The sequence below is a fragment of the Vipera ursinii genome, assembly GCF_947247035.1.
Source record: "Vipera ursinii genome assembly, chromosome: 2".
Lineage (NCBI taxonomy): Eukaryota > Metazoa > Chordata > Lepidosauria > Squamata > Viperidae > Vipera > Vipera ursinii.
Genome location: NC_139513.1, coordinates 34,429,136 through 35,582,568, shown reverse-complemented (window position 1 = coordinate 35,582,568; position 1,153,433 = coordinate 34,429,136). Strand labels below are relative to the sequence as shown.

The 1,153,433-nt window shown below is 40.8% G+C and overlaps 2 protein-coding genes across 3 annotated transcripts in view; one reads left to right on the top strand and one right to left on the bottom strand.

Moving 5' to 3' along the window:
* The window catches only part of SLC25A26 (solute carrier family 25 member 26), a 169,974-nt gene extending 15,502 nt beyond the window's left edge, over nucleotides 1-154,472 (bottom strand). Inside the window, exons 1-8 of one of the 2 annotated variants that reach the window (XM_083356080.1) lie at nucleotides 154,358-154,472; nucleotides 144,699-144,855; nucleotides 140,066-140,175; nucleotides 131,941-132,045; nucleotides 129,431-129,478; nucleotides 39,031-39,075; nucleotides 16,140-16,209; nucleotides 1-52 (exon numbers count right to left, since the gene is read on the bottom strand). The exon at nucleotides 1-52 is cut by the window's left edge and continues 13 nt beyond it. In XM_083356080.1, the coding sequence (XP_083212206.1) occupies nucleotides 1-52; nucleotides 16,140-16,209; nucleotides 39,031-39,075; nucleotides 129,431-129,478; nucleotides 131,941-132,045; nucleotides 140,066-140,175; nucleotides 144,699-144,855; nucleotides 154,358-154,390 (620 nt within the window). In that variant the 5' untranslated portion in view covers nucleotides 154,391-154,472. Of the gene's footprint in view, nucleotides 53-11,037; nucleotides 11,479-16,139; nucleotides 16,210-39,030; nucleotides 39,076-129,430; nucleotides 129,479-131,940; nucleotides 132,046-140,065; nucleotides 140,176-144,698; nucleotides 144,856-154,357 lie in introns of those variants that run through there. The other variant, XM_083356081.1, reaches the window with a different exon arrangement.
* Nucleotides 154,473-368,853: 214,381 nt separating this feature from the next.
* MAGI1 (membrane associated guanylate kinase, WW and PDZ domain containing 1) lies at nucleotides 368,854-899,341 on the top strand. The gene is made up of 25 exons (XM_083356114.1): nucleotides 368,854-369,660; nucleotides 619,664-619,780; nucleotides 754,848-754,967; nucleotides 773,105-773,308; nucleotides 776,831-777,041; nucleotides 779,446-779,528; nucleotides 785,281-785,316; nucleotides 792,451-792,508; nucleotides 796,210-796,316; nucleotides 799,569-799,661; nucleotides 802,584-802,769; nucleotides 805,435-806,055; nucleotides 832,356-832,387; nucleotides 849,531-849,747; nucleotides 865,004-865,087; nucleotides 870,551-870,642; nucleotides 871,645-871,837; nucleotides 873,580-873,873; nucleotides 879,363-879,563; nucleotides 889,207-889,297; nucleotides 889,432-889,492; nucleotides 893,870-894,013; nucleotides 894,590-894,728; nucleotides 897,430-897,518; nucleotides 899,075-899,341. The coding sequence occupies exons 1-25, from the start codon at nucleotides 369,195-369,197 to the stop codon at nucleotides 899,129-899,131; spliced, it is 3,996 nt and encodes a 1,331-aa protein (XP_083212240.1). The 5' UTR covers nucleotides 368,854-369,194; the 3' UTR covers nucleotides 899,132-899,341.
* The last annotated feature ends 254,092 nt before the right edge of the window (nucleotides 899,342-1,153,433 follow it).

The window sequence follows — 1,153,433 nt, the reverse complement described above, 5'->3', positions numbered from 1 at the left end:
ATTCTTGTCTTGGCTACATCTAGAGGAGTGGTGACTGCAGCTGCAAATCCACCTGAGCATATAAAAAATGCCAAATACAAACAAGACTTTGTTAGTTTACAGGCTGCTTAGCCCCATAGATCCCCCAGCCTCTGACAAATTCACTTTATGATTAGTCCTGAACCTTGTTCTTCACCTCAAGATTTAGCTGAAGTCAGAGCCACGTTGACTCCTGGTAATCAGTCCAAAAATGTATCTGCACGTATATGTATATATGTGTAAATAAACACCATATCTTTCTGCGTTTCTTTATTTATATTGGATATAAAAAAATTGTCTAGTCTCCAACCTTTCTTCTTAGAGGAACACTGTTGAGAAGATGTACAGGCTGCATTTACAGAGGACCTCAGAAGAAATGGATTATCTGGACTCTTTTCAGTCTTGTTTTCGATAAAGTACAGAGATGCCATTTGGTTCCACTTGATGAAGATTTGAAGAGGCTAGATTGGAGAGATATGATCTTCCTGGCCACCTTAAATCTCTCAGTGTTATTCTAAATTCCTCAGTATCTTTCTGACTTGGTTAAATGAAGAGAGATGGGCCAAATGAATGAATGATGGTCCTCCAACTTTCTCTGTGGCTGATTTTATCAGCTTTGGGGGAAGGGGGGGGGGGAAGAAGGTGACCATGGGATTCTGAACAATCTCTTCCCAGTTTAGCTTTCCATTCTATCTGAAGAAAAAAGGAATTACAAAAAGAGTAAGAAAGGTTGAAAAAGTCCTCTAGCTAAATATAGGAGGTGGAAGAGAAAACGTGGGAGAAGGAGCAAGCTAAAAACACAAAGGAAGAGTGAACTATACTTATCCCATCACTACTTTCACTAGACATGCCTACAGTACTTCACAACAGGAAAATGAAAGACACAACGTTCAAAGAACATGGCTTTCAGTAGATTTATCTACCTGTTCATTTACTCATTTACCAACCAAGACAAAAAATTGAGGTCTAATTCAAGAGATGTTCATTTGTTTATGTATATTTGTGGAACACAGCCGTGCAACTGAAATCAATGGTACAGTGGGTGGTGTTGAGATTCCTCACCAGCCAGTGGATCCGGCAGCTGATTCTGAGGAATAAGATGAGGAGGAGGGGCCTGGAGTGACATTAGAGTCAGAGGAAGGCTCTGAGGAGCTCCAAGACTTACAGCCTGGCCCCTCTACTCGGGCTCAGGCTAAGACACAGCTGTGCTGGGAGCCTGAGTTGGACAGTGATGAAGAAAAGTTGGGACAAATCCCGGATGCACGAATGCACAGGAAAGAAGTGAGTAGGACAGAGGAATGCAATGGGGCGGCTCCAAAGGCAAAGGAGAAGGCATTAGGAAGCCACACCTTGGCTGAATTATAAAAGGGAAGGTATGGGAGGTGCTGGTTGCCAAAGGCAACTGTTCGTGTTGAGGATCGAGTTTCTGTGGACTGTGTTTGTTTGCCTTGGACATTAACTCAGGTCTGTTGAGAATAAAAGGGGTTGGGTTTTGTTGTTGTTTTTTGCGGTTCCTGCCTGTTTCTTGGAAGAGGGGCTTCTCCTTGTGAGCATAACAAGGACTCACGTAGGCTGGGACAGAACAGGTGGTGGGGCATCAATGAAAAAAAAATGGGAATGCAGTTAAAAATTACAACATCTACAATTAATAGGCAATTGGAAATCCTTCGTATGTACTATATCTCCCAAGGTGAGATCTTTTATCATCCTGACCCAATCATCTGAGGGAACAGCCAAGTGTTTAATGTGCCTTTTAAATGGCAACTGGATCAGGTGAACCATATGTCAGGGGAGATCCTTCTAGAGAGCAGGTGTTGCAACAGAAAAGCCATGTCTCCTCATTCCCATCCCATGATGTTGCTTTACCAGTGAAATCTTAAGCATGTCCATTGCGTTAGAATGTGTAAGACTGGTAGAAACAATTGAAGAAAGCAGTTCCACAACCAAGCTGATCCTGAACCTGTGCCATATAGGGGATAACCAAGACTCTGAATTACATATGGAAACTTATTAGGACCCATGAAGCAGGTATGTTAGTTACATGGCCCTGCCAAAACAAGATGGCTTGACTGGCCAACTCAACATTTCAAATTTCCAGAGCAAAGGCAAAAGCTATCCTTGCTATCAAGATCTCTAAAATGAAGCTTTTATGACTCATTTCTTAATAAGTTGTACTGTTCTTAGATTAGTTATATATTGCTTTATTTAGATAACTATTATGGATTTATTGCATTTATGTTGCATATTAAGATAATTAACATCATGTGGTATTTTTATGCGATAACAGGTTAAAAAAAAGCACCACTCAATATATGAATCAGATTATCATCTGTCAACTTTAGGTCAATGAAAGTTTAATAAGCCTTCATCTGCCTGCATTGATTTCTCAACATCTGGAAAATTAACCCAATTATCTCTTGGATTCCAATCATTTGAACAAGATGCAGAATAATGCTTGTAGCCAAAATCTTTCTGGCTGATTCAAGAAGGTGGGACATAGTCTCTTAGAAGTGCCAACTCTAATTTCATCCGAATGTTCAACAGAGGAGCCTAAAAGTTAAAGACTCCAAAAACACAGTTGCTTTATAGTAAAGTGAGTTACAAGCCTACTATCTGCTAACATATGCACCAGTCAACTGAACATCTGGAAATGGCCAGTTTGGGAAAAGGTAACCTTAACCATCAAATATGTTATTTGATGGTTACGGTTACTAAAAAGACAGGACAGCTTAGTGTGTTATCTGAACTAGAGATTCTGATTTATCATTCTCACACAAGCTAGGATCTATAACCAGTATTAGATCTAATTTGCATACCTGGCATGCAGTGGACATGGGAAGAACTATACAAGAGCAAACAAGCAAATAGGATGCTTGCCATAATCCAGGATTAGCCAAAATCCTTTCCAGTACAAAAACACACTTGTACGGTATATTTTACTTGCTACTGAAAAAAACAGGAAAGAATGACTCGTGTAACTTTTTAAGCCAGGATTGCTGACTTAACTATGCTCATTATGATAAAAATGACTACATTTGAACAATCCCACCTTGCTTCTAAGCTGTGGATGTAACTATGCTGCTGTATTTCTTCAGAAACAATAACATGCATTTAGAATTAGGAATAGAATGTACTGTTCTAACAATGAGATTTGGATACAACTCTAGTTAAGAAAAAAATCAATAGCAATAAAGAGAAGAAGAAGAAGAAAAGAGGTTAAAAAAGCAAAATTTTCTCGAAGGAGAGTACAGTATAATATATGAAGGGCCAAGATCAGACCACTTGATTCAAAAAATCCAGCACCGTAACATTGGCTTCTAGAGATCTACTGTATAAATAGTGAGATTTTCTTCTTAGTTTTGTGGAATGCAGAAAGCATGTGCTTTTTCAAGGTATAGGTGGGAGGACACCTATTTAAATCGATAAAGGCTGAAAACTGCATTTTTCAACTAATTGTCTATGAACTGAGAAAAACCTTTCGATTTTTTAATTTTAACTTCATATATAGTCGCATCCAGGCAGGTAGGTCAAACTGCATCTTAGCCAATATACAACAAACAAGTCTAATTAAGAGCAGACTTTGACTTTCTCAGATGTTATAGGTTTTCTAACGGCTAGTATTTGAGGTCCAGGGGAAGGATAGGTTGAGTGGGGGTAGTTATTTCCGGTCTCTCTTGTAAATAGAAACGGATGTTTCCCTACTCAATAAAGAACCAAGAAATGTTAGTATTTGTGTTCATTGGCATTGTTTTGGAACTCATCTTTTTTTATCACCAGGCTAGATATGATTTCAGAGAAAGAAACAAAATAAAACTACACTTTCTATCTATTATTTAGATAGAGTCTAGTAATCTAATAATATTTCTATTATTGTCCAAGGCATTAATAAAAAAAGGGACTGTTATTTCTTACCATACCCATATGGTCATATTCAGTAGGTTACGAATACTGAGTAAAACATAACAAGATGCTTAATTATAACAAATGTAAAGATCTTATCTTGAGGAAGGAAAAATCAACTGCAGAAATGGAAGTCCCAATGCTTTCCGCAACGTTGGGCACACTGCGTTAGGAAAGCAGAAAGGATTGCTTCCTTGCGTGACCACGTGATGCAATTCCAGAAGCGGCCACCATGTTCTTAGCAATAGTTCAGTGTGGCAACTGGCAACATGGCAGTCGCTTCCAGAATCGCACTGTAATGAAGTGTCTTGTTCCAGCACTACAGAAGGCTCCAGAGCTCTCTTCCAAAGGTAAGAGGAGGGTGTGGGCCCTAGTGGTGTGGGAATCAGACCTAAGTCTTATAGAGATCCATTGGGGGAGGCAAAGGCCTGTGGGGACTCAGTGGGGGGGAAGCAGGCCCAAGGGCTGTGGGGACCCTGAGGGACAGAAGAGACCATGGGATGTCCCAGGGGGTAGAGAGGCCTTGAGAGACGGAGGCAGGAGGGCCTGGGCCTGCACTCTCCTTCTCAGGGCCTTCCCAACCCCTGAGGTATCCCATGCTCCATTTAATGACTGACACGTTCATTTAGCGACCACATCAGGGAAAATAGTTGTGTGAGTTGTTAAGTGAAGCTGTCTCGCCTAACAGCCATCACAACATGAAACCGTAATGGGCAGGCTCCATTATTGTTATGTGTCAAGGACCTGTAAAACAGTAGAGGTGCAGTAAGAATTGTTAAAAACATCTACCCTCTTTGAACAGAGAAGTTCACACCAAATCCCCAGTTTATTTAAGCATGGTCCCAATTTTTAAAATACGATAATATATGCTGGCACAATATTTTGAAGAAACTAATGGCCTAGGTAGAGAAACCACACACACACACACACACACGCACACACACACACACACACACACACACACACCCCATGCACACATCAAAAAAATTCAGAATTGCAGCATTTTCAATTGTAATTATTTAATATAGGTATAAAGTATAGAACCAATATATGTGTTTATATTTTAGTACAGTTCCTTAGAGAAAAAAGCCACCATAATTGGTTCCTCTAGCAAACAGATTCAATGCTACCAAGATCATACACAAAAGTAATTCAGCAATAACAATTTGAACAAGATGCCTTCCAAGTAACATCATGAAGTGCCAGCTTCATGTACATTTTACTTCATAGTATTTCTGATTCTCACTGCCTCTGCTAGGAGAATTACCTACAGGTGAGGTATGAAAGCATAGTGGGGAAAAACAATGATTCCTGCCTCCAGCAACCTGGTGTCTGGGTTGCCCAGCATTAATTGCTAACAGATCTTTAAAGGAAATATAATCCATCTGGAATCAAATAATCGTGACAATTATATGCTATGATGGTACCTATCCCCCAGTGGGCAATCTTTTGCCGATGTCTGCCCACTGGCTAAGTTGTACTTCTTAAAGAAATCCACACTGTATTTAAGGTCTCTTAAAGACTTAGATTTAAGAATATCACCATCCATATTTGTATATTTAGATTAAAAGCTCCTGGAGGACTCACAGCCCCGAAGACTTTCATCAGTTAAAAAGTAAATGTTGATATTCTATAAAAGGAAGATTTGAGACACAATAGGAGCACAAACTTTAAAACTGGGCATTTCCTCTGTAACTCTTTAACCAATTTAGGATTGGAAGAACTGTCTTGAGCATCTGCACAGAGTCACTTCTAAAGAGAGATGTCATCATTGACTTTAAATGCCTTGTATGGGCAGGGAAACTCTCTAAACACAGCACTGCAAACTTGTCAGACTTAATTAGAGCAGAAGGGAAACCAATGCAGCTGTCCAGCTTTATGGACAAAAAAGCCATTGCTAGCATTTCGTTTGCAATCTTCACTTTCAATAGATTTCTGCTCTTATGACAGGTCCACAATTGAAGAAGAAATGTATTTTATGGACAGAATGAAGTGGAAAAACACTACAGTATTCATCAATTTCTTCAAATACATCAAAACAGTATCGTCAATCCAATATATTATAAAAAGCATCAATGTGGATTAAAGCAATCTAACTAACACTGGATAGAATAACAAAACCATATTAACAGCAATCTTTAAGTCTAGCCTTACTTCAGAAAGCAAATCCCTTCTCAGAGCAGTTCATCATAACAATATTTTTTAAAAAATTAAATAATGAAGTTGGGATACAGGGTAGCCAATAAATACATTCAATAATCTAAACTTTTGGGGGAGGCTTAAAAATTAAATGCATTTTTTTAATTTTTAAATGCATTACTGAAGGGGTAGGCTTTTATATTTTTCTCTTTATTCAGGTGAGAAATTATAGTTTTGACCTTGCAAACTCTAGAGAAGAGCAAAATTTGGTTCAAATGTGTCTTGCACGAATGCTTTCATAGCTGTTGAAAAATGCACTGCGTTGTTTTGTAAGTTTGGGGACAGCAACTGTAGCAGTAGAGAGGATTGTTTCAATGTCTTTATTGATATAAGGTATCCCCAAATATACCGACTGTCTCTCCCTCTGGGTAGACTTGTTCCTTCTGAGATTTTCTATCAGTTCCAATCTTGGTCACAAGTTGAAAAAAAGTACAGCCTCTGGCTTTCCCCAACAAAGCATTACATTGACCCTCTCTGCCTCTATAGAGCATCTGACATGTAGAATGAAAGGGCTTCTGATCATGGACTTTGTATTTCCGCGTCCTTGATCATGATAGTGTCTCTTTTCCCTTTGCTATAATACAAATTAAACTGGACAATTTAGCCAATTTTAATTTGCCCAATTCAAAGTGTTGGGAGGATTGTTGTAGAATTACAGAGCAAATGCTGCCATTCTGGTCTCACTTATCAGCCAGAGGATTAAGAGACTGGGGGGAGTGGGGGGGTGGGCTGCATGCCCTCCAGTCCTCTGCTTCAACTAAAGAAGCAGTAGCTACAAAAATCCAGTTTTTATGCAAGACAATCTTCTCTTTGCTTCCTCTTCCTCTTTTTCTTTCTCTTTCTCCTCCCTTACCTTACCCTACCCTCCTCTTCCCAAACTTTTTAAAAACAGCTTCTTTCTTATGTGAATATAAGTTGAAGAGAAGAACTATTCTAGCAAATATGGGCAATTTGTGGTCTTTTCCCCCCCACCATTTTCGTAACTCTCAATTTAAGTATTGAAAATTAATGGTGCTATTTTTCTTCTCCCCCCCCCAGACAGAAAGTACCGTATATACTTGAGTATAAGCCGACTCGAGTATAAGCCGAGACCCCCAATTTCACCCCCAAAAACTGGGAAAAGTTGTTGACTCGAGTATAAGCCGATCCGCCGTTCTGCAAGCCTCCGCCGCCGGCGGAGGCTGGATCCGCGCTCTGCAAGCCTCTGCCGCCAGCAGAGGCTCGATCCGCCATTTTGCAAGCCTGAATACACAGGAATACCCTGTGTGGCCGCAGCTCTCGGGGAAGCCCTGGCTGTCCGCTTCCTCGCTCCACGCTGCCATTCGGGGCCCGCGCGTTCCCCGGGCAAATCGCGGCGCCCAGCAGGCGAGGAAACACGCCCGCTCCAGTCGCCCCCCCTTCCCTCAGGAGACGCGAAGCAAGTGACCGCCCGGAGCTTACCGAGGACTTGCGCGCGGCCGAGGCTTCGGTGCTTCCAGGATCGCGCGCACCTCTCCCAAGCCGTCGCCGTCCGGAGACCTGCCGAAGTTTGGGGAGGTTTGGGGAGGTGCGCGCGAACCTCCCCAAACCTCCCCAAACGTCGGCAGGTCTCCGGACCTCCGTGCCCTGCCTGCCTGCTTCTTTCCACTGCGGAAAGAAGCAGCCTGCCTGCTTCTTTCCGCTGCGGAAAGAAGCAGGCAGGCTGCTTCGTTCCGCAGCGGAAAGAAGCAGGCAGGCTGCTTCGTTCCGCAGCGGAAAGAAGCAGGCAGGCTGCTTCGTTCCGCAGCGGAAAGAAGCAGGCAGGCTGCTTCGTTCCGCAGCGGAAAGAAGCAGGCAGGCTGCTTCGTTCCGCTGCGGAAAGAAGCAGGCAGGCTGCTTCGTTCCGCTGCGGAAAGAAGCAGGCAGGCTGCTTCGTTCTGCAGCGGAAAGAAGCAGGCAGGCTGCTTCGTTCCGCAGCTGAAAGAAGCAGGCAGGCCTCTGTCGCCGGCGGCTGGATCCGCGCTCCGCAAGCCTCTGCCGCCGGCTGGATCCGCGCCCTGCCGCCGGCAGAGGCTTGCGGAGCGCGGATCCAGTGGGGGGGAAAAGCCCTTTAGCAGGATTTGCCTGCATGCCGGCGGAGGCTGGATCCGTGCTCCACAAGCCTCTGCCGCCGGCTGGATCCGCGCCCTGCCGCCGGCAGAGGCTTGCGGAGCGCGGATCCAGTGGGGGGGAAAAGCCCTTTAGCAGGATTTGCCTGCATGCCGGCGGAGGCTGGATCCGTGCTCCACAAGCCTCTGCCGCCGGCTGGATCCGCGCCCTGCCGCTGCGGAGCGCGGATCCAGCCTCCGCCGGCGGCGGAGGTCTAGGGGTAGTGGGGGGGGGGGCTCGCGGACATAGATGGGCTCAAGTGGAAGCCAAGCAGCCCTCCCGAATCTGGGCTTCTGGACGGAGCAGCCGGTGGTGCGTTTCAAAAAGCCAGATAAGGCAGACAGGGAGATGAAGAGTTCAACCGAGTTTACTCTTTTGTTCAGGCTCCCCGATCAGACAAAGAACTAGCCAGCGGCAGGTTTCTCCCCTTTTCCCTCCCATCTCTCTTCCCCCAACCCTTGGGTCCCACAGCAACTCACGAACTCCAGCCGCCCCTTCTCCTTCGAAAGGTCTAGATCCCGAGATAAGATATATACAGAAATATACATAAAGAGAGACGGACGCAGGCTGTTGGTTTCTCGCCTCATCCCACGCACGCACGAGGAGGAGAAACAACGCTCTGGGCGGAAGAGTCCTGGAGAAGGAAAAATCGGCTGCAGCCTCGGGGTAGGCTTCTCCGGGGGCGCCGCCGCGATTCTGCAGGGGCCAGGTAGGGAAAACTCGCCGGGGAAAACGGGTGCCGTTGCAGCGCCCGGCGAGTTTAAAAGCAGCGGGTGCAGATGCCTGAACAAAAGAGGAAACTCGGTTGAACTCTTCATCCCCCTGTCTGCCTTATCTGGTCTTTCAAGAGGAGGGTATTCCTTTCACTTCTTGAACTTTCCCAAAGACTTGCAAACTTTTCCAACCATTACTTCCAAGGATCTTTGATTTTTATTTTTCCCCTTGCGACCTAGAGGAAATGAAGGTGAGCTGTTGATCTAAGTTTCTCTCTTCTTCCTTTGTAATTAAACTGGAAGTTTTACGTGTGGAAGGGGTAATCTGATTTTTCCTTCTCCAGGCCTCTGCCGCCCAGAGCGTTGTTTCTCCCCCTCGTGCGTGCGTGTGTGTGTGTGTGTCAGACAGAAACGGGCGGCAGAGGCCTGGAGAAGGAAAAATCGGCCGCAGCCTCGGGGTAGGCTTCTACGGGGGCGCCGCCGCTGCCGTTCTTTCTTTCTCGTTCGCGGGAGCGCGAGGCGGCGTGCGCATACAGAGGGAGCCGCCGAGCCTTCCCCCACCCGGAGAGAGAAGCGTTTCTGTGTCAGCGCAGGCACAGATACCCCTCGCTCGCGAGCAGCCTTGCCCTAGCCCGCCGGTCGCGCCCCCCCAGATGTTGCGAGCCTCGCCAGCGGCAGCGTTCCTCGGTGTGGGCGTGCCTGCGTCTTTGGGTGTGAGGCTTTCGGAGAGGCTGCCTTTGGCTCCTGGTACTTGCAGCCGGTGTAAAAGAACAAGTCTGTGAAAGCGGGCGAGAATTCATTTCTTTTAAACCGGCTGCAAGTACCAGGAGCCAAAGGCAGCCTCTCCGAAAGCCTCACACCCAAAGACGCAGGCACGCCCACACCGAGGAACGCCGCCGCTGGCGAGGCTCACAGACGCTGCCGTTCTTTCTTTCTCGTTCGCGGGAGCGCGAGGCGGCGTGCGCATACAGAGGCGTATATAGACCCAGGGAGCCGCCGAGCCTTCCCCCACCCGGAGAGAGAAGCGTTTCTGTGTCGGCGCAGGCACAGATACCCCTCGCTCGCGAGCAGCCTTGCCCTAGCCCGCCGGTCGCGCCCCCCCCAGATGTTGTGCCCGGTGCGGCCGGCCCCCCCCTGCACCCCCCACGCTACGCCACTGCACTACAGTCCTCGTGTTTCCCAGGGTTGCCCGTCATGCCAGACATTCCCTATAGCCCGATTCTTTAGCTCCCCACGTTCCTTAATTCGAGCGAATTTTGTCGGTGCTCCGTGGAGAAACAATATGCAAATGCTGTTTATTTAACCGCGCAAAACTTTTTTAAGACTTTTCATTTCTGTTTTATGCATGGGCTGGGTGGGTCACGAAGTTTACCTCTGGGGACAGCCCGGCCACGCCCGCGCCCATCAGCTGTTCGGCGGGCGAACGCCGAACGCCGGTGGAAGGCGCCCGGCTCCGGGGACAGCCCGGCCACGCCCGCGCCCGTCAGCTGTTCGGCGGGCAAACACCCAATGCCGGTGGATCCCGCCCAGCTCCGGGGACAGCCCGGCCACCCGCGCCCGTCAGCTGTTCGGCGGGCGAACACCCAATGCCGGTGGATCCCGCCCAGCTCTGGGGACAGCCCGGCCACGCCCGCGCCCATCAGCTGTTCGGCGGGTGAACGCCGGACCCGCGGCCGCGCCAACTGCTGAGGCAGCCGTGGGGAGCCCAGCCGGTGGAACCCGCCCGGCTCCGGAGACAGCCCGGCCACGCCCGCGCCCATCAGCTGTTTGGCGGGCGAACGCTGAACGCCGGTGGAACCCGCCGGCTCCGGAGACAGCCCGGCCACGCCCGCGCCCATCAGCTGTTTGCGGGCGAACGCTCAACGCCGGTGGAACCCGCCGGCTCCGGAGACAGCCCGGCCACGCCCGCGCCCATCAGCTGTTCGGCGGGCGAACGCCGGACCCGCAGCCCGTGCGGAGCCCAGCCCTCCCTTCTCTCAGCAGCCTGTTCCGAACGAAGGGACAGTTCTTTTTTTTGTTGACTGGAGTATAAGCCGAAGTGGAGTTTTCAGCCCAAAAAAGTGGGCTGAAAAATTCGGCTTATACTCAAGTATATAAGGTAGATTAAAACTGAAGGAGAAGCCCTAGAATAAACAATCTAGTTTTTGAAAACCATGACCACCAAAGTAAAAATCAAAACCTCACCCATTTATGTGATCATCTACCCACTCAGCCTCTTTGATTCTCCTAATATCAAGTAAGGCCCTCAGCCCATGTCCAGATGTGTCATTCCATATCATTCTTCTGTCTTTTGCAACCTATTCGGTCTACTACAGAGAATTAGAAGACTCTCCAGAATACATCTGAGACATTGAGTGGAAGCAGAATTACACTTGTGTGATGTTGGTTGTGATTCAATGCTAGCAGTGGCTGCAGCCACGCAAGGGTGACATGAAGATGGGGAACCTCCAGTTGTTGAAGCTATTTTGACTGTCTTCTGACCAGCATCTGCCTAACATATTTCTTGCCTTTTTGACTTCAAGAGAAAAACCTGGAATCCTGCCTAGACAATTCAAAATGGGTAGAAGAAGAAGAGAAATTCTCATCAGTTTGTTTTAGAAAAAGACTCCTTCAGTCTTCTTTATTTAAACTGACTGAAATTTTGTGACATGCCAATGGTTACATATGTTTCACATATGTTTATTTAATCTTTTTAGCTCGTCCCTTTGTTGCAGACTCAGGACTGACATACATATTTTATAAGACAGCTTCATATGCAGAAGAGGATAATTAAAAGAAGTCCTTCCTCATCCATAAACACAATTTTGTGTAGAATGCTGGAATTCCTTTAGGTAGTCCTTGACTTACAACCATTCATTTAGTGACCATTCAAAGTTGCAACAACAGTGACCTAAGACCATTTTTCATTCTTATGACTTACAAATGGGAAGCGTTCTAATAGACTAAACAGTTTTCAGTCCCATCGGAACCAAGGTCATTTCTGTTTCTCTCAGCTGGAGAGGATAATTCAAGTGTTGGAAAGCCCACTTGGATGTGTTATTGGGGAACGTAGTTGATGGCATAGTCAGTGGGGTGGAAACTGTGACTTTGTATTACTGTTGCTTTTGAGAGGGGATTTTAATCTTGGTTTCACTTTTGACCATGCCGATACTTTGTATCCAATAAACATGTTCTTAGAGGGAAACTCAAGCCTCGGAGTTCTGTATCGGAACCATGACATCTTGAGTTTTTTTGTAAAAATAATAAAAGTGGGATATAAATAAAAAACTAAATAAAATAGCAGGTAGTATATGGAAGACAAAGAAGATACTGGTGGAACCCATTTATAATTTCCTTTCATTTCAATCACTCGGACAATTACTTGATTGCAGGCTTCTGAGTATAATTTAAAGTTTGTATTCCTCGCTCTTTGTGGAATAGCTGTTTTTTATATACATACAAGAAAACATAACCAAAAACACACTGCAAGTTGATAAAACATCATTGAAAGTTGACTCGAGTTTTAATGGCATTAAAAAAAGAAAAGGATAGTGTTGATGATTTAACTTCGCAGTAATGTTTTTTTTCTGTCAAGTATACAACCTTCCTGTCAGAGGACAGGAAGGCCTGGAGGAACGTTGTCCATAGGGTCGCGATGGGTTGGACACGACTTCGCAACTAACAACAACAAATACAACCTTTTGGTTAAGAAATCAGCCAACAATATTTTTTGGGCTAACGTGAGAGATTAAAATCAGAGGGTGCATGTACCTTGTTTCATTTTTTCCCTCCTCTGCTCTGACCTCTCAAACACTTTAAGTAAATTTTGTGGTAAAGCAAAGACCACGAGCACAGAGGGCGTCTGAGACAGTCATAGTATCTGAATATGCTTTTTGTGGTATTAGCAACATTGCTTTGATTAAAGATTGGCCCATGGCTTGAGTTTGTACACTTTTATTTTCCTTCCCCAAAAAACTGTAACTGAATTAAATAATGCAGAGGCAACTGATCTTACTTATATATGTTTAAATGATTTTATACTATGTCCGATTTAATTTTGAAGTGTAATCATATATCTCCATCTCTTCATGACCCATGCGTAATTCAGTACACAAAATATTTTAGGCTTCTGAATTTTCATGGGAAAGGAGGGATAAAAAAAAACCAAACTGTCTAGAGTCTGTTCCCCCATCTCTTATAAGATATATGAAAAGACCAAGACAGCCAAAATCTCCTGCAGGGGAATGTGAGAAGTAAAATAAGTGACGATTCTGGCTTTTTGTTCAGCAACTGTTAATACACTTTGTGACTCCTTCAAAATTTAATTTGGAAAGTCAGCATTTCAGCAGCTTAAGGAGATTTACCAATGGCTTCTCCCCAAACCACATAAAGCTTCTTCACAGATCACACAATGTTCCCCAGATCTCAGCTCATGAAAACCCAAATACCAGTACAGGTAGTCCTCAGCTTAAGACCATATGGAGCCTGCCCAGTTGAGATGGTCATAAAGTAGGTCATCATGTGACCAACCTGATTTTATGACCCTTTTGCGGTGGCTGATAACCAAACTCTTTATTTGCTATGGGGTGTTTTTGCCAAAAACTGGAATTAAACCCTGTTTTTTTTGGCAAAACCATTGCAAACTGCAGTTGTATGACTGTGGGATGCCTGCAAATGGCTGTAAATGTGGAGCACCCAACATGAGGTCACATGACTATGGAGAGATGGGGCTGGCCATCAGAACTTTGGAACCAAGCTATAAGTATCTTTGAGGTGGTTCTTCTTTAACTCTGAACAGGGACTAAGTGGATGGTTGTAAGTTGAGGACTGCCCAGTGGTGGGATTCAGCCGGTTCGCACCAGTTCGGCAGAACCAGTAGCTAATTTTTTGTTGCCTGGCCCAGAATGGACTTCTGGAAGCGGCATCCACACATAGAACCGGTTGTTCACATATTTGAATCCCACCACTGGGACTGCCTGTGGGATACCACGTTACCTCGGGCACAAACGCTAGGTATATCAAAACTATACAAGACTGAGAAATTGTGAGGGCGCCCATTTCCTATTTATCCATCTGCCTTATTTTATACAAAAGAGGAGAGCCTGTTTTACACAATATAAGAGAAGCTGAGTAGACCTCAAGCCTTTTTCTTCTCAGAATTCCCTGCTAGATGTGGAAAAAGTGTTTGGCATAATGGTGCACAAGTAGAGAATATGCAGTCCCTGGGTTCAGTGCATTCCTTTCTATTAAAAAAGGATAATTTATAGCCTACCTTACATATGAACTGAGAAGCTAGGTCCAGTTCAAGCTTCCAAACTTTGTTAAAGTCAAGGGGAACTCCAATAGTCGGCAAAACCCACAAATTATGTCTGTCCAAGACTGTTTTTTAGGCAGCATGTATACAGTTCTGTGTGTTGTTCATTTAAACCACTAGGAAGCTTTTACTAAAGGAAATGGGTTCTTTACTCAGACAAAGGGACATCAAGGCAACTAAAACGTAATGCTCCAAACACAACTATAGAAGCTGAGTGCAAACATTATACCAGAAAATGTCTTCTGGTTTATACTTGATTGATTCAGTGGTTCAATTTCAAGATGACATTGAAAAGGGCAGGGGAAAATATTCTTATTTCTATTTCTGAGATCGTTTTTTTCAAAACAAACAAAAAAAAACAACAACATGATTACAGAGCCTTAAAAGAGAATGGGAACAAAATCTTCAAGTTACATTTTCAAGTAATTTCATTGTCTGAAATAGTAATAATATTAATAAGTACCTAATGTTCATTAATTTCTTCCAGTGACTTTGCATGTATTGGCAAAGAAAATGGAAAGATGGAAAAGGTTTGCTTTTAATGAGTAAGTGCATTAAGTACCTAGTCTAAAAATAGTAAAAACATAAAGGCATGGGAGGAGACTGAAATATGAAGGAGAAAGAGAAGTCTGATGTATTGAAATATTTTCATGCAATGTAAGTAACTGAAGTGAATAAGTGAACCAGTATTTACAAAGATAACTACATTTAGCAGTTCCCTCAAACTTGACTCTTCCAGAAATGTTGAATTATAACTTTCATCATCCCCCGTCACCATGACAACTGGCCATGCAGCTGTTTGTGAGGGGAGTATATTATAATTGCTCTGGGGAAGCCTGCTAGAGCATCTTCAGCTATTTAATCATTCATACAGCTATTTTATTTTACCCTGTATCTGAATGAACTGTTAATTTCTAAGAAAAGACTCCAGATGTTAGGATACCTCAGCCAACAAAAGGTTAAGAACTTTTCCAAGGCCTTTATAACTTCAAATGGTTGTAAGCCGAGGACTACCTGTATTAAAACTGGGTGAGTTTTGCTTAGCGACAGGCCCAGAGTACCACTGTTACTCCTATTTGCACCTTCCTTCCCTCCACCTCCAGAACCTGAGGCTGTGCATTTTGCAAGGTTTTTGCCACTCAATCCTGAATGCCCCCAAATCTCAGATTACTATCAGAACATTTACACTTCCCCTCCACGCTCCTTGTCAGATGGTGTGGGATGGGCCACTTGTGACATCTGAAAGGAAATTATTTCAAAGCAGGCCGTTATAATAGGGCAAGGTGGCTCTTTAAGAATTCAATTAACTCCCAGGCTCTTTTGCAATCAATCAACCCAGAGAATGTCCTGCCACTCTTCATTCCAGGGAGAGTGTCCGGAGACTGCCCAGATGTTTCAGCCTCCGGTTCTCCTCCATGGAAAGTTTCCGCCTGGAGGCTGCTGCTACGGGTAGACATTCTGTTCTCCTGGCTCTCCTTAATCTGGAGTCCTGTCAGAGCTGTCACATGAAGAGTGAATCATTGGAGGGCCCTTGTGCCTGGAGAGGAGCTCAGGGCAGGCAGCTGCACAAACCCACACCCAAATGCACATTCTCCTCACTGAGAGTTTTACTGCTCAACCTTTGAATAATCCCAGAAGCTGACTGACAGACCGTTTGTTCAATAACAGAAATTTGCCAAAAACAAATTGGCTGTCTTTCAAACGGACACCCTGGCCTGGGCTTCTTAGACTCACCTTCTTCTCCCTGTCTCCATCTCCACCCTTCCCCACATTCCATTTTCTTCACTCTAAACAAACCGGAATTATAAAAGAATGCGGCTGCCTCACTGGACTTCATAGAGTTGCGCTCTGTCCCTCCTCCCTGCTTTTCTTCTTCTATGTTTCCCAGGATAACATATAATCCTTTGCACCTGCAAATGCTCCACAGACTGCCGACTGCCAAGAATCCACCACGTGTCCTTGCTTCCATGACCAAAGTTCCTGTGTTTAAAGAGAGAGGAGGTGGGTGGACAAAACGTTAGTCTCTGCTTTATTTGCAGTTTGCTAGCTTCCTTGTCAGGAGGGTGGGTGGGTGGGTGGGTGGGTGGGTGGGAGAGTGCTAGAGTTTTAAATGGCTATTTTTGCGGCATCTTCAATTATAGAATAACTGATCACTTCTACCCACCATCCTCCACCACCACCCTGCCAAAAGACGACAGGTAAAAGTGGTTGGTCTGAGAATGATAAATAGCACTGAAGCTTGCTTGCAGAGAGTTAAATACATATTTTTTTTCAGCCTGGAGAAATGCAATTTTGCAGATACTGCCCGGATCTTTCTTCCTCTTGGGAAGATAAAACACACGAAGAAAAAATACTGGGGAAAAAATACCAGCAGTGACTTCCAAGCTGAATATTCACGCCAAACACTATCTTTTCCAAACAACTGCTCCAAATTACACCATACCCAACACTTTGACCTATATTAATAATATTAAGACTATACTAAGTTGACCAGTCCCAAAGCTAAGCAATCATCACTATTAACAGTAATCTTAATGAGGCAGAAAAATGGCCAGAAAATAGTAACTTGCTGTAGACAACCCGCTAATTTAAGTGTTTCTCAACCTTGGCAACCTGAAGACATGTGGACTTCAACTTCCAGAATTCCCCAGCCTAGAGAATTCTGGAAGTTGAACTCCACATGTCTTCAAGTTGCCAAGGTTGAGAAGCACTGCTCTAACTATATAGCTAAGCTGCTTAGAATGTTATGGAGCTTTATATATCTAACAGCTGAGCAGTGAATCTGTATTCCCACCTGCCCCACTTTTTGGGCAGAAATACAAACATCTAAACTGAAATGCAATTTGCAGTTGCAAAAATAATAGCTAATCATGAGCACATTCTCCCCCCAATCTTCCCAGAAAACTGATTGACAGGCTGTTGCATCAATTCCCTAAACAGCAACCCCAATTCCAAGATGGTTGTGTTGTTGTTTTGTGTGTGTGTATGTTCTGAAGAATGCTGGAGAATGAAATTTCAACAGCCGAGTCTTGTATCAGTAGACAGAGCATATCCAAAGTAAGGTTCATCTCACAACCACAAAAGCCACAACTATTTCTGGAGAAAGACTCAGATTCAAAAGTTCAAGCCTAGCCCAGCCGTCTTTGTGATGCCTTCCAGATGTTTTGAAGTACCTTAGCTGCATGACCAGCTCTAAGGAACGGTGGCAGTTTCATCAGAAAACATTTGGAGGGCACCACATTATGAAGAGCTATTGCAGACAGTATTATCTCTAACCTAGGTTTATGCCAACTTCTTAAAAAGCTGAGCTGAGAGACAAGAACCAAGAAAACTGGGCAACACCCTTCCATATAAGTACTCAAAGCAATTTAGATGACCATGGCCAAAGGGAGAATGCAAACTGGCCAACAGGAAATAAGATAATCCCTTTACAATTTAATTATGGCATAGTCTTCCCCAGCAAAGCAGGGAAAGCCCTACTCTCAGAATCATTTAAAAATAGACCGCAGAATGCAGCACTTGAGAGCATACCACAGGGAATAATTCACCACTGGCACTTGACATAAATGAGCTAACATGTTTCTTTCCATTTCCTTCTTTTACATGGAGATCCAGCCGAAAATGTGAAAGAAAAAAGCAAAAAAAAAAAAAGCAGCAAACCCCCCACCCCCCACCCCTATCCGCTAAAGGGAAGGAGAGATTTTAAAGCCTGCAAAGTTTGGTGGATTTTTTAACTTAGAGAACACGGATGAGTACAGATTTTCTTAAAGAGCGCATTCTGCTGAACTTTAATGGGTTAAAGGAATGAGTTCTCTCACTCTGTTCTCTCCTCTCTCTCTCCCCCTCCCTCACACACATACTTCCGCTACCAATCCTTCTCTTGCACACATACTTCTCTCTTTTTTCCATTCTCTTCCCTTCCACAAATTTATCAGGGTGGGATTGAGGCCTTCCACCTGAGAATTGAGCCAATCAGTGGCAGAGATCTACTCTCCCACTACATACACATACTTGCTACTCTTCTCTCCTGTCGGTTCTCTTCCTCTCCCTCCCTTTTCTTTCTCCTTTCCATCTTCCATCTCATATTGGTCTCTCCTGCGTGTAATTACACAGAATGTTCATTTATGCTGTATATAGCATTGGGACATTGGGAAGACGTACGTGGATAGAAAGGAATCCCATAATATGACTATATGGGGCATTTTGAACGTGATGGAAAATCCTTTGGAGTCTGTTGCTTATGTTGGTTATGGTTAGAGATAAGAGATCTCTAAATTAAAAGACAGACAGAGAGATAGACAGACAGACAGACAGCTCTGCCACTGGGAAAACAAGGATTACTCTAACTATGGTATAGTTTTTAGATATTCTGCCTCAAGATGCTGCTTTGTTGTGAAATATATAGCAAATTATTTATCTTGTATGTTGTAATTGTTTTTCCCCAAATAATCTCATAAGGTGAATGCTTATGAGATATCAGATCAGATAATATTTTCTGTGTCTCTGAAAAAAATGATATAAATGCCTGGCAGGGGAAGATTTATCAAATCTGATGTCCTTCAGAATTTTTTACGGCTATCACAAGCCAGCCACAGTTGAAAGGCTGAGTTAAAATGCCTTTGTAAACGATTTTTTTTAAAAAAATGAAAACCTCAAGTGTATCTATCTTCTGTACCTGTCTGATATGCATATATTCATGGACAGACAGTTACGAGAACCACTGGAGAGGTATTGTCATAGACTGGCATTGAAAAGAACTAGGTTCAAGTCCACCCTCAGCTACAGAAACTCACTGGGTGCCTTTGGGACACTCTCTTTCTCTCTCTCAGATCACCCTACCTCACACGTCAGCTCTTGCTGGGTTAAACACAAGAGACCTCTCCATGGAAGGCACCTTAAGCTCTTGGAGGAAAGGCAGGAGATACATCTATCAAAGAAATAAAATAAATAACTACAGATTGAAATATTTTCCTCTGTGGAGTGAAGAAACTAAACAGCAAAAAGCAAATTGTTGTATAGGAACATTTTTCGGCTGTTTATGCCTCTCGATTGCAGCCATCAATTTCTAAGATTTCCTTTAGGGTACCAAAACAGAACAAACAAAACCCACAGAAGCTCAACATAGTTGTGTGGATCTACTACTTGAGACCAGATTTCAGTAAGGAGTAAGGAGGACACCCAAGTGATTTCCCCACAGGAAAATAACAAAGGGCATACATTTACCATTGACAGTGCAGTGAAGATTTTTTCAATAGTTCCTGAATATATTATTATGGGACTCACTCCTAAAAAGTCCCCAGATATAATATTCTGCATCGGTTAAGAATAAGCAAGAAAACAAGAAAAGATCAGTTGTTGTCGTTAGCTGCAAAGTCGTGTCCGACCCATCGCGACCCTATGGGCAATGTTCCTCCAGGCCTTCCTGTCCTCTACCATCTTCTGGAGTCCATTTAAGCTCACACCTACTGCTTCAGTGACTCCATCCAGCCACCTCATTCTCTATCGTCCCCTTCTTCTCTTGCCCTCAATCTTTCCCAACATTAGGCTCTTTTCCACTGAGTCCTTCCTTCTCATTAGGTGGCCAAAGTATTTGAGTTTTAGCTTCAGGATCTGGCCTTCTAAAGAGAAGTCAGGGCTGATCTCCTCTAGGCCTGACTGGTTTGATTGCTTTGCAGTCCAAGGGACTCGCAGGAGTCTTCTCCAGCACCATAGCTCAAAGGCCTCAATTCTTTGGAGCTCGGCCTTTCTTATGGTCCAACTTTCACTGCCATACATTGCAACTGGGAAGACCATAGCCTTGACTATACGCACTTTTGTTGTCAGGGTGATGTCTCTGCTTTTTAGTGTGCTGTCTAGATTTGCCATGGCTTTCCTCCCGAGGAGCAAGCGTCTTTTAATTTCTTGGCTACAGTCCCCATCTGCAGTGATCTTGGAGCCCAGGAAAACAAAATCTGTCACTACCTCCATTTCTTCCCCATCTATTTGCCAGGAATTGAGAGGGCCAGAAGCCATGATCTTGGTTTTCTTAATGTTAAGTTTCAACCCAACTTTTGCACTCTCCTTCTTCACCCGCAACAAGAGGCTCTTTAGTTCTTCTTCACTTTCTGCCATTAGAGTGGTATCATCTGCATATCTTAGGTTGTTGATATTTCTCCCGGCAATCTTAATTCCAACTTTTGATTCATCTAGCCCTGCCTTTCTCATGATGTGCTCTGCATATAAGTTAAATAGGCAGGGCGACAGTATACAGCAATGCCGGACTCCTTTCCCAATTTTGAACCAATCAGTGCTTCCATGTCCAGTTCTCACTGTTGCTTCTTGGCCCACATATGGGTTTCTCAAGAGACAAATAAGATGGTGTCGGGCCTCGGGAGCCCGACACTCGAGGGGGGGTCCCTCCGCCTCCCCGGCAACCCCCGCCTGCCGCCCGCTGGACCAACCTGCCTTCTCGGGGAACTGCGTCCCTGTAGCGGCCTGAGAGACACCAGGGGCCGCGTCGCCGCCTCAGCCGCCCTCGCCCAACGCCGCGCAGCACCGAACAACGCCTGGCGGCGCGTCGGCAGCCCGGACAACGGCTGACTTCGTCTGGCGGCGTTGCGGGGGTTCGGGAAGCCTGGGAGGCCGCGCCGCCGCCAGGGTCGTCCTCCTCCGCACAGCTGACCGGCGGAGGCTCGGGCCCACTCACGGCGGCCGGGGGAGGTTCGGGACCTACGGCGGGTTCGTCGGGAGACAGGCTCCTTCCCGCCGCGGTGCCTGGGTGGCTAGGTATTTTGGGTGTAAAAGAGCACAGGGGGGTCCGGAGTAGGGCATGGCAGGGAGCTGGTGAGGGGGTGGAGCACGGTGATGGTAACGCACAAGGGGAGGCTTACCTGATTGAGCGGCGAGCAAAGGGATTTGTAGGGGTGGGGTGGGGCAGTTATAGGGAATGGGAGGGCGTGGGCGTGTTTGGGTGGAGTAAGGGTGGGGGTTTTGGGTGTGTATATAATAGCGTTGGCTGCAGATAGCGGCCAACGCTGGCTTTGTTTCTTGTTGCGGCTGTTGCATTGAAGAATAAAGTGCTAGCAGATCGCATTGGATGTCTCTCGTTCCTGTGTTCGGCAATCTGCCCTGCTCGCTGCAGGACGAGTTTTGACAGAAAGCCAGCGTTTTCCTTAGCATCGTGGCCTGACTGCCTTTCTGCTGTGTTCCGTTTGTGCGCCATGGCAGAGGGTTCGCAAGGGGCTGCTTTGGAGACTGCATCGGAGGAGGCTGGCGTGGCCGGGGCGGAGGCGACAACCCCTCCGGAGAGGGACGTGGAGGACGTCCAGCCTGCTGTGAGGCCTAAAGTGCGGGAAGTACCACCAGCAGACCCCGCGGTGGAGTCCCAGGGTGCTAGTAGCCAGACCCAGGGGGGGGAGTGGTGGCTGAGCTCGATCCTGGGGCGCACAGGGCTCGAGCACGGACGAACGGGCCGGCCCAGCGGGGCTCCACTGGGTTGGAGGGAGCGTCGGTTGACTGATGACGACGGTGAGGAATACAGTTATTCAACCGCACCCGGGAGCCAGACTATGGACGTGCTGCGTGACAGGTTCGGAGAAGTCGGGGCACGTGACGGCGGTTCCTGGATGGCCATGGGCCCTGACGAAGACACGGGACAGTGGTCTCTTGGGGGGGCTCCCAGTCGGCCAGCAACGTCCCGTTTCCGACTGGCCAGCCCAAAGTTCAAGGTGCCTGGGGAGGGCGGCGTACGGGCTCCGTCCACACGAGCACAAGGAGGGCGTGAAGCCTGGCCAACGCCTGACCGAGGCCCTGAGCGTCCGGCACCCAGATCGGTGGGGGTGTCCCAGGCTCAGACCCGTCCACCTGTTGGGCATTGGGGTCCGGGTGTGGTGTGGGGACCCCCACCGCTCACCACGACCTATGATGGGCATCCCGACCGCCTGGCCATGTTCCTAGGGCAGGTGATTAACCATCTGGACGGGTATGCCCATGCCTATCCATCACAGTGGGCAATGGTGGTGGCGGTCACCGCGTGCCTTCAGGGAGAGGCTGCAACCTGGGCAGCGGACCTTTACAGCGACCACGCCCGCGAACTCGGGGACGTGCGGTTGTTCTTGGAAGCCCTGTGCGTCCGCTTCGAAGACGTGTCCCGCCTACATCGCGCGGAGGCTGAAGTGTTAGCCATCAGGCAGCGAGGACGACCGGCAGAGGAGTATGTGCTCGAATTCCGAAGGGTTGCGGGCAGGTTACGCTCGTGGCCCGAGCGCTTGTTGGTGCACCACTTCCGGGCCGGTCTGGATGGGGCTCTCCGACGGGCATGTGTGGTGCGGGGGGTTCCTGCGCGGCTTCAGGATTGGTTCCGGGTGGCGGTGGAGCTAGATATTGGGTTACAGGACACCCGGGGCAGGCCAGTAGTGGGTCCTGGAGCCTGGAGGGCCCCGGAGGGGCCGAAGACCGAGAGCCGGAAGTCCGAGCCGGCGGCGACACAACCCGGCCCCCTACCGATACCCCGTCCAACAATCCGCTGCTTCCGCTGCGACCAACCGGGCCATCGGGCAGTAGACTGCCCGTTACCTCCGCCACGACCGGGGCCCAACCCTCCGGTGGCGCCGGTCCCGACCCCCAGGAGAGTTGCGGAACGCTCCAGAACAGCGTACCAGGTGGCTGACAAGACACCCCGAACATCAACACCGGTGCGTCCAGTGGGTCCAGCGGATGGACGAACCGACACATCCGACGGGTCTGAGGATCACGAGTACGAAGAGGACCCGATGGTAAGTGCTCCAGTATGCCCTTTTGTGCTGCCTGTGGTGTTGATAAGCCCACGAACAGGTGAGAGGAGGGAGTGTAAGGCTTTGATTGATACAGGTAGCACGCGCTGCCTCATTAGCCTGGTGATGGCAAGGGAGGCCGGTATCCCCCTTCAGCGGCTCCCCAAACCTATCCGATTTCAGCAGGTAGACGGGTCCCTTTTGGGTGGAGCACCTATTACGCATGTAACGGCACCGGTGAGAATGGAATTGGGTACACACTGGGAAACTCTCCGGTTTGTCGTGGTGCCGTCTATGACGGAGGCGGTCATCCTGGGGCTTACGTGGTTGGACCGGTGGGGCCCCACGGTTTGGTGGGAGGGGGGATGCCGACACCTCCGTCTCGGGGCAGGGCCCCAGCCTCCTGCAAAGCATTCCTTCATGGGTCCGGAGGGGATTGGTGGGCCAGAGGGGGCCGCTGGGGTGGGGACTGGGCTTGAGACTCAGGTGCCACGGGAGTACAGCGATCTCGCAGATGTCTTCGATGAGAAGGAGTGCGATGCCTTGCCACCCCATCGCCCGACGGACTGCGCTATTGAGCTGGAGCCAGGGGCAAAACTGCCGAAACCCCGCATGTACGCAATGGCGCCCCGGGAGATGCAGGAGCTTCGTCAATACATAGACAAGAACCTGCGGAGGGGGTTCATCCAGCCCGCTCGGTCTAAGATGGCAGCCCCTGTCTTGTTCAGAGAGAAGAAAGACGGGTCCCTAAGACTGTGCGTTGATTATCGAGGGGTTAACGCGGTATGTGTAGAGCACTTGTACCCCCTCCCTTTGGTGAAGGACCTTTTAGCTCATTTGGCTACGGGCCGGGTGTTCACCAAGTTAGATCTCAGGGAAGCGTACTACCGGGTCCGGATTAAAGCTGGTGATGAATGGAAGACGGCTTTTAATTGCCCGTTGGGAAGTTTTCAGTTTAGGGTAATGCCGTTTGGACTGCAAGGAGCCCCCGCGGTCTTCATGCAGTTGATCAACCAAGTCCTGCATGACCATTTGTACCGGGGGGTCCTAGTCTATCTTGATGACATCCTCATATATACATCAACACTGGAGGAGCATGTTGCCTTAGTCCGGAGTGTGCTGACCAAGCTGAGGGACGCCCGGTTATATGTGAAGCTCTCCAAATGTGAGTTTCACAAGCCCCGGTTGGACTATTTGGGGTATCGGGTGTCCTCCAACGGGGTGGAGATGGACCCGGGGAAGGTGGAGGCTATCCAACAGTGGCAGGCCCCACGAACCCGGAAACAGTTGCAGAGCTTTCTAGGCTTTGCTAACTTTTATCGACAATTTATTCCACACTTCGCTTCCATTGCCCTGCCACTCACGGATCTACTGCGGACTAAACAGTTGGCAACATTGCCGCGGCCAGGGCAGAAGCTTGCGTGGACCACTACCTGCCAACGGGCTTTCGAGGCGCTCAAGGCACAATTTGCGAAGGAGCCTGTCCTACAACACCCGAACCCTGATCTACCCTACGTAGTACAGGCTGACGCGAGCGACGTGGCTGTTGGAGCCGTCCTTCTGCAACGGCATGCAACGGGAGGTTTACGGCCCTGCGCTTATGCCTCCAAGAAGCTGACGACCGCGGAGAGGGCTTGGGCTATCTGGGAGAAAGAGGCCTTCGCGGTCCGTTGGGCCTTGGGGACTTGGAGACATCTTCTGGAGGGGGCTAGCCAGGAGTTCGAGGTTTGGACGGACCATAAAAACTTGGAAGCCCTGCAGACACCCCGCCGTCTGTCCCCGAAACACGTACGGTGGGCCCAATATTTTCAACGCTTCCGGTTTCGCCTCAAGTATGTGCCCGGGGGTAGAAATTTCCTGGCGGATGCCTTATCTCGGCTACCACAGTACGACTGTCGAAAAGAGGAGGTAGTACAGGCACTGGTACCGCCGCCCCGCCCGGTAGAGGAGACGGGGCACAAGGCCAATGTTGTGACGGACGGTTTCCTGCGGGTCTGTAAGGGAGCTTTGGCGACTGATGAATGGGCACAGGCGCACCCCGACACCCTCTCGTTGCGGGATGGCTTAGCTTGGCACGGGGCCAGACTGTATGTGCCTGCAGCGGCACGGGATCAAGCGCTCTATCAATGCCATGACGCCAGGCAGGCAGGTCATTACGGGTTCGTGAAAACCCTGCATCTGGCCCGCCGCCAGTTCTGGTGGCCGACCATGAGACGAGATATTGAAAGTTACGTACAGAGGTGCCGCATTTGCGCAACCACGAAGTCCTCTACTAACAAACCGGCGGGTCTTCTGCAACAGGTGGCAGACCCCATACGACCCTGGCAGGACATTGCCATGGACTTTGTGGTCGAGCTGCCGGAAAGCAGGGGATATAACGTTTTGTGGACAGTAATAGACTTGTTCTCGAAACAAGCCCACTTTATCCCCTGCAAGGGGTTGCCTTCAGCCCGTCGACTGGCTTGGCTGTTTGTCCAACATATATATCGTCTCCACGGGGTGCCACGACGCATCATCTCTGACCGTGGGGTACAGTTCACGGCCCGGTTCTGGAGGGATTTCGTGCGTTATATTGGAGCAACACAGGGCCTGAGCTCGGCATATCACCCAAGCACAAATGGAGCTGCAGAACGTGCAAACGCGGCGGTGGAGCGATACCTGCGTTGCTACATCTCATATCAGCAGTCTGAATGGGCGGATCTGCTAACCTTTGCGGAAGTAGCCTACAACAACGCAGTGCATAGCAGCACTGGCTTCTCCCCCTTTAAAGTAGTCTCGGGTTATGAATTCGTCCCCATTGCAGGTTGTGAACAGGGTGCCCCAGCATCCTGCACACCTGGGGAGTGGATGCACCAGTTGGAAGAGGTGTGGGGGGTGGCAAAGAAGGCGTTAGAGCGAGTTACAGAAACGTACAAAGAGCAGGCAGACAAAAAGAGACGGCCATTTGCACCCCCTAAAGTAGGTGATCTGGTATACCTTTCCACGAAGTACCTGCGGCTACAAGTGCCCTGTAAAAAGCTGGGCCCCAAATATCTCGGTCCATTCCGAGTTATACAAGTGGTAAACCCTGTCACCGTCAGGTTGCGGCTACCCCCCCTCCTTGAGAAGATACACCCCGTCTTCCACAGTAGCCTGCTGAAACCTGCTACAACCGCCTCTGTGGCAGTGGGGGAGGGCGGCCCTGGGCCTGTATACGGCAACCACTATGAGGTACAGGAGATCCTGGACTCCCGAAAACGGAGGGGCCGAGTGCAGTACCTAGTGCTCTGGAAGGGATACCCCATGGAGGAGGCCACCTGGGTGCGGGATGGGGATGTGTGCGCACCACGCCTTCTCCGCACGTTCCACCGAAAACATCCAGGGAAGCCGGGAGGGATCGAGGGGGGGACAGCAGGACACATAACGGAGCACTCATCTCTCTCCTCTTACATTCCAGGTGGGCCCCTGGTAGAGGGGGCAGCATGTCGGGCCTCGGGAGCCCGACACTCGAGGGGGGGTCCCTCCGCCTCCCCGGCAACCCCCGCCTGCCGCCCGCTGGACCAACCTGCCTTCTCGGGGAACTGCGTCCCTGTAGCGGCCCGAGAGACACCAGGGGCCGCGTCGCCGCCTCAGCCGCCCTCGCCCAACGCCGCGCAGCACCGAACAACGCCTGGCGGCGCGTCGGCAGCCCGGAAGGCTCAGGAGGCCGCACCGCCGCTTCACCCCCCCTTGACCGACGCCGCGCAACAGCTGACTGTGCTGGGCGGCGCGGCGGCGGCTCGGAAGCTTCGGGAGGCTGCGCCGCCGCTTCAGCTGTCCTCCTTTTCCGCTGCACAACGGCTGACTTCGTCTGGCGGCGTTGCGGGGGTTCGGGAAGCCTGGGAGGCCGCGCCGCCGCCAGGGTCGTCCTCCTCCGCACAGCTGACCGGCGGAGGCTCGGGCCCACTCACGGCGGCCGGGGGAGGTTCGGGACCTACGGCGGGTTCGTCGGGAGACAGGCTCCTTCCCGCCGCGGTGCCTGGGTGGCTAGGTATTTTGGGTGTAAAAGAGCACAGGGGGGTCCGGAGTAGGGCACGGCAGGGAGCTGGTGAGGGGGTGGAGCACGGTGATGGTAACGCACAAGGGGAGGCTTACCTGATTGAGCGGCGAGCAAAGGGATTTGTAGGGGTGGGGTGGGGCAGTTATAGGGAATGGGAGGGCGTGGGCGTGTTTGGGTGGAGTAAGGGTGGGGGTTTTGGGTGTGTATATAATAGCGTTGGCTGCAGATAGCGGCCAACGCTGGCTTTGTTTCTTGTTGCGGCTGTTGCATTGAAGAATAAAGTGCTAGCAGATCGCATTGGATGTCTCTCGTTCCTGTGTTCGGCAATCTGCCCTGCTCGCTGCAGGACGAGTTTTGACAGATGGTCTGGTACGCCCATCTCTTTAAGAACTTGCCACAGTTTGTTGTGATCCACACAATCAAAGGCTTTAGCATAGTCAATGAAGCAGAAGTAGATGTTTTTCTGGAACTCTCTAGCTTTCTCCATGATCCAGCGTATGTTGGCAATTTGATCTCTAGTTCCTCTGCCTCTTCAAAATCCTGCCTGTACTTCTGATAGTTCTCAATCCACATACTGCTGGAGTCTAGCTCGTAGGATTTTTTAGCATAACTTTACTAGCATGAGAAATGAGCGCAATGGTGCGATAGTTTGAACATTCTTTGGCACTGCCTTTCTATGCATTTATTAATGATGGTTGCCGCCTCCCAGGGTCATGTGATCACTTTTTGCGATCTTCTGACAAGCAAAGTCAATAGGGAAGCCAGATTCACTTAACAATCGTGTTAAGAACTGCAGTGATTCATTGAACAACTGTGGCAAGAAAGGTTGTAAAATGGGGCAAAACTCACTTAACAACTATCTTGCTTAGCAATAAAAATGCTGGGCTGAACTGTGGTCGTAAGTCAAGGATTACCTGTGTTTTCATGAAGTCAAAAGATAAACCTGAAACCCAATGCCCCTAAAACAGTCACATGGTTAACCATAAACTAAAATAGTCGAATACAATTATGATTATTTTGCTCTTTTAAAAGATGGAAAATAACAAAAGCTTTTTATCTGTGTCTTTTAGGACAAATTATCTCTGAACCTAAAAATTAATCCCTGGTCAGGCATTAATATACGTACCTAAGGTTTCACTCACCCAATTTCTTTCTAATAATTTCTTTATCTGATTGCCTGGGACATGTACTATTAGAGGCAGCAGAATATAATTAATCATGTTTTTGTTCCAGGATAGTATCTGTTCCCACCAGTGTTCCCAGTATCGGAAAGGAAAAAATGACAAGCAGTGCACTTTTACAGCAGACGGTGATGCCAAGGCTGTGTCATGTGTATTTTATTAGATCCAAGCCTGAATAAAAGACTTTGTTTTCCACTTCAAAGGACCCATCCCAATCTTCTGCTCTTCCTTTATGAATAACAAATTTAAAATAAATCTTTGGGATGAAACGCATGGAAACTCATAGCATCTCCCTGTCTTCCTAGGTCGCTTATGTGCTATGTTCCTTTGGTTTATTATTAAATTGTTTGAGAAATTTCAACATATGACCTATGTTGGAATGCAAATATATTTCTGTATTCCATAAGATACAAAGAACATCCTTCTCAAAAGACAAAGGATATTCTCATGTTGCATTATATTTAAGACTCTAATACTTTTTACCACATGTGTCTCATCTTCATCCACCTGCTATATAATTTTTACTAGTACAATACTTGCACATCATTGTTTGATAGATAAGGCTTCTCTTGGAGAGAAGGAAAATGTGCACTGCTGCATTCAATACAGACAACATTTCACTATTTCCGGACAAAGAAAATTAATCTTATGATTTTTAAAAAAACAACAACCATGCTACCTCATTAACAATGTTAAATCTTCTGCAAGTACGGGTAATCCTCCACTTGATAACCATTTGTTTAATGACTGTTTGAAATTACAACAGCCCTGAAAAAAGTAACTTACGACTGTTTTTACATTTATGACCATTGCCGCATCTCCATGATCATGTAATCAAAATTCGGACATTTGGCAACTGGCATGTATTTATGATGGCTGCAGTGTCCCAAGGTCATGTGGTCACCTTTTGTAACCTCCTGACATGCAAAGTTATTGAGAAAGCCAAATTAACCATGTTACTAACTTAACAACTGTGGCAAGAACAAAAGGGATAAAATTCAGTGGTACCTGAACATCCGGTTCTCTGCGTGCATGCAGGCCTGGGCCTCTGAGGACTAGAATGGACTTCCGGAAGTGACATCCATGCATTTCCTGTGGGCTGTTCTAGGCCTGGTAGGCCTCCTCCAGGCCTCCAAGGCCTAAAACAGACTTCCAGAAGTAACACCAACGCACTTCCGGCGGCCCATTCTAGATTTGGGAGGCCTCCACCAGGCCTAGAATGGACTTCCAGAAGTGATATCCATGCACTTCTGGTGGGCTGTTCTAGGCCTAGGAGACCTCCTCCAGGCTTCCAAGGCCTACAACATACTTCCAGAAGCAACATGGGTTCAGCCGGTTCTCTGAACTCAAGCGAATCAGCTGAATCTCACCACTGACAAAATTCCCTGGATTTGCTTGCTTAGCAGAAGAAATTTCGGGCTCAATTGTCCTCCTATGTCAAGGACCACCTGTACTCCAAAATGTTTAACATAAATACCCACAAAAATCTTGATATCTGTTTCTACCAATGAGAACAAAAACTGAAACATTCTACTACACTTAGATGCAAACACTTCACATACATAAGTTTAGACTTGTTGCTATTCTTCTTTTCTTCCTTTCTGTCAGCAGTCTGACACAATCTAGCGAAGCAATCTTGTCACTCTAGTTTTCTTTATTTTTATTTTGTTCACTACTAGCCAGATAACTATGCTCATTAACACTTCAAATACGTGTTGGGACAGCAGGTCAGAAAAGATTAAAATGGAAGAATTTTCACTGTAGTAAGAGATTAAGATGGTAATTTTTGAAGATAACTCCTTCCTCTTTCTGATTGAAAAGTGACAACTGGATATATAATAGTCATGCTTAGGAAGCCCCAAATTAACTAATAATAGCCAAACTGTATGTACTTCTCATACTAAGCTCCTAGATACTGATCTCAATTTCTTCTCCCTAGTGAAACCCAGTTTTATTTTATTTTTTAAAAAAGAGAAGGGCTATGCTTGGAAGCCCAGCAATAATATCAGATTTGTTTCAACATATTGTCCAGGGGGACAAAAATAGAGATTGGTAGTAGATTGAGGGTACTAGGTATATCTAGTTTAACAAAGAGAAGGATTGGAGTGATATGATAGCAGTCTTCCAAGGATTTGAGGGACTGTCACAGAAAAGAGAGAGTTGACCTATTCTCCAAAGCACCTGAGGGCAGGACAAGAAGTAACAGGTGGAAGATCATTAAAGAAAGAGCCAGCCTAGAACTAAGGAGAAATTTCGTGTCAGTGAGAACAATTAATCTGTGGAATGGTTGGCCTTCAGATGTTGTGAATGCTCCATCACTAGATGTTGTCAAGAAGACACTGGAGAGCCATTTGTCCGGAATGATATAGGATCTCCTACTTGAATAGGGGATGGACTTGAAGACCTCCAAAGTCCTTTCCAACACTATTATAGCAATAGCATTTAGACTTATATACTGCTTCATCGTTCTTTACTGCCCCTTTCTAAATGATTTACAGAGTCAGCATATGGGCCTCAACAATCTGGGTCTTCATTTTACTGAATGATGGAAGGCTGAGTCAGCCTTGAGCCTTTTAGAATGAAACTCTTGACAGTGGGCAGAATTAGCCTGAAATACCGCATTCTAACCACTGCACCACCAAGACTCTTATTACCGTATATACTTGAGTATAAGCCGAATTTTTCAGCCCACTTTTTGGGCTGAAAAATTCCACTTCGGCTTATACTCCAGTCAACAAAAAAACTTACCGAGGACTTGTGCGCGGCCGAGGCTTTGGTGCTACTTTCAGAGCCTTCTCCGCTAATCAGCTGTCTGCCCATCAGCTGTCCATAGGGATGCTGCAAAGCTCTCCTTCTCTAGGCCTTGGACTCCCTCCTGGCTGAAGAGTAGATGAACCAAGCCAGCAAGGAGACAAAATGTTTCTGCAGCTGTTTTTCCTCTGAAGTTTTTTTTTTTTTAAAGTAATCTCCGAAGGTTATGCCAGAAAATGGAGGACGCTGGGTCTTTGCAAGCTTTAGCTGTCCACCTGGCTGCCTGAAGGCCGCCCTTTTCAGGCAGTCTGACAGACAGCTAAAACTTGCAAAGACCCAGCGTCCTCCATTTTCTGGCACAACTTTTAAGGATTTATTATTATTATTCCTACTACTACTATTACTACTACTACTACTTCAGGAGTAAAAAGTTGCAGAAAAAAATTCTCTCCTTACTAGCTTAGTTCCTCTACTCTTCCATCTGGAGCCAAGGTAAGATTTTAAAAAGGGATATTGGTTGGAAGGCAGAGGGAGAGTTTAGTTTTAGCATCTAAAAAAAGGGGGGGGAAATCAGCGAGTACATCCCAACCAGCTTTTTATGTTTTTGTTATTGAAGAAATATGGGGGAGGGGGAGGGGTTCTGGGGTGGGTTGGGGAGGGGATAATATTGTAACTTCAATAAAAATTTTCAATAAAAAAAAAGAAATATGGCTTTCTGGGGGAAGGTGGGGAGGGCGTTAAGGAAGGAAAGGGTTTTTGGAAGCTCGTCCTGAAGCTGCCTTTTGTGCAAGGGGCCTTTTCTCAAAGCCTAGAGAGGCAGCTTTGTTGCCTCCCCGTAGACAGCTGATGGGCGAATACCAAAAGCTCCAAAAGGCTAGGGAACTAGTCCCAGAACAAAACGGAGACCTGCCTGACGGCAGAGGCTTGCAGAGCGCGGATCCAGCCTCCGAGGCATGCAGAACGGCGGATCGGCTTATACTCGAGTCAACAACTTTTCCCAGTTTTTGGGGGTGAAATTGGGGGTCTCGGTTTATACTCGAGTCGGCTTATACTCAAGTATATACGGTATTCTATGTTTTATGTTCTAGGAGCAGTAGTAGTAGTAATAGTAGTAGTAGCAGCAGCAGCAGCAGCAGCAGCATGCATTACATTCTGAAGTTAATTCCAGCAGGTAAGATAAGCATCTGGAGAGCCATTGCCACTCAAAGCAGATTGCCTGATGAATACTCCACCAAAGGTTGGAATCAACAGGATTACTTAACTAGGGCCATATCCTAGTATACTCCATTTCAGCAACTTCCAGAATCCTCTCTGGTCTTCCACAGAATTTTTTACTGGCATAGCTGAAAATTAGCAGAAAGTCTTTCTGCTATTCTGAGTCAAGAAGGACGACAAAAGCTATTGACTGAAAGGCTAGATAACTGATAAGAAGGATAGCCGTAGAGATATGCCTGAAAACTCTGCCATCTCATCTTTACAGCTCAGCCATGATTTGTTTAACAGGAGGCTCATCTACTGTACCTTCAAAGGAGCTGGGAAAAAGGAAAGTCCTGACTAGTGCAATATATTTAGGATCATCACTCAGTCCACTGATGGGACTTAGTAAGGGGGAGATCTATGTATATAGCCTTGAGTCCCTGCATGAAAAGTGGATTAAATCAAGTACATAAACACATTCACAATCACCAGAAATTACTGGCTCCTACACTAGGACTTCCTGGGGGCATGGTGGCCTAATGGTTAAGATGCTGGACTTGTCAACCGGAAGATCAGCAGTTTGAGATCCAAGTACTGCATATAGGGTGAGCTCCCGTTCTTGCTCCAGCTCCTGCCAACCTAGCAGTTCAAAAGCTTGCAAATGAGAGTAGATAAACAGGTACCACGAAGGTAACAGTGCCTCGGCATATAGTCATGCTGGCCACATGACACAGAAGCGTCTTCAGCTGGCTCCCTCAGCTAAGAAATGGAGATGAGCATTGCCCCCTAGTGTTGGACATGAGTGGGCAGGGGAAACTTTTACCCTTTTACACTAAGAAGAACTGCATAGTCCAGGGGTAGGCAACCTCGGCTCTTTTATGACTCATGGACTTCAACTCCCAGAATTCCTGAGTCAGCATAGCTGACTGGGAGTTGAAGTCCATGAGTCATAAAAGAGCCAAGGTTGCCTACCCCTGGCATCCTTCCTGCCCAATTCAAGATTGCCTCTTAGGCCAGCCAAGTTCTTCCTTAGTTGCCAGAAAGTTTTATAACCATCATGCTCATGCAGGATCTATACTTTTGTATCCCCTCTCAAATTCTTTTAATGTGTGAAGAAATTTAGATATGCCATCCTTAAGATAGTGTTGTTGTTGTTTTTTTTAAAAAAAGCTCAAAGATACCCTTCTCATTCATGATGATAGATGTGAGGTTTAACTGAGCTCCCAGCACTAAGTAACACTAGAAGAGCTCATACCAGAGATTAAATCCTATTATTACAATCCTGGGACTGACTTCCTTCAGAGATTCCTTCCAGCTTCTGCCTACTTTTGCCATAAACCTATATGTCCAAAAGATATTCCAATGAATGTCTTTAGGAAATGTTTCTTTGTAGACAATTTTGCAGATCAACAAAAGATTAGTGCATCATACAATGAGATATTGGCAAAGAAGCACCAAATTCTCAAATTAGGGAGCTCACAAATTAGGAATCACTACTCACAGGATGGTTGCAAAACATTTTAAAACCTAATCCGGCCTACAAGGATAAAACAGGAGCCAAGTCACTTTGGATAGTGAGATGAGCAGCATATACATTTAATAAATAAATACTAAATAAATAAGTAAATAAAAGATGTCAAAACTCTATCAGGCTTTGTTCCTTGCTTGGCCTGTACAAGCTTGCAGTAGCAACTCTAGTACCACAAATTAGAAAATCCCCAGATTAAAATTTAATCATTCAAATAGTATATTTATTTCTTGCATGACCACTGAGATATTTATTTATTTATTTATTGCTACAAAACTCCATGTAGCATTTGAAGAAATCGTGGTATTCACTGGGGTACCTTTTGTGTGGTGCTATCCAAACTTGTGGTTTAAATGCAAAGCCGTTGAAGAATAAATATATTTGGGTTTTTTTATTTTTTTTATTTTTTTGTACACATTTAGAGTGAAGCAGAGAGACCTTTTTTTTTCAAGAAAAAGGATTGCATTTCATTCTAAAAGCAGGTTTGGAAGCCCTGGAGAAACACCCTGTGTTTCTGTTCTTTGGCAGCTTGTTTTCAAACAAGCTGTCTCTTTCCAAATTCTTAAGTGGTTTCAAAGGGTGTTTTAACGTTGCCAGTAAGGCCCTTTCTCCTTGCTCTTGCTGCATACAGATGGTGCACAAGAATGTCTTTGACAATATTTTAAAGCCACTGTGAATAACCATTCTTGTGACACGAATAAAGCAATGGCTTGTTTGCTGAACAGCTGAGGCTACAGTGTTCTTTGCGGGGCCAAGAGGAGAGGGGGGGGAAAGAGAGAAGAAAAGGCTACCATTAGGTAAATGGCAAGTACGCTCCCACTGTCTGGAAGTGACATCATCTCCTTTGAAACGGTGCCCTAGAAATCGGGTTTTCGGGAAAGAGCACCCAACCAAATGGTAGACACGTTAGTGTTACAGAATGATTAGTGTTTAATCCCCCAAAGAAGCACAGTCGTTACGGCAAGATGGAGAAGTGAATGGTAGAACACTTATTGCACAGCTTGCAAGGAAATGGATTTAAAGCTTTGTCTGGGTTTTATCTAGCCTGAGTTTTAATGCCACTGAGAACAGTATGAAGGGAAATGGGGGGGGGGGTTGAAAGGGAGAGGGCTGTGAAAAGAGAATGTGAGAGAGGCAGAAGACAAAGAAATAAAGAAAAGTAGGGAGGCAGAAGGTGCCCAAAAGAATAACATTTAGGGATATTTTTTAAAAAAAAAAACAACAACTCTGGGATGCCAAAAACAACAGACTATTGGTTTTTTTTAACCTGTTTCCATGAGAATATTCTCACCATGAGCTGCCAAAAATAAAATCTAAACAGTGAAAAAGTGAATAATTAATCATAACTGATAATTTAAAAATTTTTTGTAATACTTTAAAGGAACGGTGTACTATGCCACAGATCCTTCTGAAGATGTTTTGCAGAGAAAAAATTAAGCTGGTAAGATTGGGATATGTATGCAAGCTGTTTTGTCGGCCATCAAGGCAAGAAAGAACAGGGTTCAAACTGTTACTGAATATTTAGGCCAATGTAGGGAACAACAGAGGGACGTGGTGGCTCAGTGGGTTAGGACGCTGAGCTTGTCGATCAGAAGGTCAGCAGTTTGGCAGGTCGAATCCCGAGTGCCGCGTAACAGAGTGAGCGCCTGTTACTCATCCCAGCTTCTGCCAACCTAGCAGTTCAAAAGCACGTAAAAATGCAAGTTGAAAAATAGGGACCACTACGGTGGGAAGGTAACAGCGTACCATGTGCCTCTGGCATCTAGTCATGCCGGCCACATGACCACGGAGATGTCCTCAGACAAGCGCTGGCTCTTCAGCTTTGAAACGGAAATGAGCACCGGCCCCTAGAGCTGGAAACGACTAGCACGCACGTGCAGGGGAACCTTTACCTTTATCTTAGGGAACAACAGTCTTGGAGCCCAATTTGGCCTTCCTTTTCCCTTATTTTCCCCTTTAGGAGAGGGCATGCTTGACATCTGAAAAGGTCGGCAACCCAGCTCTATTCACCGAGACACACAAAATTCTAGATAATTGAGCGAAGGATTGAAAGGTACATAGGCTAGGGCCATTCAAAGAATCGATGAATTATCTTTCCTGAAAGTGTTCACAGACCACTTCTATGTTGTATTGGCTAAGACCATACAGGGAGTGCAGAATTATTAGGCAAGTTGTATTTTTGAGGATTAATTTTATTATTGAACAACAACCATGTTCTCAATGAACCCAAAAAACTCATTAATATCAAAGCTGAATATTTTTGGAAGTAGTTTTTAGTTTGTTTTTAGTTATAGCTATTTTAGGGGGATATCTGTGTGTGCAGGTGACTATTACTGTGCATAATTATTAGGCAACTTAACAAAAAACAAATATATACCCATTTCAATTATTTATTTTTACCAGTGAAACCAATATAACATCTCAACATTCACAAATATACATTTCTGACATTCAAAAACATAACAAAAACAAATCAGTGACCAATATAGCCACCTTTCTTTGCAAGGACACTCAAAAGCCTGCCATCCATGGATTCTGTCAGTGTTTTGATCTGTTCACCATCAACATTGTGTGCAGCAGCAACCACAGCCTCCCAGACACTGTTCAGAGAGGTGTACTGTTTTCCCTCCTTGTAAATCTCACATTTGATGATGGACCACAGGTTCTCAATGGGGTTCAGATCAGGTGAACAAGGAGGCCATGTCATTAGATTTCCTTCTTTTATACCCTTTCTTGCCAGCCACGCTGTGGAGTACTTGGACGCGTGTGATGGAGCATTGTCCTGCATGAAAATCATGTTTTTCTTGAAGGATGCAGACTTCTTCCTGTACCACTGCTTGAAGAAGGTGTCTTCCAGAAACTGGCAGTAGGACTGGGAGTTGAGCTTGACTCCATCCTCAACCCGAAAAGGCCCCACAAGCTCATCTTTGATGATACCAGCCCAAACCAGTACTCCACCTCCACCTTGCTGGCGTCTGAGTCGGACTGGAGCTCTCTGCCCTTTACCAATCCAGCCACGGGCCCATCCATCTGGCCCATCAAGACTCACTCTCATTTCATCAGTCCATAAAACCTTAGAAAAATCAGTCTTGAGATATTTCTTGGCCCAGTCTTGACGTTTCAGCTTGTGTGTCTTGTTCAGTGGTGGTCGTCTTTCAGCCTTTCTTACCTTGGCCATGTCTCTGAGTATTGCACACCTTGTGCTTTTGGGCACTCCAGTGATGTTGCAGCTCTGAAATATGGCCAAACTGGTGGCAAGTGGCATCTTGGCAGCTGCACGCTTGACTTTTCTCAGTTCATGGGCAGTTATTTTGCACCTTGGTTTCTCCACACGCTTCTTGCGACCCTGTTGACTATTTTGAATGAAACGCTTGATTGTTCGATGATCACGCTTCAGAAGCTTTGCAATTTTAAGAGTGCTGCATCCCTCTGCAAGATATCTCACTATTTTTGACTTTTCTGAGCCTGTCAAGTCCTTCTTTTGACCCATTTTGCCAAAGGAAAGGAAGTTGCCTAATAATTATGCACACCTGATACAGGGTGTTGATGTCATTAGACCACACCCCTTCTCATTACAGAGATGCACATCACCTAATATGCTTAATTGGTAGTAGGCTTTCGAGCCTATACAGCTTGGAGTAAGACAACATGCATAAAGAGGATGATGTGGTCAAAATACTCATTTGCCTAATAATTCTGCACTCCCTGTAGATACCACAAGCCATTCTTTACTGTTCTGAAACTAAATCATATATATAGTCAGGTTAAGATGAAATCCTTGAAAAAAATGTCTGTTTCACTATTCGGGAGCCAGCTTCTCAGATACAGCTAAATGGTTCTAGCAAAGCTGCGATCCATCCAAATCATCTTTGCACCTTTCAGAGTCCTGGTGGGGCAAAATGTAGACCTTAAAAATATTTGAGGGGTTCAAGGCATTTTAACTGAGCCATTATCCTTGGAGATATTTGAGGAAACCACTTTAATTCTTTACAATTCCTGAAACCTGCACTCTAACTGAGGCTTCTTCCAAGACTTTGCCCTCTTTGGCTGTGGGTGGGGTTGTGTTACACCAAAGAGACCCAGTGTACAATCTGGGGGTCCTCCTGCTTAACGAGCAGGTGGCAGTTGTGGCTAGAAGAGCCTTTGCCTAGCCTTGTCTGGTGTACCAGTTGTGTCTGTTCCTGAATTGGTAGGTCCTATTTTCAGTCATTTATGTCCTGGTCACCTCCAAATTGAGCTATACTGCAATGCGCTGTGCTTGGGACTGCCTTTGACAAGTATTTGGAAGTTTCGGCTAGTACACAATAAGTGGTGCAGGCAACTATATGCACTCCTACAGCAGTGCATATTGCACCCCTGCTCTGCAAGCAGTCTAACTCCTGCATTTGCATTAAATGCAACTTACAGACACTTATGATGGGTCATTAGCCAGAGTTGTTGCTGTTCTTAGTTACGAAGTCGTGTCCCACCCATCGCAATCCCATGGACAACGTTCCTCCAGGCCTTCCTGTCCTCTACCATCTTCTGGAATCCATTTAAGCTCACGTCTACTGCTTCAATGACTCCATCCAGCCACCTCATTCTCTGTCGTCCCCTTCTTCTCTTGCCCTCAATCTTTCTCAGTAGCCAGGTTTAAGGCATAGTAAAGACAACAATATTTAGATGAAGCCTGCAAAGTGTATTTGATACAATTTATATTGAAACTGTGTATCAGTTCAGCCTTTTAGATATGTGGATGTTAACTCTCCAAATTTTACAGTCACTATTAGCATTGCAAAAAAAGAAGAAATAAATTCCACATATTTTAGATAGGAGAAAGCTTTCAAACTCATACAGGCTTCTTTTTGAAGATGCCACAAATGGAATTAGTTTTGCACTTCAAAAGTATCACAATATGGTGAAGCTATTACACTAGGGTTGTATTTATTTATTTATTTATTTATTTATTTATTTATTTATTTATTTATTTATTTATTTATTTATTTTATTTGTATATATCATAATGCTTTAGAATAATGAAAGAAAATTGTGGAAAGGGATACATGATATAATAGAAGACTATATCTATTCAAACAAACAGTACAATTCCACCATTCAAATCATTTTTGTTCACCTCTTTAGCATAAATGACTGAATCCATATAATATGCAGTGATTTCAAATTCATCAAAACATCTGCAACTATTGCAAAAACATCTGACCACTTTCAATTTTTTTCTTGGTCATTTTCACCCGTTTTTGTGTACTGTTTTTATTTCTGCAAGATTCTGCAATGCCCTTTTAAACCAGGGACCTCTCCTCTTTTAATCTGTAATAGTTCATATTTAAAAAACAAAAAACAAATCAAACACACAGAATTTTATACAAAGGGACTTACCTTTAAAGATTCCCATACAGGAAACTGGACAAGAGAAAAAGGAATCTGTAGTTCAAGAAAGAAAAATAAAAATGAGATGCATGATTAAGTTGGATACAGTTAGCTAACTAAATTAGGAAAAAATATTCACTCAATGTAACTGTGGCTTCTTAAAATGATAAATCTCAGAGTATTATATTATACACAAGGCTGAACCTTTGACTTATTGTCAAGTATTATAGCCACGGTGGGCTCCGAGAGTCAGAACTGGCACTACCAAGTATGGTGAACTTTAAGGACTTAAAGCCTTGAAAAATAATACAGAGAATAGCCTAGAAGGTACACGCAGAAACTTATTGCCAAAGAGCTGCCTGCTCAGCTTTGCAGCTCAGTCGAGACATTTAACTGAAGACTCAGCTATTTACACAAGGAAGCTCAGTTCAATACTGACCACTGGAAACAGAGCTCTCTAACTCATCAATAATCCCTTGGGAACTCAAACTATCAATGCAAGTAACCATATCTCCAAAGGGTTGCCATCTATCCTTTGCAAACAGTCCTACGCTGAAAAAAAGCCTAAACACTGCTGTTCCACTTGTTTTCAACACAAATGAATAAATATTTAGAACAAGAGGCTGGTTGTAACCATTTTTCGGCTAACGAGACATATCAAACAGAAAGCCAGAACTTTGAAGACCGTTCTTGTTAGGTCACCTTAAGGCAGAAGTCCCTAACCTTTTGGGCACCAGGGACTGGTTACGTGGAGAGAGGTTTTTTCCACGGAGCAGAGGGGGCGTGGTTTTGTGTGCTGCCTGCATCCTGCAGATGGGGCTTTGCTTGTTTGTGCGGACCAGTTGCTGGCATGCCACGGCCCAGTATTAGTCGACAGACCGAGGGTTGGGGACCCCTGCCTTAAAGCACAGAAACAGATTTCCTCTCCACACATATATATTCTGATCTAAGAGGAAAAGACTTCCCAACTAAAGGGAGGTATTGCTCTATCCTTAGTGCAAGGAGTAATTTTAATTTATTTTTATGTAATGTATTCTGAAATGGTATAGGGTTTCCTGCCTTAGCATGGGGTTGGACTAGATGACCTCCAAGGTACCATCCAACTTCTTCTTCTTCTTCTTCTTCTTCTTCTTCTTCTTCTTCTTCTTCTTCTTCTTCTTCTTCTTCTTCTTCTTCTTATTATTATTATTATTATTATTATTATTATTATTATTATTATTATTATTATTATTATTATTATTATTATTATTATTATTATTATTATATTTATACCCCACCTTTATTATTTTCACAAATAACTCAGGATGGCGAACATATCCAGCACGCCTTCCTCCTCCTATTATCTGCACAGCAACAACCCTGTAATGTGATTTGGACTGAGAAAGGGGGACTGGCCCAAGGTCATCCAGATGGCTTTCATAGCTAATGTTGTGATTCCATGTCAGCCTGTGCTCCCAGCAGTTGAGTCCGATGGATCTGAGGAGGAGGAGGGGTTTGGAGAGGGAGGCTCTGATGCATTACAGGACTCTCAGTCAGAGGAAGAGCCACTCCCCTCCAATCGTGTTCTTTATGAGGCTCAGCTGTGTGAGGAGGAGGATTCGGACTCTGAGGCTTCACAGATGAATCTATTTAGAGACGCTCGAAGTAGAAGGCAGTTTAGCAGAGCAGACCAGAGAAAGTCTATGAGGCAACTCAGTGAAAGGAGGAGAAGGCATTGAGAAGGCACGCCTTGGGGCTGCTAATAAAAGGGGAAGGTGTGGGCGGTGCTGGTTGCTGAAGGCAACCGTCCATAGAACTTCAAAGGAAATCCTGGTCTGTTTATGTTCTTGCTGATCTTCTTGTTTGACTCTTGTTTGCTGTTTGAACCATTTATTTTGCTAAGGAAAATATTCTGCTGCTTTTTTTTAAGGACTAATTATTTTGAACTGTATATAAATAAAAAGGTTGGTTTTTTTTTCCAGCCTATTGATTTAAAAAGAAAAGGGGTTGTCCCTAACACGCAAATAGGGACGGTCATGGGCTGGAACAGAACAGCTAAGGAGGGACTTGAACTCAGTGCCTCTTGCTTTTTAGCCTGGTACCTTAACCACTAGGCCACTTAACTTATAGACAAGTCCTGAAATTTCTCCAATGAGCACTCATACAGTTGTTACAGTTACAACAAATGCACAGTCATTTATTCCCGTTTGCTAAAGGTATATGATGATCCTTGGCAGCCCACTCATTAGCTGGGACGCCAAGAGATAAAGGACAGCTAGTTTCCAGAAACTACAAGCTACTACAAGCCCAAGTTCTGTGATGAATTCTCATTTCTAATCCTAAAAATTCATCATGAATGTGGTCGGAACCCTGAGAAGGTGCAGGTAGTCCTCAGTTTACAAGAATTTGTTTAGCAACTGCTTAAAGGCACTGGAAAAAAAGTAACTTACTATTAGTCCTCGCACCTATGACCATCACAGCATCCCTACAGTCACATGATCAAAATTTAGGCACTAGGCAACAAGCATGTTATTTACAACGGTTGCAGCATCCTGGGCTCATCTGATTGCTGTTTACAACCTTTCCAGGTCAGCTTCTGACAATAGGGGAAGCTAGATTCATTTAAGAATCACACAATTCACTTAACAACTGAAGTGATTCGCTTATCAACCATTGCCAAAAAGATCATGAAATCAGGTCTGTCTCACTTAACAACACCTTGCTTAACAATAGAAATTCTGGTCCCAGTTGCAATCATAAGTTGAGGACTACCTGAATCTTTTTTAATCACATGTTGACCACTGGATGACATCGCCAGGGCTCATTGCCTTGGAAGAGTGAGGAAGATTCTCAGGGATGACTCACACCCTGGACGGTATCTCTTTACTCTCCCACCATCCCGTAGGAGATATAGGAATATAGCCAGACGGACCAACAGGCTGAAGAACAGCTTTTATCCATGGGCTGTTAGGCTTTTAAATGGGACATAATCTCTGTGAACTTATGCAGAATTGACTTGGGAGGCCGGTGTGTGGTGTAGTTGGTTCACATGGTGTGGTAGGACGGAGGGTTTGTTGTCACTGTGTGTTGGGGGGGGGAGAGCACGGGGGGAGGCTCAGCTAATCTCAATGTACATATGTTGTACTTTGACAATAAAGGTTTATTATTATTAATTATTATGTTGATCTATTGAAATCCCTTTAGGAGAAACACTCTTGCTTTCTGAATCAAAAAACACATCCTTTCCTATCCCTCACTACTTCCTGCACTTTCTTAACGTTCAAGTTTCTGGTATCCACTGAATGAAAGCAACAAAACAACAGTAACAGTAAAGAAACTAGCAAAGCAGCACAGAATCCATGAGCAGATAGATGGATCTAAAAACAGCTACTAATAGATACTGTAGCTGCAAGATTTTTTGATACAAAAAACTGATCGTGAGAATCCATTTTTAAGGCTGTAACACTAAACTGGGTTGCCAGTTTTATCATGCAGCCGAACTTTTCATCTCTGAAATGTTGGTGGAATATATCAGATCCTTTCAGATTTAATTTATGGATATTTTTTTTCGCAAGAAGCTGCATGTTCAACAAAAATGTCAATCCTGAGAGACAATTGTGTATTTATTATATTATATGTACGTGGCTGCAAACAGGAAACCTACTTACCATGTTTCCCTGAAAATAAGACCGGGTCTTATATTAATTTTTGCTCCAAAAGTCGCACGAGGGCTTATTTTCCAGTTAGGTCTTATTTTTGGTGAAATACAGAACTAAATGTGTCTGTCTGACAATCTTAACTGGGGCTTATTTGGGGGGTAGGGCTTATATTACGAGCATCCTGAAACATCATGCTAGGGCTTATTTTCCGGTTGGGTCTTATTTTCGGAGAAACAGGGTACATCAGTCTGAATTCAACAAGCATGCTTAATTTTACAATGCAATGTAGCCATGTCACTGTACTGTATATTTTATATATATTTATATTTATTAGATTTTTATACCGCCCTTCTCCCGAAGGACTTAGGGCGGTGTACAGGGCAATAAATATCAAAATACGAAATACAAAAGTTAAAAAACATTAAATAATTATGCCCGATGTAGTACATTAGTTAAAATCCATGTTAAAACCCCCGACCCCAAACCCATCAGACCAGGCCGGCTTGTTCAAATAAATAAGTTTTTACATCACGTCGGAAGGAGTGAAGGTCAGGGGCCATCCAGAGCTCAACCGGTAAGCGGTTCCACAGAACGCCTGGCGCGCCCACAGAGAACGCCCTCCCCCTGGGGGCCACCAGTCGACATTCTCTGACCGGTGGCACCCTGAGGAGGCCCTCTCTGTGGGAGCGCACTGGACGGAGGGAGGTTGACGCCGGCAGCAGGTGTTGCCGTAGGTAATCCGGACCCATGCCATGTAGGGCTTTATAGGTCATCACCAGCAGTAGTAGTGTATTCATTGCTTTTCATGTTATTTGAACATGCCTACAAACTGTTTTTACAAAAGCTATATTGCTTAAAAGCTACAATTTTTCAAATGTAAAATATTATTACAGGATGACTGTCAACCTCAGCTTCGTTTGAGCTTATGTCACAACTAGCTATCCTATGAAATCTATACAGGCATATATTAAGGAAGACTGAAGATGAGAATGCAGCAAGCTATTCGTAATGACATGTAATTTAATGTAATACTAAAATATATTTGAGAATTCTGAAACAAATTGTTTACCCTTTAAAATTACGAAGATGACATATATTTGAACATAACAGCAGAGAAACAGATGTAACCATTTAACATTAATCTAATGTATTCACTCAAAAAAAACCCCTTCACCATTTGTTATCTGTTCACATCACCATCTGTCTCCTCAGTTTCAATTTCCAAAAATGGAAAGTCAGCATAATACAATCCACGTGCATTGCAATTTTAATACTTCCCTGTTTAAAAAGTTGAGGAAATGGGCATTTCTGCTATACTATTTTCACAAGTCTATTAATGTTGTGGGGTGCATTATACAGAAATCCATTGGGTGCAATTCAAAGGATCCACCTACTTCTGAATGTCTGCCTCTTGAAATCTTCATTACAATCTAGCTGGACAATAGGATCCTATCCTGAAGATGTTAAAGCCATTTAATGAATTGCTTTGCACAAGATGCTATGGTGTTCTTAAGTAGCTTTGAGAGGGCAGGTTGAAATCCACCCCATGGCTACCAAATAAGGCTTGCTTGATTCCTTTGCCTCTGGTGCCCATCCATGCTCCCCCAACAAACACTGGTTTTAGAGATAAGCACTGAGGTTCAATCCCTGTGCAAATGGGGATCTTATGAAGCAGCATGAGTACCTTTGTGCAAGTTTAGATTTGCACATATGTCATCTCTTTTACAGGAGATACTGGCTGCCAGTCTGCTTCCAGGTACAATTCAAGGTGCAGGTTATCATCTTTAAAGCCCCACATGGTTTAGGGCCACGCTATTTGAAGGATGGCCTCTCCCCTATTATATCCACCCGGGCCAGCAGGATGAGAAGGCAGGATATTGTTACCAGTTCCATCGATTATGGACTGTCATCTGGCGGGATTACGAAAAAAGCCCTTCTCACTGGTGTCTCCTTCTACATGGAACAACATTCCCCCTGAGGTATGGTTGGCCCTCACCCTGAAGGCCCTAAATATGTGGGTTTTATCAGTGGAGATAGAGCCAATCAAGGGGCTGATTTGATTGTGTTGATGCTGCCACTGGTGATAGGGTGGGTTTTTTTTATGGGTCTTTATTAGGCAGTGGATTTTTAAATGTTGTAAGCCACCCAGAATCCACCTATATAGCCAGGTTAGCCAAATTTATTGAAATTTGTTTAATAAATAAATATTTCCACAATTTTTTCTTCTTTTTCCATCTTCTTTTCTTCTCTCCACTCCATTATTGATTTGCTACAGAAGAGTCCCAGTTAATTTCTGGTTTTTGAGGTTTTTGCAATAATGTAGTTCATGCTTCACACTTTTACATAATTAGGAAAGCTACTCCAGGTTTTTGTTCATCAATTTATTTTATTAGCCATACAAGAACAGTCATATTATGATTGCTCAGGTGTATTTAGCTACATAAAACAATTTAGTTTTGCTGTTCAGTCAAACCTTGAAACTCCAACCCAACCTGAGGTGATGGGACTCACACAGTCCCTAAAAGCTTTCAAAGGCTTCCAGAGGTTATCTCCCGTAATTACAATTTTTAATGATAAAAAGGTAAAGGTAAAGGTTCCCCCGCACGTGCGTGCTAGTCGTTTCCGACTCTAGGGGCCGGTGCTCATCTCCGTTTCAAAGCCAAAGAGCCAGCGCTTGTCCGAGGACGTCTCCATGGTCATGTGGCCGGCATGACTAGACGCCAAAGGCGCACGGAACGCTGTTACCTTCCCACCGTAGTGGTCCCTATTTTTCTACTTGCATTTTTATGTGCTTTCGAACTGCTAGGTGGGCAGAAGCTGGGATGAGTAACAGGCGCTCACTCTGCTACGCGGCACTTGGGATTCGACCCGCCAAACTGCCGACCTTCTGATCGACAAGCTCAGCGTCCTAACCCACTGAGTCACCGCGTCCCTTCTTTTTAATGATGCAGACATGCAAAATAATTATATATTAGGTCTGTGCAAAACAGTGAAGTGGTGTGCTCAGCCCAATGAAATATATGACAGAAGATTAATTCCTTTAACTATATCTATGTTAATATAAATGAGCTGGAATTTAATTTATGCACTGATTCTCACTACTTTTTGAAATGCAACCGCTACATGTCATTCAAAGGACTAAAGGTAAAATCCTGGTTCAGAAATTACAGTATGAAGTGTAGAATAAATGAGGCACAATGAAATGAATAAATTCAGACCCCACTTTTAAATTGGATAACCAAGAGGGCCTATTACAATTTAATGAAAAGTCTGCTCTTAGATAATAACTAATGGGATGCATATTTAACCTCTCAATTCATATTGCTTCGAGCTCTTCATAAAATAATACTGTTATAAGTCATTTACTTCAAAATCAGCCCAAATTTGAATATATATGAAGACTCCATTCACTTTCTGATATGTCAAAATAGCCAAAGATACTAGTGTGTTCATGGCAGATGAGGTATATAACAGGTGTGTGCAACTCCTTCAACAAAGTGTGTCTTTTCTTCAGACCGAGCAGCCACACAATTCTAGGAAAACAACATGACTGAAGGACTTGCAGTAGAGAATATTTGTAGCTCAGGGTTGAACTACGCGGTTCTTGGTGGCCTTTGGTTGTTTTCTTGCAGACGTTTCATTACCCAACTAGGTAACATCATCAGGTAATGAAACATCTGCAAGGAAACAACCAAGCTCCCAGAGCACCAAGGACGCTATAGCTGAGTGTCCCAGATGCCTCAAAACAAGCTTTTTGCCTTTGAATTTCAAGTGCTGAACAGCCCTAATAAAGATCAAAATGCTTTTGCATAGGATTTTGTTCTACCTTGTGCAAAAACAATAGACTCATTAAAAATACTCTGCAGTCTACTGCAGCTTTCCCCAACTTGGCATCCTGCATAAATTGGGGTTTCTACTCTCAAAATTTCCAACAGGTCTAAAATACTAAATTGAGAAACTTTGCTTGAAAAGAATACACAGAAGATTCCACTGAGATTGGGAAACAGAAAGTTTTCTGCAGAAAGCAAGTATGAATAAAACTGGAATAAACTAGGATTTGGGTTATTATTTTCCACAATGAAAACCCTCCATGTCACCAGAAAAGGCTCTGTTTCTATGACCATTCCTCCCCCATCTTTTTCAATACCCGCAGAGTTAAAGATTAAGGTCTGGTTCATCATATTGCAGCTAATGATTAATAAATGAAGCTACACCATTCCTCCACCGGGCAAAACTCAGTTTGATAGGCACCTGCTAAAGGAAATTTGTTATCTGGATTGGCAGGAAATAGCATAGAGAAGAAATCAATGTCACTGCTGCACATGGAGCTGACAGACTGAAATCTCATAGGAAATTTGGCATCACAAACGAGGAAGAATTTCCCTTGTGGCATCTCAAAACCTCACAGTAAAGGTCAAACATGGTTCTTATTTATCAGGGCCATGAAACTCAAGTGCTGTGATTAAGTTTCTTCTAAGCCCCAATTTCAGGTAGCAAAGCCCAGCTCATTTTACAGCAAAAAGGTATAATATATTTATGAGGGGATTCATGCTCGCTACCTTGTTGCTGAACGGCAATTAGCTGGATGATTGCCTTGTCCTATTGAAGCAAATGCAACATTGCTGTCTTTGGCTAAATAAGTGCCACAGAAATGCAACATTCAACAGCTTCCTTTCAATTATTAATGTTCTATTGTTTTTGTTTTAATTTTCTAATCATTGCAGCTTTCAATATAAGCTTGAAATACATCTGAGCAAAAGGGTTGGGCTTTTCTGAGCTGACTTTGGCTCCATTCCATAGACATGTCTACATGGATTGCTTAGTAATAAGAAGGCAATGAGCTGTCATTGCCCTCATCAAATGCACAGAATGGGACATCTTGATGCAGCCAACATGGCATGGCCAACTCGTGGCCAACTCACCGCGGGACAGCTCACTGTAGGACAATTCAACAATTCAATTAAGGTATTTAAAATAATTTTTAAACATATTTTAATTGTTGTCATTCACATTTCATTTTGTCCCTCCTTTTGCATCCTTTCTTTAACAATTCTGTTCCATCATTTCTTCGATATTAGTGTAACTCTTGTCCCACAGCAAATTGTCCCGTGGTGAGTTGGCTGTGGCAGCTCATCCTGTAGCGAGTTGACTGTGGCAAGTTGACTGTGATGAGTTGGTCATGATGAATTGGCCACAGTGAGTACCTTAGACCCTCAAATGCAATCTAGGGGTGATACTACTTAGCTTTTCAACATTAGCCAACTTAGATTAGCCAAGTACTCCCATATAGTTGAGCATTTTTTATTTATTTGTTTGTCCAGGATGTGGCTTGGATATCTTCTTAAACTTCTTTGGAGCAAACTAAACAAAAGATATGGTAGTCCTCGATTTACAACATTCATTTAGTGACCATTTGAAGTTACAACAGCACTGAAAAAAGTAACTTATCACCATTTTTCACACTTATGACCATAGCAGCATCCCTATGGTCACATGATCAAAATTCAGATACTTGGCAACTGACTCCTATTTATGACGGTTACAGTGTCCCAAGTTCATGTGATCCCCTTTTGAGACCTTCTGACAAACAAAGTCAATGGGGAAGCCAGATTCACTTAACAACCATGTTACTAACTTAACAATTGTCAGTTAACAACTGTGGCAAGAAAAGTTGTAAAATGGGACAAAACAATTCACTTAACTGTCTTGCTCAGCAACAGAAATTTTGGGCTGAAGAGTGGTCGTTAAGTCAAGCACTACCTGTATTATGTAACCCAGAGAATTGTCAATCTTTTGTTAACCAAGTTTCTTGACTAATGAGCTCCTTTTCTCCTCCACCAACCTGCTTAATTACTACCTTCTCTTCAAGGAACGAAAAGGTTCTTCTCCTGGGCAAGCGGTCAAGTGTGTGTTCTTCTATCTCTTCCAATTTACAAGGCAGAAAATTTTATTCCAGAAAATTTAATTTCCTTGTTTCCACTTTCCAGTGCCTGCCAGTTTTTTGTTCTTTTGTTGTTTTTTTTAAACAGTGACTCATAGCCATCAAGTAAAGATTGTTGACTCTGGTAAATTCTTGGGCTTTTGAGGTAGTTCTCAACTTAGGACCAGTTGCTTAATGATCATTTTTTATTATGACCAACCTGAAAAAGGAGGGTTTTGACCTAGATTCAAAGTTTCGACACCCAGGTCCTTCTGCAGTCATGTGACTAAACTTTGAGTGCTTGGCAACATGACTGCATTTATGACAGGTTTGGCAAAAAAATGGCCCTAACTTCCATTTTCAGCAAACGTGCATGCCATAGCAAACCCATTGGTTCACTTAATGACTATGATTTTCATTTAAAGACTATTGTGTTTGCTTAATAAATGGTGCAAAAAAGTCTTAAAATGAGGTTGGTCATGTGGCTTATCCATTTTATGACTATTATGACATATAACAGTAATGGGCAGGGTCCATTACGATTGTATGTCAAGGACTACCTGTACAATGCTAGCTACACATGTATTCAACATATATGTGCCTATGTCTATGCAGGAAAAGCAGGCAAGGATATGTCTGTAGGCACCAATGTGTGTTTATGGACACTTACTTCTGCAATCCCTTCTCACAGAGTTTCTTGTCCCACTTCAGTAAATATTTGAAGTAATCCTTTAATTAAAGGCAAATAAGATACAAACTGACATGTTGTCAAACACCAATCTCTAACATCACTTGCCTTTTTTAAATAAAATGTCTCTTGGGCTCATACATGTAACAATGAGAAGAAAATCTAAGAAAAAATATTTTAGAAAATAACAGCAGGAGATAATGCAGACTGTTTCCCAGAGGGAAAAAAATTACTGGAAATGTGCAACTCTGTCCAAGAAAATAGGAAACAAAGAACTCTGCCTCAATGGCAGCCATTTTAGCAGAGGTCCTAAAATGACATCAGGCCTGAAAGGTTTGTGTATTATTAACAATAGTATGAATAATGTCATACCCTACTGAAAATGTTTACATTGCTATTTTTGGCAAGAAAAAAAATGAATATTTGGCCTAACCTGTTGATTATTTTCCTTTCCTTTCCTTTCTTTTTGTACATATATACTGTGATCAGATGTTGGGTCGATCTGATTATCAGAGAGAGATCCCCTCACTTTGAACATTTGCTTACAGGTGAAACTCGAAAAATTAGAATATCGTGCAAAAGTTCATTTATTTCAGTAATGAAACTTAAAAGGGGAAACTAATATATGAGATACACTCATTACATGCAAAGCAAGACAGTTCAAGCCATGATTTGTCATAATTGTGATGATTATGGCATACAGCTCATGAAAACCCCAAATCCACAATCTCAGAAAATTAGAATATTGTGAAAAGGTGCAATATTCTAGGCTCAAAGTGTCCCACTCTAATCAGCTAATTAAGCCATAACACCTGCAAAGGGTTCCTAAGCCTTTAAATGGTCTCTCAGTCTCGTTCAGTAGGAATCACAATCATGGGGAAGACTGCTGACCTGACAGTTGTGCAGAAAACCATCATTGACACCCTCCATAAGGAGAAAAAGCCTCAAAAGGTAATTGCAAAAGAAGTTGGATGTTCCCAAAGTGCTGTATCAAAGCACATTAATAGAAAGTTATGTGGAAGGGAAAAGTGTGGAAGAAAAAGGTGCACAAGCAGCAGGGATGACCGCAGCCTGGAGAGGATTGTCAAGAAAAGGCCATTCAAAAGTCTTGGGGACTTTCACAAGGAGTGGACTGAGGCTGGAGTCAGTGCATCAAGAGCCACCACACACAGACGGATCCTGGACATGGGCTTCAAATGTCGTATTCCTCTTGTCAAGCCGCTCCTGAACAACAAACAACGTCAGAAGCGTCTTACCTGGGCTAAAGAAAAACAGACCTGGTCTGTTGCTCAGTGGTCCAAAGTCCTCTTTTCTGATGAGAGCAACTTTTGCATCTCATTTGGAAACCAAGGACCCAGAGTCTGGAGGAAGAATGGAGAGGCACACACTGCAAGATGCTTGAAGTCCAGTGTGAAGTTTCCACAGTCTGTGTTGATTTGGGGAGCCACGTCATCTGCTGGTGTTGGTCCACCGTGCTTCATTAAGTCCAGGGTCAACGAAGCCGTCTACCAGCCTCCAGATACATCAGACTGCAACTCCCACAATCTCCTGCTACCCTCTCTTAGTCAATCATATATTAACTAACCTCTAATTTGAATATTGCTCATTTTGGTTGTGCATACTGGAACTTTCAGATTCCAATGGCAAATTTTGCAGAGTACATATCCTGCATGTAAAGGACTAGCTCCCACCCGAAACATTACTATGTTCATAGCATAAAATCAGATTAGTTATACTTTTGCCAAGAGAAACATATTTGCAATAGACTCTTTGGGGAAATGGGAAGGACAAAGGTGATCTGGCCATTTCATAAACAACGGAAATCAAGAGGACATAATGACTTAGCTATGAATTTATTTAAATTATTTGTCCCTTGCTTTCCAAAATAACACAACTCCCAAGTGGCTTATAAGAAAAAATAATTGTAAATAAATTCACATATAAAAAAAGTAATTGGTCATTTGGGAGGGAAGGGAGGGGAGAAGAAAATGAAGGACACATAGAATTAGAACTTTTCCTCCAAAAGACGAAAAAAACCCACTTTGCATATCTAACCTTTTACTTATATTTACAACAGTGGCTAAATCTGATGCCATTGCTAATAGAACCATTCCTCTGGTCATAGCCAATTAAGTTATTTTTCTCCTTGAGGCTAAAATGCTGTGGTATCCTCCATCTCATCAGAGCAAACTGACATCTGAATAACACTTCAACACCATCAGTAAGACAACATCTTTTGTCACATCTTAGGGCAGCAGTATAGTTTAGGAGGAGAATGCCTGTTGTGGAGCACAACAGCATTGGTTCAACAATCGCTCTGTTCTTAGTGCCTCTGTTGCCCAAAGCAACCACGTTATTCTATATAATGATATAGTCAAAGTTGTTCATAGTCTTGTTTGTTAGTGGCTCTCATTAATTCTACTTCTGTTCCAAGGTGTTGCTGTCACGAACAGAATATTTATAGCCAGCGTTTTCTGAATAGCTTTTCTACAAGCAAATGGTCATCCCATTATATCAGACTGCAAATATATGAGATGAATCTGATCGAGAGAGATATATTGGGCTCTTTCCAGGTTGACTTACATACAAAAAAAAAACTGTAGCCCTCAAATTATAGTCTTTAGTGACTGTTCAAAGTTACAACAACACCGGAAAAAGTGATTTAAGATCATTTCTCACACTTATGACCACTGCAGCATCACCATGGTCACATGATTAAAATTCAGAGGATTATACTCTCATATTTATGACAGTATGTGATCATCTTTTGCTATTTAATTTTGCTACTAATTTAACAACTGCACTAATTCACCAAACACCAGTGACAAAAAAGGTCATAAAATCGAGCAAAACTTGCTTAGCAACAGACATTTTGGGCTCAATTATGGTCATAAGTTGAGGACAATCTGTATAGAATTTCCTGCCTGAGCAGGGGGTTGGACTAGAAGACCTCCAAGGTGCCTTCCAAGTCTGTTATTCTGCATTCTCGCAAACTTAACACTGAATTAAATTAAATCCTTCTACAAAATATTTCAATGCTTTAATGAGTAATATTTTTTTTAACTTGCAGAGATCATTCTGAACCATCTGGAGATTCTACAGAATCATATCTATGCTCTAGAGGGCAATTTCAGAACAACTATTCCAGGAAATATATTAATGCACCCATAGTAAAGCAGTACTGTGGGATCAGTTGTTATGCTTTTGTTTTCACCTGCACTAAATGCAAAAGAATGCTGGTATGAAAGTGTGGCTCAGTGGGTTAGGACGCTGAGCTTGTCGATCAGATGGTCGGCAGTTTGGTGGGTCGAATCCCGAGTGCCGCGTAACAGAGTGAGCGCCTGTTACTCGTCCCAGCTTATGCCAACCTAGCAGTTCGAAAGCACGTAAAAATGCAAGTAGAAAAATAGGGACCACTCCGGTAGGAAGGTAACAGCGTTCCGTGCGCCTTTGGCGTCTAGTCATGCCGGCCACATGACCACGGAGACGTCCTCGGACAAGCGCTGGCTCTTCGGCTTTGAAACGGAGATGAGCACCGGCCCCTAGAGTTGGAAACGACTAGCACGCATGTGCGGGGGAACCGTTACCTTTACCTTTATGAAAGTGAAAGTGTTGATTGGAGCTCTAGAAAGTTTGCATCCAGGTAGATTGACCAAGATTTACCAATGAACAAACTATCCAACAAAATATAGAAAGCAATTTGGTTTCTCACATGCTTTATTTTCCTAACAAAAACACAAGGCATTTCTCTCACCACTGAAATATAAATATGGAGGCAAAAGATTGCTTTATAGTCACAGCAAATATTAAATCAAAATAACTAGATGTTATTCAAAGGCAACACTCACTCTTGAAAATTATTCTTTTTTCCCTTCTCTGTGAGAGAGTACAAGAAAACTGTAATTATTGGATGACATAACAGAAATAAAGACTCTGAGGCACTGGTGATGTTATTCTGTTTGGTAATAAAATGTCTACAAGAAAACTGCCAAGCTCAGAGACAACCAAGGGCCCCACAGAAAGAATGACCATGGTTTTCCTACTCTCCAGCCTCACTGCAAACATTCACCTTTTAGTTCTGCTCAGCCATTGCCCATTTTTAACAAAAAAGGGCTAAAATGCAGTAGAGAATCAGCAAAAAGGAGTCCTGAGTTCTCTCAACCTGCTCACATCCCTTGCTTGAAAGCCTGAATGTCTTTGAAGATTAGATCACTCACAGGACTTGGGTGAAGCAGGTTCACTCCTACTGCTTACTTAAGGAATTTCAACTCTTTAATGTCTTTATTGATATGGTGACTTTTTTCTTCTCTGTTTCATTGTTGCTGTCCTCCTCTCCATCCAATTTAGCCCTCTCTTTCTTTTCTTCCTTTTCACTGTCATGACCCTTCTCTTCATGTTTTCTCTATAAAATTCTTTAGCTCTTTCTTTCTTTCTTCTTTTGCACTCTCAGGTGGAAGGAGGGGATGGGAGGTGTATGTGTGCCTGTGATCACTGTATATAGAAAATGGGGTAAGAATAATGTTATACATAGGATGTCTTATTTTACAGGGAAGTACATTCCGTTGACAAGGTTTCATTTATTTCTCTCTTCTTGTTTTGGTCCTATTTACCCCTTGTCCTCCTTTTGGGGGAATGTAGTTTGTTGTATGTGAGTGCCAGTGTATCATGTTACATATCTACATTTAGGCAGGAAAAATCAAATGCACAGGTATAGTATAGGTGGTACCTTGCTCAATAGTAGTAACTGTGAGAGGGATCTCGGAGTCTTAGTAGACAATCACTTCAATATGAGCCAGCAGTGTGCTGCAGCTGCCAAAAAAGCCAACACAGTGCTAGGCTGCATTAACAGAGGGATAGAATCAAGATCACGTGAAGTACTAATACCACTTTACAATGTTTTGGTAAGGCCACACCTGGAATACTGCATCCAGTTTTGGTCACCACGATGTAAAAAAGATGTCGAGACTCTAGAAAGGGTACAGAGAAGAGCAACCAAGATGATTAGGGGGCTGGAGGCTAAAACATATAGGGAACGGTTGCTGGAATTGGGTATGTGTAGTTTAAGGAAGAGAAGGGTGAGGGGTGACATGATAGCAGTGTTCCAATATCTCAGGGGCTGCCACAAAGAAGAGGGAGTCAAGCTATTCTCCAAAGCACCTGAAAGCAGGACAAGAAGCAACGGATGGAAACTAGTCAAGGAGGGAAGCAACCTAGAACTAAGGAGAAACTTCCTGACAGTTAGAACAATTAACCAGTGGAACAACCTGCCTCCAGAGGTGGTGAATGCTCCAACACTGGAGGTTTTTAAGAAGAGACTGGACAGCCATTTGCCTGAAATGGTATAGGGTTTCCTGCCTGAGCAGGGGGTTGGACTAGATGACCACCAAGATCCCTTCCAACTTCATTTATTATTATTATTATTATTATTATTATTATTATTATTATTATTATTATTATTATTATTATTATTATCATGTCATGTTACACAGGTTACGTGTTAGAAGACGTGTTAGAAGGAAATCTCCAATCCCCAATCAGCCACCAACCTTCTGGGCTTCTGGAAGACTTGGTTCTGCCAACTGGCATGGGGGGATCTAAGAGTGGCAGGCAACCCTGGGGGTGGTTGGAAGCTTAAGCTGCCCTCCCCCCCCCCAACTTTTTAACTCTTAACCTTTGTCATTCTTAACTCTTTAACTCTTTTTATTGTTTTTTTAACTGTCTCTTTTTTTTAATAAAATGCCCACAGTCAGTAAGGTAAGATGGATGGTGTAGAAATTTGATAAATAAACCTCAGATGAAATCAACTGGAAAAGTTGGGCATGGATTTGTAATTTTTGTTCCTGTGAACCCCTCCTACCTGGGGGGAGGGCAATAGTCATTTTAAAATTGGGAGTCAACTTCCTTTTGGATAAATGAGGTGTCTCAACACTTTTTCTTTTTCTAGTTTCACTACAGCATTTAGTCCAACCACTTTCCAAAGTAACAAAGGCCAACGGATACACAAACCAGGCCTCCCGGAGTTCTAGTTACCCCAGGCAATCCACTTCATTCATGACACTGAATTCTAAACCCAATTGCTTTTCAAAAATAGAGACCAATAAAGGAAAAAGGAGCCCACATAACAAACCACTACTGATTAACCACAATTCACTAGATTAGCCATTCATCTCATTTTATGCATCTCAAACAATAACGCCAGGGATGAGATAAAGGAGTAGTTAGTTGCCATGGAAGTTGAAAATCAGTACCATTATTAGAGAGCTGGCTGAAAAATGCTAGGAGTGGTAACTTTTTGCTGCAAAGCGTATAACCATCATGTGCTTAAGCAATTTTTTTAACAAACAAACTGACTTGTACATATAAAGAAATGTTTAGTTACACTGTGATTTGAAGGAAAATAAGAAAGCATGTTCCAAAATATTTGATGAATGGTCATATGGATTTTTTTTTCCAATTTGTGGATAAAGGGGATAAATAGATGTATTATTATCATTAAACTGAGTCATACCAGTCATGACCAGAACTTTCTGTGGAGCCCAAGGATTTGATAGAAACGTGGTGCAAATATTTCAGAATTTTTCATTTTTATTAAATAATCAGACATCTAGTTTGCATACCCCATCCAAGGTATTTTCTTTTAACGGACACTTAGAAAACTTCACTCTATTACTCCCTTTTTTGTGTCCACTTTCAGCTAAGAGACATTAAACTACCGTGTATCTGAACTTTCTTCTCCCTACTTAATATTACGTAGCAGGAGTTTTTTTAAACAATTCATAATGTGGACTAAGACAGAAATGCTATTTCTACTTCTATACGCTGCATGCTTTCTAATTAATGACTGGTTTCAGATACATGAACAGCAAGTGGAAACCAAGCTCAACTTTGGTTGACGTGATAGTTACGTTTCTGCCTCATCCAGGAAGCTTTAGTGATTGCAAGTCATGCACTGATCACCATATAACTAGACTACTTCAATGTACTCTAAATAGGGCAGGCTTTGAAGAAAACACCTGGATTAGAATGCAACAACCAAGCTACTGGTAGAGAAGCTGTGGAAATTCTCCATCTGCTATGGAACCAATATTACTTTTTATTAATATGGTACTGCATAAATCTCATTGATGATTGGGCTGAGACTTGGAGGGGAAAGAGCTCAACCATCCTTTGATATTTTTTGACCACAGTATCCTTCTGGGACGTGGTGGATCAGTGGGTTAGGACACTGAGCTTGTCGATCGGAAGGTTGGCAGTTTGGCGGGTCGAATCCCGAGTGCCGCATAACAGAGTGAGCGCCTGTTACTCGTCCCAGCTTCTGCCAACCTAGCAGTTTGAAAGCATGTAAAAATGCAAGTAGAAAAATAGGGACCACTACGGTGGGAAGGTAACAGCGTGCCGTGCGCCTTTGGCGTCTAGTCATGCAGGCCACATGACCACAGAGATGTCCTTGGACAAGCGCTGGCTCTTTGGCTTTGAAACAGAGATGAGCACTGGCCCCTAGAGTTGGAAACGACTAGCATGCATGTGCGGGGGAAACTTTACCTTTACCTTTACCTATCCTTCTGGACCATTTGAAAGGATTGGGAATTGGAGGTACTATTTTATGGTGGCTCAATCAGGATCAGGAACCTGAATGGGGAGAACAAGCTTAGACTAAATCCAGGAAAACAAAGTGTCTATTAATTAAGAAGCCTACTGATTCCAGGAATATAAAAACTGATTCTCAATGGGACTGTCCTCTCATAACTTGGGATTCTTTCAGAACTCATACTGCTGCAATAGTTATCTTCAAACTCTTCAAAGATGAAGGATGTTATCAAGAGGGGCTTTGCCCAGTCTTAGCTGGTATACCAGCTGAAGGTTTACCTGGAACAGGCTTCACTAAGGACAGCCACTTGTGATTTATCATCTCATGGCTACATTACTATAATTCTCTCTGCATATAGGGTTTCCCTTGAAGACCACCTGAAAAGTTCAACTGGTTCAAAATGCAATGACCTGTGCTTTGTAGGCCGGACCTGTACTGTCAAGTGACACTACTGCCGTGGGAGTTGCATTGGCTATTGTTGCATTTTCGAGCATAATTTGGATCAGTGAGGGAACTTTAAGGTGGTTCCCCTCTTCTGGAACAGCTAATTCTCCCAAAATCAAAGAAGGCCTCTCTAATGAAAGCTAGTAACATTTGAATTTTTCCTAAGGCCTTTGGAGATTGTCTATGTTGAGTCACTAATACAATTTGAGCAACTCTACTCCATTACATGTCCATCTCCTTCAGTATGAACTCTGGCATGTTCACAGACTTCTATGAGACATTCATGGTTGACATTCATTTAGTGCTCATCCTAGACTATGAGAAAAATCCTCCTAAAGTAAAAAAAAAGGAATGACAGAAATCCAATGCAATTTGTTCTCCTTAGCTGCAATTCCCCACAAATCGTAAATTTCTTTACAAAAAAAAAAGAAAGTTGTTTTGACACCATCTTCACATAATACCCGTAAAGGGAAAAAGGGAGGCCCCAATAGGGAGACAAAGATACAAAGCCTGCTTTCTTTAGGAGGTCATTCAAAGACTGACAAAAATCGATTAGATTCACCACAAGCTTTTTTTTTTAACAACTTCACCACAATTAAAGCAATTAAAATGTCTTGCACCAGAAAAGACTTCTCTTGCTGCTGCAGCAGCAGCTTTTTGGGGGTGGTTTGCAAACTGATTGCATTCTGTGATTATTTTCCTAAAGAAATCACTGAAACAGAAAATCATCACGCCCTGCCAAGCATTTCTATTTACACCTGAAATATGTTAAAACAACACTGAAAATGTGTTTCCCACATGTGCATAACTTTCTGCCAGGAAAAGGCTGGCTGGCTCCATCAACTCCCCTATAATCTTCACAGAAAACAGACACTGCAGTACCAGCTCTTTGGCTTAAACTTATACGACTATACTGATTATTCAGCAGAGCTGACAAATATGGAATTACTTCCAGACAGACATCAATTATTGCAGAATATTTTACATATTAATATTGTCAAGTCTCTATCAGCCGCATATACTTTTATTCCACAATAATAATAATAATATTCATAATAATAAACCACAGCTGCCACTTCTTTAGCTGGTGTCAGCCTTCATATGCATCAAGTTCCCAAGAATTTAGGATGTCGTAATACATTGGTATAGTACAGTATATATGCAGATTCAAGCAATGTGGCCTCTTGATGGAAATTTTGTCAATGCACAGATTTTTTAAGTGCTGTCCAAGATTTCTGGGCATGGCACCCATGTGACAATAACAACTGGGAAGCTGGTTTATGCCATAATCATTCAGTTTTCAGATTTATTTCTTTTATTTTATTTTAATTCCATTTATATCCCGCCCTTCTCCGAAGACTCAGGGCAGCTTACAAGCTTAGCAGTAGCCTTCATTCTATGTATATGCCTGCTTATTAGGGCTTTCACACACACACCAAGTGGCATTATTACAAAGTCAGTTTATTGCCCCCAACAATCTGGGTCCTCATTTTACCTACCTCGGAAGGATGGAAGGCTGAGTCAACCTTGAGCCTGGTGGGATGCGAACCTGCACTAATTGCAGGCAGCTGGTGTTACTTAAGGAGGCATTAGCCCACTGCGCCACCAAGGATACTTTCTTAACTTTTTCAATTCTTTGCCTTTTATTCCATGATATTCTGATATTGCCACAATTATCTACACTTTTTTTATTTCCAAACACAATTAAATGTGTGTTAAGAGTTGAAAATTTATGAGTTTGTATTTGAAAATCCCACAACCTGCTCATTTTTTTACTTCTTTTTCAATTGTATGTTCCCAACAATTTTTCATCACAAGCTCATAATTTTTAGATGTTAAGTGTAAATCATTTTGGCAACAGTTTATAATAGGTTTGTGCAATCTTCTTGCACGATCTGAGCATATGATCTATTGTTTCTTCTGTGTCTTTGCAGTCTGCATTTTGAATTATTTATTTTTTAGCTCTGACCTTGATTGCATTAGTTCAAATAGCGTACTCTTGAGCAATGACAATAAAGCCTTCAGTTTCTTTTTTTTAATGTTCCAAATTTAAGTCACAGTCAGGTTTTATTTTTATCCACTTTCCCCTCAGTCTTTATAGGAATTGACCATGTAATGCTTTTCCTTGCCAGTATTCTTATTTTTATTACATTATTTTGATATTCATGTTTTGGTTCCTGCCCATTTAGTAAGTTCCAGTTTTTAACTTGCATCAATGCTTCTTTTGTACTTCTTTTGTATAATCAGTTCGACTTAAAGCAAATCTTTGGAGAAAATCACAAAACATAAAAACCTGCAAATAGAAGTTGAATGACAGTGGCATAAGAAAGCAAATATAGTACCAGTAGTGTAAGATAATTTGAATGCAATCACAAAACAACTGGAGCACCAGCTGAACATCATGGGTACAGATAAAATCAACACCAGCCAATTACAAAAGAAAGCTTTACTTGGAACAGCTTAAATCCTGCGACAATACAAACTAACAAAGATCCCAGGACCTTTGGAAGGACCAATAGGTGAAATGAATGCCAAATACAGTCTGAACATCTGGCTAACTATGCAGCCAATGACATTAATATAATTCATTTCATGGCAACAAATGTTCCAGGTTTTACAGTTTTATTGTTCATATTAATTCAACCTCTTTTTATAGAGAGTCTCTTATTACAGACTATATTCATATAATCCAACTGTATTTTAAGGAATGTTGTATTTATTTCTGAGACAGAACAGCGGTTGTACACACTACCAAGTTAGTACATACTTTTTGAGCATATTTTTTAATGACAACAAATTTGGTTGGTCTAGAATTCTACTGCTTGTATGAATGGTGAAGCATTGTCAATATTCTGCAAAAGATTTAGTTCTGAGAAAGAACATACTTTCAGTAAACTGTCTATCCTGGGTAGTTGTGTTTAGCAGAGCAAAACTGGCATAAGAACTTGAAATGTTTATTTATGCTTTTGGTTTTTTGGTTTTGCCATGATATTTTAGTGACTCATTTAATTTGGGTTGGAACTTGCATTCATTTCTGTTCTATGTAGGATACAAACATGCTGACTATAGATTCTTTCATTGTTTGGCCATGTTGACCCCTCCTCATTTTCTTCAGGGATCTCTATATGTTTAGGACCAAAACTTAGTATAATTCTGAACATGCTGTATCTCTTCTTACATTTCATTTTCACTGGAGTAGCAGAGAAACCACCAACTCTCATCATGAACTGCCAAAGTATACTTCCCCAAAATACTTTTTTACTAGAGTGTTGAAACCTCCATGAATATATATGGAAGCTCAGCTTCTTCAATGAACTGCTTTAGAGTATGCAGATATTTGTGTGCTTTAGAACAAGACAGATACTTCTAGCCCTCCCATGGCACACATTTAAATTTCCATTTTCCTGGAGAAAAACCTACCTACATACCACTAAGAGTCAACTACAACTTTATGGCATATAATATAATATAATCAACGTGGCTGCTAAGCTACCTCTACTTCCAGACTAGAAAAAAATGAAAATAATTCTCCAGGATAATGGAGAATTTAAATTCAAGCATCAGGATTTATTAACAGAACTTGCTACCATACTCAGGCCAATGGTCACAAGGACAGCAATAGCAATAGCACTTACACTTATATACCACTTCAGAGTGCTTTACACCCCTCAGAGTCAGCATATTGCCCCCAACAATTTGGATCGAAAACACAAAGCCTTTCATTCCTTCTAGAATCCACAGATTTTGTCTACTACTCCAATCCCGTTTGTACAGAAAGGCTGATTACTCCAATGAAACCCTACAAAAAAGAACACTGCAGAAGTTATGTTTTGGACAACCATTTGTCCTTAATGGTGTAAATTGTCCTGCTTGAACTGGGGGTTGGACTGGAAGACCTCCAAGGTCCCTTTCAACTCTGGTATTCTGTATTCCCACCTAATAGGTGACAGTACAGATGGATATAAGAACCAAACATTTCTGTTAGAAGCTTCCATAATAAAAGACTGAAAAATGGTATGTTCAACAATGCATAACAGTTCTTTTGTATTCCTCTTACAGCGTCAGTTTAAAAGGTCAGACAAGATAGATTGCAGTTATCCTCAAGTGTGGGAATTTGCTGCAGTTCATTTGTGCAAATCAGCTGGGCAACAATGTGGATCTTAACAAAACAGATGAGAAACAACAGTCTTCGGGGTCTAAGCAGGCCCTCTGCAAATCCTGATGTTGAGCAGTATTTTGGAAAGCCCACAACAGACACAGCTTGCTTGAAAAGAGGCAAAGTATGAGAAAGATTCCTTGAGAAATGAAATAGCCTTCAGAATTCCAGAATTCTTTGCATCAAGAGGAAACAGATGTCCATGGCTGGAATTTGCATGTGGCCTTACTTTCTTCTATGATACAATAAAGACACTCTTCTGCTGGGGCCCTAAAATGTAGAATTAAAACAGTGGCATGGCATGCCTACTGCAGCTGTGCCTTCTGGCCTCATCCTTTGTTGCTATATTTTTTTAAATGGGAAGAAGAAAAAATGGACAAACAAGAAGTAACCCCCCCCAAATGAAAACAATGGCATGAACTCTCAAAACAATCTCAAAACTACAGATGTTCTTACTAATCTGCAGCAAGCATTTGTTTATTCAGGTTCTGTCTGTTTCTGAAGTAGGTCAGTCTCTGCCTTCCAAATTAAGTCCTTTAGCAAAACTCTAAAGTAAATACTGGAAGAGAAGATCTGTATAAACAGCCTCAGGAGAGACGTAGCTCACCTTACAGTAACAGCAGGCTTTGTTTAATTCAACAGGTGCAGCTATGTTTTTCTGTAGAGAGGCTAAATATATCACCAAGCAGAACTTAAACAGATGAAGACTCCAGAGAAGCAAACTTTTGGCAATTACATGTAAACTCATCATCCACACATAGTCATGAAGAAGTGTCCTTTTGCTCAGTGGATATGAGCAAAGATGAAATAAAAACAAAGAATTAAACGAAGCAACAATGGCAATACAAAAGTTGAATGGCAAATTCTTTTTTAAACCAATGCACTCCCTAATGCCAGTGGTACAGAAATGTTTAATGGTAATCAGAATATTGTGTTTTTATAACTGCCTTCTCTTCCTCCTTCATTGGATTACTGTACTGAAAAACTCAATCATGGTTACCAACCCACTCGCTCCTGAAAACAGCAGTAGGATGGAACTATGCAACAGCTAGCTTCAAACTGATTGGCAACTAGGGATGATGGGAACTGTAATCTAACACACGTAGGGACAATGATGTACAGAATGTGAACAGATATGGCCTATCTTTCTTTCCCTCGTTCAGCTTTCAGCACCTGAATTGCAGAACTGGGCTTGAAGCAAAGATCCCGACTGCAAATCCACCATGCATAGTTCCTTCTCACTCAGTTCAAAGCAGGGCCACAAAAAGGTTTGATGATCCTTGAAGTAGAAGGAATACACCATCTCAAGATTTGAGATGTCAAGCCAGAAAAAGACAGAGAACTTGAAAAATGCAGGAAAAAAGAGACAGGCTACATACTTTTTCTTGCAAATACTCCTATGGAACCCTTTCTTTTCCGTCAAACACCCTGTTTCCACTGTAAAAAAAAAACAAAAAACCAGCCTTCATGGTATGTCTGGTGCATCCTCTGGTCCAGTGTTACAGGTAGACCTCAACTTATAATGGATCACTTAACCACTCTTTGAAGTTATGACAGTCTCTTCCAAAAGGGACTTATGACCCCGTTTCAAAATTCCAACATTGTCTCCCCATGGTCACATGACTGCATTTTGGCCACTCTGCAAACTGGCCTGCAGTTATGGCCATTTACAGCACCCCCTAACTAATCTATGGCACAGAAGGTGACTTATGACATTTTTGCTAGAAACCAGTCTTTACTTCCGGTTTCCAGCAAAACCTGCCCCATGCCGAGTAATGGATTCGCTTAATGACCATAGTGTTTGCTTTATGACTGCCACTTTTGCCCAACAACTGCCATAAAAAAGGTTGTAAAATTAGGTCCTGTAATGCCTGAACCACTTTACAACCATCACAACTTATAACTGTAATCGCCAAGCTCAGTGGTGTCCAGCTGCAAAATGTGGAACTCCTTTTTTGAGGGAATGTATCTATTTTTGTTGCCTGCTTGGCAGACGTTATAGTTATTAGGAAACATCATTTTCCATGTCAGTTGTTCTAAAGATAATTTAGAGCTCAAAAAGAGCTTGGGTTCAGACAAGTTCTGTTACAGATATTATGACAGCATCTGGGTGGTCTCAATAGGAAGACTCCAAGGAAGTTCTCTTATATGAAGGCAGGATGAGAAAACCTCAATGGTCCACAGCAGAGAGACAAAGGAGAAGTTAAAACTTTTCTGCAGAGTGCTTGGTTGTAATCCTTTATTATAATCTCTTATAAGAAGAACAGAATCAGGAGTAAGAGGGTAGCGTTGATGGGATTCCCTTTCTTTAGCCAATCTGCAGAAGCCTCACCATGTGAACATGTACATGCGAATGGTGGAAGTTCTCCAAGAGAAAAGATGGTCTACATAGTTTTACCATCCTTGTAAATAGCCTAGGTTGGCAAAATAACCTCAACTCAATGGAGTAAGAAAATATGGGATGAATTGCTTGACATTATATTTGGTGAGGGTTACTAGATCTCTTGTTGGCCTGCATAAATTAATGTTATTTACTTGAACACACTGAGATCAAGACACAGGAGGACCAGGTCTTCTCAGTCACGTAGCCATGTTGAGGGTCACCTGGATGTATTCAGCTATTTTCCTTGATCAACAGGAGAGCTTCCATTCTCTCTTCATGGGGTTTTGGTAGACAACAATGTTGGTTAAAGTGATAGGTTGGTCTTTTAGAAGAATCTAGAACTTGCTCAGAAGGGGAAGGGAGGGAGGTAAGGCTAAAATATGTTGAAATTGCAGGACTTCCGGTTTGCTGAGCCAGCCGGCATGGATGTCTGGAGGATGGCTTTCGTCTTCCACGTCCAGTTTCGCATCGCTGGGGGGTCCTAAAAGGGCCAAAGAGTCGTCTTGGAGGGGAGACCAGAAAGAAGGGGCTTTTGCAGAAACGCAGAGGAGCCGCAACCCCCCGTTAGTGCCTGCATTCCCTTCATACCGGCGGATGAAAGATTGGCCATAGTAATATGGCCAGTTACTAGCTGCAGACATCCGAAGTCAAGCTTACCATCAGGCAATATTAAAGCAGTGTGGAAGAGACAAGGGTAAGATTCCTCTCTTATACCTTAATCTTCTTCTTTTCACCTAAATAAGCTGCTAAGTACCTTCCCCCCTGTGGAGAGGGAGTGGGGAACTCGACCCTCCCTTCAAACAAGTGGCAAGCAAGCTCAGGGGTGTTTTTTTTTTTAAAAAAAAACAACAACGTTGAAAAAAGAAACGGACTAAAAGAAAAGAACTTTTAAAGCACTTGGGGGACACCCAGTGGCTAAACTTGAAATTGCAACCTTTCTTTTTTTAAAAAAAAATAAGAAAACATTTAAGAAAAATAAGATAAGATTAACCTTGAACACCAGATGTGAAATTTCATCATGGAAGAGTTTCAAAAACAAATCTATGCTATGTGGGAAATATCCTACCAAACTTATCAGTTCCTTTCTGCAGCTGGTGATGAAATAAGAGCTTTTGGAAAAGCATTAGAAAATATCTCGAAGAAACAAACTCAAATTGTGACTACAACTAATATTTTATTGGGACAGAACTTAACAGAAGAATTAAATACATTGGCAGAAGAATTAACTATTCAACAAACACAGATTTTCGAAGACAAAAATGAGAAACAGATGGAACAAAATTTATTTAGCCCAGCACAATTATATCAAGAGGTGAAAATAATGAGAAGATTTGGTGCTGTTAACAGACCCCTCAATCCATCAAAAATGGAGACTGGAGGGCTATTTAAATATGATACAACAATACAAGAATGCTTTGATGACCCTGAGGCAAAGAAGCGAAAAATGACATGGCAAAGGAAGAAAGCAAGAATAAGATTGAAGAAATATGGACATACTTAAGAGGCCTGAAATTGATAATACCAAAATAGACAGGATTGTACTTGGATTATGAGAGATTGCTTTCATCAGTAGATAAAAATATTGCCTAATTAAAAAAAATACAGATGTATGAATACTAACACTGAAATACTGAACTCGTTAAATGAAATGGGTTAAGATGTATATATGTTAAGAATGATACAATGTAACTAAGATACTTGGATGTAGTAACATGAAAGGATGTGTTAAATGTTGAAACGGGAGAAATTATGGTTAATTTTCAATATGTGGAAATTATAAATGAGAAATAAGAATATTATATTGTCCTCCTCCTCTTCCTCCTCCCTGCAATTGGTATTTTAATGACTACCATTCTCATATTGTACTTCTAACTTGATATGAAAATGAGATAAATAAGAAGTGTATTTACATTACTAGGTATTGGAGAAAATTGTGTAAAGGGAAAGGTGGTTATTTACAAATATGAAAATGAGAAACTTTAAACGTTTAATCTTAATATTAATGTAAAATTAAAGCTGAAAAAAATATATAAGGTGTTTTGATATCTTAAAGATGGAATGTTAAAATATAAAATATACTAAGGTATTGACAAATATAAGAAAACTATTAAATGACTGATGGATAGCAATGAGAAGTATGTTAACTTAGATAAGAGATAATATGTATTAAGGGAAATAAAAGAGAGGGAATATTAGTTACAACAACTTGGAGATCTGTAATAATATGTATTTGTCTGAAATGGAACTAACCCAGACACCACGTTGCTTTTTAAAGATACTATTGTAATAGTGGAAAATTAATTAAAAAAAAAATAAAAAAATATGTTGAAATTGCAGAAGTCTTAGATGGAGCCAACAAACATATAAACCTTCCTAAGCAAGACAGGGCCAGAATTGGGAAGATGTCTCCTATCAGTGAAAGAATTAGGAAGATGTCTCCTATCAGCAAAAGTTTTTGTAGCCCTGCTTCTGGAGTCAGCGAGAGATAACTTACTGTAGGATGCAAAAAAAAATAAATCTGTTTTGTAAGTTAAAAACACACAGAGCAAAATATGGAAGTTTAGAGGCTGTACAATAACTGCTTTTGAAAGCATATAAACTATCCCAGAAGCACCAGAGGTCCCCGGCTTTCAAGCAGAGACATACAGAAGAGTGGTGGGATTCAAATATGTGAACAACCAGTTCTCTGTGTGGATGCTGCTTCCGGAAGTCCATTCTGGGCCTGGGCAACAAAAAATTAGCTCCTGTTCTGTCAAATTGGTGCGAACCGGCTGAATCCCACCACTGTATACAGATCAGCAATAAGGAAGACTGTGCTGGATATCTCCATCTCACTTTGGAGGAGACCCCATCCTGTAAGAACCCAGGGCCAACAGAAGAGGCTTGCACTAGGTAGAACATCTGAAATATTTCAGTATTTGTGTCTGCTAGTCTTTCCCAGAGGCGGAAATCCACCCAATACTCCCATTTTCAGGCTTCAGATGCAGAAGAGATGCAAGAGTACTTGATTTCAAAATAATGCTGGAGGAAGTAGAAATATAAAAATCTTCATGTGAGGGAGGCTCAGTATTGGAAAAATACTGAAAGTGGCATCAGTTTTGATGTTTCCAAGTTGCCCAACTACTGATCTTAGGCCTCTTTGTGTCCATATGTTGGATTATACTTCAGGTTCATGAACTAGAATTATTGTTTAGCTTTTCTTCTGGCTTTGGACTTTCTTGGTAAGACTTTCTTGGCTTCTTCTCTTTTGTTCATTCAGTCAATCTCCTGAGATGTACAATACACCTGCATGTGGTTGTGCCTCTCACACTTAAAAAGACATGCACACATGCAGTCTTGCCCACAGCATATATCTTCTGGCCTTCATCTTAACCGTAACCAGCATGACCCCTATTTGGCTTGTGGCTTTCAGACATGCTCAATTAACATACCTGACATTTTATGTCTTCCATCTGGAATCATTCTGCCTCACTGAGGAAGAGGGAGGAATTCAAAGGCTTCCCTTCTATTCTGTTGAATGTTCCAATATACGGAAACAATCTCCTGCCAGAGGAACTATTTCAGTCTGTGGTCAACTTTGAAAACACCAAAGTGACGGTTCTGTTTATTCCTCCCATTGACCCCTTTTATGTAACACAGTCCCACCTTTTCCTGTTTCATTTTGGGGTTGTTTTTTTTTTGTATTCAACACCATCTAATTTCAATTCATAAATTTCAGTAAATACGAAGCAGCCTGGAATATTTCTGGAAAGTCATCAATGAATGTTTCACCTCACCCCTCCATGACAGAGACAGGAAAAGAGCAGAAAAGTTAACACAGAGAGAGAGAGAGACACAAAACTGAACTGAAAGAACATTTAAATGTCATCACATGAAATAACTGCAATTTGTGACATTAGCAGAACAATGGCTACTATTAGGCAAATGTGAATGGGTAGAAATTTCAGAGTAGAGTAATGGGGCAACTCAGAAATAATTTGGGGGGCAAGAAAAAGAGGAGAGCTGAATTTCAATTGCCTTGTTCAAGAACAGGAGCAAATGTATGGCCAGCTGACTGTTAGGATATACTGCCATCTATTAGTCTGTCTCATGTGTGCAGAGACAGAACAAAAAAAAACCCAGCCCTGGTGCTGAAAGAGTGAGAAGAAAGAAAGGACTTATCTTTGAGCACCACAGTCAGAAAAGAATGCAATCAAGAATCTCTAAATTTGCTTAATATCTGAAGATATATCTTAATATCTCACTTAATATCTTAAGACATTAAGGTGGGGTCAAGCAGGTTCCAAGGTAGGGCATCCATATCCAGTGTTCTTGATTTAGCCAAGAAGCAAGCAGCACAGAATTGCAGAGTTAAATACAAGGTTCTCTTATGTGAGAAGCAAAGCTTTCCAGATTCAGACGTTCTCAGACTTGAGTCCTTGGTACTCTCTGAGCTTAGTTGTTTTCTTGAAGACATTTCATTACCAGACTAGATAACATTGTCAGTGGTAGTAAGAGTCTCCTCTCACCAATACTGTCAGGGCAAACCACCAGTACATAAAATGAGAGCAAACCCTACTCCTTTACTAGCACTGATGATGTTACCTAGTTTGGTAATGAAACACCTGCAAGAAAACAGAGAGCACCAAGGACCCCACAGTTCAACCCTACAAATATTCTTTTCTATTGGTGCCCTCAGAGTGCAAGATTTTCTTAGCCCACAGGCAAACTCCCACACTTCGTGTCCAGGCCATTAGCTTATGGTCACTTATGATTCAAGCTGAGTCAGACGACTAACAGAAACAGTCAGTAGTCCTCAAGCCTTACTGAGCAAGCTCTACAATAAATTAAGTTCTAATAAAATTACAAAGGAAATTTATAGCAATAGAGCCTAGTTGTATACTCACTCAATCTAGGGACTTTCTCCTCTTTTGTATGCAATAAGGGAAGAAAATTAACAATTTTTATCATTTTTCTACAACTAACTTGTGCAACTAACTTGTCAGGATTCATTCAGAGAAATACAGCAGTATATATACAGTAGCTTATGATTTAGGTCGACTATAGATGTTGAATTGTTTTATTGTATTGCCAAAATGTTACAATAATTATTATTTTTTTATTTTTTTTAATTCCATTTATATCCCGCCCTTCTCCAAAGACTCAGGGCGGCTTACAAGCTTAGCAGTAGCCTTCATTCTATGTATATGCCTGCTTATTAGGGCTTTCATACACCCCTCAAGCGGCATTATTACAAAGTCAGCTTAAGTGCCCCCAACAATCTGAGTCCTCATTTTACCTACCTCGGAAGGATGGAAGGCTGAGTCAACCTTGAGCCTGGTGGGATGTGAACCTGCACTAATTGCAGGCAGCTGGTGTTACTTAAGGAGGCATTAGCCCACTGCTCCACCAAGGCTCTTTTTATCCAGCCACAAGTCACTTTTGTAAGTTTTGTGTGTTCTGATTTCAAATTATTTATATTTGGAATATGCTATAATGACAATGTAGATCAGGGCTGTCAAACTGCTGGCCTGTCTGGATGCGTCACGCGGAAGCCACACCCACCTCAGCTCTGGCAAGAGGAAAAAAGTTGTGATACGTCGCGACACGTCACGTGACGCAGTGAGTTTGACACCCTGATGTAGATTATGCCTTCCAGCTAGGAACTGGGAGACATCAATTTATGAAATGCCATTTCTAATTGTATCTTTGCACCCAAAAGATGCAAACTCACTGCAGTCTTCTAGAGTATTATGATTTCCAGTCATAAGGAAGAGGACCAAGAGGGAGGCATTCAAAGGGAAACAGAATATATAGCAATCCACTTGTATTTGCCATTTTCAAGGCAAAGATACAAATCTCATAGGATAACAGATGAGTTTAACAGCTCTGGAAGAATGAATATATTGTTTAACAGGAAGCAGATGTATGTCAGATGGCAAACTCATTAGAGTGTCCCATCGTTAAAGGAAACAGGATAACAATGAGCCATCTGAAAAAATGAGACATGATCAGGAAATATACAAGCCGCAGCTAATCTCCTATTTATTGGTAGGTAATGCCTTTAAGTCATGCACATGCATTGAGTTTAGGACCATGAAGACTGAAGCTTTCTTTAGACTGGAGGAGAAAAATCCATACTGGCAACCCCTTTCCTTTCTTGGGTAGGGGAGGGGGACCTTCTGACCCACAAATGTATGAGAAGGCAAGGGCCCTGGCATTTGAAGAAACAACTTGTAACTGTTCACATTGTCCCACAAATCCTTAACAGTGAACTTGTACCCCATTCAAATCCTGATGGGGTACCCATTATATCAGCAAGCATTATTTAATTAATTAATTAATTTTCTGGATGTGGTTATGGGGTTCAGAAGCGTTCTTGGAAATAAAGATGATACTTCATACTTTTCATAATTTTTCAATGCTTATTTTTAATGAAAATGTCAGATAAAGCAAGGATGCTTGCGGGGTGCCAAAAGAGATATTTATAGGCATCTGGTCACAAAGTCATGATGTAAGGAGTCTTAGTCTCTAGGACATGCCCACTGAATGTAGTGTAATGTAGTGGATCCCCTACAAAGCAAAGTAATTTTAAAAACAATAATTTCTCATTAACATTGTTTTTTTAAAAAAAAACAAAACCCTTCCATACTTATTCAATCAGACCTTAATCCAGGAAAATCTAAGAATAAATCAAATGACTTTGGCATGCTAAACTCTGCATGAGAAAGCAGTCTATTAATACTATTGAATTTTCCATGTGTATTAGCATAACACAGATCAATATATAAATAGCAACAAGCAAGATTCCCTTTCAATTTACAGGTAAGAGAAATTCCATTTCGCCGTCTTCTTGAACTTTGGAGGCTTAGTTCCTAATAGACCTGTTACAGAACTGGTGTATAAGCCTTAATGGAATTACATTTTAGATTTGGGTCCAGCACCTTAAAATTTAATAAATACTGTATGTATCATCTACAGCAACAAATGAAAAAGATTAATATATGAGAAATAACTTTCATGTATTCAAGTTTCAAATTAAGTTTCAAATTAAGAAAATTAACCAAATACCACAGACATTAAGCAATGGTTCATAATGGTTCATTATGAATAGAGTTTTGCTGAAAACTGGAAGTGCTGTTATTTTGGAAATACAATCATAAAATGTGGTCAGGTGACTGCAGGAGGCTGCAAACAGCTGTAAAGGGACCCAGGCTGTTGAATGTCCAAAATCTGGTCACATGATCATGGAGGAGACCCAACCGTCGGAACTTCAAATTGGGCCATAAGCCCCCTTTTACAGTGTGGTTGTTAAGTTCAAATTAAGCGAGCAGTCATAAGTTGAAGACTATCTGTAATTGTTATTAATATTCACGGTACTCCTAAAAGATATAACAATTAGACCTTGGAAAAGCAAGATCATTAGCCTGACAATCAAATGTGGTTAAGCCGCTCTATTGTGTTTCCTATGTAGCTATCTATGGTTATGAAAAATTTTAAAAAGCAAGACAGGAAGAAAATCAACTTGTTTGAGCTGCAGTGCTGGAGAAAGCTCCTGCATATTCCTTGGACAGCAAGTATTGGAGCGTATAACATCAGACAAAAAAAATCACAAAACTGTGTCTCACTTATTTTGGCCATGTCATGTGGGGGAATTCATTGGAGAAAGCAATTATGTTTGGAAAAGTTAGCGGTAAAAGGAAACCAGGCCGCCAAAGAACTCAGTGGCTGGACACCATCAAAGCTGACACCAGCCAGAGCACAGAACAACTCAAAGAAATAGTGCAGGATCAGAAGACGTGGAGAGACCTGGCTCACAGAATCGCCAAGAGTCGGACACAACTAAATGAATAACATCATCATCATCATCAACAACCCAGACCTGTCAACTACAAATGAACTACCTTGATTACAGATCATGTAGCTCCACATTTTTAAATCCAGGGTGGAAGAAAAGGGAACAGTTCTAAGACTATAAACCACTGTAAGGTTGCTATGCAATAAAGAGGATGAAGACAAATTAATTTTCAGCTAGAAAAACCGTATTGCTTTTATCTGACACCATCTCCATCATGTGGCTGAGAAATTTATCACAGACGTTTCTCAGACTCTGAAAACAAAAGCCACTGCAATGACATCGTTATTAATATTTATGGGCCAACCTGCCAATGAAAACTTCTTATTCTCCAAATGTCCCCTCTCAAATATCTACAGACCCCTCACATCCTGGACATAATCTATTTCAACTTCTCTCCTTAGGAGGCCACTATAGAGCATTGCATGCCAAAACAACTAGACACAAAGATAGTATTCTTCCCCATGCCATCACTCTGGTGAACACTTTATTCCCACAGCACTGTCTCTTTTCTCATCGTCTCATCTTTCCTACTACATTCTCATATTCTTATGATTTATCAATTGTTGTTTGTAACTTATGATTAATAATGTAACTGTGATTTATGGTCTATGAACTATTACTTGCTGTTTATATGTACACTGTGAACGTATGCACCAGAGACAAATTCCTTGTGTGTCCAATCATACTTTGGCCAATAAATTATTGTATTGTATTGTATTGTATTGTATTGTATTGTATTGTATTGTATTGTATTGTATTGTATTGTATTGTATTGTATTGTATTGTATTGTACTGTACCGTACCGTATTCTATCCTATCCTATCCTATCCTATCCTATCCTATCCTATCCTATCCTATCCTATTCTATCCAATGGTGGAATTCACCTGGTTCAGACCAGTTCAGCAGAACTGGTAGCTAATTTTTTGTTGCCCAGGCCCAGAATGGACTTCCGGAAGTGGCATCCGCACAGAGAACCGGCTGTTCACATATTTGAATCCCACCACTGATCTGATCCTATCCTATCCTATCCTATCCTATCCTATCCTATCCTATCCTGTCCTGTCCTGTCCTGTCCTGTCCTATCCTATCCCATCCCACTCATATTTTAAATAGCTTGCAAGTTAAAAAGGAATCCTCCTATGAGGATTCCTTTTTTATTTTTTATTTTAAAACTATTTTAAAAGTTTTGCTATTTTAACCATCTGTATTTTGAGTAACCATTTTGTTGTATTAAAAGAATATTCATTTTCAGCATTTGCATCTAGTCCTTAGGTTGTGTCTTTTCAATTTTGGAAGGCTTGTACATGCTTGCTTTTTTTCTGAGCACTCCACACAGTTCATGGGAAAACTGCAAACCCCACACACTTCTTGTTCTCTCCCTCTTTCTCTCGCTCTCTAAAAAGGTACCAAGTTTGAACCCATCATTGAACAATAGAAATGATATTAGATACAAGCTGTAAAAATAAAATTAGGACAACTTGAACATGTGTAATTTCTCTTTCATTTACCAACAAAAGAATTTTTAATGGCTAAACTTCTTTGGAATTTATCTTTTAAAAGCAAAATGTAAAACGACCACTCCAGGTATAAACTTAATTCTACCAGTTTGATTAGTAATGCATAAATGTGCTTTTTATCGGAGGTCTTAGCGATTTAGTAATGTCTTAAGATCTATTCCACTCTATTAACTGGAAATCCATGTTTCAAAACTTGGAGATAACATTCAGAAGATTCTTGTAAAATTAGATTTTTTTTAACATGGAGTACCCTAGAAAGCAACAATGAAAGATCAAAAACACCACCACTTTCTCTAAAATGTTGGTATCTATGAGTGAATGCTGAATTATTTAGAAAACTGATTAAGAGCAGAAGTCCCTAAATTCAAGGCTATAACCTAAAACACACATTCTTCCTTGAAACTCTTGCTGAAATCACATTTAGGGTGCAAGCCTATTCATGTTTATTATGAATTCTTACTGGCTTGGTGGGGCTTACTCTCAATTTAATATGTCAGAGGTTCATCCTGAGGGCTCATCTGCAGAGGTACAATATTTCTATATCCCCTGCTCCCGATCCAATCATGCTAACAAATGTTAGAGTAAGGATTCAACCAAAATGCCAATCAAAGTCATATTGCAAGTTAGAAATAAAAAGGAGTAGAAAAATAAAAAGAGTAGAGTGTAACGTGAAATAACAGTATGCTTCTGCTTTATAAAGAAATGCACAGAAGATCTGGATGTTACAGCAGCAATAACAAAAAGGATGAAAGTAGTACAATATAACAATAGTTTAGTAACTTATTGGCCCTCAAACAGAATTTAAAAACTATTATTTTATGTCTTTGCAATATTAAGTCATACCCAGCAATATTTAAAAAAAATCATTCAGTTATTCCTATTTACCTTCCTTTCACTTAAATAGCCTAAAATTTCAATCACTACTGAATTAAAATGTAAGTATGTTGCTATTTTTGTACTTAGTACTGTAACTGGTAATTTGGTAACAGCTTTAATTTTGGAATTTATTTCTTTTAATATCTGACCTTATGTTTTTCGATGTTTTTATTTATTTTATTTCAACAGACTTAACACTATAGCCAGCTTTGGTCCCTAGCTGTAATGAAGTACAGTGTAACCAATTAGTTAATGAATGAACTACTCTAATTCAATGAACAACGATCTGTGAACTTTGCTATGAAAAGATAAAGATAATTTTTAAATTTAAGTTTTATGATAAACTTAAAGCAAGGTTTGTTGTTGTTAGTTGCGAAGTCGTGTCCGACCCATCGCGACCCCATGGACAACGTTCCTCCAGGCCTTCCTGTCCTCTACCATCTTCTGGAGTCCATTTAGGCTCACGCCTACTGCTTCAGTGACTCCATCCAGCCACCTCATTCTCTGTCGTCCCCTTCTTCTATTGCCCTCAATCTTTCCCAGCATTAGGCTCTTCTCCAGTGAGTCCTTCCTTCTTATTAGGTGGCCAAAGTATTTGAGTTTCAACTTCAGGATCTGGCCTTCTAAAGCGCAATCAGGGTTGATCTCCTCTAGAACTGACCAGTTTGATCGCCTTGCAGTCCAAGGGACTTGCAGGAGTCTTCTCTAGCACCATAGTTCAAAGGCCTCAATTCTTTGGCAGTCAGCCTTTCTTATGGTCCAACTTTCACAGCCATACAACTGGGAAGACCATAGCCTTGACTATACGCACTTTTGTTGGCAGGGTGATGTCTCTGCTTTTTAGTGTACTGTCTAGATTTGCCATTGCTTTCCTCCCCAGGAGCAAGCATCTTTTAATTTCTTGGCTGCAGTCCCCATCTGCGGTGACCTTGGTGCCCAGGAAAACAAAATCCGTCACTACCTCCATTTCTTCCCCATCTATTTCCCAAGAATTGAGAAGGTTGGATGCCATGATCTTGGTTTTCTTAATGTTAAGTTTCAACCCAACTTTTGCACTCTCCTTCTTCACCCGCAGAAAGAGGCTCTTTAGTTTTTCACTTTCTGCCATTAGAGTGGTATCATCTGCGTATCTTAGGTTGTTGATATTTCTCCCGGCAATCTTAATTCCAACTTTTGATTCATCTAGCCCTGCCTTTCTCATGATGTGCTCTGCATATAAGTTAAATAGGCAGGGCGAGAGTATACAGCCATGCCGGACTCCTTTCCCAATGTTGAACCAATCAGTGGTTCTGTGTCCAGTTCTCACTGTTGCTTCTTGACCCGCATATAGGTTTCTCAAGAGACAAATAAGATGGTCTGCTACTCTTTAAGAACTTGCCACAGTTTGTTGTGATCTGCACAATCAAATGCTTTAGCATAGTCAATGAAGTAGAAGTAGATGTTTTTCTGGAACTCCCTAGCTTTCTCCATGATCCAGCGTATGTTGGCAATTTGATCTCTAGTTCCTCTGCCTCTTCGGAATCTTGCGTGTACTTCTGGTAGTTCTCAATCCACATACTGCTAGTCTAGCTTGTAAGATTTTAAGTATAACTTTACTAGCATGTGAAATGAGTGCAAAGGTGCGATAGTTTGAACATTCTTTGGCACTGCCTTTCTTTGGAATTGGAATGTAAACTGAACTTTTCCAATCCTGTGGCCACTGTTGAGTTTTCCAAATTTGCTGGCAAATTGAGTGTAACACTTTTACTGCATCGTCTTTTAAGATTTTGAATAGCTCAGCTGGAATACTGTCACCTCCACTAGCTTTGTTGTTGCTCAGCTTTCCTAAGGCCCAGTTAACTTCACATTCTAGGATGTCTGGTTCGAGGTCAGCGACCACCTCATCGTGGTTATCAGGGATGTTAAGCTCATTCTTAACGATATGACTTAGTTCATATCTGAGTGGCCTAGTGCTTTTCCCTACTTTCTTTAGTTTAAGCCTAAATTTTGCAATGTGAAACTCATGGTCTGAGCCACAGTCAACTCCTATTCTTGTTTTTACTGACTGTATAGAGCTTCTCCATTTTTGGCTGCAGAGCACATAGTCAATCTGATTTCTGTGTTGACCATCTGGTGATGTCCATGTGTACAGCCATCTCTTGGGTTGTTGGAAAAGTGTGTTTGCTATGACAATCATATTCTCTTGACAAAATTCTGTCAGCCTGTGCCCTGCTTCATTTTGTACTCCAAGGCCAAACTTGCCTGTTATTCTGGTTACTTTAGCATTCCAATCCCCCATGATGATAAGGACATCATTTTTGGGTGTTAGTTCTATAAGGTGCTGTAGGGTTTCACTGAACTGGTCAATTTCATCCTCTTCAGCACCGGTGGTTGGGGCATAGACTTGGACTACTGTGATATTGAATGGTTTGCCTTGGATTCAAACTGAGATCATTCTTTCTTTTGGGGGATTGTATCCCAGTATTGCTTTTCCTACTCTTTTATTGACTATGAAGGCTACTCCATTTCTTCTGAGGGATTCTTGCCCACAGTAGTATACCTGATGGTCATCTGAATTAAATTCACCCATTTCTTTCCATTTTAGTTTGCTGATTTCTAAGATGTCAATGTTCAATCTTGTCATCTCTTGTTTGACCAAGTCCAGCTTGCCTTGATTCATGGATCTTACATTCCAGGTTCCTATGGAGAAAAAATCTTTACAGCATCGGACTTTCCTTTCACCACCAAATACATCCACAGCTGAGCGTCCTTTCGGCTTTGGCCCAGTCACTTCATTCTTTCTGGCGCTACTAGTACTAGCCCTCTGCTCTTAGCCAGTAGCATATTGGACGCCTTCTGACCTGAGGGGCTCATCTTCCAGCGTCATATCTTTTTGCCTTTTGGTACTGTCCATGGGGTTTTCATGGCAAAGATACTGGAGTGGGTTGCCATTTCCTTCTCCAGTGGATCACATTTTGTCAGAACTCTCTACTATGACCAGTTCGTCTTGGGTGGCCCTGCACAGCACAGCTCATAACTTCATTGAATTACGCAAGCCCCTTTGCCACGACAAGGCAGTAATCCATGAAGGGGTTAAAGCAAGGTACAAGCTGATTATTTTCATTCAGTTCAAGTTGGAAAGTGGAGGTAGAGTAACTAGTGGTTTGACTGCGGTAATATCCTGGGAAGTGAGAAGTCTATGAATCTCAAGTAAATGGCCAGAATTCTCTGTGAAATCAATTCTCTTATGGACTGGATTTTGCACCATCTGGCTGAGGAAAGCAGCTAGGGAGGAGACTGGAGGCTGGATTGCTCCTTCTTTGGATGATATATTGGTCTTGCCACTTCTCAAGAAGCCAGCCTGGACCCCAAGATATGAAACCTCTACCTTGCAATTTCCTCTTCTTGAGGAACATCTCAGAAAAAAACGATTCCACTGCAATTACAGAGAGTTCTTAAAGGAAATGGATTCTTTGACCCATGCCAGTCTACCTTCAGACTTGGGCATAGGACGAAAATCAGTTCTGGCTCCTGTCATGGGTGAGAGGGATATAGATAGAAGGAATGTAACCATCGTTGCTTTCTTAGATCTGCCAGCAGCTTCTTGACTGTGGAATTCTTCTGCCAATACTTCAAGGTTGACAATGTGAGAAAGCAAGAACTACTTGGTTTTCTGGAAAGTATTTCATGCTAGTAGCATAATGTAAAAGCATCTTGAACAGCTGTCAAAGCAATTCTTCCTCTTATTTTATATAACTAGCATAACTTAAAGCAGAAATGCTGTAGATCCCTATCTCATGTTTCTCATTTCTCTTGGGCTGGGGTGTCCCATTCAAAGAGTCCTGATTCCTCTTTTTGGAATCTATCATATATTCCATCAGACCTCTGAGCTGACTGAGAGCTACAATGGTTCCACTCCTACTTGAGCAGACAGTTTCAGTCAGGGGTTTGGGGGTGGGGAGAGATGTCAGCCCTTTGGATGCTCTGTTATTGGGAGACATGTAACAGTCCTTTCCCCAATCCTGCTTAACATCCACATGAAAGCAGTGGGAGAGGCAATTCACACCCCCATACCCTTGAGGCTCAATGGAAGATGCACAGAAATTGTGTCTCAGGGCCTGGAGGATATCAGAGACTGGTTGGGGAAAAGCAGACTTAAGACACAACCCAAGCAATGTTGTGTTAATTCAGAAGTCATTTTGCTTCAATATTGTACCACATTTGACTCCTACCTGAATCAAGAGAGCAAGGGATCCTGGCCTTGCAGATTGTGCTCAAGTTGCTTATGGAAGACATGAATAGGAGACTCACTTCCCAGCTTCAACTGGTACTTCAGCTGCAGATTTAACTTGGAAAAGAAAGCTTAGATTGATCGCCCATATCCTGATTAGACTTCTGTAAGTCACTGTACATGTGGCTGTCCTTAAAGACTTCTAAAAGAAACTACAACTGTTCCAAGAGTACAAGGATCAGTACCGTGACCAGGGTATGTACTATTATATTGCACTACTGCTACAAGAACTGCACTGGTTGCCAGTATGCTTCTGAATACAATTTAAAGTACTGACTATCTTTATAGTCTTTTAGGGTTCACTGCCAGAATATTGAAGAGACTGTTCCTGTTCTTCCAACCCAGGCAGGTAGAGAGCACATACTAAGAGTTCCTACCTATCAGATACTTCTTCTCTTACAGAACTGCCTGACCCTAATCAATTTCCCTACTCATGATTTTCTGGAAACCAATACATTTTGGCTTTTCCAAATATATATGTGTACATGTATATTTATTTATGTATTTCATTTTTATCCCACCTTTATTTTTAGTCAACTCTAAGAAGCATTTGTAATGTTCTTGCTCCCTATTTTCCTCACAATAACAACTCTGTAAGGTAGGCTGGAGGAGGGAGGAGAGAGGAACAGAGAGAGAGGGAGAGAGAGAGAGAGGGAGGGGAGAGGGGGACTGGTCTTAAATCAACCACCTGGCTTTCATGCCCAAGAGAAGCATAGAACTCAATCTTCTAGTTTCTAGCCATGGACTAGCTAACTACTGCAGCAAGATGGCACTCAATTTGTACATGTATTTCACTATTATTAGATGTTATATTTTTTGTAACTTTGATTCCAGACTGTATTTGTTATTCTTATTGCTAGCTTGATATTTATAAAATACCTTTGAAGATGGTCATTTGGACTTATCCCATCAGCATTCATTTTGCTTCCCATGTATTTCTAAGCAATGTTTTTTTCCCCTTTAAAAGTCAAATCTAAACCCTTCTTCATTTGCTCTGGAACATATAGTGCCAGAAGATAAATGGCAGAAGTCTTTACTATGTCAAGAGACCTAAACAGAATCCTAATAACATTCCACCTGTCAAGCTCCAAAACTACCACACATGTAGAATTTATACAAGTGGAACTGAAGTTATTTCAGGGCACGTCATAACATTTAGTCATTTCTACAGCATGCACCATTCAACCCATTTTGGAAATGGAACAAGGACCCGCAAAAGAACAACTGCATCTCAAGACAACCAAGGCCCCACATTGGATTTACAGATATCTTAAGGCTCTGTGTTAATATTCCAGGGTGCCTGGGTGTGCTTCCTGTGCAATGCATTTCCAAAAATTAATAATCCAGTAAAAAAAACCCCTCCAGCAAAATTTAGCAGCCACTAATAACACTTTCACTTTACACCAAACCATTTTTTTATATATCTCCAAACCTGAGCTGGTTAGGGATATGCAGGAGCCACAAACATATCTTGGCTGCTATTAATTATCTGCACTTTGTCAGTTGCCATAAACTACAGCTTCCATAATGACAGCATCAAGAAAAATATATTAAATAGTCATCTCATGTTAGTGTATTTCAGCATAGAGTACTAAGGCTGACCTTGAGATGCGATATTATAAAAGCACTACCTTGAATTACGTTTGGATAGAGAAGTTTTTTTCCCAAGGAAAAATCCTGCCTGGACAAAAAATTAGCTAAATCCTGTTGGAATGGAAGGAGCTGAGCATCTCCTGCAGAAGAAAGCAGTCTATCACAGGACTGCGTTCATGTTTAGTTGTTTAATGTTTAATTGTTGGTGGCTGATGAGCTGGACCTGCTGCTACTGCTGCTGCTGAAAGTGGATTTAACCATATTTTCCCCAACTGCATAGCAACCATCAACATTATTTTAAAATTTTATTATTTTTTAATAAAAAAAATATTATTTTTAATTTTAAAATCTATCCCCCTGTGTTCGAGGTCATGTTTTGCAGCAGAGACTTCAGAGTTTCTCCAGAATTTTTATAGGCTAAAAGTGGTAGTATCTAAAGCAGGGTTCCCCAGCCGTGTCAACTTTACGCCGCATGGACTTCAACTCCCAGAATTCCCCAGCCAGTTACAGTCGTAACTGGGGAAAACGGTCATAAGTCACTTTTTTCAATGCTGTTGTAACTTCGGACAGACATTAAATGAACTGTGGTAAATCGAGGGCTACTTGTACAACAGTACCACAACTTTTTCTCATACCTGAATGGGAGTGACCAGTGCTTTTTTTGGAAAAGAAAAAGGTGCCGGAACTCACACATGTCATACAACCCGCGTTGCCTACCCTACAAGGTTCCATCCAAAAAAAAGGTGCCGGAACTCCGTTCTGAGCGTTCTATGAGAAAAAAAGCCCTGGAAGTGACCAAAAGAGTTCTGAGCCCCTTTTTAAGAGAAACAGAACCTCACACTACTAGGTTCATGGGCAGTGCAATTTATGTAGGTAGGGTTTTCTTTTTTAAAAAAAAAAGTTTGTATGTGTGTGTGTTTGTGTGTGTGTGTGTGTTTTCCAGAAGCCTGGTTGAATTTCTAATCCTCTCTTTCGGAAAAGCAAGTAAACTGGATAATCTTAAAAAAAAGAAAAAGACAACCTTGGTACAGCCATTGTACATTTCTCCAAACAAGTGAAATGACCAATGGTTTATTGTCATCTATTTAATATATTGTACTTCATAATGTCTAGTTACCAAGCTCTAAAGGAAAACCACATAATCTTTGGTGTCTTAACACAACTCAAATGCAAGCTATCCATTTTTAATATTATATGCATCCTGAAAGTAATATAAACTTGATGGAAATTTTTTAAAATAAATATATATGTCAGGTAGCAACTCTCTTAGAAGGCATAAAGCTAAATAAAAGTGCTCTAGTTTTATTTCCATTTATGGAGTAGATTGTGGCAGAGAGAGAGAACAGACTCAGTTCAGCCTCTCTAAGCAAAGAATATTCAAGAATGATCCACTGGCACAAGAACTATTATTAGCCATGTATTATGTACAATGGATTATTTTTAAGGTAAGCAATTGAATATTTAGATTTTCTCTTATTGCTTGAATCATACCCTTAAAAGGAATCAGAGATTGGCATTAATATATATTTATCGCCAAGCAACACAAAATTGTGCTGGCTTCACCCAAGCATTGAGAAAAACACATTATATTACAATTTCTGTCCTTTTTGACACACAAGTAAATTTACCATTGCCTTCTCCCTTTTCTTAACCCAAGACTTTTAGCTTTAAAATGTAATGAGCAAGGGGATAACATTTAAAACTAAGTTGCATAGGTCTAAGAAATCAGCCCAAGGAGTCTAGAAATCATATCCTAAACTATACAATCACAGGATTATTCTCCCCTCCCTGAAATTTATGATCTGTAGAATGTAGTAAGTAACTAAAGAAAAGTTTGTTCTAAGGAAAAAGGAATGTGTGATCAGATGGATGCCCCTTGCAATGAATCAGAGGATAGTGATGTTCAGTTCTCATTTAAGAAAAAGTTCCTCAGTAACTCATCTGGGAGCATTCTTGATGCAACTAAGTTTATAAGTGAATGCAATGCATCCAACAAGCCATCACAAATACAGGGATTCTGGTTCGATAAGCATTTGAACATGCTTCATACTACAATGCTAGCAAAGGGACACGTAGACGTGAGGAACAGGGAAAGAATGATCTGAGAAAAAGAAATCAGAAGGGCAGACCAAAGGCTGATCTGTGATCTTTGATCTCCATGGGTTCTTCTCCTCTGATTGTTTTGCATTTGGGCATCAGTCAAATGTTATTATCCATCTGAGCAACTGACTGAAGTAGTGCAGCATCTTTGCAGCAATATTTCACATCGCTCTGCTTTATATGGAGACCCAGTCTGGAGATGGGAAAAGATAGGAGAATCTTCCCAAGGAAAAAGATAAGGAAAGTTTATTTCAGTAGGTTTATAGAATGAACATCATGAGGATCTATAAACAGCTTTATGGCAAGAACAAACATGCTTAAGGGTACACAGGACCAAACTAGAATTAAAAGATGGAAGGAGGAGACCATTGAACAAGGAATAATGTTAAAGGAGGATCTGGCTGAAGGATCTGACCTCCCTTATACTGCTTGGAGGACCCTGAATAGGCTGAGAGGTGGAATGCCTACATGTAAAATGAATATGCTCAAATGGAGGCTCTTAGCGGATAATAACACGCTGTGTGAATGTAGAGAGACAGAGCTCGGCCCATATACTGTTATGTTGGGAACTAACAGAAACATGTACAAATAATGACTTATTTTTGGTCAACTACAAAGCCAAGGAGATGACTTCATTGGGCAGTTTAATGTTTGATCTAGACGGAGGAGGAAGAGGAGGAGGAGGAAAGGGATTGGAAAATTATTATTTTTTATGTTTGATTATTTTGTGGGGAGTTAGTTCTGTGAACTCAGCTGGCTGATCCAACAAAACCTCTTCTATTTTGGGGTGGGGTTTTTTTTTACAATTTATCTATTCACAACCCTGCTTTTGAGCATATTTAATGCTTACTGAAGGTTTCAGATGATTCATGCAAGACATTACATAATCTTAACATAATTAACTATCTTTGGCCAAGAGGGGCATAATAAAATCCACAGAGAATTTTAACCCATGTTATGTACTTTGAACATCAAACTGAATATTCTGCATCCTTCCATAGGCCCACATTCCCTAGTTATTGGAAACACATGCTGGCACTGAATCATTTCACGGTTCATTTCAGACAAACATGCAGAAAACTGTGGGAAACAAATATGCAGCCCTGTGAAACGGTAAAATGAAAAGAGTGCTTGCAGTCAATGAAAACCGAGACGAGCTGCTGCTTGAATCATGAGGAACAAGGAAAGCTTGCTAAGTGTGCAGAGAAAGAAGAGAAGAAAAAATATATTCAGATAGTTATCCTAAAGTTTCACCATTTGGAAAAAATGAAGACTATTTCTTGCAAAAATGCTAAAAAGCAGGTTGCCTACATTTAAATTGAAGAAGCAGATAAATTACACTGAAGGAATATATGAATGAATAAAAATGTTTTACTATACAAATAAATCACTTTGATCATTAAACCGCATGTACACTATCTTGAGAGTTACTCTTCTGATTCCTAACCAAATGTAAAAACTCAATTCTGCTTGTATTGTAGCCACTTCTAACCTAGAACTGATGTTTGTTTGGACACAATTGCTTGCAGATTAATAAACAAACCCCAATACAGGTAGTCCTTGACTTACAACAGTCCATTTAGTGACTTGCGACCATTTTTCACACTTTCATGACCATTGTAGCATTCCCAAGGTCATGTGATTTACATTTGCATGCTTGACAACCGATTCACATTTATGACAGTTGCAGTGTCCCAGAGTCATGTGATCTGCTTTTGAGACCTTTTCACAGACAAAGTCAATGGGGAAGCCAAATTCACTTAACAACCGTGTTACTAATTTAACAACTGCAGTTATTCACTTACAAATGTGGCAAGAAAAGTCGTAAAATGGGGCAAAATTCACTTAACAAATTTCTCACTTAACAACATAAATTGAGGACTATCTGTACTAACAATTCCATTATGTAATCAACAACACCTGAAAATGGAATGAGAATAATATTGTTTTACAGTTAAATAAAGTACAACTAGAACAAGTACAAGAATTCAAATACCTCGGGTCCATAATACAGGAAAAGAAGAATGCCTGAAGTAAAATCCCAAAATGGATGCTGCCATCATTACATTTGGTTCACTCATCTGGGTTTAGGATGGAAGCCAAACATTACCATATAAACTAAAATGCAAAGATTTCAGTTAGTGGTGCTACCAATGCTGCTGAACCTTGGACACTGCTACAATTCTGCAACTGGCCAGCAACAGTTGACGAAACACCCAAATGATGACTGAAATGGTTTGGGCTTATTTTCAGAATGGACTCAGTTTGGTGCCCATACACGCTATTCTGAAGAACACAACAATACAGATGAAAAGTTCAGTGCAGGGCAATGAAGAAAATATAGAGAAGACAAACTTAAACCATGTAGCTCATTGTAGACTACGCTAAAATCACAGCAACGGACAATGCACTTAAATGAGGTATTGTTATCAAATGTACGTGGGCCCTAAAGCACCCACAGTAACATATTGGTTGTGAAGCTACACTCAGCTAATCATACCGTTAGGAAGACCAAGATCAAGTTCATTTTTGAAAAATCATCGCCATAATTTCCTAAATAAGCTACAACTGACTAGATATGCTCATCACACAAGCTATAAATTGGTTTGCCAAATCAAAACTACTGAGATTCTTATATCACACTAAATCAAATCCAGAAAAACTCACATAATAGTTTGGTGTAGTGTTTCTCAATATCTCACATGTTATTATGAGCATAAAAAAGGGAAAGGACAGAGGTTCCCAAACTTTCTCCATTCATGGTGACCTTGGTGTCTCAGTAACTTTTTCAAGGTACCCCGCAGTTCCCAAACAGTACTCTGAAGTGTCCTCAGGCACTTGTGGGTGCTACAGGATGCTTTAAATTGGAGGTTACACAAAGCCCCTGTGAGTTCAATGTGGTGACCCAAGACACTTGCACCACACCAGAGTTTAGGAATAGGAAATGAAATGGTATAAACTTCTTAAAGAGAAATGTATTTAAGAAACAAATATTCATATTTATTTTTTCCAGAGTTCATACTATTCTCTAAATCAGTTTCCACTTCTAAAGAAAGTATGTTTGATTTTTATTTATTTTTTAGATTCCTGGGCTCTATGATATATCAAGGCTGTCAATTTTTTGGATTTGATAAAGCTGTTTAATGTATGTAGTATGCATTTTGCATATAATCTGCACAATTGTCTTTGGAAGTTTTTAAAAAAGTTCTTCCAACGTTCTTGAAGACAATTAGCCTCCTCTACCCACCCATTTATGTTTTTAAACTGTTACTTTAAAGGGTCTCTTGGCTAATACAGTGGATACAATAATGTCATGTCTCTTTTTATTATAAGCATTCTTTTTTGAGTAAGGGAATCTTCCAAAATCTGAAGTGTTTTTATTTAGGGAAAAACAAGCCTTGAAATTTTCTCCTTTCTCATGTTTGGGAGGAAAATCCCATGACATTGTTAAAACATAAAAAGCTAATTTAAAATATTTCATTATGGCAATACTATTTTTCCAAAACACATGACAGCATCAAATATATAAAAATACTTTTTGCACACGATGTTTCATTTAATATCCATATGCAACTTTGTGAAAAAAAATTCATTGTTCTTTGGATTACATAAAGTTTAACCACTCATTGTTTTCCACTTTACTACTCAATGTCCTATAACAAGCTTCATATGTATCTCATAAAAGGGATCTGAATAAACAAAAAACCCCGAAGTGTGCTGCTTGTTTCATTTATTTCCACCGAACATCTGATGTCCCAGTCAGAAATAAGAATCACTCTCTAATTTAATCAATTCATTTAAAGGGATAACTAGGACCAATTGTGTAACAATTTCATTACACAATTAGAGTTGTCTTGAGACAGCCTTGCCCTATATAAATTTCATGAACTTTGGTTCTCCTCATCAGAGTGAACCATAAATATTCTAGAGGCATGTGTTGTCCCACTCAAAAGAAATATTTGAAGACTCACCAAAATAGTCAGTGATGCCTATCAGTTTACAAACAGTTAGGAAACCATTTTAAAGCTCTGGGGTTCTCCTTACCCACAATTCAAGTTGTTGTTGTTGTTGTTTTTTGAAATGGAAACAACGCAGGACAAAAATCATTCCAGGAAATTAGAAAGAATCTAGGGCAACCTCCAGGGATCTGAAGGCCATTTTCATTTATAATAATAATAATAATAATAATAATAATAATAATAATAATAATAAGAAGAAGAAGAAGAAGAAGAAGAAGAAGAAGAAGAAGAAGAAGAAGAAGAAGAAGAAGAAGAAGAAGAAGAAGAAGAAGAAGTTGTTGTTGTTGGAAGGGACCTTGGAGGTCATCTAGTCCAACCCGCTGCTCAGGCAGGAAACCCTATACCATTTCAGGCAAATGGCTGTCCAGTCTCTTCTTAAAAACCTCCAGTGTTGCAGCACACTGCTGGCTCATATTGAAGTGATTGTCTACTAGGACTCTGAGATCCCTCTCACAGTTACTACTATGGAGCAAGGTACCACCTATACTATACCTGTGCATTTGATTTTTCCTGCCTAAATGTAGAACCTTACTTTTTTCACCATTGAATTTCATTTTGTTAGATAGCGCCCAGTGTTTGAGTCTGTCCAGATCCTCCTGTATTTTAAGCCTATCTTCTGGAGTATTGGCTATTCCTGCCAGCTTGGTGTCATCTGCAAATTTGATGAGTTCCCGATCTATCCCCTCATCCAAATTGTTAATGAAGATATTGAAGAGCACTGGGCCCAGAACAGAGCCCTGGGGCACCCCACTACACACTTCCTTCCATGTAGATGCGGTTCCATTGAGGCCCACACGCTGAGTACGGCCTGTCAGCCAGCTACAAATCCATCTGGTGGTGATGCTATCTAACCCACATTTTTCTATCTTATCAAGTAGTAGGTTGTGATCTACTTTATCAAATGCCTTACTGAAGTCCAAGTAAATTATATCTACAGCATTCCTCTGGTCCACTAATTTTGTCACTTGGTCAAAGAATGTAATAAGATTTGTCTGGCATGATCTGTTTTTGACAAACCCATGTTGACTTTTAGTGATAACTTTGTTCGTATCAAGGTGTTCGCTGATTTGTTGTTTGATTATCTTTTCCAGAATCTTCCTAGGTATTGAGGTCAGGCTGATAGGTCTGTAGTTTCCAGGATCTATTTTTTCCCTTTTTTGAAGATGGGAACTACATCAGCTCTCTTCCAGTCCTCTGGTACCATATTTTCCGGCGTATAAGACGACTGGGCGTATAAGACGACCCCCTACATTTCCTGTTAAATTATAGGGTTTGGGCTATACTCGCCGTATAAGACTACCCCTCTTCCAATGCACACCAAATAAAAATTAAAAAACATCAGATTTGATTTTAATATGGTAATTTTAATTCAAATGCTTATGACATGCAGGTGCTTAGTAGGAAAACTGTCACTTATAAACATAAGGCTGTTTGTCATCAAACATGTAAACATAAAACAGTGCAAGTGGAATAAACTATAATAATAACAATAACAATAACAACAAGAAGAAGTAGTAGTAGTTGGAGGGGACCTTGGAGGTCATCTAGTCCAACCCCCTGCTAAGGCAGGAAACCCTATACCATTTCAGACAAATGGCTGTCCAGTCTCTTCTTAAAAACTTCCAGTGTTGGAGCATTCACCACTTCTGGAGGCAGGTTGTTCCACAGGTTAATTTTTCTAACTGTCAGGAAGTTTCTCCTTAGTTCTAGGTTGCTTCTCTCCTTGACTAGTTTCCATCCATTGCTTCTTGTCCTGCTTTCAGGTGCTTTGGAGAATAGCTTGGCTCCCTCTTCTTTGTGGCAGTGCGTGAGATATTGGATCACTGCTATCATGTCACCTCTCACCCTTCTCTTCGTTAAACTACACATACCCAATTCCAGCAACCATTCCCTATTTTCCTAATTCACTTTTTCACTTTTCCTAATTCACTCTAAAGCTTTCCCTGCGCAGAGCCTTACGTAAAACCAGCTGCCTGCAATTAGTGCAGGTTCGCATCCCACCAGGCTCAAGGTTGACTCAGCTTTCCATCCTTCCAAGGTAGGTAAAATGAGGACCCAGATTGTTGGGGGCAATAAGCTGACTTTGTAATAATGCTGCTGGGGGGGGGTGAAAGCCCTAATAAACAGGCATATACACAGAATGAAGGCTATTGCTAAGCACATTGATTTGTGCTTTAAATTGTAAGCCACCCTGAGTCTTCGGAGAAGGGCAGGATATAAATGGGATTTTTTTAAAAAAAGACCAAATGGGAGATCCGTTCCAGGTTTTCCAGCCAGCCCGCCCAGTTCCTGAGTCAAATGTGTCCTTAGAGCTAAGCCGCTGCTCTGCTGCTGCCTTCCCCACCTGCCTTTCAAGTTGGGATATACTACAGCTGCTCTTCAACTTTAGAAAGAAAGACGCCCAGACCCCAGCCTGTAAAAAATCACAGACTGCAGCTTCTTCTCCAATTGGTCCCGCTTTCCCTGCGCAGACTAAATGGGAGATCCGCTCCAGGTTTTCCAGCCAACCCTGTCCCTAAATTTTCAGCACCCGGTGTATAAGACGACCCCTGACTTTTGAGAAGATTTTCATGGGTTAAAAAGTAGTCTTATACGCCGGAAACTACGGTAGTTCCCCAGTGCTCCAGGATCTTTGAAAAATATAGTACAGTGGTTCTGAAATCACGTCTGCCAGTTCCTTGAGAACTTTGGGGTATAATCCCTCTGGTCCTGGTGATTTGAACTCGTCTAGGCTGGACAGGTGTTCACTTACCATTTTCTTGCCTATCTTAACTTGTGTTTCTATTCTGTTTTTTATGGCACTGGTTTTGGTAGGTTGGACTGTTTTTTTCCCTTTGTGTAAAGACAGATGCAAGAACATCTGTCACGATTTCACCATTACAAAGCAATAGGTAAAAATGGAATTAATGGAAGGGTAAAAGGCAGAAACCATTCTTTACTAATAGCATTGATATTTGTGTCATGAAAAGCCCTTGGATTATCCTCAAGGCTCCTGAAGGAATGTTCCAAACTGAAGCTTTGGGGAGAACTGTGTTGATATTAAGTATGGTAGAAACCAAATGATGCATTCCACAATAAGAACCTCATATCAACTGTCGGGACCTTTATGACTTGCAATTAGTGAAGAAAGCATGAATTGTACCAGGCAATGGAGGAAAAATGGACTATTGGTCCATCAGCAGAAACAGAAGCATAAATGAATAAAACAGTAAAATACTGATCTAAACATACAAGCAAAATAATGTTCAAAATAATCAAGCAAGATAATGATCCCAAACATGTAAAATAATGTATGATGAATAACAAGCTAAGTGGTTTGGAATAACCAAATCAAAGACCAGAAGTAAACTCTGTAGAAATGTTGTGACACAACCTGAAACAAGCAGTTAATTATAAAAATTACCATATCTTAGTAGAGTCGTTCACTATGAAGGAACAAGCCAAAATTCAAACAAGAGAAGCGAAAGAGGCATCGCCAATTATAGGACACGTTGGTTACTCTTATTTTAATTAAAGTTGATGCAATCTGTTACAGAATCCAAGGTCAGAATTACTTTTCCGTACTGGCAAAAAGCATTTTATATAATTCTGAGTATGGAATACATGAACCAAGCTTGACGTTTTTGTATTATATATTCATACAACATAGACCTACATGAAGCTCCATAAAAATTCACTGGCAAAGCTGTGCAAGAATTCAGGAAATTCAAAAGGGGTGAAGAATTTTTTCCAGCAATATACCATCAATCATTGTCTTCATCATACATCAGACATCATTCATACCTTTCATTACCTTTACTGTCATTACTGAAAGATATGTTTGTTTCCTTCTTCCTCTACTTTAAAATCAATTACTTAAAGTTTCATAATGATAAAGCAAATAACTTAATCCTTCATGTTTTTCAACAGTTGGTAAATATTTTTTTTTGCAGGATTTAAAGTGACAAATTTAAATATGATTGATAATGTATTCTCCTGATTCTAAACAATTAAATAGTTGAAGAAATTGTTCACTCAAGTGGAGGGAAGAGTATACTTAGTTTTTTTGACATGACCAATACAGTATTTAATCTTTTATTCGCCCTCTACTATGACACCTATTTTGCCTTACTGGAAATTTAACTGTGGGATTAAAATAATTTAGCTGAATAAGTGAATTCTTTGAAAAGAATTAATATCATGCACTCAAGAATTGGCCTTTTTTAAAAAACAAAGTTAACCGGTGAGCAATTTACAATACATTGTATTTAGCAGTTATCATATATAATAAGGAAGAAGAGTATACAAGAGTGCTGATAGGGGTTGCAACACAAGTGATTCACTCCAAGCATCGGCATCACACACCAGAGGGTTGACTAATTGGCTATTGGCTACATCATGGCAAGGAGAAACAAAGGTCACAATCTTCTTTTTCCACTATAAATTTACAGCTAAGCCATAATGATATGACTTCATCTTCTCTAGTTCCTTAGAAAATTCAACGAACATCTGCTATTGCTTGGTAGGATTATTCCACATATGCCAAGAATAAAATTTTCTCCATTTGCTGACTTAGTACGTGGGTATGCTTGGATTAGAGCCAAAATTGAACACACCTAAACTCCCCCATCCCTTTCCATCTCTGTAAAATGTTCAAAGAAAATGTATTTATTAAAATTAGACAGCATAAACCAAGCAATTAACACAAAAGACCTAGAGCCAATTGTGAGGTTTCATATCTTGTAAAAAAATAAATTGGCTATTACACATCTAAGCCCCACAATTTAGGCAGGCATCACCACCCACTAAGCAACGAGCAGAAGCAAAACCAAATGTAACACCCGGGGCCAGAGAGCAGTGGTAAAGAAAAAACAAACTATTAAGTATGAACAAGGATTTTAGATTCTGCAATTAAGGAAGCACAATATATTTAAACAGATATCTCCAAGCTATTTATAAAACGATCATCAGAAAATGAAACAGTTTAAATACTATAATAAGATCTTCAAATCTTTTCAAGACATTACATAAAGGAAACTTAAATTCCCAGGGCTTACTACAGAAGAACATAAGAACTGCTAGCAGATTTTTTGTGCTGTGACTCTGTTTTAAATAAAACCAACTGATTTATTGCACATATTTTAAAAAAAACCTTTTGCAGTAAGCATTGTAAAGACAGCCGACCTGTCCATCTCTAGGTTGGGTCTTGTGAAAACACTACAATTTCAACCAACTTCACTGCAATGTTCATTCTCCAAGCAGGAAAGTGCAACTAATTTTAGTGCCCTTTTTGGTTTGAGGAAAAATTTCATATATTCGCAATTGTTTAGTCATGTGATTCAAAAACTGAGCATACAATCATAAGATTATCCAATTTACATTTTGGTATAAAAACAATGGTTCTGAACCCAGAGGAAATTCCATTTTATCTGTTAAAAGAACATACAACCAATATTTGTACCAGGGACATTATTAAATGTGATATATTTCTTCACATTGTGTGTTACCCTCTCAATCTGTACTTTCCTGCCTTTGAAAAGAATGCTGATTGTTTCCTTGGGAATTCAAGTCCTCTTTTTTGGGCCCCTTACAAAAAACAAATGAAGATATTTTAAAAAATCATATAATTTCTTAAAAACTAAGCTTAATCTAAAAACCTGGCTCTTTGAGCTATCTGGTCTGGACTGAGGGGGTTTAATGTTTTTAAATTGTGATTTTATTTTTTGCGGCTAGACTTAATTTAATTTAATTTTAATTTTATATTGTATTGTTTTTAAATTTTGCCTTGTAAACCGCACTGAGTCCTTTGGGAGTAGGGCGGTATATAAACCGAATTAATAAATAAATAAATAAATAAATAAATAAATAAATAAATAAATAAATAAATAAACAAACAAACAATCAGGGAAACACATTTTCCCAAGAAATGTTGCTACATTGGGCAATTCTGAAAACACAATACTGAATAGAATAGGGCTGGAAGGGACCTTGGAGGTCTTCTAATCCAGCCCCCTGCTTAAACAGGAGAACCTATACCATCTTAGACATGTGACTATCCAGTCTCTTCTTAAAAATCTCCAGGGATGGAGCGCCCACAATTTCTGGAGGCAAGCTGTTCCACTGGTTAATTGTCCTCACTGTCAGGAAGTTTCTCCTTAATTCTAGGTTGCTTCTCTCTTTGATCATTTTCCATACAAAGTTATTGTTTCTATGATGACAGAAGGCCAAAAATGGTTCCATCATGATGTTGCCAATATGTCCAAAGGACTGTTAAAGGAAAAAGAGGGTATGCATTGCGGGAGGGAAAGACAAGAAGCAGTGTACAGAACCGATACACAGAGAAATCCAAACATAAAATAAGAAGGATGGGAACTATTAAGAAGTAGAAAAGTTAGCTTCTTGGAGCTGTGGTGTGGCTCTATTAATGAAGGTTTTTAAAGACTGACAGCCTTTTGTCTGGATATCTGAGGGATTTCTGCCCTGGGCTGAACTAGAAGACCAGCAAGATATTCTCCTATGACTCTATGACTGAGAGCATGGTTGTTTTTTTCTAACAGCAGCATGAAATGGATGGTGCTGCACCTGGAAAACCAAACAGCTACCAAAGGGACAATAGCCCAGGTAAGTCAAGAACTGACTTTTCTACATTGATGCTAAAGAGACAGAGTGACAGCAAAAAGCTACAGGCAGACATATACTGAGAAGCCCAAGACATAACAATCAGAGATAAGAATTCTCCCCAGGATACAGCATCTGTTCAGGAGGAGAAAGACAAAAGGATAGAAGACAAAAAAAGTTATGTATCTTCAGTTTGGGAGAAACTGCCCCACAGATCGTGGAATTTATTCACCTCAGACTACGGACTATAAAATCCCTGCCAGAACACTCAAAGATCAAACTTATACAAGCCTGATATTCAAACAAAAAGTTAGATCTTCAGTAACAGGGAGATCCTGCTTGTCCCAAATCCAAAACCATGTTATTATGGCACTCTAGGAAACTTAGGATCATTCTCCCCTACTGTCAGTTCTCCATCAGAAGTTCCCTCCTCTATCATTTTTAAATCTAAAAACTTGATTGTTTAATCCAACAATAATTCATCCAAACAAAAGTATACCTAACAGCAAACTTTTAAGTTTTTGATCTCACAAACATAATTCATAGCTGGGAGCATAGTGTTTAATTCACTTTCTTTTGGATGATTGTCTTTGCTGTTTCCCAAATACAGCTTTAGTGTAGGATCTGCGGTTTCTTTCATGGAATTCTGAATAATTCTAAAGTTCCTTTATTCTTAATTAAATTGTTTTGGGGTAGATCAGATATTGATCTGGCCACAATTCTGATGGAAATTCTGGAACTGCCCAATGCAATGAGACATTTTGAATTTTCTATTACTTCAGCGATCACTACTCCCATTCAAAGTCATTTCTTCTGACTTTCATATATAAATTATAGAGTTCATTAGGCTAAAAATTATACCAATGTCAGATGTGTGTGTTGGGGGGGGAACCACCACCACTACAGTATTTCTATTAAATTTGTGGAGAGCTTCTCCACATTGAAAAACTTTCTTTTCCCCATTAAAAACACAATATTTAGTTTTCTCTAAATAAAGCAAAACATTTAATATTTTAACATGGCAGGGTAGGGTATGCTATGGTATGGTATGGTATACTAAAGTACAGTGTAATGTAGTGTAGTATGGTGTGGTGTGATGTAGTGTGATGTGTTGTATTATGTAATGTACTGTAGTTAGTATAATATAATATAGTAGAGTTTGGACATGGGAGAAAACTTAGCACATTTGGAATCAGAATTATATAAATTCAGAAAAAACATTATAATGAAATGCAGAATACTATAATGCTATTTGCTTAGCTACTGTCATACACACCGTATGTGAAACAGATAGGGAGAAAACTGTTATTGGAAATACTTCAGTCCCTAATGAAAATACTAGCCAGATCTCACTTCCTATTTCTCAGTGGAATTTCTACCAAAATCTGCCATAAACTGATTCCTTTCAAAGTCACCACCATTTTCTCCTAGTTTTTTTTTATTGAAAAGTTTTAACATACAGTTTATCTTTAACAGTCCCCCCTCCCCCTCTCTTCTCCCTCCCCCCCTACCTCTCCCCCCTCCCCCTCTCCCCCCCGACTTCCCAGAGCTAAATGTAATATTAAATATATATAGAGAAGCTAAAAGAGAAAAAAGAAAAAAAAAAGAAAGAAGACTTATTCAAATGCTACATGAAACTTCTTAACCCTATACTTGTTCTGGATATACTCAATCCATTTTCTCCATTCCATAATATAACGTTCTTGCGAGTGATCTTTCAAATAAGCCAAAATCTTCGCCATCTCTGCCAGGTCGGAAACCTTTAAAGTCCATTCTTCTATGGTCGGCAGTTCCTCTTTCTTCCAATACTGACCTATCAAAAGTCTTGCTGCCGTAATTAAATTTAACATCAACTTAGTGTCCACAACCGTAGCATCCGTGATTATTCCCAACAAAAAGAGTTGCGGACAAAACTTTATCCTTTGCTTAAAAATCTTCTGCATATTCCACCAAATTGTTATCCAGAAAGCCTTGATCTTTTTACAAGTCCACCATACATGAAAATATGTTGCATCTTCATCACCACATCTCCAGCATTTTGGCTGATAATTCGGATACATACTTGCAAGCTTTTTAGGATCTAGATGCCATCTATAAAACATTTTATAAAAGTTCTCTCTTAAATTTTGAGCTTGTGTAAATTTTACGTTCCTCACCCAGATCTTTTCCCACGTGTCCATTGTGATAACTTCCTGGATGTTTTGGGCCCATTTTATCATACAATCCTTAACAAGTTCTGTTTCTGAATCAATCTCTATCAATGCAAGATATATCCGTTTAATATGTGCTGGTCCCTGATTTCTAATTTGCTTTATCAGATTTTCATCAGTCATTGTAAAACCATTTTTCTGATCTTCTTTCCACCTGGCCCGTAGCTGAGTATATTGAAACCAGTTTTGAACAATCTTCTCATCTCGCAAGAGACTATATGGCTTCAAACACCAAACATTTCTTTCAAAGCTTAGAATCTCTTTATATGTAGTCACATCATGTTTGAAACCAGCATGTATATTTTCTATTGCGTGTTTTGGAATTGCCCACAATGGTATCTTACAATCTAGCTTATGTCTGTACTTCTTCCAAACTCTCAGCAATGCCTGTCTTAAAATATGCACTCTAAACACATTATCTACCTTCTTATCATACAACAAATATGCATGCCAGCCAAACAGCAAGTCGTGGCCCTCAAGATTTAATAATCTCTCTTGTGTCAAATTAATCCAATCACTTATACCTGCTAACGCAGCAGCTTCATAATATAATTTAAGATTAGGCATTTTAAGACCACCTCTTTCACGAGTATCCTGCATAATCTTAAGTTTAACTCGTGGCCTTTTCCCTGCCCAAACAAATTTGTTGATACCTCTCTGCCATTCCTCCAAATTAGAATCTTTCTTAAGAACCGGTATCATTTGAAATAAAAATAAAAATTTAGGCAGGACATTCATTTTTACTGCTGCGATTCGCCCCAACAAAGACAATTGCAGTTTTTCCCAACTCTCCATTTCTTTTTGAATTTTTCCCCATAATTTTTCATAGTTATTTTTATATAATTTTGTATTAGAGGGCGACAAAAACACCCCCAAATATTTAACCCTTTTGACAATCTCAAATCCAGTTAACCCTTCTAAAAGGGCCTTTTGCGATGCTGTCATGTTTTTAGCCAAAATTTTAGTTTTCTGTACATTAACTTTAAATCCAGAAACCTTCCCATATTGCATTATTATCTCCATCAGGTCCACAACAGAGCTCTCCGGCTGGGTCACTGTAACAACCAGATCGTCTGCGAACGCTCTCAATCTATAATCCTGATCTCTAATCTGTATACCCTTAATTCTTTCCGAATTTCGTATTTTTACCAATAATATCTCCAATGTTAACACAAATAACAAGGGCGATAACGGACACCCTTGCCTTGTGCCCTTCTCAATATTACATACTTCTGTCAGGCTATTGTTAACTATTATTCGGGCTGTTTGTTTTTTATATAATGCCTAATTGGTTGCAAAAATTTATCCCCAAAATTCATTTTAACTAAAACTTTCATCAAAAATTGCCAATTCAATTGATCAAAAGCTTTTTCAGCGTCTAAAAAAATTAGCGCCGCAGGGACCTGGTTGTTCCTTTCCAAAAATTCCAACACATCTACTATATGCCTCACATTATTTTTCATTTGCCTACCACTAATAAACCCAGTTTGATCCCCATGAATCACCCGTTGCAGAACCCTCATCAATCTATTAGCCAACACCTTAGCAAATATCTTATAGTCTGTATTTAATAGTGATATCGGTCTATAGTTTTTTACTTGAGTAGCATCTTGGTCTTCCTTCGGAATCAGAGAGATAAAGGCAGTTCTCCAAGATGGAGGCACCTTTCCCCCTCTCTGGATTGTCTGGAACAATTCCTTTAACGGTTTAACCATCTCTAATTGTAAATTTTTGTAGTAGGCCGCAGTCAAACCATCTGTACCTGGCGCTTTGTCAACCTTCAACTCCTTAATTACTGTAAATATTTCTTCTTCTGTAATCAGTTGATTAATCTCCTCTTTTTGTACTTGTGTAAGCACCGGGATGCTAGCATTCTCCAAATATTCATCAATGTCTTTTTCATTAATCTTCTCCTTAGCATATAATTTAGAATAAAAATCCACAAAGGCTTCCTTAATAAAATCCTGTTGAAACATCATTTTTCCCTTGTGCTCAATTTTGTCTATATTAGAAGCCCTCTGCTTTTTCCTTAGTCTATAAGCTAGCCATCTACCTGGCTTATTAGCATTGCAAAAAGTGTTATGCCTGGCAAACCTCAAATTGGTTGCCACTTGATCAGCCATTAATTTATCAAATTGTCCTCTTAATAGCTTAATAGCCTCCTTAGTCTTCACATCCAATGGATTCAAAGTCAAAGCATTCTCTTTTTCCTTAATTTCGTTCTCCAATTCTTTCCTTCTAGCTTCCAAACTACGTCTATGTTTGTTATTCATATATATCAACACTCCTCTCATATAGGCCTTGCTAGCATCCCAGACCATATCCATAGAAGTATCCTTATTCATATTAATTTCAAAAAAATCCTTCATTCGCTGTTTACACTCTTCCACATTTTTCTGGTTTCTAAACAAATTCTCATTTACGCGCCACGAGCGCCTATCTCTGTTATCCTTATTAATCTCTAACCATACTGGGCTATGGTCAGAAATAGCTCTTGCACAAATCTTTACCTTCTTAATCCTAGAAAAAAAATCATTAGTCAGCAAAATAAAGTCAATCCTAGAAAAAGATTGATGTCTATCAGAAAAAAATGTATAATCCTTTTCATGCGGGTGTGTGTCACGCCAAATGTCTCGCAATTCCAAATCATCCTTCATTTCAAACAAAGACTTAGGCAGTCTGGCATGACACGGAATACGCTTATAAAAACCAGCCTTATCCATCTGTACGTCCAAAACGCCATTCCAATCCCCCATAAAAATAAACGATTTGTAATCCAACTGAGTAAGCTTTGTGTGAAGTAAGCTAAAAAAGTCAGCCTGTTGTTGTTGTTGATTAGGAGCATACAATCCAACTAAAAGCGTTTTTTTGCCTTCTAGCAACAAATCTATCATTACGTATCTTCCATGCTTATCTGCTTCAATTAAGTCCGCTGTTATAGCACTTTTCACATAAACAACCACTCCATTTTTCTTATTCATTGCAGAGGCAACAAATTGCGTACCCAGTCTTGAATTCAATAAAAACTTTTGGTCCATAGTCCTAATATGCGTTTCTTGCAAGCATATAACATCAGTTTTAAATTGTTTTAAATATAAAAAAACTTTCTTTCTCTTCTGAGGCGAATTTAATCCATTAACATTCCAAGTCAAAAATTTAGTCGCCATTCTTGTCGCCCCGAAGCTTTTGGAGCACCTCATCAATGGCCCTGCCTCCTTTGGGCCACGCTCCTCCCACTGCCTCGCTGTAAGTGCGCTTTGAAAGTTCCATAAACTTCTGCTGGTCTTGTTCTTTTATTTGTTTTGCTCTTTTTAAAGCAGCACGCGTCACCCTTAGCTCTCCAACTTCAGCCAACATAGTTGTAGTTTGATCCCCTCCAGCACCATCCTCCTCTGTCTGACCATCTTCAGCCTCATGAGGTTTTTCTTCACCAGATCCCTTTGCCGCTTCCAGAAGTGATAGTGGGGTTGCTTTTAAAACATTATTGTAGAATTCACGCGCCTGTGCCACAGTAACCAGACGGTATCTTTTACCTTCATGCATCACCACCAGCCCAACTGGAATCTCCCATCTGAACCTTATATCACGTTGTTTAAGTTCCTGCACCAGAAATGCAAAGTCCTTTCTTCTCCTTAAAATCTTTGGAGGAATTTCCTTTAAAACCAAAACTTCTTGGTCAGCAACCACTACTTTAGTATCATAGGCAGCTTGGATAACTTCATCTCTGATTTCTCTCTTTGTAAAGTAAACCACCACATCTCTAGGTAGCTTCCTCTGTCTGGCAATCCATGAATTCACACGAAAAACTTTATCCATACATCCCTTTATTTCAGATGCTGGCTGACCCAATACTGCTTCCAGGGCTTCAGAAATCAGCTGCTTTAAATCTTCTTTAATATTTTCTTTTAAGCCCCTAATTCTGATAGCATACTGCATCTGGTGAAACTGAACAAGGCTTAACTCTCTATCCGCTTTGTCTTCATTCTCCAATACCTTTACTTCTAGTACAGCATTTTTTTGAGTCAAATCTTCCACTTTTTCTTCCAAACCTTGTACACATTCAGCCACACTTTCCACTGTAGACAAAATGTCTACCCTCATCGCACTAAATTTCTCTTCCATCCTCTCTTCTATTCTCTCCTCCATTTTTGCCAATTTATCACTCAATGTTTCTAAAATTACCTGGGCATGCTTTTCAAGGGCATCTTGTAAATCCTTCGATGTCAATGCAGCAGGAGGAAGCAAGGCTTGCAACGATGTCTGTTGCACCGGAGAAGTTCCAGCACTCCGAAGAGTTTTTGAAGGAGGTTTAGCCGCCATCTTTTACTTTCACTTGTGACGCACTTTCACTTTAAGTTTAAAAAATCCATTAAGCTCGAGAGTAAAATATAATAATCCTCTTCACCTTTTCCTCTTGTACCGCTCTGCCTGCTCCTTTTATTCCAGAGTCTTTCCTTCAGGCAGGGGTGGTCGCAAACGCCTGGCTCTGCTCCAAAAAATCCGGAGCAGAGACGCTGACCAGCTGGGAGCGACCCAGGCTACGGGGGAGTTCGATCCTTCAGCCGCCCAAGCTTTAAGCTCAGGCGGCCCAGGAGAACTCGACCCCTACCTGGGGCCTCACCCCCTCCTCTTCTCCCGAGGAGGGGGCTTCAAATTCACCCGAACAGCTGATCGGCGCTGTTTCGGGTGAAAATTACACAGCTGAGCCGCGGGCAGCCCGAAAAGGCTGTCTCCGGCGCCGCGCCGCCACCAGAAGTCCCATTTTCTCCTAGTTTTTCACTGACAGTGTGTCAACTCTACACATTGCAACCATCTTACTCGTTCTAGGTTGCCATATGAATGGGAGGGGATGTGTACGATTTCAGCTAGTCTAAACAATTCTATGTCCTGTGGGAACCAAGGTCATTTTTGTTAGTTAGATTGCGGGGGGGGGAGTTGAGCGTTTTGTTAGAAAGCCCGCCAGACTATTCTATTGGGAAACGTAGCTGATTGCATAGCACTAGGATGGGAAGTTTGACTTTGTAATAGTGTATCTCTTTGGGGGAAATGTCAGACTTGGTTTTACTTTTGACCGTGCCGATACTTTGTAACCAATAAACATGTTCTTTCAGGAAACCTCTAGCCTTGGAATTCTGATTTAATTGGTCTCATCTATTGGAACCAGAACACAGAGGCTTTAGCTCCTTGTACCTCAGCACTTATTCTTTTTCTCTATGCTTCTCTGATGATAAAATATTTTCCCATAGATCCTTCTGTCTTTTAATAAATAATCCTTGCAAAATGTTTCTTTGCTGGAATGCAACTATCAGTTTTGTTTTCTTATTCTTGAGACAAGAATGATATCAATGCCCATGTACTCAAGTAAACAACCTTTAGTAAATCTTGCTGCAAATATAAAGCGACATAGACTATGTCACTTGAAACGCAACAGACTGGGACTGAGCAACTGCACATATTCTAAAATACATAAACCTTATACAAAAAGTTAATACTGTATTCCTCAAGATTACTTTTTATTTCAGTAATAGGCCACATTGAGTGCCAGCTGGTATGTCTCAGTCTGCTCTTCCAGGAAAAGCAAATTAGATCAATGACCAAGTGGATAGGAAACAGGTCACAGAAGAAGTAAGCTGAAGGACTCAGCATATTGTCACTTGAAATAACAGGAAATAGTTTGTCAGTAAACCTTAAAGGTTGTAGTTGACAGACAATATTCTTGGATACATCAGGCTCTTGAGCAGACTGACTAAATGGACCAATTTCCTCTACTCTTTACCACCTTACATCACCATGACTGTGTACAAATAAGTGCCTTAGCAACAGCCTTACGAGGGATCCAGCAATTCTTCTTTTCCCCAAAGCTCATTCAAAGTCATTATTTGCAGTAGGGTCAGATGTTCAACTTGAAAAGCTGTAGCTAAATCTTTTATCTGAAAATCATTAAAGGTAACGAAGATGGAGAAGGAAAGACGAGATGTAATGTTAAATGTTCTGATAAGAAGAAAAAGAGAGGCTATCAATTGATGTTGGGAGAAAGGCTGCCAACAATAGAAAGAGAATTGCAGACAAGGGTACCAGATACCTCGACAGAAGCCCACGTTGACACGAATGCAGAGAAATTGAGTGAAGGAGGATGGAACTGGAAGACAGTTAAGAATGGGCTGGGGAAATAATAAAGGGAGAATGATTTGGTTCTTGGAAATGAATTGAAAATGACAAAGAGAAAATAGCTGGGAAGACAGAAGAGAAATCCTGAGCAAACTGATTGCATGAAAACCACGTGTCTCCAAATACAAAATGGAGCATATACATTTATGTGGTGATGAGTGTGGGAAACACAAAGGAAGATGGGAATGTGCCAGATCAATCTGCAGGTGGAACAGATCATACTATGCATTCACAGTATATCCATACAGGTAGTCCTCAGCTTATAACCACAATTGAGCCCAATATTTCTGTTGCTAAGTGAGACATTTGTTAAGTGTGTTTTGCCCCATTTTTCAAACTTTCTTGCCAGAATTATTAAGTGAATCACTGCAGTTATTAAGCTAGTAACACAATCGTTAAGTGAACTTGGTTTCCCCAAGTTGCAAACGGTGATCATAGTAACCCTGGGACACAATAATCGTCATAAATATGAGCCACCTGCCAAGCGTCTGAATTATGATGATGTGATCAGGGGGATGCCACAGTGGTCTTAAAATGTTGAAAAATGGTCATACGTCACTTCTTTCAGTGTCATCGTAGCTTCAAATAGTCACCAAGCAAACTGTTGCAAGTTGAGGACTACCTGTAGTATCTGGATTCATCCCTGCATGGACATTACAATCACAATGATGGGCAAAAGAGAAAAAAAAATGCCTACTAGCCCAATTCTTTGCAGAGCAGTAACATTTCCACCCCCATAATCTACCTTAGCCTTTTTCAATAGCATTATTAAGTAACCAGAGTTATGTAAGGTCAGATATCACCCTTTTTTATTTTTACCAAGAAATGTGTGTGATTTTTCAGTGAGATTAGAATTTTTTTTAAGTGGAACATTGTGATAATGGGGGTGGATAGTATGTGCATTTTTTTAAAAAAACCAAAAAATAAAGGATAAAAGGATTTAGTAGAGATTGGAAGAGTATAACCCTGAGAGGATGAGAACATCATGCAATATTTGTCCAAACAAGGGACATCCCAGACAGGCAAATACTTCTCTTTGAAAAGATACTGCATCTTCATACAGAAATCCCAAATTACAAAATGATTAGGATCAATCAGAGCTAACTCTCAGGATGAGATGTCCAGTGTAATTGCTTTGTTGGACTTTCAGTGCAAGAAAGAACAGTTGTTCTTTGATGTTAACCACTTTCAATATAACAGAGGCGTAAAAATCGTAAGTAGCACCTCAACAAGACTCTAATCAGAACACAAACATCTACCAGAACTCTTCACTCTGAAAAATACATTCTCTCTGAATACACATGGATCACTTAGCAGGGGTGTCAAACTCAATTTCATTGAGGGCCGCATCAGCATTGCGGTTGCCCTCAGGGGGCCGGGTGGGTGTGGCCAGGGTGGGCGTGGCCTACTGTGTGGGCGTGGCTAGAGTGCGTATGGCCTACTGGGTGGGCGTGGCCAGCTCTACATTGTTCGCATCAAGGGTGCCTATGGGGGCCTGGGCAGGAGTGGGACAGGTCTGAGGGTCTCTGGCAGAAGGAGGGTCTCTGGGCCAGGGCCAAGGCAGTGGGGGCCGTTCCCTCACTGTTTCCAGGATGGCTTTGCGGGCCGCGTGAAACCACTTTGCGGGCCAGATCCGGCCCCCAGGCCTTGTGTTTGACATGTCTGACTTAAGGCCACCGAAACCCACTTCCTGTATAAAACTATCCTTGATTTCTACTGAAATCACTTACCTAATTTTAAAAATGTGTACTGTCCACATGATTAATAGAAATCGAGATTAGTATTCCCCACCACCATTTCCAAATAACAAGAAGAGAACAGATAAATTCTTAGAAGCTTAAGTTCAAATGAAGTAGAAGCATGAATAGGCAAGAAGAGCCTCCGTTCAGCTGGACTATAAACACTAGCGGCAAAATAGCTGATACAGCAAGCATCAAAGACTTATAAAGCAAATGACCCTTTACCAGGCAAAACCTGAGCAGCTTAGCTAAAGCCCAAGTGCTCTATTAAAAGGAAAAAGAAAAAAAGAAAAAGAAAAATAAGGCTTTGATAACTAAATTAACAAGGTTGCGCTTTTTTTTTACATCCTTAGACAAACGGACCATCAAAGCCAGTGTAAAGTATGTGAATTTGCGTAAAAGCAAGAAACTGAAGCAAGGACACATATGGTGCGTTTCTACCACCAGATCTTCAGAAAAATGGGACAATTGTGTGCCATTCCTCTGAAATTTTTCAGTGATTCCTTATTTTTTATATATATATAATTAATACCCCTTCCCATTCTCCTTCAATGAAATGTCAAACACGATTACAGGAAACTTAAGTTTCAAAATTGCCATTCTACAAAAATATTTTTTCTGCAACAGCTGCTTATATGAAATAATTCTTTAAGATTGATTTTCTATAGCTGGAGAGCAGAAAATGCAAAAGTGGTTAAGAGAAAAATAAAGGAAAACGTTTAATAAAAGCCTCCTAAGCTTTCCATATGGACATACTTCTTCCTTCATTAAGAGGCGAGCCTATAGAAAGAATTTGAAAATTGCAAACGAGAATAAGGCTTTGTTTTGTTTGCTTCAAATCATACTAGAATAAACCTACATACACTGATGAATTAAAAATTAAAACATTAAGTCAAAATACTAAAAATATATCTCATGATAGATGACAGATGTTATCAAACACTCAAAGAAAAAGCTAATATGGTCTCCCAAAATAGCAACACTAATAGAATACAGCATTCCAAACTGAACAGTGAAGGAATTTCACGTTGTGATCCGTTTTTGAGCAAAATGTTCTCCTTTAATTCCCCATTTTGTGGCTTGTTCGTAAAACATCATGTTTTGGGAAGTCAAATCAATAATTAAAGCCGCTTAGTGGAAGAAGCTCATTCCTCATATTCACAGGCAAGAGGTGCATGCATACATGCATGCAAAATAAATAAATAAATAAATAAATAAATAAATAAATAAATAAATAAATAAATAAATAAATAAAAAATGAATGAATGAATGAATGAATGAATGAATAAATAAATGGAAATATCCTCCACATTGATGAACTTTTTATGAGATATTCCAATAGCAAACCTTTAGATAACTTATGTAAAATCTAAATAGCATTGAAGGCTACAACTGCCCATATGAAATCAATAATTTCAAAGACCCGATTGAATTTAGTGAATGGTAATAACGCAGCATATGACAAATTATTTTAGACATTAATCCATTTCGCTAGGCATATATGCATGACTAGACTGAAGCAAATTCCACTGAATTCAGTAGAGATTACTCCCAGATAAACAGATGTAAAATGCAGCCTTTTAATCTGTTTGCTGACACTAACTCAAAGGAAAGTAATTCACAGGGAAGCTATAGATTTCCCACCTGGTTCACTTTTAGAAATGTTTAGCCATAATTAGTTTCTGTAATTAGTTTACCATGTATTAGAACAGTACAGAAGTAGTCGTCAACTTATGACCATCGTTGGACCGGAATTTCTATTGCTAAACAAGATGATTAAGTGAGTTGAACCGGATTTTTACGTTTTTTGCTACAATTGCTAAGCAAATTATTACGTGAATCACATGGTTGTTAAGCGAATCCAGCTCCCCTCATTGATGTTGCTTGTCAGAAGCTGACTGAGAAGGTCAGAAGTGACAACCACACGACTCTGGGATGCTGCAACCTTCGTGAATACACACCGATTGCCAAATGCCCAAATTCTGATCATACAACTGCGGGACTGTTACAACAGTCTTAAGTGCAAGGACCAGCTGTTCGTCACTTTTCTCCCTGCCACTGTAACTATGAAGGCTTGCTAAAGAAATGGTTGAAGGTCAAGGACAACTTATACAAAAATTAGTCTCGGGCTTCCGGTGGCGACGCGACGCTGAAGACAGCCGTTTTTGGGCTGCCCGCTCCGCAGCTGTGTTTTTCCATCGTAAACAGCGCCGATCAGCTGTTTAGATGGATTTGAAGCCCCCTCCTCGGGAGAAGAGGAGGGGGTGAGGCCCCAGGTAGGGGTTGAGCTCTCCGGGGCCGCCTGAGCTGAGAGTTTGGGCGGCTGAAGGATTGAGCCCCCCCCCAAAGCCTGGGTTGCTCCGAGCTGCGCAGCGTCTCTGCTCCGTGATTTTTGGAGCAGAGCCAGGCGTTAGCAACCACCCCTGCCAAAAGGAAATACTTTTGATTATCAAGATGCAGGCAGAGCAGTACAGGAGGTCAAGGTGATGTGGACTCTTATCTTTACTCTCTAGCTCAATGGATTTTATAGCTTTAAAGTGAAAGTGCGCAATAAGTGAAAGTGGGGGAAGATGGCGGCTAAAACTTCTAAAGCTCTTCGGAGTGCGGGGTCTTCCCTGGTGCAACAGACCTCATTGCAAGCTTTGCTTCCTCCTGCATCTCCTCCGGCATTGACGCTTAAGGATTTACAAGATGCTCTTGGAAAGCATTCACAATTGATGTCTGACATGATGGATGAAAAGTTGAAAAAGCTGGAGGAGAAAATGGAGGAGAAAATGGAGAAATTGGAGAAGAAGATGGAAGAGAGGTTTAGATCAATGAGGGTGGACATGTTGTCTATGATTGAATCTGTAGCTGAATGTATGCAACAGCTGGATGTAAAAGTGGAGGATCTCAGTCAAAAGAACTCTATATTAGAAGCAAAGGTATTAGAAAATGAAGATATAAGGGATAAAATGGACGGAGAATTGAGCCTTGTTCAGTATCATCAGATGCAGTATGCTATTAGAATCAGGGGTTTAAAGGAGAATTGTAAAGAAGATTTAAAGCAGCTGATTTCTGAGGCTCTGGAAGGGGTATTGGGCCAGCCAGCATCTGAAATTGAGGGAAATATGGACAAAAAATTTTGTGTAAATTCATGGATTGCAAGACAGAGGAAGTTACCCAGAGATGTGGTGGTCATCTCATTTTACAAAGAGAGTAATTAGAGATGAAGTCATTCAAGCTGCCTATGATACTAAATTGGTAGTGGCTGAGCAAGAAGTCTTGGTTTTAATAGAGATTCCTCGGAAGATTTTAAGGAGAAGGAAAGATTTTGCATTTCTAGTACAGGAACTTAAGAAATGTGATATTAAGTTTAGATGGGAGATTCCAGTTGGACTGGTGGTGACGCACGAAGGTAAAAGACATCGTCTGGTTACTGTGGCCCAGGCACGTGATTTTTATAGTAATGTGTTAAAAGCAACCACCCTATCATTTTTGGAAGCTGTAAAGGGATACGGCGAGGGAAAGCTTCAAGATGTTGCAGATAGACAGACAGAGGACAATGGTGTTGGAGGGGATCAAGTTACAGTCTCATCGGTTGTTGCAGGAGGCCAGAGGATGACGCGTGCCGCCCTAAGAAGAGCGAGACGAGAGCAAGAGCAAGACCAGCAGAAAGTTATGGAATCTCCAAAGCGTACTTACAGTGAAGCTGTGGACGGGGCGCGGTCCAAAGAAGTTATGGGGGTTATGACAGACGTGCTCCAAAAGCTTTGGGGTGTCAAGATTGGTGATTAAATTTTTAAATTAGAATCTCAATGGATTAAATTTATCATAGAGGAGAAAGAAAGTTTTTTTTTTAATGTTTAACACAATTTAAGATTGATGTTATTTGCTTGCTAGAAAAGTATATTAGGGTTATGGACTAAAAGTATGTGTTGAACTGAGAATGGGTATGCAAGCTCCTAATTAACAACAAGTTGTCTTAGAGACTGCCTAAACCTTTTTTTATTCTTTTTACTTGAACTCAAGGATGATCTGGAACTGCGAGACATTTGGCGTGATACATGCAAGAACTATTTTTGATCATAGTTTAGTTTGGTTGGAGATTATTAAGGTTAACAGAGATAGGCGCTTTTGGCGCGTAATTGAGAATTTGTTTAGAAATTAGAGAAAGGTGGGAGAATGCAAATAGTAGGTGAAAAAAAAATTTTCTTTTTTTTTTTTGAAATTAATATGAATAAGGACTGGGATTAAGAAAATCTATTCTGAGTAAAGCTCTTTTTCTGTTTTCTCTTTTTCTTTTTTACTTTATTTGTAATATTAATATTGTTTGTATTCATTTTATATGAGCTAGAGGGAGATAGAATTAATAGTTTATTGTTGATAAAATAGGGGTGCTTATGTTTGTTTTTCGATTTTATACCCTGTATTTAGCTCTGGGAAGTCGGGGGGGGAGGAGGGAATGGGGGAGAGGGATAGGGAGGGCTAGATAGGGGTGGGGGAGGGGGGATTAAAGTCAAAATGTATTGTAAAACTTTTTAAATAAAAAATTAGTCTCCATATTTACATAGTTCACTAGTACACCAGTGTACTACATTACTATGTTTTGGATTTTGTGTTTCACGTTCTTTATTTTTGTCTCTTGTGCTTTTTGATCGAAAGTGATTTGATTGTACTGTACAATAAATAATAACTTTCTCTACAGAAGGAACTGAAAAAATAATTATGGATGAGTTTCTGAGATACTCTAAGCACATGATGAATAAAGAAGAATAAAATTTTAAAATTCTCTCCTGGTATCCTAGTCTAGGTTGAAAAATTAATTATCTAATGCTGCTTGTTAGTTGCAAAGTCCTGGCTGACTCATCGCGACCCCATGGACAACGTTCCTCCAGGCCTTCCTGTACTCTACCATCTTCTGGAGTCCATTTAGGCTCATGCCTACTGCTTCAATGACTCCATCCAGCCACCTCATTCTCTGTTGTCCCCTTCTTCTCTTACCCTCACCGTTTCCTAGGTTTAGACTCTTCTCCAGTGAGTTCTTCCTTCTCATTAGGTGGCCAAAGTAGTTTCAACTTCAGGATCTGGCCTTCTAAAGAGCAGTCAGGGTTGATCTCTTCTAGGACTAACCGGTTTGATCGCCTTGCAGTCCAAGGGACTCACAGGAGTCTTCTCCAGCACCACAGTTCAAAGGCTTCAATTCTTTGGTGCTCAGCTTTTCTTAGGGTCCAACTTTCACTGCCATACATTGCAACTGGGAAGACCATAGCCTTGACTATACGCACTTTTGTTGACAGGGTGATATCTCTGCTTTTTAGTGTGCTGTCTAGATTTGCCATGGCTTTCCTCCCCAGGAACAAGCGTCTTTTAATTTCTTAGGTGCAGTCCCCATCTGCAGTGATTTTGGAGCCCAGGAAAATAAAATCTGTCACTACCTCCATTTCTTCCCCATCTATTTGCCAGGAATTGAGAGCACCGGATACCATGATCTTGATTTTCTTAATGTTAAGTTTCAAGCCAACTATTACACTCTCTTTCTTCACCCGTAACAAGATGCTCTTTAGTTCCTCTTCACTTTCTGCCATTACAGTGGTATCAACTGCATATCTTAGGTTGTTAATATTTCTCCTAGCAATCTTAATTCCAACTTTTGATTCATCTAGCCTTGCCTTTCTCATGATGTGCTCTGCATATAAGTTAAATAGGCAGGGCAACAGTATACAGCCTTGCCAGACTCCTTTCCTAATTTTGAACCAATAAGTGGTTCCGTGTCCAGTTCTCACTGATGCTTCTTGACCAGCATATAGGTTTCTCAAGAGACAAATAAGATGGTCTGGTACTCCCATCTCTTCAAAAACTTGCCACAGTTTGTTGTGATCCACACAATCAAATGCTTTAGCATATCTAATGAAGCAGAAGTAGATGTTTTTCTGGAACTCCCTAGCTTTCTCCATGATCCAGCATATGTTGACAATTTGATCTCTAGTTCCTCTGCTTCTTCGAAATCCTGCCTGTACTTCTGGTAGTTCTCGATCCACATACTGCTGGAGTCTAGCTTGTAGGATTTTAAGGATAACTTTACTAGCATGTGAAATGAGCGCAATGGTGCGATAGTTTGAACATTCTTTGGCACTGCCTTACTTTGGAATTGGAATGTAAACTGATCTTTTCCAATCTTGTGGCCACTGTTGAGTTTTCCAAATTTACTGGCAAATTGAGTGTAGCACTTTTACTGCATCGTCTTTTAAGATTTTCAATAGCTCAGCTGGAATACTGTCACCTCCACTAGCTTTGTTGTTGCTCAGCTTTCCTAAGGCCCATTTCACTTCACATTCTAGGATGTCTGGCTCAAGGTCAGTGACCACCTCATAGTGGTTATCAGGGACGTTAAGCTCATTCTTGTATAGTTCTTCTGTGTAATTTTGCCACCTCTTCTGCCTCTGTTAGGTCCCTGCCATTTTGGTTCTTTATCATGCCCATTTTTGCATGAAACATTCCCTTCATCTCTCCAATTTTCTTGAAGAGATCTCTGGTCCTCCCTATTCTATTGTTTTCTTCTATTTCTTTGCACTGTTCATTTAAGAAGGCATTCTTATCTCTTCTAACTATTCTCTGGAATTCTACATTCAATTGGGTGTATTTTTCTTTTTCTCCCTTGCCTTTGCTTCCCTCCTGTCCTCAGCTATTTGTAAAGCTTCCTCAGACAGCCATTTTGCTTTCTTGCATTTCTTTTTCTTTGGGATGGTTTTAGTTGCTACCTCTTGTACAGTGTTGTGAACCTCTGTCCATAGTTCTTCAGGCACTCTGTCTTATCAGATCTAATTCCTTAAATCTATTTGTCACCTCTACTGTATATTCATCAGGGATATGATTTAGATCATACCTGAGTGGCCTCGTGCTTTTCCCTACTTTCTTCAGTTTAAGGCTAAATTTTGAAACGAGAAGCTCAGTCAGCTCCTGGTCGTTTTCACTGACTGTATAGAGCTTCTCCATCTTTGGCTGCAGAGCACATAGTCAATCTGATTTCTGTTTTGACCGTCTGGTGATGTCCATGTGTAGAGGCGTCTCTTGGGTTGTTGGAAAAGAGTGTTTGCTATGACCATCGTATTCTCTTGACAAAATTCTATCAGCCTGTGCCCTGCTTCATTTTGTACTCCAAGGCCAAACTTGCCTGTTATTACGATTAACTTTTGGCTTCCTACTTTAGCATTCCAATCCCCCATGATGATAAGGACATCATTTTTTGGTGTTAGTTCTATAAGGTGCTGTAGGGCTTCATAGAACTGGTCAATTTCATCCTCTTCAGCACCGGTGGTTGGGGCATAGACTTGGACTACTGCGATACTGAATGGTTTGCCTTGGATTCGAACTGAGACCATTCTGTCATTTTGGGGATTGTATCCCAGTATTGCTTTTCCTACTCTTTTATTGACTATGAAGGCTACTCCATTTCTTCTGAGGGATTCTTGCCCGCAGTAGTATACCTGATGGTCATCTGAATTAAATTCACCCATTCCTGTCCATTTTAGTTTGCTGATTCCTAAGATGTCGATGTTCAGTCTTGTCATCTCTTGTTTGACCACGTCCAGCTTTCTTTGATTCATGGATCTTACATTCCAGGTTCCTATAGAGAAAAAATATTTACAGCATTGGACTTTCCTTTCACCACCAGATACATCCACAGCTGAGCGTCCTTTCGGCTTTGGCCCAGTCACTTCATTCTTTCTGGTGCTACTAGTACTAGCTATCTGCTCTTCCCCAGTAGCATATTGGATGCCTTCCGACCTGAGGGGCTCATCTTCCAGCATCATATCTTTTTTCCTTTTGGTACTGTCCATGGGGTTTTCATGGCAAAGATACTGGGGTGGGTTGCCATTTCCTTATCCAGTGGATCACGTTTTGTCAGAAGTCTCTGCTATGATCTGTCCATCTTGGGGGGCCCTGCACGGCATAGCTCATAGCTTCATTGAATTACGCAAGTCCCTTTGCCACGACATGGCAGTAATACATGAAGGGGTCTAATGCCGTAAGCTAGGCTTTCACTTATATGTACACAACCACATGAGTTTGGGCTGAATTTAAATTGGATATTCTTCCAGTTGCATACTATATGAAGGCTAATTCTTTAAGCGGGTGCGGAAGGAAACCAGGTATTTTTTTTCCAACAGTAAAACTAAAATGGTGGCTGAGGAAAATGACAGTTGGGAAAGAAGAAAAGAGTTTGGGAAGGGAAGCTGAAGCTGTCCCTTAGTCCTAGAAAGGATTTAGGCAATGCATGAGAAAAAATCTCACAGGAAGTTCTCGCAAACGTATATCTCAGAAAATCTGAAGAAGTTGGGCTCCAGAAAATGAGAAGCCCTTCCACAGTTTCAATCTTTTATCATTCATTCTTTCATCCTAACTTTAAACACAGTCTCATTTCTCAGTTACTCATGCAGTTCCCCCCCCCATTCTTCATCCGCCATACTCTTTACACCACACTAGGGTTTTATTCCGACTAGCTATTGAGTGCAAGAATGACTCACCACCCCACTCTGAATATATATACATTACAATGTTATTTGCTTCCTTCTCATAATCAGGCTGTGCGTATGGACCTTAGTGTCTACTAAATGTCCATTCCCACCCCCACAATTCATCCACCCACCCACCCATTCCTCATGAAATAGAAGTGGACCTCACTGCCAAAACCTAGCAGATGCAGAATGAATTTGTTCCAAAGTTGAAAAGAATTCCCCAAAGGCATCACTCTGTAATGTTGTACTTGCAGGGTTTTTTTTTTTTTCCTTTCAGTGCCCGTCCACCTGGTTATTGCTTTATGAGCGACACGTTGCTCTGCCGCAAGAAAAGCTTCCAAATGAGAATGAGGAATAATAATAAGTTTTGTAAAAGCATATTGTGTTTTGCGCCAAAACATGGCAAAGTAAGCAATGTATTTTAACCTTTCATAAAAAACCTATTAAAAGAAGATTGGAAGTCATTCATTTTGCAAAGCTAACTAAGAAAAAATCTGAAATCCCCATTGGTCCAGTGAATAATCAAATCCTAGTTTAATAAGTCAAGATCTGCATGAATTCCATATGTTCTCTAACAAATTCTTTTGTATTGCTTTGTTTCATTTCTAGACCGGGGGTGGGGCGGGGAGAGAGAAATCAGAACATCACATCTAACTTATGTGAAAATTAGGAACTGGGACGAAGGGCAACCAAACCACCTCCTCATTGTTTTTATAAAGTTGTGTAAAAGGGAGTAGGCAAACTGAAATTAGATTCAGGGTGTTTTCACATGTATTAGTAACTTAAAACACTTGTTAACTTTCTGAAGGCCCTCTTTACTAAAAAAAAAAAATCTTATGTGCACATCAGCCAAAAGGTTATTGAGTAAGTGGGATATAAGATTAGAAGTGATCAAAAATTAGATATAACATTCCTTTTTTATTAGCTGTGGCTATTAATTTGAGGACAATCCTCAACTCTGTGAGAATGACAATTTATCATTACAATCCTCGTAAGAATTCTATAGATAACAATTGTTGTTGTTGTTGTTGTTGTTAGTTGAGAAGTCCTGGCTGACTCATTGCGACCCCATGGACAACGTTCCTCCAGGCCTTCCTGTCCTCTACCATCTTCTGGAGTCCATTTAGGCTCACGCCTACTGCTTCAGTGACTCCATCCAGCCACCTCATTCTCTGTCGTCCCCTTCTTCTCTTACCCTCACCCTTTCCCAGCATTAGCCCACTGCTCCACCAAGGCTCTTTATGGATGCTTTTTAAAAGCTGTGTCACAGCATAGCAATAGCATTTAGGCTTATATACTGCCCTATAGAGCTTTAAAGCACTCTCTGGTCAGTTTACAGATTCAGCCTATTGGCCCCAACAATTGGGCCCTAATTGTACCAACCTTGGAAGGATGAAGGCTGAGTTAACCTTGAGCCAGCCAGGATTGAACTCCAAGATGTGGGCAGAGTTAGCTTGCAATACTGCATTCTAATTGCTGTACCGCCAGGTCTAATGGATATTTAATGGATATTCTGATGTTTCTTGATAGATCTTTTATTAGAGTTGGATTTATTTCAAATTATTTACATTCAACATTGCATTTTGTACTATTTTTATTCTCTTAATCTGCCATAGGAACACTATGGTATTGAATAGTAGATGAAGAAACACAGTTGTAATGCATTTCTTTAAAAAAAAAAACAATAATCTAGGCCTTACAATACGGAAATGCATTCATTTATGTACTGGACCTTGCTTAATAAACAAAAATGAGAAATTTTAAGAATTATAGTGCTCCTTGAAATTAAAAAAAAACTTGAACAATTTCACTGCACAGTTCAGAGATGTAACATAAAATTCACTGTAAGTTTAAAAACAAAATTTTGCAAAACGTGTTTGAAGTATTTTGAGCTAAGCATTAAAACCCATCAGTTATTTACAGATCAAAGAAGATCGGAGTATCCTAGAACAATCCGGGTGAGAAATGCCAAAATCTGATTTCATCCATGTCCACATGTTTCTTTGAACTTGTAATTCAGAGAATTGGTCAGTGTACTGAACTAATTAACATGCTTAACGCTTGCCAATTTTGATGGCTGTGATCCTTTCTTGCTGGAGAAGAAAAGAGATGAAGGAAAAGCAGGAAAAAACATAGGAAGAGAGTAGAGCTGTCTGTGATGGGAAAAGGACATGTGTCATGATGTTATGACACGTACAAAACTTTCAAAACACATAGGATTATCCTCAGAGATCTCAAAATGAACTAATTTTCCTGCAAGTCTCTCTTGAAGTTACTGCTTGCAGAATTTCATATTTGGAGAGTTTTATTCAAGCAACATCTTTACTAGCCAGGAACAAATTTGAAGTTCTTACAATCAGAAACTAAACTTTGTTCTTATGAATCATACCGACGTCATTTAAATTTTGGATATTTTGAAGATATAAAAATTCAGGGAATAGGAGATTGATCCTGATTTCATGAGAAGTCTATTGCTCCTGAAACCACAGAGTCCCTTATTTTTACTTTTGTGGTAACTCTTATGAAACCGACTGATCAGCAGATAGGAGAGGTTGCTTTGAAAAATTACTCAGTGATTGCTAGCAACTATTGAACTAACTGTGCAATGAAAACTTTTAGCGAGAAATTCACCACCATAATATTGCCTAGCTAAAAGGGATAAACTATGCATCATCTTCAACCACATGATCTGAACCAAACTTCTTCAGAATTATACTGTATTTATTAACAAATCTTATATTACGCAAAGTATTCACAAACAATGATAACACCAATAATCTAGTCTTCAACTCAGAAAAGCTACCCATATTTTCTAAAAACTATATTAAAGAATGACTGCCAATAAAATCAGGCATCAGAAAGCATCAAACAGTTCTCGAAGTTGACAGACTAGTTTGAAATAAAAAGAATTGTTTACAATTAATATTCATTCATATCAGTCTAATGCCTTTAAAAAGAATTAGGTAAGGTAAAGGTTCCCCTGCACATGCGTGCTAGTCGTTTCCAACTCTAGGGGCCGGTGCTCATGTCCATTTCAAAGCCGAAGAGAAAGCGTTTGTCCGAGGACGTCTCCGTGGTCATGTGGCCGGCATGACTAGACGCCAAAGGCGCACGGAACACTGTTACCTTCCCACCGTAGTGGTCCCTATTTTTCTACTTGCATTTTTACATGCTTTCGAACTGCGAGGTTGGCAGAAGCTGGGACGAGTAACAGGCGCTCACTCTGCTATGCGGCACTCAGGATTCGACCCGCCAAACTGCTGATCTTCTGATTGACAAGCTCAGAGTCCTAACCCCGAGCCACCGCATCCCTTTAACAAGAATTAGTCAATAACAAATGCAAAGGAAAGCCTTTCTTTGATACAAAATTAGCTTCTTGAGAATGAAACAATTAGAAAACTATTTTTTGGGGGGAAAATTACCAGAATTTAGCAAAAGTTGCTAGGATTTAGTGGATCTAATCTAAATCAGACTGCCTGAATCATTGGTAAGAATATTTCTTTTAGATTGTAGCAAAAGTTGAAGGATGTTTAACTTCATGAGAATTACTGTTCACTAAAATTTGGATGAGTATGTGGGGTGACTGGTAACTATTTTCAGAAAATCTTCAGTGAAAATCACTAATTTGCATCTGAAAAATCCCAAATTCAGTATGGGGCATCACCAGATGATCACAATTATATCTGCTTGAGATTCTGGTAATAATGGTTCAAAAGTACAAATAATCTGATGTGTTAAAAAGCAGCTGTCTTTCTATAAAAATGCACCACCTATGTCAGGTCCTGGCATTTAGTGCTTCCAAGACACTATGTCTAAACTTTCAAACGACATTGCTTGGTTCAGGATTTCAAAATAAGGCAAGAAGGACAGATGAGAGCCAGTTTGGTATAGCGGCTAAGGTACCAGGTTAGAAATCAGTAACCTGGGCGATCTAGCTCTACCTCTGGCATGAAGGCAGCTGGGTGACTTGGAGCCAGTCGTTTGTTCTCAGACCTAAGAAGAAGGCAATGGCAAGCCATTTCTGAAATGTTGCCAAGAAAACTGCAGACTTTCAGAGTCAACACTGATTTAAAGGCAAGAAGTGGAGCAGAGTGGACAGGAGCGGGAACGGAGAGGAGCGAAAAGATAAAATTAAAAATTGAAGGTCTGGAAGTCCATTAATTGAAAAGCAAACTGATTATTTATTGTGACCCAAATATGTAAATAGCATTATGTTTTTTCTAAATCTGTCACCGATCAAAATGGATATTTCTCTCCTCCCAAAAACATAAAAACTAAAAAATGTTTTCAACTGATTTTTCTGTTGAAGATGTTTCTTCTGGAAACATTTCAGCTACACAAAGCTTAGGCATTAAGCACCCTCTAGTGCACTGTCACAGAATTGCCATAATATTGCTCCAACAAGCTAGTTATTTCAATGACTACAAGGAAAACAGCATTACATTTTCTAAATATTATGTTCCCTTTCAAAAGGAATAAAAATACTATTCCTTTTACTGAAGGAAAGTACTCTTAAGAATCCAGGCTTCCAAAGAAATGTTCTTTTCCCTTTGTCAAATTAATAGGCAATATTGCTAATTCTCCTATCAGAACCTAGGGAGGAAACAGGCTTCACCAAAGCCATAATTCATAACTTAATAATGTAATTTTTTTAGAAGAGTCAGAGAAACATTATAATTCATTATGGCATACACCAGGGGTAGGCAACTGTGGCTCTTTTATGACTCGTGGACTTCAACTCCCAGAGTTCCTGAGCCAGCCATGCTGGCTCAGGAATTCTGGGAGTTGAAGTCCACGAGTCATAAAAGAGCCACAGTTGCCTACCCCTGGCATACACCAAATAAATAAATATCATTCATTAAAATAAAGGAATGATGAGAGGGAGACAAAAGAAATCTCTAGATCAGAGTTCCCCAACCTTTCCGTCTTGATGGTCCGGAAGGAAAGGGAGCAGCAGGGAAATGTGCAGCCCCGTGGCTCCATACACGCATGTGCAAGTGGGCTGTACGCACCCATGGCCTGCGGGCTGGTACCCATGCGCATACACAAACGGACCACTGGCACCCACGTGATGTTGGCGGAGGTCCTAGAGTCCTCGCGCATGTACAAATGAGGACGCTAGTGCCCGCACTGGTATGCTACTGCGAATGGGGCGGGGCTTGCTAGCTATTCCCGGGACCCAGTGGCCAACAGGCCACGGCCAGTACCAGGCCACAGACCATAGGTTGGGGACCCCTGCTCTAGATCAAATTAAAATTAAAATAGTATATAACCAAATCCAAAAAATCTGAAATATTCAGAAAATATATCGCTTCCTTTCTTTTTTACATTTAATTATCTCAAAGGACTGCAATAAGTTTATTAAGCGCTTGCACATTGGTAGTCAAAATCATCTGTGTTCACTGACAGAAAAAAATCCATGAAATTATTCAATTTAAATATTTTGTTTTACCCAAAGCCCTAAAAGTTGGCATACGCTCACACTGAAATTCTATTATATGGAGCTTCAGCACAAAATTTTCACAGAGCCTGCTAGGGTATTTATATTCACAATCGACACATGTTAATTAGCTTTCCCACTCTTCATCTGTACATTCCTTTCTCCATTGTTGTTATAGCTGGTCTAGATTATTTGTAAATCCCACCTCCATCCCTTGCAGATTTTGGTTGCTTGACAAGACTCAGGTCCTTAAAGAAAGCAAGTAATGCATCTCTAATTAAAATCTGAATGGAATTTTAAAAAATAGAAACCTCCCACTGACTTAAATCGAAAGAATTCCTTTGCTTAGCCTAAGAGTGTCTTGTATACACGGAAAGCATTTCATCACCCCTCAGAACAGAAAATGAAATCCAAGCAGTCTTATTTAGATTAGACCCACTGAAATCAGTGCAATGCAAATTACATAAAAACAACTCATAAACAAGCTATGAAATGTTAACAGAAATAAAGTCAAAGAAAAATTATGGCAGAGTTGAAATTAAAGTTTGTCAATCTACTGTACAATGGAATTTAGTTTTGACAAGGAGTTCTCTCTTATATATTTGTCGCTCCAACCTCAAAGGACTCTGAGTCCTTTATTTATGTATTTATTTATTCAATTTGTAAGTGTTGATTGGCACACAATTGTTTCTAAAAGCAGGACAGATAAGGCTTTGGAATGTACTCAATACTTTTTGAGTTGTTTTCTATAAAATTATATTTATTTATTATTATTTATTTATTAATTTAATTTATATACCGCCCTTCTCTCAAGAGACTCAGGGCGGTGAACAGAGCAATACATAAAAGTTAAATACAAAAATTAAAATTAAAATTATTAAAACATGATTAAACAATGCCCATAAATAAAAAAAATTTAAAATTGAAGTTATTAATAAAAATCCCAACCCGTCCCATCAGGCCAGGCCCGCTTGTTTAAAGAGATGGGTTTTAAGGTCGCGCCGGAAGGAGCGGAGATCGGGCGCCATCCGGAGCTCAACCGGAAGATGGTTCCATAAATCCGGTGCACCCACAGAGAACGCTCTCCCCCTGGGGGCCACCAGTCGGCATTCTTTGACCGGCGGCACCCTGAGGAGGCCCTCTCTGTGGGAGCGTACTGGGCGGAGGGAAGTTGACGCCGGCTGCAGGTGCTCCCCAAGGTATTCTGGACCCATGCCATGAAGGGCTTTGTAGGTCATTACCAACACCTTGAACCTCACCCGGAAGACAACTGGTAACCAATGCAGCTCGCGGAGCAAAGGTGTGACACGGGAGTATCGGGAAACTCCCAGTACAACTCTCGCGGCTGCATTCTGTACCAGTTGGAGCCTCCGAGTGGTCTTCAAGGGTAGCCCCATGTAGAGAGCGTTGCAGTAATCAAGACGAGAGGTCACGAGCGCATGAGTGACCGTGCGCAAGGCATCCCGGTCTAGATAGGGCCGCAACTGGCGCACCAGGCGAACCTGGGCGAACGCCCCCCTAGTCACAGCTACAATATGATCTTCTAAGGAGAGTTGTGAATCTAGGAGGACTCCCAAGTTGCGAGCCCTATCTACAGGAGATAATGACTCACCCCCCATGAGGGGTGGGATATCCTGAATGTCCCGAGATGCCGGTATGCACAGCCACTCCGTCTTGTCAGGGTTGAGACGAAGCCTGTTCCTCCCCATCCAGACCCGGACCGCCTCCAGGCACCGGGACATCACGTCGAGGGCATCACTGGGGTGGTTTGGGGTCGAAATGAATAGTTGGGTATCATCAGCATACTGATGATACCCAACTCCAAAACCACAAATGATCTCACCCAGCGGTTTCATGTAGATGTTAAACAGAAGGGGCAAGAGGACCGACCCCTGAGGGACTCCACAAGCGAGAGGCCTCGCGGTCGACCTCTGCCCCCCTGCCAACACCGACTGCGAACGTCCCAGGAGATAGGAGGAGAACCACTGAAAAACCGTGCCTCCCACTCCCAATCGCCTGAGACGCCGCAGCAAGATACCATGGTCAATGGTATCGAAAGCCGCTGAGAGGTCTAATAGGACTAGAACAGAGGAGTATCCTCTGTCCCGAGCCCTCCAGAGATCATTCACCAGCGCGACCAATGCCGTCTCCGTGCTGTACCCGGGTCTGAAGCCCGATTGGTACGGGTCTAGATAATCCGCTTCATCCAGGACCAGAGGGAACTGATGCACCACACGCAAGAAAGCGAAGGTTGGAGACCGGACGAAAGTTATTCAAAACAGCCGGGTCCAAGGCAGGCTTCTTGAGGAGAGGTCTCACCACCGCCTCTTTCAAGGCGGCGGGAAAACTACCCTCACTCAAAGAAGCAGATATAACCGCCTGGAACCAGCCTCGTGTCCCCTCCCGGGCTGCATAAACCAGCCAGGAAGGGCATGGGTCCAATAAACATGTGGTGGAGCTCAGCCTCCCCATGATCCTGTCCACTTCCTCCGGAGTCACAGGATCGAACTCCTCCCAGGTGACATTGACAAGATCGCTCGTGTCCTGATCGTCCGATACTGCCCAGTCGGAGTCCAAACCGGTCCGAATCCGAGCGATTTTGTCCGACAGATGTTGACTAAATTCCTCGGCATGCCCCTGAAAGGGTTCCCCACTAACCTCCTGGTTAAGGAGGGAGCGGGTCACCCTAAACAGGGCGGCCGGGCGATTATCTGCGGACGCGATGAGGGCAGCGTAGTAGTTAGATCTCGCTACCCTCATCGCTGCGAGATAAGACCTAATATGGGTTCTTAGTCGCAATCGGTCGGATTCAGATCGGCTGGACCTCCAAACGCTCTCTAGGCCCCGTCTCCGACGCTTCATCTCCCGGAGCTCCGCGGAGAACCATGGAGCCCATTGGGATCTGCGCCGGGTCAGGGGCCGCAAGGGTACAACTCAGTCAAGTGCCTCCGTGGCCGTCCTTTCCCAGGCTTCCACTAAGGCATCTGCCGAGCTGTGAGCTGAGGAGGCAGGTGGGGACCCCAGCGCTGCCTGAAACCTCTCAGGGTCCATTAAGCGCCTGGGGCGGAACCATCTAATTGGCTCAGCAACCCCACGGTGGGGAGTGGCAAAACGGAAGACCAGCCGCAGGAGATGATGATCGGTCCATGACAGGGGCATAACAATTGGGGAGCCCCCACCAAGATCATCTAACCACCGACCAGATAAGAAAACCAAGTCAAGGGTGTGGCCTCCCTCATGGGTCGGTCCATGAATTACCTGCGTCAGGTCCATGGCCGTCATGGAAGCCATGAACTCCCGAGCTAACTCAGATGCTCCTCCCAGGGATGGTAGATTGAAGTCTCCCAGAACCATAAGTTTGGGAAACTCAATCACCAGCCCTGAGAGGATATCGAGAAGCTCAGGCAGGGCTGCTGCTACGCGACTAGGCGAAAGGTACGCGAGCAGCAAGCCCAACTGCGCCCTAGGACCAAACCTCAATAAGAGAGATTCACACCCGACTATCTGAGGAACGGTGGCCTCCTGCGGACATACGGTCTCCCTCATAACCACAGCCACTCCCCCACCCCTACCCTGAGTCCGAGACCGGTGTAGCACCCGGAAGCCTGGTGGGCAAAGATCAACCAGGGAGATACCACCCTCTGGGCCCAACCAGGTTTCCGTGATGCAAGCCAGGTCCACTTGCTCACCCTCGACTATATCCCGGACGAGGGGAGCCTTATTAGCAATGGACCTGGCATTCAAGTACACCAGTCGGAGCTCAGGTGGCTGCACATCCCCGCTCCCAGAACCTTGGGTCGAAGGCAGAGGGTCGGAGCGCCTCACCGCTTGTAGGTAGCGGAGAGGCCCTCCCGGAGACCGATACGGCCCTCTGATCTTACACCTGCTGCCATTCCCTATCGTCGTGGGAATTGGCAATCCCACGACCCGCTCCAGAGCTCCAGAGATGACCGACCCCGGCTCCCCCTCAACGCGATCTATCCTAGGCCTGGTCTGAACAGCAGTTGGCGGATTGCCTCCCCTCTCCAACCAACCACAACCCTCCCCCCTCCCTAACCCTACAAAAAAATTGGCTAAAAAAGTAATCAGGGGCCTCTTATTAAATTTATATCTTAGGCCCCTGTTTCTGCCCGGCCATCTCTCAGGGTCCCAACAGTCGGACCCGTCATCAAGAGGTAAATTAAAAGGTAAGGCGGGTCGCTCCCAGGATGGGGGGGCACCCCTGAGAGCGAGTAAAACCGTGCTGGAGTACCTCAAAGCCATGGTAAAATTGGGTAATACAGCAAAAACAGACCCAGATCGAATAAATAAAAAGGGAGGATCTTAAAAATGGAAGGAGAGTATCCAGACTGCAAACCCAGCTCTTCTGCCACTAGAGCTGGGTAACCCCGGGACAATCCCCGTTCTCTCACAACGGTCAGAACCGGGGAGCAGCCTGAGATATACAGCCGGGGAGAGAGATACCGCCTAGAGCTCTCACCTCTAAGACGGAATAGATGGAACTCTTAACTCTTAACCACTCTCTCACAGTGGTTATACACCCGGCGCCTTCCACAGCCCAGGGGGAAAGGAAAAAGGGAGGACAATAGGGGAAACCAGTCAGCGAGATGGATTAGGGTAAAAAACCCGTAAAGTCACGGAGTGGGGCTCAAGGATATGGTCCAGTGAACTATAATAGTCCATGCCTCCAGATGTCCACGCATAAAAGTCCATACTCCACCCAGCCATAGTCACCGTACCAAGACAGTCGCGGCACTCCAACCCCCTCACCGCCAACCGTCTCAGACGCCAACCAGGGCCGTCTCCACCACTCCAGCTTAAAACGCTGACGCTGCTCCAAACCGTAGTTCATAATGGCAGTTGTAACTCAACCAGCATCCGGCTCCTAAGCAACTGGAAGGTTCTCCTCAAGGTCACCAGCTCCGTCAAGTTGTTCCGGGCTCCGACAACAGCTGATCGGCACCGCGGGGCACAGACAGCTGGTCGGAGCCAAAAAAGCACAGCACAAGGCTCTGCCAGTTCTTTCGGGCCTGCACGGCTCTCCCCAAAGTCCTCCAAACAGCCGGGACCCTCCGGAAAGCCGACAGACAGCTGGTCGGCACCGCGGAGCACAGTCAGCTGGTCGGCGCCGAGAAATTCAACACGGGGCTCAATCAGATCTTCCGGGCCCACACGGCTCTCCCAAACTTCCTCCGAGCAGCCGGGGCCCTCCAAAAAGCCGACAAACACTTCAACATTTCCACGCCAACGCTGCTCCAAGGCGCGATTCATAGTTAATCAGTCAACACGCGGCTCCCCCAAGCAGCTGAAGGGCGCTCCGGAACACCGCCAAGCTCTAAAAAGATGTCCCGGGCTCCACAGGCTTCGACAATGCCTCCCGGATCCGCAAACTCTATCAGGGCCGACAATCAGCTGGTCGGCATAACGCAGGCCTCCAAAATCCTCCGCCCGGCTCCAACAAGTTCTTAATCAAGCTCTCAAAACTCTCAAAAAAAACTCCCGGCCCCAACAGTCAGCTGGTCGGCACCGCGTAGAGTAGAGCTCCGCAGAATATCTGGGTCTTCCAGGCACTCCAGCAGCCTCCATTAGAGTTCGCCAAGTCCGCAAGTTTCAGCACTATTTTTCCAAACATATAATTGCATGAATCCAAACAGAATATACCAATATTCACACAGTTGATATGTCAAGACAAATCAGCATGCTACGCTTAGGAAAGGGGTGTCAAATTGCCAGCCTGTGGGCCGGATGTGTCATGGCGAAACTGCACCCACCCCATTGCCGGCAATGGAAAAAAAAGTCGCAATATGTCACGACGCATCACGTGACATTGTGAGTTTGACAACCCTGGCTTAGGAGGAGAAGTCATAAGCTGGAATGTTGGAAGTGGTTAAATCTCAATCTATCCTAACCTTAACTATACTATTCTGAAGACTTCAGAAGAGACATATCTGATTTCAGCATCAAAGTGTTCTATTTATTTTTTTTAACAATCCTGTACTCCTTTGCATTGGGGCGGAGTCGAGGTAACTGAACATACCTCGAGTGTTTATTGGTCCGATGCCCTTCCTGACGCCTATGTGGAATTCATAGTAGACAATAATAAATCATTGTGCACAGGGAGAAAAATATCTGCTACTACCTAGAATCAAACTCACAGCCTCCTGATTCTAAGAGAGCGCTCCATCTCTGGGCCACCATGCCAGTCACAAAAGTGTTGTATAAAGAAACATTTTATTTATTTATTTTATTTATTATGGGACTTATATGCCGCCCTATCTCCCAGAGGACTCAGGGCAGCTAACAACAATAAAAACCAACAGTACAAAAGTTAATTTTGCAATTAAAGTGGCAACTACAAGCACTATGAATAATGATTCCAGTAATTGATACTCAAAGGATCTTCGGTATTAAAATGATTGAATTTTAGGCATAACATTAACATGAGTATAATCCCTAAATAGGGACGTGGTGGCTCAGTGGGTTAGGACGCTGAGCTTGTCGATCAGAAGGTCAGCAGTTTGGCGGGTCTAATCCCGAGTGCCGCGTAACAGAGTGAGTGCCTGTTACTCATCCCAGCTTCTGCCAACCTAGCAGTACGAAAGCACGTAAAAATGCAAGTAGAAAAATAGGGACCACTACGGTGGGAAGGTAACAGCGTTCCGTGCGCCTTTGGCATCTAGTCATGCCGGCCACATGACCACAGAGACGTCCTCGGACAAGCGCTGGCTCTTCGGCTTTGAAACAGAGATGAGCACCGGCCCCTAGAGTCGGAAACGACTAGCACACATGTGTGGAGGAACCTTTACTTTTAATCCCTAAATATGATGCAGACCCAAAAATAAAGTGTTTTTTTCAAAGAAAACAAATGAAAAAGGAAGCAACAATAGGCTTAAAAGCAGGGGACAGGACCCAAAAATTCACTGGGGAAGGGAGCAGCATTATCTAGGGCACTAAAACTATCATACCTCTAGAGACAGTGTGTACATTTTTATGGCATATTCTACAGAACACCAAGCCTCTGAAGTTGTAAGTAAATTTGAAAGAAGATTACAACAGCTTAGTAAGGAGTCGCTATTTCTTTTTCTTATGTGCTTATATTCCATTTCACTATATTGCTGATTAACAATCTTACGAGTCAAAGGAGTTTTAAAACGCCTAATCCATTCAAACTTGCAATACTACTACTAATGGAGAAATAATGTTAATTTTAATTGCATTATAGTTAAATAGGACAGATCATTAAGCACTATACTACAGTAAAACTGCAATTAAATTCAAAACTTGCATTTTATTTCTACAGCTGCACTCATTATAATGTCCATTTTGCAAATCTGATAATGGGAGAGTTGAAGATCAACAGAGGGATTCCCTCCTTTCTATGCTTTTTCCCATGAACTAAATATAATGGAATTCTAACAGATGTTCTCCTTGGTCATAGTTAATAAAATGAATTCTACAGACAGTGAAAAGCTTGGCTCAGCTTACTAGGATAAACTTTCAGCAGAGGAACTATAGATGTCACCAGCTCATCATCCAACTGTGAGCCCAAGGACGTTCAATTCCCCACACCACTGGCCTTATCGGTATGATCACATTTGGCAAAAATGGTGTGTGAATGCCACATGGAGAGTTTTTCCCCTGCTGTGGCTTAACTTACCCCTTCAGACTCTTTTTTCCCCCCACCACAAGCTGTGTCAATATGCCTCTGTTCTATTTCATGGAACAGGATTCCCGATGCTTCCAGCACAATTAAATGTATACATAATGTATACTTTTTTCATTTTGTTTAAAAATCATCTGAACCATTTATAGTTATTAAAAACATCACAGTGATCATTAGGCAAAAAGATTCAGTTGAAATGAATGAGCAAAAAGATAAGCCTTTCGTTGCTCAGGGACCCATTCCCCAGCGGAGAGATAAGTCCAGGTACTGAGCCTCATCACTGTTAAATGACTATCAGGAAGCTTTCTAGGTGTGGAAAAAGACTAGGCCTTTATTGTACTCCATTACCTCATCTTCTACCCACCCATGAAAAGATACGCTCATTTTTAAAGAGACTTGGATGGGGTTTTATGAATTGTCATCTTCCTACTATTACATATAAATGACTATGGAGATTCCAGGTCATAGTTATCCCAAAGATGCTTTTTCACGAGGCAACTGGACTTTCTTGTTTTTCTTTGAAGACATTTCGATTCTCATCCAAGAAGCTTCTTCAGCTTCCAGAGCTGAAGACGTTTCACTTCTCATCCAAGAAGCTTCTTCAGCTTCCAGAACTGAACTTCAAAGGAAAAACAAGAAAGTCCAGTTGCCTCGTGAAAAAGCAACTTTAGGATAACTATGACCTGGATGACTGCAAATCTCTACAGACAAGGGCAAATAAATTAATTTATGTAAGTAATATTAAAGCAGTATAGTGATTGACCATATAGAAACAGTGAATGAGAATTAAGTCACAAAATAAATATATGAAGGAGGAATGAATTGATCAAGAGGAAAACCAAGAAAGTTGTGGACACAGCAGATTAAAGAACGGAAGATGTTGCCATTTGCAATGAGGAAACTAAACCATTCTGGCTTCCGTTGTTATGCTTTACAGTTAGTCCTCAACTTACTACAGTTCATTGAGTGACCATTTGAAGTTACAATGGCACTGAAAAGTGACTTATGACCATTTTTCACACTTATGACCATTGCAGCATCCGCACGGTCACATGATTTACTTTTGGATGCTTGACAACTGGCTCATATTTATGATGGTTGAAGCGTCCTGGGGTCATGTGATCACCTTTTGCAACTTCCTGCCAAGAAAAGAAAATGGGGAAGCCAGATTCACTTAACAACCAGGCTTTTAATTTAACAAGTTCAGTGATTCACTTAACAAATGTGGTAAGAAAAGTCATAAAATGTGGCAAAGCTCACTTAACAAATTTTTCAGTTAAGAACATAAATTTTGAGCTCAAGTGGGGTCGTACATTGAGGGCTACCTGTATTTCATTTTTTTTACCCCAGCCTTTTTCAGTCTGGTGCTAGATGTATCAAATCCCCAAATTCCAACACTAGCTAGGAATTCTGGGAAATCTGAGGGCACCAGGTTGCAAAAACTTACAGGCAGCCCTTCCTTCATTGAAGTGACTGGAATTTCCGTCACTAAGTAATGAAGTTATAAAAGGTAACATCACACGACTTCATCTCTTCCATTGTTATCGATAAATTAATCCCATGACGCTGCTATGCACAACATCACACAGTTGCAATTTGCAACCTCCAACCTTCCCCACTGACTTTGCTTGCTGGAAGCAGGCAGCAATGTTAGCAAATGGAAATTACATTAATACGGGACACTGCGATATCACAATCGCAAACTGGCTGCCAAGCACTTAGGTTCTGATCAGGTGCTTTTAAAGGGGGACACTGCAACAGCCACAACTGCAAGGTCCTTGTTCAGCACCATTATTAAGTTCATACTGTTGCTGAATGAACATCATTAAGCAAGAACTACATGTGTGTGTGTGTACATATATACATATACACACACATACACACACATATATGCACTTATACATATACACACACACATACACACACATATCAAACAATTTAACAGACAGTTTCCCACAAACCAGCAATATTTTGAGTTGGGAAACAGCAGCCTTTTAACACAGAGTTAAGCATACAGCGTTAGAAAAGATCTAACAGCATTGTACAACTCATCATTTGTGATTTGTTTCATTCTGCCGCGAAGTCGCATTTCATTTCAACAATAATTTGTTTCTCGTTCTATTTGGGCAGGTGCTTCCCTCCCGCCCTCCGAAAGCAATATTTCAAATGAAATTGGTTTTGAAGGAACTTTTTATGAATATAAATAATAGAAAAGGCCCCAATTAAATTCCAACAAAATGTTGCCATTTTCAGTAAACAAAGGTCAGGTTTTATGCTAAGAGACCAGCCTGGAAACTAATTACCACCCTGATAGATGTCAAAACACATTTTTGAGAGGGAATAGCATTCCATTGCAAGTGTGTGTTTTATCTGATAGGATACGAAAAAGAAAAAAAGAAATCAAATCAGTATTCTTTGCCAACTACATTTATTCAACGCCCCTTAGAGAAATCAGAAAGCCTTGTTAGCCTTTTCATCTTCTTTTTCTTTCTTCTCTCTTTCTCTTTTTTGCAACTAAGTGGAATCTTCACCAAGCAACCTGTGTTTAGTAAGCCAGAAAACAAGTACAGAAAACAAGAAGGTGGAAGGTGTTCCTGTTTTCAGAAAAGCAGCTGTCATCTCCTCATACAACTAAATAATATATGAGGTGCTAGAAAAAAGCACACCCCATCCCCATTTCTCTCAGTAACTAGAGAAAGTACACCTGTGAAAGTTAGCGTATATAACAGCATTTACACACAGAACAAAACAAGTCATTACGATGTTCTTTCAGCCCAAGGTAAGTCATTACCAGCTGATCAAAAGCCATCAAGGAAAAGATTTTAAAGAAAAAAATAAACTACTGAAGAAATTGGCATTTGAAGTAGCAATTTTCAGATGTCACAAAACTCCCAGCTGTTTCACAATTTATATTTGTGTTGAAGCATGCAAAACATTTTAACCTCCTCGCTTTATGGCGGCCAAAATGTTTATCCTACTCCCCTCCCCAAAAGGGGAAAGTTGAGAGAGAGGGAGAGAGACAAAGAGACGGAGAGAGGGAGAGAGGAAGAGGGAGGGAGGCAGAGGAGGGCAGAGGAAAAGGGGGAGGGGAAGGGGAGAGAGAGAAAGAGAGGTATTAGTGGTTAAGGCATCAAACTAGTAACCGGAAGACTAGTGTTACCAGCTGGATGGTTTTCCTGCCCAAGTGGGCTAGTTATTGAGATCAGTTGTGGGAAAGTTTTGGCATTTGCGTGTTGTGTTCCTTTGGACTACGTCTGCTTTGAGCTACAAAAATTTGGGGCACCTCACAATATTGCAGGAGACCATGCATTCTAGTCCTGTCTGAAGCCATCTTGGCACAGTTTTCTCTCAGCCCTGAGAAGAAGGCAGTAGCAAACCATTTCCAAAACCTTGTCGAGAAAATTGCAAGGACTTAACCAGAAAGTTACACCAGAAGTCAATGCTGACTCAAAAGCTATATACTGTATATATTATGTATATAGGTACATACACACACAAATCTGAGCATTTGCATGTCATATGTAATTGCCAACCATGCTGCTAAATAATATTCTGAAATCTAAAAATATCTCACAGCAAATTAATTTTTTACAATGCCAGCTTTTTATGTTAATGATCAAAGAAATGAAAATAATGAATCTTGCAAAGTGGAAGAATTCTGAATTAGTAAATAAGCAGGGGAAGTGATTAGCATATAAACTAAGAAAAGAAAGTGAGAAGAAATAGATTAAAATTACAAAATAGGAATATTATCATAATGGCTGATATGGATATGCAAAGAATATTATATCAGTATTGTATAAAACTATACAAAGGAAGAGAAATTTCCCCAGCAAAAGGGGATGAATGTTCAAAGAAACAAAATTTACCAAAAATGATGAATAAACGAAAGCAGATGGAATGGACCTATAACAGTAACGGAATTTTGTGAGGCTACCAAAAAAAAAGAAAGAAAGGGGGAAAAAAGGAAAACTCCAGGCCTACATAGATTGCCAACCTCCTATTATAAATATTTTGAATATGAACTGTTACAATATCTTCAAAAAATGATGAATTCTATTCTGTATAGTGTTAGGATACAAGAAAGGTGGTCAACTGCAAACATAACATTAATTCCTAAAGAAGGTGAAGACCTGACTATCAAAAAAGATTACTAATATCTTTATTGAGTAATAATTTTTTAAAAAATTATGACTTTAGCTAAAAGGTTGAAAAGGGCCTTGCATGATTATATACATGAAGATCAATGTGCTTTTTGCCTAAAACATGGTTAAGGGCAGGGCTTGATAATTGATAATGAGTGGGTTATTCTTGGATGTGTGGGAGGTTACTTTGTTGGAATTGTTTGTTTTAATCTTGTCAGCTGCCCAGAGTCAACTGTGAAAGATGGACATCTATATAAATCATATAAATAAATTAAACATTTTAAAAATTAGATTGCTATCAAATATCAATTGCTATCAAAAATTGTTAGTATCGTTGGTTCAACTTATTCACTCCAAATTAAGGTATTTAATCTGGATTTCAGCTGTGGAACAAATTATACTTTTTAATAAGTCCAGACTGGTTCCTTAATTAGCTTCTATATTAGGAAGGCAGGAAGATACTCCTAATAAGTTAGAATGTATTTTATCTAAAGCATTTCTATAGCCCTCTTCATTTCATTTTGTATTTGAGGGCCCTGTGTAATTCATTCAATCATTTAGAACATGAAATAAATAGTATTTTGCTATTTAAATATGTACACAAGTTAAAACCATAGGAAGACTACAATCAGCTTGCCACGTCAGGCCATTACATAATAAAGAATGTATTCAATGCAATGTCAGGGTTAATTACTATATATTAACAGTTTTTCCTAATAATGTTATTCATTTACTCATCCAGTCTCTAAATTATGCTATAACTGAAAGCCTCAGAGAAATACAAAGTTAACTACTATGAAGTCTCATTGCAAACTCTTCCACGATGAGGCTTGTTTTCCATTCAGTGAAGAAGCATTTTTTATCACTCCTTATCAATGCTTTTTTTTCCTTAACGAAGTAGAAAAGCAAATTGTGTTACCTCTCTTAATACTGTGCTTTTGTAACCTCGGTAGAGTCCTAGGATACCCTAAAAAAATCAACAAAAAAACCCAATCAACTCCTGCAAATTGTTAGGGAAGGCTGAAAACATATTGAGGATTAGATGATAATCAGAACAGCTTTACTAAGGATAATGTAATGGCTTCCAGGAAATTGACAGTATTGATTATAAACACACTACCCATTGACTTCCTGAGTTTCATCTCACTTTTAAATGCGTTCATCATCTAGAACTGGACATTGAAGAGATAATATAAAGTTAGTAACCTAGAAGAACAAAGAGAGAAAGAAATCTATTGCTGACTCTTATAGTCACTGGCTACTCAAAATACATATCATAAAAGAAAGTAAAGCTACTCCTGGACTTATGACTGTAATGGAGCTCAACATTTCCTCCTTAAGTCATGATGGTTGTTATGTTGAAGCACCCAGGTAACTGACGTGATTTTACAATCTTTTTTTGTGGTGATCATTAAGCAAATGCAGTTGTTAAACAAATGTCACAATCCTATGGGTATTTCTTTGCTGGAAACCAGCCAAAAAAGCAACTTGTAGCTCACATCATGTGACATAGAAGGCTGCAACCAGCCATGAAGGTCAGCTGGTTGCCAAGTGTCCAAATTGCAGTCATGTACCATAGAGGGGTGTGTGTGTGTGTGTGTGTGTGCGCGCGCGCGCGTGTGCGTGTGTACGTGCGTTGTGTTGTGCTGCCATCAAAACTCCAGAATCAGGTCACAAGTAATTTTTGAGGTGTCCATCATAATGAAGTGACTGATTGTTAAGCAAGGACTACTTGTAAGTTAAATTTAGGAAAAATTAAATATTTAACAGAGTTTCCTCACAGCGAAATGGGCAACAAAGAAATTTAATAATTAAAAATAAACTTTTAAAATGTCATACTGATTTCATTGTCAGGCTCTGAGTGTTAAATTTCCTATTTTCTTTTTATTGTCAGATACTTTCCAATTTAATAATTAAAATACTCCCTTATTTTAAATAATATTTAATAACTTGGAAACAATTTAATTTAATTAAAATGACTGTAATAATTAAACAATTAAAATAAATAACTTAAGTTATTTGGGTCAACTTAATTCAAGTTAAATTCTAATTAAAAACAAAAACAATATGACACCCTGCAATGTACCGGTCTCCAGCATCTTTTCTCAAAACCAAGAATTCCCTGTACGTACTCTTAAGAATTTTGTTTTAAGATAGCTACCTCAGCTAAGTGTCCTCAGCTAACTAAATAAAGAAAAATAAAATTTTTGGAAGGTTAGAACCAATATCATTATACATTTACCATTAGACAAAGAGAGTCACCATTATTTAAAAATATATACACATATGCATGGAAAGCATAAAAGCAAACATCTAAGGAAACCACTTGAAGAGACAAATGAACAAGTAGCAATAAATCCATTAATGTCCCAGCAATGCCAACTATAAAAGCTGGAAAAGACAAAGTGCTTCTTATCTGGATAAAAGCTTCCCCTTCTCTCATCCTGGTGTTTGGATAGTTCTAGTAACGAGAGATAGCTGGAGATATAAGTGTATAAGTGTGTGGGTGCCTACAGTATTTTGTTAAGCCAATAATGTTTTATTGCTGAAAGAACTTACTGCTCTTACTACTTATTGCAAGATCCCAACTGATTCTTATTTGGAACTCTAATTGAAAGTTAGGGATAAATATCTCACTGACAGTGGCGTAGGGTGGGTTGTCAGCACCCGGGGCAAGGCAAGTAATTTGCGCCCCCTAACCCGTGGATTTTAGCACTCGAGTTTCTTCCACTAGATTAGTTAAAGAAACCCTTACCCCCCCAAGCACATGTATTGTTTGTTATGAAAATACTGATGTAATTAAAGTAAAATGCATCTAATGTGCCCCCCAGATGTTGCGGCCGGTGCGGCCGGCCCCCCCTGCACCCCCACGCTACGCCACTGCTCACTGAAGTATGTTTGTGTGTGTGTGTGTATGTGTGTGTGTGTTTCCTTGAATAAATTGACTCTGTTCGCTAACAACTCTTCACACTTAACGTTTTCAAGGCACCCCATCTCAACTGTCTACTAGTTGCAGATCAAAGAAAGTGAGAGCTGGGAGGTACCTGCCCCAATGGGAAACTTAAAGAATAAGGTCTCTCTATATTGAAACAGATACATATAAACATTTTTTAGTTTGACAGTTTGAGAACTTTGTAAACCCGTCCAGAAGAAATCAGGCAGCGGTGAAGAGGTGCAGGTAAAAATTCTCCCAAACTGGTGCTTTGAAGTTTGTCATCTAACTCATGGCAGCCATATTGTAAATAGCCAAATCACCCCATGCCCATTTTTCAAAAGTGTTCACCGTATCTTCTCATGATGATGCATCCTTCAACCGTTCAAAATTAGGGTTTTCTTTCCTGAATATATTATTTATTAGCTCCAATAAGTTAGAAACCCCCTTCCCACACCTTCCCGCCCCCCCCCCCGCCAACTTCTCTTCAGCCTTACCTCTTCATAGACAGTTTGGGAAAGGATCCGTAAGGTACTGGAGGATGGGGACACTTGTGCTCTTTGTTTCACAACTTCAGCAGGAACTCGTATTAGACAAGCAACCTGAAAAAACCAATATAATTTAGATTAAGACCTTGGTGGAGCTGCAAGGCCTGGCAAGGATTGCAATGGCCAAGAAACCTGTGGCCTTAATGTGAGCAGTGCAGGACTAACACTATTTAGTACAGGAATCAGATGTCATAAGGAAGGCTGAGAAAGTAACTACAGACCCCTCACTTCCTGGATATAAACTGTTTCAACTCCTCCCCTCAGGATGCCACTATAGAGCACTGCATGCCAAAACAACTAGACACAAAGACCTAATTCACACAGCACTGTCTTATGCCTAAGGATATTTACCCATCCTGTATGGCTGTAGTAGTGGATCATCCTTCTCATGATCTCTATTACCCCATCTTCTTGGCACCATATCATGATTATCATTACTCTGTTGCTTTGCATTTAAATTGAGAGCTTCTGCACTGGAGACAAATTCTTTGTGTGTATAATAACCCAAAATAAAGCATTTTCTATTTCTATTTCTATTTCATTCCATTCCATTCTATTCCAATGCTACTCCTATGCTACTCCTATTCTATTCTACTCTACTCTACTCTACTCTACTCTACTCTACTCTACTCTACTCTACTCTACTCTACTCTACTCTATTCTATTCCATTCCATTCCATTCCATTCCATTCCATTCCATTCCATTCCATTCCATTGTTTCACAACTTCAGCAGGAACTTGTATTAGACAAGCAACCTTGTCTATTATTCTATTCTATTATTATTCTATTCTGTTCTGTTTTGTTCTGTTCCATTCCGTTCTACTCTTATGCTACTCCTATTCTATTCTATTCTATTCTATTGTATTCTATTGTATTCTATTGTATTCTATTCTATTCTATTCCATTCCATTCCATTCCATTCCATTCCATTCCATTCCATTCCATTCCATTCCATTCCATTCCATTCCATTCCATTCCATTCCATTCCATTCTACAGTGCTCTGGGACAGGTGATGATATGGCAGTGAGATAGGCGCAGTGAGTGTAATGGGTAGCCCAGAACTTGATCTCTGACTGCTCCCCACTGGCTATGGACACATCTCACCTCCCCATGTGTGATTCATATTCCGGTGTTCAGAAAAACAAATAAAAACAAAAACAAAAACAAGCCCCCAAATTCTTTTCTCAAGTTAATTCTGTAGAACGTTCTCTTCTTATAAGCTTCTCAAGGTAAATTGAGTTCCACCGCAGATAGAACGGTTGCCATTTCACCTTACATCAGAACTCTTCAGCTTATTGCATTTATTTTATTGTACATTTCACAGAGAGCTAATGGCAAAGAACATGTGTGCTTTCAAGCTACAGGCTACCTACTGAAATAAATTATTCTCACTGATTTTGACCCAGATAGTTACTTGAGGACTCTTGAAAATCAATCCTCAATAGGTTGTCTAGATGTATTGGGCCACTTATTTTATTCCTTTTATGACTAATGGAAAACATGGGTTTTCCTGCATTGGACGCTTGCCTAGTAATCAACCCACTAACCTATTTTTTTTTATTTGATATTTTTCTTTGGCAATGAAGCATCAGTATGGTCGTATAATCATAGCATGGAAAGATTGTAAAGGTCAGATAGATAGAAACCCTGCCCAAACAAAGAATCTACTGCAATAGCATCCTTGACAGATAGTCATCGAGCATAAATTTAAACACTTCCAGGAAAGAGAGAGAGACAGCACAATCTCCCAAATCTATCTGTTCCACTTTTAAATATTTCTTACCAATAGGAATCTTTTTCTGATGCTCAACCAAAACCTTGCATTTTAGGTCTGTTATCCCTTATACTGTCTTCTGAAGCAATTTTATATGAATTGAATGATTTACCTATATCTTCAGGTCCTTTTTTCCTATCTTTTTTGGTGGGTTGCCTTAAACATGTCATTATTTAATATATGAGCCAATACTGCCATCTAGCGATCACAACTGCAATACTTCATAGGCACAGGTCTATTTTTGTTGCGAAAAGTTTGACACTAACTCTTTCAAATGTTTGCAGGGACAATGGGGAAAAAAAACCACATCTACCTCTATACTACAAAAACTCTCGACATTACCACTAACTGGGCAAAACAGCACATCACAGGGCAACAATTTTTGAATCAAGCTACCTCAAAAGGGCTTAGATACAGAATGCATCCAAAATCAGAGGACTGTAACTCCCAAGGAAATGAAATTTGGCAAAGTTCTGGTTGCTTCAGGCTGCTGCTATGGTCACATGATAGTCATTTTGAACAGTCCGTGACAATTTCCCAGCCAGTCTTGCAAACCCTTGTTCCCACCCCCACCAAACAAGCAAAGAATTGACTCATCATGTGGCTCTTAAAGAAACATGGGCTGTACGTGTGAAAAGCGGTCATAATTTACTTTTTTCAGAGCTGTTGTAACTTCAAATGGTCGCTAAATGAACTATTGTACCTTGAGGGCTACCTATATATTGGAAAGCCTTCATAACTGAAAGTCCTGAATTGCATTGCCCACTAAAGGAACAAGACAATGAAATTAATCTAAATAAAAATAACAGAAAGCCAGAGGCCACATGCAACCTCATTTGGCCTCCTAAAGTAAGCTGCTAAAAATTCAGCAGAAAAAGTACCAATTTTCACCTATTTTCTGCAGAAAGTAAGGGACAAAGTAAGCAAAGTAAGAGCCAGGCCTGAAGACCTGGCTCTTTGAGCTCTCGGGCCCAGGCTGAGGAGAAATTTATTTTAATTGGGGTTTTAATAGTACAGGGTTGATTTAATATTTTTTTAAATTGGTTTTTAACTTTTGTATGGTTGATTTTTAACTCCCTGTAAACCGCCCTGAGTCCTCAGGGAAAGGGCGGTATATAAATACAATAAAATAAATAAATAAATAAATGTTATGCATTCACAATGTTTTAAACCATCTATTTTGCCCTTTAAATCCCCTACAAATCTTACTCCAATACCCGAAACAACAGATAATTCAACACTGCTATGTTACCAGCCATGCATCCTTTAGCTTCTGGACTCTAAAATATGATATTTTACAATTAATATATTAAATATTGATAATATATTTACTCCTCATCCCTTCAATCATTTCTGCTGTCTGGTTTGGTGGAGCACACTTCACCTTGAGCTTTATGGACACTCACTATGAGTGATGTAACCTAGACTTCAGCAACCAGAAAATCTGACTCTTTACAAAAAAAAAACAAGATTTTTTTCAAAACAGGTATGTCTCAAAAACATAGTTTTCATCAGTAAAATTTTATCATTTAACTTGCTTGGCCTGAACTTGTTATCACAGGCCAGTATCATCAATCATTCTTATCACACCAACTCATCAGCTAAGCAGAGGAGACAGACTGAGATGTGATCAGAAAGCATGAGGTGAAAGTTAACAATGAAGCTGCTGCTTCATGACCCAGACAAAAATGTGTACTCTTGTGTCCTGACATTGCCAGAGTGAAGCAATCCTTCCTCTTGAAGTAATAAGCTGATCTGCAGTAGTGGTTGTGGTCTTTTTGAGACTCTGGAGCTGCATCTCCTCACCGTCATGGAGGTCCACTGGGCTACTTAGTCCAACACATTTTGCAAAGTTATCATACACTTGGAGGAGGGAGGCAGAAATATGTAAACTTGAAGCCCTGGAAGAAAGGTCTTTCTGTCTGTCTGTCTGTCTCTCACTCTCTGTCTCTGTCTCTGTCTCTTTCTTTCTTTGTGTGTGTGTGTGTGTGTGTGTAAGAGAGAGAGAGAGAAAGGGAGGGGGAGAGAGAGAGGGGGAGGGAGAGGAAAAAAGAGGGAGAGAGAGACTGTAGTCACACTAGTCTCGGCATGAAAGCCAGCTTAGCTATTTTGAGAGTAGTTATGGTCCCAACAATTTTGAAGGGCCTTTGGATGAAAAAGGCTGGGGATCATAGTTCAATAGCTCTTCTGAGGGTTAAACTGAAAGGCCAATCATAAAAAATAAATCTTGAAAATGCTAACTGTAAGGGAGAGGGTAAAGACCTAAGTTACAGCTACAGTAGGAAAAAGCAGGGAAAAGAACAATGAGCTGAATTCTACTACTGAACCAGGACTACAATCTCAAAATAGTCCTCAAATATATATATATATATCCATATCTACTACCTATACCAGGGCTAACTCTTGGGAGTTTGGAGGTTAGGAGGAAACAACAACATCTGCAGCATAGTAAATCCTACAAACTGAGGTAACATGGGTTGTAAAAAACAGAAAGGGAATGGGCCTGAATATAATTTCCATAAAAACCATGTAGGCAGCTGCTTAGATATCTGACAGTTCTTAATTTGCTGGTTTGGGCCTTTAATTGTGTGATGAATCTGCTGGTGTTGCTTGTGACTCTCTGCTTCCATTCATCTTGATTTACAGGCAATTTCCAGCTGCAGCCATAATTCTGAGTTTCCTCCCAATATAACTGCCCTTCATTTTCTCCAACAGGTTCTAGTGGCAGAATCTCATTTTCCCCCCAGCACTTTTAACACTATTAACTGCTCTCTTGCACAAGACTTCGGCAGAATCCTAGCATTTTTATGACATGAACAAGCCCCAAAGTTTATGAATATTTCAGAATCTGTTGTGATTCATTCAAGAGTCACTGCTCATGTCCTATCAGTCATAGACACCCACTTTATGCAGCTGAGGTTCATACAATGTTCAAAACCAAACATTATGGTTTGGGGCAGGATGTGAAGCCAGCAGGATGTGAAGCCAGCCATTATGGCATATAAACCATACTTTAAAGTTTAACATCTTGTTCAAGCCAGATAAATGGTTGACTAATGCAATGATTGTTTAATAATTATGTAATTCATTTAACCTGTAGGATCTGCCCTGGCTGGGTGTTGAAAGAAAAGAAAAAGCAGTAAATTCTCCTCTGCCTTTTTGTATTTTGTATTTATATTTTATATTTATATATTATTATATATTATATTTTATTTTATTCATATACACACATATGTGTGTGTAAAAGGGGAGGAGAATTTACTGCTTTTTTTTTTCTTTCAACACCCAGCCAGGGCAGATCCTACATGTTAAATGTTAATTTCCCCCCCCTCTTCTTTTGTACACTATTTTTCCCCTTTTTGTTGTTGTTAGGGTTTAATGTATGCTTTTGTTTTGTTTCATTTTGTTTGTTTTTACAGTTTTGTATTTTATTTTTTATGATAAAACAATAAATATCTAACCAAATGAGGTCTTTTTTATTTAAAAGTTTTACAAAAACAAGATTTTACAATATATCCCCAAATCCCCCCCACCCCAAACCCGCCCACTTCCCCCCCACTTCCCAGAGCTAAATACAGGATTATAGTTATAATAATCATATTCTAAATAAAAAATATGCATAATATACAATTAACCAAATTCATAATGTGCTTTAACTCACCTTTAACATAACTACATACAAAGTACCAATAACAATATCCCTCTAAAATCTACTCATAAGCTAAATGGAACTTTTTAGTCCCATATTTATTCTGAATATAATCTATCCATCTCCTCCAAACTGAAATATATCTTTCCTGTGAATGATCTTTCAAGTAAGCAGAAATCTTAGACATTTCTGCAAGATTCGAAACTTTAAACACCCATTCTTCTATAGTAGGCAAACTATCCTTCTTCCAATATTGTCCCACCAGTAACCGTGCTGCTGTTATCATATTCAACATCAGATTGGTTTCTTTAACATCACAATCTACAACAATACCCAATAAAAACAATTGCGGAGAAAACTTTATCTTTCTCTTAAAAATCTTTTGAATGAGGTCTATTAATTAAATATATAAGAATATATATCAATTATATAATTCATAAACACACACACACATATATATATGAATACAGAAGAAAAAGCAGTCGATGGGTTATTAAAAAACAGACCTCATTTTTGTTGGATTCCTATAATATGCTGAAACACAAATCCTGCATTCATATAACATAGTAATCCAAAACCAAGCTATATTGTGAATGAAAGAGTTAAGCCTTTTAAGTATAGTGTCTATAGTGACTACAGGTTGTCCTCAACTTACAATTATTCCATTCAGTGACCATCTGAAGTTACAGCAGCACTGAAAAAAGTGACGGTCGCAATGTCCCGGGATCATGCAATCCCCTTTTGTAACATTCTGACAAGCAAAATCAATGGGGAAGCCACATTCACTTAACAACCATGCTACTAACTGAACAACTGCAGGGGTTCACTTAACTACTGTGGCAAGAAAGGTCTACAATGCGGCAAAACTCACTTAACAATGGTCTCACTTAGCAGCAGAAAGTTTGGGCTCAACTGTGATCGTAAATTGAGGACTACCTATATAATAACTCCCTGGGTTTCAGGCTGATCCCAAGCCATCTGGGACCTTCTGTAGGCAAAGCATGCTCTGGATCACTCAGCCGTGGAGCCTCCTTAAAATAGAGAGCCTTGCAATTCGTAGTTGAGCAGTTTCAAGGATCACTTGCCTGTTTCTTCTCCAACAAGCTGCAAAATAGAAGTCAGCTCTCTCCTGATGAGAATTCACAAGGAGCTGCCAATAAAAAAGCCTGCTATCCTATCCAGCTCAATCAGAGCAATCTATAGAGCAGGGCCATGATTTTGCAATGCACTAGACACTCTGAGAACATAAAACAGCAATTTCACAGGAACCTAAGCTTGTGCCTGCATCTTATTACTACATATCTCTATACCAGCCATTTGTTACAGTCCAACAACAATTAAAGTGTGGGGAGGGAAGCGGTGCTGAAAGTTGAGGCCTGCTTACCAAATAATAGTCTTTTCCTGTGGTTATGGCTTGATTAAAGTTTAATGACTAATCAATAAAGCTATAATTACAATTTTTACCCTTTTGTGTGCAATTTGGGTCACAAAGACGAATCAATCAAAGACAGTTCAATAGCATTTGGCAGGGGAGAAGGGAATGAGAAATTCTCATCCACTTGTGCCAGCTCTGAGACCAGCACACCATGACTCCAGGTTCCTGGCACAGCTAATGGCAACCAGTAAGTTAGAGAAGAAAAATTATCACCCATCTACCATTTGTCTGTTCTAACTAAATGGCCAGGCAAGTATATGGAGGTAATATTTATATCCAATAAGCTGAAGTGGGCTATACTGTGGGTGGGTGGTCTCTTCCTGGAGGATGCTTATTGGTGGGAAGAAAGTGGTCCATATATCTCTCTTTAGCACAAAGTTATTTTCCAAAGTATAGATAGCCTTAGTAATAAGAAGAGGCACTGCAGATTTTCAACCAGGCCAATGTTTTTCAACCTCAATAACTTTTAAGATATGTGGACTTCAACTCCCAGAATTCTTCAACTAACATACTGGCTGTGGAATTGTGGGAGTTGAAGTCCACACAACTTAAAGTTGCTGAAGTTGAAAAACATTAAACTAGGCCAGGGGTGTCAAACTGCCGGCCTGTGGGCTGGATGCGTCATGGCGAAACCACACCCACCCCATTGCTGGCAATGGAAAAAAAAGTCATGATACATAGTGACACATCACGTGACGTGGCAAGTTTGACACCACTGAACTAGGCTATCAACCCAGCCATTCCTAAAATGGAATTGCGTGGATTGATTTATCCATACTCTTAACAGCTTCACAAAAGGGCCATTGTAATGATACAGTAGATATATATGTCTTTCTCGGTATTCATAAATCCGTGTTTTATTACTGCTGTTGTACTATTATGCTGATATACCTTGTGGGGTAGTGATTTAAGACAAGGCCATTTCATAGAAGAACCACAATTATGGATCTTTCTTCTAGGAGACACAGTTGACCCTGTGCTACTGAATTTTAGTTATCTTCTACAATCCTACCTATTCTATCTGGAATTGAGTGTAGCTGTCTACTTAGAATTGAGATGTAGCTGCTAAATACACTGACACGAGTGTATGCTTTAATTATTTTTATGTTATATAATCATCTTACACATTACTACCCAGTTATTCCAGAAGGTAGGAAAAATCATAACAATGGGGTTGTTTAAGTACATTTCACTAAATATAAACTTTTACTTACTACTTCTCCAAAGGAGGCAGCCATCATGTGAATTATTGGAGCAAAATATGGAGAAGCACCTGTGTGCAGGACAGCCTTCGTGTATTCATAAGTGACAAAAAAGGCAGCAGCTGAAATACAAAATAGAATGTCTTTTAAATCCCCTAAGGGTCCTTATGATTACATACAATGTTTGTACAATATACAGTAAATATCAAAAGAAGAAGATGGAACCATCTTGCTTGTAGGAACCATCATATTTACAAATATTTTCCATAAATATTTTCCATTCCAGTTTTTTTTAACCAGCCATGCTGCTATGATAGTCTTTTTGCGAAGGAGCAAGACTTCTCTATGATAATCCTCATCATGTTGTCAAATTGTCTGACATATCCAACAACAAAGATGGCTAGGTCCCCTGCTGTCTCTTACATACAATCTTCCAGAGACGGAATTTCAGTAACCCAACCTTTCTTTTTTCTTTTTTTTCCAAGTCAGCAGGATCCAAAAATGACAAAACTAAAAATGGTAAGTTTAAAATAAGGAGACATGATAAGACAACTAGAAAAACCAAATGATTGTCTTCTTGGAAATACAACAAATACCAAAAAACAAAAAGTGGGACATTTGAGGGCCAACTGTATGATGCTTTCTTGACATGTGGAGGCTGTGAAGTCCCGGATCGGGAAGAACAGCTTTCAGCTGAACCCTAGTAAGACTGAGTGACTTTGAGAGTTAGGAGTCTCCAGATATACAGTACTGGTTTCTCCTGTTATTTTGTACAGTATTTTTAGCATTTCTTGGCTGCCCATTGTCGCTACAGTGAGAGGGGCAGCAATATGAATTTAATACAATTAACTTCAGGAAATCCTCGACTTCATAATCATAATCATAATAGTAAAGTTGGAAGGGACCTTGGAGGTCATCTAGTCCAAACCCCTGCTCAGGCAGAATTTCCATTGCTAAGCAAGTTGATTAAGTGAGTCAGCCTGATTTTTTTTTTTGTCCAACAGCTGTTAAGTGAGTCACTGGATTGCACGGGCATTAAGCAAATCTGTCTTCTCCAATTGACTTTGATTATTAGAAGCCATCTGGGAAGGTCGCAAACAGCAATCTGATGATCCCCGGATGCTGCAACTATAGTATTTAATAATAATAATAATAATAATAATAATAATAATAATAATAATAATAATAATAATAATAATAATAATAAAGTTGAAGGGGACCTTGGAGGTCATCTAGATCAACCCCCTGCTCAGGTAGGAAACCTATACCATTTCAGACAAATGGCTGTCCAGTCTCTTTTTAAAAACTTCCAGTGTTGGAGCATTCACAGCTTCTGGAGGCAGGTTGTTCTACTGATTAATTGTTCTGACTGTTAGGAAATTTCTCCTTAGTTCTAGGTTGATTCTCTTTTATCTTTCTTCCATTGCTTCTTGTCCTGCCTTCAGGTGCTTTGGAGAATAGCTTGACTCCCTCTTCTTTGTGGCAGCCCCTGAGATATTGGAACACTGCTATCATGTCACCCTTCATCCTTCTCTTCATTAAACTAGACATACCCAATTCCAGCAACCATTCCCTATATGTTTCAGCCTCTAGTCCCCTAATCATCTTTGTTGCTCTTCTCTGTACTCTTTCTATTTTCAACATCAAATACAGGCTGGTTGTCAAGAGCCCAAATTTTGATCATGTGACCATGGGGAATTCTGTGATGATCATAAGTGCGAGGACCAGCCGTAAGTCAGTTTTTTTCAGTGTTGTTGTGACTCTGACAAGTCGCTAAATGTAAGTCAAAGAACAATTGTACTTACAAACAGCACTTTGGATCCAAGGCCAAAATTGTGTTTCAGAGCAGGTATGGGATCTGTGTGACATTTGTCAACGGTTCCTTAGAGAAGCTACTTTTTTTCCTGGACCAAACATGTAATTCCAGGAAAATAGGCCTTGAACCCAATCCATGCTCCAGAGAAGGCAGACTTGTACTGCATGACATAAGAATTATTCCAACAGAAGAGAATAATGATTCTCCTATGGAAGTGGTTAGCAGCATCAAATTTCTGGGTATGCAGAGTAGGCTGGCTTGGTCGCTGGTGATGTGGGCAAAGCTGGTGATGTGGGCAAAGCAGTGCCTGCATTTTTTGCGCCGCATGAGAAAAGCACATCTTCCTTCCCCTGTCCTTACCACTTTCTACCGAGGGACGATGGAGAACATCCTGTCATACAGCATCACACTCTGGTTTGGAAGCATCACTGCTTCAGACAGGCAGTGCAGAGAGTGGTGAGGATGGCAGAAAAGATCATTGACAGTTCACTCCCTTCCATCCAGGACATAGCACAGAAGCGTTGCTTGAGCAGGGTCTGCAAGATTGTCTGGGACACTACACATCCTCTTCACGACCTGTTTTCCTTGTTACCTTCTGGGAGGAGGCTCCGGGGTATCCGAAGCAGAACATCCAGATTCAGACACAGTTTTGTTCCATAGAGCATCAATCTTGTGAACTGTCTGTCAAGTTTCCTCTTTCTGCTATGGATATGTATGTATGTATGTATGTATGTATATAGAAGGTGTATGTGTGTGTTATGTATATGTATGGGTAGATATATACTTTCTTTTGAGAGTGAGCAACAGAATTTCATTTTTAATGTGGGCCAGTGTGCTCATAGTAAACAATGACAATAAAGGTTATCTTAATCTAATCTTAATATTTGTAACTCAGGAAGGAACTGTCCTTGGTGCTCTTTGAGCTTGATGGTTTTCTTGCAGACATTTCATTACCAAGCTAGGTAACATCATCAGTGCTAGCCCATCATTCACCAACTATCACTCACCTGCAGAACTTCAGATCCAAAGCATTGAATCCTACCTTATTTTAAGAGAAAAATACCAGTGGTGCTCTTACTCCAAGGAGAGAATATCAAAATCTAATGTAAGTCCTTCAGGTAGCAGCACATTTTGTTGATGTGGACATAAAATGTAAAAAATTCTACACAATACTTTTGTAGATCTAAGAGATGAGACTAGAAGTCCCAATGACTCACCAATGCAACATGTTACTTTATTTCAATCACTTATTCCATTCAATGAATCCCCAAACTAGCTTAGAAACTTCCCTAAATTTAAAAAAGCCATTGAAGGATTTAGCATGGGAACTTCTGAGACAAAGAAAACAAAAAACAAAGCAAAACATAAAGGTAAAAATGAATACATATAAACCATTTTTACTTCTTGCATCAAATCAAAACCCATATCTTTTTCCACCTCTTATGTTTTTCAGGACTTCTGCTTCAGAAAGCACATACATAAGCACAGTGCTTTTTTTGTAAAAGAAAAAGGTGCCGGAACTCACACATGTCATACAACCCGCTTTGCCTACCCTACAAGGTTCCATCCAAAAAAAGGTGCCGGAACTCCGTTCTGAGCGTTCTATGAGAAAAAAAGCCCTGCATAAGCAATTTTGCAATTCAACCCAATTCAGTCAAGTGTTATTTTAAATATCTTATTTTTTTTCTTCTTCTAAGTGAAGTGTTCTAAAGAAGCAGCATAAAATGAAAGACTGCATTATGAATTGGCAGCAGTATTTCACACTGGCAAAAACGAAAATCAAAATATCTGTTTCCCCAATATTAAAGGTGGCTTTCTGTAACTCTGCAGTAATTTACTCTTCAAGTAAATTTGTCTGTAACCATAAAAATAGGACAAAGGTCAGAATTTAAAAATACAAATGGTGTAAGAGAAAAATAGTGGACGTCTCAAAAGGAACAGTTGCTAATTCTGTTTTAGGGCTACCTCTGTTGCCCTCTGTGGCTAAACAAAAGATGCTTATCTTCTCCAAAAGAAGATAAGGAGATAGAAGATTAAAAAAAAAGAAACAGAAAAATTAGTAAGTTGAGAAGAGCTCAGTAAGTTTAAAAGATGCCTGAGGATGATTCTATAAATCTATGTTAACATCCACCTTCGGAAGACAAAGCTTAGAAACAATGATAACACCGTTGTATTCATCGAAATTAAAAAGCAATTTAAGTTTAAGGAAGTTAGAAAGTCAGATAACTACATCAAAAAGGATGAGACCCTTACATTGTCCAAAACAGACACCCACTTGTGCAATAAAACTGTTTCTTCTCTAAAATGTGACAGTTCTATCAGCAGGAGGATGTTATTATTATTGATTTGACTTTCATTCATTGTTTTTATTTATTAAATTTATATGCCGCCCATCTCAGAGTTTGAGGCACCTTTATCCCACTTTTATTATTGTTTACAAATAACTCAAGGCAGCAAACGTTCTCCTAGTTTCCCAGCAGCAACGACAAACCTGTGAGGTAGGATGGGCTGGGAGAGAGTGACTGGCCCAAAGTAATCCAGCCAGTTTTTCATGCCGAAGGTGGAATTAGAATTCAAGGCCTCCTGCTTGCCTTTTTTTTCATTAGGAGAAGAGGCTCCCAAATGAAAAACGTCCTTCTTCCTATCTGGAATCCTTCCATCCCCCACCATTCAGTTGGAACTGAAGAAGCCTCTCAGGTGAGAAGCAAAACATTTTCAAGGAAAAAAATCAAGAAAGTCCAGTTGCCTTTTGGCAAAGCTCCTTTGGTCAGTTAGAGGGAGGCCAGTGTAGAATAAAACTGGGAAAGAAAGTTGCACAGAATGCCTTACCATTTGGAAAAGATCCTATGGCAGCAGAAGGAACTCCAGCATAAATGCCACGGAAACCACCAGCCTTTTTAAGTCCTTGAGGACTCTGCAATCTAGTTTTGACTGTATCCAAAGGAAATAATGTCAGATCCACACACACACCAGCCAGCCCGCCAGCCTTTAAAAAATAAAGAAACAAACAAGAAAAAGCATTATTAATATCGGGGGGGGGGGAAACCCAATGATTTGTCAGAAATGAAGAGTACACTAAATAAGCCAATTTATTTGAAAATCAGTCTTTGATACAGACAGCCCAGTATCTAAGTTCCTATTCTGTTCTGGGCTACTAAGTAATTCCACGTCATCATTTTCAGATTTGGAATCAAGGAGCCAATTTTTCAAGCAAAACAAAAATTAAGAAGAATAATTATTAATGCTGGAGAATGAAAGTTCAATTAATATTTAACTTGTAGCTATACAGAATTATTATTGTCCCACTCTGATTTATCTAAAAGGTGGTTTACAGTAAAAATGACAAAACATGGAAACAAATTAAAAATGCTTTCCAGTATGATACAACAGGACATGTGGGAATGACAGTCCCAGAAGTAGGTACCTATACTGAATATTTGAAAATAAAATAAATGAAAGTTATTGATTTAAATAGTGTCATTTGGGAAGAAAAATCATTAACTCCACATTTTATCATTACTTCATTTGGACATAATTGCTCTTTTCTAGTTTGGATGAAATGACAGAAGCAAATCAGCTATTCCAATATTGATGGTAAAATTCAGGAAAGCTCATTACAATATGCAAACATGATGTCAACATGATGTGCCATTAGCACAAGAAACAGTTCTGAAATATAAATATGCGGCACTAATAACCACAAGATGTGATCAGATAGCTAATATTTATCTAGGGACAACATTGCGCTAAGCCTAAATTATAAAGTGTCTGCTTATTGCTTCTGTCTCATTTGGGACAGAGGAGAGATTTAAGGAACAAAAAGTGTAACTTCAATAAAGTGGGTGGGTGAAGAGCGTCAGATTAAGGCCCCAGGCTTTAAATGTTTTTTTCATGCAGACAAAATTTATCACAACTGCCGTATATAATTTGCAAGATTTTTCACCTTTCTGAAACAAGAAATATTTTTATAAATCTATTCTTAAGTCTCTGGAGATTCCCAATCATCCAGGTCATGGTTGTTCCAAAGGTGCTTCTCCAAAAGGCAATTAGTCTTTCTTGGTTCATTTATTTATAAAATGTATTGGCCACCCATCTTACCACATAGTAACTCTGGGCGGTCTTCAAACATTTTGTTTCTCATCCAAGAAGGGAAAGTAGGGAATGGAAGGATTTATATTCTTTGAAGTCATCTGCAGAGTGTTAACGCTGAAAAAGTCCAGTTGCCTTTTGGAAAAGTACCTTTAGTCTTAAGTCTGAAAACAGACTTAGTTACCATGCGCCCCAAAGTATAGCACATTTAGTATAAACAACTCATTCACCATGAGCCTTGCATCACGCAACCCCAAATGTTAACTTCAACTGCCAGCAATCAAGAGTTTACTGCAGTACAGGTAGTCCTCACTTATTGACAGCCCCATTTAGTGATTGTTCTAAATTACAATAATGTTAAAAAAAAAGCCAGTTTTGCAGCCAGTCCTCACATTTACATCCCCTGCAACAACTTGCATTCACATGGTTACCATCGGGCTCCTCACAACTGCCACGCATTTAATAATAATAATAATAATTTTATTTGTATACCGCCCTTCTCCCGAAGGACTCAGGGCGGTGAACAGGGCAAACATATAAAAGTACAAAAATACAAATATTAAAAGAGATTAAACAGGGTGCCCAGAAACTAACAACAATAAGTTAAAATACATTAAAACAATATTAAAATCCAAACCCATCACCCATCAGGCCAGGCCGGCTTGTTCGAACAAGTAGGTCTTCAGATCGCGTCGGAAGGAGCGAAGGTCGGGAGCCATCCAGAGCTCAACCGGGAAACGGTTCCACAAATCCGGCGCGCCCACAGAGAAGGACCTCCCCCTGGGGGCCACCAGACGACATTCTCTGACCGGTGGCACCCTGAGGAGGCCCTCTCTGTGGGAGCACACAGGGCGGAGGGAAGTTGATGCCGGCAGCAGGTGATCCCTAAGGTACTCCAGACCCATGCCATGTAGGGCTTTAACGACCATTACCAGCACCTTGAATCTTACCAAGAAGACAACTGGGAGCCAATGCAGCTCACGGAGCAGAAGTGTAACATGGGAGTATCGGGAAGCTCCCAGCACAACTCTCGCGGCTACATTCTGTACCAGTTGGAGCCTCCGAGTGGTCCTCAAGGGCAGCCCCATGTAGAGAGCGTTGCAGTAGTCTAAACGAGAGGTCACGAGTGCATGAGTGACCGTACGCAGGGCATCCCGGTCTAGATAGGGTCACAACTGGCGCACCAGGCGAACCTGGCCGAAGGCCCCCCAGTCACAGTTACTATATGGTCTTCTAAAGAAAGCTGTGAATCTAGGAGGACTCCCAGGTTGCGAGCCTTATCTACTCACCCCCCATAGAAAGAGATGGAATATTCTGAATATCCCGAGATGCCGATACGCACAGCCACTCAGTCTTGTCAGGGTTGAGTCGAAGCCTGTTCCTCCCCATCCAGACCCGAACCGCCTACAGGCAACGGGACATCACAGCGAGGGCATCACTGGGGTGGTTTGGGGTTGAAATAAAAAGCTGGGTATCATCAGCATACTGATGATACCCAACTCCAAAGCCACGAATGATCTCATCCAGCAGTTTCATGTAGATGTTGAACAGGAGAGGCGAGAGGACCGACCCCTGAGGAACTCCACAAGCGACAGGCCTAGAGGTCGACCTCTGCCCACCTGCCAACACTGACTGCGAACGTCCCAGGAGATAGGAGGAGAAACACTGAAGAACTGTGTCTCCCACTCCCAAACCCCTGAGACGCCGCAGCAGGATACCATGGTCGATGGTATCGAAAGCCGCTGAGAGGTCTAATAGGACTAGGACAGAGGAATATCCCCTGTCCCGAGCCCTCCAGGAATCATTCACCAGAGTGACCAATGCCGTCTCCGTGCTGTACTCGGGCCTGAAACCCGATTGGTGCGGGTCTAGATAATCCGCTTCATCCAGAACCAGAGGGAGCTGATGCGCCACCACACTCTCAACAATCTTCGCAAGAAAGCGAAGATTGGAGACCGGACGAAAGTTATTCAACACAGCTGGGTCCAAGGCAGGCTTCTTGAGGAGAGGTCTCAACACCGCCTCCTTCAAGACGGCGGGGAAACTACGCTCACTCAAAGAGGCAGATATACCCACCTGGAACCAGCCTCGTGTCCCCTCCCGAGCCGCATAAACCAGCCAGGAAGGGCACAGGTCCAATAAACATGTGGTGGAGCTCAGCCTCCCCATAATCCTGTCCACTTCCTCCGGAGTCACAGGATCGAACTCCTCCCAGATAACATCGACAAGACCGCCTGTGTCCTGATCGCCAGTCGGAGTCCAAACCGGTCCGAATCTGAGCGATTTTGTCTGACAGATGTTGACTAAACTCCTCGGCACGACCCTGCAAGGGTTCCTCCCTCACCTCCTGATTAAAGAGGGAGTGGGTCACCCTGAACAGGGCGGCCGGGCGATTATCTGCGGACGCGATAAGGGTAGCGAAGTGATTAGACCTCGCCACCCTTATCGCTGCGAGGTAAGACCTAATACAGGTTCTTAGTCGCAATCGGTCGGATTCAGATCGGCTGGATCTCTAGGCCCCGTCTCCGACGCTTCATCTCCCGGAGCTCCGCGGAAAACCATGGAGCCCACTGGGATCCGCACCGTGTCAGGGGCCGCAAGGGTACAACTCGGTCAAGTGCCTCCGTGGCTGCCCTTTCCCAGGCTTCCACTAAGGCATCTGCCGAGCTGTGAGCAAAGGAGGCAGGTGGGGACCCCAGCGCTGGTTGGAACCTCTCAGGGTCCATTAAGCGCCTGGGGCAGAACCATCTAGTTGGTTCCACACACCCACGGTGGGGAGTGGCAAAACGGAAGACCAGCCGTAGGAGATGATGGTCGGTCCATGACAGAGGCATAACAATTGGGAAGCCCCCACCAAGATCATCTAACCACTGTCCAGATAGAAAAACCAAATCAAGGGTGTGGCCTCCCACATGAGTCGGTCCATGAATTACTTGTGTCAGGTCCATGGCCGTCATGGAAGCCATGAACTCCCAAGCTAACTCAGATGATCCTCCCAGGGATGGTAGATTGAAGTCACTCAAAACCATAAGTTTGGGGAACTCAATCACCAGCCCCGATAGGATATCGAGAAGCTCAGGCAGGGCTGCTGCCGCACGACTAGGCGAAAGGTACACCAGCAGCAAGCCCAACTGTGCCCTAGGACCACATCTCAGGAGGAGAGACTCACACCCGACTATCTGGGGAACGGTGGCCTCCAGGGGACACAAGGTCTCCCTCATAACCACCGCCACTCCCCCGCCCCTACCCTGAGCCTGAGGCCGGTGCAGCACCCGGAAACCTGGTGGGCAAAGATCAACCAGAGGGATACCACCCTCTGGGCCCAACCAAGTCTCTGTGATGCAAGCCAAGTCCGCATGCTCACCCTCAACCAGATCCTGGATGAGAAGAGCCTTATTGACAACGGACCTGGCATTCAAGTACACCAGCCGGAGCTCAGGTCACATCCTGAGTGTACTCAGGTCACATCCTCGCTCCCGGGACCTCGGGGTGAAAGCAGAGGGTCGGAGCACCTCACCGCTTGTAAATAGCGGAGATGCCCTCCACTACTCCAGCACTTCAACGCTGACGCTGCTCCAAGCCGCGATTCGATAATACCGACCATCAATCAGCCAGCACGCTGCTACTCCAAGCAGCTGGAAGGCTCTCCCAAGCGCCGCCAAGCTCCACCGAGTTCTCCCGGGCTCCGTGAAGCTCCACCAGACCCCGGCAGCACCATAGCAGCGCCGACGAACAGCTGGTCGACGGAGCATGGGTCTCTGAGTTCTTCCGAGGCCTCCGCCAAGCTCCACCGGGCTTCGCTAGGCTTCACTGGGCTCCCGAGGCTCCCGCGGCACCGACAATCAGCTGGTCGGCGCCGCACAGAGCAGGGCTCCACCGGGTTCTTCTGGGTTTTCCCGGGCCCTCCGGCAGACTCCATCGGGCTTCGCTGAGCCCCCGCGGCACCGACAGTCAGCTAGTCGGCGCCGCACAGCACGGGGCTCTGCTAAGATCTTCCAGGCTCACCAGGCCCTCCAAAATCCTCCGGACTCAGCTGAGGGTCCTCCGAAAGTCCAGGGCTCACGGAGCCAACGGCAAGCAGCACAGCCGCTCCAGAGACAGCCACCAGAAGCTTCTCCTCACCCCCCAACCCAAACCCTTCACAGAAATAAAAACATTCCTGTGGGACTCCCAAGAGTCGCAAAATTGCCGAAGCTCCACACGGAGCTCAACCGAGCACGTCCGCCATCTTGGGCAGCTAGCAACTACCTAATTGTTGTAGCATCTTACAGTCATGTGATTGTGGTTTGTGCGCTTCAACTCTTAAGCAAAGTTAAACAAAGATGGCAGAAGTAAAATTGTAAGTTGCTTTTTTACTTCTTTTTTATCCTTTTGTTTTTAATTTTACTTATAATCTTTTACTTATGTGAAAATCTGTAATATTTATGAAAAGACGACTAATGATGAATTAGAAAACAAAAAAATAAAACCCTTAAGACAATTAAAATCAGTAACAAAATCACAAAACAGTTCCCAACATCCATATTAAATGGTCACACTAACTTTAGAAGTGCCATTTAATTAAAAATTCTCCAGCAGACCACAACTTTGAATTTCGTCCTGAATGCAGTACCAGCCAAGCACAAACTGAAAAATATCAAGATCTGGTACTCCTCCCCAAATTTCCAGCAGTGGAGAAACTCTCAATATCCTATCTGGGGACAAACATAGTAGAAGGATCAGTTCTGAAAAAAGCAGTTTTGCAAATGTTTAGGCCCGTGGTGGTGAACCTATGGCACGCGTGCCACAGGTGGCACGCAGTAGGCATGCGCACCGTCACCCCAGTCCTAGTAGGCCTTCAGCTGGGTTTTATAAAACCTTTTCACTTTAGGCCTCTGCCACCATGTGCAATCACCAGGTTCAATCAATCAATCAATTTCAACTTCTCACGGAAAAAAAAATCTCGCAAAGTTGGAATTGATTGATTGAACTTTTTAGTCCAACCCACTCTGCCGTTACCACCGCAGCCACACCCACCCAATGGGCCACAACCACCCAATGGGCCACGCCCACCTGGCACCCGACGATACGTAAGCGGGTTTTGGGTTGCAGTTTGGGCACTCGGTTTCTAAAAGGTCCGCCATCACTGGTTTAGGCAATGAAACAATTTTACAGAGTAAGGTATTCTGAATTATGCTCAGAAGGCTACGGGAAGCTAATGCAGGGGCTCCAAAATGGGTGCTATAGATTTTATGTTCTTTTATCACCATTACTCAGCTTCTGAGTAGTCTTCAAAGGCAACCCCAAGCATAGGGCACTGTAGAAGTCAATCTTAGAGGTGATAAGTTGGTAGGTAACTGCTATTCAATAGCCCAAATTGGGGGAAAACCCCACAAGCAATTACCTATCTAGCAGTAAGTCTAGAGGTGTCTCAAGTCACAAATCTGCTCTTAGTGGAAAGTTGTTTCCCATCCAGAGTTATAACTGGAGCAGGCAAAGGTCAAATAGTTTCTGAAAAAACATAGCACCTCTGTTTATTGGAATTAAAGTCAGCTCCATCCCATCCAATCCTTGCAGAATCCAGTCCTTGGGTCAACACTTCTATTATATCCTTTACCTGTCCAGGGATAGGTATCATTAACAACCCTCAGTGGCACCTCAAAATAGTCCAACATCCTGATGGATGACCGCCAACACTAATTCAGGAATGAGCAAAGGCTTTATCAAAGAAAAATGCAAAAGTAATAAGCAACTGTCATTAATTTTAGTTGACATAGAATTAGTTTGCCTTGCATTATTGGGTTCTTTTTCAGCAGAAGTCAAGGATGGTCATCTTCAGCCATGATATCTCATTCAAAAAGTGCTCACTAGCTTCAGTTAAAATTTTAATCAATAAGTTAATTACTCTTTTAATCTGCTTGGCTATTTTGCATGCATTGATTTCACTACTCCCTATCCTTTTAGCTCTTTCTCCATCAGAATTCTTATCTGTAGCAAGTGATTAAGAGAAGAAAAAGAAAATTGATCTGGTTTTAATCTAGCCATCAGGCAAAAGCATGAATCAAAAGTTACTAATTGGTTCTTTGGATTTGAAACTTTTGTATCTTAGACGTAATTTAAATTCATGAAGTAGCTAATGGAGCACCAGCCAGAGTACAAATACCTGGATGCCTATTTTAACTGTGGAAAACAGTAATGATTTTTTAGATAGCAAAGGAACATTGATACCCTTTCTGAAACTACTTCTATAGTTCTGAAAGTGAGAAATAGAAAGCCTTGCAGAACTTGATTTTTTATGCCATTTCATTATTTTTGGACAGCAAGAGACAGTTTTAGACACCTGAATCTTTGAGAAAAGGTTTAATATGCTCAATTAAAAGATGCTTGCTCCTGGGGAGGAAAGCTATGGCAAATCTAGACAGCATACTAAAAAGCAGAGACATCACTCTGCCAACAAAAGTGCATATAGTCAAGGCCACGGCTGAGCACCGAAGAATTGAGGCCATTGAACTATGGTGCTGGAGAAGACTCCTGCGAGTCCCTTGGACTACAAGGCGTTCAAACCGGTCAGTCCTAGAGGAGATCAACCCTGACTGCTCTTTAGAAGGCCAGATCCTGAAGCTAAAACTCAAATACTTTGGCCACCTAATGAGAAGGAAGGACTCACTGGAGAAGAGCCTAATGCTGGGAAAGATTGAGGGCAAGAGAAGAAGAGGCCGACAGAATGAGGTGGCTGGATGGAGTCACTGAAGCAGTAGGCGTGAGCTTAAATGGACTCCGGAAGATGATAGACGACAGGAAGGCCTGGAGCAACATTATCCATGGGGTCACGATGGGTCGGACATGACTTCACAACAACAATTCTTTTGAACAATATATTGACTACATGAAAACTGAGGAAACAGATTCTTCTTAATGAAGGAATAAATTTACCATGGTTATTGTATTTGTAAACAACCGGAAAAGTAAAAAGCAATCTTACGAAAGGAGGGACACTGAAAATGATGACAGAATTTAAATGCCTACAAAGAATTAAAATCATTTATTAAGCCACATAGTTACAAATTGCTAATTAAACATGATATGGAGACAGAGCAAATAATTAACTATATGATTAAATGCATGCAAAATGTCGAAGAAGCAAAAGTCACGGATCAATGGAAGAAGTCAGTAGCATTTATACCAAGCTAGTTTTAGGGAAAATTGGTACAAAAAGAAACGTGGTATATAACTCTGTTAACAATTGCCAGGATGGATAAATCAACCACCCAGTGTCACTTGGTTGAGTTGGTGGCTATAGAAATCAGTGAACCAATCAATCAAATAAATTATTTTTATAAGACTAAGACACTACCTATTGCATGATCTTACACATATTTTCTTTCCAATATACCTGTCATACCACAGTGAATTCAGATATATATTTTTTACAATAATAAGCAAGAAATATCACACCACAAAGCTCTAAGTGAATAAACCCATTAAATTTTCAATGCCTTCTAAGTACAGTAATATACAGAAGGCTGAATAGTGGATATATTCAATTAATTATAGTTCTCATTCAAACTTCAGATACAATTCATTGGGAGGGAACTAAATTATTTTTATTAATACATTTTAAAGCACAGCCTAAAGTGCATGTGTTTGTAATCTATTTATAATTAAGATGTCTTCTAATCAAGCTTTTCAGGGGATTACATAGACACATCCATGCAAGTTTTCTCTGCAACAAAACAAATAACATTGCTTTTTTTCCAACATCCTTTTTTTTAGCAATCCCAAATCATTGATGGTCTTTCATCAAAATATTAATCAGGATTCATAGTAGTTTTTGAACCCATACAATGCAGCCATCGACTGAATCTATCATATTTGATATAAAAATTATTTTTAAACAGGTCTTTTGCAGGAAGACAGCTAGCAGCAGGAGGATTAGGAAATTTGTTCAATATCAAAAAAGTTCAGTGTCAAAAGGAAACTGAATTCAGTCCAAATCCAGTAATTAAAAATACTGCAATGTGTTCCATTCCCGGTATCTACAGAATGTGTATCTCTTTAATCCTTCTTTTTACTAAGCTACCAGTTCTGAACTGCAGAAATCCGGGTGACACCAGATGGGAGCAAAAAAAGACTCCCACTGGGAGTTGTCACATTTTCGCTCCATTTCCCTTCATCTTGGCTTTGCATATATGCCTTTTGATCTTTTTTTTTAAACTGTGATGTCAGCAAAATGTCCTGCACACCGAGTGAGGATCCTATACAAAATCAGACGATCATGGAGGTTTCAAAGTGTTTAGCAGGCACAGGACTATGCAGTTTAAAATTAATAATTAAAAGATTTTGTCCCGAAAGCCATTTCAAAGGATCTCCCACAAATAATCAAATTTATCTAGTGCGGACTGTAAGTCTCCTTCACTCACCACAAGAGAGACTAAGAAATCTCCACGATCCATGCGTACTCAGAAAACCATCGAGACACGACAACTACATTGCAAACTTGCTTCCCATGGGCGCAGCCATATTGGAAGCTTTCCCCGCCTCCCTTAATATCACGTGAGCAGTTGCAGCTCAGCAGCTCTGACATACTTTTTTTTGTCCCAGTGGCGCATGCGTGCTTCAGATAAGTACTTCGCGTGTCTTTTCTCGATTCAGAATTGGATTAGGGGCGTGGTTATTGAGAAAGTGTGGGGAAATGTGTTTACTCAAATCGTGAGAGTGGGGATTTCTAAATATTGTATGCAATATTCAGCTTTGCCTGTGTGCAACAGAAGGCACGTTTGTCAAGTGCTTCTATAGCGAAGAAGTGCTTTGTAAGACATGCAGAGAAAGTAAGCAAATTCTCCCGCTCCGTTGTCTAAATCAGTGTTTCTCGAGTTCAACAACTTTTAAGATGTGTGGACTTCAGCTCCCAGAATTCCCCAGCCTTCATTTAAGACTCCAAACATCTCAAAAGTTAACTGAGGTTGAGAAACAACTGCTCCAAACGACAAAGGAAATGGCAGCAAAGGGATACTGATAATCTGAGTAATTGAGCAGGTGTTTGCAGCCCAGATATTGTAGCTGTAAACATCCCACGTTTCCCTTTTAGTGTTTAAAATTGCGAGCAATTATTATTTTTTCCTTCAATAACATTGATGTTTCCAATTGGCTCATTTTCTTTTATTCTGGTTTTAAACATTTCCAAGGGTTAAAAAGCCAAACTTTTTCTCTCTCTAAACAAAGATGACAGCAGTGAAATAGTACATGTGAGATATAACATTTAATTATAACACAAAGGGGGATTTGTTTTGCTTGCTTGAAGCTGATAAATGATATGTTACTATAATCTAAAGGTGTTAATCTTCAATTAATTCATGGACAATCCTACAAAAGCCTTCCCCCAACCCACAAAGGGTAGAAACAGGTGATAGAGGCTAGTTGCACAACCATCTGTGAGGGGGGAAAAACCCATAATTAGTTTTGATTGCAGTACATGTTGGAGAGATGCATTTTCTAGAGCAGCAGCATTTTCAGTACTTAGCACATACACATCACATATGTGGGTACCTGGCTGTGGTAGTGTCAACAAACTAAAATTAATACATATCCATTAACACTTTTTCTGTTCCAGGTAAGATATTATGCAGAGGGCAGAAAAGCAGTAAAAACAAACCACAAAAATTAAAGGCATGAGAGAAGAAAATAAAATTGCCAATCTCATTCTCTATGTTTCTCCATACCTTTATATGCTTGCTTCAACTATATCCATGTGCTGCTTTATACACTGCCTTTTGCTCTCTAAACTTTCTCGCCTGTTGGTTAGCTTCCTCCAACCACAATGTCTTATATTGAAAAGAATACATAGATTCTTTGGAGAAGAATTCAATATTGTGAAAATATCCCTTATGACACCATAAGGAAGGGAATGGTAACAACCTAAATGGAGTAGAACACAGAACATCAGTATTTCCCTTTGATGATTTGTTTTTTTTAAAAATAAAGAGCCTGAAACATTGAAACAAATTTTGCAAGATCCTAATAAATCATAATTGCAACCTTTGATATAGTAAATTAAACATCAGGTGGAGCTGTGCAAATAGTCCCATGGTTACTATGGCAATTGGAACCAGGATTGCTATGATAAGCAAAGCAATCATAAAGTACAGTATCACATGACCTCATCATTTAGTGATTGCAGTCCTGGCTGCCATCATAACCCCAGGATCTCACAGGTTGTTAAATGGGAAGAGGCAAGAGTCCCAGACAAGGAGTGTAGTAGTGCCATGGATAGGCACTACAGAGTTGGGAGGCCATCAGAACCTGCACAGGTTGGGGGAGGCCTGAGAAGGACCGGTGGAGGCTACACAGTGGTCAGAGGAGATCATGGGTGGATGGAGAGGTCACAAATGGCAATCACATGACTGTGGCTCACTGCGACATTATCATCACAAGTCAAGTACCCAGGCACCTGAAGTGACTCGCTCAGGGACCACTCGGAGACAGCAGGCTTAAGTCAACTGTTTATTGAGGTACCGGACAATCATCTGCTCCGCTCCTGCCCTTTTATAGCTAGCCACCGGCTGGCTAGACCAATCAGCAGTTTGTTCTCCTCCCGCCTGAACTGGTGCCCCAATCGGTTGCGTCGGGTCTTTGACAGCTCGGACTCCTCGTAGCGGTTGCGCTTGCGTATTAGGTGGCTTGAGCTGAGAGCTGTCAGCTGTCGCGCTTGCGCATTCACTAGCGGCAGCTTTTGACAACTGTCAAAAGCTGCCGCGTGTATTCCTGTCACGGTTATTTACCTCACAAGATTAACATGCACTATTAACTTTACACTTTAATGTTGCATTAATACATTACACCCCTTACCCCTCCCCCGAACAGGTTCCGGTCCTCTCCCTCTGTTGTAGTTTGTCGCCTGCCCATTCGTAGTCGTGAAGATAGGCTGGTGGTCTCCTTGTTCGGTCGGAGCAACGCAGGGGTGTTTCAACGCCTGGCTCCCCTTCCCCCTGTTCTGGTGGTTGCTGAGGGTCGATCACCGGTAACGCCTGGTTGGTTAGGTCTAGGTCCTGTTGGGCCCCTAGGTCCTGTTCGGCCCCTTCTTCCCCTGTTCCAGGGCTTGCGGGTTGTGTTGTGTATTGGGGGCTCCGTTTTCTTAGTTGATCAATGTGACGCCGGATGTGCCTGTTTTGGCCAGTCTCGATAAGTTATGACAATGGTCCCATTTGGTCTATGACAACCCATTGCAACCACTTAGGTCCTCCTGCGTAGTTCCTTGCCCAAACGGTTTGTCCGTTCCTAAAGGATCTTTGCGGAAGGGGTTGCTCTGCCTCGGTGGTAGACCTGTCAGGGTGCATCCTGTCCAGCCGGGTGATTATTCGTCGACCCCAACGAAGTTCTGCTGGAGATTTTCCCGTGGTAGTGCAGGGGGTGGTGTGTTGGGCTAATAAGAACTGGGCTAATCGTCGGTGCCAATTCCCTTTGATGGTTTTTCTTAGGGCATCTTTAATAGACCTCACCATAATCTCAGCCATACCATTAGACGAGGGATGGAACGGAGCTGACGTAACATGCCTAATAGAGTTCATCCTGGTGAATATCTGAAATTCACGAGAAGTAAATTGGGACCCATTGTCCGAGACCAAAACATCGGGGAGGCCATGTGTGGTGAAAAGCCCCCTAAGTACCTGTATCATGGCGGCTGTGGTAATGCTATTGACTGGAGTGACTTCCAGCCACCTGGAATAGCTATCTACTGCTATTAGAAAAGTTTGCCCCTGAAAAAGCCCTGCAAAATCCACGTGTACCCGGGACCACGGGTTCTTGATTGTCTCCCATTTATGGACTTGGGCCTGAGGTGGGTCTGGCCTTGTTAGTTGGCAGGGATAGCATCCTGCCACATGGGCTTCAATGTTTTTATCTATTCCTGGCCACCACACATAGCTCCTCGCAAGGGCTTTCATCTTTACCATTCCAGGGTGTTCTTCGTGCAGTGTGTGTAATGTTTGTGGTCTGTGTTTTTCCGGAACCACTACTCTGTTGCCCCATAGAATGCACCCCCGGTGGGATGACAGCTCTTGTTTCCTAGCAAAACATGGCTGGAACTCTGGCCCTGGGCAAGTAGCTGGCCACCCGGCAGTAATCCAGTGCACGACTCTGCTAATGGTTTTCTCTTTGGCTGTGGCCGAGGCAATGTCCCTTGCGGATAAAGGGCATTCCGGCAGTTCCGTGATTGCAAGGATGTGTCCTGCCGGAGCTGGGTCAGGGTCCTTGGTCGGCAAGGGAAGCCTACTGAGTCCGTCAGCGTGGCCCAATTCTTTTCCCGGTTTGTGGACTAGTTTGTATGTGTAAGCTGATAAAAAGGTCGACCATCTTAAAATTCTAGGTGACAGGATTTGGGGCGTTAATTTGTCCCATGTGAAAATGCCTAAGAGGGGTTTGTGGTCAGTGAAGATGGTGAATTGTCTGCCATACAGGTAATCGAGAAACTTCTTCACGCCAGCGACAATTGCTAACGCCTCCCTGTCTATTTGGGCATAATTTCTTTCAGCCTTAGTCAGGATCGTGGAATAGAATGCTATCGGCTTCTGTATTCCATTTTCCTTTAAGTGACTCAGGACTGCACCTATTCCGTACGGGGATGCATCGCAAGCGATGCATAGGTGCAGATCTTCTCTGAAAAGTGTGACCGTGGAGCTGTTACACAGGATGTTTTTTAAGTTTTGAAAACTGGTGTCATGCTGTGACGTCCAGATCCATGGGCTTCCCTTATCTAGCAGTCTGTGTAGGGGTTCGGCTATGGTCGCTTTATGGGGCAGAAATGCATGGTAGAAGTTTAACAGTCCGAGGAAGGCTTGCAACTCCTGTTTGTTTTTGGGTGTGGGGGCTGCTTTGATAGCCTTAATCTTGGAGTTGGTTGGATGGATCCCCTGGGCATCTATTCTATAGCCGAGAAATTCCGTGGAGGAAACCCCTATTGAGTACTTTTCTTTTTGTAGTTTGAGACCGGCTGTTCTAAATCTGCTCAGAACAGCTGTCAGTCGGTCTGCCAAATTTTGTTCAGATTCTCCAGCGATGAGGACATCATCGAAATAGGGGCAAACCCCGGGGATTCCCTTTAAAGTTTTCTCCATTATTTCTTGGAATATCCCTGGGGCTGTGGATATGCCGAATTGTAGCCGCTTTACTTTAAAAGCCCCGCGGTGAGTGACTATGGTCTGTGCATCTGCGGTTTCCTGGGTTACAGGGAGTTGCAAATACACCTGCGCCAAGTCTAACTTGGCAAAGATGGCACCGGATCGGATAGAAGAGAGGACGTCTTTCACCGCGGGGACTTGGTAAGCGTGTGCATTTAACACTCGGTTCAGGGTGGCTTTGTAGTCGGCGCAGAGCCGAATTTGGCCATTAGGCTTTATCGGGGTGACAATTGGGGTTTCCCAGCTTCCCCCATCGGTAGGTTCTAAAACTCCTATTTTTACTAGGCGTTCCAGTTCATCCTCAGTTTTCTTTTTGAGGGCGAACGGAACTCTCCTGGCCCTGATCCTTATGGGTAGTACCTCAGGGTTAAGTTTTAGGGATATTGGGGCCCCGGTGTACTTTCCGAGCGATCCGTCAAAGACGTCTGCAAATTGATTGCAGAGGGCTTTGAGGCTTGCGGCCTGTGTGGAATTTACTCCCATTATGGCAATGCCTAAGGCCTTGAACCAGTCTAGGACGATTAGGCTGGTTCTGTCCCCATCCTCGTCGTGACTCGCTCAGGGACCACTCGGAGACAGCAGGCTTACGTCAACTGTTTATTGAGATACCGGACAATCATCTGCTCTACTCCTGCCCTTTTATAGCTAGCCACCGGCTGGCTAGACCAATCAGCAGTTCATTCTCCTCCTGCCTGAACTGCTGCCCCAATCGGCTGCGTCGGGTCTTTGACAGCTCGGACTCCTTGTGGCGGCTGCGCTTGCGTATTAGGTGGCTTGAGCTGACAGCTGTCGCCCTTGCGCATTCACTAGCGGCAGCTTTTGACAGCTGTCAAAAGCTGTCGCGTGTATTCCTGTCATGGTTATTTACCTCACAAGATTAACATGCACTATTAACTTTACACTTTAACGTTGCATTAATACATTACAAAGCAATCATAAAGTACAGTATCACATGACCTCATCATTTAGTGATTGCAGTCCTGGCTGCCATCATAACCCCAGGATCTCACAGGTTGTTAAATGGGAAGAGGCAAGAGTCCCAGACAAGGAGTGTAGTAGTGCCATGGATAGGCACTACAGAGTTGGGAGGCCATCAGAACCTGCACAGGTTGGGGGAGGCCTGAGAAGGACCGGTGGAGGCTACACAGTGGTCAGAGGAGATCATGGGTGGATGGAGAGATCACAAATGGCAATCACATGACTGTGGCTCACTGCGACATTATCATCAAAAGTCAAGTACCCAGGCACCTGAACCACAATCATCTGTGGAGTGCTGTGATTGCTAGAACTTTGAGGATGGATCACAACTCTACTTTTTTAGCACCACCATAACTTTGAACAGTCACTAAATGATGGGACAAAAACCTAAGACTATCTGTAGGGATGCATTTATTGCCAAATGTCCAATGCTTTAGATTGGGATGTTCAACCTTGGTAACTTTAAGACTCATGGAGTTCAACTTCCAGAATTCCTTAGCCAGTTGGCTGAGGAATTCTGGAAGTTGAAGTCCACATATTAGACATTTTTAAGGTATTGATTTAACAGCTAACCAGCTTATGTAATGTAAGATTTAAGATGTAATGGTGGGAATGACTCAGCAGGGTCTGTCTCTCTTTAAGAGCCTTTTTATAAAGGGAAGCTTCCACTGATGTGTTCTCTCTCTTCCGTTTCCTGCTGTAACTGTGGTTTCTTGGCTCCTGCTATACCAGCACGTGTCTGTATATTGTTCCTAGTTTTTGATATTGCAGCTAGTGTAAGATAAGCCACCATTTAATATAAACCACTGTTTACTATGTTTACTCCTGTGTTTACTCCTCACACAGTAAGACTGTGCACGCTCTAACAGACATTCTGATAAGAAAATGCCCAAAGAAATATAGGGGGGAAAGATAAAACAGGGAAGAAATATCCATGCCAGTTTCATGTAGTTTATAGTAAAGTGCATTGATATAGTTTAAAATAAGATTTAGGGTCAACCAAGTTGGATTAAATAAGAAGAAATAAGTCTTTTGAGAAGGATTTGAAGGAAATGTGCATTTTCTTCTGGTAGGCATTTATTTCCTTTTTATTTTAATTTAGTCAATAGACAATTTTGAATAATGTAGCAATAAAAAATAAAACCACTCACTTTTATATAGTGCATAAACAACAGAGTGACAAGCAGATCTTTCCATAATGAGAAGTTCCTCTGAACAAGTCTTTTTCAATTATCTGAACAGTCTTTTCAGCTGAAGCTGATAGGCAGCTGAAATTGGGCTAAGAGTTATTAACTTTGATAAAGGATTTTCTCATATTTGCTTTGGCTGAATTATAAAAGATTTAGTTATAAACAGACGTGTTAAGAGAAATGAAGTCTGCCATCACTGCTGGCAGTGAGTGATTTAGCAGCTAAATGGCGACTTCTATTAAAGAGATGGACTTTTGAAAGAAATTTCATACATGCAAAGAATCCCATTTATTCCTGTGCATTGAACAGAAATAAGCCCTTGTAAAACTTAGTAAATCTATTTACATTACCGCTCTCTTAACACTCTGAAAATGTTAGTATCAGAACATGAAAATCTGTTTTATATACAGACTTCATCTTATTCAGAAAAGAATTTCTCCAGATATTTCATGTAAAAAAATGTGTCTGATTTCTAAGCCCACTATAGGTTCTTAGAAAGTGAGTTGGAAGGGACCTTGGAAGTCTTCTATTCCAACCCCCTGCTAAAACAGAAGACCCTATGCCACCATTTCAGACAAATGGTTGTCCACTCTCTTTTTAAAAACCTCCAGTGATGAAACACCCACAGCTTCTGGAGGCAAGCTATTCTCCAAAGCACCTGAAGGCAGGACAAGAAGGAATGGATGGAAACTAATCAAAGAGAGAAGCAACCTAGAACTAAGAAGAAATTTCCTGACAGTTAGAACAATTAATCCGTGGGACTACCTGCCTCCAGAAGTTGTAAATGCTCCAACGCTGGAAGTTTTTAAGAAGAGACTGGACAGCCATTTGTCTGAAATGGAATAGGGTTTCCTGCCTGAGCAGGGGTTTGGACAAGACCTCCAAGGTCCCTTCCAACTTTATTATTAGTATTGTTGTTGTTGTTGTTGTTGTTGTTGTTGTTCCATTCTGCTGATTAAGTGTTCTCACTGTCAGGAAATTTCTCCTTAGTTCTGGGTTGCTTCTCTCCTTGACTAGTTTCCACCCATTGCTTCGTGTCCTGCCTTCGGGTGCTTTGGAGAATAGCTTGACTCCCTCTTCTTTGTGGCAGCCCCTGAGATATTGGAACACTGCTATCATGTCACCTGCATTATATTAAAACACAATGACAGCTGTCATAGGCCACTTTCACGCGGCCGCACTGACAGCTGTCAAACGTCTACACGTGCGCAGCCGGCCTCGCGGCCTACAAGCACACGCGGCCGTTTGACAGCTGTCAAACGGCGCGCATGCGCATTTCCGACAGAACTGTCAAAACCGCGGCAGGCCCCGGTGGCCGCCGCAAGCTGTCAAAATTAGCGCATGCGCAGTAGCGGCGGCGAGCTGTCAAAACGCCGACCGCGCGCCAAAACCAGCTGAGGGGATTCCTCTGCCTAACCAACGCACTGGCACTGTCTCTAGGGAGATTCTGCCCTAACAGCTGACTGATTGGCCCCCTGTTCTTGGCGGGAATATGCCCCCCCGCTGATTTGCTGTCCCGTTTGACAGCTGCCTATATAAGGCATGTTTGTTCCCTGTTCTGTGTCCGGGCTAACTAATAAACAACCTGTTCATGAAGACGCGTCTCCCTTGTCCTTTCTGCCGATAATTCATCACCCCTAGCCCTTCTCCTCATTAAATGAGACATACCCAATTCCTGCAGCTACTCTTCATAGGTTTTAGCCTCCAGTCCCTTAATCAACATTTGTTGCTCTTCTCTGTACTCTTTGTTGAATCCAGAGCCTCAACATCTACAAAATATTTGAAACACGAACATTCAATTTCGCTTATATTATGGTTACTCCCATTGTCAAATCAACACCCCCCCAAAAAAATCCTAGGTGGCAGGGCGGGAATTTTGTCTGAATTCTTGCGTCCTTTCTATAGGGTTGGGATGAAGAAAGACATGAAGTCAGGCTAATAATATTAGCATTGCATTTACACTACCATGCACACAAGACTGCTCAAAGTTGGCATAAAGAAATTAGTAGTGGTAGTGAGAAGATGAAAACACCATTTTATTTATTTATTTAATTCATATGCCATTAGGGTTCTGATGAAAGCAACATCAGGGTGTCATTTCACACCCTGTGCCCTTTTGTATGTGCCACAAGGCTACTTTTATCAGTCTGACATCCTTTTCTCCTCCTTCCTCCTCTCCTAAGGACATCTGTGAAGACCCTTTCCCTTTTCTCTCCCACAATTTGGCCTAGTGTTCAAAAGAGCTTATAGGTATATATATAGAGATAACGTAATGTGCAACAGATGTCCTGTGTTCTAATTTACTCTTTTCTAAACTACAGCTGTCCAGGACATTGGAATTACAGCTCCCTGGATTTCTAATTAGTGTAGAAGTTGTCAATCCCACTGTAGGCATCAGTATGGGGAAAGAGTGTAATTACCACTGAACTACCAATCAAATCCTTCTTGAGATTTTGCTATTTCATGGATTAATGAGGCTCAACAGGTAGTTGCAGGGGGGTAGTGAGTTTCTGAATTCTGAACCAACTCTTCTCTTGGACTGAGCGCACCATGTTTACAAATTTAAAATAAATATTTTAATTGGTGTTTTTAAAAGTGCAAATCTCATTTAAAAAAAAGTTGAGTACAAGCTTTAAAAATAATATCTTACTGAGAGAGAGAGAGAGCTTTGCCACTATCCCTCCTTTTATATGTTAATGAACTTTTATGCTGACAGGAGATACAGAAATGTGGATTAAAAATAATAGTGGAAATCCATACTTTACTACCATAGTGCAGTATATACATATAATAATAATTCTGGTCAAGGGGTTCTCCTGGCTTATGATCTGAGAACTGCTTTTGTTTATAAAATCATCTTGCAAAAAAAACTTGGTTGGTTTTGGGCAGGGAAGGGGGATAGCTGGTGAAAAGTAAGATTAGAGTGATTTGGCTAGAGTATTAATTGTGGTAAATATAATCCAAACAGATGGGAGAAAACAGCCAGCCAATCAGCTAATGGGTCCCCCAAGTGCTTAACAGTAGAAACACCTGTTTCACAACTCATAAAGAAAAATGATTAATGAATAGGTCATTTTTTCACAATTAGAAAAGAACTGGAGTTCTACAGTTTATTATCTCAGCTTGGCTGAGATTTAAGTTCTTTTCTGGAGGCCTGGTTAACCTGAGACTAATTTCCCAAGTATTAGTTAGGCTTCAGTCCATTGACTTGAGCTCTGAGACAGATAAAAACTGCAAATGAATAACTGACAGCAAAACACATTTCCTGAGACAAAGCCCTCCAAGGACAGAGATGGAGAGAGGTTTGGTATTATAGTAATAATAATAATAATAATAATAAAGTTGGAAGGGACCTTGGAGGTCATCTAGTCCAACCTGTTGCTCAGGCAGGAAACCCTATACCGAACGTGATGGATGAGATCCAACTTCAACATCCCTTCTACCTTAACATCTCTAGTTGCTGCTTCTCTAGTGTACCGTTTAGGAGGTGAAAGAATTCCGGAGATGAATTGGGGTTTGTCAAGAAAGGATCAATATTTTTTAAAATTTCCAAATACGCTGCCAACCTAGTAACACAATTATCTCCATTCTGAAGTTGTACAGGTGTTTTTTTTCTTGCATGAAAACAAGCGAGGATTTTTCTTTATTAAAAAGTTCAAGTTACAACTCTAATGTATTTATTTAGCCTTTCTGCCATGAACTTGCAGGATTAAAAATAGAGATTAATTTTCTTGCACTGGCTTAAACCTTAATGACTTCAGTGATTTTTTTTAAAAAAAATCCTATACATCTAATGAGAAGTCTGCCTTATGCAAAGTCTTGTCCTTAGCACTGAATAGGCTTCTTGAAATTGACACGAAAATGAAATTTTTGATATGACTGAATGAATTAGTTAGGTACTATAGAACTGAGCTTGACTCATGATGATATATGTTTGCTGTATTTACTTGCCTCTAATAATAATAATTTTTAGCTCTTCCAAAGATGTGCCAGTCATGTCTTTGATCACATCCATCATCATCTGTGGTTTTCCACTCTTCCTCTCTTTAAAACCTTGTGAAGCATGATTTTTTTTCCTGGAACTTCTATTCACATCATTTCCTCAAAGTATGTGAGTTTTCTACTTGCTGATCATTAGTACATAGAAGGCAGGCAGTCTTTAGTTGACCTAACAGTGATTTTTTTTTTGGAGGGGAGGGGGCAATATCTGGTATTCTCATTATTTACTTTTAAATTTCATAAGTCATAATTAGAAGTTATCTTTTTGTCACTTTTTCAGAATGTCCAACTTTCGTAGCCATGTATTATGGAAAGGTCACAACTTCAGCTATTATGATCTTCATTATCATAGAAATGTGTATTGATTTTTTTTTCTAATTTTGTCATTGCCAGCTAAGGTTAATCTTATCTTTGTCTAAAACACTGCATCTCTGTCTATTGTTTTATCTACTACCTTCGCTTCTTTGTTGTCAATTATGCATTCACTGAGCATGCCAGCTGATATTATTCACAGTATTGTATTAATATTTTGCATGCTACCCATTTTCAAAAGCTCTGAGCAGCTAGCAGTTAGGAGTCTCATAAAAAGCAGAAAAAAAACCTCCCTCTGGAAATAACGTGACAAAAATCAGAATATATCACAATAACATAAATAAAAGCAAAAGAAACATATATCTGCCAGTTTATCTTCTCAATATTTAACAATAGCCCAGATTTTTCACTTTCTATTTTCCGTTTTTACTTTCAAATGAGTTCGAAGTCTTTTTCGTTTACTTTTGATTAACAATATGCTATTATATGCATATTCCAAACATGTAGTGTTTTATTTCAGCTATTATTTGCTTAATCCTTTTCTCTGCATACACTCTTTACTGTCATGGATATTAAGGTATGTATGTCCTTTTCCTATCCTTTTCTATTAATCTTATAAAATATTTGGGTCCTTTCCTATTCTGAAACACTCGTTTCCCCAGCTCTTAACAATAATTTCTTGTTTCTTGTAACAGTTTCTTAGAAAAATAATCAGATGGGCCTACCAATTATCCCTAGTATATTGCAGCTTCTGGCATGGTTAGACAGTCAAAGGCCTTGCTGTACTCCATGAATCTCTGGTATTTTCTTGTTCTTTTCATCATCTATCTTAATACTGTAAACATTAGCTAAATGAACTCATTTTTTTCAGCCTGTTTTAAAAGTGTTCTGTTCATTTGCCATTTTTCTTCTAATACATGACTCTATTCTTTTTTTGTAAGTTTGTAAGCAAAATTGGCGAGTCTGAGGAATTAATGCAACTATTTGGTGATTTGTACCGTTTCCCCCTTCTTCAGGTATATTATACATCAATCTTCTCTGTTCTCCAAGCTACACACTCTTATTTCACATTTGTCAACATATCAGCAGGAGCTCTTAAACTGCTTCTTCTGCAGTTTTAAAATTATTCAATGAGTTACAAATAATTTGTGCCTAATGCTTTTCTATTCATCAGCTGGTCTGCTGGTTAATCATGTCTCACTTTCTAGCAAAAACAGTACTTGAATGTTATTATTAGTTACATGTATATGCTGCCCAGCCCACAATGACTCTGGGTAGTTACATATTCTCTTTCTCTACAAATTTTTTTCATTTCAGACAACCCGACCCACAGCACCGCAACAGCAAGTAGCAAGAGACTAATTACAAGGCAGATCCCTTGCCTAGATGTCCAGGTTGTGGCCGCCACCAACTCTCGGACTGCAGGTTCCAGATAGCCACGTGCCGGACCTGCAGGAAAACCGGCCACATCGCAGCAGTTTGCAGAGGTTGCCAGAGGCACCGGCCATTGCATCGCCAGTCGGACGATCCGACCAGGAGAGGTACCGGGGCCCCGGGGCTGTTCAGCATGGGTTTTTCCTCAAGCCGCAGAAGTGTATGTCACACCGGGGCCCGACGCCCCCTTAAACCCAAGTATAGACTCCAGGTGGAGCTGCAAGGGGTCCCCTGTAAGATGGAGCTGGACACAGGCTCAGCCGTTTCCATTATTTCTCTGGACACATTTAATTCCATGTGCAGTCACAGTAGGAGATGGGCCAAGCTGAGGCCCTCAGACATACTTTTAACAGATTTCCAGAGCGCAAAAGTTGTAGTCAAGGGTGAAGCCACCTTGGCTGTTAAATTTAAAGTGTTTTCAGGGCACCTGGATGTTGTTGTAGTAGGGGGCCAGAGAACAAGCCTAATTGGGCTTGATTGGTTTGATGCACTAGGCATCCAAGTAACCGGTATCAACCAGACACAAGTCGCGAGTCTAGCATCAGTTTGTGAGGACTTCGCAGATGTATTTGATTCAGCCCTAGGAATTTACACAGGCCTGCCAATAGCAGTTAAATTAGACCCAAACGTGGTCCCCGTCAGGGTCCCCTTTGCCCTCAAGCACAAAATTGACACGGAACTAGACAAGCTTGTGGAACAGGGCGTGTTGTAACCAGTAGATGGTGGAGAAAACTCCTATTGTAACACCACTTAAAGCCAACAGGGAAGTCAGAATATGCACAGACTACAAATGTACAATTAACTGGGTCTTTAAACAGCATGCATACTCAGTCCCAGTGGTGAGCCACATCCTGGCATCTTTGCAGGGTGGCACCACTTTTGCAAAATTAGATTTGGTGCAGGCCTATCAGCAACTACCTGTTGATGAGGCCATGGCCGCAGCACAGACAATTGTGACCCACAGGGGGGCTTTCAGAGTAAAGCGCTTGCAATTTGGGGTCAGTGTAGCCCCGGGCATTTTTCAGGGAATCATGGAATGCACAGTCAAAGGCATCCCAGGGGTTTGCCCCTATTTTGACGACGTGCTTATTGCCGGAGAATCCACAGAAGTGATAGCAAGGAGGCTCAGAGCCATCCTGCAGAGGCTGCATGAAGCAGACCTCAAACTAAAAAAGAGCAAATGCAGTATTGGGGTTCCTTTGACTGAATTTGTGGTGTTTCGCATTGATGCTAATGGCATCCACCCAGCTGAGTCCAAAGTAAAGGAAATTCAGATGGCACCTAGCCCTAAAACAAAAGGAGAGCTGCAAGCATTCTTGGGCCTTCTCAACTTCTACCACGCGTTCCTTCCTAACAAGGCCACAGTGGCAGAGCCACTTCACAGGCTCTTAGATAAAAAAGCTTCTTGGAAGTGGACCAGCATTCACGAAAAAAGTTTTCAGGACCTGAAGGCACTTCTGTCGGTCAGTTCCACTATCACTCATTTCAGGGAGTCTAAACCAGTCTAACATGTGACACATCCCCATACGGAGTGGGAGCAGTCTTGAGTCACTTAGAGAAAGATGGAACCCAGGTTCCCATTGCATTTTATTTGAGGACACTGTCCTCTGCTGAGCATAACTACACTCAAATTGACAAAGAGGCATTGGCCATTGTAGCTGGAGTTAAAAAATTCCATGACTACTTATATGGCAGGGACTTCACGGTCTTCAAAGACCACAAACCTTTATTGGGGTTATTCACCACAGACAAACAGACACCCCACATATTATCCCCTAGAATGTTGAGATGGTCTATTTTTTTATCAGCTTACACGTTTAAACTGATTCACAAACCCAGCAAGGAAATGGGCCATGCAGACGGCCTGAGTAGGTTTCCACTGCCACAGACTGAACCAGATCCAGCCCCAGTGGCCCGCATATTATCCATTCAGGATTTGCCAGAGTTTCCCCTCCATGCTGGGGACATAGCTGCATAAACAACAGTGGATAAGACACTGAGTAGAGTGTTTTCTTGGGTGCACACAGGGTGGCTAGATAAGAGCCCAGGCCCTGAATTTCAGAGTTATTTTACTAGAAGACATGAGCTATCAGCTCACAAGGGTTGTATCCTATGGGTGAACAGGGTCAAAGTCCCCACCTCACTAAGAGACAGGGTCTTGCAATCACTGCATAAAGGTCATCCGGGTATTGTCCGTATGAAAGCTTTAGCTAGAAGCTACTTATGGTGGCCAGGTTTAGACAAGGCCGTTGAAGCCCAGGTGAATGGATGTTACACATGCCAGCAATCAAGGCCTGAAATGGCGCACACTCCAATTCACAGGTGGGAGGAGACTCACACTTCCTGGTCTAGAATTCACATAGACTTCGCTGGGCCCTTTCAGGGACAGCTCTTCCTTATAGTGGTTGACAGCCACTCTAAATAGCTTGAAGTAATTCCAGTTGCTAACATGACTATTGCTTAGGAAACTCTTTGCCACACATGGGCTGCCAGACATCATAGTATCTGACAATGGAGCCCAATTTACAGCGCCAGAATTTCAGGCATTCCTGAGAGAAAACCTCATCAGGCACAGAATGTTTCACCCTTCTTCTAATGGTCAAGCCGAACAGATGGTCTGGACCACAAAAGAGTCACTGAAGCGTATAGTGACTGGGAACCGGCATCACAGATTGGCAGATTTTTTATTTTGCCAGCATTCCACACCCTGCACTGCTACAGGGAAAAGCCCAGCAGAGCTGCGCTGGGGGAGATGGCTAATCACGGAACTGGATAGGTTACATCCAGATAGGGTGGCAGCAGAAGTTTCGCATCCAAAACCCCCGAGGGGGCTGCAAGTGGGCGATGCAGTGTGGACCAGGAACTATGGGCATGGGAATCTGTGGGTACCAGGAAAAATTACTAAAACTTCAGGCCCCCTCTCTTACAAAGTGGGGCTGGAGAGTGGGCGAGTTGTCAGGAGCCACATTGACCAACTCAGGAAGCGTTTTCCAGAACGGCCACAAAGCGAGAACTACTGTATTTTTCAGACCATAAGAAGCACTTTTTTTCCCCAAAAGTGGGGCGGAAAACGAGGGTGCCTCTTATGGTCCAAAGGTGATCCGTATGGCCAGCCCCAACCTCTGCAAGTGGAAAGCAAGGGAGATTGCCAGGAGCACAAATTGGCATGTGCTGAGAAACGCCGATCTCGCGCTCCTGCAATCTCCCTCACTCGTTTTCAGCTTCCCTTGCTACAAGAGAAAGCAGGCTGAAACAGAGTGAGGGAGATTGCCAGGAATGTGAATCGGCCGATCTCGCACTGCTGCAATCTCCCTCGCTCCGTTTCAGCCTGCTTTCTCTTGTAGCAAGGGAAGCTGAAACCGAGTGAGGGAGATTGCAGGAGCACGAGATCGACCAATTCATGTTCCTAGCAATCTCCCTCGCTCCGTTTCAGCTTGCTTTCTGCAAGAGAAAGCTGGGCCGCAGGGCCGCCTCCCCGGGTACTGCTCTAATGTGGAGAGGGAATGACAAAGAGGGAAGGAAGGAAGAAAGGAAGGAAAGAAGGAATGGACAATGGGAGAGGGAGGGAGAGAGAGAAATAGAGAGAGAGGGGGTGAGGGAGAGAAAGAGAGTGAGAGAGAGAAGGAGAAAGAAATAGGGAGGGAGAGAAAGAGGGAGAGAGAGAAGGAGAAAGAAAGGGAGACAAATAGGGAGAGAGAGAAAGAGGGAGAGGGAAAGAGAAAGGGAGAGAAAAAAGGGAGAGAGAGAGAAAGAGGGAGAGAGAGACAAGGAGAAAGAAAGAGGGAGGGAAATAGAGGGAGAGAGAGAAAGAGGGAGAAATAGAGGGAAAGAAAAAGAGAGAGGGCGAGAAAGAGAGAGAGAGACAAGAAGAAAGAAAGGGAGGGAAAGAGAGGGAAAGAGAAAAATAGGAAGAGAAAGAGGGAGAGAGAGAGAAAGAGGGAGAGAGAGGAGAGAGAAAGAAAGAGGGAGGGGGAGAGAGGGAGAGAAAGAGAAGGAGAGAGGGAAATTAAATTACTAACATGATTGTTAAGTGAATCTGGTTTCCCCACTAACTTTGCTTGTCAGAAGGTTGCAAAAGGAGATCACATGACCCTGGAACAATGTGACCATCATAAATATGAATCGATTGCCAAACATCCGAATGTAAATCACATGACCCTGGGGATGCTGCAACGGTCATAAGTGTGAAAAATGGTCATATGTCACTTTTTTCAGTGCCGTCATAACTTTGAACAGTCACTAAGTGAATTGTTGTAAGTCAAGGACTACCTGTACTTTATCATTTTTTCCCTTTTTGGGGAGGGGTCACGTTTTTGACACCTTGCTGGGCGACTGGTGGTACTCGGGCATTGCCTTGTCCTAAAAGTGGTACAATGGATGAAAAGGTTGAAAAGCCCTGTTTTAATATACCGGTACTATTTGGTTCAGAATATTTTTTTTTGGTTTTCCTGCTCTAAAAACTGGGTGCGTCTTATGGTGAGGTGCGTCTTATGGTCCGAAAAATACGGTACGTCATTAGTCCTTACCAAGGCCCACAAACCGGCAGCCAAGCCAGCCGATGCATAGACGCTAAAGGCTCACATAGCCCAAGCAATGAGGAGTTGGCCAAAGAGGAGGGGAGTCCGAAAGTGCAACATGGGTCCCCTGATGGAGAAAGCCAACCAGACTTTTACAGCCGCTGTGCTAACTCTGTTGAACAAACGGACTCTGGGGTGGGCCAACCTGGAAAGGCCAACCAGAGAAACCCAAGCCAACCTGAATCAATTGAACTGAGAGACACTGGCCTACCCAGCCTGGCGGGCAAGCTGGTAGGCCAGGAAGCGCCTGGGTCCCCCAGGCATTCCACAAGGGCACGCAAACCTCCTGCTTATTTGCAAGGTTATGTGCTGAAATAATAAAGCTATAATGTTGTATGTACTTGTGTTAACTGCTGACCTACAATATTGTATTGAACAATGGAGCTATAATGTTGTTAAGTATTGTATTATGCTGCTAAGTGGAATCTATTCACACCGGGGTTAAGTCTTTGTAATTGTATTACTGTAATCACTTTCTGTGTTGCTATAATGTTGTTCGTTCTAAGGGGGGAGGGGTGTAATGTATTGGGCTTGCTTATAACACCACATGGTAACAGCTGATAGGCTGTTTAAGCTGAGAGCTAGCTAATGGCTCCCAGCACCTCAGACAACTTGTCTCCAGCGCTGCTATTGGTTGCCCCTAGGTGGCAATAGGTTGCTTCAAACCTATTGGCTGCCACCTAGGGGCCAGGGTATAAATTGCTGCATCTGCAGCCCAGCTCTCTAGTTCAGATCCTGCAAGAAATAAACCATGCTCTTTGCTGAACTCACTCCCCTCGTCTTCATTCCATCGCAACGAACTCAGTACACAACAGTAATGGTTTTATCTTTAGTCACAGTTGACTCTGACAAATTCCTTCCATGATTGTTTTTAGGGTTACTATAGCTGTATATTTACTTGTGGTTTCTATTGGCTTTTTAAAAGCACCTCTTATTTCCCTTTTCTGACCCTGCAGTAGTGCTCCATTTGTTGTCATTCTGGACTAAATACAGTATACCTTTCCTTGCCCTTTCTTGCTTTATATTGGTTAAGGTGCTGGCCTAGAAACCAGGAGACCATGAGTTCTAGTGTCTCCTTAGGCATGAAACCCTGCTGAGTGACTTTGGACCAATTATTCTCTCTTAGCCTAACTCAGGGGTCAGCAGCCTTAAACACTCAAAGAGCCACTTGGACCCGTTTCCCAGAGAAAAAGAAACACTGGGAGCCGCAGTGAGGGTGGGGCTTGATTGAAGAGTTTAATTAAAAGAAATAGAGGCTGCTGTGCATGAGTATGCTGATGATACCCAACTTTTCATTTCGACCCCAAACCACCCCAGTGATGTCCTCGACGTGATGTCCCGGTGCCTGGAGGCGGTCCGGGTCTGGATGGGGAGGAACAGGCTTCGACTCAACCCTGACAAGACTGAGTGGCTGTGCGTACCGGCATCTCGGGATATTCAGGATATCCCACCCCTCATTATGGGGGGTGAGTCATTACCTCCTGTAGATAGGGCTCGCAACTTGGGAGTCCTCCTAGATTCACAACTCTCCTTAGAAGACCATATTGTAGCTGTGACTAGGGGGGCCTTCGCCCAGGTTCGCCTGGTGCACCAGTTGCGGCCCTATCTAGACCGGGATGCCTTACGTACGGTCACTCATGTGCTCGTGACCTCTCGTCTTGATTACTGCAACGCTCTCTACATGGGGCTACCCTTGAAGACCACTCGGAGGCTCCAACTGGTACAGAATGCAGCCGCGAGAGTTGTACTGGGAGTTTCCCGATACTCCCATGTCACACCGTTGCTCCGCGAGCTGCATTGGTTACCAGTTGTCTTCCGGGTGAGGTTCAAGGTGTTGGTAATGACCTACAAAGCCCTTCATGGCATGGGTCCAGAATACCTTGGGGAGCACCTGCAGCCGGCGTCAACTTCCCTCCGCCCAGTACGCTCCCACAGAGAGGGCCTCCTCAGGGTGCCACCGGTCAAAGAATGCCGACTGGTGGCCCCCAGGGGGAGAGCGTTCTCTGTGGGTGCACCGGATTTATGGAACCATCTTCCGGTTGAGCTCCGGATGGTGCCCGATCTCCGCTCCTTCCGGCGCGATCTTAAAACCCATCTCTTTAAACAAGCTGGCCTGGCCTGATGGGACGGGGTGGGATTTTTATAAACGACTTTAATTTTAAATTTGTATTAATTTTATGGGCATTGTTTAATCATGTTTTAATAATTTTAATTTTTGTATCTAGTTTTTATGTATTGCCCTGTTCACCGCCCTGAGTCCCCTGGGAGAAGGGCGGTATATAAATTAAATAAATAAATAAATAAATAAATAAATAAGTTCTCTCTCTCTCTCCCTCTCTTTCTTTCTCTCCCTCTCTCTCTTACCCCTCCCTCTCTCTGATCTTCTGCTCACCTGGCAAGCTGGCTTCACGCTGTTCTCAGACAAGCTGACACACATTCTTATTGGGCTGGCTCTCCTGCCCTGCTTTCTGCTGCTTCCTGCTTCCTGTGGAGATGCAGCAAAGGCAGGAGCCCCACGAAGAATAGCATGAGGCCACTTTCTTTTTTACACACACTCACACACAGAGGGAGAGAGAGAAAGAGAAAGAGAGAGAGAGAGAGAGAGAGAGAGAGAGAGAGAGAGAGAGAGAGAGAGAGAGGAAGCGCAAATGCATCTCTCTGTCTCTGTCTCTCTGCAAATGGTGGAATACGACTGGGAGCCGCAGGAGAAGGCAGAAAGAGCCACATGGGGCTCCAGAGCTGCAGGTTGCCGACCTGCGGCCTAACTCATCTCACAGAGTTATTGTTGTGGGAAAAATAGGAGGAAGGAGTATTATATATGTTTGCTGCCCTGGGTTATTTATTAAGTTTAAAAGGGCAGGATAAAATCTAATCAATAAATAAATCATCTTCTTTTCTTTTTTTTACTGTTTTTCGTTTTTATTTTTCCTATAGCACTTTTACAGAAGTTCAGCATGCTAAATCAGTCTCTAGGTTCTATCTTGTTGGCACACATACTCTTTTACACATAGGAGGATAGAATTCTATTTAAATACAGAGAAGAGCAACCAAGATGATTAGGGGGCTGGAGGCTAAAACATATAGGGAATGGTTGCTGGAATTGGGTATGTGTAGTTTAATGAAGAGAAGGGTGAGGGGTGACATGATAGCAGTGCTCCAATATCTCAGGGGCTACCACAAAGAAGAGGGAGTCAAGCTATTCTCCAAAGCACCTGAAAGCAGGACAAGAAGAAACGGATGGAAACTAGTCAAGGAGAGAAGCAACCTAGAACTAAGGAGAAACTTCCTGACTGTTAGAACAATTAACCAGTGGAACAACCTGCCTCCAGAGGTGGTGAATGCTCCAACACTGGAGGTTTTTAAAAAGAGACTGGACAGCCATTTGCCTGAAATGGTATAGGGTTTCCTGCCTGAGCAGGGGGTTGGACTAGATGACCTCCAAGGTCCCTTCCAACTTTATATTATTATTATTATTATTATTATTATTATTATTATTATTATTATTATTATTATTATTATTATTATTATTATTATTATTTGTAATCCATTACAAATTAAATAAAATTTTGTTTTTATCTCAACCCTATGCACTTTAGAGTATCTATTCTTGGCATGCTATTAAGAGGCCGTCTGTCATCTTCACCCTAAAAATGTTATGCACTGACTGTCAATAATTCTGCAGATAGATAGGAATATTTTTGAGGCTTAGCTTAAAGGTGGTGTCTGGACTGTATAAAGTGTGTCACTGAATGACATAGCCTTTCTCCAGAATAATTAGATGGAGTGACTATTACAACAAGAAGATTAAAAAAAAGTGTTACCTAATGTAAATACTAAAACTGTAGAAGAGTGTAAAGTAATGAGTGGAAGTAATGAGTACATCAACTGGAAACTAAGAACATGTTGTTCTGTGGTATAAGTGATGTTTGTCCAATCCAGTGTCCTTTTTCCAACATTGACTTGACAATACCAGGATCACACAGAATTGGGAAAATTGCAAGGTTTTGCAAGGAGCTACCATTTCTGCAGTCAACATTTTGGTTCTTCCTGACTATTCACATTTATCTAAAATAAATAATTAGCAAAATTTATCATAATCTCATTTGCTGCTGATGGATATGAAAAGGAATCATACCCTAAAAAGATCTAGGGATATGTCTCATGGATAGCATACTGATTGGTGACCATTCCTATGGCTGTATGGACCTCTCAGGGAAAGAATATTGCCTTCATATTGCCCTATGCTAAGGGGTTTTCTAGAAATTCTGATGACTGGATGTTGATCTTTGTGACCAATTTCTAATTCAGCAAGAGCCCTTTTGTATTCTTATCCCTCTCCCCAATGGTGGGACTCAGCCAGTTTGCACCACTTCAGCAGAACCAGTAGCTAATTTTTTGTTGCCCAGGCCCAGAATGGACTTCCGGAAGCAGCATCCACACAGAGAACCGGCTGTTCACATATTTGAATCCCACCACTGCCTCTCCCTATCCTCTGTTTTCCGCATATTGTTCATTATCTATGAGAAATGTTTCTACATATGTAGTGAGAGCATCTGTCTTATTTTCCTATAGCCTGTACTCAAATATGATCCTGATCAGGCCACAGTCCATTCATACATAGAAGATGTGCATATAATGATCCAGGTTTAGTTCAACTCTTGGAGACTATATAGGAGACTATATGTATATATGGTAAGACGTGTGTGTTTGTGTATGCATATATACATGTGTGTGTGTATGTGTGTTATATGTTGGGTGGGTGATAATAATACAAAAATGATTTGTCATTAATTTGATTTTTTTCAAAAGTTTCCAGACTAAACTACAACCCTGGAAGAACTAATCAGGTCTGATCCTACTTAATTTGCATGCGATCAGTCAGGGTTAAAAGGGACACCATCTTTCCCTGTGGTTCCTGAATGAAATGGCCTAATGAATCCCTTTTCACAATACTTTCACATTCTTAAAAGTATATTACTATTATTTTTGTCATGTAAGATATATTTTTGATAAAGCTTCTTTAATTGTCTGTTCAAGTACAGTTCCCATCTTGCAAGAAATACTTGAAAAATAATGCAAACATCAGCTGATAGGTTAGAATTATAGAACACATTATTACCTCTATGATCCCTTCTCAATCTGTCCCCCTACCCCTCTGAATCCTGTGCAATCTATGTCTTCCCATTTGTTGCTGATTTCCTACTTTCAGCAAATCCTGCCAACATGGAAAGAATGGACATATAAAGGATATGATAGGTAAGATTGGAATGAATCATATCTGCATTTGTCTGTGCTGGCCATTTTCACGGTACTTGAAAGTTATGTTTGTCCAATAAGGAAGTATTCTTTCAAAGAATGGGGAAATGTAGCATTTTAATTTGCACATCGAAAGGTTTCAGCAAAAACAGCAGTTCCTGATCTATAAATTCTGAGAGAGAGAGGAAGAGACACAGAGAGACATGCATAACCAGGCTAATTCTAAAGCACCCAAGTGTTTAATATGAGTTAATTTGTTTTGATTTGATCTGTAAGGCTCCCTAATTAGCAAATCACTCAAAGCAAGAAAAGTTAAAAACACAATGTAACAGAACTAGAATAATAGAAATAACAAATTCCGCAGGGGACAGAATAATGATTAACTATTAAAAATTAATAGTTATATTAATTGTTATTAATAATTAACTTTTAAAAATTATACTAGTGAATTCACAATCCCCTTCTCCACAGCCTAGGGCCTGTTGGATCCCTGATGCAAACTGGGGAAATTAAGGAAAGTGTGGTTTACAACAATCCTGCAATTCAGGGTCAATATGAACTTCTAAGATTAAAGTTTACCACACAATACAAAGTGCTCTTCAAGTTTAGTTTCCAGCAAAATCCAGCCCATCTGTGATCCCCCATGTAAATGTGTGAGAGCTAGTGTGGGCTAATAGTTTAAGGAGTGGGCTATAAATAGGGAGACTCAGGGTCAAGTTCACGTGCAGTCACAAAAATGTGGTGCATTTTTGGGGGCATTCTTAATTTAGCCTCCTACACAGGGTTGTTGCCATGAGGAAAAATAGGAGTCGGGAGTGCTTTGTCCTCCCTCCTGAGCTTCTAAATCCCATCTTTTTAGCCAGGTTGATTTTACAGCATTGTATTTATATTATGATAACTGTCTTATACAGTTTAATTTGTTTTAATATTGTAAGCTGTTCAGAGTGACCTTGTGGCAAGATGAGTGGCTAATAAATTTTATAAATAATAAATAAATAAGTCAGAAGAAAATGCTCTTGAAGGAAAGACAAAATATAACTCTAAAAAATAAATAACACCTGTGTCAAATATTTTCTCCAGATTTTTATTAAAATAATTTATAAAGCTGTGGTGCTCATCTGGCTCAGAAACCCTCTTCTTTCATAAATTCAGACCACCAGCAAATATCCTGCCTGACCCCCACATAGAAAATTAGCCAAGTGAAGACAGGTACAGTGTTTACAATGATTTAGATGTAATCTATAAGATACATCTTTCCTCTTTATCTAATTAATTCCTCTAATAGAATTAATCAGCACCCTAAATACAAGGCTTGCTAGCAATTTAAAAAAATTAAAAATGCTATCTATCCTAAAATACAATTATCCCGACAAACTCAATTACACGCCTCAGTTCCTTCTTAAATTGTGTTGCTGACTTGTTTCTTCAAACCAACCTATGACTTATTCAAGTTTTGATTGTTAAGAGAAATCACCACTCTCTAAATCAGATAGTGTTTACGAAAATATACAGCTACAGCACTTTATTACCCCCGTGAGTGAAATTAAATTGATACATGGAAACCAAATGAATAAAGCCGGGCAGAAAGCAGCTTCTTGGTTGTTTTTTTCCCCCTCATTCAGTTAATGCCTTTTCTATTAGAAGAACATTTCACCTTCTTCAGGAGTTCACAAAGACAAATCACCATTTCAGACTGGAGATCAAAAATAATTTAGATGTAATCAACAAACATCAGTTACAGAATTTTGGATGACGGATGTGACAGTGGAGACTTTGGATATTTGCAAAACCAGCTTTGAAAGAGGCAATGTCTTTGTAAGCTGCTGAGTTTTTCCCTGTTACACACACACACACACACACACACACACACACACACACACACAGACACACACACAAAATAGTATAAAGTTCTCAAACTCCGGGATGAGTATAAAACAGCTGTTTATTGCTAAAATAGTAGAAAAAAAATAAAAACAACATAGAGCTATCACCAGACTATCAAGCATTGAAAGCGTATGAAGAGCAATCCAAAACGCTGACCATGTTCAGAAGGAGAGGAGCCAAGGAGGATGGCAACCATGCTACCCAGGTGGGGGAAAGGAGACTGGACACACGACAACCTGTCGAGGCCAGGAGAAGGGAACAGGTGAGGAGCAAATCTGTAACAACTCCCAATAGCTGAACATGGAGGGGGTGGGGAAAGAGTAGACTGTATCCAGTGCGTTCACATATGGACGGAGATCAATTGGAAAGAGCGGAATCGACCAGAAGAGAAGAGGAGAAGCAGGAACAACAGGGAAGCAAAATAGACACACAGGTATGCCCAACCCGAAGGCCGGAGGGGATCCAATAGATCGGTGGGGGCAGAGCGATGCAGGAACCCTTGGGGGAAGAATGAATGGAGGAGGAAGGCACAGGAAGGAGGGGCAAGGCAAGGCAAACAATAGCCGGCTAAATGTGGACAGTGGAACAAGACCAGGAATGATCCTACAAACACTCCAGCTGACTGAATACAGATGAGACAGGGAGGAAGTATGCCACAACATGTGCTCATGCCTACACGCGGGGAACAACCTGCCAAACGCAGATAGCACAGCAAGACAGAGAATGATCCAGCAACTACTCTGACCGACCGTGTGCTGACGAGGCAGGGGGGAAGGGCACTACAATGTACGCGCACACATATGCACGATGTATGCACGATGAACTCTTCTTGTCTCAGAAGAGACGAGATCAGCAGGGATGAGCAGCAGAAGGCATGAATGACAAGTAGATACACTAGAGAAGGAAGGGGGGAATGGCAATGGAGGGGTACACACAATGCCACCTCGGGACATGCAGCTTATGACGACTGTGGGAGGGGGGCGTTTGAAAGGTGGGTCAATAATAACATCATATGGCCGGACACAAGAAAGATGGGTTGGGAAGATAGATAAGGCAGGATAGGAGGTACAGCAAGGAAGGGCAGGATTGACAGGAGTAGGAAGGGCAAAGAAAGGAACAATAGGAAGAAAGCAAGCAATAGGACTGGAACACATGCAAGGAGATGCGGGACAATTAGGACAATTACGGTTAGCTAGGACAGGCGGCCCTATTACATGATCAATGGGCAGGGCAGTGAGTCAACAAGGTTTATAAACAAACTCCCCACCCCTAACACTCTGATGATGCTGGCAGTGGACCAGCGAAAGCTAAGGTTGTTTTAGGTTTGTAAATAGTTGTTTTTATTGTTTTCTACTATTTTAGCAATAAACAGCTGTTTTATACTCATTCCAGAGTTCGAGAACTTTATACTATTGTATAGATATGCCCAAAATTTCTACTATTACAGCATTCCATTATCCCCGATGATAGCAGAAAATCTATTGTCAGGCTTAATTTGAGAGAGAAATCAGAGTATTTAATACAAGTTTGATACTATCGGTAGTCCTTGATTTAAAACCATTCATGTAGTGACTTTTCAAAGTTACACCAGCACTGAAAAAAGAGACTTATGACCATTTACACATTGAAAACTATTGCAGCATCCCCATGGTCTTGTGATTAAAATTTGGATGCTTGGCAACTGGCACATATTTATCATGGTTGCAGTTGTGGCTAGGAGAACTTTTGCACAATTTTGTGTTGTGCTCCAGTTGTGGCCTTTCCTGGATCAGGATTCCCCATGCCCCATTGTTCAGTCCCTGTTCATCTCATGGTTGGACTATTGTAATGCACTCTACATGGGGCTACCCTTGAAGAGTGTTTGGAGGTTACAGCTGGCACAGAGTGTGACAATGTACATGCAATTTTGGGGTTTCCAAGAATGGCCCCTGTAACACTATTGCTCTGCAAGCTGCATTGGTTGCTGCTCTGCTTGTGGATGTTGTTGGTGATCACCTTTAAAGTCCTTCACAGCATAGGTTCAGGTTTCCTGAGGGACCATTTCATCCCACTGGGATTGGCCCATACCACCTGTGCGGCCAGAGGAGGCATGCTGTGGGTCCCTTCAGTCTGATTATTCTGGCTGGTGGTGTCCAGGAGGAGGGCCTTCTCTGCTGTTGCTTCTGTGCTCTGGAACATCTTGCCTCTGATGTGAGGTTGGCTCCAAACCTCCCATCCTTTCATAAGAGCCTGAAGGCCTGGCTCTGCCAGTTGGCCTGGTGCTCCAATGGGGGAACAACACAGTAGAGGTGGTTGATCGAGTGACAATAGATCCCACTTCCCCTCATTCCACTACCGCACTCCCCATGTGTAATTAGATTTTAATCTTTGGTTTTAATTTATGTTTTAATGTAGATATATATTTTAATAACTGTAAGCTGCCCAGAGTTACCTTATGATAAGATGGGCGGCCAATAAATAGATACAGAAGCTCAAATACTTCAGTCACCAAATGAGAAGAGAGGATTCATTGGAAAAGACCCTGGTGTTGTGAAAGATTGAAGGCAAAAGGAGAGGGGGATGGCAGAGGATGAGATGGTTAGATATTGTCATTGATGCAGTGGGCATAGGTTTGGGTGTACTCCAGTAGGAGTACACTGTGGTTCATGGGATTGCAGGGTGTCAGGCAGGACTTAGCAACAGAACAATAACAGTGCCAATCAACTGCTATTGAGGAAGCAAAGTAGTGCCATGGAATTGCATACCACTCTGTTTCCTCTCCTGGAGTTTGATTCAAGTTCTTCTAGAAGATCTGGGTTGGGTTATGAACACAAAACTTCAGGAACTATATTGGAGCAAGGAATGGTTTTCGGTGCCTGTAGAAAGCCAAGATTCAATCCTTATTATGCCTAATTAAAAAGACCATTGGATAGAATAGCAGCTGATATGAAAGCTGTCTGAGTTAGTCCAGGGGGAGCTACTGCCAAGATGAGTGAGCAAAATGGATTAATAGTCTAACCTACAGCTGCCTCACATGAGATTCTCCAACTAGATCAAAGGACCTGTTTAGGGAAAGGTACTGTCATTCATGATAGAGTTTAATCAGAGAGCAAACTCCTGCATCAAGTGGATACTTTCAGCAGCTCAGGTATGAAATCACTCTTTGTTCATTCCATGCATGTTTCTCCACAACAATGATACATGAGCTGATACTCTAAAAGGCTACCGAGCTCATACAATATTAGATAAAAATTACAAGTGAGAAGCTATTTTACTGCTATTTATTTTCATCAGCTAAGCATCACTCTCCTAAATGTCATTGCTGGCTGGTCGATATTGGTTTTTCAGTCTCCTGAAAAGTTTGGTAATTCTTTTTTCGCACCTTATGTATAAAAATCAATAATAGTTTGCAATTTGTTGAAACTGTGAAATGGCCCACATTGCTACTAATGTATTTCTGATTTCTCCTTGTATTATATTCCCATTTGCCCCACAGAATGTAAATGATTTGTTCTCAAATTGAAGTCCTGTTTATCTGCTTGCTTAAAGTGGTTCCTTAGATCTTAATACTCTCCGCACATCCCTCAGCCTTACTTTTAAAGTTGCATCAAAGAAAAATAAAGATGCCACTGTGCAGATGGAGATGATAAAGAGTGTATGCGAGTGAATTTTATGCTGTCATGGGCCCAGTGAGCTGAGACTTCCCAGAATTCCCCAGTAGCATGATCAAAAGGATGCATGACCTGAATTCTTACATTTGCCTGTTCCTGGATGGCAATTATATTGCTTTCAAATTACATCGTGTAAATATCAACCTGTCCCACTGGGCCCATTGTTTCTTCCTGAAACCCAACCCCAAAGTTAACTGAATTCAAGTGTCATACAAATCTGTTTTATGACCAGGGCTTTTTTTCTCATAGAACGCTCAGAACGGAGTTCCGGCACCTTTTTTGGATGATACATTGTAGGGTAGGCAAGGCGGGTTGTATGACATGTGTGAGTTCCGGCACCTTTTTCTTTTACAAAAAAAGCACTGTTTATGACTCTGTAAGGGACAGGGAAATATGAACCTGCCTTAGATCATTCGCACAGGGAAGGAAAGATGAATTCTGTACAATAGTTTCACACAAAAATCCCCAACCTTTCCAAAGTAGCTATTTTCAGTTCATGGAAAGCCCTGCTATCTTTGTCGAAAGGAGGAAGGAAAAAGATGAGTTCCTCCTTCATTCATTCCCCACAATCCAGTGGGTGGCTACAATTTCCCTTTTACAGTTCTTTGCATAATAAAAGTTCTTGCCCGAGCAGTTGAATTTCTGCAGCTGATTTTTATTTTGGTTGTAAGTTATTTCTCAAATCCCAATACGTAATATAGCCTGATGTCTTCCAGATGTATGCAGGTGTAACTCCTAGAATTCCAAAGCAGAATTTCAAGCAATTTAATACCAGTTGGAGCTAAAAAACGGCAGACTAATGTCAGTGCCTCACTAGTAACCAATAGTCTCTTCTAGAGCCATCCAACCATCCTTGTACCCGAATAATAGGAATAAGCCATTTTAACCATGGCATTTAGGAAACCATGGCTGTAGATTAATAATTTTAGTACAGATTCAGAAAATGGTCATCTGAACAGCAGTATCATAAATTTAAAGGCAGGGGTTTTTATGGATTATGTGTCCTTGAGTTGACTGCTACTGACATCACATGGAGATTTTTTTCCATGATACCCTAACCTAAAGCAAGGTGTTTTAGGTCTCCCAGTGGTGCATTCATTACCATATAACTGAGTCCATCCGTCTTGTTGCTGGTCATACCCTTTTCCAGCACTAGATCCTTTTCCAGCGAGCTGGCTGAAAAAGACAGGATGGGACTCTTGAGATCATCAGAACCATGTCTCATTGAATCACAGGTAGGATTCATTCTAGCTCTAAGCCATGGTTTGTGGCATCCATTTTCCATGCAAAGTACTTGTGTTATCATTTCATACATAGGGCTGTAATTATCTGGATATAATTTCAGAATAGAAAACTGAGCTACTGGATCTTCTACCTAATTCTTGAGGTGTTATTACCCTTTTGGGGAAGAGCACGGTGCTTGAGAGAATGGCAGGCCCTGTGCTTTTTTTCTCTCCCTTCCATCTCAGTGTCAGCACAGCAGAGTTGGCAATAAAGCAGCAACTGTATTGTATGTAATTATCAACACTGTTCAAAATAAGAAACGCGTGTCAGCTCCCTTTGACAGCTGACAGCCGCACACGCGGTTTCCGTTGACAGCTCCACACGCGGCTATAGTTGACAGCCGAGTTTGACAGCTGCACACATGGTCCGTGCGGATTGGAAGGAGCCGAAATGGCGGGAAGTGTTCTAAGACAGGGATTGGCTAGCCACCCGCTGGCATCCCTATATAAGGGGAGATTGTCCCCTACTTGTTCGTTCCTGTGAGGCAAATAAAACAACTGTTGTGTTAAGCCAGCTGTCCTGCTTTCTTACCGGGAACCCGCCGCGAACACGACAGCAACCTTGACACAGTTGTAGGAAGAGAAAGGAGGGGATGTGTGTGTTTTTGGATTCTTCAGTCACCAGAGAACTGCAGCAGCCAAAAGAAAGAAGGCATCTTTAAAGGGAATGGATGGTCCGGATGATAAAAAGTGCAGAGACCCAGCAAGGAAAACCACAGCCTGGAAGGTGTAAGAGTTTACACGCTGTCCATTTAAAAAGAACAACAGAGAAGAAAAAAGTAGAAGAAATCCCAGAGAGACTAAATTGGACAGAATAGACCCCATAAGGGGGACAAAACAACTCCTGATGTTCAGGTAGTCCTCATATGATCATAACTGAGTCCAAAATTTCTGTTCATAAGCAAGACAGTTAAGTAAAATTTTCACAACCTCTCTTGCCACTGCGATAAGTGAATCACTGCAGTTATGAAGTTAGTAACATAGTTGTTAAGTAAATCTGGCTTCCCATAGACTTTGCTTGTCAGGAGGTTGCAAAAGGTGATCACAGGACACTGCAACTGTCATAAATATGAGTCAGTTGCCAAGCGTCTGAATTTTGATGGTGGGAATGCTGCAACAGTTGCAAGTGTGAAAAACAGTGGCAAGTCACTTTTTTTCAGCATTTGAACAGTCACTAAATAAACTTGTAAATTGAGGACTACCTGTATAATTGTAATAGTATATACTGTATTTTTTTATTTTTTATTTTATTTTAATTCCATTTATATCCCGCCCTTCTCCGAAGACTCAGGGCGGCTTACAAGCTTAGCAGTAGCCTTCATTCTATGTATATACCTGCTTATTAGGGCTTTCACACACACCCCAAGTGGCATTATAAGTCAGCTTATTGCCCCCAACAATCTGGGTCCTCATTTTACCTACCTCGGAAGGATGGAAGGCTGAGTCAACCTTGAGCCTGGTGGGATGCGAACCTGCAATAATTGCAGGCAGCTGGTGTTACTTAAGGAGGCATTAGCCCACTGCTCCACCAAGGCTATGGAAGTTTAGTATAGAGGCAGTTGTTATAGTAATAATACTGTATAGAAGTAGTAGCAATAGAATTAGAATATAGGAGGGTAGTAATAGGAAGTACTTACAAATATATTTGTAAGTTTACTTTTATATACTGTATATATATATATATATGTGTGTGTGTGTGTGTGTGTGTGTGTGTGTGTGTGTTTGTGTGTGTGTATGTGTGTGTGTGTGTGTGTGTGTGTGTGTGTGTGTGTGTGTGTGTTTTCTGAGGTTTTCGCGGGTGTTTGTATGTGGATCTTTGGTTATTCGGGTTTTTTCCCATGTAGAATTGAAGGTGTAAAAGCAACGTTTCGACGAAATCACATCCGTCATCATCAGGCTGGTGGCTTCTGCTTCCTTCTTCTGGGAGAAGCATGTGGTAGTGACTGTTTGTTCCTCTTTTTTAAACTGCCAGAGGAATATATATATATATATATTCCTTAATTAAATTAAAAACACGAATCCCAGGCATATTGAAATTGAAGCAAAAAATTCAAACACTGGGACAAGGTAAAAAACTAAAGCAGTTTTTTAATAAAATCGAGCTTTCGTTGGCCTAACTGCCAATGTCATCAGGATAAAATCGTTGGAGCGGTGAAACTACATTTATATCATTGGCGTTTTTGCACTCCACTCATGGAATGCATCACCAGTCTGTTCGTTTCTGTCGGCCGTATTTTCTCGAGCCGCCTCGCACTCATTTTTGTAGGCGGCTCGAGAAAATACAGCCAACAGAAATGAACAGACTGGTGACGCGTTTCTAGCCTAGTATCTTAACCACTAGACCAAACACGTTTTCTTAATACTATCTGGCAAGATTCACATAGTATACTAAGGCCAAAGCTATTGCATAGATCACAGCTGCAGGGATTCATATAACACTTTATGCATAATCAATGGTTCACAACCCATAATATTTTAACTAAGCCAAAAATTGAGCATTCCATTTTATGGCGTGAACCCAACTGTTTTGTGTTATCATAACAAAGGGACAAAATGAAGAGGATGAAGCTGTTCCCTCCCTCCTGTATACATATTTATGCATATAAATAAAATCCAAGGCTAGAATTCATCCATATATATGTGTGAGGTGTAGCTGACATGCTTTCCTTTTTGTGTGTGTCATTTTCAGTGAACTGTGCAGCCAGTAATTTGTCCGGTCTCAGGTTGCCATCTAGTGTTTGACAATACAGTACAACTTTTCTTTGAAATGACTATATTAGAGACATTAACATGCCTTCATGTTAATATCTCCAGAAGACAGATTTAAAAAATAGTAATACATGTAGAAACAGATAATAGCCTTTTTAGGATCTTGGGTTTACCTTAAGGATACTTGTATTTCCTGAGCCATGATGTAAACTTCTCAGGATATGAGATTCCAAGTGGTGCCCTCCTATATGTCCCTATCAAGCAACTAAATATTTTAGTAATAGTAATAATAGTAATAATAATAATAATAACAACAACAATAACAACAACAACAACAACAACAACAACAACAACAACAATAATAATAATAATAATAATAATAATAATAATAATAATAATATGTTGGAAGGGACCTTGGAGGTCATCTAGTCCAACCCCCTGCTCAGGTAGGAAACCTATACCATTTCAGACAAATGGCTGTCCAGTCTCTTCTTAAAAACTTCCAGTGTTGGAGCATTCACCACTTCTGGAGGCAGGTTGTTCCACTGGTTAGTTGTTCTAACTATCAGGAAGTTTCTCCTTAGTTCTAGGTTGCTTCTCTCCTTGACTAGTTTCCATCCATTGCTTCTTGTCCTGCTTTCAGGTGCTTTGGAGAATAGCTTGGCTCCCTCTTCTTTGTGGCAGCCCTTGAGATATTGGAACACTGCTATCATGTCACCCCTCACCCTTCTCTTTATTAAACTACACATACCCAATTCCAGCAACCGTTCCCTATATGTTTTAGCCTCCAGTCCCCCAATCATCTTTGTTGCTCTTCTCTGTACTCTTTCTAGAGCAGACATGTCAAACACAAGGCCCGGGGGCCAGATCCAGTCCGCAAAGTGGTTTCATCCGGCCCACGAAGCCATCCTGGAAACAGTGAGGGAATGGCCCCCACTGCCTTGACCCTCCTTCTGCCAGAGACCCTAAGATCTATCCCACTCCTGCCCAGGCCCCCATAGGCACCCTTGATGCAAACGATGTAGAGCTGGCCATGCCCACCCAGTAGGCTATATGGACTCTAGCCACGCCCACCCAGTAGGCCATGCCCACCCAGGCCATACCCACCGGGCCCCCTGAGGGCAACCGCAATGCTGATGTGGCCCTCAATGAAATTGAGTTTGACACCCCTGTTCTAGAGTCTCGACATCTTTTTTACATCGTGGTGACCAAAACTGGATGCAGTATTCCAGTTGTGGCCTTACCAAGGCATTGTAAAGTGGTATTAGTACTTCACGTGATCTTGATTCTATCCCTCTGTTAATACAGCCTAGCACTGTGTTGGCATTTTTGGCAGCTGCAGCACACTGCTGGCTCATATTGAAGTGATTGTCCACTAGGACTCCGAGATCTCTCTCACAGTTACTACTATCGAGCAAGGTACCACCTATACTATACCTGTGCATTTGATTTTTCCTGCCTAAATGTAGAACCTTATTTGTTTCACCATTGAATTTCATTTTGTTAGATAGTGTCCAGTGTTTGAGTCTGTCCAGATCCTCCTGTATCTTAAGCCTATCTTCTGGAGTATTGGCTATTCCTGCCAGCTTGGTGTCATCTGCAAATTTGATGAGTTCCCCATCTATCCCCTCATCCAAATCATTGATGAAGATGTTGAAGAGCACTGGGCCCAGAACAGAGCCCTGGGGCACCCCACTACACACTTCCATGTAGATGCAGTTCCATTGAGGACCACACGCTGAGTACGGCCTGTCAGTCAGCTACGAATCCATCTGGTGGTGATGCTATCTAACCCACATTTTTCTATCTTATCAAGTAGTAGGTTGCGATCTACTTTATCAAATACCTTACTGAAGTAAATTATATCTACAGCATTCCTCTGGTCCACTAGTTTTGTCACTTGGTCAAAGAATGCAATAAGGTTTGTCTGGCATGATCTCTTCCACTCCTCTGGTAGTTCCCCAGTGCTCCAGGATCTTTGAAAAATATAGTTCAGTGGTTCTGAGATCACGTCTGCCAGTTCCTTGAGAACCTTGGGGTGTAATCCATCTGGTCCTGGTGATTTGAACTCATCTAGGCTGGACAGGTGCTCACTTACCATTTTCTTGCCTATCGTAACTTGCGTTTCAATTCTGTTTTTTATGGTACTGGTTTTGGTAGGTTGGACTGTTTTTTCCCTTTGTGTAAAGACAGATGCAAAAAACGAGTTAAATAGTTCTGCTTTCTCCCTGTTGCTTGTCACCTTCTTGCCACTTTCCCCCACTAATGGACCAATCATTTCCAGGCATGATTGGTCCAGTAAAATTGAACAACCAATAATATAAGTCTAGGGTCAAGAAAACTCATTCTCAATTTACCATGCAAAAAGCAGCAATAAAAAAACATTAACTCAACCAACCAACAGAGATCATTTTCACCTGATGCCAGAGGAAACACTCACTTATTTATGGCTAACCACGAGGGAAGCCATTTGACTCTCTAGGGGGGATAAACTTCTAAAGGGCAGGTGCTGTAACTGAAAATGCCTGGATCTAAAGAGATGATATTGCTAGACCTAAGAGAATCTAAGAGATCTGGTGGCATGAGCAGAAACAATTGGAAACAGTTTATAAGTCATACTTAGTCACAAAGCAGCTGTGTTAAATAAGCATATTGTGAAATGTCATAAACTGTCCACATTGCTACATTCTGGACCAGGTGCAGCCTTTAAATGCTCTTTAGGAGCAACCCCATGGAGAACACATTAAAGTAATCCAAATGGAAGGTAGCCATAAATAAGGCCACGATTTACACTTTTTTCTTTGACTAGGACTCATGACTCCAAGAGACCTCCCAAACTGCACATCAGCTCTTAGGGACTGCCATCCCATTCAAAGTTAAAAGACAGAAAATCTCTGGATCTGGTGGCCTCAAAACATACAACTGTTCAGTCCTACCAAAGTGGGCTAGCAACTTTTCTCCTCCACCCAAAACCCACAAAGACTGGAAAGAATCTCAATGGCATTGCTTGGTTAGGCCAAGGCAGAGATGTACAGTTGAATAGCATCAACAAACTGATGAAGTTTACCCCATGCCAGCTGATGTCCTTACCTAGGAAATTGGTGATGAGTCCTGTTGTCTTCTTCCTATGTTTGATTTTGACCTAATCACACTGAAGGACAATTCTTACTTCCAAGAAATCTTCTGGGTATTACTAGAAAACATAAGTACTATCCAGTGAACCATACTTTGGAAGCATGGTTCATTGGAAAGTAGTATCAGTGTCAGGTCCCCAAATCCTTATTGTCTCCCTTCCATATATATATATATACACACATACAGTGCTTTTTTTGTAAAAGAAAAAGGTGCCGGAATTCACACATGTCATACAACCCGCCTTGTCTACCCTACAAGGTTCCATCCAAAAAAGGTGCCGGAACTCCGTTCTGAGCTTTCTATGAGAAAAAAGCCGTGTGTGTGTGTGTGTGTGTGTGTGTGTGTGTGTGTTTTGCTTTGGGGCCTGCCATTTAGCTGGGGGGAGGGGGGATATTTGCTTTTGCTTGGGATAACTTTCGCTTTCTGCTTTCCTTCTTCCACCTCTAACCACTTGAGAAAGGAATGTGTCTCCCTTATCAGGAAGACGGTTACAGAGAAATGAAAGCTGGAGAAGACATTGAGATGCATGCCAACTGTGCCAGTTACCCACTCATTGTGCCACCTGTGGATTGGCTGGATTTCAAATGGACATTATGACTTTGGTGGGAGGAGGAATATTGCTGGTTTAATTATACCGCTCAAGCGGGATTTTCCCCAGATCTCGCCTTGACTTCCTTACTGTCACTAACCCCTGATAAAAGTTTCCTTTTGAGACAATGCCTGTTTCAAGAGTTCTGCTTTCTTGGGCGGTTAGCTGAGGTGGGTCCTTACAATCAGACCTTTAGGGTAGACTAGACAAGCAAACCAAAATCATGTAGGCCAATATTACTTTTATTGTAAACTTGCAGTATGTGCTGCCCCCACTCACCCACACCAACATGTAACTGTGCTTTAGTGAGTTTATTAATATTTCCCAGCAATTCACCAAAAAAAACCCCAATTGTCCCAATTAAGTCCAGCCACGAGCAGACCAATGTTATGGCCAAAGAGTCCACAAAGCACTTGAAAGTGTCTCAAACAAAATAAATCCACCAGGCAAACTTAAATCTACAACACAAAAGAGCTCATGAGTCAAGCAAAGTCCAGAGTTTCCAAAGCACAATTCCAGCCAAGGCATGGTGTCAATCCAAAGTGAGAAAGGAATCACCACGACCAGAAGACACACAGTTAGAATACAAACACGTTGTTCCCAGCAATGCTTCTCTCTGTCTGCTGTGCTAAAGTCCAAAAGTTTTATGCATATTAGATTCCTGTCTCAGACTCAGATTCCTTTTATCTGATTGTTGTATTAGCAGTGTTTCTTTCTCTACTATGAAAGTACCTTGTTGGAAAAAAATACCAATACATTATCTCTCTGGCTTTGCAATTTTACAGTGGACTGTAAATTGAAACAGAAGGAATGCATAAATTCTATTTACAGCAGTAGAAATTATCTGCTCAGAATATGATGATAATGGTGATAACGATGATCACTCAGACAAATGTACATACAGTAGTGTGTGCTTACAATTCTATCCATATTTCAAAAATAATTTGGAAGAATTGCTTTAGACCAAGCATGTCAAACTTGCGACGTTACATGACGTCACACGATGTATCGGGACTTTTTCCGGTTTTGGCATGATGCATCCGGCCCATGGGCCAAAGTTTGACATGCCTGCTTTAGACCTTACAACAGCACAGTAATGGTCTGCTATTCATTAAGCTGACACATCTTTTTTTTTCTGGATCCCAAATTATTAGTCTTTTAAGAGTAGCTTATTAATGCAGCTACCTCTTTCTTCAGACTGATGTGGAACCATATCCACCCTTACTGAAGGGTTGGTAACAATTTATTTCCTTTCCATTTTCAGCGTTCCTGGTTTTGTACACTCCTTTTTGTTCAGCATGGAGCATTGAACAGCTCATGGTGTTCTCTGTTGTTGCCCATGTTTGGTGACAACAGGAGGACTATGAGTTTTGAACTGCGTTTGAGGAACTGGAAAGCAAAAACATAATGTGAAATGCTCTTAGCTGACTGATAGCAGCTGTTGTCAGAATGATGTACAATCATACTGGTTTCAAAAACACAGTAAAACATGATAGAAATTAAACAGTCAACTGATAGCTGATAAACAGCAGAAATTAAAGCAGAAAAAAATGATTAACAGACCACACAATAATACTAAGATTAAAAATAACTAAGTTAAAAATAAAGCCATTATTGCTGATATACCATAACACAAAGAGCATTATTTTCCTTGTTTTGCACACTGAGGCATCTGAAAGTATTAAACTCAAAAATTATTTTCCTCTACCACTAGATGCTGCTCCTGCTGCATTATGAATTACCTTACACAATTTTTTTCCACTCAGTTTATTATATAATTCAGTTGCATAAGTTTTCTCACACAAAATGCATAACCTGGAGAAGATGGATCTTTGTTATGCCTCACCTCCTTCCAAATCTCTAAGCTTTGCTTTCCAAGCCTAACAATCTACTCAGCTTATTTTCACATACAAATATTTACATACTTATCTTTTTTTTTCAAGGGCCAAAACAGTTCAGTCATACCTTGCTACAAAATACCGTATACAGAATAGCATTTTATTTTGAACCTAGTGCAGTAAAAAATGGAGGAGACTGATTTGGCTACAATATCTATTGCAAATATGATTTAGTTTTTAAGTACAGGTAGTCTTCGACTTACGACCACAACTGAGCCCAAATTTCTTTGTTAAGTGAGTTTTGCTCCATTTTACGACCTTTCCTGCCTCAACTGTTAAGTAAATCTCTGCAGTTGACAAGTTAGTAACCCGGTTATTAAGTGAACCTGGCTTCCCCATTGACTTTGCTCGCAAAAGGGGATCACCTGACCTTGGAACACAGCAATGGTCATAAATATGGACCAGTTGACAAGCATCTGAATTTTGATGGCAGGCTGCAAATGTCATAACTGTGAAAAATGGTCATAAAAGTCATTTTTTTTCAGCGCTGCTGTAACTTTGAATGGTCACTAAAAGAACTGCTATAAGTTGAAGACTACCTGTAATTGGCTTTCATAATCCTAAAAAGCAGCTGGGAGGATGGTTTGAAAGGAGATCTAAGACTTGATAACAAGAAATTTAATCACGTTTAAATTTGTATCCCTGTTGCATTAGCCACTTCCATTTAAATTTGTGGTTTCTTATATTGATTGAATTTTTCTGTCTCTTTCTCAGGGTCTGCACCTTCTTCCACCTACATCTACCTTTATATATATATATATATATATATATATATATATATATATATATATATATATATATATATATATATATATATATATATATATATTTGTGTAAATTACTAACAAAGAATTAAAGGGAAACTGAGATGCATTTCTGACTCCTTAGTCGTCCTCAGCCAGCCATACCCTTCTGAGATTCGAACCAGGGCTGATTGCATATGAGGCAGTGTTATTTGCCTCTAAGCCACAAGGTCTCTCTTGCTCTGTTAGCTTTTTTTCTGCAAGGGAAGATATGTTTCAAATGTTAACTATTTAGATTACCTTGCTAGGCCCCAAACATGGGGCAAATCTTTATTTCCTGTTTTCAGCCTATCTTGAAGGCTATCGAACAGGCAGTAGTCACACCGGACAATTCATATATTTGTGTAAATTACTAACAAAGAATTAAAGGGAAACTGAGATGCATTTCTGACTCCTTAGTCGTCCTCAGCCAGCCATACCCTTCTGAGATTCGAACCAGGGCTGATTGCATATGAGGCAGTGTTATTTGCCTCTAAGCCACAAGGTCTCTCTTGCTCTGTTAGCTTTTTTTCTGCAAGGGAAGATATGTTTCAAATGTTAACTATTTAGATTACCTTGCTAGGCCCCAAACATGGGGCAAATCTTTATTTCCTGTTTTCAGCCTATCTTGAAGGCTATCGAACAGGCAGTAGTCACACCGGACAATTCATATATTTGTGTAAATTACTAACAAAGAATTAAAGGGAAACTGAGATGCATTTCTGACTCCTTAGTCGTCCTCAGCCAGCCATACCCTTCTGAGATTCGAACCAGGGCTGATTGCATATGAGGCAGTGTTATTTGCCTCTAAGCCACAAGGTCTCTCTCGCTCTGTTAGCTTTTTTTCTGCAAGGGAAGATATGTTTCAAATGTTAACTATTTAGATTACCTTGCTAGGCCCCAAACATGGGGCAAATCTTTATTTCCTGTTTTCAGCCTATCTTGAAGGCTATCGAACAGGCAGTAGTCACACCGGACAATTCATATATTTGTGTAAATTACTAACAAAGAATTAAAGGGAAACTGAGATGCATTTCTGACTCCTTAGTCGTCCTCAGCCAGCCATACCCTTCTGAGATTCGAACCAGGGCTGATTGCATATGAGGCAGTGTTATTTGCCTCTAAGCCACAAGGTCTCTCTCGCTCTGTTAGCTTTTTTTCTGCAAGGGAAGATATGTTTCAAATGTTAACTATTTAGATTACCTTGCTAGGCCCCAAACATGGGGCAAATCTTTATTTCCTGTTTTCAGCCTATCTTGAAGGCTATCGAACAGGCAGTAGTCACACCGGACAATTCATATATTTGTGTAAATTACTAACAAAGAATTAAAGGGAAACTGAGATGCATTTCTGACTCCTTAGTCGTCCTCAGCCAGCCATACCCTTCTGAGATTCGAACCAGGGCTGATTGCATATGAGGCAGTGTTATTTGCCTCTAAGCCACAAGGTCTCTCTCGCTCTGTTAGCTTTTTTTCTGCAAGGGAAGATATGTTTCAAATGTTAACTATTTAGATTACCTTGCTAGGCCCCAAACATGGGGCAAATCTTTATTTCCTGTTTTCAGCCTATCTTGAAGGCTATCGAACAGGCAGTAGTCACACCGGACAATTCATATATTTGTGTAAATTACTAACAAAGAATTAAAGGGAAACTGAGATGCATTTCTGACTCCTTAGTCGTCCTCAGCCAGCCATACCCTTCTGAGATTCGAACCAGGGCTGATTGCATATGAGGCAGTGTTATTTGCCTCTAAGCCACAAGGTCTCTCTCGCTCTGTTAGCTTTTTTTCTGCAAGGGAAGATATGTTTCAAATGTTAACTATTTAGATTACCTTGCTAGGCCCCAAACATGGGGCAAATCTTTATTTCCTGTTTTCAGCCTATCTTGAAGGCTATCGAACAGGCAGTAGTCACACCGGACAATTCATATATTTGTGTAAATTACTAACAAAGAATTAAAGGGAAACTGAGATGCATTTCTGACTCCTTAGTCGTCCTCAGCCAGCCATACCCTTCTGAGATTCGAACCAGGGCTGATTGCATATGAGGCAGTGTTATTTGCCTCTAAGCCACAAGGTCTCTCTCGCTCTGTTAGCTTTTTTTCTGCAAGGGAAGATATGTTTCAAATGTTAACTATTTAGATTACCTTGCTAGGCCCCAAACATGGGGCAAATCTTTATTTCCTGTTTTCAGCCTATCTTGAAGGCTATCGAACAGGCAGTAGTCACACCGGACAATTCATATATTTGTGTAAATTACTAACAAAGAATTAAAGGGAAACTGAGATGCATTTCTGACTCCTTAGTCGTCCTCAGCCAGCCATACCCTTCTGAGATTCGAACCAGGGCTGATTGCATATGAGGCAGTGTTATTTGCCTCTAAGCCACAAGGTCTCTCTCGCTCTGTTAGCTTTTTTTCTGCAAGGGGAGATATGTTTCAAATGTTAACTATTTAGATTACCTTGCTAGGCCCCAAACATGGGGCAAATCTTTATTTCCTGTTTTCAGCCTATCTTGAAGGCTATCGAACAGGCAGTAGTCACACCGGACAATTCATATATTTGTGTAAATTACTAACAAAGAATTAAAGGGAAACTGAGATGCATTTCTGACTCCTTAGTCGTCCTCAGCCAGCCATACCCTTCTGAGATTCGAACCAGGGCTGATTGCATATGAGGCAGTGTTATTTGCCTCTAAGCCACAAGGTCTCTCTCGCTCTGTTAGCTTTTTTTCTGCAAGGGAAGATATGTTTCAAATGTTAACTATTTAGATTACCTTGCTAGGCCCCAAACATGGGGCAAATCTTTATTTCCTGTTTTCAGCCTATCTTGAAGGCTATCGAACAGGCAGTAGTCACACCGGACAATTCATATATTTGTGTAAATTACTAACAAAGAATTAAAGGGAAACTGAGATGCATTTCTGACTCCTTAGTCGTCCTCAGCCAGCCATACCCTTCTGAGATTCGAACCAGGGCTGATTGCATATGAGGCAGTGTTATTTGCCTCTAAGCCACAAGGTCTCTCTCGCTCTGTTAGCTTTTTTTCTGCAAGGGAAGATATGTTTCAAATGTTAACTATTTAGATTACCTTGCTAGGCCCCAAACATGGGGCAAATCTTTATTTCCTGTTTTCAGCCTGTTTTCTTCCCTTGCAGAAAAAAAGCTAACAGAGCGAGAGAGACCTTGTGGCTTAGAGGCAAATAACACTGCCTCATATGCAATCAGCCCTGGTTCGAATCTCAGAAGGGTATGGCTGGCTGAGGACGACTAAGGAGTCAGAAATGCATCTCAGTTTCCCTTTAATTCTTTGTTAGTAATTTACACAAATATATGAATTGTCCGGTGTGACTACTGCCTGTTCGATAGCCTTCAAGATAGGCTGAAAACAGGAAATAAAGATTTGCCCCATGTTTGGGGCCTAGCAAGGTAATCTAAATAGTTAACATTTGAAACATATCTTCCCTTGCAGAAAAAAAAGCTAACAGAGCGAGAGAGACCTTGTGGCTTAGAGGCAAATAACACTGCCTCATATGCAATCAGCCCTGGTTCGAATCTCAGAAGGGTATGGCTGGCTGAGGATGACTAAGGAGTCAGAAATGCATCTCAGTTTCCCTTTAATTCTTTGTTAGTAATTTACACAAATATATGAATTGTCCGGTGTGACTACTGCCTGTTCGATAGCCTTCAAGATAGGCTGAAAACAGGAAATAAAGATTTGCCCCATGTTTGGGGCCTAGCAAGGTAATCTAAATAGTTAACATTTGAAACATATCTTCCCTTGCAGAAAAAAAGCTAACAGAGCGAGAGAGACCTTGTGGCTTAGAGGCAAATAACACTGCCTCATATGCAATCAGCCCTGGTTCGAATCTCAGAAGGGTATGGCTGGCTGAGGACGACTAAGGAGTCAGAAATGCATCTCAGTTTCCCTTTAATTCTTTGTTAGTAATTTACACAAATATATGAATTGTCCGGTGTGACTACTGCCTGTTCGATAGCCTTCAAGATAGGCTGAAAACAGGAAATAAAGATTTGCCCCATGTTTGGGGCCTAGCAAGGTAATCTAAATAGTTAACATTTGAAACATATCTTCCCTTGCAGAAAAAAAGCTAACAGAGCGAGAGAGACCTTGTGGCTTAGAGGCAAATAACACTGCCTCATATGCAATCAGCCCTGGTTCGAATCTCAGAAGGGTATGGCTGGCTGAGGACGACTAAGGAGTCAGAAATGCATCTCAGTTTCCCTTTAATTCTTTGTTAGTAATTTACACAAATATATGAATTGTCCGGTGTGACTACTGCCTGTTCGATAGCCTTCAAGATAGGCTGAAAACAGGAAATAAAGATTTGCCCCATGTTTGGGGCCTAGCAAGGTAATCTAAATAGTTAACATTTGAAACATATCTTCCCTTGCAGAAAAAAAGCTAACAGAGCGAGAGAGACCTTGTGGCTTAGAGGCAAATAACACTGCCTCATATGCAATCAGCCCTGGTTCGAATCTCAGAAGGGTATGGCTGGCTGAGGACGACTAAGGAGTCAGAAATGCATCTCAGTTTCCCTTTAATTCTTTGTTAGTAATTTACACAAATATATGAATTGTCCGGTGTGACTACTGCCTGTTCGATAGCCTTCAAGATAGGCTGAAAACAGGAAATAAAGATTTGCCCCATGTTTGGGGCCTAGCAAGGTAATCTAAATAGTTAACATTTGAAACATATCTTCCCTTGCAGAAAAAAAGCTAACAGAGCGAGAGAGACCTTGTGGCTTAGAGGCAAATAACACTGCCTCATATGCAATCAGCCCTGGTTCGAATCTCAGAAGGGTATGGCTGGCTGAGGACGACTAAGGAGTCAGAAATGCATCTCAGTTTCCCTTTAATTCTTTGTTAGTAATTTACACAAATATATGAATTGTCCGGTGTGACTACTGCCTGTTCGATAGCCTTCAAGATAGGCTGAAAACAGGAAATAAAGATTTGCCCCATGTTTGGGGCCTAGCAAGGTAATCTAAATAGTTAACATTTGAAACATATCTTCCCTTGCAGAAAAAAAGCTAACAGAGCGAGAGAGACCTTGTGGCTTAGAGGCAAATAACACTGCCTCATATGCAATCAGCCCTGGTTCGAATCTCAGAAGGGTATGGCTGGCTGAGGACGACTAAGGAGTCAGAAATGCATCTCAGTTTCCCTTTAATTCTTTGTTAGTAATTTACACAAATATATGAATTGTCCGGTGTGACTACTGCCTGTTCGATAGCCTTCAAGATAGGCTGAAAACAGGAAATAAAGATTTGCCCCATGTTTGGGGCCTAGCAAGGTAATCTAAATAGTTAACATTTGAAATATATATATATATATATATATATATATATATATATATATATATATATATATATATATATATATATATATATATATATATATATATATAAATACATATATTTAAGCATTTAATTTATAATAGTAAAATCTGATAGAAGCTAAACTTATGAAAAAGAAAAACTAAGAAGCAAAAAGTGCAAGAAGACAAAGAAAAAGCAGAAAAGAATATAATAAAAAAAGAAAAGAAATATAAACAGAAATAATTTCTTTAATGTTTTCATTGCTTGAGTTTTATAGTTTTGATGATTTTATATGTCTTTTTAATTTTTTTATTGGGGGCTGCCAGAGTTGGTTAAAAAATGGGTTGCTATACAAATGTTTTAAATAAATAATACTTTAGAACTAGTTAATGAGCAATTTCCAAAAGCAATTAGAAAGTGAAGCTTGTGAACTTACAATTGTCTGCTGTGGTTGCAAACAAAATGGCTAATCCCATCATGTCCCAGCATTCAAACCCATGGTCCTGTGGTCTGCTTGCAAGCAGCAGTTGTCCGGAGCTCATATGGGCAATCTTCCATCCTCTCTTTATCCAGAGAGTTTCCAAAGAATTGGTTTACGTGCAAGTTCCTTGATCTTCACCAAGATCATTAGCTCTGCTTTTATCTAGCTGTCTTCAGGTCATCATACCTCCTCTGGAAGTCCCCCATCTGTCACACTCTGAATACAGCCTGCCCTTTTGGCTCATTCCACTCTACAAGCTGAAAAATTCCCTTCATGGGTGGAAATTGCCAGCAGATCCCCCTTCCTTGCATCAAAGCTTTCACAAGGCAATATTACCTCCAAATCAAGATGGCAGCTTGGCAGTGTACTTTTGAAGCCCCGCATCTTTGTATATGCATGCCACAGTCACACATGTGCAAAGGGAGCCTATTCATTTACCCTTTACCTCTTACTTCTGAGTAATCTTTCTATCCCCCCTTTTCAAATCTGGAACACTATCTTTTATCTCCACTTGTCTTAAGTTGCTTTCAATATCTTTCATTGGATTTAAGGAGCATGTGTTGAGTATGTTTGTTCAACCAGCTATAAATCTATTTGGAAGTGAGACTATTCATCTTTTCTTTTTTTTCTTTTTTTTTTTTAATTAAATTTATTATTTAAAAACATTGGACACAGTACCAGCGAGCTGACAAACCTTTTTGTCTACAATGTTTAAATATATATATATATACATGTATATATGTACATCAAAAATACACTTAAATACACTTAGATTACAAATTGGTGAAATACCACAATATTTAAAACAGTGAGCTAGTCTGTAAAACCTAATAGAGACCTTTCTTTTTATCCATCCAAAGATACAATTTGTTCCAAATTCTATAATAGTCTGATTGATCTTTATTCTTTAATTCCAAAGTTAATCTGTCCATTTCAGCGCAATCCCAAATTTTCCTAATAACCTCTTTTTGTCCTGGGATCTCATTCTTTTTCCATTTTTGCGCAAATGATATTCTAGCTGCTGTGATAATATGGATCGTTAAGTATAGCACATCTTTAGGATATTTCTCTTTCGTGATTCCCAACAAGAAAAGTTCTGGACTAAACTCCAGATCTTGTTTCAATATTTCTTTCAGCCAAATCCAAATCATTCTCCAAAATTTTTGTGTTTTACTGCAAGACCACCACGTGTGGAAGTATGTGCCTATCTCTTCAGAACACTTCCAACATTTGGGAGATACTGTTGTGTACATTTTTGCTAAGCGGGCTGGGGGAAGATGCCATCGGTAAAACATTTTAAATAAATTTTCTTTATACGATGAGGCCAGTGTTATCCTTTTATTCCTATCCCAAATTGTTTGCCAAGTATCTAGGTCGATGTTATGTCCTAAATTGTTAGCCCAGATCAACATGGGGTCTTTCACTTGCTCTTCAAACAGCTTATATCCCAAAAGTAATTTATAAAAATTCCTTATTTGTTTTGAGTCCGGTCCCAATAATATTTTGTCCAATGCTGTTTCAGAGGTATATATCCCCCATTCATTTTTATCCTTCCTAAATCTCGATTGGATTTGTAAGTAGGCCCACCAATCGAGTTTTATACCTTGTAATTCTAGTTCATTCCTAAGTTTCAATTCCCCCTCCTCATTCAGAATATCCTTGTATGAGATTATGTTACCCAAATCAAACAGATTTGGGTAAACTATCGCTTCAAGGGTGGATAGCCAGACCGGTATTTTGGTGTAATTGTGAGATCTAATTTTTTTCCAAGTATTGAGTAGCGCTTGCCTGATCCGGTGTCTTTGAAAATGCGAGAAAAGACCTTGTTTCTCCGTCCATAGGAAAGCATGCCAGCCATATTGCAAATCGTGACCCTCTAAAGTTAATAGTCTTCTATTTCTCAAGATTACCCATTCTCTAATCCAGCTCAGGGCCGCGGCGTGGTAATATAATTCCCAGTCTGGCAATCCAAAACCCCCATTTTCCTTCGTGTCTTGTAAATATTTCAACTCTAGGGGCCGGTGCTCATCTCCGTTTCAAAGCCGAAGAGCCAGCGCTTATCCGAGGATGTCTCTGTGGTCATGTGGCTGGCATAACTAGACGCCAAAGGCGCACGGAATGCTGTTACCTTCCTACCGTAGTGGTCCCTATTTTTCTACTTGCATTTTACATGCTTTTGAACTGCTAGGTTGGCAGAAGCTGGGACGAGTAACAGGCGCTCACTCTGTTATGCGGCACTCAGGATTCGACCCGCCAAACTGCTGACCTTCTGATCGACAAGCTCAGCATCCTAACCCACTGAGCCACCACGTCCCTTTCGCCTTGTAAATAGGCAAGCAATAATAAAGAATCTGATCAGTTCAAGGCGTTGTTCTGGTTCTAGCATTTATATACAGTTTGTTGGATCCATAAAGAAACTGTCCCTAAAATAGACATGCCAGGAAAAATATTTTCATTGTTTGATTTACCTTTTAACATATGAAGGCTTTAAAGAGGCAGTAGTAGGATACTGACTCATAGTTATTTAGTAGAAGCAATAGTGTCAACACTGCTCACATCAGATGTTCTTGCTTTGACAACATATGCAGATACAGCCATTTTCATTCTTATGTTTTACTCTGAGAATTAGAGTTAGAATTAGATGATACTGGGGGGGAGAAAGAATGTGCATGGGAGTTATTTAGACATAACCATGGCTTTTTTTCTCATAGAACGCTCAGAACGGAGTTCCGGCACCTTTTTTGGATGGAACCTTGTAGGGTAGGCAAGGCAGGTTGTATAACATGTGTGAGTTCTGGCACCTTTTTATTTTACAAAAAAGCACTGGACATAACAATATTGTATCAGTGTGTGATCCAAGGTTTTTTTTTTTAAATAAGAGATAATAAGACATGGCGGGTTGGAGAACTGGAGGGAAAGCCTGCATTTCAAACTAATTGGGGAATGTGATTTATGATTGTTAATTAGAGGAGAGAATTGTGCTTGATACTATGTGCTCAGGGGAGGGGAATTCAGATTTTGGCTTCACTTACAGTATGTACGTGCCGATGCTATGCTACTCAAATAAAGATTCCTTAAGGTAAACAATGCCTTGAAGTTCTTTGAACAGTTCCATCTGTAGGAACCATGACAAATAGAGGATTCACTCAAGACCACTGGGAACAGTTGTTTATATTGTTTTGCATAACCAAGTGAGCTTAAAAGTTAAGCAAGGCCAGTCATGGGTGAAAGGCCACAAGAAATAAACATTTATTTATTGCATTGGTATCCTATTGTAATTACCAAGTTTTTCTGAAAATAAGCCTCACCCCCAAAAAAGACCTACCCTGATTTTGGGGGTTGGCCTAATATAAGCCCTACTCCAAAAATAAGCCCTAATTAGGACCCCACACACACTTTGTCTCACCTGGCTGCTGTAATGGGGCAGGAGTTGCTCGGCGATCTCGCCGCTAACCTGCTTTCCAGTTCTGGCATGTTTCTCTCCTGCTGAAAGAGAGTTCGTGGGACTAAAAAAAGGTTCAGTCAGACCTTCCAACTTCTCATGAAAAAAAAAGATCTTGTGCCAGAGTTTGAAAGTAGGTTAGTATTGAAATTTTTTGCTTTCTGGAGGAGAAGCAGCAGGAAATGGGGCTGCCATTTTGAGAACGAAAAAGGGAGACGTGGTGTGATGCAGGGCGGCAAGTGCTCTTCTCTGCTCTGCATCGCTGCGCAGAGCTGCTCCGCTTCCCGTTCTCCATTCTCTCCAGTGGCAGCAATGGAGGGCTGGCGAAGGGAGGCAGCAGGGGAGGCTTGTGCTGCCCGGTCATGGTGCAAGCCACAGGAGAGTTGGAAAGGAGGAGGTGGTGGTGGCTGCCGCTGGGCAGGTGATCTGTGGGGTGAAGCATGAAGAAAACCCTTGTAGAGGCCCACAGTGGCAGCAGAGCCTTTCACCGTCACTCCCACCTGGCTCCGAAATGTTGGAGGAGAACCAGGCCTACCCCGCCCATCCTCCGTACAGTAGCATGGCAGTCCTTCTCGGGAAGGGAGTGAAAGGGAGCAAGGAATGGCCTGGCTGGGGGGCCCTGAAGGAAGCACGTATGAGGCACATGGGGCAGCTCCACCCCCTCCTTCACCTGCCTCGCCTTGTTGTGGTGACAGCAGCAAAATTGTCGTGCATCCTCCTGCAGTGAACGGCCACAGAAGTGGGTCAGCAGCCATGTGGGCTCCTGCTGGATGGGGCTGTTGGTGCCGCCACTGCGAGGCGAGGCAGGTGTCACAAAAAATATAAGACACTGCCTGAAAATAAGACCTAAAGCCTCTTTTGGAGGCAAAAATAATATAAGACTGGGTCTTACCTTCAGGGAAACATGGTAGTTCAATTGATCACTGCAACTGTAATTTTTTTTAAAAAAACTATCTTTTTATACCATGCTCTTACCAAAGAATGATATGGGCTAAAGGAATCATGTTCAGAAAACCTATCTTTTTAAAACAAACAGAGGATTCGCAAATTATCACTAGGGTTAGGAGTCCATAACATGGCAGCTTAGGATCTTGCTGCACAGGGAACTGTAACAAAGATTGCATTTAACTGCTTTTCTTTGAGATTCTGCAACAGTTAGAAATTTAGAAGTTAACCAACTTAAATGTCATTTCTGCTGTTTCTTTTTAAAAAATGTCACCATGACAACCACAGGCTGCCCGGTCTGTTTCCGCCTAAGAACCAGGAACTGTGCATGCAAGATGCTTAAAGTATATACATAAGATTAATAATAATCTTCTTAACTAGAACATACTCTTCAACTGCTGTTGCCTATTGGAGAAATGCCAGCAAAATATATAGAGTATATTTCAGAAGTCTGAACTGAAAGGTGTCAGTGTCTAGTTCTTAAATATATATGTTAGAGCACTTGCCAGAATTTAAACACACTTTGTGTCCTGGCATATTACATTCCAATTTTCCTTTAATGATGGGGTGCTCTATAAAACAATGTGATCCACAAACAATTTGTAAGAAATTTAGTTCTACCCAGAATCATTGAGTTTAATGGGACTTGGTTCTAAGTAGATATGCGTCATACTGAGCTGTGATTATTTTTCAATGGGTTTCTTTCCTAATTGCATAAAAGGAAGTAAGTCAGAACATATTATGAATTCAGGAGTTGGTGAAGATGATCTGATAGGATCTCTTTCATGAGTCCAATGTCCTTAATCTGAAATATCAGTAAAGTCTAGGACTGCTAACAGCCTGGAGATTAGGTTTGTAGGACTGTTTACCCATGGTTAATTGTGAAGCATTACATTGGTTCACCTAATGTATAGTAGCGCACACTAATCCCATGGGTTCAGTTCACACAATACGCGTTGATAAAATATAGTTGGCTAGTTCATGGTTTTGGAAGGACTTGATAATGTGTGAAGATGATTCTTTCTCTGCTTTCAATACACAAGAAGTCTATGGAGATTCTCAGTCATCCAGGTCATGGATGAAAGCACCCAAAGGTGCTTTTCAAAAGGCAACTGGACTTCCTTTGTTTTTTTTCTTGAAGACATCTCACTTCTCATCAAAGAACTGAAGAAGCATCTTGGATGAGAAGTGAAATATCTTCAAGGTAAACACAAAAAATCCATTGCCTTTTAAAAAGCACTTTTGGAACACAAAAGGAGAAGGGAGAGAAGAGAGATGTGCATAGCAAGAAATTGTTAGGTTGTAAAACTGGGTTTGGAAAGATGGTATAGAACAAATCTTCTGACATAATAAAAAAATATAAAACTTAAAGACTCCAAAAGAACAGAAATTTGCAGGAATATTCACAATGGTCTGCTCTGACAAGCAAAGGCTCTTGAATAAGAAATATCTCTCTCATTTTCAGTCTCCCAAGGAACCATACACAAGTTTAATATTTGGTTCCAAATTTTATTCTTGGTGTTGCAACTTAAGGGAATCTCTAATTTGTAATACTAAGGATAAAATTTGTAACTTGAGATTAACCTTATTATGGATCCAGCCTAAAAAGAGCACTTAGATCAGACACGTCAAACTTGCGACGTCACGTGATGTTGCGCAATGTATTGGGACGATTTTGCCATTGCCGGCAATAAGGTGGGCGTAGCTTCCGCATGACGCATCCAGCCTGCGGGCCGACAGTTTGACACCTCTGATTTAGATGGTTGTTTTGCTGCCATCTGACTGGAGACATAATTACTTGTTAGTTCTTATTACTTTTTAGATTTTGAGAGAAGGAAGTGTGAGGCTATAAGAAACCAACTTGCCTAAACTACTTGGCAAAAATTGGGTTTTCATTAAACTGAAGGCTTCAGGTATCTTACAAGTTATTATATGATAAACATCTATATTTTATATCAGTATTTTTATTTTAACCAAATGATTATTATAGAAAATCCATAGCCTATAACTAATATACACACATTTTAAAGGATGTTTTCTTATCCATTACTCCTGATTTATACTAATTCCTGTTTGAAGTCCTTTCCTCCCAAATTGTTGTCTCTTTAGGTTAACAAGAAATATATAGATTTTTACAGTGGTGTGATTGTCTAAATTCCAAACCATGATCTGGAAGGAATGCTTCAGAATATTCATAAAGTGATTATTACACCTTTTAAAGCAACTGCCTCTTTATTCTCTACAATAGTGAAAACAGATGCAACTGTTCTAAGAAATTGCATGCAGAAGGAGGAGGAGGAAGAGGGGAGGAGGAGGGGGAGAGAGAGAAGGAGCAGTTTTTTTTTCTAAAAAAAAAAAAGTGCCAGAACTCAGAGGTGCTGTCACTGGGAATGATGCCAGTGTCTTGCTACGGGGTTGCCGCCCGTCCTTTGCACCCCTGCCCCAGCGGCTCGGAGCTGCATGCCGTGGGGATTCCCCTCCCCACAGCCGCCATGGGGATTCCCCTCCCCGCAGTTGCCATGCCTCGGCCCGTGCTGAGCCCCCACCTGGAGCTGCTCCGAACCCCAACCCAGAACTGTGTTCCCCATGGCAGTGGTCTCCGGTGCCAAACAGCTGATGGCCTCCAGCACTGGCACTCATTTATTTACTGCCTCGTTGCCTCCAAATGCAGTAAGTGAGTGAGCAAGCAAGTGGTGTTTGGAAGCGTTTGGAACCGATGGGGCAGTAAGTGAGTGAGTGAATGAGCAAATGGCATCTGGAAGTGTCAGGGCAGTAAGTGAGTGTGTGAACGAGCAAATGGCGTTTGGAAGCAATGGGGCAGTAAGTGAGTAAGTGAACGAGCAAATGGTGTTTGGAAGCAATGGGGCAGTAAGTGAGCGAGCGAGCAAGAGGCCTTTGAAAGAGACGGAGTGAGTGGGGGAGAGACTGAATGAGGTGCCTTTGAAAGAGACGGAGGAGTGAGTGAGAGTGACTGGAGGCTTTTGTGAGCAAAGTGTGAGTGAGTGGGGGGGCTTTTGCGAATGAAGGGTGAGAGAAAAAGGGAAAAGTGAGGGGGAGAAGGGAAAAAGAAAGGGCACTGATTTCTGACTTCCTCTGTTGCAGGAGTAGAAGGAAGCATTAACATTGAACCTCAACTTTTTGATTTTTTATAATATTATAAACTAGCCATTTCTATACCAATAAATGAATCTAAGCAATGAAACCCAAAATACCCCCCCTTTTTTTTAGTCATCAAGTTTTTGACACCTTGTTAAGCACTGGTGGTGCTTGAATATTGTCATGTCCTAAAAGTGGTACAATTTCTGAAAAGGTTGAAAAGCCCTGATGTAAATGTAGCCTAAATTGTTTATTGCCATCCTATTTGCAAATAATATCTTGCTTACCTAGTTGAGATGGTGTAGTTGGGTAGCAGGGAGGGGTGCAAAGTTCCTGCCTTCGCTGCAGACAACTTGCCTGTGCAACGTTTGCCGGCCGGGTCTTTTGGCACGCTCAGCAGTAATTCCTATTGGCTTTTGAAAGCCAATGGCCAGGCATAGGCAACCTTGGCTCTTTTATGACTCATGGACTTCAACTCCCAGAAGATGTTACATAACATAACATCAACTGGAAGATGTTAAACTGTTCTTCTGTTTCTTTCCTTCCCAAAAATTGTGTTAATGAGTCCTCTCTAAGCTCTGCTGATCAGCTTGTCCTGCATTGTTCTGCCACAAAACGGAATGGTTTGCAAGTTGCAGTTGAGACAGCCAATCTCCTTTTAGATATATCACATATAATTGAAGATTGTAATTAGTTGCATGTGCACATTCAGCAAGTGTGATGTATTTGTGCTGGCATTTCTAGGCCTCTTTCCAACCACATCCAGAAAAATTTGTAACAAACATTGGAATTCTCAAGGCCATGTTTGGTATTTCCCAGCAATCTGTTACTGGAAGGAAAAAGCAATCCCTGCTGTGTTACTGATTCCAGAGAAGCATTTGCATGTATGCAGGGATCCTTAGGGTGCCATAGTTATGGATGAGAAATATTGGTTGCAAAGCTGGCATTTCTGGATGTAATACAGATATTTTGGACTTATTTTTGTTTCTTTGCATGTTTGATATTTTTAAAAAGGCAAATGCTACTGACTACGCTTATGCACATATGTAACATCTTTTGTTAGGATACATGACCACTGCTTGCCCAGAATTGCAAAAGCCCGTTTGAATTTATTGCTCAAACTAAAGAACCATAGTTACCCAGGGTCCCTAGCCCCATTAATCAAGGTTTATAAGGCAAAGTTTACCACAATGCTCTTGTATGGAGCAGAAATTTGGGGTCTTTACTCAACCACAGTCCTAGAACAAACACAGTCCCAGCATTTGAGATGTATTTTGGGTGTAGATCCAAGAACATCTGCTGCAGCAGTTAGAGCTGAATTGGGAATTCATACAATTCAGGCATTATCTAAAATTAGAGCTTATAACTACTGGTGCAAAGTTAATGAAATGGAGACTGATAGACTCCCCAAATTATGCCTACTAGAGCAAATAAAACTAAAATCACAAATCTCCTGGATCACCAAACTAACAAATTTTGTAAGAAGCTGTCGCCTTCCTGTCTCTTGTGTAACAGAACAATCTAAAAAAAGAGTTGCCCAAAGAATTAAGGATATAGAAGCACAAACTGTTATAGCTATCCTTAGTAAGGTGGGTAACTTGAAATGGCTGAGTAAATACAAACATACTTTTCAAGTAGACAGTTATTTGAAGTTACAACTCCCAAAACATCTTAGGGAGATATTTACGAGAGCGAGATTCGAATAGCTTGACACAATGGTCAGATATGGGAGATTTCATGCTATACTGTACAATGAGTGTCTCTGCATTTGCGGAGCGGCAGAGGTAGAGGACCTGGCTCACATCCTATTTGACTGTTGCCTGTATAAAAGGGTGAGAGACAGGTATCTTGGTCTATATACCAAACAAATGACCCATTGGGATCCCCATATCAAAATAACTTACCTTATGTCTGGCCAGAACTTGAAAATAACATTTAACGTAGTACAGTACTTAAACAAAATGATCCGGTTGAGATCTGCATTTGTGGGACTGATTGGGGTAGATTGCAAGGGCAACTCTGAAATATAATGTTATCATATTTTCTCTATATCTTAAATTATTGTACATTATTATAATTTCATTTTAGACTGTATTTTATTACTGTTTCATCTTAAATTGCATTTTATTTTAATTCCATTTTAAATTGTATTTTATCAAATTCCATTTTAAATTGTATTTTATCAAATTCCATTTTAAATTGCCTTTATCAAATTTTAGTAACAATTTGTTGCTGGAACTTTCCACTTTGATATGGCCCAAGGGCTAATCAATAAAGACTTACATAGTACATAGTATAATGCTTGCCCGGAATGTGAAAAGTGAAAGATTGTGACTAAACAAAATTTTAATGTACAGATAATACCACCAGAAATAATTCTAGCCTTTTTAATAAATGTTGTTATTGATGTTAAGCTCACCAGGGAAAACATCATATATTCTGATGAATCTGTAGAAATAAGAGAGTAACAGGTAGTATTGTCCAGGTAGTGTTGATAACTTGGGTGATATATGATAATCCAGACAGTTTTTGTAGGGTGAATTAAAGTTAACAGCTCTTTTGAGAGAGAGAGTGTTTGGTTCTAATAGACGAGGACTCAGAGTGATTCACAATGAAAGAGTTTATTGAATACACATAAGTCAACTGTCAACTGTCAAATGTTACAAGCTTTTATAGTGGAACTGTTTGAACTGTAACCAATCATCAAACACTCTTTTCCCGCTTCTTGTTACATTAACCAACGATTGCACCGGAATCTCCCGCTCAAAACCCTGCTTTTGCAATCTGCTACTTTCCATGTTTGCAAACTATTTACAGACACAACACCCCTTACCCCCCAGTTGTTGTTATTTATGTACATAATCTTTTAAATATTTGGGTGGCCTATGGACTCTTGAAGGGTATCTATTGCTATGGATACTAGAGTCATTCCTATCTGTTTGTCTGCTTGGCTGGCTTACTCTGGTGGACCTGGACTCTTGGCTGACTGACTCTGACGCTTCCCTGTTAATACTTTGTGGATGTTGTTGTGTTTGAAGATCATCTATTGCTGGCCTGCTCCGAGGGGGCATCTCCCAGTCAATTTGACTATGTTGTTGTTGGTTACCAATGGACGGGTTATTTTGCGTTTCTGCTTCCCCACTATCTGGCGTGTTGTTATCAATAAGCCCTGATGTAATTTTCCCCCCGTGTATACTTTGATCCCCTTCAACAGGCATACAGCCAATAGTTCTCTTCCTTAGCTGATCTATATGTCTTTTGCTGATCCTACTCCCTTCCCCCTCAATAGTGTAAGATAAGGGACCCAATATTTCAGTAACCACCCCTGGAACCCATTTGTCCCCTTGTGCATAGTTCCTGGCCCAGATTAAATCCCCCACTTTGAATGATCTGTTTGGAATGTCCAGTTCCGCACTTGGTAGAAGTCTGTCAGGGTGTAATCTGTCCAATTTGGTGGTTAGTCTCTTTCCCCACCTCATTTCAGCTGGGCTTTTACCGGTAGCCGTACATGGGGTCATATGTTGGGTCAGCAAGAATTCGGCCAGTCTTTGATGCCAGTCGCCACGGATGATTCTCTTTAATGCGTCTTTAGTGGTCCTCACATTTCGTTCAGCCAAGCGGTTGGTGGACGGGTGGGAGGGTGCTGATGTCTTGTGTTTAATCGAGTTGGCCCTGAGGAAATCCTGGAATTCAACAGAGGTGAATTGGGGCCCATTATCTGACACAATTACATCAGGTAACCCATGAGTGGCAAAGAGGCCCCTTAATACTTGTATTGTTTTACCTGAGGTTAATGAACTGACGGGTACTAACTCTAGCCATCTAGAGAAGCTGTCCACTACTACCAGGAAGGTTAACCCTTGGAAAGGTCCAGCAAAATCAATATGAATCCTGGACCAAGGATTCCTGGCTAACTCCCACTTATGCGTACGTGTGTGTTGCTGCTCAGGCCTAGAACGTTGGCACAAATAGCAATTATTAACGCATTCTTCGATGTCATTGTCTAGTCCTGGCCACCACAAGTGGCTCCTAGCCAATGCCTTCATACGTACTATTCCCGGGTGCCCCTCATGTAACTCTAATAAAATTGCGGGTCTGTGGATTTCAGGAATGACCACATGGTTTCCCCACAGTATGCATCCCAAATGAACTGACAGTTCATTTTCCCTTCTAAAATAAGGAGTGTACTTGGCATCCGGGTTAGTATTTGGCTACCCACTAAGGACCCAGGCCATAATTCTCTTTAGAGTATGGTCATTATTTGTTGCCACAGCTATGTCTTTAGCGGTTAAAGGCCAGTCCGGAATGTCCAGTAGGGACATTATTTGTCCCACAGGGGCAGGGTCTTCCTCAGTGATATTTAATGGCAGTCTGCTGAGGGCATCAGCATGTCCCATGTCTTTGCCCGGTCTGTGTTGGAGAGAAAATGAATATGCTGAGAGGAAAATGGACCACCTCAGCATTCTGGGAGACATGATTTGGGGTGTCTGTTTATCCGTGGTAAACAATCCCAATAGGGGCTTATGGTCAGTGAGTATGGTAAAGTTCCTACCATAAAGGTAATCATGGAACTTTTTTACTCCTGCCACGATTGCTAATGCTTCCTTGTCTATCTGAGCATAATTCCGCTCTGCTTTGGTTAGCGTCCTGGAATAATATGCGATTGGTCTTTGGATACCTTGGTTGTCTAAGTGGCTGATAACAGCCCCCACACCATAAGGTGAAGCATCGCATGCTAAATAAATTGGTTTATTTTCAATAAAATGGGTTACTGTTGATTGGCTGGAAAGAATGTCCTTTAAAGTTTGGAAACTCACTCTATGTTTATTAAGCCACTGCCAAGGGGTCTTTTTATCTAAAAGTCTATGGAGGGGTTCTGCGATGGCAGCTTTGTGTGGCACAAATGTATGGTAGAAGTTTACTAAGCCAAGGAAGGCTTGTAGTTCAGCCTTGTTTTTTGGCTCAGGAGCCAATTTAATTGCTTTGATTTTATCAGGGGTAGGATGAATTCCATTTTTGTCAATCCTGAATCCAAGGAATTCAGTGGACTTAACCCCAATGCAACATTTTTCCTTTTTAAATTTCAATCCAGCCCTCCTAAACCTTTCCAATACCTGTTCTAGCCACTCTGCTAATATTTCTTCATTTTTTCCAGCTATCAAGACATCATCAAAGTAAGGGCATACACCAGGTATGCCCTTTAAGGTCCTCTCCATCACTTCTTGAAAGATGCCTGAAGCTGCTGCAATACCAAATTGCAGTCTGTGGACTCGGAACGCCCCCTTGTGGGTAACTATCATCTGAGCTTCTGCAGCCTCTTCAGAAACAGTTAATTGCAAGTACGCCTGCGCCAAGTCTAACTTGGCAAACATGGCGCCGTCCTGTATCGTGGCGAGGACCTGCTTCACCGTCGGGACCGGGTAAGCATGTTTTTTCATTCCCAGGTTCAGGGTGGCTTTGTAGTCAGCGCAGATCCTCACATCCCCGTTAGGTTTGAGGGGTGTGACGATCGGCGTTTCCCACAAACCTCCCTCGACTGGTTCTAAGACACCTTGGCCTACAAGCTTGTTGAGCTCGGCCTCAATTTTTTGCTTCAGGGCGAAAGGCACCCTTCGGGCCTTAAGCCTGATAGGTTTGACTGATGGGTCAAGATTAAATTTAATTGGGGGCCCTTTGTATTTACCAAGAGACCCATCGAATACGTCTGCAAATTCATTGCAGACTGATTCGAGGGTCTTATTTTTAATAATTGAATTTATTCCCCCAATCCAAATGCCCAGGGCCGGGAACCAGTTAAGGCCAATTAGACTAGTCCTTTGTCCCTCAGTAACTATTAAATCTAAAAACCCCTTAAACCCCTTAAATTTAACGCTAATGGTAATCTTTCCTTTTATTTTAATTGGGTTTTTTTGAAAATCAGTTAATTGGATTTTTGTTGAACTAAGTGGAATTTTTCTTCCACTTATTTGTTCAATCCTTTCAAGGGTTTCACTGGATATTATTGACACTGAAGCCCCTGAGTCTATTTCCATTTTGCAAGGAACCCCTTGCAATTGGACTATGATTTTTAATTTTCCTTCTGGAAAATTGCTATTTTTCCCCTTCCTACTGCGATTGACACGCGCCACCTCCCCGCGGTTTGGAATTTTAACCCTCGGTCTAGGGGTCTCTTTGCCACTAAAGTAAAGGGTTACCTTACCTTCGGGCCACACATCGACTTCATGAAGGCGGTTGTCGCGTGCACGGCTCCTGCAGATGGCCTGGATGTGGCCAGTCTTCCCACACGCTCTACATCTGGCGGTACGGAATCGGCAAGAGGCGCGGGGATGGTTGCCCCCGCAGCTGCCGCACCGGTTGTCATTGTCGCGCGGTCTCGTTGTGGAGTCTCTCCATGGTCGTTGGGCCCCTATCGCTTGTCGTTGCGGTGTTGCGGTTTGGTGACGGCGGTTCGGTTCAGGCCCCTCGCTTCGGGATGGTTTTGGCGCCAATTTTCCAAATCGTCTGGAGACTTCGGCGATATCTTCTTCCCATTGCTGGTCCACCTCCCCGCAGTCCACATAGCCTTCTTGGTTGATCTCGGCAGACACTGCCATGCTACTGCGGGGGGGTCGCGATACCCGGTGGATTCGTATGTTAAAAGTTCGTCCAGCACTTCTTGCAAATCGCCGGTGGGTTTGGCGATTATTCTGTTTTGCAGCTGCTCGTCTCGCAAGCCCAGTACTACTCGGTCCCGAATTCTTATTTCCAAATTGTCATATTTGCACCGTACTGCGGCTTCCCTGACGGCAGCAACGAATTTTTGTATTGATTCGCCCGGTCTCTGGTTCCTTTTTTCAAAAATACGACGCCAAAAGAGTTCGGATCTCCTAGGCGTGAAGTGTACCTTTAGTTTGGCTAACAGGTCAGCATACGGCACACTTGAGACCGGCTGTGGTTGACACAGTCCTACAGCGATCCGATATACCGGTGTGCCGCAAATTGTCAGTAACGCTGCCGCCTTTTTCCGGTCGTCCGTAATTCCGTTCACAAACAGGAACCCTTCGACCTGCCCAATGTATTCTTCCCAATCCTCTGGGAAGTTTGGGTCGAATTCTTTCAATGACCCGATTTGCGCCATTCGGAGAATTTTTCTTTATTCCGCCGCGGCCGCTTGGTTGACTGTGACACCTTTCAAAATTGCCGCCTTTGCGCAGCTGTTTCGCCGAATCTTCTCTGGTCTACCGTCTATCCCATCCTCGTCGCCAATTGTTTGGTTCTAATAGACGAGGACTCAGAGTGATTCACAATGAAAGAGTTTATTGAATACACATAAGTCAACTGTCAACTGTCAAATGTTACAAGCTTTTATAGTGGAACTGTTTGAACTGTAACCAATCATCAAACACTCTTTTCCCGCTTCTTGTTACATTAACCAATGATTGCACCGGAATCTCCCGCTCAAAACCCTGCTTTTGCAATCTGCTACTTTCCATGTTTGCAAACTATTTACAGACACAACAGAGAGAGAGAGAGAGAGAGAGAGAGAGAGAGAGAGAGAGAGAGAGAGAGAGAGAGAGAGAGAGAGAGAGAGAGAGAAACTTTGTTGACTGCACACTGTGCCTTTCACTGCTGGTGGTCTAATGTTTATAACATTTGCAAGAGCTATTCTAAGACAGGTGCTATAAGTCTAATGTGATTAATTTCCTGCTGGATCCAATGAAAAGCCTATATTAATATATTATCCTGTTTCATGGACTTATTGCCATGAGATGCAGGTCTCTTCCCCTTTCATATCAGTCAATAGAACAATGGTAATGGGCAGGAAGTGAAGGTACAGAGAACACTTACAATCATCTAGGCAGCAGAATAGAGGGAGCCAGGGAAAGGGCATAGGGGAGCCCAAAAAGAGGCTTGCCAAAGATACACTCAAACCCTAGGGCCAGCTTCCTGAAGATGATTGGGAGAACAACAAGTTTCTCTTGTAACAAGCTCTTGTAATGGCTTGGGTCCGGGATATCTGAGGGAACACCTGCTGCTGGCATCAAGCTCCCTTCGTCCTGTGCGCTCCCACAGGGAGGGTCTTCTCAGGGTACCGCTGGTAAAAGATTGCCGGCGGACAATACCCAGGGGGAGGGCCTTCTCTGTGGGTGCGCCGGCCCTTTGGAACCAGCTACCTGTAGAGCTTAGGACTTCCCCTGACCTTCGCTCATTCCGCCGGGACCTGAAGACCTGGCTCTTTGAGCTTTCTGGCCTGGACTGAGGGTATTAATTGGGGTTTTAATTGTATTTTAATTGTTATTGGGGTTTTTAGTTTCAAGGTTAGTTTAATCATTTTAATTGTTTTTAATCTATGTAATTTGTTGTGTTGTTTTAAAAAACCTTGTGAACCGCCCTTAGTCCTACGGGAGAAGGGCGGTATATAAGTTTAATAAAATAAATAAAAATAAATAAATAAGCTTCTGAATGCAGCCATCAAGAATAGTAACCCTTCATAGGGTTAATCTCAGCAGAATGCTATCTTGTAAAACTATCTCCACCTGTAATCACTGGATGAAGCTTATGCTGCAGGGGGAAAAAATCATTTATCCATCCCATCAACCTTCACTATTCTGAAACACAGGATCCTATAAGCCAACTGTGTGTTGCATAAATATATATATGAGTTTGTGTGTGTATATGGTATTTATTTGTGGTAGTAGACAAGGAGCAGAAGACAGGAGTAGTGATAGATGAAGCAGTGCCAAGTGACAGCCCCATCCAGAAGAAAGAGTATGAGAAGCAGGAGAAAGACCAGGGCTGAAGAGGAACTAGAGTGGATGTAGAAAGTAAAGGCCAACATTATCGCAGAGGTGGTTGAAGCACTCACGGCTGTGATCCTAAACTGGGAGAGTGGCTCCAATAGATCCCAGGGATGAGATCAGAGCTCTCTCTCCAGAAGAGTGCAGTGTTATATATAGAATAGAACTCGAAGGGACCTTGGAGGTCTTCTAGTCCAGCTCCTTGCTCAAGCAGGAGAACCTATGCCATCTCAGACAAGTGACTGTCTAGCCTCTTCTTAAAAATCTCCAGTGACGGAGCGCCCAGGATTTCTGGAGGCAAGCTGTTCCACTGGTTGATTGTCCTCACTGTCAGGAAGTTTCTCCTTAATTCCAAGTTGCTTTTCTCTTTGATCAGTTCCCAACCATTGTTTCTCATCCTTCCCTCTGGCCTTTGGTGAATAATGTGACCCCCCCTTCTTTGTGGCAGTCCCTCAATTACTAGAATACTGCTATCATCTCTCCCCTATTTCTTCTTTTCTTTAAACTAGTCAAACCCAAGTCCTGCAGCCATTCTTCGTATGTTTTGGTCTCCAGGCCTTTGATTATCTTAGATGCTCTTCTCTGAATTTTTTTTCTAAACTCTTAACATCATTTTTTTGTGATATGGTGACCAAAATTGGTTGCAGTATTCCAGGGCTTTTTCCAAGGTTGCAGTAAACTAGGGTTTTATAAAGTGGTACTAATACTTTGCGTGATCTTGATTCTATGCCTCTGTGTTAGGGATAGCTGGGATACTGCACAGAACCCTCAAAACTCTCAGGCCTCTGATAGATGATCTAAGATTGAGGAAGACTCAGAGTATCCATAAGCATGAGAAAGGAATATGCAGGGTGGACTTTTTCATCTATTGGCTGTGATAGAAATTGGCTAAGCAGCTTGTTGCTAGAGTTGGATGTCCTGTTGGATGTCCTGTGTGCATATGTATAGATAGATATACAGTATACCTGGACCGAGATGCCCTGCGCACAGTCACTCATACGCTCGTTACCTCCCGATTGGACTACTGCAACGCTCTCTACATGGGGCTGCCCTTGAGGACCGCTCGGAGGCTTCAACTGGTGCAGAATGCAGCCACACGGGTTGTGATGGGGGTTTCCCGATACTCCCATGTAACACCTCTACTCTGCAAGCTGCATTGGCTTCCGGTTGCCCTTCGGGTGAGATTCAAGGTGCTGGTGATGACCTATAAAGCCCTAAATGGCTTGGGTCCGGGATATTTGAGGGAACACCTGCTGCCGGCATCAAGCTCCCTTCGTCCTGTGCACTCCCACAGGGAGGGTCTCCTCAGGGTACCACCGGTCAAGGATTGCTGGCAGACGATACCCAGGGGGAGGGCCTTCTCTGTGGGTGCACCTGCCCTTTGGAACCAGCTGCCTGTAGGGCGTAGGACTGCCCCTGACCTTCGTTCATTCCGCCGGGACCTGAAGACCTGGCTCTTCGAGCTTTCTGGCCTAGACTGAGAGTATTAACTGGGGTTTTAATTGTATTTTTAATTGTAATCGGGTTATGTTTCAAGGTTAGTGTAATTATTTTAATTGTTTTTAATTTTTGTAACTTGTTGCATTGTTTTAAAAAACCTTGTGAACCGCCCTGAGTCCTACGGGAGAAGGGGGGTATATAAGTTTAATAAAATAAAAAATAAATAAAAAAATATATAATATGCCTATCCCCTCTTCCAGCATTAATCTAGAAACCAAATTAAACAGTTACCCAGCACATTTGCAAAAACTGCAGAGATTTCACTACCTTGATAATGGTGCAAATTCTATTACAAGCCAGCAGGTGCCGCTCAAGTCAAAAGCAGGATTTATTTAAAAGAGTCCTTTCATATACAGTATATTGCAGGTTGTTGAGTCATGCTAAAAATGTTGCACTCAAAAGCATGTTTTACCTATAGTGAGTCAGCCGAAAGGTCTTTTTTCCTCTGTTTTTTTTTTAAAAAAAACATCTTGTGGGACTAGATTAGAGGTGGATTGCACAATGCACAACCGCGATAATGTCCCTCTGCTCTAATCTACTTACAATATAAAAATAAAAGTGCATCAGGTACAGAGACAGAATGTTGGGATTACTATCTGAAGTGACTATAATACAAAAGTGCAAAGCTTTATTTGGGATTAAACTATTAGCTTCAAGTGAAAGAAAATTTAAAGTAAAAAGTGGTACTACAGGGAATCATTCCCTGTCACCGGTAACACAATATCAAAAAGTTTATTTATTCAGAAACAGGACTGTAGCTGTCATTAGTGGCCAGCCCAATTAATAAAATAAATAATAAACCTTTATTGTCAAAGTACAACATGTGTACATTGAGATTAGCTGAGCCTTCCCCCGTGCTCTCTCCCCCCAACACACAGTGACAACAAACCCTCCATCCTACCACACCATGTGAACCAACTACACCACACACTGGCCTCCCAAGTCAATTGTGCATAAATTCACAGAGATTATGTCCCATTTAAAAGCCTAACAGCCCACGGATAAAAGCTATTTTTCAGCCTGTTGGTACGTCTGGCTATATTCCTATATCTCCTACCGGATGGTAGGAGAGTAAAGAGATACCATCCAGGGTGTGAGTCATCCCTGAGAATCTTCCTCACTCTTCCAAGGCAACGAGCCCTGGCGATGTCATCCAGTGGTGTCAGGGAACAGCCCACAATGTCTTGTGCTGTGCTCACTGCCCTCTGTAATACTAGCCAATAGCCAATCGGGTACATTGCAAGAGAGCAATTTGTGGACTGCCAGGTGTTCCTTTGATCCTGACACATTGGCCTTCCTAGCTGAGACTGACAACAGTTGCTGGATAAAATCTGAGTATAAGAAAGCAATGAGTGTAGCCTTGTAGTTTATAAGCAAAACTAGAAAGAATTACAAGGCCTTCTGTTAGGATGTCTGACACCTTGAATGACTACGTAAACTTGACGTAGGCTAAATGTAACAAACATTTAACTCAAAGTTTGCTCCTTATTATTAAGTTATTCTTAACTTAGTACATTAAGTACATACACTACCAAGATGGCGGTGCCTGGAATGGCTGCGGCTGCATTGGCTCTTGAAGGTGAATAGTTTTAAGAGGGATAGTAAGGGCTATAGGCCACATGATCAGGAAGATTTTAATGTGTTTGAGCAACATGGTGGAACTAAGGTAACATACGACATACGACCTACAATCTTTGCTGGCCTGGCGAGTTTCTAGTTGTTTTGGAACTGTTGGTGAGACCGTTAAAAGTCGTTGGCGCTGTTTGAATTTGTTCTACCAGCAGCAAGATCTGACTGCTGGCCCAGTGATGGATTCTACTGCAAATCAGGGCTGTTTCCAGAGGAGGCAGAGGAGGAGAGGACCTGGAGCTTATGGAGCGAAGGAACTGGATGAGGCTGTCGGCAGGCCCAGAGGAAGAGAGAGAGGCTTTTGGAGGAGTTGGTGGTGGCGGCAGCAGCGTGCTCCAGGGGCAAAAAGAAGCAAGGCCTCTTTAAGGAAAGGGTGGAAGAGTCAGGATCAGAAAAAGGAAAGAAGGCGAGGTTGTCAGAATACAAGCTAACCTGAGGGCTAATCCACATGGAGCCCCATTTCCATCTATCCTGTTTGCCATCGTTCACTCCCTAGAGACTAAAATGGACAATGTGAAATTTGAGCGGGCCCCGAACAAGGAGTATATATTGGAGGTGGTAACCCTTCGAGAGCTGTATGCAATGAAATTTCATTTTGATGTATGCCAATTGGTGTACATTCAAAGTGACAATAAAGTTATCATCATCATCATCATCATTATTTTGCCATTCTGAATTGCTTTCACTTGTTCCATCTTCACTGCTTACGGACCAAAGTTTTACACCCATTCTTAATTTAGCATTCTGTGATATAGACAAACTTAAGAATTTGTATAGATAATTGCAGGGAAGCTGAACAGTATCACCCGAAGTGCTAGCAAGTAGTTTTCAGAACTCCACATTAGTAACAATCAGTTTTTTTGATAAATGAAGCATCACATTGTTTAGAAAATGTTGCCTTCCAATACATGGAGCTGTTTATTTCACAGATGTTTTAGAAATGACATGGAATAAGTTACATTTACCACACTTCACTAGTTCAGTATGTGTGAAAACCTATGTTGTAGATAGAAGGGGAGAGAAGAATAAAACATTTCAAAAATATCTTTAACCCTGCTTCCAGGTCACTTATTACTACCCCAGTTCAGCACAGGAGAATGAACTGTCCTTTCCAAGATGTCTAGGGATGATAGAAAATGTTTTCAAAGGTCTTTCTCTTACAATAAAGCAAGTCTCTGCAGCATGCATAGGCTTTCATAAGAAGGAAATGCTGCACTATTAGCATTTGTGGACATTATTTATTTTTATTTTTATTTATTTAGTTACATTTATATACCGCCCTATTCCCTGAGGACTCAGGGCGGTTTACAGGGAATTAAAAAATCCACCATACAAAAGTTAAAAAACCAAATTAAAAAATATTAAATTGACCCTGTATACTTAAAACCCCAGTTAAAAATTTCTCCTCAGCCTGGGCCTGAGAGCTCAAAGAGCCAGGTCTTCAGGCCCCGGCGGAATGATCGGAGGTCGGGGGCAGTCCTCAGCTCCACCGGCAGCTGGTTCCAGAGGGCAGGCGCTCCCACTGAGAAGGCCCTATCCCTGGGTGTCACCCGCCGGCAATCTCTCACCGGTGGCACCCTGAGCAGACCCTCCCTGTGGGAGCGCACTGGGCGAAGGGCGTTTGATGCCAGCAGCAGGTGTTCCCTCAAATAGCCCGGACCCAGGCCATTATATCTCAGAGTAAATATATGATAAATGTGTTGAAGCTGTGACTGATCAATTTTTCTATTGACACTGCTGGGGCAATTTGGTGAGGGGAAAGACCTGCTCAACATTCTTTGTATCACTCTTGTAGCCCAACAGGTTGTAAATCAGTGTTTCTGTCAGAATCCATTTATATCACATTTCATAATTGTATAGGTAGAACAACGTGCTATTACTGGGGATTCTGCCATCTCTCCAAGGGGGGGGGGGAGAGGATGGTTACTAAAGCGATTTTCAAACAACAGGGGATGTTTTAACGGGGGAAGGGAGGGGGACAGACAGATCTGGTTTGTATCTTCATTTACAACTGAAAAGGGAAGCAATAACCATAAAACCAAGGAGAGTTCCCTTTCTCATGGAAGGACCTGACACCTAGCAACTGACGACAGCCTGACCAAATGGATGAGGGGAGGGACTGGAATGGGAATGGTTTATATAGGATTGAAATGTAACTTTTCTCAGATTCCGTCTTGTATTCCCACAATCGATTCTTTCCTAGTAAACATTTTCCTTTTGGACTAAACTTGCATCCAAGAGTTCTTATTTCCTAAGATGTGGATTGAGGTGGGTCCTGACAGTAGACGGAATCTGCTTTAAGAGTCAACCTGGAAGGGAAAACCTTACCAGGGGACTTTGCAACAAATACAAATGTCTGGCGACGAAGCAAGAGAGGAGGGAAGCCCCATGGAGGGGGAGTCTTCCCCCCAAATGGAATCCCAGAGACAATGGGAAGCTGAAGCAGCATATTCCCCCGGGGAAGAAGCGGTGGAGCAGTACAACCGAAAACCCTGGTGGTCGATGGGCATTGGAAGGAAAAGTGAGTGGGAAAAGGCTTTGGGAGAAAAGACCCTGAGGCGTAGTAACCACCAACCGGAATGGAGGCAAGAGATGGAGAGTTCCCTGCACGCCAGCGAGGAGGAGTGGATCCTGGAAAAGGCCATTGATCTGATGAAAGCAACCCTGAGTTCACTGAGGGAGGAGAGAGCTGAAAATCGCAACCGAGGCAGCGCCTGGGGACGCAACTGGAAAGGTAACGGAGGGGATCCAACACCTGAAACCCCAGGGCCATCCAATGGAACAGGAATTGCTGCCTCAGCAATACCCCCCCCCCCCAGAACCACAGATGGGGACCAGGATGAGGAGCGATACCGGCCACGGCGCAGACAACGCTCCAGCCAAAGACTCCCGCCCCTGGAAGTCAAATTCAAGGGGGAGCCATCACGACTGGGATTTTTCCTAACCCAAGTCCTCAGCTACATGGAAGAGTATGGACGGGACATCCCCAGTGACAAAACATGCATCCGAATTGTGCAATCTGCCCTGGACGGGATGGCTGCAGACTGGGTGGTGAACTTGCATGACTCCAACGCCCCAGAACTCAACGACTTCAACCGATTCATGTCATCTTTGAGGCGACGGTTCGAGGATCCTTTGGCTGACTGTAAGGCCCGGGAGAGAATCAAAACGGTGAGGCAGGGCAGGCGAGCAGTGGCTGATTATACCCAAGAATTCCGAGCCATTGCCAGCAAGCTGAACTGGCCAGAAGACATCCTCCTTAGCCATTTCAAAGACGGTCTGAACTACGACCTGTATGATGCTTGCCTGCCTCGAGGAGACCCACCCCACCTCGACGACTGGTACATCCTGGCGGAGGAAGTGGAAATAGACCTACTGAAGAGACACCGCAGAGGAAAACCATGGGGCCGCCTGCCACCCAAGCAAACACGCGAGGGGGAAAAACCACCAGCCACAGCCAAAAAATCAACAAGTTGCTTCAACTGCGGGAGAGAGGGCCACCGTGCTGCAGAATGTTGTTCAAAAGCCCCCCCACGAAAACCAGAGGCATCATCCTCCAAGAAGCTGGGGAAGCCCCAAGGCAACACAAAAGAATCTTCCATGAAGGGGACAGAGGCTGTAGAGTCCACAATTCCTGCCAGGAACTGGGACTGGACTCCGGCCTGCACCGCAGGGACGGTGGACAACTCGGAAGACAGCTCAGAGGGAGAACCATTGGTAAGTGGACCCCTTCCACCCATACTTAAGACAGTGACTATATTAGCTTCCCCTATGCCTGAAGCAGCCAAAATAAAAGCTCTGATAGACTCTGGGTGCATCCGCTGCCTTATCAGCCCAACGCTGGTGGAGAGATTGAGCATCCCAGTGAGGAGGCTAAAACATCCAATCTCTTTTAGTCAATTAGATGGGACAATAGCAGGGGGAGGACCAGCCACCCTAGCCACTTTACCAATCCACCTATCACTGGGGCCCCATGAGGAGGACATAACGTTTATAGTGGCCCCAGGCATGGAATGCCCAATTATCCTAGGACTGGAATGGCTGAAGAAATGGAACCCCAGGATAAACTGGAGGACAGCAGAACTCAACTTCCCAAAGGGGGGGCAGAAGAACGTAGACTCCAAAAGCACCCCCCCAACCCAGAGGGAGGAGACAGCAGCAGTGGGGAAAGAGAAGGGATTACCAGAGATACCGGAGGAATACAGGGACCTGGCTGAGGTTTTCAGTGAGGAAAGAGCAGATGAGCTTCCCCCCCACCGCCCCACAGACTGCACAATAGAATTCAAACCTGGGGCAAAACTCCCAAAACCCAGGATGTATGCCATGAGCCCAAGGGAAATGGCAGAAATGGAGAGATTCATAAAGAAAAACTTAGAAAGAGGATTTATTGAGCCTGCCAAACCCAAAGTGGCCGCCCCGGTTCTGTTCAGGGAGAAGAAGGATGGGTCCTTTCGTTTGGTTGTGGACTATAGAAATTTGAACACAATTAGTGAATGTAATCTGTACCCCCTTCCCCTAATGAAGGATATGTTATCCCACCTATCGAAAGGAAAGATTTTTACCAAACTAGACCTGAGGGAAGCATACTACCGTATTAGGATTAAGGAAGGAGACGAATGGAAGACTGCATTCAACTGCCCAATGGGGTGCTATCAATTCAAAGTATTGCCATTTGGACTGCAAGGGGCCCCCGCAGTCTTTATGCAATTAATTAATGACGTGCTGAGAGAGCACCTATATAAGGGGGTCCTGGTTTACCTCGATGACATCCTTATCTTCACAGAAACCAAAGAGGAACATATCAAACTAGTCAGAGCAGTCCTGAAGAAGTTGCGAGCTGCCCACTTACAGTTGCAAGAAAAAGTATGTGAACCCTTTGGGATTATGTGGTTTTTTGCATGAATTGGCCATAAAATGCGCTCTAAACGTCATGTAAGTCACAACAATAGAAAAACACAGTCTGCTTAAAATAATACTACACAAACATTAGCTGTTGTCATGTTTTAATTGAAGATAAAATGGAAACATTCACAGTGCAGGATGGAAAAAGTATGTGAACCTTTGGACTTAATAACTGGTTGACCCTCCTTTGGCAGCAATAACCTCAAACAAACGTTTCCTGTAGTTGCAGATCAGACCTGCACAACGATCTGGAGTAATTTTGGACCACTCCTCTGCACAAAACTGTTTCAGTGTAGCAATATTCTTGGGATGTCTGGTGTGAATCGCTCTCTTAAGGTCATGCCACAGCATTTCAATCGGGTTGAGGTCAGGACTCTGACTGGGCCACTCCAGAACATGTATTCTGTTCTGTTGAAGCCATTGTTTTGTTGAATTACTTGTATGCTTTGGGTCATTGTCCTGTTGCATCACCCATCCTCTGCGGAGCTCCAGTGGCGGACAGATGATCGTACGTTTTCCTGCAAAATGTCCTGATAAACTCTGGAATACATTTTCCCATCAATGACAATAATCCGCCCAGGCCCTGAGGCAGCAAAGCAGCCCCAAACCATGATGCTCCCTCCGCCATGTTTTACTTTGGGGATGAGGTTTTGATGTTGCTGTGCTGTGCCATTTTTTCTCCACACATAGTGTTGTGTGTTTTTCCCAGACAACTCAATTTTGGTTTCATCTGTCCACAGTATATTTTGCCAGTAATGCTGTGGAACATCCAGGTGCTCTTTTGCAAACTTCAAACATGGACAGATGAAACCAAAATTGAGTTGTCTGGGAAAAACACACAACACTATGTGTGGAGAAAAAATAGCACAGCACAGCAACATCAAAACCTCATCCCCAAAGTAAAACATGGCGGAGGGAGCATCATGGTTTGGGGCTGCTTTGCTGCCTCAGGGCCTGGGCGGATTGTTGTCATTGATGGGAAAATGTATTCCAGAGTTTATCAGGACATTTTGCAGGAAAACGTACGATCATCTGTCCGCCACTGGAGCTCCGCAGAGGATGGGTGATGCAACAGGACAATGACCCAAAGCATACAAGTAATTCAACAAAACAATGGCTTCAACAGAACAGAATACATGTTCTGGAGTGGCCCAGTCAGAGTCCTGACCTCAACCCGATTGAAATGCTGTGGCATGACCTTAAGAGAGCGATTCACACCAGACATCCCAAGAATATTGCTACACTGAAACAGTTTTGTGCAGAGGAGTGGTCCAAAATTACTCCAGATCGTTGTGCAGGTCTGATCTGCAACTACAGGAAACGTTTGTTTGAGGTTATTGCTGCCAAAGGAGGGTCAACCAGTTATTAAGTCCAAAGGTTCACATACTTTTTCCATCCTGCACTGTGAATGTTTCCATTTTATCTTCAATTAAAACATGACAACAGCTAATGTTTGTGTAGTATTATTTTAAGCAGACTGTGTTTTTCTATTGTTGTGACTTACATGACGTTTAGAGCGCATTTTATGGCCAATTCATGCAAAAAACCACATAATCCCAAAGGGTTCACATACTTTTTCTTGCAACTGTATATGCTAAATTATCGAAGTGTGAATTCCATCAGGAAAAAATCGACTACCTGGGATATCGCATATCTCCAGAGGGCATCGAAATGGACCCTGAGAAGGTCAGGGCAGTACTAGAGTGGGCACCCCCCCGCACACGGAAGCAATTGCAAAGTTTCCTGGGGTTTGCAAACTTCTACCGCCAATTCATCCCCGCATTTGGTCAAATAGCCATTCCCCTCACAAATTTGTTGAAAATGAAGGGGGGGTCACCCGTGAAACCCAGCCAGCCTCTGAAATGGTCAATGGAATGTCAAGCAGCATTTGAGAGGCTAAAGAGACTTTTTTCTGCTGAACCTGTCCTAAAACACCCAGATCCCAACAAACCTTTTGTAATACAGGCAGATGCGAGTGATGTAGCGGTAGGAGCCATACTATTACAAGAAAATGATGGGGGGACATTGCAACCATGCACATACACATCCAGAAAACTCACAGGAACAGAACAACGCTGGCCAATATGGGAAAAAGAGGCATTCTCGTTGAGGTGGGCATTACTAACATGGCGCCAATTTTTAGAAGGAAATAAAATACCTTTCCAGGTCTGGACAGACCACAAAAATTTGGAAGCACTAAAAACGCCCAGGAAGCTCACTCCTAAGCAAGCCCGCTGGTCCCAACATTTTCACCGATTCAATTTCACTCTCAAACACTTACCGGGGGGAAAGAACTTCCTTGCAGATGCATTATCCCGCATGCCCCAATATAACAGCACAAGAGTTACTGACTTTAAACCACTTGTACCGGAACAACTGGCAGCACCAGTCACCACCAGGGCACAAGAAAAAATGAAGCCGAAGGTAGATAGCCAAACTGGAATAGAATTCAGGAAATCTTTGGAAAGTGATGAATGGTTCCAGAAAAATAAACATGTGTGCACAATTAAAGATGGACTGCCGTGGGTGGGGGAGAAGCTATATATACCTGCCACACAGAGAATCAATTTCATGCAACTGTGCCATGATACAAAATCAGCAGGACACTTTGGCTTTGTAAAAACCTTACACTTAACTAAAAGGCAATTTTGGTGGCCATCTATGAAAAAGGACATAGAAAGCTATGTGGGTAGCTGTCAAATTTGCGCGATGGCCAAAAGACTGCAAGGGAAACCGCCAGGTCTGTTACAACCGGTGGCAAACCCCTCAGCCCCATGGAAAGAAATAGCCATGGATTTTATCGTAGAACTGCCAGAAAGTAATGGAAACACCGTAGTCTGGACTGTCACAGATCTGTTCTCTAAGCAAGTACACTTCATACCTTGCCAAAAAATCCCGACTGCAAAAGCATTAGCAAAACTTTTTGTACAGCATATTTACAGATTGCACGGGGTACCACAACGCATCATATCTGACAGAGGGGTGCAATTTACGTCGGCATTTTGGAAAGAATTTTTATCCCTCTTAGGAACCACCCAAGGACTGTCGTCTAGTCACCATCCTCAGACAGACGGAGCTTCTGAAAGACTTAATAATATACTTGAACAATATCTGAGATGCTATATTAATTTTCAGCAGTCCGACTGGACGGACCTACTGCCTTTTGCAGAAGTAGCATATAATAATGCAGTCCACTCAAGCACAGGTTACACTCCTTTTCAAGTAGCTACAGGCCAGAGTTTCAATCCAATACCAGAACTAACCCCAAAAGAACCGGTTATCCCTGATCTGAAGGAATGGATTGCTCAATTACAAAATACATGGCCAATCATTAGGAAAGCGTTGGAAGATGCCAGAAAAGCATACAAGACACAGGCAGACAAAAAAAGAACCGATCCCACACCATTTAGGGTAGGAGAGATGGTATATTTATCCACAAAATACCTGAAATCACTCCAACCCTGTAAAAAACTAGGACCAAAATATATTTGACCCTTTCCAATTAAAAGAATTATAAACCCAGTAACAGTTGAATTAGAACTACCCAAAAATCTTAGACGAATACACCCAACCTTCCACTGCAGTCTATTAAAGAGAGAACAACAATCTCCACTACGAGAAAAAATCCCACCACCACCACCCCCCATCATGGTGGAAGGAGAACAACATTTTGAAGTGAAAGAAATCTTAGATTCCAGAAAACACCATGGAACGATACAATATTTAGTGGCATGGAAACACCTCCCCTCCTCAGAAAACTAGTGGGTTAACAAACTCCATGTTAAAGCACCTAAGTTGCTTAAGAGGTTTCATACAGAATATCCAAACAAACCAGGCTAACATTTATATGTTTTCTTTCCCCACAGATGGACTCATCTTTTTTCTGAAAGGAGAGCCGAATGTCAGAATCCATTTATATCACATTTCATAATTGTATAGGTAGAACAACGTGCTATTACTGGGGATTCTGCCATCTCTCCGAGGGGGGGGGAGAGGATGGTTACTAAAGCGATTTTCAAACAACAGGGGATGTTTTAACGGGGGAAGGGAGGGGGACAGACAGATCTGGTTTGTATCTTCATTTACAACTGAAAAGGGAAGCAATAACCATAAAACCAAGGAGAGTTCCCTTTCCCATGGAAGGACCTGACACCTAGCAACTGACGACAGCCTGACCAAATGGATGAGGGGAGGGACTGGAATGGGAATGGTTTATATAGGATTGAAATGTAACTTTTCTCAGATTCCGTCTTGTATTCCCACAATCGATTCTTTCCTAGTAAACATTTTCCTTTTGGACTAAACTTGCATCCAAGAGTTCTTATTTCCTAAGATGTGGATTGAGGTGGGTCCTGACAGTTTCTCAAACTTGGCAACTTGAAGATGTGTGAGCCACAACTGCCAGAACTCTGGAATTCATGTCACCTGAGGAATTCTGGGAGCTGAGGTCCACACATCTTTTGGTTGCCAAGGCTGAGAAACACTGCTGTAGATTAGACAATCTAGACCAGGGCTGCCAAACTGCCAGCCTGCAGGCTGGATGCATCATGCTGAAACCGTGCCCACTTCATTGCTGGCAATGGAAAAAAAGTTGCGATATGTCATCACACGTCACGTGATATTGTGAGTTGGACACCCCTGATTTAGATGGAGATCAGGCTACCACAATTGTTGCTGGTTTTCAGGCAGTTGTTAAAATGGTATAGGGTTTCCTGCCTGAGCAGGGGGTTGGACTAGATGACCTCCAAGGTCCCTTCCAACTTACTTATCATTATTATTATTAATAATTACTACAGTAGTAACTTTTTAAAGCTAAACCTTTGGATTCTTGTGTATTTTCAGTTCAGTTCTTTCCAGTTCTAAAACAAATTATAAATCCAATACAGAATAAAACTAGATCACATTTCCTCATGCATCCTCACACTTTATTAAATACTATATGAACTACAGACTATCAGAACCAGACATTATATTTAATACTCAAACACATATCTAAGAACAGCTCTGCTGGATTAGGCCAAGACTCATTTTAGCTCTGGGTTTGTTTTCACAGTTGTTGGTCAGAGCACTCATAAGCAGCAGATGGAAACTCTCTCCTTCTGCCCTCACACTATCCTGCAGACCCTTAAATCAGGAATCCCTCAAGACTTTTGTTTTTATTTAACAATTTTATTTTTATTCAAAAAATTAAAATTCAAAACAAGAAAATTGAACAGAAGCAAAAAAAGCAAAAACATTAAAATGTGAATTAAAATTAAATAAAGAAATGGAAATTAAATAAAGAAATGAAAATAGCTCAACTATCTCAGTGAAATATTTTTGTCCCAGAAAGGACATATTCATTAAACAAGCAAAACTCTTTAAAAAAAGGAACCACTGAAAATTGTAGATGGATGGATGTTGTAGTAACACGGACACAGGAAGGCAGGGCTCTGCTTTCCACACCTGATTTCGCCCTGCTGGGGGCCTAAAATTGCCCCAGAGAGGTGAAGAATTGATTAAGAAAAAGGGGTGCCTCATTCATCATGGAGAGATGGAGGTTGGTCTGTTTGATCTGAGGAAAGCCCTCTGTAATGGCAGAGGAAAGATTGGCTGTATTCCTGCGGCCAGCCTCCAGCTACTGACAACTGAAGAAAGAAGCACTAATTAACAGATCGTAAACAGTGTGTTTGGAACTGGGTGAGAATACTGATCCTTTCTGTACTATTTTACAACTGGATTTCCTGGAAAAGGCTCCCAAGAAGCTAAAAACCTCCAAACCTGAGAAGGAAGGGAAATGCAGCCCCATCCTTCCAGAAGAATGGAAGCAGTGTTTTAATTTTTTTATGGGGGAAAGAAATACTTAACACTAAAGTGGAAGTAATATAAAGTTTAGTTTTGACAAATTTGAGAACTGAAAAAATTGTTAAGATTTTCTCTTTGAAAGAATACTGGGGTAAACTATGAGAAATCAACCTTCTGTTTTAAGAGTCAGAAAATGGATATTGAATGACATCTAGTGGTGGATGAGAGTATAGCATCATAGCTGCAATGACTAATGCAGACCTGGCAAGAAGCCTAGAAATGGATAACAACCTAGCTTCTTTGTTTTTTGGTAACTTTTAACTCAACAGAGAACAGCTAGCAACAGAGAAAAATATTTTGGCATACTTACTACAGTGTGAGAACTTAATTATTTTGAAACCTGATGACCTTCTTGGATTATAAACATATATTGAGCTCTGACTTTTAATCTTAAGAAATATTTGGAGAGAAAGAAAAATTTGATTGTTGGCTACATTTGTCTGGGGAAGGTTTTTGGATTGTTCTTAGAAAGGTTGAAAATTTTGAACACTTTGAACTTTTTGGATTGTAAATTTCAGCTGATTGACAATTTTTTCTGAGCAGAAGAACTATTATAAAATATTGCTTCCAGTGGTGGACTTATATTCTGGAACCTACTGGATTATAAAGGCTACATATAAAGACAAAAAGAATTAGATAAGACTTTGTTCTATGGACGTTAAGGTTGGTGGTATTAGACAAGACTAGTATTTGGGAATCACAACACTTCTGATAGAATATCTGTACAGGGAAAATAAATTGGATCCTTTATATCTGTCAAAAGTGGTAGGAAAACATACTTAATACTTCCATCTGAAGCCCCCAGCCAGGTTTACCAGGGATCTTCAGGAGTGACTCCTCAAGAAGAAGTAAACATTTACCAGAAGGAAATACATTCTATGCTACAATTAATTCAGGAGACAATTATTTCACACAAAGAAGATGCAAAAAGAAACCATGATGAGATTAAAAACAATTCTGACAATATAAATGAGCAAATATCTAACCTAAACTTACAACTAGAAAACTCCCAGAAAACAACTACAAAGAATGAACAAACAAGTCAGAAAACAGAAGATGAATAAGAGGAAACTGATCCAAAGACACAAAATATAAAAGAAGGGAAACAAATCAGCACAAATAAAAATCTGGAAGACTTAGTTACAATAATGGAAATGGAAAAGGCACTCTATTCTTTAGGCTTTCAAAATATACCTGAGGATAAGGAAGAAGATTTTTAAAAATGGATTATAAAGCTGTTAGGGAAAATGCCAGAAATGGGCAGACAAAAAAAATGAAAAGAGAAGCTGAGGGAGAAAGTAAGTGGGAGTTGTTTAATGAATACAACTGGGCAGAACTCCCCCTCAAAAATATCCTACTTAAATTGTTTTTCCCATTTCAAGTAATATTCATAAAAACAGAGGAAGAATTGCTTGGCAATTTAATTACTTTGGCCTGGAAAGCTAATTGACAAAGGAAGAAAGCTAGAGTTGGACTCAAAAAACAGAAGATCTGACATACCAGATGGGGTATTATATGATCCAATATTTGTTTGAATATGGTCAAAAGAATAGATAGCACATAGATATAAAAAGATTTTTATAATAAGAAAGATATTTATAGTTAGAATAGCATCTTTTCTTTTGATATGGGAAGTATAAAAAACACTAGTGTGGCTTGTATAAATGAAATTTCTAGCTACATAAACGCAGCTAATTTTGAGAAAATCATAACTTACAAAGACATTTTGATGGGAAATTAAACTTAAATAAGAGCTTGAAAAATAGGACATTGATTTAATAAGGAGACTTTAATTTCAAATACAAATTAAATATAAAGTGTTAGAAAAGAGGTTATAAATTGATACTATTGGTATTTATATAACACTAGAAAAATATGAAGAGGATGTGTATAACTAATTTTGTATGTATTAATAGTAGGAAGAACCGTATTTGTTCAATGTTGAGAAAATGAAAATGAAAAATTATAGGAAGAAGAAAGGACCAGGGGGAAAAAACACTGCTGTGTAGCATTGAACAGATTTATATTGAAGAAGTTAATATGCAACATTGAGTAATAAATGTACCCGAACAACAGGTTGTCTACTAAGCACTTATAATTTGTAATAATAGAAAATGAATAAAATATTTATAAAAAATAATAATTCTGAAAACTAGTGGATACAACAGATGCAAAAGCAAACTTATTATTTTAAAATAACATGCTAAGCCCTCCTAGTTGACCAAAAGTTTTGAATTTATTAAAAAAGATAAAAGTTCTTGTTTCTTGAGATTGTTTTAATTTTAAAGCATCATACTGTTATGTCAGAATTAAAAGTTACTTAAACAGTTAAAAAAAACTGTAGATGGTTAAATTGCTGAGGATCTTCTTAAGGCCACAGTAAAACAATCTGGCTGCCTAATGTTGAGTCTCGAATGTGGGTGAGACCCCATTTCTTGTTATTGTCTCCTACTCTGATTCTGCCACTGTGCCCCTGCAGTAGTCTTTATTCCCAAAGCAGTGGTAATATTTGTTCTGAGGACCAGTCCTGAATTACTTTATTCAATTCTCCCTTTAAAGTTATCCATGCTAGTGATTGTCACCAAGTATTATGGTAGTGAATTCTACTTTTTTAATATATGTCATGTGAATGCTGTAAAGTATTTGTTCTAAATCCCTCTCCCGTCAGCTTAATAGGATGGCCCTGATCATAGTGTTTTGAAAGAAGAAAAAAACAACAACCTCTCGCTGTTCATTTTCCATGCCATGCAAGAAGTTACAAGATATACCTTAATCAGATCACCTCTGAATCATTTTTCCCCAAACTATTTTATAATCATAATCATAATAGTAAAGTTGGAGGGGACCTTGGAGTTCATCTAGTTCAACCCCCTGCTCAGGCAGGAAACCCTAGACCATTTCAGACAAATGGCTGTCCAGTCTCTTCTTAAAAACTTCCAGTGTTGGAGCATTCACAGCTTCTTGAGGCAGGTTGTTCCACTGGTTAATTGTTCTAACTGTCAGGAAGCTTCTCCTTAGTTCTAGGTTGCTTCTCTCCTTGATTAGTTTCCATCCATTGCTTCTTGTCATGCCTTCGGGCACTTTGGAGAATAGCTTGACTCCCTCTTCTTTGTGGCAGCCCCTGAGATATTGGAACACTGCTATCATGTCACCCCTCACCCTTCTCTTCATTAAACTACACATACCCAATTCCAGCAGCCGTTCCTTATATGTTTTAGCTTCCAGTCCCCCAATCATCTTTGTTGCTCTTCTCTGTACTCTTTCCAGAGTCTCAACATCTTTTTTACATTGTGGTGACCAAAACTGGATGCAGTATTCCAAGTGTGGCCTTACCAAGACATTGTAAAGTGGTATTAATTCTTCACATGATCTTGATTCTATCCCTCTGTTAATGCAGCCTAGCACTGTGTTGGCTTTTTTGGCAGCTGCAGCACACTGCTGGCTCATATTTAAGTGATTGTCCACTAGGACTCCGAGATCCCTCTCACAGTTACTACTATTGAGCAAAGTACCCCCTATACTATACCTGTACATTTGGTTTTTCTTGCCTAAATGTAGAACCTTACTTTTTTCACCATTGAATTTCATTTTGTTAGATAGCGCCCAGTGTTCGAGTCTGTCCAGATCCTCCTGTATCTTAAGCCTGTCTTCTGGAGTGTTGGCTCTTCCTGCCAGCTTGGTGTCATCTGCAAATTTGATGAGTTCCCCATCTACCCCTTCGTCCAAATCATTGATGAAGATGTTGAAGAGCACTGGGCCCAGAATAGAGCCCTGGGGCACCCCACTACACACTTCCCTCCATGTAGATGTGGTTTCATTGAGGACCATACTCTGAGTATGGCCAGTCAGCCATCTATGAATCCATCTGGTGGTGACACTGTCTAACCCATGTTTTTCTATCTTATCAAGTAGTAGTTTGTGATCTACTTTATCAAATGCCTTACTGAAGTCCAAGTAAATTATATCCACAACATTCCTCTGATCCACTAATTTTGTCACTTGGTCAAAGAATGCAATAACATTTCTCTGGCATGATCTGTTTTTGACAAACCCATGTTGGCTTTTAGTAATGACTTTGTTTACCTCTAGGTGCTCGCTGATTGGTTGTTTGATTATCTTTTCCAGAACCTTCCCAGGTATTGAGGTCAGGGTGATAGGTTTGTAATTTCCTGGATCAATGTTTTTCCCTTTTTTGAAGATGGGAACTACATCAGCTCTTTTCCAGTCCTCTGGTAGTTCCCCAGTGCTCCAGGATCTTTGAAAAATATAGTTCAGTGGTTCTGAGGTCACGTCTGCCAGTTCCTTGAGAACCTTGGGGTGTAATCCATCTGGTCCTGGTGACTTGAACTCGTCTAGGCTGGACAGGTGCTCACTTACCATTTTCTTGCCTATCTTAACTTGTGTTTCTGTTCTGTTTTTTATGGCACTATTTTTGATAGGTTGGTCTGTTTTTTCCCTTTGTGTAAAGACAGATGCAAAAAATGAGTTAAATAGTTCTGCTTTCTCCCTGTTGCTTGTCACCTTCTTGCCACTTTCACCCACTAATGGACCAATCATTTCCTTCACTTCTTTTTGTTTTTTACATGTTGAAAGAAGCTTTTTTGTTATTTTTTACTTTGGTCTCAAGCCTTAGTTCATTTTGAGCCTTAGCTTTCCTCACTTTGTCTTTGCAGGCACGGGCTATTTGCTGATATTCTGACTTAGTTATGTGCCCCTCTTTCCACTTCTTATACTTGTCCTTTTTATCTTTCAGTTTATCAGAGAGTTCTTTATGCAGCCATGCTGGTTTCTTTTGAGAGCTGTTATTTTTCCTCTTTGTTGGTATTGTGCTAGACTGGGCTTTTATTATCTCACTTTTCAAAATTTCCCAAGCTTCTTGAGTTGTTTTCCCTTGAGGATTCTCATCCATGGAATCCTTCCCAAGCTCTCTCTAAGTTTATTGAAATTAGCTCTCTTAAAGTCCAAGACTCTAGTTTGACTGTATTCTATTGCTTGTGCTTCCATAATGTTGAATTCCAATATTGCATGATCACTTCCTCCCAAGGTTCCTGTGGCTGCAACACCTTCTATCAGTTCATCTTTGTTAGTGAGAATTAGATCCAAAATGGCTAATCCCCTAGTTCCCTTCTCTACTTTTTGGGTGACAAAGTTGTCTGCTAGGTTTGTCAGGAATCTGTTTGATCTTCCACTTGGTGCAGAGTTTGTCTCCCAGTTGATGTCTGGGTAGTTAAAGTCCCCCATTACTATTGTGATGTGCTTCCTACATACCTTAGTTAGCTGACTAGCACAAAGTTCATCTATTTCCTCTGTTTGGTTGCGTGGCCTATAGTATACACCTACGGCAATGTCATTTTTTCTCCCTTTTATATTGACCCAAATGCATTCAAGTTTACAGTTTTCATCATTGTTGTGCTCTATTTCTGTAGAGATGTAGTTATTTCTTATATAGAGAGCAACTCCACCTCCTCTTTTATTTCGTCTGTTTCTTTTGAATAATTTACATCCCTCTAGCTGTGTGTTCCATTTGTGGGTTTCATCCCACCATGTTTCCGTAATGGCGACAATATCATATCTGCCCTCATTAACTTGAATTTCTAGTTCACCCTGTTTATTGCTCATACTCTGGGCATTGGTGTATATTTTCTTGTAGGGAAAGTGTTTGAGTCCACTTCTTATCATTCTGTATTTTTTTTCCAGTTGCATACTATCCTTTTTCAAATGTAATGACCTAAAATCAGTGGTGGGATTCCACCAGTTTGCATGACTTTTGCAGAACCGGTAGCTAATTTTTTGTTGCCCAAGCCCAGAATGGACCTCTGGAAGTGGCATCCACACAGCAAACCGGTTGTTCACATATTTGAATCCCACCACTGCCTAAAATAGTTATGAGAGCCACTTTGGCATGATGGTTAAAGCATTAGGCTAGAAATCAGGAGAGTGGGACTTTTAGTTCTGCCTTAGGCACAAAGCCAATACTTTTTCTCAACCCTAGGAAGGAGGGAAATAGACTCTGAAAAAGCTTGCCAAGAAAACTGCAGGGACTTGTCCAGGCAAGCTCTGAGTATTGGACACACTTGAGGAACCGTTCGATCTTTGAATGTAAGATTCTTAGAAACTGGGCTTCTGTTTCTTCCCCAAGCCTTGTTAAAATGCTCATCTCATACAGATGAGAATCTGTGTATGCTTTCTCCTTAGGAGTGGATAAGAAACAGACAGCCAGGAAAGAAATTGCTTCCAGTAGCAATTTATGTAGTTACCGGTATTTCTTATTCTCCCATTTTCCCAGTGTAGAACATAAAACACTTGAACTAAAAAAAAACATATGAACCACTTTCTTCCAAAACCTATGGGTATTGTTTATAAAACTTTCCCTTAAATATTATAGTCTGGGAAATTTATAAACTGAGCACGGCTTGATAGAAGAAAACAAAATCCCCCCTTCGTTAGAGTCTCCAACCAATTCATCATTTGAGCATGAAGCCTGAAACAAAGATTTATTTTTTCTTTTATTTTGCCCTCCGTATTCAATTCATACATCACACTAATCCACGAAGCCATGATTTGTTTTAATTGTAATTTATTGAAAAAAACTATAGCAGACTGCTTGATAGCCACGCTCCCAAATAAATGTTACAGTGATGTTATTGCTGAAGAAAACAAGAATCCATAGCTGGATTTTAAAATTGGTCTAGTTCATGGGTGTCAAATTCTATCATGTCACGTGACATATTGTGACTTTTTTTCCTTTGCGGAGCTGGGGTGGGCATGGCCTGTGGTCTAGTTACATGTTTTTCAGAATGGTTCTTCAGGCTAGCAACAGTGCCTGAAGACAGCTTTCAACAGTTGCTATCCTAGGAACAACCTGGCTGAAATCTTGAATTAATTTCAACTCCACAACTTTCATATACAACAAGAAAATAATTCAAAGAGGGGCAAACTCAGTTCTCAGAAGAAGGCAGAGGAAGAAGAAGGCAGAGCAGTTAGAGCATCTATATTATCCACTACACCTTGTTTATTTTAAGGGCCCCATCCATGCCTTTTTCAGGGACCTAGCCCTTTAAACAAGGTTCACCTGAAAAGAAGGAAGGAACATGGGATGGAATGGAATGGGATGGGAAAAAGATGAATCCACAGGAAGAGAGAAAACAAAGAAGAGGAGAAAGTAAAAATGGAGAATGAAGGCATGTGCATTGGGGAACAGAGAAGCGAAGGAGTCCAGAGAAGAGCAGCTAAATGATATGACATGGTACACTGACAGCAATTGCCACATTTCATGACAGCTTGGCAGGTATTTATTTATTAACTCAATTGATATGGCTGTCATTCTCAACAAATTACTTTGGGCAGCTAATGGTATTAAGTAAAAATAAAACACCAGCTGCTGAGAAAACTACAGCAATCATTGCTTCACATATCTGGGCCCAAGGTAGAACCAGGTGTTTCTGACCTTATGAAAAGCCATCAGGGTTGGAACCACTCTGATCTCTGGAGGGAGAATGTTCCAGAAGGCAGGTGCTACAGCAGAAAAAAACATTTTATAGGTGACAAGATCCAGAGTATATGGAGCATCTTGCTGGATTGGATAAGGCAAGCAGATACAATATTAGTGATGTGAAAGAAAAAAATTTCATCAGGGTCCAGTCCAAGCCAGGAATAAACAAAATGGAGACTGCTTTAGAAAGAAGGTTCTTGTTTATTGAGTTGCCAGAAACTTCAGTGATAGCAGCATGTTTTGGGGGTGCTGGGAGTGGTGAGTTTTTATACATTCTTGGGCTTTTGTGTTTGGAGTTGTTCTTGTGGCATGAACTTTGACCTGAGGTTCAGTGTGCTCTTTTAGTATTCTGATGGTGGTAGGTTAATCCTACAGTATTATGTCCTAAAGGTCATGTCCTGCTTCCCTGGGGCTGGGGCTGATGGCTATGTCCTGTGTTGGATGGGTGAGAGGTTGTTGGTTCTAGGGATCTTTGTCTTTTTAATCCCATCAGCTCCAAGCTTCCTGGCTCCTGTCTTTCTGAAAGGATTATCAAATCTGCATTTCTACAGACTTGGCTTCTGCTTGGGGCAGAGAGACTTGGGCTTGTTTTCCTTTGGGGAAATACAATATTCTTCCTGTTTAATATCCACCAAAATATTTCATTCTCTGGGGGGGGGCTAACTTCCCACAGTGGAAACAACAAAAAGAAATGGCAGCTCAGAAGCGAGTCAGAGAATGCAATCAAAAGAATGCTGCAGGAGTCTTCAGAAGGTCCAAGCAAGGCAGAGTTTAGCAGCAGTCAGCAACTGTCCTCCACTGTAAGAGGCAGCAGAAGCCAACACCAACCTGTACTAGTTGTTCAGATGGTGGCCTGAAATTCTGGAAAGAGTTGTAAAGTCGAAGATGAGGTTAAAAAAAGGTCTGTGTCAGTGGTGCCAACCCAGTCAACTGAGGCTATATGACTGATTGTGGGAAAGTGTGAATTGAGAGGAACTGGCCTAAGTCTATGGGTTCAGGAAAAATAGGAGAGGAGAGGGAAATTAAAACTATAAAGGATATAGTCATAGATACCAGAATTGTAGACGATGTAGGACTGAAGGTAAGAAGACATATGTTCGAGAAATGGAAGTAAGGTGTGGGGGAAAAGCAGCAGAACACATACTGTGGATAAATCCTTATTTTAATATATTTTTCTGTTAGAAATCCCATTTGAAAAGAATGGCTCTTCCTCTTGACTCATCCTATCTCCATCTCCTAAATGTGACCCTTTTCTAACAGGTGAGCACATGTAGTGGCTTAACATAACTTTATGGCTTGTTCTATCATTGCTACCCTTTGGGCTTCACAAAAACCAGGACTTGCAGTACAAGGTATATCTAAGTCTTGGCTTTAGAAACCCAAACAACACCCAGTTTGAATTCGAGTGATACAATCAGTCACAAATTACATAAATTTAAAATGTATTTAAAGATAGGGAAAAAAATAGTATGCTTGTTAATTGACCTTTATAGCCTAGTGTTTAGCACAAACACAGCCAACCTGCTACTGTGACAGTCCAAGTCTAATGAAAGGACAAGAAATGTCCTTCTATGGCAGGCAGCTTCCTTCCATTGTGATATTGGATTAGGCTAATTTACCTTTTCTTTGTATTAATGGCTTCAACCAGGAAGATAAAGGGCATTCTGTTCATTTGTTTTTTGTCTTATCCGCTTCTTGTCAAGAATGAACAGCTAGAGTACTAAATAGCTATAAAATATTTGGTCGATGACTGCTATAGCTTCTTCAAATTAAAAAAAAGAGAACCCCTTTTGCTCTCAGGCAATTACAGATCAGAGAAAATTATCACATATCCAGCATGTTTGTGAGAAACTGCTCATCAACGTGGCAAGAGCTACTTATAATGAAATATGCATTGTATCAATGAATTGATCAATGCTACTTGCAGTTTTTTCAAATTCTGAAAAGGCCTATTTAGATGGAGGCATATCTAAATAATGAGATCAGACACTCTGGGGGGAAAAAAGGTTGCAAACAATGAACACAGTTGACCTGTGGGAGAAACCAGCCAGATTTACTACCTGAGCTGCAGGAGGTGTATTTCTGGGGAGGGGGAGGGGGAGGGGGGTTATTCCAGAAGAATAAGAGGTAGCTTAACTAAGATACTGTATGTGAGAGAAAGAGGGTGAAAATAGCCCTGCTCTAGTAGTTCACTAAATACATTGCAGATGCTTATAGAAGTTTGGCAAGGTTTTGTCCATAGGTGTGAGACAATAAGGAACCCAGCATGGAAGAAACACCACATGCCACTCTTATTTTGAGGGGTGACAATGTAGCAGGATCAGTCTTTGCATAGAAATGATTCTCAGTTAGAGCAGTCCCTTTATTCACATATAGCCTCTGAGTCTCCAGTCATCTACCCACATAGGGTAGGTTTCTTTTTTTTTAAACAACTATTTTTCACATAAAGGTAAAAGTAAAGGTAAAGGTAAAGGTTCTCCCGCACATGCGTGCTAGTCGTTTCCGACTCTAGGGGCCGGTGCTCATCTCCATTTCAAAGCTGAAGAGCCAGCGCTTGTCCGAGGACGTCTCCGTGGTCATGTGGCCGGCATGACTAGATGCCAAAGGCGCACGGAACGCTGTTACCTTCCCACCGTAGTGGTCCCTATTTTTCTACTTGCATTTTTACGTGCTTTTGAACTGCTAGGTTGGCAGAAGCTGGGACGAGTAACAGGCGCTCACTCTGTTACGCGGCACTCAGGATTCGACCTGCCAAACTGCCAACCTTCTGATCGAGAAGCTCAGCGTCTTAACCCACACCAAATGATTTTTTAAAACTTCTACAGCTTTCAAATGAAAAATTGTATGAGGTTAATAAACAGGTGACTGAGCTAATGAATGAGAAATGCTATCAATATTTTGCATATACATATCATATCTACTTTCTGTACAATATAAAAGCTTTATATTTAATATATCCTTATTTAATGTATTAGTTGCTGGATGCAAAGTTGGATCTTGGCTCTCCTCAAGCAAAAAGATCCTCAATCCATTCCCTAAATCGTAAAGGATGCTACTGTTACTCTGCAATGAGCTAGGCTAGCTTCATCCAGAAAACCCTTAGAAATCTTGCAGATCAACCCCCATTGCAACACCTGTTTTCTAAATCCATAAAGTTGTTTCCAAGATGAATTGGACTCCTGTTAATTTATATAGATACATCCATGAAATTTTATTGACAAAAGTAGTTTAACATTGTCTTTTTTCTTGGTTTTTTTTCCTGAATTTCCCATAGCCTTAGATTTCCCAGTTTGTCCTTCATCTAAATACTAAACAGGGATGATCCCATTTAGCTTTCTAGCATTGCTATCTACTGAGGCACTCAGCTCCCCCTTGAAGTCCAAGCATCTGTAGAAGACTAGGCCTGGGATGGAAAAACTTGGCTCTTTGATGACTTATGGACTTGTGGACTTCAGCTCCCAGAATTCCTGAGCCAGGAGTTGAAGTTGACAAGTCATAAAAGAGCCAAGGTTCCCCACCCCTGGACTAGGCCACACATCTACTCAAATAATTCTGTAGGCTAGACCATAACATTCCGTCTGTGGATCTTGATTAGTGCTGGTTGGGCCTTGGTTTGCCTTAACATTTGAGAAGAAGAGAAGTTACCATCTCTGGCTGAGAAAGTGCTCTTACTCTCAAACCTGAATTTCATTTTTTTTTTACTTGATACGTGTAATGGCTTTCTTGCTCTTTCTGTCAAACCTGATCCCGTGAGATACCTTGCAACAAATTCTGAGTCATCATTGACTGAGAGGGTAGGAAATTAACAGGAACTGACAACAAGCTTGTCATTGGAATTCTCAGAAGACTTGATATTAGAACTTGGAAGACTGTCTTTTTAGTTTGTACATTGGAGTGCAAAGTTCACAGTGACAGGGCTTGTACAATGTGCTAAAACAGGACGTGTTTTGTCTTGCCTTTGGGGACAGAGGGATCACTGTGATATATAAAGTCCTTATGGTTCCTGTATGTTGATTTGTGCCTTAATATTATAGGTGAATCCATCCATAAGAGTTCATTTTACAGACTAGGGTAAAAAGATACAATGAGTGCATCTAATCAATGGAGAACATCAAGAGAACAATTAACTGCAGAGGGATTTAGGTTTTGATGGTTTTCATATGCACAACTAAGAGAGAGAGTTTTTATCTGTAAAAGCGCCAGGAACAGAATATCACAAAATGGAATTTGAAAATGAATTATGCATACATGATGAACATTTAATTGCCAAAATGTACAAACTTTTGCTGAGATTTGAAACTGAAGAAGAGCCAGTTAAGGGGTGCATGATAAACGAGCTAAGATGTTCGGTTATAATATTCAAATGGACCAATGAGGAAGAATGTGGTTAAAAGTTTAAAATTCACATTGTCTTGTAATTTAAAAGAAAACTTTTATACAAATAAAAGACCATTGCTCTAGGGAAGAGTTCTGCTTTTTTCTGGAAGGAAATGGCTTTTATTTATAGGTACTGACTGAGAACCACGACTTGCCATTGATTTTCATTCTTAATGGAAAAAAAGCTTAACCTTAGCAGTAATTTAACATTTGCCTTTTGAGAGCTGGATAGTTGAATGCAATTATCCCAGTGAGAATCTATCAATTACTTTACCAATCTGTCAGGTAGAACTAGTCATCACTGGTAGATGGATACAGCTTTCCAAAACTTTCATAGCCAAAGTGTCCAAACATTCCCTTCACCTTTGTAATGGTACGTGAGAAAAACCTTGGGAGACTGGAGAAAGAACTGCAAAGCAGTCAACAATCAGATAAGAGGCAACTTAGCCCACTGAAACAATGGGAGTGGGTAAAATATATCAGAAGGGACCCTCCCTAGTTTCTTAGATTATAAAGCTTAGGGGGAAAGATTTGCTTTCAGACATGCAAGCAGTGATGGGATTCAGCCAGTTCCCACCACATTGGCAGAACCGGTAGCTAAAGCTTTGTTGCCCAAGCCCAGAATGGACTTCCGGAAGCGGCATCCACACAGAGAACTGGTTGTTCACATATTTGAATCCCACCACAAGATTGTGGGCAAGATTCTATTATGGTAACCTTACAATCAAAAGGGATCTAGTGTCTTTGGTAGTGGTTCTTTTCTACACAACCTCACAAGGTTGACAAGTCTTCCCTTACATATTCACTACTGTTTTATCCACCTATCTGTGACTAGAATCCATTAGTATTTTTGCATCGGGGCATGGATTTTTGCATTGGGGCATGAATACCCTGCAGGGTGTCTGCAATTCACATTTCCTCTGTAAATTACAGCAGAATTCAACTGCACTTTCCAGATGATTTAATTTATTGATTCGTTTTGTAGGTTTCTTTACCTTGAGATTGGAGGCTGGGCTTATAAATGCAAGAAAACTTCCACAAAAATTAACTGAGTCATTGTAGTCTGCTTTTGGCGCCAAGAACAGAAAAATTGCTCTTCTAGCTAAGACAGCCATTTTACAAAACCCTTTTCTTGGACATTTCTTTATCATTCGTTCTCCCCCACGCCAATTCAACAGACTTAGTAGTAGCTGCTTTGAAACTAAATGGGCAGCAAAGGACAACCCAAGCCAAATAAAGGTGCATGGCTTCCAAAGCTAATAAGCTTTGGTGGCACTGATTTCATGAGCCAATTTCCCTTCCCTGGAAGTAAAAATGCAAAGGTAATATAGATTATGACATTTGGTCTTCTTTCTTGAAAAATCAGATTAGATACAAGAAGTGATTGATTAATCACAGTCCTACCAGATAGATCTAAAAAGAAAATTAACTCAAATTTTATAAACTGCCCAAAGTCACTATGAGTTCAGAACAGAACAAACAGAATAACAGACTTGGAAGGGACCTTGGAGATCATCTAATCCAACCCCCTGCTCAGGCAGGAAACCCTATACCATTTCAAACAAATAGCTATGCAATCTCTTCTTAAAAACTTCCAGTATTGGAGCATTCACAACTTCTGGAGGCTGGTTGTTCCACTGATTAATTGTTCTAACTGTCAGGAAATTTCTCCATTGGATAGCTATATAAATTAATAATAAATCCCTTATAATGAGTAAAATTATAATTATTATAATACCTAAATTGTGCAAACCTGATTACGCCTTATGTCCCTTCCTTCTGGTATTTCAGTGAATCAGGGTGAAGCTGGCTGAGTCTCTTCCATATGCTATCTTGCTTTTTTAGGACTAAAAGAATGTTTCAGCCCTCTTTGCTTATGTAACAGTTCTTGTATGTGTGTGTCTATTAAGGTCATTTACATTTCTCTCTAGAAATTTGTATGGCTCACATAATGTTGCTTTTATGTTCCCTCCACCATAACATGCTAAACATTCATTGCTGTCCATTCCGGAACTTTTACCACATTGAGTAACATTTTAATAACTTTATTTTTTTAAATTAAAAGTGCAGTCCTTGGCCCTTCTCAGCTGTGCATTTTAATAATAGCATCTTTCCCACAGGAGCTTCATGTGTGCAGTAGCACTCAGTAACATAAAACTGTTAATTATAAACTCTTTTGCAAAGGATTTAATTGGAAAGCAATTCCATATAATTATGAACGTATTTGTTGTTTGCCTTAATTAGAAAAAGCCATAATAAATAAAGCTAGGATTTAAGTGAATTATTTTCTTTTGGTAGGTTAATTTGTTAAACTCCTCACAAGGTTTATTTTACAGGATCTAAGTTTAACTTTGAGCCAAAATATATCACTAATCAACAGGTATTAACCTGAAAGAGCCAGCCTCCAGTCAGGACAATCTTCCTTACAACCAGCATTTTATTCTAGGAAAATCTTTTTTGTTATTGTTCTTGATGTTGTTGTTTAATTCCCTTTATCTTGATGTCAGTTCTCTGGAGTGGTGAAGAAGTTTCATACAGTATATATCTAAGGGTGTATATGTGTAAGAAAGGGTAATAAATTATAAAAAACAGAAATATCATTTTGGAAAAACAATATTTCCTTTTTTATATATAAATTGCTTTCAAACTTTTCAGAAAAAGATAAAAACTGACAAAGACTAATACAGTGTCAAGAAAACAAAGAGAAAAAAAGACAAAAGTGCAGAAAAGAAAAGAAAAAAAGAGCTTCCAATTCCTATGCAGCAAATAGAAGTTTAATTACAAAGCTCACTTTTTCTATTTTTCTGCTAATTATTAAAACTACTTAACGTAAGTGGATTTTTTTCTGTTCCATGCAAAAAAAAATACGTTACAGAGTTTTTAGTAAGCCACAAACGTTGATACAGTCTTTTCTTTAATCAAGGAAGTCAATTCAATCATCCCTTAACTAATTTGTTGCTGATCTCAAAAAGATGAACAAGCCCAGAATTGGGTAGTATTTAGATGACAGATGACCAGGAAAGAACTAAGAGCAAACATTTCAGAAGGCAATGGCCAACTACTTTTCCAATGTCGCCAAAAGAAAGCACAACTCAAGAAAATCTTTACTCTTCTGTTGAATTAGCAATATGGTATTCATGACACCAGGTCTTACACCTTCCTTCTTAAAACTTGAAAACTTTGGAATCTTGTTCTGAAAATGTTCTTCTTTTTTTTAAAAGGTAGCCCACTGCTGCGAATCCTATAGTTCCTGCTCTAATTAATGCTTGTTGCTCAGGGATAGGCTTGATTTTTAGACAGTAGCTAGTCCTGAGTTCATGAACCTGATTCCCCCAAGAAACTTCCCAAAATAGGTTTTCTTTCACTTTCTTCAGTTCTGAAGAAGATGAATCTTTCGGTTCTGAGAGGCTGGCTCAGAGCTAGAAAGTTTCTCTAAAGGGGTAGTAAAGTTCAAAAGCACAGTACACATTCAAACAATTCACCTCTTCCTCACCTGCTTTACAAACCATACTCACCTCTCAACAGCTTCATGAAACAGTTTCATAGTTACCTTCTCTTGGCTACTTGATCTTTGCTGAACCCCCTCCTTTTAACCTACCTGAATCCCATCTGTTCCTCTTGGCTCCACCAGCCCCAGTCCACTCACAGCTGACACCTCTTTGGCTGTGAACTTTCTTAGTTTCAAGTAATATTTTCTGTTTCTCTTACTTTTAAAGATTTGACTCCCCGTTAAGTCCTTTCTTTGCCTCTTACTTTAGGCCAACTGTTTCTTCTACTCATCCTGCCCATTGCTCCAGGCTAAGTTTTGATTTTCTCCTTTTCTCCCCCAAGCATTTGTTAGTATCCATAGCCAGTTTGGGGTAGTGATTAAGACCCCAGGCTAAAAACCAGAAGACCATGAGTTTCATCTTATGCATAAAGCCAACTGGGTGCCCTTGGGCCAGTTCCTCTGTCTCAACCTTAGAAAACAAGCAATAGCAAACCACTTCCAAGATCTTGCCAAGAAAACTGCAGGGACTTGTCCAGATGGTTGCCAGCAGTTCAGACTGACTCAAAGACCCCAAATTAAAAATTGACGGTGCCTTGCACTCACAGTTTCACTGGTTTTACACTATCCTTCAGACTTTAAGTTTTGTTTCTTTCCTGTCAACTTTTTGGAAAAAAACCTACCTTTTCTTTCCAAAAGATCCCCTATTTTGATTTCCTTGTGCGCTCTGCACTGTCAGCAAATAAATCCCTTATCTCTTCTATGCTCAGTTTACCTTTATTGCTTTCTTTGTACCTTAACATCTGAGGATCTTTTTTTTTCTACTTCTGATTCCTTTTGCATATGCAACCTATGTAGCCAGATTCCCAACATCCACGTTACTGTAATTTCCCTATTTCTCATGTTAAATCTGTATTTGCACCAGATTTATCGATCCTTTTCTTTCTATTTTGTATGAGAAGCAAAATAAATAAATAAAAAATAGGAAGACAGTTCATAATACAAATGAACTACTTTTTTGCATTAAAGCAGCAACTTCGGGAAGGGACTAGACCTGGGCTTTTCAACCTTTTCACACATTGTACCACTTTTAGGATATGGCAACATCTGAGTACCACCAGTCGCCTAGCAAGGTGTCAAAAACTTGATGACCAAAAAAAAAAGAAAGGAAAAAAGTGATGAAGTACAGGTAATCCTTGACTTACAACAGTTTGCTTAGTGACTGTTCAAAGTTACAATGGCACTGAAAAAAGTGCCCCCCAAGCCACAGCCGAGCAAGACACCTACTTGCCTGGCCGGCAGCGCTCTTCCTCCTGTCCGAGGTTTTCATTGTTGTGAACGTTTCTGTTGAGGATTGGCAGCAGGGGGTGGGGTGGAGGGGTGTTTGGTTTTTATTCCCCCCCTCTGCTGGGTGGTTGCAGCAGGTTTTGGTCACTTCACATGACCCTGGGACACTGTGACCATCAGAAATATGAATCAGTTGCCAAGCATCTGAATGTAAATCACAAGACTCTGGAGCTGCTGCAACATTCCAACTGATTGGTGCTTCTTCTGGGCTCAAAAGAAGCACCAGGATCAGTGCTGAGCTCCAGATGGAGCCTGGCACTGATTCTGGTTGTGTTATATATATGTAAAAAGCCATTAATAGATATGCTTATATGTTAACAGTCAATAATACGGCAGCATCAAAGAGTATAAACGAAAAGCCTCCTGACAGAAAAAACACGCGGGAACTTTGACAGCTGTCAAAGTTCCCCGCACAGCGCAGGCGCCACCACTGACAGCTCGCGGCTGTCAAACTCCGGACTACGAGGAAGCCTGAGCTGTCAAGCATCCACCGCACAGCGCAGGCGCGACTACTGACAGCTCGCGGCTGTCAAAACACCAAGCCACGCGGAAGCCGGAGCTGTCAGAAGAAGACGACGCTGATTGGTCCCTGTCTGACACGGCGCCAAAATAAACACATCTGATTGGTCCTCGCGACCAGCTGCCGGCTATAAAAGCCGGACAAGTTTTTCTATGTTGCCTTGCTCTTAAATAAACCTGTTGTTACTAGCCTGTCGTCCCGAGTGGTCCTTCGGCTACTTCACTGGCGACGAAGGTGGGATCGCTCCGGAGCTGAAGTCACGGCCGGGGAAGGAAGTTCCCGGCAAGAGCTGTCACGGAAGTTTTAACTTCCATCGGAGCAACCCAGGACCGGACGACATGGCAAACTTCGGCCGTGTGAGGGAGTTTGATACCCGCCATCCCGAGAGATGGCAATCACACCTCGGCCAAGTCGAGGGATTCCTCCTCGTCAGTAAAATCACTGACGACCGAGCAAAGGCCGCTGCTCTGCTGTACATCAGCGGGCCCCCGGTGTACGATGCAGCCGTCGGGTTGTTCAGCCCAGTGCCCATCACTGAAGTCTCCTACGCGGACTTGGTGGACCAGCTGAGCAAATACTACATGCCGGCTCGATCAGAACTGTACTGGCGGGTGCAATTCGCACAAAAGAAACAACGGCCGGACGAGCCCGCCAACGAGTTCATCGCCGGGGTCAGACACGCCGCAAGGAACTGCTGCTTCCCCGACCTGGAAGACCGCATCAGAGACCAGGTGGTGATCGGTCTGAGGGACGAGAAGCTACAGAAAAAACTGACGTCCAAACCCGACATGAACCTGGCCGAGCTGACCAGGGAGATCATGGCATACGAACACAGCCACAAGAAGAAGCCAACCAACACGACCCCAGAGACCCCCGCGACCGTCTACCAGGAAAGCGCAGCCTTCAGCGACAGCGGAGAGTCGGTAGATTTCACCAACGGAGAAGCCCTACAGCGCCGAATGGAGCACCGACAGCCGAGAAGGGGCAAAACGTCGGACCGCCGGGGGTCCAGGAACCCTCCACCGCCACCACCGCGTTACGAGCAACGAGCCGCCTGTGCCAGCTGCGGGGGCAATCATGCCCGAGGAAGTTGCCGTTTTAGGAACGCGAAATGCCACAATTGCGGGAAGACTGGCCACATCAAGCCGGTGTGCCGCAGCAAGGGCCGGGACAACATCAATGAGGTGGAGGCAAACCCCCCAGGTAGGCCGGCTGCCCAGGCCAGCAGAGAACCCCACCCAGGGCCCCTGGTAGAGACAGTGGACAGGGTAAACAGCATAAGCTCTAAGGTTAAGATTTGGGTCAGAATTCAGGGGGTGCCCTGCCACATGGAAGTAGATTCTGGGTCAGCCGTTTCCTTAATTTCGCTGACAACCTATCAGGAGATCTGTCAGAAAGGCCGAGGACAAATTCCCCTGAAACAAACTCAGGTACACCTAGCTGACTTCCAGAAGACCCCCATTCCGTTGGAAGGGAAAGCCAAGGTCGTAGTGCAGTACAAGGGGTTCAAGGGTCCCCTGGAGGTTTTAGTTACACCAGGGAACCGCACCAATTTGATAGGACTAAACTGGTTCAGTCCACTAGGCATCGCTTTAACAGGGGTTAACACCATTCTAACACCCAGCCTAGAAGCCGTTTGCGACAAGTTCGCCGACGTTTTCGATGGCACTTTAGGGAAATACACGGGTCCCCCCATCTCCTTACAGCTAAACCCTGCAATCCAACCAATTAAGATAAGAGCCAGGAGGGTACCTTTTGCCCTTAAAGAAAAAATCGAGAACGAACTTGATCGCCTCGTAGGACTAGGGGTGCTTGAGCCAACAGAAGGGGGAACCTGGGAGACCCCTATTGTCACCCCAATCAAACCTAATGGTGAAGTGAGACTGTGCGCTGATTATAAGGCGACAGTCAACCTAGCCCTCAGCCCCCATGCCTATCCGGTGCCAGCGGTAAGGGACGTATTTGCTTCCATCCGCTCTGGCGCCCTTTTCGCCAAGCTTGATCTCACACAGGCGTATTTGCAGCTGCCTGTCACTGAGGACACGGCGGAGGCCCAGACAATTGTCACCCACCGCGGTGCCTTTAAGGTAAAGAGGCTCCAATTCGGCATATCGGCGGCCCCGGGTATATTTCAGGGTATCATGGAAAAGACCCTGAAGGGAATACCCGGGGTCTGCCCCTATTTCGACGATGTTCTCATCGCCGGAGAAAACGAAGCGAACTTAGCTGACAGGCTGTCAGCTGTGCTGAGCCGACTCAGAGAAGCCGGCCTTAAACTTAAGCGGGAAAAGTGCTCTATTGGAGTCACATCCACTGAATTCCTAGGGTATAAAATAGATAGCCAGGGCATTCACCCCACCTCAGAAAAACTTCAGGCTATCCAGACCGCACCCAGCCCTAGAAATAAACAAGAGCTGCAATCCTTTTTAGGATTGTTAAACTTCTACCACGCCTTCATCCCCCATAAGGCCACTATTGCGGAGCCTCTGCATAGACTCCTAGACAAGGGTACAACTTGGTCCTGGACCAAAGATCACGAGAATAGCTTCCAATCGTTAAAAAAGATTATCTGTCACAGTTCAACTATCACCCTTTTCAGAGAGGACACCCCAATATGCATCGCTTGCATATGGAATCGGGGCTGTCTTAAGTCACATATTTAAGGACGGTACACAAAGACCCATAGCCTTCTATTCACGCACTCTGACCAAAGCTGAAAGAAACTATGCACAAATCGACAGGGAAGCCCTAGCAATAGTAGCAGGGGTCAAAAAATTTCATGATTACCTGTATGGAAGACCATTTACTATTTTTACGGATCACAAACCCCTGCTAGGCATATTCACTTGGAACAAAACTACTCCACAAATTCTCTCTCCCAGGATTTTAAGATGGTCAACATTCTTAGCAGCCTATTCCTATCAACTAATACATAAACCAGGTAAAGAATTGGGACATGCTGACTGCCTCAGCAGACTGCCCATACAATCCAGGGACGCAGACCCAGCCCCAGCCACCCAGATTTTAGCAATCTCCCAACTTCCAGAATGCCCCCTGACTGCAAACATTATAGCCAATAATTCAGCCAAAGATAAAATACTTGCCAGAATCCTCAAATGGGCCACAACAGGATGGCCAGCTCAAAATCCACAACCTCAATTCCAACCTTATTATAACAGGAAAAATGAGATCTCAACACATAGAGGATGCCTGCTGTGGGGAAATAGGGTCATCATACCAGAGAAAAACATTGACCAAACATTACAAATTTTACACGAAGGACACCCTGGAATTGTAAAAATGAAGGCGATGGCTAGAAGTTATGTGTGGTGGCCAGGCATAGATAAACAAATAGAAAAATATGTGAGCGGGTGTTATACCTGTCAAGAGACCAGGAATGACCCACCCCAGGCACCAATCCATAAATGGGAGACGACAAGGAACCCTTGGTCACGTATACATATAGATTTTGCAGGTCCCATCCAGGGCCAAAGTTTCTTAATTGTAGTAGACAGCCACTCTAAATGGCTGGAAGTCACACCCCTTAGAAAAACAACGTCCCAAGCCACTATTCAAGCTTTACGAAAAATATTCGCTACACACGGCCTACCTGACACCATAGTTTCTGACAACGGACCTCAATTCACCTCTCGTGAATTTCAGATCTTCGCTATGAGGAATTGTATTAGGCTGGTCACGTCGGCGCCGTTCCACCCATCGTCGAACGGAATGGCTGAAATTATGGTTCGATCCACAAAAGAAGCGTTAAAAAAATTCGTTGAAGGAAACTGGCAGAGGCGCCTCAGCCAGTTCCTCTTAGCACAACACACAACACCATGCTCCACGACCGGCAAATCACCGGCGGAATTAAGATGGGGGAGAAGGCTAATAACACGTCTGGACAGACTGCACCCCGATACTTATCCAGAAGAAAAACAGCACCCCCACCCCGCCCGCACACTCAACCCAGGTCAATTGATTTGGGCACGATCATACACAGATAAAAACAAGTGGGTCCAAGGGACAGTAATAAAACAAACAGGACCCATCTCATACCTTATAGCTACGCAAGCACAGGGCAACATACGCCGCCATATTGATCAGCTCAGACCCAGACAACCACCACACATCTCTGAGCAACCAACCAGAGCCGACATACAACCCCCACCGGAAATGCCGCCTATCCCAAACCAGGAAGAAGAACACCAAAACGAAGGACCAGAACCAGACCACCCTCCACCCCTTCGCCGCTCAACCAGAAATCGAAGACCACCCACCTACCTAAAAGACTATCACTGGGCAGGTTCAAACATTCCAGAGGGAAGGAACGAACCAGGGGAGGGGTAAGGGGTGTGTTATATATATGTAAAAAGCCATTAATAGATATGCTTATATGTTAACAGTCAATAATACGGCAGCATCAAAGAGTATAAACGAAAAGCCTCCTGACAGAAAAAACACGCGGGAACTTTGACAGCTGTCAAAGTTCCCCGCACAGCGCAGGCGCCACCACTGACAGCTCGCGGCTGTCAAACTCCGGACTACGAGGAAGCCTGAGCTGTCAAGCATCCACCGCACAGCGCAGGCGTGACTACTGACAGCTCGCGGCTGTCAAAACACCAAGCCACGCGGAAGCCGGAGCTGTCAGAAGAAGACGACGCTGATTGGTCCCTGTCTGACACGGCGCCAAAATAAACACATCTGATTGGTCCTCGCGACCAGCTGCCGGCTATAAAAGCCGGACAAGTTATTCTATGTTGCCTTGCTCTTAAATAAACCTGTTGTTACTAGCCTGTCGTCCCGAGTGGTCCTTCGGCTACTTCACTGGTGCTTCCACTGAGCCCTGACAGCCCTGCAACTCCAACCATCTCTCACTCAGGCTTGTGCAGTGCTACCACCGGTTCAGCTCATTCCCCTCCCCCACTACCACTTTTCTAGGATGGTCGCGTACCACCTGCCAGGTGCCAATGTACCACAGGTGGTACCCGTACCACTGATTGAAAAGCCCTGGACTAGACAACCATTTGTCTGAGATGATTTCCTGCATGTGCAGAGGGTTGGACTAGAAGACCTCAAAGTCCTTTCCAACTCTGTTATTTTGTTACTCTATTAAGAAGCTATTTTAAGATTTACAGGTAGGAAAAAACACAATGTGCTTCATTAACATGGGAACACATAAAAGCTAATATCTGCTGTTTTATTAGATAACATAGTGAAAAATAGCTTTAAAAATTCCTTTCGTTGATTAAGGTTTTTTTTGAGAGGGAATGACCAAACCAACAATGATATATATCATTATAACCTTTTGGGTCTGAAATTTATGGAAATATTTTTTCTAGAATGTCCTAGTTAAAGTTTTAAGCTTCTTGGTTTATTGCTGAATTCTTATGGAACAGGGGAGAAAGTGCAAAGGGGATGAAGTCATCATAAAAATAGTCTCTGAAAAATAGTCTCTGATTTACCTGCATCGGACAGCTTTAATCAAATTGTAAATATATGGAGAATAAAACTAGAACTAGATCTAGGTCTGGTTTGTCTCTCTTTTTTTAAAAACAAGGTTGTTTAGAAACTAATGGGAAATTAATCAAGCCTTTATAATCCACAGAGGAATTACCAAGGCTGCCTTTTGCTTGGTAGGCAAATTTAGATTCAAGGTTACAGTGCATGATTTAAACGTGTTCAGAGAAGATCATTATGAATCTTTTCCCCCTTCCATCTTAGAAAATGATCTAAATATGCAAGTGCACTTAAATAAGTAAGCTCAGAGCTTGGCAAAATGCTTTCATTCTAAGACAGGAGGCAATTTAATTCAAGAATCAGTGTGCTAGGACCAAACTCAGCAAAATAAGAGATAGGACAGTGTCTTACACTGATCAGTGCTGCATGCTCCAGCCTTCTATGGTTTTAATCAAACTTACTTTCCAATTCTACCTATAAATGCCACAGATCTGTCACATTCTGCACCCAGAACAAGTGTGCAGTTGCAGAATTAGCACCCTTCCCATTTCCTTAGTGCTGAATTTAGAAATAACTGGAAAAAAAATAGAGGGAAATGTTTGCAGACATTTCAAAGTGGTGTGAATATTAATTGAATCTGTTTGGGTGATTTAGGTGAGAAATGAATTAATTGGGTTGTCTTGGAAAAAATTTAAATTAGTTGTCTAAATCGCACCTTTACATATAAATATTTCATATCTCACATTTGGTTTAGAGCTCTATCAATGAGCAAACAATGAGTTCCGCTGTTCACACAAGGTCCAATCAACCTTTAAGGACTGATTAAAATATGATAATTGCCATGACTCTTCCACAATCTCCCCCAAAGTATATGGAAAGGATGACGGATTCAGAAAAACAAAAAATTATGGAATTGGAAGGGACTGTCTGGATCAGTCCAACCTTCTCCAGTATCCAGGAGAAAAAAAAATTAAGCCACTTTTAAGAGGTAGCTGTCCAGCCTTTTCTTTAAAATCTTCAGAATAAAATCTTTTGTCTGAGTAGAGTTAAATGAGCAGACTATTCAACTTTTGTACATATTTTACAACCAGGAAGTTTTCCCTTATATCTGAACACATTCTAGATAGCTGCTACGTTCTGCTGTAGTATTTGAGGCAAGGGAAATGGGATGGGATGGAGACCAGAGTTGCAGAAAGGAAGGTCTCTTTCCCAGGGAGCAAAGAGACAACTAGCTTGGAATCTTTGGCATGCAGATAAAAGAGCAAAGGCAGACATCGCCCTCCCCCCCCAGCAGTTTACTATCTCTAATTGTTATGCAAATAAGTACTATGTCTATAGCAGAGGTTCCCAACTTTTGGGCACCGGGGACCAGTTCTGTGGAGAGAGGTTTTTCCACAGACCGGAAGGTGCATGTTTTTGTGTGCTGCCTGCATCTCGTGGATGGGGCTTTGCTTGTTTGTGCAGACCAGTTGCTGGCATGCCCTGGCCTGGTACTGGTCCACAGACTGGAGGTTGGGGACCCCTGGTGTATAGGCAAGCAGCAATAAAGAAACTTCGATGAAGTAACTCCTCATGTTGTTCTTGGTTCCTTGCATCTGACAGGAAAATAGTTCTTGACCATTTCTCTGTAGTTTCCCTTAATGTAAGGGAACAGCTATCACTTCCACTCAGTTGCCTTTTCTCCAGAGTGAACACCACAGCTTCCTTTGGCCCGTCTTCGCAGGGTGTGCCTTAAATCTCTGTATCATCTTCGTCACTTTCCCATGAAAGATTCTAATCTGTCATTGTCTTTCTAGAAATAAGAGGTCCAGATCCTGTACGTACATTATTTATTTATTGCTCAAATTAAGGGACCACCCATTTCACTCTCATCTTACTTCAAGAGTGGTTCACCAGTGCAGAGTAGAGGGGAATGAGGACTTCATATATCTCTGAAACAATATTTCCTGTAAGCTAGAATTGGGTTCGTCTTTTGGGGGTTTGTCTTTTTAGCTGTTGACTCATACTGTTGGTTGAGGTTCAGTATGTTGTTTGCAAGCTCTGAATCCCCATCCCCCTCTTTTATACTGTATTATATATGTAAACATTCCTTTATTCAATGTATATATATGTTAACAGTACAAATAAGAAGGCATCGCCTAGTATATATAAGTAAAACCGCCTGACAGAAATACACGCGGGAACTTTGACAGCTGTCAAAGTTCCTCGCACCACGCAGGCGCCACCACTGACAGCTCGCGGCTGTCAAACGCCGGACTACGGAGAAGCCTGAGCTGTCAAAGCACCCACCGTACAGCGCAGGCGCGACCGCTGACAGCTCGCGGCTGTCAAAACACCAAGACACGCGGAAGCCGGAGCTGTCAACAAAAGACGACGCGGATTGGTCCCTGCCTGACAGGGCGCCAAAATGAACACCGCTGATTGGTCCTCGCTACCAGCTGCCGGCTATAAAAGCTGGACAAGTTATTCTATGTTTGTCTTGCTCTTAATAAACCTGTTGTTGAACTAGCCTGTCGTCCCGAGTGGTCCTTCGGCTACTTCACTGGCGACGAAGGTGGGATCGCTCCGGAGCTGAAGTCACGGCCGAGGAAGAGAGTTCCCGGCAAGAGCTGTCACGGAAGTTTTAACTTCCATCGGAGCAACCCAGGACCGGACGACATGGCAAACTTCGGCCGTGTGAGGGAGTTTGATACCCGCCATCCCGAGAGATGGCAATCACACCTCGGCCAAGTCGAGGGATTTCTCCTCGTCAGTAAAATCACTGACGACCGAGCAAAGGCCGCCGCTCTGCTGTACATCAGCGGGCCCCCGGTGTACGACGCAGCCGTCGGGCTGTTCAGCCCAGTGCCCATCACGGAAGTCTCCTACGCTGACCTGGTGGACCAGCTGAACAAGTACTACATGCCAGAGCGTTCAGAACTGTACTGGCGGGTGCAATTCGCACAAAAGAAACAACGGCAGGACGAGCCCGCCAACGAATTCATTGCCGGGGTCAGACACGCCGCGCGGAACTGCTCCTTCCCCGACCTGGAAGACCGCATCAGAGACCAGGTGGTGATCGGTCTGAGGGACGAGAAGCTACAGAAGAAACTGACGTCCAAACCCGACATGAACCTGGCAGAGCTGACCAGGGAGATCATGGCATATGAACACAGCCACAAGAAGAAGCCGACGAACACGACCCCAGAGACCCCCGCGACCGTCTACCAGGAAAGCGCAACCTTCAGCGACAGCGGAGAGTCAGTAGACTTCACCGATGGAGAAGCCCTACAGCGCAGGATGGAGCACCGGCAGCCGAGGAGGGGAAAAACGTCGGACCGTCGCGGATCCAGGAACCCACCTCCGCCACCACCGCGTTACGAACAACGGGCCGCCTGTGCCAGCTGCGGGGGCAACCATGCCCGAGGAAGCTGCCGTTTTAGGAACGCGAAATGCCACAACTGCGGGAAGACTGGCCACATCAAGCCGGTGTGCCGCAGCAAGGGCCGGGACAACATCAATGAGGTGGAGGCAAACCCCCCAGGTAGGCCGGCTGCCCAGGCCAGCAGAGAAACCCCACCAGGCCCCCTGGTAGAGACAATTGACAGGGTAAACAGCATAAGCTCCAAGGTTAAGATCTGGGTCAGAATTCAGGGGGTGCCCTACCACATGGAGGTAGATTCAGGGTCAGCAGTCTCATTAATTTCGCTGACAACCTATCAGGAAATCTGTCAGAAAGGCCGAAGACAAATCCCCCTGAAACAAACTCAGGTACACCTTGCAGACTTCCAGAAAACCCCTATTCCGTTGGAAGGGAAAGCCAAGGTCCTGGTGCAGTATAAGGGGTTCAAGGGTCCCCTGGAGGTTTTAGTTACGCCAGGGAACCGTACCAATTTAATAGGGCTAAACTGGTTCACTCCACTAGGCATCGCCTTAACGGGGGTTAATACCATTCAAACACCTAGCCTAGAAGCAGTTTGCGAAAAGTACGCCGACGTTTTCGATGGCACTTTAGGGAAATATACAGGTTCCCCCATTTCCCTGCAACTAAATCCAGCAATTCAACCAATTAAAATAAGAGCTAGGAGGGTACCTTTCGCCCTTAAAGAAAAAATTGAAAACGAGCTTGACCGACTCGTGGAACTAGGGGTACTGGAGCCAACAGAAGGGGGAACCTGGGAGACCCCTATTGTCACCCCAATCAAACCTAATGGCGAAGTGAGACTGTGCGCGGACTATAAAGCGACAGTCAACCTAGCCCTCAGCCCCCATGCTTACCCGGTGCCAGCGGTAAGGGACGTATTTGCTTCCATCCGCTCTGGCACCATTTTCGCCAAGCTTGATCTCACACAGGCATATTTACAGCTGCCTGTCACAGACGACACCGCGGAAGCTCAAACTATTGTCACCCACCGCGGTGCTTTTAAAGTAAAGAGGCTACAATTCGGCATATCTGCAGCCCCGGGTATTTTTCAGGGCATCATGGAAAAGACCCTGAAGGGAATACCCGGGGTCTGCCCCTATTTCGACGATGTTCTCATCGCCGGGGAAAACGAAGCTAGTTTAGCTGACAGGTTGTCAGCGGTGCTGAGCCGGCTCAGAGAAGCCGGTCTCAAACTTAAGCGGGAGAAGTGCTCTATTGGAGTCACTTCTACAGAATTCCTAGGTTATAAAATTGATAGCCAGGGCATCCACCCCACCGCTGAAAAACTAATGGCTATTCAAACCGCACCCAGCCCTAGGAATAAGCAAGAGCTTCAATCCTTTTTGGGGCTGTTAAACTTTTACCATGCCTTCATTCCCCACAAAGCCACTATTGCAGAGCCGCTCCATAGGCTCCTAGACAAAGGTACAACTTGGTCCTGGACCAAGGAACATGAGAACAGTTTCCAATCGTTAAAAAAGCTTATCTGTCACAGCTCAACTATCACCCTTTTCAGGGAAGACACCCCAATATGCATCGCTTGCGATGCCTCTCCCTATGGAATCGGGGCGGTATTAAGCCACATATTCAAGGACGGTACACAAAGACCCATAGCTTTCTATTCACGCACTCTGACCAAAGCTGAAAGAAACTATGCACAAATTGACAGGGAAGCCCTAGCGATAGTGGCAGGGGTCAAAAAATTTCACGATTATCTGTATGGAAGACCATTTACTATATTTACAGATCACAAACCCCTGCTAGGCATATTTACTTGGAATAAAACTACTCCACAAATCCTCTCCCCGAGAATTTTAAGATGGTCAACATTTTTAGCAGCCTATTCTTATCAGCTAATACATAAACCAGGTAAAGAATTGGGCCATGCTGACTGCCTCAGCAGACTGCCCATACAAACCAGGGACTCAGACCCAGCCCCAGCCAGCGGGATTTTAGCAATCTCCCAACTTCCAGAATGCCCCCTGACTGCAAACATTATAGCCAATAATTCAACAAAAGATAAAATACTTGCCAGAGTCCTCAAATGGGCCACAACTGGGTGGCCAACTCAAAACCCACAACCCCAATTCCAACCTTATTATAACAGAAAAAATGAGATTTCAACACACAGAGGTTGCCTGCTATGGGGAAATAGGGTCATCATACCAGAGAAAAACATAGACCAAACATTGCACATTTTACATGAAGGGCACCCTGGAATTGTAAAAATGAAGGCGATGGCCAGAAGTTATGTGTGGTGGCCCGGCATAGATAAACAAATTGAACAGTATGTGGGTGGGTGTTACACCTGTCAGGAGACCAGGAATGAACCACCCCAGGCACCAATCCATAAATGGGAGACTACTAGGAACCCTTGGTCACGTATACATATAGATTTTGCAGGACCTATCCAGGGCCAAAGTTTCTTAATTGTAGTGGACAGCTATTCCAAATGGCTGGAAGTCACACCCCTTAGGAAAACAACGTCCACAGCCACTATTCAAGCCTTACGAAAAATATTCGCAACACACGGCCTACCTGATACCATAGTTTCTGACAATGGACCTCAATTCACCTCTCGTGAATTTCAGATCTTCGCTACGAGGAATTGTATTAGGCTGGTCACGTCTGCGCCGTTCCACCCATCGTCGAACGGAATGGCTGAAATTATGGTACGATACACAAAAGAAGCCTTGAAAAAATTCGTTAAAGGAAACTGGCAAAGGCGACTCAGCCAGTTCCTCTTATCACAACACACAACACCATGCTCTACAACTAGCAAATCACCAGCAGAATTAAGATGGGGGAGGAGGCTAATAACACGTCTCGACAGACTGCACCCTGACACAGCCCCAGAAGAAAAACAGCACCCCCACCCCGGCCGCAAACTCAACCCGGGTCAATTAATATGGGCACGTTCATACACAGATAAAAACAAGTGGGTCCAAGGGACAGTAATAAAACAAACAGGGCCCATCTCATACCTTGTAGCGACGCAAGCACAGGGCAACATACGCCGCCATATTGACCAGCTCAGACCCAGACAACCACCACACACTTCTGAGCAACCAACCAGTGCCGACTTACAACCCCCACCGGAAATGCGGCCTATCCCAAACCAGGAAGCTGATCACCAAGACGAAGAACCAGAACCAGAACACCCACCACCCCTTCGCCGCTCAACCAGGAATCGAAGACCACCCACCTACCTAAAAGACTATCAGTGGGCAGGTTCAAACATCCAAGAAAGAAGAAACGAACCAGGGGAGGGGTAAGGGGTGTATTATATATGTAAACATTCCTTTATTCAATGTATATATATGTTAACAGTACAAATAAGAAGGCATCGCCTAGTATATATAAGTAAAACCGCCTGACAGAAATACACGCGGGAACTTTGACAGCTGTCAAAGTTCCTCGCACCACGCAGGCGCCACCACTGACAGCTCGCGGCTGTCAAACGCCGGACTACGGAGAAGCCTGAGCTGTCAAAGCACCCACCGTACAGCGCAGGCGCGACCGCTGACAGCTCGCGGCTGTCAAAACACCAAGACACGCGGAAGCCGGAGCTGTCAACAAAAGACGACGCGGATTGGTCCCTGCCTGACAGGCGCCAAAATGAACACCGCTGATTGGTCCTCGCTACCAGCTGCCGGCTATAAAAGCCGGACAAGTTATTCTATGTTTGTCTTGCTCTTAATAAACCTGTTGTTGAACTAGCCTGTCGTCCCGAGTGGTCCTTCGGCTACTTCATATACTGTATGTGTCCTCCTCCCTAAATGTTATTTCAGCTTTTGTTGAAGGACAATTTGTTCCTCTCAACCCAATCTTCCATTCTGCCCAGATTTGATTGCAGTCCTGTGCTAACAGCTGGGTATTGGCCAGAACACCTACCTCTATGTCATCCACTAGTCTGATGAATTAATTAAAGTTTATCCATGGTTTTTGCTTAACTTTTTTAATTTACAAGCTTTTTGTTAAGCTAGAGAACTCTATCAGTACATGGCCACTTGCACTGAAAGTTCCTACTATTTTACTGTAGTCAATCAACTCCTTCCTGTTATAAAGGGCAAATGCAAGGTGGCAGATTCCTGATGCCCACTTCAATATTTATGTGATATCTTGTGTTTAGCAGATGATGGGTAATTGAAATATCTCAACTTCATGACTCTTGTAGCATCAGTTTTGTGCTTTAATAAAAGTTCATCTATCTCTTCTGAGCGATCTGGTGGTTTATAACAGACTCCTAGCAAAATAACCATTCTGTTAGATCAGACCAGAATAGACAAGTTCATTCTTAATATGCATATCTTTTCTTCTGTTATCTGTTCCTCTGAAATACCGGTAAGTTAATATCCATGAAGCATAATGTTCCACTGTTTTGATTCATCTCTGTAGAATTATTTATATTTGTGACTCTGCAAATATTTCATCTTGTTTGTTTGTGCATTAGTCCAGAGCAGACATGTCAAGCTCACGATGTCACATGACATCATGCAACATATAGGGACAGTTTTGCCATTGCTGGCAATGAGGTGGGCATGGCTTCTGCATGACACATCCGGCCCATGGGCTGGCAGTTTGACACCCCTGGTCTAGAGACATTTAAAATAATGGGTTAGACACTCTATGTTCACTCTCTATTTTTCTTTTTGCCAATATTTCCTTTGTTTCTTTCTCAAATTAATAATTTCCAAATGCTTTGCCATTGTATTCAACCTATGATTTGTCAATTCATTACTTACTTGGGCATCACTAGTAGCACAAGTCACAATGATGCCAGAGTACAGCCTCCTCCATATATACAAGAGTAGTGATGTGCAGCAAAGATTAATATATGTGGAAAGATCCTATTTGATCTTTCAACACTTAGCTTGAATTCAAAACCTAAATAGGGCTGAACCTTGCTAATCATTTGATTCCTCCAGGATATCCATTGCCGTAAACTAGATTAGGAAGTTAACAAAAATCCGGTAGAAAGGCAATGGCAAATTAGGCTCTGAAAAATAAATTAAAGAAGGTTTTTGACTTTGCTCTCGCACAATATGTCCCTGCTATTAACTCAAGCAACCCACTAAAGACAAATTTCCAAATAAGATGGCAATGGTTGCCATGAAAACTACCTGGATGTGTCCATGAAATCACCAGATGTTAAGATAACTTTTTCAAGTTGAAAGAGACCTTGCCTCTGCAGAACTTTGAATGTAGTGGCAATTGGGTAAATAAGGCTATTTGTGCTCTTTGGAAATTTAAATGGCAATTGCATCACCTCCCACCTTCTCCTTCAAGTTGGATTTGAAGTGGCCCAGCTACCTCAAACTTGAGCCACCAATGAGGAGAAACTAGATGAGGAGGAAGAAGTCTTCATCCCTTTGAAATCCCCTATGTTATAATCCTCTCATCTATCTCTCATCTATCTCATTCAAATCTGCATTCCATATAAAAATCTAGGAAAGTTTACCCCGAGTTCATTCAGAGGAGCAGCAGACAAAAAAAGAAAGAGAAAGAAGGAGGGAAGGAGGAAGAGACCATGCATGGTCAACTTGAAAAATGAATGCAGTAATGGGAGCTGAAACCAAGGCCAAACACTCATTAGATTATTCAGGCGATTAGCAATTGCATGCCTTTAAAAAAAAAGCTGCAACAATCTAAACTGAGAGAATGGTATGGGGGAAAGAGGTTGAACTCTTAGTCCCCATTATAGATATAGTCCACAACAATTTCCAGCGATAGCTATTATTTACATCAGAGGAAAAAATTCCCCCTTGACAAATAATGGTCTTACAGCATTACTAGTCAGACAAATAATGTCATCCCCTCTAGTCCCAAAGCAAAATCCAGAAAAAAGGTCTATATCTATTTCTTGTAAAACACTTCTTCTTCCCAATTTAATATAGAATTCACGGGGACAGCTTCCCCAAAACCAGGAACAATAAAAGTAGCAGCCAGACACATAAGATAAAATTAACCATAAATCCTTAAAAAAAACAAAAAACTATTACAGCTATGAAAAGCTTTTAAAAGCCCCTGACAATTTAATTTTAGGAGCAAATCCAGTTTAAGTCTTAAAGCAAATATCTGAATGCTGACAGATAAGGAAATGAATAGCTTATTCACATCTGAGACTAGTCTGTTTCAGGTGCTTTGCAAAGCTCCATTCATAGCCTGCTGATAGCTGTGGAGATGCTGTTTCACTTCCTGGTGTCAAAAGGACTGATCTCATAGGTGTCAATGATCCTTGTACAAACCACATCACCGGAATCCAAAATTCCCATATTTTCTCAAGAAAAAGAGATGGCTATATGAAACTGAGGAAGCCATATATCCAGACACAGAAAGACTTCCCTGCAGGAAAATGACCACGCGTTTCTGGCTGTATATTTTTACCTGGAAAGGCTCTCAATTTGGCAACTGTCAGGAGGAAGCATTATTAATATTCTTTCACCATTCCCACCTGAGATGTGCGGGAAGTTACATCAGCAAGTTGAACTAAATCCTTGTCCTCTTCATGACAAGGTTTTCAGAACTTGAGGCTCCAAGCCCCTTTCTCTCATCTTAGAAGCAGCTGTCTAAGGCAGAGGTGTCCAACCTTGGCAACTTTGAGACCTACGGGCTTCAGCTCTCAGAATTTCTCATGCTGGCTGATGAATTCTGACATTGAGGTCTACAAGTCTTAAAATTGCCAAGGTTAGACACCTCTGCTCTAAGGCTTGACACCAAGCCATTCTTCTTCTGAGGGACAAAAGAAGAAATGTTATTATGGCAAATGATCGCAGTAATTGAAACTATTTATTTTAAAGAAAGAGGTTGAATCCTAGTAATTTCATTGATATGTCTAGGTATTTTATCAGGAACAATACAACATAATTTTATTTTACTTTTTTCCAGCAAGGTGTTTTGTTGTTGTTTTTTAAAAAAATTCTAATATAATCTACCACTCAATATAAGATTTACTGGTGGTCTCCCATCTAAGTGCTAACCAGTCATTTTAGTTATTTCAGTCAGTTAGGGGTTACCATTTGCAGTAGAGTAGTTTCAATTCAATTAATTTTAAACCATCCCACTCCATTTTTGTTCTAGTCTGTCCACTTCTTCCTCCTGACTTTGCCCATTTTTGAAGTAAGGTCTCTGACATATCACTCAAATGGCAAGTGTGACCTGTGGTCCAGACAACATTGTTCACCACTGCTCTGCAATACAAATGTCTATGGAGATTCTCAGTCAGAACTGAAGGAACTTCTTGGATGAGAAGTGAAATGTCTTTAAGGAAAAACAAAGGAAGTCCAGTTGCCTTTTGAAGAAGCACCTTTGAAGCAAGCACAATACAATCTTCTCTGCAGCTACTCAGTAGTAAACTCCACTGTGCTTAGCGTGATGTATTCCCAGTTGAGCATGCAGATAATTGTAGCCTTGAGATGGTCAGTCAAGAAGCCAGATGCAATTTATTTTAGTTCATGGTCTGCTTTGGATTTCTCAACTGAAGTGCAGTAGAATTGGATTCAAGTCTCAAGAATTGGTTACCCTCAAGTGCAGCAAAGATTCATGGATTGGCATGTGAAGTTCAGAAGACAAGATCCAAAGAAAAGACATAGTCAAGATCTCAGAGATCTAGAGCTCATAGATTCTGAGAACTGTAAGGCATGAAACACATGAAACATAAATTATTGTTTTATTGATTTGTCAGTATAGATACCAGAGCCTATTGCTACCTGGTCAAGTAATAGCCAATTACCTAAGAAGAGAGGATTACAGATAGAATAGGTACTTCTCCTGGCAATTGTTCAGATCTTAAGAAAGCTTACCATGTTAATGCAAATGCTTAAATCTGTCCATTAATAAAAAAAGTAGGGGAGAGGGGGAACTTGTGGGGAGGAGGTAATGTGTTGTTGCATTGCATTGCATTGGACTACTGCAACGCTCTCTACATGGGGCTGCCCTTGAGGACCACTCGGAGGCTCCAGCTGGTGCAGAATGCAGCTGCGCGGGTTGTGATGGGGGTTTCCCGATACTCCCATGTAACACCTCTACTCCGTGAGCTGCATTGGCTTCCGGTTGCCTTCCAGGTGAGATTCAAGGTGCTGGTGATGACCTTAATGGCTTGGGTCTGGGATATCTGAGGGAACACCTGCTGCCGGCATCAAGCTCCCTTTGTCCTGTGCGCTCCCACAGGGAGGGTCTTCTCAGAGTACCGCCGGTAAAAGATTGCCGGCGAACAATACCCAGGGGGAGGGCCTTCTCTGTGGGTGCGCCGGCCCTTTGGAACCAGCTGCCTGTAGAGCTTAGGACTGCCCCTGACGTTCGCACATTCCGCTGGGACCTGAAGACCTGGCTCTTCAAGCTTTCTGGCCTGGACTGAGAGTATTAACTGGGGTTTTAATTGTATTTTAATTGTAATTGGGGTTTTTAGTTCAAGGTTAGTGTAATCATTTTAATTGTTTTTAATTTTTGTAACTTGTTGTATTGTTTTTAAAAAACCTTGTGAACCGCCCTGAGTCCTATGGGAGAAGGGCAGTATATAAGTCTAATAAAATAAAAATAAAATAAATAAAATTTTCTCAAAGTAAAATAGGCACACCAGACAGCCTGTAGGATTCTTAAGTGTTGCTGGCATCCCCCAGAAAGAAATATCATGTCCTGTGCACACACATAAAAGAAGTTCCTGGATTTATATAAAGATGTATCGTACAAGCCCCCAATTACATGTGCTCAAATATTACCAGCTGTTTGAAAATCCCAAGAGTATAGCAGCTAATTGAGCCTTCACTCTTGCCTTGTTCTGAATATGAGAGCCCTCCCTTTTGGTGTACAGTACTTCATCTGGTTTTCCTTTCTTGATTTATTTTTCAGTAGAGGAACCTAGAAATTATAGGACTTCTCTTATCTTCACTGTTAGGTTATCTGATGTCCAACCTTCCATCTGTCCACCGTACTTGGTTAAAATGATTTTAGATGACTAGATCTTCTAAGGTTCTCTCTGTCTTTATTCCATATCTATTCTTTTGTTTAACTGTACCTTTTAGGATAAAGGGACGCGTTGGCTCAGTGGGTTAGGATGCTGAGCTTGTCGATCAGAAGGTCGGCAGTTTGGCGGGTCGAATACCGAGTGCTGAGTAACAGAGTGAGCACCTGTTACTCATCCCAGCTTCTGCCAACCTAGCAATTTGAAAGCACGTAAAAATGCAAGTAGAAAAATAGGGACCACTACGGTGGGAAGGTAACAGCGTTCCGTGCGCCTTTGGTGTCTAGTCATGCCGGCCACATGACCACGGAGACGTCCTCGGACAAATGCTGGCTCTTTGGCTTTGAAACGGAAATGAGCACCGGCCCCTAGAGTTGGAAATGACTAGCACGCATGTGTGGGGGAACCTTTACCTTTTACCTTTTAGGATAGTGAACATAATTCAGCTGATATAGCGCGGCTTTTCTTATGTTTAAGGTAAAGGTAAAGGTAAAGGTTCTTATGTTTAGGACATTATATTATTTATTGCCACCTAATAATGATAAATAACAGAAAAAGAGTTTTTCATGAATGATGGCTCTCAGTAGAGTTATTTTTTAAAAGCTATAATGTAGGCATCTCTTGTGAGAATTCTGTATTGGTAGGTACAAATATACAAAAAGGAATTAGTTGTTTTTCTTTAGTTTTGATTTTGGTTTCACTTTGAGTTTTTTTCCATGATATAGCACACTATCTTTTGCAAATAGACATTGTAAACAAACCAGAAGATTTAAAACCTAAATTTCCCTTGCACTAATTTCCAATCACCTATTTCAGGAAAATTCAATAACTTATCTCAAAAAGCAAGTGTAAGATTTCTGTTAACTAAATGTTTTATGAAGTCCTAAAAACAGGCTAGAGAGTAAAATTATGTCCATAGACTGTATTGCCCTTCCTAATATCAGAACAATTGAAGAACATCAGACAGATTTTACATTTCAATCTGTCTGCATTTTCAGAGCTTGAGACATTTCAGCTTGAGACATTTCAAATATGAGCTTAACATAATGGTTGTTAGAAATATATTGAAACAATTGAACTGATGAAAGAAAAAAAATAAAATCTAACTGATAGCAATTTTAGTTGTTAGGTAATATATATTTCTCTTGATGGATATACCTGTAATCACAATACTATAATTAACTCTTTTTTTTTGCAGAAAATACTGCAGAAATAATGTCCTTCCAACAATTTGGTAGTCTAGAGTCTGACAAGGGGCTCATCTTGATCTTTGCCCCCCTCTTAATAAAGATAATACCAAAAATTGTAGTCTACAATCTAAATGTAGACATTCAGATGGTACAGTTTTTCTTTGAACTGCATTCAAATCCAGTGTTGTAGAGGTGCTGGTGTATAGTTCTTCTTCATCAAACAACTACAGCTAACTTCCATAAGGTTTCTTACTACATATTTAGTCATATAGCCAATAGACTTCTCCCTATCATCATCGTTATCATTGGAAAAAAGGAAACACCAAGAAGTTGGAAATTCTTTCCCTTCTGAGTATTTGAAATAATTTATCAAGAGGTCTGAATTTAACAATGATTATGTTCATTTTTTCCCCCATGAAAGTTAGGAGTGAAGAAGGCATTCAGAGTCGTGTTGTGCTAAAATATCATGACCTACATCTCACGAAGGAATTTGAGTCTGCCAGATTCTTCACCCTAGAGAGGAAAGAGTAATAAATTAACATGCACTGTCAGTGCCAGATCCCAGCCAAGTTCCTCTCTTTTTCCATAAGGTTAAAAGATAAATGTCTCAGTGGATTCTATTAATAAATCTGTTGGCTGTAACACAGAAATAGAGAACAATTAACTGTCACCTACCTATTAGCATAAGTAAACATACAACTTAGATTTTAGAGTCATTGTTCTATCATAGGATAAGAGCTTAGTATTTATCAAAATGTGTGGTTACAACTTCCCTCAATTCTTGAGTTGAGAGTTCAAAATCAAAGAATATCAATCAGAAGACTACAGATGTGCTCTGTCTGTGACCCAAACCACAATGGTCTCTGAATTGTTACCCTCCAATTGTCCTGAAGGTCCAAATTCCAGCCAGAATTCCAGGAAATTCCAAAGACATGCCCATTTATGCACAGGATGAATAAGGATGCATTTAATCAAGATCTTCCCTATCAGAATGGATTTTTGTAGGACTAAGTATCTAGAATTCAATCTTACCTGCCAGTTAAACAAATTAATGTGTGTGGGTTGTTTTTCTGAATGATTATGTACAGGATTACCTTGCATATCATCTAACACTGTATGCATTACTTTCAAAATAGGGTTTTATAGTAGATATTTTAACAATGCTATTGATGGTTTAGGACTTTTTTTAACATTTTGTAACTCAGGGAAGATATTTTATTTCTACAATGGAAAAACGGTAAAGGTATTCAACATTAGCCAGCTTTAAATGGTGCAACATATATCACACTAAAGTTTGGCAACTGAACTCAAAGGGAAAGAGATACGATGAACAATAGAGTTCATTAAAGTTGGGGGAACGAATACATTTAAATAACTAGATGCAAATAAAAAAAATAAAAGAGCCCCCTCCAGAAATCAATGAGATTTTTTGTTCTTGGGCTATATGTCAGCGGACACCTTATGCTTGCTTGTGCTTCACTGCTAGGCAGAGACAGACTGCCATGCACTCTGGGGAGGGGGAATGAAGGGGAATGAAAGGGGCAACGCTTGGGGAAATGAAAGTTTGTGCCTCAAGGTCACCCAACTGGAAGAAGGAGGGGTACCCTTACCAAACTGCACTTGGACTGCCTGTTATGAAAACATCTTGCCTGAACCTGATTGATTACACTGGGGTGGGCAATGAGAAACAGTTAAAGGCGGGGAAAAGTAGAACTTAGGAATTGTGGCACCCAATTCTCAGTTCTGGCTTTGATCTCTATACTAAACTATACCTATATAAAGGGAGCCAAGGATCATTTCTATTTAGAGGTTTAAGTTGCGGCAGGTCTGATAGTATATGTATAATAATGTATCATAAATAACACCTTCAAACATAGGTGACTGACAGGTTCCAGGATGGAACATATTAAAACAATTTTTAAACAGGGAAAATCAGGTGAATTAGATAATCCATTTGGTGTAGTGGTTAAGGCATTAGGCTAGAAACCAGGTGACTGTGAGTTCTAGTCCCACCTTAGGCATGAAAGCCAGCTGGGTGACTTGGTGCCAGTCACTCTCTCTTAGTATTTCACAGGGTTGTTGAACCCATTTCACAGGGTTGTTGTTGTGGGGGAAATGGGAAGAGGATGGAATATCAAATATGTTTGCTGTCTTGAGATATTTATAAACATAATACAGATAGTCCTCAATGTACGACCACAATTGAGCCTAAAATTTCTGTTGCTAAGCAAGACAGTGGTTAAGTGAATATTTTCCCCCATTTTAAAATATTTCTTGCCACAGTTGTTAAGTGACACACTGCAGTTGTTAAGTTAGTAACATGGTTGTTAAATGAATCTGGCTTCCCCATTGACTTTGCTGATCAGAAGGTTGCAAGATATAATCTTGTGACTCAGAGACACTGCAACTGTCATAAATATGAGGCAACTGCCAGGACCCAAATTTTGATCATGTGTCCTTGGGGATGCAACAGTGAAAAATAAGTCACATTTTTCAGTGCCACTGTAACTTTGTTATAAGCCAAGGACTATCTATAAAGGAGGGGTAAAAAATATAAATACATTAGTGGGTTTTCTAAACAAGCAGCTATGGGTATTTTCAATAGTTATTTACAGCTGAAGAGGCAGGAGTAGAGACCTTATTCACTTTTCTAACTTTATCATCAAATCATTGGAATAGGAATTGTATGCATAAAGCACATTGGTGCAGCCACATAAAATGTTTATAATTTCACATCAGCTCTGGCAGAGAGCTTTTATAGGGAAGTAGCCCAGGCATTCAGCTGTGAGTCATTACATGATGAAATATCAGAGTGCCATTGTAAATCAGCCCTGAAGCCTATGTTTATTCCAGCACATTCATTATGGTAAGCGTTCAGATTTCAAGTGGTCGCAGCCCCTTGGCCAATATTTCAAGGACAAATCAAAATGATAGGAAACACCTCCAATGCACCCATATTTGGAAGCCAACAAACGCTAAAAGACATCACTTCTAGGAGCAGACTAGTAGCAATTGTTCTGTTGTGTTTTGGAAAAACTGCAGGCGAATGGGAACTACTGTATTTGTTAGATTTTTTTTTTAATGCAGTCCACCGGATCTGAGTTGTTGAAAAGTAAGACATAGAATGGAGAGGCAGCAGACAAGAAGACAACAATCTCTGAAAATATGGGACCTTATACATGACTTCGGCTTAAAGGCTTCTATACACACAAAGATGGAAATAGGAGTATCCACAACAGAAGAATGGATTTTGAAATGAAAGCTGAGAGGGCAAAATTGACTGCTTCGATTAGACACCATCACCCTGGGAAAAAATCTTTCAGCTTGGAGGCTCTTTCCTACAAGAAAAGCAGAAAAATCAACTTTGGAGTTTGGGAATTGAGGATTAGATCTGATTTGATTAGAAAAATACTGTGGATTTTTAATAATGTGGTTGCAATTTATTTATAGTTAATAGGTTATTATATGTTAGACTAAAAGTGAATTAAGAACACAATATCATTGTTTTTTAATTTATTATTAGAGTTTTGAAGGTCTTTAAGTATGGATATTATTTAATTAAACTTAGTGGTTGTATTACTGCCTCTGTGTTGGAAAAAGTTGGAAGTTATCTTCGTTACATTTGTTTTGCATATTTTTGTCACTTTTTAATTTTACCCTTTTTAATCTCTTTCCCTTGCCCCTTTATGTTCATTTGTATTTTAGTGGTTATTTTTATTTAATGAAAACATTTTTTAAACAAAACTATCCTTGAATACTGTATAAAATATTCTATTTAATTAAAAATGTGCTTGGTTGAATAGGATGCCACTACCATTCTAACAAGCGCCTAAATGTCCCACTCATTCACAGAGGTCCTCTCTAATCTCAGCCATCCATTCCTGCAGCTATCACACCAGTTTTCTTTTGAATGAATATTAAATGCTCTACACTTAACCTTTTATCAGTTGCCCCTGGCTCCAGGCAACCCATGCATAATTTTAAAGGGGTTGCTAGGCATGTAGAATAAGCAAAGCAGAAGCCTTTTGTTTGCCTTGTCTTGCTCAATACTTCTGAAATATCTGATCTGGCCATTCAGCAGTGAGATTCTGCTTTTTAGAACTGCAGCCTCTGGAGCTGCCTGGCCTCCCTAAACCATCCTAGCTAGTTCAGCTCTGTTCTGACACCTTTCCAACAATTTTATAGACTTGGGATCCAGTCTTATTTTAAAAGTTGGATTTCCAAAAATGAGGGATTGACTCCTTCTTAGAGTCTCCATTTCCAAGAAATTTCCAACATTTAGTCAGGTAAAAAAGGTAAAGATTTTCCCTCTCCAGTCATCTCCAGCTCAAGTGGGTGATGCCCATCTCCATTTCCTAGCCGAGGGAGCCAGCATTGTCTGAAGACACTTCTGTGGTCATGTGGCCACAGGCAAAGGCATTCCGAATGCTGTTATTTACCCACCAAAGTGGTACCTATTAACCTACTTGGATTTGCATGCTTTTGAATTGCTAAGTGGGCAGGCTCTTGAGCAAGTAATGGGAGCTCACCCTGTCACACAGTGCTCAGGTCTCGAATTGCCAAACTCTTAATTGCTAGGCCATCATGCACATGTCAGACATGGCTTATTTATTAATGTGAGCTACATTTTCACCCATTGCTTTCTCTGGATTTTTTTTATAAAATCTTTCCTGATGAATAGGTAGGTCTTGGAAACTCCAAAACTTGGATTATTTTGTAAGCCTTCTGTTTACAAAAACACATATTTTTCTCAATGTAGTTGTTTTTCCTTGTTAATTGAATATCCCTGAATTTAGAGCCTGCTCCTTTATTGCCCAGAAAGAGTTATCAACACCTGACAAAGAATCCAGTAAGAAAGGTTATACCATCTGGTTATATGTATGAAAACTTAGCTCTATAGAATTAATTGCAAGGAGATTTCACAGAGCATTATCGGATTAAAGTTGTATCAAGGTGATCTCAAGATGCTATAAATACTCTGAGCCAAGACCGTGAATTTTAAATACCACTCCTAGCAAACTGCTTGCCTGCTGACTGCCCAGGGGACTTAAAATTACAGCTCCAGGACCAAAATAAGATTCTGTCTTAGTTTATTGCCATTCTTGTACTCATCCTCAGTGTGGGGAAAAATAAATACACCATGTTCCCATCTTGCAATTCAAAAAAGAGAGTCAAGACTCATTGGGGTATTTCAGCTTTCGTTTTCTCCTCAGTGTTTGCTCTCTTAATGAATTAGCACTCAACTGGTGAGAGTCGTAGAGATCTTTGTTCTCCCTGCCTGCTCTTGCTCATATTGACAAAAATAGATGACTAGAATAGAAAGTAGCAAGCCATTAATCTAGTTGAATGGATGGTATTGGAACAAAGCATTGCAACCAATGGCACAGCATGGATTTTTAATCTACGGATATGCTATTTCATTCCCTGCCCCTGTGATTTCTGACTTTTTTTCTCTACTTGACTCTTAGCATCTTCTGATTGCTGAGCATGCTAAAGTTTTTTTAATACACCCCTGCCTTTAGAGTTGCAAAATTCAAAAAACTTTAAAAAAATAAAAATTAAAAGAGGCCAAATGGCTACATTTCTGATAGTTACATAGCAGTGATGCGCAATTTCCAACTCTCCAAACGCTTGAGTATGGTTTCCAGAACCATCTAAAAGTTCTATTTTGTGGAAATCGGCATTTGTCGCACCACTCAAATATAACCTTTGACTCAAGGAAAAACTGAATGTCCTTAATGTGCAGAAAAGCCAATATCTGTCCCAACTCCTCTTTCAGTAAAGCCTATAAGTTCTTGTTTGCATGCAATCTCCAGATCTGCCCCTTCTCTCATGCTCACTCCCAGCCTCTGCAACAAGAAGCTGCAGGCAACATAGTTTTGGCACTAAACTACTTTGTTCCCACAACAAGAAATGAGGCAGATAGCAAAATTGCTCCTCCTCCTGCCATCTGTGACCTCTTGGTCACTTGCGAGAGCCAGAATAAAGTCTGGAGTTGCAACATGCTGAACTCCATCAGCCTTCACAAAAGCACTGGAGATGTCTCTGCTGAGGAAAATAAATCTCAACTTGGCTGTCGTTGAAGGAAGTAGAAGGATTTGGAAGGAATGCTATTCCAACTTAGGTCCCAAGCCAACTCTTCCTTCTTCATATGATAGTAAAGCCCCTCTCGACAACACTTTATATACATATTCCATGAAAGGCAATTGGGGATCTAATTTATACTGTTTGCTACAACATTTTATGAGCAAGTCCTTTGTTAACAAATTGACAGCAGAGCAAGGAGGCAAGATGAGAAAAAGTAACCACTGAGGCAATCTGGGTTTTATGTCTTTATTGAATATTTAGGGGCTTATGAGATATAAACCACTTAGAATTATTAAATGATACAGTTATAACTTATAGAGTTATAATTTTGAAAAATGTAGTGGGCATGGGCTGCTTCAGAAGTGACTGTGATAAAACCAGAAGATTGAAGATCGTGAATGGATTGCCAAAGGAATTGCATTCGAATGTAAGAGTGAATTATTGATATGAACCCCCCCCCACACTTTGAATGGTTTTGTTACATAGAAAGAAGGAATGAGGTTCAAACCACAAAGAAAAGTTGTGAATGGGTTGAGAGGAAGGAGAAAAATGATCAAATCATTGTGACGGGGCTGATGAATTCTTCAAAACAAAAAAGGTGAAAAGTTTAAAAGAACAAAGAACGATATACGGATGTACCTGAAGTAAGGATGATTTGCCAAGATAGAAAGGTATGGACATGCATAGTGTACAAAGTTCTGTGTGATGTCTGTGCTGTGCAAACACAAAATATGTTACAGAATTGGCTCATTTTCATTTTCTTTTATCTCTTTTGCTTACTAGTCCTTACTCCTTTTCTCTTCTTTGCATGGCATTGCTTAAGATAAAGGTAAAGGTTCCCCTGCACATGCGTGCTAGTCGTTTCCAACTCTAGGGGCCGGTGCTCATCTCCGTTTCAAAGCCGAAGAGCCAGCGCTTGTCCGAGGACATCTCTGTGGTCATGTGGCCGGCATGACTAGACACCAAAGGCGCACGGAACGCTGTTACCTTCCCACCGTAGTGGTCCCTATTTTTCTACTTGCATTTTTACGTGCTTTCGAACTGCTAGGTTGGCAGAAGCTGGGACGAGTAACAGGCGCTCACTCTATTACGCGGCACTCGGGATTCGACCCACCAAACTGCCGACCATCTGATCGACAAGCTCAGCGTCCTAACCCACTGAGCCACCACATCCCTTTTTTGAGCCATTGCTTACCCTAAAGGAAAGAGCGTAGCATGCATCTAATAAAGATCTATGTACACATGCTAGATTTTCACTGTTTTGGGTTATTTTGTATATTTACCACTTCAGTTGGGACTAGAATTTCAATAGGATAGGATAGGATAGGATAGGATAGGATAGGATAGGATAGGATAGGATAGGATAGAATAGGATAGAATAGAATAGAATAATAACTTTATTGTCACTTAGAATGTACACTAATTGGCATACATTAAAATGAAATTTCGTTGCATACAGTTCTTAAAGGGTCACCACCTCTATACACTACATAAATATGACAAAAATAAATAAATAAATACAGAATTATGCATATATCCACATATATTATATGATACAAAGAAACAACATACATGTGCATGGCAAGAAAAAACGAATCTTGTGAGTTTACCAGACCATTGCTTACCATTGCTAAGCAAGGTGGTTGTTAAACTGAGTTGTGCCCAATTTCATGACTTTTTTTTGCCACAGCTGTTAAGTGAATCACTGCAGCTGTTTATATTTATTTACAGTATTGATTGAAAATACAGTATTTATAAACTACCCAACCTCCCTCCTGGACTAACTCTGAAGCAAACTCGGCTTCCCCCATTGACTTTGCTTACAGGAAGTCAGCTGGGAAGGTTACAAATGGTGATCACATGACCCCGGCATGCTGCAACCATCATAAATGCACGCTGGTTGCCAAGAGCCCAAATTTTGACCACATTACTGTGGGGAGGCTGCAGAGATCATATGTGTGAAGTTTGGTCATAAGTCACCTTTTTTTACTGCTATTGTAACTTCAAATATTCAGTAAATGAATGGTTCTAATTTGAGGACTTCCTGTATATGTATCTTGTTATATACTATCTCCTTTGAGTCAGAACTTACATTTTTCCCCTGTTGTTTCAGTGTGAATTTGTGACAGAACAAGATTCTGGAGATTACAGGTTGTCACGTACAGTGTACTATTGAGACATCTCTGTCAAAGCTACATGAAAACTGATACTATATGTTTAAACAGTGGTGGCTTAATGGTGGAAAGAATAATTGCATAACCAGCAACCACTTGGAGCTCTCTCTGTTCCTCAGTAGATATTTGTGACAACAGGGTGAAATGTACAGATTTCCTTCTTGCTAGTGGCATTATACATAGTAATGGGAAAATAATGTTGCTGTCAAAGCAGAGCTTATAGGACTCTCCACTATGATAAACTCCTTATGAAATGACCTTTAATAATAACTTGATGGGAAAACTGGTTACATTAATAAAATCAGGCTTGAGACAGGAGATTCCTTGATCCAGATAGTCTACAATATGCGTGGCGCAGAAGAGCTTAATTAAACCAGAACTGACAGAATCTCCAGATGAAAATTCAGGTATTAAACCCCCAACTATTTTCAATCTACATAAGATCAAAAACCTATTTGAAAGAATATCCATAGTGCTCTGCAGTAGCCAACAGGCAGGGAATGAGGGTGGTAGCCTTTTGTTCCTCATCAACACATTCTGATATGGTTCATGTAACATTAAGCCAAGGATAAATAGCCTTTAATAGTCCAGATGGTGCTCAACTAGAAAGTTCCTGTATCACTAGTAACCATTGGTAATAGAAATTGCTGTTGAGAGTTTTTCCTCTCCACTACTTTCTGCACTACTAATTGTCTCCACTAACCAGTAATATTGAAGTTGGACTTAACATGTTATGTTGAGCCAGCCATACTGATTTGTAATGTAAAACATATATAAAAAAGATGTTGAGACTCTATAAAAATTGCAGACAGAACAACAAAGTTGATTAGGGGACTGGAGGCTAAAACATATAAGGAACGGTTGCTGGAATTAGGTATGTCTAGTTTAATGAAGAGAAGGATTAAGGGTGACATGATATCAGTGTTCCGATATCTCAGGGGTTGCAACAAAGAAGGGGTCAGACTATTCTCCACAGCATCTGAAGGCAGGAAAAGAAGTGATGGATGGAAACTAATCAAGATGAGAACCAAGCTTGAACAAAGGAGAAAATGCAAGACCAAATCCACCCAGAGGTTTACTCTTCCACGCTTTTGGACTCAATCTGGAACCTGTTTTCAGGGAACTTCTCTCTACTGGAATATGTGCTTTGGACTATTCTATGAATATTTTTGTGGTGCCTTCCTATTGGTAGATTGCTGTGTCAATAGCTGGCAATTGGCTGTTGTTTACCTGTGCACAGGAAACAGGGGGTTGGACTAGAAGACCGCCAAGGTCCCTTCCAAATTTGTTATTCTAAATTAGACTCATCATATAGTGAAATATGATTTGAGTCCACTGAGTAGGTAGCATTCAATGTGGGTAAAGAAATATTCAGCAAAGCATGGCTTAAAGGGATGTGAGATCTAGGACATTGTCCCTAATTTTGGTAGTATCATCAAAGGATTTATACAAATCCTCTTTAAAACGGTGAAGCCCAGTGAATGCAAAATATACTTAGACAACGTGCATTTCTTCTTTTCTGCTTTAAATTTCTACCCTATTAAGCTTTATTAGACAACTCTGAGTTGTGAGAAAATTCTTTAGAATTTCTTCTACTCTTTCCTTTCATGGGAAGACAGCAATGTTCTGCTTGCACTGAGGCAGTCATTTAATTTACTCTACATTTCTGATTTTGAATAGCAGCAGCCCTCCAACAGCTGATATTACCTTAGATTTTCTGTGCACTATGTACACTACTACTGTTCCACTTATATACAGCAAAATATCCTAATGTGAAATTTGCGAGGATTTCAAGATGATTCTTGCCACGAACTGCAGACACTTTTCTTTATTCATTATTAAGATAATCTGAAATGAAACATTTTGCCATGAAAAACAATTTCTATGTAGATTGTTTATAACCCTAAAACTATACCAATTTTGCTTAGGATGAAATATAAGAAATTGGTATAGAACTATAACATTAGTGGAAAGTTCTACATGTTCTACGTGTAGCAATAAATCATTCTCTGAGTAAATACTTGACTGCTTCAGAATCTGTAGAACTATTTATCAACAGCTCAATTACCCTTTTGGAAGGCATACATATAGAAGCCTTATTAAATCTGTTCCCTGGAAAAAATAACATTTTATTAATGTCAGCCCTTCAAGGTAGGTAAGGTCAAGAAACAGAAATAGCAAGGTTTCTAGAAATACTCTTCATTGTTGCAAGATAGGACAAGAAAATCTTTTTAAAAATCATTTCATTATTATTATTATTTTAAAATGAACAAGCGGAAGAAAGGTATAATCTTGACCGATTTTATTTATGTATTTATTTATTTATTTGCCGACCTTGTATGCCACCCAACTCACCGAATCAACTTTAGGTGGCTTATAAACATTCAATTAAAAGGCATGATAAAACATTAAAACAATAAATAAGGGATCTTCAATTTAAAATTCAGTTAAAATAAAATAATTATAACAATCCCACAACAATTGGAGCACAACCTGAACATTATCGGCATTGACAAATTCCCCGATCAGTCAATTGCAAGAGGCAGCTTTACTTGGAACAGCTGACAATATCTGTAACACCATCAAACACCCACATCTACCTTCTTGGGAAGGATAAAAATACCAAAACCAGTCCGAGCATCTGGCTGACTGTGCAATGAACCATAATCAGAGAATAATAATAAAACAGTAAATGATACAAAGAAAATCAAGACAAGTTTTTTTTTCTCCTGCTTTTATTTTTCTCAGGACTAAGTAATCTTTCAGAAGATCTTTCTTTAACAATTCCTTCATTCCTTCTCCTCTAAAGGACCACATCTACATTCTTTCATAGCTGGTTAAGAAAATGAACAAGTACATTATATGCAAAAGTGTTATTTTCATTTTATTTTTGAAGATACGTACATTTTAAGAACATATTTTTGTAATGTATACAAACAGCAGTATAACTGTATGACTATGTTATAAAAATATATAAAGAAATTTACTCTTTTATATGGGTATACAGGTGACAAATATAGTGAGCGGATTGTTTGGAGTTGATCTTTATCATTATATAATAAATTATAGGGGCGAAGGAAAAAAGTACGGGGGAGGCAAACCCTGGAAAATGAAGCAATCCTTAAATGTAACTAAACAACAAAACAAAACAAAGAACTAAAAAGGGGGGGACTCATACCAAATTTACATATAAATATGCATGTGTCTGTGTCTGTGAATGACCATTTAGAGCAGGGGTGTCAAACTCAATTTCACTGAGGGCCGCATCAGCATTGCGGTTGCCCCCAGGGGGCCGACTGGGTTTGGCCAGGGTGGGCATGGCCTACTGGGTGGGCGTGGCTAGAGTACTATAGCCTACTGGGTGGGCGTGGCCAGCTCTACATCGTTCGCATCAAGGGTGCCTAGGGGGGCCTGGGCAGGAGTGGGACAGATCTGAGGGTCTCTGGCAGAAGGAGGGTCTCTGGGCCAGGGGCAAGGCAGTGGGGGCCGTTCCCTCACTGTTTCCAGGATGGCTTCGCGGGCCGCATGAAACCACTTCGCGGGCCGGATCTGGCCCCCGGGCCTTGTGTTTGACATGTCTGATTTAGAGGAAAAAATGTATCAGACTGTTAAACTTATTTAACTCTCTTCTTGGGTGACCTAAGAAGCTTTCAATCTAAAGCAGATTAAGGGAAATATCAGAAGATTTATTTATTACCCTGTTTATTCCAGGCGTTTTTATGGCTAACCCCTTCTATTGAATAGCTGCCCCTAAAGAGAAACGGATGCCCGCTCTCATTAAGAGTTGCTGATCCAACAGCTCTTTGAGAAATAATGGGACCAGTGTTCTCCTAAAGTAAGATTTTTCTTTAGACATGCATTTGCTTTGTTGTTGCTTGGCATTGTATGAGATTGTTGTTGTTATTCAGCTTTTGTTTACTGTTTTAATCTTTTTACTCTAATTGGGCATAAAAGCTGCTTAGAGTCTGTTTACTACAGAAACAGCCTCCAAGCCTGAGTAAATAGATAATGAATAAACTTCTGTTTTAGACTAGAAGAAAAACGTGTCTGAGACACAAATGGAAGCACAGATCCTCACATCCTTCTAATTGCACAGCCCAAAGATGACATGTCTTGTACCTCATCCCCAGATCACATAGAGCAGGGGTGTCAAACTCAATTTCATTGAGGGCCACATCAGCATTACGGTTGCCCTCGGGGGGCCGGGAGGGCGTGGCCAGGTGGGCGTGGCCGGGTGGGCGTGGCCAGCTCAATGCTGCTCACTCAGCGCAGCTTACTCAATGAAAGAAAGTTGGCAGCAGTGCCCCTGAGGGGCAGGCAGGGTGGCAAAAACAGTTTTTAGCGCTCAGCTCTACTATACCAGCAAATCAAGCAATCACACCAGGGTTACCCTTGTAGGTAGGTGCACTTGAAGCAGGCAGAGTGCCACTCAACCTGGTTCCCAGAGGGCCAACTTCCCCCTTCGTCCTCGAGTCCCCCGAAAAAGCCTAGTGGGGTGGGGCCGGATATTGGCTCATTTGCAGGCACCCCGATGAGCATTGCATAGCCGTAAGATAGGTAGTCCTCGTTTAGCAACAGTACAGTTACAACAGTGGTGACAAAGTAACTTTGCAGCCAATCCTTGCATTTAGAACTTTTTCAGGTTTGTGTGGCAAATGGCAGCTGAAGTAAGAACCTAAGTCAGTTGCAGTTTCACTGAGTGACTGCATTGCTTAACAACCAAGTGGCTGGTCCCAATTGTGGTCGGTAAATGAGAACTACCTGTATTTCTATGTCCTTTTTGGTGTGGTAGAGGGCTTCAAATTCAGGAAACCTTCCTAAAAAGGACCAGAGACTTACTTTCCCCAGGCTAGGAGTGCCCCTGAAGTACACACACTTGAACAGCAATTCAACACATAATCACACTTCTGTACCCATGCCAGCTTTTCAAAACCACACCGGCAGCAGGGGATCCCACTTCAGTTTCCATTTTACAGCTTTACCCTGTGCAGCAGAAACCCAGCACCTGCAAAATTACCCGTAACACAGCCTGGAATTAAAGGATTCTGCCCTCGGCAGTGATAGGTAGGCAGTTGAAGCAATCAGTGAAGGTCTTCCATAATTTTATGTTATACCGCTGTTTACCACAAATCTTGAGTGGGGCTTCTAGTTCCAACAAAATGGGCTGGCTCAGGAAGATCTCTCGTGACTTCAGGCATATGCCCAGAATCTCATTTTCTGTGAGCTGAACATTCTTGCCTGGATGTGATCCTTGCACTTCAAGCACCCAGCACAGGAGCCCATGCGTGAAAGAAGCCCGGCAGAGGAGCTGGAGCGGCTCCACTGCTGGGGGCGCCTCTTGGCCGGGCCTTGCAGGATCTGGGCTGGGTGCCTTTGCTCGCCCTCAGCAGCGCCCGGCAAAGTAGCTCGCATGCGAAACAAGCCCGGCAGAGGAGCCGGAGTGGCGAGCAGAGGCGCCCGGCTTGGATCCTGGAAGGCCCCAGCCAAGACGTGCCCCCAGCAGTGGAGCCGCTCCGGCTCCTCTGCCAGGCTTCTTTCACACAAGGGCTCCTCTGCCGTGCTTGTTTTGCGTGCGAGCTACCGTATTTTTCGGACCATAAGACGCACCTGACCATAAGACACACCCAGTTTTTAGAGCAGGAAAACAAGAAAAAAAATATTCTGAACCAAATAGTACCAGTATACTAAAACAGGGCTTTTCAACCTTTTCATCCATTGTACCACTTTTAGGACAAGGCAGTGTCACCCAGCAACGTGTCAAAAACTTAACCCCCCCCAAAAAAGGAAAAAAAAAGATAAAGTACAGGTAGTCCTCGACTTACAATGATTCACTTAGTGACCGTTCAAAGTTATGACACTGAAAAAGTGATTTATGACCATTTTTCACACTTATGACCGTTGCAGCATCCCCAGGGTCATGTGATTTACATTCGGATGCTTGGCAATCGATTCATATTTATGATGGTCATATTGTTCCAGGGTCATGTGATCGCCTTTTGCAACCTTCTGAGAAGCAAAGTTAGTGGGGAAACCAGATTCACCTAACAATCATGTTACTAATTTAATTTCTCTCTCTCCTTCTCTTTCTCTCCCTCTCTCCCCCTCCCTCTTTCTTTCTCCTCTCCTCCTTTCTCTCTCTCCCTTTCCTTTCCCTATTTTTCTCTTTCCCTCTATTTCTCCCTCTTTCTCTCTCTCCCTGTTTCCCTCCCTTTTTCTCCTTCTCCCTCTCTATTTTTCTCTTTCCCTCTATTTCTCCCTCTTCCTCTATTTCCCTCCCTCTTTCTTTCTCCTTGTCTCTCTCTCCCTTTCTTTCTCTCCCTCTTTCTCTCTCCCTCTATTTCCCTCCCTTTCTCCTTCTCTCTCTCCCTCTTTCCCTCTATTTCTCCCTCTTCCTCTATTTCCCTCCCTCTTTCTTTCTCCTTGTCTCTCTCTTTCTTTCTCTCCCTCTTTCTCTCTCCCTCTATTTCCCTCCCTTTCTCCTTCTCTCTCTCCCTCTCTCTCTCCCTCTCTTTCCCTCTATTTCTCCCTCTTCCTCTATTTCCCTCCCTCTTTCTTTCTCCTTGTCTCTCTCTCCCTTTCTTTCTCTCCCTCTTTCTCTCTCTCCCTCTATTTCGCTCCCTTTCTTTCTGCTTCTCTCTCTCCCTTTCTCTCCCTCTCTATTTTTCTCTTTCCCTCTATTTCTCCCTCTTCCTCTATTTCCCTCCCTTTCTTTCTCCTTTTCTCTCTCCCTTTCTTTCTTTCCCTCTCCCTCTTTCCCTCTCTCCCTCTATTTCCCTCCCTTTCTTTCTGCTTCTCTCTCTCCCTCTTTCTCTCCCTCTCTATTTTTCTCTTTCCCTTTATTTCTCCCTCTTCCTCTGTTTCCCTCCCTCTTTCTTTCTCCTTGTCTCTCTCCCTTTCTTTCTCTCCCTCTTTCTCTCTCCCTCTATTTCCCTCCCTTTCTCCTTCTCTCTCTCCCTCTTTCTTTCCCTCTCTATTTTTCTCTTTCCCTCTATTTCTCCCTCTTCCTCTGTTTCCCTCCCTCTTTCTTTCTCCTTCTCTCTCTCCCTCTCTCTCTATTTTTCTCTCCTTCCCTCCCTCTCCCATTGTCCCTTCCTTCTTTCCTTCCTTCCTTCTTCCTTCCTTCCCTCCCTCTCTGTCCTTCCCTCTCCGCGTTAGAGCAGTACCTACGGAGGCAGCCCTGCGGCCCGGCTTTCTCTTGCAGAAGGCAGACTGAAACGGAGCAAGGAATGCGAATCGCCCGATCTCGCGCTTCAGCGATCTCCTCTTCTCGGTTTCAGTTTCTTTTGCTACAAGACAAAGCAGGCTGAAACGGAGCGAGGGAATCTCCCTTGCTTTGTTTCAGCCTGCTTTCTCTTGTAGCAAGTGAAGCTGAACCCGAGCAGAGGAGATCCTAGGAGCGCGAGATCGGCCGATTCGCATTCCTTGCTCCACTTCAGCCTGCCTTCTGCAAGAGAAAGCCGGGCCGCAGGGAGATTGCAGGAGCCAATTGCAATCTCCCTTGCTTTCACTTGCGGAGGTTGGGGCTGGCCTGGGCATCTCTCCCCCTCACCGGCTGGGTGTTGTTCGTCCTCCCCCCCCCGCGTCCCACCTCACTCCCTCCTACCTCCTCCTCCTCCACTTTTTTTTTTGGAGCCGCAGGAGACTAATAAGATGCAAATAGTGCTGGGTTCCACCAGCCCAGTGCACTTGCCTCCTACTGAGCAAGTGCTCAGCCGGGCCGGCGCCAAGGTGGTGGGGGCCGGACCTTTGTAATTTCTGGGAGAGTTGTGCGGGCCGGATTCAATCATGTGGCGGGCCGTTTGTGGCCCGCGGGCCTTGTGTTTGACATGTCTGACATAGAGTTAGCTTAAATTTATATCTAGCTACCAGTTTTAAAGAAGACCGGTATTTTCTCTCTTCTTCTGACACAGTTTTGACATCTGCTACTTATGTTTCACTAACTGTATTGTTAATGGTGTCCAAATTCCTCCGCCCACCTTAAGGTTGCTGTGGACATATTCCTCTCTTCTCTAGTTGCTAGGTGATGCTCAACATCTCCATTTTGGCTTGAAGGACAAGGAAGGCCTGTCCTTTGACTTTTATAACCTAGAACTAAGGAGAAACTTCCTGACAGTTAGAACAATTAACCAGTGGAACAACCTGCCTCCAGAAGCTGTGAATGCTCCAACACTTGACGTTTTTAAGAAGAGAGTGGACAGCCATTTGTCTGAAATGGTATAGGGTTTCCTGCCTGAGCAGGGGGTTGGACTAGATGACCTCCAAGGTTCCTCCCAACTTTACTATTATGATTATATATCTGCCTACATAATTTCTGACTAGGACTATGTGGAAGCATTTGCTAGGTCTTAAGTGGTCCCTTTACATGTACAAATTTAACAATCTTTTAAAAGCATGTTATACCTGCTTTTTCAGTGTTTCAATCCTGCCCTGCAGAGAGGCAAAATTCAAATTATGAAAGTCAGATGAGTCTTGTCACTGTGTGGATCAATTTTTCCCCCCTGCTTCTACCAAGAAAGATGTTCTGATTGTACTTTCTTGCTGTTTTTAAAAATACTTTTTATTAGTGTTTTGACTATTATTGGGGGAGGGGAGAGAGTAGTAGTTATTATAGGAGATATTACCACAGGTTATGAAATTATTGCCAGATTCCTTAGTCATCCATTGTCACTTGCAGCAATTTGCAAAATAAATAAAACTTCATATTGAGGTACTCAGTAGAAAATGTCTTTTTTATTTTTTTAGAGAATGAACCTATCACTAGTAGGACTGCACTGTTTATTTCAAAACCCATGTTGAAGGGGACAGAATATTTGGAATGGGGTTAATTATAGGGGTGCGAACTTACTATGAATATGTCCTATTGTTCTTTGTATCTACTTGCATATTTGCATTAGTTTTATATTTCAATGTGGTCAAATAACTAAAACAATAAAGATCTTATCTTATCCTGTCCCGTCCTGTCCCATCCCATCCCATCCCATCCCATCCCATCCCATCCCATCCCATCCCATCCCATCCCATCCCATCCCATCCCATCCCATCCCATCCCATCCCATTCTATTCTATTCTATTCTATTCTATTCTATTCTATTCTATTCTATTCTATTCTATTCTATTCTATTCTATTCTATTCTATTCTATTCAGTCAACATAAAACAAAAGAGATGTTGAGGCCTTGGAAAAAGTTCAGAGAAGAGCAACTAAGATGATCCAAGTCCTGGAGACTAAAACATATGAAGAACGGCTGCAGAACTTGGGTTTGGCTAGTCTAAAGAAAAGAAGAAATAGGGGTGACATGATAGCAGTATTCCAGTATTTGAGTGGCTGCCACAAAGAAGAGGAGGTCAAATTATTCTCCAAAGCACCAGAGAGCAGGACAAGAAACAATGGTTGGAAACTGATAAAAGACAGAAGCAACCTGGAATTAAGGAGAAAGTTCCTAACAGTGAGGACAATTAACCAGTGGAACGGCTGGCCTTCAGAAACTGTGGGTGCTCCATCACTGGAGGTTTTTAAGAAGAGACTGGACAGTCACTTATCTGAGATGGTATAGGTTCTCCCGCTTGAGCGGCGGTGGTGGCGGGGGGGGCTACACTAGAAGACCTCCAAAGTTCCTTCCAGCTCTATTCTATTCTATTCTATTCTATTCTATTCTATTCTATTCTATTCTATTCTATTCTATTCTATTCTATTCTATTCTATTCACTTTCAGTTGCATAATCAGTTATGCGTGCAAAGGATGCAAGTATACTAGACCCATCTTGATTTTTTAAAACTCCCTCCTCTCCTCTAGATGTCTCTAGATAAATGGACAATTCACATATTGTATTGATATACAAAGGGATGCGGTGGCTCAGTGGGTTTGGACGCTGAGCTTGTCGATCAGAAGGTCGGCAGTTTGGCGGGTCGAATCCCGAGTGCCGTGTAGCAGAGTGAGCGCCTGTTACTCGTCCCAGCTTCTGCCAATCTAGAAGTTCGAAAGCACGTAAAAATGCAAGTAGAAAAATAGGGACCACTACAGTGGGAAGGTAACAGCGTTCCGTGCGCCTTTGGCGTCTAGTCATGCCGACCACATGACCACGGAGACGTCCTTGGACAAGTGCTGGCTCTTCAGCTTTGAAACGGAGATGAGCACCGACCCCTAGAGTCGGAAACGACTAGCACACATGTGCGGGGGTACCTTTACCTTTACCTTATTGATATACAAAATGGAATACCTCAAAGTTTGGTATTGGAACTGGTGTTTTTTAATTTGCTTGAAATTAACTGAGATTTAAGAGGGACTATTAAAGTGGCTAAACCTGCTTATGCTAACAAAGCATTAAGGAATGTAGAACAAAAAAAGGAAACTTCAGACTAAACAAGTTTAAAATAAGAAGTGTAGTTCAGTGTAAGCAAGTGCCCAGTGAAATTCATGAGAAAAAAAATCCAAATTTTACATATATAGTAATGAAGTCTAATATGGCAATAAGTAAGTGAACAAATAGAAGAACCTTGGGAAACAGACAGCTCCATGAAAAAAGAATCATCATCATATAACATTTATGTAAAAAAAAAGTTGAATTCCACATAGGTATGATTAGAAAATGGTTTGAAAATAAAAGGGTGGCTTTTTAAACTAAAATCTGAACTTTGTGCATCAGCAAAAGCTAAAAATAAACTAAAGAGATAAAAAGATGGGAGGGAGGAGAGGGAAATAGCTAAGCACATGATGTACCAGTAGTTATAAGAATATTCATATTTAACTCTCTAATCCTGGTGGTGCATGATGTATGGCTGGCATTAATCTGCTGAGTCACAGAGTATTTTATATAGCAGAAGCCACAGATATCTCCTCGTTCTAGTCAATAGTCACATTCTCAAAATGCATTGCTGTAGTTTACTTGGTGATTATTTATCAGAAAAATATCTCTTTTCACACACCACCAATAACAATCATACAGAAAAATGCCATGTTCTGCTGCTCTAAAGCATTCCAGAGCTATTCCCTGTGTTCACATTTCAGGAGCTTTTATTGGGGAAAAATGAAAACAAGCTAATTTGTCTTTTCTAGGGCTGTGTACCTGACATGAATATAATCCGCCTTAATAGACACAAGACACATCTTCCTTGCTTTTCTAGTCAGATTGCAATCCTATCAGAAGGCCTGTTCATTTTATCAAAAGCCTTTCCGGTGGGGAGCATTCAATGATCATACTTACAAAATGGCTGCCAAATAAAGCTTACTTATTCACAAAATAGTTGTCCTAATGAAAATGGCCACACGTAAAACTTTCATTTAACTCTCTCCCATTCAATCTGAGCTAAGTGGCTCCCCAATTATAGGCCGTTGGTGATGACGAGCATTGAGACTTTGCTTGGGAACTTGCTAATTTCCAATTTCATTTTTATATTAAAGGGATCTTTAAAAAAAAAAGAAAGGCATGGAATAAAGAAAAGTACCAAGATTTTTTTTAAAGTACCAAAGTCAAAATAAAGAAAAAATATTTCAGAGAGTAGATTGAAAACACACTTTTGAAAGCAGAAACAACATTGACTAGCTAAAAAAAGGATATCTTCTTTTTAATCTAGATCTGTATAATTAACAGTAGGTGTAATGTATTGGGCTTTGCCTTGCTCAGGGAATATCACGAGGGTTACCGTATATACTTGAGTATAAGCCGACTCGAGTATAAGCCGAGACCCCTAATTTTACCCCCCAAAACTGGAAAAAGTTCTTGACTCAAGTATAAGCCGAGGCTGGGATCCGCCGAGTGGCTTTCAGCACTGGAGAAAATGCAAAATCGCTCGAGACCAAACTCGAAGGAATCAGCTGCCGGTCGGAGCAAGGCGATCCGTGCGGTCCCGTGACAGCCAGTCGGGCAAGCAACACGAAGAGCGGCAGGGCTTTATTTTTGCACCGTGGAGCTCCCCCTCCTCCCAAACTCCCCCTCTCTCCCCCTTCCCCCCACTTCCCAGAGCTGAATACAGGGTATTAACCGGCGGCGGAGGCTTGCAGAACGGCGGATCGAGCCTCTGTCACCGGCGGCTGGATCTGCGCTCCGCAAGCCTCTGCCGCCGGCGGAGGCTGGATCCGTGCTCCACAAGCCTCTGCCGCCGGCTGGATCCGCACCCTGCCGCCGGCAGAGGCTTGCGGAGCGCGGATCCATTGGGGGTAAAAGCCCTTTACCAGGATTTGCCTGCATGCCGGCGGAGGCTGGATCCGTGCTCCACAAGCCTCTGCCGCCGGCTGGATCCACGCCCTGCCGCCGGCAGAGGCTTGCGGAGCACAGATCCAGTGGGGGGGGGGAAAGCCCTTTACCAGGATTTGCCTGCATGCCGGCGGAGGCTGGATCCGTGCTCCAAAAGCCTCTGCCGCCGGCTGGATCCGCGCCCTGCCGCCGGCAGAGGCTTGCGGAGCACAGATCCAGTGGGGGGGGAAAAGCCCTTTACCAGGATTTGCCTGCATGTCGGCGGAGGCTGGATCCGTGCTCCAAAAGCCTCTGCCGCCGGCTGGATCCGCGCCCTGCCGCCGGCAGAGGCTTGCGGAGCACAGATCCAGTGGGGGGGGAAAAGCCCTTTACCAGGATTTGCCTGCATGCCGGCGGAGGCTGGATCCGTGCTTCAAAAGCCTCTGCCGCCGGCTGGATCCGCGCCCTGCCGCCGGCAGAGGCTTGCGGAGCACAGATCCAGTGGGGGGGGAAAAGCCCTTTACCAGGATTTGCCTGCATGCCGGCGGAGGCTGGATCCGTGCTCCAAAAGCCTCTGCCGCCGGCTGGATCCGCGCCCTGCCGCCGGCAGAGGCTTGCGGAGCACAGATCCAGTGGGGGGGGAAAAGCCCTTTACCAGGATTTGCCTGCATGCCGGCGGAGGCTGGATCCGTGCTCCAAAAGCCTCTGCCGCCGGCTGGATCCGCGCCCTGCCGCCGGCAGAGGCTTGCAGAGCACAGATCCAGTGGGGGGGAAAAAAGCCCTTTACCAGGATTTGCCTGCATGCCGGCGGAGGCTGGATCCGTGCTCCAAAAGCCTCTGCCGCCGGCTGGATCCGCGCCCTGCCGCCGGCAGAGGCTTGCGGAGCACAGATCCAGTGGGGGGGGAAAAGCCCTTTACCAGGATTTGCCTGCATGCCGGCGGAGGCTGGATCCGTGCTCCAAAAGCCTCTGCCGCCGGCTGGATCCGCGCCCTGCCGCCGGCAGAGGCTTGCGGAGCACAGATCCAGTGGGGGGGGAAAAGCCCTTTACCAGGATTTGCCTGCATGCCGGCGGAGGCTGGATCCGTGCTCCAAAAGCCTCTGCCGCCGGCTGGATCCGCGCCCTGCCGCCGGCAGAGGCTTGCGGAGCACAGATCCAGTGGGGGGGGAAAAGCCCTTTACCAGGATTTGCCTGCATGCCGGCGGAGGCTGGATCCGTGCTTCAAAAGCCTCTGCCGCCGGCTGGATCCGCGCCCTGCCGCCGGCAGAGGCTTGCGGAGCACAGATCCAGTGGGGGGGGAAAAGCCCTTTACCAGGATTTGCCTGCATGCCGGCGGAGGCTGGATCCGTGCTCCAAAAGCCTCTGCCGCCGGCTGGATCCGCGCCCTGCCGCCGGCAGAGGCTTGCGGAGCACAGATCCAGTGGGGGGGGAAAAGCCCTTTACCAGGATTTGCCTGCATGCCGGCGGAGGCTGGATCCGTGCTCCAAAAGCCTCTGCCGCCGGCTGGATCCGCGCCCTGCCGCCGGCAGAGGCTTGCGGAGCACAGATCCAGTGAGGGGGGGAAAAGCCCTTTAGCAGGATTTGCCTGCATGTCTCAAGTGCTACCTAATGTGCTTTCAGCCTCAGTCGGCCACTCCACATTGTAATCACGAAGGTAGCTCTCTAACGGAAAGGGAAGGGAAGGGAAGGGAAGGGAAGGGAAGGAAAGGAAAGGAAAGGAAAGGAAAGGAAAGGAAAGGAAAGGAAAGGAAAGGAAAGCCCACCATCTCTCCTCTGCCGCTCGCTCTCGCCGCTCCAGCCCTGGCGAGCCAAAGAGACGAAAGGCCCCGAGCAATAGGAAGGGGATCTCACTAGAGCGGGAGGGGGGAGGGAAAGGGGGGGGAGGAAAGGCCCGATCGCTTTGTGTTGAGCTGGTTCAGCTCAGCCGGACTAGGCGGGGCTGCGGCTCCCAGCTGATGCCGCTGCCGCCATCCAAGTCCGGCCGGCAAGAACTTTTTTTCTCCCCGCCCCGCAGTGACGAGTAAAGCGCGACTTACTTCCTCCTCCATGCCCACGTCGCCTTCTCGCCCAACAATCCCAAGTAAGGGGCGGCCTCAGAAAGGGGCTCTAACTTTCCCCTACCGCTCGAACTTATCTTGGAGAGGAAGGCAAAATCGGGAGAGGGAAGAAGAGCGAGGACTGGAGCAGCGCTTGCCCGGCTTCTCTCCCCTGCAGGGAGCGGCGGGGTCGGTTCTGCCTCCACCATGTTCTCTCTCAAGAGCCTTGTCCCACCCGCAAAACGCCAGCACCGCCGCCGCCGCCCCCTTCCTAGCCAGCCCTCAGCCGCTTCACAAGCACCCGTTGCCGGCCCAGTTCTATCAGACCCGCGCGGCGCCGCACGTACTCCGTTTACATGGCCCCCGTACTTCCCCCACACGTCCCTTCTCCCGCCTCCTTCCCATAACGGCCTCTACCTACCGGACGGCGCCTCAGCTCCCCGTGTCCGCCGCCGCCGCCGCCACCCTGACCAAACCCTCTCTGCCTGCGCGCGCCCTCCCTCCCTCCCTCCCTCCTTCCTCTCTGTCTCTAGCTGGGCGAGGCTTCCAGCCGTCACCGTGACGCTACACGCCCAGCTTCTCTCTGATTTCCCTGGCCCAGTCCAGTGATGCTTGAGAGGAAAAAAAAGCGAGCGGGCGGGCGAGGGGGGGAGGGAAAGGCAAGAATGACCGCTTTGTGTTACCTGCCATGAAACCAGTCCTTGCAGGCGTCGCACTCTATCATGAAGCGGGTTACATCGTAGGGCAGCCAGGCAGCGGAAAGAAGCAGGCAGGCAGGGGGCGGAGGAACGGAGACCCGGCGACGTTTGGGGATATTTGGGGAGGCGCCCAAACCTCCCCAAACATCGCCGGGTCTCCGTTCCTCCGCCCCCTGCCTGCCTGCTTCTTTCCGCTGTGGAAAGAAGCAGGCAGGCAGGGCGCAGAGGAACGGAGACCCGGCGACGTTTGGGGATATTTGGGGAGGCGCCCAAACCTCCCCAAACGTCGCCGGGTCTCCGTTCCTCCGCCCCCTGCCTGCCTGCTTCTTTCCGCTGTGGAAAGAAGCAGGCAGGCAGGGCGCAGAGGAACAGAGACCCGGCTTCGTTTGGGGAGGTTTGGGGAGGTGCGCGCGCACCTCCCCAAACCTCCCCAAACTTCGGCAGGTCTCCGGCGGCGGTGGCTTGGGAGAGGTGCGCGCGATCCCGGAAGCTCCAAAGCCTCGGCCGCGCACAAGTCCTCGGTAAGTTTTTTTGTTGACTGGAGTATAAGCCGAAGTGGAATTTTTCAGCCCAAAAAGTGGGCTGAAAAATTCGGCTTATACTCAAGTATATACGGTAATTGCTGGAAGGTTGCTCAAGCAGGAAAGCTGGCTAACGGCACCCAGCTCCTCAGACAACCTGTCTCCAGCGCCTCTATTGGCTGCCTCTAGGGCGGCAAAAGGTTGCTTTAAATTGGCCGCCACCTAGAGGCCAGGGTATAAATTGCTGCATTCGCAGCCCTGTTTCTCAGTTCAGTTCCTGAAAGCAATAAACAATGTTCTTTGCTGAACTCACTCACTTCGTCTCATCAATTACACAATGAACCCAGTATCTAACAGTATAATTCTTCTTTCATATCATTTAATGATAATTAGGATTATTTTATTTTTCACAGAACTTCACTTAACTGCAGTGATTTGCTTAACAAAAAAATATTGTAAAATTGGACACAATATAACTTACTATACTGTACTGTACTGAGTAACTAAAATGACCCACACACAATTCTTAGAAAATCCCATTAAATTCAGCAGAACTGCTAAAACAACATGCAAAGGTGCTGCATTGGTTATGATGTCTACATTCTTATAGGCAAAAGTCACAGATTAATTTGTAAAACCAGGAGAAAAAAGATCAGAATTTCCTTTTCTTCCAATAACTGGACTAACTCAACGCAACTCTGTACAAATAAATTGCAGTTCTGTTATGCATTTCCTTCCCCATTGTATGCCCACCTACTTCATAAGACAAATTTACAAGAGTTAACTTTGTTAGTTGTTTTGTAGACTGTGGTTGAAGCTAAGTGCAGGAAGGAGTATGTTTGTTTATACGTGGAACTGTTTTCTTTGTCAGACTTTCAGAAGTCTGTACTTATTTCCTGCAAATGGACTTCCAATTAAGATATATCTGACTGTTTATTTAAATCAATAGTGTTTGTATGTAGTTCTGAATCATTATTCCCACATGGCTATTTTACATTCTACTGTTTCATATAACAGAGCGGCAAGGACAGCCATCAGGAAAAAACAGCCAAGCAGCTTTTCATCAGAACAGAAGTGTTTATAAAAACCAAACAAATAAAGAAAAACTGAATGGAATAACTGTTGCTCAGCCAAGATGATCTCTAACTATCCAGATACCTTTGCACAAGATTCAACACTGATTTTTTTTCCCCTCATCAAACATTTACATATCTTCTTACATTCCTACAGCCTCAATTACCTGGCCCTTTCCTGAGCTGTGGGATTGGATAATTCTCTTCAATATGGATGCAGTTATATGATAAAATACACTCTTGTTTTAGTTTAACAAAAAAACACCCTAAAAATATAAACATAGAAACCAAACAATCAAATATCTCTGAGAGAAATGGAAGGTTAAGAAATATGAAAGATTGTCTGAGATGGTATAGGTTCTCCTGCTTGAGTAGGGGGCTGGACTAGAAGACCTCCAAGGTCCCTTCCAGCTATATTCTAAATAAATAAATAAATAAATAAATAAATAGTCATAGCAACAGTATTTAATATCATAATCTCTTAATCTGTATAAAAATATATATTATCAACTCCAAAACTACCGTATACGCAATAATACTATATATTTCTCTAATAAAAATATATAATGGAATATCCTCTACTTTCAGATTAGATAAATACATGAAAATCTAAGGTAAAAATGTATGATTGTTCTTTTAAATTGTAGGCCACCCAGGGAGATAGCTGAGGTGCTCAAACTATAAGCAAACATATTTGTTGCCTGATAGGTTTTTTTTAAAATCATTCAGCAAAGCATTTTTATCAGCTGGGTGTAGTCAGTCTGGAGAAACATTCCATGTATTGTTTCCACTGGGCAGGACCGTGTGAGGAAAAGGCAAAAAAAGATTAGAACCTTTTGAACAGATCTGGTTTCATCCAGCAGAGGGCAAGAATGCAGCCTGATCTCCAGAGTACACTAGGAAACAACCCACTAATTCTGTTTTGTTTCTTTTCCTCTCTGTGTGCTTGTGCATGTGGACAATGTGCAATTTCACATAATGCAAAGAGGCAGATGATCTGAAGGATGAATCTCTTTCATCCTAATAAATCCCAATGCATTTCCATATTTTTCTGCGAGATGTATTGTTCATCATCTTATTTAGCTAAGCTTTTTCCTGTCCTGGCAGGCTCCTGCTCTGTGAGTTGAGTCTAGCTTGTCTTTGGCCAGAGAAACACAGTTTAAAAATGGTTTTATCATCTTGCCTTTTTCTGATTTTTCTTTTTTAAATCCATTGAAAGCCATCACACACAGCTGCTTCTTCTTTTTAAACAAGAAAGTTAAGCAATGGCCTGCGTGTCTATGTGCACACAGAAAATCTCCACAAAAATTGGAGAGGTTATAATTTTCAGACCAACGAATTTCCAAACCAAAGGTCATTGTTGTTCCTTATAATGGAGATTCACTTCTTTGTTACATTGGAATATTTTATTTCTTACATCAGGGATGTGAATCAATCAAATCCCTTTTGGAGTTGAGGTTCAAAGACAGAGAAGTTTAATTCAGATTTGAGATTTTTAAAAGCAACAAGATTGATTCTATTCCAATTAAAGTGAGGTTTAAGGTTCAGTTCGATAAATGATTCAGCTATAGACTGCAATGAGGAAGTGTCAAAATGCCTTCAACTGCTTCCTTTTTAGTAGAATATGATCAAAACATCAAAGGTGGTCATCAAATCTGCCAGGTTGAAGCTGAATAGCTTCAAAAGTTTTACTGCAATAAATTTATGAAGTGTTTCCTCTGTTCCACTTTTAAGGCATGAAGGAATGAAGAGAGGCATCTTCAATTCTCCATCGAAAGGCCTTAGAGGAATTGTGTTTAAATCCTACTCCAACATAAAAATAAAGCAAACTTTCAAACACCTTTTAAAAGCTAAGCTTTAGTAAAGATGAAAGAGTTCAACACTTCTTGACAGTACTTTTCTAGATTGTTCATCTTGTTGGGATCAGCCTTATTGGTGAGATAGGTAGCATATAAATTTAATGAATAAATAAATGAAAATAAATAAATAGCCAGCTACTTACCTCTGCACTAGACAGCATATCACATTCACTTCCTGTTTATGGAAATAAAACAACATTAGAGGCTCTTCAAAGCCATAAAGCACCAAAAAAAGTTATCAGATTTCTAGATCACCTTTAAATCCTGATAAATAGTTTGCTCTAGCAGCTCTTCCTCTATGGTATAACCTGCCTGCCAATCACCCACTGTTTCTCAACCTTGGTGACTTTAAGATGGGTGGACTTCAACTCCCAGGAATTCCCCAGCCAGCTATGATTGAGAAACATTGTTCTAGACCAGGGGTGTCAAACTTGATCGTGTCATGTGACGTATCATGACGTATCAAGATGGTTTTTGCCTTTGCAGAACCAGGTGGGCGTTGCCTGCACATGATGCATACGGCCTACAGGCTGCCAGTTTGATACCCGTGTCCTAGATCCTTGTTTTTGCACTTTGAGAATTTTTACATCTCACAACCACATTAGATATTTAGCTTGGTCTTTTTAGTTACCATGTGTTTCTCTTTTCTGATTTGTTGTTGTTAGCTGCGAAGAGGTGTCCAACCCATTGCGACCCCATGGATAATGTTCCTCCAGGCCTTCCTGTCCTCTACCATCTTCTGGAGTCCATTTAAGCTCACTACTGCTTTAGTGACTCCATCCAGCCACCTCATTCTATGTTGTCCCATTCTTCTATTGCCCTCAATCTTTCCCAGCATTAGGCTCTTCTCCAGTGAGTCCTTCCTTCTCATTAGGTGGCCAAAGTATTTGAGTTTCAACTTCAGGATCTGGCCTTCTAAAGAGCAGTCAGGGTTGATCTCCTCTAGGACTGACCGGTTTGATCACCTTACAGTCCAAGGGACTCGCAGGAGTCTTCTCCAGCACCATAGTTCAAAGGCCTCAATTCTTTGGCACTCAGCCTTTCTTATGGTCCAACTTTCACTGCCATACATTGCAACTGGGAAGACCATGGCCTTGACTATATGCACTTTTGTTGACAGGGTGATGTCTCTGCTTTTTAGTGTGCTGTCTAGATTTGTCATGGCTTTCCTCCCCAGGAGCAAGCATCTTTTAATTTCTTGGCTACAGTCCACATCTGCAGTGATCTTGGATTCTGATTTGTATTCAGTTCTTAATACTTAAATTCTGGCAGATGCCTAGAGTCCAGCTGGTTTCAGGCAGTCAGATAAATGTCATACATACATAGTGATTCAAATGTATTTAATTCAGTATGACAATGTAAAGCAATTCAGGCATTGGCTGTGACAATTCTGTTTGAAGGAGTGATTCAACTGAATCTCCTACAAATTGAATAATCCTTTTAATCAAAGACTCCAGATCCCTTATGGGGTAGGGAGCTGATTGTCCAGGGATGAAAAGCTACAGCCCTTCAGATGTTGTTGACCCATATCTTCTACCATCCCTTAAGCTGTTAGAAATAGTTCAACAACATTTGGAGTGTCATAAATTGTCTAATCTCATGGCTGTGTCTTTTCTTGGCCTGCTGCAGCTGCACTGCTACTGATACACAATCCCAGGAAAAGACAGGTCTGGTTTAAGATGATCTCAACCCATGTGGCACATAGGTCCACAATTCTCCAGGTCACAATTTGTTCTTCAAATCTGGATTTCTGTATTGTCCTACTACATAGTGAATGTTTCCTATGAAATTTTGGCAACTATGTTATCTCATTGTTTATAATCAGTTTGTGCAATCTTCCTGCATGAGTTGAGAATGCGATCCACTGTTTCTTCTGCTTCTTTGTACAATCTGCTCTTTTAAATTTTGAACTTGATTGCATTAGTTCAAATAGCTTACTCTTGAGCAGCCAAAATCAAGCCTTCAGTTTCTTTTTTTTTAATATTCCAGTTGTAAGCCATTGCCAGGTTTTAGCTTCATTCACTTTTCCTTGATCTTTTATAGAAATTGACCATGTATGCTTATTCTTGGAAGTCTTTTACATAATCAGCCAAAGCACCCTTATTTCCTAAAGAGTTGAAGTAAACCTTTGCTTTCATTTCTGTGGGGCAGGTATAATATATCAATATCATTACAAGGATGTAATGCATCTTGAACAGGCATCATCTTTCTTATTTTTTTTTGTCCATCCTATCCAGTTCAGCTTATGTCCAATTAATAATTCCAGTAGTGTATCATATTATTATCATAATATCCAATTTATTAGCCATCAAACTCCCAGTGTGCTTTGAATTGTACATGTGAGTTTATATTTTAGGCTCTGTACTTAGGCATGACTTAGGCATGTTTGTAAAAATCCACAAGCAAGTTCTTTTTTAAAAAAAAAAGACTAATTCTGACAATAATAAAAACTATGTGACATGCTTGAAGTACTGATGAACTGTGTTGTGATACATGTCTGCTTCTATTCCCCCCTTCTTTTAAAGACAAGACAAAAAATACGCACACAATGGTGTTTTTTTTAAAAAAGAAACATCTGCTGAAAATTTTCCTCTCTAGAATTCTAGGAATGTATTATAACTTAAATGTTTCTTTCCCCTGGCCCAAATAATACAGATCACATCTTTTAGAAAGGGAAGGCTTTCACCAAGCCTATGTTCCTATGAACTGTCCTGTAACTTCTCTGGGACAACCCAAGTACATGCCAACATTGAGAAGGATTACAGGCAAGCCTATTAGAAATAGAATATCTACAAATTGAATAGCATTTTTTTCTTGCCCATCCTAATTCAGTCGGAACAGTTTAGCTTCCTGCTGGGGGGAGTTTAGCTTTTGGGGGGAGGGGTCTGTGATAAGACCATAAAAGAGCCTTGGTGGAGCAGTGGGCTGATGCCTCCTTAAGTAACATCAGCTGCCTGCAATTAGTGCAGGTTCGCATCCCACCAGGCTCAAGGTTGACTCAGCCTTCCATCCTTCCGAGCTAGGTAAAATGAGGACCCAGATTGTTGGGGGCAATAAACTGACTTTGTAATAATGCCGCTTGGGGTGTGTGTGAAAGCCCTAATAAGCAGGCATATACATAGAATGAAGGCTACTGCTAAGCTTGTAAGCCGCCCTGAGTCTTTGGAGAAGGGTGGGATATAAATGGAATTTAAAAAAAATATTTGAAAATGAAAGTTGACCACATTGCATAGCAATAGCACTTAGAATTCTATACTGCTTCTGTTGTGATTCAGGGTCAGCCTGTGGGTTCGGCAGTTGGGTCGGACGACTCAGAGGAGGAGGGGGGTGTTGAAGACCTTGCTGAGGGGGTTGAAGATCTTGCTGATGAGAGCCCTCAGCCAGGCCCCTCCCACTTGGTCACCACGGAGACCCAGCTGTGTGAGCCTGAGAGTGTGGATGAAGATGACCCACAGCTGGCCCTGTTCAAGGACGCCCGACGCAGGAGGCAGTCAATTAGGAGTAAACAGAGGAAGGCAATGGGGCTTCTCGGAAGGAGGCAGAGAGAAGCCACGCCCTGAACTCTATATAAGGGGAATGTCTGGGAGGGCTGGTTTGCTGAAGGCAACCGCTCGGATGGTTCATGTTTCTTAAAGCTCCTGTTTCTTGGTTCGTGTCTTGTTTGTTTTTGTAGCTATAAATTTGGCAGGCGTAATTCCAGCCTCTTGCTGGTTGTAAAGGGGTTGTCCCTGCCTTTTCTGCAGGGCCGGTAGCAGGCTGGTACAGAACAGCTTCATAGTGCTTTACAGATCTGTCTATTCCATTTACAGAGTCAGCACTTTGCCCCCCAACAATCTGGGCCCTCATATTACCAACCTCGGAAGGATGGAAGGCTGAATCAACCTTAAGCCACTCAGAATCAAACTCCTGGAGTGAGCAGTGAACTAGTCTGCAGTACTGCATTCTAACCACTGCACCACCACGAGGCTTATAGCTTTCCATAAGCTGACATTCAAACTCCTTGTCAAATGTATTCTTCTAATGGAAAAGAAACCTCCATCTGGAACATTAAGATCTTGTGTTTCTAGTTAGAAAGCAATGTAAACATGTCCTTACAAATTTTGAGATGCAAGTGCCTGATTAGGCTTGTAAAAATTTAATTCTGCTGAGCATTGGGTCTTTGCAAATTCTTTGCAAATTTTGAAGAACAATTTTGAAGGGACAATTTTGAAAACTATGGCAGCATGTTTGAAGTCTTTCTTTTCAAATTGTCCAAGCAGTCATGTCTTGTTTCAGACTTGGTCAGATAAAGTTTTCCTGGCTCTTTTCACATATGTGTGTACCAGAAAGGAAAAGTGTAGTAGGCAGTAGATTCAAAAAGACTTAGGCGAAGTGTAGTAGGCAGTAGATTCAAAAAGACTTAGGCTAGAGCACTGGAAAGAAACAAATAGAATGAAATTTAATGGGAGAAAGAGTAAAGTCATACATCTAAGTAAAAAAACAAACAAACAAAAAAGATGTATAGAATGGGGAAACTCTGGCTCAAGGGCAGTATATGTGAGAAGAATTTGGTTACACAGCTAGTCCTCGACTTACAACAGTTCACCTAGTGACCATTCAAAATCACAACAACAGTGAAAAAGGTGGCTTATGACCATTTTTCACACTTATGTCCATTGCAGCATCCCCATGGTTACATGATTTACATTGAGATGCTTGACATCTGACTCACATTTATGATGGTTGCAGTGTCCCAGGATCATGTGATCACCTTTTGCAACCTTCTGGAAAGCAAAGCAAAAAGACTTGGTGGAGCAGTGGGCTAATGCCTCCTTAAGTAACACCAGCTGCCTGCAATTAGCGCAGGTTCGAGTCCCACCAGGCTCAAGGTTGACTCAGCTTTCCATCCTTCCGAGGTAGGTAAAATGAGGACCCAGATTGTTGGGGGCAATAAGCTGACTTTGTAATAATGCAGCTTTGGGGGGGGGGAAAGCCCTAATAAGCAGGCATATACATAGAATGAAGGCTATTGCTAAGCACATTGATTTGTGCTTCTTAGATTGTAAGCCACCCTGAGTCTTCAGAGAAGGGCTGGATATAAATGGGAATAAAAAAAAGTTTATAGGGAAACCAGATTCACTTAACCACCATGTTAGTAGTTTAACAATTGCAGTGATTCACTTAACAAATGAGGCAATAAAAGTTGTAAAATGGGGTAAAACTCACTTAACAAACTTAGCAACATAAATTTTGGGATCAGTTGTGGTCATAAGTTGAGGACTACTTGTACTAGTAGATCACAAATTCAACATGTCCCATCAGTGTAATGCCACTGAAAAGAAAGCCAATAATATCTTGAGGAGTGTTAAGAGGAGCATAGAGTCCAAATCACAGGCAGTAATTATTCCCCTCCACTCTTCTTTGTTTAGAGCTAGCTTGGAGCATTGAGTTCAGTTCTGCACATCTCAGCTTACAAAAACATTGATAAATGGGAGCAAGTCTTGAGAAGGGTTACAAAGAAGGTAGAAGGTCTAGAATTCCAAGTCCTAGGAAAATTGGTTAAAAAAAACCTAGTGTCAACACTGCTAACATCGGATGTTCTTGCTTTGACTTCAGATGGAAATGTAGCCATCTTTTCTCTTTCGCTTTTAGAGTTAGTTGATGCTGGGAGGGGGGATGTGGATGAGAGTCCAGTTAGTCATAACAATAATAACTCAGCTGTGGGAATCCAAGGTTGTTGTGCCCAGAGATGATAAAGATTTGGTGGGCTGGAGAGCTGGGGAGAAAGCCCGCGCTTCAAGCTAATTGGGGAATGTGATTTATGACTGTTAATTGGAGGAGGGAATTGTGCTTTGCTACTTTGTGCCCAGGGGAGGGGAATTCAGTTTTTGGCTTAAACTATGTAGTGCCGATACTTTGTTTCTTGAATAAAAGAATATTTAAGGTAAACAATGCCTCGAAGTTCTTTTGAAGAACTTCTGTTGGACGTTCTCTTGCTCCAGAAGGTAAGACTAGAATTGATGAGTTGAAATCCAAGAATGTAGATACAGATCAGACTTTAGGAAGAACCTCTTGATAGGTTACCAAGGTTCAAGGTTGACTCAGCCTTCCATCCTTCCGAGGTAGGTAAAATGAGGACCCAGATTGTTGGGGGCAATAAGCTGACTTTGTAATAATGCCGCTTGGGGTGTGTGTGAAAGACCTAATAAGCAGGCATATGCATAGAATGAAGGCTACTGCTAAGCTTGTAAGCCGCCCTGAGTCTTCGGAGAAGGGCGGGATATAAATGGAATTAAAATAAATAAAAATAAAAATACCACATGGAGTAATTTCTTCCCCTGAACATTTTGAAGCAGAATCTGGATAATTAACAAGTGGGGTCCTGAATCCTTGTAATGTGAAAGGGGTGGACGTATGATGATATCTCACCTCCCTTCCAACTCTATGATTCTATGGATTGGACATATCGGGGAGCACTTTCCAAAGGAGCTGCATAGGTTTACTCAGTTCTTATCAACATATGGAATCACCTCAAGGCTTGCAGACATAAAAGGGGGTTATGTGCAAGAAACCTGTGTTGTTGGTCCACAGATTCTAACTCACAGTTGTTAAGTGAAACTGGCTTCCCATTAACTTTGCTGCTAGAAGGTTGCAAAAGGTAATCGCACGATCCCAGGACACTGCAAACATCATAAATTTGAGCTGGGATTATATTATTGTATGGGGAAGGCTTTCTTTGTTTCTTAAACAATGAATCATAAATCCTGCAAATTATCCAGCAGTTTACCCAAAGGTCCCAAAGTCTATCTTTTGTCCCTCTTTGCTAAATGGAAAGATTCAGTAGGAAAATTAAATCACTTCTTGCCTAACCAAAGGAAAGTATTGTTAGGTTGCATTGAATAATATTTCCTTTCCCAATCCCTTCTTTACAAAGTAAATAAACTAAGATGTTACAGGTGATCACTCCCCTGAAAATCCGCCATGGTGGCCAAATTTTCCCACTCAAGAGATGATGTGTGCAGAGTCATGAACAGTGTGTGGTGTACACGTTTGTTTAGAGCTTCAGTAGCAAAAGTGATTAACTTCCCCCCCCAAAAAAAATGTGCAGGATTTTAAAGAACTGTGTTCAACACATGGAACATCAGAAAATAAATGCAGTAGCTGAAGCAGCCCTAAGTAATACTAGCTCACATCGAATTTGAACTAGCAACAGTCACAAAGAGGTTCTGGAAGATATTATCAATCCCCGAGTTTCTGCTTCTACCCACAAAGCATTGCCATAAATAACAAAAGGCAAATGTTGCTAGTAAATCATTTTCTCCACTTTGATCAAAGCCATAAGTTACAAAGCTATAAAAGAGATTACATCTCAATTTATATTCCTTAGACCAAAAGCATAAAAAGACTTATGTCCTTGGTGTGCACATGCTTGCCACAGGCCATCTCTGGTTTTAACCTTTTAAATCCTATCTAGCTTGGCCTAACTTTCCAGGGGGTCATCATGTCTGACAAAAGTTACCAGGACATGCTGTGTGCTCATCCCAAAACAGTCTGCTGAGGATCCCCTGATCCCCTGGTGTAAAAAAGAATGGGAGGCTAGGGGAAGGCTTTCTTAATGGAGGCACCCACTGTTGTGTCTGTAGCTTGTACACACTATTAGCTCAGAGACAGAATAGAGGTAGTCTGCCCCTTACAGTCACAAATAAGCCCAAAAATTCCATTGCTAAGTGAGACAGTTGTTAAGTGAGTTTTGCCCCATTTTATGACCTTTCTCGTCAGAGTGGTTAAGTCAGACATGTCAAACACAAGGCCCGGGGGCTGGATCTGGCCCGCAAAGTGGTTTCATGTGGCCCGCGAAGCCATCCTGGAAACAGGGAGGGAACGGCCCCCACTGCCTTGGCCCTGGCCCAGAGACCCTCCTTCTGCCAGAGACCCTCAGATCTGTCCCACTCCTGCCCAGGGTCCCATAGGCACCCTTGATGAGAATGATGTAGAGCTGGCCACACCCACCCAGTAGGCCATACGCACTCTAGCCACGCCCACCCAGTAGGCCACGCCCACACTGGCCATACCCACCCGGCCCCCTGAGGGCAACCACAGTGCTGATGCAGCCCTCAATGAAATTGAGTTTGACACCCCTGGGTTAAGTGGATCACTGCAATTGTTAAGTTGGTAACATGGTTGTGAAGTGAATCTGGCTTCTCTTTGACTTTCCTGTCAGAAGGTTGCAAAAGGGGATCACATGACCCTGGGACATGCAATCGTCATGAATTTGAGCCAGTTGCCAAGCATTTGAATTTTGATCCTGTGATCAAAGTGTGAAAAATGGTCATAAGTCACTTTTTTCAGTACCGCTGTAACTTCAGTCACTAGAAATGAATGGTTGTAAGTCGAGGATTACCTACACATACCTTGTCAGACATATTGCAGATATATTCAAGCCACCTTCATAAGTGAGGTATGGCCTTTCTTTGTCACAAACCCCAGCCTCTCCATCTTTGGGAAAGGGAGAGAAAACTGTTTCAAATCCTGAAGTAGAAGATAGGGAGTATAATTTGGAATTACTGAGCTGTTATCTCAACACAAATAGTGGGACCAGAACCAGTGGGATATGCCTTAGCAATTTAGGCAGGTCATTTGCCAGAATTAAGAGTTAGGACCAGCTCAAGTTCAACATTATAAATTCAAAAAAAAACAACATAATTTCCATTCAAGCCCCATTATCAGGGAGTGAATGATTTCAGAATGATGACTAAAAGACTGGCAGAAGAAGGTTTTTCAGGAAAAGGAGAGACAAGAGAGAAAGTGAACTTGACTGAATGGCAAGGAAAAAAAGAAGAATCTGTTGCTTAGTAGAATATAGAATATTCTTTAGTGGGCAAGTGTGATTGTCTTGACTGATCTTGAACAACCTAAACCGACTTGAGTCGAATAGGTAGACTGAAGTTCAACAGAAAATCTGGGTGGTAGGCTAGATAGGAAAGTTTTTTTTAAAAAAAGCCTAAGAAATTTATAGTTACTTGTAGTTTTGCCATGATGATTATATGGACATGTCCACAAAACCCCCAAGATTTGGCCTTAACCGGGAGTGTCTTCGGGGTATGGTCAAAACAAATTAGGATGGTGGTGAGATGCTTGCAATGCCTATGGAAAATAAGCAGCTAACAACTACGATCTTGACTTATTTAGACCACATCCTGTGGACATCCCTCAGCTTGACTCAAGTGAAGGTCCTTCCTTTTATATTTCAAGAGTGGATAAATGGAAAGAAAGGGAGAGAGAATTTATAGTTTTTGTACACCAAAGCCAACATATTTTGATGTCTTTGTCCTCATATAATAAATAAAATATAATCAAATATAATTAAGTATAATTAAGTATAAAAACACTAAACCAGAACATTTTAATTAGGGTTTGTTGCAAAACCATAATGACCCACTTTATACATAATACAAGGCATAACAGCTGAGCTCTCTCATTAGTCTAAGCCCCAAACAAATAGTACATATTATGGTTTAACATGATAAATGAACACCACCTATAAGTGCTTCCCATATATTTTAAAATATGGGGTGTGAATGTTTTTATAATTACAATTCCCTCCCTTATGGTTTTGCTCTTCCATAAACTGTTCTGTTGACTTGCTTTTTCTTAATAATCCTGACAACATGAATATTTCAGTGCAGTAGCCCAGAACTAGGCCAAATTAATTATTGCCATATGAACATTTTAAATAGATTGATCGCAGGACTTTAACTCTAGAATCAAAGGCAAAGCCAGGGTTGAGTTACAGGATGAACGTGTATCTTGGACTGTGTGGAATATGAATCCACAAAAGATCAGGGAACAGCATGAAACAATTCAAAGTCCATTTCAGGAAACATTATCTTACTGTAACTAAGGCCACAGCCCAGCAATAATTTTTTAAGAAAACCAAGAGTGTTCTGGTTTCCATCAGAAGCAACTCTATAACCCATATTTCCACATTATACTTTAGAAAAAAGGTCAAACAGCAAAAGAAGAAAAAAAAACGCAGAGAAGGTCTGACACATCCAGCACTAAAGGATGTTTCCTCTGGATATCTATAGCATTTCAAAAATTTATTGAAAGCAGTGAATTTAAAATACCATGCATATGCTTTTCACTTAAAATTAAACAATAAGGCTACAGCTCTTATCCTGCAGAGCATCACTCTGCTGTCATTCTCATATAATCAATGTCCATAAAGAAGATAATGTATCATTTTTATTATTTATTCATGCACCTCCTTTCTTGCAATGAGGCCTGAAATTAAACTTTTGGGGATCCTACTGATTCCAATCAGGGAGATTTACTCAGCAACCTTGTAGAGGCCAATCCAGAAGAAAGTTTGATTGATTTCAATGAGCTTATTTGCAGGTGAGTGAAGAGAATTTTGTAGCTTGACTCCTTACATTAATTCATCACTGAAATCAACTGCATTTAACATGTTTCCAATTGGCTGATGGAGCTCCTTGGTTTGAAATGAGCTCGGTATTACCAGATTCCTCCGTACCCTTGCAAGGGATTCTTCAGGGCTGTAAGGGCTAGAGTTTGTTTGATTTAGTCTGCAAAGCTTGGACCCAAATGCAGTTTGTGTATTTGCCACCCTTTCTATGGTAGGCCCCCTTCATGGATTACTGCCTTGTCGTGGCGAAGGGGCTTGCGTAATTCAATGAAGCTATGAGCTATGCCATTCAGGGCCACCCAAGACGGAAAGGTCATAGTAGAGAGTTCTGACAAAATGTGATTCAATGGTGAAGGAAATGGCAACCCACTCCAGTATCTTTGCCATGAAAACCCTATGGACATTATCAAAAGGCAAAACGATATGACGCTGGAAGATGAGCCCCTCAGGTCGGAAGGCATCCAATATGGTACTGGGGAAGAGCAGAGGGCTAGTACTAGTAGCACCAGAAAGAATGAAGCGACTGGGCCAAAGCCGAAAGGACGCTCAGCTGTGGATGTGTCTGGTGGTGAAAGGAAAGTCCAATGCTGTAAAGATTTTTTCTCCATAGGAACCCAGAATGTAAGATCCATGAATCAAGGAAAGCTGGACGTGGTCCAAAAAGAGATGACAAGACTAAACATCAACATCTTAGGTATCAGCAAACTAAAATGGACAGGAATGGGTGAATTTAATTCAGATGACCATCAGGTATACTACTGTGGGCAAGAATCCCTCAAAAGAAATGGAGTAGCCTTCATAGTCAATAAAAGAGTAGGAAAAGCAATACTGGGATACAATCCTCAAAATGACAGAATGATATCAGTTCGAATCCAAGGCAAACCATTCAATATTACAGTAGTCCAAGTCTATGCCCCAACCACCAGTGCTGAAGAGGATGAAATTGACAGGTTTTATGAAGCCCTACAGCACCTTATCCCCTTCATGGATTACTGCCTTGTCGTAGCGAAGGGGCTTGCGTAATTCAATGAAGCTATGGGCTATGCCGTGCAGGGCCACCCAAGACGGACAGGTCATAGCAGAGAGTTCTGACAAAACGTGATCCACTGGAGAAGGAAATGGCAACCCACTCCAGTATCTTTGCCATGAAAACCCTATGGACAGTACCAAAAGGCAAAACGATATGACGCTGGAAGATGAGCCCCTCAGGTCGGAAGGCGTCCAACATGCTACTGGGGAAGAGCAGAGGGCTAGTACTAGTAGCGCCAGAAAGAATGAAGCGACTGGGCCAAAGCCGAAAGGACGCTCAGCTGTGGATATGTCTGGTGGTGAAAGGAAAGTCCGATGCTGTAAAGATTTTTTCTCCATAGGAACCTGGAATGTAAGATCCATGAATCAAGGAAAGCTGGACGTGGTCAAACAAGAGATGACAAGACTAAACATTGACATCTTAGGTATCAGCGAACTAAAATGGACAGGAATGGGTGAATTTAATTCAGATGACCATCAGGTATACTACTGTGGGCAAGAATCCCTTAGAAGAAATGGAGTAGCCTTCATAGTCAATAAAAAAATAGGAAAAGCAATACTGGGATACAATCCTCAAAATGACAGAATGATCTCAGTTCGAATCCAAGGCAAACCATTCAATATCACAGTAGTCCAAGTCTATGCCCCAACCACCAGTGCTGAAGAGGATGAAATTGACCGGTTCTATGAAGCCCTACAGCACCTTATAGAACTAACACCCAGAAATGATGTCCTTATCATCATGGGGGATTGGAATGCTAAAGTAGGAAGCCAAAAGATAACTGGAATAACAGGCAAGTTTGGCCTTGGAGTACAAAATGAAGCAGGGCACAGGCTGATAGAATTTTGTCAACAGAATACGATGGTCATAGCAAACACTCTTTTCCAACAACCCAAGAGACGGCTTTACACATGGACATCACCAGATGGTCAACACAGAAATCAGATTGACTATATGCTCTGCAGCCAAAGATGGAGAAGCTCTATACAGTCAGTAAAAACAAGACCAGGAGCTGACTGTGGCTCAGACCATGAGCTTCTTGTTGCAAAGTTTAGGCTTAAATTAAAGAAAGTAGGGAAAAGCGCTAGGCCAGTCAGGTATGAATTAAATCATATTCCTGTTGAATATACAGTAGAGGTGACAAATAGATTTAAGGAATTAGATCTGATAGACAGAGTGCCTGAAGAACTATGGACAGAGGTTCGCAACATTGTACAACAGGTAGCAACCAAAACCATCCCAAAGAAAAAGAAATGCAAGAAAGCAAAATGGCTGTCTGAGGAAGCTTTGCAAATAGCTGAGGAAAGGAGGGAAGCGAAAGGCAAGGGAGAAAAAGAAAGATATGCCCAATTGAATGCAGAATTCCAAAGAATAGCTAGAAGAGATAAGAATGCCTTCTTAAATGAACAATGCAAAGAAATAGAAGAAAACAATAGAATAGGGAGGACCAGAGATCTTTTCAAGAAAATTGGAGAGATGAAAGGAACGTTTCATGCAAAAATGGGCATGATAAATGACCAAAATGGCAGGGACCTAACAGAGGCAGAAGAGATTAAGAAGAGGTGGCAAAATTACACAGAAGAATTATACAAGAATGAGCTTAACGTCCCTGATAATCACAATGAGGTGGTCACTGAACTCGAGCCAGACATCCTAGAATGTGAAGTGAAGTGGGCCTTAGAAAAGCTGAGCAACAACAAAGCTAGTGGAGGTGACAGTATTCCAGCTGAGCTATTCAAAATCTTAAAAGACGATGCAGTAAAAGTGCTACACTCAATTTGCCAGCAAATTTGGAAAACTCAACAGTGGCCACAGGATTGGAAAAGATCAGTTTACATTCCAATTCCAAAGAAAGGCAGTGCCAAAGAATGTTCAAACTATCGCACCATTGCACTCATTTCTCATGCTAGTAAAGTTATGCTTAAAATTCTACAAGCTAGACTCCAGCAGTATGTGGATCGAGAACTACCAGAAGTACAGGCAGGATTTCGAAGAGGCAGAGGAACTAGAGATCAAATTGCTAACATACGCTGGATCATGGAGAAAGCTAGAGAGTTCCAGAAAAACATCTACTTCTGCTTCATTGACTATGCTAAAGCCTTTGATTGTGTGGATCATAACAAACTGTGGCAAGTCCTTAAAGAGATGGGCATACCAGACCATCTTATTTGTCTCTTGAGAAATCTATATGCGGGCCAAGAAGCAACAGTGAGAACTGGACACGGAACCACTGATTGGTTCAAAATTGGGAAAGGAGTCCGGCAAGGCTGTATACTGTCGCCTTGCCTATTTAACTTATATGCAGAGCACATCATGAGAAAGGCAGGGCTAGATGAATCAAAAGTTGGAATTAAGATTGCCGGAAGAAACATCAACAACCTAAGATATGCAGATGATACCACTCTAATGGCAGAAAGTGAAGAAGAACTAAAGAGCCTGGTGTTGCGGGTGAAGAAGGAGAGTGCAAAACTTGGGTTGAAACTAAACATTAAGAAAACCAAGATCATGGCATCTGGCCCTCTCAATTCCTGGCAAATAGATGGGGAAGAAATGGAGGTAGTGACAGATTTTATTTTCCTTGGCTCCAAGATCACTGCAGATGGGGACTGTAGCCAAGAAATTAAAAGACGCTTGCTCCTTGGGAGGAAAGCCATGGCAAATCTAGACAGCACACTAAAAAGCAGAGACATCACTCTGTCAACAAAAATCCGTATAGTCAAGGCTATGGTCTTCCCAGTTGCAATGTATGGCAGTGAAAGCTGGACCATAAGAAAGGCTGAGCACCAAAGAATTGAAGCCTTTGAACTATGGTGCTGGAGAAGACTCCTGCGAGTTCCTTGGACTGCAAGGCGATCAAACCGGTCAGTCCTAGAGGAGATCAACCCTGACTGCTCTTTAGAAGGCCAGATCCTGAAGCTAAAACTCAAATACTTTGGCCACCTAATGAGAAGGAAGGACTCACTGGAGAAGAGCCTAATGCTGGGAAAGATTGAGGGCAATAGAAGAAGGGGACGACAGAGAATGAGGTGGCTGGATGGAGTCACTGAAGCAGTAGGCGTGAGCTTAGATGGACTCCAGAAGATGGTAGAGGACAGGAAGGCCTGGAGGAACATTGTCCATAGGGTCGCGATGGGTCGGACACGACTTCGCAACTAACAACAACAACAACACAGCACCTTATAGAACTAACACCAAAAAATGATCTGCTTATCATCATGGGGGATTGGAATGCTAAAGTAGGAAGCCAAAAGATAACCAGAATAACAGGCAAGTTTGGCCTTGGAGAACAAAATGAAGCAGGGCACAGGCTGATAGAATACTGTCAAGAGAATACTATGGTCATAGCAAACACTCTTTTCCAACAACCCAACAGATGGCTCTACACATGGAAATCGCCAGATGGTCAACACAGAAATCAGATTGACTATATGCTCTGCAGCCTAAGATGGAGAAGCTCTATACAGTCAGTAAAAACAAGACCAGGAGCTGACTGTGGCTCAGACCATGAGCTTCTCATTGCAAAGTTTAGGATTAAACTGAAGAAAGTAAGAAAAAGCACTAGGCCACTCAGGTATGAATTAAATCATATCCCTGTTGAATATACAGTAGAGGTGACAAATAGATTTAAGGAATTAGATCTGATAGACAGAATGCCTGAAGAACTATGGACAGAGGTTCGCAACATTGTACAAGTGGTAGCAACTAAAATAAATAAATACGGCTAGACTTCCCCTTTGCCACCCCCCGCCGTGGGTGCACGGTGCCAACCAGATGGTACCGCCCTAGGCGCCTAATGGACCCTGATAGGTTCCAGGCAGCGCTTGGGGACGCACATGCACTCCCTGCTCACAGCTCGGCGGATGCCTTAGTGGAAGCCTGGGAAAAGGCAGCCACGGAGGCTCTGGACCGAGTTGTACCCTTGCGGCCTCTGACCCGGCGCAGATCCCAGCGAGCCCCTTGGTTCACCGCAGAGCTCCGGGAGATGAAGCGTCGGAGACAGGGCCTAGAGAGCCGTTGGAGATCCAGTCGATCCAAATCCGACCGATTGCGATTAAGAATCCTCACCAGGTCTTATCTCACTGCGATAAGGGTGGCAAAATCCAACTACTTTTCCACCCTCATCGCGTCCGCAGATAATCGCCCGGCTGCCTTGTTCAGGGTGACTCGCTCCCTACTGAACCCAAGAGGTGATGGAGGAACCCTTGCAGGGTCGAGCCGAGGAATTCGGTCAATATCTGTTGGATAAAATTGCTCGGATTCGAACCAGCCTGGACTCCAACTGGGCAGAGTTGGAAGAACAGGACATGGACAGTCTTGTTGACGTCATCTGGGAGGAATTTGATCCTGTGACTCCTAAGGAAGTGGACAGGATTATGAGGAGGTTGAGCTCCTCCACATGCTTACTGCACCCGTGCCCTTCCTGGCTGGCTTATGCGGCTCGAGAGGGGACACGAGGCTGGTTCCTGGCGGTCATCTCTGCTTCTCTGAGTGAGGGTCACTTCCCCACCACCTTGAAGGAGGCGGTGGTGAGATCTCTCCTCAAGAAGCCCACCTTGGACCCATCCTCATTGAATAACTTTCGTCCAGTCTCCAATCTTCGCTTCCTTGCGAAGGTTGTTGAGAGCGTGGTGGCGCACCAACTTCCTCAGGTCCTGGATGAAGCGGTTTATCTAGACCCATGCCAATCGGGCTTCAGGCCGGGCTACAGCACGGAGACGGCATTGGTCGCTCTGATGAATGATCTCTGGAGAGCCCGGGACAGGGGCCATTCCTCTGTCCTAGTCTTATTAGACCTTTCGGCGGCTTTCGATACCATCGGCCATGGTATCTTGCTGCGGCGCCTAAGGGGACTGGGAGTGGGAGGCACGGTTCTGCGTTGGTTCTCCTCCTTTCTCCAGGGTCGCTCGCAGTCGGTGCTGGCAGGGGGACAGAGGTCGACTCCGAGGCCTCTCGTTTGCGGAGTCCCTCAGGGGTCGGTCCTCTCGCCTCTCCTGTTCAACATCTACATGAAACCGCTGGGTGAGATCATTCGTAGCTTTGGAGTAGGGTACCATCAGTATGCTGATGACACCCAGCTTTTCATCTCAACTCCAAACAGCATCAGTGATGCCCTCAACGTGATGTCCCGCTGCCTGAAAGCGGTCCAGGAATGGATGGGGAGGAACAGGCTTCAACTGAACCCGGACAAGACTGAATGGCTGTACGTACCGGCAAGCCAGGATACTCAGAGCATCGCACCCCTTAACATTGGGGATGAGTTACTACCCCCTGTTGATAGGGCCCGCAACCTGGGTGTCCTCCTAGACTCGCAGCTATCCCTGGAAGATCACATAGGAGCTGTGACCAAGGGGGCCTTCTCCCGGGTTCGACTGGTGTGCCAACTACGGCCTTATCTGGACCTGGATGCCTTACGTACAGTCACCCATGCCCTTGTGACCTCCCGCCTAGACTACTGTAACGCTCTCTACATGGGGCTGCCCTTGAGATCCACTCGGAAGCTTCAACTGGTGCAAAGTGCAGCGGCACGGACACTTTTGGGAGCCTCCCGATACTCCCATACCACACCTCTCCTCCGTGCGCTGCACTGGCTTCCGGTTGCCTTCCGAGTGAAGTTCAAGGTGCTAACAATGACATACAAAGCCCTACATGGCATGGGTCCGGACTACCTACGGGAGCACCTTCTGCCAATGTCAACACCCCACCGTCCTGTGCGCTCCCACAGAGAGGGCCTCCTCAGGGTGCCACCGCTCAAGGAATGTCGGCTGGTGGCCCCCAGGGGGAGGGCATTCTCAGTGGGTGCACCAGCCCTCTGGAACTGCTTACCAACTGAAATCCGGATGGCCCCCGACCTCCGCACCTTCTGGCGCGACTTAAAAACTTACCTATTCCAGCAGTCCGGCCTGGCCTGATAGCTCTAATTGGGGTCCCAGTTTGTTTTGACTATTGTTTTTCAGTATTGTTTCATTATGTTTACCTACCTTACTCTGTACACCGCCCCGAGTCCCTCGGGAGAAGGGTGGTTTATAAAAACAAATAAATAAAATAAATAAATAAAAGCATCCCAAAGAAAAAGAAATGCAAGAAAGCAAAATGGCTGTTTGAGGAAGCTTTGCAAATAGCTGAGGAAAGGAGGGATTGCTATACTCAATTTGCCAGCAAATTTGGAAAACTCAACAGTGGCCACAGGATTGGAAAAGATCAGTTTACATTCCAATTCCAAAGAAAGGCAGTGCCAAAGAATGTTCAAACTACCGCACCATTGCACTCATTTCTCATGCTAGTAAAGTTATGCTTAAAATTCTACAAGCTAGACTCCAGCAGTATGTGGATTGAGAACTACCAGAAGTACAGGCAGGATTTCGAAGAGGCAGAGGAACTAGAGATCAAATTGCCAACTTTTAAAAAGAGGCTAGACAGACACTTGTCTGAGATGGTATAGGTCTGTTGCCTCTTTTTCTGCCTTCAGGTGCTTTGGAGAGTAGCTTGACTCCCTCTTCTTTGTTGCAGCCCCTGAGATACTGGAACACCCTTCCTTATATGTTTTACCCTCCAGTCCCCTAATCATCGTTTTATGATGTTTGCAGCATTCCAAGTCATGTGGTTGCTATTTGCAAACTTCCCAGAGGGCTACTGACAATCAAAGTCAATGCGGGAAGCCAGATTCGCTTAACAGCCATATAATTCACTTAAGCAGTGCAGTGATTTACTTAATAGCTCTAGCAAAAAATCAGATGCAACTCACTTAACAAACATTTTGCTTTGGGAAATTCTTTTCCCAATTGTGGCCATAAGTCAAAGACCACCTGTCTATAGGTAACATCCACCTTTCCAAACGTGGGAGTTTTTATATGTCTTGAGTTTCAGTTCTCATATTCCCATTCAGTCTGGCATTAGGCTTTGATGCTGCAAAAAATCTTAAGTAGCATTCCTGCTTATTAGGAGGCTCAGGAGTTGCTGCAAATAAATTATTGTCTCCTATCAGAGCAAATTTACCTACACAGCAAATGTGCTCTGAATTAGTTTGTGCTCTGATCTGATCTGAAACTATCCATTAAGGAAGTAAACCAATGTATACATATACTACAAGGCATGTTAATGTAGTGACAATCAAGGCATGCTGGTAAATACTTACAATCAAAGGCCAATCTGGTGAAAATTAACAGACACATAAATGCAGCTATTGAGCCCATGTAGCGAAAGGGAATTTTCTTCTTTTCAGGCATTCCTGAAATTCTCCTAGGATTATCTGCATTTGTATACAAGTGTCAGCGTTCATCCATTTTTTTAATGTGATTTGTGGTAACATAATGTAATGTGGAGGTATTCAATATCTTTTAAAAAGTGAGAAAATTGCAGTGAAGTAATTGCACATCTGGATTGCATGTGCAGACCACAAATGCTATATCAGGAAGCATCTGAGAAGCCAATTAATGATTTGCTGGCAATATGTACAGTGTGTAAAGAGTCAGAATGAGAAATAGAGATATTTTATTCATTATTGCCTGGCATAGCAAGTGAATCAAGGACAACATAGGTCAAATTTGGTTAAAAATGAATGATAGGTCATTTGATGTAGTCCCTAGGAAAAAAGAAAAAAAATCCAAGGAAGCATTATTAAATTTACTCTTTATCTATCAATTCTCTCAGTGAAAAATTATCTTAATTTTTATTGATTTTCACAATGGTACTTTATTAAGCTTGATTGTCAGTTCTGCTTACAGCATAAAATATGCATCTCCTTCCCAACATAATGATTAGTGCCCATGATAACATTCAAATTATGCAAAAGTGTGAACATGAAAGGGAAGTGAAACAGAACATTAACTGAAAATTGGTAAAGCAAATGTACAATATCAAGTATTGGGCCTTGTTTTATTGTGTATACCACATGGGGTTTGAATGCTGGAAGGTTGCTTAAGCAGGGAGCTGGCTAATGGCACCCAGCTCCTCAGACAACCCGTCTCCAGCGCTGCCATTGGCTGCCTCTAGGGTGGCAATAGATTGCTTTAAACCTATTGGCCGCCACCTAGAGGCCAGGGTATAAATTGCTGCATTTGCAGCCCGGTTTCCCAGTTTGGTTCCTGCAAGCAAATAAAGAATGTTCCTGACTGAACTCACTCGCCTCATCTCTTCTCTCAAGCAATGAACCCAGTACACAACAATAACTATCTATCTATCTATCATCTATCTATCTATCTATCTATCTATCTATCTATCTATCTATCTATCTATCTATCATCTACACTACAACCATGTTTCTAATGTTCTGAGGAATGCTTGACACATTACTCTTCCAACACGGAACATAGAATATAGAATAATAGAGTTAGAAGTTAGACCTTGGAGGTCTTCTAGTTCAACCCCCTGCTCAAGCAGGAGACTTATACCATTCCAGGCAAGTGGCTCTCCAGTCTGTTTTTGAAAGCTTCCCATGTTGAAGCACTCACACCTTCTGAAGGCAAGCTGTTTCATTGGTTGATTGCTCTTATCATTAGGAAATTTCTCTTAGTTCTAAGTTGCTTCTCTCCTTGGTTAGTTTCCATCCATTGTTTCTTGTCTTGCCGTTTGGTGCTTTGGAAAATAGTTTGACCCCGCCCCCTCGTCATTTCTGATCTGGATAGAGAAAAATCTGATTTTAAAAAGTTTCCCTTGCTTCCACCTTGAAGCTAACTTGATTTTTGTTCTGATTGTTCTAACCTGATTTCTCTAAGCAATTTGATTGCACAGAGTCCTTCGGGAATAGGGCGGTATATAAATTCAATTAATAAATGATAGCAGTGTTCCAATATCTCAGGGGCTGCCACAAAGAAGAGGGAGCCAAGCTATTCTCCAAAGCACCTGAAAGCAGGACAAGAAGCAACGGATGGAAACTAGTCAAGGAGAGAAGCAACCTAGAACTAAGGAGAAACTTCCTGACAGTTAGAACAACTAACAAGTGGAACAACCTGCCTCCAGAGGTGGTAAATGCTCCAACACTGGACGTTTTTAAGAAGAGACTGGACAGCCATTTGCCTGAAATGGTATAAGGTTTCCTGCCTGAGCAGGGGGTTGGACTAGATGACCTCCAAGGTCCCTTCCAACTTCTTCTTCTTCTTCTTCTTCTTCTTCTTCTTCTTCTTCTTCTTCTTCTTCTTCTTCTTATTATTATTATTATTATTATTATTATTATTATTATTATTATTATTATTATTATTATTATTATTATTATTATATAATAAATAAATAAATATTATCTACAGAACGTTGGTAGTTAGGCCTCTGTTTGTCAAAAAACAATAACAAATGAGATGGATGTGTATGGAGTGTTTAAGAGCCTAAGTGTAAATGTATGAAGCATCAGCCAGGGACACATGTAGCCTTCAAAACTGAAAAAGGTAATATGGCCCATTTTTTTTATTGAAAAGTTTTAAAATACAATTTTCCTTTAAAAAAAAAAACCCTTCCCCCTCCCTCCTCCCCCCCTACCTCCCCTCCTCCCCCCTCCCTCCTCCCCCCCCCTACCTCCCCCCTCCCCCCCTACTTCCCAGAGCTGAATACAAGGTATATATATATATATAAAAAAAGCAAACCTAAGCAACCATATACTAACAACTATAAATTCTAAAATCCATCACTCTCTAGCTTATATAGGATAAAACAAACCTTAACAATATTAAATATATGTATAAAAAAAAACTAGAATAAAAAAAGGACACTCTCTAGCTTATATAAAATGGAACAAACTTTAATAGTATTAAATATATATTAAAGACAAAAAAAAAAGAAAAAAGAAGAAAAAAACCCCTTCTCAACCCTATACTTATCCTAAATAAACTCCATCCATTTTATCCATTCCATGATATAACATTCTTACAAATAATTTTCCAAATTAACCAAGGATCCCAAATCAAAAAACTTTAAAGTCAACTCTTCTGTAATCGGCCGTTCCTCTTCCAGTACCACAATCCAAAAAAGCTCACCCTTTCCACAGAACCACCAAATATAAAAATATATTGCGTCTACACCCAAATCTTTTCCCCCCTCCCCTACTTGACTACTTGACTATATCGTAAAAGTTCCATAGACTTCTGCAATTCCTGCTACTTTCTCTTCTTAGATCGTTTTGCAGCAGCACGTGTCACCCTCTGTTTTATAGATTCATCCGACGAGGTTGTATCTTGATCTCCTCCAACACCGTTGTCTTCTATCTGACCATCTTCGGCCTCTTGATGCACTCCTTCTCCAGATCCCTTTCCAGCTTCCAAAAGTGTTAATGGCGTTGCATTTAAAACATTATTGTAGAAATCACGCGCTTGCATCACAGTAACCAAACGGTACTTTTTACCTTCGTGCGTCACCATCAACCCCACTGGGATCTCCCATCTGAACCTTATATCTCGCTGCTTGAGCTCTTGCACAAGAAATGTAAAATCCTTCCTTCTCCTTAGAATCTTTGGAGGAATTTCTTTTAAGACCAAAACTTCTTGATTAGCAATCATAACTTTAGTATCATAAGCAGCTTGTATAACTTCATCTCTAGTTTCCCTTTTTGCAAAATATACCACCACATCTCTAGGCAACTTTCTCTGTCTGGCAATCCATGAATTCACACGAAACACTTTGTCCATGCCTCCTTTTATTTCAGATGCTGGCTGTTTCAACACTATTTCAAAAGCCTCAGAAACCAGCTGCTTTAGATCTTCCTTAGTATTCTCCTTTAAGCCTCTAATTCTAATGGCAAACTGCATCTGGAAATATTGAGCAAGACACAGTTCCTTTTCCATTTTATTTTCATTCTCCAATAGTTTTGCTTCTAATATAGCATTCTTTTGAGACAAGTCTTCTAGCTTTTCCTCCAATTCTTCCACACACCGAGCCACTTTAAACACTGAAGTCAAGATGTCTACCCTCATCGCTTTGAGCTTCTGTTCCATCCTCTCCTCCATTCTCTCCTCCAATTTCTCCAATTTCTCCTCCATCTGTGCAAATCTAATATTAATTGATTCCAAAATTACCTGGGTATGTTTTTCAAGAGCATCTTGTAAGTCCTTTGATGTCAATACATCAGGAGGATGCAGCGCCTGCAATAATGATTGTTGCACGGGAGAAGTTCCAGCACTCCGAAGAGTTTTAGGGGGTGGTTTAGCCGCCATCTTTTACCAAATATGACGCACTTTCACTTCAGATTTGTAATCCAAAAAAGTCCATCAAGCTGGAGAGTAAAACATAGTAATCCTCTTTACCATTTCCTCTTGTATCGCTCTGCCTGCTCCTTTAAATCATAGTCATTCCTTCAGGCAGGGGTGGTCGCAGACGGCTGGCTCTGCTCCAAGAAGTCAGGAGCAGAGGCGACGGCCAGCTGGGAGCAGCCCAGGCTACGGGGGAGTTCAATCCTTCAGCCGCCCAAGCCATAAACTCAGGCGGCCCTGGAGAACTCTACCCCTACCTGGGAGCTCGCCCCCTCCTCTTCTCCCGAGGAGGGGGCTTCGGATTCGCCCGAACAGCTGATCGGCGCTGTTTCGGGCGAAAAAACAACAGCTGAGCCGCGGGCAGCCCGGGAAGGCTCCCTCCGTCGCCGCGGAGCCACCGGAAGCTCAATATGGCCCATTTTTGACAGAATAAGCTGAAGGGTTTCATTAGGCATAGAACCTGTGGCTCAACATCTTTGAAGGATGTATAATTCCCAGAATCCCTTCAAACATCACCACTGAATTGCACTGAAAGTTTCCTTTCTTTTAGAATTCAGCTCAACTTAATGTGGGACCTCCCCTAATTTTACTTCCAGAACAACCTAAATGGAAGATTGAGCTAAGAAAGACTTTGAAGTTGGACAGCAAATTGAAACTCAGCCACCAAGTTCTAAGCCAATACCTTTAATTCTTTCTCTATATTGACATTGATATTTTCTATCACCTGAACTGGGACATCTTTTTAAAATGCTGTAAGCCAGGGGTGTCAAACTTGCAACATCACATGACGTATCCTGACTTTTTCCCCATTGCCAGAACTGGGGTGGGTGTGGTTTTGGCATGACGCCTCTGGCCCGCAGGCTGGCAGTTTGGCACCCCTACTGTAAGCCCTCCATCATATTTAAATGTATAAAAACCTATACCAAGTTGCTGTTTCCAGAATCACATACAGGCAGTGATTAACTCTCACCTGATACTTTTCTTGCTGCCTATTAACCCATCAAATAGCTAAATTAATGGCATGGTGATTCTTTGGAGACTTTTAAATGTCTTTTATTGCCAGTGAAGAAAAAACATCCTAGTCAACCATGTAAAATACTTCTTTAAACCATCCAAGGGAAATTTCCCATTGGTCACTGTTTATGTACAATGCTGCGCGGTTACTTGTAAAGTCTCAATTTTGCTGGCTGCAAGGCCAGCAGCAACAATGGAGAGTTTTGTTCTTTCAAATGAAGCTTTTAAAACAGAGTTAAAAGAAGAAAGTGTTTCTCCAGCCTTGATGAGCTGACCAGGTCAACTTTATAGGAAGGAAGTTTGCAAGCATTCCTGGATCATTGTTTGATTTGGATGACCGTTTTATCACAACTGCCTTCTCGAGTAGTTTAAACATTATTTTAAAAACTGAAATGCAGAAATACATTCAGCATTAAAATGGATATGTCAAAATAAACAAATGGAACATTTAAAAGAAATAGCAACATCTGTTCCCTAGACAGGTAAAATGAAATGCAGGCTCTTTGGCAGCAACAGTGAAGGAGTTTTATTGGTCTTTTGTTTCACTTGTCAATATACAGAGTGCACCAACCAGTTACTATGGTGCTGGGTTCAAGTTTTGTTTTAACCATGATTTGAACATAAACCATGCTTTTTAAACCACGGTGATTTCAAAAAAATAATTCCAACTCAACCCCAACATAATTAGGGTACACATGTCTGTGTGACTAAAGTCTGTGTGAGTCAAACCTATGACATCATTCATGAAACAGATCAATGAGGGAATTCACATAATACATTAATCATAATGGTTTGGTTATTGGCTGGTTCCAGATACCAATTTCTGTGCATTTAATTTACCAGGCAACAATAATGGGAATAAAGGAAAATTTGTAGCTCAGGGATAATGATGATGATGATGATGATGATGATAATAATAATAATAATAATAATAATAATAATAATAATAATAATAATAATAATAATAATAATAATAATAGTAGTAGTAGTAGTAGTAGTAGTAAAGTTGGAAGAGATCTTGGAGGTCATCTAGTCCAACCCCCTGCTCAGGCAGGAATCCCTATACCATTTCAGATAAATGGCTGTCCAGTCTCTTAAAAACTTCCAGTGATTGAACACTCACAACTTCTGGAGGCAGGTTGTTCCACTGATTAATTGTTCTGTCAGGAGGTTTCTCCTTAGTTCTGGGTTGCTTCTCTCCTTGACTAGTTTCCATCCCTTGCTTCTTGTCCTGCCTTCGGGCGCTTTGGAGAATAGCTTGACTCCCTCTTCTTTGTGGCAGCCCCTGAGATATTGAAATCAGGGGTCCTTGGTTTTCTTAGAACTTGGTTGTTTTCTTGCTGAGGTTTTATTACCCAAACTAGGCAATCTCATCAGTGGTGGTAAGGAGTGAGATTTGCTCTCAGTTTACTGTACGTTCTCGTGTCTTGCCCTGTCAGTGTTGGTGGGAATGGTCTTAGAGATTCTTGGGCTGGGCTGTTTGCTGTTATCTTTCTTTAGCAATTCCTTGAGTGGGGTATTGTTTACTTCTGGATGGTTGATCTGAGGTTATTCTTGGAGTTAATCTATGCTCATCTGGGGGCTGATTGCTGGTGGGGAGGTAGTTTGGTCTTTTTGTTCCCCTTTTTCGCTTGTTGATAGTTACTTTTGCATAATATGTAGCTATTGTTTATGTCAGTGGGTCTATTGATGGCTAATTTGTCAGTATGTCAGTCTAATGGAAATTGGTGGTCCTTTGACTATAGAAAAGCCACCAATCACAGTCAAAGAAGAGTATGAGACTAAGATAAGGAGGCAGTGTGAGGGCTTCATTAGGGACTGATTTGTTTGTTTGCTTTCTTTCTCCATAAAGAGGCTATAGCTGTAAGGCTGATTTGGAGTTGCCCCACAACTGCCCGTAGTTCTTGCCACTTAACAATGCTGTGAAGGGGTTGATGGATAAGTGGAGGCTGCAGAAGGCTACAGGTGGGCCAACACAAACACCTCACAAGTTCCAACTATGCATTGTGTGGTGGTGCACACAGTGAGTGCTGATTAGTTCTAATTTCCTGCTGTGAGGCAGGGGAAGGCAAGGCATATTCAAGCAGAGAATATTAAAATCAGCTCTTTATTCATATTAACTGTCCATTCATTAACTGATGATTCAAAGTGTTGTTTATATACCAGGTCTCTCCCAGTGTTGCTGCAGTGTTCTAGCACAATCTGGCATGCTTTAGGTCTCTTCTGTCAAACATCTTGTTGGAGCCTGGAGTTGTGTCTTCTCCTTGAAATGCCTGCCTTCGAAGAGCATGCCCAAGAGATCTGGATGTCTCCAACTCTATTAGACTTTTGTAAGGTGTTGAAAACCTGCTATTTCTCTAGATGTGCTGCTGTTGATATGTTATTTTGTGTTTGGGGTTCTTGTTTATTTCTTGTACATCACCCAGAGACAATAGAATAGAATAGAATAGAATAGAATAGAATAGAATAGAATAGAATAGAATAGAATAGAATAGAATAGAATAGAGCTGGAAGGGACCTTGGAGGTCTTCTAGTCCAGCCCCCTGCTCAAGCAGGAGAACCTATACCATCTCAGACAGGTGAATGTCCAGTCTCTTTTTAAAAATCTCCACGATTTCTGGAGGTAAGCTGTTCCACTGGTTGATTGTCCTCAATGTCAGGAAGTTTCTCCTTAATTCCAGGTTGCTTTTCTCTTTGATCAGTTTCCAACCATTGTTTCTTGTCCTTCCTTCTAGTGCTTTGGTGAACAACCTGGCCCCCTTTGCCTTATGGCAGCCCCTCAGGTACTGGAACACTGCTATCATGTCTCCCCTATTTCTTCTTTTCTTTAGACTAGCCAAACCCAGGTCCCATAGCCGTTCTTCGTATGTTTTAGTCTCCAGGCCTTTGATCATCTTAGTTGCTCTCCTCTGAATTTTTCCCAAACTTTGAACATACATCTGTCTTCCTACAAGGGTTTATTAGTAGGGTCATGTCCTCTGGGATTTATTTGTTTGTTATTTGGTTAGGTTTGGGTGACACTTTCTTTCGTACATTGGGGTTTAGTTATAGTTGCCTTTACGTTCCTAACCTTTTCCTTTAGTAGTTCACATAATTTGCATCTAATGAATGTATAGTTTGGGTGTTCTTTGGGCATGAGCACATATTGCATACCACAGTAGTATCAGTCACCTGTTTCATGAGTTTGGTGTTTGATAGTCCTTCTTTTTGGTTGGTGGATGTACTTTGCTGTTAGCCTTGTTTCTAGCTTCTCTGTTCTGGATAATTATGCTTATTTTGCTGTCTTGTTTTCTGCCTGTTTGTGCTTGGTTTTTTTGCCTTGTTATTTTGGTGTAGGTAAAGTATGAGGTAGTATGCCCTTTGGTTTTGAGAGAAGAAAAAATACAGTTTATATTGAGGTTAAGGGTTACTGTTAGTATAGGGCTGTTTAAGGCAGGGAAGGGCTACTTTCTCCTCAACAAGGAATTTGCTTTTGGCTTTCTGCTCTCTGCCTAGAAATTCATCCCTATCCTTCCTTTTTTTATTTGCTCCTTATTTATCTCTGTCCTCCTTTTGTGAGATGGTTGGCCATGTAAATCATATGCATAGACACATATACTACTCTGTGACAAAGAATGCTGGATTAGATGGAGGTTTTGTCTGATTCAGCAGAACTCTTATCTTTTACAGCAATAGCATACAACAGCCTTAACCATCATAGCTGGCTATGGTATTTAGGGATAATAGGATTTATGGCTCATCATGTAAGGATAGCTCATAATGTGCAGGCATTGCAAGACAGAGGGGCATGAAAAGTGTTGATCCATAGAGTGGCTGAGGGTCAGACACACCTGAATGGCTGACAACTACATGTACAGAGACAACTGGATGCCGAAAATTAGTATGTACTAGGAAAACAGCTCTGAAAAATAAGCTCTTACTATTCTTCTTGAGTTTGCATGAAGACTGAATGAAGCTGGATGTGAACAGGAATTCCAAATTGTGTTAGGAAACTGGTTTGCCACACCAACACTGCTTGATGATCTGGGCATGGAAGTACAATAGCTGTGTATGACACCCATTATCTTTTTGAGGATGAGTTGGGATAATGTACTAATTTAAAAGCCAAACAGTTGTTGCAGCCAGCTTCTGCCATGCTGCAGTACTTGGGGAGATCTTGATGAAGGCTATCTAGAAGATCATGCTAGACGTCTTGGTTACATGAATGAATGAATGCTCCAACACTGGAGGTTTTTAAGAAGAGACTGGACAGCCATTTTCCTGAAATGGTATAGGGTTTCCTGCCTGAGCAGGGGGTTGGACTAGATGACCTCCAAGGTCCCTTCCAACTTTATATTATTATTATTATTATTATTAATATAATAAATATACATAATATTGATTCTGTATAATTGAATGTGGCACTATGCTGAGAGGATTGTGAAAGGATAAATAATAAACTCCCCAAGCTTAGGAGGAAAGAAAAAATCTTGCCTGCTTTATTATCAACTGCTGAGAGAGTTTCAATAGCCAGCAGTCTAAAAAAAAATCAAGGGAATTTTAAAAAGTCATCCTAACTTCCTTCCTATCTACTGTATGCTTAATACCGCAGACTGACCAGAAATTTAGAGGAGTTAGCTATCATATTGTGGGAACAAGAAACAAAATACAAAATGAATGAAGATTAATTGATCTAATTTTTTTGCTTGCCACCATCAGTGCTTCCAGAGGATTACATTCCTAATTGTAATAAAACATGCATGGCATTATAATCCAGAATAAATAAATAAAGCTCCACTCAAATAAAAACTGTAAGAGTAAACAATAAGTGTAAAGAATAGATGTAAAATGTAATGTAAAAATATACGGCAGCATTTATATTATCCTGGCACTAAAATGTTATAACAAAGCTAAATCACAATTTATCTCACATGGAGGATTATGATATAAGCCACACTTAACAGTGCTAATTCTTCCAACTGAAAATGGCTGGATTCACATATCACACTATGCTGAGCTATACTGCACTGTGATTATGATTTGCACATTATAGATTAATAATAATAATAATAAGTTGGAAGGGACCTTGGAGGTCATCTAGTCCAACTGCCTACTCAGGCAGGAAACCCTATACCATTTCAGACAAATGGCAGGCCAGTATCTTCTTAAAAACTTCCAGTGTTGGAGCATTCACCACTTCTGGAGGCAGGTTGTTCCACTGGTTAATTGTTCTAACTGTCAGGAAGTTCTCCTTAGTTCTAGGTTGCTTCTCTCCTTGACTAGTTTCCATCCATTGCTTCTTGTCCTGCTTTCAGGTGCTTTGGAGAATAGCTTGACTCCCTCTTCTTTGTGGCAGCCCCTGAGATATTGGAACACTGCTATCATGTCACCCCTCACCCTTCTCTTCATTAAACTACACATACCCAATTCCAGCAACCGTTCCCTATATGTTTTAGCCTCCAGTCCCCAATCATCTTTGTTGCTCTTCTCTGTACTCTTTCTAGAGTCTCGACATCTTTTTTACACCGTGGTGACCAAAACTGGATGCAATATTCCAGGTGTGGCCTTATCAAGGCATTGTAAAGTGGTATTAGTACTTCACGTGATCTTGATTCTATCCCTCTGTTAATGCAGCCTAGCACTGTGTTGGCTTTTTTGTTTGTTTAATGAGTTTGGGACATATGAGTTTGGGAAGGCCAAAGGTAGTTGTAAATGCCCACTTCCTTATTCCTCCTTATTTATTATTTTACCTTATATGGTTGACAATGCCTTGTATATCTCGACAATTTTACTTAATTCTAAATGGCAAAGTCTATGGCTGAAATTCTTGACTTACTTTTATTTATTTTTCTCCTTCTTCTCTGTTCTTATTTTATGTAGCACTTCCCCTATGGAGAGCTTGAAAACTTGCATCTTTCTTGTGTCTTTAGGATAGGTACTATTTTTATTGGCAGCAAACTATGGATTTTTTTTATTATTGTGTGCCAAGATTGCTAGCTTTTTCAAATTGTCCAATGAGTAATTCTGTAAGAAAGCCTTGCAGTTAAAAGTCACTGAAAAATTCCTAGAACGAAAGCCTCTATTTGCTTTGTGGTTCCATATATGTGTGTCTGTGTGTCGAGGGGGAGGACCTATTTCAGTGATGTGTGGATATTAAACCTGGGCTCATAAATCAAGTAGTGTTATCAAGCCTGTGTTGTAGTTATTCACCACCACCCTTCCCTTTCCAAAACTGATATTTTGTTTGTAGGCTGCCCACATCAAAGCCAGCCTTATTAATAGTGCCACCTTATCTTTTTATTCTTCTCAGCCCACACAAAACTCTGCTCCAGAAAGATGGCATGCTTGTATTACACATGTATAACAGAAGTCTGCCAGATAACTTGCCATGTAGTTTCCAAAAAGAGTCAAGACTGACTCATGGTAAAATAACAAAACAAGAGTAACCTTTCTTATGAAATTCAAGGTGGTGATTTTTTTTATTTACAAGCCCAGATTGACTTAATATCTGATTGTGTATAATAGCTTCCACTCTAAGAGAAAGCTACTCATTCAGTAAAAGGCAACAGAAAGGATATGCTGGGGTTGCCTCTCTTAACATTTGCCCATTTAAGGTACTTCCACTTGCTCTACTTTCTTTCTTTCTTTCTTTCTTTCTTTCTTTCTTTCTTTCTTTCTTTCTTTCTTTCTTTCTTTCTTTCTTTCTTTCTTTCTTTCTTTTTCTTTCTTTCTTTCTTTCTTTCTTTCTTTCTTTCTTTCTTTCTTTCTTTCTTTCTTTCTCTCTCTCTCTCTCTCTCTCTCTCTCTCTCTTTCTTTCTTTCTTTCTTTCTTTTCCTCTTTTCTTTTCCTCTTTTCTTTTCCTTGCTTCCTACCTACCTACCTACCTACCTACCTACACCAAAGAGCAACATAAAAAGTGTAGCTTTTGCAACCCTGTCTCACATTTTGTAATTAAGAAGGAACCTGTCCATTTTCTCATTTTTTTCATAGCTGATTGAAAACATACCAAGCTTCTGCTGGCATGTGTGGCTGGCTCTTGTGAATGTTAAAGATGCATGCCAAATACATAATGCCTCGGTTTAGATAATTTTAAAATATGTATTTGTCCCATAATGATAGTATATTTAAGTAAATATTTTTAAATCAGTCAGAGTCACCTGGTTGATATGGACAGCTATAGAAATTGAATGAATGAATGAATGAATGAAAGAATGAATGAAATAAAGCACAATGAAGCAACCACAAGTATTCTCAGTTTGGGGTCTTCTTTCCCCCCCACCCCCCATTACTGGAATAATAAATATGTGTTTGAATTCTTGGTCTCTGAATAACAGCAGAATAGTCAGAGGGGAAAATTTTGTAAACCATCTAAAGACACCCACGTGTGAGTTGGGCAGCTATACAAATTTGTTTAATATATAAATAAAAATTATTCAAAAAAGAGGGATACCCAAATTGCACAGACAGATTTCAGATAGCTAAACTGATGTGTATGTGTATGGTGCTATTTAAAAATAGGGGGGCCATTGCCCAGGTTCGCCTGGTGCGCCAGTTGCAGCCCTATCTAGACCGGGATGCCTTGCGCACAGTCACTCATGCGCTCGTGACCTCTCGTCTAGACTACTGTAATGCTCTCTACATGGGGCTGCCCTTGAGGTCCACCCGGAGACTCCAGCTGGTGCAAAATGCAGCCGCGCGAGTTGTCTTGGGAGTTTCCCGATACTCCCATGTTACACCTTTGCTCCGTGAGCTGCATTGGCTACCGGTTGCTCTCCGGGTGAGGTTCAAGGTGTTAGTGACGACTTACAAAGCCCTTCATGGCATGGGTCCGGATTACCTACGGCAACACCTGCGGCCGGCGTCAACTTCCCTCCGTCCAGTGTGCTCCCACAGAGAGGGTCTCCTCAGGGTGCCGCTGATCAAAGAATGCCGATTGGTGACCCCCAGGGGGAGAGCGTTCTCTGTGGGCGCGCCAGACCTTTGGAACCGCTTACCGGTTGAGCTCCGGATGGCCCCCAACCTTCGCTCCTTCCGGCGTGATCTCAAAACTTTCTTCTTCAAACAAGCTGGCCTGGTCTGACGGGATGGGGTTGGGTTTTTATAAATAGTTTTAATTTTAATATGTATTAATTTTATGGGCATAATGTTTAATGGCTTTTTAATTTTTGTATTCTATTTTTATTGTGTATTGCCCTGTTCACCGCCCTGAGTCCTTCAGGAGAAGGGCGGTATAGAAATCAAATTATTAAATTAAATTATTAAATTAAAAATAAACACTCAGGAGTCAACAATGACTCAAAGACATACAAAAATGCCCCAATCAATGTCATAACACAGTGAACAGCATCATACTGTTTGCATGCTAGGAAATAGATTTACTTAAAAAGCAATAGCACTTCTCTGATGGAGATGTGTCGCATTTACTGTTAATTTTGAGCCAAAGTGCAGAGACATTTCAGCTGGTTTTGAATGATCAAGGCAATGGTTACCCAGAGAACTAAATAATAGATGCAGGGAAATAAGGAAAACAGGCAGAGTGAGAAGAGAAGGTTTAAATAAAAGCTCAAAGACCAGTGACTTGAGATTGGTTTATTTTGGCACACTTTCCTTTATTGCATTTATCATGAGGTCTGCGCATAATGGTAAGGTTGTGTTCTGGAACATCTCTATTTTTTTCTCTGTATTCCATCGCTGCAACAAGTTTTTTCATTTTAACTTTGAAAAGTGCAAGTCCTGATCATCTGCAGAACAAGAGAAACAGAGAGACCTTAGCAATGGTAGGGTTACCCTACAGCAGGGGTCTTCAAACCTGGCCCTTTTATGACTTGTGGTCTTCAACTCCCAGAATTCCTCAGCCAGGCATGCTGGCTGAGGAATTCTGGGAGTTGAAGTCCACAAGTCATAAAAGGGCTAAGTTTGAAGACCCCTGCCCTATAGACTTGGTGTCTCTTTTTCTGCTGCTTTTGCGCACATGTGGTTCTGTGCGCGATTATTATTTTTCATCCTGCCGTTAATCTGTGCATATATCATCATGGTCCAGAATCTTTCTACACCCAAAATCCAAACATGCTAGAATCCAATTTCTGAAAAGGGGTGTGTGGAGGGAGAGGAGAAGGAAAGGGCAACCAAAAATGTGCTAAAAAACTCTGACAGATTGAACTCATTATGATCCATTGCATCTTTCAAATCAGCAGAATATTTTGAACTCACTTGTTGGCTTGGGGGGGTTATGCAGTTTGATACCGTCTGATTCACATTAGCCAGACTGATGTATGCATAGCATTTGTGTTGTTCTCAAAGACCCAAGAGTACACTTTTAATCATCTTCCCATCCACAGTGTTGGGTGTCTGCAGCATTGGTTCAGAATATAAATGTTACTAAATAGAAACAGAGTTGGCATAATAATTTGTTAAAAAAAACTAACAATGGCATCCAGTCCTTTTTTGTATATGCAAAAACAGCTTATGCATTATAGAAATCTGTTTTTAGAAAACAATGCAGTGTTTCCAAAGGCAATGCAGAGAGCCAAAGGGAAAGAGCTTCAGGTGAAATCATGTTGTAACCATGGGTCTTCAAACTTAAACTTAAACTCCAAGAATTCCTCAGCCAGCATGCCTGGCTGAGGAATTCTGGGAGTTGACATCCACAAGTCATAAAAGGGCCAGTTTGAAGACCCCTGTTGTAAACTATAAATAGTTCTTGACTTACAACCATTTCTTTAGTAAGTGTTTGAAATTACAGCAACACTAAAAAGGTAACTTACAACCAGTCCTCATATTTATGACCATCACAGCATTCCCACAGTCATTATCAGAATTGGAGTGCTTGGCAACTGGCATGTATCTATGACAGTTGCAGTGTCCTGGGGTCATGTGATCATCACTGAAATGATTCAGTTAATAGTCATGGCAAAAAAATGTAATAAAACTGAGCATGGCTCCCTTAACAACCACCTTGGTTAGCAACGAAAATTTTGGTCCCAATTTTGGTTTTAAGACAAGGACTACCTGTATTAGCCTTGGTCAGTGCAATTGTATCAACCGCTTTCTAGGAACATCAGTCTTAGTTCTGGAATCATCATACTGGTGTGATGGTCAAATACTAAACACTGAGACCATTGCAGCCCTTAAGATCTTCTCATCCAGCTTGTCAGAGCTGCCACTGACCTCTGTCCCCCCAGGTCTTCTAGTACAGCCCCTATTCAAGCAGGAGGACCTATACCATCTCAGACAGGTGACTGTCCAGTCTTCCAGTGATGGAGCACCACGATTTCTGGAGGCAAGCTGTTCCACTGGTTGATTGTCCTCACTGTCAGGAAGTTTCTCCTTAGTTCTTGGTTGCTTCTCTCCTTGACTAGTTTCCATCCATTGCTTCTTGTCCTTCCCTCTGGTGCTCTGGTGAGCAACCTGACCCCCTCTTCTTTGTGGCAGCCCCTCAGATACTGGAATACTGCTATCATGTCTCCCCTATTTGCTTTTTTTCTTTAGACTGGCCACACTCACATTCCGCAGCTGTTCTTTGTACGTTTTGGTCTCCAGGCCTTTGATCATCTTAGTTGCTCTTCTCTGAATTTTTTCCAGACTCTCAACTTTTTTGTGATATGGTGACCAAAATTGGCTGCAGTATTCCAGGTGTGGTTTTACTAGGGCTTTATAAAGTGATACTAGTACTCTGCATGATCTTGATTCTATGCCTTTGTTTATACAACCTAGGATTGTATTACTTTTTTTTGGTTGCTGCTACACACTGCTGGCTCATAGTTAAGTGATCGTCCACCAGGACTCCAAAGTCCCTCTCACAGTTACTGTTTTTGAGTCAGGTCTCACCCAATCTGTATTTGTTCCTTTGGTTTTTCCTGCCTAAATGTAAAACTTTGTTTTTTCCCCCACATTTAAACTCATTTTGTTGGTTAGGGCCCATTGTTCGAGTTTGTCAGAATCTTTTTGGATCCTGAGTTTGTGGTGTTGGCTACTTCAGCCAGATTGTGTGTGAAGGCCCTTCTCATCTATGCTACCATATGGCCTAAAGATCAAAAAGGCTCCTACATTCAAAGACATAATGTCGTCTCCAATTCTTTACCTGAGCCAAGTCCTGCCTCTGCCATCTTCCTGGGCTGCCATCCCATGTTTTGTACCTTGGCTGTAATTCCTTGGTACAGTCCTAAATTCTAACTTGCTACCTTTTGAGCAAACTTTATCTGTTGTCATTTATTCAGCCTTGGCAATGCCACTGAGACCTCTGTAGCAAACTACTTGGTACTGTAGCCTTAAAGAAGCCATATTTACTTGGAGACTTGGAACTGGTGAATTAAAAACTGGAGCAGAAACCTTAAGCTTCTTTTTTTTCAACAAAGGTGTCCATTCCTTATTCTTTTACCAACTTAAATTTACAAATGAATGGGTTAGCTATTCTTGTAACATACAGTCAGGCATCACATTCTGCAAATCTGAAACTCCTTGCTGGAAGATTACCAAAGGAGCTGAGAAGAGGAGGAAAAATGTACTTTTGTTCTGCAGTGCTTACTGACAAAATGAAAAATAATTTAAGTAGATTATGCAGCCTTTTCTTCCTGTAGTGGAATAGGATGATTTGTCAATGACAAACTATGGGTTCTGAAAAGAACAAGACTTTGGGCATTTATATATGTTTTAGGTCTTTTTCGTGGATGCTTTTTATCCAGTGAGATCCATTCCATGACTGCTTTGGTCCCCCTGCCACCAGTTCTTCTTTCCATGTGACCAGCTCATTCCCATTTAAATTTCAATTCGTTTAATATATATAATATCTTTGAGGTTGGGGTAATCATGAAATGATTTAAAATCTGAGAAGCTTTTTCCCCACAGGTAAAGTCTAAAAGAGGCTGAATGTCTTTTAGTCAAAAGGTATCACTTTTTTATATTGGTGTTGCAAGGAATGTTATTTACCCATAGATAAGAATTACCATTACTGGTTTTTCTTCAGGAAAGCCAGTAATGTGGGATAGGATACCAGCATTTAAAAGGATGTGAAGAAAATGGAGGAGTTTTCCAAAAGCAAAGCCAAGATCACCCCATGAAACTAAATGGCAGAAGATTCAGAGAAGAGTAAGAATAAACTTAGTCTTTACACACAGAGAATTAAATATGAATTTGCTATGGCAAGTTGGGATAATTGTCAGCAATTGGGTGACCATAAAATGACTGATATAAATTATATGGAGAACATCCTCTTCAGCAACCAACAGCCAGATAAACAGGGATTAACACCAGACAAATGTCAAGCAGAAAAAAAAAGCCACAATCAAGAAACTACCAGGAGAAAACTTGTTGTTGTTGTTAGCTGCGAAGTCGTGTCCGACCCATCGCGACCCTATGAACAACATTCCTCCAGGCCTTCCTGTCCTCTACCATCTTCTGGAGTCCATTTAAGCTCACGCCTACTGCTTCAGTGACTCCATCCAGCCACCTCATTCTCTGTCGTCCCTTTCTTCTATTGCCCTCAATCTTTCCCAGCATTAGGCTCTTCTCCAGTGAGTCCTTCCTTCTCATTAGGTGGCCAAAGTATTTGAGTTTTAGCTTCAGGATCTGGCCTTCTAAAGAGCAGTCAGGATTGATCTCCTCTAGGACTGACCGGTTTGATCGCCTTGCAGTCCAAGGGACTCGCAGGAGTCTTCTCCAGCACCATAGTTCAAAGGCCTCAATTCTTTGGCGCTCAGCCTTTCTTATGGTCCAACTTTCACTGCCATACATTGCAACTGGGAAGACCATAGCCTTGACTATACACACTTTTGTTGACAGGGTGATATCTCTGCTTTTTAGTGTGCTGTCTAGATTTGCCATGGCTTTCCTCCCCAGGAGCAAGCGTCTTTTAATTTCTTGGCTACAGTCCCCATCTGCAGTGATCTTGGAGCCCAGGAAAATAAAATCTGTCACTACCTCCATTTCCTCCCCATCTATTTGCCATGAATTGAGAGGGCCAGATGCCATGATCTTGGTTTTCTTAATGTTAAGTTTCAACCCAAGTTTTGCACTCTCCTTCTTCACCCGCAACAAGAGGCTCTTTAGTTCTTCTTCACTTTCTGCCATTAGAGTGGTATCATCTGCGTATCTTAGGTTGTTGATATTTCTTCCGGCAATCTTAATTCCAACTTTTCATTCATCTAGCCCTGCCTTTCTCATGATGTGCTCTGCATATAAGTTAAATAGGCAGGGCGACAGTATACAGCCTTGCCGGACTCCTTTTCCAATTTTGAACCAATCAGTCCAGTTCTCACTGTTGCTTCTTGACCCGCATATAGGTTTCTCAAGAGACAAATAAGATGGTCTGGTACTCCCATCTCTTTAAGAACTTGCCACAGTTTGTTATGATCCACACAATCAAAGGCTTTAGCATAGTCAATGAAGCAGAAGTAGATGTTTTTCTGGAACTCCCTAGCTTTCTCCATGATCCAGCGTATGTTGGCAATTTGATCTCTAGTTCCTCTGCCTCTTCGAAATCCTGCCTGTACTTCTGGTAGTTCTCGATCCACATACTGCTGAAGTCTAGCTTGTAGGATTTTAAGCATGACTTTACTAGCATGAGAAATGAGTGCAATGGTGCGATAGTTTGAACATTCTTTGGCACTGCCTTTCTTTGGAATTGGAATGTAGACTGATCTTTTCCAATCCTGTGGCCACTGTTGTGTTTTCCAAATTTGCTGGCAAATTGAGTGTAGCACTTTTACTGCACTGTCTTTTAAGATTTTGAATAGCTCAGCTGGAATACTGTCACCTCCACTAGCTTTGTTGTTGCTCAGCTTTTCTAAGGCCCACTTCACTTCACATTCTAGGATGTCTGGCTCGAGGTCAGTGACCACCTCATTGTGATTATCTGGGACGTTAAGCTCATTCTTGTATAGTTCTTCTGTGTAATTTTGCCACCTCTTCTTAATCTCTTCTGCCTCTGTTAGGTCCCTGCCATTTTGGTCATTTATCATGCCCATTTTTGCATTAAACGTTCCCTTCATCTCTCCAATTTTCTTGAAAAGATCTCTGGAGAAAACTACACCCTTACTAATACTTGCAGGGCAAGGTCTGCATATAAACAAGGAGCAAACTCCACACTTGATAGCACTGATGATGTTGCCTAGTTGTGTGGGAAGTCAGCTCCCCAGAGAAGGAAATGTTAAAAGGGCAGAAAAAATATATTTTCTCAAAGAATCCTGAAGAGCCAGGAAAGCATGCCCAGTTTTCTTTTTCTTTTTTTTTATTAAAGAGTTTTACAAAATTTTACAATATATCCCCAAATCCCTCCCACCCCAACCCCCCCACTTCCCCCCCACTTCCCAGAGCTAAATACAGGATTATAGTTACAACAATCATATTCTAAATAAAAATTTACACAATATACAATCAACCAAATTCGTACTGCGCTTTAACTCTCTCTTAGCATAGCTACTAACAATAACAATATCCCACTAAATTCTACTCATAAGCTAAATGGAACTTTTTGGTCCCATATTTGTTTTCAATATAATTTATCCATCTCCTCCAAACTGAAATATATCTCTCCTGTGAGTGATCCTTTAAATAAGCAGAAATCTTGCCCAGTTTTCTTAATAGCCCCAGGTCTCCCTCCCCCAAGCAGGGACCAGCTCTATAGAGATGCGGATGTAAATCCAGGGTGCTAGGACATTAAGAAGACAAAGAACTAAAATCTACATACCCTGTCCAAACAGTCATCTGCCCAGCCCCAGGGAAGCAGGACATGAACTTTGGACATAATAGGATTAACCCATCACCATCAGAATACCAGAAAGGCACACTCAGACTCAGGTCAAAAGTTCATGACACAGGAAATAGCCTCAAATAGGAACAGGAAGCAGCTCCAAACAAAACGCTCCAGAGGGTATAAAAACCCTCTCCCTACATGTGTTCAGCCCTTCTTTTCTGCCAGCCATCTTCTTGCCTGGTTCTCCTTTTTAATAAACTACAACTTTCTTCCTAAAGCAGTCACCATGTTTGTTCCCAGCTTCTACTAAACCACAGAAGAATAAGTGCACGCATTGAAGAGCACAAAAACTCACTCAGAAAGGGAGAACAAACTTCATCCCTGGTCCAACACTTTGAAGCCACGGGACATGAAATTGGTTTAAAAAAAAAAACTATCGCCAAAATTGAACATTTTAACAACAGAATAATCAGAGAAGCCATTGAGATAGAAAAATGCCCCCACAGCATGAACAAACGAGATGATACCTCTCGCCTACCAGCCATTTGGAAACCCGCCTTGATTGACAGACGAGGCCCAACCACCAAGAATGATACCAGACCCAAACTCATGATAACATCACATGACATCACCACCACACAACCATTCAAAAAGCAAATCCGAACCCACAATGATAATGAGGCACAACCACAAAACAGAAACCTAACTACAGCTGCAACATCAGCCACTTTAAACCCCTCCAAACCACACAATAAGCAAACTGACACCCACTGTAAAAACATGGCACCACCACAAACACGAAGCCGAACAAAAGCAGCACAACTCACCAGCTCAGGTCTGGGGCTGGCAGCTGAGACCAGCCCATCCACTCAGAACATACCCCCACCCAATCAGAACACACCCACCATTCAAAACACACTCCCACCAAATCAGAACACATTTGGTCCCCCACCCAATCAGAGCACACCTCCATCCACAGAACACACCCCCTCTGGCAGTTTAAAAAAGAGGAACAAACAGCCACATACTAAAGCCACCAGCCTGATGATGACGGGATGGGATTCCGTCGAAACGTTGCGCCTACACCTTTAGTTCTACGCGGGGAAAAACCCGAATAACCAAAGATATATATATATATATATATATATATATATATATATATATATATATATATCTTTGATTTATATATATAAATGTTTGTTCAGCATTCAGAATACACTTGCTTACTCCCAGTCACGGGACAAATCTTATTTCCTGTTTCAGCCTAGCCCAAGGCCATCCACAGGCAGTAGCCACAGCAGTGACAGCTCCTATTTGTGTAATTTTTTTTTGGCTTGATAACAAGCCTTTATTCTTTGTTAGCAAGCCTATATATATATATATATATATATATATATATATATATATATATATATATATATATATATATATATATATATATATATATATACACATACATACATACATATATATATATATATATATATATATATATATATATATATACACATATATATACATATATATATATATATATATATACATATACATACACACACACACACACACACACACACACACATATATATATATATATATATTCATTGTAGAATGGAAAACATTGTAAACATTGTAATCCCTTTTACAACCTGAGATAATCTTACTAAGTTTCACTAAACCAAGTTACCCTTTAAAATATAACCACCTGGTACTAAATACGTTAGTAGTTCTAAGAATTCTACACAAGTTAAGATTTTTTATTTCTTCTTCAGAACAATAAAACTAAATAAAGAATATGCCTTGTTTAGAATAACTTTTCATTTAAAAAATAAATCTGACATAGAATTTAATTCCAATAGGACTACATGCCATGTACAAAACTCATTTTTAAGTTAATATCTCATTTTGATTCATAATTTAAATTACTGATTTAATGTATAATTTACTATCTATGGTTTTCTTAATGACTGGAACTGTGTTAATAATTTTTAGCTTCATGACATGTGAGGTCTGATTAAAAATGTATATGAAATATCTTATCAACATATAATGATTTATTAGAATATATTAGCTTGATATTTTAGGCTTGTAGCTTATTCATCTATATTTCATTACATGTACCTGATATCCTTGTTTATCCCATCTACTTCTTTTATTCCCCCCAAAATGACAACAAAATGGGGGGGAGCATATGCATCATTATGCCAGACATCAGCAGATGGTGCTGTTGAACATCGTCTTCCAAATTTTTCAAAAATGGAAAAAAGGAGATGCTATATTGTTAAAGATTAGTGGTCCAGGGAAATGTTTTAAAAATGGATGCAAATAGAACAGTAAGAGAATTTGCTTTTTTCCATTACACTTGGCATGCAGAAGTAGTTATATTATTTACTTCCCTAGAAAGTGTTCTTTGGAACATAAATGAAAATCCCTGGTGTCATAACATTTATAAGACGTATGAAACTGTTGCCTTAATATACCTATCCAAACAAACTCCTGCAAAAGTGATGGTCCTTTCCTGTTCTGCAAATTATGTTTTACTCAGATTCTCAGATCTGTAAATTGAGAAAAAGCAGATCTAACTTTTTATATTATATCATCTTCCCTCAGGGAGCACATTTGGTGCAGTGGTTAGGGCGCCAGGCTAGAAACCAGGAGACAGTGAGTTCTAGTCCTATCTTAGGCACAAAACCATCTGGGTGGCCTTGGGCCAGTGACAGTCGACCCTAGGAAGCATGCAATGACAAAATTGAAGGGACTTGTCCAGCTGGTCAGTAGGAGATTGACTTGAAGGCACAAAATTTTTAAAAAAGAGAGAGCCAATACCTCATAGAAATACAAACCCATCTCCATCAAATTTACATGAAGCAATAATAAATTCCAAAACCCGCACACACACACACACACACACACACACACACACACACACACACATTAAACAAGATTAAAATATAGCAAAAATAAAATTATGGCAATATGAAGATTCCACCAGCCAACATAAGGTAATCTCAACTTTAGTATTGCATCAATTATCTCCCCTCTGAGATTAATATAGATATTTGGCATATATCCTCAATTCCATGCAGCACAGTTTACTAACTCAGCAGAGGCATCTGGAGAAAATGGATAATCACAGAGTTTAGTGTGCTATAGAACATTCCTATTCAACACCAAAACTCTATGGGTGGCCTTGGCATACAACATAGTTGAAAGAAAACTATTGTTCATTGTTGATATCTGCTGTGTAACTTGATGTTTTCAGAGCACAGATCTCAAGACTGAACACTGAAATTCTTGACATCAACAACCTGAATTAGATTGGAATGAGTCACTTCATGTCAGTGGAGCTTCGTATTTTTCCATGTAGACAAGAAGATCCTAGAAGAAATAGAATAACCATCACAATGAATTAAAGGGTGTCAAGTACCCCATTATAAACTCTAGAAAGAATACAGAGAAGACCAACAAAGGTGATCAGGGGACTGGAGGCTAAAACATATAAGGAACAGTTGCTGGAATTGGGTATGTCTAGTTTAATGAAGAGAAGGATGAGGGTGATAGCAGTGTTCCAATATCTCAGGGGCTGCCACAAAGAAGAGGGAGTCAAGTTATTCTCCAAAGCACCTGAGGGCAGGATGAGAAGCAACTAATGGAAACTAACCAAAGAGAAAAGCAACCTTGAACTAAGGAGAAATTTGCTGACAGTTAGAACAATTAATCAATGGAACAAGCTGCCTCCAGAAGCTGTGAATGCTCCAATACTGAAAGTTTTTAAGAAGAGACTGGACAACCATTTGTCTGAAATGGTATAGGGTTTCGTGCCTGAGCAAGGGGTTGGACTAGATGGGCTCCAAGGTCCCTTCCATCATCATCATCATCCCATAAAATAATAGAATGATCACAGTTCAAGCCAAAGACAAATCAATCAAAATGATGATTAATCAAACTCTGTGTTCCAATCACAAAAGAAGCAGAAGTTGAATAGTTCTATACTGATTTGCAACACTGAACCAAACAACACACAAACACAAAACAAGGTATCATACTAATTATAGGTTATTGGGAAGATAAAACTAGATAAAAAATAGTATCTGGAAATATAGCAAAATTTGGTACTGGTGTGTGAACGAAGCAAAAGACAGATTAACAGAATTTTGCCAAGAACAGTTAGCCTTTATAGCAATGATCCAACAAACTCCAAGACACTCAATACATGGACATCACTGAATGGATATCAACTTAATTATATATTCTGCAAGCAAATATGAGAATATATATTCTCTCAGGAAGAACAAGATTTGATTGTGGCTGAGGTCATAAATGCATTGTTGCAAAATTGTAAGTTAAGCTAGAGAAAATGAATAAACTGTTCAGACCAACAAGACACAGCCACATCTATAGTAATATGATTATGCAGTGAAAGTATAGAATAGATATGAGATATTAGATTTAACAAAGAGAGTGCCTGAAGGACTCTGAAAAGATATATATGTATTTAACATTCAAGCAAAAGAAAATTGGAATGCAAAGAGAAAAAGAGGATGAAATAGTTTTCTGCAGAGCTTTTACAAAGAAAGACCCAAAATTGATGATATGCACAAAGATTTGACCATTGAACTAGAAGTGGACATTCTGGAAAGTTACATGGGCCCTATTGCTAGTAATCGAGCTACAGAGGTTGCAGAACTATTTTAACATAAGATAATGCAGTTGTGGTTTCTAAGCATGTTCAGAATGATCAAGTATCTGGAAGAAAATCAAATTACCGTATATTTCCCCTTTAAAAAAAAGCAGTGTCAAAAATTAACAAACTAAATAATTACACTTATCTCACATGTAGTGAGATAATGTTCAAGATTTTTGCAATCTGATTTTAATAATGTAAGGAGCTATACCTAATGCTGTTAGAGAAGCTGGTAGTTTACCCTCTCAGTGTTGGTGGGAGACTCTTTAATTTCACAAAATATGATCAGATTTAACCATAGTTTCAACTCGGAAACTGTGACCATCCTAGACCAAGCCAAGTCCAAAAATGCTAGAGAATGCTGGTGATGACCTATAAAGCCCTAAATGGCTTGGGTCCGGGATATCTGAGGGAACACCTGCTGCCGGCATCAAGCTCCCTTCGTCCAGTGCGCTCCCACAGGGAGGGTCTTCTCAGGGTGCCACCGGTAAGAGATTGCCGGCGGACGACACCCAGGGATAGGGCCTTCTCAGTGGGTGCGCCTGCCCTTTGGAACCAGCTGCCCGTGGAGCTGAGGACTGCCCACGACCTCCATTCATTCCGCCGGGACCTGAAGACCTGGCTCTTCGAGCTCTCTGGCCCAGGCTGAGAATTTTAATTTTAATTTTAATTTTAACTGGGGTTTTATTTATTCAGGGACGGATATAATTTTTTAAAATTGTTTTTAACTTTTGTATTTTTGTTTTTAATCACCCTGTAAACCGCCCTGAGTCCTTCGGGAAAGGGCGGTATATAAATGTAATAAGATAAATAAATAAATAAATTTCTAGAAGCCTAGCACTCTGACAAATGTGCCAACAATAGACAGATAGACATAAGCAATATTTTTTTCACTATTGTTCAATCTGTATACCTACCTTACTCTGTACACCGCCCCGAGTCCCTCGGGAGAAGGGCGGTTTATAAAAACAAATAAATAAATAAATCAATAAATAAATATCTACCTACTGTGCAAAAGAGACAATCAAACAAGCTAAAAGGGGAACAAAAAGACCAAAACCTCTTCCCACTAGCAATCAGCACCCAGATGAGGGTAGATTAACTGCAAGATTAACATCAGACCAACAATCAAGAAGTAAACAGAAGTAAACAATACCCCAATCAAGGAATTGCCAAACAAGCTAACAGTAAACAGCCAACAAAAGACACTCCAAGAATATTCCCACCAACAGAGAGAGCCACTAGAATATAAACGGAGAGAAAACTCCATTCCTTAGTAACACTAATGACGTTACCTAGTTTGGGTAATGAAATGTCCAAGCTCAGAGAGCACCAAGGACCCCTCATTTCAACCCCGAGCTACAAGTATTCACTTTTATGGGTAAGCAAGTAATACTCTGAAGCTGTCAAACTGCCGACCCACGGGCCGGATGCATCATAGCAAGACTGCGCCCAACCCATTCCTGGCAATGGGAAAAAAGTCATGATATGTCGCAACATGTGACATGACGTTGCTAGTTTGACACCCCTGAGCTAAAGCAACTCAAGGACCACTAGGGTTAGGGGATTAGGTTAGGAACTTAGGTTCCATTCTCAATCATGATAGCTCACTGTATGACTTGGGTTAATCTTCATTTTTCAGTATAATCTTCAGTAATATTTATGTAGGCAAAAGAGTAAAAATATCTAATATACATTATTTATTTATTTATTTATTTATTATTGGGACTTATATGCCGCCCTATCTCCCTAAGGACTCAGGGCGGCTAACAACAACATACGATAAATACAGAAGTTAAGATAAAATTAAAATTAAAGGTCTCTGTACAATAAATTACAATTAATTAAAAATTAGAGTTAAAAATTAAAAACATAATTAAAATCCCTGTCAGTCCAGGTCAGCCAGGTGGAAAAGGAGTGTTTTGAGGCCGCGGCGAAAGGACTGGAGATCTGGGGCCATCGGAAGCTCAGGGGGAAGCTGGTTCCACAGGCCTGGCGCTCCCACAGAGAAGGCCCTCCCCCTGGGGGTCGCAAGCCGACATTGTCTAGCTGATGGTACCCTGAGGAGGCCTTCTCTGTGTGAGCGTACTGGGCGATGGGAATTTGTTCCCGGCAGCAGATGGTCCTGCAAGTATCCTGGGCCTAAGCCATGTAGGGCTTTAAAGGTAAGTACCAGCACCTTAAATCTCACCCGGAGGGCAACCGGTAACCAATGCAGCTCACACAGGAGGGGTGTAATATGGGAGTATCGGGTTGCTCCCATCACTACCCGTGCAGCCGCACTCTGCACCAGCTGAAGCCTCTGGGTGGTCTTTAAGGGCAGCCCCATGTAGAGAGCATTGCAGTAATCTATACTTTATATAACCATTATCATGCATGGTTACTTGTTATGTGATTCTGATTATTTAATGCTCATTAAGAAATCTTGCAATCTGCCTTAAATTCTGTATCATTTCAGTATAGACCTTCCAAACAGACCAGACAATGTCAGGATAAAGAGGCATTTTTAATCTATATGAGCAGTGAAAAAATTATGCTGCAGCTAGCTTATTTTCATGGAAGATAGATGGGCACTACACACAGATGTTATATATCAGATAGATTAAATGAAAAATATGCTTGATTTTTTTTATCAATACTGGCCTATATATCTTTACTTAGTAATAAGTCCTATTTGTTTAAGCTCTCAGATAATCCCATTTTATATTGATCTTTTGTATTTTATTAAACTGGGAGGATTTTATCTTACAACTGAGTTTTTTTGCGATTAGTCGTCCTTTCTATTGTTTTAATTTAAACCCTGGGATATATTTGTGTCTACCATTATTGGTCCATAGATTCTAAATAATTGGCTGCATCCAAAATTCATATTATATTAAGTCATGACAGAAAGCCATAAATCATGGTTTACACAGAACCATTAGTTGGCTCATACAAGCCATGTTGGAAATAAGCAAGCTACCTTATGTGAGTGTAAGCTTGAATCAAGTCATTGATAGCTAGTTGGGATGTTCATTTTTTTTGCTTCTTTTGTCTTAAATTAGAAATTTATTTCAAATACCTAACCTAAAAGAAAATGTTATCATCTTATTCATCCATTAATTAATTTACATGTGGGAAAAACATACAACTGATTTGTATGCCATCAAATTGGTGTCAACTTTTAGGAACCACCCAGGTAGATTTTTTTTTCAAGGAGAATCTGTCTGCAGGTTCTTCAGCTCTTCCAACAGAATACCTTTGTTCTACAACTGAGTTTATGTATCTTGTTGCTGGTCATGCTCTATTTTAATTTCCTTCTACCTATCCTTAAGAGTTGTGGTGGCACAGTGGTTAGAATGCAGCATTGTAGGCTAACACTGCCTACAGCCAGGAGTTTGATCCTGACCAGCACAAGGTTGACTCAGCCTTCCATCCTTCTGAGGTTGGTAAAATGAGGACCCAGATTGTTTGGGACAATAGGCCGACATTTGTAAACTGCTCAGAGAGTGCTGTAAGGTACTGTGAACTGGTATAAAAGTCTAAGTGCTCTCCCAGCCTTACAGACTTCCCTAGCGAGAAAGATTTTTGAATATGTCCAAAGTATACTCATTTGAGATTGATCATCTGTACCTCAGTTAAGAGTTTTGTATTATTTTTTTTACTAAGATCTATTTCTTTTTGTTTTTCCTGGCTATCCACAGTATTCCCAGGAATCTATTCCAATAACAAAGTTTGCACAATTCTTTCTATCCTGCTTCTTCAAAGTCCAATTTTTTGCTTTTTTGAGTGTTACAGGGAACACGCTCGTCTGCATAGTTCTGATCATAGTTCTGAGATATAGACCAGGGGTGGGGAATTATGGCCCTTTTATAACTTGTGGACCAACTCCCAGAATTCCTGAGCCAACCATGCTGGCTCAGGAATTCTGGGACTTGAAGTCCACAGGTCATAAAGGGACCATAGTTCCACACCTCTGATATAGACACATGTGAATATGTTTACCAAGCGCCATGGTGTCTGTGATGTATTTTTGAATGCACAAAAAATATAAAGGCAAAACAAAAGTCTCATTGTTCAAAATGAATACCTTTTTAAAAATCGAACCAATATCTTTAAAAGATAATGGTTTGAAATGCTATTTAACTCAGTAGTTTTATTGAAAATGTACCCTTTAGTTTTATAGACAGGAAATTATGTTTTGGTTAAGAAATTGTTCCCTTATGCTCTCTAGAGCAATTTAAGTTACTCTGTAATTGGTAACCTCCATAACAGAACTGTTTATTTTACTTGTTTACTGTATTTATGGATTTAGTATACGCAGTAATAGATTGCATTTTTCTGATGTACTGTTTTTGCCATATTTACATTATTTCATTGGGAGGATAATGAAAAAGACATCACAGCTACTTTTTTGCATTAGTAAGTCCTATTAGACAAAGGGAGACTATTCAAAGGGAGACTAAAGAACGGTTGCTGGAATTGGGTTATGTCTAGTTTAATGAAGAGAAGGACTAGGGGTGACATGATAGCAGTCTACCAAAATCTCAGGGGTTGCCACAAAGAAGTGGGAGTCAAGCTATTCTCCAAAGCACCTGAAGGCAAGACAAGAAGCAATGGATGGAAACTAATCAAGGAGAGAAGCAACCAAGAACTAAGGAGAAATTTCCTGACAGTTAGAACATTTAATCAGTGGAACAACCTCCCTCCAGAAATTGTGAATGATCCAATGCTGGAAGTTTTTAAGAAGAGACTGGACAAACATTTGTCTGAAATGGTATAGGTTCTCCTGCTTGAGCAGGGGGCTGGACTAGAAGGCCTCCAAGATCCCTTCTAGCTCTGTTCTGTTCTGTTCTGTTCTGTTCTGCTCTACCCTACCCTACCCTACCTTACTTTACTCTACTCTACTCTACTCATATAGAGGGAATCCTTTATCATGAATATTATTGATATGACATATTTTTGAGAAATAAGCTTTTCCATGGCTTAGGACCCCAATTCTAAAAGTAGGTGCAAATAACCAAGAACAGGAATTGAGTTCAAAGCACCTAAGAGTTTATTATTGCCACCTATACACAAGAACCTGGTCTACTAACACAGTGGCCCCCAACCTTTTGGGTACCAGGGACCAGTTCCATGGAGAAAGGTTTTTCTATGGACCGGAGGGGGACTGGTTTTGTGTACTGCCTGCATCCCACATATGGGGCTTTGCCTGTTTGCATGGCCTGGTTATTGGCAAGCCTTGGATCAGTGCTGGTCCAGAGACCGGGGGTTGTGGACCCCTGTACTAACAGTCAAGCTAAATTGACACTAGATAAGGGTCAACAGAATTCATGGGGGGGATGGACTTGGGTCTCTTGTGACTATGCAACAACTCCAAACTGATGGTGCATTTAACCCGATCCTCCAGCTTAGCTATACATAGACTCAGGGCTTTTTTTGTCATAGAACGCTCAGAACGGAGTTCCGGCACCTTTTTTGGATGGAGCCTTGTAGGGTAGGCAAGGTGGGTTGTATGACATGTGTGAGTTCCGGCACCTTTTTCTTTTACAAAAAAAAGCACTGCATAGACTACTAAGTTATGGTTAGTACAACTTAGTACAACAATCCCTAAGCAAGGGTTGTTGTGTAAGATGCAAGTGACTGGGTTGAGATTTTTCCTTCCATTTGTCCTTATTTTCTATCTACTTCTACTTTGACTTCATTGAAAGCTGAAAGTAAATCTTGACAACAATTAAAATGTGCTTTCTTCTCCTAATTTGATGCATGTGGTGTGTACTATAATTCATAACATGCCCTGCATTAAGTTACAAGCAAGTCAACTTTTCTTTTCTTTTTTTTATTGAAAAGTTTTTAAAATACATTTTTAAAAAACATAAACTCCCTCCCTCTCCCTTCCCCCGACTTTCCCACCCTTCCCCTCCCCCCCCCGACTTCCCAGAGCTGAATACAGGGTATAAACTTTAACCAACTTAAGCTAAAATATGCTAACCAACTAAAAAAAGACACTTTAGATTCTATCGCACTTTAACTCCTCTTAACATAACTAAATAACTAAATAATAATAACTAATTAATAATACATCATATAATACTAATACTTATTCATATACTAAATGAAACTTTCTAGTCCCATATTTATTCTGAATATAATTGATCCATCTTCTCCATTCCAAAATGTATCTCTGTTGCGAGTGTTCTTTCAAATATGCTGAAATCTTTGCCATTTCAGCCAGGTTTGAAACTTTTAAAGTCCAGTCTTCTATAGTAGGTAGTTCCTCCTTCTTCCAATATTGCGCTACCAAAAGTCTCGCTGCCGTAATTAAATTTAACATCAATTTAATATCTATAACAGTACAATCTGTAATAATACCGAACACAAATAACTCTGGAGAAAACCTTATCTTTTTCTTAAATATCTTCTGAAGCAAGTCAACTTTTCAAAGACTAAATAGTCTTGCCACAGACAAAGCAACACTCAGCAATTGCTAATCATCTTTATCAAGATGCACTGTGTGAAATCAGATTGTGCAGTTACAGAAAAAGGACAGTAAACTCTGTGGCGATTACACTTAAAAGGACTCATTTGTGAATGTAGTATCATTATCCTCACACACTAAATTATACCAGGCAAATCACAATGCTAAGGAGTAGCTAAGGTGACTGTTATATATAACCATTTTCTTATTTATACCATATCAAACAGAAACGTTAAATTCACATATGCTAAACTATTGCTTGTTTAACCACAGCTCAAATTTACACAATATTCCATGGATTTGCAAAAATATTCTTTCATCTCGTTTAAAAGGTTCCTGAAGTCTTCTGAAGAAATCTGGAGATTATTAGGAAAAGGAAATACAGGAAAATAGTTTCCTGGTATACCATTCTACTCTTGTACAGCTGATTTTTGCTTAAAGACTTTTAAACTTTTAAAGTGCATTAAATACTTTAGCAGCCTCAGCAGGTGCCAACTCTAACCTGACCTTGGTTGACACCCCCCCCAAAAAGTCAAGAAGGACTGAATCCTGGTTAGTATTTATATAGGAGATCAACTGGAAATCCTTGAACTGTATGTTAGATGGAAAAAACCTGGGGAAAAGCAGAGGTAAAACTTTTATAATTTTTGCAAATAAACTAATTAAACATATTTCTCTGTGAAGTCCATAAGACCTGAGCTGAATTGGAAGAACTGGGACCTTGAATTTTGATGACACAGATTCCTTTTACACTGCTCATTCTGAAATGCTGATGTATAAGAAAATTGATGTTGCATTCATATAACCACTTAATCTAATTTCACATAGTACATCCAACTCATTGTACTCTATAGAACATGACTTGTGCTGCTAGATCACATCAATTGTAGTATATTGGCATCCTATATGCAGTGATTTATCTCTGCCTGCCTGCCTGCCTGTTTGCCTGCCTGTTTGTCTGTCTGTCTCTGTCTGTCTGTCTGTCTGTCTGTCTGTCTGTCTGTCTGTCTGTCTGTCTGTCTGTCTATCTATCTATCTATCTATCTATCTATCTATCTATCTATCTATCTATCTATCTATCTACCTACCTACTACTGGGCTATATAAAAATGGAAATTAGATAATAACAGTGAGGTATAGAGAATCAACACAGTTAAGTTTGTCAGCACATTTTAAGAAATTTATCTTTCTCTTGCCCATCTGCACATGCAAAGGATTATTACCCATTGCCTAAGCTACTCTGTTCAGGGAGGATAAAACCACAGAGTGATATTGAACATTGTCATACAGTAAATAGACAAGATATTCAGAGCAATCAAAGCAGAGCAGTCATATTAACAACAATTTGTCACTCTTGTATGGGCAAGATTTAAGAGAAAGGAATCAGGAAGTTTAGGACCCATACATTGTATGTAACTGATTTGTTCTGGGCTGTCACTTGAGTTGTAGAAGGGCAAAGATCACTGTAAATCTATAGAGATCAGTAGCAGCGCCTCCATTTTTCAATAATCTAAAATTTGATCCCGAGTTGCAGGCATAGCAACTCTGCTTGTATGTTTGTGTCTCCACTTCTGCTCAGGGGCATCACAACTGTGCAATGAAAGCCACCTTCCCCCCCTTTTTTTATTAACTTGTGGGACAATGCACGGTCCTGTTTCTGCTCCCTGCAACAGAGTCCCAATTTATCTGGGAGACTGAAGCATTATGCATTTTACATTGACTCTTCTGCCTGGAGAGTTTTCATGGTAGAATATTGACAGGAATTCCTTCAGGAGCAGAATCTATCAGAACAAAACAGCAAGCTTGACCAGCTAAAGCGGTGCAGATCTAACAAAATAATCTGACTGCAGTACAATTCCATTCCTGTGCCACTGAAATAGCACAGAAAATACGACCTCAGGAAGGAATTGCTGGCGCAAATGAAAATCAGATGCAGTAACATAAAGACCGCAGGGCATATGGCTCATCCAGATGCACTGAGATTTATGTACCTAAACAGAAGAGTGTGGCTTATATACTGTATTGTACTTCTCCTAGATGGAGATGAAAGCTACTCCAGGAGCTTTCCAAAGAAATGAACAAGTAACAGTGGGGGAGGAATTTATTCATACCGTGTAATACATACATATGTATGCATGCACATGCACACAAGAGTGCACACACAGAGTCTGCTTTGGGCTCTGGAAAACAGGGACACCAGCCCCTTAATCACTGTTTCTGCCAAATAGTGCCCTGGGCAACTTTCAACTGGGCAAACATTAGAGGAAAAGCAATGTTTGCCTTAATGCAATTTCCCTCCCAGCCGCTTTCTGCTACACAGCAACAGTTTTTTGCAGATTCACAGATGTGAATTGGGAGTTCTTCCAGAAGAAGTCAAGACACAGTGGCTGTTCTAAATAGTTTAATGATTTAATTTATTTAATAAAATGGAATCCCAAATGTCCAGGTAACGTTTTTTTGACTGAAGGAGTTTTGCCTGGTGTGATTGAGTTCTGCATCCATCATTTTGTTAACGCAACTGGTCTACTAGTCTTGGTCGCTCAACAGCGAGACACTGATGAAGCAGGCACAGCAACGCCTGCATTTTCTGTGTTACATGATAAAAACACATCTTCCTTCCCCCTGTCCCAGTGGCGTAGCGTGGGGGGTGCAGGGGGGGCCGGCTGCACCGGGTGCAACATCTGGGGGGGCGCACTCGCAGCTCTCTGCCCGTGCCTGGCTCACTCACTCTCACTGCAGTGCTGGCTGTGCGAATCCGAGCCGAGCCACCGGGTCGCCGCCCACTGTGGGGGGGGGTGCCAGGCGTGCGGTGCGGTGCGGAGAGAGAGCGAGGGACTATCTGGGGAAGGGACAGTGCAGCGGCCGGGTGCTTGCCCCGGGTGCTGACAACCCACGCTACGCCACTGCCCTGTCCTGACTACTTTCTACAGGGGGAGGATCAAGAGCATCCTGTCATACAGAATCACAGTCTGGTTTGGAAGCATCACTGCTTCAGACAGGACGGCAGTGCAGAGAGTGGTGAGGATGCCTGAAAAGATCATTGGCAGTTCCCTCCCTTCCCTCCAGGACTTAGCACATAAGCGTTGTTTGAGCAGGGTCTGTAAGATTATCTGGGACGCTACACATCCTGTTCACGACCTGTTTTCCTTGTTACCTTCTGGGAGGAGGCTCCGTGGTATCTGAAACAGAACATCCAGATTCAGCCACAGTTTCATTCCATACAGCATTAACCTTGTGAACTCTCAAGCTTCCTCCTTCCATTATACATTCAAGATGGACAGTGTTTAATATTCATATGTTATGTATATGTAGGGATGTAGGTCTATACATGTGTTATATATAGTATGTATATGTTGTATATAGTATGTTTAGATGTGTGTCATGTATGTGTTCATTTTGAGAGCAGGCAACTAAATTTCATTTTTGATGTGTGTCATTGTACCCACAGTAAAAAATGACAATAAAGGTTATCTTATCTTACTAACTAATGTACCCTATAGTCTCCCATTCTACACCATAACTTTTTACATTAACTTTTTTTTCCATTGTTTACTCTTTTTTTACTTTATTTTACTAGGATTCACTAGAAAACTTAAAAGACCAGATCACCTTTGAGAAGGTCTATGTCTGTGGACACTAAAGTTGGCACTGACTCGATAGAACATGATCAGTTGATCATCAATCTATCAGATTAGGAGTTATAAATGGGCAATAATATTCTGATTGCTCATATAATGCTAATTCATAAACTATAGTTTACAAAAAAACACCCAATCGATTTCATACACATATCATACTAACCAAATCCAAACAAATCACAATATAGCTTAGTGCAATGGGGGGGGGGGGAGAACCCAGTTAGTAGAAATCAAAGTTAAGCCAGCTTTCTGCCAAATAGGAAAGACAGCTTTAGTAGCTGAGGTCAGCAGAAAAAAAGTACTAATAAGAAAGATTTCTAAGAGTGTGGAAATTATCTAACAACCAACTGCCTTAGTAACTGACTCTTCTGCATATCATGGTGATTTCCCCAAATCTTTCCAAAGTCCTCTTTCCCAAAACCTTCTAAGGGAAGGATGTCCAATCTTGGCAACTTTAAGACTTATGGACTTCAACTCCCAGAATCCACATGGCTGGCTGGAGATTTCTAGGACTTGAAGTCTACAGGTCTTAAAGTTGCCAAGGCTGGACACCCCCTGCTCTAAGGGCTAAGCAATCATTCCAACAACAGGATAAGGCAAACTTTACAGAAGTTGGAGCTAAAAAAAATATCACTTTCTTCCATGGGTTGTGTAGTTCAAGTAAACAGTTCAAGTAAAAGGCCCAATACATTACAAATATGATTTGGATATTCAAAATATATTTCTTCAAAATGCCCGTCTCCTGTGCCACACTGTGGGCCATTTCATTAACTCCCCAATCTCATCCTACTGCTTGCAAGATTAACTTTCTTTAACATTTGGTTGTAACATTCAGACTTCAATTCAACTGTTGATCAGCTTCAAACATTATGGCACTGCCTGAAACAGGCATGTCCTGGGACACCAGCTTTGTGTAGTGGATATGTGCGGTTTGCCAGAAAAAAGTGTCCATCTACATCATATTCCCTACTATACAAAGGTTGACTAACAGACCTTTCTCTATGCTCAGGTTCAGTGACTGCACTTATAACCATATTAAGCCATGGTTTATCTGAGCCACGATTTATTAAACAAGCCAGAAACAAGCAGATGACCAAGAAAGTAATGATTTATTTATTCTTCCTTTTAAAGAAACAGCTCTTGCTTTGAATTTCTGTAGACTGAATCGAGGCATGGGGAGGGCACTAAACCAGAAAAGAATAATCTAGGAAAACTCACATGAACCATAAATCCTCCTTTGCACAGCATATTGTATCACCATTGCAATTAGTGAGCCAAGAATAAGCTAGACTTCTAAAGCAGTTTATTGCCTTTAAACAAATCCTGGTTCATTGTTCCACATACACAAAGACAGTAAATTATGACTTAGCGTGTAAATGCATCCAATAATTTTTGCACTTTCCTAATTTTCCTATGTTTTCCTTCAATTACTTTCCCTGAATTCCTTATCTCTCATTTCCTTCTCTTCAGCACAGATTAATCATTAATTATCAATTCCTGATTCTTAGGACATTTCTGCACAACAACCTAACCTGCTTGTCATCTATGCTGTGCTGGGCTTTTATTTTTGAGGGAATTTAGGAAATTCTCTGGAAAATCTGGATTGCATGGGTTGCCCTTGGGATGAGACTAATAATCAATTAGGTCAATATAGGATTTGAGTTGTCTCTGTGTTTCTGGTCTTCCCATCTAGGCAGGGAGGTCTAGCATTATTGGATGGCTGTGGCTGCATTGGCTCTTGAAGGTGAATAGTTTTGGGAGGGATAGTAAAGGCTATAGGCCACATGATCAGGAAGATTTTAATGTGTTTGAGCAACATGGTGGAACTAAGGTAACATACGACAGACAATCTTTGCTGGCATGGCGAGTTTCTAGTTGTTTTGGAACTGTTGGTGAGACCGTTAAAAGTCTTGCCTACTCTCACCCTCCAGAAGAGATTTGTGGGCCATAATGGTGCCTGGCTCAGTAGATCTGTCAATCAGCCCTGCACATTCATAGATGCTTCAGAAATGCAGATTTCAAAACTAACTTTGTGAAAGCTTGGAGACCTTTGCTCCCTTTGCAGGCAACATTCCAAGCATTCCTCAGGCTTACATTTTTAGATCCAGCAAGGGACAAACCGATGTTTGACTTACAGTATTTCTCCAGGAATGTTTATCTTGTTTGTTGAACATTTTACAAAGCTCTAAACACTGGGCGAATTGTATTGTTTTTCTCTCTCTTTGATTAAGGTTATAGCTCAGTAATCAGGCACATGCTTTGCATACAAAAGGTCTCAGTTTGCTCAACTTGGCATTGTCAAGTAGAACTGGGAAACAGGTCTTCCCAACACCCCCCCCAAAAAAAATTGCTGTCAATCAAAGGCTGGGTTTACATGCTATATTAACTTCTGCTCTTTCTAACTGAGTGATTGATCCTGATTAATCATTGCAAGTTATTTCACTATTGTGGTTGGGTTCACCCATAATACTTAACCATAACACATTGTTTACAAAAGGCCAAGTTAACACATCACCTTATGGCAACCCCAAACAAATCACACAATGGCTTAGGACAAATCTCCATGAACAGGCAATAGTGAGCTACTTGGACCAGTGGTTGAAAGTCTCCAATGAGTTTCACCACTCTCGTAAGCAAAGAATGGATGTACAAAGAGCTGCATTTGTATATTTAGCCATAAGTCAGACAGTGATAAATTCTGACATGCAGTGGATTCCCAGTGTGGACTAGGATAGTAAGCAGAAAATTGTTTTTACAGCACATTCCAACACACATTGTTACAACCTCAGCTCTCTGGTAGTGTCTGTGCCATGTGAAAAGAAAAGAGGAAAGAGGAAAGAGAGGAAAGAGAAAAGAGAAAAGAAAAAAGAGAGAGAAGATAGAAAAGGAGAGAGAAGAAAGGAGAGAAGAGGGAAAAGAGAAAAATAAGAAAAGAATAGAAAAAAGGAAAGAAAAGTTGTATCCCCCTATTATTTTTGGAACTGTTGGTGAGACCGTTAAAAGTCGTTGGCGCTGTTTGAATTTGTTCTACCAGCAGCAAGATCTGACTGCTGGCCCAGTGATGGATTGTATTGCAAATCAGGGCTGTTTCCAGAGGAGGCAGAGGAGGCAGAGAGGACCTGGAGCTTATGGAGCGAAGGAACTGGATGAGGCTGTCGGCAGGCCCAGAGGAAGAGAGAGAGGCTTTTGGAGAGATGGTGGCAGTGGCAGCAGCGTGCTCCAGGGGTGAAAAGAAGCAAGGCCTCTTTAAGGAAAGGGTGGAAGAGTCAGGATCAGAAAAAGGAAAGAAGGCGAGGTTGTCAGAATATAAGTGAATTTGAGGGCTAATCCACATGGAGCCCCATTTCCATCTATCCTGTGTGACATCGTTCACTCCCTAGAGACTAAAATGGACAATGTGAAATTTGAGCGGGCCCCGGACAAGGAGTATATATCGGAGGTGGTGACCCTTTGAGAGCTGTATGCAACGAAATTTCATTTTGATGTATGCCGATTGGTGTACATTCAAAGTGACAATAAAGTTATCATTATACTGCAGAGGTTTGGGGTGAACTTACAAACTTCTGAAGACTAAGCATTTGATCAGTCCTTATCCCAGAGGTGCTTTTTCCAAGAGCCAAATGGACTTTCTTGTTTTTCAGCCATGACTTGGATGACTGAGAATCTCCATAGATGATCAGTCCTACGTTTTCTACTTCAAGTTACAAAATATAAGAATATTATATTTTGTATATGACTAAGGTTACTGTCTATAAGTGCTATGAATCCCTTGTACAGACAGATGTCCTCCTATTAATCTATTTGCGCAAGCATTTAACCCACTCAGTAAGTCCTTCTGATTTTTGACTACATTTATCAGTACTGTATAAAGCCTTAGTGATTCTTTCTCCCTTCTCCCCCTTCTTTGGCAGGCTTTACGATAAGAGCTAATTTTTGGTTATGAAAACAAACGAAAAGTTAAAGATAATAAATGCCTGGAAAGCATTTTTTCCTAAGGCTGGGTTTCTGAATTCTTAGCACTTGATTCCTCTTCAGATCATCCAGTGTCTGTCAAGTGGCTGGAATTTAAAGATACAGCAAAGAACTGCTGTTGCTTAGGAAGAAATACACACAGGGAAACAATGCAAAGTACAGGAAAGGAAGGATATTAAAATCGCATCCAGGAGGTAGTGAAGGAGCAAACACACTCACACGCTTTCTCATGAACAACATCAACTTTCAGTATTTAAAAAGAGCTACACTTTTTAAGGTCTAAGTTAGCCGAACTGTATTTTTGAAATGGCTGGGGAGGGGGGGAGAGTTGCATTTTTTTTCCTTTTAAAGGTATTCCCAGACATTTTTCCCCCCTCAAACTTGTGTTCTACTTACTCTCAGGTCCCATCATAGGAAAGACTTTTGCAGAGGAAGATAAATATGTATGTTTGCATGTCTGCAATATGTTATCTGGGTTTTTACTTTACTTGTGGCAGACTTTGGAAAGTCGTGAAAATGTGTAAAGATGGTATTAATTAGCTAAAACATTTTGACAGGGTGTTCGCATTGCACCGTGTGATCAAATGATTGCATTACATAACCATATTTGATTGCAACCCAAAAGTTTGCAATCCAGTTGTGTATTATTAAAAACAAAGTTTTTTTTAAACAACTAAACACAGCAGGATTCAGTGTAAAATGTGAAAGCATCAGCTAAATGTTTCAGCATTTGCACATAACGTAGGGAAACATGAAATCTGTGCTATGATAGGATAATTCACAAGTTCAGATCAAAGGAGGTTTAAAACAACTAAAATTGATAGTCCCCAAATTGCAACCCCAGTTGGGACCAGAATTTCCATTGCTAAGAAGGGTGGTTGTTAAGATAACAACAACAACAACAACAACAATACAGTTGGAAGGGACCTTGGAGGTTATCTAGTCCAACCCCCTGCTCAGGCAGGAAACCCTATACCATTTCAGACAAATGGCTGTCTAGTCTCTTCATAAAAACTTCCAGTGTTGGAGCATTTACAACTTCTGGAGGGAGGGTGTTCCACTGATTAATTGTTCAGCTGTCATGAAATTTCTCCTTAGTTCCAGGTTGCTTCTCTCTTTGGTTACTTTCCATCCATTGCTTCTTGTCCTGCCTTCAAGTGCTTTGGAGAATAGCTTGACTCCCTCTTCCTTGTAGCAGCTCCTGATACGGTATATTGGAACATGGCTATCATGTCACCCCTAGTCGTTCTCTTCATTAGACATACCCAATTCCAGCAACTGTTCATTGTATGTTTTAGCCTCCAGTGCCCTAATCATCTTTGTTGCTCTTCTCTGTACTCTTTCTACAGTCTCAACATAAAGTTATTAAGTGAATCATGCAATCTTTAAGCAAATCTACATTCCCCATTGGTTTTGCTTGTTGGAAGCCATTTGGGAAGGGCTGGCTGAGGAATTCTGGGAGTTGAAGTCCACAAGTCATAAAAGGGCCAGGTTTGAAGACCCCTGCTATAGAGGGACAGAATGATGCCAGTAATAGCAGAATAAATTTCACCCTTTACCTAAAGCTTTTTAAACTAACAAAACAGCTGCAAATGTGTGATCTAGCTGGGACTTTAAAATGCATGCAAGCATTTGCATGATTCTTACGTCAAGTCTCCATATTGACCTAACTTTATTAATGGATTATTTTCTGTCCATCCACATGGCTGCTTTTGCCTCTAATAGATAGTTAGCAGCTTAGCATAATCTTCTCCTAGACATTATCCTTTTTTTCTAAATAAATGAGGAAGATGTGTCCCTGCTGTTGTTGTTATGAAGAATAACTTTTTTAAAGAGCAGCATTTATATATATATAAAATAAGAAAACTTCCTAAATGGTTTAGGCTGCCTCTAATCAAGAAGGAATACAAACCTATCTTCACACAAATCACTAAGATAGGGTTTACTCAACTGCTGTTGGTTGGGTTTTACAACACATGTGGGGAAACGGTAATAGATGGGCTTGTACCACATGCTAAGCTCCAAACAAACAAGCCACATATTGGCTTTGATCTTTAGCCTCTCTGTTGTTTTTGGTTTTGCTTTCTGATATTGACTCTTGTCTTGTTTCTGACTGGATAATAAATTTTGATTGTTCTTCATTTCTGACACTCACCTGCTGACTCATTGACTGGACTCACACATCTTGCTAAACCTTTACATAATTTGGTTGATTTGCTAGTCCTCCTCCATAGAACTCAGATTTAATCAGATTGCTGTCTAGGATTTGGCTCTTCCTTCTGTCTCCCAAGGTTGTTCTCACATACATCTAAACTATGGCTTGCTCTAAAAAGCAAAGTTAAATAAACTATGCCTTAGTGCAATATGTGAAGCCAGCTGTATAAAAAATGCTTCTGGTGGACCAAACACATTTCTAATAATATTTGCTGTTATTTAAAGCCACTGCAGTGCTTTCTTGATCATTTGGGAATTCTGCTACCAAGCTGTTGTAGGCAATCCTTGCTTTGATATCCATTAAAAGTAGTCTTGTTGCACAAAAACTTTGACTTTAGCTGACTGGAAAGAGTGTGTAATTTTAGAACCAAAGTTTCTATTATTGAATATCAAGTTCCATGAATAAGGCTGAATATACTATCCTTTGTCTGCTAAATCCTTTCAAATGTGATTCATTGTTGTACTATTTCATAAGGCTAGCATTTTAGTTGCTAACCTTAATTCAGATGTCTAGACTAGTATAGGTAGAGGCTTCTGTCAAAGACACTCTAGCAGTTAATCAGTAAAGGCAGGCTTCAGCACTAAAAGACCCTGTGAAATGAAAAATGGGCAGGCTTGGCTAAATATTTCATGGCTTGGGTGTTCACCTGTAAATGGAACATATGATACCATGTTCAGAACATACACATTTGAAATTATTCAGCTAATGGAGTCTATGATAATGAATCTAGTCACTGACTCTTTCATATTTGTTACAGCATATTTCCCTTAATATGGTCAACTCAGCTGATCTCAGAAAAATAGGAGAGCCAATACTTTGATAAGAGATCACCAGGAAGATGGGGGAAGGAAAAAAGCTTAATGGACTTGTCCCTGAAGTTACCGGTAGTTGAGGTTGACTTGAACAAGACTTTACTGAAGCTTTTAACTGAACAGCTTCTAAATGCAATTTCTCCTAAGGCACTTGATGCTGACTCCCCAGAATGCCATTGATTGTACTGTATATTACGTAAGTCAAGAAAGATTATTTACAGAGTATATTTATGGAACCATTAACTCACACCATGATTGAGTTTCTACCACCCAAGAAGTTTATTAATGACTTCATAAAACACACCCTGGAGTATCAACATGATGATGTGACTGATATTCAGCTTTATATTTCATTGCTTACAACATGACTGGGCTTAATTATGGAAGCATTTTGCCATCAGTTCCAACATCACTGCAAGTTATTTCACTCAGAGAACTGAAAGTCAGCCCTTTGCTGTCAGAGTTTCCTGGATGGTTGACATGGAGGTTATCTCATCCAGTTTCATTTCTTTCTGTTCTTTGCCCTGCTACAGCTAATCTTGCCCCTCTCAGGCCATAAAGCAGGGGTCTTCAAACTTGGCCCTTTTATGATTTGTGGACTTCAACTCCCAGACTTCCTCAGCCAGGCACACTGGCTGCAGAATTCTGGGAGTTGAAGTCCACAAGTCATAAAAGGGCTAAGTTTGAAGACCCCTGACTTAAAGGTTTTCTTTCCTTTTAAATTCCTGCCCCAATAATTAAATATGGACAATTATATCCATTTATCTTGCTTTGGAATAAATATAATATAGCTCCATGGGCAGTTATTGAAATATTGGTGTAAGGATGCAAGCTGAACTAAAGAATATACAGGTAGGCCTCAACTGATGACCACAAGTGGGATCAAAATTTCTGTTGTTAAGTGAGGCATGCCCAATCTTACAACCTTTTCTTTTTCCCATGGTTGTGAAGTGAATCACTGCAATTGTTAAATGAATCATGAAGTTGTTAAGCAAATCCAGCTTCTTCCTGCCTCAGCTGGTCAGAAGCCAGCTGGGAAGTCACCAATGGCAATCACATGACCCATGGAAACCACAAGCATTGTAAATATAAGCCAGTTGTGTTTTGATTGTGGGGATTGTAATGTATTGGCCTTTTTCTATATGTGTAAGTGTTTGCTTATGTGGCATTGCTTGCTAATTGCTTGAGTTCAATTGCTAAGTGCTAGTTCACATGTATGCTTGTAACGGTTCCTAGCCGGCCCAGACTGGTTGGTCTTTGGGTGGGAAACCTCTGCTTTAAACCTATTGGTTGCCGCCTACTGGCCAACCATATAAATAGCTGCACAGCAGCTCACTTGTCGCTTCTGTTATGTTCTGACCTTCAATAAAGCCTGTTGCTGTTTTTGAACCTTCCGTCTCGCTCAATGCCTGCAAAGAACCAGCTACACAACAGGGATGCTGTCATGGTTGTAAGTGCAGGGGCCAATTGTAGGTCACTTTTTCTTCAGTGCCATTGTAACTTTGAATGGTTGCTAAACAAATGGTTGTACGATGAGGACGACCTGTAGTAAAGGAAGTGTAGTGTAACAAATTCAGCATAAATAAATCAGAATGGTTATTTTTGAAAGCAGTTCTTCAAATCACAAGGATGGTATTCCATTAAGCTTTATATGCTGCCTTTTTACCTTTATCTGTCTTGTGCCCAGCAAAATAATAGATGTGCATAAATGTGACATCTATTCAAAAGCAAAGAAATAAACACTCTTTTGATGTTGATGGAATTGATGTAACATTTTATTTTCATGCAACTAAGGAAGACCTGTTACTGATATAAGAATATTAGAACAATTTTAAAAAAATAAAAGAAACCTTTTTTTGTTATATTCTCAAAAGAGAATGTACTGAACTTTTTTTGTTGCAATAAACAAATTTATCCAAATCTACTGTTAGGGAACATCATCAGAGGTTGCTCCTCTGTCCTAGTCCTATTAGATCTCTCAGCGGTTTTCGATACCATCAACCATGGTATCCTTCTGCGGCGTCTTAGGGGGTTGGGAGTGGGAGGCACCGTTTTACTGTGGTTCTCCTCCTATCTCCTGGGTCGCTCGCAGTCGGTGTTGACTGGAGGGCAGAGATCCACCCCGAGGCCTCTCGCTTGTGGAGTTCCTCAGGGGTCGGTTCTCTCTCCCCTCCTGTTCAACATCTACATGAAGCCGCTGGGTGAGGTCATTCGTGGTTTCGGGGTGGGGTATCATCAGTACGCTGATGATACCCAAAAGTTTTTCTCCACCCCGAACCAACCCAGTGATGCCCTTGCCGTGATGTCCTGTTGCCTGGAGGCGGTGCAGGTCTGGATGGGGAGAAACAGGCTTCGTCTCAATCCCGCCAAGACTGAGTGGCTGTGCGTATCGGCATCTAGGGCTAACCAGATTATTCCATCTTTAACGATAGGCGGTGAGGTGTTACCCCCCGTTGATAGGGCTTGCAACTTGGGCGTCCTCCTGGATTCACAACTCAATTTTGAAGATCATATAGGAGCCGTGGCATGGGGGGCTTTTGCCCAGATTCGCCTGGTGCGCCAGTTGCGACCCTATCTGGACCGAGATACCCTACGCACAGTCACTCATGCGCTCGTGACCTCCCGTCTAGACTACTGCAACGCTCTCTACATGGGGCTGCCCTTGAGGACCACTCGGAGGCTTCAGCTGGTGCAGAATGCGGCCGCACGAGTTGTGATGGGGGTTTCCCGATACTCCCATGTAACACCTCTACTCCGCGAGCTGCATTGGCTTCCGGTTGCCCTCCGGGTGAGATTCAAGGTGCTGGTGATGACCTATAAAGCCCTGAATGGCTTGGGTCTGGGATATCTGAGGGAACACCTGCTGCTGGCATCAAGCTCCCTTCGTCCAGTGCGCTCCCACAGGGAGGGTCTTCTCAGGGTGCCGCCGATAAAAGACTGTCGGCGGATAACACCCAGGGGGAGGGCCTTCTCTGTGGGTGCACCTGCCCTCTGGAACCAGCTGCCCGTGGAGCTTAGGACTGCCCCCGACCTCCGTACATTTCTCATCCAAGAAGCATCTTCAGCTCTGACTGGATGGTGGGGAATGAAAGGATTTATATTCCTTGCAAACAACTGGTCATTTGCATTCTTTTAGAGAGTCATTGAGGTCACTTGGAGCTTTATCTGTGTCCTCAGGGTCACCTGACTAGTGCAAGTGGGTGTGGAGCTTTCTTAGAACTGCTGAAAGGACTGTGTTGTAGACTGGAGATAGATGATTTCATATCCCTCCCCCTTTGTTGAGAGAGGGCTCTTCAGTTTTGACAAAGGTGGCCTCTTTGACCCCTCTTTCAAACCAGCGGTCCTCTCTGTTCATCTATCTCTGGTCTACAAGGCTATCTCCAGCCTCCTGAAAAAGCACCTTTGGGACAACCATGACTTGGATGACTGAGAATCTCCACAGACATTTAGGTATAGACCAAGCCCAGGTAGACTGTTGCCTGTTAAAGTGTGTTGCACAGGGAGAAAATGAACATGGCTGTTCAGTAGGAGAGTGTGTGTGTGATGTTGGGCAGCCTGGCTCTACAACAATCCTGCTGAAGGCAATCTAGAAACTATGTCGTTGCCCCTGACAGCATGGCCTGCCAGTGTAGCATGAACTGGAAGGGAGGATCATATAAAACCTTACTCAAAGATCCTGTTTTCCAAGAGCTTGCCAGTAAAAGACACTTATTATAGTTCCCATGAATCAGGCAAGGCCTCCTGGCACACCCTAGTCTTTACCAGTGTTTTTCAACCCGGAGAACTTGAAAATGAGTGGACTTCAACTCCCAGAATTCCTCAGCCAGAACTGGTTAAGAAACACTGCTCTCTACAGATGTGGAAGATTCCCTTATTAAACCAAAGAAATTAAACAAATCTCTGACTATTTGGTGGAGGGAGATTTTTCCCCCTCCCTGATGACCTCCCAGCTGGTGGCATTGGGGTAACATTGTAGAAACTGAGATACAGTGCAATCATCATTTATGCCCATTTTGTCCCTATTTTTTTTAGCATATGCTGGAAAATATCTTTTGCAATGGTTAATATATGCACTGTTTGGAAATATTTTTTTTTTAAAAAAAGCTGGTGAAAATTAATTCAGAAATCCGGGCTCTCAATGTAGCTGGGTTTTGGTACTCTTCTGGAAAAATTCAAAATAGGAGCAAAGATAGGAATTTGTAGTATTTCTAATGCAGTTCTTTCTTTTACAAACGAAGTCTCAGAAAATGACTGATTGTGTTTTCTGTCATCAAATAATGTGTTAAGCAACAAGGCACGCATGGATAGATGTGCTGAAGTGATATATGCTATTCCTTACAAATCATAGCCATGTCCTTCATTACAATTCTTCCTCCTCCCATTGTGGTCTCTGTGCCAGTTTATGGCAGTGTTAAAATGTAGTCCCAGGACCCCTGCCTCCCCTTCCCAATACCCTATAGGTGGTCTGCAAAATCAAAATTATTTGCCAGCCAATGTTGACAAATAATACAATATTAAAATCTCATCCAACAATCATGAGAAGAGGTAGCAGCGGTGAACACATCAATTTTAATTTTTAATGTGGCAAATATCAATAAATAGTCCCCATATAAACAAAAGCTCTTTGATGATTCTCTATAATTTTTAAAAGTGGAAGGGATCCTGAGAGAAAAAAGTTTAAGTTATACTAGCTTATTCGAAAAGTGGTAGTGCATGACCTACAGTACGCTGCTACCTACCCACTTGCATTTTTGTGGCCCTGAGTTTATGCATCTACAGTTAGCAACCATGATGCCAAATGACAAAAATTACATTGTACTGTCGTGATGTGAGCTGTTTCAGACTTGCACTGCAATGTTGTCTGTAAGTGGAACAGTTTGCCTGCACATATTTAGCAATAACAATAGCACTTAACCCCATAGTGCTTTCCAGCCCTCTCTAAGCAATTTAAAATGTCAGCATATTGCCCCCAACAATCTGGATCCTCATTTTACCATCCTCAGAAGGATGAAAGACTGAGTGAACCTCGAACCCATCAGAAACGAACTGCAGACTGTGGGCAGAGTTTGCCTGCAATACTGCATTCTAACCACTGCACCACCACAAGGGCTAATTTTGTCCTTTCTCCATTCCCTCTGAAAGCCAATTCCTGTGATCAGGGTATCTCTCCCGTCAGGTAATCTTATTCCCCAAGCCTCATAGATTGTACTGTTAAAATGATGTAGTTTTTTTTCCATAGCACACTTCCCTCTTTTACAATAATGTTTTAAGGCTAAAAAGCTTTTTTGTACAATTTTGTACTGCCCCTCAATTTTACTAAATACTAAGTGTATTTTATCTGCCATATGACAGAGTAAATAAACTAACTCTTTGGGGTGGTTTTACACAAAAGTTCAGACTCCACTGAGATTATGTCGTTTGTGGTTCAGTGTACTGTATCATGAGAACACAGACATAGCAAATGTCAGGGAAGCACAGGTGTCCCTCAGAGTCTGCACAGAGTTTCTTTGATGCGTTCATTTCTTTGCAATGAGAAATAGAACCAACAAGGAAGTGTTGTAATACATCAGACAGCGCACAGACCGTGTCATGACTGCACCCTGGCTTTCTTGATGCGTTGCTCTCCTCTCTAATGACAGTGCTTAGAAGAATTACTACAGCTTTCTATTTGACTGCTGGGTTATTACTTCACAAGGCCACAAGTCTGCATCTCCAGTAAATTATTGAGATAATTAGTGGGGATTGCACAGGTGAACCAGCCCTCAGTTGTAAGTAGGCAGATTAGAAAGAGTGCTCCTGCAATATAAACATAAACTAAATGAATATGCTGACTGGGCTCACCATTTTTTGGAACATACTGAATAAATAACAATTAGTTGAGTTAATGTAACTTATTAAGCCAAACACAATAAACAGCTACTCCTAAGTTTAGACATATCAAACTCATGATGTCCCGCAACGTATCAGGACAGTTTTGCTATTGCCGCCAATGGGGTGGGTGCAGCTTCTGCATGATGCATCTGGCCCACAGGCTGGCAATTTGAAACCCCTGCCTTAGTGTACTGTGGCAATTAAGATTACTGCAAAATTCCAGACAACCACTGGAAGGCAGCCAAGAGCTGCCATCTTGTGAGGAATGGGTTATTTTCAGCCCAGAGAAAATCTACCGTATGTACTTTGCTCTACTAATTGTGAACAGCATAAGAATTTTCTTGGCAAAAAACGTAAAGGGCTGATCTCAGAAAGGAGGTGGTTTCCAGGGTATTCCAGCGTGGTTTTTTTTACTTCCCCAAATTTATTTATTTATTTATTTATTTATTTATTTATTTATTTATTTATTTATTTATTTGTTTGTTTGTTTGTTTGTTTTTATAAACCGCCCTTCTCCCAAGGGACTCGGGGTGGTGTACAGAGTAAGATAGGCAACATAATGAAACAGTATTGAAAAACAATAATCAGAACAAAACAAACTGGGGCCCCAATTAGAGCTATTAGAGCTATCAGGCCAGGCCGGACTGCTGGAATAGGTAAGTCTTTAAGTCGCGCCGGAAGGTGCGGAGGTCGGGGGCCATCCGGATTTCAGTTGGTAAGCAGTTCCAGAGGGCTGGCGCACCCACTGAGAATGCCCTCCCCCTGGGGGCCACCAGCCGACATTCCTTGAGCAGCGGCACCCTGAGGAGGCCCTCTCTGTGGGAGCGCACAGGGCGGTGGGGTGTTGACATTGGCAGAAGGTGCTCCCGTAGGTAGTCCGGACCCATGCCATGTAGAGCTTTGTATGTCATTGTTAGCACCTTGAACTTCACTCGGAAGGCAACTGGAAGCCAGTGCAGCGCACAGAGGAGAGGTGTGATATGGGAGTATCGGGAGGCTCCCAAAAGTGTCCGTGCCGCTGCACTTTGCACCAGTTGAAGCTTCCGAGTGGATCTCAAGGGCAGCCCCATGTAGAGAGCATTACAGTAGTCTAGGCGAGAGGTCACAAGGGCATGGGTGACTGTACGTAAGGCATCCAGGTCCAGATAAGGCCATAGTTGGCGCACCAGTCGAACCCGGGAGAAGGCCCCCTTGGTCACAGCTCCTATGTGATCTTCCAGGGAGAGCTGTGAGTCTAGGAGTACACCCAGGTTGCGGGCCCTATCAACAGGGGGTAGTAACTCATCCCCGATGTTAAGGGATGGGATGCTCTGAGTATCCTGGCTTGCCGGTACGTACAGCCATTCAGTCTTGTCCGGGTTCAGTTGAAGCCTGTTCCTCCCCATCCATTCCCGGACCACTTTCAGGCAGCGGGACATCACGTCGAGGGCATCACTGATGTTGTTTGGAGTTGAGATGAAAAGCTGGGTGTCATCAGCATACTGATGGTACCCTACTCCAAAGCTGCGAATGATCTCACCCAGCGGTTTCATGTAGATGTTGAACAGGAGAGGCGAGAGGACCGACCCCTGAGGGACTCCGCAAACGAGAGGCCTCGGGGTTGACCTCTGTCCCCCTGCCAGCACCGACTGCGAGCGACCCTGGAGAAAGGAGGAGAACCAACGCAGAACCGTGCCTCCCACTCCCAGTCCCCTGAGGCGTCGCAGCAAGATACCATGGTCGATGGTATTGAAAGCCGCCGAAAGGTCTAATAAGACTAGGACAGAGGAATGGCCCCTGTCCCAGGCTCTCCAGAGATCATTCATCAGAGCGACCAATGCCGTCTCCGTGCTGTAGCCCGGCCTGAAGCCTGATTGGTACGGGTCTAGATAAACCGCTTCATCCAGGACCTGAGGAAGTTGGTGCGCCACCACGCTCTCAACAACCTTCGCAAGGAAGCAAAGATTGGAGACTGGACGAAAGTTATTCAATGAGGATGGGTCCAAGGTGGGCTTCTTGAGGAGAGGTCTCACCACCGCCTCCTTCAAGGCGGTGGGGAAGTGACCCTCACTCAGAGAATCAGAGATGACCGCCAGGAACCACCCTTGTGTCCCCTCTCGAGCCGCATAAGCCAGCCAGGAAGGGCACGGGTCCAGTAAGCATGTGGAGGAGCTCAACCTCCTCATAATCCTGTCCACTTCCTTAGGAGTCACAGGATCAAATTCCTCCCAGATGACGTCGACAAGACTGTCCATGTCTTGTTCTTCCAACTCAGCCCAGTTGGAGTCCAGGCCGGATCGAATCCGAGCAATTTTATCCAGCAGATATTGACCGAATTCCTCGGCTCGACCCTGCAAGGGTTCCTCCCTCACCTCTTGGTTCAGTAGGGAGCGAGTCACCCTGAACAAGGCAGCCGGGCGATTATCTGCGGACGCGATGAGGGTGGAAAAGTAGTTGGATTTTGCCACCCTTATCGCAGCGAGATAAGACCTGGTGAGGATTCTTAATCGCAATCGATCGGATTTGGATCGACTGGATCTCCAACGGCTCTCTAGGCCCCGTCTCCGACGCTTCATCTCCCGGAGCTCCGCGGTGAACCATGGGGCTCGCTGGGATCTGCGCCGGGTCAGAGGCCGCAGGGGTACAACTCGGTCCAGAGCCTCCGTGGCTGCCTTTTCCCAGGCTTCCACTAAGGCATCCGCCGAGCTGTGAGCAGGGAGTGCATGTGTGTCCCCAAGCGCTGCCTGGAACCTATCAGGGTCCATTAGGCACCTAGGGTGGTACCATCTGGTTGGCACCGTGCACCCACGGCGGGGGGTGGCAAAGGGGAAGTCTAGCCGTAGGAGGTGATGATCAGTCCATGACAGGGGCATAACAGTTGTGGCACCCCCATCGATATCATCACGCCACCGTCCAGACAAGAACACCAAGTCTGGGGTGTGGCCTCTCTCATAAGTCGGTCCAGAAATTATTTGCGACAGGTCCATGGCCGCCATGGAAGCCATGAACTCCCGAGCCAGTTCGGACGATCCTCCCAAGGACGGTAGGTTAAAGTCGCCCAAGACCATGAGTTTTGGGAATTCAACCACCAACACTGAGAGGACATCGAGTAGCTCGGGCAGGGCTGCCGCTGCACGATTAGGTGGTAGGTATGCCAGCAGCAGGCCCAACTGCGCCCCCGGGCCATATCTCAGTAGGAGAGACTCACACCCGACCATCTGAGGGATGGTGGTCTCTCGCGGGCTAAGGGATTCCCTGATGATAACTGCTACTCCCCCGCCCCTCCCATGGGTCCGAGGCTGGTGCAGCACCTGGAAACCTGGCGGGCAGAGGTCAACCAGAGGGACACCGCCCTCTGGGCCCAGCCAGGTTTCCGTGATGCAAGCCAGGTCCGCGTGCTCGCTCTCCACTAGGTCACGAACGAGGTGAGCCTTGTTAGCTACGGACCTGGCATTCAGGCAGACCAGCCTTAGCATAGGAGGCTGCACACCTTCGGTCCCGGGTCCTCCGGGGAAGTACAGAGGGTCGGAGCGTCTCACCGCTTGTACAGAGCGGAGATGACACTCCCGGTGACGATACGGCCCTCTGTTTGTGCACCTTCTGCCGTTCCCCACCATCCTGGGAATAGGCTGTTCGTCAGTTCGCCACTGGGTTTTGTCGGCGAATGGTCCTCGTTTTTCACCATCGCGAATGGTCGTAGGCCTGGCCTGCGTTATGGTAGCTGGAAGGCCTGCCTTTCCCGAGCAACCATATTCTTTTCCCGCCCCCCTCGCTAACCCGACAAAAAACTTGACTAGAAACGTAACCAGGGGCCTCTTGTTGGTCTTGTGATGAAGGCTCCTGACCCTGCCTGGCCATCTCTCAGAGGCCCAATGGTCGGGCCCGTCATCAAATACTCCACAGTGCTGGGATTTCCTGGAAAAATTCCCTCCAGCTCCTTTCCAAACCTGACCTTGCTTAGCTGTGGAGTCCAGAAAAGGTCAGCCAGGTGCCATAACGCAAATGCCAGGGCAGTTGAAGCAGCAACTTTCTGCCATTGCTGGTCTGATTTTCACTTCTGATTACTGAGAACTTGGAAACCAAGTTTCTCTTTCCGTCAAACTGCTGCCATCCTGATTCCTGGTTGTAATTCTTTAGAAGAAGGGAGGCAGCCAACTGGTTTAGCTGCTTTCATGAGCAGCCTCTCTGCAGCTCCAGGCAGGGAAGGAAGGCTCCATGTGAAACCGACAGGAACTCTGCTAAAACCAGCCAGCTCCAGGATGCCTTGTGCTCAGATCAAACCCAGGGCAGCAGGGTGCTTTTGAATTAAAGATGAAAAACAAAGCAAAACAAAACCCATTAAAGAGGGTGGGGTGTCTTGGACCAAGACCTCAAAGGGAGAGAGTCAGAGAGACGTAACTAAGACTGGCCCGCTGCTCTTAGGAGGAGCCTTGGTGGAGCAGTGGGCTAATGCCTCCTTAAGTAACACCAGCTGCCTGCAATTAGTGCAGGTTCGAGTCCCACCAGGCTCAAGGTTGACTCAGCCTTCCATCCTTCCGAGGTAGGTAAAATGAGGACCCAGATTGTTGGGGGCAAAAAGATGACTTTGTAATAATGCCGCTGGGGGGGGGGAAAGCCCTAATAAGTGGGCATATACATAGAATGAAGGCTATTGCTAAGCACATTGGTTTGTGCTTCTTAGATTGTAAGCCACCCTGAGTCTTCGGAGAAGGGCGGGATATAAATGGGATTATAAAAAAAAAACTATTAAGTCTTTCTTAAAACATCCACCCAGCACGGAGCTATGTCGTCATTGCATCTATATTATCTTCACTTGCAGCACATTTACGAACTATTTTATTTTAGCATTTATTTGTTGACGGAGAATTTGGGATAAATGATTTTAAGTTCTCTGCTTGGAGAAGACAGGGCTTGGAACTGATTTTTTTTAAAGAGTTTTGACGGAATCTCTAAACATTCAACTCTAGATAATTTCAGAGATGTTTCCCAGAGTTCCTGGTGGTACATCACAAGCCCTACCCTTTTTCTAAGTTCTTTTTTTTTCTCCCAAATTTCCAGGTTTGCAGCCTTGGGATGATGTGGTGTCTGCTCGTCCGAATATTGGCCTGTCCAACTTAGTTTAGTTTTTCCAAATCAGCCAAAGAGGAGTGGTTGTACGATCACACTTTCCTTCTTGCTAGGAAACCTAAAATTTCTAGAAAGGGTAGAAACCCATGGCCTTTGACCTCTGAAGAGCCCTGACCAGCAGGGTCAGTAGCCAAGGATGAAGGAAAGGAAAGCCTAATTTGGGTTGTGTGTTGTGCAGGGTTGTCTACAGATCAGGAATGAGTTCACAAACTCATTGTCAGGACCCACCCCAAACCACGTCTTAGGAAGACAAAACTCTTGGAGTCAAATCTAGTCCAAAAGGAATCTTTACTATGACATGCTTGGTTGTAGGAATACAAGACAGGACTTAATATTGTTCTACAAGCTAAACCCTTATAAAGAGTTCCCGGTTCAACCCCCCCCCCTTAACCCCATTTGGTCAGCCCCCCATCATTTACCTTGTATCATCCCTCTCATGGGAAAAAGGAACTTAGGACCTTTTATGTTTATTGCTCTCTTCCGTGACACAAGCCAGATGCTAGCCCCCCCTTTTGTTTCCCCAGTTCAAAAGGCTTCTCTTTTCCTTTGAAATGCCTAATACAGGCTCAATACACATTCATTCCCTCCTCCTCGGGAGATGGCAGAATCCATGGAATAATGTTTTAAACATACATTTATGAATATGATATAAATGGATTCTGACACTCATTTACACTCCTAGATTTGCAGTATATGCCAAAATTTGGAATGCCACCCTTATCTTTCTCTCAAACTTATGAATATTTTGTGTAACAACACTCTGCCTCTCTTTTGTTTGCAAACTCAACAGGCTGCTTGTTGGTAAAACACCAGACAAATGCAGTAAGGAAACAAAAGTGGATGGAAGCATGGAGTAGCTATACCTCCCAAGATATTTCTGAGCATATTAATCCTAATAGGGTACCTCCAGGATTTAATCTACCCCGACACATATGGGTGACATACAATAGAATTAGAATCACTCATGGGGGTGTGTGCCGATTCTCTGTATAAATGGGGAAAGACACAACCGGTTCTCTGTGTGGATGCCACTTCTGGACGTCCATTCTGGGTCTGGGCAACAAAAAATTAGTTACTGGTTCTGCTGAAGTGGTGCAAACTGGCTGAATGCCACCACTGATTGTACATCAAGGACTACTGTACTTTTTCTTGTAGTACTACAGGCTTTTTATGCATGTACTATACCCACACAAGTGGTTTGCTTCAGCACGTGAAGTCACAGGTCTATTAGGCTTAGCATGAAGTCTAAACCCAGATCATAATTCTAACTAAGATAGATCACCATAATCACCATGGTTTGTTTTTACTTTGTTACTTTAACTATTGTGCCTTATTTGGCCCCGATCTTATGGAGGAAGGTTAATTAAGGTTGACCTTCGCTTCCATTTTTCAGGCATGCAGAGAAATGTGGCCACTGCAACCACATTCTGTCCGCTGCTCCCAGCATGAAATGAGAGTACCAAGGAATGTGGGCAGGCATAGATAGCATTTTCTTACAGGCACCGAAGCTCCCTTCTTCATTAAGCTGCTAGGATTTCTTTAATATCCAAACCGAGGAAGTGTCAGCCAGCTGCTACAAATTACTGGGATATCTACTGACAGAAATAACTACCGGCAAACTGCTGCTTGCCGTGTTTCTTGTCTTAGATGAGTCTTTTATCTCTAGTTCCTTGTAAGCGAAGTTTACTGTTTAATGCAGAAACACCCAGCAAATTGGGGTGGAAAAGGCCTTTTTTTTTTTGAGAAGTTACTACTGGGGACCTAGAAAATGGCATATTTCATATGTCATAAATTCCTTTCTATGTTCAAAAAGCAGAAGAAGGGTGACGGAGTATCGGACATGTACACACATGCACTTGGGCATATAGACCTCCAATTAAAAAGCTGGTGAGGAGCAAAAACCAGGGGGTGACTACTCCACTACTTCTCTCTGTTAAAGAACCATTTGTTAAATCTTGTCTCCGAGGACTATTTTTTGGGGGGGAGGGGTAATGTTATTAACTACCACATGGTCCCTAAACAATAAATCAATAAATAATGAACCAGCAAATCCGATGCAGGTTTTAAAAGAGACGGAGCTAACTGGGATGTGGACAGAAGCCAAAAACTGGGTTCTCCAATGGGTTCCTGACCATTTTTCTTTTAACCCCCAGTGCTTTTGAGATAGAGGAAGGGGCAAAAGCTTCAAAGGCCCTCATATCTTCTCTCCATGGTCTGGAAAATGGTTTTTGATAAAACTTCAAATATCCCAGCACTTTATATATTTTTTTTAACAAAAAATACAACTCCTGGACAAGTCCGACAATGAAACCTCAGAATAGCTGGAAAAACTAAAATAATTGCAGCCAGCTGTTTCTGTAACACATTTCTTTGATTAGAGAACACCTTTCTGTTTTTTTAAGAGTCCATGTAGAATGGAGACAAAGAACTATTTAAAGCACTAATGCCACATCGGATATTAATCAGATAATGTGGTACTGTTATTCTATACTAAAGTGGATTTAAGAATATATTTTTAATGAGGAGGAACAGTTTAATATATATTAATCAAATTTATACGGCCACCCATCTAAATTGGCAATTCAAACACAATGATAATTATAAACATTTTATTTATCTAAGTGTATTTAACACATTTCTATGCTGATTCCCATACAAATTGATTTCAAAGTTGTTTACAATATTGAAAAACAATATTGAATGCCATCAGTTCTGAGGTAGGTAAAATGAGGACCCAGATTGTTGGGGGCAATAAGCTGACTTTGTAAAAATGCCGCTGGGGGGGGGGCGAAAGCCCTAATAAGCAGGCATATACATAGAATGAAGGCTATTGCTAAGCACATTGATTTGTGCTTTAAATTGTAAACCGCCCTGAGTCTTCAGAGAAGGGCGGGATATAAATGGGATTAAAATAAAAATAAATAAAAATTCTAACTATATGGTTAGGAGGAGTCAGATACGACTTAAAGGTGTGTATCAATCAAACAAATTAGTTAACTGGTACCCACCTCTGTTCTTCTAATTTTAATAACGAAGGACTTTCCTTTTTCCCCTGGAAAATAAAATAAAGCTAAGATTCCCAAGACACTTGACTGATGAGAAGCTATGTGCCCAATATCTATTTTTAGGCAAACAAGCATTTTGTACTTTTGTATCAACATCCAAACAGTTCTATTCTTGCCCAATCCATTCTTAATATCATTCCTAAGTATTGATTTCTTGGTGTTCCCTGAATTTGTTTTTCTTCTTACAGATGTTTAACTCTCTACTTTCACTACTTCTCTCAAGCTCGGCAAATACTGTATACAGGCAGTCCTTGACTTACAACAGTTTGTTTAGTGACCATTTGAAGTTACAATGGCATTGAAAAAGTGACTTATGACCCCTTTTCACACTTATGGCCATTGCAGCACCCCCAGGGACAAGTGATCAAAATTCAGACACTCAGCAACTGACTCATATTTATGATGGTTGCAGCATCCCTGGGTCATGTGATCGGCTTTTGCAGCCCTCTGACAAGGTCGGGTCCCTTGTCCGTTGTCCATGGGGTCGCGATGGGTCGGACACAACTTTGCAACTAACAACAACAACAATGACAAGGAAAGTCAATGGGGAAGCCGGATTCACTGTCACTAACTTAACAATTGCAATGATTCCCTTAAACCACCGTGGCAAGAAGGGTTGTAAAATGGGGCAAAACTCAATAACTGTCTCACCTAGCAACAGAAATTTTGGGATCAATTGTGGTTGTAAGTCAAGGACTACCAGTAATTGTTTTTTCTAGTCCAGAGGTCTCCAACCTTCTGGGTACCAGGGACCGGTTCTGTGGAGAGAGATTTTTCCGTGGACCGGACGGTGCATGGTTTTGTGTGCTACCTGCATCCCACGGATGGGGCTTTGCTTGTTTGTGCAGCCCAGTTGCTGGCATGCTGCAGCCCGGTACTGGTCGACGAACCAGGAGTTGGGGACCCCTGTTCTAGTCCATCAGCAGCTTACATCACATGTCCCAAACTAGTGGGTTTCTGCTTGTTGATCATCACTTCAACGGAACCACTAGCCTTTATTTGAGCCGTAGCACATGGTAACCACCTCCATCATTTATTTTCCCCTCACATTTTTTTTTCAGAGTCTGGCTTTCACGGCCATATTGCATATCACCACAAAGAAAGACCATTGGTTTAACTACTATAATCCGTGTTGCCATGGAAATGGCTTTATCCTTCTTGATCTTGTCTGAGTTTTGCATCACTTAGTTCTGTAGGATTAATCCCTTGACATCTCCAGCACACTGTCCGTCTGCATTCATTTCTTGGGCCCAACGTAACACAACTCGAATACTTTGGCCTCTTTGCCATCAACTAAGAAGGAGATGATTTTCCCATTTTTATTTTCACAATAAAATTTCTGTTGGGACTAAAAAAGTGGATTTGCCCAGTTTTGTTCTGCTTTTTGTTTTGACCTCCAATTTTTATTCCCAACTTTCTTACTTCTCCTATGATAGTGGCAACGTTTTATTGTTTTGTAATACAGGTAGTCCTCGACTTATGACAATTGAGCCCCAAACTTGTGTTGCTAAGTGAGACATTTGTTAAGTGAGTTTTGCCCCATTTTATGACCTTTCTTGCCCCAGTTGTTCAGTAAATCATTGCGGTTGTTAAGTTAGCGACACAGTTGTTGAGTGAATCTTTAGTTTGCTTGTCAGAAAATTACAAAAGCTGATCACATGACCCCAGCACACTGCAATCGTGTGCTGGGGTCATGCACACGATCTGACGTTTGATCACATGCATTTGACGTTTGATCACATGGTGCTGCAACAGTCCTCACCGTGAAAAATGGCCATAAGGCACTATTTTCAGTGCCACTGTAAGTTTGAATGGTCACTAAACGAACTGCTGTAATTTGAAAACTATCTGTACTGTTTTATGTTGTAAGCCCCCTCCAGTCTCGTCCCTGTGAGATGGGTGGCATATAAATTTAATAAATAAATGATTGAGGTTGTCTGGAAGTTTGCGAAACAATTACTTACCCATCTCTGCAGAAATCATCAAACAAGACCAAGTATATCATTCTTCAATGATGCATACTTCAATGATGCTACTGCTAAGCTTGTAAGCCGCCCTGAGTCTTCGGAGAAGGGCGGGATATAAATGGAATTTTTTAAAAAAAAGTTTCCCAAAGTTAAATGTCTATGGAGATTCTCAGTCATCCAGGGTTGTCTCAACCTTTTGATTTCCCCCAAAGTTTAGATTTGCAGGACAGGGTAGGTTAACGATATCCTGTTACTCTAACACTTTACACTTACACTACAATCTGACTGGAATTTTGCACGGGCTTCAGTATGACGTACTACTGTACTTATTTTATAAAACACGGGCACACTGTAACAACAAGCAGTGCGAACTCCCACAAAAGGACGCCGAAGCAGAACGCAAATATTCCTACGGCCGTGAGGGTTTGCCCATAAAGTCATTGCGTAGAGGAGATCATTTTATTACGTGCAAACAAGCGCAATAACTCTACGACTACAGTAAATACACACTACTAAGCGATGGAGTCGGCTGGAAAAGAGGAGTCAACTTTTACGCCTTGTGATAAAGTCTCCGGAACAAAGGGTCAGGTTTGGAAAACAAGGGAGACGCCCCTTTACGAAGAAGAAGAAGAAGAAGAAGAAGAAGAAGAAGAAGGAGGAGGAGGAGGAGGAGGAGGAGGAGGAGGAGGAGGAGGAGGAGGAGGAGGAGGAGGAGGAGGAGGAGGAAGAAGAAGAAGAAGAAGAAGAAGAAGAAGAAGAAGAAGAAGAAGAAGAAGAAGAAGAAGAAGAAGAAGAAGAAGAAGAAGAAGAAGAAGAAGAAGAAGAAGAAGAAGAAGAAGAAGAAGAAGAAGAAATAATAAATAGCTGGGCATTGCCGGACCTGCTTCTGGGCACTTTCTCTGGGGGGGAGGGGGGGCGGGCGGAGGGAGGGAAACTTCATTCTGGACAGCGCCACCGAGCGCACATGGCTCCGGAGCGCGCGTGCGCGCGCGGGGGGGGGGCGGCGCGCGCCCGCTTAGAAAGCGAGGATCCCAGCTTTCCTCGGCAGGGCGGGGCCGAGGGCAGGAGGGGGGCGGGGAGTCGGCCGGGCGCCTGCGCCAGCCGTTCCTATCGCTACTCTCCGGCTCTGCTCGGTCTTGGTGGACTCGACCCGAGTGAAATGTAACAAAACAAGCGGCGTCTTTGTATTGGTTTAAAGGAGCCGCGGTCGCTCGGAGCCCCTCGCGGAGGGTAGAGAAAGTAGCAAAGAGGAGCCAAAGACCGGCGGCACCAGGTTGGGGCTGACGGATCCGGGACCAGGCGCTGCCCGGGAAAACCCTCGGCGGGGAAAGAGAATTTAGCGAAGACGGAAGAGTGCCGGCCGAGATCCGCGCAGGGGTTGGAAAGGCAGGAGGAGAGCGGGGCAGGACGACCCGGTGGTTACGATGGGAACCTGGCCGGAGGCGCCGGGGGAAGAGGCTGCGGGCATGAACCGCGCCGACTCGTTTCGGTGATGGCTTGAGCGAAGCGGCTGGAAAGTTGCCGGAGAGCTTGCTCTATGCCCGGCCGGTCGGGTCCCTTGTCCGGAGCAGCCTTGGGTGGACGTCGGGTTTCCAGGCTCGATCCTTTCTCTCTCTCCCTCCCTCTCACTCTTCCCGGTGTAAATTGCCCCTCCCTTCCTTTTTGCGCGCAACTGGGCGACCCGATCGCCATGTCGAAAGTGATCCAGAAGAAAAACCACTGGTCGGCTAAAGTGCACCAAGCCACGGTGAGCCGCAATGCTCAGGGCCAGCTCGGGGTCCCCATCCTCGGGGGAGCGGAGTACGGAGAGTTCCCCTACGTCGGGGCGGCCGAGGTCGACGGGGAGGCGACGCTGGCCGGCGACAACGGCGAAGGCAAACTTGGCGAAGGGGAGCTACTCTTGGAGGTGCAAGGGGTCCGGGTCTCGGGGTTGCCCCGCTACGACGTGCTGGAAGTGATCCGGAGCTGCAAGGAGCCCGTGGTTTTCAAAGCCGTCAGACAAGGTGAGAGCGAGAGGCGGGCCGCTTGGCAGGACTTGGGGCGGACTTCGAGACGGGGCGGGGGGGGGGGGACCCGCTGCGCTGCAAAGGAGCCTTTGCCTTTCATTGTTTTTTTCTGCCCTCTGCGAAGGGGGCGAGGGGCTGTGCGGGAGGGTGGCCGGTCCTGAAGCCGTTTGGGGGTGAAGTTGTGAGATTCCCCCCCCCGAAACCTTTTTCCTGCACCGGCTGCAGAAACCTGCCCGAATGGGTGTTTTTCTGGTCGTCGACACGCACGACAGCAACGCTTAGAGTCCAGGGGTCTTCAAACTTGGCCCTTTTATGACTTGTGGACTTCAACTCCCAGAATTCCTCAGCCAGCTTTGCTGGCTGAGGAATTCTGGGAGTTGAAGTCCACAAGTCATAAAAGGGCCAAGTTTGAAGACCCCTGGCTTAGACGGCCTTCTGCCTTTCGTGGCTTCGTCTTCTATGAAATATCCGACTGGTGGTTGCTATTAAAATGAAAGCATTCCAGTCGTGTTTTCCCTCAGCCATCCCGTGGGACTTCTAGCTCCTATGGGTGCCTGGGACTTAGGAACTCGCTCTTCCTAGACTTTGAACCCTGGCTCTTTAGGTAGAGTGGCATTCTGCCAAGGCATCAATCAATCAAGCAAAGGACTTTCATTGGTTTGCTGCGTCTGCAGGGATCTGAGTGCCTGGGAGGGGAGGGGGATGTGGCTGCACTTGTTTGTGGGGGTTTCTTTCGACTGGTCGTCCTGATGGGCTCCTAAAGTTACTGGCTTTATTGTATGGTTCTGACAGATTGTTAGGGCTGGAAAGTTGCCCGAGAGCTTGTTCTATGCCCGGCCGGTCGGGTCCCTTGTCCGGAGCAGCCTTTGGTGGACGTCGGGTTTCCAGTCTCGATCCTTTCTCTCTCCCTCCCCTAAAGTTATTGGCTTTATTGTATGGTTCTGACAGATTTGTTAGGGCTGATTCCTGAACGGGTTTAATTGCTTCAAACCAAGCGTGTTGTTGGGCTTGGAGCGAGGATAATTTGCATGTGTTTCAATTTTTAACCTTTGTACTTTGAAGAATGAGCTATGGTTTCACTTTAGCAGTCCCTTCTGTAATGTATGTAGATGGCTGAAATCCCAGACCTGACAAAGCAGTAATCAAAAAGCTAGCTTAGTTCTCCCGAGATTGACATCTTTCTGCAGCATGGAGCTGTAGATCCCTATTGGGCTCATAAAGAATGGTGACAAGCCTTAAAAAACAAAAAAAAAAACAACTTCTGAGAGTCAGTTAGACAAGTTGAATTCCTACTTGGCTCCAACTTGGGTAGCTTTCTTAGATCTTTTGAAAGAGTAACAACATTTTTTTGGTACCCTTAAAATTCTAGATGTATTATTGCGTAGCTTTTGTGGAGTGCATGTCATGGAATGCGTGTTAAGGATTAGTCAGAAGGTTTATCCCTGTCCAATTCTTGGAAAATTTGCAGTGTCTGTCTTAGAAAAAGCTTATTTTTCCCTTACTGGGCAATTTTTGTCCCTTGGCTTGGATGCAAAAGGTTCTTGGTCTTCCATCTGTCACTTTGGCAAAGCAAAGTTGTGCTTTGTCTCAGGTCCCTTTACAGTGTAGCTGGACGTGACAGATGAAAGGATGCGGTGAGATGTGCTTAAAAAGAGAGAGAGAGAAAGGTAGCTTCCTGAAGAAAATTATTAGCTAATGTTGGGTGTGTGTGAGTTTCAGATGCTTATCAGATTCCAGCCTGGGCTCTATCGTCTAAACCAGCGTTTCCCAACCTTAGGAACTTGAAGATGCGTGGACTTCAACTCCCAGAATTCCCCAGCCAGCATAGCTGGCTGGGGAATTCTGGCAGTTGAAGTCCACGCATCTTCAAGTTCCTAAGGTTGGGAAACGCTGGTCTAAACTCACAGGCAGCCAAGCAAGGAATAGAAAAGTTTAATTTGTTTGAGTGACTTCTGAGTCATTTAGCTTTTTTTTTCTTAGGTTCCAAAATAATGCAGCTTTTTTAACCTTTTTCTTTTTCCAGCAATTTATGTACATTCTGTTTCTGAGCATTTGAAGGTGAATGAATGGGTTTGGTTTCTTTCCTTCTGGACTGCAAAGTTGCGCGGGGCAGAGCCACCTACAAATAACATTTTTTTTTGTCCTTTTCATTTTGTTTTTAATGCAGCCAGCAGGGAATTCCATTTTCCCTCCCCTTATCTTGACATTATTAAAGGAGCTGAATAAACCTACACAGTAGAAGGAGAAAGGACCAGAATGTACCAATATATTTTGTTTCGATGCTGGACATCAGTTGAGAGAAATGCATTTGCCTGAGAAACCTGCATCATTGTTTCTGACTTTTTTTTCCTTTCCCTCTTCTTGTGGACCCTGCATTTCTCTCTTATGCACCCTGATGTTTCTACTCTTAGACTTAACTTAAAGTTTTACAAGTAGCCTTAGAGGGGTAGGCAACCTTGGCTCTTTTATGACTCGTGGACTTCAACTCCCAGAATTCCTGAGCCAGGAATGGCTGGCTCAGGAATTCTGGGAGTTGAAGTCCACGAGTCATAAAAGAGCCAAGGTTGCCTACCCCTTCCTTAGACCTATGACCACAACTGAGCCCAAAGTTTCTGTTGTAAAGTAAAGACATTTGTGAAATGAATTTTGCTCCATTTTATGACCTTTCTCGAATCTCTACAGCTGCTAAATTAGTAACCCAGCTGTTAGGTGAATCTGGCTTCCCCATTGACTTTGTGATCACGTGACCTTGAGACTCTGCAACTGTCATAAATATGAACCAGTTGCCAAACATTTGAAATTTGATCACATGATCATGGGGAAGCTGCAAAGGTCGTAACTGTGAAAAACAGTCATAAGTCACTTTTTTCAGTGCTGTTGTAACTTTGAATGGTCACTAAACAAAACTGTTGTAAGTTGAGGACTACCTGTACTTCAACATCCCCTTGGTCTGTAAGTGACACGTAGAGCCGGATGTTCTTGTCCAGCAGGCATTCAAACGTATGCGATCTTGGCAATGTTTTCTTCAGTTTACTGAATGGGGAATTTCCAGGCCGGGTGGCAACCTCTGTCGAAGAGCCAAACAAATATTTCACTTGACTGGACTTGGAGGAATTTCTGGAAAGAAAGAGAAAGGCTCCTCCTATGGCGAAGTATCCCTTTGAATTGGAACATTTTGATTCCTCTGCTGGAGGATGACTAGGTTTGTGTATGTCAGTTTCTTCAGTGGAAGCATGTGATTGCCAGCTGCTTCCTTACTTTGTGTCAGAAGGATGGCATAGACTTTGCATGGAGAATGGATTATTTTCCCTCCTCCCCACATACCAGACTGTTGCCTGCCAGGAAGGGGTTATTTTCAGCTTTGCTGAAATCCCAAACATTCCTTCAAATAAGAAACTCCCCTGGCAACAGAATGCCTCTGGATCACTCCTAGACTGTGCAAAAAATACATTTTCATATTTTATGCCTTGGGCTGTTCAGATGTCGGTGGGGAACCTCAACAATAAGTAAGGTAAAGGTAAAGGTTCCCCCGCACATGTGTGCTAGTCGTTTCCAACTCTAGGGGCCGGTGCTCATCTCCGTTTCAAAGCCAAAGAGCCAGCGCTTGTCCGAGGATGTCTCCGTGGTCATGTGGCCGGCATGATTAGACGCCAAAGGCGCACAGAACGCTGTTACCTTCCCACCGTAGTGGTCCCTATTTTTCTACTTGCATTTTTATGTGCTTTCCAACTGCTAGGTTGGCAGAAGCTGGGACGAGTAACAGGCGCTCACTATGTTACGCGGCACTCGGGATTCGACCCACCAAACTGCCGACTTTCTGATCGACAAGCTCAGCGTCCTAACCCACTGAGCCACCGCGTCCCTTCAACAATAAATAGGAACTCTTGATTAAGGAAGCTGAAGATGGATAACGTGTGGCTCTTCAACTGGATTATACCGATCAATGTCTCTCACTGTTGGCCATCTTGATTGGGGTTGTTGGGAGATAATAGTTCCTCAGGAGCAGCAGGGCTCTAGGTTCTTGCCCTTGAAGCAAATTGAGTCTTTGTTGTCCACCAGAATGATAGCAAGAGACTTAGCCACCTTGATAAAAGAGAATTGTTTGTTCCTGAAGGGATTCTTGAGCAGTTGGGAACCATACTCGAGCATCTAGTACAGGGGTGTCATACTCGCCACGTCACATGACCTATTGCAACGTATCGTGACTTTTTTCCCATTGCCAGAGCTGGGATGGGCCTGGCTTCAGCATGACACATCTGGCTTGCGGGCCGGCAGTTTGACACCCCTGATCTAGCAAGCTACTTATCTGCCATGTGGATTTAATCCATGTTTAAATATACATTTATGTAATTTTTATTAAATTTTTTGATTATAATAGTAAAATCTAATCCAAACTGAACTTAAGGAAAAGAAGAATAAAAAAGAAGTAAAATGCACAAGAAAAAAAGAAAGAGAGAGAGAGAAAGAAAGAGAGAGAGAGAGAAGAAAATAAAAGACACATTCTAGTGTGAGAGAAGTTCTCTTAGGATGGTTCGAAAGCTCGGAAGACTAAACCCAGATTGGATCCTGCGACATTATCCTGGGATACGTCTATTTTCTTTCATTGGTGAAAAAGAAAAGTAATATAATAAAAACAGAGAAAAGAAATATATAAAGAAGTGGCTTCCAATTCCACAAGTATAAACATTTAGGGACTCTTTGCCCCCCCCTTAAGATTATAAACATTTATCTCTTCATCCCATATCCTATCTATAAACAAATCTATAAACCATTATCTTTTTAATCCTGATGTCAACAGAAAGTCTGTAAAGGGTAGTCAAAAGTAACAATGTATCTTGTTTTAACTTTGATCAAATGAACCACTTTATATTCCTTCCGTTTACTTCTGACAATTTTAATCTTTAGTTCGTTCAAATATTGTTATAACACTAGATTTTCCTGTTTTTTCTTTGTTTCATTGCACAGGCTTTAACAAGCATCTTCTGCTTGTTAAATAGGAAAAAAATATCCAAGTCACTCTCTTGGTTTGTCATTTTTAAATTTTAACACCCTTTTCTAAATCTTTCTTTTGGACTCTCAGCTGTACATCCACTTTCAATACTATTTCTTATCATCTATTTTTTTCTACCTTTGTCATTTCTTGAATAAACTCTTTTGGACATGGTCTAATCATAGAAGCAGGCACTGATATTTTCTGATTCTGTTCTTCAAATACCTCCTTCAATATTTTCAATGTTATAATGTTTTTATAACATTTAATAAACTTGTAGATCTTTCCTCTACCTAAAAAGGTTAGTCTCCTCTAATGATCAGTTCTGAAATAATTAAATTGCTTATTTTTGTTTTGTCTTGTAGAAACCAAAACAGAATTGATTTCCCAAGAGAAGCTGTTTGTTTTTATAATTAATTCCAAAATCTTATTGTAAAAGTTTCAGTATTTCAATTTTATGTGGACCTTTACTTCATTTATAACTTTCTAAGATCAAAATCTTATTTAGCTGTTTATTTCAGATTCTTTAATTTGTTAAGCATATCAATATTTTTTTTTCATTCAGGATTGAAGGCAGACTCACCTGGCATTGTCAAACATGGCATTCTAAAGGTCTCTCATAGCTTAGAAGTAATTAATGAGCAATTTCCAAAAGTAATTAGAAAGTAAGATTTGTGAACTTAGTATCCTTTAGAAATCCCCACCATAGTTGCAAGCAAGATGGTTAATTCTGTTTTCTCCAGCACTCAGTCTGTGCAAAACTGTTGTCAGGCAGTGTCCCTTTGAGGAACAGTTGTCTGGATCACATGTGGGCAAATCTCTTGTCCCCTCCTTATCCCAGAAGATTCCAAGGAGCCAATCTACTCACTGGTTCCTTGACTTTTGCTATGGTTGTTGGCTTTTGGAGAGTCACCTTGAATTTGTAATACATCTCCTGGAACAACAATTTTATCCATATGGGTATGAGAAACATGGTTTGACTTGCACTTATAGTTATTTGGTTAATACATTGTAAACTGCTGCAACTATATTAATTGAAAAGTGCACCTCTAGCACAGAATCCTAATGTATTAAAGTTTTAGAGATTATCTGAAAAACCCAATCAATCTTTGGGCTAGTAGTCTTCCTCATCCTGATGACCTAGGGCCTAGGCCAGGGGTGTCAAACTCAATTTCATTGAGGGCCGCATCAGCATTGCGGTTGCCCTCAGGGGACCGGGTGGGTATGGCCAGGGTGGGCGTGGCCTACTGGGTGGGCGTGGCTAGAGTGCGTATGGCCTACTGGGTGGGCGTGGCCAGCTCTACATCGTTTGCATCAAGGGTGCCTATGGGGGCCTGGGCAGGAGTGGGACAGATCTGAGGGTCTCTGGCAGAAGGAAGGTCTCTGGGCCAGGGCCAAGGCCGTGGGGACCGTTCCCTCACTCTTTCCAGGATGGCTTTGCGGGCCACATGAAATCACTTTGCGGGCCGGATCTGGCCCCCGGGCCTTGTGTTTGACATGTCTGGCCTAGGCAGTTAATGGGATTGAATGGAACTCTCAAATTTCTAGCTAGTGTTGGATTTTGTTTGTTTGTTTGCTTGCTTGTTTTTATCACTGAGAAGTTGGAGTTTCAGTCCAGCTGAAAGTTCATGATAGTCAAGGGTTCCACCTGTAAATTGGAGAGGTTTTTTTTGTGAATGTGAATAAATTTTGTCAGGCATTTTAAAATAATAATAATAATAATAATAATAATAATAATAATAATAATAATAATAATAATAATAATAATAATAATAATAATAATAATATGCAAAGTTACTTTTGGAAGGCTTGTGCAGTTTTAATTGTAATTTGGAGACTCGCTATTGGTTAAATCCTTTCCATATATAATATTAAAAGAATGTCTGGGTTTTATTTTTCCCCAAATATTTTTTAGACGTAGTTTGTATCTAGAGGATTCATGTGTGCATTGAAGAATACAAACTGCATTACAGTAGTTGCAGTCGAACTCTGCACTCATTTTTGCTACATTTTCTATAATGACTTGCCGCTCATTATGGCTTAGAGGTTAATGCAACTACAATGTTTTTCTAACTCTCTAACATTTTTTGTGGGGTTCACCCAAATGCATTGAACCACAAGTCAACAAATCAAACTTAGTAGTAGCAGTAGCAGAAAAGCAGAAAGCTTGTTCAAAACCACATTTTAGCCTAATTTGAAATAATTGAAAAGGGTCCTTACAGTTTATTTAGTTTGGTGATTTTCAGACTATTGGACTTTTTTAAAAAAACCACTTCACATATTTGTACTACATGCTTTATGACTTCATGTGTGCATGTAGTTGACTGTAGTTCGGTAAACTTTAATTAAACAAATAAGAACTTAGCAAAGTGTGGCTGTTCTTTCCCAATCAGTATCCATTGTTGTCCTAACGGTGAGAACAATCCACCAGTGTAATTAATGGCTTGCCTTAGAAGTTGTGGGTGCTCCATCACTGGAGGCTTTTAAGAAGAGACTGGACAGACATTTGTCTGAAATGGTATAGGGTCTGCTGCTTGAGCAGGGGGTTGGAGTAGATGACCTCCAAGGTTCCTTCCAACGCTGTTATTCCGTTTCTGTGTTTCACTTCAGCCAGTGCAGTGCGAGTAGTGTCAGAATTTGAAGAGAAGTTCAGAAGGATGCTATACTGGTAGTGATTATCCCAAATTTGGATTGCAAAAGCCAATAGAACCATAGGTGGAAGCAAAGAGACCTAGGAAAATCTCCTTGCTGCTGTCTAGTGGTCATCTGAATTTTTGCAGCTCAGATTGAACAGCCATTGCTATAGCTTGGAGGTCCAATTAATTTACTGTGATTTGATGGCAGATCTCTGTCTTGTTTCAACATTATCCGGGAATTTGTAGACATTTAGCTCTGGAATCTGCCTCGGCTGATGTCAATGATTTATGTATGGCAATGCAAAACTACGGTATTTGTAAGTTATGGCAGCAGCTAAAGTGATTAGAAAATGTAGAGGCTTATTTTGAAAGTGCTTTTCTGCTTCTTATCTTCAGTCTTAACGTCAAGATATTGAAAGGAGAGGCAGAACTGATTTCCCTGAGAGGCCATGGGTTAATTATAATTAGGGAAGAGTGAAATGCCATAGCCACAGTCTAAACTCAGCCGCTAATTGTGACATCATGTATGAGTTGCTGGGAGTTGGGACTATAAATCTAACTAATAATAATAATAATAATAATAATAATAATAATAATAATAATAATAATAATAGTAATAATTATTATTTATCATTACTACTATGATTATGTTGGGAATGGTGGCGGTGAACATAAGGGTAATTTTTCTGTTTTCAAGATACAGAAACAGGAAGTAGGAGAGGCCACAAAGAGGCCACACTAGTTTTAGTTCTTTCAATGCTCCTAACTTTTTAATTTATCCTTGGTGGGTAGAGATTGAGGCAGACTGGCTGATCAGGTTAAGGCTTCTTTGAAAATAAAGCATTCAGAAGAAAAACTAAATAAGGAAGTCTCATCTTGCGACTCATAGGAAAGATGCTTGAGATATCATCAAAATGAAGGGAAACCAGCAAGGTGACATGCTATATAATGTACTACTGCTAATGCCAGTTCTGGCTTAGTGTGCCAATGTACTCACTGCCAAAATGCAGTGAAAAGTCAGGCTAAGACCTCATTGAGAAATGTGAGGATTTTCTTTCGTTGGAGTCTCATTAAACAAGGGAGCATTTTAAAAAACCTGAAACTGAGTTAATATTAGCTTAAAGTTAGATGGGCCTTGGAGAGCAATTGTGCCAAATTCTCTAATGTTTTGCCCATTTTACATCGTGTCATGGGATCTTTTGTTTCTTTTGAGTAGTTTTCCTAGAATGACTGAAGGAGATTGCAATGGCGGGGGCGAAGAGAAAAAGCCATTCAAGGCCACCAAAAAGATCTTTAATTCTGGTTCATACCCAATGTGCAATATGTACCCTTAATGAGATATCAGGATGTGGTATTGGACATATCTAAATTTGAATTTGTTTAAAATTAACAACGGTATCTGAGCTTGATTAGGAACTTGAATCTCTTGATCTCTATCTTTATGTGAGAGGAGCCATTGGTGTATCTAACTTGATCAGCAAGAGCTCCATTCAAGCATCATGATGATAGTGTCCTAACACCTTTTTATCTAGCCCAAGGTTGTAGAAGAAAATAGATTTTAAGAGCAGTATCTTTTCTCATAGTGCATAGGCACATTTCGTGCCCCCCCCAATCCCCTGGTTCAATAGGATTTTATGGGTTTATGATCCAGTGCAAAAACCTGTGAAACTTGTTTAAGCAGTGGTAAACATGGGAAGAATTTCCAGATAACTGAGCAGTGATTCTGTCTTCCAAATTGCTCAAATAACTGGTTACAGCCAGGTCTGTTTCTTTGTTTGCTTGTTTGTTTATTTATTTATTTTTCACATTTTTGAACTGCCCATTTCCCTCAGAAAGGGAGGAATTATGGGACTTGAAAGGCATGAAGTTGGGTGAATCATACTACAATCATACTCACTAAAGACATACATGGAGAGAAATGATAAGAGCAAGAAGTAAGTCCATCAAGAAGGCCAATAAATCTTTGGGTGCTTTTTGCCTTGACTTCCCCTTTTAATGTTTTGAGGCATATCTTGAACTATAAGGTCAATTGTCAGATATTGAGCAGTGTGGAGCAGCAATAAACGATTGGAAGATAAGATACTTCATGCTACCATCACCTATCTTAAATTGTCAAAGTTATCCTGCCATCTTTTAACTTAATGGGAGAGTCTGTCCCATCAACTCATTGTTGAAGTAAGATGCAGTTGTTAGTCCAAGACCTGTATTGACATATCAGTTAATATGTGGTTATATTCCAAAAATTTGGTGGTTCACCATTCTTCTGATGGTAGCTTATTGCCAGGAAAACCTAATTTTTCACTGTCCTGCTTCAATTTTTGCACTAAATCCTCTAAAATATGCTGGAATTCTGTTTCACTTTTTAAGCATAATGAAATAAATGCCCATTTTCATATTTTTGAAAGGCTGGTCTGAAGATTGCATTGGCTCTCACTTAAATTGGTGTTTCCCTTAAGAATAGATTTTTACAAATTGGTGAAATGCTTTGAATTCCAGTAGGCAGTATAGTTGTCAATAACCTCATTCTTCTCCTTTGTTTGCAACAGGGAAGTTGATCTGAAACTTTCCAAAATCTGTCCTGAAACTGAAGCAAGGCAAAAAAAAAAAGTCTTAGAACATGTGAACAAAAAGTCAAAGCCTGCAGATGACATTAAAATGCAAAGTTGTTTGTTCAGATTTGACTAGTTTTTCTTCAACTTGTATTTGAATTTTAAAATCAGTCTCTAATGGTAGGTTGGTGGTGGCTGGATATTATGAAATTAAGGAGGGGTCTCTGAGTCAGTTTTTCAGTGGGAGAGAATCTGGTTTTTATAAAATTCATCTAGTCTTACATTCCAGCCTGAGGAGAAAAAAAAACACACCAAAACAGTTGAAGTGCAAATCTTCCCATACACAATTCCTGTTTTATTCCAGTGGGGACACTGTAGTCTGTATTCCAATGCCATATTTTAAGTGAATTAATTCTCCAAGTAGTATAGCCACAGTATTCAAAAACTGTAGTGAGTTTTCATGCTAAGCCTTTTTTTTTAAATCTGTAAGTATCTCTGATTATCTAGCCGAATGCTTAATTTCTTTTGCAAGCTTTCGAACTGCATCATAAAAAAAAGCTTGAATATATTTCATTAAGCTGGTTTTTAAGAACAAGCTCTTATTGTGCTGTTATCATTTGCCTTGCAGTTTACTTCTTTCTATTTTGCATCTGGCCATTCCCAGTTCAAGTCTGTGATTTTAGGGTCAGGGGTTTAAGTTCAAAGGTGGAAAGTTAAAAACAATGGTTAAATTAACAGCTGCCCGTTTGCATGCTGTTGTTTGTTATGCTCTAATAAAATTGTAAGTGATTCTTAGATTTTTGAGTCTGTTTTCCTGAATCAAGATCACTTTCAATCAAATTGTGCAGCAGCATTTTCTTAACCCAGCGTCTATTAAGCGTAGACCCTCTGCACTTTGGTTTAGGGCTGTCCACTTGTATTTTGTCTCTTTTCTTCCAATATTAATTGTAATGGAGCTGGAGAATAATATGGGATTAATACTTTTTAATAGTGCAGTTACCAGGATCTAAGCAATGTGCTCTTTCTCTAAAGCTTTTTCTGGTTCTGTTAAGCAGATACATTAATGTCTACAGAGCAGAATTGCTGTACACGGTGGCTCAGTGGGTTAAGACGCTGAGCTTGTCGATCAGAAGTTCGGCAGTTTGGCGGGTTGAATCCCGAGTGCCACGTAACAGAGTGAGCGCCTGTTACTCGTCCCAGCTTCTGCCAACCTAGCAGTTCGAAAGCACGTAAAAATGCAAGTAGAAAAATAGGGACCACTGCGGTGGGAAGGTAACAGCGTTCCGTGCGCCTTTGGCGTCTAGTCATGCCGGCCACATGACCACGGAGACGTCCTCGGACAAGCGCTGGCTCTTCGGCTTTGAAACGGAGATGAGCACCGGCCCCTAGAGTCGGAAACGACTAGCACGCATGTGCAGGGGAACCTTTACCTTTACCTTTATGAAGACAACTGTATAAAGATCTTGATAACGAAATACTAGAATTCTGGAATACCCGAATTTTTTTACTTTAGAATTGCCCTGACTTGAATTTGGGAGTGGGCGAGGTGGAGTGGAGGGTGGGATGTGGAGGGGAACCATCTATCATTATAACATGCTTGTACCTTAAAAATCTGACTTCACCTCTTGTATCAGCTTTTGTTTCAGCTGTTGCATTTTACATTCCTGTCTGTGAATTCATCAGTCTAAAGTTACTACTCATAAAGATTTGTTTATCCGAGTGATGTAGTTAAAATATTTTTGAGGATCGCTAAAAGGAAAGGAACAAATGCAGTGAGTTAATGAAGGGAGACAGTGGTCCTGTTTTTCTGCTTGCCATCATATATATTGTTCTGACAACATTAATTTGAGCCTGACCTGACTTTTCAAAACAGAGAGAAGGAATGGTGGATTTCTTTGCAGGGCTGGCATGAATTAACCCAAGTCAGCTGTGGAATGCTAGGCTCAATTACATTTACCAGTGTGAATGAAACAACCTCTTTAATTCTGACATCTTTTTCCCTGAGGATGTCTGAGAGGGATGTGGTGGCTTCAATAGTCTGTATTCCCCCCCCCCCCTTTCTTTGCATCTCCTCCCTGGAAAACACTCGAGGGGTTTGGATAAGTAAGATCAGGAGGAGTGGGAGAGACATAATTATCAGCGCCTCGGTGAATTTTTATACAAGTTCAACAGCCTTATGTATACAGAGAAGTGATATGTCAACTTTGTTAATAAATAACTTTGATAAATAGTTATAGGGTGGAAAAGGTAACTGGATAATGATATAGGACATCAGAGGGTGGAAATATGTGCACCATGTCTTATATTTGGAGAAACCCATTCTAATAATAAATAAAATAAATAAATAATTGAATTTCAATAAGTTTTTTTCCTTAGTTTTATTTCTTCTGGGCTTGAAATGTGGAAGTTTCTCTAGTCATGGATAGAATATTACTATTATTTATAAAACTAACCATGACATGATACATCCAAAGTTTCAGGAGATGCTCTTTCTTGAAAGTTGTCAGGTAGCCCTCCTTTTAAAAAACTGCTTCTCTGATTTGCATTATTATAGTGTGTATATACAGTGCTGTACTTCGAACAAGCATAATGCGCAAAACCTGGAAGTTTGAATAGATGTATCTAATGGAAGAGGACATGCTGCATATTTTAAGGCTGTGACCAGGGCTTTTTTTCTCACAGAACGCTCAGAACGGAGTTCCGGCACCTTTTTTGGATGGAACCTTGTAGGGTAGGCAAGGCGGGTTGTATGACATGTGTGAATTCCGGCACCTTTTTCTTTTACAAAAAAAAACACTGGCTGTGACCATGTGTACCTATTAACTTGCTGATTAGCATTTTATTTTAGCCCACCAACAGTTCTTTTTTCCTTTTAACCAATTAAATAAAAGTTTTGGAAATCAATCCTGCAGATTTAATGTTTCAAGGTATTCATTTTTGGGGGGACTGTTGGATCATTCTTATTCTTGTTCAGTTTTATAGTTTTCTCTCTCATAGTTTAAAATTGTTTACTTTGTTCTTATTTTTGCTTGGCTGACGGGAAGACTTGCTAACTCTGCCTATTGCCAGGAGTTCGATCCTGACTGGCTCAAGGTTGACTCAGCCTTCCATCTTTTTGAGTTGGTAAAATGAAGACCCAAATCTAAGTGCTATTGCTAAGTAGAAAACCAAGGTATGAGTGTATCTAGAGCCATGGTGGTGCAGTGGTTAGAATGTAGTATTGAAGGCTAATTTTGCTTACTGCCAGCAGTTCAATCCTGACCAGCTCAAAGGTGCCTCATCCTCATCCTTCCGAGGTCGGTAAAATGAGGACCCAGATTATTAGGGGCAATATGCTGATTCTGTAAACTGCTTACAGAGGGCTGTAAAGCATCATACAGCAGTATATAAGCCTAAGTGCTCTTGCTGTCTTTAAATAATAATAATAAAATCAAGGTAGCATGGTAAAGATACAATTTATATAGCCAGCCCTACTTACTTATTTAATTAATTTTTATATTGCTTTCTTATATCTAAGTCTTTTTAGGTTAGTGTATATAGTACTGAGTTTAAATAAATAAATAAACCAATCAGTATAAATAAATAAAAACAACATTAGGGCAATGATGTTACTAGATAACTCTGATGAGTAGTGCAAGGCATGACTAATATGGAAAAAATGAATGACTGGTAATATAGGACACCAAGTGTGGAAATTAATATATTAATTACACTAGGTTTCTCCAAGCATGATCATTGCTGGGAAGTAAGACAGGTGTTTGCACATCTGTAGGGCAACCTCTTGGAACTCCTTAAAATTATTGCTTTTTTTCCTGTTGTAGGATTCCTATTACCTTTTCATGTGTCATAATTACTTGTAGCAAAAATTTATAACACATAATATTGATTTTTATAATTTTGTAGTATGAGACTCTTAATGGGTTGGTTGTGTTTTCTTCAATATGGTTAAGTCATTCGGTTATATTATGAACTAATACCTCCAAATTTTGGACGTTCAGTGACCACCGAGCAATTACCCTTCCATTACAAGTAACATTAAGTACAAGCACTACTTCAAAATTAATGACCAAAAAAACACCCCCCTAAATTATTTAAGACCATCATCTTAAATAATTTAGCTAGATTTTGGTGGTTGTGTTCTTATTTTTAAAACGAGGATGAACTGTGTCATCCTATATATGCTTTTACCCTTCCACCCAAATATTAACATTTAGCTGTTCTAGCTGTAAGCTCTGTGTCTTCCGCTGTTAAGACAGTTGCTATGTATGTAAAAAAAATAATAAATAGTCACGGCTGAGGGCCATAAGGGCCTCAAAATAAACTTTGCTTATTCTAGCCTAAAATATCACTATGTAGATTTAGGCATAGCTATCATGGCAGGGTCTGCAACTCTACAACCTCTCTGTGGCCTCTAAAATCATGCTATCAAACATTGATAACAAAATACCTTCCTTCCTTCCTTCCTTCCTTCCTTCCTTCCTTCCTTCCTTCCTTCCTTCCTTCCTTCCCTCAGAAATGGGAGCCAGAATTGTCTGGAAGGCAAGCTATTCTCATTCATTTCTTAACCTCCATCCTCACCTCAATTCACATGGTAAAGCCCAAATTGCACCTCTGAAATTTGTCCATTTCACCAAAACATCATTTTCTTTAGATTCATGAATTACCCTCAGAATGTTGGTCTAGACCAATGTGGAGGAGGTTGGGGGGGTTGGGAGTGGAGGAGAATGGAACAGTCTGGTTTATCTTCACTATGGTCCATTTTACACATCTCTCTAATGAAAACCCTCAACTCAAAGGAAATTGCCTATCTTTGTACTCCATTTCATACAGGAATAATGCCTTTATTTTTTTAACTCCTCCTTTTTCTTTAATTATTTTTAGTTAAATTAATTAGTTACCCAGGGTTGCTTTGAATAGTGAGATGAGTGACATCTAAATGAAATACATAAATACATTTTAATTGGTTTATTTCAAATCAAATCTCTTTCTCTTTAATTACACCGACAACCTTTCCAAATAAATTTAGCCTCTGCTTACATGGATCAGGTTTGACTAAAACCCACAAAGATTTAGATGAGACATGTGCATGTATCACAGAGTTAAACTCGTAAGGATAGTAAGGTCTTGCCTTCAGTTTCATGATCTGCCAGTCACACCAAATGTTCACAATATTGATCCATTCTATTACTTATCTGCAAATGGTTCAATTCGTAGTAAAAATCTACAACATAAAGCCATAGGCCAACAACAATCCTGAAAATAGAACCAAAATTGAAGACTTATAGCAGGGGTCTTCAAACCTGGCCCTTTTATGACTTGTGGACTTCAACTCCCAGAATTTCTCAGCCAGGCACGCTGGTTGAGGAATTCTGGGAGTTGAAGTCCACAAGTCATAAAAGGGCCAAGTTTGAAGACCCCTGACTTATAGCAATAGCAATAACACTTAGACTTCTATACTGCTTCACAGTTGTTTACAGCACTCTCTAAGTCAGGGGTGTCAAACTGGTGGCCTGTGGGCTGAATGTGTCACATGTGGGCCATGCCCACCCCGGCTTCGTAAAGGCAAAAAATGATATGTCACGATACGTGATATGATTGAGTTTGACACCTGTGCTCTAAGTAGTTTATAGAGTTAGCATATTGCCCCCAAGAATCTCGATTCTCATTTTACCAATCTCAGAAGGATTGAAGGACAGGACTGAACTCCTGGTTTATTGTAAAGCTTGTGTTAAGAATATGGCCTCTGCCTTCCAAATTGTCACTGTTCTCCCATTCAAATCATTATTCAAAGGGCTATAACTCCCACTACACTCATGCATATTTAATATCCAAGTGTAAATGAGGAATGCTGTCTTTTTGGCTGGCAACAGTTATCTACTGTACTTTATTTTCAGACCTGAATCAATACTCTTTTAATCAGGAATCTAGATTTTTAGATGCTGCTAATGCAAAATACGTTCTAAATGAATATATTATTTCCAAACAAGGAAAAACCCAAGTTTTACAATTTTTTTGCAGAAATACTTGGGTCCATAGGTGGTATATGGGAATTCTAATTAACTCAGTATTAGCTGTGAAGTAGTTTGGGTGAGGGACCTACCCAATTATAAATAAAATTGAAATATGTCATGAACTGTTTGCTCTCAAGTCCAGCTGCTGTTAGATCCCAAAATATGTTTGTTTTGTGTAAGCAAATAATTCTGATATCAAAACAATTATAATATAAATCCAAACTCATTTTTACCGGTAGTTCTCAACTCATTCTTACAGGTAGTTCTCAACTTATGACCATTCAAAGTTATAACAGCACTGAAAAAAATGATATGACAGTTTTTCACATTTCTGACTATTGCAGTATCCCTATGGTCATGTGATCAAAATTTGGACAGTTGGCAACTGGCATGTATTTTTGACAGTTGCAGCATCCTGGAATCATGGGATCACCTTTTATGACCTTCTCAGCTGGCTTCTGACCAGCAAAGTCAATGGGGGAATCCAGATTTGCTTGATGACTGTATGACTCCATTAACAACTGCAATGATTTGCTTAACAACTGTGGCAAAAAAGGTTATAAAATGGAGCACAACTCATTTAAAAACTCCCTTAGCAATGGAAATGTTGGACTTAACTGTAGTTGTAAGTCAGGGACTTACCTGTATTTGCTAGGTCAGACATGTCAAACTCGTGACGTCACGTGATGTTGCACAAGATATCAGAGCTTTTTCCCCATTGCCGGCAATGGGGTGGCCGCGGTTTTGTCATGACGCGGGCCGGCAGTTTGACAGCTCTGTGCTAGGTAATCACATATCCTATCAGATAGGTATTCAGTTGTTCAAGGCCCAAGGAACTTTTTTAAATGTCAGAGCAAGAAGACCTATCTTTTTTTTTATTTCCTCCTTTAAATTGGAAACTGATCAAAGAGAGAAGCAACCTGGAATTAAGGAGAAACTTCCTGACAGTGAGGACAATTATGGGCGCTCCATCACTGGAGATTTTTAAGAAGAGGCTAGAGAGTCACTTGTCTGAGATGGTATAGGACAGGTCCTCCTGCATGAGCAGGGGGCTGGGCTAGAAGACCTCCTCCAAGGTCCCTTCCAGCTTCTATTCTATTCTGTTCTGTTCTGCTCTGCTCTGCTCTGCTCTGCTCTACATTTCTTTGGCTTACAACTTTTTCATTTTTCCCCTGTACCTTCATTACTGGTTTTGTAGGCAGAGTCATTTGCAATTAGAGGAAACGATAACTAAATCAATCACTCAGTCAATGAGTCAACTAAGATCGCTTATCCTGAAAGGGACTTACATATGTGTGGTATATGTACTTATATGAGCTTGTGTGGTCCTCAAAGCACCTTTTGAAGAAAAAACAACACATTATATTAAAACAAGTGCTTTGTTTTGCAGAAAGAAGACATTCTGTTATCTTTTATTTTTCCTTAATGAAAAAAATATTCATCAATCCTTATAAAACCTCATCTGGAGCAGAAAGCCTGATGATCCCCAGCAGGCATATTCAGTGGCATATAGATGGCTATGGACACTCCAGTTCTGGCTGGGAAATGATGATGTACCTCAGCTGTTCCTGTTGCACAGGGCTTTGAAAAACTGGATTTGTTGAGTTTTACATAACAGTGTCCACCTCATATTGTGAGAATATGAAAAAGAGATGACTGTTTATTCAAAGTATCCTAAGCCTTTGGGATAAAGCAAAGAAAGGCATGTTTATTAAGTCTTCCTCCGATAACAGTCTGCCTAAGCTAGAAATATAGGTAGTCCTTGATTTAGAAGAGTTCATTTAGTGACTGTTCAAAGTTACAATGGCATTGAAAAAAAGTGACTTATGATCATTTTTCACACTTATGATAATTTCAGCATCCCCATGGTCACATGATCAAAATTTGGATGCTTGGCAACTGACTCATATTTATAATGGTCCCAGTATTCTGGGATCATGTGATCACTTTTGGTAACCTTCTGATAAGCCAAGTCAATGGCAAAGTCAGATTCACTTAACTGTGTTATTAAGAACTGCAGTGATCCACTTAACAACTGTGGCAAGAAACATCGTAAAATGGGGCAAAAATCACTTAACAAGTGTCTCACTTAGCAACAGAAATTTGGGGGTCAATTGTGGTCGTATGTCGAGGACTACATGAATATTCTTTGAAGAATATTCTTTCCCAGGTATTTATCGACAGTTCATTGTTGATTATAGGTTATATTTTGAACTTTAAATTTTTATTCTTCCAAATGTCTGGTCAAGCAGAGAAATTGCCCTAGGGCTGTAGAGAGTGGGAAATAGTGGGGGAAAAAATATAAGCATGCCATTCTATGATTACTCAGTCTTTAAAGAATTTAAGAACTAATAACGTTTCTGCATGAGTACTTATTTTTTCATGACTTATGTATATGATGCTTCATAGTAAAAGTTAAGAGTACTTTTCATTATTTAAGAATTGCATCGGGACTGTGGGAAAACAATGCTAAAATTGAGTTCTTTATATGGTCATTAAACCTTAGAGTTCTTATTTAAGCTCCGTATTTGAATAAAAAGATGGATTGAGTATGTATATCTGTACATTTCCAGAAGCAAAATTCCGAGTGGCAATTGAGAAAATCTTCAATTGTTCTTTGTGGTACAACAGGAACAATTGTTGTACCACTTTTTTTCTGTAAGGGCCCTGTCTAATATGGAGTTACAGGCAATTATTGAGAAAGCTGCAATAATATCAGGATAATTTTTGACAGGTTACTGCAGAAGGGCTTCTGAAACTCGGCTTAGAAATTCCTTGACTTCTTTATTCTCTTACCACATCATGAGAGTATAGAGAACAAAGTAATGTAATTATGGTATATGTGACAAGCCTTATACCTTAAAGTGGATGAGGTGATGACAACAGCTTTAATCAGCCTCCCCTTTCTTTTCCTCCCCCAACTGGCAAGCTTTCTGCATAAATACTTCTAAGATTATAGTCAAAAGCAGACAAGTGAAGTTGCATGGCTATGTGTCACAGTCTGACTGTCTACCTACAGGTAATAGTGTATTATAACCCATTTTGCATATGGGTTAAAGGTAGATTAGGTAGAAATTATCTTTCTCTAATAAAAACTTCCTTTTAATGAAAGATATGTTGATATTATACTTGAGAGATGGATATGCTTTGGCCTACCTCTTTCAATTACAGGTAGTCCTTGACTTACGACTGCAATGGAGCCAAAATTTCTGTTGCTAAGTGAGACATTTGTTAAGTGAATTTTGCCCCATTTTACGACCTCTCTTGCCACAGTTGTTAAGTGAATCACTGCAGTTTTTAAGTTAGTAACACCGTTGTTAAGTAAATCTGGCTTCCTCATTCACTTTGATTGTCAGAAAGCTGCAAAAGGTGATCACACGACCGCAGGACACACTGCAATCGTCATAAATGTGAGTCAGTTGCCAAGTGTCCAAATTTTGGTCACATGACCACGGGGATGATGTAACGGTTGTAAGTGTGAAAAAATGGTCATATATCACTTTTTTCCAATTCCATTGTAATTTCAAATGGTCACTAAATGAACTGTTGTGAGTTGAGGATGACCTGTACTGCCTATAGGGCAGAGGTGATGGTGATATCTTGAGGGCACTAAGCAAAGCAATGCTAGAAATAATTAGAAATTATCATAATAGTCATGCAAAGAATAGTTTGATGCAAGATATTCTTAAAGGAGAGAAGCAACCTAGAACTAAGGAGAAACTTCCCGACAATTAGAACAATTAACCAGTGGAGCAACCTGCCTCCAGAAGTGGTGAATGCTCCAACACTGGAAGTTTTTAAGGAGAGACTGGGCAGCCATTTGTCTGAAATGGTATAGGGTTTCCTGCCTGAGCAGGGGGTTGGACTAGATGACCTCCAAGGCCCCTTCCAACTTTATTATTATTATTAAATAGCAATAGCACTTAGACTTATATACCATTTCATAGTGCTTTTATAGCCCTCTCTAAGCGGTTTACAGAGTCAGCCTATTCCCCCCCCCCCCCACACACACACAGAGTCTGGGTCCTCATTTTACTGACCTTGGATGGGTAGAAGGCTGAGTTGACCTTGAGCTGGTCAGGATTGAATCCTAGCTGAATTAGCCTGCAATACTGCATTCTAACTACTGTGCCGCCACAGCTCTTAAAGTTAAAACTGTAGACTCTAGTCCCGATGGTGATGATTTTTTTTAACTTTTTATTCCTTTAGCATATATTCATCAGGCATCAGGTCCATAATTCCTGGAACAGCCTTGTAAAGTATGACAGTATTATCCCCATATTGCAGCTAAAGATTATACGTTTTCTTTGCTGCTGTGTTTTCAGTAGCATCTTGATATCCAGGCATTATCATCCGCTTATCCTGAATGCTGTGCTGTCAAATAGTCAACTGCTGCCTTTAACAAGCTTGATAATGGTCAGTTGACATCTCTATTATTTATTTGCTTTATTTTGGGGTGGGGGTGGGGGTGGAAAGGCGAGAATGCCTGACTGAGTGGCTTACAGAGCTCCCAGACAACAATAAGATTAAAACTGAAGCATAAATTATAGATATAATAATATAGTAAAATAACCGTGTCATAAATGACAATGCAATACAGGTAGTCCTCGACTTATAGCGATTCATTAGGGACCATTCCAAGTTACAACAGTATTTAGAAAAGTATGTTTTTCACACTAAACGACAGTTGCAGCATCCCTATGGTCACATGATCAAAATGTGGATGCTGGGCAACTGGCATGTATTTATGGCTTTTGCAGTATCCCAGGATCATGTGATCAGCTTTTGTGCTTTTCTGAAAAGTAAAGTCAGTGTGTGTGTGGGGGGGGGGAGTGTGTGGCAGATTCGCTTTACAACCCTATTACTAACTTAATAACTGCAGTGAATCAGCGAACAACTGTGGCAAAAAAAGGTAAAATGGACAAAACTCACTTAAAAACTGCCTTGTTTAGAGATGGAAAGCTTTGGCTCATTTGTGGTTGTTATTCGAGAACTACCTGTAATTAACACTAAGGAGCAATTATAACAGGATCCGCATGAGGAGGTGTAAATTAACTATCAAGGATGACTGTCAGGTTTCTTATACAGGTAAGATTTGAAGAGGCAACCCCTTCCTTGATTACTCTGTAGTCAATATATTATCTGCAATTTTGGAGCACGTGCAGCAATTTCTAGTAGATTTGTACTATGTTTCTTCTTGGCTGGTTTGCCCAGGCATCACTTTTTAGGACAAACTTGTTCCATTTTCATTCCTCAGTCCCACTACAGCAGACATGTCAAACACAAGGCCCGGGGGCTGGATCCAGCCCGTGAAGTGGTTTGATGCGGCCCGCGAAGCCATCCTGGAAACATTGAGGGAACAGCCCCCACTGCCTTGGCCCTGGCCCAGAAACCCTCCTCCTGCCAGAGACCCTCAGATCTGTCCCACTCCTGCCCAGGCCCCCATAGGCACCCTTGATGCCAACGATGTAGAGCTGGCCACGCCCACCCAGTAGGCCATATGCACTCTAGCCACGCCCAACCAGTAGGCCACGCCCACCCAGGCCACACCCACCCGGCCCCTTGAGGGCAACCGCAATGCTGATGAGGCCCTCAATGAAATTGAGTTTGACACCCCTGCACTACAGTATTTTGAAGCTGAGTCATAGCAATTCCTGTAGCTCTGTCCCTCTATAAACAGACAAGGAATAGAAAAGGTTCTAATTCCTTCCACTCAGTTTTGCATGTTTTGTGTGTTTGGCTGCTTTCCAAAAAGTCCTGTGCTTTTGAGTATGAGAGGAGAGCTGCTTGGCTATCTAAATGTCAATCTTCCTGCATATAAACAATTCCCCTTGCAAGATGTGAGGAGACTAGGACACTGTAGCTTCATAGCCTGAAGCTTTTGTCAGCCGCTGCAATATCTGTAGGTTGTAGTGTTGAACCTGTGCATGTGTGTGCCTTCTAGAGGAGTTGTAAATGTTTCCTTGAGCTCAAAGTTGGAGATATAGGGAATATCAAGATAAACGGATTTGTATAGGAATTATGAAACGAAGCAGAAAGAGCTGTTAATAAGGTTTTCTGTGAAATCCATTGGAGATCTTTTAAACCAGACATCAGGAAATTGAATGAGGCATCAGACCTTGCAAATAAAAACTCAACTCACTCCCGAGCTTCACAATGCTGTAGCGTGACATAGAAGTTAAATCTTCCAAAACAGAAGTTTAAAACGTTGTGTTAGTTAATCAATTGCAAAATGTCTCTTCAAGTCCTGGGTACATAGGAACATAATACTAACGCTTGATTAGCAAAACCTTTAGTCAGAGGTCCCCAACCTTTTGGGCACCAGGGACCGGTTCCGTGAAGAGAGGTTTTTCCACGGACCGGAGAGTGTGTGGTTTTGTGTGCTGCCTGCATCCCATGGGTGGGGCTTTGCTTGTTTGTGCGGACTGGTTGCTGGCATGCCGCGGCCTGGTACCAGTCCATGGACTGGGGGTTGGGGAACCCTTCTTTAGGTGTACTTGGATTCTTATGCAAATGGACTAACTCTTGGGTGAACTGTGATCTCAGTGTGAATTTGCCAACAAGGCTGCGGCACAGAATATTGACAAGATGTGCTGCTAGTAAAGAAGTCTTTGATTGAGTTTTGTATCTGCATTTCATCTCCTTATGCTTCCTGTTATTTATTTCGGACAAGTGCAGGGCTGTCCAGCTCAAACGAAGTGAACCTGGGCAGCAAATAAAATCATGAAAAATTCAAAAGAAAAATAATACATGCCACTGAAATAAACTAAAGCCATTAAATGGTAAACAGGACTAAAATATACTATTATTTTATTAAGAGTTGTGATTATAATAGTAATATCTAATGTAAACTAGACTTAAAGAAAGAAAAGAAGAATAGAAAGGGGAAAAATGCAAGAAGAATGCAAAAAGTAAGAAAAGAATAAAGAGAAAAGAAACATATAAAAAGTGACTTGCGCAACTAGTAAAAAGAAGTTTAGTGACTCTTCACTCTCTTTAAGATTACAAACAATTATCTCTGCATTTTATATTCCCATTTCTTCAGAAAACATCACCTTTTCAGACCTAGTGACAACAGAAAGTCCATACAGTAGAATAGGACCAACAGCCTAGCTTGTTGATCATTTGCACAAAAAATACCACCACTGAATGCTTCTCCCCCCCCTCCAATCCCCTCACAGGGGCTGCTCTCATATTTCAGAATGGGATTATTCTTGAGAGAGTTTTGCATGAAAAAGATTGTGTTAGAAGTAGGTTTACCTTTGGTGTTGGAAGCATATGGGAGATGGAGATGGCTGAGATCCAAGCCATATGTTTCTAATTTCTCTTCTTGCTGACCCCCTGCTGTCTTCCTATTATATTTAAAAAAAAACCCTGAGATGGCTTCAGTTGTGAGAGACGTCATAAGTCATCCTTTCTAGACCAGCAGACACATTTATTGCTGCTTGTAAATGGACAAATTACTCAGATTCAACTTGGGGTAATTTGGAAGACCTTGGGGGCAGCACATATAACTTTAAAAAAAGTGAAATATGATATTATCCTATGATGAAACTGAAAAGAAGGCCTAGGGGTGACAGGATTGCAGTGTTCCAATAAGCTTGTAAGCTGCCCTGAGTCTTCGGAGAAGGGCGGGATATAAATGGAATTAAAATAAAAATAAAATTTGAGGGGATGCCACAAAGAAGAGGGGTTCAACCTATTTTCTGAAGACCTGAAGGCAGGACAAGACACAGTGGATGGAAACTAGTCAAAGGAAAGAAGCAACCTAGAACTAAGAACAAATTTCCTAACTGTGAGAACAATTAATCAGTGGAATGTCTTGCCTTCAGAAGGTGTGGGTGCTCCATCACTGGAGGCTTTTAAGAAGAGACTAGACAGCCACTTATCTGGAGTATAGGGTATTCTGCTCGAGCAGTGGGTAGGGCTAGAAGAAATCCAAGGTCCAACTCTGTTAATTCTATTGTTATGTTTGATATCCCCCCACCTTCTTGGCTGGGATGGAAAGGTTAGTATAAAATCTAGTTAAATGTTTGACCCAGCTCTTTTGTATGATGTAGCATGAAAGATTAAATAAGACATTGAACTTACTAGTTAATATTAAACCTACCAATTGTGTGCAGTATGTTGATACTTGTTTGTCTCTACATTCTTATGACATCATGTCACACTTTCGCAGCACTGAGAGGTTGATACTATGCATGTGTTCTTATTTGTCTGTTTATTAATTATTTATTAGAAAATGTGGCCCATTTATCTAGAAAAAAGATTTATATCTTTGTTCTAATATGCATGGAAACATCCTAGGCTTGATTGGATATTCCCCTCTTTTACTTTGCTTAGGAATTAATTGTTTTATTTAGTATCCTAATATGATCTATGTTGACTGTTTATTTAGTATTCTATGACCATCATTGAGTGTTGTATCTTATGATTTATGATGAATGTATTTTATTATTATAATCATGATTGATCACTTGTTGCTTGTATCTACACTGAGATCTTATGAACTGGAGACAAATTCCTTGTGTGTCCAATCACACTTGGCAAATAAAAAATTCTGTCCTGTCCTATCCTATCCTATCCTATCCTATCCTATCCTATCCTATCCTATCCTATCCTATCCTATCCTATCCTATCCTATCCTATCCTATCCTATCCGCTACAAGCTTCCTTCCAGTTGGTGTTGCTTGTCTTTTTTATATCAGCTGGTTCACTTTCTCTTTCTCCTCTTCTTATTTTTATGTTACTGCAAATTCTCCTGCCAATTCTGTTCTTGGGAGATAACAACTTTAAGATAGATTTGGACCTCTTTCTTTTTTTGTTTTGTTTAGGCATGCTGCTTTCTTGAGATTAGTGGTACCATACTTTAAGCAAAGCTTGGAAGTCCTGTAGTTTTATTACTATAAAAGAAACAGATCTGTAGGAGCAAGTAGCTTGTGAATCCACCTCTGTGGCTTCACTTGGAAACAAAATGCTTACAGAAAATGCACGTTAAATCTTTTTTTAAGATGGGCCGTGCAAGGCACATGCACTTTATATATTGTAGATGGGAGACTTATTCTTTTAGACTCTATCTCAGAGGTCCCCAACTTTTTGGGCACCAGGGAACGGTTCTGTAGAAAGAGGTTTTTCCACGGATGGAAGAGTGTGTGGTTTTGTGTGCTGCCTGGATCCCATGGATGGGGCTTTGCTTGTTTGTGTGGACTGGTTGCTGGCATGCTGTGGCCTGGTATCAGTCCATGGACTGGGGGTTGGGGACCCCTGCTTTATCTCATAATGTCTGACGTTCCCAAACATTTCATGAACTGTACAGATAAGATTGAATTAGTTTTTCGAAACTGCAGGAAGGAGAAAATGCTGTGGAGAGGACTCTTTTTTTGATGATCTTCAAGGTGTTATTTTGCTGCTGGTAAGAGCTTTAAAATGACTAATCCCTTAATAAGCTATCTACTGTTTCCTGATTTTGGTAGTATACTGGAAATGATTCTTTCTTTGAGGATTTAAATTCTTTCTACTGAAACCAGAAAGAGAAACAAAGAATAGATCTTCCTCAAACTGGGGCTTTTGAGATGGATTAATCATGCGTATTCTGGAATTCCCACACAAAAGGGAATTCTGGGAATTTCCTGGTCACCAAAGGCTGTAACAGGAGCTTCACACTTTAGGAGATGGGCAAGCATATTTTCTCGTAGCCAGATTGACCAATAGATATTTTCTCATGTATTCACTTGTCTATATTCTATTCTACAACACATTAATTTATAAATAGTCTGCAGGTCATTTTTTAAAAAAAAAACATAAAAAGACTTCAGTCTATAAGCAAGCAATTTCTACAGATTTTTTTTTTAAAAAACCATAAACAAAGTTTTTAGCCCTGTAATATCATATGCTCATTCAGGAACTCACCTTTTCACATGCTTTAGTTCCCATAGTTTTAAAGGTGTGTAGGGGAAACACCAGTGATGGTGAACCTTTTAGAGACCGAGTACCCCAAACCCGCCCTGCCCTGCCCCCAGCCCCCCCACTCTGCTCCCTGCCTGCCTGCAGGACCACCCATGGCCTCCATGGCCCATGGCAGTAGATTGCCATGCCGGCCTGCAGCGCCATGGCAGCCATGCCCTCCACCCGTACCCTGCAGCATCATCTGTGCGTGACGGGGCATGAGGGTGGAGTCTTGTCCCTGCTGCCTGGGTGCCATGTACTTGGCTGCGCTGCTCTATGCGGGCCACACTCGGGGGCAACTCTCCTCCAGGGGGGCTGCTGGTGAGAAGAGGGCCGTGGGGGGAGGCGGGGCTGGGGTGACAGTACCCATGCCCACAGAGAGGGCTCTGAGAGCCACCACTGTTTCGCCACCACTGCACCAGACCATGCTTGATGGGTATCCAATATTTCCATTAATACTTCCACTGATATTTGTAAGCTACCCAGATTCAATTGTTAGTGAGATGGGTGGCATATTAAATAAATAAATAAATAAATAAATAAATAAATAAATAAATAAATAAATAAGTAAATACATACATACATACATACATATATACATACATACATACATACCTTTTCCATCCATAGAAAAGAAAATGCTGCTGGTATTTTTTATGATAACATAATCCCATCTTTTCCAACACGTCTGCAATATCCAAGAATATGAGCCTTCCTTTAGCCTTCAATTAACAACTATTGGTAAGAGAAAACCAGCTTCAGTTTAATCACGTTTTACTAAATAAACCTATAGTTATGGTTTAGTGTGATGGGTAGGACTAGTCTTTGCCCCTCTTTAATTACAATGACACAGAACTGAAGCTGCTTCCTTGCTACTGCCTTCATTTTTAAGGTTGTCTATTCAACAGCAACATGCTGATACTGTCTTTGATGCTGCAGCTCAAAATGCCCAAAGCTTGATGTAATGTCTGAACAAGATAAGATAAGATAAGATAATCTTTATTGTCATTTTTTACTGTGGGCACAAGGCACACATCAAAAATGAAATTTAGTTGCCCGCTCTCAAAGTGAAACACATACATGACACACACCTAAAATGAATGAACAAACCTTTATTGTCAAAGTACAACCATGTATACATTGAGATTGGCTGAGCCTCCCTTCGTGCCCCTACCACCACAACTCACAGTGACAACAAACCCACCATCTTGTTACACCATGTGAACTAATTGCACAACACACCGGCCTCGCAAGTCAGTCATACATAAAATTATAAAATTATTTCCCGTTCAAGAGCCTAACAGCCCACGGATAAAAGTTGTTCTTCAGCCTGTTGGTACAGCTGGCTATACTCCTATATCTCCTACCCGATGGTAGGAGAGTAAAGAGATACCGACCAGGGTGTGAGTCAGTACATACTATATACAACGGATGTATCACCCCTACATATACATGACAATAAAATATTAAATACTGTCCATATTAAATATATAATGGAAGGAGGAAGCTGGAGAGTTCACAAGGTTAATGCTGTATGGAATGAAACTATGGTTGAATCTGGATGTTCTGCTGCGGATACCACGAAGCCTCCTCCCAGAAGGTAACAAGGAAAACAGGTTGTGAAGAGCATGAGTAGACCCTCATGAGCAAGAAAACAGTCCTCACAGAAAGACATCTTACAGCTCCTCTGCTTGAGGAAACATTGCTGCTTAATAAGAACTGCTATAGTAGGGTGATCTGAGGGCATTCCAGACACATCTGCCTGTTGTAAGCTGGTGTTTCTATTTTTACCAACTTATCTCCCTCATTCACCAGAGGCACTGATTCCTCTTTCCATGGGCAACGGTCACACAGTATACTTTTTCCTTGCTTAGGTATTTTTGGCTATACATGCAAAGATATTTTTTATATAAAATATAATATTTAGGAAAGTCTTTCCCAAGCTGATACATTTGATTAATTTCCAATTAGCGTAGTGAATTGTCTGGGAATTCTACGAATTGTATTGCCAGCATATTTGGAGGGCAATAGAGTCAGAATTATGATTTGATATACTCAGATGTAAAGGTGTTTGCTGCATTTAGTTTGCTATCGATCCAGCATTACCTTAATGTTCTTCATGTTTTTTTTCCTTCCATTCAGTTTTCCAGGGAATATCCAGATGGCACAATGTAATTAAATCTCTCCAAAAAGCTGTTATGTGTCTGTTTGTGTCTGTGTCTCTCTGTGTTTATTTTTTTAAAAAAATGCTTGACTTTCCAAAAAAGAAGACAAAAATAAGCAGGGGTTAGAGCTATTGTCATGAATGGATAATAACCTAAACTATTCATTCATTCATTCATTCATTCATTCATTCATTCATTCATTCATTCAGATTGCTGCCCACCTTAGCAAGTAACAATAGTGAAAAATCTTAAAATAAATTAAAATACTGAGGAAGATGTCATAATGAATGGTTATTAGAATCCTCCCCCACTAACAGTCATGTGATTGCATCGGGCACTGGTTGCAGCACCCTGCAATCTGGTGACCACAATTTGTTACATTGCCAGTTTCTAGCAAACTCCCATTCAGCAGAATGGGTTTGCACTTATGACTGCAGCCTTTTGCTTAACAGCTGAAGATTCACCTAATGATCACTGCAAAACATGTCATAAAATCAGATCCCTAAACTTATTACCATACCTATTTACAACCAGAAATCCAGTCCCAATTGCAGCCTTAAGTTGAGGACTACTTGTATTTCTTATTTCCAGTAAATCATTGATTGTGGTATTATGACAGTCATTTTGTGAATGTGTAATCCCTAACAGAAGCTGCTTTGTGAAATCACACAAAACCCCCTATAAGAATTCCAACTGTGTCCATTTCCTCTGCAGCTTTGCTTAATCTCAACTAATCAGTATATATATATGTTTTCTGAGGTTTTCGCGGGTGTTTGTATGTGGATCTTTGGTCATTCGGGTTTTTTCCCACGTAGAATTGAAGGTGTAGGAGAAACGTTTCGACGGAATCCCATCCGTCATCCTCAGGCTGGTGGCTTCAGCTTCCTTCTTCTGGGAGAAGCATGTGGTAGTGGCTGTTTGTTCCTCTTTTTTAAACTGCCAGAGGGGGTGTGTTCTGTGGGTGGAGGTGTGCTCTGATTGGGTGGGGGATTAGGTGTGTTCTGATTGGGTGGGAGTGTGTTTTGAATGGTGGGTGTGTTCTGATTGGGTGGGGGTGTGTTTTGAGTGGATGGGCTGGTCTCAGTTGCCAGCCTTAGACCTGAGATGGTGAGTTGTGCTGCTTTTGTTCGGCTTCGTGTTTGTGGTGGTGCCATGTTTTTATAGTGGATGTCAGTTTGCTTATTGTGTGGTTTGGAGGGGTTTAAAGTGGCTGATGTTGCAGCTGTAGTTAGGTTTCTGTTTTGTGGTTGTGCGTCGTTATCATTGTGGGTTCAGATTTGCTTTTTGAATGGTTGTGTGGTGGTGATGTCATGTGATGTTATCATGAGTTTGGGTCTGGTATCATTCTTGGTGGTTGGGGCTCGTCTGTCAATCAAGGCGGGTTTCCAAATGGCTGGTAGGCGAGAAGTATCATCTTGTTTGTTCATGCTGTGGGGGCGTTTTTCTATCTCAATGGCTTCTCTGATTATTCTGTTGTTAAAATGTTCGATTTTGGCGATAGTTTTGGTTTTTTTAAAATCAATTTCATGTCCCGTGGCTTCAAAGTGTTGGACCAGGGATGAAGTTTGTTCTCCCTTTCTGAGTGAGTTTTTGTGCTCTTCAATGTGTGCACTTATTCTTCTGTTGGTCTGTCCGATGTATGTGGTGGGGCAGGTGGTGCATGGGATTTCGTATACTCCTTGGTTTTCTAACCCAATTATGTCTTTGGGGTTTCTTAGGATGGTGGATATTTTTCTGTCTGTGTAGAATGCTGTTTTGATGTTGTGTTTTTGGAGGATCTTGCTGATTCTGTCTGTGGTCCCTTTTAAGTATGGGAGGAGGGCTTTGCCATTTTCTTGTTCTCTGTCTTGGGTTTTTGTGGGTGTCTCTCCTCCCGAATGACCAAAGATCCATATATATACAGTGTGTGTGTATATTATATATGTGTGTGTGTGTGTGTGTGTGTGTATGTGATATGTTAACTCTTAGATTACCTTGCTAGGCCCCAAACATGGGGCAAATCTTTATTTCCTGTTTTCAGCCTTATCTCAAAGGCCATCGAACAGGCTGTAGTCACACCGGACAGTTCATATATTTGTGTAAATTACTAACAAAGAATTTAGGGAGGTTGATATGCATTTCGGACTCATTAGTCTTCATCAGTCAGTCATACCCTTCTGAGATTCGAACCTGGGCTGCTTGCACGTTAGGCAGTGTTTTTACTTCTTGAGCCACAGGTTCTCTCTCGCTTTGTTAGCTTTTTTGCAAGGGGAGAAATATGTGTCATATGTTAACTCTTAGATTACCTTGCTAGGCCCCAAACATGGGGCAAATCTGTCATCCAGTGGTGTCAGGGAACAGCCCACAATGTCTTGTGCTGTGCTCACTACCCTCTGTAATACTTTCCTATCCGCGGCTGTCAGACCAGCATACCAAACCACAATACCATACGAGAGGACGCTCTCTATAGTAGACTGGTAAAAGAGGGTCATTAGCTGTTGTTCTACCCTGTTCTTCCGCAAGACCCTAAGAAAGTGAAGCCTCTGTTGGGCCTTTCTAGCCACTTGAGTTGTGTTAACTTTCCAGGTCAGATCTTCACAGAGGTAGACTCCCAGAAATTTAAAGGAGGAATATATATATATATATACACACACACAAGGATGTTGTTATGAACATACATACATACATACATATATATATATATATATATATATATATATATATATATATATATATATATATATATATATGTATGTATGTATGTTCATAACAACATCCTTATCCTATGCTAGCCAAGCCTAGTTGATACTGGAGATTAGAAGAAAAACCCAAATTCAAGTTCATGCTTGATCATGGACTCAGTGGACCTCTTGGTGAGGAGGAACTCTATTTCAAATGTACACAGATTATGGTATGGTTATATGTGTGAACTGTACTGTACGTGTCAATTCCTATCTGTGTCAACTTGAAGTTTCAAAGATAGATTATAACGGTAAGAAGTCTCTAAATAAATTAAGTAAGCTTTGGTGAGGAATAGTAAGACATGGAAAACGTTGTTAGCAGGCGGTGACATCATCTGCCCCATGAAGCTGTGTATCATTTGACCTCGGTTTCATGTTTTAATTGACATTCATGTAAAAGAAAAGATCTCTCAAATGATCCATTTGAGTCTAAGAAGCACTAATTGCCAAAGTCATAGTGAACAAGTTAGTCTTGGTCTGTCCAACTTACTAGTGTGAGAAACCTAAGTAAATATTTCATTATTGCTACAAATGTACAAGGATTTACATTTCCCCCTTGTTAAGTACCATGCTGTTTCTCTAACCATATTCTTGTACTGGGTGCTCATTATTTATCAGCCAGCCTAATCCTTTTGCAAATAGCATTAAACCGAATAAAAAGTTTTTATATATTTGTATATAGAAATATTTTTGGGCATAAAGCTGTAAATTTGATTGTTAATTTACAGCTATTAGAACAACATTCTCTGAGGTTCATAACTACGAAATGTTCCCCTCCTTAGAAAACAGCAGAGAGACTGCATTGATTTCTATCAGCCTCTCTTTTTTTCCATAGCTCTTATTTTCAGTAACCTACAATCTAGCCTGTTTTTTATACTTCCTTGTGTAACACACAGAGAGATGTGTGTTCACAATAGTATTTACTTTAGGGAGGAGGGAGAAATAAGTGCTCTTAATTGCATTCCCAGGTCAGTATCAGCTCTCTTTTCCTGAGGGAGAATGTCATTAATGTTCACATTAAAAACACTAATAAAGTCTCCCCTCATATAGGAAAAAAAGCGAGTGCTTTTCCTGAAAGCTGAGCATAGGACATATGGTTTGCGTTTTTCTGAGTTCACCTGAAGGGATTGAATCTTTTTTAGTTATTTGTCACCTGTCTGTCCAAAGTAAAGTCACCAATGTCATTTCAAGGACTGGAATAAAAGTAGAATGCTGGTGATGGCTCTCAATGAGTCTTGGCTGACCTGATGTGAAAACTGAGGTCCCCTCCCCCCCCAATGCAAGGCTGGCAGTTTCAAGGAGATGAACTTCAGTCTTTTACTTTCCTTCCTGTCAGGTGCAAAGAATTGGGACCACACGTTAAGTTTTACAGTTGCAAGAAAAAGTAGGTGAACCCTTTGGGATTATGTGGAGTTTTGCATGAATTGGCCATAAAATGCACTCTAAATGTCATGTAAGTCACAACAATAGAAAAACACAGTCTCCTTAAAATAATACTACACAAACATTAGCTGTTGTCATGTTTTAATTGAACATAAGATGGAAACATTCACAGTGCAGGGTGGAAAACGTATGTGAACCTTTGGACTTAATAACTGGTTGACCCTCCTTTGGCAGCAATAACCTCAACCAAACGTTTCCTGTAGTTGCAGATCAGACCTGCACAACGATCTGGAGTAATTTTGGACCACTCCTCTTCACAAAACTGTTTCAGTGTAGCAATATTCTTGGGATGTCTTGTGTGAATCGCTCTCTTAAGGTCATGCCACAGCATTTCAATCGGGTTGAGGTCAGGACTCTGACTGGGCCACTCCAGAAGGCGTATTCTGTTCTGTTGAAGCCATTGTTTTGTTGAATTACTTGTATGCTTTGGGTCATTGTCCTGTTGCATCACCCATCCTCTGCAGAGCTTCAGTTGGCGGACAGATGGTCGTACGTTTCCCTGCAAAATGTCCTGATAAACTCTGGAATTCATTTTCCCATCAATGACAACAATCCGTCCAGGCCCTGAGGCAGCAAAGCAGCCCCAAACCATGATGCTCCCTCTGCCATATTTTACAGTGGGGATGAGGTTTTGATGTTGGTGTGCTGTGCCTTTTTTTCTCCACACATAGTGTTGTGTGTTTTTCCCAAACAACTCAATTTTGGTTTCATCTGTCCACAGTATATTTTGCCAGTAATGCTGTGGAACATCCAGGTGCTCTTTTGGAAACTTCAAATGTGCTGCAATATTGTTTTGGACAGCAATGACTTCCTCAGTGGTGTCTTCCCATATACTCCATTCTTGTTTAATGTTTTCCTTATTGTAGATGTGTCAACAAAAATGTTAGCATGTGCCAGAGATTTCTGTAGGTCTTTAGCTGACACTCTAGGATTCTTCTTTACCTCATTAAGCATTATGCGCTGTGCTCTTGCAGTCATTTTTACAGGATGACCACGCCTAGGGAGAGTAGCAACAGTGCTAAACTTTCTCCATTTGTAGACAGTCTGTCTTACTGTGGACACATGAACATCAAGGCTTTTGGAGATACTTTTGTAACCCTTTCCAGCTTCATGCAAGTTAACAATTCTTGATCGTAGTCTTCTGAGAGCTCTTTTCTGCGAGGCATGGTTCACATCAGACAGTGCTTCTTGAGACCAGTAAACCCAAAACAGGTGTGTGTTTTTAAAGGGCAGGACGGCTGTCAGCAACACATCCAATATCATCACACGGATTGGAGTCAAGGTTGGCTCACTCCTGGCTCCAATTAGCTCTTGGAGAAGTCATTAGGTTAGGGGTTCACATACTTTTTCCACCCTGCACTGTGAATGTTTCCATCTTATGTTCAATTAAAACATGAGAACAGCTAATGTTTGTGTAGTATTATTTTAAGCAGACTGCGTTTTTCTATTGTTGTGACTTACATGATGTTTAGAGCGCATTTTATGGCCAATTCATGCAAAACTCCATGTAATCCCGAAGGGTTCACATACTTTTTCTTGCAACTGTAGTTAAGCTGATTTACTGATTGTGCCTATACGTAATAATCTAGTCAACTAAGGTAAAGGTAAAGGTTCCCCCGCACATGTGTGCTAGTCGTTTCCAACTCTAGGAGCTGGTGCTCATCTCTGTTTCAAAGCCGAAGAGCCAGCGCTTGTCTGAGGATGTCTCTGTGGTCATGTGGCCGGCATGACTAGACACCAAAGGCACACGGAACGCTGTTACCTTCCCACCGTAGTGGTCCCTATTTTTCTACTTGCATTTTTATGTGCTTTTGAACTGCTAGGTTGGCAGAAGCTGGGACGAGTAACAGGTGCTCACTCTGCTACACGGCACTCGGGATTCGACCTGCCAAACTGCTGACCTTCTGATCGACAAGCTCAGCGTCCTAACCCACTGAGCCACCGCGTCCCTTCTAGTCAACTAAACTCAGCTCTAAATTGGTGCTGGAATTCAAGAGAGGCTGGACTAGGCTGCTTGTGGGCACTTTATGAGGCTGAATTTCATTTTGAATTGCCATAATTTGTGGTTGCATACTGCTTTGTGAGACTGTTAGAGCATTTGTTGGAAATGTTTTCTAGATGAAGATCCCACTGAAAAGAAACAAGATAAAATCCATTTGTTGCTATAATCCATGCAAACATCCTGTATGGTAGGGATGTTACCTTCCTGCTGCCGGAGGAGGAAGAGAGGATAATAAGTGGACATAATGAGTTGCCTTCTATCTCGTTTAAACCTGAATTCAGAATTTTGGACACACCCATTATTATTTTATTATAACCTGGTCTGAATTAACTCAAGATAGCGCCTGGTCCTCTTCCCTCTGTTTTAAAGGTAAAGGTAAAGGTTCCCCCGCACATGCGTGCTAGTCGTTTCCGACTCTAGGGGCCGGTGCTCATCTCCGTTTCAAAGCTGAAGAGCCAGCGCTTGTCCGAGGACGTCTCCGTGGTCATGTGGCCGGCATGACTAGACGCCAAAGGCGCACGGAACGCTGTTACCTTCCCACCGTAGTGGCCCCTATTTTTCTACTTGCATTTTTTACGTGCTTTCGAACTGCTAGGTTGGCAGAAGCTGGGACGAGTAACAGGCGCTCACTCTGCTACGCGGCACTCGGGATTTGACCCGCCAAACTGCCAACCTTCTGATCGACAAGCTCAGCGTCCTAACCCACTGAGCCACCGCGTCCCTTTCCTCTGTTTTACCCTGTAACAAACCTAGGAGAACCTTTAAGTTGAATAGGCCTCTTCAGGCAGTCATCAGCCTAAGTGTTTTGCTTTCTGTTGTGGTTTTGTGCTACCACTGGAATGTCCTCCCTGCTGCTCCCAGAATTTTGGAAGCATAAAGAAAGGAAGACCGAAAGACCATCTTAACCAGTCAATGAGGAAGTAGAAAAATTGGGATGCAGTCAGCATTCCATTCCCAGTCTTTTCTGTTTCCTTGTTGCATTTCTTTTCACAACAAATAGGAGGAATCCCCCTGGAGACCATCAGCTGGCAAGACTTATTTATTTATTAAATATTATATTTGTATCATACAGAATTAAGAAAGCAAACTTTAAGCTTCAAGGGAAAAAAAATTAATACCAAACAAAGAAAAAGGAGGAAAAAAAAACAAGTAGGTAGTCCATGACTTACAACCATAATTCACCATAATTTCCATTGCTAAATGTGGCCTTTTTTTTTTTTTTTTGGTCACGGGTGTTAAGTAAATCACTGCAGTTGTTAAGTGACTCACAATTTTTAAGTGAATCTCATTTCCCCATTGACTTTGTTGGAAGCTGGCTGGCAGGTTGCAAATGGCAATGCAGACATCATAAATACATGCTGATTGCCCCGCACCCAAATTTGGATCATATGACTGTAGGGATGCAACAATAGGTGTAAGTGCGAGGAATGGGCGTAAGTCATTGTTTTAAATGATGCTGTAAGTTTGAATGGTGGCTAAATGAATACTTGTAAATGAACGATGATGTAATGTAATATTATAATATAATTAATACATAATTAACATCATATTATATAATGTTACAATAATATTGCTTGCTGAAGTAGGGTTGATACAGGAAGGACTTCCTGCTAGTGGGAAAGCATCATCTCTGCAGCTTCAGAGGGACATTTCAAAACTATCTTTCCAATGTTTTCTCTGGGTCAACAGTTTTGGTCACTGATTCACCATCTTAACACACACACAACCTGTTCAGAAGCCCCCAGGGTGCTATTGTCAATTGGTTACGTATTTATATAATTATCCATCTCACAACGGTTATAGAGACATAGAGGTATGATGCCACCCCACCATAGACCTCATTGGGTTTCATGGCTAAATGGGGATCCAGGTGCTGTAATGCTAACTGCATCAATCTCTTAACAAAAGTGGGGAAATTATTACAGTATATCTAAAGAATGTAGGAGAGCCTTGGGGATGGAGTCAAGAGAGGAATCAGCCTGAAGTTGTTACATTCTCATGAGCAATCCATGTTCAGCCCCTCTTGAATTCCATTAACCGTTATCTAGCTCCAATTTAGTGCTGACTATTAGCTGACTAGATTCTTGTGAATAGGCATGAACAATAAATTAACTTAATTGGAACTTAATGTGTAGTCCTGATTTTTCGTGCCTAAAAATGTGATAGTTTTTAGTACTAAAAACTATCACACTTTTAGGTTCGAAGAATCAAGACTACAATCTATCCATAGTTTTTAATACTAAAGTTTCCAAGTAAGTGTCATTTTACAACTCCTGGCATCCCTTGCCATTGACTATGATGGCTGTGGTTGATATAAATTGTTGTTCACAATATTTGGGGGACCCTGCTTTCCCATCTCTGCTATATTCTGTAGTGAAAGGGGACTTTCCATTTAATTCAGGAAGAAAGTGTGATCAAATAAAATATATATGCATCTTGCTTTGTTAAAATAACAAGCTATCTTTATTTAGGTCATTACAGCTGTTCTTCTGAACTGAAAGGTACATACAGAATTTATGATGAGTGCATTTTTTGGCTCATGTTTCTGTATTCAGGAACAAAATGCCTGTAACTATAGCATATAAGTGAACTATAAAAAATCCATTTCTTGTATCGGATAATGGAGTGGTGGTAACCCAATAATATATCTTTAAGAGTTTACTAAAATTACAGTTTTATGGGTTTCCAAGCTTTTTGCGCTGGATAAAATGAATTGTTATTTTAAAATGTCTCTTGACTTGGGCATTTTAAAAAATGAAAAACACCTAAAAGAATCTGTTTTGGGGGAAAAATGGATGAATGAATTACATTCCTTAATTTGATATTACATTATTAATGGAAAATGTTATGTGGTATCTTACAGTATCCACGTTGGGAGATTATGAGTCAGAATCTTGATTTCAGATCTGTGTTAATTATTAACATATTTCTAACCTACTTTGCCTGGATATACAGGTAGTTTTCACTTACTAACTGCATTATACAATGAGTGTTCAAAGTTACATTGGTGAAAAAAACAACCTTGGGATAATTCTTGCATTTAGTACAATTTCACTGTCCTGCAGTTACATAATTGCCATTGTTACAGAATAAATAGAGAATGCAGAAGTAAAATCATAAGTTGTGATAACGTGATTTTCTGCTTAGTGACCGCAGTGCATAGTCACCAAATTGCCAGCCCCAATTGTTGCCAAGCACAGACTACATGTAGTCAGTAAAGTAAACCAATATGAAAACAGTAAGTTGTATAGGGTCACTTGGTCTCGTATCAGATCCAACTGGTTAAACCAGCAAAATCTAATGAAAAATTTCCTTCCATCTCACAAGTTTTTATATTACATTATTGATTAACAAAATGTTAGCCTAGTGTGCTTCCCTAAACAAGAATTAATAAGAGAATTATATGCATGCTTTTGCTTAAATTATTTTTATATGGATAACATGCATATAGCCAGTATTGTGTTCCTTCCCCATTATTACAATGTTTAATGTTTTAATGGGATTTTCACTAAACGTCAGGTGAATCATATTAGTTGTTTCCAGTTGTGTTTATAGATATGTTTATAGGTGTTTAGGTGTTATAAATATTACAATTGGCAAGTCCTGAATGATCAGCAATTTAATGAGCGGGGAAATTGGGAGCCAAAAAGTGAGGCAGTTCAAAGGAATTCTCTTTAAACTGAGTTAAGCAGGTGCTATACAGGTTAATTTTCAAACGTTGTATTAATGAAGTTTATTCATTGGAGTGTTGAGGCATTGGTGAGGATGAAAATGGCCCCAGAGAGAACATAAAATTAATTAATTAATTAATTTCATACATACATGCATGCATACATTTGCCGACAGTGCATTTTTCTGACTGTTAAATATCCTGAACCATATACAGGTAGTCCTCGACTTACAACAATTCATTTAGTGACTGTTCAAAGTTACAATGACACCGAAAAAAGTGACTTATGACCATTTTTCACAGGTGCCATTTAGGTAATCTCTTCCCTCTTATCTTGTCTTCCTATCTACAGACAGGCCTCAGGTCATTCTTCACCTTATTGTTACATTGTGCTAGTGAAACAATGCAAAGTTAGATTTTTCAAAAGTTTTTTTTTTTAAAAAATTAGGTTTCTGACAATAATTCAGGGACTTAATTTAATCTTAGTTTTAATCGATTTTAACTTTGTATGTTATGTATTTTTAATTTTTCCCTGTAAACCGCCCTGAGTCCTATGGGAATAGGGCGGTATATAAATTTAAATAATAAATAAATAAATAAATAAATAAATAAATAAATAAATAAATAAATAAATAAATAAATAATCAGTAAAGCCCGGTTATTGTTCAAAGCTCATATAAACTTAGAACATCTGCAATTGGATTATAATTTAACAACAATTGGTTATGAAGCTTAAGACTAATAGAAGATGTAAAATTGTTGTTGTTAGACGAAGTTAGCCTAATCAAGCCTTGGTCCTATTTTTAACTGGAAAAAATATGGAAAATTGTTCATATGTCTAAAAACAGAGATCAAAACCATCATCTGTGTTTTTTTTCCTTCCGAGAAAACACTGAGTAAACCCTAAATGCCTTCTCTCTGTTCATGATAGATACCCAAGGGGAAAAAAATTCTACTTTTCCAAACTGGGTAAACTATGAACATTCTGAAGATGACGGAATAATATTCCCAACAATCTACACCAGACATGTCAAACACAAGGCCCGGGGGCCGGATCTGGCCCGTGAAGTGGTTTCATGTGGCCCGCGAAGCCATCCTGGAAACAGTGAGGGAACGGCCCCCACTGCCTTAGCCCTGGCCCAGAGACCCTCCTCCTGCCAGAGACCCTCAGATCTGTCCCACTCCTGCCCAGGCCCCCATAGGCACCCTTGATGCCAACGATGTAGAGCTGGCCACGCTCACCCAGTAGGCCATATGCACTCCAGCCACGCCCACCCAGTAGGCCACGCCCACCCTGGCCACACCCACCCGGCCCCTTGAGGGCAACTGCAATGCTGATGCGGCCCTCAATGAAATTGAGTTTGACACCCCTGATCTACACTGACTAAGAATGACTCCTCTTTGATGCAGCTCTTCAAAAAGCTGCAACTTTCCTTAATCACATATTTTAAGAAACAGACGTTGGGTTGTGGACTTCAAAGGCATTGTTTTACTTCTAAAATTGGAACTGTGTGACAACAGTAACACAAATCACAGATTATTTTTTTTCCTGTAGATCCTTTTGAGGCATCACTTCACATGACATTTTATATCTCCTGCCCAAAGCAGGCCCTGCATTCCCATCTTTTCTCTCTAACTGGGAATGGCCAGTAGTGTCACAATATTGTGAATTCTCTGCCTTTGCTTTACAGGCAATCCTTGATTTATGACTACCATTGGAACCTGATTTTTTGTTGCTAAGCAAGGAAGTTGTTAAGTGAACCACACCTGATTTTATGATCATTTTTGCCATGGTTGTCAATAAATCACGGTGTTTAACTGAATTTGGCTCCCCCCATTGACTTTACTTGTCAGAATCCAGCTGGGAAGGTCACAAAGCACAATCACATGACCCCTGGACTCCACAACTATCATAAATATATGCTGGTTGTCAAGCTCCCAAATTGTGATCATATGACAGTGGAGATGTTGTGGTGGCTGTAAGTGCAAAGATTGGTCATAAGTCACTTTTTTCAATGCCATTGCAAACAGATGGTTATAAGTTGAGGAAAACCTGTATAGATATGCAGAGATAAGATAAATTCATCAGTTGATGTTATCATTCTGCACACTTTTCATTTATTGAACATTCTTGATAGAAAAAAATAGACAAATGTAAAGGATATAGCTCCAGTGTTTAATTGGTCCAATAAAGAAGGCAGTGTTGTACTGTTGAACGTATTCTAGATGTTTCACACAAGCCTGTCCACTACTCATGATTGGAAAATAATAATCTTTTGCCAAACATGGGTAAATAGAAACTACAAAGTAATATTCTGGCAGCCAGCCATGGTCAACATGATTGGATTGTTTATAATGGAGAATCCTTTGAGAAAAACAGTTCTTCCCAGCTTGACTGGCAGGCAAGATAATGTTTTATGTGAGACATATGTTGTTTAAGGAAGTGATTTCCACAAACTATGTAGAAACATTATTCTGTTAAGTAAGGATACAACTGGGTTTAATTTCTCTCTCTTCCAATTATAATTATTGCGCATAGAGAGGTAAGGGGCACATTGATGTGAAGACAATCTTGTTGCCTCTGTACCTGCATACACCAAACACATACTAATGTTTGTTAGGTGACGGCAGAAAATAAGAGTCAGCTGAAATCTAGGAAGCTCTGGTAGACAATTCTGGATTGAGGACCATACTAATCTGTTTCTTGTTGTATTGTACAGTATTTTACATTTTACAGTAATTGGATGCTGTTATTATTAAAAGCTACGTAAAGTTCTTACAATGTTTGTGGATCTCAGGTTGAAATCCAAGGGTTCTACACGACAATCTATACAGCAAGTGTATTTTTTGTTTTTTTCTGAACCATGTAGGAAACACTCCTTAAAGGCAACCCCTTCAGAGCTTTTGTAAACACAAACTAAAAACATTTTGCACCAGAAACTGGAGGGATTTTAGGCATTTTTAATAGTAAAATAGACACTCTGCTCTGCTAAAAGAATATGATTACTGTTCCTCAATGGGACATTAGCAGGATTAAATTGCTAAGCACATTGATTTGTGCTTTAGATTGTAAGCCGCCCTGAGTCTTCGGAGAAGGGTGGGATATAAATGGGAATTTTAAAAAAATGCAAAAACTACAGGGCAATCAAACTGTTAATTGTGGTTGGGAAGGTGCTTTGCAGAATTCAGTAGAGAAGGTAGGAGAGGTGACCAGAACCTTGCCATCCAGAGTTGCTTTGACAAGATGGGTGGTCGTGTAAATCAAATAAATAAAACAAACATTTGGGAAGTGCAATAGAGTTATGTCAAGCCAAAGTAACACAGATCAAATTTTTACTTAGAGGAGCAAAGAGAAATACATGAATGTGAGAAAGAAATGCTATTGTGTGTTAGTTGAATAGGCTTCAATTATAAACATTTTGTCTGACTGTGAAGGTTGATTGCTGAACCCAATAAGAGTGGAGTAAGCAGGGAGTAAACCTGTTCTGGCACTTTGCTATTGTCTTGCTGGTAGCTGAAGTCCAAAAAGTTTGAAGGACATCATGCCTCCTTGAAAACCACAGCAGAAAGAAATCTCAATCTCATCTTCAGCCCTTAGGCGAGGATGTTAATTGCCTAAAATATGTGGAGTGTTGTGGGGCTTTGCAGATGCATCTGGTTGGCTTCTGTGAGGTCAAAAGATAGATTAGCGAGTCCTCAAGGGTGATCCTGCAGGGCCATTTTTAGGATCTGAAAAAGAAATGCAGATGTATCGAACTGGATTTTAAATCTCACGGTTGTCACAAGACAGTGTTTAAGAACATTTGCATTATCTACTTTTCCCCCCCTGTTTCTCTGGCAATAAATAGTTCATCTCTGAGTTGCATTTTGAAACTGGGGGCTAGAGTGGGAATGGCAGAATGTTAAAGCTTGCCCTGTGCAATAACAGATGCTAATTAATACAAGCAATTAGTTTATAATGATTGCAGCCCCCTTATGGGAGACAGTTGGGTCTAGTAGTTAACGTCCTGGACCAGTAGGGAAACCTGAATTCTGATCCCTGCTTAGGTATAAAGCTCGGGGTGAATGAAGGGTAGTCACCCCCTCAACCCTAGGAAGGAGGCAAACCACTCTGAAAATGGTCCCTAGAAAATTGCCTGGACTTGTTCATGTAATTGCCAGGAGTCAAATCCAACTTGAAGGGGGAAAACAATCCCCTTATGTTTGCTTATAATATATTTGTTAGTCTATGCCAGACCTTAAATCATGTTGTGTTTTGAAGTCCTGGAAGGAGCATATTATATTAAGTGCTGATAACATATTCCTCCCAGATAGAATGATGTGGCTAAATATGGGGACCAGTTTCTATCTGGTGTTGAAGTCCTGAAAGCTCTTGGCATTTGTTTCTTGTTCTTCTGCCCAGTTGACTCTTTTTTTCTGACAAACAATAGTGCCTTGTTATTCTGGTTGTGCTGTGTTTCATTCAAACACAACAGCTTCTCATGTAAGGGAAAGAGGAAATTAGAGTGTTGAAATAGGTTCCCTTGCGTTAAAATATTTAGTTGTCCTGGCCACATATTGAATAACAGGACTCTTTATGTGTTTGGCTTCTCAACACTTCCTTCCTTCCTTCCTTCCTTCCTTCCTTCCTTCCTTCCTTCCTTCCTTCCTTCCTTCCTTCCTTCCTTCCTTCGGATTTAGCAATGCATGTGAATCCACATGGTGAATATAGTTTTCACCTTGTCTGTTTTTCTCTTTTCGTGGTCCAATAATGGCACCCTGGCTTGAAATACTCTTTTATTGGCAGTAAGGCTGATGCTAAAGTTATTTACTTTGTGTCATTTGGTCAATACAGTACTTGCCTCTGCATAGGTTTGGGGTTTTTTTTGTAAAAACTGGGAATCTCTTTTATTGCATTATGATGCTGGTTCTTTTAATTTTTCAAAGATTTGTTTGTTCTTACTTCCCTTCATCGTGTGCATTTCATGGACTGTAGCTTGCCCTGAAAACCTTATGATAATGAGCAGTTTATAAATATTCAAAGAAACAAAGCATTTATTGAATGCAGAGAAGGAACACTTGTGCCTATTGGGTTATATATTAATTTGTACACACATTCTGCAGAAAGTGAGAGTAGAGATTGCATATCTACTCTAATTTTGATAGTGAGTACAGATTCTAGGACTTGTTCATGTGTTTCCTTTTCTCTGAAAAGCTAGGGATGATGCTAGTAATAGAAGTCAGTCTCTACTGCCTCAATATTTATCTCCAACAGTGGAGGTTTTTAAGAAGAGACTGGGCAACCATTTGTCTGAAATAGGGTTTCCTGCCTGAATAGGGGTTGGACTAGAAGATCTTCAAGGTCTGTTATTCTGAAATCAGTGTCTGGGCTGAATATGAGGAAGGGACTTCAAGTGGAGAACTTTTATTTATTTATTTCAAACATTTATATAGCTACCCATTTTCTCTAACCGATTCTGGGCAGCTTCCATTCAAAGTGCTGTTTTAAGCTTTGCTTCTCGTAATATTCAAAGTGAGCCATTATGGATACAAGGCAAGGTTAGTCAAGAATATTTTAAGTACTGCACCTTGACAGTATAGTACTTTTTTAAAAACATAAAAACATATTTGCATAGCTAGATGGAAGGAGGCTTCATACGTATTCCCAAGGAAGTATCACAGGTGCTACCAACATTTTTAATCTAGACTCACATAGGCCAAATGTTTATCCAGCTGTGTAAGGTGTTACCGGTTACAGCCCCTGTTTATTTTTCTAATACTTTTGTATTATTATTCGTTATGATCATTCATTTGCCTGTCACAACAGCAGATGTGTAGGAGAAGAACAGCTGTGATGAATAAGGCTAGATCTTCCACCAAGTGTAAATCACTGAATCTTTTAAAAATATCTTCTCAATTTTGGGGCCCTCTTTTCCTAATATTCCCAATATTTTTAATTGTTTGCAAGTGATATGATGGTGTATGTCTGAAATCTCTAAAATGGAGGGGAGCAACGGAGGTTGCTTTTCAATGTGCCTCTTGCAGTACCTAAAATTAGATTTCTAGTATAGCCTTGAATCTCAGGTGTCACCAATCATTTCTTCACATTCTCTCGGGACAGATTTCCTGTAAATTTCAGTACTTGGCTGAGTGAGAAGAATATTATATAGGGATGAAAGAACAACGTGGAAAGTATTTTCCACACCTTCTTGTAGACTGGGAGAACGTAGCAAGGAACAAAGACTGGTTTAGTCTTCAATAAGAGGTTCTCCCCCATTCCTTCTGTAAACAATATCAGTTCAGAAATAGTGTTTAAAATATAGAGACTGTTTTTTATTCTTTGGTGTTACTAATCTTGAAATGGCTAATTGCGTTGTACTTGATAATTAAATGGCTCCCCAAATATGCTTTAGGAGACAGGGGTTTCTAAACTTGGCAAATTTTGAGACTTGTGGACTTCAACTCCCAGAATTCCCCAGCCAGGAAGTCTTAAAAGTTGCCAAGTTTGGAGACGCCTGATTTAGGAAAAGGCTCCCCAAAATATTGAGACGAACCTCCTTTGTTCAGCACAAGTGTAAAGAACCTTTCCCTTTTTATTTATTTTTTAATCTCTTTATTAAAAATATAGATTCACTGTATGGTTCCCATTATTAAGTCCCTACATGGCATGGGTCCGCAATACCTCGAGGACCACCTGCTGCCGGCGTCGACTCCCCTCCGCCCTGTGCGCGCCCACAGAGAGGGCCTCCTCAGGGTGCCTCCTGTCAAGGAATGTCGACTGGTGGCCCCCAGGGGGAGGGCCTTCTCTGTGGGTGCTCCGGCGTTATGGAATCAACTGCCGGTCGAGCTCCGGATGGCATCAGACCTCCGATCCTTCCGTCGCGGGTTGAAGACCCATTTATTTGAACTAGCGGGTCTGGCCTGATGGGGGTACTTGGGTTTTTTATTGGTTTGTTTTAGTATTCTGGTTTTAATTTGGGCATTAATTTAATTATTTTTTAATGTTTGTATTGGTGTTTATATTTATGCCCTGTGAACCGCCCTGAGTCCCTTTGGGAGAAGGGCGGTATAAAAATCTCAATAAATTAAATTAATTAAAATTAAATTAATTTGTGTTCATTTTAGTGTTTGCATTTTTAAGGGTGGTGTATAAATACTAAAAGGGATGCGGTGGGACGCGGTGGCTCAGTAGGTTAGGACGCTGAGCTTGTCAATCAGAAGGTTGGCAGTTTGGCGGGTCGAATCCCGAGTGCCGCGTAACAGAGTGAATGCCTGTTACTCGTCCCAGCTTCTGCCAACCTAGCAGTTCAAAAGCACGTAAAAATGCAAGTAGAAAAATAGGGACCACTACGGTGGGAAGGTAACAGCGTTCCGTGCGCCTTTGGCGTCTAGTCATGCTGGCCACATGACCACGGAGACGTCCTCGGACAAGCGCTGGCTCTTTGGCTTTGAAACGGAGTTGAGCACCGGCCCCTAGAGTTGGAAACGACTAGCACGCATGTGTGGGGGAACCTTTACCTTTACCTTATAAATACTAAGATTACACCTAAGGGAGATATGATGGCAAAATAGTTAGGGACGCCTGCTTTTAGAGATACTCATTTAAAATGAAAGTTTATTAAATCAGAAAGACATTTTGGTGTAGTGGTTAAGGTGCTGGCCTAAAAACCTGGAGGGTGAGTTCTAATTCTTAGATATGAAGCCACCAGCGTGACTTTGGTCCAGTCTCTGTCTCATGCAATCCACCTCACAGGGTGGTTGTTGTGGGGAAAATAGGTGGAAGGAGTATTAAGTATGCTCACCATCTTGAATTGCTTATAAAGTAATAAAGACAGGATAAAAATCTAACAAATAAAGCTGTATTATTAACCTCAAGCTTTTTCTAAAGCATGCTAAAAACAGTTGCAATGGATTCAGTAATTTGAATTTCATGTTCACATTTTTCCCCTTTAAATTGTGAATGACACAAACCTGATTCACGCATCACATATAAAGCCATGATTTCTTTGCAACATGCTACGCTATATTCTAAGCTTGCAGTTTATGAATGGAAAAATATGGGCTCACACAAAACACTGAACTAAAACCAAAATATGTTATGATTTGGCACAACATGCAGGTTTTGAAACCAATTTTGTCTGAGTGTAAAGCAAGTCTTTTCTAGTGGTGTGAGATAACTGTGCAAGAAAAGGCAACTCAATAGAGATAGGAATGTCTTCAGGGAAAAGAGCCAGCCTGTTCTGCTAGATCCCTGCCATAAAAAAAGTTAATCACAACTTCTTCTGGGTTGCTGGGTTACCTTGCTTTAATAGAAATGCACAAAGCTGCTGGGAATAATCAGAACAACAGAAGAAAAAAACATGCAGTTAAATAAAATGCCACAAGTTCCACAGAGATAACACTTTGCTTCTTTGAAATAGTGTTTAGAAGGGGGTGTGGTTAAAAACTCCATCCACCATTATATTATTGAATTGATTTGTGGATGGGCAAAACATGGCAGTCCTTTTTTATAGCACAGCTGCTTTTGTTTTGTCTACCTTGGTCAGAAGATCGGAACTGCTGGAAAAGATATGATATTTACACAATGTAATCATTACTTTGGGGATGAAGTAAGAGGAAAGACAGCTATGTTTCAGTTAATATAAAATAAAAGCAGTTGGACAGTGTCTTCAGTGGAGATATGATGTATGACTTTCACCTCCTGGAGAATGTTCTGTCCTGTCCTTTTTCACGAATACTGACTTTCCCAGAAATTAATCTCTGTATTAATAGAAGAGAATATTTGTAGCTCAGGTTAAGCTGTGGGGTCCTAGTTGCTCTCTGAGGTTGTTTGTTTGCAGACATTTCATTACCCAACTAGGTAACATCATCAGTGCTAGAGGGGACTGGGGCTTGCTGTCTGTTTATATCCCAGCGACTTGACCTATCAGTTTTGATGAGAACGTTCTTGGTAGAACTGCCAAGAACTACTTTGGTAGTTCTACCAAGAGCACTCCCACCAACACAGATTGGGCAAGCCACTGGGATATACAGAGAGAGCAAGCCCCACTCCCCTCTAACACTGATGATGTTACCTAGTTGGGTAATGAAATATAAGCTCATTTTCTGAAAGGATAAATGGATTGGGAGAAAGGTTAGCTTGCTCCAAGACTTGTGTGCATTTGCCAAAATAGTTAAGGACCTGAGAATGTAAAAACCCATGGTAGACTCCTTATATTGTTGCAGTCAACAGAACTTTCCATAATCTCATTCTGAGCAAGTTGAGAGGCACAATGCCTCTGATTATGGAAGAAATATGCAGCTATCATAATAATAATAATAATTTTATTTATATACCGCCCTTCTCCCGAAGGACTCAGGGCGGTGAACAGGGCAAACATATAAAAATACAAAGATACAAAAGTTAAAAAAGAATTAAACACAATGCCCAAGCTAAAACAATAAATAGTTATATTAAAAACAACAGTAAAATCCCAACCCATCCCCCATCAGGCCAGGCCGGCTTGTTCGAATAAGTGAGTCTTCAGATCATGTCGGAAGGAACGAAGGTCAGGCGCCATCCGGAACTCGACTGGCAACTGATTCCATAAATCCTGGGCGCCCACAGAGAAGGACCTCCCCCTGGGGGCCACCAGACGACATTCTCTGACCGGTGACACCCTGAGGAGGCCCTCTCTGTGGGAACGCACAGGGCGGAGGGAAGTTGATGCCGGCAGCAGGTGACTAGTATCATTTGATAAATAAGCTGATAGAGCAGTTTTTCTCAGCTTTAGCAGTTTGAGAAGGTGAGCGGACTTCAGCTCCCATCATACTCTACCCAGCTTGTTGCCAAAGTGAATGAGGTAAGGTTAATATTGAAAGAGGCCAAGAGAACAGAGTGATTTCCATGAAAATTAAAACAAAAATTGCAAGAGAATGAAATGAGCTAATCAAGGAGCTCTCTTAAGGCAGAGAGAATGGAATTTAAAAATAAATAAATAAAGGATTTTGGATAGGAATGAAAAGTGGCATTGAAAGAGGTGATGTATATGTTAGTTCCCAAGGAAATGTAATGAAAAAGAAATAATGAATGCTGAAAAATGGTAAGGTAGCAGGTGTAGACAGTATGTGCCTGTCCACTAGGACTTGCTTTGAAACAGTCTGCTAACAAAGCCCTAATAAGCAGGCATATACATAGAATGAAGGCTATTGCTAAGCACATTGGTTTGTGCTTAAATTGTAAGCTGGCCTGAGTCTTCGGAGAAGGGCGGGATATAAATGGGATTAAAATAAAAAATAAAAAATAAAAAAAATAACAAGAGACAGGGAGATTCACAAACATTATCCCAAACAATGCAGGCTTCTAGCACCAGAAAAATGACACATGTTAATCTGAAAGTAAGGCAAGGAGGAAAAATGACAGGAATGCAGGCCTGGAGCATGGAACAGTTGTTTTCAAGCGTGGAAGACTGTTCTTATATACAGTAGTGGCCAAAGTTGTGGAAACCTTTTGGGGAAAGGTGTACAGTAGAAATGCCACCTTTGGTTAAGTTTCCACCATTTTTTCTTCTAATTTCTTTATAACTGTAGCCTTGTTCACTTAATAATACTATTTTACATCGCTTTCTGGGCAACCAGTCAACTCTTTGCACCATTACTTTAATTTTATTATGTTTTACAAGCTCACTAAATGAAAGAACACAAAAAAACCCAACCAACCTGATAGCGATCACACAACACACTGACAAATGTCCTCCTCTCAGCTTCAGTACATGACATCAATAACTGAATCATACGGTGATCTGATTGGCTCATTGCCAAAACAAGATGATGCTTGATTGGCTCTCTAAACACTCATGCTCATTGGCTACAATCAGATGAAGGATAGGTACCTGATATCAACCTAAGCAAGTTGTGCTTCCTTGTTCTGGTTATTTGGCTATAACTTTTCATAGAATACAGTACAAATAATTGAACAAACTTTGTTGCATTACATTCTTCATTAAATTATCTTTCCATTGATATATAATTTTACGGTACTACTCCAAAAAAAAAGTGGTGTTATTAGCCATCAAACCTCAAAAATACACTTTTCCCAAAAGGCTTCCACAATTTTGGCTACTACTGTAGTAGCCCCAGGTACTAGCAGGGTCATCAAGAAGGATGCAGGTGCCCTCTCCTCTCAAGGAGACATGCCAATCAACTTTGCCCATCCTTTCATAGTTACCACCACTAGATAGTTAATCAGAATCTGGTCCCTCATAGCTAAATGTGGTCCCACCTGCTACTGTTTCCTGGAGAGGCTGCTTTCTCATCAGCCCGATGGTCTGTCTGGCCTAGCTGTTTAGCTTCTGACTCAGAGGATTCAGAGGGGGAGGACATAATAGACGGAAGCATTAAAAATTTGAGAAATGCAGTGCAATTTTCTGTCAGGTAGAGGGTGCATAGACCAGTTTTTTTCTATTCAGCAGGTAACAGAGAAATGTATGAATGTGAGGAAGAACATTTACTGTATGTTTCTTGCTTTAGAGAAAGTGTATGATGAAGTAGACTTGAATAATGGAAAGTGAGGCATCACTATGGAGTGGAAGACTGGTTGCTGACAGTGATGAAGAGATATTTGATGGCAATAAAAGTGTATGTGAGAATAAATGGAACATTAGTGAATGCTTTAATACAGAGCAGGCAGTAAAGCCAGGATGTATGCTATTCTATTGACTGAATAAATATAAGTAATGCTTGTAGACATGGGGGGATAAATTCTACATGTACCTTTATGTACAGGTAATGTATTATTGTTTGAGAAGTTTAAAGAATGAAAAGCTATGTTTAGATATAGCAGATTATGGGGATTATATGCAAGTATAGAACAGTATGGATGGGTATGGCATTGGTTTAAATCAAATTTAGCTAGATTTCCTTTTCTTTCTCTTATCTCAAATTATTGTTTTCTTTTGTGTAATATTTTTACTCCTTACTTGCTGCTATATTTTTGTATCATTTATTGGTTAAGAGAGACTTACTATTGGTGTTGATCCTGTATTTCAAATTACCTACTTGCTCTGTTTTGGGATTGAGACCTCTTTTTATTTTCTTTTTCTTTTGCCATGGTTGTTGCCTCAATGGTCCATAGCTCATAAATATCCTACATGAGTTTTGTTGCTTTTTTCACTGCAGTTGTTCAATAGGTTACACTGTTGCGGTGTTTGAGATTCATTAAGTTTGACATTTGTTTTTCATGTATACCTAAAAGCATTCACTGTGATGTATATGGCTAAAATTTAGGCTCCTTTTCTCATTCATTTCATGTTGGATTATCACTTAGACTTTTGCCTGTCTAGGAACAATTCCTGCAGAAGTGTATGCAAAAGATGAAAAGGCTATAAAAGAACTGAGTTGAGACAGATTCTGCACTTCAAAGAGCATGCAGTCTACCGTAATTAAAGCCATCCATCACGAAGAAAGTGAATATGCTTCCAAGTTTTATTCTGCAAAAGGGAATGGTGTGAACTGCTAATCTGAATGTTGGCTTTCAGTTGCCAAGGAAATTAATATAGGTGTAATTTTAAAAAATGTGCAAATGGCTTTGAAATATGTTATTTTGGAAATGGGGACCAGAGAAACTGTGATGGCTTTTCAAGTAGAGAGTGGCTGTTGAAAACTATTAATGAAGTGGGGGTGTTATTTGGTAGGACATGGATCCTTAGACTTCTGGAATGTTAGAGCATTTGTCATAGAATGACTGGGGTAGGGGTGGCCTATCATAAAAAAATAATTTTGCAGGTAGCCAAAAGAAGTCTTATAAAACTTATCAAACCATCTCTAACACCCTCTTTGCCTCCATCTCTCTTTTTATTAATCTAGGTTTCATTTGTCCTTGAGAGGTTGTGCCCAACCTCAAAATATGTGGGCCTACTGATTTTCTTGCAAAGAAAAGATGCTGCAACTGGTACTTTATTCAGCGTACGCTGGCTTATGGTCAGGTATGGTAGCAACCTTGGGAAGCAGTAAGAGATATTTTGAGTCCCATTGGCACCCATGAGCTCAGTGTGAATAGCCACCGGGCTATGGTGTATTTTGGCCATGGACTATTCTAAAAACAGTTTTGTCAGTAGTAAAAAGAAACACATTTTGAAATACAGGCAGTCCTTGACTTAAGACCACAACAATTGGGACAGGAACTTCTGTTGTTAATGATGTGGTTATCAAGTGAGGTGTGCCTGATTTTACAATCTTTTTTGCCACGGCTTGTTAAGCAAATCAACAATCATTAAATGAATCCAGCTTCTGTCATTGACTTTGCTTCTCGAAAGCCCCTAGGAAGATTGCACCTGGCAATCACGTGACATCCACCCAGTCATCATAAATACACACAAGTTGCCAAGAGACTGAATCACAATCACATGACTGTGGGGACACTGTGGCTATCGCAAGTGTCAGGACCTCTGGTAAATAAATCACTTTTTTTTAGTGCTGTGGTAACTTCAAACAATCGTTGAATGAATGAGGGTAAGTCGAGGATCAACTGTAGGCTATATCCTGTAGCAAGGATATACAACTTTTCTTGGTTCAAGAGCCAAACTTCGAGAATGGGTAGTGTCAGGATATGATTTATGTGGGAATTTCAAGAATGCTTAGGCCAACTTGGAAGTGCTAAGTTTAATATAAAAATTACAAACCACCTGAAAAAAGTTAAATTTTCTCCAATGCATTGATTCTCCCCATTTACTCCAAGTGGGTTGGGGAGCCAGAAAAAGTAGGTTAGTGGGCCACGTGTACTTCATCATCTCATTATAATACTAAAATAACAACAGGAGATCATTTGACCAAGATGACAGATGTTATCTTCTCGATATTCTGTTTTGGGAGCAGAAGTGCTTGGTTCAGCATGAAAACAAGATATTTTATGGTTGTTGGGGTGAGAAAAGGAGGCTAGAAGTTGAGTGATGGCAAGGAATAGAGAGCATCTGCTTTCATATTGAGAGTGGAAATGAGGATGTAGTCATGTGAAAAGATTGCCATGCAGCAGAACACATATGAAAGCTCTCTGAGCCTACAGAATAAGGAAGTTGATGAATTATCTGGAAAAGGACATTGTAAGAAGGCTACGCATTAGCTTTAGTGTCAGGTTTTACTCCCATGGCTTAGCTCAGGGGTCTGCAACCTTTTTGCTTTGGTGGCCCGGTGGGAGAGGGAGGGGCAGGCGCCCTACGCACATATGCACAAATGTGAATGAGGCCACATGTGCGTGTGCACATACAAACAGGCTGCAAGCATGCGCACCAAGCAAATGGGGCTGCGAGCATGTGCACAAGGCTCTCAGCGATGGCGGTGCCTGTGTGAGGCTTGTGGCACCGCCATCTCCAAGCTCGTGGCAATGCTACCACCAGTGCAAGGATTGTACCGTGGCCTGCGGTGATGCTGCCCCCAGTGCGAGGCTCGTGCTGTGGCCCCCATGTGAGGCTTGCACCACAGCCCGCAGCAATGCCGGCCCCAGCGTGAGGATCGTGCCACCCCCACATGAGGATCACGCTGCAGCCCACCTGCTGCTTGCAGTGCTGCTGCCATCTGTGCAATACTAGCAGCGCTGCCACGGCCCGCACAACACTTGTGGCAACAGTGGCACAGGGGGGTGAGCACGTGCACACACGCATGCACTGCCCAGCTACTCACGCAGCCTGGCGGCCAAGAAGCCATGGCCCGGTAGTGGGCCACAGCCCATAGGTTTGGGATCTCTGGCTTAGCTGATGCAATGATATAGATGTTAAAGCTGTTGAAAGGGAAAATGCATTCCATGAAGACTTGATTTTGCTTAGTTAAAGTTTGTTTAGTATAAGAATGGAGGAGAGCACATTGAAAGAGAACCCCTAGGATGTTTTCTGTTGGACATAATGATGAGACCCTGAAGAATATGTCGATGAAGTTTCAATCATCCAGGTCAGAAGTACTTAGAGGTTGAATATTGGCAACTAGATCAAACTTTGTTAATCTGAAACGTTTCGTTGCTCATCCTAGCAACTTCATCAAAACCAAGTTAGTTAGGCAGAGAGTCTAAAAAAGTCTAGAGACCCTGAAGAATTTCTGTAGCACTTTTCAGTCACCAGACAAGAAGTACATGAGATAGTGCCATCCTTGGGTGTCTGTGCTTGTACTGGTGCCACCAACTGGGGCAATGAGGTGTATTTTTCCTTTTATGGGTGTTGGTGTCTTTAGAGGAAGGTGTGCCAGGATTTTCCTCCAGCTGCTGCACCTAGAATTCTTGACATAGGACAATCCTTGGCCTCTGGACATGTTCCATGTCAGCAGAAAAAGGAGGAGGAAACCCAAATTTGCCCTGTGAATCTTTCTTCACACAAAGTATTTTGTGTACTAGCACTGTCAAGAGTTCATATTCATTCTGCAATATGCAGAAATCCACTTCTGGTTGTCTTTGTTGTTATTGTCAATTTGGAATCCTTATTGCAACTATATGCAAAAATGTACAACTATCAGCATAAATAGCTCTTATCCAGTTAAAGACATGGTTCATCCATACTATTAAGTCAAAACTATTGCGAATGCAGCTTATTTAGTGTACTGTATATGGAATATGATGGTACTTGCTGCTGAATAGCTGATTTTTATCTATTTCTGCCAAAACATAAGGAAGGAAAAAAATAAGTAGAAAGATCGCGTTACACTTGTGTTGGAACCACCAAGGCACTTCCCGGTTGAAAGGATTAGCCGGCGACCATTGCCAGGGGGATAGCCAGTGGTGGGGGCGAAGAACAAGAGCTCACCCCACCCCAGCACATGGATCTCGAACACAGGCTTGCTAACCTCCAACCCAGCATCCTAACCACGCATAGCCACCATACTCTTAAAGTAGAAGGATGATAGGAAACAAATGTTAATTTTGTATTCAAACAAAATTCCTGGCTTATTGTTTCCTATCAAGCCACAATCTGAAACAAGGTTTTGTTTTTATTTATTTAGTTACATTTATATACCGCCCTATTCCCTGAGGACTCAGGGCGGTTTACAGGGAATTAAAAAATCCACCATACAAAAGTTAAAAAACCAAATTAAAAAATATTAAATTGACCCTGTATACTTAAAACCCCAGTTAAAAATTTCTCCTCAGCCTGGGCCCGAGAGCTCAAAGAGCCAGGTCTTCAGGCCCCGGCGGAATGATCGGAGGTCGGGGGCAGTCCTCAGCTCCACCGGCAGCTGGTTCCAGAGGGCAGGCGCTCCCTCTGAGAAGGCCCTATCCCTGGGTGTCACCCGCCGGCAATCTCTCACCGGCGGCACCCTGAGCAGACCCTCCCTGTGGGAGCACACTGGGCGAAGGGCGTTTGATGCCGGCAGCAGGTGTTCCCTCAAATAGCCCGGACCCAGGCCATGTAGGGCTTTATAGGTAATAACCAGCACCTTGAATTTCACCCGGAGGGCAACCGGAAGCCAATGCAGCTCGCGGAGTAGAGGTGTTACATGGGAGTATCGGGAGACCCCCATTACAACTTGCGCGGCCGCATTCTGCACCAGTTGAAGCCTCCGAGTGGTCTTCAAGGGCAGCCCCATGTAGAGAGCGTTTTTGAATTATGACTTCTGATTTGAATTTAAATGCAGAGATTTCTCTTGTTTTTAAGTCATTGGTTAGATCAATCACTCTTAGAGATTAGCTTCAGAAGATGGGTGGACGTAGCCTAAGAAAAACAGCCATTGGCCACCTTTCTTGCTTTATTTTTGTCTTCATATTTAATCATAATAGAGATCCTTTACTTTTGAAATAAACTCTATTAAGTCTTCTTTGCTTTTGGAATAGACTAGACTAGATAGGCTAGGCTAGGCTAGGCTAGGCTAGAATAGAATAGAATAGAATAGAATAGAATAGAATAGAATAGAATAGAATAGAATGGAGAATAGAATAGAATAGAATAGAATAGAATAGAATAGAATAGAATAGAATAGAATAGAATAGAATAGAATAGAATAACAGAGTTGGAAGGTACCTTGCAGATCTTTTAGTCCAATCCTCTGCACAGGGAGGAAACCCTATTTTGGCTAATTTAATTTAATAATAATTTGATTTCTATACCGCCCTTCTCCCGAAGGACTCAGGGCGGTGAACAGGGCAATACACAATAAAAATATTATACAAAAATTAAAAAGTCATTAAACATTATGCCCTTAAATTAATACATATTACAATTAAAACTATTTATAAAAACCCAACCCCATCCCATCAGACCAGGCCAGCTTGTTCGAAAAAGAAAGTTTTGAGATCGCGCCGGAAGGAGCGAAGGTCGGGGGCCATCCGGAGCTCAACCGGTAAGCTGTTCCAAAGGTCTGGCGCGCCCACAGAGAACGCTCTCCCCCTGGGGGTCACCAATCAGCATTCTTTGATCGGTGGCACCCTGAGGAAGCCCTCTCTGTGGGAGCGCACTGGACGGAGGGAAGTTGACGCCGGCCGCAGGTGTTGCCGTAGGTAATCCGGACCCATGCCATGAAGGGCTTTGTAAGTCATCACTAACACCTTGAACCTCACCCGGAGAGCAACTGGTAGCCAATGCAGCTCGCGGAGCAAAGGTGTAACACTAACACCTAATGAAGTTGTGTTGTCTTTATATCTCAATTTGACATGATATCTCTAGATTTGAGAAGGGCCTTTAGTGGATGAGACTGCTAGATACTACTTTGTATCAACTGATACACAATCTGATATCAACCAGATTGGGGAGTTTTGCTTGTCCTCAATAAACAAAACTCCACAATCTGGTTCTGTTCATTAATTCAAGATACAGATAGTCCTCATTGTAAAACCATTTGTTTAGTAACTGTTCAAAAGTACAGTGACATAGAAAACAGTCACTTACAAATGAACAATGCACTTACAACTGTTGCAGCATCCCCCACGGTTGTGTGGTCAAAATTTGGTGGCTTGGCGAGTCCATGTATTTACGATTGTTGCAGCCTCCCAGGGTCATGTGATCAGCATTTGTGACCTTCCTAGCTGATTTTTGACAAGGAAAGTCAGTGTGGAAGTTGGACTTACTTAATGACTATATGATTCACTTAACTAAAGTTGCCCCAAATTTGTAAAATTAGGTGTGAGTCACTTAAAACTGCCATGCTTAGCAATTTGGGGAAAGTTTGGTCTCAATTGTGATTGTAACTTGTATATACTTCACACTTTGTTCAGGTTTTCAAATCAAGCATTTTTCAAACAAAAATCCCTTTATAAAGTTATTTCAATATGACCATTAACATTAATCCAGAACAGATTTGCTAGTCAAGGAGAGAAGGACCTAGAACTAAGGAGACATTTCCTGATAGAACAATTAATCAGTGGAACAACCTGCCTCCATAAGTTATGTTTTTTTTGGTTGTTATTATTATAATACACAAAAGTGACTGATTTTTAAGAATATTGGTAAATAGATCCTTGGGCTTGTTACTATTGTATTTTCCAATTCAAAAATGTTTCTCTTTGTTCATGTTGTAGCATATAATTCCAACTGGGAATTTATTAGATTATTTTAGCCAGCAACATCAAATGGACTATATGCTTTGGGACTGTGCAATAGTGTCTGTACGATTCTCTTTGAATAAGAAGCTCAGTGGAAACAAAGGTGCAAAGTCAATATGATATAATTTATTTATAAATAATTTAATATCTCCCTCCAGAAAGTATATTTACTTAGAAAAAAGTCCTGCTGATTCCACGAGAACATAATTTTCATAGGAATATGCTTAGGATTCATACTCTGTATAATAAGCTACTTATTTTGTAAGTCTACCCTTCCCCTCTGTCACCCTCCTGCCCTCATTTAATAGGATATTCATTTCTGAAGAACAGTAAATAGAATAATTCAATAGTGAGGATCCCTAATAGTGAATGGAATTATATAATAGTATTCTGACTTGACACTTCCTTTTTTACAGAAATGTGGAAAGAGTATAAACTGTCAATTATAGTTATTTCTTCCATATAGGGTGATTTTAACACAAGTGGTTCATCAGTGGAAGCTATCCCCTTTCCTAATTGTTCTTTGAGAAAAAGGGTCATTGCTGTAGAAAGAGCTTGTTAAATTCCAGTGAACTACACTGGATTTGTCAGACCTTCATGGTCGACCAGATCTGGAAACAGATTCCCTAAAATGACTCAATCTATACTTTTCTTCTTCTTCTGGAGACAGGCTACAGTAACAGAATTTTGCAAGATGGACTGCATTTTTCTTCTTCTCCCCTTCTTATAACCCAGGGGATGAAGACCTAAGTCTTTCTCCAAGGTCACTTCCATGGTTCCATCCATGATTGTAAAGTCTTATAAGACTCAAGTTTCATCTTAGCTGCCTAAATTGGGGCCCTTGAAGAGATGCCGGCTGGTCCCCCAAACTGCTAGTGAATTGTAATTTTAATTGGCCTTAGGCCCAAATTACGTAAAGGCATATATTTATTTTTAGCGTATCTGCATATTTGGGCCCCCAATTTGAGTTTCAAGTGATGCTTGAGAACATCAAAGTTTAATTTGATGGAGGCCATAGGGATGGAATTGGTGCTCCGATTACATGAATCTAGGTGAGGTTAAAGTGCATTTGTCACCCATTTAAGACTTTAATATTTCAATGTTTAAGAATTTAACATAAATTGGTGGTGCTATGCATTTCTTGTCTTAACAATATTTTATTGTATTATGGTTTTATTGTATTAATTAGTTTAAAATGTGATTTAAAGTGTACTGCTTGGCTTGGCCCTTATTTCTGTCTGGACCCCGTTTGATCTCTCTAGTTTTCTTGTCAGCCAAAGACCAAAGTGTAGCTTGGCCCTAAAATGGCTGCAAGTGATTAAGATGGCAAACATTTTGTGTCTTACAAATGAGCCAGAACGAATTCTTCTTAACATATTTTGAATAATCACTCCTTTTATATCTTGCCCTGGGGGAAAAATCTTTGCATTTGGAGGCATCTCCTGATCATTTTTCAGTGATCTCAAGACTCATTAAGAGCCGGTTGCCATCAGCTGATGACAGCTGGAAATCTGACTAGGATTTTTTTTCTTGAAAATCATGCTTCCATTTTCCCCAAGCAATTTCATTTTAATTCTCCATTCCTGATGGTGCCTGATGAAGTCAGATTTATCTGCAAATCTGGGCTGTAACACATGCAGTATTGTGTGCACACACATAGTCTTCTTTTCGTGAATGTTTTGAAACACCAATATTATTATTTGTTTAGTTATGTTAGTTTGGTTTGGTTTGACTCTTCCCAAATGTTGAGAAGGATGCCCAGACTCAGTTTCCAGGGGTAGGCAACCTTGGCTCTTTCATGACTCATGGACTTCAATTCCCAGAATTCCTGAGTCAGCTGACTCAGGAATTCTGGGAGATGAAGTCCATGAGTCATAAAAGAGCCGAAGTTGCCTACTCCTGGTTTAGACCATTATCTAAAATATACAAATTGCAGAATAAGTCTGTCTATCAGACTTATAAGCTTCCCATCTTCTGTGAAGATGAGAGTGTAAATAGCTTTCGCCTCCTCTTCAGACCACTTTCTAGCTCACATTGGGATACAATTGCTTAAGCCAAGGAACCCCAACATGATTAACCTCAGCAGATTTGAGAAGTTTGAATCATGGTGTGGGCATACTTGGGAGAGGAATACCTTGGTGGGGAGTATTCATTCCTAATACCCCTTCCTCCTCCTGTTTTTCTCACAACAATCACCCTGTGAAGTGAGTTGGGCTGAGAGAGTATGACCGGCCCTAGGTCACCCAGCAGGTTTTCATACCTAAGATCGGACTAGAACTCACCATCTCCTGGTTTCTAGGACCAGGACCTTAACCACTACACCAAACCTAGCTCTAAAATAAATAATTTTGTTACGGCTGAGTGAATCTTGAGTCTAGTCTTCCTTGGTCAAAGTCCAATAATTTTGCCAACACATAACTAGGAAGGTGAAGAGGCACACACATTTACTGTATTGAAATAATGATATTCCTAAAATCCATTTGGTGATGATCTGCAAAATTGCTATTGATGCAGACTAACTGATTTCTGTGTATATGTGATACCTAGATATCTGATGGAACGTTTTACAAGATGAAGTGTTTATATCAGTTTTATATGATAACATGGAGAAAAAGTTTTCACCTTAACAGGTCATGGACTGATTTGGAAAACAGAGAGAAACCTAATTCTTTGAATGTGATTGCTCATCTCCATCAATACATGTTACTGTATTTTCTTTTCATTTGAAGAATATGTTTGGATGTACATTCTGGAGAGCAGATGAAGGAAACCTGAGCTCGCTCTACATTCCACCAAGGTTAATGTGAATCTCTGGTGTTAAGAAAGAATGCAGAGTGTGACACACTTTGTATATGCATTCTGTGTATTTAATTTCAGCCACATATCCTGTCTCCAATGATTGTTAACATACCCTGCTGTGCTTTAGTCTTTTGCAAAGATTTCCAGAGATTGGGTGGTCTTATGGCTGAAATTCTAAAGCCTAGGAAGGCTAGGTAACTGGAATTTCAGTGTTAATTTTAAGTTTGCTTGTGTTTGAAAAGTGAGGCCAGAACAATTCTCCATTTGATCAGATTTCTGGTTCAGCTTTGAAAAAAAAAGTACGCTGTTTTCTTAGCTCCCCCTTTCCCCTCCACTCTAGTTTTGTTTTTAAAAAAGTTGTTTTTTTTTAAAATGGCTGCTGGGGATTTGTTTGAGGAAAGCCTGTTGAGAAAATGTCTTTGAAATTACAGGGATCTTGATTGTATCCTGCCTGTCCGTTAGGGTGCCTTTTATTTTCTCAATTAAGGAACAAACAAAAAACATATTTGGTTTAACAGAGAAACATAGAGAAAATGTGTTTGGGCATTTATTGTTAGATAAGTTAGGAATACAAATAGCTTTTGTGCTCTGAGATTTCCAGTGATGTTAATCATTTCAGAGTTCACTTACAGTCATTTTAACAGCCAGACAAGGGAAGGGAGGGGGGAACATAACAAATTCTGCTTTCTTTTGTAGAGTTCTTGCTATGATCTTTGCCATTTTTGGAAACTAGCCATAAAATAATTTTGCATGATTTAACCCATGGGGATTTATTGCAAATTGACATTAAGGAAAAGAGCTGTGGAATTTTTTTTTTTTTGCTACATATCTATGTAGGGAATAAGCAGAGATGTTAAAGGCTGATCTCCCACTAATGAATTCTGGCTTTGATTTTCCTCTCCAGTTATTTATTTTGGTGTGCAGATCCATACTTATGTGCAAGAACATACATTTCAGAATTTAATGCAACAAACCAAGTTGTCTGTGAGATTACAAAATTGCTAGAACATTTTTTTTTGAGTTGACAATAAGTGGGATGCTACAAACAGCCAGAAATACAGACCCATTGCCGAGCGCCCCACATGGGGTCACATGATAGGGGTGTGGCCATCAGAAGTTCAGAACCAGATCATAAGTGAATACATCTAGGGAGTTCCATTGTATCTTTACCTGGTTGTTAAACAACCGTCATAAATAAAGGACTATCTGTATTTGGTTTTAAAGATACAGTATTTCCAAGCTGCTCAGGATCAGAACTTTGAACTGGGTCTGGAAAAGGGGTTATCCTTCTCCATCAACACACTTCTCTTCCTCCCCCTTTTTCTATACATTTATTTTAAAAAATATTTGTATGCATTCAGCTGGCTAAGCGCAACATCACTTGAGTATGTAGCAGGTTTAAAGCTCTATATTACGTTAGCTGGAGTATCCCTAGTGCAGTGCAGTTATCCAAGAGAAAACTTATTAGAGCATGTGTAACTGAAGGCAATCAAAGATATAGCAATAAGGAATTTGGGCCACAGATCAGACTATAGCAATGTTTCCCAATTTGGCAATTTTCCAATATATGGATTCAAAGTCTCAGAATTCTTAAACCACAACCATCCTGATTAGAAAAATCTTCAACTTGCTGTGGCCAGCTTGCCATAGCCAACTTGCTGTGGGACATTTCATTATGGCCAACTCGCTGTGGGACAGCTCACTGCAGGACAATTTTAACAATTCAATTTCAGTATTTTAAATAAATTAAAATATATTAATTTTTGTCACTCACACTTCTTTTTGTCCCTCCTTATGCACCTGTTCTTTAATTATTCTATTCCACCATTTCTTTGATATTAGTGTAACTTTGGTCTCCCAGTGTGTTGTCCCATAAGAAGTTGGCCATGGCAAGTCATCCCGCAGCATGTTGACTGGGGCAAGTTGGCCATGGTGAGTTGCCCAGGGCGAATTGTCATAGACCCTTGTCAAGGTTAGGAAGCGTGGATCATAAATCGTAGCCTCAGAGATATACAGTGTTTCCCAGGGTTTGTGATGGATCCTGAAACAACCCAGAAATACTAGGCTACTCATTCATGGGGAACATAGCCTCTTCAAAACATTCAAAACATTCCCAATACTGTAATTCAGCTATATCTCATGATGGTGCAGGTAGTCTTCAACTGACGACCGCAACTGAGCCCAAAATTTATGTTGCTAAGCAAGGCAGTTGTTAAGTGAATTTTGCCCCATTGTACATCTTTTCTTGTTACAGTTATTAGGTGAACCACCGTAATTGTTAAGTTAATGATGCAGAACTTTTGGGGTCAAGGAGCATTTTACACAGTTTAAGTGTGTATTAACTCAATGAGCTACATACTTACAAGTTCAAATTAATGAGCAGCACTTTGCATCTAAACAATACAGCTCTCAGAAAAACAAGATAGAAAATTATGCCCAAGAAACAACATATTTATCATTCATCTTTCTTTTCCTAGAATCTTCTGTGATTTACATTTAACTGTGGCAAAAAATATGACTGATCAACTTGTTTTTTTTGTTACTGCATCTTCATGATGTTGTTTTCATGCTTCTCCCTAGACTACACCTATCTTAAATTTCACAAGGAATATTATCCCAACCCAGGTTGGGTTTTTTCCCCCAACAAAGGATACAATCTGATGTGCTTTACCAGCCATTTCGTGAATGGCACAAACACAGAGTGAAATTATTGGTTCAGATGCATCCCCTCTTCTATAGTCCTTAAACATCAACGTCTTTAAACAATTAGCCAATTCCAGCGATGTGAATAGCAACAAATCCATTCACTCAGACTGCTTTTGAACAGGGTTTGGCAGTCTTGTGGTGTAACACTAATCCAAGCAAATCTAGCTTCCCCATTGATTTTGCTTGTCAGAAGGTCGCAAAAGGTGATCACATGACCCCGGGATGCTGCAGTCACTAGCTCAATGGCTTAAAGAGAGATGAGCACTGCTCCCTAAAGTCGGCTATGACTTTAGACCAGAGCAGGGGTGTCAAACTGCTGGCCCACTGGCCAGCCCCATCGTGACGAAACCGTGCCTACCCCATGGGGAAAAGCTCCGATACGTTGCACGATGTCACGTGACATCGCGAGTTTGACATGTCTGGGCTAGAGTAAAATTTACAGGGACTCCTTTACTTTTACCTCAGTAGTCAGAGTTCTGGAATACTTGGGATAGGTTTCATGCAAGAGGATCTTGAAATTATTTTTGTGGCTTTCTCTGGTCAGATTTCTGCACTTTTTGGAAGAGACTTCCTTCATCTTATCCAATGTTTCTCCACCAGAAAGATACAGATCTCCTGATCAGGCTGTTTTAATAGTTAATTCATATGAGTTCTTTCTTTTTCCCCACTTTTTTTTTACTCTAACATATAATGGTGCAGATGCAATTGGACTGAAACTGATGAAGAGATTAGAATAGATCCATGAACAGCTGCCAAAGGCCTCTAGCTGTAAAATCCACTGTTTGTGTCCTCTACTTCTTTTAATAGTCAACCCACATTAAAATGACAGGGAACCTACTTCAGTTCTGCTGTCCCAACTCTTTGTTCAATTAGAAAAACAAATCTATCCCAGTAATAGGGATGCTATTGAACAGACCTGCTTTGCCAATTTAGGACAACAGTTCAAACCTCTGATGAAGTGGAATTTGATCTGTAAAATTACTTATTTTGATTTAGTAGATGGTGCTTTATAGGATGTTGGTTTTTTTGTTCTTCTCTCAAGATGTGATACTTTTGCCCATTACAGAGGAAATAAAGTAGCTGTTTTACTCTCTTGTTAAAATGGATTTTAAAATAGATCCTATATAAGTATTTTGTTATTCTTTCTCAACTTCTAAAGACACTGTAACTTCCCTCGCACTCTCTTCACAAAGCTACAAGCAAAACTTAAAATTCATTTTTTCCAAATATCTCCACCAACCAGTATCTACAGAGGCTGGTGCTTTAATGGATTAGGACAGGTGCACCCAATTCAATACTAGCAAATTGAATTTATCATCTGTAGGTTCAGGAAGATGTGCCAGAAAAGAAATGAGTAATATTAAAAATAGATTTGTGGTGAAGACGGAAAATAATATTTTAACTGGATAATTAACTTTCTCACTCCTCCCTTTTGATTTAAAAGCTCTTAGTTTGCTACATTGTTACAAAATAGTTTTAAATGTCTTCCAGCAAATTTTATTTTGCATGTTAAATTGCATACAAGTTATTTTCCATTGCTCATCTATAAGGTAGTTTTGATAGTTATTTTGAATACTAAATTGATTTTAACAACTGCATAAGCAATTTCAGACACTTGAATAATGTAACCATTGAGTTAGGGCAACAGCATCTTTCATCAAACAGGTATTTAACTAAATTTTCATTTATACTAATAAGTCTCCAGCAACTGAGTAATTGTTGCAGTACCCAAACACTGCCTATGGGTTGCTTTTACAGATAAATCTTCATTTTCCCACAGTATAAATTCTGTGTGAAATCAACATCTTTATAGAATACATACTACTCAAAAAAAGGGAACACTTAAACAACACAATGTACTGTATTTAATAGTAGGATGTCTTATCTTGTGTTCCCTTTATTTTTTTGAGCAGTATATGTATACCTTAACAAAAAACTGGCTGTTGCCAGTGAAAATATATTCTAAATAAGTGGATAGTAAGTGTATGATTGATCCCCCCCCTCTTCCATTGAAATAATGTAGAAAACTACTGTAAGGATTCATTCATTATTGAGTTTTGGGAAATCTGCATACAGTATTTGACTAATAGTATTGAAAAAAATAAATGAATATGGAAATCTAGAATGAAGAAAAGTGTTTAATTTATTTCAGTTTGTATGAATAAAATCAATTTTATTTTATTTTATTGATTTCCATATTGACCTCTTCTTATCTACAAAATTGATGTGTTAATTGGTTTTAGTGAAATGTTACTACTAGTAAATTTTTGTTTCTTTAACGTTACTGTATTAATCACTTTACTGATGGTTGGTCTTATACTGTATGTTATAACTGATTTGTATGCCCAAGGAAGGGTGTTTGATTTTCATTGTAAGAAAACAACACTTTAATAAAAACAGAATTAGATAGTCCTGTATCCACCCCAGCAATGCCTTCTCTTTGCTCAAAATGTCTAGCAAAATGCAGTGACAAAAAAAATCTTAAAGAAGGGAAGGAAAAATGGCAGACAGCAGTAATCTTAGCTGTACTTCCATGGCAAAACTGATGCTTTAAAAAAACACAATGTCTTATCCAAGAATTCCAGCTTCTACACCAGTATTTGTTTTGAAAAACAAACCTTTGTTTGTTTTACACAGTTAGAATGCCCAATGGGCAAATACAGTCACTATTTTCAATATTTTTCCCCATCTTTGGCTTAGATTCATAGGCCAGATCACAGATCATGATCGTTATTAGTGAGGATGCTGAGAGACTTGCATTCTTTTGATGCCACAACTTCAAAACCAGTAAAAAAAAAGGGGGACTTTATTGATTTGAACATATATCTTTATTTTTTCTCTGAGAACTTGACATCTAATATTTTTTATCTTTTTATCTTCTGATCTGATTAGGGTACATCATTATTTCTTGGAAGTCTGCCAAGGATATGAACACTGAATGTGTACAGTATAAACTCTGCATTTCTGTCCAAGGGATAGTCTGCCTCTGTTGCCATCATTCACTTTGGATAGATATTTCCTTTTTTTATTTGAATATGCATAATATGGATCTCCTGTCTTATCAGAGAGCATCATTAAATGCAAAATGTTTTTATGGGCTTTGTCATTTCTTTAGATTGTAAAACCAGTAACATTGAATTGTGACAGTACTTTGAATAGATAGGCATGTGTGTGTGGGCTCCCGGGTTCATCTGATTCCTATCTCCATTTTTGTGGATACTGAGACCTTTATTTTCCCCTTTTTAAAATTTTTCAAGCAAGCTGTTTAAACCATGCATATGCAAAATTTCTCTTACCTGGCTTTAGGCACAATGTGATTCTGGCAGTAGCCAATTTTTTCGCTGTCATGATCAGACATAGGAAGAAATTATTTTCTGAACAATCTGTTTCCCTGAAATATCAAAATATATACTGTTTTAATACTTTGTTCTTGGGTCCTTTGATTGTAATAAACTTTTCCACTCCATTCAACAGTTCTGGAGAACATGGAGTTCTAAGAGGACCTATAGCCATAGTTTACTCATTTTGGCTTCATGTGATATCTAAACCCAGCCATTGTGGGTCTGCCAAACATTATTTGCCATTTAATGAATTGGGATAGTTGTGGTTTAGGCAATGAATTTTGGGCAAGCAAAGCACAGTTGGCACAACTTGTTATCTTCAGCATGAAGATCCTGGGGAAAATGTGAGGTTCCAAATCAAGAAACTGTGTGTGTTCCAGTACAATATATAACTGGAATATAAAATTGAGTGCAGACCAGCTTCTCACCATCTGTTCTTTATCTGTTCTTTCCTTGGACATGCAAGAATAGAATAGAATAGAATAGAATAGAATAGAATAGAATAGAATAGAATAGAATAGAATAGAATAGAATGGAATGGAATGGAATGGAATGGAATGGAATGGAATGGAATGGAATGGAATGGAATGGAATGGAATGGAATGGAATGGAATGGAATACAGCTGGAAGGGATCTTGGAGGTCTTCTAATCAACCCCCTGCTCCAGCAGGAGACCCTGTGCCATCTCAGACAAGTGACTGTCCAGTTTCTTCTTAAAAACCTCTAGTGAAGAAGCACCCACAACGTCTGAAGGCAAGCTGTTCTACTAGTTAATTGTCCTCACTGTTGGGAAGTTTCTCCTTAATTCCAGGTTGCTTTTCCCCTTGAATAGTTTCCAACCACTGTTTCTTGTCCTGCCCTCTGGTGCTTTGGAAAATAAGTTGACCCCCTCTTCTTTGTGGCAGCCCCTCAAATACTGGAATACTGCTATCATGTCATCCCTAGTCCTTCATTTCTCTAGACTGGCCATACCCAATTCCTGCAACCGTTCTTTGTCTCATAATACAATAAATCCCTCAAGATTAGAATACAAAGACTGTAAAAGTTTCTTGTCCTTTGTGATTTTTTTCCCCTCGAGCCTCCAGACTCTACCTCTTATTAAGTTGGACCTGCTGATTCAAGAGTTCTTTCGTGACAAGGATGACACTTTAATAAGCTTGGCTTCTCTGTGCTTTTTATATTGTTTCCCAAGCTCTGTTTGGTGAGCTATGCGCACCTGATGCCCTGGATGGGCCGGTTTGACTAGTTTCACCTGTGGAAGGATCTACCTGCAAGCTGTGTTTAAAAATAAGTGTCGAAATCTCACCACCTTGGCAACAGCCTCTAAACAGCCAGTGAACCAAACAGTAAGGACACCTAGAGGTGCTTTGGCCACAGAAGTTGCTTTTCCTTTGATACTACTGCATGATTGCCGCCTGGACCAGATGGATCTTACTTCACTGAGACAATTTGGGGATCTTGGAACATGCCAAGTAGAGTTGCTGCCAATATCATATGCAGAGATAAAAATCAAGAGAAAGTAGAGAGCCAGAATGAAAGAGACTCTGCCTTTTCCTTTCCAATGCATATATCCAAAAGGGCAGTTGTGCTTTGTGAAGGCTGTCAAGTGTTTACCATCTTGGTGAGCACTTGCTTCCAACATACAGGTAGTCCTTGACTTATGACCACAACTGAGCCCAAAACTGCTATTGCTAAGCGAGACAGCTATTAGGTTTTTGCCTCATTTTATAACCTTTCTTGCCAGAGTTGTTAAGTGAATCACTGCAGTAGTTAAATTAGCAACACCGTTCTTAAGTGAATCAGGCTTTCCCATAGTAGTCTTTGCTTCTCAGAAAGTCGCAAAAGGCGATCACATGACCTCGCGACACATAAATATGTTTTGTCAAACACCTAAATTTTGATCATGTGACCATGGGGATACTGCAGCAGTCAGAAGTCACCTTTTCAGTGTTGTTGTAACTTGAGACGGTTACTAAATGATCTATTGTAAGTTGACTACCTGTAGCAAGAATCCCCAAAGAATAAAAAGTTATCTTCCTTTGTGTTTCCTACCAATTAAATCACCAAATAAGATACTTGAGATTCTACATTAAGGTGTCACATAATTATCACACTTCAAGGTCCAATAGATAGTTGTTTTATTTTAAACACTTGGTTAAATGACTATATGAACTCAATGAATACTTTTATACCTACACGAACAGCAAATAAAGGGAAACAATTGCCTTTTTCTTAAACCTTTTTTTCTTTTCAAACTCTTATTATTTCCCTTTCTGGTTTTCGGGTTCATGAAATAATTTTCTTCATACTTGGCTAGGATCTTACATATGCAAATGTAAAAAATGTTGGCAATGCATCGGTAGTCATACATGAATTCAGGGTAATGTTGATTTTTTAAATGACTCAAAATTCAGTGTACATTAATAATACAACTTCATCCTCTCCCCAGTAAGTACAGATTTAGTTGTAACGCATCAAACAGCTATACAAAGTTAATTCAAATTTTGGTGACATAAATTAAATATATTCTCTGTGTTAGAAATATTAAGACCTTGTAAAAGCAAGCCTGTATTGTTAAAACCCCTAATTATACCAAACCTAAGGGTGCAATATATATGCACCAGTCTGGAACAAAATTCCATTGGACAAGAGGACACACAACCTTTTACTTTAAACTTGCTATAGTTTATTTGCCCATTTCATTTCTCCATCTTCCTGGAAAATATCTGTACTGCATGATTGACAGAATTATATTCTCCAGAAATGTTTTTGTTGTGCTGTATGTAGGACATGTTTGCTGCATTGCTTTAAGACAAGTGCGAACTTTTTCTATTTTCCAATCATATCTTTTAATATGTTATTGGAAACAGGTTTTGTTCCCAAAGCACCTGATTTTTGTTTTCAGATTTGCTTATTTGCAGCATTGCATGTTACTGGTTTTTATTTTTTTTCTTGCTTTGGTCTATGTTTTTGATGTATTGTACATGACTTACAACCGCTTTGGCAGCTGAGTTAATTGATGTAGCTTATTTATTTATAAAATAAAATAAGAATTTTAATAAATCCTTGCTTCCACCTCCTTCTCTTTGAAAAATTGTCACAGACTTCTGGGCCTGATTCAAAGCAAGGATTGTCACTTATGAAGCCATCAGTGGCATGGTACAGGATTCATTGGGGTCTACTTTCCCAAGCATGATTCTCACTTAAAATTGAAAAACCCTAACCCTAAACCCCCCCATGAAGTGAAGAGGGCTTTAAGCAGAAGGCTGTGGTAGCCCCATCTGATAAAATATGCAGAATCCAGAATTAAAGTTGGCTCCTCCCCCTCTCTGATTTAGGAAAGGCCTTAAAACCTTATATCAGTGGGTCTTCAGATTTCAAGATAATTGGGGGTGTATTATTTTTATGATGTGTTTATTAAGTCATTAAGACACTCTGTTTTGGTTTGTAGATGTATACTACAAAGAGTTGGTCACATTGGGGTGATCTGTTGATATTGTAAATGACTAAGACACATAAAGTATTTTAAGGCCTTAGACTTTAGGCCTAGCAGGCCTTAATGTTTTTAAGAAGGGCAGTTACCAAATCAACATTTAAAGAAGTCCTGGTAGTTTCATGCTACAGACAGCTCAAGAAAGTATTGATGCATCCAATGGTCCATTTCATTTGCCACAGATGAGGCACCCGTATCCACAGCCTTCCAGCCCCCCCTACTGCCCCCAGGTTCCTGCCTGGACCTGTGCCTAAATTCTAAATTCTCTTTGTGGTTTCCCTTAATCTGATTAAAAAACAACCAATGGAGTAAATAGGTGCCCTTTTTGTTTGACAGAGATGCTTATAAAGACTGCAGTCTTTATAATATAAACTTGAAAAAGATAGATGCTTCATTTGTAAAACGATGTGACCATATAAAGTCCAGACAATAGACCTGGTTTTTAAACCCAGCATTTCCCATCTGGGAAACACCTTTGGTCTTAGATAGCTGAAACTGAAATACTGAAACGTTTTGTTTACTTACTAATGAAAAAATGCTGCATTGGCAATCTTCCTTAAAGCTTGGGTATAGCAGTGCTTTCAGGGAACAGTGCTATCAATTATGTGTAATTATGTATTACTGAAATAATAAAATGTATTTATTTTATTGCTAGGCCTCTCACCTGCATACTCTCAGCAAGCCATAGCATTAAACAATAAAGCCAACCATTAATAAAAGATGACATTAAACCAATACTACTGATACAAATAGAGCCTCATAAAATATTACCAAAAGAGCCATTAAACATAAATGATAAATATAAAGTGCTAATCAGAAAGGCAAGGTTTGTTTCTACTAAGTTTTTAATTTCACAAAGATATTGGGAATTAATCATTTCAGTCTTCTTTTCTTCGTATCTGCATTCTGAGATTAAAGAATATTCGAAACAACTTCAGGTACATTAGGCTATCAGTCCCATGCCCAATGGGTAACAACAACAACAACAATGTTGGGAGGACCTGGGAGGTCTTCTAGTCCAACCCCCTGCTCAGGCAGGAAACCCTATACCATTTCAGACAAATATGGAACATATAATACACATAGTAAGAGACCAACTGATTCAGGCAGGAATTGAACAATTGATTCCCCATCCTGCCTATGCTTAATATAGAAACTTAGGAGCAAACACATTATCCAGGAGCTCTTAAGCGTGGTGTTTGATGATTGGTGATTTGAAATTGATAAATGGCAAAAGTGAAACTTTTTTCTTTTTGTTGCTCAGCATCAAGCATCCATGGGTCTTTTTCATAATACAGGTAAGTTCTTGACTTAAAATCATTTGTTTAGTGATGGTTCAAAGTTACAGCAGCAATGAAAAAAGTGACTCATTACCATTTTTCACATTTACAACTATTGGAGTATCACCATGATCATGTGATCAGAATTGGGACATTTGACAACTGGCATGTATTTATGATGGTTGCAGTGTCCTGGGGTCACGTGATCACTTTTTTCAACCTTCTGACAAGCTAAGTCAATAGAGAAGCCAGGTTACTAACTTAACAACTACAATGATTCATTTAACAACTATGCCAAGAAAGGTCATAAAATGGGGCTAAATATCACTTAATGGAAATTGCTAAGGCTCAGGCAGGAAACCCTAGACCAGGCGTGTCAAACTCGTGACATTACGTGATGTTGTATGACGTATTGGAGCTTTTTCCCCATTGCCGACAATGGGGTAGGCGTGGTTTTGTCGTGACGCATCTGGCCCGTGGGCCGGCAGTTTGACACCCCTGCCATAGACCATTTCAGACAAACAGCTGTGCAGTCTCTTCTTAAAAGCTTCCAGTGTTGGAGCATTCACAGCTTCTGGAGGCAGGTTGTTCCACTGATTAATTGTTCTAACTGTCAGGAAGTTTCTCCTTAGTTCTAGGTTGCTTCTCTCCTGGATTAGTTCCATCCATTGCTTCTTGTCCTGCCTTCAGGTGCTTTGGAGAATAGGCGGATTCCCTCTTCTTTGTGGCAACCCCTGAGATATAGGAGCACTGCTATCATGTCACCCTTAGTCCTTCTCTTCATTAAACTATACATACCCAATTCCAGCAACTGTTCCCTATATGTTTTAGCCTCCAGTCCCCCAATCATCTTTGTTGCTCTTCTCTGTACTCTTTCTAGAGTCTCAACATCTTTTTTACATATTGGTGACCAAAACTGGATGCAGTATTCCAAGTGTGGCCTTAACAAGCCATTATAAAGTACCGTAAGATCAACACTTCATGTGATCTTGATTCTATCCCTCTGTTAATTGAAATTGAAGTCCACAAGTCATAAAAGGGGCATGGTTCCCCTCCCTGTTTTAGGTTGTCAATATAATCAGGCAATAATCATGATGTAAATTCCCCAGGGCACAAGCTTTGGACAAGGTTAAGTTATTGTGCTGAAATTCAGTAAGTAAGGGTTGGTGAGGATTTCAGTGGGACACAACTTGGACAGCTCCAAGTCAGGTCTACCATCTTGATTTCTATGGTGGGAGAAAAGAGGGCAGGTGAAAGTAACAGCAATTAATAACTCATATTCTTATATTTTAGTTATTGAAGATATTGGATAGTGGCCATAAAATGAGAGGTAACAGCTTTTAAATGGTATTGATTTTAGCCATGAAGTCTTGTTAATGTGGCGCTTTACGTGGGTTGCGCTATCACTGCAGGACTTCTCAGGAAGCAAGGGATAATTTTGTACATGTACTCACATTTTTATCACTTTATTTATATAAAGTGCTGACTTTTCAAGGTTGGGGTAAATTTCCAATCTCAGAGAGTTGTGTTGTTGGTTTTTTTCAAAATACTCTTTAGCCTCTATAATATTTTTATGTTTTCTGTTGCTTGATTGTAGTGGTTGGTTGACTAGTTTGTTATGCATCAGACATTGGACTATGCAACTAAATTGCTAGATGCCCAGCTTAAGGTGGCTCAAAGCCATGCCTATTTAATCAAAGCTGTACATGCCTATTTGGAGCAGATATTACTGACTAAATCTGAATTTAATGAAGCAATTTTGTTTGCAAATACTGTCTGCAGGAAAGCTTGTGGCAACTGAGTCAGTAGAATCCACCTTTTAATTCCCCAGCTGATCTCAATCCAGTCTGTTGCCAATGAAAGGCCACTTCTGTGGGCCTGCATCCTAATTTCATTTCTGCAAAGCAGGTTATCCATGTCCCCTCACCCTGTAATTAGGTTTGTTCCATTTCTGCATCATAGCCTATTTTCTGCAAGCAAGAGCAGAGCTTTGGCAAAGCAATGCAAGGGCATATCATACTGAATAGACAAAATTACTTTCATCAACTGTATTATACAAACTTGATATTTGTAAGTCTTAAACTGGTGTTCCTCAGCTGGAAGTTCAAGGATTTGTAGTTCAACTATTTTGAGGAGCCTGCTTGAACATGGTAATCACAAGGCAATTCCATATAGCCACCAGCCTCATCCGTCTGGCATTTTTGTGTGGTTATACCAAATCTTCATGAGGCTTTGGTGGGTGAGAGAAGGAAGGGAAGGGAATGGGGAAGGGAAGGGAAGGGAAGGGAAGGGAAGGGAAGGAAGGAAGGAAGGAAGGAAGGAAGGAAGGAAGGAAGGAAGGAAGGAAGGAAGGAAGGAAGGAAGGAAGGAAGTCTGGTTGGCCAGTGTGGGAGTAGGAAAATCTGTGCTTCAACCCCTCCCCTCTCCTGTACTTATTTTTGTGACAGTGTTTTGTTTTTCAATGGGGATGTTTAAAAAGATAACTATCCAGATGAAAGTTGAGGCAATATAGCATCTTGACTTCAGGCAGAAGAGTCTGGCAGTCAGGAAGTAGGAAAAATAGGTTCCCACCAATGGGTAGCCATTTGTCTCCAGACTCAGAACAAATGCTGTAGAGTTAAAGATTAAAGGTTAATTGGCTTCACTTCCCAAGCTTTTGGATGCCCTACCAGGGCTGATCTCAAATTGATGCTGTCCTTCCATGTAGAAGTGTTCTTAAATGAGGCAAGGAGGTTACATTAAAGCAAAGATTGTTTAGAATAAAATGGATCTTTGAGTTCCAGAGCAGCAGGTAGAGCTTTTGTCAGGGACCTGGCTGTTTTGAATAATTTCTGTGCTGTATTCCAAAAGCCATAGAACAAAAATAAAATTTGATTGTCTTCTATTTACATGCAACTAAAATTTAGTATAGTTCAGGGGTTCCCAACCATGGGTGTGTGAGACGATATCCAGGGGGACAATATTCCTGGGCCCATCTTTGACCTCTTTCCAAAAGTCCTACCAAACATGATTGTACCAACAGGCTTGGTAATGGGGAATTAGTAAGGAGGCCGCATTGCCTTTTCTATCAAATTCTCCCTGATCTGTTAATAGCACATACTGATGTTTGTTTTTCATAGTATGCCACCCAGCTATACTATACTATATAGGCAGTTATATAAATATGAATAAATAAATAAATGCCTTGCACATTGCTCTCAGATTGCAATTTATTAAGTATATTCCCAGTTTCCCTTGTGCTCTTAGAAGTCACGGGATTAAAAATATAACTTACAAATATTATAAACCAAGAATGTTGGAACTCATGTAGACTGTGGGGATCAAATTATTCATTGATTAAATTTCCATGGGCTAAGGAAAGCCATGGCAAATCTAGACAGCACACTAAAAAGCAGAGACATCACCCTGTCAACAAAAGTGCGTATAGTCAAGGCTATCGTCTTCCCAGTTGCAATGTATGGCAGTGAAAGTTGGACCATAAGAAAGGCTGAGCGCCAAAGAATTGAGGCCTTTGAACTATGGTGCTGGAGAAGACTCCTGCGAGTCCCTTGGACTGCAAAGCGATCAAACCGGTCAGTCCTAGAGGAGATCAATCCCGACTGCTCTTTAGAAGGCCAGATCCTGAAGCTAAAACTCAAATACTTTGGCCACCTAATGAGAAGGAAAGACTCACTGGAGAAAAGCCTAATGCTGGGACAGATCGAGGGCAATAGAAGAAGGGGACGACAGAGAATGAGGTGGCTGGATGGAGTCACTGAAGCAGTAGGCGTGAGCTTAAATGGACTCCAGAAGATGGTAGAGGACAGGAAGGCCTGGAGGAACATTGTCCATAGGGTCGCGATGGGTCGGACACGACTTCGCAGCTAACAACAACAACAACAACAAGACTATCAATGGGTCAGTGTAGAACGGTGATTAAAATACTGGAAACCATGTTTGTGTTTAACTAAATCACTATACATTTAGGTTCACTCAACAAACTAAGCCACAGTTTGGCCTGCTTGTCTGTGTTTTAGCATGTTGGGTAAACAGAATGTCTATTACTTTAGTCAAAAAGCTGTAATTAAACTGAAACCTGGCTCACTGTGATGTATGATCCAACCTGTATGAACCCAGGTATATCTAGGTTTGAGTCCATACTGATTGGTGAAAATCACTCTGTGGAGCATAATGTTTGGCTAAGAATTAATTGCATGTGCATTCTTAGTCATTTTCTAAACTCACCTGGTGGAATAACAATGTTCATGACTTATTTTAAATTTCCTATCACAAATTTAAAGGGTATGGTTGCAACAGATGTCTAGGGATATGATAAATTAGAATTGTTAACACTTGATTAAGTGAAATTGCTATGCCGAAGAAGTGTTAACATTTCTGCACTGTTATACTCACTTATTTCTGCACAGTATTGCATTTGTTAAGGCTTTTTAATATAGTATTTTATTGATTTTCTAATTTTTCAATTAAGCATTTAAAAAGCAACATGGTGACTGGGTGATCAATGATTCCATAACATACATAAATCTTTAGCAAAAAATCTCAAGTTACAACATTAAGATATTTTCTCTCTTAATCCCTTAATATCTACTATCTCATATTGAATTAATATAATTCTTATTGTTATCAACTAAGTAAAGCCATCTTTGTTACATTTATCAATAATTTTGAACTTATACATATCTTAATTGTGTTTATATTCAATCTTATATACATCAGTGTCCTGTTGTAACTTTTTTCCAGGCTTTAATTTCACCTCGATATTCAACTTAACATTTAGTATATTATAATTTCTAAGCTTTAGGTAACTAGAGTTTCCCTTATCTCAAGTTCTATATTTCCCCCTTTTTATAACAAAATCTAATATTCTAAATATGTTGTCGTTGTCAGCTGCAAAGTCGTGTCCGACCCATTGCGACGCTATGGACATTGTTCCTCCAGGCCTTCCTACTGCTTCAGTGACTCCATCCAGCCACCTCATTCTCTGTCGTCCTCTTCTTCTATTGCTTTCCTGGCATTAGGCTCTTCTCCAGTGAGTCCTTCCTTCTCATTAGGTGGCCAAAGTATTTGAGTTTTAGCTTCAGGATCTGGCCTTCTAAAGAGAAGTCAGGGTTGATCTCCTCCAGGACTGACCGGTTTGGTCGCCTTGCAGTCCAAGGGACTCGCAGGAGTCTTCTCCAGCACCAGAGTTCAAAGGCCTCAATTCTTTGGCGCTCAGCCTTTCTTATGGTCCAACTTTCACTGCCATACATTGCAACTGGTTCCGTGTCCAGTTCTCACTGTTGCTTCTTGGCCCACATATAGGTTTCTCAAGAGACAAATAAGATGGTCTGGTACTCCCATCTCTTTAAGAACTTGCCACAGTTTGTTATGATCCACACAATCATAAAGCATAGTCAATGAAGGAGAAGTAGATGTTTTTCTGGAACTCCCTAGCTTTCTCCATGATCCAGCGTATGTTGGCAATTTGATCTCTAGTTCCTCTGCCTCTTCGAAATCCTGGCTGTACTTCTGGTAGTTCTCGATCCACATACTGCTGGAGTCTAGCTTGTAGGATTTTAAGCATAACTTTACTAGCATGAGAAGTGAGTGCAATGGTGCGATAGTTTGAACATTCTTTGGCACTGCCTTTCTTTGGAATTGGAATGTAAACTGATCTTTTCCAATCCTGTGGCCACTGTTGAGTTTTCCAAATTTGCTGGCAAATTGAGTGTAGCACTTTTACTGCATCGTCTTTTAAAATTTTGAATAGCTCAGCTGGAATACTGTCACCTCCACTAGCTTTGTTGTTGCTCATCTTTTCTAAGGCCCACTTCACTTCACATTTTAGGATATCTGGCTCGAGGTCAGTGACCACCTCATTGTGATTATCAGGGACGTTAAGCTCATTCTTGTATAGTTCTTCTGTCTAATTTTTCCACCTCTTCTTAATCTCTTCCGCCTCTGTTAGGTCCCTGCCATTTTGGTCCTTTATCATGCCCATTTTTGCATGAAACGTTCCTTTCATCTGTCCAATTTTCTTGAAAAGATCTCTGGTCCTCCCTATTCTATTGTTTTCTTCTATGTCTTTGCACTGTTCATTTAAGAAGGCATTCTTATCTCTTCTAGCTATTCTCTGGAATTCTGCATTCAGTTGGGCGTATCTTTCTTTTTCTCCCTTGCCTTTCGCTTCCCTCCTTTCCTCAGCTATTTGCAAAGCTTCCTCAGACAGCCATTTTGCTTTCTTGCATTTCTTTTTCTTTGGGATGGTTTTGGTTGCTACCTGTTGTACAATGTTGCGAACCTCCGTCCATGGTTCTTCAGGCACTCTGTCTATCAGATCTAATTCCTTAAATCTATTTGTCACCTATACTATATATTCAACAGGGATATGATTTAATTCATACCTGAGTGGCCTAGTGCTTTTCCCTACTTTCTTCAGTTTAAGCTTAAACTTTGCAATGAGAAGCTCATGGTCTGAGCCACAGTCAGCTCCTGGTCTTGTTTTTACTGACTGTATAGAGCTTCTCCATCTTTGGCTGCAGAGCATATAGTCAATCTGATTTCTGTGTTGACCATCTGGTGATGTCCATGTGTAGAGCCATCTCTTGTGTTGTTGGAAAAGAGTGTTTGCTATGACCATCGTATTCTCTTGACAGAATTCTATCAGCCTGTGCCCTGCTTCATTTTCTACTCCAAGGCCAAACTTGCCTGTTATTCCGCTTATCTTTTGGCTTCTTACTTTAGCATTCCAATCCCCCATGATGATAAGAACATCATTTTTTGGTGTTAGTTCTATAAGGTGCTGTAGGGCTTCATAAAACCGGTCAATTTCATCCTCTTTAGCACCGGTATTTGGGGCATAGACTTGGACTACTGTGATATTGAATGGTTTGCCTTGGATTCGAACTGAGATCATTCTGTCATTTTGAGGATTGTATCCAAGTATTGCTTTTCCTACTCTTTTATTGACTACAAAAGGCTACTCCATTTCTTCTGAGGGATTCTTGCCCGCAGTAGTATACCTGATGGTCATCTGAATTAAATTCACCCATTCCTGTCCATTTTAGTTTGCTGATACCTAAGATGTCAATGTTCAGTCTTGTCATCTCTTTATTGACCACGTCCAGCTTCCCTTGATTCATGGATCTTACATTCCAGGTTCATATGGAGAAAAAATCTTTACAGCATCGGACTTTCCTTTCACCACCAGAAACATCCACAGCTGAGCATCCTTTCGGCTTTGGCCCAGTCGCTTCATTCTTTCTGGTGCTACTAGTACTGGCCCTCTGCTCTTCCCCAGTAGCATATTGGACGCCTTCCGACCTGAGGGGCTCATCTTCCAGCGTCATATCGTTTTGCCTTTTGCTACAGTCCATAGGGTTTTCATGGCAAAGATACTGGAGTGGGTTGCCATTTCCTTCTCCAGTGGATCACGTTTTGTCAGAACTCTCTGCTATGACCTTTCCGTCTTGGGTGGCCCTGCACGGCATAGCTCATAGCTTCATTGAATTACACAAGCCCCTTCTCCACGACAAGGCAGTAATCCATGAAGGGGAGTCTAAATATACATCTTACCTATTTGCATATAATCTTATTCTATTTTAAAAATTCTCTTTTTCTTACCATATTCAACCAAAAATCTATTAATCTTATTATACATCTTACCTATTTAGTTATAATATTACTTTATTTTCTAAAATAAATTCTATATTCGACCATCTTCAACCTTCTAATCAATAGTATAAAATCCCCCGTAATAAATCAAACCCTAGTTTTTTTCAGCCTTACTCTGTCTGGCTTTTTTCCTTTGTCAACTAACCATGTCAGTACTTTTGATTCATCAAACAGTTTTCCCTCTTATTATTGTGTGTATTATTTGAGTTAAGAAAAACCACCTCAGGGGCTGCCACAAGGAACAGGGAGTCAAGCTATTCTCCAAAGCACCTGAAGGCGGGACAAGAAGCAACGGATGGAAACTTGTCAAGGAGAGAAGCAACCTAGAACTAAGGAGAAACTTCCTGACAGTTAGAACAATTAATCAGTGGAACTACCTGCCTCCAGAAGCTGTGAATGCTCCAACACTGAAAGTTTTTAAGAGGAGACTGGACAGCCATTTGTCTGAAATGGTATAGACTGCCTCTGCCTGAGGGTATCTACCTGTTTTACTGGATTTTATTTACCCTTAAATGTTGGCATCTAGCAGGATCTAGACAGTGTGGGAAAAGGGAGATTAAGCCCTGTAAACTTTGCTGATATGTAAGGATCTTCTGTTTTGATGAACAGTGGGAGTTTTGTAATAACTGAATGTTTCTTCTTCTTCTTCTTCTTCTTCTTCTTCTTCTTCTTCTTCTTCTTCTTCTCCTCCTCCTCCTCCTCCTCCTCCTCCTCCTCCTTTCCTTCTCCTCCTTCATTATTATTATTATTATTATTATTATTATTATTATTATTATTATTATTATTATTATTATTATCATCATCATCATCATCATCATCATCATCATCATCATCATTTTACAATTTTTTTTGGAAGAACTAGCCCCATTATATTTCTTTGATTGCCTCCCCATTATTTCAGTTTCCCACAGTTGCCCTAATAAGTTTAACTGCTGAAGAAATCTCATTTTTACTTTCTTAAAGTCCTTTTACTTTACATTTAGCTCTGTATGATATTCAGCCTTTTAACCCTTAGATTTCAGGAGGTCTAGCTCAAGGTTTAAGTAGCCTGGTAAATGTCCCCTTGCTTTGTGCTGCTTCTCCATCTTTTGATTCTTGCCAGTTTATAGGAGGGAGGGAAGCAATTACTTGTCGTCGCTGATGTGCCTCTTGTGAGCTGTAAGGCTCTACTGCTCCTTTCTCAGATGCAGTAGCTTCCAAGACTTTGCTTACTGTACCAACTGTTTTGGTCTCACCTTCTCCACACACAACTAGCTACTGTAGCTCTCCAATACACTCTTCTTTCTCTCTTCCACCAATACCCACAACCTGGGTCTTCAGCATTTCTGTTTTATCTTTCTGCAGGTGTGCTCCCTTGCTCTCTTAACATCCCAGGGAACAATCCATAAAGGAGGAAAACAGTCTTTCCTTCCGCACATACTAAGAACCCTGATCCTTCTGGGTTCAGGGTTGAATGCAGGAGCTCTATTGTGCTTCTTTTGGCTATCGGTCTGGCTATATTTCCTGGTGTTGTTTGCATTGTCCTTAAGGGACAAATATGTAGGTTTGGCAGGCCGTCAAAATAGCTCAGTCTCTTTAGACCTTGTTCTTCTGAAGACATAGGACAGGTTGTTCTAGGGAAAGCCCTTAGGAACATGTTGTACTTCTGTGGGCAACGTCATTTTGGCTGCAAACTCTTTGAAGAAGCAAGCAAGCAAAGCAGTTCCATGAAAATCCAGGGTTTGGTTATTTGCAGTTCCCATTGCTTTCTAGTTAAACTGCTGCATGAACAATCTCATGGGGATGCTATACTTGATATGCATGTAGTCCTTTCATCAAATAGCTGAGGTTCCTGCAAAAAGAAGCAAAATTGTCATTCAAATAGTAGCACTGAGAAGCTGGTCTGTTTCTTCATAACACATGTATGAAGACTTCAGAAAAAAACAGTTTTTCAAGGGCTACAGTGCAATTCTCCTGCTTTTATTGTGCAGTTGCCTGGCCTGATTTATAGAGTTGTTTGCAATCTGCAAAAATCATCACCATTCGCTTATAACACATTGTGTTACTTTCACTGTTTCTCTTTACACGCACACACAGCTGGATCAAAGAAAACAAAAACAACAGACAAACTCTGCAAACTCTTTTGATGGGCTTTAGCCAGGAGCTATCCATCTGGAAGCATGCTTGAAGATTCGGATTCAGCTTTGCTGAATCATCTAGTATGACTGACAGGGACATCAGAGGAATTTCCCCTTTTCTTCCCCGTTTTCCAAATTCCATCCAGTTTTCAGTGTACTTTTGCCAACATAGGAAACAGCTGCTTTCCCAGCCAGCATTCAAGGCACAAACAAATAAATGTTTTATTACAGTCCAAGGCCAAATCATGCATTCAAGGCAAGAGATGACTCCCATAGCTGAGTTCAGCTTCTAGAACTTCAAAGTCACAATACAGAATCTGTACCGTCCAGATGTCTTAGACTATAACTTCAAGTTACTATGGGAAAAGTAGAGCTGGCTGGGGATTAAGAACATTTATTCATTAACTCAATGATTTGCTTTGACATGAAGAGCTCCTTTCATTTTATTTCTACAAAAACTCAGTGAGATAGACTGAGCTGAAAGAGGATGATTGACCCCAAAGATAATTAGGGGGTTTCCATGGCTAAGAGTAGATTTGACCCCGGGGTCTCTGCGAACTTATTCCAACACATTAACTCCTATTCCGCAATGTCTCACATGACTTCATGGCTTATCACCTTAGCAGAGGGCACACCTGGATGGAAAAAAGTTGTGTTTTAGGGATTCAGGCATATCCTCAATAAATGGAATCCTAGCAATAAGAATGTCTAAAGAAGCCTTTAAGAATTCTTTCCTCAAATAAACACCCCTGCTTTTGCAGTGAAAGCGTATGGAAATTAGAAGCACAGATGAAAGCTACATTGGAAATAAATTAGCTAAATAACGAGAGGGTGACACTTATGATTTTGGTAGTCCCTTTGTCACATGTGGTCAAAGTTTATCATTCTAAGTTAGAAGAAGCTGGACAGTTTTTCTTTTCTTTTTTTCCAAAGTGTGTAAACAGCTTTCTTTTTTAAAACTGCTTTTGGATTATTATTTTTTTAAAAAATGTATTAGTTTGGAAGATCAAATTCTTATAGAGCTGTCATCTCATTTTTTTTTAAAAAAATCCCATTTATATCCCGCCCTTCTCCGAAGACTCAGGGCGGCTTACAATTTTAAGCACAAACCAATGTGCTTAGCAATAGCCTTCATTCTATGTATATGCCTGCTTATTAGAGCTTTCACACACACCCCAAGCGGCATTATTACAAAGTCAGCTTAATTGCCCCCAACAATCTGGGTCCTCATTTTACCTACCTCGGAAGGAAGGAAGGCTGAGTCCACCTTGAGCCTGGTGGGATGCGAACCTGCACTAATTGCAGGCAGCTGGTGTTACGTAAGGAGGCATTAGCCCACTGCTCCACCAAGGAGCAGTCCATTTGTTTGATTAGTTCAAAGGACAGCCCTTCCCAACCTCAGCTTCTGTATCAGAGAAACAAAGCCATGATGCCCATAATTTCAGAACTGCACCCTTACATCCGGTGCAGGTTATTACATCTAATGTAACCTTCATTTGTCAGCTTTTAAAATACTGAACTACTTGAAAAGAGGTTAACTGGTACAGCACTCAAGAAACAAACAGGAACACCTCTACTAACACTGTCAGGGCAGGCCACTAGTAGTGATGATGTTACCTAGTTGGGTAATGAAAAAACCAAACTTTGAGAGCACCAAGGACCCAAAGGTTATTTGACATTTTTGAATAAAACTGTGTCATTTTTGATTGTTTCTAACTTCTCTTGGGAAGGTAAAGTTATTTGTTCCAGAAGGGAACCTGGGAAACCTCACTAAAATAAAAAAAGCTGAAATCAGACCTCAATCATTTCCACTCTGAGCAATTGGCTTTTATTAAATTGCACCATAACTGGGATCCTGGCAGTTTTTCAGAGTGATTGACTTCTTTTGTGGGAATGTTTCTCACACTGCTGAAGAAATCTCATTTTTACTTTCTTAAAAATCACAGTTGGGGAATCAGATGGAAACTCTACCCGTTAACATGTGTTCCTCTAAATTGAAAGGCCCCTGAAGTTGTTCCTTCTCCAGTACAAATAATATGATATACTGTATAGCATTCCACATGAACAAATGCTTTGATATGTTTTTAGGTCTTGGTATTTTTTTCAATGCTTCTGATCAAGATGATTTTTTTCCCCTTTTTTCGTGTGTTTGTATGGGTGGGTGGATATCTTTTTCTATAGTTACGGTTAGCAACTTTGTCCCTTGCTGCTGCAAGGAAGCACATTCCAGTCTTTGCTTTTTCCTTCTGGAACAAGTAATTTCCCCCCAGAGACGTTAGAAGCAATCAGAATTCACAAAGTTTTATTTAAAAAATGTTAAATAATCACTTATATACTTTCAAAGTAGTTCAGCCCTTTAAAAAAAAACAACTTGGCAAATGAGTGTTATGTTGGATGTTTAAATGCATTCAGTCTTCTATATGCTATGTTCATTTGCAGCTCTACAACTTTGACAGAAAATGAATACTTACGCATCACTTTTGTTGTGAATCAGACCTGTTGCACATGCAGAAAACCTGCTAATTTTCTTTAGCCTCCTCATTGTTATTTATTTCATTTTGTAAAGCAAAAAACAAAAAACAAAAAAACCCCCATCAATATACCGGTATTGGCCACGTTGTTCCATTTGAGATGAATCCAAGGAAAGAGAAATAAAAAAAAAGTGCAAGCGACAATTCCAGGATTTTTGCTTTTGCTTTTATCCAGTTACCTTGTTCTTGGACTTTTAAGATGGCAACTGAGAATGTGCAGATGTTAGGGTTAGGCACCAAAACCTTTTTCTGCTCTCACCTATCTGATCTTGGTATACTCATTTTCTAGCATCGGGAACTTGTATCAGGAAAACGGTAGCTAGTAAATCGTGGAAAATATGCTAGTTCTTGAGAGAGAGATTTCATACTTAAAAGCTTATGACAGTCCAAGGTGACTTTCCTCAAGGAGCCTATCTAATACGTCTGATGATTCTAGACCAGGGATCTGCATAGCTGGCTGAGGAATTCTGGGAGCTGAAGTCCACAAGTCTTAAAGTTGTCAAGGTTGCAGACCCTGTTCTAGACAGCTCTATTGTCTTTACATCAGGTATCAGTGGCCTGTTTAGAAGTCCCTACTCTAGGGTCTAACCTCGCTTCCTTCTGGAGAGAACCAGTTGTATTTGCAGAAACCCAGGGAGTGAGTCCACTTCTTGGCAAATATGTAGCCCAAGCTGTTCGCTCTAACAAACTAATTCAGCTGTATAGGTATAGCCCTTTTATTCAGAAGAGTACCTCTTGTGTATTTCTGATTACAATCATCAGATACTGTAATTTTTCTAAGCCTCAAAATACAGCAAACATTTTGTATCTCGTTGGATTCTTGCCCTTGCAGTTTTTTGCTGTTTATTTTGACCTTTCTAAGTTTTCTTTAAGGAGGTTTTAAAGAAGCATGGATTACATGAGCAAGGATGGGGAGCAAAAACTCGGGCAGAAAAGTTGAAAAGTCACAAATCATCTTTACCATCTGCGCTAGTAGGTCTTGTTTCTTGCTTTGGGAAAGCAACTTGATAGTTTTCCTTGGCACAAGCAAAGTGCCTTCTATATTTATCTCCTAACCCCAGTGTCAACTCATGCTGCCCATCAGAAGATTAAAAGGCAGAAAATAAGGACAATCGGGGGAAAAAATCTATAGTGTATCCTTATGGCCATGTTATAGAGTCATGTAGCTTTTCTTGAAACTGAAATCAACTTTTCTTGAAAAATAAAAATAAAATAAAATGCAATGCCCTTTTTAACTTTAACTATCCAAAAATACAAACATTTAGTAGTGAAGGAGATTAATTACAGAACTGTTCAGATTGTGACAAAAAAGCAGCTTGGGGAAGAATAGAATAGAATAGAATAGAATAGAATAGAATAGAATAGAATAGAATAGAATAGAATAGAATAGAATAGAATGAATAGAATATTTTTATTGTTATTGTGTAACTCACAATGAAATTACAAATAGGTAGGTCCAGGTAGGTCACAAGGGTGATGTTGATCTGGAGGAAGTAGAAGAATTTAAAATCCACATGAAAAGAGATAGGACGCATGTTCCAAAGGTGCTTTTTTTAGGAGGCACCTGGACTTTCTTGTTTTTCTTTGAAGAGGTTTCGCTTCAGCTCTGAGCTGAAGAAGCTTCTTGGATGAGAAGCGAAATCTCTTCAAAGAAAAACAAGAAAGTCCAATTGTCTTCTGAAAAAGCACCTTTGGGAGAACCATGACCTGGATGACTGAGAATCTCCATAGACATTTAGAGATAGCATGGGGAATTCCATATTAATATTATAGAATATTTCTACAGAGAAAAGTGGTCTGGAACCAAAATGAGAGTCAGAATTCAGGGTGAAGTTTAAGCACCCAATTTTGTAGTTTATAGAAGACACTGAGACTTACTTAGCAGCAAATAAAGAAACAAAATCCTAATGCAAATTCCTTGGTAGATAATATTTATCTATTACATCAAAAATTCAACTGTCTTAGATATCTTTTTCTCTGCTTCTTTTTTCGGACCTTACCTTTTTTCCTAAAAAAATATATATATCAAACTTTTATTTGAGGCTATGGAGACAAGGTTGCTTTGTGCTTTTCCCAGCTTTGATTTACAGCTTCTAAGGTTATGTTTTGTTTTGTTTTTTAAACCAATCTTTCTTCAGTCGGGGGCGACATTGAAGTAATCTGACTATATATGTGATGAAAAGATATGCCTCACACATGGAAATATTCTATGTCTGGCCTGTGGTCTGACTGGCTGGGATTGGATCATGCCATTCAATATTAGTTTTAGAAGAGCTCTGAATTTTTCACTTGTGGTCACAATACTGTAAAATAAGTATGTTGGCATAATAGCTTACCATCTCTAAACATTTGCTTTATTGTATTTTTTTTGCTCCCTAATGTTCTTATTCTCTCCCATAAAGTAGTTGTTTCAAAATCATTGCTTCTCTCTCAACACTTGTGAGTAGGCTTACTTAGTAGGAGAGGCAAGGAGCTGTATTGGGAACATTCTTCATGGAACACCTGTTCTACCACGATCCTTCCCATTGAGATGGGAGGACAAAGTAAGGGGCAGGACATCCATTTGGATGGCTCAAATCAAACATAGGTTTCTAGGTTTTCCCAGGGCAGGATCCATGTCTGAAACTTTTGGAACCTCTACAAGGTATAACAGTGAAACAAGATGAAGCAGTGCTGTGATTTGGAACAGGCACCATTCTACATTCTAAAGTTATTCCTAAGATTTGTGGAAGATTCTTAAGATTCCCAGTGCTGCGTTTATTTTAAAGTTGAGGAGACTTGTGACTTTTGTGCTACCAGGGGCAGCCCTGCAAATCACAATCACAGTAAGATTAGCTTAAAAGCAAAGACTGATTTATAGATTTATGGTACTTAAATTAATACAATCCATTTCTTCTTTAGCCATCACATTTAGGTTCCCCTTTCTTTAAAGCAGTTTAGCTGGGCATCTCTTTCATGTTAATCTCTACAATAAAAATCCCACAAAATAATTTGTCAGAGGCTGTGGTTGACTAAGAGTCACTGAGTTGAGTTTCCCTGGAATGGATATATTGATACCTTGACCTCTTCAATTATAAACTAATAGCTTAATCACTACATTATAATTGTCTCTTTCCAGGCACGCTGGCTGAGGAATTCTGGGAGCTGAAGTCCACAATTCATAAAACGACCAACTTTGAAGACCCCTGTGTTAGAGGGGAAAAAAAAGATATGTTAACAGTTTGGTTACGAGGTAGCGCTTAATTTTCCCAGAGTAGTTTTTGATATAACGTGATGCTATCTCGACACTTAGGGACTGCAACCTCCAGATCTTCAGCCAGGATGGCCCAAGGAAACCCTGTTCATTACAATTTGACACTTTACACTTATCCCAGTGAAGATAGTACTCACCTGCAGCCTAGTTATAGATAGATAGATAGATAGATAGATAGATAGATAGATAGATAGATAGATAGATAGATATACATTCTGTTTAATGCTTTTCTGAATCAAAGAAAATGTTCAGCATTCTAAGAGTAGGAGAGTTTACTAGGCAAGAACAGTCTGCTGGCTTTTCCTTGCAACCCAGGCTTGGAAAACTTATATTGAGGATTCATTGCAGCATTTCTTCCCATAACACTTGCCCTTCTCAACTCAACAGCTTTGTAGATCCACGAGTTGTGCCAAGACAAGAGATTTAGGACTCTACTGCGAGTTGGACAGAGGAATGCGACTTAATCTTGTTTCACAAAGGGAAAACATACCATTTGCTTTGTGTCATTCTGTTTTAATTTAAACATAGTCTGGATAAAATGGAATTGATCCTTGTTACAGCGTTATTGGGTCAGCTGTAAATACAGCAGGCAGAAAGTATGTACTCATGTGGTTGGTCACATGAAGGTTAAACATATAAAATACTTCTAGAGTTGTAAAAGCCAAACGCTTTTATCTGTGGTGTGAGAATCAATCTAAAGCATCACTCCTGCCTAAGGCGACCCTAATCCTTGGCAAATTCTTGGAACCCTCTACAGCCCTTCTTTATTATGTTTATGTTAGAAAATGCTAAGCTTTTTTCCCTCTAGTAACAAATTGCAACCAGCCTGCCTTCTATTGAGGACCTGTTGTATACTGCACGAGCCATAAAGAGGGCTGAGAAAATACCTACAGACCCTTCATATCCTGGATTTAAACTGTTCCAACCTCTCCCTTTAGAACACGGCTACAGGGCATTGCATGCCAAAACAACTACACACAAAGACAGTCCCCCCCCATGCCATCACTTTGCTAAATATCTAATTCCTACAGTCTTATGCCTAGTAGGACTGTATTGCTATTATCTTTCTCCTCTTCTCATTGTTCTCAGCTTCTCATCTTCCCTACTACATTTTCCTATTGGTATCTTATGATTTATCACTTGTTCTTTGTATCTTGTGATTTATGATTACATCTTATGATTTATGATTGTGTCTTAATGACTTACAATCTATAACTTACCACTTTGTTGTTTGTGTGTACCCAGAGAGCTTATGCACCAGAGAAAAAATTCCTGTATGTCCAATCACACTTGGCCAATAAAGAATATTCCTATTCTCATGTTCCTATAAATAAATAAAAAAGATACATGTTCTCAATTCAAATTGAAGTCAATCTTAAATATGATGCATTCTCGTCAAGCTGGGATATTTTGGACTATGGTTCTCATGATTTCTTGCCACAAGCCTTGCTGGTTGGAGTGGATAGCTGAAAACCAAGACATCTGGAGAGCTAGCAGGTTGCCTTCTCCAGCTGTATGAGAATATTGCAAATGTCATGAAATATTAAGCTAAGCTGCCCTGTACGCTTCAGCCTGTCAGTGTGAATGATACAAGTCAAACTAAAGTGTCCAAGTTTGAAGCTGGTGTAGTTGATGTATCCTGAAGCTTTTACAAGAGGAGAGTAAAACAGAGCACAGAAGCATATGAGTTGGTGTCTACCTAATAAGGAAGTTTGTTTGCCGTGTTTTTCACTTCTTTATTTTTTTAATGTAAATTTTCTTGGTTTTTGTAAGGGTGGGGAGGAAAATGAAGGGATAGGGTTTGGGGTCGGGATAGCGGGAGAGTTGGGAGAAAGGTTGGGGTTTCCCCCAATAACATTCAATATTTAGCAAATAGCATATTGTCTGGGTAGATGTATATCAATAGAAGTAGTAAGAATAATGATTGATAACAGTAATAGATATAGCAAATTATAGTAAACAATGTTAAATTTTCAATCTATAATATTTTTCTTAGTAAAATAAGGTCAAAATAAGTGTCACATTCCTTTCTCTCTAATTCGTTTATCTAGCCATTGATAAAATTTATTCCAAGTTCTTTAATAGACTAAATGCTCTTTTTCTTTAATCTCTAAAGTTAATCTATCCATTTCTGCACAATCTAATATTTTCTTAATTAGCATTTCTTCAGTTGGTAAATTCTCATTTTTCCAATATTGGGCATACATAATTCTTGCTGCTGTTACTACATGTAATATTAAATACCCAGTCTCTTTATCATAATTGGGATCTATCATTCCTAACAGGAACAATTCTGGTTTAAACTCCATTTGTTTTTTAACCATCTTTTCCAACCATAAGTGTATCTTAAGCCAAAACCTTTTAGCTTTAGAACATGCCCACCAGAGATGATAATAGTTACCTGGTCTTTGGCTGCATTTCCAACAAACATTTGGAGTATTTTTAAACATTTTTGCTAGTCTCACTGGTATCATGTGCCATCTATAAAACATTTTATACATATTTTCTTTATATGATACAGCTTTAGTTAATCTAATATTTCTGTCCCATAGCTTTTCCCATTCTTCAAATTCTATAATGTGACCAACATGCTTGTTCTTCCTCCATCTTTAAATTAAGCAGAAATCTGTAAAGTTTTTTAATCAGCTTCTCATCTGTTTTTAACAATATACGATCGAGTTCTGTGTGTTCATTGTAGAGCCCCATTGTTTTCAAGTCTTTTTCATATCTTGTTTGAATTTGTAAGTATGGCCACCATGCTAAATCAATACCTTGTTGATATAGGTCTTGTCTAGATTTCAATCTTCATTCATTATCCAATAAATCCTTATATGTTACAACATAATTAATTAAGTTTGGGTAAGCAAAAGCTTCCATTGTTGAAAGCCATTCAGGTATCTTAATATAAGTTTTTTCCTTTATTTTTTCCCATTTTAGGAGAAGTGCGTTTCTTATGGTATGGTTCTGAAAATATCTATGCGCTTTATTCTTCCCATACCATAAGAAGGCATGCCAGCCGATCTGAAGGTCATGCCTCTTTAGATATAATAGTCTTTTATCTCTGAGTGTTATCCATTCTTTAATCCACATTAGAATAGCTGCTTGGTAATATAACATCCAATCCTCCCCTTTCTCTAACATCCTGTAACATTTTCACTTTAATTTGTGCTTTTTCCCCTTGCCAAATAAATTTCAATATTATGGTGTTCAGTTCATCAAAAAAATCTTTTTCTAATTTTACAGGAATGGTTTGAAATAGAAAAAGTATTTTCGGTAAAATGTTCATTTTAATTGTAGCTATTCTCCCCAGCATTGAAAGTTGGAGATTTTTCCAGTTTTCTAAGTCCAGTTTTATTTGTTCTAGTAATTTTACATAGTTGTCCTCTTTTATTGTTGCACATCATGCTGTTAAGTAAATTCCCAGATACTTAACGTTTTTGACTATTTGAAGGATTTTTTTTTCAAGTTGCGTTTTCTGTTTTTCTGTTAAGTTCTTTGTCAAAACTTTAGTTTTTTCTCTATCAAACCTGCTACATCCCCATATTTTTCTATTGTATCCAACAATTTCGTGCTCGTTTCCAAAGGTTATTCCAATATAAAAACCAAGTCATCTGCAAATGCTTGTAGTTATATATTTTTCACCCTTTATCTCTAGTCCTTTAATCTCAGAGTCTTGTCTAATATTTCTGTTCAATACTTCCAAAGTTAGTATAAATAAAAGGTAAAGGTAAAGGTTCCCCCGCACATGCGTGCTAGTCGTTTCCGACTCTAGGGGCCGGTGCTCATCTCCGTTTCAAAGCCGAAGAGCCAGCGCTTGTCCGAGGACGTCTCTGTGGTCATGTGGCCGGCATGACTAGACGCCAAAGGCGCACGGAACGCTGTTACCTTCCCACCGTAGTGGTCCCTATTTTTCTACTTGCATTTTTACGTGCTTTCGAACTGCTAGGTTGGCAGAAGCTGGGACGAGTAACAGGCGCTCACTCTGTTACGCGGCACTCGGGATTCGACCCGCCAAACTGCCGACCTTCTGATCGACAAGCTCAGCGTCCTAACCCACTGAGCCACCGCGTCCCCTAGTATAAATAGTAGTGGGGATAAAGGACATCCCTGTCTTGTGCCCTTTTTAATATTACAGTTTTCTCTATAGTCTCCATTTACAATTATTCTAGCAGTCTATTTATCATAGATTGCATGAATTGCATTCATAAACTTTTCCCCAAAGTCCATTTCAGCAAGTTGCTGGAACATAAATTGTCAATTTAGATTATCAAATGCTTTTTTTTGCATCAAGAAATATCAGAGCCATCTGTTTCCCTGGATGGGCTTCATAGTACTCTAGGACATCCAGGATTGTTCTTAAATTATTTTTTATCTATCTTTTAGGTAAAAAGCCGTTTTGATCAATATGCATAAATTCACTCAAGAATTTCTTAATTCTTTCTGCCATTATTGAAGCAAAGATTTTATAGTCCACGTTGAGCAATGAGATTGGTCTATAATTTTTTACATGTGTCAAGTCTGTATCTTATTTAGGTATTAAAATAATGTTAGCTTCAGTCCATGTCTTTGTACTTTAGTTTCCAGGAGAATTTCATTGCAAAGTTCTTTCAAAGTTGGAGTTAAGATATTTTGTAAGGCAGTATAGAATTCTGCAGGTAGTCCATCTGTCCCCGGGGTCTTATCTTTTTTTTTTTTGCCTTTTTATAGCTTCTGTAATTTCCATCATTGATATTGGTTCATTCAATATATTTCGGATGTTCTGGGAAATTTTTGGTAAGTTTGCTTTTTTTAAGTATTGCTGTATTTTTTCCCTTGGGGATTTCCTTTGCCTTGTAAAGTGTCTCATAATATGCTTTAACAATTTTTTTCATTGCGTCATTTTGAAACTGTCTTTCTCCATTTGTATTTTGTAATTTCTTTATCATTTTCTTTTCTTTTTCTTTTTTCAATCTATATGCTAGCCATCTTCCCGGCTTATTTGTATTTTCAAAGAAATTCTGTTTAGCTCGTTTGATCTGTTGGGCCATTAGTTCCATCTCAGCTAAATTTAACCTTTGCTTTATTATTTCCATTTGTTTCTTGAGTGATACTTTATCTGGATCTGTTTGTAATTCTGCTTCTAGTTTTCTGAGTTCCTCCCTCAAGTTTATTTGTAGTTGTTTCTTTTCTTTATTCTTCTTAGCCATGTAAGTTATGGCCAAGCCTCTAAAATAGACACTGCTTTAGCAGTGTCCCAAACATTTTGGAGTTTTTCACTTCTTTCTTGTCTCTTTCCTAGTTACCTGGTTTGAGTGAAACAACTTAGGCCCACTGGAAAAATATTGTGCTTATATGCATTCTTAGGAAGCTATTTTCCCCAATGACGTTCAAAGTCATTAATTTGGGTGTGGTTTAACCCTTTGTTAAAAATCCATGGAAATTTCTCCCTTATCATAAAAGGTACTGTGCAGAAAGTGGTGATGTTGAAGACTGGTTTGCCTTTATAGTTCATTCTGTCATCACCATCCCATAGCTAGAAGCTTTTAGTGGCAGGAGATTGTTGAGTTGACATGTTAATCATGTGTGAAAGGAATGGCTGCTTTCCTTTGCTTCCTTTTTTGTTTGCTTTGGTACCTAAAATAAGCTTCTTAATATATTCAGACAATGATACTTCTCAGAGTTTGTTCTTTCCCCCTTTCTTGTAAAAAGTATTTGTCTGCTGAGCCAGTTTTTTCCTCATTGTTTTGATCTTGGAGTTAGATTTTCCTAGATTGTGAATCAGCATTAGCTGTTCCCTGAATAGTAAATTCAGCACTGGGTAAGTGCATGTGTTATATCTTAATTAACAGTAAAATAAAGTAAACAGTAAAATAAAGATATTAATTTAAATATGTGTTAGACTGGATCATGACCATATACTTAAACATCCTCATTGTGTACATGTTCATATGCATATTCATATTTATATGCACAATATTTGTCAAGGAATAAGTCTACTTTTAGTTTAATTCAGTAGTAGATAACTATGCTGTATGTGTATCTTCAGCCAGTTAAATACTCTGATTCCTGACTATAGTTGTTCAGATTTATTTAATTTTGTAGACTGATGCACAAAGCAGCAAAGTTTTGTCAATTAAAAAAAAATCCTCTTCATTTTTTTAACTATCTTCAGAAAACTGAGCTTAATTGTGGCAGCTTCTTGATTATAGAGAAATCTGGGCTAGTAGAAAGAAAAGTAAATAAATGTGAAAAGCAAATACGAAACATTTAAAACTGAAAGTTTTTAAAAAAACATTTTCATATTATACTTTATGCTTTTAAAGTATAAAGTTGCTCTAATGTTTCTTCATAAATGCAGTGGCCTGAAACAGCAACATAATGGGGTTAATTTGGTTCCTGGTACAATGTTGATCGCTGCTAAATTAGGAAGTACAAAGTGTACAATAGTTTATTAAAATAGAACTGATTTAAAATTAAATTTATACTTCTTTTCTTCCCCTTGAAAGAAAAGTGAAAATTGTTTTTTTTCTTCCTCGCTTTTTCCTGCAAGAACCGTGAACCACTTTTTTCCCCCAGCTCAACCAAGTATTGTATGACAGCAATCGACTAACCAGTTTGTTGCCGGATCCTGACATTGTGAGCTAAGAGAGAGAGTGACTGGCCCAAAGCAAAATTAGAAAGTGATAGAATTGTCTCATAAATATGTCCAAGGCTCATAAGTAAAACAATATTCAAATACTGTTTTCTTAATGTGATACGTTGGGTTTTGATTATGTTGTACAAATTCAGTCAGTTGTGATTTGTTTGGGGTTTTTTTCTTTTCCTTTTGCTTGCCTTGAGGTTAGTTGAGGAAAAAAATGTGGGACCTTGTTAACCTTGAGACACAGAAGAATAATGCACACTATTAGTTGGGACTGAAGATCATCCTTACAATTATTCCTGCAAGTACAAAGTTTCAAGTGCACTTGCACTTCAACTCTCATCTCCTTAAAGCAGGGGTCTTCAAACTTAGCCCTTTTATGAGTTGTGGACTTCAACTCCCAGAATTCCTCAGCCAGCGGGAGGAATTCTGGGAGTTGAAGTCCACAAGTCACAAAAAGGCCAAGTTTGAAGACCCCTGCTTTAAGGAGATAAGAGTTGAAGTCCACAAGTCATAGAAGGGCCAAGTTTGAAGACCCCTGCTTTAAGGAGATGAGAGTTTAAGAAGATGAGAGATGAGATGCTCCACATTGGATGTCATGAGTATATGTTTTTCACCTAGATCACAAAACCTGCTGATTGTTACTAGTTTTCCTGACATTTCCCATATTTCAGCAGGGGGTTGGACTAGAAGACCTCCAAGGTCCCTTCCAGCTCTATTCTGATTCTGATTCTTCTGATTTTGACTGAGTTACTTGATCATAGTTAGATACAAGAACCGCTTCTATATCCATACCTCTCATGATCAGCCTTTGGGCACCTCCTTTTGATTTATATCCGGGCAAGTTGTAATTCAGAATTACAGTATAAACTATGAAATTGGTAATCTACCTTAAACCATTCCAAATTGTTAGTCTGTCTAGTGTGGTGTAATCTACTTTAGATCTTGGCCATCACTTCCAGCATGATCTTTTGACTGGTGATGGAAAGGTTTCTGTGTAACTTCTGCTCTGTAGCAGTCATGCTTCATTGACCAAAAGTGTTTTAAATAAGATGGATGACAGGCCCTCCTCTGTGCAATAAGAGGTCTTGCTGTTGGCCACTTTGACTCCCTCAGAGCATGACCCTTTGTAGTATTTTATTCACAGTAGAAAGCTGTGATGGTACTAAAATGTTTGTTGGCACTGAAATGGTTTAAAATCTTATGACGTTGTGAAGCCTTTCATAGGATGTCCTACACGGTTGAATGCTCTTATATTAAAAAAGAGATGGAGAGGAGACTTCCTGGGGATAATTTGGTGGCCATAAAACCAAAGCAAACACCCCCTCCTTTCAATAAAAAGCTTAAGAGCCTTGGCTGGGGTGTTTCTGGTGGAAAAAAAGTCATTTCATCTTATTTAGAATGGATCAAACTGGATATTTTGTGCATTCATATTCAAGTAATGCTGTAGATAACCCTGAGCTGTTTTCATGCTTGTAATAGCTATTAATTTATGTATTCTCTTTTGACTATACGAATTTTAACTGATAGCCTCTGGCTTCCAACAGCATGTAAATACTTCTATTCTGGTAACTGTAACCATGGAAAGCAGAGGGATGAAACTGTCCTTAAAGCAGAAGAAAAGAAAACCCTCCAATTTCAAGTCCATACTAGAATATAGTATAGGAATTTGAGGAGATTGGGTTTTAGTTTTTTTTATTTTAAGATGTACAGTAAATTCATAAGGACACTTAACATGGTATTTGGCATATTGTTCACACTTGTGCTTCTTGATTCTGTCATGAATAGGTGAACCTCAATGTTGGCAGCTGAAGCAAGCAATTTATGGGTGGCTGAGGGCTGAAATGTGTCTGGATATGGTGTGGAAGAGATGAAGCCAGGATTCTCAAACTTTACTTTGTTTATAAATTACACAATCATGCCTATGTTATGATAGATGGTTTGCATTAAAGTGCTTTTGTGCATGGACATGCAGGTGTGTGTACCAAGACTACCAAGTTTTGATAATTGTTGTCAGTAAATAAACAGGAGGGATGTGTGTCACAGGCTATCCTGTGTCTTCAGGTTGTCCAGCTCTTTGCTTGATAATAGTTGTAGATATTAAAAGCGGTATATACAGGATCCAACTTATGTTAGGCCCCTTCTGCTATTCACTGTTACATTATAGCAATGTATCCTTGGCATATTCATCTTGCAATTGTTGGATTGATTCTTGGCTTTGATGATGAGTAATTCTTAGTCCAATACAATCCAATGATTGATTTTTTTTACTATTTAATGTTAAATATTTTATTACAGTATTCTACTCTATTGTACTGTACTCTCTACTCTAATTTCTATTCTATTCTATTCTATTCTATTCTATTCTATTCTATTCTATTCTATTCTATTCTATTCTATTCTATTCTATTCTATTCTATTCTATTCTATTCTATTCTATTCTATTCTATTCTATTCCATTCCATTCCATTCCATTCCATTCCATTCCACTCCACTCCACTCCACTCCACTCCACTCCACTCCACTCCACTCCACTCCACTCCATTCCTTTCATCTTGAACTTATAAGCTTTTGATTTCACTACTGCCCAGGACGGTGTACAATGTGACTTTAAGACAATATAGGTACCTCAGAAATATTGCACCTCTTTAAATCATAATTTATTTCTTAGACCAGGTATTTTTAATAGGTAGAATTGGCTGCCTGGTTGGCTGGAATGCTCTTCAGAAAGACTCCAACATGGAATGTTTTCCTGTAATTTCATTGTTCTCTTTTAACAATGACCCTAACGATTTGATTGGCCTTTTGGGATGGCAGCAAAACACTAACATTCCAAGATAAGATAGTGGCTTATCCATCACTTGGAGGAATACATTACCCTGCTACAGTATCTCTATAAATAATTTGGAGAAGATGAAATATTTTAAGGTTCTAAAATTATCTGGAAATTATCTACAAGACTTCAGGATATTTAAGTGTCTGGTGAGAAGAAATTGTAATAGAAAGAAAAGGAAGATAGCCTGCCTGAGTCTCTATCAGCTTAGATAAGCATTCTGCTGGGAAGAGGTTAACAACTTCCCATTAAAGATGTACTTTTGTAAACTTTCAAAAATTTATTTATTTCTCCATTAAGTTTTTGGATTTTAAAAAGGTCTTCAAAACATGTGTTTGTTGTTTATTTTCTGAATGTTGGTTTTGTGTCTGCTTTGTTTTGGGGAATTCATTTATTGTTGTTGATCCTTTCATGTGATATGTCATTCCATCAAGTGGAATAGTTTTTCTCTTCTGGGCCAATGTCAGATTTTAGATTGGCTGCTTGCCCTAAATCACATCAAGTTGGTGTGAGATTTTTCTCTCCCTGCTATGTTTCTAATGATATACTCTTAAGATTCTGGTAATTAGCCAGAGGTTGTGTTATGTATGGGTGCATTCCTTCACATCCCAGCACATGTGTGCATCTATACATGCAATATTTATTAATTTAATAAATAAATAAATAAAATAAAATAAATGTGTGCATCTATACATGCAATATTACTTATACACCTACACCCACACACACCCACACACCCACACATACACACCCCTTCCTTTTTCCTTTGGAACTGTTGGTCCTGTCTGGTAACCAAAGTTCAGATAAACCGTGACTCACCAAGTCCTATGTGTCTATGGAGATTCTCAGTCATCCAGGTCATGGTTGTTCCAAAGGTGCTTTTTCAGGAGGCAACTGGACTTTCTTGTTTTTCTTTGAGGATGTTTTGCTTTTCATTCCCTTCCATCCCCCACCATCCAGTCAGAGCTGAAAAAGCTTCTTGGATGAGAAATGAAACATCTTCAAAGAAAAACAAAGTCCAGTTGCTTCATGAAAAAACACCTTTGGGACAACCACGTCCTATGCTTTCTTTAAGCACCAAAGCATTCAAAGGACCACTAAGTTGATGGTACTCTCAACAAGGCAGGTATAAGCAAGGTCATACCTGGGAATTTTCTGTATAGAGCAAATGCTTCAAGCCACCTTTAACCATGAGGAGCATAACCTTCCTTTTAGATGCATTGCAATGTTTAATAATAGTTCTTAGATATACCATTTTTATTTAAAAAGATGAGTGCAACATTGAGAGGAAGCATTCAGCCACCAATGATCAATATATAAATTTCTTTTTAAAAAAACAAACGTAATATTAATCATCTAAATGACAAACATGATACAAAGGAAACTATTCCTAGTATGGTTTCTCTTAGTACAATTCGTCTCTAATTAATGTTATTTAAAATGTATAGCAGATTTTAAGATTCTGACTACCAGAATTGATAGATTAATGAAATATACATGTTAATATGCAAGTCCCTTTTTGCATCATCAAATGCAAAATATGCATATTTTAGTATGTTTATCAAAAAAAAAACCTGCCCTAGCAGGATTTTCAGTTCCTCTTCTCTGATGTGATGTTATAGAATAGTCACAAATATTCTCATTTGGGTCAGGTAAATTTTGCTTTTAGCTTCAAAAACAGTGGTACCAAACATTTTTCAACCATGGGAACACTTGTCCTGCAAATGAAATCCTAAAAGATATACTTCAGAGAATAGGTGGGGCCAAGATGAAAACCCTGAATGAAAACTAATTTTGTTTTAATTAAAATTCATTTAAAATAATGTACTCACAATGAAAGTTAATAAATTGTTTTCCATATACTTAACAATTTCCCCATCAACTTTTGAAGGAGTTTGAGGACTAAAATTTAAGTTGCTCCTTAATAAATATCTAAACCCGTCCTCTGGGTTGATTCTCTAATAATGGGAGATGTGTTTTATGGAGGCGTTGTGTCAACTGGAATTTTTAGATCACAAGTTCTAGAACTTAAGATTTCATATTAAAAGCAGCATTTTTGGCTGGACTTTGTTTATATCCTGGTGACAGGGAAAGGACAGTGAGGGAGAAAAGTAGTGTTAAGGCTGAAGAATTAAGAGATGGAAGCAATTAAGAAAGATTAAAGACAGAGATAGTATACATTAAACTTGCTTAGTCGAGGGCCTTTGCTTGAGTCCCAAATAATACTTCCTTTTACAGACTGGCATAGAAATATGTGCCTCTTGATTGAAAGAGCATAATCCTGCCTTCTCTTCACTTCTTTTTATTTTGTCTAGATTGGTTTGTATTTCAGAATTAGAGCTTCCTTCACACTGTTACTCTGTGGTTACCTATTGGGGGCATATGCCCACAATGCCTAAAAACAGACTGCCAGACAGCTGAACTTGTATGTGTGGTGGCTTTTAATCAGGTTAGATTAGAACACACACCTACATATCTGTAGCATACAGTATCTGTAGCAAACAAGCCTACAGGGACATCTTTAGCAACTACTTATTTGCAAGCGTTGCAAGCTGCAAGTATTTTCAGAGACTATCAAAGGGGATTATGGACATTCAGTAATATGCTTTCCAGTCTTAAGTGCATTATTTTCAAAAGTGAAGTGAGGGATTATAGCGATGTTAAAAGAAAATAGCAATGGAAAAAAATCCCTTTTTTATATTTGCTGGCCAATCCATGAAGGAATAGGATAGCTTTCTTAACTTTGTCTTTCACAAACAACACTTTTAAAAGTGATGAAGCCTGCACAGTCCCTATTCACAATAAGCCTTTTTTAAATCAGTCTTTTCGCATTTTATATAGAGATGCAACAGCATTCGACTACTTAAATAATTCCAGACAAAGAGAGTTACTTGTCCATGTTTCCATTCAAGGGAAGCTGAGTATTGCAAACCAGACTTTCATTACAGGAGAATGTGATTGTGTGGGTTGTACCTTTTGCATTTATGCATGGACACCTACCTACTATATACATAGTTTATTTATAAGACAGAAATGTCTTGACTTTGTTCCTCAGTGATTAAGATAGAACATTTCAATAGTTGAAAACTTACGGAACAAGCTGCTTACTGCCGTGTCTGTAGAATCACTCATGAAGTTTCTTAATCACAGCCACACCTAGGAGGAAATAAGTTCATTTATTGTAAATATTATAAGGGAGTTTAAAGGTAAGCAGAAGGGGCAGGATGTTCATTACTCATGTTTTAATTAAAATTATTCATGAACTCTCGTAGTGATTTGCTTAACAATTATGGCAAAAAAGTCGTAAAACCAGGCACAACTCAACAATCACCACGCTTAGGAACAGAAATGCTCTTCCCAGTTGTGACTGTAAGTTGAGGACTACCTGTAAAAAGAGCCTTCTGCATTCTAGTCGCCCCCACAACCCCCAACTCCCCCCCTCCAACATCTCTTTGAAGTGTGGGACTCCCAATTGTCATAATTCCCAGTCAGGATAGTCCTGGAATTGAATCACCTGTGGCATGCAGTCTCCTGCTGCCCGAAACAGCACAGACAACAAAGCCGTTGTGTTAGGCAAGATGATGTATTCATGGGGAATTTGAATCTGTGACTGCTTAAGTTTTTATTCCATGCTATACTTAATGGATGGGTTGATATTTTCATGGCTTATTTAATTACAGTATAAGACTATTTGTTAACACAGAACAAATTGTTTTCAGCATAGTGCACCCTCTAGTGGTGAAGGGAAATAAACCTAAATTTAAAATAAATATTTACTTATGCAAATATTTACTTCACGTAAATATTCCCCCTGCCCCAAAGCTAATATCAGCTTTGTAAGAGTGATGCTGAGATTTTCTTAAAATCTTAGCAGATAAACTTAAAATCTTAACAGCCTGAAAGTAATATACACAGTTAATTTGACTTGGATTAAAAAGCAATGGGTCTAGGAACAAAGAAAATCTAATTAAAGAGAGAATACATTGTTCATTTATAGAGAAACTGCACTGAGTGCCAAATATCTGTAAGTTATACTGTCCAATATAACGGTGAGTGTCAGGGATCCAGTCTTATGTTCCCCTTTGAATCCACTATAGTTTTAAAGTAGTTACAATTGATAGCATCTCTATTTACTAATTTTGTTGAGCAGGTCAGCTCCAATTTCTCTTGGTGTACTTTGTCTAAGTTGGGAAATTTACTCTTGATTATTCAAACCAGCACTGAGAATTAAAACTAATGACATTATGCATAAGCCTCTTACATAGCTGTTGCATTTTTCTCCATTCCTACTGAGTTTTTTCTCGCCTGTTTAACACCTTCATTTGGCATCAGTAGTTATTCGAAGAATGTGCTAGTGAATCTCCTGAAAAGGAATCAAGCAGAAGCTGGAAAGAAGTCTGCTTTTCTATTCTCCACCTTTCAAGATTCTATTTTTTAAAAACAGAATATTGGATCAATGAGTGAGCAGCATGGTGACCTAATATTGAAGGCTCTTGCCTCCCACTTGGAAGGTTAAGTGTTCAGTCCTAGGTAGCTGCAGGTTTTTCTCAGGGCGCAAAGAGAAAAAATATCTGCTGTGAACTCCACATAGGTGTCAGGAAGGACATCCGGCCAGTAAATGCTTAGTTCTATTCAGTTGCCCTGACTCTACCCGAATTAAGGAGTTAAAGGGTCATAAAAAAATTGGATCAAATGAGTGTAATATGAATGTTAGCAAACACAATTTTTACTTTGAGCTTTGAATTACCGGTATGTTTGCACGTGGGATGTTTGGAGGCAGATTTTCCCTGAGGATTCCAAAGATACCTCTCTTTAATTTAATTTTAATTTTCAAGTGGCCCAATAACATATAAAATTGGGCTGCCTTTGTTCCTAGTTGGTGGACCGGAGCCAAGAATGGGATTAATTTTGTGCCTCTGGTTTTGCTTTTATCTTCCATTGCTGCTGCTTTTTAAGCCAAGTTATTCAAGATGCACATATAATGCATATTGCATACACACACACACACACACACACACACACACACACACACACACACACACACCAAAAATAAATGCAGAGTTAATACCAGAAAAAAATACGGAGACCCAGGCTACCTCCTCAAGCACCAGGACAAAATGATAAGCAGAGTTCCACAGTTTCAGATCTGTGGTTGTAATGTGAAACTTTATGCAGAATAAATTCTTCTCCTATGAACGCTTGCACAGTAATAATTGGCTAATAATGGGCATCAAAAAGAATTCAGCTGAATAGCTAGAAGACACTAATTGTGAAATCCTGAAGAGGTGCAAGATGGCATAGACTTATTCTCTGAGACCCCAAAAGTCAGGATATGTACATCAGATGTCTATGGGACCCAAGTTCCAAGAAGGTTTCACACCCATTTGCATTCTTGATTTGGGTGATTCTGAGGATACAGATAAACCCCCAAGTGGCCTCAACAACTCTGAGTGTTAACCACCAGATGACTGCAAAGAATATAAATCCTTCCATTCCCCACTGTTCAGTTAGAACTGAAAGAAGTTTATTGGATGAGAAGTGATTTAAACAACAACAACAAAACAACAACAAGAAGAAGACAGTCCAGTTGCCTTTTGGAAAAGCACCTTTGAGGTAGGTCAAATGTATATGGAGGGAGATCCAGGCTAGACATCAAGAGGATGTCATTACTCTATGTCAGCCTTGGAAGGTATCCCAAACAAGAAGATGTGTGTGTGTGTGTGTGTGTGTGTGTGTGTGTGTGTGTGTACTGAACATGTAATACTTAGCCTTGCCACGTCTCTTTTTATTTTTTATTTGGTTTTTCTTGTGGGCCATTTACTGGTATTCAGTAAACCTTTCTGGTATACTAAGTTCAGTAAATCTTCACTGTCCTTCAGATATTCTTCCAATGCCTTTTTTCAACTGTCTGATACATTTGTCTTGATTGTCTTCATCTAGAACTTGATGTTATTTCCATAGGACATCTTGATTGGTTTTCACTATTTTCCCCCTGTTGATGGTAAGGGTTGTACAATTTTCCCGTTCTATTGTAGTATCTTGGCTGTATATACAGTCAGTGTTGAGGAGTGATTCTGTTTCAGATGGAGTTGTTCCAACAGCTTCAGATTGTGCATAGGTAGGTAGGATAGTCTGGCAAATGTTTTTGATGTTTGATAACCTTGCCCTGGCTTGTTCAGTACTATATTGTTGGCAGAGAAATCAGTGTAATGACAAACATTAGTGGTGATAGTGAGACTCCTTGAAAGATTCCTCTCGATATTAATATCTCCTAAAGATTGACCAGCAACTATATATTCCTTTGTGCCATTGATCTTTGCATGAAGCTTCTGATGCTTCTACTGACTCCTGTTATTTCTAGGTATTTGATTAGCCAGTCATGTGTCAAGGAGCCAAATGTCGTCTTCGAATCACTCCAAACTATATTGAAGCTGGTCTTCCTTCTTTTGCAGTTTTCTAAAATCATCTTGTCAAGAAGGAGCTGATCTTTTGTTCTTCTGCTGTTTGGGCAATTTTCTTTCTGTTCAACTGGAAAGATCTGTTCTCAACTAGTTGCTGTTGGACTGCATCAATTACCATGCCAGTTAGACATTTGAAAGTTGTTGGTATGCAGGTTATTGGCCTGTAGTTGACTTTTGCTGGCTCTTTCATCATCAGGTAGGTTTTTCCAGGTGTTAACAAATCTTCAATTTCACCTTCTTATAGTACGTTAAACAACCTGGCAATGAGTGAGTGTAAGCCAGTCAAATGTTTCAACCATAAACTATGGAGTTCATCTTTCCACTTGAACAGAAAGAAAACTGCCCAACATCAGTAATGGAAAAAAATTCTTGATCTTCCTTGCCCTTTTCTCCACCATTTCTGATGTTTTTACAAGTTCTTTCATTTCAGCTTTATTTCCACTTCATTTATCCAAGCTGCAATTTTTTTTAATCATCATGATGATCATTATTATCATACCAGCACTGTATGATATGGGCACTGATTGACTGCATTGTCAACATATAATAGTTTATTTACTAATTTAGAAGGATAATGAATTGATTTAGAGAGGCTTTTAATCAAGGAAGTAATATAGAATGTCAGCAGCAAGAGACAAATTGCAGCTGTGTCTCTCTGCTCCAAGTGTAGGCAGTTCCTGATAATTATAGCTACTAATTAGTCATAACTCTTATGTGTGTTATGCGTACCCCAAATTTTTCTTTTTTCAATTTTTTATTTCTATGAACCAAGTCAAATGCAGAGTTACTGTCTATATTCCTCTCTAGAACACATCTTTCTCCTCACAAACTGATTTAGAACTAAGAAATTGTCTAATGTTCTTAGATCTGTCCTAAAATTCATGTGTTCCTTTGCTGGAATATTCACTCAATTTAACCAATCCAAAAATTTTCTATAGAAATGTCTCACTTAAAAGCATTGTTGAGAAGGTGAATGAAAAACTGTGGCTGACTTATGAGGTCCACAAGATGCTGAAAGCACGGAATGTGGCTTTTAAATCTGGTGACATGCTGGCACTTAGATCAGCCAGAGCAAATCTGAAAAGTGCCATAAAAGGTGCAAAGCAAGCCCACTGCCAGAAAATTCAGAACTTTTTTCAGGACCCAACAAACACCAGGTGTATGTGGCAAGGGATCCAGGCCATTACGGATTACAAGGTGACTCCATCGAGATGCAAGGATGACACAGACTTCCTAAACAAACCGAATACATTTTTTTTGAAGATTTGAGGCATCAAATAGCACTCCTGCTAGGAAAGCTGTGCCCCATCCTGAGGAGCAAGTGCTAAGCTTTGATGTCACCTCTGTCCAGAAGACACTGCAGAAAGTTAACATTCGGAAAGCAGCAGGCCCAGATAACATCCCTGGACCTGTCCTTAGGTAATGCGCAGATGAGCTGGCTTGTGTGCTCACAAATATTTTCAATCTCTCATTGCAGCAGGCAGTGGTCCCATCGTGGTTTAAGATGGCCATCATCTGGCCAGTGCCAAAAAAGTCCACAACTACAGGCCTCAATGATTACCGTCCGGTTGCACTGACATCCACCATTATGAAATGCTTTGAGAAGCTGATAAAAGACATTATCGTATCCAGCCTCCCACCAGCATTTGACCCACTTCAGTTTGCCTACTGACCTAATCGCTCTGTGGAGGATGCTATTTCTTCCGTTCTCCATCTGAGCTTGAAGCACTTAGAGGAAAGAAATGCTCACATGTGTTTGTTGTTTGTCGACTTCAGTTTGGCGTTTAACACAATCATTCCCCAGCATCTAGTAGACAAACTGGGCCTTTTAGGCTTAAACACTCCTTTGTGCAACTGGATTCTTGATTTTCTTACCCACAGGCCCCAATATGTGCGAGTTGGAACAAATACCTCTAATACCATTTTCTTGAGCACAGATTCTCCTCAGGGATGCATCCTGAGTCCACTGCTGTTCACCCTGTTGACCCATGACTGTTGTGCTAGTTTTGCCACCAAACATATTGTAAAGTTCGCAGATGATACAACAGTAGTGGGCCTTATTCATGATGACAAGGTGGAAGCTTAGCGCAAGGAGGTTGAGGGGTTGGTGAACTGGTGTAAGGAAAACAGCGTAGTTTTAAATACCAAAAAAACCAAAGAGATCATTGTCAATTTCAGAAAAGGCAGGCACAGCCACACTTCTCTGTGCATAAATGATTCATCTGTGCAGATGGTTACCAGCATCAAATTCCGGGATGTGCAGCTAACGAGTAGGCTGGCTTGGTCGCTCAACCGTGAGAAACTGGTGAAGCGGGCACAGCAGCGCCTGCATTTTCTGCACCGCATGAGAAAAGCACATCTTCCTTCCCCTGTCCTGACCACTTTCTATAGGGGAACGATCAAGAGCATCCTGTCATACAGCATCACAGTCTGATTTGGAAGCATCACTGCTTCAGACAGGAAGGAGGTGCAGAGAGTGGTGAGGATGGCCGAAAAGATCATTGGCAGTTCCCTCCCTCCCATCCAGGACATAGCACAGAAGCGTTGCTTGAGCAGGGTCCATAAAATTATCTGGGATACTACACATCCTCTTCACGACCTGTTTTCCTTGTTACCTTCTGGGAGGAGGCTTCGTGGTATCCGTAGCAGAACATCCAGATTCAACCACAGTTTCATTCTGTACAGCATTAACCTTGTGAACTCTCAAGCTTCCTCCTTCCATTATATATTCAAGATGGACAGTATTTACCGTAATATTTATTTGTTATGTATATGTAGGGGTGTGGGTCTATACATATGTGTATATACTATGGTTAGGTGTGTGTCATGTACATGTTCCACTTTGAGAGCAGGAAACTAAATTTCATTTTTGATGTGTGCCGTTGTGCCTACAGTAAAAAATTGACAATAAAGGTTATCTTACCTTATAACATCTCACTTAAAGTTAGCATTATAAAGTCTAGTTTTAAAACATTAAGATTATCTTTTCTCCCTTTTTTATAAAATGGAATTATAACTAAGGTCAACGCTTTTTAGAGCTGTCTGCTAAATAACTGATACATAGAGAATGCTGCAAGTACTTTGCAAGGGATGAATTTTTGAAACATTTTTTCCCAGGCATTTTTTTCCTGTAGGCAGACACCAATTAGATGCTAAAAAAATTGCACAATGTTTTGCGTTGATATGTAGCAGAAGGTAATTAGATCTAGTCTGGCTGGCAGACAAATAGTGTAAAAAAAGAACAGATAGTTAGTAGAAGAAATTCAAAGCAGAAAGTTGGAGGGAAGAAAAATAAAATCTAGTTTACACCAGTGCTATTTACGAAAAAATTTTATACCTTTCTATCCTTGCAACTGGTCTTTGCTTGCACCACACTGAATACATCTTCCATTCTTTAATTTTTGTATTCTATTTTTATTGTGTATTGCCCTGTTCACTGCCCTGAGTCCTTCGGGAGAAGGGCGGTATACAAATTAAATTATTAAATTAAATTAATCTCATCAGCTGTATCCACAACTTTCCTCTTGGATCAATTCATTCCTCCATATATTTATTTTGTGACTTAATTCTCATTCACCGTGTCTATATGATTAATCATTGTGCTGCTTTAATATTAGTTACATAAATTAATCTATTTGCCCTTGCCTATGGAGATTCACAGTCATCCAGGTCATAGTTATCCTGAAGGTGGTTTTTCGTAAGGCAACTGGACTTTCTTGTTTTTCCTTTGAAGACATCTCACTTCTCATCCAAGAAACTTCTTCAATTACGAAGAAGCTGAAGAAGCTTCTTGGATGACAAGTAAAACGTCTTCAAAGGAAAAACAAGAAAGTCCAGTTGCCTCATGAAAAAGCATCTTTGGGAAATGTATTTGCCCTTATTAATGGTCCCATGACTATTGATCTATATGACTTATGGATTTCAACCAACACCCTCAGATTAAGATCAGAAAATAGAGGATAATTTGGAAATTGCATTGTAGATTTAGTAAGGATTAATCCAGAGGCATTAATCCAGAGGGGATGGATTTTGATGATTTAGATCAAGGCTTCTTAAAATTTTCTCTTAGGATTCTTTCGCACTTACAGTTATGGAGGACCCCCCAAAGAGTTTTGTTTTGTATGGGTTATATTTTTTGAATGTTTACGGTATTAAAATTAAATGTGATGCGTGCATTGCCCTACAGCTTCTAGCAATTGTTTAATGGGATTTTAAAACTGTATTTTTTTTTAACAGCAGTGGCAAGTAGTATTGATTCCATTGACTCCTAATGAAGTACCACACTTTGAGAAACACTGATCTAGAACTATGTTCACTACTTTAGTTTGCCACTAGTTCCTGTTGAAAGATAACCATAGGATTAACAATATAATTTTCTGAGTTTATACCTTACTCTAATAGCAAATAGAGTATACTTTGTTGTTCTTAGTAGGAGGCAGAGGAGGCAGATGGACTGCTGTTGCCGCCCACTGAAGTGGTACCTATTTATCTACTTGCATTTGCATGCTTTTATACTGCTAGGCTGGAAGGGGCTGGGGAATGAATGGGGGTTACCCTGTCACATTATACTTGTGGCTTGAACCTCCGACCTTGTCTTAACTCCTAGGCCAATTGACAAAATCTCAGAAAGGCTAAGCTACAGTATATGGAAAGGGAATTATGAACATCATACTCATAAGATATCTAGAGCAGGGGTCCCCAACCAGCACTTTGGACCAGCACTGGGCCACGGCATGCCAGCAACCTGTCCGTACAAACAAGCAAAACCCCATCCGTGGGATGCAGGTAGCACACAAAACCACGCCCCCTCTGGTCTATGGAAAAACCTCTCTCCACGGAACTGGTCCCTGGTGCCCAAAAGATTGGGGACATTGGATGCGGAGGATATTTATTTGCAGAAGGCTGTAACTGCAAAATCACTGCACAGCTTGAAAAATGGTGTGAGCCACTCTGATTATTTGTACCTTATTTTAACTAGCTTATTGTTAAATTTGTTAGACCGTTTCAACTCCTATGATGTGCTGATGGATTGCCCTGAATGATTGCCAGGAGACACATCAAATGAAGAAATAAATGTGCAATCACTGCTTAGTCAAGAATTTTGAAAATGAGGCAGGAATAGACACGTTGGAATACCTGGTACACTTCATGGCTTTTCCAGCACCCTACGATCCTAAGCATTAATCACAGAGCTTAGAATAATAGTTTAGACATGTTAAAAAAAAAGCATTGACAGACACTTTTTGATCTACCTTTGAAGATGCTGACAAGCAAGGCAGCTCTGGGCATGTTCTTGCAGCGCCGAGAACCGAAAAAGGCAAGACAATACTTAATCACCATTTTCATCATTATCTTTTTCTTCTTCTTTTTCTTCTTCATCTACAACTACGATTTATTCTGCCACTAAACTAATTTCAGACGGGTTTGCTGCAAAGTTTGTGTCTACCCAGGGATACAGGTAAGGTATCCTTATTCCTGTTTCATAAGCTTTTTTTTTTTTTTTTTACAAGAAACTAATCTTTGTTGCTTTTGCATGGAAAGGAAGCAGTTGTGTCAATCTTTTGCAAAACTCTATTCTGGGAAAGCAGAATATTCTGCGCCCTTTTTGAACTACTTTTAAAAAAATTCTTTCTGTCTGCTTGGAGCTATTGATAATGTCTTCTTTGTTTGGAAAGCCATCTTGCAGAGAATTTGCGTGAACTTTTATCCGAGGAATGTTTTTACATTTAGCAACCTTGCTGCTGCTGAGAAGATTTTTTTTCCCCTGTCAGGCAAATGCTAAAGTAGCAATTCTAGCTTTTATTCAAGGAGTAAGTGGTAGAAGGCTTTATATCTCATCTGTTTCCTTGGTAAAATAAATAAATGAATAAAATTCTCCTCCCCCTCCCCAAAGACAGAATATACTTAGATTTTCACCTGCTTTCATTTTTTTCAAAAAAATATTTATTTAAATATATTGGCTTCCCAACTTCAGTAAACTTAAGTTTTATTAATATTAATCAATGCATTAATCAAAGTTCATTTAATTAAAAATTTTAAATTAATTTGATAGTGTTAATGTTTTATTAATAATCTAAACCAAAATCATATGAATATCTCATTTTCCCCTTCCTTGCTGTAATTCTAGTAGATATAAACATACCTAAAAAGCTCTTAAATATGTAAATAGGGTAATAAGAAGCAAAAGATTACCATTAAAGTTTTTGGAACATTACATTTTGCATGTTTTAAGTACCTATGTAAGCTCAGTTTCTACCTTTTGGAGTAATTTATAGTACTTTATGTTGTGTGGATGTAAAATATAACAGCACTAGTTTGAAGAATATACCAAAATAATAATTACATAGTTGTTCAGTTTTTTAAAAATAACAATATGTTTACATTTTTAAAGAATTATACATTTGGAAATGATATTCTAATGCACACTATGATTTGAAGAACATTAAAACATTATGAATGCCTCTTTTAATCTTTTACATTTTGTTATACTGATACTAGCAATATCTTTTTACCATGCTCAACTTTGAAATAATTGCAGTAAATGAACCTAGTTAAGTTTTTACCAAACTTTAAGTAAAACTTTTTTTTCTTTCTAAGTCTTTCTAAGGGGAAAGACAGGGACATATACTGTAGATGTGAGGATTTGTGGTAGGCATTTGAATGACGTTTAAGTGTGGCCCTGGTGTTTGAGGATGGGGATGGGGATGGGGACAAAGAAAAGTGAAACGTGATTGTCCATTTCAGTGCTTCTCAACCTCGGCAACTCTCAGATGTGTGGACTTCATCTGTTCTGAACCAGCCCTCTTCTAACAAACCCCTTATCAGAAAGAAGAGACTGGAGAGCGTCCAAGGCTAAAAGGCTTCTGCCAAGATTTAATTACGCAGTTAACAAAAACACTAGAGCTTGTCTTCTCAAGCGGAAAAGTTGCTTTCAGCAACCAGCCCCTCCCCAAACACTCCTTTTATAGAGAGCTCAGGGCGTGGTCTCCCTGTGCCTCCTCCCGAGGAGTCCCATAGCCTTTCTTTGTTTGTTCCTGCTCGACTGCCTCCTGCGTCGGGCGTCCTTGAACAGGGCCAGCTGTGGGTCATCATCCTCCGCACTCTCGGGCTCACGCAGCTGAGAAGAGGTCCCCGGCTGAGGACTCTGCAAAGCCTCCAAACCATCATCAGCCGGTTCGTCTCCCTCCTCCCCCTCATCTGAGTCCTCCGATACGTCGGAGCCGGCTGTCGGACCCACAGGCTGGCCCTGAGTCACAACATCATCTCCCAGAATTCCCCAGCTGACCATGTTATGCCAACCATGAATTGAAATCCATAGTTGAAATCTTAAGGTTGGCTAGGTTGAGAAATACTGATTTATTTGTTCAGGGCATAGATTGCAATTGGAGGAAATATGAAAGATCAGGGGTGGGGCAGCCTTCCCCAACTTGTTTATTTTGGCTAGAGGCCTAATTCCCCTCTCCCACTTTGGCATATGCTAGTAGTGTAATTGAAGCAAGTTCTACCCAGACATAGATTGTGATTAGCCAAGGGAAACATCTATGTAGACATTAAACAATTACATAGCTGGTGCTTTTTAAAAGTAGACTTCTATAAAGATGAATAGGGTTTTTAAAATTTATTTATAAGATAAGATAATCTTTATTTTCATTTTTTACTGTGGGCACAACGGCAAACATTAAAAATAAAATTTAGTTGTCCGCTCTCAAAGTGAAACACATACATGACACACACCTAAAATATACTATATATACAACATATGTATAGACCCACACCCCTACATATACATAACAATAAAATATTAAATACTGTCCATCTTGAATATATAATGGAAGGAGGAAGCTTGAGAGTTCACAAGGTTAATGCTGTATGGAATGAAACTATGGCTGAATCTGGAACGTTCTGCTACGGATACCACGAAGCCTCCTCCCAGAAGGTAACAAGGAAAACAGGTCGTGAAGAGGTCGTGTAGTGTCCCACATAATCTTACAGACCCTGTTCAAAAATCGTGATTAACCAAGGGAAGCATCTATGTAGACATTAAACAATTACATAGCTGGTGCTTTTTTTAAAGTAGACTTCTATAAAGATGAATAGGGTTTTTAAAATTTATTTTCTTCCTTTAGTTTGTTTTTAAGGTGCCATAAAATCTATTAAGAATTATTTTTCCTTCTGTAGCAGACTGACAAGCATATCCTTCTTGAAATTACAGTAGGACTGATAGGGGTTGTGACTGACAAAAACCTATAAAGGGAAGAAAATAAGTTCTTCTCTGTATGTCAAACAGATATTTTCTAAATTAGAGCATGGGTATCCAACCTTTTGGCTTGCCTGGGCCCCACTGAGTGAAGAGGAATTGTCTTGGGCCACATATAAAATATATAATAACATCAGTATATATATCTCAAAGATGCTTTTTCATGAGACAACTTGACTTCCCTGTTTTTCTTTGAAAACATTTCACTTCTCATCTAAGAAGCTTCTTCAGCTCTGACTGGATGGTGGGGAATGGAAGGATTTATACTCCTTGCAGACAGCTGGTCATTTGCTTTCTTTTAGAGAGTCATTGGAGTTCATTTTAGAGAGTCATTGGAGCGGTGGCTCAGTGGGTTAGGACGCTGAGCTTGTCGATCAGAAGATCAGCAGTTTGGAGGGTCAAATCCTGAGTGCCGCGTAGCAGAGTGAGCACCTGTTACTCGTCCAAGCTTCTGCCAACCTAGCAGTTCGAAAGCACGTAAAAATGCAAGTAGAAAAATAGGGACCACTACGGTGGGAAGGTAACAGCGTTCCGTGCGCCTTTGGCGTCTAGTCATGCCGGCTACATGACCATGGAGATGTCCTCGGACAAGCGCTGGCTCTTCGGCTTTAAAACGGAGATGAGCACCAGCCCCTAGAGTTGGAAACGACTAGTATGCATGTGCGGGGGAAATTTTACCTTTACCTTTTTAGAGAGTCATTGAGGTCCCCTGGAGGTTTACCTGTGTTGTCAGGGTCACCTGAATAGTGCAAATGAGTGTGAAGCCTTCTTGGAAGGCTGAAAGGACTGTGTGGTAGACTGGATGTCATGTCTATCATCACAGTCCTTTCAGCAGTTCCAAGAACACTCCACACCCATTTGCACTAGTCAGGTGACCCTGACAACACAGATAAACGTCCAGGTGGCCTCAATGACTCTAAAAGAAGGCAAATGACCAGCTGTCTGCAAGAAGTATAAATCTTTCCATTCCCCACCATCCAGTCAGAGCTGAAGAAGCTTCTTGGATGAGAAGCGAAATGTTTTCAAAGGAAAAACAAGAAAGCCCAGTTGTCTCATGAAAAAGCACCTTTGGGATAACTATGACCTGGATGACTGAGAATTTCCATAGAACAGGGATGTCAAACGTGCAACGTCATGTGATGTGTTATGACGTATTGAAACTTTTTTCCCCACTGCCGGCAATGGGGTGAGCACAGTTTTGCCATGATGCATCCGGCCTGCGGGCTGCAGTTTGACACCCCTGCCATAGAGATTCAGTGTATATAAATCACACAATAATGTTAAAAGTCTATGATCTTTGGGGCCACATTACTATTTCTCCAGGGCTGCATGTGGCCCATGGGTTGGACATACCTGTTCTAGAGGAAATCTGAAGATATATATATATATATATATATATATATATATATATATATATATATATATATATAAGTGATATATGCCCTAAATATTTCCTTCTTCTGCATTTTTGTTTGTTTTTCCTCTTCTGAATGGTGTGCTCTGTGTGTGTGTGGGGGGGGGGTTGTATTGAAGAAAAACAGGTTTTAGAAATCCTTGGTGAATCCTGAACCTGGTTGTTTTCTTGCAGATGTGTCATTATCCAGCTAGTTAACATCTTCTGCACAAAAGCAGGTTTCTTTCTTCTTTTTCAACATAGTCTCATTGCTCGTCCTTTTGTAAAGCAAAGGAAGACTTCAACTTACAATCACAATTGAGCCCAAAATTTATGTTGCTAGGTGAGAAGTTTGTTAAGTGAGTTTTGCCACATTTTATGACTTTTCTTGCCACATTTGTTTAGTGAATCACTGCACTTGAGACCCTAACTTTGAGATGGTCTTTGTTTCTCAAGACAGGGAGCATATAAATTTAATTAATAAACAAATAAGCACACAAAACATAACTCGTTTTGTGTGCTTATTTGTTTATTAATTAAATTTATATGCTCCCTGTCTCGTGGGTTGAGGAAACTCTGGGCATCACTTCCTGAACTGACATAAACATTGCCTTGAGTTGTGCTTGCCACCTCACAACCACTTATGCCCATGTAACACCTCTGCTTTGTAAACTGCATTGATTGCTAGTGTGCTTCTGGGTGCTGGTTGATATTGTTGTCTTAAGGGCCTGGTTACCCAAGAAACTGCTTGTCTCTCATAACATCTGCCCTGCCAATGTGATCAATTAAACAATGCTATCTATTGTGATCCAGTATGGTCTTTTTGTAGGAGCGCCTGCCCTCTGGAACAAGGTTTCTCCCCAAGATTTGGGTGGCCGCCACTCTGCTGGTGTTGAACACAGTGGCTATTCATTCAGGCCTTTGGCAAGTGTAATTGAAGCCAGCTTTATGTCCTGGGTAATTTATAAATCACCCAGAATCATTTGAGAGTTGGGCAGCATATAAATGGAATTGATTATGATGACAATAACCTGGGCCAATGTTTCTCAACCTTGACCACATGAAGATGGGTGGAATTCAACTCCCAGAATTCCCCAGCCAGCCCTTCTCATTAGGAAATTCTGGGAGCTGAATTCCACCCATCTTCAAGTGGTCAAGTTTGAGAAACACTGATCTGGATTAAAATATGAAATTTTCCTAGCAGTGTTGGTTCTGTTCTGAAACATTTATGGATTATGTTTATGGTCTAGTCTACCCTCCAGAAAGTAACCAAATCAAACCCTGGTTAATATACCATTTTTTCCCCAAACTCCTCTCAGTGGTACACAGAAGGTGGGCAATGTAGCTAATTAATACAAAGATAAGTATTAAAAATGTGAAGAGTTAGTTAGTTGAAATGAGTGACTGCAGTCAAGCAAGGGTGTCCTTTTCTCCTATTTGAAACCTAAAACAAATGTTTTTAATTCTACTTCAACCTCAGTTACTTGGTCCCTAATGGCTTGCAGGAGAAGTGAGTGATGGGTGGGGATTTTATGGTTAGGAGAGAAAGAAATAAGATTGTATTCCATACAAACTTGTTGCATGCTGCAACCCCAGTTTCATTGCTGAGGTAATGTCACCAAATGAGAACACAATAATGAAAACTGTATATCATCTGTAGTAGCTGCTGATGCTGAACAAATTTTTATTCTCCTGGGAAACAGTAATTTAAAATAGTAGGTGTTGTACGTCATGTGTTGATTTATGAATTCCTAATACCCCCTTTCCTCTTGTGGTTGGACTTACAGAATTCTATCCATCCCAGTAGAAAGAGTGGGGAATCCTCAGCCCTCAAAGGTGGGACTTTTTAAAAAAAAAGGGTGTTACAGGTGGTCCTCAACTTACAATCATCCATGTAGCGACAGTTCGAAGTTACAGTGGCACAGAAAAAAAAAGAGAATTACAACCACTCCTTACACTTACAACCATCAGAGCATCCCCACGGTCACATGAACAACATACAGGCGCTTGCCAACCAGTGTGCATTTACGATGGTCTCAGTGTCCCCGAGTAATATGATTGCCATTTGCAACCTTCTCAGATGGCTTTTGATCAGCAAAATCAATGGGGAAGACAGTTCCGCTTGATGACCATGCGATTCACTTTAAATCTGCATCGACTCATTCAACGACAGCAGAAAAAAGGTTGTAAAAATCAGGCACAATTTCCTTAACTAAGTCTCGCTTTGCAACAGAAGTTCTGATCCCAATTGTAGTTGTAAGTTGATGACTGCCTGCATTTCCATTGAAGAAATACTGCCAGAGCCTTCCTTAGAAGCCGATTGGTTCAGATTTTAAGGTTCTGTTTTCCACGTTGCAAGGAAATTTAAGAATTGTGCTGTTTTGTTTCAACAGATGGCTTGCTTTTTGCTCCTTTCCAAACCTATCTAAATTGTAATCAAAACTGATGGCCTTACATTTTTAGAAGCTCTACGGAACTCCCATTCCAGCTTCTAGAAATATAATTCTTCAGGTTTCATTATGGTAAAATAATTTCAGATAGATGTGTTACCCAACAGGGTGGTGGTTTAAGGTTAAATAGAAGATCAGAAATGCTTTGTCTTATTGAGGGGGGGGGAAATATATCTGCATTTCCAGTGCCTTGTGGTTTCATCTCCTTCTCTCCTGTGATGATAATTGCCTTCGTTGCATGCATGCCTAAACTGCTCATCGTGCATTTATAGAAGAATGTTAGCAATATATTTCATGCCCTTCTCAATTAGTTTGACATGATTTGTCCTTTGCTAATCTAGATAGACTCTTAGAATTATGTCTTGCTGAAGCATTTTTTTTTTAACTTGGAGACTTTTGCAGACAAGTGAGTGCCAAAAACTAAAAGCCACAAGTCCGGAGCAGAGAGGCGAGCTGTTCTGTGGAGCATTCCCTTGAAAGTACAAGCTCTGATTTTATTATTATGTTTTTGGTTGATTTTAGTGACACTTTTTTTAAAAAAAAAGTTCCTCCAATGGGGAATGTTTTACTGATGCAATGTTGTTTTTTTAATGTTTTTTTCTTCCTCTCAAAAATGCCGCTGGGCCAATGCAGAATGCATATTGGTGTTATTAGAAAATGATGGAAAGCTGCAAAACACTGCTTTATTTGGAAAAAAAATCCTGCCCAGCAAAAATCTCCAGGGTGGTTTGCAGAATTTGAAATGGAAAAGTAGATGCAATTACAAAAGCAAAGCTCATCGAAAGAAATAAAGAAAACAGATCTATATGCATTAAAATAAAGGAAAAGCTTGGTGAAAAAAAAATCTTTTATCTCTTACTTAATTTGTTTATTTTGCATGTTAAAAAATAGTGGGTGATAGAAGCATGTGTGAGAATTGCACAATTTTCTTTCTTACATAACCTTTTATTGCACCTCTTTAGAGGTGATTTAAATCAATCAATCTGTTTTTCTGTCTGTCCGTCCATCCATTCTGGCCATTTCATTTTTATTTTTTATGTTTTATTTTTTAATTTTGGCTGTATCTCTTGGCTCAAAATGCTTTACTTACCACCGACATTTCCTGATCTCATAATGTCAAGATAGATAGGATTTTTTTTTCTCTTCCATTTTTTAAAAATGATTTTCTGATACCTTGAATAATTTTTGCTGCCCTTTGGGATGTATTTTTTTAGTTCTGGGTACTAGAAGCATCTACTAATCAGTTCAGGAGTTTCCCTTATATCCTCTTGCTTTTCTCATTCTAGATGCTAGAAAATGTTGGTGGATCAAGAATTGCTAAGATTTTCCTTGGGCATAGAAAGTAGTGTCTGCCTCCCTTTTACTCCTTTCTCTGTCAGGGATATCTGAAAAATCCCATGATTATATGTTTAGTCGATGTATCAGAGAAAAACAGTTACAAAAAATCATCACAAATGTGATGAAAGTTTAAAATGTGTGACTCTATGAATATTTTGTCTAGCACTGAACAACCTTGATATCCATCCAGATACACTTAAGAGTAAGCCTCATTTAACATAGTGAGACATTTCTGAGTAGACATGCTTAAGGTTGTGTGATAATAGCTCTCTCTGCTATTCCAAGAAGCCTTTCCCCCAGAATTTCAATTTTTATTTGGTTTGTTATCTGATGAGAAATATAGTGGTGGAATTATCCCATCGGTGCTTTGCAAAAGTCAACTGGACTTTCTTCCTTTTTTTCTTTGAAAATGTTTCGCTTCTCATCCAAGAAGCTTCTTCAGTTCTAATGAGAAGCAAATTTTTCAAAGAGAATAACCAAGAAAGTCCATTTCCACTTTTGAAAACCCCCTTGGGGACAACCATGACTTGCATGATTGAGAATCCCCATCAACATTTAGTGGTAGAATCCTTGGTGTTCTCTGAATTTGGCTGTTTGCTTGCAGATGTTTCATTATCCCACTAGGTAACAGTACTGATACTGTAATATTACCTGGTCGGACAATGAAACATCTGCAAGAAGATAATCAGTCTCAGAGAGCAACAAAGTTTTAACAGGTCAATCCTGAGCTAGAGGTATTCTCTTCTATTGGAGGAGTATAGTGATTGGAAGTTTAAACAGGAGATGGGGCCTTATTTACAAATGATAGGTTATTTGGGTTATTTTTTAACAATAGCAAAGCACATAGCTGACATTGGCTGGTCTAGAAAACTAATCAGGATCAGTCCTGATTAGTATTTACCTAGAAAATCCAGATGGGCAATTGAAAAACCATCTTGGAAATAGGAAATGGTAAACCACTTCTGCATCAAGCTAAGGAAATTATGGAAGCATCCACCTAAATGGTAACTGAGATAGACTTTAAGGTGAATTTACTGTTTGGAGCCAAGCTGAATATTTCTTAGGCTGCAAGATGATGATTTATAATCCATAAAATTTCAGTATTTATGTTTCATTTTCATATCTTTGTGCCTGATGTGTAATTTTAAGTACCTGAATATTACTAAAATTTGATTTATTCCTTGCTTTTGCTTCTATCGGTTAAATTTGTCCCTAAATGTGATTTCAAATCACATGATCTCCAGGGGCTGGGAAAAGAGAAAAATCCAGGACATGTGAGGGCAGAGCATATTATGCATCTAGGAATGCAAAAGAGGGCAGTCAATATGATTTAACATTTGCTCTGAGGGTAATTTTGGCAGCAGACTTTATGAGACATTAACTAGCTAATTTATTCCATTTTGATTTTGGTTCTAAGCTGCAGCCTTGGCCCTGTAAAACTGCATAAAATTTAGATTAAGCAATGAGAAAAAAAGAACTTTGTAGTGAGAAACCATAAATTACATCCAAATTTTTTTTCTACCCCCCCTTTTTTTTTTGCATTAACTTGTTTCCATCCCTTTCCATCCATCCAAAGATGGAATTACAGAATGCACATAACAGGATGGTACAAGGAATTTTCCCTCTGTTCCCCTCCAACCATGACAAATTAAGGGTGTCTTTAGGCAGAGGAGTTCTCCCATGTCAGATTTTATGATAAAGGTTTCTCTTAAGTCAAATGATCATGATTTCTTTACATTTGGAGTTTTTCTTTGTTTCAGAATCATTTTGTCACGTGTTGAGCTGACAGCAAAGATGTTTCAGAAACACAAACGTTAGACCTAAGATCATTATTTCTTGCTTTCCCTCTTTTGAAAGCAATGATAAAAAGAGGTGTGTTAAGCTTCTTCTAAGCTTATCATACCTACTCTGATTTGGGCTCCTTTTCCTGAGAATTTCCTGGACAAAGCAGGGGAAAAAAAAGATCAGCTTGGCCCATTAAAGTGAAGACACCATGTCATTAGCTGTGAAATAATGAAAGTTAAGATTCCCATCCCCAAATGCTTCTCCTATCCTGTGAAACAAAGCAGGCTTGCCCTAAAATGATTGGAGAAGGTGTGAACCTCCAGCTGTTGCTTAGCTTGAAATAAAAAGCATTAGGAACATTTTGAAGCAAGAGGAAAATAAAATAGATCATCTTTTTTTTTAAAAAAAATCAAATCTGGAAAATTGAGGACATATGAAAATGTATAGCATAGGTATGTATGTATATTTGCACGTATGTATGTATATATGGTGTGTCAAAGGTCAGATCCCATAGACAATTTGTTTTATAAAGTGCAACCATTAAATGTTTGAACAGTTGCCATTATCTTCTAAACATTTCCAGACAAACCTTTGAACATTTCTAAGTACAGTAATATTTTCCCTGAAAAAAATAATAATAAAACACATTGTGATTGGCCTATGGAGCCTGGCTAAGACCCTGTATTAGATACGGAGAAAGTGCGTGCACACACACACACACAGAGAGGGGGGAGGGAGAGAGGGAGGGAGATGTAAATAAATAAATAAACGGATGTTGCTACAAGTGGCCGTCCCCACCAAATGTTCTGAAGTTAAGTGAAGGAGAGAAACAGTCCTCAGTGTCTCCTTCCATAGTCAAGGAGAGGAAGGAAGTCCATGAGTGAAGGACTAAGCCTTTCCTGCTGTGAAAATTCTGAAAGTCTCTGGAGGAAGAAAAGCACACTTGTTCTGTGCCTTTGAAAGTGCACCCTACGACTTGTCCACTTTGATTGATCCGAGTTTTGTAGAAAATTGCTGCTGTTTACAGAGCTTTTCCAAAGGGACAGTTTGCGTAGCAAATTTGGAAGACTTTTCTCGACAATCGCAAGAAATGTCTTTCTTTCTTTCTTTCTTTCTTTCTTTCTTTCTTTCTTTCTTTCTTTCTTTCTTTCTTTCTTTCTTTCTTTCTTTCTTTCTTTCCCACCTCTATTATTTTTATAAATAACTCAAGGTGGCGAACTTATCCAACACGTCTTCTTCCTCCTATTTTTCCACACAAGAACAGCCCAGTGAGGTGGGTTGGACTGAGAGAGGGGGACTGGCCCAAAGTCACCGACTGTCTAAGTGGGACATGAACCCACATTTTCTTGCTTTCCAGTCCAGGTGCCTTAACCACTAGATCAAACTCAGAAAATGTTTGCATTTAAAAAACAAAATGTTTAAATATATTTATTTCATAGCCTTCCTTTCCAATTTTCCATTTGGGAAATGGAAGACATACAGAAAATCATTTCTTCCTCCTCCACAGCCATATTTGTCCATTTTTTTTATTAAGCTGCCACATTTACAGCAGCCAATGAGAGATGTCAGCATCAGCTGGAGAGTCACAGTTTCACCACACTGTTCTAGGCAGTGACATCCCACTTCACCCTCCCACTCCCCGAAAAAATAGGGATGAGATGCTAATTTAGCACAAGGTTAAAGATGGTGTATCCTAGGTTATATATGCATACACCCATCATAACAATCATACTTCTTGATATATGTATATATAAGTTTTAGTAGATTTTCACGGGTATAGGTATATAGGTCTTGGCGTATTCGGGTTTTCTCCCATGTAAGATTGAGAGTGTCTTGGTGATGTTTCGATGAGGTCCCACTCGTCATCTTGACGAGTGGGATCTCATCGAAATGGCGCCAAGACACTCTCAATCTTACATGGGAGAAAACCCGAATACGCCATATTTATCGTGTTATGTAGCCCAGGGTCACAATTGCATATTATCAGAAAAAAAACAACTGGATTCTTATTACAAAAACCCTTTGAGGTGGGTAAATCCATGCATATGTAAAACTTGGGAATCCTCTGTGGTATTCTGTCAAAGAATATGAGGGGAAGGATTATAAGGACTGCCAAATTCTGCTGTGACGCATTGTGCATATTCTGAAATTTGCTTCCCCTCCCAATTAGTTAGAAGGCTAGAAGGTACTGTCCCGATTCATTTCAGGGTTCCAGATTGTGAGAGGCTGACATGCAGGATTTTAACAGATTTTTGCATCCGAATTAGTCCAGAGAATGGGGACTCTTGATTGATCCACATAATTGGTGCTGACATTTCTGACATCAGATGAAAGTGTTCTTGCATTTGATAATATGCAATTATCAAGAGCCTTCAAAGGCTCTTGATGTCTGTGCCAGCTACTGAATCTCAGTGATACTTTCTGCATATTATCTTCTGCTCTTTGTTTAGGATGGATCTGTCTAAAGGAGAAGATGACGGTAATGATGATAATAAGGGGTATCAGTCTAGTTGCTTTAATATGTATAATGACTATACATTTAAAAGACGTTGGGTGTTGGAAAATGGAAAATCCGGATTGAATCCAACTTCAACCACAGTGACCCACTGGGTACTTTTTTGGACAGTCAACTTCTCTTGGCTGTGGGGAAAAAAATGAGCCCCTGAAGGAATAGTGGGATATAACTCTAATAAATAAACACTAAAATGTGCATGTCTAGGAAGGTTCTCTGTCACCCAGTTGTCCCAAAGGTGCCACTGGACTTTTTTGATTTTTAACACTCTGAGGGTCATTGAAACCACCTGTGTCATCTGAATCAGAGTGTGGAACCATCTTGGGACTGCTGAAAGAGATAAGGAGTCGTATCCCTTTCCTCTATTGAGGGAGGGCTGTTCAGTTTTGACACAGATAGCTTCTTTGACTTCTCTTTCAAACCAGTGATTCTCCCTCTCCAGAATCTGAACCTTGCTGTCTTCAAATGAGTAGACCTTTTCTTTCAGGTCTTTTTGAATTCTGATTCGTTGGGAGCCTCAGAATGCTAATGACTGACTGACTGCAAAGAGTACATTTTCCATTCCCCACCACTTAGTTAGAACTAAAGAAGCTTCCTGGATGAGTGGTGAAACGTCTTCAAGAAAAAGTAAAATCAAGAAAGTCCCGTTGCCTGTTGTGCACGTTCTGAAATTTGCTTCTGTTAGCAAAATAAAGGTGGGGAAAAATAATAATAAAAAAAAATCAGCGGTGTAATATCTTCCTGGTTTCTTGTTTTAATTAAAACAGACATATTTTTTTTCAATCCATCACCAACAAAAATGCTGGAAGCTCCGTCACTTTATAATCTTTGCAGTCTTTTGATTGCCGGAAGTAAAAATAGAAGTTGGAAAAAATTAGACCCGCAATAGAATTTAGCTTCCTTGATACAACTACATTACAACATGGGAGCTTTTTCTTCACTTTTTGTGTCTGTGGAGATTCTCAATCATCCACGTCACGGTGGTCCCAAAGGTGCTTTTTCCAAAAGGCAACCAGACTTTCTTGGGGGTTTTTTCCCCTTGAAAACATTTCGCTTCGTATTCGAGAGGCTTCTTCAGTTCTGAACTGAAGAACAGAACTGACAGAACTGAAGAAGCTTCTTGGATAAGAAGTGATATTTTTTCAAGGAAAAAGTCCGCGAAAGTCCAGTTGCCTTTTGGAAAAGCATCATTGGGACTTTACTTTTTGGGGTTGTGCCTATAATACTGTATGTGTGGTTCCTCCCTTGCTCCAAGGATCACTCTTAATCTGCTGTTCCTCTACATGTATGTGTATATATATTGTGTTGTGAAAAAAATAATAATAATTTGAATGAGGGATCCCTGGAGCTCTCTGAGCTTGGTTGTTTTCTTGCAGACGTTTCCTTACCCAAACTAGGTAACATCATCAGTGCTAGTAAGGGATGGGGTTTGCTGTCAATTTATATTCTAGTGGCTGACCCTGTCAGTGTTGGTGTGAATGGTCTTGGAGATGCTTTGGTTGGGCTGCTTATTGTTAGCTTGTTTGGCAGTTCCTTGATTGGGGGTATTGTTCACTTCTTGATTGTTGGTCTGATGTTAATCTTGACGTTACTTATTGGCAAGTTGATTGCTGGTGGGAAGATGTTTGGGTCTTTTGGTTCCTTTTTTGGCTTGTGGTTTGCCTCTTTTGTTGTTTATGTCTATGTGTTTATTGATTTCTCAGAGGTTTCAGGGATTCTTTAGTGTTTTTGGACTTGGCTTAGTCTAGGTCTAGGACAATCGTGGTTTATTTATTTATTTATTTTTATTTTAATTCCATTTATACCCCGCCCTTCTCCGAAGACTCAGGGCGGCTTACAAGCTTAGCAGTAGCCTTCATTCTATGTATATGCCTGCTTATTAGGGCTTTCACACACACCCCAAGCGGCATTACTACAAAGTCAGCTTAATTGCCCCCAACAATCTGGGTCCTCATTTTACCTACCTCGGAAGGATGGAAGGCTGAGTCAACCTTGAGCCTGGTGGGATGCGAACCTGCACTAATTGCAGGCAGCTGGTGTTACTTAAGGAGGCATTAGCCCACTGCTCCACCAAGGCTCAAGGTAGTTGAAACTATGTTAAGTCTGTCTATATGTTGTGAAATTAAAAGAGTTTTCATCATGTCTTCTGACTGCAGAATGCATCTAGGAACAACCACTAGCCAGGTTTGAAGTATGAAATCTAAGGTTCTTCCTGCCTCTCCTATTATCTCTAACATTCATTCCTGGAACTCCAGCATTTCAATGGAAAGTTAGCCAGAGATAATTTTGGTTTCCTTTTTGATAACTGTCTGTGTAATGGAATGTAAGAATGACCTTGGGAGAAGAAAGGACACATGCTACACCTTGGAAGCAATCAGACAAGAGTGACAGGAGCTCACAGTCACTTATGTTCAGAAAAGGGTTTAGGAGAGACTCCTCTATTGGATCAAGTTGTTTAACGAGGAGGCGGAAAGCTTGTGCTTGCAAGATTCTGTTAATGTAACCTTACAATAAAGTAGGATTAGCTTAACTTGTGTTTCCTGTTTGGTTTGCTGACAGTCTGTAAGTATAAATTTTCTATGACAGATGTCAGAAATGCCTGAGCATTATGAGAGATGATGGCAGATTTATTTTTCCTCTCATTCTAGCAGGGAGTTAAGATGTCACACGTGTTTCATTTGTATTAAATCACGAGTGCTTGGCAGTATCTGAATCCCATGATTTCCAGCTGTTTATGTGCACATTATGCATCCATTAAGGTGGAGCAACTACATTTTGTGATAGTAGAGATTTCAATTGTAAAGAATCTTGGTACTTGCTAGATGGCGGCAAAGAGACAACAAATCGCCCTATGTTACCTGAAGGGAAAAGAATTCAGACCCGGGTCGATAGAGTTGTCCTGAACCAGCAGGGCAGCCTCGTCTCCAAAAAGAACTCCCGTGAGCACTGCCCGCTGAACTTTTATTCACCTCCAATATTACACACACACAAAAAAAACTACACCAGTCTCATACAAAATAGGATACATAGAAATAATTGGATTACTCAGGTGCTTATGAGATCACACAAAAACAAGGTACCCTAAGATGTAAGTGAAGGCTTTATCATAGCGTTTCCCAAACCTCCCACATGCCAGCCTCCTCCTAAGCCAGGAGAGTGTGCTCTCACTGAAGCTAACAGTGAGGAAGTGGGGAACGGAAAAGCTGAAGGGTGAGAAACCAAATTCTTGAGAGACCAAATTCTGGCCGTTCCCACATTACCATCTATTGGTGATCTGCTTGCAGCAAAGATCTGGTAATCCTATATTACTATGAAACCTGGAACCTGTCCATAAGTCTTAAAGGATTAGTTTTTCAAAGTTTCCTTCCTTGCTGCCTTTGGATAAGATTGTCAAATCTTCCCCCCTCCCTCCCTCCTTCCCTTCTTTCTTTCTGTCTTTCTGTGTTTCTGTCTTTCTCCCTTCCTCTGGGCAATGTCTAAGTCTGTTCTCCTTCCTCTAGTTTCTTATGCATCCTAAAGGCTACAATCTATATGCCAGGGGTGTCAAACTGCCTGCCCACGGGCCGGACACATCATCCCAAATCCACGCCCACCCCGTTGCCGGCACTGGAGAAAAAGATCTGATACGTTGTGCGACGTCACATGACATATCTGCTATATGCCCAATAGAAATGGTTCAGGTGAAGTCATTGAATGTATGAGAAAAGATACAGTGGTGTGATTGTTTTAGAAGTCTAGAATCTAGGAAGTCCAGAGTCCTCAGTTTGTCTTAAACACTGTTTTAATAAGCTTTTCTTTCAGCCTTGCCAAGCTATTTGTAAAAATAAAAGAATAGGAAAACAAAGTGTATGAATAACAGTAAAGAACAACTTCAAAAGTTCTTCCTATCTTCTTAAACTTATTGGGCAAGGATTTTCAAAGCATGTTGTTTAGTTTTAATATTACTAGAAGAATGAATTTTAAAACAAAGCAATACAATATGAGCATGTTCATTCATTTAAAAGACATACATCGCCACCCATCTTATGCATTATTAAACTTCAAAGTTTACCAAAAAAAAGAAGGATTACTATGGGATAGAAATAGGAGGTTAACGCTAGCCACCTCCTATAAAGAGAATTTGTACAAGATGTTTTATAGATGGCACCTTCCCCCTACAAGGTTAGCAAAAATAGATAAAAAAAATCTCACCAATGTGCTGGAAATGCAGAAGGCTTCCAGGGACTTATTATCATATGTGGTGGGAATGTTCAGAAATGAATTTTTTTTGGCAGCGGATTAAAAATTGGTTGGAAGAAATATTACGACAAAAAATTGATTTAAAACCAGAAATCTTTTTGTTAGGGATTATTAACGATAATCTCAGTAAAGCATCTCTCTACTTATTAGTACATATCTTAACCGCAGCAAGACTGGCATATGCCCAAAAGTGGAAAAGAATGGAAACACCCACTGAAGAAGAATTAATAGATAAAATTTTATCCTGCGCTGAAATGGACAGGTTAACCCTAGAGATCAAAAATAAGAACGAAATGGAGTATTATGAAATTTGGCAAAATTTGTACAATTGGGGGATCGCTGAGATGAACATTGTTTGATTGGTTGATAATGTAAGGATTTCTTATTAGCATCTATATAATGGACATAACTGAAAGATATGTAAATATAACGCTGAGGACTGTATGACAGTTTACTAAAAACAACCAACAGATGTTATATGTACAGTTTGTTATACTCGGTCCTGTTATAGACTGTATTTTAGGTTTTTGTTATTTCTTTCTGTAACATAAGATAATACTAATAGTAGTGTTGTAGCTAGGGAAGTTGAATCATGTCCACTTTTGTTTTTAAATGTATATTTAATAAAATTTTCTAAAAAAAGGGGGAGGAGGAGGAGGAGGAGGAGAAGAAGAAAGAAGAAGAAGAAGAAGAAGAAGAAGAAGAAGAAGAAGAAGAAGAAGAAGAAGAAGAAGAAGAAGAAACATTCAGTTATTACAAAACTCCCACTGTCCATCAAAACAGCAGATCCTTACATATAAGCAAAGTTTACAGGGATTAATCTCACTTTTCCCACACTGTCTAGATCCTGCTAGATGCCAACATTTAAGGGTAAGAAAAATCCGGTAAAACAGGTAGATACCCTCAGGGAGAGGCAGTCCCACAAATACTTTGTCCCCTGAGCCATTCAGGGCTTTAACCATTATAATCAGCACCTTGAATTGCACCAGAAAAGAATCTGGAAGCCAATGCAGCTCACACAACACTGGCATGACGTAGACAAATTGTGGGATACTTAAAAGTGTAAGAGTGTGTGCCACTGCGTTCTGGACCAGTTGTAATTTCCAGTTGGCCTTCAAGAGCAGCTCCATGTAGAATGTGTTACAGTACAGGCCGTCCTCAACATACGACCACAATCTGATGCTAAGCGAGACAGTCAAGTTAATTTTGCTCCATTTCATGACCTTTCCACAGCTGTTAAGTGAATCACTGCAGTTATTAAGTTAGTAGGAAGGTTGTTAAGCGAATCTGGCTTCCCCATTGACTTTGCTTGTCCGAAGGTCACAAAAGGTGATCACACAACGCTTGGACACTGCAATCTTCACAAATACAGCACTGAAAAAAAGTGACCTAGGATTGTTTTTCACACTTATGAGCGTTGCAGTGTCCCATGGTCACGTGATCAAAATTCGGATGCTTGGCAACATGCCAGTTGCCAAGCATCCGAATTTTGATCACGTGACCATCGGGATCCTGCAATGGTCATAAGTGTGAAAAATGATCCTAAGTCACTTTTTTCAGTGCTGTTGTAACTTCAAACAGTCAGTAAATGAACTGTCGTAACTCAAGGACTAGCTGTAGTCCAGCCAGGAAGTGACCAGGGCAGGGTCCTTGGTGCTTTCTGAGCTTGGTTTTCTTGCAGACATTTCATTATGAAACTAGGTAACGTCATTCGATGCGGTGACCAGGGTGTCAGTGACTGTGAATTCACAGGAATGGAAACAATTTGGCACCATTTATACTTCTGAGGATGCCACCAGCCACAGCTGCTAGAGCAACAGGATGGGCTCTAGCAGGAGTGCAAAAGCTTGGAAGACTAAATCTCTGGTCCCGATGACCGACTCATATTGGATTCTGCAACATTATCCTGAGACATGTATATTTGAGACTCAGGCCTATTCACTTGGAAATTCTCCAACCTTAGAACTGGAAATCTTACCTCCTTTTATATTTCAGTTCCAAAATAATGCTAATACACACAGTATTTTGATAGGGAGCTGGACTAGAAGACCTCCAGGGTCCCTTCCAGCTTCTCTTCTCTTCTCTTCTCTTCTCTTCTCTTCTCTTCTCTTCTCTTCTCTTCTCTTCTCTTCTCTTCTCTTCTCTTCTCTTCTCTTCTCTTCTCTTCTCTTCCACCCCACCCCACCCCACCCCACCCCACCTTACCCTACCCTACCCTACCCTACCCTACCCTACCCTACCCTACCCTACCCTACCCTACCCTACTCTACTCTACTCTACTCTACTCTACTTCTATTCTATTCTATTCTATTCTATTCTATTCTATTCTATTCTATTCTATTCTATTCTATTCTATTCTATTCTATTCTATTCTATTCTATTCTATTCTATTCTATTCTATTCTATTCTATTCTATTCTATTCCATATAGGACTGTTCCTTTCCCTGCTGAATTTGCATAAAATTTAAGGACCCATGGCAAATGGTGGAAGGGGAAAGTTAAAACAAAACTCGCTTACTCGATATTCTGAAGCCTGGGTGTCTGTGAAGAAATGTCAGTCTGAATAATGAAAAAGTCTGTGGGTGTTCCTACTTGATGACGGAGAGGGGATTTTATTAATTAGTTCATTACAGATAGCTATCAGAGCTCTAATTTTCTTTTCTTGTTCTTTTTCCCTTTCATTATGGAGCAGGAAACAGAAAGCAACTAATGATTTATAGGGTATGCTTAGATAGGCAACAAAACATCTCAGTTAAATGGATAATTTATGTATAAATAAAAAGGAAGAGACAGATTTTTATAGATCCAATGGTACAAAAGGCAGTAAATTAGCACTTGTTACTGCATTGCATAATGTTTGAAATAAATGAAGTGTGCCATGAGGGGTTCATTTTGATTTCTGCTCCCTTCATTCACTCCCCCACCCTTCCCTTAGCATGCTAACAAAACATAACAATACTGAATGGATTGTATAAACACCCTAAAAAGCTGCTGAGTTCTTTTGTTCAAATCTTATCTGGAGGTCATGAGTTTCTGTGGCAATCAAAACAATGCTTAGTACAGGGGGTCCTTGACTTACCACTGTTCGTTCAGTGACTGTTTGAAGTTACAACGGCACTGAAAAGCGTGGCTTGTGACCCTTGCTCGCACTTACAACCGGCACAGCATCCCCATAGTCATGTGATCAAAATTCAGGCACTTCTCAACGGACATATATTTATGACCATTGCAGCATCCCAGAAGCATTGTGTGATTGCTGTTTGCGGCTTCCCAGCTGGCTTCTGACAAGCAATTTCAATGGGGGAAACCAAATCTGCGTAACAACGTGTTTCACTTAACAACTGCACCGATTCATTTAACTACCATGGCAAAAAACAAAGTCATAAAATCAGCCGCCAATCACTGCCTTAATGATTGCCTTGCTTAGCAACAGAAACTGTGTCCCAGTTGTGGACGTAAGTCGAGGACTACCTGTATAGTGAACCTGAAAAGCAATTCTTTTCCACATTACATCTTTTGTAAAAGAAAGATGTTTTTTTAACACAGCTACAGAAAACATTACACCCCTCCTGCGTGAGCTGCATTGGTTGCCGGTTGACCTCCGGGTGAGGTTCAAGGTGCTGGTTCTTACCTATAAAGCTCTACATGGCTTAGGTCCGGGATACTTGCAGGACCATCTGTTGCCAGGAACGACTTCCCTCTGCCCTGTGCACTCAGACAGAGAGGGTCTCCTCAGGGTGCCGTTGGCTAGACAGTGTCGGCTGGCGACCCCCAGGGGGAGGGCCTTCTCTGTTGGGGCGCCTGCCCTTTGGAATCAGCTCCCCTGAGAACTTCGGATGGCCCCAGATCTCCGGTCCTTTCGTTGCGACCTAAAGACGTATCTTTTCCAACTGGCCAACCTGGACTAAGGATGGGGGTTTTTAATATTGTTTTAATTTTATTGGTTTTAGTAATTAATTATGGGGCTTTGTAATTTAATTCTTTTTTAATATTTGTATTATTGTTTTTATAGCTGTTTTATTGTTGTGAGCCGCCCTGAGTCCTTCGGGAGATAGGGCGGCATATAAGTCACATACATACATACATACATACATACATACATACATACATACATAAAGAAAGAAAGAAAAAGTAAGTAAGTAAGTAAGTAAGTAAGTAAGTAAGTAAGTAAAAATATTTTGGAAGCATGAAATAGCTAGTAGTCAAATTCATGGTGACCAGTCACAAACTGCCCGTTTATGAAAAAGGAATCTATTCTGAATTAACTTCACTCTTTTTTTTGGGGGGGGGGAGGATATTAATTAATACATTTTTGGATAAAGCACTGTTTTAGAGCTCACTGTTATTTCCATTTGTTAACATCACATTCTATGCAGGGACCATAAACATTCTTGGAAGATAGTTTGTTGTTAATCAAGTCAGTTTTAATTGTCTGCCCATTCCAGTCTTCTTCAATTGGGGTCATCTACTATAGCTTCTGCTGGCTGGGAATCATAGCAATTGCCAACAGATTTGGAGTTGTGCAAATTGAGAAAAGGTAGTTTTTCTTGTTCTTAGGCATATGTTCGTTTATAGATAATAATCTGCTGCTTTTTAAACTGAACTTTCTGTGTACGTGTTGACTCACAAACTTAGTAAGTGAACCTGTATAAATTAATGCAAATACTTTTTTGCATTAGGTTTGCTTGATATCACATTAATGTCTTTCAGCCAAGGGTATATGGTTTATTTATTTTATTTAGCGTATGGCTGGTCACACACAGAATTAAAAGCACTTCATATTTACAAGTTAGAACAGTTAAAACATTTTTTTTAAAAGAAGCAATTATAAAACCTAAGAGGAAAACAGAAATAACATTTCAGAGTTTAATGCCGAGTTTGGAGATCCAGTCAGTAGCTGCCGTTGTTATGCAGAGGAAGTCCTTAAAATCTCCTGGGTATCTTCTATTAGTGCATTCCCTCACTATATGTTGGATAGTCTGTCGGGGAGCAATCACATTGTGATGAAGGTGTCTTTCCCCATTTATACAGAGAATTGGCACACACCCCATGAGTCGTTCTAATTCTATTGTATGTCACCCATATGTGTCGGGGTAGATTAAATCCTGGAGGTATACTATTAGGATTAATATGCTCAGAAATATCTTGGGAGGTATAGCTACTCCATGCTTCCATCCACTTTTGTATAGTGCTCTGATGTTCGGCCAGCAGCTTAAGCGCTGTGAGGAGTGGTGGATTTGTTGACTTTAATCGACATCTTAAGAGATCAGAGGTATAGGCATGAATGGGTAGAGAGACGTTTAGCAGGTTATATGGTATTCTATTAACAGAGTTAGCCTGTTAGCAGAATTTGTAATGTGGAATCCAATTTACTTGGACTTCAGTAAGGCATTCGGCAAAGTAGACCACAACCTACTACTTGACCGGATAGAAAAATGTGGGTTAGACAGCATCACCACCAGATGGATTCGTAACTGGCTGACCAACCACATTCCACATGTAGTCCTCAATGGAACTGGATCTACAGTACATGGAGGGAAGTCTGCAATGAAGTACCCCAAGGTTCTGTTTGAGGCCCAGTACTCTTCAGCATCTTAATTAATGATTTGGATGAGGTGAAAGATGGGGAACTCACCAAATTTGCAGATGACATCAAACTGGCAGGAATAGCTTCAGAAGAGGTTAGATTAGAAGACCTCCAAGGTCCCTTTCAGCTCTGTTATTCTGTGGAATCTCCTTAAAGCTTTAAAATGGCTAGTTTATGGCTAGTATAGAGAAAAGAAAAACTAGGGATGACATGATAGCAGTATTCCAATATTTGAGGGGCTGCCACAAAGAAGAGGGGGTCAATCTATTTTCCAAAGCACCAGAGGGCAGAACAAGAAACAATGGATGGAAACTAATCAAGGAGAGAAGCAACCTGGAATTAAGGAGAAACTTCCTGACAGTTAGAACAATTAATCAGTAGAATGGCTTGCCTTCAGAAGTTGTGGGTACTTCATCACTGGAGGTTTTTCAGGAGAGATTGGACCATCGACCTGTCTGAAATGCTATAGTGTCTCCTATTTGAGCAGGGGGTTAGATTAGAAGACTTCCAAGTTTCCTTCCAGCTCTATTCTGACATACAAAATAAAAGTCACTAGCCTTTGTTTTACGTCCAGTTGCTTTTTATGCCAACCAGTAATGGCAGAACCCAGAAGATTTAATTGATGTATGCATTTGACAAAAAACTGCAGAAAGTCAAAATTCTTTGATTTTTATAATGCTATTCCTCTGTTTTCCTTTTATTAGTATTGTGTGGGAGAAATTGCTTGGGAACTAAAAAACATCAAATACCTTTAATTCAGCCGTTCTTAGTTATATTTAACTCTAGTCTCTTAGAAATAGCTTTGCAAATATGTAGTAGAGAGAACCTTTTTTTTATTGTGGGCAAGTCCCTCTGAAATGACTTGCTTTCTTTTAGCCTTTAGAAAAGTGTTGAATACATGAATTACTGGATAATTTGGATAATTTCCTGAGGGAGCCTGTTTAATGTCTATTTTTTTATTGAACTTAACCTGTTGTACTGTTGCAATAATTTGGATGTTGGTGTCTTATTTGTTATTGCTCATATTGTGTAAAAATAGACACCGTACATTTCCAGAGATTTTAAAGAAAAACAGAAGAATTCTGGGAATCATAATCCAACATGTCTGGATAGCATCAGGATAAGAAAAACAAATCTGAAAAGAATGTACCGCTTCTGATCTTGAAGGGACAGTGGCTAGGGATTCTTCAAAATAGCAAACCAATATGCAAAGACCACACCTTTTCCTCTAAATTTCCTTGAGAAAACTTTTTCCTCCTTGCATCAACAAGTTTGCAAATTCTCAAGAATGAATTCAGGTTTGTCTGTCTCTGGTGTGCAGAGCTGACTCATCACCAATTATATAGTGTTCTGCTGGGGATAAATGTTGTTTATAGAAGATGATTTAAAAGGAAAAAGAAAATGCTTGATGCAGAGAAAGAAGTTCAGGACAGTGTGCCAAGCAGAACTGTGTGACTATTTGTTTTTGTAAAAGAAAGATCTTCCAAATTTCAGGGTGGGGAGTTACTAATGACTTTTAGCAACTTTAGACATCACAGTCAATGTTGGGAATTGCAAACTAGCTATATTGGGAATATCACAGGTTTTTCAATCCCTGCCCTATATCAGTGCTACACTGTGGCCAATTATATTGCTGGGAACAGAAGTTTCCACTATCGTGTGATTTTATTTTGAAAGGCTTACCATGTTTCCCCGAAAATAAGACTTAAAACTTAAAATGGGGTGGGAGTAATATAAGCCCTACCCCCAAAATTAAGCCCTAGTTTTGGGTTGATGAGCATGCCTAAAAATCAAGCTAGGGCAGGGGTGGGGGGGAGGAGCTGCCCCATGTGCCCCACACCCGCTTACCTTACTCATAGGATTGCCCCAGCCAGGTCTCCGATGCGTCAACACCTGTTGTGCCACTGCCTGAGTTTTTCTGTGGCTGCTTGTGGCCGCATGGCTTGTTTCGGGATGGTGCAGCCACTTGTGGCAGGACGCTGCATGGTGCTTCAGGACAGTGCCACCACTCATGGCAGGAGGCCACATGACATCTTGGGATGGTGCTGCTGCTCGCGGCAGGATGTCACATGGTGCTTTGGGCCGGTGCCGCTGCTCACAGCAGGAGACCATGTAGCATTTTTGGACAGTGCCACCACTTGTGTGTGCCATGATCTGAAGCACTGCACTGCCTCCTGACATAAGTAGGGGCCCCAGCCCGAAGTGCTGTGTAGCCTCCTGCTGTGAGTAGCAGCACTGGCACGATTGACACTACGTGGCATGTGGCCATAAGTGGCAGCATTGGTCTGAAGCACTGCACTGCCTCCTGCTGGGAGAGGTGAGATCAGCCCGAAGCAGCATGTGGCCTCCTGCCATGTGTGGTGGCACCAGTGCTATACACAAACGTGGCATCCAGCCACAAACAGCGGCAAATGGTCGCTGAAGAAGTCAAGCAGCAGTGCAACAGGTGTCGGTGTGTGGAAGGCCTGTCTGTGGCAGTCCTAAGGTAAGACATCCCTCCAAAATAAGACTTGGTGCATAGATAGTGTTCTGTACCAGCCTGCTACCGGCCCTGCAGAAAAGGCAGGGACAACCCCTTTACAAATGGCAAGAGGCTGGAATTGTTGTTGTTGTTAGCTGCGAAGTCGTGTCCGACCCATCGCGACCCTATGGACAACATTCCTCCAGGCCTTCCTGTCCTCTACCATCTTCTGGAGTCCATTTAAGCTCACGCCTACTGCTTCAGTGACTCCATCCAGCCACCTCATTCTCTGTCGTCCCCTTCTTCTATGGCCCTCGATCTTTCCCAGCATTAGGCTCTTCTCCAGTGAGTCCTTCCTTCTCATTAGGTGGCCAAAGTATTTGAGTTTTAGCTTCAGAATCTGGCCTTCTAAAGAGCAGTCAGGATTGATCTCCTCTAGGACTGACCTGTTTGATATGCCTTGCAGTCCAAGGGACTCGCAGGAGTCTTCTCCAGCACCAGAGTTCAAAGGCCTCAATTCTTTGGTGCTCAGCATTTCTTATGGTCCAACTTTCACTGCCATACATTGCAACTGGGAAGACCATAGCCTTGACTATACGCACTTTTGTTGACAGGGTGATGTCTCTGCTTTTTAGTGTGCTGTCTAGATTTGCCATGGCTTTCCTCCCCAGGAGCAAGCGTCTTTTAATTTCTTGGCTACAGTCCCCATCTGCAGTGATTTTGGAGCCCAGGAAAATAAAGTCTGTCATTACCTCCATTTCTTCCCCATCTATTTGCCAGGAATTGAGAGGGCCAGATGCCATGATCTTGGTTTTCTTAATGTTAAGTTTCAACCCAAGTTTTGCACTCTCCTTCTTCACCCGCAACAAGAGGCTCTTTAGTTCTTCTTCACTTTCTGCCATTAGAGTGGTATCATCTGCGTATCTTAGGTTGTTGATATTTCTTCCGGCAATCTTAATTCCAACTTTTGATTCATCTAGCCCTGCATTTCTCATGATGTGCTCTGCATATAAGGAAAATAAAATCTGTCACTACCTCCATTTCTTACCCATCTATTTGCCAGGAATTGAGAGGGCCAGATGCCATGATCTTAATTCCAACTTTTGATTCATCTAGCCCTGCCTTTCTCATGATGTGCTCTGCATATAAGTTAAATAGGCAGGGCGACAGTATACAGCCTTGCCGGACTCCTTTCCCAATTTTGAACCAATCAGTGGTTCCGTGTCCAGTTCTCACTGTTGCTTCTTGACCCGCATATAGGTTTCTTAAGAGACAAATAAGATGGTCTGGTACTCCCATCTCTTTAAGAACTTGCCACAGTTTGTTATGATCCACACAATCAAAGGCTTTAGCATAGTCAATGAAGCAGAAGTAGATGTTTTTCTGGAACTCCCTAGCTTTCTCCATGATCCAGCTTATGTTGGCAATTTGATCTCTAGTTCCTCTGCCTCTTCGAAATCCTGCCTGTACTTCTGGTAGTTCTCGATCCACATACTGCTGAAGTCTAGCTTGTAGGATTTTAAGCATGACTTTACTAGCATGAGAAATGAGTGCAATGGTGCGATAGTTTGAACATTCTTTGGCACTGCCTTTCTTTGGAATTGGAATGTAAACTGATCTTTTCCAATCCTGTGGCCACTGTTGAGTTTTCCAAATTTGCTAGCAAATTGAGTGTAGCACTTTTACTGCACTGTCTTTTAAGATTTTGAATAGCTCAGCTGGAATACTGTCACCTCCACTAGCTTTGTTGTTGCTCAGCTTTTCTAAGGCCCACTTCACTTCACATTCTAGGTTGTCTGGCTCGAGGTCAGTGACCACCTCATTGTGATTATCTGGGACGTTAAGCTCATTCTTGTATAGTTCTTCTGTGTAATTTTTCCACCTCTTCTTAATCTCTTCTGCCTCTGTTAGGTCCCTGCCATTTTGGTCCTTTATCATGCCCATTTTTGCATTAAAAGAGGCTGGAATAAAGCCTGCCAAATTTATTAACATACAACAGACACCAACCATGAAACAGGAACTATGAAACGGGAACTATTCAAGCGGTTGCCTTCAGCAAACCAGCCCTCCCACGCATTCCCCCTTAAATACAGTTCAGGGCGTGGCTTCTCTCTGCCTCCTTCCGAGGAGCCCCATTGCCTTCCTCTGTTTACTCCTGATTGACTGCCTCCTGCGTCGGGCATCCTTGAACAGGGCCAGCTGTGGGTCATCTTCATCCACGCTGTCAGGCTCACACAGCTGGGTCTGCGTCGTGACCAGATGAGAGGGGCCTGGCTGGGGGCTCTCATCAAACTGTCCAATCCCCTCAGCAAGCTCTTCAACACCCCCCTCCTCCTCCTCTTCTGAGTCGTCCGACTCAACTGCCGAACCCACAGGCTGACCCTGAATCACAACAGATAGATAGATAGATAGATAGATAGATAGATAGATAGATAGATAGATAGATAGATAGATATAGAGATAGAGATAGAGATAGAGATAGAGATAGAGATAGAGATAGATAGAGAGATAGAGATAGAGATATAAATATAAATATAGATAGATATATACAGTAGATATAGATATAGATATATAGATATGTGACCAGGTTTTATTTTCAGGGAAACACGGTAGTAAGAAGCAACAATTTTTTTTGAACAAAGGGGTTAACAACAATTCTTTCTTTCTCTCTCTCCCCCTTCCTTCCTTCCTTCCTTCCTTCCTTCCTTCCTTCCTTCCTTCCTTCCTTCCTTCCTTTCCATGCTTCCATGCTGCCTGGAAACAACTATAAGTGGCAGTAGACATACAAAGTGTGTCCAAATGTGACCCTTGAAACTTGAGACAACGTCTGCTACTGAGATCACATGATCTTCTCAGATCATTTCTCAGCCAGTCTTGCAATCCCTTGCTCCCTTCCTCACCCAGTACAGCCACTTACCTGCCTGCTGGAAAAAGAAGGAAAGGGGGGGGATAGTGAGGAAGAAACTCCCAGGTATCTTTCCGAGCCCATGTTCCTCTGCATGCTCCCCCAACCTGTACTGCCCCCTGTGCACCTTCCCTGATACATTAAACACCTACGTGTCTTTCCTGACCTGCAGGGCACTTCTTGAATGCCCCCGTGTATCCTTCTCGACTCGTGCTGCCTATTGCCACTGCACTTCAGAACAGTTCTTTCCTTCCCTCTGCCAGGACCACTGACTATCTGCAATGTAAAAAGCTTTCTCCAGATTCTTGGGGGGGTTGTTTCCTTTTCCTGCCCACCCCTGGGATATTTATTATTTATTTATTTATTTATTCAGTTTATATACCGCCCTACTCCCAAAGGACTCAGGGCGGTTTACAAGGCAAAATTTAAAAACAATACAATATAAAATTAAAATTAAATTAAATTAAGTCTAGCTGCAAAAATTAAAATCACAATTTAAAATCATTAAAACCCCTCAGTCCAGGCCAGATAGTTCAAAGAGCCAGGTTTTTAGGTCCCGGCGAAATGAACGAAGGTCGGGGGCAATCCGGAGTTCCGTTGGCAGTTGATTCCATAGGGCAGGCGCGCTCACAGAGAACGCCCTCCCCCTGTGGATCGCTCGTCGGCAATCCTTGACCGGCGGTACCCTGAGGAGGCCCTCCCTGTGGGAGCGCACAGGACGATGGGAAATTGACGCTGGCAGCAGGTGCTCCCTTAGATAATCCAGGCCCATGCCATTTAGTCCAGCCTAGTCTTCTCTCTTACAACTAGCAAACTCTAGACAAATCCTTTCTTCCAACTGTCTGCCCCCAAGCTCACTTTGAATTGCCCCCCCTCGATGCCATCCTGGGAGGGGGGCAGGAATAGAATTTATATGGAATTTATTGGTAGCAGTTATTTTTTTCAGCAGTAAACAAAGAGAAATTTTTTTCATCAAGAATGCTTATCTCTTGTAAACCTAGTTCATTTGCACAGTTTTTATGGGTAACAGAATGTCGTTTTTCTTGGCAGTAAAATTTGGGGAGTACATGGTATTGACTATTCAAGAAACTTAAGGAAAATTTGAAAGAAAAAGATTATCATTCGTAGTTCCATGGAAAGCTACCTGAACTAGCTTTAATGATATGCAAGTGATATGCAAGTTAGATATTCAGAAGAAGGAGAATAGCAATATTTTTCATTTCTGAGAAATGCACATAGCTGACATCAGGAAAGTTATTAAAGTCTTATCTTTCAAAAAAAATATCATTTCTCAATCTTCCTACTTTTATATAAACAGCTTTTTTTCCCTCCCCACAATGATTTATTTATTTATTTACCAGCTGCCTATCTCACCCAAGGTGACATGCATGATATAGACAGAGTAATGAAAAACAAAACCTTAAAAAACCATTGAAAACAACTAAAAACGTAGACAGAACCACACAAGAATGCGTTCACAATCTTACATAAAATCCAGCCATTTCGTGGGCTACCTGTTTACCTGGCATCCCTAAGTATTATGAAAAGTGAAACACCAGGGAAAATATGCACTTTAGAGGTTGTTATAAAATACACAAAAAGTAAGGTGTATTTTGTTTTTTCACCTGCCCCATAAATTACAGAGAAATGAACTGTCATGTGAATGATTTGTAATTTAGAAGAAGTAGAACTAACACAACCAGTAGAGTTATAAAAGACACATGCACCAAATTTTAAGGGACCATCCTGAATTTTCCAGTTCTCCCTGAACAAATTCAATAGAATTCATTGATCATTCAGTCTTACTGTTTAATTTGCTCTTTTAAAATATTATCTGCTTACTCTTTCTTCTCTCTCCCCCCCAAATTTTACTTTGCCAAGAATAATTCACAAGCATCATATGAAAGCCATATAATGAGCTGATTTTACAACACTGAAACGGAAGTCGATTTCACAAACTGCATTTTAGGTGGAGCCTTATGTGTATATAAAATGCATCTGCATAAAAGGACACAAAAGCTATTTTCTAATATAAAATGGAAAATTAGAAAATTCTCCTTGGAAAGATGTGCAGAATCCAAAGTTATATACAGAGATTCTGTTTGATGATCAAAATGCCTTTAGATCAAATGAAGAAGCATGGGATATTGAAATTGCTCTACGACTTAAGTTTTTAAGTACTTAGTACTTGAGGTTTACATTCATTACAATCATGCTATTGATAATGCCAAATAAATACCGTAACATATGATAGCACTATATTCAGTGGTGGCCTTTTGCTAGGGAAAAAAATTGAGGGTATTCCATAGGGTAAACTTCCTCATTCAATTTACTGAATGATTTACAGGATGTGGCCCAGCCATAAGAATCTTTTGGCATAGTTAGGAGGATAAAGAGGAAGTTGGAGGTAAATTTAAGGGAAAATATGTTTTATCTGGGTTTATATTATGTCTCCACATTTTGTCAAAACTGCTACTGATTCTTACATTAACAGGAAGTCTAGCAGGAGGGAAGAACAAAGTGGTCTGATTGCAGTATAAGAGACCTGGTTAATAGCTGGAGATGAACAGATTTCGATACCAAGCTTTAAGACCAGGATCACCCTGGCATGTACATGCTGCTGAATGCAAAATAGGAAGATCCTTCTGTTGTATCTTTGTCAGTTGCTGTATGTGTTTCCTTAAGACAAGGCAGCTGTATTAAACTGGCACTTTGTCATCTTTGCTGGCACAGGCATTAGCGAAGTGGTTCCTTTCAAATAAAAAACAGATGCTGCAGAGGCTAATGATACGGAAGAAATTGGAACGGGGCCTCAGTGTACAGGATAAAGGAATGGGAAAATGAAAGAAAGAAAGAAAGAAAAAGTGACGTGTCCAATGAATTAATGAGAAAATGCTTGTTTGTGGGATTTGGCTTTTCATTTTAGCCAAAATAAATTGTTTGGTTAGCTCAGAATATTAGGGTATCCATTTCTGATATTAAAATTGCTTAGAAAGGGTCTTAGGATCTGCCTAATCTCAACATTTTACATTGTAATAAAATTCAGTTTATTTTCCAGAGTGCCCACATTCCCTCATTTTTCTCATGACCTATCTTTGCCCTTCATCTCTGTATCTTTCCAACCTTTATTGACTGTTAGAGAGGGAAGGAGCCAGCAGCATGTTCTCAACCATTAGAATTATATTATACTGCCAGGGAACAGATGCTAGAGAGTAGTAGCAATAGCAATAGTTGTCAAGGTTTCATACCCAGTTATAGCAATTGCTCACTCCACATGCCCATGCTGAGTTAAAACATGTCTTACAAAATTCATTTATGTATGTCCATTATATATGTTAGTTTCTGGGTCTCTTCTTCCTAACATTTATGTCAGCAGTGTGTGGTTAGTTCAAGACCTCTGCCTGAGTTTACTAAATAGTTTTCTCTTGTGAGAATCAGATTCCAGCAACTTTTAACTTTTACAGTGGTAATCTTTGAGCCATTGCTTCTGAGGGCCATGGCCCCATTTGCTTCTTGGAGGATAGAGCCGTGTATAGCTGCCTGCTATTTCAGATATAAGGAAGGACATTCTCCCACTGACAGTGTGGAAGTAGAATCAGCTGCTGCATGTGGAATAATAATAAAAATTATTGGATTTATCATTTGACCATATCAAAAGTATAAAGCTAATACAAAGATACAAGTAGATACAAAGAAAACAATAGAACATGTTTATAGTAAGTCATCACCCTTACAGTTAAGTGCAATCTGGCCTAACTATTCAGTCCTCTTTGAAATGGCATTTGAAGTAAAAAGTTTCAAAACTCTGGATGACCCCATTGCCACTAACAGTCTAGCAACAATAGCAAGCCCAATCAAGTATTAGAGATGACAACAACAACAATAACAATACTAATAATAATTTGGAAGGGACCTTGTAGGTCATTTAGTCCAACCCCCTGCTCTGGCAGGAAACCCTATACCATTTCAGATCTTCAGACCCCTTGTAACACTGGACCGTAACACCATTGCACTGCACTGTCAGACTTACAGTGACAAAACAGAGACAAAACATTGCAACAAAAGAAGTCAATATGGTGAAGAATTTCATAGACTATACAAGCTGCTTTACCATGTAGAGTGTTCAGGGAAAATCAATGTGTATATCAAAATACATCAGGTTCCTTCAGTCTTCTATCTGCAGATGGCTGACTGAATGGGATACATTACAATCCATCCCCAGCTAGCTCCTCTTTTGTTCTCCCACAGTTATGATTGATGAAGGAGATGACCAGGCTGAGCCTGACAGTGAGGTCAAATGTATCATCAGTCTGAAATCCCTAAGTGCATTCCCCTTGAAGTCTGTTGACTGTTATCTGGCACCAATTTGCCTTGACCATTAGTAGATCAGATTATTGTGTATAGGTAGCTTGAAATAAACTTGTAGTACTTATCCTGGCTTTGATTTCCTGCACCTGACAATGATACAATGATTCTTATACTAACATGAAATCTAAACTATGTGATCTACCTGAATTTCTGTCTGATTGCAATATAAGAGATCCACTGGGCAACCCCTGGAAAATTATTTGAAATTGTGATATTTCACACATCTTAGCATGCCAGAATTGAGTTCAGCAGGTGGCAGTTTCTGAAGGTGCAGGAAACGTGGCTTCTAATACCTTATTAATAGGATGTTAAACAGAGTTGGGCAGCCCCATTTGTTATCAGAAAGGCCTCTTCATTAATCTTTTCTTTGCTTTTTGTATTATGAGGTGAGCAGAAGATAGAATATTTCAGAAAACATGTTAATAAAATATGGGAACTCATGGTTGAGTTTAAAATTGCCTGTCAGATCTGACAACACAATCAACAAAATGGCTCAGATAATGTCCTACTGCATCTTTTTTCTTTCTTTTAAAAGAATCTTTTGAGGTGAAACAAAAGCCCTGGGTTGTTGTTGTTGTTTTTAAAAAAAATTCATAGTGTTGAACCTTTGTTTTAATGTGGTATGGTATATTATTTAACCTGACTAGATTGCTTATTGCTTTTTGTTATTTCCCAAATGTGAATAAATGTATGGGGAAAAATGGATTGGTGCATGTTGCCAGTTTTCCTCTTATTCTATGTAGTTCTGTACCCTCCTGTATCCTTTCAGCCAAATTCTAAAAGGTCCATTTCCCTTTCTCTCTTCCTATCACCTGTCAAATAGTGTCAAGAGCTTCAATTCAAAATAATTTATGTTCTATTTCATTTATTCCATTTGAGTAGCTCTTGGAACTGAAGTTCATAATCTTATTTTTGTAATATATTCCATGTTGGTTTTCTCATGGCATCTTATTAAGAGGGCTGAAAAAAGGAAGATCATTGTGCTCCGCAAGAAGATGGAAGGAAATGAAAAAGTAGGATTTGGGAGGTTCTAGAATAGGTTGCTTAGAGTTTATTATTTTAAGAATGATCCTGAAAAAAAAATATTATGCATCAATCCAGTAATACAACCTAATATTCATACTTAGTTGCCAGCTAAGTGGCCAACTGAAATGACTGTGTTTCCCATGTATTTTATAGTGAGGGTTTTCCCCCACCCTTAATTCTATACATTTATATTTAATGGCATACCCATACTTTTCATCTTCTTCATTTTTGACTAAATGAAGACTTTTGCATCAGTGTATAAGAGGATTTCAGTGTTATAGCCTCTGGCTGATGAATGACATAAAAAAAATATGAAAGGAGACTCTATTTTAGTTTCTAAAGGGGAAAAAAGTCCTTGAATTTGTTTCTTCCACATGGAAGTCCTACACATAGCACTTCACTGTTCAGGCATCATTTCTGAGAATAGTTGACTTTTTGGGATCTCATGATCATTTTAAAATATTTCCACAAGAGGACTTTCCATTAGTGATAGTTTGAAATCATTGTGTGCTAAATGTTAATATGATTATGTCAACGATATGTCAAGGATTCAGTCAGAAATAGCACAATATTGAGAAAAACCATGTTTATTGCAACAATTTCTGGGTGCCTACCTTAGAAGAAAGAGGGATCTGAAACAATGGGAAAGCAAAGATTTTCGATAGAGGTTGAGGGCTACAATGCGGGAAATCATAGGGATCTGATTTGCTGGCCAGTGTGGAAAAGGTAAGCAGGTCCTTGTCAGTGTGTCTGAAACTGTATCTACAGTTAAGCAAAATGGGCCTTTCAGGAGGGAATCAGAGTTGGGGAAGTCCATTGTGAAGAAGATGGAATGTGGAGGTCATCAGCTGAAAAGAAGATGGATTGCAGTTTCCTTTAAGGGCTGTCCTTGGGCTGGATGGGATCCTGGAGGTCTTCTAGTCCAACCTCCTGCTCAAGGCAGGAGAATTATACCATCCATAACAATAACAATAATAGAGTCGGAAGGGACTTTTGACGTCTTCTAGTCCAACCCCCTGCTTGGGCAGGAAGCCTTATACCATTTCAGACAAATGGCTGTCCAGTCTCTTCTTAAAAACTTCCAGTGTTGGACACCATTCACCGCTTCTGGAGGTAGGTTGTTCCACTGGTTAATTGTTCTAACTGTCAGGAAATTTCTCCTTAGTTCTAGGTTGCTTCTCTCTTTGGTTGGTTTCCATCCATTGCTTCCATCCCACTCAAATGATTGTCCATTCTATTTTTGAAAATCTCCAGTGATGGAGCACCCACAATGCCAGGAGGCAAGCAATTCCATTGATTGTCTGCTGTTACTGTCAGAAAAGTTCTCCTTCTAGGAGATTAAGAGAGATACAGCTACCGTATCATGTTCCCCCTAATTCTTCTCTTCAATAGGCTAGACAAACCTAGGTTCCTCTACCATTCACCATATGATTTACAGTAACCTCCATACCCTTTATCCTGTTTGTTGTTCTTCTCTGCACACTTTCCAAGTCTCAACATCTGTTTTGTATCATGGTGGATGTAGTATTTTAAGTGTGGTCTCACCAGTGCAGTGTAGAGTGATACAGTCAGGCTTGTCTTGACACTATCCCTCTGTTGATGTGAGGAAGTTTCTGTTCTTTGGTCCAGAGAGGATTTCAGAGGGCTTTGTCTGGGGACAGGAACAGTCAATTTAGGTGTGATAGGAAGGCAAAGAGATAAAGTGGGTTTGACCCAGGTCTTGTCCAAAAGATGGGGTGGTTATGATACTACTGGTGGTTGCAGCCTCCATTTTATATGTTAGATTTATTTTCTGCATTAAAACTGAATGCAAGCTAATTTTCTCAGTGATCTTAATTAAACACTATTAATACTAAGACTGTTTCCAACAGTGTTAACTGTACCAAATTGTGTACATTTATTTCCTTGTAAGAAGGTGCCCATCAGTTGTTGAATTCTTGGGGAGTTTATGATGGGGTGCAAATCTACTGGTATTACATCTGATATTTCCAGAAAAGGCAATTCAAGTGTACTTTGCTGAAAATGTCATATTTTTCCCCATTTCATTATGAAGTTGGTCTTAATACAAATCTGACATATACTCTGGAATTTATTCCTTATCAGTTTTCACAGAATTAACTATACTGTATATTAACCATATCTGTCCCCACTTGATGACAAAATGGCTGTGTTTCTATAACTTGCTTAATTCGTCTAGTGAATAAATCTAATTTCAGCATTCAAAGAGGAAATGATCAGAAGCCTAGCAAAAATTAAATCTAAGCTTGCCAACACTGGAAGTTTTTAAGAAGGGACTGGACAGCCATTTGCCTGAAATGGTATAGGGTTTCCTGCCTGACGAGGGGGTTGGACTAGATGACCTCCAAGGTACCTTCCAACTTTACTATTATGATATGATGTTGTGTAAATGTATCTACTAGCTTCTTTAACTGACCTAGGCTTTGTTTGCAAAACCATCCAGTTTATAGTAAATAGAAGACCAGTCTACTTATAGAATTTGTCTCAGATGATATAATCTGTGCTTGGCTTTGTTTTTTGTTTTGTTTTGCTGTAAGTATAGAAAGGGAGATCTACCAGGTACATACACCTGAAAATGTTAATAAGTGACTTCTGCCTGCTTTTTCTTGGTTAATTAGATATGTAGTTTTTATTTTTTTGTTATGGGGTCTGCCTATTCTCTGTTCTGTAGCGAACTGGTAGTTGGTTTTAATCCAAATGGATCTGGAGGGTGATTTATGATTCTATCTCTTGCATAGCTGGAGTTACCCAGGTGGGTATTTGAAAGCATGTAACTTTGCAATTTTACTTTGAAAAATAAAAAGTGTTTTTAGTATTTTTGTCATAAATATCAATGCAGCCATTTAATAAAACCTAAATTGCCCACCTCCTAGGAGAAAAAACTGAATGATTTTTTTCCCCAGTGGAGGCTTTCAGAAAGGTTTGTTTAAAAAAGGTTAAAGCTTTCTCTTTTACTTCTATTGATTCAGTTTAGTATGCTTTTTATTGCATTGTGTTTGCTTTTATGCTGAACCATGATTGCAGTTGCAACTGTAACATTTACTGTATTTAGAAAAAAAACATTACAGGTTGTTTAGTTCCAGTTCTCATCAAAAAAGGAAAGGAAAGGAAAGAAGAAAGGCAGGAAAGAAAGGAAGGAAGGAAGGAAGGAAGGAAGGAAGGAAGGAAGGAAGGAAGGAAGGAAGGAAGGAAGGAAGGAGGGAGGGAGGAAGGGAGGAAGGGAAGGAAGGAAGGAAGGAAGGAAGGAAGGAAGGAAGGAAGGAAGGAAGGAAGGAAAGAGTCATGCCACATTTTAAAAAATCAGATAAGCACCCATATCAGAAAAAAATAAAAGTTATCTACATTTGCTCTTACTGTCATACTAATTTACTTAGAAAATTTGGTATTTTGAATTTCCATGATAACATTTAGGACTAAATCTAAATTAAAATGCATAACATTTTATTGTCCAAAATTTTTATGGAAAACAGAACATAAAGAGAAAGGGTAAGCCTATTCTGGTGTAATCATAAAGTCTAAATGATGAGAATTTTAAGAGAAGTATATATAAAGACAGTTTTATTTATCCGTCTATCCCAGACATGTCAAACACAAGGCCCGGGGGCCAGATCTGTGGTTTCATGCGGCCCGCGAAGCCATCCTGGAAACATTGAGGGAACGGCCCCCACTGCCTTGGTCCTGGCCCAGAGACCCTCCTTCTGCCAGAGACCCTCAGATCTGTCCCACTCCTGCCCAGGCCCCCATAGGCACCCTTGATGCAAACAATGTAGACCTGGCCACGCCCACCCAGTAGGCCATACGCACTCTAGCCACGCCCACCCAGTAGGCCACGCCCCACCCGGCCCCTTGAGGGCAACCGCAATGCTGATGCGGCCCTCAATGAAATTGAGTTTGACACCTCTGGTCTATCCTCTGCCTGCCTGCCTGCCTGCCTGCCTGCCTGCCTGCCTGCCTGCCTATCTATCTATCTATCTATCATCTATCTATCTATCTATCTATCTATCTATCTATCTATCTATCTATCATCTGTTATCTATCTATCTATCTATCTATCTATCTATCTATCTATCTATCTATCTATCATATATGCCACCCATCTCACTATCAAGTTAATTAGATTTCAAGTTAACTTTGAACTTTCAACCTCTACTGGCAGCTAACTTTTAACTGATCAGTTCATAAACAGGTACATCTGCAGTAATATTGTACCCAAATTGGAGTTGTGCCACACTGGCTAAAAATTTTGACAGGTGGAAATTCAGGATATCCGAAAACAAGAGATTGATGAAGACTAAGACAGACTGTGCTTGCCAATTTCAGTCATAAGCCAGGTAGTTAAAAGTGAAATTGTATTCATTCTTTCAATATTCTGTACAGCAAAAGTGACAGAAAATAATCATATTTCTAGAGTATTAGCAGGAATATCCTGTGCCTAAAATGGAAAACAGCAGGAGCAAAAAACCAAAACAAAACAAAAACTTCCCTCCACTGTTAATGCTTTAATAAAGTAGCAGAAAAGGTCTTTTTGAAACATGAAGAAGGATAGAAATCTTTTCTGAGGTTACAAACGGAATAGACCAGGGGTGTCAAACTCAATTTCATTGAGGGCCACATCAGCATTGCGGTTGCCCTCAAGGGGCCAGGTGGGTATGGCCAGGGTGGGCGTGGCCTACTGGATGGGCGTGGCTAGAGTGCGTATGGCCTACTGGGTGAGCATGGCTAGCTATACATCGTTTGCATCAAGGGTGCCTATGGGGGCCTGGGCAGGAGTGGGACAGATCTGAGGGTCTCTGGCAGGAGGAGGGTCTCTGGGCCAGGGCCAAGGCTGTGGGGGCCGTTCCTTCACTGTTTCCAGGATGGCTTCGTGGGCCACATGAAACCACTTCGCGGGCCGAATCCGGCCCCCCGGGCCTTGTGTTTGACATGTCTGGAATAGACAATCATATATACTAGAAATGCATCACACATTTGATCCACCGTACACAGATACAAATGCATATGTAGCAGATTGCCCTTTTCTGGTAATATTAGGTTGATGTTCCAAGTACTGTAGTTTTGTTGAATCACAGTGCTCAACAGTCCCACTTAGTATGAACAATGACGAAGGATCCTAAACATTTAAGTTAGCATTTTTTGGAAAGCCAGCATTTCTCTATCCGTGGTAAATTGACGTACAGGAAACTATATTGTGATCAGCAGATGTTGTCCATATAATTGGCTACATCACCACTATTTTTGGCAGCCTCTTCATGAGAGCTGTCTTATTAGAATTGGCCCTGTGCTCATTCTGAAATAAATGAGCTTCCATACCAAGTTAAAAAAAACTTTCTAAACTAACTAATTAATTTGATTTTATTATACTTTTTGTAGGGGAGCTCAGGGCAGCACCGCCAAGGGCTGCCTTTTCTTGTTTTCCACTAAACAAGCCTGTGAGGTAGGCTGAATTGGGAGAGAATGAGTTTTTCTAGCTCAGGGCGACACCAACTGGGCTTCCCGAATCTTAGTCCAGTATCTTGATTTCTACACCACACTGAGGAGAAATTCTGATTTTCATTTCTCGTATGAATCCATGATGTGCACAGCAAATACCAGCTTAAATTGATAACCCTACTCTCAATTTGGACTGTGGTTTTCAGTATCTTGTAGGAAGCCTGATGGGTAGTGGAATTGATCATAGACTATCCATGACTAGAGCTGAAAATAGAGTAATCAGAGAAAAGAAACATAATTAATCTATACATAAAATTAAATCCTGGAGATAGTTATGGTGTTGTTATAGTATCTAACAGTATGTTAGAATGAAATATCTGGACTTTAAAGAGTTAAAAGTAAAATTGAATGGTAATACCCATGTAGTTTTTGATATTTTTTCTCATATTCACAATGCTTAATTTTCATTTAATTCCCATAAATAACTTCTAGCCTTTCTAAAAGAGCTTTGTAGTATATTTTATACCTTAATGCTGCAAAGTGTCGCATTAGGCAAATGTGAAGATATGAATCAAAACATCACTGTGCCAAACTTCCCATTAATGAGTGGAATAAATCTCTTGATCTTGGCAAAGTGGGGTTGAACAATCTGTACTCAGTTTACAACCTGGAGTTGTAAAGTTTAATAATACCACTTATTATCCCATCTTAAACAAGTAAATAATAATTCTAGAAAAGGTTTTGTAATAACTTTTCTCTTCTGTTCATGGCCTCCTGGTTCCAAGATGAGCTGCAATAACAATAAAATTATTAATGTCTGGGCAGAAATAATTTGACCTCTAAGGAATTTTTCTACAAATTAACTTCTTAAGTCAGCCTTCCATTTATGTGAAAACAGTGGCATTCCTATTCTGTAGCTCAGTGAAGCTCAGATGGTCCTTGACTTAAGATAATAGCAGTGAGAATTTTTTAAAAATATTATAGCTCTCTATAACAGGGGTGTCAAACTCAATTTCATTGAGGGCCACATCAGCATTGCGGTTGCCCTCAGGGGGCCGGGTGGGTATGGCCAGGGTGGGCGTGGCCTACTGAGTGGGCGTGGCTAGAGTGCATATGGCCTCCTGGGTGGGCATGGCCAGCTCTACATCGTTCGCATCAAGGGTGCCTATGGGGGCCTGGGCAGGAGTGGGGCAGATCTGAGGGTCTCTGGCAGAAGGAGGGTCTCTGGGCCAGGGCCAAGGAAGTGGGGGCCGTTCCCTCACTGTTTCCAGGATGGCTTTGCGGGCCGCATGAAACCACTTCGCGGGCCGGATCCGGCCCCTGGGCCTTGTGTTTGACATGTCTGCTCTATAATAATGATAAGGAAACTCTGCATCTCCTCCTCCTCCTCTTCCTCCTCCTTTAAATAGGAATATCACTGATTTTTTGGGTTGCACATCAAACTACATCAGAATTCATGTTTCCTTTTAGTTTAGCATAATATGTAAACTTAGCATTGTGGTTTGTATGCTGTGATCTGTGGCTTAATATATTGAGTGGTCCAGCAGAATAGAATGTCCTTTCTTGGTATCTGGAGGTTGTTGGAATCTGTACGAGGAGGAATAGGTTGAGATTTCAAGACAAGAGGGTATGGATGTAAAGACTTCAATTTTTTCAATAATACTGTAGCAGTAACATGATTTCAGTCCCATTATCAAAGCAGTGCCTTCCCTGTGGATGTGCCTGCCGTTTGGAACAGCTATGATCATACGTCCCTGCTTCTGTGTCCTTTTATTTTCTTTTATTCAATCGTATCCAATTGTCAGAGACTGCCTGGACAAGTCCCTGAGGTTTTCTTAGCGAGATTTTTCAAATGTAGTTTGCCATTGCTTGTTTTCTAGGGCTGGAAGTAAGTGGCTGGCCCCAGGTCACCCAACTGAATTCATGGCCAAGGTGGAACTAGAACTCACTTTCTTCTGTTTTTAGCTTGATGCCTTAACCAGACATGTCAAACTCGTGACATCACATGACATCGCGCAACTTATCGGAGCTTTTTCTCCATTGCCAGCAATGGAATGGATACAGTTTTGGGATGATGTGTCTGGCTCACGGGCTGGCAGTTTGACACCCCTGCCTTAACCACTGCACCAAACTGGTTCTTCTGTGTTTTTTATGAAAACCATAAAGACCTGACTTTCTCAGCAGGCCTTAGGACAAGACAATTCTTTCAAAGGTATGTGTTGTGTGCATTGTTATTTGTAGGCATCTTATACTTATTGTCTAGGTTAGCTCATTTAAAAAGTTTCTTAATGGGGACGATCATTATGTGCTGAGAGATAACTATTAAATTGATTAAACAAACAAATAAGGTAAAAGAGGATTGTAGACAAAATAAGCATTTTCCAGCTGAGTTAAACACCTGATTTTGAAAAGGATAATATTTAGAGTTTTGCTATGATAGAAAAAGTGCTGAGCCAGTCCTGAAACAGCTGTGGCAGAAACAGATGAATATTTGGATTGTACAGCCAAAAGTGCTTTGTGGTCTGGATTGTTTATAGCATCTAGAAAAACTGGAATTATAGCCAGAACTAATGAATCTAAGAATCAGCAAAGGAATAAGGACTTATTATCAAGGAAACCTTCAAGTTGGTGGTGGTACATCTGGGCTTCCTATTAAATGGGAGTTGTATCCTGTTGGCTGTGGTGGCCAGTAACCACCCTGTCATTAGGTGGTGACTATTTGACCAGTGATACTCTCAAAAGGATTGTTGGATTTGTTCCCCGCCCCCCCCGGTATCGTTACATGGGAAGTAAACAGATGAATTTGAGGTTAGCTAACCAACTACTCAAGTACTAAATGAAAAAAAAACACTGTAAATTTATGGAAACCTTTCTTATAGGTAACAATAATAACTGTGTGATCTTTAGAAAGATTATAATTAGCTGATGCTACCAAGGGCTGCCAACTGGCAATTAGTATGAATTAGTATGAATTTCAGTATTATTTGAAACATTGTAGAAAATGTAGGGTATTAACTTGCTTCTTAAGTTCTTGAAAACAGCTATGGGCTAATCGAACTGAGAAAAACCTATGCTGAGGCCCACAATGACAGCCGTGGGAAGAATAAACCAGTGATCTAGGCTTGAACATTAATTCCATAGCTTTACATCATTTTGATTGCAATGGTACATAATATTCTACCCCTAACAGGACCAGTTGCTCAATATTTCTGTATATTTCCTTTTCATTCTTCATTGCTTTCTACTCTGTACGGTAAATAGCAGCTTAATATTTAATTTTCTCAGTGTGTGCAGACATCAGTCATGGTTCATAAGAATATTTAACAAGTAATGTGTCCTGCTAAGGGCAAGGATCTCCCATGAAAATGCAAATTGGACATGCTCTTTTTTTTTTGGTTGGCTAAAAGTAACTGACCCTCAACACAGCTGGCAGGGATTGAAGGCAGGCACCTCTAGCTTGTCTTTGTAACAGCTGTGGTGAATCATGTCAAAATCAAAACTTATTCTAGGCTCATAGCCCCCTGGAACCTCCTCTAAGGCTTTGTGGCTTTAGAGAAATGAAGTCTGGTATGTTGTCTCTGCCAGAAAACTCCCATTTCTGTTGGACGCACAGAGCTGTGGGTTGCAGAACTGATAGACTCTTTAACAGAATAACAGAGTAGAAGAGTTGGAAAGAACCTCGGAGGTCATCTAGTCCAGCCTCCTGTTCAAGCAGGAAACCCTATACCAGACCTGTCAAACACAAGGCCCCGGGGGCCGGATCCGGCCCGCGAAGTGGTTTCATGCAGCCCGCAAAGCCATCCTGGAAACTGTGAGGGAATGGCCCCCACTGCCTTGGCCCTGGCCCAGAGACCTTCCTTCTGCCAGAGACCCTCAGATCTGTCCCACTCCTGCCCAGGCCTCCATAGGAACCCTTGATGCGAACGATGTAGAGCTGGCCATGCCCACCCAATAGGCCATACGCACTCTAGCCAAGCCCACCAAGTAGGCCATGCCCACCCTGGCCATACCCACCCGGCCCCTTGAGGGCAACCGCAATGCTGATGCGGCCCTCAATGAAATTGAGTTTGACACCCCTGCCCTATACCACTTCAGACAAATGGTTGTCCAATCTCTTCTTAGAAACATCCAGTGTTGAAACAAAAAAAATGGCCAAGTAAGGCTTGTCTCCTGTACTTAAGGACTGTCATGATATACAGTGGAAAATTCAGGCTGCCTTATGGTGGTAATTTGAGGACTAACCTATAAGTTGCTCTTCTAGTTTGGAAGCAGGTGGAAATAAGCATGTGAGAAATATGGTTAATATTCTCATGATGACTTTAAAGGTTGAGTAAATGTGTTTTGTTTGCTTGATGTATAAATCCTGCCTTTCCTTCAAGAGTCCAAACAACGTGAATTGAAGATTATATTGCATCCCTAAGCTATGCTGGCCAATGGGGCCACTTCCTGGAATTGCAAAGATTTGCATGATTGGAACCACTTGGAAGGAGAGGTGGTTTTGGCTCTCCCTAAATATTGGTATCCTAGGCTAGTGTTATTGAGCCTTAGCGTAAAAATTGGCCCTGAGTGCCAAGGCAGTCACACACTCTCAGTCCAATCCGCCTCACATGGTTATTGTTGTGGAGAAAATAGGAGGAGGAAAGTATTTTAGGTATGTTCATTGCCTTGGGTTATTTATAAATATAAATAAGCAAAGAATAAATAAATAATGTACGTTTGTTGTCTTGAGTTATGTATAAAAGAAATGTGGGATAAAAAGGAAGGAAGGAAGGAAGGAAGGAAGGAAGGAAGGAAGGAAGGAAGGAAGGAAGGAAGTATATATCATATTCTTGCCCATTTTTTCCTCATAAGCCTGGCAGGTTGGGCTTCAAGGAAATTTATTGGTCCTAGGTCAGCCAGTGTTGCTTCTGTTCTGAACCCCAGGCCAGGAGCAAAAAAAGCAGTTGAGATTGCAATGTGAATGTCCCACTCATATGGCTCAGGATTCTCATTCTAATGGGGGTCAAAATTATAGTTTGCATAAACTCTGGTTTGCCTAATTCAGCAGACACAACAGTCATGATTGGCCCAGATCAGAAGGGACTTCAGTGGAAATTCAGAATAGAGATGGTCCTCCATTTATGACCACAGGGGAGCCCAAAATTTCTGTTGCTAAGCAAGACAGTTGTTGAGTGAGTTTTGCTTGATTTTACGACCTTTCTTGCCACAATTGTTAAGTGAATCACTGCAGCTGTTAAGTTAATAACATGGTTGTTAAGTGAATCTGGCTTCCCCGTTGACTTTGCTTGTCAGAAGGTCACAAAAGGTGATCACGTGACCCTGGGACACTGCAACCGTCATAAATGTGAGTCAGTTGCCTAGTGTCCAAATTTTGATCATCTGTCCACTGGGATGTTGCTATGGTTGTAAGTATTAAAAAGGGTCATAACTCAGTGACGCTGTAACTTCAAACGGTCACCTTATTGTAAGTCAAGGATTACCTGAAATTAATTAATTTTATAAGGCCACCCAACTCTATCATGGCTTGGGATAGTGTACAATAATAAGATCATTACTTTAAAAGATACAAATAAAAAAACAAAATAACCCACACTCACAGGTTGTAAATCAGGGGTCTTCAAACTTAGCCCTTTTATGACTTGTGGACTTCAACTCCCAGAATTCCTCAGCCAGGCACGCTGGCTGAAGAATGCTGGGAGTTGACGCTCACAAGTCATAAAAGGGCCAAGTTTGAAGACCCCTGTTCTAAACTAATGCAGAATCCAGGATGCATCACACATATGGGAATATTGTTCCAGCGACTGTGATTGAGAACATACAGTATCTTTCCTGGTATAGGATGAGCAGGAATATCAAATTTTCACAAATCTCAGCTGCCACGTTATGATTGGACAAAGACAACAGATTTTCCTTGATGATACTCTATACAAAACTGCACCGTGCAAGTACTGTACTGCACTTTTCACCTTACTATTGGATAACATAGTTCCTGCTCCAACTCAGAACACTGTTAATACAAGTAAGTGGATATAATATTCACGAACAGCTCAGTTTGAAGTTCACAGTGGGTCTATATGGGTTCACAAAAACATGTCCTTCCTCATATTTTCTAGTCCTTAAAATAAAAAAAAGAAGAAGAACCCGTGGAGACCCTTGAAAAATAGAAAGCCTCAAAATAAACTTCTCTGCATTGCCATGTGTTGTCGTAGGTCTGAAAAGGAAAATTGGAGGAGCCAGAGATTTGGGAGGTTGTTTGAAGTTTGAAACGGGAGATGTTTTCAGAAGTCTCCTAGGATATTTGAACGTTCCCATTTCTTCCCATGGCAAGTAGGCTGTGTTGATATCCCATGTTCTTTATACTCATGCATGATATTAGCCTAAAGTCCATTTATGCCCTGCTGAAATGGCTGCACAATGTTCAGGTTCTGTTGTAGAGTTCTTGATTTGTAGACCAGCAAAAAAAAAAAAAAAAGAGTTTGTGGTCAGTTTTAATTAGCAAACAAGCAAAACATTTTGAAAACAAAGTGAGCAGACAGTATAGTAGTCCTTGGCTTAAAGAGAAGCAAAACTCTTATCCCCTTTCCCTGCTTAGCCACTGAATACTTGAGCAGCTGATTTCTTTCTTATATTTGGCTGTAACTATTTGCAAATATGAGCTAGTAGTGCCTCCTGCTGCCCAGAGGATGTAAGTCTCCTCTTCAGAGGAATTTGAAATTTCCAAAATTCAGGAATCTGGCAGTGTGGAAGAATTTAAGCGATTTGAATGTGATTAAATGTTTTAACATGGAGCTCCTGGGCATAGTAAAACCTAAATGTATAACAACAAGTATTTACCAAGCAAGTAGGGTTCATGACAATATATGTTGTTATTATTGTCATATATATTGCATTAGACTGGAAAAATAAGATGTGAAAAGTGGAGTATACTCTTTGAGCTAGTGGGAAGTTTTGCATAGTCCAAGTGCAGTTGGAACTACAGCTAGTCCTCAACTTTCCCAACTCTGATAATTCCATTTCTAGAAGCAATCTTGTGATTAAATAGGTGTTAAAGGGGGTACAATGAAAATATCTGTCTGCTGGTCACCAAAATAACTCTCCAAAAGTGTGTGTGTGTGTGTGTGTGTGTGTGTGTGTGTGTGTGTGAGAGAGAGAGAGAGAGAGAGAGAGAGAGAGAGAGAGAGAGAGAGAGAGAGAGAGGGAGAGAGAGAGAGAGAGAGGGAGCAGAAAAAGAAAGATGGAATTTAAAAGAGGGGTCAGTTCCATCTGGGGAGAATAGTCATCCAATACACTTCAATGGGAAAGAGAATTGATGCTAGTTCAGAATGCTGCAGCCTGTTCCATTCTTAAGACCATCTCATTCCTGATCATGTGACTCCAGCATTGCTACTTACGGTAGAAAGAGTTGGGAATGTCTGTGGAGTTTCTCAATCATCCAGGTCATGGTTGTCCCTGTTCTGCCCCAGCCTACGTGAGTCCTTGTTATGCTCAAAAGGAGAAACCCCTCTTCAAAGAAACAGGCAGGAACCTCAAGAAGAAAAAAAAACAACCCCTTTTATTCTCACAGACCTGAGTCAATGTCCAAGGCAAACAAACACAGTCCACAGAAACTCGATCCTCAACACGAATGGTTGTCTTCGCCAACCAGCACCTCCCATACCTTCCCTTTTAGTATTCAGCCAAGGTGTAGCTTCCTAATGCCTTCTCCTTTGCCTTTGGAGCTGCCCCATTGCATTCCTCTGTCCTACTTGCTTCTCTTGCCTGTGCTTTCATGCATCCTGGATTTGTCCCAACTGTTCTTCATCACTGTCCAACTCAGGCTCCCAGCACAGCTGTGTCTCAGCCTGAACACGAGTAAAGGGGCCAGGCTGGAATGTACGGTAAGTCTTGGAGCTCCTCAGAGCCTTCCTCTGACTCTTAATTCACTCCAGGCCCCTCCTTATCATCTGATTCCTCAGACTCAGCTGCCGGATCCATTGGCTGGTGAGAAATCACAACAGTCCCAAAGATGTTTTTTTTTCCCCTCAAAAGGCAACTGGACTTTGTGTTTCCTTGAAGACGTTTCGCTTCTCATCCCAGAAGCTTCTTCAGTTCAGTCAGGGACAAAGGGTTGGAAAGCATTCCAGAAGTCATTTACTGCAAGCTTTGCTGACTTTGTAGTTGGTTGATTTTGTTTTTCTTGCCACAAACAGCAAACATAGCAATGGAAGATTGAGGATAGAGAGTCTTCCACCTGCTATGACCCATGTTTCTGCCTCAGCCAGGTGGAGATAGATAACTGCTCATCTCATTGAGAGGTCCAAGCACAGCAAGGAGGACAGCAGGGAAGACCATCCTATATTAGTATGAAAATGCTATTAAGAGCCCAGGAAGTTTGGAGGATGCATGGAAGCATGACATTTCAGCAAAAAATGCCCATGGGAAATTCTCAAAGACTATGCTAAATCCCATGGTTCTTTATAACTATAAATATACACAGCATTATTTTATTACTGCTTTAAAGCAACTGCTTTCAAAAAACTTTTGCCAGACCAATTTATTGTGGCTTATTTTCCAGCGTTTGTTTGCTTTATTTATAACTTTTATAGTTTTAACCCAATCAGAAGATAAACTACAGCATGGGTAAAATAGATAATGCAAATAGCGCATTTAATGCAATATGAACACTTAACTATGTCTCCTAGGATGGACACCTCTAGCAATGCATTGGGTTTAAAAGCTTGGTGGCATAAAGCAGTTTGGACTGGTTTTTTTTTAATGCCTTGAGGGAGGAAGCTGTGGAGACATCTGGAGCAAGACATTCTGCAGATGTTCTTACCACATGTGCAGATTCACTGTTGGCAAGGAAGTGTCTGGTGTATTTTGGAACTATCATGTCTGGAGTTTTAACTACACAGAGCATGGTGTTACATAATCACAAATAAGCCCCACTGAGATGAGCAAACTTTAATCTGAGAAAACGTGTGTGCAGAGTGATGTCAATTGTTATACAGTGTACTTGGTACATTATTATAAAAACCTAGCACAAACTCTGTCCACCCCACCACCATGTCTCAAGAGCAGATCAGTCAGTCTAGGTGCCCTTAGGCAATACTTTTACATACAGAATACAGAATAGCAGAATTGGAAGGGACCTTCGAGATCTTCTAGTCCAGACATGTCAAGCTCGTGACATCACGTGATGTCGTGCAATGTATCGGGAGAGTTTTGCCATTGCCAGCAATGGAGTGGGCGCGGCTTCCAGATGATGTGTCTGGCCTGCGGGCTGGCAGTTTGACACCCCTGTTCTAGTCTAACCCCCTCCTCAAGCAGGAGACCCTATACCATTCCAGACAAATGGCTGTCCAATCTCTTTTTAAAAACCTCCAGTGATGGAGCACCCACAGCTTCTAAGGCAAGCCATTCCACTGATTAATTGTTCTCACTGACAGGAATGTTTTCTTTAATTTTAAGTTGGATCTCTTTTTCATAAGCTTCCATCTGTTACTTCTTGTCCTGTCTCCTCAGGTGATTTGGAGAATAGGTTGACCCTCTCTTCTCTGTAACTGCCTCTCAAATATCAGGAGACTACAATATTGTCACTCCTCCTAGTCCTCTGTGTTGAGCTAGGCCAGGGGTCTTCAAACTTGATCCTTTTATGACTTGTGGGCTTCAACTTCCAGAATTCCTCAGCCAGCGTGCCTGGCTGAGGAATTCTGGGAGTTAAAGTCCACAAGTCATAAAAGGGCTAAGTTTGAAGACCCCTGAGCTAGACATATCCAGCTCCCACAACTGTTGTTCATCATATGGTTTAGCCTGCAGTCCCCTAATCATTTATTGCTCTTCTCTACATCTTTCTAGAGTGCAGAGTGATACTGTATTGTTTTAAGAAGAATTCAACTTCCTTGCTGTAAAAAGTATGAATTATTTCCATGGAATCAGTTAATGAAAGCTTATGAAAAAGCTTTCTTTTTAGTTGCTGGAATTGGGTATGTCTAGGGACGCGGTGGCTCAGTGGGTTAGGACGCTGAACTTGTCGATCGGAAGGTCGGCAGTTTGGCGGGTCGAATCCCGAGTGCCGCGCAGCAGAGTGAGCACCTGTTACTCGTCCCAGCTTCTGCCCACCTAGCAGTTCGAAAGCACGTAAAAATGCAAGTAGAAAAATAGGGACCACTACGGTGGGAAGGTAACAGCGTTCCGTGCGCCTTTGGCGTCTAGTCATGCCGGCCACATGACCACGGAGACGTCCTCGGACAAGCGCTGGCTCTTCGGCTATGAAACGGAGATGAGCACCGGCCCCTAGAGTCGGAAACGACTAGCACGCATGTGCGGGGGAACCTTTACCTTTACCTTTAGTTTAATGAAGAGAAGGGCGAGGGGTGACATATCTCAGGGGCTGTCACAAAGAAGAGAGAGTCAAGTTATCTTCCAAAGCGGCTGAAGGCAGGACAAGAAGCAACAGATGGATACTAATCAAGGAGAGAAGCAACCTGGAACTAAGGAGAAACTTCTTGACTGTTAGAACAATTAACCAGTGGAACAACCTGCCTCCAGAAACGGTGAATGCTCCAACACTGGAAGTTTTTAAGAAGAGACTGGACAGCCATTTGTCCAAAATGGTACAGGGTTTCTTGCCTGAGTAGGGGGTTGGATTAGATGACCTCCAAGGTCCCTTCCAACTACTTCTCCTCCTCCTCCTCCTCCTCCTCCTCCTCCTCCTCCTCCTCCTCCTCCTTTTTCTTCTTCTTCTTCTTCTTCTTCTTCTTCTTCTTCTTCTTCTTCTTCTTCTTCTTATTATTATTATTATTATTATTATTATTATTATTATCATCATCATCATCATCATCATCATCATCATCATATCTTTGTTTTCCTGTATTATAACAAATCACAGAATTACTAATATTATTGACTAAGGTAGGATTTACTTTATTTGCACATTAGACCAAACAATGATGTGGCTTATTTGGTTTTGGCTCAGGGAATTGTGAATAAGGCCATTATGGTTTGTGAACCATGACGCTTGGATTAACATCTTATTGCTGTAGTTTTTTCAATAAATCATGATTAAACAAATATTACTTAGCTTAATGAATGAATCTGATCTTTATATGAAGATGACTAAACTTTCTTGGCAGATGGAATATAAATATTAAGCTATGCAATGAGTGATATACTTTCATGGTCTACACTTCAGAATTATAAGGACTCAGTCGAGACATAGATATTCTTTCTTTTATAGTGGTAAACCACTGTCTTTGAAGACTAATTAAATCTGTCCATTCCAGAAAGACATGAAAATAATCAGTATTGTCCTGAAATTAAATCTGTGTTACAAATTAAACTGAAAATGTAGAAAAAATGGGAAAAGTACTTGACTGTGAATTAAAGAAAAAGCAATCAACCACTTTAAAAGATACCTAAAAGAAGTTGGCTTCAATTGCCTCATCAGTCAAATAGTCTGCGTGGGATTTTAATGAGAATTGGTTGTGGTCACCTTTACATCTGTAACAGCAAAAATAATGAAATTTTATTTTCACCATAAGAATTCTTTTGAACAAAGTCTTTAAACTAATCAAATAGCTTTTCTGGAGTTATTTCAGTTATGTTTTATAAACACAGTTCTCTTATAGTAGGCATGTCAAACTTGCAACGTCACATGACATCGCGCGACGTATTGCGACTTTTCCCCCATTGCCGCAATGGAGTGGGCGCAGTTCCAGCGTGACACATCCAGCCTGCGGGCCAGCAGTATGACATGCCTGTCTTATAGTCTATGAATCAAATTCTAAGAAGAAATCTATCTAAAGGCTTATCTATCTGTCTGTAGCTATACTCATTTTTATAGGAAAACATAAATTTTCACTCCATGGAAGGTTCAATTCAAGATTCAAGTCATGTTGTGACAAGTCTGAGATGGAACCTTTGAAGGGCCACAACAGCTAGATACCCCATGGTTTGACTCTGTTTTTCAAGTCAGGAGTTCTGCAATGTTTAACAGAATCTCAAGGTATTCCATGTAGAACGTATGTGGACAAGAATAAGAGGAGAACATGCTATAAAGAATGGATAGGATACTATCACTTCATTTCACTCATGATTTGCTAACCCATCTGTTTCAGCAAGATGTGTCTGCTCATCAATTGTGAGACTGCTCACAGGAGTTGATCTGTGGAAATGGACCGGTTGATGGATTGATGTTTGTGTCTTTCTGCAGGAGTTGGACAGTTATATTTACTGCCCCCTAGCAGGAAGCCCTATGATTCTTACATTTTAAAAAGTAGAGCCTTTATAGACAACAGGATTTGTTACAGGTACACCGCTCTTTCCTGTAAAAAGAAAAGGAGAAGCTTTAAACCAGTATTCAGTCCCAAGGTTGAAATCCTTGATGGCATCCTGACAAACTACAGGGAGTGCAGAATTATTAGGCAAATGAGTATTTTGACCACATCATCCTCTTTATGCATGTTGTCTTACTCCAAGCTGTATAGGCTCGAAAGCCTACTACCAATTAAGCATATTAGGTGATGTGCATCTCTGTAATGAGAAGGGGTGTGGTCTAATGACATCAACACCCTGTATCAGGTGTGCATAATTATTAGGCAACTTCCTTTCCTTTGGCAAAATGGGTCAAAAGAAGGACTTGACAGGCTCAGAAAAGTCAAAAATAGTGAGATATCTTGCAGAGGGATGCAGCACTCTTAAAATTGCAAAGCTTCTGAAGCGTGATCATCGAACAATCAAGCGTTTCATTCAAAATAGTCAACAGGGTCGCAAGAAGCGTGTGGAGAAACCAAGGCGCAAAATAACTGCCCATGAACTGAGAAAAGTCAAGCGTGCAGCTGCCAAGATGCCACTTGCCACCAGTTTGGCCATATTTCAGAGCTGCAACATCACTGGAGTGCCCAAAAGCACAAGGTGTGCAATACTCAGAGACATGGCCAAGGTAAGAAAGGCTGAAAGACGACCACCACTGAACAAGACACACAAGCTGAAACGTCAAGACTGGGCCAAGAAATATCTCAAGACTGATTTTTCTAAGGTTTTATGGACTGATGAAATGAGAGTGAGTCTTGATGGGCCAGATGGATGGGCCCGTGGCTGGATTGGTAAAGGGCAGAGAGCTCCAGTCCGACTCAGACGCCAGCAAGGTGGAGGTGGAGTACTGGTTTGGGCTGGTATCATCAAAGATGAGCTTGTGGGGCCTTTTCGGGTTGAGGATGGAGTCAAGCTCAACTCCCAGTCCTACTGCCAGTTTCTGGAAGACACCTTCTTCAAGCAGTGGTACAGGAAGAAGTCTGCATCCTTCAAGAAAAACATGATTTTCATGCAGGACAGTGCTCCATCACACGCGTCCAAGTACTCCACAGCGTGGCTGGCAAGAAAGGGTATAAAAGCAGGAAATCTAATGACATGGCCTCCTTGTTCACCTGATCTGAACCCCATTGAGAACCTGTGGTCCATCATCAAATGTGAGATTTACAAGGAGGGAAAACAGTACACCTCTCTGAACAGTGTCTGGGAGGCTGTGGTTGCTGCTGCACGCAATGTTGATGGTGAACAGATCAAAACACTGACAGAATCCATGGATGGCAGGCTTTTGAGTGTCCTTGCAAAGAAAGGTGGCTATATTGGTCACTGATTTGTTTTTGTTATGTTTTTGAATGTCAGAAATGTATATTTGTGAATGTTGAGATGTTATATTGGTTTCACTGGTACAAATAAATAATTGAAATGGGTATATATTTGTTTTTTGTTAAGTTGCCTAATAATTATGCACAGTAATAGTCACCTGCACACACAGATATCCCCCTAAAATAGCTATAACTAAAAACAAACTAAAAAATACTTCCAAAAATATTCAGCTTTGATATTAATGAGTTTTTTGGGTTCATTGAGAACATGGTTGTTGTTCAATAATAAAATTAATCCTCAAAAATACAACTTGCCTAATAATTCTGCACTCCCTGTAGTAAAGGATCTATCAGGTGCCCAAGTTGAATTATTCAAAATGATTCTTCCTCAGACCAGAAAACTAAGAGTCTAAATCATCTCAGCGTGCATGACATTAACTTCACTGTGCTCAAAACAAGTGACAGAGTGACCATTTACTGTGCATCAAGTAGCCTCAAATATAAATGGAGCTTCATGGCTGTCATAACAGTGAATTAGCCATTCTTTTCTTTTTCTGCTAGAAATATGTTCTACGGAACAGTTGTATAAAACAGCTTTAAATAACAAATGTTCAAAATAAGGCATGTATCCTGCTTTAATTAGCCTAAAATCTACCGTACATGAGGCCTGCCAAAGCAAGGAACCACTAAGATTGTTTCTGTGTTTGAATTTTGTTTCAGTTTGGGTGGATGTTGTGGACAACTAAATTCATTGTCCTGTTGCAAATCAACCTTTTGAAATGGATGCTTAAAATGGACCTCAGGTATTTTGTAGGTGTGTATAACTTCAGGAACAGGAAATGTGACAAGCACCTTCCTTGTACAAAGAAATCAATTGAAGATCTATTTTTGGCTGCAGCCTCCCCTGGAATGTACTCTCTGAAATAGCTCACTTTCTTCTGTCACTGCCTTGGTAATGAGCCAGTCCAGGTTAGCAGATGTACCATAGTCACCTATTCACACAATTGTTTGAATTAATCTGAAAAGTGTCACATTCTTTGACGCAAATGCTTATTTGCCTAGCAAGGAGAAATCCCAGTGCATTCATTATATATCTGGTAATAGCACACACAAACACACACACACACACACACACACACACCACTCCCACATACAACTATAATGAAAATGCTGAAAACTGCCATCAGTAAAAAGAAGTTTGCATCTGACTTCATGGTAGCTGACATATTTTTTCCCAATACAATTCATGCACTGTAAGCAGATTCTGAGCTGTCACAAATTTAACCGGGATCCAGTGTAGAAACAGCATTAATTAATGCTTGCGCAAGGCAGAGCCATCTTTTCTACAAAATCACTCAGTCCTATTTATCTCTTTGGCACTGACATTGTTGATTCTACTTTTTCCATTCACTTTAGTGCTTCACGGAGACAGTTTGTATACCAGGAAGTAGCCCCATGCTGCTAACCACCTCATCTTAAAAGTTGACAGAGCCAGTTTTTTTTAGGAACAACTCTTAGAAGGTCTGAACCAAATGCTGTGAAACCAGACTAGTTTGTTAAGAAAGCAAGAGACAGATGGCTTCAAGCCATCGTACAAACAGGAAAGAAGTGTGAGAGTTTAAAGCTTTGATTTTACTGTAAATAGGTTTTGAATTTGAGATGCAGTAATAAGTGGGATTTTGTTCATAAATGGCCTTATTAGTAATTTTACAATATATCTACTTATGAGAAAGTCCTCTGAGTTCTTGAATGCTTGTTGTGCCTGCTTTCCATTCAGTTTCTCAATGAAATCTTGATTCGTGGATTAATTTATGGGTCTTGCTGCTTCTGGAGGAGCCCTCTCTGTTGCTTCTTGTTGTTGTTGTTAGCTGCGAAGTCGTGTCCGACCCATCGCGACCCTATGGACAACATTCCTCCAGGCCTTCCTGTCTTCTACCATCTTCTGGAGTCCATTTAAGCTCACGCCTACTGCTTCAGTGACTCCATCCAGCCACCTCATTCTCTGTCGTCCCCTTCTTCTATTGCCCTCGATCTTCCCCAGCATTAGGCTCTTCTCCAGGGAGTCCTTCCTTCTCATTAGGTGGCCAAAGTACTTGAGTTTTAGCTTCAGGATCTGGCCTTCTAAAGAGCAGTCAGGATTGATCTCCTCTAGGACTGACCGGTTTGATCGCCTTGCAGTCCAAGGGACTCGCAGGAGTCTTCTCCAGCACCACAGTTCAAAGGCCTCAATTCTTTGGCGCTCAGCCTTTCTTATGGTCCAACTTTCACTACCATACATTGCAACTGGAAAGACCATAGCCTTGACTATACGCACTTTTGTTGACAGGGTGATGTCTCTGCTTTTTAGTGTGCTGTCTAGATTTGCCATGGCTTTCCTCCCCAGGAGCAAGCGTCTTTTAATTTCTTGGCTACAGTCCCCATCTGCAGTGATCTTGGAGCCCAGGAAAATAAAATCTGTCACTACCTCCATTTCTTCCCCATCTATTTGCCAGGAATTGAGAGGGCCAGATGCCATGATCTTGGTTTTCTTAATGTTAAGTTTCAACCCAAGTTTTGCACTCTCCTTCTTCACCTGCAACAAGAGGCTCTTTAGTTCTTCTTCACTTTCTGCCATTAGAGTGGTATCATCTGCGTATCTTAGGTTGTTGATATTTCTTCCGGCAATCTTAATTCCAACTTTTGATTCATCTAGCCCTGCCTTTCTCATGATGTGCTCTGCATATAAGTTAAATAGGCAGGGCGACAGTATACAGCCTTGCCGGACTCCTTTCCCAATTTTGAACCAATCAGTGGTTCCATGTCCAGTTCTCACTGTTGCTTCTTGACCCGCATATAGGTTTCTCAAGAGACAAATAAGATGGTCTGGTACTCCCATCTCTTTAAGAACTTGCCACAGTTTGTTATGATCCACACAATCAAAGGCTTTAGCATAGTCAATGAAGCAGAAGTAGATGTTTTTCTGGAACTCCCTAGCTTTCTCCATGATCCAGCGTATGTTGGCAATTTGATCTCTAGTTCCTCTGCCTCTTCGAAATCCTGCCTGCACTTCTGGTAGTTCTCGATCCACATACTGCTGAAGTCTAGCTTGTAGGATTTTAAGCATGACTTTACTAGCATGAGAAATGAGTGCAATGGTGCGATAGTTTGAACATTCTTTGGCACTGCCTTTCTTAGGAATTGGAATGTAAACTGATCTTTTCCAATCCTGTGGCCACTGTTGAGTTTTCCAAATTTGCTGGCAAATTGAGTGTAGCACTTTTACTGCATTGTCTTTTAAGATTTTGAATAGCTCAGCTGGAATACTGTCACCTCCACTAGCTTTGTTGTTGCTCAGCTTTTCTAAGGCCCACTTCACTTCACATTCTAGGATGTCTGGCTCGAGGTCAGTGACCACCTCATTGTGATTATCAGGGACGTTAAGCTCATTCTTGTATAGTTCTTCTGTGTAATTTTGCCACCTCTTCTTAATCTCTTCTGCCTCTGTTAGGTCCCTGCCATTTTGGTCCTTTATCATACCCATTTTTGCATTAAACGTTCCCTTCATTTCTCCAATTTTCTTGAAAAGATCTCTGGTCCTCCCTATTCTATTGTTTTCTTCTATTTCTTTGCACTGTTCATTTAAGAAGGCATTCTTATCTATTCTAGCTATTCTCTGGAATTCTGCATTCAATTGGGTGTATCTTTCTTTTTCTCCCTTGCCTTTCGCTTCCCTCCTTTCCTCAGCTATTTGCAAAGCTTCCTCAGACAGCCATTTTGCTTTCTTGCATTTCTTTTTCTTTGGGATGGTTTTGGTTGCTACCTGTTGTACAATGTCACGAACCTCTGTCCATAGTTCTTCAGGCACTCTGTCTATCAGATCTAATTCCTTAAATCTATTTGTCACCTCTACTGTATATTCAACAGGGATATGATTTAATTCATATCTGACTGGCCTAGTGCTTTTCCCTACTTTCTTCAGTTTAAGCCTAAACTTTGCAAGGAGAAGCTCATGGTCTGAGCCACAGTCAGCTCCTGGTCTTGTTTTTACTGACTGTATAGAGCTTCTCCATCTTTGGCTGCAGAGCATATAGTCAATCTGATTTCTGTGTTGACCATCTGGTGATGTCCATGTGTAGAGCCGTCTCTTGGGTTGTTGGAAAAGAGTGTTTGCTATGACCATCGTATTCTCTTGACAGAATTCTATCAGCCTGTGCCCTGCTTCATTTTGCACTCCAAGGCCAAACTTGCCTGTTATTCCAGTTATCTTTTGGCTTCCTACTTTAGCATTCCAATCCCCCATGATGATAAGAACATCATTTTTTGGTGTTAGTTCTATAAGGTGCTGTAGTGCTTCATAGAACTGGTCAATTTCATCCTCTTCAGCACTGGTGGTTGGGGCATAGACTTGGACTACTGTGATATTGAATGGTTTGCCTTGGATTCGAACTGAGATCATTCTGTCATTTTGAGGATTGTATCCCAGTATTGCTTTTCCTACTCTTTTATTGACTATGAAGGCTACTCCATTTCTTCTGAAGGATTCTTGATGAAGGGGGTTGCTTCTTGACAAGCAGTTTATTCCTAAGAAGTAAGCAATCGGGATTCTAGACCCAGAAAGAAACGACATCTGGACCTTGAACATCTGTGGAGTTCAACTTCCAGAATTTCCCAGCCAGCTTGCTGATATTGCTTGGCCATAACAGATTGGGAGTCCACACATCTTCAAGATGCCAAAATTGAGAAACACTTGATTTAGATGATATACCTACTGAGTACGTTTCAAGCCCCTTCGCCACGACAAGGCAGTAATCCATGAAGGGGGTTGCTTCTTGACAAGCAGTTTATTCCTAAGAAGTAAGCAATCGGGATTCTAGACCCAGAAAGAAACGACATCTGGACCTTGAACATCTGTGGAGTTCAACTTCCAGAATTTCCCAGCCAGCTTGCTGATATTGCTTGGCCATAACAGATTGGGAGTCCACACATCTTCAAGATGCCAAAATTGAGAAACACTTGATTTAGATGATATACCTACTGAGTACGTTTCAGCATAAACTCTCCAATGACACAATGTGTTTCCTTTCTTTGACTGTAATAAATAGAAGCTACTGTTTTGTTGTTGTTGTTTTTGAAAAAGTTCACTCTGAGAAGACTCTTTAAGACTACCCTCTTGTGGTAAAGGAAAGAAGTTGAAAATGTCCATTAAAATTGCCAAAGTTGAGAAATGTTGATCAGGAAAAGACCTGCTAGGGTCCTGTCCTCTTGAGAAGTGAGAGTAAGAGTAAATTTGGACCAAAGAGTAAATTTCTCAGGGGTGTCCTTGCCCTTGTGACTGTGCTGTTTACAGTGGTGTGTCTGGCTTCCTTACTTCTGCCTTTCTGAAAGATGCTGAAGATGTTTCTTTTCATTGAGCATTTAGTCACTCAATGACTGGGTAAAGACCAAGAGTTTTGTTTCATGTTATTTTAATTGAAGGGCATGAGACTTGTGATTTAGGAAACGATTTGATTTAATGTTTTTATGTTTTATGCTCATTGAATTTCCTAGAGTTAGTTTGTGATATACAGCAGGGGACCCCAACCCCGGGTCCATGGACTGGGATGCAGCATGCCATCAACAGGTCCGCACAAATAAGCAAAGTCCCATCTGTGGGATGCAGGCAGGACACAAAACCACGCACTCTCCAGTCTGTGGAAAAACCTTTCTCCACGGAACTGTTCCTCGTGCTCAAAAGGTTGGGGACCTCTAATATACAGGAATTCCTCAAATTAGGAATGTAATTGAACCTGTCAATTATTATTGTAAGTCATGACATTTGTAAATCAGGTCATCATATGACAGGATCCAGCTGTAGGACCATTTGTGCAGTAGCTGTTAAGCAAATGTGTGGCAGTCGTTAAGCAAACACCACGGTTGTTAAGCAAACCCATTTTTTCTTATGGACTGGGTTGTTGTTGTTTTTTGCCACATATCAGAAGTAATTAATGGTTTCTGGCAAAAAAAGATTGTAAATTGCATCCCTGTGACAATTTTTTTTTATTTTTTATTTATTACATTTTTATACCGCCCTTCTCCCGAAGGACTCAGGGCGGTGTACAGGGCAATAAATACAGAACAGGATACAAAAATTAAAAATGAATTAAATAATGCCCCAGGTTAAAACAATAATTAAGATATGTTTAAAATCCCAACCCTAACCCATCAGACCAGGTCAGACTGCTCAAATAGATACGTTTTTAGATTGCGCCGGAAGGAGCGAAGGTCGGGGGCCGTCCGGAGCTCAACCGGCAAGCGGTTCCATAGGTCTGGCGCGCCCACAGAGAACGCTCTCCCCCTGGGGTCCACCAATCGACATTCTTTGATCGGAGGCACCCTGAGGAGGCCCTCTCTGTGGGAGCGCACTGGACGGAGGGAAGATGACGCCGGCTGCAGGTGTTGCCGTAGGTAATCCGGACCTATGCCATGTAGGGCTTTGTAAGTCATTACTAACACCTTGAATCTCACCCGGAGGGCAACCGGCAGCCAATGCAGCTCGCGGAGCAAAGGTGTAACATGGGAGTATCGGGAAACTCCCAGCACAACTCGCGCGGCTGCATTCTGCACCAGTTGGAGCCTCCGAGTGGACTTCAAGGGCAGCCCCATGTAGAGAGCATTACAGTAGTCTAGACGAGAAGTCACGAGCGCATGAGTGACTGTACGCAAGGCATCTGTAAATGCGAACTGCTTGCCGAGTATGCAAAATATGGTCACATGACTGCTGGGGGAGGAAACAATGTCAAAATTTCAAAACTGGATTGTAAGTACCGGTAGCTTTTTTCGGGTGTATTGTAAGTTTGAACTGTCTCTAAATAAGTAGTCATAAGTGAAGGGCTGCTTGTAAACATTTTATCAATTAAAAAATGGCTGACTGAACTATGACAAGATGAACAATGAAACCCTTGTACCACTTTGCTTGCAGATCAGGTGGGTGCCACATGAGCCTGAAGCTTAGGTACATAGCAACATTTTATACAAACTGGCTTTTTATGTTGATGATGATGTTATCCATTCACTTGTGTCCAACTCTTGGCGATTCTATGGGCCAGGTCTCTTCACATCTTCTGATTGTGCACTACTTCTTTGAGTGGTTCTGTGCTCTGGCTGGTGTCACCTTTGATGGTGTCCAGCCACCGTGTTCTTTGGTGGCCTGGTTTATTTTTATATTGAAGGCTTCACTAAATCAAGATTTCAGAAGACCTCACAAATGCGTCCACTTTTAGAAGCAATAGTTACACGTTTGGGAAGGGTTTATACTTTTTGGAAATGGTGAGGAAGAAGTGCTTTGGGTTGTGTGTAAATGTACCAACTCCCTTGTTTCGGCCACAAGTATAAAACAGCTGCATTAAGTTTACTTTCAGGCTCATGCAGAGGGCTGAGAAAAGTGATACCCCTGAGCAAATGTGTATTTTAAGGCTTGTAGTTAACTCTCTTGAATGATATAAAGACACAAAGACTTCCCCATAAATTTTATTAGATATCCGCCTAATTCACACACTGGTGCTGTGTGTAGTTTTTTTTTATTAGCATCTCAGCCAAATGATGGAATCTGGAAGTGATGTCATGATCTCAGGTTTTGGGGGAGTAGTCGCTTAGACATATGGTTCCTTTCCCAAAGAAGTTTGTATGACAGTCATTTAAAGTAATGCAGAAAACTGTCATATGGTATTGGGTTTGCTGTTTCGGTGTTTGCCATGAAGCTTCAGGAAAACAAGGAAAAACCAATGCAATATTTTGATGCTTTGTTTCTGCTATCCACTCAACTCCCCCCACCCCCACCCCCGCTACCCCCGCTGTCAATCTTTTGGTTTCAGCATCCCCGTGTTCCATCTGTCATGCATTGCTCAGTGCTTTGTTCTAGAAGATTAATGGCCTTTGCAAAGCTGTCTCTGGCTAAATTGGTTGGTTTCCTAATGCTTAGTGAAGAAACTTGGTTCCATGACAGGTCTGATCACAGCCAAGAAGATTCCATGCTTAAATGTTTTCAGCTGGTGGGAGAAATCGGCCCTGTCTGTATCTTTAGGCTCCACAGATAGCAAAGGAAGATAATGATCATTTTGGCTTTCTTTATGAATGAAGCAATGGTGGGAGAATACACACACACACATGCACACAGAGTGAGTGAGTGAGTGTGTGTGTGTGTGTGTGTGTGTGTGTGTGAGAGAGAGAGAGAGAGAGAGAGAGAGAGAGAGAGAGAGAGAGAGAGAGAGAGAGAGAGAGAGAGAGAGAGAGAGAGAGACCACACATATTGATAGTCTTCTCTAACCCACATGAAACATTGACTAGCATTTCTTCATTTAGGAATGTATCCAGTTGGGCTTCTTGTTTTTAATGTTCATGTGTTGTTTTTTTGTTTTGTTTTTAAAAAAGCACAATTAGAGCAAATCTCTGATGAAATTCATGAAATTCTCTGATGAGAAGACATTGCTAGATAGTATTCTTTCTATAACTTTGGTGGGAACAGAGTGAAGACCCCAGAGATCTATTGCTAGAGGAAGTTTGAGGACCTCCAGCCTGTAAATGATAGATTCATCTGGTGCTTCAGCTACGTGTGCATTTTCTGTGCCAGACTTATTATTTTTCATCTAGGTTCATCTCCATACAACTGATCACCAAGAGACTCGTTGAAACAGATGTGTGATAAAATAGTTGTATCGTACAGAAATCGTCATCAAGTTGTTGTGAGGCATTGCACAGAATGTCTACTTATCCATTTGTATTTATAAGTGCTGGACAAGAACAAAGCAAATACCCTGCTGTTTGTGGTCCATACGGGGAGGACCCAAACTATCTCAAATGGTAATTTGAGCAAAGGTCACCTTCAGACATAGTGCTTAATGAAAACAATACTCTATAATCCCAGTTAGGTTTGAACCATAGTCATAATTTAGAAACCAAGCATTAACTTCTGTCAAGTTAGAAAAGGGGAAAAAAAATCAGGGACCTTGGTTAAACATTGATTTGTTTAGCCGCTCTTTCTGGAAGGACAAATCAAATTGGAATGACAGAACATCATGGACAAGTATTCTTCCTTTTTCCCAAAAGTATTATGACTAAAAGGGAGGAGGTTAATGATAGACAGGAAGAAGGTAGTGGCAACTTTGCCTTTTGTGATCCATACGGTTTAGTTTGAATGACAAGAACTTTCAACAAACATAGGCACAGGTTTATAAAATATTTGCAAGAATATTTTACAAGACTTAAGGACACTGTAAATTAATAGCGCCTACTTAAAAGTATATAGAAATAGTGCCTGCTTAAAAGTAGACAGAAATGAACATTTTTTTTCTTGTTAAGAACTACTGTTGACAATGATTTGATGCTTTTTAAAACTTTATTTCAGTACTTATTTTGAAAATACAGAAATTTAAAAAGGAAAATTAACCAATGAAAAAAGCAATTAAAAAGAACAAAAGGAAATAAAATGTGTATATGTGGGTGTATAAGTACATAAATATTCTGTTTCTTTCATATATACACATGATTTTAAGGAGCAATAGAAACATTTTAAACTATTTAAACAACACTCTTTTTGCCTACAGCAGACATGTCAAACACAAGGCCCGGGGGCCGGATCCGGCCCGCTAAGTGGTTTCATGCGGCCCGTGAAACCATCCTGGAAACAGCAAGGGAACGGCCCCCACTGCCTTGGCCCTGGCCCAGAGACCCTCCTTCTGCCAGAGACCCTCAGATCTGTCCCACTCCTGCCCAGGCCCCCATAGGCACCCTTGATGCGAACGATGTAGAGCTGGCCACGCCCACCCAGTAGGCCACACGCACTCTAGCCACGCCCACCCAGTAGGCCACACCCACCCAGGCCACACCCACCCGGCCCCCTGAGGGCAACCGCAATGCTGATGCGGCCCTCAATGAAATTGAGTTTGACACCCCTGGCCTACAGGATTTAATTCAGATGTGTGTTTGATTTTCTTTGCTAATAGAGTGGGTTGCGAATTGCCGCAGCCTAGTGACTGATTATTGTTGTTTGTAAAGGTAGCAAGTCTCTGTATCGAAAGTACCGTATTTTTCCCCCTTTACTGTGTCTTTTTTTGTGAAGGCAGTCAGCTCATTTCTCATTCTTATCCTGCGAGACAGAAGGTTATTGGATAATTGAGTCTGTCCTTGAAGAGATATGACATCTTTTGCTAGAAACTTGACAGTTGACTGTCTTTCAGCACAGTTGCTTTGCTGGGTGACTTAAGGAGAGACTAGTTTGACTGTTCTTCCTTTTTCCTATTAAGGATCTTGAGAATCTGTCACTTGATGAACTTCAGCAATCATAGCCAGGAAAAGATATCATGTACCTGAATTTGTACCACTTGGACATTTTCATTAAATTGAATGATTGATTATGTGCTATCAAGTCATTTTTAGCTTCTAGCAACCACAAAAATTTCTCCCTGATGATCTGTCCATAACTAGTCGAAGAGGTTCCCCAACAGTGAACTCATCAGCCCTGTAACTCAGTCCATCTTGCTTCTGTTTGTCACTTTCTTTCTTTCCTTCCACTTTTCCCAGCTTTCTCCAGAAAGCCTATTCCGGAGAGCTAGGTCAATAATAGAGAATACAGTAGTCCTTGATTAAGGGCTTCCTTGTTTAGTGACAGATGAAAGTTATGATAGTGCTGAAAAAGTAATTTTATGATTGGTCCTTGCACTGTTGCAGCATCCCCACAGCAACATGATTGCCATTTGTGTACTTCATGGCTGGTTTCTGACAAACAGAGTTAATGAAAGTCAGCAATAAAAATGCAAGTTATGGTCATGTGTCTATGGAGATTCTCAGTCAATCAGGTCATGGTTGTCCCAATGGTACCTTTTTTTTCCACGAGGCTACTGGACTTTCCTGTTTTTCTTTGAAGACGTTTTGCTTCTCATCCAAGAAGCTTCTTCAGCTCTGACTGGATGGTGGGGAATGGAAGGATTTATATTCCTTGCAGACAGCTTGTTCATTAGCATTATTTTTGCCTGGAGGCTTATCTGTGTCATCAGGATCACCTGAGTAGTGCAAATGAGTGTAAAGTCTTCTTGGAATTGTTGAAAGGACTGTGTTGTAGACTGGAGATAGATGATGTCGTATCCCTCCCCCTTCTGTTGAGAGAGGACTGTTCAATTTTGACATAGCTGACCTCTTTGACCCCTCTTTCAAACTAACAACAACAACAACAATAACAACAACAACAACAACAACAACAACAACAACAATAATAATAATAATAATAATAATAATAATAATAATAATAATGATGATGATGATGATGTTGGAAGGGACCTCGGAGGTCATCTAGTTCCTGCTCAGGCAGGAAACTCTATACCATTTCAGACAAATGACTGTCCAATATCTTCTTAAAAACTTCCAGTGTTGGAGCATTCACAGTTTCTGAAGGCAGGTTGTTCCACTGATTAATTATTCTAACTGTCAGGAAGTTTCTCCTTAGTACTAGGTTGCTTGTCTCCTTGATTAGTTTCCATCTGTTGCTTCTTGTCCTGCCTTCATGTGCTTTGGAGAATAGCTTGACTCTCCCTTCCTTGTGGTAACTCCTGAGATATTGGAACACCGCTATCCTTGTCTTCATTAGACTAGACATACCCAATTCCAACAACTGTTCCTTATATGTTTTAGCCTCCAGTCCCCTGATCATCTTTGTTGCTCTTCTCTGTATAATTTCTAGAGTCTCAACATCATTTTTACATCATGGTGACCAAAACTGGATGCAAAACTAGATCCAGCGGTCCTCTCTGTCCAAAATCTGGACGTTGCTGTCTTCGAAAGTGTGGCCTTTGTCTTTTAAATGTAGATGGGCTGCTGACTCTTGTCCTGATGGGTTTGTTCTCCTGTGTTGTGCCATGCATTTATGAAGTAGTTGTTTTGTTTTCACAATGTACAGATCTGCACATGGCTCACTGCATTGTACTGCATATACCACATTTTCCACACCATCCAGTCAGAGCTGAAGAAGCTTCTTGAATGAGAAGCAAAACGTCTTCAAAGAAAAACAAAAAAGTCAAGTCCAGTTGCCTCATAAAAAAAGGACCTTTGGGTTATGGTCATGTGATGTCTCACTTAACAACTGTGGATGATTTGCTTAATGACCATGGAGAAAGTGAGGTCATAAGTCCATTGTAATCATCCAATGGCTTAACAGCCATGTGGTTTAATCAGTGGAATTGCCAGTCCCAGTTGTTGTTGCTGGACAAGGACTACCTGTATACATAGTTCATGGCTAAACTGTTGGTTTTTGGTGTTCTCCGAATTAGTTATTTTCCAGTTGATGTTTCATTATCAAGATAGATAATATCATCATGGGATTTCTGGTGTAATTATTTTCAACTGCTTCTAATCTTTAGGATTTAATGAGTAAGGAAAGAATCACAAGCAGGGCTGTGTAGTTGTGGCAGTGGTGCTAATAGGTCATAGTTTTGTACACCTATTCTGCAGCAAATTGTTTTGCAAATGGTTGTGAGGCGGGCAGGGAAAGACATTGGCAAACCTTAGTGCTCTCAGGTTCTCACCACTGTTGAGGCTGATTGAGGTGATGCAGTGTTGCTCTTCCATGACATCCAGTGATATCTAGTGACATCCAGAAGCTTCTTATCTTTTTTTAAGAATTATATTGAGAGAATGCATGTAATATACTTGGACCGCTTAAACATTGCTGAGCTGAAACCAAAATTCATGGCAAATATTAAGCCTAGATTCTTGTGTGGATACTCTGGGATAGTGATTTATTATATATTTAGATCGTTGATTGCTTATCTAAATATTGTATATTTAGATCAGCAGTCTCCAACTTTTCCAGCTCTGTGGACTGGCGGAAGCAGGGGTCGGGGATGGTTTTGCATGCACGCACACCGCTTCCCACATTCGCCCAGTGCTTGCACAGCATGGTTGTCAATGGGCCACAGACTGATAGTGATCTGCAAACTGGGGGACCCCTGATCTAGATGACTTGTTAACACCAAATCTCACTGTGGTCTACAGATCATTTAAAACATTTAATAAAACTGGTTGTCCCACTGAGTTCTCTCAGAAATACACTGTCAGCTGCCTTGGGGAAACTTGGGTTTGAAAGACATCATATGGTACTAAAAATGAAACAGATAAATCAGAAAATCTATATTAAATCCTAAATTATAAAGAGAATAATGAAAACGGTAATCGAAACAATTGGAGTCAATTGTTTTGAAAGGTCATTAAATTCAAGAATAATGGTAAACAATGGTACTGTATTCAAAATCTATTATTATTATTATTATTATTATTATTATTAGTAGTAGTAGTAGTAGTAGTAGTATCATCATCATCTTTATTTTATTTTCTGCCTTTATTATTTTTATAAATAATAAATTATAATTTATAATTATTTTTATGCATTTATTTTTATACATATCTAATATTTCTGTGTCCTCAGATTTTCCCAACAGCAACCTTGTGAGGAGTACAATGAAATTATGGTTGCTGTTACATGTTGCAGTTATAGGTGAAATCCATTTTAAGAAATTGGATTGAAACTTCCCCTTATAAAAGTGGGTCATTATGCACCACCCCTCCCCCTCATCCAATTAAATACCTCTATTAATGTGCTCTTTTTTGACAGGTCATTTTAAGAACTTCTTTCCCTCCTCCCTCCCCTCCCTCCCTCCCTCCCTCCCTCCCTCCCTCCCTTCCTTCCTTCCTTCCTTCCTTCCTTCCTTCCTTCCTGGATTGTTGTATTTAAATTAAACAAAATTGCCATCAATTGGGTAATAGAATTCTAAAATCTGTATGATCAAACTGTATATTTCTCAAATCTGTGGTATTGTTTCAATATATCATCTTCACATCAGATGGTTTTGTCTCTTTGTTCATATTATATTAAGACGTACTTTGAAATGAGTCTTGATAGAAGAGCAACGTGCTTGTATAACATTACCAGAAAGATGTTCCTAATCTTTTTAAAAGTTGATTAATTGATTAAGCATGTTACGATTATTTGAAGAATTATACTACCTGCACAATGGATCCAAATCAAAGACAAATTTGTTTTAGTTGAAAACTAATAGTCAGATTTTAATAGCATTACTACTAGATTTTCAAGAGTTGCCTTTTTCAATTCCTGTGAAAGGTTGATATTTGCATAATAAATCACTGCATTCCTTTTGCCACAATTTCAAAGGGCTGATCATTGTCTCTAGCCGGTTTTGATATGAAATATAAACACTAGGAAATGGTAATAGTACCATTAAAGTCATCTACATTTTCTCTCCAGAAAGAATGTAATAGCATTCTTTAGGCCATTAGAGAAGAAAAATGAGAGCTGTGCTAACTTGCAATAATTACAATAATAAAGAGGAAAGGAGCACTCCAGGTATTACAATAGGACAAAAAAAGCTCACTAAAATATCCTTATCTGGATAGAACATACTCCATTTGAGGAATATTAACCTGTACATTAAGAGCCCAATCTCAGTTATTTGAAAAAAGCCTAAGATTACAAGCTAGCCTAATTTAAATTGGCACTCACTGTCACAATTTTTATTCATTTTTATAGGGGGATAAAATAAGGTAACCCCTTATCCAATTGCAGATATGTATGTGTAGGTGTGTATTTTTCACTGTAAGTAAAAGCACCATGGAATTTGGAACTCTAGCTAGATTTTTTTTAAAAAAAATCCAGCCTAACAAACTACTTGCTGTAACGTTTAATGAAATATTCTTCATAAGTAGAGAATTTTTTAAAAATTGCTACTTCTGCAATTTACTTATCTAGGAATTGTTAACACCAACATAGCAGAGATTAGGGGAAGGACTTCCCAGCATTTATATTATTACATGGGGAAATGCCCTATTCTACTACTTTTCTATTTAAAATGCTCCCCATATATCTCAGGAGTCAACAGGACAGTGTGTTTACTAACATTTAATCCAACCAAGCTCCATGATGGATATCTCTGTAGTTCTTAAATTATTATTATTATTATTATTATTATTATTATTATTATTATTATTATTATTATTATTATTATTATTATTTTGTTCTATTCTATTCTGCTCTGCTCTGCTCTAGTCTAGTCTAGTCTATTAACAGCTGAGGCATCGTGTCCCATAAGAAAGATTATGCGTAAACTAATAAAGAACCGATTGAGTTCTTTTATATCTTTTTACATCTTTTACATCTTTCTTGAACTAATCCTGACACTATCATTCCAGTTCAGACCGGTTGATCATAAAAACTTCTTCTTCTTCTTCTTCTTCTTCTTATTATTATTATTATTATTATTATTATTATTATTATTATTATTATTATTTCATGTAATTAAGGAAAAAATGGACTTTGCAAAGCAAAATCCTCCTCTGTTTCCATCTTTATTATCGCTGTAAAATTTAGTAGTTTTAATGTACTGCATTTTACTTGAGCCTCTATCTCAAATCAGCAGAGACAATTTGTTTCATTTGGTGTCCTCTCTCCTTTACATCTTTTATGTATTTTATTTTTAAAGTGGGAGAAGAATTTGGATGTCCTGGCTAGTGCCATGACTTTTCTCATACCTGTGCTCACCAACCATATCATTTCAAGGTCTTTCTGTAGAAGAGCAGGCAGAGCCAGAGAAAGAGTGGACTTAAGCAATTCATCAGCCTAGAGTCATTGCGTTCCCATAAACAGTCTAAGCCCAACCCGTCTTGAATTCTGTTGACTCTTATTTAGCATTAATTTAGTGTTGAATGTTAGTTCAACTACATTCTTGCATATAGGCTTGAGCTAGTGATGGGATTCAGCCAATTCACATCAATTCAGCAGAATTGATAGCTAATTTTTTGTTGCCCAGATCCAGAATGGACTTCTGGAAGCAGCATCGACACAGAGAACCGGTTGTTCACATATTTGAATACCACCACTGGCTTGAGCAATAAATCTTAAGCACAACTTAACATACGGTCCTAATTCTTTCCGCCGGACACTTTCTATTTTGATCAACCTTGGTCTTTAATTTGGGTTTGGTTTTTTTGTTTTGACTTCCTGTTTATTTGCTTCCTTTTTCAAATCATTGCAGTGTTCCACTCACACTTTCTGACTGGGTGGATTTTACATATTTGACAGACAAATCTTTATGAGCAGCTAAGAATTCTGTTTTTATTGCTGATTTTACAGTGTGGTTTGTTTTGGGTGTTTGATAAGTTAGGATAATGAAATGAAATAAATGTGAAACTAATCAATAAAATTCTTCAAGCATCAATGGAAGCATCTCCTTCCAGCTAAAAGGGGATGGATGTACTTTGTTATAATAACAATTTGCCCACATTGTTTGCTTAGATGTTCCCACACTGTTTGCTTAGAAGCTTTCTTGTCGATGTGTGTTTCATATAGGAGACTTAATAAAAATGAAAACTGCTAGCAATTACATATTGGTAATTTTTCCAGAATGATCAAAAATAGATCACAGTACACAGTGGTCCCTTTGTTATATATTTTTATGAGCGCCTTTTAGAAATGATCTTAAGTTCACATCTGCTAGCTTGCCTCATGTTAAATACTTCTCAACGGCATCTTATCAAAGTCAAGGGCAATATACTGTGGTTTACTTTATGAACTACTGAATTGGGCATTTTTTCTGGTTAACCCAGTGGAAATTGACTGGGGTGACATCTGAGTGCGCTATTCAAATGGGTTAAGTGTCTGATGTGTAATTTCCAAGATAGGGCAGGTTGGAAGTTCCTAGGGTTATGGTTTCTGATCCTATAACAAGTATGCATCTTTTTTTAAAAAAAGAAAATGTATTCATAAGAAAAATAGTGAAAATACCAGGAATTTGAAGATTCGGCACACTGCTGAATATGGCTCACTTTAGAGCTATTTATGCCTGAGATTTTTTTTTTCCTTTCAGTGGAGATCACACATTAGTAACCCAGCTGCCACAGGGATTAATCCCCCACATATGATACTGCAGAACCCTAACATTTAGTTAGCTTAATTTGAGTTTTTTAAAAAAATAGTAATTTAAAGGAATGGTTAGAATCTCAAGAGAAAATTTAAATTTGTAAATATTTTGTTACGAGTTTGAAGAAGAATGTATTGGAGAAAAGGCCCGAATCTTGAGTTTTTGTGGAGTGAGGGGGTGGTGCCCAACTCCAGAAAATCTGTAGCTCAATTTTAAGGAAATCCCTCCAGCCGTCTGCTGTTGATCAAAATGTCTTGGAAGTAGTCCAGGACATATGGCATATACCAGATTTCAGACAAATGGAATAAGCTGTGATTCAGTGTATTCCCCAAAGGCTGGCTCTCTTTGGGAATCTCTCTATCCTTCCCTAAAATTTTTAAGGCACTCATTTTAATGGAGAGGGTTTTTTTTAAAAAAAAAAACCTGGATGAGGTTGTTTAGGGGCTTGGATGGAAATACAGGTAATCCAGTCTACAGGTAGTCTTCAACGTAGAAGCACAGTTAGCACCAGAATTTCCATTGCCAAGCGAGGCATTTGTTAAGTGAATCATGCCCAATTGTACAACCTTTTTGCCAGAATTGTTAAGTGTATCATTGCAGTTGTTAAATGAATCATGCAGTGGTTAAGCGAATCCAGCTCCCCCCCCCCACTGACTTTGCTTATTGGAAGCCAGCTGGGAAGGTTGCAAATGATGATCATGTGACCCTGGGACATGGCAACTTACGTAAATCAGTGCTGGTTGCCAAGCGCTCAAATTCTGATTGCTTAAACACAGGGATGCTGTGAAGGTTACAAATGCAAAGACTCGTGGTAAGTTATTTTCTCCCCAGTTCTATTGTAACTTTGAATGGTCGCTAAATGATTGTACATCGAGAACTACCTGTATTAGGGATACACTCTTACCTTTCAACTGCATCTTCTATTCCTGACATGGAGGCCAGGATGCCTTTCTCACTTAATTATTACAGAAATAAATCCAATCCTGAGATTATTCTTGTTATCAGGGAATTATCCTGCATGCTTTATTTGCAGCTTCTCTTTAATGCATTTAATGACTGGGCCTTGCTTCCTATCTTTGAACATAAAGATAGGTTGAATGGATCTGAATGGATTTGTTTTAGCTTTAATGATTTTTCTGCTATGGTGCCCTCTACTCCCCCCCCCCCCCCCCGTGTGTATTCACAAGAGGAATGCAGGCATACAATAGAAAGGTGGGGAATCGTTCGTTTTCTTTCTAAAATGGAACTGTTAAAAAAACAGTCCTGAGGAAGATATTGGCCTAAAAGGGAGAAGAACCAGTAAACCATGAATGCCTGTGATTTGCTGTGCTATCTGATGGTTAGGGTCATGTCCATATTTAGCTTATGTTTGGTGTATCATGTCGCATGAATACCCTTTGTGGAGTACAATACGCTGTTAAACAGTTTAGGGAAATTAACTGCAAAAGCTTTTGAAGAACATGATATAAGTGGTTACCTAGATTAATACTGTGTGCCAATGTATTGCTTTTCCATAAATAACGCAGCAGTTAGTAAAGCTAGTTACAATGATTAGTAAAGTTGTTACAATGAGGATCAGTGTGTTCTAGTGGTTTATGTGTTGGACTAGGTTTGAAGAGACTCTATCCCAGACATGTCAAACACAAGGCCCGGGGGCCGGATCTGTCCCGCGAAGTGGTTTCATGTGGCCCGCGAAGCCATCCTGGAAACAGTGAGGGAACGGCACCCACTGCCTTGGCCCTGGCCCATAGACCCTCAGATCTGTCCCACTCCTGCCCAGGCCCCCATAGGCACCCTTGATGCGAACGATGTAGAGCTGGCCACGCCCACCCAGTAGGCCATATGCACTCTAGCCACACCCACCCAGTAGGCCATGCCCACCCTGGCCATACCCACCCGCCCCCCTGAGGGCAACTGCAATGCTGATGCGGCCCCCAATCAAATTGAGTTTGACACCCCTGCTCTATCCAAATCCAATAACTTCAGTTATGAAAACTCTCTGTGTGACTGTGGACCAGCCAATATAACTTAATTAAATTTACTCCATAGGGTTATTGTCAGGGAAAAGGGAGGGATCAGGTGTTTCCAGTCACGTGTTCTTAGAGTAAAGGTGGAATATAACCCAGCCCAATTTTTAACAGCAAATTTTACAGTTCCTCACTATGTTTATTATGCATCCTCTTCCTTGTGCCCCATTGACTTGAATTCCATTTCCTGGTAATGCACGATGACAAGCAATCGATCCTTCTCATTTGTGATTTTTATTAGTCACCTAATACGTTTGCTATATGCTGTGATAGGGAATTTTACAAGATAAATAAAAAAATTATGAACTTAATGAGTAGATCAGTTCATGTCATTGCTAGTTTAGTAGCATAGTTAAAGTCTGATGACTGCTGGATGATTGCTCGAAATTACTCCAAGCTTATAAAACTTGCTGGGTTGTTTTGCAAATGACTTGATGAGTAGCTCTCTACTAGCAGAAGAAAGTTGCTGTATATGAAGTTGTCATTGTGAAATTTGCAGACCACTCAAAAAACTTCATACTTTGGACAACAAGGATACCCAGCTGCCTTTCATTCCTGACTGACTGATGAAAACAAATAAGTTTGAAATGCATATCAGTCTCCCTTTAACTCTTTGTTAGCAATCTAAAAATTCACACACACACACATATAGATATATCTATATATACACACATATATATACACACACACACACACACACACACACATATATATAGATATATATAATATCCACATATATATATATATATAGATATATATAAGATATATATAATATCCATATATATATATATATATATATATATATATATATATATATATATATATATATATATATATATATATATATAATTTAATTTAATAATATTTATATACCGCCCTTCTCCCTGAGGACTCAGGGCGGTTCACAGGGCAGAATAAAATACTAAATACAAACGTTAAAAAGAGATTAAATGATTGCCCATGTTAAAACAATTGGAATAGAATTCTAAAACACCAAGTTAAAATTAAGACACCAAAAATAAAAAACCCCACCAATCCCCATCAGGCTAGGCCGGCTTGTACAAACAGAAACGTCTTGAGATCGCGACGAAAGGAGCGAAGATCGGGCGCCATCCGGAGCTCAACCGGCAGCTGATTCCACAGCTCCGGAGCGCCCACAGAGAAGGATCTCCCCCTGGGGGCCACCAATCGACATTCTCTGATCGGTGGCACCCTGAGGAGGCCCTCTCTGTGGGAACGCACAGGGCGCAGGGAGCTTGATGCCGGCAGCAGATGTTCCCTAAGGTACTCCGGCCCCATGCCATGAAGGGCTTTGAACACCGTTACCAGTACCTTGAATCTCACCCGGAAGACAACTGGCAACCAATGCAGCTCACGGAGCAGAGGTGTAACGTGGGAGTATCGGGAGACTCCCAACACAACTCTCGCGGCTGCATTCTGTACCAGTTGGAGCTTCCGGGTGGTCCTCAAGGGCAGCCCCATGTAGAGAGCGTTGCAGTAGTCCAGACGAGAGGACACGAGCGCATGAGTGACCGTGCACAAATCATCCCGGCTAAGATAGGGCCGCAACTGGCGCACCAGGCGAACCTGGGCGAAAGCCCCCCTAGTCACAGATAGATAAGATCCACATACAAACACCCGCGAAAACCTCAGAAAACATATATATATATATACATACATACATACATACATACATGTATACATACATACACATATACACACAAATACATACATACATACATACCAAATGTGCAGTTATTTTGATATCTGGCATGTTAGAGGCAATGCAGAAAAGCATCTCCAGTGGCAGCGTATTGATTATGCTGTCCCGTCTTTCACTTCTTTGGAAAATTATAAATGATTCTGAAGATATACTGGGAAGATGTGCACAGTTTTTAAATCATGTTTTGACTGGTTGATGTAGACATCTTTTACAAGGTTGGCAGAAGGGGCTGATTGTGCATATATTTAAAAATGGCAAATATGCCATTAGCTTCTGCAGAATAGAGTGTAAATGTGATTTTCTTCTTTATGTTTTTCAGGTAAGGAATTGCATTCACTGAATCCAGGATGCCTTTTGAACCTGGCAGATGTTTCCATTTTACTGTCATTTGTAAGCTTCTAAATCATGCAAAAATGTTCTAGCTTGTGAAATTAGAGAGCCGCTTGTAAGTATTTTTTAAAAATCCTCTTGATAAAATATTTTTAAACTGCTGGACAATTCCTATTATTATATATGAATGATTTCCTGCACCATTGCAAAGGATTGGCTTAGATTATCTTTTTGGTACCAGTTGAATAGCTATATCAGTGATGGCGAACCTTTTAAAGACCGAGTGCCCAAACTGCAACCCAAAACTCACTTATTTATCGCCGGGTGCCAGGTGGGACGTGGCCCTTTGGGTGGGCGTGGCTGTGGTGGCCATGGTAGACTGGGTGGGTGTGGGCAAATTGGGCATGGTCACCTCAATGTTGCTCATGGGGAGAGATGCTTGTGGGGGCTGGGCAGGGTTGGGAGAGATCCAGGGGGGTCTCTGGCAGGTGGGACAGTGGGCAGGAGGCTCATCCTGCAGGGTGAAGCAAGGCGAGGCAGGGCAGGAGTGCCATTGCCACAGGGCAAGGCGAGACAGGGGCCGGGGCAGCTGCTGCCGGACACCATCGGCCCCCGCACACAGAGAGCGCATAAGGGCCGACGGTGTCTGTCAGCAGCCACAGCCCGCCGGCCCCTCAACAAGCACACTCTGGGGCTCTGCAGCCCATCGCCAGCAGTTCAAAGAAGCCGCCTCCAAGATGGATGGTCGGCCAACAGCTGAGGAAGTGATGCAGTGGGTCATGCCGGGAAAAGGAGAGCATGCAAGGCCAGGAGGGACGGGATGGGGGGGAGGGAAACCAGCTGTGCCAGGATGCATCCAGCCACATGGGACCCCGGGCAGCTGGGTGAAGAGGGAGGGTTGCCATCTCTGGGACATGGCACACGTGCCCAGAAAGAGGGCTCTGAGTGACACCTCTGGCATGCGTGCCATAGGTTCGCCACCACTGAGCTATATCATTCTATGATTCCTTAAGAGAGTAATCTATAAATGTCCATGTCTGCTTTAGACACAGCTAAACACATGGTTAAAAAATAATAGTCTGTAATGAAGAGACAAAAAGTGCATAAGCAAACAAAATTTCCATCTTTTGGGAATAACCAGAAGACTAATAAGCATAGAAGACATATTATAACTAGGAAATTAACATAGCTCATTACGTTTCTTCCTTTCTAGAATAAAACGATTCTGGGGGTTTTTCCCCTCAACACCTTACTATTTGAGCAACCAGGAAGGATTCACATTATTGTTGGTACATATCCCAGTTTTAATTGCTTTCAGGGACAATGATTACAGATTCTAGGAAGCTTTTAGTACTAAGGAAATTGACTAATTCTTTTTTTTTATTGAAAAGTTTTAACATACAATTTTTCTTTAAGAATCCCCCCTCCCCCTCCCTCCTCCCTCCCCCCCTACCTCTCCCCCCTCCCCCCCTCCCCCCCCGACTTCCCAGAGCTAAATACAAGGTATATATAAAAAAAACAATCATAAACAACCATATACTAACAACCATAAACTCTAAAATCCATCACTCTCTAGCTTATATAAGATAAGACAAACCTTAGTAATATTAAATATATATAAAGAAACTAAAGTAGAAAAAGAAAAAAAGAAAGAAGACTTATTCAAATGCTACATGAAACTTCTTAACCCTATACTTGTTCTGGATAAACTCAATCCATTTTCTCCATTCCATAATATAACGTTCTTGCGAGTGATCTTTCAAATAGGCCGAAATCTTTGCCATCTCTGCCAGGTCGGAGACCTTTAAAGTCCACTCTTCTATGGTCGGCAGTTCCTCTTTCTTCCAATACTGACCTATCAAAAGTCTTGCTGCCGTAATTAAATTTAACATCAACTTAGTGTCCACAACCGTAGCATCCGTAATTATTCCCAACAAAAAGAGTTGCGGACAAAACTTTATCCTTTGCTTAAAAATCTTCTGCATATTCCACCAAATTTTTATCCAAAAAACCTTGATCTTTTTACAAGTCCACCATACATGAAAATATGTTGCATCTTCATCTCCACATCTCCAGCATTTTGGCTGATAATTCGGATACATACTTGCAAGCTTTTTAGGATCTAAATGCCATCTATAAAACATTTTATAAAAGTTCTCTCTTAAGTTTTGAGCTTGTGTAAATTTTACGTTCCTCACCCAAATCTTTTCCCACGTGTCCATTGTGATAACTTCCTGGATGTTTTGGGCCCATTTTATCATACAATCCTTAACGAGTTCTGTTTCTGAATCAATCTCTATCAATGCAAGATATATCCGTTTAATATGTGCTGGTCCCTGATTTCTAATTTGCTTCATCAGATTTTCATCAGTCATTGTAAAACCATTTTTCTGATCTTCTTTCCACCTGGCCCGTAGCTGAGTATATTGAAACCAATTTTGAACAATCTTCTCGTCTCGCAAGAGACTATATGGCTTCAAACACCAAACATTTCTTTCCAAGCTTAAAATCTCCTTGTACGTAGTCACATCATGTTTGAAACCAGCATGTATATTTTCTATTGCGTGTTTTGGAATTGCCCACAATGGTATCTTACAATCTAACTTATGTCTGTACTTCTTCCAAACTCTCAGCAAAGCCTGTCTTAAAATATGCACTCTAAACACATTATCTACCTTCTTATCATACAACAAATATGCATGCCAGCCAAACAGCAAGTCGTGGCCCTCAAGATTTAATAATCTCTCTTGTGTCAAATTAATCCAATCACTTATACCTGCTAACGCAGCAGCTTCATAATATAATTTAAAGTTAGGCATTTTAAGACCACCTCTTTCACGAGTATCCTGCATAATCTTAAGTTTAACTCGTGGCCTTTTCCCTTGTCTTAGATCAGATTTTGCTGATCAGAGGTATTTATGACTGAGATAATTGTACTCTACAAATAATGCCAGTATCATATATTTTCCTAATTTCTAGGACATATTTTGTAGAATATTTTATGAGGTTGTCCATGATATGGTTCCTACTGAATGCCAAGCCAGAAGCAATGTGTAGGGAGTTTGGCCAGCTGGCTGGATTTTCTGAGTGGTGATTATTTTATTAGCTAGGCTGGATGGCACTCTGGTTTGGGGAAAGGGTGGAGAAGGGGGACAGCCAATATTGCGGGCAGGAGTAGGGTAAGCAGTGATATCTCTGTAGTAGTGGGCAGAGGTCAGGCTGTTCATGGGGAGCTTAGATCTATACCAGGGGTAGACAACTTTGGCTCTTTTATGACTTGTGGACTTCAACTCCCAGAATTCTGGCTCAGGAATTCTGGGAATTGAAGTCCACGAGTCATAAAAGAGCCAAGGTTGCCTATCCCTGATATATACCAACACACTTGGTAGTGTGTTCTCACCCAGGGTGAGCTCATTAGAGGTTCTGTGATTTGGGTTTTGGCTATTTCTACTGAATAGGTTGGTCTGTGATAAGCCCATCCTTATACAAGACTTGTCATGTATAAACAAAGTTAAATAAATACTGGCCGAGGTAGCGGGAAGATCTTGGCTGGGTCAGCAGTGGAATTCCTCACAGTCGTGAACCTGGGAGGCTTTAATCTGTGTTCTTTGAGTATGGAGTTAGGAGCAGCTTAGGAGTTTATGGACTGGAAATTCAGCAGAGCTTATATGCCGGATCACAAGGCATGTGATCTGATTTAGGTTTTGTGAGATGGTAATATTTTTTTACTTGGATATCGCATTTAGGAAGGAGAACTGGCCCCTTGGTCTCCCTATACCGGGGTAGACAACCTTGGCTCTTTTATGACTCGTGGACTTCAACTCCCAGAATTCCTGAGCCAGCACAGCTGGAGTCCACGAGTCATAAAAGAGCCAACGTTGCCTACCCCTGCCCTATACAGTACAGAGGCCACACGGTGCTGTCCTGGAGGTGGATGCTATTTAAGAGTGGCCACAATTCACGATTCAACCTGTATGTAGGAAGCTTAGGTGACAGAGCAGCTGCTTCCCGAAGGAGATCTATGAAAAAGGTGAGTAGACAAACTGTGATGGGGGATGGGAAGTAGCGTGTGGGACCCAGAGAAAGCAGACCCAAGACCTATGGGTGTGGGAAGCAGGGGATGCCTCAGGATGGGAGGAGGCTTATCACCTATTACCCCTTTCATGCCATAGAGCCTGGCTGTTTGAGGGACTGCCTACCTCCAGTAATTTCTCCTTGTCCCACACATTCTGGCAAAAGTTGGTATTTATCCAGTAGATAAATAATGTCTCTTGGTGGGACCCAGGAATGGCTGAACTAAGGCTTAGTACAATGTGTAAGACACTGAATTTTATACAGATGAGCTGTACCTTGTGGATTCTAATTCTCCTCTGACTGGAACAACTAAATAAATTTTATTCCTGCACATATTTTTTCTTGTATCAAAATGGTATGTAAAATTGTAAGATAAAGTATTCACTTTGGAATGAGAGCTTAGGCTACAGAAATATGACTGCCATTATTAACTTTCTGGAATGCTTTCAAAGCTGTTCCTCGTTCAGAAGAATTGCTAATAGCCTTATGCTGTGGATTCTGTTTTATGTGAGACATTTGCCACCATTCTTTCGCAGATATTGGATTAGTCAATACTTCTTCTATTGCTAGCCAGTATACTGGCATGTTTAGCAAGCTGTCATCTAAGCAGATGGTCAGAAAATATCTGGCAGCACAGAACTCTGTGCATATTAATAAATATTTTTGCATAAATATAACATATAATGGACAAATTTCAGCCATGTTGGAAGTAAACCCTGTATGCAGAATATTAATTTACACAAGCATACATGTCTGTATATGTAAAATATGTAATACTTAAATTTTAAATTTTTGTTTTATGTTTGGGGAACCTTTTACAGAATTACAGAATAACGGAGTTGGGAGGATGAATTTAAAAACTGAAAAAGAAATAGAAAGGAGAATTAAAAAGATTGTTTTGTTTCAGCGGCTGATTGAATAAAATTATAGATTGACCAGTAAAGCTACTTGAAGAGGAGATTTCACTGTGAACATAGGTCTAGATTTGTTTAATTGGTGAATTTTCTGGAAAATCAGAATGATTTGATTTTACCTCTGTTCAGTGGAATGATCCACACTGAATAACACTTTTGTTTATAGGAAATGGTCTGATGCACAGTTGCTCAGCAAGATACTTACAATTTTTTTCAATCTATTATAGTTCTTGATCATTTACAGATTAGTTATAATTACCTGTATCCTGGGAAAAGAAGGAAATAATGGCTTCTTTCTGCTGTCCATTTAGAGAAATTCACTGGACAGACATTTGGATCTTTTATTAGTGCCATTAAGAGTATTGTCTATCATCAAATCAGTAGTTTTAATAACCATGAGAATCTGAATCATAGAAGAGAATAGCTTACTCAGCTTAATAGGGTCTAAAAAACAAATGGTATAGGGTCTCCTGCTAGAGCAGGGGGTTGGACCAAAGTCCCTTTCAGCTCTATTCTGATTGATCGATTGATTGATTGATTGATTTGATTGGATATACTTGGCCCCTATAAAAGGCTCAGGCAGAGATATTTTTCATTCTCCTAAAACTTAATATATAAAAAGTAATATGTAAATATTACAAATTTTCATACTAGTCTCTCCCTTTATGTGTATAATATATTTTGCAACTTAGTACTTATTTATTTACATCAGGGTGTCCAAAGTTGGTAACTTCAAGACTTGTGGACTTCAACACCCAGAATTCCCCAGCCAGCATGATTCAAGATTCAAATGTCTGTCCAGTGAATTTTTCCGAACGGACTGCAGAAAGAAGCCATGAATTTCAATACAGTCAGCCAATACACCAGTGTGAAATGAAGTTTTCTAAAACTTAAGAATTACTGCTTAATTTTGCCTTTTCTTTCAATATGGCCCAAATGTATACCCTTTTCAGACACCAGGTGGCAACAATGCCACCAATTAGAGATGGAGATAGAGAATAAATATCTAGATACCAAGTTTTAAAGGATAACTAAATTCCTAGCTGTTTAGATTCTATTCCAATGTGCTCCTTTTTATATAAATATAACTAAGGTATAACAATGAAAGACTTTCAAATATATTAATTAAGGTTGTGGGAAGTTGTTTAAAGCTTGAAGTTTTGTGATATTGTAGTTCACTGGTACAAAACAATTTGCAGAATTGTACTTTTTAACTTCTCAATGGCTTTCTATAATCATGGTATATATTTTTAGATTCTCATTGGAGGTTAAGTGTGGGGGCACAGTTTTATGCTACTTTTCAAACTTTAATTCTCTTTACCTTTAACAATCTTGGCCCTTCAAATAATGTCCTAGAATAATTTCTTTTCCATTTTTCTTTGTCCCTTCTCATCAAATACTTCAAAACTTTAATGGGACTCTTTTGGAAATCCAGTCCAGGGAAGGTATCCAAGTCACTCATCTGGTTTATTATGTGCATGTCTCTTAATTATTAAGACTTCAGGAAATCTGGAAGCATTAATGCAAAGAAAATAATGTTACTAATATTACATTGCAGCTTCTCCAGTCCAGAACCATGGGTCAAAGAATCTGAAATGTAATGTTTCTTATAAACTTCAGTTGCTTATTGTTTATATTTCATATTTCATTTTTGCCCAGAAAATATGGGAAAGCAAATACAGAATAACACTATAATAATATTTTTAAAATCCAAGCTGAAAATGTTTTTAAAAACTCAAGAATATTACTTTTTTCTGGTTTTACTAATGTGTTCTTTACAATGGACACGCGTACAAGAAATTTCTCCTGTTAAATATGGGATTTTTAAGAATCCACAAATTTGTGAGCTACCATAACATTGTAGGCTCACTTGTGAGTAAAAGCAAGGAAAAGAGAATTGATAATATCATTTATACAAGCAAAAGTGTACTACCACATTCCAAATGATGTATTAAATCATGTATAGATATTGTGGCACAACGTTTTATGTAACATAGCTAAGATTTTTACTGGCCTTGTAAAGCAAAGTCTTCAAAGATTTTATTTAGCCTCAGAGGAAGTTTTTAGCCTTGTGAGTTGTTTATTTTGGCTTGTGCTGTGTTCAGAGACATCAATCAGCACAAGAGAAGAGCATGTTAGGTCTTACCAACTTTATGACTATTGGCATGGTCCTTTTATTTCAACATTATTTTTATTGAAGGATTAGTATAAAGACTATTGTTACAAGAATGCCCACTTCTTTGATAATATGATTTCCCTCTTTTTATTTCATACATGTATGTGGAGTGCATGTATGTGTGGTGCATGTATATACATATCAATTCTCCATCTATTTCAGTTATCTGTGGAGAACATATTCAGATGACACAGTAAACCAGAATACTGTAGAAAACCATTGTCTATTGTCCTTTCACTATATTAAAAAAAAGTATAAGGCAAGCTCCTGGTTCACTAATCATGCTGCATTGGCTTTCTATAACCTGACACCTACATTTGTTGGCAGGTCATCTTGGATAATTCTTAGCCAGTATGACCAAAGACCATGATGGCTTAGAATTCTTGGGAGTTTCTGGAGGTGCCAAATTGTAGAAGGTTGTACTAAACAAACCACAGTTGGATCCATCCATGTTTGTTTAGTTGGTCTCACTGACGAGGTATTATGTAATAAAAGGCTTTAATAGAATAAGAGAATAACAGAGATGGAAGGGACCTTGGAGGTCTTCTAGTCCAACCCCCAGCTCAAGCAGGAAATCCTATAACATTTCAGACAAATGGTTGTCCAATCTCTTCTTAAAAACCTCCAGTGTTGGAGCACCTACAATTTCTGGAGGCAAATCATCCCACTAATTAATTGTTCTAACTGTCAGGAAATTTCTCCTTAGTAAAAGGTTGCTTTGGAAACAGGTTGACCCCCTCTTCTTTGTGGAAGCCCATTTAGATATCTGCTATTATGTCACCCATAGCTTGTCTTTTCACTAGACTAGACATACCCAATTCTTCATATGTTTTAGCCTCCAGTCCCCTAATCATTTTTGTTGCTCTTCCCTGCACTCTTTGTTTAGTAGTTTGTAGTTACATGAAGTAGTTATTTATAGGATGAAACATTTACTTCTTTTAAAATTGAGATATAGAGAAAGCAGGTAAGACAACAAAAGCTTATAAAATGCGGGTATCATTGTGTTTAAGTGCTGGTACCACATTGCTGACAATAGGCTTAATCATCCAGAGATAATAAGCTAACCAACAGTAGTATTTCTAGGGACCTTTGTTGGACCATATAATTGCTCCAGAACCTTGACCTCATATGGTCAAAGAAATCATATCTTTATGATGTTTTTCCTCTTGCAGACTATAATGTCTGGACATTTTCTTTTCACATTGACCAAAGATTCTCATCTTTTTCTGCAAGAAAAAAGATTTTGGTTGTGGCACAATGATGGCACAGTGGTTTAGCTGTCCTGTCATCAAAGACCTTCAGCCTGAGTCCTGGAGAACCGTGGAGCCTCAGGTTGCAAATGTCAGTCTGAGCCCCATCGTTGTTGCAATTCTAAGGATAAGTTGAAGTTCCTGGATCATAAAAAGTGCATCATTGATGTCATGATGAAAAAGGTGAAAACCTATAGGAGAGCTGAAGCAGGCCAAAGGCATATCTAGCCTGGGTTTAAACTGTGTTGTGGGTCACACAGCAGCCAAACAGATGCATCTCTTTCCAGTAGGACAGAGAGTGCAATCTCTGCCTTGGATTCTGGAGTTATTATGTAGTATTAAGTCTACAACAGAGAGATAGTATGTTTAGTGATTAAGGCACCAAGTTCTTAGGCACAAAAATAGCCATTCTCTCTCAACCCTAGAAAGGAGACAATGGCTAAAACCTTTGAAAAACTTTACTGAGAAAACTGCAAGGAATTGTCCAGGCCGTCTCCAAGAATCAAATGGGATTGAACAGAATAGGAAAAAAGCCTATGTGAAAGAAATTGATTGCCCAAAACTATAATTGTCTCATGCTTATATTTTCATACACAGGGAGAGAACAACACTGTTAAAAATCTGCCAGTGCTGTGTATCCCAGCAGTGATCCAACTACCATTCTCTGGGGCTGAACTTAAAAGAACTGGGAAAACTTAAATGCTGAATATTTACAGGTAGTCCTTCAGTTACGAGTGTAATGGAGCCTGCCCATTCCACTTGTAACTCAAAAACTTGTAGAGTGAATCTTGTACCTCGAATGAGATATTGCTCCCTTGCTCATTAAAACACATGCGGCTCCTTAAGCGAACATGAGGTATCTCAGGGTGGGGAAGGCCATGGAGGGCCTAGTGATGGAAGAGGCCCCAAGGCCTCCCTGAGCCACTAAGATACCTCACGCTTTCCCCTCCCTTCCTGCCTTGCCGGACTCACCTGGAAAAGATGCTGCCACCCAGATGTGAGGCCGGGGAATGCTTCTACACCGTCCCCACAGCCTGATCTGGGCTCCGGAGGCCTTTTCCAGGCTACTGTCGCTTTATCAGGCCCCCCATGGCCCGATTGGGCATGGAAAATGCCTCTGAAGCCTGGATCAGGCTGGGGGGGCATGGCAGCATTTCCTGGCCTCAGATCTGGGCAGCAGCGACCTGGAAAAGCCCTCTGGAGCCCGGATCAGGCCACGGCGAGGCACAGAAGTGTCCCCCAGCCTTAGATCTGGGTGGCTACGGCATGGAAAATGCCTCTGAAGCCCAGATTGGGCTGCGGGGTGGGGGCACAGAAGCGTTCCCTGGCCTCAAATCTGGGCAGCAGTGGCTTGGAAAATGCCTTCAGAGCCCGAATCAGGCTACGGTGGGACACAGAAGTGTTTCCCCGACCTCAGATCTGGGTGTCAATGGCCTGGAAAACATGTCCAGAGCCTGGATCAGGCCACGGGGGGGAATTGAAGCATCCCCCAGCCTCAGATCTAGGTGTCAGTGGCCTGGAAAAGGCCTCCTGCACCTGGATCCAGCCTCCGGACACAGGTGGAAGTGTCCCCCAGCTTCGGTTCTGTTTTCTGTTAAAGGTAAAGGTAAAGGTAAAGGTTCCCCCGCACATACGTGCTAGTCGTTTCCGACTCTAGGGACCGGTGCTCATCTCCGTTTCAAAGCTGAAGAGCCAGCGCTTGTCCGAGGACGTCTCCGTGGTCATGTGGCCGGCATGACTAGACGCCAAAGGCGCACGGAACGCTGTTACCTTCCCACCGCAGTGGTCCCTATTTTTCTACTTGCATTTTTACGTGCTTTCGAACTGCTAGGTGGGCAGAAGCTGGGACGAGTAACAGGCGCTCACTCTGTTACGCGGCACTCGGGATTCGACCCGCCAAACTGCCGACCTTCTGATCGACAAGCTCAGCGTCCTAACCCACTGAGCCACCGCGTCCCTGTTTTCTGTTGCAGAGGCCTAAAGTACCATGAGATCATGCAAGATCAGTAGCGTGAGATCTCGCCCCACTGATTTTGAGTGATCTTGTGTTACTTTTGGCCTCCATTCTCTGTGAATGCACCTAAGGCCAGGAGCAGCCAAGAAAGCAAAGGATCTCAATTTTTGCAGGGTATTGAAGGCCTGGTGCCTAGGGAGACCTGGGGCGGGGGTGGGGAGGGAGGGAATAACCAGGGTGAATGTTGCAGATCCACTGCGGTCACTCGTAAGGGCTAATGCCTTCCGTGGTGCTGCAATATTCGTAACTTTGGGACTTGCTCATAAGCACTAGGGGGCGCTCATCAGGTAGCTTTGAATGAGTGTTAAGTGAACACTCATAACTTGGGGATTACCGGTAAATTAACTAGTCAGAGATTGCATTAGATCGTTTATAATGTTTCTAAAGATTTTATGGCTGTTTGAATCTGGTTACTTAAAAGTTTTAATCTGGTTATTTTGGCTTATTATTTAAGAAAGAGCTGGAATGAGGAAGGTATTTATGTGCATCAAATTTCTGTATAAATGCTTGATGTAATTGCATATGAGTTCCAAATGATTCTGTGCCAGACACATATTTTAAATGGATGTCTAGTCAGCTTTTCAGAATCGCTCTAAAACCAGGTGTATAAATATAAAACTAATTGACATGAAATGAGATAGAAATGCGAACCACACAAGAAGCTGTGTGAAAAACACAGGATTAAAAAAACACAGGATAAAAACAGATAAAATGCCTACCTTGTATCAATAAAATTTCAACAGTCTGGTTTTTATGTTTTAAAATTAATGTGATATCTAGACTTTTTTGGAATGCATCTGAGTACAAATCGGAGTCAAGCTATCTAAATTAATGTGCAGCGAATGTAATGCCTTAAAAATAAACCTTCTGAAACACTTAGCAAAAATGTATGCAATCACATTTTTCTATTTGTTTCTTTTGTCTATACACACATGCCCTCGTATATTATTATTACAGTTCTGTTCTTCCTTCATTTTTTTATCAAACTTCATTGCATTTCCTTTTATTACCCATTAGAGTTAGGTTGCTTATCACTTCACGTAAATAAATAAGTAGTAAATAAATAACCCAGAGTCACTTTGAAATGACATGGGCAGCAAATAAATTTAGTTAGTAATAAATGAATACATTTCACACTACAAAGATTTATTTTTAATACAAGTTTTATTAATTTTTTTAAATTTTACATCCAGGTATTTATGAAGCAATACAGTGGTTGGGTAGTTAAAAGTAAACAATAGCAAATAACAAAATTATTTGTAGATAGCTTAAGTTACATCAACAAGAATTCCCTCTCCAATTCCCTTAGTTATGATAACATAATCAAATTAATCAAATTAATACATTTCTAATTGTGACACAATCAATTAGAACAATTTTCAATATATTTGCACTTATACATATCCATGTCCTGTTTTTGAATTTTACCTAATTGCAATTGAATATTTCAAAGTAGCCTGTAATATATAGAAGAAAACTTAATTTTTGGGTAACCCACATTTCCCCTATTTCATTATATAGTAATTATCCTGTCTAGAATACATATATTGTTCATTTCAGTGCATTCTTATTTTATACAAGTATATTCTGTTTATCATCTTAATAGTTCACTAATTATTGAAAAAATATCTTTTGTTGTGTCCTTCCAGATTCCATAATATAAATCAATTCTAATAACCAACTTTCCTTTCCATTAGAAGTCTAGAAGTTAAATATAAAATCAATTTATATCTTTTAAAAGTTCCCCTTAGCCCATTAAGAGAAATTTTAATCTCTATCATTACAACAAATATATTCTATTTATCATCTTAATAGTTCATCAATTATTAAAATAATGTTTTTATTATATCATTCCAAATTCTATAATATTTCAAAGTTATGTTTTGATAGCTAATTTTGCTTAAAGATCTAAAACCTAAGTATAAAATCAATTTATATCTTTTAAAGATTCCCCTTAGCCCATTAAAAGAAATTTTAAGCTCTATCATTACAAGTCCCAACAGAAAGACAAATCCAATCTTTTAAATCTAACTCTTGCCTTCTTTTTGTGCCAATCAGGCTTCCATATCGTTGCCTTTAGATTCTCAAATGTGTCTCCCTTTCTTCCAACACACATTGTTTGAATCTAGGGAGACCATCCAATTGTCAGTTTTGCAAAGAAAGTGTCCCCTTTGTAATCATTAAGATGTTGCTTTAATAGATCAATTCTCGATGTTTGGTATGGTGGTTGTCATTAGTTCAGTTGGTCTTCTTCTTCTTCCAATTCCATCTAGCTTAGATGAGAGGGGATGACCTATGTTATAGTTATTATTTGGTTGGCTAGGTTCTCAACGTACTGTATTTGAAAGCCTTTGGTATCTTCCATCTTAGTGTTGCTTTCTTCAGCTTCTATTGTTTTTTGAATTGTAGGTTTTATAGTTAAAGTCGAGATTTGGGCATCAAGGTCCTCAATAGATTGTATTTGTTGTTCTTTAGGGTCTCCTATTTTGATGTTAATTTGCTCTTCTTCTATTTGTTTTTGGATTGTCAATTCATCATTTAAAGTCAAAGCTCATTTGGTAGATTTAAGCTGTCAGATTTATCTTGCAATCTGGCTTTCGTTTGCTCAGCCAGTGCCAGAATTGTTTCAAGTATCAGTTTATAGTTAAGTGGTGGAATATAATCCTCCATTTCTTTGATGTTTACAGATAGGTCTTTTGTGGAGGCTATTTTAATACGAGTCAGTGAGTGTCCACCTCCACTATTCCTAGAGATTGTTTTCAGTGCCAGGTGTTCCCAATTCTTTAAAGATAAGAATTGTGGAGGTGGACACTCACTGATGCTTATAGTGTCAAGGAGAAATCTGTGTTTCAGCCAGCTCTCACAATAAAGAAAAAGTGAGTTGCTATACCAAGTTTTGCCACAAGATGTCATCAATAGCATATAAAATAAGATGTAAAATCTTTTTCCAGACTGATATGAGGCTTTTATCCAATTAATTAGTATTTTTCTTTTCCTCTTCTTTCACAGCTTAAGCAGAAAATAGGGTAGTAGGTCCCCGCAGAAATAAAAGCTTTTTAATAGCCCAGGAATTTCAAAAGTACAAATAAGGTTGCTTAATTTTTTAGCATAGACATTTGGTTTCTTTTAAGGCTTTAAAATTTTTGTTCCCCAAATAAGCAGTCACCAATCTTTCAAAAGAGGGGGAGGACATTTTCAAAAAGGTCCCACAGGAAAGTAGTTAGAGGAATAGAAAGGTAAGGTCTCTCCCAGATCCTCCAGATTGCTTCGTTGTGCTTGATGGTGCTTTTGGCTTTCAGCAGCGAACGGCTTAATGATCGACCATGTTAATGGCCGACCTCTTCTTCTTTGGGCCAGAGGAGCTGCTCTGGAGCAAACGGAAGGCTGCCACCCTTCCATGATCACAAGGAGGGCCTCCTCATGGTGATTGCCCCTCCAGGGCAACTTTCGACCCTTTTCAGGGTCCTCCAAGCAAGATAGATCGGACGGCGGGGAGAGGCTTCTTTCTAAGTGTCCGCAGGCGCCGCGTGTGCAAACCGGAAGCCACACCACAAAGATTTATTGAGGTTGCTTGTTTTTACATCTCCTCTGCATTTTAGATAATACTATTTAGATAATAAGGTTAAAGGCATTTCTGACAACTTTGGGATTTTATAATTTCAGAAGAAGCAAAAATTAACATTGACTGGATTCAGTGTTTTTTGGTTGTGGCTTAGTGTACTACATGAATCCAGTCAGTCATTGTCAGGTGTAAACCATTGTTTATGGCCTAGAGAAATGTGGGAATCCAGTCTTCGTAGTTTGTGATCCTTTCATGGATTAGCATAATACATCAATGTCTTTGGTTCATCTGCCCTAGGTTCTGCTCAGAAACTTCATAGCTGGTACAGAATGAAGTCTGTTGTCATCTCCTTTACTTGGCTTTAGTATCAGTTTCTCTTTTTCATCTCTCCTCTGAGCTTTGCTCAAGATTGACAAAGAGTTGTAGAAACCCTTCAAGCTAATTAATTCTTTATAATACTTTGCTCATCTGGGGATGATTTCTCTTGTGACGTATGACAAAATTAAACACCTTCAGAAGGAAATTAGGGGAAAACGCCATAAAATCAATTTAAAAACACAGCAAACCATAGCAGTAAAGTGGGTGGGGAATACTGGTGGAAATGAAAAAAAAGCCCTTCCCCAAATGGATTTTAATTGCACCAAGGAATTCCAAAATTCTAGTGAAGGAATTGGAATGGTCTCAGGTGACCGTGATGGGAATATTTAATGCTGGACAAGGCCAGGCATCTATGATTTTACTGCATTTTACAAGCCACTTGTTAAGACAAGCAAGGTAAGCAGAAAAACTTGAATTCTATAACAGGGTAACCAATTCAGATTAAGTTGAGTTGTTCCTATAGAACCAGTTTGGTCTAGTGGTTAAGGCACCAGGCTAGAAAATAGGAAATTGTGAATTCAAGTCCTGGCTAAGCCATGAAGTCAGCTGGGCGATGTGATATTTGGCTAGTCTGCCTCTCTTTCAGCCCAACTCACCTCACAGGGTTGTTGCTGTGGGACAAATAGAAGGAGGTCGGTGCATTGGGTATATTTGCCCAATAAATTTGTAAAAAGAATAAAGGCGGGATATAAATAAAATAAGTAATTTTTTACTTCACAATCACAACATTGCAGTTTTTTCAATGCAGATGAACAATTTCTTTCATTTTTGTTCACCTAAAACAGGGGCTATCCTAAAGTAAGTGCAGAAACTTAACAAAATACGTACTGTGTTTGCACAGAGCTATATGGGTGTCTCTGTTACGCTTAACCACCTACACCCGAAGACATTCTTACACTAGTTCCCAATGGGTGACAATACATTAGATTTGGAAGCCTTCATTGATCTAATTTCTCTTGCTCTCTCTCTTCCCTCCCTTCTTCCTTCATTATTTTTCTGAAACTAGTTTCCATGGTGATTTCTGCAGCTTTGATGGTTGTGAGTCTGGAGGAGGTTGATAGTTCATTAAAACAGAGCTGAAAGAAGCATGGGGGGTACCTGAAGGGTAGCCTTTTCATTAAGAGTTTCCCCACCACCACCACCATTTCCCAGAATCTCTCTTTATATGAAAGAAGCTATCTTTAAAGAAAGGAAGGATCAGTAGCAGAGGAGAGGAAAGGAATACAGGAGATAATCTGCTCTTCTTGTCTTCTGTGATCCCCTTTCCTTCCTGAGCTACCACAGCTTGAAAGAGACATATTTTAACATCTATATACTATTAAAACTCGCATGGTCATAACCTCTAATTAGGCAAAATGGTGCATCATAAGGCAACCATTTTTGAATCAAGGTATCTCAAATGGGCTTACTTTCAGTATGTGTTCAAAATTCAGACCCTTGACTCCCAAGGGGATGAAATTTGGTAAAGTTGTGGCTGCTTCACTGCTACTGGCTGCTGCTGTACCACTGTTGCAGTCATGTGATCTTCGTTTTCAGTGCTCTATGACAGCTTGCTAGCCAGTCTCACAATCCCTCAATCCCTCCACCACTCAGCAGCAACCACTTACCTGCCTGCTGGAAATGGAAGGGAAGGGAGGAGGGGAGAAATAGGGATGATGGAAGGGAAGGAGTGAAGGAAATTAGGGAAATCCTCACCATACCTTTCCTGTCCCATGCAGCCCCCACATTGCAAATTTCCCCTGTGTGCCTTTCTTGATCCATGGGGCACCTCTTGTATCCCCACCAGGAAATGTCCCTGATCTGTGCAGCACCTTTCATATATGCCAAGCAGAATGAGGGATAACGACCATGATAATGTATTAGCTGCCTCAAAATTGATCCAAGAGGGTGCCAGGATGCATAAAAATATGGGTTGTGAATGCTGCATTTGCCCCGGAGGCTACAGGTTGCCCAGCTCATTACAAAGCATTATCGGTGAAGATGAAGTATTTTCTTTTGTGCTGGGAAGTATTACAAAAATTACAGAATTTTTGTTTCATCTCTACCTCTTGCATTTCTGAACCTGGCATTTTAATATATTTTCCCTTCAAGCTTTGACCTTTTCCATTTGTCTTTTTATGTCTATTTTTTGACCTGCTCTTCTTTCTTACTCTTCATAAAAATCATAAATATGTATGATGTTCGAATTCAGTAAGTAAATGTCCTAATTTTTGATTTAGTGGTATTTAAAGATATGAATTCATTGTAACTCTGCCCAGAATGGCTTGCTTTTATGCACAGATAGTTGTGTGCCATAAATTAAATGCCCGGCTACTTGAATGAATATATTGTCATAACCAATTACTATGTTTATTATATTTATTAGTAAACGTAGGGTAATAAGGCTAATTCCTTTGTGGACGTGCATTTTGGCAGTTATTTACTCCATGGGTTAAGAGAACCCTTATCAAGAAAATTTGCCATGTTGGATTGTGAGGCTGATAGCAGATGGTAGTGTGTGCGCCTGAATCACTCTCATAATAACAAAAAATAAAAGGTATACTGTATTATAGTGGACAATTCTTAAATTATGTTAGATATCTTTTAAGGAATAACCACAGGCATAGTATGAGTGATCTTCAAACTTGGCCTTTTATGACTTGGGGACTTCAACTCCCAGAATTCCTCAGCCAGGCATGCTTGCTGAGGTATTCTGGGAGTTGAAGTCCACAAGTCATAAAAGGGGCAAGTTTGAAGACCCCTGTTCTAATGGCTGCCTAAACATATTTCCTGCTTATCCATATAGTCTGCCTATTGTGAAGACCTGTTCTCTATCACTGACTATGAGACAGAAAACATGGAGCCCCTGTCTCAACAGCCCATTAATAACCCATTAAGGTAAAGGTAAAGGTTCCCCCGCACATGCGTGCTAGTCGTTTCCAACTCTAGGGGCCGGTGCTCATCTCCGTTTCAAAGCCGAAGAGCCAGCGCTTGCCCGAGGACGTCTCCGTGGTCATGTGGCCGGCATGACTAGACGCCAAAGGTGCACGGAACGCTGTTACCTTCCCACCATAGTGGTCCCTATTTTTCTACTTGCATTTTTACGTGCTTTCGAACTGCTAGGTTGGCAGAAGCTGGGACGAGTAACAGGTGCTCACTCTGTTACGCGGCACTCGGGATTTGACCCGCCAAACTGCCGATCTTCAGATCGACAAGCTCAGCGTCCTAACCCACTGAGCCACCGCGTCCCCATTACACACCCACAAAACAGAACAAAATAGAATAACAGAATTGGAAGTGACCTTAGAGGTCTTCTAGTTCAACCCCCTGCTCAAGCAAGAAACCGTATACTATTTCAGAGAAATGGTTGTCCACTCTCTTCTTAAACACCTCCAGTTGCAAAGCACAAACAACTTCTGGAGGAAAGTCTTTCCACTGGTTAATTGTTCTAACTGTCAGGAAAATTCACCTTAGTTCTAGGGTGCTTCTCTCTTTGGTTAGTTTCCATCCATTGCTTTGGCTTCTTGTCCAGCCTTCAGATGCTTTGGAGAATAGGTTGACACCCTTTTCTTTGTGGCAGCTCTTAGATATTGGATACTGCTACCCCTAGTCCTTGTTTTCATTAAAGTAGACATAGCCAAGTATTCTGGCATGGAAGTAGTGTTTTCCCTCAGAAGATAGAGAATGATTTGCAGCACTGTTTTGAGTGCAAGGGAGACTGTAATGCTAAGTTCTGGTTATGTTCTCACTTATGACACAAACATGTCCACATGTCCTTACACTTGAAGCTCCATAACACAGAAAATCAATCCACTGTTGGGGCACACTAGTCCAAGGTGTTCAGGAATAAAAGTAGCATTTCCTATTCTTGTTACGGAAGTCCTGACTCCTCACTTATATGGAATGTATGTTTTTTTTTAGAGAAAGTTCACTCGTTCATAAAGTGGAATATTCAGATATGGCTTCAAAACACTGTCCCCCACTATTCCTTCCCTAGGGATAATTACAGCTCTCTGCGTAATGTTTTTTGGGAAATGATGTAGATATCCCATAAAGATGAACACTTTTCTCACACAAAACCAAAACCCTTTTCTTGGAGTCTGGTTCCAACTATATTTATGCAGCAGCTGGATCTGGCTTGCCTAAATCCTGATGACCACTAGGTTGGAATTGAGAGGGTTTGCAGTCCTTTGCAAAAGAAAAAAAAATGGTTGAGTGAATGGGCTGCAAACTACAAGCACTGCCTTGGCATATTTTCTGTACAAAGATTAGTAGCAACTTTTCCTGCATTTGGGAACACTTGGGTTTCAACCAGAGAGAACCAGTAGTCACCACCGTTATAATGGCCCCACCGAGGAGCTGTGTAGAAAACAACAATCCAGGGTCCATTTCAGATGCACTTTAAAAACATTCTGGGACTGGAAGCAGAGTGGTTTTATGGATAAGATTTTAGTTTCCAGCTTTTTCTCCGATTTGGAAGAAAACATATAGGGGATATTTAATTAAGTTCTGCTGGTTATTTATAGAGCCCAAGAAACCTTTAAGTAGCATCCAGTATTTTTTTAAAAAAATGCTTTCCCAGTAGAATAAAGCTGGAAAGCATATGGTATAATTGTGTCATCTGGTATCTGTAGAAGGAAGAGTTGCTATTAAAACATTGCCACATCCAGCAAGATTTTGCTGAGGACAGGAGGACAGATTTTTCTTCATCAAATGAGTGTCCCCAAGTACAATCTTTTTCTAAAGTAAAGATAAAAATAACATTGAAGCAACCTTGACTCTGGGTGACTATATCCAAGCAGTTTTCTTGGTAACATTATAGAAATGATTTGTCATTGTCTTCAGCTGGGCTGTTGTGTTGTTTTTTTTTTTTTTTTTTGCGGTCTATTAACAGGAATTCCTAGGTAACAACCACAGCTCTGCTGCTTAGCTTATGAGAGTATCAGGTTTCACTGTTTGCCTAACAATCACATTGTTAGCGATTCACTTAACAACTGTGCCAAAAAGAGAGGTGTAAAATCAGGTCTAATTCACTTAACAAACTTCTTGCTTAGCAATAGAAATTCTGGTTCTAGTTGTGGGCACAATTCAAGGATTAACTGTACTACCCCGTGAACATTGTGTTACAAAAGGTAAAAGTGAGTCAGGGCTATTAGAAATACCTGTGATTAGCATAATTACCAATGCTGGGTGAAGTGACTTCTAGTCAAATCTACACCACTAGTCTACCTGGAATTACAAATCTGGGAAAACCCCAACCATGGACCTGATTTTTTTTATGGAAAATATTATCTTGAGTAGTGTCAAAGCTAAACCTGATCAGGTTTGATCAGATGTTGACAACAATTCTCTCCTCCAAAGATTTAAGTTTTAATTTAAGGTTCTTCTTCTTCTTCTTCTTCTTCTTCTTCTTCTTCTTCTTCTTCTTCTTCTTCTTCTTCTTCTTCTCCTCCTCCTCCTCCTCCTCCTCCTCCTCCTCCTCCTCCTCCTCCTCCTCCTCCTCCTCCTCCGTCATTTGGATTCTTGCAGTCAAACTTTCCCACCTCCTGCATTGATCTAACCATTTTGACTGAACTGTAAGAAAAAAAGAAACTTTGAAATGACCCGTTTGAGGCAGTTTTGTGGGGGGACTAGGATATCTAAGCCCAAGTCTACAAAATCCAAGAAAATGCCTTTCCCTTTTCAAAGGAAAATTCTATTAGGTTAAATTACATTTCATGCATCTCCAATGGAAAAAATTGATCAGATTCACCTCACCTCTGTGAAATTTTAATTTTTTTTGTTATTACTCAGTTGCCAGCCTTCTCTGAGTCTTCATGACCCAATGGAAATCATATTAACTAGGATAAGAAACAAAAAAAGATAGATAGAAACAAAGTGTGTGTATATCATTAATTTTCACATTGATTGTTTTTAACATAGTACAGAACCTTCACAAACAGCTAGTGGAGGGGGATGGAACTCCATCTGCTGATCCTTCTGGTGTGGAGTTGAGAACAAATGCCAGATATGTATATATATATATATATATATATATATATATATATATATATATATATATATATATATATATATATATATATATATATATATACACACATACACACACATTTTCTATATATTTTAACTGCATGTGTTTGTGGGAAGAAGTGTAATATTGGACACGTTTGCCAGATCAGATTCAGATGCCTGAATTATTCTAAACATCTTCTTGTGAAATATTACTTTTGGACTATAAAGTAAAACCTCGTGTGAAAATAAGGTAGTGAAATAAGGAGTATGGAATATAAATTAGCATATAGGCTGTTTCATTTATTATGCAAAATACTTCAGTACTATGATATTCCACATTGATTCTATGTTAGGGATTAAAAGGTATTAGAAGAGGGGTCTTCAAACTTGGCCCTTTTATGACTTGTGGACTTTAACTCCCAGAATTCCTCAGCCAGGCACGCTTTTGTGAGGCATTTGTCTGAAATGGTATAGGATTTCCTGACTAAGCAGGGGGTTGGACTAAATGACCTCCAAGGTCCCTTCCATCTTAATAACAACAACAACAACTATTACTATTATTTGCCACCAGAATTGAGCCAAACATTTCTGTTGCTAAACATTTGTTAAGTGAATTTTTCCCCATTTTACAACCTTTCTTGACACTTGTTAAGTGAATCACTTCAGTTGTTAAGTTAGTAACAGGATTGTTAAAAGAATCTGGCTTTCCCATTGGCTTTGTATGTCAGAAGGTTGCCAAAGGTGTTCACATGATTTCAGGACACAGCCACCCTCATCATATGAATCGGATGCCAAGGTCTGAATTTCGATCGTGTGACCAGGGGGATGCTGCAAGTGTCATAAGTGTGAAAAACGGTCACAAGTCACTTTTTTCAGTGGCACTGAAACTTTGCCCGGTCACTAAACGAACTGTTGTAAGTGGAGAACTACCTGTATTACAAAGGACAGGACAAGGATCTCCTAAGCCCATTCATGCAGATCATCTGATGCCTCAGTGAATGTGGTGATCATCTTGGTGTAAAAACTGCCTCAGCCTCCGTCTCTATCCCCTCAGCAGCAGCTGTCAATTTAAAGCAAGGCCTTGCACAGTTGACTGATCAAACAAGTTGCTGGGATTTCTTTTCTTTTTCTTTTTTTTATATAGTGAAGCACTTTAATAAAAAGCCATTATTGGAGACAAAACCTTATCTCCTGTCTCTAATAATAGCCGTAGTTATTAAGGCAAAAGAAATTGTTTTTATCCAAATGTAAAAGGCAGCTTCAGACTCCGGCTATGTCTGACACTGGCCTTTTTGTTGTAGCATTTGATCTCTATCGGTGGCAATTATTCCTCAGCTGAATTTTACTCAAGATAACAAAAACTATCATACAGCAGTTCCTTCAGGGCACAAAGTAGTTGAGGGGGTAGCCAGAAATTATTTTATATAAGTATGTAACTTTTTTTCCCATGAGAAGAAAGAGGTCAAAAACGTTGCTTGCCTTTTGTTTCCTCGTCTGATATAGATGAAATGGCAAAATTTGACTTTTTGCTGTGTGAATGAACTGTAGCAACCCTTGTCTCCTCTTCCGATATCGTTTGTCCCCCAGAGGAGGCAATCAGAAAGTTCACTTTCTGATTTTGTATAAAATTTCACAACCTTTTTGCACAGGGAGAAAATGACATGCTTTAATCATGGCTACGGGGAATAAAGCTGGATCCCTGCAGAAAATGTTTTCTGTTTGGGAGAAAACAGAAATAAAAAAATTACAGGTAGTCCTCAACTTATAACCATTCCTTTAGTGACCAGCAGTACTGAAAAAAGTGTCTTCTGACCATTCTTCACATTTAAAACCATTGCAGGATCTCCATGGTGACATGATCAAAATTCAGTTGCTTGGCAACTGACTCGTATTTATGATGGTTGTAGTGACCCCAGGATCATGTGATCTCCTTTTGTAACCTTGTGACAGGCCAAGTCAAGGTGGAAGCTAGGTTCACTTAATGGCTATGTTACCAACTTAACAACTGCAGTGATTCACTTAACAACTGTGGCATGAAAAAAGGGATCAAAACTCACTTAACAAATGTCTCACTTAGCAATGGAAATTTTGGCCTCAACTGTAGTTGTAAATTGAGGACTACCTGTACGGGATTTCTTTATACTTGCATTGATACAACAAATACATCTTTGCATAGAGTATTAGTAAACCTTTATCACTCTGCTTTCCCTCCCCCACAACAATATTTTAATGTTAATGGATTCTGGAGAAAAGGAACAAATGTATCTGGCCTTCTCTTTGAAATGCCGGAAACTTTATGACATTGAGGATTCTATGTTTTATGGCTTTGGAACTTCAAATCCATAGATACTTTTCCCAGTTTCCTGTGCAAATTGCATTGTTACTCTATTTTTTATTTTTGTGGTATATTCATGTATACCAGTCACCAAACAACCTGTGAAAGTGGTGGTTGCGGGAAGCCTTTCATGTCTGGGCAGAATTTGGGCTATTCAGATGACAGAATAAAAGTAGATCATGAGATACAGCTTACAATATTTTTTTTAAAAAATAGCTTGATACATAAATATAGAAGTATACTTTTCTGCTATATATTCACAATGGACTGTGATTAATATATACACATATTGTGTATATGTGCATGTATATATACAGCATGTGTGTATGGCTGTGTTTGTATAATAGGTAGTCCTCGACTTACGATCATAATTGAACTAAAAATTCTCTTCTTAAGTGATGCATTTGTTAAATGAGTTTTGCTCCATTTTGCGACTTTTCTTGCCAAAGTTGTTAAGTGAATCTTAACATTTGTTAAGTTAGTAATAAGGTTGTTATGTGAATCTGGCTTCCTCATTGACTTTGCTTGTCAGAAGGTCGCAAAAGGCGATCACATGACCTCAGGACACTGCAGCTGTCATAAATATGAACCAGTTGTCAAGCATCTGAATTTTGATCAAGGTGGATGCACAAAGGTCATAAAGTGTGAAAAATGGTCTTAAGTCCTATCCTATCCTGTCCTGTCCTGTCCTATCTTTCATCTCATCTCATCTCATCTCATCTCATCTCATTTCATCTCATCTCATCTCATCTCATCTCATCTCATCTCATCTCAAGATAGAACATTTCCCTTTATCTATTTACAAAAATATACATAAAACATTGGAGGAAGAAGGGGAGGACCAAAGAATATAAACAGTTTTCCTATAGTTCATAGTGTAGCCTTCTTAACTCCAGGAAGCCAATTGTTCAGTTTATTTGGAAGCAGTCAGGTTGCATAAGACTGTCTGAGTTTTTTTGAGACTTTGGCAGAAGAAATACTAATAGGCAAGAAGAGATGGAAGAGATGGACAAGAAGAGGATGCTGGAATTGGGCATGTCTAGTTTAATGAAGAGAAGGACTAGGGGTGACATGATAGCAGTGATCCATTATCTCAGGGGCTGCCATAAAGAAGAAGGAGTCAAGCTATTCTCCAAAGCACCTGAAGGCAGGACAAGAAGCAACGGATGGAAACTAATCAAGGAGAGAAGCAACCTAGAACTAAGGAGCAACTTCCTGACAAGTTAGAACAATTAATCAGTGGAACAACCTGCCTCCGTAAGGGGTGAATGCTCCAACAGTGGAAGTTTTAAAGAAGAAACTGGACAAACCATATGTCTGAAATGGTATAAGTTTTCCTCCCTGAACAGGGGGTTGGACTAGAACAGAGGTCCCCAACCTTTTGGGCACCAAGGACTGGTTCCATGGAGAGAGGTTTTTCCACAGACCGGAGGGTGTGTAGTTTTGTGTGCTGTATGCATCCCACGGATGGGGCTTTGTTTGTTTGTGCAGACCAGTTGTTGGCACGCTGCGGACTGGTACTGGTCCATGGACCAGAGGTTGGGGACCCCTGGACTAGAAAATCTCCGAAGTCTCTTCCAATTCTGTCATTCTGTTACTAAATGAACTGTTGTAACCGTATTATGAGCTATTATCAATTTGAGTCCGATGTAATATGAAACACAAAGAAAACAGAATTGTTTTTTTTGCCAGAATCTTCCAGGATGTTAGAAGAATATGCTTTCTTTTCTCTCTTGCCAGAGACGAGGAACCTTTTATCAAGTTAGAAGAACCTCATGAATGGCATCTTTCACTCTACCTGGAAACAGGCTCTGTTTAAACTTTTGATCTGAAATTCAAGGTTGATTGGAGAAATTGTATGTTGTGAATGGTACAGAAACTAGGTTTTTTCCCCTCTTTGAGGAGAATGCTACTGTGTATCAATGGGTCCTGTTGTAAGTTAGTTACCTAGGGCCTCCCAAGTGGAAAGCGTGAGACTGCCAATTAAAGAGGTGTTCCTAGATGATTTGATTGTGTTAGCAATCTGGCGGAGGGTAAAAGTGTCTGTTTTGTAAGTTTCATGTTGCTTACATAAATAATAATTAACGTCTTTGATTTGTATTACACCTGAGTACACTGTGGCTTTCCTATTTTCCGGCTTGAATAGTCCTTGCCAAATATAATGGAGATAGAAAGTGGCAAGGAGACACTCAGAATCTATACAGTACATAAAATTTTACAGTCTTCTCTGGACTAATCTGTTGTCCCAGATAAGCATTTTTACTGCAGGTCAGTATAATAGGTCTTTAAGTAGTTATATATAGGCCCTTTAACTGGAGATATGCAATGTCAGAACTGGCAGAGATGGGGAAAATGACCCATTTGATCAGAGATAAAGCAATAAGTACTTTTTATAAAATACTGGAATGCCTTTATGGATATCTAATATATTATTGTTAATCCGGTATAAAGGATTAGAAAGCAAAGTAGTTTTTTTTCTTAGACAGAGAATATACTCTGTCCAGTTTTCATTACTTAAATCATACGAGTCTGCTACTATTTGCCATTTCCATTTGTGCTCTTTGTTTGTGCTCTATTAACTTTTAAGGCTAACTTATTAAAACCAGCAATGCCTGGACATACATAGATATAAACTTCTTCTTCTTTTTTTGCAGCCTTGAACAGAAATAAAAATAGGAGTAATTGAAAAGATTTTATCCTCTTGCTTCATATGTAATATGTTTTTCATTTAGTTTAAATGCTGAGCTATACAGCCTTCATTTTGATTATTAGGCTACAGGGTGAAAATTGCTTGGTTGTTCTTTCCTGTATTGTAAACAGCCACCTGTTTCAGTGTATATAAATTTGGACTCTAGTGTATATTAACAGAATGCTGAAGTAAATGTGTGGGGTTTTTTTCTCCTGCAAATTACTCTATTCTCCGTGACAGCATTCAATATCAGTTGATGAATGTCAAGCCTTTATGGATAAGACCTTTAATTTCCTAATGTTTGCGATTGGAAAAGCTGCTTTGGCTTGCATTGTATGTCCTGAATTCAGTGATCCGTATTATCACTAGTGAGCAAGTCAGCAATCTGCTAGCAATATTTCTGACATTTAGGCAATAGCTACAGCCATGGAACCTGCACTAAATGTTCACACTTCAGTGGCAGGACCGTAAAGTAGCAATAATGTGAAGTAGTGTATACTTCTCCATTGCACTGCTATTCACAATCTTAATTTCTCCTTCCTATTCAATGTTCTGGGGAAGGAACATTGACTGCTAAAGTACTGGGACTCCTTCAGAAGACCTTGGGATGCTGTCCAAGGTGCTACTTTTCTTGATGTGCAGTTACAATGCCTACTGCTAAGGTATATTTTAATTTTCTCAGGATAAAAAGCCAAGATTCATAATTGGGCAGCATATTCAATGGGCTTATCAAAAGTAACACAAAAGAGAGTTCTTGTGTGCAATTATTATTGTAATGCTTCTTGTTCTGTAAAAACATGAGATAAAACACAACAGAACTACATCTTCTCCCCAACATAGGACATCCTGTTCATTCAGTAAAATTTTCCAGTTGAAGCTTATCATTGCTATATCAAAGATAACAAAATATTCACTTTGAACCAGGATACTGTGCAAAGTTTGGTGTGGAAGGACTCTTGGCACATGAGAAAATCCTGCACAATAGATCTGAACTTCATTCAACTTCATTCATATTTATATCATTTTCATAGTGGAAAAGAGAGAATCTTTTATTATGAGTATCTTAAGGAAGGAAGGAAGATAGATAGATAGATAGATAGATAGATAGATAGATAGATAGATAGATAGATAGATGATTGATAGATAAAATTATGGAATCTTCTCATAAGATGTGACTGGATTATTATCATCAATACATCAAAAGTGTAGAATATCTTTTTCATCTCTCTATATAGTCATCCTACGCTCCTTAAGTTTTTTTAAAAATGCAACAATAGGAAACTGGCCAAAGAAATAATAAGTTGAAGGGATGTGGAAGCCAATACAAAAACATTGGCATTAATTCTATACTTTCTGGTAAGATTAAACCTTCGTAGGTTTCAGTCAACTGCTACAAGGATCAGAATATTGCAAGAGTGGAGAATGACAGAAGTGCTGCCCCTATTCATTACCAGGATCTGTAAATTAGAGGTACAATAAACCCTTAATTTTATGGATCTTTAGTCAGTGACCTTTGAATGGATACAGTCTAGATTTTAGGCAATGGTGGCTTTCACTCCAAGCAGTGAACACAGTCTGTCATTTGATGACTCAGTCTAGACAGTGTTTGTGCATTTTGTGCACAATATGTAAGATTTGTAAAACCCCATTCATCCTTTTTTCTCTATGAATACTTTCCCCCTTTAGCAGTTCATTGAATTGAGTTGGTTTGGGATATTTTAGATTTTATTAGATTTATATACCGCCCTTTCCCGAAGGACTCAGGGCAGTTTACAGGGCATTTTAAAATCACATCAATATAAAATACAAAGTTAAAAGAGAATTAAAAGATTAAATTATCCCTGAAAATAAAACCCCAGTTAAAATTCTCAGCCTGGGTCAGAGAGCTCAAAGAGCCAAGTCTTCAGGTCCTGGTGGAATGAACGTAGGTCAGGGGCAGTCCTGAGCTCCACGGGCAGCTGGTTCCAGAGGGCAGGCGCACCCACAGAAAAGGCCCTCTCCCTGGGTGTTATCCGCCGGCAAATCTTTTATCGGCGGCACCCTGAGAAGAAAGACCCTCCCTCTGCGAGCGCACTGGACGAAGGGAACTTGATGCTGGCAGCAGGTGTTCCCTCAAATATCCTGGACCCTAGCCATTTAGGGCTTTATAGGTCATCAACAGCACTTTGAATCTCACCCGGAGAGCAACCGGAAGCCAATGCAGCTCACGTAGGGTGTTTAAAGTGCAAAAGGAATCAGATTCAACCCCTCACTGACCATGGGTTTTGTGCCAATTAATCCAGTAACTTCACCTGGTTCTTTTTGTCAAGATAAAATAAACAGAATTTCCCATGTCTGCCCACTTTCAGTTGCACAGGAGAAAAAAAAAAGAATGATAAAGGGTTAATGAAGAATAATAAAATAATAATGATTAGTACCGTAGATGGGGTACAAAGAGTTTAAAGCATTTGTGTTTGCTATCATGTCATCCTGCAACAGGAAAATTGTAAAGCATGCATCTGAAGGAGTGATGATCTATTCTATACATTTGCACCATTTATATACAGATAATCCCCGTCTTACAACCACCATTGAGCCCAACATTTCTGTTGCTAAGTGAGACAGTTGCTAAATAGGTTTTCCATCATTTTACAACCATTCTTGCCCCAGCTGTTAAGTTAATCACTGCAGTTGTTAAGTTAGCAACCCAGTTGTTAAATGAATCTAGCTTTTCCATTGATTTTGCTTGACAGAATTACAGAGGGTGGTGAGCACAACACAAGACATTGTGGGCTGTCCCCTGACACCACTGGATGACATCGCCAGGGCTCGCTGCCTTGGAAGAGTGAGGAAAATTCTCAGGGACGACTCACACCCTGGTGGGTATCTCTTTACTCTCCTACCATCGGGTAGGAGATACAGGAGTATAGCCAGCCGCACCAACAGGCTGAAGAACACCTTTTATCCATGGGCTGTTAGGCTTTTGAATGGGAAATAATTTTATAGACTTTATGTATGATTGACTTGTGAGGCCAGTGTGTTGTGCAATTAGCTCACATGGTGTATAAGATGGAGGGTTTGTTGTCACTGTGAGTTGAGGGTGGGGGCACGAAGGGAGGGCTCAGCCAATCTCAATGTATACATGGTTGTACTTTGACAATAAAGGTTCATTCACTCATTCATAGAAGGTTGCAAAAGGTGATCACATGAACCCGGGAATCTGCAACCATCACACAAAATGATTGCCAAGCCCCTGAATTTTGATCACATGTCCATGGGGATACCACAGTTGTGTGAAAAATGGTCATAAGTCACTTTTTTTCCTTTTTTAGTTCATTTTCATTTGGGTATCAATGTATAAAATACAAAGAGAAATTTTAAAAAGTAATAGAAAAGTGGGGGGAGCAGGGTAAAAAAGAGAAAACATGGAGTACAGAGGGAAAAGGAAAGAAAAAGTCACCGACTTCCAACTCTCTTTAGCCCAGTACAGTAGAAGATAACAACATTACGACCTCAACTTTTTACTTTTACACAACAGTATATACTAGCCATTTCTATAGCAACAAACCTATAGCAACAAAGTCAAAGTTTCATTTTTTCCCCCCATTGCAAGCACAAAATCCGGAAGCAATTTCCAAATAGAAACATGATTAAATATATTTTCTTCTTTGGATAAAAGAATCAATGTAATCAGCTCTGCTCCTCCTTGCTGTGGGGAATAATACAGTCTTCTGTTTACTCATTAATCTTTATAAACTGTCCTAATTAATATTAAAAGGATTCACTATATTATTTCAGATTTTTTAAGTCACTCTTTCCAGTACTGATGGATGGTCACTCAATGAACTGTTGTAAGCCGAGGACTATTTGTTCTCAAGTTTGTTTCCAGGATTGTTGTTGTTAGTTGCGAAGTCGTGTCCGACCCATCACGACCCCATGGACAACGTTCCTCCAGGCCTTCCTGTCCTCTACCATCTTCTGGAGTCCATTTAAGCTCACGCCTACTGCTTCAGTGACTCCATCCAGCCACCTCATTCTCTGTCGTCCCCTTCTTCTCTTGCCCTCAATCTTTCCCAGCATTAGGCTCTTCTCCAGTGAGTCCTTCCTCCTCATTAGGTGGCCAAAGTATTTGAGTTTTAGCTTCAGGATCTGGCCTTCTAAAGAGCAGGATAGAACCAGTTTAAAAAAAAAACAAATATCCCAAACCAAGGCAGCCACCAGAATTTTAAAATGTCTAGAGTACTTGGAGGGGGTGAACAGAAAACACTATATATGCCAATTGATATTTTTGCCATGGCCAAATAGCAACAGCACTTGGATTTATATACCGCTTCACAGTGCTTCACAGCCCTCTTTAAGAAGTTTACAGAGTCAGCCTATTGCCCTCAACAGTCTGGGTCCTCAATTTACCCACCTGGGAAGGATGGAAGGCTGAGTCACCAATAAGGCCTCTCCTGTCTTCATTCTTCAGAAAAAAAAGTCCTTTATGATATTGGATGGTAGTCAGGAAAACATATGCAGTCAGAAAAAGCTCGGTCATAAATTTACTTCGTGTGATTCCAAAGGCATCAGAACAGGAATATATGTAGTTATTGTGATTAGAAGCTCCATGGAGATCAGAAATGCAAAATTAAGAAAAAAACTTGGGGGTTCCTACAGAGTGTAACAGTAATGATACCATTAAAGCATGTCTAACTCTTGGTGTTTGCTAACACATCAACAATACAGAAGTAGTTTCCATTGCATGTGTTCTTTGTTTGTTATGGATACTTTTCACAACCTCCTGTTAAATTGAAACGATGGATAAAGGTTATCTTAGATGTTAATGTTTTCTATTCAAAAGTGCACTCTGAAATTGAGATTGACATTTCTTTCTACACAATATTTGCTTAATTGAATAACAACATAAACACTGCATGAACATTCATATCTTTATATCTTTTAGAAGGGGAAAAGTAGAAAAAAAATGGTTCTGAGTAAGGATTATGAAACTCTTTCCTAACAGCCACTGACTAAAAAATAATTACGGTTCAGTTTCATAATGAGGATTTGACAGCTAGTCAGACCACCCAGAAGAGCGAGGGGCAATATATCCCAGAGAGATGCATTTATTACAAAGAGCTTTTGTGATTTTGAAGGAAATGCAGCTTTACAAATTACAGTGTGCATCTCTGAGACATAAGCTGAATGGTTCTTCCCTCATTTTTTTCAAAATGTCAGATTCCATAGATTTGGCCATAAATATTAATTCTGTTCTGGAGGGGCACTCTGGGCTACACATAATTTTGTGTTAGACTAATTACAGTTTAATCCATGACCATCCAATGAATATGATTGGTGGAAAACTGACAAAAGAAACTGTTCTTTCATACAGTTCCTAATTAATTTCTTGGACTGGCTTCTGTGAGATGAAATGGACATTGGTTTGCTTATTCATGAAGCAACAGTCTATCAGTGGCTGTCCATGATGGATAAAGGCAGATTTAAATACCACTCAAATACAAACAAAAAAAAAAGTCTTTTAAAACCCTGTTGTAAAGGAAGCATGAAATTGGTTGGTGCATGAAAAATATTTTTATACCACGTAGGCTGCTTGTACACTACCTTTGCCTTCCCAATGTCTTAGACTACACTTCTCACAATCCCTTGTCACAGATTTGGATTGATGGGCGTTGAAGTTCAGAATATCTGGAAAACATCTGATTGCCTACACAACTTAATTTTTGTGTGTGTGCAACAATGGGGAATTGGATGATTTGTTTCTTTTCTTTATTGCCACATATGCCCCATCTCACAGATTTTTTTTTATTGAAAAGTTTTACAGTACATTTTTAAATACAAAACCCCTCCCCTCCCCCTCCCCTCTCCCCAAACCTCCCCAACTCTCCCCTCCCCTCCCCCCCCTCCCAGACTTCCCAGAGCTAAATACAGGGTATAAAAATACAAACAAACATAATCTAAAATATGCAAACAACAATAAAATATTAAATTCTATCGCACTTTAACTCTTAATAAAATAACTACAAGCTAGTTATACATCATATAAATCCACTACTTATTCAAATACTAAGTGAAACTTTTTAGTCCCATATTTATTCTGGATATAATCAATCCATCTCCTCCATTCCACAATTTTTTTTTATACCCTGTATTCAGCTCTGGGAAGTCGGGGAGGGGGGAGGGGAGGGGAGGGAGGGGTTGGGGAGAGGGGAGGGGGAGGAGGGGGGGCTTTTTGTATTTAAAAATGTATTGTAAAACTTTTCAATAAAAAAAATCTGGATTATACGCTGAAATCTTTGCCATTTCCGCCAAGTTACAAACTTTTAAAGTCCACTCTTCTATAGTCGGCAGTTCTTCCTTCTTCCAATATTGAGCTACTAAAAGTCTCGCTGCCGTAATTAAATTCAACATCAACTTAACATCTATAACAGTAGTATCTGTAATAATACCCAATAAAAACAATTCTGGAGAAAACTTTATCCTTTTCTTAAATATCTTTTGCATATTCCACCAAATTTTAATCCAAAAAGCTTTAACCTTTTTACAAGTCCACCATATATGAAAATACGTTGCATTCTCACAACCACACCTCCAACATTTGGGCTGGCAATTCGGATACATACTTGCTAATTTTTTAGGGTCTAGGTGCCACCTATAAAACATTTTATAAAAATTCTGTCTTAAATTTTGGGCTTGTGTAAATTTTACATTTCTAACCCAGATCTTTTCCCAAGTATCCATTGTTATAACTTCTTGAAAATTCTGAGCCCACTTTATCATACAGTCTTTGACAAGTTCCGTTTCTGAATCAATTTCTATCAATGCATTATATATCCTTTTTATATGTGCTTGACCTTGATTTTTGTGATATGGATTTGTTCTCCTGTCTAGCTTTCTTTTATGCCTTCATGTTTAGTTTAATTCAAAATCATTGTATGTATGTGTGCCTGTGTCTGAATGTATATTTATATGCCTATGCATATGCTTACATACTGTATTTGCCCCATAGAACAAGAAGGTTTATTAATGATATAGCTAGAAAAAGAAGTAGCATAAATAATTTGGACTACTGTTTCTATGAAGAGAAACAATTTAGTGTAAAGACCAGGCATTGCAAAACTGGGAGACTATTAATTCTAGTCCCACTTTAGATACAAAGCCAGTTGGGTGACCTTGGGCCAGGTGCATTTTTTCAGCCCTTGGAAGGAGCCATTGGCACTTCTGAAATCTTGTCAAGGCAGTTAAAAAAGGTAAAGGTTCCCCGCACATGCGTGCTAGTTTCTGACTCTAGGGGCTGGTGCTCATCTCCGTTTCAAAGCTGAAGATATAGCGTTTGTCCAAGGACGTCTCCGTGGTCATGTGGCCGGCATGACTAGATGCCAAAGGCGCACGGAACGCTGTTACCTTCCCACCGTAGTGGTCCCTATTTTTCTACTTGCATTTTTACGTGGTTTTGAACTGCTAGGTTGGCAGAAGCTGGGACGAGTAACAGGCGTTCACTCTGCTGCGTGGCACTTGGGATTCAACCCACCAAACTGCCGACCATCTGATCGACAAGCTTAGCGTGATTCAAAAGCTTTCTGTCTATGTCTATGTCTACATCTACTCCTATTTCCCCCTTAACTTTAAGAAAAAGCAAATAATACCTGTGAAATAAAAAAAAAATATTGAGTGAAGTAGAGTTCTTATTTCATGTTAGTTACCATGTTTATGGACAGCAAGGAGATTTATCTCCGCTATATGTTCCATGCCAATGTATTTATTTATTGATGTAGTAATATTGGCTCTTATTATGAATGGCTGATTTGCCATTTTTGTTCAACAACTGTCAGATCCCCAAAGAAATGTGTACCTTTTTCTTCTATCCTATACTTACTTTTATAACCTTTTCCTGGGGCCTGCCATTCTGCTGGGAGGGGGGATGCCTTGGGGGATACTTTGCACTGCCTTGCCACTATGCCCTTTTCCCAGGGGAAGGAATGCAGCTGAATAACATCATTCTTATCTGGGAGACGGTTTGCGCTTGGAGCCAGAGGTAAACAAAACTGCGAGAGACCTTGAAGAGTGCACCAAAAGAGTCCATTACTATCTGTGGATTGCCTGAGATTTGAACAGACCCTGGGGGGAGGAGTAACACTGCTTTTCATACACTGCTTACTTGGGTTTTTCCCTCAGACCCCACTTTGATTCCTTGGTGTCACTAGCTCCTTATAAAAGTTCCTTTTGAAACAATGCCTGTTTCAAGACTTCTGCTTTCTTGGGAGACCTCGTTGAGGTAGATCCTCACAACAATCTATCTTTTTAAAAAAACAATTTAACTTCATCGGTGGTGATGAAATGTGTTGGTTGATTTGGAAGCCCTTATTCATTGAGTCAATGTTGAAAATTTACCAATAAAAAAGACAGCAATGGAGAAATTAGCCTGCATGTCAACTAGGAATTCACTACATAAGTCTTAAGAGGCTATTCAGTATAAAACAAAAATTGTGCTATTCCAGCATTGTTATAGTACAGTTCTGCTTGATTAGTTACAGGTGGTCCTTGGTTAACAATCATTCATTCAACAACTATTCAAACTTGTGATGGCACTGAATAAGGCAGGGATGTCAAACGGCCAGCCCGCAGGCCGAATGCGTCATGCCGAAACTGCGCCCACCCCATTGCCAGCAATGGAGAAAAAGTCACAATATGTGGCGACACGTTATGTGACATTACAAGTTTGACACCACTGGAATAAGGCATCACACACACACACACACTCAAAGAGTGATCATGTGATTGTGATCTGGGAACTTGGTGATCAGCCTGAATTTTTCATGGAAGCGTCCCATGATCCCATGATCCTGATTTATGACCAACCCTGCCAGCTTCCCACAAACAAAATCACTGGGGAAGCTGGCAGGAAGTCGGAAGTTATAATAATGTGGGTGATTCATTTAATGATGATAAACCGAGACTGCCAGAACTGCTGTCACAAAGTAGCATGGTCATGTGACATCACACTTTCCAACTATGCTGCTTATTGATGGAAATTCTGTTCCTAATTAGCATTGTTAAACAAGGACTACCTGTATTATTTTTTAGTTCCAGGTGCTTTGTCCCCAGAACTATGGCTTCAGGAAAAGGTCATGCTTATATACTGTTAGAATACTTAATTTATACATCATGGTTTTAATTAAGACAATAGACCACAAGGTTCTCAAAGAATCATTTGTTACTTTGATCTGAAGAAGTTATACAGTAAAAACTGGTTCTAAAATAATAAATGAACATTTAGGTTATCAGAAAACTGGTGAGTAGTGAATGAGTGATGGTGAATTGAAAGAGAAAGACTGAGAAAATTTGGTTTTGTATTCAGTCCAAGTTTTAACTGTTTTTCTAAGAGTACATTTTCAGGCCTTTAGCAAGACATTTTAATGATCCCTTATATTTTGGTTGCAAGAACATAATGTCTGTTATGATGGTGTGCCAGTAAATAATACATACCTTCTGAGGGAATATATGGAAGATATGGTTGGCTTATACATGTTTCCAGTGCTGAAGATAGTGTACAACTAATATTTGTTCTGTCATGTGTTCTCAATATAAAATAGACACTCTTTATTACGAGGGTGAAGGTTCATTCTCTGAGCTTGTGGGTTGGTTTCTGAACATTTGGTTCCCCAGCTAGGTAACATCTTCAGCAGAGTTTAAGGCAGACATGTCAAACTTCCAATGTCACATGACATCACACAACATATCAGAGCTTTTTTCCCATTGCCGGCAATGGGGTGTGCGTGGTTTCCTGGTGACGTGTCCAACCCACAGGCCGGCAGTTTGACACCCCTGGTTTAGTGGATGTCAATGTCAGTGTTCTTCTGTTTATAGGGGCTTCAGGTGTGGGTGTGTTGAGTGAGGGTCTTGTGATGGGTCTTGTGTTGAGTCAGGTGTGAGTCATCAGTGAGTCTTGTGATGGCGAGGTTACCTCAGGTCAGGCTCTTTGTTGTTTACTTTAACTTTGGAAGCAACATATACCTTTTCAGCTATTAACTCTTTATTACCTTAGTGGTAACTTCATGGTATTGTTAAGTCTGGAGAAGCAGTTTGTTTGCACAATTAGTCTCTGATTGCAGTATTATATGAATAACAGAATTAAAAAGAAGAAATAAATGAACTGGCTTAATATAATAGCAAGTAACCATGCAAATAAGAAAATGGGAAAATTTTAATTCCATTAGAAATTAGTGTGATGCACAACAACTTCCTTATAATCTTCTGATTGTTGAATAATAGTGTGTTTGTGTGCTTCTATTGTTTCTGTGTCTGATTTCATTGATTTTCCACTGTTAAAATGACAACGAGGCTGAGAATGAATTGGGCAATTAAAGTTAAAGCAACCGAATCAGTTTTGTCCTTTCTGGATTATGTATTTAAACAGATTCTTTGGAAATTAAGCACATCTCCCCCCATTTTATGATACTGATTTTTATGCAGCTATTGTGTAAAAATGTATATCATGAAATTTCATAGAAAAAAGTCAACTTTCTTGCTTAAAAAAATAGCAACATTATGTAGAAATGGGAGATGGATGGTGAAGCATGTTCAAATCAGAATGTACCAGATAAGACCCCTTTTCAAGGAACTTTTCCTTTGAGTAAGTGCTAGGATATGCTTTAAAATAACAGACTTGCATTGTCAGATTCTTCATGGCTTGTGATGGCTTTGGATTTGCCATCAATGTCCAAAAGACCCTACTCAAGCACCAGGCCACTCGGTATACACTATACACAGATCCCAAAAATCACAATCAAAGGGCAGAAACTACAGACAGCAAACCTGGTTTCATTATTTTGGCAGTACCCTGTACTGAGCAGTGCTGATGTTACAGTAAATAGCGAAGACCTGCTACCTGATTTGGATAGACTATGCTCCGTGCTGTGGGAATGTTGAGGAATCAGCTCAATAACAAAACTGAAGGTCACCACCAGAGTTCCCCAACTTTTCTGGCTTTGCATACCGGCAGGGGAGTGGGAGGGGTTGCCAGATGGGCTTGCCCGCTACTCATGCAAGTGGGGATGTACACCCGTACGCACATTCACCCACCACTTCCACAGCCCGGTTCTGAAAAGTTGAGGAAGGCCAGATAGTGGGCTGTGGCCTGGGATTGGGGACCCCTGGTCTACACGGTCGTGGTTCTGTCAGAGCGGAAGCAGCTTCTTGGTTGAGAAACGAAACGCCTTCAAGGAAAAACTAAGAAAATCCAGTTGCCTCCTTGAAAAGCACCTTTGGGACAACCGTGATCTGAATGACTGAGAATCTCCATAGAAATACTGTATGTTATACATTGTTTTCAGTACAGGTAGTCCTTAATTTACAACAATTCGTTTAGTGACTGTTCGAAGTTAAAACAGCACTGAAGAAAGTGACATGACTGTTTTTCACACTTAGGACCATTACAGCATCCTCATGGTCCTGTGTTCAAAATTTGGATGTTTGGCAAGTGACTCACCTTTATGACGGCTGCAGTGTTCCTGGGATCATGTGATCCCCTTTTGCGACCTTCTGACAAGCAAAGTCAGTGGGGAAGCCAGATTTACTGAACAACCATGCCACTTAATTTGACAGGCAGAGTGATTCACTTAATAATAGTGGCAAGAAAGGACGCAAAATGGAGCAAGACTCACTTTAAAAAACTGTCTCGCTTAAAAAAACTGACAACATAAATTTTGGGATCAATTGTGGTCGTATGTTGAGGACTACCTCCACTGTATTATAGTTAAGCATTTGATATGGCAGCTTAGCTGAGCATTCAAGGTGCTGGTGATGACCTATAAAGCCCTAAATGGCCTGGGTCCGGGATACTTGAGGGAACACCTGCTGCCAGCATCAAACTCCCTTCGTCCAGTGCGCTCGCACAGGGAGGGTCTTCTCAGGGTGCCGCCGGTAAAAGATTGCCGGCGGATAACACCCAGGGGGAGGGCCTTCTCAGTGGGTGCACCTGCCCTCTGGAACCAGCTGCCCGTGGAGCTTAGGACCGCCCCTGACCTTCGTTCATTCCGCCGGGACCTGAAGACCTGGCTCTTTGAGCTCTCCGGCCCCGGCTGAGAATTTTTAACTGAGGTTTTTAGTTAAGGGATAATTTAATCTTTTTTTAAATTGTTTTTTAACTTTTGTATTTTGTACTGTTTGATTTTAAATACCCTGTAAACTGCCCTGAGTCCTTCGGGAAAGGGCGGTATATAAATTTAATTTAATAATAATAATTTATTTGGCATTCCTTTTCCGCAGCCATGAGAGAACTTAACATATTTAAGGGTGTACTGTATATCTGAAAATGAACTTCGCATGGACATTCAGAAGGAAGGAAATTAACAGCTTATAAACATTTTGTCCAGTGGGAGGGGGGGAAGACCTAAATGTTGTAATAGAAATTGGGGAGGGGGGCACAAGCTGGCAAAGAATGGCAAGTAGAATTCCAGGCAGAGCTTCATTGTCTTCAAAAGATTGAGTCACAAATGTGTCAGGTATAACATAATTGATTCTAAAAGTAATGATGCTGAATATGCTTTGGCATATAATGCCTCTCTAGGTAATGCTATGACACTTAGCTGCCAGGTTCTTTCAGGATAATTCAGTTTTTTTTAAAAAAAATATATTCAGGTAGTAGAATCCAGCTGCAATTATGGTCAGTGCAATTGCCCTGAAGCTGGAGAGACTGAAAAGCTGAAATGTGTGCTGAGTTCATTCTGCCCAGCAACAGAAGCCAATCTCTCAGCTGCCTGAAGCTTTCTTTTACATAGATTGAGTGAGAGAGGAATCAGCCACTGGAAGATTCAAAGCTTTTTAAAATACTGGCTGTCCAACCATTGTACTGCTCTTAATCAAGCTGCTTTTCACAGTGCAGTGGTTCCCAACCTTTTCTGTACCCCGCGCCCCTAGAACGCTTCTGATATATTCTTGCACCCTTTACAAAAGTTCAAAATAACGGCAACGAATTATGCATATGCACTATAATTTTGAAAACCCAACTTTTCATACCTCCTGGAATATCGTCTCGACCCCTGGTTGGGAATCCCTGTCATAGTATGTCCCAATGATGCTTTTTCAGGAGGCAACTAGACTTTCCTGTTTCTTTTTGAAGACGTTTCACTTCTCACCCAAGAAGCTTCTTCAGGTTTGCCACTAATGCAAAAACAAAAAAAAGTCCAGTTGCCTCGTGAAACAACATCTTTGGAACAACAAAGCCCTGGATGACTGAGGATCTCCATAGACATTCTCGTAGTATGATTCAAGTTTACACCTGAAGTGTTAAATGTGCCTTTGGCAAAGGGAAGGAAGTAGGCAGAACCACTGTTGTGGGGGCAGATCTGGTTGCCTTGAGTCAAATACAGGTAGTCCTTGACTTATAACCATAACTCAGTTCAAAAATTTCCATTGCTAAGAGACTTGTTGAATTTTGCCCCAGGACCTTTCTTGCTACAGTCGTTAAGTGAATTGCTGTGACTGTTACATTGGCAATATGGTTGCTAAGTGAATCTGGCTTCCCCATTAACTTTGCATGTCAGAAAGTTGCAAAAAGTAAACACATGACCTTGGGAATTGCAACTGCTATAAATACCTGCCAGTTGCCAAGTGTCCAAATTTTGATCACATGACCACGGGGATGTTTTGGTGGTTGTTAAGTTTGAAAAGCGGTCATAGGTCACTTTTTTCAGTGCTATTATAACTTCAAACGGTCCTTAAATGAATGGTGATAAGTCAAGGACTAAGTGTAGTCCTGGATGTCTGAAGCTTTTAAGCTTCTATTTGGTGACTGAAATCATTGTCCAAAGAATTAAAAAAAAAGAATTTAGAATGCTTCATCAGAATCTAGATCAGGGGTGTCAAACTCAATTTCATTGAGGGCCGCATCAGCATTGCGGTTACCCTCAGGGGGCCGGGTGGGTATGGCCAGGGTGGGCATGGCCTACTGGGTAGGCGTGGCTAGAATGCGTATGGCCTACTGGGTGGGCGTGGCCAGCTGTACATCGTTCGCATCAAGGGTGCCTATGGGGGCCTGGGCAGGAGTGGGACAGATCTGAGGGTCTCTGGCAGAAGGAGGGTCTCTGGGCCAAGGCCAAGGCAGTGGGGGCCGTTCCCTCACTGTTTCCAAGATAGCTTTGCGGGCCACATGAAACCACTTCACGGGCTGGATCCAGACCCTGGGCCTTGTGTTTGACATGTCTGATCTAGATGGAAAAGTCCCAATAAAGAACGTTTGTAGCTCAGGATTGAAATGAGGGGTCCTTGGTGCTCTCTGAGCTTGGTTGTTTACTTGCAGATATTTCATTACCCAAACTAAGTAACATAGTGCTAGTCCTGATGATATTACTTAGTTTGGGTAATGAAACATCTCCAAGAAAACAACCAAACTCAGAGAGCACCAAGGACCCCTCAGATAAAAATGTCCCACAAAATTAGATATGTAAAGTTCTTTCCTTTTAATTCATACTTGAGGATTTTGATCCGGTTTCTTAATTTCACACTATTTTGATATGCATTTCCCAAGTTTTTTATGCATGGGTGTTATGTATGATTTACCTCACCACGCTGTCAACCACCAATCAAATCCACGCTTTATCAGAAATAGGTGAAATTAGTCTGTGAGGCTTTGTGATGTGGAAAAGCCATCTGATGAAGACCTTTATTTCCCAGAATTGCTTTTCTCCATGAAAAGAGGAGAGTGGAACTGATTGTTCTCTTACCTTTTTCATGTGGAGAAAATAGTTTCAAAAACAATGTTCACGTCAGCAACTGGTCAGAGATAACTGCTGAGAAAAAGACAGCTTCTGGCTACGGTATAGGAGCTAATCAACACCAGGGTGTTTAAGCTCAGCAGGGTCTGGAGAAGGGCCCAAGAGAAGAAGAAAAATGCCAGCAGGCCTTCTTCAGCCATAAGCTGGACTTTCCCCATGTCTGGTTCCTGCTGATTAAAATTGGCTTCTCCAACTTTTTAAGGTGGTTCTGGAGATACCAGGAATGAGGCTTCCTGGGTGCAGAGCTACTAGCAATGGCAATAGCATTTTAGTTTCATATACTACCCCCTAGCTCTTTACAGCACTCTCTGGGTGGTTGTACACTGTAGAAGCATTATTTGCCTGTTGCCCGCAACAATCTGGTCTCTCATTTTACTGACCTCGGAAGGATGGAAGGCTGAGTCAGACTTGAGCCTGTCAGGATTGAACTCTAGGCTGTTGGCAGAGTTTGCCTCCAATATAGTATTTTAACCACTGTGCCATCAGGGCTCCTCCAGGCTTCCAACTTAATTCACAACATCAGGAAAATGTTTGGAAGGCGAGAAGGATTTCCCACAATGGAATTTTGGCCAGATTTTTGTTCACCAGGTGTCTAACTTTTCCATGGTTCTTCTGTTGTCAGGTGATGAAGATTAGAAAGGCTACCACTTTTGACTCGGTAGTTAAGACTTGTTGGAATTCTTTTAGACCAGACATGTCAAACTCGTGACATCATGTTACGTCGCGCGACATATCGGGACTGTTTTGCCATTGCCAGCAATGGGGTGGGCACGGCTTCCGCATGACGCATCCAGCTGCGTGCCGGCTGTTTGACACCCTTGTTTTAGACTGATTTTTTTTTTACATTTCTTTTTGTTTTCTGTCTCTGCACTTTTTTCATCTTTTTCTTCTTTTTTTCCTTTTTTTCTTCTTGACCACTTTGTGTTAGTTTTTATGTTCTTTGTAAAAACTTTTAATAACATTTACATAAAAAAGAATGCAAAGCGGCGAAGAATTTAAAGAAGTAAATGAGTTTTCCAGTGCCATTTCAATGTGATCATTTAAGACTCCTATGCAACCTACTTTATAAGGAACACCTGCTTTCATTGTTTTATCCATTGTCAAGTGTCTCTTTTTTAATTTATGCAACAGTATTTTCTTTCTGTTAATAAAATTAGATGCAGATATACAATTCTTGTTCAGATCCAGTCTTAGCACATGATTTTGTAATTATGTTTTGGGTGGTTAGAACATCCGGAGACATCCAGAAATGGATGTCATTTCATAGCTGTGTTGTTAGTATTAGTTTCTCTGCTGTCTGATTACTCTTGCACTCCTGGGTACTCTTTTAAGGTGGTGATTGACATGACTTTGGAATTATTATTTTTTTAAATAATCTATAAAGGTAGCCCTCGACTTAGACCACAGTTGAGCCTGAAATTTCTGTTGCTAAGTGAGACATTTGTTAAGTGAATTTTGCCCCATTTTTGCCACAGTTGTTAAGTGAATCACTGCAATTTATTTATTTATTTATTTATTTTATTACATTTATATACCGCCCTTTCCCGAAGGACTCAGGGCAGTTTACAGGGTGATTAAAAACAAAAATACAAAAGTTAAAAACAAATTTAAAAAAATTATATCCGTCCCTGAATAAATCAAACCCCAGTTAAAATTAAAATTAAAATTAAAATTCTCAGCCTGGGCCAGAGAGCTCGAAGAGCCAGGTCTTCAGGTCCCGGCGGAATGAATGGAGGTCGGGGGCAGTCCTCAGCTCCACTGGCAGCTGGTTCCAAAGGGCAGGCGCACCCACTGAGAAGGCCCTATCCCAGGGTGTTGTCCGCCGGCAATCTCTTACCGGTGGCACCCTGAGAAGACCCTCCCTGTGGGAGCGCACTGAACAATTGCTGATAGTGACGCAATTGTTAAGTGAATCTGGCTTCCCCATTGACTTTGCTTGTCAGAAAGTCAACAAAAGCTGATCATGTGACCCCAGTACACCGCAACCATCATAAATATGAGTCAGTTGCCAAGCATCCAAATTTTGATCATGTGACCAAGGGAATGCTGCAATGGTCATAAATATGAAAAACAGTCATAAGTCACTTTTTTAGTGCTGTTGTAACTTTGAACAGTCGCTAAATGAACTGTTTTAAGTCGAGGACTACCTGCAATTCAGTTTTTGAAGGTTCACAAGGACGCCTTTTTCCATTTTGAATTCCTTACTTTGATTCTGAAGTCAACAGGCTACAATCTGAAGGCCAACCGATGATGCTGGTGAATTTGCTCATATGCACTGGGAAATCTCCAGTAACCCCATTTGTATTTCAGGGCAGACATGAAGCAAAGCATTCCTGGTTCTGTGCAGAAAATGGTTGAGATGAAAAGGACAGGATTTTTTTTTCTCTCCACACCTGCCTAAACAAAGAGTTTAGGAGGAGTTAAGAGGTACCTGCATTTATTCCTCCATAATGAAGTTCCCTGTGTGTACATGTGCACTGGGAAATATAGAGTTTTAGTTGCTTGTCAATTAATAATAATTGACTGTCCTGCTCCAATAAGAAAATTCATTGAATAAATTTATATTTTATTTTATTATGAAATTGATGTGCTGCCCACCTTGCCTAGAGGCAACACCAGGTGATTTACAGTAAATAAATGTTGGGTTTGGCCTTGAAGACTCTCTATTCTTTAAACCACACTTATTCTATTTTAACTGCCTCCTAATGAAGTAGAATACAGGTACTCCTTGATTACGACAGTTCATTTAATGACCGTCCAGAGTTACAACAGCACTGAAAAAAGGGACATATGGACATTTTTCACACTTACAACTGTTATGGCATCCCTAGGGTCATGTGATCAAAATTTAAATGCAACTGACTCATATTTATGATGGTTGCAGTGTCCCGGAGTCATGTGATCACCCTTTGCGCAACCTTCTGACGAACAAAGTCAATGGGGAAGCCAGATTCACTTAAAAACTGCGCTACTAATTTCACAACTGCAGCGACTGACTTAACAACTGCGGCAAGAAAGGTTGTGAAATGGGGCAAAGCTCACCTAGCAAATGTCTCATTTAGCAACAGAAATTCTGGGCTCAGTTATGGTCCTAAGTCGAGGACTATCTGCATTTATATGGCTTTTAGGGTTGCTCTGTGAGTGAGATGGGCTATTTCTAAATTTGATAAATAAATAAACAACAGAAATGCAATCAAATCAGAATCCGAATAGAGTTGGAAGGGACCTTGGAGGTCCACCCACAGTGTCTGAAGACAAGCTGTTCCACTGGTTAATTGTCCTCGCTGTTAGGAAGTTTCTCCTTAACTCCAGGTTGCTTCTGTCCTTGATTAGTTTCCACCCATTGATTCTTGTCTTGCCCTCTGGTGCTTTGCAGAATAAATTGACCCACTCCTCTTTGTGGCAGCCTCTCAAATACAGGAATACTGCTGTCATGTCCCCCATAGTCCTTCTTTTCTCTAAACTAGCCAAACCCAAATCCTCAACTGTTCTTCAGGCCTTTAATCATCTTAGTTTCTTAGTTTTTCCAAAGTCTCAACATTATATAGTGGTGACTATATAATGTGGATTATATTCTACTGCTTGTGTTTACATTATGTTGAATACCAGTATGACGTGGTCACTCTCAACTCCCTCTATCACTTCTTCTCTGTTAGTAAGAATTAGATCCAGCATACCTTTTGCTCTAGTTCCCTCCTCTACCTTTTGGCTGACAAAGTTGTCAGCTAAGTTGGTTAGGAATATTTTGATCTCCCATTTGCTGCAGAGTTTGTCTCCCAATTGATGTCAGGCTATTTAAAGTCTCCTATTAATACGGTGGTATGTTTCCTACATACATTTGTTAAATGATTAGCAAAGAGTTCATCTATTTCTTCTGCTTGGTTGGGTATATACAGTATGCCTATACTAGCAATGTCTTTCTTTTTTTCCTTTTATATTGACCCATTTAGATTCTAGGAGGTTTTCATCCTAGGTTTTGTGTATTTCTGTAGAGATGTAGTGATCTTTTATATATAATTCAACTCCACCTCCTTTGTTTCTTTTGAATAGTTATTCCTCATCTTAGACAACACTTCCTGTTTGTTCCTCTCACCTCCCAGCAGAGTATCTTCTTTCTTGTCTTAAATGCTATTTTAATTTGCTCAGGATTTGTTGGTAATGGAGTCACCCTGGCCACGGTTAAAAAATGGGGGCAAGACAGAAGGCTGCTTTTAGAAAGCCCCATTGTGGGAGGGCTCTTTCATTGCACAGCATCTCCAGTGTAAGATTCACACACACACCCTTTTTTTTTTTTTTTGCTCCAGTGGATTGGGTTTGAAAGGAGCAGATGCTTGAATGGAAAAAGGGCAAAACTAAGCAAATCCTTTGTTTTTCTCACCCACCCATATTTTAAAGCCTGCCCCAGGCATGCCTCTACTTGCAAATAGGTGCACCAAAAGGATATATGCTGCAGAGTCTGAGCAAAAAAAATTCTCTAAATAAGAAAGTGTATGTGTGTGTAAGAATTCAACACAGGTAAAGTTTAATCAGACATTACCCATCCCTGGCTATTAAAAAAGGCATCTTTATTGTAGACACTGTGCAATTCACGATCCTTTTGTTTTGAAAAATAGGATCCGTACAGATTAATGCACATAAATTATTTCTCAGTTATCCCAATTATTTTGAAAGATGTTAAGCAATGCTGCACTACCAGGAAATGTTAAGAAATAAGTTTTAAGACTGGGAAGTTCACAACAGACAAAATAAGGTAGATGTGTTAAGTGTTTCCAAATTGACGAGCTCCCCTATCTGTAATTTTTGTTGCACTGTATTTGTTAGTCCATGGTTCCTCTGGATATGATCAGTCTCATTCTTTCTTCCGAGACTACTCCAGAATGGTGATTAGGTTGTCTCAATAGTGCTTTTTTCAAGAGGCAACAGGGCTTTTTTGTTTTTCTTTGAAGATGTTTTGCTTCTCATCCAAGAAGCTGCTTTAGTTCTGACAGATGATGGGGGATGGAAGGATTTATATTCCTTGCAGACAGCTGGTCATTTGCGTTATTTTAGAGTGTCATTGAGGCCACTTGAAGGTTTACCTGTGTCCTCAAGGTCACCTGAGTAGCGCAAAAGGGTGTGGAGTCTTCTTGGAACTGCTGAAAGGACTGTGTTGTAGAGTGGAGATAGTTGGACTTTGAAGAAGCAGCAGAGAAGAATATTGACCCTTTTGAACTTTGGAGAAGACTCTTGAGAATATTGTGGACAATCAAGAAGCTTGGTGTCCTTGGAGATTCTTAGTCATCCAGGTCATGACTGTCCCAAAAGTGCCTTTTCAAAAGTCCACATTTTGGATAGAGAGGACCGCTGGTTTGAAAGCGGGGTCAAAGAGGGCATCCATGTCAAAATTGAACAGCCACTCTACAACACAGGCCACTCTACAACACAGGCTCCACACCCATTTGCGCTACTCAGGCGACCCTGAGGACACAGATAAACCCCCAGGAAAGAATGCAAACGACCAGCTATCTGCAAGGAATATAAATCCTTCCATTCCCCACTGCCCAGTCAGAGCTGAAGACGTTTCTTGGACGAGAAGCGAAATATCTTCAAAACAAACAAACAAACAAACAAACAAAGAAGAAAGTGCAGTTGCCTCTTGAAAAACAGCACCTTTGGGACAACTTATGACCTGGATGATTGAGAATCTCCATAGACAGGTTGTGAGTCAATGAAGGCTAGATTGAAACCTTATAAAGAGTAGTCATCTCAAGGCTTGGAAGCCTACACACACACACACACACACACACACACACACACACACACACACACACAGACAGAGAGAGAGTGAAGTAGCCGAAGGACCACTCGGGACGACAGGCTAGTAACAACAGATTTATTTAAGAGCAAAGGCAAACATAGAATAACTGTCCGGCTTTTATAGCCGGCAGCTGGTAGTGAGAACCAATCAGCGGTGTCCGTTATGGCGCCCTGTCAGGCAGGGACCAATCCGCGTCGTCTTTTGTTGACAGCTCCGGCTTCCGCGTGTCTTGGTGTTTTGACAGCCGCGAGCTGTCAGTGGTTGCGCCTGCGCTGTATGGTGGATGTTTTGACAGCTCAGGCTTCTTCGTAGTCCGGCGTTTGACAGCCGCGAGCTGTCAGTGGTGGCGCCTGCGCGGTGCGGGGAACTTTGACAGCTGTCAAAGTTCCCGCGTGTTTTCTTGTCAGGCTGCTTTAGTTTATACGCTTGCTGCTGCCGTATTATTTGAACATTTAACATATATACATCTCTCTCCGGGGATTGTTTACGTATATAACACACCCCTTACCCCTCCCCTGGTGCGTTTCCATCTTCTTGGATGTTTGAACCTGCCCACTGATAGTCTTTTAGGTAGGTGGGTGGTCTCCGATTCCTGTTTGAGCGGCGAAGGGGTGGAGGGTGGTGAGGTTCCGGGTCTTCGTTTTGGTGTTCTTCTTCCTGGTTTGGAATAGGCAGCATTTCCGGTGGGAGCTGTATGCTGGCATTGGTTGGTTGCCCAGAATTGTGTGGTGGTTGTCTGGGTCTGAGCTGATCAATATGGCGGCGTATGTTGCCCTGTGCTTGCGTAGCTATAAGGTATGAGATGGGCCCTGTTTGTTTTATTACTGTTCCTTGGACCCACTTGTTTTTATCTGTGTATGATCGTGCCCAAATCAATTGTCCTGGGTTGAGTGTGCGGGTAGGGTGGGGGTGTGGTTCTTTTTCTGGATACGTGTCAGGGTGCAGTCTGTCCAGACGTGTTATTAGCCTTCTCCCCCATCTTAATTCTGCTGGTGATTTGCCGGTCGTAGAGCATGGTGTTGTGTGTTGTGCTAAGAGGAACTGGCTGAGGCGCCTCTGCCAGTTTCCTTTAACGAATTTTTTTAATGCTTCTTTCGTGGATCGTACCATAATTTCAGCCATTCCGTTTGACGAAGGGTGGAACGGCGCCGACGTGACCAGCCTAATACAATTCTTCATAGCGAAGATCTGAAATTCACGAGAGGTGAATTGAGGCCCGTTGTCAGAAACTATGGTGTCAGGTAAGCCGTGGGTAGCGAATATTTTTCGTAAAGCTTGAATAGTGGCTTGGGACGTTATTGTTCTAAGGGGGGGTGACTTCCAGCCATTTTGAGTGGCTGTCTACTACAATTAAGAAACTTTGGCCTTGGATGGGTCCCGCAAAATCTACATGTATACGTGACCAAGGGTTTCTTGTTGTCTCCCATTTATGGATTGGAGCCTGGGGTGGTTCATTCCTGGTCTCTTGACAGGTATAACACCCACCTACGTACTTTTCTATTTGCTTATCTATGCCTGGCCACCACACATAACTTCTAGCCATCGCCTTCATTTTTACAATTCCAGGGTGTCCTTCATGTAAAATTTGTAATGTTTGGTCTATGTTCCTCTCTGGTATGATGACCCTATTTCCCCACAGCAGGCATCCTCTATGTGTTGAGATCTCATTTTTTCTGTTATAATAAGGTTGGAATTGAGGTTGTGGATTTTGAGCTGGCCAACCTGTTGTGGCCCATTTGAGGATTCTGGCAAGTATTTTATCTTTGGCAGAATTATTAGCTATGATGTTTGCAGTCAGGGGGCATTCTGGAAGTTGGGAGATTGCTAAAATCTGGCTGGCTGGGGCTGGGTCTGGGTCCCTGGTTTGTATGGGCAGTCTGCTGAGGCAGTCAGCATGACCCAATTCTTTACCTGGTTTATGTATTAGTTGATAGGAATAGGCTGCTAAGAAGGTTGACCATCTTAGCATTCTCGGGGAGAGAATTTGTGGAGTAGTTTTGTTCCACGTGAATATGCCTAGCAGGGGTTTGTGATCTGTAATTATAGTAAATGGTCTTCCATACAGGTAATCGTGAAATTTTTTGACCCCTGCTACTATTGCTAGGGCTTCCCTGTCGATTTGGGCGTAGTTTCTTTCAGCTTTGGTTAGAGTGCGTGAATAGAAGGCTATGGGTCTTTGTGTGCCGTCCTTGAATATGTGACTTAAGACAGCCCCGATTCCATAGGGAGAGGCATCGCAAGCGATGCATATTGGGGTGTCCTCCCTGAAAAGGGTGATAGTTGAACTGTGACAGATAATCTTTTTTAATGATTGGAAGCTACTCTCATGTTCTTTGGTCCAGGACCAAGTTGTACCCTTGTCTAGGAGTCTGTGCAGAGGCTCCGCAATAGTGGCCTTATGGGGGATGAAGGCATGGTAAAAATTTAACAATCCTAAAAAGGATTGCAGCTCTTGCTTATTCCTAGGACTGGGTGCGGTTTGAATAGCCTGTAGTTTTTCTGAGGTGGGGTGGATGCCCTGGCTATCTATTTTGTACCCTAGGAATTCAGTGGATGTGACTCCAATAGAGCACTTTTCCCGCTTAAGTTTGAGGCCGGCTTCTCTGAGCCGGCTTAGCACAGCTGACAGCCTGTCAGCTAAGTTCGCTTCGTTTTCTCCGGCGATGAGAACATCGTCGAAGTAGGGGCAGACCCCGGGTATTCCTTTCAGGGTCTTCTCCATGATACCCTGAAATATACCCGGGGCCGCCGATATGCCAAATTGGAGCCTCTTTACCTTAAAGGCACCGCGGTGGGTGACAATTGTCTGGGCCTCCGCAGTGTCCTCAGTGACAGGTAGCTGTAAGTACGCCTGAGCGAGATCGAGCTTGGCGAAAAGGGTGCCCGAGCGGATGGAAGCAAATACGTCCCTTACCGCTGGCACCGGGTAGGCATGGGGGCTGAGGGCTAAGTTGACTGTCGCCTTATAATCGGCGCACAGTCTCACTTCCCCATTAGGTTTGATTGGGGTGACGATAGGGGTCTCCCAGGTTCCCCCTTCTGTGGGCTCAAGCACCCCTAGTCCTATGAGGCGATCAAGTTCGTTTTCGATTTTTTCCTTAAGGGCAAAAGGTACCCTCCTGGCTCTTATCTTAACTGGTTGGATTGCAGGGTCTAACTGTAAGGAGATGGGGGGACCCGTGTATTTCCCTAAAGTGCCATCGAAAACGTCGGCGAATTTATCGCAAACGGCTTCTAGGCTGGGTGTTAGGATGGTGTTAACCCCAGTTAAGGCGATACCTAATGGACTGAACCAGTTTAGTCCTATCAAATCGGTGCGGTTCCCTGGTGTGACTAAAACCTCCAGGGGCCCCTTGAACCCCTTGTACTGCACTACGACCTTGGCTTTTCCTTCCACCGGAATGGGGGTTTTCTGGAAGTCAGCTAGGTGTACCTGAGTTTGTTTCAGGGGGATTTGTCCTCGGCCCTTCTGACAGATCTCCTGATAGGTTGTTAGAGAAATTAAGGAAACTGCCGACCCGGAATCTACTTCCATGTGGCAGGGCACCCCCTGAATCCTGACCCAGATCTTAACCTTGGAGCTTATGCTGTTTACCCTGTCCACAATCTCTACCAGGGGCCCTGGGTGGGGTTCTTTGCTGGCCTGGGCAGCTGGCCTACCTGGGGGGTTTGCCTCCACCTCATTGATGTTGTCCCGGCCCTTGCTGCGGCACACCGGCTTGATGTGGCCGGTCTTCCCGCAATTGTGGCATTTCGCGTTCCTAAAACGGCAACCTCCTCGGGCATGATTGCCCCCGCAGCTGGCACAGGCGGCTCGTTGCTCGTAACGCGGTGGCGGTGGAGGGTTCCTGGCTCCCCGGCGGTCCGACGTCTTTCCCCTTCTCGGCTGTCGGTGCTCCATTCGGCGTTGTAGGGCTTCTCCGTCGGTGAAATCTACCGACTCTCCGCTGTCGCTGAAGGCTGCGCTTTCCTGGTAGACGGTCGCGGGGGTCTCTGGGGTCGTGTTGGTCGGCTTCTTCTTGTGGCTGTGTTCGTATGCCATGATCTCCCTGGTCAGCTCGGCCAGGTTCATGTCGGGTTTGGACGTCAGTTTTTTTTGTAGCTTCTCGTCCCTCAGACCGATCACCACCTGGTCTCTGATGCGGTCTTCCAGGTCGGGGAAGCAGCAGTTCCTTGCGGCATGCCTGACCCCGGCGATGAATTCGTTGGCGGGCTCGTCCTGCCGTTGTTTCTTTTGCGCGAATTGCACCCGCCAGTATAGTTCTGATCGAGCCGGCATGTAGTATTTGCTCAGCTGGTCCACCAAGTCCGCGTAGGAGACTTCAGTGATGGGCACTGGGCTGAACAACCCGACGGCTGCATCGTACACCGGGGGCCCGCTGATGTACAGCAGAGCGGCGGCCTTTGCTCGGTCGTCAGTGATCTTACTGACGAGGAGGAATCCCTCGACTTGGCCGAGGTGTGATTGCCATCTCTCGGGATGGCGGGTATCAAACTCCCTCACACGGCCGAAGTTTGCCATGTCGTCCGGTCCTGGGTTGCTCCGATGGAAGTTAAAACTTCCGTGACAGCTCTTGCCGGGAACTCCCTTCCTCGGCCGTGACTTCAGCTCCGGAGCGATCCCATCCTCGTCGCCAGTGAAGTAGCCGAAGGACCACTCGGGACGACAGGCTAGTAACAACAGATTTATTTAAGAGCAAAGGCAAACATAGAATAACTGTCCGGCTTTTATAGCCGGCAGCTGGTAGTGAGAACCAATCAGCGGTGTCCGTTTTGGCGCCCTGTCAGGCAGGGACCAATCCGCGTCGTCTTTTGTTGACAGCTCCGGCTTCCGCGTGTCTTGGTGTTTTGACAGCCGCGAGCTGTCAGTGGTTGCGCCTGCGCTGTATGGTGGATGTTTTGACAGCTCAGGCTTCTTCGTAGTCCGGCGTTTGACAGCCGCGAGCTGTCAGTGGTGGCGCCTGCGCGGTGCGGGGAACTTTGACAGCTGTCAAAGTTCCCGCGTGTTTTCTTGTCAGGCTGCTTTAGTTTATACGCTTGCTGCTGCCGTATTATTTGAACATTTAACATATATACATCTCTCTCCGGGGATTGTTTACGTATATAACACAGAGAGAGAGAGAGAGAGAGAGAGAGAGAGAGAGAGAGAGAGAGAGAGAGAGAGAGAGACAGGTACGTGCGTACAGAATCAAGAGTTGGCAGAGTATATGGGCTCCTTCTGAGGGGTACTTACAATATAGTCCCAAAATTCTGACAGGGCCCCCCAACAGAAAGATTTCTCTTTCACGGTGATCATAGAAATGCAATAGTCTTTATCTTCCTTTCTCTGGTTACTTTTGTGGTTTATATTGATCCAAAATATTTTCAATTGCGCTGTGCTTTTTTCTCCTGAATGTTTGAACACATAAATTGGATTGCCAGCACTTCTGATGCTTTCTAAAGGGAAAATCATTGCAGGGCATGCTGAATGACACAAAATAGAGGTGGGAAATATTTCTCCTATCGTTTCTTTATATACATTAGGAGTTTGAAAAACTATTTGAGTATAATTTCTTTTTTTGTATTTATACCTATATATCTACAAACTCTTCTCAGTTTATCAGCTTCTGACAATATTCAAATGAAGGCAAAATATTCTGGCCTGTAATAATGAAAGTAGTTTGATCCCTACATGTCAGCTCATGTCAGAATAAACATGAATGGGCTTACTGTTGAAATATGAGCGTGATTGTGTTATTAATATTTTTTAGCCGCGGAATATGGACTCACCATAGCTTTTACATCAAGGCTAGAGCAGGCACTCTAGTGAAAGCTTGATTATTAGGTTTTTATAATTGTAATTATCTTTTCATGAGAGCGGTAGGAACATAATTCAATAGGAAGTGAACAGGTTCTAAACACTTTCTGTAAATGAAAGAGTTTTTCAAAACATTTGTTTGTATTTTAAGATCCAAATGAGGATTCCATTCTAAGACAAGATAGATAACAATTGACATATTGCAAGAGTTCTTTAGGTGATATTGTTTATTAATTGTTAACCTAATACTTTTTAAATTCAGTTCTGTTAAATTGGCAAGAAATTTATCAGCAGGAACAAATGTATTAACAGGAACACAAGTGTAATAAATTTGATAGCAACTGGTCTATGTAGAAAATACCCAACTTTTAAAAGTGACTTAATTAAATGTAGGTGAACGTTTCATTATGTTCTAATGGAAGAAATAAGTGTCAATATGTTTCAAAACATTTATTGTATTTAATGCAGTTTTATACTGTTTCTCATTAAAAAAAACAATCTTGAAGTTGTTTGCAGTAAAACAGTACACTAATACTTTATTAGTGTACTTTTTTATCAGTATACTAATTTATCAGCTCCTTTATTAACTGACTGCTTCGCTCCTTTGTATATTCATAAGTATTGGCTGCATAGTAAGATTACATCAAAATGATACCACATGTGTGTTGATATTATGACCCAAATCCTGCCATCACATCGTTGTGTCCCAGTGTCTGATGCTTTGTGTCCCTATTTGCTCTTCCAGATGCTGGAAACCTGCTGGTATCTTATTATCTTCTGTCAAGATATGTAAGAAATGGTACCCACTGTTGTGTCATTTATTAATAGCAATGTATACATGATTCTTTTTTATCTTATAATTATTTTCTTTTATGATGACTGACATATCTGTGTTAGTCATAACACTTCCAATCTTAGATATCTCAACAAGTATTAAGTATGAATGGTATTTTGATAGATTGAACATTTTACACTTCAGCAGAATATCTACCTTGAACTGGTTACAACTGATTGACTTGTAAGTGCAAGTGCAAATGGCAATATAATATATTACATTCAGATAAAATTTTGAAAATCTGAGCTCATGAGAAGGAAAGAATGTTTGCAATGAAAAGCAAAAACATTTTGTTGGTTGAGTCTAGATGTAAGAATGTGCTCATTTGCAATATCAATCCTTGCTTATTGTATGTGTGACATACAGTATGTATCATATATGTATGAAAGCCTAGAGTCACTTTGGATAGTGAGATAGGCAGTATATAAATTTAAAGAAATAAAAATAAAATTTTGTGACTATTAATTTCATTTTTTTAAAAAAATCTACAAATGAAATAAATCTTAGAAATGAGCAATTAGATTAAACATTCAGTTAATACTATCCATAACTTTGAACAAAAAGGCTATATTCTTAGGACTCATTTTTTAAACTTAGGAATCAATTAAAAGTTGTGGCTTTTATTCTGCAGTTTCAAACGTGAACACATTTCAGGTTTATTTCTGGCTTCTTTATTGACCCTTTCCAGCTTCACAGATATGTAAGCCAAGTGGAGAAAAACAGAAGAAAAACAAATTTACTAGAAAAAACAAGATCTTTGTGCTCATTTGCAAAAAACACATTCTGGCTTGTTTCTACCTTGTTCAAATTATTATTAAACTATGTAATATGCAATATGTGTACTCCAGCAATCACTGTGTACTGTATCTGTCCATTACAGATTTTGAAATCCAGTTCCAATGCCTACTCCCATATATAATACATAAAGCATCAATAGATGCCTGTTACTCGTCCCAGCTTCTGCCAACCTAGCAGTTCGAAAGCACGTAAAAATGCAAGTAGAAAAATAGGGACCACTACGGTGGGAAGGTAACAGCATTCCGTGTGCCTTTGGCGTCTAGTTATGCCGGCCACATGACCAGGGAGACGTCCTCGGACAAGTGCTGGCTCTTCGGCTTTGAAACGGAGATGAGCACCGGCCCCTAGAATTGGAAACGACTAGCACGCATGTGCGGGGGAACCTTTACCTTTTATAGATGCCAAGGATTAAACTTAAACCCTTCCTTGTCATGCTTGTTTTCTATCTGTGTGAATATCTTTTTTCTAAATGGGTGAGCTTTCCAAAACGTCATCCTACCATCTGTGATTCTGTGTTGTGATTATGCAAACTCATCCTCCCAGCTAAGATAAAAATAGCAGTTAACAAAATAATGAACAGATGAAGATGGGCCTATTCACAAAATAAGCAAGCCTGTTCCTCTCTGAAATGAAATGGTCAACAATTTTGCCATTACACAGTACCTTAAGTATGGGTGTCTGTTTGGAAAAAGAGTACTTGCTGGAATGTTGTATTGTATTGTAATTTTAATCTTCCTCCTGATCCTAAATTCTTGTTTCTTGGATTAACTGATCCCAGTATAGACCATAGGATGAAAATCTGACGATCTGCTATAAAAATGTAAATAAGGATACTGAAATTCAACAAGCTTTTCTTTCTGCTACTTATAATTTCTATTGCATTAAAGATCTCTGTCTTTCTGAAGACAAAATATTGGTAATTTTAAAGCCAGCTGTTTTTCTTAATACTGAGAATGCTGATAGATAGCTGGGGGGGCGGAGGGGGAGGTAGAAGGGGAGACTAAATAATGGGAAAACCAAACTGCCCCAAGCCTTGAGGATCAAATGAAAGCATAGAGCCAAGGTAGAAATCAACTGACTTTTAATATCACCAGCTGGTAATAATGTCAAATCAATCATATCTGGCGCTGATCACAAAATAGTACAAAACACTGATGCAAAAGTATCCTTAGCTAGGTTTAGTATGTCATACAGACACAGCCAGCATGCATTAGAGAAAGGCAGCCTCTTAAATCCAAATGCATTTTATATTTATAATGGATCATAAAAAATAATAATAAAACAGCCCTCTGTGTAGTCATTCAACACCAGTAAAAATTTACTTTGGGGTGCTTCTCTTTAATTTTGCTTCCTTTAGTTTTATTGGCATGGGCTTTCTCTCATTCATGTTTGTATTTTGAGATGTTTTTTCCCCCCATATTTACTTATTTTCTTTGCCAATTCTATTATGCCCCAATGTAGGCAACTAATTTTTTAAGCCAGCAGCTGAAGCTGCTTAAGACTTTGTTCATAGTAATGAATTATTAACTGCTTCCAGTGGAAAAAAAATGGTGAATAAAATATGATCTCTATTCTTACATATGTTCACCATTAGGAGACTTGCTGCTACAGTATTTTCAATTACTACATTTCCCGTTTTAAAAACTGCTGTATTGTCCTGTGTTTTCCTATTGTTGCCCTATTGAGATCATTGGCTTTCAAAATGTCTTTGGCTACCACTAGTTCTACCTTGGAATTTGTAAATAGTCAGCATCTTTCATGCCCTTTCTGTATTGCAAAAGAGCTGGCAAACTTTTCCTTCATCTTGACCAAGAAGTTAGGTTGGAGAGAAAAGGCTGGAAATATTTTAAATAGCTGAAGGTCTAAGAGGTCTGGATGAGAATAAGCACCCCTTTCTTTGACATGATGGCTTTGATACAGGGTACTTGAACTATGGTGCTGGAGAAGACTCCTGCGAGTTCCTTGGACTGCAAGGCGATCAAACCGGTCAGTCCTAGAGGAGATCAACCCTGACTGCTCTTTAGAAGGCCAGATCCTGAAGCTAAAACTCAAGTACTTTGGCCACCTAATGAGGAGGAAGGACTCACTGGAGAAGAACCTAATGCTGGGAAAGATTGAGGGCAATAGAAGAAGGGGACGACAGAGAATGAGGTGGCTGGATGGAGTCACTGAAGCAGGAGGCGTGAGCTTAAATGGACTCCAGAAGATGGTAGAGGACAGGAAGGCCTGGAGGAACATTGTCCATAGGGTCGCGATGGGTCGGACACGACTTCACAACTAACAACAACAACAACAACTTTAAAGCCAATAATGTGCATTAGAAATCAATAGGAGAGAATATTTGTAACTTAAGGTTCAACTGTGGGGTCCTTGGTGCTCTCTGAGCTTGGTTTCTCTGTTTTCTTGCAGTCATTTCATTACCCAACTAATAACATCATCCATTCTAGGGTTCAGAACTAGCATGGATGTTGTTACTGAGTTGGGTAATGAAATGTCTGCAAGAAAACTACAAAGCTCAGAGAGCACCAAAGACCCCACAAACCAGAAAGCTTTTGCTTATTTATACATTCAAACCTCTACAAATGCCCAATAACTCAATACTGAATTTGAGTAGATAATCTTCTCTACCACTCCATATCAAGACAGGCTGATGAAGAAAAGGGACAGACATCAATTCCATCAGTGCAAGACTGTGTGCTTTTAAAAATAAAGTGTAAAAGTAATTTTCATTTTTGTCAGTTATTGTTTATCAAAAGGGTTTGAAATGGTTTTTACAATAAATCAATCCCTCATCTTCATTATATGCTATAATTTGACACTACAGAACATAAACTTTTATTTCCCATTCCACATATACAACCTTACATTAATTTGCATGTGCTTTTTTAAAACTTACGTGTTGAAATAGCACATTTAGGGAGTGGATGGCAGGTCTTAAAAGTGCACACTTTTCTGGTGGACCTACTACAAATGTAACTTTGTCTATCTGAGCCTTGGCTGTTTAATATTTCATTTCTATTCATTTGAGGCATGCACATTTCTGATTTGGTTATTATCATTCAACTTGTAATGGCTTCCTAAATTACATTATTTCCTTCTAAGCATAGTAAGGAAATTTATTTGATGTGGTTACAATGGGAACCTAGTGGCTGATCTTATGTCTTGCTGACATCATGACTTCTATTAAATTGTAGCTTTGTTAAGCCTGCAATCTTGGGCACACTTAACTAAAACATCCTGAAATAAGTGGAATTTACTCCCTATAATGTTGCAGACGATTAAATGGTTAACTCCTAGCAACATGTTCATTGAATGACGACTCTATTTAATAAAAGTTCTTGTTGTGCTTACAGATGGCTTGTTGTGTGTAGTTGGTACTATTTTTTTTTTAACCTTAGGACTGATCTTTATTGTCATCTGTTATGCTCTGGTTTGTTTACTTTCTTGGGAAGTCATGTCTTAGCAGTTTGACATGCGGTCTGAATTGGAAAATTAGGAAGCTTAATATGAGAACAATGTAAACTGAAAATGTAAAAGTTATGCTATTGACCTTACAAATGACTTCAGGGATTTACTAATAAGCCACCAGAGAATTTCACAAGCTGACATGCAGCAATAGCATTAATAACTCATACTGCATCACACAACTTCTTGTCTTCTGCCTGTAGTGCAGAGGTATGTGTTCTCCCTGCATATCGTTTCTGGGAATTTATATTCATCTTTTTTTATTTTAATGTAGAAATTTTTAGTTTTACTTGGTGGCACATCCAAGAGTCCCAGCAGATGCGCCATATGAAAAGGCACAATCTTAGTTTGCTCGCTCTTATATTGTATTTTTTACTTGCATAATTTTTAATGCATAATGTAAATCAAATGTGTTATTGTCTAACAAAAGTTAGAAAGCAGTGAACCAATTACTGTACTATACATTTGTGCCATAGTCATACTTCTATCCACAACTGTGAAGATAAGGAAAAGTTAAAGGTTTCCCCTGTCCAGTCACGTCTGACTTTAGGGGACAGTGGTCATCTACATTTCCTGGCTGGAGGAGTAAGTTTTGTCCAAATACACTTCCATGGTCTTGTGGCCAGCATGACTATATACCAAGGCGCATAGAACATTGTTACCTTCTCATCAAAGTGGTACCTATTTATCTACTTGCATTTGCATGCTTTCATACTGTTAGGTTGGCAGGAGCTTGGGCAAGAATGGAAGCTCACCTCATCACTGGGTTTTAGGTATTTTATTGGGATTATGTTGTAGAATTCTGGGCAAATTATAAGAAAATTGTTCCTTAATGGATTGTTTTATGCTAATTGTCACAGGGAGTTGGATTTTTAGCATGCAATCAAACAAAACTCACATTCCACAAAGACTTTCTGATGGGGTAGCTTTTAATTTTTTTTTAAAGTAAGGTATATAATATACAGTAAGTTGCAGCTAAAATGCACTATCCTCTCCCAGTGTTTGACTTTGAAAAAATTTGACACGCAGTCAAGCAGTAAATTAATTATGTCTTACCTCCTTTTAGTGATTAGTTCTCTGCCTCCAATAATCTACTTTCATTACCATTACAAAGAGTGTATTTAACTTAAGTTAACGCCTTGCATATACAGCCATTACCAAATTTACCCTTTAGGATAATCAAGGACATTAATTAAGTTTGACTGGCAATATTTTGTGGCTAATAGAGCATTGATTTTCTTCTTGGGTCTTCTCTAGAACTTCTCCATTTGTGAACAGTTAGACATGACTTTTCAAAGATTTTTCCCTTCATCCAGAAACTCTTCAATAATCTTCCAAGATTCCACTCTGGAACCTGTGTTCAGCAGCCCAAACTGCCAAAATCCAACTTAGTTTGCCAAAAATTGTTTTCTTTACCTCATGCTCTAAAATTTAACCTGTGTTTTGGCCAGCATATGAGCCTATTTTTATTTTTCCTCCCCTTCTTGAGAGAGCTTCTGCGGAGAAGTTTATAACCATCCAGGTACAATGGACCGTGTGTGTTTGAGAAATGATTTGATCATGTTAATGTGTTAAGACTGTGGGGTCTTTGGTGCTGCCTGAGCTTGGTGGGTTTCTTGCATATGTTTCATTACCAAATTAGGTGCATCAATGCACTGATGATGTTATCTAATTTGCTAATGAAGCGTTTGCAAGAAAACCACCAACCTCAGAAAGCATCAAGGACCCCATAATTTAATCCTGAACTACAAATATTTTCTTCTAATGTATTAAGAAGATAATCATTCCTGTTATTTTTCATGAGGTACCCCTACATTTACTGCTAAAAGTTATACTGTATCGTAGATTTGGAATTTTCTGGTAAGAATTCAGTGAGAAAAAGTTATTCTACATCAACAAAAACTGTAATTTGAAGAATGACTGTTAACTAGGGAAATAATATTTAAGATAGAATTCATAAATTTCAGTGCCTAGGAATAATGGCCGCAAAAATATCAGTAGTGATATATAGACTGCTTAACTTCTTGACATTTTCAATTTCAGTGAGAAAGAATAAATTTATGATTTATAATTTTTCTTTCTCATAAAATTAGGCTGTGGTTGATTGGCCTTTTTTTGTAGCCCTTAGTTTCTCGAGTTAGATAAATGCACTGTTGCATTTGAATCTTTAGATGTTCTTTTCTCACTTTTAATCTTTGGGATCAGGTAAGGGAAGTTTGAGGATATGTTTCTCTCTTTTTCATTAACATCAATCTTTGATTAGTATTCTTCAGGGACAACAGAGGACAAATAAATCAGACCCAATTCCCTGTTATTGTTTTCAGACATGATGATTGTGAAAGAGAAAGCTTTCTGTCCCATTAAAAGGTAACATAGCAGGAGTGGGGCAACTGTGGCCCTTTATGACCTGTGGACTTCAACTCCCAGAATTCCTGAGCCAGCATGGCTGGCTGGCTCAGGAATTCTGGGACTTGAAGTCCATAGGTCATAAAGGACCATAGTTGCCCACCCTAGGATATAATTAACTCTCCCAGAAAAAAAATAGATTTATCATTTTCTGTTTTGCTCATTTGTGTCCAGATAGATGCAGCCTTGGCAAAAAAAAAAGTTCATAAAATTGATGAGACTCACTTAAGAACCATCTTGCTTAGCAGCAGAAATTCTGATCCCAACTGCAGTTGTAAGTTGAGGACTACCTGTATTTCCTTTCCTTTCCTTTCCTTTCCTTTCCTTTCCTTTCCTTTCCTTTCCTTTCCTTTCCTTTCCTTTCCTTTCCTTTCCTTTCCTTTCCTTTCCTTTCCTTTCCTTTCCTTTCCTTTCCTTTCCTTTCCTTTCCTTTCCTTTCCTTTCCTTTCCTCTCCTCTCCTCTCCTCTCCTCTCCTCTCCTCTCCTCTCCTCTCCTCATTTCATTTCATTTCATTTCATTTCATTTCATTTCATTTCATTTCATTTACAATGTGACTCTGGGCAGTGTCACGTTAATTTTCTTTTTCTGGGTGAATAACATTCGTAAAATCAGAAATCCAAAATCCAAAACTATTTTTGACCTATTGGTTTATTTGATATTTTTATAGCATGCTTTGGACAGTCCCACAAAATGGTTGTCATGGGTGAATTTGCCTATTCATGAAAAGATTGATCATAATATCTTTGGTCCATTACAAAACTCCCATTTGATGGGGGGGGGAAACCTGTTCAGATAGTTCTGTCTCTTCTAGCTGTGCTCTTTATGATTGTCACTTATTTTGAAGTACAATAAATGGAAGCACCCAACTCTTCATTCAAGGTCTAGGTACAGCCCAATGGTTTCCTTTCTTTTTATATAATAAAAATAAAATGAAATGAAAATTGGGCAGGCGTAGGAAGTCTGGAGGGATACTGAAAAATTGGTTCATAGATATATTGCTGCTGATTGCTAAGTTCAGCTCTAAGTATTTTTACTGTTAGCTTGAAATATCCAAAGAATATTAAATAGATATCAACTCCCTTCGTCATTGCATTTTATTGCGTCTGTAGATGTGAGGTACAGGCGTAAGTGCTAATAGCTTAAGTTACTGTCTGCTGCACATTTAATTGGTGGGTGACCCTAGCCAACTCCATGAAACTAATTCCAAATAAATGCCAAGCTAAGTCCAAGCACAACAGATCAGCCAGAGTTCGGTTCTTTATTTGCTTATATACAGTAGACAGAATCTTGACACCCTTACTGCTCTCATCCTAACGGATATACCTTGGGAAATTCTAGAGCAAGGGTCTTTAAACTTGGCCCTTGTGGACTTCAACTCCCAGAATTCCTCAGTCAGCGTGCCTGGCTGAGGAATTCTGGGAGTTGAAGTCCACAAGTCATAAAAGGGCCAAGTTTGAAGACCCCTGTTCTAGAGAGTGTCTATCCTTACTTTGATGTGGGATGAAGTTTCCTTTCATCACTTTGGCATTTGCCAATGAGTGTGCTAAGGATTGCACCCTTTTTACAGCTCCATAACTTACCAATTTTGGATTTAAGTAAGAAGACTGGAAGGCATCAGTGCAAAGTAAAAGAGCACAAAATGTTATTATGTCAGTAACAGATATTGATCTTTTGGGGCAACCCTGACCTTTGTAGTTACTGAGAGTTGACACTGAGTTGATGTCATATAATCAATCAATCAGTCAATCAATCTAAAGGAAGTCATTACATTCTTTTCACTTCAGCAAATTGAAACAAGGCCAGGTGAAGGCCTAAGAAACAAATCTGTACATTTTATAATGCATTCTAGATACATTCAAGATGCAGAATCCTGAGTGCCGTGTAACAGAGTGAGCGCCTGTTACTCGTCCCAGCTTCTGCCAACCTAGCAGTTCGAAAGCACGTAAAAAATGCAAGTAGAAAAATAGGGACCACAACGTTGGGAAGGTAACAGCATTCCGTGTGCCTTTGGCATCTAGTCATGCCGGCCCCATGACCATGGAGACGTCCTCGGACAATCACTGTCTCTTCGGCTTTGAAACAGAAATGAACACCAGCCCCTAGAGTTGGAAACGACTAGCACGCATGTGCAGGGGAACCTTTACCTTTACCTTTAGATGCAGTTAATCTGGTGTTCCACCCATCATTTTTTCATGTAAGGATGCTTGTTTGATTTTTTTAAAAAACAAAACAAAACTGAATGACTTGTGCCCTGGAAGACTTCTTCTATTCCTGCATTTATGAAGATCCAATGTCTTCTTAAAGGGATCCTTTATAGCAGCAGTGAGGGAGATTGGCTTTTCCTGTTAATTAAAACAGAATAATTGTTAAGGAGACATTTGAACTTGGATTACCCATGTGCACTGAATGTAAATATCCTGCTAAGCACTAGGCAACACTTCAAATCTGTAGTGTCAGCAGTTACAAAAATAGCTTTTTTTAATGAATTCAATAAAGTAGGTGTTTAGAGCTTTCAGCTCTGCAGATTTGCTTTAATAGGAGGAATTATCATTTCCAGAAGTATATGATCTGCCTGCTCTCTAAATATTGTCTTTGCATGCCAGTTACAAAATAATGTCAACGTTTCAAAGCTTCCATTCTGTGATTTTCTGGTAAAGGACAGACACACTGGAAATGTGTATGTATTTCTGCTACCAGTGTTAATATGACTATTGATTAATAGTTTTAGAAATATTGTAAGAAACTCAGAAGGCAGTTGCTGCTTTTCGTAAAGAAAGTATTTATTTTTTCAGTTTTAGCTCTTGGAAGGCATGTAATTTATTTTTCCATCAAGCTTTGAGAACCGTCACTTGGAAGGTGAAGGTTTGTTCTCTGAGCTTGTGGGTTGTTTTCCAAACATTTCGTTACCAGGCTAGGTAACATCTTCAGCAAAGAATCCAAATCAACTGCATAACCAATCATAGACAACACCGACCCTCAAACAACCTACACAAGCCCCCCACCAGCCATTCACCTCCCTATGGCCCTGACCTGATTTAACCTCCCCATCAGAAAACCCATCACAAACCTCTCACCAATGACTCACACCTGACCCATCACAAGACCCTCACTCTACACACCCACACCTGAAATCCTTATAAACAGAAGAATACTGACACTGACATCCCCTAAATTGTGCTGAAGATGTTGCCTAGCCTGGTAGCAAAACATTTGGAAACCAACCCACAAGCTTGGAGGATGAACCTTCATCCTCCTCCTACCCCAAGTTACAGATATTCATCATTATTACAAACTGTTACTTTATCCAGTAAATTTAATAATGTAGTGAGCATACCCAAAACAGCTTATAAAAATCCAGGTCAAGCTGTATTTGTAATCACGGAAGTCAGATGACTTCAAAACAACTTTTATTTGTAATTGTAATCCATCCTGTAAAAAAGGGCAATTCAAAAAGATTCTTCTCTTTTCCAGCCACAATCTCCAGGACTATAGATTCCAAGGATATCAAAAAGTTTAAACTATAAGCTTTGTCTCGACATCTAGCCAAGTTCTAGGGCTCCAGTCATAACAGCCTGTTAAAGTTAAAAATGCAAGGCTAAATGTAGTTCTTAGTTTTGCCAGTAGATGTCATTAGATGTCCATTCCCACCAGAAAGTTAAAGTTAAAATCCAATGGTTTCCAAACAAGGAATAATAATAAAAAAGATTTATAAATGCAAAAGCTTCCCAAAATATCCTTCTTCTGTCCCTCAATTATCTTCACAATGTTATTATAAGTCAGTTTTAATTTCCCCCAAAACTTAAACCACCACTTATAGTTCAGGAGGGAGGGGTAGAGAAAAAAAAAAACCTCCCTAAAGCTTGGGGATTTCTTGGTTTTGGCAGCTTTTTCTGGAACCAGTATTTTTTATTTGTAGAGAGGTAAGAAAAGTAGTCTCACCCAGATCAGCTGTTTTGCTTTCCGCTTGTTTGTGTTGTCTCTGACAATCAGTGGTTTCTGGCTGGCCGCATGGGTGCAGTCAGCCTTTCTTCCTGCCGGTCCTGAGGGCTTCTTTGGATCAAGCGGCACGATCTGCAAAGCTTTGCCCTTTGGCCAGTCACCTCTACGGGGTGACTTTCGGTCCTGTTGGACCCCCCAGCGGGTAGAAATCAAGCACGGGGAATGGAGCCTCGTTCCCCTGCGCCTGTGTTGCCACAACATCACCAGAAACAAAAAACTTCTACTAGCAGAACACTTTGGATTATAAATTTTGGTATATTTTTTTCCCTTTTTTTCTTTTTTTATTATCTATTACTATTTACCTCTCCTATTTGTTAGGAGCCTATTGGACTACAAATTCTGATTTACTTGGTAGATTATAAACTATGATTAAAAGATAAAGGTGAGCATTACAAGTCTATCTAAAGCTGGAGAAAAAGTAACTTCTGCTCCCTCCTCTGCTTATGCAAGTCCAGTTTATCAGAGATCAATTGATACAAGGCTCCAACAAGAAAAGGCTAATAACTTCCAAAAAGAAACTCAAGCGACGCTACAAGCAATCCAAGAGGCAATTGCTACTCACATGGCAGCTACAACAAGAAACCATGAGGAGATAAAAAGTGATCTTGATAAAATGAACCAAAAAACACAAACAACAACAACAAAGAATTCAAAAAAATAGAAGATTAATCAACTGAGGTTGACCAGAAATTAGAAGACTTAAAGGATGAGAACCAGAAATTGATTCAAATAAATGGAGAATTAGAAGACTCAATAGCTGTCATGGAAATGGAAAAGGCCTCATGCTTTCTAAGATTTCAAAATATAATGGAGGATAAGGAAAAGGACCTTCTAGACCTGATAATGGAATTATTGGCAGATGCATTAGGAATTGGGAAACAGGAAATGGAAGGATCTATCGAGTCAACTCAAACTTGGCTAGAAGAAATAAAGTCCCCAGAGAAGTACACATTAAAAGATCCATAAGAGATGAGATATTGAGAAGAGTAAGAGATGACTGTTTGAAATACAAAGAAAAAGACATTGTAGTTCTCAAACAAATCCCTAGGAGAGTAAGAGAATCCCGAAGAGAATACCAGTTTCTAACTAGAAAATTAATTGAAAAAGGAGTGAATTTCAGATGGCTGATTCCAGAGGGGATTTTAATCTATTGGGACATGAAAAGATATAGACTGGATATGCCACTTAAAGCAATGGAATTTCTATGACAACCAGAGCACGTTTATGGAAGGAGGTGATTTTGAATCTGGTACAAGGAGAGAAACAAAGAAACAGGAAGAGCTGGCGGTAGGAGGAGCAGTCAAATCAAGAGAGGAGGAAGAAATTAAAAACACATACATAGAAGAAGGAGCAAGACCAAAAAAACAGAGACAAATAAGATTGATTAGAAGATTAAGACCTAGATGTAATTGAAAGAGATGGAGAAGGAAAGTGGAATTTTGTCAATGAATATAAATGGACTAAATTCTCCCTCAAAAAGGAAAAAAAAATTACACGGCTACAAAAAATAAAAATGGATATAATTTGCCTCAAAGAAACATAAATTGGCCTCCAAAAAACCAAATGCAGAGGTTCAGAATAGGTGGTACCTGGCTCAATACTAGTAGTTGTGAGAGATCTTGGAGTCCTAGTGGACAATTACTTAAATATGAGCCAGCAGTGTGTCACAGCTACCAAAAAAAAATAACCAACACGGTCCTAGGCTGCATTAACAGAGAGATAGAATCAAGATTATGTGAAGTGTTAGTACCACTTTATAATACCTTAGTAAGACCACACTTGAATATTGCATCCATGTTTAGTCACCATAGCATAAAACAGATGTTAAGATTCTAAAAAGAGTGCAGAGAAGAGCAACCAAGATGATTAGGGGACTGGAGGCTAAAACGTGAAGAGCAGCTGCTGGAATTGGGTATGTCTAGTTTAATGAAAAGAACGACTAGGGATGACATGATAGCAGTGCTCCAATATCTCAGGGGCTGCCACAAAGGGTCAACTTATTTTCCAAAGCCTATGAAGGCAGGACAAGAAGCAATGGATGGAAACTAATCAAGAATAGAACAAATCTAGAATTAAGAAGATATTTCTTGACAGTTAGAACAATTAATCAATTGAGTGATTTGTCTTCAGAAATTGTGGGAGCTTCAACACTGGAGTTTTTAAAGAAGAGATTGGACAGCCATTTGTCTGAAATGGTATATGGCTTCCTGCTTGAGCAGGAGGTTGAACTAGAAGACTTCCAAGGTCCCTTTCAACTCTGTTATTCCATACAGTTGCAGTGATAACTGCCAGTGTTCAAACCTATATTATAACCACTGGCTATTTTTTATTTTAGAAAATCAAAACAATATTCTCAGTACTTTTGCAACCCCATGGCTTAAGAAACAGGAGTTCTAGAACGGTATTGTTACCAAACAAAATATCTACTGTATTATATTCTGGTTTGCTTTAAGAAAATCCATTATAGTGTTATTTAAAAAAATATTAAAATGAGACATAGGAATAAAATAATGACAATTGGTTTAGAAATAACATTTTATTTTTTGGATGGTGAGATGGACAGCATATACATTTAATAATAAATTCAAAAAGAAATGTGTTGGCTCAAAAGTAGTCAGGAGCAGTCATTTTTAGAGGAATTGTAGTCCATAATTTGAGAATAACACAGGAGAAAGCTCTTTCCTGACATCTGCAATTCTGAAATGTGTTTTTTCTAAATGTTAACAGTTTGTTAAATACCTGTTTAAAGGAATAGCTGGTCCTTAAAGGGTTAGACCTTGGGCAGTATAGGGCTTTACAATTTAAACCAAAACTTTGACTTGAGAAGACGGTGCTGATCTCTTTGCATTGGAATAAAAATTCCAACTCATACTTCAGAAGGCACTCCGAGAGAAACTTTGTGGAAAATGCATTGAAATTATTTAAATGTTATTTGACTAAAGCACAAACAACTGTAGATAAATAAATGTAGAATGAATCTCTCTCTCTCTCTCTCTCTCTCTCTCTCTCTCTCATATAGATAGATAGATAGATAGATAGATAGATAGATAGATAGATAGATAGATAGAGATAGAGATATATTTATATATAGATATAGATATAGATATAGATATAGATATATAGAGATATAGATATAGATATAGAGATAGATAGATAGATAGATAGATAGATAGATAGATAGATAGATAGATAGATAGATGGATGTATATATATGTTTGTGGCCTAGAGGTTAAAACAACTGCCTAATGTGCAATCAGCCCAGGTTCGAATCTCAGAAGGGTATAGCTGACTGATGAAAACAAATAAGTTTGAAATGCATATCAGTCTCCCTTTAATTCTTTGTTAGCAATCTAAAATTTACACACACACACACACACACACACACACACACACACACATATATATCTTTGGTCATTCGGGTTTTTCCCCGCGTAGAGTCGAAGGTGTAGGAGCAACGTTTCGACGGAATCCCATCCGTCATCCTCAGGCTGGTGGCTTCAGCTTCGTTCTTCTGGGTAGTGTTCTTCTGGGTAGTGTGTGGTAGTGGCTGTTTGTTCCTCTTTTTTAAACTGCCAGAGGGGGTGTGTTCTGTGGGTGGAGGTGTGCTCTGATTGGGTGGGGGGTTAGCTGTGTTCTGATTGGGTGGGAGTGTGTTTTGAATGGGGGGCTGTGTTCTGATTGGGTGGGGATGTGTTTTGAGTGGATGGGCTGGTCTCAGCTGCCAGCCTTAGACCTGAACTGGTGAGTTGTGCTGCTTTTGTTCAGCTCCATGTTTGTGGTGGTGCCATGTTTTTATAGTGGGTGTCAGTTTGCTTATTGTGTGGTTTGGAGGGGTTTAAAGTGGCTGATGTTGCAGCTGTAGTTAGGTTTCTGTTTTGTGGTTGTGCATCGTTATCATTGTGGGTTCGGATTTGCTTTTTGAATGGTTGTGTGGTGGTGGTGTCATGTGATGTTATCATGAGTTTGGGTCTGGTATCATTCTTGGTGGTTGGGACTCATCTGTCAATCAAGGCGGGTTTCCAAATGGCTGGTAGGCGAGAGGTATCATCTCGTCTGTTCATGCAGTGGGGGCGTTTTTCTATCTCAATGGCTTCTCTGATTATTCTGTTGTTAAAATGTTCAATTTTGGCAATAGTTTTGGTTTTTTTAAAATCAATTTCATCTCCCGTGGCTTCAAAGTGTTGGACCAGGGATGAAGTTTGTTCTCCCTTTCTGAATGAGTTTTTGTGCTCTTCAATGCGTGCATATATATGTGTGTGTGTGTGTGTGTATGTATATATATATATATATACATACATACATACACACACACACACATTAGAAGATGTATTTATGTTTTAGGAAATTTGGGAAATCCACTCAGCTTAATATTATCATCTTAGTTTTGGTACAGTGGTTAGAATGTGGTATTGCAGACTCATTCTGATGACTGCCAGCAGTTCGATTCCCATTGGTTCAAGGTTGACTCAGCCTTCCATCCTTCCGAGGTTGGTGAAACAAAGACTCAGTCTGTAAGGGGCAATATGCTGACTCTGTAAACCACTTAGAGAGAACTGTAAAGCACTGTGAAGTGGTATATAAGTCTAAATTCTATTGCTATTGCATTTTTATTGATGTAAAGTAGTCTGATGGGACAAATGGACAGCAGATAGCAGGGCCACTCCAGGTAAATGAAATAAATTATATATATAAAGTTGTTTCTAGGCAACTGTGGGTATTTGTAAAGGATATCACTCTTTCATGTAATGCAAAGCCAGTAGATTTTTTGTTTTGTTTGTTTCATGAAAATGATTGAATGATATACAGTCAAATTGAAACATGATGATGGTGGAATTTGAAAGGGTGTGTTCATACCTCTGGGAGTTTGCCCTACTGGAACAATTTTGTTCCTGCTTAATCATTTTGCATGCCTGGAGAATGAATTTGCTTGGCTCTCAGAGACTATGAGGAACAGATGACTGTGTAGCAAAGAGAAAAGTTTCTTAATGGTTCCCACCTTTAAACAGATAAACAAATAAAGAAAAGATTGCTCCTTTGTTTGGAAGGCTCTAATAGTGGGAATTCAGTTGTTTCTCTCTCTGTGTGTCTCTGTCTCTGTCTCTCTCTCCATCTCTGTCTCTCTGTTTATCTATCTCAGAGCAGTGATTAGTCTTAAATGGAGAGCTGCTTCTATAAAAAGACTTAGAGGTTTCTCACTTATTATTTTTAATTAAGTGTTTCAAATTCATTTTTAACTACTAGATGTTAAATCCCTACTGGCCTGAGACCAGATAACTAATGACTTCATTTATTGATGTATATGATTATGAACACAGAGGATGATATATGATTTGTATTCTACATCGATCTTATGTGCTGATGCTGCAGAATATTCTACCATAATATTTTATTTACCTGAATAAACATTTCATTGCCCTATAATAAATTTGACCTAATCCCTTGTATCTTTCTTGGTGACTAGAAGTAAGATTCATTTCTAATGGAGAAACCTGAAGATTTAAAGTGGGGAATGCATACTTTTTAGCTACTATACATTCACATATGTTTTTATTAGACTGGGGAAGGACAGAAAGAGCTGACAGTATAAAAGCTGGTATTCCAGTTTACTTATTCAAGCTTGGATATAAGCCAAGAATGAATAGGAATCTATGTGTCTCATCTTATCCTTGAATGATTATGTTTGTACTTCAGTTTATGTATTTGGTTTTAACTGGTTCATTTAAACCAAATCTTCTGTTATGCCACATAGGCTTAATGTTGATTTATAAACTAAGATTTAAACTGTATATTCACAGCTGTTCCCACTGATATTGAGTTATATTTGCATGTAAGAAATCCATCATTTAGGTTGAAATCTGCATGATTTAATGGGTATAATTGAGGAACAGTAGATTCTACTCTAATACAAGTAAATAGAGGTAGCACTTAATACTTGCATTGTACCTAGGTCCTGTTGTTGTGAAGATCTTGTTAATGTAGTTCCTGTTTTTAAGCATCTTCTCATTCCTATAATCCTTATGATCTACATCTAAAAAATGATCACAGATAGATGTGTCACTTAACTTTTTGCTTAGCTTGGTGAGTAGAGACATGAAGAAAACAAATGGTTTTCCTAGTGGTGAAGACGCTTGCTGCTCATTCCAAAGGTTGAGAGTTCAATTCTAGCCAGTGACAGATCCTTCTTTCTCAAGGCGCAAAGAGAAAATATCTGCTGTGATCTCCATGTAGGCATCAGAAAGGGCATCCAGCCAGTAAATGTCCCCGACTCTACCCTGAATTAAGGGATTACCATGTCCTTTTTGTGTTAACAAAAAAGAACTATGATATGAAGGGGATTTTTTTAAAAAAAATTTAATTCCATTTATATCCCGCCCTTCTCCGAAGACTCAGGGCGGCTTACAAGCTTAGAAAAAAGAAAGATGGGTTACAAACCCACTGACATTGCATTTTTGCAACAAATTCATTTTTTATAATCAGCCATCTATAGAAGAAAGGGACATAATAATTGAAATTACAAATCTAATACTCACCCAGACAAGAAGACATTAACTAACTCACTCACTCACTCACTCACTCACTCACTCACTCACTCACTCTATCTATCTATCTATCTATCTATCTATCTATCTATCTATCTATCCATCCATCCATCCATCCATCCATCCATTTATTTTATTTATTTATTTATTTTAGGAAGTCGGCTGAACAAAGACCTGAGACATTTTCTCAACCAGAGGTTTCAGAAAGGATCTCCAGATCATGAGCTTCAGCAAACTATTAGAGATAACCTTTATCGCCATGCTGTGCCTTGTAAGTAATTAGCATCTCTATTATATTTATCATAACAAAACATAACTCCTATTTAGAGGTACCCTTTTAATCTCAGATAATGTAACTGCTGTTGGAAGTTGTCTTCCTTTTTTTTTTGGTAAGATGAAATATTCTCACATTAGTGAGAAAATGTTGAGATTGCTTTCCCAGTAGTTAGAAAGAGTTCTTATGTTATATCAAGAAGCAAGACAGAAAAATGTATGGTTTGCATACAGAAAGTTCCCGATGTAAACACTGACCTCATGGTGACTTAGTCTCTAAATGATTGCAGTTATCCAAGGGGACAGTATTTTTGGCACTTAACAATTGGCCCACATTTACATCACTGGGATTTATGCCATTTTTTGAGAAACCTATATTTACTTCAGTTTCCAGGAGAAAAAAGGCCTATGGCGAACAACTGCTTAACAACCAGTGCAAAAAATTGTTATAAAATCGGGTGTGATCATATGATGACCTGTTTTAGGACCATCAAGACTTAACGATCGTAATTGTGGGACCCAATTATACAGTAGTCGTACATTGAGGACTACCTATATTTCCCTTTAATTTTCTTATCGTATGCCCCTAATTTAATTGACTTACTATTTCTTATTCCCATTTTATTCTCTGCATAACATTGCTTAACCTGAAAGGGAATAAAATGGTGCACATATAGATTTACTTGGAACTTCAGTTCTAACACATCTGGAAGGCAGTCGGTTGGGAAGGCTATATGAAAATGTGTGTGTAGGGAAATGTCTGCTGTTTTAAATCCTTTGTATATGTATATCTCTTGCTGCTGACTTCCATGAGAACATTTCTTTTCATTTCCAATTTCAGAAACGACAAATAAAGCAAAAGAGGCTAAGTTCTGTTGGTTCATTTCTCTGCGTTGCCAAGGTTACATTTGGAAACGCTTCTGATCTGATTCTTTTCTGTGATTTATTGGGCATGGCTGGGATCTAAACTACTTTGGTTGCTTTTAAATCTCACCCAGGGCCACGATTATAGAAATAGATTTCGGTTTGCATGTTGGATGGGGATGAAAAAGGGCCCCATGCTATTTGATTCCCACTCCTCCCCAAAATATGAAAAGGAATTAATGATGCTGAACAAGAAACATTACAGTTTTTCCCATAAATATGAATGCAAGTATTTGTAGCTCATTTCTAGGGAGGAGAAGCAGTAGTCATTTAATGCTACCTTGACTGAGCTACTTGTCAAATATTATCCTGTCTTTCCTGCCTTTCTTTTCTTTACAAGGTTTGGCCGTGATAAACATGCTTAGGCTTGTATTAGACTAAAGCTACTATACCTATGATTGTGTGTGCAGCTGGGAGTTGGTGGTAGATGGAAAAAGAGAAGGAAGAGAGGGATTTCTTCTTAGAGGTTGGAGATTAATCTGGCTGCATACTATTTTTTGTTTTAATTCTTTGATACATGTGACCAGAAAATCCAGTGCTCTGGGCCAGTCTGTATTGACAGTGGATTATGAGGTCGAGCATTTTTAAAATGGAATTCCCTGCTGATTATAGGGTAAACATGTTAAAGGCTCACAAGGTCAGATTGCACTGAGCAGACCTTGGCTGCCTGTTGATTGTTATTGCTGCAACCAGAGGACTTATGGAATTGATGATTAATGACCCAGAATATGCAGAGCAGCTTCTTGCCTCAGCATCCTGGGTGGGTTGGTTAGAAATCTTTGCATTTTGAATGTAATAATGCAGTTGCATATTGTGCGACCACATTAAAAGAACATATCAGTTTAATAAAAGGATTCCACCAGAGGAATCTCGCTGGGTGCAGACACCACTGGTACAATGGTAATTTATCTAGAAGACCTATAATTAGGCATTACTCTTTTTTAAAAAAATCTGAAATAGGAAGAACTTGCTTGGAACAAAGCGCTAATGTCAGAGTTGGACAGCCACAGACCTATATTATATAAGCAGTTGGCTTGCTTGTGATGAGATGGGGAGGTAATTTCCTGGGAGATAGTTAATACCTCATTGCAGGAAGGGATGTAATCCCTTGAAGAAGGAGGCTCTGGTGTGGTTCCACCTTAATAAGCTCTTTCTCGACTGGGAAACAGTAGACAACTATTGCCCAGTCTCCAATCTTTTAGGGAAGGTTTATTGAGGGAGTGTGGAATCAGCACCTAAAGAAAATAGATTATGTTGCCTCCAACCATCGGGGTTCAAGGCCAAATGTGGAAAGGAGGCAGCATTGTTTGCACTAGTGGGAGACCTTCTTTGGGTTGTGGATGGAGAAAATGTGTTCATCCTAGGCCTTTTAGGTTTCCTTGCGTTTTCGTACTATTGGTTTACTTATTTAACTTACTCATTTGATTTCTGTAGCCATCCATCTCACATAAGGGCTCAAGGCAGTCTACAATAAAACAGATAAAATTCATAGACTAAAAAATAAAACACACAGCAACCAAGCGCTATCAAACAACTGTCAACATAGCCAGGAGACTGGCTCTGTCACACACCCAAGTCTGAGGTTTCCTTGCAGATCTGAAAATACAATTCTCCCACCATCAGCTTGACGGCCTGAGAATCTAGGCAGGGTCCCTTCTGAGCCTTTAGCTCCTTACACTATGGAGCTGCAGGCTACACTGTCTCTTATTATGACCATTCCCTAGGCTGCATCTCTTCGCTCCATGTCCCAAGGTCATTCTCATAAACCATTATAGGTGTCAGATTGTCAAATACCAGTGCCATTAACTGCCTGCCCCACCACATTATGTACCAGCTGAAGCTTCCAATAAGGGCATGAATGACAAATGAGCAGCAACCTTTGTACAGGAACAGGTGCAACTTCGCAAAACACAAATTTGTGCAAATTCCTAGAACAGAAGCTCTGAATCCAAGAGGATTTGCGATTGTGTACCTGATCTATTTGAAGTAGAAGTACCCCATTCAGAATGAAAAATGGAAGGTCTCCAGAACCATTTGGGTTGAATCAAAGCCTATTGTGCCCCATTCAGACATCCATATACTCCAAGCACTGGGATAGAACCTCCCCAACATCACTCTAGCAGCCTAGCATAGAAATAGAAAGCTGAGGGGGTCCTTGGTGCTCTCCGAGCTTGGTTGGTTTCTTGCAGATATTTCATTTCCCAAACTAGTTAACATCATCAGTGCTAGTCAAACACCAAGGACCTCTCATTTCAACTCCGAGCAACAAATATTCTCCTTTGTAGATATACAGTTGAATATTGTTAGTGTGCTGATCATATCTCACTCTGAGCCATCAGATGAACTCATCCAGCATCTTCATGTAGATGTTAAATAGGAGGGGAGAAAGTCCCCTGCAAAACCTGCAAAGGAGGGTCCTGGCTGGACCTCTCCACCCTCCTCATCAACACTGACCAGAACAAGCAACAAAGGAGGGAGAAGAACCAGCACAATCCTGTGCTGTCCACCTGCAACTCCAAGAGCTGGCTCAGAAGAATGCCATGATCAATATTACTGAAAGCCATTAAGAGCCCTGCCTGCATTTACAGCTGCCCCCCTTTCCCCACCATCGCCACTTTGCCCAACTTACCATCATCATTCTCTTTGCCTGCCTCCCTTTCATTGGGCTCATCATGCCAGCCGTAGGACCACAGAAACATCCCATAGGCCACTGGGTGAAAATTACAGGCAGGCAAGTGTGTGTTGTGCCATGTGCCACTACTGGCCAGGTCCTTCTTTCACACCCTGGCTAGGCCTCCTTTTGTTCTTCTTTTGTGATATATAAAGGTAAAGGTAAAGGTTCCCCCGCACATGCGTGCTAGTCGTTTCCGACTCTAGGGGCTGGTGCTCATCTCCATTTCAAAGCCGAAGAGCCAGCGCTTGTCCGAGGACGTCTCCGTGGTCATGTGGCCAGCATGACTAGATGCCAAAGGCGCACGGAACGCTGTTATGTTTTCACCGTAGTGGTCCCTATTTTTCTACTTGCATTTTTACGTGCTTTCAAACTGCCAGGTTGGCAGAAGCTGGGACAAGTAACAGGCGCTCAGTCTGTTACACGGCACACGGGATTCGATCCGCCAAACTGCCGACCTTCTGATCGACAAGCTCAGCGTCCTAACCCACTGAGCCACTGCGTCCCTTTGTGATATATATACACACACAATTCAGAAATGTTGTATCAATACAAAATCCTAGTTTTAGCCTCATCTTTATTTAGCCTATTCCACTTTTACCATTCAAAGAGCAGGTGGTTAAAAATGTCCTATAAAATCTGAAGACCGTCTCCCCCCCCCCCCAAAAAAAAAGCCATCTCTAAAGTGCACGAACCATAAGCTAAAATTTAGCAGCAGCAAAAGTGTATCAGAAAAATCTACAACTAGTAGTAAATAAATAAGCATTATTGCACTTCTGTGTCAGTTTCACAGAGGCCCTGTAGAGTATGAATAAAAAGAAAAATAAATAGGAAGAAGGCAAGGTGGACTGAGAGTCAATGTGAAAAACAGATTAGGTGGAAATGAAATGTACATTTCATGCTTTTTAAAAATTCTGCCTGGAGAGAGTTCTCTTTAGAAAAGGCCTCATCTCTTCAAGCTGTTCTGGGGTTATTATTATGGCTTTGGCTCTTTCCTGTTCTATAGATTCCAGTTCTTAAAAGAAGCACGTTTTGTGGAGAAATACTAATGGTTTATCTACCAATTCTTCTGCCTTTTAGGCAAGTCAGTTAATTATTTCACCCAATTTGTCCTAAATTTCTAATCAGCTTACTGGAATGGAACATTTTTACGGCATCTTTATCATTCGTTAATATTTTCAGAGATAATTTTAATTGCACTATGCCCTCTCTGGAAGTTACTAAAGCTGTTGAAGACTGTGTAACCTGCCAGCACACAGGAAGTCTTTACAGTATATGCCACATATAAACTATATGAAGGGATTTTTCCCCCCACAAAAATCATGCTCAAGAAAAGTAGTCCATAAATCAGCAACATGTTTTAAAAGTGTTCTAAATAAGAGGTAAAGGGATATGTTCACAGTAACATTAGAGCTAACACAGAAATTTGTAGTCACTGAGAGAGTCCAAGTACCCCTCCTGTCAGGCTTCAAAACCCAAGAAAAAAAGATTCTTCCAAGGAGATTTCCTTATTGTTTCTTGCCTATGGACAGAATACTATATTGTCAAACTAAAGCATGCTGCCACCCACATAAAGCATAAACTCTGGGAACTATTAGGGAGCAGCCATCTTCATCCTTTTTCTCTCACACAACTACCTGAACTGAGTTGTCTATTGATCCTCTGGAATGCACCCTCTCCCTCCTGGGAATTCGGACTATGTTCCATTATATCTTCCTTTCCAAAGGCTGTTCCATAGCTGTCATTCCATGATACAGAAAGATCTCTCTGCGGTCACTCAAAATAGGACTTCGGAGAACAGTAGAGGTTACAAGAAACAAGAACAGCAATGGTTGCTGAAAATTAGACATGAGACAATATATATATATATAGAGAGAGAGAGGCTTTCTGTCTGACGTTTAATCTTCTGCATGAAAGAATATTTAGAAGATTTGTTCAGGGGAATTGACCCTCACCGTGAGGTGATGAAACCTCATGCCTGATATATTATACAGTTCACAAGTTTTGTGACTGAGGCAAGTAGACGATGATTGTGTTTGTGAGAACATATCTGGTCTACATTTTGGAATACTGTTTGAATGACTGAGAAGGAGCGAACTGGCTTAGCAGCAGCATAAAACTACAAAGAATTTTTTTAAAAAGCTCTCATGTCTATAAGTTGTTACCTGAAACTCTGTGTGTGATCTAGAACAGTGGTTCTCAACCTTTTCACCAGGGACCCTCTTTAAATACCTGTTGTGGCCATAGACCATGGCCATGGACCCCAAAGACTGAACTCAAAGACTTAACTAAGTTAAATGTTAAATCATAGCATTTCTTCCAGCCTTCATGGACCCCCTGTGATGGCCTCATAGCCCCCCAGGGGTCTATGGATCACAGGTTGAGAACCACTGATCTAAAATGTGTAGACAAGTTCTAGATTTTTCTTTTTTAATGTTGAGGAAATTTTACCATATTTCTGTAATTTTACCCATTGTCTGCTTCATTATCCAATGCATAATTCATGCAAACTAATGATTTTCTGCCCTCTGATATGCACAATTGGGGATAGGTCTCCCACACACAAAAAACCGAGATACTCACTTTTGGTTATTAATTGCATCCCTATCCCTTAATGTCGGGGGATACCGTAATCTGTGGAAACTCATACAATAAGAATATAGCAGTCACATTTGCTGCAAAAACTGTAACCATGGATACAGCATTGGTCACTGCTTTGGATTCAAATTGGGAAGTGGTGATGGCTGCTGCTAACCAGTTGGGAAAGATTTAATTGAAGATGCTGGATGGGTACCAGTAAGAAAGGGACTGCCGTGTTTCTCTGGAGGAGTCTTCCTGTGGGGAAGGGTTTGAGCAGAAGATGCAATGAAGCTACTGACTGTATCCCTAAAATAGTAAAATAGCTGCAATAGTAGGAAGGTTATTGTGTCTTCCCACAACAAGTATCTGGCACTGTATCTCATTCTGAGAAATAGTCTCTTGAAGTAAGCCGTGGGGACTTTGTGTACTTGACTCTTATGCTGACCTGTACTGCAATGCATCTTTCACCCTAGGACAGACATGTCAAACACAAGGCCCGGGGGCCAGATCCGGCCCGTGAAGTGGTTTCATGCGGCCCGCGAAGCCGTCCTGGAAACAGTGAGGGAATGGCCCCCACTGCCTTGGCCCTGGCCCAGAGACCCTCCTTCTGCCAGAGACCCTCAGATCTGTCCCACTCCTGCCCAGGCCCCCATAGGCACCCTTGATGCCAATGATGTAGAGCTGGCCACGCCCACCCAGCAGGCCATATGCACTCTAGCCATGCCCACCCAGTAGGCCACGCCCACCCTGGCCATACCCACCCGGCCCCCTGAGGGGAACCGCAATGCTGATGCGGCCCTCCATGAAATTGAGTTTGACACCCCTGCCCTAGGAGATGATTAATCAATTTACTTTTTCCAGATTTGGAGAGAAAAAGGGACTCTTTTTTTTTCCTTCTACATTTTCCCCCCAACATTGTAGAGTTGCTTCTGCTTGAAACTGGCCAAAGACTAAAAGAAAACACAAGTGTCAGTGAATTCCCTCTGTTGCTTAGCTTGACAGGGTTTTTTTTAATGTTTTTTTTGCCAGTAAGTTTCTCAATAGAAATTGTGGGAAGACAGTTAATGATTTAGTGGCCTTGTTTCTTTATTAATTCTCAACACTCTTCAGTTTGCTCTCATCATGACTAAACAGCAAAGAGGCTCAGAAAATTACTTTGACCCTTTATGGCAAGGAGTCTGCACTGGGGTGCTTAAATAGTTCTAAAAGGTATTTGATAGAAAATTAGGAACCAACAAGGAAGAAGTTGAAGTCTTTAGCAGATTTATTAGGGTACTTTCTTGTTGTTGGGGCATTCAAAGTCTAAAGCCCAGGCACCAGAATATTTTTGGAATCAAATGGATGTCTCTTCCTCAGAGGAACAATGAGTTCAAGTGGCAGAAGGCCATGGGAGTTTTTCTTCCATCTACCGAACTCTAATGATGCAACACCATTAAGGGAAAATTACAAGAGTTGAGGCTTATTATGAATCCTCCTTTCAGTAGAACTGGATAGCTATCTGGGAAAATGGACTTCTCTAAACAAAGGCTTTGATAGTTGAAAACAGCCCACTGTATTTGTCTATTATGTTTCTACTGCTAGCATTCCTTTTGCCTTTCTCCCAATAGCTGGAGGAATAAGCAGTGTGATACTCAGAGCATCAATAGGTATGAAGATGCCACCATTGGCACCATCACATACTTTCCCTTACCGTATATTTTTATTGTAAAAATAAATAAATTTGTGGGAAGCTGACATGGTATGAAGTCAGGCGTCAATCTCTAAGTTTCATTTCTATTTACAAGAATGCCCTTGTTTCTCACATGGGTTCAAAAGGCAATCTTCTAATGTTTCTTCTGGAATAACAGAAGAACAGAATTGGAAGGGATTTTACAGATCCTCTACTCCTCTAGAACATCTTTAACGTCCCTATACTATTCTGTTGTAGAAGGCTATGTTGTGTCATCCATGTTTGTTTAGCTGACTCACTGGCAAGAGGAGCTATGTAATAAAACAGAATAACAGAGTTGGAAGGGATCTTGGAGGTCTTCTAGTCCAACCCCCTGCTCAAGCAGGAGACCCTATATTATTTTGGACAAATCCTTGTCCAATTTCCAGTGTTGGAGTACCCACAATTTCTGGAGGCAAATTGTTCCACTGATTAATTGTTCTGTGAGGAAATTTCTCCTTCTTTTTAGGTTGGTTCTGTCCTTTATTAATTTGAATCTTGCTTCTTGTCTTGCCCTCAGGTGCTTGGAGAATAGTTTGATCTCCTCTTCTTTGTGGGAGCCCCTTAGATATTGGAACACTGTTATCATGTGACATGAAAATGTGCCGACTGCTTCAAAAAAAAAAAAAGAAAGAAAGAAAAAGGGTTGATAGGCACCTTCCTGGGTATGTTAATTGAAGATTGGGAATGAACATCCCATACTAGTTTGCCTGTCCATTGCATGGCTTTTAAATAGCCATATTCATTATTGCAGCCATTTTATGAATAAATAAGCCCTCTCCTGACAGCCATTTTGTGAGACCACATGATAGTCTCTTATTATGCCAAGCATGCTCTAAAATACTGTTGACATCTGTCCTAATATCCTCAAATGTTTGTATTAGTTTTTTTTTAAAAAAAAATCTCCTCCCACTTTTTTTTTAGCTTTATGACATCTTTGGGAAAAAAAATATTGCACTTTAACCTGCATCTATTTCCATCTTCACATCTCCTGTTCTGGGCTACAGCATAACTGTGCCTAGTGATAAACTGTGTTTGCATAGTTGGATATTTTGGCTGCAGTCCTAAGCATATTTTTGAAAAAGTCCCACTGGTCTGACTGGGATTACATTTCAGATAAATGTTCTTAGAATTAGGCTCCTGTGACAGAGTGGAATCAAACATATTGAATTTCAGGCTGTTCCTGCGATCAAGATACTTAAATATTTTACACATTGCTGCAGATTACATGATACTGCTGTATTTTTTCAGATGCTTTGTGTAGGGTGAAGGATCCAGATTGCACAGTACCCTTACCTTACGATGCTGCCTTTCCATTCTCATTGAGTTTTAACTCCTCAGTGGAGAGATGTGTTTGAGAAACCTAAAAATTCTCCATGGCTGAAAATTCTGCTTGGATTTCAGCATGGATCTTAAAAAAGTCCTCTCAGCTGGTTGCAAAGGCTTGCAACCTTCTCTGCTGGCTTCCCCATTGATTTTCTGGGAAAGCCAGCAGGGAAGATAGCAAATGGTGATCACAGATTGTGGTCATTTGGCAGTTGGTTGTAAGTGCAAACAGGTTGCCAAGTTCCCAGATTGTAATCACTTGCTTGCAGGGATGCTACAATGATCGTAACTTCAAGTACAGGTTATCTTTTCATTCAGCACTGTTGTAATTTTGAATAGATGCTGAGTCATAAGTCAAGGACTGCCTGTATTGTGAAATAACATAGATGAAATATCTTTGGTTTCTACTCCTGTGAAAAGGGAGGAAAAAACCCCCTCTCTAGTGGTGCTTTGGATGTATCAATAATCAAAGGCCTGTGTTCCAGGAAGAATTACAGCTTTGAACTAAGAAGTCAAGGTTGTGGAAAGTTGCCAAAGCAGATTGTTTAGGAGTGGACAGGAGCCGCTTCCCACTTTTGCAGCTTTTAAAAGGCATTTTAATGTCGGAGGCTGCATTTAATTACTGATTTAAGAGCAAAATTGCAAAAAAATATTATTATTTAACTGAGAATGTTTAACTAATGACCCTTGAAAGCGAGAACTCATATGGTAAAATGATCTAATAGATATTAGACAACTTTACAAACAACACTAAAGCAAACTACGATTAAACCTTCCTTTTTTTACTACAAATCTGAGGAGGAGATTGGAGGATCTTGTTTTCTTTTCAGTTAAATTAACAATTACTCTTATATTTAAGCTTGGATGGACTATGGTTATTTTTACTGTTATCTGCAGAATAGGAAAACAAGCCAAATTCTACCTTGACTAGTCATAGTTAGTTGGAGATTAAACATTCTAATGGTCTCCTTACAGCTGCATTGAGATTATGGAGGGCAAGGAAATATGCACTAGGTAAGATTTATCTCCCTAGTGCTAAGTTTAATGTTGGATGAATGATAAACTATAGTTTACTGTTGAATTAGGTTGAAATCACTGGAGACATGCAGAAGTATCTTCTATATCATAATCCAATATTTTAATGGAAATGTGTTAAGGGACTTCTCCAACGGCTGTGTGCTAAATTTTAGACCTGTCAGAACAAAAAAAATAAAGTAACTGCTAAATATTATCAGAGAGGTTGCAAAGTGAGAAGAGAATGCAACAACACTGACCCTTTCATCTGAAGTGAACCATCTGTGTTTGATTTCCACATCATGCTGAGTTTTCAGTTAATGTGAATTCACAGTTTGATTCTCCATTTGGTGCTCCCACATGCTAAGTGAGTCGGTTCCAATATGTACTAATGCAGACGTTGGCTTCATCCTAAAAAAACATCATATTTCCAGTGTGCCATGAGGATTAAAACATAAGTACTTCAGTTTAAGAACTTTAAATTAAATGAAACTAAGTGAAGTGTCATACACAATTTCCAGCATGCTTCTGGGCGCAGTTCAAGATGCTGGTTATCATCTTTAACGCTCTTCATGACCTGAGCCAGATTAATTGTGGGACCACCTATCTCCAAGCATTTCTGCTATGCTCCCTGAATTGTCAGGATGATCCTACTCCACATCACCTCTATTAAACAGGGTCATCTTGCAAGACTAAGGAGGCATATGATTTATATAGTCAGCTGGGTGTAGCAATTAAGGTGCAGGCCTAGTAAGTGGGAGAATGTGAGTTCTAGTCCCACCCTAGGGCATGAAAGCCACCTTGGGCCAGTCACTCTGTCTCAGAGCAACATACTTCATATGATTGTTTTGGGGAGAAGAGAAGGAGGAGGAAGGAATATTATATGTCTGCCACCTTGAGCTCTTTATAAAAAAAGCAGTAAAAGTGGGGGATAAAAACAAATAGCCACCCAAGTCACATACTGTAGGTGACTCTGGGTGGCTTCAAGGATTAAAACACAGGAAAACTCACAATATACCTTATGTATGTTTATCTGCTGATGAATTGCTTATATGGCACTTTGGTCTTTTCTGTGTGCTAGATTATTTTTTAACTTTGTTATGAATTTAGTTTTGATTTGATTTGTAAACTGGTTAAAAAGGTAAAGGTTCCCCCGCACATGCATGCTAGTCATTTCCAGCTCTAGGGGCCGGTGCTCATCTCCATTTCAAAGCCGAAGAGCCAGCGCTTGTCCGAGGACGTCTCCTTGGTCATGTGGTCGGCATGACTAGATGCCAAAGGCACACGGAACGCTGTTACTGTTCCACCGTAGTGGTCCCTATTTTTCTACTTGCATTTTTACGTGCTTTCGAACTGCTAGGTTGGCAGAAGCTGGGACGAGTAATAGGCGCTCACTCTGTTACGTGGCACACGGGATTCAACCCGCCAAACTGCCGACCTTCTGATCGACAAGCTCAGCGTCCTAACTCACTGAAGTTATATATTTAAGATGGTGGCCAAATAAACTTTGTTAAAGAAGGAAACAAATCAACTGGGTTTGCTTTTTGAATTTGAATGCTAAGTGATGGTCCAGAATTATTCTTAAGCACTAAAGAAGAGCATGTAAGATCTCCCTTTATCCTAGGAGATCCTGAATGAATTTCTGGAGTATGAGACATTCTTCTCAAAATTATTGGTGGTGCAATAAATACCATATTTACTTAAAAAGGAAAGCTAGTCTTTTCCTCCAATGATTTGCCTTGAATAGTAGAAAGTCCTCACTCCCTTCTAGCATTGAAGATACTACCTAGTTGCCTACTGAAACATCTGCAAGAAAACAGCCAAGGTCAGAGAGCACCCCGCAGTAAAATCTAAATTTAGATTCACTCAGAATACAATAGGAGAAGTAGGATTTCCTCTTCTCCCCCCAGGTTCTTTTTGTGTTTATATGTATTTGTCGTGCATCTCAACATTAGAAGCATTTGGGGTTTTTTTGTTATACCCTAGTTTAATAACCTAAGACAGGGGTAGGCAACCTCAGCTCTTTTATGACTCATGGACTTCTACTCCCAGAATTCCTGAGTCAGCTATGCTGACTCAGGAATTCTGGGAGTTGAAGTCCATGAGTCATAAAAGAGCCGAGGTTGCCTACCCCTGACCTAAGAAATCACTGAATAAACTACTCAGAATGTAACATATGAATCAGGTCTGCTTTTTGGGTTAATTTATTCTGAGTTTGTCAAAGATTCCCATAATCTGATGAGAGGCTCATTGTATGAAATATCCTCGGTTGCTCTTCCTGCACAATTAATAATTTCAGAAAAAAAGTTCACTGGCTCCAACTAGATTTTTTTTTTAAGAAATCCGTGGAGGTCCAAGCTAGGAATGTTGTTCCTGTCCCACACATGAACTGCCTTATCGATTCCTCCAGTGAAATCCATAATCCACAGCAGATGGAGGTGTGGAATGTATAACTTTGGCTCTTGCAAACAGCAGAAATCCGGCCTTCTGGGCAGACAGTCTGTCCAGGATTGGCAAGCTGATAGCGAAAGCAGTTCAAGCAGGGCAAGGGAAATGGCTCACTTCCAGGCAAAAGGCAGGAGAGCCAGACAAGCAAATGAAATCTGCAGACTTATACCAAGAGCTTCACTGTGCGGGAAACTTGGATGCCTTATGCAAAACGTGCCTTTGATTTCTCCAAGATTCCCAGGGACTTGGCTGAACTGATAAGATGACAAATAGTGGCAGACAAGTGAGGTTCACGGCTGAGCCAGAAAGGACATCCTAGGAGTCTAATTGTAGAAACACCTGAAAGTATCTTAGACGGAGTCAGATAGTTGATGCCACAGCTGAATCAGAGTGAATTGGTCAGCAAGGAATTATCCTGTTTTATTCATAGAACCCACATCCAGACTCCCATTCCTATAATTGGCTATAGTTCTAGGTTGTAATTAGGACACTTCCATACTAGCATTAGTCAAAGTGGTGTGATTTTGCAGAAGAGAACATAGCAAGCAACATAGCCAAGTGGCATCTGATTTGGGAGGTCCTGTCTGCTAATTGCACTACATTGGGCCCAAATTGTAACAAGTCAATGTGATATGCCTGGAGAAAGAGGACGGGAAATGTTCTAGCTGTAGATTATATTTAAAGTGTTGGTCAGCCTAAAGATCAATATGTTTTTAATATGAACTTTTGTCACACCTTTTTAAAAATAGGGATCCAAGTTCCCTGCCTCCTCTTAGGGACATTATGACAATGCCCAACCTGTTTAAGTAGAAAGGAACAACTAATTTTGCTGGTAATGGTCTTTAAAGCCCTACTTGGCATGGGTCCGGAGTACCTTAGGGATCACCTGTGCGCTCCCACAGGGAGGGCCTCCTCAGGGTGCCTCCGATCAGAAAATGGCCCCCAGGGGGAGGGCGTTCTCTGTGGGCGCGCCAGACCTGTGGAACCGCTTGCCAGTTGAGCTCCGGAAGGCCCCCGACCTTCGCTCCTTCCGGCGGAAACTAAAAACTTATTTATTTGAGCAATCCGGCCTGGTCTGATGGGTTTGGGGTTGGGTTTTTAATATGGTTTTAACTATTGTATAGATCGGGCATAAATTATTTAATTGTTTTTTTAACTTTTATACTTTGCTTTTTAATATTTATTGCCCTGTACACCGCCCTGAGTCCTTCGGGAGAAGGGCGGTATAAAAATTTAATAAATAAATAAATAAAATAAATAAATTTTACCACCAGTCTGAAAGGAATTAGATATTTTCTGATTGAATTAGTAGTAGAAAAAAGGTCAAGCAGCATTTCTGAAGAGAGATCCAGGTGCAGTATTTAGGTTGAAGAGAGAAGCTACCCCAGATGAAGGAAAGATTTAAAAAGTGTGATTCTCAGGTTTTGTTCTAAAATTAATCTGGGGCTTCTGATGGAAGGGCAGGGGCCATAAAAAAAAAAAGCAGAACCACTCCATTTGCACAGACACACATTGTGCATCCATAGATGCTCAGCCTTTGGCTTTTTTGCCTTGTGAATGAGGGCAGTACCATTTTGGCTCTTCTTTGAGAGTTTGCTTTGTAGAAAGCTGCAGAGAAGGAAGGAAAGGGATTCCCAAAGCCATCTGTTGGGATTTCACTTGTTAACAGTCTGGGGTGGGGGGTGGGACGTTGGGGGTCTTGTTGGCCTACATCTTCAGCCCCTGGAGGAATTGTTGAGGCAAGGCTGCCTGGTTCACACTCCTAGCTTTCCACCCAGATGGAAGTTGTCATGTGTCAGAAATGTCACCAATAACATAAAACCCTGGCTCCTGTCTCTTTCCTTTTGGTGCTAGCCGGCTGCAGCCCCAACCATCACTTTCCCCTCTGCGTCTCCCCCTTTTGTGTCTGTGTGTGTGTGTGTGTGTCATGTGGCAACTTCTCTGATGCAGTAAGCCCCGACCACCCTCCGCCGCCCCCCCCCCCACCTTCCACTCCTGAGCTTTGCCAGTCTTTCTTTCGGCTCTCTCTTTTCTGGAGGGGGGGGGAACACCCCCAACCCCTTTTTTTTCTTTTCTTTTTACCGCAGCGGCGGGGAATCGTTCAATGCCCCGACTTTTTAGAGGCGAAGGCGGCACAAAACGAGGATTAATCCGGACCTGGCTGCGTTTGGAAGGAGCCAGGCAAGTGGGAAGCTCTGCAAAGCGTGCGGAAGGTGGTGATGGTGGTGGTGGGGATGGGGGGGGGAATCCTCTGGCAAAAGGGTCGGTGCCGCCTTTCGTTCCCGAGCCGCGCAGCTTTTCAGGCAAGCGGTCGGTCGGTCACGCCGGCTACCTTCGCCTCCTGGCCAGCCCGGGAGGCCAGATGGCGGTTGGGGCGGCTTTTCGGGGGGGGGGCCCTGAAGCGAACTTTGCGGGAGGCCCGTCTCTGGCCCGGGCACGCCGTGAAAGAGCGGGTGTGTGTGTGTGTGTGTGTGTGTGTTGCGTGTGTTGCGTGTGTGGGGGAGGTCAGTGGAAGCGAACGAGCCGGGAGCGGGACCAGATGCCCGGCGCACAATGGGGCTTTTGAGAGCGCGGCGAGGGGGAAGCGTGGCGCGGGTTTTGTCTTGCCTCCGCATTGCAGGTTGGAAAGGGGCCGCTCCGCTTTCATGAAGTGAGGCCGAAAGGGGATTTTTTTTTGGGGGGGTGGGGGGAAGAAAGAGGGGGCGCTCCCCCTCCCTTTCCGAGGGAGGAGGGGGGGGGGAAGCAACTTGTCAAAGAGACTCGGGCTCCGGGCTGGAAGATGGGCAGCCAGCAGCTGATGGGTCGCTGAGGGGAAGAAAAAAAAAAAAAGGCGGTCTCAGTCCTGACGGGGCGGCGGGGTGGAGGAGGAGAAGAAAGAAAAGGCGGCGGTGGTGGTGGGGGGATCTCTCAATGCCTCCCCATGCATATTAATGGTGTGTGTGTGGGGGGAACGGCAGGTGTTGACCCCAAATATCCCCCTCCCTTCTGGTCTGCCTGCCGAAAGGGTGGTTGGCCAAGGCAAGGGGATGGAGGCGGCGTAGTTGCTTTGCAAAGAGAAGGCTCGGAGAATCTTGGCGCCCGAAGCAATTCAGTTTGAATTAAGGGAAGAAGAAGAAGAAGAAGAAGAAGAAGAAGCGTGTGTGTGTGTGGTGGGGGGGAATAGCTTAGCTTAGAGCAGGGCTCGGCAACCTCGGCTCTTTTATGACTCGTGGACTTCAACTCCCAGAATTCCTGAGCCAGCTATGCTGGCTCAGGAATTCTGGGAGTTGAAGTCCACGAGTCATAAAAGAGCCGAGGTTGCCGAGCCCTGGCTTAGCGGCTTGTCAGGCATCCCTGAATTTTCGAACTGAAAAGAAAGAAAAAGAGGGCGGAACCGTCAACCCCATTTCCAGTTCATCCCCGGAGCCTGGGAAGGGGCGGGCGAGGCGGAGGCGAAGCGTGTGGGCAAGCGGCGCTTGCACGGAAAAAAAGAAGATGGTTTTCTCTGAAACCGACAGCTGCGCGCTTCGCCCCGGAACGGCCGCTTAGGGCGCCCGAGGCTGGGCCCGCCGAGGTCGGCGCTGGAGGAGGATTCCTTAAAGCCGGGGGGGGGGGAGGGGGGGCGGGGAGCGGAAGCGAGCCTTCCTCAAAACGGTCCTTAGGTCCAGGGCAGAAGGAGGGAGCAATTCGCCTGGCGGAGGGAAACCGGGTTGGCTCGAAGTCTCCGACGGCAGATGCTTCGCGAAAGGGAGGACAGGCGCTTGCATTGGCTGAAGCGTTAAGCCGGCGTCTTTTGGCGGGCGTTTTCGGTTAAGCCAGGGGTCTTCAAACTTGGCCCTTTTATGACTTGTGGACTTCAACTCCCAGAATTCCTCAGCCAGCAAAGCTGGCTGAGGAATTCTGGGAGTTGAAGTCCACAAGTCATAAAAGGGCCACGTTTGAAGACCCCTGGGTTAACCCGTTGTGTGATCGCCGGTGAGGTAGATCTATGGTGGTCTAAACTAGGCAAGGTTACAGTTGCGTTAAATAAAAGATTAAATTTGATTTCCTGTGGGGGGGTGGGTTTTCTTCCAAGAGCCGGGATGTAATTTTTCTACATTTCCCCCAGTCATTTAGGTTAGAGCAACGTTAACCGATATAATGGGACAATTGTGGTAAAAATGCTTCTGTCTGCTCTAGCCTTGCTTTAGTCGACGCATCCTATTTCCATTTCACAAAGATCCGCTTGCCGTGGTGAGATGTCTTCTGTGTCAAATTGCATTCCACCGTTGGGGTGGAAAAAACGGGAATGCCTGTAGCCTTGTTCCTCCTTTGTAAAATCCTGCAGCTATTTTTCTTTCCCAGTTAAATGTGATGTACTTGTTGCAGAAACCTACTTTTTATTTGAACCTTGGGCTAACAGTGCCTGTTGTTTAATCTCTCCAGACTGACGCTTTGTAGGCACGTTGGACTGCAATCTCCTTCAACCTATAAATGAGGGTGGGATGATGGCAGCTGTAAACCAGAATATCTGTAACGTCAAGTATATACTGGGAGATCTGGTATAGATAACCAGATACTTTTGTTTTCTTTGAGGAATTAACGTGTGACTTGGTTTCAGATATGTTAAGTGGTATGCTTTAAACGTGTGTGAAATTAGTAAACATGCTATTATGAATGAAAAGATAGAACATCTCTTTGCATTCTGTTTTTTTTTTTCTGGGAATAAGTATGTACAGTATTTCAAAGAATGCAAAAGAGTCCAGATTTAAGATCCTTCATGCCCAATGTTCAGACACTGTCCAACACATGCAATTAGAGGGTCACCAGCAGGATATCATCTCCCACTCATAACTGGTTTGAAGTTGCATGGTGCATCTCATCCTTTGCAGATGTTTTAACTAGTAGCCATGACTAATCTTAACTTCATTGATGTTTACAGTAGATCAGTTTGATGACCATCAATATCTTTTGTAACAGTGATTTAAATTTCATATCAAGTCCATCTGTCCATGGATTTATCTGTGAAGAAGGACATTGATCATGAGTCCTCCGGGAGAAGGGCGGTATATAAATTAAATTAATAAATAATAAATAATAAAATGTTGACAGTCAAGCATTTGAGATCCTCCTCAATCAAATCCTATTAAATTAATTTCACTTCATTCTATCTCTTCATGCTACTTATTTATCAGTCTGCCAAGCTACTTAAATACTGTTTTGTGCCAGCAGGCAATATTTACAAGTGTAATGTGTCTTTAATATTGACATCAATGGTAGGAGCATCTTAAGATTAACTATCTACTATTTAAATGGTTTGTTTTTAATGTAGGAGTTTGCAGAAAGTGGGTCATAAAATGGAAGCATGAAAGAAAAGCTCAGAATGTTATATATGGTATACTCCCCACCCTCCTGTTGTGGGTGGACATATAAATAATATTTCATACTCTTTCCATTGATATGTTAACTTGATTTTTTTAAAAAAAAACATTTTCTTATGTAAATGTTTTGAAAATATTTTATGTTAAAATGTGTAGATATTTAATTTAAAACTTTAAGCTCCATGGGGTCATGGGCTTGATTGTCTTTTTTCAGACATTTCATTAGTAAACTAGGTAATATTATCTGTGAACTGATGAAAGCAACAAAGCACAGAGAGTACCAAAATGTCCACAGTTCAACCATGAGCTACAAATATTTTGTTCTTTTATGTACTTTAGCCTCCATTTGATATGTCTACATCATGGTCTCTGTGGTTCATACACCCCACTTTACATGCCTCTGCAAACCTTGTAAGTAATTTCCCAAAGCTTATAGTACTGTTGGTGAGAACTCTGTCCCTATGCATTAGTTCCCACCAAACTCCATCTGTTTATTTTTGATTACCACAGCATTACTTTATCCTAACCCTAACTCTGAGCTGATCATATTTTTGTGTGTGTTTTTCCCTTCTTATTTTTTTTACTCACTCTTTATTCAGCTTTCCTTGAAAACTCTTTACAGTTATTGGTTGGGTCATGTTGTTCTTCCTTTGCAGGAATCTAGCCTTCAGTCTTATGACCATTTGGTCCCTAACCAACAATGCTGCATGGCCAAACTCTGTCTCTTCAATGGGCACAAATTTTGTTTACTTTGCCTAGGTCACACTATAGACACTTGTAAACACTAAACAGCTTATCATCATCATTCTTTCTCTGTGGGAGCAATTTTTAAGGGTAGCAGACTACAAAGATATTGTAGTCCCCCCATTTTCCTTTAAGCCTCCTACAATGTGCCCCAAGTTGACTGATAGCTTCTTTGTCTCTTCAAAGAAGAGATCCTATTGATCCTATTTTTCACTGCTCTCAGGATTCTCATGTCTCTGCTGTGTGATTATCAGCACTGAGGAAAATAGTCATTAAAGGCTCAAAGTCTTCTAAAGAATCTACCACACTCAATTCTGAACAGAAATAAATGGGAAAAAAGGGTCAAAGCCGATGTTACTCTCCAATTCCAGGTTCAACAGCCTTAAGTTTCCCTCCACAGTGTTGATGGACTCTCCAATTTGTACTGCCTAATCCTCACAAACTTCTGTTCAAGTGTAGAGTCTCAGAAAGGGTGACATGAAAGTGATAATTTCTTCAGACTATTTTCTAATCTTCTGGGGTATTTAAAATTAACCCTCACCTTCCAGTCACCATAATATCATCAAGATTATGGCTTATGCTCACTCTGCTTCTGAAAGTTTTCTCTCCCCAATTTTGTTGCTCCTCTTCCCCAGAAGTTTATTGGTCTTTTTTTTCCTTCAGAGGTTCATTGATTCTCTAATCTTTTCACCATCTCATTCTGTTGGACCAGTACTCAGTAGAAGAGCCCAAGATATAGTAAGACAAGGTATTTTAATATTAGCTAGTTATAACCACATCAAGATATCTATTTGACCTTAGATTTTTTTTCATTGCTATTGAGCCATAGATCTGTTCCTGTCACCTGTAGTACAACTAATAGCGATTTCTGTGAATCTGATAATTATGCCTCTGTTGTTTCCTTAGTTTGTTTGAGTTTTTCAACTTAATCTCATGTTATTTAAGTTGGGGACTACCGTATTTTCCGGCGTATAAGACGACTTTTTAACCCATCAAAATCTTCTCAAAAGTTGGGGGGTCGTCTTATACGCCGGGTCATCTTATAAGCCGGAAAAAAACCATAAATCAGTCGAGCGTCCCCGTTCTTGCAAAGCAACTTCAAGCCTCCTTAGTCCAGTCCCCCCTTCATCGTGACTCTCCCTTCCCACCCCCAAGAGCCTCTAAGCCCCTTCCCCTCCCCCTTGCAAACGCCAGACCCTGGGAGTGGCAGGAAGCCCCTCCCCCTCACCCAAGCGGCATCTGAGCATAAGCAGAGCGCGCCCTGCTACCTGCTATCTCTCCCGGCAGACGCCCGCATCCGGCCTTGCAACCAGCCACAGAAGCCCGCGCCCGGCTTTCCTTCCCCCTACCCGCACCCGGCTACCGGTTCCTCGGCCCCGGCCCTAGCTGCGGGCCAGCTCGCCAGCAACCAGGCCGACGGACTCCCAGCTGCCAGAAGCTGCGCTTTGGGAGATGCTCCCCGGCAGATTGGGGAGGGAGCGCCCGCCCACCGCAGCATCCTCTTCTTGGTTCCGGCGAGTGCGGAGACCAGGCTCGGTCCTGACGTGGGGAGGATGGAGCGGGTCCGGGGCCCTTGGCTCTCCAGGACCCCGCCTGGGCCAGGCTGCCCCGCGCAACTGAGCTATCTCCGGCGCGGCTCCGGGACACGGCTGGGTGGGAGCGTCGGGTGGCTCTCCCCACGCGAAGGTGGTGCTGCCCGTCAGCTCTTGGCCCGAGGGGAGGGCCTCGCGCCTGCCGGACTCACCTGTCACCAGCACCGCTCTCCCCCCCGCGGAGATGCGCTTCCGCCGGGCGGTGCTGGCCGAGACGAGCCAGCAGGCAGCCGCCGTGAGCGCGGCGCTGAGGGGCAGCGGCAGGACGGCCTGGCTCAGCGCCTGCAGGACGGCCAGCAGCCCCACGCGCAGCAGCAGCCACCGGCTCAGCAACAGGTCCGAGCGCAGGAGCCGCACTGCCAGGCTGCCCAGGAAAAGCAGCCACACCGAGAGGCTGCACGCCAAGTCCAGCTCCATGAGGGGCAGGGCGGGAAGCCGGCTGTGAAGAGGGACCGGGAGCCCGGGCCGAGCGCACCTCGGCCGACGGTGAGAGGGAAGCGGCACGTGTTCTAAAAAAGAGGCTGCGGGCAGAGCTGCCCCGCCCTGCACCCAATGGGAGAAGTTTAACTTCAAGGCCTGGGGGGGAAGCAGGACGGGCGCCGGCCGTGGCGGGGTGGTGGCTGCCCTCCGGCGCTGCCTGCCACCCGGGAAACGCTGCGCCTCGGGGGCCGGCAGAAGTGCAGGAGCAGCGGGAGGGCCGGCGGGGCCAGTCGGGCCTTCGCCTCCTCTGCAACAGACAGGGAGGGCAGGGCATGTAAGTATTTTCCGGCGTATAAGATGAAAAACCTTGAAAATCTTCTTAAAAGTCGGGGGTCGTCTTATACGCCGGGTCGTCTTATACGCCGGAAAATACGGTAAATGCCAAACTTCAACTGAATGTCCTCCGTTCTGTGGAGTGGGTGGATGGTAGTGACAGAGAATGGTAGAAGATCAGGCATACCAGTTAGTTTAAGATATTCTTTCAATCACAGGTCGGCAACCTGCGGCTCCGGAGCCGCATGCAGCTCTTTGAGCCGTCTCTTGCGGCTCCCAGCCGCCCGGTGCGCGCGCACCTCTTCCAACGGGCAGTGGTGCGCGCGCACCTCTCCAAATGGAGAGTGGCACCGCCCGTTTGGAGAGGTGCACGCGCACCTCCCCGAATGGGCGGAGGTGCGCGCGCACCTCCCCAAACCTTTGGAGAGGTGCGCGCGTACCTCCGCGCGAATGGGCAGCGGTGCCGCTCTTTGAGGAAGCTGCCGCGGCCCGTCTGTGAAGCTGCCGAAAGCGGCAGCTTAGCAGACGGGCCGCGGCAGCTTCCGCAAAGAGCGGCGCCCCTGCCCATTCCGAGAGGTGCGCGCGCACCTCTCCGAACGACCGGAGGTGCGCGCGTACCTCCGCGCGAATGGGCAGCGGTGCCGCTCTTTCAGGAAGCCCGCCGCGGCCCGTCTGTGAAGCTGCCGAAAGCGGCAGCTTAGCAGACGGGCCGCGGCAGCTTCCGCAAAGAGCGGCGCCCCTGCCCATTCCGAGAGGTGCGCGCGCACCTCTCCGAACGACCGGAGGTGCGCGCGTACCTCCGCGCGAATGGGCAGCGGTGCCGCTCTTTCAGGAAGCCCGCCGCGGCCCGTCTGTGAAGCTGCCGAAAGCGGCAGCTTAGCAGACGGGCCGCGGCAGCTTCCGCAAAGAGCGGCGCCCCTGCCCATTCCGAGAGGTGCGCGCGCACCTCTCCGAATGGGCGGAGGTGCGCGCGCACCTCCCCAAACCTTTGGAGAGGTGCGCGCGTACCTCCGCGCGAATGGGCAGCGGTGCCGCTCTTTGAGGAAGCTGCCGCGGCCCGTCTGTGAAGCTGCCGAAAGCGGCAGCTTAGCAGACGGGCCGCGGCAGCTTCCGCAAAGAGCGGCGCCCCTGCCCATTCCGAGAGGTGCGCGCGCACCTCTCCGAACGACCGGAGGTGCGCGCGTACCTCCGCGCGAATGGGCAGCGGTGCCGCTCTTTCAGGAAGCCCGCCGCGGCCCGTCTGTGAAGCTGCCGAAAGCGGCAGCTTAGCAGACGGGCCGCGGCAGCTTCCGCAAAGAGCGGCGCCCCTGCCCATTCCGAGAGGTGCGCGCGCACCTCTCCGAACGACCGGAGGTGCGCGCGTACCTCCGCGCGAATGGGCAGCGGTGCCGCTCTTTCAGGAAGCCCGCCGCGGCCCGTCTGTGAAGCTGCCGAAAGCGGCAGCTTAGCAGACGGGCCGCGGCAGCTTCCGCAAAGAGCGGCGCCCCTGCCCATTCCGAGAGGTGCGCGCGCACCTCTCCGAACGACCGGAGGTGCGCGCGCACCTCCCAAAACCTTTGGGGAGGTGCGCGCGTACCTCCGCGCGAACGGGCAGCGGTGCCGCTCTTTCAGGAAGCTGCCGCTTTCGGCAGCTTCCTCAAAGAGCGGCGCCGCTGCCCCTTCGCACGGAGGTACGCGCGCACCTCCCCAAAGGTTTGGGGAGGTGCGCGCGCAACTCCGGTCGTTCGGAGAGGTGCGCGCGCACCTCTCGGAATGGGCAGGGGCGCCGCTCTTTGAGGAAGCTGCCACGGCCCGTCTGCAAAGCTGCCGAAAGCGGCAGCTTTGCAGACGGGCCGTCGCCATCGGGCAACCGGGAACCGGTTCCATCTCATTTTTAAAAAAATGGCAGCCGCGTGCGTCCGCGCATGCGCAAAAAACCTTTTTGCGCATGCGCGTGCATGGACACACGCACGCGGCTCCCTCTTTTTTTAATTTGTGATGGAACCGGTTCCCAGTGGCTCTTTTTCTTTTTTAGGTTGCCGACCCCTGTTTCAATGGTCGTCAATTCATTGTTTCCAGTCATGTCAAGCCAGATTTTGTGGCATCAACTTTTTGTTATTTTGAGAATCTTTATAAGGGAGAGGAATTCTGTTGTTTCAACTCTATTGTTATAAAGGTATCACAGTCAAGTTCTCATCATTGTTAGTGTCCAGAGGTAAGAAGAGGCATAATTTACTTTTGTTGTATCTTATACTTCAAGCAAGATATCTTCTGAGTTGATCCAGCTGCTTCTCCTTCCAATAAGGACAAGAATTCCATTCACACATTAATTCCCTCTATTTTGCAGCATGAAGGATACAATTCTACAACTTTTCTTGGTCAAGGCAGAAAAGGGTATGTTGGGTTCTTGGAAGTCTTCTGGCTAAATGGTAATTCTTTCAGGGTTTTCCTTGAGAACAGCTTTAGAATTCCATGCAGAATGAGATTGACCAAGTTTTAACTATTTTCTTGCATTTGAAACAGAGAAGCTTATTTTTTCTCTCATCAGGTGGTATTTCTCTTTTTTGAACTTGCTAAAGAAATATTTCCTGAAAGATTTATAACATAAATAATCAAATGAACCAATCAAATAATCAAATCAGTAGCACTGATTTTTCTGACAGTGGCCATCAGCTAGATATCAATGGCAGGAATACTTAACCCTATAAGTGAGTGAGTAAATTTGGAATTTTCAGACCATTGGGGCTATTTTTCAGAAAGTTTGCTATATAAACCTTCAAACTCAATTTTAACTTCTTAAAAACATGAAAAGTATAATTCCTTTCATATATGGGAATTGCTCCGGTACCTTCTTTACTTTGATTGTCCAGTTTTGTATTTCTTTCCATATCTATAATAGCTTTTTTTTGCTAAAGTAATTCATCTTCACATTTTTACATTACTCTTCACCTTGAAAGGGACTTTGCAAAATAATATTCCAAAAAGTAATGATGCTTTAGAAAATGTAAGGCTCCTTACATATGGATCTGCAGTGTTAGAAATAATGGGACAGGACTTACATATTATGGAGCTGTGTATCAAATATGTGAGGAGATTTCAGTTTGGGGTAGCATTACTTACTTTAAGCTTCTTGTTTTAGATATTGTACAAGAAGAGCTGAAATACTCTGTGGTGATAAAAAATTAGAAATACCGGTACTTTTTCTTTTTAATAAAATGTGTTAGAAAAGGTGCTATCAGATTCCTGATTGTTCATTTACTCTAAGTAATTGTCCTTTTGGGGAACTCTTTGAGTAAAAAAAACTTCATGGATGAAATGCGTAACAATTGGCTTCCTGTAGCTTGGTCTACTGCAAATTTCAATGTACCTCTGATTTCTAAAGAGCTTTTGTTGATTTCAGTGGAAGGGAGCTAACTAGTAAAAGCAAAATATTACAAAGGAAATGTAGGTTCTATTAGTTGAGTCAAGCTGGAAGAAAAACAACAAAAAATATAATTATGCTGGAACTGAATTAACCTTTAATAATCCTTGAGTATTACAAGTTCTACTACAACTGTTTAGTAGGCAATTTCATTCAGGACTTCTAATACCACTGCAGAATGTTGATGTTTCTAAAATTCTAAAACGAGTCTATGTGGAACATTTAGTGTGAGAATTGTGCTGTTCCTAGTCCCACTCTGTACCATAACAATATGCATCTCCAGGCTGAGTTATGTAAATAATCAGCAATCACATTGATTTAAAAGTGTATCCTTCTTAAATGAATATCTACATTTACATAGTCAACTTTACGTTGTTGAGTACAAATGGCATATAGTGGAAAGGAAAAATGCAACTGTTCAAGGCATTAATTTAGAAGCACAGACTAATTAGACTGCTCAGGATTTTTATTTTATTTACAATAACAAAACTGTCTTTGAATTTCAGTTATTTATTTGTTCCCTAAAATCTCCCACAAAGAAACCAACCAAGTATGTTAACGAAGGTTTGTGCTTATACTTCAGAGATCTCACGTTGATATTCTTTATTATCTTTCTATTCACATTACCAGGAAAACTTCAACATAATTTACAATATGAATGCTTGCAAAACTGATGTATGAAAAATCTAAGCTGTTGAGTAAGAGAACTGGATGTAATTGTGTTGAAGAAAAATGGTGTATTCATTTATTTGTCATTCAGATCTCTTTATTTTATTTTATTATTATTTTTAAAAGCCCTCACTTGTATGCTGCTGTTAAATGTTCTGGTAGGCATCATGATAATCCTGCATAGACTCCTCAGTTGTTAATCCTGAGCTTCTGTCCATTTTTAATAACCATTAGAATTTCAGCAGCATTTATATTTATTTAGAAGATTTACATTGCCACCCAGCTCGCATCATCATCATCATAAGTCTAGGTGGTGTACATAAAATGAAACTACCGGTAAATGAAAAGCAATGATTGCAGGTTAAACTGATCATAAAAAAATAAAAAAAAAATCTATAGTCAACATATCAAACAACACATTATCACTGGGGCCAACCTAATGCAATGCAACCCAAATTGGCCTCCAAGGTCCTGACACAGCACCTGGAGGACAAATCAGGATTTTTAAACTTTCCAGAGAACTAAACATGGTTATCTAAACTCGGTGGGAAGAGGCAGATCATTCCACAGAGCAATTCTGCCACAGAAAATATTCTTAATATATTATGCTCCTTAATGACTACAGGAAGATTTTTATCTAGCAAGTTCCATGATAATAATGATTCAAATTTCCATTTAAGTTGAAGGTCAGCTTGTCCAGAGGTTGGATTACCAAGTTCAGGACTATATGGAAATTATTGGTGGAGATAGATATTCTGATCTTGCCTCTTGACACTTTTAGAGCCTCCCAGTTTTCCTCAAAAGTTTTTCTTATTTTCTTTCAAAATAAGAATCAAGGATTAACAGTGGATTAGACTGCTAACAGTGGGTTAGGCATACATCATGCAGCAGCTATAAAATTAGTGGCATAATCTATAGGCAGTCAAGCTGTACAACAAGCGCAACTGAATTAAAGAAGGCTAACATAATAAGATTCAGGAAGAAGACAGTATCAATGCTTGCAGGGAGACTTTTATGGTCTTATAAACATGATTTTTTTAAGAATACAGATCCTTGGTCCATCTAGAGCAGGGGTAGGCGAGCTCGGCTCTTTTATGACTCATGAAGTCCATGAGTCATAAAAGAGCCGAGGTCGCCTACCCTTGATCTAGAGAATAGTTGTCTGATCAGACTGGCAACGTGTTTGTATGGTGTTTGTTAAATTTAAGAATACATTAAAGCAGATAATTTTTCCTGCATATGCTGCTAGAATATAGTCCCTATGAGTCATTTTATGTCAGATTTATTTAAGTGAGACGGATAATGTCTTTGTCTATCTGTCTGTCTCTCTATGTATCCATCCATTCATCCATCCATCCATCCACCCATTCATGTCTGCCTACCTGCCTATCTACCTATCTATCTCATTTCTACATTATCCATCACTTAAGAAGTGGGAATGGTTCCCAGAAGGGGAAGGTTGCTGTGGATCTATTACACAAAATTTTTTAGGTTTTATTTAATTTATATACCGCCCTTCTCCCTGGGGACTTTGAAAGCAATTTTTTTTATTCCTTGGAGATATGCAAATTAAAATTGTTGATGCCTCTGTCCTTAATTGCAATTTCTTTTCTGGCAACATTTTGTTACTAATTCTTGTTCAAATATTGGTATTTGGCTTAGCAGACCTAATGAATGAAGAAAAGTTGATATTTTGCAGCTTAATATATGACAGAGAAAATTATTCTTTTTATATATAATTGTATTAAGAATTTTAATTATAACAGTAATATCTAATACAAACTAAACTTAAAGAGAAGAGAAAAAAGTGAAAGAAAAAAAGGTAAGGATATAATAAAGATGAAAGAAATATATACCCTTCAGCATAACCAGTATGAACATATTTGGTGACTCTTCACCTCCTCTAAGGTTACAAACAATTATCTCTTCATCTCATATATCCCCTTAGCCATAAAGCATCATCCTGTCAGTCCTTAAAGGGTTGCCAGAAATAACAACATACCTAGTTTTAACTTTGATTAAACACGTCCACTTTATATTCCATCCTTTTATTTCTAACAGTCTTAATCTTTGTTCATGCAAGTATTATTGTAGTATATGATTTCTTTTTGTCTGTTCTTTGTCCCATCACACAGAATTCTTCAAGGCTTTAACAAGCATCTAGGAAAAAAATATATTCAGGTCACTCTTTTGGTTTGTCATTTGTATTTCCATTTTGAACTTCAAAACATGAGCCAATTTCTTTGGTAGATCCAGTGAAATAGCTTTTTGAAAGCCATTCTCTTGGCCTATTCATTGTAAATCTACTTTCAATACCCTATCTTGTCAGATAAAATTTGTTCTATATCTGTCATTTCATTAACGATACCTTTCAGCTATATAGTAGTCTACCCATAGAAGCATACTTCATTACTGACATTGTTGATACTGTGGCTACTAATTTCTGACTCCATTCTTTAAAACCTCCTTCAATATTTTCGTTATTATAACAATTTGCATTTTATAAGGTGCCAGTTTTTCCCCTGCCTAAAATATTTAGTCCCCTGTAGTGTCCAGTTTTTAAATCATGAAATTATCTATCCATGCTATGCCTTCCAAAAAACAAAACAGATCAAATTCCAACGTGAAGCTGGTTGTTCTTCATAATTAATTCTAACCTCTAATTGCAAAAGTTTCAATGTACCAAATTTCTTTGGATCTTTAGCACCATTTAAATTTTCTAAGATCAAAACCCTATTTAGCTTTTTTGCTGTCTATTTTGGATTGTTTAGGTCCATAAGCTTATAATTATTTTTTTCTTTTGTCCAGAGTTAAAGGTAAACTAACTTGATAAAGACTTTTCAAATTTGATGTTCCAAAATCTTAATAGCTTTAAAATGGTTAATAGGGATTTTTTTTAAAAAAATGATAAGGAATTGAAGTTTGCAAACTTGGTGTCCTTTAAAAGGCTGCACTGTGGTTGTGAGCAAGATGGATAATCCCTTCATTTTCTGTCACTCAAATCCCCAGAAAAACATTGTCCTGCAGTTTCCTCATGAGGTGTAATAAAATGTGTGAATGACCTTGCGGGGGAAAAGGTGCTGCCTAGGAAACAATCAGGCAAGAGAGGAAGGAGCCCCCAATGGCCAATGGTCAAAGAAAGAAATTTGGAAAGGATTCACCTTAATTGACCTAACAGTTAAAAGTGCAGTGGGAAATTTGTATTTTCAGACTTGCGTGATTTTGTTGATGTAGCCTTACAATAAAATAGAAATAGTTCGTCTGTTAATGCTTCCTCTCTAGTTTACCTGGGAGTCCTAACATCAGTCTTGCAAGTGGCCAATGCATCTTACCAATGGATTTACCTTTTAGACACTGACTGTTTTACGTTCCTAACTAAAGAGGCTAGGTAGATGGCACTGTCTAATAAGTCTTCAGCCAGAGTCTGGGTGACTGTCCCTGTATATATACATTCAGACGTATGGGGGAAAGCATAGTCTTAAAGACTAGATTTCCTGTTATGTCTTACATACATACTATATTACATAACATAAAATATGAGCAGTGTGGTGGCCTAGTGGTGAAGATGCTCTCCTCCCACTTGGAAGATTGAGAGTTCAATCCTAGTCTCCTAAGGTGCAAAGAAAAGACATCTGCTGTGAACTCGGTGTAGGTGTCAGGAAGGGCATCCGGCCAATAAATGCTCAGCTCCATTAGTTGCCCTGACTCTAGCCCAAATTAAGGAACTACAGGGTCATAAAAAGGGATTTTTATATAATATAAACATTAATATATTAAAACCAATAAAATTTTGCAATATGTATTGATTGCCCAATATAATATTGTATTGAAAAGTAAAACTTGGAAAAAACATGACTGATTTCAAAAGAACAATCCAGAAATAAAGATAGAGGAATCATGAAGCTTTGTGAGAAGCACATATTCTTGATAATATTTTATACAAGGCCTAGCAATTGTTAATTTACTTTATATGCCAAAGAATATAACTTTGGACGTGGAGCAACTATTCTACTTGGAAAATAATGGTGCTTTCTTTGCCTTTGTGAGGGCAGTATATCAGTTGAGCTTTTATGGAAATGAAAGTTCTCAGGGTTAAGGATCTTCTACAAAGCAGACTTCAGCATTACCTAGCTATGAACTGGGTGACTTATGATCTGATATGGATTCTCAGTCTAGATGATCAAAATATATGAAGCTTAATTGCTTCCTATTAGCTGTAATTGAGTCAGAGTAGGAATGTTGTATTCTGCCAAAATGGTTTGTTCCTGATGCATCAATAATTTAACTCCTAAATAATGTCTGTGGACTATTATCAGTAAATACTAATCGAGACTACTAATTGGGAACTCTACATGGATCTCAAATCGTAAAAAGTTCCACAAAACTTTGAAATTTCTAATGACCACACCTTGAAAATTGTTCATAGATTAGAGCCAAGAACTCAGTTAATGTAATGGTATTTAGAGTGAGCTTTGGGAACAAGGGAGAAGCAGCAGCTACAGTTCTAAATAATAGTTTTTAAGTGGAGTTTTATATATATATCTCTCTCATTTAACTTAAAATGGTTTTCCCTTACCATCTTCAATGAAAATACTGTTTTCTTTGTTTTACATTTCTTTCAAGTATTTAAAAGCAGGCAACATTTCAACCCAGACTAAATTGTTTTCTTTACCCTCCCAGTTCTATATATAGTTTGGATCTGAATTCTGCTTTTAGGTAATGGATTGTACCATATGTTCTGCTAATCCTTTGAGATCTCTAAACTTGTATTTACCCTGTGAGCCATAGAAATGAAAATAGGTGATGATTTTTTTTCACCGTTAACTCTGAAAGTGAAGAGCAGCTTTATTTTATAACCTTATAATGCTACATAATCAATGGACAATTATATTAAAGCCTTGTAAATCATAGCTGGTTGCAAATGTGAATTTCCATTATCTAATATGGTTTGTAACTTTAAATTGGAAATAAAACAACCACCTTTCTCCTTGATCTTTAGAATCACTAACAGACAATCTCATTTCAATCATATTTTCTCTGTTTGTTGAACATTTGAAGAGAGTTAAATATGATTAAATGTATAATGTGCTAATAATTTTATCCATTTAAGTAGTTATTAACCTTCTGAAAAAGTATTCTGAAATGTAACATTTTAATAATTTGGTACTTAGCCAAAAGTTTGTGTTCAGGAATATTTTTAATGCAGGAAAAACAGATGCCAAATTCATTTACACCTATCTTCAACACCTTTAGGGTATTCTGCTCTATTGTTCATTGTAGAGATTTAAAGTTGTTCCTGTGTGTAGATCTGCAGTGCTTTTAATTGTAAAGGGAAAACTAAGCTCTGTGATATTACACAACTGACAATTTCTACAATAGGGCAGGAGAAATGGATTAATTCAGATTACAGTAGTTTCAGTGGAATGCATGTAGAGTGACTTTATTTTTTTTAATAAACTGTATTAGAATTTTGAAAACAGAACAAAAAACTAACAAGAATTAATATTTAGACTTAAAAACAGGAAAGAAAGAAGAGCAAAGAGATCAAAGAATAGCAATATAAATAGCACTTAGATTGCACCATAGTGCTTTACAGCACTACTCTCTTTTCAATGTCAGCCTATTGCCCCCAACAATCTGGGACCACATTTTAATGACCTCAGAAGGATTGAAGGCTGAGTCAACCTTGAACTGGTCAGGATTGAACTCCATGCTGTGTGCAGAGTTTGCCTGCAAATTCTAATCACTGCGCTACCAGGGCTCTGGCTCTGGAAAAAAAGAAAAAGTGAAAGATTTTCTTTTATAGCAGGTATAAATATGAATTATACCTAAGTATAAGTAAATTAACCTCTTAATAGTTACAGAATTGTTTACATGTTCTGCTTGGTGGCACAGTGATTAGAATGCAAGTATTGCAGACTGATTCTGCTCACTGCCATGAGTTCAATCCTGACCAGCTTAAGGTTGACTCAGCCTTCCAACCTTTCAAGGTCAGTAAAATAAGGACCCAGATTGTTGGGGGCAATACACTGACTCTGTAAATCACTTAGAGAGGGCTGGAAAGCACTATGAAGCGATATATAAATCTAATAGCTATTGCTATTATTCCAATTATAGCAATAGCACTTAGACCTATATACTGCTTCACAGTGCTTTACAGCCCCTCTCTCTAAGCAGTTTACAGAGTCAGCGTATTGACCCCAACAAACTGGGTCCTCATTTTACTGACCTTAGAAGGATGGAAAGCTGAGACAATGTCCTAATTCTAATTAAAGAAGTCAGTTTGACCATTTCAGCAATTTCTATCATCTTCACGATCCGTTCCTCCATTGTGGGCAAAGTCAAATCTTTCCATCTTTGTGCACATAACAGTCTCACTGCTATTGTCATATATAGAAATGAAGTTCCCTGATTTTTCCCCCCAAATGCCTATCCACCAATCTCAAAAAAGTCTCTGGTTTCAACTGAATCTTTAACATCTTCTGTATTGTTTATATGTAATAGATTCCAACATTTCTAGCTTTTTTACATATCCACCAAACATAATGAAATGTTCCTTCTCTTTGGTAATATTTCCATCACATGTCTGATACATTCTAGATAGTTTTTCTGGTGGTATGTACCAGCAATATATCATTGTGTAAATTTCAGTCCTTTCATCCACATATACTCCTACTGATCCAGTTGAATATTATAACCAATTTTTTTAGCCAGTTTTATCATACAGTCTTTCACTTGTTCTTTGCCTGTAGAATGATTTAATAATTGGAAGAAGACCATCTCCTTTTTCCATGATATCCTAGAGAGAGTGATTGGATCGAGGTCATCATTAGCTTTCTTTTGTTCTTAACTATGTTATGCTTTTCCCTTTCAAAAGGAGGAAGTAAACATTGTTGTCCCTGTAGGGTCAACTTAGTTTCTTCTTCGCATTTTGATAAAATAATTGAGTATTTGCTTAAGAGCTGAATATTGTCCTCATTCCATCCAATCTTTTTCTGAGTTGATTGAAAGCAGTTGCAAAATCAGATTATTGTAATTGCTGGAAAATAAACCACACAGAAGGCTTATTCTACTTTCTGGCCATGATAAATTAAGTGTACTTGCTTCAGTGGGTGGGAGTACCTAGTCAGCCATAGCTAATCCTGGAAGCTAATAAGAGTTGATTCTGGTTAGTAACTTGTCTGAGGGCCATCTGGAAATTCCAGAGTTGGGATAAAATAAAGAAATAAATGAATTCTGTTTCTAAGAAAACTCTGTGGATGTGATTAAAAGGAAGCAATCTCATCTCAAGGGTGTCTTTACTTTGTGAATTGAAAAACCTTTTAGAAACAGAATGTCTTGGCTCTAGATTTAGAACTATATATTTAATATAAATTTATTGAAAATTTTAAACAGAAGAATAAAACTAACACCAAAACAGGGCAAAAAAAGAGAAAATGAATGAATTAACTGCAGAAAAATAGAAATGAAAGAAAAACGAAATAAAGAAATGACTTTGAGTTCTGATCTGTTTTACAACAGTCATAAACACAAGTATAATTAGGCCTTTCTGTCTAAATTTATAATACGACCCTCTTCTTTCTAAAATCTCTCTGACTTAATCATCAAAACCATAAATCATAAGTTCATTATTTGTACTCTCCTCACAGGGAAAGGGTTGGCAAATTTAATAAATAAATAAATAAATATTTTTTTCTTTTTTATGCAGAATGTCCATAAGGGGTTTCCAGTTACCAATAAACATAGATAATTGTCTTTTTCAGAAGTATAGATTGTGCCTGGCATTCGTTGATCCCTTACTACCATTCTGGGAAGCACAGTCACTTGTATTTCCAGGACTTTATTCTTAAATGGTTATTAGATGAATTTTGGACAGAAAGGGAATGAAAGGATGGGGAGAAAACCTCAGAGGATTTGCACTTGAACAGCCTGAATTGAGGCCCGTACGTTCCAGCTTAGTTTACCAGCCAACCAGTATTTGCAGTTACTCTGAAATCTGTCTCTTAGATGGTTTTTTCTCACATTTATTTTTTGTAGATGCAAATAACTGCTGCGAAAGATGAGAAAAAAATATAGAGCTATTTCTAAATTGAATTTTTGTGGGAAAGCACTCTGCATAAATTTCCTGCTAAAGAAGATGAAGCTAGACTTTTTAAATAAGTTTTGTTTAATTCCTTAGTTTTTATAATTATTCTTAAGTTCTGCTTGCATTCTGCTTGCATTCAAGATGACAACTGATGGATGTGTTTTAACAATGCTCTTTGAAGTTATTATAATGTTTGGCCCTTTCTCAAGCTCCTTTCCAGCCAAAACCACAGCATCAGGAAGCATAGAGCAGAGGTCCCCAATCTTTTGGGCAACAGGGACCAATTCTGCGGGGAAAGGTTTTTCTATGGACTGGAGAGTGTGTGGTTTTGTGTGCATCTTGCGGATAGGGTTTTGCTTGTTTGTGCGGACCGCTTACTGGCATGCCATGGTCTGATACCGGTCCATGGATCGGGGCTTGGGGACCCCAGCATAGAAAACAGTTGTACATTGTTCAGAGACAAGTGAATTTTAATCCTGCCACTGCCTCTTTCTCCTTCTCCTTCTCCTTGTAACAGTTTTCCTCTGCTAATTTTTATTGTTCTAAAGTTTATAAGTTGTCATAAGGTTTTAAATACACTTACCTTGGGGACTCAAAACAGAATCGCAGGAATTCTAGTGGAATTCCATATTTGGTTAAAAAAAGGCAAATGCTGAAAAACTATTAAACAGCACAATAGATTTTAAGTTGTAAGTCAGGTATAGGAGTTCTGTTTCAAATATTTTGTAGAAGGGGATGGAAGATTAATTTTTATACTGTTTAATATTAGTATTGAAGTCAACCAGTGAATTGAATGAGAAATTGGAATAAAGCACTGACCCCCAGCTGTGCCTATGCAAGGATTTCATGTTCCTTGTGAGATTCCCATGTTATTCGGTTACCCAGGGGTAGGCAACCTTGGCTCTTTTATGACTCGTGGACTTCAACTCCCAGAATTATAGCTGGCTCAGGAATTCTGGGAGTTGAAGTCCATGAGTCATAAAAGAGCCGAGGTTGCCTACCCCTGGATTAGGAAAAAAAAAGACTTCTTGGTGAAACCTCACAGGATAGGTGAACATAAAAAGGGTGTATTGCCATTCTAACTATACTGATCCTTTTTAAGATTTTGAGCGTTATTTTTATTGGGAAAGAACCTTTAATTCCATTGTCTTTAAGCACCATAGTAGCTATCCTTTATCAGAATTTTCAAGAATACATCTCTCTAATAATGTCTGATGCTATTCCAGTTTTATCCTTTCTGCATCTTTGATCTCTCAAAGCCTTGTTGTTGTTGTTGTTGTTGTTGTTAGCTGCGAAGTCGTGTCCGACCCATCGCGACCCTATGGACAACGTTCCTCCAGGCCTTCCTGTCCTCTACCATCTTCTGGAGTCCATTTAAGCTCATGCCTACTGCTTCAGTGACTCCATCCAGCCACCTCATTCTCTGTCGTCCCCTTCTTCTATTGCCCTCGATCTTTCCCAGCATTAGGCTCTTCTCCAGTGAGTCCTTCCTTCTCATTAGGTGGCCAAAGTATTTGAGTTTTAGCTTCAGGATCTGGCCTTCTAAAGAGCAGTCAGGATTGATCTCCTCTAGGACTGACCGGTTTGATCGCCTTGCAGTCCAAGGGACTCGCAGGAGTCTTCTCCAGCACCACAGTTCAAAGGCCTCAATTCTTTGGCGCTCAGCCTTTCTTATGGTCCAACTTTCACTGCCATACATTGCAACTGGGAAGACCATAGCCTTGACTATAAGTACTTTTGTTGACAGGGTGATGTCTCTGCTTTTTAGTGTGCTGTCTAGATTTGCCATGGCTTTTCTCCCCAGGAGCAAGCGTCTTTTAATTTCTTGGCTACAGTCCCCATCTGCAGTGATCTTGGAGCCCAGGAAAATAAAATCTGTCACTACTTCCATTTCTTCCCCATCTATTTGCCAGGAATTGAGAGGGCCAGATGCCATGATCTTGGTTTTCTTAATGTTAAGTTTCAACCCAAGTTTTGCACTCTCCTTCTTCACCCGCAACAAGAGGCTCTTTAGTTCTTCTTCACTTTCTGCCATTAGAGTGGTATCATCTGCGTATCTTAGGTTGTTGATATTTCTTCCGGCAATCTTAATTCCAACTTTTGATTCATCTAGCCCTGCCTTTCTCATGATGTGCTCTGCATATAAGTTAAATAGGCAGGGCGACAGTATACAGCCTTGCCGGACTCCTTTCCCAATTTTGAACCAATCAGTGGTTCCGTGTCCAGTTCTCACTGTTGCTTCTTGACCCGCATATAGGTTTCTCAAGAGACAAATAAGATGGTCTGGTACTCCCATCTCTTTAAGAACTTGCCACAGTTTGTTATGATCCACACAATCAAAGGCTTTAGCATAGTCAATGAAGCAGAAGTAGATGTTTTTCTGGAACTCCCTAGCTTTCTCCATGATCCAGCGTATGTTGGCAATTTGATCTCTAGTTCCTCTGCCTCTTCGAAATCCTGCCTGTACTTCTGGTAGTTCTCGATCCACATACTGCTGAAGTCTAGCTTGTAGGATTTTAAGCATGACTTTACTAGCATGAGAAATGAGTGCAATGGTGCGATAGTTTGAACATTCTTTGGCACTGCCTTTCTTTGGAATTGGAATGTAAACTGATCTTTTCCAATCCTGTGGCCACTGTTGAGTTTTCCAAATTTGCTGGCAAATTGAGTGTAGCACTTTTACTGCACTGTCTTTTAAGATTTTGAATAGCTCAGCTGGAATACTGTCACCTCCACTAGCTTTGTTGTTGCTCAGCTTTCCTAAGGCCCACTTCACTTCACATTCTAGGATGTCTGGCTCGAGGTCAGTGACCACCTCATTGTGATTATCAGGGACGTTAAGCTCATTCTTGTATAGTTCTTCTGTGTAATTTTGCCACCTCTTCTTAATCTCTTCTGCCTCTGTTAGGTCCCTGCCATTTTGGTCCTTTATCATGCCCATTTTTGCATTAAACGTTCCCTTCATCTCTCCAATTTTCTTGAAAAGATCTCTGGTCCTCCCTATTCTATTGTTTTCTTCTATTTCTTTGCACTGTTCATTTAAGAAGGCATTCTTATCTCTTCTAGCTATTCTCTGGAATTCTGCATTCAATTGGGCATATCTATGTTTTTCTCCCTTGCCTTTCGCTTCCCTCCTTTCCTCAGCTATTTGCAAAGCTTCCTCAGACAGCCATTTTGCTTTCTTGCATTTCTTTTTCTTTGGGATGGTTTTGGTTGCTACCTGTTGTACAATGTCACGAACCTCTGTCCATAGTTCTTCAGGCACTCTGTCTATCAGATCTAATTCCTTAAATCTATTTGTCACCTCTACTGTATATTCAACAGGGATATGATTTAATTCATACCTGAGTGGCCTAGTGCTTTTCCCTACTTTCTTCAGTTTGAGCCTAAACTTTGCAAGGAGAAGCTCATGGTCTGAGCCACAGTCAGCTCCTGGTCTTGTTTTTACTGACTGTATAGAGCTTCTCCATCTTTGGCTGCAGAGCATATAGTCAATCTGATTTCTGTGTTGACCGTCTGGTGATGTCCATGTGTAGAGCCGTCTCTTGGGTTGTTGGAAAAGAGTGTTTGCTATGACCATCGTATTCTCTTGACAAAATTCTATCAGCCTGTGCCCTGCTTCATTTTGTACTCCAAGGCCAAACTTGCCTGTTATTCCGCTTATCTTTTGGCTTCCTACTTTAGCATTCCAATCCCCCATGATGATAAGGACATCATTCTTTGGTGTTAGTTCTATAAGGTGCTGTAGGGCTTCGTAGAACCGGTCAATTTCATCCTCTTCAGCACTGGTGGTTGGGGCATAGACTTGGACTACTGTGATATTGAATGGTTTGCCTTGGATTCGAACTGAGATCATTCTGTCATTTTGAGGATTGTATCCCAGTATTGCTTTTCCTACTCTTTTATTGACTATGAAGGCTACTCCATTTCTTCTGAGGGATTCTTGTCCGCAGTAGTATACCTGATGGTCATCTGAATTAAATTCACCCATTCCTGTCCATTTTAGTTCGCTGATACCTAAGATGTCGATGTTCAGTCTTGTCATCTCTTGTTTGACCACGTCCAGCTTTCCTTGATTCATGGATCTTACATTCCAGGTTCCTATGGAGAAAAAATCTTTACAGCATCGGACTTTCCTTTCACCACCAGACACATCCACAGCTGAGCGTCCTTTCGGCTTTGGCCCAGTCGCTTCATTCTTTCTGGCGCTACTAGTACTAGCCCTCTGCTCTTCCCCAGTAGCATATTGGACGCCTTCCGACCTGAGGGGCTCATCTTCCAGCGTCATATCGTTTTGCCTTTTGGTACTGTCCATAGGGTTTTCATGGCAAAGATACTGGAGTGGGTTGCCATTTCCTTCTCCAGTGGATCACGTTTTGTCAGAACTCTCGACTATGACCTGTCCGTCTTGGGTAGCCCTGCACGGCATAGCTCATAGCTTCATTGAATTACGCAAGCCCCTTCGCCACGACAAGGCAGTAATCCATGAAGGGGTCTCAAAGCCTAATTATATTAAAGTTTCTGAGAAAATGTTACGGAACTCGTTGATACCACTTTTCTTTCACTGTTTCTCTACCCTTCCTGATTCATAAGTCAGTTGGGACATAGATCTTTCAGATAATAATTTCCGAAACTCTTTTTGAGTTCATTCACTTGAATTGTGCACTGGTGTCTGTTAGCCTTCTGTATCACCCTAGACAAGTGCAGCTTCTTTTCAAAATTATTTTTCCCCCATACTGTTTTGACTCAGTTTGTGGCTACAGTATTTGAAGCAAGGGAGGCGCATTCACAAGATATTGTCTAATGCAGATTTAAAAACAACAACAACAGAATTGTGGACCATTGCATTGAGTTTGCTGCTGGCAGAGCCAGGGTTGAAAAATAGATTTTGCATCCCACATCTTCCACTCCCTGTTGGTTTTGTTGGGTTTGTTATTTTTTTTTCTGCCAGCAAATCCACACAGCAAAATTCAAAAGCTCCAATTAAGTATTTCCAAAAGTGGTGACAGATCAAAAGTGCTGCTGATACCTAGAGATTGGCACCTCCTACATCAGTGCTATTCTTTTTTTTTTAATGTATTGGAAAATGTCATCACTGGGTATGGTGAAAAGGAATACTGAATTCCTATAAATTCCTCACTAAACCTATCAAAGGAGTACATTTCCAAAACCCACCTCAGCTGGCTTCTGACAAGCAAAGTCCCTGGGGGAAGCCAGATTTGCTTAATGACCACGTGATTGAATTAACATCTGCAGTGACTTGCTCAACAACTGTGGCCAAAAAAGGTTGTAAAATGAGGCACAACTCATAGCACAACTCACTGTTTAGCAACAAAATTTTGGGGCTCACTTGTCATAAGTCAGGGACTACCTGTATTGAGCAAATGGTCATTAACCAAGGACCACCTGTATGGTAGCTGTTTCTTACCACACTTCATGTCAATAAACCTGCTGGCTCTACAGCTGCCTGAACTGAGCTTCTGTTCTTATTTACTTCTGCAAAATAGGAAGCATCAGGTAACAAAATGGGGCTAGATAGGACTTAGCAATTTAGGACATTATATGCCGTTATATTGTACTTTTGCTTATTCAAAGAAGCATTAATTTTTGATAGGAGAAAGTCATTTGTTTCTTTGTATTTGTCAAATATCTCTGTGTTGTATCCGCGTTGCAGACAAGTAGCCCCCAGATTGCTCTAAGAAGCTGACAGACCAGATGGTAGTGGCCTATTTGTTTATGCCCATATGTCATTCTCAGAAGCATACCATATTTGAATATGGAGAATTTGTTTGTTTGTTAAGAAATGTATACAGCTACCGTGACTCTGGGTGGTGCATGGAGGATTAAGCCAACAGAGAAACAACAACATTATATATATTAAAGTATGCATCTACACCAACAATCCAAAATAGTAATGATAATGTAACATACGCTAGAATCTAAAAATCATTGCATTTCTATTGATAAAGTCCAGATTAAACAAATCTACCAACAGAGCTGATTTACTTTCTTGGCACAAACGCCTGAGAGAACATCCCCATGTTCATCACCTTAGAAATGACCGAGGGGTTGGAGCATCTAAATCTCCAAGTGGACACTGCTCTATAGGGCCAGGTGCTGGGATAAAAAAGGGCATGGTTCTTAGGTCCCACAAGACCTAGGAGAGATGTGTTGCATACCAGTCAGGCCAGTTCTGGTGGGGCAAGCAGAAAAATGGCAGTAGGGTAGTCCAGTCCTTGGCTATATGCCATGTAAGGCTTTATAGGTGCCAAAAATTTCATTTATTTTATTTATTAACTTAATTCAGTGTTGATGCTGCCAAACTCCAGAATGCATAAGATGTGGCAGGCCAAATGTAAGACAAGTAAGATCTCGTGAATAAAGGCAAATATACGTTTCCCGGGATAATGTTGCAATCTGGGACAGCTTTATGTGGCACCACATAAATACGACTCACAGAATAGCACAAAGCACATATTCCTGTAGAGAGAAATTCCCTGAAGATGGGCTCCAGCATGAGTCCAAAAGCTTGGGAGAGTAAACCTATGGTGCTGGTGACCGACCCAGATTGGACCTTGCAAGTAAGATCTGTTCCAAAGGACAGCAGCCAGCTGTACAAGGGGTGAGTTGGACTGGAAATCTTCATAATATTATATAGAATTCCTTAATCCATCTCAGATAAATATAGCTTTGACTAAAGTGTTAATTTCAACATGAAAGGTGGGTGATAACAGATAGATGAGCTATTAAACTGACCAATATTCTTTCATCAGCACATCACCATGGAATAATTACTGTTCACACCCAAGATTTCAAGTCTTCCATTTAAGCTTTTAATGTCTAATTAGAACAGAACATTCACCTAGATTTCCAACTCTGCCTTTAGAGCCCAAATGCAGAATTTGAAATTTAAATTTCAAATGACATTTTGTCTTAAAATTTTGGTAATGTTGAATATGAAATGTTATAAGCTGTCAATTATAAAACAGTAGGTATTGTTATGTAAGCTTCAAATATTGTCAGATTATCAAATATCAGTCAAATATTTAAACATCAGTTGCCAAAGACAGATATTATGTCGAGTAAAAACTGGGAATAATTAAGAGAACAGCTTGTGAATATTCAACATCAAATTCATACAGCTCTTTTGACATACTGTCATTTGGGATGTTCTTACGTTCATTTCTTGTTTGCACACTTTTCAGATGTGTCCTTCTGGTTTTTCCAAGATATTTTGATGATAAAGAAAAAAACAAGCCAGGCAAAAAATTTCCTTTGAGCATCTGACATTCATGGTTGTCTTTGCTAGATAAAATTAAGATAATTTGCTAGATAGAATTAAGAGAAGAATTTTTATGAACATCGGTTTTTATTAAGACGTTTTAGATATTGGTGTTATAAATTTAGAGATATACTTCTGTAGTAAAAGGAAGTCTGCAGTCATTTTTGTTATGACTTCATTTGATGTATATATTTTTTATTTTAATTTGTTTTCTTATTACCTTTTTCTGATCTATATTTTTTATTTTAATTTGTTTTTTTATTACCTTTTTCTGATCTGCTTTCCTGTATAATATTATTTCTAATTTTTAAGTTGCCAAAAGAACTCCGATGTACTGTAATAGTTCTTTAGATAGCAAAGATCATATACTATGTTCTCTGATGGAAACAATTTATAAAGATGGAAAGTTTAAATACATAAATAAAGTTTATTTAATTATTTTATACTTTGTCTTTCAAGTTAAAGTAGGGACTGTGGGGCTTACAGTAGAAAGCAAATGTAGCAACAAGGTTAGGCAAGGACTGAAATTGGCACAGCAGGAAACAACCATTCTGAATTGTGATTGTGAACTTGGAAGATCAAAAAAAGAAGAAGAAGAAGAAAAAAGAGCAAACACAGGCAATCCTCCACTTATCACCACAACTGAGCCCAAAATTTCTGTTGCTAAGCAAAACAGTTGTTAAGTGAGTTTTGCCCCATTTCATGACCTTTTCAGTTGTTAAGTGAATCACTGCAGTTGTTAAGTTAGTAACATGGCTGTTAAGTAAATCTGGCTTCCCCATTGAGTTTGCTTGTCAGAAGGTCCCAAAAGATGGATCACACGACCCTGGGACACTATAATCGTCATAAATACGAGCCAATTGCCAAGCAACCAAATTTTGATCATGTGACTGTGGGGATGCTGTGCGAAAATGTGTGAAATATTTCCTATGTGTGAAAACCAGCCATAAGTCACTTTTTTCAGTGCCATTGTAACTTCAAAACGTCACTAAACAAATGGTTGTAGGTCAAGGACTACCTATAGAAATTTTAGGAACATCAGTGATTTGAATTGCAAGAATCTTAATTTTGGTTGAAAATAATAATAATAATAATAACCACCTATATAACTTGAGGTTTCACACAACATGCTGAGCAACAGTTGGTTGTAGTTTAGGTTTATCTGTAAAATAGTTCACAATTTCTAAACTACATTATATAATGTACTAAGCCAAAGTCAGACTGCCTCCCATTTTGTTGAGATACGTGAACCCTTCCTTTATTTGAAAGAGTCTGCAAAGTTAATTCTTTCATCTGACAAGATATTTTGATTGGGAAGAATTCACTCATTTAGTAGGTTTATTGTGGTAATAGTAATAATAAAAAAGGAACTTCAAGGGGGAAGTAAGCAATAAAATTAGTGATGCTTGTCAGATTCACTTGTCTGCCATGGGACTTTGCAGCTGTTTAGGTAATGTAACTGCAAGCCCTTGGCAGCTCCATTTGTGGCATCATCATTTTCATGGCCATTAAGTTTGAATGTTTTTCTCCTCCCCTACCTCTGCAAAGGTGAAGACACATTTTTTTTGTTGGGGATTTTTTTGGGGGGATGGAGGGGGAGAGAGAGAGAGAGACCCACAGCTTACAAAGAAAATTCAGTACATGCAATTTGCTTCTTCAGATACATAGTTATGAAAGTGAATTAGCAACTGCTTCATATGCTTTTCAGAATTTCTCGTTCCCAGCATATACGGATAATTATATAGGTGGATTTATTCATATATTTGTGTCTTACTGCTAAATTATATACATTTGTGAATCCGGCATGAAATAAACTTTTCTGTCATTTGGGAAAGGTAATAACAATGTACAGTCCTCTTGAGTGTATTTTCTTAATAAAAAAATGTTGTTCTTTCTTTCTTTTTAATAGAATAGACTATAGAAGTTTCTTAAAGGAGTTATGCATCAGTAAATAAATTACCAAAGTAGCCATTCAACATTTTTTTTAAAAAAATCTCTATATATAGGATATGATATCTATTTGGATCAAAATATTGCATTATCTGTTCAAGATTTAATATCAGAAGATTCTTCTATTAATATATGAACAGTGGATCCTATTCAACAAAATGAGTTTCAATGTGGAGAAAAGCAGTCTTACATCTAGGCAGGAAAAACCAAAGGTACAAATACAGATTGGGTAAGACCTGGCTTAAAAACAGTAACTGTGAGAGGGACCTTGGAGTTATAGTAGACGATCACTTGACTATGAGCCAGCAGTGTGCAGCAGCAACCAAAAAAGCTAATACAATCCTGGGTTGTATAAACAAAGGCATAGAATCAAGATCATGCGAAGTATTATTAAAGGTAAAGGTAAAGGTTCCCCCGCACATGCGTGCTAGTCGTTTCCGACTCTAGGGGCCGGTGCTCATCTCCGTTTCAAAGCCGAAGAGCCAGCGCTTGTCCGAGGACGTCTCCGTGGTCATGTGGCCGGCATGACTAGACGCCAAAGGCGCACGGAACGCTGTTACCTTCCCACCGTAGTGGTCCCTATTTTTCTACTTGCATTTTTACGTGCTTTCGAACTGCTAGGTTGGCAGAAGCTGGGACGAGTAACAGGCGCTCACTCTGCTACACGGCACTCGGGATTCGACCCGCCAGACTGCCGACCTTCAGATCGACAAGCTCAGTGTCTTAACCCACTGAGCCACCGCGTCCCCCTAAGTATTATTACCACTTTATAAAACCCTAGTAAGACCACACCTGGAATACTGCAGCCAATTTTGGCCACCATGTCACAAAAAAGATGTTGAGAGTTTAGAAAAAATTCAGAGACGAGGAACTAAGATGATTAAAGGCCTGGAGACTAAAACATACAAACAACGGCTACGGGACTTGGGTTTGGCTAGGCCAGGGTTAGGCAACTTGGCTCTTTTATGACTCATGGACTTCAGCTCCCAGAATTCCTGAGCCAGCCATGCTGAGGGGAAAGGGGGAGGTTTGCAAGCTGAGCCTTGCTGGCTCAGGAATTCTGGGAGTTGAAGTCCACGAGTCATAAAAGAGCCAAGGTTGCCTACCCCTGGGGTAGTCTAAAGAAAAGAAGAAATAGGGGAGACTTGACAGCAGTATTCCAGTATCTGAGGGGCTGCCACAAGGCAGAGGGGACCAGGTTGTTCACCAGAGCACCAGAGGGAAGGACGAGAAACAATGGTTGGAAACTGAGCAAAGAGAGAAGCAACCTGTAATTAAGGAGAAACTTCCTGACAATGAGGACAATCAACCAGTGGAACAGCTTACCCCCAGAAATCGTGGGTGCTCCATCACTGGAAGTTTTTAAGAAGGGACTAGACATTCACCTGTCTGAGACAGTATAGGTTCTCCTGCTTGAGCAGGGGGCTGGACCTATTCTATTCTATTCTATTCTATTGGGGTAAACAAACTTATATTCTTCAGATATTTTTGGATTACAACTCCTGGTCCAAAACATTAACAATAGAACCCTGCTTACAATATTTGGAGCCTAAACATATGGTTTTTATTTCTTTTGTAAGTCCTATGAAAGAACTCAAGGTCCTAGTTACTTTGCCAGGCACTTGAAGTGTGTGTGTGTGTGTGTGTGTGTGTGTGTGTGTGTGTGTGTATGTATGTATGTATGTATGTATGTATAATGGGACTGAGAGCACAGTTTTTATAGATAGATGTATGGCTTAATAATGAATTGTATAATCTTATCTGTGCCGCAAATGACTGCACTTAATCAACTTCAGCTGATTTCAGAAGCTAAGCTGAATTAAGCTTGATTAGAATTTATCAAAAAGAACAATGACAAAGTAAATGCTACAAACAATCAAATCAATCAATCAATCAAACAAACAAACAATTTCCACTGCCTAGCATGGATCTAGTCAGAAGTTGAACTTGAGTCAAGGGTATCTTCAGGTACTGCGATAGATGACTTGGCTGATCCCAGAAAACCAATATAGGATGGGATCTAGTTAGCATTTGTATGGGAGGCAGTGAGGAAATTCCAGGGATATAGATTAGATTTGAAAGGTGTAAGTAAGTAAGTAAGTAAGTAAGTAAAGGAAATACAAAACCACATTGCTATTGTTGCTAAGAAGAAAAAGTGGTTCGCACAGTATGGGAGAGATATAGTAAGTGCTCAAACATCCCACTTAAAATATTTAGCTTTTAGCATTTACTGTATTTGCAGTTACCCATCTGCCAACTTTGGGGAAGTGCTAAATACCCCAAATAAAAGAGAAAAACAAAGATTCTCCCAGTGTTGAGATCAAACCATTTTATCAATGGCAATTTGCTTGGACTAAGGAAATGCAAAAGATTTTGGAAGTTGATCATGGTTCACAGTTCACAGTAGTTTGTCTGAGATGAACTAATTTTCATGGTTAAAACTACTACTATATATTCTGCTATATGTTTGTATCAATCAGATTGAATTTGTGCTGAACCTAGCAACATTTGGTGTCAACTTAAGATGCATCTGTTTATTGTGTTCTGTTACCCTATTATTAACTTAAATAGTTTTATAGTTTTTCACCTGGTTTTGGTTTCAAATACATTGTGTCTTTTTTAACTATTACTTTTAATTTATGGTTCTGTGTTTTGGAATGTGTTTTGTTTTTTAACAATGGTTTTAACCGCAAGAGATTAAAAATTTATAAATAAGATCAATGCACATTATATAACTGCCCTGAAAGATTTTAAGATTGTAGACATGTTTTGAAGCCAAATATGAAGAAGAAATTCAGGAAATGGTAAACACACTTAAATTAAAATATACTTCAGTTCCATCCATATTACAGTGAAATCAAATATACATATTGTTTCACATTCAAAACTAAAACAGAATATGGTTCTGTTTGCATTGGTTTGATTGTAATGTTAATCTAATATATGATTTGTACTTTTCATATGTAAATGTAACTAGTTGTAACTTATTTGATATCTGTGTGGAGCTATTCTTAATAAAGGTTGAGAGATTGTACTTAACTTCAAATGCAGAAGTTAGGTTGCTAAACATTGTGATTAATATACACAATTCAGATGCAAAAATCACATGATAGCTGTTTACTGGGCATAGTTTAAGGTACTAGTATTACCTTTTTAAAAACACTTAATAGCTTAAGGTAAGATTTACTGATAGATTAACGCACATTAAAAACTGTTCAGGTGTCTTGTGTGTATGTTGTAGCTGTCTGATGCTTATTCAGAAAAATATAGAGGGGGAAAAAACTCTGTAAGGATCAAACAAAAGAACATGCCTTTGAATGAGAATAATACCAAAAGCAAGAGGTGTAAAAGAGATGACCATTGTTGAACCTAATAACAGTTTTGATACCTCTTTCATGAAAAGAAAAGGGACAATAGGGTTAGAAAATCTGAGAGGAAAATCTGAATGAGGAAAAGAGATGCAGCTATACCCTACGTGAATACAGAGAAAAGAGTCATGGTCTTTGATGACTTACTACTATGAAGAAGGAGAACAGAAATCTGTTAACTGGATCCATTGCCTGAGAAAACGGTATGATTATTTGAAATATAGATTGAAAGAGAATAATTTCTAAGTCTCAAAAGTAGACTGGCAGTTGTATCCTCTCGCTAATCTGTATGAGCAAATAATACTGGGAAGACTGCAGCACTGAGGTTTTGAAGATCTAGGAAGAAAGTTCTAGAATCCAAAGGCTGAAGTGATATTTTCATCTATCCTTCCCGTGCATAGAAAAAAAACACAGGGAAAAAATAATACTAGAAGTGAATGACGGATTATACAAATCATACCCCGTTTTTGGAATCATGGTTTTGAATTACCTGGAGGGGTAAATGACATTTACAAGCATTGGTAATGATGTAATTGAGTGAAGCATGGCAACCTTGGCCAGGAGAGTTTTAAGCAGAATCCTGTGAGTGTTACAGACAAATCCCTAAAGTAAGGAAAATCTCTCACATTGAAACCATAAATAGAAACCATTCAATGAAAAATCAGAGAGAAATTGCCTTTTGAAATTCATTGCCTTCATTGGCTACTGTACATACTAATGTCTGAAGAACATGAAATAAAGTGAGCTTGATCTCTCATTATAGGAAGGTAAATATGAATTAATAGGTGTAACAGTGATCTGTTAGACTGATATTATCTGAGGAGATTTTGGATACTGTAGACATGCTTTCTGATCATGGTAATTACTTACATTATTTGTAAATTAATTACTGTGTGCTAGTTAGCATGGAAAGCGACCTTGCAGCTCGACAATGATACTGAAAGGAGGTTCATCCATGGGTCCTTGTTAAACTGGGGTGAGATATATGGTTGTCACAAAGTTCAGTCCTGGACTATGAACTCGTGTTTGTGTGTTGAGTGTGTGTGTGTGTGTGTGTGTGAGAGAGAGAGAGAGAGAGAGAGAGAATGAGAATGAAAATATCTTTGGCAAATATGCAGACAAAAGTCTGTAAAACAGAAATAAAATTCAAAATAATTTTAATATCTTAGAGAAGTGAGCTGAAAATATCAATAGTTTTCAGCAAGCATAAATGCAAAGTTCTTCCTGTAGGAAAAGAAAGACATGGATAGGCATAGTTTTGGGGACTATCTGGTTTAGCAATCTTTTTTTTAAAGATATTGGATTGGTAGTTGATTGCAAGTAGTGAATTAGTGTGATGTATCTGCAAAAAAGAAAAATGCAATTTTTAATTTTTGCACCAATATAAATATAGTTTCCAAACAGTAAAACTTTGATCATGCTATAATTTGAACATTAGGTTTATTTTTGAATATTACACTTTAGGAAATGTTCGGAAATACTGGAACAGATTCAGAGAGAGCTGCTAAGATGATTAAGATACTGGTTAAGTCCTGCAATTGAAGGAACGTGGTACTTTTAGCCTTATGAAGAGAAAACTGAAGAAATATCTAATAGTGCTCTTTAGGTAGCTGAAAGGATGTAAAGGAGAAGATGGTCAAGACATTTTTTTGTTGCTTCCAAGTAAGGTAAAGGTAAAGGTTCCCCCGCACATGCGTGCTAGTAGTTTCCGACTCTAGGGGCCGGTGCTCATCTCCGTTTCAAAGCCGAAGAGCCAGCGCTTGTCTGAGGTCGTCTCCATGGTCATGTGGCCGGCATGACTAGACGCCAAAGGCGCACGGAACGCTGTTACCTTCCCACCATAGTGGTCCCTATTTTTCTACTTGCATTTTTACGTGCTTTTGAACTGCTAGGTTGGCAGAAGCTGGGACGAGTAACAGGCGCTCACTCTGCTACGCGGCACTCGGGATTCAAAACTGCCAACCTTCTGATCGACAAGCTCAGCGTCCTAGCCCACTGAGCCACCGCGTCCCTTGCTTCCAAGTACAAGATGCCAAATAATTTCTTTAAGTTACAGAAAGACAGATTTTGATATTCTGAAGAATAAAGCCCTTTGACAGCAGAACCAATTAGGCAGAGAAGCAGGAGACTCTTTTCTGCAAGATGCATTCAGGTTAAGGCTAGAAATTATACTTTAATTGAAATTCCCTCATTGAGCCATGGGTTGGGTGTGATGGCCCAAATGGTTGCCTCCAATTACAGGATTTGGGATTTTTTTCTTTTTTTTTCTTTTGTCATTTGGACCACCTTAGTGCAAGAGAGGCTAGCTTCCTTTTATTGCAGTTTTTAACATATTTACACAGAGTGTAAAATAGAAGAATGAAAACATGCTTTGGGGGGAAAAATAGAACTCACTGCTTCCCAGCATCTTAAATATTTTGGCAGTGTAATTTTTGATTTAGTATCAAATATACATTCAGTCATTGTATCAACAATATTTAATTAGATGAATTTTAATGAAATATAAATTCAAATAATTTTACTTTGTTCCTCTGGGCAGGGCAGCCTTTTTTTTCCCCCTCTCCAGAGTCATGGTAACCAAATTCTGGGTTTTTCAGAACCAGGCATTATGAAATCAGCTTTTTCTTTCCCTTCGTTCTTGTAAAATTTTAAGGGTTTTTTGAGGTCCTTTTATTTCACTGGTGGATTAGTGTAGGGCAGACATGTCAAACACAAGGCCCGGGGGCCGGATTCGGCCCGCGAAGTGGTTTCATGGGGCTCGCGAAGCCATCCTGGAAACAGTGAGGGAACGGCCCCCACTGCCTTGGCCCTGGCCCAGAGACCCTCCTTCTGCCAGAGACCCTCAGATCTGTCCCACTCCTGCCCAGGCCCCCATAGGCACCCTTGATGCGAACGATGTAGAGCTGGCCACGCCCACCCAGTAGGCCATACGCACTCTAGCCACGCCCACCCAGTAGGCCACGCCCACCCAGGCCACACCCACCCGGCCCCCTGAGGGCAACCGCAGTGCTGATGCGGCCCTCAATGAAATTGAGTTTGACACCCTTGGTGTAGGGTCTGCTTATTCCATGTCTATGGAGATACTCAGTCATCCAGGTCATAGTTATCCCAAAGGTGTTTTTTCAGGAGGCAACTGGACTTTCTTTTTTTTTCTTTGAGGATATTTTGTTTCTCAGCCAAGAAGCTTCTTCAGTTCTGACTAGATGGTGGGAAATGGAAAGATTTATACTTCTGCGGACAGCTGCTCATTTGCATTCTTTTAGTGAGTTGTTAAAGCTACCTGGAGGCTTATCTGTGTCTTCAGGGTCACCTGGTTAATGCAAATGGGTGTGGAGCCTTCTTGGAACTGCTGAAATGACTGTGTTGTAGAGTGGAGATAGATGATGTTGGATCCCCTCTGATGAGAGGGATGTTCAATTTTGACATAGCCTCTTTGACACCTCTTTCAAACCAAACCTGCTTTATCCCTTGTTCCCCTCATTAAGGTTGGCAGTTGCTTAGGTTTTATATGCTCTTTACCATGTTATAGGTTGTGCTTTATTATGTATAATTGTTTTTCATGTAAATATTTCTTCAGTTGGTTTGGTAGTTAGGTTGTGAACTATTATATTCAATGATTGAAATATTTGTCCAGATGTACTCTAAACAATATACAGATGTACATTATAAGAAATCAATATCACAATACACAAATAAGTAATACTAATAAATCACTAATTAACATACATGATGGCTGGGTGTCACTAGATAGTCCTCGACGTATGGCTGTAATTGAGCCTGCAGTTATTGTTGTAAGTCATTACAATTGTTAAGAGAGTCATTGGATGATTGTATCCAATTTTGCAGTAGCAGTTAAGTGAATATTGCAGTCGATAAGAGAATGCCACAGTTGTTAAATGAACCTATTGTTTTCTTTGGGGTGGTGGGTTGTTTTACCAGAAATGGGAAGTAAACACTACTTTCTTACAAAACTGTCATAAATCACAAGTATGTGACCGCAGGTTGCTGCAAGCAGCCATAAATGTGGGCTGGTTGCCTAGCAACCAAAATGCAGTCATGTGACAGCAGGGGGAGAACATCCATTGAACTTCAAATCTGGGTTGGGAGTGCCCTTTTGTGGGGGGGGTGAGTCAAAAAAGGAAGCAGTCTAGAGTCTATGTGGTCACAAACAGATATAAGTCCAACCGCTCTTGAATTCTGTTGACCCTAACCTAATGCCAAGATAGTGTTACAAATCTTTAGTTCAGTAGTTTCTTGTGGACAGGCATGATTAGTAATAAATTGAATTAATAGGAACTTTTCATATGGTCTTTCGCATCTGGCAGTCTTTTTCACAAAAAGCCAGATCTTTATAAGCTCTGGAAGGCTCTGAGAGTAGGAGATACCTTCACCTCAGGAGGCAACTGTTTCTGAGAAAGAGAGACTCCTCAGAGAATGCCCGCTGTTGAGCCCCTCCTGTTGTATCTCAAGGTAGGAACCAACCTAACATCTGGCCTGGATGGCAGAATCCATCTGATACTGAGATGCTGAACCACATATGGTTTGAATTGTATTTGAAACAGATCAGCCAACACATCTTCCATAATAGTAATATAATGCGGCAATAGCGAGATTGGTCAGTAGGCCTATCTACAATTTGCATCAGCTGAATCCCCCTCCCTCAAAAAAAATCTACAAAAGAAACCCCATATAAAGCAAATACAGTATTAATGATCCATACAAGATCACAAGAGACTGTCCTATCCTTCCCCCCCCCACTGCCTCCTATCCATAACTCTTGTAGAAAGGCACCTGAGCAAAATATTTTTAGTCCTAGGCATTCGTTTGTTTATTTTGTTCATTTATTTATACATTCTGTATAATTAAATGGGTTAGAAACAAGTTGAGAGTTGTAAGGAGCTTTCTCCTTTTTCTCTGCATGACTGCTCTCTTTGCTGACATCTATATAAAAACCTTGTAGGTGGAGGAAAAATATGTATGGCAAGTGGAAACAGTGAGAGAGACTGAAGCAGCTAATTTGTAGGTTATTGGGTTGAATGCTCAGCCATGAATGTCTTAAACTTCTAATAAAAGCTACACAGCAGAATAGTTTGTCCACACTTAGATAGCAATGAACTCTGAAGGAGGCCTTCTCCCTGCTCTGAATATTTTCAGGTTTTGATACCTAGATCAAACTCATAGGTATTCCGTTGCCTGGTAACAATGAACTACTTTATTACTTAATAGATTTCCTGAAGCAAAATATATAGTTGATTATCCTGACACCAGAACTTAATGCCTAGTGTCTTTATTGGAGAGCAGGCACCGTATGTGGAAGCTAAAGCACAGAAGAACAACTCAGACAATGAGTTGAATAGGATGAACAGTTCTAGTAATCTGGACTATTGTCATAGGACTATCAGATTTGGACTCCAAAATTCTGGACAGCCACTAGTTAGTTACAAATGGGTGTGATAGAGGGGGAAAAATATTGGCCGTCTAATGACTACCTGTGTATCTGCAGCAAGGTTTGGGTGACTGAGGTATGGCATACATAGAATTATAGGGTTGGATGGCATCTTGGAGGTCTTCAAGTCCAACCACTGTGCAACCAAGTCAGGAGTTCTTTTTCCTGGACAAATGATTGTCCAATATTTTCTTAACCTCCAGCAATGGAGCACCCACAACTCTGGGAGGCAAGACTGTTCCCTTAATTGTTCTCGCTGTCATGAAATTCCTCCTTATTTCCAAGTTGCATCTCCCTCTAACAAGCTTCCACCCATTGCTTCTTATCCTGCCCTCAGGTGCTGAGGGGAAAAAAATGGATGTCTTCCTCCCCCCACCCCCGTGACAGCCCTTCAATAACTAAAGTCTCTCTCCCTTAGTCCTTCTCTTCATTAGACTAAACATACCTAATTCATGACTGAGTGTTTCATTCTCTGTGAAAAATTCTGTGCTTGTGGAATCTTCAAGTGTAAGAAGCTATTTTTAGTTCCAACTGATTCCCTTAATTATGACAAAACGTAGCTGTCAAATTTTTATATTGGGTTGTTTCCAAAAACAAAGCAAAGGCAGACAGAGAAATCCAGAAGGACAGTAATAATCAACCTTGGGTAGAATCCAGTGCTGGGACAGATGAAAACATAATTAGGGTCACCTCTAAATATACTTGTCTCTCTGGATCAGGAATTTAAGAGTGTCCTGATGTCCCACTGGAAAATGAGAAAAAGCTGATCTCTACGGTGAGGAGATGCCTCTTTTTCTCACATAGCTTGTATTTTAGAGCCAGAATTAACTGCTTGAAATCAGGTGACTAGCTGGTCTAATTTTAGGTTACCTATATATAATACTTGGAGACACAGTGGGAATAGGCTTTGCTTAATTTAGATTCATGTTCTTTTTGTTGTACAGCTCTAGCCCTACTGTGCTGCCTTATTTGGAGGTTTTATCTTTTAAAGATAGCAACAGAGCATCTTCCCTTATGTAGTAGGCATTGCTCAGTAGGCTAGCATAAGTTGTCTAGAAAGTACTTAATATTTCATGAGTGTGAAGGTGAGGAACAGATATGTGATAAAGAAGTAATTAGCCATTGTGTTAAATGGAGTAATCACGTATTGGAAGGTGAGATAAATGTGTTAAAAAGTTCCTTTCAACTTTTTACGGTCATATTTATGGCTTTGAACTGAGCCAGGACAATATGTCCTCATTCATACAAATAAACAAATTAATATATATTGTGAAAAACACATTCCCCAAAGGTTTGGCACATACAGCAGAGCATATACTGTACTCTAATTAATTGAAGATCTTGCAGTAGGGAAAATTATCTTGATAGCAACCATTCCGAACTCACTCTAAAGTTTTCCCGAAGAGTAGGATCTTAGGGTAGGACAAAAGGCTTAGGGTAGTGTTTCTCAACCTCAGCAACTTTCAGAAGTGTGGATTTTAAATTCCAGAATTTTCCATACCTTAGGGGAATCCTAGAAGTTGAAGTTCACACATCTTAACGTTGCTGAGGTCGAGAAGCATTGTGGCTTAGAGAAAGGCTGAGGTACAGAATTAGCTTCTATTAAATAAGTAGCACAAGCTCTTAGGTGAGACTAAGTAAAAGGTGGAATCACTAAATCAAGGGAAAGTAGGATAAAAACTTAAAATGAGTATATTTTCTTTGTTCCATTGAAACATGAAGGACCTTATTTCCTTATTTGTCGATACTTGGATTATCACAGAGGGTATATTTGATCCTATCAGTTATTGGCTTCGTCTGTGAATTCAAATGGAGAATTATTTATCCCAAATGTCATGTACTTAAAATGTAGATAATATCCTGTTCCTCAGTTTCTGAATAAATTAATAATAATAATAATAATAATAATAATAATAATAATAATAATAATAATAATAAGAAGAAGAAGAAGAAGAAGAAGAAGAAGAAGAAGAAGAAGAAGAAGTTGGAAAGGAACTTGGAGGTCATCTAGTCCAACCCCCTGTTCAGGCAGGAAACCCTATACCATTTCAGGCAAATGGCTGTCCAGTCTCTTCTTAAAAACCTCCAGTGTTGAAGCATTCACCACCTCTGGAGGCAGGTTGTTCCACTGGTTAATTGTTCTAACTGTCAGGAAGTTTCTCCTTAGTTCTAGGTTGCTTCTCTCCTTGACTAGTTTCCATCTGTTGCTTCTTGTCCTGCTTTCAGGTGCTTTGGAGAATAGCTTGACTCCCTCTTCTTTGTGGCAGCCCCTGAGATATTGGAACACTGCTATCATGTCACCCCTCACCCTACACATACCCAATTCCAGCAACCGTTCCCTATATGTTTTAGCCTCCAGTCCCCCAATCATCTTTGTTACTCTTCTCTGTACCCTTTCTAGAGTCTCGACATCTTTTTTACATCGTGGTGACCAAAACTGGATGCAGTATTCCAGGTGTGGCCTTACCAAGGCATTGTAAAGTGGTATTAATACTTCATGTGATCTTGATTCTATCCCTCTGCTAATGCAGCCTAGCACTGTGTTGGCTTTTATGGCAGCTGCAGCACACTGCTGGCTCATATTGAAGTGATTGTCTACTAGGACTCCGACATCCATCTCACAGTTACTACTATTGATCAAGGTACCACCTATACTATACCTGTGCATTTGATTTTTCCTGCCTAAATGTAGAACCTTACTTTTTTCACCATTGAATTTCATTTTGTTAGATAATGCCCAGTGTTTGAGTCTGTCCAGATCCTCCTGTATTTTAAGCCTATCTTCTGGAGTATTGGCTATTCCTGCCAGCTTGGAGTCGTCTGCAAATTTGATGAGTTCCCCATCTATCCCCTCATCCAAATCGTTAATGAAGAAGTTGAAGAGCACTGGGCCCAGAACAGAGCCCTGGGGCACCCCACTACACACTTCCTTCCATGTAGATGCAGTTACATTGATGACCACATGCTGAGTACAGCCGGTCAGCCAGCTACAAATCCATCTGGTGGTGATGCTATCTAACCCACATTTTTCTATCTTATCAAGTAGTAGTTTGTGATCTACTTTATCAAATGCCTTACTGAAGTCCAAGTAAATTATATCTACAGCATTCCTCTGGTCCACTAATTTTGTCACTTGGTCAAAGAATGTAATAAGATTTGTCTGGCATAATCTGTTTTTGACAAACCCATGTTGACTTTTAGTGATGACTTTGTTTGCATCAAGGTGTTCGCTAATTTGTTGTTTGATTATCTTTTCCAGAATCTTCCCAGGTATTGAGGTCAGGCTGATAGGTCTGTAGTTTCCTGGATCTATTTTTTTCCCTTTTTTGAATATCTGATAGCCGATTAATATCTCATGATACTTCAGCAAAACAGTTTTCATAATTCACTCTTTTTTTCTTTCCCTTATATCTTTGCGCACACGCACACACACACACACACAAACACACACACACACTGTTAGTAAGCATCCAGTACACTTAATATTATTTAGCTGTGCATCATAGTGCCATTTTCACTAACTAAGAATCTATCTTACCTCAAAAACAGAGCAGGAGTGCTTATGAAAGGATGTGAATAGCTTTCTAAAAACATTTTTCTGCACTGTTTCCCAAGCATTAACAGCAAGGTTATTCAACTGCAGTTTTCAACACAATATTTTGCAATAAAATTCCACATTAGTTTATAATTCTCTTCCCTATTAAAGGCAAGGTCAAACAGTTGGGTGATAAACTTTATTTGATTTCTCTTTAGTGTAATAAAATGGTTTGATCACTTCCAGTTTCTACAATGACATCACTAGTTTTGATCCTAATGAGAGCTGAAACAAATTTTGAAAAGAATTACTCTCTTCTATGTATGCATTTTTGCAACATGAAAAATGAATTGATAATTCATTCTGTCTTTTTCTCTGATTTAACATTGTGACAGGAAAATGGATTATTTTATAGTATTGAACCTCTGTGTATGTCTGTGAACATTATTTCATGTTTGAAAGAATTGTTTTGGATACATAAGGGTCTATCAGACTTCACAGTTGCAACAGATAACAGCAGGAATTTCCAAACAAAAGGCTATTATGTTTCATTTGTAAAGCTTTAAAAGCGAGTCACTTTAAATTTTACTTCACTCGCATGGTACTTAAGTAATTGTATATTATCTATCCTATTAGAAATGTACATATATGTAAAATAAGTGTATCAGTAAAATAATAATACTGATAATCAAAAGATAACATAGGAAAAGAATATTCTTCTCTGTGAGTGTGCATGGGGAATGACTTCTTTGAAATTGTGTCCTTTTACTGTAGTTGCTGCAAATGAAGTAAATATGATAATAAAACATTTTTTCTCCAGTGTTACTTGATAATTTTAATTGATTGATTCTAAGTCAGTGAGCTGTATACACTTACTCTTTGATGGGATGTTGGTGCTATTATCCTATCTACATTAGAAATCCTAGATAACATTGAATTGTGTGACCATGTCTGTGATAAATCCAAACTTGGATTGTGTATTAATGTGCCAGAATTACAGATAACATCTTTATTCTTAACTGAGCTGCAACTAAGTTTGGTAACATAATCTATACCTTCTGTACCAGGGGTGGCCAATTATGATGCCTTTACAACCTGTGGACTTCAACTCCCAGCTGGCTCAGGAATTCTGGGAGTTGAAGTCCACAGGTTGTAAAGGGGCCATAGACGCCCATCCCTGTTTGGTATGTTTGGTCTTATTTGAAGGCCTCAGTTGATCAAAGTCATAAAGGGTAACAGAGGTCAATATATGTGAGTCCATCTCAATATATGAGAGTCCCACCAGGCTCAAGGTTGACTCAGCCTTCCATCCTTCTGAGGTAGGTAAAATGAGGACCCAGATTGTTGGGGGCAATAAGCTGACTTTGTAATAATGCCGCTTGGGGTGTGTGTGAAAGCCCTAATAAGCAGGCATATGCATAGAATGAAGGCTACTGCTAAGCTTGTAAGCCGTCCTGAGTCTTCGGAGAAGGGCGGGATATAAATGGAAATAAAATAAAAATAAAATAAATAAAATAAAAATGATGAACATAGCAAAAAATTAACGACAGGAAAGAAAATGAATGGTTATAAGAACCAGATGTGAGTACTAGAAAAAGTAATGCAACATCCTGAATAAATGTGACCGGGAGTTATGAAGTAGAATTGTTTTGCTAGGTGATGTGAATGGATTGGTAGGGATGAAGTAAGACAGTACAGAAAAAATACAATTCAGCTGTTAGGAGATTGAAGAATAAATAATGACTATTGAGTATATACTTTAAAAATATGTGTTTTGAATACATGTTTAAATATAAATTTATCATAACAAGAAAAATAAATGAATATAAATCTAACAATCATGGTTGATCTAATAGTTATGAAAGACTGGGCATCAAGAATTTGGGCATCAAATTGATGAGAGGTTTAGCATATGGGACAAAGCATTTGTTTGGCAAGAATGGATTGTGGGGGGGGGGCATGGACATAAAAGAAGTGGAAGAAACTAGAAAAATGACTACATGAAAGGAAAGTACAGAACCAGAATGACAGAATGCTAAAAGATAGATGAAACTCCCAACAGAATGAATGGAAAATAGATGAAAAGAGAAGATGTGATTGCAGCTTAGAATGAGAAGTAGCAGCACCAAAGAGTGTTGCATTGTCCAAATGCATGAAAAGGATGCTTTGGTAGAATGAGGAAATAAAAGAGCCTGTGAATGAGAAAAAACATACATACATATCTTTATAATAGTCATTGAACAGGATACAACAATCAGCCACAGATAAAATGAAATCCTTGCTAAGAAGGAGAATGATGGGAAATAGAAATAGAAATCTAGTCAAAGAGAACAAAGTACAGTTAAGATTAAAAGAGCCCCCCCCCAAAAAAAAAACTAATGAAGTGATTTTGGAGGAAATAAAAATAGTTTTAGAAGTTGATGAAGAAAACTAAGCAAGGAATCTTCAGCACATGGAGCAGAATTAAAAAAAACAGAAGTGATGGGATCATTTGAGATAAAGCTGAAAAGAGGAAAATACTGAAGAGGGAGTTTTAGATGTTTGTATGAAAATGATTGTGTGATGTTGAAGATTGAAGTTAAATCCATGCTATGAAATTAGTGTAAAATAATGAAAAGGAATGCTTCATGAGAATGTCAGAAAATGGTAACAATCTGTGTACCTGTGGAGGAACCTGGGTAGTGTTAGAACATAGATATGATTTATGAATGAGGGGAAATCTGGCACATTCTGGTGTTAGGCCAGATTTTTGCTCTTCAGAAAATCACTGAGAATGTGAGAAGGAAATGTCATTGTATGCTTATTGGTATGGAAATGTTGATATGGAATTGGAAATAGGTTACTGAATACAGGTGGGGTGTAATCAAATTACTGTATGTATGTATGTATGTATGTATGTATGTATGTATGCATGCATGCATGCAAATGAATGAATGAATGAATGAATGAATGTGCTTTTGGATGGTTCAACATTGAGCAAGAAATAAGACCTGATTGTGTGATATATTTAATATAGGTGTGGGTGAGCATATAAGGTATGTTTAAGGTGACATTGAAAGTGTGTTGATTGAGAATATTAATGTTTGTGTATTTTTGCATATAGATACTATCTTGCTAGCTTAGAATCTCAATGATTTGCACTGAATGCTAGATAGATTGTATGATGCAACAAAAGTGATGAATCTAATAATTAAACTAACAAAGATCAAGGAAGTGACTGAGAAAATGAAATGATTGCAAGTTATTTGTGTATCTTAACTAAAGCTGGGAAAATGGGAGATTTTAAGATGTGCAAATGCTGGTAAAGTAGAAGGTCATGATTGTAGTTTGTTGTATAAAGGTAAAGGTTCCCCCGCACATGTGTGCTAGTCGTTTCCGACTCTAGGGGCCGGTGCTCATCTCCGTTTCAAAGCCGAAGAGCCAGCGCTTGTCCGAGGACGTCTCCGTGGTCATGTGGCTGGCATTACTAGATGCCAAAGGCGCATGGAACGCTGTTACCTTCCCACCGTAGTGGTCCCTATTTTTCTACTTGCATTTTTACGTGCTTTCAAACTGCTAGGTTGGCAGAGGCTGGGACGAGTAACAGACGCTCACTCTGTTACGCAGCACTCGGGATTCGAACTGCCAAACTGCCGACCTTCTGATCGACAAGCTCAGCGTCCTAACCCACTGAGCCACCACGTCCCTAGTTTGTTGTATAGAATACAAAAATGGCTGACTGCTGTGAAATAAATTGTGATGGTAAGTCATGTAGAGAGAATGAATGAGAATCAAGTTGCAAAATAAATGTATGAAGAAAATATTGATCCAGAGGAAAGAAAAAATGGGAAAGTCAGAGCCATATAGAGCAGGGCTTTTCAACCTTCTCACCCACTGTACCACTTTTAGGATATGGCAACATCCGAGTACCACCAGTCGCCTAGCAAGGTGTCAAAAACTTGATGACCAAAAAAAAAAAAGAGGAAAAAAGTGATGAAGTGCAGGTAGTCCTCAACTTACAACAGTTTGCTTAGTGACTGTTCAAAGTTAGAATGGCACTGAAAAAAGTGCCCCCCAAGCCACAGCTGAGCAAGACACCTGCCTGCCTGCCCGGTGGCGCTCTTCCTCCTGTCCAAGGTTTTCATTGTTGTAAGCATTTCTGTTGAGGATTGGCAGCGGGCATGGTGGTGGTGTTTGGTTTTTATTCCCCCTGTCTGCTGGGTGGTTGCATCAGGTTTTGGTCACTTCACATGACCCTGGGACATGTGACCGTCATAAATATGAATCAGTTGCCAAGCATCTGAATGTAAATCACAAGACCCTGGAGATGCTGCAACATTCCAGCTAATCGGCACTTCTTCTGTGCTCAGAAGTGCCAGGATCAGCGCTGAGGTCCAGCTGGAGCCTGGCACTGATCCTGGCACTTCCGCTGAGCCCTGACAGCCCTGCAGCTCCAGCCATCTCTCGCTCAGGCTTGTGGGGTGCTGCCACCGGTTCAGCTCATTTCCCTCCCCCACTACCACTTTTCTAGGATGGTCACATACCACCTACCAGGTGACAATGTACCACAGGTGGTACCCCTACCACTGGTTGAAAAGCCCTGATATAGAGTTTAGGAGGTCCTAAAAAGAGTGATGAGAACTTAAAAGAACAAAGGCAATATATGAAGCAATGTATAGAAGAGATGGAAACAAGGAAGAATAGAATAGAATAGAATAGAATAGAATAGAATAGAATAGAATAGAATAGAATAGAATAGAATAGAATAGAATAGAATAGAATAGAATAGAATTCTTTATTGGCTAAGTGTGGTTGGACACACAAGGAATAGTAAGTACAGAAATCATGATGTGATGATACGTGTTTTGACATAAGCTAATTTTATTTAACTGACCTTTTCTTGTTTCTGTCACACCTTTAATTATTTTTTTGTTATCTTTCTTTTATATACTGCATAACTTAGCTTACTCTGAAAGTAACTAGAATGATAGGTATGGATAGATGATTTCACAAAATGATTAGTGTAAAGGTTTCAGTACTACAAATTTGGGCTTCTTTTGTACCTAAATGTAACCACCCTATGTTCAACCCCATCTAAAAGGCATAAAGTAGATGGCATGTTTTCACTATATACATTTGGATTAACTCTGTATTTTTGTCTTTATTCACCTCAAAATGCTACAAAAAATGCATTGAGAAAAAATAGAATTTAAATGATACAGTATTGAAAAAAAAAGATAAGCAATTAGAGTACCAATAGCCAAGACCAACCAAAATCAAGTTTAGAAACAACAATGAACCAGGGTTGTTTCTTTCCTGTGAATCATCTATACACCATTGTATGCCACCTATTTATTATTTTATTTTGGCTAAGCAAATCAAATTGTTTAGTTTATGTTAGCTCTGCATTCACTATGTAGCTTTTGTTGGCTTGGGATGCTAGCTTTTGTTTTGGGAAAATAACACATTGGAATAATAGCTTTGAATTTAACAGAAAGTTAACATTTCTCCTAGCTAATCTTTTCTTGGAAGGAGCAAAATAGGACTAATTCATGTGGGTACACGCTTATGGATTTCATTCGCAGTGAGTCACAACAGGGTACTTTTAGATGGTTTTGAAGTTATTGTCTGTTTGTAAAGTGCATTGTAACAGAATTTTCCTTCCGTATCTCTGTTATGTATTTATATATCTATAGCTGATACAATACTGTAAAACTAGGGAGCCTCTGGCAGAACAGGCCTTGGCATTTTCTTATTCAGTACTGTAAATGTTTTGGTGTGTAAATATACAAGACATGGGAGATAATGGGTGTGATTTACCTCAGAACCTGCTCATTCAATTAATTTGGTGAAAACGGCATAGTAATCAAAGTTAGGAAAACACCCAAAGAGCTGCAAGAAACAGAAACCCAAAACACAAAATTGAATTATAATAAATAGACAAATATAAATTGAATTATGACAAATAGGCCAACAACTAATCTTCAGATTGCCTAGTTATGAATGACACATTTGCAGCTTGAATATCCATAAGGATTTGTAGCCAAGTCTGTGTGCAATAAAGCATCCATGCCCACTTTGCTAAATGAAGAAAACATCTCTTGGTCAATGGAATCTTATGCATAATTGGGAATAACCGGCTCTGACTTTCACCTCTAGGAAGACCTAGATAGGTAGAGAAAGTACAGTGGTTTCACTAAGAGTCTGCTCTAATTATCCTTCTTAGGGGAGAGAACTTGCTCATCTGGGAAACCTATATTTCTGAAGGATCTGACAAGAATTTATGGTAGTCTGGCATGAGGAGAGTCAGATGTTACACTCTTCTTGTTAATTGAGCCCAGAGAGGAAGGAGACTCTGTGCTTATCTTTCAATTTCAGAACTGAGTCAAATGCTTTAGAAATCTCACATAGCAAATCCTCTAGGAACCGAACTATAACTTTCTGTTATTTGGTTTATAGCAGGGGTTTCCAATCTTGGCAACTTTAACACTTGTCGACTTCAACTCCCAGAATTCTCCAGCCAGCGTGGGAGTTAGCTGAAATCCACCAGACTTAAAGTTGCCAAGTCAGCATCCCTGGTTTATAGGTAACTAGCATGCAATATAAACAATTAACTTGGGATATTCTTATACACAGTAGAGGACAGGAGGGCCTAGCGTGCTGTGGTCAATGGGGCCTTGAGGAGTCGGACACAGTGTAGCAACTGAACAACAGCACCAACAAATTATTTTATTTTATTTTATTTTATTTTATTTTATTTTATTTTATTTTATTTTATTTTATTTTATTTTATTTTATTTATTTATTTATTTATTTATTTATTTATTTATTTATTTATTAATGGGACTTGTATGCCGCCCTATCTCCCAAAGGACTCAGGGCGGCTAACAACAATAAAATACAATAATACAAAAGTTAAAAAAAAATTAAATTAATACCCCCAGTAGAATAAGTTAAAATAAAAGTTAAAAATTAAAAACATTATTAAAATCCCTGTCAGTCCAGGTCAGCCTGATGGAAAAGGAGTGTTCTGAGGCCGCAGCAAAAGGATTGGAGATCCGGGGCCATCCGGAGCTCAAGGGGGAGTTGGTTCCATAGGGCTGGCGCTCCCACAGAGAAGGCCCTCCCCCGGGGGTCACCAGCCAACATTTTACAATCCATTAGCTCTTCTTGTTGAGGATAAGTATATAACCATTACTGTACTAACTAGACTAGACTAGACTAGACTAGACTAGACTAGACTAGAATAGAATAGAATAGAATAGAATAGAATAGAATAGAATAGAATAGAATAGAATAGAATAGAATAGAATAGAATAGAATAGAATAGAATAGAACAGAATAGACTAGAGCTGGAAGGGACCTTGGAGGTCTTCTAGTTCAGCCCCCTGCTCAAGCAGGAGAACCTACACCATCTCAGACAGGTGAATATCTAGTCTCTTCTTTAAAATCTCCAGTGATGGAGCACCCATGATTTCTGGGGGTAAGCTGTTCCACTGGTTGATTGTCCTCACTGTTAGGAAGTTTCTCCTTAATACCAGGTTGCTTCTCTCTTTGATCAGTTTCCAACCATTGTTTCTCCTTCCTGTCTGGTGCTCTGGTGAACAAAGTGACCCCCTCTTCCTTGGGGCAGCCCCTCAGATACTGGAACACTGCTATCATGTCTCCCCTATTTCTTCTTTTCTTTAGACTAGCCAAACCCAAGTCCCATAGCCGTTCTTCGTATGTTTTAGTCTCCAGGCCTTTGATCATCTTATAATCATATTATAATTAATACTTAGGAATCTGGTAGCATCTTCTCCAACTAATAGATTTTATTAATTTTAATACATTTTAAATTTGTTAGCTGGAAAAGGTGCTAATGTGTTTCCCCGAAAATAAGACCAGGTCTTATGTGAATTTTTGTCCCAAAGGACGCATTAGGGCTTATTTTCCAGTTAGGTCTTATTTTGGAGGAAATATGGTACAAAATGCATCCAACTCTCTGGCGATCTTAACTGGGGCTTATTTTGTGGGGTAGGGCTTATATTATGAGCATCCTGAAAAATCATGCTAGGGCTTATTTTCCAGTTGGGTCTTACTCTCAGGGAGACTCGGTACTAGTTTCCTCTTAGCTTTTAGCCATCATAAACCAATGCAGCCCTCTTTCTACCGTGTTGATAATAAATAGTTGTATTTGTCTTGATTAACAGAATCAGATTAAATCTGGGGTCATGATGCTTGAAATATAGCTCTGCCTCTAAACATTTCAATGTGAAGAGTCACACCTTCAGTCTGTAGAAATTTTTCACTTCCTTCTCATTTGCTCCAACATGCTGGGAGTCTTGATATAATCTACACATTAGAATGAAGTCCAAAATTGTTCATAGTCGTAATCTGTGATGATTCCTCCTGACAAGAACACATCGGCTATGAGATATTGTTATGATGTGAAGATAAAGAAAAATGTTGGCTAATTAAAACCTAGATGTATGAATGTCAATAGTTAAATTGAAATATTGAGTTGTTTATGAAGATTAGATAAAGCTGATATATATATATATATATATATATATATATACTGTATATGTGTGTGTGTGTTAGGAGTGATGTAACATAATTAATATGTATGGATGTAGTGATAAAAAATAGAATTATAAGCTTAAATATAAGAAAGTGGACATGAAGAAGAGAGAGGATGTATTAAATGCTGAAATGGGAGAAATTTTGGTTATTGAATCTACAATATTTGGAAATTATAATGAAAATAAGATTATTACACTGTATTACTAATCTGTTGATATGGAAGTGAGATAGATATGTATCTGGAACATTAGATGTTGGGGGGAATTGTGACAGGGAATTGGGGTCATTCAAAAATTTGGAAATGATAAATATTAAAGCTGGGAAAATTTATAAGATTATTGATGGTCCAAAAGATGGAATCTCAAAATAAATAAGATATCTAAAATCATTGATAAATGTAAAAAAACTACTAAGTAGCTGAAAGATAGAATAAGAAGTATATTAATTTAGATAAGAGACAGTATGTATTAAAGGAAAAAAAAGAGGGGAAAAAAAGAGAAGTAATAGTTGGAGATTTGTATTAATATACATTTCTATGTAATGGTATTATTGTAACCCAGACATCACGTTGTTTTTCAAAAATTTAATTGTAACATTGGAACATTAATAAAAACTTGTATAAAAAAATAGAATGAAGTCCAAAATTGTTCATAGTCTCAATCTGTGATGATTCCTCCTGACAGGAACACATCGGATAAAAATTTCTAGAGCCAAAGAAATGTTTATGGCTGAAATTATTTCTGAAAGAGTTATGTACATTCTATACTCTATATAAATAACTTTAGCATCAAATACAACTTGGAATGTATCAATCTCTCGCGCACACAATAAAAATGTGGGGCATTTTACTCCTGAATAGAGGATATTGTATTACTTTCAGTATCTAAAGTGCTTAAGAATAAGAGATGGATTGGTTGGTTGCTTCCTTTGTAGAACTCAGAATTGCATTTTGACTTCACCACAACCCTGGCCATTTAATAAGGGTAAGATTGAATAACTTGCCTAAAGCAATGTGGACTACTCTGTGCTTGGGCTAGATTTAACCCTGTTGGGTTTTTTTCAGCATCACACATGGTACAAGGAGAGTATTTGCTTATAAAGCAAACCAAATGTTTTATCTAAGCCAGACATGTCAAACACAAGGCCCGGGGGCCGGATCCGGCCCGCGAAGTGTTTTCATGTGGCCCGCGAAGCCATCCTGGAAACAGTGAGGGAACGGCCCCCACTGCCTTGGCCCTGGCCCAGAGACCCTCCTCCTGCCAGAGACCCTCAGATCTGTCCCACTCCTGCCCAGGCCCCCATAGGCACCCTTGATGCGAACGATGTAGAGCTGGCCACGCCCACCCAGTAGGCCATACACACTCTAGCCACGCCCACCCAGTAGGCCACACCCACCCAGCCCTCTGAAGGCAACCACAATGCTGATGCGGCCCTCAATGAAATTGAGTTTGACACCCCTGATCTAAGCTATGTCATTCAGCACTCTGAATTCTTCCCATATACAAGGTGCCTAGTGAAACCAGTCTTAATATCTCAGTCCTAAGACAAGGCATCACCCTAATAAAAAAACTCTAATAAAATGGCAAAATCCATGATTGCTGATCAGTATTCTATACTGGCAAGAGTTCTCAAATGGCCCACAGCTAATAAGTAAAACCAAGTGAAAGGGAAAAAAAAGAATACTGTTAACATGTATGTAACTTGATATAAATGAAGAAAGTCTGGTTTTTAACCAATCTCTGAGGTGTTTGTGCTTTAAGACTAATTATTTTCTTTTTTTTTCAATCAAGGCCACCCTTTGCTATTTATTCCATAATAGAGAAGTAGAGGATGTCAGTTCTTGTTCTGAGCAATATATGGGAATTCCAAAGTTTCCTGAATGATGTTCTCCTCTATCTGCTTATGCATAGACAGACACTAGCAAGAGAAGAATGCCTTGCAAATATGCAGTAATCCCACACATTTTATAGTACTTCTTGGGTGGGCAAATTGATATTTTTTCTAACTTTTCACACAGCTGGGAATGTATATAGCCAACCGAATTGTACACAGAAAATAGAACAATCAATGTTACATCTGTAGGTTCTCCTTTTCCTTTTCCTCCCAGTCCTTATGTTTATATAATTATTTTTAAATCTCTATGTCCAGTACCAATTACATAAGTAGGCAATCAAAAGCCAAACAGAATAACCATATTTATTGCTGAAATAACTTATAATATTAAATCAGCCTCACTGTAGAAAATCAGTTTCGATTATGTGAAAAAGCGTGGCAAGGGGCTTTTGCTAAATATATCCATATTTTATAAAGCGAAGGTGGAATGGAAAAGGCGGGGGGGGGGGAAAGAAAGCTCTTACACTAATAAACATTAATTTAACTGACTGATCTAAGTTGATATAATTACTTCAATTAAAAGTAATATAAAGTTGTTATATTACTGCACTTTCTTGCCCCCTTGCCAGCTGCTCTCTATGATAATGGAGGAGATGGATGAAAGAGGGGATTGACTGGAATGAAGGGGAGGATACTGTAGATTTACAAAATTGCTATATGAGTCTTATTAAACAAACTCTCAAAACTGTTTTCAGTCACCAAAATAATGCAATTAAAAGGAGTGGGTGGAAATATTATTTGTTACTGCCTACCTGATCCCCACTATCTTTCCGAAATCATGAATGGAATAACTCCTTAGCCAGGGCACAAGAAGAAACATATTTGAGACAAAAGTGGGAAAAGATATTTGCAACAATAGAGCGGAATCAAGCATGTGCCTCCATGTCTTTTAATTGTTCAGTTGTTTCATAATGCTAAGATAGAGTTTAAACCAGGGGTCTTCAAACTCGGCCCTTTTATGACTCATGGACTTCAAATTCCAGAATTCCTCAGCCAGTGTGCCTGGCTGAGGAATTCTGGGAGTTGAAGTCCATGAGTCATAAAAGGGCCGAGTTTGAAGACCCCTGGTTCAAACCCTTAGCATGAGCCAGAAGACTAAACCCTGCAGCTTAAATATATAGTTAAAAATGGATTTCTTAAAGCCACTCAGAAAGTACCCATGGAGGGAAAATGGGCCCAAATCAAAGGAACCAGAACATAATCTGCTCCCATTCAAAGCCGAGTGAAGAGAACAGAAGGGGACACAGCTGAGGGAGGGATGGGGTGTGTGATAGGTCACTGCAGATGCATTGGCTTCTCTGGATATGATAGAGCTGAAATAAAGTAGAATGTAAAGATTGTAGGAGGACGCTTGCTTGCTGATCTGTTTTATATGCCGCTGAATCTTTCAAGATAGCTTGCAATAATGTTCTTTTAGTCTGTGAGTTAAACCCTGTTTCCTGTTGATTACACAGACAATGGCAATGTTTTCAGAAGTGGCTTGGCAGGGCCATCTTTATAAGGCAGAGAGAGAATACCTGGGCAAAGTCACCAGGAGCCAGGCTTCCATACCTAAGGCAGCATTAAAACTAAACGTCTCCTGGAGGTTTAGCACCTTAACCATTAGACCAGACTGGCTTTCCAACAGCATGATGGTTTTTATATTGTATTTTGGCTTTTTACTCTTGTTTCTAATCATGTGTTCTAGTTCTAATTCTAGTTTCTAATCACATGTTCTAATCACTGTAAGCCACTGATGTATTGTTAAATCTAAATAAATAAATAAAGTGACGACCATGGTACATTGGGATGTCTGCAACAAATAAAACTTGCCTGTAAATAAGAATTAGGAGGAACCACACAATATACAAAGTAATGGAAAATTACAGAAAAGGAATAAACTAAAATCTTCTGAAATTTTAGAATCCAAGCAGACAAACATCTGCCACATAATACCCCTGACTTAACAACTGTTGGTAAAAAAAAAAAAGTCTGGAAAGTGGACATTGCAAGACCTGGAGATGGCTAAATAGAAATTAAACTAGAGAAAATCACAAAATATCAAGACCTGAAAATAGTAGTAGAAAGACAATGGCAAAAGAAAACAAAGATAATATGAAAAGTCATAGGTGCCTTGTGTGCAATCCCAAAACATCTGGAGCACCACTTGAACAGCATTGGCTTTGACAAAATCGCCATCAGTTAGCTTTGCTTGGAACAAGCAACATTCTGTGATGATACTTATAATTTTATTAAACAACAATCCCAGGTTCTTGGGAAGGACTTGATAGATGGACAAAAATGTCAAATTCATTTAACCATCTGGCTGATTGTGCAACTACCCATAATAATAATAAACAATAAAAGATCCATGATAAAAAAACAAGAAATTAACCTATAATCTCAAATAATACCACGGGATTGCTCTATGACCCAGATAAATGGAAATACCTAGTCATCCCTTTTCTAGCCACAGAAACAAAGCAGGATCGATCAGGCAGTTACTACTTGGATTGAAACCACTAAAAATATTACATTTAAAATAAAATTTATTTTATTTTTAAATTTAAAATAAAATAAAATATTTTAAAATTACATTTTAAAATACTACATTTAAAATAAAATGGCAGAAAGAATCAAACCAAATAATAAATAAATAAATAAATAAATAAATAAATAAATAAATAAATAAATAAATAAATAATAAAAGGGATATTTGCATTGTTTCCTAGAAGGTTGCATAATTTATTTATTTAGATTTATATACCGCCCTTTCCCGAAGGACTCAGGGCGGTTTACAGGGTATTTAAAAGAAAATCCAAACAAAAGTTAAAACAATTAAAAAAGATTAAATGAAACCCTGAGAGAAAATAAAAACCCCAGTTAAAATTAAAAATTAAAATTAAAAATTCTCCGCCTGGGCCAGAGAGCTTGAAGAGCCAGGTCTTCAGGTCCCGGCGGAATGAACGGAGGTCGGGGGCAGTCCTAAGCTCCGCGGGCAGCTGGTTCCAAAGGGCAGGCGCACCCACTGAGAAGGCCCTATCCCTGGGTGTTACATATATAATGCATAGGCACATCTGAATTAGTCATCAAGAGTCAAACTTGATTCAATGGAAACTAGCCTTTTATTTTACTTTGTGATTTACATTGGTAATTTTTTAAAGGTAAAGATTCATATAGATTTTTAAAAAATATTCTAGGTAATGTGGAGTTATATTTCAACTCTTATCATTTTCTTTTTCTAAATGAAGATGGAAAAGCTAAAGTAAATATTTCTAAGGAAAAGGACATTATACACAATTTATCCTTCCCTTCCCATCCCATTCCAAACTTTCAGAGTCCACCTTGCCCCCTCTCTCATTGACAGCCCTCACATCCAAACTGGTCCTCTGTGTGTTTATCCAGCCAAATGAACACTTTGTGGTTTAACCCACTGCCAACCATAACATTTATTCTGTCTAAAGGAGTTTGAAAGGAAGGATCTTTTGGACTGAAATACTATTGTATTTCAAATTGGCAAGAGCTATGTTTTTAGCAAGTACTCTACCAAAAAAAAGGATGACTGGAATCTTTTGAAGACTATTATCTATACTGAGATACATTATATAATTGTGGTGACATGTCATAGGAAGCTTTATAACAAATATAACTGCTATTGCTTGAGTATAATCAGGCCCATGTGAGTCATAAAAGAGTATTGACCCACTGATCTATTTCAAAAGGAGCTGGATCAGTTTACATTTGGGCACGAACAGCTGTCTGGACCACATTTTTTTTTGTCTTTTCCAGAAATAATGATCTCAAAGATGATACCAGAGATCTTTCTAAACACCGAAAACAAAACTCTCGCATATGTCCCTGTACTGGAAATTAATGTTATATTTAGTCAAAATGATAATTAATATTGAGGAAATGAGGGATACATATGATTAGCCAACTTGATGTCATATTAACCAAATTAGGGAAGCAGTCACGTTTACAACTATGGAGAGTAGATAGTTTCAAAATGTTGGTCTTCATATTCACTAAATTAATTTTCACAGTGTGAACAGGATGGTGAAGAATTCATCCTAGAATTGTTTTGAACAGTAGGTGAATTGTACAAGCAATAGGCAATAAAATTTTAACCATAGACTTCACCTCCTTTCTGGGACCTGTCTCCAAGACTGACATTCAAAAAGAGCCCAGAATTTAAAAGATCAAAAGGATAGTATACTTACTGTATGTCTATCTGGGAAGAGGAACAAGGATCCAAAGTACAAAGATGGAGACAATTTATCAACCTTTATGAAGACTAGTTATAATGAGAAGACTGGTTTGTCTTAACACATTATATTTGGATAGGATTTTTAGCTATGGTACAAGGCTGTAGAGGTAAAGCATTCTGATTGTCAGTCACTAATTGGGTTCATTTAGGAAACACAGTGACTTTTGTTTAGTGGCATCCAGTTGCTAAATGTAGAAGAGTCATAAACCTATGTAAAATGTATTTATTACTTATTCAGTTTGGTTCATTTCGGTTTTCAGTTGCACAGTCAGGCAGATGTTTAGACTGGGTTTGGCATTTTTCTCCACCTATCTAGTCTTCCCCAATGACCTGGGATAAGCAGATATAAGCTCTTCCAAGTAAAGCTGCCTTTTGCAATTGACTGATGCTGATTTTGTTAATGCCGATGGTGTTCAAGTGGTGCTCCAGTATAAGAAGACTGTAGACAAATTGAAATGTATTCAGAAAACAGAAAACAGGATGATCACAGGACCAGAAATGAAGTACAAGAAGAAGAAATAAAAGGAACTGGGAATGTTTAGCCTAAGAAAAAGAAGATGGGCTGGGGGAAATGTAACAGTTTTGAAATAATCAAAATCGGTATCACCGGTAGAAGAGGGTTATGACCTATTGCAGAATATAGCACCTGAAATTAACAGAAAGCGAATTCTAGTAGAATATTACAGAAAAAAATCCTAACAGGATCCCATCAATATCTATGGAGATCCTCAGTCATCCAGGTCGTGGTTGTCCCAAAGATGCTTTTTCAGAAGGCAACTGGAATTTGTGTTTCCTAAATAAAATCCAGTTGCCTTTTGAAAAAGCATCTTTGGGATCATGGATAATGGAACCAATTCCTTGGAGGCTTGAAATAGGCTTCTCACGGGAATGTTTATTTGGGCCAACACCACACTGTGAAATACATTGGCAATGAGAGAAAAGTCATACATTAAGTTTTCAGATTCTAAGTAATGGCCTTTATCGAAGCCATTTAGATATGTTCATAAAGTGTTATGACACTTCAAGTATAAATGCATCTGAATGGGGTCAATATATTTGTTACGTAACTACTGAGCAGTGTTAATCAATGCTATACATTTAGTATAGTTTTTAAACAAAGGATATTTCGTTGTTTTAAAGTTCAATGAGAGCAACATATTTCTTTTCTTTGTGTCAGCTGGTTAGAGATAGCAATCTGTGAAGAACAAGACACTGGTCATCAAATGTCAAGATTGTTGTCTAAGCACTAGAATCAAAAATTACATGTTTTAATAATAATGGTTCAATAAAGAGTGATCATTCAGTACGGCTTAGTCATTTATTTGGATTTTTCCCAATGAAAAATGATTTATTTCCACTAAATTAGACACCAAAAGCTATTCTGTATGTCCTGTTTAATATTAAAAAATGGTAAAGGTTCCCCCGCACATGCGTGCTAGTCGTTTCCAACTCTAGGGGCCGGTGCTCATCTCCGTTTCAAAGCCGAAGAGCCAGCGCTTGTCCGAGGACATCTCTGTGGTCATGTGCCCGGCATGACTAGACGCCAAAGGCGCACGGAACGCTGTTACCTTCCCACCGTAGTGGTCCCTATTTTTCCCTAGTGGTCCCTATCTACTTGCATTTTTATGTGCTTTTGAACTGCTAGGTTGGCAGAAGCTGGGACGAGTAACAGGCGCTCACTCTGTTACGTGGCACTCGGGATTCAACCCGCCAAACTGCCAACCTTCTGATCGACAAGCTCAGCGTTGTAACCCACTGAGCCACCGCGTCCCTTTGTTTAATATTATGGAGGCTTTTTTTTTCATTCTTAAAGGTTTAAATTCACTTCAAGGCAGAGATTTCCCTTTTTATCATCACCACCAAAAAACAGTGAGGTAAGCTGGGCTGAGGGAAAGTGGCTCAAAATCACACCCAAAGTTCCTTTACTGTAACACCACACTGACTCTCCTGTCTTTTACCTAAATAAGCTACATTCTTATAGTTGAGAAGATAAATATTTGAGAATTTTACCAGAATGAAGTAAACTCAGATTTCCTGAGAGCTGAAATGACCTAAATAGTTTCTGCCCACCCAATTAGATTGGGAAGAGTGGGCTTCCTTGTCTTCAGGAATGTCTTCTACAAAGTTCTCAAAGATTGAATCTTTTTATCAATGACCCATATCTCTAGAAGAAAATCCACATAGATATTCAACTTGCCCCAGTATTACTATAATTTAGGAAGACAATAAAAAAACTTGGTTATTTCAATTGGCATTTGAAGGGACAATGATTTGAAAGTGATTTCTTTGGTACAGGAGAGTATGATTATAAAGATTTTTTTATAATTGCTTAGCATTGGAATATGTTGTTATGTATTATCATTTATTGTTTAGCTATTTTGGCTATTTTAACCTTGTTAATGTATGGTAGAGTTGTAACCTGCTGAGAATCAACTGATTGGTTAGAGCAGACATGTCAAACACAAGGCCCGGGGGCCAGATTCGGCCTGCGAAGTGGTTTCATGTGACCTGCGAAGCCATCCTGGAAACAGTGAGGGAACGGCCCCCACTGCCTAGGCCCTGGCCCAGAGACCCTCCTTCTGCCAGAGACCCTCAGATCTGTCCCACTCCTGCCCAGGCCCCCATAGGCACCCTTGATGCGAACGATGTAGAGCTGGCCATGTGCACCCAGTAGGCCACACGCACTCCAGCTGCGCCCACCCAGTAGGCCGCGCCCACCCTGGCCATACCCACCCGGCCCCCCGAGGGCAACTGCAATGCTGATGCGGCCCTCAATGAAATTGAGTTTGACACCCCTGGGTTATTGTAACATGGAAGTCTTAGTTAAACGAATGTATAGGTAGTTCTCGACATACAACCACAACTGAGCCCATAATTGCTGTAGCTAAGCAAGACAGTTGTTAAGTGAGTTTTCACTCACATAATGACCTGTTTTGCAACAGCTGTTAAGTAAATCACTGCAGTTGTTAAACACGATTGTTAGGTGAATCTGGCTTCCCCATTAACTTTGCTTGGTGGAAAGTTGCAAAAGGTGATCATATGACCCTGGGACACTGCAACCGTCATAAATGAGAGTCAGTTGCCAGGCTTCTAACTTTTGATCACATGACCATGGGATGCTACTATGGTCGTAAATATGAAAAACCTTCATAAGTCATTTTTTTCAGTACTGTTGTAACTTTGTAGTCACTAAAATGAACTGTTGTAAGTCGAAGAGTATCTGTATAAGTGAATTAATGAATTCATGATTATATTTTATAGTTTCTTGCATGGATTAGCCATTTACATATTCAACTCAGAAGTCAAACTCATGGAACAAACTGATCTTGGCCCAAACTGTTAATATGAATGTTGGGCCACATTACCAAAGATATTATTGCTTCAATTGTCTTTAAGTCTGTAGGGAAAGCAGTTTATTTCTAACAGCAACTAACCTCAGAGTGAATGGACATTAGTTGTTCATGATGGATATTATTGATTTTTGAGAGCATGGGCAGAGGATGTCATTTTCTAAGGCTATTTTTAAAATATTGTAGGTTTTTGGAGTTTGGTATTGTTACTTCTGGTCATTTCCCTGAATAGCGCATTTTTCTTCACTTCATATTGGTGGCAGAAAATATTTGTTATTACGCTTGTGACATATCCATATCCATATATTTTTGTTTCAGAAATTCCTCATGGTAACCCACCATTATGCTATCTATTTATTCACAATGCATCTCTGGCAAATTTGCAGTTTGCAATGGAAAACTCCCCAGTGGGGAATCATGGTTTAGTATATTTGTAGGAATTGTGGAAGCCTACTACAGACTCATTTCCTTTTATTTCCATCATTTTTCTCTGAAAATACTTTTTAATCCTTCTGGAAATTTAGCATTATGTTGCAAGTTCCTTGGACTATTTTTTTTCTCTAGATTTCACTTTTGCTGAAATTATGAAGACTCTAAGTGGATCTTATCACAACAAATTTGGTATACTTTTACTCTGCAAACAGTATATACAATATACTCCTGAAGCTGTCTCATTGGCCATCACTTTTCCTTGCTGATTCAAGGAAAGTTGGGCACATGATCTTCAAGATGACCTCACCATATATATTTTTTAAAAAATTAAGTTTTACCTTTCTAGTTAGGGACTTGTGTATTTTTATTTAGGGAGCATCCCCAGTATGTTTTCCTTGTGTGATATCCCAGTGAAAATAATTACGTTAAAAGGATTGTCTTGAATGCTATTTTTGGTGGCAAATAGGATATAAATTCAGTCAATAAATCAGATAAACAGCCCTGAGTGATTACTTCCAGAGACTCTGAACAGTAGCTATTTGTCAGAGTAGACATCATTGGCCTGTATAGATCAATAGAGTTAGCTAGCATGAAGCAACTTCCTATATTTCAATTGTCCATCAAGTAACCTTATCTGGGGTTTGTCTCTACCTCTTCCGACTACATATTCTTGTTTCCAAATAGATGCTTACTTTGTATTATTTATTCTGCATGAGCCTGTCTAGGATTGGCTTCTAAGGCAAGTTTAATAGTAAGTTGATTGTAACTAAAAAAAAGCAGAAAAAACAGCAAACACTTAATGGTTAATGGATTTTAAAATCTCACAATGAATCTTGTTTCCATTTAATTTAATAGCTCTTTTAATTCAGATAGATTTTTTTTGCCTATTTGCCTACATGTAGGGAAAGTGACAGAAAGAGAACTGGCTGATGTTTTATACTCAGAACTTTAAAACAGGTGTGCATCCCCTTGAAGGGCTGATGAGAGACTGGGTTTGACCATTTCAGATATCTCTACCTAGCATTCTTAAAAAAATAAATTTAGAATATATCCTACATTTCATTGAAGGCATTAATTAGGCTTTGGTGTGCCACAGCTCACTTCATCAAATTCATGGCGTGACTTGAACAGATGTAGGATTCTAATTGGGAGGAGGAAAGGGGAGGGGGAGACAGGATGAGGATGCAATTGCAGGCTACCTGTGAGACTGGATACAAGTACCCTTATCAATTAAAAATTGCCAAGTATTAAAGACCCATTGTGTCCGCTGAGATGGAGTACAGCATAGGCCCCCCTGTTCTGCCTTCCTTTCTTTTAAGTGCTGATCTCTGTTGAACTTACTGATTCTTACGTCCAAGGTTTAGATATTTTTGGAAGATGAAACAAGTTGCAAGGCATCCGAGGGAAGAGGTAGGAGATTCTTTTAGGCAGGGCCTTCAGCTCTCAGCCCAACATCTAGCTCTTGCTCTTTCTCTCTTGCTGCTGAGTGCCAGGGTCATGTGATTTGCTGGGTGGGTGATGCAAAAGTCTTGTTTATCCAAAGGCCATGTGGAAATGGGGGGGGTGACTTGCAAGGGGGACAGAAGGGACTGTTCTCATGCAAGATTTTGGTGGCTGAATAGCTCGCACTGACTAAATTGGATAACTGGACAGGGGACTAATTTTCCGTGCCTCTGGGCTTAATAAAAAGAAGCAGCTGCTGGTAACTGCTTGCTCTGATGCATGTAGATGAGACCGTGGACTGCAATAAAATAAAAGGGGGGGTGGGGGGTGGGTGGAATCTCAATAGACTTTTTTCCCCCTCTACATTAGCTCCAGAATCTCTGCTTTTCTCTCTCTCTCTCTCCCTCCCTCTCTCCGATTCTCACACATGAAGTTGCGCTGAATCAGGTAAAAGGATCTTCCGTTCTCTTTCGTATAATATCTTTGTTAGGTTTATTTGATTGACGGAGAGAGAAATGATGGAATGAATTGAGAGAGCGAATGAATGAATGAATGAATGAAGCGGTGCCGGGGAAAAAAAAAGGATTCCAATTATACTGGCCGAGCCTTTCGAGCCGACTCGAGTTGCTTTGCCAGGTTAATAAAGGGAGACCTGGCTCTCATTAAAGAAAAGGGGGGAGGGAACTGTGCAAGGCTAGAAATAAGCTTCAGTCAGTAAGTTCTTGTTTGCATCTGTCGATGCACCAGCCAGCCATGTTTTTCATGTGATTATCTTACCATGTTGGCTCTTGCTGAGATGCTCACGGTCCTTTCAGAGGCAATGCTACTACAGCTTCATGAAAAGGTGAAGAAACAGAATAAACTGGTGCTGGATGGCTGATATTATTGGTTCCCCCTCCCCTCCAAATGGAATAGCGAAGAGGTAGGAATATTTAAATTATATACTTGTAGGCAGCAGTGAAAATCCCTCCCTCCCTTCCGCCAGCTTTCTTCGTTCTGTTTATTTTTTTTTTCCTGGTTAGTTAAATCATTTTCTTCCATTGTATTATGCTCTGTTTTTAAAACGTTGGAATAAGGCTGTATTGCAGCTAAGGTAAAATGGAGAGGCTGGGAGGAAGAAAAGGCTGGCCTTTTGTATTAGGAGCTATTGTGCTGTTCTCTGTGTGTCTCTTCACAAACACACACACCCCCTGCAATCCAGTAGTCCAGCAGCCCTTCTTAGTTAACTGTCTCTTGCCTGCAGAAACAGGTTTGCCAAAAAAAAAAAAAGCTTGCATCCTAAACGTGTTTTAGATTCTCCCTGCTGGAGAAGGCTGTGCGTTTTTTCAAAACCTGTGTTTTCCTCCACCCATTTGTGGACAAGCTGTTCTCCCACTATCACTTTTGACTCCCTAAGTGGTTGATATGCCTTTCAAATTGCTCTCAACTGCAGGCTGTCATGTTTTATAGACTGAATTTAATAAAACCTGGTGGAAGTAATGTGTAGATGGTAGAAAAGGCATGCTATCTCCTTTATTCGGAAATGCTGAGGGTGATGTGCTAACACACGCACACACTCGCATACACGTTCACATATGCTTAAGATGTGTGATGTACTCAAGACAACATTGACTGAAAGGATCCCATATTTAACTGGCGAACTGTTCCAAAACTACAACAATCTGTTCACATCACTTTCTTGTTTTTGAATGATTCTGCTTATCATCAAATTGTTTGGGCTTCCCTAGTGTTTGGCTGTTATCCTGGAATGCTAAATAATCTGTTTCTGTTTGTAACCAATAATACAGCAAAAAAAAGCAATTGGGTGAGATAAAAAAAAAAAGTCTAAACGCATAATGATTTAGATGAATTGCAGTTGATGTGTATAAATGTAAAGGGAACTTCCTTTTGTATCCCAAATACAAGATTTGACATAATTGTAAAAAGCATTTTAAAGGAATGAAGCTTGAAGTTTCCTTTGGAAAACCATTAATGTTGACTGCCTGGGTTTCAGAATTGGAAGCTAACTTTTGTTTTGCTCTTTGCAAAGGGAGAGAGTTTAACATGTGTTGTCTTCAAACAGGTGGGTGCCTTATATTAAAATTAGAAAATACCTGTAGTTACTGTTGAGCTTTGGGTGACAAATAACCATGATTCTGCTGAATGGTGTAGCAAAAAAGCATCTTATGAATCTGCCTGGCTGCCTCTCTTGCACACACGTACGATTAAACATTAATAGGAGGCCGTCTTCTTTCGTGCTTACTATTACTAAAAGATAGAGTGGTAGTTATAATTTACTGCTACTCAGCAGCTAATGTTCCAGAGTTATTATTCCATGATACAGATTTTGCACTGTTTTTTTTTTATTTCTGTTCGTACCGAGAACAGATGTGAAAGTTTTCTTGTAAACCATCTGCCTTTGTGCTTCTCACACTTAGGAAAAGTTTGAACTGTTTCCTGACTTTGTATCATTTTAAATTGTGATATAGACTTTCTTTGAGAAGAAGAGAGAAAGATTGGAATAAATCACTTCCATGTTATTTGTCCTGCTGTTTACATTGTATTGTTTTACCTGGACATAACAGTAGCATGAAAGGGACGCGGTGGCTCAGTGGGTTAGGACGCTGAGCTTGTTGATCAGAAGGTCGGCAGTTTGGCGGATCGAATCCCGTGTGCCGTGTAACAGAGTGAGCGCCTGTTACTCGTCCCAGCTTCTGCCAACCTAGCAGTTCGAAAGCACGTAAAAATGCAAGTAGAAAAATAGGGACCACTACGGTGGGAAGGTAACAGCGTTCCGTGTGCCTTTGGCGTCTAGTCATGCTGGCCACAAGACCATGGAGACGTCCTCAGACAAGCGCTGGCTCTTCGGCTTTGAAACGGAGATGAGCACCGGCCCCTAGAGTTGGAAACTACTAGCACGCATGTGCGGGGGAACCTTTACCTTTACCTTTAACAGTAGCCTAGCTGGTTGTTCCTTAAACCAGGGTATCATAATCCAACATGCTGTTCTTTTTACCATCTTCTGTTGAGAATTGTGTTTGGGATTCATATTTTTTTAAAAGTTAATATTTATTTATTTATTTATTGATGGGATTTATATCCCGCCCTATCTCCTGAAGGACTCAGGGCGGCTAACAACAAAACATATAAGTACAAATCAAGATAAAAATAAAATTGAGAACATCTGTGTAATAAATTAAAATTAGAGAATTTAAAAAATAAATTAAAAATTCTAAATATAAATTAATTAAAATGCCTGTCAGTCCAGGTCAGCCTGGTGGAACAGGAGTGTTTTGAGGCCGCGGGGAAAGGATTGGAGGTTTTGGGCCATCCGAAGCTCAGGGGGGAGCTGATTCCATAGGGCTGGCGCTCCCACAGAGAAGGCCCTCCCCCTGGGGGTCGCCAGCCGACATTGCCTAGCTGACGGTACCCTGAGGAGGCCTTCTCTGTGTGAGCGTACTGGACGATGGGAATTTGTTCCCGGCAGCAGATGGTCCTGCAAGTATCCCGGACCTAAGCCATGTAGGGCTTTAAAGGTAAGTACCAGCACCTTAAATCTCACCCAGAGGGCAACTGGTAGCCAATGCAGCTCACGCAGGAGGGGTGTAATATGGGAGTATCGGGGAGCTCCCATCACAACCCGTGCAGCTGCATTCTGCACCAGCTGAAGCCTCCGGGTGGTCTTCAAGGGCAGCCCCATGTAGAGAGCATTACAGTAATCAATACGGGAGGTAACGAGTGCGTGGGTGACTGTACGTAGGGCATCTCGGTCCAAAAAGGGGCGCAGTTGGTTTTTGGGATAGTTAGGGATACTGTTTGGTTGGTCTCAGAAGACGTGTGATGAATTGTTAAGTGGATTGTATGTACTGTTTTCATGTGCTTGAAAGAAATTATTCCAGAAAGCCACTCAGTTTCACTTAGGTATAACTATGTTATTAGTGGCAAAATAATTCCTCTGGGGCTCATCATGAAAATGCGGTACATTTTGTTTCTCGCTTTATATGAAACCCTAGTGGAAGATTCTTTATATGGAATCATACTGGAAGATTTCTATATTTAAGGGGGATCTGCTCCAACAGGATCCAAATCAGATTTAACCTAGAATCTCTCCCCCCACCCCCTTTCTATTGAACATTTTCGATATTTAAAAATGCATTTTCTCTTTCGCCTGATTTTGAAATTGGACAAGTTCCCATCTGGAAAATAAATGATTGAGGCAGAAGGTTGAAAGATTAGAAGTGGGCAAAGAGTTGGCTACTTTTTATAAGCATATCTTTTCCCCCCCTTACAATGCATTCCATCTTGTTGTACTCCATACATGATTCAATTGGGTTCACACTTAAAGACACATATATCAAGCTGGAGCCAAAACCACTTCAAATATAAGATGGGGTAGAATATAGAACATAGAATAATAGGATTGGAAGGGATCTTGGAGATCTGCTAATGATATAAGATCTCCTTGCTCAAGCAGGAGACCTTATATCATTTTGGACATATGGCTATCCAGTCTCTTTTTGAAAACCACCGGTGATGCATTCTTCATTCATGTGCCCCAAAATGAGCAGAATATGTTGGTTTACAACAATGCCCTTTTGGTTTGAGCTTCGCGATCATATCTAACAGTTCCTGTTTTTCCCTCAAAGACCATTTTTCCATGGTTGATGACCTTTGGTTGGACTGCAAGGTGATCAAAGCGATCAAACCAGTCAGTCCTAGAGGAGATCAACCCTGACTGCTCTTTAGACTGCCAGATCCTGAAACTAAAACTCAAGTGCTTTGGCCACCTAATGAGAAGGAAGGACTCACTGGAGAAGAGCCTAATGCTGGGAAAGATTGAGGGCAAGAGAAGAAGGGGATGACAGAGAATGAGGTGGCTGGATGGAGTCACTGAAGCAGTAGGCGTGAGCTTAAATGGACTCCAGAAGAAGGTAGAGGACAGGAAGGCCTGGAGGAACATTGTCCATGGGGTCGGAATGGGTCAGACACGACTTTGCAGCTAACAACAACAGCGATGACCTCTGGGCATACCTGTTTTCCAGTGTCATTCTTTATATGCAATCTGAGGAGGTGTAGTGGAGAAGAATGAAGATTTAAATTTCAGTTATTGAAACCATAGAAAATAAGGAAAACTACAGTAGAACTTAATAAACCAACTTTTGCTGGTTTAAGTTTTTCCCTATTGAGACAAAACAGGCAAAATTTACTCTCACATACCAAGAAATGTTGACCACTTCTTGGATCAATGTCCATCTTAGAACAAGGTATGATGAATAACTCTTGTCCTACTTATATTTTGTCCTTTCTTATCATTAGAAGCAAACCTGATACATATTTCCTCTAATAATAGTTATAACTTCCTGAAATCAGATTTGTACAGAGAAGAATTTCTGAAGTATTATTTGATTTGTTTTATGGCTTCATTTTCCTTGCCTTTACACTTCTTTATTCCATCCTTGATTTGTTTTCCTTCAAGACACCATGGGTCCACTGTGACATACTAACATTAGATATTCTGACTCAAAATTCAAAACTGTTCTCTTTGCTTAGGATTGCACTGCATTATTTCTTTCTGAAAAACACTTTGTCAGTGGAGTTGGAATTATATTCAGTGATGGTCTGCCATAGCACTGGTTATGTTCCAAAATATAAAGTAGTTTATGATACAATGTGTTATATTGCTTTTCTTTTACAAATCAAATTTCTTGAGGGTTATAAAACTAAATAATGTTCTCTTATGGATTCCCATAACCCTATATGTTTTCTCTTTTTCATTTCTTTTTTCCTACAGGTATACAGTACAGAAGAGCAAAACATATATTACATATTTTCTAAGCTTCACAGTGTAATGGAAGATAGATAAAGAAAATCAAACTTCACTGTAGAATTGTGAATTCTTCTGAACTTTAATAATAGGGCTATGTTACCATTTGCACTGAAATTCTTTTTATTGCTCTCTTTACATTCAGAGCAATCATTGTGGGCACACATATTGGACCTATTGTCTGCATCTTTTTTTTCCAACTTAGTTTGGTCTATTTCACTGTAGTGCTTGTGAATTTGCATACAGAATAGCATATTGAAGTAAAAACCAATAATTGTACATTTTTGATAGCAGATATGATGGATAGACACACTGACTTACTTCATTCATGCTCCAACCAACTAGGTTGTCAGATTGGACAGTTCTCCAGTCTCTGCATATTGTCCCTTTCGGGTACTTTGTCCAACTTCATTTTGTATCTTGATTTACAGTTTGCTGTTCCAATGTTAACAAATCGTGATTTGATCCTTGTTTGTAATCCTGGATCCTAGTGTGTATTCATTTATGTCTAGAAGTGCTCAAATCCAGTTTGAGTGGCATGGCAATCTGCAGTTCATCAAAGTCTGTGAAAGGCATAAAAAATATTTCCACTCTGACAAACAATGTGTTTTTGAATTAGAAAAGTGATTGAGCTGTTAATGGTTTTAAAAATATTGTGGGTGGACTCCTCATGAAGATATTTCTCAAACCAAGACTAGCATTTAAATCAAAGAGAAACACTCCTAGATTTGGTCAGGCAAGAATATTTTTCATGTTTGTCCCTAGTGAAGTAACTGCAAAGAATAGTGGTGACCCCAACAAAAGAATGCAAAGTAACAGCTCAAAATAATATGGCATTGCACAAATAACCTATTCAACCAAATGCTCTGATTCACAGCTTTCCATTCAGAGTATCATCTTTCCTGATATATAAATATCAAGAATTCTAAGACAGTTTTTGAATTTTGGAACTAAAATAACTGTATGTTTCTGATTAAAACACACAACCGCTTAGACTTTTATGCTCTTTTGTAAATACCATGAACTTCTCACAATTTTAGATATGACTGCAAAGAGTTCTCAACTTACAACCATTTGCTTAGCGACTGTTTGAAGTTACAACACCACTGGAAAAAAAGTGGCATACACTAGGCATCACATTTACAACTGTTATAGCGTCCCCATGATCACATAATCAGGATGTGGGCACTTGGTAACTGGTATGTATTTACAACGGTTACAGAGTCCCTGGGTCATGTGATCACCAGTTGCAACCTTCCCAGCCAGCTTCCAACAAGCATAGGCAAAGGAGGAGGCTGGATTTGCTCAACAACTGCATGATTCACTTAACAAATGTAGTGATTTGCTTAACAACCACAGGAAAAAAGGTGGTACAATCGGGTGTGATTTACCGTATTCCATTGCCGAGCAATGGAAATTCTGATCTTCATTGTGGTTATAATTTGAGGATTTCCTGTACTGTATTGGAAAATGACAGCGTTCCATGCGCCTTTGGCGTCTAGTCATGCCGGCCACATGACCACGGAGACGTCCTCGGACAAGCGCTGGCTCTTCGGCTTTGAAACGGAGATGAGCACCGGCCCCTAGAGTCAGAAACGACTAGCACGCATGTGCGGGGGAACCTTTATCTTTACCTTATTGGAAAATGAAACCCAGACTGGGTAAAGTGAAGGAGTAATATATGTCAAGTGACTTTTAGCATTTTCATTCTGAAAATGTCTATATACCATGTTTTCCCGAAAGTAAGGCCTATGCTAACAATCAGCCCTAGCTTGATTTTTTGGGGTGGGCCTAATACAAGCCCTATCCCAAAAATAAGCCCTAGTTTTTGGGCAAGGCACACACCTAAAAATCAAGTTAGGGCAGGGGTGGGGGTATGGAGCTGCCCCACCTGCTTCACATCCACTTACCTTGCAACCAGGCCTCTCCTTGTCGGCCTACTTCTTCTCCTGAGGCCTCTTCTGAATCCAGGCCTGCATTTCTCAATCACAGAACTTTCCAGAAGGCCTGTGCAGCCCAGAACTAAGCTATCCATAGCTTGGTACTCGACTGCTTAGGCCTTCTGGAAAGGCCTGACTGCAAAATGCAGGCCTGACTGCAGCTGCAGAACCTGAGCCCCAGAAGAAGTGGACCAGCTGGGTGGGGCTGTCAGTGCTGGAGGTGATGTAAGGCTTACCCTGAAAATAAGACCTGGTGCCTCTTTTGGAGGCAATAAAATAAAATAAGACCCGGTCTTATTTTCGGGAAAACATGGTATTACTTCTTTGTTCCAGTTTTCTCAGTTAATAAGATCAACCATCTTGGGGTGTTATTAGTTACCTGATATATTTTCCTAACTTCTTCACTCTTTGCTGTAAATGCATATAATGCAGCCAAATTAATAATAAGGAAGAAATAGCTGGGTGATAACAATTATACTTGCACAGATGGACACCTGCATATGGCAATATTTTGAGAAGAAAGGCAACCTGCACGGCAGCTTTGAAATGCAGGACTATTGACATCCATAGTTGCAAGTCAGCTTGTTATAAACATAGCTATTTTCCTTCCAAGTTTGGCAGCTTTGACAAATAACTTGTCAGGATGCAGAAAGTTATCCTAGGATGCAGTAGTACTAGGAAATGTATTTTGTGATTTAAGCAATACCCCTTGGGGTTTGCACTGTCAGCCTGTCTCTTATTTATAGTTTTCTCATGGAGCATAAGTTTGCATACACTGCCATAAAATGCAGGGATTATGTTAGAAGGCTTTTCAGAGAAGATTAGAAAAACTTATTGAGGGCATTCCTCTCACGCATTGGAAGATTAATTAAATCTTGATATACAGAAACATTCATTACAAAATGCTAAGAATAAGTAAGAGGGCCATCATCTCCCTTTTCTGTTTGAATAACTTCTAAAACAGCCTTCTGGGCCTGTTGCTTTCCAAATGTGGTGTGATTCAATTCCCATGACTCCAAATTATTTGGGTTTATTGAAAGCATTCAAAAGGATTGGTGCTGTAGATAGGACTAGGCTGTGCACGGTCTGATTCAGCCACATAGTTCATTTGCATTCATTTCCTTTCTTCAAGGCTTTTAATTATTTTGTATTATGTTTCACGTGTAGAAGGGCAACAGAGCAAGATGCGTTTTTTCTGGAATCTTCTCACATAATCTCACTTTTTAGCCTGAAGAGGTTGACATTTTTACCTGGAAAGAATATAATGTATGTTGTGTTTTTTCTTCTATTTTCCCCGTTTCATAGGTTGGGCTGAGAGAGAATCTGTGGCCAGAATCACCATTTGTGCTTGAGGGTAGATTAGATTTATTTACAGGATCCAATCTAGGTTGGTCACCAGAATCAGAGGTTTAGTCTTTCAAGCTTTCAGATTTGTGCTGGAGCCCAACATCAGGGAACTTCTCTCTACAGAGTGTGTGCTTTGGGCTATTCTGTGTGTGGTATTTATATGGTGCCTGTTGTTTGTGGCTTTTTAGATGTGGATTGGGGTGTTGATGATTTATTTAGTATATGGCATATCTTACATGGACTAGCAATGCAAACACACCCACACATCCACATCCACAAACATTTCATCTAGATTAGTAGAAGCCAATAAAATATAAATGTTAAAATGATTTAGTTCAAGTACCAATGTCTAGGCCATCTAACAATTGAAGCACACACAGCATTGTTTATATTTAAAAAATCAGATATTAATAATAATAGTAATAATAATAATAATAGAGTTGGAAGGGACCTTGGAGTCCAACCCCCTGCTCAGGCAGGAAACGCTATATCATTTCAGACAAATGGTTGTCCAGTCTTTTCTTAAAAACTGGTTCTGGACCAGTAAATGCCCTCAGCTTATATCTGGTCACAATGTGATCTAAAGTTTGATGGGGGACCCCTGCTGTCACACTGAGGGGAGTCTCAGCAGATGCCTTGTGAGATGCAAATCCTATTTACCAGGTAGACTAGAATCCAGGTTTCACTGTTGCTAGTCCAATACCAAGACTTCACCACCCTACCTGTGATTTATTTTCAGGGATTTTTGAAAATAATGTTGCATCTAATTGTAGAACTGGAGCAGAAGATATATAATTATGAGAGATAAACAACACTGAGTTTTACCAATTCTAATATAATTAGAGTCAATACAGCCGATAAGATTCAGGAATGTCAAATAAGACATTCCCCAAGTAATTTTATTATAGTTGATTTATTTATACGTGGCATCTTTCACAGAACATTGATTAATATTGCATAAAATCATTGTGAGCGATAAAGAGAGAGAGAAAAAAATTCAGCAGAGACCCAATACTTTTGCTTGGGCATGAGATAAGTAGATTGCAAACTACTTTGAGTGATTCACAGAAAATAAAATGATAATTAAATACTGTGTTGGCAGATTTCATGAAACAATTAAGGTGGAGTTTTGTGGTTAAGGAAAGAGACAGAGTGCTTAAGAAGCTAGATCTAGGCTCAGGAAGACTCAGAGTTAAGTTCACCCTCAGCCATGGAAATGTACTCAAACCTATATGCCTCACGGGGTTGTTGGTGTGAAGTTCAAGTGAAGAGAGATCCCCACATAAGCCAATTTAAGTTTCTAGAGAAATTGCATGATGATGGTCATGACGATGATGAATTTAAATGATAGCAAAATTAAACTTAAATAAAATTGTCAGTATTATAAAAGACTACTAATATTAGCATCACATATACATTATGCAATCCACTCGAGAATTGATAAAAAGGGATATAAAACTAAAGTGCTTAACCTAGATTAAAAAAAAAAAACACCAGTACTAACAGAGGAAAATACACAACAATATGTCTAGACTACATTAGCAGCAGCTTCTAACCAAGCCACTCCAAGCATATTACAATCCCTGACACTGATGTAACCCAAAAATCTAACCAGAAGTCTGGGTTTTGCCTCAGGGAAAATCCAGTGTTGAAGGCCGATCTGTACACTCCAGATAGTCAACCTGACAACAACAAGCCACTTCAGTCAGTTCAAACTGGAACACAAAATTCTCACAGTCTGAGCCACAAAATTAAAAGAGCACCAAGAGAGGAAGACATGATGACAATGCTCGATCAAAGCTGTATATTATCATTTTTATCAGTGATTGGGAGCTAATAATAAATAGCAATAGCAACAACAGTTAACTATGAGCTGTGATGGTGCAGTGGTTAGAATGCAGTACTGCAGGTTACTTCTTCTGATTGCTGGCTGACTGCATTTCGGCAGTTCGAGTCTCACCGGCTCAAGGTTGACTGATCCTTCCTTCCATCCTTCCGAGGTGGGTAAAATGAGCAGCCAGATTATTGGGGGGGGGGGTAACATGCTGACTCTGTAAACTGCTTAGAGAGGGCTGTAAAGCACTGCAAAGTGGTACATAAGTCTAAGTGCTACCGCTATTAACATTTGGCACAATAGAATTATTTCCTCCATTATTTTTCATTATCCCAGAGTTGATGGGGAAAAATGAGTTACTCAGTTAGTTTTCAGATCCAAACGTTTTATTCCATTAGTTTCAGCATCAATGTTGTCTTATTTTATTTTTTGCCAGCATGTCCAAGTACATTTCTCCCATGGTTAAAGCTTCATAGATCTTACTTCTGATACTTTTTGTTCCTCAAAAACAATAGAAGAAATGAGAGGATGGCCATTTGGTTTGAGGTAAATTCTGTAAAATCAGATTGGATATATGTTTCCTTATAGAATAGCAAACATGGTTTGGTAACTATTAGTGACTAGCTAACCAGCATTGCTGGAATGAATGACATACAGCTCTTTAACAGGTTTGAGATCTGTGGGCTTAGCAGAAAGGTAAAGGCTTCCTTGCCTGTCATGTCTGATTCTAGCTCAGTGCTCATCTGTTTCTTGGTCAAGGGAGCAAGTGTCCAAAGGCAGTTTCCATGATCATGTGGCCTATATGGCTATATGCCAAAGGCACATGGAATGCAGACAGGCCATATTGGCCACATGACAGCCACATGGTGCCTATAATTAATGTACTCAACATTTGCATGTTTTTGAACTGCTAAGTGGGTTTAGCACATCTTTGTTATTACTGAGGTTTATTAATTTTTAATATTTTTTCCATTAGGAAAGAAGACAATATACATTTGTGCTTTCGGCATGTAACTTTTTCAGAGATATCAGAACTTCCTAATTTATTTTTCTCAGACAAAATAATAATCTTGCCTTAGAACAGCCAGAGAGATTACCCTGTAAAATCTGTGACTCACACTTCGGAAGATCTTGCTTCCAAGAATATGAATAGGACTCAAGACTGACTGCTGCCAAAATAATGAGTGCCTATAAATAACTCCACAGAACCCTGTCAAACAAACATTGTGATGAGCTGAACTCACAGTGGAGCCACAGTGCCAACCTTACTGGCAACTGGTGGTTTCCATTAACAGCACATATTTTTGGCAATGGGAGATCTGAACCGAGCAATAAATGGAATTTATGAAGGAGTTTTGAAGGAGTGCTGCAGTCATTACAAATAAAATGTACTGATAATTGCTTTTTCATTCTGAAATGTGCTATCCTAGGATGCCTGGAATAATTTTGCTCAAACATGATTCATTTAAAGAGCACCTTACTCCTTTGGCATATCTGTGGTTCATATATTGTATAAAAGGGAATAGTCTTGAACAGAAATGTTAAGCATAATTTACAAAGTCTGTGTTTATGAGATTGGAGTTAATCACCATGGGAAATTTCATTGTGTTTTAGTTAAACTATTTGCTAATGTGTGGCAAAAAACTTTTTTTGGGGGAAATAGATTTTTACAACAATAATAGTAATAAATAAGACACCACAGATCAGTTTACTAAATCTGAGTTTTTTGAAAGTATAAGCACAATAATCTGGGAGATAGCAATTGCTACATATTATTAGTATTTTCCTGTGTCAGAAATGGAATAAAAAAGATCCATATTGAACAACAATTTAGTTTTTCAACATAATTTTGTTAGAAATTCTGTTTATATATATATAGCCTTGTAGCCCTACAGATCAAATCAAGTGTACAGTTGCCACGGGTCTTGCTGCTTAACCGATTTAACTGTCACGGGAAACTCGCCTCAGAACAAAAAGATCATAGAGAGTAACCATACAAACTTACATACCCCACAAATTTACAAACACTGTCATCTACTGGCTAAATACTTCTGTAGTTGTTGCAATACAAAATACATTCTGACATGTATTCCAACAAATTTATCAACAAAGATTAGAAGGTAGCAACTTCATACTATTTTGGGTGTTTTGGGTGTATGTGCTTCTAAGACACCATTGACTCCTGGCAACTGCCTAGATTGGTCCTCCAGTTTTCTTAGCAAGATTGCCATTCCTTTCTTTCTAGGGCTGAGAGAGGGGGGAATTGACCCAAGGTTACCCAGATGGTTTTGTGCCTAAGGCAGGACTACTAGAACTCACAATCTTCCAGTTTGTAGCCTGGTGCTATACCCGTTTATCTGGACATAAACTCAGTGATGCTGGTTCTGAGTAAAGACAAATAGGTTAATTTACAGATTTACCTTTGCTTTTTTTTTCACTTAATAATCTACGCATGAAGAAGACCAAATCAAATTTGGATTTACCAGGTAGATTGTGCTGCATAAAAAAGATTTAGTAAAACATACTTTCAACTATAAGAAATATAAGAAAGCAAAGAAATATTGCTTTCTTTGAAGAATTTGAACTTTTTAAATAATGTTTTTTCAAGCACTCTTTTTGAAATGTTCATTAGTTTTCAGCATTTTTTTTCATCATCCCTTACCACCATCAAAAGATAATTTATTAGAAAATGAGTCAATATCCAAGCCACCTTACTTGGAGTACTAATGCAGTGCTTTTTAAGACAATATAATACAGAGTTATATAAAATACATAAATAAACTCCTCAAATACCAATTGAAGCACTAAATGGACAAAGGTCTTTGTGTTGTTGATCTCAGCATAATAGAATTTTGCATTACAAAAGCAGAATATCTATATTGGTCAAATTTACATCCAAAGACACAAAGGCATAAAGACAGAAAGCTTTTAGGGAAATGATTTTGCCCACCAAAGTTGCCTCTTGTCTACTTTTTATGAGAATTCACGTATGATGCATAATGTGCTGCCGATCATATTGTGAAGGAACCAAAACATTCCTTATTATTTAATTCTCATATAATTCAGTTTCTCAAATTGGCCCTGCCTAGTCCTGAACATATTGTTAAAGCTGATCACTGCAATTTTCTCCTCATTTAAAGCCACTTGTAATTGAGTTGTGTGGAAATTGTTAGATTGATTTTTCAATTGTTTAAAAAAATGAAATGACCACAAATGTATATAATCTGATACAAATTGCATTTTTGTACAGAAGTGAACAAGAGGGTCTGTGCTTTCTTAGAAATTTAATGTGGAGCCAATCTGATGATTATGGTTAACCAAAACTTTAAGAACTTGGGCTCTCTTCTCTTATATACTATGTTTAAAAAATTGCTTTACAGCAAAACTACATAAGAAAGATTACAGGGTTGGGATGAAGTGATTTCCAGATTTTCCCCTTTAATCATATGAACTACATGACTGAACCATACAAAAGAATTAAATCAAAGGCAGTTTGATTGCATTTTTTTTAAAAAAAAGGAAAGACGGAAAAAAGTTGGAAAAAAAGTCAGTTGCTAAGTGTTTCTTATTAGAAACACGTACCCTACATATTTTGAAGGTGAGGCAAAACAATTTTGGATATCAGTAACTGCCATATCTGGATCAATTTCTGTATCATGAGTACCGAAAAGAAAGGAACTTGGCACATTGAAACCATATTTTTAAGATATACATAATCAATTCTCTCTTAAAAGTGACCACAAAATTGCATTCCTAGTCTCTTGATTTCTTCCAGTCATAATCATAATAGTAAAGTTGAAAGGGACCTTGGAGGTCATCTAGTCCAACCCCCTGCTCAGGCAGGAAACCCTATACCATTTCAGACAAATGGCTGTCCAGTCTCTTCTTAAAAACTTCCAGTATTAGAGCATTCACAACTTCTTGAGGCAGGTTGTTCCACTGTTTAATTGTTCTGTCAGGAAGTTTCTCCTTAGTTCTAGGCTGCTTCTCTCCTTGATTAGTTTCCATCCGTTGCTTCTTGTCCTGCCTTCAGGTGCTTTGGAAAATAGCTTGACTCCCACTTCTTTGTGTTAGCCCCTGAGATATTGGAACACTGCTATCATGTCACCCCTAGTCCTTCTCTTCATTAAACTAGACATACCCAATTCCAGCAGCCGTTCCTTATATGTTATATAATTCCTTATATGTTATATCCAGTAAATCTGCAGGTAGTCAAAAACTCAAAAGAAGTTTTTTTTTAATCCTGGTGATTTAATAAAGGCTCAGTCATTCTCTCCCCCAGTTCTTTCTTGTTCTTTGGCAGATAAAGCTTATTTTGGTATACTGGTCTAGGCTTTCATGGCTGGCATCCATGAAGTAGAGATGATCTTTCAAGACTAAATAATGCAGTTTTCATTTGTCTAAACAATGGCATGAATAAAAGTGTGTAAAAAAACAAAACTCATTTACTTTTCATAAGATTTGCTATGTAGAATTCTATGACAATTGGCTTGTCAGGTCTCTGCAACGTTTCCTTCTGACTTTTTAAATGGTACATATTTTAATACTTCATTTATTAAATTGGCAACTTCCAAAGTCTCTCAGTGGTTTGGAATAATCCAAAACCAGGGCTATTAAAAGTCCAAAGTCATAAAACAACAAAATAGAATAGTCTAAGATAATAATGTAAAGCTTTCTCAATCTTGAAAACCAGCAAAATGACTTCACTCCTTAATACACCAGGGATTATACACTACAGGTAGTCCTCAATTTAAGACGTTCACTTAATGATGGCTCAAAGTTACAATGGTCCGAGAAAAAGTGACTGGGGACCCGTCCTTGAAGTTATGACCATCACACCATCCCCATAACCACGAGATTATAATATGGGCACTTGGCAACCAACTCACGTTTACCATGATGGCAATATTTTACAGTCACATAATCATGATTTGTGACTTTCCCAGCTAAGGCAATGGAGAAAGCTGAATTTGCTTAATGACTACACATTTCATTTCATAATCGCTGTGATTTGCTTAATGACTGCATGGTCATAAAATTGGGTCTGGTTATATGGTGACTTATTTACATCCTTTATTTGCAACTGAAATTCCTGTCCCTATTGTGGTCATATGTCAAGGATTGTCTGTAGAGTCTTGGAACCACAAAGTTACAAACCCTTGACTCTGAGTCATTACAGGAAAAGACCACCGGAGCTTTACATGAATTTCCTCAGATGATCTCAGGCAATCTGGATTATATCTATATCTATATCTATATCTATATCTATATCTATATCTATATCTATATCTATATCTATATCTATATCTATATCTATATCTATATCTATCTATATCTATATCTATATCTATCTATCTATCTATCTATCTATCTATCTATCTATCTATCTATATATATATATATATATATATATATATATATATATATATATATATTGCTCAAAAAAATAAAGGGAACACTTAAACAACACAATGTACTGTATTTAATAGTAGGATGTCTTATTTTGTGTTCCCTTTATTTTTTGGAGCAGTATATCTATATTTATTTATTTAAATTGTGTACATGTTTAGAATACTTTGGTTGCAAGCATTTTGTTCCACTTTTCCCTGACAGCTGTGTTGTGAAGTGGAGGTGTAAGTCAAGCTGTCTGAGCACAGCAAGACACACCTCTGAAGTGGGCCCCACTGACGAGAAAAGCTCAAATGCCAAATGAAAAGGCTCAAGACTAAGGAAAGGTGGGGGGGGGGGAAAGGAGAAAAATCCACAAATGGCATCAATTCTCTCTCATTCACACCAGCACTTTGCTGTGGCCTGTTGACACAAACCACTCTCAGGAGTTGAGAGAAAATAGTAACAACAGTATTTGTGTACCTGTGTGTATTCAATTTTGCCACTGTAGCGTATTCTCCAATTTTACTCTCACAGTCTTGATATTGTCAGCAAGGTTTCTCTTTTCCAGCATTGGGCCAAGTTTGTTCTTGCAGCTGTCAACATGTATCTTAGTAAATTGTGATAATTTTCATTCATGTTTCTGGAAGACTGTTTCTGTAATGTCTTATACCAATTTTCCCTTAAATTATATTTTAGAGTGAATGTAATGGACTTTTTTCCATAACCCTTCCCATTGATTTGCTGTAATTGCTTGTTTGATGTTTTGCATCTATTTTAATCGTGCAACTTTTGATTTGTTGAATCTTTATATTCGCAGGGTAGACTCAGTAGCAATTTGTAAATCCGTCCTAGTTTCAAATTTTGTCTTCTTTCTCAAGATACTTTTTTTTGTTCTTGCCAGTCCTCCAGATATTTTTCTGGCATTAAAATTGATGTCATTTGGAATATAAAGTTTCTCTTGGAATCCTTTCAAGATATATTTATTTCCATAATTTATTTTGTCAGTGTGTTCTTTTCAAATAGAATTCTAGGTGTTTCACAGAATATTTTGCTGTCTCGGAGCCAGTTTGTTTTTCCACAAAGATATCTTCTTCAGAGGTTAAATGTCTCATTATTATCTTAGTTTTCTTTTCATTAATTTTACATCTAGCAAGGCAGCCAAAGTCTTTGATTACTTGCATCAAATGTCATATGTAACTTTGTGGTTGCATTAATACTTTTGTTCTCTGCATAGCATTTCATCTTGCATTTATCTCCTCAAATTTTAGTCTTAATTATTTGTTTATCTGTTCTCATTTGGTTTGCTCTTAACACTTTATTCTTTATTTCCAAAAGGTGACAGTAGATACCCTTACTTGCACCTTCACCTATTTGCTTGCAGAGAGTCTTTCATTTGCTATAATGTTTGCTAGTTGCCTTTGATATATTTCTCCACTCAAACAAGGTTTTTGAACTCAGGTTTCCTGGTCCACATTCCACTGCATCATGCCTAAAGCCTAACAAATATATGTGCACAGGTCAGAAGCTACAAGCTTTGTAATTACTTCGAAGTAATTGTTCAAGGTTTCAAGCTGTGTAGGGCTACCATACGAGATAGGAAAAGGAACAGAGGAGAAAAAGAAAAAAAAACCACACTATTATTATAATCTGCAGTTAATATCCTAAGTTTATCGTATACATTATGTCGTGGGCTCTGATGAGCAGGAACGAGAACACGCAGAGGAGTACAGACAAAGACATACTATATTTAAGCAGAAACTGTACTGAGAGATTGGAGTCACCGTGCCTCAATATATAGCCAGGCCCTATGGTAATAACCAATCGGATTGAAGCTATACTTGCCGCCCAAAGTTGACCAATAGCAGGACTGGAGACGTCCTGTCTGAGTTGCTGGACAACTAACTAACTAAGAACTAACTAAGCACGAGGTGATATTCCAAAAGCCCAGTACATAACAGTATATATTTATTTATTTATTTTTAATTTTTATTACATTTATATCCCGCCCTTCTCCGAAGACTCAGGGCGGCTTACAAGCTTAGCAGTATATATGACTCATGTAGAGGCAGGAAAAAAGAACTGTATGAATTGAGGCTAAAAGACATGGCAATTTTAAAACAGTATGTAATACATGACAGTGTAGGACATAAATGAATGGAAATTCCAGCCTGCATAAGTAAAACCAATTTTCAACTAACAGCTACTATTGGTGAATCAGCAGCAAGATGAATAATCTTGATAAGCCTTCCCTGATCTTAGAGGTGTGTTGTTCTATAAAGCCCCTTGTCCCAAGCAGGAATAAAAAGAGATGAGATTTATTTTTGTTTTTAATTGTGAATTGGTCAATTCTAAACCCTTCACCTTGTAAAACTGACTGGTCACTTTAAAATGCCCAAATGAAAAAGGAAATCATGGATTTTCTGAGACAAGAAGACGGTTGACAGCATTTGTATCCAGAGTCTATTCTGTAAAGCATTGCTACTATAGATTCTAGGATGGGATTTACTGTACATTCTCTGACTTAAAGGATCTACATAAATTTCTGGACAATCTACTTCAACTTTCCATTTTGCATGGTTGCTGTCCACATGTATTCCATTCCATACACCCATGTTCAAGGGGACTTCACACTTCAATCAATCAATTGATGATGATGATGATGATGATGATGATGATGATTGATTGATTGAGTTCACAGTTGAATTTAATTTTTATTTTTTACATCTCAATGTGCAGCATGCTTTCCTGAGGTATTTTTCAAAGAAAGAAAAAAAAAGAAATTTAACAAAAACAATACAGAAAACAGAATTACATACAGAAAGAGCAAGGAAGAGGGTAGATTTATGCAAAGGGATAAGCTCTGCAAGTACACCCTATGGAAGCTACATGTTTATGCTGAAGTCAGTTTTGTCTCTCATATTCTGAGATGCAAACATTTAAGATTTTGTTTTTTTTACACTGATGAGCTGTGGAATACTACCGTGGGTTTTGGAAGGAAAGAATGTGTTGATATTGAAGTGCAGGGACATCAGAAGAAAAGAGAAAGAGAAGATAGGCACACAAAGGTTTATTGTATTTCTTTTTCAACCCTGTCTCTAGATGACTGGATGAGATAAAATATCTAAGAAAGCTGTAAAGCAGAGTTCCCCAACCTTTGTGGCTTTGTGGATCGTCCGGGGGTGGGGTGGACGGGGATGGTTCCATGCAAGCAGCAGAAAAGCACATGCATGCACAGCTCCGTTTGTGCAAGTGGTGGGCATGTGTGCCTGGTGCGCATGCTAGTGAGAACGTGTGTACTTGCCACTTCTGCAACCCAGTTCCAAAGGGCTCAAGGCCTGGTAGTGGGCCATGGCCCAGGGGCTGGGCACCCCTGCTGTATAGATACAATTGAGTGCCTTTTCTGGCTAACAATTTTCAAAAAGCAATCCACATTTAAGCTTAGGAGATAATCAGTTTTTAATTGCCTATACTATCTTAGGTGAATGGAACATGCCCACATATTTTCCTTGCCCCATAACTCCCCTTTTATGCAGTGAGGCTGCAGATCTAATGAGCTCTCTCCCTTCTTTGTGTGTTTCCTTCCATTGTCCATGTTGTGTTCCACAGCAGCTAATGACTGATGTCAGACCTTGGAACAAATAGCTGCTGATCTTATTGTTAATCTATATTTTTATTTTATTCAAAACAAAGTTAAAATACAAAAGTCCCCCCAAAAAGAAAAGAAAAACAAAAAAAAACACACAATCAAAACATTAAAAAAGAGGCCAACACATATCATCTACCCCTAGTTGAATATGAATTAATACATTACTGCAATATTAGTTCCCAGCTCTTTTGAAACAGGCCCTCCCAAAATATTTAAACTACTAAAACTGTTTTCAAATTATTGAACCATCTTCTATAAATTATATTAGTGACAACACTGTTAGCGGGAAGAATAAGATATAGGACAGGACAGAATAGAATAAAATATTCTTTATTGGCTAAATGTAACTGGACACACAAGGAATTTGTCTGTGGAACTTAAGCTCTCAGGGTACATGCAAGCAACAAAGTGATAAGTCATATATCATAAATCACGAGATACAATCATAAATCATAATAAATAATACTAAAAACAAAACACATTTAAAGTTTCAAACCTCTCAGTTAACTAATTGTTATTGTAATCCATTCATCGAAAGTGCAATATTGCAGAGAAAATTTACCTTTGCAATTTCTCCTAAAATTAATAAGGTTCCCTGATCATGCATTCCTTTATTTAATTGTCACCCCCATCTAATGTCTTCTGTTTCAGTCTGTTAGTAGCAGAAAAGGTGGGAGGGTTAGATGGTATACGTACAATTATTGCATTACAAAGTTTTAATTCATTTCTTTTTTAATGCATCCATGATTGCTAATATATAACATATGAAAAGAATGTGCATACCGATAAGGAATTCCTGAGAGCTTAGTAGTCTAATTACAACATTGCACAGAGAATGTTACCACTATGAATCGAAGCTGGTGCTGGAAATGTGCTCATGAGACTAATTAGGCAGAGAAATAGGAAGCATTTGTTTCTTCATTGTGATGGACGTAGAAAAGATCCTAGGTTATATCTTAAGTCATATTAATAAAAAAAATGTGCAAGAAAGTTACTAATAATAAAGCTACCCAGTCTATACAAGTGAGGAATTATTGGTAAAGTTTGGTATCTTGAGCCTTATTTGTTAAAAAGATATATTGGGGCAAAAAAATGAAAGTGGTATCCCTGCATACAATAGTCCTCGACTTACAATAAGTTGTTTATTTATTACCTGGATATGAGGTTACAATGGCCACCCCATCCTTACCCTGCATGGTCAAGGGATTGCATTTTGTGGGCTGGGCAATCGCAATCACATGATCCTGATTTACAACTTTTTTTTTTTACTGGAAACAATGGGTTTGCCTAACAACACAGCATTCACTTAACTACTGTGGATTCACTTAACAACCGTGGTGATTTGCTTAATGATTGCCACAAAAACGTCACATTGCGTCAGTCACATGATGACCCACATCATGGGCATGGCTCATGACCATCATTCTGGGCTCAACTATTGTCATAAGTCGAGAACTATCTATGCAGGTAGTCCTCGACTTACGACAACAATTGAACCCAAGGTTTCTGCTGCCGAGACAGTTGTTAACTGAGTTTTGCCCCATTTTGCGAACCCTCTTGCCATACTGAATCACTGCATGACTTATTTCTGTACAATCTCTGCGGAACAACATGTGAATTAAACGTAGATGCGTTTTTCATTCTTAGTTTAAAATCTTGCTTTGCATTTTGAATAGTGGAGTAAATAGCTATAGAAAAGATTTGTAGTTCAAGGCTGAAATGAAGGGTCCTCGGTGCTTTCTGAACTCGGTTGTAATAGCATCATTGTTAGCTGGGAATGGGATGTCCTACTCTCCTTTTGCATTCTAGTGGCTTGCACTGTCAGTATTGGTGGGAATGGTCTCCTTGGTCCTTTTGTTGGGCTGTTTACTGTTACCATGTTTGGCAGTTCCTTGTTTGGGGTATTGATTATTCTTGATTGTTGGTTTGATGTTAAACTTGGTGTTAAACCCTGCTCATCTGGGAAATGATGGCTGATGAGGAGGTGTTTTGGTCTTTTTATTCCCTTTTTGGCTTGTTGATTGTCTCTTTTGCACAGTATGTAGATGTTGTTTATTTTTATGTGCCTATTAATGGCCAATTTGTCAGCGTGCCAGGCCTCCAGGTATTCTCTAGCATTTTTGAAGTTGGCTTGGTCTAGGATGGTTACAGTTTCCCAGTAGCTGTGGTTAAACCTGCCTATGTGTTGTGAAATTAAGGAGTTTCCATCATGTCTTCTGAGTGCTAGTTGGTGTTCTTGGAAGCATTCTGCTAGTCTTCTGCCAGCTTGTCTTATATAGTGGCTGTTGCAGTCCTTATATATTGTAGATAGGGGTCCCCAACCCCCCGGTCCGTGGACTGGTACCAGGCCGCAGCATGCCAGCAACCAGTCTGCACAAACAAGCAAAGCCCCATCCACGGGATGTAGGTTGCACACAAAACCACGCATTCCATGGGAAAAAAACCTCTCTCCACAGAACCGGTCTCTGGTGCCCAAAAGGTTGGGGACCTCTGTTGTAGGCCCTACATGGCATGGGTCCGGAGTACCTCAGGGATCACCTGCTGCCGGCATCAACTTCCCTCCACCCTGTGCGTTCCCACAGAGAGGGCCTCCTCAGGGTGCCACCGGTCAGAGAATGTCGTCTGGTAGCCCCCAGGGGGAGGTCCTTCTCTGTGGGCGCCCCGGATTTATGGAATCGGTTGCCGGTTGAGCTCCAGATGGCGCCCGACCTTCGTTCCTTCCGGCGCGATCTGAAGACTCATTTGTTCGAACAAGCCGGCCTGGCCTGATGGGGGATGGGTTGGGATTTTATTGTTGTTGTAAATATTTTTACCTATTGTTTTAGCCTGGGCAGTTGTTTAATTCTCTTTTAACTTTTGTATCTTTGTATTTTTATGTTTACCCTGTTCACCGCCCTGAGTCCTTCGGGAGAAGGGCGGTATACAAATAAAATTATTATTATTATTATTATTATTATTATTATTATTATTATTATTATTATTATTATTATTATTATTATTATTATTGATTACTCCAGTTTTCTCTCTCTCTCTCTCTCTCTCTCTCTCTCTCTCTCTCTCTGGGGCTACTGCGGCTTCTGGTTTATTTAGGATGTTTTTGGAGGCTAAGTAATAATCTTATTCATACTACATCTCCATAAATAATAAGATTCAGGAAATGTCGGTTTAGCAAATTTCATGTGACTTTTGTTTGAATTCCCCATTTCTATCTTCATCAAGTTGTCATTGTCTAAAGAACTCCTTCACAGGTTGACACCCACATGACAACACAACAGAAGACAACAATTAGGAAGCCACTAAACATATAAGCTGTATTTCAATTAGATTGCATTAAATCAGATTTAGAATTCTGAAACGTGCTTAGTTATCTACTGCATAAAGAATATTCTAAAAAAGATATTTTTGTAGGATTCCCCCCCCCTCAAAATGTAGAGCAGTGGAATGTTGCTATGGATACTATATCCCAAATTATATGCTGTAATTAGATTGTGAGATACTTTCAGGCAGATATTTCCACATGCTCCGGATACTCTTTGTAAAGATGCAGTAATTTCATGGTCATACAAGTATTGTCATCGTGCTTTATTAGCAGCCTGTATTTTATCTTTTCCATTTCTTTTTCTTAAGGAATGGAAGAAAAAACCATATAACTAGAAGTACTAGTAAAAGCTAATTTCTTTTTGAGGTTTGGGTCTGTCTTGGAGTTGAAATGATAAAGATAAAACAGCTCTTTTTATTAAAATGCAAAGTAAATCTGTCCCATAGTCAGATTTGCAAGTAGTTTTTTGTTTCTTTTTTACAATGAAATATTAAAAGTCCTTCCTTTTGACATTATTTTTATCTAGGTAAAGGTAAAGGTAAAGGTTCCCCTGCCCATGCGTGCTAGTCGTTTCCAACTGTAGGAGCCAGTGCTCATCTCTGTTTCAAAGCCGAAGAGCCAGCGCTTGTGGTCATGTGGCCGGCATAACTAGACGCCAAAGGCGCATGGAACGCTGTTACCTTCCCACCGTAGTGGTCCCTATTTTTCTACTTGCATTTTTACGTGCTTTTGAACTGCTAGGTTGGCAGAAGCTGGGATGAGTAACAGGGGCTCACTCTGTTATGCGGCACTCGGGATTTGACCCGCCAAACTGCCGACCATCTGATCAACAAGCTCAGCTTCCTAACCCACTGAGCCACCGCGTCCCTCTTATTTTTATCTACCTTGTTTCTATTTCTATTTGGGTTTTTCCCCCCATTCCTTATAATCACATTACTGCCAGAAACATTGTTTTATATTAAATGAATTGATAGGTAGCCACCTTACAGTGGATATAAGTGGTTTCAGTATGCTCATATGGCAACATTGCTTTTAAGAAATGGTTCTTAAGATTGTCTTGCTGCACTTTATGTGGCTTTTGATTTTGGGTTTGGAGCAGCAGTATTTTGACTTTCAGGGTAGTCTTGAGTTTAAAATCCAACCTTGGGATAAAACTAGGCTGTGGTTATATGCTTCTGGTCTGCTCTCTTTCTGTGCTTTGCATAAATTGTTTACTCCAAAAGGGAAGAGCTTGATGAATATTGATGTAAGAACTTGCATCATAAAATAATTGTTGTTCTAGTTACTAGGATATTTGATTTGAACAATTGTTCAAACCAGGGCTGACCAAGTGATATTGTTGAAGTTCTGCCTCAGTGTCTGGAAACTCTCGGGGTCTGGATGGGGAAGAATAGGCTTCATCTCAACCATAGGAACACTGGATGGCTGTGAGTTTGGAGGCTGCCCCAGATTCATTGATTTTTCCAACCTTTATCTCTGAATGGGGGAGCATCCCATTCAGAGCCCTGAATGAAGCCCTGAATGAAGAGCCCTGGCAGTGCAGTGGTTAGAGTGCAATATTGCAGGCAAACTCTGCTCACAGCCTGGAGTTCGATCTTGACGGGTCTCAAGGTTGACTTAGTCTTCCATCCTTCTAGGGTCAGTAAAATGAGGACCCAGTTTGTTGGGGGCAATATGCAAGTAATGCTTACGTTGTAAACCACCCAGAGTGTTGTAAGTCTAAATGCAATCATCAGCCCCTCAGACAAAATTTATCCACAACTTGTAGGTATAGTATAGGTGGTACCTTGGTATACTAGGTATAGTATAGGTGGTACCTTGCTCAATAGTAGTAACTGTGAGAGAGATCTCGGAGTCCTAGTGGACAATCACTTAAATATGAGCCAGCAGTGTGCTGCAGCTGCCAAAAAAGCCAACACAGTGCTAGGCTGCATTAACAGAGGGATAGAATCAAGATCATGTGAAGTACTAATACCACTTTACAATGCCTTGGTAAGGCCACACCTGGAATACTGCATCCAGTTTTGGTCACCACGATGTAAAAAAGATGTCGAGACTCTAGAAAGGGTACAGAGAAGAGTAACAAAGATGATTGGGGGACTGGAGGCTAAAACATATAGGGAACGGTTGCTGGAATTGGGTATGTGTAGTTTAATGAAGAGAAGGGTGAGGGGTGACATGATAGCAGTGTTCCAATATCTCAGGGGCTATCACAAAGAAGAGGGAGTCAAGCTATTCTCCAAAGCACCTGAAAGCAGGAGAAGAAGCAACGGATGGAAACTAGTCAAGGAGAGAAGCAACCTAGAACTAAGGAGAAACTTCCTGACAGTTAGAACAACTAACCAGTGGAACAACCTGCCTCCAGAAGTGGTGAATACTCCAACACTGGAAGTTTTTAAGAAGAGACTGGACAGCCATTTGTCTGAAATGGTATAGGGTTTCCTGCCTGAGCAAGGAGTTGGACTAGATGACCTCCAAGGTCCCTTCCAACTTCTTCTTCTTCTTCTTCTTCTTCTTCTTCTTCTTCTTCTTCTTCTTCTTCTTCTTCTTCTTCTTCTTCTTCTTCTTCTTCTTCTTCTTCTTCTTCTTCTTCTTCCTCTTCTTCTTCTTCTTCTTCTTCTTCTTCTTCTTCTTCTTCTTCTTCTTCTTCTTATTATTATTATTATTATTATTATTATTATTATTATTATTATTATTATTATTATTATTATTATTATTATTATTATGGGTCCTTTTGGAGTCATTCTTGCTCACGCTAGCTGGACTTTTACACAGGTCCATCTTATGTGTCCAATGCACCCATTCCTAGACCATGAGGCCCTACTTGTGCCTTTGTCACCTTCCAGTTGGATTACAAGCACAGCCATATCTTGGCACTTGACTGCTTTGAAACTTGTTGAATTTGGTGCTTGACGTATTTCAAATAGAAAATTTTGTCCCATTACTCATCTTTTGTTTGGTACTCAATGCGCAAGCTAGAACTTGTCAGTGTTGGTTGCCTCATAACTCACTAGCCTTTCCAGCTGAAACAGAGGCTCCCATGTTAGTCACGCAGTAGCTTTTGCCCTGTGCATATCCCCTTGGCAGTCTTATCTTAGCTTCTGTGGTCATTTTATGTATTTTTGGACATTTTTTTCTCACCAGTACAGGTAAAGTGAAGTTTTTATTTTATTTATTAACCTATGCATTTATTATTGTTTAGGTTTGTTTCTCATGTGAAGTAATGATATACAACTCCATCTTTTTACGCATTGCCTTAAAAATATTCATTGTATTTGGTTTGGGATTGCATTAAATTTATTTATATTATGGGAAAAATTTGTTTGGTACTCATTTTCGGTATTTGTGTCGCACCTCCCAGAACCAATTAACAAGAAAAACTGAAGTGTCATTCTAGTACTCAACTTACAACCACAAATGGGAGAAGAATTTCCATTATTAAGCAAGGCAGCTGTTTAATGAGTTGTGCCCAAGTTTATGACTTTTTCTGCCATGGCTGTTAAGCAAATCACTGCAGTGAATCTAGCTTCCCCCATTGACTTTGCCCACAGGGAAGGTTGCAAATAGCAATCACGTAACTCTAGCATGCTGCAACTCTATAAATACGTGTCAGTTGCCAAGCACCCAATTTTGATCATGTGACCATGGGAATGCTGCATAACTGCGAGGACTGGTGGTAGGTTACTTTTTCAGTGCCGTTGTACCTTTGATTGCTAAAGGAATGGTTTGTAAGTTAGGGACTACCTGTACTTCATCATGGGTGTATATAGGGCTTCTGAGTATTTGGAAGCTGCACCTGGTCTATGTGAGAGGGCAGGTTGCCTGCAAAATGGCCAGAACCTGAGCATAATGGTGCCCTGGCCTTTTAAGACCGCTCCCTAGCCAACTCAACAACTGGTGGCTATAAAAATTGAGCAGAGAGGTGGCTGGGGGTGGCGGTATTGATGTAAGAGAGACAGTGGCTTGTGTTTGTTCAGGAAAATTAAGCCTAAAGCAGCCTAAGGCAAATAGTGATACTGCTCTTTAGCAGTAGGACTCACAAGGAGTAGTAGTGGAGGAGCAGGAGGAGGAGCTGGAGAACAACTGGGTAAGAGTGGAATAGTACTAGCCTTTGAGTGCTTGTGTGGTTGTTGCCTAGAGACCTCTGTGGTTGTGTTGGCTATCTGGGGTTTTGGAGCCCACTGACCAGGATATAGTTTCAAAGAATCCGTGACAGTCTAGAATGGAGGAGAATGATCAGTTATGGATCTGCCTTATTATGCCCATGTGATGCCTTTTTTTCCACAAGCTGCATTGGCTCCCAGTGAACTTCCAGATTCAATTCATGGTGCTGGTTGTCCTCTTATAAAGATTGCATCTACTGAGCCTCCTGTTTGCCTTGAAATCAGCTGAATGTTCTGCCATCCTTAAGTTCCTCAAGCCAATGGGTGGCCACTACATTCCTGCAGCGCTCCATTACTTGAAGCCAATTTTGTATTTTTACAACATATTCAACCCAATTCATATTCAATCAAAATTCCTAAGATGGGCCCTTCAAGTCCCTAAATATATCTCTAATGCCAACTTGAGACTACACATAGGCCTCAGGAAAGTAAAGGCTAGAGTGTGGATGACAATACTCTAATATTGTCTCAGTCTATCTCCCCCCCCCACATGTCCTTTAACTATGAGGGATAGTTTCCACATGGAAGAAGACAGTGCCAACTAAAATATCATCCTTGAGTTTCTCTCCTGGTCTTTGGGGACATCATCAGGCCAAAGCACTCATTAAACAATGTTTAAGAGGCATGGAGAGCACCTACTAGACATAGCCAGGTCGCCAATCTTTATTGCCAGTGAACCCATTAGGTACTCTTTGACCCTAATTTTGAAATACCTAATCACTGGATGGTCTTTACTCTAACACAGTGTCAAACCCTCCTCTTAGCTCTCCTTGAATGCTGATACAAGAAGATCCCCAATGTTCCTATGACTCTGGACACATATGGAACTATACATACGCAACTATGGAACTTATACTTCTCCAATACCTCTGCTACACTTCTTCACTTCCCTGCTGCTCTCAGATACTGACCCTGCCACAATGTACAATATTGCTAGGTTTTGTGCTGCTGCACTTAACATTTGTCAAAAAAAAATGACCCGTGCCACAAGCCAGTTTTAATGAGCACTTAGAGTGCTCTGATTTATAATGATTTAGTTGTGCCATTTTATTATTTAAGAGTTGCTATTTTTAGACATTTCATAAATAGATTTTTTTAATTTCAGAAAATAAAAATATGCTGGATAAGATAATTAAGAAGGTATTGTTGCGGCTACGTCATACAGCTCCTTGCATCTACCATATATGAACAAAAGCAACATAAAGTAGGGAAAAACATCTGTAAAATGCATCAGTTTGCATAACTTAGAATATAGTTTTTCAGAGCTTGTTCTAGAAAAGTCTCCATTTTAAATGTTGAGTACTTGTAAACCTATATTATAGAAGGCTATTTATTTTCAGTGTTTTTTTTTATTGAAAAGTTTTAACATACATTTTTTCCCTTAAAAATCCCCCCTCCCCCTCCCTTCTCCCTCCCCCCCTTCCTCTCCCCCCTCCCCCCTCCCCCCCCCGACTTCCCAGAGCTAAATACAAGGTATATATATTAAAAAAACAATCATAAGCAACCATATACTAACAACATATAAACTCTAAAATCTATCACTCTCTAGCTTATATAGGCTAAAACAAACCTTAATAATATTAAATATATATATAAAAAACTAAGATAGAAAAAGAAAAAAAGAAAGAAGACTTATTCAAATACTACATGAAACTTCTTAACCCTATACTTATTCTGGATAAACTCAATCCATTTTCTCCCTTGCATAATATAGCGTTCTTGCAAGTAATCTTTCAAATAGGCCGAAATCTTCGCCATTTCAGCCAGGTCGGAAACCTCTAAAGTCTACTCTTCTATGGTCGGCAGTTCCTCTTTCTTCCAGTACTGACCTATCAAAAGTCTTGCTGCCGTAATTAAATTCAACATCAACTTAGTGTCCACAACTATAGCATCTGTAATTATTCCCAACAAAAAAAAAAAAAAGTTGCGGACAAAACTTTAACCTCCGTTTAAAAATCTTCTGTATGTTCCACCAGACTTTTATCCAAAAAGCCTTAACCTTTTTACAAGTCCACCATATATGAAAATATATTGCATCTTCATCACCGCACCTCCAACATTTAGGCTAATAATTCAGATACATACTTAGCTTTTTAAGATCTAAATGCCATCTATAAAACATTTTGTAAAAATTCTCTCTTAGATTTCAAGCTTGTGTAAATTTTACATTCCTCACCCAAATCTTTTCCCACCTCCCACTGCTTGGCTGTAAGTACGTTGTGAAAGTTCCATAGACTTCTGCTGATCTTGTTCTTTTATCTTTTTTGATCGTTTTAAAGCAGCACGCGTCACCCTCTGTTCTCTGGGATCATCCAAAGAAGTTGTAACTTGATCTCCTCCAGCACCATTCTCCTCTGTCTGTCCATCTTCAGCCTCTTGATGTTCTCCTTCTCCAGATCCCTTTGCAGCTTCCAGAAGTGTTAATGGGGTTGCTTTTAAAACATTATTGTAAAAATCACGCGCTTGCATCACAGTAACCAGACGGTACCTTTTACCTTCATGCATCACCATCAAACCAGCTGGGATCTCCCATCTGAACCTTATATCTCGTTGCTTGAGCTCTTGCACAAGAAATGTAAAATCCTTCCTTCTCCTTAAAATCTTTGGAGGAATTTCTTTTAGAACCAGAACTTCTTGATCAGCAATCACAACTTTAGTATCATAGGCAGCTTGTATAACTTCATCTCTAATTTCCCTTTTTGCAAAATAAACCACCACATCTCTAGGCAACTTTCTCTGTCTAGCAATCCATGAGTTCACACGAAACACTTTATCCATGCCTCCTTTTATTTCAGATGCTGGCTGATTCAATACCACTTCAAGAGCCTCAGAAACCAGCTGCTTTAGATCTTCCTTAATATTCTCCTTTAAACCTCTGATTCTAATGGCAAACTGCATCTGGAAATATTGAGCAAGACTCAATTCTCTATCCATTTTGTCTCTTAAATCTTCATTCTCCAATACTTTTGCTTCTAATATGGCATTCTTTTGAGTCAAATCTTCCACTTTTTCCTCCAAATCTTCCACACATTCAGCCACTTTATACACTGAAGACAAAATGTCTACCTTCATCACCCTGAACTTCTGTTCCATCCTCTCCTCCATTCTCTCCTCCAACTTCTCCAATTTCTCCTCCATCTGTGCAAATTTATCACCCATTGATTCCAAAATTACCTGGGTATGTTTTTCAAGAGCATCTTGTAAATCCTTCGATGTCAATACATCAGGAGGATGCAATGCCTGCAATGATGATTGTTGCACCGGAGAAGTTCCAGCACTCCGAAGAGTTTTAGGGGGAGGTTTAGCCGCCATCTTTTACTTTCAATTGTGATGCACTTTCACTTTAAGTTTAAAAAGTCCATCAAGCTCGAGAGTAAAATAAAATAATCCTCTTCACCTTTTCCTCTTGTACCGCTCTGCCTGCTCTTTTTATTCCATAGTCCTTCCTTCAGGCAGGGGTGGTCGCAGACGCCTGGCTCTGCTCCAAGAAATCAGGAACAGAGGCGCTGGCCAGCTGGGAGCGACCCAGGCTACGGGGGAGTTCGATCCTTCAGCCGCCCAAGCTACAAGCTCAGGCGGCCCCGGAGAACTCGACCCCTACCTGGGGCCTCACCCCCTCCTCTTCTCCCGAGGAGGGGGCTTCAAATTCGCCCGAACAGCTGATCGGCGCTGTTTTGGGCGAAAATCACTCAGCTGAGCCGCGGGCAGCCTGGGAAGGCTGTCTCCGGCGCCGCGCAGCCACCGGAAGTCTATTTTCAGTGTTTTTATTGCTTTAAATAGTTTTTATTCTTTTAATTGGTTTTATTGTTTTTGGAATGGTAAGCCGCCCAGAGTCATTGGCTGAAATGGGTGGCAAAAGAAATTGAATAAATAAATAAAAATTATGAAGTAGTATGGAAATTTCCAGCACTAGCGGAAACAAAAGGCTTCTAGTTAGTTCCTTCTCTTGTAAATGTCTCATGTGCAGTACTTATGTATGTTCTATAAAAAGATACATTTAATATGTAGTGAAAGCTGTTCTGTTTTTTCCTTTTCCTACTGTGTTTTTCCTTATACCTTTTAATATCATGAGAAAGCTCATGAGACAGAACCTAAGAGTACTACTTCATTGGAGTCATGTCTGTTTGTGAGCTTCCTAGGAACATCTGGTTGGCCTCTCTGATACAGAGATCCCCAACATTTTGGGCACCAGGGACCAGTTCTGTGTAGAGACGTTTTTCCGCGGACTGGAGGGTAGATTTAGATTTAGATTTAGATTTTATTAGATTTATATACCGCCCTTTCCCGAAGGACTCAGGGCGGTTTACAGGGCATTTTAAAATCATACCAATACAAAATACAAAGTTAAAAGACAAATAAAAGATTAAATTATCCCTGAAAATAAAACCCAGTTAAAATTCTCAGCCTGGGTCAGAGAGCTCAAAGAGCCAAGTCTTCAGGTCTCGGCGGAATGAACGTAGGTCAGGGGTAGTCCTGAGCTCCATGGGCAGCTGGTTCCAGAGGGCAGGCGCACCCACAGAAAAGACCCTCCCCCTGGGTGTTATCCGCCGGCAATCTTTTACTGGCGGCACCCTGAGAAGACCCTCTCTCTGTGAGCGCACTGGACGAAGTGAGCTTGATGCTGGTTTCGTGTGCTGCCTGCATCCCATGGATGGGGCTTTGCTTGTTTGTGCGGACTGGTTGCTGGCATGCTGCAGCCTAGTACCAGTCCATGGACCGGGGGCTGGGGACCCCTGCTCTGATAAATGGGACACTGGACTGTTGTCCTTATCTTGAGTTATACCGCGTTGAATTGTCTCGTGGCAAGTCAGCTGTGGTGAGAAGGCCAGGGTGAGTCGACTGTGGTGAATCAAGTCAAGTTGTCCCATTCCAGGCCTAGAGCAGGGTGCTGGCTGGGGAATTCTGGGAGCTGAACTCCACAAGTCTTAAAGCTGGCAGGTGTGGAGACCCTGGACTAAAGGAATCTTTGATTTTATCAGTTAGAATTTCTCTTACCGACTTAAAATAGTTATTGATGACATATCATTTTATATTCAAGTTTTTGGGGCGCCAACAGCTTAAATGCCCTATTTAATTGCATAGTACAGTTAGTCCTCAACTTACAACAGTTCGCTCTGTGAACGTTCAAAGTTATAACGGCACTGAAAAAAGTGACATGACCTTTTTCACACTTACGACTGTTGCAGCATCCTTATAGTCACACAATCAAATTTTGGATACTTGGCAACTGACTCATGTTTAAGACGGTTGCAGTGTCCCAGGGTCATGTGACCACCTTTTGTTGAGCTTCTGACAAGCAAAGTCAATGGGGAAGCCAGATTCGCTTAACAAGTGTGTCACTAATTTAACAACTTCAGTGATTAACTTAAAAATTGTGGCGGAAAAGGTCATAAAGTGGGGGGAAATTCACTTAACAAATACTTCACTTAGCAACAAAAAATTTGGGCTCAACTGTGATCGTTAGTCAAGGACTACCAGTATATAGATACTATATTTTCAAAGACGTTTGTGGGAAGACTCCGGGCTGTTATTGGTAGCTTTTTTGTCATAATACCATTTTTCTCTGAAAATAAGACCCGGTCGTATATTTTTTTTGTTTCCAAAAGAGGCAGTAGGTCTTATTTTTGGGGAATGTCTTATTTTTTTCCCAACACCTGCCTCGCGATGGCGGCGGCACCAACAGCCCCGTCCAGCAGGACCCTGCATGGCCACTGGCTCACTTCTGTGGCCGTTGCAGCAGGAGGCCACATGGCCCGCAGCCCCGTGCTGTTGCCATGAGACAAGGTAGCTGGGAGAGATGGTGCCCCGAGTGCCTCATAGCTGCCCAAACGCTTTTCGCCCAGACAGAGAAATGATGGAGACTGGCAGCTCCGTCTGCTTGCAAATGGAATGCTCAGTTTCTAAGGGCCCCATTTGCAAGCAGACGAAGCTGCCAGTCTCCCTCTGGGTGAAAAGTGTTTGGGGCGTCCAGATTGCCTGCCTCCCCCCCCCCCACTCTGCCTCCGTGCTCAGACCTGCCTGCGCTTGCACCAAGGGCCTGGCAGGCTGCGGCTGCTACCAGACACCATCAGCCCTCCTGTGCTCGCCCCCGCTTGTGCTGGCCACACCCACCCCCTTGCTTATTTTTGGGGTAGGGCTTATATTAGGCCCACCCCCAAAAAAATATCAAGCTAGGGCTTATTTTCAAGGTGGGTCTTAATTTTTGGTTAAACACGGTAGCAGCAGAGGAGGCCTACATCCTGACATGGCGATCACAAAGGGCTTTTATGTCCTCTCATGTTGAGCCCAAACTTCCTTGCTGCTTTGCAGTTTTTTCCTGACCTTTCCTTGAATAATGGAGGTACTTCACTTCAGTGGTTGAACTGCATCAGCATTTCATTCTGTGTTCATGTCTTTGGTGTCATTGACCTTTAATATAACAATTCAGCAAGGAATGTGCTATAAAGAAGTATTAGTGATTCCTCATCCCAACTATTTTTCACTTACATAAATGAGACGTTACATTTAAGTTTTCAGGTCTCAGCCCATATGACATTTGAAATGGTCTCTAGTATTTTAATTAAATCATAATAAATCTTAGACGGGAACATTATGGTACGTCAAGTACTGCTGAGAAATGCATTCCCAGTTATTTCCTAGTTTCTTTGATTTTTATTTTTTGATAGAATTCATGAAGCTTTTAATACCTCGCTTGCATTTATCTGCTCTTTGTAATTAATTTTATTCATAATTTGCTCTCAATAACTGGACTGCAAATGAATTTACTAGATATTTTCATATATGATTATGAAAGTAAGCGGCTGTAAATGCAGGCTAGTTGCCGAGTGCCCAATGTAATCACGTGAACACGGGGAGAACCCTGCTTGGCAAAATTTTGGAACCGGCTCGTAAGTAGTTTTTTTTTTTAGAGGGGGTGGGATGTCTGTTGTAACTTTGAACAGCCACTAAGCAACCAGTCATAAGTCGAGGACTACCTGTATACTTAACAATCCAAGAATGCACATATTTTCTATTATTAAACCGGTAAAGAGTATTACTTTTCTGCTCTGTTAATAATACCAGTTCATCTAGTGTCCATCCACCATGAACCCTAGCAACTTTAAGATTTGTGAACTTCAATTCCCAGAATTCTCCAGCCAGCTATGCTGACTGGGGAATTCTAGAAGTTGAAGTCCATAAATATTAAAATTGCCAAGGTTGGACACCCCTATCTTAGAGCCTTAAAGAAGTTGTACCAGAATGAGTTATGAAGAAGGAAGACAACAAGCTGAAAGACCTGCCCATCTCCTGGGAAATAAGGATAACATAACATCCTTCCCCCTTTTCCTATTCTACTGAAGTCCATTAAGTGTTTCATCATTCAGTAATGCTAGGGCAGGGGTGTCAAACTCAATTTCATTGAGGGCCACATCAGCATTGCGGTTGCCCTCAGGGGGCCGGATGGGTATGGCCTACTGGGTGGGCATGGCCTACTGGGTGGGCGTGGCTAGAGTGCGTATGGCCTACTGGGTGGGCGTGGCCAGCTCTACATCGTTCGCATCAAGGGTGCCTATGGGGGCCTGGGCAGGAGTGGGACAGATCTGAGGGTCTCTGGCAGGAGGAGGGTCTCTGGGCCAGGGCCAAGGCAGTGGGGGCTGTTCCCTCACTGTTTCCAGGATGGCTTCGTGGGCCACATGAAACCACTTCGCGGGCCGGATCCAGCCCCCGGGCCTTGTGTTTGACATGTCTGTGCTAGGGAATCCAGCTAATGTAAATCAAATGCATAATTTTAACCATTTTCCCTAAGGCACCTTTTTATCCTTTATTTTGCTTTCCACTGGAAGGCTTTTGTTCATGTAGCCAGCAAGCCCTAGGAAGATATAGGGGATCTTAAGTTCTTCTGAAGTTTGGCCTGTTGTTACTACTACTACTACTACTACTACTACTACTACTACTACTATTATTATTATTATTATTATTATTATTATTATTATTATTATTATTATTATTATTTATTGTGGTGGTGATGGTGGTTCTAATATTTACAGTTGTGATGGCTGTAATGAGAAACAAAATGAATCAAAGACTTGAAGGCCTGCCCTATTTGATTCAGTTCCGCTGTTACTGAAATGAGGAATGTGCAAGTAATCTTTGTGGATTTTTACTGAGCTGGAAAGAGAAAGGAGAGAGTTCTTGAGCATCTGATCCTTTTTATAAGACTCTTCAAATGAATTAATTCTGACTGCCGCTTGTGGGTAGAAGAGCTGGAGAGGGGGAAAATGTCCTTCTTAAATAGTCCTTCTGCCTTTATCAGGGGCTTTCAAATGGGTTTCTTAGGCAGGCTGGAATTCCTTGGCAGAGGTTTATTAAGGTGAAGGTGAATAATAATAATAATAATAATAGACAAGACTTGCTGGAAATTAGCTTGCCCATTATTTCTGACCTTCTGTGCTGTTCAGAATGAACTTCACAGGTCTACACACTGAAGACTGTGAATTGTGAGGCCTATACTAAACTTAAAGCATAATGACAGCCAGTTAAACTGGATTTGGCATCCTTTTTATAACTGATGTTTTTGCTTATGTATGTGGCTGTACCTATACTTGAGATCTGTAGGGGATTCAGAATGGTAAATGGTAAATAATGGTAGGACGCGATGTTAAATTGTTCTTTTTTCACAGTCCAACATCTTGATCTCTTTGTGTTGCAGTTTTCTTTTGATGAAGAAAAACTTAGAACTCTTTTTTCCTGCTTAGTCACCTAAGTGGTGAGATTCAGGTCTGTCCCTCTATATCCAATCTTCCACAACTTGTGAAATCTCCAGTACCTTTATGAAAACTCAGTTTGACTTGTACCTGGGACACTGTAAATTATAGTCCTGCCGTAGGCACAAAGCCAGCTGGATTAGCTTAGGCCAGTCCCTGTTAGCTGTGAGAGGCAGGCACTTCTGAAAATCTTGCCAAGAAAAAAAAACACACAGGTATTTTATTCAGGCCATAGCCAGCAATCAACATTGACTCAGAAGCACACACAACAAAAGAGTCTGGTAAAGCACACAAAGAATAAGTCTGGCAACTTTTCCACGTCTTGAGCATATATAGTCAAACATATGTAGACAGTTCAGATACAAGGATATACAGAGAAAGGCACTACATTTCACTACTACAAGCACCTAGACCAGGGGTAGGCAACCTCGGCTCTTTTGTGGCTCAGGAATTCTGGGAGTTGAAGTCCATGAGTCACAAAAGAGCCGAGGTTGCCTACCCTTGACCTAGACCAGGGGTCGGCAACCGGAAAAAGGCAAAGAGCCACTCAGAACCGGTTCCGTCACAAACACAAAAAAGTGGGAGCCGCAAAATGTGCACGCGCGTGCATGCACGCACGCGCATGCGCAAAACAAGGCAAAACGTGCACCAGCCCTGCCCCCATCCACCTCCAGTATGGATGGCTCTGCCAAAAGAAAAGCAGCCGAAGCAAGCCTCCCATTGAGAGAATGGGGCGGCGGAGGCTTGCAAAAGGCGGATCCAGCCTCTGCCGGCAGACACGCTTGCAGCTTGCAGAATGGCGGATCGAGCCTCTGCCGCCGGCAGAGGCTGGATCCGCCGTTTTGCAAGCCGCCGCCGCCCCATTCTCTCAATGGGAGACTTGCTTCGGCTGCTTTTCTTTTGGCAGAGCCATCCATACTGGAGGTGGATGGGGGCAGGGCTGGTCCCGTGACAGCCAGTCGGGCAAGCAACGCGAAGAGCGAAGAGCGGCAGGGCTTTATTTTTGCACCGTGGAGCTCCCCCTCCCCCCAAACTCCCCCTCCCTCCCACTTCCCAGAGCTGAATACAGGGTATTAACCGGCGGCGGAGGCTTGCAGAACGGCAGATCGAGCCTCTGCCGGCGGAGTTTGGAGTTGGGTAAGGAAGCGCAAAATTCAGGAAGGAAAGCGGGGCGGCGGGCGAACGGGAGACCTGCCGACGTTTGGGGAGGTTTGGGGAGGTGCACGCCGGGGAAAAGGCTGGGAGAGGAGGGGGTCCGGGCTGGGGGGGAGGCAGAAGCGAGGGATCAGGACTCCTCCCGCTTGGCTGCTGCCGCCGCCGCCACCACTCCTACGGCCGCCGCCACCTGCTCTCTCGGCTGGTTGCTTTCTGCTTCTCTCACCTGCCCTGCCCCCCCCGCCTGCCCTCCTTCCTGCCTTCCTTCCCTCCGCCTCGCCTTCCCCGCTCCCGCGTTTTCCCTCTCCCCGCCTCGGATTCGGGGTGATTCCCCGGGAGAGGGCGATGGGATTCCAGCAAGCTTTCAAGCCTTCTCGGCGGTCTCCGGCACGGCTCAGGAAGCGTTTCTGTGCCGCCCGGCCGGAGCCTTTGCCTCCTTCCCTCCCCCAAGCGAGGCGTCCTTTTTCAAGTTGCAAAACCAAGCGGGGTGAAGCGGGCTGTCGGGAAAGACATTCAGGAGGGTCATCCTGGAGAGGAGAGGGAGCGGGAGAAGGAGGAGGAGGAGGTGATCAACTCGCCCGACCCAGTCCTGGCCGGCCAGCCCCGTAACATCCGAGCTTGCACCGCGGGCGGAGAGGCAGGAAGCCAAGAGGAAGAAGACCGCCAGGAAGCTGCCTCTGCAGCCGCCGCCTCCTCCTCCTCCGCCGCCTCTGTCTCTGCCGCTGCTAGGAAGGCTGCCGGTGCTTCGGCCGCCTCTGCCACTGCCTCCTCCGCCACCAGGACCCGACCGGAGGTGTCGCCGCTGGAGGAGGAGGAGGCGGCAATGTCTTTCCCGACAGCCCACTTCACCCCGCGGCAGCTTCCTGAAAGAGCGGCGCCGCTGCCCCTTCGCACGGAGGTACGCGCGCACCTCTCGGAATGGGCAGGGGCGCCGCTCTTTGCGGAAGCTGCCGCGGCCCGTCTGCTAAGCTGCCGCTTTCGGCAGCTTCACAGACGGGCCGCGGCGGGCTTCCTGAAAGAGCGGCACCGCTGCCCATTCGCGCGGAGGTACGCGCGCACCTCCGGTCGTTCGGAGAGGTGCGCGCGCACCTCTCGGAATGGGCAGGGGCGCCGCTCTTTCAGGAAGCTGCCGCGGCCCGTCTGCTAAGCTGCCGCTTTCGGCAGCTTCACAGACGGGCCGCGGCAGCTTCCTCAAAGAGCGGCACCGCTGCCCATTTGCGCGGAGGTACGCGCGCACCTCTCCAAAGGTTTGGGGAGGTGCGCGCGCACCTCCGCCCATTCGGGGAGGTGCGCGTGCACCTCTCCAAACGGGCGGTGCCACTCTCCATTTGGAGAGGTGCGCGCGCACCACTGCCCGTTGGAAGAGGTGCGCGCGCACCGGGTGGCTGGGAGCCGCAAGAGACGGCTCAAAGAGCCGCATGCGGCTCCGGAGCCGCAGGTTGCCGACCTGTGACCTAGACAGTTTCAACCATTCCTGTATTACAACCAGGAAGTTACGGCTTAGCTTTGAAGAAAAATATATATCTGCAGTAGCGCCAGCTAAGTGCTGTTGTTACCAACATTCTGGCACTTGCAGGGGTATCTTAACCTTCTACTTGTCAGTAAGAAACTTCCTTTATTATATATAGGAAAGATTGGCTAAGGAGTAGTCAGTTCTTAATTTTAGCATTCCCTCTAACTCCCTTTTTAGCCCTCTTCGCTTGCTACACAATCTGGAATGCTCCTTATGCAAATTCCTTGATAATCCTCCTCCTCCTGATCAACATTGCCGAAAGGATTTGTTTTTTTCTTGGAAACATTCATGCTGGCTCACATGGAAGCTGTCATGCATATGAACATATATGCATGAAGCTTTTCTACTTCAGACATTGATGCTCTCAGCATGCGAATATCCACAGGAGACCGATGTCACTTTGACAATGTTGGAGGGGGGTTGTGCATTTCTAAACAAGTGATTCTCTTTATTTTTAATCTTTTAATCTAATCTTGGTGAGTAGAATCTTAAGAGGAAAGTGTACTGAACAAAGTGTAGAGTTGTCCATGTGCGTATCATGCACAGATACATCTTAAGGCATCTATTACGAATAGACCCAAAGCAAGCAAGGGTGGGATCTTGCATTTTAAGCTTAGCTTCCTAAAGCCAGATATATAAGTTGTTCCTTTAAAACAAGGGTCTTCAAACTTGGCCCTTTTATGACTTGTGGACTTCAGCTCCCAGAATTCCTCAGCCAGCGTTCCTGGCTGAGAAATTCTGGGAATTGAGATCCATAAGTCATAAAAGGGCCAAGTTTGAAGACCCTTGTTTTAAAATGTTGGCCGTGATGATTACAAAAGTGAAAATGATGTTCCTGTTGCTAAAATAAATTAAGGCTATATTTTAATGAGATTCCCAAATTCCAAAAAGATGCCATGGATAAATTCAAAATGCTTGGATGTTGCCTCAGACTTGCTTTTTCTAGCTAAACACATTCTAAGAAATGTACTTCTGAATGATTGGAAGGTTCTTTGGACCCACGTTGGCTCGAGTGACTGGAGATAGTGGAACCAAAGTGGACACTGTCCATCTTTCTGAAGGCTTCTTGCATTCCAGCCTCAAATCTTTGTCCAAGTTGCCTTTTCAAAACGAACATTTTAAATGACATTTTACTTAAGGAAATGCTTGAAAAAATCTGGGCTTTGAGCTAAATGCTGGAAAATTGATGCAACCCCACTACGAATGTTTGTTTTCTCCAGTTGTTACTAGTAGAACTACCTAAATACCAAGAGTCACTTAGAAACCTGTCATAAAAGCAAAAACACAACTCCAAAATCCTATTTGTGTTTAGGGGATGATAATGCTTAGTTGTTCAAATATTTAATGTTCTTCCAGGATGAATATAAAGGCTTGGGCTAATGATCTGGTTTCTGATTCATTTTATTTCCCATGTCCACTGACCAATTGTTTTTTTTTTCTTTTCACTTTCAGTTGTGTTCTAACCTACTTAACAAACGACGCTAAAACAGTGCTCACATAGAAATAAATGGATCCTTTTCACTGAGTATAGAAAAGTAAACTTTTCTTAGAGGCACCTTTTCAGTGAGACAAAATATCGCAATTCTGATTTAATTCTACTTATTTAATCCTTTCTAAAAACAAATTTATATGGATTTACCATCCAAAGGATTAATTCAATCTTTGCATCTCCAGTCGCCATTAGGCAGCTGTAGTATCTCTCTCGTTAATGCTCCAGCCTACCCCATGGACCAGTCAAGGGTAGGCAAAATTGGAGGGATCTGTGGCTTCAGCTTAGCCTTTCAGTCTTCTGAGCTGAAGCTCAGGATGCAAGTCTGGGATATTCCACTTTCCTTTTTATTTTATTGGTCCTATTCAGTTCTGGGGAAATGGTTATTATTTATTTATTTAGCATTGGTATATTAGCCAAGAGACCACATTGTTAATACACAGTAGTTGTTTGGCTGCCTGCTAGTCAGTTCGGTTCATGCTCGCAGGCTATCCAGGGTAGCCCATAGGGTGTGAACTGCTCCACATTCAGAATGGCTAATGGCATTCTACAACATCATCCAGGGCTTTTTCCCCTCCAATGATGTCGCTTCATAACTGGGCGTTGCATTGGGTAGGTCCGGCATCAGCTGGGTTTGCTTGCCTACACAAAGCACTTGTTATTTTCCCCACCTGAATGCTACCTATTTATCTACTTGTGTATAGCATGCTTAGAACTTCTAGGTTGGCAGAAGCCAAGGCAAGTGAGGGGAGCTCACCCCGTCATACAGCGCTAGGAATTGAACTGCTGGAACACAGCCGTTCTCCAGCATCTTTAAGCCACTTTGCTACCACACCTCTTTGCGGAAATACTGTAGCTATAGGTGGGGATGGAAGCAAGGAGCCTGTCAGAGACAAACCACACCTATCTCTGCTTAAACCATCTTCATCACCACTACCCAAAAAAAACATTGTGCCATTTTGACCAGAGTTTTTGATGGTACAGTCTCAATACTTGTGGGGGTCCACAAATGGTGGAGTGCTGAGGATGATGCGGTGTTTGTCTATTCTGGGTTGATTTCTTTCATTTTCTGTTTGTTTGCATAATAAAAATAATAGAGAGGAGTTCTCTGTATCACTGTTGATTTTTCTAACAGAAGCGAGAGAAGAGGACGCCCATTTTCCCCATACCATATGTCTAACAACCATGAATTCATCTGGATATACTAACAAAGCAGCAGTTTTCAAAGACTGCTGTACTGGTGTTTATTTTTCCTTAGTGTGTGATGTGATCAAAGCCAGTTTTGGTGACTGAGTAAGCCACAGTTAAACACATTTTTGGCATAACGTGATGTACAAACCCAGCTTATGTCTTATGTGACAAGCGTCCAAATGCAGAAGTAACATTTCTGTAGAAAAGTAGAGGTAGCATTTTAGCAGCAGAATAATACTGAGAACTCAATTGTTTCTGATGACTGTTAAGAGGTAAAATGTTTATTGAACAAGTAAAATAACTTTCAGAATCATAGATATCTGAGAGTAAACTTTCTGAACTAAGGACACATCATGGTTTCCCTGTGAACAAGAGTCGTCGAAGCTAAAGATAAGTGAGCAGATGTCTTTCTTGCTGAAAATGGGCATGTCACAGAAGCCATATATTTGTAAGAACACTATGAGGTTATCCCAGTTGGAGATCTATTAATTTTATAGCATCTCACGGCTTCTGCACTTTGGGAGGAAAAAGAATGCATAGAAATGCTTGTAGTTTTCATTGCTGAACAAGGAACATTAAATGTGGATAGCTTTATAAATAAGGATTGAAAATGAAATCAACTGGAATTTGATTACGGGTTACTTAAGTATTTTCCCAGTAGTTTCTACTCACCCAATTCTGTCCAGCATTTGGGTATGCTTGGGTCCCATTAGACAAGAAATGTCAGGTGGTAGGGACTAGGTGAAGTGTCTTCTCTGTTGTAGCCCCTGTCCTTTGAAACATCCTTCCTTCAGGATGGCCTTCATCCATAGCCTTAAAAACATGGTTATGTGCCCAGGCTTGACACCGTGAATGTGTTAAGACCTTTTCTTGGCTATACTGACAATTATTATATATATTTATTTTCGTATTTGTTTTTAATTGTTTTACGATTGGTCTCTGCCCATTAAATAAATTAATAAGTAAATTTGATGCTATGAGATGTTTTCATTGATGATTTTTAAAAGGAGTATGGACAAATTTGCTAAATATCATACTTTCAACAGCTATGAGACTTGGTGGCTATTTATCACCTCCAGAATCATGGGCAGCTTGCTTTTACTATTTTATTTATTTTACTTTTACTTTTACTTTTACTTTACTTTACTTTACTTTACTTTACTTTACTTTACTTTACTTTACTTTACTTTAATTTACTTTACTTTACTTTACTTTACTTTACTTTACTTTACTTTAACTTTAATACCCTTTGTGGGGAGCAATAGCAGAGGAGAGGTCTATGTTCATCTTTGTTTTTTTATGGATCACGTTGGCTGGGTTAAGTGGGCATTTCTTGATTAAAACTTTAGCTCTTTATAACAATATCTAGCTGTTTGTCAATAATAATAATAATAATAATAATAATAATAATAATAATAATAATAATAATAATAATAATAATTTGGAAGGGACCTTGGAGGTCATCTAGTCCAACCCCCTGCTCAGGCAGGAAACCCTATACCATTTCAGATTGTGTACTTCAGTAACAGTGCTTCATCCCACAAAAGTGATATCTTCACATCTTTCCTAGAAGTCGAAAGTGATGGTTGGAATTCAGAGACACCCCCCCCAAATCCAGGGCTTTCTTCAAAATAAGCCATCCCCTTACAAGCTCCACCCCTTTTGTACATGTGACCAATGTTATCGTGTAGATTCCAAGGGATGGAGCTTGCATCATGATGATGCAATGCTGCTTTCATCATTTTTTTTCTCTTTTGTAGACATTTCTGGGTTGTATATATTTCTTAATGGTATTTCTTAATCTGGGTGATATATAATTCTTTTTTTTTTATTGAAAAGTTTTAACATACAATTTTTCTTTAAAACCCCCCTCCCCCTCCCTTCTCCCTCCCCCCCTACCTCTCCCCCCTCCCCCCCTCCCCCTCGACTTCCCAGAGCTAAATACAAGGTATATATTAAAAAAACAATCATAAACAATCATATACTAACAACTATAAACTCTAAAATCCATCACTCTCTAGCTTATATAGGATAAAACAAGCCTTAGTAATATTAAATATATATAAAAAAAACTAAAAGAAAAAAAGAAAAAAAAAGGAAAGAAGACTTATTCAAATGCTACGTAAAACTTCTTAACCCTATACTTATTCTGGATAAACTCAATCCATTTTCTCCATTCCATAATATAGCATTCTTGCGAGTGATCTTTCAAATAGGCCGAAATCTTCGCCATCTCTGCCAGGTCGGAAACCTTTAATGTCCACTCTTCTATGGTCGGCAGTTCCTCTTTCTTCCAATACTGACCTATCAAGAGTCTTGCTGCCGTAATTAAATTCAACATCAACTTGGTGTCCACAACTGTAGCATCTGTAATTATTCCCAACAGAAAAAGTTGCGGACAAAACTTTATCCTCTGTTTAAAAATCTTCTGCATGTTCCACCAGATTTTTATCCAAAAAGCCTTGACCTTTTTACATGTCCACCATATGTGAAAATATGTTGCATCTTCATCACCGCACCTCCAACATTTAGGCTGATAATTCGGATACATACTTGCAAGCTTTTTAGGATCTAAATGCCATCTATAAAACATTTTGTAAAAGTTTTCTCTTAGATTTTGAGCTTGTGTAAATTTTACGTTCCTCACCCAAATCTTTTCCCACGTGTCCATTGTAATAACTTCCTGGACGTTTTGGGCCCATTTTATCATACAATCCTTAACAAGTTCTGTTTCTGAATCAATCTCTATCAACGCAAGATATATCCGTTTAATATGTGCTGGTCCCTGATTTCTAATTTGCTTTATCAAATTTTCATCAGTCATTGTAAAACCATTTTTCTGGTCTTCTTTCCACCTGGCCCGTAACTGAGTATATTGAAACCAGTTTTGAACAACCTTCTCTTCTCGCAAGAGGCTATATGATTTCAAACACCAGACATTTCTTTCCAAACTTAGGATCTCCTTGTACGTAGTCACATCATGTTTGAAACCAGCATGTATATTTTCTATTGCGTGTTTTGGAATTGCCCACAGTGGTATCTTGCAATCTAACTTATGTCTATACTTCTTCCAAACTCTCAGCAATGCCTGTCTTAAAATATGCACTCTAAACACATTGTCTACCTTCTTATCATACAACAAATATGCATGCCAGCCAAACAACAAATCATGGCCCTCAAGATTTAATAACCTCCCTTGTGTCAAATTAATCCAATCACTTATTCCTACTAATGCAGCAGCTTCATAATATAGTTTAAAATTGGGCAATTTAAGACCACCTCTCTCACGAGAATCCTGCATAATCTTAAGTTTAACTCGTGGCTTTTTCCCTGCCCACACAAATTTATTGATACCTCGCTGCCATTCCTCCAAATTAGAATCTTTCTTAAGAATCGGTATCATTTGAAATAAAAATAAAAATTTAGGCAGGACATTCATTTTCACTGCTGCAATCCGTCCCAACAAAGACAATTGCAATTTTTCCCAACTCTCCAATTCTTTTTGAATTTTCCCCCATAGTTTTTCATAATTATTTTTATATAACTTTGTATTAGAGGGCGACAAAAGCACCCCCAAATATTTAACCCTTTTAACAATCTCAAATCCAGTTAGTCCTTCTAGGAGAGCCTTTTGCGAAACTGTCATATTTCTGGCCAAAATTTTGGTTTTCTGTGTATTAACTTTAAATCCAGAAACCTTCCCATATTGTGTTATTATCTCCATCAGATCCACAACAGAGTTCTCTGGCTGGGTCACTGTAACAACCAGATCATCTGCGAATGCTCTCAATCTATAATCCTGATCTCCAATTTGTATCCCCTTATTTTTTTCCGAATTCCGAATTTTAACCAATAATATCTCTAATGTTAACACAAATAACAAGGGCGATAACGGACACCCTTGCCTTGTGCCCTTCTCAATGTTACATGCTTCTGTCAGGCTATTATTAACTATAATTCGGGCAGTTTGTTTTTGATATAATGCCCTAATCGGTTGTAAGAAATTTTCCCCCAAATCCATTTTGTCTAAAACTTTCAACAAAAATTGCCAATTCAATTGATCAAAAGCTTTTTCAGCATCTAAAAAAATTAGCACCGCAGAGATCTGGTTGTTCCTTTCCAAAAACTCTAACACATCAACTATATGCCTCACATTATTTTTCATTTGCCTACCACTAATAAACCCCGTTTGATCCCCATGAATCACCTGTTGCAGAATCCTCATCAGTCTATTAGCCAAAACCTTAGCAAATATCTTGTAATCTGTATTTAAAAGCGATATCGGTCTGTAATTTTTAACTTGAGTAGCATCTTGGTCTTCCTTCGGAATCAAGGAAATAAAAGCTGTTCTCCAAGACGGTGGCACCTTTCCCCCCCTCTGGATTGTCTGGAACAGTTCCTTTAACGGTTTTATCATCTCTAATTGTAAATTTTTGTAATAGGCCGCAGTCAAACCATCCGTACCTGGTGCTTTATCCACCTTCAGTTCCTTAATTGCTGTAAAAATTTCTTCTTCTGTAATCAATTGATTAATCCCCTCTTTTTGTACTTGCGTAAGAACCGGGATGCTAGCATTCTCCAAATATATATCAATGTCTTTTTCATTAATTTTCTCCTTAGCATATAATTTAGAATAAAAATCCACAAAAGCGTCCTTAATAAGGTCCTGTTGAAACACAACCCTTCCTTTATACTCAATCTTATCTATATTAGAAGCCCTTTGTTTTTTCCTCAATCTATAAGCTAACCATCTGCCTGGTTTATTAGCGTTGCAAAAAGTATTATGCCTGGCAAACCGCAGATTGGTTGCCACTTGGTCAGCCATTAATTTATCAAATTGTCCTCTTAACAGTTTAATAGCCTCCTTAGTCTTCACATCCTCTGAGTTCAAAATCAAAGCCTTTTCTTTTTCCTTTATTTCATTCTCCAGTTCTTTCCTTCTAGCTTCCACAGCACGTCTATGTTTATTATTCATATATATCAACACCCCTCTCATATAGGCCTTGCTAGCATCCCAAACCATATCCATAGAGGTACCCTTATTCATATTAATTTCAAAAAAATCCTTCATCCGCTGTTTGCATTCTTCCACATTTCTCTGATTTCTAAACAAATTCTCATTTACGCGCCACGAGCGCCTGTCTCTTTTCTCCTTATCAATCTCTAACCAAACTGGACTGTGATCAGAGATAGTTCTTGCACAATGGTGATATATAATTCTTAACTGACACACTGCCATTGCTCTTCAATAACTGATATGTTGCTCCAAGTGACCACTTAGAATCTGGTCTAATTATCCTGTGCAGATTACAAAAGCCCGATGGAAATAATAGAAGGGAAAGCACCAGAATAGGGGTGGGGGGGTAGGGTGGAAACGGGGAAATTAAAGCCTACATTTGAAATGCTTGCTTAAAAGTGAATAAACTGATATGACCTCTCCAACTTTAAAAGCAATTCTATATTGCTGATGGAAAAATCTGCTGAATTGCTTACTGCCCCAAGGGAGAGCTTACTTTCCCCCCCCCCCCAGCAGTTAAGTGATTCCATTCCACAAAAGACTAAAGAAAAGTTGATGGATATTGTTAGTTCCTATGTAACTTTGCAACCTGGGAATCGGCGTACAACAGGGTTATTTAAATCATAGTTAGATAGCTCAACATCAACAAGCACAAGGTTCTTGAGAAGATGATGGTATCATATTCCAGGAAGAAATAAAAGGGGAAATGTTTTTTTTCTATTTTCCATAACCTAAATAAGACCAAGTAACTTTCTTACAGGGTTTTTTGGTGTATTTCTTTTGGATTTATATGGGTAGTTATAACCTTACATTCCTATAACTTCAGTAAATGGAGATCAGGAAGAAGCTCTCTTTTATCATGACATTTTTCTAATTTTTAGGAAGGGGAATGTTTGCTCTGTTCCTTCTCTGATGCTAATATGGAATTGCTAATCTAATGTAATTTACAATTTCTTGTGTTGTAATATATGTGCTGTATCAATTCCTTGCTAGGAACCTTGCACATTCATGAGTGAACCAGAAAAACTGCATTAAGTTGAAGACATTCAGCAGATCTTTCCGGAAAGATAAAAAATAGCAAGAGTATAGGTTCACTATTAATTAAACCTCCTTGTCTTATTAGACTGGGTGTAGGTGCTTTCTCACCTTTAGGCTGGAAATCTTGATTTCATAGTCAGGTTTGATAGATCTTTTCCAAGTGATTGCTTTTCCTTGTTTAGAGTCAGAAAGTTTAGAATTAAATTTGGCAAATGCTAGACCCAAGATTTGAGATCTGATAGAAACAATTAAATGCAGATATTCTCAACTTACAACCATAATTGGTTCATAATTGAGCTGAAAGTACCTTTATAAGTCATGCCAGTCATTAAGAGAGATATAAAATAACCTGTGTTGTCATTATTATTATTTTTACCATGGGCACACTGGCATACATTAAAAAAGAAATTCTGTTGCCTGGTCTCAAAAGTGTACACATACATAACACACATATGTATATATCTGCAACCTTACATATAAATACCTATAAATATTAATCACTATCTTCGTGTGTCTTTACTGTCTTCATAAATATTAAGCAGGTCTTCCTGTGACTGGCCTGATTTTATGACACTTTAATGGCAGTCATTAAGCGAATTCACAGTCATTAAGCAAACAGCATGGCCATTAATTGAACCCATTGTCTGCAATTGGCTATTTTGCCAGGAAGTAAACTCCAGTTTCCAGCAAAAAAAAAAAGTAATTTGTGAGATGCTGCAAATGGCCGTAAAATGCAGGCCGGTAGCTGAGTGCCCAAAGTGCAGTCAAGGGGCCACAGGAGGGAATGGAAAAATGGCCATCGGAATTCTGAATTGGGTTGTAAGTACTTTTGAGGGAGTCTATCGTAACTTTGAATGGCCGCCCAGCAACTGATCATAAGTTGAGGACTACCTGTAAGTAAAGAATGAAAGTCTCCATGTATTTACATAGGGCATTTCAGTGACTGATCAGGCTTCTGTTCCTACATAGATTGTGTGACTAATGCAAAAGGCTGTTGGGCAATGTTCTCTTTATGATAGCTGCCATTTCAATATCATTGAGGACATGCAAATGTGTTTTCTAATTGGACAACAGCCAGTTCCAGTGAAGGTCATGATCTGTTGCAATCTCTTCATCATATACCAAAGATTTACTCCTAAGAAAACAATGATAGGATTGCAGGATCCATTCTCCAATTTTGAGAGCAGATGTCACATTGAGCCTTGGTGGCGCAGTGGTTAGAATGTAGTATTGCAGGCTAAAACTGCCTACAGCCAGAAGTTCAATCCTGACCATACCAAGGTTGAGTCAGACTTCGATCCTTCCGAGGTTGGTAAAACATGGACTCAGATTGTTGGGGGCTATAGGCTTACGCTGTAAACTGCTTAGAGAGGGCTGTAAAGCACTGTGAAGCAATATAGAAGTCTAAATGCTATTGCCACTATTCCTTCTCCCACTGGATGTCTTGCAATCCAGAACTTCTTCCCCTTCCTTCCTTTCTGCATGACCCTTCTAGGAATCTGTTTTCTTCCCCACAGTTTCATCTCTAATTCTTATACCCAAGAACCGGAAAGACACTTGTCGCCACAACATTTGTTTTAGGCAGTGCAAGGGAATAGTGGGCATCCTCTAATCGAGTTCCAACTGCTGAATAAGAAAAAAAAACCCCTTTCTTTATCTCTAGGGAGCCTCAACATTGAGTATAGGTAGTCCTAGAGCAGGGGTGTCAAACTCAATTTCACTGAGGGCCTCATCAGCATTGTGGTTGCCCTCAGGGGGCCGGGTGGGTATGGCCTGGGTGGGCGTGGCCTACTGGGTGGGCGTGGCTAGAGTGCATATGGCCTACTGGGTGGGCGTGGCCAGCTCTACATCGTTCGCATCAAGGGTGCCTATGGGGGCCTGGGCAGGAGTGGGACAGATCTGGGGGTCTCTGGCAGGAGGAGGGTCTCTGGGCCAGGGCCAAGGCAGTGGGGGCCGTTCCCTCCCTGTTTCCAGGATGGCTTTGCGGGCCGCATGAAACCACTTCGCGGGCCGGATCCGGCCCCCGGGCCTTGTGTTTGACATGTCTGTCCTAGAGTTTCAAGTGTAATGGAGCTTGTCCATCGTGGTCAAAAATTATGACAATCGTAAATTGGCTAACCCACATGAATGGCCTGATATTATGACCTCTTTTAAGCAAACACCATGGTTGTCAAGCGAATCAGTACTTCGCTGTGAGTGTGGTTTTGTCAAAAACTGGAAGTACATACTGGTTTACAGCAAAACCATCATAAAACACAGTCACATGACCATGGGGTGCTGCAAGTAAGCCATAAATGTAGCTCAGTTGCCAAGCAGCCAAAGTATAATCATGTAACACTGTGGGAGCGGTCATAAGTAACTCCAAGGAGATATGTCATAACTTCAAACAGTTGCTAAGCAACCAGTCCTAAGTCGGGGATTACCTATACTTCCAAAATATCATGGTTAGTTTGTGAACCAGATTTTCAGTGCCCTCTTGGGTCTGTCATTTGCACTCATTTTCTGTACCCCTGACTGCTAAATTTTATTAAATTTTTAATAAGTTTAAGGCAGAATATCAATAAATATTATCCTGGGAATGCCAAGGGTGTTTCAACATGTTTTCATCCTGAAGTCATATATCATATTACTGTTAATACCAGTTCAGCAAAAATATACTCTGCATGTGTGTCCAGTACTTGAGTGTGTGGTTATTTCATCACTGAGGGGAAAAAATGGGCTGACAAAAAAAATGAACTAAAGCATAATAGCGTGTATAACTTCTATTGCTAGAAGAATGCAATTCTACAGATACTTATTTAGAAGTAAGCCTCACCAAGTAAGAGTAGCAGCTATCGTAATATTGAATCACTTTTATTTCAACTAATAACTACCACTGAAGGAAGATAAAAAGATATTGCATTTATAAAATCTACTTATTCAATGTATGATAATAAAATACATGCAAAGTACAAATTTGCAAAAGATTGACATGTGCCATTGATTAGATTACTAACCAATGTAACTATAGTTAATAACATATAGCAAATATTTCAATACTCTTGGCTTCAAACACAACCAAAAATACATTAAGACTAAAATACGGTACACTAAAATATAAATAAGGGACGTGGTGGCTCAGTGGGTTAGGATGCTGAGCTTGTCGATCAGATGGTCGGCAGCTTGGCGGGTCGAATCCCAAGTGCTGCGTAACAGAGTGAGCGCCTGTTACTCGTCCCAGCTTCTGCCAACCTAGCAGTTTGAAAGCATGTAAAAATGCAAGTAGAAAAATAGGGACCACTATGGTGGGAAGGTAACAGCGTTCCGTGCGCCTTTGGCGTCTAGTCATGCCGGCCACATGACCACAGAGACGTCCTCAGACAAGCGCTGGCTCTTCGGCTTTGAAACAGAGATGAGCACCGGCCCCTAGAGTTGGAAACGACTAACACGCATGTGCGGGGGAACCTTTACCTTTACCTTAAAATATAAATGGTAACAGAAACAGGGCGTATTTGCACCCGATTATATACTGAAACAAACAGAGATTGCTTTAACCTTTCTTCCCTACCAGGAAGGTCTCAGAAATGCTGATTTCTAGCAGGTAGCAAGAGGACCATAGGAAGACATTAAATTGTTATTATGTTCTTTTGAACACATCTATTATACAAAGATTTAGAAAGTAGAAATCCACATCTCATGGGAAATAATTTTTTTTAGAGAGCACTTTGCCACAACCCTATTGCAGCTAGATTGAGGGAGAAAAGGGATAATGAATCTGACATGCCTACTGTTGCGACAAGAAGCTAACAAACTATTTCAGCATCCACTAGAGTTAAATCCCATGAACAGTCATTTTTTTCATTTACGTAGTTTCTCAGGTATCAGCAAACCTTCTACTAATTTTCCTAGCCCAAAGCTAGAAATATTTCCAATCTCTACAGAATGAAACCTATTTTTTTATTTAAAAAAGCCATTACATTCTGATTCCGTGCTAAAGCATGATAAATTTAACCATGGTTCAGTGAATAAAGTACAGGCCAGGTACATACAACATGCCAAGCCATAAAGCATGGTTTCCAAATAATGGCTGGTTTCATAGGATGCACTTATAACAGAATTACAGAATTGGAAGGGATCTTGGAGGTCTTCTAGTCCAACCCTCTGCTCAGGCTGGAAATCCTGTACCATTTCAGACAAGTGATTGTCCAATCTCTTCCTAAAAACTTCCAGTGTTGGAGCACGCACAACTTCTTGAGGCAAGTCGTTCCACTGATTAATTGTTCAGAACCTGTCCTTAGTGGATAATGGCAGATGCTCTACATCATGGGTGTCAAACTCACGACGTCACGCGACGCAACATATCGTGACTTTTTCCCCATTGCCAGCAATGGGGTGGGTGCGGTTTTGGTGTGATGCATCCAGCCTGTGGGCTGGCAGTTTGACACCCCTGGTCTACATGTCTAATGATTGCTGTTTAGCTGTCATGATTAACCAGGCTATGTGTTTGGCTTTCATTTAGGGCAGTGAGCAAACTCAGAAAATGGGAAGCCTTTAATCATGATAAACATGGACAGGAGACATAACCCTTGAATGGATATTAGAACGTTTCCACCAGGGAGAACCACCATGTTTACGGGAATGAAGGCAGGATAGAATCAAAACTGATGCTATTTCATTTTGACTTTGCTGTTTTATCACATTAACTATTCAGTTTTGCCACAACAATTAGCTGTTTAAAAGCTGGATCAGGGGCTGCTTGCCAGACTTCTTCGGGCTAGCACAGTCAAAAGAAAAGCATGGGAAAACTGCACCAGGTTTGTCATGTTCAAATAGGCTTCATCCACTTGGAGATGACTGCAAAGTCCTGCTGAAAGAAGGAAGAAAAGCATTAATAGCTGCTTGCTATTTTCCCAGCATCAATCAGTAAGTGCAGGGAAGCACAGAGCTAACCTTAAGAAAGCAGTGCAAAAGTCCTTAGGGGAATTGTTAAGAGAAGCTAAATGACAAAATACGTAAGTGGCAACTCACCAGCGCCCACAACTCGGCCCTGGAAAAGGAGGGACATGAAAACGAGATTCAAAATAATCTGCCTTGATTCACTCTGGTACAGGAGGAACAGAGAGAAACTCTAGCAGGCTTTCAAGCTTCTGCTTTTATATCCAGCAACGATAAAGTAGCCTTCCTGTACAGATAGTCCTCAGCATAAAACTGGGACCAGGACTTCCATTGCTAAGCAAGGCCATTATTAAGTGAGTCACACCTGGTTTTTATGACCTTTTTTGGCATGGTCACTAAGTGCATCACTCTGGTCTTTAAGTGAAGCACACGGTCATTAAGCAAATTTGGCTTCCTCCATTGTCTTTGCTTTTGGAAGCTGGTTGGAAAGAGCGCAAGTAGCAATCACATCCTGGGACACAGCAACCGTCATAAATCCCATGTCCGGCCCAAATTTTCATTACAAGAATCAATCAAAAGTCACTTTTTTTCAGTGTCGTTATAACTTTGAATGGTTGCTAAATGGTTGTAAGTCGAGGATTACTTTCTAACCCTTATGGTGCCTGTTTCCTGACTCGGCTTACCTCAAAGGACTGATAGTGGGAGAGCTGGCTTTTTCCAAAAGGACGTTCTGGTTCAGATCCAACGTGAACAAAAAGCAATCTGAACTTAATAGCTTTTATTCCTAAAGTGAGGTTCTACACACACTCCTCACCTGTGCCTGTCTACCTCTCCAGAGATGTTTGACTTGTACGAGTGCTGTGTGGGAAGTCAGCCCCCCAGAGAAGGAAATATTAAAAGGGCAGAAAAATATATTTCCTCAAATGATCTTAAAGAGTTTAGTTTAGTTTATTAATATTTCTATACCGCCCTTCTCCCGAAGGACTCAGAGACAGAAAAGCATGCCCACTTTTTTTCTTAATATCCCCAAGTCTCCTTCCCCCAAGCAGAAACCAGCTCTGTAGAAATGCAGATGTAAACCATTCAGGAAGGTTGAAGCTAGAAGATTAAGAAGACAAAGACACCTAAAATCTACATACCCCACCCAAACTCTTAAGACAGGACATAATTGGATTAACCCACAGATGCCAAAGGGGCAGACTCAGACTCAGGTCAAAATACACGACACAGGAAACACAAAGCCTCAAACAGGAACAGGAAACAACCTCAAGAGCCCCAGAGGGTATAAAAACCCACTCCCTACATGTGCTCTCTCTCTTTTCTTCCAGAGCTATCTTACTGTCTGGCTCTCCTCTTCAATAAACTGCAACCTTCTTTCTAAAGCAGTCGCCATGTTGTTTATTCCCGGCTTGGACTGAACCACGATGAAGACTTTTCGTTCAACAGCTGTATTCTGCAACAGTAATTCTTTGGTGAAACTGGTCTTTAAAATCCATCTTTGCAACCCATGCGCTTCACTGAAGCTCAGTTGTGCTGCTTTGCAAAGGAAGTACACTGCCAATAATTAGTGATATGGTGCAGACCTCATTCAGATGGCAAAATACACATTGCTTAGAGCAACAGCTGTTGCCCCTTCTTTCTTCTTTTTTTTTCCCCACTGGCAGCCCCAGCCAGGAGTCAAGAAGGAACAAAAGTCTTTTGTCCCCAGATAGCAGCTGTCCCTCCCTTCATTTGCACACTACACTGCAGAGAGAAGGGGGCAGACACAGGCACCCCTTCCCACCTGCAGCAAAGACGTGTGTAAGGAAAAAGGAGGGAGTGACTGAGAATTGGGAGTCTTCGACCTCTCCTAAAGCTTCTGTGGTTGTAAACCTGCTCCAGTAATGTTTCCTGTTTGCTGCATTAGCAAGCAGTTAAATGAAATAAGTGCTTACAATACAAAGACAGGCATTCACATGTATATGGCCATCCTGAGAAAGGAGAGAGCTTGCAAAAAATGCACGCGTGCGCACAAACCCACACACACACATGTGTACGTGCACACAATTATATCCATTATATTCATTTCATTCTGTTAGTATCTCAAGCATTGGAGTCTGCAGCTAGCTACAGTGATAACAAATTGAAAAAAAAACAGGATGATATCACAAGTTCCAGCCTTTTGTACTTACATTATGATGCTACGCTAAGTATGTAAGAGGCTAGGTTTATATTATGACATCACAGTGCATACTTTCTCTCCCCCCCTCTTCTGCCCTCCCCTCCTGTGGATATCAAAGGGCAATTTTCAGTATTGCCATGCTCAATATGGCAGGTTTTGTTGAATGAGAAATCAACTCAAAGGAAGCTTTGCAGATGGCCTAAATAGGAATTGCCATCTAGGGGTCAAGGATTAAAATAATATGTATTATTGCGAGTTTGTTTCCCATCTGCTTTCTAAATGAGCAACATCTTTCTTGAAGCCCCTTACATTTTAGTTGCGGTTCTGATTCAGTTTTGCACTTTATTCTCAAATCATTCAGCCAGGTAAAGTACCTTGGCGGTGCATCAGAAATAGAAAAGTTAGATGCCTCGAAGTTCTTTTGAAGAGTTTCATCTGTCGGAACCATGACATTGACTATGTTGAAAATCTGGGTGCAATTTTTCTCTGATTTTTACCACAATTGACTGGGAAATTGCTAATTATGTGTCATATACGGTTAGATTTTTTGCGTAGTCAATAATCAGGTTGCCCCTTCTGGAGATGGAACAGGTTGCTTTTGTCTGTTCCATTTCCTTGTAGCTTTCAGCAGATCTGCAGAACTCTGGCTGTCCACTGTGATTTAGGCGACAGATGCAGAAGAAGCAGACCTCTGTATTTATCAGATGATGTCATCAGCAGAAGATGACCTTTAAGTAACCTGGGCTCCCTTAGTTGCTGAAGATATTAAAGTTGGCAAGTATATGACTTCCCTATTTAGTTCAAAAGTTCTGAATGGATCTCAGATGTTCTCGTTTGAGAAGAATAGCACAGGGTCACAGGAAGATACAACCAGTTACTGCTTAGGTTTAAGCTCACACTTTGTATATAACTTAACATTTGCTGGGAGCAAATGGAAGAGATCCATTCCAATTTAGGAAGGGTACAATATATACAAAGAGACTATTCTTTGTAGTGAACCAGCTGCCCTAGAAATTCTCTCTCTCTCTCTCTCTCTCTCTCTCTCTCTCTCTCTCTCTCTCTCTCTCTCTCTCTCTCTCTCTCTCTCTCTCTCTCTCTCTCTCTCACACACACACACACACACACACACACACAAAGACACACTTATTGGAAATTGAAGAAGCAGAATAGAAAGAGTATAGATGCTTTGAATGTTGGTGTTGGAGAAGACTCCTGAGAATACTATGGGTAGCCAAGAAAATAAATAAATAGATTCTATAGAACAAATCAGTTTAAAGTTTTCACTTCAGGAACAAATGGCTAGGCTCCAACTTTCATATTTTGAGTGCATTATGTGAAGACCTACTGTAGCTTTCTTGAGAAATCATTAATGTTGGGAAAGGTAGATGAATTAAAAATTAGGATGACCAGCAACAGGGTGGATGGATGGGTGCCTTGTCGGAAGACCTGAAAGGCCAGGTTGAGGACAGATCATTCTGGAGAAAATCTATCTGCATGGTGGCTAATAGCCAATGCTGACTTAATTAAATATGTAATCAATCATATTTATATTTCATCAGAATAGAATATGTCTTCCTATTTTAATTTTCTTTTAAGCAGAATAAAAGGAATATACAGAAACCATCAGCAATGTCATACTTTCTGTCTTTCTTTGAGTACTTCTCTAAATCTGCAAGGTTAGTGCCCAAGCTCCTGGAGTTAATGGAGTGAAAGTTTAATGTTGTGGAAAGCACAGGGTTGAGGACAAATGCCATCGAACATGGCCATCTGCAAAAGAGAGTGGCTTCATTTTTTTTTTCTAACTCTCACATCTTTTGGCAAAATTCTTCAGATTCACCCATCTTCACATCACAGTGCTGAGAAACATGACTTAACAATGTGATAAGGACTGAAGGAAGAGTGGGGAGAATGCTGTGGTTTGATCAAGAGACCAGGCTGTACTTTCTTGATCTGAGCTAAGTGCATATGCATATGGGGTTGCATCAGAGAGTACCAAAGCAAAACTGCTTTCATGATATTGCATGCAAGTATAAATTGGCAAGATTATCTAGATGGTATAATGTAAATTTGGGATTATCATATTTAAGAAAGCATGGGCTGGGTGGGTTTCAATAACTTCTGGGAGTCCAAGAAACTATAGGACAGACATGTCAAACACAAGGCCCGGGGGCCGGATTCGGCCCGCGAAGTGGTTTCATGTGGCCTGCGAAGCCATCCTGGAAACAGTGAGGGAACGGCCCCCACTGCCTTGGTCCTGGCCCAGAGACCCTCCTTCTGCCAGAGACCCTCAGATCTGTCCCACTCCTGCCCAGGCCCCCATAGGCACCCTTGACGCGAACGATGTGGAGCTGGCCACGTGCACCCAGTAGGCCATGCGCACTCCAGCTGCGGCCACCCAGTAGGCCGCGCCCACCCTGGCCATACCCACCCGGCCCCCCCGAGGGCAACCGCAATGCTGATGCGGCCCTCAATGAAATTGAGTTTGACACCCCTCCTGTAGGAGAAAGAATGGTAAAATCTGGGAGCAGAATGAAAAGGGGAATCAGCCTGGAATCATTATGTAGGCACAAGAAACTAAATCCAAACTCCCTCAAGTGCATAACTCTAACCAGGTGTTGATTGTTAGTTGAAAAAATTCCTGTGCATGGACTTTAGCAATAAATCAGTTTAATTGAATCCTTTGCACCTCATAGAAAACAGCCTTAACTAACTAACAACAAATATTCCACCAATCAAGCATTATATCATTATTCTGATTTGTATTAAGCTAGGATTTCTTGCTAGGTTCAAATCAGAGAATATGGGATTGATATAGGGCAACAAAACAATAATGTAAAGTAGATTCTTTTAAATCTGTAATTGTTTTCCCAAGCCACGCGATTCATTTTAAGACTGGCTACCATATATGCTTTAATTGCTCTGCAGTATCAGATAAATGTTTCGATCTAATGGAAAAGCAATTGAGGCTACCAAATGCATGTTTTTGGAAGTGTCATTCTAAGATTATGGTAAGCAAGTTTGGAATTAAGTTAGCTGATGAGTGTCAACATTTATTAAGCAGTATAAGAGGAAACCTTGCAAAACCAGAAATCCCTGGGAGAAGGTGAGGAAGACATAAAGAGAATCAAGATTTTTCATACTAACTTCCTGATTTAAGATATACCGGTAATTTAAAATTCTTTAAAAAAGAGTTTGCAGCTGGGAGATTCAAACTAATCAGTGTATCAATCTGTTTTTGTACTGTGACGGATTTGAAACTAGTAATATTTAAACGCTTTTGCAACGTAAATAGAACCAATGAAACCAAGTTCAGTTTCTCTGCCAAGAAAATGGCATCTTGACATCTAACATACTTGCCATAGATGTTACAGAACAGTAAGACTTTTTTTGAAGATAGTATAATGCATATAAATTTTAAGAAGTTCTTTATGTTTACAAATGCTGATAGACATTTGGTAAGTTTTTCAATAAAGTTACATTTGCATAAGAGCATTTTCATGTCAGAATTTGCTTTCCTGAGATTTATTCAGAATTCAGTAATTTCTTATGACTGGACCTTGGCTGCTTCATTCTCCCACCCACCCACCCAAAAAAATCTAAGTTCTTTATGTATTGTGATTTCTAGTGCTAACATCTGATTAAATGAGCTGTTCTTCATATGCCATTTTAATAAAATTGTTCAGTCTGCAATGATGCTATCAGATTTTTCCTGATTTTTTGGCTAACATAGATGATCACACTCTTCTGCATGGGGTGTTATTTTGTGCACATTGACAAGAAAACGTACGTGTGAATCAGTATTTGATGAACATTTCCTGAGCGTGGTTCCATAAAATCAGTTGTTTTTTCAGAGGTTTTCACTGACACGATAGCAACACATTTGCTGCATGTTCGGCTCAGGAATTCAACAAAGAATTTGGCACTTACTGCTAGCGCAACAATCCTAGAAAAATGTACTGCATTTGATTTTCTTGTTTTTGTATTTCTCTGCGTAAATCACATCGAGGAGGAGAATGTCCCTTGGTTGGTGATAACTGTAGTTTAGACTTATTGTAAACACCCCAGATGGTTCATAAAATCCTTTTCAAATGCCATCTGTCAGGCGTGTGTCCAGCCAGCAGCCCGTCATTTTGCTACAAGAAAAGAGAAGGCGGGGATTCCTTTACCCTTGTTTCCCTTAGTTTGTTTCTGAATCTCAGTTGGGAAGGTTTGCTTTGAAGCTACAAAGCCAGGAGCGATCATTGCTCTACAGAACCATGCAAAATGTATGGATGCTTGTAGCTTGGTTAGTTCCATGGAACGTGAAGTGACACAGTGTCACTGATCCTGTATCTTAAAGTTACACCATGCCCTGAGTCTTCGGAGAAGGGTGGGATATAAATGGAATTAAAAAAAATAAAATAAAAAAAAAATAAAGTTGCCTGTTTCGTGGCAAAAAGACATGCCTGGAGCACAAATAAAATTGAAAGAAGGTTCATCAATGGACCCAGTCACTGCTGACAGCTTGGGAAGAACAGTGGGGCTGATACAAACCGGCCCATTTGATGCAGTTCAGATGTGTTTGGAACAAAAGGAATGGTACTAAAAGTCGCATTTGTGTATAGAATTCAAAGCATTACAGCTGCATGTCAGTCATAGGATATATCTTTTCCTTAATATAAATAAGATACCGATTTATTTTCTCCTCGGTGAGCCTCCAAGGATACAGGAACTGTGTTTTGAAGAGATACTCAGAATAAAGTACAGTGAATTACCTCTACACGGAGAAAGTTAAATCTGCATCACTCAAAGTGCTTAATGTTCAATCTTTTATTTGATTTTATCAAGATTATGAGAAACAGCTCTCCCCACCCCATCACACTCTTGTTTTATGCAAGTATTATCCTATTCGAGAAAGCTTTGTGAAATTAATTCATATTTCCCTGTATAAGTAGGCTAGGTATTTGAGAGGAGTGAAAAAGTATAAACTGAAAAAATATTTCTATTTAGCACATTCCTGGCACTTAGAGAGAAAAAAGAGTTAAGACTATTGCAGAAACAGAAGATGCACAAAACAACAATGCTCCTTGGAGGATGTCAGAGTTAAGAACGTGATTATATTATGGAAATAAGTTCACGTTATAGAATGATTCCAGGAAAAGAACCAGTAGCGCTGTTCCATCAATGACCGATCAAATAGAAAGGACATTGTGTGAAATAATTTCTAGAGGGAAAATTACTCTCTCCTCTCCCTTCCCTTCCCTTCCCTTCCCTTCCCCTCCTCTCCTCTGCTCTCTCCTCCTTCCCCTCCCCTCCTCTATTCTATCTCCTACCCTTCTCTCTTCTCTACCTTCTCCTCTCTCCCATCCCCCTCTCCTCTCTCACCTCCCCCTCCCCTCTTCCCTTTTATCCCCTATCCACCTCTTCTCTCCTCCCTTCTCTCTCCCATCCCCCTCTCCTCTCCCCCCTCCTCATCCCCCTCTCCCCCCCTTGCCACTCTCATCAGAGAGCAGAGCAAATGAACTAGTGATAGTTATCCATACTTGGGCACAGTGGTGCTCCTGTAAAATTTGTTGGCTTCTCTACATGGTCTGTTTTCCACTGGAAATCCCACCTGGCCTGGCCTCCACCACTGTTTCCCTTAGCATCATAACAGAATATTTGCACTCTTGCAACGTCAGTACTCATCCTGTTCTGTTTTTTTTTTCTTTACCTAGGCACAACACGTCCTCCAAGAGAAGGAGAAGTGCCTGGTGTGGACTATAACTTTCTAAGCGTACCAGAGTTTCTTGAACTTGAAAAAAGCGGAACTCTTCTTGAAGTAGGGACCTATGAAGGTATGCTCTGAGACACCTGAACATTGAAAGAGATCCTGACGCTTTTTGGGGAAAGTTTAAGATTGAATTATGACACTCCTGAGATATTTTGTAGGGGGGGGGGGAATCTTACCTGTCTATGTAGATCTTTACTACAGCCCCAAAAATCAGCAATAGAAAGAATCCATTAGAGTTTTACATTATGTATTTAAACTAGTTGCTTAAAAAAATACATAACTGCATATTTTCATATATTGGTGAACCTTATGTCCAGCATCAGTCAGAGGTGGAGGGGACCTTGGACGTCTTCTAGTCCCATCCCCTGCTCCAGCAGGAGATCCTATACCATTTCAGACAAGTGGCTGTCCAGTCTTTTCTTAAAAACTTCCAGTGAGGAAGCACCCACAGCTTCTGAAGGCAAAGCTGTTCCGTTGGTTGATTGTTCTCACTGTTTAGGAAGTTTCTAATTCCAGGTTGCTTCTCTCCTTGATTAGTTGCCATCCATTGTTTCTTGCCTTGCCTTCCGGTGCTTTGGAAAATGAGTCGATCTCCCTCTTTGTGGCAGCCCCTCAAACACTGGAATACGGCTATCTTGTCACCCCAGTCCTAATTTTCTTTTAACTAGCTATATACCAAGTTGCTGCAATCATTCTTCATAGGCCTTTAATCAACTTAGTTGCTCTTCTCGGCATTTTTTCCAAAGTCTCCACATTTTTTTTGTAATGTGGGAACCAAAACTGGATGCAGTTTTCCAGGTGTGGTCTTACTAAGGTTTTATAAAGTGGTTGTATTAGCTTTTTTGGCTGCTGCAGCACACTGCTGGCTTATATTTAAGTCATCATCCACTAGGACAAGGGTACCCAACCCCTGGTCCATGGACCAGTATTGGGCCGCGGCATGCCAGCAACTGGGCCACACAAACAAGCAAAGCCCCACCCACGGGATGCAGGCAGCATGCAAAACTACACCCCCTCTGGTCCATGGAAAAACCTTTCTCCATGGAACCGGTCCCTGGTACCCAAAAGGTTGGGGGCTGCTGCACTAGGACTCCAAGGTCCCTCTCACAATTACTGTTTTTGAGCCAGGTTTCACCTAATCTGTACTCGTACCTTTGGTTTTTCCTGCCTTGCTTTTCTCCACCTTAAATTTCATTTTGTTGGATAGGGCCTATTGTTCAATATATACACATATATACAATAGCCATAGAGTGTTTGGTAGTTGTTGTTTTTTAAGTTTTTTCTTTGGGGGGGGGGAAAAAGCAGTTCAGGAAAGATAAAAACAAACATATGGGTACACGAAGCAGTTTTACATTGTTCCACCTATTTCTAAAAACTGCATTGTTGTTGTTAGTTGTGAAGTTGTGTCCAACCCATCGCGACCCTATGGACAACATTCCTCCAGGCCTTCCTGTCCTCTACCATCTTCTGGAGTCCATTTAAGCTCATGCCTACTGCTTCAGTGACTCCATCCAGCCACCTCATTCTCTGTCGTCCCCTTCTTCTATTGCCCTCAATCTTTCCCAGCATTAGGCTCTTCTCCAATGAGTCCTTCCTTCTCATTAGGTGGCCAAAGTATTTGAGTTTTAGCTTCAGGATCTGGCCTTCTAAAGAGCAGTCAGGGTTGATCTCCTCTAGGACTGACCGGTTTGATCGCCTTGCAGTCCAAGGGACTCGCAGGAGTCTTCTCCAGCACCATAGTTCAAAGGCCTCAATTCTTTGGTGCTCAGCCTTTCTTAAAACTGCATTACCTCATTGTATTAGAAAAGTATGCTTGAGAGAGCAGAAATATTCATGATCCAAGTAGTCCTCGAATTACAACCATTTATTTAATGACCATACAAAGTTACGGCAGCACTGGAAAAAAGTGACTTCTGACTAGCTTTCACAGTTATGACCCTTACAGCATCACCACAGTCACCTGATCAGACTTTGGGTGCTTGGCAACGGCATGTATTCTTTTTAAACCTTCTTAGGGAGCTTCTGACAAGCGAAGTCAATGGGGGATGTCAGTTTTGCTTAAAGACCACTTGATTCACTTAAAACTTTCAGTGACTTGCTTAACAACCATGGGTAAAAAAAAAGGAGCACAACTCATTTAACCACTGCCTTGCTTAGCAGTGGACATTTTGAGTTTCACTGTGGTCATAAGACAAGGACTGCCTGTAATATTGAGGTTTATTTCAGCCTAATGTGTGCTGTGGTTAACAATTACCTATTGCTTCCTGTAATGTGTTTATTTGAAAATGCCTGGGTGTCTGGATAGTTGGGGACGTGAGAGCCGAAATATCATTGGACTTCATTGATTTGTTAATGATGTTGCAGGTTTTTAGCTGCAATTCTATGCATTCTTAATTAGAAGAAAGCTTCGCAGAATCGAGTCAAATATATATCTATGTTCAGTGTCATTTTGTATTGTTTTTTCCCCTCCTCTACTGCTTATTTTGCTAATGTTCAAATTCTCTGAAGTTTACTTAACTTTCTTTTTAAGCTGACAAAGATATTGCTAATTGGAGATTTTAGAAACAGTAGCAAATAATTCTTATAATAACAAATATAAAGGCATTCTGCAAAGGCTTTCTAAATAAAGAGGTTGCTATGCCAATTCAGCCACAACAGCTTATAATTGACACATTTCTAGTTGTCTTGTAACAATTTTATTTTGTTTTATTTTAATCCCATTTATATCCCGCCCTTCTCCGAAGACTCAGGGCGGCTTACAATCTAAGAAGCACAAACCAATGTGCTTAGCAATAGCCTTCATTCTATGTATATGCCTGCTTATTAGGGCTTTCGCCCCCCCCCCAGCGGCATTATTACAAAGTCAGCTTATTGCCCCCAACAATCTGGGTCCTCATTTTACCTACCTCGGAAGGATGGAAGGCTGAGTCAACCTTGAGCCTGGTGGGACTCGAACCTGCACTAATTGCAGGCAGCTGGTGTTACTTAAGGAGGCATTAGCCCACTGCTCCACCAAGGTTCATCATCATAACACCTTTTCTTAAGATTATCGGGAGGATGAATGGCTGTATATTAAAAAGGATTACCGATGTGTTCCATTAAAAAGAAGAAGAGTGGTCATTCTTATAAATTTAAGAATTATTCATCGAGTCTGTTTTCTTGCAAGTTTTGTAATAGATCTTTACCACTTTTACTGCATACGGAAATTCTTCCCAATCTGACTCAAAATCTTTACAAGTATCTGTTCTTGTTAAAATAACATTTATAAGTGAATGAAATTAAATGCAAATTTTCACCAAAGTGCAGGTCAGTGGGGAAAAGAACTCTGACCCAGGTATACATTTCATCTTGCCACTAAAAACAATTGATTCTTTTTTCTTTACAGAATAACAGTTGGAAGGGACCTTGGAGGTCTTCTAGTCCAACCCCTGCGCAAGCAGGAGACCGTATACCATTTCAGACAAGTGACTGTCCCTTTAAAATCTCCAGTGTTGGAGTACCCACAACTTCTGGAAGCAAGCCATTCCACTGACTTAATTGTTCTCACCGTCAGGAAAATTTTCCTGGCTTCTAGGTTGGTTCTCTCCTTGATTAGTTTCCATCCATTGTTTCTTGTTCCGCCTTCAGGTGCTTTGGAGAATAGCTTGACTCCCTCTTCCTTGTGGCAGGCCCTCCTCAGCTGCTATCATGTCACCCCTAGTCCTTCTTTTCAGTAAAGTAGCCGTGTAAAGAGCATTAAATAAGAAGCCCTGGCAGCTGGCCCCATCATAATGCACCTGTATCAGGGCCCCAAGCCAGCTTTTTTTAAAGGCTTTTTCCAGAGGTTTCCTGCCTGAGCAGGGGTTTGGACTAGAAGACCTTCAAGATCCCTTCCAACTCTGTTATCCTGAGACCAGGAGTTTGGGGGCAGACTTCACCATATTGCAGAGGCCAGGAAATTAAAAAGGCTCTTCTCCTGGACCCTACCAGCTGGAATGCTTTGGCAGAGGGGATCCAAATAGGCCTCTTCTGTGGAGCGAATAGGATGGGCTAATTAGCCCATTGAGGTGAGATGGCTCCTCAGATACCCATGCCATAAAGAGCTTTAAAGGTAATGACCAACACTTTGATTTGGACCCAGAAGCAAACATTGCTTTGAGGTCTAGTACAATAATTTAAAAGCATAAATTAGCAGTATTGAGATATCCTTAGGGCTGTCTTTCTTTTGTGGACTTTTACAGGGACCTTTCAATAGGAAGCAATCCTACTAAAAATAAATAAATAAATAAAGTAGTTATAGTGTATACCTTTTTTAAATGAAAATTATCAGCACTTTTGATTTTTTTTATTTTTATTTATTTTAATTCCATTTATATCCCGCCCTTCTCCGAAGACTCAGGGCGGCTTACAAGCTTAGCAGTCAGTGATGTCATCAAAGTAAACAAACCCACGTGGTGTTGATTACGTCAGCAGATCATGGCCCTATGCGGAAGTAACCGCCCTATTTTCAGATAAGGTGAGCAGAAGTGACGTGTAGGCCTAAGTCCATCAGGATAAGCAAGAGTAACCCTAGTAACCCTATTTTCAGATAAGGCATCTTGAACCTAACCCCATCAATGTCAAGGCAGTCCATAGCTTAACCCTAGACTAATTCTATGGGCATTCAAAACAAATAGAATAAGCTAAATAAAGTAAATAATTAACAGAGGCCTCTGCTTTTAGGAAACATGCCCTGCTTTGGGGAACTTCTGTTTTTTTTTCATTCAACAAGCAACTGAAGATGGCGGACGTGCTTGATTGAGCTCCGCGAACTCCAGTCATTAGGCGTCCCTTTGGAGCCCCTCAGGAGCCGTTAGGCTCTCTGGGATGGGGATTGGGGGTTTATAGGCACTGGGGCAGTTAGTGGCCGACTAAGCTGGCAGTGAACCATTTGAAATCCTACTTGGTCTGCTGGCTCTGCTCCTCTCCATCCGTCGCCTTCTCCATACGTTCGCCTTTGCTGTCTGCCTTCCGTTTGCCTCTGCCGCTTGCCGCTTGTCCTCTTCGGACCGTCCTCAGCTGTTTGTGGCCGCCTCCGGCGTTCCCTGTTGCTGCTCCGGTGTTTCTTGCTGCTGTTCCGGACCGCTTTGGGCTGCCTCGGCGTTCTCGGGCTGTTCTTGGTCGATGGAGGACGCCTGCGGGTTCATTCTGGCGGCGGGAATGGCGGCGGCAGCGTGGGCGGCGGCCTGGGCGCTGGCGGCGGCGGCGGCGGTGGTTTTTTCGGGCCGCGCTCGGTGACGGCGTTTTGTGCTTCCCCGGGCCGTTTCGGGCCGCCTCAACATCTTCAGGCTGTCTTTGGTCGGCGAGAGAGACATCTGTGGGTCCGGCTCGGCGGCAGCGATGGCGGCGATGGCGGTGACGGCGTGGGTGTCGACGCTGGTGGCGGCGGTCCTTTGGGCCGCATTCGGTGGCGGAGACGGCCTGCATCTGGCGACGACGGCGATGGTAGCAGTGGGCTTTGGCCGTTCCCAGCGACCAGCTCTAAGCGGTGGCATTTCCGGGGCCTTCTGGCCCGAGTGGCAACATTTGACTTGTTTTTGGGCCACTTTGGCGGCACTAGTGTTTTTTGGCCTATTCGAGCCGTTTGTGGAGGCCGGTGGTTGGCTACGGCGTTCTCCGGGCTCTTGGCCCCTCTCGCCGGCGGTGGTGTTTCCATCTTGCCCCAGGCCGCATCCGGCTGCTTTTAGTGACGTTGTCGCCCTCGGGCCGTTTTGGCGGCGGAGAGGGCAACTGCGAGTTATCCCAACGGCGAGGATATTTTCTGTGCTGCCTCGGACCGCTTGTGTCGGCAACGGCGTCTTCGGACCGTTTCAAGGGAGCAATGGTGACAGGTGGTCTTTACACCGCTTTTGGATCGTTTTAGCGGCGGTGATGACGCTTTCAGACCACCTTTTCTATCTTGACCTGCTTACCCTTCTGCCTTCAATATTTACATTTATTAACTCTTTGCCTATCTCCCCCTCTCCCCTTTGGATTTGGTCGGGCCTGGGTACCAGCCACGGTGGGAGAGTGGCTGACTTTTACATCTGCAGCCCCATAGAGGTGGGAGCTCTATGGGGCAGGCCTACCCAGAGTATATCTTTGACCACCCCCAGGAACAGTGTTGCAACCTGCCGTGAGAGGGCGGGGGTGGCCTGTTTACTGGGGCACCCAACTGAGTGGCAGTGCAGTTGGGTGTGGATCCAGATATTTTCTTTTCCGGCCTTCGACCCTCCTATGGACATGATCATCCTTGGGACTGCCTATCCTGGACTTGCTGGACCAACATGCTACAATACACTAGCACGGACTTGCTCGCCCTCAGGGGTGCCCCCCTCTCCTGGGTGCGACCCGCCTTTTTATATCCTCCTAACCTCGATGAAGGGCCCGAGTGTTGGGACCCTGAGAGATGGCTGGGTAGGGGCAGGGGCCGTCAACACAAACTTAATAAGAGGCCCCTGATTATTTTTTTATCAAAATTTTTTAGGGGGCTGGGGAGAGGGGTGGGAGAGGGGGGTTGTCTGGCTATGGGGGGTGGCCGATCAACCATAGTTCAGGCCAGACTTGGGTCTGACCGCGCGGGGGGAGAACGGGGTGTCGTTGACTCCGGGGCTCATGAGCGGGTCGTGGGACTACCAATTCCCACGACGGGGAATGGCAGCGGGCGGATAGACAGGGGGCCGTATCGTTACCGGGAGGGCCGTCTCCGCTACTTGCAAGCGGTGAGGCGCTCCGACCCTCTGCTCCTTCCCCGAGGTCCTGGGAGCGAGGATGTGCAGCCTCCTGAGCTCCGGCTGGTGTACCTGAATGCCAGGTCCGTGGTTAACAAAGCTCCCCTCGTCAGGGATTTAGTTGAGGGTGAGCATGCGGACCTGGCTTGCATCACGGAGACTTGGTTGGGCCCAGAGGGTGGGGTCCCTTTGGTTGACCTCTGCCCACCAGGCTTCCGGGTGCTACACCGTCCACGAGCTCATGGTAGGGGTGGGGGAGTGGCGGTCACTATTAGGGAGACCTTATGTCCGCGGGAGACCACCGTTTCTCAGATAGTCGGGTGTGAGTCTCTCTTGGTGAGATTTGGTTCTGGGGCGCAGTTGGGCTTGCTGCTGGTGTACATTTCGCCTAGTCGCGCAGCGGCAGCCCTGCCTGAGCTGCTTGATATCCTCTCGGGGTTGGTGGTTGAGTTTCCCAAACTTATAGTTTTGGGAGACTTCAATCTACCATCCCTGGGAGGTTCATCTGAGCTAGCTCGGGAGTTCATGGCTTCCATGACGGCCATGGACCTGACGCAAGTAATTTCTGAACCAACTCATGAGGGAGGCCACACCCTTGACCTGATTTTTTTATCTAGACGGTGGTTGGATGATCTTGGTGGGGGCTCTCCATTTATTATGCCCCTGTCATGGACCGATCATCATCTCCTGCGGCTGGTCTTCCGCTTTGCCACCCCCCGCCGTGGGGGTACGGAGCCAATTAGATGGTACCGCCCCAGACGCCTAATGGATCCTGATAGATTCCAAGCGGCGCTGGGGTCCCCACCTGCCTCCATTGCTCACAGCTCGGCGGATGCCTTAGTGGAAGCCTGGGAAAGGGCAGCCACTGAGGCACTTGACCGGGTTGTACCCTTGCGGCCCCTGACCCGGCGCAGATCCCAGCGAGCTCCATGGTTCTCCGCGGAGCTCCGGGAGATGAAGCGTCGGAAACGGGGCCTAGAGAGCCGTTGGAGGTCTAGCCGATCCGAACCCGACCGGTTGCGGTTAAGAACCTATATTAGGTCTTATCTCGCAGCGATGAGGGTGGCGAGGTGTAATTACTTCTCCACCCTCATCGCGTCCGCAGATAATCGCCCGGCCGCCCTGTTTAGGGTGACTCGCTCACTCCTTAATCAGGAGGTGAGGGAGGATCCCTTGCAGGGTCGTGCCGAGGAATTTAGTCAACATCTGTCGGATAAAATCGCTCGGATTCGGACCGGTCTGGACTCCAACTGGGCAGAGTCAGGCGATCAGGACACGGGCGGTCTTGTCAATGTTACCTGGGAAGAGTTTGATTCTGTGACCCCTGATGAAGTGGACAGGATTATGGGGAGGCTGAGCTCCTCCACATGTTTGTTGGACCCGTGCCCTTCCTGGCTGGTTTATGCAGCCAGGGAGAGGACACGAGGCTGGCTCCAGGCGGTTATATCTGCTTCCTTGAGTGAGGGTTATTTCCCCACCGTCTTGAAGGAGGCGGTGGTGAGACCTCTCCTCAAGAAGCCTGCCTTGGACCCAGCTGGATTGAACAACTTTCGTCCAGTCTCCAACCTTCGCTTTCTTGCGAAGGTTGTTGAGAGTGTGGTGGCGCATCAGCTCCCTCTGGTCCTGGATGAAGCGGATTTTCTGGACCCCTACCAATCGGGTTTCAGGCCCGGGTACAGCACGGAGACGGCATTGGTCGCTCTGGTGAATGATCTCTGGAGGGCGCGGGATAGGGGATATTCCTCTGTCCTTGTCCTATTAGACCTCTCGGCGGCTTTCGATACCATCGACCATGGTATCTTGCTGCGGCGTCTCAGGGGATTGGGAGTGGGAGGCACAGTTCTTCAGTGGTTCTCCTCCTATCTCCTGGGACGCTCGCAGTCGGTGTTGGCAGGAGGGCAGAGATCGGCCCCTAGGTCTCTCGTTTGTGGAGTTCCTCAGGGGTCGGTTCTCTCGCCTCTCCTGTTCAACATCTACATGAAACCGCTGGGTGAGATCATTCGTGGTTTTGGAGTTGGGTATCATCAATATGCCGATGATACCCAACTTTTCTTTTCGACCCCAAACCACCCCAGTGATGCCCTCGCTGTGATGTCCCGTTGCCTGGAGGCGGTTCGGGTCTGGATGGGGAGGAACAGACTTCAACTCAACCCTGACAAGACTGAGTGGCTGTGCATTCCGGCATCCCGGGACATTCAAAATGTTCCATCTCTTTCTATGGGGGGTGAGCTCTTACCCCCCGTGGATAGGGCTCGCAAATTGGGAGTCCTCCTAGATTCACGGCTAACCCTGGAAGACCATATAGTGGCCGTGACTAGGGGGGCTTTCGCCCAGGTTCGCCTGGTGCACCAGTTGCGGCCCTATCTGGACCGGGATGCCCTGTGCACGGTCACTCATGCGCTCGTGACCTCTCGCCTTGACTACTGTAATGCTCTCTACATGGGGCTTCCCTTGAAGACCACTCGGAGGCTCCAGCTGGTACAGAATGCGGCCGCGAGAGTTGTCTTGGGAGTTTCCCGGTACTCCCATGTTACACCTTTGCTCCGCGAGCTGCATTGGCTACCAGTTGTCTTCCGGGTGTTGTTCAAGGTCTTGGTTATGATCTTCAAGTCCTTACATGGCATGGGTCCGGGTTACCTCAGGGACCACCTGCTGCCGGCGTCAACTCCCCTCCGCCCTGTGCGTTCCCACAGAGAGGGCCTCCTCAGGGTGCCTCCGGTCAGAGAATGCCGACTGGTGGCCCCCAGGGGGAGGGCCTTCTCTGTGGGCGCTCCGGCACTTTGGAATCAACTGCCGGTGGAGCTCCGGATGACATCTGACCTCCGAACCTTCCGTCGCGGTCTGAAGACCCATTTATTCGAATTAGCTGGTCTGGCCTGATGGGGGAATATTTGGGTTTTTAAAATAGTTGTTTTTATTATTGTATTATCGTTTTTATTTGGGCATTGGTTTAATCTTATTTTAACTTTTGTATCGTAATTATATATGCCCTGTGAACCGCCCTGAGTCCCCAGGGAGAAGGGCGGTATATAAATTAAATAAAACCTAAACCTAAACCTAAACTGGAAAATAATCATAAATGCTTTTTAGCAACCCTATTTTCAGATAAGGCGTCTTGAACCTAACCCTATCAATAAGTCAAGGCAGGCAACCCTCTGGGTACATGATTAGCTTCCTATTGGTTATCTTCTGCTTCTGATCCTTTAAAAAAAATTGTAACAACACTTTGCTAGTCACAAAAACTGAAACCACAATACAAAATTGCTTAATTCTTTGTTTGTTTCATTCCTTCATTCCTTTTGATGAGGCAAAGAAGCTTCTTCTTCTTCACACGTTGTGGGAACCACCTCATTATTAATTAAATGTGTTTTGAACATTGTATTTTTTTAATCACTACATTGTGGTGGCCGCATAAATGTAAAATGTAAAATGTAAAAGGTTATGCAAACACAGTTCTGGTTTATGAGATGATGATGATGATGATGATGAGACAACCATTGATTGGAATTACATGTAGACTTCCCTGATCTTCCTCCCCTTTTCTTGTGACTCCCCAAATCGTTTTGTGAAATTGTGATGCATTTCCTTCAGGGTTCCTTCTCCTTCCTACCACCCCCTCATTTCTTCCCTTTGCTTTCAGTGAATAGCCTGCAGACTAGAGGTTGATTTGTTCTACATAAGGTTTGCTTTGACTGCTCTCATTACTTGCAGTGGGTGTGTTGTACTAAATCATAGGGTAAGGCTTGTGTTTCTTGAGTCGATGACTGAAGTAATTTACATCATTAGGAGGTAAAAGAACAAATGGAGCGCAATTGAAGAGCTCTGGAAATCGGGATAGTGTTGTTGTTGTTTTTTAATTAAAAATCAACATACACACAAGTCCACTGGATCAGATTGGAATAAGCACTTCCAAATATTAACATAGTAAGCTATTGCAGTTAAGAGAATACCCATATTTTAATAATGACTGGCATTATTTCATAAAGGTAAAGGTAAAGGTTTCCCCGCACATGCGTGCTAGTGATTTCCAACTCTAGGGGTCGGTGCTCATCTCCATTTCAAAGCCGAAGAGCCAGCGCTTGTCCGAGGACATCTCTGTGGTCATGTGGCCGGCGTGACTAGATGCCAAAGGCGCACAGAACGCTGTTACCTTCCCACCGTAGTGGTCCCTATTTTTCTACTTGCATTTTTTACGGGCTTTTGAACTGCTAGGTTGGCAGAAGCTGGGACGAGTAACAGGCACTCACTCTGTTACGCGGCACTCGGGATTGGACCCGCCAAACTGCCGACCTTCTGATCGACAAGCTCAGCGTCCTAACCCAATGAGCACATTAAACTGATCTACCCAGTTTTATAACCTCTCTCACAGCTACCCAGATGAAGGTTTCAGGCTTTACCTTTTTAGAAAGAAAAAAAAGGTAATTTACCCTATTAGTTAATATTCAGGGGAAAACTGAATTACAGGAAGACTTTGTAAAGGTTATCAGTGAATTATTTGTTTCTACTTGTGTTCTAAAGCATACGCACCCATGTGAAATGTTTCACAACTGTCTTGGCATTTGTTTCTCCACATTATGGGAAAACCAAATGTAACCTTTAATTACAATCAGCGACTAAAACCAGGTGTAAATGACATTTTCAAAAGGACAGTGTGATTTTATTGTAATTCTTAGAAAAGGGGTACAGGTAGAGAGTAGAATTTTTTTTTAAAAAAATCCTTTCTGTACAAGAAAAGGGTAATTCTTGGGAAATTATCTGTAAACATAAAAGTTTGAGATGCTGTACATATCTTAATATCTGGCCTAACATCCTTTTAATTGTCTATTGCAGGGGTGTCAAACTGCCAGCCCATGGGCCGGACACGTCACATGAAAGCTGCACCCACCCTATTGCCGGCAATGGCAAAACAGTCCCGATACATCCCACGATGTCATGTGATGTCATGAGTTTGACATGTCTGGTCTATTGTGTTTAATGAGATAGAAGAAAGTAGTGTGTATAGTGTCTCTCTGTGTTGGAGTAGTTTAAGATCATAACTAAATTGTTGGCCTGGGATTAGGAAGACCCAAGTTCAAATTCCCATTCACAATGTGATTTTAAGCCATTCGTAACTTCTCGGGTTATCTTATATTATAGAACTCCGTTATATTGCCTTGCTTCCCCCTAAGATAAGCAGGATATAAATGTCCTGGTAAAGGAGATGGTCCTAAATTGGGGACTATAGATTATAAGTGACACCCCAAACTCCATCTGCTGTTGAACTTTACCATGAAAAATAACTGCTTGGGATGGTTTTATGTCCTACTTACCAAAGGCTCACCAGTCCAAGGCAAAGAAAGGAAATCTGAAGCCTTAAAGCTGTCCACCATGGATGAAGTTATGGCCTACAAAACTGGTCACAGGTCACAATCTTCCCCACCCAACCTAGGATCATGAGCTTAGAGTCCTTAGAACAGAGGTCCCCACTCTTTTGGGCACCAGGGACCAGTTTGGTGGAGAGAGGTTTTTCCATGGCCCGGAGGGTGCGTGGTTTTGTGTGTTGCCTGCATCTTGCAGATGGGGCTTTGTTTGTGCAGCCCAGTTGCTGGTATGCCACGGCCCGATACTGGACCACAGACTGGGGGTTGGGGACCCCTGCCTTAAGAGCAATGATTAGTTTCAACATAAGAGTGATGATACTGTTTTGGATATTAAACTGGCAGGAGTTGTTCTGCAGCCAGTGTTAAACTGAGTGGGAGATGAACTGGAGCAGAACACAAATGAACACCAGTTCATGGAATGTCACCATAACGAGATTGTCAACTATTTTTTCATCTACAAAACTGGAGACAATTATAATGCAATTTTTAAGGGGAGTACCATTCTGAGGGCAGGGTGGTGGGACCAGGTAATAGAGAGGTGCTACTGAAGAAGACAAGGAAGCAAACTGGAGGGTGGATGACGTGTGTGATGTTGAGTCAGTTAGCTAGGCAGCACAGTGATAAAGATGAAGAGGACTGTGGTTCCAGGCTCTTGTGGTGCTGTTCAGTGAGTGGAGGTGGCCACTCTGGTGTCATGCTAGGTATGCCACTGTTGTTGTTGTTAGCTGCGAAGTCGTGTCTGACTCATCACGACCCTATGGACAATGTTCCTCCAGGCCTTCCTGTCCTCTACCATCTTCTGGAGTCCATTTAAGCTCACGCCTACTGCTTCAGTGACTCCATCCAGCCACCTCATTCTCTGTCGTCCCCTTCTTCTCTTGCCCTCAACCTTTCCCAGCATGAGGCTCTTCTCCAGTGAGTCCTTCCTTCTCATTAGGTGGCCAAAGTATTTGAGTTTTAGCTTCAGGATCTGGCCTTCTAAAGAACAGTCAGGGTTCATCTCATCTAGGACTGACCGGTTTGATCACCTTGCAGTCCAAGGGACTCGCAGGTGTCTTCTCCAGCACCATAGCTCAAAGGCCTCAATTCTCTGGCGCTCAGCCTTTCTTATGGTCCAACTTTCACTGCCATACATTTCAACTGGGAAGACCATAGCCTTTACTATACGCACTTTTGTTGGCAGGGTGATGTCTCTGCTTTTTAGTGTGCTGTCTAGATTTGTCATGGCTTTCCTCCCGAGGAGCAAGCGTCTTTTAATTTCTTGGCTACAGTCCCCATCTGCAGTGATCTTGGAGCCCAGGAAAATAAAATCCTGGGCTCCATTTCTTCCCCATCTATTTGCCAGGAATTGAGAGGGCCAGATGCCATGATCTTGGTTTTCTTAATGCTAAGTTTCAACCCAAGTTTTGCACTCTCCTTCTTCACCCGCAACAAGAGGCTCTTTAGTTCTTCTTCACTTTCTGCCATTAGAGTGGTATCATCTGCATATCTTAGGTTGTTGATATTTCTTCCGGCAATCTTAATTCCAACTTTTGATTCATCTAGCCCTGCCTTTCTCATGATGTGCTCTGCATATAAGTTAAATAGGCAGGGCAACAGTATACAGCCTTTCCGGACTCCTTTCCCAATTTTGAGCCGATCAGTGGTTCCGTGTCCAGTTCTCACTGTTGCTTCTTGGCCCACATATAGGTTTCTCAAGAGACAAATAAGATAGTCTGGTATGCCCATCTCTTTAAGAACTTGCCACAGTTGGTTGTGATCCACACAATCAAAGGCTTTAGCATAGTCAATGAAGCACAAGTACATGTTTTTCTGGAACTCCCTAGCTTTCTCCATGATCCAGCATATGTTGGCAATTTGATCTCTAGTTCCTCTGCCTCTTTGAAATCCTGCCTGTACTTCTGGTAGTTCTCGATCCACATACTGCTGGAGTCTAGCTTGTAGGATTTTAAGCATAACTTTACTAACATGAGAAATGAGTGCAATGGTGTGATAGTTTGAACATTCTTTGGCACTGCCTTTCTTTGGAATTGGAATGTAAACTGATCTTTTCCAATCCTGTGGCCACTGTTGAGTTTTCCAAATTTGCTGGCAAATTGAGTGTAGCGCTTTTACTGCATCGTCTTTTAAGATTTTGAATAGCTCAGCTGGAATACTGTCACCTCCACTAGCTTTGTTGTTGCTCAGCTTTTCTAAGGCCCACTTCACTTCACATTCTAGGATGTCTGGCTCGAGGTCAGTGACCACCTCATTGTGATTATCAGGGACTGTTAAGGACCAGCAATCTATTTGGCTGATAGGCACGTTCGGAAATATGAGAACATGTCATGAGTGTACATACCAAATGTACGCCCAATTGGAAATTGGGCATACGCAATCCCAGAAATGTGATTTTTTTTTCAGAAGGGAAGCTGAAAAGGAAACTTCTCCAATCTCTGTACCTTCTACCTCAGGGCTTTTCAACCTTTTCACCCACTGTACCACTTTTAGGATATGGCAACATCCGAGTATCACCATTCGCCTAGCAAGGTGTCAAAAACTTGATGACCAAAAAAAAAAAAGGAAAAAAGTGAGGAAGTACACGTAGTCCTCGACTTACAACAGTTTGTTTAGTGACTGTTCTAAGTTACAATGGCACTGAAAAAAGTGGCCCCCAAGCCACAGCCGAACAAGACACCTGCCTGCCCGCCTGGCGGCGTTGTTCCTCCTGTACGAGATTTTCATTGTTGTGAGCATTTCTGTTGAGGATTGGCAGCGGGGGTGGGGGTGGGTGTTTGGTTTTTATTCCCCCCCTCTGCTGGGTGGTTGCAGCAGGTTTTGGTCATTTCACATGACCCTGGGACATGTGACCATCATAAATATGAATCAGTTGCCAAGCATCTGAATGTAAATCACAAGACCCTGGAGATGCTGCAACATTCCAGCTGATCAGCACTTCTTCTGGGCTCAGAATTGCCAGGATCAGCGCCAAGCTCCAGCTGGAGCCTGGCACTGATCCTGGTGCTTCCACTGAGTCCTGACAGCCCTGCAGCTTCAGCCATCTCTCGCTCAGGCTTGTGTGGTACTGCCACTCATTCCCCTCTCCCGCTACCACTTTTCTAGGATGGTTACGTACCATCTGCCAGGTGCCAATGTACCACAGGTGGTACCCGTACCATTGGTTGAAAAGCCCTGTTCTACCTCATCCTGGATTTTCTTTTGTCTACCTCAATTGGCATGAGACTTTCTGTGGAACAGTGCACTGTTCTTCCAAAAAAGTGGGTAGCCAATAAATTTAGCAAACAGACAAACAAATATACACCCAGTTTCTATTATTTTTTTTGCAATTAAAGGATTTTTATTAGTAGCTGAGGGTATTACAGCATCATGTAAGTTCTCAGAGGAAACAGTGTTACTTATGGACACTTTGTCGACTATTTCAACACAACTACTACAGGAAGATGGTCTAAAGAAGTGCTTTCTTTTCCTATTTCTTTCTCTCTCTCCCCCCCCCCATCTTTTTCAATCTTCTTCCCCATTCATCATCCTGCTGTCTCTTAACTACCCTGGCATTATATAGAGCATACAAATAAGAGAGACAGGATGTGCTGTAAGAGCACTCATTATTCCCATTAATGCTTTTACTAGAAGAAGCCATTTCCTCTGTATCAATAATGTATACATGTGCATTTCAAATCCAAAATGAAGAAGGGATTTAAAGGTGCTGCATCTGCACTGAAGCTAAAGCCTTTATGTTCATTAGAACTGATTTATTCAAGGCCTTTGAAAAGGAATCACTCTATCAAGCAATTTACTCCAGCTTCAGTCTCCTCCAAAAGCGGATTATACTAGGTGTAAATCAGGGTGTGGGAGAAAGTTCACCCCCACTGAAGCCTTAAATGGGCTTTCACATCTCTCTGATCCAGAGAGGTTTAGAAAGTAACATCCAGTTAATGACCTAGTCTAGTTTCTAGAAATATTTCTGTCATTCTGCTATGGTTCATTTTAAGGTTGTACTTTGATATATGATATTTTTTAACCTAATAAATTGATGTTGGGCTAGATTGCAGAATTAAGGCTTGCTTCTAGCTAAAATTAGATCATTCCGGGATAGATTTTGTTCTGTAAAGCACCTACCATATTTGTTGTGCACTGAACATCGTTTCCTAAACTTGAATGATGGCTTGGGATTTCTCAGCCACCTTCATCAATCTCCATTTCCTGAGATTTCAGTATTCTCACTGCAACATCCGCAGGACCTCACACAGTGGTACCAAAAATCTCACCAGATTTGGAACTGCGAGAAAAAACAGCCAATTAAAAAAGTTTTAATTTAAGTGAGGGTGTCATAAGTGACATTTGCAGAGTGACTGATGTCCTGGCATTTGCAGATATGGCATTTGTTATTCCTTTGTTAAAAATGCCTAGGAAATTCAGTTTTCCTGTTTAGGAAAAAAATCATCAATTTACATTAGTGACTTTACTGAATCCAGGGGAGTATTTAATTGAGAGTCTGCAGTTATTTCAAACAAGAGCGGGCAGCCTATGAGCTTCATGAGATTTCAAATGCTACTCCCTACACATTTTTTTTTTGGCAGTCATTTTCCTGAATATTTTTTGAGCAGGAAACAAAACTGTCAGATAGACTTAACACATGTTAAAAAGTATTTTTAAAAATCTACACCCCTAGGGTTTTCCCCCAGAATCTGAGCTATGCCAAGCCCATGGATTTTAACAGTTCCTGGCAGGCACAAATCTCGGCAACTGCGGTAGGATAAATGTGTAACATTTTCCGGGTGCCATCCTGAAACACTCCGAGCATATGCTACAGAGACCAGAGATAAAATGACTCTAACGTAGTTGGAAGAGCTTTTCCTGGACATCCGTTGTCAGGAGAACAGCTTCCAGATTTGACACGCATTTGTTTAGGAGTAATTTTCTATTGTTGTTGAAGTTAGATGTATCTGATCTGTCTTTGGTTTCTCTTTTTTTGACTTCAACAGTTGAAAGCTTATTCTTCTAAAGCAGGTGACATGGTTTTATATTCTAGGCCAGAGGTCCCCAACCTTTTAGGCACCGGGCCCGGTTCTGTGGAGAGAGGTTTTTCCACGGAGGGCGTGTGGTTTTCTGTGCTGCCTGCATACCGCAGATGGGGCTTTGCTTGTTTGTGCAGTTCCTGGTGTGCCACGGCCTGGTACTGGTCCACGGACCAGGGGTAGGGACCCCTTTTCTAGGCTGTGTATTTCAATTTTTTTTAAAAAAATGTTTCTTTTAAAAAATGAAACCGCCATCTGCTGAGGTTGTGTATTAAAGCCTTCACTCCCTTTTTCCAGGTGATGATAGAATTTTGTGAGTTCACTATAAATACGTTTCAGCATTAATTTAGTGTGCACTTCTTCAGAGATAACTAATTGAAATTCAAATGTAATAATTTTTTTCTTCCCTTTTTTCTTCCGTTAGTTGCAGGTGACTTTTTAAAAAAAAAGACTTAGTACACATGGTGCCCCTAAAAATGCAGGCTTTTCCCCCCTCATTTTAAAATAAAAATGGTTAAGTTGCTGCAAAATAAAACAGTGAACACACGTTATTCATACCTGTGTAAAAGAATTTAGGCTGTCCAGGGCTGCATTGCATCTAACATTTATAGATTTCCCTGACATTGTATGAACTAAATCACGGGTATCAAACTCGCCACCTCACGTGCCATATCGTGACTTCTTTTGCATTGCCGGAGCTGGGGTGGGTGTGGCCTCCATATGATGCAACCGGTCTGCGGGCTGGCAGTTTGACACCCCTGAGCTAAATAAATAATAACGGAAAAATGCCTATTGTTACTGCTAGTGAAGGGGAGGAAAGGAAAACATTGAATATGGATAACCTCTATTTTTTTTAAAAAACTTGAATATTTAGAATGAGATCCCCTGTGAGATTCATATTGGCTTTCCCTAATAACCTGGTTGTTCTTCAGGGCCCCTTGTTAGTTATGCTATTGTTTGTTTATTTTTATTATGCTATATAGAGTGGCAGGATTCTTTTCTTTTCTTTTTAAACTTATATCGTGAGCCTCCTCCAGCTGGAACTGGGTGGCGCCTAAATTGAATCAAATTAAAAAAAAACATGTTTCTATTTCCTAGGTAACTATTATGGAACACCCAAACCTCCCAGCCAATCCCTCAGTGGGAAACTGAATAATGCTGAGGCTTTGCAAAATCTCCCCTCAAGTTCCAAGCAGACAACTCCCAAACGAACCAAGTCCTACAATGATATGCAAAATGCTGGTTTAGTACATGCAGAGAATGAAGAGGATGACACCCCTGAAATGAACAGTAGCTTTACAGGTAAATTCCCCCCCCCTTTCTCTGCCTGATTAATTGGAGGATCAGGAGAATTGTGATCCACGTAAATCAGTATTTTTTCTTTAGATAATTCCTGGGATTGAGGGCATTCTGTTAACAGTAAGATGTTGTCTAATTTCAAATTTAAGATGTGCTTTGCAGCTTTTTAGAGAGTAATCAGAACAATCCTGAGGAAACAATCTATTAATTTTTTAATTTAAGTTATCAGATGGGGTCATCAAAGCATTGGTTGGAATTTGACTCCTAAGCACTAATACTGTGTATTTCTTACATCATCATCATCATCATCATCATCATCATTATTGATCATTGCACAGTCAGCCAGATATTCAGACTGGATTTGGCATTTTTGTTTACCTATCGAGTCCTTACCAAGGACCTGGGATAGACAGATGTGAATGCTTGATGGTATTACAGATATCGTCGCAGGATGGAAGCAGTTCCTAGTAAGGCCGCCTTTTGCAATTGACTAATGGTGAATTTGTCAATGCCAACGGTGTTCGAGTGGTGCTCCAGTTGTTTTGGGATTGCACCCAAGGCACCTATTACTATTGGTACTACCCTTGCTTGCCTTTGCCAGTCTTTCTATTTCTATTTGTAGGTCTTTGTACTTTGTTATCTTCTACAGTTATTTCTATATTATTATTATTATTATTATTATTATTATTATTATTATTATTGTTGTTGTTGTTGTTGTTGTTGTTGTTGTTTTGTTGTTGTTGTTTTGTTGTTGTTGTTGTTGTTGTTGTTATTATTATTATTATTATTATTATTATTATTATTATTATTATTATTATTAAATACATCAGATTAGTGTTTGTCAACCTTGGTGGCTTTAAGACATGTACATTTCAACTCCCAGAATTCCCCAGCCAGCACTGCTCGGGAATCAGAGTAACTGCATTACTGCAATTAGATATGCATCAGAGTAATGTATTAGCTGTAATGTGTGATAAGATATATAAGACAATAACACTGACAGATTGAAAAACATAGTTGCTGCTAACAACAATTCTTTTTTTAAAAATAATAATCACCTTATGGAGCATAATTGGAATGTCTTCATCCTATTTCAAAGAGGACAGCTTCTTGGGAAAAACTCAAGAGACGGATAAAAGTGCCAAATCCAGTCTAAACATCTGGCTGACTGAACGAACAACAACACCAATAATCATAATCATAATAAATAAACTGGACAAATAATAAGAGACCAAGTGAAGAATAGAAAAGAGACTCGGCAAGGCAAAGTGTTACATGGCCAGTTCATAAAACAACTAGCAGGCAAAGCAGATTAAAACAAAACCTGACAAAAGTAGGAAAACTGAAGAAGGAGACAGAGGGGCTGATTCTGGTTTCAAAGACCAAGCCTTAAGAGCAAATCCATACAAAGCCAGAATTGAGAAGACAGCAACATATAGCAAATGCCAGCGGACCACCTGGCTACTTTCTGCAAGATCACACAGGTAGACTATAAACAACAGAACGTCAACATAGCAACAATGTTGCATTGGAATATCTGCAGGGGATACCATTTGCTTGTAAGCAAGGACCGTTGGGACCACAAAATCGGCTTGTGACTGGTCACTTAGCAATTGTTCAAAGTTACCACGGACTTCCTTAAAGTACTTACAACTCGGTTCCCTCAATTTAGTTGTCCTCCCCCACAGTCACATATCCTCCACATGTAGCCTGCCTGCAGGTGCAGCCATTTGTGGTAGCCCATGAACATATGACTGCATTTCACAACAATGTAGCTGAAAGCTGGCTTTTACTTCAACCCAGCCCACAGCAAACCTTTGTTTCTCTTAATGACCATGGCATTCACTTAACAACAGCCACAAAAAAGGTCATATGTTTGGTTGGTCAGGTGGGTAACTGGTTTTGCAACCATTAGGACCTATGACCATGATGGTCAGGTTCCATTATGGTCATATGTCAAGGATTACCTGTAATAGCAAATGAAGAAACCAAAGGGCTCTGGGACTTTAGAATTCAAATTCATCTGCTACATAACACCTCAGGCTTAACAATTGTTGATAAGAAAGTAAAAAAAAAATCTGGATAGCGGACATTGCAATAGCTGGAGGCAGCAGAATTCCAAACCGCTGCATATCGCTGCTTTTCCATAACCAGTGAACTGCTTTGTGCAAACCAGCAAGTCAGAGGATAAGTGTCTAATGATCTGATTTTTCTGATAGTTTTGAAAAAGTTTCTCTCGACTGTGGTAATGATAATGAAAATATACATCATTGATAAACATGACCTTAAGCATTTAGTTCATGATTGTAACTATCCACGGTGTAGCCAGTAATTTCTTTCAGAATTGAATTCCACAGTCTGATGTGATTCATTATTCAGTTGTATCCATCCTGAATATCCCATTTCTCAGCATTTGGGGATAACCCTGATTTTTAGTATTATGACTTCTCCGTGTCATAAAAGTAGTCCTCGACTTATAACCATTTGTTTAGTGACCATTTGAAGTTACAACAACGCTGAAAAGTCTTCACACTCACCACCATTGCCGCATCCCCATGGTCATGTGACTAGAATTTGGGCATTTGGCAAGTGGCATATACTGAGGTCATGTGATCGCCATTTGTAACCTTCCCAGCTGGCTTTTGAAAAGCAATGGGGGAAGCCCAATTCACTTAATGACTGCATGATTCACTTAACAACTGCAATGATTCATTTACCCACTGTAGCAAAAAAGATGGTAAAATGGGTCAAAACTCACTGAACAATTGCCTTGCTTAGCAACGGAAATTTTGGGTTCAAAATTTTGGGCTGAGTCAAGAATTATCTGTACTTAACTTTTATATACTTTACTTTCTCTGTTTTTTTTTGTCTAAGTTTCAGAAATCCAATCAGAAATATTATACTTAGGAGAGTTACTTCAACTCTTGATCATTTTAGTTCTATTCTATTTTCTATATCTTTTCCAGGCTACAATTTTATGTTTTCTCGTTTATAGTAGTTGTTCTTTTACTTTTTCAGCCATTTAGAAGTATGTATCAGTTTCTTGTTCACTGGCTGCTAGGTCAGAGTCCATGAACGTATATTTAAAGCTTAGGAATTATTATTTTTTTGGGGGGGGGAGGTGTCTCAGTATGGATTTTTTTTACAGTGAAATTGTATTTGTTACTTTAAGACTCATTTTTCAATTTTGAAAGATTTTTTTTTCAAAATGTATGTGTGTGTTACTTTCTATAAATAATGTACCTTCTTCTTACCTGTTTGCTTATTACGCCAGATAATTGGTGATAATTTGTTTCTAGAAAAAGCAAAAAAAAAAACTAATCTGTGCCTCATTTAGTCCACTGTGATGGATCCTTGAAAGGACCTAAAAATCTGTATCACTACATGACAATATCAGACCCCTCTGAATTAGTGAGTGGAAAGTCTAAACCAAGTAGGGATAGAAACAAAAAAAATGTGGCTTTACAAATATTCCAAGTAATAATCTCTCTTTTTTTAATAATTTTGTGTGATGTTCTTCTACAGCAGACTCTGGTGAACAAGACGAACACAATATACACAGTACAAGAGATGCAGCTCTCCCGTCTCTGAATAGTAGCATCACCACTGTTCCCATCACGGAACCATCTGAGAAGCTCCCTCAATACCTACCTCCTTGTGCAGAGGAAGCCTTGGGTCCTCTGCCTGAAAACTGGGAGATGGCTTATACAGAGAATGGAGAAGTCTACTTTATAGAGTAAAGTGTATTTTAATTTCTTTTTTTTAATCTTTAGGGTCCATAAGCTTCTGGGTTTTCTGAACAGGGAGAGAGGAACTCTGGAGAAGGGTTGAGTGTTCACTGCAATTCTGAAGACATAAACTATTTACTTTTGCCTGGCTTAACTTTGTAAAATTGTAGTCTTGTAAGTGGTCCCCATCTCAAGCTCTGAAGTTATAATAAGCAGAATAGAGCCGGAAGGGACATTGGAGGTCTTCTAGTCCAACCCCCTGCTCAAGCAGGAGAGCCTATAACATTTCAGACAGGTGGCTGTCTAGTCTCTCCTTAAAAACCTCCAGTGATGAAGCAAGCTGTTCCACTGATTAATTGTTCTCACTGTTAGGAGTTTCTCTTTAATTCCAGGTTGCTTCTCTCCTTGATTAGTTTCCATCCATTGTTTCTTGCGTTGCCTTCTGGTGCTTTGGAAAATAAGTTGATCCCCTCTTCTTTGTGGCAGCCCCTGAGATATTGGAACACTGCTATCATGTCACCCCTAGTCCTTCTTTTCTCTAGATTGGCCGTGCCCAATTCCTGCAACTGTTCTTCATATGTTTTAGTTTCCAGGCCTTTAATCATCTTAGTTGCTCTTCTTTTTGGAGAAGATTATATAAGTAAAGAAAGTAAAAAAGGAACAATTTGACAATGTCCTGAATGAAGTGATGAGGTTTACATAGGAATTTAGATGGGGCCAGGCTGATCTTCCATGCTGACAGACCTTCTATTGATATATGTAGTGTAATTAGTCTAGTATCCCTTGGTCCCTTGAGTACCTTAGTGTGGTATTTTTCAGCTTTAGCAAATGGAATAATGTTCTTTCTGTTATAGGCAAGATAAACCAAGTTTGTGATAATGACTAGGACAAGATTGTTTCTTCCTAGTATGATAATGCTGCTTCTTGGGCATTTGGAAGTGCAATCTCCAAGTAGCCTGGGTCTCATGGCTGAGTGATTCATCCAGACTATGTGTTTCTCAGTTTAGCAATTCCAGGGAATAGGCATAATGGTGGCAGCCTTCGGAACTTTCATTCAGCAATTAATGATAGCATCTTAATTCATAAATACATTGCACTGAATCCAGTAGAGTTTATTTCAAGCAAATGCACATAGAGTTGTTCATGTAGTGACAATTCTTCATGTAATGATGATGCTAAACATTTCATTGCATAACACTCTGGCTGTCAACAGAATAAATTAGAAGCTAAATTCTTACAGTGTGGTAAGTTATTAAAAACATTCAGCAGTAACTGCCTTACAGTTTTCACAATTAGTCATCTTTATTTTTTTTAATAGTAAACCAATTATAGGATGAAAAACTAAAAAAACACCCTAATTTTCATTTATGCAATACTTATCCCAGAATTTTGCATTGTTCTCCCTCCATGAATATATCCCTCAGCCTCAGTTTGGAAGGATAGTCCAATATTTTACAACATCCCTTTATGATTTTGAGGTATAAACTGTTTTGTACTTTGGCAAACCCAGTGTTTTCCATTACTGTCAATTTGCTTTGCTTGCTGGACTTCTATGGCTTAGTTTACCAACTGGTGATTAATTGCCCAGAAATGCACAAAAGAATTGAATGGATGGATTCTTCTTGCATTGCGAGAGTGGGTAATGTAATGTATGTGTGAAATGGTGACCTTACACTCCAGCTTTCACATCGCTAGTAATGGATAGCCGGGATGTGAATACTCTCCTTTGAAAGCAGAACTGTTATTTAATAGTAAGTCTTCAAAGGAACATGTATATTCTCCTTCACATAATTTCGCAGGAGGATTAGATCAAGAGCACTTTGATGATCAGATCATTCTTTTGAGATTTGTGCAAGGAACCATGGTATTCTGTTCAAACAATATAGAATAACAAGTTTTCTATGTTTTCCTATTTATCTGTGGGTACAGGCAAATGCATTGTGTCTCTTTGAATGAAGAACAGTGAATAATCGTAGGGCTCAGCTGGGTTGTAGACACACCAAGAATTAAAATGACATATTCTTTAAAAGTCATAGGAAACTACAACAGTGATTGGAATGGGGAATAGAGAACAGCATTGTATACGGCTCACAATCCAATCATGCAGTCCAAAGAAACAGAATAACAGAATAACAAGTTGGAAGGGACCTTAGAGGTTTTCTAGTCCAACCCCCAGCTCAAGCATTTCAGACAATGGTTGTTCAATCTCTTCATAAAAACTTCCAGGGTTGGAGCGCCCATAACTTCTGGAGGCAAGCCCTTCCACTGATTAATTGTTCTGTCAAGAAATTTCTCCTTAGTTCCAGGTTGGTTCTCTCCATATGCTGAAAATAAAAATTATGTGGACATGTTATTTTTTTTATTGATACTGTGTTTTTTATGAAACTCATTTTTCTATTTTTTTATTTATAGTCATAATACTAAAACAACGTCTTGGCTAGACCCAAGGTGCCTGAACAAACAGCAAAAGCCTCTAGAAGAATGTGAAGATGATGGTAAGACAATCAGGGCTTAAATAATCAGTTGGGAAGACCACACCTTTTCTTGTTTTGAAAGTCAGTAGTTTACAAATCAGGCTTGATTCTCTGGCTACAATCAAACTTTAGTTGTTAGCAAGTCATTGTGCATTAATGACAAGTGATCTAAGAATCGCATATTGGTCTGTGGTCAACTTTAGCAATTGGCTGCCCTCAAGAAGTCTTGGGGACAAGAGAGTCCCCAGAATATCCCAGCATGGCCTGTAGTCTTAGCACAACCGCAGTGTGGGCATCGCTCTTGTAGCTAGTGAAAGCCTCCTTTTTAAAAATGGCTGGTAGGCCTTCAAGAGCTTCAGAAGGACCATTGGTGACATAATGATGTAAGAGAAGGAGCATAGGTGGGATTTTTAGCGTTCTCCTCGCTGCCGTTTTAATTTTGTTTTGTTTACTACATACACAGTTTCAGCAGTATGATCATATGGTACTCCAAGACTTAGAAGAGGCTGGGGAACTCCATATATCTCATTGTTTCCCTGTCCTTGATCTTTATCCGAAGAAATCTTCTGCCAATTCAGTGAAACTCAGATGTGGGTTGAGACAAAGGAAATGAAACAAACATCCATAGCAGCTGCACACATAAGTTTTTGGTTGGATGTGTCTGTATAGGAAACAATTCTTTTTTCATGGCATGGAAGTAGAGGGGGAATATTCAGGTTTTCTAGGAATTATGAAACCGTACACCCAGCAAACACCCACCCTCTGGAAAAATGCAAACTAAAACAATTTTGAAAGCACTAAAGATAAAACCACCATAAGCAGCAATAGTAGTAATTTAAAAAAAAGTCAGTAATAGGTATCTTTGACTTACGACCAGTTGCTGTGAACATTCAAAGTTAAGACAGATATCCTCCTCCCCAAAGCTATAATTTCAAAGTTATAATGCCACCTCCCTCCTCCACAGTCACATCATTGTATATGGTGTGCTTGGCAACTGACTTGCCTTTACGACTATTTGCAGCCTCCCACAGTCATATGATTGCAATTTTCAGTGGGGTGTGGGTTTTTTTGCCATTTTAGGCGTTTCCTTCCAGTTTCTGGCAAAAAGCAACCATTGAGAAAAATGGATTTAGTTCACAACCACGGCATTTGCTTAACAACCACCACAAAAATGCTGAAAAATTTGGTCTGGTCATGTAGTGACTCTCTTAATGACCGCAACAAACTATGACTATAATTCCAGGCTCAATTACCGTCATAAGTTCATAAACGAAAGGAAAACAACAGTGAAATAAGTAGTGCGCATTTTAACATTAGTAAAAGTATTAAGGAAAACAAGATTATCATCTTTAAAAGAGCACAGGGCAGGCATCCGATGAGCCTCTAGAGAGGGTGTTTGATGAATAAGGCCTTGTACCGAAATAACTGTGCATTTAATGGCCATCAACATCTCATTAGCTGGAATGTCTAATTATGGTTACAGGGCCTTGGCAAGAAAATAAGGAAGAAGATGATCAAAATTATTTTAGGATTAAAGGATAAAACTAGATTTCCAAGCTAAGTAGTATTTTAGTTATGGCATCATTGGTCCTCTTAGATTTATTTTTTATTACTGGAATCATAATTATAGTAGGTAAAACAAGACTAGACATTAGAGTTATAAAATCATGTGTTTTATCATCATATTATTTGGAGCCAAAGACGCTTCCTTAACTTTATTGAAGGCAAATCTGTATCTCGTTCTTCTTTTCTTTAGTAATATATTTTGCAATATATATTCTATATATTTCTGCAATGTTATATTGGCAAAGATTTAATTTTCACTGTTTCTGAAATACTGAAAGAAGGAAACTAGTGTGCTGTTTAAGAAACCAAACTAGCTTAATTTGTTAGGTATGCATTGAGAATAGGAGGGGGAAAAAGCATATGTATAAAAGGATAATATTTTTTGCAAGCAGAATATGTTATTTGAAAACATTTCAAAAAGGCTAAGCCTAATTCATTTAAAACAAAGCATTTTCAAAGTTCTCTTTTGAACATGCAAATATTAAGCTAGTCCTACATATATAAAGGTTGCAGAAATATTAAGTAATATAACATCATTATGGATTCTATGAGTCAGAAGATTTTCTTAGACTATAGAATTAGGAATGGTAGATGTGGGCAGACAGAAAATCCAGCAATAAATTAAAGAGAGGTTAACATCATTGATGATGTTAAAAAGCTAAACGCCACCTCCCTCCCTCTTTAAACATAAATTGAATTGACATATGAATAAACCAAAGTTTATATATATATAGGGAATAAGGCTGCAGGGGTGACAAAAATTTTCTGACAGAAAGTCACACTAAAAGCATGTCAAGCACTTGAACAGTGAGTGGATTCAGAAAAACAAATGCCAGCTTCCATTTTGATTTAACTCTTAGAATGCCCTTGCTGTCTTTTAAAACAAGTTTTAGCATGCTTATTTTTAAATTCAAGAAACAATACTGGTTACGTGACATGGCTTCTGTGTATGAACACATAGAGGTGATGGTTTATGATATCTACCCCGACCTGATGTTCTTCAGATACAGGTAGGCCTCAAGTTACAACTATTCATTTAGTGACCGTAAGAAGTTACAACAGCACTTTAAAAAGTGACTTGCGATTTTTTTTCACACTTACGGTCATTGCAGCATCCCCGTGGTCACACGATCAAAATTCAGATGCTTAGCAATTGGCATGTATTTATGATGGTTGCCAGCAAGCTTCCAACAAAAAAAGTCAGTGGGGAAGCCAGTTACACTTAAGAACCATGTTACTAACTTAATGACTGAAATGACTCACTTAACAGTTGTGGCAAGAAAGGTTGTAAAATGGGCATAATTTGCTTAACAACTATCTTGCTTAGCAATGGAAATTTTGGGCTCAGTTGTGGTCATTGAGGACTATAGACATTTGTTAAGTGAGTTTTGCCCTATTTTGTGACCTTTCTTGCCATAGTCGTTAAGTATACCATTGCAATTGTTAAGTTAGTAATTGGGTTGTTAGGTGAATCTGGCTTCCCCATTGCTTTTGCTTGTCAGAAGGTCACAAAAACTGTTCACATGACCCCAGGGACTGATCTGTCCCAGCCTATGTGAGTCCTTGTTATGCTCACAAGGAGAAACCCCTCTTCCAAGAAACAGGCAGGAACCGCAAGAAAAAACCAACCCTTTTTATTCTGACAGACTGAGTCAATGTCCAAGCTGGCACAGTCCATGGAAACTCGATCGTCAACATGAACCTTCGGCAACCAGCCCCTCCCACACCTTCCCTTTTATAATTCAGCCAAGGCGTGGCTTCTTAATGCCTTCTCCTTTGCCTTTGGAGCTGTCCCATTGCATTCCTTCGTCCTACTCGCTTCTCTTTCCTGCACATTTGTGCATCCAGGATTTGTCCCAACTGTTCTTCATCACTGTCCAACTCGGGCTCCCAGCACAGCTGTGTCTCAGCCTGAGCATGAGTAGAAGGGCCAGGCTCCTCATCCAACTGTAGGTGTTGGAGCTCCTCAGAGCCTTCCTCTGACTCTAATGTCACTCCAGGCCCCTCCTCCTCATCTGATTCCTCAGACTCAGCTGCCGAATCCACTGGCTGGTGAGGAATCACAACAGGGATGCTGCGACTGTCAGAAATATGAATCAGTTGCCAAGCATCTGAATTTTGATCATATGACCATGGGGATGCTGCAACGGTCATAAGTGTGAAAAACAGTCATAGGTCACTTTTTTCAGAACTGTTGTAACTTCAAACGGTCACTAAATGAACAGTTGTAAGTTGAGGACTACCTGCATATCACACCCAAATTAATGGAAGACTCCCTGTCGGTAGGGCATTTATTTATTTATTTAAAACATTTATATAGCCACCCATCTTTCCCTGAATTCTGGGAAACTCCCAATCAGCAGTTATAACAACTTCAGTAATAAACATAATACATAAATATACTGCTCAAAAAAAATAAAGGGAACACTTAAACAACACTATGTACTGTATTTAATAGTAGGATGTCTTATCTTGTGTTCCCTTTATTTTTTTGAGCAGTATATATTAAAACCACAAGCGCTTGACGTTCTGGGACGTAACGTTCAAGAAATTGGGTGGGCATTAATTCGGAATCTTTACACATCAAGTTAGACCTGTTGGCTCATTTCGTCCTGTATAATCAGTATCCAGCCATCCAGATGTACCTGAGTGATCATTCCAGCATTCCTCACTGTTGACCATGCTAGCAGGGATTGGTTGGAATATTTGGACTTGAATATGGCACAGCCCTGAGCCAGATCCATTATGTTGCTTCAACTGCAAATGGCTCTAAATTCTTATGGAGATTCTCAAATCATCCAGATCATGGTTGTCCCAAACGTGCTTTTCAAAAGGCTTTCTAAGCTTTCTTGGGGTTTTTTTCCCCCTTGAAAATGTTTCATTTCTCATCCAAGAAGCTTCTTCAGTCCAGTTGCCTTTTAAGCACCTTTGGCTTTACAAATGTCTACGTAAATGTTTCCTGTTCTTGCTACCAATAAAATTGTTTTGTATCGATTCTGGTTCTTATACATTAGAAATGGTGTCTTACTACCTGAATCATGGTATCCTCCATCTAAAACTGAGAAAACTTTATACTTATTAGAAAAAAATAATACTTGAAATCAATACTGTTTGCATTGTGACTGATAGGAGATTATATTTACAATTATCCATTAATCTAGCTGGGAACAGTAGTTTGTTATGTTGTTGTTTTTTTTGATGCTGAGAAATCTCATGTTTGGTACCTGTTTTTGGAAGATGTGGCTGATGTGTTCAAATGAATCCATGCCTGTCCTATAATTTGCTTGCAAGTTTTCTCATTTCTCATTTGCTGATTACAGTTTTGTTTCTTAATAAAAACAACACACACTCTCATTCATGCTATCATTTACCCATAAAAATTCTACACTTTAGTGGTACTTTTAAATAGAATACATTCTTTGTAAGTACTTTCAACATGAAAGTGTTTCTTAGAATAGAATAAAAGACATTTGCTTTGAAATTCATGCAATTAGTCCATTTTGAATTTGCATACTTTGGCTAAAAATACAATCCTAAGATGACACCAACTAGCAAGCATGCATTATATGATGTGTCAACTCATTCCAATAAAGTTGGCACAGGAGTTGTAATTAATCATTTCCATTAATGGTTTTATTTAATAGGAAGTTATAATTGGTCAAGGTTTTTTTTTTATTTTAATTATTCTGGAATGAAAGTAATAGTGTATCAAACCAGATTTGGAAATGGCTGAATTGCATCTAGTTTGAGACTTTATTTCTTTGCACACAGAAGAGCTCTGATTTGGATATTTTCACAAATTTATCACAAAACAACAGGCATAAAACCACTTAAGCCTTTCCGCCATTCCCAGAAATGAATGGAAATTCCAAACACACAAGAATTCTCCATGCCCAAAGCCCTTAATTAGTACAGTTAATGTTGTAATCTTTGAATGTTCTTGATAGCCCTGCAAGTTGTCTTCTCCACCCTTTTTGAAGAGGAGATCCATGTTTTTACTCTTGCAGGGCAAAATGTATCTTTAACATGGTTGCCAAGAGCTACATGCTTTCTAGTAACCAAAGTGTTGTGGCATGGGTTTGGGCTAAGTTGGTATGAAACTTGGTGTTGGTTCTGCTATATACTGGAAGGAATTTCTTGCTTGCTGCTGGTGTCTGAATGTTTCTTTTAATTTTTTTTCTATTTCACTGCTCTTCCTTTGGAGAAGAAGGGGTACACACGGAGGAACTGGACAGTGAACTAGGTAAATCATCCATTTCTCATTTTTTTTGCTTCATTGGTTGGACTGCACTATTAACCACTTAACATCTTTTTTTTTCCTTTCTATCACTTTTTCCTTTTTTTTAATTTCAAGCAATAACAACATGTAGCTTGGCTTCTGCACCAAACAGCATTTACATAGGAATAACATTTTTGGAGCAATGCCCCATTTTGTGGGGATATCTTTTTCCTTCTTCCCCCATGGCATTATGGTAACTTTTTCTGTTTGACTTATGTAGCTATAGGGCATAGAAGGACTTTCCCACAGGCTGGGTGATAATTCTAATTATTGGCTCCTTCCTGTTTAGTTTTGATGTTAAATTAGAAACTTGAGTTTTGAGTCTAACTTTGTGAAATACTGCAGCATTAGGATTCCAGGTTATATACATAGACCATGCTATTTTGGTACAAAAAGTTCTTATTTTTTTCTTGTGGGATATATATTATGCCATATGGCTTAAATAGTGCTTAAAGTATAAATTGTGCTTGCAAATATCTAGAATTTGAAACTGACATTTGAGATCATCCGAATTACCATCCTAATTCTAGTAGCTGAGTATTTTTAGGCATACTTAGAATAAACATGTAACTGGCGTGATGCTATATAACCATGAAACCCCTAAAACGATGCAGCTCAAGTTATTGAATTTTATTCCTTCTGTGGGATTCAACAAGCATCGGTTACATTTTGAATGGAAGGTGTAATTTACTTGATGCAAGATGAGCTGATTAACTATGTGTTTCCAATCCTTCTGGGAAAAATAAGGAAAAAGTTTAGCGAATTAGCTGCAAAAGAAAATTATGTTTGCTAGATTGCCTTTCAACGTATAAAAATAGTGACATGCCTGTTAATATACCTCTTTCTATTCTGTTCATAGTTCTCTTTCTCACAGTTACACATTGTTGAAGGCTTTTTTGCTACAATGGTACCTCGGTACTTGTCATTAATTGGTTCTGGGAGGCGTGGCAAGTACTAAAGATGATGAGTGCCAAACAAACCATTGATTTGCCACGTGACCCTTTGATTCAGCTGGAAAGGACTTCGCATCTGTCCCTTTCTTGCCTGCCTTCTGTGGCCATTTCCCTCTTCCTTTAGCAGCAACCTTCCAACATGGCCAACTTCCTGTCCATACTGAACAGCTGTCCCACTTTTCCTATTGCAGTGTGTCGAGTACCAAACAAACGAGTACCAGGACAACGTTTTCATGTCAAGACGCATCAAGTACCTAATTCAACATGTTTTGAAACAATCGAGTACCGAGATACTACTGTATATGTTTTTCCAAGTGTCATGGCAGTAGTCAGATGACCAGGCAACTGGCTCTTTTGGATCCAGAGGCATTGAACACACCAATAAGTAAAGGGGCTTTTGACTTTGTTAATAGCTCAAGCAAACAAATTTAAAAACATAATATGAAAAGCATACATACCAAGCAAAATGATACTCCAGTCTCTTACAAGCTATCAGAAGCTCTTTAATAGTGACAACAGAGATATCCCAAGGTGGCCAATTTCCACAGTATCTAGTGCTAGGTTTTAGGCAGAAGTCCCAAAAAATACCACCACCAAGTTTTTTTAATCAAAACCCAGTACCATGAGTTCATGGCCCTGTGGTGGTCAGGAGACTTGCAAGACCCAATCTTGACTGGATGGCACATGACTTGAAAGTCTGAGACTTTTACAGGTTTGCAGCTATGTGAAAATTGTCCCCCATCTTTGTCCTTTATTCATAGATTTTTTTTACTTAAAATTTAAATAGATGAATATTTTTTTAAAAGCACATTTTTTTCCCTAAGCATCTTATCAATAGCAGCTGCTTTGTGCAAAATCAGAGAGTGTGCATTGCACAGAAAGATTTGATCTGCTGCACTTGATTTGATGGCTGGGCAGTTAAAGAACTTTCAACGCTCATTTATTGAAGTAACTCCTGTGGTTCATCTGGAGGACATTGAACCCCGAAGTATTATAAGAATAATACCACAAACAAAACCAGAAATAAAAGGAATGAAATAGGAGCTGGGATCTACTTGGCCGAAGTGGGTTAGGTCACTTAGACTTCAGAATGATCTACTTGGCTAACGCTTTTAGAGAATTTGGTTGCAGTTCCTATAATTAGTTTTCCTATTCTTAAAGCACTTTGTCAAATAATTTACTTTTATAAGCTGAACACCGACAGCCTGGTATTCAGCCAGGATGCACACTTCCTTCAACAGGCACACATTTTAAGTATGAAATACAAAAATATTCCGCAAGCAATGCAGGACAAAGGGGAATGGGAAGCTGTTTAAGGTTGATTGTATTTCATTTCATTTCATTTCATTTCATTTATTTTTGGGAAAAAATGTATGCACGTGGTCTCTTTTGTTATTGTGCGTCCAAGTCTTTATCTTAACTCCTAGCGAACTGTCTAAATAAGTCCCTGTAGTTTTCTTGGCAGGTTTTGGGAAGTGGTTTGCCACTGCTTTCTTCCTGGGCCTGAGAGAGAGTGACCCAAAGTCCCTCCACTGGCTTTGTGCCTGAGGCAGGATGAGAATTCACTGTCCCCAAGTTTATAAACTGCCTTAAATCACTACACCAAACTGGCTTTTGCGTGTGGTCATAGCAGATGAGAAAACGTCTTCTTCCGCCTTCCATCTTCGCTTCCTAATTAATGAAACCTATTGCACAGTCTGCAGGCCCACACGAGATCTTTTTTATTCTTTGCAGCCAAGTGGAATATTGGAAATTAATTCTGTAAAGGGGGTGGTTGGATTCCTGTCTATCTGTCTCTCATAACTTTTCAAAAAACCCGAAGATTCTTATGGGAAACAAAACATGACAGGAAAAAAAATTGGCTTTCAAAATGGGCTGGATCTAACCAGTGCACCTTAGGCAAGTAGTCCTTGACTTAACACCACAATTGAGCCCAACATTTCGGTTGCAGGCGAGACATTTGTTTAAGTGAGTCTTGCCCCATTTTATGAACTTTCTTGCCACAGCTGTTAAGTGAATCACAGCAGTTGATAAGTTAGTAACTGGGTTGTTAAGCGAATCGGGCTTCCCCACTGACTTTGCTTGTCAGAAGGTTGCAAAAGGGGATCACATGACTCCGGGATGCTGCAGTGGTGATAAATATGAACCAGCTGGCAAGCATCTGAATTTTGATCATGTGAGCGTGGGGATGTTGCAAAGGCCGTAACTGTGAAAAACGGTCATAAATCACTTTTTCCAATGCTGTTGTAACCTTGAGCGGTCACTAAATAAACTGTTGCAAGTTGAGGACTACCTGTATTTTATTTTATGAGCCTTGGTGGAGCAGTGGGCTAATGCCTCCTTAAGTAACACCAGCTGCCTGCAATTAGTGCAGGTTCGCATCCCACCAGGCTCAAGGTTGACTCAGCCTTCCATCCTTCCGAGGTAGGTAAAATGAGGACCCAGATTGTTGGGGGCAATAAGCTGACTTTGTAATAATGCCGCTTGGGGGTGTGTGTGTGAAAGCCCTAATAAGCAGGCATATACATAGAATGAAGGCTACTGCTAAGCTTGTAAGCCGCCCTGAGTCTTCGGAGAAGGGCGGGATATAAATGGAATTAAAATAAAAAAATAAAAATAAATTTTCAAGGGGATGCTTGGAATTTCTTTTCTAAATAAATAATAACACTCTACCGACAGGGATTTGGGGCTGGAGAATGACCAAATTGCATTATAGAAGTTTTATCCTCAGTTAATAAGGGTTTGTTTCATTAGCTTATATAAAACTATTATCCTCAGAAAATCCACATTTGTGAAGGACTTGAGAAAAGGCCAATATTTTTTTTTTTAAAAAAAATTATTGCCAAATATTTTCTCATCACACCTACTGCCAATTAGCCCCTCATTTCCTTTCTTCATCTCGGGAAATCCAAAAGCTCCTCAGATAGATGCCATGAAAAACGTGTGGGTGGGATAAATTGGAGGAAACCTGTTTTTTATTTGCAAACAAGGAACATGTGGAGCAAAACTTGTTTAATATTTTTCCTTGATTTTTAGCCAGTTCTGGGTTTGCAGTATAAACTTTGAGTAATTAGCCCATGTGTGTTTATAAGGGATTAATTCCTTTTCAGTCTGGAACTGTTTGTGTCCGTATGGCACACTAGTTGGAGCCTGCAGCTAGCACATTGAAAAACACAAAAATTTATGTGCAAGTGTCTGATTCTATAAACAGAGAGATTTTATCTTGTATACAATAGTACTTACCTGAACTCAGCTACTTTTCCCCCTCTCATTGGTTGTGCACTGTTAACTACTGTGTATTTCCTGATGAATAAAGAAATATGACTTCTGATCATCTTTGGATATTTATCCTGAGGTTGACTAAGTTAGGATTCATTTCCCCCTCCCCCATTTCACACTGATACCTTTAATTGTCAAAATCCGTGCACCGGCAAAACACAATGATTTGTTGAAATGAAGAAACGAGCAACATGATGGGCTTTCGGCTCCACCCGTATTTGGCACCTTGTACTATGTAGAAAAATAGCATAGTTTGAAATGCAGTGGCAAAACGTTGTTTTTGTCATTTGCCATCCAGTCCCCCCCCCCATGCACCATTACACAGCTAATAAACTATTTCCTTTTTGGATATTTTTCTAAGCAACAGAGCAATTAACTGCTGCTCAGTTGCCAATCTGGTCCTTGTAAACCAGCATAGTTAAGAATCTAGTTCAATTTCCCTTGCATGTCATGTCCTGATATTCTCTATTCTCTATTCTCTCTCTCTCTCTCTCTCTCTCTCTCTCTCTCTCTCTCTCTCTCTCTCTCTCTCTCTGTGTGTGTGTGTGTGTGTGTAAGTAGGTAGGTAGGTAAGTAAGTAGATAGATGGACAGATGAGAGAGGGGGAGAGATAGACGAGATAGAGATAGATTTGCTTGAAAGGCAAGAATTCCTCTTTATGCATTCTCATATAATATGGGCCTAGAACAGGGGTAGGCAACCTTGGCTCTTTTATAACTCGTGGACTTCAACTCCCAGAATTCCTGAGCCAAGAATTCTGGGAGTTGAAGTCTACGAGTCATAAAAGAGCCAAGGTTGCCTACCCCTGTCCTAGAATGTTTCCGGGCTTCTTTCTTATTAGTGTGCCTATAGAAAAATGTAAATCTTTACAGTACAGTATAGATACACTATTGAAAATTATATATATATATATATATATATATATATATATATATATATATATATATATATGCAAATTATTCAAATTGCTAATAAAGAATTTGGGAGGCTAAGATGATCATTTCGAACTATTTATGTTCTCATCAGTTAGTCATACCCTTTATCTGAGATTCGAACAGATAAAGGGTATGACTAACTGATGAGAACATAAATAGTTCGAAATGATCATCTTAGCCTCCCAAATTCTTTATTAGCAATTTGAATAATTTGCACAAATAATGAGCTGTCATAAGTTGACTAGTTCCTGCGGATAAGCCCTGAGCCGGGCCAAAACAGGAATGAAAGAGTTAATTAGCAAGGTCCACTCAAAAAACCTTGACAAATACTTAAACATATATATATATATATATATATATATATATATATATATATATATATATATATATATATATATATATATATATATATATATATATATATATATATATATATATATATATATATATACATTTCTAGAAAATTCTACTCTGGTAATTTTAAGTAAAATGAGGATATGAAGCCATTGGGGTTTTTTTTATTATTATTTTGCCTGCCTGTTTCCCTCTTTCCTTCCTTCTGTCTTTCTCTCTCATTCACATACCCACACTCTTTTGCAACACAAGCACTGTCCATGTATTTACCCCTGATTGGAAATCTGTAAACAGAGCACAGGTGAGAGCAATCGCAACACCTGTGACACTGCAACATTCAAATAGTATTCTTCACTAGGGTTTACGATGGATTTTTCATTAATCAAGAAAACAAAAGAGCGGAATTAAAAAGGTAAATTGGGATACACGCTCCCACACTTTCTCTCTGACGACTAACCTATGTTTATAGATGTATTTACACTTTCAGTTAGCAAACCTTCAGGCACGGAGAGTTTTAGTTTCCCCCGGCAATCCTCTTCCTCTTATTGCTGCGCTCTTTCCCTCTGCAGTTGTTTTAAGAGTGAAGATTACTTTATGGTGTGATTAAAGGATAATGATTCAGTGACAAGTTTTGTAACATGATAAAATGACGATGTGCGCTCAGAGATTTGTGCTGTCAGCTCTGGGATTCTGATTCATTTCAATTGTAATAGAAATATGAGATGCCTTGATAGCTAACAGGTACTTGATACAAGTCAGACCCCATCAGTTGGATACTGGAGCCTTCTTCAACCAGGTGCCCACCAGATATTTCAGGTCATATATCATGGATGAGAATCCCGGGATTTGCAGTCCCAGCACTCCAGACAGAATTTGATGTGATTTCATCTAAACTTTATTACATTAACTATAAAGTAATGTGTTGCTGAAGATTCTATAATGTTCTCCTTCTGCTACATTAAAAATTACAACTTGAGCTCAACTTTTAGGAAAGTTTTGGGAGAAACACACCAAAGACTTTGGGGAGTTGTTTGTCCTCTTCAATGAGTCACCGAATCATTATTTGTTCATTTTGAATTTACTTTTAATGTACTCTTTATTTCTTCTTCGTCATTTTGAACAACACCGTAATGTTTTAAGTGTTCAGACATAATTTCCACAGCAGTACCAGAAACCTCAGTATAATTGGTAACATGGTTCTTATATTTTACAAGTTACGCAGAAGCTCCTGGATCATGAAAGTTGCCCTTAATCTGCATTCTTCGCACTACTAGAACTTTGCTATCTTTCTGGATAAGAATTGCATGCTCTTTACTCTTAAGTAGCAAAATAAGACCCAGGGATCCATAAATATTAATTCTATTGCCTGAATGCTTGGTTAAATAAAAAAATTAAGAATAGGTGGGTATGTCTTAAATGGCATAATTTTATTCCTGGGAAAAAAGTTTGCAATTGCATTTGTATGTTTTAAATAAGGAACATTCCAGCTTTATGGAAAATGATAGGGATGTGCAGTATTTTTTCTGTGTACAAAATTAATATGCTTAAAGAAAAGTTTCCTTTTTGTTTCTTTCTAGAACTACCTGCTGGTTGGGAAAAAATTGAGGATCCTGTATATGGTGTCTACTATGTAGAGTAAGTCTTTTGTACAGATTATTTTGTAGGAACACATGCCACAAAATAATGTTCAACTGCTATGGCAATTCACCTTAAGTTCATTTTTGTTATTCAAACAAATTAGCAGTCTTGATTATGTTTCTTTTTTTTTAATTCTACTGCTGTATTTTGTTAACAGCAGACACTTGTATCCCATAGGAAGGATTTCAAGAGTGAGGCAGAAAGATTTGTGATGTATTGCTCTTGTGCTCCCCCTAGTGATATTTTATTGAAAAATCAGCATTTCAGCCTGCCAAAGAAAAATAGAGGGTTCCTAAATACAAAGTTAAAATAAAACATTCTGATTGAGCTGTGCTCTAGAAATAAAATATAGCAAAACTAAGCATTGTGAAGAGGGTCTGGAGCTTCATATTTGTCATTAGGTTCTTTTAAAAAAAGATGCCTCGCAGAAAATGCATTATAGCCAAACAGGTTCCTATTGTATCAATCATGACTTTTAACAATGGAGAATAAAAAAATAATAATTTAAAATGTATAAAATCAAAATTAATCACATGGAATTCTGAGGGGTTTAGCTGTTCAATACAGAATGAAAGAGCAAAGCAAAGCTTCCGTACTGTTATCATCATTTTTAAATGAGCTTAATCCAGGTGGCAGTCACCTCATACTTTTAAATATAAGCATGTTCCTGTTTATAAGGGTGACTTATAGCAATTGTGAATAAAAGTAAAAGGAGAATTTTCAAAGTCCCTCCTCTCCATAGTACAGTAATAACATTTAATAATTTGTTGCATTTGTTTTAGATCATACCTTCTCCGTACTATGGACAAAATTGGATAATTATTACAATATGATATTTATTTTGTAGAAAATTCCAGGGTAAAATAATTGATTCATTAATATTTCTTAGGGGGGACGGGGAAGGAGATCCCACCATTTTCTGGGCCACAATTTGGGTATGTAATTGAGCATGTCCAAATGGCTGTTTCATTTACATATTATGTGAGTGATTAATTAAGATGCTCTCCAAATACATGGGGAACCATAGCTTGTAGAATCCATTGGTCATGTAGCTAGGAATTCAAGAAATCTGGAGGGACTGAGGGGAGAACCATGCTAAAATCAAATGAATTGAGATCACTGATGGATACATACCTGCCTATCAGAATTTCTTTTTTTTTTTCATTTCCTATGCCTCCCCAAAACCTGTTTCAAAAATTGGAAGAGTTTCTAGAATATTTTTTTAATGTGAAGCTTCTTGGGGAATAGGAGATGAATAAAATTGTTGAGGTTCAACTAGTTAAGTAGTAAACTTATTAAGAAATTTTCCATTGGAAATTATATATTTTGAAGGTGAGTACCCTTGGTTTCAATTTTTGCCATTTGTACATGAATTTGCTGGTTTCCTCCAGGGAAGTGGTTCCCATACCACAATCCTTCAAATATTTATGTTCAGGGCTTTTTTTGTCATAGAACGCTCAGAACGGAGTTCCGGCACCTTTTTGGGATGGAACCTTGTAGGGTAGGCGGGTTGTATGACATGTGTGAGTTCCGGCACCTTTTTCTTTTACAAAAAAAGCACTGTTTATGTTGCAACAGTAGTTATACATATCTACACATAGTCCATATACATGGGACTTTTATGTATGTTTATCTAACCCAATTTATTTTAGTTACACTTGCTTACAAACAAAAATTCCTTTGTTTCGTGCAGTTGAAATTCATGCATTGTCTGCTGTAGAGCTAGAACAAAAAAAATTATGGAGCAAATTTGGCATTTTAAAACGCAACACAAATCACTCAATTTTTTCCTGATAAATATAGATTTAAAGAAAAATAATCTGCCTCAGTACTTGTATAATGTAACACCAATAAATTTGATAAATAAATAAATAAACTTTGGGATTTTGCTTTTATTGGCAATCTATTTCACTTTGCAGACGTGAGGATCATGTTTTTCCAAGCAACTGGGAAATTATATTTAATTTTAATTAGACTATGGTTGCAGTGGTTGCTCTATTGATTTTTTAAATTATGTCATGTTAATAATGGTTAGTGCTATGATTAATATTGTGTTAAGTGCCCCAAGTAATATATTTGCACTTGAAGAGAAGGATGATTTTTTTTAAATAAAAAAGAAAAGAGATTCGTAGAGTAGGTTGAGGGATGTAAGATTTAAATTGGGATGAGGTTGGGGGTAAGGAGGAAGGAGAATATGAGTTGGTAACACTGATACAGGTTACAAGTAACACCTCTTCTCCGTCAGCTGCATTGGTTTCCGGTTGCCCTCCGGGTGAAATTCAAGGTGCTGGTAATGACCTATAAAGCTCTCAATGGCTTGGGTCCGGATTATCTAAGGGAACACCTGCTGCCAACATCAACTTCCCATCGTCCCGTGCGCTCCCACAGGGAGGGCCTTCTTAGGGTACCGCCGGTCAAGGAATGCCGGCGGGTTATCCCCAGGGGAAGGGCGTTCTCTGTGGGCGCGCCAGCCCTTTGGAACCATCTTCCCACGGAGCTTAGGACTGCCCCCGACCTTTGCTCATTTCGCAGGGATTTGAAAACTTGGCTTTTTGAGCTGCCTGGCCCAGACTGAGGGGTTTTAATTATTTATTAATGGGGTTTTAGTCTAAATTCAGGGACTTAATTTAATTTTAGTTTTAATCGATTTTAACTTTGTATGTATGTATTTTTAATTTTTCCCTGTAAACCGCCCTGAGTCCTACGGGAATAGGGCGGTATACAAGTTTAAATAATAAATAAATAAGTGAGACAGTTTATACCTACTGTATCAATTTTGGGGCCTGAAACCTCTCTGCTAAGGTATTTATAATATGAGTAATCTTTGACTTACAACAGTTCATTTAGTGACCATTCAAAGTTATGATGACACTGAAAAAGGTGACTTAAGGACCATTTTTCACAATGACAACCTTTGCAGAATCCCTTTGATCATGTGATCATTTTTTTTACGCTTGGCAACTGGCATGTATTTATGACAGTTGCAATGTCCTGGGGTCATTTGCACTCCTTGGGCAAGCAAAGTCAGTGAGGAAGCCGGATTCACTTAACAACCATGTTATTAACAATTGCAGTGATTCACTTAACAACTATGACAAGAAAGTTCGTGAAATGGGGCAAAATTCACATAGCAACATAAATTTTTGGTTCAGTTGTGGATCTAAGTTGAGGACCGACTGCAATAAAAAATATGTTTCCATTTTTTTACGTAGTCTTCTATCCTGAATTTATGGAGAAATATCTGAGGAGATCCAATTATTAATTTTAAGAGATTTTTGTCAGGACTATTAATTTATAGTACTGTGTCCATAGTTTTTTAAATAGTCTTCCATGCAGATTTATAGTTTTTGTTTCCTTAGCAAACGAAATACAGGTTGGGTGTTTTTAAGACTATCCAGTATTTTGATCAGATATTTTAGAGAAGCTAATTATTTGAAACTTCACCAAGCCAAACCACAGGCAAACCTATCCTGAGTTTGTACTTTTTTAGACTTTGAAAGTTTCTATGTCAAGATATCTAAGTTATTGCAATTCATAAATCAACATTTGGCACAAAGTAAGGGAGCATTGCTCCTGCAGATTTTATATCTAATGTTTGCCCTGTTGTTGTTGTTTTTAAAAACATCTTGAAGTCTCCCTATCATTTTTGCACTTTGCACCAAAGGTTTCCTTATTAATGACTGTTTTCTTTTTTTTAGCCACGTCAACAGGAAAACACAATATGAGAATCCGGTTCTGGAAGCAAAAAGGAAAAAGCAGCTTGAGCAGCAGCCCCCAGCACAGCCTCCAGCACCAGCATCTGAAGGTTGGCACCTCCTCAGTAGAAGCACCAGGGTTGAAAGATTTGCCAAATGCCACACATACATCACATGTTTCATATTTTTTCATAAATTTCTGGACAGGTCTGGCTTCCTTCCTGCATGAAAACACAGGGAACGTGAGGTTATTTAACTGGAATATTTAAGACAAATAATCCGCTCGCCCAAACTGTTACGCAGCCATTATGAAAAGTCTCTTTGGGACTGTATGGGGAGTCTTGATGAAGAATCCTATGCAGTTGTGATTTAAGCATTGAAACTTGAATTTGAAATATGCATGCTTGAGACATGTCTAAAGCAGTCTTTGTGAAAGAAATAGATCCTGGTGTATTCTGCATGTTTGGTACACACAAAATGCCATGTTCAGTTCTTGTAATCTCTCTCTCTCTCACACACACACACACATTCACACACAGAGAGAGACACACACACTTATAAAGGGCAAAAAGATAAGGCTGAAAAAAACTTCAAGCTAATACAAATGCATTCTGTATGCCCAAGTTGTCATATGACTATATTGAAATTGTTCCAAAGTAAAAAGATACCGTATTTTCCGGCGTATAAGACAACCCGGCGTATAAGACGACCCCCTACTTTTAAGATGTTTTTCAAGGTTTTTTGTCTTATACGCCGGAAAATACTTACATGCCCTGCCCTCCCTGTCCGTCGCAGAGGAGGCGAAGGCCCGACTGGCCCCGCCAGCCCTCCCGCTGCTCCCGCGCTTCTGCTGGCCCCTGAGGTGCAGCGTTTCCTGGGTGGCAGGCAGCGCCGGAGGGCAGCCGCCACCCTGCCACGGCCGGAGCCCCTCCTGCTTCCCCCCCAGGCCTTGAACTTCTCCCATTCGGCGCAGGGCGGGGCAGCTCCACCCGCAGCCTCTTTTTCATGTGCCGCTTCCCTCTCACCGTCGGCCGAGGCACGCTCGGCCCGGGCTCCCGGTCCCTCTTCCCGGCCGGCTTCCCGCCCTGCCCATCATGGAGCTGGACTGGGCGTGCAGCCTCTCGGTGTGGCTGCTTTTCCTGGGCAGCCTGGCGGTGCGGCTCCTGCGCTTGGACCTGTTGCTGAGCCGGCGGCTGCTGCTGCAAGTGGGGCTGCTGGCCGTCCTGCAGGCGCTGGGCCGTCCTGCCGCTGCCCCTCAGCGCCGCGCTCACGGCGGCTACCTGCTGGCTCGTCTCGGCCAGCACCACCAGCGGAAGCGCAGCGTCGGACGGGAGCAGGACTGCGCGCGCGTGTGCAGGACTTCCCTGCCGGCTCCCGTCCGACGCTCTTCCCTCTTGAGGCAGCTGCTGCCTCAAGAGGGAAGAGCGTCGGGCGGGAGCCGGCAGGGCAGTCCTGCACACGTGCGCACTCCCCAGCTGCTAAGGAGCAGCCGGGGAGTGCGCGCGTGCGCAGGACTGCCCTGCCGGCTCCCGCCAGACGCCACCCACTGATTTTCCGGCGTATAAGACGACTGGGCGTATAAGACGACCCCCCAACTTTTGAGGTGATTTTCATGGGTTAAAAAGTCGTCTTCTATGCCGGAAAATACGGTACCATCCCAAACTAGAGTGATTCGTTATAACAACAAGGCAGTACCATTTGTTTGTGAGTTTATGTATTTAATATTCTTATCTGACTGCCTGAAACCAGCTGGACTCCAGGTGGCTTATAGAGTGCAGGAATTAAATACTAAAAATACAAAGCTAAAAATGACCAAAATGTAAAAAGCACTGTCTGCAACTGATGGGCACAAGCAACTAAAAGTGCTTGTGAAAACTTTTACTGTTTATCACTAAATTGCTAACTTCTCCTGGGAATGACCAGATAAGGCTGAATGGATTCTAGGGGAGGTTATGCTTATACCGTTTACAGCAGCGTAATGAGTCTCAGTTCAGCCCTTGCTTGACCCTCCCTCCAGATAGCTGGTGATTCCCCCATACGAACAATTCATGTACAAAAGAAAAGCCATATTTCACTGGCTTCTATAAGCCATGAGAGTGAAATGTGCTCTTTTAGAGCTAGCTGTTAGTTTTGGGGGCCCTTTCTTCTATGCGGAGGTAGAAGGACAGAAGAAACTCTCAGGGGATCTCTAGTGGTCCAGGTAAGATGAGTTGATATTAATGGGGAAAGATAGAGAATCAAAATCTATTATTATTGTCAAAACCAAGACGATAATCTGCATGGCAGCTGAGAATGAGAAAGCTTCAAGTTTAAGTTTAAGCTTAAGCTTCAGCCAGGTTCTTTTCAGAAGTTGACAAGTAGTTTGGATATCCACAGGTTTTCTCTTTTTTCTTCATCAGTCCAGCTTAGATGCTGCTTCTGCTATTGCTTCTCACAATTTGAAAGCGAAATCCCAGGTTCTCTCTCTTGTGAGATACAGAAATATAAGACTTTTATTTTTATTTTTATTTTCTGATATAAGAAAGAGGCACTAGAAAACATTACTCCAAATAATTTCTGGGGGACAAATTTGCTCAATGGATAAATCATATCCATTATATCTCAATACTTTCTTCCATTCATCATTTTTCTACACCGATTTTCTGATGTGCAAAATAAATTAATGTAAGGAGGGCAGTCTAAATTGCATATATATTCTAAGATCTCGTCTACCCCTGCAGTGATAGGTAATGATGCAGTTCATAGTGACCAATACGTTCCAACCACTGGTTGGTCTCCCACTCAGGTATCCAGCTTCTGCTTGGTTAATGTTGTTGTCTACGCTTGGTCTTGCATAGTTGAGATGATGGATCGCTGTTTGCTACTCTTGTTCTTCAGAAGACTTTGAGAGACGTCCATAAAATCTGTTGTGACAAGTCTTCTGAGGGAAGTCAAAGGAAGAGACTCAGTGAGCTTGCATTAACAATGCAGAAAACCCAAGTGGTTCATTGTGGGGCTGGATCCTATTTATCAGAGGTCCCCCAATCCTCGGTCCATGGACCGGCACCAGCATGCCAGAAACCAGGCCGCAAAAACAAGTGAAGCCCCATCCACAGAATGCAGGCAGCACACGAAACCACGCCCCCTCCGATCCATGAAAAAAACCTCTCCACAGAACCTGTCTCTGGTGCCCAAAAGGTTGGGGGGGCGCTGCTATATTTAATATTCCAATAGCACTTCCTGTTCCAGATGATACACTTCAAAAACAAATGTGCTCTGAATTTTCTAGTCTGCATGTTAAAGCCCTTTGGATTATAGAATGTGCTTTAATGGTTAAAACAGTTAAAAATTCTGTTTTTCTTTTCTTCTCTTTTTCCCCCCAGAATGGACTGAAGATAATCCTCCCCTTGCTCCTCCTTCTCTTCCAAACCATATTCCCACTAACCAGGAGACAGTTAGAGATGTTCCAGTACAAGGTAAATTGCTATAAGTGTAATGAAAGTCTTTTTTTTTCTTTAAAGTGTCAGAGAAGAGCATTAGTTACCCAAAACAGATCATAGGACCTTCAAGAACATTCATCTCCACTTTACACCTCCCTCCGAAATTGTTTGGTGTCCTCACTGGCTTTCATCAGCTTAGGTACTTCTGGAGTTATCACAACCACTATCCCCGTCTCCAAATAAGAACATACACGTAGTCTTCTACTTACAAAAGTTCATTTATTGACCATTCAAAGTTACAACAGCGCTGAAAAGGTGACTTTATGATTGTGTTTCACATTTACAAACGTTGCATCATCCCAATTATCATCTGATTAAAATTCAAATGTTTGGCACCTGTCCTGTATTTATGACGGTTGCAGTATCCTCTGGTCATGTGATCATAACATGCAACTTTCTGACAAGCAAAGTCAATGAGGAAGCCAGAATCACTTACTGTAACAGCCGTGTTACTAACTTAACAACTGTGGCAAGAGAGGTCATAACATAGGGGAAAACTCACTTAAGAATTGTCTCACTTATGAACAGACAATTGTGGTTGTAAGTCAAAAAATACCTGTTGTGCTTAATATAGTATCATTAATTCCTATTGTTCATCCTAGGAAGTAACTTTCTGATAAGTTAAAGCCTAGAATAACAGGAATAAAAAATATCATATGTTATATAATATAATTGTATAAGATTATACACTATTGCCACATCTAATCTCTCCCCTCCAATGTGTCTAAACTAAACTGGACAGAGTGTCTAAATTCTTCCCAAATTTCAGGCAGACATTCAGAACGATGTACTAATATTGTTTGTTTGTTTGTTTTAGTATTAACTCTGGTGTTGCCCTCTATGCTGAGAAGAATATTACTTTCCACAACATTACATTCTTAGCTGCTCATCCTTTGAGGTGTTCAGAGTAGCAAGGAAATGCTCAGATTCAGGGTTTGGAGGTCGTTAAGGCAAGAAGCTTTGTACTCTCTCTGAAATATTCTGTGCTCTTGAAAAGCTGCACTCAGGAGTCTAACAAGTTTGGGGGTGCCAAACTGTAACGGGAAAGGGAGAATTGGAGAATATTGGGCATCTGCAGCTTGATATGAACCAGATGTATTAGCAGCATAGAAGTTCACTATTGCATATACAGTATGTTATTAATAACATGCAACAAGAAGTGATGATGACTAAAGGATGGGAATTCAGATGCTGGATGGCAAGAGACTCCTATCTGGGGAGTAGCTAGGGGCATTATTACCACACACCTTACTTAAAGTCTAGATGCAATCAGAGACACAAACAGATCATTGATCTGATTTAAATTTTGTGAACAGATTTATCTTTTGAAGAAGTACATTATTACTCTGTTTTGGATTAATATAGAAAGAAAGTGTTGAAGATGTTCTGCCTTAGAACAGAGGTCCCCAACCTTTTGGGCACTAGGGATCAGTTCCGTGGAGAAAGGTTTTTCCGTGGACCGGAGAGTGTGTGGTTTTGTGTGCTGCCTGCATCCCACGGATGGGGCTTTGCTTGTTTGTGCAACTCGGATGCTGACATGCTGCGACCCGGTACTGGTCCATGGACTGGGGGTTGGGGACCTCTGCCTTAGAATATTTGGGAATAAACAACTTAGTGGTTTTTTTCCTGTCCCCGTTGAATTAATGTGTGCCTATATATAAATCAAGACCTGCTATGCCTTATTATTTGTTTTATTTCAATCATGCTTGTGATTGAATAACTTAAGAGAGGCCATGGAATTGCTTCTGAGTTCCTTTGGAACTATGAAAATATATACATTTGGAGAGATTTTCTGCTATAGTGGTCAATCAAAAAGAAGGCAGTCCATTCATGCAGAAAATTCTGCCTTTTAATTGTTGTTCCTCTAAAACTTAATGCATGCTATATAATTGCCCATTAATTAGAAAAGCTAGAATATATAATTTCAAAAGCTTTGCAGCTATTTTGAAGGTCTTTACTCCAACAGAAACCTGGAGAAAGCTTACTACTCTCAAATGCATCCACCGTTTTGACAAAGAGGCTGAATCATAGTCTCAGCATGTATGAGCCATTCATAGGACTAGTTATACTTGTACCTGACCTTTTGATTTCAGCTGACAAAAACTGGGCTTTAAGTGCAATGGCAGCGTACCAGAAATACAAGAAGCAATTAATACATACAAAAATAAGGCAAGGCTGGCATGTAGTACAGAACTTTTATTAAAATTTCAATTTTTATTTTATTTTAATTGACATGTAGATTAACAAATTGTCTTATGTACAGACATATCTTTCAGTGTCAACAGCACTCTATAGAGCAGGGGTCTTCAAACTTGGCCATTTTATGACTTGTGGACTTCAACTCCCAGATTTCTTCAGCCAGGCACGCTGGCTACGGAATTCTGGGAGTTGAAGTCCACAAGTCATGAAAGGGCCAAGTTTGAAGACCCCCTGCTATAGAGCGTAACCAAGGAGTAAGAAATAATAAGAAATTAAAGGTATATGATAAAAAGGAAAGGAAATGGAAACATGACTAAATCTAGTTAATAGCAATTCATACTATTGCAGCCTTGCAAACAAACCTTTTTTTGCCCATTTATACATCACGCTGTAGGTGCTTTCTGTTCTTTAACTCCTCACTTCTTGCTTTCTGAAGATCTCATCAACTCCATCCAACTGTAACGTTCTCATTCTTACTCTCGGTCTACTTTCATTTATTCCTTTTTCGTGAGTTTTCGGTTAGAGTTCCTTTCAATTCTTCTCCATGTGACGAGACCACTTGTCTCTTTCAGGTTAAGAAACACCAAAGGGAAGCTAGCTTATTGTGCCACCAGCAGCTTATTAGAGAAGAGAAGGATACTGTAGAGAAATTAGTGGACTTATTTTTTCCTGATTTATAAACTTCTGAAATTTTCACAGCAGGGAAACCATTTTTTACCCGGAACCCATCTGAACTGAAAGGGAAGTTCATTCACACCAAACTGAGGAAAAGCAGCAGAGGCTTTGGTTTCACTGTGGTCGGCGGCGATGAACCAGATGAATTTCTCCAGATAAAGAGTTTGGTGCTTGATGGGCCTGCAGCACTGGATGGCAAAATGGAAACAGGTAGCCTGTCAGACATGAGAGATTTCTCTGCTTTAATGGGAGATTAGCCGTGGGAAAGTAGCGTAGTCACCTGCGTTTAAATCATGCTAGTTAGTTAATTTCTGTCTCAAAAGCAAAGGAAGGGAAATAACACATTCCTTGGGATAAAACTAGGAGTTCCATTCCACAGTTTTGCTCCATACTGTTTACAGTACGTTTTGCCAACTGTTCTGGAAGATGTGAGTTTCTTGTTTTTTTTTTAAAAAAATTGCCTTGCCTCCTATAAAATTTCATGTCTGCTCAATGGCAGTTGTCGTTGATGGAAACTAGATGAAATAAACAGCAGAGACAGAGCCCGTTTGGTATAGTGGTTAAGGTACAAAGTTAGAAACCGGGAGGCCGGGATATCTAGTCCCACCTTAGGCACAAAGCCAGCTTGGGCCAGTCACTTTTTTCAGCCCTAGGAAAGGTACGGCAGCAAGCTACTTCTGAAATCTGGTCAAGGAAACTGCAGGGACTTGTTCAGGCAATCACCAGGAATCAAGGTTGACTCAAAAGCACTAAAAAAAAAAAGAGGAACAGAATTAAAAAAGAAGAGCAGTCCCATAACCTCTCTGTACATCTAATTATCTTGTAAATATAATGAAAACAATGAAATATTCAATCAAGAGTCCGTTTAACTAATGCAATGCTAGAAAAAACTTACTAATCTACTAGAATCTAAAGCTCAATTATTCTATTTTGGCCGAAAGTTTTGTTTTGTTTTATTTTATTTTACTACTTTGCTTTATTTTATTTTAAAGAAAAGATAATGGTTAGAATGTCAAGCAGGTTATAGTGTCTTTTTATATAATGTGTCTCTATATTGTCTATATATAGCACTATAAACAAGCTATACTGTCAAATCAAGCTATTACAATTTAGAAGCAAAATATTACAGTCTGCAGAATTTCTTAATAGCAGAGAATTAAATCTAAAAAGATAGAGTGTACTTTGAAACATATGCTACATCAAAGCCAAAATGTTCTGCCATTTTTATAGACAGAATTCAGAGCAAAGTCCTCCCCTGTGTGACTCACAATCGAACACACACAATACAGTAGTGCTGCACTTAACAAACCTTTTGAAAGGACAAAACATTAGAGCTTAAACATGCAAACAGTAAATTTCCAGGGCACTGAAGGATAATCTCATATCTGCTTAAAACCTCATTTTATACAGGCAAAAGATTTTTATGTAACGCAATCGGTCAAAAAATATTTTTGAGATGTTTTAAAACAACTAAAAGCAAGAATTCCCTAGTTCTTATGATTGGTTAAAAGTGAAGCTGTCTGCTGAAACCAGTGCAGTCTTTTTCAGTCATCAAAATAATTCTGCTTTTTTAAAAAGTATTTATCAATAAGTTAGTTAATTCTCATTCAAGAATGAAATTTATATTACTCTAGGAATATTTCCATGTTGGCATATATTTACTACTATAACCGTGTTTCTTCCATTTTATATGGCATGCTATTATTGTTCCCACTTCCTTCTTGGGGAATTTTAGAATCTTAAGAAAAGTACAGGCAGTCCTTGACTAAGTTACAGCCATTCATTTAGTGAACATTTGAAGTTACAACAAATATCCCCAAAATGCTATGAATAGAAGGTAAAAGGTAAAGGTAAAGGTTACCCCGCACATGCGTGCTAGTCATTTCTGACTCTAGGAGCTGGTGCTCATCTCCGTTTCAAAGCCGAAGAGCCAGCGCTTGCCTGAGTACGTCTCCGTGGTCATGTGGCCTGCATGACTAGACGCCAAAGGCACACGGAACGCTGTTACCTTCCCACCATAGTGGTCCCTATTTTTCTACTTGCATTTTTACGTGCTTTCGAACTGCTAGGTTGGCAGAAGCTGGGACAAGTAACAGGCGCTCACTCTGTTACGCGGCACTCGGGATTCGACCCGCCAAACTGCCGATCTTCTGATCAACAAGCTCAGCATCCTAACCCACTGAGCCACCGCGTCCCTGCATGAATAGAAACATGCACACAAAACATTGAATTCTACAGTATCACCCATAGCATTAAACGCAGATCCAAATCCATTATCTTGTCCCCAGGAGCTCATGAGCTTAGCTATGAAAGGTAACCTCTGAATTTTTATATATATATATATATATATATATATATATATATATATATATATATATATATATATATATATATATATATATATATATATATATATAATATTAATATAATATAAATATTATAGTTTTAATAGATGTAATATTTTGCTTTGGATTCATTGCCTCCTTTTCTCATAGTCTCTGAATTTGTTGTGAAAAAAATGGCTATATAAATTTTAGTTTCACGAAAAGAAAAATTATTATAATATCCTAATATGCATTTTGATGAGCTAAAATCATTCTTTGTCTCTGTTACATAGCATTTTGGGTTATTCGATGCCAAGATACATGAACTCCCTGGATCCATTTCCTTGATCAATGCATTTAAAGAAATATATATGATCATCAAAGGTTTCTAGGTCTGGATGTTTGGTTCCCAAATATTTTCAGTAATATTTATTTGATAAAACTACTACTGGTTTTAACTACTCTTCTGCCTCTTTACTTGGGCTATGCACTGAACGAAACGAGAAGCGTGTATGTATAAACTAACAGAGTTTCAACCATCTGTTCTGCAGGAGATGTTATTGTCAGCGTGAATGACACATGTGTACTGGGCCACACCCACGCCCAAGTGGTCAAAATCTTCCAGTCAATTCCTATTGGTGCCAGCGTGGACCTAGAACTGTGCCGGGGCTATCCTCTGCCTTTTGACCCAGATGATCCCAACACAAGTCTGGTGACATCTGTGGCCATTTTGGATAAAGAACCAATCATTGTAAACGGGCAAGAAAGCTACGACTCTCCGGCAAGCCATGGTAGTAAAACAGGGAAGGTCAATGGGACGAAAGAGCAGAGACCTAGCAGTCCCACTGAGGTTTCTTCCAATGGATCCCACGGCTACCCCAATGACACCGTCTCTTTGGCTTCTTCTATAGCAACGCAACCTGAACTCATAACTGTACATATAATTAAAGGGCCAATGGGCTTTGGCTTCACTATAGCAGACAGTCCTGGAGGTGGAGGACAGAGAGTGAAGCAAATTGTCGACAGCCCAAGGTGCCGAGGCCTAAAAGAAGGGGACCTTATAGTTGAAGTCAACAAAAAGAATGTGCAGAATCTAACTCACAACCAAGTTGTGGATATGCTGATTGAATGTCCTAAAGGAAGTGAGGTGACACTGCTGGTACAGCGAGGAGGTAGGTCCCAATTTTTTTTTAAATTTAAGACCAAAGTACTCTATTTAAAACATTGGTGTCTAAATATACGTTACTAGCTTAAACTGCTAAAAAGAATTATAGCTGCTGGCTTTTAATTTTGAGTTGGTCCTGGTATTTGCCTTTATTTATTTATTTGTTTGTTTGTATCCTACACACACACACACACACACACTTGTTTTTTACAAGTAACTCAAGGCAGAGAACATAAATGCATTAGAAAGTTTGCCGGTGGTATCAATTTTTTTCAGACATAAACACTACAGGCAGTTCTCGACTTACAACATTTCATTTAGTGATCATACAAAGTTACAACGGCAGTGAAAAAAGTAACTGATGACCTTTCTCACACTTACAAAACCATTGCAGCATTGCCATGGTCATGTGATCAAAATTCAGATGCTTGGCAACTGGTTCATATTTATGACAGTTGACATGTCCTGGGGTCATGTGATCACCTTTTGCAAACTTCTGACAAGTAAAATCAATGGAAAAGCCAGATTCGCTTAACAACCATGTTAGTAACTTCACTTAACAACTGTGGCAAGAAAGGTCATAAAATGGGGCAAAATTCAACCAATGTCTCACTTAACAACATAAATTTTGGGCTCAATTATGTTCATACGTCGAGGACTATCTGTATTTAGAAATTGATGGCTATGTTACAGGCATAGATGGCATTTAAACTTTCTTGACCTGAATATGATTAGATGGGATTTTGCTTGTTTTCTTATTGAAATGTTAAAAATACCCATTTTTCATGAAAACTTTGAACTTGTCGAAGTCAGCTGATTCATAATGTGTCTCATTTCTGTCCATTTTTTTAGTACATTTCAATTGATCATTTTATTACAGAATTGTAAGAAGGGATTTGCTATCACCTTGCTTCAATTGTTGTGCTCACCTTCCTATTACTACAGAAAATTCACTTAATTCTTGGAACATGTTTGTTTCTCCATGTTCTCCATTGCTTTGATGTATAAAAGAAGAGCCATTCATCTTTGGACTCCATCTATCTTTTTTCACAGAGTACATTCCAATTGGTCTAGAATTAAAAACAGACAATATTTTGGGCCTGTGGATTCAATTGGATATTTCTGTGATTGAGAGGCCTTGCCATACGATAACATTGAGGGAGTTGTTGATTTGCAAAATGGCTGCTAGGATGGATGTGGCCACTATAGATTATTCATTCATCAAAAGGCAAACAGAGTGGGTTTGCCTCTTCTCTAGATTGAATCTACCAGAATATTTATACTACAATATTCTAAGTTATCTTGTTTTATTATTTTAATTTTCCAAGAAAGTGAAGGGACCAATATGCAGCCTAAAAGCAACTTTGGATAACGTATGATGTGCATATTGACTCTGATGGGTTATCAGAGGACGATTCACAAGCACAAGGTACCTATGGATACCACAGTGCCTAGTCTTCACAAGGTGGTCTTGGAAAAAGTGTGCATATGCCCACATTGGTTGTACTGTTTGTCTAGTTTCTTTAGTTAAGGTGGGGTATTCTGTTTGTGGGATGTGCATGTAGTCATTTAGGGTCAAGCACCAGGGAAATCAGGAAATCCAGGCCATTCAAATGTGTATAAAGGTTTATTGTAAGCTTAAGCCTCTCTACTGGAATCTGAACTAGTAACGGTCAAAGGAAATTAGTGGGAGTTAAGAATAGAAAGGAATTCAAGGCATGCTGGACATAGGCCTCTTGTAAGCATGAAGGGACTCATTACTGATGATGTATTTTACTCCTCCCTCAACCTCAGTCTGGTCATCTCCTACATCAGGGGTAGGCAACCTCGGCTCTTTTATGACTCATGGACTTCAACTCCCAGAATTCCTGAGTCAGCTGACTCAGGAATTCTGGGAGTTGAAATCCATGAGTCATAAAAGAGCCGAGGTTGCCTACCCCTGTCCTACATCTAGTAGTGTATTTGTGGCTGCAGTCCCCAACCTCAAGATAGGTAGGGCTGATATTTCAGAAGCATTTCTTGGATTAGAGACTAATGGATCAAATGGTGCCTTAAACCTTGCAGAATCTAATTGCACTTATTTCATCCTTTGAAATCTCCGAATCCCTTCAGGTATTGGATCAATTTTTCCATTTGGAGAGGCTGAGAGACAAGATCAGATAAAATTCTGCCAGTGCGAATTATAATACATGCATTTTATCTTCTTAATCTTATTCTTCAAAGTAAAAAAGACGGATCTGAAGACAACTGCCAATTTTCACATAATATTTCTGGTGATTCCTCCTGAGCTTCCAGGCAGAGCAGAAAGTGTAGCCTTTAGACTGAAAACAGCCCCAGGGTGTTAGTCACCTTCTGTTCTAGTGACTTTGTAATAAAAAAAAACTTCTCAGTTTCTATTCATCCATATTGATAATTCATCAAGCCCTTGGTATGTGTAATCACCCAAAGCTCTTAAAATTGACTTCCACCTCTCTTTAGGACATCTCTCCATCATCACCTCTTATCTGCAGCACCACAATAACGAGCAGATCATTGGAAATGCTGATCCATCTCTGATTATCACTTTCTGTGTATGTGTAACTATGCAATTCATTGTTTCCATCTGCATTGTGGGATTTCTCATTTCAGTGTCATAGATTATGCTAAAAGGTTATCACATTCTACTTAAAACATTGTCAAATCTCTATTGTTGCTCTTTAATAGCTTGAGCAATTTAGTATTCTGTTGCATAGTAAGAATTTTACCCTAGACACTGGAAGAGATGTTGAAGCTGCCAGCTTTAAAATCCATTAGTACTCAGCTGTCCCGTTTTAGCTTTCTATATTATTTTTGAGAGCACTGTTTTTTAAAAAAAAACAATGCATGAAGAGATGAAAATCCCCTAATTTGATAGTTCCAACTCCAAATTGGAAAACTTACATTATGGCAGACATGAACTAGCTAAAGTTGCCTGTTTGCTTGTTGTTGTTATTTGGCAGACAGACAGACAAAACAGCTTAACCTTGGCTGGAGGGAAAAAAAATATCCAGGGTATGATTCAGAGCAGCGGCCCCCACTTTGAGCACCAAAGACCAGTTCCGTGGAGAGAGGATTTTCCATGGACCGGAAGGGGCGTGGTTTTGTGTGCTACATGCATCCTGTGGATGGGGCTTCGCTTGTTTGTGTGGCCTGGTTTTTGGCAGTGCTGGTCCACAGACTGGGGTTTGGGGGCCCAGGGACCCCTGATTTAGAGTACCATGATGTTTCCATGCCATCCGAACCAATGCTTTTTAGGTAGTACTGAACTTATGACCAATTGGTTAAAACAGCACTGAAAAAAAGAGTTACAACTACGTTCACATATCTGTCCATTGCAGCGTCTCCACATCACGTGATCAAACTTCAGATGCTGGGCAACTGACATGTATTTGTGACAGTTGCAGTGGTCCCTAGATCATGTGATCCTCATTTGTGACTTTCCCAGCCAGCTTTTGGCAAGCAAAATCAATGGGGCAAGCCAAACAGAGCCTTGGTGGAGCAGTGGGCTAATGCCTCCTTAAGTAACACCAGCTGCCTGCAATTAGTGCAGGTTCGCATCCCACCAGGCTCAAGGTTGACTCAGCCTTCTTTCCTTCCGAGGTAGGTAAAATGAGGACCCAGATTGTTGGGGGCAATAAGCTGACTTTGTAATAATGCCGCTTGGGGTGTGTGTGTGAAAGCCCTAACAAGCAGGCATATACATAGAATGAAGGCTACTGCTAAGCTTGTAAGCTGCCCTGAGTCTTCGGAGAAGGGCGGGATATAAATGGAATTAAAATAAAAATAAAAAATAAAATAAATTCGCTTAAAAACTTTGTGCTTCACTTAACAAGCATGGGATTTGCTTAATGACTGCAGCAAGAAAGGTTATAAAATTGGGCAAAACTCACTTAACAACTGTTTTGCTTAAATTGCTTGGAATACTGCACCCAGTTTTGGTCACCACGATGTAAAAAAGATGTTGAGACTTTAGAAAGAGTACAGAAAAAAGCAACAAAGATAATCAGGGGACTGGAGGCTAAAACATACAAGGAACGGTTGGTGGAATTGGGTATGTGTAGTTTAATGAAGAGAAGGGTGAGGGGGGACATGATAGCAGTGTTCCAATATCTCAGGGGCTGCCACAAAGAAGAGGGAGTCAAGCTATTCTCCAAAGCACCTGAAAGCAGGACAAGAAGCAACGGATGGAAACTAGTCAAGGAGAGAAGCAACCTAGAACTAAGGAGAAACTTCCTGACAGTTAGAACAACTAACCAGTGGAATAACCTGCCTCCAGAAGTGGTGAATGCTCCAACACTGGAAGTTTTTAAGAAGAGACTGGACAGCCATTTGTCTGAAATGGTATAGGGTTTCCTGCCTGAGGTAGGGGGTTGAACTAGATGACCTCCAAGGTCCCTTCCAACTTTTTTATTGTTGTTGTTATAAATTCCAGTCCCAATTGTGGTTGCAGGTCCAGGACTACTTGTATAGAAAAGAATGAGTGTTTTTTTACAAGTACATTAACAGCACACACAAAAGTTTGAAGGGCATCCTTGAATTTTCCAGAGCCATTTGTTTTATGTAAATAAGATAACCAAAAATACAACCGTAACGCTCCAGTATTTTTTTAGTAGATGTTTTGGGAAGGAAATTTTAACAGACATCACCCCCATTCTGTCAGCGAGAAGTGTCACTTTTGAAAACTCCTCCTTTTACACAACTCTGTTCTTTTTCACTTCATCCCCCCCCCCCGTTCTTTCCTCGGTTTTGCTGCCAGAACCAAAAGTTCATGTGATGCACAATTTCTCATTTTTGTTGGGCTCCCTCTGGGAGGGATTTCTGGCTCTTGGTTTAGGATAATCAAACTCTTTCCATCATTCTTGAACTACACGCTGTTTGGGCTACCTCTCCTTCTGATGTCCATTTGGAGACAGCTTCTGGGAAAATGCTTCATTCTCAGGCAGTGGTAGGCAGCTATGACACTTTTATGACCTGTGGACTTCAACTCCCAGAATTCCTGAGAGTTGAAGTCCACCGGTCGTAAAATGCTATAGTTGCCCATCCCTGTTCTTAGGTCTTAATTTTATTGACATATCATTTCTACCCGGTCAAGCTCAGGTAAGACTCCTCAACATAGCACAAAGCTTCTGTTCAGATATGCGTCAAAGATTCTTCGGTCATGATTACAAATCAGGCTGAAAAATATCAGAAATGTACGTGTAGTAGATGTGACAAGCTCAGCCAGCTTCCAAGCCACTGGCACCTCTTCAAAATTATGCCTGTCTTTTAAAATTCGAGATGCATATCCAGAGAAAGCATAGCCTGTAAAATATTTATGATAATGCAGCCACCGTTGGAATCTTGATTCCCTGTAATTAGATCACTGGGGCCGACAGATTCTTACCACTGCTTGTGAGGAACAAGAAGAAAACGAATGAAGGCGAAAACAGTACGAAGAAGTTCCTTTGGTAAATTAGCATTCTGAAAACTCCTTTAATGCAGTCTCCGGTGTACTAGTCTGCCCCACTAACCAATAAAATAAGCTTGTCAGTTCTGACCGGGTCAATTTCTAAGTTTCTGTAGGAAATTCTATTATATATTTAAGATAGGTGCCTGCACCATTGTGTAAGAACCATGGCCTTCATCATTTTCACTACACAAAGTACAGTAGGCACAATAGTGTAAACAAATTATTGGTAGTCCTCGACTTACAATAGTTCATCTAGTGAAGTTACAGCGGTGACTTATGACCATTTTTCACACCACGGTCATGTGATTAAAATTTGGACTCTTGTCAACTAGCTCGTATTTATGACGGTTGCCCTGTCTCAGAGTCTTGTGATCCCCTTTTGTGACCTTCTGACCAACAAAGCCAATGGGGAAGCCAGATTCACTTAACAACCATGTTGCTAACTGAACTGCTGCAATGGTTCAGTTAACAACTGTGGCAAAAAAGGTCATAAAATGGGGCAAAACTCACTTAACAAATGTCTCACTTAGCAACAGAAATTTTGGGCTCAGTTGTGGTCTTAAGCCGAGGACTTACCTGTGTAACATTGCTATTTTGTATTAATTGGTTACCTACATTTATCAGCTGTACTATGATAACACCAGCAGAATATGTGATTGTAGTTATTAAGTCACAGAGGTTGTTATTCCAAATAAAGTCAAGGGAATTTAATTCTGGAATAGCTACTTTATTAGTATCACAAAGTATGAATAGTGTGGATTCTTTTTAACTACCTTTGCTGCTTCTTCTAAACTCAAAACAAGACAAGAAATGATTATTATTATTATTATTATTATTATTATTATTATTATTATTATTATTATTATTATTATTTGTATACCGCCCTTCTCCCGAAGGACTCAGGGCGGTGAACAGGGCAATACATGTTAAAAGACAAGAATACAAAAATTAAAAGAGATTAAACAAGATGCCCAAGAATGTTTATTGGACCCGTGCCCTTCGTGGCTGGTTTATGCAGCCCGGGAGAGGACACGTAGCTGGTTCCAGGCAGTTATATCGGCCTCTTTGAGTGAGGGTTGCTTCCCCGCCGTCTTGAAAGAGGCGGTGGTGAGGCCTCTCCTCAAGAAGCCTGCCTTGGACCCAGCTATATTGAACAACTTTCGTCCTGTCTCCAACCTTCGCTTTCTTGCGAAGGTTGTTGAGAGTGTGGTGGCACATCAGCTCCCTCTGGTCCTGGATGAAGCGGATTATCTAGACCCGTGCCAATCGGGTTTCAGGCCCGGGTACAGCACGGAGACGGCATTGGTCGCGCTGGTGAATGATCTCTGGAGGGCTCGGGACAGGGGGCATTCCTCTGTTCTGGTCCTATTAGACCTCTCAGCGGCTTTCGATACCATCGACCATGGTATCTTGCTGCGGCGTCTCCAGGGGTTGGGAGTGGGAGGCACGGTTTTGCAGTGGTTCTCCTCCTATCTCCGGGGACGCTCGCAGTCGGTGTTGGCAGGAAGGCAGAGGTCGACCGCGAGGTCTCTCATTTGTGGAGTTCCTCAGGGGTCGGTCCTCTCGCCTCTCCTGTTCAACATCTATATGAAACCGCTGGGTGAGATCATTCGTGGCTTTGGAGTTGGGTATCATCAGTATGCTGATGATACCCAGCTTTTCTTTTCGACCCCAAACCACCCCAGTGATGCCCTCGCCGTGATGTCCCGTTGCCTGGAGGCGGTTCGGGTTTGGATGGGGAGGAACAGACTTCAACTCAACCCCGACAAGACCGAGTGGCTTTGCATACCTTCATCCCGGGTTTATTCGGACATTCCACCTCTCGTTATGGGGGGCGAATTATTACCCCCCCGTAGATAGGGCTCGCAACTTGGGAGTCCTCCTAGATTCACAGCTCACTCTGGAAGATCATATAGGAGCTGTGACTAGGGGGGCTTTCGCCCAGGTTCGCCTGGTGCGCCAGTTGCGGCCCTATCTAAGCCGGGATGATCTATGCATGGTCACTCACGCGCTCGTGACCTCACGACTAGACTACTGCAATGCTCTCTACATGGGGCTGCCCTTGAGGACCACCCGGAAGCTCCAACTGGCACAGAATGCAGCCGCGAGGGTTGTGTTGGGAGTTTCCCGATACTCCCATGTCACACCTCTACTCCGTGAGCTGCATTGGCTGCCAGTTGTCTTCCGGGTGAGATTCAAGGTACTAGTTATGGTATTTAAAGCCCTACATGGCAGGGGGCCGGAATACCTTAGGGAACACCTGCTGCCGGCGTCAACTTCCCTTCGCCCTGTGTGTTCCCACAGAGAGGGCCTCCTCAGGGTGCCACCGGTCAGAGAATGTAGACTGGTGGCCCCCAGGGGGAGATCTTTCTCTGTGGGCGCTCCGGAGCTTTGGAACCAGCTACCGGTTGAGCTCCGGACGGCGCCGGATCTTCGCTCCTTTCGCCGCGATCTGAAAACATACCTGTTCGAACAAGCCGGCCTGGCCTTAGGGTGGGATTGCAGGGGTTTTTATTATCATTTTATTGGGGGTTTTATTAATCTATTTATTGTTTTTTATGGGCATGTATTTAATAACTTTTTAATTTTTGTAACTTTATGTTTTATTCTTGCCCTGTACACCGCCCTGAGTCCTTCGGGAGAAGGGCGGTATAGAAATATTAATAAACTAAACTAAACTAAACTAAACTAAACTAAACTATAACAATAAGTTAAAATACATAAAAAGCAATAAAACCCAAACCCATCACCCATCAGGCCAGGCCGGCTTGTTCGAACAGGTAGGTCTTTAGGTCGCACCGGAAGGAGCAAAGGTCGGGTGCCATCCGGAGCTCAACCGGAAGATGGTTCCATAAATCCAACGCACCCACAGAGAACGCCCTCCCCCTGGGGGCCACCAGTCTGCTTACAAGAGCAGAAATTCATATTCTTCATTTCTCTTTCTTTGTGGAAATGGCAATAGATGCTTTCGTATACCTGATCTACCCATCTGACCATGTTTATAAGTAAACATATATATATATTTTTCAAATAAAACATAGAAACAGAAAACTGATGGCAGAAAAAGACCCAGTGGTCCATCGAGTGTGCCATTTGAGGTTTTTTGTTTTTGTATCATTTTTAAATTATTTGTTATTTATTTAATTTAATTTTAGTTGGATAATAGGCATGGGTTTATCCTAAGCATATTTAAACTCAATTACTGATAATTAACTCACTACCTCCACTGGAAGTTGGTTCCAGTGGATATAATATAATGACTTACTCCATATATTTTTAGCATTTTATTTTTATTGGGTATCGGCATATTAGAATATTTCTATATTTAATGTGGCTATTAATAGATTATTAACTGAGACTGACTGAAACTTTAAGGTAATTGACAATATTTAGTCCATCGAATCTTAGTTTATTAAGCCAAGCTGATGCCTAGCCCCTCAGCTTCCAGCTTGTTTTTCCATTATTACAATGAAATGAAGGCAGTAATGTTCCTGTCAAAATTGGGAAGCACTAATTCATTACTTCCCAATGAGGCAAGATTTGGAAGCAAACCTTAACCATGGCTTTATTATTCACAAACTAGGTCAGAATAGCAAGAAGTTACAATTTACTGAAATGTCCTGATTAACTGAAGAAGTGAAGTGGGAGCATGGAGGATTCATTGCAGATATGAAGAACTGGGTTTCAGTTGACTCACAGTCAGAGGCATAGATTTGAAATGGAGAAAATTTTGGCTCCTATGATTTTTTTTTAAAATCCCATTTATATCCCGCCCTTCTCCGAAGACTCAGGGCGGCTTACAATCTAAGAAGCACAAATCAATGTGCTTAGCAATAGCCTTCATTCTATGTATATGCCTGCTTATTAGGGCTTTCGGGGGGGCCCAAGCGGCATTTTACAAAGTCAGCTTAATTGCCCCCAACAATCTGGGTCCTCATTTTACCTACTTCGGAAGGATGGAAGGCTGAGTCAACCTTGAGCCTGGTGGGACTCGAACCTGCACTAATTGCAGGCAGCTGGTGTTACTTAAGGAGGCATTAGCCCACTGCTCCACCAAGGCTCCTTACAAGTGATTGTCCTGCCAAAACCAGTCTACAACTGCAGCATAAAATCATCCAGGAAGTTGCAGAGAACCCATTAAAAAACATTCAAGGATCTTTAAGACACTATTCTCTGGTTAAACTCCATGTTCACGACTCTACCATAAACAAAATACCTGGATAAAAATATGTTCATTAAATGAGGTGGAAGCAATTGCTTACTGAGAAAAACATTAATGCTTTTCTAGATTACCCTCTAGCCTTCTGGAGGCACATTCTGTGGACATATTTTCAGACTGTATGGCTACAGTTATGTTTGATGATCACCGAACATTGCCACCCACAGTTAGACTCTCATACTGTCTGTGAAGTGTGGAGGCAGAGCATTATGTTTCAAGTATGCTTTGCTATCTCAAAATCTGGGCAATTTGCCATCATTGAAGGAAAGATTAATTTTGCTTTGTATGAGAGAATTCTGCAGGAAAATATTAAGCCATCTGTCTTGTCAAGTGCAAGTGGGTCAGATAGCAAGACAATGAATCCAAGAGTGCAGACATATCTACAAGAGAGGGGATGATAAAGAAGAAACTGTTTTAGAATTTCCAAGTCAATGTCTGGATATGAACACCATAGAAATATTATGGGAGGACCTGAAATACTGTAAGCAATACATGTTTGAAAATTTTCAGAAGTTACTGAGTTATAGAAGCTAGCCGTAGAGGTATGGGTCTTAGTTCTTGCAAGTAATCTAAAAACTAATCACCACTTATTGTAACTTTTGCTTGCAGTTAATGTAGCTAAAAGTGTCCAACCAAATACTGACCCCAAGTACTTCCCCCCCACATTTTGGCACATCACAGGTTGATTTCATGTCTCAAATAATCAACCACCAAACCTGTATTGTTTATTCAGTCCAACTCCTTTTAGATGGTGAATGTGTGTAGTTATTCTTTTTCCTGTACGTACTGTATATCTCAGCTGAACTGTACAGTCATAATTAAACTAATATATATAAAGGTAAATGTAAAGGTTCCCCCGCACATGCGTGCTAGTCGTTTCCAACTCTAGGGGCCGGTGCTCATCTCCGTTTCAAAGCTGAAGAGCCAGCGCTTGTCCGAGGATGTCTCCGTGGTCATGTGGCCGGCATGACTAGATGCCAAAGGCACACAGAACGCTGTTACCTTCCCACCGTAGTGGTCCCTATTTTTCTACTTGCACTTTTACGTGCTTTTGAACTGCTAGGTTGGCAGAAGCTGGGACGAGTAACAGGTGCTCACTCTGTTATGCGGCACTCGGGATTCGACCCGCCATGCTGCCAACCTTCTGATCAACAAGCTCAGCGTCCTAACCCACTGAGCCACCGTGTCCCTATAAACTAATATATAGATTCATCTAATAGGTAAATTTGTAAAAAATAAGATTATTTAAGATATATATATGTACTAATGCCCTCTGACTACTTACAGAATGAGAATAGTCCTTTCTGTCCCTAGGCTGGCGTCTTCTGGAAAGCAAACTATGCCCATGACTATATGTATGCCTTCTCAAAATTGTTTTCCCTTCTTCATCCCACACGATCCCAGTCTTTTCAGAATGCAAAATAGAATATGGAAGCTCACCTTTAAATTTTCTACATGTACATGATAGGATGTACATGTGTGTCACTTCTTAAATTAAAATACTTCATTAGGCTTTGTAATATTTAAAGATCCCAGTCACTTGGTTTTCCCACCCGTATGTCTTTGAAAATGTTCCTTATCCTTACTATCAAAGAGTCACTAGGCCTGCATCGCATAGGATTTCATCAATCCCTAAGGAACCCCCTCTCTACTGTAACAGTACTTCCCATTTGTTAATCAATTCCACAGGGTAAAACATAGTATAGACAACTGAACAGAGTGTTATCCCATGTGATAGATGATTGGCATTATCAGAATTGACAACACTGATTATTCATTACTTGTAATGTACCAGGTGATAGGTTAAGGTCGGTGCAAACTTTAAGTATTTACTTAAATACTTACTTTATCTGAGTTTATTAATGCATCCTTCCTCAAATGAGACAGACGTAAATATTATCAATATTTAACAAAGCCACTTACATATTTGAGTCATTTAATATTCAGATAAAAGCACTCTGGATAACATTGGGAACTTTTTTTATTTGTGTACACATTTTAAAATATCAAGTAGCACGTGTCTTCCAAAACCTGCACAATTTAAAGTTGCATAGAATACCCAGAAGCAGTTGTAGAAAATTAAGCAGATAAGAAGTTCATGTAATTGTGAGGGAAAAAATAATTGCAAATTGTAGGGAATATGATTGAAATGTGTTCGATTGCATTCCCATAGTGATGCTGTGGTGTAAATATGTGGAAAATTCAGGGATGCAGCTGCTAGGTGTCTATGATGGTGATTAAAAATAATTGAAAATAAAAAAGGCTTATCTTCTCAGAAATTGATCAGCTGGTCCCTTTGAGCTGCAGGAAGAAGGAAAAATGATCTGAAACTAACAACAACCAAGACTTGAAAACTTTAAATCTAGGGCAGATTCCTAAGGAGTGGCCTGGTCTAGCTAGCCATTGCAGTAAAAAACACATGGATTCTTGGAACAGCTTAAAGGCTATCACAAATTTATTGTGGCATAAGCTTTCATAACGTAGAGTTGACTTCTGCAGATACACCTGATAAAACTCAATCTACTAAGAATTATGGTACAATAAATCCACCCAGTGGCCTTTAAGTTGCTGGAATTTTTTTTTTAGTTTCTCTCTCCTTTGGGCTCTGAATAATGAGGTTTTAATTAGTGTGAAACTCTGCTAGCAGAAATGTTGAGCTAGCATGAGTTTTGAAATATAAAAACTGTATGATTTTGAATAAGCGGTGAGGCACTCCGACCCTCTGGCTCTACCCCAAGGTCCCGGGAGTGAGGGTGTGCAGCCCCCTGAGCTCCGGCTGGTGTATTTGAATGCCAGGTCCGTCTCTAATAAGGCTCCTCTCGTTCGTGATCTGGTCGAGGGTGAGCAGGCGGACCTGGCTTGCATCACGGAGACTTGGTTGGGCCCAGAGGGCGGGATTCCTCTGGTTGACCTTTGCCCACCAGGTTTCCGGGTGCTGCACCGGCCTCGGGCTCAGGGTAGGGGTGGGGGTGTGGCTGTTGTTATGAGGGAGACCTTGTGTCCGCGGGAGGCCACTGTTCCTCAGATAGTCGGGTGTGAGTCTCTCTTTTTGAGATGCGGCCCTGGTGCGCAGTTGGGCTTGCTGCTGGTGTACCTTTCGCCTAGTCACGCAGCAGCAGCCCTGCCTGAGCTGCTCGATGTCCTCTCTGGGCTGGTGGTTGAGTTCCCGAAACTTATAGTTTTGGGGGACTTCAATCTACCATCGCTGGGAGGATCATCTGAGTTGGCTCGGGAGTTCATGGCTTCCATGACGGCCATGGACCTGACGCAAGTAATTTCGGGACCGACTCATGAGGGAGGCCACACCCTTGACCTAGTTTTTTTATCTAGACGGTGGTTAGATGATCTTGGTGGGGGCTCTCCAATTATTATGCCCCTGTCATGGACCGATCATCATCCTGCGGCTGGTCTTCCGTTTTGCCACCCCCCGCCGTGGGTGTTTGGAACCAATTAAATGGTACCGCCCCAGACGCTTAATGGATCCCCAGAGGTTCCAGGCAGCGCTGGGGTCCCCACCTGCCTCCCTTGCTCACAGCTCGGCAGATGCCTTAGTGGAAGCCTGGGAAAGGACGGCCACTGAGGCTCTTGACCGAGTTGTACCCCTGCGGCCCCTGACCCGGTGCAGATCCCGTCGAGCTCCATGGTTCTCTGCGGAGCTTCGGGAGATGAAGCGTCGGAGACGGGGCCTAGAGAGCGGTTGGAGGTCCAGCCGATCCGAATCCGACCGATTGCGACTAAGAGCCTACATTAGGTCTTATCTCGCTGCGATAAGGGAGGTGAGGTCTAACCACTTCGCCACCCTTATCGCGTCCGCAGATAATCGCCCGGCCGCCCTGTTTAGGGTGACTCGCTCCCTCCTAAATCAGGAGGTGAGGGAGGATCCCTTGCAGGGTCGTGCCGAGGAGTTTAACCAACATCTGTCGGACAAAATCGCTCGGATTCGGACCGGTCTGGACTCTGACTGGGCAGAGTCTGACGATCAGGACACTGGCGGTCTTGTCGATATCATCTGGGAGGAGTTTGATTCTGTGACTCCGGAGGAAGTGGACAGGATCATGGGGAGGCTGAGCACCACCACGTGTTTATTGGACCCGTGCCCTTCCTGGCTGGTCTATGCAGCCCGGGAGAGGACACGCAGCTGGTTCCAGGCAGTTATATCGGCTTCTCTGAGTGAGGGTTGCTTCCCCGCCGTCTTGAAAGAGGCGGTGGTGAGGCCTCTCCTCAAGAAGCCTGCCTTGGACCCAGCTGTATTAAACAACTTTCGTCCTGTCTCCAACCTTCGCTTTCTTGCGAAGGTTGTTGAGAGTGTGGTGGCGCATCAGCTCCCTCTGGTCCTGGATGAAGCGGATTATCTAGACCCGTACCAATCGGGTTTCAGGCCCGGGCACAGCACGGAGACGGCATTGGTCGCGCTGGTGAATGATCTCTGGAGGGCTCGGGACAGGGGATATTCCTCTGTTCTAGTCCTATTAGACCTCTCGGCGGCTTTCGATACCATCGACCATGGTATCTTGCTGCGGCGTCTCAGGGGATTGGGAGTGGGAGGCACAGTTTTACAGTGGTTCTCCTCCTATCTCCGGGGACGTTCGCAGTCGGTGTTGGCAGGAGGACAGAGGTCGACCGCGAGGTCTCTCATTTGTGGAGTTCCTCAGGGGTCGGTCCTCTCGCCTCTCCTGTTCAACATCTACATGAAACCGCTGGGTGAGATCATTCGTGGCTTTGGAGTTGGGTATCATCAGTACGCTGATGATACCCAACTTTTCCTTTCGACCCCAAACCACCCCAGTGATGCCCTCAACGTGATGTCCCGGTGCCTGGAGGCGGTTCGGGTCTGGATGGGGAGGAACAGACTCCAACTCAACCCCGACAAGACTGAGTGGCTTTGCATACCTTCATCCCGGGTTTATTCGGATGTTCCACCTTTGGCTATGGGGGGTGAACTATTACCCCCCGTAGATAGGGCTCGCAACTTGGGAGTCCTCCTAGATTCACGGCTCACCCTGGAAGACCATATAGGAGCTGTGACTAGGGGGGCCTTCGCCCAGGTTCGCCTGGTGCGCCAGTTGCGGCCCTATCTTAGCCGGGATGATTTGTGCACGGTCACTCATGCGCTCGTGTCCTCTCGTCTAGACTACTGCAACGCTCTCTACATGGGGCTGCCCTTGAGGACCACCCGGAAGCTCCAACTGGTACAGAATGCAGCCGCGAGAGTTGTGTTGGGAGTCTCCCGATACTCCCACGTTACACCGCTGCTCCGTGAGCTGCATTGGTTGCCAGTTGTCTTCCGGGTGAGATTCAAGGTACTGGTAACAGTGTTTAAAGCCCTTCATGGCATGGGGCCGGAGTACCTTAGGGAACATCTGCTGCCGGCATCAAGCTCCCTGCGCCCTGTGCGTTCCCACAGAGAGGGCCTCCTCAGGGTGCCACCGATCAGAGAATGTCGATTGGTGGTCCCCAGGGGGAGATCCTTCTCTGTGGGCGCTCCGGAGCTGTGGAATCAGCTACCGGTAGAGCTCCGGATGGCGCCCGATCTTCGCTCCTTTCGTCGCGATCTCAAGACGTTTCTGTTTGCTCAAGCCGGCCTAGCCTGATGGGGATTGGTGGGGTTTTTATTCTTGTGTTTTAATTTTAATTTGGTGTATTAGAACTTGATTCCAACTGTTTTAATATGGGCAATTATTTAATCTTGTTTTAACGTTTGTATTTAGTATTTTATTCTGCCCTGTGAACCGCCCTGAGTCCTCAGGGAGAAGGGCGGTATATAAATATTATTAAATTAAATTAAATATTATTAAATAATCCTACAGATTCTAGTTTGTGCTGGTGTTTTTTTATTAGACATGAGATAATATAACACAAGGTGGCACAGCAGAACCTTATATTGTGCATTAAACAAGGCACGTTTTAACAAGAGGTGAGATTCTCCATTTTCCCAGTTATGACTTACACACCAGTAAATCAAGCAGGTATTAGGTTGTCTCAGCTAAGAGAGAGAAACAGTATTTTACTCTGCCTTGCTGAAAGCAGATTGCGATGTCAAGTTTGTCACAAGTGGCTTCTATGTATATTTTTGAAAGGTTAAAACGCCAGTGTTTGGTTCAAATAAAGGTTGTAGCTGGGCAATTGATTAAGCCCACCTCATTGAAAGCTACAAAATTCAACACGAATAGGATGAACTGTGTGCCTAGAATATCCTAAAAGGAATTGGCTTCTTTAATTGATTGCCTTGACTCATTAATGGAATAGGAGTCCCTAGACCCATTGGTTATTTTCCCCCCCCCCCATTTTTTCATGTCCTATAAGTCTGTCCTTGTTTTTGAAAATATATAAATCTCATCAAATTTCACGAATCATTCTCAAATGCTCTGTCTTTGAATTCCAGAAACTGTTAATTAGTTGTTCATTATCATCAGTCTATATCTACTGCATAGTTCTCTTCCTACTTTCTATGGAAAGAAGAGCAGTCAATATTAATAGATTTAGTCTAGGTTTCCATACACACTAAATAGTAATGTGGCTTGTTTAAGTTTGACTCAGAATGATCTGTGACTCTAACTAAATTCTTATTTGTGATTTAAGGCCATGTGTAAATTCATTCAGTTGTGACTTAATCAACAGAGTGTAGTTAAGCAAATTATGATCAATGTATAAAGGTGTTCTACTTGGTGGCATTAATTTGTTGTTGTTCAGTCACTAAGCACATCCAACTCTTTGTGACCCATGGACACAGCACACCAGGGGCCCCCATCCTCCTCGGTCTTCCAGAGTTTGCCCAAATTCATGTTCATTGCATCAATGACACTATCTAACCATCTCATCCTCTGCCATTCCCCCCTCCCCTTTGGCCTTCAGTCTTTCCCAACATCAGGGTTTCTCCCCCCCCCCAGTAAGTCCTCTTTTCTCATTTGGTGGCCAAAGTATTTGAGTTTCAGTTTCAGGGTTGTATTAATACCATTCCCAATATTTGTAACTGGTATCATAGCTCAGTTAGAGTGACTTGGCAGCATTTATTTTCTCCCTCTATTATATGAGAACTCAGGGATCCCCAGTGAATAAGTTGACAGCAAGTATAGATGAAATTCCTGAATATAGCATGTAATATAAAATTTTCCATTCTATAATGTTTTGTGAACTTTCATAGCCTTTTTAAAAGATTGATCAAATTAATGTATTATAAATATATCAAAGGCTTTATTCATAATAGCTAAATTGAATTTAATTAAAATTAAATGTTTTGAGACAAGGACATTCTGAGTGCAAGATGGGATAAACTGAAGTTTTATAAAACTAGATTGTGACAGTTATATATTAGAGAATATCATCTGTAGGTCTACAGGCAAGTGTTTTTGTCTCAGCATTTAACAAGAATTAGTGTTGATTTTCTTGCAGGAAAAATGAAATTCAAAGGTTTTCTTGATGTGTACACTCATGCCAATGCTATTTTTCATAAATTATATATATTTAAGTTTATTTCATAAGCAAGTAATTTTGTTCAAGTAGCAACACATCAAGACTTTTTTTTTCTCTTTGCTTTTCAAGCTGACTTTTAAATGAGTCTTTAATATGATTTTGCTGGCAAAATTTTCTGCAGAGTTAGTTTAGTATCCCCCTGCTTTATCCACAAAAGAACATTATTGCTCATTAGTGTAAATAATTAAGAGCTTCTTCTTTTCCTTTTAGAAGCCCTACAAATAGATGTGTATTTACCCAGTAATGTGCCTGTTCACCTTTGTGCTAAAAAGTTTGATTGCTGTTACAGATGTCTGTTTGTTTACAGTAAGAGTGAAGCTTATCTTTCACAAAATAAAATTGTTCCTTATTCCAAAATTCTAGAAAGGGTGGGCAGGGCATTTGGGGATTTTAATATAACTGGGTCTCAAGAGAAGATCCAGAAAGCAGCCATTAAGAAGCTAAGGTTTCTAAGACACAGAATCAAACTGAAATTGCTAGATTTCTATATTGATTCCACAACGGTGGATCTATAAGCAAACAAAAAATCAGCAATCCCAATGGTTAAGTGAGGACTTTTTGAAATGCTTATAACGGGATGCACATTTTTTGCAAATGATTGCTCCGGAGGCTTTCCCATCCACAAAATGGCAGCCATTAAGGATATCCCCATTTACAAAGCACCACTTTACCAGAATTGTGCCAGCAGTGCTGCAGCTGACAAAAAAAGCTAATGCAGTCCTAGGTGACATCAACAAAGGGATTGTTTCAAGATCACTCTTTGTATTGCACTGGTGAGACCATGAAATACTACATCCAGTTCTGGTCACCACGACACAAAAAAGAATACTACAGGGCAGGGGTCTCCAAACTTGGCCCTTTTATGACTTGTGGACTTCAACTCCCAGAATTCCTCAGCCAGGCACGCTGGCTGAGGAATTCTGGGAGTTGAAGTCCACAAGTCATAAAAGGACCAAGTTTGGAGACCCCTACTATAGGGTCTCCTACGTAAGCAAGGTTTGGACTTGAAGATCTCCAAGGTCTCTTCTGGCTCTATTCTGATTACTATTATAACTTCAGAGCTTGAGATGGAGACCTCTTACAAGACTAAGATTTTACAAAGTTAAGCCTGATAAAAGTCAATAGTTTATATCTTCAGAAATGCAATGAACATTCAACCCTTCTCCAGGTTTGTTCAAGGTAGATTTTGAATGTATAAAGTGTATTTACAGACAGAGCACTAGGGTGTAGTTATTCATCATCTCTAGTTTTCAAGAACTCTTGATTGTCCGTTTATGAAACTTTATCCTTCCTGAGTTAGAGACGACTCTTAAGTGATCTGTATATTACATTCAATTAACCAACACCTTGAAACAATGTAATAAAGGCTGTAATAAAGTTATACTATACATCCAAAGCACACTCCTTCCTAGCTTTGCATTTTCCACCCCGTGTAATCTATATTGGCCTTCTGCAATAAATAATAATAATAAAGTTGGAGACCTTGGAGGTCATCTAGTCCAACCCCTTGCTCAGGCAGAAAGAAAACCCTATACCATTTCAGACAAATGGCTGCCCAGTCTCTTCTTAAAAACTTCCAGTGTTGGAGCATTCACAGCTTCTGGAGGCAGGTTGTTCCACTGGTTAATTGTTCTAACTGTCAGGAAATTAAATAATAATAATAATAATAATAATAATAATAATAATAAGAAGAAGAAGAAGAAGAAGAAGAAGAAGAAGAAGAAGAAGAAGAAGAAGAAGAAGAAGAAGAAGAAGAAGAAGTAGTTGTTGTTGGAAGGGACCTTGGAGATCATCTAGTCCAACCCCCTGCTCAGGCAGGAAACCCTATACCATTTCATACAAATGGCTGTCCAGTCTCTTCTTAAAAACTTCCAGTGTTGGAGCATTCACAGCTTCTGGAGGCAGATTGTTCCACTGGTTAATTGTTCTAACTGTCAGGAAATTAATAATAATAATAATAATAATAATAATAATAATAATAATAATAATAATAATAATAATAATAATGAGGAGGAGGAGGAGGAGGAGGAGGAGGAAGGGACCTTGGAGGTCATCTAGTCCAACACCCTGCTCAGGCAGGAAACATTTCAGACAAGTGGCTGGCCAGTCTCTTCTTAAAAACTTCCAGTTGTTGGAGCATTCACCACTTCTGGAGGCAGGTTGTTCCACTGGTTAATTGTTCTAACTGTCAGGAAGTTTCTCCTTAGTTCTAGGTTGCTTCTCTCCTTGACTAGTTTCCAATTTGTTAAATAAGTTTTAATAAACCTAATATCACAAAGGAAGCAGCCCCTTTTGCCCACTTGAGAAGGACCAGAGAGAAAATGAGCCCTGTCTCAAAATGTGGAGAATCTCAGCAGCTCTCTGTAATTTGCCCAGGTGAGCTATATTTGGAACTCAAAGAGACATTCTTGAAAATAGATGTCACTGAAGGCTGACATTTACTTTGCAATGTACCGTTTCCCTTCTTTCAGATTAAAATAATGTTTGAAAGGTGTAAAAAGAGTCATTCGGTATAGGGAGCCTGTCAACTTCCAATGGAAGTGTCTACGGGCACATTGATTATGGATGTTTATTTGATTAGTTCCTGCCCTAAGGTGTTTTAAGTGTTGCCAGTATGATTCATGAACTCTTTTAAAAGAGAATAAATAGTTCCATTTTAATAGCTGGCACAAATGCTAGGCAAAAAAAAGAGAAAATATTACCACCGCAGGAAATTCCACTAGGGATAGTTATTCATAATATTGCAAACATCAAGAATAATTCCAAATTACAATACAGTGATTTTTTTTAAAAAAAATCCTTAATACTTCACAATTATCATTTCCGCCCAGCAAGCTGTATAAAGCAAACTTTAACGAATGCTGAATTTTAAACAGAATCTTTTGCTTCAGATGTTTCTGATAATTAGTTTAGTATATGTGTTTTCTTTATTTTAGATTGACCTCATATGTAGCACTAATTGAAAAGTGACATTTTATTTATGTGAAGGACATAATGGGTGCATGCAGCCTCTAAATAGCCCCTGCAGCCTTTGCTTTTGTGATGGACTTTGATTCCTGCATAAAAAATATTGTTTATATCCAGCAGAGGACAGTATTCCATATTTAGATGGATCGCCTATGCCAGAACTGTTAGTTTCTTATGCTAGTTCTAATAAATGTCTTCCTTCCTCCCTGCTAAATGTGCTTATTAGGTGTGTTTTTTTAATGTATACAGCAGTATCCGCTTTATCTTTACTTTTTCTACTGGACCTTTTTGTTACTCAGGTCTATCTAACTTTGATGAAAGATAATAGAGCAGTCCCTCTAGTGTTAAATTAATATCTGTCTAAAGACTTGATGTTACAACATAATTTACCATCCTGCTGCCAGAACCAATGAAGTCAGCAGTGGAAGAGTCTTTTAAAGTTAATGAATGATTAATTTATTAATTAAGATCACCATGCATCTAGATCTCCCTGGATGTATTATCTTTTTGCTCCAAGTGCACTCTGGTCAGCCACAAAAATAATCCTAAAATCCTAATCCAGGACCAATAGTGGGGACTAAGGGGCAGTATGGTTGGAAGCATAGCTAGTGCTTCCCAGCTGTTTCTTCTGACACAGGAAGGGCAGTAAGCATACAAATGAAGTGATTTAACAGAATAACAGAGTTGGAAGGGACCTTAGAGCTCCTGTAGTCCAACCCCCTGCTCAGGCCTGAGACTTTATACTATTCCAGACAAATGGCTGTCCAGTCTCTTCTTAAAAACCTCATCTTGGTTGCTCTGTACTTTAGTTTCTGGAGTCTCAACATCTTTTTTACACTGTGACCAAAACTGGATGCAATATTCCAAAAGTGGTCTTACCAAGGTAAAGTGGTACTAACACTTTACATCAGGGGTGTCAAACTCAATTTCATAGAGGGCCGCATCAGCATTGCAGTTTCCCTCAGGGGGCCGGGTGGGTGTGGCCAGGGTGGGCGCAGCCTACTGGGTGGGTGTGGTTGGAGTGCGTGTGGCCTACTGGGTGGGCATGGCCAGCTCTACATCATTCGTGTCAAGGGTGCCAATGGGGGCCTGGGCAGGAGTGGGACAGATCTGAGGGTCTCTGGCAGAAGGAGATGGGACCGGGGCAAGTGCCAAGGCATGGTCCACTGGAGGAGCCTCACTGTTGCTCTCAGGCCATGCCAGCTGGGCTGGATGGTGGTCCAGAGGTCAAATGCCCAGCCCAGCCCTCAAGCACCCACGGCACTAAGCCCAGCCCCACTTCCCCAAGGGGTGCCCAGCTGCACTTACCTCCTCAAGGCTGCTGCTGCTGTGCTTGCTCTCCTTAGCCAGGCTGCCCATGATGGGTACGAGGTCCCTCTCCATGTAAGGAGACCTGGCTTTGTATCCAAAGCTTCCTTAGCAATAGGATGGGAGACCCCCTAGGATAGGCCAGGAGGACGGGGCAAGGGGATGCTGAAAGGGCAACAGGGAAGGACTAAGGCAGGACTTCCCTCAGACCTGCTGCCCAGCCCCTAGCCTGCCCGAAGTAGGCAGGGCCATGTGCTGGCCACTTCCAGGCAATGGTGCCTTTCTTCATTCCTCACAAACGGTGATACCTCCCCAGTGCGCGCCCAGGGCCAATGCGGCAGGGGCTGATCCCTTGCTGTTTCCAGATGGCCTTGTGGAGCTAAGACTGAATGCGTTTCAGCATAGAAGGCCACCACGAAATTGTACATTGGCTCCCAGCCGGCCTGGGCCAGGGCCAAGGCAGTGGGGGCCGTTCCCTCACTGTTTCCAGGATGGGTTCGCGGGCCACATGAAACCACTTCGCGGGCCAAATTCGGCCCCCGGGCCTTGTGTTTGACATGTCTGCTTTACATGATCTTGATTCTGTCCCTCTATTCATGCAGCCTAGGACTGCATTGGCTTTTGGGGGGGGCTGCAACACACTGCTGGGTCATATTTAAGTGGTTATCTAATTCCTGTGTTTTTGCTTCCAAGAGACTGATGTTGCCACAAGGACTGACTGAAATGGCACTGTTTTAGTGGCCATTCTTATAGATCAAAACAAACCTACGACTTTGTTCATCTAGGGCTCTTTGAAATATTCTAGGAAATTGTAATATCTTGTCTCCTTGGCTCGATGAAAACTCATCATATGTCCCAAAGCATATTAAAGTTTTAATTTCTCATTTGGCTCAATAAATGAAATAAGGTGAAAAGTCATATTGCAATTGTGGCTTAGCGCCAGATTGGTTCTTACATCGTGGAGTTGCTTTTCCAAGTCATGATAGCTGCCACAACCAGATGGAAGATCCTGTTAAATCTAATAAGATAGAGAAACGGGGTGGGGTTGGGGATATGTGTGCAATGGTGCCTCTTACCTGGTTTCTATGTGGATTTTCAGTATGCACAAAGGTCTGTGCCATTCTTCTTATGTGTCTGCTCGTCAAGGTGAATACAAAATATTTCTTATTAAAGGGAGGTTGCGTGGGAAATGCTGATGAAAAGTATTGCTTCAGATCATCCCCTGGCAGAGGTTGTCATTCATGTGTTAGCTTGAGTGTTCTTGTTTCTGGTCCAATATCCAGAAGTACAAGACTGGAGATAGTAGCTCTAGGCTAATGGGAATTAAACTGCTTAATGGGGAACTTGATAACCAAGGAAGCTGGCATGTAGATTTCTTACCAAACCTAAGTTGCTGCATAGGGATGTTCTGCTACATCTGATGTTACAATCCAGGTTGAATCATTCACTAGTACTGAGGTTTACTAATTTGTGGGCTGGTTGGTCGGTCATATTTCCTCCATAAACTGAGAGTTTATTGGGTTTTTTTTGGTTTTTTCTTGCTCTTCACTCTTGAATATTGAGGATTCTTGAAGTATTGAAAGAAGCCTTGTTGATTTTTTATTAGAAAGCCTAAATGAAAAATGAAAAACAAAACAAAACCATTTCAGATACCTCGGACAGACTATGAGACTATAAGGCAAAAGGGTTCTCTTAGGAGTGCAAATGAAAAGTTAACCCAGGGTATTCTTCCCTCCTTCCGCATCGATCTTTGTGGTCCCAAAGGATGGGATGTTATGAAGAAAGAGGTAAGACATTTATACTGAATTCAGCTGCACCCAACATTTTGTTTCAACTACAGAAAACCTATCGAAAAAAAGACCCCCTTAAGAGTCCAGTTCAGGGATGACTGAGATAATATGAGCTGCTTTGAATACTTTAATCTCTATTGGTAAATGCTCAGTACTTCATGTTATTATTATTATTTCCTGTGCCTGCTCCATGGAAATGTGCTTTTCCAACTTTTCATCCAAGAATGCTCAGAATGACTGAGAAATCTGGTTTATTATTTGGAGTAAGCATTCAGATGCCCACTGTCCAGCCACTTCCACCCCTCATACATATAAAGCCAAGGTGACTATCCTAGCTATTTTCTGATAACCTCAGCTTGCAAAGGAAGTGAGCTGACCTGAGTAAGTCAGCAAGCACCAGCAAAGTCGCTCCCGAACCACAGCAATTCTGGCTTAGCATTCTGTAAGACTACATTGAATCCAGACCCTTACTTTTCAGCAAAACCGACTTTTGCACTTGGTATATTTAATTTGACCTGTTTTCTTATTTTATTTTTTTTATTTTTTTTATTTTTTTTGCTGCTATACTCCACCAGAGACCACAGAGGTTAAAAACTAAAGATACATGTAGTCCTTGACTTACAGTCATTCATTTAGCAATCATGGAAAGTTACAATGGCACTGAAAAAGTGACTTGCAACTGGTCCTCACACTTACAGCCGTTCCAACGTCCCTGTGGTCCCGTGATCAAAAGGTGCTTATATTATTATTATTATTATTATTATTATTATTATTATTATTATTATTATTATTATTATTATTATTATTATTGTGCTTGGCAACTGGCATCTAGTTGTGATAGTTGCAGAGTCCTGGGCTCACAGGATCACCAATTTCACCCCTCCCAACTGGCTTCCTAACAAATAAAGTCAATGGGAGAAGCGAATTTGCTTAACAGCTATATGAATCACTTAACAACCATGACAAAAGAAGTCACAAAATCAGGCTTGACTCTCTTAACAACCACCCTGTTTGGCAACCTAAGTCCCAATTGTAAGTCAAGGACTATCTGTAATTTGTTTCACTGCCTCTGGCACTGAGGAATTTGCACATTTTATTATAATAAGGGAACATATTTCTGGCGTCTCCAGGGACCATCGCATTTCTTGCCTTTGAGTAACCTGCCACAGGAAGAAGAGCTTTTATAAGCGTAGACTCCTAAATTAATCTAATGGTTTAATTAATTAATTTTTCAGTACCATACAACCCCAAGTCAACTCATTAACACAAAAAAGTGCGCTCAACAAAAGGATTTCTAGGGAGTTGCTAGAAAATGCAGTTTGAACTGGCACCCTGCTACTGTTTCCTAGCTACAGCTACTGTCAATAGACAATTTGGTGTCTAAAGAAATGTGATGATATGGACAATATGCACCGAAAGCAGCTTCTAGCTTCTAGCACGAGCACATCAGAGTTAAAAGCATTTAAATCAGTATTTATCATTGTTGGTGAATAGTATTCTGACCAAAGGGAGCCATAATTTGGAGGGTAATACTCTACAGAATCGTCGTATGATTTAGTGGCATGGATCTTAGTGATTGATTAGGAGTAAGTTTGTATTGCTTGATGGCGGTATCCCGTACATGTTCTCAATTATTTATACACGTGCTACTCTTTTTAGTCAGGCATGTAATCTTTGGCATTGGATCATCGTAATACACCAAAGAAATAATTCTTTAAAAAGGAAACGTGTTGAGTTCCTTTACACTGTAACCTTGATTTTGGGGGTACATATTTGAAATTATCACTTTGCTCATTTGTTTCTCAGTAAATTTTTCTTCAATTCCCAAATTATTATTTTTTGTTCCTTACCTTTCTCCATCACGTTAGGGACCTAGTTTTCTTTAAAAAAAACAAAAAACCAATCAGCTCACATAAGCGCAAAATCCCTTTTCCAGCAGGGCATTGTATGACAAAAAGTGGTGACAAAGAAAAATTTGCAGCACCGAAAAAGAAAAAGAAAAAAATACACGAGCAATTTTAAGGGTCCATATTCAAAATGCAGATACCTCCTCTGGGCTTTTCCACTGAGTTTTAAAGGGTTTTCTTATTTGCTTTTTCATCCCTCCTTCTGTTCCTTAGCGGTCCTTTCACCTTTCTTTATTCAGATATACTTAATGGTGCATTCGTTGTGAATCTTCTGTACTCTGCTAGCTGAGGGTCTCCTCATTCAATGATGCAAACTAGGCTTGGCAAGAAACTTGGGGGAGGGGGGCTGCCAGTAGCATCCACCATTATAATTGACCTTGCTTTTCATTAAAATGTTGCCCTCCTTTGTTCTTTCTCGTCTTTGGCTTTTGTTTCATCGATGCGTGGGTGACAAGAAGTCTCAAATGCTTTTACCTTTTGTGAAAGTGTTTAGATCTATCTATCTATCTATCTATCTATCTATCTATCTATCTATCTATCTATCTTATCTTATCTTATCTTATCTTATCTTATCTTATCATCTTATCTTATCTATCTTCATCACCGTCCTCTTGTTTATGCCCCACCCCACCACCCTTCCAATTGGTCTGATACATTTCACACGCCGGTTGCATCAAAAGGTAATATCCTCAGCTTAATTGTAAGCTAAATCTCTCTTAATCCAGGGGAGCATTTGAGATTCTATCCAAGTGTTCAATTTCCCAGGCCGCTGAGGTCTGTGAATTTCTTTCTCCAGCCTCCAGGCTGCTGCAGCACAAGTCAGCATAGCTAATGCAGATAGATCTCCTCCCCCTTCACACACTCCTCTCTCTCTCTCTCTCTCTCTCTCTCTCCCTCCCTCCCTCCCCCCCCCCTCTCTCTCTCCCTCTCTCTCTCTCTCTTTCCTCTTCTCGCACCAACTCTATCCCCCCCACCCTTGGAAAAAAAAAGCTGTGCTTTGATTCGATATGAACAGACTGGCAACTCTGGTGCTCCAGCAACATCTGACATAACTCTGCAGATGGCTATGTTCGGCTGATACACCTAGGGTTTGGGTTTTTTTTTTTTCATTTTTCCTTCAGGAAGGTAAAGATCTATATGCTAATCCTCTCTTTTTCTCCTTGTTGCCATCTTTTGCAGGATTGCCAGCCCCAAAGAAGAGCCCAAAGTCGGTAAGCACTTTTCAGCTACTAGACCTGTTTGATTATTTTTGTCTGGGGCGTGGGTGGGCGTTTCTTGAAATACAGATAAAAATAAGGTGGGAAGCTAGACCTATGCAGCTGGCTCCCAATCCTTATCCCCACCTTAGCCAGTCCTTTTGAAAGTTGCCCGATAACCATTTTATTGCTGCACTAATTGCTTGGCGTGGCTTTTGCTGGAAGGAGGTGGGGAAGGCAGGGCAGAAAGTGGTTAATGAAATTGGTGCGGGTGGGAAGACTTGCATTGAATTCTGTTTAGCAATTTACATATTTCTTCTTTTGATATTGGGCTACATGGGCATTTAATTTAGGCTTGAAATGCCCTTTCTTTCTTTCTTTCTTTCTTTCTTTCTTTCTTTCTTTCTTTCTTTCTTTCTTTCTTTCTTTCTTTTCCCTCTAAAGATAGTACTCCCTATCAATGACTACAATGGTTTTGAGCTTTTTAATGTGCTATATTATGAATAATGCATTGAGGGGGAAAATCTTAGAGCTGGCTGCCTAACAGTATTACCGGAGAAAATCCCTTTTTATCGGTACAAAAAGGTATCCTTGTTGTTTCCCGTGACTGCATTAAGCTGCCCTGGCATTTTGCTTGTGTGAAGCAGTTTTCTTTGGATAGGGAGATCATCCTTTATTGTTCTTGCTTGGATTCAGCAGCATTCGGTATGCTGCAGGTTGGATTTTTCTTTTTTCTTTTTTTAAGAAGAGAAAGAAGGGAGGGATCGATAGTTTATTGTCCTTGCTAATCTCGTTTCTTTGCAGAGCAGTTACCTGGTTGACGTGTTAGCTAATAGTGTGGAGGTGATTGCAGAGAAGTGTAATTAAAACGCGCGATGTTGCAGACCTGCACATGCAGACCCAGAGGAATAATGTAAATTGCCTTGGCTTTCTAGGGAGTTAGCTTCTGCGGGAGGAAAGTTTTCTCAATTGTTGGATGGATGATGGGTAAGGAAGCAGACAGGGTAATCTCCTGCCATTCAGTTTTTGGAGAGCAGAGAAGGAGGGGATTGCAGTCATAAGAGATCCTGCGAAACTTTGCAGACGGTTCCTTCTAGGGCTCCTTAGGTTGAAACCCCATCTTTGGGGAGAGATGTGCTGAAATCCCTTGCTAGTCACGGTGCAACTTTGCTCAGTGAAAAGCAAACCCTGATATAGTGAGTGTGGCTTGTCCTGGCTTAAGCCTGTGCTGATTAAAGCCACACATCCCCAGGCCTCTCCTGCGATCAGGTTGGCTTTCCCGCGGGCAAGACGGACAAGCATAATTTGTACTTAGTCTCAAATCCCACATACTCTGGGTTTAATTTGGTGTCACTGTCAGCCAAGGATTTAAGCCCTTGGTTAAAATGGAAGCAGGTATGCAAAATGTGGGAGGGGGAATGGACAGGCAAGCAGAAATGGTAGCCCTTCCTCAGGGCTTTTTTTCTCATAGAACGCTCAGAACGGCGTTCCGGCACCTTTTTGGGATGGAACCTTGTAGGGTAGGCAAGGCGGGTTTGTATGAGATGTGTGAGTTCCGGCACCTTTTTCTTTTACAAAAAAAGCACTGCCCTTCCTGCTTCCCCTCCCCTTTTCTCCCTGTCCTTGGAATTGAGTAAAAACCTGATTAAAGGGATCCAAAACTTTGGTGCGAGACAGCTGGGGTCCTTTTCCCTTCTCTTAAGTTCCAGAACACCTCCTCTACTTAATCGAGAGGCTGTCCCAGGTGCCTACCTTGTGAGTGGCTCAAGAGATTCCTAAGAAGCTTCAGAATCTTCTGTGTGCGATTTGAGATCCGTTTAGAGAGGATTGGGATGCTGAGAGAACAAAGAGGTTGTTTACAAACAGCTGTCATTCTAGAGCTTCTTCTTCTCTCCGTTCACCCCCCCCTTTCCATCTGTCTCAAGAGTCAAATCTTTACATAAAGGGGGGGGGGAGGGAGTCTTTGAATGTTGCATTGCTGAGAGCACATGCCACACCCCCTTTTTCATTTCCTTCAGAAGAGGGAAATTCTTTAGAAAATATCATTTTATTTTTTTTTATTTTATTTTTTAATAAAAAGAGCTTCCAAATGGGGCAGTAGTTCTGTAATGTGATGCTGATTTGTGTGTGTGTGTTGTGTTGTGTTTATGTTTTAGTAAACAAAATGGCATTATCTGAAAGGTCTCTTTTTGCTGGTAGCAAGAAGCAGAAACACGAGATCTCAGGAGATATTTCTTTATGTCACTGGAGATGAAATCAGTCATAATATTGTAACAGGGATGTTTTAAAGTAGGGGGGAAATTAAAAGTATATGCTCTGGGAATCCACCTTGCTAAAGCTTGAAGCAGTTTTTCTCTAGACATGTAATGATCCACCCTTCTCCCCCTCCCCCAAGGGATTTTTTCTGAATCCAATTCTTGAAAAATGCTGTATAATATTATCCAATGGTTGCTGTTATTGGATGAAACCTACTTGTTGACAGCTTTCCAGAATGACAGAACCCCTTTGCCCTTGAAGTCCCCAGCGGCTACTAACATGGTCTGACAGTTCTTTCCCCCCCTTCTACCTTCCTGGCTTTGTTTCCAAGAGTCCCTTAAACACTAATTATTTCTTGATCAATAATAGATTAGCTGTTGTTCTGTGAGCGATGTGCAGCTTCCTCTCCTGGCCACCCTTTTCCTCAGTTGTTTGAATTAAATTTAAAAATTCACCTTAGCAAACCTTTGCTTTCTCAGTTATGCTATGGGCATAACAAATCCGGACATGCATCATGAGGTTAACGTTTTATTCTGCATCGGTCAGGTCCCACCCTGAGTATCATGCTCAGGGAATGATCAAGGGGCCAGAATCTAAACAAGAGATCGAAGGACCTGCAAATACTTAGATTTGAGAAGGGAAGACCGAACAGGGGTGTAGGAGCACTCCTCAAAGACCTGAGGACAGAGAAGGACAGAATCCCTCCTTCTCTGTCATCCCAGAAGCTTAGGAATGGAATTCAAGCTGCAAGAAGGCAGACTGCAGTTCCTAACAGTAAGAGCAGTTTGATTGTGGAATTAATTGCTCAGAGAGGTGGTGAACTTCCCTTCATTGGATGCTGGATATTCATCATCCAGGTCACAGTTGTTCCAAAGGTGCTTTTCCAAAAGGCAACTGGACTTTTTTAGGTTTTTTTCCCCCCTTGAAAATGTTTTGCTTCTCATGCAAGAGGCTTCTTCAATTCTTGGTGAGCTCACTGGATGACTTCAATGTTTTAGCTTGGTTTCTGGCACTGAGTAGGGAATTGGCTTCAGTGGCCTAAATCAGGGGGTCCCCAAACGCCGATCTGTTCATCAGTACTGGGCCGCAGCATGCCAGCAACTGGGCCACCCAAAAAAGCGAAGCCCCATCTGTGGGATGTAGGAAACACACAAAACCGAGCCCCCTCCGGTCTGTGGAAAAACCTCTCTCCACGTAACCAGTCCCTGGTGCCCAAAAGGTTGGGGACCTCTGGCCTAAATGACCACTCCTTTCTATGATTCTAGGATATCCAAACCTGTTGGTAGGTTTAAAGAGTAAGGTAGATGACCTTGACAGAAAAGGTCTAGGCAAAAAGGTCTGGAACATTTTTTAACTCGACAACACCCTGGTAACAATTAAAAGTGAGTCAGGCAAAAGCCTCCCTAATTCACTGAACCATAAGGATTTTATTATAGCCAGTCTCAAGGAAAGTAGTTTTTGCTTTCCTGTGGAGTTGATTTCATGGTCTGGTCTACCTGGTGAGATTGAGTATGAGTGATTTTCCTGAGCATTGTTCAAGCTGTTGGTCACCATATTACATTGCTTCAGGAGTATGATGGGTATATGATGGGAGTTGTCATCTAAACCAAACTGAAGGAATCTGCTTGTGAAAAGCAAATGGACTTAGCTTTCCATAAATAGAAAAAGGTCTCATTGTAGGAGGAAAGTTGTGCTAATTTGCAGTGGCAGTTTGGTAGCACATTTTCTAACTGACCAATTTCATTAAGAGGCATAAGCTTTCATGAGCTGCAGCTCACCTCATCAGATGTTCCATGTTCAAATATCCACATCCATGCTTAATTATCATATAGAAAATAGAGGAAACTTTAACATTGCTTACTAAGTAGAATGAAGATACCTTACGTCATTTTGACGAATAGGGAATCTGTAACTGCTATGGAAATTATCAACTTAGTCATTTTAGATGACAAGTGGTAATGCTATATGATACAACTGTGTTTGTAGAATGAGTAAGGGCAACCATTTTACCAGTTGAATCAGATAAATATTGATAATATTACTTCCAGATCTATGACAGGGATCAGTGGAGAAGGATGCATCAGTTGTTTCTAGTGGAGAGATCATAAGGCAAGGCAAGGCAAAAGAAAAGTTATATGGAAAATGGAAGTTCCCACAGAAGTCCTGGTCCCTCAATTCTCTTTACTGCTCTGAATCTGGTGCTGTAACTGATTTGGAGTAGTCTTCTACCACTTGATAGGAGCCTGTGAATAAAGGGTTAAGTTCATCTCCATCATAAAATTAATGATAAAGAAAGCACTATAATTACAAATAAATATTGTAGACTTGGACATTCTATGGATGCCTTCCAGATGTTTGTACTTTAAAAAGTGTTTGCTGGTTGCCAATTGTAGTAGGCACCAGCCTAGAGAAAGATGGAATAGCTGTTATCTCATAGGATGATTGAAATGGTGAAGATACTGTATATATACATGATGACATTGCGTATGTTGCATTTATGCTCATGTTATTAACACTGGAAATATCTTTGAAACAGAAGCAGTCTTATAGACTTGAGAGTACCATGAAGGAAGGAGACAAATACACTTCCACGCTTTTTCTCAAGGACACCATTTTTGAAGACTTCTTCCCATTTATTTATGAGATTCTGTGTCTTTTTTATTTCATGTTAAATGTAATTGCAAAATCGAATATATGCAGGATTTTTTAGAACACAGATCAGTGCCAGTTGAGAAGCAAAACATCTAATAATTTCTATCTTCATGGCGTGGACCAAATTTTTCTGTAAATATTTTTGAATATGTTACAGTATATAAATATGTTTTCATATTTTTTCATTATAAGCGTACTCCTGGAAAGCCTACATACGTGTAGGGCTAATGAGCCAATATAATTTGCCAGATAACCAAATGATGCTGGTGCATTTGGCTGCCTTTCTTTGAGTTCCAGATAAATAAATGTGATCAGAGTCAAAAACACTGCGGCCATTCCAGCAAATAGAATTATATGGCATTTCCATTTTGAATGAAAGCACCAAAGTATTGAAGCTAAGGAAAAAGTAGGATTGAACTATGGACTATAATAAGACATTGCATCATTTTGGGGCAAAAAGTAGTATTTCAGGCAGACTTCCCACTATTAAAGATATGCCTAGATTTTTACAGGCAACAGAAACTAGCTGGGAAGGAGGTTATCTTCTCATCAAGCCCAATAGTCTATCTCTTGCTCATATAATATTTGCCATGTGACCTTCATTCAAATCATATTTTTTTAGTTTAGGTACATTTATCCTTTTAGTCTTTTTTTCTCCTGCTTATCTTACAGCTTTTGTGACTAGCAGCATGTGACAGGTCATCAAAATATCAAGCACATCCTTCTTTAGCCTTAAGAGTAAAAAGTAACATCATAAAGACTAGCATGTTTATTGCACAGTCTTTCCTGGATCATTTTTTCAAACTAATTGTAGACCTGGAGATTGGTTTCATTTTACATATAGCACAATCAGTAGAGATTTGGCTGACGTTTTTCAGTTAAAATGGCTGGCACTCAAATATGTAAAACTTTCATATGATAGTAATTTAATAGCAATGGTGTAAAACTTTGTGTTCCAGTCAAAGAATTTTACTCTGGTTTCACATTTACTACTGGAAATCAATGAAAAACTCCCAAAGTTATGTATCCTGGGCAAAAACCAAGAAAATGTTGGGAAGACACCAGAATATTCCATAGCAGGCATACACTTTTTCACACAATTATGTGCACTTGCACAACACCAAAATAAAATAGTGTATTTCCAAATAAACATTAGAAGACAGCATTTCCTCTCTTCATGCTATACTCATAGCATCTCTTTGCATTCTTCTACGCTCTTTGTGGTGGATAGTTGTCAATACCTTGAGACCGCAAGGTAGCCTCTGTTATTTCAAAGTAAAAGCAATAGGCAAAATAAATCTGGCAGCTGTCTTGTATAGGAATACTTGAATAGGGCAACTCTTAAAGCAGAAAACATATCAGTCTTGAGATTTTAGCTGGAGGGTAATGGGTCTATTAGGGACGCGGTGGCTCAGTGGGTTAGTACGCTGAGCTTGTTGATCAGAAGGTCGGCAGCTTGGCGGGTCGAATCCCGAGTGCCGCGTAACAGAGTGAACACCTGTTACTCGTCCCAGCTTCTGCCAACCTAGCAGTTCGAAAGCACGTAAAAATGCAAGTAGAAAAATAGGGACCACTACGGTGGGAAGGTAACAGCATTCCGTGCGCCTTTGGCGTCTAGTCATGCCGGCCACATGACCACGGAGATGTCCTCGGAGAAGCACTGGCTCTTCGGCTTTGAAACAGAGATGAGCACCAGCCCCTAGAGTTGGAAACGACTAGCACACATGTGCAGGGGAACCTTTACCTTTACCTTTAATGATGGGTCAAAGGCTCCTCCCATTTCTGCATTTTATTGAGTGCCCTGACTTGGTTTAGTAGCTTTTTAAGCTTTGCTCATTGGGCATGTTGTTACTTCTTTGTAAGCAAAGCCCATAGATCATGGCTGGCTGGGGAATTCTGGGAGTTGAACTCCACAAGTCTTAAAGTGGCCAAGTTTGAGGACCCCTGCCATAGATGAACTGAGAGGTAATTTAAAAACTCTGCCTGTGTACATTCATTTTTCTAGGTGCCTTGTGGTTTTTACATTTTAATAGAGCTGTATATATTTATGAAGGGACGCGGTGGCTCAGTGGGTTAGGACACTGAGCTTGTCGATCAGAAGGTCGGCAGTTTGGTGGGTCGAATCCCGAGTGCTGCGTAACAGAGTGAGTGCCTGTTACTCGTCCCAGCTTCTGCCAACCTAGCAGTTCGAAAGCACATAAAAATGCAAGTAGAAAAATAGGGACCACTATGGTGGGAAGGTAACAGCGTTCTGTGCACCTTTGGTGGCTAGTCATGCTGGCCACATGACCACGGAGACGTCCTTGGACAAACGCTGGCTCTTCAGCTTTGAAACGGAGATGAGCACCAGCCCCTAGAATCGGAAACGACTAGCACGCATGTTCGGGGGAACCTTTACCTTTATATGTTTATTGTTTTAAGTAATTGTTGTATGCCATCCAGAGTCATTTTTGTGTGATGGGTAGCCATATAAATTTGATTGATAAATAAAATAAGTGAGTATATGCTTTATAAGCACTAAATGATATCATGAGGATTTCTTAAACAGGGATCTTAAGGGGGAAAATATAGATATAATTGGGAAACAAACAAACTTTCATTAATAGAAAATTATTATATCCCAGACATGGATGTACTGTAAATAATTTTCCTATTATGTCAGTAAGAATAAGGTAGAAGACTTATTTAAAGTCTCAGTATATTTGGTGTGAATATTACATTCCTCCATTGTATACCTAGTTAAAGCTCAAAACTGCAATGGAGCTCATAAGTGATCCATTATATTTTATTTTTACATTTTGATGACATATCTTCATTTTCTCATGCCTACATTGGTCCCCTTCTCTATAAAGTGGTGGATCTTATGACAGTAAATTGTTATGGCTGTGACAATATATTGTAATAATAATAGTCATTTGTGATTTTCACATGTTATTTTTCTGTTTCTCCAAATATGCCATCTAAACTTTCTGTTTAACCTTATTAAATAAAATTTGAAGGCTGAAATTTCCAAGACATTTTTGTAGGTGAAGGAGAAGTAGACATTTTTTTAAAAAAAAAGTTTCTTTAATAATCAGCCCTGATCCAATTCAGATTTCCAGCTCAAATCAATTTACTTGAAATGTGTGTTTTCCTATGCATTTGTGTTTCCTCTTGATTTGGATTTGCAGTTTTAGAAAAAAGGGTCATTTTGTGTATGTGCAAAAGTTCATCAAATTGATTTGAAGGCACCTACACTTGATTTAGCTCATTGATTTGGTTCAAAGATTCAATTTGATGGATGATTTCAGTCAAATTGCTCTCATATCAAATCTCTGAATTGAAGCTTCCTACAATTGTTTTTAAGGCATTGTTGATTTTGAGTGATTTTGTCTCAGATGCACTATGCTTTTTAAAATTATTTCTGTTGTCCTTTGGAAGTTTTAACTACTCAGTCAAAATTCTGACTTACTCAGTAGTTAAGTAAAGTGTGACCTGGAAGCCCGGTTTGAGTCTTTATATCACTCAATTAAACAAGGGAACATGAGACATGCTTTTGATCTTGGAGAGTTTTCAAGGGTCCACTCTGAAGCTATGCTAAAATCATTGTTAGGTAATGTGAAACAATATTATTCTTATTATTTCTTAAATTTGTCTTCACTATAAGCTGGTCAGAGCAAGTGGGATCATTTTTCTACCGTATTTTCCGGCGTATAAGACGACCCGGCGTATAAGACGACCCGGCGTATAAGACGACCCCCTACTTTTAAGAAGATTTTGAAGGTTTTGTCTTATACGCCGGAAAATACTTACACGCCGGCCCTCCCGCTGCTCCCGCACTTCTGCCGGCCCCCGAGGCGCAGCGTTTCCCGGGCGGCAGGCAGCGCCGGAGGGCAGCCGCCACCCTGCCACGGCGGCGCCCCTCCTGCTTCCCCCCCAGGCCTTGAACTTCTCCCATTCGGCGCAGGGCGGGGCAGCTCCGCCCGCAGCCTCTTTTTTAGAACTCACGTGCCGCTTCCCTCTCACTGTCGGCCGAGGCGCGCTCGGCCCGGGCTCCCGGTCCCTCTCCCCGGCCGGCTTCCCACCCTGCCCCTCATGGAGCTGGCCTGGGCGTGCAGCCTCTCGGTGTGGCTGCTTTTCCTGGGCAGCCTGGCGGTGCGGCTCCTGCGCTCGGACCTGTTGCTGAGCCGGCGGCGGCTGCTGCGCGTGCGTGTGGGGCTGCTGGCCGTCCTGCAGGCGCTGGGCCAGGCCGTCCTGCCGCTGCCCCTCACCACCGCGCTCACGGCAGCTGCCTGCTGGCTCGTCTCGGTTGCGCTGATGCGCCCGAGCGGCTGCTTCTCCCGTCCTCGGCGGCTCGCACTCCTAGTTGCAGGCTGCTCTTCGGTCACCCGCCGGGAAACTTGCCAAACCGGGAGAGCGACTGCCGCGCCCACGCCCCGCCTGGGACGCCGCGCCTGCCTGCCTCTTCTGGGGACTCCTCCTCCTCATTCCCCCCTCCCGCCGCCCTCTCACCTCACGAAACGGCCTCTTAGTCTGGCGCGCAGCTCCGATCCCGGCTGCCTGCTGGCTCGTCTCGGTTGCACTGATGCGCCCGAGCGGCTGCTTCTCCCGTCCTCGGCGGCTCGCACTCCTAGTTGCAGGCTGCTCTTCGGTCACCCGCCGGGAAACTTGCCAAACCGGGAGAGCGACTGCCGCGCCCACGCCTCACCTGGGACACCGCGCCTGCCTGCCTCTTCTGGGGACTCCTCCTCCTTCTTCCCCCCTCCCACCGCCCTCTCGCCTCACGAAACGGCCTCTTAGTCCGGCGCGCAGCTCCGATCCCGGCTGCCTGCTGGCTCGTCTCCGACAGCACCGTCCAGCGGAAACGCATCCCCGCGGGGGGAGAGAGTGGTGCTGGTGACGAGTCCGGCGGACGCGAGGCCCTCCCTATTGATTGATTGGTGATTGGCCCAGCTTTGCTCCTTTCCCGCCAAAGGGGGGCCTCGCCTTATTGTCTCTGAGCTCTCTCGCCTGCTGCGCTGCTGCTCTCAGTTCCGCACTCCGAGCAAGCAATTCTTGTGGTCAGCGCGAGTCAGGCGGTGCCTCGGCGGGAACAAAGGCTCTCCCTACGGTCGAGCGGGGCACCTCTGGGGACCGCCTGCCCGTCCTCTCGTCGGGGACCTGACAACCAAGCATTGGAGGCGCTAGCACGGCCAGTCCTTGAGCGAGCAACGGCAGCAGCTGCAGTAGCCGCCCCAGAAGCTGACGAGAGTTTGCCCTCTATCACCCATTTGCCATTCGCCGTCAGCCGCTTAACCACGGGTCGCCATCGCCTGCCTCCATTCACCCAGCGATCCCGCCGCCCAGCAGAAAAAAGATCCGAAGGTGTTTTTTTTCCGGCGTATAAGACGACCCGGCGTATAAGACGACCCCCCAACTTTTGAGGTGATTTTCAGGGGTTCAAAAGTCGTCTTATACGCCAGAAAATACGGTACTTTCCACTGATTGTCCTGCTTGATCTGTGATCCTGCCCCAGCCAAAGTGGTAGTACATGTTACTTTTTTTTTCTTTGCTATCTCCAGGTGCCTCTGAGAAAAAAGCAAAGTGCTACTGGCAGTTGTCTCTCTTGAATTCCTACCTTCTTCTAAAAATAAATTTGAGTGATTGGGTTGAGTGATTGGGTTTGTCACAGTTTACAGATCTCTGGAAACGTAAGGTGTCTTACATGGAAGTCTTCCTATATTTTATGGCACTACAAGCTTGTGAGATAATTTGGGCTAAGAGAGAAGAAAGATTTGGGACAAAGACATTGAGTGAATTGCCTGATTAAATGGGTTTCCTCAGTCCAAATATAATACCTTAACCTTTCACTCACCCTGACAATCCCAGTCTCAGTCTCTCTCTCTTTCTCTCTTTCTCCAGCTTTCTTACTATATATTGGAATGGACAGAAGAAAAGCAAGGTAGTGGGCAAAGGCTTAGAGCGTTAAGTTGATTAAGCAATGGTTTAGTTCCTATAGTTTGCTGTTTAGCTTCTATTTTGCTTTTCAAGTTTTAAATATGAAAACTACCTTTAGGAATGGATTTCCCTCCCATCCCTTAATTCCTGTGGGCATACTTAAGTGGGAACACTCAAAAGGGCAACTAAAATGTTTTATGCTGTTGTACTTAAAGAAAAAGCAATTGTCCTCATCCAAAGGTTGTTTTCACAGTATTATGTATTTTTTTTTAAAAAACCCAGGTGTGAATTAGTCATACCTGATAAGGAGAAAATTGGCCACATTTAAGCAACAGAAATTGTAGTACTTGAGAAAAGAAAGCTAGCTAATATTATTCAAAGTGTCACTTGAAGTTAATTTTTTAAAGTCTGTTGGAAGTACATCATTTTAGAAAAATGTCACTGATGGGTCAAAAGCTTCTACAAGGTGTCAATAAAGCCGCAAAGCAATTTTTGCTTTTGGAATCGCCACACCTCCTCAAGAAACACACTTGTATTAATTTAAAACAAAAGCAAAATAGCACTTTCAGTCATATAAGCAATATTAAGAGTTGCTTTATTTTCTGTGCTCATCTGTGTTTCGTAGAATTTACTCATCACTGCAAAGCCTGGGTTGCTATCATTCCATAGCAGTTATTATTAGATATTGTTATATTGCAAGTCTTGTAACATAATTAATGTAAGAGTTCAACATGAAATAACAGTTACAGAATGAAATCCCACATACATACATACATACATACATACATACATATATATATATTGGCTTGCTAACAAAGAATAAAGGGAGACCGATATGATCATTTCAAACTTATTTGTTCTCATCAGTCAGCCATACCCTTCTGAGATTCGAACCTGGGCCAACTGCGTCTTAAGCAGTTGTTTTAACCCCTAGGCCACAGACTCTCTCTCTCTCTTTGTTAGCTGAGAAGCAAGGGAGATACGTGTTAAATTTTTGTTAAGCATTCAGAGTACACTTGCTTGGTCCCAGACATGGGACAAATCTTATTTCCTGTTTCAGCCTAGCCCAAGGCTATCTACAGGCAGTAGCCACAGCAGTGGCAGCTCATATTTGTGTAATTTTTTTTTTGGCTTGCTAACAAAGAATAAAGGGAGACCAATATGATAATTTCAAACTTATTTGTAATCATCAGTCAGCCATACCCTTCTGAGATTCGAACCTGGGCCGACTGCGTCTTAAGCAGTTGTTTATGTAAATATGTATATGTAAATTTTTTGGATTACTAACAAAAAAAATTACACAAATATGAGCTGTCACTGCTGTGACTACTGCCTGTGGATGGCCTTGGGTTAGGCTGAAACAGGAAATAAGATTTGTCCCGTGTTTGGGGCCTAGCAAGGTATTCTAAATACTTAACAAACTCTTAACATACATACGTATGTATGTATGTATGTATGTATGTATGTATGTGTGTGTGTGTGTATATATATATATCGCCATACATCTCTATAACTTTGTTTTTTTATATAGCTTTTATTAGTTTTTATAGGATTAGGGATTAGGGTAGGGATTTGGGTTAGGATTAGGGTTGGGGTTGGGGTTTTTCCAAATAACATTTTCAATATTTAGCAAACAGCATAATGTCTGGGTACATGTACCTAACTAACATTAATAGATATAGTTAATTATTATAAACAATATGTTAATTAATGCTAATATGCTATTAATGCTATTAATTCCCTCCAAAGAGTTACACTATTGCAAAGTAAACTTCCCACCCCAATGCTATGCAATCATCCACATTCCCCAACCCTCTACATAACCAAAAGAATGACCTTGGTTGCTATGGGACACAGAATTGTTTAGACTAGCAAAGATATTCCACACCCCCTCCCATTCAGGTGACAACCTAGAATGAGCAAGATGGCTGCAGCCAGGTTCGTTGTAGAGTTGATATGGTCACATAAGGATAAGAGCATGATTGAAAAGCCATCATAGTGACAGAAGTGGCAGTGACCTTTCTTCTCCATTTTCACTGCAGGTGGTGTCCCTTCAGCAAGTTTTAGGGTGACCTATGCCCTCTTGGTGTGCAGAAAACAGGAAGCTGTTAGTGAAGGTTATAATGAGATGTGGCAAATATTTCCACACATAAAATCACTCTTATTTGTTCTGCTCACTACACATGGAGAGAATCAACAATGACTTGGGTAGAATCTAGCAATTTAACCCAGAATTCATTTAGGTTTGTGAACGCTGAGAAAATGGACAGGGTGATCTGTGGTTTGAGTTCTGCCACTTGTAGGATTGATTCATGCTCTACCTCAGGTACCCTCCCAGAGGTATTGGAGGTGGGGCAGAAGACTGGATCTTATGTCAAGTCACCAAGGGACTATTTGTTCTACCTTGAAGGAGGCATTATATGCTCTCTTAATGCATGTGGCATCTTGCTATGTGCTGCCTACTTCAGTCTCTCTTTCTTAGGGCAACATTCCAACTCCAGAGTGTTCTAGAAACCACAGATGGTCTGGACCACATTGGTTGCTCTGATGGATGGTCTGTGTTTAGCCTGGTACAGGAAGTGCATGGCTACTACCTATATTGGAGTTCTTGAATGGTCTTTCACATTATTGACTATTGGTGGTGTGCTTACATATCATCTATAGAGTTGGGAGAAAAGGGACTTTTCCCCCCATGGTTCTGCTCCCTACTTAATGGACATGGCCACTTTCAGAACTCACAGCTACTAATAGAGAGATGTGAGGAATCCATGGGAAGGAGACTTTGCAACAGGATGCATGGATCAGGATGACCTGGCAGTGGTTACCCATGCATGCCCTTATCATCTCTCAAATTTTATACTCCAGTACTCTACATGGGTCTGCATTTGAAGACAAGCGAGAAGGAGCAATTGGACAGAATGCAGCAGCCTACCTAGTCATGGGTGAGAGACACCAGTGCTACCTAACGTTGGTTTTGAAAGTACTATGTTTGCTTTCAGTAGGCTTCTGAGTACAATTCCAAGTGTGTGATTTAACATATAAAGCCATAGGGATCTGCAGGACTGTTTGCTTCAGATAGATCAGACTCAACCCAGTGTGTTCATTCCAGATTGTTCTAAGGGAGTTCTAAAGGAGGGGGAGTGAGGACCCTGCTACTTCCATTAGGTCCCACTCCCTGGAACAGGGCTCTTCAAACTTGACCCTTTTATAACTTGTGGACTTCAAGTCCCAGAATTCCTCAGCCAGGCACGCTGGGCCAAGTTTGAAGACCTCTGCCCTAGAAAAATGTATTGCTGAGGAGCTAAATGGAGCCTCCTTAACCGTCGTGAACACTCAGCTCTTCTGCACGCCTTTTCAGTGGCATGTTTTGAGATGTCTGCTGCATTTGCCATCTTGTTCTCTTCCTCCCTTTGGTTCTAGTTTGGTGGTGGTTGTTGTTTCCTATTACATTATTGTTATGTTGTCTGGTGTATTATGGGCAACCCAGAATCCTTGAAATCAGGGAGCTTTTTAAAAAAACCACGAATGGATGAATGTTGAGTACAGGCAGTCCTTAACTTACAACCATTTATTTACTGACAGTTCAAAGTTACAATGGCACTGAAAAAAATAATTTATGACCAGACTTCCCACTGTTGCAGCTCCCCCACTATCATGTGCTCAGAAGTTGGACACTTGGCAACTAGCATATGTTTATGATGGTTGCAGCATCCCAGGGTCATGTGGTCTCCATTGACAGCCTTCCCAGCCAGCTTCTGACAAGCGAAAATCAATGGAGGGAAGCTGGATTTACTTAGTGACTGCATGATTTACTTAACTGCAGTAAATCACTTAACAAGCTTGTTTAAAAAAGATTGAAAAATTGGTTGTGACTTACTTAACAATGGCCTTGCTTAGCAACAGAAATAATGGCTCCTATTGTGGACATAAGTCGAGAACTACCTGTAGTAAGGGATGTCACCTTTTTGATGGCAAATTTTTGGGATGATGTCCTTTTTTAGCATTGTTTCTATGGGTTTATGTCAGATTTTTTAAAAAATCAATTGTCAGGGGAGTCAGTGATGTAAAAATGCCGTTACAATAACCTATAAATATTTATAAAATGCTACTGAAAGGCACTTCTAAAACTTTTCTTTTAAATGTGCTATATATTTCAGACAGAGCTTTTTTTTGAAAAGCTGAATACTTTTGATAATGAAATGAACTTAGATAGCTCCAGATTGTGATATCCAACGCCATAATTATATTTCCTCCTGCTTGCTCATATTCCCTATTCCTTTTGGCAGGTTCTTGCTGGCATAATTTTTCATAATTGTATTATTGTCTTCTTCCTCAGTTGGAAACATGATCCTAATCAGCAAGGGCACACACTGCGGTAGAAATTCTACCTTAGAGATGTAACAGTTTGGAACTCTAGCAGTATTTTATTTCTGTCAATCAGTTTAGAAAAGCGAGCAGCCAATCAGGTTTGTCTATAATACGGGGTCATAAGTCAGATTTTGGGGAAAGGAATGGCACGAAGAAAAAGCATCTGCCTGCAGCTTCCACCAGAAAGCTGAAGTGGAGATAGATGGAACTAATGAAGATAGCATTGTAGTTATTCCATCAAAGAAGCATCCTAAAAGTGATGTTTTTCAGCATAGTCTCTGACATGTTGTTTCAATGTGTTTTGCCCAAGCCCTTGCTTTTAAAAATATACTTGTACTGATATGTAATAGCTAGAATTTAGTTGTTCTGACTGATTTTTTGATATTCCATGTTAGTGATGATGTTCTAAAATTGTGCTTTGAAGCATATGAAAATAATTGGCACTGATAGATTAATTCAGTGTTTCTAGACAGTCTTTGGATTTCTCTTTGAGTATTTTCAGTGAAAAGATTAGCATTAGCAGACAAGCTTCTTTGCAAACCGCTGTCCATTTCCTTTCAGTGTTATTTGTGTTGTTCAAATGTATTGGACATAAAGAAAGTGATCTCACTCAACAACATGCTTACTCTCCCACATATAACTTAAAAGATGATGTAGAAAATACAGTAGTCCAAATATTCCCAGCTATCATAGATACTTCAAATAAACGGATGATGATTTTCAGACTTTGAAAATTAGGTGTGATTTGGTTTCAAGCATTATTTTGAGAATTGCTTCACATTTGTGATGCATCTGAATATTCTTACATACAGTGGAAACAGAACATTATTCCAGGTCTGAGTTATTGTAATGTACTGTATATTGATTTTGTACTGTCATGACCGCTGATGTATGGGAGATAAATAGAATCTGCATAGCTGCACACACTGCTTTGTTCCCCTGAATTTGATTTCATTTATGCTCATATTGTTTTGGCATTATCATTTATATAGAATGAGAATCTCTTCTGTAAATTTCATTTCACTGAACCTAAACATTGTAATAAATTATAGATAGCTGATTGTTTCCACACTGGATTTTTTTGTCCCATGTTTAATGAACTATTGTAAGATATCAGAATTGAAAGAGAATTTAGGATATGACAATTTAAATTTCATATTAGAGATTAATGGAATTCAGTTGGCAAAGAATCCTTTTGTAGCAATGTAAGAATTCAAAAGAACTTTGATTTTAGTATCTAACCTGTCAGGGGGAAACACAGGTGTGTTGTCCCTGATTCCATCTCCCATCTTCCATCTCTGTTCAGGGACCTATTAAAGTAAGGTAGACAGTTTTCCTGATGAAAAGCAGATTAAGAGTCTAAAACAAGAAATATTGCACCCTTCAAATTTAATTCCTGTTAGCCATTTTCCTTATCTGAGAAAAATGCTATGTTTGAGTATAAGTCTCAACTTTGTTATGATGGCAAGAGAAACTTTGTGTGTCTGTTTGTGGTGTGTATAGTATTTAGGGGAGAGAGAGAAAGAGAGAGCCACTGAGTTATTGTACGTACCAGAGAGAAAATAATTGAACAGTAAATATAATCCATTCCTTGTTCCTATTCCTGGATTTGAAATGCTGTCCTTAGCAGAAGACGACTCTTTTGGTCTAATCCATGCAGAATCCTTGATTTGGGATGTGTCTATGCAATATCGGAGAGATGCTGGTGTTGTTTGTGATGGATGACTTTTCCTTCCTCTGTCATTCTGTCTGTCTATCATTGGGTGAATTTTCCTGTGCTCAGCAAAAAAATGGAAATCGCCAGAGCCCCAAAGTACCCTTTTATATTTATTTGGGAACTTACAGAAGTGCTGAGGCTAGGAAAAAAAAAAGCTAAAGGAAATTGCTTGCTTGCAGATCATTAACCTTCTTGGGATTCCCCATCCCATCCCACTCTTCCTTTTTTTCTGGCTCTCTTCCTGGACAGCAACCACTTGAACGGAAAGACAGCCAAAACAGCTCCCAGCACAGTGTCTCCAGCCACCACAGCACCCACACGGCTTCACCAATTCACAGCACTCAGGTGCTTCCCGAATACCCTGTTCCTGAAACACCAGCGACAGACCAACCGGACAACGCAGGGCAGAAGAAGCCAGATCCATTCAAAATCTGGGCCCAGTCCAGGAGCATGTATGAAAGCCGACGTGAGTATGCCGCGAGATATTATTATGTTAATGGCAACTTTAGACAGCAACATCTACTCATTATTATTATCGGCTCTGATTTCAGGAGGACGTTTGCTTGGACTGAAAAGAATAAATTTGGGATATGTGAGCAAGGGATGCTGGCTGTGGCTGGAAATGGGTGGAGAAGGAAAGCAATATTTTGCAACTAAGAAGATTAGCAAATTATCTGTAATTGGAGGAGCATTGCTTACTTGCAGCAGGCAGTTTGAAGGCTTAATGATGAGCGATGAAGGACACATATTTTCAGTATTATGACATTTTTTGGGGTGGGTGGGAAATGTCTCTGTTTATTTCTCTTTTTTTCATTTAAAAATAAATCCATTCGTAAAAGGAGCTATATTGTGTAGATTCTCCAAATGCTTTTCTCAGAAAGGGAAAACTGGACACTGTTTCCTGTTTGTAGCTAAGGTCTACAAAATCTTATGCTCTCAAGCCTTGATCTTGCAAAGGGTTAATAAAGGAATCAGTTGAAATTGCTTAGACAACCTTTGCTTAGGAGCATCAGGCCCTTGTCTGTTCAGTTATTCCATTGTTAACATTTCCTAGTTAGCTATTTGAAGTTCAAAGGTTTAAATCCAAAGATGCTGTAGCCCTAAGTTTTTTTTAAAAAGTACAGGTACATGGCTGAGTGTATGTCTCCAAGCCATGCTTGTCTTTATTGTTATGGGCTGTTCCATCAATGCAGAAAACAAATAAATGCAGTAAGCAGCTTTTATTTTAGTTATTAATAGATTCAGTCCACAAATAATTCAATAGAGGGTTGATTTGAATCCAAAGGATTTTGTTTACTTATTATTCTGACTATTTTAATGCATTCCTTTTTTCCCCCTTTTTTCCCTCTTTTATTGATGGATTATTTTATGATGAGATTGATAGCCACCTGGAACATTTTGGGGACAGAATGTGATACAAATAAAGTAAATAAATAATAAGTAATAAAATTAAAAATACATGTCAGTGAATCTACTTTTGATTTTAAATAATGGATTATTATTTTTTTTTTAAAAAAAGCATCTTTAGAGCATGAATTATCATTTAAGACTTAGTGATAAAGCAGCTTTGAAACTACCTACATAAAAAGCGCCATTTATCATTTGGAGTTGGGATTTTACATTTGTCTGTAGTGAACTGAATGGACTTAGAGTAAAATCAGTGTTGAATGTATTGCATGAAGGGCAGTGAAAATGTTGGTAGAAGCTTTGGGGCTAAAACAGTGCCAAAGTCTCTTTACTGCTTGGCTGTTCCTATTGTATTACTCATATTTATTCTAAGGGAACGACAAAGGACGTTTCTCTATACATTCTAAATAGCATAACGCAGGGCTTTTCAACCAGTGGTACGGGTACCACCTGTGGTACATTGGCACCTGGCAGGTGGTACATGACCATCCTAGAAAAGTGGTAGCGGGGGAGGGGAATAAGCTGAACCGGTGGCAGCACCGCACAAGCCTGAGCGAGACGGCTGGAGCTGCAGGGCTCTCAGGGCTCAGCGGAAGTGGCAGGATCAGTGCCAGGCTCCAGCTGGAGCTTGGTGTTGATCCTGCCGCTTCTGCTGAGCCCAGAAGAAGCACCGATCAGCTGGAATGTTGCAGAATCTCCAGGATCTTGTGATTTACATTCAGATGCTTGGCAACTGATACATATTTATGATGGTGACAGTGTCCCAGAGTCATGTAAAGTGACCAAAACCTGCTGCAACCACCCAGCAGAGGGGGGGAAATAAAAACCACGGACAGGAGGAAGAGTGCCCCCAGGCAGGCAGGCAGGTGTCTTGCTCAGCTGTGGCTTGGGGGGCACTTTTTTCAGTGCCATTGTAACTTCTAACAGTCACTAAGTGAACTGTTGTAAGTCAAGGACTACCTGTACTTCATCACTTTTTTCTTTCTTTTTTTTTTTTTTTTTTTTGGTCATCAAGTTTTTGACACCTTGCTAGGCGACTGGTGGTACTCGGATGTTGCCATTTCCTAAAAGTGGTACAATGGGTGAAAAGGTTGAAAAGCCGTGGCATAACAGGCTTGTATTTTAGCCTTTTACAGGTGGGTGGGCATGTGCAGGCTAAGAAGTAGTCCCAAAATTTCTGAGCTTAGTCTGACTTTAAAACTACATCTTCCATAAAACATGAATAAATTTATTTTCATGTTTCAATTCTGGAAATCTGGGATAAAAATATGTTCAGTTTATTAATACCCCATAGATTCGCCTGGGGATATAGAGCCTGATTACACCTGAGGGGGGCTATTTATCTTTCCTTTCTCTACCCAACATATTAGTAGTAGCTCCTCCCCCTCTCAAAATGTCCAACTATTTTAAAGTAGAAAAACAGTTAAGACCCAGGCTTTGTCCCTTCCCATCCTATAAAACAGTATTTCTCAACTTTGGCAACATAAAGTTGTGCTGACTTCAATTCCCATAATTTCCCTGCCAGCAATTGCTCATTGTGATTGGGATACTCTGAGAATTGTAGCCCACTCATCTTCAGTTGACAAACACTGTTACAAAACAATGACAAAAGCCCCAGTTGACAAACAATCACACAAGCAAAGGAAAATCTGCCCTATGAGGGTTTGTGCAAAGTGCTACTTTATGATTTACCCTTCCCTCCTAGGTTTGAAAAAAATGATTTTCTTCTGTTCCTCCTTCGTTTTCATGACCTGTCTTTTTTTAGCTTAGAAAGCTGGTAGCAGGGCTGGCTGCACAATTGTTAAATGACAATGACTCAAGGGAGGTAGCGGTTGACTGAAAAACTGGGAATATACAGTAATCCTATGTGATATTAAGAAAATTCACCACTCTGATATTCTAAATCCAGCACAATTCTAATGCAGATTACAAGATTATTATTTTGGGGCTTGTTAGTTGCACATTTAATGTAAACATGTAAAGGTAAAGGTTCCCCCGCACATGCGTGCTAGTCGTTTCCGACTCTAGGGGCCGGTGCTCATCTCCGTTTCAAAGCCGAAGAGCCAGCACTTGTCCAAGTACGTCTCCGTGGTCATGTGGCCGGCATGACTAGACGCTAAAGGCACACGGAACGCTGTTACCTTCCCACCGTAGTGGTCCCTATTTTTCTACTTGCATTTTTACATGCTTTCGAACTGCTAGGTTGGCAGAAGCTGGGACACGTAACAGGCGCTCACTCTGTTACGTGGCACTCGGGATTTGACCCGCCAAACTGCCGACCTTTTTTTTTTTTAATTGAAAAGTTTTAACATACATTTTATCTTTAACAGTCCCCCCTCCCCCTCCCTTCTCCCTCCCTCCCTACCCCTCTCCCCCTCCCCCCCCCGACTTCCCAGAGCTAAGTAAAGGTATAAAAACAAAAAAAAACAATCATAAACATCCATATTCTAACAACCATAAACTCTAAAATCTATCACTCTCTGGCTCATATAGGATAATACAAACACTATTAATATTAAATATATATAGAAAAAAAAGGGAAAAAAGAAAAAGAAAAGGAAGACTCATTCAAATGCTACATGAAACTTTTTAGTCCTATATTTGTTCTGGATATACTCAATCCATTTTCTCCATTCCATAATATAACATTCTTGCGAATGATCTTTCAAATAAGCCGAAATCTTTGCCATCTCTGCCAGGTCAGAAACCTTTAAAGTCCATTCTTCTATGGTCGGCAGTTCCTCCTTCTTCCAATACTGACCTATTAAGAGTCTTGCTGCCGTAATTAAATTCAACATCAACTTAGTGTCCACAACCGTAACATCTGTAATTATTCCCAACAAAAAAAGTTGCGGACAAAACTTTATCCTTTGCTTGAAAATCTTCTGCATATTCCACCAGATTTTTATCCAAAAGGCCTTAACCTTTTTGCAAGTCCACCATATGTGAAAATATGTTGCATCTTCATCGCCACACCTCCAGCATTTTGGCTGATAATTCGGGTACATACTTGCAAGCTTTTTAGGATCTAGATGCCATCTATAAAACATTTTATAAAAGTTCTCTCTTAAATTTTGAGCTTGTGTAAATTTTACGTTCCTCACCCAAATCTTTTCCCACGTGTCCATTGTAATAACTTCTTGGATGTTTTGGGCCCATTTTATCATACAGTCCTTAACAAGCTCTGTTTCTGAGTCAATCTCTATCAATGCAAGATATATCCGTTTAATATGTGCTGGTCCCTGATTTCTAATTTGCTTTATCAGATTTTCATCAGTCATTGTAAAACCAGTTTTCTGGTCTTCTTTCCACCTGGCCCGTAGCTGAATATATTGAAACCAAGTTTGAACAATCTTCTCATCTCGCAAGAGGCTGTATGGTTTCAGACACCAGACATTTCTTTCCAAGCTTAAAATCTCCTTATACGTAGTCACATCATGTTTAAAACCAACATTTATATTTTCTATTGCGTGTTTTGGAATTGCCCACAAAGGTATCCTACAGTCTAACTTATGTCTATACTTCTTCCAAACTCTCAGCAATGCCTGTCTTAAAATATGCACTCTAAACACATTATCTACCTTCTTATCATACAACAAATATGCATGCCAGCCAAACAGCAAATCGTGGCCCTCAAGATTGAATAATCTCTCTTGTGTCAAATTAATCCAATCACTTATACCTGCTAACGCAGCAGCTTCATAATATAATTTAAGATTAGGCATTTTAAGACCACCTCTTTCACGAGTATCCTGCATAATCTTAAGTTTAACTCGTGGCCTTTTCCCTGCCCAGACAAATTTATTGATACCTCGCTGCCATTCCTCCAGATTAGAATCTTTCTTAAGAACCGGTATCATTTGAAATAAAAATAAAAATTTAGGCAGGACATTCATTTTCACTGCTGCGATTCGCCCCAACAAAGACAATTGCAATTTTTCCCAACTCTCCATTTCTTTTTGAATTTTTCCCCATAATTTTTCATAGTTATTTTTATATAATTTTGTATTAGAGGGCGACAGAAGCACCCCCAAATATTTGACCCTTTTAACAATCTCAAATCCAGTTAACCCTTCTAAAAGGGCCTTTTGCGATGCTGTCATGTTTTTAGCCAAAATTTTAGTTTTTTGTACATTAACTTTAAATCCAGAAACCTTTCCATATTGCATTATTATCTCCATCAGGTCCACAACAGAGCTCTCCGGCTGGGTCACTGTAACAACCAGATCGTCTGCGAACGCTCTCAATCTATAATCCTGATCTCTAATTTGTATACCCTTAATTCTTTCCGAGTTCCGTATTTTTACCAATAATATCTCCAATGTTAACACAAATAACAAAGGCGATAACGGGCACCCTTGCCTTGTACCCTTCTCAATATTACATGCTTCTGTCAAGCTATTATTAACTATTATTCGGGCTGTTTGTTTTTGATATAATGCCCTAATTGGTTGCAGAAATTTATCCCCAAAATTCATTTTATCTAGAACTTTCATCAAAAATTGCCAGTTCAATTGATCAAAGGCTTTTTCAGCATCTAAAAAAATTAGCGCCGCAGGGATCTGGTTGTTCCTCTCCAAAAATTCCAACACATCAACTATATGCCTCACGTTATTTTTCATTTGCCTACCACTAATAAACCCAGTTTGATCCCCATGAATCACCTGTTGCAGAACCCTCATCAATCTATTAGCCAACACCTTAGCAAATATCTTGTAATCTGTATTTAAAAGTGATATCGGTCTGTAGTTTTTTACTTGAGTAACATCTTGGTCTTCCTTCGGAATCAAAGAAATAAAAGCAGTTCTCCAAGATGGAGACACCTTTCCCCCTCTCTGGATTATCTGGAACAATTCCTTTAACGGTTTTATCAACTCTAATTGTAATTTTTTGTAGTAAGCCGCAGTCAGACCATCCGTACCTGGCGCTTTATCCACCTTCAACTCCTTAAATTGCTGTAAGAATTTCTTCTTCTGTAATCAATTGATTAATCTCCTCTTTTTGTACTTGCGTAAGAACCGGGATGCTAGCATTCTCCAAATATACATCAATGTCTTTTTCATTAATCTTCTCCTTAGCATATAATTTAGAATAAAAATCCACAAAGGCTTCCTTAATAAGATCCTGTTGAAACACAACCTTTCCCTTATGTTCAATTTTGTCTATATTAGAAGCCCTTTGCTTTTTCCTTAGTCTGTAAGCTAGCCATCTACCTGGCTTATTAGCATTGCAAAAAGTATTATGCCTGGCAAACCGCAAATTGGTTGCCACCTGGTCAGCCATTAGTTTATCAAATTGTCCTTTTAATAGCTTAATAACCTCCTTAGTCTTCACATCCAATGGATTCAGAATCAAGGCCTTCTCTTTTTCCTTAATTTCATTCTCCAATTCTTTCCTTCTAGCTTCCAAAGTACGTCTGTGTTTATTATTCATATATATCAACACCCCTCTCATATAGGCCTTGCTAGCATCCCAAACCATGTCCATAGAAGTATCCTTATTCATATTAATTTCAAAAAAATCCTTCATCTGCTGTTTACATTCTTCCACATTTTTCTGATTTCTAAACAAGTTCTCATTTACGCGCCACGAGCGCCTATCTCTATTGCTGACCTTCTGATCGACAAGCTCAGCGTCCTAACCCACTGAGCCACCGCGTCCCATGTATGTAAACATGTAGCTTGGCCTAAAAAAAGATTTGTGAATGTTTTGCATTCTCAACATGCAACTTCCATTACATGGAGTTTTTGTCTCCTGTTCTCTCCCCTAATCACCCCTGCAGTAACATTTATTATTTATTTATTTTTACCTCACCTTCATTATTTTTTATAAATAACTCAAGCCTGCAAATATACATAATGTTCACTCCTCCTCCTTCCAGTGTCACCACAACCACCACCACCACCAACAACAACAACCCTTTGAGGTAAGTTGGGCTGAGAGGGAGTGACTAGCCCAAAGTCACCTGGCCAGTTTTCATGCCTAAGGTGGGACTAGAACTCAGCGTCATCTGGTTCTAGCCTGGTTCTGTAACCACTAGACCATATTTGTCTAAGACCCCCATAGCTATCTATAATACTGCCAGCTAAACAGTTTATTAGAAATAGCTAATTAGTAATTAGAATAAACTCAACAATTTCAGCTGCAGTCTATTCTCCCCTGCATCCATGTGTTATATTATAATCTCTATGGTGGTGTGTGCGTGTGTATTGGTGTGTGTGTGTGTGTGTGTGTGTGTGTGTGTGTGTGTGTGTTTCTCAACTTTTCCATCTACATATTTAGGCAAGACAAGTTACATGCATTTTAGGAGTTTTGGACTCCTTGGTTTTGGACAAGGGGGTTTCTTTATCTACGGTATATATAAAGTATATAATGAAAGACAAAATATTCGTACATAGATTTATCCAGTTTCTAGATCACTAAGTGACCCTTGTTCCAGATTTGACTTCTCCAGACTCTATACTTCTCCAGAAAGAAAGGAGCTTTGAAAGAAATTTGAAAATCAAATTATCTTTTAGGAAATTGATGCCTACTGAGATTAAAAAAAATTGCAAGAAAATTTTCTTACACATCAGTACTTCAAAGTTTGGTAGATGCGTCAAAAGGGATTTCTCACAGTACTATTGTTCCAGCTGCAACAGCCTGTAGAAGTGCTGTAAATTGTATAACCATTGACACTTGCATAGGGTTTAATCTCATGCAGATTTTAACATTATATTTGCTTTTTAAAATGTAATATTTAAAAAAACAGTGCTTTTTTTAGAAATGAGATAAGTTAGTTAATCAGAATTAGCTTAGAACATTCTAAATTTTAAATTTGAACTAGAAAAAGTTCAAATTCCTTGGAATATTAATTTTACTCTTATTTCAATTCTGCTGTTATTTACCATTTAAAGACTTTTCCCAACTGATCATTATTTGAGAAATTTAAATCTATGAGCAGAATTATCCTTTCTTTTAATATATTTTGTATTTTAGCAAATAGTACATGAACAAACATTGGCAATAAAAACCAACGTAATAAAGAATGTTGCTCAATGTTAGTAAGATTATAAGAGAAGGGGAAGAGAGAGAATAACCCCAGAGATTTTAATCCTGATTGAATAATTATGTGTTATCAGGCTGATGTTGACTCTTAGTGACCACAGAAATTTTCTCCATGGTGATCTTTCTTTAATCTAGCCTTTCTGGTTTTTCCAATGGTGGAATTTTATAATAATAATAATAATAATAATAATAATAATAATAATAATAATAATAATAATAATAATAATAATAATAATAATGTAGTACCAATAGTAAGCCCACTCAGTACAATCTCAAAACAGTTGAAGCACCACTTAAACACGGTCAGCATTGTCAAATTCACCATCAGTCAATTTCAGAAGGCAAGTTTACTTGGAACAGTTTACATCATGTGACAATATCTGTAATACCATCAAGCATCCACATCTGCCTAACCCAGGTACTTGGGAGGGACTCGATAGGTGGATAAAAATGTCAAATCCAGTCTGAGCATCTGGAACATCTTAATTACAAACAATCGGTTGCAATTGCTTAGAACAGCTTACGTCCCACAACAATTACCGTTAATACCATCAAACAACAAAATCTGTTTGGGGGCCTTTGGATCATTCAAGATCTGATGGGCAGCTGACTACCAACTGCTCAGCTTGAGAAATGCAAATCAGAGTGGACTGCCTGTGAAACTCACCTTTTGCGGCCCTCCTTGGGCAAATGATCTGAGGGCTGCAGATTACCATCCAAATGTCGCCATACTTTAGACACAGAACATTTTTTATTCCTTACAAACCTATTTGGTTACCTAGGCTTTCCTTTAAGCATCTCTGAATTTGTGACTACGTTTGTTTGTATATGCATTTCCTGGGCTCAGAAAACAGTTCTAAGAAAAATCAGTTTTCCTGTGCCCCAACATTAAAAAATATTTTGGATAAGAAATGTATACAGTGTAAGTTAGAAGAGTGGGCATAGCCTTTGTGTAACCGGATAAAGCCATCTGGAAAATCTACCTGGCTATTTCAAATCTGTCTCAGCAATGAGAAGTGACTTTTCTTTAAAATAGACTTTGCTCTACACAGGTAAATGCATCTCCCCTCCCAGGATGGAATACAACCTGGATTTGTAGTGTTCCCTGGCACACTATTTTTAGTCCTAGGCTTCTCCTTACTTGAGGCAGAGATACCAATAGTATCTTAATCTTTTAGAATAAAAATAGCCTATTTCTTCAGAGCACTGTGTGTGCAGACTGCTAAAATGCTCCTGCATTTCAAAAAGCAGGCTGCTTCTGATGTTCAGGTAGCTAGTGGTGGAGGATTTAATCACAGAGGAACATTTCAGCAAGTCTGTTAACATTATGCTGTGCAAATGTTTGTTTGTCTTAAAGAGAATAGAACAGAACAGAATATAAACATTATTGATTTAGTAATCTGACCATGTCAAATGACTAAATCAATAAAAGCAATAGAAATATGCAAGTAAATACAAAGAAAACAATAGCAAATTGTTCATAGTAAGTTGGCACCCCTACAACTAACCCCAAACTGATTTAAATTCTGTCTTCTTTGAAATGGCCTTTGAAATAAAGAGTGTGTCTTACTAGTGATATGCAAGTTCATTCCCTGTAAGAAATGCCCCAGTATTTTTTGTTTTTAAACAGCAATAGCACTTGGACTTATATACCATTTCATAGTGCTTTATAGCAGTCTCTAAGCAGTTTACAGAGTCAGCATATTGCCCCCAACAATCTGGGACCTCATTTTAACGACCTGGGAAGGCTGGAAGGCTGAAGCAACCTTGAGCTGGTGAGAATTGAATTCCTGGTAGTGGGCAGAGTTAGCCTGCAATACTGCATTTTAATCACTCTGCCACCATGGCTCTTAAGAATCTAAGTAACCAGTCCTTTCTGCAGAGTTCAATTTGCAGTCAAAATGAACTTGTCCAATGTCTTCAATTGCTGATGCTACACAAATATATAGTCTTTCTTCAAATGAAAACTCCATGAAACCTCCCCGTGTCTCTGCAGAAGACTGGCAGAGCATGCCCATGAACACCAACTAGTAGTCAGAAGACATGATGAAAATTCCTTAATTTCACAACACATAGACAGACTTAACCATAGTTTTAGCATCTTAGACCAAGGCAAGTCTAAAACCATAAGAGAATTCCTGGAAACCTGGCAATCAGACCATCAATAGGCATATAGACATAAACAACATATACATGCCATTCAAGAGACAATGAAAAAAACTAAGAAAGAAAACAAAAAGACCAAGACATCTGCTCACTACCAATCAACACACAGATGAGCATAGATTAACACCAGTGGTAGGATTCAAATATGTGAACAACCGGTTCTCTGTGTGGATGCCGCTTCCGGAAGTTCATTCTGGGCCTGGGCAACAAAAAATTAGCTACTGGTTCTGCCGAACTAGTGCAAACTGGCTGAATCCCACCACTGATTAACACCAAGATTAACACTGGATCAACAATCAAGAAGCAAACAATATCCCAGTCAAGGAGCTGCCAAACAAGCTAACAGTAAACAACTGTCCAATCAAGGAATCACCAAGACCACTCCCACCAACACTGACGGGGCAAGCCAATAGAATATAAAATGAAAGCAAACTTCACTCCCTATTAGCACTGATATGTTACCTAGTTTGGTAATGAGAGGTCTGCAAGAAAACAACAAAACTCAGAGAGCGTCAAGCCCCCAGAATTTTGTTTGACTGATTGGAATTACTATTGGAGAAATTGACACTTTGGCTAGAAATCTTCTGTTAAAAGTGGAGTTTCTCAAGAATACCAAAAAGGCTTCCAAGAAGTTTGGAATGAATACATTGGCTAGAAATCTTCTGTTAAAAGTGGAGTTTCTCAAGAATACCAAAAAGGCTTCCAAGAAGTTTGGAATGAATACATTGACTGCTTCCATCCTATGTCTTTGGATACTCAAGTAATATTAATAAGTAATAATGAAAAACAAATCAAACTGGTACTTCTTACTTTCTTGCTGGTGTCCATTCCTTCAGCCATAAAGTTTCTGTCATTAGCAGCACGATGCCTGCCTTCTCCCCCCCCCCAATGAAATTCAGTCATCCCTCACTCTACCTACATTAAAGAGTAAGTGACTTATTTTAAAGCATGTAATCAAAATGTTTTGGCTACATTTTTTGGAAAATGTTCTCAAATATAAAATTATCAGATATACAGATTGAAAAAATACATAAAAGATTCAGATCGTAGAATCATCAAATGTAAACTTAATGTAATTTAGGATGATGACTAAGAACATTGAATAACCAACCTGCAAATATCAACAGCAGTGCAGAATCATTCCACTTCTGGATTCTAGACTGTGCAAACACCGCCATTATGTCAAACAGAGCTGAAAATACAATTTTTATGATAAAAATCTGTGTAATATTGTTCCAGGAAATAGCAAGTTTTAGAATGTTTATCAACATGTATGTGTATGCTAATACAAATGGTCTGTGTGAGACCACTAAGATGGATTTTATATTATTAATGTCTAAATCACAGTTATCTGGTCAGTAATCTTGGGTCAGTTTCAAGTATAGTTATTATTATCCATATTACTAGACAAATGGCAAAACTATTCTAGAGCTCAACCTTAACAGCTACTTTTCTCTTGTATGAAAGCAAGCTACTTAAGATATCTGAGGAGTGGTCCACAATTTATATATTGTTTACTTTCTTACTATTATATATATTGAGTTCAGTTGTGTCACTTTGTACATAACAGGCAACTGCCAATGTATTCCACATCTTTATATACACACATACAAACAGACATATATATATATATATATAGATATGCAGAATAAAAACTGACAAGAACTAATGTTTAGAAGAAGCATTATTTTCAAGAACCACCCTTTACCTATTCAGCAAATGTTGTGCCTGGATCCAAATTTTATTTCTTAAAAAATAAATTTAGTAGAAGTTGCTTATTTTCCCCTCCCTTCTCTTTATGGCATCTTAGTCTAAAATTTCCTTGAGGATTGCTGCAATCTGCTATTGTGCTGCCTGCATCCTTTACAAAGCTGCTGTATCCTATGTAGGAGCCATCTGTCAAAACAGCAATGACAAAATGAAATCTGAATTGCAGATGTGTTAATGAACCCCTTTGAAAGGCTTAAGCAAGCTTTAATTAAAACAATGCAGAAGAGGGTTTAAACTTTTTTTAAAGAGCTTTAACAACTATTGCATTTATTTTTTTTTAATACTTGGTTTTTATTTGCAGTCACACACTAGATATGCAGCTTATAAATCAGATAAACAGAAGAAAAGCACATGAAGCTTTTCCCTAATCCATAATTAGATAGGTTTGAAAAATGTGAGAGCATGAGAAATAGGACATTTTTGATGAAGCAGCTTTAAAACAAAGTGTTACCTTCTGTGTTGGGGGAAGGTTCAAAGTGCTTATCGTTGCATGGCCAGGAAACAAAACAACCACATTTAAACATACTAGTCCTCAACTTACCACTACAATTGGGACCAGAATTTCCATTGCTAAGCCTAAGTGAGTCGTGCCCAATTTCGTGACCTTTTTTTGTGTGTGTGCCATGGTTAATGAGCAAATCATTTTAGTTGTTAAGGGAATCATGTGGCTGTTAAGCTTTCTGCTTTTGGAGGAGCTCTTTACAGCCTTTGCTGCCTGTCCACCATTTTGAAGGAAAATCCTGGTTGTTAAGCAAAGCTGGCTGGGAAGGTCACAAATGGTGACCACATGACCCTGAGATGCTGCAACATTGTAAATATATGCCAGTTGCCAAGCACCTGGATTTTGATCACTTGACCGTGAGGATCCTTCAACTCCTTGCACTCATTCTAAGTTTGAGGATCGGTTAAACATCACTTTTTCCAGTACTGTTGCAACTTTGAATCGTTACTACAGAGGTCCCCAACCTTTTGGGCACCAGGGACCGGTTAAATGGTTTGGGTCCGGGATATTTGAGGGAGCACCTGCTGCCGGCATCAAGCTCCCTTCGTCCTGTGGGCTCCCACAGGGAGGGCCTTCTCAGGGTATCGCCAGTAAAAGATTGCTGGCGGACAATACCCAGGGGGAGGGCCTTCTCTGTGGGTGCGCCGGCCCTTTGGAACCAGCTGCCTGTAGAGCTTAGGACTGCCCCTGACCTCCGCTCATTCTGCCGGGACCTGAAGACCTGGCTCTTTGAGCTTTCTGGCCTGGACTGTATTAATTGGGGTTTTAATTGGTTTTTAATTAGGATTTTTATATTCAAGGTTTAATATAATCATTTTAATTGTTTTAATTTTTGTATTTGTGGTATTGTTTTCTTTTAAAAAAAAAACCTTGTGAACCGCCCTGAGTCCTACGGGAGAAGGGTGGTATATAAGTCTAATAAACTAAACTAAATTAAACATGGGGAGAGGTTTTTACATGGACTGGAGGGGGCGTGGTTTTGTGTGCTGCCTGCATCCCACGGATGGGCCTTTGCTTGTTTGTGTGGCCCGGTTGCTGGCATGCCGTGGACCGGTACCAGTCCATGGACTGGGCTTGGGGACCCACTGGGTTACTAAATGAATGGTTTTAAGTTGAAGACTACCTGTATATCCTGTTTGAAAATCTTAAAGAGTTAGTGTTACTCTATTTGTAAAAGTGTTTAGCTTCTAAGGGGTACGGCCTTTCATGTGGCAATGTAAATTGAAAGGACAAAGGCAACATTTGAGGTTTTTTTTAAAAAAAGAAAAGAGAAAAGAAATAAAGGTTTGAGATTGTTGGTTTTTTTGAGCAAAATAGGTGCATTATTTCTCCAAGAGGAAATATTTTGATAGTTTTAAGCTGTCAAAGAAAGGTCAAAGGTCAAAGTTTGCCCCAGAATTTGTAGCTTGGTAGGTTTTGAGGCCTGGGCAAAGGGTTTTACTTGGTAGAGGATGTCCAAGCCTGCTACAGACATAGAGATAAAACCGCAGAAAGAGTTCATTTTCACATTCATTTTGAATCCAGACTTTTTTATTCAAAACTTTAGATAGAATAGTGTATTTTAGTGCCAACAGTATTTCAAGTGTGGTCTTACCTGGGCATTATAAAGTGGCATTAACACTTCACATGATCTTGATTCTATCCCTCTGTTAATGCAGCCTAGGACTGTGTTGGTTTTTTGGGTGACTGCTGCACACTTCAGGCTCATATTAGTTTGTCCAAGATCCCTCTCACGGTTACTACCACTATTGAGCCATATACTACCTGTACTATACCTGTTCGTTAGGTTTTCTTGCCTAAATGGAGAATGTTCTTTTCATCATTGAATTTCATTTTGTTAGATAGCACCCAATGTTCAAGTCTGTCAAGATCCTTCTGTATCTTAAGTCTATCTTATGGAATGTTGGCTATTCCTGCCAACTTAGTGTCATCCACAAATTTGATGAGTACACCTTCTATCCCCTTATCTAAATCATTGATAAAGATATTGAAGAGTGCTGGGCCTAAGACAGAACCTTCGGGTACCCCACTGTATGCTTTCCTCCATGTAGATGTAGTTCCATTGAGGACTACACATTGAGTATGTAAGGACCTGAATCTATATGTTATTAGGCTAGTGATCAACAATATAGTCACTAGCCTAATAACATATAGATTCAGGTCATTGACCTGGTTAGTGGCTTTAAGGTTAATTGAAATTTCTCATAGGAGTTTGTATAATTTCAGTTTAACAGAAGTCTAAAGTTAAAAGCAAAGATTGATGTCACCATAGCTTTATTCATAATTTGGGAAAGTTGTGTCTGTATCAGCTGAGGCAACACGTGTAGCATATTAAAATCTATGCTTTAAAAAACACTTCATTTACAAGTAATGAGTATTATTATAATAAAAAGTTGCAAAAATGTTTTATTGCAGTAGGAGTCCTAAAACAATGCAAGGCAAGATTTTATTCAATTTCCCCCTGCTTCTGGGTACCTCTCATTTAAAAAGGGTATAATAAATCAATATTTTATTGAAAATCATTAAATGTAATTTGTTGAAGATTTGGCTTTCTAATCCAGTACAAATGCATGTTGTCAAAAGCAAGAATGATTCTTGCTGCTTTTTCTAAAACCTAGCTAGAACCTGTTCATATATTATACTTTGGTCTAATTATTCCAACATCAAATAGTTCAGCTCTAGATGGAACTATTAAAACTGGTGAGTCTGTTCTAATCCTCGGAAGCTGCAACTTTTGAGGGTCATGATAGGCATGAAGGCAGAACTGAACTGAACCAACAAAAAACAGGTTTTATTAAGCTTTGCAAAATGTCAAAATTAATATTCACAGCTATGTCACCTTCGCCTACGACTGGACTGAGCAAGGGTGAAAGAGAAAGAGAAATCAATTCCACGAGTTTTGGAGAATGTAAGAATGAGTTGAGAATTTTATATCTTGTCTTGCTGTCCATCGTGTAGTAGTGTTTGTGATTTGGGGGACTTCATGTGGCTGGATTGGTTGGAGATATTGGCATGAAGCATGAACTGTACTAAGAGTCACTAATGCTTTTCTTAATGTGTCACTGCCAACCAACATAATGAAAAAAATATATTCTAGCTGAAGTGAAGTATTAGGATTACCCTGCTTATTATCATTTCTTCTCATCCCATGTTAAGAACTCTTTTTATAACTTTTGCATGAAATCTTTGAGAGACTGCAATAACAAGTCAGTATGGATAAACCACTGGTGTGAAAATTGATCCTTACCTCATGGGAGGCTGAAGGCAGAAGCAAGTTTAGTCATTGTAAAATACTTGGTAGAGGGTTTTTTTTCCCCTAAGGAGTGTCTCGAGTCCTTTAAAACAGGGGTCCCCAACCCCCAGTCTGTGGACCAGTAGTGGGCCGTGGCATGCCAGCAACCAGTCCACACAAACAAGCAAAGCCCCATCCATGGGATGCAGGCAGCACATAAAACCATGCACTTTCCGGTCTGCGAAAAAAACTTTCTCCACAGAAACAGTCCCTTGTGCCCAAAAGGTTGTGGACCTCTGCTTTAAAATGTCCTTTAATTTGAAATGATAATTATGCTGATCAGCATTTAAGTGTGCTTATCAGTCTTGAAACATTGCTTTACCATTTGATAAAACAAACAATATAAACATTAATGAGGGGGGGGGAGGAAACAGGCCATACCATTTTTAATTTGGAATTCCCTTCACATTTTTTTGTGCATGTGGCTTGTTTCTAAACAATGCCACTTGGTCAGTTTCTATCATTCCATCAGGGGAAATATCAGATAATGCTGAGATTTCATGTTTGATGACAAACTTCCAGTTTAACCGCCAGTGACTCCATTGTCACCTATAACCAATTAAATGGCCTCTCAAAGATATGGAAACTATATCAGTAGGGACTTAGAATAAGATTTTGTTTAACTCACCACTCAAGTCAGATGCTAATTTTATACATGTACTTGGAGCAATTGATGCAAAAGGCTGTAAAATGAGTTTTGACTCACTTTTGGTTATGTTGTGTACGTATGTGTTTGTAGTTCATGATGCCATTATCTTATTACTATCTCCTTGCTCGTCAAAGGAGATTCACTGCTAGACTGTGTCAACCATAATGGAAATAAGGATGTATTGAAACTCTTGAGAAGTGTTTGCTGAATTGTAAGCGGTCACACGTACTAGATTTTATATTGGATTGAATTGTTTCAAACCCAAACCATTATTAACGCTCTGTCCAAAGATCATCAGAATTAAAATTCATAACATCAGTGAGGTAACAATAATTACATGGGATTATAAGTGCATAGGAATCAATGAAGGAATCATTAATATAAATGGAATAAGTGACTAAGTCTGAAATATGTAATATGCCAGAGCAAACAATCTTCTTAACCTTGAAAGTGTCAACTTCCTTATAGTAAGTCACATTTTCAGGAACAAGTTTCCATGAACAGTCACTAACTTAGTTTATTTGCTATCGTGCTGCTTTTACTATTTAAAAATAGCTCTATTGTAAGGGAAAAAGCATTATTCTCATTATTATTTTCTAAGTAAACTATGCAAGAACTGCAAGTAACATAGGTAGAACTTAAGGGTTCGTATCTTCATTTGAGAAAATAGAAGAACAGAAAGCATTATTAATTTAATTTAATTTAATTTATTGAGATTTCTATACCGCCCTTCTCCCTAAGGGACTCACAGGTTATAAAGCTCACAGGTTAAAATAGGTGAGAAAGTGCTGCAAAAATGTTCTGCAGAAGCTATTTTGCATATATCAGACTAGCTCTTAACATGTTTCACCTAGCCCTAATTGGAAGTAACCTTTAGCTTTTGTGAACTAGAGGCAGCAACCAAGACCAATTAGTTTAGCATACGGTTGGCTTTCAGCTTGAATTAGCAGCAAAGCTCACAATTTTTTTATGCAATTTGACTTGCATTTAAATTGAGATGCTGTAAGATAATAACCTTCAGATAGCGAAGTATTGACCAACCCTATCATCTCACTATTCTGTCATTATACTTAGAAAATTGTTGAGCTGGAGCTTAGTGCACTAATGGATATAGCTTTAGAGCCACTTTACTAAATACTGGTAGGTTAAGATGATAGGACATGGAAAATATAGACAGAAATCAATAGATGTAAAATAGAAGAAAAACCAATGTACAGTATGTGTGCTGTTTTACATTCCAACTGCTTAGTTCATGCCCTAATTTAATATTTAAACTCTCAGTCATTCTCCATAGTGGAGAATAAACTGTCAGCAAAATGCTTGATTTAATGTTACTCAACGAACAGAATCCAGAATTCATTTTATTTAATCTGATTGGATGCCATTAGCTTCCTTTCAACACTTCCATCAAAAGATAGGCACTTGGTTTTACCTGTGACTGTTCTTTTGCTCTGGATCATTTCTGGGTGACTCTTTGGCATTGAATTTTCAAAAGCCAGAGGAAGTTTTCAAAGAAAAATAATTCAAAATATCTTGCAACTCACTATTCATAGAAATAGTGAGGATTAGCTCCCTCCACTCAAATATTTCAAGTTTAAAACATCATTTGTTAACTGCATTTGAAGCTTTGTGTTTTGATGCATTTAAAAGTAATTATTGGTACTTGACTGATAAGTTAGTACACTTGGTTTTATCTGGTTTTATAATATTTAGCGTATACAGTCAGTGTCTTCAAAGATTAATTTTCCCTAGGAAATACTGTATTTTATATATTCTGATCATATTAGTGCAAACAATATTATCTCCTGAAAAGTTTCAGAAATTGAGTCATTGTAATGGTCAGAAGTACAGTACATCTCAAAGTACAGGAAGAGAAGTCAGGAAAAGAAGTATCCTTTCTTGCACAAATGACAAAATCAGGTTTATGCTTAATTTATTGTTCCTGGTTGCCGTCTGCTATAAGCTCATATAATGTGCTGTAAATGATCCAGCATGATACGTTTAACGACACAAAGAAACCTTCAGCTTGAATCCCTAATATTCCATTTACTCAATGCATTCATTTTGTTACTACTGCTACTGCTGCTGCTGCATCATGTCACTGAGCCTTGCCAATATTTTGGCTTGCTGCAATGCACAAACATGCCACACTGTGCCATTTCTGGGGATAAGGGAAAGAACCGGAGTGAGAATAATAGTGCTAGCCAGGTCAAAATAGAGCAAACAAACATTCCCATCATTTTGAATCATTTTTGTAGCCAAATTTCAGCGAAGCATCATGACAGTATCAAATTTATTTAGCTGATGAGAAGAAGGAAAAGCTGAAGAAAGAAAACAATTCCCAAACCAGAACCACAGCAGGAAAGGGAAAAGTCATTACAAGCAGGCAATGTGTTGTTAGGGCTGGGGCACCCTAGAAATGTTCAGTTCTCCTAAAATGGCTTTTGCCTTGATTATGCTTGCAATATGACATTGAAGCTTGCAACCATTAACAAGAGGGCTGATGCACATTAGTCTTTGTGTACTTAATCTTCTTTCAGTGCTGAACCTGGGTACAATCAGTGGATAAACAGAGATATTTATTTATTTATTTATTTATTTATTTATTTATTTATTTATTTATTTATTTATTTATTTTTGGGACTTATATGCCGCCCTATCTCCCGAAGGACTCAGGGCGGCTAACAACAATAAAAAAACAACAATAAAAAAACAACAATACAAAAATGCGTATATAATACAAAAATGCGTATATAATACAAAAATGCGTATATAAACCTGGATGTATAGAAGAGATATATTCCTAAGTCAATTTAACAGATATTTTGCAAGGATTGTGCTCCAGCCATTTATAGTACTGTCAACTGAATTGATGCTAGCAATTTAAAAAAAGGCTTGCAGATGTTAATTATCACAAAAATTCTTTCAGAATAAGTTCCTGATTTGTTTTCCATTTCTCATCTCTCTTTCGAAAAGAAAATCAACAGTACTATACTACTAATGGAGTTATACTCTCTAACAGGATCTCATTTGCCTAATGACAAAAAAACTATCTACTCATTATTTCCAAAAAGGACCAGGGATTTATAACTGATGCTACAAGCATCAACAAATTCTGATAATGCGGCATAGAGCAAATACTTAATTGGCAGTCAGTTGGCATCTGAAATAAAAACCATGCTTTAGGCTTATTGAGAGCTGAAAAGAGAAAAATAAAATACCCTGACTATATTAAAGACTGTCCATAGCAGATTGCTTTGAATTATTACAAAAACAGGGAATCTAAATTCATGGATTCAGGAGTTTGCTGAAATTGTTCATCCATGATAATGTCATATTTCCCAAGTTGGAATTGTGTTTTGTCTTATATATTCAATTTTCTTTAGCATAAAAATTAGTGGTTTGGGTATTTGATATATTTTACGTTGTACCTCTGTTCAAATTCCATCCAGTTTTAAAGATTCCTAAACACTGCCAGAGGTTACATTAACATCTTTCAGATTTGAAAGAAGTTTGTTTTAGATTCGTATAGTGCATTGATTATGGCATGGATTACAATTGCACACACATACACATACAAATCTTGAGTAGGTAGTTTTACATTGAACCAGAAAGGCAATGTCATAAAATGGATTCCTCAAAAATCTCTTTTGCCAAGTATGAGAGAAGTAGATTATATTGGTTTTGCAATCCATGTGGCTGGTAAGGACCAGATGCACTGAACTATGGGCCAGCATCCCCTGAAGCTCTGGCACAGTTACTTTGGAAGTATGATATATGCGGAATGCTATTCCTCTTTTTGAAAATTCTCAAACAATAATTGGCAACCAGATAAACAACTGTTCCAGACAGAAAATGCTTTGATTGCTTTGTCCTACTTGTGCTTTTTTTCCAATATAGACAAATGTGTTACTTTCTGATATTAACTTTTGAAATTCATGTGACAGGTTTATAAATACAAGACGTAAGTAAATTAAAAAATACAGGCTTGCATCTAAACCAACCCAAATTTACAGTAGTTCCAGTGAAACTACTGGGTATACTCTGAGTCAGATTAAATCTGTATCAAAGTCATTGGCTTGTTTTGCAAGGTTTTGAAGATGGGTATCATATTTGCATCCTCTCAAGATCAAATGGCATCATGGTATATTTAATTTAATTTGACCAAGGGAAGATCTTCCAGAAGGCCTTAAAAGCTGTGCCATTTTAAAATGGTATAAATAACAAAGGATGCATCTTGTAAATTATATATCCTTCATTGTAGAAAATGGATGCCATTCCTTACAAATCAAATTGCTTTTCTTGCCTTCCCCATAAATACAGGGCAATGCCACTGTATATCTGTGTTTTGTAAGCCCTAGTTCAACATATACTAGAATCAACAAAACACACATTCAGCTAATTATAAATCATGAAATTCTTCTACTTCCTTACAGTTCCAGATTATCAAGAACAGGATATATTTCTCTGGAGGAAGGAAACTGGTTTTGGATTTAGGATTCTTGGTGGAAATGAGCCTGGGGAACCAGTAAGTATCTGTAAGATTGGGTTTGTTTTTTTTAAATATCTTCTGAATTTCTAGGATCATCTTCAGCAAAATGTGGGTTTGCTTATCTTATCTATATTGCTAGCATAGCCATTGACTATCTCTTGGATACGGCACTTGATTGTGCTAGCAAAAAAGAAAAACAATAGAGAACAAAGTGACCAGCCATGTTGTGAATAGCTGAATAGTTCGGTCCAGCTCAAATAAGAGTGGCCAGTTTCCACCAGCAACTGGCTTAGCCCTGAAGCAGTTGTAATAGCTGTTGAGCTGAACTTTGAACAGATGTTATCAATTCTACTCTGTTGATGATTCAGATCACATTAAAGTAAGACTTCTTCTTACTTTACACAGTCTCATTTAAGAGAAATCTACAAGATGTAAAAGTCAGTTTGTGGTGAAACTCTGTATCCATGTTGAGTTCAATTCCCTAATCAAGGAAAATTCTGTAATATAAAATACTAATCCAGAATGATTTTTTTAATGAAAGTGCACCAGGAACAATGAATTCTTCATTTTTTTGAAATAGGAAAATAAATGTTTTTCCTCCTGTGGAATTAACTACATTCTTTTTTGTTGTCTTTTTTTGTGAATATATTTCACAGATATGTGGTCTAGGTTAGCTCTAGGTTATCAGATCAGTCCTTTAGATCAGGGGTCCCCAACCCCTAGTCCGTGGATCAGTACCGGGCCACAGCATGCCAGCAACCGGTCCGCACAAACAAGCAAAGCCCCATCCATGGGATGCAGGCAGCACACAAAACCATGTCCCCTCTGGACCACAGAAAAACCTATATCCATGGAACCGGTCCCTGGTCCCCAAAAGGTTTGGGACCTCTGCTTTAGATATTTGGATATGAACCCATTAGGAAAACAGCCCTCTGATTTTGAGCAATCTCTTCAAAGGTGTCGAGGGTATAGGTAATCATGATTTATTTATTGGGCAAGTGAGAACTCTTCTCATACACATTCACTTCCTTTTCACAGATTTACATTGGTCATATTGTGCCATTGGGTGCTGCAGACGCTGATGGTCGCTTGAGGTCTGGAGATGAATTGATCTGCGTGGATGGAACACCAGTGGTTGGAAAGTCACACCAGCTTGTAGTCCAGCTTATGCAACAAGCTGCAAAGCAAGGCCATGTCAATTTAACTATCAGACGCAAAGTGGTATACACAGGTAGGCTTCAATGTGACTATGAGGGTGCTTTATTTCTGTCCTATACTTGGAAGAATAGTATATTGTACTACTTGGAGGAAAAATACAATAAGGGGTCCTTGGTGCTCTCTGAACTTGGTTGTTTTCTTGCAGTCTTTTCATTATCCAAACTAGGTAACATCATCATACAGCAATACAATACAATAGTTGGAAGAAAATTTACTGTATCATCTGTGAAGGTATTGAATGGAGCCCAGCCAAATTACCAAAGTGATCAGGATTCAGTCTGAATATACTCCTATAAAAGTTGCCTTGTTAGATTTGACCAAATTCAATTAGTTCAGCTATCTGCTTACAGCAGATTTTTTCTGAAATTACACTGATATGAATGTGATAGTCATACCCTTCTATTTATTCTCAATTTCTAGAATAGAACTGTGTGCGTGTGCGTGTGTGTGTGTGTGTGTGTGTGTTTGTTTGTTTGCTTGTGTCCTAGAGGTTAAATTGACCTAAGGAAGATGTGATGGTACCTTATGGTAGAAGGCAAACTATGCAAGCATATGACCTCTAGATGTTCAAGAGTTCCAGCCTTCAGTGTGACTTCTGAAGCAAATAATAATAATAATAATAATAATAATAATAATAATAATAATAAGAAGAAGAAGAAGAAGAAGAAGAAGAAGAAGAAGAAGAAGAAGAAGAAGAAGAAGAAGAAGAAGAAGAAGAAGAAGTAGTAGTAGTTGGAAGGGACCTTGGAGGTCATCTAGCCCAACCCCCTGCTCAGGCAGGAAACCCTATATCATTTCAGGCAAATGGCTGTCCAGTCTCTTCTTAAAAACCTCCAGTGTTGGAGCATTCACCACTTCTGGAGGCAGGTTGTTCCACTGGTTAGTTGTTCTAATTGTCAGGAAGTTTCTCCTTAGTTCTAGGTTGCTTCTCTCCTTGACTAGTTTCCATCCGTTGCTTCTTGTCCTGCCTTCAGGTGCTTTGGAGAATAGCTTGACTCCCTCTTCTTTGTGGCAGCCCCTGAGATATTGGAACACTGCTATCGTGTCACCCCTCACCCTTCTCTTTGTTAAACTACACATTCCCAATTCCAGCATTCCCTAGATGTTTTAGCCTCCAGTCCCCCAATCATCTTTGTTGCTCTTCTCTGTACTCTTAGTGCAAGGACTGAGAATGCCTTTCCTTAACTAAGGCCTGTATTAAGAGTATCTTCTTAGATTGTTACTGAGAATTACTCCTTAAAATATGAAAAACAAATGGAACACACATAATAAAATGTGGTATAAAAGAGAAAGAATGGATTTTTGTATTTCAAATAGCAATACAACTTTTTGTCAAACTATACTAAATTTCACAATAGAAAAAATTATTTGGCACACCAGTTCTTTGATTTGAATGGTACTCTTAATCTTTGAGTACCATTGAGCAAAAGCATATCATGGATGTTCTTCTCTATTGTTAATATCCCCTCAGATGGGTGACACTACTACATAAAATGGAAATCTCAAATGAACTTTGGAATATAAAAAAATGTGTAGAAAAATATTCTCCCTAAAAGTTGTTGCAATAGCAGATTTCTCCCACCTCTTGAGTCCCTCAGGGTATTTTGTCATTTTCCTTAATCGTTGGCCATTATAATCAGTTGATACAAAGCAGAAACCTAATGTATCAGCTTCATATATATTTTTCTGTAACACTCCTAAAAATCTGACATTGCTGAAAAGCTGTTAATCCAGGATTGCATCTTTCTCAAACAGTCCCCAAAGCAGAGAATGAGGTTCCTTCTCCAGCTTCTTCTCATCACAGCAGCAACCAACCAACTTCTTTGACTGAGGAGAAACGCACTCCACAGGGGAGTCAAAACTCACTCAATACTGTCAGTTCAGGCAGTGGCAGCACCAGTGGAATTGGTAGTGGTGGGGGCGGAGGCAGTGGTGTGGTCAGCACCGTGGTCCAGCCCTATGATGTTGAAATACGGCGTGGAGAGAACGAAGGTTTTGGATTTGTCATCGTGTCTTCAGTTAGTCGTCCAGAAGCTGGAACAACTTTTGGTAAGTACTGAAAATCCTTCTAAAATTTAGATCTTGTTACGGGATTTGTGTGACTCTTATCCACATTTTAACTTCAAAAGGGCTAGAGGCTCCAGTTATGCTTTTGGCTGGGAGGGATATCTTTAATGCATCTGTAGTGTTTGTTGACGAAATAAGCCTTCACCGATGACCAAGGCAAAAGCAAGGGAAAAGATAGCAAGCCTAGGTTAATAACAGAACCTTAATTGTTGTGCCAGAGTACAATGGCAATAGTAATTACAAATACAAAAGAGTAATTAAAATTCAGGAATGTGCCCCTTTCTATTTCAATAATGTGCCTAATTGGAAAGTTGGGCTTTTGGGAAATGTTTGCCTCCTGGGTCTTGTTCAAAGCTGAATTACAATTTTGTTTTGTGTTGACTTTGTTCTTCTTTCTAAAAGAGACATTTTGAAGTTGGGATTCTAGAAATAATGGCAGCAGGAGGTGGGGAAAAGGGCAACAGGGGGTTGTAATCCCATGCTTAAAGTAAGAAGCCCTGCGTAGCATATGGCTTTTCTTGAGATAAACAGATTAGGAATTTTTAAGAAGATGCTGTAAAGGAAGCATATGTGCATTCACTGTACGCTAGCAATGTGGATTGTGTAGTTGGCATAGCCTTCCTTTTGATACACTTTTTTAAACATGGCACCATTCATGAGGAAAACCTCTCAGATAAGTTCTTTGCCTGTGAGTGTATTCCCATTTACCTTCCAGGTAAGGCTTGACCTTCCAGGTGATAGTTGCAGATGAAACTCCTGCACCTTCCTCTTTCAATTCTCCCGCCATTGCATTTAATACATTTTAAATTAACTAAAGCCTAAATCAATGGTGACTCGCTATTCCATTTATATTTCTCTTGGCACAGGGATGGAACTGAGAGGCTTAGATAGCCTAAGACATTCCTGCAGAATTATATATATATATATATATATATATATATATATATATATATATATATATATATATATATACACACACACACAATGGAAGCTTCTTATCTCTAGAGCTTTTTAATCTGGATTTAATCCTGCACCTAGGTTGAAGTGCTGATATCCAAATCAATCTAAATGTACCAGAGAGAGGGGGTGGCACCTCTTCACTCTAAGACCTGCTTATATATTTATGGCTTAAGCAACAACAAAATATTTGTCTTCCAATTTTCATCTGTCGGCCCTGTTCATAATGTGGTGATGCCACTGGTTAAGAGAGAAGTTTTCAAACTTCTTTTCCTCTCTTGAGGAATTCATATGGTTCTTGTTTACATTTTTTTTTAAAAAAAGTAAAAAAAAGTACTTGGAATCACATGAGATATTCAATCTTAAAAAGGCCTGAGGAGACATAGTGAATGCCTATTAAAAATCATAATGACAGATAAAATAATGAGGCAAATATAGTCCAAAACCACTTAAATTCCACCCATTTAATACAAACTCATAAGTACAGAAGGCAACTCTAACATGGTATATATATATATATATATATATATATATATATATATATATATATATATATATATATATATATATATATATATATATATATATTCCGAGCTCAGAGAGTTTTACTGCAAGACTTATTGAAGAGGTCGAGCGGTCTGTTAAATAAGGGTAATTAAATGTTTCCTTCTCCAGTCTGGTTTGAGCACCCGTGATTAATATTCATTTCTGAAAATTTCTTGAAAGCTAGACGTACAAAGCCATGTGAAAGCGAATGTGTGTCTTGACTTCAAGTTAATCCCTCCCTTCTCCTCTGCTCCCATATTCTGCATGAAATCCTTGCCCTTGGCTATACAGTGCTTGCCTGTATCTGTAGGAGGCTTTATAGTTTTATATAGGTGGTCAACAAAAGTGGGCCAGACTAAGTCAAAACTGTATTTTCTATAGACCAGACATGTCAAACACAAGGCTTGGGGGCCGGATCAGGCCTGCGAAGTGGTTTCATGTGGCCCGCGAAGCCACCCTGGAAACAGTGAGGGAACGGCCCCCACTGCCTTGGCCCTGGCCCAGAGACCCTCCTTCTGCCAGAGACCCTGAGATCTGTCCCACTCCTGCCCAGGCCCCCATAGGCACCCTTGATGCGAACGATGTAGAGCTGGCCATGCCCATCCAGTAGGCCATATACACTCTAGCCACGCCCACCCAGTAGGCCACGCCCACCCTGGCCATACCCACCCGACCCCCTGAGGGCAACCGCAATGCTGATGCAGCCCTCAATGAAATGGAGTTTGACACCCCTGCTATAGACCTATGGATTAGGTTTGCTCATTCACTAATGAGCACTTTTCAGAAATTTTTCTTTTATGGTGGTTATATTTAAGAATAAAGAATAAACCATGATCACTGCTATCTGTTATGAAAATAATCCATTCCATGAGTTATGATGGACTTCTGATAGTATATGGCCGATCATTTAACTCATCCTTCACTGTGATATTTTTCATGTTATCACAACATAAGATATATTTCTAAAATTGCTAATACAAATACAGTACGAGCATATATTTGGATGGCTTGATAAAATCTCCATTCACACACAAATGAGGTCCCCATAGTCATTATGGCCCCATGCAAAGTGAGTGAAGTAACTGCTTCAAAACAGAATTATGTGTAAAACTCTAAAGAAACACACCAAGATGTGGATAGGAGACATTGACAAAAGTAAGTTAGGTAAAGGTACATAATGTTTGATGTTAGTTTACATTGCAATTCCACAGCTGCATTTTTGTGGGGGGGAAATGGCAAATTGAGATAGAAATGTGAAGCCAAATCAGAACGCCAGGAAAATAAAATGTCCAAAGAAGAGTACAATTAAGCAGTAGCAGTAATGGTTTAGAACGATTGTAAAAGATATAAAAATATAAAGAAGAAATTAATGCATAGTAATAAATAATTTGGAATGAAGCCATGTTCCTTATTTGATAAATAAAAAATACTTACTGGTTTTCTATATTCTATAAGCAGAAAAAAAAATGAAGATACAGATATATGGATATAATTATAAGTAATTTATGTTACTCAGTAATCATATTAAAAAATAGATACAGCTTAAACTGAGAAATAGCCTGGTGTAGCTAACCTAACCACCACTGCAAGTTAGATTATGCAATCCATTAAATTAGTGCATATAGTAACTCCTTTTTATTAAAGAGAGAAGGTTTTCATAAGTTCTAAATGATGATTTAAAGCAGCAGTAGGGGTCCGGTGGCTCAGTGGGTTAGGATGCTGAGCTTGTCAATCAGAAGGTCGGCAGTTTGGCAGGTCGAATCCCGAGTGCCACGTAACAGAGTGAGTGCCTGTTACTCGTCCCAGCTTCTGCCAACCTATCAGTTTGAAAGTACGTAAAAATGCAAGTAGAAAAATAGGGACCACTACGGTGGGAAGGTAACAGTGTTCCGTGTGCCTTTGGCATCTAGTCATGCCGGCCACATGACCACGGAGACGTCCTCGGACAAGCGCTGGCTCTTCGGCTTTGAAACGGAGATGAGCACCGGCCCCTACAGTCGGAAACAACTAGCATGCATGTGCGGGGGAACCTTTACTTTTACCTTTAGGGTAGAAAATCATTACACAATTCCTTCTTTTTGTTCTTCACCGTCATTCCAGTTAATGTTTATCATTTAATCATCATATATTGCTGTCAATATGCAGTGGGGCAGAGCCCATGTTTACTATTAGCAGCAATCAGTCTTGCATTAAGAGTTTGTCTCTTATTAGTTTTACATCCTGCTTTTTCTCCAGGAATGCAAGTCAACATTCAAAACAGTCTCTCCTCCATTTTTCCCCCACAAGAACTTGGTGATATAGATTGAGTTGAAGAAGGGTGACAGGTCCATGTACAAGAGTCAACATGAACTTATCAATTCCCAGCTTAACATCTAAGAAATAGTAGAAGGATATTTTTAAAGGGTTTGTTATAAGCAATTGAAAGTGACTACCACATTAATTATATGATGAAATTCCTTTATGTCTGTTCTTGCCTCCAACTTTTAATTAAAAGTGATACTGTGTCTTATGATACCAGGAATACATTTCTAAACTATTTTTTCTTAATTATTTTAACACACCTCTTGTTGCACATTGCCTCAATATTATCCAACATCTAGTTGTCCATTTTCCATAACTTTGTTGCTCCTTTAACCACCCCGTAATATGGAAAATAGGAGACTTTCATAAAGCTTAAAACATAGCCTCTTTGGCGTCTTTAACTATTGCACTATATCACTCCCTTCAATTAATAATGAAGTAATCAAGACGAAGAAGAAAAAATAGACTGTCACTATCTACGAGTGATAGTGAGATTAAACATAAAGTGACATAATAAAAGTTTTATGTCTCATATATAGGAAAGAGTTCAATCTTGCTTTGCTGAAGCTTCCAAAATATACAGAAATCTAGGGTGGATCAAACCCCATAGTAAGAATTACAGGTATAGATCAAGGTCAACAAGCCTGTTGCTCTCCAAAGATGTAAAATTAGTAAAGGCATGTTCCTCATCATTACCCACACTGGCTGAAGCTTTTGGTACTAAAAACATTTGGTAGAGTTGATTAGGAAAAAGGTACTGTAATCATATTTTTCCTTGTCCTTTACTATCATCATTTAATCTCCCACCCTTAACACACATATCTAAAACTATTTGCTATGGAAATAGAGGTTGACAACTACCTGTATTTAGATTCTTGAGCTATTTGGGGTATCTTTAAGATTTCCCACTTATTCTGTTGACAGTTTATATTAAATTATGTTGAAAGTAAGCATTTTTGGAAAGTTCTATATTCCCCCTTGGTCCATATTTAAGTGGCTTTGTTCCTGGCCTCAATTAGTTCCTTTATTCATTGTAGTAGAAACTCCGAATTCCCCACTGCTTTTATCCTTGCTGAAGTTATTTTTGTAGAATCTATCCTTCTTAGTTTGAATTAAGAGAAAACTCATTCCTTGGTAGGCAATACAGTGATTGTCTTTCAAAACGGAGAAAGAACAAAACATTGGCAGAGATTTTAACCATCATTGGCTAAGATAAAGATGAGACGAAAGTTGGGCTCAAGGAAAATCCAAGTGGGTTGGGCTACCAGTCAATCATTTCAGATTTACAAGTAGAATCCTTCGAGATTTTATTCTGAGGGCTGCTGGTCACAGTGGCATCCCATTCAGACGTACTATGTGATGTAACAAGATGCTTTGTGCACAGAAGGGAAGCACTACTAGAAGCATAGGAAATGCTGATTAGCATATTTCTAATATTTGCACTCACCGAGTCAATTGCCAATGTTTTGAACACTGGCAGCAAAGCTCTCCTTTAATAACGTTTGCTTGATGCATTAATTAATTAACCCTTAACCTTCTCTTTCCCTTTTCAACCCTTTTTCTCCTTTCCCCCCTCTCGCCATGTTCCCAACGTATTTAAACAATTTGTTTAAAAAAAATGCACACGCGCAAAAACAAAACAAAACAAAAAATCAATTCAAAAGCAGGCAATGCATGTGTGGCCATGCCTCACAAAATAGGTCGGATTATTGAGGGGAGCCCAGCAGACCGGTGCGGGAAGCTGAAAGTCGGAGACCGGATATTGGCCGTTAATGGATGCTCCATCACCAACAAATCACATTCGGACATCGTCAACCTAATTAAAGAAGCAGGAAACATGGTTACTCTGCGCATAATTCCAGGGGATGGTAAAGTATACATTCTCTCTTTCACCCCTAGCCTCTTTCGTACAATGCCACATGGTTATTGCTGTCGAATTGGTCTGAGCTGCCTTCTTCTCCCCCTGATTTTCTCGTTTCACTCTGTGCACAGGTAGTCCTTGACTTACGACCGCAATTGAGCCTGGCAATTGTGGCCGTACGTTGTGATTGTTGTCATCACATGACCAATCCGATTTTGGGACTTTTTTTTTGGTCACTAAGTGAGTGCTGCGATTGTTAAGCAAAACCACTGTTTGCTATGAGCCAGGTTTTTGCTGCAAAGCAGAAGTAAACATCAGTTTCCAGCAAAAATGTGACTGCGGGATACGGCAAATGTCCGTAAATTTGGGCCAGTTGCCAGGCACCCAAATGCTGCCCTGTGACTGCAGGGATGGCAGCCATTGTAGCTTTGGCACCAAGTCATAAATACCTTTCGGAGTGTCCATCATAACTTCATTGTAAGTCGAGGACTACCTGTATGCTGGGGCATGGGAGAAAACATGCTACTTTTATAGAGAAAAACAGATGTAGTATTTGAAAGAAGTATCTCTGTATACAGATGAGAGCAAAGGTTAAAAAAAAAACAATACTTTGCAGCTTTGATTTCCCCCCCACTCCGATTGGTATGAGCATCCATGTATCCTGTGTGTGTATTAACACATTGCATATGCTTCCTAGCTGTGTGATGTGCGTAATAGTATATTGATTTGCAAGTTAGTCTCAGGGTTGTGTCTGTGGCATATTGGCCCAACACATACTAAACTATTACTGCTATGATTGCTTTTTATACCTATTACTCTCATTATCCATGAAGTAAAACATGGGTGCAATTAAGTCTGCTAATGTAGTCCACCCTTTATCTTCTTATCACCCTGCTGATTTTGTCTTTTGATGAAGAGGAAACTGGGCCTTAATCTAACAGCCTTATGAAGTGGTATACAAGTCTGAGTGCTCTTTGCTATGTCTTATTATGCATTATATGAAAACCTCAGTTGATTATAGACCAATTGGGTTGGAGGTTAAAGTCTAGGGGGCCATTCTGATTTTACCATATGAAATATGAATGGAAGGTAAGAGAGGTAAACCTATCTATCTATCATCTATCTGTCTGTCTGTCTGTCTGTCTATCTAATCTATCTATCTATCTATCTATCTATCTATCTATCTATCTATCTATCTATCTATCTATCTATCTATCTATCTATCTATCCTTTTAACCACCCATCTCCCTCATGGAGGATATGGTAAAGAACATGAGTTAAGGAAAGGAAAGAAGGAAAGGAAAGGAAAGGAAAGGAAAGGAAAGGAAAGGAAAGAAGGAAAGGGGAAAAAAGTATTTTGGTCTTTCTGAAAGTGAGGGAATGATTATAATAAAGTTTGAATGAAGGTTTCTGATCTCGGGCTGCTGAAACTGATGAATACATGAAGGAAAAGGAAATTGTAGTTGTGAATTAAAGAGCTACTATCAGGTTCAAAAGATCAGAACCATAGGTGGAGTTGTAGCTCAGAAATATTTATTGCTCATGCCTATACATAAGAATCGGGTCAACTAACAGCTAGCACTAAATTGGCCCTATATGAGGGTCAACAATTCAAGGGGGGACTGGATTCGGATCTCTTGTGGCAATGCAAGGACTCTGAACTGGTCATGCATTTAACTCTGCCCCCCAATGCTGTCTGTCAGCTACAACATCTTTGAGAACATATGAATTGGTGCTATCTATGTTGGGGGGGGGCGCTCTGTTATACGATAGGAACTATTAACCTCCATGGCAATAGTTCTATTCAGTGACCATATTTATATGAATTTGTATTGTTTTAAATTTGTTTTTATTTTTTACGAGGTACACCACGTAGAGTCACTTGTTGAGAGCAGCTACTATAGAAAACAAATAAATAGTAATGGTAACACGTTATGCTCCATTGTTATAATGGAAAAAACAGAGATGGATTTAGGGAGAAACTGTGCAACATTCTAAAGAAAGTTTGAGTCTTTGAGGATGATAAACATGGACAGACAAGAAAGTATAGTAATACAACTAATTGGGATAGTCAGAGGCCTAGAAATAATTGAGAATGTTGACTTTTGGTGAGTATATGTTTGGGGGGAAAAAGATCTGTTCAGCCATATGTTTTGAAAACAACAGATGCTAGAATTAGTACTTTAAAGGTTTTACATGGGAATGGTAGTGAAAATGTCAAGAATGGAGTTAAATGAATGCTATAAAAGTTACTATCAAAGTAAAAATGAAAAAGAAGTCATGCATGCTATGAGAATGTTGAAAAATGGTAAGGCTATGAATATAGATGATGTAACTGAAGAAATGTTAAATATGCATACAGTTCATATTGTTTACTTCTAGGGAAACAATAGTAATGGAATAACTATATGACTATTTTAATGTGAAAAAGGCATTTGTGTCTGATAATAGGAGAGATACCATTATTATTCCCTTAGGGGAGGTTAGCAAGAGTGAATGGAAATATTGTAGGGTATCAATTTGCTAAGCATGTTTGAATTTGGTAGAATTGTTAACAAAGGGGCACTAGGAGGGGCACTAGTGACAAATTTGGGAAGTGCAGTGCAGTTTCAGGTCAAGCAGGGAATGTCCAAACCAGATTTCTGGTTTTCAGCAGTTCCTTGGGGGGGGAAAAAGTCTAATTGCAACTTTGTTGATTCAGAAGCAGTGCATGGTGAAGTGAATAGTTTTGAGCTGGGGATAGTTTAGTGCATTTACAGAGTTGAAAGTTGGTTGCTGCCATCAGGTATATGATAGATCAGAGGTCCCCAACCTTTTGGGCACCAGGGACCGGTTCCGTGGAGAGAGGTTTTTCTACAGACCGGAGGGTGTAATGGTTTTGTGTGCTGCCTGCATCACGCGAATGGGGCTTTGCTTGTTTGTGCAGACCAGTTGGTGGCATGCTGTGGCCCGGTACCGGTCCATGGACCGGGGGTTGGGGACCCCTGTGATAGACGTGATATGGCGGTCAGGAATATTTGTGTGTGTGTTTGTGTATGTCTGTGTGTGTGTGTGTGTATGCCTATGTGTATGTGTGTGTGTACAAATAATATCAGATTATTGTCTGAGAGCCCAAATTACTTGTTAGCTAAACCAAATGATATAATGAGAAGAAAGAGTAAGAATGTTCACCCTGGCATTGGGATAGTTAGCAAGAAGAAAATTGTTTGTATTTACATTCACTGGGGAGAAAGAGTTTACAAGAGAGTAAACAGGCACACAATGGGGAATGCACATCAGAAGGAATGTATTGGCTATTTGTCTAGCATGCTTGTAGCTCCTAGGTCAGTAAGGGCAAACCTTTTAGAGATCGAATGCCCCAAAACCACCACCCCCCATGTCTTCTTCCTTGAAAAAATAGTCCAGTTGCCTTTTGAAAAAGCATCTTTGAGACGACTTCAAATAATGTTTAATAAAAATGGAAAATGGAAAAATTATAAAATATACAAATAATGATAGATGGTGGAGAGTATGTAGTCTATGCCCGGACGAGAATGTTTATTGAAAAAAGCAAAATTGGCAATATATAAGAGCAGGGTTTGGGCCACTTTGTTGTGGAACATGTCAGCAGAATCTCAAAGCTATTTGAACTGCTGTGGAAATGGGTACTAAGAATTGTGCATGCTCCAATGAGAAGAGTCGAGAATGGATGTGGCTTGCATACAAAAATGAACAATACAAAAGAGAACTGAAGTTGCACAAGTATATGAAGAAAGAGTGAATGGGCTGTGAGAGAGAGGAAGACAGAGAAAGCTGGGGTGTCACAAAAAAGACATTTAAAGAACAAGAGTTGGCACAGAAACCTGTAATGGAAACAAGGATGGTTTGCAGAGAGGGAAATTTAAAGAGAGGTACAATACATGGAATAGTCTTGATATAAACTAACTTCAGCTATATTTCCTTTCATATATTTTTTTAAATGCACCCTTTATTTTCCTTCTCTTAGTAATTCTTCCTCTGTTTCTGCTATCCATATCTGGTTGCTTTCCCCGAAAGGAAGCTGATTGACAGATATCCATTTTAGTATCCACTCTCCACTATTTTATCTCTTCCTTATTTAATATATGTTGTCAAGTATCAACAACTTTATGGCGACTCACTCGATATTCCCCTGACTTGCTTCATATGATATTTTAAGCTCTTAAAATCTCAACTTTACTTTAAAAAGGGGTAAAACAACCTCTATGCATGGGAAGTATCACTGAGTAACAGAATCCCAAAGGTACTTTTTCGAAAGGCGACTAGACTTGAACTGACAACTTGAAGACTTTTCACTTGTCATCCAAGAAGCTTCTTTAGTTCTGACTGGAATTTCAGAACTGAAGAAGCTTCTTGGATGAGAAGCGAAATGTCTTCAAGGAAAAACAAAGTCCAGTTGTCTTTTGAAAAAGTACCTTGGGGACAGCCATGACCTGGATGAATGAGAATCTCCATAGACAATTGAAAGAATCTTGTACTTTTAAAAAAATATTATTTATTGTTTTATCATGCAAAGTAAAATACAAACAGAAAAACCAACCAACCAAATGAAACAAAACAAAAGCACACGTTCCACATTAACAACAACAACAACAAAGAAGAAAAAAAATAGTGTACAAAAAAAGAGGAAAAACTAATCAAATAAATTTAACATCTTGTACTTTTTTTTATGTTTGAGCTTCAGAGGCCCAGGGCCACGCCATTCACTCCTGATCAATACTTCTTTACTCTTTACTTTGTTGGCTACATATATTTAGTAGACTTCTCTCTGCTTTGCCTTCTTTTACTTGCTCCTGGTTAGGCCTACTCTCCCTTCCTTATGTTACATCTTAAAACAAAAACAAAAACCCAGCACATCACACAAAGCAACTTGTGGTGTTAAAAGATGTCCCTGTGAAGGTAACACACTCCTGTGTTAAATATCTCTGGAAATAACTCCCATTTCAGCATCTCTATTTCTATATTTCTGTGGGGGGAAATGTTATGAACCAATTGCTAAACCAATGTTCTTTCAGTAGGGAGGAATTGGGAACTGGACTCTAGTTTTGTAAAATTGTTGATATCCTTTGAGGCTTAAAATACCATCAATAAATCTATTTTTTTTTATTTATTTATTTAGGTTCTATGTTTCTAGAACAGAGGTCCCCCACCTTTTGGGCACCAGGGACCAGTTCCATGGAGAGAGGTTTTTTCGCAGACCGGAGAGTGTGTGGTTTTCTGTGCTGCTTGCATCCCACGGATAGGGCTTTGCTTGTTTGTGCGGCCCGGTTGCTGGCATGCCACAGCCCGGTACTGGTCCACGGACCGGGGGTTGGGGACCCCTGTTCTAGACTATCCATCTCCCTCAAGGAAGAGCTCTGGTTGTTGTATGTACTTCCAGTATGTTTAGGAGCTATATTTTTTTGTTAACTGTGAGTTGTCTATGCAGAGGGAGATAGTTTGCTTTTTTCTGGGTACAATCTGGATGTTTGCGGTGTCATTGATAAGCACATTGCCTTATACTAAGCATGTTGTTTTTCTGTTCAAATTGAAGGAGACTTAAAGGGTTTTTCTTTAGCTGTAACAGTGGTTTTAAAAATTATTATTTTAAATGGTGCTCATTTTCTAGTTTTTGGAAGATGTTTCCTAATTGAGGACATGCCCCCCAAAACAGAACCCAAGCCAGAAATATTATCGGATGATGCATTTGTTGGCTAGTCTTTTCATTCTGCAATCTGACATACCAACTTTAGTAGGTACATTATCTGATTTTTGACTGCTATGACATTTTTAAATCTAATACGGTAAATATTAAATTATGTTGTCATTGTCAGTCTCCCAGAGTTTTTTTGAGGAAATAAATTAATGCTTACTAGATGTGCTTTTATTTGGAAATAAATAATTAAAGGTATTGATGAAATGCAGTGCATTTGAGCATTGAGCCATACTGTATATATATCCATGCTTAACAACTCAGATTTACATTTGCTGCCTGGCTCTTGTAATTATACTCTTCTCTTATACATCTTCTACCCTACTGCAAATACATCCATGAAGAAATCAGTGAAACTATGTTAATTCTTCTCTAAAGATTGATCCTTTCATTCAAGGTTATGTATGACAGTTCAATCTAGAATTGTCATCAATATGTGTTGTCTGTTACGGGTAAAATAATCCAGTTTTTGAAGGTTCATACAAAGTTGTTCTCTTGCCTTTTTATGTGTACACCAGCTATCTTTAGTAGACAATTGCGGATACACAACCTTTTCTACTTAACTTTGAGTAATCACAGAGTTGGCAGTAGGGATTTAGACTTCTATAAAAATCAGGGGGGGAAAAACCATTTTCTTTTCCAAGTAATTTTATTACACTTATGCAAAATTTGATAAGGCATTGTAACAATAGACCAATGTGACATGACGCTATTTGGTAGCCCTATGCAAAGTGACCTGGATTCATTTAGACAAAAGATTCCTATTAAAGAGGCAACATGATTATTTTCATCAAAGTAAATATTTATTTCACTGAAGCATTTTATATGCCTCAAATCTTCTCACTTCTCGCCTGCCTGTCACTTCCCCAAAACCAGAAGAAGCTTCTGTACATTTGGGCAGAAGATTCTTTGGGCCACAGTCTGGTCATGATTGAGATGGATGTTCTCCAGTATGGCTCAGCAAAGCTTGGAGCAAGGCATGCCAGGGAAGGAAGATAGCAGATCCTTCGTAGCACTCACAAAAGCTGATGTGTATCTTCTTCTGCAGCATTTCAAAAGCTTTTGGCAAGCAGGTTGAAGGCCGTGAACAATTCATCTGCATGGTACTGACTAAAAGCTTTGCAAAGCAGACTGAAGTAAAGCAACATGAAGCACCTTCAAAGAAGTGCTTTGCCTGGAGCTCTGTTAAAGAAAAGCACCCCTTTGAATATTTGCACATTTGTTCTCCTATTTAAAAGACTGTGATAGGGTTATTTACAATGTAGTTAATAATACACTGTAGTCGGGAAGGGGGTGTTGCTACTTTCTATGACTATTTGAAGAAAGCCCTGTTGCGATAGAAATTAACAAAATCATTGGCACTAATCTGGAATCTCACCAATGGGAACTGCATTTTCAATAAGAATATACATTTGATACCATGACTATTTTAGAATTGGAAACTGTAGGGATAATACCAAGATATATAATTTGAAATAAATGTTATCTTAACACTACTGTATGCCCAGAAAAATCTGTCATCTTTCTTTCTTTCTTTCTTTCTTTCTTTCTTTCTTTCTTTCTTTCTTTCTTTCTTTCTTTCTTTTCGTATCATTTTGGTTTTGGCTTCTCTGTAGGCTTCCCACAGAATGGCCATTGTGAGACACATAATGTGGGAACCTGAAAGTTTTTCTATGTGATCCACCCAGGTAGTTTATAGTTCTTTGTGAGGGAACAATGCAAAGCTCTTGGAGAAGAGGGCTCAAGGATGTATTTCAGTCTCTTGAGCAATTTGAGGTCTTTACTACTCAGCTTGGTATCTGAATAATGATATTAGAAAGAGTTTATTCTTGATGGAATTGAAAGATTGCACTAGAAAAGTCTTCTCCACTCTTGAAATCTCCAGATGCTATGCCCAAAAGCTAATCGTGATTGGTCATTCTGAGTATTTAACATACCCAGATGGGTTGTGAACAGTGCATAATAGAATCTCAGGAGAACCAAGCCATTTAACAGTTTGTAAATTAATCATTGTGTAGGTCAAGGGTAGGCAACCGTGGCTCTTTTATGACTCGTGGACTTCAATTCCCAGAATTCCTGAGCCAGCCACGCTGAGGGGAAAGGGAGAGTTTCCAAGCTGAGCCATACTAGCTCAGGAATTCTGGAAGTTGAAGTCCACGAGTCATAAAAGAGCCAAGGTTGCCTACCCCTGGTGTAGATTATTCAGATATGAATCTACTTGACTGTATGTATGTATGTGTGTGTTTGTTTGTTTAGGAAAGCCTTAAAATATTTTTGTATATAAGTGTGAAAGACCAGATATAGCAATTTACATTCCATTTACAACTTTGTAAAACACTGTAAACATTTCTACCTTATTATTCTGTGTGGAACAGCTTTAAAACTTTTATCCTATTTGTTTTATATATTTTAAAACTACAGTTCTGTTTTCACGAAGCCCTCAACTGTTCAGAAACTTTTTTTCAGGATACAATTTATTTGAGAGAAATTTAAGGCTGACAAATATTCACTTGTTGAAAGAAAAGATGACCAACAAACATTCTTAAGATAATTTAATTTCAGATACAAGCTAAAGTTCACATTTTCCTACAATTCCTATATGCAGCTCATATTTTCTATAATGCATTGATGGCAGATATTGGGTAGTTTTATCTTAAAACATCTTTGTGGTTTAAATGTCAGGTTAAATTGTAGGTAGGAGTCAAGAAGCACTTTGCCTAAATTATGTATGTGTAGTTTCTAACTGAACTGTACAATTGAATCAGCAATTATGCAATTGAATCAGATTAGGACAGGAATAGTTACTCTAGTGCTCTTCTGGTGTTTTGAACCACTTTCCTTCAGTTTATACCCAGAATTAGTAATGACAAGAAATTATAGGAGTTTTTAACTTATTTGAAGGATACCACTTTGCTTACCGTTCAGTTAGAGGCTCAGTACGGTACTTGTCAAAGGTATCTTCACTGAATCTCCTAAACAGATTTTATCTCAACACTCAATATGGAATGGGCATTGAGAAGCTTGTGAATAGGATTGGCTAATAATAATTCACTTATTTAATTATTTATTTGGCACTTATTATTCACCCAAATAATAATGAGCAATTGAATCTTGAATAGACTCATTGGAAAGCATTGTGTTTGTGATACTGCAAGCGTCGGCCTGTTTTGTTGGCTTACTAACAGACTTGATAATAAACAAATCTTTTGGTTTAGGAATAGCACAGACTAATACTGAAATTTCTGCTTATTTATTTCTATATCTTCATTGCCCCTTCTTTGATTTAATCAGATTGGTCCCTGTGAGCTATGCGATTGTATCAAAATCAGTACAACATCTGATGTGATTATCATGACAGGGGCAACTGAAAAACATTATAGGTCACTGTGAACTCTTGGGCTAAAATGATTGTGTTGGCAAATGAATCCAAGATCATGGGAAATAAAGGGGGAAAAACCTGGGAAATTGTGTTAGAATCTTGGGAAGCAAAAGGATGTTAAACTGTATTGAAATCATTCCATGAAAATAAGAGGATTTTTAAAACAATTGGGTAACATTAAAGTAGGAAAGTAAACAGCTACACAGTCTGTAGCTTTGATCTGATATTCCACGCCATTTTTCACAGCTACTGTGAGAGAACAGAAATTGTTCTTACGATTTTCATAATTGCATTGAGATGTTGTTGTGTTGTTTTTTTTTGCTCCATCCCCTCATAGTAAAGATTTGTAGGCAGTGTTTTGTTAAATAAATACTTCTATACAGTAGCATGTTTTCTGTTATTGGATTTCTGAAATCTGAGCTGGTACAAATCCCTCATGAATAGTGTTGAAAAATGTATTCTGATAACTTCAAAAGGGTTACCTCAGCCAACAAGAAGCTGTGTGCGTATCCTAATTGCAGGAATAATCTGATGCACTAAAAGCATTGCTTTATTTTGCAGAATCTTCCAATGCAACATTATTGACCAATGCAGAAAAAATTGCTACAATTACAACTACACATACTCCACAACAAATGCCACAGGAGAACAGGTTAGTTTAATGACAAACTCCCCCCTCCCTTAGAGTGGCTGTGCTGTCACGTTCATTCAATACTTCTCATGTATCTTCACTCCTATAAATCTGATCTCTTTTTTTCTCCTTCTTTCCATTATTAATTTGAACAGAAACAATGCAAAGACAAAACAGGAATCCCAGTTTGATTTCAAAGCACCCACAGCCTCCCAGGTAAGGCTATTTGCTTCCCACAGTTTTAGTTTATTGGTTGCAGCTTGCAAATGTACAATACTCTTCCTCTCTCTGTATACAATATTTATACAATATTTATACAATATTTACAATATTTATCATTTATCCATATCCTAGTGACTAATTTAATACATACTAATGAAGTTCCTTCCCAAAAGATATTTGTAACAGGCGGCAATGAATCAAAATGAAAGGAGGATACAGTTTTGTACATAGCAAAATATCTTTGGATTATGTTACTCATAATAGGTCTGCAGAAATATACTACACTTGAATATATTTAGGTCTACTAGGAAATTATATTTTAAACTGTAAATTAATGAAATAAAAACACAGGACAGTGTATATATACCCTGAATGGCTTTCTACCTATCCAAGCTTGTTACTTTGCCTTCCTACTAGCAATTTTCATGGAACTAGTAGTTTTCCTATTCAGAGCAAATTTGCTGCATGGAATGAGTACAGAACATATTTATTTTTCTTCATAATTGATCAAAATGATTGCAGAACAGGAGAAAGTTTGCGGGGAGAAATACTGAGACTCCTGCAAGATGGGAGCATTTATTGTTAAACACATCTGAGAAGAGCATGGCTACGGTCTGAGCTGCAGTAGAAGAACAACATATGAAGATGTTATTCCTCTGTACTGGCTACACCTAGTGTGGCTACACCTGGAGTAATGTGTGTGATTCTGGGCACTGCATTCCCACAAGCACAGAGGGAATTCATAGGATGACAACGAGGACCTGGAGGCATTTCATAGGAAGGAAGGGTTGAAGAAACCTGGGATAATCAATCTGGATGGAAAGAAGAGGGAAGGGAAACATAATAGCCATGGACAGGTACATAAAGAGAAACTGCAGGGATAATGGTCCAGAACTGTCCTCCATGGCCACAGAAACTAGGACCATAAATGGTAGACATAAATGATAGGTTGCAAGGCTGATGTCAGTCATTTGAGGTAGTCAGGTCAAGAAAGCAAAACCACGAGTTCTAATCCTACCTTACGTTACAACAGACATGTCAAACACAAGGCCCGGGGGCCAGATCCGGCCCGCGAAGTGGTTTCATGCGGCCCGCGAAGCCATCCTGGAAACAGTGAGGGAACGGCCCCTACTGCCTTGGCCCTGGCCCAGAGACCCTCCTCCTGCCAGAGACCCTCCGATCTGTCCCACTCCTGCCCAGGCCCCCATAGGCACCCTTGATGCGAACGATGTAGAGCTGGCCACGCCCACCCAGTAGGCCATACGCACTCTAGCCACGCCCACCCAGTAGGCCACGCCCACCCAGGCCATACCCACCCAGGCCCCTGAGGGCAACCGCAATGCTGATGCGGCCCTCAATGAAATTGAGTTTGACACCCCTGCGTTACAATAACAGAATCTGGATACAAATACATACACCAGTTCACAAGATTTTAAAGGTTAGCATTCAATTAGCACCAGAGGGTTTTCTTTTGGGATTGTTGGATAAGCAGTGGGAAAAAAGTTATGGAATTTTGTATCTGGTAACTGTAGCAATATTGTTGCTTGCACAAAGATGGAAAGATTCAGGCTGACCTGGAGGAATGCAACGGAGGAATGGTGGGTGAAGATGATGGAACTTGACAAAGTGGCTAAGTCGACTTCTTTGATCAGAGAAAAGAAAATACTTACAATGATTGCTGAGTGGAAACAACCTTGTAAATTTTATGTGTGAAACAGAAAAAAAATGAGCTTATAATTTATGGTTTTGATGATTACACAGTATAGATAATAGAAAGAGTTATGTTGTAACCATAGAGTAGAAGGTAAATTTATAATTAAGATTGCTGTTAAAGAAGATTGGAAATTACTTCATTGCATCTTTTTTTCTCTCTCTCTTCTATTTTTCTTTTGCTTTTTTTGTACATTCCGTTTTGATTTCTTTCTTTTCCTTTTTTTCTTTTTTTACCTTATATCGGTTTTATTAGGTTTTGTCTTCCTTTTTTTAAAAAAAACCCTTTTATTTATTTATTTATTTTCAGTGCAGTCGTGTCTGATTCTCAGACACTACTTGGAAAGGCCCTGATGTTCTCTTGGCAAGATTTTTCAGAAGTGGTTTGCCATTGCCTCTTTCCTAGGGCTGAGAGAAAGGGACTGGCCCAAGCTGGCTTTGTGCCTAAGGCAGGACTAGAACTCGTCGTCTCTGGTTTCTAGCCTGATTCCTTAACCACTCCACCAAAGTGGCTCCCAATTAAAAAAAAAAAAAGTTCCCTTCTCGGCCTTATGGGTAGTGTGTGTCTTCCCCAAACTCAGGTCCTCTACCGGAGGCCTAGGAGTTTGAGGCTTCTGCACGATATCTTAGCTGTTCCTAGCACTTCACTCTTCTAAACAGAGAGCTCTGATTTTGTTCCTGGGATCAATAGGAGCCCCTCTCCCAGCTTAGGAGTCATGGCCTCCAGCGCTCCAGTATTCTTACACCACTAGGACCACCTTGGCCTTAACTTCATTATATGATGATGATGATGATGATAACTTTATTGTCACTTTGAATGTACACCAATCGGCAAACATCAAAATGAAATTTCGTTGCATACAGCTCTCAAAGGGTCACCACCTCTGATATATACTCCTTGTTCGGGGCCCACTCAAATTTCACATTGTCCATTTTAGTCTCTAGGGAGTGAACGATGGCAAACAGGACAGATGGAAATGGGGCTCCATGTGGATTAGCCCTCAAATTCGCTTGTATTCCGACAACCTCGCCTTCTTTCCTTTTTCTGATCCTGACTCTTCCACCTTTTCCTTGCTTCTTTTCGCCCCTGGAGCACGCTGCCACCGCCACCAACTCCTCCAAAAGCCTCTCTCTCTTCCTCTGGGCCTGCCGGCAGCCTCATCCAGTTCCTTCGCTCCATAAGCTCCAGGTCCTCTCTGCCTCCTCTGCCTCCCCTGGAAACAGCCCTGATTTGAAATAGAATCCATCACTGGGCCAACAGTCAGATCTTGCTGCTGGCAGAACAAATTCAAACAGCGCCAATGACTTTTAACAGTCTCACCAACAGTTCCAAAACAACTAGAAACTCGCCAGGCCAGCAAAGATTGTCGGTCGTATGTCGTATGTTACCTTAGTTCCACCATGTTGCTCAAACACATTAAAATCTTCCTGATCATGTGGCCTATAGCCCTTACTATCTCTCCCAAAACTATTCGCCTTCAAGACCCAATGCAGCCGCAGCCATTCCAGGCGCCACCATCTTAGAATGTTATGAAGTACATCCCCCTCCTCTGCCTTTATTTTCCAGAGAATAAGGGAACATCATTTTTCAGATACTTTTTCCATCCCATCCTTTCGACTCAGGTTTCATTGATCAGAGCCTTGTCTAGGCCAGGGGTTCCTGACCAGGGATGTGAGACGGTATTCCAGGTGGTGCGAAAACTTGGGTTTTCAAAATTATAGTGTATGTGCACAATTCGTTGCCGTTATTTTGATTTTTTGTAAGGGGTGCAAGACTATATCAGAAGTGTTCTAGGGGTGTGGGGTATAGAAAAGGTTGTGAACCACTGGTCTAGGCTGCGGTTCTTCCTTCTGTCTCCCAAGGACAGAGACGGCAGTTATGTCCCACAGAAAATTCAGTGTATCTGTTTTGAGTGCTTTCTCAGTTTGTCTCTGCGTGTTTGTATGTGCTGTTATGACCGCCCAAAAATTGTGCTCCAAATTGGGTGGCCTTGCAAATCTTTTATATCAATCGATCAAATAAATACAATAAAAATACAGAGCAAATATGCTTTGCTGACAATGGTAGCACTAATGTAGTTTGTGTACACACAGGCATACCAATTAATCTACCAGGATACCTTCCAAACAATTGTACCAAAACTTTGGAAAGAAACAGCTGCTTTAGCACTTCTAAATGGTCTTAACACAGATTTGAACAACTTAATTCAGGGGTCTTCAACCCCTGAGTGGCAGCCCAGTCACCGGGCCATGGCCTATTCAGAACCAGGCCAGGCACGCCAGTCTGTCACTCACACAGCCTGGTTCCTCTCTTCTCTCCCCCCCTAAGTGGGGCTACCAAGCTGCAAAGGTTGGGGACAGCTGACTTAATCAATGACGTTTTGGAGAATGCCAAGGCGAACAATGCAATAAGCATTCTTTCTTTAAAAATGGAGCTATCTTGCTTTTGATATAAGAACTAAATTTAATTTTCAAGGAATAGATTAAAGGTAGCGGTTTGAAAATTAGGGCATTTTCAATTTTTTATGTCCTGTGTTCATTTTAATGTGATGTACCGGCCTGATCATTTGGACCAATGCTCTTCTGTCTTTGTGTGCAAGTAATTTAAATCTTCTTGACGGTTAAGGTTGCAAATTGTATTTTATTACTTTCTTCTAGCCAGAACAAGATTTTTACACTGTGGAACTTGAAAGAGGAGCTAAAGGGTTTGGCTTCAGTCTGCGAGGTGGCCGAGAATATAACATGGATCTCTATGTTTTGCGGTTAGCAGAAGATGGCCCCGCTGAGAGATGTGGAAAAATGAGGGTATGTTACTAGTCCACATAAGCTACCATTTCTCCTTTGCCTTATTTGCAGGCCATCCTTTCTACTCAGTTTCCTCCTTTTTCTGCTGTTTGGATGCAGAATATAGATGGCCTTATTCAAGCCATTAGTCAAAAGTCATCAGCAAATTATTATTTTTTTTGTTATGTCTGAAAGTGAAAAAGCCTTTTAGCCCACATAAATGCATGCTTAGATTATTGATTTTCTTCTATTCAATGTGCCATTGCTCTGTATTTGGACACGGTGTTTCATGCAAGGATGTTTTGTTTGTTTGTTTTGGAACTGCTACATTTTTAAACAATAATTCCATCTGTAGAATTTTACTAAGAAGTCCTTAGGACCTTCAGACTTAAATGTGCAACATTTTCTGGACCAAAAGGCTCAAGTCTTTGCGTGCCATGTGCCGTATGTGAATATCCCCAAATAATATTCCCACCTCAAAATGTTAATGCTGGCTCATGTTCAGTTTTGCACTTTGGCAGCTCATTCGGACTCTTCTAGGTGAAGTTTTTCCCTGCCAGCGTTGTACTTTAATCATAGAGTATTTTATTTTCACAGATTGGGGATGAAATACTGGAGATTAATGGAGAAACCACAAAGAACATGAAGCACGCTCGAGCCATAGAACTAATTAAAAATGGTGGCCGCAAAGTTCGCCTGTTTCTCAAACGTGGAGATGGCTCTGTACCGGAATATGGTGGGTCAAACTATGAAAACATTCCTTATCTTGCTCCGGGCATCACACCGTGAATGATATATCTCCAAGATCTGAAGCGGGGAATTCTTCTTTTTCCTTTTCTTTCTTTTTTTCTCTTTTTCCACCAATGTCTTACCAACCTTGACAACCGTGGTTAATGGCCTCGCTTGTGCCGAATTTTCTCTACACTTTTTCATCCTTTGCTTGCTACTATGGACTTTTGTGGGGGCACAGTGTACAGGCAAGACCATCTTCAGAGCAGTATTTTGGTGATACAAGGGGGCAAAAACACATAGACAAACCAAAACTGTACTATCCTGTCCGACCAAACAAGGAATGTTTATTGAACTGTGCCAAACTGTTTCTCAGCGGATGAATTGTTCTCTCGTCTTCTGATCAATGCAGAGTTGGGAAATTTGTGTTATCCTTCGGAAACTGTTGTCCTTGGCTTTTGTCTGTAACCATAGGCATGAATTCCACGATGGTGTCTGGGCTTTTACTGTCCCCGTACATTTATGTAAATATTTATAAATTTATTTTTAAAAACGTATGCAATACAAGAATATATTCACGTGAATTCCCCCTCCTGCCCCTTTCCTTTAGACTGTTCACAACTGTGTCAGCTATGAACAAATTAATATTGCCATTCTCAATGTTTATTATAAGAGAAGAGATGTTGTTTTATTTGGTTGCCGAGGGTTATATCTGCATTAAAAATCCCACTTGTATTTAAGTTCTGTAGTATTGGTTTTGGGTGGCTTAGTACTGTATATAATATTATGATGTCCTATTTATTTGAGATAGTTATTTCAGATATATGCCCTAGATGTAGGGCTTTTCCCAAATATAATTGGTTTCCAACCAGTTATGAGTTATAAGCACACAAATGAACAGGTGTCCTTTATGTTTCCCCATATTTGGGATAATATACCAATAAATTATATTTCTTTTTATTCCTAGTGTGGAACACTATCAAAGTCCCAACTATTGTACTTTTCTATTTTTGTTCTCCAGAGATGGGAGAAGTGGCAAACAATATGTGGGTGGGATCTTTCAAAGGTTATAATTGTATCCCCACAAATTACCAAAAAGAAAAAAAAATTCTTTATTTTTTCACTCCATTATATTAGCACCAGGTTGAACTGGTCTTATAAATGAATCGGTGAATATCTATATACCAATTCAGTTTGTCTTGAGAAAGATGGACTTTTCTTGTTGATATAGGCCCAATTATATTCCTTGTAAAGCCACATAATCTGAAAAAGGTGGCTTATATTCATTATAATAAGTTGTTTTGTTTGTTTTTTTAGAAAAAGGGAGATTATATATAATGTGTCAGCAAGAGTAACCTCACAGGTACTATAAGAATTGAAAAAAAACTTATGCAGTCATTTAGGGCAGAGGTGGGGGGGAACTATGGCCCTTTTATGATTTGTAGACTTCAACTCCCAAAATTACTGAGCCAGCATGGCTGATTCAGGAATTCTGGGAGTTGAAGTCCACAAGTCATAAAAGGGCCATAGTTCCCCACCCCTGATTTAGGGCAAAGTTATTTGGCATGCTTTGGGATTGAGAACATTGCCCTTAAAGTTTTTTCTGGCGTGGCCTCCAATGCCAGTTTCTTAAAAGAATTCAATTAGTATGCCACACACAAACTTGTCCTTTTTTTTTTAAGAACATCCTGAAAACTTCACACAGTCAGGTGATTAGTAGTTTATCCAACTCACTCTACCATTTTAATCCGTGTCATGATTAAAATTCCTGTGTTTGCACTTCTGTTGTACATTTAATTGGCCATGTTTCTGCAGGACTAAAACTGTGTAATGTTCTTTATGTTCTGTCTTTTTTTCCTATGCTCTTTTGGCTGTAAAGTATTGTACCATATGCTAAACATTGCAAATATAGCCTATCAAAAAAGTGTTTCACATCTTCCAGAATGTCTGTTGCCCTGAGGATGAAAAATTTAACACCAGGGTTTGGGGTTAGGGTAGCTTCTTTTTTTTTTGTCTCTTTGTTAGCTTGTTCTCTTTCTTTTTTCAGTCTGGACTGCCAATCGCTTTTGAAATCCTCTTTAACAAATTCCATTTTCAAGCCAGGGGCTGCACAGTTGCTGTCCTGTGCCTGTAACATTTTGGGGCTGAATTGCTTCAATCCTGTCCGTTGCAATCACTAACAAATTGCTTCAAAAAAAAAAAAAGAATGAGGTTCCAGTATTTTTTCCTGACTCAATTGGAACACGCTTCTCTGAGGAGGCTGTATATTTTTGTAATGAGTTTTGTACTTTTCTTCGATGTCATAGTATGTAGTGGGTTTTATTTTGGTCGTTGTTGATTGTTAATTGTTTTATCTCTGACATTCTGTTTCATTGTCCCGATTATGTCTCTCTTCTCTCCTTTGCACTCTCCCTCTCCAAAACTGATGTTTTCGTTGTCTGGGTTGTTCAGTCACCTTTTTTTCCAATGTTTTAAGTACACTGTCTCGCTTTAACAATCGCTGTTTCTGCAGCCTTATATTTGGGTGATGGCTAGACAATCCTGATTGGGGGAAAAAATAAAATTTTCTTTATTCTAATATTTTTTAAAACAAATGAAGATTCTTTTCCCCCCCCCTTACCTCTTTATTATAGGGAATCTAAACATTCTACTTTTTTTTCTTTCTCTTTCTCCTACTTTTCTTGATGCCGGGGCTCTTCCTTCCTCAGCGTTGATACCTCCTAATCTCGCTGCATGTATGAGACATGACAAGCTCGGGGAATCTTGCTTCTACCTTATGGGCCATAATCAAACTACGGTTTGTAGCTAAAATCAATACTAGGTGTTTCTGTGCTGTGGCCTAATTCTCTCACCTTGCTTTCCACTTTTGCTAAACTTCTGCATATTCGGCAATTCATTCTGAGCATCCTGCAGTTCCATGAATTGTAAGTACCCCGTACCCGTGGTCTTCTGCAAGAGACCACAACATGCCAAGTTGACTTGGCCTCATTTGAAGATGAAACAGTGGTTCTCCATTTCTGAAGTCTTACGGTGTAAGCGATCCATGGTTTCCTCTCAGAAATCGTCAAAAGCCTGCAGAAAACCCAAGCTAACCACGCCTGTTCAAAAGAGAGCTTGTGTAGGAAATTTTATTTCATATTCAGGAGAAAAGAGAGAGGAATTTAGGATTCCAAGGAATTTTGTGACTTGTTGTTCTCAAACATTTTATTGTGCACATGGTAATTATTTGGCTTAGAATCCAGGTAGCGGTGTCACACAAGATATCTGGGTTGTTTTTTTTTCCAAAGCAATAAACAATTACAGTACCAACCTCAAAGCAATTGAATTGCCATTTTTAAAGCAATTCATAATCAACTATGATTGCTCTAGCAAAATGATTTGCTGCTTCTGCTTACAGCATCTGTGTTTACTGCAACAGGATAAATGTAAACATTTTACCCGATATTTCTGCAGATCTAAACAGACTCTGCTGCATTGATAAGATCGGATCATGTCTTTCCATATCCTGCTGCTCTCATTGTGTGTGTTTAAGTTCAATCATTGTGGCAAACCAAAATTGTCCTCAATGCTTGCACGTGTTATATATAAAGAGGGGCTAAGTTGTGTGTTCACTGAAAATCTATAGGTCTCCTGATGCCCAATGATTCTGGGTGGATTACAATTGAAAGTATAAAATACAAAAAGAAAAAGAAAAACAATAATGATACCAACGCAACTTATAACCACCACCACCCCCAATTCCCCGAAAAAGGTATCCAGCAGGGGCTCAACCTCTGTCCCAGATGCTGGAAGAATAGTTAGCCATTCCTGAACATCATCCGAGTGGCAGCTGTCCACAGCACTGGGGAATCTCATTCCAGAGTTCTGAGAATCAGTACTGAAATAATTAAAAACACATCTGTCTTCAAAGCTTTTACAAGTTACAATACAGCTTCCAGATATAGTTTTCTTTAAAAATAAATAAAATGTTTTAAAATTATTTGAATGGCTAGTGTATATCAGGAAATGAAAAGAAAAGGAAGCTATGAAGGGGTTCACTACAAAGGCTTTACGTTAGGCTAACATATTCCGATTTGGACCTGGGGAAAAGTTAATTCTCCCATTCCTAATGCCGTAGAGACCAGAATTAGAGATTGACATTGCCATGAGAAGCATCCATACTAATGTAGAGCGCTCATCCTTTGTTGTTTTGCTAAAATTAACAAAAGCTTCAGGAAGCATCTTTTTGACTGCTTAACAATTGCTTGGGTTGTTTTTTTTTTTACTAATGAAGTGTTCGGAGTAATGACTGGTATCCAAGTCTAAAATCAGGCCACCGTTGCCAAACCTTGTGTTATCTTTTTTTTTTTTCAGACCCCAGCAGCAACAGGAGCAGCCCAGCCACAGGTTCACAAAAAGTATCGGAAGTGAAAAATATGCAGTACAACAGACAACCACACTTACCCTTGGAGCCCAGTTATCCACCAGATCTTCACAAATCACCCCAACATGGAGAGAAGCGGATATGTTTCAAGGACCCCCAAAGCAGCAGAGAGTTCGGCAGACAATCCAATGCGCATCACACGTGGAACGGAACTTCTAAAAACAGCAATAGCATCCCAGTCCGAAAAAAGGACAGATCACCGGAAAAAAGGTACGAGCGTCAACCAGAGAGAATGGCCATCAACGGACAAAAACGAAGAGCTCCTGAAAAGAGGAGAGAAGGTACAAGGAGTGCTGAAAACACTCTGGAGAGAAGGGGCAGGTATGAGAGGAGAAGAGACTTTTCTCCAGAGAAACGAAGAGAACGATCACCCACTCACCGACGGGATAACTCACCCAGCAGAAGAAGACGGTCACTCGAAAGACTTACGGATCAGAGGAGATCGCCAGACAGGAAGAAGGAGAGCTCACCTCCCGGAAGGAGGGCTAAGTCGACGGAGAGGAGGAGAGAGAGGACCCCAGAACAAAGAAGGGAGAGGTCTCCCGATAAACGAAATAGAGATGGCAGAGTCAGTTTTCGGGAGAAGGAAGAAGGCACGCTGAGATACGACACAAATAAAAGTAACAGGCAGCCAACAGAACAAAAACGGCGACCTTATAAAGAGTGCAGCACTGACCTCAGTATCTAGTGGCTTTTGTAGCCTTAACAATACTTTTTGCGGCCTTTCCAGCATTCAGAGTTCCTAGGAAGGAAAGTAGCAGGATTCAGAATTCCCAGGAAGGAAAGTAGCCTCAAAATGAGCCTCTCGCAGCCACCACAAAAAAATAAAGTCTAATCATCCGCAACATATTCACGTGTTTTGCACATGGTGCGGGCAGCGTTAAAGTATATGCATTTCAAATCATATTTGCCAAATGTTCGTCCCAAAACGGTGATGAAAATTGTGTTCCTCCTTAACACGTCGCTGTGAGCATTAGATGCATTGTACTTTTCCGTGGCTTAGTTGTCCCTTCCTTAGTTTTACGGTGGGCAAGTAGTTCAACATTTAGGTTCAACCACACTGTTTTGTTGATTTATTTCATTGCAATCGTGAATTTATGATTTTCTAAAGAATGGGTTGGAGGAAGAGGCGGGGGGGTTGATCAGTAAAACTTTGAACTACTGTGGAGGGATTTTTTTTTCTTTACAAATAAGCAACATCGTTCTCAAAACTAAGAGAACTATTTGAAGAGACTGCTGCTGGGATGAAGGATATTTATGCAGATCTACACAGCACATGTTAAGAAATGTATAGTGTGTTCCCTTGAACGATAAGTACTTTGGGTCTCCTTTAAAAGGAAGTAACGTGGCCAAGGATCGGTAATCATCATGCATTGTTATCATGTGCAGGATAAACCATCATGTTTGTTCATAATTGTGACCATTAATGAAATTTCACAAAGGCAGCACCACTGTTGTTCTTGTTCAAGCAGTAGAAACATTCAGATGAAATTGGGAGCCTGAATAGTATCACTTGTTTGCCTTGAAAGGGAAATTGACATGAATTTATTTCCTTATTCAAGAAGCATTTTAAGGAACAAATACTCCTTTCATAGGCTGAGTTTAAATGCTTTCAGGTTAGTCTAAGCATTTAAGTACTCTTGTCGCCAAATGGAACTGTTTCTCTGGGCTTCTGGGTTCTTTTTTTTTTAATTATTATTATTATTATTTTACCTTTTTTCCCTTTCCACTTTCTGGTACACCCTTACTTGAGACAAAAGGAAATACATTTGTGAAATTGTCAGACGAGTTAAAAATTTGGTATGGCGTTCTTGAGAGAAAGCTGTGCTTTTTGCTCTACATCACACTGTCACGAGGGGAACTAACCTATTCAAGAATCTTTTCTGTTGGGTATTTTCATGCAACAAGTTTGTGCGGTAAGTATACTGTAGTACCAATAGCAGAATTAATGGATACTGCCTAGCTGAGCCAAAAAAAAAATGCCGTTACTGTTGGACCACTAAAAATTTTAAACTGCTGCTTTTTATTTTACAGTGCATTGAGGTGTATGTGTAATATTGTTTCACTGTGGTTTTTTTTCATGTGCCCATGCACAGACACATACACATAAAGAAAATAAGATTGCAAGTCTATCACTGTTATTGCCCTGGTACTGTAAAAAAAAAAGGAAAGACAAAGATGGCTTGCCATTGTGTGTACAGACTTTAAATTGTAATTAACAGAGCCTGTTGAAAACAAAACAAAAAGAAACAGTTGCCTTTTTTTGCTTGTATAAAAGAGACTTTATGACAGAATTTAGCTGTGCGGAATGTGCTACATGTTTATAATTCTGGGGGAAAAATGGAACAAATTGATTCACGGGGATATATTTTAATGTAAACTGAATCAGGTATGTAAAGCTGTTTTAACAGAAGACAATATAAGTAACTTGGAAGCTTTTGTTGATCGGGATGTATCATGTCCTCTGGTGGGGTGGAAAATGCCTCTTGGAGGCCTTGGGATGCGGTTTCTGTTCTTCAGTTATCATTTCTTGCCATGTGGCCTAGTTATAGTGCTGTTTTTTTCCTGTGTTGACAAGAAACATATGTGGGCCAATCTTTTTTATAAAACCCTATGCATCTATACTGTTCATAGCTTTATTTGAAAGATTGGGTTTATACATGACGATAGTCTAAGTAGATGTGGACTTTACTCAATATAAGATTCTTTCCTTGGGACAAAATACAATGTATATGATGTAGCTACAATGAAGGAAAGAATCTCTGAATGCTATTTTTATTATCAAATAAAGATTTCCATACAAAGCATCCACGTGATTCCAGTGGTAAAATTAAGGAAGAAATGTCATGTATTTGTCTGGATTTTTCTTGCTCTGACTTTGACGTTACATTCCACAAAACAACACAAGCTTTGGGTTTCTTACCAGATGTTTGTACCGCCTGTCGTTTTCTATATGAGAATCAGAAGAAGAGTCATTATCCAGGGATAATGTATTAATAGAAGAGAATTTTTGTACATTATTTAATAGTGAATGAAACATCTGCAAGAAAACAGCAAAGCTCAGAGAACACCAAGGATCCCATTATCAGTATTGTTTGTGCATTTTCTGGCCACATCATGTCAGCCAACAACTGAAGAAGGAAGATTCAAATAGGCAAATTGAACACACAATCTGCCTGCAATCAATTTGGTCCTTTGTAAGGCCAGATTAAATGTGAAACATCTCCTGGTTAAAGTCTTGAAAAGGCCCTGCCAGTTGACGAATTAGTAATTTGTTTAGTTTAGTTTAGTTTTATTCGATTTTTATACCGCCCTTCTCCCGAAGGACTCAGGGCAGTGTACAGGGCAATAAATATAAAGGCGAAATACAAAAGTTAAAAGACAATTAAATATTATGCCCAAATATAAAACAATAATTAAAAGCCATATTAAAACCCCAACCCTAACCTATCAAACCAGGTCAGATTGATCGAATAAATGTTTTTAGATCGCACCGGAAGGAGCGAAGGTCGGGGGCCATCTGGAGCTCGACCGGCAAGCAGTTTCACAGGTCTGGTGCGCCCACAGAGAACACCCTCCTCCTGGGGGCCACCAATCGACATTCTTTGATCGGAGGCACCCTGAGGAGGCCCTCTCTGTGGGAGCGCACAGGACGGAGGGAAGTTGACGCCGGCTGCAGGTGTTGCCGTAGGTAATCCGGACCCATGCCATGTAGGGCTTTGTAGGTCATAACCAACACCTTGAATCTCACCCGGAGGACAACCGGCAGCCAATGCAGCTCGCGGAGCAAAGGTGTAACATGGGAGTATCGGGAAACTCCCAGCACAACTCACGCGGCTGCATTCTGCACCAGTTGGAGCCTCCGAGTGGTCTTCAAGGGCAGCCCCATGTAGAGAGCATTACAGTAGTCCAGACGAGAGGTCACGAGCGCATGATTGACTGTGCGCAAGGCATCCCGGTCCAGATAGGGCCACAACTGGTGCACCAGGCGAACCTGGGCAAAGCCCCCCCTAGTCACAGCTCCAATATGCTCTTCTAAAGAGAGCTGTGAATCTAGAAGGACCCCCAAGTTGCGCGCCCTATCTACGGGGGGTAATAGCTCACCCCCCCATGGCAAGAGTTGGAATAATCTGAATTTCCCAGGATGCCGGCACGAACAGCCACTCAGTCTTGTCAGGGTTGAGCCGAAGCCTGTTCCTCCCCATCCAGACCTGGACCGCCCCCAGGCAACGGGACATCACGTCGAGGGCATCGCTGGGGTGGGCTGTTGTGATTCCCAGAACAGCCTTTTCTTTGGTGTGTCTTCCTTTCTTTAATTTTATATTTCAATTAGTTTTACGACACGGTGGGTGTCCTTCTATTGAGACCACTGACATAACTGATTTGGAGCCCAGAAAGACTTTTCAACTGTCTTGAAGCCAAACTGGAGTAGAAGTATAACACTGAAGGGTTGAATACGTTATTATGAGAAATATCAGTGAAGCAGCAAAACAATAATTGTTTGATGATTTGCTTATGGATCTGGGAGTTAAATCAATAAGACCATAGGCTGCTAATCTGCGAAGATCATTAAAAGCTGTTCAAATATAGCCAGGGGTACCTGGGAATTAAAATGATTTACTATTTTAATTTCACACTGGGGAGAAAGACCAGTTCTGTTCTCAGATGTGATGAACAGTGACAATCCAGAGGGGCATTCAAAGTCACTTTGCCTCCTGTTTCTTAATGCAGCTTTATATTGCAACCACTCCATTTAAAAATACCAGAGGTCAGAATAAAACAACATTAAATTTCAGAACCACAATTCTTGACCTGATACTCTTGATGTACAAAAGGAAGTTTTGTTGGGTTGCAGCTGTTCTTTTAGTGCTAACCACTATCAAAATTGTTCTTAATTTCAGCAACTTAATTATCATATTCTGCCATGCAATAAGAACATAAAATACCCTTGGACAATATTTATTCTTTGGTACCATTCATTGATTAAATTTGCAGCCTTGGAATATCCCATTTATCTATAAGGAAACCTGTTGAAATGTTTTGGCTCCGGTCTAGATTATTAGTATCCTTTTGCAATGATGCATTAATTCACTTGACATTGTAGCAAGCCAACAAAGGCTCAAAGCACAGCAAAACACAAAAGGAAGAAGGAGGAAGTCAAACTGAACACAAGGCATGTGTAATTGAAGCAGGCTAATCACTGGTGTCTAGTTGCATGCCAGCAACCGGGCTGCACAAACAAGCAAAGCCCCATCCATGGGATGCAGGCAGCACACAAAACTATGCACTCTCCGGTCTGCAGAAAAACCTCTCTCCACGTAACTGGTCCCTGGTGCCCAAAAGGTTGGGGACCTCTGGTGTAGCACTTACGTGAGAAGCAAAGAAAATTTGGAGATGGAAAAATTGCATCCAGTTGAAATTAAATCTAATACAAGTAGTCCTCAACTAACAACAGTTTGTTTAGTGATCCCTCAAAGTTACAACGGCACTGAAAAATATTACTTGTGTCCATGTTTCACAGTTACGGCCTCCATGATCATGTGAGCAAAATTCAGAGGCTTGGCGACTGGTTCATACTTACGATGGTTGCTATGTCTCCAGGGTCACGTGATCACCTTTTGTGACCTTCTGACAAGGAAAGTCAGTGGAGAAGCCAGATTCGCTTAACAACTGAATTATTAACTTATCAACTGCAGTGGTTCACTTAACAACTGTGGCAAGAAAGGTTGCAAAATGGGGCAAAATTTACTTAACAAATGTCTCACTTAACAAAATTTTGAGTTTAACTTTGGTCGTAAGTCGAGGACTATTAAGATCTCATTTCAATAGCAGTTTATATGAGAAAGAATTAGCTATGTATTTGAGTTTTGTTTTTGTTTTTTTAAAAAAACCCTCTCATTTTTGCTAAATCCAGAAAATATAAATACAGTGTAATGACTGGCAATAACCTGAGGGAAAATGAAGTTTAGACAGAGAATTAAAAGATTATTTAAAAAACCATACTTTAGGAAAATAAAGATTTTAAGTTAATTAAACATAATTTTAAATTAAATACATTAATAAGCATTTATAAATATCTGAGGAGACAGCTAGTAGCAAAATAGTAGTGGTGGAAAATGTGGGCATTAAGAAAGGGGGTGCCTCAGTATGTGCTCAGCCAAATACAAAATCCATATTAATTTTTGAGAAGCTTTTCTTTTCCCCCTACATTCAAATGTTAGACATCCCTGTGGGCTTCAACTCCCAGAATTCCTCAGCCAGCGTGCCTGGCTGAGAAATTCTGGGAGTTGAAGTCCACAAGTCATAAAAGGGCCACGTTTGAAGACCCCTGGTATATGCCATTCTAATGAGCATCAAAGCAGAGGGATGATTTGAAACATACCTGGCCCTCTCAGTAGGGTTTGCTAGTGACGAAACCTCAGTAGAACTAGTAAATTTTAGCAAATTACTGATTAAACTTCCATAATCCAAATTGCACAGACATCCCACTGCTGAGGTGTTTTTCTACAAACTGGTGGAAAGGGTCTTGTAAAGATTGTTGTGATTGATCTATAAGCCCTGTTAACTAGATTGTCGAAAAGAAATAGATGCCCCTTGATTCCAGCACTATTTTCCTTAAACTTTCACCATTTTTTTAGGGTTTAGTCTTCATGATTTTGCCCACATAGTTTGCTTTAGCAAAAACCATTATAAATTTCAAACAGTAAATAGAACTCACTGATGTCGGCCGTCAGTTGAATTAATAAAATATGTTTCATGATAGTATAGTTTTAATTTTCATTTGAAAAAGGTCTCCTAAGGGGAATGATCTTCAGTGTACTCAATTCTATATGGTACGAACTATACCATTCTTGATGCATAATGGTAAGATTATGTAGCATATCATAAAAGAGTATTTGTGTTTTTGGAATTTTCTTTGATGAATATCTCTCATGTTCCTATTTAGCCCAATTTAGCTCAACAGATCTATAGACTCCCTCACTGCCTCTGATGTGTTAGAATGTAATTGAGCTCAGGAGAAAACTCAATATAATTAAGATTCCTACTCTTCATCCTTAAACTGTGTATTACTTATATTTCCTTCTTTGATCCCATGCAGTCCCATACAAATCCAGCCTGTAATTCAAAGAATTATCCATAAACGTTAAGGTTAACTAATAACAAATAGTTCTGAATAATATAATTCCCTAAACCAAGGTTTCCATTCAATTCCAGTTTATTAAAAATCCCTGATATAATATTAAGGTCAGCTACAAATGGACTTAAAAATAATAGGCACATTTAAATATAATCTAAGAATGTTTTTTTAATAGTGCTAAAGCACATTTGTGAATCTTTGGCTACAAATAAAAGATACATATATAAAATTCAGAAATATATAATCACATACTGTAAGTATAGATTATGTTTCTCAAATATTTGTTTTAGCTAAATTATTCAGTAGTTATCCACCCACAATTTCTTTATTGTTGTTGTTGTTAGCTGCGAAGTCATGTCCGACCCATCGCAACCCCATGGACAACATTCCTCCAGGCCTATCTGTCCTCTACCATCTTCTGAAGTCCATTTAAGCTCATGCCTATTGCTTCAGTGACTCCATCCAGCCACCTTATTCTCTGTCGTCCCCTTCTTCTCACTGACCCATTTGATCACCTTGCAGTCCAAGGGACTCGCAGGAGTCTTCTCCAGCACCATACTTCAAAGGCCTCAATTCATTGGTTCTCAGCCTTTCTTATGGTCCAGCTTTCACTGCCATACATTGCAACTGGGAAGACCATAGCCTTGAGTATACGCACTTTTGTTGACAGGGTGATGTCTCTGCTTTTTAGTGTGCTGTCTAGATTTGCCATGGCTTTCCTCCCAAGGAACAAGCGTCTTTTAATTTCTTGGCTACAGTCCCCATCTGCAGTGATCTTGGATCCCAAGAAAAACAAAATCTGTCACTACCTCCATTTCTTCCCCATCTATTTGCCAGGAATTGAGAGGGCCGGATGCCATGATCTTGGTTTTCTTAATGTTAAGTTTCAACCCATGTTTTGCACTCTCCTTCTTCACCCACAACAAGAGGCTCTTTAGTTCTTCTTCACTTTCTGCCATTAGAGTGGTATCATCTGCATATCTTAGGTTGTTGATATTTCTTCCGGCAATTTTAATTCCAACTTTTGATTCATCTAGCCCTGCCTTTCTCATGATGTGCTCTGCATATAAGTTAAATAGGCAGGCTGACAGTATACAGCCTTGCCGGACTCCTTTCCCAATTTTGAACCAATCAGTGGTTCTGTGTCCAGTTCTCACTGTTGCTTCTTGGCCCACATATAGGTTTCTCAAGAGACAAATAAGATGGTCTGGTACGCCCATCTCTTTAAGAACTTGTCACAGTTTGTTATGATCCACACAATCAAAGGCTTTAGCATAATCAATGAAGCAGAAGTAGATGTTTTTCTGGAACTCTCTAGCTTTCTCCATGATCCAAATTGCCATTGTTGGCAATTTGATCTCTAGTTCCTCTGCCTCTTCGAAATCCTGCCTGTACTTCTGGTAGTTCTCAATCCACATACTGCTGAAGTCTAGCTTGTAGGATTTTAAGCATGACTTTACTAGCATGAGAAATGAGTGCAATGGTGCGATAGTTTGAACATTCTTTGGCATTGCCTTTCTTTGGAATTGGAATGTAAACTAATCTTTTCCAATCCTGTGGCCACTGTTGAGTTTTCCAAATTTGCTGGCAAATTGAGTGTAGCACTTTTACTGCTTCGTCTTTTAAGATTTTGAATAGCTCAGCTGGAATACTGTCACCTCCACTAGCTTTGTTGTTGCTCAGCTTTTCTAAGGCCCACTTCACTTCACATTCTAGGATGTCTGTCTCGAGGTCAGTGACCACCTCATTGTGATTATCAGGGACGTTAAGCTCATTCTTGTATAGTTCTTCTGTGTAATTTTGCCACCTCTTCTTAATCCCTTCTGCCTCTGTTAGGTCCCTGCCATTTTGGTCCTTTATCATGCCCATTTTTGCATTAAATGTTCCCTTCATCTCTCCAATTTTCTTGAAAAGATCTCTGGTCCTCCCTATTCTATTGTTTTCTTCTATTTCTTTGCATTGTTCATTTATTATTATTATTATTATTATTATTATTATTATTATTATTATTATTATTATTATTATTATTATTATTATTATTATTTCGGTTTATATACCGCCCTACTCCCGAAGGACTCATGGCGGTTTACAAGGCAAAATTTAAAAACAATACAATATAAAATTAAAATAAAATTAAGTCTAGCCCAAAAAATTAAAATCACAATTTAAAAACATTAAAACCCCTCAGTCCAGACCAGATAGCTCAAAGACCCAGGTTTTTAAGTCCCGGCGAAATGAATGAAGGTCGGGGGCAGTCCGGAGTTCCGTTGGCAGTTGATTCCATAGGGCAGGCGTGCCCACAGAGTACGCCCCTCCCCTGGGGATCGCCCATCGGCAATCCTTGACCGGCGGTACCCTGAGGAGGCCCTCCCTGTGGGAGCACACAGGACGATGGGAAATTGACGATGGGAAATTTAAGAAGGCATTCTTATCTCTTCTAGTTATTCTCTGGAATTCTGCATTCAATTGGGCATATCTTTCTTTTTCTCCCTTGCCTTTTGCTTCCCTCCTTTCCTCAGCTATTTGCAAAGCTTCTTCAGACAGCCATTTTGCTTTCTTGCATTTCTTTTTCTTTGGGATGGTTTTAGTTGCTTTCTCTTGTACAATGTTGTGAACCTCTGTCCATAGTTCTTCAGGCACTCTGTCTATCAGATCTAATTCCTTAAGGACCCAGATTGTTGTGGGCAATAAGCTGACTTTGTATTAATGCTGCTGGGGGGGCCCGAAAGCCCTAATAAGCAGGCATATACATAGAATGAAGGCTATTGCTAAGCACATTGGTTTGTGCTTAAAATTGTAAGCCGCCCTGAGTCTTCGGAGAAGGACGGGATATAAATGGGAATAAAAAAAATCTATTTGTCACCTCTACTGTATATTCAACAGGGATATGATTTAATTCATACCTGAGTGGCCTAGTGCTTTTCCCTACTTTCTTCAGTTTAAGCCTAAACTTTGCAATGAGAAGCTCATGGTCTGAGCCACAGTCAGCTCCTGGTCTTGTTTTTACTGACTGTATAGAGCTTCTGACTGTATAGAGCTTCTCCATCTTTGGCTGCAGAGCACATAGTCAATCTGATTTCTGTGTTGACTGTATGGTGATGTCCATGTGTAGAGCCGTCTCATGGGTTGTTGGAAAAGAGTGTTTGCTATGACCATTGTATTCTCTTGACCAAATTCTATCAGCCTGTGCCCTGCTTCATTTTGTACTCCAAGGCCAAACTTGCCTGTTATTCCGATTATCTTTTGGCTTCCTACTTTAGCATTCCAATCCCCCATGATGATAAGGACATCATTTTTTGGTGTTAGTTCTATAAGGTGCTGTACGGCTTCATAGAATCGGTCAATTTCATCCTCTTCAGCACCGGTGGTTGGGGCATAGACTTGGACTACTGTGATATTGAATGGTTTGCCTTGGATTCGAACTGAGATCATTCTGTCATTTTGGGGATTGTATCCCAGTATTGCTTTTCCTACTCTTTTATTGACTATGAAGGCTACTCCATTTCTTCTGAGGTATTCTTGCCCACAGTAGTATACCTGATGGTCATCTGAATTAAATTCACCCATTCCTGTCCATTTTAGTTCGCTGATTCCTAAGATGTCGATGTTCAGTCTTGTCATCTCTTGTTGACCACGTCCAGTTTTCCTTGATTCATGGATCTTACATTCCAGGTTGTTATGGAGAAAAAATCTTTACAGCATCGGACTTTCCTTTCACCACCAGACACATCCACAGCTGAGCATCCTTTCGGCTTTGGCCCAGTCGCTTCATTCTTTCTGGCACTACTAGTACTAGCCCTCTGCTCTTCCCCAGTAGCATATTGGACGCCTTCCGACCTGAGGGGCTCATCTTCCAGCGTCATATCATTTTGCCTTTTGGTACTGTCTATAGGGTTTTCATGGCAAAGATACTGGAGTGGTTTGCCATTTCCTTCTCCAGTGGATGACGTTTTGTCAGAACTCTCTGCTACGACCTGTCCGTCTTGGGTGGCCCTGCACAGCATAGCTCATAGCTTCATTGAATTACGCAAGCCCCTTCGCCACGACAAGGCAGTAATCCATGAAGGGGAATTTCTTTAATATATATTTTAAGTAATACATCTTCCCTTACCTATAGTTTAATAATAATACAAATCTTAGTCTTTTTTCTATCATCGTTGTTTCATCTCTACTAATGGATCACAGCCTATCAAACTGTTGCTCACAGTTTGTATATCAGCCTTCTGCAATGTATGTACTCCAAATTTGTTAGACTTAAATTGCATTAAATTGAGTTTGTCTCTTTGCCCTATTAGTTAAAATCAATTTATCTTTGTTCATTATTCAAAATTTTGAATCCTCTGAAAGTTCCTTTAGTTTGGATCTATTGCATTGAAAATAGAGAGATGGGAGGAAAATGTCTACCAGAAAAATTATTCTGCTTCAAGTTTGTCTTCTTGATATTGGGAAAAATATTTCGTCAATTCTCTTGAAGCAACAGTTACCTCTAATATACCAGGGCTTTTCAACCAGTGGTACGGGTACCACCTGTAGTACATTGGCATCTGGCAGGTGGTACACGACCATCCTAGAAAAGTGGTAGTGGGGGAGGGGAATGAGCTGAACCGGTGGCAGCACCACACAAGCCTGAATGACCTGAACTGGTGGCAGCACCACACAAGCCTGAACGAGAGATGGCTGGAGCTGCCGGGCTGTCAGGGCTCAGTGGAAGCTTCAGGATCAGCGCCAGTCTCCAGCTGGAGCTCGGCACTGATCCTGGCGCTTCTGCTGAGCCCAGAAGAAGCCCCAATCAGCTGGAATGCTGCAGCTGGAATGTTGCAGCATCTCCTTGTTCTTTACATTCAGATGCTTGGCAACTGATTCATATTTATGATGGTCACGGTTCCCAGGGTCATGTGAAGTGACCAAAACCTGCTGCAACCACCTAGCAGAGGGGGGAAATAAAAACCAAATACCCCCAACCCCACCCCCGCTGCCAATCCTCAACAGAAATACTCACAACAATGAAAATCTTGGAGAGGAGGAAGAGTGCCGCCGGGCGGGCAGGCAGGTATCTTGCTCGGCTGTGGCTTGGGGGGCACTTTTTTCAGTGCCATTGTAACTCGAACAGTCACTAAATGAACTGTTGTAGGTCAAGGACTACCTATACTTCATCACTTTTTTTCCTTTTGGGGGGGGGCGGTAATCAAATTTTTGACACCTTGCTAGGCAACTGGTGGTACTTGGATGTTGCCATATCCTAAAAGTGGTACAATGGGTGAAAAGGTTGAAAAGCCCTGTAATATACATCTGAAAGAAGAGAAAATTCAATATTAGGTCTTGGAATCACCTAATATTTTGTTTTGTTGGCTTGAATGGTTGAATCACATTAGCCTGGAGAATTGATTTGAATAGATGACAGGATAATGGGTTCATGTGACAGGAAAGCAAGTTCAATTCAATATATATATATTCCTAACAACAAAAGCAACAGTGGGAAACAATTAGAAAAGAGAGAGACTTCATTTTGCTGGGTGTGTTCAAGTACAGGAAGGACAGTCAAGTCTTAATTTGGAGGAAGTAAAATGACCCATGGGAGTGCCCTCCAGATTCATGGTCTAAATTTATTTTGCATTTCAGTCTCTGCTTCAAAAAAAAATGGCACCAGATATAGCTACCAATTTCAGCCGCATCTATCATCTCTGTCCATGGCAGCAACTGAGTTGCATAGGGCTACTGAGCATATGGGATACATGATAGTATATGATAGTATATGGGATACATGATAGCATATGGCGAACATGATAGCAGTGGGCTAATGCCTCCTTAAGTAACACCAGCTGCCTGCAATTAGTGCAGGTTCGCATCCCACCAGGCTCAAGGTTGACTCAGCCTTCCTTCCTTCCGAGGTATGTAAAATGAGGACCCAGATTGTTGGGGGCAATAAGCTGACTTTGTAATAATGCCGCTTGGGGTGTGTGTGAAAGCCCTAATAAGCAGGCATATACATAGAATGAAGGCTACTGCTAAGCTTGTAAGGCTCCCTGAGTCTTCGGAGAAGGGCGGGATATAAATGGAATTAAAATAAAAATAAATAAATAAAAAACTGGCAACTGTACAAATGTCACAAGCTCATAGTTGCAACGCTAATGAAAAACTGCCCTGCATTTCACCATCCCACTGGAACATGTACAGATCTCTGCTAGATCAGATCGAACACCCCCCTTATAAAGCATATGAACAGAGCACTACAGATTTCTTCTGCTCTGCTCCAGCTTCCTACAATGACCAACTAGTTATGTCTAGGAAGCATATAAGCTGATAGAAAAGGCAGCATCCCTTCCATCTGGAATGGGGAAGTTAAGATGCTATCAACTGAAATGAGATGCAAATTATGCTCTTCACCCTTACCCTTACTTTACTTGTTAAAGCACCATTGATACTTCCCAAGTCTGCTATATTTAATTTATTATGCTGCCCCACTACCTATTTTAGCCATTCTGAGCAGCTCATGGTGTTAGCCTTTAAATTAAGCAATATACTTTCCAAGAGGTGTTTGATCCAGGAGGCTCTCAAGAGTTCTATTTATTCTGGTATTTTTAACCTGGTGCAACATTCTTTCACATTTTCCAGCAAGAGACAATTAAGAAGCTGTAAAATGCCTATTACAGCATTCTAAACACACAAGAATGGTACCCCTGGGGACTGAATGCTACCCAGTGTGTTTTTAAATGGAGCTTTAACAAAAGAGAAATTGTCACACATAAAAGCTAGGTCTTTTTAAAAAAAACAACATTTGCTACAAATGCAGAGCCCATAGTTGGAGTGTGGGTGCTGATGAATGATTTCAATGGATGCATTAGTGCCTTGTGCACTATTTCTTCTGTCCTAAATATTGTGAGCGTACAAATTGAAACAGGAATTATTCCATTATATCAGGTGACCTGGTACCTAAGAGATTTATCTTTCTTGATGCCTTAATAAGCTATGTTGATGTATAGATGAGGAAAAACAAAACACTAAAAACCTACAAAAAGCCTTTTAAAAACTCAACCTCAATGTAAAAAGGTGTTAGAGCATTTGAAAGCAGTAATTCCAGTAACAAAAGGAACATTTTGCTATTGAGAACCATACTGAACATTGAGAGCTGGTTTGGCCTAATGGTTAAGGTGCTGGCCTAGGAACCAGGAGACCATGAATTCTAGTACTGCCTTAGGCATGAAAAACCAGCTGGGTGACTTCGGGCCATCACTCTTTTACCCCAACCCACCTCACGGGGTTGTTGTTGTGGGGAAAATAGGGGGTGGAAGGAGCATCAGGTATGGTCAGCACCTTGAGTTATTTATAAAGAGTAGTAAAGTTGGGAGAGAACAATCGACTAAATAAATAAACATTTCTTTCTTCCCTGCAGAAAATGTAGCCATTTCACTGGTTTCAAAAGTTTTCTCCTGTAAATCTTAATAACTGGACCTGTTCATAATTAGAGAAGCATTAGATAGGCAGAGTCCAAATGTGGGGGGGAAACCCACCTTAAATTAAAGACTATGAAATTGCAGATCTTTCAGTATCTGAGCGATAGAATTACAATTTTCCAGACTGATTTAACTCTCTGGTCTCATGTTGTTGTCCAAATAAAAGTTTTTGAATAGTCTTAAAAGAAGATATCGTGTAGATCATAGTGTGGTGGCTGAAGAATTCTGGGAAGTTGAAGTCCATACATTTATTTATTTATTATTTATTTTATTAAATTTTTATACTGCCCTATTCCCGAAGGACTCAGGGCGGTTTACAGGGCAACAAAAAATACAATATAAAAATAGTATAAAATTAAAATAGATTAAATTAATTAAGCCCAACAATTAAAACAATATTAAAAGCTAAAACCCCTTCAGTCCAGGCCTGATAGATCAAAAAACCAGGTTTTCAGGTCCTGGCGAAATGAACGCAGATCGGGGGCGGTCCGAAGTTCCACCGGTAAATCATTCCAAAGGGCAGGCGTGCCCACAGAGAATGCCCTCCCCCTGGGGATCACCCGCCGGCGTTCCTTAACCACCAGCACCCTGAGAAGGCCCTCCCTGTGGGAGCGCACAGGACAATGGGAAGTTGATGCCGGCAGCAGGTGTTCCCTTAGATAATCCGGACCCAAGCCATTTAGAGCTTTATAGGTCATTACCAGCACCTTGAATCTCATCCGGAGGGCAACCGGAAGCCAATGCAGCTCACGGAGAAGAGGTGTTACACGGGAGTATCGGGAAACTCCCATAACTCGCGCAGCTGCATTCTGCACCAGTTGAAGCCTCTGCGTGGTCCTCAAGGGCAGCCCCATGTAGAGAGCGTTGCAGTAGTCTAGCCGGGAGGTCACGAGCGCATGGGTGACTGTGCGTAGGGCATCTCGATCCAGATAGGGCCGCAACTGGCGCACCAGACGAAGCTGGGCAAAAGCCCCCCTGGTCACGGCTCCTATATGGTCTTTGAAATTGAGCCATGAATCCAAGAGGACACCCAAGTTGCGAGCCCTATCGATGGGGGGTAACACCTCACCCCCCATCATTAGTGATGGAACAACCTGGTTAACCCGAGATGCCGGTATGCACAGCCACTCAGTCTTGGCAGGATTGAGACAAAGCCTGTTTCTCCCCATCCAAACCCGGACCACCTCCAGGCAATGGGATATCATGTCGAGTGCATCACTGGGTTGGTTCAGGGTGGAAAGAAAAAGTTGGGTATCATCAGCGTACTGATGATACCCCACCCCGAAACCACGAATGAGCTCGCCCAGTGGTTTCATGTAGATGTTGAACAGGAGGGGAGAGAGGACCGACCCCTGAGGAACTCCACAAACGAGAGATCTCGGGGCGGACCTCTGCCCTCCCATCAACACCGACTGCGAGCGGCCCAGGAGGTAGGAGGAGAACCACCGCAAAACAGTGCCTCCCACTCCCAACCCCCCTGAGATGCCGCAGTAGGATACCATGGTCGATGGTATCGAAAGCCGCTGAGAGATCTAAAAGGACTAGGACAGAGGAACATCCCCCGTCCCGAGCCCGCCAGAGATCATTCACCAGTGTGACCAATGCCGTCTCCGTGCTGTACCCGGGCCTGAAACCCGATTGGTATGGGTCAAGATAATCAGTTTCCTCCAGGAACAGAGGAAGCTGATGTGCCACCACACTCTCAACAACCTTCGCCAAAAAGCGGAGGTTAGAGACCGGATGGTAGTTATTTAAAACAGCCGGGTCCAGGGCAGGCTTCTTGAGGAGGGGTCTCACCACCGCCTCCTTCAAGGCGGCAGGGAAGATACCCTCCTTCAAGGAAGCAGATATTACTGCCTGGAACCAGCCTCGTGTCTCCTCCCGAGCCGCATAAACCAGGCAGGAGGGGCATGGGTCCAGTAAACAAGTGGTGGAGCTCAGCCTTCTCATGATCCTGTCCATGTCATCGGGAGAAACAGGGTCGAACTCAGTCCAGATAACATGCTCAAGACCGCTTGATTTCTCCATGCCTGACTCTGCCCAGTCAGAGTCCAAACTGGTCTGGATCTGAGCGATTTTGTCCACCAGATGATGACTAAACTCCTCAGCCTGTCCCTGTAAGGGATCCTCCCTCATCTCCCAATTAAGGAGAGAGCGAGTCACCCTAAACAGGGCGGCTGGGCGATTATCTGCGGACGCGATGAGAGCAGCCAAGTACCGGTAATTAGACTTCGCCGTCCTCATCACAGCGAGATAAGACCTTGTAAAGGCTCTTAGTCGCAATCGGTCAGATTCAGACCGGGTGGATCTCTAACCGCTCTCTAGACCCCGTCTCCGACGCTTCATCTCCCGGAGCTCCACAGAAAACCATGGGGCCCAACGGGATCTGTGCCAGGTCTGGGGTCGCAAGGGTACAACACGGTCAAGTGCCTCGGTGGCCGCCCTTTCCCAGGCATCCACCAAGGCATCAACCGGGCTGTGAGTGAGGGAGCTAGGTAAGGACCCAAGCACCATCTGGAACCGTTCTGGGTCCATTAGGCGCCTGGGACGGAACCACCTGGTCGGTTCCACAGCCCAGCGGCGGGGGGTGGCACAGCGGAAGACCAGCTGCAGGAGATAATGATCAGACCATGACAGGGGGACAATAGTTGGCAAGCCCCCTCCCAGATCATCCAACCATTGACCAGATAGAAAAATCAGGTCAAGAGTGTGACCCGCCCCATGAGTCGGGCCCTGAATTATTTGGGTCAGGTCCATGGCTGTCATAGAAGCCATGAACTCCTGAGCTATGTTAAAGTTGCTGCGATTGAGAAATATATACTGCATTGCAGTAAATGGAGCTATGATACATACATGGTGCTACAGCCACCATCTGAGTGTCCAGGACTCTCCAGAAGGTCTCATCTTTCAAAGGTGTGCCATGAACAAAACCAAAATTCTGACTTGGGCTGTAATTGTTCAGGTCTATTTTGGTAAGGGGAAAATAATTGGATCCGATATCTTATGTTAAGCTTGGGATGTCCAAAGTTTGAATATCCAAGGTCCAAAATGCTTTTGATTAATTGATGGAAATTAGCAAGGCCCAAATAAATGTCTACACTGGCTCTCTAGAGGTGAGAAATCTCTAAATCAATTGTGCTCAGAATGCGGTTTCTATAATCTAAAAGTTATGCAAATGAATATATGTTATATTATATGCATTGTCAGCTCCTGTGGAGGCTCAAACGTGGCTGAAGCTTCAGGGTGTGGTCTACCTAGGAAGGACCTTAGTTGCAAGCCAAGAAATGAAGTCATTTTCGACAGGTGACTGTCTATAACAGCTAAGGCTGCCACCTTACACAATAATCACTTTGGCTTAATGGTGGGGCCATTAATGGTGAGGCCATCTCACTTTTCTCATGGGCCATCTGCTAAAAGGAAGCAAGGCTATGGCATCCACTTGAAAGAAAACTGGGATGTCTGTCTGGCCTCAACAAAGAATGTTTATTCACAGAGAATATGCAAGTGTAACATTTGTATCAATTCTAGGTGGTCAGAGGACTGATAACAATAAGAAAGAGTGAGACAAACTGCATACCTCAGCTAGAAGTTAGAAATAGGGATGGCCTGGAGCAACTAGAAGGTGTATTAGATAACTCCTGGAAAATTCATTAGCCAAGGTTTAGAAATAGGGATGGCTGGAGACCAATGGGACAATTGTTAAATCATTACTAAGAGTTTATTAGATGATTTGTTTTATATTTTGCACCTTATCACCCGTTCCATTTTAGTAAAAATTTATAAAGCTTTCTTCATTCTATTGTCCAAGGTTCCTTGACATTATCTAGCCAGGACCCCTTTTCTTGGAGCATTTCAATGAAAGGAAACAAAACCTGCACCTCCTGTCTGGTGTTCTTCATCGGCTTCAGCACCAGGCTCAGAGCTGAACTGGGGACAATATTTCTTCAATTTCCCCATTTAATGGAAATCCATCTGTATCCTCCCCATCAACTTTGGTAATAGGCAGTTGCCTATTGACATCTGCTCAACAACTTTGACATTGATTCCCAAAGGAAAGCCAAATGGGATACGAATAGAATAGAATAGAATAGAATAGAATAGAATAGAATAGAATAGAATAGAATAGAATAGAATAGAATAGAATAGAATAGAATAGAATAGAATAGAATAGAATAGAATAGAGCTGGAAGGGACCTTGGAGGTCTTCTAGTCCAGCATCCTGCTCAAGCAGGAGAACCTATACCATCTCAGACAAGTGACTGTCTAGCCTTTAAAAAAAATCTCCAGAGATGGAGCACCCACGATTTCCGGGGCCAAGCTATTCCACTGGTTAATTATCCTCACAGAAGGCTCAAATACCTAAAGCCACCCGGTCTTGCTTGAGTTCAGTTGAAGCCCATCGCACCCATCCAGACCCTTATGGCCTCCAGGCATTGAGATAGGACATCTATGGCATTGCTCAGGCAGCCTGGGATGGAGATATAAAACTGGATACCACAGTGGCGTAGCATGGGTTGTCAGCACCCGGGGCAAGGCAAGTGACGTCACGGCACCGCCGAAAAGATGTGCCCCGCAGCGGCGTAGACTTTCCAAGAAGAGTCACGCGCATGCGGGATGCTTCCGGGCCCCTCTCGAGGGCAGCTGGGTGGGGCTCCGACCTGCAAGAGCCGCTGCATTCAAGCTCGCACGTGAGCCCCACTAAATAAAGCCATGCGTGCGCACGAAGCTAGACTGGGCGGCCGGCGGGTCCGTCTTCACTCGGCCAAGCCTGCTGGGGCGCCCTGTGGTTGGCCTGAGCCTGGGCGGAGAGTTGGGCGCTTCTATTTATTTTATTCAGTTTATGTGGCCGCCCATCTCACCTGCCGGACTCGTTTCGCTTTGCAAGAAAGAGCAGCTTGAGAGTGGAGCCAAGCTGACTCTGTGCAGCCCTTGGGGCTCCCTGAGCAGCTCAGTGTGAGCGCGCCCCCCCCAGATGTTGCGCCCGGTGCGGACGGCCCCCCCTGCACCCCCCACACTACGTCACTGGGATATCATCAGCATATTGATGATACCTCACCCCAAACTGCCAAATCATCTTACCCAGCAAATTCATGTAGATATTTAATAGAAGAGGAGAGAGAACTGAGCCCTGGGGCACCCCACAACATAGGGGCCATGGCTGGATCTCTCCCCCCTATCAACACTAACTGGAACCAACCCTGGACAAAGAAGGAGAACGAATGCAAGACACTGCCACCCTCCTCCAAGGATAGCATGAATGATGGTATCAAAGGCTGCTGAGAGGTCAAGAAGAGCAAGGACGGTCACATTACTCCCATCCTTCTCCTGCCAGAGGTCCCCTAAGAGCAATCAATAATCTAACCAAAACCCTACCCAGAAGAGTCCACATAATCTGCTTCATCCATGGTCAAATCTGAGCTGATATGCAACCACTTTGTCCATAACTCTCCCTAAAGAGAGGAGGGCAGAAACTGGAAAATTGTGGATGCAATAAGGGTGAAGAAATAACCATGTTTCACTACCCCACCCTTATTGCCATGAGATATGTTGTATAGTGGCTCTAGCTTGTCTTTGATTGTCTTCATTCCCCATCCTTTGCCAGTGATGCTCTAGGTGTCTCTTAACCCTCTTTAGCTATCTCAACTTCTCTGATTACCTTGGGGAGTGCCGGAAACCATGGGCATGGAGAGGCCACTCAGGTGCAATCTGATCCAAGGCCGCAATTCTAGCCAAATATATTCTCTACAATCCAAATGATATTGTTTTATATGTTTATTGCATTGGTCTTCTCAGTGTGTACTTTGATTAATCTTTCCACTAGGTCAATAAAGTGTTTTGTACGACCCCTTTGCAGTTTTTAGCTTCTCTTCTTCATGTCCCTTTTTGATAAAAGCAGCCTCAAACCAATTCCTGCTTTTTTCTTTTCAGCTTGTTCTTTGGTTTTGATCAATCTTATTTCAAATTCTAATTATTCATTCTCTCAGAGTAGTCACAGGGTCTGACTTCACGGACTAATCCTGATGGACTTCAAACTACATTCATCAAAGGATCCATTATGCCTTGAATGCTTCTGGAAAAAAAATATTGAAGTTTTGTAAATCTGGGAGGACAAAGTAATTCAAGGAGATTCCAGACTAGTTTGGATTTACCTGAAAGATAATCAGATGCCACCCATTTGCTCAAAGTCATTTTAAGCTTCAGTAGTAATAGCTTTATTTAAACATGTAACATAGAGGTAATACAGGTGAAACTTGAAAAATTAGAATATCGTGCAAAAGTTCATTTATTTCAGTAATGCAACTTAAAAGGGGAAACTAATATATGAGATAGACTCATTACATGCAAAGCAAGATAGTTCAAGCTGTGATTTGTCATAATTGTGATGATTATGGCTTATAGCTCATGAAAACCCCAAATCCACAATCTTAGAAAATTTGAATATTACATGCAATCAATAAAACAAGGAGAACAATAGAACAATATTGGACCTCTGAAAAGTATAAGCATGCATATGTACTCAGTACTTGGTTTGGGCCCCTTTTGCAGCAATTACTGCCTCAATGCGGCGTGGCATGGAAGCCACAGTGCCTGTGGCACTGCCGAGGTGTTATGGAAGACCAGGATGCTTCAATAGCGGCCTTCAGCTCTTCTGCATTGTTCGGTCTCATGTCTCTCATCTTTCTCTTGGCAATGCCCCATAGATTCTCTATGGGGTTCAGGTCAGGCGAGTTTGCTGGCCAATCAAGCACAGTAATCCCACAGTCATTGAACCAGGTTTTGGTGCTTTTGGCAGTGTGGGCAGGTGCCAAGTCCTGCTGGAAAATGAAGTCAGCATCCCCATAAAGCTCATCTGCAGAAGGAAGCATGAAGTGCTCCAAAATGTCCTGGTAGATGGCTGCATTGACCCTGGACTTAATGAAGCACAGTGGACCAACACGAGCAGATGACATGGCTCCCCAAATCAACATAGACTGTGGAAACTTCACACTGGACTTCAAGCATCTTGCAGTGTGTGCCTCTCCATTCTTCCTCCAGGCTCTGGCTCCTTGGTTTCCAAATGAGATGCAAAAGTTGCTCACATCAGAAAAGAGGACTTTGGACCACTGAGCAACAGACCAGGTCTGTTTTTCTTTAGCCCAGTTAAGACACTTCTGACGTTGTTTGTTGTTCAGGAGCGGCTTGACAAGAGGAATACGACATTTGAAGCCCATGTCCAGGATCTGTCTGTGTGTGGTTGCTCTTGATGCACTGACTCCAGCCTCAGTCCACTCCTTGTGAAAGTCCCCAAGACTTTTGAATGGCCTTTTCTTGACAATCCTCTCCAGGCTGCGGTCATCCCTGCTGCTTGTGCACCTTTTTCTTCCACACTTTTCCCTTCCACATAACTTTCTATTAATGTGCTTTGATACAGCACTTTGGGAACATCCAACTTCTTTTGCAATTACCTTTTGAGGCTTTTCCTCCTTATGGAGGGTGTCAATGATGGTTTTCTGCACAACTGTCAGGTCAGCAGTCTTCCCCATGATTGTGATTCCTACTGAACCAGACTGAGAGACCATTTAAAGGCTCAGGAACCCTTTGCAGGTGTTATGGCTTAATTAGCTGATTAGAGTGGGACACTTTGAGCCTAGAATATTGCACCTTTTCATAATATTCTAATTTACTGAGATTGTGGATTTGGGGTTTTCATGAGCTGCAAGCCATAATCATCACAATTTTATAATAATAAACCTTTATTGTCAAAGTACAACATGTGTACATTGAGATTAGCTGAGCCTCCCCCCGTGCTCTCTCCCCCCAACACACAGTGACAACAAACCCTCCATCCTACCACACCATGTGAACCAACTACACCACACACCGGCCTCCCAAGTCAATTCTGCATAAGTTCACAGAGATTATGTCCCATTTAAAAGCCTAACAGTCCACGGATAAAAGCTATTTTTCAGCCTGTTGGTACGGCTGGCTATATTCCTATATCTCCTACCGGATGGTAGGAGAGTAAAGAGATACCGTCCAGGGTGTGAGTCATCCCTGAGAATCTTCCTCACTCTTCCAAGGCAACAAGCCCTGGTGATGTCATCCAGTGGTGACAGGGAACAGCCCACAATGTCTTGTGCTGTGCTCACTACCCTCTGTAATACTTTCCTGTCCGTGGCTGTCAGACCAGCATACCAAACCACAATACCATACGAGAGGACGCTCTCTATAGTAGACCGGTAAAAGAGGGTCATTAGCCATTGTTCTACCCTGTTCTTCTGCAAGACCCTAAGAAAGTGAAACCTCTGTTGGGCCTTTCTAGCCACCTGGGTTGTGTTAACTTTCCAGGTCAGATCTTCACAGAGGTAGACTCCCAGAAATTTAAAGGAGGATTATGACAAATTATGACAAATCACAGTTTGAACTATCTTGCTTTGCATGTAATGAGTCTATCTCATATATTAGTTTCCCCTTTTAAGTTGCATTACTGAAATAAATGAACTTTTGCATGATATTCTAATTTTTTGAGTTTCACCTGTATTACCTCTATGTATTGTATGGTGGTCTTGTTGTTGTTGTTAGCTGCGAAGTCGTGTCCTACCCATCGCGACCCTATGGACAATGTTCCTACAGGCCTTCCTGTCCTCTACCATCTTCTGGAGTCCATTTAAGCTCATGCCTGCTGCTTCAGTGAGTCCATCCAGCCACCTCATTCTCTGTTGTCCCCTTCTTCTCTTGCCCTCAATCTTTCCCAGCATTAGGCTCTTCTCCAGTGAGTCCTTCCTTCTCATTAGGTGGCCAAAGTATCTGAGTTTCAGCTTCAGGATCTGGCCTTCTAAAGAGCAGTCAGGGTTGATCTCCTCTAGGACTGACCGGTTTGATCGCCTTGCAGTCCAAGGGACTTGCAGGAGTCTTCTCCAGCAGCACAATTCAACGGCCTCAATTCTTTGGCGCTCAGCCTTTTTTATGGTCCAACTTTCACTACCATACATTGCAACTGGGAAGACCATAGCCTTGACTATACACACTTTTGTTGACAGGGTGATGTCTCTGCTTTTTAGTGTGCTGTCTAGATGGTGGTCTACTCAGTATAAATATTTGAGATGCAATAGAGATTTTTATTTCTTCTTCTTCTTCTTCTTCTTCTTCTTCTTCTTCTTCTTCTTCTTCTTCTTCTTCTTCTTCTTCTTCTCCTCCTCCTCCTCCTCCTCCTCCTCCTCCTCCTCCTCCTCCTCCTCCTCCTCCTCCTCCTCCTCCTCCTCCTTGAATTCTTCCCAAGAACATAGGATGTCTTATGTCAATGCACAGATTTTCAAAGTGCTGTCCAATATTTTTTTTTGGTTCTGATAACCACTGGGACCACCACATTATCTTTCAATTTTTATTTCAGATTTAGAACTTCTCTAATTGTTTCTATTCTAATATATCCTGGTATTGCCACATCCTCCTCCTCCTCCTCCTTCCTCCTTCCTTCTCCTGTTTAGATAGAATTTGGGATTTTATCCACCAAATCAGGTTCTTCTCCAGGACCTGGGAGAGGGAGATATTGATGTTTGATTGTATTAAAGATATCTTCATATATTGTATATCTGCCACAGATAAACACTTTTTCTTCCAATAGTCCTGCAGCTGCTGGCCTTGGTTGTGCAGCCAATGGTCCTGTATCCCATTTGTCACCAGATATCCAGGAACCTTAGTACCTAGTTCTTGTTGACCTGGATGATGACCAATTTGATGTAGATTTCTGTAAATTACATCTTACCATATTGTTAATAGGAGAGATACTCTTTGTCGGGGTCCTCTGATGAGACCTGTGAGGCAACAAACAAACCTAATATACATGGTTCCTGTTTACCCCACAACCCTATGAAATGGGTTGGGCTGAGAGAGAATGACTGGCACAAAGTCACCCAACCCAGCTTTCCTGCCTAGGGAAGGCTTAAAAGATGGTGCAATATAGAGAAGGGATCACCTGGTATCCTCCTTTTCATCTGTATTCTGCCACCATTAAGTACATAAATCGGTTAAAGTTGGAACAACCTAAGGATTCTCCCTTTGGGAATATCCAGGCTATTTATCCAATCTTGTTCCTAGTGGCTTTGGAAAGCTATGCACCTCTTGATTGATATAGACCAGACATGTAAAACTTGCAATGTCATGTGACGTTGCACAACGTATCGGGACTGTTTTACCATTGCTGGCAATGGGGTGGGCGCGGCTTCTGCATGACGCGAGCAGTTTGACACCCCTGATATAGTCAGATACATATAATGAAATTTGGGAGTCATTTAAACAAAATACAATAGGTTATAAATATGATAGTTATATATCATGTATTAGAAATATATATGTACTTGAATAATAATTGTATTAGAAAACTTTATATAGAATTATAACTATAGATAAAATGATCAATAATATTTTTCCTTTCGTATTAAAAAAAGTTCTATTTCCTTCCTTCCTTCCTTCCTTCCTTCCTTCCTTCCTTCCTTCCTTCCTTCCTTCCTTCCTTCCTTCCTTCCATCCTTCCATCCTTCCTGCATTTTTATCTTTGGGCGGGTTGTTTGCCATTATTTTAAAAGCAATAAAATAAGAAATAATAATAATAAAGACTTTTAGAAGTGGCTTGCCCTTGCCTTCTTCCTAGGACTGAGAGGGAGGGACTAGCCCAAGGCCAGCCAGCTGACATTGTGCCTAAGACAAGACTCAAACTCGAACTGAGTCCCATTGCTATAGACAGGTACAGGTAATGTAAATTCTTGCCTGTTATACATATTTCTCTCTTTCCCTTCTTTGCCTGTCTTTTATCCTGTCTTTGCAGGCTAATTCTCTTTGATATCTGCTAATGTTTAATAAATTAATATCAAACTATATTTTTGCTAGCTGAAGTGAGTGTCATAGCTACTTGCTCTGGTCTGCATATAGAGATTGACAGGGAGGGTGCTGGGGACAAACTAAACTGGGTATTAACCACAGCAATTTTTTCCAACGAAAGGGTTATGGATCCAGCAAGCAGATGCATGTGAACTCTCAGCACCTGGGAGCATGCAAAGCATTGTCACAAAAATACTCTTAAGAGAAAATTAGTAGAAGCCACCATTTTGCCAAAGTTGAAGTTGAAGCAAAGCTCATTGTGGCCATCCAATTGATTTTGCAAGAAAGACATTTGCATCCTATTTGTTGACTTGATACCATATTTTTTTCTGCTCCACAGAGTAATCAAGGCAGCTAATAAAATTTAAAGGGAAACAGAAAGGGATAGCAGTAAAAGTTGAACGGAAACATAAAAATAAATTTGCAGTTAAAAGTTAATTAGCTAGGCATGATGTAGATCCCATCCACAAAGTAATGTCATAGGACATAGGATGAGAAACTTTGGGGCTATGACCTCCACCTTTTGTAACATCATTTTTCTAAGGTCAGATTGGCCCAACCTTGCTGGTCTTCAGGAAGTGCCTGAAAACATGGCTTTGCCATCTGGCATGGGGATCTGGTAACATGGATATAGAGCAGGGGTGGGCAACCTTGGCTCTTTTATGACTCGTGGACTACAACTCCCAGAATTCCTGAGCCAGCATGGTTGGCTCAGGAATTCTGGGAGTTGAAGTTCACGAGTCATAAAAGAGCCAAGGTTGTCTACCCCTGTTATAGAGTCTTCAAGGCAGATAAGGTGTTAAGAAAACTGACTGTGTTCTCCCACAAATTATGTTTTATGATTTTAATAGTTTTATTGCTTTTAATGTTTTAATACTTTTTGTTATTTTTCCCCATTATTTGTTGCACTCTTCTTTTTTAAAACTTTGTTCACTATACACAATGAGATAGGTGGCTTTATATAAGTAGTCCTCACTTACTGACCACTTACCATTCAGCAAATGCAGCCATCTCAGTGTCCCCATGGTCATGTGATCCTGATTTGGGCACTCAGCAACTGGCATGCATTAACAACAGACACAGTGTCTCACAGCAACATAATCTCCATTTACAACCTTCACACACATCTTCTGACAAGAAAAATCGATGCAAGTCATAGACAAGAGCCTTGGTGGAGCAGTGGGCTAATGCCTCCTTAAGTAACACCAGCTGCCTGCAATTAGTGCAGGTTCGCATCCCACCAGGCTGAAGGTTGACTCAGCCTTCCATCCTTCCGAGGTAGGTAAAATGAGGACCCAGATTGTTGGGGGCAATTAAGCTGATTTTGTAATAATGCCGCTTGGGGGTGTATGAAAGCCCTAATAAGCAGGCATATACATAGAATGAAGGCTACTGCTAAGCTTGTAAGCCGCCCTGAGTCTTCGGAGAAGGGCGGGATATAAATGGAATTAAAATAAAAATAAAAAAATAAGTGACATTGAGCTTAAAGATGGCAGTGATTCGCTTCACAGATGCAGCTGGGACTGACGTGGTAAGTGGATGCTATAACATGACGTTTCTCTTTACGATTGCATTGCTTAGTGATGGAGTTGCCAGTCCCAGCTGCATTTGGTGACCATAAGGAAGGCCGAGTGCAAAGAATTGAGGCTTTCGAATTGTGGTGTTAAAGAAGACTCTTGAGAGTCCCTTGGACTGCAAGGTGATCAAAGCAGTCGATCCTAAAGGAATTCAACCCTGACTTCTTTGGAAGGACAGATACTGAAGCATAAGCTCAAATACTTTGGCCACCTAATGAGCAGAGGAGACTCATTGGAAAGGACCCTGATGTTGGGAAAGGTAGAAGGCAAAAGGAGAAGGGGATGAGATGACGAGATAGTGTCAGTGGCAGAATGAACATGATTTAAAGCAAACTCCATGAGACAGGGAAAGACAGGAGAACTTGATTGCTATGCTCCATGGGGCCATAAAGAGTTGGACATGACTAAGCAACTGAACAACAACAACAAAAATGTGAGGACTGTTTATAAGTGTACCAAATCAAAATCTTAAGACAGACAACCGAGGAAATGTCTTACATAGCTCGGGAGCAATGCAGAAGGCCCACTTCCACTTGCCAGAATTACAGTCTTTTAACAGCTAGGACTCACTTATTTTGGCCTTGGCATGCAGGAGAATTCACTGGAGAAAGCAGTTATGTTTGGAAGAGTTAGCAGTAAAAGGAAACCAAGCCACCAAAGAACACAAGGGCTGGACACCATCAAAGCTGACACCCGCCAGAACAACTAAAAGAAGTAGTGCAAAATCAGAAGACATGAGAGAGACCAGGTCCATAGAATTGCCAAGAGTTGGACACAATTGAATGGATGACATCATCATCAGCCTGAGCATTCCTGGAAGATCTGTAGATCTTACCAGACAGATGGGTTCATAACATCCTCCCTGACTGGGGGATATAATACAACACAGGACAGGAGAATCTATGCCCTGGAACCTGTGAAAAATGTAACTGGGCAAACTCTAATACAGGGGTCTTCAAACTTGGCCCTTTTATGATTTGTGGATTTCAGCTCCCAGAATTCCTCAGCCAGCATGCCTGGCTGAGGAATTCTGGGAGTTTAAGTCCACAAGTCATAAAAGGGCCAAGTTTGAAGACCCCTGATTTAACATATGCTGCAATAATTTTCTATGTCTGAAAACGCAAAGCATGATCCAGAGCCAAAACTCAAATGTTCAGCAATAATGGGACTCCACTGATTTTGAGAAGATTGAGGGGCTGGAACTAAGTACCTTCTTGCCTTTGAGAAACTAAATGGCCCATTTATTTCTCAGAATGAAGCCAAGCAGCACCATTGCTTTGCTAATCTAGTTCAACAGACCCAAGTGACATTTGCAATTGCTAAAAGGACCTCTAGTCACCTCCCGCAAAACTCTTCTGGTTTTTGCATGGACCAGTCAAAGCTTTAAAATTTGTTCAAGACAAATTGCAATGTAGCATCCCTTCACCTCAATAAAGCAGACTGTGTTACTTCATGGCACAAAGCTGCCTCTACAGAAATAGTAGGTATTAACCTCTAGATAAGGCCATGTGAGGTGGAGGGGTTTTTGGGGGGGTGGAGGGGAGGTTGGGTTGCTTTTTATTTAAGGCATGCATTTCTCAAGCTTGGGTAAATTGACACGCAAGTACAATTTGAAAGAAAAATTAAAAGACAGATACCTGCAAATTAAACAGTAAACTAAATTAAATGGCAATTAGAATGTCAGTAGAAGACACCTGCATCTAAAGTATTATTTCCTTTCTGATCTTACGAAAAAACATATTACAGTGCTGGAAAAGCAGATGATTATCTACTTATTTATTATAATTTAGAGGCTGCTTGACTCTAGATGACTCTGAGTGTTTTGTGTTAAAAAATAAAATAAAATAAAGAAAGAGATCCCCACGTCCAGAGAGCAAACTCTACTATAAAACCTCCAGGTGGTCAGGAGAAGAAGCTAGTTGATAGCAATAGCAATAGCACTTAGAATTATATACCACTTCACAGTGCCCTCTCTAAGTTGTTTTCAAAATGTCAACATATTGACCCCAACAATCTTGGTCTTCATTTTACTGACCTCGGAAGGATGGAAGGCTGAGTCAACCCTGAGCCGGTGAGAATCAAACTTCCAGCAGTTAGCAGAATTAGTCTGCAATACTGTATCCTGACCAGTACACCACCATGGCTCTTTGCTTGTTGTTCCTCATTGGGGGAATGTGGCTGAAGTTTGGAGGGGTCATTTCTCTGCAATGGGCCCAACTTTCTGGAAAGACTTCCCAAGGGAGATACAATTGGTTCCAACATTATCACCTTCTAGAAACAATAGGAAAGGGAACTGTAATGTATTGGCCTTAATTGAACACCATGTGGTAAGCTGGAGCTAGCTTACGGCTCCCAGCACCTCAGACACCCTGTCTCCAGTGTTGCTATTGGTTGCCCCTAGGTGGCAAATGGGTTGCTTTAAACCTATTGGCTGCCGCCTAGGGGCCAGGCTATAAATTGCTGCAAGCTGCAGCCTAGTTCCTCTTGTTCAGATCCTGCAAGCAAATAAACATGACCATTGCTGAACTCACTTATATGGCAGGGACTTCACAGTCTTCACAGACCACAAACCACTACTGGGACTCTTTACAACAGACAAACAAACACTCCACATACTTTCCCCAAGAATGTTGAGATGGTCTATTTTTCTATCAGCCTACATGTTTAAGTTGGTTCACAAACCCGGCAAAGAAATGGGCCATGCTGATGGCCTGAGCAGACTTCCACTGCCACTAATTGAACCAGATCCGGCCCCAGCAGCCAGAATTCTGTCCATTCAGGACTTGCCAGAATTTCTACTCCATGCAGGGGACATAGCTGGAGAAACAGCAGCCGATAAGACACTAAGTAGAGTCCTTTCATGGGTGCACACAGGGTGGTTAGATAAAAGCCCAAGCTCTGAATTCCAGAGTTTCTTTGCAAGAAGACATGAGCTATCAGCTCACAAGGGTTGTATCCTATGGGGGAATAGGGTCATAGTTCCCACTTCACTGAGAGATAGAGTTTTACAGTCACTGCATGAAGGCAATCTGGGTATTGTCCGTATGAAAGCTTTAGCTAGAAGCTACCTATGGTGGCCAGGTTTAGACAAGGACATCAAGGCACAGGTGCATGGATGTCATACATGGCAGCAATCAAGGCCTGAAATGCCGCATGCTCCAGTTCACAGGTGGGAGCAAATGCACACTCTCTGGTCCAGAATTCACATAGATTTCACTGGGCCCTTTCAGGGACAGCTCTTCCTTATAGTGGTAGACAGCCACTCCAAATGGCTCGAAGTAATTCCAGTTGCAAACATGACTACTGCTAGGACCATCCAGGTGCTTAGAAAATTCTTTGCCATGCATGGGTTGCCAGATGTCTTAGTGTCAGACAATGGGGCCCAATTCACTGCTGCTGAATTTCAGGCTTTCCTGAGAGCAAATCTCATCAGACATGCAATGTCTCCCCCATTTCATCCGTCCAGTAATGGTCAAGCTGAATGCATGATAAGGACCACAAAGGAGTCACTGAAATGCTGGGGACTGGCATCACAGATTGGCAGATTTTTTACTTTGCCAGCATTCCACACCCTGCATGGCTACTGGAAAAAGCCCAGCAGAACTATGTTGGGGGTGGCAGCAGAAGTCTCTAGACCAAAACCCCCGAGGGGGCTGCAAGTGGGTGATGGGGTGTAGGCTAGAAACTATGGGCATGGGAATCTGTGGGTTTCTGGAAAAATTACTAAATCATCTGGTCCCCTCTCTTACGAAGGGGGGCTGGAGGGAGGGCAAGTTGTCAGACGCCACATTGATCAACTCAGAAAAAGGTTTCAAGAATGGCCACTAAGCGAGGACTGCATCATAAGTCCCTCCCAAGGGTTCCAAACTGACAGCCAGATCAGCCCATGCATAGACTCTGGAGACTTTCACCACACAAGCAATGAGGAGTTGGCTGTAGTGGGGGGGGGAGTCCAGAAGTAAAATATGGGTCCCCTGATGGAGCAAGCCAACCTGATTTTTACAACCGCTGTACCAACTCTGCTGAACAAACTGACTTTGGGGTGGACCAAACTGGAGAGGCCAGCCAGAGAGCACCAAATCCGTCTGGCTCAAGTGCATCAAAGGACACTGGTCTACCTGGCCCGGTGGGTAAGCTGGTAGACCAGAAAGTGACTGAATCCCTCAGACATTCCACAAGGGCACACAAACCTCCTGCCTGTTTAGCAGATTATGTGGCAAAATAAAAGAGCTATAATATTGTATGTACTTTGTGTTAACTGTTGACCATGAGACTGTAATGTTGTTTAATGTCTTATTGTACTGTTAATGGGAGCCATTTCATACTATTGTTTAATTTGTAAGCGTTCTGTTGATTGCTATGATGTTGTTCATTCTAAGAGGGGAGGGGTGTAATGTATTGGGCTTTATTGTAACACCATGTGGTAAGCTGGAGCTAGCTAACGGCTCCCAGCACCTCAGACACCCCGTCTCCAGTGCTGCTATTGGCTGCTCTAGGTGGCAAATGGGTTGCTTTAAACCTATTGGCTGCCACCTAGGGGCCAGGCTATAAATTGTTGAAAGCTGCAGCCTAGTTCCTCTTGTTCAGATCCTGCAAGCAAATAAACATGACCACTGCTGAACTCACTCGCCTCGTCTCCATTCCTGCACAATGAAGTCACTACACAACAGGAACTTCTGGAGTTTGATGCCAGACATTGTTTAAGGGCTGAAAACATTGGTTCATTTGTTATGTATCACTGTGCTATTTTTTTTGTTTGTTTGTTTGGTGAGCCACCAAGAGTCTAGTTATGATTGTGATGGGTTTTAAATGTTATAAACATATAGAGATAGATCTTAGCGGGAGGGGATTAATACAATCGTAAAATAAAGCCTTCCTGATGTTGTTTAATTATGTCACCCCACCTAGGGCTAGCTAGGACTGCTGGTTATTGTAGTTTAGTCATTTCAAGACCCCTACCCTAACATATGAACTGCAGGTAGTGCTTGTTTAACAATATTAATTGGAACTGGAAACTCCATTGTTAAGTGACATGGTTGTAAATAAAGAAAAACCCTATGTGATTGCTTAGCACAGGGGTGTCAAACTTGCAGTGTCACATGACGTGCTGCAACGTATCACAATTTTTTTTATTGCTAGCAATGGGGTGGGCACGGTTTCGCCATGACACATCTGGCCCAAGGGCTGGCAGTTTGACACCCCTGGTGTAGCAGTAGCAGTTCTAGCAGTCCTAGTTGCTGTCATTAAATGAGAACCATGTTTGTCATTAAGCAAGGACTTCATGTGACCACAACTTCCGACTTCCTGTTGGCTTCCCCATTGATTTTACTTACCAGAAAGCAATGGGAAACCAGCAGGAAAGGCACAAATTGTTAGCACATGACCACAGGGATGCTGCAACAGCCATAAATGCAAAGACTAGTCATAAGTACCACAAGTTCAACACTGTTATAATTTTGAATGATTGCTGAATAAGTGGTTGCTAAATAAGGATCACCGATATATCTAGTTGGCTCTTCTGAGTTTTTTCTTTCCTTTCCTCTTCCAAGATTTAATCCTGATTTTCAAGTTTAGAATAAATAGTATCACCAGAATGATCAACACTGCCAACAATTCAACAGTTTTGGCCACATGCCCAATATCAGATAAATAAAGGATTAGAGCAGGCACTGGAGTGGTGTAGGGACAATTCAGAAGACCATTGTGTTTCATGGAGATTGTGGAATATTTTAATTTCTCTTTCATATGAAGAAGGACATAGAAGCTTAGAGGTCACTCTCAGTCATAGTAATGTTCAGCTGGCTTGTTTTGTTTTTTGTTTTGCCTGGGAAATAAGAAGAAGAGAGGAATCTTCCCACAGCTGTCGGACAACCTCAGGATTGTTTGGGTCAGTGCTGGTTTATCTGTCTAGTTCCCAGGATCTTGGTTCCTGTCCCAGGGTTCGGTCAGTTTGCAGAGGCACCCTCTAGCCAAGGTCAGGTCCTGTAATTTCAGTAGCATGGAAACAGGGTCACAAGGTCTTAGTGTCAGACTTTAATAAAACCCTGGTAATTACCTCTTGAGTTTGGGGAATTGGCTGAGACCTAGCGCTGGATACTGTGTCAATTGGCTGCCTTCAGTGTCCTCTGGTGTCATCCCACTGGAACTCCTGAAGAGAGATTGGGTTCCCACTCTTGATGTTTGGTTGGGCTTTGGATGCTAACGGTGTGTTGGCGTTCTCTTGAGAGGATGATTTTTTTCCCTTTGCTCTCTTTGTGTGGCACAGAGTTTTCCTTGTTGCTCATGGTAAATATTAAAGCTTCCCTTAGTCTCTGGAGTGGAGCAATCTACCAATACAAGGTAAATGAATAAATGAATTTGCCAATATTTGCTGGGTTGCTTTTTAATTTCAATGATGTAATCTTGGAGGAAAAAAGAAAAGGAGCTAGGGCTTAGATAAGCTAACCAGTGGTGGGAGTCAGCCAGTTTGCACCACGTTTGCAGAACCGTAGCTAATTTTTTGTTGCCCAGGTCCAGAATGGACTTCTGGAAGCGGCATCCACACAAACAACTGGTTGTTCACATATTTGAATCCCACCACTGAAGCTAACAATGTGTAAAAGAGTTGCAGTTTCCTGTAAGTATGTTTAGTTGATTCATTGAAGGGGAACAGAGAGGGGTGAAAGAAGAGATTGTTGGGAGACAAAGATCCCTTTGATGGCTGAATTGAACTGGACCCTCCTCACATTCATGTTTACACACACACACACACACACACACACACACACACACACGTGTGTGTGTATGTTTATAAAGGTCCAGTCATGCCCAACTCTAAGGCATGTTGCTCATCTTCGTTTTTTGGCCAAGTCAGCGTTGTCTGAAGACATTTTCTGTGGTCATGTGGCCAGCCTGGCTATATGACAAAGGGACATGCAACATATGCATGCACACATATGTATGTATATGTACATTACATAAGTAAAGGCAAAGGTTCCCTCGCACATGCATGCTAGTCGTTTCCAACTCTAGGGGCCGGTGCTCATCTCCGTTTCAAAGCCGAAGAGCCAGCGCTTGTCCGAGGACGTCTCCGTGGTCATGTGGCCAGCATGACTAGACGCCAAAGGCGCACGGAACGCTGTTACCTTCCCACCATAGTGGTCCCTATTTTTCTACTTGCATTTTTACGTGCTTTCGAACTGCTAGGTTGGCAGAAGCTGGGATGAGTAACAGGCGCTCACTCTGCTATGCGGCACTCGGGATTCGACCCGCCAAACTACCAACCTTCTGATCGACAAGCTCAGTGTCCTAACCCACTGAGCCACCACGTCCCTTGTGTACATTACATACACAAACATATATACATGTATGTTTATTATAAAGAACATAAAAATTAACACAAATTGATAAAGAATAAAAAAAACAAAGAAGGAAAAGAAGAGAAGAAAGAGGAAAAAATGCAGAAAGGGAGAACTGAAAGAAATAAAACGAAGAAGCTTCCAATGTCTTCTGCAGCAAATATAAATGCAATTACGGTATTAACTTTTAGTCTATGATTACAAAACAGCTCACTTTTTCCTATTACCCAGTTTTTCCTAATCATCAAAACAACAAATCAGAAATGTATTTTTTTTGTTATATGTAAAAGGCCTACAAGAGGTTTCCAGTCAGCCATAAATATACTGTTTTTTTCTCAAATCCAAGAACTTAATTTAGCTGTCTCTAATAGTTTTGATGCAGTTATCATGTATAAAAGTTCTATGACTAAGTTTTTAGCTGCCTGCCCATTAATCACAAAAGAAAAGCCTCTAGTTTCAGTTGTACTCTAACCTTTAAACTCTTCTGGATTAATGTGTGTATTTGTATCCATTTTTTTTAGCTTTTTTATAAGCCACCAAAGTCCCTTCGTATTGTTTGTATTTCCAAAAAAGTTTCAAAATATCTTTATATATTCTAGACAGTTTATCTGGTGACAAATACACCATTTTGTAAGAATTCACTTTAAGACTAGAAGATAAACTAAATTTCAGTTCTTTCAACTAAATGATTTCCCTTTGATCCATTTGCATATTATAGCCAAATACTTAGCTCATTTTATCATACATTCTTTAGCTTGTTCTTCTTCTGTCTCAATTTCCACAAAAGTTTATACATTTAGCAATAACATGATCATCATTAGTACATAATTTTACTTCACACTCAGCCTTATTTTGTTCAAAAACATAAAGTCTTTTTACCCACTTTAAAGTTTACTGTTAATTGTATGAAAGAAAATTATGAACATGGTTTCCTTCTTTATCAGATCTTTTATTGATTTCATTTTACAATCCTCTTGAGAAAATTCTAATACTCCATGGTTAATTAACCATATGTTTACTTATCATTTCTTGAGTATAAAATTCTTCTTCTCTTCTTCTGTAATAAATTCTTCTTCTAAAAGCCTCAAAGGTGTTTTGGGGTAAAACCTAAAATTTATATTTATTCTATACTGTAAATATAGCTTATCTGACATAATGCTTTTAAAAGTCTACAATCACTTAGCTTTATCATACCATAACTATCCATACCATCCAAATCTCAGATCATGACCTTCTAAACCCAATAGCCTTCTATTTCTTAAGAGCACCTCCTCTCATCCAAAATAAGCAACAGGCAAAATAATATAGTTTCAAATCTGGTAAGCCGAATCCTCCTTTGGTGTTTGCATCTTGTAGCACCTTATATTGTGTTTTTCCTCCTTGCCATACAAATTTACAAATTTATACGCCATTGTTTAAATGGTACGTCAGTTGTCAAAACAGGCATTGTATGAATCAAAAATAACATTCTAGGTAAAGCATTCATCTAAATCCTAAAAATTCTACCCAACAATGCTGACTGGAGAATTATGGGAGTTGAAGTCCACACAACTTATAATTGCCAAGGTTGAGAATCCCTGATCTGGATCAGGACAATCAACTAATGGAACAGCTTACCTGCAGAAATCGTGGGCGCTCCATCACTGGAGGTTTTTAAGAAGAGACTAGACATTCACCTGTCTGAGAAAGTATAGGTTCTCCTGCTTGAGCAGGGGGCTGGACTAGAAGACCTCCAAGGTCCCTTCCAGCTCTATTCTATTCTATTGGTCTTTGGCAGAAAGCCAGAGAGGTGAGTTGGGGCTTGTGGATTTTAGAGACAACTGTGTTAGTGAATGAAAGGGGGTGGGGAGAATTATCTGCTTCTGAACAAAAGCTGCCAATGTGGAATTGTGACACTTATTGGAGGTAAAACATTTTCTTTTAAAAGTTAAATAAGCTACAGGCTTCTATTTCCATATTCCATATTCATGAATAAGCACTGAGATAAAACAGAAATCATGTAAGCCAAATTTACAGTCTAGAAGACTGCTGGTACTATTATAGATGACACTGTATTAACAAGTGGAGCATTAAAGATGGATATTAAGGGAAGAGTATATAGATTGTCCTTGACTTATGATCACAATGGAGCTAAGAATTTCAGTTGTAAACCATGACAATTGTAAGTCCTGGCATCTATGTGACTGACCCAATTTTATAACCTTTCTTTGTAGAGGTTGTTAGGTGAATACAATGGTCACAATGCAAACGTGGCAGTCATAAAACAAGTCTGTTCATTCCTATAGGTATTTTTTTTGGTTGAAAACTGTCCAAAAAAGCCAGAATTTGGCAAAAAACAACAACACAACCCTGTTGTAATTCAAAATCATGTGACAGGAATACCACAACTGGCCATAAAAGTGAGCCAGTTGCCAAGCGCCTAAAATACATGTGACCCTGGGGGGAGGTCTGTGCGTGCCAGCACAAGATGGCAAGGACTTGCTAAGTGACCGGTCATTAAACAAGGACTACCTGCCTTTAGAAACACTTTGGAAAAATGTAGCATATTAAGTTCTTTGGATGCTTTTTCAGTGCAGTCTGAGTGAAAGAAAATCTTTAAGATATTTTAAGACATTAATTCTCCTACCACCACCATTCAGGATTCACAAATCCACCACCTAGCTCTTCCCCCTGATGTTTGTTTACTTGTTTAATTTGATTTCTGTTCAATACATTTTACAATGAAAAAGGTAAATGAAAAAATAAAATACATAACATAAAACAAAAGCCCGGAGCAGCCAAGCATCATAAAACAACCATCAACATAGCCAAGAGATGGGCATTTTCACACTTCCAGGAGGAGGAGGAGGAGGAGGAGGAGGAGGAGGAGGAGGAGGAGGAGGAGGAGGAGGAGGAGGAGGAGGAGGAGGAGGAGGAGAAGAAGAAGAAGAAGAAGAAGAAGAAGAAGAAGAAGAAGAAGAAGAAGAAGAAGAAGAAATAATAATCTCTATTGCATCTCAAATATTTATACTGAGTAGACCACCATCTAGACAGCACACTAAAAAGCAGAGACATCACCCTGTCAACAAAAGTGCGTCTAGGCAAGGCTATGGTCTTCCCAGTTGCAATGTATGGTAGTGAAAGTTGGACCATAAAAAAGGCTGAGCGCCAAAGAATTGAGGCCGTTGAATTGTGGTGCTGGAGAAGACTCCTGCAAGTCCCTTGGACTGCAAGGCAATCAAACCAGTCAGTCCTAGAGGAGATCAACCCTGACTGCTCTTTAGAAGGCCAGATCCTGAAGCTGAAACTCAGATACTTTGGCCACCTAATGAGAAGGAAGGACTCACTGGAGAAGAGCCTAATGCTGGGAAAGATTGAGGGCAAGAGAAGAAGAGGACAACAGAGAATGAGATGGCTGGATGGAGTCATTGAAGCAGCAGGCATGAGCTTAAATGGACTCCAGAAGATGGTAGAGGACAGGAAGGCCTGTAGGAACATTGTCCATAGGGTCGCGATGGGTAGGACACGACTTCGCAACTAACAACAACAACAGGGTGGGTGCCAAAGCAGAAAAGGCTTCCCTCCTGGCCTCTGCCAGAGTCCAGAGCGTAGGGTCTCCTGCCAAACCAGGTGGGATAGGTGGAAAGAACTGGGGAGAGACGGTCCCATAACTAACCCAGAACCAAACCATGAAGGGCTTTAAAGGTATCTACCCATTCTTGAAATGCACATGCAAACAACTGGAAGCCAACAAGGATAATGGAGGGGTTTTTTTGTTTTTGTTTTAAAAATAATAATGCAGAAATTGAAGGGGCATGATGGCTCAGCAGTTAAGATGCTGAGTTTGTCAGCTGGAAAGCTGACAACCTGGGTTCGAGACCCGAGCACCACACGATGGGGTGAGCTCCTGTTACTTGCCTCAACTCCTGCCCACCTAGCAATTCAAAAGCATGGAAATGCAAGTAGATAAATAGGTACCATTTCTGTGGGAAGGTGACAATGTTCCGTGCACCTTGGCATTTAATCATGCTGGTCACATGACCACAGGAAATGTCTTCAGATAAAGCTGGATCACTCAGCTAAGAAATGGAGATGAGACCTGTCCCTTAGAGTCAGATATGACTGGACAGGGAAAACCTTTAACTTTACTAATGCAGAAATAGTCCAGTTCAGGGGTGTCAAAATGCCAGCCTGGGGGCCAGATGCATCATTTATTTATTTTATTTATTTATTTTATTTGGATTTATATACTGCCCCTCTCCGAAAGGACTCGGGGCGGTGTACAGGGCAATTAAAACACTATAAACAACACATAATGTATAAAAATTAAAATGAAATTAAATTAAATAGCCCTAAACAATAAACACATTCTAAAATTTAAAATTTTTTAAAATTTAAGATCTAAAATCCCAGTCCCTCAGTCCAGGCCCCAAGTTCAAATAGCCAAATCTTCAGGTCACGGAGAAACGAGCGAAGGTCGGGAGCCATCCGGAGCTCAACCGGAAGCTGATTCCAGAGGGCAGGCGCGCCCACAGAGAATGCTCTCCCCCTAGGGGCTGCCAGTCAACATTCCCTGACCGACAGCACCCTGAGGAGGCCCTCTCTGTGGGAGCGCACAGGGTGATGGGAAGTTAACGCCGGCAAAAGGTGCTCCCATAAATAACCCAGACCCATGCCATTTAGGGCTTTATAGGTCATCACCAGCACCTTGAATCTCACCCATGCCAAAACCGTGCCCACCTCCTTGCTGGCAATGGAAAAAAAGTTGAGATATGTCGTGGCACGTCACGTGACATTACGAGTTTGACATCCTGGTCTAGTTGGTCAACAATAGGGCAGATATGAGAGATTTACTTTTTATAAAATGGCTGCCAAGATGAAAACTGATAATGAATTTAGCAAGAGGCAAATATTCCTGGTAAAATCTTGGCAGGCCTCAAAGGATTGTTGGAAATAAATTTGAGGGTAGAGACATTCTTAAGTACACAAATGCATTCATTTGTTTAATTAATAGGATCTGCATCCATTTGCAATCCATGCCTCAATTATAAATAACAACAGTGGGAGTGCAATAAATAGACTTCTATTTCAACAGAGAAGCTTTCTGGCTTTCTTAAAAGTCAACTCCCTAGGCTGCTCTACGTGGTTTTCATCTGTTCTTATAGTTTTCATTTATACAAATTAGCAGGCATGATTCTCACATTTATTGTTTGTCTGAGTTTACATACAGCAGGAAATGAAATAAGAGTCACATTCTGTAATATTATTATGTAAAGTGTCTGGGATGGAAAGAATTCAGATAAATTAGGAAGTAGATGAGAGTGAAAACTCACTTGCTCTTTTACCAAAGCTGGAAAAATTAGCAATGAAACGTATGTCAATTAAATAGGTAAAGCTGCCTCATCTTGCAGGAATATTAGAAGACAAGACTCTACAAAGAGCAATGATATTTATTTATTTGTTTATATGTAATAAGATTGTGCAAGGTTTTTTTTAATCTGTGGACCCCACACTTAGCAATTATGGTACTCCAAAAAGTAGGAAGTCACAGAACAAAAACTGAAATAGATTAAAATTCAGTTTAATGAACATTAAAGCAGTTAAGCACAATTAAGAAGGGATAATCCTCAGGTATTTAATACTTCTCCCTCCTATCACATTAAAAAAGTTCATTTGGTTGCAGCATTTCAAAGCAGCTTGGAATCACTGATATACAAATATAAGTTTTAAATAAAACAGATAAGGTGCCTCTAGCTTACAACTGACCTTGAGTGTTGACAGTTTTCCTTAATTCCAAGTTATCTGAGGAGCTCTCTTGCTCCAATAGTATTGGCCTGTCTTACTCACTCCAGCAGAAGAGACCTTCCATAAATGCTATTGGCCAAGGAATTTTGTCTAGTGTGGCAAGGAGAATAGTCTTCTCTGCCATAGCTTCTGCCCTCTAAAACAGAGGTCCCCAACCCCCTGGTCCATGGACTGGTACTGGACTGTGGCATGCCACCAACCAGTCTGCACAAACAAGCAAAGCCTCATCCATGGGTTGCAGACAGCACACAAAACCACACACTCTCAGGTCTGTGGAAAAACCTTTCTCCATGGAACCAGTCCCTGGTGCCCAAATGTTTGGGGACCCCTGCCTCCAGAAGTGAGATCTATCTCCACTCTTCTGGTCTTCTGAAAGGCCCTTAAAACCTGGCTCTGCCGATTGACTTGGAGCCCGGATGGAGCCACACTATGCTGAAGGTGGTTAGTTAAGAGGTAAAAGCTCATCCCCAGTTCCATCCATACTCTTGGTTTTTAACTCTTCTTTAACTGTTTATTTTAATGCTTTTAATGTTTTTATATTTATGCTTTTGTGCCATTTTAAGCAGCCTGGAGTCACTCTGGATAGTGAGATGGGCAGGATATAAACTTTAACAATTAAAGACTTTATTTATTCAATCCTGATGGAGAAGAGGGACATCGGGCATCAGTCGTATGTCCTACATTGTCATGGCCTCCCATTGAAGCCTCCAAGGTTTTTGTCTGATATTAGACCACATCCTGGGCTCTTCCATTTCATAAGCCTTTTGATCCTACTTTAGTAGTTATCTCTCTCCTGTATTCCCTTCCTTGCCAATTTTCCTGGGCACATCATAGCAAAAGCCGCGGGAGCATGAGTGAATTAGTTGGAGTTAATGAGTCAGATGAAATAATAATAATAATAATAATAATAATAATAATAATAATAATAATGATGATGATGATGATGATGATGATGATGATGAAGAAGAAGAAGAAGAAGAAGAAGAAGAAGAAGAAGAAGAAGAAGAAGAAGAAGAAGAAGAAGAAGAAGAAGAAGAAGAAGAAGTTGGAAGGGACCTTGGAGGTCATCTAGTCCAACTCCTTGCTCAGGCAGGAAACCCTATATCATTTCAAGCAAATGGCTGTCCAGTCTCTTCTTAAAAACTTCCAGTGTTGGAGATTCACCACTTCTGGAGGCAGGTTGTTCCACTGGTTAATTGATCTAACTGTCAGGAAGTTTCTCCTTAGTTCTAGGTTGCTTCTCTCCTTGACTAGCTTCCATCCATTGCTTCTTGTCCTGCTTTCAGGTGCTTTGGAGAATAGCTTGACTCCCTCTTCTTTGTGGAAGCCCCTGAAATATTGGAACACTGCTATCATGACACCCCTCACCCTTCTCTTTGTTAAACTACACATACCCAATTCCAGCAATCATTCCCTATATGTTTTAGCCTCCAGTCCCCCAATCATCTTTGTTGCTCTTCTCTGTACCCTTTCTAGAGTCTCAACATCTTTTTTACATCGTGGTGAACAAAACTGGATGCAGTATTCTAGGTATGGCCTTACCAAGGCATTGTAAAGTAGTACTAGTACTCCACGTGATCTTGATTCTATCCCTCTGTTAATGCAGCCTAGCACTGTGTTGGCTTTTTTGGCAGTTGCAGCACACTGCTGGCTCATATTGAAGTGATTGTCTACTAGGGCTCTGAGATCCCTCTCACAATTACTACTATTGAGCAAGGTACCACCTATAGTATACCTGTGCATTTGATTTTTCCTGCCTAAATATAGAACCTTACTTTTTTCACCATTGAATTTCATTTTGTTAGATAGTGCCCAGTGTTCGAGTCTGTCCAGATCCTCCTGTATTTTAAGCCTATCTTCTGGAGTATTGGCTATTCCTGCCAGCTCGATGTCGTCTGCAAATTTGATGAGTTCCCCATCTATCCCCTCAGCCAAATCATTGATGAAGATGTTGAAGAGCCCTGGGCCCAGAACAGAGCCCTGGGGCACCCCACTACACACTTCCTTCCATGTAGATTCAGTTCCATTGAGGACCACACGCTGAGTACGGCCTGTCAGCCAGCTGACAGCATCTGGTGGTGATGCATTCTAACCCACATTTTTCAATCTTATCAAGTAGTAGGTTGTGATCTACTTTATCAAATGCCTTACTGAAGTCCAAGTAAATTATATCTACAGCATTCCTCTGGTCCACTAATTTTGTCACTTGGTCAAATAATGCAATAAGATTTGTCTGGCATTATCTGTTTTTGACAAACCCATGTTGACTTTTAGTGATGACTTTGTTTGCACCAGGTATTGAGGTCAGGCTGATAGGTCTGTAGTTTCCTGGATCTATTTTTTTCCCTTTTTTGAAGATGGGAACTACATCAGCTCTCTTCCAGTCCTCTGGTAGTTCCCCAGTGCTCCAGGATCTTTGAAAAATATAGTTCAGTGGTTCTGAGATCACGTCTGCCAGTTCCTTGAGAACTTTGGGGTGTAATCCATCTGGTCCTGGTGATTTGAACTCATCTAGTCTGGACAGGTGCTCACTTATCATTTTCTTGCCTATCTTAACTTGTGTTTCTATTCTGTTTTTTATGGCACTGGTTTTGGTAGGTTGGACTGTTTTTTCCCTTTGTGTAAAGACAGATGCAAAAAACGAGTTAAATACTTCTGCTTTCTCCCTATTGCTTGTCACCTTCTTGCCACTTTCCCCCACTAATGGACCAATCATTTTCTTAACTTTTTTCTTGTTTTTTATATGTTGAAAGAAGCTTTTTTTTGTTATTTTTGACTTTGGTCGCAAGCTTTAGTTCATTTTGAGCCTTAGCTTTCCTCACTTCATCTTTGCAGGCACAGGCTATTTGCTGATATTCTGCCTTAGTTATGTGCCCCTCTTTCCAATTCTTATACTTGTCCTTTTTATCTTTCAATTTATCAGAAAGTTCTTTATGCAGCCATGCTGGTTTCTTTTGAGAGCTGTTATTTTTCTTCTTTGTTGGTATTGTGCTAGACTGGGCCTTTATTATCTCACTTTTCAAAATTTCCCAAGCTTCTTGAGTTGTTTTCCCCTTGAGGATTCTCATCCATGGAATTCTTCCCAAGGTCTCTCTAAGTTTATTGAAATTAGCTGTTTTAAAGTCCAAGACTCTAGTTTGGCTGTGTTCTATTGCTTGTGCTTCCAGAATGTTGAATTCCAATATTGCATGATCACTTCCCCCCAAGGTTCCTGAGTCTTCGACATTTTCTATCATTTCATCTCTGTTAGTGAGAATTAAATCCAATATGGCTAATCCCCTAGTTCCCTTCTCTACTTTTTGGGAGAGAAAGTTGTCTGCTACGTTTGTCAGGAATCTGTTTGATCTTCTTCTTGGTGCAGAGTTTGTCTTCCAGTTGATATCAGGGTAATTAAAGTCCCCCATTACTATTGTGATGTGCTTCCTACATACCTTAATTAGTTGACTAGCAAAAAGTTCATCTCTTTCCTCTGCTTGGTTGGGCGGCCTATAATATACATCTATGGCAATGTCATTTCCCCCCTTTTATATTGACCCAAAAAGGGACACGGTGGCTCAGTGGGTTAGGACGTTGAGCTTGTCGATCAGAAGGTCGGCAGTTTGGTGGTCGAATCCCGAGTGCTGCATAACAGAGTGAGCACCTGTTACTCGTCCCAGCTTCTGCCAACCTAGCAGTTCGAAAGCACGTAAAAATGCAAGTAGAAAAATAAGGACCACTACGGTGGGAAGGTAAGAGCGTTCTGTGCGCCTTTGGCGTCTAGTTCTGCTGGCCACATGACCACGGAGATGTCCTCAGACAAGCGCTGGCTCTTCGGCTTTGAAACGGAGATGAGTCGGAAATGACTAGCACACATGTCCGGGGGAACCTTTACCTTTTACCTTATATTGACCCAAATGCATTCAAGTTTACACTTTTCATCATTACTGTGCTCTATTTCTGTAGAGATAAAGTTATTTCATATGTAGAGAGCAACTCCACCTCCTCTTTTGTTCAGTCTGTTTCTTTTAAATAGTTTAAATCCCTCTAGCTGTGTGTTCCATTTGTGGATTTCGTCCCACCATGTTTCCGTAATGGCAACAATATCATGTCCGCCCTCATTTACCTGAATTTCTAGTTGACCCTGCTTACTGTTCATACTCTGTGCATTGGTGTATAGACATTTGAGTCCTTTATGACTGACCCTGTGTTTACTTGCTACATAACTTGTGTGGTGCCTCATTCCCCCTATTTTCTTAGATTGCTGGGGACAATGATGTTCTGTATCAATTAACTCACTGTCCCCATTTCTTAGTTTAAATGTTCCTCCATAAAAGCTGTGAATTTATTGCCAAGTAACTCAGTCTCTTTCTTGGATGGATGCAGACCATCTCTTTTGTACATTTTTTCGTTGGACCAGCTACAGACATCGTGAGTAATATAACAAAAGCCTTCTCCTTTACACCACTCCTTTAGTCACATATTAAATTCTGCTATATGCTGGCCTTTTCCATTTTGATCCTTATACACTGGTAAAACCTCTGAAAAAGTAAGCCTACAGTCTATTCTGCTAAGTTCCTGCCCCAAGCTCTGGAAATCATTCTGCACACAGAGTACATCTTTTTTGGACAGATCGTTAGTGCCAAGATGTACAATAGCCTCCACATCACAGTCCTTGCTGGCATTCTTGATTATTTTAGAAATATGCTTCTTGTCCCTACTGGCAGTAGCATCTGGAAGACACCTGACCTCTTTTGAACCCTCTGTGTCCTTTCCTAAATTTACATCCCTTATAACTGAAATACCAACCAGAAGGTGGCTTCTCTTTTTGAATGCCTTTCTGTTCTTGCATGACTGGTGGGTAATACAAGATTCGCACTTCTCCCTGTCAAAAACAAGTTTTTCATCTTGGACCACGATCCCCTGCTTATTTGAGTTATTATCACAGATACCTTTACCTGTCTCCTTAATGTCCCTATTAAGGTCAGAAAGGGCACTGTATCTGTTGTGCAGGGATACAGCGAAAGCTTTGTGTTTATGGTTCACAGATCTCACCCTGCCAGATCCCACAGATGTCCACACTGCCCTTCTCCTGCAGGATCTTTGTGGTAGAGGGGGCTGATAGCACGGAGGCTCAATAGGGTAGAAGGGCTGAACTGGACACCTAATTTCTGCCTAAAGAGCACAGATTACAGACCCTAGATAAATAATCTGTCCTTGTAGACTAGTGATTTGTTTACAGATAGGACAGTTTCCAAGTTTGAAAAGGGTACTGCGAAAGACAGTACCTGGTTTGAGCTAGAAATGTTTCAAAAGCTCACTTCTTTTGGCAGGTGATAAGCCAGTGATTGGCTGCTTGTGACTTTGCCCCCTTCCCAACACACCACTGTTTTTTAAATGATTTGCAGAGGTAATTCCAAGTTCAAACTCTCCAGGTCTTCAAAGCATGCAAAACATCCAGCTGCTTATTTTCCTGATAACCTGCCTCTTTCCTTTGCCAATTCATGGAAGAAGCTGGGACTCTCCAGAGAAGACTCTGAAACTACATGGACTCATACTACTTCCTGCAGGGAAGAAAGTGGAACTCGTTTCCCCCCCCCCTTCTCAATCAATAAAAACAGTTCCCACTGGCAAAAAGCATCCACAGGTTACATTTGCAAATCCCCATTTCTTTAAAAAACAATAAACACCATGACATATTTTTTCAGTGTTTATAATACTATTCTGTAAGTCTTCATTGGCATTCCTTTTGTTTGCTCCTATTTTTTTCAAGGATTATCAACTTAATTTTAGAGTCCTTAAAATGCACATTACTATTTTAGCTGCGAATGATGATGCCAGGAATTATTAATCTGCTCTCCTGAATCTTTTCCTCTCCAACACAATGTCAACAAATATACGATGTCTGGGCTTCCTCCATCCCCAGCACTCATAATTTAAGTGGAAGCATCCCATAAATGGCTTCCAATAATCCAGTTTTCAGCTAGCATGCTAAAGTGGTGTAAGTCACTGCTAAATTATATATTATCACAGCAGATTTGCTACCATTAGACTGTGTCTATCTTGTTGTTGTTAGCTGCAAAGTCATGTCCGACCCATCGTGACCCCATGGACAACGTTCCTCCAGGCCTTCCTGTCCTCTACCATCTGCTGGAGTCCATTTAAGCTCACACCTACTGCTTCAGTGACTCCATCCAGCCACCTCATTCTCTGTCGTCCCCTTCTTCTATTGCCCTCAATCTTTCCCAGCATTAGGCTCTTCTCCAGTGAGTCCTTCCTTCTCATTAGGTGGCCAAAGTATTTGAGTTTTAGCTTCAGGATCTGGCCTTCTAAAGAGTCAGGGTTGATCTCCTCTAGGACTGACCGGTTTGATCGCCTTGCAGTCCAAGGGACTCGCAGGAGTCTTCTCCAGCACCATAGTTCAAAGGCCTCAATTCTTTGGTGCTCAGCCTTTCTTATGGTCCAACTTTCACAGCCATACATTGCAACTGGGAAGATCATAGCCTTGACTATACGCACTTTTGTTGGCAGGGTGATGTCTCTGCTTTTTAGTGTGCTGTCTAGATTTGCCATGGCTTTCCTCCCCAGGAGCAAGCTTTTTTATTTTCTTGGCTGCAGTCCCTGTCTGTGGTGATCTTGGATCCCAAGAAAATAAAATCTGTCACTACCTTCATTTCTTCCCCATATATTTGCCAGGAATTGAGAGGGCCAGATGCCATGATCTTGGTTTTCTTAATGTTAAGTTTTAAGCCAACTTTTGCACTCTCCTTCTTCACCCGCAAGAAGAGGCTTTTTAGTTCCTCTTCACTTTCTGCCATTAGAGTTGTACCATCTGCATATCTTAGGTTGCTGATAGTCTATCTAGGGATGACCTGAAAAAATATCTGTGAATCCAATGATTAGATTAGATTCACATGTGCAAAGGTAAAACCAGCTACATTATGGCATGCCTCAACATTCAGATAGATTAATGTTGGGTGCAAAGAATCAGGATCATTCATAAACTTGCAGCATAGAGGATTTCTTTGAACTTGTACTCAAGAATCTAGTCAACTAATGGTTAGTGATAAATTGGTGCTAGATAAGGGCCAACAGAATTCAAGGGGTTGGACTTGGACATGGAGCCTTGCAAGGACTCTAAACTGATGACACATTTCATTTTGCCTCCCTAGCTCTGCCTGCTCTTCCACAGGTTCATCAGCTGTGCCCCTAAGTAGTTAAGATAAATATCACCTCTTACTCTTCCATGGTATTTCCCTTCTGTCTCTATTCTTTGTCTCTTCTAAATTTCTGCAACGAAAAAGAACAAAACCCCACATTCCCAGTGGAGGAGGTACTTCTTTTCTGTGACAACAAAGCAATAAGTAAATAAGTAGGTAAATATCCTATCTATTTTCCCTATTGCTTTGAGTTACCAACTAAAATCTTCCTTGAGTACAGTCTGTACAGTATATCTTGGTAAATGGCAATAGAAATAATGCTGCCTTAAATAGAACAAGGAATGCAGTACTGTTTTTTAAAATATATATTCCATGGATGAGTTGAGCTTTCCAAAGAAGAGAGTATATTAGTTGATGCTGAAAACAAAAGATGCAAGGCAGCATTGGTCATGCTCTGTGAGACTGCAAAAGCTATTATCCTCCCTGAAAGGTGAAATATTTCATGAGCTAGAACATTTGGCACATCCGTGCTATGCAGTGCACAGTGATGTGGAACTGAATGCCTTCTTGCTTGTCCTGTGCTTGTACTTGGTTTATTCCCTCTAACCAGGCTGCACATGCAGTACAGCGGTTCCTCCCCTTGCAGATTTGTGTTTCTCAGATGAAGAATGGATCTAGCCATAGAGTGCACTGCAGATGTGCACAATAGTAACACCAAAGCCCTGGTGGCTGAGCTACTGTCAGATCTGCCATCACACTGCTGCAGCCCTACTTCACTTTGATGGCATCCTGCCATCAAGCATGGGGAGAGGGGATGGGAGGATACAAGGAGGGGGGGGAATGACAGAAGTGCCAACCAGAGAAAAACAGATGAATGATCCAAGGACACAGGCATGGAAATGGAATGCAAACCCCACCAAACCGGTGCCAAATTTTACAATTGCTACCAAAACAACTGGTTTGAACCTTATCAGACACTAACAAGATGGCCAAGAGGGAAGGGCCTGGGAGAGGGGAAAGTTACCAGGTTTAGACAGGAATCCTCAGATCTGGCTTTGCTTACGCTGTAACCACTTGGCTTTAGCAAAAGTATACCTTGCACTGCAAATGGAGTCAAGAGTCTTTCTTTCCTAAATGCCAAAACTGGGACAGGGTTGACAGCTACATAGAAAGAACAAAAAGTATGTGTGTGTGTGTGTGTGTGTGTGTGTGTTGTGTGTGTGTGAGAGAATGAGAGAACGAGAGCAGGTAGAAACAGTACACCCAACTTGTTTTGGAAATATAACTGCTGCATTGCTATGGAAGCCTTGTACTAACAACACTCACCCCCTATTCTGGCCATCTCACATTTGGCAAAGCCATCAAGAAACAATGTTCATACAAGGGGCAAAGCAGTTCTACTTTTGAAGTGGGCCACTCTAATAATAAAAAGTCCTTATTGTTCAATAGAAGAAAATCTGGCCTTCCTTCTTGGAATTAACAGAACTAGATCTAAATCTATATCAGGTAGCAGCACCTGGCTAATTATGGATAAGCTAAGTAGGGTCAGACTGATTAATATATGGATGGAAGGTTGCCAGAAATCCCAGGACTGTAGACTATATGGGGAATCAAAAACAACAATTTTTGAAGAAGTCACTTCTTAATTGGTGAGAGGAGGAGGAGGAGGAGGAGGAGGAGGAGGAGGAGGAGGAGGAGACGGCTTTATTTGTTAAGATATAAGACTAAGATTTCCCTATTAAATTGGACTCAAAGAAGCTCTAGACAAGGTGAGCCACTAGCTACAGAAACTGTCCAATATATCTTATTTTTTAATCTGGCATTGATGGTTGCAATAATTTCTCTCTCCCATTCAAATTCCAACACAGGAGCAGAACATGTTTCACAAAACTCCAGGCTCAATTGTGGTTGTAGGTTGAGAACTACTGAAAGCTCAAATGATTAAAGTTGAAGCTGTTGTGCCACGTGAGATTTCATCTAAAAGAATTTTATGAAGAATAGGAGGTAGCTGAACCAATCAGATGCACTCTTTTGGGGATACGCAGTGAAAGAGGATGCCAGGAAGGCAATGCTTTGTTAGTTAGACTTTTCTAAGTCAGCATATAATTGGTTCAACTACCTGGAGCTTGCTTTTTGTAAAAATCTGTTATTAAAATTTGCATGGGCCATTGATTTAGCCTTACTCACAGCTCTTAATAGACTCAAGCTTTGGACAAACAACTGTGGAAGCACCCTGGAGAAGAAACTTATCAAAGTTGTTGTTCTTGTTACTTTTTGATTTGTTTGGAAATCATTTTCCCCTAGCTAATTTGAATCTTCTCTACTGAGAATCCACTTACCTGTCAATATTCTCTTCTTTAAAGTCTGAAGGCTTTAAAGACTTCATGATAGATCTCCATTTTGTCTTGTGATAATTACAGAGGAATAACTATGGAGCATGTAGCTGAAATAATATATCGCTGATGGGTCTCTGACTTGTGTCCATACTGGTTCTTGGTAGTGTAACTGTTTTCTTGTCCACCAACGTGAGGAAGAAAAAAATAGAATTCTTGCATCTTTCAGGGGGAAGCTGTCTATTCATTTATCCTTCCTCCAAATTGTGATTCTGCATTCTCCTTTTTTAAGATATCTTTCATTCCAACTGGACAGCAATCCAACTTGACACCACTCCTGAGTTTATCTGAAGCTTTTTAGAAAAGCTCTTGGATTATTATTATAACATCACGGTAAAAGAACCACTAGCCAAAAATGCCCAGATGACACCATTACAGTTGATGAATGGGAACACTGAGTAGGGTGAAAGTGCCTTCCTTATAACTGTGCTATGAGTTTGAGCATAGTTTATCAGCTCCTTTGGATTTCTTGTGCCATTAAATTCTGGGGCTGATATATTTGATATTTCTCAAACCATTATGATTGAATTCCTTTAACCTCTATTCCTTCCTCTATTTACCTGAGTGAGCCTTGAAGAATTATAAATCCACTATTTATATCTTGGCATAAAGAGGAGAAAGTACATGCTGTACAATAATCACAAAACTGGTAGATAATAGATTAGGGTCAGCTCATCTGTGGGAGAAATGAGTAAGACTTCATTCAGTCTTTTAGTATTTATTTTAATGGAGCATTGAGAGAATGCTTGCTTATTCTGGTGGTTTTTTTCAGCTCCTTCTCTTGTTGAGGATGAGAACTCCATTCTAAAAGCCACGTTAAAAGCTTTTGAGCCAAACTGGGAGATATTCAAGTGTTTGTTCAAGATGCATTCAAGTGTTTGAGGGGTTCCTATGCTCCTCTTTTCATTGCTTTGTTTGTGCTCAGATTAGTTTAGAAAGAAATGGAGGTAAATTTCAGATGGGCTAAGGAGCATTTCTCTCTAAGGACTAAAACCCTGGTCTCTTCATTCTGGCTTAGAAAATCCTGTCACCTTTATCGAAGGGCTGTGAATTGGCAGTGCCGGCTTTTAAGTGGAAACAGAAGGGAATACATAGAAATTATTCCAAATTGCAAGAGGTGTCAATCTTTTTAAAAAAATGCTGAATGTTTAAAAAATGTTGAATGAATGAAGTGCCGGAGGTTTCCAAAAACAGGCTGGACAACCCTTTGATTGGGATGATAAAAGGTTTCCTGCCTTGAGCAGGACTTTGGACAAGAAGACTTCCAAAGTCCTTTCCAGCCTTATGATTCCATGTTCTATGAATAAAATTTATGTTTCAAGGTTTGTTTGTAGTAATTACTTTTATGTTCCCAGATGGAAGTTGACCTACATTCCATAGAAGGCTTGACTTATCAAATACAGTAATTAACTATTGGCTGAAGGTTGTGGAAAGATCATTATCATCATCATCATCATCATCAACATCTTATACCATCTTTTCTTCATCTAAGGAATGTAGGGTGGTATATCAGATTATTAGATTGCTTAATCACTAGTCTGGCAACAATCCCATGAAGTTATTTGTAGGGTGAAACAGTTATTGCCCCATTTCATAGCTGACTGGAATCATGGTAGTCCTTTTCTGAATGAGAAATTTCAAAGGCATAAACTTTCATCATCTGCAGCTTTCTTCATCAGATACAATGAGGTGGCTAAATTAGATGCAGGATTTAAATTAAGAAGAGGTGGGGAGAGGGAGGGAAAAGACAGGGTGGTTTCTGGTTTTCATATAGACTAACATAACTCTCCCCTTACAACAGCTAAGTGGGCTTTTGAATGATCCTAGTTAGGACTCATTATTAAGATATAGTATTTCCTTTAGATTGGGAGTCTTCAAACTTGGCCCTTTTATGACTTGTGCCTGGTTGAGGAATTTTGGGAGTTGAAGTCCACAAGTCATAAAAGGGCCAAGTTTGAAGACCCCTGCTTCAGATACAAAAGAAGAAGATTTTAATTTGAAACTTATTTCTTTATAATTTTTCAGTACCTTCTAAACAATCCCCCAAACTTCACAATTCCCTCTCTTATGGACCCACTGCTTCTCCCCAATCCATTCCTAACAGTAAAGCTGTTATACAGCTGGGTGTTTTAGAGCTGTTTGTGGATGTATTTGAACTTTATCTGACTAGCAAGGTTTTCCTGAACTCCGGTTATTCTTCTTGAATTCTGCTTTTTGGACTGTCTTTCTTACCTAGTCTTTGGTCATAGTTTCCTGCTTCTCCCACCGGCACTTGACAACTTCAATGTCAAATTCTTTGACAACTAAAACCTATTACTGAAAACAAAGACTAAAGAGATAGAAGTGAAACAGGCTCCAAACTCTAATTTCAATGTCCTCTGCTGTGATCAAACATGTCTCAAGGTCCATCAAGGATGTTGAAAGCAAAGTGACTGGACAAAGTGAGTTGGTGCACTCCAAAAATTACCATATCCTCTTATCAAAAAATTCCTCTAGCTATCACGGACAGATCTTGTGATTCTTCAAATCATAAATATGTTTTGTGAGGTTTTCTTTTATTGCTCTGCACTCCCTACTCCCCTTCTATTTTTTTTTTTTAAAAGTCAACTTTCCTGAAATTTTCACTGTTCTTGAAGTCCTTTTTGAAGATAATGTTACTCCATGGTCCTGCTTGCAGAGCAATACTGTTGATGTGCAAATGAGTTCAGCTGCCATGAAACACAGAGGGAACAAAAAGACAGACAACCTGCTGTGCTGGCTCGTGGAACAATCTTTTTTCACCCTGAATTAAATAAAAAGAAATAAATAAAAGGGGAAAAAATGGATCAGAGAAAAGCACTCATGACACCCAAGATCTGAGAAACTTCTTCAAATAGCTGAATTAGATGAATTATGCACTGTGAGTATAGTTGTTAATTCATATGGGTAGCGCTCATATTTCCTAAATTGCACGGTTTCTCCTCTATTTGTTATAGGGGCATGGACCTCTTTTTTGTCTGTGTTTTCCACTCTATCTGAAATTCTGTGACTCGTTAATAGGGGACAATGAGGCTGGAAGAGGAAAGACAAAAGATTGCCTTGAACAACATGTGTTCTTTCTTCTGCTGCCTCCCAAACTTGGATTGTTCTGCAAAACAAACCTTTGCACTGTCACTGAAAGCATAAAAGTAGTAATGATAACCTCATGGCTTATTTATCGTTATTGGGAATCTTAATTTTACTCTGGGCACAGATGAGTTAGGACCTTCAAGAAATCCACAAACAAGCTCCAAGTCAGTTTTACCTGTTAGAAGAGAAGTAAAGAAGCTAAATAAGCTAGTATGCAACATCAGACAAGCTTGCTTCGTTGTATTTTTGCATCGCATGTTCTTATTTTGGGTTTCCTTCTGCACATTGCAAAGTAGGAGGAAATATTTTTGAGTATATTATTGCTAATGTCTTCTACATTCTTCTAAATGATTGTCCACCTGATGTATAATCAGACTCACAAACACCTACCCCATTTCACATGATGAAATTTGAGTCCAATTTATTAAGATTTTATTGGAACAAACTGACAAAGAATATTTTTGCTTCTTTGTCTCTAATTAGGATAAAAATGTATTATAAAGTGTAGGAAGATTTTATATGACTGCCAGCAGAATCTGACAATGGCTAATATCGGATTTAATTCATGACTGGATGCTTTTATCTAACAAACTGCAAAGCTATTACGTGGTAGTATCAGTAGTCCACTGTCTACTTGTGCCATTTTGTTGCTCAGTTTTCTGTTTCAGAGATTTTGCTCTTTAGGAGCATTAGGCTTCCTTCCTTTGCTAGCTGATGAGTGTAGAACAAAGATTAATATCAATATTGATAATTTTCACATACATAAAGGATTATGCAATTAATTATTAGCCTTTCAAGGCATTATGATTTGTAAAAGGAACCACAACATTATCTAAAGAAATATCTAGAGAACAAATTTACATCATCCCCTCAGGCTGATTGTGGAATTCTGGGAATTGCAATCTCAACATAGCTGGAGGAGACCAGACTGTGGAAGGTGGACTTAAACCTCAGGAGATCCACCCAGTGCACTCTTTCTTAAGGGCAGTTTTCTTCAGTTTGCCATCTGTCATAAATGTTAGGACAATATCTTCTGAGATTTGTCATTTGGGCACACCTGGAAGTAGGGGGAAGTAGGGACCTCTGCCAGTAAAAAGTCAACCCAGCAGCTATGACTGCATAATTGCAGCCATCATTTTAACTGTTTTGACCCCTTCTTCTTGGTTGCAATCTCAAGAGGGCATCAAAAATGGTCTTAAAAAGTGACTAGCTGCTTACAATTTCATTTATTAAAAACATTAATACATTAAAAATTAAGAGTTATCCAGTGCTTTAACTCTTTTTCTTCCTTACTACAGCCTGAACTCATATATTACTTACTATTAGGCAGGTTTTCTGCTACTTGAGAAAAAAAATTGGCTTTGCTGAAACCCAACCCTGCATAATCAGTAGCAATCCTGGAAATGGTGATCCTCTGTGTGCACCCAAAAGTCAGTTGCCAATGGGTGCTCTAGCGCAATCTCTTTTTGCAAATGCAGACTTCCTTTGCTGGGAGAAAGATCTCAAGCTGACATTTTTATTCTGCAACGATGGAGTTCTTTTGACAGTGGCCCTCCTTTGGCTTTTTTAGTTCATCTTTTCACAATACGCACAACCTGGATTCAAGTATTCCTTGTGAATTGCACTCCGAAAAGGCTGGTGCTTGATTCTCTTGTCAGACACAACTGAGCAATTGCTGTCATTCCCTTGTCAAAGAAAGAAGTGGATATGAAGCATACCTTGAGAAATATTTCAGCAAAATAGGAAGGCATGTTTGTACTTCCTAAACTGGTCAGGTGAAAATGTTGAAATGAGATTGTCATGGTTCCGACAGATGAAACTCTTCAAAGAACTTTGAGGCATTGTTTACCTTAAAGAATTTTTATTTGAGTAGTACAGCATCAGCACTAACATAATCAAAGCCAAAAACTGAGATCCCCTCCCCTGAGCACATAGTATCAGAGCACAATTCCCTCCTCCAGTTAACAGTCATAAATCACATTCCCCAATTAGCTTAAAGCGTGGCCTTCCCCTCCAGCTCTCCAGCCTGCCAATTCCTTATCATCTCTTATTTCAAAAACCTTGGTTCTCACACTAGGTCCAGTGTTATTATGTCTAGCTAGACTTCGTGCACATTCCCGCCCCCCAGCATCATCTAACTCTAAAAGCAAAAAGAAGAAAATGGCTGCATCTCCATCTGTTGTCAATGCAAAAACATCCAATGTTAGTAGTGTTGACAGAGATTTTTGGCCAAAGCTGTTTAATATGTTTTGTATTTTGTTTGTTAATTTTGGAGATGGCAAATGCAGATGAGATGCAAATATGCTGCAGTATTCTTCAAACTGGCACCACATAGGTATGTAGGACAGGTGATTCACAGAATTCCCAGCCAGCATGATTGTTGAATCCACAGCACAGATATGTGCGAGTGGTGATGGGGGTCTCCCGATACTCCCATATAACACCTCTGCTCCGCGAGCTGCATTGGCTTCCAGTTGCCCTCCGGGTGAGATTCAAGGTGCTGGTGATGACCTATAAAGCCCTAAATGGCATGGGCCCAGATTATTTACAGGAGCACCTTCTGCCGGCATTAACTTCCCATCGTCCTGTGCGCTCCCACAGAGAGGGCCTCCTCAGGGTGCCGTCAGCCAGGGAATGCTGACTGGCGGCCCCCAGGGGGAGAGCATTCTCTGTGGGCACGCCTGCCCTCTGGAACCAGCTCCCTGTTGAGCTCCGGACGGCTCCCAACCTTCACTCCTTTCGCCGCGACCTGAAAACTTGGTTATTTGAGCTTGCCGGCCTGGACTGAGGGACTGGAATTTTTAATTTTTAGAATGTGATTTATTTGTTGGGGCTAATTTAATTTAATTTATTTTTAACTTTGTATATTGTGTTTTAACTGCCCTGTACACTGCCCCGAGTCCTTCGGGAGAAGGGCGGTATATAAATCCAATAAAATAAATAAATAAATAAATAAATAAATAAATAAATAAATAAATAAATAAATAAGTATAGCTTGATGAAGAGAAGGTTTAGGAATGACATGATATCTATCTTCTGGTACTTCAGTGGCTGACACAGAGAAAAGGGGATTGACTTATTCTCGAAAGCATCTAAAGGAAGCAATAGGTGAAAGCTCATTAAAGAGAGATTCAACCTGTAACTAAGGATACATTTCCTGACAGTGAGAACAATTAATCAGTGGAACAGCTTGCCTCCTGGAATGCAATAGAATAGAGCTAGAAGGGAACCTGGAGGTCTTCTAGTCCAGCCCCCTGCTCACCATCTCAGACAGGTGATTGTCTAGTTTTTACTTAAAAATCTCCAGTGATGGAGCGCCCATGATTTCTGAAGGCAAGCAGTTCCACTGGTTGATTGTCCTCACTGTCAGGAAGTTTCTCCTTAATTTCAGGTTGCTTCTCTCCTTGATCAGTTTCCAACCATTGTTTCTCGTCCTTCGCTCTGGTGAACAACCTGACCCCTTTTGCCTTGTGGCAGCCCCTCAAATACTGGAATACTACTATTATGCCTCCCCTATTTCTTCTATTTATTTGGAGTTGTGGGTGTTCCACTGCTGGAGGTTTTCAAGAAAAGATTGGACGACTGTTTGTCTGGGACAGTATAAGGTATACTGCCTTAGGCAAGGGGTTGGACTAGAAGACTTAAAGATAGACTGGCCCCAAGTTCTATTGAGCTTTATAGAGCATAAGCAATGTTGAAATGTGTCTGGAAATAGAATAGTAACTAATGAGGTTAATATACAAAGGAAATTGTATCTCTTCTTTAACCAATCAACCCTGATCAATAGTCTGACTGCAAGATGCTGGATTAGCTGACATTCATGAAATGGGATTCAAACATTTCCATGAACTGGAGCAGTACACATATTAACTGTATTTGTTCAAATGCACGTCTGGCTGCAACTGAAAGGTGGGCATTGTGTTTCATAACTAATCCAAAACAGTAAAATAAGGAATTTCTTAGGAATTTCCTATCCAAACTGAGTCCCAATCCCTGCTTTTCAACTGAGCAAAACTAATTGAGACTTGCTTGGATTAAGATTCCAGGCCATTACCAACTTCAAGCACTGGTCTTTGGCTTTGCTGTCATAGATTTTGAGAGAAAGGAAAGACAGGCTTGGATGTCATCAGCCTGATGGTCTGTGACACTGAAGGCTAAGGACTCTTCCAGATGATCGGTATTTCTGCCATCCAGACTTTCCGAAGATAGATTAAAATCTGCTTTTCGCAATTCAGCAGAATCACATTCATCTGTTTGTGCATTTAGGACTTGTAGGGAGCCAACAGCCAATTAGGGTTTGCCTTTCCTGGCTAATATCTAAGCACAGAGAACTGCCAGGAAGTCAACTTCCAATCTGCTACTTTTTAAGACTGTCAGCAATTGTAAGCCTGGAACAGCTTAATAATAATAATAAGTAAGTTGGAAGGGACCTTGGAGGTCATCTAGTCCAACCCACTGCTCAGCAGGAAACCCTATACCATTTCAGGCAAATGGCTGTCCAGTCTCCTCTTAAAAACTTCCAGTGTTGGAGCATTCACAGCTTCTGGAGGCAGGTTGTTCCACTGATTAATTGTTCTAACTGTCAGGAAGTTTCTCCTTAGTTCTAGGTTGCTTCTCTCCTTGACTAGTTTCCATCTGTTGCTTCTTGTCCTGCTTTCAGGTGCTTTGGACAATAGCTTGAATCCCTGTTCTTTGGGGCAACCCCTGAGATATTGGAACAGTGCTATCATGTCACCCCTCGCCCTTCTCTTCATTAAACTAGAAATACCCAATTCCAGCAGCCGTTCCTTATATGTTTTAGCCTCCAGTCCCCTAATCATCTTTGTTGCTCTTCTCTGTACTCTTTCTCTCAACATCTTTTTTACATCGTGGTGACCAAAACTAGATGCAGTATTGTAAGTGTGGCCTTACCAAGGCATTGTAAAGTGGTATTAGTACTTCACGTGATCTTGATTCTATCCCTCTGTTAATGCTCAACTTACTCAACTTCATGTCTAAAAGCCCCCAATCCCTTCACCATCTTATAAATAAATAAATAAATAAATAAATAAATAAATAAATAAATAAATAAATAAATAAATAAATTGCCAGCATTCTGTTCTCCTATACTGAGTAGTTTTATGTGCTTGCTTTTGAATCTTGTTCTGTAATCAAATATCAGAAGCAGGTTGAGGAAAACTCAAATCCAAACTGGGTAAAAGATAAGATGGATTGCCAAAAGTATAAACAAAAGTATTGAAAGCTCTTCAAACTTTCCCACTTAGGGAAAGTGGGGGGGGGGGAGAAGAATTGCTATTACTTCCAACTTCTGAGAGGCCAAGGATTCTGCATTTGGATATTTGGTTCTAGCCAGGCCAGCAAAGAGCAAGTGGTAAGTTCTCAACAACTGGGAAATGGGAGCAGATAAGAACATCCTCAAGAGAAGAGAATATTTCTAGCTCAGAGTTGAACTGTGGGGTCCTTGGTGCACTCTGGGCTTGGTTATTTTGTTGCAGACCTTTACTGAAACAACAGTCTATTCAAGGAACCATCAAGAACACTCCCTCCAAAGAATACCATCCACAGATTATCTCATTAAATAGTAGACAATAATACATTGGAAAACCAATTTGGTTTAGTTGCACTGGATTAAGAAAAGGAAAACTTGATTTTCAGTCCTGTCTTAGACAGACTAATTGGGCTTTTGGGGAGGAAGTCACTCTCAGTCATAAGAAGAAAGCAATGGCAAACCCTTTTCCAAAAATTGTGCTGGAATTTAATCTGGAGTCCCAGGAGGATGGAGTTGCTTTTCAGAGGACAAAGAGGCAGCAGGGCTTGGAAAGTCTGGTAGGTAGGAAGAGGGCTAAGACAGCTCTTCCCTAGTAATTCATAGAGTATATTTAAAGTTATGCAAATAGTTGTTTTAGTCTGGCAAGATTCTGTCTATAGGTGAATGGAATAAAAAAACTACTTAGAAGTAATTCCACATGTCATTCATAGTTCTTGGGGCCAGAGAGAGTTGCGTATGAAACTGCACGGACCTGGTCATGTAGTCATCAGGAGCCGAGACTGTTTCAAAACCAAAAATAGAAAGGAAAGAAAAGAAAGATAACATTGACGTCAATGAGGTTGTATGCACAGCAGTCAAAAGGCACTTTCCTGTTCAGGGATACAATGTCACTGGCCAAGAGCTATGCTGTGGTGGCGCAGTGGTTAGAATGCAGCATTGCAGGCTAACTCTGCTCACTGCCAGGAGTTTGATCCTGGCTATCTCAAGGTTGTTTCAGCATTCCATCCTTCTGAGGTCAGTAAAATGAGGACCCAAATTGTTGGGGCCAATATGTCGACTCTGTAAAGAGAGGGCTGTCAAGCACTATGACGTGGTATATAAGTCTAAGTGCTATTGCTATCAGCCTTTCAAGGGAGACCAGGAAAAGGAAACAAACTCCCTAAGGATGACTGGAACTCTGCTTTATTATTGCATAATAACAGCAACTTGAAAATCCAATAGAAATTCTTTCTCCCACCACCCTCCCTTTCCATATATCAGAGCATCGAGGCAAGGCAATCTTGAGTTTCTGCCTCCTTTTTCCTCCCTTATGCAGGGTATCTTTACATAATGACTGCTGAACTCCTTCTTCAAGGTCTTCTCAATATTCTTCTACATTGTGCCAAAAACCTTCCAGTTATAATAGGAGTGCAATCAATAAAGGGTTTAACTTGCACACTGCCAGGAATGCACCTTCATTTGGAAGACCACCAAGATTTGGGATGGCGTCTTCCAAGCCTCTTTATCTAAATATTGAATGGCATTAGAGCCAAGAACATAAGCAAATGGTAGCAATGGTCTTGAATAGAAATCACCCAAACCCATCTTACAAAACTATCCTTTGAAGAAAAAAATTGGAACTGCTGCAAAACAGTGAATCTAATAGATCATCTACTGAACTGTGTGGTCATCAGCTAACCAACTGGGAAAGTTTCATTTGCTATTTATCTAAACAAGATATGGTATATTTTTGCTTTAACTTGGACCTTCATTCCACAAGCATACAGAACTATGATTCTTGCCTTCTTATTAGGCAACTTCCTTACAGGAGAATTTTTCTTGCTCTGAATAATTGCATTCAAATATTATCCATTATTTAGATAGCTAAATCTATATATAATTCATTACTAACTTCCCTATGAGTTTCTTTGAGTTCTAATTTGAGCTAATACAGCTGGAATGAAGAAATGTAAAATAATGCATCTCGGGAGAAGTAAAAGGAAAAACAACAACACACAAATCAAACAAATATAAGACAGAGGCCAAATTTCCAGGCTCAGCTGAATCTGGGACTCATGGATATTTATGCAGAAATGGTTTATAAACATGCTTTGCTTCTTCTGTTTGTACAGTAATAGATCATGACATCAAAATTATCCCAACTCGGCCTGATTAAAGTAAAAACGATGCTCTAAAAAGAACAGCTTTATCCATTGAAATTCAGAGCATGAAACTCTTAATGCCCTGAAAATAAAATAGGAAACATTTCAGTCCTGGATTTGTAGCAATGAACCTTGCAGCTTCTGAGAAATTTTCCTTGCCGGCAGGAAAGCTCCTGTTTTTCTGACTTGTTCTTTTGACGAGTGAGAACTCCTTTCAGATTTTTATCTTTTTTTAAAAAAAAATTGGCTTGTTTGGGTTTTATTTTGCTTGAGCTTTATTCGTTGACGGAAGTGGCAGATCTCTCTTTAAAGCCTTGCCACATCCAACAATATCACTCTCATTTACATTAAAGAGAGTTCATATTATTATTATTTTTTTAAAAAAAACATAACTCAAAGTGAATAACCATTCAATACTTGGATACCTAAACTAAATATATTTGCAAGAAGGGCTTTAATGGCAACCAACCACAATTGAGCCCCAAATTTCCACTGCTAAGCAAGACATTTTTAAAGTGAGTTTCGCCCCTTTTTACAACCTTTCTTGTTATTAAGGGAATCACTGCAGATGTTAAGTATTAAGCCAGGGGTCTTCAAACTTGGCCCTTTTATGACTTGTGGACTTCAACTCCCAGAATTCCTCACCCAGCGTGCACGCTGGATGAGGAATTCTGAGAGTTGAAGTCCACAAGTCATAAAAAGGCCAAGTTTGAAGACCCCTGTATTAAGCAAAGGTGGCCATTAAGCAAACCTGGCTTGCCCCATTGACTTTGCTTCTTGAAAACTGGCTGGGAAGTTTACAAATGGTGATCATATGACCTCAGGACAGTGCAAATGCCACAAATACATGCCAGATGCCAAGTGTCTGGATTTTGATCACATGACCATGGGCATACTTCAGTGGTCGTAAGTGAGCACCGGTCATAAGTCACTTTTTTTCAATGCCATGGTAACTTCGAACAGTCACGAAATGAATGGCCATAAGTCAAGGACTACCTTTTATCTGCTTTCTTGGCTCTGAAACCTTTGCACCAATGCTTTTACACTTTTGCTCCAGTTTTCCCAGACCAAATCTTCCATTTCCCGGTGTAGAAAAACTCACCTGACGTGAACACAGGAGAGGAGTGCATGGATAAGGCACGGGATTAATTTCACGGCCTTCCTATTGTGTGTTTGCTCTTTTTTTTCCCGCTCTCCGCATAATGAAAGGAAAATGGAAAACAGCACAAAAACCCATCTTTGGGTTTCAGCTCTTTGATCCCTCTGTTGCTCGGCCAGTCTCGGCATTCTCTCAGCAACACTTTCTGAGATTTTTGGCTGAGCACACACCACCTGCGTGCTTTGTCCTCAGCTGCCTAATTCCTTGTGGTCTTATTTTTACACACTGCACACACTGCATTTTACATTGCTTTCTGGAAATGTTATGCAGTGCTGAAAGATATGTGTGTGGTTTGTGAAGGCAGGAGAGCTCCGCTCTTGCTCTTCGGTTAATTATAGATGCAGCTCTTGAGGGCAATGTCTGGTGAGGAAATGTAGCTTCCAGAGGAGACTCAGAAAGACTCTGGCAAAACTGCTTTGTTTCAATGGCCAACATCCTTCTCTTTCCCAGTTTGTTAAGTTCAAGCATCTCTGCTTTTCTCACATGGCACTGCTTTGTTGTAATTGGAAGAAAACATCCTGGAAAATATATTGCAGCTGCAGAGAAAGACAAACGCAGCCAAGGAAGATGAATATTAAAGCAGATTCTAGGCCTCTGATGAAGAAACAATTTCCTGAAAGTTTCCATCTTGCTTAAGCTCATTGTGATCCAGCTCCCAGGTATAGAGTTATTCTAAACAAACAAAACAAACAAACAAACAAGATAGACTTTTCCATAACTGGTGCCACCACTTAGACCAATGTTTCTTAACTTTGACAACTTTGGGATGGGTGGACTTCAACTCCTAGAATTTCCAAGCCAACATGCTGGCTGAGGAATTCTTTTTTTTATTGAAAAGTTTTACAGTACATTTTTGAATACAAAACCCCTCCCCTCCCCCTCCCCCCTCCCCAAACCTCCCCAAATCTCCCCTCCCCTCCCCTCCCCCCTCCCCAACTTCCCAGAGCTAAATACAGGGTATAAAAATACAAACAAACATAATCTAAAATATGCAAACAACAATAAAATATTAAATTTTATCGCACTTTAACTCTTAATAAAATAACTACAAGCTAGTTATACATCATATAAATCCGCTACTTATTCAAATGCTAAGTGAAACTTTTTAGTCCCATATTTATTCTGGATATAATCAATCCATCTTCTCCACTCCACAATGTATCTCTGTTGTGATTGGTCTTTCAAATACGCTGAGATCTTTGCCATTTCCGCCAAGTTGGAGACTTTTAAAGTCCATTCTTCTATAGTCGGCAGTTCTTCCTTCTTCCAATATTGCGCTACTAAAAGTCTCGCTGCCGTAATTAAATTCAACATCAACTTAGTGTCCACAATGGAATTCTAGGAGCTGACCTCCAGATGTTCTAAGTTTGCCAAGGTTGAGAAACACTGACCCAGACTTTGATTGGAAAAAGCCATGAAGGATTGGATCTGGTTAGTCCTTGGAGAGGAAACCACCAGGAAACCACAGTGGAAGTTAAAAAAAAAATAATAGAAGAAGGCAGTTGCCATATATTTCTTTATTGTAATAATGATTTTTTTTTAAATTTAAGATGTTTTCTGAAGGACAAGAAAAATGCATGCCTACACACATAGAGACCTACATCACTTAAATGTTACTTATGCAGCAACCTTTCCTTACATTCTGTCATCTTTGCAAGTTAGACGAGATAGAAAGGGCCAGAAAAATAGGGAAGGACCATCAACAGTCACTTGCTCTGCTCACATTCCTGCTGTGGGCTAAGCTGCCTTTTTCCTGATGACATACCCTTACACCTTCCTCTTTGGTTTGCCCCACTGTACACACTAAAATGTTCTCAGGATACATTCACAACAGCGTGGATGCTGAGTAGTAATAAGAAAAAGGAAGAAAATTCTTCAAGCTAAAGTAGGATATCTTCTTCCTAAAGGGATATTTACTTTCCTTAAGACACTCTGGTTTACTTCACATCGGGCCAGATTTTTTTAAAAAAAAAATAAAGCCAGAATGCAAATAAAACAAGAGCCTTGGTGGAGCAGTGGGCTAATGCCTCCTTAAGTAACACCAGCTGCCTGCAATTAATGCAGGTTCGAGTCCCACCAGGCTCAAGGTTGACTCAGCCTTCCATCCTTCCGAGGTAGGTAAAATGAGGACCCAGATTGTTGGGGGCAATTAAGCTGACTTTGTAATAATGCCGCTTGGGGGTGGGGCGAAAGCCCTAATAAGCAGGCATATACATAGAATGAAGGCTACTGCTAAGCACATTTGATTTGTGCTTAGATTGTAAGCCGCCCTGAGTCTTCGGAGAAGGGCGGGATATAAATGGAATTAAATAAATAAATAAATAAATAAATAAATAAAAAAAATAAAAAATCATCTTTACATATACAGTAGTTCTTAAGACGTCCACCTAGAACAGAGTAGGCATATTTTATTATTTTTCTAATTGCTCCATAATCTCTCAATGTGACAAGGACTAATAGCAGCCCTGGCCTAAACTATTATGAGAACCTTAGGAAAGTCCACTTATTTTTATTTATGTGCTGGGTCTCAACAACATGGTAACTAATTCCATCTGTCTGCGGAATTAATGCAGAGGTAGCTCCAACCTTTATATAGGCAAACGTGGCATTGACTGACCAAACTGAAAAGTAATGATAAGAAGTGATTAATGTTATAAAAATGCAATTACTATTTGACATTAGGAAGGTTTTTCAGTGCTCCCCTCATTCATGTAGATGTGTGTGGTATACAAATGGAACTTTTACCGATTGCTGGCACCAAATAAATTTTTAAAGTTTTATGATGTGTCTCCATTTAAAGAAAAAAATGGCAAACCATTTGTGGCCTCTCATTCATTTAGTTCTTCATTTTCTATTCCTTTTTGGTTGAACCTGTGCAGATTTTTAAACAACTTAGGTGGAAAGAATGGTTGTAAATATGTACATGTGTATGTGTATGTGTATGTATGCATATACCTATATGTATACTTTTATCTATAATCTATATGTGTATGTGTACATGTATGTGTATATGTATGTGTTTGTGTATATCTATATCTATATCCATCTCCATTTCTCTCTCTCATACACACACACATACACACACACATATATACATACATACATACATACACACACATATATATACATGTTATCATGATGATACTCAAATATTTTATTAGTTTTGTTTAATTTCAAATACTCTTGAAAGGAAAACATCTGTATTGTAGGTTCATTATGTGTTTAATTTCATATTTCTCTTTCTAATTTCTAAATAGGCAAAAGAATGAATACAGATAATTGTCCAAGTCTTTCACTGCTGACTAAGATAATCCAATCATGGAACTATTTGTAAATATAACACTGATGCACTCCAACTTTAGTCTCAGTCAATAAGTAACAATAAAGAAGGGAACCTTCAAGGCTTTAATCATCTGGTTCTAATTATTGGGTTGAATGTACATCCCAGTATGATTTAGAAGTCGTCTAACAAGATATCAGGAGGAGAACAATGTCTACCATGAAACATGATTAAGCAGTCAGATGGCAAAGGAATTGGATGATGGTAGGTGGCAAGGCTGATAGGAATTGAATGCTAAAAGCTGACATTGAGGGTGTTTTGACAGAGATCAGATGAAACCCTTGAGAACAGAACAGAACAGAACAGAACAACAGAACAGAGCAGAGCAGAGCAGAGCAGAGCAGAGCAGAGCAGAGCAGAGCAGAACAGAACAGAACAGAACAGAACAGAACAGATGAAAGCTTTAAATAAACCTAGGTAAAGGTAAAGGAGTCTCTACATATTTTACTCCACTAGTCGTTGCCAACTCTTTTTCAAGGTCATTAAGCCAGCGCTGTCCAAAAGCATTTCCATGATCATATGGCCAGCATAACATCATGGAGCACTGTTACCTTCCCACTGAAGTGATACCTATTTATCTACTTGCATTTGCATGCTTTCAAACTTTGCCAGGAGTTGGGGTGAGGATGGGAGCTCACCCTGTCATGTGGCACTCAGGTCTTGAACTCAGGCTGCTGGCTTCCCAGCCAACAAGCCCAGGGTCTTAATCGCTGGGCTACCGCACCATCCTAAATAAATCTAGACCAAGACAAAAAAAATTGGAGATGTATAGGACAACCTGAAAAGCTTCCCGTTTCCTGTGTCATTTGACAAACACCTCTGTGGGTAGGACAGGTCAAATAATAGGTTGCAATGCTCTTAATTTCTTCAGGCTAAAGATGGAGCAAGTCCCAGAAATTCAATATCCTTTTTTAGGATTACAGAGAGTTACGTTTAGGAGATCTACTTTATGATCTTGCCTTCTGATGCAATTTTGGACTAGTAATTCATTCCTGAAGTAGGTCATTAATTCCTTCTCTCAAAAGGAGAACCATTACCCTGCAGGAATGCTGTGTGAATAAATTTCATGTCACCATTTTTTTAAATGCAGTTCGTGCACATGTGTCATAGGTATTTCAACTGTTTGTAGTCTGGCTTTGCAGCAGAAGAGATGGCTGTTTGCATAAGTCTATCTTATTGGGGCAAATGAATGAAATAAAGAAGTCTTCCCTCAATAGGTTTTAAGCCTTGACAAAACAAAATACAACAGCAATGTCGCTTGTCAACGAGAGACACAAAAATATGTTACTTGTATCCTTTGCTGCCTGGACACTGTTGGAAAGCAATTATTTTCTCATCAGCAGCTCAAGTATGAATAGTTGCTTAAGTCAAGGGAATCACATTTGGATGGGCAATGACACATAATAGAGGTCAAGAAAGATTGTATTGCTTGGTCTTCACTTGAACGACTGGCCTGCAGCTTAGTTAGGGAATAAGCATCTTCAGATTGGACTGGCAATTTGTAAGCTTTTCACTTTCCAACATCACAACTGAATCTGTTGTGCAAGCAAAACTCGTGGCCGCAATCCAGACCTTTGATAAATTGCTTTATAGCTGACCTAATGAGTTCTTCATGACAAGAAGATTTCTGCATTGGCTTATTCAACAACCCATTTTCTGTTCCAGAAGTCACAGCAGGGGAGAGAGCAGACGAGAACAAGAGAGAGCCATTATGCTCTTGGGTGAAGATTAATCTGAGATATTATGCCAGATTGTCTTCATATGTAAAAAAAAATGTGCCAGACTACAATTTATCTTCAGCTGATTAATTGCACTTATCACCAGGGAAAAAGTGCTACCTCTTGACCTATTTGATGCAAGTCATGTTTTGGATTAGGATTGTGTTTATTTTTAGCTTCTTGGAAACAATTGCTGCCTTCTAGTTAGAATTTCAGTAATACCTTTGCTGTTGGTGAACTATTAGGAAAAAATAGAAATATAATTATTATATCAGTTTAACTTCCCATTACCCTTTTGTTCTTTAGGGGACCATCACTAGGGACAGCCCTTCACAAAATGTTTGCAGGGCACAGAACTGAAATAAACAATGGGTGCAAGCTACATTATTTGAAGAAAAATATCACAATTATGTTATCCTTATTAAAATAATCATAATTATGATGGTTATTACTATGGTTGGTTGGAGGTGACAGTATTCCAGCTGAGCTATTCAAAATCTTAAAAGACGATGCAGTAAAAGTGCTACACTCCATTTGCCAGCAAATTTGGAAAACTCAACAGTGGCCACAGGATTGGAAAAGATCAGTTTACATTCCAATTCCAAAGAAAGGCAATGCCAAAGAATGTTCAAACTATCGCACTATTGCACTCATTTCTCATGCTAGTAAAGTTATGCTTAAAATCCTACAGGCTAGACTCCAGCAGTATGTGGATCGAGAACTACCAGAAGTACAGGCAGGATTTCAAAGAGGCAGAGGAACTAGAGATCAAATTGCCAACATACACTGGATCATGGAGAAAGCTAGAGTTCCAGAAAAACATCTACTTCTGCTTCCTTGACTATGCTAAAGCCTTTGATTGTGTGGATCATAACAAACTGTGGCAAGTTCTTAAAGAGATGGGCGTACCAGACCATCTTATCTGTCTCTTGAGAAACCTATATGCGGGCCAAGAAGCAACAGTGAGAACTCGACACGGAACCACTGATTGGTTCAAAATTGGGAAAGGAGTCCGGCAAGGCTGTATACTGTCACCCTGCCTATTTATTATTATTATTATTATTATTATTATTATTATTATTATTATTATTATTATTATTATTATTATTATTATTATTTATTGGATTTTTATACCGCCCTTCTCCCGAAGGACTCAGGGCGGTGAACAGGGCATATAAATAGAAATACAAAAGTTAAAAAAAAGATTAAATAAATTGCCCAATTAAAACAATCAAATATAAAAACCCATAAAAACCCAAACATTCCCCCATCAGGCCAGGCCAGCTTGTTCGAATAAATGGGTCTTTAACCCACGCCGGAAGGAGCGGAGATCCGGTGCCATCCGGAGCTCCACCGGCAGTTGGTTCCATAAAGCCGGGGTGCCCACAGAGAAGGCCCTCCCCCTGGGGGCCACCAGCCGACATTCTCTGACTGGAGGCACCCTGAGGAGGCCCTCTCTGTGGGAACGCACAGGGCGGAGGGGAGTTGACGCCGGCAGCATTTAACTTATATGCAAAGCACATCATGAGAAAGGCAGGGCTAGATGAATCAAAAGTTGGAATTAAGATTGCCAGAAGAAATATCAACAACCTAAGATATTACAGATGATACCACTCTAATGGCAGAAAGTGAAGAGGAACTAAAGAGCCTCTTGAAGAAGGAGAGTGCAAAACTTGGGTTGAAACTTAACATTAAGAAAACCAAGATCATGGCATCCAGCCCTCTCAATTCCTGGCAAATAGATGGGGAAGAAATGAAGGTAGTGACAGATTTTATTTTTCTGGGCTCCAAGATCACTGCAGATGGGGACTGTAGCCAAGAAATTAAAAGACGCTTGTTCCTTGGGAGGAAAGCCATGGCAAATCTAGAAAGCACACTAAAAAGTAGAGACATCACCCTGTCAACAAAAGTGCATATAGTCAAGGCTATGGTCTTCCCAGTTGCAATGTATGGCTGTGAAAGCTGGACCATAAAGAAGGCTGAGCGCCAAAGAATTGAGTCCTTTGAGCTATGGTGCTGGAGAAGACTCCTGCGAGTCCCTTGGACTGCACGGCGATCAAACCGGTCAGTCCTAGAGGAGATCAACCCTGACTGCTCTTTAGAAGGCCAGATCCTGAAGCTAAAACTCAAATACTTTGGCCACCTAATGAGAAGGAAGGACTCACTGGAGAAAAGCCTAATGCTGGGAAAGATTGAGGGCAATAGAAGAAGGGGACGACAGAGAATGAGGTGGCTGAATGGAGTCACTGAAGCAGTAGGCGTGAGCTTAAATGGACTCCAGAAGATGGTAGAAGACAGGAAGGCCTGGAGGAATGTTGTCCATAGGGTAGCGATGGGTCGGACACAACTTTGCAGCTAACAACAACAACAAATGGTTGGTTGCACAGTCAGTGAGATGTTTACATCGGATTCACATTTTTATCCACCTTCCCAAGGACTCCCTGACACAAACTGAGCAACGTGGCATATGCAATGCAATGTAGTGGGCCATGTGTAGATCTGTACATAGGGGAAACAAAATGATGACTTCATAAATGAATGGCACAATATAGGAGGACAAAGCCATCAGGACAAGATTCAGCAGGCTGTCTGCATTTAAAAGACAAAGGCCACTCTTTCAAAGACAACAAAGTTCACATTTTGGACAGATTTGACACATTTTGGCTGGTTTGAAAGAGGGGTCAAAGAGGCCATCTATGTCAAAATTGAACAGCCCTCTCTCAACAGAGGCGGAGGGATCCCATATCATCTATCTCCAGTCTACAACAAAGTCCTTTCAGCAGTTCTAAGAAGGCTCCACACCCATTTACACTACTCAGGTGACCCTCAGGACATAGCTAAACCTCCATGTGGCCTCAATGGCTATATAAAAGAATGCAAATGATCAGCTGCCTGCAAGGAGTATAAACCCTTCCATTCTCCACCATCAGTCAGAGCTGAAAAAGCTTCTTGGATAGAAGCAAAATGTCTTCAAAGAAAAAACAAGAAAGTCCAGTTGCCTTGTGTGTGCCAAGTGAACTGTCTTCTGCAACTGAGTGATAGTAACATTGTCAATGCTGATGATCTTCAGGTGGTGCTCCAGGTGTTTTCGGATTATACTCAAGGTACCTATTATCTTTTGCCACAGTAGTTCTACAGGTGAAACTCGAAAAATTAGAATATCGTGCAAAAGTTCATTTATTTCAGTAATGCAACTTAAAAGGGGAAACTAATATATGAGATAGACTCATTACATGCAAAGCAAGATAGTTCAAGCCGTGATTTGTCATAATTGTGATGATTATGGCGTACAGCTCATGAAAACCCCAAATCCACAATCTCAGAAAATTAGAATATTGTGAAAAGGTGCAATATTCTAGGCTCAAAGTGTCCCACTCTAATCAGCTAATTAAGCCATAACACCTGCAAAGAGTTCCTGAGCCTTTAAATGGTCTCTTAGTCTCGTTCAGTAGGAATCACAATCATGGGGAAGACTGCTGACCTGACAGTTGTGCAGAAAACCATCATTGACACCCTCCATAAGGATGGAAAGCCTCAAAAGGTAATTGCAAAAGAAGTTGGATGTTCCCAAAGGGCTGTATCAAAGCACATTAATAGAAAGTTATGTGGAAGGGAAAAGTATGGAAGAAAAAGGTGCACAAGCAGCAGGGATGACTGCAGCCTGGAGAGGATTGTCAGGAAAAGGCTATTCAAAAGTCTTGGGGACTTTCACAAGGAGTGGACTGAGGCTTGAGTCAGTGCAACAAGAGCCACCACACACAGACGGATCCTGGACATGGGCTTCAAATGTCGTATTCCTCTTGTCAAGTCGCTCCTGAACAACAAACAACGTCAGAAGCGTCTTACCTGGGCTAAAGAAAAACAGACCTGGTCTGTTGCTCAGTGGTCCAAAGTCCTCTTTTCTGATGAGAGCAACTTTTGCATCTCATTTGGAAACCAAGGACCCAGAGTCTGGAGGAAGAATGGAGAGGCACACACTGCAAGATGCTTGAAGTCCAGTGTGAAGTTTCCACAGTCTGTGTTGATTTGGGGAGCCATGTCATCTGCTGGTGTTGGTCCACTGTGCTTCATTAAGTCCAGGGTCAACGCAGCCGTCTACCAGGAGATTTTGGAGCACTTCATGCTTCCTTCCACAGATGAGCTTTGTGGGGATGCTGACTTCATTTTCCAGCAGGACTTGGCACCTGCCCATACTGCCAAAAGCAGCAAAACCTGGTTCAATGACCGTGGGATTACTGTGCTTGATTGGCCAGCAAACTCGCCTGACCTGAACCCCATAGAGAATCTATGGGGCACTGCCAAGAGAAAGATGAGAGACTTGAGACCGAACAATGCAGAAGAGATGAAGGCCGCTATTGAAGCATCCTGGTCTTCTATAACACCACAGCAGTGCCACAGGCTGATAGCTTCCATGCCATGCCGCATTGAGGCAGTAATTGCTGCAAAAGGGGCCCAAACCAAGTACTGAGTACATATGCATGGTTATACTTTTCAGAGGTCCGATATTGTTCTATGTACAATCTTTTTTTTATTGATTGTATGTAATATTCTAATATTCTAATTTTCTGAGATTGTGGATTTGGGGTTTTCATGAGCTGTACACCATAATCATCACAATTATGACAAATCACGGCTTGAACTATCTTGCTTTGCATGTAATGAGTTTATCTCATATATTAGTTTCCCCTTTTAAATTGCATTACTGAAATAAATGAACTTTTGCACGATATTCTAATTTTTCGAGTTTCACCTGTACTTCTATTTGTAGGTCTTCGCATTTTGTGATATTCTCAGCTCTTTCTCTTCTCTTCTGCCATCTCCAGGTATTGCAATATCTATTATCCAGATTTTTGATATGGCGTCTAGTGTGCCTGTAATCACTGGAACCACCCCTGCCAGTTTATGCCACAAGCTTTCAGTTTTCATTTCAGATCTTGATACTTTGTTCATCATCTCCAATTCTTTGTCATCTGTTCTACTACTACTTTTATTGTACTTAGTATTGTTATCAATCACTTAAGGCTCTAACTCTTTCAACACTCTGTCCATTTGCTGACTCTTCATTGTCTGACTGACAGAGGAACAAGAGCAGGGGTGTCAAACTCAATTTTCAACATCTGCATCAGCATGGCGGTTGCCCTCAGGGGACCGGGTGGGTGTGGCCTACTGGGTGGGCGTGGCTAGAGTGCGTATGGCCTACTGGGTGGGCATGGCCAGCTCTACATCGTTCGCATCAAGGATGCCTATGGGGGCCTGGCCAGCAGTGGGACAGATCTGAGGGTCTCTGGCAGAAGGAGGGTCTCTGGGCCAGGGCCAAGGCCGTGGGGGCCGTTCCCTCACTGTTTCCAGGATGGCTTCGTGAGCCCCATGAAACCACTTCGTGGGCCAGATCCGGCCCCCGGGCCTTGTGTTTGACATGTCTGAACAAGAGGGAACAAAAAAGCTCCAGAGCATTTCTTTTCTCTTTTTTTAATATATAATTTTTTATTAAAACTTAAATAAGAAGATAGTAACTCAAACTAAAGCAAATAAGAAGGAAAATAAATAAATCAAAAGCAAAGGCTGAAAAGCCTGGACTTTGAGAGAAGCTTCCAAATGAAGGAAAGATATGCAGCAGTAAATAACAGTAACACAAATAGTAACACCCTCTGCTATAGTAAACCAACTCAAAAATATAAGCCAAAGAAAGCAAGAAAGAATTCTCAAGCACCATGAAATTGAGCCTATTTCTTAAAATTGAGCCTATTTCTTATGGGAAGGTAGCGTTTCAACATCTGCAAGATGGATTTCAGCAAGTTATCAACTAATACTTCATTTGTGTGAGATCTTTGGGGATCCCTTTCTGTTTTATGGTTATCTAAGAATTTGGTTTGATCTTGGCATATATCTTATTGAAAAAACTATGTTATAGGCTGATAGCTTGAAATATGGTGATGGTTTTAATACATATAAATATGAGTTGTACATTGAACTTAAGCCATGGCCTAGGTCAGGGGTCCTCAAACTTGGCCACTTTAAGACTTGTGGACTTCAACTGGCTGGGGAATTCTGGAAGTAGAAGTCCACAAGTCTTAAAGTGGCCAGGTTTGAGGACCCCTGACCTAGGTCTTGAATTATCATTAGCCCAATGAAATGTATATTGCTGACCTGTGTCTCAATTGTGGTTCTGTTTAAAAAAAAACCCTGATTTTTATTCTATCCATTTCTTTGAGTATTTGGCTTTTGTATGCTAGGTTTTTGTATGTCCAGGTTATTATTTTTCAACCTTGGCAATTTTAAACTGTGTGGATTTCAATTCCCAGAATTTCCCAGCCTGCTTGGGGAATTCTAGGACTTCAGCTCCATATGGCTGAAAGTTGCCTAAATTGGGGGGGAGGGAACTGCTCTAGTCCAACACATCTGGAAAGATGCACCTAGGAGATTTTTTTTAAAAAAAATTAGAATACGACTGCGTAGCTGCCATGCTTTGAATCTCTGCACACCACAGAGTATTCAGTTGCATCGGTGAAAAGAAAAAAAAGGACTTAAGGGTAAGATAGCATATTTGAGGGGCTGCCACAAAGAAGGGGGGGGAGTGTCAATCTACTTTCCAGAAGGCAAGGCAAGGAACAATGGATGGAAAGTAATCAAGGAGAGAAGCAACCTGGAATTAAGGAGAAACTTCCTAACAATAAACCAGTGGAATGGCTGGTTGGGTGCTCCATCAGTGGAGGCTTTCAAGAAGAACCATTTGTTTGGTATGGTATATAAGTTCTCCTGCTTGAGCAGTGGGTTGGACTAGAAGACCTCCAAGGTCCCTTCCAACTCTGGTATTTAAATCTTTAAATAGTGTACAATAGCAAAGTAATGTTCATTCATCCTGTTTATATCTGGGAGATAAAACTGAGTTTAAACTAGCTTTCCCAGTAAAGAAAACTGAAACACCTTTTTTCATACACTCTTACAATCATTACCTTGGGAGTGTGCACCAGCCTGATCTGGAAAATCTAGAGGTATGTTTCTGGAACTAAAATGGTATCCTCCTTCTTTCTGCTTTTTTCTTCATTTGAGCTGTGAAAGTAGATTTGACATAAAGATTTGTAAGCTCTGCGTACTTCAGTATCTTACTATTATTATATTATTAGCATCTGTTTTTCCTCTTGCTGGCTGTAAGGGTAGAGTGCAGTGAGGTCTGGGAGTGGGACATAAAATGTTTGAGGGGTCCTTGGTGCTCTCTGACCTGTCCCACCATCAATTAATCAATGGATTAGGTTGCCTCCTGGAGTTATGTGTGCCCCATCACTGCAGGTTTCCAAAAATAGACAGGACAACCATTTGACTAAGATGGTATAAGGTTTCCTGCTTTGTGAAGGTGGTTGGATTAGACTAGAAGATCTTCAAGGTCCCTTTCAGCTTTATGATCCTATGTTCTATATTCAACCGATACTCATACATTTCCTGCCCCCAGCCCTGAGTCTATGAGTACTTCTCTCTTTCTTCTTTCTGGCTTTGTGCGGCTACACCCTGAATTCCCATGTCTTGTCACAGTGCTTCTTGTAAGAGGTCTTGTATGATCCTTATGAAGGAATTAAATGATCTTAGACAAAAGGGGAGGCCTGTAGTATGGCGAGGGGGGGCAGGCAGGATTCAGCAACAGATGTAGTGGAAGACATAGGTGACATACAATGGTGGCAACTGAGTGAAGACATCAGCCATGTGATTATAAATTAATTCATCCATGAGTTAAAGGTTAGGAGAATTGTCACAGTGGTACAGGTAATCCTCAACTTATGACCACAACTGAGCCTAGAGTTTATGTTGCTAAGTGAGAATTTCTTTAAGTGAGTTTTGTCAACTTTTCTTGCCACATTTGTTAAGTGACTCACTGTAGTTGTTAAATTAGCAACACAATTGTTAAATAAATCTGGCTTCCCCATCAACTTTGCATGTCAGAAGGTCACAAAAGATGGTCACATGACCCCCCAGGACACTGCAACTGTCATAAATATGAACTGGTTGTCAAGCATCCAAAGGTAAATCATGTGACTGTGGGGGATGCTACAATGGTCATAAGTGTGAAACATGGTCATAAGTCACTTTTTTCAGTGACTTCAGTTCATCAGTAAATGAACTGTTGTAAGACGAGGACTACCCGTAATGTATACAAAAGCAAAGTCATTTGTTTTAAGGTGCCATTTGTCTCACAGTTGTGATTGTATATGACAGGCAGAGGATAAGTGGAATTTCACATCCAAGAGTTGAAATGTGTTGTCATAGATGGGTCTCTGTCAGAAATTATGTGAAGGGGCAAACTAGCTCTGGCAAACAAACAGGCAAGGTGACTGAGAGGGAAGGAGGAAATGATGTGTTCCATTTACAAATGGGATGAACTACCAGCTGAGAGGCCTTCAGTCAGTCCCACTAGGAATCAGGGGTAGGCAACCTTGGCTCTTTTATGACTCGTGGACTTCAACTCCCAGAATTCCTGAGCCAGCCACGCTGAGGGGAAAGGGAGAGGTTTCCAAGCTGAGCCATGCTGGCTCAGGAATTCTGGGAGTTGAAGTCCGCGAGTCATAAAAGAGCCAAGGTTGCCTACCCTTGCACTAGGTAGATCAGACTGGGAAATCAATTCCACAGAAAGGCTAAACCTAGTTTTATTGAAACTGCTTGCAATAATAAAAATCTTGCTAGTCTGATTTTGTGGTACCCCTCTTTCTTCTTATAGTTCCGTGAATAAGGAAAGTCTCTGTTTCAGTCACTTCTGAAGGTTTTCTCATTGTAGACTTTAAAAATGCTTCAGTCCCTTTTGCCTGGACAACTGTGCCTGCTGTAAAGAATAAGAAAGATGACCTGGAAAGAAATAGGCCTGATCTATTACCCAAGTAATAAGGAGAGAAAAAAAATGTCTTAAGTCCAAAGCAAGCAGAAAGTATGCATAAACCACTCAGATAGGCACTCCATAATTCACATGGTTATAAGAAAGGGGGGGGAGCAGGGAGGTAAGCACAATTTCTTGCCTTCTCTTCCTGGCTTTTGGTAACAGCCAGCAGGGAAGGAATGAAGGGACAGCCTGAGATTTAAAACACACTGTCAAAACACATAGTTGGCAGGCAAAGAAAGAAAAAGTACTTGATGAAGTATGTGACTAATGAGAAATTGGGACTCTGCAGGTTGTGAATCATGTATTCTGGAGAATCAAGAGTGATGTCATTTGGAACCCAATGAATAATCAGATTTTAAGTCTGTAGCCAGTCTGTAGCCAAAAATATTGGACAATAATGATCTACTATTCAATTTATATGCTGCCTGGCTCCCAAAAACTTTGGGATGCTCACAAGTAAAATATTTTTTAAAAAATAATCAGAAACCAAAATAAGGAATAAAAGATAGCAAGATGATCAAAATCAATCTGGTACATAAAAAAAAAATAGAAGAGGGGGGGGCTACACTCATTCTCACTAAAGGCCAGGGAGAAGAGCCAGGTTTTCAGGAATTCAATAGACTAAATAAAGTTGCAGGCATTCCTGGTTATTTCCAATTATCAGTTTTAGTGATTATGTGCACTCTCTGCTGGGTTCCAAACATAAGAATCAACAATCATTAATCCCCAGCCTTGGAAGAGACTGAACAGGCGGAACATGCAGAGCACATCTGCATGTCCCGAAGATGTTTTTCCAAAAGACAACTAGACTTTCTTGATTTTTTTCCCTTGAAAATGTTTTGCTTTTCCTCCAAGAAGCTTCTTTAGTTATAACTGACAAGCAAAACATTTTTAACCTCCCCCAAGAAAGTCCAGTTGCCTTGTGGAAAAGCATCTTTGGGACAACCATGACTTGGATCATTGAGAATCTCCATAGACATGCACCGTATTTGCATGTGATGGAGAGTTTGGTGAAGTTGCCCATGACATCAGAACCTAACATCTGCAGATGTATTCTAGTGAAAGGTCCTTGGTGCTCTCTGAGCTTAGTTGTTTTCTTGCAGATGGTTCATTACCCAACTATCATTACCTAACATCACCAGAGCACTGATGAAGATGTTAGCTAGTTTGGGTAATAAAACATCTGCAAGAAAGCAACCAAGCCCAGAGAGTGTCAAGGACCTGTCATTTCAACCCCGAGCTACAAATATTCTCCTTTAAATGTAGTCTATTGTCAGTTAGGACCTGAAAGGTAACAAGTATGACTAAATGTCAGGCACTCCTCTGAATGTCTGGCCTCTTAATTTCTGCTTGCTCTAGCAATTGAATCCATGAGGGGTGGGACTGTCTTGTTTTAGGAGGATTAAGATAATCTGCCCTTAGAACAGGGGTGTCAAACTCAATTTCATTGAGGGCCGCATCAGCATTGTGGTTGCCCTCAGGGGGCTGAGTGGGTATGGCCAGGGTGGGCGTGGCCTACTGGGTGGGCATGGCTAGAGTGCGTATGGCCTACTGGGTGGGTGTGGCCAGCTCTACATCATTCGCATCAAGGGTGCCTATGGGGGCCTGGGCAGGAGTGGGACAGATCTGAGGGTCTCTGGCAGAAGGAGGGTCTCTGGGCCAGGGCCAAGGCAGTGGGGGCCGTTCCCTCACTGTTTCCAGGATGGCTTCGCAGGCCGCATGAAACCACTTTGCGGGCCGGATCCGGCCCCCAGGCCTTGTGTTTGACATGTCTGCCTTAGAATGTCCCCCTTCCCCCAAGGACAACACTTAATTCTTTCAAGGGGGAAAGGCAGTCTTAGCAAAGCACTCATATGCCAAGTGGCTGAGCTCTCCACAATATAGATATAGACCCTTATGAAGTGACAACTTTTCTCAGGTAGACAACAGAGGTAAATGAGGTCAACTTTTGAAGTCTCCCAAATGGAAGGGGGAAAAGGAATGAAAGATAATAGTGACATATTCCTTCTATAATAGTCTGTCACCATTCCTTGAGTCTTCCAGCAGTGTCCAGGTACACCTGGATTCATGTTGTCATAATTTCTGGGGTGCCATGGCAAATGAGCTACTCTGACAGATCTTCTTTGGTCAATTTTCTCTCTTTCATTCCTGTCCACATCCTGAGCTAGAAGCTGAAACTCAGCAGCATATTCCTGTGCCAAACACTTACTCTGTCATATGTGATGGATTTCACAGTTGGCAGATACTTGCACGACTAGATCCTTGACGTTAGGTCCCAGGCATGCCACAAAATTAGCACAGTAGTCTAAAACCACACCTGAGCTGAATCGGAAAGAAGCTGCCCACTTTAGAGCTGTATGGGATGGGGAAAATTCCTATCCCAAGAGGTTCAGACATAAAATGGTTACAGAAAAATATGAAATTTGTCTGTCAGTCAAGCAAACCTGTCAGTGGAAATAGTGGACAGAGACCCTCAAAGCCCAGTAAAAATCATACTTCGGAGAACCAATAGGAGTAGATAAATTCCCTTCTTGGATGGGCTTTAAAAAGACGACCAAACAGCTCCATTTTTTATCTTTTTCTTTTGTGCTTTTCTCCTCTATGTCCACCTTGTTAGCCTCTTTCCTAAAGCTGTCTAAACGCCAGATTTAAAAAAGGAACTTTAAATCAAAGAAAGCTGAATTGGAGATTAGAAAAAATATAGTAAGACTAGGGATTAGTAGAGAGTAGATGTGAAATTGGAATATTGGCTGCTGAATGTTGTTCTATTGAAAAATGATTGGAATTTGTTCCCTTTTGTTATGCTGTATCCTCTTTCTTCTTACTGTTTTTATTTGTGTATTCCTGAGTGAAGATATATAGCCACTGAAGAGAAAACTCTTCAAATTAGTTGTTCAATTCTCCTTTCAGTTCTCCTTTTTATTGGTATTTTACTCCTGTTAATTCTTTAAAACTGATAAACATAATTAAAGGCTTGCAGTTTTTTTAATTGAATTACCTCCAATCTTGTTAACAGGACTTGAGCAGGTTCATATATATTAGTGAGAAAAGACAGGGGAGATTAACACTCTCCTCCTTTTGAAATAAACCAGGATAGAGGAAAACATGTCCTAGAACAGATATAATAATAATAATAATAATAATAATAATAATAATAATAATAATAATAATAATAATAATAATAATAATAATAATAGCACTAAAAGGAGGGTTGTGGGTTTTCTTCTTAAACTTTTTAATGGGAGGGGGGAGGGATGCAAGGCCCGGCAGAAAGATGGGGGATTTTTGCCAGACCATCCTCAGTCCAGGTTGGTAGACGGTCACAACATTGGGGGGGCTGGGATGGGGGGTCTTGGGGCCCAAGGGGATGGGGTGGGGACTGTGATCCCCACGGTGATTGGGAATGGCGGCAGATGGATGAACAGAGGGCCATATCGAAATCTGGGATTGTGCCCCCGTTGTCTTCGAGCGGTGGCACGCTCCGACTCTCTGGGTTCATCCTGCTTTTCCGGGGGTGGGGGAGGACAGGTACCTGAGCTCAGGCTGGTTTATTTGAATGCCAGGTCTGTGGTGAATAAAGCTTCCCTCATCTGGGATTTGATTGAGGAGGAATGCGCAGACCTGGCATGCATTACAGAAACTTCGTTGGGCCTAGAGGGAGGAGTCCCTTTGATTGAGTTATGCCCACCAGGTTTCCGTGTGCTTCACCAACCTCGGGCTCAGGGTAGGGGCAGTGGGGTGGCAGTTGTTATTAAGGAGGCCCTTTGTCCGCGGGAGGCCACTGCCCCTCAGATAGGCGGATGTGAGTCCCTCCTCCTGAGGTGGGGCCCTGGGTGTCAGATGGGCCTGTTGCTTGCGTACCTCTCTCCCAGCTGCGTGGCAATGGCCCTGCCCAGGCTGCTTGATGCTCTCTTGGGGGTTGGCGGTTGAGTTTCCCAGATTTATGGTTCTGGGGGATTTTAACCTGCCCTCCCTGGGGGGTGCGTCGGGGGTGGCCTGAGAGTTCATGGCTTCCATGATGGCCATGGACCTGACCCAGATTATTCAGGGTCCGACCCATGAGGGGGGAAACACGCCCAACCTTATTTTTTATCTCCGGGCAGTGGCTTAATGATCTGGGTGGGGTTTTTCCTTCCATTCAACCCCTTTCATGGACAGATCATTATCTCTTGCAGCTGGGCCTCTGTCATGCCACCTCCCACTGCTGGGAGGCGGAACCGACAGGTCAGGGATCAGCAACCTGAAACAGTGAAAGAGCCACTTGGAACTGGTTCCCTCACAAAAGGAAAAACTGGGAGCCGCAAAAAATGTGTGCGCATGCGCATACATGCGAGCATGTGCAGAACAGGGTTTCACTGAAGAGTAGAGACAAGGCGAGATATGCACCTACCCTGCATATTTGAATTTTTTGGTTGAACTTTTTTAGTCCCACTTTTTTTTTGGACTGCACATGGCAGAGGACTGGGAGCCGCAGGAGACGGCTGAAAGAGCCGCATGCGGCTCCAGAGCCGCGGTTTGCAGACCTGTGGACTAGGTGGTTCCACCCCAGGCGCCTGATGGACCCGGAAAGGTTTCAGACGGTGCTTGGACTGATTCCTGCCTCCCTTTCCCACAGCTCGGTCGAGACCTTGGTTGACGCCTGGCAATGGGCTGTTTCAGAGGCTCTCGACCGCATTGGTGCCTTCGCGGCCTCTGACCTGGCGCAGGTCCTGGTTGGCCCCTTGGTTTTCCGTGGACCTACGGGAGACGAAACGCTGGAGGAGGGGCCTAGAGAGCATTTGGAGATCCAGTCGGTCCAAATCTGACTGAACACAGTTAAGATCCTTTACCAGAACTTACCTTGTGGAAATGGGGGTGGCAAAGCATGCTTACTTTGCCACCCTCATTGCATCCGCAGATAATCGCCTGGCCACCCTCTTTAGGGTGACCTGCTCCCTTTTAAATCAGGGGACAGGGGAAGATCCCTTACTGGGATGGGCCGAGGAATTTAGTCAGCATCTGCTGGACAAAATTGCTCAGATTTGGACCGGTCTGGACTCCGATTGGGCAATATCTGATGACGGAGAAGCGACGGGTCTGGCCAATATTATTTGGGAGGAGTTTGACCCTGTGACTCCAGATGAAGTGGACAGGATCATGGGTAGATTAAGTGCCGCCACCTGTTTGTTGGACCTGTGTCCCTCCTGGCTGGTTTATGCAGCTCGGGAGGTCATATGAGGCTGGCTCCAGGCAGTGATTAATGCTTCTTTGAGTGAGGTGCTTCCCTGCCTCCTTGAAGGAGGTGGTGGTGAGGCCCCTCCTCAAGAAACCTGCTCTGGACCCAGCTATTTTGAATAATTTTCATCCTGTCTCCAACCTCCGCTTTCTTGCGAAGGTTGTTGAGAGCGTGGTGGCATGGCAGCTCCCGTTGGTCCTGGAGGAAACTGAGTACCTGGATCCATACCAATCGGGTTTCAGGCCCGGGTACAGCACGGAGACAGCATTGGTCACACTGGTGGATGATCTCGGGCGGGCTCGGGATAGGGGTTATTCCTCTGTCCTAGTCCTATTAGATCTCTCAGTGGCTTTTGATACCATTGACCATGGTATCCTGCTGCAACGTCTCTGGGGGTTGGGAGTGGGAGGCACCATTTTATGGTGGTTCTCCTCCTACCTTTCGGGCTGTTTGCAGACAGTGTTGGCAGGAGGACAGAGGTCAACCACGAGGCCCTTTGATTGTGGGGTGCCTCAGGGGTCGGTCCTCTCTCCCCTCCTGTTCAACATCTATATGAAGCCACTGGGCGAGATCATACGTGGTTTCAGGGTGAGGTATCATCAATATGCTGATTTAAACCCAGCTTTTCATCTCCACCCCGAATCAACCCAGTGATGCCCTCGACGTGATGTCCCGTTGCCTGGAAGTGGTACAAATCTGGATGGGGAAGAACAGGCTCCAACTCAACCCAGCCAAGACTGAGTGGCTTTACGTATCAGCATCTTGTGCAGTCCAAGATCTACCATCTTTGGTTATGGGGGGAGAGGTGTTGCCTCCCATTGATAGGGCATGCAACTTAGGTGTCCTCCTGGATGCACGACTCAGTTTAGAAGATCACATAGGAGTCGTGGCCAGAGGGGCATTTGCCCAGGTTCAACTGGTGTGCCAGTTGCGCCTCTATCTGGACCGAGATGCTTTACGTACAGTCACTCATGTGCTCATTACCTCCCGTGTAGATTACTGCAATGCTGTCTACATGGGGCTGCCCTTGAAGACCACTCGGAGGCTTCAGCTGGTGCAGAATGCGGCCGCGCGGGTTGTGATGGGAGCATCCTGATATTCCCATACTACACCCCTCCTGCGTGAGCTGCATTGGTTACCGGTTGCCCTCCGAGTGAGGTTCAAGGTGCTGGTTCTTACCTATAAAGCCCTACATGGCTTAGGCCCGGGTTACTTGCAGGACCGTCTGCTGCCAGGAACGACTTCCCATCGCCCTGTGTGCTCACACAGAGAGGGCCTCCTCAGGGTGTCATCCGCCAGACAATGTTGGCTGGTGACCCCCAGGGGGAGGGCCTTCTCTGTGGGGGCACCTGCCTTGTGGAATCAGCTCCCCCGGGAGCTCTGGATGGCCCCAGATCTCAGGTCCTTTTGTTGTGACCTCAAGACATACCTTTTCCAACAGGCCGACCTGGACTGATGATAAGGGTTTTTAATTATGTTTTTAATGTTTTTATTGGTTTTAGTGGGGATTTGTGATAGTTTAATTTTTTTAATATTTGTATTTTGTATTTTATTGTTGTTAACCACCCTGAGTCCTTCGGGAGATAGGGCGGCATATAAGTCCCATAATAAATAAATAAATAAATAAATAAATAAATAAATAAATAAATAAATAAATAATAATAATAGTAGTAGTAGTAGTAGTAGTAGTAGTAGTAGTAGTAGTAGTTGGAAAGCACCTTGGAGGTCACCTAGTCCAATCCCCTACTCAAGCAGGAAACCCTATACCATTTCAGACAAATGGCTGTCCAGTCTCTTCTTAAAAACTTCCAGTGTTGGAGCATTCACAGCTTCTGGAGGCAGGTTGTTCCACTGGTTAATTGTTCTAACTGTCAGGAAGTTTCTCCTTAGTTCTAGGTTGCTTCTCTCCTTGATTAGTTTCCATCCATTGCTTCTTGTCCTGCCTTCGGGCACTTTGGAGAATAGCTTGACTCCCTCTTTCTGGCAGGCCCTGAAATATGGAACACTGCTATCATGTCACCCTAATCCTTCTGTTTATTAAACTAGACATACCCAATTCCAGCAACCGTTCCTTGTATGTTTTAGCCTCCAGTCCCCTAATCATCTTTGTTGCTCTTCTCTGCACTCTTTCTAGAGTTTCAACATCTTTTTTACATCATGGTGCCCAAAACTGGATGCAGTATTCCAAGTGTGGCCTTACCAAGGCATTTTAAAGTGGTATTAACACTTTATGTGATCTTGCAGTGAAAAGGTTGCAGTGGTATAGTAGGGTATAATACAAAACATTGATAACTTAGCTGACCATTAATGAGTTGCCAGAAGTTCAGAACTCTTGTGGTAATCCTTGAGGTGTGGATGATGGTTAAATTTGGGAGTAGGAGTCAGCTTTCAAGGTATTAGGCTGTTCTGACCTGGACTGAACAGTAAATTATGGATCTCCTAGCATCCCACAACTTTGTTCAACTCTATGCTTGACTTGGCAGAAGACTCCCAGCCATGGCTTCATTTATTTATTTAATTTATTTATTTATTTATTTTAATTCCATTTATATCCCGCCCTTCTCTGAAGACTCAGGGCGGCTTACAAGCTTAGCAGTAGCCTTCATTCTATGTATATGCCTGCTTATTAGGGCTTTCACACACACCCCCAAGCGGCATTATTACAAAGTCAGCTTAATTGCCCCCAACAATCTGGGTCCTCATTTTACCTACCTCGGAAGGATGAAAGGCTGAGTCAACCTTGAGCCTGGTGGGATACGAACCTGCACTAATTGCAGGCAGCTGGTGTTACTTAAGGAGGCATTAGCCCACTGCTCCACCAAGGCTCTTGCTAGACTTTATGGTGAATGAAAATGAAGCCCACTGCTAATGCCAAGACAGAAATAACTTAAATATCCTCATAACATTAAACTTGCTGTCAGACTGGCCACAACCTAAACTTCTAAATATAAATGATCTTGGCTCCATTTATTGAGAAAGGTGGAGTTTTACTATAGGTCAAGTGTATTGCAGCATTGCATAGCCAGAATTGAGAATTGTGCACCAAAATCCCTCAGTTCTACTCCCCCTCACAACTGTCCCTCACTGCCCACTCCATTGAAACCAATCAAGTCCATGCAAGATGCTTTCATAGTGGCCAGTTCAACCACAGCTTGGTATGTGGCTCCCTCCTCCTTCCAGCTGTATGACCTTGGGACAGTATTTTGAGGTGGTATAGTTTCTACTTTCAATTCCCCAAGTATCCCCTCCTTATCCCCCCATCCACCCAGCTCATGGCAGTCTGTCATTGCATAACAGCAAAGCACAGCAAGCATAAGGTGACAGCTGACATTTGCATTGTCTTTCCAAAATAATGGATATTTGATGTGATGCTTGTTTCCCTTGAAGTTGAACATATTAACCCTCTTAAATCCAGGGCTTGCTGATTCCTGGATCTCCCACCTCAATCCTTACACTGCCTATTTGTCGATGAAATCATAGTAATTCTGCTTTGGTTTAGAGGTTTAGCAGTTTCCATTGGTCCTGTGTCTTTTCCTGCTTTTGGAGGGTGGATTGTTGGTTGGCTTGGGATTTAAAACTATCTCGAATTCTCCAAGCAATGAGCACACTAGCACTAGACTCCAGCTGCTACTGCTGCTTTCTGCTTCAGGGTGTAAAAGATGGTGCTTGGTGGGTTATAAATATTTTTTACGAGCTGCCATATTAGCAAGGCTGTTTTACAAACAATTCAAAGCAACGTGTTTGCTTAGGCCACCTTCATGTTTCATTGTTACATGGAGAATTGCATGGAGCGGCTTGTCTAAACAAAGGCTTCAGGAATTCTGCTAACTCCACACGGAAGGTGCTACAGAGCCATTTGGAGCTACAGAAGAAGTGAGAACTGATTTGTTAAGTGTGAACTTCACTGTTGGTTTTGCCAAGCAAGAATCAATCTGGGAACTTCATTTTATTTTATAATCGTACAAACATACTTGCATCTCAGTAGATTCTTCTCCCAACAAATGAAACATTAGAATGACCTATTTTGTGCCAAATCGCACAAACCTCTATAGTTTCAAAAGACCTACACTTCCATTCTGTACATCTGTAGTCCGTGCCCATGTAAGAAGATCTATTTAATTTAAATTTATGGGGGAATACTTATAGTATTTAGTCTCTTGATCCTTAGAAGTTTACTGAAAAGGTGACATGATAGCAGTGTTCCAATATTTGAGGGGTTGCCACAAAGAAGAGGGGGTCAGCTTATTTTTCAAAGTACCAGAAGGCAAAACAAGAAACAATGGATGGAAACTAATCAAGGAGAGAAGCAACCTAGAATGAAGGAGAAATTTCCTAACAATTAACCAATGGAATGACTTGGTTTAAGAAGTTATAGGTGCTCCATTCCTGGTGGTTTTTAAGAAGAGATTGGATAGCCATCTGTCTGAAATGGTATAGTGTCTTCTGTTTGAGCAGGGGGTTGGACTAGATCTCCAAAGTCCCTTCCAACTCTGTTATTCTATGTTCTATGTTCAATAGCTGTTTTGTCTCAGCTCTGGTATCTTTCTGGAATTGCAAGAAATATGCTTTTAAACAAATGACCCCACCCAATGATATTAAATTTTGCATCCATACCAGGCCCTAGTTTTGTGTGAGCTCATTACAAAAATTACAGTTAAGGATTGTGATAAACATATATGACATTTTAAAGAATATAAGAAACATCTTTATATTTTTTTGTCTTAGCAATGAAAGCCCAAGAAACTTTGAGACGTCATTTTCAACATAGTGTTAATGGGGACATTTCAGTTGTTGTCATTTTTTTTTCATGAGATAATACAGGTGTTCCTTGTACCAAATATTTTGATTTCCTCTCTAAATATACATCAGGTGTAAATAACATTTACACTTTTGGTTATGTATTTCATTTTTCAATACAGGTAGTCCTCAACTTAGTAACTGAAGTTACAATGGCATTGAAAAAAGTGACACGACTGTTTTTACATTCACAGCCATTGTAGCATCCCCAAGGTCAAGTGATCCAAAGACAGATGCTTGGCAACTGGTTCATCTGTGTGATGGTTGCAGTGTTCAAGGATCATGTGATCACCTTTTGTGACCTTCTGATAAGCAAAATCAGTGGAGAAGCCAGATTCACTTTGTGACTGTTTTGCTAATTTAACAACAGCAGAGACTCACTTAACAGCTGTGTAAAGTGAGTAAAATGGGGAAAAAGTCACTTAACAATTGTCTCACTTAGCAACAGAAATTTTGCTGTCAATTGTGGCTATCAGTTGAGGACTACGTGTAAAAGGTGATAGAGTGGAAGCTGGTTCAAAACAGTGGATCAAGAACTCTGGAACAAAGCACCTCTGTGCATGTGCTCGAACCAGGAGTTGGTTTACAGTAATAGGAGCGCATAGAGAACTAGTATGGTGTGATGTAATGCTGAGATGTTCGTCTAGGCGGGTTGCATGTTCCTACTGTGCAGATAAAGTGAAGGGAGAGACCAGTGTAATCTGCCTTGAGCTCCTCAAAGAGAAGCAGGATAAAAATTGAATAGAAAATAAACAAACAACTGGAATTTCTGCAAGCATCCTTTTAGAAACAAAGAATATTCACATGTTGAGCAGATTCAAGCTGTGAAACAGAGAATTTGCCCACACAGTTCCCAGCTGTCAAAACGCATGCTGTCACCTGCATGAAGGAAGGGGCTATTGCTATCAACTCCTCAAAGATTTCATTAACCAGCTACTCAGCTTTTCCAAATCAATTGCCTTGGTTTCTATGGCAGACAGATGCTATGCTCAGCACATGTTTTTGATTTATGTCCAACAGGCAGATAAGACACATAGCCTAAAGTAGATCAGAGCAAGTGTGACTCTGGATAAGCATCTCTGTCAAGAGGGTCACAGTTGGTACATCAGCCAAGGTCAAAGAGGTTGTTTGATCCCTCAAAGGTTGTGAGAGATTAATAACTATTGTAGAATTTGATTTTTGCAATAACTCTATCTAGGAAAGGTTGAACACCATTCTCTCCAAAATATTTCCATCTTATTGGAGTCAGTCCCAATTTGTTTTCATTCATCTGAGTCCATTACTGGTGTTAGATACTATGGCCCCATGAAATTGAAAAATAAATTATGGTGACATAAGAGATTAAATCACTGGGAAAGGGGAAGGGAGGAGATGGAAGGTCTAAAAGCATAGTGGCTCACTGAATATCAATAATCTTCCATAACCAAATTTGCTGCCCCAAATTAATTCCTAAATCTGAAATCATTTAGATGATGAATTCGTCAAGAGATATTTGATTTATTTATTGCATGTATTACATGAGGCAAATAAAGATTCAAATGGACAGATAAGAATCAGCAGATACTTATATACCTCCTGCCAGCCCTCTAAAGCTGAAGAACATCAAGGATTCTTGAATTACACAGATTCTAATAGTTTCAGAAAGATCTCTTTATTTCTAGTCTCTCATAACTAAGGCATCTTGGATATGCTAAGAGAAATGACCAACCCTCATTTATAGTCAGTTAAATGAAGGTGCAGACATATGAATGATTTGAAACATTTCTTCCTGGATTTCTTCCCAACTAGGCTAAGTTGCGGTATATGAGATAAACTATGAACTGACTCCTCCACCAATTCTTGTATGTTTAGATCTGCTCTCTTATGGTTTCTTTCCCAGCCTTCCCATGACCTCTCCATTCCCCCTTTTGAGCAGGAGTGTCCAACCTTGGCAACTTTAAGACTTCTGGACTTCAACTCCCAGAATTCCCAAGCCAATATGGTTCTCTTAAAGTTCTTAAAGTTGCCAAGGTTGGACACTCCTGCTTTAGAGTAGTTCCTTTCTTGTATGCACCATAATGTGGCTTCTCATCAGTTGGAAATCCAGTGACAGAAGAGTGCCCTCATGACAAAATGTGCCAAGGAACTTGGCAAGAGAAACCACTAGTGAGCCAACAGAAGCCACAGTGGCATCACATGCATAATGGCCTCCAGATGGAAATTCCTATGCAGGGAGATAGCCTTTTATTTTTAGCTGCTTCTTCAAACAATAGTCATTGTTAATCTGCAAGATGCTGTTTTAGGAATGGAAAGATGATAAGATAAGATAAGATAAGATAAGATAAGATAAGATAAGATAAGATAAGATAAGATAAGATAAGGTAAGGTAAGGTAAGGTAAGGTAAGGTAAGGTAAGGTAAGGTAAGGTAAGGTGAGGTGAGGTGAGGTGAGGTGAGGTGAGGTGAGGTGAGGTGAGGTGAGGTGAGGTGAGGTGAGGTGAGGTGAGGTGAGACACGGCGAGGCAAGGGGAGGCGAGACGAGACGAGACGAGACAAGACGAGACAAGACAAGACAAGATAACCTTTATTGATATTTTTTACTGTGGGCACAACCACACATATCAAAAATGAAATTTAGTTGCCCACTCTCAAAGTGAACACATACATGACACACACCTAAACATACTATATACAACATATACATACTATATACAACATATGTATAGATCTACACCCCTACATATACATAACATATGAATATGAAAATCTTGAATATATGATGGAAGGAGGAAGCTTTTCATAAGGTTTATACTGTATAACGAAACTGTGGGTGAATCTTTAGGCTTCAAAGAAGTCCCTGAAGTAGAATGCACTAATATCTTTTGAATTTTTTTTAATGCAGGAATCATATTCTTATATTTCATTAAAATGATTTCTAATACACAGTCCTAAAATAAGGAAGGGGGTGAGAATCTCATCTTCAAAAGGATGCCTCAGAAACAGAAAGCCAAATGAGAAATACCTGATAAAATTATCTGGTTAGAAAATATACTCCATGTGTAGTAATTAAAAAATTGCCCATCTCATTTTTGCAGGGAAGTGAGAATATTTCAACTAACATTTGAAGATCCGTAGAAACACTTAACTTTTGAAAACCCTTTTATTATTATTTTTTTACTGCTGGAAACTAATTTTATAACTAGATCACACAATTGTGAAGTTAAAATATGGCTGACACTAAATTGCAATGTTTTGCATGACTATGTATAGATAGTCCTCAGGTTACAATCTTTCTTTCAGAGATTACTCAAAGTTACAGCTGTACTAAATGAAAGGTATTTATGATGAGTCCTTGTAAGTCTGGTCACTGCAGCATCCCTGCAATCTCATGACAAGCAAAGTAAATGGGGAAGCTGGCAGGAAATTAGAAATTGTGATCATATGATATCTTCACTTAACAATCTTCACAGTCCTTGGTTTACAAAGGTAACTGGGACTGTTGGGATTGGTGTCGCTAAGCAACAGGTTCATGTGACATTACATTTTACAACTGCATCACTTAGCAATGAAAATTCTGGCCCCTACTGCCATTGTAAGGCAAGGACTACCACACATCTCTCACACTTTTAAGATAAGTAACATTATCCAGTGTACAGAGAAGAATTAGGGACTATTATACCAAGGAAATTGAACACTCTACTTCTTATATTTTCTTTTCATCTCTCTCTCTCTCTCTCTCTGACACTTTGAGAAAGAAAATAATTTACTTTGGACTAGTAGTAGAAGATTTAGTTGATGTTAATGAACACATAAAACCTGTACTTTTAAAAATATTGTAATTCAAATAAAATCAGTATATTTCAATTTATATGTATAATTATGTTACAATTATTTTGTACATTTTGCTTTTCATCCAAGAAGCTTCTTCAGTTCTGAACAAGGGGGGGGAATAGAAGAATTTATATTCGATGCAGTCATCTGATCATTAGCATTCTCTCTGAGACTCTCAGAGAGAGTGCTATTGATCAGATGACTGCAAGGAATATAAATCTTTCTATCCTCCCTTCCCCTCCCCCCACCAACCATTCAGAAATGAGGAAGCTTCTGGGATGAAAACTGAAAAATCTTCAAGGAAAAGAAATAAAGAAAAATTCAGTTGCCTTTTGAAAAAAGCATCTTTGGGACATTTTGTTTTTAGCTTGTATGCTGCTCAGGGTCAATTGTTTGTGAGATGAGCAACTATATAAATATGATAAATAAAAATAAAAATGACCAAGTCTTAAATAATGCTAAGCAAAAACATCATTCTGCATTTTTATAGGTCCCTCTAAATTTTACAAAACAAAAATTACTATTTTTTTAAAAAATAGATTTGGGGAGAATGTTGTTGTTGTTCTTAGTTGCGAAGTCATGTCCAACCCATCACAACCCCATGGACAATGTTCCTCCAGGCCTTCCTGTCCTCTACCATCTGCTGGAGTCCATTTAAGCTCACGCCTACTGCTTCAGTGACTCTATCCAGCCACCTCATTCTCTGTCGTCCCCTTCTTCTCTTGCCCTCAGGGTTGATCTCCTCTAGGACTGACCGGTTTGATCGCCTTGCAGTCCAAGGGACTCGCAAGAGTCTTCTCCAGCACCATAGTTCAAAGGCCTCAATTCTTTGGTGCTCAGCCTTTCTTATGGTCCAACTTTCACAGCCATACATTGCAATTGGGAAGACCATAGCCTTGACTATATGCACTTTTGTTGGCAGGCTGATGTCTCTGCTTTTTAGCTTCCTCCCCAGAAGCAAGCGTCTTTTAATTTCTTGGCTGCAGTCACCCATCTGCGGTGATCTTGGAGCCCAGGAAAATAAAATCTGTCACTACCTCCATTTCTTCCCCATCTATTTGCCAAGAATTGAAAGGGCCAGATGCCATGATCTTGGTTTTCTTAATGTTGAGTTTCAAGTGGTGGGGGAGAATGTATGTTGTTCTTATCTAGTTGACAGATGTTTGTGAAACTCCTATTTTTTTTCCATTGTATAATCTGAGAGGTGGTCTGTAGCTTTAACTAAATCCCTAGGAATAATATCCTAAGGGACTCTTCCTGGACTTTTCCCATAGCAGTGCTTTAAGAAATTCCCAAAACAAATTGGAAAAAATGCTAGGGTTTCACTCCAAAATTATTCAGAGAAATGTTTTGAATTTTCATGGGAGCACAACACCTCTGTGTAATTCATTAAAGCAGCTCATCTCCCCCCCCAGTTTTCTACACAAGCCTGGTAGGATTTATTTAATGAATAATAGAGGGCTGCTGTGCTCACCTGAGGTTCAAAATAACTTCTTGTGAATAAATTTTTAAGCAAACAAAGCTTGAGATACAATCCATGGAAATTCCTTGCCTGGCAAATTTTCAAAGACCATTTATCCCCAGCTTCCTTTTTAGACTGAAATAACTGAAATCAGTTATTCAAGGTATAGCAAGAAGTTACCGTATTCTGAAATAGACTAGCCTGTAAATTTGGTGAACTATAGTCTTGTTCTAAAAGCACCAGCCTGGAGGAGGCTTGATGGGACAAAGGCTTTACCATTGATGGCGAATCTTTGGTGAAATCCACACAATACTTATGAGTGAAAGATACAAAACTCTTATTTAATTAGCCCTTAATTTCATCAAGTGAATTTGAGTTTTAGCATTATTGTGTCTGAATGGGGGAGAAAAATCATATCCCACCTGACACCTCCAGCCTTCTTAGACCTTCCCGTTCGACTGTATGTTATCCACAAACATCTTGCCTCGCAACAGAGCTTATATACAGTATTTCTGCACATCTTCTCTAAGTCTTCTGGGAAAATCTTGTCCTTACCTTTTTACCTATCCTATCATGAGTCATTTTTAAGAAACTGTGGGATAGCAATATTTATCTGGCAATTTAATTAAATATTGAGTTGTAACTCAATTCAGCATAGTTCTGAATTTCAGTCACTCCTGTTATTGGAAAACTGCTTTATCAGTAATCCCAAAACTGCTGGCCATATCTTTTTTTTAAAAAACCCCAAAAACCAGAGTTTGAATGGAACAGAAAAATCATCTAATATTTTGAAATTATGGATTCTATACTCCTAAAGATTAGATTCTTTTCAGGGATTATATGTGGGATTGGAAAGGACATTCCTGAGGGCTGCAGACATAATAAATGCATAAGACTCTATGAATCAGATTATTCATTTTATTTTTATTTATGTGTATAGATTTATATGTCTATCCATCTCACAGATGGACAACAGGAATTAAAATGCAATATCGTATAAGCCCAATGCATCTATAAAAAAAAATTCCCAGCTGACTACACAGAAAGTAGTGCAATTTGTATTGTTCCCTCCCATAGTTTTGCTGTAGAGAGAAAATTGTTATGACTTTCGATTGGAAGTGATAATTATAGTAATCATTTTTGGCATGGATAGCAAATTCTATTCCACCTCTGTGTTGTATTTGTGTGTTTCTCTCTCGTGTGTGTGTCTCTCTGTGTGTCTGTATTTTATCTCTGTGTGTATACAGAATGTGTGTGTATATATATCTTTTTTCATACAGAAAAAGGAAATGAAATTTCCTACTCTGGCTGTTTTCCAGTTAAAAACTAGCTCCCTCCACATCATAAGATCTGTTATGGTACACCATCATCTTCCTGTGCTTGTTTACATGGTAGGTGAAAAGTTGTTTCTTGTAACAAGTCATCCTTCATGCAATCTAGAATAAAAAGAAGCACATATCGAAAATCCATCGGATATAGCTGCAGGCTGGAAGGAAAGTGGGTTTGGTGACCTTGATGTGTGTGCTGCAGTTGTTATGGCAACAAGGGAGTAAAAGCACTGTTGCTAAGGCACACACAAGTAAGGCAATTTCCCTCCCGCTTAATGGTCACTCTTCTGCAATAAGTTAATTTGCAATCTGCTGCAAGCAAAAACAAGAAAAGTCTATGAGTCAGCAAAATACATCTTGGAAACATTTAGAAAAGCCAATACTGGGTGGATAATAGAGTTGAGCAGTAAGCCAAAATAAACATTATAAGGGCCAAATTATATTAAACACAAATTTGCAAGATTTAAAGAGAGAATACAATAAAATAGTAGAGTTGGAAGGGAGCTTGGAGGTTTTCTAGTCCAAACCCCCATTCAGACTGAAGATCCTATATCATTTGAGAGAAATGGAGGTGCAATCTCTTCTTAAAAACCTCCAGTGATGGAGTACCCACAACCTCTGAAGGCAAGTTATTCCACTGAGTAATTGTTCTCACTGTCAAGATATTTGTCCTTAGTTGTAGGTTGTTTCTTTCCTTGATTCATTTCCACCCATTCCTTCTTATACCGCTTTTAGGTGCTTTGGAGAATAGGTTGATTTCCTCTTCTTTGTAGTACCCCCTTAAATATTGGAACCAATCTCTGAACCATTCTTTGTTCCTCAACACATCCATACTTTGGAAAGAGAATACCTTCCTGGTGGCCTTGATTACCCTGCTTTCAGCCATGCTGTGCTAGTCAAGGAGTAAAGCAAAGAAGCAACGTGATTTACTTCAGTGCAACATTTTGCGGTGCCTTATTTCTCATGACACTTTTTAGCAACCTCAACTAATAGCTTTATACCCTCTTCTGACTTCAGTCATGAAAGAACATCTAAACCAATGGTGGGATTCAGCTGGTTCGTACCACTTCAGCAGAACTGTAGCTATTTTTTTTGTTGCCCAGACCCAGAATGGACTTCCAGAAGTGGCATCCACACAGAGAACCAGTTGTTCACATATTTGAATCCCACCACTGATCTAAACCCCATTTTAACTAGATGAAAAAGGACTCTCCAATGCAGATACATCTTGTATTGAGGCATCTTCTTGATTGCAAACTAAATTTTGTAATGTATGTTTTGGTAAAACATTATCATCTCACAAAGGGATTTCATCAGACTGAGCATGCAGTTTGGGCTGATGAATAAGCAAATTATTAGAAACTGTTGTTTAAGTTGCCAACTATCAAGCACCAGCAGAATTTGATGTCATGCCTCAAACCAGTGCAACAACTTTGTGTAAATTATAAACAAAAATTTGCAGCTGCAAACAGAATGTCATGGTTCCAACAGAGACGAATAAAGCAGAACTCCAAGGCTTGAAAATTCCTCAAAGAACTTGTTTATTAGTTACAAAGTATCTGCTCGGTCAAAAGTGAAACTAAGTCTGAATACACAAGTAACAATTGCCCAGTTACAAAGTTAAATGTCCCACCCACGAAACTATGCAAGCAACTATGTTCCCCAATATACTTGTTTGGCAGGCTTTATATGCAATGCCCAGTCCCTGATCTTGGGAGCTCAGATGACCTTGGTTCTCATGGGACAGAAGATTATTTTGACTAATGAAGTACCTGGGCAACCCCCCTCCCTCTGTTCTTTGTGGCAACCTAGAATGAGAAGACAAAATGGCTGCAGCCATGCTCATTGTAGAGTTGACACAGAAATTGGCAGAAATTAGACTCAAGTGAGGTGTTCCTAATCTCATGTCCAGATCCTGCCCCTCTCACTTTGTGCTATATAACATTCAGTATATTGGCAAACAAGAACTGTCTAATTCCTGGAGACTTACAAGCTATCAAGTACAAATTGGAGAAAATACATGTAAATACTGTTTCACTGAAAAAAGACCCAACTGGAAAATAAGCCCTAGCATGACTTTTCAGGATGCTTGTATTATAAGCCCCATCCCCAAAATAAGCCCTAGTTAAGATCGTCAGCCAGATGGATGCATTTAGTACCGTATTTATGAATATAAGCCTTAACCAGAAAATAAGCCCTAACACATCTTTTGGAGCAAGAATTAACATAAGACCCAATCTTATTTTCAGGGAAACATGGTATGTGAAGATGAAAATAGATACAATTTAGAGAGATATGAATGAACGAACCTTTATTGTCAAAGTACAACCATGTATACATTGAGATTGGCTGAGCCTCCCTTCGTGCCCCCCCCCACAACTCACAGTGACAACAAACCCACCATCTTAATGCTTAATGCTCCGGCATTATGGAACCAACTGCCGGTTGAGCTCCGGATGGCATCGGACCTTCGCTCCTTCCGGCGCGGGCTGAAGACCCATTTATTTGAACAAGCTGGCCTGGCCTGATGGGGAATATTAGGTTTTTTTTAAATGGGTCTTTTATTGTTTTTATTGTTATTGTAATTTTTAATTGGGCATTTGTTTAATTTCTTTTTAATTTTTGTATTGTTATTTATATATGCCCTGAGTCCTTCGGGAGAAGGGCGGTATACAAATTTAATAAACAATAATAATAATAATAATAATAATAATAATAATAATAATAATAATAATAATAATAATAATCATCTTGTTACACCATGTGAGCTAATTGCACAACACACCAGCCTCACAAGTCAATCATACATAAAATTATTTCCTGTTCAAGAGCCTGACAGCTCATGGATAAAAGCTGTTCTTCAGCCTGTTGGTATGGCTGGCTATACTCCTGTATCTTCTACCTGATGGTAGGAGAGTAAAGAGGTACCGACCAGGGTGTGAGTCCCTGAGAATTTTCCTCACTCTTCCAAGGCAGTGGGCCCTGGCGATGTCATGCAGTGGTGTCAGGGGACAACTCACAATGTTTTGTGTATTACCACCCTCTGTAATACTTTCCTATCCGCAGCTGTCAGTCCAGCATAACAAACCACAATACAGTGCAAGAGGACGCTCTCTATAGTAGACTGGTAAAAGAAGGTCATTAGCCGTTGTTCTACCTTGTTCTTCCTCAAGACCCTGAGGAAGTGGAGTCTCTGTTGGGCCTTTCTGGCCACCTGGGTTGTATTAACTTTCCAGGTAAGATCTTCACAGAGGTAGCTTCCCTCTTGTGGGCTCACAGGTGGAAGTAGCTGCCAATGTGTTACTTTTCCATCAATGATGCTTCTGGTTTATTTATCAAGATATATCTAGCCCTTAATATTTACAACCAAACTCAGCAATGGATCTCAGACAGGTATAAACAAGGAAGAGGCATAGAGTCATAAAAAAGCTCAGTGCCAGCAGAAATAGGTTCCATGGTATAAACAAAAAGCATGTACAAAAAGAAGTATCTCCTTTAGGATCAAGGTCCCCGACCCCCCCCCCATGATTTAGGTCAGGAAATATAATTCCTTTTGGATTGGAGGCATGTAATTTCCCAAAGATGTTCTCACACCATCTACCTGCTGTAGATTCTGGATTCCCCGGAATTACAGCCTCCAGAGCATGCATTAACGCCAAACATTTTCTTCCTTGTGAATTAAAGAAAATCAATTCTGGATGGATTCTTCAATATCCCCTAATCAGATGGTTTGGCTTGCTTGCTTGTTATTTAGTTTTTCTTGTGTTTACAATTGGGCTGACTTTTTGAGTGAGCTAAAACAAATTCTTCTGTGACCGCAACTTAGGCTATTTCATATATTGGTTCTATTTTACAAAACTGCAGGAAAAAAAGTCTTCGTTGTTTTTACAGAATAAACAGTCTATAATATTAAATAAGAAAAGCAATAGAAAGCTACACTGCTTTTTTTTTACTGAACACTCCTCATCCTTCAAGAAAATGCTACAGTACATTTTCTATCTATAGTTATAAAACTATGCCATTGTACTGAATTAGTTACAATATATTGATCCAGCATTAGTTGTGCTGATTTTCTGATTGTTCATTCCTTTACAGAATGAACCAGATATATTTAAGGTAAAGGTAAAGGTTCCCCTGCACATGTGTGCTAGTCGTTTCTAACTCTAGGGGCTGGTGCTCATCTCCGTTTCAAAGCCAGCACTTGTCCGAGGACGTCTCCATGGTCATGTGGCCGACATGACTAGACGCCAAAGGTGCACGGAACGCTGTTACCTTCCCACCGTAGTGGTCCCTATTTTTCTACTTGCATTTTTACATGCTTTCGAACTGCTAGGTTGGCAGAAGCTGGGATGAGTAACAGGTGCTCACTCTGTTATGCGGCACTCGGGATTCGACCCGCCAAACTGCCGACCTTCTGATCGACAAGCTCAGTGTCCTAACCCACTGAGCCACCGCGTCCCTTGTCCAAATATATTTATAAGCTGGTAAAAACAAGTTTCTTGCTGTCATTAGTTCTGATATTTGTACATCTGAAAAAATATGATAACAGAAACTAGACTTTTTAGTACATATAAAGAAAAATAACTCCCTGGGACTGTCTAAATATTAATTTCCTCACAATAGTAGAAAAATATCCAACTATCCTTCCAAATATTTCCTGAGACTTTTTTTTTAAAAAAAAAAATGTAATACATAATTACCACCAGCTACTGGAATGACTCTTGCACATTCATCTAGCCAAATGTGATACTAAACATATTTGGAAATAATCTCCACTTCACTGAGATCAACTCAATATGGCTCGGCAAAATTACAATTCCGCATTAAATATTTTCCAGACGAATCTATGCCATGTTTCAGCTGAGATGGTTGTATCTGAACTTAACTCATAACATTATGGACATAAATTGCATTTACCTTTAATCTTCCTGATATGGGTTAAATGGTACAATAAATGTACCTAAGATCCGGACACTTAAAGATAATGTGTTTCTAATGCTCTTAATGTGTCTGGAGCACCCAAAAGGTTTGGAAAAGTAGAAGAGGGGGGCACCAATCAGAAGCAAGAAGCAGTTCTGTGAAGATTTTCCTGGTGATATCATTTAGCTGCAAGTCAAATGGATGACTGGGAATGCTAATCCAGAATTTCTATGGCTGGTAAGATTGTATTTTAATGAGCATGATCATCTCTCCGGCAACAAAGCAATGTTTTCTACAATGTAAACAATCCATACTAGCTGGAATAAGGCATCACGGACTTGAATTGCTTAAATTTCTCCATTCTCAGTTGAGGTTGCAGACTCCAGTTATACGGCTTTTTGCTAATCTATATTTCATGCTGGCATTAAAAAGAAAGTGATGACAAGGGTGCTGGTTCTATTTGGTTGCTGAAAACGAGGCAATACATCTCTGCAGTAACAGCAAGCAATAATTCTCTATAAAGTTAATAAAGCCAGCTTTCACTAAAAAACCCCAAAACAAACAGCACTGTATAAAAGTGAATAGACTATTTCTATAATATAAATACAGAATACTCTGAGATACACATAAACCTATACTATGCAAAGAGCATCCTATTTTATGGAACGAAGATTTTAGGTGAGATATTGGATAGCATACTGTAGTCCTTGACTTATGATCATAAATTGAGCCCACAATTTTGTTTGTAAATCGTGAAGGTCATAAAGCAGATCACCACGTGACCCAACCCAATTTTACAACTTTATTTTTTTTGCAGTAGTTGTAAAGTGAATGCTGTGGTCATTTAGTTCACTATGGGGTGGTTTTTGAAAAAAACTGGAAGTAAATGCCAGTTTTTGGCAAAAAAAACCCAACCTTGTAAACCACAGTCACATGACCGTGGAGCACTCCAAACAGCAAATGTAAACTGATTGCTGTGTGCCAAAATGCAATCATGTGACTGTGTGGGGAAAGGTGGCAGACAACAGAACTCGGGATCTAAATCAAAAGTCCCTTTTTTGGGATCTGTTTTAACTTCAAACAGTCATTAAATGATCCATTGTAATTCAAAGGCTACCTATATAGTAAAATTATCTGGCCCTTGGATGGGACAAACTTACTTGGTATCAGCAGATCACAAGACTTTAGTGGCAAAAATGGAAAAGTCAATGACACAATGTCCTGGTTATTGGTGGAACCCTATCAGCATTAAAAGGAAGAGTAAATGGAAGGAACTGGGGACCGGTTCCGTGGAGAAATGTTTTTCCGCGGACAGGAGGAGGTGTCAAACAAGCTGGCCTGGTCTGATGGGATGGGGTTGGGTTTTTAAAACTAGTTTTAACTTTAATATGTATTGATTTTATGGGCATGATGTTTAATGGTTTTTTAATTTTTGTATTCGATTTTTATTGTGTATTGCCCTGTTCACCGCCCTGAGTCCTTCGGGAGAAGGGCGGTATAGAAATCAAATTATTAAATTAAATTAAATTAAATTGTTTCATGTACTGCCTGCATCCCATGGATGAGGCTTTACTTGTTTGCACGGACTGGTACTGGTGCACGGCCCAGGGGTTGGGGACCCCTGTATTATAGGACTGATCAAACAAAACCTAACTAGACAATCACTGTTCTTTCCTTGCATTGCTGTAAATACTGCATCTGCAAGGGTCATTTTGTAAATCAGCCTTCCTTGATTTTGTACTCTCAAGATGCATTAAATTTCAACACCTTAAATAATATCAACATAGACATGGCCTATGCTCACTGGGTATTATAGGAATTATAGTTCTGTGTGCAAGGTGTCAGGGTAAGAATGCTTTTGTTGTTTTTGTAAATTTTGCATATTATATTTTGTACTCTTTTCCACTCATAGGATAATTGAGGCAGCTAAAATAAAATATCCCCTTGGAATCATTAAATGGTTTTAACCATTTTTGCCCAGTCCTTTTTTTTAACAAAAAGGAAAGTTATGACACTTGGAAGCTAATCAAAACATAACCCAGAGATAATTAAATCCAACTGTCTACACCAGGGGTCTTCAAACTTGGCCCTTTTATGACTTGTGGACTTCAACTCCCAGAATTCCTCAGGCAGGTACATTGGCTGAGGAATTCTGGGAGTTGAAGTCCACAACTGCCTGGTCTACACAGAGGGCAAAACATATATTTTTTGCCCACCCTCTATAATTATAAACTGAGAATACACTAATTAGGAATTTGGTTTTTCATGTTTGGTTGTTAGCCATTCTGCATGAAGGAAGTATTTGTTTTAAAATTAACCCAGCCCCACCCAACTCAACCCAACCCAACCCAACCCAACCCAACCCAACCCAACCCAACCCAATCACTATTTCAGGTCCCAGAGACAACAAAAATAAACAGAAAACAGAGAGCTAAGAAATATTATAGTCCTCCTAAAACCCTCTTAAGTTTTTATCTTGCAGATTAATGGCTCACCCCACTAACTATGGCACAAAGATATCCTGCCAACCATTTATAAAGAATATTCTCATGATGAATGGTTTGTTTTATCATAAATGTGCTGTAGGTGAAACTTAAAAAAAATATCTAGCTGTTCTGGTGCCAACGTGTTTTTTTCCCCCTTGTCCCAACACAATTAATGCCACACAAACAAGCCAGCAGTGTGCTGCAGCTGCCAAAAAAGCCAGCACAGTGTTAGGCTGCATTAACAGAGGGATAGAATCGAGATCACGTGACGTATTAATACCACTTTACAATGCCTTGTTAAAACCGCACTTGGAATACTGCATCCAGTTTTGGTCACCACAATCTAAAAAAGATGTTGAGCCTCTAGAAAGAGTACAGAGAAGAGCAACAAAGATGATTGGAGGACTGGAGGCTAAAACATATAAGGAACAGTTGCTAGAATTGGGTATGTCTACTCTAATGAAGAGAAGGGCGAGGGGGGACACAATAGCAGTGTTCCAATATCTCAGGGGCTGCTACAAAGAAGAGGGAGTCAAGCTATTCTCCAAAGCACCTAAAAGCAGGACAAGAAGCAACAGATAGAAACTAGTCAAGGAGAGAAGCAACCTAGAACTAAGGAGAAACTTCCTGACAGTTAGAACAATTAACCAGTGGAACAACCTGCCTCCAGAAGCTGTAAATGCTCCAACACTGGAAGTTTTTAAGAGGAGACTGGACACCCATTTGTCTGAAATGGTATAGAGTTTCCTGCCTGAGTAGGGGGTTGGACTAGATGACCTCCAAGGTCTCTTCCAACATTATCATCATCATTTAGACAATTCAAATGGGAGGAGGGGTGCCTCCGTCTTGGAAAACTGCTTTTATTTCTTTGATTCCCAAGGAGGATCAGGATGTCACCCAAGCAAAAAATTATAGACCAATATCACTTTTGAATACGGACTACAAGATATTTGCTAAGGTTTTAGCTAACAGATTAATGAGGGTACTGCAACAAGTAATTCATGGTGACCAAACTGGGTTTATAAGTGGTAGACAAATGAAGAACAACGTGAGGCATATAGTTGACTTGTTGGAATTTCTGGAAAGAAACAATCAGATCCCTGCAGCGTTGATCTTTTTGGATGCTGAAAAAGCCTTTGATCAATTGAATTGGCAATTTTTGTTGAAAGTATTAGATAAAATGAATTTTGGGGATAAATTCTTACAACCAATTAGGGCACTATATCAAAAGCAAACAGCCTGTATAATAGTAAATAATAGTCTGACCGAAGTATGCAACATTGAAAAGGGCACAAGGCAGGGGTGCCCGTTGTCACCTTTATTATTTGTTTTAACATTGGAGATATTACTGATTAAAATATGGGATTCGGAAAAAATTAGGGGAATTCAAATAAGAGATCAGGATTATAGACTGAGGGCGTTTGCAGATGATCTGGTTGTTACGGTGACCCAGCCAGAAAATTCAGTTGTAGAATTGATGGAGATAATAATGCAATATGGGAAAGTTTCTGGATTCAAGGTTAACATATAAAAAACTAAAATGTTGTCTAAGAATATGACAGTATCACAAAAGGCTGCTTTAGAAGGGCTAACGGGATTTGAAATTGTCAAAAGGGTTAAATATTTGGGGGTATATTTGTCACCCTCAAATGCAAAGCTATATAAAAATAATTATGAAAAGCTATGGGGAAAAGTTCAAAAAGAATTGGATAGCTGGAAAAAACTACAATTGTCTTTATTGGGAAGAATTGCAGCAGTGAAAATGAATGTTTTGCCGAAATTTCTATTTTTATTTCAAATGATACCTATTCTTAAAAAGGATTCAAACTTGGAGGAATGGCAAAAGGGTATTAATAAATTTGTCTGGGCAGGGAAAAGGCCACAAGTTAAATTTAAGATTATGCAGGACATGCGTGAGAGAGGTGGTCTTAAAATGCCTAATCTTAAACTATACTATGAAGCTGCTGCTTTGTCAGCGATAAGTGATTGGATTAATTTAACACAAGTGAGATTATTAAATCTTGAAGGTCATGATTTGCTATTTGGTTGGCATGCATACCTATTGTATGATAAGAAGGTGGATAATGCGTTCAAGGTGCATATTTTAAGACATGCTCTGTTGCGAGTTTGGAAAAAGTATAGACATAAGCTAAATTATAAGATACCTTTATGGGCAATACCGAAACATGCAATAGAAAACATAAGTGTTGGGTTTAAACATGATGTGACTACATATAAGGAAATTTTAAGTTTGGAAAGGAATGTATGGTATTTGAAGCCGTATAATATCTTACGAGAAGGAAAGATTGTTCAAACTTGGTTTCAGTATGGGCAATTACAGGCCAGGTGGAAAGAAGATCAGAAAATTGGTTTTTCAATGACTGATGAAAATTTGGTAAAGCAAATTAGAGATCAAGGTCAAGCACATATCAAACGGATATATCTTGCACTGATAGAAATTGATTCAGAGACAGAACTTGTTAAAGACTGTATGATAAAGTGGGCTCAGAATTTTCAAGAAGTTATTACAATGGATACTTGGGAAAAGATTTGGGTGAGAAATGTAAAATTCACGCAAGCTCAAAATTTAAGAGAGAACTTTTATAAAATGTTTTATAGGTGGCATTTAGATCCTAAAAAACTAGCAAGTATATATCCAAACTGCCAGCCTAAATGTTGGAGGTGTGGTGGTGAAGATGCAACGTATTTTCATATATGGTGGACCTATAAAAAGGTTAAAGCTTTTTGGATTAAAATTTGGTGGAATATGCAGAAGATATTTAAGAAAAGGATAAAGTTTTGTCCGCAATTGTTTTTACTGGGCATTACTACTGACACTACTGTTGTGGACCCTAAGTTGATGTTGAATCTAATTACGGCAGCAAGACTTTTGGTAGGGCAATATTGGAAGAAGGAAGAACTGCCGACTATAGAAGAATGGACTTTAAAAGTTTCCAACCTGGCGGAAATGGCAAAGATCTCAGCGTACTTGAAAGACCATTTGCAACAGAGATATATTGTGGAGTGGAAAAAATGGATTGATTACATCCAGAATAAATATGGGACTAAAAAGTTTCACTTAGCATTTGAATAAGTATTGATGTGATATTTATATTGCTTGTAGTTATTTTATAAGAGTTAAAGTGTGACAGACTTAATAGTTATTGTTGTTTGCATATGGTAGATTATGATTGTTTTTACTGTTATACCTTGTATTTAGCTCTGGGAAGTCGGGGAGGGGGGAGGGGGAGGGAGGGAGGTGTTGGGGAGGGTTGGGAAGACGGGAGGGGATTGGGAGGGGTTTTGTTTTGCTTTGTTAAAAATAAAATGTACTGTAAAACTTTTCAATAAAAAAACATCATCATCATCATCATCATCATCATCATCATCATCATCATCATCATCTACAATATGGTTGATGACTTTTTCATGGGTTGGGCCTAGCTTCCACTGACCATTTTATGATGTTACAGGCTTACTCCCACTTCTCCTGTTTCTGAGCACTATACTTTATTTTGCTCTTGCTAGGAGTTTCTTAGCAGGATTTTTCTCTGTGCTCACCATATCTCCGACTGCTAAGAGCTGCTTGGAAATCTGCTCAGGGAAAAGTTGGACCTTGTAAAAGTTCCTCAGGCTAACAGGCACAGTGGAGTGTCTAGAGAAGTATAAAAACACTGGTTAGGATTTTCTCAAAATTAATTACACTTAAGTAGTTAAGTCTTTTTCCTCGTACTGGCCATCCCAACACTTTTACATTTCTCATATCTTAAGAGAGAGAGAGAGAGAGAGAGAGAGAGAGAGAGAGAGAGAGAGAGAGAGAGAGAGAGAGAGAGAGAGAGAGAGAGAGAGAGAGAGAAGGAGAAGGAAAAGAAATAAGAAGATAGTATGCTACTTAAAATACATGTCCCTCTTAGGCTACTGTACATTTATATCCATTTTTTTCTCTTCTTTTTAACCATATTCAAACATATGTTTAATCTTTAAATGTTCCATTTAATAAGTCCAATCATCTAATCTTTTACATCTATTCAAAATATTTTATCCACTGACATTTGCTCAAGATCAATTTAGAATATTGTGGGGAAATCACATTTACATAAGAATTTTGTAAACAGGATCTATGATGAGGCAATCAAGATGATCAGTTAGAAAAAATAATAATTGTATTAATTCAAAGTTAGCAAAAGAGAATATTATTGGAAGAAGAGAAAATCAAGCAAAGCTATTATGTGGACTATAGAATTATAGAAACTATTTGTTATTGATTGTTTTTTAAATATAAACCCAGACAACAGGCTGTTTACCAAATATTAAGGTGATTATGTTAAAAAAATCAATAAAACATATTTTTTTAAAAAACAATATAAAATAACAAAAGTACCACACTTATCTGTACAACAATTAAATCTTCAGTATTAAAAATGTGCACGCAAAAACTTACCAATTATTTATATCTTATTTTGGAGCATATTCACAAAACAGACAAACATATTTCAGTCAGCTAAAATGAGACAGCATGGTAACCATCTGCACTTCTTAAAACAAAGAATTCCATGATTAGGGAACATCCCTGAAAAAAATTCTCTTGAATTACAAGCGTGGATCATGCCCATAGGATGAAACAGGGAACATGCACAGAATGACATTGGCACAATGTCTAGGTCATTGAGATGTGTTTGAATATTAGTAGCTCAGGTTGGTAGTTGAGCTGTTGATTTGATCTACAAGCTTGGTGATTTGGCTGCAAATATTTCTTCTCCATTTGGGGGGACATCTTCAGTGCACTTTGAATTGTGTCGTCTGTCAGAGCACTGGCCTTTAAATACCTTCTTGTGTGATGTAAATTGCTGTGGCTGTTATTTGTCTGGATGTTTTCAAGCATGGTCTGGTTTCAGACTGTTTGATTGGATGGTGGTTGTTGCTTGGCCATAGTCTTTGGTGTTTAAGTATAGTCTATGTGATACAAATTGTGTTTGTTCATTTGGTTGCCTCTGAGTCATGGTCTAGTTTTGGGTTGTTTGGCTGGCTGGCTGTTGTTGTTGAGATGCATTCTGGTTTCTTGTAAGGGTTTGTGATTTTTGTTGCTGTGTGGTGGGGTGCCTGTTTGTTTTAAATGGTGCCCTTGTGATTGCAGTTGAAGTAGTTCTTTTGTTCTCAGTGGTTGGTAGATTGGATTGATGTCAATGTGTCTGTTTATTGACTTATTGGTGGGGAACCAGGCTTCGATGAATTCTCTTTCTCCCCTTGATTTTGCTTGGGTTACAACCATGGTCCCAGTTAGATCAAACCTGTGTCCTTCTGAGTGTTCGTGGATGTACACGAGGGATAGTGGGCCATGTCTTTTGATAGCCAGGAAATGTTCATGCAGTCTGGTATGTTCATGCTTTCTTCCTGTTTGGCCTACATAGTTCTTTTCACAGTTGCTTCACTGGATTCAGTATATGACACCTGATCTTTGGTTTGTTTCTGTCTGCTCCTTAGGTTTTTACAGGGTCCATCTGAGAGTTAAGAGTGGTTTGTGGGCTACTGCGAGGTCATGTTGGTGTAATAGTCTTGCTGTCATTTCTGAAACATTCTGTACATAGGGAATTCAAACAAACAAACAACCACACAGCACAAACATCACCACCCCACAAGAAACTGGACCACATCTCAAAACAAACAAACAAACAAAAAAAAAACAGCCAGCCAGCCAAACAACCCAAAACTAGACCATGACTCAGAGGCAACCAAATGAACAAACACAATTTGTATCACACAGACTATACTTAAACACGAAAGACTATGGCCAAGCAACAACCACCATCCAATCAAACACTTTGAAACCAGACCCATGACTCAGAAACATCTGGACAAATAACAGCCCCACCAATTTACATCACACAAAAAGGTATTTAAAGGCCAGTGCTCTGACAGATGAGCACAATTCAAAGAGCAGTGAAGAAGTTCCCCTGAATGGAAATGAAACATTTGCAGACAAATCGCCAAGCTTATAGATCAAACCAATACCCCAATGTCTAGGTTAGGCTACTTTAAATGCTTAGTGCTCTAGGTTTTGCTTTGATGGCTTGAATATTTTGTTGCAGGATTTACTGCTGATCTTCTGAACCTATACCTTTAGAGAGAGATGCAGACTGATTTGCCTTGCCCTCCTTACTAACCCTGACTATCTTGTTGCTGCAGACTTTCCTGAAAGTACCCTATGCTAGATTCAGACTGTTTGACCTTAATATTTGTTTTCCTGGACAGGACAATTTTAAGGTTTCATTTAGTTATCCAACTTAAAATACAGTAATTACATCCTGAACTTCCTGTTCAACTTGAGGGTCATCCATGTGGAACATACTGCATAATTAAAACACCCTTTTTTATATGAGTTGATACTATCTTCATTCAGGAATTTTTTGGAAGTCCTGAACAACTAAAGTGAGTTTCCAAGCTAGCAACCTGTACCCTGGAGGACTGGAAGTGGAGATTTCTCTTACCATCTCATTTTTAAAAAAAAGATGGACTACGTTTGCCTTTGTTGAAGGTAATGAATTAATTGTGAAACAATTGTCCAACTGCAGTAGGCTGGACCTGTTAGATCAGTTCTTCTTTTGAAAGTTCACAAATGTTGAGGTCTTTGAATTACAGACACTGGAGAGATGCTGTTTAAATAGCTGATTGCTTTTATGCTGCCATTATGTGTACTTTTTGTGTTTGTTATTCTTTTTTAAAAAATAATATTTTCATTATATTTTATTCATGACACATGATGTATTTTGATGGCTTCAGTAAGTACTTGGGTTATAAATCCATAATACATAAATTAATTGCAAGACAACAGAAGTAGATCTCTGTTATCTAACTTTTCTTATAGATACATCCTTGATCTACAACTGATGGAGTATTTTGCTGGTCTTCAATAGATAGAAGGCAAAATGGGATATTTTCAAAAGTGTCTGTTCAACAAGGAGTCAGTTAATAAAAGTAAATCCCAATTGCTTTGCAACAGTACCAAACCAAGTAACTACTTAATAGCTTCACTATTAAAAGTAATATTAAGAAGACATTGTCTGAGCCTACAATCATGGATGCAAGTCAGTTATGGTTGTTAAGTGGGTCATCACCTGATCATTGCCAATTTTACAACCATTTTTGAGGTAGTCATTAAGAAAATGTCATTAAGTGAACCACTGTTTGTTATGGGGCATTTTTGTTGGAAATTGGGAGCGGACATCGGTTTCCAGCAAAAACCTCATAAATCCCAGACACGTAACTGCAGGACACATAACCCACAAAGAAAAGGGCATCAAACTATTCTCCAAAGCACCAGAAGGCAGGACAAGAAACAATGGTTGGAAACTGATCAAGGAGAAAAGCAACCTGGAACTAAGGAGAAAGTTCCTAACAGTGAGGACAATCAACTAGGGGAACAGCTTGCCTCCAGAAATTGTGGGTGCTCCATCACTGGAGGTCTTTAAGAAGAGACTGGACAGTCACTTGTCTGAGATGTTATACAGTAGGTTCTCCTGCTGGAGCAGTGGGCTGGACTAGAAGACCTCCAAGGTCCCTTCCAGATTCTATTCTATTCTATTCTATTCTATTCTATTCTATTCTATTCTATTCTATTCTATTCTATTCTATTCTATTCTATTCTGTTCTGTTCTGTTCTGTTCTGTTCTGTTCTGTTCTGTTCTGTTCTGTTCTGCTCTGCTCCGCTCCGCTCCGCTCCGCTCCGCTCCGCTCCGTTCCGTTCCGTTCCGTTCCATTCCATTCCATTCCATTCCATTTTTGCTGAAAACAATTGCCAAGTGCACAAAATACATTCACATGATCGTAGGGAGTCCCTGGCCATTGGAACTTCAAATCTGGCTCATAAGTATCTTTTTCAGGGTATGTTGTAGCTTCAAATGGTCACTATGCTGCTGCACATAAGTCGAGGACTATCTCTCCAATTAATACTCCTATTAAATGTAGAGTCAATAGATTTGGGAATTGATTAGCCCAATAATCCAGTGGGATCCTTTCTATCACACTTCTGACTTTCTTTTAAACAAAATCAGCGCCAATGAGGTAACTATACACTGGTTGGGACAAAGGGAATTAACCTCCGACACCCCCCTCCCCCCCACACACACCTGGGAACTCTAATCAAAACATGATTGAATGGTCACCTTGTGATGGCAAACGTAATTTATATTTATCACTAGTGCTTTTCCAACATTCTACTGAAAGCAAGTAATTAAGACAGAGAAGCCACTTAGCATAGACGTCACCCTGACACAGAGTGGTTAGAACAAAGAAAACCTTTAGTTTGCTTCCAGGATGACATTAATAGCTCTTGTTCACTGGCTTCAGTCTTCAGCCATTAGTCATACACAGAGGTCAGTGTTAGGCAAATGAATGGCCCTTGGCATGCAGAGGCAGAATTAGCAAATTAGCAAAATGGCAAATTAGCAAATCTACTCCTGCCCCCTTGGTGCATCTTCATAAACTCCTTGTCATTCATTGTTATGGGGGCTGTTCTTTCTACCAAACACAAATAGCCCTTGGTTGCTTCCTTCTAGTCCTTGATGTCTGGTTATCTAGTGCTTTCTGGGCAAATACCAACAGCCTGTAAGAACCAGCATTTTTTTTCCTTCTGTTGACTCTTATTCCTCCTTCACCATCCTTGGCTTTTCTCCCTTCTTTTTTCCCTTCTTTGGCTTTTCTCCCCTCTTCCCTCTGGCCTTTTCCTAATTCTGCCCCTTAGTCTGAACTTCCCTTCTGGCTGTGTTGCTTTTCTTCTAGCCTTCTGTTCTCTGACCTCCTTTGCCAAATGTGTCTTTCAGCATTCTTTGATATTTTCTAAAAAAAATTACTGTTATCCTCCAGCTGAACTTTCTCTGCCACTGGTCACCACCACATCTTGGTCTTTCCCTGATCCATCACCCTGCTCTTGACTCTTGCAACTGCTTCTAAGGCATCACTCCTGGTGTGCTGGTTCCTGCCACCAGCCCAACCACACTATCCATGTGCCTCCAGCCACTGATATTGGTTTTCTTCTCTGATGGGGTTTCTGGCTTGATCTATCCCTTCCCCTCCCTTTGTTCTTGGGATACTTGCTTTCTATCTTGTTTTCTCCCCCCCCTCCTTTTTGCTAAGTGTTTTCTTGACATGCCTTAGTTTATCCTAAGGTTCAATCCCTCCCACTCTGTCTAACTTTAATTCTCTAACCTTTAAACGTGTGTAGCTCCTCTTTTTCTGAACTGCTTGGCAACCCTCTCCTACCTTTCTGTACTGCTCAGCTATGATGTTGAAAAGAGGAGCGTTGCATTTAATCTGATTAAAAAGAATTTGATTTGCAATTTAAAAGAAGAAAATGTCAGGACACGTTTAATGGGCGGGAAGAGTAGTAGCCAAGGTCTAGGTGTGATACCTTGTGTTTACCTATCGTAATCAGCAGCCTCCTGGCTTTCAATGTTTCAGCAAAGATGCCATGGTGGAACTTGTCTCATTCATCCACAACATAGCATGTAAGGTCTGTAGCAGCAACAATGTAGGACAGACAGGCAGAGCTCATCCATGGACACCAACTATAGGTCAAATGGCATCATGAAAATTCTTTACTCTCACAACGCATAGACAAAATTCAACCTTAATTTCAACTGGGAAATTATGAGCATCCTAGATCAAGCCAAATCCAAACATTGTCAGGAATTCCTGGAAGCTTGGCAATCAGAAAAATCAGCCATCAATAGACACTTAGAACTAAACCATAGTTAGATATCATTCAAAAGAGATAATACAAACAGCTAACAAGGAAATGAAGAAACCAGAACACATCCTTTCCAGAAGCCTACAACTGACTGTAGTATGTTTGTATGTATGTCTGCTCATGTCAGAACTTCTAAATCAGATTGTAAGTATCTTTTGGGGGGTTGGGGGTGGGGGGGAAAGATCTGTTGTAAATTTGAATGGTCACTAAGCAGCCAATCTCAATGTATACATGGTTGTACTTTGACAATAAAGGTTCATTCATTTTAAACAAGGAGTTACCTCTATAGAAAATGGTAGAACAAAAAAAAATATGAACATAGAAGTGTTTCTTCTTTTAATAGGTGACTTCAGTGGACCAAAGAGCTTGGTCGATGCAAGGGGACATCTATATAGGAATGCTGGTGTCCCTGGACACAGGACTGAAAATCTGGCCCTTCCAGCACAGAATGGGACCACTTGCCCTGGCCAACTTGTTGCGGCCAACTCATCACAGGACAATTCACAGTGGCCAATTCACCATGGGAAAACTCACCACGGGACAATTCAACAAATAATAATAATAATAATAATAATAATAATAATAATAATAATAATAATGATGATGATGACAACGATGATGATGATGATGTTGGAAGGAACCTTGGAGGTCATCTAGTCCAACCCCTTGCTCAGGCAGGAAAATCTATACCATTTCAGACAAATGGCTGTCCAGTCTCTTCTTAAAAACTTCCAGTGTTGGAGCATTCACAGCTTCTGGAGGCAGGTAGTTCCACTGATTAATTGTTCTGACTGTCAGGAAATTTCTCCTTAGTCCCAGGTTGCTTCTCTCCTTGGTTAGTTTCCATCTGTTGCTTCTTGTCCTGCCTTTGGGTGCTTTGGAGAATAGCTTGACTCCCTCTTCTTTGTGGCAACCCCTGAGATATTGGAACACTGCTATCATGTCACCCCTCATCCTTCTCTTCATTAAACTAGACATTCCCAATTCCAGCAACCGTTCCTTATATGTTTTAACCTCCAGTTCCCTAATCATCTTTGTTGCTCTTCTCTGTACTCTTTCCAGAGTCTCAATTTATTTAAATAATTTTAAAAGTAATTTAATTTTTGTAAATCATGTTTCATGTTGTCCCTCCTTTTGCATCCTTTCTTTTAGGATTCTATTTTGCCATTTCTTGGATAATGTGTGATTTTTCCCCTGCAGCAACTTGTCCCACAGCAAGTTGGCCATGGCAAATTGTCCCGAGGCAAAAACATTGAATCAGCAGGTCCATCGGCTCCTGTTTCTCAATGCTTACCAGGTTAAGCCTAAGAATTGGTAATATTGAAGCTATTTCTTCAGAGATTTTTTTTTCCTTTTTGAACCTTCTCTCCTTCTCGCTCGTGACAGTTTGAGTTAACATATGCTATGATGACTCTTCCAAGTGTCTGCTCAGTTTTTAATATGTGACACCTGCTTCAAGATAACCTGCGCTCTATTGGAAACTAATGAAAAAAATAACACGAACAGGTAAAATGTTATTTTTTCAACTACTGTGTATTGCATGGTGAGTTCTGGAAGAAGTTTTTTTTTTTAGCTATACATCATTACAAATATATAGCAAATTTGATGTAGTCTCCCAAATATCAACTTCTAGGTGTCAACTTGTTCCTAGAGACCAATTTTTCATGAGAAATAGTTTTAACTCTGTTTTGTACTAAATCATCTTGGATGAAAGAGGTATCTACCTTAGTTTTATTTGCAAACTTGCATCTGCCTTTTCTCTGGCGTTTGTCTTGTCAATCCATCAAACAAAGACCTTCAGGAAACTTAAGACAATGCATATTTATTCTCTAGGTGCTGATCATTTGTCCTGCTGGGTTTTGAAGTGTGCACTGTTTTCATTAGAATGATGCCACTGATGGTGGGGTAAAGAAAAAGAGAGAGAGGCTTACTTCGTGATACACATCCCAGAAAACACTAAGATTCTTGCAGTTAAAAATGTGTCCAACTTTTCACCTATCCAAACTTATATAACAATGGATCTGGACTGTGTGTATTTCAGGAAAGCAACGATTGGATTGAGATTGGTATGTACAAAATGATACATACTCTTAAGCAAATGGCATGTTTTTGTAAAACAACGATCCACAAAACTTTTCATTTTGGACAATCACTACATCATCATGGTTAGTTTTCCTAGAACACGCTGTAAGTGGCCACAATGGCATCCACAGGAGCCAAGGTGCAGATAACACCTGTGGATGTCCTCCACATCATACATACATGCACACGTGCACACATACAGTACATGCATACAAACATACCTAAATGACTGATAATCTCATGAGTTTCAAGATCTCATAATCTCAAGACTTGCAATCTCATAAATAGATAAAAATAATTAGCGGGCATCATAAGATACAGATTAAGATCCAAATCAAGTTCTACGTACGTACTGGGAGATAATACTCCTCTGTGCTCAAATATCATGTTACTATAGCAATAGCACTTAGACTTATACACAGCTTCACAGTGCTTTACAGCCCTCTTTAAGCAGTTTACAGAGTCAGCCTATTGCCCCCAACAATCTGGGTCCTCATTTTACCGACCTCGGAAGATTGGACGGCTGAGTCAACCCTGAGCTGATGAGACTTGACTTGCCGAAGTGAAGGCAGCTGGGAAGCCTGCAGTACTGCACTCTAACCACTGTGCTACCAGGGTTCATTACTATCCTAATGAATACACAATTTCTAAATCAATGGTTCTTGAAATGTAACCTAGATTTTCTTGAACAATTGCTTAGATTACATAACTTGGCTTACCTGTGCTGCAAACTGAATTGCAATGTTCTTCTAATCTGTGCATGATGAAAGGACCAAGGTGAACATGCATCCACCTGCCTTTTTTTGGGGTGGGAGTGTCATTCATAAATGAATGAATGAGTGTGTGTGTGTATGCAGGTAGCTCTCAACTTACAACGGATCATTTAGTGACTGTTTAAATTTGCAATGGCACTGAAAAAAGTGTTCTTTACACTTGCAAACATTTTTCATACTTATGACCATTGCAGGATTCCCGTGGCCATGTGATCAAAATTCAGACACTTAGCAACTGACTCATATTTATGATGGTTGCAGTGTCCTGGGGTCGTGTGATCCCCTTTTGCGAATGGCTTACAAGCAAAGTCAATGGGGAAGCCAGATCCACTTATCAACCATGCTGATAACTTAACAACTGCAGTGATTCATTTAACAACTGTGATAAGAAAGGTGGTAAAATGGGGCAAAATTCACTTAACAACTATCTCGCTTACCAACAAAAAATTGAGGCTCAATTGTGGTCGTACGTTGAGGACTAGCTTTATAATATATGCTATAAGGCTATATGAACTTGTGTGTGATGTTCCAAGGGAATAACTGTAAAACAAGGCTGCTCCGTTGTGATGTATATCATACACGACAAGTTCATTTGACCATAATAAGCATTAGAAGAATTAGAAGAATTTCCACAGCAAGGAAGAAAAAGCAGAAATGATTAAATTGATTGTTCTATTCAAAGAGAAGTATATATTTAATTATGTTTTTTTTATTTAGATATCACTTCTGAATTTTGTGCTTGCGATGAAAAATAATAAAACTGACTTTGGTTTTGCCAATTAGATAGATTTGTTATAGAAATGCTAATGTGTAAAAGTAAAAAGTTGAGGCTGCAATGTTGTTATCTTGTGCTGTGCTAAAAAGAATCAGGAGTCAATGCCTTTTTCTTTCTTCCCTTGCATCTCGCATTTTCTCTCCCCCTCTCTTTTTCCTTGCCTTAATTTCCTATTTTTATTTTTCTTTGTATTTTATCCATTGATAACATAATAAAAGTTATGAGATAAAAAAAACCACACATAAGCACTAGAAAAAGACAGCTAGGAACATTTGTCAAAAGATGCACAAAAATATTATTATCAAAGGCTTTGTGTAAACGGTGATAGTTAATGCTGGTAAAAAAAAAATCGTACATTGATGGGATTTTTTGTGCTTTAAAAGGCTACAGCAGGCAGAATTTAGGTGAAAAAGAACACAAGCACAAAAGGCACACCTTGTATTAAAAGAAAAGATTACTGGCAACTTACTTTAACAATTATGTCAATTAAAGGAAGGTGCATCCAAAGCTTCCATATTTTATGAGGTTTTTGTAAACAGTTATGAAATGTTCAGTGGAGAAACTAAAACCTGCCAAATCTGGCTATTAAATTGCTTGAATAGTAAAGCAGACAAGGTTTTTAGCAATTTGCTTATCCGTGTTCCTCACTGATTAAGAGCACACTTTCTTTTCCACTGACTGCTTTTAAACAAATGTGAAAATAGCACTCTCTTTGATTAGCAATGGCCACTTTCGTAATGGCTAAGGGTTATGTTGGCAAATGTTGTAATTATTATCAGTGATGTGAGTTATACTGTCCATGCAAGACTAAATGACCTCTTTACACTTGGAAATTCAACAGTTGTACATCATTACCCATCACAACTATCTCCACTAAAAAACTCCAAGTCTTTTTCTCCAGCTTTATAACTATTTTTCTGCAAGCTCTGGAATTAACAAGGGAATTGCAAGGTGTCACACATCACCAAATTTTCGAGTTGCAACATCATATCCTTGGGTTCCTGAAAATGCAAATACATTATCCAGGGGCCACAGTACCATATCCCTGCTGTTTGGTATTCAAGTATGTATGTATGTATGTATGTATGTATGTATGTATGTATGTATGCATGTATTTTGAAATTGACAAGGTTTTTTTGAACTCACGGTGATCCCTTAGTTAACAGAAACCATCTGTCAAATATGCCAAAGCATCAACTATTCTGCAAAATTGATAAAACTTTAAAGGTTGAACCTTCTTGGATCCGTTCAACTCCTATAAAAAATAAAACCTCCTTCAACATCAGCTGAGATCCTGATTTCATTGATTGATTCAGCAGGGATTTTTGGCAGTTGTATGGAAAAGGGTTGTCAATGTTTTCTTCTGAGATGCATTGGGACTTTCCAAACAAAATGTCTTGTTGTGGTCTAAGGAAGTTTCACTGAACATCCCCCTAACATAATTTGATTATGTGCCATCTGGTCAATATTGGCTCTTAATGACCACTTGGATAGATTTTCTCCATGACAATTGATCCCTAATCTGTTCTTTCAAATCTCCCAACAGAGCACCCATTGCTACTGTAACTGAATACATCCACTTTGCTGTTGGTTGTCTTCTTCCTCCTTTCCACCTTTACCAACATTAGAGCCTTTTCCAAAGAACTAGGTCTTTGTGTAATTGTTATCTTCACATAACACAAAGATATCTTGGGGAGCACCTGCAGCCGGCGTCAACTTCCCTCCGCCCAGTATGCTCCCACAGAGAGGGCCTCCTCAGGGTGCCGCCGGTCAAAGAATGCCGACTGGTGACCCCCAGGGGGAGAGCGTTCTCTGTGGGTGCACCGGATTTATGGAACCATCTTCCGGTAGAGCTCCGGATGGCGCCCAATCTCCGCTCCTTCCGGCGCGACCTTAAAACCCATCTCTTTAAAGAAGCGGGCCTGGCCTGATGGGATGGGGTGGGATTCTTATTATGACTTCAATTTTAAATTTGTATTATTATGGGCATTGTTTAATCATGTTTTAATATTTTAATTTTTGTATCTGATTTTTATGTATTGCCCTGTTAACCGCCCTGAGTCTCTTGAGAGAAGGGCGGTATATAAATTAAATAAATAAATAAATAAATAAATAAATATCTCATACCACAAGATGCAGTGGTGAGAAGTGTAAGGTCCTGCACTTAGGCAGGAAAAAAACACCACACAAATGCACAGGTGTAGAATAGGTGGTATATGACTCAACAGTAGGACCTGTGAGAGAGATATAGGTGTCCTGGTGGACCATCGCTTATGCAGTGTGCTGCAGCTATCAGAAAAATGCAGTCCTAAGCTGCATTAACAGAAGGATAGCATCAAAAATGTGAGATGTGATGGTACTGCTCTACACTGCACTAATGAGGCCACACATCCCATACTGTGTCCAGTTCTAGTCACCATGATACAGAAAAGAAAATTGCTGAGGCTTTAGAAAGAGTGCAGAGAAGAGCAGCAAAGATGATGAGGGATCTGGATGCTAAACCATATGATGAATAGCTAAGGGAGCTAGGTATGATTAGCCTAAAAAAGAGAAGTCTTAGGGGTGTCATGATTGCTGTTTTCCAATATTTGAAAGTCAGGTCACAGAGAAGAAGGCATTGATTTATTCTCCAAAGCACCCCGAGAGCAGGACAAGAAGCAATAGGGGGAAGAGAGTCAAAGGGAGAACCAATCTGGAACTAAGGATGTTTTTCCTGACGTTGAGAACATTTAGTCAATGGAACAGCTTGCCTCTCAGAGTTGAGGGTGCTCTATCACTGGAAGTTTTCAAGAAAAGACTGGCCATTCATTTGTCTGGGATGGAATAAGGAGTCCTGTCTTGAACAAGGGTTGGAGTGGAAAACCTTCAAGGTTCCTTCAAGCCCTATGATTCTATATGATTCAGATCAGATTCCCTGAGTATGATGTAGACAGCCTATCTAGATCAGGGGTGTCAAACTCAATTTCATTGAGGGCCGCATCAGCATTGCGGTTGCCCTCAGGGGGCCAGGTGGGTGTGGCCAGGGTGGGCGTGGCCTACTGGGTGGGTGTGGCTACAGTGTGTATGGCCTACTGGGTGGGCGTGGCCAGCTCTACATCGTTCGCATCAAGGCTGCCTATGGGGGCCTGGGCAGGAGTGGGACAGATCTGAGGGTCTCTGGCAGGAGGAGGGTCTCTGGGCCAGGGCCAAGGCAGTGGGGGCCGTTCCCTCACTGTTTCCAGGATGGCTTCGCGGGCCACATGAAACCACTTTGCGGGCCGGATCCGGCCCCCGGGCCTTGTGTTTGACATGTCTGATCTAGAAGATTCTCTTCTCCCCACCTCTAACATAATATCTAATCTGGCAAAGCATTAGAGATAAACTCCTTCACACAACACATAATTAAGCATTTGAACTTCTAGCCACAACATATACTGATGACTCATATCTTAAAGGGCTTTCGTGGGAGATGAAGCAACATAAGCTCCCTTCGTCCAGTGCGCTCCCACAGGGAGGGTCTTCTCAGGGTGCCACCGGTAAGAGATTGCCGGCAGACGACACCCAGGGATAGGGCCTTCTCAGTGGGGGCGCCTGCCCTTTGGAACCAGTTGCCAGTGGAGCTTAGGACTTTCCCTGACCTCCGTTCATTCCGCCGGGACCTGAAGACCTGGCTCTTCGAGCTCTCTGGCCCAGGCTGAGAATTTTAATTTTAATTTTAATTTTAACTGGGGTTTTATTTATTCAGGGACGGATATAATTTTTTTAAATTTGTTTTTAACTTTTGTATTTTTGTTTGTAATCACCCTGTAAACCGCCCTGAGTCCTTCAGGAAAGGGCAGTATATAAATGTAATAAAATAAAATAAAATAAATAAATAAATAATGGCCAACTAATTTGCTAGGAGTGGAATCTCTTGAGTTCTAGGTAATATTTAATCGTAAGTAAATTATTTTAACATAGTACAGTAAGCTTGTCATACTTATGGGTTGTGAATGAGATGAAGGCAGAAACATGGATACAAGGCAGAAAAAGATGTTAAGTAGGACAATGGTTTCTTCCAATTTTCTGCTATCTTAAGTCTTTTTTTTTTAATTTGATGGCAGTTCTTTAAAATGACGGCAAATAAATGTCGGTGCTGAATCTTAGCTTGTGTCTGCATTCAACATTCAAGATTAATTTAGTGGTGAGGACTGAGAACTCTCCTTACACTCACCTGGATCACACCATTGAAATTCAGTAGCAAACTGCTGAAAACAGCAGATGATTCATTACTGTTTGGGGACTGGAATGGAAGGAGAAATAGGTATTTTGAACCTCCAGTAGGTTTAACATACAAACTAAGCATCCCCCATAAACCTTTCCTAAGAGGGAAAAAAGACTGAAAATTCTAGCCTGTAATCTCTGGTGACACTCTAATATCATAACCTACTTAGGGTAACTTTTGGGAGAAATGCAGAACAAAGAGAACCAAAACATCTCTCCTTCTCCACCAGAAAAACGTTACTTGCCTGCAGGCTGTTCTTTCTCATGCCCAGAGCTTCTACATTTTCTTATAGAATAATGAAGGCCTTTTGATTTTAATTCCCTTTCCTGGATCACAGTACAATATTCACTATATGCCCCTGATAGATCAGGAGAGGGATGGAATGTCAATTCTCATCAAAACTTTTCTTTAATTTCTCCTGCCCTTAAAAAAAACTGGTTCGAATTTCTCATTTCTAAAGCAGCCTTTTAGGCAACACTTCATTTGACACATTCTTTTATAATAATCCCTGATTCCCAGCCTTCTTCAGCCTTAGTTTGGTAAAACTCTTCTTGCTAAGCTTTATATATCTATGTTAAACACATATCATTGATATATATTTCATATATCTATTATATGTATATCTATATATATATACCGGTATCTATTTCTTCCAACATATTAACAACAAGAAAAAAGTCAAGGAAACTGTAGGTCCGCTAAAGAGAGAAGATGGCAAGGAAATTACAGGCAACATGGAGAAAGCAGAGCTGCTTAACTCACACTTTACATCAGTCTTCACACAAAAAGAATCTATAGCCCAACATACCAAAAAAACCTCTGCAAAAGACATACAAGAAACAAAAATTAAAATAAGAAAATGGTAAGAGAACTCTTAACCAATCTCAATCAATATAAATCACCAGGACTGACAGATTACATCCCAGAGTTCTGAAAGTGCTGGCAGATGTTATCTCAGAACTGTTGCACCACAACTTTCATAAATCCTGGAGCAGCAGGGAAGTACCTGAGGATTGGAAATGGGCTGATGTGGTCCCCATCTCCAAGAAAGGGGGGGGGGGAAACAGACCCAGGAAACTGCAGACCAATCAGTTTAACATCAATACCTGGGAAGATCCTAGAAAAGATAATAATAAAAAAACAGAACTGCAAACAACTAGAAGCAAACAAAGTTAGATCTAGTAGACAGCACGGGTTTGTAAAAACAGATCATGGCAAACTAATCTTATCTCATTCTTCGATAAAGTGGCTAAACTAGTAGACCAGCGAAACATAGTGGATGTAGTATACTTAGATTTCAGTAAGGCATTTGACAAAGTAAACCACAACCTACTCCTTGGTAAGCTAGGAAAAGGTGGAATAGACAACATCATCACCAGATGGATCTGTAGCTGGCTAACAAACCGTGCTCAACGAGCAATCCTCAATGGCACTACATCCAAATGGAGAGATAAATGACTTAGATGAGGGAATTGAAGGGGAACTCACCAAATTTGCAGATAACACCAAACTGACAGGAGTAGCCAACACCCAGAAGACAAACTCAGGATCCAAAAAGATCCTGACAAACTTGAACAATGGGCCGTAGCCAACAAAATGAGTTTCAATGTGGAGAAAAGCAAAGTCTTACATTTAGGCAGGAAAAACTAAGGTACAAATACAGACTGGGTGAGATGTGGCTTAAAAACAGTAACTGTGAGAGGGTCCTTGGAGTCCTAGTGGACAATCACTTGACTATGAGCCAGCAGTGTGCAGCAGCAACCAAAAAAATCTAATACAATCCTGGGTTGTATAAACAGAGGCATAGAATCAAGATCATGCAAACTATTAATACTGCTTTATAAAACACTAGTAAGACCACACCTGGAATACTGCAGCCAGTTTTGATCACTATATCACAAAAAAGATGTTGAGAGTTTGGAAAAATTTCAGAGAAGAGCAACTAAGATGATCAAAGGCCTGGAGACTAAAACATACAAAGAAAGGCTGCAGGACTTGGGTCTGGCTAGTCTAAAGAAAAGAAGAAATGGGGGAGACATGATAGCAATATTCCAGTATCTGAGGGGCTGCCACAAGGCAGAGGGGGGCAGGTTGTTCACCAAAACACCAGAGGGAAGGATGAGAAACAATCGTTGGAAACTGATCAAAGAGAGAAGCAACCTGAATTAAGGGGAGATTTTTAAGAAGAGACTAGACATTCACGTGTGTGAGATGGTATAGGTGTTGTGATTCAGCATCAGCCTGTGATACCGGCAGCTGAGTCTGATGATTCTTAAGAGGAGGAGGAGAAGGGGTTTGGAGACCCTTTGGTGTCTGAGGGAAGCTCTGATGAACTGCAGGACTCTCAGCCTGGCCCCTCCCATCATGTTCCTTATCAGACTCAGCCGTGTGAGCACGAGGTATTGGATGTAGATGATTCACAGCCAGATCTATTCAGGGATGCTAGGAGCAGGAGGCAATCCAGCAGAGAAAGGCCATGAGGCAACTCGGTGAGAGGAGGAGAAGGCAATGAGAAGCCATGCCTTGGGACTGCTGATAAAAGGGGAAGGTGTGGGAGGTGCTGGTTGCTGAAGGCAACTGTTTGAAGATCTTCTAGAGTCCTGGTCTGTTATTCCTGTTTAACTCTTGTTTAAACTTTTTGATTTCTTTGTAAATAAATTTGGTTGGGTTTTTCCAGCCTGTTGACTATATAAAGGGGTTGTCCCTGACATACAAACAGGGCCGGTCATAGGCTGGAACAGAACAATAGGTTCTCCCGCTTGAACAGGGGGCTGGACTAGAAGACCACCAAGGTCCTTTCCTATTCTATTCTATTCTATTCTATTCTATTCTATTCTATTCTATTCTATTCTATTCTATTCTATTCTATTCTATTCTATTCTATTCTATTCTATTCTATTCTATTCTATTCTATTCTATTCTATCTATCATCTATCTATCTATCTATCTATCTATCTATCTATCTATCTATCTATCTATCTATCTATCTATCTATCTATCTATCTATCTATCTATCTATCTAGCTCTTTCCCTCCCTCTTTAATCTACCTACCTACCTACCTACCTAGTTACTTAGCTATATAGCTATCCATGAATGATTGTGGCTAAACAACATTTACTGGATCTGCTTTTTCTTTGACCATTCACATCTGTAATTGATAAACTGTGTTGCTGTTCACCTGACCTTTGTTCATAGGCATTCATCCACTTATGCACTGAATACTGCACATGGGCTAAACAGATTAATAGCAAATAAAAGTTTAAACCTGTAAGGATGGAGAAGGATCAGAAAGAATGTCTGTGTAAATCCATGCAGTCCAGTGTTCCCAGATTTTTTAACCTAACCTCTTGTTTTTCTTGTCATATCCCATATCCCATATCTTTCTATTTGCTCATTTTCTTTTCTGCAAACCTCAGGAGATTTTCTCATTCATACTTTGAGCTTTTTAGGAGAGCTCTGCATTCTGTAGAACAAAGATAGGGTTGCACTGATATTTTTACATCCCACCGGAGAAATGAAAATGCCAGATATTCATTTCACTAGTGTTCCTGGCCACTTTTGAACACTAAAAAGAAGAAGAAGAAGAAAGAGGGTTCAGGTAGAGAAAGAACAGAGAAGCATAAAACAGTGGGGTAGACCAGAAAGATTTAGATTTCCCCCCCCCTAAGTAGGTAGTGGAAAGAGACCCTTTGAAACATGAGATCCCCAGATCTATCCTATATAGGCCAGGCCTGTTGCAATTATCTGCAAAAATTAAGATTTGATATGAATTTGTAATAGGGGAGGTTTGAAAGGAAACTAATATATCATTTTCTCTTTCTCTTTTAGGATATGGAAGGTAAGTTATCTTAATAGAGTCTTAGTAATTATTTAGCAACAATTATACTCTCTCTGCTTTTCTCTTACTATTGCTTTTTCCCATTTTAAGTTTACAGATCGCCTTCCTGAAAATCAGGCAGATGTTGTTGGTATTTATTCAGCATAATTCCAGGTTCTTGCTGTCATATCTTCACCCTTTGGTCAGATAGTTGCCAGATAACTACGTATACCTTTCTTACTACTGCAAGCTTGAAGGGTTGCAACTCCTTATAATTCCCTGCAGATAGTTGTTAGGAAACTTCTCTCAGATGCGAGTGATTTTAGCTATCAGTTCCTGCATTCTCATCATGTTGCCTTTATCTGTTTGCAATTCAGTTAACACCCTGTGTTGATTTGGGATGTGGAGCTGTGGGTGGCTATGTCATTCCACTGTAATTCCCAAGAGCTAAGTTGTGCCATATATGTTTTATAGGATACATATGGCACAAATATGCTTCATGTTCATGGACTATGTGAAGATTTGGGAGGGCTTTTCATTGAAGTGAAAAGTCTTACTCAGATTAAGACCTATAGATAACTTCAGGCCTTTTATTAAATGGCTTAGTAGAAATATGTAAACATTGGAATTGTAAGCATACTTTTAAAGCAAAAGTTACTTCAAATGGGAGCTGGGTTATGTGGTCCTATCTTTTCATCTCCCAGACTCAGGATTGGCATGGGAGGGGGGGATGATGCACTTACATGTTGATGGACATCACAACTGGCAAGACCGTGGATGATGTACAGAATAAGGTTTTGGTTCTGATAGTGATTCTGAATTTTAATATATATATATTAAGTTAACTAGTTAGGGAGGACAACATTCACTGTTCTAGAAAGTCCCATAATGAGAGAAATGGTGGAGAATACAGTCCAGTGGCATAGTGTGGGGGGTGCAGGGGGGCCAGCTGCACTAGGCGCAACATCTGGGGGGGCACGCTCGCACTCGCAGCTCTCTGCCCCTGCCTGGCTCACTCACTCTCTCTCACTGCAGTGTGAATCCGATCCGAGCCGCCGGGTCGCCACCCACTGTGGAGGGGGGGGTGCCAGGTGTGTGGTGCGGTGCTTGTCTTGCCCTGGGTGCTGACAACCCACGCTACGCTACTGATACAGTCTGACCTCAAAGGTCCCAGATTTATAACTTATTTCTACCTAAACTATGGGTGTCCAATTTTTTGGCTTGCCTAGGCCCCATTGAGTGAAGAGGAATTGTCTTGGGCCACATATGAAATATATAATATACTTAATGTAGATAAAATCACAGAATAAGGTTGACAGTTTATGATCAAGCAACCTAGACCTAAGTTATTTAACCTAAGTTATCTATTTGTCTGAAATGGTGTAGGGGCTTCTGCTTGAGCAAGAGGTTGGACTAGAAGAACTCCAAGATCCCTTCCAACGATGATGATGATGATGACGCTACATTACTAGCTGTCTAGGATACACACGAATCATAGGCCATGAGTTGGATGTGCTTGATCTAAATCTTCTTGTGATTTTAGAGATCAGGATCAAAAGAAGAAGTCATAATGTAATTTGGGCTATGTAACATATCTACAGCATATAAAAGTGAATCACATTGCAGCTTAGCAGACACCCACTTGGAAAGCTGTAATTTGGACAGATTGAGGATAATAAATTGTCCTCCCTAGCAACTGATGACAGAAAAAAAAGCAGAAATATCATTTGACTGGTATTTATAGTAAAGGAAACAATGCTATTCAGTGAGTGATTGTACTTTTCTATTAGGCATTTTCAAACTACTGATTTTCAATTCATGTTCCAGTTTTTTTAATAGAACAAAATCAGTATTTATTTACACCTAAATATTTCTACTCTGCCTTTCTGATTAAAAAGTAATTAAAATAGATTATCAATATAAATAACATTGAAATACAAGTAGGAATGTAATCAAAATAGAAGCAAGAGTGCAAAACAGTATCCATATAGGCTGATCTCAAAAGATGGTGTCTAAAATTGCTGAAAGAATTATATTTTTATAGTCAACTGAAAGATAAGATATAGCTAGAATGTGTTCATTGGAACAGTCCAATACAGAATAATTCACCCCTTTTATATTCAGAAAAAGATTAGAACATATAACTGTTTCAAATACAGCAGCAATAATTTAGGTGGACAGCGGTATCCTTGGTGAACTAAGTATGCACCCTAAAAATGTTTTGCAGTATACCAGTTCTTCCATTGCAATCATTAGAAATTTATTGGATCCCATATTGCTGATCTAAATCAATTGTAGAATTATAGGCACCTATTTGTAAATGATAAGAAGGATTAAAGTGGCTTCATTAGGGATAGTTGTGCAGAAGGAACTGCTATCTAAGCTGGCCAGCACTTAATCTTCCATTTGGCAGCTTCCCTATTTGGTCTTCTAGCTCAACTTTATGAAATTGGATTAAGGTCATGCAAACGACCCTGCGCACATTGGGGTAAATCAATCATTTCGCTGCCTTCCTGCAAGAAACTGGCTGTCAATTGGGATTAATCAGTTCCTGTTGTTACCCACTTCCAAAAATTATTTGCATGTTTAGCCTCATGCTAGAGTCTCTGACATAAAAAGAGCACATTGTCAATTGCACTTTTGTTGTGAACAATGATGGAAGGGTGGCTTTTTTCCCCAGCAAAAGCTTTTTGTTTAATATATTTAGCATTTTCCAATTCATTCATTAACTCCTTTATTCTCTTTTTTTCTCTCTCTCCCTCTCCCTCCTTTTTCTCCTCCCCAACCTTTGTAGAGGTGAGATTGGTGCACAGAATAATTTCAATGTTCAGCAGTTTTGGTGTTCAGTTAAAATCGCCACGGATCTGGCCCAGGTGGTATAAGCAAATGAGGATGTTCAGAGGATGGGTGGTTTAATGATTTTAAAATGTTAAAAATCAGCTTTGTTATTGCCTCTGTCACAGTTTTAAATCACTTTAATGTGGGATCAGATAGCTTGGCTTTTGAAATCCAGATAACTTCCCGTATCACAGAGATTTGTTGATAAATTATTTTGCATGCTGCAGAAAACTGCTTATTGGCAGGTGTGATTGGTTTACTGAAAACAAACATCACCTTTAAGTAGCTGAATAATGCATATGTGCATGGATTCCATAAAACATATTTTCATGTCGTTCCTTTAGATTATATGCCAGGAATAAAGGTTGGGGGAGTGTGTGTGTGTGCATGTGTGTATTATTCATATGATTCCTTAGATGTGGATGAATCAGTCAAATTCTGTTATGTGTCAACTCTGAAATGTGCCTAATATAATAAGAATTGTTGTAAAATCTTGGGAGGAAAAATTAACATGTCACCCAATGCAGCAGATTATTGACGGGCGTTTTCATCAATTGTTTCATTTATGGCAGATGGTCAAGAAAAGGATTTTCAAGCAATCAGATCAAATCAATTTTTCTTGAGTTCTGCTATGATTATACATACCTGCATACATATTTTCCCATACAGGAGGATATCTGTAGCTCAGGGATGAACTGTAGAGTCCTTGCTGCTCTCTGAGGTTAGTTGTTTGCTTGCAGATGTTTCATTACCCAACTAGATAACATCAAGGACGTCCAGTCATGTATCCGACATTGCTGTAATTGGGTCCATCCATTTTTTCTGCTAGTTGTCCTTCTCTTTCTTTTTACCTTTCCCAGCATTATGGGGGTCTCCAGAGAGTTAGGTCTTCATATAATGTGTCTGAAATATAATCATTTGGTCCTAGTCATTTTTGCCTCAACTGATTTGTTCTATGATTAATTTGCTTGTTTCCTAGCTTTTTTCATGGTACTCTCAAGGATCTTCTCCAAAACAAATTTCAAAGGCATCAATATTCTTCCTATCCTACTTTTTTAAAGTCCAACTTTCACTTTTGTAGAGTATCATGTAAAACACATTGCCTGCAGAACACTTACCTTTTTTAAGGTATAGATCTCATGGTATTTGAATATTTTCCCCCAAGACCTTCATTGCTACCAAGTGCTGATTTCTTAACTGTCAGTTCCTTTGCTTTTGACCATTGATCTTAAAAGGTTGTGGTTTCTTTAATGCAGATATGTCAAACTCGCAACATCATGTGACATCACGCAACATATCAGAGCTTTTTTGCCATTACTGGCAATGGGGTGAGCGTGGTTTCCCGGTGATGCATCCGGCCCATGGGCCGGTAGTTTAACACCCCTGCTTTAATGGAACTCAGTGTACTATGATTCAGCAGATACAGGTAATCCTTGACTGATTTGTTTAATGAAGTTAAAGTTACAACAGCACTGAAAAAAGTGACTTACAACTGGTTCTCACACATATAACCATTGCAGCATCCTCACAGTCCCATGATCAAAATTTGGTTGCTTGTCAACGAGAATGTACTGGAAAATTGCAGCATCTCATGGTCATGTGATTGCCATTTGCAACCTTCCCAGCCAGCTTCCAACAAGCAAAGTCAATGGGGGAAATCAGAGTCACTTAATTACCTCATGGTTTATTTAACACTTGAAATGATTTCCTTAACCATGGCAAAAAAAGTCATAAACTCAGCTGTGACTCATTTGCAACCACCTTGCTTAGCAATGGACATTCTTGTCTCTAACCCTAACCCTGCTCCTGACAGGATGGGTACTCCTGGGAGAGATGAACAAAGAATACAAGGAGTATACACTGAGAAAATATCCTCCCAGCAACTCACTTATTCCAGTGCCCATGTAAGGAAAACAAGGACCAATATAAGCCACAGTATAGGAAGATGCTGGATGGTTATTTTGCATGTCAGAAGGCAATGACAAACCACTTGGCATTTTTCCAAGAAAAACATGTAGATTTGTATCTCTCTAGTCCAGACATGTCAAACTCGCAACATCACATGACGTCGCACAACGTATTGGAGCCTTTTCGCCTTTGCCGGCAATGGGGTGGGAGTGGCTTCCAAATGACACCCCTGCTATAGTCTGCCTCTGTCTCTGTATCAGAATGTAGCCATCTAAATCCCATATTAATACCATATTTAAACATGACTTTTACAAATATTGGCAGGTAATCACAACATACTGTATGGATTCTTGTAAAGGAACTGAGGAGAAACAACACTCTAAAGCAGAGATGGGCAACTATGGCAACTTTGCATCCTGTGGATATTGACTCCCAGAATTCCATGGTGGCTCAGGAGTTCTGGGAGTTGAAGTCCACAAGTCATAAAATTAACATAGTTGCCCACCCCTGCTCTAGAATACCTCTGTGTTACTGAGATGTCAGGAGCCTGAAGCTAGTCAGCCAGTACCTTCTCAACTTCCTGGTCATATGGCTCTAACTTCTAAATGTAGCTAACAATTTATAGAATATATAATTAGCTGTTTTATAAAATTATTAGTTGAACCATTCCATAAAGTCATGCCTGCCTGGTGTAATTCTGCAGTGCTAGTATCAAAAGGTCAAGCTGACAAATTATTCCAAATCACAGTGCTAAACTGTGGCGGCATGTAGGTGAACCTGTCTGGATTTGGGAGCTAATTAGGCTCAGATCTTGTAGGGGAGACCCCCAGAGAATTCCAGGGTTATAGGCTAGCATGGGAAGTCAAAGCATTCTGGAGGAAAGCAGTGTTTAACTGCTTCTATGAAAATTGTGTGGTTGGATTCCTGAGCTTGAATTAACAATACCTCCACTTATTCTGTACTATTCATTCAGTGCTGTGCATAGTTCTGGACACCAAACTACAACATGGATTGGGTGAAAAAGAAAATGTTAAGCCATATCCAAGCTAGCTTTGAATATATCCAGGCACTTATATTTGAATCTGCTGTGAGTTTTCATTCCTCTGACAAGCTATTGTATCAAATGGGGTATCAACACAATGCCTTTCAAATTAGAAGTGTGAAACAAGCATGCGTGCAAAGTTGTGCCACTTAACACTGCAGATGTAAGCAACGTTTGACTGACATTTCACTGCTTTCCTAACATGAAGAGGACACTGTGCTAGAGATGGATTCTGGGCACCAGCCATCTTTTCTTCTTCTGCATTTGAACTCCCTTAGTTACAGTATGTTGCTGCATTGATGCATTGGAAAATCTGAGTAGAACATGGACCCCTGTTTTTAAAGTATCAGCTCCTATAATATATGCAGATACTTATTCACAGAAATTCCAATAGCGCATATGGCCTCATCTAAACACTGTTGATTTTGATAAACAGATTGTGGATCAAACCTACTATGATCACTAAACACTGGAAAACTGTGATCTCAGATCTGTATACACAAAAGTGGACTTTATTCATTACTGACTTCAGTATTATAGTCAGCATTTCAATGGAAACAAATGATGAAAGAATTTATTAAAACTCTCTTGTGCATTTTCCAAATGTACTTTGTCAGTTTGGAGGACTCACTGAGTGTGTGTGTGTGTGTGTGTGTGTGTGTGTGTGTGCCTGCTGTTTGCTGAAGGAACAACAAGAAGCTGTCATATTATATGACTGTAGATCTGTTTGGATCAAGTTGGATGTTGCTAAAGTATGAACATAAGCTGCACTAGCTACTACTTTGCTTCTGGGTGCAATTCAAGGTGATAGTGGTCACCTTTAAAGATCTACACAGCTTGGGGATTGGCTACTTGTGGGATGTCTCTTCTTGCTTGTTTCTAACTGTCCAATCCAATTTGGCAGGAGGTGACCATGCAATGGATATCATTGGCCAAGGAATGTCAGCTGGTGGCGGGGCCTTGAAGAAGAGCCTTTTCCGCTCTCTGAACATTGTTCTTCCTGACATTAGGTTAAATCCCACTCTGGTAAATTTTTGGAGACCTAATTCTCTGCCAAAGCCTGGAGCTCCAGGTGTGTGATGGAAGATGTTTCCTGCCTACGTTGAAGGCTTTGTTTAATATAGTTTTCTGAATATTGCATGTTTTATTTTTTGGTTGATTTTAGTTAAGAGTATGTGTGAGTGTGTGTGTAGGTGTATAGGTCATCCTTGACTTAGAACCATTCATTTAGTAACCATTCTAAGTTACAATGGTACTGTAAAAAGTGACTTATGATCTTTTATCACACTTATGGCCATTGCAGCATCCCCATGGTCACATGATCAAAATTCAGGTGCTTGACAACTGGTTAATTTTTATGACAGTTGTAGTGTCCCAAGTTCATGTGATCACCTTTTGCAATCAAAAACAGTAACTGTCAGAGGGACTTTGGAATCCTAGTGGATGATAGCTTAAATATGAGCCAGCAGTGTGTAGCAGCAGCCAAAAAAGATAATACAATCCTTGATTGTATAAACAGAGGCATAGACTGAAAACCATGTGAAGTATTAGTACCGCTTTATTAAAACCTTAATAAGACCACACCTAGAATACTACATCCAGAATTTGTGGGTGCTTCATCACTGGAGTTTTTAAAGAAGAGACTGGACAGCTGTTTGTCTGAAATGGTATAGGGTCACCTGCTTGAGCAGTGGGTTGGACTAGAACAGAGGTTCCCCAACTTTTAGGCACCAGGGACTGGTTACGTAGAGAGAGATTTTTTCTGTGGACTGGAGGGTGCATGGTTTTGTGTGCTGCCTGCATCCTGCGGATGGGACTTTGCTTGTTTGTGCAGCCCAGTTGCTTGCATGCTGTGGCCTGATACTGGTCCACAGACCGGGGGTTGGGGACCCCTAAACTAGAAGACCTCCAAAAAATTTTCCAGCTCTATTCTGACCTTTTGACAAGCAGTCAATGGGGAAGCCAGATTTACTTTACAACTGCAGTGATTCACTTAACAACAATGACAAGAAAGATTGTAAAATGGGGCAAAACTCACTTAACAACTGTCTCACTTAGCAACAAAAATTTGGGGCTCAATTGAGGTTGTACATTGAGGACTGCCTGTGTGTATATTTTAAATGCTGTGCATGACTAGAGTTATGTATGTGAGATAGGCAGCCACAAAGAAGAGAGAGTCAGGCTATTCTCCAGGGCACCTGAGGGCAGGACAAGAAGCAACGGATGGAAACTAGTCAAGGAGAGAAGCAACCTAGAACTAAGGAGAAACTTCCTGACAGTTAGAACAACTAACCAGTGGAACAACCTGCCTCCAGAAGTTGTGAATGATCCAACACTAGAAGTGTTTAAGAAGAGACTGGACAGCCATTTGTCTGAAATGGTATAGGGTTTAATGCCTGAGCAGGGGGTTGGACTAGAAGACCTCCAAGGTCCCTTCCAATTCTGTTATTCTATTCTATTCTGTTCTGTTCTATTCTGTTCTGTTCAGATAAACATAATCTGAATTTCTGTGATTGTTTTGCTTTCTTCTGTAAGCAGAAGGACTACCTACAAAGACAAGAATAGTGCAAGCAATGATATTCCCTATGGCATTCTAAGTAGGGAATGAAAGTTGAACTTTGAAGAAATGGAATAGGAAGCTGTTGACACTTTTGATATTGGACAAGACTCTTAAGGCTAACATTGACAGTCAAGGAAACCAACAAATGGATCATCAGACAAATCAACCCGTGGTTGTCACTTTAGGCATAAATGATCATAATTTGAGCCTAATTACCCTACTTCAGAAGGGGCGTGGTGGCTCAGTGGGTTAGGACACTGAGCTTGTCGATCAAAAGGTCGGCAGTTCGGCGGATCGAATCCTGAGTGCCGCGTAACAGAGTGAGCGCCTGTTACTCATCCCAGCTTCTGCCAACCTAGCAGTTCAAAAGCACTAAAAAATGCAAGTAGAAAAATAGGGACCACTACGGTGGGAAGGTAACAGCATTCCGTGCGCCTTTGGCATCTAGTCATGCTGGCCACATGACCATGGAGACGTCCTCGGACAAGCGCTGGCTCTTTGGCTTTGAAATGGAGATGAGCACCGGCCCCTAGAGTTGGAAACAACTAGCACGCATGTGCGGGGGAACCTTTACCTTTACCTACCCTACTTCAGACACACTATTCAAAGACCTAGCTTTTTAGAGAAGACTCTATTGCTGGGAAAGTGAAAGGAAAAAAAGAGAGATCAGCAGCAAGGTGGATGGACTCAGTTACAGTGGTGATGACTTCAGTGCTGAAATGTCTGAAAGACCAGATTAAGGACATATCATCATGGAGAAAATCTGCCTATACGATTGCTAAGAGTTGACACCAACTTGATAGCATATAATCAATCAGGCAGAAGAACAAAACCTATAATCCCAGGACATGATGCATCTCCCAAGCTCTGATTGCTATCTTCAGAGATCAAACATTGATTACAAAATTGCAAAGGAAGGAAGAAATGTATGAACCGGTGATACTCTAATTTTGATTACATGAAAATTAAAATAAAATACATTGAATTTTTGGCCAGGTGCCCTCTGTTGTCATGAGGGCACAGCCTCCATCGTGACAATCAAAGAAGAAATATGGATCTTGAAAACATCCTCTTCAGACCCTGACTTACATGAAGGTATCTCAAAGATGATAAGTAAAGCTGATGTCCTTCCCTGTCCCATTAGTGAAAAAAATGCTATTCCTTTCCATTCCTCCTAATTGTTATACAGCAATATCTCCATTAGTCTTTTGTGCATTTTCCTCCCTCCCTCTCTCTCTTCCCACCTCTTCTTGATTTTGTTTTTAGAGTGAGAAATCGTATAATGAAAAACATGATTATACATGTTATACAGACAATATACATTTTGTGCTAATATTTCATTTAAACAGCCCAATGCAGCAAAAGGGGAAAAAAAACCAATTTGCTTTATTGTCATGGCCATTCTGTCTTTCTTAACTTTTCTTTCCGGAAAACTGAAGGAGACTTAAATTGCACATAAATAGAATACTGATTTTCAAGAATGACTTTTCAAGGAAACTTTTTCTGATTGTGTTGTTGTTGTTAGTTGCGAAGTCGTGTCCGACCCATCGCGACCCCATGGACAACGTTCCTCCAGGCCTTCCTGTCCTCTACCATCTTCTGGAGTCCATTTAGGCTCACGCCTACTGCTTCAGTGACTCCATCCAGCCACCTCATTCTCTGTCGTCCCCTTCTTCTATTGCCCTCAATCTTTCCCAGCATTAGGCTCTTCTCCAGTGAGTCCTTCCTTCTCATTAGGTGGCCAAAGTATTTGAGCTTTAGCTTCAGGATCTGGCCTTCTAAAGAGCAGTCAGGGTTGATCTCCTCTAGGACTGATTAACAGTTTTCAATAGTTGATCTCTGAAACAGAAAAAAATATTTTTCTTACATATTGATTTCTCTCTTTTTAAATATATATATTTAAACCCAAACTCTGGCTCAGATACGTAGATGACACCTTCGTAATCTGGCCACACGGCAAAGAAAAACTGGATGACTTCCTCATACACCTCAATAGCCTACACCCCAAAATACAATTCACCATGGAAACAGAAGCTAACAATCAACTTCCCTTCCTTGATGTCTTAGTCTACAAGAAATCCAATGGCTCCCTAGGACACACTATCTACCATAAAAAAACACACACAAACCGCTATCTGAACGCACTCTCACACCACCACCCAGCACAGATCAACTCCGTAGCCAAGACACTCATCTCCAGAACAAAACACCTAGCTGACGAACAACACCTAAAAACCGAACTACACACTCTCACTAATGTACTAACAGCCAATGGATTCCAAAGAAACACGATTACCAACTTAATCCGAAGAGAGACACCCACAAAAACCCAAGACAGAGAACAAGAAAATGGCAAAGCCCTCCTCCCATACTTAAAAGGGACCACAGACAGAATCAGCAAGGTCCTCCAAAAACACAACATCAAAACAGCATTCTACACAGACAGAAAAATATCCACCATCCTAAGAAACCCCAAGGACATAATTGGGTTAGAAAACCAAGGAGTATACGAAATCCCATGCACCAGCTGCCCCACCACATACATCGGACAGACCAACAGAAGAATAAGTGCACGCATTGAAGAGCACAAAAACTCACTCAGAAAGGGAGAACAAACTTCATCCCTGGTCCAACACTTTGAAGCCACGGGACATGAAATTGATTTTAAAAAAACCAAAACTATCACCAAAATTGAACATTTTAACAACAGAATAATCAGAGAAGCCATTGAGATAGAAAAACGCCCCCACAGCATGAATAAACGAGATCATACCTCTCGTCTACCAGCCATTTGGAAACCCGCCTTGATTGACAGACGAGGCCCAACCACCAAGAATGATACCAGACCCAAACTCATGATAACATCACATGACATCACCACCACACAACCATTCAAAAAGCAAATCCGAACCCACAACGATAAAGACACACAACCACAAAACAGAAACCTAACTACAGCTGCAACATCAGCCACTTTAAACCCCTCCAAACCACACAATAAGCAAACTGACACCCACTATAAAAACGTGGCACCACCACAAACACGAAGCCGAACAAAAGCAGCACAACTCACCAGCTCAGTTCTGGAGCTGGCAGCTGAGACCAGCCCATCCACTCAGAACACCCCCCCACCCAATCAGAACACACCCACCATTCAAAACACACTCCCACCCAATCAGAACACACTTGGTCCCCTACCCAATCAGAGCACACCTCCACAGAACACACCCCCTCTGGCAGTTTAAAAAAGAGGAACAAACAGCCACATGCTTCTCCCAGAAGAAGGAAGCTAAAGCCTGATGATGACGGATGGGATTCCGTCGAAACGTTGCGCCTACACCTTTAATTCTACGCGGGGAAAAACCCGAAAAACCAAGGATCCACATACAGGCACCCGCGAAAACCTCAGAAAACATATATATATATATATATATATATATATATATATATATATATATATATATATATATATATATATATATGTGTGTGTGTGTGTGTGTGTGTGTGTGTGTGTGTGTATGTATGTATGTATGTATGTATATATATATATATATATATATATATATATATATATATATATGTATGTATGTATATATATATATGGGACGCGGTGGCTCAGTGGGTTAGGACGCTGAGCTTGTCGATCAGAAGGTCGGCAGTTTGGCAGGTCGAATCCCGAGTGCCGCGTAACAGAGTTAGCGCCTGTTACTCGTCCCAGCTTCTGCCAACCTAGCAGTTCGAAAGCACGTAAAAATGCAAGTAGAAAAATAGGGACCACTACGGTGGGAAGGTAACAGCGTTCCGTGCGCCTTTGGCGTCTAGTCATGCCGGCCACATGACCACGGAGACGTCCTTGGACAAGCGCTGGCTCTTCGGCTTTGATACGGAGATGAGCACCGGCTATATATATATATATATATATATATATATATATATATATATGTTTTCTGAGGTTTTCGCGGGTGCCTGTATGTGGATCCTTGGTTTTTCGGGTTTTTCCCCGCGTAGAACTAAAGGTGTGGGCGCAACGTTTCGACGGAGTCCCATCCGTCATCATCAGGCTTTAGCTTCCTTCTTCTGGGAGAAGCATGTGGCTGTTAGTTCCTCTTTTTTAAACTGCCAGAGGGGGTGTGTTCTGTGGAGGTGTGCTCTGATTGGGTAGGGGACCAAGTGTGTTCTGATTGGGTGGGAGTGTGTTTTGAATGGTGGGGGTGTTCTGATTGGGTGGGGGGGTGTTCTGAGTGGATGGGCTGGTCTCAGCTGCCAGCTCCAGAACTGAGCTGGTGAGTTGTGCTGCTTTTGTTCGGCTTCGTGTTTGTGGTGGTGCCATGTTTTTATAGTGGGTGTCAGTTTGCTTATTGTGTGGTTTGGAGGGGTTTAAAGTGGCTGAGGTTGCAGCTGTAGTAAGGATCCATATATATATATATATATATATATATATATATATATATATATATATATATATATATATATATATATATATATATATATATACATATATATATATATATACGTGCTTTATACAATCAATAAGAACAGAGCTGGTAGGGACCTTGTAGGTCTTCTAGTCTAATCCACTGCTTAAGTAGGAGACCCTATACCATTTCAGACAAGTGACTGGCCAGTCTCTTCTTAAAAACCTCCAGTGATGAAGCACCCACAACTTCTGAAAGCTAACTCTTCATTCCACAGGTTAATTGTCCTCATTGTTAGGAAGTTTCTCCTTAATTCCAGGTTGCTTCTCTCTTTGATTAGCTTCCATCCATTGCTTTCCTTACACTTTCTGGTTTTTTTCTGTGCCAAATTGTTCAGAGAAGTTTACCTAGACTAGTGTTTCTTAACCTTGGCAACTTTAAGATATGTGTACTTAAATTCAACTCATAAGAGCCTTGTGAGTTACTAATTTCATAGCTTATCCAAGCATTCATGACAATCCATGTCTCTTCAGTCAGGACTGCAGAGGATGATACACCAATTGGCTTCATAACTCAGGCTTCATTTCTGTGTCTTTTACCTGAGAATAAATCTTATTAAACTCCGTGGGATTTATTTCTGAGCTAACCATATACGAAACTGTACTATCAGTTTCAATGGGCCTTTCACAAACTCATTACAAGTATCCCATCCACTTTCAGATAGATTGAATTGCTATATTGTCCTGTACCAAAATCTCCATTACAGGACCATGTGTAGTTTTTCAAATGTATTGTACACGTATGCACATCTCTACACCCTCTGATCTAAGCAGACTTTAAATTCAAATGACATCTAATGAGATTAAACATAAGAGGGCAGTATTACGTTGAATTGAGGTTCGTAAAATGCAATTAGTACTGACGTACACTGTGTCAGTTTACAGTCATCTAAATGTATTTGCACAAAGAAGACTTTTATTGCTTTTGGAAGAGAGAGCACTGAAGAAACAGGGAACCATGTATGCAATTATTTTATTTCTTGTTATAGAAGCACATGTATTTATTATAGGAATTATTTGGTTCCTTCCTCATCTGACAAACTGTTCTGTCTGAAGTTGAAAGTCATGCTAAAAAAAAAAGGCCACTGCTGTAGACAAAGATATTACTAACAGCACATAATAGGTCTGCCAGCTTTACATCTGATAGAAGCAGGGCTTTTTTTGTCATAGAACTCTCAGAACGGAGTTCCGGCACCTTTTTTGGATGGAACCTTGTAGGGTAGGCAAGGCGGGTTGTATGACATTTGTGAGTTCCGGCACCTTTTTCTTTTACAAAAAAAGCACTGGATAGAAGAAAATAGGTCCTTTTTAAAACCAGCCTTGTTTTAAAGACATTTATAGCCAAGAGTAATAGGATTGCCTCGACACTTCATAGTTTTAGAATATGGAAAACTAACTGGTTCCATGACTCAATTATATCTTGGGCACAAATGCTTCCGACTTTCCAAAACTCTGGAGAGATGTTGTACAGCTAAAAAAAAATGCAGAAATGACAACCAAAATGTTAAATGACCAGGAAAAGCTCTTCACTGAGGAAAATAACATTCCTTTATGGGTGTGTGTGTGTGGGGGTGAGTTCATGAAAAAGACGAGTAATTGGAATATATTAGAAATTTAATGCATACTATGATAAAAATAGGAAGCTTTTCTCCTTCTCTGATAATACTAGGATACTCATTATTTGATGATTGGTGCTGGAAGATTCAGGTCTGAACAAAGGAGATACTTCCTCATACAACAGATAATAACTTCAGGCAACATAATAGCTGGTTGTGATGGCTACTTTGGATTTAAAAGAGAAGTAGAGAACTTGCCACAGGACAACCTGTCCCATTCTGGGCACCCTCTAGACCAGGGGTGGGAAATTATGGCCTTTTTACGATCTGTGAACTTCAACTCTCAGAAATCCTGAGCCAGCATTCTTAGTAACAACAACATTGGCTGTACAAAATAGGATCTATACATATTTGGAGGATGCCCAAGTTGGAGAAGACTAAGCTCATCAATGACTACTCGTTATGATGCTTAACGTTTGAGTATTGGGTGTAGTGTACAGTTCCTGGGAGGCAATATACTGAGAATTACTCATGAGTTTATATCTGTGTTGGCTGCTTCTATCAGTTAGGTTGCTGCTCCTATCAGTTAGGTTGCTCTTCTGAGTGAGAAGGACTATTGTTATGGTCTGTAAAACATTCTAGAAAAAAATAATAATCTCATACTCCTAAGAACTAAAAGTCCACAGTTTTAAAATGACAAAATAGTATTGTGTATGAGGCTGCTTCATTTCGTCTGAATAAAGTGCTCAGTGCTGCAGAAGCAACCCAATTCTTCTCACTGAGGTTAAGAGGTGGTGCTTCAGATCCTCAACCACCAGTTCCAACATCACAAGGAGATTGCAGAGGAGGAAACCTAAATCACTGCTGCCGCTTCACTTGGTTTTAGAGACAATGCACATTGCTCTGTGAAACAGCTCTGCCATATTGAATAGACACCCCCCCCCAGCAACAATCTGGATAATACTCAAAATAGTATTCCTTCTAAGCTGCCACTTACCTAAATTCACATATCAGCTATGTTTGAAACATTGAGGTGCTCTGGATGACTGCTCCCTGTAAATTTGATGCTGGTTTTTCATTTCCCCTTGGCGATCAAAATAAATCGAATAGGAGGTAGACGGTGAAAAGGAAGGAAGAAAAAAAAAGGTAGGCAACAATTCTTGATTTTAGTCTAAGACTTGGACACAAACTGGTGATCCTTAACAAATCCAAAGAATTATAAAGACTTGGTGACGTAGAAGGCAAGTCCATTTATAGACTTTCGGAAGAAAGTAATTGCACAGTCCTGGAATTTATCTACGGTAAATGAATTTCTGAAAACAGAAGGGGGAATTACTTTTAACGATATGTTGTAGAGAAGAAGAAAAAAAATTACAAACTTTACAAACTCCTTAAGTTGGGATAAGACATTTATTTTTATTTATTAGATTTAGATTTATTTAGTTGGGTATTAGATTTGCGTGCAGCCGATCACATCTAGAGGGTACTCTGGTCAGCTTACAAACTCTAAAAAACTGCTGAACATTAAAATGATAAAACAATACACAACAATAATCATGATAATTTATAATTGAAAGATCAGGGGAAGGGAGGATGAGGTGCACAGGGAAAGGTGGGTCTTCTCTTAATCTGATAGCCACCTCCGGAGCAGCAGAGTCAGATCTTCAGGGCCTTATGGAAGGTCAGAAGTGTGGATCTCACCTCAGAGGGTACAATGTGTACATTTCCTCAGAACCTGCTCAGAGATTTCAAGAGCAAGTACCAGTACTACAAATAAATTAAGTTTTGAAAAGCAATGATGATTGTGCTCTGAGTAAAGCTTGATTTTCCTCAGGAAGATCTGGAGACCGCTCAGCTCAGTGGGGGAGCTAATAATTTGTATAGTTCTTGGCAAACCTGAGAGAAAGCATAACCTGTGTAGTGGACAAGCTAAATTTCAGATAAATTACTTTTGTGTAAATAAATATCCTTATAGTTTGAGGGTTCTGAGAAAGCAGTAGAGGAACCCTTGTGTGCCTGGTTGTTTAATGAATGGTCCAAATGAGTAGTGTCTCTTGCAGGACTGCTGATCTTTCTCAGTTCTATCATCTTCCTATTTATTTATTCATTAGATTTTTCTACCACTTTCATTAGATTTTTTTTCTCCCGCTTTTATTACTTTATAAGTAACTCAAGGTGGCAAATAAACATAACATTCCTTCCTCCTTCCCCACAACATCAGTCCTATGAGGTGGATTGGGCTGACTGGCCCAAACTCATCCAGCCAGCCTTCATGCCTAAGGCAGGACTAGAACTCACGGTCTGGTTTCTAGCCTGATTCCTTAACTATTAGACCAAACTGGCTCTCTATTCACAATAACACTACAATGTTGAATCCTTATCAGGTGAGTTTCCTGTAGAAGACCAGCGGGTGTCTTTTGAATAGTAAATCTTCATTGTACCTGAAAGCATAATGATTTATTTGTAGCTCCATGTGCTATCATTTGATATAATCAAAGAATACTGAGCAGCAGTAAGAGATTGGATAGGGTAAGAACAGTTTGATTGAGGGAATTTATGAAGAATCCTCTAATAGTAAGCTTCTAAGGAATGAGAAAGAAAAGATGGTGCTGGATCTTCCAGCAGATTATTTCCCCAAGTTTAGGTACTCCAGAGATGAATGAGATGATGTCCATCCCAGCATGAAGATCAGATGAAGGCATGGGAGGAGTGCTGCTTTGTACAATTAGTTCACCCCAAACATCATCCTATAGGTTCTATTTATACCAGTCAATCAAAGCTACTTCATTCTACCCTAAACTTCATCCTATAGGTTCTATTTATACCAGTCAAACAAAGCTACCTCATTCCAGTCCATCCTAACCAAAAAGTTGAAAGTCAAATATGCCCATAGTTTATGTTTACTCCTTTTAAGCATGACTTCTACAATTGGATGTTGACTCTGGTGGAGTCAGTGAAGGCAGCTCTCAGTTTGATTATGAAATTAGTATAATTATTCAATCTGTGCTTTTTTGTTTTAGGAGAGTGGCTATTTTGTAGCTTCCTTGCTTAAGAGACTAATTATAAATACCAACATTGACAAAAAACTAATAAAGCTCTATCTGGCTAATGGGGCAAAGGGTCTAAATTACATAAGTGAGGGGTTTTCCCTTTACCTTTTAAGGAGGACTTGTATGGCTTCCTCTGCAAGAAGCCATTGTAGGACCCCACTACAATGCATAATGTTCATCCAGTATCAAAGCTTCTCTTTTGGAGCAAGCTGGATGAGAATGTGGTTGCACAACAGCTTCAGAGGACTTTGGATATAGTGGAACATCTGGATCTCTTTCAGTCAGGATTCAGATCTGGATATGGCACAGAAAAGGCACTAGTTGTGTTTCTGGGTGATCTCTGGAGAAGGTGATACAGGAGTTCTGCATCCATTCTTGCCTTACTTGACTTCCCTATGGCTTGACCACGGTATCCTTTTGGATCAATTCAGAGGACTGGGGGTGATTGGCACTATGCGGTGCTGGTTTGTTTCCTTCCTACTATGTAGGTACTTTAGATTTCAGTGCTCTCCCTGCTCGTATTCAACATTTATAGAAGACTGCTGAGTGAGCTCACATTGCCATGTGGTAAAGTATCATCATCAGGGACGCGGTGGCTCAGTGGGTTAGGACGCTGAGCTTTGTCGATCAGAAGGTCGGCAGTTTGGCGGGTCGAATCCCGAGTGCCACGTAACAGAGTGAGCGCCTGTTACTCGTCCCAGCTTCCGCCAACCTAGCAGTTCGAAAGCACATAAAAATGCAAGTAGAAAAATAGGGACCACTACGGTGGGAAGGTAACAGAGTTCCGTGTGCCTTTGGTGTCTAGTCATGCCGGCCACATGACCACGGAGGCATCCTCGGACAAGCGCTGGCTCTTCGGCTTTGAAACGGAGATGAGCACCGGCCCCTAGAGTTGGAAACGACTAGCACGCATGTGCGGGGGAACCTTTACCTTTACCTAAAGTATCATCAATAAGCTGATGACACTGAATTATATATTTCTGCTCCTGGTGAATTGAGGGATATCATGCCTCCTGATACCTGGAGACTGTGAGGATCTAGATCAGGGGTGTTCAAATTTGGCCCTTTTATGACTTGTGAACTTCAACTCCCAGAATTCCTCAGCCAGCTTGCTTGGCTGAAGAATTCTGGGAGTTGAAATCCACGAGTCATAAAAGGGGCATGTTTGAAGACCCCTGATCTAGATGGAGAACAAGCTTCAGCTGAATCCTAGCAGATTGAGTGGCTTTGGGTTTGAGAAACTGCTAGTTCCAGGACAATCATCCATCCATGTTTGTAGTTATTTATTTTTATGCTGCCTTTAATACTTTTATAAAGAACTCAAGCCAGTGAATGTATCTAATTCTCCTTCTTCATCCTATTTTTCCCCACAATAAAAACATTGTGAGGCAAGTTGGACTGAGGGAGACTGGCCCAAAGTCACCTAACAGGCTTTCATGTGTAAGGTGGGACCAGAAGGCAACGTCTCCTGGTTTTTAAATGGTTTAGTCTAGTGAAAAGAAGAACCAGACATGACAGGAGTGTTCCCATATTTGAGGGGCTGCCACAAAGAAGAGCGGGACAGCCTATTTTCCAAAACACCAGAAGGCAGGACAATAAGCAATGGATGAAAACTAAGAAAAGATAGAAGAGATCCAGAACTAAGGAGAAATTTCCTGACAGTAAGACCAGTGGAACAGCTTTCCTTCAGAAGTTGTGGGTTGGACAGCCATTTGTCTAAAATGACATAGGGTTTCCAGCTTGAGCAAAGGGTTGGACTTCCAACTCTGTTATTCTGAAATTATTCTGTTATTCTAGCCTAGTGCCTTTGCTACTAGCAGTCATATCTCCTATTCTTAGACCAGAAAGGCAGATGATGTTAAGGTTTTAATAATTTTCTATAAGGCATGGAAAGGGTGTGGCTTAAAGCTTCAGATCTAAAATATATTTTGAAATTTCCCCACACTGAAAGGATTAAATAGGGAAGAGAAAAAACATTATTGGAGGGTGCAGAAAGTGGTGAGGGGGAAAAAAAGGTAGAGAGATGAAATTAAATCCTTCATTTTTCTCACACAACAGTCCCCACCCTGATATTATTTTTTTTAAAGGGCTCACTTGGATGCTACCTATTCTGGCACAACAGGTAGTTGAACTTAAAAAAGAGTTGTGTTCTCAACAAGAACTCTACAGCAGTAGAAATTTTCCATGGAACTGAGAGAGGAATAATGTCTCTCAAAACATTTAATATTGTTTCCTGCTCAACTTACTTTTGAAAGAAACTCTGCTTTTTATCCATTTGTGGCAGTTGCCACACATGAGTGACTTTAACAGCATCTCATCCTCTTCCCTCAGCCCACTTATCAACTAAGTTCTTGATTTCCAACAGCCAAAATGTTTTTTACTGCATGTGCTCCCCATCCCATAATGGAGCCTTTACTTTAACAGCCTCTCATTGGTGGTGGTGATAAAAGCTGGCATCTGAAGTTGGATGACATCACTCACTGATGTCTTGTTCCTATTATAAAGCATTGGTTTTTTTTTCTATCATACATTTATGGTGCTAAGAAAAGTGTGCTTCCAGGAGAAAAAGCATTTTTTAATTCTCTTTCCATTCCAATAAAAGAGAATACGTGTTGCTCAGGGTTGAACTGAGTAGTCTTTAGTGCCCTCTGAGGTTGGTTGTTTGCTAGCAGACATTTCATAACCCAACAAGGTAACATCATCAGTGTGAGGGAGGGTGGACTTTGCTTCTTATCTGAACATGGGCTGCTGGAGGGGACGTGTTATAGTCTGTTTCCTTCCTAGACTTTTAAAATTGTGTCTAACAGAGACAATAAATAATATTCAGACTCTAACTAACACATTGAGATAACCAGAGATCGGCACTGGACAAACAATCAGGCAGAACAATACATCAATCAAGGAACCACCAAGCAGGAAACTTCAGCACCCCCAACACTTGCAGGGCAAGCTACAGCATATAACCAGGCTGCAAACCCCACACTCACTTGCAGTGATGATGTTACCTAATTGGGTAATGAAATGTCTGCAAGCAAACAAAACAGCTCAGAAAACAACAGTCTTCTTGCATTCTCATGGAGTCAAGAATAATGGAGCATTGCAACTGAATGCCACTCTCTAATACTGACCACATATTTAACACTGGTCACATGGATTCTTATTTTTATTAGCTTGAATAGAGCCAGCATAGACTTTCTTTTTGCTTCAATTGGAAGTTTAGAGGTTGTTCTCCAAAGCATGAGCTTTTCTCTGTACATTCAAACATTCCTCTTTTTTTGCTTTTATCTAGTTATAAACAAAAGATAAGATTTACTAAAACCAGACTTCCTGTTTTACATTAAAATAAAAATAAAAATCTCTGCCAAAAGGTAGCATAGCAATAAGAGTAAATGAGCTTTATTCCAAAACACACACACACACACACACAGAGAGAGAGAGAGAGAGAGAGAGAGAGAGACAGAGAGAGAGAGAGACAGAGACAGAGACAGAGACAGAGAGAGACAGAGAGAGAGAGAGAGAGAGAGAGAGAGAGAGAGAGAGAGAGAGAGAGAGAGAGAGAGAGAGAGAGAGAGAGCTACAAAGATATAAAACTGTTGTGGACATAAACACAAAGCCAGATTTGGCACACACACATACATGATAAACCCTGAAAAGAAAGCTATTGTCTGAGATTGTGAAAAGAATACTTATATTACACACCCAGCTGCTTACCTATGCATAAGACAGAACAGGGATTCCAGCAAAGGATTCTCAAGGGAAATCATTGTTTCCACTGACATGGAATGTATCTAATGTATCATTCCATAACTCAGTGTAATCTCAGCTTTTGATTTTACCTAGCCTTGATAGCTGCTACATATGCATGTTTCCTTTCAGTCAAAGGGTAAACATGGAGTTGTAGTCCTAACAGTGCACAGGGACAAATATGCAAGGATGGGCAGTTTTGTTAAATTATTTTCATCCACATTATATACAAGACTCAACATTGGGAAGTGTTCCCACCTGTTAGATTTCAGAACAAATGAGAATTGGGTATCCCTAGTCTAGTGAAAAGAAGGACAAAGGGCAGCATGAGTACAGTGTTCCAATATCGCAGAGGCTGCCCCAAAGAAGAGGGAGTCAAGCTATTCTCCAAAGCACCTGAAGGCAGGACAAGAAGCAATAGATGGAAACTAATCAAGGAGAGAAGCAACCTAGAACCAAGGATACGTTTCCTAACAGAACAATTAACCAGTGGAACCACTTGCCTCCAGAAGTAGTGAGTGTTCCAATACTGGAGATTTTTCAGAAGAGATTGGATAACCATTTTTCTGAAATAGTTTCCTGTTTGAGCAGGGGGTTGGACTAGAAGACCTCCAAGTTCCCTTCCAACTCTGTCTTTCTGTCTTCTGTTATTCTTCTACATGGATAGTCCATGGCAGCGTTGGTAGCATCTTATAGAGAATGTCTATGGAGATTCATTCAACTATCCAGGTCATGGTTGTCCCACAAGTGCTTTTACCAAAAGGCAACTGGACTAGATAGAACAGACAAAGCTGCATGAACTGAAGAAGCTTCTTGGATGAGAAGTGAAATGTTTTCAAAGGAAAAAAACAAGAAAGCTCAGTTGCTTTTTGGAAAAAGCAGGAGGAGAAGCACTGATCTAGGAATGGCTTTTACATATACTGGTAATAGTTTAGTCAGCCACGTGCTTCTTGCTATAATGGGAAGGCTCTGGTATGAGTATTTGAATGAGTAAAATTTAAATCGAGTTAAATATTTTGGTGTTCTGTATTTTAATCTTTAAATAAACTAAATTTTTCAAACAAAAAGTGTAAATTAAGTCTCAAATACAGTACATCTCTGTTGGGAGTTAGGCGTCTTTTTGTCTCCAACCATGAAAGACCTAAGGAAGCAGTATCATATTTGGTCCACTACGTATATTTTTTAAAGCCTGTTCACAAGCACATGGTTCTTAAGTGTCCTTATTTCTTATTCAGCAGAGATACTTTGAGTTGGGAATATCAGTGGGAATAATAGATGTGGCAAAGGCCATAGAAAATGTAACATTCTCCATCAGCTGAATAGACCCTAACCCTGTATGCCAATTCCTCTCTTTTCCTATTTGTAATTTTTAAGAATGGAAGAAATGATAAACTTATTTAGCCTCAATATAAAAAAGACATTAAAAAAGTATTATTTTTTCCCCTCTCCATAGCCACTTCCTCTAAATAACCCCACGTGACTAAAATTTTCATTGGAGAGGTATGACGTCTACAAAAATAAAAAATAAAGTTATCTTGCAATATTGCTTCGATTTCTTCAAGTTTTTTTCTATAGGTTTTGTGTCGGCAGCTTCCACATTTTCACAGCTTAACATGTCCTGGAATGTGCCAAGGCCTTTTTTTCTTTTAGAACGCTCTTATCAGCCCTGGCTTCAGAAAGTGATAGATCTTGACAAGGCCTGATAGTGCAGAATATTCTGAAGGCACCAATTTCCTTATCTTGACAATTCTCTAGGCAAGACAATCCAATACAATGAGTTAATGTCCCACCAGTTAGAGAGGCTAAGCTGATAGTTATTTGAGACAAGACCATACTGAAAGTAACACCTGGGTTTTAGAACCACCTTTCCTAAAATAGTGAAATTGGTTTCTTATCTCATGTCACTCCTCCGTTTTCACGCTAGTGTCACCTCCAAATATTATTGTAGGATGTTTTTTGTACTTTTTATTTCTTTTCGTTCATAATATGTGCACTGGACATTTTTTATTGTCTGTTGCCTGTAATATCCAGCAGGCTGAAGATTTGTTTCACTAATTGAATCCATACATAAATAAAAGCAAATAAGGGTATTTTGGGATGATGTGATCTAAATTGAGTTCCTTAAAAAATACCTTGTGATGAATTGGCATTATTTTTTTTTTAAAAAAAACAACTCTTGCACTAATGCAAAACAACTGGGTTTTTTAAAAAGCAAATATAAGTTTTAAGGGGAGCCATAGACTTCTTGTTCCCTGTACATGATGATCCTGACTTTGTGAACTTAGCATTAAGAAAATGGAATTAGAGTTTATTGGAGTTAGCAGTCACAGCAGCCTCACATAAATTTCCTTACTGCCTGTCTTAGCCTCAGCCATGGAGAAAGTAAACTGTGGAAAATCACTGTCCTAAATTTGCAAGAATGGGACTTACCATTTTCCCTCCCTCCCTCCCTCCTTCTCTTCATCCCTCCTCTTTCTATCAACCAACCAATCAACCTCTCAGCCCTGATATGGTTATCTGTGTTCTTTAATTGCTTGTCACGCAATGTTCCAGGTAGTTTTGTCTTGGGACAACATCTTTTTAGGAATGCACAGGCAAGACCAGTTCCATGATGCTAAAATTACAAGCAGCACATGGGATGTGAGCTTCAGCACGTGTGAAGCATGTTGCTCTGAATACAAGGTTAGGACTGTTGTTCTTTTCAGTTAAATCTCAAGGTCTTTTGCACAGTCATTCTCCTATCTATTTTGTATTGCAGAACAACCAATGACAAATACATTGCCAAGGATTTGATGGTTCAGTGCAACTGTGACTCAATAAATATTTTTCCCTGAAACATAGGGAAAAATGCTTTAGTCTCGCCTACAGCTTTGAAGAGGTTTCGATATTTGTTGAGCTCTCCTTTAGAACTGTTTGCTAATTTCTAAAATGCTACGTTGATGTTTTGCTTAGCTTTTAGGGCCCTGTGATCAACAAATTAGTATCTTTGACTCCCCTCCTCTCAGTTTTTTAAACTAAATTCTCCTCCTTTTAGTTCTGTAGTAAACAAAGCTAATTTGTACCTAATACCTCCTCTGTGGCTTTCCTTAATTGCTATATAGTTTTTCCCCCTCCTCTTTTGCTAAATGAGATGCATATGTGCCTGCTTTTAAGCCAATATTATTTACATTTTGTGTTGTTGAAACATGTATACCTTTGTTGTCTATATCATGTATATTTATCATTAAAGAGCAGATATGATAAGGTTTGGCAGAATACAGATACGTGTCTTCCTATCTTCTTTTTCTAAAAAATCTGAACCTTATCAAAACGTACAATAACTCAATTGTTTTTATTGGGTATTATTACAGATACTACTGTTATAGATACTAAATTGATGTTGAATTTAATCACGGCAGCGAGACTTTTAGTAGCACAATGTTGGAAGAAGGAAGAACTGCCGACTATAGAAGAATGGACTTTAAAAGTCTCCAACTTGGCGGAAATGGCAAAGATCTCAGCGTATTTGAAAGACCAATCGCAACAAAGATATATTGTGGAATGGAGAAGATGGATTGATTATATCCAGAACAAATATGGGACTAAAAAGTTTCATTTAGCATTTGAATAAGTAGTGGAGTTATATGATGTATAATTAGCTAGTAGTTATTTTGTTATTATTCTGACGATGGAGAGTTAAAGTGCGATAGACTTTAATGTTTTATTGTTGTTAGCATATTTTAGATTATGTTTGTTTGTATTTTTATACCCTGTATTCAGCTCTGGGAAGTCGGGGAGGGGGGAGGGTAGGGTAGGGTGGGGTGGGGTTGGGGAGAGGGGGGAGGGTTTTTTTCCTTTCTTTTTTGTTTTTCCTTTTTTTGTATTCTAAAATGTATTTTAAAACTTTTCAATAAAAAAAAACATACAATAACTCAGATAAGACACATCCCACCGCCAATATGCTATGTCCAAGTCTATATAATGCAAAAATCTACATACCACAATTTATCTATTTAGTGAACTTCCTGAAACGAATTGAGACTGAAGGCAAAGATTTCAGGCACTTTATTCTAAAAAGTGGCTTTTCTTTTGCTGTCAATACAAGCATCAAAGGAAGAAGAAAGAAGGAAAAACACCAGTTGTAATGTATGACTGTGAAAGTTGGACCATAAGGAAGGATGAGCACCAAAAAATTAATGTTTTTGAGAAGAAGCAGCCAAAAAAGCTAATACAATCCTTAGTTGTATAAGTGGAGGCATAGAATCCAAATCACATGAAGTATTAGTACGGCTTTATAAAGCTTAGTAAGGCCACATCTGGAATATTGCATTCAGTTTTGGTCACCACATTGCAAAAAAGATGAGACTTTGGGAAAAGTGCAAAGAAGAGCAACTAAGATGATTAAAATCCTGGAGACTAAAACGTATGAAGAACAGTTGAGGATTTGGGTTTGGCTAGTTTAGAGAAAAGAAGGACTGGGGTGACATGATAGCAGTATTCCAGTATTTGAGAGGCTGCCACAAAGAAGAGGGAGTCAATTTATTTTCCAAAGCACCAGATGTCCCATCTGTGGGAACAGGGCTGGTAAGAACTCTGACACCAGAGGGCAGAACAAGCAACAATGGATGGAAACTAATCAAAGAGAGAAACAACCTGGAATCCCTAACAGTGAGGACAATTAACCAATGGAACAGCTTGCTATCAGAAGTTGTGGGTGCTTCATCACTGGTGGTTTTTAAAAAGAGACTGGACAGCTATTTGTCTGAAATGGCATAGGATCTCCTGCACAAGCAGGTGGCTGGACTAGAAGCTCTCCAAGATCCCTTCCAGCTCTACTCTGTTCTGATTTTGATTCTTGACAGTCCCCTGGACTGCAAAGAGATCAAATCAGTCAATCGTAAAGGAAATCAATCCTGATGTTTTTTGGAAGGTCATATGTTGAAGCTGAAGAGTAAATACGTTGATCACCAAATAAGAAGAAAAAAACCCTGATGTTGGGAAGGATTGAAGGCAGGAGGAGAAGGGGACAACAGAGGAGGAGATGGTTAGATAATATCATTTCATAAATTTCAGCAAACTCTGTGAGACAGGGAAGGATAGGAGAAAAGTCAGACAGGATTTAGTGATTGAACAACAATAACAAAAGCATTATCAAAACCACTAACTACCTACAATCTTAAAAATCCTCAATTAAAAACTATATCCTATAGCCGGAGTTGCCTTCATTTAACACTTAAAACATTATTATTTTTTTGGTGGATATAGACTTTGGGGATAAGATTTGCAACTTCACAAAGGTAAAGACATTTAGGTTGACTTCTGGAAAGATTAAATCCTTTCTCACTGTTTCTTTAATATTCCTCAGGAGTGTCAACAAACACATGGATAGGAGTGATTTGGCAGGCTTTGTGTCTTTAGACTTTCAAACAACTTTTGACAAAGTTCTTAAACAAATGCACTTCAGCAAACAGAGCAATCACTAAGCTTTCCTATATTATAGTTCAATAAGTTATTACAAACTGGAAATAAAGACTAGATGAACAAGCTGGATAATTCTCATAATGTTGGAATATAGAAATAAGTTCCTCAAATCTCTATTGGGACTGTCAGATTGGAGAGGTTGATCTGAAGGTCTATTCTCTCTTTCTAATTTATCATGATAAATTGGTATCAAATTGTGATTCTCCCTCCCTTATTTTTCTGTAATTAAAGTTGGTTAAAATGAAGTTTCTTGGATCATGAATATCTACAAGGAGAGGGAACAAGTGAGTCGAAATGAGCATATGTCCCTTCCATGTGTGTACCATGAGGCATTACATGCCTGTACATAAGGGGTGAAGTTTACTTCACAATTTGGCAGTACTCAATTCATCATTCACACAGTATCATCAAATTCTGTAAATTCTTCTGCATGGAAGATCCCTTTGTACCTACTATGATTGTGAGAACTTACCATTTGTTCTTGTGCTTTGTTTGCATAAAATGTTACAAAACCATAAGAGAGCCTTTCCCCTTATCTCACAACAGCTGAATCTTCTCAGAAAACCTTAAACATTCTTTGAAATCAGTTTTTTTATTGAATGAAGCCCAAGATGGTACAAAAGTATATATGCTTATGAAATCAAAATTCCTTTTCGTCTTTGGACCAGATGGAATAGAAAACCAGAAGATGGATGGGGAATTTGTTTTGCTTTGTAGAAATTCTTCTGTTAGAAAGATGTTCCTTGTCTATGATCCAACTAGGGAAAAGGAAAAAGGAGAAAGGGAGGGAGGAAGGAAGTCTACTATAAGTGTTGAATTCCTTGCATTTTCTTAGAATAGACATAGGACTGCATCCAGATTAATTTTCACATTCCCCATGATTAAAGTCCCATTGACTCAGCATGGACTTAGTTGGGCTTCAAACCAAAAGTAATTTTGACAGTGAGTAAAGAATAATATACATTTTTGGGAATACTGCCACGTAGCAAAAAACAAAGTGTTTTTTATATACAATCATGCCAAAGAGAACAAGAATATTGGTCACAGTTTATTATTATTTCATTTCAGGTTTTAAGAAAAACGACTTTTCCTGTGTGAAACAGAGGTCATTTTGACCACTGATGGCTCTAGTGAAACAGGTTTATATACATATTAGATTGCAAGTGTTTAATCAGAATTGGAAAAATGTGGCATATTGTTACCTAAATGCCTCTCAAGGGACAGAGACCTAAGAATTAAATCCGAAATCAAAAAAAGTAGGAAAGATGGCTTCCTGATACACACTATTTAATTTTGTGCTTCTTTCTGAACATGTGAGCAATTTGTAGAATACTATCCAGACCCATGAAAACAAGAAAATGATATGAATAAGTCAGTAACTAGAATAGCCAGAGGTATACAGAAAGTTCAAAGTATGTGGGAGCTGATTTGGGAAATAGCTCCTGAAAAATTGTAGCTTTTTCAGTAAAAGTTGTTTTAAGTTTTATGCTTTTGCTCATTGATTATTATTAGTTTCTCATTGCCCATTTTAGGATCCAGATATCCAAAGCTGCACAACCTGTAAATGACGATAGCATCCCTCAGCGACTGCTTTGTATTCTTAGAGTTTGACACTTTCTGAAAAAAGAGGCTGGCATGAAAGTAAAAGCTAGGGATTGTCCCCATGACAACACACTTCTACTACTTCTTTATTTTTATTCAGGAGAGGAAAACATAATGTTTATTGATATATTGTTCATTTGAGCTGTACCAGTTTGGACTAACACTACATAACAGTTAAAAATGAGAGGGGTTTTTGTATCTGGATTGTATCTGGATCCAGATTTTTATAGTTCAGATGTGGTAATCCTACCTACCCATAAGGTTTTTTTAACAAGCTAATTAAGTACTACCTGAGAGGCATGTCTGTTAGGAGGATTCACAGCTGATTTAAAAAGCATACTCAGAAAGTGCAGGTGAAAACCTATTTGTGCTTCTCAGCCAGTCTCGAGACAATACAATCACATGAGAACACGACAGTACTTGTTAAGTACTTGAAGGGATGTATGGGGTATCCTAAAATACAGTACACAGAGTCATAGTTGTAAGCTAGAGGAATGAATTAATAAATGATTAAATGTTATGAAATGCTTTCAATTGATAAGAACAGATTAACAGTGCAAGCAGTGAGATGGTGAGCTCCCCTTTGCACAATTGTTCAAGCAGAGGCGATGGTGGATTTGAGAACACTTTAATTTGGGGGTTTATATTGAATGGGGACCTTAATAAATGATAAACAGATTCTTCCAATGTGTGATTCTCTTAATAAAGCATCCAGGTGCAAATCACTCTTACTGGTTGAGCATTTTCCATCAAGTTAGTGTTGACTTTTAGCAATCTCATACATTGATCATCCAAGGATGATCTGTTTCCCCACCTGGCCCTTCAGCTATTCCAACAGTGCACCCATTGCTGCTGTCATCAAGTCCATCTATCTTGGTGCTGGTCATCCTATTCTCTTTCCTTCCACCTTTCCCAAAATTATAGACTTTTCCAGAGAGCTAAGTCTTTGCATAATGCATCAAGAGCATGATGATTTATGTCACTTTGCCTTGAGTGAGAACTTTAAATTACCTTGTTCATGATCCATTTGGTTGTTTTCTTGGATATCTGTGATATATTGTGGAATCTTCCTCAACACCCAAAATTCAACAGCTTTAATATTATTTCTATCCTGCTTCTTCAAAGCCCATCTTTTGGTTCTGTAGAGTATCACACTGAAAACCATAACATCAGCAATAACATTGGACAACAATCCCCTTGATTTGGTATCGGCAGTATGTCTCCGGGGGGTGGGTTTTGGTGGTCCTGTGGGTGAGGGTCTGGGTGGTGTTGTGGTTGTCTTGGCCTGAGCTGATCAATGTGCCGTCGTAGATTGCCTTCAGTAGGTGTGTGTATTAGGTAGGAAATGGGTCCTGTTTGTTGTAACACCGTCCCTTGGACCCATTTTTGTTTGGCTGTGTATGATCGTGCCCAGATCATTTGCCCAGGCTTAAATGTTCGAGGTGTGTGGGGGGGGTGATCTGGCTCCGCGGTGTAAGTGTCGGGATGAAGTCTGTTGAGGCGCGTTATCAGTCTCCTCCCCCATCTTAGCTCTGCTGGTGTCTTGCCGGTTGTCGTGCAGGGAGTTGTATGTTGTGACATTAGGAACTGGCTGAGTCGACGCTGCCAGTTCCCCTTTACGAACTTTTTTAAGGCTTCTTTAGTGGAGCGCACCATAATTTCAGCCATCCCGTTCGTCGATGGGTGGAACGGTGCAGACGTGACTAGTCTAATACAGTTCTTCATAGCGAACATCTGAAATTCACGAGAGGTGAATTGAGGTCCGTTGTCTGAGACCATGGTGTCTGGGAGGCCGTGGGTGGCGAATATTTTTCTAAGGGCTTGTATGGTGGCCCCTGAAGTGGTTTTCCTAAGGGGAATTACTTCTAACCATTTTGAATAGCTGTCAACTATTATTAGGAAACTTTGCCCTTGGATTGGTCCTGCAAAATCTAAATGTATACGTGACCATGGGTTTTTTGTAGTTTCCCATTTATGAATTGGGGCTTGGGTGGCTCGCTTCGTGTTGACTGACAGGCGTAGCACCCTCCCACGTATTTTTCTATTTCTTTATCAATGCCAGGCCACCAGACATAACTTCTGGCCAGAGCCTTCATTTTAACTATGCCAGGATGCCCTTCGTGTAAGGTGTCTAATGTTTGTGCTATGTTTTTGTCAGGTATTACTACCCTGTTTCCCCACAAAAGGCATCCCTGGTGTGAAGATATTTCGTTTTTCCTGTTATAGTATGGCTGGAATTGAGGGTGTGGATTTTTTGCTGGCCATCCTGTGGTTGTCCATCTGAGGATTCTGCTGAGTATTTTGTCCTTAGCTGAATTTATAGCTATAATTTTAGCGGAGAGGGGGGAGGCAGGAAGTTGGGATATTGCTAGAATCTGCCCTGCTGGGGCTGGGTCAGGGTCCTTGCCTTGAATTGGTAGCCTGCTGAGGCAGTCTGCGTGCCCTAATTCTTTTCCTGGCTTATGTATTAATTTGTATGAATATGCTGATAAGAAGGTGGACCAACGCAGTATTCTTGGTGATAGAATCTGTGGGGTTGTTTTATCCCAAGTGAAAATTCCTAGTAGGGGTTTGTGATCCGTGAATATGGTAAAGGGTCTCCCATAGAGATAGTCATGGAACTTTTTTACCCCTGCGACTATTGCTAGTGCTTCTCTATCAATTTGTGCGTAGTTTCTTTCAGCTTTTGACAGGGTGCGTGAATAAAAAGCTATTGGTCTTTGGGTGCCATCCTTGTAAAGATGACTTAATACTGCCCCAATTCCATAGGGAGATGCATCGCAAGCGATGCATACCGGTGTGTCTTCTCTAAAGAGGGTGACTGTTGAACTGTTACAGATAATATTTTTTAATGACTGGAAGCTATTTTCATGTGTTTTGGTCCAGGACCAGGCAGTTCCCTTGTCTAGGAGCCTATGGAGAGGCTCTGCTATAGTGGCTTTGTGGGGAAGGAAAGCATGGTAGAAGTTTAATAACCCCAAAAAGGCTTGGAGCTCTTGTTTATTCTTTGGACTGGGGGCTGTCTGAATAGCCTTTAGTTTTTCTGTGGTGGGGTGGATGCCTTGGGCGTCTATTTTGTACCCTAGGAATTCTGTGGAAGTGACTCCGATGGAGCACTTTTCCCGTTTTAGTTTGAGACCGGCTTCTCTGAGTCGGCTCAGCACAGCTGACAGTCTGTCAGCTAAGTTTGCTTCGTTTTCCCCGGCGATGAGAACATCGTCGAAATAGGGGCAGACCCCGGGTATCCCTTTTAAGGTTTTTTCCATGATACCTTGGAAGATACCCGGGGCTGCCGATATGCCAAATTGGAGTCTTTTCACTTTAAAGGCACCGCGGTGGGTGACAATTGTTTGAGCTTCCGCGGTGTCATTTGTGACAGGCAGTTGCAAGTACGCCTGCGTCAGATCAAGTTTTGCGAAAATGGCGCCGGAGCGGATGGAAGCGAGGATGTCCCTCACCGCTGGCACCAGGTAAGCATGGGGGCTGAGGGCTCGGTTAAGGGTCGCTTTATAGTCTGCACATAATCTAATTTCCCCGTTAGGTTTAACTGGGGTGACTATTGGGGTCTCCCAACTTCCCCCTTCTGTAGGTTCCAGCACCCCTAGTCCTACGAGGCATTCTAGCTCGTTCTCTATTTTTTCTTTGAGGGCAAATGGAACCCTCCTAGCTCTTATCTTTATGGGCTGGATGGTTGGATTTAATTTTAATCAGATGGGAGGGCCAGTGTATTTCCCAAGTGTGCCATCAAAGACGTCTGCATACTTGTTGCAGACGGCTTCGAGGCTAGAGGCTTCTACTGTTCTTACCCCAGTAATGGTGATGCCCAGAGGGCTGAACCAGTTCAGCCCAATTAGGTTGGTGCGGTTCCCTGGAGTCACTAAGACTTCCAGGGGTCCCTTGAATTTTTTGTATTCTACATCGACCTTAGCCTTCCCTTCTAGAGGAATGGGGGGTTTTTTTTAAATCTGCTAGATGGACCTGGGCTTTTTTAAGCGGAATTTCCCTATTGCTTGGCTGGCAGATCTCCTGATACGTTTTGAACGATATTAAGGAGACTGCTGACCCGGAGTCCACCTCCATGGGGCAGGTGACACCCTGAATTTTTACCCTGATCCTTACTTTTGGACTTAGGCTATGCACCTTATCTATTGTTCCCACTAAGATTCCTGACGCTCCTCCCTTGTTGGCCTGGGCGGTTGGCCTACCTGGGGGGTTGGCCTCCAGATCATGCACGTTGTCGCGGGGCCGGCTTCGGCACTCTGGTTTGATGTGGCCGGTTTTTCCGCAATTGTGGCATTTTGCGTTCCGGAACCGGCAGCTTCCCCGGGCATGGTTGCCCCCGCAGCTGGCACAGGTGGGCCGTTGCTCGTGTCATGGTGGCGGGGGGGTTCTGGCTCTTTGGCGATCTGACGTGTCGCTTCTCCGCTGTTGTCGACGCTCCATCCTGCGCTGAAGGCCCTCACCGTCTGTGAAGTCCACTGACTCGTCGCTGTCGCTGAGGGTTGCGTTCTCATGGTATACGGTTGCTGGACTTTCTGGTGTTGCGGTGGTCGGTTTTTTCTTGTGGTTATATTCATAGGCCATTATCTCTCGGGTCAGTTCGGCTAGGCTCATGTCTGGTTTTGATGTCAGTTTTTTCTGGAGACGCTCGTCCCTCAAGCCTATCACCACTTGGTCCCTGATGCGGTCTTCCAAGTCGGGGAAGCAGCAGTTACGCGCGGCATGCCTGACCCCGGCGATGAAGTCGTTTGCGGGCTCGTCCGGTCGCTGCTTCTTCTGGGCGAATTGTACTCGCCAATACAGCTCCGAGCGGGCTGGCATATAATGTTTGTTGAGCTGGTCAACCAGGTCCGCGTAGGAGACTTCTGTGATGGGTACCGGGCTGAACAGCCCAACGGCAGCGTCGTATACCGGGGGCCCGCTGATGTGCCTTTGCTCTGTCATCGGTGATTTTGCTGACGAGGAGGAACCCCTCGACTTGTCCCAGGTGTGACTGCCATCTCTCCGGGTGGCGGGTATCGAATTCCCTCACACGCCCGAAGTTGGCCATGTCGTCCGGTCCTGGCCTCGCTCTGTTCGGAAGTTAAAACTTCCAGTGACAGCTCTGGCCGGGAACTCTCTTCCTCGGCCGTGACTTCAGCTCAGGAGCGATCCCATCCTCGTCGCCAGTGAAGTAGCCGAAGGACCACTCGGGACGACAGGTTACTGAACTAGGACTTTATTTAGAACAAGGCAAAAACAGAATAACTTGTCCGGCTTTTATAGCCGGCAGCTGTCAGTGAGATCCAATCAGGATCGTTTCTTTTGGCGCCGCGTCTAGCCGAGCCAATCACCGCCGTCTTCTCTTGACAGTTCTTATTTTCGCATGGCTTGGTGTTTTGACAGCCGCGAGCTGTCAGTGGCTGCGCCTGCGCCCTGGCGGGGAACTTTGACAGCTGTCAAAGTTCCCGTGTGTTCTCCTGTCAGATTTGTTTACCTCACAGAAATAAATGGAATAACGGTTTTAACTTACTGCAAACATTTTGTATACATATATATTACATTCATCATTGATAGCACCTAGATTTTCAGGAAAGACGTCCAAGTGTGAATACAGAAAATGAATCTTCACTGATATATCGCACATCATGAGCTTGTACACTGTAAGAAGTTTGTCAACCAACTGAATGTAGTTTGGTGTTCTGTAGTTGTCAATAAAATTCTCAATAACATCCTTGAATGCTTTCTGGGTGATTTTCTCTGACCCCGCTAATAAATCTTTGAACTGTTTGTCACATGGATGATGTATCTGATCTGTGGACCAAAATATGCCTTCATTATTCTTGGCATCAATTATTTTAGGAACATCTGTTTCATATAACTGAAACCTTCATTTTCCTTGCTCATCGCTTTCACAAAATCTTTCATCAGTCTGAGTTTTATGTGAAACAGAGGCAACAATATCTTTCTTCAGTCAGCAAGTGGGGTTCCTGTGCCACATTTTTCTGTCCTGGAACCAAATTCCTTTGGAGTGGTGATTTCTTTTTAATGTAATGCAACTCTCTTGCACAGCTGTCCTATTTGAATATGTAACAACAGTACTTAGTATATCCGAACTGCATTCTAAGCAGGAGAGCCACTACTTTTAGATCACCACAGATATTCCAGTTGTACTTGGTATGCTGAATGTGCTTCAACAACAATTCCGTTCTTTCACACGTTTCTTTCATGTGTGCTACACGGCCATCAGGTGCTGAAGAGTTTCTATAAAATATATCCAAAAGTGTTCAGGAACCAAAATCTTTGTTGTACAATATAATTGGCCTTTTAGAAAACCAGCCTGAACCTCTGGCATCTTCCTTTCCACATAAGGCTCTAATCTGTGTTAAATGACCTAAATTATATTTAATACTTGCAGATACCATAAACAATCCATCAAATTAACTGGAGTGAATATTAGAATCCAATTTTATTTGTATTATTGTGCACCTGGGGCTGGCTTTCCCAATTTTTCAGAGTTGTGTGGGAATAACAAAAAAATGCTGGGAGGTATTAAAATATATTATGGGTTGGGGAAAGCAGAAATAAATTAGAGGCAATATAGTTAACCAAGGATGTTAGTGTATTATAATAATGATGATAGTGTATATGTGATCACCTATGTTTAGGTACCTAAAGGAAAAGTACTCTTTTTATCTATTTATTTTCACTTGTGGGAAATCTATTCTGATAGCAGTTTACAAGGTATTTAATGCATATGTTGAAATAGTAAGAAAGTGGGTGTGACAGAAATAATTAAGCATTACACAGTACAAGTTCTGGTATTTGGGGGCCCAGGGGCAAGAGACATCCTTATCTTTATGTTTCCTCTGCCAATGTTTTTGTGTTTATACTCTCAACCCACCTGCAATAAATGTCCCCAGAGAGAGAAGCAATTGATGATGATGAAGCTTCACTCTTATCACTGCTTAAGTCAGTGTTTCTCAGTTTTGGCAACTTTAAGATATGTAGCCATCAACTCTGCTGGCTTGGCTGGAAAAGTCAATGAAAGCAAGATGAAAATAACTTGGAAGAGCTAGAAGCAACAGCTGCAAGAGCTGAAAGCACCAGACAATTATTATGAGTGTTTTCTATGGCAGTATTTCTCAACCTTGGTGACTTTAAGATCTGTGGACTCCAATTCCCACAATTTGCAAGATGTCCAATGTTGCTGGTTCTGATTAAGCATAATCTAAGAGGACAATCTAGTCTTATGTATTTTAATTGCATTTTTGCTTAATATCATCCTAAGCCATTGTATTTGTATTCTACAAGAAAATTGTTAGTGTATTAATTTTTTCATGCAGAATTAGCAATTTAAATTTTAGATGATTGTCCTAGTGGACAATCATCTAAATATGAGCCAGTAATATGTAGCAGCAGCCAAAACCCCCAATGCATTCCTAGGTTGCATTAACAGAGGGATAGAATCAAGATCGCACAAAATACTAGTACCCCTTTACAAAGCCTTAATAAGACCACAAATGGAATACTGCATCCAGTTTTGGTCACCTCATTATAAAAAAAAGATGTTGAGACTTTGGAAAGTGTGCAGAGAAGAGCAACAAACATGATTAAGGGCCTGGAGGCTAAAACATATGAACAATGGTTTAATCTAGTGAAAAGAAGAACCAGGAGTGACATGATAGCAATGTTCCCATATTTGAGGGGTTGGCACAAAGAGGAGGTCAATATATTTTCCAAAGCACCAGAAGGCAGAACAAGAAGCAATAGCTGGAAACTAATCAATGAGAGAAGCAATCTAGAATGAAGGAGAAATTTCCTGACAATGAAAACAATTAACCAGGGGAACGGCGTGCCTTCAGCGGTTGTGGGTGCTCCATCACTGGAGGCTTTTAAGAAGAGACTGGACAATAACTTGTCTGAAATGGTATAAGGTCTTCTGCATGAGCAGGGTATTGGACAGACAAGGTTCCTTCTAACTCTGTTATTCTGTTTATTCTGTTAAAAGATTCAGGTTATGATGCACATGTAAGAATAAAAAGGGTCAGCCTTTATTAACTTATACATATGTGATAGTTTGAAATACAAGGCGACAACTGATGTAATTTAAGCCATAGAAGCTGTTCCTTAAAAGTATAATTAGTCTTGAAAAAACTATCTTTAATTTTAAATTTCAAAACTAAAGATCTTCTTTCATAGCCAAACCACTTGAGAGAAATTTCACCTCCTGTTTAATTCCTGCTCCATAATTTTTAACTCTCATTTCCTTCCACTGGATTCCACCTGGCAAATATCCCATTCATTATGAGTCCCAGCTATGATAAAGTAATTTGGTTTTAGGACTTAAGAAGAAGCAGTATATAAAAGCATAAGGAAATTTGTAATTGGTTGATATTTATGAAGAAATGACATACATTTGCTTGTTAGTCATGATCTCTCTCAGGAAAGAAGTGTTTGAAATGAGACAAAGAAATGGCACGTTTTTGTATTAATTAACTAAGATCATTACTTTCAACAACTTTCGTCCTGTCTCCAACCTTCGCTTTCTTGCGAAGGTTGTTGAGAGCGTGGTGGCACGGCAGCTCCCTTTGGTCCTGGAGGAAACTGAGTATCTGGATCCGTACCAATCGGGTTTCAGGCCCGGGTACAGCACAAAGACGGCATTGGTCGCACTGGTGGATGATCTCTGGCGGGCCCGAGACAGGGGTTATTCCTCTGTCCTGGTCCTTTTAGATCTCTCAGCGGCTTTTGATACCATCGACCATGGTATCTTGCTGCGACGTCTTGGGGGGTTGGGAGTGGGAGGCACCGTTTTACGGTGGTTCTCCTCCTACCTCTTGGGCCGTTCGCAGACGGTATTGACAGGGGGCAGAGGTCAACCCCTAGGCCCCTTAATTGTGGGGTGCCTCAGGGGTCGGTGCTCTCGCCCCTCCTGTTCAACATCTATATGAAGCCGCTGGGTGAGATCATCCGTGGTTTTGGGGTGAGGTATCATCAATATGCCGATGATACCCAGCTCTTTATCTCCACCCTGAACCAAGCCAGTGATGCCCTCGATGTGATGTCCCGTTGCCTGGAAGCGGTACGGATTTGGATGGGGAAGAACAGGCTCCAGCTCAACCCGGCCAAGACTGAGTGGCTTTATGTACCGGCATCTCGACTCGTCCAAGAGGTTCTATCTTTGGTTATGGGAGGAGAGGTGTTGCCTCCCGTTGATAGGGCGCGAAATTTAGGCGTCCTCCTGGACTCACGACTCAGTTTTGAAGATCATATTGGAGTCGTGGCCAGGGGGGTATTTGCCCAGGTTTGCCTGGTGCGCCAGTTGCGCCCCTATCTGGACCGAGATGCCCTACGTACGGTCACTCATGCACTCATTACCTCTCGGATAGATTACTGCAATGCTCTCTACATGGGGCTGCCCTTGAAGACCACCCAGAGGCTTCAGCTGGTGCAGAATGCAGCCACGCGGGTAGTGATGGGAGCATCCCGATACTCCCATATTACACCCCTCCTGCGTGAGCTGCATTGGCTACCAGTTGTCTTCTGGGCGAGATTTAAGGTGCTGGTACTTACCTTTAAAGCCCTACATGGCTTAGGCCCAGGATATTTGCAGGACCGTCTGCTACCGGGGACGACTTCCCATCGCCCAGTGCGCTCACACAGAGAGGGCCTCCTCAGGGTGCCGTCGGCCAGACAATGTCAGCTGGCGACCCCCAGGGGGAGGGCCTTCTCTGTGGGAGCACCAGCCCTTTGGAACCAGCTTCCCCTTGAGCTTCGGATGGCCCCAGACCTCCGGTCCTTTCGCCGCAACCTCAAAACCTTTCTCTTCCATCAGGCTGACCTGGATTGATGATGGGTTTTTAAATATGTTTTAATTTTTAATTGTAGTTAATTTATTTTGGGGCTGTTATTTAATTCATTTTTTAATTTTTGTATTGTTGTTTTTATTGTTGTAAGCCGCCCTGAGTCCCTTGGGAGATAGGGCGGCATATAAGTCCCAAAAATAAATAAATAAATAAATAAATAAATAAATAAATAAATAAATAAATAAATAAATAAATAAATAAATAACTTTACTTTCAAAGAAACTCAGGGGGAATACAAGTGAGGTTAGGTTAGTGAAATATATGTCAATATTCCTACCATTATCACTTTTAAAATCATAGAAATGCAATGCTGATGGGCAATGTACCAACAATAGAATTCCATTACTTTTTCTGGTGTGTAGCACACAAAGTTTTTCTATTGTCCAAATTGTATAATATACACTATATAAAAATAGGGGCAGTGGCTAAGATTTCCTCTTCCAAGTTTTTATTGCAGGTAATGCTTTTTGTTGTGTGGGTTTTTTTTTAATGGAATAGAAGAACTGGAGAGAGAACTTCAAGAGTTAATGTTTATTTTCCGGACTTAAACACCATCCTGTGGTGTTTCTTCTGTAATGGTGATCTGTCCATCAGGACAAACTTTGTAAGCTTGATTTTTGCTTAGCTCTCTCAATCCTCATCAGACTGGAGAGACTACTGATTCAATAATAAACTTCCTTCTTGAGGCAGAACCAGGCCTGAACAACTGAGTGAAATAAGAACAAAACTCACTAATTAGTAAAGGAGAGAGTGGGCAGCAAGTGAACTGTGCTTCTTAAAGCATCTGGTACAGGGTGGTCCTCAACTTACAGGGTCCTCTACAGGCTATATACAAGGTAGTTCTCGACTTACGACCACCATTGAGCCAAAGTTTCCATTGCTAAGCAAGACAATTGATAAGTTCCCTATGCCATCTGTCTGGTAAACTCACAAGATTCGTTTTTTTCTCCATGCACATATATACATAACCTGAACTAGACTGTTGTTTCTCCGTATCATATAATCAGGGCTTTTTTTCTCATAGAACGCTCAGAACGGAGTTCCGGCACCTTTTTGGGATGGAAACTTGTAGGGTAGGCAAGGTGGGTTGTATGACATGTGTGAGTTCCGGCACCTTTTTCTTTTACAAAAAAAAGCACTGCATATAATATATGTGGGTATATGCATAATTCTGTATTTATTTATTTATTTTTCTCATATTTATGTAGTGTATATCGGAGGTGGTGACCCTTTGAGAGCTGCATGAAATGGAATTTCATTTTAATGTATGCCGATTAGTGTACGTTCAAAGTGACAATAAAGTTATTATTCTATCCTATTCTAAGTGAGTCTTTTTGCCCCATTTTACAATTTTTCTTGGCACAGTTGTCACGTGATTCACCACAGCTGATAAATTAGCCACATGGTTAATAATAATAATAACATTAACCAACAATAACAATAACAATAAGTAAGTTGGAAGGGACCTTGGAGGTCATCTAGTCCAACCCCCTGCTCAGGCAAGAAACCCTATACCATTTCAGGCAAATGGCTGTCCAGTCTCCTCTTAAAAACCTCCAGTGTTGGAGCATTCACCACTTCTGGAGGCAGGTTGTTCCGTTGGTTAGTTGTTCTAACTGTCAGGAAGTTTCTCCTTAGTTCTAGGTTGCTTCTCTCCTTGACTAGTTTCCATCCGTTGCTTCTTGTCCTGCTTTCAGGTGCTTTGGAGAATAGCTTGACTCCCTCTTCTTTGTGGCAGCCCCTGAGATATTGGAACCCTGCTATCAGGTTACCCCTCACTCTTCTCTTCGTTAAACTACACATACCCAATTCCAGCAACCGTTCCCTATATGTTTTAGCCTCCAGTCCCCCAATCATCTTTGTTGCCCTTCTCTGTACCCTTTTTTCCCAGTGACTTCGCTTGTGAGGAGGTCACAAGGGGTGGTCACATGACCTCAGCGAATTGCCACCGTCATAAATTAAGAGCCAATTGCCAATCAACTGAATTTTGATCATGTGACCGTGGGGATGCTGCAAAGGTCGTAAGTGTGAAAAATGTTCGTAAGTCACTTTTTTCAATGCCGTTGTAACTTTGAACGGTCACTAAATGAATGGATATAAGTCCAGGACTACCTGTATTTCTTTACCTGGTCATTTGATCAGTTTCTGTGAAAAGGAACAATGCTCATAGATGTTCTAAGATACTTTGGTCTCACTTGTGGAACATCAGAGCAATGGTCCTAGTATTTTTCTATAATTAGGTACAGTGATTTTACATGGTTCCTTCTTTTCTAACTATTTGATAAGGTTTATAGTAAATGGATCAGGAAGTGAGTTATGTCTCTGAATTTCTAGTTAAAAGACTATGACAGTGGCTGATTGAGGTTCCTGAAATATTCCTTAGTTGAGATTCTCAGCAAGCTCCTTGTATAGACTGATATGAAGATTGATGCCAATGAATCTGACACCATTCATATAAATCTCCTAGCAAATAAAGCTTCTTTAATAGATATCTTGACTCCACTGGATTATAACATTACTCACAGAGAGGAACATAAATTGCAATACAAAGTCTTTAGAAAGGAGAGATTGAGGCAATTTCAATCACCAGAACCACTAAAGTGCCGATTAAACTTGTTCAAAAACATGTTCAAAACAATATGTCTACTCCATTAGAATTTTTTTTATTGATTAGAAAACCAGTTACCAACCACATTCATAAATCGTATTTGCAGTTATATGAATCCAGGTTTAAGAAGCAGAGATTTGTTTTAACTTCAGATTGCAACATAGATTGACCCTCCATAAGCAATATTTTCTTTCGTTCAGGATCATCTACCAGGAAAGGACATAAATAATAATATAATCTTCATTTTGATCATAACATACATAAGCAGAAATGTGGCCACTATATAAAGCCAATTATATAGCTCAATGTTCAAAGGAGAATGGGTTCAGTTCTCTTTCATCGATCTGATGTGCTGTGATGGGATATAATGCAGCTCTCTGAAAAGGAAATCTAATTTAACAAGCATGCCCAGCTATTATATATTTTAATCTGTGTGATGAAGAGTACAATTGTATTCTTCTCATGTTCATTGAAAATACATTACATATGGTTGTGAATTTTCTTACTCATCTATGTCCATCTTGCCCCACCACAGGTTTTTCAGTAGATATTTTGGGCAATTAATGGAATCTGTCCCAGAGCAGCCTGGTGACCTAGTGATGAAGGTGCTTGCCTCCCACTTGGAAGGTTCAGAGTTCAATCCTAGGGAATGGCAGATGTTTCTCTCCTAGGGCGCAAAGAAAAAATATCCGCTGCAAACTCCACATGGCATCAGGAAGGGGATCTGGCCAGTACATGCTTAGCAACATCCAGTCATGAATGAAGGCAAATATTTGTGTCCTAGGATAATGTTGCAGGATTCAATCTGGGTCAGTCGCTGGGACCAGAGGTTTAGTCTTCTGAACTTTTGGACTTGTGCTGGAGCCCAACATCAGGGAACTTCTCTCTATGCTAGAGAGAACTTCTCTGAAGATGGGCTCCAGCATGAATCCAAAATCTTGAAAGACCAAACCTGTGATCCCAGTGACTGACTTAGATTGGATTCTCCATCCAGTCACCCCAACTCTTCCCTTAATTAAGGGATTACAGGGTCACGAAAAGGGAGTTTTTAATGGGATCTGCCTCAGCTTGCCATAATGGGCGATGGCAGAGATGGAGAGAAATCCCACAGAGAAAAGGGTGTCAGAAAGAAAAAGGGGAAAAAAGGAATTCGAAAGGGAAAGAAAATGTGTTAGTAACAGTTAGTAATACATTATTTGCAGACTACAATGTTTGTATGCTGTATCATAGAGACCCTAATTGTGGATGCTTCATATTTCTGAAGAGATAATAGGAAATTGTTTTGTGTTCTTGTGTTCCTTAAAAATGAGATATATGTGTTTCTTCATTTATCACCAGGACCAAAGGTTTTCTGGCTTCTGCCATTTAATCAAAGTGAGAAATGGTTGATGAATTTCTGAGAGTCAAACTCTGTTATGAATTAATGGGATGTTTTACCACGAAACAGCAACAATTTAACCTTGTTTAAAATGAGTTGGAAAAGTGGGTAAAAATGTCTTATCTTTGAGGAAACATGAATTTGGTTGAAGGAGCTACTGATTCATTTTTTCCTCACTTCCTTAAACAGACACAAGGCCAAATAGCCAGTTTCTGTTGGCAGCTTACTGAAAATCTACTAAGTCACCTTTCCTCATATTGTTAAGTATGTTGAGCAACCTGTGGCTTCCTCTAATGCCTCATGTGTGGCTTGCCGGCTTTATAAGCTTGCATTTCCAAATTTCAGTAGCAAAATGGCTGCTGATGCAGTTGTTTATTCTTCTCTATCCCCACCAAAGACAGGGGGAAATGAAACTGAGAAGAAACCTATTGACATTTCTACACTTTCTCTGAAAATAACCTGAAAGCATGTTTAGGGTGGGCTACTTCATGATCACAATATAGTGGCCTTTTTGGAGAGCATTTTTCAGGAACTGGGTGTGGAAATTGAAGTGATTTGCCTCCTATTCCTAAGCTTAAATGTAAAGCTTCACTCACATCAGCTCCAGATGTTTTTCTGTAACCAAATGGAGGTTTGGAAGACTGAACTGTAGCTTTTTCACAGCTTTCCCATGTCTGCTTGCAAGACTAGACCTAGTACTGGAAAACTTGGAAAACTAAATGCCGAGTCTTGAGCATGAATCTTGGCCATTAACTATATGGCTGCTAGATTGTGGCTCAAAGAAATTGAATTGCCTAATTTAAGGAGAACTTAAAATAGGAGGATAATTAGGAAATAATATTCTGAATCTCCATACAAAGGAGTAGGCATGTACTGAATACATTTGGCTTGATTCATACATAAAATTAATCTATAATATAGTTTCGTTCTTTTATCTTGCCATTGTTTGTAAACCTATCCCAGGAAATGAAAGGTAAGAAAAATCACCCAGAAGTTGATGGATTTTATCATGATGCCTGACCAGTCTGACTTGCGCTTTTGAGACTTAGTTGGAGAAGCTGAAAGTTTTCTAATTTTCCCTGGAAAAAGTAGAAGCTAAGACCCAGCATTTAGTTTTTAGTTTTAGCTTTTCAGTGATGAGTATACTGTATTTAGCAGCACTACCTCTCAGTGATCACCAAAACAGTTAAAGGAATTGAACCAGAGATTGAAAACTGTAACTCACTTTCTTGTCATCGTTCAGGTTATGTTACATGGCCTGCCCTTGAAGATCATCAGAAATTGCAACAACAAAAAATCCAGGTGCTTCCTTGCTGACTGGCACAAGACAATTCAGCCAAAGAATACCTGTTTTGTGAGAACTGTCCTGATTCCCTGTAGAATTCTGGGCCCAATTCAAGGGACTGTCTCTTACCTATAAAGCTGTTTACTATCTTGGAGACTATCTTCTCTGCCTGCCCTACTGACAAGGAGAGAATATGGCATTTGCTCCCCACCCTGATTAGGGGGCAAGGACCTAGAGAGTGACATTTTCAATGGCCACCCATGACTCAGAACTAATTTGTTCACTTAGGTACGATTGGCCCTCACTATTTTGTCTTTTAGGAAACTGATGAAAACAGAGTAGGAGATTGGAGAGGAAAGGATTTCAAGAGAGTTTGCTCTTCTACATATAGAAAGCAATGTGGTTAGGAAAAAGATCAGGCAAAGAAAAAATTAGCCACAAAAATTGCTTGCTTTTCTTCTCCACCCCTTTTCCTGCAGAGAAGAAAGATTGGAGAGAAACAGATTTCAAGAGAGTAGTGTAAGCTGTTTGCATAGCATGTCCATGGCTTTTGCATGACTGCATTGGCTTTAATGTGTAGAAGAGGAGACAGCTTACTCTCTTACAATCTGTTCCTTTCCAATCTCTCTGCTCTGTAAGGGGGTTGGTTAAAAAAAGGAATGCTTGAAAGATTGTAAATGGACCATACAGTTTTTCAGTACGGATGTAATTTTGGACACTTGCTGAATGAGTGTCAATAAATGAGGACTACTGTAGTTAGCAAACACTTATTAAAAATAAATAAATAAATAATCCATTTTATTTCCCAAAAAAACTTTTCCCAGACTAACCAGAATGGTTTCTGAAATGACATGCAGATTTCCTAAGTTAAAATCCTGTAAATATTCAGATTCCATGCTGTTCTCTTTGGAAACACAAATCTTTCATATAGACTTCTTCTTACATCCTTTCCAGCTAATTGTAAGATGGCAATGTAAAAGAGGCCATCTACATGAATAATTGAATTAAATACATAAATAAAACCTTTATTTTATTTTGGCTTCATCCTTTCACCATTCAAAGAAAAAATAAGTCTTCTGCCCACCTCAGGTTTGACTGAAGATTTTTTTTTTACCATTTTCATTAAGTAATCTTTATAGGATTTACAGCATGACCTGGTTCTGAGCAATAAATTCATAAATCTGTATTTAATACATTATGTGAAGTCACACACTGGAAAAAATATCTTCTGATCAAAGCTTATAGTTAATGAAATATCTGCAGTTCACTTTAATCTGATGTGCTTTAGAAATGTTGGCTCTCTAGCTGTTCCACATCTCCAAATTGTAACAACCTTTAAGGTCAGTAGAGAAATGGATGATCTAATGAAGGCACTCTGGTAAAGTACACAGTGTTACCTTGCTTCCTGGAAACTCTGGCATTGCTGCTTCCTTGCGTACACAGTGCATGTACTTTGGTACAGTAAAGCATCAGTTTCTGAAGCTTTTTATAAACAGTCACTTCCAACGAGGCAGATGTTACAGGAATGATTTGCAATCCTGCTTCTTCCCATGTGTGTCTTTATGTCATCCTTTATGTCATTAACTGAGTTTAGAACATGTTTCTGCAGGGAACATGGATCAGAAAGGAATTCCAACAAGATTAATCTCCCCAGAGATCCACTTGGCTATTTTAACTCCAAAAACGCTGTCCCTAAATTCAGCTGATCAAAACAAGAAAATTAAAAAAAATAATCTACAAGCTGCTGTTAAGAGCCCATGTTACTACTCCTTATCTCTAATTATGAAAAATTATAAGGATCTCTCCTGCAAATGTCAGGATTTACAGAAGTGCATATTTAATCCGCCCACTGTTTGCTGGTGTATTAATTCTACTAAATATGTGAAGGAGATGATACAGAGAGTGCTACAGAAAAAGACATAACTTCCTATATATGTAGAGATAGAATGGCATGTCCAAACGAGGTAGAGGGCGTTACTTTGTTTTAAAAATATGTCATAACAAGATTTCCACGATAAACTGGAGTCTTATTTTACCTCAGCACTTTAAACAGCTCTAAGCCCTGTCTCCGCCTCCTATAGTAAGATATTAGAATTGAAATTTTTTGGCCTGTTCAAGTTGGTATTTTTTAAGATCACAGAATAACATCTGGATAAGTTAAGGGCATTCTTTTTATTTTGAACTTAAGCCAGGCTGAAAGGTAAACAATTTTTATTTATTAATTGATACATGTGTATTCTGGTTTTTCCCCCCCACCAAATGATGCTTGAAATTGCTAGCAGCAGCTGAATATCAAGCAAAACAAAAATCAAGATAAAAATAGGTAAAATCATGGCTTTTTTTCTCATAGAACGCTCAGAACGGAGTTCCGACACCTTTTTTTGATGGATTTTTTCAACTTTTGCACAAGCTGTGCTACTCCCTCTATTGGCTTTCAAAAGCCAATAGGAATTGCTGCTGAACACACCAAAAGATCCAGCCGGCAAATGTTGCACATGCAAGTTGTCTGGAATGAAGGTGAGTTGGCAGGAACTTTGCACCCCTCCCTGCAGCCCAACTACACCATCTCCTAGTTGTAAGTAAGAGAGGACCAGGAGTGGGAGGTGGGGAACAGCACTTAATTCTGCCCTGCTGAAAAAGCAGAGTCCATGTGCACTCCTGCCTCATGCTCACCCATGTCAGCCAGGCTCTCCATGCCACGCTGCAGCATGGAGAGCCAGGTACCGAAGCATGGAAAACATGTGCGTGCCTCTCTTGTGCTAACCTCATGTCAGCCAGGCTGACCACAAGCCAGAAGGAGAAAACGCAGTGGCAAAGAAACCCCCTCATCAAATAACTCACATTTGTCAAATCCACTCTGCCCTCTGCGAGACCCTTGGCCCAATGGGGAGGCGAGGCCTGGTGGACACGATTTCCTTCTCCATCTCTTTTTAATAATAGTCCTGAAGATACCTGGAGGAGATGGGAGCGGCAATGCCACGATGCTGTGGGAGCTGCGGGGCCCGCTCTACATGGCAGGGCTGCATGGGGTGGGTGGCGGGGTGAATGCAGTGCTGGTGGGGCAGCTGCGGGCACTGGGTGCAGAGGTGGCATGCATGGGACACGGCGGGCGGCTGACCTTCCACTGGCCAGGCCAGCTGGTGGCCTACCTGCGCCACCACCCCTTTGCCCTGCGCACCTACATGGCCGCCCTGGAGTGACTGGCCCATGATGCCTGCCGCCGCCTTACCCTGCCCGCTGCCCTCGCCCTCCCACCGCCCCGCACCGGCATCTGGCTCAGCGACTGCAAGCTCTGTGCCATCGGTGTCCATTGCAGAGACACATCACCTTGCACGGATTGGCCCTGAACTGTTGCACTGACTTAATCTGGTTTGACCACATCATCCCATGTGGCCTGGAGGGGCTGGGTTTCACCTCCCTCAGCCAGGAACTGTGTCTCATGGCTACTATTTTACTGGTTATCTGGATTCTTGCAGATTTTGTATGGCTATCTGAAGTAATCTTAAGCATTTTTTTTCATAAATTACTTAAGGATATGCAACTATATTTTCTCATATTTATCTATTGTTACTTTTGCATCTACTTTTTTCAGTCCATTTTCTTTCTGTCATTAATTCCCCAAGAATAAGAAATGTAAATTGTAAGCTCCTCATAGCACAGTTCTATATCATTGTTAAAATACACTGGGCAATTATGGATATATTCATTCATATTCTTAAATACCGTAAATTGAATTGTAACACTTTCCCACACACCTAAGCCTGCTCTCTTGTATGTACAATTTGAACATAGCCAGGCCATTTTTATCAGCAGTTGTAAAGAAATAGAAACAAAATGTTTAACTTATGTATTAATAATTTCTTTGCAATTCATTATCTTGTCAAAAACATGACTCCATCAATAAAACACATATACGTTGAAGGCAGCATATGCTGTATTAGACATCTATTATCTCCCACTGCTAGTCCTTCCAAAAGGAACTCAATATATGTCATACTATATATGCAAAAATTGTCTCCTCTGTTAAAGTGCAACACATCATTTTTGAAGTAGACAAAAAAATAATATTCCATCTTTACTATACCTACCTGCAGTATATAAACATGGGGGAACTATCCCACAGTTTTTCACCCCTATGGCAGCCTACTATGCTGTCTTCATGATAAATTTAATAAAACAGAACTTAGTGTTCTAAGTTCATCATGAACTAAGTCTGATGAAAATAACTATTTTGGCAGGGATGAATTAATAGCATGCATTTTGGGTTATAGGAGCATCTCATTCACTTGAACCAATGTGATCATATCTTTAAAATGGTATGTACAAGCCATCAACAATGTGGTTGCTAATATAGGTAGGTCCGGCTTATGAGTTGTTTGTATTTAAGGAGATGCTCACAACACATTCTAGTTTATTTGGTGAATGCCTGAAAGATGCATTACTTCATCTAAGCCAAAAACAGATGAAAAAACTAAAGGCAATTATGAATTAAACTTGGCTCAAATCTCAAAGATTTGCCACACAAGAATTGGACAAAACTTTGGAATTTACTATGAACGTTTGCCTTTGTTGTTGTTAGTTGCGAAGTCATGTCTGACCCATTGCGACCCCATGGATAACATTCCTCCAGGCCTTCCTGTCCTCTACCATCTTCTGGAGTCCATTTAGGATCACACCTAATGCTTCAGTGACTCCATCTAGCCACCTCATTCTCTGTCGTCCCCTTCTTCTCTTGCCCTCAATCTTTCCCAGCATTAGGCTCTTCTCCAGTGAGTCCTTCCTTCTCATTAGGTGGTCAAAGTATTTGAGTTTAAACTTCAGGATCTGGCCTTCTAAAGAGCAGTCAGGGTTGATCTCCTCTAGGACTGACCGATTTTTTTTAACACCTTGCAGTCCAAGGGACTTGCAGGAGTGTTTGCCAGCACCAAAGTTCAAAGGCCTCAATTGTTTGGCGCTCAGCCTTTCTTATGGTCCAACTTTCACAGCCATACATTGCAACTGGGAAGACCATAGCCTTGACTATATGCACTTTCGTTGGCAGGGTGATGTCTCTGCTTTTTAGTGTGCTGTCTAGATTTGTCATGGCTTTCCTCCCCAGGAGCAAGCATCTTTTAATTTCTTGGCTGCAGTGCTCATCTGCGGTGATCTTAGACCCCAGGAAAATAAAAACTATCACTACCTCCATTTCTTCCCCATCTATTTGCCAGGAATTGAGAGGGCCAGATCTTGGTTTTCTTAATGTTACGTTTCAACCCAACTTTTGCACTCTCCTACTTCATCCGCAACAAGAGGCTCTTCGCTTTTTGCCATTAGAGTGGTATCTTCTGAATATCTTAGGTTGTTGATATTTCTCCTGGCAATTTTAATTCCAACTTTTGATTCATCTAGCGCTGCCTTTCTCATGATGTGCTCTGCATATAAGTTAAATAGGCAGTGTGACAATATAAAGCCTTGCTGGACTCCTTTCCCAATGTTGAACCAATCAGTGGTTCTGTGTCCAGTTCTCACTGTTGCTTCTTGACCCGCATATAGGTTTCTCAAGAGACAAATAAGATGGTTTGGTACTCCCATCTCTTTAAGAACTTGCCACAGTTTGTTGTGATCCACACAATCAAAGGCTTTAGCATAGTCAATGAAGTAGAAGTAGATGTTTTTCTGGAACTGCCTAGCTTTCTCCATGATCCAGCGTATGTTGGCAATTTGATCTCTAGTTCCTCTGCCTCTTTGAAATCCTGCCTGTACTTCTGGTAGTTCTCGATGCATATACTGCTGGAGTCTAGCTTGTAGGATTTTAAGCATAACTTTACTAGCATGTGAAATGAGTGCAATGGTGTGATAGTTTGAATATTCTTTGGCACTGCCTTTCTTTGGAATTGAAATGTAAACTGATCTTTTCCAATCCTGTGGCCACTCCTGAGTTTTCCAAATTTGCCTGCAAATTGAATGTAGCACTTTTACTGCATCATCTTTTAAGATTTTGAATAGCTCAGCTGGAATATTGTCACTTCCACTAGCTTTGTTGTTGCTGAGCTTTCCCAACACTCTAGGATGTCTGGCTCGAGGTCAGTGATCACCTCATCATGGTTATCAGGGACGTTAAGCTCATTCTTGTATAGTGTAATTTTGCCACCTCTTCTTAATCTCTTCTGCCTCTGTCAGGTCCCTGCCATTTTGGTCCTTTATCATGCCCATTTTTGCATGAAATGTTCCCTTGATCTCTCCAATTTTTTTTAAAAGATCTCTGGTCCTCCCTATTCTATTGTTTTCTTCTATTTCTTTGCACTGTTCATTTAAGAAGGCATTCTTATCTCTTCTAGCTATTCTTTGGAATTCTACATTTAATTGGACATATCTTTCTTTTTCTCCCTTGCCTTTCGCTTCCCTCCTTTCCTCAGGTATTTGCAAAGCTTCCTCAGACAGCCATTTTGCTTTCTTGCATTTCTTTTTGTTTGGGATGGTTTTAGTAGCTACCTCTTGTACAATGTTGTGAACCTCCGTCCATAGTTCTTCAGGCACTCTGTCTATCAGATCTAATTCCTTAAATCTATTTGTCACCTCTATATTTGTCAGGGATATGATTTAATTCATACCTGAGTGGCCTAGTGCTTTTCCCTACTTTCTTCAGTTTAAACCTAAATTTTGCAACAAGAAGCTCATGGTCTGAGCCACAGTCAGCTCCTTGTCTTGTTTTTACTGACTGTATGGAGCTTCTCCATCTTTGGCTGCAGAGCACATAGTTAATCTGATTTCTGTGTTGACTGTGTGGTGATGTCCATGTGCAGAGCCATCTCTTGGGTTGTTGAAAAAGAGTGTTTGCTATGACCATAGTATTCTCTTGAGAAAATTCTATCAACCTGTGCCCTGCTTCATTTTGTACTCCAAGGCCAAACTTGCCTATTATTCCAGTTATCTTTTGGCTTCTTACTTTAGCATTCCCATCCCCCATGATGATAAGGACATCATTCTTTGGTGTTAGTTCTATAAGGTGCTGTAGGGCTTCATAGAACCAATCAATTTCATCCTCTTCAGCACTGGTGGTTGGGGCATAGACTTGCACTACTGTGATATTGAATAGTTTGCCTTGGATTTGAACTGAGATCATTCTGTCATTTTGGGGATTGTATCCCAGTATTACTTTTCCTACTCTTTTATTGACTATGAAGTCTTCTCCATTTCTTCTGAGGGATTCTTGCCCACAGTAGTATACCTGATGGTCATCTGAATTAAATTCACCCATTCCTGTCCATTTTAGCTCGCTGATTCCTAAGATGTCGATGTTCAGTTTTGTCATCTCTTGTTTGACCACGTCCAGCTTTCCTTGAACATTTGCCTTAAATACCATAAATTAAATTTGTGTTAAGAATTGAATTTTTTCATTATTATATAAATAAATATATAAATAAAATTATATAAATAAAAGTTTAAGAAGATGAGAGTTTTGGCACTTTTTTTTTTAGGAAAAAAGCATTGGGTAAAATAGTAAGTTGGTTCATAAGATAAAAACCAGTTGCAAATTATTTATGGTCAACAGCATACCTTTATCATTTTCTTAATAAATAAATAATAAAATAAATTAAAAAATGCGCCAGTCTCTCTCTTACAGCAGCTCTGTAAGGGATGTGTTTAAGTGTCCTGCTTCCAGAATTGTAAGCTTAGATAGTTCAGGATTGTGTCTTGCAAAAGAATGATATACTGTATAGAGAGGAGTTGTTTCAACAAAACTACAAAGTTGACTGAAACCAGCCATGTGGACTTTTTCAGGCAGAGAGGTTAATGGCTTAGCCTTGTTTGGGGTTTTATAAACCATTCTGTGGATTGTTGCAGTGAATTTAAAAAGACACATTTCCCATTTAGAATTTTAAAACACAGCCCCTCCCTGTTTCTATCTCTCTTCTGAATCACTGGTTCTCAAGCGAAACTATATAAAAATAAACAAACCAAATATTCTTATCCAGGGTAAGGAGAAAGCGACAGCAAAACACCCTTTCTCATTAATCCTCTGCATCTGGTCTTATTGTTTAAATGGTATTTAAAGTAAAACACAGGCATAGACAGCAAAATGGAATCTGGACTTCTTTTTCAGCTAGTAATGCACCATGTCAAGGCCAATAAAATGCAGCCAGCATACTCCTTCTTTCTTTCTTTCTTTCTTTCTTTCTTTCTTTCTTTCTTTCTTTCTTTCTTTCTTTCTTTCTTTCTTTCTTTCTTTCTTCTCTCTTCTCTCTCTCTCTTCTTTCTTTCTTTCTTTCTTTCTTTCTTTCTTTCTTTCTTTCTTTCTTTCTTTCTTTCTCTTTCTTTCTTTCTTTCCATTTGTAAAAATCTATTGGCATTTTAATAGTGCAAGAGCCAGCTAGAAGAATAGAAGAATATAATATAGATGATTATACCAGCAAATTCACACCTACTGTATATGGTTAATAGTTTAACTACTACTCTTCATTTGATTTTAAGATCAACTAAATTCAACTGTATGTTATTTCCAAGATGCTCAGTGACATTTACAGAGATATTAAAAAACAGGGGCACTTTTAAAGAACATTTGACCTATCACTGGATTGCAAACCTTTGTCTCATTTTGCAATTCTTTGCAAAGACCTTTTGTTTGTTTGACAATTTTTCCTGTCAGTGCCCTTTTTACAGCTAACTTATGTTTCCAGTCTGTATTCACTATAGGTCTCCAATTGGTTTAGACTTTTTGTACTTTAGACAGTGGAATAACACATCTAGCTTCAGCTCAGACCATGTGCTTATGGAGATGTAGAATGAATAAGATTTCTAATGTGAGCAGAGTAAAAATAACTTCCATCTTGATTATATAGCTTTAGGAAGATAGATACGTTGTCCTCTCTTTGCTCCTTACAGCTGTGTGTATGGGTGTGTGACTATATGGGGGAATGGGGGCAGGGTTTATTTTTTGTGTCAATGAAGTTTCTTGACTGTTCTACAATGTCAGTACAATTTTATAATCTTTCTCAATATGAAGGATATAACATATAATTATAATTAAGTAATTGAAGCCTGATTTTGTTTCATTCCATGTGCTGGTAAGTCAAAAGAGAGTTAACTGCACTTAAACCCATTAATTAAAATTCTCTTATAACCATGTATGTTTATTTGATTCATATCATATCTATTTTGAGGGCCATTTGTTCTGTGTTATTGATTGGAAACTATGCAGCTCTGTTTACATGAGGAAAACCCTAAGTGTAAGTCTATTAATAGTATTGTATATTAACATTGCAATTCTAAACGTCGGGTGGAAGGAAAGTTTTGGAAGACAGGAGCCCTTTCCAAGTGTGTCTTCCCCACCTCCCTTCTGATTTTTTTTTTAAAGAATGCCCTTCCTTATCAGGTAGATTTCCAAGCATATTAGATATGGCAGGACTTTTTGATTTCTTAACCCTCTGCCAGCCACTAACTAGGCAAATAAGCTAAAATAAAAGGAAGAGAAGTGAGAGGTGCTGTTAGAACTGGCCTAGGCATGTGTGTCTAGAGACTGCCATTTTGTCAGAAGGAAGCAAGATTTTGTCTCAGGAAGAGGATGACATACGATGTTGAGGGACTGAGAAGAAGACAGAGGTGACTGTAAAGAATCCTACAGCAAGGAAGGCAACAATGAAAGGATCAAGAATCTAATGGAGACTAGATGCTTGATAAAAACTGATGCACCCCCCAAAAGGAATGTGCATAGGAAATTAGAACAACATCAGAAAGCTGGTGGAATTAAAACAAAATAATAAAAGAAGATAAAAGAGAATGAGAATAAGGATGAATGAGAATGAAACTTTGGAGGGACTGGACTGAATACAGCATTACTTAAAGAACCCAGTTACCAGTTTTGGCAGAGACTGTGTAATAACTTGATTTATGGACAACTGTTTATATACAACAATCTGGAAAAGGCAAGAAGCATAGGAGACTTTATACACAAAAGTAAAGCACTGGGATCCCTCAGTAAAGAAGTCAATAGTTAATACAGTAGCAGTAAACCTGAGGATTAGGAAGTTGGATGAAGTAGGCATCAGAATAAGAAATAGGTTTTACAATTTATGTTAGAAAAACTAAGGTTCTAGTTGGGTAAACAGGCAGGATTTCGAAGAGGCAGAGGAACTAGAGATCAAATTGCCAAAATATGCTGGTCATGCAGAAAGCTAGGGAGTTCCAGAAAAACATCTACTTCTGATTCATTGATTATGCTAAAGCCTTTGATTGTGTGGATCACAACAAACTGTGGCAAGTTCTTAAAGAGATGGGAGTACCAGACCATCTTATTTGTCTCTTGAGAAACCCATATGCGGGTCAAGAAGCAACAGTGAGAACTGGACATGGAACTACTGATTGGTTCAAAATTGGGAAAGGAGTCCGGCAAGGCTTTATATTGTCACACTGCCTATTTAACTTATATGCAGAGGACAACATGAGAAAGGCAGGGCTAGATGAATCAAAAGTTGGAATTAAGATCATGGCATCTGGCCCTCTCAATTCCTGGCAAATAGACGGGTAAGAAATGGAGGTAGTGACAGATTTTATTTTCCTGGACTCCAAGATCACTGCAGATGGGGACTGCAGCCAAGAAATTAAAAGACACTTGCTCCTGGGGAGGAAAGCCATGGCAAATCTAGACAGCACACTAAAAAGCAGAGACATCACCCTGCCAACAAAAGTGCGTATAGTCAAGGCTATGGTCTTTCCAGTTGCAATGTATGGTAGTGAAAGTTGGACCATAAGAAAGGCTGAGCGCCAAAGAATTGAGGCCTTTGAACTTTGGTGCTGGCAAACACTCCTGCAAGTCCCTTGGACTGCAAGGTGTTAAAAAAAATCGGTCAGTCCTAGAGGAGATCAACCCTGACTGCTCTTTAGAAGGCCAGATCCTGAAGTTTAAACTCAAATACTTTGACCACCTAATGAGAAGGAAGGACTCACTGGAGAAGAGCCTAATGCTGGGAAAGATTGAGGGCAAGAGAAGAAGGGGACGACAGAGAATGAGGTGGCTAGATGGAGTCACTGAAGCATTAGGTGTGATCCTAAATGGACTCCAGAAGATGGTAGAGGACAGGAAAGCCTGGAGGAATGTTGTCCATGGGGTCACGATGGGTTGGACATGACTTCGCAACTAACAACAACAACAACAACAACAATGTTGGAGCACCCACAACTTCTGGAGGCAAATTGTTATACTGGTTATTTGTTCTAACTGTCAGGAAATTTCTCCTTATTTCTAGATTGTTTCTCTCCTTGATTAACACCTCCAGTGCCAACTGCTCTATCACAATGACCACAACCACCATCACACCATACCTAACTAAGCAGCTGAGCTGGCTGGGGAGAGGTCTTAAAGGGGCACCATCAGCCCAAGTGCTAGTTAATCTCAGACAGCCTGCCCTCTCACAATCCTGAAAGACAAACATGTATTTTCTGAGGACACAGATGTAGCTTTATAATTGGGACTCAAATCCTACATCTGCTATTAAAATTCATAGGCAAATTTTATATATTTTAGTATATTCCAATGTGTCTTAGCCACAAAGAAAGTTTTTTTACAGAACATTAAACGGTTCCCAAAATAATAGTTTTGTGCACTGTGACTCAAACTCCTGTGCTTGTTTTGTAAAAGAAAAAGGTGCCGGAACTCACACATGTCATACAACCTGCCTTGCCTACCCTACAAGGTTCCATCCCAAAAAGGTGTCGGAACTCTGTTCTGAGCGTTCTATGAGAAAAAAAGCCCTGTGTGTATGTATATTTTAGCTTCTGTGCAAATTAAAGTGTACCCACCTTGCCAACCATTTTGTGAATTAGCTTTCATGCTGGGGGGGAAAAGTGTCAAGGTGCCAAAGGATTTTTTAAAAAAATTCCCTATGAACCCATCTAAACAAGCTGGAGACCGTGTACTAAAATCATAAAACTAAATCAAATTTAGGTACATTTTTGTTTAGTTATTCCATACTGAATTTGGGTACAAGATAATTAATGGCCTGATACCAAATCATGGCAAGAAGAAGTGAGAAAGTCAGGCCTCCAAAACTAAGAAGCATACTGTATATGTTAATTGTTCTAAACAGGTGTTTTTATTGTTCCAAACCTATAGAAAAAATCTTGCCATACTGAAGCAGCCTAATATCTACATCAGGCATATACTCTGGCAACTATTAAGGAAGGACTGCCTTCATTCTCTGTTATGTATTCACTTATAAATCACATTGTTATGTATTCATTATTTACATTGTAGGAATTGTTGTAATAGAGATTAACAGGGCTGAGGTAAAAGCCGCGGCAGCTTTTGACAGCTGTCAAAAGCTGCCGGACAGAACCACGCAGGCGCAACCGACTGACAGTTCTGCACGCGCCTCCACTGACAGCTCTGAGCTGTCAAAATCTGCCGGTTCCGATTGGAGGAGACGAACGGCGCGGGAACCAGCTCAGCCCTGATTGGCTAACCTACTGACAGCTGCCAGTATAAATAAGAGTCATGTTCTTCTGTTGTTTGCCTGGTTCGGAATAAAAGTTAACTCGTTTAACTCGCTGTCTCGCCTGCTTCTTAATTAAAGCACTGGCGACGAAGGTGGGATGCCTGCTTGCCTACGCTGAAGTCACTACCTAAGGGGAGAAGAGATTTTTTCCCTTAGCCCGAGCTAGTCACTCGCTGAAGTCACTCGGAAGCCGAACTTCCATTCAACGCAAGCAGCTGCACCCACGGCTTACAGACAGCATGACGAACCATGGCCACATTCGAGAGTTCAATACCCGCCACCCAGAATGCTGGGAATCTCATCTGGGCCAGGTAGAAGGATACCTGGTGGTAAAGAAGATTACGGACGACCGGGCCAAGGCAGCCGCCCTCCTCTGGCTCAGCGGGCCCACTGTCTATGATGCCGCTGTGGGAATCTTCACTCCTGAACCGATCGCCACTATCTCCTACGCCGATCTTACCGAGGGGCTGAGTAAATACTTCATGCCCACCAAGTCAGAACTCTTCTGGAGGGTAAATTTCGCCCGAAAACTACAGCTTCCTGACGAGCCAGCAAATGACTTCATAACCCGGGTCAGACACGCCGCACGACGGTGTCGGTTCCCGGACTTAGAAGACAGAATCTGGGACCAGATCGTCATAGGGCTCAAAGATGAGCGGCTGAGGAAGAAGCTGATTGCCAAGCCAGAAATGACAATGACGGATGTGGCGAGGGAAGTCATTGCATACGAGGACAGCCACGGGGACAACCGACGTTCTCCTGACAGCGGGCCCAGTGGGTCCGTGCACCAGGAGGACGGCGGGTTCAGCGGTCCCGAAGATGACAACGTCTCCATGGACATCAATGCGGTACAGCGGCGGTTCGAAAAGCTCAGGCTACAACGCAACTACAGGGGGGGCCTGCCAACAATCAGAGGGGCGCTAACTTCCAGCCAAACAGGGCCAGGTGTGCCAGCTGCGGCGGAAGCCACCCGAGAGCAACGTGCCGGTTCCGCAGTGCCAAATGCCATGGGTGCGGAAAGACAGGTCACCTCAAAGCCGTGTGCCGCAGCCGGAGCCGAGAGAATCTGCATGAACTGGAGGTGACACCCGCAGGTATGAGCCAACACACACCCCAGGGCCAGGCACAGTCCAAACCCGTAGTGCTTAATGTGAGGGGAAGGGCGGGGGAATACACAGTCCACAGCACTCTTAAGCCCAAAGTCAAGGTGGACGTTCTGATTCATGGAATTCCCTGTGAGATGGAAGTGGACTCTGGGTCCTCCGTCTCACTCATTTTGTGGCAAACCTACAGGGACATTTGTAACCAAAGTAGAAAACGGCCCGCCCTTCGACCCACCAAACTCCGCCTAGCTGACTTTCAGAAAACGCCCATTAAACTCCGGGGGAAGGCTTCCGTCCCCGTGGAGTTCAAACAATTTAAAGGATCCGTCCCTATACTAGTGACCCAGGAAAACAGAATCAGCCTGCTAGGACTAGACTGGTTCGAGGCACTAGGGATAGCGTTGACAGGCGTCAACGCCATTCAGCTGTCAAACTTAGAATCCGTCTGCCTTCAATTCGCGGACGTCTTTGACAGCTCGCTAGGGAAGTGCACGGGACCGCCCGTATCGCTAAAACTAAACCCTAATGTAATGCCTGTCAGAATCAAGGCAAGGAGAGTTCCCTTTGCCTTGAGAGAAAAAATAGAAACTGAGCTAGACCGATTAACTAACTTAGGAGTCCTAGAACCAGTAGAAGGGGCAGAGTGGGAGACACCCATAGTGACCCCAATTAAGCCAAATGGCCAAATAAGATTATGTGCCGATTATAAAGCGACCCTCAACCGCGCATTAAATGCCCATGCCTACCCGGTCCCGGCTGTCAAAGACATCCTCGCGGCCATTAAGTCAGGCGCCATTTTTGCCAAGTTAGACTTGGCACAGGCGTATTTACAGCTGCCTGTCACCCCTGACACTGCCTTAGCTCAGACAATCGTCACCCACAAAGGAGCATTTAAAATTAACCGCATTCAATTCGGCATCTCCGCAGCCCCGGGGATCTTTCAAGAAATCATGGAAAAAACACTTAAAGGGATCCCCGGGGTCTGTCCATATTTTGACGACATCCTAATTGCAGGGGAATCAGAAAAAGACCTAGCTGACAAATTAACAAACGTGCTCCTTAGATTCAGGGAGGCGGGTCTCAAATTAAAACGAGACAAATGCTCCATCGGGGTGCCTTCAACAGAGTTTTTAGGATTTAAAATTGATGCTAAGGGAATTCACCCCACTGAAACAAAGATTAAAGCCATTAAAACAGCACCAACCCCTAAAAATAAACAAGAACTTCAAGCCTTCCTAGGGTTAGTTAATTTTTATCATACCTTCCTGCCTCATAAAGCCTCCATTGCTGAACCCTTACACAGGCTATTAGATAAAGGCAAACCCTGGAACTGGTCATCTGAGCATGATAAAAGTTTTAACCTACTAAAAAACTTACTCACCAGCAATGCAACAGTAGCCCTGTTTAACGAACAGCTGCCCTTATGTCTGGCTTGTGATGCCTCCCCTTACGGCATCGGAGCGGTCCTAAGCCACTTAACTAAGGAAGGGACGCAGACCCCTGTAGCGTTCTATTCCAGAACGCTGTCAAAACCTGAGCGTAATTACGCTCAGATTGACAAAGAGGCTTTAGCTATAGTGGCTAGCGTAAAAAAGTTTCATGACTACCTATACGGCCGACCCTTTACCATTTTTACGGACCATAAGCCCCTATTAGGACTTTTTACAGTAAACAAATTAACTCCACAAATATTATCTCCCCGCATCCTGAGATGGTCTACCTTTCTGTCAGCCTATTCATATAACTTAGAATACAAGCCAGGGAAATCCATGGGCCATGCTGATGGCCTTAGCAGACTGCCCCAACCGATAGTCAACCCAGACCCAGCACCAGCTGGAAGGATACTGGCTATCTCAGACCTGCCAGAATGCCCATTATCTGTTAAAGACATCTCTGCAGCCACTGCTGCAGACAAAATTTTAGGCAGAGTCTTAGGCTAAGTTACGTCTGGCTGGCAATGCACACCCCCAGACCCAGAATTCCAACCTTATATTTTAAAGCAAAATGAATTATCCACCCATCAGGGGTGTCTATCATGGGGCAGCAGGGTAATCATACCCGACAAACACAGACTCAAGGTGTTAGAGAGCCTCCACGAAGGTCACCCTGGGACCGTCAAAATGAAGGCTCTGGCCAGAAGCTATGTCTGGTGGCCAGGATTAGACAAACAAATTGAAACACATGTAGCCGGCTGCTATTCCTGCCAACTTGTCAGAGCCGCCCAGCCACAAGCTCCCATACACAAATGGGAAACTACAAAGACACCTTGGTCTCGTATCCACATAGACTATGCAGGTCCATTCCAGGGACAGTCATTCCTAATAGTCATGGATAGCTATTCGAGATGGCTGGAGGTGGCACCAGTGACTAGCACAACTTCAGCAGCCACAGTACAAGTTCTAATGGGGTTGTTCGCAACACATGGGCTTCCAGATGTTATAGTTTCCGATAACGGCCCCCAATTTACTTCCTACGAATTCCAGAGTTTCACAACGGCGAACTCTATTAGGCACACCACCACGGCTCCATTTCACCCATCCACGAACGGCTTGGCAGAGGTGATGGTGAAATCAACCAAAGAGGCACTGCGGAAAATCATCTCCGGCAACTGGCACCGTAGACTGGCTCAATTCCTTTTATCACAACACACCACCCCATGCACAACTACTGGAAAGTCTCCAGCAGAGCTTCGCTGGGGCAAAAGATTAACTACCAGACTAGACCGTCTACATCCTGACAGATTCCCTCCAGACCCAGAACTGCCCCTCCAGCATAGAACTCTCAGCACAGGGCAAGCTGTCTGGGCAAGAAACTATGGGTGGGGGCAACAAATGGACACAGGGGGTTGTCATTGAACAAACGGGCCCCCTATCATACATCATAGACACAGGACACAATTCCCACATCCGCAGACACATCGACCAACTCCGGCGGCGCAGCCCGCAAAATATGGAGGAAAGGGGGAACGACGAAATGCAGGCAGAAGCCCCACCGCAAACACTTTCACGCCACAACCCCCCCGATCAGAATGTACCACTTCAAGACCCGACTCCAAATGACGCTGAAACGACGGAACCATGCCCCTTGACCCCTGAACCAGTCTTCGAGTTGCCTGGGGAAAAGGAACAACCAGCTGAGACGACCCCCGGCGCTCCGAAAGGATAAAAAGACCCCCCGCCTACTTACAAGACTTCGAATGGGGAAACCCAAAAAAGAAACAGATGGGGAAAAATCAACACAATCAGAGGGAGGGGTAAGGGGTGTTATGTATTCACTTATAAATCACATTGTTATGTATTCATTATTTACATTGTAGGAATTGTTGTAATAGAGATTAACAGGGCTGAGGTAAAAGCCGCGGCAGCTTTTGACAGCTGTCAAAAGCTGCCGGACAGAACCACGCAGGCGCAACCGACTGACAGTTCTGCACGCGCCTCCACTGACAGCTCCGAGCTGTCAAAATCTGCCGGTTCCGATTGGAGGAGACGAACGGCGCGGGAACCAGCTCAGCCCTGATTGGCTAACCTACTGACAGCTGCCAGTATAAATAAGAGTCATGTTCTTCTGTTGTTTGCCTGGTTCGGAATAAAAGTTAACTCGTTTAACTCGCTGTCTCGCCTGCTTCTTAATTAAAGCATTCTCTTTCTCTCACACAAACTAACTGAACTGAGTTGCCTTTTACTCCTCTGGAATGCACTAGGTCAGTGATGGCAAACCTTTTAGAGACCGAGTGCCCAAACCGCAACCCAAAACCCACTTATTTATCGCAAAGTGCCAGGGCCGCATCAGCATTGTGGTGTCCTCAGGGGGGGCAGGGAGACACTTCTGAGTGCTGCCTCTGGCACACAAAACCAGTGGGCACAAAAATGGACCACTGTGTTGCAAGGTGTAAAAACAGCTGCCGCAGCACTGCACAGTGCAGATACAAGACACTGCACCATGCAAGAATGGGGCAGGGCTAGCGAGTATCACACAGGCAGTTACCTACCCCATTTGCAGTGTGTGTGTGCTCGCAGCCCCGTGCATGCATGCATGCATGTAAAATGCTTCCCCCTCCCTTTGCTCGAGCTTGCTAGTTGGACACTTTGCCTCCTTTGTGCTGGGCAGGGCTCCTGCTCCAGGCAGTGGTGATGGCCTGATGGACCTGCTACTGGCGGCAGTGGCACATGTGCCAGCAGAGAGGGCTCTGAGTGCCGCCTCTGGCACATATGCCTTAGGTTCGCCACCACTGCACTGGGTCTCCCAAGAAAGCAGAACTCTTGAAACAGACATTGTCTCAAAAGGAACTTTTATTAGGAGTTAATGATAGCAAGGAAGCAAAGCAAGATCTGAGGGGAAAACTTGCACAAGCAGAATATCAAAAGCATTATTTGTTACTCCTCCCCCCGCATGGTCCCATTGTCTGTTTGAATCTTGGCCAATCCACAGGTGGTATATTGTTTTGGTAACTGGCTCCTTTGGCATGCTGTTCAAGGCCTCTCTCAAATTCGTTTCCCTCTGGCTCTCAGCGCAAACCGTCATCCTTGGTGGAGCAGTGGGCTAATGCCTCCTTAAGTAACACCAGCTGCCTGCAATTAGTGCAGGTTCACATCCCACCAGGCTCAAGGTTGACTCAGCCTTCCATCCTTCCGAGGTAGGTAAAATGAGGACCCAGATTGTTGGGGGCAATTAAGCTGACTTTGTAATAATGCTGCTTGGGGGGTGTATGAAAGCCCTAATAAGCAGGCATATACATAGAATGAAGGCTACTGCTAAGCTTGTAAGCCGCCCTGAGTCTTCGGAGAAGGGCGGGATATAAATGGAATTAAAATAAATAAATAAATAAATAAAAATAAAATAAAAATCCAGATAAGGGTGATGGTATTTAGCCACATTCCTTCACCTGGGGGAAAAGTAGTGTAGCATAAGCAATGCAAAGCATATTGTATATCCCCACAACAGTTCCCGCCTCCCAACAGAATGGCAGGCCCCCAAAAATGGTTATAAAAGCATGTACAGGTTAGAAAGAGTAGCAATACATTTTTGGGGAATCTGATACCCTCCTTCTTCGGAATACAGCCCTCTACATTCCGTCACAGAAAAACAGTCACCAGCCTAGAAGACAGAAAGACTCTGATACGCTACCTGGAAAAGAACATCTTCACTAAGAAGAATTGGGTACTATGCAACATATCTCTTATTAGACCCAAGAAGGAAAGAGAATGAAAAAAAGAGAAGCCTCTTATGAGGAAAATCATAAATTAATAGATATGAAAACCTTTGGGTCTCATATCTGTTACATATTTATTATAAGATTTGTGCAGCAAATTTTTGAGTACAGTAAATTTGATTAGGTAATTTGTTATCTATTACCTGAAGAAGCCTGCAATCATCATATGTGTTGCTTAAATATGTAACTGATTCTGCTTTTATAAAACTTGAACAATTTTCATCAGATTTTTTTTAAGGATTTTCTTTTGTTTCTTGAAAAAAAGAAAATATGTTAACCAAAGCAATGTTTGTCTGCTCAGCTTTTCAAACTCTTGTACACAGCCAATCCTCATGCTTTTTGTTAGAAGCAAGTTGTTGCACTGAATTTACATGGGATTTGATGGCAGCAAAGTATACTTTGAAATTGCAACTTCACACTCTTTTCCATCAAGAATAGAATAGAATAGAATAGAATAGAATAGAATAGAATAGAATAGAATAGAATAGAATAGAATTGAATAGAATAGAATAGAATAGAATAGAATAGAATAGAATAGAATAGAATAGAATAGAATAGAATAGAATAGAATAGAATAGAATAGAAGGTGGAAGGGACCTTGGAGATCTTCTACTCCAGCCCCTGCTGAAGCAGGAGAACTTATACAATCTCAGACAAGTGACTGTCCAGTCTCTTCTTAAAAACCTCCAGTGATGGAGGGCCCACGATTTCTGGAGGCAAGCTGTTCCACTGGTTAATTGTCCTCACTGTTAGGAAGTTTCTTCTTAATTCCAGGTTGCTTCTCTCTTTGATCAGTTTGCAACCGTTGTTTCTTGTTCTGCTTTCTGGTACTTGGGTGAATAATGTGACCTCTCCTCTTTGTGGCAGCCTCTCAAATACTGGAATACTATCATGTCACCCTCATTTCTTCTTTTCTTTAGACTAGCCAAACCCAAGTCCACTATATCTTGTGGTATTTATTCCCTGATAACTGCATTGAGAAGAGCCCTTTCTTTTTGTGATGCTAGAGCAGTCAAACTCAACTTCCTGTGCAAAGTTGATTTAGTAGCTATGGCCTGGATTCATTTTGAAAATATGACAGAATTCCTTGGAACATGTGTAGAATCTCATTTTTTATCACAGGGTCATCCAACTTTTCTTTCCCTTCAGAATGAAAGAGGACATTTTCTGTTTTTTAGACTCACAGACATGATTATGTCTCTTTACAGTATTTGAAAATGGCTTGATTTAGACATTCTTTATTTCAAAGGAGGTGGATTTAAAATATTTACTATCATGTTGGTATTTGAGAGCAGGACCATTATCATAGGGAGTAAAAGAATTTTTATAACAATTCTTCAGATAGGGAGTGGTAGGCTAGTGTTACTTTACAGAATGTGGCTATTTTATTTAAAAAAAAGTTATAAAAGCCTTAATGTTTATATGTGGACCTGCATCTTGCAGGTGATTCTTCTACAAAATGATTGCTTTTACTGTGTAAAATTGTGTGATCACAAAGAAGGACTAGGGGTGACATGACAGCAGTGATCCATTATCTCAGGGGCTGCCACAAAGAAGAGGGAGTCAAGCTATTCTCCAAAGCACCTGAAGGCAGGACAAGAAGCAACAGATGGAAACTAACCAAGGAGAGAAGCAACCTAGAAATAAGGAGAAATTTCATGACAGAATCAGTAGAATAACTTGCCTTCAGTAGTTGATAGATGATAGATAGATAGATAGATAGATAGATAGATAGATAGATAGATAGATAGATAGATAGATAGATAGATAGATAGATAGATTTCCTGACAGTTAGAACAATTAATTAGTGAAACAACCTGTCTCCATACGTTGTGAATGCTCCAATACTGGAGATTTTCTAGAAGAGACTGGACAACCATTTATTTGAAATGGCATGGGAGTTCTTGCAAGAGAAGGGGGTTGGACTAGAAGACCTCCAAGGTCCCTTCCAACTCTTTTATTCTGATTCCTCCATCTTGCACTCCTGCCTGAGAATTAAAAGATCTGTTTCTTGTCCTTTTTTTCTCTGTGTTCTGCTTTTAATTCACCTTTTCCCTTTCTTCATGAATGGAATGAAGAAAGGGGCATGGACAGTTTAGCATAACATTAATAATAATACCTGTAAGATCAACATTTGGGGGTGGGGGTGGAGATTGATGATCTATATACAGGAAATATGAAAAGACAACACATCCTCCTTTTCTCTTTTTCGCTTACAAAATTGGCAGATAGATGAGGGGCCACAATAGGTTGAGAATCCCACTTCAAGAATGTTGGAAAAGATTTGGGTAAATCAAAATCTTTAGATACTTTTGAGTGCAGCATTCAGATTCTGAACTTTTTCTCCATTTTTCTAAAAAAAAAAAAACCTTCTACCACCCCTGGGCTGGATATATCTGCTATGTTAATTTTGAATGATATATTTGGAACTGTATCATGAGGGTATAGTTTGTGAATAAATAGCAAGAATCTTATGACTTTAGTTTTCCTTTTTGCTGCCAGAATCACTTGCTTGTGAGATGAGAGGCGTGTGGGGGATATATAAATTAGATAAATAAATAAATCTTGACATTTTTAAACAAATACATAAAATCAACTCAGCCTTTCCATTCCTGCTGCCAACTTTCTGGCAGCTATATTTGGTAACTATTGTCTCTCATTCAGGAAGAAAGAAACAGATTTTCCACATGTTTCTCAACTCAAAATGTAAAGTAGCATATCCTGTGCAGAAATTCAAATGTGTCTGATTGTGGAAAGACTAGACCCCCGTGGTTGTGTACCATTCATAAAACTTCCCTTTTCACTCTATGAGTATCTGTGTCTTCCTCAATCTGGTAAAGAACCTGGAGTTTGAGGGTTCTGCATAGTACCTTAGCTGTTCCTAGCATTGCAGTCTTCTGGACATAGAAAACTCAGTGTTGTTCCTGGATTGTTCCATGGAATATTTATATATTTCATTGTGGTCAATCCATGTAAGCTACCTGTGTTCATAAAATGCCAGGCCTTCTGGAAATACTATGCAGGGATTTGAGAAAATGGAGAAGAGAGAAGAGAGAAGAAAAAAGCAATTATGTTTTTCCTTGACGGCAGGATGCAATAAAAAATTGTCCATGTGAAACTGCTGTCAATCAATATTAGACCTTTAAGAATCAGTTTATGTATTTTAAAGTGATGATTATTTCTAGCATCATCTAGAATCAGCCGAACAGATTCACGACCACAAATTTTCCTAACGTGCAAATGTAAGACTTTGCACTCTCCTTCTACAGGTTCATTTGAACAAATTCTCCAAGGGCTAATGATTCTGAAGCTTAAGGAGCAGAGAGGGAAAATCCATCAGACAGACCGGGTGTAAGGCTAGTACTCGAAAACCAGATGGCCTTATTTGAACACTGAGACTATCATGGCCAGGTTCCAGTCAAACCATCTGGTTTGATGATAATCCTCTGGGCTAATATCAAATGTAATACATAAACTATACTTGTATGCCTTATCCTATTATGACACCCAAGTGACTAGAAGAACCAGGAACCTCTGTGAGGGTGTAAACAACACACTTGGGCTGACACCTACTGGAAAGGGCCCACAACTGAGAACTGTGTTCAATGGAAAAAAATTGACCAGGTGAACACACTATATGAACTGGCTTACCAGTTCTTCTAACTCTTGGTCTGAGACAATGTATATTTAATACGGAAATCATTATCAACTTTTGTAAAGATATATTTCATATAGTATAAAATCCAGACTGGCCCAACTGGGTTTCTGTTATGACCTCAGGTTATATAGCTAAAGGAAACAAAAACAAGGAAAATTTGCAGTAGAGTTTATGAAAACTAGGATATTAAAGAAGGATTTTATGTAAATGTAAGAGGAGTGTTATATAATAAGAATATTATTTTGCTTCCTTGAAATCAAAGTTGTATTAATCCATACAATTTAGTGTGGGAAATATTTATAGATACTCATTTCATGTACCTATTTCCCCCCTTAATTGTCCTTAGGTTCAAGATCAATTTTATGCAAAGAATCTAAATTCTGAGCAGTTAACAATTAACATATTCCTTATTGTTACTGTCTTTACTACTGTCCAATATCTCAGGGGCTGCCACAAAGAAGAGGGAGTTAAGCTATTCCCCAAAGCACCTGAAGGCGGAACAAGAAGCAACAGATGGAAACTAGTCAAGGAGAGAAGCAACCTAGAACTAAGGAGAAACTTCCTGACGGTTAGAACAATTAACCAGGGGAACAATCTGCCTCCAGAAGCTGTGAATGCTCCAACATGGGAAGTTTTAAAGAAGAGACTGGACAGCCATTTGTCTGAAATGGTATAGGGTTTCCTGCCTGAGCAGGGGGTTGGACTAGATGATCTCCAAGATCCCTTTATTATTATTATTACTCTTATTATTGGGTTTATTATGGTTCATTGAATAATCAGCCAGATGTTTAGACTGGATTTGGTATTTTTATCCACCTATTAAGTCCTTCTAAAGGACTTAGGGATGTTGCAACAGTTTTAAATAGATGTTGTTATTTGATGGTATTAAAGGTATCATCATAGGATGTAAGCTGTTACAAGTTTTGCAAATAATAAATAATAATTTATTATTATTGGGTTTATTATCATTCACTGAACAGTTAATCAGATATTTAGACTGGATTTGGCATTTTTAACAACCTAACAAGTCCTTCTAAAGGACTTAGGGATGCTGCAGCAGTTGTAAGTATGAAAAATGATCATAAATCACTTTTTTCAGTGTGTTGTAACTTTGAATGGTCACTAAAACAATGGTTTTAAGTTGAGGACTACCTGTATAATCTAAGGCATGTCTTTTAAAGGGATAGGCCAGGGCATTTTAACTCCACCCAAGAGTTCAGAAAGATGGCGGACCATTCTTGATGGGCATTTATGTTTGAGGTACATGTCCTTGATTGATAGCTTCACCCTGTCTCCTTTGAAAAAAGGAAAAATCACCTCTCAGTCTGATGAAACTCAACATGTATCTTTGGACCTTCAGATTAATTATTTTGTTCAAAATGTAGGGGCTTGCTTTAAAGATAACAAGGGCTTAAAAGCTATATTTTTAAAGCCACTTTGTTCCTTAACAAAAGGAAGACTTTAAAAAACAAACACTGATAACAAATTTCATTAGTTCACAGTCAGCAGCCACCAATGACCATCTTGCGCCAAGCCAAGTTCTTAATATAAAAAGGCTGGGAGATTAAGTAGCAGCAGTAAACTGTCAATGTTGTCTCTTAAATTATGGAGAGCTTTGAAGTCTGAGGTTTCCCTCTTCCCATTATACGGTGCACAAAAGAAATTCTCATCTTCTGAAGCAGAATTTTTAATGTTATTTTAATTTCAATTAACATTTCCCCCTCTTTCTTTCATTTTTCTCCCATTCATCAACATGCTTAAAGGCTAGGCGCCTAGTAATGTAAAAGGCTTGACATTTAGTGCTTATTAATATTAACCTGCATCTTCTCATGCTTCTGATGAGATTTCCCCCCCCCTCCATCCTCACTGACCAAGTGATTCCACATCCACCGTAAGTAATTGTAGCCCTTTATATGGATTATAGCTTGCTCTCTTCTAATTAAAGGGTCACACTTCTTATTTGCCTTATGGGAGAGGGGTGTTAATCCATGTAATATGTTACCCATGGTCTTTAAAATAAAAGTAGCCTAAAAACCTCTGTCCATCTTATACCCATCTCTACATTGCACATCAGATATATTTATTTTTTAGGCAGAGATACTTAAAGCTATTCTGGTATCCTAGTTCCAAATTTAAGCTCTCTTGTGTGGGAAGTCATCCCCTCCCCAGAGAAGGAAATATTAAAAGGGCAGAATATTATATTTCCTCAAAGAATCTTAAAGAGGCAGAAAAGCATGCCCAATTTTTCTTAATAACCCCAAGTCTCCCTCCCGCAAGCAGAAACCAGCTCTGTAGAAATGCAGATGTAATAATCCATTCAATCCATTCAATCCATTCAATTTGGGTACGTACCCCACCCAAATTCTAAGGACAGGAAACATAATAATAGTATTAACCCATCGCCACCAGAATGCCAAAAAGGCACACTCAGACTCAGGTCAAAGTACATGACACAGGAAATACAAAGCCTCAAACAGGAACAGGAAACAACCTCAAGAGCCCCAGAGGGTATAAAAACCCACTCCCTACCACAGGGCTTTTCAACCTTTTCAGTCATTGTACCACTTTTAGGATATGGCAACATCTGAGTACCACCAGTCACCTAGCAAGGTGTCAAAAACTTGATGACCAAAAAAAAAAAGGAAAAAAGTGATGAAGTACAGGTAGTCCTTGACTTACAACAGTTCACTTATTGACTGTTCAAAGTTACAATGGCATGGAAAAAAGTGCCTCCCCAAGCCACAGCCGAGCAAGACAACTGCCTGCCCACCCAGTGGCGCTCTTCCTCCTGTCCAAGGTTTTCATTGTTGTGAGCATTTCTGTTGAGGATGGCAGCAGGGTGTGGTGTTTGGTTTTTATTCCCCCCCATCTGCTGGATGGTTGCAGCAGGTTTTGGTCACTTCACATGACCCTGGGACATTGTGACCATCATAAATATGAATCAGTTGCCAAGCATCTGAATGTAAATCACAAGACCCTGGAGATGCTGCAACATCGGTACTTCTTTTGGGCTCAGGAGAAGCACCAGGATCAGTGCTGCTTTCCAGCTGATTGGTGCTTCTTCAGGGCTCAGCAGAAGGACCAGGATCAGCGCTGGGCTCCAGCTGGAGCCCGGCGCTGATCCTGGTGCTTCTGCTGACCCCTGACAGCCCTGAAGAAGTGCCAATCAGCTGGAAAGCGGCACTGATCCTAGCACTTCTGCTCAGCCCTGACAGCCCTGCAGCTCCAGCCATCTCTTGCTCAGGCTTATGTGGTGCTGCCATAGGTTGAGCTCATTCCCCTCCCCCACCACCACTTTTCTAGGGTGGTCGCGTACCACCTGCCAGTTGCCTATGTACCGCAGGTGGTACCCGTACTACTGGTTGAAAAGCCCTGCCCTACTACATGTGCTCTCTCTCTCTCTCTTTTCTTCCAGAGCTATCTTTCTGTCTGGCTCTCCTCTTCAATAAACTGCAACCTTCTTTCTAAAGCAGTCGCCATGTTGTTTATTCCCAGCTTGGACTGAACCCTGATGAAGATTTTTCCTTCAACACTTGAGTCTGGCCTTTATTGAATAACTGGGTCAAAAAGCCCTTTCTGGCATCTGTTCTACTGCCCCTACCAAGTTTCCTACACCAGATTTTTTTTTAAAGCAGGAGACTGATCCAGGAATACCACTCTACATAATGTCTATGGAGATTCTTTGAAAACATTTAGTTTCTCATCCAAGAAGCTTCTTCGGTTCTGAAGAAACTTCTTTGGATGAGAAGCTAAATGATTTCAAAGAAAAAAAATCAAGAAAGTCCAGTTGCCTTTTGAAAAAAAGCATCTTTGGGACACTGTGCCTAATGCATCATTGGTATGGCATAAAATTGCCAAAGTGTCCTGGGCTTCAACTTTCTCTTTAGTGTCTATGAATACTCATTTGGCCTTTTCCCCCAGCTTTATGCTGGCAAGTGGGTCTATTTAACGGCAGAGTCTCACTGCAACACCTGTGCTTTGTTGAAAGGCAAGAAAGCATGGGGGTTCCATCTCCTCTCCAGAAAGTTGACTGCCCTGTGCAGGCTCCCCCCTGCATAGCACTGATACCCAAAAGGAATCCAACGTCACCCAAAGTTGACAGAATAACAGAATGGTAGAGTTGTAAAGGACCTTGGAGGTCTTCTATTCCAACCCCCTGCTCAGGCAGGAGACCCTATACCATTTCAGACAAATGGTTGTCCAATCTTATTTTTTAAAACCTTCAGTTCCATTCTCTTATTGCCATACAGGAAGGGGGATGCCTCATCTCTTCTTCAAGTGCAAGAATCAAATTGCTGACAAATAAATGTAGTCATAAGCCAGAGAGTACTACAGAGTGGCAAAACCACTAGTCTCCCTTTCTGCTTTTTCAGGGAATCAAGATCACGTGAAGTGTTAATACCACTTTACAAGGCCTTAGTAAGGCCATACCTGGAATACTGCATCCAATTTTGGTCACCACAATGTAAAAAAGATGTTGAAACTAGAAAGAGTACAGAGAAGAGCAACAAAGATGATTAGGGGACTGGAGGCTAAAACATATAAAGAATGGTTGCTGGACTTGGGTAGGTCTAGTTTATTGAAGAGGGGTGACATGATAACAGTGTTCCAATATCCCAGGGGTTGCCACAAAGAAGAAGGAATCAAGCTATTCTCCAAAACCCCTGAAAACAAGACAAGAACCTAACCAAGGAGAGAAGCAAACTAGATATAAGGAGAAATTTCCTGGCAGTTAGAGCAATTAATGAGTGGAACAACCTGACTCCAGACGTTGTGAATGCTCCAACACTAGATTTTTAAAAGAAGAGACTGGATAGCCATTTGTGTGAAATGATATAGGGTTTCCTGCCTGAGCAGCGGTTTGGACTAGAAGGCCTCCAAGTTCCATTCCAACTTTATTATTATTGTTGTAGTTATTATTATTAGTGTTGCTATTGTTGCTATTGTTGTTGTTGTTATTATTATTATTATTATTGTTATTATTATTATTATTATTACGAGATACTCTACAATTGGGACTGGAAAATTCATTGTTAAGCAGCGCAATCATTATGTGAGGCACTACATTAGACATCTGATTTTACCTTTTTTTTGCCACGTTCACTAAGGGAGACATCATGTAACCATGACTTGCAACTTCCTATGGTTTTGCTTTTTGGGAAATAGCTGGGAAGGTGGCAAATAGCAACAATATGACTCCGGGAGGCTGCAATCATGGTAAACACATTCTGCTCACCAAGGGCCCAAATCACAATCAAGTGGCCATTGGCAGTGTTTCACTGTTAAGAAGTGCAAGGACAGGGTCATAAATATTTTTTTCAGTGCTGTTCTAACTTTGAAGACTTGCTAAATGAATGGATGTAAATTGAGGACTACACATGTTGACCTACCCTAAATCTTAGCAGGACATAGGAGTGGTGCTACGACAAATATGACTTCCAGTGAGCCTTGCCTTAGATTGCAGGTGCTAATAGATATACAATAGAGGCAGATATACAGGTGTAGAAATACAATAGAGGCAGATCTCTGAATAGGTGCTTAGATTCCTACGTTGACATTGGAAGATGTGCTGTACTGAGGTATTCCAGCCAATCTTTCTCTTTGCAAACCTTCATAATGAGAAGAAGTCATGTCTTTACATAATGAGCTTCTTGTTTTGTTTTGTTTTTTTTTTAAATTTCTGACAACATAACTGGGGGTGAGGGAAGGCTGGAATGACTCTTGGCATTTGAAATACATTTTTATTATTCTCCTCCCCTCTGCCTCCTCAGGTTATTGGAACATCAAATGTTACAACCACAGCTTCAAAGTATTATGCACAGGCTACATCTGGTTATAATAATGCTAAAAAAAACAATATAACAAGACAAAGTAGAGCATGAACAACTTACTTACTACAGGGACACATCAACCCAAAGGTTGTTTTGCTTTGTTAACTTCCTCTTTAAATGTAGAAAGAAAGGGGGTTTTGCATAAGCTAGTCCTCTGTGAATCTTGGATTCTTCTAGAAAAAAAATCTAATATTGGATTAAGTAAAAGACTAGGAAAATGAGTGGTGGTACTCATTATCTACAATGTGTCTTTTCCTAGTAGCAAATTAAAGAAAAATATAGTCTAAGAGGATAAAAGCATTAAATAAGCAAGGGTAGGCAGAAAACAACCTAAATTCAATGATTGTCTCTCCAAGTAAATATGCAGAATTAATTATTAGAGACTGTTATCCTAAGGACCTTTGCCTTTGTTTACAAAATGGTAGCTATTAACTCTCATGGATGCTTTAATTCAGAAATGCGATTCAAAGATGATTCAGCTGGAACTCTGAATCAGACAGATATTTCACGTCTGATTAAGATCAGAATTGCCTAGTTAGATATCTTTCCAAGAAAAAAAAAAGTTCCAGAAAAGCAAATCTACCTAATTTTCCCACTCAGTTCAAATTGGAGTAAATCACAAGCTACAGTAAATCAAATCAATGATTTGAATCTGATCAAATTGTTCAGATATACCTTAATTAGCAGTGGGCTAATGCCTTCTTAAGTAACACCAGCTGCCTGCAATTAGTTCAGGTTCGCATCCCACCAGGCTCAAGGTTGACTCAGCCTTCCATCCTTCCGAGGTAGGTAAAATGAGGACCCAGATTGTTGGGGGCAATTAAGCTGACTTTGTAATAATGCCACTTGGGGGGTGTATGAAAGCCCTAATAAGCAGGCATATACATAGAATGAAGGCTACTGCTAAGCTTGTAAGCCGCCCTGAGTCTTCGGAGAAGGGCTGGATATAAATGGAATTAAAATAAAATAAATAGCTATTTCTGTACACTGACAACATTTCTAACAATGGCCTTTGAAACAAATTGAGTTGCCCATTCTTCTGTTGCCAGGCCCCTGTATTAGAAAGAAGACTCAAATTTGCCCACCTGTACAAGGAAGATGTCAGAATCCATTTATATTTCATTTCTAACTCCCTCTCTGTGCAAACCCAAATCTCACCCACCCACCCCCCTTACTGGATTCTGCCATTCCCAAGGAGGAAAGAGAAGACAGGGGAGTTTATTGCCCCATCTCTTTCCCTTAGATGTAATTTTTTGTTTATTCAGCCTGCCTGTTGGCCATTGCAAAAAGACCAATGGAAGAAACCCTCCATTGTGGTGGTGGAAATTCTGGCTTGTATCTCCGGATGGAATGTGAAGGAGAGGAAGTAATTATGTTGCAAATGGACTGATGGTTCTCCCTTTCCCATGAAGGGTTTGATACCTGAGACTTGACTTATCCGGGACTGACCAAATGGACTGAGGGGTGGGGTTTTGCTCAGGGACACTTTAAAAGTATCAATCTGTGAGACAGTTTTCAGATCCTGTCTATTATATCCTCAGTCATCTATGTCTTAGTAAAAGTTCCTGCTTGGACAATCTTGTCTCCAAGAGTTTTTCTTTCCTAAGATGTGGATTGGAATGGGTTCTGACAGAAGATATAATTATACTTCCTTGACTTTATTTCCTTACTAGAAATGGAGTAATAGTAATTGATTGCTTCTTATTACAAGATGAAAATAATTTAATAAAATAACTTGTACATATTGTGAATTACTGTGCTAACTGTGGCATTTCCAAATTGGAAAGCTGTGACTATTGGTGTAGTTAATCTTATGTTTCTTTGTATGTAGTAGGTAAAGAAAGTGTGAAAAAGCTAATATTCCAGTTAGGTTACCACAAAATAAATTAAGTCTATTAGTAGAAGTTAGAAAGGACTTCTATATTCTAATGCAATATTGCCAAATTAACCACACATTTAGGAATTATCACAGATATTTAAAATGCTGATAAAAGCCATGTTAGTTAATTTGTGTTTTGTGTTTTCAAACATATATTATGAACACTGATAAAATGATTGATTTTGCCTTAGAGCTTGTAAAAAAAAGTATAAGATTCTTTCTGAGTAGATTGTGGTAACATCCTAGAACATTGATGTAGTTTTCTTGGTAACAATCAACTTGTGATTTACCATGAATCTAGTGCTAGGATTTTTCACCATCCTGCCTCCACCATCATGTAGCTTTCTTGGTTATTTTCCATCCATGTTCCAAACAACCACATTCAGTCTGGGTTTACATTTCAGAATCAACTAAGGGCTGCTACTTAACTCTGGGCAATAGATCTGCTTGCCCCTCCCCCCCCCAGTCTCTAGGTGAATATGAACTCCAGTTCTGGTTTATTGTTGTTGTTGTTTTAATTTAATCCAGTGCTAGTTGAAAATCTACAGAAATTATAATTGGTCCAAAATAAGACATCAGATTTCTTAGCAGTGCAAAATATAGGCTTTCTATGACACGTGTGATAAAAGTTTTCTGCTGGCTATCAAAACATCACACACAATGTCTGATGGTAGTGTTGATTTTCTGCAGGATTCCCTTTCCCATCATGAACCTGCCACTTACTTAGATCAGCAGGAGACAAGACGTTTTAAGATGGCTGCACAGTATAATGTTTGACACAGAAAACCACCTTTTTCCCTTTTTGGATCTCAAGCTATGGAGTTGCATTTGACTCTCATTGTCCTACTATTTAAGAAGATAGTCAGGAAGCATCTCTTTCACCATGCTAATTTTGGGTTAGGGTTGTTTTATATTTTGCAGTTTCTTTTTACAGTTAACACATTTTGCGAGTTGGATAAACCAGTAGACTTTAGTGCATAGCTAAATTTCTATGGAGATTCTCAGTCATCCAGGTCATGGTTGTGTGAAAGGTGCTTTTTCATGAGGCAACTGGACTTTCTTTTTTCTCTTTGAAGATGTTTTGCTTCTCATCCAAGAAGCTTCTTCAGTTCTGGGATGAGAAGACAAATGTCTTCAAAGAAAAAAAAAAGAAAGTCCATTTACCTTGTCAAAAACCACCTTTAGGACAATAGACTTTAGGGGTGTGTGTGGAAATGACAGAGGGTAGCTCCGTTCAAAGTGGAGCTGAAGACAACCAAGGTGATAAGTTACTAAAATTGTTAATAGGTGCTGTATTTGTTTGTATTAATTAAGTTTGTATTAATTTTATATTTTTTATATTTTTCCATAGTAATTTTAATAACATTGCTATTTAAAAAGAGAGCATAAATTTAATAATAATAAAATAAATAAATAATTGCATTTCCATTTATTCAGGGTATAGCCTATTCTCATCCAGATCATCACGATTAACAGATAACAGAATAACAGAGTTGGGAGGGACCTTGGAGTTCTTTTAGTCCACCCCTCTGCTCAAGCAGGAGCTCTATACCATTTCAGACAAAATGGCTGTCCAATCCCTTCTTACAAATCCAGTGATGGAGCACTCACAACCTCTGAAGGCAAGCTATCCCACTGATTCTTTCAAGAAATTTCTCCTTTGTTCTAGGTTGGTTTTCTCCTTGGACTAGTTTCCATCCATTGCTTCTTGTCCTGCCTTCGGGCGCTTTGGAGAACAGCTTGACTCCCTCTTCTTTGTGGCAACCCCTGAGATATTGGAACACTGTTATCATGTCACCCCTAGGCCTTATCTTCATCCATTATCAATCTTCAATTCATTTCTCCCTAAATACCTTGCAAATGAGTCACAGCAAGTATTTATGGCTGCCAGCCCAGTACAAAGTTGCTTTGCACGCACTGCACGTAATAAAACCCTGGATTTGATAGGGGATGTTTCAGAAACAATGCTAAGCAAAGAAAAAAAATGCTCAACAGCTATAATTTTCTGGTTAGAAGTGAGGAATACAGGTACTCCTTGATTTATGTCCGGTCACTTAGCGGGAAATACAGATACTCTATCAAATTACAGTCTGAGAAAGGGGACTCATGATCCAGACCAATTTCTGACGGTTGCTCCCCCAAGGTCATGTGATCACATTTCAGGTGTTTGATGACACAGCCACATGACAGTCATTTGCAGCATCCTTCAGTCACATGACTATGTTTTATGACGGTTTTGCTAAAAGCCAGCAGCTTCTTCTGATTTTCATCAAAACTAAGCCCCTAGTGAACACTTGCTTGCTTAGTGACCCTGGCATTCCTCTTAACAATGACCACAAAAAAAGAAAATCATAAAATTGCATTGGTCAAGTGACTGTCCCATTTTATGACCATGATGATTTATGACCATAATGGGCAGTCTTGTGATCAACTTATTAGGTGTTTCACTGAATGCTTTGCCCAAGTGAAACATTTCTTTACGGATTTATGCCTTTTATTTCAGAATTTTTGTGAAATTTCTTTCATATTTCTCAGATCTGAATTATGGTGATTTGAAAGGATGCCAGTGTGAGGAACGTAAGGTGCTAGTAAGGGGGATGGTACATTTTAATTAAAAGTGTTAGGACTTCTGCTCCAGTAACTGTTTTATATTTAGTATTGGTAGGAGATTCTTTTCATTATGATGTTTTTCCCCTTCTCTAATAAAACAGCATTAAACCATTACAAAATTAACGAGAAAATAAATCTGTGATTCCGTTTCTTTCTCTGTCTCTCCTCCTCATTAGCTTTGGTAGGAAAAACAAGAGATTAATCAAGGAGCAATTTATCTCTAATTCCCTAAGAGCAATGCTTGACCCAGAAGGGCAAAAAGTGTGAAGAGGATGTCATGATTTACTAGTGCAAGGAGATAGGCTTATCTGTCTGGAAAGGGACTAAGGAGTCCTTCCCCCCCCTTGTTCTCCCCCCCCATGTCACCTGCTAATATGGTCTAATTTAGCCTCTGATGATGTTTATGCTTAGGACACTTTCCATTTAGGTTGCCAAGACCATTTTCCTTCTCATCAGGATCAGAAACCAAATTAAATGATCTCTGACCAATAATAGTCCAGACTTTGCTTGAAAATATTGGCATAAGAGGACTTTACCATCTCCCTCAGTCATTAGTTCCACTCATACTCTTTTGCAGATTAGGCCTTTTTCGGCTCAAAGACTATAATCACAATTTCCTGCTTTTATTGCTTTTCTCACATGGTATTTCCTCCGGTTAGCAGGTAGCAAATCTGGCCTTGTATTATTATAAGTTACACGCAGGGCTTTTTTTCTCATAGAACGCTCAGAACGGAGTTCCGGCACCTTGTAGGGTAGGCAAGGCAGGTTGTATGACATGTGTGAGTTCCGGCACCTTTTTCTTTTACAAAAAAAAACACTGGTTACACGGAACCCATTTTAATTCCACTTTGATGTGTTTCTAGAAAAGCTGTGCCCTAGTGGATCTAAAGCACCCTTAAAAAATTTCAAATGGTCTCAAAGGCTGGAATTATTTAGTTAAAATTTCATGTCAATAGCAATGTGACTGCAGTCTAGACTAGAGATTTTCCTGCATGGCATTTGTGCATTGCTGTTTCTAGCAATGTTCGTTGAATTGTAGACTGGTGTGCAGGTTTCCAGTGATGGCTTTCACAAGTCTCCATTACATTTAACCTGCATTCTGCAGGTTAAAAAAAAAAGGAAGCTTTGCTTTGGGCTACAAGCAATACTTGTTTTGTGTCAAACTATATAAGAGGAGGGGGGAAAAAGAAAGATCTACTCTAGGTAGGGATTTAAAAAGTGACAATGAACTATTGCATTGCTGGACAATAATTTCTAGTTATTACTCTTTTATAGAAAATGTCTCTCTGCTTTGATAAATAATTCATTTCCAGCCCATTTATCTATATTAGTTTAGGCTGTGTTCAGGGTTCCTCAAGAAAGAGAGAATTCTTTTGTAAGATAATGTTAAAAGAAACAAAATCTATTCAGCCCAGCATAAAGGATCTTGAAAGGGAGAGAAGATTAGATTACACTTGACCAAGATCAGTAAATTTTAAACAGAAGCCCAGAAAGAATTATGTAGGTGAAAGGCGAACTCAGAAGAAAGGTTGCAAGCTGTCAGCTAATGAATTAAGGCGACAAGGGGAAGAATCAGAGAAGGGCTGATCTTACGGGACAGAACAGTTCTCCTGTGATCAGTTGGATGAAAAGAACTACAAGGACACCCTCTTTTTGCCTGAAGAAAGCACTGTTTAGGAACGCAGCAATTCTTTTTGTGCGTGTAACATAATAACATACACAACTCAGATATTTTTTTTAAAGAAAGAAAAACACATTGCAGTCTTTGAGAGCTTCGCTTGCATTATACATGGTGTCCAATCTCTACTCTCCATTCACGCTCATCTTTTTTTCTTACTCAGGCTTATTCCATCAGTCCTAGAAGACTTTGTGCAATGAAGGCACCGTCAGCGCATCAGAAAGCTGTAATGAACAGACTTCACTACAACAGGGCTGTGGAACCAAAGTGCCCAGCTGAAAAATCTCTGTGCATCTCCTGTCAAGTGCCTTTATTAACGGGATGTGCGTGATGTAAGACTTCTTCATAGTACTTGCACTTCCCAGCTCACAATGTCAGCTGTGTTCTGCATATTCTTCCAAGAAGTAAAAGATGATTTTTCAGCTATTTCCCAAATTTACCTATCTGCAAACAGTTTAGAGTTTATCTTTTTGGTAAAGAGAACAATATATTTCTTTCTTTCTTTGTTTGTTGGCATCTTGCCTTTATTATTTTTTCAAATAACTGAAGGTGGCAAACATATCCAGTATGCCTTCCTCTTCCTATTTTCCCCACAACAACAACCTTCTGAGGTGGGTTGAACTGAGGAAGAGTGACTAACCCAAAGTCAGCCAGCGGGCTTTCTGGGCTAACTAAGGTGGGACTCGAATTCATGGTCCCCTGGTTTTTAATCTGGCGTCTTAACCATTAGACCAAACCGACTCAATGCAATTTAATTTTCATTCAATTTAGCCAGGTTATCCACATTTTTAAGAAATAAAACATGTAAAGGTTTTGCAGCACAGCACCACTATCCATGTGTTGTCATTTTATCAGGCTGTACCCACACAAATGGCTTTTTCCCCTGAGTGTAAAGTAAATGAGTTGCGTCTGTTGATTTTGCAATGTTATGGAGATTCACAAAGCTTTAGATTTCCCAAATGAAGACTTCAGTTTGAATTTGGGTGCAACTATTTGGTGCAACAGTTATTAGTTTGGAAGACATATAACATTCAAATCTATCTTTATAAACGAGATGGGCTGAAAATACCAGAATGAAAGTTAACAGGGAGATATACATATACATATACATACATAGGACACAATAAAGCAAAAGGCAAGGGAGAAAAAGAAAGATACACCCAATTGAATGCAGAATTCCAGAGAATAGCTAGAAGAGATAAGAATACCTTCTTAAATGAACAGTGCAAAGAAATAGAAGAAAACAATAGAATAGGGAGGACCAGAGATCTTTTCAAGAAAATTGGAGAGATGAAGGGAACGTTTAATGCAAAAATGGGCATGATAAAGGACCAAAATGGCAGGGACCTGACAGAGGCAGAAGAGATTCAGAAGAGGTGGCAAAATTACACAGAAGAACTATACAAGAACGAGCTTAACGTCCCTGATAACCATGATGAGGTGGTCACTGACCTCGAGCCAGACATCCTAGAATGTTAGGAAAGCTGAGCAACAACAAAGCTAGTGGAGGTGACAATATTCCAGCTGAGCTATTCAAAATCTTAAAAGGCGATGCAGTAAAAGTGCTACATTCAATTTGCCAGCAAATTTGGAAAACTCAGCAGTGGCCACAGGACTGGAAAAGATCAGTTTACATTTCAATTCCAAAGAAAGGCAGTGCCAAAGAATGTTCAAACTATCACACCATTGCACTCATTTCACATGCTAGTAAATTTATGCTTAAAATCCTACAAGCTAGACTCCAGCAGTATATGAATCGAGAACTACCAGAAGTACAGGCAGGATTTCAAAGAGGCAGAGAAACTAGAGATCAAATTGCCAACATATGGTGGATCATGGAGAAAACATCTACTTCTGCTTCATTGACTGTGCTAAAGCATTTGATTCTATGGATCACAACAAACTGTGGCAAGTTCTTAAAGAGATGGGAGTACCAAACCATCTTATTTGTCTCTTGAGAAACCCATATGCGGGTCAAGAAGCAACAGTAAGAACTGGACACGGAACCACTGATTGGTTCAAAATTGGGAAAGGAGTCCAGCAAGGCTGTATACTGTCGCCCTGCCTATTTAACTTACATGCAGAGCACATCATGAGAAAGATCACCGCAGATGGGGACTGCAGCCAAGAAATTAAAAGACGCTTGCTCCTGGGGAGGAAAGCTATGGCAAATCTAGACAGCACACTAAAAAGCAGAGACATCACCCTGCCAACAAAAGTGCGTATAGTCAAGGCTATGGTCTTCCCAGTTGCAATGTATGGCTGTGAAAGTTGGACCATAAGAAAGGCTGAGCACTAAAGAATTGAAGCATTTGAACTATGGTGCTGGAGAAGACTCCTGTGAGTCCCTTGGACTGCAAGGTGATCAAACCGATCAGTCCTAGAGGAGATCAACCCTGACTGCTCTTTAGAAGGCCAGATCCTGAAGTTGAAACTCAAATACTTTGGCCACCTAATGAGAAGAAAGGACTTACTGGAGAAGAGCCTCATGCTGGGAAAGGTTGAGGGCAATAGAAGAAGGGGACGACAGAGAATGAGGTGCCTGGATGGAGTCACTGAAGCAGTAGGCATGAGCTTAAATGGACTCCAGAAGATGGTAGAGGACAGGAAGGCCTGGAGGAACATTGTCCATGGGATCACGATGGGTCAGACACAACTTTGCAACAAACAACAACAACAAAATAAACAAATATCCAGACCTCAAACTCTACTGCCTTGGCAGTAATACCTTGAGGTTGAATTCATTATAGACTGAAGATGAATTACCAATGTGATGTGGCCACAGAAAAGACATATGAAGTTATAAGTTGCATTTTAAATAAGTAGAGTCTCTAAATCACAGGAAATTATTATTTAACCTTTACCTTCACCTCCTGGTCTGGCCACAATGCTTTTAAGGATTCAGCCAGGTGAAGTTGTTCAGGTGTTAGAAATGAGGGCTGCACAGTAATCAAAGGAGAAAGGATTTGGATAAAAGGCTGTTCCTTGTTCTGCACTCCCATGGCTGCCACTGCATGATCCAAATATTTAAGAAGGTGCTGAAGGTGAAATGGATGCTCCATAAGACTTTTTTTCTTTTGACTCTGAATCACTACACAGCTTGATTTGAAACTAAGAGGAGAGATTGAAAGAACAAAGATTGCTTAGCACTGAGAAAAGAGATCTAGATAGGATATGGTGAAACTTTTCAAATGCACTCTCTGAAAAGTTGTCACACAGAAGAATGCTAAAGCCTGTTCTTTATCATCCCAAAGGGCAGAAAAAGTTGGCTATTAAGAAAAAAAAGTTCTAATTGAGGACTTTGACAGTGGAACCAATTGGTTTCTACCTCTTCAAGCAGAGGCCAGACAACCATCTGTCATGGATGTTTTAATGTGGATTTCTGTGCAGGAAAAGGCAATTGGATTTTTTGCCCTGAATGGCCTCTTTTAACCCTATAAATCTATGACTATGTGATAACACAATAATACAGTAGAAAAAAGTCCAATAAAAATCATATACATAAGGAAGGGAGGATTCAGCCAGCTTGAAGTAATCACAACTTTAACTTTTGCAGGAGTACACAAACCTAGAGATCGCCCCCACCCAAAACAACAACCTTGAGCAAAGAGAAAATACTTAATAGCAATTCAAAAATAATAATGGTTTTGGTTTTTTTGCAAGGGAAATGGAAAATTTCAAGGAAAGTGAAATCAAATAATATGCCAAGTTGACTATTTGCCCGATACAAGACTTGAATATTTTGTTAGGCTCAAATGTTATTTAGCGTTGCTAAAATGATTTAGTTATTAATCATTGCTAATTATTTAAGAATGATACCTGTAGGACAGCAAGGCTCCAATTTAAGATGGAAGGCTAGCCAAATGTCAATTATTTCTACTCCCATTAGGGGCGGGGTTCTTACCATTCCCTTCTGACACAAAGACTTGTGTTTTTGTAGCATGTACACACCAATAATGTGTTCAATTAATTGCTATGACATGCATTAACTCTAGTGGCTTCTAAACAGGAACAATTATGTTCATGTATGTATATATACGTATTATCACTGCAATGTAAGTCACCACTTCCAGATGTTATTAAGAAAGAAAGCACTCAGGAGAAACTCTGTATATACTCTAACCTGTGCTCAGAGATTGTTGGTATGTCACGTAATTTATTAATTCCCCAGTCTATCCTTCCCAAGAATCTGGATTGTGTTGCTCCTCTGTGCAGTAGATTATGGAGCACAACAAAAAAACCCTAGCAGAGAGATGGAAGAATATGCTACCGCAAGGGACTTTTTTCTACATTTTCCTTTTTAAGCACATCCACATGCATAAGTAATTTTCCCCATCCACTAATTGTCCAAGGTTTCTGAAAACAGAAAGATGAAATTATTTTTTTACAATGAACAATTTTATTATACTTATTTTTAATTAGGATTAAAAGTAAAACAAGAATAAACAGGAAACTTAGGGAAAACAAGGAATAAAGAAGAGATAGAATTGGGCCAATCGCCAAGTAATAGTTAGAAAAAGGATGGAGAAACCAGGCAGATGAAGTTGGAAACACTGAAGACAGATATTTGACCCATTCTTTTTTTTATATAATATATTTTATTAATTTTTTAACAGTCACCTTAATATTTGATAAACAGTGTGTTGTCTGGGTTTACATTTAAAAAACATTCACTAACAGTTGGTTTCTATGATCTATAATCCAAATAATAAATAATAATAATAAACCTTTATTGTCAAAGTACAACATGTGTACATTGAGATTAGCTGAGCTTCTCCCCGTGCTCCCTCCCCCCAACACACAGTGACAACAAATAATCAAGTAATAGCTTTACTTGGTTTCCTTTTTCCCATAATGTTCTCTTTTGCCAACCTTAATACAATTCTTATTGTTTTGGTAGATAACAATTGAATATAATTTTGTTCTAATATTTCTACAGATAATAATCACATCAGTGTAATGTTTCTTTTCTATCTAGTCATTCTGGTTGCTTCATCATAAATCTTGTTTACATTTGTTTTTCCCACAATGTTCAAGACATTCTTACTGATTAAGATTTTCTCAAAGTTAATTACATTTAAATATTTAAGTCTATTTTTTCTCATGTAAGCCATTCCAATACTTTTACCTTTCTTAAAGAATAAATAAGACTAAAAAAAGAAAAAAAGAAGAATAAGAGTGAAGAAAAATAAAAAGACAGTATGCTACTTAAAATCCATGTTTCCCCTAAGCTAATGCATATTTATTTCCAAAATTCTAGTCATCTGGTCTTTTAACTCTTGTTCAAAACATTTTTTAAATCCTTTGTGATTTTCTTAAAATCAATCACATTTAAATATCTAAAACATTTCCTTTATATAAGCCATTCCAACTCTTTTATATTACTCATATCAAGGAATAAAATGAGAAGAGGGGAAAAAAAGAGAGTACTATGTTACTTGAGGGACTCCTCCCTCTTAAAATAAAATTCATATCCAAAAACTTTCTATTTCTTTAACCATATTCAAACAGGTGTTTCTGTTTTAAATATTCTCTCTGATAGGTTTGACCCATTCTTGCTTTACACACAGCCTTTTCTTTAGTGTTTTTATGCCTCTTCTTTGGAGGATCTCATACCTCCATCTAATCAAAATTGTTTTTGTTATTTCTTTATTTAGCATATGGTGCACACAGCCGGGGAAATCTACAATGCTTTTTACCACAGAGTAGTTCTGACAGCCTAAGATTGTTAGTTCACTTTGCTCATGAATGCCCGCTATCCACAGAATAGCATAGGAGGAAGAACTAGCTTTGTTCAGCTGGCTAGCAATATTTGGGGAATGTTGGGTCCGTCAGGCTTACTTTTGCCAACCTTGCCTCGCCTCCGGGCGTGTCCAGTGCCATCACCTGCTTCTGCATGGAACACTGCTAGCTTTTCCCACCAAAGTGGTACTTATTTATCTACTCGCATTTTTACATGCTTTCAAACTGCAGGCAGGAGCTAGGAGCAAATTATAGGAGCTCACTCCATTACACGGTGTCATGGGCTTGAACCAGCATGTTCAACCATCTCTGGCCACCAACTCCAGCCTCATTAAGCTGCTTCACCACTGTGTCCTCTTACAAACTTACCGTGTCCTTTCCGCTCTATACCTGATTCTTTTTTCTTTTCTTTTAAAAATGGCATTTTTAAATTGTGTTTTCAGCTACATTGTCATGTCTGTGATAAGGAAGGCAAGGAACCCATTTTTACATGTAAATGAATGCTTAATATTCTTTTCTGGCATTTGATATTTGGTATGGTATCTTTTCTAATGAACAGTATTTTTCACAGTTCAGTATCCCACTATCAGTTTGTCTCAATTCAAATGGGTGGCATCAAGTCATTAAATTTCATCAAAGGGGTTTTTCTTGCTGAGACTGTGCAGCGTATTAGATAGTGCTTCCCAAGTGAATTTAAATAAGCAAACAATGAAGAAACCTGTTTTTCAATGCAGAAGAGATCTTCTGATCCATAAGACCTCTGTGATAAATACAGCAATATAAACATGACTCTAAGGATATCTTTGTACTCCCCAAAACAGAACAATTTATTAAACGCATTGGCATTCTGCTCTTTCTCCAAGTATAGGAACGTTAACAGTGTTTATCGGCTTATTCTGTTTTCCTCCCTCATTTTTCAGGTAGTTGAGAGAAAGTAAAATGGAATACAGAGGTTGCAGCAATTTATTTATTTATTTAATTTGTATACCGTCCTATTCCCAAAGGACTCAGGGCGGTTCACAGGGCAAGTTAAAAACAATACAAAAATAGAGAATAAAATAAGATTAAATTAATACAAGCCCACAAAATTAAGATAAAATTAAAATTAAAATTTAATTTAATTTAATTTAATTTAATTTAATTTAATTTAATTTAATAATTTAATTTAATTTAATAATTTAATTTAATTTAATTTAATTTAATTTAATTTAATTTAATTTAATTTAATTTAATTTAATTTAATTTAATTTAATTTAATTAATTTAATTTAATTTAATTTAATTTAATTATTTCCCTCAGTCCAGGCCAGAAAATTCAAACAACCAGGTTTTTAAGTCCCAGCGAAACGAGCGAAGGTCAGGGGCAGTCCGAAGTTCCATCGGCAGTTCATTCCAAAGGGCAGGTGCACCCACAGAGAACGCCCTCCCCCTGGGAATCACTCGCCGGCAATCTCTAACCGGTGGAACCCTAAGGAGGCCCTCCCTGTGGGCGGGCACAGGACGATGGGAAGCTGATGCTGGCAGCAGGTGCTCCCTAAGGTAATCTGGACCCATGCCATTTAGGGCTTTATAGGTCATCACCAGCACCTTGAATCTCAATTAAATGTGCAGATGAGGTTTGTTTATTCCCAAACTGAATTCTCTCTCTCTCTCTCTCTCTCTCTCTCTCTCTCTCTCTCTCTCTCTCTCTCTCTCTCTCTCTCTCTCTCTCTCTCTCTCTGTGTGTGTGTGTGTGTGTGTGTATTCCTAAGAGCAGGAATTGGACTTGAACATTTGTATCTTTGTTTCTGTTCTTGAGAAGAAAGTCACATAAGATTAGCTATCTCTTAGACCAAAGGTGGGGAACTCTGGCCTTTTTATGACTTGTGGACTTCAACTCTCAATTCCTCAGGAATTCTGGGAATTGAAGTCCAGAAGTCATAAAGGGGCCAGAGTTCCCCACCTCTGTCTCAGACAAAGGGACACAAATAAATCCTTAACTCTGTAAGGATTTATTTGTGTCCCTTTGTTTGAGACAGAGATGGGGAACTTTGGCCCCTTTATGACTTCTGGACTTCAATGCAGTGATGAGGATTCAGCGCCCTTGAAATCAGACCTCAATCAGAAATAACATCCAAATAAATGGATATAGGATTACTACTTTAAGCTCAAGGAAGAAGTGTTCACATGACACTCATTCAACTAATGCATTTCACTGCAGAAAAGTAAATAGCCATGACTTCCAATATACATCAAAGATTCTTCAGTCTGAGGGATGTCAAAATTTGAAGATGACAGCATTTCCAGCATATCTGAAATAATTAGTATCTTTGCTTTAACATTTCAGAATTTTTGACAATTTGCATCTCTGCCAAGCTTTGCTCAAACCCTTCTTTGCCCCTTAGGTTGAGCTTGGCTACATTCACTCATGTCATAGGCTTGGTAAATAAATGTACACAAACTGCCACAGAGTATTAGTAGATTCAAATATTAGTAAATTGATCAGGTCTCAATATTGCCAACTGGAATTCCTTGACCAACAGAGTTTGCAGCCTTCCCCTTCTGCCATCATGGGTAGGATGGGCCAATCCCATTGGGATGAGATGGTTCCTCAGATAATCTGGCTCCATGCATTATATGGGGTCTGACGGCATCTGTCATTCTTAAGTTCAGATATTTTGTACAAAATAATGTATGTTCATAAAAGAAGTGTACCAAAAAGTATTGTAGCAGGTATATAATGGTTTAGATTGATACAGGGTATCCCTACTGAGGAGGACATTTTTTGAATTTATGGGATTTTAATTTTTAAATCTGCAGGATTTATTTATTTGTTAAATAAACGTATCTCATTGCCAAACACATCCTTTTTCTTTTCTTTTCTCTCCTCTCCTCTCCTTCTCTATTTGTCTCTCCCTCACTCCAACATAAAATACTTCCTTAATCATTATTTAATTCAGAATACTGCATTCATGCACACACAAATATTTTAAAGACAATACTGAACAAATTAAAAAGTTTAATACTGTCTTTCCCTCCTTTTTATCTTTTCAGTATGACAGGTGAAAGACTAATATAAAACAGATAAGGACAATGATAAGGACATCAGAGTGTTATTGACTGTTTCATTGAAATTATTAGTAGGCCAGTATCAATATGTTGTGTTGTGCCTCATCAGTTCTTCCTGTGAGGTGTTACTCAGCTTGAAAAAAGTATCTTTGCAGGTATAGCTAGTGGCTCATTAGCAATTCAACTGATTGCAAACAGAATACAAATGCATGCAAAATCAAACCAGTGCAGAAGAATAAGGCAGTTCTGACAAAAAGAAAACAACAACAAAAACCTGCATTGTCTCAGAGCCTTCTGCTTCCCAACAAATTATTCTTATACAGACTTTTTTAAAGAATAGGATAGGGCTCAGTCTTCCTCTTTCAATAATGCAGAGAGTTACACCCCAGAAAGTAGGGAAGGTTAATACAATATCTAAATTTGATTAAGATTCATTCAGAGAAACTAAATAATACAGATTATGTTTGTGTATTTGAAACAGAGAAAAAGAACATATTGGACCTGTGTGTGCATGCACAAATATTGACTGTACAAAGGAAAGCTGAATAGGTCTAGCAGTCCAAAATTGGTTGACACGCACTAAATAGTTCTCCATCCTTTTTGAGTGATTGCTCAAGCTCTACAAAGAGAAAATGTGTCTGTCTGTCTGTCTGTCTATCTATCTATCTATTATCTATTTATTTTCCATGTTTCTAAACTTCCCATCTCCTTCAGACATTATTAAAATATAATATTTTCACCCAGCAGGAGCTCTGTTCAGACATGTAATTGCACTGAATGAGTGGAGTTAAACATGCTACCTTTATGAGGTTCACTGAATGACTAGAAAGTCATTCTTTTTTCAAATGAAAGGTCCTTCAGACTTTCCAATTTAACATAAAGTAGTCAAAAGAAGCTTAACCTGTGTTATCAGGTCACCTTATTCTCTTTGGCCTATTTGCAAACAAAACTAGAATAACTGTCAGGACCCACCCCAATCCACGTCTTAGGAAAACAAAAACTCTTGGAGTCAGTTCTAGTCCAAAAGGAATTTTTACTAGGACATGCTTGGTTGTGAAAATACAAGACAGGACTTAGTATTGTTTTACAAATTGAAACTTTATAAAGGGTTCCCGGTTCAGCCCCCTTTCCCTCAACCCCATTTGGTCAGCCCCCATCATTTTACTTCGTGTCATCCCTTTCATGAGAAAAAAGGAACTTTGAATCTTTATGGTTATTGCCTTCTTCCTCTACAGATTTAAATGAAGACACAGGCCAGATGCCCTCTTCTCTAACCCTCTCTTTTGTTCCCCCAGTTCAAAAGGTTTCATTTGGTCTTTGAAATAACCTAAGGCAGGCTGAATCCACATGCGCTCCTCCTTCCTCGGGAGATGGCAGAATCCATGGGGGGGGCATAATGTTTTAAACATACATTTATGAATGTGATATAAATGGATTCTGACAATAACTTTCTGTGAATTTGTCATCCACAAGTACTTATGTGTCTTCCTTAAACTGATGCTTTAAACAACAAACTTGCATTTTATCTTTTTGGTAGTTTTCCTAAATGCAGATAGATCAGGAAACTGTTTCTAATCTATAAGAGAAAAAAAAGCTTGCATCTTCTGTTTTGAACAGGTGGCATGAAGGGCTTTCCAAATAGCCGAGCTAAATGAGTTATTTAATTCATTTATGATCTAATTAGATAACTCACCAATGATTTCCAGCACAAATATTTAGTCCTAATTACCCTTTATGATGCTTATGATCCAAGTCTGAATCTTGTTTTGTTATTTTAAAAGCTGAGCTATTTAGAGTTTGTTATACGGTATCTGGTTTTCAAGGATGATAGAAAGTCAGATTAGATTTTGATTCTACCTATATTTAGTTAATTAACAGTTAATTAGTATTTTCGCTGAATACCTGAGAAAAACTGCAGGAATTTCATGAAGAAACTATGAAGTGAAAAATATTTGGATTTGTACAGTGCAGCATTTAAAACACTGGAGCAAATTTAAAAATAATAGAGCTTAACACTATAGGCTCTTTTTGCTGCATTTTTTCTGGTGCATAGCTAGATCCATATAGTTTCCTGTTCAGGAATCTCTTGTGAAGCAAACAAGTGAAGAGGGTAGCCATAGCACTTGGACGTATATACTGCTCCACATTGCTTTATAACCCTCTCTAAGCAGTTCACAGAGTCCACATATTGCCCCCAACAATCTGGATCCTTATTACCGACCTCAGAGGGATGAGATTCTGAGTCAACTTTGAGCCAGTCAGGATCGAACTCCTGGCAGTGGGCAGAGTTAGCCTGAAATACTGAACTTTAACCACTGCACCATCAGGAGAGAACAGAGAGGGTCCCATTCTAAATCCTCTTGGATCAAACAAGCTCATCTGGTCCTGCATCCTGCCTGTCATAACAGCCAATCAGATTCTTTCCATTGAGCACAAAATCAGGGAATGGAGACAATAATCTCTATTTTTATCTATTTCCTTTTTTACATTTTTTATATAAATAACTCAAGCTGGCAAACTTATCCAATACCTCCCTCCTCTTATTTTCCCCACATCAACAACCCTGTGGGCTGAGAGTGAATGGCCCAAAGTCACCCAGATGGCTTTCATGGCCAAGGCTGGACTCAAACCCATGGTCTGTTGCTTTCTAGTCCTGTGCCTTAACCACTAAACCAAACTGGACCTCTAGATGTTGCTCTTTGCCCACCAGCAACTACAATTCAGAGTTACAAAGGGCATAGACATTCTGTTTAAATTGTAGTAATCCATAGACCATTCCTCCTCTATGAACTTATTTGACCTTTTATTAACCCTGAGAAATGCTTCCTTTTGTTGGTCTTAGGTTGTTCCCCATTGATCTGTGGTCAAAATTTAAGGCTCAAACCTATTCCTATAAGGTGCATCACAAACTGAATACTTACCTGCTTTTATTACAAGAAAGCCTGGTTTTTACGTGATCTATTTTTCAGGTCCCCTTCATGGATTACTGCCTTGTCGTGGCGAAGGGGCTTGCGTAATTCAATGAAGCTATGAGCTATGCCGTGCAGGGCCACCCAAGACGGAAAGGTCATAGCAGAGAGTTCTGACAAAACGTGATCCACTGGAGAAGGAAATGGCAAACCACTCCAGTATCTTTGCCATGAAAACCCTATGGACAGTACCAAAAGGCAAAACGATATGACGCTGGAAGATGAGCCCCTCAGGTCGGAAGGCGTCCAATATGCTACTGGGGAAGAGCAGAGGGCTAGTACTAGTAGCGCCAGAAAGAATGAAGCGACTGGGCCAAAGCCGAAAGGACGCTCAGCTGTGGATATGTCTGGTGGTGAAAGGAAAGTCCGATGCTGTAAAGATTTTTTCTCCATAGGAACCTGGAATGTAAGATCCATGAATCAAGGCAAGCTGGACGTGGTCAAACAAGAGATGACAAGACTGAACATCGACATCTTAGGTATCAGCGAACTAAAATGGACAGGAATGGGTGAATTTAATTCAGATGACCATCAGGTATACTACTGTGGGCAAGAATACCTCAGAAGAAATGGAGTAGCCTTAATAGTCAATAAAAAAGTAGGAAAAGCAATACTGGGATACAATCCTCAAAATGACAGAATGATCTCAGTTCGAATCCAAGGCAAACCATTCAATATCACAGTAGTGCAAGTCTATGCCCCAACCACCGGTGCTGAAGAGGATGAAATTGACCGGTTCTATGAAGCCCTACAGCACCTTATAGAACTAACACCCAAAAATGATGTCCTTATCATCATGGGGGATTGGAATGCTAAAGTAGGAAGCCAAAAGATAACGGGAATAACAGGCAAGTTTGGCCTTGGAGTACAAAATGAAGCAGGGCACAGGCTGATAGAATTTTGTCAAGAGAATACGATGGTCATAGCAAACACTCTTTTCCAACAACCCAAGAGACGGCTCTACACATGGACATCACCAGACGGTCAACACAGAAATCAGATTGACTATATGCTCTGCAGCCAAAGATGGAGAAGCTCTATACAGTCAGTAAAAACAAGACCAGGAGCTGACTGTGGATCAGACCATGAGCTTCTTGTTGCAAAGTTTAGGCTTAAATTAAAGAAAGTAGGGAAAAGCGCTAGGCCAGTCAGGTATGAATTAAATCATATCCCTGTTGAATATACAGTAGAGGTGACAAATAGATTTAAGGAATTATATCTGATAGACAGAGTGCCTGAAGAACTATGGACAGAGGTTCACAACATTGTACAACAGGTAGCAACCAAAACCATCCCAAAGAAAAAGAAATGCAAGAAAGCAAAATGGCTGTCTGAGAAAGCTTTGCAGATAGCTGAGGAAAGGAGGGAAGCGAAAGGCAAGGGAGAAAAAGAAAGATACGCCCAATTAAATGCAGAATTCCAAAGAATAGCTAGAAGAGATAAGAATGCCTTCTTAAATGAACAATGCAAAGAAATAGAAGAAAACAATAGAATAGGGAGGACCAGAGATCTTTTCAAGAAAATTGGACAGATGAAAGGAACGTTTCATGCAAAAATGGGCATGATAAAGGACCAAAATGGCAGGGACCTAACAGAGGCAGAAGAGATTAAGAACAGGTGGCAAAATTACACAGAAGAACTATACAAGAATGAGCTTAATGTCCCTGATAATCATAATGAGGTGGTCACTGACCTTGAGCCAGACATCCTAGAATGTGAAGTGAAGTGGGCCTTAGAAAAGCTGAGCAACAACAAAGCTAGTGGAGGTGACAGTATTCCAGCTGAGCTATTCAAAATCTTAAAAGATGATGCAGTAAAAGTGCTACACTCAATTTGCCAGCAAATTTGGAAAACCAACAGTGGTCACAGGATTGGAAAAGATCAGTTTACATTCCAATTCCAAAGAAAGGCAGTGCCAAAGAATGTTCAAACTATCGCACCATTGCACTCATTTCTCATGCTAGTAAAGTTATGCTTAAAATCCTACAAGCTAGACTCCAGCAGTATGTGGATCGAGAACTACCAGAAGTACAGGCAGGATTTCGAAGAGGCAGAGGAACTAGAGATCAAATTGCTAACATACGCTGGATCATGGAGAAAGCTAGAGAGTTCCAGAAAAACATCTACTTCTGCTTCATTGACTATGCTAAAGCCTTTGATTGTGTGGATCATAACAAACTCTGGCAAGTCCTTAAAGAGATGGGCATACCAGACCATCTTATTTGTCTCTTGAGAAACCTATATGCGGGCCAAGAAGCAACAGTGAGAACTGGACATGGAACCACTGACTGGTTCAAAATTGGGAAAGGAGTCCGGCAAGGCTGTATACTGTCACCTTGCCTATTTAACTTATATGCAGAGCACATCACGAGAAATGCAGGGCTAGATGAATCAAAAGTTGGAATTAAGATTGCTGGAAGAAACATCAACAACCTAAGATATGCAGATGATACCACTCTAATGGCAGAAAGTGAAGAAGAACTAAAGAGCCTCGTGTTGCGGGTGAAGAGGGAGAGTGCAAAAGTTGGGTTGAAACTTAACATTAAGAAAACCAAGATCATGGCATCCGGCCCTCTCAATTCCTGGCAAATAGATGGGGAGGAAATGGAGGTAGTGACAGATTTTATTTTCCTGGGCTCCAAGATCACTGCAGATGGGGACTGTAGCCAAGAAATTAAAAGACGCTTGCTCCTTGGGAGGAAAGCCATGGCAAATCTAGACAGCACACTAAAAAGCAGAGACATCACCCTGTCAACAAAAGTGCGTATAGTCAAGGCTATGGTCTTCCCAGTTGCAATGTATGGCAGTGAAAGTTGGACCATAAGAAAGGCTGAGCGCCAAAGAATTGAAGCCTTTGAACTATGGTGCTGGAGAAGACTCCTGCGAGTCCCTTGGACTGCAAGGCGATCAAACCGGTCAGTCCTAGAGGAGATCAACCCTGACTGCTCTTTAGAAGGCCAGATCCTGAAGCTAAAACTCAAATACTTTGGCCACCTAATGAGAAGGAAGGACTCACTGGAGAAGAGCCTAATGCTGGGAAAGATTGAGGGCAATAGAAGAAGGGGACGACAGAGAATGAGGTGGCTGGATGGAGTCATTGAAGCAGTAGGCGTGAGCTTAGATGGACTCCAGAAGATGGTAGAGGACAGGAAGGCCTGGAGGAACATTGTCCATAGGGTCGCGATGGGTCGGACACGACTTCGCAACTAACAACAACAACAACAACATTTTTCAGGTAATCAGAACACAGTGGTTTTTCCCCCCTCTATTAATTTATCTAAGTCTCTACATTACAGATAAGCCAGACTACAGAACATATTAAGTTGGGCTTATTTGATGTGGGTGTCCTCCAGATATGTAGATAAACCCCTCTCAACCAGGCCAGCTATTGCTGAGAAGTGTCCAAGATGGTAAATCTGTTTTGGAGACTTCTATTTAGATGTTTGGAAATAAGGTTGATTTTTGCTTGAAGCACTTCAAGTACTAGTCACTATGTTTGGATATAACTGAATACCTTGATATACAATTCTCTTTTTTCCTTAATAAAGTGAAGTAAGTGCCTGTACTGTTTATAATGTTAGTTTCTATCAGCTTGTAGAGCTGAATGAATATTTGATGTAAAGTTGGGTGAATATTACTAGCTTGTAGTATCTTCTGAAAGGGAGAAGGCTGCTAAATCTAAGATAAATATTTTATGCAAGCTGAAAATGTAGTTTTAAATTCATTAGCATTCTAAAGCCTGCTCCAATATATAGTGAAAGTATTGTTAATATATACAGTATTTTAAGAGGGAGAGAATAGCTTAGTTAATTTTCCTGTAATATTTGGGTGATAGTGAAGGTAACTTTTAATGAAAATATTCATCTTTCCCTAGGTCATTAACCTGAAATATTTTATTCTAATAGGGAGATTTACAGGAAGATATGAGTAATGAAATTTGGTTTTGTTTGCAATTTTATTTATTTTAGAAATTCTATGCCAATCATCTGATCAACTCAGAGTGGTAATATGACCTAAAAATATAAATATAATCCTTAAATAATATTCAACAAATTCCCAGAAAGCTCAACTTAATCAACCCCTAAATAGAAATAATATGTAACTTACAATGGTCATCAAGTTGCTATTGCTTTCTGTGTCAAATGACACTTAAAAAGAAATATCTTCAATATACTAGAAGATATACCAATATACCACACACACACACACACATATACATGGAGCATGTGGCAGGAACTCACCCTGGCCCGGAGCAGCAATGGGTCTTAGACGCGAGCCTGCAGATTGGCAGCCCAGCATTCTAAACACATGAGCCACCACGCTCCACTGCACTCTCTGTATAGTCTGTTGTGATACATTAAATATATTATTAATCTGACTGTGCATTCAATAAGTAACCGAGGAATTAAATTAGTAGGAGAAAACTATACAGGCAGAATTTCTTTCATGTCTTTTAGCTGTCAGAGTCAAAGACCATGCTCTTAACTCCATTTCATTTCCATCTACCAAAGCCATCTGACGAATTTTTCTCCACTTCTGGCAATGAGGTAAGATCTTTTCCTCAAGGTTCAGAGAACTGACTAGCTTAGCATGACAGATTGTGTGATACACTCTGCTATATGTACGCTTCAAGGCAAGGAAGGTTCCATAAAGGACTAGCCAGGAAATATGTTGTCACTGCTTTTCAGTAGAATATGTAGACAATATTTAAGGTAACCCTAATTGGAATTTTCCTATTCATTTACTGAGTTCCTTATTTAGCAAAGTATGTGTTTGTGAGTGCAAGTAAGCCAATTAGAGCCAGATGCTATGGCTTAAAATAATGCTTCTTTTAAAATGTTACATACTTCAGTTAAAAAAAAATCTGTAGTGATTTGGGTTATTTTTGTTGTTGATTGATTAAGCATGCCTGTGATCTTGTATTGTTGCCCAGTTGTTTTGGCCTCCTGTACATGTTGCAATTCTTACAGACTCACTGTAGTTGAGGAATTTCAGAAAAGCAAGCAGGAGAGAAACCTGGTCCAAATGTTTTTCATTGATCAGTCAAAAAGATCCAGTGTTACTTTTCTGAGTTTCCTTTCTGGCGGGGAGAAGAAAAAGGAAGACATAGTCCAGTGTTTCTCAACCCTGGCAGAACTCTACCAGCCAGCGTTTGCCAAGTCTGAGAAACACTGATGGAATCTATGCTTCTTGTAAGACTCTTGAGAATATCCATCTTCCAATCAGGGGAAAGTTAGGCAAGAACAGAGATACTCATTTGCTTGGTATCTCTACTGCTAATGCCCCCAGTGGCCAATAAGATAAAATATAATGTTTTTCTTCTGAATACGTTTTTTCTCTCCTTTTCTTGCTTTGCTCTGCCTAGAGGCAGAAGTAGCTTCCCACATAAATAAACCTACCCTTCATCAGAACTACTCGCTCCCTTCCTCCTTTTGTCCAACCTGCATCGTTGTGAATGAATTTTCTACACGATTGGCAAGGAGTTTCTATGATGGTGGTTATAGGCTCAGGATTAATTCCTGCAAATGTTCAGCAGGCATTCATCACAAGATGTTGGCGTGGCATGTATTTTCATTGATGACCATGACACACTGACACAGCCCCTTCACTATTTTGGTGGATGGATATTTTTTGTGTATTTCTCCACCACATCTAAATTCCCTTAGAACAGGTTTTTATGGACAAGATACCTTCATAGTCACTGCACATTTTTCCTTTGAGTCAAAATAAGAGTGCCAGAATTTATTTTTCTAAAGCTGAGCTGCTTTTAGCAATGCTACTTCAGCACTGGATTTAAAAGCTTGTTTTCACATCATCAGTCACTTACTGATGAAGACGATCAAATGTTTGTGGGAACCACTGAAAAATGTTTTGCTCCTATAAGGAATATGCCATTTGCTAATAGTTTTTTTTTAATCCCATTTATATCCCGCCCTTCTCTGAAGACTCAGGGCGGCTTACAATTTAAGCACAAACCAATGTACTTAGCAATGTACTTGCAACTAAACATCCCTGTGAAAATATGTGAAAGAAGCTACTAAGGTGTGGTGTGTGTGTGTAATGTTTCTGTAGTAAAATTCAACAAGGTTGTGGCTTGCATACCTGTAACTTAGCAACAGGTATATGGAATGTCTATTTGTAATAATGTGTGATTGTTTGACTAGGATGAAATCAGCGTCATATTGATGAATCAAATAAGACATTTTTACTTCTTTCAGATTTCTCCCTCTTGTAACTGAGTTTTTAATAAAGAGGGGGAGAATGTGTGTGTGTGTGTGTGTGTGAGAGAGAGAGAGAGAGAGAGAGAGGGAGAGAGAGAGAGAGAGAGAGAGAGAGAGAGAGAGAGAGAGAGAGAGAGAGAACATTTAAACATACGGAATCTTACTGTAAAATTGTTACACATGTGCTCACCTACTATCAGGCTCTAAAAACCAAGAAAGAGGTTCTTTTAAGCAGTTTTCTTCATTGTTCCTCACCTATAGACAGAACTACTTGCACCAATAAATATATACTCTGAAAACTACTAGGGAGGAGCCATCTTAACTCTCTCCCTCACAAACTATCTACACTTTTCTGTCTTTTGCTGCTCTAGAATGCACTCCCTCCCTCCTGGGGATCAAGACTGCATTCCACCACACCTACTTTTGACAATGAGAAAATTCAAGATTTTCTCTCAGCCTCCTTTTCCATGTTGATTTCAGCACAGGCTAGACCTCAGAGCATGATTGACTGCTGCCACCTATATCTAGTACAGGACATTTAGTAAGGTTATTTCCTGAAACTACACATAGTTTGATAGAAAAGATAACACCAAATGAAGGTAGAATTGAGAATGTGCAGTAGTTTGCAATAAAGCAAAGATGGGGATGAGGAGCTAAAGAATAATCAATAAGGAGCAAAACTGATAATGGAATCAATATTTTTGACTAGGAAGAAAGCCAGAAATCTGATGCATGGCACAAGAACAGAAGCCAGGAGATCATTGTGAAGGGCAAGCCAAAAAATAAAAGGAATACATTAAAGCCAGGAAGTCTTTGTTGCTTAGGCAACAAAGAAACAACACAATCAAGAAGTCCATTTATGGTGGTTCTTCAGCATGATTTGTATTTGTATTTGTATTTATTGGATTTTTATACCGCCCTTCTCCCGAAGGACTCAGGGCGGTGAACAGGGCATATAAATAGAGATACAAAAGTTAAAAAAAAGATTAAATAAATTGCCCAATTAAAACAGTTAATATAAAAACCCATAAAAACCCAGACGTTTCCCCATCAGGCCAGGCCAGCTTGTTCGAATAAATGGGTCTTTAACCCGCGCCGGAAGGAGCGGAGATCCGGTGCCATCCGGAGCTCCACCGGCAGTTGGTTCCATAAAGCCGGGGCGCCCACAGAGAAGGCCCTCCCCCTGGGGGCCGCCAGCTGACATTCTCTGACCGGAGGCACCCTGAGGAGGCCCTCTCTGTGGGAACGCACGGGGTGGATGATAAATGATAAAATAGAAACCTCAATCTTTCAACTTCATCACAAGTAAGCTGATGAAGAAATTTAATATATAACAAAGACTGAGTTTGTAATCAAACTATACATCAGTTGCAAAATTTTCCTATGTGCTGATAGAATCTAAAGATACTTGGATTATACCCCACATGGACAATGGTGGCATAATTTAATATCTGCTTCTAAAAACACATTAAAGTAGTTTGTATCTTTAAAAAGAGAGTGCATATTCCTCATTTTCACTCCCTCATTTGCCACATTGCCATCTTTTTGACCAGGAAGCTACTGTGTAGCTGGGTGAGAAAAATCAGCAGTTGGTTTTATGGTTGGAGAAGGGTGTGGGGATTCAAAGCTTAAATTCACCACATGAAAGACATTTACTTGACTGTTCTTTAAACATATTTTTGTCATTTTAGAAACAAGGCGACAGAACATTTTTGTCTTCGCAAGCATTTTGAGCACAATGTATTTGTCTGGTTGGCCCATAAAGTCTCTCTCTGTGTGTGTGTGCGTGTGTGTGTGTGTGTGAGAGAGAGAGAGAAAGAGAGACAGAGACAGAGAGAGACACAGAGAGACAGAGACAGAGAGAGACACAGAGAGACAGAGAATGCTAATGTCATTGTGTTATGACTCATTCCTTTATAAATAGCCCTTTGTACAATTGCAGCTGTGGGCTCCATTGTCTCTGCTCTGCTCCTGCTCCCCAAATCTGTAACAGTCAGGTGATTCCATTCTTGTATATCCCTGAAAAATGACCTGGAAAGAAATACACATCAACCATAGGAATTTTCCCCTCTTTGGCCTAGGCTTAAATTTGATTTAGAGTTTCCCAATGTGGGTGACAAATATCCCAGAAACACGAAGGCCAAAGGCTCTTAGAGGGACAGATGCATAAGAATGGACTTAAATTTATATTTGTACTTTGCAGGAAAATGTGACCTGAAATGTCAGTCACTTTTTGAAATTTGCATTTTTAAAAAATATTCTCTAAGTCAAAAATTGCAAATAAACTACATATGTTCTGGTGAGGCATAAACAATGATGCTAGTTGTTATGTAGTGGGCTCATAGTAATACCCAGACTACAAGTCTCCAGCGCTACAATTGGCTATCCCTAGGCAGCAATGGTTGTTTCAAACCTATTGGCTGCCACCTAGGGGCTAGACTATATATTGCGGCTAGTTGCAGCCATTTGCTCAGTACAGATTCTCGTCTTCATTCCTGCACCAAAGAATCCACTATTTAACCCTGGCAATGAGGGTGGGATCCTGCTTCACTAAAAAAGAGTTGAAGTCTATGAGGGGAAGGAAGTGCACACCAGAGGGAAAAGGCATTTTCTCCCCCGCTCTCTCAAGATCAGCTAGCAAGCTACGCTAGCGACCTCATGCTCAGTGGACTCATTCCCTGAGCCTGGAAAGCAGGATTTGGAAAGAAACGCAGAAAACAGCAAAGAAAGAATGCCGAAGGTTGGGAAACTTCGGGAATTCGACATGAAGCACCCAGAAGAATGGACATCCTATTCGTCCCAAATAGAGAACTACTTCAGGGCAAATCAGATCACAGAAGAAGGGCTGAAGGCCGCAACTCTACTCTGCATGTGCAGCCCAGCAACCTTTGATTTGGCTGAGAACCTTTTTGCGCTGACACCGATTGAAGCGGTCTCCTACACAGACCTCAAATAGAAGCTAACCAGACATTTCCAACCCAAGATGTCTGAAATGGCTTGGCAGTTCAAGTTCGACCAGAGAGTGCAGCAACCCGGGGAATCAGCTTCAGAGTTTATAGCCGGCCTGAGGCAGGCCACACACCTTTGCAAATTTTCAAATTTAGAGAAGCTTGTCTACGGCCTATGGGACAGAACGCTTCAGCAGAGACTCTTTGCTAGACCCAACTTAACATTTTCTGAGGCACAAGACAAAGTGATGGCCAACAAAGCTGCCGGGGGCGCAGTTCAAGCAGTACAGGCCGCCAAAATGACAAAGTTTGAAGAAACGGTCCACCTTGAGAATGCCAAATGCACCGTGGAATCTTCTGAGGAAGAAGAGCCTGAAATCAACAGACTCCAAAAGCAACCCAATGCGCGACACCAAAACAGCCAGCAGCGAGAGAATCTCTTACCTAGATGTAAGGGGTATTGTGGCAACCATTTGTGCGCTGACTGCAGATTCTGATCAGCCACATGCAGAGCTTGCGGAAGGACAGGCCACATTGCTGTGGTTTGAAGAGCCCACCAGAGAGACAGGCCGCCCAAACACCAGTCGGAAGAACCGAGTAGGAGAGGTACTGGGGCCCATGGTCCAGTTAGTGTGGGTTTTTTCAGAAGCTGTAGAAGTGTGTGCCGCACTGGGACTCAATGCCCCCTCAAACCCAAACTTAAGCTCATGGTAGAGCTACAAGGAGTTCCATGTAAGATGGAATTGGACTTTGGCTCTGCAGTCTCAATTATTTCTCAAGATACTTTTAACTTCGTGTGTAGACGCAGTAACAATTGGGCCAAACTAAGACCCTCAGATTTAATCCTAACTGATTTTCAAAATGCTCACGTTAAAGTTAAGGGAGAAGCCACTTTGACAGTAAAATTTAAGGGGTTTTGGGGGCACCTGGATGTAATAGTAGTAGTAGGCCAGAGAATGAGTCTCATTGGACTCGATTAGTTTGATGCCTTAGGTATTCAGATTACTGGTATAAACCGGACACAAACTGCAGACCTCGCGTCAGTATGTGAGTACTATGCAGATGTTTTTGATTCAACCCTAGGAACATACACAGGCCTGCCTATCTCATTTAAGCTAGATGCCAATGTAGTTCCAATCAGGGTTAAGCCTCGCAGGGTCCCCTTTGCCTTAAAACATAAAATTGATTCCGAAATCGATAAGCTTGTAGAACAGGGCATTTTACAGCCTGTTGATGGTGGGAAGTGGGAAACTCCTATAGTCACTCCACTTAAAGCCAATGGGGAAATTCGCATTTGCGCTGACTATAAATGCACACTAAATAAAGCTCTCAAGCAACACGCTTACCCGGTCCCAGCGGTCAACCACATTTTAGCCTCCTTGCAAAGGGGTTCTATTTTTGCCAAACTTGATTTAGCACAGGCCTGTCAGCAATTGCCAGTTGATGAGGCCACAGCTGCAGCTCAGATGATCGTGACTCACAGGGGGGCTTTCAAAGTTAAACGCTTACAGTTTGAAGTCAGTGTTGCACCGGGCATTTTCCAGGGAATCATGGAGCGTATACTTAAGGGTATTCAGGGCATCTGCCCTTATTTTGATGATGTTCTTATTGCAGGGGAATCCCCAGAAGTGTTAGCCAGTAGGCTCAGGGCTGTTTTGCAGACGCTTCGTGAATCAGGCCTCAAATTAAAAAAGAGCAAGTGTAGTATTGGGGTTCCTTCAACAGAATTCCTGGGTTTCCGAATTGATGCTAACGACATTCATCCTGCTGAATCTAAAGTGAAGGCCATTAAAATGGCTCCTAGGCCCAAATCCAAAGGAGAGCTACAAGCATTCTTGGGCCTCCTAAACTTCTACCACACATTTCTACCTCATAAGGCCGCACTAGCAGAGCCCCTCCACAGGCTTCTAGATAAGAAAGCTCCATGGAAATGGACTAACTTACATGAAAAAAGTTTCCAGGAATTAAAATCACTATTGTCAGAAAAGTCCACTGTAACTCACTACAAAGAATCTAAACCAGTATGTCTTGTATGTGATGCATCTCCCTAGACTATATATTGTGGCTAGTTGCAGCTATTTGCTCAGTACAGATTCTCACTTGGGAAACTGCAGGTCTTATCAAGACCATTTCAATATTATATTTTTACCTCAGTATATTGCCCAAAGTGGTAAAATTGGCAATAACATCTAATCTGAGCTCTGTATTCAGTAATATTAAATGGATCTGGAAGAACTAGTGGAAGCATCTGTGCTAGACATAAATAATTACATATATTCTTAAGGGAATTAAACTAACTAATTAGACTACGAGAATTATTTGCAATGCAAAGAATAAACTTGAACTCCTTCCAGGGATGCTGAACAGAGGATCACAGTAAGTCCCCCCCCCCACACCAATAAATAAATATTGTGCAAAAAATGTAAAAGCAAAGTTTGAACGAGTTTATATTGATTAAAATAAAGAGCCAAATTCACTATAATGCACAGAAAGCATAAACAAATATTTTATATCCTGCCAAGAATTGTGTACAAAATACTGTTTATGGAAATTCTTTAGTTCCAATAGAAGAATAGAACAGAACAGAACAGAACAGAACAGAACAGAACAAAACAGAATAGAGCTGGAAGGGACCTTGGAGGTCTTCTAGTCCAGCCCCCCACTCAAGCAGACGTGACTGTCCAGTCTCTTCTTAAAAACCTCCAGCGATGGAGCACCCACGATTTCTGGAGGCAAGCTGTTCCACTGGTTAATTGTTCTCGCTGTCATGAAGTTTCTTCTTAATTCCAGGTTGCTTCTCTCTTTGATCAGTTTTTGTCCGGCTTTGGAGAATAACGTGACCCCCTTTTCTTGGTGGCAGCCCCTCAAATACTGGAATACTGCTATAATGTCTATAATTTCTTCTTTTCTTTAGACTAGCCAAACCCAAGTCCTGCAGCTGTTCTTAGTCTCTGTGGTATTGAATACTCCTGCCAGTTTAGTGTCATCGGTAAATTTTATGAGCTCCCCTTCAATTCCCTCATCTAAGTCATTTATGAAGATATTGGGAACATTCGTAGTTCAGGGTTGAATTGTGGAGCCCTTGGTGCTCTGAGCTTGATGCTATAATATTACCTAGTTGGATAGTGAAAAATTTGCAAGAAAACAACCAAGTTCAGAGAGCACCAAGTGCTCCACAGACCTTTACCTATTCATTCAGAGTGCTCTGTATAAACTTATAGCTGAGGCTTTTCTGAGTTTTGGAAAGAACTTCTCCAGAAGGTGTTACCAAATCATCTTCTATCATTACTGCTACTACCCACCCTACCACCACAAGGCAGTTTTCCTATGATGATAAGACTTGTAATGATTGTCCATACTTTCCTGGCTCTCAGCAGTATTTGATATCAATTGTGGTATCTTTCTAGATTAACTCTGGAGCTTGGGAATTGGACACTGATTCCACTGATTCTCCTTCTTTCTCTGGTGTCCGTTTCTGTTTTGGAGGTGATGGAAGAGATTGAGCCCAAGGCCCTTGTTCTGATGGGCCCTACAGAGTTCAAAACTGCCCTCACTCTTATTTAATATCTAATGTCTTAAATATTTAATATTTAAAATCATTGTCAGCACAGGATTGACAATAATGAACTTGCAGGTGTTACTTATTTCAAAGCATAATATCAAGACACCTTTGCCATAGAATCACTGTCATTCACTTGTCACACCCTCAAATACACTAAAAGGGGTAGTAACAAATGCATCACAAATAATACAAAGAGTCCTAGTTTCTGTCAAACTAAATCTCTCTATTTAAGTCTGAGGAAAACACCTGGCAACCACTTTCCAACAAAGGCCCCAAAAAAGCAGGATAAATAAATAAAGAAAAGAAACGCCAAATCTCCCCACACTGGGTCCCAGCAATACAATGCAAATAATTGAACAAACAATTTATATCAGGGGTGTCAAACTCAATTTCATTGAGGGCCGCATCAGCATTGCGGTTGCCCTCAAGGGGCCGGGTGGGTATGGCCTGGGTGGGCGTGGCCTACTGGGTGGGCGTGGCTAGAGTGCGTATGGCCTGCTGGGTGGGCGTGGCCAGCTCTACATCATTGGCATCAAGGGTGCCTATGGGGGCCTGGGCAGGAGTGGGACAAATCTGAGGGTCTCTGGCAGGAGGAGGGTCTCTGGGACAGGGCCAAGGCAGTGGGGGCCATTCCCTCACTGTTTCCAGGACGGCTTCGCAGGCCGCATGAAACTACTTCATGGGCCGGATCCGGCCCCCGGGCCTTGTGTTTGACATGTCTGATTTATATTATTTATATCTATACTCAAAATACTAAATATGGAGAATTCAAGTCAACATTATAAAAAATTACACCTGAGCATTTAAAATGAGAAACCAATCAAATTGGAGAACTATGCGAACAACAATTGAGGACCTTCCAAAAATACCCCCCAAAAAACACACATAGACCATCCTTATAGTCTTATTTTGAGAAAACCTAAAACCCCAAGCATCTTCCCATTGTTCCAAATTGCAAAGAGCAATATTCAGTAATCCTACCACTTCCCTCACATTCTCACTCCTAATCCAAATTGCACAATCATTTGTAAAGATACTAAAATATACCCCTTGACATAAAACCTGTGGTAAATCACCATTATATTAAACAAAGAAAGACTTAACGCTACTCTGAGGAACACCATTAGTCACATCCTGGAGGTTAAAAAAGGAATTCTACATCCTAGTCTAAATCTGTCTACTAAGAAAAGACTACCATAAAAAAATCTGCCTTGAATTTCCCATTCATATCTATACAACAAACCCTCATGCCACACCAAAATATACACCTTTTCCAAATCCAAGAATACTACATTCACAAAAGCCTTTGGTACAGAAGGCTCTCCAAATATCACTTTCCAATCAAAACACATAATCCAAAGTTCCACACTCCCTCTTGAAAACCACATTGAAAATCCATAAGCAAACAACGCTTATCAAGGAATGCTATTAACTGTTTGTTCAACATACATTCCATGGCTTTAAATAAAGAAGACATCAAGAGAATTGTTTGATAGGATTCTGGAACTGACTCACTGAAATAATAATATCCACCTTCCTGGAATTAGACAAAATGCTACTCTGTCACACCATATTATAAAACTTTATCAAAATTTTCAAAGATTCCTCAGGCAAATTTCCCAGAATCTCATAAATAAGGTCAATTTACCCAAGAGAAGACTTTGAACCTAAATCCAAAGCTCTCTGAACTTCCCAAAAGGAGAATAAAAAAAACCCTGTTCAAATCTAGGATTAGTTGGTAAGGCCACACTTAGAATACTGCATCCAGTTTTGGTCACCACAATGTAAAAAAGATGTTGAAACTCTAGAAAGAGTACAGAGAAGAGCAACAAAGATGATTAGGGGACTAGAGGCTAAAACATATAAGGAACGGTTGCTGGAATTGGGTATGTCTAGTATAATGAAGAGAAGGACTAGGTGTAACATGAAAGCTGTCAGGTTTCCGACGTATGGGCTTTTCAAGTGACTCTGAGTATTCCAATATCTCAGGGGTTGCCACAAAGAAGAGGGAGTCAAGCTATTCTCCAAAGCACCTGAAGGCAAGACAAGAAGCAACAGATGGAAACTAATCGAGGAGAGAAGCAACTAAAACTAAGAAGAAATTTCTCGACAGAATCAGTGGGATAGCTTGCCTTCAGATATAGATATGTAGATAGATAGATAGATAGATAGATAGATAGATAGATAGATAGATAGATAGATAGATAGATAGATTCAGTGGTGAGATTCAAATATGTGAACAACTGGTTCTCTGTAGATGCTGCTTCTGGAAGTCCATTCTGGGCCTGGGCAACAAAAAATTAGCTACCAGTTCTGCCAAAGTGGTGCAAACCAGCTGAATCCCACCACTGGATAGATTAGATAGATAGATAGATAGATAGATAGATAGATAGATAGATAGATAGATAGATAGATAGATGATAGATAGAATAATAATAATAATAATAATAATAATAATAATAATAATAATAATAATAATAATAATAATAATAATAATAATAATAATGTTGGAAGGGACCTTGGAGGTCATCTAGCCCAAGCCCCCTGCTAAGGCAGGAAACCCTATACCATTTCAGACAAATGGCTGTCCAGTCTCTTCTTAAAAACTTCCAGTGTTGGAGCATTCACCGTTTCTGGAGGCAGGTTGTTCCACTGGTTAATTGTTCTAACCGTCAAGAAGTTTCTCCTTAGTTCCAGGTTGCTTCTCTCCTTGACTAGTTTCCATCCATTGCTTCTTGTCCTGCTTTCAGGTGCCTTGGATAGATAGAGATTCTGACCCTCCTCCCCGCCCTCTTTTAAGTTTAAATCCCAGTCTATCTGCTACATATGACCCAACTGCACTCTATCTCCCCCTCCCCTTTTGTTTCCTCAGAAGCTTGGGGAGCCTTATGATCTCCAAGTACTTAATATAAAGAAAATCAGATGGAGGATAGTACAATGAAAAATAGGATGTTTAAAGGAAACCCCCCCATTTACCTAGATATGTTCCTAAAAGCCTTTGTTGAATTATGTAAAAATGAGTATAACCTAATTTCTTTTACCTCTGGTTAAGAAGCTTAAGTTGACATTTAGCTTGAAATTAAATGACAAGGAAGGAGCCTGATAAAGGTTTTTGTCTCTGAATCTTTAGGAAAAGAGCAACACGAAGAAGAAAAATAAAAAGACCTTTCAATGTTGGGAAAGCAAATTATCCAGGATTTTAAGATTGATTGTATTCAGAAAAATAGGCTCAGAGAATAATCTTGTAGACTTACATTGTAGTTTGAATCTTATTTTCAGAAAACTGTCAGGACCCACCTCAATCCACATCTTAGGAAATAAGAACTCTTGGATGCAAGTTTAGTCCAAAAGGAAAATGTTTACTAGGATGGAATCGATTGTGGGAATACAAGACGGAATCTGACAAAAGTTACATTTCAATCCTATATAAACCATTCCCATTTCAGCCCCTCCCCTCATCCATTTGGTCAGGCTGTCGTCAGTTGCTAGGTGTCAGGTCCTTCCATGGGAAAGGGAACTCTCCTTGGTTTTATGGTTATTGCTTTCCTTTTCAGTTGTAAATGAAGATACAAACCAGACCTGTCTGTCCCCCTCCCTTCCCCCGTTGAAACATCCCCTGTTGTTTGAAAATCGCTTTAGTAACCATCCTCTCCCCCCCCCTCGGAGAGATGGCAGAATCCCCAGTAATAGCACGTTGTTCTACCTATACAATTATGAAATGTGATATAAATGGATTCTGACATTAAAACCTTCTTCAAGTGTCCCTTAATTGGCACAACTAATTTTATGATCTAAACAGAAGCTATAAAGAAAACTATCTCAATATCTGTTTGTTCAAATTGTGATGCATGTATGCATAATCATTTGTAATATGCAAGCTAATGTGATTCCCTAATTTTAGATATTTCCTGTTTTAGTCCAAAGTATGTTATTTTTTTGTTTACTCTTTGAAATATTTACTGTTTGTTTAGTATTATTTGTACAGATTTATTGTAAAGCATTTTGAGCCCTCATGAAGAGCAGGGGCAATTTAAGAAAATTTTGAGCAAATGTATATCGCTTTGTTCTTGAAAAGGGATGCAATTTGTTCAGTTTCCCTTCCAGGATAAATTTTATTTCCTAAAAATACTATTATCATTCAGTGTTTCTGTTCTCAGAATCATGAATTATATTTTATCAAACAACAATAAAAATATATCATGCAAATGAATAAATTTGAAGTGTATATAAACATATACAAAAATACTTGACATTAGATTATTTTTTTTTGGTCCTATCCCACATAACTCTCCTTGAACGACAGGCCACAATTTTGTAAGTTTGCCATAATAAAAGACTCCCTGCCTTATTGTGGATTTTGGCACCTCTAGCATAATTTTATAGATTGCATAGTAAGCTGCCCCTTCCTTCCTTCCTTCCTTCCTTCCTTCCTTCCTTCCTTCCTTCCTTCCTTCCTTCCTTCCTTCCTTCCTTCCTTCCCTTACTTACCTTACCTTACCTTACCTTACCTTACCTTCTTCCACTTTACCTTAGCTTATCTTAGCTTACTCTCTGTTCTTCTCTCTAACTTTTCTTAAATAATTTATTAACATGGATTTTCCTGTGCACTAGTTAACTCACTGAACAAACTGTAAGTTCTAGTACAGGGTGATGGTTCAGTCTCAGATAGAAATAAACTGACAACTCTAAGAATACAGCTGATAACAAGCTAACTGTTTTGTATAACAAGTTGCATAGAAGACTAGGCCATAAAAACTTTTTTGGCTCCAGTATTTCCAAATAAAGCCTGCTCTGAGAACTTTATAAAGCACTCAGATTTTTATTTTTTTTTTAAAAAAAGGTTTAGTTGGAGACTTTGAAACAGCCGTAGCATACCCTTTTAAACTTGTTTACTAAAATGTAAGGCCGTTTAAACACATGCTTACTTCCAAGTAAATGTGAATGTGGTTGGGATCTACCATAGCCTGAATGTGCTAAATATTCCTTGAATAAATTTTGTGAACTTAAGCTCTTTTTGGAAAAAGGGAAGGTCATTTCCTTCTGAGGGGATATCAAGCACTAGAATCAATGCATAAATTAAAACAAATATTCTTTTAAAAATAACATCAGTACCACTTAACTCTGTGCAGGCTGAAATGTGTTTATTATGGCTGGGCATGCTTTGGAAATTATTCAGAATTTTCTGATTCTTGCACAAGTATGTTTGTCCTCTGCTATTTTTTTAAAGCAGATAGACTTTCCCCACAACTCTGCCGAAGGATGCCACATCTACAAAGAATCCATTCATATGACTTTGAGGATACGTCTGCACACATTCTTAGGGTATGCAAAAAGGAATTTGGGTAAAGTTGCTCCAATTAATAATAAATCATTTATTGATTAAGTATACCACATCTTTAATTGAAAAAGAGAGAATTGGTCATTGTTGATACAACAGAACTCAACCTCCATCTCCTGAAAACCTGGCATTCATATGGAACAAAAACTGGTGAGGTGTTTTTTTTTTTTTTTGCTATTTGCTCATTCACATTTTCTTGGTTGGGGGCGTCATGGCTCAGCAGTTACAAGACCCAAGTGCAGCACGATAGGCGAGCTCCTGCCCACCTAGCAGTTTCAAAGAATGAAACTGTGACTAGATAAATAGGTACCACTTCAATAGGAGGGTAACTATGTTCCATATTTTGCTGCACACACTGCACTGCGGTGTGATGTCATGCTGCCCATATGTCTTCAGATAATGCTGGCTCCCTCATTATGGAGATGAGCACACACACACACACACACACACAGAGAGAGAGAGAGAGAGAGAGAGAGATTGTAAGCCGCCCTGAGTCTTCGGAGAAGGGTGGGATATAAATGGGATTAAAACAAAAACAAAAAAACGACTGGATATGGGAAATATTTATCTTTACCTATTTTCTTGGTTAAATGTGTTACTGTAACTTCAGAGGTGTTCTTTATGAAATGAGAATTATGTACAATATGTTTATTTATTTATCTAGGCATCCATGTCACAAACAATTGGTGTACAACAAGACTAAAGCAATAAATATCTAAAATCATGACAATAACAAAAATGAATTAAAAAATTAAAATGGTATAAAAACAGTTGAAGCAAAATTAATAGGCAAAGGCATGTTAATAGTTCTGAAAGCATCTCACCAGTTAAATTTTAGTTAAATCACTATTTATATAACTTTCATTATTAGTTACCATTTATAACAAAGAAAGAGCCAGTTTGGGGGTAGGGGTTAAGAGACCAGGCTAAAAACTGGGAGATTGTGAGTTGTAGTCCCACCTTGGGCACAAAGCCAGTTGAGTGGCTTGAGCCAGTCACTTTCTCTCAGCCCTAGGAAGGAGGCAATGGCAAAGCACTTCTTAGAAACTTTGCCAAGAAAACTGCAGGGACTTGACCAGGCATTCCTCGAAAATCAGACACAATTGAACAGAAGTAAAAACAAAAGACAAAGGGAAATGTTGAAATATGATCCCATATCAAGATTCAATCAGCAGGAAGCAATCTCAGAAATGTGTAGAAACCTGCTAGAATAGGAAAAGTGGATATTTGTACACCCAGTATAGGTCTATGTTGTGGACAGGTTGTTATAGTTTTTAGTAGAGCCTTTTATAAAGAACTTATTCTTTTTGAAAATTTCAAGAAATAGTATTGTCTGTTAGGTCCACCGTATTTCTATTATGTGCACAAATTTGCACTTTTCCATACTGTTTTGTTTTGGTTTATGCACCAGCTTAAAATCAGCCCAACTGAAGAAATACACTCTTCTTTCCAACTTCTTCCTAAGTCCTATGTATCTGTTGACATTGCTTATTCTTATAGGAGAAAGTGGGAGTTCCTGAGGCAGTCTCTTCATTATTATACTATTAATATAGTTAATGAGTCAAATATTATTTAGAACCAAATCAGATCTCCTATCAAAAATTGTTTAGCATTCCAAATCCTGAAAAAATGGTGGTTTTGACCTCTATACTATTTTCCCCAGAATTTTATAATTAAATTCAAGACTCTGCAACTTTGAAAAATGTGCAAGTTCTCTAACTTTTGATTATGATCATAGTTAAAATGCAGAACTAGATTTCATTATTCTATTTGCTCTGCTAAGTCATGCTGCCTACTATGAATAAATTGATCCAAGCTTTCTAGTTTAAATATATTTTTCTCTTCCAGTCTTGAATGTCAACTTATTCTGGGTCACTGAAATTATTGGTATTCTGTTCTGAAGGGAGTGCCTAGGTTGATAAGCTCAGTTTGGGGTATATTTTCAACTTTATGATTAGAAATACTAGGAAAAGACAATACAAAAAAATAGGCTCAGCTGTACTGAGGGGTGAACTCTAACCCTAAATAAATGAGACTATAAGCATAAGTTAAAGAATTTATTTCCAGCTAGAATTTGGCATGCTAGAAAGGCTTCCTCTGGATTTCTTTTTCTTTTTTCCTGATGTCAAAGCATTGTTCTGGGAGGCAAGGGAGAACAATGAAAGATCAAAAGTAGGAAACACACAACATGTTGCTTAAATCAAGTATGATTAATGGCCTCTTGTAAACCTTTAAATGCAACACTGTACTGCTAAAAAAGGGGGGGAGGGTTGCTTATCCCATATTCCTTTTAAGTTTGAAAGTTAAAAACCAGAATAACTCTATTTGAATCCTCACATCAGAACACAACAATATGTCTGGCATGTAATAAGTCTATACATATATTTGTTCCTTCACCCTTTTGACTTAGATGTCTCTGGCATCTTTTTCACTGCAAATACATGGTTTTTTAAACCAATTTCTCCTGTCTATGTAAAAGATCACCAAATCACTTACATAGTGATCTTTGTGATCTTGCAATCTTTATAATATTCAGTTTTAATTACCTTTCTCAGTCAATTCAGTCAAACTTTTGAAGACCTAATATTGGTGCTCTTTTTTTCCCCTTAGACATCTTTCTGGTGAGTCCCATCACTAAGTTATTTAGATCCTTATAAAGTTTGCAAATGAAAAAAAAGGTTCATGCCATATACTGTAATTGGCAAGGGATTCAGGAAAGACCAAAAGGAAATACCTTTTCACACACCATTAACTTCAGAAATCAATGCCATACGTAATTCCCTTGGCAACAGGGATTAATAATTTATTGGACTGGAGTTATTAATGTTTATTCATGGTGGCTTCATGCAACAAGCCAAATAGTGAGTATCTTGTGGAGACCTTGGTGCTCTCTGAACTTGGTTTTGTTTTGCTAATGTTTCATTACCTAAATAGGTGACATTAGTTATCAACATAAGAGTGCTGCCATCATTATCATCCTTATGATTAGAGCAAGGTGTTACCTAGTCAGGCAATGAGATGTCTGCATGCAAACAACCAAGCTCAGAGAGCATCAAGGACTCCACACTTCAATCCTGAGCTACATATATTCTTACCCAGTGAGGTATCTTCTATATCCTGGTTTCTTGTCATAATTTCCAGCCAATGAGTAGAGTAAGAACGTAAAGAAAGTGAAGTATCATGCATTATGAGAGAATCAGGCTGACAAAGCAGCAACTGGTAGTTATCATGTGACTATTTCTGTTACAAATTGATAGCTTCTTATCTTGGCTGGTCAGAAAATAGAATTGTGTGACAATATTTTATTACACAAATTAATTCCTCCTTGAAAGTTTGACAAGTGCTGATACCAAGACTGGTGGTGCTATTTTTCTTGTTAACATGACACATATGCATGAACACACAGCCCAGTATTCTCTGTTACTGAAAAGGTCACATCTATTTACCCCTAATGAATAGGTGAAAAGATTCTTATAAAACAAAATAAAGTTAAGCATCATGAAAATATATCAATTTTGTATTAAGAAATGATCCTAGTTAATGGTTTACTTAATAGTAAAAAAAATAAGTGAATGTAGTAAAATGTTGGCTTGAAAGATGTAATACATTATTTTACTGCTGAAGCAAATATAATCTGTACAATGGACATTTGATGTGTGTTGTAGTTTTTCTTTTGTCTTCTTTGTCTATGATGTGTGTGTGTGTCTCTCTTTGTGTGTGTGTGGTAGGAGGGTGGTTCTGTGGTTTTATTGGTTACATGAATAATGTAAGCTTTGATTCCTTGCCCTACATTTGAACCAGTAATTATCTTTTTATTTCATTCTCATTATATTTTATTCCCAGGAAAAAAATGACTATAAATTCCTCTTTTTCAAAACAGTGTTTGTCCTCTCTAAATTTATGACTTGAATATAAAATTATCAACATTTCATATGCATATCTGTTTTACTTATAACCAAAGAATAAGTCTTAATCAGTGATCAGTAGCTCTATTCTATACATTTGCAACCATATTGTGATAATATTCTGTGTAATAACGAGGAAGAAGCTGCTAGCAAGGCATTTTGTAACTAGGTCAGATACACATTCTGTATTTCCTCTAGATGATTTAAAGGGGGAGGGGGGAAATGGTTCCATTAACGGTTGTACCACATTTGTATCCAATCAACAGCTGTTGTAAAGCTTAATCCTTCAATTTAGCAAACAAAACAAAAGGGGAAGGTGATTTCCCAGAAAGCATTACATTAATACAAATGTATTGAATGAATCAGAATTGTAGGAATTGTTGAGCTGTTCAGAAAGAACTTCAGCAAAGGTATCACTGGACAGGAAGAATGAGAAATAACTCCAGGCCATTTATATTCCCTATATACTCCTGTGAATGGCTTTATAATATCGGTATTGGGTTTCACATGCTGATCTTGTCAATCTGTTCAAACTGGCATCATTCAGCAGATCTGTGTAAGATTTAGTAGGTGAGTTCCAGTGAGTTATCTCTCTTTCTGAAACCTCCTATGAATAGGGGAGATAATTGTTGGGTGTTGTGCTTAAGGCATCAGGCTTTCAGGCAAACCATTTCCCCAAAACAGGGAATTTGTCCAGGCAGTCTCCAAGAACTGGACACAATAAGGGAGGATTTGGATAGACTCGAACACTGGGCACTATCTAACAAAATGAAATTCAATGGTGAAAAAGTAAGGTTCTACACTTAGGCAGGAAAAATCAAATGCACAGGTATAGTATAGGTGGTACCTTGCTCCATAGTAGTAACTGTGAGAGGGATCTCGGAGTCCTAGTGGACAATCACTTCAATATGAGCCAGCAGTGTGCTGCAGCTGCCAAAACAGCCAACACAGTGCTAGGCTGCATTAACAGAGGGATAGAATCAAGATCACATGAAGTATTAATACTACTTTACAATGCCTTGGTAAGGCTACACCTGGAATACTGCATCCAGTTTTGGTCACCACGATGTAAAAAAGATGTCGAGACTCTAGAAAGAGTACAGAGAAGAGCAACAAAGATGATTGGGGGACTGTAGGCTAAAACATATAGGGAACGGTTGCTGGAATTGGGTATGTGTAGTTTAATGAAGAGAAGGGTGAGGGGGGACATGATAGCAGTGTTCCAATATCTCAGGGGCTGCCACAAAGAGGAGGGAGTCAAGCTATTCTCCAAAGCACCTGAAAGCAGGACAAGAAGCAACGGATGGAAACTAGTCAAGGAGAGAAGCAACCTAGAACTAAGGGGAAACTTCCTGACAGTTAGAACAATTAACCAGTGGAACAACCTGCCTCTAGAAGTGGTGAATGCTCCAACACTGGAAGTTTTTAAGGAGAGACTGGACAGCCATTTGTCTGAAATGGTATAGGGTTTTCTGCCTTAGCAGGGGGTTGGACTAGATGACCTCCAAGTCCCTTCCTCCTTCTTCTTCTTCTTCTTCTTCTTCTTCTTCTTCTTCTTCTTCTTCTTCTTCTTCTTCTTCTTCTTCTTCTTCTTCTTCTTCTTCTTCTTCTTCTTCTTCTTCTTCTTATTATTATTATTATTATTATTATTATTATTATTATTATTATTATTATTATTATTATTATTATTATTTGTAGCTCCGGGTTGATGTGAGGGATCCTTTGTGCTCTCTGAGGTTGCTTAATTTTCTTGCAGATGTTTCATTACCCTAACTAAGTAACATCATCAGGGCTAGTCTGATCACTAGCCCTGATGATGTTACCTAGTTTGGGTAATGAAACGTCTGCAAGAAAACAAGCAAGCTCAGAGAGCACCAAGGACCCCTCTCATTGGACACAATTGAACAGATTAAAAATGAAAAGCATAGATTAATAGATAATTAACAGATTAACATTCAGGGCCAGAAATAATTCAAGGTTCATGACTAGGCTCTGCTTGCTCTGGCTAGAACAATCTGCTTACTAATTTCGGAGGATGCATCCTTGGCTTATCCCAACGCATGCGGAAGGCCTCCTTTCTCATTTCGCATCAAAAGGCGTGTTTTCTAACCTCTGCCAGCAAAAGTGGCATTGACCATCCATCTGTTGCACTGTATTTCACAACTCTGCTTCAATTGGCTAGTGTGTGCATGCCACCCCCTATCCAGTCCTGGTCACTGCATTCCAGTACCATTTGCTCCTGGGTTGCTGGCCATTTGAAACAATGAGCCGGCCAGATCTTGTAAATTAGAATCCAGCAACATTTCTAGCTTCTTGAAATTCTCCTAAGGGCTTGCCAAGCTACATAGTGGAGAATGGCATCTGTATGGAATGTGTGCATAGCCTGAGATGAATTTGTCAGAAGTTTCCCCTTCTAACTCAAAGGGCAGCAAGAACAGTGAACAGTAGAATAGTGCTGTTTGGCTCGCTGGTCCTCCTATGAAGTAATGAGACTCTAATCATGAACAAGCTATTACTATATTAATCAGGGAATGGGAGGACATGAGTTCTAACATCCCTTCCAACTGTAGAAAAAGCCGTGGGGTCGCAATAGTTAGAATGCAGTATTGCAGGCTAAGCTCACTGCCAGTTTGATCCTGACTGGGTCAAGGGTGATTCAATCTTCCATCCTTCCGAGGTCGGTAAATGAGGACCCAGATTGTTGGGGGCAATAGGCTAACTCTGTAAACCTCTTAGAGTGGGCTGTAAAGCTCTGTGAAGCAGTATATAAGTCTAAGTGCTATATGATTCTCTGTTTCACTGACTGCTTCTGCTTCTCAGTCAGTCTCTTCTTGGGTCCAGAGCCAGATGTTGATAATGGCAGAGACAAGTGTGTGTGTGTGTGTGTGTGTGTGTGTGTTTAGACACATAAAATTGAATGTGCAAGACCACAATTGGTAAGGTTGAACATAAAATGCTTATTTAATGTGTTGATTGATCAGTTAGCTGACTTTCTGCCCTATGCAAGTCTGGGGCATCTGCTAAGAACCACACCACTTTAGGTTGCTCCCCATTATTCACTGGAGTGAAAATTTGTTGCATTTCTTAAAATATGCAAGTAACAATAAGAAAGGAAGCAAAGGAGCATCCGTTTGTGTTCACCTTTTGGGCACTTTTGAATTGAAAATCAGGAAAACCAATAAGTGGGCATTAGAGAGAAGAGATCCCCTTTAAGACTCTTTTGATCCAGCACCTCCTGTAGTCAGACGTCAGCAAAATCTGTAACAAGATAAGTGTCTGTGATCAATTAAGAAAAGCTGTACGCATAAAAATAGGAAGAAGGTCTTTTAAATACAGATTGCAGACTCTCTACTCCTTTTCTTCTAAGAGCTGTATGGAAAACTGTATCCCACCTTTCAGATCCACTCAGCAAGATAAGTATGAGTGTTGATTGTTGAGGCACTAATGTTTTCTACAGCAGGACATAATGTATATGTTAAAACACATTTCCTGGGCTGAATATGAGAGAGAGTGGGATATGTTTTTCTGTTTAAGTGAAATAATGCAGGGAGGCAACACCATGGAATCCATTTGTCTTACATTTGCTTTAAAATGACAGGATCAAGGATTGAGAGTGGGGTAGTGGTGTAAATAACTTTTTTCGGGAAATGGTATAATTTTTTTAAAAAAACTAATCATTACGAAGTGGAAGCCTTACTTAGTTGGTACTATCAGATCTATTACAAGGACTTTTTTTAATGACCAGTGAGGAGAATAAGCATCTCCTCAGGGTACACAATGAGGGGAATTCCATTACTGGCAGGGGAAATGATGTGAATTTCCTCTGAGCAAGAAGGCCGACTGTTAACAATGGACTTCTATGCGCTAGACCTTCAATGTGCTGAATCACTTTATTGGAGCTTTTACTGCAATTAGAGTATTGTGTTACTCTGGGAAATGGTCTTCTTTTGTCTGGAATGGAAAGTCCTTTTCCTCTTAAGGATTCAGAATTCTTCTACATCCTGGTAATTTATATTGGTTGAGTAACAGGCTGCATCCAGAATTGTTCTACAAGGCCAGGTTCTCAAACAGCAAATCCGGTGGGAAGCAATATCAAAAGATTTCCCTAGGTAATAAAGGAAATATTCCAACTAGACTTATGAAAACTTAGCCCTGCTCATTTTAGTGGGATATACTCTCAAGAAAAACTGGGAAATAATCCACAGGTTTCACAGCATCATATGGCTTTGAATTTTGGGGTTACTTCCACATATGAATCATTATTTGTGTCCAATTTCAGGGATTCCTCTGGTCCTACAGGATGTGTTGATGTACTAAACATAGTGAACCGATTACTGGAATTTAAATTACCAATATACTGAAAAGACCAGTTATCCATTCATTCGCTAAAAATACTTTGAAACTGACAGGAGGAATCTGTGATATAAGAATAACAGAATTTCAGAGTGGGAAGGGACCTTGGAGGTCTTCTAGTCCAACACTCTGCTCAAGCAGGAAACCCTATAGCATTTCAGACAAAGGACTGTCCAGTCTCTTCTTAAAAACATCCAGTGCTGGAGCATCCACAACTTTGGGAAGCAGTAATTCTGCCAAATAATTGTTCTAACTGTTAGGAAATTTCTAGGTTGGTTCTTTTCTTGATTAGTTTCCATCCATTGCTTCTTGTCCTGCCTTCAGGTGCTTTGGAGAATAGCTTGACCACCCTCTTCATCGCAGCCCCTTAGATATTGGAACACTGCAATCACGTAGCCCCTAGTCCTTCTTTCCATTTAGCTAGACATACCCAATTCCTGCAACTGGTCTTCGTATGTTTTATCCTCCAGTCCCCTGATTATCTTTTTTGCTCTTCTCTGCACTCTTTCTAGAGTCTCAACATATATATATAAGTGTGGTCTTACCAAGGCATTATAAAGTGGGCATACAGTAGTCAGATAGTGATGTCAGTTCTCTATAGCAGCTCCAGCTAGGAAATTCCATGCAGCAAATTCCATGCAGTTATTAAATTTTAAATGAAAATGGTTTTTTTTCACCTACTAATACTGTCAGCTTTACAGCTGCATTCTTAGAGTTCTGCCTAGGCTCACTGGATTATTTTATATAAATAAGTTTGCTTTGTTATGATGTAAACTGTTTTGGATTCCTCTGAGAGACCATCAGCAATGATTACTACTGTTTCAACAGTAAGTCATGAATTGTATATAATTGTCCTGCTTTCTTTGAGAGTGTCACATTAAAAAGAGAAAGATTGACAAAGAAGACTGAATAATTAAGAAGCTACCGATATAAAGGAAAGCATACATTATTAGCCATTATCCAAGGAAGGACACCATTGTGGATAAACAGTTTCCAGATCTGGGGTGAAGAAGCATTTTTTTCCTTAGAATTTAGTTATCCTCTAGGAGAATTTCCTGGCTAATTGGTCTTTCCCCCTTTTTTTAAAGAATGAAGTCATCCAGAATGCAAATTGTGCTACCTCAAAATATTTGCAGAAGCAGTTAGAATAGGATCAAGGGTCTTCCTTGGGGCAGACATGGCAAACATGAAAATGAGATAAAAAAGGACTTTCCTTTTAATTGTTCTTTTCTTTTTACTTTTTCCATTTAAATGTCCAAATTAGTAGAGGCAATTCTGTGATAATCCTGCAGGGTCTCCTCAGTACAGTCTAAATCAGACATGTCAAACACAAGGCCCGGGGGCCGGATGCGGCCCGCGAAGTGGTTTCATGTGGCCCACGAAGCCATCCTGGAAACAGTGAGGGAACGGCCCCCACTGCCTTGGCCCTGGCCCAGAGTCCCTCCTTCTGTCAGGGACCCCCAGATCTGTCCCACTCCTGCCCAGGCCCCCATAGGCACCCTTGATGCCAATGATGTAGAGCTGGCCATGCCCACCCAGTAGGCCATACGCACTCCAGCCACGCTCACCAAGTAGGCCACACCCACCCAGGCCACACCCACCCGGCCCCCCCAAGGGCAACCACAATGCTGATGTGGCCCTCAGTGAAATTGAGTTTGACACCCCTGGTCTAAATGATTTCATAAGGATTTACCGGTAAGTGGTTAGCATGGTTTTGAAGGTTTATTGGTTTACTCCATATGAGCACTGCTGATGTTGCTTTGTTTGGATAATGAAACATCTGCAAGAGAACAACTAAGAAGAAAGCACCAAGAAACATTTGTTTGTTTGTTTGTTTGTTGTTTGTTTGTTTGCTTATCAGAATTATATAGCCACCCATCTCATACAAAGTGTCTCTGGGCAGCATACAACAATTGGTTTCAAGTAATGTTGCTTTCTTTAGCAGCGTTTCCCAACCTTAGGAACTTGAAGATGCGTGGACTTCAACTCCCAGAATTCCCCAGCCAGCTATGCTGGCTGGGGAATTCTGGGAGTTGAAGTCCACGCATCTTCAAGTTCCTAAGGTTGGGAAACGCTGTTCTTTAGAAACATCCGGCCCAAAGAATGGAGTTGTTTCACTGATCCCTTAAACTTGCCAAGGGATGGACCTTTTCATATGAACAGACCTTGAATATTTGCCATTCATTAGTGCCAACAGTTGCACAAAAAATCTAAACACATTAACCTAAAGAGATTTTTCTGGTGTATGAACACACTGCAGTGCCTTATGCTGAATTGGGCCATTGTTCTGATGCTGAATAAGCCTGTCTCCTCCAAAGTTTTAGGCAGAAGTCAGCCCAGTTCTAATTTGACTGGACCTTTTCCTGCAAACCACATAGACATCAAAAGAAACTTTGGCTTTTTCTGATAGCAGGATCAGAAATTATCCCACGTGTTTTCTGCACAATGTGGTGTGAATAAATGTTGTGATCTTATCAAAATTGTGGTATGTTTGATCTTTCCTTCCTAGGAAAGAAATGCATTGCTAAAATAAATATATAATAAGCCCACTGCCCTAGTGACTTGAGGAGCCAACAGAGGATTTGAATTAAAGTCTATCACAAACTTCGATCTTTATGTTATCAGAAGGTGCTAGGCGCCCGTATTTGCTGACTACTGAAGATCTCATTCTTAGCATCCTCTCATATAAATATCCCATCCGTTCAATTAAAAAAAATCTATCTTGGCTTCACCTTTAGTCCAAATTGTTCTCAGGCCTTCTGTACTCTTTCTAGACTATGTTGCCACAGGAATATTTATTTCCAAGAAAAGAAAATGATGGATTAATGAAGGCACTTTTCAACAGCAGTGCTGAGTCAGCAGGAAAAAAAGTGATCTAAGTAGCACTTTTTAGCCAACACAGCAAAAAAAAAAAAAAAAACCCTCCCAAAATCAAATAAAAGAAAAAAAAGATAAACCCACACATGCCTATAAATTAAACACAACAATAGCCTTGTGATTTCCGTTTATTGGTCACAGACCTCTTAAAACAGTTATCTACGTTTCTTTGCAAATAAGACAACTGTGATAAACAAGGTTGTTGCTGGGAAAGATCTTAAACTGAATGGTCGGGATGCCATGTAATATAAAATATCATATGGATTAGAAGAAATGTTACTTTTTAGTGGTCTTGTTAAGTTACTGGTGGCGGGGGGAGGGATATTTTAAAATGAATTAAACCGGCAACTTTTCTAGAAAAAACAGTTTTGATCCCCTTGTCTTTTATCTTTCTTTGGGAATAATTTAAATGCTAATCTGGGTCAGGAGTGGGGAACCTCTTGCCCCTCCAGATATGACTGGATGCCAGCTCTCAAAACACCAGGGCAGTAGGGCCAGTGGCGAGGGATTAGGAGAGTGTTTTCACTTGCATTCTGAAGAAAAACTTGGAAAAACATCCCCTTCTCTCCTAGGAGACATTGCTGTGCAGCACTTTCCTTTTAAATTGGAAGAGGCAGTAAACAGAAACAAGGCTTCAATTGGGGAATAGAGACCAGGCTAGTCTGTCATTAATTGAAATGGCACAGTTGCATATATCCTATACTAGCTTCCTTTCTGGGGTAATTTGATCTGTAGTTAATTTTCTTTTCTGTCTGAATTGAACTGGGAGGCAGAAAAAAAATTACACTCTGTATACCCAGGTAATAATTCCCAAAGTATTCCCTTGCAGCAATGCTAGCGTTACATTGCTCGTAATTCAATATTTGAATATGAGACCATATTTGTTCATAATGTGGTCTCAGAGCATCAAGCGCAGGCCAGAAATCTGCTTTGTATATTACAAAAGTTACAAATTCGGCATAAAATGAAATAGGGACTCTTTACTTGAGTACGACAGGTAGTTCTTGCTTAATGATGGTAACTGGGACCAGAATTTTTATCGCTAAGGGATACAATTGTATAGTGTAATGTCACCTGAGCATGCTGCTTAGAGATGGCAGTTCCAGCAGTTCCCGTCATTAACTGAGGACCATATGAGTTGTTATGGGAGGACCTCATGTGATCATAACTTCCAACTTCTTGCCAGCTTCCCCACTGATTCTGCTTGTGGGAAACTGTCAGGGAAGGTCACCTGATGTGATCACATGACCATAGGATGCTGCAAAGGTCAGAAATCTGGGCTAATTGCTGAATGCCTAAATTGTGACTGTATGCCTACAACAGCACTTCAATAGCTGGTACTACTCATTTAGCACCATTGCAAGCTGAATTGTTGCAGAACAAGTGATCAATAAATGGGGATCATTTGTATACAAACCTGTGTCAAGCCGTCCCCGACGAAAACACAGTCGACGAGCCGTGGTACGGTTAACAACAAAGGATCGTTTATTCGTAGACTCCAAAGTAAATGCAAAGTCAGCGTTGGAAGCCACATGCCTCCAACGCATGCTACATCCTGGCCCCACCCTCCCCAACACAAACCAGCATCCAGCTGCCACCTATTTAAACTCTACCCCCTTCCCGCCCCTTGTGCGTACCCGCGTCTGTGCTCCTCTGCAATCCGACTACTTCAAGGTCAGTATCCCGTGCAGCCCTCCCTCCTCCCCCAGTCCCAACCCTAATCTCCCAGCATGCAACCAACCCCCTCCAACCCACTGCCTCTCCCTCAACTCCACTTGGCCCCAACAGACCCTTCCACATGTCCCAAAGCACTTTATTGTCATTTCTCGGCTCCGGGCCACCCGGAGCTGTCTGTGCTGGCTGGTGGTCAGACGCTCTTTCCGACGTACAGGCAATGGCGCAGGCAGGCCTGTCCTGCCAAGACCCCACATGGCAGCCCAGTGTGGGTCTATCCGCTGTTGTTCCTTCGGCGACAGGACCGCCTGCCCCCGTCACCAACTGCCGGGGTCCTTGCGTTGCTGGGCAGACCGGGCTGTCCTGTCAGGTACCTGTGGATCCGTTTGTATGTCCTTCCAGCGCAGGTGCAGCGGGGAGCTGGGGAGCAGGTGGCCACCGGCACAATGGAGCCAGGAGACATGGAGCAGCCGGCTGCCATACTGTGGTCGAAGCTTGCGAAGTGGCCGTCGGCTGGGAAGACGTGGCCGAGGCCCATGAAACAGCTGGCCGTCCAGCCTGCGCAGTCAGGGGCCGACGCCCAGCTGTATGAAATTATTGATAATTATGTGGCATCAATTCAGTGCCAATATTTAGGGATCACAAAGATAGAACTACTCCAGGATGAGCAAGAATCACAAATTCACATATTATGTCCACACTTACATAGTTGTTTAGTAAATACTCCATATTTACATGATAATATATTCAGAACATGCTAACTAATTATGTTGCTTTAAGGTTACCAAAGTCACCAAATCTTCAGCTTATATATAAAATGGATCTCATGACAGAAATTGGACTATATTGGAATCTAGGCCAAAAGTCAAGGATATTCTAATGAATCCAGTATTTTATGATTATACCTGAGATCTAAGAGGAGATATATCTGTCTTAAATCACAAGAAAGAGACCACCAAATACACATTGGAAATGAGTAAAGTTAAGTCTGCTATTGGAATAGCAGAGCACCAAAGCTTCAATATATTAATAAATCTAAAAAGCACGAAGCCTTTTAGTTAAAAAATGTGTAGTAGTGCTGAGAGATATGGAATGAGGAAAAAGCAAAATAACATCACTACCCAAAATTTAAATAGTTAAGAATCCTAATTTAAAAGACACATTTCTAGCCAAGTTGGATGCATAAGTAAGGATATGAAGGAATTAATCCAGCTGATATTTGCAGACAATTCCAGTTTTAGAATTCGAAGCTCTTGTGCTTTGGATAGTTACATGCCTACCCTTCCCCTGTCCCCAATTTCTTAATTCATATTCTCTCAGTGAAATCTCTATGTCTCCTTTTGGCTAAAACTTAAAAATATGTTGAATCTTATATGTAGGTGCTCCTATCTCCCCCCCCCCATTACTCTGGCTTTTCTCTTTTGCAAACAGCCATAAATTTTCAAACTGTGACCATCTTTGCTGAATCCACAGAGATGAAGAGGAGAAGAGAAATAATCCATCAGTCAGACTGATAAAGGGCAGATAGCAGTGGAAGAATTGATATTTAAAAATGTATTTGGACAGATAAATGGCTGAGTCAACATAATTTATGTTCACAAATCACATAGGAAAGAATAAAACTATGGAAAATAAGATCTGCAATTGGCAAACATAGCATTATTCATGAATGAAAAATGTTTTAGCAAGCTGAGTTGATGTGGAAATGTTGAACCCAAGCATCCAGCATGTTAAAAAAAAATATTCCCTTTTAAGAGGATAAAAGATTGTTTACAAAAGCTTAGAAGAGAAGTGTGTATCATGTTTTCCCCCAATTGGATGCATAGGATGTATAGAATTTTGAATGACGCAAAATGACATACTAAAAGTGTTGTGGTTCTGATAGACAGAGATGAATAAAGCAGAACTCCGAGGCTTGTGAATTCCTCAAAGAACCTGTTTATTGGTTAGAAAGTATTGGCATGGTCAAAAGTGAAACCACATCAAAATTTCCCACTCAAAAGTATCCAGTTACAAAGTATAATGTCTGACCCCCAAGAATATGCATTTTACTAAAATAATAAATGTTTGGCGGGCTTTCTAATACAGGGCTTTTTAACCAGTGGTACGGGTACCACCTGTGGTACATTGGCACCTGGCATGTGGTATGCGACCATCCTAGAAAAGTGGTAGCGGGGGAGGGGAATGAGCTGAACAGGTGGCAGCACTCCACAAGGCTGAGTGAGAGATGGCTGGAACTGCAGGGCTGTCAGGGCTCATCAGAAGCACCAGGATCAGTGCTGCTTTCCAGCTGATCAGCGCTTCTTCAGGGCTGTCAGGGCTCAGTGGAAGTGCCAGGATCAGCGCCAGGCTCCAGCTGGAGTTCGGTGCTGATCCTGGTGCTTCTTCTCAGCCCTGAAGAAGCACCAATCAGCTGGAGCTCAGTGCTGATCCTGGCACTTCTGAGCCCAGAAGAAGCACCGATCAGCTGGAATGTTGCAGCGTCTTGTGCCTTACATTCAGATGCTTGGCAACTGATTCATATTTATGATGGTAACAGTGTCCCAGGGTCATGTGAAGTGACCAAAACCTGCTGCAACCACCCAGCAGAGGGGTGAAAATAAAAACCAAACACCCCCCACACCCCACCCCTGCTGCCAATCCTCAACAGAAATGCTCACAACAATGAAAACCTTGGACAGGAGGAAGAGCGCCACCGGGTGGACAGGCAGGTGTCTTGCTCGGCTGTGGCTTGGGGGACACTTTTTTCAGTGCCATTGTAACTTTGAACAGTCACTAAGTGAATGGTTGTAAGTCGAGGACTACCTGTATTTCATCACTTTTTTCCTTTTTTTGGTTATCAAGTTTTTGACACCTTGCTAGGCGACTGGTGGTACTTGGATATTGCCATATCCTAAAAGTGGTACAATGAGTGAAAAGGTTGAAAAGCCCTGTTCTAATATACCGCCCTGTCCCGAGTCCCTGGAGTAAGAGATGACCTTGGTTCCCACAGGACAGAGCTTTGTTTAGACTAGCCCACCCTCCTTTGCAGGTGGCAACCTAGAATGAGACAGAGAAAGATGACTGCAGCTAGGCTCATGACTTCGCAACTAACAACTATACACACACACACACACACACACATATGTATATGTGTTTGTGTGTATGTATGTGTGTATGTGTGTGTTTGTGTGTGTGTGTGTGTGTGTGTGTGTGTAATTTTTAAATGTAATTGTTGTGACTCAGGGCCAGCCTGTGGGTCCGACAGCCGGCTCCGATGTATCGGATGACTCAGATGTGGGGGAGGAGGGAAACGAACCGGCTGATGATGATTTGGAGGCTTTGCAGAGTCCTCAGCCGGGGACCTCTTCTCAGCTGCGTGAGCCCGAGAGTGCGGAGGAAGATGACCCACAGCTGGCCCTGTTCAAGGACGCCTGACGCAGGAGGCAGTCGAGCAGGAACAAACAAAGAAAGGCTGTGAGACTCCTCGGGAGGAGGCACAGGGAGACCACGCCCTGAGCTCTCTATAAAAGGAGTGTTTGGGGAGGGGCTGGTTGCTGAAAGCAACTTTTCCGCTTGAGAAGACAAGCTCTTGTGTTTTTGTTAACTGCGTAATTAAATCTTGGCAGATGCCTTTTAGCCTTGGAAGCTCTCCAGTCTCTTCTTCTTAAATAGGGGTTTGCCTTTACAAGGCCAGAAGAGGGCTGGTTCAGAACAGTTTGCTTTCAGCCCCCACCCCTTATTACTACGATGGAGCAGCTTCTTGCCGAGAATGCCCAGCTCACTCAGCAACTTACTTTGCTGGCAGCTCAGGTGGCTCAACTGCAAGCTCAGGTACATGCTGCACCCCCACCCAGGAGGAAATGTCAGATAGCTATGCCGGATAAATTTGCTGGTAATCCAGAACTGTTTCCTGCCTTCCTGGGACAATGCCAGCTTTTTATCAGCGTGAGAGCAGTTGATTTCCCCACTGACCGAGATAAGGTGGGATTCGTGTTGAGCCTTCTGTCGGGAGATGCAGCTCGTTGGGGCACGCCTCTGTTGGCACAGCCTAGCCCTTTGTTGGATAACTTTGGGGGGTTTTGTGACCATATGCGCCTCATGTACGAGGACCCGATTAAGGCGCAGACTGCCACCCGACGCCTGAAAGTTTTGAGGCAGGGTCAGCGCCCTCTACAGGCCTATATCAGCGTTTTCCGGCTGCTTAGCCAGGATTCCGCCTGGAATGAGGCTGCGCTCGTGGATGCCTTTCAGGATGGCTTGTCAGAGGAGATGTTGGATGAGCTGGCCCGCGTGGACATTCCCTTAGATCTGAATGGGCTGATCCATCTTTGTCTGCGGATCGATGCCCGGTTGCAGCAGCGAAAGAGTCGCCGTGCCACCCCACAGACCCCTGCCGCCCCTGTTGTGCGTGAGCCCCCAGTCCAGAGGGAGGAGCCAATGGAGCTGGGTGCCGCCAGGTCCCGTCTATCGGTGACGGAAATGGACAGACGACGATCGGAGGGGTTGTGTTTTTACTGTGGGGACCCTGGACATTTGGCTGCTTCTTGTCCAAAGAAGCGTCAGCGGGCATCAGTGACCAAGCCGGCCCTGAGAAAGTCCCCTGCTTTGCTGTCGGGAAACGGCCCGAGCCCGATCTAGACGGTGTGAAAGATCGGGCGACCCACAACGACCACGCCGAGCGATGCCGTTCCGACGGTGCCTGTGAACCTTCACGGCATTTGATTTTGGAGGCACGTCTGATCCTTCCTGGCAAGCCAGAGGGGATTCCGGTCCATGCCTTAATTGACTCTGGGGCTACCACTAACTTTATGGATTCGGCCTTTGTGGCCAAATGGGCTGTTCCCCAGTGTCCAGTGGATCCGCCCATGCTTGTGGAGACCATCGATGGTCGAGTGCTCCTGTCCGGGCCTATTACGGCCGCCACGCAACCCGTGTGTATGGCCATCAGTACCCATGTGGAGGACATTCAGTTCTACGTCACTTCGGAACTGCACTTCCCCGTGGTCTTGGGACTGGCATGGCTCCGGGCGCATGATCCACAGATCTATTGGTCTCAGAACTTGGTCACCTTCCCAAGTTTGCAGTGCGTGGACCACACCCGCCATATCTGTGCCGGCCAGGTGGAGGGTTCCCCAGGGGTTTCCTTGCCTCCCGAACTGTCCGACTTTGCTGACGTGTTCAGCGAGTCAGAGGCGGACCAATTACCCCCGCACAGGCCCTACGACTGCTCCATTGACCTAGTCCCTGATGCGCCTCTCCCAGTGGGGCGTTTGTACTCCATGTCGGAGCCCGAGTTGGCTGCATTGCGGGACTTCCTGACAAAGAACTTGGATCGTGGTTTCATCCGGCCCTCGTCCTCGCCAGTGTCTGCGCCCGTGCTCTTCGTCAAAAAGAAGTCGGGCGAGTTACGGCTTTGCTGTGACTACCGGAAACTCAACGCTATCACGGTGCGTAACCGCTACCCGCTGCCCCTCATCCCCGAGCTCTTGGACCGACTCCGGGAGGCTAAGATCTTCACGAAACTGGACCTGCGTGGAGCTTACAACCTCGTCAGGGTTCGGCCGGGTGATGAGTGGAAGACGGCGTTTGGTACTCGCTATGGACATTTCGAGTACACGGTGATGCCGTTTGGCCTGACCAACGCCCCCGCTGTGTTTCAGCATTTTATGAATGACATCTTTCGGGATCTGTTGGACCAGTTTGTCGTGATTTACCTGGACGACATCCTGATTTACTCCCCGTCGCGTGAAGCGCATCATCAGCATCTCCGTCAGGTCCTGCAGCGCCTCCGGAAACATCGGCTGTTTGCCAAGTTGGAGAAGTGCCAGTTCTACCAGGTGACCATTGATTTCTTGGGCCACCGCATTTCTCCTGAGGGCATCGCCATGGAACCGAGTAAAGTTGAGTCGTTGCAGAGTTGGCAACCCCCGCGTCGCGTGAAGGATGTTCAGCGACTTCTTGGATTTGCCAACTACTATCGGACATTCATCCCTGGCTTTGCTGCCTTGACAGCCCCCCTCACCCGGCTCCTGCAGAAGAAGACTCGGTTCCAGTGGAACGCCCCCGAACAACAGGCGTTCCAAGCTTTGAAGGACGCCTTCATGAAGGAGCCCATCTTGAAGCATCCTGACCCGCAACGGCCGTTTGTCGTGGAGGCGGACGCCTCCGACATTGCCATTGGGGCCGTGTTACTCCAGGCAGCGACGCCCAACGGTACCCTTTTCCCTTGCGCGTATCACTCTCGGAAATTGAATCCCTCGGAGCGCAACTATACCATCTGGGAGAAGGAGCTGCTGGCCATCAAGGCAGCGTTCGAGGCTTGGAGGCATCATCTGGAGGGGGCGCGGCATCAAATCGAGGTCCGGACGGACCACAAGAATCTGGAAAGCCTGCAGACCGCTCGGAATTTGAACCAACGCCAGATCCGGTGGTCCCTCTTCTTTGCGAGGTTTGACTTCCGGGTGCGGTACATACCAAGCGGGCACAACCAGAGAGCGGATGCTCTGTCCAGGAAGGCCGAATACACCCGAGTGGAAGACAAGCTTCCGCCCAGGACAGTGATCCCCGTCGAGTCTTTTGCTGCGGTGCGGGAGCCGGTGGATATACGGGCTCGGATCCGGGAGGCGCAGCAGCAGGAGGCGTGGGTGGCTCAGCGGAAGGAAGAGGTGGGGCCAGATTCGCCTTGGTCGGTCACGGATGGACTCCTGTATTATCGTGACCGGCTCTATGTTCCAGGAGGGCCACTCAGGGGACTCGTCCTCAGCCAATGTCATGATAACCCGGCTGCGGGGCATTTTGGCCTGTTCAAGACTCTGAACCTGGTCTCCCGTACATTCTGGTGGCCCCGAGTCCGACACGATGTCCAGTCTTATGTCACCTCCTGCGTCCCATGCAGGCAGGCCAAGTCAGCGACAGGGGCCCCGCCTGGTTTACTGCAGCCTTTGCCAACGCCCAAGAGACCCTGGGGGGCTGTGTCCATGGACTTTCTGACGGATCTACCCCCATCCTCCGGCTTCACGACAGTGTTTGTGGTGGTGGACATGTTGACCAAGATGGCGCACTTCATCCCCTGTCGCGGCTTACCGTCAGCTCGCGCCACTAGTCGCATGTTCATCCAACAGGTGTTCCGGCTGCACGGCCTTCCCGATAGAGTCGTCTCCGATAGGGGGGCCCAGTTTACAGCCCGCTTCTGGCAGGAGTTGATGCGGGCGTTGGACATTAAGGTTTGCCTCTCGTCCGCGCATCATCCTCAGACCGACGGGGGTACCGAGAAGGTCATCGGCATCTTAGAGCAGTATCTGCGCTGCTACGTTAACCTGCAGCAGGACAATTGGGTGGACTATTTGGCCATAGCCGAGTTTGCCTTTAACAACTCGCAGCACACCTCCACGCAGATGACACCGTTCTTGGCCAACGTGGGTTATCACCCCCGGTTTTTCCCCCTTTCTCCCGTGGACTCACCGGAGCCGGCAGCGAACGAATTCATGGCGGAGTTACAGGCGATCCATCGGTTGGTGCGACGGCAGCTGGAGAAGGCCAAGGCCGACTACAAGAGGTTCGCCGATCGGTCGAGAAGGGATACGCCTCCATTATCGGTGGGGGATCGGGTCTGGCTGTCCACCAGGAACCTACCATCCACTCGGCCGGCGAGGAAGTTGGACCACCGTTACCTTGGACCGTTCCCAGTCGAGGCCGTCATCAACCCAGTCGCCTATCGTTTAACTCTGCCACGTTCCCTGCGCGTGCACCCCGTCTTCCATCGGTCCTTGTTGGTCCCCGAACAACCGGCTTGTCCACTTCGCCAAGCGGAACCTCCCCCATCAGGACCTCGTGATGGCGACAGCACCCCCGAGTACGAGGTCGCCAGCATCAGGGATTCCCGCTGGCTGAAAGGTCGCTTCCAGTACCTGATCGAGTGGAAAGGGTACGGGCCGGAGGACTTCACATGGGAAGACGCGACCGCCGTTCATGCCCCTGCGTTGGTGACTGCTTTTCACGAACAGTTCCCATCCCGACCGCATCCGGATCGGCAGACCTGGGGGAAGGGCCCTGCGGTGCGGGATAGTGTTGTGACTCAGGGCCAGCCTGTGGGTCCGACAGCCGGCTCCGATGTATCGGATGACTCAGATGTGGGGGAGGAGGGAAACGAACCGGCTGATGATGATTTGGAGGCTTTGCAGAGTCCTCAGCCGGGGACCTCTTCTCAGCTGCGTGAGCCCGAGAGTGCGGAGGAAGATGACCCACAGCTGGCCCTGTTCAAGGACGCCCGACGCAGGAGGCAGTCGAGCAGGAACAAACAAAGAAAGGCTGTGAGACTCCTCGGGAGGAGGCACAGGGAGACCACGCCCTGAGCTCTCTATAAAAGGAGTGTTTGGGGAGGGGCTGGTTGCTGAAAGCAACTTTTCCGCTTGAGAAGACAAGCTCTTGTGTTTTTGTTAACTGCGTAATTAAATCTTGGCAGATGCCTTTTAGCCTTGGAAGCTCTCCAGTCTCTTCTTCTTAAATAGGGGTTTGCCTTTACAAGGCCAGAAGAGGGCTGGTTCAGAACAGTAATATCTACCAGTTTCTCAAGGAAAAAAACATTGTTACAAAAATCAGGTAGAACCTTTGCCTACCATTGGAATATAGACACACAGTTTGTGTCCCAAGAACTATACAGTGTTGGGCTGGGCACGCCCGACATTCGGACGGGCCGCGGGGAGATTCACCAGACCGCCGGGCTCCTGCCGAGCACCCCGTCAGGCCCCGAAGCCTCCCGCCGGCGCCCATCGTCTCCCAGAGGGCCAGGACGGCGTACGGCCCTCCTCAGCTGCCCGAAGCCTCCTGCCGGCGCCCGTCGTCTCCCGGAGGGCCGGCTCAACATACGGCCCTTCCCAGCATCCCCGTGACCGCCCGGAGCAACGTACCAGGCCGCAGGGCCGTTCGCCGGCTTCCTCGGCTCCTCGCCATGCTGCCGGGCTCCGGTAACGGCTGGCCACGCCCACACCACTCCGACGGGCTGGGGAATGGGACAATTGCAAGAACGGCACAGTGGCGGGCCGCCTGTCAGCTGGGGAGGCCGCGAACCAGCCAGCCAGTTCCCAGAAGCTGTTTACAGGCCGGGATGGGGCTGTGCGATGGACTGGGCGATGGCTGCCCAGTGCCCCAGCTGCAGGACAAGAATGGGTGCCTGGGTGGGCCAGGGGGTGACGGAGACGACCGGTGGGCCGGGGAGGGGTTTAGAGCGCAGATTGCGGCGGTCTGGGGCGGTGAGGGGACAAAGGAGCCTAGGCAGAGTTCTGCGGGAAAGGAGGGAGGTTTAGGCTGGGGGGTAACTTACCGGCTGCATTGGTGGTGGGATGGGAGCCAAAAGGAGGGAATCTTGGGAGGCGGTGTTTAAGTAGGGTGGGGGCGTGGTGGTGTGATTAAGGGTGTGGTGGTGGGAGTCGGCTCTGCCGGATATTTAACAGCGTTGACTGTGCTGTGAAGTCAACGCTGACTTCATTTGTCTTTGAGCAACTGTTTATGCGGAAAATAAACACGGCTAGAAGAACCAGCTCCCGTTCCGGTTTCAATCTTTTGGTGACTCGTCGGACGGGGTCTGATATACAGGTCCAACAGATATTTTTTATGTGCCACTACCTGTCTTCTGGACCATTTCTAATTTTAAGTTAAAAGTAAGCATAGTAGAGAAAGCATTTGGGGAACTTCACCCAACAAAGGGAAATTGATGGGGTTGAAGAATCATGGTGTCTGAGAATGCTGATATGTTGATTTGGTCACACCTATTTTCCTTCACTATTTATGCCTCCCAGCTGTTCCATAAGATACATATAAAAATAGTGTCTGCTCACACACTAAAACAAATATAAAAAAGGTATGTACAGTGGGTTTTATAAAGACACCTTAGTTGTCACTACTCCAAATTAGTAGCACTGTGTGTTATTAATGGAAAACCTGTTTTGTGCATTAAGACTGGCTAGTAAAATGCAGGTGGTGCTTGTAAGGATTTTAGAAGGAATGGCTATATTGGGGTTGGGTGGGTGTAATACAAATGTCAGAATGAAAAGTAGAGGAGAATCTGAGGTGTGGGAGAGAATTCCAATTTACTCAATCAGAACAGTTCTGAGTAAACACACACAGAATTTACTTACAACAGCAGCTTTAAGGCCATATGAAAGGTCAGTGTAAGAGATTCCACTTAGAAGGTTTGTATTTAGGGAATTTTGTTCTCTATAGCATGAATTGATTCTTTCAGCTCTACCTCAAGGAATGTATGTTTTTCTTTGCAATCTTTTTCAAGAATCAGGCTCTGGACTATAAGATTAACAAGAGATTTTCTCTGTGCTTTGCTAGTAGCTTAGAAATGTAGTCTCTCTCTTTTTTGGGGGCAGGGGAAGGGGGGGAGCCATTGCTTCCAGATGCAGAAAGTTGAAGTATGATGTATAGTACAAAATGTGAACTTAGATTTTTATGAGGAGTTCTGTTTTCCCCAGTAGAGATACAGCGGCAGTGAATGGCATTGTTAAAAAGCAATGGCATGGAAGAAGAAGGAAATTGTTCACCAGAGTGTTACTGGAATTTGTAGTAAATTATTTACTTCCTTATTTTGGAAAGAACAAGAAATGACATGGAAGCTAAAGCATGTATACACACCAAGGCATCCAGCTATTTGTGCTTCAGAAAGATATGCGAGTAGAACCATTATAGCTTATTGAATAAACTATACTTCATACAAGTGCACATACACAATAAGTGAAACCAGCTATAATATGGGTTCTACCAGCATCAGCCATACAATGCAAAAGTGAAACAGCCAAAATAACAGCCTGAAACCAGACCATGACTCAGAAACATACAGACAAATAACACCCACACCAATTCACATCACACAAAAAGGTATTTAAAGGCCAGTGCTCTGACAGAAGAACACCATTCAAAACATACTGAAGATGTCCCCCCAAATGGAGATGAAACATTTGCAGCCAAATCACTGAACTCAGAGACCAAACCAACAGCCCAACTACCAACCCGACCTACTAATATTCAAACACATCTCAGAGAAACAACCTATCCAACTTTAATTTCCTGTGTGTTAGATTTATAGGCAGCTATAACAATGTACTGCAAATACTAAATTCACCCAATGTTGCAGGGATCTATAAGAAATAATATGAGATTTTGACTTTTTGGTATTAAATGGCAATATTTTAAATCTGATCAAGAATATATTAAGCTTTAATCATCAGGGAACGTCCAAGACATCTCGCTGCTTCAGAGAGAGAGGTCATATAAAGCCTTTCTTATTGCATGTAAGGAATCAAAAATTCACAGGAATGATGACTGAACAAGGAGAAATTGAGGCCTTTAGATTGTGATGACAGAGAACATTGGATTACACTAACATGATCCTCAATACTAGTGAGGTAGAACCAGATCATTCAATGAAAACTAATACAAAAGCAAAAGCTTAAGCATTTAGGACACATTAGATGAGAATCATTGGAGAAGACCCTGAGGTTTTGAAAAATGGAAGATGATTTTTTAAAAAAGTGACAGAAGAAAAGATGGCTAAATACTAACACTAATGTCCAGAAAAGCAGTTGGTAACAGACAATCCTGGAGAAAAGATGGCCATCAAATCACAAATTCAAGAATGATTGAACAACTTTACAAGAATCACATAACACTCAGTTGACTGACCATTGAATCTTACTTCAGGTCTGGAAACAGGAGATATCCAAAAAAACAACTGGGGTAATAGTCTAGTTTAGGTTGTTAGGTAGGAAGTCTATGTTGTGTATATGACCTGCCCAGGAAAGTGGAATGACTTGAAGGGGCTTCCTCAGGGCCCAAAGGTAGAAGTGCTCTTCAACATCGTCATCAATGATTTGGATGAGGGGATAGATGGGGAACTCATCAGATTTGCAGATGACACCAAGCTGGCAGGAATAGCCAATACTCCAGAAGACAGGCTTAAGATACAGAAGGATCTTGACAGACTTGAACATTGGGCACTATCTAGAAAAATGAAATTCAGTGGTGAAAAATATAAGGTTCTATATTTAGGCAAGAAAAACCAAATGCACAGGTATAGTATAGGTGGTACCTTGCTCAATAGTAGTAACTGTGAAAAGGATCTCAGAGTCCTAGTGGACAATCGCTTCAATATGAGCCAGCAGTGTCCTGCAGCTGCCAAAAAAGGCAACACACTGCTACATTGCATTAATAGAGGGATAGAATTAAGATCACGTGAAGAGTTAATACTACTTTACAATGCCTTGGTAAGGCCACACTTGGAATACTGTATCCAGTTTTGGTCACCACAATGTAAAAAAGATGTTGAGACTCTAGAAAGAGTACAGAGAAAAGCAACAAAGATGATTAGGGGACTGGAGGCTAAAACATATAAGGAACGGTTGCTGGAATTGGGTATATCTAGTTTAATGAAGAGAAGACCAAGGGTGGACATGATGATGATGATAACTTTATTGTCACTTTGAATGTACACCAATTGGCATACATCAAAATGAAATTTCGTTGCATACAGCTCTCAAAGGGTCACCACCTCCCATATATACTCCTTGTTCGGGGCCCGCTCAAATTTCACATTGTCCATTTTAGTCTCTAGGGAGTGAACGATGGCAAACAGGACAAATGGAAATGGGGCTCCATGTAGACTAGCCCTCAAATTCGCTTGTATTCTGACAACCTCGCCTTCTTTCCTTTTTCTGATCCTGACTCTTCTACCGTTTCCTTTAAGAGGCCTTGCTTCTTTTCACCCCTGGAGCATGCTGCTGCCGCTGCCACCAACTCCTCCAAAAGCCTTTCTCTCTCTTCCTCTGGGCCTGCCGACAGCCTCATCCAGTTCCTTCGCTCCATAAGCTCCAGGTCCTCTCCTCCTCTGCCTCCTCTGGAAACAGCCCTGATTTGCAGTAGAATCCATCACTGGGCCAGCAGTCAGATCTTGCTGCTTCAAGAGCCAATGCAGCCGCAGCCATTCCAGGCGCCGCCATGTTAGAACTGATAGCAGTGTTTCAATATCTCAGGGGTTGCCACAAAGAAGAGGGAGTCAAGCTATTCTCCAAAGCAACTGAGGGTAGGACAAGAAGCAATAGATGGAAACTCATTAAAGAGAGAAGCAACCTAGAACTAAGGAGAAATTTCCTGACAGTTAGAACAATTA

Bases quoted from the DNA above. Each gene is read 5' to 3' on its own strand.
- MAGI1 (XM_083356114.1), top strand. From the start codon at position 369,195: ATGCCCGGCCGGTCGGGTCCCTTGTCCGGAGCAGCCTTGGGTGGACGT. The intron at 779,529-785,280 runs GTAAGACAATCA...CCTTTGGAGAAG, and splicing joins AGAAGAATGTGAAGATGATG to AAGGGGTACACACGGAGGAA. The intron at 879,564-889,206 runs GTAAAGTATACA...TTTATTTTGCAG, and splicing joins GCGCATAATTCCAGGGGATG to AATCTTCCAATGCAACATTA.